General features: G+C 46.0%; 3 protein-coding genes and 1 pseudogene across 5 annotated transcripts; 1 reads left to right on the top strand and 3 right to left on the bottom strand.

The window, feature by feature from the left end:
- Positions 1-68,202: 68,202 nt before the first annotated feature.
- AMER1 (APC membrane recruitment protein 1) lies at positions 68,203-131,414 on the bottom strand. The gene is made up of 2 exons (XM_078640105.1): positions 131,285-131,414; positions 68,203-72,639 (listed from the first exon to the last, which is right to left on the bottom strand). The coding sequence occupies exon 2, from the start codon at positions 72,535-72,537 to the stop codon at positions 69,070-69,072; it is 3,468 nt and encodes a 1,155-aa protein (XP_078496231.1). The 5' UTR covers positions 72,538-72,639; positions 131,285-131,414; the 3' UTR covers positions 68,203-69,069.
- A 102,769-nt stretch (positions 131,415-234,183) lies between these two features.
- Positions 234,184-280,073, bottom strand: ASB12 (ankyrin repeat and SOCS box containing 12). Its single transcript, XM_078640106.1, has 3 exons — positions 279,826-280,073; positions 238,509-239,354; positions 234,184-236,139 (listed from the first exon to the last, which is right to left on the bottom strand). The coding sequence occupies exons 2-3, from the start codon at positions 239,320-239,322 to the stop codon at positions 236,006-236,008; spliced, it is 948 nt and encodes a 315-aa protein (XP_078496232.1). The 5' UTR covers positions 239,323-239,354; positions 279,826-280,073; the 3' UTR covers positions 234,184-236,005.
- Positions 280,074-361,226: 81,153 nt separating this feature from the next.
- Positions 361,227-872,979, bottom strand: MTMR8 (myotubularin related protein 8). Of its 3 annotated transcripts, XM_078640107.1 has the most exons (14): positions 872,812-872,979; positions 805,111-805,233; positions 737,190-737,352; positions 719,639-719,796; positions 694,300-694,428; positions 634,280-634,414; positions 613,432-613,564; positions 539,736-539,845; positions 522,634-522,759; positions 476,854-476,903; positions 469,961-470,161; positions 452,331-452,465; positions 447,654-447,780; positions 361,227-364,426 (listed from the first exon to the last, which is right to left on the bottom strand). In XM_078640107.1, the coding sequence occupies exons 1-14, from the start codon at positions 872,833-872,835 to the stop codon at positions 364,151-364,153; spliced, it is 1,890 nt and encodes a 629-aa protein (XP_078496233.1). In that variant the 5' UTR covers positions 872,836-872,979; the 3' UTR covers positions 361,227-364,150. The 3 variants fall into 3 exon arrangements, with proteins under 3 accessions (XP_078496233.1, XP_078496236.1, XP_078496234.1); XM_078640110.1 differs by lacking the exon at positions 469,961-470,161 and having other exon boundaries at positions 872,812-872,971; XM_078640108.1 differs by lacking the exon at positions 694,300-694,428 and having other exon boundaries at positions 364,021-364,426; positions 872,812-872,971.
- Positions 373,263-373,444, top strand: LOC144752321 (U11 spliceosomal RNA; annotated as a pseudogene).
- Positions 872,980-1,153,433: the final 280,454 nt, after the last annotated feature.

Raw genomic sequence — 1,153,433 nt, forward strand, 5'->3', positions numbered from 1 at the left:
CCCCTCAAGGAAAACTTGACATATGACCATCTACCATCAGAATCTGATTCAGTGTCCAAGATGGAGTAAGTAAGAGATTTACGAATAAGAATAGCGACACCATTCCGCTTACCATCTCCGGGAGCAAAACATACCTCTCCCACCCAACCTCTTTTAAGCTTAAAAGATTCTGCTTCAGATAAGTGAGTCTCTTGTAAAAAGGCGAAATCCACATTCAATTTAGCAAGGTGAGAAAGAATTCGTTGTCTCTTAATGGGAGAGTTAAGACCTTTAACGTTCCATGAAACAATATGTACTGAAATTAAAAAGAGATGAAAAAAGGAAAGTAACTACAATGAGAGAAAACCTCAAAACAAAGAAAAACATGTAAAGATGAATGGAGGAGAAGCAAAGGAGATGATGAAATAGAAAGTAGATGAACAGAGAAAAATTGAAAATGAAAGAGAAAAAGTGACACCTTGAAAAAGAGAACAATTAGAGAGGGTAATAGGGAAAAGGAGATAAGGACAGAAACGGAAATTAACATTTCAATAAGGGAAGGAAACATACTTACAGGTAGGAGAGATGAGGGATCACAAGCAGGAAAGGAAACCAAACGTATGAGGAGGAGGAGGTAGAGCCAACTAGAGGAGACAAGACGGTCAGGGCTCGCGAGCCGCCCGGCTGGGGAAACACGGAACATGGTGTATTATCTGTGGAAACAAGAGGGAAGCTGTTGGGATGGGAATTCTCCTGCATGTCTCTGGAGAGAGTGCTTCCCCTGCCTTATGCTAATCTCCAGGCAAGTCGCTCTAAAGCTACTGTATAATTTCTAGATCCCTACCTCAGTGAGCATGACAATCATACATGTCCACTGAGGGTCTCCCTGTTTACATGGATTGAGACCCTAGAGCTTGGCTCTGAGGTCGAGGGGGCATGCCTAGTGCACCCCTATTTTTCAGAGAGTGGCTACTGCCCTCTCTATTAAGGCTGTGGTAGACTGAGAGTGGTGGCAGCAATAAATCTATAGTCAGGAGAGGTGAGTCCCTAGGCACCCTCCTGACCAAGTCTGTGCAGTTTGCCATGCCTGTGGGCCTGTTGCCTTTGTCTGACTGGTGTGTGTTTGTGAGCCCGTGGGTGTACAGGGGAAGAATGGTGATTTGAGCCAGTGTGAGGAATGCGAGCTGTTCTGCTGGACATCCCAGCTCCCCCTGTGCCCCTCCCTATTTCCTTGGAAAGGCCTGGTGGGCTGGGGTAGACACTCTGCTCTTATCTGGGTTTAGCTGCACTAACTTTGTGGAGAGAATCCTCCCCCACTGGTCAGGGCCTCCTGGGCTGGAGTTAATTAAAATTCCTCTCTAGGGAGTTGCACAGCCTGATACCAGAACAGGACCTGGTACATGCTTTACCCATGCATTGAACACGCGGTGAATGGTTTGTGATTGGAGGTGTATTCAGGATGCAAAAAGTAGCAGACCCTCTGATTGGATGAGCCTATCAATCAGAGGCGATAAAAGTCTGGCCCGAGTGGTCAGCTGTTGTTCAAAGACTGGTTTATGACAGAGAAGATAGCCAGGCATGGACCCAGCAGTGTGAAGACAGGAGATAAGACTGTTCACTGCGGTCTGTAAGGAAGGCATCAGCAACATTAAGGACCAGCTGTTTTTGTGAGGCTTGGAGGAGCGTTCGCTTTGGACCAAGGAAATTACAGACAGCTGCCCAAGGTGTGGAAAGGAAGCTTGCGGCACATCACCCAAAGTGTGGAAAGGAAACTTACAGCACATCACAGAGGCTGGTGGAAAGAAGCTTGCAGCACATGACGAGAACCAGAGAGGAGGATGCTTGATTCTAGTCTTTGAAGGTGAGATCAAATCCCCTCTAGGCTCCTCCCTTGCGCTGTGGGAGCCTGTAAAAGAAGTAACTGGGAATAGAGGCCAGTGAAGCAGGCTCCCACCTTTCTTTTTGTGAACTCTGAGGGTATCAGGGTGAACTGGCACTCTGTCCAGCCACTACCCTCCTACAGCTAGCCAGTCACTAGTGGGACTCCAGTAAACTGTGACAAGACATCCGGCACCTGTGATCAGATCCCTGACACCACTAGAGCGGTGTCCTCACTCACAATGGGAGGGCACTTCTGTTGCTTTGGGTGGGGGGTTATGGGGCTGATCATGAACATTTGACTTCACATCATATGCTGAAACTATATCCTTTCAATACAAAGTTTGGTATCAAGGCTCTAGTGAATGAGAGCAGCCCTATGTAACATGATCTGTAATATGCAATGCTTACTGTGTGTTTTCATGTTAACTGTGTTTTTATAGTGCTTGGCATCTAGGCGCTATAATACTGTTTGGGGTAAGAACTCTGTCCAAGAGGGTTGTAGAGACTTCTGGTTTTCACTGTTTATCCTAGTTTTATGTGTAGTATAATTATCTTATGTGTATTAAAGTACTTTTCTTTTATAAAAAGTAAAGCACTGACTGGACATTGAGTTTATCAGCTGGTGGTACGGTTTACACTGTATTCTGAATGTCTAACCCCACCTCACCTCCTTGAGTAAGCCTTGGACTGCTCTGTCTCGCTACCCTGAGAGAGTCAAGTGCTGGAGAGGAGTACTTGGTTATCCAGTTTTGGGTCCCTTAGTACTGAGGCCCCAGGACACCAGTGAGGGAACACTCCAGTTGACGCGATTGGAGCGCAGTTACCCCTGAGTGCCCTGGTGCCCAGGAAGCCGGGTCTAACAGAAGCGTTAGGGGAAAAGACAAGAAAAGAATCAAGAAACCACGCGGAGGTCATACCAAAAAAAGCAGCAAGTAGAGAGGAGAATAAACAATGAACATTATGAACAACAGGATCAACATGAAAAAAGGGAACAAAACACAATGCATGTGAAACTATGGTAACAGTGGTAAACATATGCATAAAGCACGAGACTTCAAAAAAGAAAAGACAACATTAGTCAGAAGAGTCAAGGAGGGAATGAAGAAGAGGGACCAGAAGTATCCATGTTAGCTCCTCGACAGGAATTCAGAAAGCTCTGGAGTCGCTCAGGGTCTTCGTAGGTCGTCGTCTAGTTGTTATATGTGACCCTAAAAAGACAGGAATGAAAAAGCCCATATCTAGCACCAATGGATCGAAGTTCAGGTCTCATGTCCAGAAAGGCTTTGCAACGACTGGTCGTGGCTATAGCATAATCCTGTGCGAAAAACAAGGAGGATCCAGACCATGTAAGACGTGGAGAGGCTTTAGCTGCTGAAAGGACCTTTAAAAGGTCAGTATATTGCAAGAAATACATGATCACGCCTCTGGGTTTCGCCGAGGCAGAAGTAGACGAGGGAGCTCAACCAAGCCTGTGGGCTCTTTGTATGTTGAGCACAGTGTCCTCTGGAAGATGTAGAAGTTTAGGAAGAAAGGACATAAAGAAAGTAATAGGGTCACTCCCCTCACAACCTTTCACCAGGCCGTAGATGCGCAGATTATTGCGTCGATTTCTGTTCTCAAGGTCCTCAACCTGCTTTTGAAGAGAAGAGATCTGGGAATGCATATGCGAAGTCTTAGCAGAGGACTCCTGAAGAGAAGAAACACTGTGTTCCACCGACGTGACTCGTGCTTCCATTTGTGTCCAGTTGTCAGTTAGAACCTGCAATTTAGCATTAGTCTCTTCCATAAAAGGGCGGAGTGCCCTTATCTCCTCCAATAACACTTCAATAGATGCAGATGGAGCGGAAGCAGATGGTGAGGGGGGTCCTGTTTTAGTCACTTAACTGTAGTCTTCCCGTTGGGCTGAGTAAGGGTTTCCATGGCCGGCTTCGACATATGAACAGGAGGTTCTTGGGAAGCTTCCAACTGGGCCAATGCTGAAAAAACCTTTGAGCTTTTGATGAAGTGCGCTTTGAGGTTTTGCTAGCGCAACTTGTTGTAAGTCTGCCCATTGGGTAATCAATCTTCACCAGAAGCACGACTAGGCGGCGTGCAAAAAGAAAGAAAAAGACCCCTTATCTTCCAGAATGAATAGTCAGTATTGGAAAAAGAAATAAATATCACAGCAGTGAAGGATTAAAACCAAGCTTCACATGCAGAGCAAAAATGGCAAGATCAATATTCAGAAGCAAGGGCTGCTGAGGAAGAAAAAAGCAGCAACAAGGTAAGATCTGGAAACCGCATATGACATATTATGCATGAGGAAAGAAGAAGGCATCAGGCATTCCAAGGGGTTGTCGAGAGCGACGATGTTTCACCTGTGAGGATCGTGACACGGAGGAGCTGCACAAAATGGCGGCCACGGCCGTCATAGAGCCGCGTTCTGGAGAGCGTCGCTCAAAAAAGATAGCAAGCGACCAGAAAGGCTCCCGCAAAAGGTCACATCCTCCTCTGGAGACCTTCCGATGCCGAAATCCTCCGCCCGTGGGAAAGGAAACCAACGCGGTCCGCTAGTGCGCCCCAGCCGCGACGGAGCGCTCACGCCAGCACCGCCATCTCCGTCGGGCGCTAAGCCACGCTCCCAGCCTTTCATCCTTCTGAGATCAATAAAATGAGTACCGTTGGGCAACAATTCTGTTATTCAGTGCCAAAATACCCTTGGGTGAATGTGAGCCTTAAAAACACTTATGTTATGCTCTCTTTTTATGAACATAGTCATTCTGCATTGGACTCTTCCAGCATCTGACTCACAGAGTTAGCAGTCCCTTCACCAAGGTTAGGACCCAAGTCCCTTGTACAGCTACTTAGTCACCAGTCTGTTGTGCTAAAGAATCCACAGAGCAAGCTCTCCTCTGAGGGATATAGGCCGCCCTGTCAAAGCAGTCTGTGGCTTTCCTTACAGGGCACTTGTCGCAGAAGGAGGCAATCTTCGCTCTGGACCTCATATCATTTCCATCCATCCTCTCTAGTCGGTGGGTCCTGGCACTGGTCTGTGAGAATCCAGAAAACAGTGAGTCTACCCAGTAAGAATCCTAGTTTTGCAGATGCAGGTTCCAGAGCTATATCTATGGAGTTGGTCTCAAGCTGTATCTTACATTTTGTTTCTTGGCCCAGGGTGGTCAGGATAAAGTCTTTGTCGCTCCAGTTCAGTAAGAGTTGGTTGTTCCCTAACATCAGGAGCCAGGTGTTCCCATACATGGCAACCTGAGACAAAAGCAGAAATGAGGGAGAGGGCTTCCATCTTGGCTGCTTCACTACACTGTGGTGAGACCTCTCATTAAGAGTAAAGCACAAAGGGGGCAGTGACTGTCCATATCTTTCAATGCAGTGCTTAATTAGTAAAACATTAAGTGCCAGGGTCTCTGACCAGGAGGCCACTGCAGCTTGCACCAGCCATCACCCTTGTCATCGCTGCCAAACCAAATACTAAGCATCTCTCTTGCATGTAAATGCGTCCGTTCAGATTATTCCAGGTCCCCAAAGCTAACGGAATGGCTGTGGAGGCAGGTATTAGCATTTTTTTTAAATGTATATTGTTTTCCTAAACAACTGTTATAGTGCTCATCTCTAAAGTACATGAGCAGCGTCACCATGTGGCAGACGGCCCTAAGTGTGGTGTTGACCATTAGGTGCCGATGCCGAGCATCAAAAAACAATTAAGTGCCAGTGCTCAGCACCAGAAAGCACCGGCTCATATTACGCACAGCATGAACTACCGCCTTCCTTTAACAGGAGCCTGGGGCACTCCATAGACCCACAGGCACGTTCTCCAATCTAAATGCCAGTCGGAGAATCTGTTTCCACTCTCCATCGTTTGTACCAACCACCTACAGGTGATTTAAAAATGGATTCCACTCCCCAAACAGTAATGTACACCGTACACTAAACATACAACATGCACAGCACACATGCACTCTCTGTACATTTCACCTGCAATTTAGCCAGAGCCCCTTACCATAGCTGTCCATGCACATCTGGACTTATACTAGAGGTTGACCATCATAATCTGAATTTGGCAGAGTTTACAGTGGGTGAGACACGATTGTGGAGGCTCACCACACAGCAGAAATACAAATCCCAGACGTCAGATATAGAAAAGCCAATTAAAACCCATTTTAGTACCAGGGTACCAACATGTCCATCCCTGCTGGGATCTCAAATCCAGGAAGTTGTGTACACATTGACCACAGCGGAACATCGGAGATGTCCAGAATATGACCATCTAGACCACTCCCACCGCGCAATGTCTGATGCATATTACTTCCACGCTCATGCCTCTCATCAGAAGGAATCCCTAAGAGGCATCCAGAGGATGAAGGGTCAAATAGTTATGCAGGCCGAGGTCCTGGTGTTGAGGAAATGTGACCTGAGAGAGGCTGATAGAAACCTCTTCCACACCAAAGGCAGTTGTTGCACAGAAACGGACACGGGTCCGGTCAAGGATTGGATTCAGAGGAAGCCAGCGTTTTTAAGATCCTGAAAAGTTCTGCAGATACGTTTTCTCTGGCTGTGACTTTCTGTATAGTCGTATTTTTCTGTCTTGTGATTGTTTAGTGGTGCTCTTAAACGTGTATTTTGCAAAGTGCTTTATCTTCAGTGATATGTGATTTTCAGTTGTATGACAGAGGCAAGCATGGCTAAACCAGGCGTGCTTCTATAATGCTGCCCCAACAACGAATGCATCTGACCGAAACAATCCCTTACTACGCATGCTTTTACCACGCATGCAGTTAAAATGCAATTTCGTGGTAAAGGCACTATCAGGCCACCCCCAGCCCTAAAAACTACCCTGAACCTCCAAGCCCTAAACACTACCCCGAACCCGAGCCCTAAATCCTACCCCAACCACCTCCTGAGCCGTAAACAGTACCCCAAACCCGTCCAAAGCCGCAAACACAACCCCGACTCCCACCCCCGAGATCTAAACACTACCCCAACATCTCCTGAGCCCTAAAAACTAGCTGAACCCCTCGAGTCCTAAAACCCACCGACTCCTTGAGCCCTAAACACTACCCTGAGCCCCCCAAGCCCTAAACACTACCGGCCCCCGCCTTAGCCCTAAAAGCTACTCCAACCCCCCTGAGCCCTGAAAACTACTCTTACCCTCCTGAGGCCTAAAAACGACCTCAACCCCTCCCAAACTCCCTATCCCCACTTACCAGACCACGTCCTCGCCGGAGCCTTCCTCTTCCTGTACCCCCCCATCTCAGCATGTAGAGTGTGCACTGCCTTAACCACGCATGTGCGTGGTTAAGGCATATGTGTGTTTAAGGCAAGCGTGGTTCCGCTTGCGGGGAAACGGCATGCGTGGCTCAGCCCCCGTTATAAAGGCCGTTTCCCGTGATTTTCACGGGCTCTACCTTTCTTTTTTGCATTGGGCTAGTTCAATGGTAAATCTTGAGTTATCGTAATGTTTCTGCGCTGGCACAAATTAAGCACCTGGTTGCACATTGCTTGAAAAGTTTCGCAGATCGGACCCACTAGTCTATACAAGGGATATTAATATTTGGCTTGTAAAGTTAAGAACTGATCTCTACCTCTACTACCTCGCCACCAAGCTGATCGTCATCCACGACTGGTACGCGGGCGGCTGGTCCGACCCGGCGTACCGGGTGGAACTGGAGGAGACTGACTTTTCTCAGCTCCAAGCGTTCCTCTACGGCTGCCCTGTCCCGCAAGCCATGGCCCCAATTACCAGAGCGGTCTTGCTGGCTTGGCGCACCGCCCTACGCCACACAGGATGGGACCGCAAACGTACCCGCCAGACGCCACTCTGGCAGGGGAACTGGCACCGAGAGGTCTCGTCCCTTGGAGCGTTTCGGCTCTGGGACCTCATTGGGGTATCGGTGCTCGGGGACGTTTGGGTGGGGGACCACATGCGAGCTTTCGCTGACTTAGAGCAGCGACGCGTCCTTCCTCACGCCCAGCACTTTCGGTATTTGCAGCTGCGCCACGCCCTGTATGCACACCTCCCCACGCCCACCACCCTTCCAGAGTTTAGCCCGCTAGAAGCCCAAGTGTTGATGGGGGACCTGGGTAGGGGAGGAGTGTCCCGAATTTAGCGTGCCTTGGTCAACAATAGCCCCTCGTCCCTTGACCAACTGCGCACCCGCTGGGAGGGTTGGGCGGGACCCCTGGAGGAGGCTGATTGGAGAGACGCCCTGATGGCCCCGTGTACCCTGACCACATCCTCCAAGCTTCGGTTGGTGCAAACATATTACCTACACACGTCCTACCTCACTCCAGAAAGGCTTTTCCGAGCCCACTTGCGACCCTCCCCGGACTGCCCCAGATGTGGGCACTCTCCAGCCGACTTTTATCATATGGTGTGGATGTGCCCGGGGCTTCGAGGTTTTGGAGGGGGTGGAGAGAGAACTTTCACAGGCTCTGGGCTGGGAGGTCCCTCACGACCCGCTGCGGCTGCTGCTGGGTATCTGTGATGGCCTAGATGGCAATAGATCAGACAAACGCCTGCTGGGGACAGCGGTGGCCGTGGCCAAGCGGGACATAGCACGCAACTGGCTACGAGAGTCCGCCCCCACGGTGGAGTGATGGAGGGGGGGATGGACTGGTGCTGGGCCCAAGAGGAGGCCCTCTTTGAATCTCGGGGTACCCCAGAAATCTTCCCTAAAATATGGGGGAAATGGTTTAACTTGATTCCACCGTAAACCCAAATATGTACATTGTCTTTGTTGCTACCACGCTAACTATGATGTCGGACTGGATTGATATACTTCTACCCATATGTAATGATGTTTTTACCTCACTGTACCTGCTAATTCAGGAGCTGCGACCAATGAAATATTTTCCCTGTTTTAAAAATGCCAATAAAGTTGATTATCAAAAAAAAATGTTAAGAACTGAGTTTTTAATGGAATTTTTGGAACCACCCTGTGAGGAAGTGACTGTATTGGACTGAGAGTCAGTGAGTAGTAGAGAGGGCAATATCTGCCAGAGTAAAAGAAAGTATGTTTAGGTGATGAAATATTGCAGAGGAGTGCCGCTTCAAGGGCACAACCTTTTACGTGCACAGAATCTTTGGAGATACAGTGGAAGCTCAGGTGGCACAGGTAAGCGAAGCATAGGCTTACCTAGCTGGGTCTTTCAGGCATAAGTTAACCACACCCATCAGTTGAGATGGAACATTCAGCCGGTAATCAAAGTGGGTTGCAGTATACTCAGCAAAGGTGATGGAGCAGACCGCGCGACTCTAGACGGCCAAAGGGTGGAAGGTTCGACAATTCTTTTGAATCCACTTGAATTCGATGAGTATGGGCGATGTAAGGAGGGGAGTTTCTAGTACAGGTTCACGAGCTCAGGAACAGGTGGGCTGAACCTGTGCCACATTTTCCTAATAACCATATTCGAAAAATGTACATGCAGTTAATGTAAGTGGAATAAATTTACATAGCAAGTAGTACACCTAACAACCTGACAAGGATCCGGTCTGCCTGGAAATTTGTTGCATAGGTGTGGTATAATGTGGGATGGTCAACATCTCTGCCTGTCTGTCCTGGTCACATGCAACAGAGGATGCTGAAGCCTTTCTAGAGCAGGGTATTGAGCATGGCTCTAGAACTCTCATCTTTGTTTATAGCCACCTCCCAGGCTGGATTGTGAATTAGAAAATCCACAATATTTAGGGGTGTGTTTTTGAACAAAGGAGACAATACTTTTAGCCCTCATTAGGTACTCTAGAGTTGAAGGTGGAAGCTTGTATCGATGCGGTGTGAAATTTCTTTCTACTCAATGTTCAGGAGTCGAAGTAGGTGGGATGTGTGGGGAACAACGTGCCCATACTTCTTTAGTTTAACAAAGGTGGGTACCCTACTTTTTGTTAAAAGTAGGGGTGGACAGAATTTTAATTCCACCAGCGGAATTGGAGAAATTTGCTAATTCCGCGTTACTCTTGTAATGTGGAATTCCTGATTGAATTCCGCCACTCCCCTTGCAGAATATATCTGCATTGGTTTAACATTTTGACAGGGCTGGAAGAGGGAGCAGTCCTCTATGTTTAAAAACAGGATTGTGAGATACTATATATGTAGGTTGTCAATCTTTGCCCGCTCTCATTTTCTGATGAGTGTGTGGAGACTAAGGTACAAGCTGAGTATCTCTTAAGTAAACTTGTATAGTGGCAAACAGTAATATGGCAGTTGGTACAATCGTTGGAGTATAGAAGGAATATTATTTTTTGTATGACAGGATCCTTTTTATATTCCTTTTTACCTTTTAGCAGGTGATTAAAATATTTTATTGTGCAGAAAATTACGTACATTCAGCTCCAGGATAGCGGGATATGAAATGAAATGAAACGAAATTATGATTTCTAAAGCGCACTACTACCCACAGGTGTCTAGGAGCTGACTTTCATGAAAAGGGTGAACTAGAGTGAAAAAAAACACCAGACATCAGTGGGACACAAGAGAAGTGGAAAAGGTTACTAAGCTAATTGTTAAATAGCCAAGTTTTAAGAGCTTTACGAAATTTAATTATTTTGCAATTATTTTAACAATCAATTCAAGCCAGAAAGGTACCAGGCACGCCCAACATATTGCATAAAATCTTTACGTTGTAGGAGCATGCCTTATAGCAAGGAGTCATAGATTGCTTCATTGTCTATACTATTGCACACAATTTTGTACATTTATAATGTAAATGCTAATTGTTTTGTGCATGTTTTATTCAATGTGCTTCTATGGCCTACAGCCAAAATAAAGTTTCTAAAGCAAAAAGAAAAACTGCAGATAAAGTTTAATCTGCAGTGGTTTTTATGCATAAAGGAACTTCTCCCTCTTCCAGCCCTGTTTAAAGACCACTACAGCAGTGCATACCCCTCGGTGTCCTTATATAAGTATGCACTGGAGTGAATATCCCTCGGTGCCCTTACATACTTATATAATGGTACCCAGGGGTATGCACTGCACATTGAGTGCCCACTCTGTCCCTCTGCGATATTCTATGGAATTCAAATGTAATTCCACAGAACTTTGCGGAATGAAATTCTGCCAAAGATTTATTCTTTTTGATAGGTAATGTAAAGGGGGCTATCAGCTGAGTTCACACTAGGTACAGTCTGAGTGTGTATTACTAAAATCTGTACACTTTTATCTTAAAAGAAAATCTTTTTGAGCATTTTGCAGCAGCCGATCTTATACTGAGTGTTCTGCAAGTTTCAAATAATGATTTACGTGCTATTAGTGTTTTCTGTCACGGACTGGGGCTTTGTAGCACTAAAAATACACATCCTATTCCCCACTGCGCCAGGCAGGGTTCAGCTCACGTCATGTCAAAGCAGCACCCCAGCCCAGAAAAACAAAACAGATTGTAGGTAACATGAAGATGGCGGCACCTAGAAAAGACAAAGGAAAGGGCCATAGAGACAAAGTAGGGACAAAGAAACAACCCACTGCCCCCTACCCCCCACCCTGCACCCCTGCAGAAGGCTACGGCCTACCCCCCCCCCCCCCCCAGCAGCGTGCCTATCGCCCTAAAAGAGACCCGAAATGTAGAAGAAAGAGGAGGAAAAGGAAAAGAAAATTTATGAAGAAGGGCCAACAATAAGACCACCCGCCCCCCCCCACCTACCGCGCACAATATACATCAGAAGCATAGTAAGAAGAGCCACAGTAAGCAAGAGTCACAAAGTCAAGCGATAACATCCTCGAGGAGTGTCCCCCTAAAAACTCCGCCAGCCAACCATATGTCCCATCATATCGTAAACGACATCAACCCTGGCCTTCTCTATCAATAGTACACACACACGGCCATTCAGCAGACGGCTTAGAGTACAATGTGGCGTGTCCAACCGAACTGGGCACCTCGAGAAGCGCCAGCACTCCACGGGACCATGGCCCCCAGGACCCAGGAAGGTACACATGGTGGAACTCTGTATGCGACAGTACCGATGCCGGAGACATCCCCCAGACATAACTCAGTCTCACCAGCCAGGAGAAAAAGGGCACACAATCCGACAAATGTGGAAGCGCCGCCGGGGCAACCCAAACCATGGATCGATGTTGTTTCTTCCGCCGCTGCACAGATAAAGGCCTCGACGGGTCACTCCCAAACGCAACAGAACAATCCAAAGTGATGTCACGGACCAGGTCTATCAGCGTCTCGACAAACGTAGGCTCAGCTGAAACGTCCATTACTGACGCAAAGGCGGGCACATCGGCGCTTCCCTGTGATTCATCACTACCCATGCGGAGCGGTGGGACAACAATGGCGGCCATCCTCCTTCCCAGATCCCGGGCGTCCCGGATCAGGGACATACGCAGAGTTGTTAACGCAGCCAAAACTTCCCTGGGTGTGGGCTCTCTCTCGTGCCGCCAGGCCACAGGACTCTCTCGCAAAGGGGCTTCTCTGCCCGGGTGAGGTGTGCGCAAGAGGGTGCTCTCCGCCATCTTTGCAGCTCCGGCCTCAACCTTCTCCACCTCACCTCGGAACCGGGTCTCACATCGGGGAGGAACAGGATTCACAGCGGGAATCTCACACGCCAGGGCAGGTTTCTCAGGAGAGTCACCAAAAGGCTAAAAAGTCCGCCGCACCCTGGGGGCAACACGCTGACTCCGGGCAAAGTCAGTAATGAGCCCGGAGACGACACCGAAGCGGGGGGCTAAGAGTCGGGCACCTCCCTCGACCCAGCTGCATCACACTCCCCACATGGTCCTCCGCCAGTTGGGTCGGGTCGGCACTATCGCCATCGGCAACCAGGTCGTCAGTCTCCACCGGCCGAGTCCTCACCATCACCAGTGGCCGCTGTTGTTGCATTCGCGGCCGGCCACTGTGCACACTCGAGACCCCGGTCCCAGCTCCGTGTAGGCCGCAGAACAGTCGGGGACACTCCAACGGGTCAGCAGCAAGCAGGAGCCTCAGGAGCGAGCGGTAAGTGAAAGTGACTCTTCGCCTACACGTAGCTGCCGTTGCAGCTCAGGATAAGTGCCAGGATATATGTGCGGGGTGAGGAGGCTCCCGGAGCCGAGCGGTTACGCAGCCATCTCGATCGCCATCTTGGCTCCTCCCTCAACCAATAGAGTTTTAATAATGTAAAATAGCAAATTTCCCACTGATTAGTTTATCTTGTGTTTATTCGTCATTTACGGTGGGTGCTTGATTGTATATAAAGACAGTTACAGAACGATTTTTCTTTTAAGACACACATTTAACCCTGCCCACATTCTCTAACATCGCCATCATTCCACTCAGGAGCATAGTTCCTATACCATTTTTTTAATACCCTTCGACTACTGGTGGAGTTGCGTTTTACATTTTTTTTTTTACATGCTGGAGAGAAATGATATACTGTTCCTCATGTCCACTCCACAGTTCATGCAAGGACACGTCTCGGCACTGTACTCTCGTTCTTTGAAAGCAGTGCTGTTTGGCGCTGAGCTGGATGACTGTAAACCCAGGCGCTATTCGTGGACTGCAGCAGGAAACTCGAAGTGAAACGTAATACTCTGTGGTTGAGCTAACAAGCACCGGCCAGGCTGCTGACAGGCGTCTGGGTCATCTCTGCTTGGATGACTCTTTTTAAGTCTCGCCTACGCAGCGTGCAAGCGCTGCTTAGGAAATTACCTCTTGGAATCGCTCAGCGATTTTTGGGAAACTCATGCATGTACTGTCCTGTTCCCAATGAGCCCTCATGCATGTGTGGCGTTTACCTTGCGGGAGCGAGCAGCAGCGTCATCTGTTTGGCATTATCGTTCCTTGCTGCTCGCTCCCATGAGGTACAGGCTGTCCATGGACTTCCCGACGCGCTTGCCTTCACCCCTGCCCTTTCGCCCCCCCGTCAAACCTGGTAATTACCTTTTACACATACAAATCTCACCCCCTGGCCAACCAAATGCCTCTTTGTGCTTAGTAATTCATCGCACCGGCCACCTGCTTGGAATTCCCGCCCCTCCCCGCGCAGGCACATTTAAATGCTTATTGTCTGTGGAGCTCGCGGCCATGACTGAACTCCTCACTAAAGTAAAACCCTCCCTCAAGCTTGAGAGGTCCCCAGGGTCGGTGCACCATCTCGCTGGTGAAGAATTGTAGTCCGAAATCACATCCTAATATTGACCGGAGTACACAATGAAAGTGAGTTTTAACACTGATAACACTGCCCATTGTTATAGATCTCACTGTCCTCTTGGCGCTTGAATAATGCACGTCATTCGCACCCGCTTGTATGTGCCTTGCAGTGATCTCAGAAGGATGAAAGACGAGTTTGGTTCTGAGGGAGTCGAACAAACAGCACCTGCAGCAGGCACTCCAGCCCACCGAGCTATCTTCAGGCTTCACGGGTTGCCAGTATGACTCCTGTGAGACCATGGGGCGTGTTTCTAAACACCAGGGCTGTAAATCACGACTTTGAGATGCGTTGCCTTGTATGAAACCAATCCGCCGCTTTGAGGAGGCGAATAACAATTTGGACTACTGTTTTCAGCTGAATTGGTCCCCTCATTTGCCTTTAGTACATACAGCATCCAATCACTTTTTCACTATTGTGTGATCACCCTGGGCACCTGCACTTGTATATGTTATCTAGATTAAGACATATTGTCTAGAACGCGTATGTTTGTTCAGCTTTTTGTTTACGTTTACCTACATTTAATGTCAATAGACTAGTTCGTTTATAAACTGCTGGTTAAATCGTGTCTCTCAGTGTCCAGCACTAGGGCAGAATAGCGCTTCGATCACAGTTGTAAGCAGTGCCACAGCGTCTCGCCTCATTTCCCCGTAGGTTTGTTGCGTTCCTGGTTCTCCGGAGCACTAAAGCCAGGCGGACACAACCTAGAGAGGAGGCATTTACACTGCACTGCACACCTCAAGGAGAGATAGAGGCAGTGTGCAGGCCTCCTCTGATCCAGGAGAGGCAGTGTGCAGCCAGGAGATCCAGTGTGCAGGCCCTTCACGGATCCAGGACACACTAATGCAGTGTGCAAGCCCTGCACCCATCACGAGACACTACGACAGACAGTGGTGCACCCCTTGGTGTGAAGTAGGACAGGGTTCCTGACCGTTGTAGTTGCTGGAGGCCATGCTGACAGAGAAGCTGCAGACCCCACCCTCTTCCCACCTCCAGGAGACAAGCGCCGCCCCCCTCTCACTAGAGCCGCACTTCACACAATGCATCATCACTCCACCAATGCCCATCTGCCCTCCCACCGGCCACCTCCTAATAATCCCACAAGATTTATTTTTATTTATTTATGCATTTTTATATAGCGCGGACTTTACCCGAAGGTGTCAGAGCGCTTCACAATAGGAACAGAACTGATACTTGAGAACATTACAAGTGAGCAAAATACAAAGGCAAACGTTACATTAAATGAAGCAAAATTACAATTGTGCGCCAACAAAGTATAAGAGGTAGTAAACGGTGCATTACAAAAGTGACAATCGTGAGTCAACAAAATACAAGAGGTAGCAAACGGTGCATTGCAGGAGGAAAAAGTGACGTGTGCAGGTTACAAAAAGCATACAAAATAAATATAGAGGTATAATACTGCAATATATGGAGGACACTCCAGCACAAGAACAAACGTTACGTAGGCACTGGTGGCACTTGTGCAGGTGTTGAAACAAACAAATGTAGGAGGTAGAAAACAGTGTGTTACCGGAGAGAGTGACGGGTGCAAGTCACCCACGAGTCCCAGACACAGGAGGAAGGACAATACTGCAATAAGAGGCAGACTTTCAAACCACAAGAACACACTTGGAAGACACTTCCATAGTCAAATAAAGTAGGTTTTTCAGTAGTTGAAGGGCTTCCTTCAGATAGCAGAGAGGGCATGAATTACATTTGGAAATGTCTTTGAAGAAGGAGAACTTTGAGGTCAGATTTGAAGGCTTTGGGGGAGGAGGTGGTCCGGAGCTGAGGCGGAAGTGAGTTAAGATGACCCAGCCACTGCAGGGAACCTCACACAATGTATCCCTGCACTGCACCACCACCTGCCCTCCCCTTGTACACCAGACAATACCCCCGCCGCCCCACCGGCTCACCAACCACCCTCTTCATCTATGTTTCACATAAAGCATTTTTCCACCACCCAGCCTCACAAACCCTTCTATCAGACACCACACACCACTTTCCTCGTTTGTCTTTCGTTTTCTCTTTCCCAATCACTTTGTTTGCACCTTCCTCTCTTCACTCATCTGCACCCTCCTCCCATCATGTAAAGACGTCATCTAAAGGAGCCGCCGTTTACTCGTGGAGAGGCTCATGCGTTACCTTCTCCTCGATTTGAGACCCCGCCTCGCTGTCCCATTTCAGGGTTGGTCCCCCAATCTCAACTTTCATTTATTTGGACAGAGGCTTTTTTTCTCTCTTTGGGTTATTTGAGGAGTGGTCTCAGCTCAACCTTAATTTATTTGCAGAGTGATCTCGACTCACTTATTTTGCTCCCTTCCTAGTGTTCCCTTGATCGTGTCCCTCTGCTCACTTGGACCAAACTGAGGGGTTTTCTCTTCTTTGTGGCCCTCTTCCCACTCTAACTTTCCCTGGCTCTTATTTGAGAGGCTTCCCAGCTGCCATTCCCTCTTGCTTGCACCCATTTAAATAGGTGTTCGTGTTCCATTGACCCCACTTCATTTCCCCTCCCCATTAGCCGCCCTTTCCACCTCCTCCGCTCTCTCCTTCCCTGCTTTACCACCCCCGATTGTTTGCCCCTCCCCCTCCTCCTGCTGCCCTGCTCCACCGTCATAATGCCTCCTAAATACTGCTCCTCTCCTCATCTCCTCTCTTCTCCCCCTCCACCTCCTCCCCTACACCTCCCCTTCCTCCTCCATCTTCTTCTTCCTCTTCTCTTCTACCCCACTGCTACCATGCCCTCTCCACTCCTGCCCCCCTTCTGCCCTTCACTTTCCTTTCCCCTGGTAAACTGCCTCTAAGATCAATCCCCCACTGCCCCGATGTTGCTCCCCTGTTCTTCCCCCCCTGTCCTGCTCCACTGATGCACTGCTCCCTCCTCTCCTTCTGCCTGGTTATTTGCTCTCTCTCTCTCTCTCACTAACTAACTTACTCTTTCACTAACTAACTATCTCAATCCCTCTCACTAACTCTCTCTCTATCCAACTCTCTTTAAAAAAACGAATTCAAACTATCTCTCTCTCAGACTCTCTCCAAACTAACTCTCTCTCTCTCTCTCTCTCATAGACTCTATCTCTCAATAACTAACTCTCTAACTATCTCTCTCTCCCACTAAATAACTCTCTCTCACTAACTAACTTACTCTCTCTCACTAACTTTCTCTCTCACTAACTCACTCTCTCACTCACTAAGTTACTAACTCTCTGGGGGCGCTAGAGGGCGCACAAGCGGAATGGCTGCCTAGGCGTGTAGCTCCCGCTCCTTGGTTAATTATCCTATACATATCCTTCGCTACAGGGTGCTAAATCGTCGGATTTTCCCCTAGTCTGTTGCAGGACGCTACTGCCCACACTCGACCCAAGTCTGGTGTCGTTGCGAGGTTCGGGACCAGAGATATCGGCTTTTGAAAACTCGCCGGCGATTGCTCTGGAACCGGCGAGCGGAGAGGGCCGGCTGCAGCCACCTGCGAGACATCGGGGACGGCCACGAGGAGGTAGACCGCGAACCTGGGCGGCCGCCCGGAGTTGGAGCGGATGCCGCGTGGAGGCTCGGAACGGGGGTAAGTGGCTGTCGCCTCCTCTCATGCGAGGGCCCCCCCCCTGCTGCTGCTGAACCTCGCCGCTGGGGCCGCAGGCGAGCTGATTCCTGCACCTGAGGGAGCGCCGTGGGGCGGGACGGCCCCCGGGCGATCAGAGAGGCCCCCATCCAGCTGGTGCTCTCGGCGGGGTGGCGCGGACCTGTGGGCTGCCCGGATTGGAATCGGGGGGCGTGCCTGAGCCCCGCGGCGGAAGGTGCCGCTGCGTCCGACTGTGCCTTTGAAGTAATCCGAAATTGAGCTCGGGGCCGAGGGAGACCCTGTCTGCCACTGCACTCCCGGGGATTGTTCAAGGCGAAGCCGTGTCCCCCAAGCTGCTTTGAACTGGCCCTTTCCCCTGATACTGTACTACAAGAGGGGACCCTGGACTGTGCCTCGGCGAGGCGAGATCCCTGACGGCGCCTTCTTTGAGCAGAGCTCTGCCTACTCCTGGGCCTAATGATCTGGGTCTTTCAAATTGCTGCTGCATAGCGTGACTGCACCCGCGACCTGCCAGCTCCGCGGGGGGAAGCTTTGGTGCCACTTTCATCCTGGGCATTGTCGCCCCTCGTCACCAGAACACCTGAGGAGCGCGAGGAACTGCCAGGTGCCCGTACCCTCCTGCTGGGCGTCTATTGATCCACGGGTGCGCTACCCTGTCCGGCGACTGTTGCATCGCTACTTACCTGCGTGGACTGTGAGAACGGACTTCCCTTGTGGTCGCCCGCCGGACCGCTTGGGCCCAAAGTACTGATACGCTATACGGCACTCAGGCGCTGCGACCAGTTGTCACCATGGTGCGGCCTGAGAACCGCCAAACTAAGCTCAGTTTCGATGGCGCCAAAAAGGCTGCGAAATCGACGCAGGTGGAACCTGGGCCCAGCGTGCCGTCCCCGAAGGCTACCACATCTCCTACTAAGGACATCGACCTGCACAACCTGTTTCAGGAGATGAGACAAGGATTCGCCACCGTCGTCGAAAAAGTCGATGGAGTTACTGCTCGGCTAGACGCCTTGGTGCATAAGGTCGATCGTCACGAAGAGAGGATAACATCTGCGGAACAACGCATCTCTGACAACTCGGATGCCGCCTCAACTCACACGGCGCAACTGACTAGGATGGACAATCTGCTTAGGGTCATAGCGGCTAAAAATGAGGACTTGGAAGCCCGCAGCCGCTGGAACAACATACGAGTCACCAATGTACCGGAGTCCACAGACACGGGGAGGATGGAGCTATATATCGAAAAACTGCTTAAGGGCTCGATTGGGGAGGATGCCTTCTCTCCTCAATTCATCGTGGAAAGGGCTCACCGATCCTTGGCGCCTGTGCCCAAGCCTGGACTTCCACCGCGGCCCATTATTGCTAGACTATTGAACTACCGGGACCGCGACACTGCACTAAGGGCGGCCCGGGCTCAAAGGTCGCTACAGTACAATGGCGTCACTTTCTCCATATACCCGGATTTCACACCAATGGTGCAGGAAGAACGACGCAAATTTCTCCCAGTAAAGAAGAAGTTGCGAGAGGCCCAAGTGGACTATGCGCTCCTATACCCTGAGAAGCTGCGAGTTACACACCAGGGTAAGCAACGATTTTTCACCAACCCGCAGAAAGTGGAGGACTTCCTAAAATCACTCCGGAAAGCACGCAGGGAGGAACGCGATGCCGCAGAGGAGCGAGAGGATGCAGACCTGTCTCCGGCGCTGCACGATGATTGACTGCTGACATCTACTGCACTGGGCGCATTATCTGCACTGGTTTGAACTCGCTCTATTGATCGGAGCGCAGGCATTGGGATAACTACGAATGATGGACCTGCACGGACTCAACACTCCTGTGGTAATGTAAACGAAGGACCACTCTCCTGGCCCTAGTCTCCACCGAGGGCGGTATAGTACTGGAGCTATGGACCGGGAAGTGGCTGTGCGTACTCTATGTTATACCCCTACTGGGTGATCCCCTTAGAACTGCTGATGTTTTTTTTGTTGTTGTTGCTAAGGTTGGGGGGGAAAGGGTGGGGGGAGGGGTGCTGGGTGGGGATACTTGGCTGCTGGCATGATTGGGATGCTGGGGTGGGAGGGCGGGGGTGTTCTACGAGGAGGCATTCATTGACTGGACTATGTGCGTGGACTCTATTCTGGTGTGTGCACCAGTGCTGGTGGGGCGGGGGGGCCCTATTTCGCTGCCTTTGTTGGCACTATTGTGCTTATTGTTGATCTATCTATGGCTGCTCTGAATGCGAACACACAATTGACCTGCTTGTCCTGGAATGTTCGAGGTTTGAATGATGCTAAAAAGTGTCGCAATGTCATAGCCTATCTTGATAGACATCATGTACAGGTTGCCATGTTGCAAGAAACCCATTTGTCACCACAAGGTAGGACCACCTTTGCGAGTAGGTGGGCCGGGGACCGCACTTTCTCCTCATATTCCACCTATGCGAGGGGGGTTGCCATTCTTATCGCCCGCAGTGTACCGTTTCAGAGACTTGGAGAACTGGTTGATGGGGAGGGCTGCTTTGCAGTGTTGTGGGGCAGACTGGGTCGCGACACATACACATTTGTGGTCACGTATGCACCAAATGTTGATACACCTGCATTCTTCACTACTTTGTGGGGCAAGATTATATCTGCTGGGTCACGACACGTTGTTTGGGGTGGGGATTTCAACTTGGCGCTGGCACCTCAGCTGGATAGGGCGGATGGAGTCTGCTCCTATAAGCCTAGAGCACGAGAGGCGCTGGAGGTAGTGATCATGGAGGGTGGGCTGCTAGATGCCTGGAGACGCTCGCACCCTTATGGGAGGGAGGGAACACACTTCACCTCACACACTGGAACATGGGCACGCTTAGATTATTTTTTGATCACCAGAGGCATAGCTGCGGAGCTAGTGGGAGTGGTTCACCTGCCGAGAACATACTCAGATCACAGTCCCGTCTTGCTACACTTCCGCACACCTGGGTGGGATAGCCCGAGGCCACACTGGAGACTCCGCCCCGATATACTGCTGGACAACCTGTTTCGCACTGAACTGGGGGAGGAGATAGCAGCCTTCTTTCCTAGAAATAAGGGATCAGTGGACTCGGTTGAACACATATGGGAGGCATTTAAGGTGACTGTTAGGGGATATTGCATTTCCAAGAGCCATGGTGTGCTGCGCGATATCCTTCATTCGATCAGCACGCTGGAGAAGGAGCTGCGAGCTCTGGAGCTCCGCATGGTGTCTGAGACAGGACCCGAACCGCATGCTGCCTTCAGAGAGGCACTGTCGAGGTACGAGGAGGAAGCTGCCAGGGAAGCTAAGTTCCGTGGTAAACATTGGCAAGCCCGTAAATACTGCGAGGGAGATAGGCCCGGGAAAGTGCTCGCCACACTCACACAATCTCCACGAGCACATAATATTATACTGGAACTCACGAACACTCCCGGCACTACCGTCAGGGACTCGGATGAGACACTCAATACATTCACGGCGCACTACCACTCGCTCTACACTTCCACCACGGGGTCCGGCACGTCCTATGCTGAGTACCTCAACGACGTGGCGCTGTGCTGGCTCAGCGATGGAGACAGGGCTTTCCTGGCGGCACCTTTCGAGCTGGATGAGGTCCGTGAGGCCATTATGTCCCTCAAGAACGGCAAGGCCCCAGGACTCGATGGCATACCTGCCGAGTTTTATAAAGCATACATTGACATCATGGCCCCTGTTCTTCGTGAGGTGTATTCGGAGTCACTCTGTGACGGGGCGCTTCCCTGTTCTATGCGCGAAGTGCTGTCGCTGCTGATGACTAGACTTGTGCTGCCCGATCAATCTGGTTTTGTGGTGGGCAGGTCCACTTCCCACAACCTTCGTACCCTGTTCTCTTTGCTCCGCACAGTTCACCCAGATATACCAGTTGCAGCCGTTTTCCTTGATGCAACCAAGGCTTTCGACTCAGTCGAGTGGCCTTACCTGTTCTCGGTTCTAGCCAGCATGGGGTTCCCAAAATTGTTTATATCCTGGGTCCGCCTACTCTACACTCGCCCCACGGCGAGGGTACTGATTAATGGTCGCCTATCGCAGCCTATTGCAATCACGCGTCAGGGATGCCCACTCTCTCCCCTGTTTGCCATAGCGGTTGAACCTCTTGCCTGCCGCTTGCGTCAACTACACCGGGACGGAGCGGTACAATGCTTACAGCGTCAAATAGATGTGTCTGTATATGCGGATGACATCACGCTCTATGTTAAGCACCCTGAGACACACCTCAATCCCTTACTCAGGGAATTTGTTACGTTCGGCGGGATGTCAGGTGTGCACATCAACTGGTCCAAGTCACAATTCTTCCCCTTAACGGAAGCGGTGACAGACTTTCCTCTTGACTATCCACTGGAGCGGTGTCGGTCTGATCTCCGATACCTGGGGATTCGCATCTCCCGGGACAAGGATGAGACATTGCGGTCCAATTACGGAGTGGCAATAACCAAGCTGACCGCCTCCGTGGATCGCTGGATCACCCTGCCGCTCTCCATGGCCGGAAGGGCATCCCTCATATAAATGGTGATCCTTCCCCGCTTTCTCTATCTTTTTCTCAACATTCCTTACTTCCCCGGTGCTCAAATGGTCCACGCTAACCCTCCCCTATGACAGGGGAGGTTTTGATGTCCCTGATTTTGAGGCATACTACCAGTGTGCGCAAGCACACTTCGCCTACCACTGGATGGCTCCCACCCCTTTCATGCCGCACATAGCGGTGGAGGACTGGATAGTGCATCCTCTCCCGCTCAATGGGTTGCGAAACTGCCCTGAATCATCCATAACCACGCCGAATACTTCGGTCTCATGTACTTTGGACGCATGGCGCCGTATAGTCAAGAGCTTGTCTTGTCACCTACTTTACTCGCTCAGGTTGCCGCTTACTTATCATCCTAATCTCACCCTTTTGTGGGAACAAGGTTTCCGCAACCTTTGTGCTAGGGTTCACATTACCTGTTGGGGTGACCTGTTCTCCGACGGTCGTTTTAAATCGGCGGACCTCTTCTTTGCGACACATAACCGCACCCCTCTCGAGCTTTTTTTATTATATACGTCTGCAAGCGGGGATGAGAGACATCCTGCCCGACTTTCCCGACGAACCCGAGGTCCTGCCTTCACTACATTTCCTATTGTGCTCGCAAGACGGGGCCCATTTGGTCTCCGGCCTTTACCGCCAGCTCAGGGGAGCTGCTCCGATGCCGGAATCCAGTGCTCGGATGCGCTGGTCTACCGAGCTTGCCACTGACATAACAGACGAGCAATGGCACCATTGCTGTGCGCTTACCTCCCGCATCTCTGCTAGTAGCAAATTGAAAATCATCCACTATAAATTCCTACAGCGGATGTACTACACGCCGGCGAGGAAACGAAGATTTGGCCTGCGGATGATGATGATCGCTGCGAGCGCTGTCGCGCCGAACATGCCGACTTTCTACATCTGGCATGGGAGTGCCCCCAGGTGGCATGCTACTGGCAGCGGGTGACAGATGCTCTCGCGGAGATGGCGGGGGAGTCGGTACCTATGGATCCATTGGTGACACTTCTTGGGTATACTCTGCAGCTCCCTAGGGCTTGCCGGAGATTCGTTGATACCGCATTACTCTTAGCCAAAAGGCGTGTGGCATGCCGATGGGGCAGAGGCAGGGCGCCCAAATTTAAGGACTGGCTGGCGGACTTGACCTACTGTCAAGAACAACATACAACATTCACTGAATTATTGCCCATCTCGTGTCGGCCCAGCGACATCTGGGATCCACTGGTGAGCTATCTACTCGCACGCTCCGATGACGTAGATCCAACGGGGGCCCACCCTGTTACAGTTTAGCGTCCTGGCTCGAACACTAGACCTGACCATAGACCCCACTCACGTATACACACTTCCTTTCTGGACGGCCCTCGCAGGGACCTCTTGCCCTCTGGCTGTAGTGATTTCACCTACTTTCCGGGCCCCACGCGGTGCCTGACATCATAGACCTCCCTCCTCAGGTTGCCTATCATTCCTCCTCTATCATACAGAGAATCCCTACGCCGTACCCGACACATGCTAGTGCACCTTCTGTTAGGTAACACACCAGGGCACCGCACACATCCTTATTTCCTGATACTGATGGTTTGAATGTTGGGACAGTTGTGCTGCGGCTATAGTACTATGCCGACCTCTGCTTGCCTGGACTGCCACACCAGCTCACTACCAATTATCCTTCTGTGCGAACATGAATTGCCTCTTAGTTACTCTATCGTTGGGGTGTTTCGTTAGCTGTTATGAACATGAACAAAACTTTCAAAAACATTGTTCTGCTGCTGCTCATCCTTAACTGCCCTGCAACACCGGCTGTGTTAATATCCTCCCTCACATATATGCTGTGCCGCCGGGCCTCAGGGATGCCGGTCACGAGGCTGTGTTATGGTTACCTTATTATGCTGCCGGCCTCCGGGTTGTAGGCGCGAAAAGCTGTGTATTACGATTCATCTTGCACAATAAAGCAGATTTGAACTCCAAAAAAAAAAAGTTACTAACTAACTCTCTCATTAACAAACTAACTAACTATCACACTAACTGTTACACAGGTACTATTTCCCAAGCATCAGCCTCCTGTTATTCATGTCCCCATAACAAAACAAGCATTGGCATAGCCAATAGGTCTAACCTTTGGGACCTTATAAGTGTTTAGTTATTTAGCACAATATCCTTGGTGCAACAACATCAACTGTTGCATAGCTAAACACTTATAAGGTCCCAAAAGCGAGACCTATTGCCTATGCTTGTTATGTACGTCTTATAGGTCAGCAGTCAGCACCCACGCCAGTAATCAGCCGGATAACATTGCCCTATCGGTGCTCATGTGTGCAGTGATGGGTTTATTTTATATCCCCAGACTTTGACCGAGCAGAAGAGACAGAACTTTAGAGAAGAAAAGGGAACAGAAAGGAGATAAACACTAACAAAGCAAGAAAGCAAGGTTGAAAACAAACTGCAAGATGGAGACAAGGAGACAGGAAGTGCGGTGACAAAGAGGCATGAGGTGAAGTCGGGACTAGGAACCCTTGGGACTCTGCAGCGTGGACAAGGTCTAAAATATGGGACCCTGTAGTTACTTTTTTCCCCTACAAAATTAAGTAAGCACAGTATTCTACAAACATGGAATGCACAGGGTGACGCAGTGTACACATCAGTGGCACACACAGAGGGACCACCAAATGAAGGTCAGGGTTTCTGCTGAAACCTCGTGATAAGCCTTCTTGCATGTCCAGTATGGCAAGGGGGTATTGTGTAACATGCAAACATGTATGATTCAGCCGCATTCTGTGGGCAATGTGACTGTACCCAGCATTGAATAAAAATATAAACATGCAACACCAAGTAGATATACAGATTAGCTCCAGAATCTTATCATAGTCACTCCACCTCTTCCTTTTATCTTACAAGGGTGGTCATGACATCCAGAGATGATACAGCTATCCAAAGGGTTCAATAGGACCCTCGTTGTCTTTCATGCGCGCTTCTGTTCTGCGTATCTTCTCCAGAATTAAAGTCACAAAGACCCGCCTAGGTAGTGTGCTCAGTGGCGGTGCTCCTGGAAATCAGTCCTTCTTCTGGATCTATGTTTTGGTCTACAGCTCTGAGGTGGACAGATGCCCGATGCACAGTACTGTATGTCAAGAACTCTTAGATAATAATGGACAACCTCTGTTGAGTAGCCCTTTAGCCACTGGCTCTAGCATTTTGTTAATTGACGTTGGCAACTCAGCATCAGATCCAATGGTCTCAGCATAATTTCCTATATCCAACTCATTCTCTCACTCACCGACGACCACACCACCACCAGAACCAACTTACACAGATGCAAGACAAGCATCACTAACTGGATGAAGAACTTCCTGCAGCTGAATACAGACAAGATGGAAGTACTGATATTTTCCAACAGCAGCAACACATGGAACGACTCTCGGTGGCCATCAGACCTAGAACCCAATTCCACTCCCTCCAACCATGCCATAAACCTCAGACTCATCAGACTACAAGCTCACAATGAAATTACAGATCATTGCGGTTTCCTCTGCCTGCTTCCTCACTCTCTGCATGCTACGCAAGATCTTCAAGTGTCTACCCCTACACACGAGACGCACAGTGACATAGGCCCTCATCACCAGCCTACAGGACTACAGCAACGCCCTTTGCGCAGGAATCACTGCACACCTCCTACAGAGACTTCAGACCATACAGAACGCCATAGCCAGACTCATTCTCGCCTTCCCCAATGATCCCACATCACACCCCACCTCCGGCAACTCCACTGGCTCCCCACACAGAAGAGATGCCAATTAATGCTGCTGTCCCATGCACACAAGGCTCTGTGCAACTAACGACTCGTCTACATTAACCACCACCTGAATCACCAACCATTGAGAAGACTATGCTTTTCCTCCCTCTCACTTGCCCATACTCCCTGATTCTACCAAAGCAGAAGTGGAGGACACTACTTTTCCCACATCACAGCAAAGACCTGAAACAGCCTCCACACACACCGCTGGACTGTAGTGTGTTTATCTAGGTACCTGAATCGATATTCCTATTCTTTGCCCTTGCCTGGTTATAAATCAATAATATCCCGACAACGGCATAGAAACCCTTTTCATAATTCAGTCATAGCGCATGCTGTCACATTAAGCAAGCCTATTCCTCCAGCCCCCTAGAAAGCACACCGAGTTCTTAAACAAATCCAAGCCTCCAGCAACCTGGGAAATCCCCGCTGCTTTGTTTTGATTTCGTCCGAGAACTCCTGTAAAGCACTGTAAGAACGACCAGTTCTTAGTGACATCTTTATTGACGTCTTATGTCCAGCCTTACATCAAACCCGGCACCTTTCAGGTATAAATATACCAACGTTGCCTTAAGCAAACACACGGTGGTAATCCTGGAGCAGAGCAGCTATCTACTTCCGAAGAGCCCAGCTGATGCGAGAGCCCACGGACGCTGCCCCTCCCTTTTGAAGCGCTGAGAAAGACGCTGTCTTTTCTCTTGCCGAGAAATCCAGCCTCCGGCGTTTCCAGCCTACCCTTGCGGGTGACTGGGATACCGAGTCCTGAGAGAGAGATACCAGCCCTCCTGCCTTCTAATACCCAGGTACTGAACTGACTAAACCCTTACAGAGAATTCTTGAGTCAGATTCTTGGCAAAACAAACTTAACTTAAACTGCTACTTACTTACTCCTTCCCACGTATTAGGCTTAGGTCAGGTACACCGGGGTAGGCGTAGTTAGAAGCACCAGTTGAGTACGATTAGTCAATGTATATATGTATGTATCTATTTTATCCATTTTAAAGTATCATATGGCTAAGGAACCATATCAATGCTTTTACAGTATTATTTCATAATCCTGATTTTACTGTATGCACTTTACTTAACTAGAAGTATTGCAATTGTAGCAATTCATTTCTCTTGTATGAGGAAAGAGACTGCTCAATAAATAACACCTTTTATTGAAAACGCCCGTCTCTCTTTTTCTCTGCAATCTGGTGAAACTAAGTACGCACTTATTGACTGAGTGAAATAGCTGTCTTTTGTTTTCACACGACTCTGGAGATACACTCTTATTCAGGGAGAGCAAAGTTGTCATGTTTTATGGTTGTCAGAAACTAAATCCCTTCTTGTCTATCCAGGGAGGTTAAACTCCTCCTCGCTTACTCGAGAAAGTTTCTAGTGAACTCTGAGCTAGCTGGCAAAAACTTAAGTCTAATATAGTCAGTAGAGACCTAGATAACCTCAGTCCTACGTCTACACTACTGAAGATATTATTCCAATGCGCAGAGCCTATTGGGACTATAGGAACTACACTACATGGCGCCCAACGTTTGGTAAGGCGATAAATCTAACGCAAGACGTTAGAGTAACTCAGTCGTGCTTTTTCACACAGACCCTTTCTCCCATAAATACTCCAAAGACGTCTGGAGTGGGTCAAAGGTTAAAATCCGCCGGAACTTATTAGGAAGAGATTTCTATGTATAGTTTTTGGTTTATTCAACGTTGAAGGATACAGTGTTCCAAAATATTGTGCACCTAATCTTTGTTTCCTTGAAAACCTGATCTGCAACAAAAACCTTTCTGTCAGTAAAAATGTCAGAAACTGAAGACGATAGGGAGGCAGCTAGAATAGCAGCTCGTCTCCTAGAGGATGACAATAGTCTCCTGCAAACCGACCCGGATGCAATACTCATTCCGGTCAATATAAGAAAAACTATAACTCTTAAACTTATAGAAAATGGACTAACATCGAGAGGTGGTACAGTCATATTCATAATTGAGGCACATGCATATCGGCAGACACAGGTATTCTATTGATGGATAAACTTTCCAGCAGCAAACGCTGTCACACATGAATTCCACTATTACAAAATAGAGGAACCACCGGATGACTACACTCTTTTCGAGGAGGTGGAAATCCCATTAAAATACCAAGAGCACCTGCTCTGGTTTAAAGGCGCCCTAAAACATAATAATTACATCACCAGGCTCGGTCCACTAGGTAGACCAGGAGCAACATGGCCGGTTCTAGCCAGCTACACACCACAACCTGACATTAATAAAATGTCAAGCGAAGAACTCTTAGTTAAAATAAAAACATTAACAAAGGCATATAGAGAGTTGGTTCAATTGGCAACTGAGGATATAACTTTCCTTTAGAAATTGAAAGAAACAGATATAGCAGAACAGCCATTTGAACGTGCCAGAATCATAGAAAAATCCTATGAAGAGCTAGGAAGAGATAGTTTGGGTGGGAAACCAGTAAAACCCCAACTAACTGAAAATCCTGAAAAGATATTTATTAAAAATAATCTAAACACTCCAAAAAAGAGCTGGGATGAAAATAAACAATCCACTCCCAAAGAAAAAAGATTCCAGTCCAGAGGAAGGTCTCCTCGGCGGAGAGAAAGATCTCCGGACCAAGGACACAAGTCTCCCCAGAGGGAGCCCTCTGAGAAAAGATACAACCTTAGAAATAGGGATAATTTGAAGAAACCTGATAGATATCAAGATATTGATACACGTCCCTCTCGATCTTTTCAGACTTCCTCGCAGAAATCGGAAAGAAGAGGACGGTCAGAACACAGGGAAGAGCACGTCAAGTCCAAAGACAAGGAACCTCCTCATCAAAGTAAAAAATTACAATTTCCAAAAAAGAAGGTAGCCAGTATTAAAATAATCAAACATGCCGAGGATCCTGAGGACACAGCTGAAAAACGGAGAGTGGGCTCAGACAATGCTAGACAGCGCAGCAGAAGTGAGCATAGCTCGCAAGATCCTGATGAATCATCTGGAGACAGTGGACACGAATGAATACATTCAGGTGGAAACTGCAGATACCAGAGTTAGCAAACCTCATAAAATATACGAAATAACATTACGTGTAGAGGGAGATAAGACTAGGAAAATAAGGGGTCTGTTTTGGGATAACCTCTCAATAGGCTATGACATCCTTTTAGATGAAAAAGACTGGCCACCAGAGTTTGTCAGAGAGTGCCCTCATGGTGAAGAAATGATTATGCCTGCCTTCTCAAATCACATTCCAATTCATAAAAAATATACACTTGCAAGAAAGTGGGCAGTAGCCCAAGCACCTGCATTATATAAAAACCATGTTGGATGGGATGAGGACTCTCCTCCTCACAAAATCCAGTTAAAAAATCAACCAACTGCACAAAGGCAGTACCCAATTAAGCAAGAAGCTAAGAAACAGGTCAGGGAGATCTTAGATCAACTTGAATACCAGGGGGTGATTGAAACTTGCACCTCACAAATGAACAATCCTTTGTTTCCTGTCTCCAAGCCAGACGATTCATATTGTCTAGTTTTGGACTACAGACACCTTAACTCATGTTGCAAAACTTTTGCAGTACAAAACTCACATAGTGCAGCACTAATGAATAACATCGTGCGCAAAAAATACAAAACAACATTAGACATCTCTAATGGATTCTTTTGTCAAAATATAGCACCTGAAAGCAGGTATTTGACCGCTTTCTCAATAATGGGCTCGCAGAAAAAATTCTGTCGACTCCCACAGGGGTTCAAGAACAGCCCAGGATTATTCTCAGCAAGAGTAACAGAGTTACTACAAATGTATGATGATGAGGCATTATCTTATGTCGATGACATCTATCTAACAGATGATGACTTGGATACTCACTTGAAAAGAGTGAACACCATAATACTTGGGTTCGCAGCAGAGGGTTACAAATTCAACTTTAAAAAGTCACGAATTGCCCATCTAACTGTCCTGTTTTTAGGATATGAATTATCAAGTGAAGGCAAAAGCCTGGCAGACAATTTCTTAGAGAAATGTGCTGTAATCCAAGCACCAAGAACGCTGAAAAACTTACAATCAATTCTAGGTTTCCTGAATTTCGGAAGAACTTACATTCTAAATCATGCAGAGGGGGTTAAACCTCTCTACGAATTAATAAAACCAGATTTTAAAACAATCAATTGGACTCAAAAACACACAGAAATTTTGAGATCATTGCAAACAGACATGTTAGCTAAAACAAAATTGCAAACACGCGATAACACACGCAACCTTGTAATCCGGGTCATCCCAGGAAGATGCAGATTCACATACCTAACCTCTAATGAGGGGGAAACGGTACCAATAGCATACAAATCACATTTGTACACAGAAGCTGAAAAAACATTCAGTATTACGGAAAACATTGTACATGCGGTTCAAACAGCTGTAGCAAAAGAAAGAGACCAAGCCGAAGGCAGACGGATTACTGTTATAACAGCAGAATCAGCCTTTGAGGCATTAACAAGCCCATGTAATTTAACTACAGTGGCATTAAATCCAAAATGGATTCAATGGGAAAATTCTCTTGCTACAGACAAAGTGAAATACTATTTTGGTCCAAACTTGAAAAAATCTAAAAATCTAGAATATGAAAGAGAATATCCTCTGCCAATCGACATTCTGCCCATACAACAGTACGCCTGTGTAATATATACAGACAGATCAGCACAACCCTCGGTTTGGGGAAAACAAGCCTATAACGCCACATGCGAGATTGTTAAATACGTGTGGCGCGGAGGTAAATTGAGACCTCTGGTAACAAAATCACACTCTGTATAAAACAATTCAGAACAACAAACGCTTTAATAGCGTTAAAAAGGGCGCTAGATAATGCCGATCGCGAATTCCCGACAACTAATAGCGTGCGATTCATATTACTGCGTCAAATCATACAATAACGACTTGCAGAAATGGGTTCAAAACTGTTACAAAGATGACACAGGTGCCACAATAAAGCAAAAATCGCTTTGGGAACAAGTAGTTCGTTTACAGAAAGAACTACCAAAGGCTCACGTGATACATTCACTGAGTCATGAACGTGATGGCGTTCACGTTTCAGGGAATTCATTGGCTGAGACAGCCACAGCGGAAGCAACTAAGCCGGCTTCCGTAGCTACAAAAAAGCGTTCAGGAAAATACGTAGACGGGGAAACGATGCTGGCGGTAAAAACATCATCAAAAGGCGACTGTGCAGCGCTACCCGTCAACTATCCACTCAATTATACATACAGAATCGATGCAAACTCTGTTCCTTTTGCTCAAATCCCTGGAGTGGGGGATAAGGTAATTCCAAACTTGAACAGGAGAAACTTATTAATAGCAGACGCACATATGGGTGAGGGTCTAAGACACCTTAAGATTAAGGAATCTCTGAAAGAATTACAATCCATATACTGGTGGCCGGGAATGAACCTGCAAAACTACAAATTTGCATTTTACTGTCAAAACTGCAACAGAGATCGCAGCGGCGAACTGCCCGGAGTATTACCATTGCCCTTCTTTTAGATATCACAAGAATATCAATACAAAATACCCAGAAAAAATGCGTCCCATTAATATTATTTTAAGACTAGTTTCACTTAAAATGTAGACCCCAGCTCTCGGCTGACGTCAGAACGGTTATAAAAGATTTGCGAGTCTTTATCGGCACATACGCAATTGGCATGCTACATTCTGACCAGGGTCCTGCTTTTAGCTCTCGAGCTTATAAGGAGGCCATGACCAGCATGGGCATTGCATTGCGGTATTCTTGTCCCTTCCATCCTGAGGGAAACGGGATCGTGGAAAGAAAAAACCAAGACATAAAGCAATCTATAACGGCAAAGGTATTAGGTTCGGGGGTTGGGTGGGTCAAACATTTAACAAGTGTCCAACGTAGTCTTAACAATCTGCCAAGAAATTCTCTAAAAGGTTTCAGTGCGTACCAACTATTGTTCGGGACTAGAATGCATATCCAGGATCTCGATAGTCAGACTTCAGTGGTAGAAAGAAAATGCTTTGATATCAAAGATCGTTTGGCTATTTTACAGGACTTAAATGAAACAAGAAAAGACCTGAGCAACATAAAGTTGAAACAACAGCCAACAGCCACTGAAGAGAAACCACCTGTCCCAGCAAGGCCTGTCTGGATTTCAAAGATTGGGGATCTGGTCAGAGAGAAAATCGCGGTGAAGAAGGAATTTGGGCCTTCTTACAGAAAAGCAGTACCTGTCTTAGCTGTCAACGGAACAAGATCAGTTGTACAACCGCCCCTTGCTGGTAAAAAGGAGAACCGAGTTGTATCCATCGACCTGGTTAAACCACAATCATGTGGCCAATAATAAGTAGTAGGCCAAGTGGACTCCCAAGAAATAGCAGAACACCAAAGTTTGCTACAAATCAAGAGGTTCAAACTGAGAGACTAATCACATTTGATAAACCTACAGTGAATCAACAAGGACTATGCAACAAAGCCATGGAACTTATGCCTCTTGAAACCCAAATTGCAACAATTTGTCAAGAAACACCTGTCTACAACGATGTAGCCACAGACTATACTAATGAAACAAAGAAAAATCCAGAAGCAATTCCAATAATGGACAGAACTGCATCAGGCTACTTCATCAATTTCGATGACTTTTCTGAGGATCCGAGCGAACCTGAGGAACAGCCAACAACAACAAAAACTTTTAAAGACAAAACTAAAGAACTCTTTCATCAACTACAAGAAACCTATCTGATTTCCCCACGGATTGAATTTTGGGTGGTGCTAGGTGTACTTTTCCTCCTGCTTTGGCTCATCATGGTGCTATGCTTGGGACACTTCATTGAGGGAAAATATGTTACAATGGACACAGCAAGCCAGAATATTAACCTGGTCCTAAAGCCACACAAGTCTTCACACAACGAGAAAAGAGAACTTTCTTCAGTAAACTTCACAGCCAATCCGATACCCGGTGGGGTAGCATGGGACAAAACAGATTACGATATATATGGCCCGGTCGAGCTCTTGAAGTATCCTCATCAATTTACGGTTTCATTAAGTGACTTTGTAAAACCGAGTACATTCTCTGATGATTGGGATTTGGAAAGTATTAATGATATGATGTCAGACTTAGTTATGTCAGCAAAATTTACAGAACATGATTATTTACAAGGTTCATCGAATTATGAGCAGATGTACTGCTACAACCACTATGGTAACCATTATTTGCATACATCTGCTCAACCTAGAAATTTTTTACATTATAATCAATGGAAACATTGTGCAACTCCACCAAAAGGTAGTTCAAAAACATTTTATGAGAAATTCCCATACTGCTCAGGGTTTAACACAAGTGAAGCAGAAACGTTTTATTTCAAACTGTTAAATAAGACAGGAATGAAAACCATGCTGACAAATACAAAATTAATCTATTCAGAAACATTTTTTGAAAAAATTAATACATTTGGTTTTGATTTTTGGAAAAATAACATTGAAACAAAAACCATCTGGGGTACTAAAGATTGGCAAGTGCAAGGTATAGATTCATTATTCAGATCCTGCATGATCCCAGAACAAATTATATTTTTGAATGACACAATTCAACAAACAACCTGTCTTGGCCAAGCCAAAATTAAAGACTTAAACAAACCGTCTATTCCAAAGCTAACACCTGACAGTAATAGCACTACAGAGGTTGAGATAGACGTATCCCATATTTTAAACCAAAACAGAACACATCCTGATTGGAAAAAATGCTTGATCTGGCCCACAGACACAAATAACTGTCAAGATAGATTCCTGAACAAAATACAGGGGTTCAAATTGACCAGGCCAGACCCTAGATACTCCCAGAGACAACCTCCAGGGATAGTAACAACATACAGTGTAGGAAAACTCTGCCTCGAATGGCTACAGACAACCACACTGGCAGAAATTAAGCAACACTTGACTTTACTTAAAGAAGGTGCTGACTTGCGTGATTTCATTATGGGACCACGCAAACAGCGTCAAAAATGTTTCATAGCGGCCTCTATATATGCAGCTTATAACGAAGCTTGGAAAGAAACTCAAATTGAAACACCAGAGAAAATACGGGAAATTGACCGTATTAATTTGGAAAAATCACTTTCTGTTGTGGACAATGGGTTAATGACCCTGTCTTCCAGAATATATTCACTGGACAGTATTGTATCATCTGCAATCGATATAATGGAGCAGGACTTACTAATGTTACAACATGGTCAGTCCCAATTGCGTTCTATTGTACAGCTTAGCTGGACGTTACAAAATCTGCGTTCAGGCTACGTGCCTTGGCGTTTAATCAACACAACGTCACTGTTCTCTATCTTTAACCTTACTGATATACAAATCAGCTTGGCACAAAAAGGAGCAGAGTATACAATTCTGAGCATTGAAAAACTTGAGAGATTACCATTGACAATGTCAGAACGACCTGTCATTGAATGGATAATACACGGAATCATAACTATTCCGATAACAACTTTCCAATTTCGATACTGCCAAAAGTATATACAGGCAGGTCAGTATGAAAGGTTGGGTAAAGGATACATTAAGTCATCATGGAAATTACCTTACACACACACACACACACACGTTATAGTGAAAAAGGACAGAATGTATTTCTTAGTGGTAATAATTGTGAAAAATCACTAAGTGGTATACTTCTGTGTCAGGGTATAAATCTACATGGGGCCTGTGAGGGGACTTCAAATAACCTTTTATGTCACCAGCTTGGCACACCTGCAACTCGAATAGAGCCATTCTTTAGACGGCTTTCGAACGGGAGCTACATTCTAATAGTGGACCACAGATGTTGTGGCTTGGTGCCAGGAAAAGCTTATCTAGTAAGCGTTTCGTCCATGGTCACTTGCTGTATGCAAGTATTGTATCCGAACGACACTCCAGACAGGGAGGGAAAAATTTGGCCCAGTTTGAAAATCTCTTCTATTCGAATTGATACTTTAAGCAGAATGAAGTCTGTTCTTCTACAGACGCCAGTGCCCTTGACGTCATCAAAAGAAACGTATGATCTCCAAGTTGCAAGGACAACGGCAGAGATACATAACCTTTTATCAACAAATTGCCCCTTACACTTCGCAGAAATGCTAAACGAAATCTTAAACATTTCTGATACGAATGGTATCGCGAGTGTATTTAAGACAATTTTTTCGGGACTGTTGACACCTTTCAAAGCAGTCCTGGGCATCTTTCCTAATTTTGTCCATTCGGTCTTTGGCGGCCTTCCACTCCTGTTGGGACTCGTAGCAGGCATTTTATTTTGATGCTCCTGCTTCGTTATGGCAAGCCATGTCACAGACAAGACTCCAGCAACAATGGAAGAAACGATCCTAGCTATACGCTATCGGGACCGCACAACTAAAGTCCTTGGATTAGCCCGGCTAAGGGATCTGAACATGACCTGGTTTCTTTCATTCAGACCCATCTGGCAGAACTGTATCTTACCTGTATTAAGATGTATGCTGTGCGGAGAAGAATGCGTGTTAGACGTCTGTCTTACACTACAATCAGAAGTACCATTGGATACAGATACTTTGCTAAGTCCAGTAAAGGCTCATGCACCGTGTTGTCCCCAGCGGTTACCCATCCTGATGACGGCATTCGTTGAGACTTCACCACTGCGATTAAAGGGTAGTGAAGTGCAAGATGAGAGTAGCATCAACCAGGTACGACCTTCTGTGAGCACTGCTGATCCTGTCAACGATGATAGCAATCATTCTCACGACTGCACAGTTGCGGCATTTTCCAACTTGGTCGAACTTTCACCTGAAGCGGTAAACTGCTTTTTTGAAAGTCTGTCTGAAATGATGTTCTCCCCTGAACAAAAAGAATAAACTTTTAAGCAAACGAGCACTCAGCGTTCCCTGAACTCTGAATTTGGCCTTCAGCTTTGAAAAACAAAAGCTTCTGAAAATATTTGGAACTGTTTTGACTTCTTCCCTTGAAAAAACGAAAAAAAAAAAAATTCCGGATTCCAAAATATTTTCATTTTTTGGCACTCATCCTCTGCTTAAAGTAGAACTATTCTTAGAGAACAGAGCTTCTATTTTTAGGAACTCTAGAGACAATATATTACCTCAGCCTCTAGCATATTTACAAATAACTGTATTTATATGTGATGTAATGGTCTCGCACTTTTCTTTTCTGTATTAAGAGCCATTTCATGTGTAATTTTCGCAAATCATTCATGCTGATATATATGCATCCTGTTTTATGAATGATTACTCTGCTTGAAATACTGTACCTATACTCATTTTTCGTGTATTTCGCATATGCCATTTCAGATGCAAAAAATCTATTTTGGGGTGGATCGGTATACACATGCACCGTTAGATATGTTTACTATTGCTTAGTTTAGTAATTATGGACATGAATTCGTGGAGTGGGTGTAGTGTGTTTATCTAGGTACCTGAATCGATATTCCTATTCCTTGCCCTTGCCTGGTTATAAATCAATAATATCCAGACAACGGCATAGAAACCCTTTTCATAATTCAGTCATAGCGCATGCTGTCACATTAAGCAAGCCTATTCCTCCAGCCCCCTAGAAAGCACACCGAGTTCTTAAACAAATCCAAGCCTCCAGCAACCTGGGAAATCCCCGCTGCTTTGTTTTGATTTCGTCCGAGAACTCCTGTAAAGCACTGTAAGAACGACCAGTTCTTAGTGACATCTTTATTGACGTCTTATGTCCAGCCTTACGTCAAACCCGGCACCTTTCAGGTATAAATATACCAACGTTGCCTTAAGCAAACACACGGTGGTAATCCTGGAGCAGAGCAGCTATCTACTTCCGAAGAGCCCAGCTGATACGAGAGCCCACGGACGCTGCCCCTCCCTTTTGACGCGCTGAGAAAGACGCTGTCTTTTCTCTTGGCGAGAAATCCAGCCTCCGGCGTTTCCAGCCTACCCTTGCGGGTGACTGGGATACCGAGTCCTGAGAGAGAGATACCAGCCCTCCTGCCTTCTAATACCCAGGTACTGAACTGACTAAACCCTTACAGAGAATTCTTGAGTCAGATTCTTGGCAAAACAAACTTAACTTAAACTGCTACTTACTTACTCCTTCCCACGTATTAGGCTTAGGTCAGGTACACCGGGGTAGGCGTAGTTAGAAGCACCAGTTGAGTACGATTAGTCAATGTATATATGTATGTATCCATTTTATCCATTTTAAAGTTTCATATGGCTAAGAAACCATATCAATGCTTTTACAGTATTATTTCATAATCCTGATTTTACTGTATGCACTTTACTTAACTAGAAGTATTGCAATTGTAGCAATTTATTTCTCTTGTATGAGGAAAGACTGCTCAATAAATAACACCTTTTATTGAAAACGCCCGTCTCTCTTTTTCTCTGCAATCTGGTGAAACTAAGTACGCACTTACTGGCTGAGTGAAATAGCGGTCTTTTGTTTTCACACGACTCTGGAGATACACTCTTATTCAGGGAGAGCAAAGTTGTCATGTTTTATGGTTGTCAGAAACTAAATCCCTTCTTGTCTATCCAGGGAGGTTAAACTCCTCCTCGCTTACTCGAGAAAGTTTCTAGTGAACTCTGAGCTAGCTGGCAAAAAACTTAAGTCTAATATAGTCAGTAGAGACCTAGATAACCTCAGTCCTACGTCTACACTACTGAAGATATTATTCCAATGCGCAGAGCCTATTGGGACTATAGGAACTACACTACAGGACCATCACCCCACTTCTGGAATTCTAAACGGCCCTCAAGAGCTGGCTGTTTGATTAGGCGTCTGGGACTTACAAGCGTCTGGATACCTTATTGGGTGATTAGCCGCACTTTATCAATCCTAATTGATTGATCTTGTTCTTGGTTGTGCGACAGTAGGTGCTTTCTGGGATGCTTGGTTGTGTGTGTGTGTGTGTGATGGAAGGCATTTTCTAGGATGCTAGGTTGTGTGATAGCATGTGTCAGTTTGTGTAGTGGAAGGATGCTCAGTTGAACTATGGTAGACGTTTTCTAGGTTGCTCGGTTGTGATGGTGTATGTTGGTTGTGCAATGGTAGCTGTTCTCTGGTTTCTAGAATGTTGTTGTATGGGCAATAGGTGTTTTTTAGAATGTTCAGTTGCGTGTGCCATGATAGGTGCTTTCTAGAAAGCTCGGTCATGTGCACGATGGTGGATATTTTCTCAGATGCTTAGTTGGGCTAAAGTAGGGATTTTTTACAATGCTCAGTGTGCACACAAAGGTAGTTGTTTACTAGAATGCGTGGTCATGTGAGCGATTGTAGGCATTGCTTGTTCGAGTGTGCAATGATAGGTATTTTCTAGAATGCTCAGTTGTGAGTGCAAGAGGTATTTCTTTTAGAATGCTTGGTCGTGTATGTGATTTAAGGTGCTTTCTAGAATTCTTGGTTGCATGTGAGGGTACGAGTTTTCTAAGAAGCTCAGTCGAGCTATGGTAGGTATTTTCTAGGATGTTTGGTTAGGATATCATAAGTATTTTCTAGGATGCCGGTTATATGTGAGATGGTGGGTCTTTTCTAGAACGCTTGGCATGTGTGCAATGGTAGGTAAAGCTCTGTTGTGCGTGTGCAAGGGTAGGTGTTTTCTAGGATGCTCAGTTGTGTGTGAGATAGTAGGTGCTTTGCAGAATGCTTGGTCACATATCCTATGGCAGGTGTTTTTTCAGATGCTCAATTGTGTGTATGGTGGTACATATTTAATCAGATGCTCAGCTGGGCTATGGTTGGTGTTTTCTAGCATGGCTAGTTGTGCGTGTGTGATGTAGGCGTTTTCTAAAATACTCGGTCATGTGTGCAATGGTGGGTAATGCTCATTTGTGAGATGGTAGGAGTTTTATAGCTCTGTTGTGCATGTAAAAGGTGTTTTCTAGGAAGCTCAGTTGAGCTATGGCAGGTATTTTCTAGGATGCTTGGTTGGGCTACCATAGGCGTTTCCTTCAACGCTTGGTTCTGCAAAGGTAAGTGTTTTCTGGAATGCCTGATCATGAGTGCAATTGTAGGTATTGATGTGTGTGGTGGTAGGTGTTTCTAGAATGCTTGGTCATGTGCACGTTGATAGGTGTTTTCTAGGTTGCTCGGTTGTGTGAGGGTATATGCCAGTTGTGCGATGGTAGGTGTTTTCTAGAATGTTTGGTTGTGTCAGCGGTAGGTGTTTTCTAGAATGCTCTGTCATGTGTGCAGTGGTAGGTAGAGCTCGGTTGTATGTGCGATTGTAGGTGTGTTCTAGAAGGCTTGGTTGTATGTGCGATTGTAGGTGTGTTCTAGAAGGCTCGGTTGTGTGTGCGATGGTGTTTTCTCAGATGCTTACTTTTGTGTTTGGTAGTAGATATTTTCTCAGATACTCTGGGTGTTTTCTAGGATGCTTGGTTGAGTTTGTGAAGGTAGGTGTTTTCTACAATGCTTGGTCATTTATGCAATGGTAGGTAATCCTCTGTTGTGTGTGATGGTGTTTTCTAGAATGCTCTGTTGTGTGTGAGTGTAGGTGTTTTTTAAGAACCTCAGCTGAGCTATCATAGGTATTTTATAGGATGGCTGGTTGGGCTATCATAGATATTTTCTCGGAAGCTTAGTTCTGCAAAGGTAGGTGTTTTCTGAAATGCTAGATCATGTTTGCGATGTTAGGCATTTTCTAGAATGCTCATGTGCTTGCGATGGTAGGCGTTTTCTAGAATGCTCATGTGCTTGCGATAGTAGGCGTTTTCTAGAATGCTCATGTGCTTGCGATAGTAGGCGTTTTCTAGAATGCTCATGTGCTTGCGAGGGTAGGTGTTTTCTAGAATGTGGTCATGTGTATGATGGTAGGTGTTTTCACGGATGCTTGGTTGTGTGATGGTAGGTGTTTTCTCAGTAGCTGGATTGTGTGTATGGTAATAGAGGTTTTCTCAGATGCTCAGTTGGGCTATGGTAGGTGCTTTCTACGATGCTTGGTTGAGTTTGTGATGATTGATGTTTTCTATTATGCTTGGTCATGTGTGCAATGGTAGGTAATGCTCTGTTGTGTGTATGATGGTGTTTTCTAGAGTGCTCTGTTGTGTGTATGATGGTGTTTTCTAAAATGCTCTGTTGTGCATGTGCGGTAGGTGTTTTCTAGGAAGCTCAGTTGAGCTACGGCAGGTATTTTCTAGGATGCTTGGTCGGGCTACCCCACGTGTTTTCTTGAATGCTTGGTGGGCTACCCTAGGTGTTTTCTCGGATGCTTGGCTCTGCGATTGTAGGCGTTTCCTGGAATGCTTGCTCATGTGTGCAGTGGTAGGTAATGCTAGGTCATGTGTGAGGTGCCTTGTTTTCTAGAATGCTCGTTTGTGCGTGAGAGGGTAGGTGTTTTCTCATATTCTCGGGTGTGCGATGGCAGGTGCTTTTCACAATGCTCACTTGTCTGATCTTGGGTGTTTTCCATAATGTTTCTATACTTAATATTCCGTAGGCATCCCCTCTCCTATGCATGCAGACATTTTGAGCCGTGACTTAAATCACCTCGTATCACTCCGAGACAAGTCGGGAGAAGTGTCTGTTTTCCCCTTCACCACATTGAACATACACATTTTAGGTGACTGCAGGGCCACACCCTGACAGCAGCCACAATGGTGTCTTTGCCTAGGGTCACCCTCAGGGAGAAAAGGTTCAAAAGGCATTAGTATCTTGCTTTGCTTCTGGGTGTGAGAGCCACTGGAATTTATGCTTTTTTTCTCTTAATTGTAGATTTGCCACATAATTAATTGTCTGCTGAATAATCAGCAGATTTTAACAAAAAATATAGTTTCTAGCTCAAATGGTTCAAAAGTTACTAAAAACGTAGCGACACCTGTTGCTGCACCCTTTGCAAAGGTTGGCTGGTCACCTTTCTGTTGCTTATTGCTATATTTGGGTGTTAACTGATACTAATGAGATACAACCAGACAGTATTAACAAGTTTAAAAATGGCAACAGAAGTAATAGTATCACAAAATATACTGCATTGCGCGGCATAATTTGCCTTTTCTTGCCACATAATTTACTCAATCCTGCCGCATAATTTTGCACTCCCTTGACGCAGAATTTCAGTGGCTCTGATGCTGGTCTATGACCAATGTTAGGTTAACAGGCCAGGTGACTTCTCTCTGCTTAGTATGTCTTTCTTATCTTTGTATTCTATTACTCCACACCACCAATTGCATGGATCACAGAAGACCCATGTTATAATGGGTTATGTGTAAAGATCACTGTAGACATGTACACTTCGAAAAGGTATTTAGGTATATAGTAGGTAATTCATTCAGTTAGTGTACACATATACACACCTCAACAAGAGCAAAGATAGACACACTACTTCAGTCCATCTCCTACTCAGCACTCCCCCTCATTCCAGCATTACTCTCACTTCAATAGGACCCGTACCCTCCAGTTCTGCCCCCGCCTCCCCCTTGACATGAACACAAACATGCAGTATTCCCCACATTGCAATAACCAAGAGATTCTTGTGGGGTAAAAAGGCCATGTTTAATCAGCACATTGAATAAACATGACAAGCAAATAACATGCATATCTGATATTCATAATCACATTTTCCAAAGATTTTATGTTCCTCTTACATTCCCAGCCCTAAGGGAGGAGCCCCATCTGGCTCGCATCTCGCACTGGGTATCCTATGCCAGGTGCCGTGCACCTGCCCCTTAGAGTGGTGGGCCCGCACCCCTGGTCCTTGTCCGGTATTACCAGGGCCCACCCCTCTACCACCAGGCTGCCCTGGGACGCCCAGGAGGCTCGAATTCTGTCGCCCTAGCCTCCCCAGCCGGTGGTGACTTCCTCCCAGCGGAGAGCTTACCATATCCCCCCTCAGAGCTGGCCTATGGAGTCCGCCAAGCGGCCTCCCATCAATCACTGTTTACTGCTCGCAGGTCACATTTCCGCCACAAGGGTGGCCAAGGCCCTCAGGTCTGCCACCCTCCCCACCTGCGTTCAAAATAAACGACCAAAGTTCTTTGATAGAAGTATCTGTGCCTAAGTCCGACAGCTGCACCCCATGACGATGGTACATTGCTTCTCCAGAAATCATCCGGTGCTGTATGTAGCGCAAGCGGCCCTTCACTGAGCACAATCTTGCCAGTTCTCCATTTAGTCGGCTTAGTGGACGTTCAACGATCTGGGCCGCACTTCCGGGCCCCATGACCTGCATGACCACATGCCTGACCAGGCAAATCTAGTTGATGGAAAATTATGCCCCAACCATGCAACTTCTGCCAGTAAGGCCTCCTGGACCGCCAGGCGTCCCCGGTCAACCACGGCCATCTGACACAAGCGGCCCATTCACTGAGCACTACCTGCCGAATTCTTCCTTGAGTCGCCTCACCATGTCCGGTGACCGCACTCCATTCGTGTGATACATCACCCCACCGGCGACCATCTGGTGCAGGATTCAACACAGGCGGCCCGTCACTGAGCGCAACCTGGCCTTCCAGCCTCTCGGCTTCGCCACTCGCCGCCGCTATCGTTGCATCGTAGTGTGACGCACGAACGAGTGCCCCCAGCACTCACACCGCGTTTGCGGGCCTTCCCCTGAACAGGAGAAAATAGAAAAATTAAAACGCTCGATGGCCACCGTGACAGCATTCTTGGCCCAAATATTCCTGTCAAATGTGTCTCTCATAACCGTCGGACGACCGTGTTTCCCGGCTGCCCTCGCGGGTTTGACGGGGGGGTCAAGTTCTGAGAGAGAGCCACAAGACCTCCCACACTCTAAACAAGGTACGGCGCTGATTAGCCTCTGAGAGAATCAGATTCTTGGCAGAAACTATTTAATTTAACGTCCTTCTCACTTACTTCTTCCCAGTACTATGAGTAAGATAGGTACACCGGGATACGCGTTAGTTCGAAGCACCAGTTGAGTCAATTCAGTCCTTTTATTGCTGTATATATTTTATCCGTCTTCCATGCATCTCATGGCTTAAAGACCAAATCATGCTTTTACAGTCTTATTTCATAATACTCATCCCACTGTACGCACTCTACTTAACAAGTTTTGCAATTGCAGCCATTCACTTCTCCTGTGGGAAACCACAGACTGTTCAATAAATAACATCTTTCACTGAAAACCGCCTGTCTCTCCTTCTCTGCACTCCTGGTGAAGCGAAGCGTTCACGAATGCCCGAGTAACCTTCACTCTACTGGTTTTCATGACTCTGAAAAATACCCTCAACCTTCATGGAGATGCAAAGTTGTCATGGTGTATGGTAGTCAGAAAATCATCCCTTCTTGTCTTAGTAAGGAGCATAACCCTCTGATACAATCGAGAAAGATTGTAGCGACCTCTGAGCCGGCTGGAAAATCAATTAAGTCTAATAGAGTCAACAGAGACCACGGCGACCTCAGTCCCTATTCTACCCTGTCGCTTATACTATTCCAAAGCGCAGCTGCCTCTTGGGAATATAGGAGCTACACTACCGCCATTTATGGAGATTTCTGTACTATGCAAATGATTTGGTTAAGACAATCTGTCATGTTTTAGCCAACATGCGCCCAAGGCAGATACCCCATTATCAAGACATAAGAGACCCTACCTTGTACCACCCCCCCAAGCGAATGGTTGTAATTTTTTTTTTGTATTTTTGTATTTTTTTTTTTTTAACATACATTTTTATTGAAAACAGTGCAGAGTCAAAATCAGTGTACAGTTAGCATGTTCAAGCAAAGTCATAGTACATTTACAATGAAAGAAATGCACAATTCAGCCGAATGGTTGTAATTTAATCATTTATGACCAAATCGCGCTCGCGTTGTCCGAGAACCTTCTATGCCTCCTGCAGTAGAGCACCTGTTTTCCGTTTACAAAACCCCCCCAAGTGGACGTGTAAGCATTGCTGTTTGTATGTAGCATGGGGGGGGGGCAGCCCCAGTCACCCTCACACCTGTCTGTGTGGAAATATTCCGGACACATCGTGAATATTAACGGGTACCCGGTTTCTGGATGTGCGTATGGAGGTTCCGAACCCCAAATGTGTCCTTATATCGTCAAACCCCTCACCTAAACCCCAACTCAGGTGCTTCTACCTCCTTCGCCACTCCCAAAACACCCGGCAAAGTATTGGTACCCTAAATCCCGCGTTATAGTGACCGGAACTGCCTCAAAAGTAGCTGGAACTTCTGAAAACCTTTTTACACTCTTATTGTGATCACATATAGTTTATAACAGGTATTACTGACACGCCAAAGAACTATGCAGCGAACCCAGACCGGGTTTGGTTTGGCCCCCGTAGTCACAGTTGAACCCCCAACGCTAGGGACAAGGGACCTAAAGGTGACCGGTCCCCCCCTTGCCAAGTGCGGAAGAACACAACTGATGCAGCAATACACAGCACCTCTTGCAGCACTAATATTACCTCCTCTGTACCACTGCTCCCCCTTCCGGGGTTGGTTAGACCACCTGCGACCAGTTTATCACCTCGAGGTAGCAACAAGGAACGAAAATGGTGACCAGTCGATCTCTGCAAAGGGCGGCAAGAAAACAAATCACGCATCATAACAGTACATATTGCGACACCGTTATTGCCCCCCTTTATACCATTGTTCACCCCCCTCTGGGTTTAGGTTGACCCTTGCAATGGCATCCACTACCTCGTGAAGCGCTTCACTTCGTTCTTATAAGCTTCGACCCGTTCGAGCTATGAAACCTAACCCATTTCCTCGCAAGCGCTAGAAGATGGCAGGGCGTCACAACATATATGACCTCCCCCCCTCACAGATCATGGGTACATCCCCGCAAGTGCCAGAGTGAGCAAGAAACGCCCCTAGACACCAGGCCAACCGCTTTGGTGCTCAAGGAGGACCAGTCTAGCCAAGGGAAAAAAAAAAAAAGCCGCCCGGCGAGCACCGCACTGGCGCTCTGCCATGTTCGCAAGCAACCAACTACGCGCTGCCACAGTTTTTTTCTCGACACATGGGATATCCGCATGTTCTCTACAGACGCCCGGTGGGGACCCTGCCGGCTGGGACATTCCCCGTTTCTGAACGAAGCCATGTAACACCGCCCCCCATTTGATGACCCGCCCATTGCCAGGAGCAGGTGATACACCAGGCCCCCAAGGAGGGACCCGAAGGCACCGGGCGACCCAGACCGACCAGAAATGAGTAACCAGTGTGACACCGAATTCCTGAATTCGCCGTAATTGCGCCAGCGTATTCATTAAATTTCACCCAGATCTAACCCCCGACTAAACTCCTAATCAGGATATGCTCCACACAAATGGAGCATTTGGGCTCATCGATACTTCTGAAGAAAGGGGGGGGTATACTAATGCATGGGATACCTAAGGTTGCATACTGGCTCCCCAGTTGTCCTCAGCCTACATAAAGCACTTGTAACCCTGGAAAATTAGTCTTAAAATACATCCATTACCATCAAAACCCCTAAACAAAGATCCCTGTATTCAGTACGAAAGCTATCATGACAGGAGCATGGTGAATGAGAGATATGAGCTCGCGACAGCATGTTTAACCTATACATCCGGTTGCGGGAAAAGAGGAGGAGTAAACCTTAAATTCACATTCAGTCACCCTAACATCAGAGGCCTTAGCTTCTACACGGCGCCATCCTCCATCCGAGTAGAACTCCATATGGGCCCCACCCCCGTTCCTATCTTAACGATCAAGAAAAGGGGGCTAGTGCTGACATCGCATTTTTAGTCGAACTGACTCCCTGCCCAGATACACAGCGTGTCGAGCGTACAGTCTAGTTTGGCCTTTCAGCACTGGTCTTCCCAGAACCTCTGCCCCGCTAGAGCCCCCCACTGCCCCTTCAACCCTTTCTTATATAGCAGTGCAAGCCCCCCTTCTCCCGTGGGACTCACCGGCTCGTCTTTCTTAACCGGGCAGTAAGCTGGGCAGACACCTAAACACCCCTTCTTGAGAAGCATAAAGCAACCTGCAGTTGTGGCGCGCATAGGCTGAAAGGCATCTTGGCGCTGCACCCATCTGCTATTGCCCACCTCCCTGGTACTCAGTTTAACGACCGCTGAAGGATGAAGAGGTAGACCCCGCAGCACGTGCCCATGAACCCATGAAGTCTACAGGTGCATTAGCTCTCAGCAGTATCTAATAACAAAATGCTAAACCGTTCTTAAAACAACCTTCGTGCTGTAAAGCTGCCGCTTCTAGGAGCTACTAATTAACAGGTTACTGGGGCCTGCGGTAACAACCTCCCTTAACATATTTAGATATGATCCCATCCGCCCGCGTTAAACAATCTGATTATTCCGCCCAATGCCCCTGATACCAAACCTCCCCCACCAGGTCTGAGGTGAAGGAGCCGGAGCCCGAAGCGCACCAAGTGATACAGGCAGCCGCGGGCTACAGGAGGCACCCCAAAGCACAGCGGCTTCACAAGAACAGCCCCCCCCTCCGCCCCCCACGGCTGCCCACAGCTTCCTCGGACCCCCGACACCCTACCTGTCGAGCCGGTACCCGTTAAGAGGACGCTGCCGCACTTCGCTGGTGGTCTTCGTACTCCGCTGCCGCCATCGCAGTTCCAGAAGGCCGGCCTGGATCACGGAGGGGGATTCGGCGCCGGCGTGAGGTCAGGAGTTAAAATCAAAGGCCGGGCCTCACGGCGAAGGCAGCAACGGGGCAGCACGCAGTCTTGGAGTGGTGGAGGGAACAGAGACCCCGGTCACAGGTGCCTGACCCTAAATAGGCCAAAGGTCTCCGCCCCCCACCACTCCAGATGTGCGCCGCCGCCCGTGACCCGGAAGTAGAAAGGGCATCCGGCCGCCGATTGGCCGCCCAACCATAACAACTGCGGGCGGGGCGGGGCCCGGAGGTGCCGGGTCCTAAGGGCGCGCCTCGCGATACTCTGCGCTTGGCATGCGCATGCGTCATACATTCCATCACTCGGCCAAAATGCTCTTACCTTCACCGCATGGACAGTATTCCCAACACACGCGCACACAATGTCATGGTCCCTTCTAGGTGTGAATCTAGTAGGATGGTTGCCGAGGAACATCAGGTTGAGGACTGTCGGAGCCTCTAAAATCTCTCAGAACAAGGCCCATTTTGTCTATGACAATTGTCCTTCTGCAACTCAGCGTCTTTTTCAGAGTTCATCTGAACTACCCCACTTTCACCCTTGGCATCCTGGAAAGACTTACTTGTGTTTCTTAGTCCAAGCCCACCCTGCCTGGTCTCACAACATCTCCTGCAGTCTCAGATCAAGGATGAACCTGCCACAATATGTAGTCTCCAGTACACTTTGGGGTGCAGCTACATCTGCAAGTCCATTACATTCCAGAGACGTGGAGAGACAGCATGAAAATACTTCTGAACCTGTCCAAGGTGGTTTTCTTAAACTCATGTGTGTCTTGATGCAGCCAGCGCTTCCACGAAGCCATGTCAGGGCAGCGCGGAGGCGTTCATGTCATTGCCTAGAAGTCGTGGCGTATACCAGGATGTCTTTACCGATGATGATCCCCCAGTGCAACCTGGACAGGGTCTACTGGACAGTGTCCTGATAGGCATATACAGTTAATGACACCCACCCAGCCCTTTGTACTTCAGCAGGCCCCGTGCTTAGAGAAGGGTGGGGGGATGCATGCCAAGTGCTTCCAAACTGGCAACTAATGGCACTCTGCATGGAGGCCCATCTTGGAAAACCAGTGAATTAATTTCATGAAATTCAGGATATGAGTGGTACCCCACACAACAGGTTTGTTGGGAAGTTTTTTGTCCTCACATAGCCTCATCTAGAAGAGTTGTTTCGGTGTCTTCCTAAATCAATGACTTCCTCTTACAACGGGAAAACCAACAGCTACCAGTGGTCCCATTTCATCTGCGTCAGTTCTTACCTCCACGTTTCACATGCAACATCTGATCTATGTCAAGCCTCAGGTCACTCTTACGCAGGCAGCCAATGACCTACAACCACTTCTATACCTCCAAAACGTCTTCAGATTTTATTGACTACCAGAACACACTCAGATTTCTGCAGTGATTGGATTTAACATCTGAGCTATCTTATTGTATTAAATCCTGAGACTTGATTGATACTTGTAGTTCGCTGCTGAAAGTTCAGTTACCACCTGACTGGTACAGACATCTCTGCAACAGGTGCCTTAACCCCCTAAACTATCACTCAATACATGCTATGTGCCATGGAGCCCTGAAAATCCCTGCACTATTCCTGGTTCTCCTCTCTCATCACTCCAGCATCAACAGGTGAGGAGAAGTGATGAGTTAAAGGTGTAATGTGTATATTTTTAGAAGGACATTATTATTCATTCTCTATATCTGGTATCTGAGAAGTGAAGAAGGGTGTGGGGTGAGGAAAAGGGTGCTGAACATAGCCAAGAATCATTATCAGTATGGACAAATAAACCAGCTGCATCCCACTGTGGCAGACTAAATTCCTGCATATTAGGAAAGGACGTGGGGTAGAGGGAGAGGTGTGTGTGTAACTTGATGAAATGATCTACCCATGTAAGGCCAGGTTTGTAAATGTCTTAACTAAATACTCAGAAGCAGCTGCAGAGTGATGGCTCAGGGGGTTTAGTTCACTTCTGACATTTGTAGTGTCCTGAAGGAAACAAGTTTAGATCCTGAGAACTCAGAGTGGGCCTCCTATCAAAGATCAATGAATGGAGTATCGGTATGGATAGGTAATAGCACCATCTGTTATTTACACCACTGGGAAAGGCCATATAATAACAGTGATTTTCCTTCTTTCTGTAAGCTATTCTGAAACAGACCTAACACAAAACTTTCATGTACAGCCGTTTATTCTCAAGATGTGCCAGCTCCAGTCTAATGTTCTCTGCAAGCTGTCTCCTGCTCATTAGAGGTAGGTCCGAACTAAATGTATTTATAGTTTTGTCTGCTTGTGTTTCTGTGTCCGTCTGCATGTACCTACCGGTCTATATTATCACCTAACTATGTGTGCATGCTTGCCATCTATGTGTGTGTTTTGGCCTAGGTTTGTGTGTGGCTGACTGCTTGTATGTGTTTGAGTGTGTCTGCCTGCAAACTAGGATTATAGAGGTTTGTGTTCCCTTTTGGAGCAGAACTGGACTGGTCAATGCATCCTAAAGGAACTGGACCGAGAATGATATGGCAAAAAACGATACACTTATAATAAGGCCTGAACGATTGCCAGTGAGTGAGATTACTTCAAAAAGGAGGTGGTGATGGACAGAGTATCTGAGTTAATCAGAACACTCCTACCCAGTCAACAGATCAGGGCTTGATCCATCACCGTTTTTTAGCTCACTGCACCATCCCAGTTCAGAACCTGGCTATATGCAAATTAGTCTGTCCCTGGCCCAGTGCATCATGGGAACAGGGCAGACCAAACTACCAAGCCAATTCTTCACTGGAAAGGAAACAAGCTTTCGGGGACCGGTTTCTGGCATTACAGCCGTCTTCGGCCCGGCTTGCTTGAATCCTGATGGTGCAGTGAGCAAGGGACTCATGTCTGAGCATACCCTTCCACACTTGTGGTGGCCAAAATATTTCAAAAAGGAGGTGGTGATGGACAGAGTATCTGAGTTAATCAGAACACTCCTACCCAGTCAACAGATCAGGGCTTGATCCATCACCGTTTTTTAGCTCACTGCACCATCCCAGTTCAGAACCTGGCTATATGCAAATTAGTCTGTCCCTGGCCTAGTGCATCATGGGAACAGGGCAGACCAAACTACCAAGCCAATTCTTCACTGGAAAGGAAACAAGCTTCCGGGGACCGGTTTCTGGCATTACAGCCGTCTTCGGCCCGGCTTGCTTGAATCCTGATGGTGCAGTGAGCAAGGGACTCATGTCTGAGCATACCCTTCCACACTTGTGGTGGCCAAAATATTTCAAAAAGGAGGTGGTGATGGACAGAGTATCTGAGTTAATCAGAACACTCCTACCCAGTCAACAGATCAGGGCTTGATCCATCACCGTTTTTTAGCTCACTGCACCATCCCAGCTCAGAACTTGGCTATATGCAAATTAGTCTGTTCCTGTCCCAGTGCATGATGGGAACAGGGCAAACCAAACTACCAAGCCAATTCTTCACCAGAAAGGAGACAAGCTTCCGGGGACCGGTTTCTGGCATTTCAGCAGTCATCGGCCCGGCTTGCTTGAATCCTGATGAAGCTTGTTTCCTTCCCAGTCAAGAATTGGCTTGGTAGTTTGGTTTGCCCTGTTCCCATCATGCACTGGGACAGGAACAGACTAATTTGCATATAGCCAAGTTCTGAGCTGGGATGGTGCAGTGAGCTAAAAAACGGTGATGGATCAAGCCCTGATCTTTGGACTGGGTAAGAGTGGTCTGCTTAATTCAGGCACTCTGTTCATCACCACCCCCTTTTCTGAATCATTTTGTCCACCATAAGCGTGGAAGGGTATACTCAGATGTGAGTCCCTTGCTCATTGCACCATCAGGATTCAAGCAAGCCGGGCCGACGACGCCTGAAATGGCAGAAACCGGTCCCCGGAAGCTTGTTTCCTTCCCAGTACAAGAATTGGCTGGGTAGTTTGGTTTGCCCTGTTCCCATCATGCACTGGGACAGGAACAGACTAATTTGCATATAGCCAAGTTCTGAGCTGGGATGGTGCAGTGAGCTAAAAAACGGTGATGGATCAAGCCCTGATCTTTGGACTGGGTAAGAGTGGTCCGCTTAATTCAGGCACTCTGTTCATCACCACCCCCTTTTCTGAATCATTTTGTCCACCATAAGCGTGGAAGGGTATACTCAGATGTGAGTCCCTTGCTCATTGCACCATCAGGATTCAAGCAAGCCGGGCCGACGACGCCTGAAATGGCAGAAACCGGTCCCCGGAAGCTTGTTTCCTTCCCAGTACAAGAATTGGCTTGGTAGTTTGGTTTGCCCTGTGCTCATCATGCACTGGGACAGGAACAGACTAATTTGCATATAGCCAAGTTCTGAGCTGGGATGGTGCAGTGAGCTAAAAAACGGTGATGGATCAAGCCCTGATCTTTGGACTGGGTAAGAGTGGTCTGCTTAATTCAGGCACTCTGTTCATCACCACCCCCTTTTCTGAATCATTTTGTCCACCATAAGCGTGGAAGGGTATACTCAGATGTGAGTCCCTTGCTCATTGCACCATCAGGATTCAAGCAAGCCGGGCCGACGACGCCTGAAATGGCAGAAACCGGTCCCCGGAAGCTTGTTTCCTTCCCAGTACAAGAATTGGCTTGGTAGTTTGGTTTGCCCTGTTCCCATCATGCACTGGGACAGGAACAGACTAATTTGCATATAGCCAAGTTCTGAGCTGGGATGGTGCAGTGAGCTAAAAAACGGTGATGGCTCAAGCCCTGATCTTTGGACTGGGTAAGAGTGGTCTGCTTAATTCAGGCACTCTGTTCATCACCACCCCCTTTTCTGAATCATTTTGTCCACCATAAGCGTGGAAGGGTATACTCAGATGTGAGTCCCTTGCTCATTGCACCATCAGGATTCAAGCAAGCCGGGCCGACGACGCCTGAAATGGCAGAAACCGGTCCCCCGAAGCTTGTTTCCTTCCCAGTACAAGAATTGGCTTGGTAGTTTGGTTTGCCCTGTTCCCATCATGCACTGGGACAGGAACAGACTAATTTGCATATAGCCAAGTTCTGAGCTGGGATGGTGCAGTGAGCTAAAAAACGGTGATGGATCAAGCCCTGATCTTTGGACTGGGTAAGAGTGGTCTGCTTAATTCAGGCACTCTGTTCATCACCACCCCCTTTTCTGAATCAGTGAGTGAGATTACGTCATGAATTCCTTCCATCACCGTGTTGCTTTTGCATGTCGGAGGCCTGGATCTGCTTGCATGTGTACATGTCTGATATAGCCCTGAATGTCCATGTTTGTCTGGCATGGCCCATGTTGGTAACATTTTCCTTACTATTGCAGATCCAGTCTGAGTGACACTTATCCATGCATTTGTGCTGGATGGGCACATATGGGATTAGGGAATGCAAACTGAACAGTACTGGGGCATCCAAATTACCATTTTGCTTAAGATGGAGAGACTCCTTGTACTACCCTGTGATGAGTCCAGCTGAATGGTTTTCTGGGAGTATCTTTAGCTAATTATACTGTTTGCACTCGATCTCTGTCACTGCATCAAAACCACTTCCTGGTCTGATTTTTCGTCATCAAGTTCACCAGTCCCCTGTATGCATTCCAACACCATCACCTTGTTCATATTTTTACGGTATCCAAATACGTTAACCATGTCAGCCACAAGCACTTACCCTGGCTTAACCCTACACTTTTCCTTACCTATTCGCCAATCCTTGTCCTTGCCCTAAGTTTACATTTTTCATTTCTCTTCCTCTTCATTCTAACCTAAACAATAACGTTATACCTCTCTTACAGTAATTGATACGAACTCAAAACATTTCCTTTAACCTCATCATAACCGAACCCTAAACCTTGCCTGTTAGCTTAACCCTTAATTTCACCTTTACCCTGGTCCCAAACCAGTCCCTTAGCCTTAACCCAAACCTATTCCTTAACCATGTCTACATATTTCACTTACCCCAGGTTTGGGGTAAATTAAACTCCCAAACCAGGATGGATCATGTGAACTGTGCTTTGCAACTCAACCCTATCGTGCCTACTCCCATGAACTCACCCACCCTCCTCACCAAGAAACTTAAGGTTAAAACCCCCAATTTCTTTCTTGAGAATGTGAAAAGACAAACTCTTAGTTCCCTACTCAACCGTCTCACCCCCCCCCGCCCCCATGACCCTATGACTAAGCACAAATCATGCATGATTCCCGTTGTTATTGATTCAAGCAAAACTTTACTATGGGAACTATAGTTGTGCTTAGGGATGCGGTCTATTCCCTAATAGCTGTGAACCACACATACATCATGGTTTAACCTGTGCCAGATGTGACCAGCAATCCCGCCCCTTGCATTGGATGAATGGTCCGTACTAACAAATTCCCAGTCCTAACTATTGTCATGAAGACAGACTATGGGCCCTGCAGTCCTGCATAACTACTGATCAATACCACCTTAAAAGGGTGTGAGTAAGTAGTCAGTTTACCAGGTCCACAGGCCAAAAGATTCCCATCCATCCAAAACAGCGCTGCACTAGATTTCAGCACATATACCTGCTCAGCTAGGCCTCTCATGGCAGCCCTGTTGTATCTATTTTTGACACGCACCACTTTCGACAACAATGACAGACCATGGCATAACAAACACACAAAGGGTTATGGAAGAATGCTTGCCATAATTCTAACCAGCAGCAATCGCTTGGATAGCATTCCAACCCATTGCTCTTTTGCCCACAATGCCACTTCAGTTTGGACCCAGCTAAATGCAAATCAGTCTTGCCCCTGCTCCAATAGGAACAGTCCAGCCCTGCTCCAATAGGGACAGTCCAGCCCAAATGGCCAAGCCCTCCCTGCACCAGAACACAAGCAACCCAAGACTGATTTCGCTTTGATTGGGACTCTTCAGTCGAAGATGCAAGCATCCTCCAATCACCTTTTGTGTGTTTATTAGACCTTAAAATAAACCAGCGCAGGAGCATAAAAACATCCTAGCTGCTGTGTAAACATGTGTACATGCTAAAAGGCCATCCTCATGTATAGTAACACATAGTACTGTAGTTGCACTTGTATAGTACATCATTCACTTGACAGGGACCGGCCAAGCAATGGTAGATAGAAAGATAGCAACGACCCTGCTCAAATCCACCTTTACCCAAACAGTTCTAGAGGAATTGCTGTGCTAATGAGTGTTGACTGTGTGGCTGGTTTTAAGGAAGATGTGTAGCAGATTCCACTTCATTTGTCACTATGCCTGTTTCACTGCGATTAGCACTGGAATGAAATCAGGTAGTTATATATGGCTGCACAAACCGTACCTTGTGGGGGGAAATGTTCTGGGTATTGGTTGAGTGTAGTCCCAAGGCTTCTGATGTCTATACTTCCTTTGTGCCAGTGATTGGATCTGTTTATTGGTAGGTCTGATCCCACATCATCTTTTTGTGAAGAACCAGTTTTTTCTTTCCTTCATGAATAAGTGAAACAAGAATGAAGGACGGGCCCTTGCCAGGAATGACCGTGTGGGTAATGCAGAGTCCCTTGAAGGTGGAGCACCTGGCCACAAGAAGCCAGCGAAGTGCTGGGAGCGCTTGTGCGATGCCTTCAGATGGAAAAGCATTGTGCTGCCATTTGTTGGCTCCAGTGCATGGATGTGCAACATTGACTTCATTAGCTCTCATCATTGGAGGACTCAGATGTTTGTTATGTTTAGAAAAGTGGAGAAGTGTGGCTCACTGGTTAGAGGAGGCAGACCCGGACGCTGAGATCAGACCCGGGACCACGGTTCAATTCCCGACGCGGCAGGGTCTTGAGCCCAAAATGTCCACGGACTCGGCAATTCTCGCTTCGGTGCCTACTCGAATCACAGGTTCACACTCTGCAACTCTGGGCAATAGCTTGCTTAATCTCCACTACGGCCCCCCGCGGCGGGATGCCTGGCTTTCACCTTGGGGATACCCAGTAAGGGGCTATCTCACAGGGAAAAACCAGGACGGGTTCCCAATGCAAAGCGCTTTGAGACCTGGCGGTGATATTGCGCTATATAAAAACCCATCCATCCATCCATCCAATCCAGTCCATTATTCACCGAATAAGTGCTGCTCCCTGCTTGGTGCCATATCCTGGACTCCACTTACAAAGATCTTCCCAACACAGATGGGGCTCACATGCTTTTGTATTGGCGACAGGGACCAAGGTGATTAAAACTTTCTACACAACAAGGTTAACATATAATGGTGCATAGCTCCAACACTCAGATTATTAAAGGTCTGAATTATGTAATTCAGAGACTTAAATCCCCACTTGATGTCCATGACCTTGCATCGTCTCTAAACACCACAGAATATACAGCGTTCTGTTGCTCTCAAGCTGGGTTTGCATGTCTCATGCGGAGACTCTGGACATTTCTGATGGCCAGAAGATGTAGAGGTTGTTGCTGCTGTTTCCATAACAAATACTTTTTTATTGAACAAGGTTGGTAGCCCTGTGCCAGATTTCCAACCTGGAGAACCAGTGATTGTGCTTTGAGCTCTACCCGGGTTGGGCGATCCTGCCAGAAGACTACCTTCTCGCTAGCATAGCACTCCAGGTCACCGAGACACACTAGACCCTCATCCACATCAAGATGTGATCCTCCAAGAAGCAAGCTAGGTCATGTAAAATATCAATGCAATAGCGCCAATACAAAGGGCAGGGGTGAAACCACTTCCAGTGTGAGGAAGCGAGTGTTTTAGTGAACCTCATGGGCAAAAAGGAACAATTACATTTCATAAATTTGCAATTGCATTTTTAATATTTAAATTTGTAGGCAAAGAGAGATTAAGGCATTTACCCAGAATCAAACAATGTTCAGTCCAGCATGGCTTTGAAAGGGCATGCAGGTGCACTGCAATCCCCTGGAAACACACAGTGCATCTGACTTAGCTCCCAGGTACACTCTATGCATACTGACACGTACCTTAGGGAAGAGCTCCTTATTGTTGGTAATGTAGGGTACCTTCACCTTCATGTGACTGCACCTTTTGAACGACAGTGGAAAATTCTGTACTGCAGCACGAACGTGAACACAAATGCAAGAGACACTATGGGGCCTATTTATGAGCCGCTTTGCGACACTCTTGCACCCCGCAACATGATGCAAGAGCAACGCAAACTTTACATGCGATTTATGAAGCCACGCCAGGCCACTTTCTATGGTCCTAAGTGGCTCCATAATCTGGAGTGTGGCAACACAGTGCAAACAGGAGCGGCGGTCCTCTGTAGAGTCCCCACCCACCACTCTTGCATGCACATGCCGCTCCTGAACGCAAATCGCTACATTGCCATATTCTGCCCTGAGAAGGCGTTGTATGGGTGTTCCCATGCAACTCCCATGGTTTTTTGATGCATTGACATATTTACCAGAACTGGTAGACCTGGGAATGCGCCCAAAATATACTCCTTCCGAGGTGAGGGGTAATGAGGAGAAGTATCTTTATTTCTCCTTGTTACTGCCTCTTCACATACAGAGGGGAATATTCCTCTCAGGATTGTGTTTGTGCAGAAGGTGTCCCTTCCTGTGCAAAATCAATCTTGAATGCAACGCAGTGACCCTTGCACCATGGCGCAAGGGTGCCTACGTAGGCGGTAGACTACCAAAGGGCATCCGCGCAGAGAATAGAACAGGAATGTGCTGTATTGCCTTAAATACAATGCAGTCCTGCCCTTGTCCTGTCACGCAGTGCGATAGGTGACTTACTACAACGTATAGCATTCTCGTAAATAGGTCCCTATGTTTGTTGCTCACAAAAAATACTGACCTATCCCTCTAGCACCCACATCATAGCAACCAGTATAGGAACCAGCGACAGAAGGAAGTGGGCGCACCTGTGATCCTAGGGCAATTGCATACAAACAGCAGGGGGGCAGGGCCATTAAATGTCATGAGCAGGCATTAAGCAAACGCATTTCCCTGCAATCTGTAATGATCTGCGGGGGGATTAGCAGGCTGATTTTCCCTTTGTTTAATCAATACTCATGAATTTCCACACCGTAGCCCTGGAAAAGCTGGGACCCTCCCTGGAGCATGAGCTCTTTTGCATAATCTCCCACGGCAACAGCAGATGAGACACTAATTTGGCAGCTTGTCATACATCACAGATAATTAAACCGCGTTCAAATTTCAATTTCCCTCCCGCGAGCTGGGGCGTGCTTTATCGCGGGTCCAGCGCGCGGGCAGGCGCGTGCGACGCACAAGAATGGCGGAGACAAAGGCGTGTGCGCGAGCTGCGTACTGTGCGTCCGATTATTTCACTTTACCGACTTCTTTAATAGCTGGAAGTTGCGTGTACTCGGGAGGTCAGACTCACGATGGGCCGCAGAGGGTCAGCAATGCATTTCATCCTTCCCAGGTCACTAAAATGAATACCCATTCTAATTGAGAGACAATATTACACAAACATGTTGCATGTAAAGTGCGCTGGCAATGGTGAAATATAAGCAGAAAATTGTTATTGCGCAGGTTTGCCGTGGGAGCCACACCTGGAGCGCAGGTAAAACACTTAAAGCGCATTGCTAATTTCTGATTTTCTTCTGTTCATCAGTGCGATAGGTGACTGATAAACTGAGTATGTGACATGGCCTCAACATTTTACATTTCGCCACACAAGCACCAATAACGTCTGCAGTGCAGTGAGAATGTCATGTCAGTTGAACCAGACGTCACCACCGGGTCGAGAAGCGCATGCGCCTTTGGCAGCCATCTTTGTTTCTTGTAGGTGCAGGTACAGGAAGTGACGTCGAATGTGGGCAAGTGTTGCCCTGAGGGCTCTACTTAAGGTGGAAAATAGAAATACCACTGCATGTTGAAAAGACAGCCGTATGGCACTTTACAGAACACCCACAGAGGGGACCCACTGTTAACAAGCACTCCCCCCCCCAAACATCCCCCATGCAACGAGTACTCTTTGGAGCAACATGCTGCTTCATCCAGAGGTAACTCAAGCCCCTGCTGTGTAGACGGAGCCCCAACACTTCAGGTGGGCTCTCAACCCTTTAGGAAGGTTCCATTCATTTCATGGTCAATGAAGAGCTGTGAGTGATGGAAGACTCGGGGGCCACTCTCCACATTTGGCAGGCGGGTGAGCAAATCAATGGAAAAATTAGAACTCCTTCCACTCAGATTTTTTTTAATTAAATCTCAGTCTTCCCGGTCCCCAAATGCTGGCATGCATGGCACACAACCAAGTTGGCAACCTACTGCTGTGGTGGGAGGGGCAGGAGTGAGGTTCCTATGAACGAGAATGCACCTGCACAGATCTATTCATTGGATTGTAATTGTATTTATATAGCGCTTACTACTCCCTGACGAGGCGTTAAAGTGCTTTTTCGGCGAGTAGTAAGTAAACTATTCCGGAACCCATAACAGATTAGTGTTGAATTAGTATATTGAAATATGAAAGTAATTTGAGTGGTGGATATGTTAGTTAGTTAATTGGATAGCAGAGGAATAGAAGATGGGAAAAAGTTTTGCATTTATATAGCACTTATTACCCCGGATGTGGTGTTGTAGCACTTTTTTGGCGAGAAGCACACTACTTCGGAACCCATAAAGGATTAGTGTTGAATTAGTATAGTGAAATATGAAAGTAATTTGAGTAGTGGATATGTTGGTCAGTTATTTGGATTGAGAAGGTTAGCGGAGGGGGGGGGGGGGGGGGGGAATTGCATTTATATAGTGCTTGCTACTCCAGGTGGGGTTTTGAAGCGTTTTCTTGACAAGTAGCACTCTACTCTGGAGCCCATATAGGATGAGTGGTGAGTTAGTATAGTGAAATATGAAAGATATATATATATACATACACACATTATATATATATATATATATATATATATATATATATATATATATATATATATATATATATATATATATATATATATATCTTTAGAAAACCATTCTCCAGCCCTGGCACCTATTCCTAATTTGGAACACAATCAGACTAGACAGCACAGATTTGAGTCACTACAGTTTCACAGAAGCAGCTTTGTTCCTAATTGTGGGCAAGGGGTTTAGGTATTGACTGGTCATGTTAGCTACCCTTGGGAAGGATGGTGTTGAAGACAGGGGTGCAAGTATGCTGGAATGTAGGCCCACGGAGCTCATGTTTGAGAAGTCTTCGATTATCAATGTCCTAAAAAATGGCTCAAAGTACAGCCAGAGGGTCACATGCGTCCATCCTGGTCTTTGCATGCAGCCCCCTGATGTGCAGAAGCACTCAGCTGATGTTTACTAGAGAGATGCTAACAACAGAAAAAGATGTTACATAAACGGAGAAGCATTTATTTAAAGGTGAATTGATGTAAAAGGAAGTAACTAGGGAGTCCTGCACCACTTAACTTTAAGAGAACTTACATTTTACAAGCCATCTGGCAGCAAAACTGTAAAAATATGATAAAATCTCTTAGATTCAAAAAGTTTAATTAATTAACAGGCAGCACCTTTTCATTTTACTAATCAGATTATATCAGTGCATTGAGAAGTATTATCTTAAAAATGATGGTTTTCAGACATGATTTTAGAAACATTCCTTCTTCCCCTCACCCTGACAACAACACAAACAGTGAACTGAAGAGGCATGGTAGTTGTTTTGTGCTCTCTTTGGGTAACCTGGGTTTACATTTAACAAGTAAACTTATAGTTTATTAAATCAAACACAGGAGAAGGTTTTGTACAGTGTGCATCCTGAAGTTGTGTATTTCAAGGTCCTTGTAAATGTGATAATGAAGAAAAAGGAGGGAAAGTTAAATACAACTATTGCCTTGGACCACACAGTTTTGTAAAGTGGGGAAACCGTGGATTAATCCCAAGTTTTCTTGTTTCACACTGCTCAACTGAGCAACTATGCGTACATACCTTTGCCTCCCCCAGACCCACCTTACCGCAAGTCTCCCCCCATACCTTGCCAACCCAGGCCCGACCGCAACCCGCTGTCATCAATGCAGCAGTCGGTCACTTCACAGACCACAAATTTTGGGCCTTGGGAAAATGTTTAGGAGTACCCATGGTTTGGGGTATTGAACTTGCCCACTGATGATTCTTTTCAGAGGAAGAGAGAGAATCGATTCCTATCCTTGCTAGCGATAACAAGGACTAGTATTGCACCTTTCACAAGCATAGGTGGGACGATCATTGCTTTGGAAGGTACTCCGCAGCAAGACGTGTGTGGCTACCTGTACCCCAGTGAAGGCTGAACTCATCGAGTAATATGTGTTCTGCGGAGGATGAGTCTTGAGTAAAAGTTTGATTTTGAGTTCTACAAAGGCGTGGCTGTCTCAAAAGGGTGGTACATTAGATGGAATTTCTTTGGCATGGAATCCAGTACTGAATGAGCGGCTTTATTGCGCCAGGTCTCAGAGAGGAATAAAAGGTCATGGTTCCTGGTTATGAGGCTGTCCAATATTTCTATCCTGCACTTTGCTGGTGTTGTGGAGGAGGAATGTGAGGGAAGACTGAATAGTGAACACAGGCAGGTCCTCGTGCCAGCTTTCCCACGACAGTTCTCCTGTCCAGATTGCCCACAGTCCGCTACCCTCTGCTGCCTACCTGTTTGTGCCTCCTCTGCTCAGTTCTTGCTCAGGTTTGCCACTTCTGCTTGGTTTTCTGCCCAGTTTTGACTTTCCTGCTTATTGTTCAGCCCCCGGTTTTGCCTTTCCTGCTAGTTGTTCTGCCCTCTGTTTGCCTTCTTCTGCAGTTTTGTGTTTTCTGCTAGTTTTTCTGCCCTCAGTTCTGCCTTTTCAGCTTTTTTATGCCCTCTTCTGCCTTTTCGACTTGTTTCTCTGTTTTACCTTTTTTTTCTGCTCGTTTTTCCGGCCCTCTGCTTTTCTGCCCGGTCTTAACTTTTTGGTTTGTTTTTCCACCCTCTGTTTTCACCTCTTCTGCTCATCTTGGCTTTTACTGCTTGTTTTTCTGCCCTCCCTTTTGCCTTTTCTGATTCCTCATTTTTCTGCCCTCTATTTTGCCTTTTTCTGCTCGTTTCTTCCCTCTTTCCACCCAGAATGCCAGAATGTATGTCCTCTTCACAGATTTCTTGACTTTATCTTTTAGGTTTCAGTTCCTTGTTGTTTCTATGGGTGGTGCCAGGATGGGTGTGGGCAGAGATGTAGATTATGAGGGAGTGGAGGGAAAAACACCTTGGAGACCGGAGCTGATACATTTCACTAGCGGAGACAGCAGGTTTATTTCCTGGAGAACAGCATCAATGTTAGAGATCAGCCAATCTGAGTTGTTGGAATGGGGAAATGTGACTCTACTGATGTCTAGTATTTGGGTGTTAAGAGCACAAATGGGACTGAAGAGGTAGAATATGCTTGACAGAGTAAACTTAAGGTAAGTGCTTGAGGGTGACGGGGCAGTGTGTAGGGGTTGGGGCGATGTAGCATGGAGTGGATTACAGCTGTAGATTCCACAAGCCAGGAAGAGCCCACTGGGTCTGATAACATGTTTCCCTTCAGTGGGGTTCTAATGCATGTTTGGGGCGAGTGGTTGTTGTGATCAAGTTTGTGGCAAGAGTCGAGGCCAGTGGGGAATCCTGGATATTGGAGTGTGCAGAGTTCAACATGTTGTATTGGTTAGTAAGTATTCTTTCGGCCAGTTGGATGTTCTGGATTAGATGGTAAAATTGTCTGAGATTGTAAGAACTATGTCCTGGGATTCATGGACAGTAGATGTTTGAGTGGTATGTGTGGGGGGTCACTAAGATGTAAGATAAGGAGATATGATGTTTTTAGAGGTATAAGAGGCGAGTGGTTAATAATCAAAGTGCTAGAGTTGGATTTTAGATAACTGTATTTCAACATTGGTGTTTTAAAACCGACATTGAAAGCGGTTTTAAAGCATAAATCAGGATTTGCCAATTAGTATATATATTGGGAGTTCTAAGAGAGCCTCTTCTAGGACAGTGATATTAGTCAGAGATAAAAGTATTAGGAAGTGTTTCCAGGAGCCTGTTTGAATTTCCTCATTGGTCTTTTGGAGGGACTGAGAGAAAAAGGCGATTTTATAGGATTGGTATCCTATTTTGACCAGGTGGGAGGAAGAGTGCTTAATAGGGGACATGTCACTTGCACAGGCATTACTGTGATGTCAGGATTCCACTAAGCCGTGGAGATTGCCTTGTAAAGGTGACAGAGGAGAATTATAAACAGGCGAGGCATCAATAATTGGAATAAGGAGGGAGGTACAAAATTACAGTTCAGCATTTTCCACTTACTTTGCAAAGGAAAATGTAATGGACAGGTTAATCTAAAACCGATTGAATACACTACAGCTAGTCTTCACAGGGGTGGTAGCCCTTCAGTTTTGGGCAGGTCCTCTTTCCCTTTTAGTGGGTCTAAATATTCAGGTGGTTGCTTTTCTGTTTCAGTTGTGTCCCAAGTGCAGGTTGTAGCTTGTCCTCAGTTTTGCTGTTAGCGTATTCCATAGGAAAGATGGCCACCTCTCTGCATAGACAAATGTAAATGTAGTTGAGCTTATATAGCGCACAGCTACCCGCAGTGGGTTTCCCGGCGCTTGCTTAGGGAACCCTTCCTGGTATTCCCCTGTGAGATAGCAGGGTATCCACTAGGTGAAAGTCAGGCATCCCGCCGCGAGGGGCCGTTGTGGAGATTAAGCAAGCTATTGCCCAGAGTCGCAGAGTGTGAACCCGTGAGTCGAGGAGGCACCAGAGCGAGAATTATCGAGTCCGTGGAATTTTTAGCCCAAGACAAAGGAGGGTGTGTCCAAGAAAGGGGGGTGGGGGTGATTCTGGATCCTCAACCAGGTGAGGAGGGAATACTGGCTGCTCCCTCGGATCCCCCAGATAAAGAAAAAATGTCCAAGAGTTTTTGGGATGCCGAGAAGCTATGTCGAATTGGACAGGGGCAGCACAGGCCCCAAAGGAGTCAGTGACTAGTTTACCTCCACCCTGTAACAGCTTCTACTAAGAGGTCATTGATATGTTGACCCTCATCAATCACAGAGGCACTGCAGCCGGATGTACGGGACCTGTCCGTCAAAGCAGCCCCTGGGACAAATGGAACCAGCGACTGGGCTCAAGCTGCCCGTTGCTCAGATCTAACAATCAAGGGAGGACACACCAGAACCACAGGTTAGTATTAAGCATTGAGGGCTCGCGCTATCATTCCTAGTCTCCTCACCTTAGGCTTGCCCCGCTGGACTCGATGCAGGTGTGACAAGGGTTGCACCCAAGTACGCTTTCCGGTCCCAGTGGCAGATCGGTCTGGAGAAAATAGTCACAATTGCCGGAAAAATTAACTTAATGTAACCTTTACTTTTGTACAACAAAACCAGCGAGCATGTGCTCCAAACGCATTGTGCCACTGGTACAAGTCTTTGAGATGATACACAAAATCAGGGCTCATATTAAACCAATATGAAGGAGTAGTCCTTTAGCACTGAAGACAGAGTCCTTGAGGGTCAACCACTGGCATCTCAAGAGATTAATCCTATGGAACAAGAAGCTGAAATCAGAAGAAACGTACACAGAAGAAACAATAGCAGCTCATTCAGTTATCGAGGAAGACGTTCCTTGTGGTGGACCAACAGGACCAGTTAGAGACCAAGCGCAGCGACCAATAGTAAGTGCTTAGCGATACATATGAATTCCTAAGGCTGTCTTGTACACAATCATTCATTCATATGTTTAATAGATCTATGCACCTATGGCAGACTCTCGTTTCAGACACAAACTTATACAAAGCGTTGTCAAAGCCAATAGGTCTAGCCTTAGCCAAGCAGCATTTTAAATTTATATTTATGCAGAGATATGCAACAGACATTAAAAATAATTAAAAGGTAAACCCGTCGCCATCTAATGATGGTGTGCCTATGCTTGCTAAAAAAAAAAAAAATAATGATGAAATGTAAGTAGAGATTGGTGTGCCACCCAGGCACCGAAGTGGACTACTTTATAGGCTGATGCCCAGATGTGCAAGAACGAAATGCCATCACTCACAGTGATGGGAGCCAATCACTGAAGTGACCCGGTCCATTATCCCAATGCTGTAGGATGTGTTGGACGACGGTAAAATATGAATGACGCAAGAACAGACCAATGGACGGAGAAGGCTAACCAAAGCATGTGTGTAGGTATATATAGACATGGGCATTTATAGGATTATTATTTTTTTTTGTATCCCCTGTGGAAGGCGAGACGGCTAAAGCTGCTTCTGTACCAGAGCTAAACACGTACCATGCGGTCCTAACACAGCACAATTACAACGCTCCGCATTCATGTTGGCGACAGCTGGTGGCGGCACGACCAGTCCCTGGCCTCCGTGCCTGTCGGCTCGGAATTGATGCTAAATGAACAATGACGCCCCACTTACATTGATGTGTGCAGGTCTGCAGAGCCCCCTCATCTGCGCCTCTGAATTCCCAACAGACGAATTCAGACGAGAACAGACCAAGCGTGAAAAATCAAAGCACACGCAAACCCGTGTTTCACCAGACCCTCGCCAAACCACCCCCCTCCCCTCACCCCCCCAAACTGCAACTGTACATTAGCTCGGCCGTCGGCTCCGTGATTTCACAGCAAGGTCATTTAAACCCGGCCCAAGAGCGAATGGAGTAGACGCGAGCGCAGTCTGGAAGCGACAGACTCCCGATCCGAGGCGGTCAGTTCCATTATTTCAGGGTGTCCGTCCCAATACCAAATGCGCAACAAATCAAGGAATACAGAAAAAAAATGTTTCGGAATAACAGATTCATTTGTAGGAAAGCAGTCGGCATGCCCTGGTCTCAGGTCAGCAGTAAATTCACGTGAAGACTAAGAGTACATCACCAAAAGGAATCGCCATGTGCGTCTTCTTTCTTCATAAATAACCTGGAAATCGCCACTACGCCTCTGTGCTCGCCAGGACAGAATGCCATGCTCACTTAGGGGGAAACGGTGACGTTTATCAGTCTCGAACAACACAGACAAGCACCCGTGCATGGATAAATGTGGAAAAAAAATACTTTTAAAACAATTCAGAAAAACTACCACTATCAAATGTGCAAGTACCAAAAGCAACACTCGTAAATTTGACAGTTCAATACAAAAAAACAGCTCACAAAAGCTTGTAAAACATACCACAAAACTTCAAGATAAACTCTTGGAAAAAGCGGTGAGATTTTGAATGCGTAACTGAATGGGATCTTTAATCTGCTAACCTGGCAGGAACACATGCAAAACACAACAGGCATTTATCACACGATGGTTCCCTCCATCGAGTAGACCTGGTCTTTCCTCTCTTGAAAGACATGTCCTGCCATCATGTGATCTTGTTGCAGTGTCTATTGTATTATTGGGTTTATTTCCTCCCGAAAACAGTGTGCCCAAATGGAAAATGCACCCTCATTCCATAGCAATGATAATTTGGGTAATAAACATGTAAATAACAAATATAAAATTACTGAAAGCAGAAAGATACATTACTGACTAGCTTCTGAAGGGGCACGATTAGCAAGAAGGGTAGACAGGTCAGCAATCTTTTATTACGCCATCAACCAAACCCGGTCCACAAAATGGCGGGGGAAGATGACGCAAAAAGAAATAAGAAACATTCATTTAATTTTGTAATTGGATAGCTAAATGGTGCAAATTCCACTGACCACTGCCATGATCTCCCCCTCCCTCACCATTACTCTAGCAATTCAGGAAGGCCCTCAAGACATGGATGTTCAATCAATAGAACAGGCAGTTTACCAGACAGCACCACACGGATGAAGCAGCCATGCTCTGCAAATCCTGATTGATTTCTCACTAGTCGCAGTGAACCGTGCCAATAAAGCTTTCAGGCCAGACTAGTCCAACAGAATTGAGACTTGCCACTTGCCAAGCAAGGAACTTTGAATCACCTAAAAACCAGCATAGTGAGGTACACACAAAATAAAAAAATCTTCTACAAAGATAAAGATAGAACACCTGAGTGAGTCCACAGAAACACAATTATTAAAGCTGTATCCAGTGATGTCGTGAATTACACTTCACACTGGAGAAATTATAGCTGCCAGATCGACTCAATGAGAAAATAACTATCCATTCAGTCAAGTCTGGCCACAAAGGGAATCTAGTTTGTCGGCTAGAATCCTAAGGCAGTAGAAAGTCTTCTGTGTTTTATGTGCACAAGGGCAGCAGAGATCAACTCACTATGCAAGCTATGGCGGAACAAGCCCAGCACACCCATACAGGACCATCGGTGCCTTCTTCAGGAAGAACTCTAGCTCACTCTGTACGTAGCAAGAGTCAGTCCGGTGAGAGGTGCCAAAGGGACTTAAAGGGGCATCAAGTTGAGTTAATGACTGCCCCAGAGAGGAGCTCATCAAAAACGCCACCGAGTCAATTGAGAGGAACACGGCTTCCGGTGGATTGCTTTAGGAGAAGTCCATTGTGCAATTCAAGCAGCTGCCAGAGATCGAGATGCTTAAAACAAAGTAGCTAGGCTAGTGGGTTCACAAGCACTCAACTGCTTTCAATGAACTCGCAAAAGGTTTTATCTTTCTATGCATTATTTATTTTTGCTTTGATGTGCTGCTTTGGTGTAGGCCTTGGCCAAAAAAGCTTGACCACCTCTGTCTGATGGCATTCAGGTACATCAAAGCATATGAGTCGCAGGCTGTGGCACTGTGACAACATGCAGATATCATGTCAGGTCCTCCTGGGCCTCAGCCACATTTGACACTGACTTCCATCACATTCGGATCAACAGGCTCCACCATATCAGAATCCAGGGAGACTACTTCAAATAGATCACCACATACCTCACCAGAAGAACCCACAGAACTCGTCTCCCATTGTTCACCTTGGAACCCAAGAAGATCCTTTGCAGCATCCCCAAGGATCATCCCTCAGTCCCAACCTCTTCAACGTGCACATGACCCACCCCTTCTCCCAGCTAACATTGTCAGATCACAGAGACTCAACATCATTTCCTACGCCAACACCCAGCTCATTCTCTTGCAGTCAGAAGACCCCGCTCCCCCCCACACCACCAGAGCCAACTTATACAGATGTATGATGAACATCGCTGACTGGATGAAAGACAAGCGCCTCAAGCTGAACACAGACGAGACAGAAGTCTCCATCTTGGGGAACAACACCTCCCCATGAAATGATGCATGGTAACCTGCGGCACTCGGCCCACCCCCCACGAGGCAGACCGCACCTGCAATCTCAGTGTCCTCTTGAACAGCAAGCTATCCATGAAGGAATAGGTAAACACTGTCTCATCCGCTTGCTTCCACACCCTACGCATGCTCCACAAGATCTTCTGCTGGCTCCCTGTCGACACCAGAAGGACCATTATGCAGGCCCTCATCAACAGCAGGCTAGTCACTGGGCACACTCTACATAAGAATCACTGCACACCTCCTGAAGAGACTACAGACCATACAAAACTCGGCAGCAAAACTTCTCCTCGACCTTCCCAGACAGACACACATCACACCCCACCTTAAGAAACTACCCAGGCTCCCGATCCAGACGAGATGCCAGTTCAAGACATTGACCCACGGATACAAAGCCCTGCACAAAGAAGGAACAGTTTACATCAACAAAACTCATGACCTTCCAACAACCAACTAGACACCTACGATCCGCCTCCCTCTTCTTCGCACACACCCCCCTAATCAATCTAGGCAACAGCGGAAGACGCTCCTTCTCACATCAGGCGTCCAAAGCTTGGAACAACCTTCCCCTGCACCTCAGGACCGCCTCCTTGCTCCAGCAACTCAGGAGAGAACTGAAGAACTGGCTGTTCGAACAAACAGATCACCTCGCAGCAGCCAGCAAGCCAAGAGTTTTGAGATTTGCACAGGTGATTTGTAGTGCTTTATAAAAAATGATTGATTGATGTGGACCCAACAAACACCTCTTGTGCCATCTGAAATTTTTGGGAGATATTTTTGGAGGAGACATTTGACCTAGTCACAGTCAAAATTGCTGTGGAATTTAATCTGTGAAGTACCGAGTAAATTCAAGAATTTAATCAATGAAGCGCAAAAAATCGGTAATAGATACCAGTGTGCTGGATGGCACGCAACAAATTCTAATGTCATGTCCGGTAGATGGAGCTAAAGGCGAAGCCTCATGATGGCATGGATCACGCTGGAGAGATATAGGAAAAGAAAAGTTTTCCAGGACAGTCTGACACCTGGAAGGACTATGATAAAGAAATCAATCTGAGGAAAGCTGTATCATGGCACACCAAAATCATACCCATTTCCTTACAGAAGAGCCACCATTTTGTTCATCTGTGAAAAATGGTAAAGTTAAAACATGGCCTTTGCTTTAAAAACTTCAATTAACTGCTTTCCAAGAAACAGGTGGCAGAAAATCTGTTGCCTACCACGACCCTTTGCTCTGTCACCAAAAACGCATTCACACTTATTATACAGGGATGTAATAAACTAAACTGCAAAAATACCAAAACAGATTCGTTTTAGGTTTTACCTTGGCCACGGTACACGAGAATGACACGGACTTCTGGCCATTGCAGATGAAAAGGCTAATAATGGAAAACAAATTGGCTCCTTTGTTGCAGGGTAGGGGTTAGTACGAATGTCATTCGATTTAAACAATCTACCTTTTCACGCCATTGAATGAGTAACTGATGTACAGAGGCTGACGTGTCGGTAAGCAGGAAGTATGATCCCTTCTGCACATTCAGCATTTCACAAGAATCTCACGAAAACCATAAATGGCAAAGGTCTGTGGGGCTGCCTGAAAATGAGGTCTGCCTATGAACAACACATTCACAAAGTAATGGAAAAAAGATTTATTGACAAACAATTCCTTCCATTCAGCACCAAAATGTACACTATTACAAAGGTGTGCACTGTCCGCTCGATATGTATTGTGGAATTGTGTTACAATATTGTGAGCCCTCATAGACCTTCAACCTGTCAACTATATATTTTAATAAAATAAAATACAAAACAAAAAAAAACGAAGAGACACCCTTGTCTTTGGTGATTGGTGTAAAACATGGCATGACAACATTAACAAGAACAGTGTAAAGTTCTGTGCACGCTTCTTGCGCTCTAGTGTTTTATGCTTCAGTGCTAGCTCCACCTCCTCTTCCTTTGCTGCATTCAATTGGCCGAAACAAAGAAAAAACATACAATTTAAAAAAAAATCCACTACAGAGCCTAATTTAGGCTGCTTATTAACGTCCAGTATTCTAAATAAAAGAATACATTACTCATATCATAATAATGAAACTTCCTTCCAAAGAAAATCGACTCAACCTGCTATAATGTATCTACAGCTATGAGCTGAAATAGCTCAACACATACATCAATTTTTAAGTGCAGCACAACCAAGGGAGTTCTAGATGCGATCATGTTGGACTGGTATAACTTGGAAGTATATAAAAGACCAGCATGGCCCATCACCTGGATATCTGCGCAGCCGCAAGTGTTTGACGCGGCGGTGAGGGTAGCTACCTTGTGGTGCATGCGCAACTTGCAGAAGCACACACTGGTAGTGCCGTTCAACTGAGTGTGTAAATATATACCGCAGTATAAAAAATACAATCCTCATACATTATGGCTAAGCGCACTACAGTAAAGGCAAAACAAATCTATTTAGACAAATTTTCCTACATTGCTGCAGACAGCAAGGTCTGCTAGACGCCTTCTGCACTCCCAAAAGTAAAAGAAAGCATTTGGTTGGAGCGATACTCGCTGCAGTCATCGGTCCAGCAAGCAGGCACAGGTTTAACATGCTCTATTCTTCCTTTCTGCATAACTTTTTGAGGGCTTTCATAGCGCTCAGCGAAATTTGCAGAGTGTTTTAAGGTTTCGGTGCCATTTGGGTTGAAATGAGGCATTGCTTGGGTGATGCCTATAGGTTTACATTTTTTTGTTACATTGTCAGAAGACTTAGGGAAGCAGAACTGTGGGCAATCTTCTTTTTGCTCTTCCCAATGTAGCTCGCGGTCAAGCTTCTTTTGAATCTGGTCTGCATAATACTGGTAGGAGCCAGGCACCTCGGAGGACTGCCTGCCATTTCTCAAGAGAGGTAAATTGGACGGTCTCACCATCTGTCTAGGGCTCTGGTTACTAGCCGCTCTGTTCTCTGGCCTCCCCTGAAAAAGCCTTCTGTCCGGCCTCTGCGGATCGCTTTCACATGGCACAGATGTATGCAAGCCACTACTCCAAACAGAAGCGTCACCATTGTCAGCCATATCCCATCTCTCTTCAGCCTCTGGAGAAAGATCATCATTGTAGTGTAGTGACCTCAACCACTTAGCAGCCGCTTCCCCACCTTCTGCATAAAACGGCGGGGCCCTTTCCCCGCTGCTACTGAGCTCAGAGGACAGAACATCTTTCTTGCCACCCCTTTTTACTGGAAGTTCACACGACCTAAGGCCACTTTTTGACAGGCGCATGTTGGCAAGCTCGAATTCCAAACTTTCTGTGTCAAGTGACCGACTCCGCCGGTTAATAGACAAAGGTGCTGGCATCGAAGAGCCAAGTCTATAGAGGCTGAGATGGCGGGGAAGACTGGACACGCCCCATTCGCAGCTTTGAAGCGTGCCTTGGGTGTCCATGCGAAACATTTGCTCGTCACATTCAGCAAAAGATTCTTTCTGCACAAAAATGCTCTCAAAGTCTTCAAATGATGCACTGATCTCTTCCTCTGCGCTAATTTCAATCTGCTGGTCAAATTCACCTTCCCCATCATTTTCAACATCGACTATGTCAAAGTTGACCATCGTTGGAAGGGTGGTGAGATTCTGAGTAAATGAGGAACCAGAATCCGAACTCCCCAGGCTTTCAGAGAGACTAGAGAACAATGTACCATTGCTGGTGAAGTCCACCAGAGCTTGACTAAAGCTCACTGCCTGCTCACACTCCAAATTGTTGTCTTGACTTGCGTCAACCACGCCATCATCAGGTTCCTTTGACAAGCTGCTTCCCGGGTGGGCTTTTCGTGCGTTCAGATGCATCTCTGAACCATTATGGCCATTAGTGCCCAATGCCACGTCGTCAGCATCCAAATCAAAGTTACAGCCACTTTTCGTTATTTGAACATGGCCGTTGGACAGTGTTCTTTGGTCAGAGCTTTCACTATAGAACCTGCTCAAACAAGGCATGGACAGCTCTTGAAAGTCTCTCCAAGATGGATGCTCAGTTCCAGAATCTGAAAAAGCATCATTAACACTAGTTCGGCTTGAGTGTTGAGAGCCCACTTGCTCACTATTAAGGCACCTTTGTTTTCTGCCAAGCAAGGCAGCTGTTCTATTTTTACATTCAGCATTTTGCTTGATACATGGTCCTTGATTTGCATATTCACTCTTCTTAAAAATGGGCTCCTTGTTCTGATCCCACTGCAGAATCTGCTTCTGAATTACAGCTAATCTTTCTTCCTCTGTTTCCATTGCACCCATTTGCTGTCCAATAATTTGCATCAAATTTATATCACTTGGAAAGTTGCGGTCTAAAAAATGGTCAAAAAGCTCTGGACAATATGCCTCATTTTTAAACAAGGATTTTCCTCCAAGAGGGGGACTCATGAGGCTATCATCTGCCTCGTAAAACTCATAAAGGGCGTCCCCGCTATAGCTGTCTCTGGGAAGACGGTCCTTCTTAAAGTCATGACTGACGCTGTCTCCTGTGTCGTCATCAGGCCCTGGGGTGTTTGAATCAAAATAACCTTCATCACTATTGGGTGCAGAACCTTGGTGGTCACTCTGCGGTGTTAGGTCTGCGGCGTCCATGACACTGGCTTCAGCACAGAGGGGAGTCATCTCCATCTGAAGAGGAGGGGCAGGGTCTGAAACATTCTGCACCTCCAAATAACTTTCGTCAGACCCTCGGTCATGGCTCGCATCCCCTTCGACAGCCTTCTCCCACAAATGCTGCAGGTATTCATCTCCCAGCTCATCTGGAGTTGCCATTTCTTCACCTCCTCCTTGATAGGTTACAAGACAAGAGCTCCTTTTGGTCAGTTCCCGACTACGCTCTACAGACACTGTGCTGTCAGCAATGCTGTCAATATCTTGGTCGGCAATGATGTCTCCACAACCAGTCAAGGAATCAAAACTTTTGAGAGAGGAAACGTCATCAAATAAGAGGCTCATATGTCCTTCCGAGGGTGTCGATACTGGTTCAGTATCCTGGTCATCAGAGGGAATAATTTCTGGAATGCTACCATCATCAAATTTGGCACAAGCAGGGACTGCGTCCAGGATTACATGGTTACTGTCATTTGCGGTCACATTTTCTACAGTGTGCTTATGTGCGGACCTCGTTTCTGCACCGACGTTTAACTCTAATTCTTTGCCAACAACATCAATGTCCAAGTGCTTGTTTATTTTGCTCAAAATAATTTTTTTACTTGGACTTTCTATCAACACTGCAACTTGACCGTTGTCCACTGGATTAAGAGCATTTATGTCTTGGGGAGCAGCTGGCTCGATCCTTGGCTTTTTGTTTACGCCCGCTGGCAATACATTCAACTCCAGCTGGTCTTTATCAGAATTATGTGCCTTGCTCTTTTTGTGTCGCCGCATCCCACTGAACAGTCCTTTTAGGCCTTTCTTGGCTTTGGGTAAAGATAAAGTCTTGTCTTCTTTCGGTTTGGAATCCAGAGCCTCTGTGCTGGTCCATGACGAGGCTCTTGGGTGGTTGAGGTCAAGATTGGCACCGGCCTGAATTCCCAAGTGTGCACTCTGAGAGCTTGGAAGCGTTTTAGAGCCGCGATGCTCGTGCGAATTCAACGCGGTCTCTCCGTTGGAAATATTCTCCAAAGGCCCTCTTCTCGTTTGCCCATAGCTGACGTCACTGATGCAGTCGTGGGTCTTGCTCTTACAGAGGCTCTTCTTCAAGGCTCCCTTTCCAGAGCTCTTAGTCCTACTACTGAAGAAATTTGGAAGGGTGCAAATACTTTTGCGTACCCCAAAGAACCTGAACGATGTTTTCTTCTGCTTTCCTGGGAGCGGCTGGTCAGGTGGGAGCGCAGGATCCTCAGCCTGGTCCGCGAGCAGACCTGCTGCTTGAGCTTGGCTCCCGGAGTCGGAGACTTCACAGAACACAGGCTTTGTTTCAATGGTCGCCTTTCTGCCATCATTGCTCGAGCAAGTTTCCATGGCAACAGACGAAGATTCAGGTGTGGTTAGCTGGCGACAAGAACAGCAGATCTGGTATTCGTTTCCTCTTCAATCTGTGCAGATGGCATCATCATTACGGATCTAAAAAAAAAAAAAGTGAAAAAATATCAATGCTAGCCTCAAGATACAAGTCTTACACATCTTCTACATGAGTGCATTTAACAGTTCTGCCTGCTAAAAATAAGTACACATTAGGAAAAGCAAGATTCTCATCTCCATTTCTCGCTCAATGTTTAATTCATGTGAAATGAATGCCTTTTGCATTAACCACATTTTCAAGGCTGGACCAAACAAAACTGCACTACGTAAGGTTTGTGTAACTGGCGCCCGCTGCATAAAACACCACGTGTGTGTGTGTGTGGGAATAGAAACTCACAGGATGACACTATTCAGGCCACGGTGGTTACAGAATCACACAGAGGATGAAACCTTTGCTTCAACTTGCTTTTCATATGTTTTCTGGCAACAATCGGACACCGCCTCTTTGCCTCACCACCACCAACCTCTGCCCAAGTGTTTCAGAAGCTGAGGCAAACACAAGATTTTAGGGGACAAACACATAACTCAAAGCAATTTTAAAGAATGGTCAGTGATGCACTAACATCTGGAAGCGAGACAAACAGGTGGACAAAAGGCCTCGATTTGCGTATGTAGCTTTAAAACATCTTTTGTTGCTAAAGTGCACGTTTTCAAAGCTGTCCTAACAACTTGTGTCTTTACAAGTCTACATGAACATACCAATGTACACCTAGATGCATTTTCCTAAGCAGAGAGTTGTCTCTCTGATTATGAGCTTACGTGCTCTAATCAGCACAATATGACCCAACCTGTTGCTCGATAATGCATATCCTTATAGAAGACCCCTCACTCACCAACCTAGTTGGTGACATGCTTCATCATCGGGGTCCCACCCCATAGGCCGAGTGCCTATAGGGTGTGCTGCGACACCTGACTACAGTGGAGCTGGTTAATTTTCTTTTATGTGTTCAAATCTATAAAAAAATGTTTTTTTATAAAAAAGGGCCAACACTACTCACTGCAAGTATTTTATTCTTGAGTGCTTGAACCCTAGTTAAAAATAAAGTGTGGCACCTGTGCCTAATTAGGTAGGCTTTGGTGTCATAAGTAGTGTTAAAAAATATATATAAAAATAGCAAAAGTGTGCTATGTGAATGTGAATCTTACAAAACTATTGGTTAAAAAGGTCTACATGTTTCAACCCATATATTTATTCAAGGGTTTTCGTCAGGACCGTGGTGTTTTGAACTGGGTGGTCCGCTCTCGCAAAGGAGCGTCCTGCCCTAGTTCAAATAGGAGACCGCAAATTGCGGTTTCATGAAAAAGAGGGTGCGTTTTTCCTTTTTTGGGAAAAAAACCTGTAAGAAAACAGGAAGACAAAAAACAGGAAGGGGTCACATACTAGGGTAGACAAAACGAATGTACCACATTTAACACATAGGTTTATGATCGTTACCCCAATCATATGATCCAGGTGTGGGGTCATGCCAGCATTTTAATATCAAGTGTAGGGTTCCTCTATTGCGGTCATGCAACAGTACTACAGTGATAATTGCCGGATTGTGCCTATTCAATCAAAGGACCGGCGCCAAAAGGAGAGGTGTCGAACTGATTTTGGCGTCAGAAAATATCGTGTGTAAAAACACAAGGGGCCGATATATAGGAGAGTGATCTATATCGTGCTGCGACGTGAACGGCTGCCAAGAGTTGTTTGTGAGCAGTCGTGTCATTGCCGCCATAATTCATGGAAGCGACTTGTTTTGTTAAATGCTTACGCTTAGATGCGGAACTACCGCTTCATGGGCACCAGCGTTACCAAGACGACAAGAGTCCGTCTCCTGTAAAATAAAGAAAACATATGCCAAGTGTCAGCTGTGCGCTAGCTGAATTGTGGCGTTTGAGTACAGCCTCTGGGAACCTGCGATCAATCATTTCCGCGTTCCGATCAGCCCGTGTTTACTTACTTGCAACTTCTGATCGTCAGACCGAAAACCTACTTGGTTCCTGCTTGACGTGCCCCGTGGAATGACTCGGGTGCCTGTGCGCTGTCGGTAAAGTAAACCTGCTCGCACTTCCTGGTTGGGCGTGGCCGGGTCACGTGGTCTTGACACGCTTTTGGCTTCTTTGCTCGATGTAACTTGATTATGTCCGTCTATTTCTGAAACATAAATAAAATACTATCACCATAGCGATATAAACAATGAATGCTGCTGACAGAGTAGTCCTTCTACCCTGTCTATAAAAGCACCCTGGTTGGCCATTACCGGACCACGTGTCAAGACCACGTGACCCGGCCACGCCCAACCAGGAAGTGCGAGCAGGTTTACTTTACCGACAGCGCACAGGCACCCGAGTCATTCCACGGGGCACGTCAAGCAGGAACCAAGTAGGTTTTCGGTCTGACGATCAGAAGTTGCAAGTAAGTAAACACGGGCTGATCGGAACGCGGAAATGATTGATCGCAGGTTCCCAGAGGCTGTACTCAAACGCCACAATTCAGCTAGCGCACAGCTGACACTTGGCATATGTTTTCTTTATTTTACAGGAGACGGACTCTTGTCGTCTTGGTAACGCTGGTGCCCATGAAGCGGTAGTTCCGCATCTAAGCGTAAGCATTTAACAAAACAAGTCGCTTCCATGAATTATGGCGGCAATGACACGACTGCTCACAAACAACTCTTGGCAGCCGTTCACGTCGCAGCACGATATAGATCACTCTCCTATATATCGGCCCCTTGTGTTTTTACACACAATATTTTCTGACGCCAAAATCAGTTCGACACCTCTCCTTTTGGCGCCGGTCCTTTGATTGAATAGGCACAATCCGGCAATTATCACTGTAGTACTGTTGCATGACCGCAATAGAGGAACCCTACACTTGATATTAAAATGCTGGCATGACCCCACATATGATTGGGGTAACGATCATAAACCTATGCGTTAAATGTGGTACATTCGTTTTGTCTACCCTAGTATGTGACCCCTTCCTGTTTTTTGTCTTCCTGTTTTCTTACAGGTTTTTTTCCCAAAAAAGGAAAAACGCACCCTCTTTTTCATGAAACCGCAATTTGCGGTCTCCTATTTGAACTAGGGCAGGACGCTCCTTAGCGAGAGCGGACCACCCAGTTCAAAACACCACGGTCCTGACGAAAACCCTTGAATAAATATATGGGTTGAAACATGTAGACCTTTTTAACCAATAGTTTTGTAAGATTCACATTCACATAGCACACTTTTGCTATTTTTATATATATTTTTTAACACTACTTATGACACCAAAGCCTACCTAATTAGGCACAGGTGCCACACTTTATTTTTAACTAGGGTTCAAGCACTCAAGAATAAAATACTTGCAGTGAGTAGTGTTGGCCCTTTTTTATAAAAAAACATTTTTTGATAGATTTGAACACATAAAAGAAAATTAACCAGCTCCACTGTAGTCAGGTGTCGAGAAACACCCTATAGGCACTCGGCCTATGGGGTGGGACCCCGATGATGAAGCATGTCACCAACTAGGTTGGTGAGTGAGGGGTCTTCTATAAGGATATGCATTATCCAGCAACAGGTTGGGTCATATTGTGCTGATTAGAGCACGTAAGCTCATAATCAGAGAGACAACTCTCTGTCCACGAGGGGTTACTCCTCTATTGTTTTTTGTAAATTGCTTGGGGGACCAGGAGTTCCCACCTCACATAGTGCCTGTATATATTTTTCCCTCACTCTCTCTTTTGTTACTAAGCATTTTCCTAAGCGACAGATGTTTTGTTCAGAATGGGGAATGCAAATTGCAAATGACTGGGTGGTTCGAAGGATAGAACGTGTGGAATGGCTGAGTGAGAGGGTGACCATCACAGAAACGTGGTCTTTGCATTACTTTTTAACATACACATTAATATTACTTAAAATAAACTTTGTCCTTAGAGGATTTTGTGGTGGTGATTTTGGCCAGGTACACAACTGGCGATCAGCAGGAGTTGGGAAGCGGGGTGAACAGCTAGCCCACTGCGATGTGATACTGCCATTAAAACATGCCACTGTCATTAACTGTATAAACAGCACAAAGGCTGCAATATCCAGCAGGGCCCTGTATCTGCATGGTACGGCAGACCATTCTTTTCGCCTCGTGCATCGGTCACAAACAGAGCATGCGTAGCCATCAGAAGAATAGGTCACATGCAGCATGGTCAGCGACAGTCTGCTAAAGTTTGCGCAGAGGAACACATGGAGAGGGAGAGAAGCCAGTGAAAAAATACAAAGCCTGGTCATGTGAGTGTCCACCAAACCCATTAGGCGTGAAAGGAAGTGTTCTTGTGCAGTGTTCTTGCTGAGATCTGAAAGTGGACAAGGAGCCTGGATCTCACTGGCGGCAATCTTGAAGTACAGTTTATGTTTTATGATATCTGTATAAGAGCAGGAAATATTTATGCTGGGATGAAGAGAACCATTAGTTGTTACTTTGTTGAAAAAGTGCAGGATTGCCCACAATTGCATTGGAAGAATCTTCTGGTTTTAAATGGCGACTACTTTGACTACTCTGGACTAGTGGCTACTTTATTTACTAGCTCTTCTTGTGTGCACATTTATTGAAAATGTCAAGCATTCCTTCACATCTTCTGTTTCGGTTGGAGTCAGGTGATCCTCCGATGGAGTGGGAGATGCGGCAAGATCTAATCCAAGCATATGTGAAGGTGTTACAAGAATGTGGGTGTACTGCAAAGAATCATTGTGGCAGCACTGCTAGGGTGCAGCAGTTTTGAAACAGTTAAACCTGTTTCACCCCTAGAAAGCATTCTTAATTTGATGGTTACCAAATGGCGACAAAACATTATAGGACAATGTGGGGAGAACGTCAACAGTTCAAGAGAGATTTTAAATTTATTATAATTGAGAATGTGGTTATTCGAAGGGTGTTGGCCATAACCTGTGACTGAACACATCATGTAGGAAGAGGTGCCTTGTGATCAAATGTTAATGATAACGTCAAAGAAATTACAAGAAGCTCTATGGGCAGGATCAGATATACTCACCCTTCAGAAGGCTACTAAGTGCTGTAGCAGCATAAAGTTGTCAAAGAAGTATGGTCAGAAAGTCCCAAAACAAGCACTGGCGTTCCCAGTAGGTCTCGTAGAATGCAGTGCATCCTTCTTGCTGTAGTAGGGCGATTGGGTGGCTGTTGGTAATTAGAGAGTGGCCGGAGGGAACCCGGATGGGGGCAGGAGAGCTGAGATAGCGTGTTAGGGTGAAGAAAATTACATATTTATATGTATTTGTGCCCCCACGCGCTACCCTCTCACCATCTGCCATGTTGAATAAAAACCCCTGCATTACTTCACATTCAGAGGCCTTATTTCTCTGTCACCAGGCCCCTCCATGCCAGACCCTGAAAAAGGCACATGTTACATTTCTCTGCAGCACATTAGATATTTTGCTGAGCAGTCACGGAGAAGAGGCCCAGCCCGGGGTGTCTTAACAGTGTCAAATAAGGGTCGACCTGATAAAGCTGCATTCCGGCCCTGAGCAGGAGGCGAGCAGAAGCCCCTCTGCAGAGATAAGGCCCAGTTTTGCTGTCGGCTCTCAGAGATAAGTGGGGCCCATGTCAAGGGAAACCTCCAAGACAGTTACACAAGGGGTGGACAGGAAGGGCCAAACCAACTTGCTAGTATGAAGCAGCAACACTTCTACAGATGAGAGCAATCTGCATGCTGCCCCGAGCTAGAGATAAGACCAGACATGCTAGTCACTCTGACACCCAGGGCCCTCCCTGACCAACAGAAAAGAAACAGCCCTCGTGTAAAAGTCTGATAAAGTTACGCAAACAGGCAGTGCGAGTTTTTGCTGACCTTGCTGCCCCCTCTATGCACCCACCCACCTATGACTCATTACAGTGAACGCCTACATGCTCATATCTTTTTCTTTCCTTCTGCTTGGAGGGCTCCTCCCTATGTATGCAAAGAATGTATAAATATTATACTCTGTGAATAAAGCTCAGAACTCTCCTGAACCTGCTTGGTGAAAGGAGCTCTCCCTTAACTCGAGTTAATGCAATAAAGCCCATTGACTCTAACACCACGGACTCTGCTCCTCATTTATATTTGATCCTTTTTGCATCTATAGAAATTATGATAGTGTAAATAATTTATTTACCACAAGGGGAGGAGAAGCCGCAGAGCGCACGCTGGGCGAAGCCCTTTGATGTGCTGTGCGGCCGTGAATGCCAGCGTGTTAGGGGAGGAGAAGCCGCAGAGCGCACGCTGGGCGAAGCCCTTTGATGTGCTGTGCGGCCGTGAATGCGCGTGCTTGTTTGCTCACGTGAACTTAAAGAAAACCGCACGAACGAAACCCTTGGTTTCACGATTGTTTTCAGCACTTGAATTCTCGCTCCCTCAATGCGCTTGCGCGCATTGATAGGTCACGAGACCTAAAAATGGGTAGTTAAGTTAAAGTTGTAATCTTACGCAGGGGAAAAATAAAGAACAAAATGAGAAGGGAAGAACTCTACCAGGGGAAAAAATTGAGTGAAACTACAGATGCTTCGGTTTCAATCATTTAGAAAATGTGAAGAATTGACTCATGAATGACAGCATTTTTAAATCGCTGCAAAGAGAAGAGACATTTTGGGAGATTGTTTTGATGTGGGAAGTAGTAGTAGTTGTGGAAATGTTATGAAGAAGAGGTAGAAGATGGGGTTGTCTTATGTTTGAGTGAAGGCGTTTATGGGAGAGTTGCCTTACTGTGGTTTAATAATGGATAGGGTGAATACCATCGTAGATGTGTGGTGGATGGTACACTATAAAAAGTTGTTTGACCAACCGTGGCCAGCATGCGTAAGCCACATCCTCCGCTTATTCAGGGAAAAACATTGCAATGAAGGATTACATTTGGGCCGACTGGGAACACAAAGGGAGCATAACCAGCCGTGAAGGGCAAGACACTTTTTCAGTGGCCAACCCAAGAGGTATTGGGACCAAGATTAGACCAACAGCATATCCACCAAGCGTATATTGCAGGAAATACATGAAACAGTGAATATACGGACTTGGAGTAGGAGTATTTAACCCCTTGCAAGCAGCGCGAATTTTCGCGCTGTGCGGTATTTTAATAAGTGGGCGGGATTCGGACGGCCCGGGGGCCGTCCTCCGCACAAGCCCACCGTGATGCGTGACAGCTCCCGGCAGTCACAAGCATGCAAGGGGTTAAAATATACCCTGTACCGTTCTAAGGGTTCAAACACAACATTATATTAAAACACGATGCTATTTATGTGACAATACTGTTGCATTGTCCCATGTAGGGAATGTTACCTGTATTCCCGGGGAAAGGTTGCCTAGGGTAATGTAGAGTGCACACAGGAGGAAGAGGACCGTCATGGAGCCTATTCTTTTACTCACCCGTGCCCGTGAGTGACTTCGTTTCATGAGAAACGTCATGAGTATGCAGAAGAAATTTCCCTTTGACTTATCAAAGGTAATTCCAGGATGTTAGCTGGCTGCTAATATCATAGAAACACGGACATGCGTGTGGTCGGTAGAACGCCGGTTGCAGTGTTGACAACAGGTCGCTGTTGTCAGGATACGCGATCACATACTCGTGATGGGGTCTATTGAGTATTTCTGAATTGAAGGGAGGACGCATACTTTGAGTGCAGAATACGAACCGATGGGGACAAGTGATATTAATTACGGAATAGAGATACTGGGAAAAGGACTAAGGACTGTACAACGGAGGACATCGTATAACGGAAATTGTGGTTCCCAAGGAGTATGTGCGGACTATTGTTTATTTGATACTTGGAAATAACCATATACCAAGTGACTAGATATTAATTGAGCCCTGAAGAAATCAAATGTGCTAGAATTATGCACTACGAAACACGTGTTGGCTGCTTTTTCTTTGGATTTTGGAACAATAAAACATTATTTTGGAAGACAATATGAGCTGGCCTTTGTATGGATACGGAATTATGGACTGAACTGTACCAACTGAGAAATATTTTATTGAAAAGTGACTTCATATGTGTAACGAAGTTAGCAGTCCAGTAGCTGGGGTGGGCGGAGCTAGGTGGGCAGAGGGGAAGAGGAGGGGACAGGACAGGAAAGGGCAGTTAGAGTAGGGACCGGTTGGGGAGAGGACGTAGAGAATAAAGAGCAGAGTTAATAATAAGCCTTGTGTCCTTGTGTGATTGCCGGGACACTACAACTGGCGACGAGGGCGGGATATGGCAGTTCGCCATCCCAAGACCCCCAATTGAGCAGTGTCCGGTCCCTGGGCGTCGCGTCGACCGAGTTGCTGTTGTGACACGCGAGCCCGCCAAAGATCGCCGTCACGAGGACCAGAGAAGAAGGTCTACACGTCGCGATCAGTGAATTTCATGAAAACCCCTGGCGCAGCTGAACGAAGTGCTGCTCGAGTACCAGGGAGGAATTTGTAATCGAGCGCTGTTCGCGCCAAGGAAAGACTGCAGGTGCCCACGTGAGTACGGGCTGAAGCGAGGCTAAAGGAAGCTGAGCAAGGGCTCGGGAGCTCACCCCGACCCTGCTGCGCTGCGCTGCTGAAATAAATGTTGGGGACTGGCTGAGCGCTGTGAGAAGAAGCGCCGTCCCGTAAAAGAAAGACTGTGCCGCGTTGTTGAAAACCTCACCCCCGATGCGTGGGAATTCCGTGAGCTTACCTGGTGGTAGTGAAGAAATAAACCCAGAAGGAAGGCGTGGGACTGAAATGAAGACCGGGGTGAGTCCCTGTGAAGAGCTGTGAAGCTTGCATGGTGAGAAGAGCTGCATGTGGCCAAGTCTCGTGAGAGTTGGGCGGCCATCTTTGAGTCAGGCGACTTCCGGGACATCCTCCCTGGGCAAAATAGAGGCGGCCATTTTGAAGTCAGGCATCAAGTAAAGAAAACAAGCACTGACAAAGGAACAAGCATCAGAAAACAAACAAGCATTGATAGTCACAAGAGACAAACAAGCATTGATAGCCACAAGAGAACAAACCTTGGAAACGCACGCCAGTCGCTGACGCAAGAAGCGGACGCGGGCGCCAAAAACCCATTGCCAAGATGTCTAACCCTCCCGCGCAGAAGGATGTCAAGGGAGGCACCCACCTGCGAGCCCCGGAGCCATTGTCAGTCACAACAGGAAGCAGCATGGGCCTAAAGTGGCAAGAGTGGCTAGAGGACTTTGAGGACTACATTGAAGGGTCCAAAATAGAACCAGACAAAGACAAGATAATAGCCCTCCGCAATCTTGGGGGGCGTGAGATAAGCAAGATTGTACGTGAGATCCCAGCCACAGATAGTGACACCTATGACAAAGTAAGAACCGTCCTAAACAACCGTTTTCTGCATAAGAGAAATGTTGACTATGAGAGACACAAATTCCACCAACAGCGCCAGGGAAAGGAAGAACCACTGAGCTCCTTCATACATCGACTGCGCCGGCAGTCCCAACACTGTGACTTTACAAACTTCTCGCCGGATGCAGCCATCAAATCTCAAATAATCACTGGGTGTCACTCGGAATCGCTGAGGCGGCGACTCCTGAGAAAACCACAGGAACTAGCAGAGATTGAAGAGAACTCCCGGCTCTACGACCAAGCCGAAGAAAACGCGGCGGAAATTGAAACCGGACCCAGTACCAGCCGTGAACACGCCAACCGCATCACTGAACGACGGCAGGGGCGACAGGATCGACGCGACAGTGGAAGACGTCACCCGCGAGACAGATCGCGGCGCTCCGAGTACTCGCCCAGGCGACGCCCGGACTACAGGAGGAAAGTACCCGAAAGGAGAGATCGCCGACCTGAACGCACGAGGCGATGCTTTAGGTGTGGATACGACTACCCTCACATCGACTCCTGCCCTGCCATGGGCCAACGGTGCAGAAAATGTGGACGGTCCAACCACTTTGAGGCCATGTGTGGGGACTACCACAAAGAAAAACGCAACGACAGTGACAGACAGGATGGGTCGCAGCGGCCCTCACGATCGGAGGCCAAACGTCATCACATCAGAGCAGTTCAGGAAGAGCCTCCGAGATCTCCCACGTCCTCACACTCCAGCCACGACTCTCGACGCTCCAGGTGGGACCGTCGTTCTCCGTCAAGAGACTCCAGATCGTCCTCATCCAGGCATTCGTCGTACACCACCGAATATGTCAACTTTGCTGATCATGATCAGTTCAAACGTTATCCACGCCTCAACATCAAAGTGGGCAACCACGCCGCCAAATTCATGATGGACAGCGGAGCATCGCTCAACTACATATCAGTTGCCGAACATGACCGATTGGACCCCAAACCACGTCTGCACTTTGCGCCCGTCCGCGTCTACACCTGGATGGCGAAGAAACCTCTCCAATGTTTGGGCAAGTTTGACACCACCCTCACGCATGGCAAGCTCTCCATCCCAGCAGTTATCCATGTCATTAAAGGACCTGAGGCTGACTGTCTGCTGAGCCTCCCCACGGCTGAACGTCTTCAGTTGGTGCACATCCTCTTCAACGTCCATGACATTTCGGACTGCGCTGGAAAATTCCCTTCCCTCTTCAGAGGTTTGGGAAAACTGAAAGGCCACAATACACAAACACTTGCTTTAGGGTTCGAGGGAAATTTTTAAAGACCCAGCACAGTTATAACCCCCCACACAAATTATAAACAACAACAAATAACCGTGGGTCTAGTAATCAACTCAAGGCATGAAATGTATAGCTGGCTATGTGTCTGTTAACGCTATTCAGATAGGAGACAGACTGGACAGTTAACCACTGTGAAAAATGTCCATCAGTTACTCGTTCTTTGCCACCCAGTACATCATTTGGTCTACTCCACAGTAGTTTGACCACCACTCTCTCCCCATAGATATATAGGAGATAAGTAGTGTGAGAGATGTCTGGTAGGTGTTATTTGTTTGTAACTGAGAGCAGTGCTTAAATAGTAAGTGAAGAAAAAATATCTAAAGTGTAAGATTGGATAGTGCATACAATATTCACTTTATTCTGGAGTCATGCACCTCCAATATTAAAAACAACGATAATGCAAGAAAGTCAGGTGGTTCAAACAAATACTTTCTGACTGGGTGATCTGGTCGACATGTTTCTGCGGACTACGGTCTTTTACTATACCAGCCGCTTCCTCAGGACCCATAAACTTACTTGCTACTGCTAATGTGAATTAAATCATAAGTGAGAAACAGGACATTTGTGAACAGAAAAAGTGTCACCTGTACACTTCCATTTTCCTCCTTAATTTGCAAGGGGAATAGCCTCACCTCACCTGGCAAACAGCTCAGGAAAATGAAGCACCGCTCTCTCCGTCGGTACTTCCAGCAGCCGGCCGGGCTGTTTTGACCTCCCCAAACAGCCCGGCCGGCTGCTGGAAGTACCGACGGAGAGAGCGGTGCTTCATTTTCCTGAGCTGTTTGCCAGGTGAGGTGAGGCTATTCCCCTTGCGAATGAAGGAGGAAAATGGAAGTGTACAGGTGACACTTTTTCTGTTCACAAATGTCCTGTTTCTCACTTATGATTTAATTCACATTAGCAGTAGCAAGTAAGTTTATGGGTCCTGAGGAAGCGGCTGGTATAGTAAAAGACCGTAGTCCGCAGAAACATGTCGACCAGATCACCCAGTCAGAAAGTATTTGTTTGAACCACCTGACTTTCTTGCATTATCGTTGTTTTTAATATTGGAGGTGCATGACTCCAGAATAAAGTGAATATTGTATGCACTATCCAATCTTACACTTTAGATATTTTTTCTTCACTTACTATTTAAGCACTGCTCTCAGTTACAAACAAATAACACCTACCAGACATCTCTCACACTACTTATCTCCTATATATCTATGGGGAGAGAGTGGTGGTCAAACTACTGTGGAGTAGACCAAATGATGTACTGGGTGGCAAAGAACGAGTAACTGATGGACATTTTTCACAGTGGTTAACTGTCCAGTCTGTCTCCTATCTGAATAGCGTTAACAGACACATAGCCAGCTATACAAAACTGAAAGGCCGTCAAATCCATCTGCATATCAACGAACAAATCAAACCAGTGGCTCAACACCCGCGAAGAGTGCCATTTCACTTGCAATCCGCGGTTGAATGTGAACTGCAGGAACTTTTGGACGCCGACATCATTGAGCGCACTGCGGGCCCCACTCCCTGGGTGTCCCCGGTGGTTATCGTCCCCAAGAAAGGGTCCCAAAACAAAGTCCGTCTCTGTGTGGACATGCGTCTGCCGAACACGGCCATTGAGAGGGAGAGACACCCAGGCCCACTCCTGAGTGACATGATCACGGCGCTCAACGGGGCAACCGTGTTCTCTAAGCTGGACCTAAACAAGGGCTACCATCAGCTCGAGCTGGACGACAGCTCGAGCCCCATCACGACGTTTGCCACCCATCTTGGTCTATTCCGCTACAAACGTCTCAGTTTTGGCGTTTCATCAGCCGCCGAGATCTTCCAGGAGGCCATACGTCTCGTCATCCACCACATCCCTAACGCCCTTAATTACAGCGATGATATCTTGGTCTACGGTTCGGACACGCAGGAGCATGACACCGCCCTCGATCGTGTCTGCCTTGCTCTGATGGAAGCTGGGTTGACCCTCAACAAGGACAAATGTGAATTTCATCAGTCGACCCTGAAATTCTTCGGACACATCTTCTCAGCGAGTGGCATGAAACCTGACCCGGACAAAATCGCCACGCTCAACAACACCAAGAGTCCGGCGGACGTCAACGACCTGCGCTCCTTTCTTGGGATGGCAAGCTACTGCGCCCGCTACATTCGTGATTACGCCACCGTAAGTCACCCACTGAGGCTCCTCACGAAAGCTGGCGCACAATTTGTGTGGACCCCGGAGTGTGAGCGTGAGCGTGCCTTCAAGGACATCAAACACGCCGTGGAATCAGCCAAGTGCCTCTCCTATTTCAATCCCAAGAGGAAAACGGAAATCACTGTGGACGCAAGCCCCGTGGGCTTAGGGGCCATCCTGGCACAGTACGACCATGAGTCGGATCAGAGGAGGATCATCGCCTATGCCAGTAGGAGCCTAACAGACCCTGAGAAACGATACTCCCAACCGGAGAAGGAGAGCCTGGCCGTCGTGTGGGCGTGCGAACACTTCCACATCTTCATATACGGGAAACACTTCACACTCATAACCGACCATCAGGCACTTGTCACGATCTATGGGAATCCCAAGTGCAAGATGCCCCCCAGGATCGAAAGATGGGGCTTGCGGCTGCAAGAGTACACGTTCTCGATCATTCACAAACCGGGGAAGGATGAGAATCCAGCTGACTATATGTCTCGCCACCCCCGAGACTCATCAGAGACTGCGCCCTCCATTGCGGAAGAATACATTCACTTTGTGGCTAATCATGCTTGTCCACCAGCCATCCCCATGCACGCCATTCGGGAAGCGACCAATCAAGACAACATCCTACAAGCAGTAATAAAGCGTACCCGAACCAACAGATGGAGATACCACCCGCAGGAGGAAGAGGAAAGCCCTGCTGTCAAGAAAGAACTCCAAGCCTTCTGACATGTCTCCGACGAACTCTCTGTAACCGGTGACGACCTCCTCCTCAGAGATCACAGACTAGTTATACCAGTGACACTGAGACAAGGAGTAATCGACTTGGCCCACGAAGGCCATCGAGGAGTCGTCTCCACCAAAAGAGCACTGAGAGAACGTGTCTGGTTCCCAGCCCTCGACCAGATGGTTGAGGACACGTTGAAAGACTGCCACCCATGTCAACTGACCAGCCACAGTAATCCACCTGCACCCCTACAGATGACCCCATTGCCTGATGGGGTATGGCAAGAAGTTGCCATGGACTTTTATGGCCCCCTGCAATCCGGGAAGTATGTAGTCGTCATCCTGGATGAATACTCCAGGTTCCCAGTGGCCCAGTTCATATCATCCACCAGTGCCGCCTGCACCCTCAAGGTACTTGAAGTCTTCGCGACTTGGGGTGTTCCCAGGGTCATCAAGACGGACAACGGGCCCCCATTCAATAGTCATGAATTCAGCGACTTCGCGAAACACATGGACTTTCAACATCGCAAAGTCACGCCACTCTGGCCTCAGGCCAACGGCACTGTGGAAAGATTCATGTCCACCATTAAGAGAACATTCCAGCAAGCCACGGCCGAGAAGAAAGATCTTCAGTCAGCACTGAACGAGGTCCTTAGTGCCTACAGGACCACTCCCCACTCTACAACGGGCCAATGCCCTGCGACTCTCATGCTCGGGAGGACAATGAGGAATCGGATCCCCACATGGGACGGAGCACTGAGAAAACCTCCGTCGGATCAACAACACAGAGAAATGGCCATAACAGATCGGCACCGCAAAGACAAAATGAAAGAGTATGCGGACCGCAAGCGAAGGGCCCGGTCCCCCTCCCTGAAGGAAGGCGACAGAGTTGTTGTCAAACAGGAACAACGCCAAAAGACTGATTGTCGTTTCAAGGATGAGCCCCTGACAATTACCCAACAAAAGGGCACCATGGTGACGGCAGAATCAGAGACACGAAGAGTCACCCGCAACGCTTCTCATTTCAAGAAGTGCTCTCCTGAAGTCCATGAAAGTACACCTGTGGTCCCCACACCTGTAGGCCGGGACAACCCTGGGACTGTCGCACCCGACACCGGACTTTCACCTATAGAAGAACCCTCACCTGAAGGTGTCGTGTCCACACCAGCGAGACCCCGCCGTCACGTGCGGCCTCCCAAGAGACTGATTGCAGAGATGGACTAATCTCTATTTCATTTGTTACTTTATTAAGAAAGGGGGAGATGTAACGAAGTTAGCAGTCCAGTAGCTGGGGTGGGCGGAGCTAGGTGGGCAGAGGGGAAGAGGACAGGAAAGGGCAGTTAGAGTAGGGACCGGTTGGGGAGAGGACGTAGAGAATAAAGAGCAGAGTTAATAATAAGCCTTGTGTCCTTGTGTGATTGCCGGGACACTACAATATGGACATTTTACTAATGACTGTATGAGTGCTCGGGGAAGACTTATGTGTTTTACTGTTATCTGCATCTGTGGATTGTAGTGGGGTTGTATGGTAACCAGCCCCTCATCCCCTTTGAGCACCACTTGATACATAAGGTATTGTACTTTCCCCCCGATCGTGCTGAGCGCCCGTTTATATTACTGGTTACCAGTCATTAAGGAGATGCGTGTGATCATAACCGAGGAATCCTTTATGGTGGACTCATTTCCTACTTCACAGATATAATTACGTATTAGGAGAAGACTCCTCACCCACATTCAATAGTGGCATGCTACATCATAAGTGCCTTTACCTCATGGACTTCCAGATGGTTAGACCCGGTAGGTGGGAGGGGAGTTTTCAGGATTGGCAAGTTATTAGTTTAAAAACGTCAGATATAAAAAGAATCTTCGAGGGAGAGTATATAACGAAATTATCCCTAAGTTTGTATTGAAATGTTAAATATGTAAAATGTTACCTGTGAGATATATGGTTGTATGCGAATATTAACTAAACTCATAAAATAACAAAGAAATGAAACCCCCACCCCTCCCAAAGAAAAGTGCCTTCACCTCATTAAGGTAGGTAAATACCACTTGAATGGGCTAAACCGCTAGCTGGGAGCTAGTTATAAAGTTAATCTTCTGGAGATGTGCAGCGATCCAGGTTTCTTCAAAAAATTACTATGGTTATGATCTAAAGTTAACTCCTTTTATTCAGAGGGTAACCATGTCATAGTTTAAGGAGGTGTTTCGAAACGCAATGGTTCATACAGCCAATCAGTTATCGTAGTTGCCTACATATTTCGGCAGATTCTAACTAGTCCGAATGGTCCTCCGGCTTCCCGCTGGGCCTACAAAACCCTGCTCGTATGCTTCAGACTATGAAAAGCATGAACTTAAGTAGAGGCATAAGGTTTTCAGAAATGTTTATCATGTAAAAACAGTGAAGTAGATCCAGAGTAAAAAAATGCATTTGTTTAACATATGCTGGAACACTGCCACACACCCATTAGTGACCACTGAAAAAAGAAAGAACACACAGGTTCCCATGTAGAATTACATATATAGTTCAAACTGCACACAAAGTTTGTAAAGTACAGAACTCATACATAAATGTTTGTACATGATTATACTTGTATAACATGGTTATACATGCCATCATATTATTTATAGCAGACGGATTGTATCATGTGCGCACTCACTGGTGACCTCACACATCCTGTTGGTTGGTTTTGGCATAAATAGAGGGGGCACTTCCCTGTAGTCAAACTCTTAAGAAAATAACATTAGGGGGCAGGTGTTAGATTGTTATCCTTTATGAACTCTTCTCTCGAGTATTTTTGGTCCACTCAGATTATACACCCTTCATTCCAAGGATCATTGGACAACATAACAAGCTCATACAATGACAATACAAATATGAAAATTTTCAGATCTGGCTATAAACCAGCACTCTTACTTGTAGGGAGAAAGTGAGTCGGCCAAAATGCTCTCTCTACGATGAAGGGTTTACATATTTATAAAGGTATCTTAGAACCCACTGAGCGCCCAGACTGCCCTCCTCCTGTTGTGATATCCCTAAAATGTTCTGGCTAAGTGTTTTGAGACTTTTCATACGCTTGCGCTGCTTGAATGGAACCGTCTCCATCCACAGTGAGGAGTTATCAAATCTGTGAGAGATGCTGGATCGTTGCAGGGACTACAGCATTTTTCACAATTGACCTGACCACTGCTTGCCACCACATCAAATTGGACCGAGTTGAAACTTCATTAAGCCACACGTGATCTAGCAATAGAAAATTATGCTTTCTGGATTTGCCAGTAAACAGTTGTAGTTCAAATGCTGATGAGTAGAGTTTTGTAGGGAATGAATGGAGGAAAAAGCCCTCCACGACAACATTTTGTTTTTAGATCACAAGGTGGTGAATCACATTACTTTGAGACAAGTCCTGGCAACATCACAAAAGGAAAACCTGGCTATCAAAAGTTGCAAATTCCAAGTTTGGCAGAGATTAAGTGGAATATCGGGGGCTCATAAACTCTAGTGAGGGATGCAACGAAGGAGAACATGTCAAAGCAATTCTATTTGCACCCAGGCTAGAGACAAAAAAAACACTTATTTCTATGACTTACAAAATGTTACTCAAGGTTTAATGAGAACTATGAATTAAAGGTAGAGTCACTTTAAAACATTTCTGGGAAGCGGAACAAGAGACTATTTTGAAATGGTCAAGAAGGGGCGTCAATGGTTATGACCTGTGAGCAGTTTTGAGAAGGTCACGAAAGAGGAATGGATAGCATTCAATGGATCTTTAGCACAGCAGTCAGCATAAAAATGATTCTGTGACTGAGTGAGAACATGGGCAGCTGAGCACGACCACACGTATCTGAAGGGACCACATACTGTTGCTTTAGTTTTGCAGGCCTTTGTTACATGATGCAGAATGTGCCTAGAAGGCTGAACGAAGCACAAGTGGATTATCGAGTTACAGCTAAAGTTAGAATAGTCTGTATGAAATTATCGGATTATCGGGTTACAGCTAAAGTTAGAAGAGTCTGTATAGAAGTTGACTGAGTATAGTGTGAGGTAGCTGTTAAAGTATGTTTTGACAGAAAGTAAGTGGGTTCAAAGAAATGGTCGCTTAGGAATGTAAAGGAGCAACTGGTCAGAAGGTCTGAAGTGTGGCATCTCATAGGCGACTACCCAGCTTATGGAAAACGTAAAGAGGAGTTGATGCTGAACAGTAATAGTGTGTTTAGAGGGAATAAGATTATACCTCTGGAAGGGTTGCACAGAGATGTTTGCATTGTCCTAGAAGAGACATTGAGGAATGTCTGGCACTAAAAGGAGTGGTAGGGAATATTTCGGATGACCTTTAATTGATGCTACTTGAACTGATAGGGGAGAAATTGTGTCCAAACGCAGCCAAAGGAATATAAACGGTTAAGCTGTGAAGTGTTTGTTAACAAAGCTCATTGTCTTCTGATAACACAGGCAACGGATATAATAGGACATTTTTCAGTACTACACTAAAGATAATCTTTTAGTAATTGTACTGATTAATTTTCCTACATGGCCCAGAGTGCATAGGGTTGGAAGTGTCACCACAAATGTTGTAATTGATTTTCTCGGGGATGCATTTTGCTGAGAATAAAATTGTGTCTGACAATAGACTACAAGTTCATATCAGCTAAAAGCAAGACTTTTTGAAAGACAACAGCACAAAACATTTTCAACAAGTATGTACCAGCCAAAGACTAACTAGCTAAGTGGGGTGCTTTAACAGGCTAGTGAAATAATTGCTCTAGTTAGCGATGAATCGGAGGTTTTGATGGAGAAAGGATTGCCAGAACAAGGGCCAGATTACGATGCTGGTTGGACTGCCCGTCCCACTACTGTGGCAGACGTCAGATTCTGACCACCGAGGCAGGAAAGCTCCAGCAGCCGTATTACGATGCAACTGCTACTACTGCATACCCAGAAAGGTCACTGCAAGTAGGTGCAAATGCACAGGAAACATGCAGTTGTACACACATGCGTGACACGCATGTGGGTACATGCCCTGTGCACCATATACCCCATTGCTGGAGTGTGGTGCTATATGCACAGTTCAGTCAATGGGGATACATGCCACCTACAGATGTACCTGCATTCAGGCACCCACAGGGTCGTAGTCTTCGGGGTTCAACTGCTGCGGTATCGGGGAGCCTGGGGAAAGGGATCCGCGCCGGAGTCCGCCAGGGAGAAGGGAAATCGGTTGAGTAATCACCCCTTTCCCACAACTCAAGGCAGCCGGTCAGATTGCCACAGTCGGGTTGTTGGAAACCCACATCTTAATCCAGACAGTAGTCGTATATCCCTGTACAGCTCTATGGATACAGTTAGACTCCGACCGCCATCTCGGCAGATGGAGAAAAGCAGTTGGAGTCAGCGGCCCTTCAGCGGTCGGTCAGAGAACATGATGCATGCATCATATTCCAGCGGTTGAACCGACTACTTCTGAAGAGACCTTTGCCGGCTGACCGCCTCAGACAGGACAGCGGAATGCGGTTCGACTGAACTCGTCATAAGGCCCTTAGTTACAAGCTTATGAACAAATAAAAAATAAAATACCAAGTACGTTCAGAGGAAGTCACCGTTCACACTGCTGCAGGGAAGGAAATCTGCAACTAATCAGTGGTTGGTAAATAGACGTAAAAGGTTGAATAAGGTATGTGAGAATGAAGAGTTGGAGAAGAAGGTGAAACTCACCAAGAAAGAAATGAAGAAGTAGATAAATAATCTGAGGTGGCTCGAGTTGGCATTCAATTTGGGGGGAGGCCAAGGGGTGGGACAAGACACGAACGTTGGATAATAAAGAGGCCACGTGCTGGTCTGATCTAATATCTTGCTGGATAATGGGGGTGAGAAAATAAATGTTATTTTCAAGCACACAACAGCTGTGCAAGTTCATGTCAAGCTTAGAATATAGCAAATATTTCAGAATATATCAGAATTAGGAAAGCACAAAAACCACTTTTTGGTAATTCTGAAGTGTGGTGGAAACCAGTATTTTAATACGAACAAAACAAATCATACACTACATTTGCACACATTATCGTTTGTACGCTGTATATTTTTATCAGTAACAAAATATGCCCAAAAAGAACGGTCATTTCAATTGAAAATGTGTTGTCTGTAGTGGCAGTGCACTACCACACCATGCATACTCCACTTTTTGCCACTCAACGTAACTCCATACAACTCACTCTGTGTCATTTTACTCCACTCTACACCACTGTACAACACTATGACTGAACTTGCCTTCACTCTTCGCCGCTGCATTATACAAAACTCAACTCCACACTGCTCTGCTCTACGCCACCAACTTTTAGCAATGCTCAACAGCAGCCACGCTGGTGTACAGCATGGCTAAAACATACTGGCAAAGTCAATAACTCTTGCATGGGCGAGACCTACAGGCTTTGCCAATGCTGGTTTTAAATGAAATTACACAAAGGGGGGGGGGGGGGGAGTGTGTGTGTGTGGGGCATGTGCAAACAGTTGGATTGGGGTGGGGGCTTGTAATGTGGCATGGAAGAACTGAATGATGCATTGAAATAGCCAAATGTGTGAAGCACTGATTCCGAGGCGGGCGGCTGAGGCTGACAGGAAGGGGACTAAAACCCATTTTCAATCCCATGCTGACTCTTCTACACAAATTTACCTTGCCATCTACTCTTCCCAACTCATAATACATGGGGTGGAGGGGTGTATGAATCTCCCTGTGTCTACATTGAGCTCTTCAGTGCTATGTAGCTGGCAATCAGATGAATTCCATATAATAACCCCTTGGTTCATGGCCATCCCTCTGAACGCCCAGCCTCCGTCCCATTGTCCTTCAGTGTAATCCTCACCAAGTTATGTAGCTGATCCCTGCTCATCCTCCTTTACTTTCCCAGCTGTGATCTTGGTGCTTCGTGCAGCTCTCCACAGATATTGCATGCACTGGATGAGCCCACGCCTGGGCTCGTTAGTCCAGCTCCCAGCCGCTGATCCTGGGGTACGTTTAACAGGATTATAGCCCACTTCGATGCAGACTGCGCGCATGGGACACAAAGGCCCACGTCATTTCCTCTAGGGGGCTATCCCGAGCGGAAGGCGCTGCGGTTCCGGATCATCAGTTTGAGACAGCCAGGCGCTGCAGTATATATTTAAGATAACTTGACACATTTTCCGAGTTTCAGCACCTCGGCTCACACTGCATAATAAATGTAATTTTCACAGACCGAAGGAGAGCAGAACACATCCTACTTCACAAGTGAGAAGCAGCGACAGCAGAATGCGGCGCGTGGCTACTATTACTGCAGCCAGCAGGACCAGGGGGCTCTGTGCACCGGACAGTGTGCACTGACTGGACAGAGCGGACTCTGCCGTTCTGGCGCTGTGTGGTGGAAGATACAATGTCAGGGTGGCACAGGGAACGTCCTGTGCTGGGATGTGTACGGTTTCCTGCAATCAACTCCCTCCTGCGTGGATGTATATTGTAATAAAAGGAATATGTTATAATGTTGCTTATATGAGTATATCTTGTAATAAACTGCTTCCTTCAAATATTGGCTGCACGGGTGTATATGGTAACAGAATGACTTCCAACTTTTGGTTGTATGGATATAAATTTTAACAAAATCTTCCTTTCACTTTTACAGAGCTAAATTTAAATACTTTCTGCCTTTCACTTTTGGTTATGCAGATGTATATTTTAATAAATTGCCTCCTTTCACTTTTGCCTAGGGCTGTTAGTTCGGTGACACTGCAAAGAACACTCCAGAAGGCTGTTGCAGCCTAGTACCTACATAACTGTACTCCCCCCCCCCTAAACTTAATGTAATTGCATTTATATAACACTTACTACCCCCGACGAGGCGTTGAAGAGCTTTTCGGCGAGTAGCACGCTACTCCGGGACCCAAAAGGGATTAGTGGTGAGTTAGTTTAGGGAAACACAAAATTAATTTGAGCGGTGGACATGTGAGTCGGTTAGTTGGATTGAAAAGGATAGTGGATGGCTAGAAGAAGGAAGGGGGTATAAAGTATTTATTTGGAGATCATAGTAGTAAGATGGGGTTTGGGATGAGTAAAGGAGAGATGGATAGAGGGAAGAGTCTCTAGAAGTGGATTAGGGAGAGAGAGGAGGTATCGATGAGCCTAGGAGGGATATATGAAGGAAGGGTCTAGAAAGGCTTGTTTGGATAGATTTGAACAGCAAAGGTGGTTTGAGATGATGCAAGTCTAGAAAGGGTTATTTTAGAGATCATAGTAGTAAGAATGGGGTTTAGGATGAATCAGAGAGTGGAGGTAGAGGATATTTTGAGAGAGGTACAGGATGAGATATAGGGTAGTGCCTTGTAGATGCTGAATTTGGAGTAAAGTAACAAATGTAAAGATACGCAAGTACATGGAAGGTACATATGTAAAACAAAGGCAACATATCTAGTTTTAAGTTGTATTTAATAAACTCAGGCCTTCAAGTGTTGCTGTACTTGAAACACATTTATTCGTTTTTATACATATTTTCCCTTTTTAATAATTCAATAGTGAAGCAATTATAGATCGTTATGATAAAATTTGTACTTATGTATGCAGTGACCTATATGTTAAACATAAAATAAGATAACCATAAGAAATATGTCAGTTTATTTAAGCACACCTAACGAATATCTATATAGTCGCGACTTATACCAATATTACCAGTATAGTGGTTGTAAATAGAGTATACCAATCCTGTTGCCTTTCTGGAAGGAAAATAGCGGGCAGACGCCAAGGTGCATCGTTTTTGCTGCACTGGTCGGGTAAAATGCCCATTCCTCAAACTGTATGCGGCAGAAAGCCTGACCGCTATCGTTTTCAGCCAGCACGAGCAGTGCATTGTGCCGGCACTGCAGCAGGCGCAGCCTGTATCAAGCAGGTGGTTACACGTGGGTACTACTCAGCATCATCATAACGTGCCTGTATGAGGTGGTTACAAGCTGGTACTACTGAGCATCATGATAGCTTGCCTATATCAGGTAGTTGTACGTGCGCACTACTCGGTATCATCATAACTTGAATGTATCAGGTGGCTACATGCAGGTACTACTCAGCATGAGGACTGCTTGCCTATATCATGTAGATACACACAGGTACTACTCCGCATCATCATAACATACCTGTATCAGGTGGCTACACGCTGTTGCTACTCAGCATCACTATACGACGCGTGTATCACGTAGCTACACACAGGTACTACTCAGCATGTTTTTAAGTTGCCTGTATCACGTGTCTGCACACTGGTTCTACTTTCTTTTAGGTCTGGCAGAAACCAAGCCTAGTCTGATACAACTACAATATAACACACCCACAAGGGCTGCTATTAGCAACCCTACACTTCTGAGAAAAGGACATACTTTTACAATTGCATTACGCTGCCACTTCTTGAGCAATATGCATCACATTTGTGAAATATTTGAAGGAGATAAGAGTACTTGCACAGAATTCGGTTGAAGATGGTCAAAGGTTTCAATGGTGATTAATAAAAAAAAAAACAGCCAGTGGCTGGTTGGGGAGGAGGAGTGAGTAACCTTTTTATTCCCAACTTCCAAAAGTAAGAAGTAAAATATTTCCTATGTAAAGCATTAAGTGGAGCCTCTGTAGGCATCTTAGTGATGCAAACAGTGTGTTTACCAAGACTCCTTGGTAAAGGGATCGCTTCGGTGTCATTGTAAAAGTACAGAAAATCACAATTTCAGAGTGTGCACGTAGTGGTCCACACACCTGAACTAAACATAGTCGACACCAGGTGCAGAGGAATGTATGCTGTGGATCGGCAGGCACTGTATGTCTACACACGATGCGCAATATGCATCACATCTGAATGGAGTAGACTTTGTGGCCATAATATCTGCAGGAGATTTCCAGGACTCACACAAGTAGAATTTATCATGGTGTGTCACAATAAAACCCATAGCGAAATAGCTTTAGTCGAGGGCTGGCTAGGGTTCCGTGCCAAGAAGGAATGTTACAAGATCCCTGCAAAGCCCACAGTCGCTGAGGCCTTAAAGTGACGATGAAACCCCAAGTTTGTCTTTTTAAAGCTGCTACACGCCCACTCTGCACTGCAGTGCCAGATCCCACTCTACACTGCAGTGCCAGATCCCACTCTACACTGCAGTGCCAGAGACCGCATCATACATACTCACCGATAACTTACAAATGGCATCACATAGGCCAACGCTGATGGCAGAACACAATAACCAGCATTCCGAAGTAGGGGGGAAACCGGACTGGAGAGTGTAGAATCCACGCGCTGCATGCCGTGTATATGTTCAGACCCACACTAGCATCAGACTGGGACCGAGGGTCGTGCACTAGTCAGAATGGCCTACTGCAGCAGCAAGTTGCAACACCAGCCATGTGCTTTTCACGATCAGCAAACACGTGTGGCGTCTTGATTCATTATTAATCAGCAACAGGACCCAGTAAGCTACAACCTTGTTGTCGTATTTAACAAGCACCAAAACCTTGTGATATCCATATATATAATTATTTATAACTGCGCAAGGATCCAGCAGTTTGTGTTGCAGCAAATGGAAAGTCAGCTTCTCTTCTTGAAAAAGGAGTCGAAACAGAAAGAGATGAGCGGGGGTTACATAGGGGAAAGCATATACAGTTAAGAGAACACTGGAGAAGAACAAACTTGTCAATAGATTTATTTATTTCTCATCCCCGTGTATGTGGTTATCACAAGACATTGATGATTTTTTAGATGCCCACTAGTTTGGTAAATACTAGAACTAACACACGGGTCACACAACGTGCTCGAGTCAAGAAGGGGCAAATTGAGATCAGAGCCCAAACACTGGCAAACTAGGCTGGGCTACAACTCGCTCTCCTTATAGAATTGTTTTAGTAATAGTCATATTTGTAGTAGTGCTAATCCATGCAAGTGCGCCCACACGTGCCACCCCACCACCCCAGAATCTGTTCTTTCACAGACTTTAAGGGAGTCGAGCTGAATTGGTCCATAGACTGTGTAAGAGCTCCATAAACGCGCGGTCTCAAGTTCCATCAGCGACATGTGGTTTTGAGATTAAAAAGTGCACTGAAAAGAGCACTGCCTACTGCACACTGCCCAGCTACGGCAAAGAATAGCAAGGAAACTACTACTAAAGGAAGCAAATGTACAACTTAAGGGCAAATCAGAGCTGGGCTCTTTATAGGCTTTCAGAAACAAGGGGTGTCTGCATCAACAGATGGCACGGGGCAATTTAATGGGCAGATGGCACGGCCTCTATTCAAATAACAGATGGCACAGGGGTATGGGCTGAAGACACGAGTCATTGTATAGAGTCCTACCGCTGAGAATACACTTAACGCAGGATACAGAGCGTTTCATTACCTCTGTGGCACATCACATGGACTTTGCAAACACAGAGCACAAGTGCACATTCGTTTGTTTGCTTTATCTCAAAAAGAAGGATGTTGAAAAAACAACGTTGCCACCGGTTTTTTGTTGGTTTCTTTTTTTTTTACACCTATTTTGGGGGTTCTCCATCTTCAACAGCCTTTATTATCACAAGACTGAATGTACTTTTCAAACTCTTGGAAAAGAATGGTGGACGGCACAGACAGACGCACCTACACGATGCCCTGGGGTGGGTTTTTGGATAGTTAACTGTGTGTGGACCTCTCTGAACTCCTGACATGTGACAACAGACGTACAAACCCCTCAAACCCCTCAAAAACGTGTTCTCCCTTAGTAGCCAACATTGTGTAATTCTTTTTTGCTCAACTTCATTTTCTAAAGGGCCCCAGGTGAGAGTTCTAGAAGGTTAGTGTAGATTCGTTTTCCTTTTCATATAGTGAAGCACTTCAGATCTGTGTAAGACATGCACCACACCGTTACTCAGCGACGAAGATGCACTGGACAAGGGATCCCAAGGGTGGAAAAATAAAGCAAAGTGAATAAATGTGAGTGGGCATCAGAAATCGCCATGCACATCCATAGACCACATACCTATCAAAGTCATCATAATAAAGCTGAGCTGGACGATTAGATTTTGCCTCCATTCTTTTTTAACCACAACAACGAGTTAACTTACAGGCATCTAAGGAGTACTCAGCGATGAGGTGGCCTAAACTGGACTCTCAAGAGCTTGTGATAGGAGGTATCCACTGATGGGTAGACCTAGGCTGGTTCCTCCGTAGTCTATGGTGTGGGCCACTCAGAGGAAGACCACCCCAGCTGGTTGTGGTGCAGTTAGGATGTTTTTATCCAAATGGTCTCACTTTAAGGGGTTTTCATGTCTTGATGGTGGTATGCTCCAGTTACAAGGTGTAGAATGTTTATGGTTAGAGAGAAGCTGTGAAGACACTTGCTGGACAGACCTCTTTGGGCTGCTTGCCTGTGGCTGGAGTGTCTCCATTTTACAATAATGGACTTACTGCTTTTTGGCAAACGTACCTCGTTATGGGTTATTTCTACACTTGTCCATCCCTAGTCTACGGAGAAGGGAAAGACAGCGATGAGGAGACCCAAGGTCCTTCCCTAGCCAATGATACAGGGTAGTGAGGCCATGGAAAGACTAGCTTAGGTCATCTAAAAGTTATCGAGAAACCAGTGAGGGTCATCACATGGCTACTCTACAAGGCAGTCCGCTAAGAGATGGCCCAAGCAGCTCCTGCCCTACAATAAAGGACAGTAAGCAATGAGATGACCTAGGCCGGCCCTTTCCTAGCCCACCTTAGGGTAAACATCTATCCTGAAACAGAGAGAGGGCCAACAATTGATGAAACACTAGGACACAGCCCCTTCTGTCCCCGGTCGTGCAAACATGGTCCAGGGCAGGGGGGTTCAAACTGGGGGAGGAGGGGGACCCCTAGTGGGTGCTGCAGGCTCTGGTCAAAAGTAGCACTGCGATCTGTATCCTAACTGTGAGTAAGTATCAAAAGGGAAGGGGCTCCAAATATTCTTCAAAACCCCCAGCCGCACTGTGGATACTTTTAAAAGATACAATTAAATAATATAATTGTGAAAAGGTCAGAGGGGGTGTGGAGGACGATAATTTTCTTTTCCACTAAGGGAGTGTGGGTGGGGCAGGGGGCATTAAAAGGTTTGAAGACCACTGTTCTAGGGGAAGAATTAGCAGACATTCATTTTCTCCCTGAGTGGAGTTGGCACTTATAAAAGTTGGCACTTACAAAACACATCATTCGCCCGGGGGCATCTTGGCTTTGAGACCCACTCAATTAGCCAAACTGACAGTGGCTTTAATAGAACAGATGAGTTTTAAGGTCCCTCGCAACGTACGGTGATCTTCAATCTTATGCAAGGTAAGAGGAAGGGCATTCTTCAGGAGGCGGCTATAAATGAGTAGGAGTGTCTCCCTCACTGCCCCCCAGATCTTCTGAAGCATGGAACAGAGAAGGGGGGACTTTGGATACAGACTTGAGAGTAGAGATTAAAGACATCTGGGTTTGCAGTGATAAACAGAGCCTTGTTTCCAATCCTTCTGGCTACTCGAACCCAATGCATCTTTCGAAATACAGCAAATAATTAAAAATTTTAAACCAGGAACTTCGCCTCCGGACATAGACCAGACTTCATATTGCACAAAGGCCAGTTTCACCAATACCTCGAAACGGTTGTGTGACAATAAGTGGTTAAATAAAGACTTTCTGCTTAGAATTTGTTAATTCTATCTCAATTTTTCAACCCTTGTAACCTTCAGAGAGCCAGCAGCAGTCAACTTTTTGAGTGGAGACCTCACATCGAAAGGAAAGCCTGAAGACGACGCCTGGAAGTTTGCACTGAATGTGAACTTTGAAATTGAAAGTAATTAACATTTTGAGAAGAGATCCATTAATGGTCGATATTTTCTGAAGCTCTATTTTTCCTTTCTATATTTTTACACCTAGCGCAAGTACTCTTGCAGTAGGAAAAAAAACTAAAAATTTCCTCCGGCCAAGTTAAGTAGTAACTGTCTTATCAGGGTGAAAATAGGGGCGGACACGGCCCCATAAGTTCATGAATGCACATGGAAGCGTTTTCCTGAGCAAAAAGAAACGTAACAGCAAACTCTCTTGAGACTCATGTGGATATATGGAAAAGCACGGCTGCTGCATTTCTGTACAACGAAAGAATGACGCATCTGAGAACTGGTACATATCTACAACTGGTAGAACCGCCAATGAGGGCAGAGTATTTGTCAAACAGGTAGACTGTAGATCGACAGTCTACATGCAGCACTGCGAAAGGTTAACATTCTTCCCCATTTATGAAATAGAACTAATCTTGTTGATTTAATCTTACCAGACCCTTGAGGTATAGAGTTTAGTGCTTAGATGCTTATAACTGGACTAGTTTAGCGCCGATAAGATGCTAATAAGAGGTTGCATGTGGCGGCTGCACAAAAAACACCGCGTGCACACAGCACAGGGAGCCACCTTGCACGATGACTGAACTGTAAGGCATTCCAGCCAATACATCCATTCAGTGGGTGCACTTCATGCGTTTCTCTTTTCTTTCGCGTGAGTTGTAGATCTACGACCCTCTGCTTTACATGGTTCGGTCTCGCTTCCCCTTATCCTGCCCCTTCCCTCCTCAGCCCCTCCCCCCTTTGATCGCAGCATCGATGCCCCCACTCTTGGCGCTCCCTCCTCTCTGTAACATCTGAACACGGACACAGAGAGGTAACCCTGGACTGAGTCCAGCCGCCACCGCTGCGCACAAAGTACACACTCGCATATGCGGCCTCTAGCGCCTGCTGCGCTTCCATGCGCACAGAAACAAGCCTTGGAAGCAGCAAGGGCACGGGGCTGACTTCCTCTCAAGACGGAATCATGGATACCACCAGGTAACACATAGACACGCGGGCACTGGGGCACACACACTGACAAACAGAACACTACAGGACGGCTGCGGTAAGCGCTCTCCATGGCGCGTCGCGGCAGTAAAGTAAAGAAAAGATGGTAGGGAGAGACTAGTCATGTGAGAAAAATCAACACAACCTGCTGTATTTGCAATTGTATCGGGAAGTGGCAGAACCGCCTGACATTCTGAGAAGTTCTAAGAATAGTTACACAGTTCTGCAACACATCAACAAGCACTTCAAAAAGTCAAGCCCGGCTCTCTGCGATTGATATATATAGCATGGGTGCCCAACATTGGTCCTAGAAAGAAGAAAAAACAGCCCGCATGTTATCAGGATAACAACGACTTTATAGAAGTATTTCCCGTCTACACTAATTGTACCAAATCAATCTTATGCAGGGGTCATAAAACGTTCGACACGGCAGATGCTCTCTTGGGCATATGTTGCACACGTCTACTCCACAGAGCGCACTAATTCGTCTCCAAGCTTCCTAGAGTGCTTTATTAGAAGAAACAGCATATTGTACACAATATATATTTCTATTTGGACATTATTAATAAATAATTTTGACAGCAGGTTGCTCCGAATGCTACAGGCACTCTGCAATTATTCTCCTACAACAGACTAGAGAAGGGGCGGGGCAGCGACAGGAAGTCCTAATGCCGACTGGGAAAGGGATGGGGCAGTGACAGGACGTCCTCGTGCAGTCTGGGAAAGGGATGGGCCAGTGACAGGACGTCCTCGTGCAGTCTGAGAAAGGGATGGGGCAGTGACAGGACGTCCTCGTGCAGTCTGAGAAAGGGATGGGACAGTGACAGGACGTCCTCGTGCAGACTGGGAAAGAGATGGGACAGTGACAGGACGTCCTCGTGCAGTCTGAGAAAGGGATGGGACAGTGACAGGACGTCCTCGTGCAGCCTGGGAAAGGGATGGGGCAGTGACAGGACGTCCTCGTGCAGTCTGGGAAAGGGATGGGCCAGTGACAGGACGTCCTCGTGCAGTCTGAGAAAGGGATGGGGCAGTGACAGGACGTCCTCGTGCAGTCTGAGAAAGGGATGGGACAGTGACAGGACGTCCTCGTGCAGACTGGGAAAGAGATGGGAGAGTGACAGGACGTCCTCGTGCAGTCTGAGAAAGGGATGGGACAGTGACAGGACGTCCTCGTGCAGTCTGGGAAAGGGATGGGGCAGTGACAGGACGTCCAGGTGCAGTCTGAGAAAGGGATGGGGGAGCAATAGGATGTCCTCGTGCAGTCTGAGAAAGGGATGGGACAGTGACAGGACGTCCTGGTGCAGTCTGGGAAAGGGATGGGACAGTGACAGGACGTCCTCGTGCAGTCTGAGAAAGGGATGGGGAAGTGACAGGACGTCCTCGTGCAGTCTGAGAAAGGGATGGGGCAGTGGCAGGACGTCCTCGTGCAGTCTGAGAAAGGGATGGGGCAGTGGCAGGACGTCCTCGTGCAGTCTGAGAAAGGGATGGGGCAGCGGCAGGACGTCCTCGTGCAGTCTGGGAAAGGGATGGGCAAGTGACAGGACGTCCTCGTGCAGACTGGGAAAGGGATGGGACAGTGAAAGGACGTCCTTGTGCAGTCTGAGAAAGGGATGGGACAGTGACAGGACGTCCTCGTGCAGTCTGAGAAAGGGATGGGGCAGTGACAGGACGTCCTCGTGCAGTCTGGGAAAGTGACAGGACGTCCTCGTGCAGTCTGAGAAAGGGATGGGCCAGTGACAGGACGTCCTCGTGCAGCCTGGGAAAGGGATGGGGCAGTGACAGGACGTCCTCGTGCAGCCTGGGAAAGGGATGGGGCAGTGACAGGACGTCCTCGTGCAGTCTGGGAAAGGGATGGGGCAGTGACAGGACGTCCTCGTGCAGCCTGGGAAGAGATGGAACAGTGAAAGGTCACCCTTGTGCATAATGGGAAAGGAGTGAGTCTGCAATAGGACGTCTTTGTGCATACTGGGATGGGGTGGGACTGCAATAGAAGGTCCTTGTGCAGACTGGTAAAGGGGCGGCACAGTGCTAGGACATCCTTGTGCATACTGGGATAAGTCTGGGACAGCGATGGGACGTCCTTGTGCGTACTCGGAAAGGGGTGGAACAGTCCTAGGATGTCCTTCTGCAGGTCAAGAAGGGGCGGGCAGTGATAACATTCTTTCTTTGTGCAGACTGATCCCCCTAGCTGCTTCTGGCTTCAGCTCACTCCCATATATATATGTCAGGGGAAGGGCAACCCATAGCTTTATTGACCAACTAAGCACTCAATAAGGTAGTCTTCCACAATATCATATTTAACTATCCCAATACAAAAATATTGTAGCCAAATTATCTAATACAAGAAAACCATGAAGGCAAGTACATAGGCACGTATATCCTTATACTTTAATCTCTACAAACAAGAAGCTTGATGATCGATCTATCCACAGCATTGCAGTAGTAAAATCTGGCTAATATATTTTAGTAGCACAGTGCTTTTCTACCCAATATTATGGCATCCGACTGTAAATAAACATGCAATAATAATGGCCTGTTGGGTTTCTACTTTGAACTGGCAAATTAATGCCCAGTTCTCAGGTGCCAGGTTTTAGTCATGGTCCATGAGCCAAAACTTTGGAAGGAAAAAAGAAAAAAAGAAAAAGAAGAAAAAAAAAACATCAATCGAAAAATGAACAGCTAGTGAAATCTAACAGCTTTTCCAATACCATTTCGGCGAACAAAAAAAAAGTGTAAGGTGGATCTCAACACCTTCTTCAGTCTTCCCCAGTCCAGAAAGTCCCATCAGCCATATGCTCCAGCAAGGAACAGGGTGCTAAGCTCTGGAGTGCCCGGGACCCATGTCTTACGGAGAAAGCCAAACTAACAGAGTTTCAAAACATATGTGGTTATAAAAGTGAATCCCAGATCAGAAATTGCATGAAGAATATCGAACAGGTTGTGCTTAATTTGTGCCAGGACTCAGTGTTGCGCACTGGAACGTGTTTTTCATCATCAGACTTTGACCCATAGGTTGAAAGAAAGGAGGCCGGAGTAGGGAGAGTAAGATGGGTAGATAGGTAAACAGTAATGAAAGGAGAAATCAGGATGGAAAAAACAAAACGTTTGGTAGCGAGCAACAGAGAAAGGAAGCGGTACGTACAGCAGTGGAAGGAAAAGATATGAGGTGGAATTAAGGAGAGGCAGCCGTAATATCTGCCAAACACAGTATATGGGATCAACAGGAAACAGTAAGCCCAGGTCCTGGATATGCACTCACAACAACACTGGCAACAGTTTCTAAAACGTGGAATGTCTTGGTTGAACTTAGAAAGAATTTCACCATATAAGCAATGCGTAATATTTTAAAACGTCTTGTCCACGACTTGCTACATTTCTAGCTCATCACAGGTCTTATTCCTCAACATGCAAAAATAAAAAACAACAAAAAACACCACGACAGATCCCTGAAATATGTCCCTATTCTATGTATTAAATTAAAAGTACTTATTATTCCAACTGTTAATATATATCAGAAAATATAGTTATGCAGCAGTGTTCCAGTTACCAGTTTAACCACCCTGTCTTCCTACCGTATCAGAAGACTAACTGTAAAAAAGCGCGAGAGGTCTTTTTAGGGCCAAGCTGGAAGGAAGCATACTCTTCAAACAAGCATTTGCAATGCAATAGGTCTCGCATTATTAAAGTTAGAGCTATTGGCATTGTAAATGGCAATGCCTTTTATTTATGTTATGTTATGTAATAAAAGGCATTGTCATTTACAATGCTAATAGCTTTTAATGTAATGTGTTTATAAGGATCATTATGTACAATAAATCATTATTGTTATATCACATGGGTCAAGAAGCGGTTTCTTAAGGAGCCCAATTATACAATTTGAGGTGAAAATAAGCCTATAACAATGGGAGAAAGCAATCGAGCCTTATTTGGCGGTACTATGATCAGTTGAGAAGCGTTGAATTTTAAGAAGCAGACCTAACCTTCCTCCTACTTCATTGAAGGATTTTTAAATATTGGGTCTTCGAAAGATTCAGATGAGGAGCACAATGTTATCAGCAACCTAGTACCTGGGAGAAATGTCGGAAGCACGAATGTAAATGGTGTTTTTAACCGCATGCGTGCGGGCGGAATTCCGCTCGTACGCTGACTTTTTCAAAAGCGCACTTTACGTGACGAGCTGGGCTCGTCATGAGCGTGCGAGGAGGCTACCTCATGACGAGCCCAGCTCGTCATCAGCGTCGAAGGGGTTAAAATACTTGCATTTGAAACACAAATCATTAAAGCACATGATTGCTAGCCACTAGTACAAGTGTTAACGTACCTACAATACATGATCATTGCTACAGCAATTATATGTTGACACAGAAGTTACAACAGGCCATATCCATGTAATATAGAAGAAATTGAGGTCTCTGCACGATGCATCAATGACCAAAAGAAACTGCTATTAATACATAGGGCCACTGGAATTATGCGCCACAAGAGGGACAACTTTGCTACAAGGTTGAGTAAATTATGCGGCAAGAAAAGGAAAATTATGCAGTGTAATTCAGCACATTTAATAATAGCATTACTTCATTAATTTGTACTTTTTACACTTGTTAACACCGGCTGGGCATTTGAGTGCACCTCATTAGTACCAGTTTAATACTCAAATATGGCAATAAGCAACAGAAAGGTGTCCAGTCAACCTTTGCAAAGGGCCTTCCACTACGCAGTAACACGTGCAGCAGTATTTTTTTAGTAACATTTGAACCGCGTGAGCTAGAAACATTTTTTGTTGAAATCTGTAGATGATGGATTATGTTGCAAATGTGGCAAATCTATAATTATGAGAAAAATTGGCACAGCCCACCATTGCGTAATTCCAGTGGCCCGGACGATAACCACTGACAAGGCTGAATTCCATTGGTCAGATTAGTTGGATATGATTACTAAAATGTCTTAATGATTGAAATTGCTAATAGAAAATTGTATAATGGGTGGCTCCCAGGTCCTGGGCACGTAAGTGATCAATGTAAGTAGGGTCCTGTAGTGGACGTAACTGAGGGCATGTTGCCAGCTGGAAGGGATGAGGTGGCGTCTACCACTGCACATCAAAGGGATAACTGCTGGTAAAATTGTACAACAGGGTATTGCAAATGATGACCTAGTGTATTATCAAAGATTTCAACACAAGATAGTTTGCTGTGTACCTGACATAGGGTATCAAATGAACTTTTTGTGTGGAGGTTTAAGACAATAGAAGACAGAAGAGAACATATGACTTACATGAGGTCAGGGCAGCATTTGTGAATGATTGCACACAGTGCCAAGCCACTCTTCCATGACATGGTGAGGTCAGTCACATTTACAACTGTGTACCCTTCTGTCAATTTTTGACACCAGCCCAGAAACTTACTGGAACGGGCAACAGATTCATTGCGTATGAGGTTACTTGTTGTTGTATAACATATCTGGATGCAATGACAGAAACAGCAAAATACAAGTCGGGCTGCACACTATGCGAAACAGTAAACACAGATTTTTAACCTGTGCTTTAAGGCATGCCCCAAATTACACTGGCTATGCTCTTTTGAGAGACCCCCCCACCCCCCGTTTTTTCACCCGACAAAGCCCTGCGCTGCCTGCTGCCACCCAGCACCAACCCTTGAACCAAAATCCAGGCCAGAGTTGACCATCTGCGTTCTCTTTCTGCAGTAGACTTAGTTTAGCAAGTCTACCAACTTACTTTATCAACGAGTGTAGGGTTAAGGGAACGTGGGGAGTGGGGGGGGCCTCATTAGTCAGTTTTCGAAACAAAGCCAGAAAGCAGACACACGACACACACTGACTGCAGAGTGCTCTAGGCAGTGCACTGCGGTGCGTGATTAACTGATAAATAAGGACACACTCGGCCAGGCGGGCCTGATAGCCTGCAGTGCCTGTCTCACCTGGTGCTGCAGCTGTTGGCCTGTTACTACAGTACTAGTGGTGGCTAGTGGCTGGCTACACTACTACTGCTGTGAGCCTGCAGTCCTCCACTAACGTCATCGTCGCGCTGGCTGGAGAGTTCAGTTGAATGTCCGTTGAAGTGTGATGACTCGGTGGTGGGATGCGACCGGCCCATGCGTGGGTGTGCTGGGGCGTGGTAATGCGCAATCTGAAATCTGCGCACGCTCACGCTGCCAGCTGCCGCCCAACCCCCTCAGATTAAAGACTCAAAATCCTATCCAACCCACATCAATCAGTATCCCCCCGCCCACTGGACGGGAACACTGAACTAAGGGCCGCGCGGCCGCAGTTCGCGGAACATAGATTGCACTGACTCTGACTGGGACTGTGGATTAATGACAAGACAGATGGACAAGCTCAGAAGCAGGTACTACGAACGAGCTCCCTAAAATAACTAACACTGTGACACTGTACAGTTCAGTTACAGTACCAGTAGTGAGGTAAAAGAAAGTCAATTGCGTGCAGCAGCATGTACTGTAGATCCGGCCCTGATAATTGCCATCACGTGCGAGCAAAAGCGCCACTGCCCCATAATTTGCGGGCGCCTTAAGTAATTAAATTCTGGAGGGAGCCTACCCCTCGTGTGTCCCCCCGCATCACCGCCGCAGCCCGGTACAAACCGAGCATCGCCGCCGGCCTGCGACCAGGAAGTCAGGCAGGCCGGGCGGGACAACCGGAAACAGGAAGTAGGAGGGCGGGAGCCTACCCCGCCTCCCACGGAAGAGACGGGGCTGTTTGAGCACCGGAGCAGGCAGGAGCCTACCCTGCGCCCCGGTGCCGAAGGAGGGAGGAAGAGTCCTGCTGCCGGGCCCTGCAGCTGCCGATGAGAGGAGAGCCGCCGCCGCACCAAGGAAGCCGGTGAGTGGGGCTTCGCCTTGTTGCTGAGCTGCGAGGGCGGGGGGCATGTGTGTGTGCGGCGACGGGGGGCTGTGTATGTATGTGTGTGAGCGTGCGTGCGTGTGTGTATGTGTCTTGGAGTCTGTGTGTGTGTGACTGTGGGGGGGGAGGGGGTGTGTGTGAGCGAGTGTCTGTGTGTCTGTGTATATGCGCGCGCGCATGTGCACGGCGCGGGATGGAACGTGCGCGCACCCAAATCTGGCAGCAAAAGCTCGTAACACTTTCTTGTCCTTCATTCCCCCGAGTCAGACAGCTAGAAGTCTCCACCTGGACGCATCCTTCGGATGCCAATTCCAGGCTCGACCTAATAAAAACCTGTAGCATCTTCAGCTGCGAATTTGACCTGTTCTGGATGAAGGGTCAACAGGGGTTGATAACTTATTTATTGTTGGAATTCTGAGGAGTATATATTTTCCAACAGTAAATTGGACGCCTGCATATAATCATTTTGGGGAATGAGTTATTTAGTCAGGGGTAGAGTTCATTTAGTTATGATGTTTAGAATTTTCGATACAACAACCCAGAAAACCCCTCACATTTTCAGGCTCTTATGTCAACCAAGTCCCTTCTCTAGCAGGGAAAGGCATCCCTCAGCTTTACGATGCATACATTCTATGCAGCACTTGGTTAGACTTTAAGCCAGAGTTTTGTGTCAGGTTGCACTCCACGTGGGATGAGCCAACGGTGCTAGTTTGCTGTGTGACGACAAAGCCACCTTAACATTACCAGATTAGGAAACGCTTGTCCCAGTCACAGGACCAATGGAAAGTAATACATCATTAAAGAGGCCAACAGGTGAATGATGTACCAACAGATCCCACGCCCCAAGCTATCTTCATCATGTGGTGATGACTGTCACCATGAAAGACTGAGTAAAGAGAACGGTCTCTTTTATAGCCTTATAGTCTGCCGTAGAGGGCTCTACCAACCATTAAAGGCCCGCTCCAGCATTAAAGGCCTGAACCAAAAGGGAGGGCCTTTAACAAGGGAGCGGGCCTTTAATGGAAGTATAGTCTAGCTACGGCTGCCTATAAAGCTATTAGAACATTACGTCACTAGAGGAAAGAATACCCTAAAAATGAAACAAAGGCCTCACTAAGCCAGAGGGGATTCAAATCCCCTCAGGCTCTATGAGGCCTTGTTTCACAGCATCACCTGTGAACGACTAACATTGGAATGTTGGCGCTCCGGGTGATTAACAGCCATTAGATGCCTGGAGCACTCCATTGTCTTCAATGGAGCTCTCAACATTCCATTGGTCCAATATAGCACGTTATAGCCCGCCGTAGCAGGCTATACCAGCCATTAAAAGACCGCTCCAGCGTTAAAGGCCTGAGCATTTGGACCGGGCCTTTAACGCTGGAGGCGGCCTTCAGTGGCCGGTATAGCCTGCTACGGCAGGCTTTTAGAACATTCCGCCCCTAGAGTGCAGAATGTTCTAAATAGTAAAACAAAGGCCTCACGGTGCCAGAGGGAACTGAATTCCCCTCAGGGTCTGTGATGCCTTTGTTCACAGCAACACAAAAGCAAACATTGAGATGTTGACGCTCCGGGCTTCTACTGGCCATTACATTACATTTCTCGCATCCTTTCTATCTCCACCCCCTACTCTATCCCATTGCTCTTCACTGGCAGTCTTTCTGACTTAATAGAGCTTAACTGGCATACTCATGGTCTTTTTGATCTCATGCTGGCTCTTGCTTTTGAACACATTTCCTTCAATTGGAAGACTTCCACAAAATTATCCATACAACATTGTCTGTCATTTTCACAGATTGGATGTGGCCTTTGTTACCTCATGTATGCCACGATTTAATAGATATCTATATTGGTTGCCCCTCGCCCCCTTTCTGGATCGAAATGTATTGAAGAATGCTTCACATTTATCTTCTGAGAATTGTAATCCTCCTTGAATGATTATGTGTCTATTTTTTTGGTTTCTTTCACCTTACCCTTTCACATTGCTATAAGTTTGGATATTATTGATCAATTTCTTTTAACTTATGTATGATGCTCGTCTTGTATGCATTCTCTTGCTTTATATTGTATGCTTCTCTCCTATGATATACCTCCTCCCCAATCCTCCCTTCCCCCCTCTTCTTCCTTTCCCCTTAATGTAAAATCTCGAAAATACTTTTATTCCCTTTTCGCATATGTCAGCCAACTCATTAATTTTACTTACAGTTTCCTTCTGTGTACTGCGGATATGTTTTTATAACTTATTGTATATCAATAAAGCTTTTCAAACTGAAGAAGCCCAGAGCACTCCATTGTCTTCAGTGGAGCTTACAACATTCCAATGTTCTAATATGGCCTTATTGTCCAACATAGCGGGCTATGCAGACCATTAAGGGCCCGCTCCAGCAGGCAAGTCCTGAGCGGAAGGCGTGGTCCTTTAACAAGGGAACAGGACTTTAATACCGATATAGCGCAGCTACAGAGGGTTACAAGACTATTAGAACATTCAGTCCTCTAGTGGCGGAATGTTCTAACAAAAAAACAAAGACCCTCAGACGCCCAAGTTGACTGAAATCCACTCAAGCTCAATGAGGCCTTTGTACACAGTAACAGCTGTAAACAACAACATTGGAATGTTAGAGCTCCGGGCTTCTACAAGCATTAGAAGCCCAGAGCACTCCATGGCTTTCAATAGAGCTCCCAACATTCCAATGTTTTAATATACCCTAAAGGCCCTCTCCAGCGTTCAGCGAGAGCCTTTAGCACAAGGGAGAGGGACGTTAATAGCCGTTATAGCCCAGCTACGAATGGCTATAAGGCTATTAGAACATTCTGCCACTAGAGGGCAGAATGTTCTAACAAAACAAAGCCTTCAGGGAGTGCGAGGGGATTGAAATCTTCTCATGCTCCCTGTAGCCTTTGTTCACAGCCAGAGCTGTGAACAAAGAAATATTGGAATGTTGGAGCTCCGGGCTTATACCAGCCATTATAAGCCCGGAGCACTCCATCGTTTTCAATGGAGCTACCAACATTCCAATGTTCTAATTCAATATCTATACTGGATGGCTCCTTATACTATTATCAATGAAGAGAACTAGAAGCCACGTGTTCTCTAGACCAGTACTGTCTAGTCCCAAGCCATGGCTGTAAACAGAACACGTGTTGGCCGTCAGTGGAGCGGCTGGACAGCCAACCACTGTCCTCCACTGTCCTCCTTAAGCTCAACTCATTCAATCATAATTGGAGATCTAGATTTCTACGTGTGTGTGCTGCCCAGCAGGAGTCTGAAGTTTGACTCAACTTGGTAAAATGTGAAGGGGTTTACCATATACTTTTCTGGTTGCAAAATGTAGAAATCTGCATCAAATCAAGGTCATGAACTGAAACAATACAAGGCTGTGCTCAAATCTAAACATGTAGAATCGAACTAGGGAATAAGAAGGTGAAACTACTGCGTACCAGCCGCGAGTGAAAGACATGGTGACATGCTTCGATGAAGGGTGGATTTCAACCTCAAACAAAGTTTGATAAAAGTAAAGAATGTAAATCAGTTATCCCTTCACTCCAGGCTTGGAGTCTACCCCCATTCCTGGCCTGGATTCTACTCTATACACAGCAAGAGGGAGAAGAACTCACACATAAGTGTAGACCAAACTTTAAACGAAGGGCCTTATAGCCCACCAGAAGTCAGAGACCAGAGTTACAGGAAAGTATGGACATTATCAGTGAGGTATCACAACACATCGGTTGGATGCATTTGTTTCTTATTTCTTTGCTTGTGTTAAAACAGCAGACAAAGATACAACCAACGCGTTTCGTAACAAATCATGGGTACTTCTACAGGGCATAAATTTTAAATGAAGTTTAATAGTCCATAGGCTGACATGGATTGTATGCGTCTGTTTAATTACTCCAACATATGCTTCACACAATAAGGTCAAAGGCCATAAGTTCAAGCCACTGCGTTCCCAGAGGCATAGGCAATGTAAAAAGTCCCGTTTGATCTCAAGCCAATGCGTATATTTTTCGCATACGAGCTCGGCTCTCTTCTAAAGTTGCACCAAAGACAAAAAAGAAAGAGGTTTTTTACTCCCTTGTTAACATGGCTGAATTCTCTTTTTTGCTCACCTTGCTGGAAACCTGGTCTCTGGACATCAACAGTATTTCATGTCTCCTTTTCTCATCCTTTTTCGGGTGCCTGCTCTTTCAGAGCTCTCAAGGTTCTCATTCGATTTGTCAGCCTTAGGGTGGTCTTCCCCCAAACATTTAGCCATCTCCCCTCTTGTGATGTTCAAATTATTTTTGTTGGCCTCACTGTGCATTTTACCACTGTTGACCAGTGCTAAAGTACTTGCGCTCACTCCCTAAAACACTGTAAATTTGCCTTATATACAACTGGCATATTTTATTTTCTTGCAAGTCACTAGTAAAGTGGTGCTCTATATACCCAGGGCCAGTAAATTAAATTGTGCCACCAACTTAAGTAGCTCTTTAAATTGCAGCCTTTGTGGAGGTAACTGGCAGCTAGACTAGGCAAAATAAACAATTTGCCAAGCTTTAAACTAACTCCCTTTTTATTACACATAAGTAAGACAAAGGGATACTAGGTGTTGGAAGGAGTGGAAACGGGCACAGCCCCACTTAGCGTTTTTTAAATGTGTTTCAGCAAACACACAAAGAACATCACACTAGATTTATGTGACCCCATTCCCAGTGTAGCCCAGAGAGGGAGGCAGGAAATTCCATGACCACTGTTGGGCGGGGGCCATCTACAAGTTTCCTCCACTTCAAAGCTGGCACCAGGTATAAAATTAGGACCCTCAGACCCACTGTTCAGTACACTCCTGGACCTGTGGCTACTTTACAGGACTGCCCTGCAGCTCGAGGCCAGCCCTGCTCTCTGAGAAGTAAGACTGGACCTGCTCCCTTCATCCCAGGTATAATGACTCCAAGGGACCTCCCTGGAACTGCCCACCTGACAACTGGACTGAGTCCATGATATCCCAAAAGTACCTCACCCAGTATATAGCACTTGGTTGGCATCAGAGTGCACTCCTCTGAAGAAGGAGAAATCCTAGAGTCTTGGGCTCTTTGCAACCACAAATTGACCTGTTCGTACGAGATCTCGCTGTCCACCAACATGAAATTACAGTAGACTGGACTCTCTTGCACTACAGCGACAGCCAGTAACGACCGTCAACGCAAGATGTGCACTATATGCTATAGCCTCGACATCCCGCACTGAGCACAAACCTGAAGCTCCAGCTAATTTGGTGTGGGATTTTTCTTGTGTAGTGTTTTCAATTTATTACTGTTTGTGTGTTGCATACAGACTTTATGTATTGCCTCTAAGTTAAGCCGGACTGCTTTAGTGCCAAGCTACAAGAGGGTTAAGCACAGGTTTATTTAGTGACTTCTGTGAGTCATCCTGACAGAGGTTGGGTTGTTGCTTGAGGGGGTACCACTCAATTAAAAACCCAATTTATCACAGTTCTGAGGTCTATGAGGGAGTAGTTAATCCAGTCCTGGTTTCTTCTTTGCATTCTGGGTTTTGTATGCTTGTTGATTAAACCTCATTCACAAGTCAACTTCAATCTGTAGTTTCATAACAACAGTTTGAGAAAACAGTCTGTAGGAAACTACATGGTGTCACTGACTGTAACGTGCAATGGCTTTCCATTTCACTTAGTACTGAGGGCTATACCCAGCACTATACCAGACTGTAAAGCTCTCATATACTTTTTTGGGTGAGGTCTGCGCACTCTAGAAACAATGATATTTAGTATCATGTACATTACGTTTGGGATTAGAGAGGTCAATGGAAGCCAGTAAATAAGGTCAGGAGGTTCTGATGAAAGCTCAGCGGCATTTCTGCACACATCAACAGAGCAGGAACATGTTGACCGTATTTTAGAGAGGAGTGTGGGGTCATAAAATCACATGTCGCCCATCCCATAGCGTTTCATTTTGTATAAATGGGGTAAGAGCACAAAAAGATTAAAACAGATTTCCCCAATTTAATACAATTTTCATTTACGGTGACCTTTCTTGCATCCAAAAAAACAGCTCAAGAGCTGTGGCCGAGCTCATCGAGCAGCAGTACCTGCTGGCATGGGAGTACCCCAAGGATAAAACATAGCACCATGTGAGGAGTAGTGTCCCCCTTTTAAGGGCAACTACATAAGTGGGACACAAGAATGCAGGAACCAGTAGGACTGGAACACCACCCTAGTATAGAGCTAACCGCTCTTAGGAGTAATACTAGATCATGCACTAACACGGACAAGGTAGGCAAATCAAAGTGTTTATGCTCATGAAAACACATGAGCACTGGGATAAGGTAGCAAACCCAGCCAATCTTGCTGATTAGCAGTCTGTAGTCAAACCGAAAGCATGCCTGTCATCTAGAAGCCAGGGTATTTCGTCTACAGCAATTTCTGCAATGAAAGCATAGCTTCAAGCCAGAAGTAGAACAGAAACAAAGAGTGATGGATGGGAATGTATACCATTTCCAACTGGGGGGAGGAAGTACAAGATATTAGGGGGGTCCACAAATATACTACATCAAAAGCCCCAAAATGCTAATGTGCACACACACCCTCTACCACAGCGCATTGGCATGAAACACTGAAATCAGTTGCAGTTCTATCAACAACGTGTCAGTGCTCGGATTCAAATCATCTCTCTAGGTTGCAGGTGAGTGGTGGTCATTGGGCCCAGAGAACCTGCAAGTAGCTCTCGACTGTCCCACGGGCAGTTACCAGAAAGACCATTGGCCTTCCCATCCAGCTCTAGCTGACTACTTATGCAAAGATGTGTTCTTCTGGTGGCTGGCCTGGAGTAGAAGAACTGTGTCATTCAAGTACCCAGCATCTTTAAATGGAAATGGTAATTTAGGACTTTTGCGTTTGTTAATCTTGTCTCAGGAAAAAAACAGAGGTCAGAAACTGAGCATGAACGAGTGTGCGAAGGGCTTTGGGTGGTTCCAATTCTTTTCTCCTTGGAGCGGGGGGGGGGGGAAGGGGGGAATGAAATTCTTGAATTAATCTCAACCACTGTGATACACTCCAGTCCATGTTTTTTTTATAGCTCACTTTTGAGGCCCAAAAAGCATGAACCTTGCCTGAAGTGGCTTTTGATCATGTTCAAAGAGGATGTAGCCCAATAGCTTGGGCTGGACTGTTCTGCTTAGAGGAAACCTAGTGTTAATTTCCCTATGATAGGGCTCCGTCAGTAGTCACACACGTGGTTACTGCCAGTCTGTAGCTGCAGTGCAGTCAGAACAGAGATGGACTACAACAAGAACCACAGTAAATACCAGTAGCAGAGATTAAGACAAGCATTGCACCATCACTTTTCTGTTGTTACTTTTTTCCTCCCAGCTCCAACCTCTCAGAGTGACCTTAAAGTCTGAAAAGAGATGGGCGTTTCCAATTAAAGAGGCTAGGCCGATAAAAGCTTGAGTTGAACACTCAATCTCCTGCTCGGTCGAATTCGGAACGAAAGGGAAAAAACATAAGGAGCAGAGATCTCCACATACATACACACCCAACCCAGTGAGGAGCTCAAGTGTACATACAAAGCTGCTGCAGAAACTGATCAAATGTATTATATGGATCTGCTACCTCTACTGATGATGCACGCAGGCCAGAAACAAAGACCGGCGAGTTACTGGAGCAGAAAAGGATAAACCATGCAGCACTTATGCAAATGATTTTCCTCATAATAAAAAAAAGAATGTCCTTTTCAGGTCTTTTGAGTGACGAGAGAGGTCTAACAACTCGACTGCCAAACCAATGCAGTTAAAGACTTATTCTGCTTTCTGAACAGACTCCTGTATTTTATCCCCAACTGACCAGCACAAACACGCCTTCAATTGTAACCAAAACAAACTCCCTGTCACTATATCCTACATGACATGAAACACTTTGAAGAGCCCACCACATACAGCACTATAGCCGATCAACTTAAAATACTGCATCATCCTTAGCTCACCAACTCAGCGTTATTCATTGCACAATTACTCTACAAATACTGGAGTGGGGAGCTTATAAAGAGTTCCTAAAATCTGAAGATCACACAAGTAACAACGCTTTTTGTGGTCAGGGAGGAAGCCGGGATTCAAATTCCAAGACTCTGCTTCGAGTCTAAAAACAAAAGTTACACGTAACAACAGCAATCATACAGACCCATCACAAAAAATCCGATCTCAATTAATGCAAAACCTTGTTTGGCATACATAGTCGTTTTACCTCCCCGCTCTCTTGCTACTTCTGCTTTTGCATTATGAAAAGTAGAACTGTGTTTCTCGCATAGATAAAATAGTGTTTGTTCAACTGTCTTGCCTTTAGAATAGATTTTAAGAAATTGCATTATGCTTTTCTCCTTCACCAGCCTTACATTATTATGAGAATCCTTGCTAGAAAGAAATGCTTTTCCTCCGGCACTTCGAAATCATGAAAAACAAAAACAAAAAAAAAATCACCATGCGCTGCTCAATGTAGTTTAAAATGAGGTTAGAATTGGATTATAGGTACAGACTGAAAAGTTAGGTGATCAAACTCTAATTTGCAATATAAAATGGGACAAATCAGCGCCCAGCTGTGACATAAGGTGTAGCACCCCTTCTGAAGATGCATGACGTGAACTATGCTGGCGAATCTTAATTGGAGGAGCCTCGTTAAGAATAATTTCAATAACAGCAAGTTTGGGGATGGGTCAAATACATGCCAGAAGCTAGGTATCCTACACCCCCACATGTTATATCTGATTACACTTCTGTTGAAAGATGGGCAGGCTGTTCTATGGAATTGGCTCTTTGATTCTGGTCTACTGGGGATGTAAAATTTATTTTCAATAAAATACTCAGAATTAAAAAAAATATCTTTTGTTACATATGTGACACGTAAAAACCAAGAACGTGGATGGTCAGTTTTAGCATGAGCCTACCAGACACCACAAGTTGCCTGGTTGCAAACTATTGCAGGCTTACCAAGAAGTTATAGGAACTGGTCAGTTGCTTACCACATTTTGGCTTCATTGGCACTCACATTTGATGGCTTTCTTTGTCCATCTTGTGTTTGTCCATCCCCTGGAGCATAGCCTCTTTACTATTTCTCACAGGCTGACCTTTATCCTTACACTGCTCACTATTAGGGAACTACTATTGTTTTCGCTTAAGAGCTCCATGAAAGTGCATTTGTTTTCCAACTCTCTCCCTCACAAATTACTGCTGTCCCCTTCCCCTTTACAAATTGCCTTTCAGCTACTGTTTCAGTCATTAATTTTTGTTTTTTTATTTACCAATCAACCTCAGAATGCTAATTTTAAAAAATGACACTGTGCATCATTTTGTATGCAGAAAGACGCATTGGCATGTCATCATTGCATTTGTGTGCTTATAAAATGATAGACATTGCAGTTACATTAATGTCCTTTTTTGTCACTTTTTTTGTAGGCCATTCTGCAAAAATCTTGCTGATGTGGCAAAGCAATGGCAGAGTCAACAGGTTCCAAAGGCAAGACCTATTGGCTTTGTCAATGCTTCTTAATTCTAAAAGCGGTGGCGATTAGTATGGAGGAAACAAATCTGTTCTCTATAATACTTTGTCAAACCTAAAGTATTGACATTCACAATGATAACATCTCGGAATAATATTTGACTGTAGTGTTAATATGGAATAGGATGCATTTGTCGACTAAAATTATATCTCGTCCTTATGAATAGATTCGCCCGTTGTGAACTCTATATATTTGCGAGTCGAGGTTGATGTAAATAGGCCCTCAGACTAAGGCCCAGGATTGCTGGTTGACAGATCACAAGTGGGAGTGTGTGTAGCTAGCAGGCTCAGGCAGGAAACGCTTTATCAATCTCATAGTTCGAAGCAGCAACATTACAAAAGGGTCAAAAGATATTGGCCCAATAAAGCGCACTTGGCTGGAGGGAGAACGCGTGTTCCCCAAAACACCATAAAAGTTAGATGCCACATGAGTTAGTAATACATAGCCAATCAGGGCTTAGGCTCCCCATGCCGGACATCAGGACATGATTGCCACTGGCCACACTGTGTCTACGCGAGGTAGAGACCCAGATGTGGTAGCCATTAGACAATTATTTTATGACTCCAAAGGGGGCAACCAACATTCCTCACCATATATGGTACACCGTAACCCTTTACAACCTGCAGAAAATTGTATAAGAGACTACATAAGAACCAGCGGTGGCCCGTGCAGGTAAGAGTGGTAGGGCAGTAGGGCCAGGTGTGTGTGTGTGTGGGGGGGAGGGGGGGGATGATTTTGACAGACGATGACGAGGGAAAATTAAATAAAGAATTAATTTTCTGTCATCATCGCTCATCGACTTTAGGGAAAACTTGGAACCAGGAAACTGGGCGTAACTTGTGTGTGGCCAAAAGGGACGGTAATTCACAAGTTATTATGTTTTCGCTGATTACCATCTTTGTCTAGGAGCGAATATTGGCAGACTATTCAGCTCACTTAGTAACGGCAGACGTGCTATGAGGGGCTAAAATAATTTGATAATTTTCTTTTAGCTATTCTTGAGTTGTTGTAGTTTGTATGTGGTGATGTGGTGCAGTTTATTACCGGCAAACTGTATTATGTGCCAAATCCAATTTGGTGTAGATAATATTTCAACATTGCATTTTTGCCCTATGTTGCAATACTAGATATGCATTGTTATATTGTGTTTATTGAAATGTTTATGGTGAACTGTTTAATGCATCATTATGAATAGCACTGAGATCCTAGTAGTAGTTTTTAAGAGTGCATCACGTAAATTTGCCCCCACGATTAGAACAAACAAAAATCCCAAACTATTTGAGTTGTACTTGTCCCAAAAAATTCTTAAATAGTCATGGATTCTTCTTTAAAGCACAAAGAAACTAGGTTCCACACACAGATAAAGAAACTTAATACGTTTTGCCAAGAGTGGCATTTGCACACACAAGCACACACACTTTCCTGGCCTAAAGAGGGAACATTTAACACAAACATAATTGTGCATCAAAACTCATAAAGACCACATTTTTCAGGTCAAAAGAGAGAGGCATATTAAAAGTTATGGGCCAGCCCTACAATGCTGTTAGCGGAAAAAACTTCAGCACCTCCCCCACCTTACACAGGGATGAGTGTCCTCACACAGGCTCCCCTGCATTAGGTTACTCAAACCAAGCAGTAATAGAAGCGAACAAGCCCCCGCCCCCCCCCCCCCCCCCGGAAAGAAGGTCAGTTAGGGATAAGCCTGAGAGAACCAAAACCAAGCAAGCCCAGATGCCTCCAGTGCAGCCCAAGTCCGTAGGGAGCATCCCCAAAAGTTTGACTACCCATTCACAAAGCTAAACATGTGACCCCTCAGGGGCAATTAAAACACACACTCCCACCGGTTCAGGCGGGCACAAACGAGTGTCAGGGAAGTTTGTGGCAGTTTTGATAGCGAGCTCAGGAGAGGAAGGGAACTCCAGTCCCCAGGGATCCAAAAACAAGAGTGGGACCACAAGGTTTGCCCAGGTAGCAGAGGAAATTAAGGGTGAACTCGAGAGCACAGCCAAGTCAACAAAAACAGAGTGTAGTTCAGAGCAAGAGAGATAGGCTCGATGGGGCGAGGAAGGGAGGTGTGCGCTCCTGCTCACGAGAGAGAGAGCACACAACCAGGAATTAGAGCAAGAGCACAGAATATCGCGCTTCCTACATGAGGGAAGCGGAGATAGGTACGGGGCAGCACTGGGATGAAACAGAGGTAGATGAAAGGTTACTAGTAGGGCTCAGAGTCACACTGTCCAGTTGTCAAAGGAGAATGGGTGACCAAGAAATATGGGATCAAGGCAGCCTGGTGCTCCACCACCCACGACGCAGGAAAAACAAAATGGCACCTTTGTGTGTACACAAGTAGAACATCCACACAGGTGCACGACAAAGCTAGAACTACCGGCAGAGAGCTAATAGCAAAAGGGGGAGGCAAGATTTTTGTGTACCCATTTTGCAACCTGTTTGCAGATCGGACTGAGAAAAGGGACAAGTATGACCAGTCTTGGCGTAGGGAAGGATCATTTAAGCCCGAGGACATGGCGGAGGACTGCATCAGTCAAGAAGGTGGAAATCCCAACTGGAACTTCCCCTACATGCAGCAATGCCTCACAAGGTGGGAAAATTATGTCGAGAATAAACCCGTAGGGTCATCCAGATCGAGAATGTGTCCATTACTGCAGAAGGGCACGGAGGGGGTTATATACGTGCCATGGGCCCAGATGGACAAATAGGGACTAAGAACAAAGGTACCGTTGTTGCTGGATGGGGCAGAGAAATGGATTACATGCTTTGAGAAGAACACCACTGGTGCCATCCTAGTGATAGGCAAGATTAAAAGTCTTTTAAGCAGCCCAACTGGTGAACAGAAAAACATGGTGTTCATCCAAGCTTGCATTCCAGCAATAACGCCAACAGAGACCCAGCAGGACAGGCCGTATTTATTTCGTACCAGCACCGGATATGGGGCACCCATGGAAAAATATTACCTGACCGCCCAAATACAGGAGAGCTAATGGAAGAAACCATGAAGCTAGAAGAACGCATGAATGATTTCTTAAATAGAATGAGGAAAAGAAGGAGACAGGAAACCGGACAGCTGTGAGTTAACATGGGCCCCACAGTAACATTTTCCTAAAATATTTTGAGGAATGGGTTACTCCCCGAAACATAGAACAGACTGGACAGCATAGTTGGTTTAGATACAAAACCCTGGCAGGAAACGCAGGCTCATATACTCCACTACCATAGGAAAATGCAAGAAAAGGATAGAGAACAGCAGGAGCAGAACCAAAGAGAATGGGCAAAATCAGTGCAGCATAAGCTGTAAAAAACACTGCACTCGAGGGAGCAGCTTTGACGGCAGCCATACAGATGGCGCCAGCCTCAATGGAGACTCCACCGCAAAACTTTAGAGGGTTCCAACGGGCTATGGTACTAGTGGCCAGGGAGGATGGCAGCAACCAGACGCTAGGGAATGCTACTATTGTAAAAGGCTGGGTCACCTGGCAGAGAGATGTCCTCTAAAGCAATACCATGAGCAGCAAAAGTATTAGAGACTATCCAAAAAGGGCCAGCCGCCACAAAACACACCACAACAGAATATGGGTAAAGTCTCACCTCAATACCAAAAACAGATTAATCAGAAGACAGTCTACAACAGTCGCAGGAAGTTCCGCCGGGCACCACACAACCACAGCAGAGGCCAAGTAATTGGGTAAGTGCGTGGCAGCATCGTCCACAGATAGGGAAGCCAGCACATCAGGGACCGGGGCCACTACCCAGGCAAGGAGTGAGAGTCAATCAATCAACAGAGTGTGTGGAGGCAGGGCAAAAATGTGCAGTAAAATAAACCCCAGTACAAGTAGGATTTACCCCAATGACTAACCCCCAGTAGTTTACCTTAGACTATAAAATAACAAGCATCCACTTACCCTTTTCCTAAAAACCAGTACCAGATTAAACAAGCATTTGCAATGCAATAGGTCTTGCATTTGCGAGACTTTAAGCTACTGGCATTGTAAATGACATATCTTTTATGTATGTGTTTATTTAAAAAAAACAGATAAATAAAAGGCTTTGTCATTTACAATGCCAATAGCTTAAAATTTCGCAAAAGCGAGACCTATTGCATTGCAAATGCTTGTTTTTAAGGGAAGCGGAACACTGAAGGGTTGGAAGACATACCACTGTCATTTACAACGCCTAGAAACCAACACCGTGCCGCATGACAGGCTGTATGCAAAGCTATTGCTGTGGGAGGTGTCTGCGCAAGTCAAGTCTCGGGAACCAATATTGTGTGCGATAGTGCACCCCTGAGCTGAAAAACACCCCTCACCCCACTGTCACCTAGCTCGCTGCGTTTCCTTTTGCGTGGGGCGGGAGCATGCAGTATATAATCTCTACATCCGTTCTTTACACGAAAACACTTCAGTCACTTTAGAAACATCTAGCTCCGTGTTTAAAATAAGCACCAGGCACTAGATCGGCTAAGGTGCTCGCATTAACCTAGATGTGTAACGCTTCCCTGAAAAGGTGCAGCTTCTACTAAAGCAGAGTGAGTTGGTGCGGAAAAAGTAACCGCCTGAAAGGGTTACATTTTCCTGCACAGCTGGAGTTGGAGCCTGGAAGGACGCAGCTGAACCCTAGGAGTGGCGGGAGGAGGGGGAGGAGGAGTAAGAGCCTGGGAGGGCTGGTGTTAAAAACAAAAACAACACAGACCCCCAGGGTGTGAGAAACATTACAAACGTTTGGCTGTTGCTGGTTTAGGGACTGGTGGGTGGAGGAATTTATCATAGTGCTAGGTGGGGGTTGGGATTTTGCTAATTGTTTTTTGGTGAGACTTGTCTGCTAGGCATGGTATAATGAAGTGCAAACGCAGTTTCCGAGCAAGAGGCCGTGGTTTTCCAGGACCCTCAGATTTACTGACCGAGACATCTTACAAAATGTGCTTCTTAATTCACGGGGCAGGTAGACATTCATTAGAGACGCACAAACGTTGGAGGCACCTGCGCTTTACTTTAACATGGTTAAAAGGTAAATCGCGGGTGCCGCGATTGCTACAAAAGTAAAGAAATTGACAAAAATCTATTTCTTTACTTTTTCAACAATCGCGGCACCCACGCTTTACCTTTAACCATTATTATTTCTATTCTTATATAGCGCAGGATTCGACCCCCAAAGGGGTATCTCCGTGCTTATGTTAACCAAACTTTAACCATGTTAAAGTAAGGCGCGGGTGCCGTAGTTGCAACAAAAGTAAAGAAAGACAAGCATTTGCAATGCGGCTGGCTGCCCGGTGCGAGGCGACACTTCGGGGACGGCTCCTGGGGTGTGATGGTGCTGCTCCTGATGTAGGGACCTGTCACCGCTGGTGTCAGTGCCCGAGACAAACATAATTAATTTTCTAAGCTTCCACAGTGTCCTTATCTCGGCTCGAGTTACCTTGATGTCACAAGAGTTGTGACGTAAAGTCGCGAGACTGGTGCCGTGAGCCCATCGGCTGACGGCAAAGTAGCAAGTCTGCACGAATGCAAAAAAAAGTGCTTCAGAGACAGTATTAACACAGCTAGTATAACACTGCATGTAAAAGATCCAGTCCGGGTGGGCGGGGCCTAAAGGAGACAAGGCATTAACAAGGAGAGACTAAAAAGCCTCACTCACAATCGAAAGCGAGCATGAAGCACGAAAGATGACCCAGCCAATGGAAAGAAGGGGCGGTGCCGACACTCCACTTCTGAAATCGGCTTGATTACAAGAACCCTCGCAGAACGAGTAGCACATGTGCGCTGCAACGCAATTCTGCGAGACCTAAAAAAGACTAATAGACAGCCAAAGGAGCTCAAAATTTGTACATGCATCTAAACTCAGAGCTGCTGAGAGCTTGTCAAACAGGGGTCCACACCAAGTTCGTCATCAAAGGTGATCTCATTAAGCCCCACTCTGCTGCTGATCCCCCAGGACAGGGTTCGCTGGCCACGCCCTTGGGGCTGGCCAAACTGACGAGGGGTGTCACAGAAAATGATCTAAAAGAAGACCCCCAGTCCCACGGCCAGCAACCAGCATTCCTCACCATATATGGTACACCGGAACCGTTTACAACCTGTTGAAGATTGTATTAAATATGGATGCCATTGAGCAGTCATCAGACCCTGTGACTGTTCTCCCAGCCGTAACGTTTAATTAAACAAACTTTTCCTGTTTGGCCAAACACCTCATCTTCTGCTTTTAAAGGGATTTCTGACTCGAGCAACAGTAGCATCACAACTCATTGTTGCTCGAGTAACCCATATCGAAAGCAATTAAATCAGTGTTTAGTTCTAAACTATGAAAAGACTGGAAAAACACTGACAGGTCCCCTTGTTGAACATATGGATGAATTTTACAATTTAATAATGCATTTTTTGGCTTCTATAAAAAGACAGTATTTTTTTAATTAATTTTTGGAGCTGCAATCAATTTGACAGCAAGAGCAGTTGGTTAATAGTATGATCCATATTGGCTACAGCTGCTTCACCATCCCCTGTGAGCTTCTTCCCAACTACTCTGTAGCACAGATCTTATGTGCCTCAAATCTACCACACAATTTGACCAAACTCCTCTAAGTTTGAATTTAGAAAGAATATACACATACATCAAATGTAACAAAACAAAATGAGACTTTAACCCTCATGCCAGACATGGGTCACATTCAAAGGCATTGATTTACCACACCTTGATATCTGTTCAAAAAGTACTACCAGTACTTTACAAAACAGCTAAATACATATGTTAACCTTCAGAGGCTTAAATGAGTCCTGACTATCTGTAGCTGGAGGTAGATTTAAGCCCAGAACATTCTTCTATGACACATGTGCTCTTCCCCTGCACCTTCTCTTTGTATAAGGATACAGCTTAGAGTAATGAGCAGATACAAACTCATGAGGAGAGGAAGCTGCGTGTGGGGGGGCATATTTGCCATGTGAGTAGAGAAAATGGAATAACAACCAGTTTGTGGTTGGTGCCAACATTTAAGAAACTATATTTGGCTTGGTGTTTAAGTACACAGTTCTTGTTCAATTATATGAAAATGCTTCACTGAGCATCGACATAAAAAAAGAGCAAACTATATGCAAAACATGTTCAACAAGACATAACATAGTAAAATAAAACTTTCCATCCTGGTTCAGTGGGAATCAGGTTATATCCCGGACAGAAACATCATTGAATCTGCCTAATGTATTCTTAACGTAGTTCCCTATGCATTGATGCTGGGGTAGGATCTGCCTACTTGCAGCTCCAGACCATCTTTGATATGAACATCATTGAATCTGACAAATGTATTGTTTGCCTAGATCTTTAAAACATTGATGTTGGGGTGAGATTTGCCTCAAACAGATATGTTACGATTATGCTAGCCCCACCTTGAAATCGGTGACAAGTAACTAAATGGTAACAGATTCTGTTGGGGCCACATGGTAGATAACCCAAAACCAAATCACACCATGTATAATGCTCTACAAGATTATACGCCACAGTACCAAATAACATCAGCCCACATCGGGAAGACATTCAAAGTGTGTATGACATTGGTACTCATATCACTTATAACCCGATTCCCCACTGATCCAGGAGGGAAAGGGGTTTTTACTATGTCATGTCTTGCTGATTTTCTGTCCAATCTAATGTTTTGGGTTTATGTTAATGTGATAAGTTTATATATATTTTTGTATTTGTGCTATGTAATATATATGTATGTAAAAGCATATGGTTGTTATCCATGTAAGATTGTCACTTAGGTTTCAAGTGTCCATGTATGTCCATGGTCGTAATACATGTACAATTATTATTTAGGTTTTCTAGTGTCCAAGTAGGTCTTCAAAATATTGATTGTGTCTATGTCTGTTGTTTTACAGCCCTGAAGAAGTCCAATGTCTTGGACGAAACGCTGTGGCTGTCGACTGTATTTTCGGTTTTAATATGAATTTGATAGAACAATAAAAGAAGATTCGAACACATCAGCAAAAATCATCATTTATTGATTGGTCATTTTGCCTTTGTGATAGCTCATATCTAAATATTATATGGTGCAACTCCCCATTATGTTTGAATTTGTATAGTCCATTTTGGCCCGCATCTTGGCAGTGGGTGCATGGAGTGTGAGTGGTGTTCATCTTGTTATAGGTGAAGAATTTTGGGAGACTACGGGATAGGTGGGATCCTCTGTTTTGGGTTCCACTGTCCTGTCCAGTTCTTTTTATAAATGCAAAACATGCTTGGACATGGCGTTGTGGCACTATAAACCGGTTTCTTTGCTTTGGAGTAAGTGCATTCTGTGAACTAAGCAATAACACGCCTTTGGTTCCACGTCACAGATCATGTGCTACAAAGGGATTTGAAAACATTGCAAAATATATTTTTGCTACAAAAAATAAACTGCAAGCTAGGCATGCAACAGGAAGTTGGTTTTCTATTTTGAAAATACACACAAGCATGTGTTGTCACAAACAGAATTTAGCACATGCGTCTCAGACGAATGCAACCTGTACACGCAGCAGTCAAACACAGCATGGCCAAATCGATGCTTCAATACGGCGTTCGATAAATAGTGTAGCGTTCGTTAAATTACATTTAACATTTCATTTGGATAACACCAACGTGTGTTGTTTACAGCACACGGATACATAACGACTAAAAAAACTGCCGTAGCAAGATCAGTATAAATGAAAGATATATTTGTAGATTCATGGAGACAGCCATAAATTGCATTAATCCACGTTTAACCCAGTCACATGGCATGGATGTTTAAAAGAGCTTTCCTAATGCCGCAGTCACCTACATTTTATGCAGTGAGATCTGATGCACAAAGTGTGTATGTACTGGCCTAAATAGTGAATAAAAAGGAGGCGTGACTTACATGAAAACAAAGCATCTTCGGACAAGGAGACTACAGAATGCAAACTGTATGTATTGTTCAAGCATCCCAACAAAAAGAGGCCACACCTTCAGAGTTCTGAGCCAGGCAACTGAACTACAACGTGAGAAGCAATAAAGGAGCCTCTCTGGAAAAGATTAAATAAAGCACCGCAGAGTGGGAGGGCGAGCCCTCTTCCTCCTCCTGACAGCTGCTCCCGAGGCGGATTAACCACAACAATAATAACAAACCAGCCTGGAGCAGGCGCGGTGAACACTGGCTCCCCGGAGGCCCACTGCCTGGGAAGGGAAGCCTGCCAGCAACAGAGCCGACGCAAACCACACGCTGCAACCCGAGGAGCGGTGCTGGGGAGACGGGGCCGCCTGGAGCCAGCACAGGAAGGTCTACCAGCAACCGAGTCCTGTCACAAACCACACACTACTAGCCATGGCTCCGTCATGGAGCTGCAGGGCCTTCCTGCAGGAAGAACACAGAGACAACTCAGGAAGGCCCACCAGCAACAGAGCCCTGTCACAAACCACACACTACTAGCCATGGCTCCGTCATGGAGCAGCAGGGCCTTCCTGCAGGAAGAACACAGGGACAACTCAGGAAGGCCCACCAGCAACAGAGCCCTGTCACAAACCACACACTACTAGCCCTGGCTCCGTCATGGAGCTGCAGGGCCTTCCTGAAGGAAGAACACAGAGACAACTCAGGAAGGCCCACCAGCAACAGAGCCCTGTCATTATCCATACACTACTAGCCATGGCGAAGCAGGGCCTTCCTGCAGGAAGAACACAGAGACAACTCAGGAAGGCCCACCAGCAACAGAGCCCTGTCATTATCCATACACTACTAGCCATGGCGAAGCAGGGCCTGCCTGCAGGGAGAACACGGAAGACAGCACAGGAAGGCCCACCAGCAACAGAGCCCTGTCACAGACCACACACTACTTGCCATGGCAAAGCAGGGCCTGCCTGCAGGGAGAACAAGGAGACAGCACAGGAAGGCGCAACAGAGTCCTGCCATTATCCATACACTACTAGCCATGGCGAAGCAAGGCCTGCCACAGGAAGGCCCACCAGCAACAGAGCCCTGTCATTATCCATACACTACTAGCCATGGCGAAGCAGGGCCTGCCTGCAGGGAGAACATGGAGACAGCACAGGAAGGCTTTGCAGGAACCGAGCACTGTCATTATCCATACACTAGAAGCCAAGGCTCTCTCATGGAGAGACAGGGCCTGCACCCAGAACACGTCAAAGCAAAGGAAGGTCTATCACCAACCGGGCCCTGTCATTAACCACACACCCCTAGCCCAAGGCTCTCAAGGGGAGACCGGCCTGCCTGCACCCAGAACAGGGTCCCAGCGCAGATAAGCCGACCAGCAACAGTGCCCTGGTTGGGCTTCCAGACCAAGGCTCTCTCTTATGGAGAGCCAGGCCCGAGAAGCCCACCAGTAACCGAGCCGCAGTAGGGCTTCCAGACCAAGGCTCTCTCTCATGGCGCAGCAGGCCTGCCTGCAGCCATTACACGGTCACAACACAGGAAGGTCTGCCAGCAACGAAGCACTGTCACAAACCACACATGACTAGCCCAAGGGTCTCTCGGGGACTGCCTGCAGACAGAACAAGTTCACAACACAGGAAGGTCTACTAGCAACGAAGCACTGTCACAAGCCACACATGACTAGCCCAAGGGTCTCTCGGGGACTGCCTGCAGCCAGAACACGGTCACAGGAGGAAGGTCGACCAGCAACCCGGACCTGTCATTAACCACTGGCTGGATGCTGGGAAGGCAGAGTGCCTGGAGCCAGAACAAAGGACGGTCTACTCAAACAGCACCCGAGCCCAGTCACAATGCACAAGTTAAAGGCTGGCCATACAGAGCCTGCCTGAAACCAGCATACGGTCATCAAACCCACACTACAGCGAGAACTCATGGATCAGTAACGCATGCAAGCAACCAACCATTGCCACAAACCACAGGCTGTTTCCCCAAGGCTCGCTGGCATGGAAGGATGGCCAGCATCAACCCGAACAGAGCCATTCACAAACCACAGGTTGAATGCTGGCAAGTGTACTTCCTGGACCCAACACATGGTCGCAAACCACCAAACGGTGCAATCATGGGGCTCAGACCAGGGAGGTCTCCCAGCAGACGAGACGAGTTGCAGATCACAGACTGCTGGGCCCAAGGCTCACTCACTTGAAAATAACGTCCATCACAAGATGTAGCCACATATTAAATGCTTCAACCCACCTGGTCCCCACAATGGTGGCCTCACCAGATGGGACAACCACCAGAACCTGTAACGAAGGTACGCAACCTGGGCGTTATCTTCGATAACAAGCTGTCATTTCAGCAACATGCTAATGCAGTGGTTTCTTCTTCCTTTTACACACTAAAAAGGATAAAAAAATTAATCCCATACCTTCCTCCTCATGCAGGCAAAACCCTGGTCAGTACTCTGGTATTCTCCAAAACTGACTACTGCAACGCACTGTTTCTCAATGCACAACAAAAGGTCCTCAATAAACTGCAAACAGTGCAGAATGCAGCAGCCAGGACACTGCTATCCATCCCTAAGTTTGCATCGGTCTCCCCCTACATCCGACAGCTGCACTGGCTGCCGGTGAGGAGCCGTATCAAATTTAAAGCATTATGCATAGCATATAAGGCTATCCATGATCACGGACCCCTATTCTTAAGAAGAGCCTTTCGACCGCTTGAACACACAAGAACCTTGCGGTCATCCTCAGCACATTTACTTATGGTCCCCCGTACAAGAAGGGCCAACTGGGGCGACAAACGCTTCTCAGTGGCAACAGCCATTTTGTGGAACACACTCCCTCTACACATCAAGTGTGCTCCGACCCTTCTTAAATTCAGAAAGAAACTAAAAACCTGGCTGTTCCCTGCCTAAACCTCCCTACCCCCTCCCCATGAGAGTTCTGCATCTACAGCGCCGAGACACCCAAGGGTATTTGCGCGCTCTAAAAATTGCCAAAATAAATAAATAAATAAAGGAAGGAGGCCTCGTGTCCAACAGACCTCAGTCACAGGTGACAAGCCAGCCCCAGAGGCCCACAACCATCACCACACTGCAGGGCATAGATCAACTGCCTGGAAACCAGGTCCAGTCACAAACCGTGCGCTAAACCTCTGTTAGCCACTACTTTGAAAGGTACGTCTCTCTGCAGCCAGCAGCAAAGGAACACTTACATCACACAGTGGGATTGCGGGGCACCTGAGACCAGGGCCTGCCCAAAGACAGGTACAGAGCACAATCAACTAGGCAGAACTAAACGCTGCCCGCAACCTTGGACAAGAGTACACGTGTAGCCCCAGAGCACCAATGCATGAGGAGGGAGGCTTGCTATCACCACAAATCACAACAACAGCAGTCACCACAAACCACGGCCACTAGCATCAGCAGCGCGTGTAAACGCCTGCAGCCAAACTCGGTTACCACACGCACACACCCCTGCGTTCATGCAGAGAATAATTAAAACACCCGGCATCCTGCAACAACAGAGTCTTTAATTGTACGCCCCTCTCAGTCAGACACTTCTAGGGCTGCGTGCATCAGATATATCCTCCAGACATGTCTGAGTGGATTTATTAGACCAGACACCTCCTTCTGTCAGACAGATTGAAGTGGCTGTAATAGCCAGGGCTGTAAATAGACACCACTGCCGTTCTGACGGCCTCGGATACGGCATCTCTTTTTTTACCCATACAAGTCTAAGGGTTGTTACTGATGGGACACAGCCTGCAGCCATATCACTCTGAAAAGCTGCCACACACCTACTATACATGCGGGTACCTTTGATGAACTGTAAACATACACCTTCCTCGGTCGAGCAAGTCCCAGAGGGGCTGCAAACGATCGAATAACTTCCTCATTCACGCAGAAATTGAGGGACTAACAGCAAACACTTAAATCACTAGGACAAGTCAAATCTTGTTTTATAATGTGTATGGACGGTAGCTAAACGGGTATAGAACATGAACTGAACTGTAGCTGAACAAACCCTCCCTCGTTTACACTGTTATGTTGGGTCTGTGAAACATCTACAGCTAGCATACGTAAAATGCATACAGGTATACGAGCCAGTGACTGAATCAACAACCCCTCGAATACAAAGCATCAGAGTTTTTTGTTGTTGTTTTTTTTAACATGACTCTACCTCCTTTTGGAGTGGTGCTCAAAGGCAGAAATCTGAACGGGTGAAGCCAGGGGATACAGGGACTTCTTTCTGTTACTGGCGGGTAGATCGATGTAGTGTGCAAACTATTTAGGGGGTTTCCTCCCTATGGAGTGGTACTCAAAGGCAGAAATCTGAATGGGTTAAGGGGATACAGGGACTTCTTTAGGTGAATGGGCTGGGAGATAGATGGGACCTTTCCAATGGGTGCTTCAGTATGCAAACCCTGTAGGGCTGTTCAGGGTGAGATGAATACAACTAGAAATCCTTTTGGATGACCAAACACAGGGTTCTTTTAGAGATCTGCTCCAGCAAACTAAAAAACACGTTTAGTCCAGTCCACGTCTATATTTAGGAGAGAGGGTGTAAAGATGACTCGGAGGGGAAAAATAGAAGCACAGTTAAAACAGCAAATAACGTTTTTTTTGTCCTGGAAAATGCTGTTCAAGATTAGCTTTCATGGGCAGACATAAGTAACAGTTTATATTAAAGGAATGGATGCAAGATTCTTCTGAGAGAAGTAGGATCAGTCAAATAATCAAAGTATAGTGGGTGGGTGGCAGGCGAGGCCATACCTGTAACACGCATGGAATGGGGGGGCTACACCCCCTTCCCCCAACTCTTCTCTCCAACAGTTGCTGCCAGTAAAGGACCCCGGAAGCGCTATGAGGGGGTCTCAGAGCCGCTAAACTCGTACCTGTAAACCCCAGAGTGCCAGCCCGGAGCCCCCCCCTTTCAGCCGAGTCCTTAAAGCGGCGTACAACCCCACACACACACCCTGCCCTCTGCCTCCATGATCGTCTCCCCCTGTTACCCCCAGGTCCGGGGAGCCCACATTACCTGGGGTTTCCTGACCTCGGCATCGGGACTACCTGCTGTGCACGGACCTCGCAGCCGCCCCTTCGCCCACCGTAGTGACTAGTTGCCGCTAAGAGGAAGGAACCTTCGCAGCGGCGCTACACCACGTGACAAGTACGTCACGAAGCATCAATCCACCGGACAAAAAAAAGCCCAAAACGAGCGCAAGTCCTGCAAAAAGAGCCTGAACCAAACCCAACCCACCAAATTGCACAAAATGGTTACAAAAGCGACAAGAATGTTAAAGCAGGATGTTATCTCCTTGTCATTAAGTGATAAGAAATTGCATAAATTGAAAGAACAGATAGTGCTCGTTATTCAGCGTACAACTTTTCACCTCCTTTACAGCACTGTGCTACGTTTTGTCTAGGTTCGCCCTTAATTATACCACATATATTATACAAACGATGTTCACAAAGTTAAACCCCATGCATCATTTGTATTGGTTTATGCCTTGAAGTACAAACCTACCCTTCATTTATGCACAGGGGATGTGTCTCATATGGACTGGTGCAAACACCTCTTAAATCTGATGCAAAGCCAGTGCAACTAAAACAGCTTGGCCTGGATTTGTGACAGTCCTTATATCAATAAAACAAAGTGTATATTGTGTGATATGTTACGTATTATGTGGTTTACGCTCATGTGGGTGCCACACAATGGAATTTGTACTGGAAAATTACAAATCCCTTGCTAGATTGACCCAGACGGTGGGGCTGCTCTGGCCCAGACACTTTGCCAAACCTCGGCCCCTCCGGCCACAAGGGCTACTGAAACGCAGAGGCGCTTACTTTGATGGCAATGAAAAATTAGCAAAACATCGGAGGTTAGGCCCGGACTGGCCATAGCGGGCACCGGGCAATCCCCCGGTGCGCCGCAATGATGGGGGCCGGTTCTGGGGGCTGTTTTGTTACAGGGCCGTTTTTGCAGCATAGCTGTAAAATCGGCCCTGTAACAAAATCGGCCCAAAATCGGCCCCGCCAAAGAGCTCGGTCACACCCCCAGGGGTCCGGCCGAGCACTTTTCCAGGGCCGATTTTGGTTCTCAGTCCGGCCCTGGCAGAAGCCCGCGATTTCCTCCTTGAGGGAAGCGCTGCTTATCAAAGGCCCGGGCGGGCCCTATCAGGCCGCGCCGACCGGCGGAGGGGGCGTCATTCGAACCAGCTGACCCTCGTTTGGCTAATTGTCCGGGGCTGATTGGAAGTGGCGGCTGGGGCAGACGAGGCCCGGACAGGCCAGGAAGCCGCCGCTCTGCCCCAAGCCCTGGGATTAGAGCATCGCCGCGGGAGAGAAGATGCTGCTACATGAAGCTCCAAGGAAGATGCACAGCCTTCCACCTGGGGCAACTTTTTTCCCACATGAAACTCTGTTTATCGCTCTGGTGAGAGGCGCCCTCCTCCTTCCCTTTAAACTTTGTCTTTGACTTTGCTGCCTCCTGTTCTGCGAACAGCTGCCTTGGCGCCTGTGGAACTCCTGGAACTCCTCTACCCCAGCTCCTCATGGACGATGAGGCTGTGACTTTGCTGCGGACTGCCTTTCTCCCCCCGGACTTGCTGGCTAGGACAGCCCTCTTCCTGGACTTTCGGACTTGGACCTTTGTGCTCCCCGCCATTTTCTTTTTATGACTCGCTTCTTCTTCAACCTTTCTCCTCTGCCATTTTGGCGATCTCTGACCTCCCCCTCTGTCCTAGCGACCTTTCTATTGTCTCTCCTGTGGCCTCTGACACACTCCTCGCTGTCTTACTCGTTACTATCTGCTTCCCTCTCTCGTTTGTCTCACTTTCCTGCCCTTCTCTGTCCCTCCCTTGGTGCTGTGACTGCATCCCCCTCGGACCCCTCTTAATGGAACTCTGCTTTTCTGTATATAGAGATAACTCTAATCACTAGAATATGCAGTAGACCTTTGTACTCACTACCACTCCTATGTGACTCTTAGAGTATATCCATCCGTATCCCTTCCCTATGTATATAGAGATAACTCTAATCACTAGTATATGCAGTAGACCTTTGTACTCTCTACCACTCCTATGTGACTCTTAGAGTATATCCATTCTTATCCCTTCCCTATGTATATAGAGATAACTCTAATCACTAGTATATGCAGTAGACTTTTGTACTCTCTACCACTCCTATGTGACTCTTAGAGTATATCCATCCATAGCCCTTCCATATGTATATAGAGATAACTCTAATCACTAGTATATGCAGTAGACCTGTGTACTCGCTACCATTCCTTTGTGACTCTTAGAGTATATCCATCCGTAGCCCTTCCCTATGTATATAGAGATAACTCTAATCACCAGTCTCTTCTTTGTGTGACTTTACATCTTGTACATTTGCAATTTTTTCTGTTTGTATCTTTTATGTAATGCATGTAATCCTTAGTCCTTATGTTTTGTAATTGGTTCTTATGTAAAGCTCTCTGACACCGTCGGGTAAAGTTCGCGCTATATAAAATCGCATTAAATAAAATAAATTTAAAAAAATGGCAATTCAAGCTAGTTTTTTTTGCATTTGCATCATCAATGATGCCATCATCACATGACCCCTTATACATTTGATTTCACCGTTGTTTTACCCTTCACGCAATGCGGAACATTTGTTTTTCACCTAGCACTCTGATGCAAGAAGAATAGCAAAAGTAGGCCTCTTTTACCCTATGTCAGAATGCAATGTATATTTTTTTCAGTTTACACTTAAGTAGTGCAGGATATTATGAATAGTCTCATGCTTATGGGGCAGATTTGGTGACACTTTGTGCTGTGTTTGTGTTATAAAAGTGATGCAAACCAGCAAAAACTTCTTTTGTGCTGGAAAATAGCTGTAGAGGATCATCAAGTAGCACTATGTAGGCACTACCATGCATCATAAGGGGGTGCACCATTAATGGTACCTAGGCATTCCCATGCTGCCACCTATGCAAAATTTGCTTGGCACGCATCACACCGTTGTAGACAGATTGTGGGCTATACAGTTATTTAAATAATTGCCAAGAGTTTTGCTCAGCTTCAAAGGTGTAATTGTTAATAATGTTGGTATTGATATTGTTAATTAGTTCTCAAGTTGGAGAGGAGTTAAAAATTTGCAAGCATACGTGACAAGAATTTTCAATTCTATTAAAGACACGGAGGCGAGGATTATGCTGTCTCATTTCTTTACTAGAAATACTCAGCAGCCAATCACAAAACAGTAAAGAAAAAACACAACTACAATACCCATGAATACTCTGGGTATCACCTGGTAAACCATAGAGTAACCACACTATATAAGGTCCCATAGAGAATATCACATCCTCTTTCTTTTTCCATAGTAAAACAGTTCAAATTGAAGAATTCGCAGTCCAAAACGAAACCATGGATTAAAGGAAAACTCCATGAAGCATTAGTCCACTGGAAAGGAAGACGCGATGCTTGCAGCAAAAGCAGGGATCCTGGAACTGGAGACGGTCATCAGACAGAGGAAATGATCGTACAGGAATAACCTCATTTAGGATCAGAACCTGAAAAGAAATACAGAGTCGTAATACACCATTCCCACATAGTAGAAAAATGCGTAATAATCAGAAGGAGGGGGCAACAAGGAGTAGAAGTAAAATAATACACATTATACAGTTGCATGAAAATGGCAACAATATTATCACATTTGAAAACGCAATCAGACAAATTGGGTGGGATAATCCTCGCCTCTGTGTCCTTAATATAATTAAAAATTCTCGTCACATATGTTTGCAATTTTTTCATTCTATGTCAGGACTGGAGGCTCCAATTATGCTTGTTTAAAGCTGTGCCACCACTACAGACGCAATATCAACAATAGGTTTAAAGTAGAAAGATTTAAACATAGAATCAGATGACCAATCAGTGGCCTTCATTATATCAAGCAAACTCACTCCCATAGAAAAGGCTTTAGAAGCCATAGCCCCTCGTGCGGAATGCGCACCGAATGTGGAAACATCAATGCCTGCTTAATGCATGAGCCATCAAACCCATCTCGCTAACGTAGCTGGAGTCACAGGCCGAAAAGCAATTAACAATTGACCATGCTGATCCTGTCGAAAAGGAGCAGTACTCACCTCATAATCCTTAATACACTGAACCACACAAAGCTTCAGATAATTTGGAAAAGAGGGATATGTAACAGAAGACGTATTACATTTGGTGCGCCTGGAGATATTAAAAGTAACACTTTCAGGTGAAAAGGTACGACCAGCAAGATCCAGAGCCTGAACATCAGAGAACTGTTTGCACGAAACTAAACACAGTAACATCGTGAGTTTAGCCGAGAGTTGTTTGTGAGATAACAAAGAGTTGGAAGGCCAAGACTCCAAAAAACGCAAAACAACAGAAACATCCCATAAAGCTATATATTTTGGACAAGGCGGTTTTACCAGCCGTATACCCTTGATTAACTTAGAAATCAAAGGATGCTCCCCAGCAGGTTTGCCATCGATAGAGATATGTCCTGCAGAAATGGCAGAACGGAAATTATTGACAGTCCTATAAGCCAGACCTGACGAAGCAATAGAGGCCAGAAAATTTACAATTAAAGAGATATCCGCTAAAGCGGGATCCACCTCCCGTTGAGAGCACCAGCCACACCATGATGATGTAGGCCTCCACCATAAAATGCCAACAAGGGTAGTATCTCACAGGCAATTAGGGTGGAGACATCTACTTTGTAATATAAGATCATTGCCTAAGCATCACACTGAGGTTTGGGACCTCATTTCAACTTACCAATCGGATCTCTGTTTTCTGACAGAGACGTGGCTCAAACCCCATTCGGTCCCTGCTATTACTCTCGGGATCACTGTGGGATACAAAATAGTTAGATTGGACCACCCCATCAAGGTAGGAGGTGGCATAGCCATAGTGCATAGAAATAGTATAGCTATTTCTATCCTAGATCAGTATTGCACTACGGATCTAGAATTGATGATTTTTAAGATCGGTACTTCAGCAAAGATTAGCTGGAAAGGGGCTCTAGTATACCGCCCCCCAGACCCTTGTACGAAATTTTCGACCTCCTTGAGAGAGGCATTGGCCCCACATGTTAGTACAGGCAGAGATTTCCTACTGGTAGGGGATTTCAATATCCATAGTGAGTTGAAAGATAATGTGGAGGCTCAATCTTTATTGACGACCTCTCACTATTAGGTCTTACACAACACAACACTGGACCCACGCACCAGGCGGGTCATACTTTAGACCTTGTGCTCTCTAACTCACCTGTAATTGTATGTCACACACCAAAACAGGTTAGCTGGGCTGATCATTTCATTTTAGAATTCACAATGTCCAACCCTTGTAAATCCCTCAATAATCCATTGCCTCTACCAGAGAAGCGGAGACAGTGGCATAAAGTGTCTCAAGAGGTTTTTAAGGAGGTTTTTGTAATGCCTAACATCTTACCAACTGAAAATATTGAGGTGGCCTTACGGAAATATGAATTAGCTATTCATTCAACAGTGGAACATATTGTCCCTATGAAATCTTATAAACCACGAGCAGCTCAAAAGCAGGAAGTTTGGTTTTCAGACGATCTGCGAGGTCTCAAACGAGCAGCTAGGAAACTTGAGAAGGCCTGGAGATCCTCACATCAGGAAGCGGATAGAACATGTTATCAGACAGCACTAAGCTCCTATCATAAAGCGATCAGAGCTGCTCGCAAGGATTACATTGCATCTCAACTCTTAGCTGCCGGCGTTGCCCCTAAGGTATTATATCAGATTTTGCAGACCTTTGTAAAACCTGCTGCCTGCGAAAGCATAGATATATCATCTCAACAGCTATGTGATGTATCTCATGCTTTCTCACAGAGAAAATAAATAGGATTTATGACAAAATTATAGATTCTAATCAATTTACCTGCCAGTCTAAAGCTCCATCCCATGTCAAGGAGGGAATAAGTACTGGCATGCTCTCTAAGTTTCCGGATATCTCTTTGAAGGAGGTGGAAAACCTGGTGAACCAAATTAAAAGTGGTTGCCCATCTGATCAGATTCCAGCCAGAATTATGCCGATGGTTGGCAGGGTGCTCGGTCCTGGGATTCAGGGCCTTGTCAACCTCTCGCTTGCTGAGGGCTGTGTCCCACGCAAGTGGAAAAAGGCACTAGTGAGACCAATTCGGAAAAATACGTCCGTCCCTTGGACGGATTTTTCCAATCTTAGACCCATATCTCTGCTTCCTTTCCTGGGCAAGATCATGGAGAAGCATGTGAATAAACATGTTTCGAACTATATAGAACAATCTGGGAGCCTGGATTACTCTCAATCCGGCTTTAGGCCAAATTATAGCACTGAATCGGCCCCGCTGTCGGTAACGGACAATCTCCGCATGTACCAGGACAATGGTTTCTCGGTCGTCCTGGTACTGCTAGATTTATCGGCAGTGTTCGATACGATATCACATAACATCTTGATTGGACGTCTTGCAGAGATTGGGCTGAAAAATAGGGCACTGGCCTGGCTGAAGAGCTTTCTTTCCGAACGCACTCAATGTGTGAACATGGGGGCGTTTCGGTCAGTAGAGGTATAAATCACCAAGGGGGAGCCACAGGGCTCATGTTTGAGCCCAACTCTTTTTTAACATCTATGTGGCCCCCCTGGCGAGGATTATGAGAGCCTTCGGTTTCATCCTAGTGTCCTATGTGGATGACACTCAGCTTCTCTTTCCGTTCAAATCTCTCACCTCGGAGGTGAAACAATCTTTCTCCGAAGGTATGAAGGCGGTCTCCCAATGGATGTCTTGGAACTTCCTTCAGTGCAATGTAGGCAAGACGGAGGTCATGCTGTTCGGAGAAGGCAAGTTACTATGGGCCCCAGATTGGTGGCCGCCAGATCTTGACCCGGTTCCCGAACCAAAAGAGGTGGTGAAGAACCTAGGGGTCCGCTTAGATCAGGAGCTATCCCTAAAGCAGCACGGAAATAATATACTAGGATCATGTTTCCATGTGATAGGACTCCTCCGCAATGTATTTCCGCTAATCCCCGACTCTACAAGGAAAACTTTGGTGCAGGCCCTGATACTCAGCCGGCTCGACTATTGTAACGGACTATTGGCATCTGCAAATGAAGAAGTATTGGGCAAACTTCAAGTAGTACAGAACACTGCTGCCAGATTGGTCCTCAATGCACCCTCCAGGTCTCCTTCAAAACCCCTCTTGGAAAAGCTGCACTGGTTGTCAGTCCGCCAAAGAGTGAAGTTTAAGACCTGTTGTGTGGTCCACAAGGGTTTACATGGACTTGGACCCTCCTACTTATCAGAGAAATTCACCCCATATGTTCCTGCCCGTACCCTTAGGTCGAGCGATCAGCTGCTCCTCGAGTTCCTAGGATTAGAAAGGCAAGGCAAGGAGGCAAAGCCCTATCAGTGGTTGGGCCTGTATTATGGAGCAAGCTTCCACTTTTGCTGAGGCAGTGTCCGGACCATCTGACCTTAATAAAAAGGCTTAAAACATTTTTATTTCAAATTTGACACGGCTTTGAATTTTTCCACTAGGATCATCTTTCTTTTATGATTGGCTACCCCCCCCCCTCTTTTTCTATCTGTTACTGGCGTTTTTTGGGTGCAGAGATACTCCTTCGGGAGTGGATTCAAGCGCGATATAAACCCACAAATAAACAAATAAATAAATAAATAAATTGTTTCCAAGCTGAAGCATAACGTTTGTGTGTGTTAGGGGACCAAGCCTCTCTGATAAATCTGGCAGCGTTTCTAGAAAGGCCTGGGATCTGCCAGCGTTCCCCAAAACCCACCATGCCACTAAAAGAGCTGACCCGATTGTATGAGGGGATGCGGATTGAGAAGAGGGTCCAGCAACAGGTTCCATTTCTGGGGAAGGAGGAGTGGCGTTGAACAACTCATCTCCAGAAGAACTGGGAACCAAGCCTGAGCCCTCCACAGAGGAGTGATCAGAATGAGCTCCGACTGGAAATGCTTCCTGCGAGCCAAGACCCTGGGAATCATCACAAATGGGGGAAACGCATAACACAGGAGAGGAGGCCAGACCTGGAGAAAAGCATCTGTGGCTAGGACTTCCGGATGCGGACGCGAACTGAAAAACTGGGGAAGCTGAGTGTTGAGGCGAGATGTGAACAGATCTATTTGACACCGACCCCAAATCTGGGACAGAGACCAGAATACACGAGGATGAAGCCTCCAATTGCTGAAGTCCCTCAGATAACGAGAGTTCCAATCGGCTATCAAATTGTCACGACCCGGGAGGTATTCTGCTATAACAGTGATCTGTCACTGAAGACAAAAGTGCCAAAAATCCTTCGCAATCTTTGCCAGAGTTCTGGACCTCGTCCCCCCTAACTTGTTGACATACCGAACCGCTGAAACATTGTCCATGCGGAGGAGTAGGCAACAATTCGTCATTTGCGGTGCTAGACAGAAGCTCCAAGCAATTTATATGGAGCGACAATTTCTTCTGAGACCACCGGCCTCCCGTCGAGATCTGACGGCAACGGGCTCCCCAGCCCACAGACTCGCTTCGGATTCCAGCACCTCATCTGGGGATGTCCCGAACAGGGCTCACCCGTTCCAAGATTCCATGTGCTCCAACCACCATAACATCTCCCACCTCGCATCCTCCGACAGAGGAATCTGATCTGAATAGCGTAGACCTTTCTGGAGATGTCTGATCTTTAGACCTTGAAGAGCCCGGTAATGTAAAGGACCCGGGAAAATCGCCTGAATCGAAGAAGCTAGCAGACCGACAATCCGAGCTACCGATCTCAAGGACACACTCTGTCTGGACAAAAGCAACCTCAACTCCCTCTTGATGGATCTGATCTTCTGATTGGGCAAGAGGAGCTGACAAGAGACCGAATTCACCAGAAAACCCAGGAATTCTATCGACTGAGAGGGACTGAAAACAGACTTCTGAGGATTCACCAGAAACCCTAGTGATTGTAACAGATCTATTGACCAATTAAAATGAGTTTGCAACAGGAGAGGACACTGTGCCAAAATGAGAATATCATCGAGATATATGATTAGGCAAACACCTCGGGCTCGCAAAGACTCCACAATGGGCCTCAGAAGCTTCGTGAAGCACCACGGTGCCTACGAGAGGCCGAAAGGGAGAACCTTGTATTCGAACCAAGTCCCGAGCAACTGGAATTGGAGGAATTGCCGATGAGGGCTGTAAATTGGAATCGACAAGTAAGCATCCTTCAGGTCGAGGCGAACCATCCAGTCCCCTTCCCGAAGAAGATACCTCAGAAGATGGATATCCTCCATCTTGAAGTGGCGGTAAACAACCCCTCCGTTGAACTCCTTGAGATGGAGAACCAATCTCGATCAACCCCCTTTTTTCTCGACCAGAAAGACATTGCTGACGAAACCCTGAGGATGACGGGAAGTCCGAACTATGGCCCCTTTTGCTAAAAGAGACTCTATTTCCACGGAAATTACCTCTTGATCTTCTAGGGAAAAAACTAGGGGTGAAGGAGGATGGGGTTGATGCGGACAACTGTTGATCTCTATTTTGTAACCTTTTACTGTTTCCAACACCAACACCCAAGCATCGCTCAAGATCAATCGCCAATTTGGAAAAAAAAATTGCATCCTGCCCCCCTATACAACTTCTGAGGGTAGGATCAAACTCACCTGAAGTGGAGGAGTTGTGACGTCCTCCCTGATTACCACCGTAGTGACCTTTTTTGAATTGCCCTCTACCTTTGCGGGAGGGGTAGAAGGAGGACATATTATTGGTGTAAGAGGAATCTTGACCACCTCCTTTCTGGGACTGATATCCACGCTGGTTGTATTGATTGAATCCCTGGCCGAACGAACACCCCCTTCGTCCGGCCCTTCCAAAAACCTGGCGGAACGCCCGCTGGAGAGAAGATTGAGCCTTGTCAAGCCCACTAAAAGTGGCTACAAACTTGGTTAATTCCTTGAGGAAGGGCTGCCCAAATAATAAACCCTGAGCTAGAGATCCCGATTCAGACGTAGCTAACTCAGCAAGCTTAGGGTCCAGTTTTAACAAAATAGAGCGACGACGCTCACAGGATATTGCACAGTTAGCATTCCCTAACTGACAGATGGCCCTCTGAGACCAACCAATCAACTCGTCAGGATCAACGACCGTAGGAGACTCTTTGGCCCTAAAGCCCAAGTCTAGAATCTTCGTCAGGGGGCCCAGAAGATCTAACATTTTATCCTGTCATGAACGCCATGCCCTGTCTATGCCTTTTTTCAGATCTTTGGCATACTTTTTAGGTTTCGCCTGTCGAAAGCTGCGCAGGCGAAATCTTTTGTTTAGAGTATGTGAGTGTAGTCCCGCCCCTCTGTTCCATTGGCTAGCTCCATAAATGGAGGCTAGCCATTGGAACAGAGATCTGTCCGTCAAAGCCGGAGCAGATTCGGGGGCGTTCCGGCAATTTTTAGGCATTCAGCCCCTTTGGTAACGTCATTGCGGTGGTGGGCGGTTCCTATTTTTTGGGGGGGGGACGTTTGTTTCGGTCATTGCAGGCCGACCGCCACCGGAAGAAGTCCAGGTGAGTGCTTTTTCTTGCCTTCTGCTTTGCCTTTCTTGCCGTTTGCCGCTCCCCCCCTGCCCCGCTGTCCATGCCTTTCCCGCCCCCTCCCGCTGTCCGTGCCTTTCCTGCCCCCCCTCCCGCTGTCCGTGCCTTTCCTTGTTTTATATTGCCCGGAGACTTCAACTGTAGGCCTGTGACAGCCCGGGGTTTCTTTTCCGCTAGGATCGAAATCTTGGTGCTTTATTACTTTTGAGAGGCCATTTGGAAGCGCCATGTTGAAGAAGATCGCGCTTAAAGCTGCAGTCATCTTGAAACGGGTCAAACTGACTCAGCAGCGGCCATCTTGGTGCGTACCGGAAGTACATCTCACGATCCTATAATCGCAAACCGGAAGTTCCACTACACCCTCCATGTGTCTGTAGAGGCCTCGTGTTGGGTCCTGGCGGCTGGCACCGTGAGAGTCCGCCCTGCGACGTCTGGATAGCCTCCTCTCGGTGGGAAGAGCCCCGCAACCATGGTGCGCAAGGGCAAGGTATGGCGAGCGCTACCAAATTGCATACTTTACTCCAAGAATATGTTTGGACTGGTGGAAAACTTATATCGTAGCACCGATATTAAAATGGACATTTTCTGATGGTCGTTCCGTGTTGATATGATGAACTCCTTCTGAGTCAATATAATGCTAATTTCCTGAAATTTGGAAGTTTTTTGTGGGGTAAAACACGCTCCAAGTGGGGAGAACATTCAAGTGACTACCAGACAGCGTCCTCCGAGAGAAGGGAGAGCTTGGTGCATTTTGCACCTTGGTTCATCCGGACGAGCACAGCTCATGCGCCCCAGAGAGTCTGGGTTAGACAACTAGCCCACTGTCCGATCTGTTCACAGGGTGTCAACGGGGCTTCATACCGCTATAGACTGCATCTCAGAACAAACCAGGCTATTCCACTGACATGCACCCCCTCAACTTAATCCTCAACCCCCCTCTAAGAAGTCACGATACATGAAGGGTTAATGCACATGCAGTGGAAATCTAGGATAAAATAAGTACCTTGAGTAGTGTAACGTACGTTTCAGTCAGTAACTGGCAGGTTGCCCACTGAATTGCGTGCCAGGAGCATTAACCCACTCTGCTGTCTTAACTAGCAGGACACACATTGCTTTGTCAGAGTCGGGAAGGCATTGCGACAAGCCAGCACAGGGTTACAGTGCTGACATCCCAGCATATTGTTAAGAGGCTATATAATGAAGCGTTGTACTCTGACCATAAAATGTTTCGAAGCGCTATGATACATTGCCGGATAATGGGAAACCCAAAACTGGGATTGTGTGTCTCTTTGATCTAAGGTGGTGGGGGGGGGGGCGCATGGCTTGAAACATTATGTTGCCAATACATAACGGATCACGTCAATAGTTCTAAAGTAGCCTATTTAGAGGGTGATATTGTACTTTTTGTATTGTACTATACTACACATGTATGCTGGTGAGCACCCAATGTTGGGGGGGGCTCTGTGTGGGTGTGTGTGGGGGCTCGCAGTGTGTGTGGGGCTCTGTGTGGGGGCTTTGTGTGGGTGTGTGGGGGGGGTCTGTGTGGGTGTGTGGGGGGCTCTGTGGGTGTGTGTGTGGGGGGGCTTTGTGTGTGTGGGGGGGGGCTCTCTGTGGGTGTGGCATTTGCGAGAGATTAAGCTATTGGCATTGTAAATGACAATGCCATTTATTTATCTGTTTTCAAAACCAGCACATAAATAAAAATGTTGTCAATTAAAATGCCAATAGCTCGAACTTTTGAAAAGGCGAAACCGTTGCATTGTAAAGGCTTGTTGAGGTATGTCACCATTGTTGGGTCCACTTCCGGGGTATCAGCCAGTTTGTCTGCCAGATCAGGGCGCGGACATTCCAACCTGAGGCGGGTCCGCACGTCCTTTTCGAACAATTGGCGAATATGTGTCTGTACATACTCCGCCACCTCTTGAGATGGGAGCCAACACGTGGAATTCGGGTGCACAATATCAGTACGGTCGAATATCAGCAAGTGGGGATGAGAGGGCGCATCTACAAAATGCTCTTTACGAGATTTTTTAAAGGGAGGCGGAACATCCTGATCAGAGGACGAAGTAGAAGAAGTGGTATCACCATCATCGGTCTGGCGAGCTGGTGACGAGCGTGCAGTTTTGGAAGATTTCCCAGAAGCCTGATCAGAAGATAGCGCCTTGGCTAGCTTAGCAAAATCTGACTGATGTGATTTTTGGGAGATTTACAAGTGCGCCCCGAAGAAGAGGGCAACCAGCCTTGCTGCAATGCGTAATTTGAGAGATGATGCTTCAAAGGTGCAATGGCGCAGACCAGCGCCTTATTAACAGAGTGCTGGACCCCTTGCTCCAGGGCCTCCACCAAATCCTGTTCCATAGAACCAGAGGCCTCCTCATCGTCATCATAATAGCCCTCTTCCTCGTAATAATCTCCCATAATAACACAAAGTGTAACAATATATGCCCACTAGAGGAAGGGAAAAAATTTAAAAATGCCACAGGCAATATCAGGGGGAGTGGTAACCCCAAAGCAAGAAAACTTAATGCAGGTTGTTAGCCACCTGACAGAAATAAATATAGAATGTGGAGGGAGGGCTTGCTGATAAACAGGCCACTCTAGGCAATGCCTATGATGAATTATACAGCCCAAATTCAATAAAGTACAATGATGGCGTAATGTGGGGACAAGAAACGCAGGCTGTGGGCATAAGCTCTCTGAAACGCTGCTCCGGTGTGTAAAACTCTGTGAAACACGGAAGTAAACAAACATTACAGGGAGAGTAGCGCGAGCAGCGCGCACAGTCTCCTGGTCCCCGTGTCTACCACTCCACAAATAGAGGTGCGGGCGCCATGCGCCCGAACCGGGGAGGTGAAGCTCACGCACCCTGCACCGGCGGTACGATAAAACGACGGCAAAGACAGCGCGACGCGCAGAAAAAACGCTGCCCAAAGTCGGACACCCTAGCGGCAATACACGAAGCATGACGCAAGCAAAGGCAGCAACAAGTAAGTAACGTTTAGCAATACAATGCAATAATACCAACAAAGTAGTAAATAATGGAGAAAATTGACTTAATTGGCTGTGGAGCAGCAAAGAAAGAGGATGTGATATTCTCTATGGGACCTTATATAGTGTGGTTACTCTATGGTTTACCAAGTGTTACCCAGAGTATTCATGGGTATTGTAGTTGTGTTTTTTCTTTACTGTTTTGTGATTGGCTGCTGATTATTTCTAGTAAAGAAATGAGACAGCATAATCTGAGCCTCCGGTCCTGACATAGAATTGGCCAAACGGCTAGGGCGCTCGTCCACGGACCTGGGGATCTGGGTTTGAGTCTCAGTAATGACGCCGAAACCTCCTGTGATTCTGGGCAAATCACTTAATCTCCCCGTGCCTCACAAAAATGAATGTGTGTCCTCATGTAACGTAACTGGTGCTATGTAAAGCGCTCTGATATTCGGTTGGGGTCTAGTTCGCGCTATATAAAAGTCTGCAAAAAAAAAAGCCACACAATTAACAAGCTTGTGGCAAATCAGATTGAAAAAAAGAGAAATTGACACAGGTAAAGTGCGAGAGTCAAAAGCACAATATTAGAGTATGAGTAGCATGCAGTTTGGGCTATGCTAGGGAAACAAAATAATATTTTTGTGTGTCACACAAGCACTTTTGGAAGACTGCGATTATTTCAGTAGTTAATGGTCACAGTGCTAATAATAATAATCTGATTTATAAAGCGCATGGTCACCAGGGCCGGACTGGCTACCGGGCAGTTTGGAATGCTGCTGAGCTGGGGGCTGATTTCGTTCATGGAGACCTAAACTAAATCAGCCCCCACCGCAGTGAAGTCAGCCCCAAGCTCGGCAGCATTCCAAACTGCCCGGTAGTCAGTCCGGCCCTGATGGTCACACACCAAGAGTGGACAGAGGAAAGTAAGAAGTGGTAGGGTAGATAGTCCAGAGAATATGAACAAGAAGTATATTGTGGATCAGGTACTTGTAAGAAAGTACAAATGAAGGTAAGCAGAAAATAAGTATTAATTTCAATGTCAACAGGACAACAGAAACGATCCGCCTTCTACCGCAATTTCTCCCAACTGTCCATCCCGAACTCCCAGCACCACAAGGATCCCACTGTTCTCCTGACGTCCAGAAGTTCCAGACGTCCAGAGAATAGAAGGAGAACCCAACAGTACTCTACCAACTATCTGTTAGGTACCAGTGAAACGTGGAGCGAGAAATCGCATGGCGGACTCCAAACCATTATTGTGTCAGTAGGGACAATGACTGTTTGAGCAAATAAGTATTCATGAAGATGTTTCCCGCGCAGTTTGTCCAGATCATTTATGAAAATATTCAGGTTAATTTCTATAGAGTGACCAGAATTTGGAAAGAAGTTGTAGTAGCCAAGTCTTAAATGCCAATTAGTTGAATGAAATCTTTATAATGTAAATTCTAGAGTATTCTTATCGAAAAGGTTTATTATTGATTTGCAGGGTAAGGTAGCCCAGGCTAACTCCTGCGAGAGAGTACAACAGCTTTTGAAACAGTATTTATTAGGTTTTTACATTGTAACAATAATTTTGATTAGGGTTGGATAACAGCTATCACCAAAAGGTTTTATAAGTACATCAGGGTGGCAGTGCAGCCGGATGCTGATTAGAGGCTATGGAGCTTACGAAAAACTGTCAGTGACAAATGCAACATAATAACCGCCTGGTGTTTCAATTACTGGCATGCGTGACAAAAAATCAAGGGCAATTTTTTTTCTAGGATCATAAGTCAAATCATACTGATATTCCGTCAAACGGTATTGCCACTTGGCGTAACCCTACCTGCCCGTCTTGTACTAAATAGGTCCACTAAAGGTTTGTGATCAGTATGCTAATATTAAATGTAAAACAAATCCTGCACTTGCTCCCTTTTAAGCAGCAACAAATTGTGATACAGGCTCTGGTCACTTGCAGGTTGGACTACGCCAACTCAATCTATAGGGGGTTGCCTGCCTTTCTCCTTCGGAGACTGCAACAAGAACAGAATACTGCCGCCCAACTTTTGCTGCATCTCCCTGTAGGGAAGTGCCCTTTTTAGGTCGAGGACCTAAAGGCTGCGCTTGTGCAGTCTGGGGTCAGAGATTTAATGTCTCTTAGTGTGCTGTTTAACCCGCCTCCCTGCCCTGTCTCTCCTCCATTGGCTGGCTTCCTAAACGGAGGCCAGCCATTGGAGGAGAGATGCATCACTCCAATTTAGCCCCGTCTTTTTCGGATTCAGGGGCGTAAGTTTTGCTGTTCTTTAGGCAGTGACGTCATGCGTCACTCAAAACAGCAAAACCACGCCCCCGATTCCGAAAAATTCAGAAGCCTGCGGCCACCATTTTTCTTTTCCCCGCAGTGAAGGTGAGCCTCGAGCCTCTGCCTCTGCCCCCGTTTGTGCCGTTTTTAGTGCTCCTGCACCCCTGTTTGTGCCGTTGTTCGTACCTTTCACCCGTTGCCTATCACTGGTTGACTTGCTGCCCGCTTCATGGATACAGACGACCGGATTACAGGCCGGTCCCTACTTGTGCTCACAATCAACTTCCATGCCTACAATGTCCGTGCTGAGCCTGGGCGGAGAGCAGACCCGGCGAAGGACCCCCGCCACAACACCGCCTGCCGCATCGCTGTTGCCATTTCTCCAGGTAATTTTTCACATCCCTAGAGCTTTCTTTTTTTTCTTCTCTATTTTTTCTATTCTCCTTTAGTTTCGAGGTCTCCGAAATCCTTCCGTAGCGGTTTTCCTGAGCGGCGGTTTCTTTCGTTCCGTGGCCCGATTCTATCGCTGAACAAATGGTGTTTAATCACCGCCAGGCCCGCGTGCGATCTATCACCGTCAGCTGCGAGCAGAGGCCTCGCCTTGAGGGAGTTTATTAACTGCGGGGCCCGATGAAGCCGTAAGAGGACAGCCTGGGAAACTCTGGGCCTTTCGCGGGGCTGCTGGGGTGGCAAAGACACAGAGTTACCGTTCGATGTGGGAAATACATTTGGCCACTGGAATTATGCGGCTGAAGAGTAACTAATTATGCGGCAGGGTTGGCTAAATTATGCACCATGAAAAGCAAATTACTCACCGTAATGCAGCACATTTTTGACAGCCTTATATCATCATTTTGTCATTTGTACACATGGTGATACTGTTTGGGCAAAGATTTCTTGTTCTGTTTGTTTTGTTTTTAATCCGATAAAGCATGATGCGGTGTAGTTCTACTTATGATGAAATGTAAGCGATTCATACAGTGACTGTATATTCCTTGAAGGGAAGCGATAAAAACAAGTGCACTCTGCGTGACAATGTGGCGCGTGCACACGTGTGATGTGGGTGGTGTACGTGAGCAGAGTGATGCGGGGGTAAGTGTCCCGGAACTAGATGAATAAGACTGTGTTTGTGCAGGTGGTGGTGATGCTCGCATGCACGTCGATGACATGTCATGGTTACTTCTTGCAGGATTTTGATTCTCCTCTGGGACGTATACCCAACTCCTCAGGGACGCCAGGGTAGGGTTTAACACGATGCAGCACTCCCAAACTCGTCTCGTAAATGTTTCATGTTTGTGTGGAGATCATTTTAATAATTCAGCTGCGTTATGCTCTTTACGTCTGTAAGTTTTTGCAGCCGGTGGAGGCTGACAGGCCGGCCAGGCAGGGGCTGCCGCCGACCCTACAGGATATGTGTCTGTGAATATAACTTTATAAGAGATGTACGGCGAGGGTAGAAGTGAGAGGCAGAGCCCGCAGCCCCTACCGTGAAATTAATCGGACACTCGGCTACTGACCCCACGGACCTTTGCTGGCACCAGAACACAGACACTAGCCGAGGCTGTCCGCCAATCACGGCTGCCCTACTTTGGCGCTGAGTGATTCTGCGCTTTTTCACTTACCACTTTCGACTTCTGTCCCATTCTCTGCCGATAGCTGAACACAGATAGACGGACTACATGTAAACATATCCACATAAAAGAACTTACTTTAGTACTCTCTGCCCTCTACAACCGTGTAGAGTGCTGTGTGCTGTAGAGTGCTGTGTGCTGTAGAGTGCTGTGTGCTGTAGAGTGCAGAGTGCTGTGTGCTGTGGAGTGCTGTGTGCCGTAGAGTGCTGTGTGCTGTAAAGTGCTGTGTGCTGAGAAGTGCTGTGTGCTGAGAAGTGCTGTGTCCTGTAGAGTGCTGTGTGCTGTAGAGTGCTGTGTGCTGTAGATTGCTGTGTGCTGTAGAGTGCTGTGTGCTGTAGAGTGCAGAGTGCTGTGTGCTGTTGAGTGCAGAGTGCTGTGTGCTGTTGAGTGCAGAGTGCTGTGTGCTGTTGAGTGCAGAGTGCTGTGTGCTGTTGAGTGCAGCGTGCTGTGTGCTGTTGAGTGCAGAGTGCTGTGTGCTGTTCAGTACAAAGTGCAGAGAGCTGTTGAGTGTGTCTGTGTGAGGGTGGCTCTGTGTAGGGTGTAGCTATTGGCAATGTAAATGACAATGCCATTTATTTAACAATTAAGCTATTGGCAATGTAAATGACAATGCCATTGATGATAAAAAAAAAAAAGAAATGTCATGAGCAATGCCAATAGCTCTAATGATGCCGAGACCATTGCATTGTAAATGCTTGTTGACATTGTCACTTGTGTATATGTATTTTTTAGTCTGATTTCAAAATGAACTAAATCTGACTGCATACGAATTAAGGATATAGGGTTATTACAGGAAGCAGCCTTTTTGTGGTGAACCTATTAGTTGGTTTGTTTTTTTAGTTGTTTTTGGGTATTTTTTAAATACTCTCACCTCTTTGTAATATGCATTAACTTTTGTGATTTTATAAATCGAAATAAAGTTTTTGACTGACTGACTGACATTGTCACTTCCACTTTTTGCCTGATATTTGATGCAATATTGACTAGAAGTGTACCGGGGGCCAAGCGAGCCAACATGGCGGACGCCTTGTAAAGAGCTCCGGCCCACCACGTCCAATCCGTTATAATCCTCCCAAGTTCCCCATAATTGCGGTTTGGATTTACCCTACGGGATACTGGTTGCTGCAAATAAGACAATTCCCCGAAGTGCTGCTGCAAACCCACTCTGAGGAGCGCTGAGGAGTCCCAGCGGTGGTGTCGGGTTTGGTGCGTCAAGTGTGGTGCTGCCAGACTACTCCGGGCTTGGCTCGAGGCTCCAGGCAATGCTACAGCCGCCCGACTCATAACGCTTGGTGGCGGAAGAGCTTCAGATTTCGGAGCAGGGCTGTGGATGGGCCCAGTGAACGACAGCAGGAACTCCTCCAGTGCGGCCTGACTGCTGAGGCTGAGCATGTGGTGGCCCACAGTGAGTCTATGCAACCCAAAGGGGAGTGCCTTCAGGTGTAGCGAAGGATCAGATGGCCCAGTAGGGGGCAGCTGCGAAGCATTTTGCTACTCATCAGTTCATACTAAGGACCCGGGGCCTGGGGCTGTGGAACCCCTCCTCCCCTGTGGAGGTGCGTTGACTAGGTCTGGGTGAAAAGCAGACTCCACGTGGGCTCGTGCTTCATGGAGACGCCCTGTCGTGTCGAGGGGCCACAAACCACGCAGACACGATGGTATGTTGCAGGAGCTCTTTATTACATCTTTCTTCTTTGTGCTCTGCCTACAATCTGCCCACTTCCTTTCTCCGCTCCTCCTGTTCCGCCCCTCCTTCCTGCATTCCCAAGTAGCCTGGCAGGTCCTAGTGCCCAGCACTGCTCAATACGTTACACCTCCCCCCTTCTTGACAAAAGAACATTCAGAGCTTACTTATAATCTTGAAGACATATAAATCATAAAATACAGTTACAGTTCTTCGATCAGACGAATCTGTCTGCGAATAGTTCGTCGTGGCCGCAGATATGTATCCGGAGGATTCAGTTCTTCTCTGTCAGTGCTCAATGACGCGGGCCGATCATTGGCACTCGTCCCATTACTTTTTGTTTCTCCACACAGGGGACTGCTCAACATCTCTTTGACTTTAGGGCAACACTTCTGAAAATGCGACACATTTCGAGTAATTCTTTTGTCATCAGATTCTGCAGTAATCATAGTTCCCTTCTGTCGTGTGACCATCAAAGGAGTCTCATGATAGCGGCAGTCTGTCTTCTTTTGTTGTTCTTGTTGAACTAACACCCAGTCTCCTTCCTGGATCGATGGGGGTGCAGCTCTCCTACGGTCATCAGCATATGACTTCATCTTTTCCTTCTTTAGTTAGTCAATGGCAGCGACTTCTGCTTGTTCGGAGTTGTGAGATGCCATTCCATCAGTCCCTTCTACCATGGGTCTTCGGGTAGGCACTGACCGGCCCAGCATCAACGTTGCCGGACACTTGCCAGTGGTGGAGTGAGGCGTGTTTCAGTATGCTCGCAATACCTCATTTAATGCCACTTGGGTATCTTTCCGAGATAGCTCAGCTTGCTGAATAGTTCTCTTGAGTGTGGACATGAATCTTTCTACCATACCGTTGGCCTGTGGCCATAGTGGAGTGACCTTACGGTGTCTGAAATTGAGGTATTTTGCAAAGTCTGCGAAATCCTGGCTGTTGAATGGGGGCCCATTGTCAGTCTTCATGACTTTTGGAATGCCCCAGGCTGCAAACACTTCATCAAGAACAGGTATGGTACTGGAAGCTTTGGTTGATGTGATAAATCGTGCAATGGGAAAACGTGAGTATTCATCCATGATGACTAGAATGTAATGGCTGGATTTAAATGGCCCAAAGAAGTCCACTGCAACATGCTGCCATACACCTTCCGGCAGTGGGGACATCTGCAGGGGTGCAGGAGACTCAGGCCGGCTTACCAGTTGACACTGGGGGCAGTCCTTTAGCGTGAGCTCAACCATTTGGTCTAGCAGCGCTTAATGGCTACGATGCCTCTATGACCTTCATGTGCCAGGTTGATGACCCCTTGACGCAGTTGCTTCGGGATGACTAGCCGATTGTCTCGTAGTATCAGGCCATTGGCAGAAATTGATAGTTCCTCTTTCACATGCTTGAAGGAAGCCAGTTCCTGTACATCAATCCGTTCGTCTTGCTCTTGGTCCTCCAAGTGTCGCCAACTGCTGGTCTGTATGCGCCTTTTTATGTCTTGCAGCGTACTGTCATCACGAGTGGCATCGCAGATGGCTTTAAGCGGGACCGACGGAGGTCGTGAATGAGCCACTACAAAGTGTACGTATTCCTCGGCTATTGATGGCCTGGACTTGGTTGTTTCCTTGGGATGTCTTGACATGTAGTCAGCAGGATTTGCAGCTTTGTCCGGCTTGTGCACAATGGTGTATGTGTACTCTTGAAGACGCAGACCCCATCTTTCTATTCTTGGTGGCATTTTGGCCCTAGGATTGCCAAAGATGGTGATTAGAGCTTGATGATCCATGATTAACGTAAAATGCTTGCCATATATGAAGATATGAAAATGCTCGCAAGCCCACACAACTGCCAAGCTTTCTTTCTCTGGTTGAGAATATGCTCTATCGGTGTCTGTTAGGCTTCTGCTGGCATAAGCAATGATGTATCGTTGGTCACTGTCTGTGTTATACTGAGCTAAGATGGCTCCCAGTCCTACAGGACTAGCATCGACCGTGATCTCAGTCTTCTTTTTTGGGTCAAAATAAGCCATGTTGTTTGCTGACTCGACCGCCGTTTTGATTTCATTGAACGCTTATTCACATCGGGAGGACCACTGAAACGGATGCCCTTGTTTGGTGGGTTTTCTGAGGGGATAACTGATGGTCACATAATCTTTGATGTATCGGGCACAGTAACTTGCCATCCCTAAGAATGAACGCACGTCCCCAGCATCACGGGGACTTGGAGTGTCTTTAAGGGCAGACACTTTTTCGGGATCAGGTCTCATTCCTGCACCGGAGAAGATGTGACCAAAGAATTTCAGAGTCGACTTGTGAAACTCACATTTCTCTTTGTTTAGTGTCAAATTGGCTTCCATGAGGGCATGACAGACGCGGTCCAATGCTGTGTCATGTTCTTGTGTTGTTGATCCATGGATCAGGATATCGTCACTATAAATTAGAGCATTTGGGATATGATGAATGATTTTTCTGATGGTTTCCTGAAAGATTTCAGCTGCTGAAGAAACCCCAAAGCTCAGTCTTTTGTACCTGAACAAGCCTATGTGGTTTGAAAAAGTGGTAATATATCGGGACTTTTCGTGCAGTTCTAGTTGATGATAACCTTTGTTAAGGTCTAGTTTGGAGAATATCTTGGCACCATTTAGGGAGGCAATCATGTCACTGATGAGAGGTACTGGGTGTCGTTCCCTCTCAATGGCAGTGTTAGGTGCCCTCATGTCCACACACAAACGGACTTTGTCAGGCTCTCCCTTCTTTGGTACAACCACTACCGGAGAAACCCATGGTGTGGGCCCTTCTGTTCGTTCAATGATGTCAGCTTCGAGTAGGTCATGCAATTCCTTTTCTACAGCTTGCTGAAGATGAAAAGGGACTCTTCGGAGGTGTTGGGCTACCGGAGTGACCTGTTCGTTTATGTGTAGCCTGATCTGGTGATGAGCCATTTTTCTGAGCCCCTTGAACAATTTGGGAAATTTCTGAACAATATCAAGTTCATCATCAACTTTGTATAGTACATCCACTAGTTTAAGCCGTTCAGCAGTAGGAAGACTTAGAAGACAGTCTGCCGCAGGCCCATCAATGACATGAATATACGCCGGTATTGTGCGATCTTGATATGTGAGGTTGGTTGAAAATTTCCCAAGGCAAGGAAGTGGTTTCCTAGACATCCAGGTATATACTCTCACATGATCTTTGCTTAGCTGAGGTGGTCTTTCCATCCTATGATATTCAGCCACCGGTATGTAGTTGAGAGACGCTCCGCTGTCCAACACAAATTTGGCCCAGTGAGTACAAATTCTGATGTTAAGCAGGGGATATTTCTTCAGGCGATCTGGGTCGGCGACCATAGAGATGTATTCATCACTGTCTTGCGAGATGGGTGACAGTGACCTTGACTCTTGTGAAGACGAGGGCTGGGACCGATATGCAGCCATGTCCGGTAGTGGGAGTAAATGCAGGGCGGTGACGTGGGGAGGGGGAGGGGCAAGGTGGGGGGTAGTAATGTATGGATTCTGGAGTTTTACAGGTAAGTATACATTTAAATAAATAAGACGAATTTCGTTGAGTACACTGCATCCCAAAATGCGATGCAGTGCACGCAACAAAATTCGTTTTATTTTTTTAAATGTTTACTTACCTGTAAAACTCCGTAATCCATACATTACTTCCCCCCACCCTGCCCCTCCCCCTTCTCACGTCACCGCCCTGCTTTTACTCCCACTGCCGGCCGCGGCTGCCGATATGTTCTGCGAGACTGGCAGCTGGAGTGAGATGATCCTGTAGACGAATCTCTGCGGTCTCGTACCGCTTTGGCATGATGACGGTTGCTCGTTGGTCTAGATTGTCTTCCATGATCTCACTGCTTTTCTTTCCTCGACGAACAGCATACATTCTTGAAGTGATTTTCTCTCCCACACTTTCTGCATCTTTGACCCAGCGCAGGGCAGGCATCCACGTGAGGGAAGTCATAACCACAACGATAGCACTAGGGTTGACGCTCTTGTCGTTTGTTGGTCGTGCTCGAGCTGCGATGTCGATAACCTGCAGATTGACGTTGAACTTTGGACCTGGATGACCTTGGTTTGGTAGGTGAATATATGCGTGTGTTACGAGACTGGAGCCTGAACGCTGGTTCCCATTTTTCACTCCGCCCGCTTCCATTTTCTTAGCATGTTCTTCAGCCTGATCATGTACTCGTGTCAGCTCTTCAATTTCATCTAATGAATAACTCTTCTTTAGTAGCCTCCTGCGCAGTGACTCCGACTGACACCCTTCAATAATTCTTAGGCGAAGAGCATTCTCTGTCGAAAACAAGTCAAACTCACAATAACGAGCCAGACGTCTAAGGCATGTGATGAAAACGCACATGGGCTCATCTTTCTCTTGAGCCGCTAGATTAAATGTATATCTCTCGTCTTTATACAGAAACTTCCGATTCAGTGCCTCACACACATCAGTGTAGGATGACGCCACTGCCGCTGGTAGTTCCTTTACGATCTGGCCAACGTCTTTCCCTATCAAATTGCGCAACCCTATCAACAGTTGTCCTTCTTCAGACATGTGCGACCCTTTCATGAAGTCTTCAAAGTCCTCGAGCCACTCTTTCCATCAAAGACCCATTCCTCCTCACGTTTCAAGGACCAGAGGGTCAGGGGGGCGCAAGAATGAGACCCCCAGCACCCCCATGTGACCAGTGTTGGCTAACCGGGGTGGACTCCCGGGCTCCCGCAGACTATGCCAGGATAAACGCGGCCGGGGAAGGCTCCCGGACCGCAGTATGCAAACGAGCCACCGCAGCTCGCTCCTTCACTCTCACGGCAATTTCAAAAGTGCCGTACATGCGATCACCGAATGGGACACTAGCCTGTGCTAGACACGCTTGCCGTGACGATCGTGGCCAATCCTCGTTGCCAGATTTCGTGTCGAGGGGCCACAAACCACGCAGACAGGATGGTATGTTGCAGGAGCTCTTTATTACATCTTTCTTCTTTACGCTCTGCCTACAATCTGCCCACTTCCTTTTCCGCTCCTCCTGTTCCGCCCCTCCTTCCTGCATTCCCAAGTAGCCGGGCAGGTCCTAGTGCCCAGCACTGCTCACTACGTTACACGCCCCTGGGATGAGGAGGGGCACATGGGGTATCACTAGTGATGCATTAAAGTGCCCTGAATAGGATGGGTGGTGAACTGACTAGACATACAGCGTGCTCTGGTTGACAAAGGGACTCACGGTGAGTGCCACTAAGGTTAGAGAGCAAAGGTACAAAGGGGGGGCCTATATTGCAGGACCCAGTGCTTATCCCCAGGTTGACCAGGCCTCATTGCAGCCCTTGGAATGCAGCATAAACGCAGGGTCCGTTCTTCTAACGTTAAACCGCGTAATTCGAGTTTCTGCTGCATGATAATATAAGACAGGATATGTCTCTGTATGCCCCCTCCTCTGGTCTGGATGGGGCCCCTAAACTCCTTCGCTACATTCTGTGTAAGGATCTGTAGCTGCGCCGCCAGATAATATAGTTTGAAATTAGGAACCGCTAGTCCCCCCTCTGCTTTCGGCCTCTGCAGCGTATCTAGGGCTACCCGACGCCTCCCGTGGCCCCACAGAAAATCCGTCGTTAGGGTGCGTAACTCTTTGAAGAACCTCTGTGGAATCCACAGTGGCAGCGTGCGAAAATAATAGAGCAGCTGAGGCAAAGTCACAATTTTTAGCAGCGCCGCCCTGCCCTGTACCGAAAGGGGAAGGGTGGCCCAGAATGCCATGCAGCCCCTCAGGGCCCGTATGCAATGCCCTATGTTCCCTTCTAACATGCTATCAACCCCGTGGTAGATGCGGACCCCCAAATAGGTGAAGCATGAGTGCTCCCAGACGATGTCCCCGGTCAGCCGCGGCCGGGGCATGGTCTCTCGTAACGGGAAAAGGCAGGTCTTACTCCAGCTCACCCTAAGGCCCGATAACCTCCCAAAGAGCGACAGCATCGCAGTTGCCCCATCCAGGGCTTCAGCCATGTCCTCCAAGAACACCAGCAAGTCATCTGCATAGAGTGAGAAGTATTGCGGGATCCCCTCAGCGACCCAATTCATAACACCATTTCTGCGCTCATTGATGCCAGAAGGCTCCCCTTCTTCTTGCTTTGTGGTGGAGTGAGCCCACAGGGACTTGGTGGCCCGGCCTCCGCGGGCGCACAACCCCGTCCATTCATAGCTTATCTCCTCAACTATATGGACAGGGATGCAATCCTTCAGTTTGCCTGACGCCATAAATATAAGCTAACCCACAACTCACAAAATATAATGATATTTCCAGACTATACCCGTCTTGCACAGGAGCTGCGTCAATCCTTCATAGCAGCCAAGGGCAAGCTGAGAGACCTTAACCTCCAATATATGTTATTATGCGAGTCATATACAACTCTAAAACGCTTTTCTTTGACACCGTGGAAGAGATCTTCAAATGGACTGACAAAACCATCTCACCCAAGCCGAATTCGCCGCATGAACAGGAATCTGACTCCTCTCAGGGCACCAGGCAGAGCTGCCCGAAGAAGCATTTTTCAAAGCGGTGACATCGCTCTCAATCGAATCGGCACTGCCAGACGCAGGGAGAAGACTCCTAAGCCAGTTGTTTACTAATCCTTGTATTTCTCTTTGCCTTATCTCCCTATATCACTCTCTGCTGTACCCTATGCTGCTCTCATTTCCAGTAGAAGAGTTTAGACATGCATGTTGATCATTTGGATATTTGGTACACAAGGGGAACATGGTCTATGGTTTTTTCCTACTTATGTTCGTACACAACAGATGATGGGGGATGTGTTCTTTAGAGCTCCTTTGGCTTTGGGCCTCCTGGACACCCATTGGGATTCTGGAGCCGCCCCCGCTGTGACAGATACTTCTTGTTTTTTTTAAGTATAGGGGTGGGGGAGGGGGTTTGGGTTTGTTCTGTTCCATGGGTCACATCTGTTTATGGCTGAGCACGGGTGCGGGCGATTCCCCACCTTCACACACTGCACTCAGAGACATTACTATTATCCAAGATCCACTAATGATTGACCCGCAGAGGGCTCACCCCTGTGAGATTCAGGTCATAACCTGGAATGTGTAGGGGATGCTAGACAGGATCAAGCGGGGCGCTGTGTAAAAACAGGCCAAGAGACTGGGGGCCGACATCCTATTGCTGCAAGAGACCCACATGATGGGCAACAAGGCCCCATGCTTAGCCTCCAAAGTCCTGTGTGAGAACTTCGCTAATTTCTTCAACTACAAAATTTCCAAGATTGAGCTCTCCCTTGATGTCACCCACAGTACTCTACTCAAGAGTACGCCCCCAGAGATAGGAGCTGCCACTCACGAGCTCCCACCAACACACTGGAAAGTTTTCAACCCCATCTTCGAAGCAGAGATAGCCAAAATGATCTCCACTGCTAAACCATCCTCTCACGACTCCGATCCTATTCCTGCCCAGTTAGCCAAAAAGCTCAATCTCTCCTTAACCCCACTCTGGACCAAGATCATTAACAGCTCCCTCTCTACTGGAGTCATACCGGACTGCCTTAAAGTCGGCCAAGTGACGCCACTATTGAAAAAAACAGGCTTAGACACTAACGACTTGAACAATTTCAGACCTGTGTCTAATCTTCCTCTCCTAGCCAAAATCCTGGAAAGGTGCATTCTCCTCCAATTGACTCAACACACTGACAACACTAACCTCTTAGACACTCACCAATCTGGCTTCAGAAAAGGTTGCAGCACAGAGACAGCGTTCCTCAATGTCATTGACGACCTCCACAAATCTCTAAATACAGGCCAATGCTCCCTACTCATTCTCCTGGACTTACCGGCTGCCTTTGACACAGTAGATCATAACCTGCTCATCAAGGGAGCAGGTTATGGTCGCTACCAAAAGAGCGCTCAGGGAAAGAGTATGGTTCCCGCTACTTGGTGGATGATACAAACTGTGCTATGGGAAATCTGGAATACTCATCCATTATTACTAGGACATATTTGCCCGACTGAAGGGGTCCATAGAAGTCCATGGCAAGCGCTTGCCATACACTGCTGGGCAGCTTTGACATCTGGAGAGGAGCCGGAGGATCTCCTTGATTAACAAGTTGGCACTGAGGACAATCTTTTAAAGTGAGTTCCACCATCTGGTCGAGTAGCGGGAACCATACTCTTTCCCTGAGCGCTCTTTTGGTAGCGACCACTCCACGGTGACCCTCATGTGTCAGATTGATTATGTCCTGGCGGAGCCGCATGGGAATAACAATGTGTTGATCCCTCAGTAGGAGCCCCTCTGAGGTGGCAGATAGTTCCTCGCTCACATGTCTGAAAGCCTGCATTTCTTGTCGGGTGTGTGGATCTTCCCCTTCTTCCTCATTGTCCTGGCGCCACCTGTTAGTCTGCAGTCGGCGCATCACCTTCTGAAGAATGTCGTCCTGGGCTGTGGCCTCACATATGGCTTCGAGGGGAACTGCCGGTGGTCTGGTGCATTTTGGCTCTAGGATTTCCGAATATGGTGACTAGTGCTTGATGATCGGTTATCAGGGTGAAGTGCTTGCCGCATATGAAAATATGGAAATGTTCACAGGCCCACACCACAGCAAGACTTTCTTTTTCAGGTTGAGAATAGGCCTTTTCAGTGTCTGTCAAACTTCGGCTGGCATAGGCCACAATGTGTCTCTGATCTGTGTCTTTGTCAAATTGCGCTGGAATTGCGCCTAACCCCACAGGGCTGGCGTCAACAGTGATTTTGGTGTTCCTTTTGGGGCTGAAGTAGGCCAAGTTATCAGCGGACTCAACGGCTCGTTTAATTTCTTGAAATGCTTGCTCACATTGGGGAGTCCAGGTGAAAGGCTGCCCTTGCTTGGTAAGGACGCGAAGTGGATGACTGATGGTGGCATAATCTTTGATGTATCTGGCGCAATAACTTGCCATTCCTAAGAAAGATCTGATGTCACTCGCATCTTGTGGGCTTTTGGTGTCATTTAGGGCAATCACCTTCTCAGGATCAGGTTTCATTCCTGCTCCGGAAAATACATGTCCAAAGAATTTTAGGGTGGACCGGTGGAATTCGCATTTATCTTTATTGAGCGTGAGGTTGGCTTCAAGGAGAGCGTGGCACACCCGGTCCAGTGCCTTGTCATGTTCCTGGACATTTGCACCGTATACTAAAATGTCATCGCTATAATTTAGCACATTTGGTATGTGATGTATGGTCTGGCGGATGGCTTCTTGGAAAATCTCTGCGGCAGACGAGACTCCAAAGCTGAGTCGCTTGTATCGGAACAGCCCTAGATGAGTGGCAAAAGTTGTGATATAGCGTGACTTCTCGTGTAGTTCCAACTGGTGGTATCCTTTGTTAAAGTCTAATTTGGAAAAAACCCTTGCGCCGTTGAGAGATGAAAACATATCGCTTAAATGAGGTCCTGGATGATGCTCTCGTTCGATAGCTGTGTTTGGGAGCCTCATGTCCACACACAAGCGCACCTTTCCTGGCTTACCCTTCTTTGGCACGACCACCACTGGTGAGACCCACGGGGTTGGGCCTTCTGTTCGCTCAATAATGTCTGTTCCCAATAGTTCTTGAATTTCATCTTCCACGGCTTGTTGCAGGTGGAAAGGAACTCGCCTGTGGTGACGAATCTTACATCTGTTCATTTTTCCAAGTCCGGCAAATAACTTAGGGAACTTGTGTATAATATCAGGATCATCACTCACTCAATACAGAATTTCAACCAGCCGCAGACGCTCAGCAGTGGGCAAACTAAGAAGACAGTCAGCTTCCGGTCCCTCGATGACATGGATGTAGGCTGGCACAGACATGGTTTTGTGCGTGAGCGTGGTTGCAAATTTTCCCAAACATGGAGGAGGTTTCTTCGACATCCACGTGTATACTCTGACGTATGCTGGAATCAGGGTGGGTGGCGGCTGCATTTTGTTGTATTCTGTTACAGGGATGTAGTTCAGTGATGCTCCACTGTCCAGTACAAACTTGGTTGCATGAGTTCCCACACGTATGTCCAATCTGGGGTATTTTTTTAGTTGGTCTGGATCAGCTGCCATGCTAATATATTCATCACTGTATACTGGTGTTGGGGAGGCTGACCTTGATTCTCTGGATGGGGATCTTCTCATCCATTGTGACTTGCGAGATTCTCTGCTTGAGTGTGAGGAGGCAGAGGATGACCCTGGTCGGTCTTGAACTGCTTTCACATGATGTCGCTTCGTAACGGGGCGAGAGGATCTTGCTGTCTCTTTCATTAGGTCTTTCCGATAATCCCCACACATGATCTCAAAGTTGTTTTCTCTTCCGCATTTTCGGCATTGCTGTCCCAACGCCGGACAGGCATCTGTGTGTGGATAATCATATCCACATCGATAGCACCTCAGGGGGCGGTCTCGTTTCTTGTCCCCACGGCTTGACTCATGGTGTTTTCGCCCTGCATATTGTTGGTGAGAAGAGGCTCTGGATGACCGTCTTCAGTCTCGAGAGTGCCTGCGAGATGTGCTGGCTTGTAGGCGGTAGGCTTATTCCCGCTTCTCAACACGTCCCGCCTCCATTTTTCTGCTTGGTCATGGACTCGGGTCATTTCCTCGATTTTGTCTAGAGTATGACTCTTTCGTAATAGCCGCCTTCTGAGGGTCTCTGACTGGCATCCTTCAATAATTCGCAGTCTGATGGCATCCTCCGTAGAGAAAGTATTGAATTCTCAATAATGGGATAGTCGTCGAGCTGTGTTATAAACGTGCTCATTAGTTCATCTTTTTCTTGACAGGCTAAATTGAACGTGTATCTCTCATAGTCCACATTTCTCTTATGTAAGAACTTTTTATTTAAAGCGTCCCGCACCTTGGCATATGATCCTGTCTCCGCAGCCCGCAGTTCCTTGATTAGCTTACCAACTTCTTTCCCAACCAGATTGCACAATGCAATTAATTTCTCCTCTTCTTCCGTGACCTTTGATCCTTTCATAAAATCCTCAAAGTCCTCGAACCACTCTTGCCACCTGAGGCCCATGCCACCTCCAGCTATCAGGGCTAGTGGTTCTGGGGCGCGGAAATATGAGACGCCTGCTGTAATTGGCGTGGCCGCCGCTGTACCCGCGACATTTCGGTGCGGTGACATCGACATCTTGATTTATTTCTTTATCCCTCAGTCTTGCTCGCGTTTCTTTGTCTTGCTTCTATCACTGTCTTTGCCTTTGCTTGTGCTTGTTTTCTTATTTCACCTCTTGCATTTGCTTGTGCTTGTTTTCTTGTTTCACCTCTTGCATTTGCATGTGCTTGTTTGTCTTTACTGTTGCCTTTGTCTATCTCTTGTCTTTGCTTTTGCTTGTTTTCTTATTTCACCGTCTGCATTTGCTCGTGCTTGTTTCATTTACTGTTGTCTTTGCTTGTGCTTGCTGCTCAATATCTGGTTGCCTGACTTAAAAATGGCCGCCCTATGCTTTCAATAGGGGCTGGAGCTCACCGCCTGACTTCAAAATGGCCGTCACTATGGGAATCTCGTTTCCCACGAGATTTGGGCTCACTCAGTCCTCGTGCTCACGTTCTATCAACCGGCACTCACCGGCAGCCGGTCCCCGCAGCAAGCACCACCTCCACACGCTCCCTGGACACCAGAGCGGCAGGTAGGATCGGGGTGGGCTCCCGATCTTCGTTTCTTCAGCCGCCCCTTTCGACCTCACGCATCCGGGGTGAGCACCCGATCCCAGCGCTCGACCGCGCTTTTTCTATTGGTGCAATTTCAGAGCTCGACAGCGCTTTCCCGACTGGGCTCCACGCGACCAGCTGGTCACAGAGCGGCAGGCATTTACCGCTGACCGCTTTACTCCCGCCGGCGGTTTCCTGCAGGCACACGTGTCGCGACGGCGACTCACTCAGTGTGCTGCACAGGACGGGTCACTCGTCTCCAGGGTTTCAGGGGGTGGCAGACTGCACCATCTCACCCTCGTCGCCAGCTGTAGCGTCGTGCTACCAATCATGACAGACACAAAAGGTATTTTATGGAGAGCCTTTATTCATGCTTCTTGTCTCGACCCTGTCCCTACTCTAACTAACTCTTTCCTGTCGATGCTCCTCCTCTTCCTGGCTCCCCCTAACTCCACCCACCAGCAACTAGACCGCATCCATTATTAAAGGCTGGTCAGACAAGAAGCCTCAGAAGCCCCCAACACTCTACTCCTCATCCCGCCGAAAATCTGCAAACAAAAAACTGCTTCACGATCCTTCTCTGGAAATGCCCCCAAAATCTGGAACTCCATCCCAGTTCATATTAGGACTACCCCCTCTTTTCTACAATTCAAAAGACAACTCAAAGACCTCTTCCTTAACCGGTCTTTCCCAAATGGATAGTCGCTGCCGAAAGCCTGCATTTCGCAGGACATTATCCACGGCCTCACCAAGACTTATGCCTATTCCCCCCGGCTTGTGCTACTATTGTGAGTCCCTCTGTTTTCCTTTCCTGTAATGATATTCAACACACAGGTCTTCCAGTTCGCCTTGATTCAATGTTTTACGATCGCCTTAATATGTTGCCTCAACCCAGGTTGTGAAGTGATCCGATACCTTCGGGTCTGGCTAGCGCTATACAAAGCTCTACAATAAATTTGACTAGGTCTACCACGTTGGTTTCATCTGAGTTTCACAAGGCACGGCTGTCCTTATCCACCGTAGGATCCTTTTCAGATGTCCCCAGACATGGTAAAACTCAAGCAGGCGATACACTGTAATTGCTGGTACACTATATGGGAATCCCTCATAATGGGTAGATTCTATGCTCCCCCTCCGCTTCGACACACATTTGTAGAGAGGATCGTGGGCTTATGGGGAATCTTGCCCAAGGGACTGTCGGTGATGGGGGACGACTGGAACAACACTATGTACCAAATCAACAGGTGGCTCCCCCAGTGATCGTAGTCACACGGATCTCGACTCCAAGCTCTCGGCGCCCTCCCTAGATCCGTCTGATGTTTGGAGGGTGTATTACCCAACGGCTGCCGGGTACACATTCCTCTCGCCCACACATGGCTCCCTCTCACGACTGGATTACATCTTTCTCTCCTCGCGGTATATTCATAAGGCTGTGTCTACTTCTGTTCTTCCACGGGGCGTGTCTGACCACTCCCTGGTGACCCTTAAGCTCCATATGGGCCCTTTGCAATCCCGCCCCACTGGCGGATGTCGCCATGACATCTAAGAGACCCAAAATACATGGTGACCCTCAACCAGGCCATCACTGAGTATCTCTCCCCCAATACCGGCTCCACAGCCTCCGCTGTGGTGCTGTGGGAATCCCTCAAGCCCACGATATGGGGTGTTGACATTAGCTCCTGCACAGTAGTAAAGCGGCTATGCTTAGCCCAGATTGTAGAATTAGAGACGCGACAATGGGGATTGGAGGAGAAAATGGCGACGGGTGGTGGAAGACAAATGGAAAAACAACAATTGATGGACAGAATGCAGAACAATGTCATACATTCACCCCAGTACAGAGATCTGGGCCTAAATCCATAGTTTTTTTGCACTCCACACCACCCCAGGTCAGACATGGCCATATGAATGAATGAATGAATGAATACTTTCTTGTATAGCGCATGGCTACCCTAGAGCATCCCAGCGCTGTAAGACCAGAGGACGTTAAAAGGACATTATTGAAACAAAAATGTCTTTAGTTGCTTCCTGAAAACCAGATGATTAACCTCATGCCTGATGTTGTCTGGGAGTTTATTCCATCCTTTGGCTGCTTGGACGGAAAGCAGGCGGCCGCCCATCCGGGCCAGCTTCACCCTGGGTACTACCAGCAAATTTCGTTGGTTAGATCTAAGAGATCTCACCGATTGATGGCGGCGGAACAGGGAATCAAGAATGGACGGGCCATCATTGTGGATGGGCTTATGTGCCAAACACATGGTCTTGAACACAATCCTTTCCTGAATTGGTAGCCAGTGAAGCGACCGAATTGAGGCTTTCGACGAACATCGTTTGGGGACTTTCGTAAGCAAACGAGCTGAACAGTTCTGCACAGATTGCAGAATTTCTATGGTAGCTACTGGTGCCCCCATATAGACGGCATTAGCATAGTCCAGTCGCGAAAGAATCAACGACTGGACCAGTACGCGTCTGGCCTCAAGTGGAAGAAGATCTAAAAAAAATTTAAGCGCTCGCATCAATCCATAGCAGGTCGCGCCCACCTTCTTGGCCTGGTATTGGAAGCTCATGGAGGAGTCTAACCAGACCCCCAAGCTTTTTATTTTAGTCTTAGGCACTGGAGGAGGTCCTAGACAATGCGGCCACCAGGGGTCCAAGTTGATTGGGGCTTTTTAACCCAACAGCATAATGTCCGTTTTGGCCCCATTTAGCTTTAAAAAGGACAAAGTCATCCATTCAAGGACTTTGGTGAGACACGGGGTCAGATTGTTGATCCCCTGATCTAATGCGTCGTCCCTCACCAAAGAGACGACCAGCTGCGTGTCATTGGCGTAGGTGACAAGCTGGATTCCCCAGGGAAGCACCACCTCAGCCAAAGGTCTCATATAAATGTTAAACAACGTGGGGCTGAGTGATGATCCCTGGGGAACGCCGTGACTCAATTGCAGCTGGCTCGATGACACTTCTTCCTCAAAAACGGAGAAGCATCTGTCCGATAGAAAGGAATGAAGCCATCTAAGGGCTAATCCAGAAACCCCTGCGAGACGTAGCCGGTGCAGCAGGAGAGAGTGGTTTACAGTATCGAAGGCTGCGCTGAGGTCCAATAGGACCACCGCAGCGCAGCCTCCCGAGTCCACGATACCCCTAGCTGCCTCCACCACCGCCACCAGAGCATATGCAAATCAGCCTTGACCCTATGCCTCATGGGAACAGTCCAGCCCGAAGTGCCAAGCCATGTCTTTCCTGGACCGGAATCAAGCATCCAAGGACCAGTTTCTGGCTATCAGCCTTCATCAGCCTGGATAGCTTGACTCCAGTGGTGTGGAGAGCATGGGACTCACGTCTGAGCATACCCATCCCACTCGGGGTGACAAATGCAAAAGCAACAATTGATGGACAGAATGCAGAACAATGTCATACATTCACCCCAGTAGAGAGATCTGGGCCTAAATCCATCGTTTTTTTGCACTCCACACCACCCCAGGTCAGACATGGCAATATGCAAATCAGCCTTGACCCTGTGCCTCATGGGAACAGTCCAGCCCGAACTGCCAAGCCATGTCTTTCCTGGACCGGAATCAAGCATCCAAGGACCGGTTTCTGGCTATCAGCCTTCACCAGCCTGGATAGCTTGACTCCAGTGGTGTGGAGAGCATGGGACTCACGTCTGAGCATACCCATCCCACTCGGGGTGACAAATGCAAAAACAACAATTGATGGACAGAATGCAGAACAATGTCATACATTCACCCCAGTACAGAGATCTGGGCCTAAATCCATCGTTTTTTTGCACTCCACACCACCCCAGGTCAGACATGGCCATATGCAAATCAGCCTTGACCCTGTGCCTCATGGGAACAGTCCAGTCCGAACTGCCAAGCCATGTTTTTCCTGGACCGGAATCAAGCATCCAAGGACCGGTTTCTGGCTATCAGCCTTCACCAGCCTGGATAGCTTGACTCCAGTGGTGTGGAGAGCATGGAACTCACGTCTGAGCATACCCATCCCACTCGGGGTGACAAATGCAAAAACAACAATTGATGGACAGAATGCAGAACAATGTCATACATTCACCCCAGTACAGAGATCTGGGCCTAAATCCATCGTTTTTTTGCACTCCACACCACCCCAGGTCAGACATGGCCATATGCAAATCAGCCTTGACCCTGTGCCTCATGGGAACAGTCCAGCCCGTAGTGCCAAGCCATGTCTTTCCTGGACCGGAATCAAGCATCCAAGGACCAGTTTCTGGCTATCAGCCTTCATCAGCCTGGATAGCTTGACTCCAGTGGTGTGGAGAGCATGGGACTCACATCTGAGCATACCCATCCCACTCGGGGTGACAAATGCAAAAGCAACAATTGATGGACAGAATGCAGAACAATGTCATACATTCACCCCAGTACAGAGATCTGGGCCTAAATCCATCGTTTTTTTGCACTCCACACCACCCCAGGTCAGACATGGCCATATGCAAATCAGCCTTGACCCTGTGCCTCATGGGAACAGTCCAGCCCGAACTGCCAAGCCATGTCTTTCCTGGACCGGAATCAAGCATCCAAGGACCGGTTTCTGGCTAAGCCTTCATCAGCCTGGATAGCTTGACTCCAGTGGTGTGGAGAGCATGGGACTTACGTCTGAGCATACCCATCGCACTCGGGGTGACAAATGCAAAAACAACAATTGATGGACAGAATGCAGAACAATGTCATACATTCACCCCAGTACAGAGATCTGGGCCTAAATCCATCGTTTTTTTTGCACTCCACACCACCCCAGGTCAGACATGGCCATATGCAAATCAGCCTTGACCCTGTGCCTCATGGGAACAGTCCAGCCCGAACTGCCAAGCCATGTCTTTCCTGGACCGGAATCAAGCATCCAAGGACCGGTTTCTGGCTATTAGCCTTCACCAGCCTGGATAGCTTGACTCCAGTGGTGTGGAGAGCATGGGACTCACGTCTGAGCATACCCATCCCACTCGGGGTGACAAATGCAAAAGCAACAATTGATGGACAGAATGCAGAACAATGTCATACATTCACCCCAGTACAGAGATCTGGGGCTAAATCCATCGTTTTTTTGCACTCCACACCACCCCAGGTCAGACATGGCCATTTGCAAATCAGCCTTGACCCCGTGCCTCATGGGAACAGTCCAGCCCGAACTGCCAAGCCATATCTTTCCTGGACCGGAATCAAGCATCCAAGGACCGGTTTCTGGCTATCAGCCTTCGTCAGCCTGGATAGCTTGACTCCAGTAGTGTGGAGTGCATGGGACTCACGTCTGAGCATACCCATCCCACTCAGGGTGATAAATGCAAACATTTGTAGAGAGGATCATGGGCTTATGGGGAATCTTGCCCAAGGGACTGTCGGTGATGGGGGACGACTGGAACAACACTATGTACCAAATCAACAGGTGGCTCCCCCTGTGATCGTAGTCACACGGATCTCGACTCCAAGCTCTCGGCGCCCTCCCTAGATCCGTCTGATGTTTGGAGGGTGTATTACCCAACAGCTGCCGGGTACACATTCCTCTCGCCCACACATGGCTCCCTATCACGACTGGATTACATCTTTCTCCCCTCGCGGTATATTCATAAGGCTGTGTCTACTTCTGTTCTTCCACGGGGCCTGTCTGACCACTCCCTGGTGACCCTTAAGCTCCATATGGGCCCTTTGCAATCCTGCCCCACTGGCGGATGTCGCCATGACATCTAAGAGACCCAAAATACACGGTGACCCTCAACCAGGCCTTCACTGAGTATCTCTCCTCCAATACCGGCTCCACAGCCTCCGCTGTGGTGCTGTGGGAAGCCCTCAAGCCCACGATACGGGGTGTTGACATTAGCTTCTGCACAGGAGTAAAGCGGCTATGCTTAGCCCAGATTGTAGAATTAGAGACGCGACAACGGGGATTGGAGGAGGAAATGGAGACGGGTGGTGGAACACAAGCCTACAGACAGCTCCTCTTGAAACAACAGGTCCAGCAGCTGCTTACTAATGAAGCCCAATTGGTGTGGCAGGCGACCCAGCATCGACTATATCAGTGGGGAGACAAATCGAGCAAGACCCTACATCGGATATGCCAAGTTCATAATGCCCTGACCCCTACACCCTTACTCTGGGGCATTGGCGGTACCCCCCACTCATACCCGCACACTGTAGTTAAAGCATTTGCCACGTATTACACTGACCTTTATCAGCACAGGGCAAATCTATCCCCAGATTTGAAACAAGAATTCTGGCGTGACATACCCCCAAAGCAATTGTCAAATGAGGTGTGGGATAAGATTGACGCCCCATCACCATAGAAGAGCATACCACGGCTCTTAATGACATTCATCCAGGTCGGTCCCCGGGTCCCAATGGTTTTCCTTGACATTTTTTCCAAGGCTGTATTTCACAGACAGGCCCACCTCTCCTAGAGGCACTGCAGGAGTCCTTGGAACTGGGGATTCTTCTGCCCGACTGGCGACATGCGGAGATCATAGTTTTCCTCAAGCCAGGTCGCCCCCCCGGCCGACCCATTGTCATATCGCCCCCTATCGCTATTAAATTTTGAAGCAAAACTCCTAGGTAAGATCTTGGCCAATCGACTGTTGCCCCACATGACCGAACTGGTCCACCCCAACCAGTACGGCTTCATGCCACAACACTCCACACGTCATAACATCAGACGTGCACACAATGCCCTTGCCATTGTTCCGAGGTTGGGATGCCCTGCGGCAGTCCTTCTCACAGACAATGACCAGGCCTTTGATTCGCTGGACTGGGGGTACCTATTCCTTCTCCTGCAGGCCTTAAATCTTGGCCCGCTTGTCATCTCCTATATTCGCCTCCTTTACACGGATTTATCTGCTTCTGTACGCATCGCCGGTGCTGTGTCAGACCCATTTCCCATCCGCATGGGTACGCAGCAGGGGTGCTCCCTGTCCCTACTCCTATTTGCGCTTGCTATAGAGCCATTAGTGAATAAGGTGCGACGGGCCCATTGGTCTGTGGATTTCACTGGTCCGAGGGTTTTGGATAGGGTTGCATTGTATGCAGATGTTGTCCTTTTCTTCCTTATGGCCCCGGGATTTTCAGGCCCCAGGATACCGCAGATCCACAAAACCTTCCTAATCCATTCTGTATTTGATTTGCGGAAACCAGGGGTGAGGTACATGGGCCACTCAACTGACGCAGGCATCCGAAGGCTTCACATACCTGGGAGTGTTTGTATCAGTTGATCCGGCAAAGTCCTGGGACCACAATATACAACCCCTTTTGCCGAAGGTCAGATATAAGTTGCAGGCCTGGTCTCCCCTACCTTTGTCGCTCTATGGTCGGTCAGCAATCATCAAAATGGTCTCGCTGCCACACATCTTATATCGGCTCCAAAACTATCCATACGAAATCCCCCAATTATGGTTTGCACAAATCAATTCACTCCTCAATACATTTCTATGGGATGGAGGGGCTGTACGTGCAGCATTGCGGACGTGTACTCAATCCACCTACTGTGGCGGGATCGCTGCAGCTGACTTCTTTGCCTATTGTGCCACCTCCTATCTCCTTAATTTAAATGATTGGTGGTATTGCTCCCAAACAGATCTAGCTTATGCAGTCGAAAGTATAATGTTGGGGGACTCAACATGCTGTATAGTTGCTGCCGACTGGACCTCTTGCCCCGAACCACTAAATTTGTTGTTCGGCTCTGGAGGCTTGGATGGGAGTCGGATGTCAGTCAGATGGGATGGGACGGGGCGGTTAACACAAACAACTCTGCTGTGGCAGGGTGTAGATCTTCACCAAGTGGCGCTGCTGCCAGGCTTTCGTACATGGGACCTTATAGGCATATCTACACTTGGGGATGTCATTAAAGGGGTGATTCTAAAATCATTTCAACAACTACAGGAAGACTTTCACCTTCATCAAAACCAATTCTATAAATACCTCCAATTAGGACATGCCCTCTCCCCGTACATTGCAACACTGACTGAGCTCCCGGAATTCCACCCACTAGAAGGGCGACTGTTAATGGGAGCCAACAAAAGTAGGCAGATATACCAAACTATAGTTACACACAACAATAGACACACTCTGACAGAATTGGGTCAGTGACATTCCGGATCTAACAGACGATTATTGGGCGGAGGCGCTGGCGAGCCCCCGTAGTGCGGCGATTGCGTATCGTTATCGCCTGATCGAGGTACAATTTTTACACAGTGCCTTCTATACTTGTTACCGCCTTTGGGCCATAGGAGTAATACCGTCAACGGAGTGCTTGTGGTGTACACGGGAGGTGGGTACCTTTCTACATATTGTATGGATCTGCCCAGTTCTTCAGCCCTACTAGGGTATAATATTGGCCTGCCTGGGTAATGTGCTTTCAAGGAGGATTCCGTCCAACCCCAAAATCATTTTATTACATACTACAGATGGCATTGTAGGCAACAGGTATAAATATCACTTGCTTTTCACTGGACTCAAACTAGCCATGCGGGATATCGCTCAGTTCTGGAAGAGTAGTATTCCGCCGCCCTTCTGGGAAGTGGAAAAATGCTCTGGATTGGTGTATTGTGATGGAGTTGGCTGTGTTCTGGGATAGAGGATGCCCACAGAAACATGGAAAGATATTGCAACGATGGGCAGCATAGAGGGGTATTGAATTACCGGAGGTAGAATCCATTGATATCGTACAACGAGAAGAATTATGTAATAATGATGCCCTGCGAAACTAAACACAACCACACAACGCACATATAACATCAAGAATCGGGTGTTGTGGTGGGTTGGGGGGTGAGATTCAGATGCCTAGATCAGCCAAGTTTTTATAAGTTTGTTTTTATGATTTCCTTCGTAGCATCACTCTGGTACGCTATGTCAAACAGTAATGCCTCCATTGATATTTTGGTCGTTGACCTATACTGTACCGCTATAAAACTGAATAAAGTTTGTTTTGAAAAAAAATAATTTCACCAGGTTCCTGCTAACTTGGTCCCCGGTGCCAGATCGCTATCCCTAAACTGTATAATTGTTTACCCAATTGGCATTACCTTCAGCGCCCTCTGTAAGTCCCTAGTAAATGGTAGTCCTAGTACCTAGTACCTTGGACTTGAGGTACTAAAGATGGTCCCTTAGGGCTGCAGCATGCATTGTGCCACCCTAAAGGACCCCTCACACACACTCATGCAGACTGCTATTATACGCTGTGTGTCAAAAAAGTGAAAACCCGACATGGTACACAGCCCTGTGTGGTATACCTGCATGCATAGCGTGTCCTATAGGCAAGTCAATCATAGAGCAGGCCTTACAGCCCTAACTCGGGGTGCACTATACAACATGTGTAGGCATAACTGAATGAGCAGATATGTCTCTTTACTGACCAGTCCTATTACTGCTAGTACAAGTGACAAGGGAAGCCATTTTAAGGACATGTGCTGCAAACTGGTAAAAACGAGTTCCCCAGCTACATGATGGCTTCACTGAGACTAGGCCTGTTTGGTATCAAACATCTCATATTGATAAACCCACACAGATTCCAGTGATAGATGTATTAATATATGCACCCAGAGGGCACCTTAGAAGTACCCCCTGAAAGCACACCAACTTCTAGTGTGTCTGGTCCTAGCTGCCTTCCACTACAGACACATGTTTGACCCCAGGGGTGAGGGCCTTTGCTCTCAGGAGGTCAGGAACAAAGAGTGTTTGCACCACCTCCCACAGGACAACCTGTAAATTAGCATTCCAAGGCAGGGGCCTTCAAAGAGCCCACCGCCTTTGGTATGCGAATCTGGCTTCCCTCACAGGCGAGGATGCTGACCCCTCCCTGTCCAGGACCCATTTAGCACCTTGACAGGCGGGACAATTAGTAGTCAGAGAGGTGTGTTCACCTTCAGGCTACTTCCATCCCTAAGGTGGGCTACCTGAAGTGAAGATAAAAATCAGAAATATGGCATCTTTTTGATGGCAAACGTAGGAACTCTGGGACATGGTTAGGCCCACCTCCCACAGGGTGGAGGGGGGAGTGACCTCAGGGTCTACCACATTTAGTACAAGTTTAAGTCCAAGCAGGATACTGCTTGAATTTCATTTAGTGTCACCTAGTGCCACATCTGAAGACATTACCTATCATGTAATATTTAAACTCTTTTTTGTGCAGTTCAGTTTTGTTATTTAATTGCTGACAATTGTTAGACTTAAATGTATCCCTGGCCTTGAAACCCTGAACTTTGATTTCCTTGCATAAAATATAGTCAGGAGGAGTCAACATTTCATGCATATAAACCTCTAAATGGTCAATACTGCAAGCTATTGACAAAGCTACTTCTAAATCTCGATCTTGTGTTGACAACAATAGTTACTGAAACGTTTTTTTTCAGTGAGCTGATCTCTGATAATGTCAGCTTTAAGCTCTTGGTAATTACATGTCACAGCAAGTGTCATAGTGAAGCAACATCATCATAAACAGGCTCACCTGGATGTTTAGATCTTTGTAAAAATGGAATGATGGAGGAGACATTTAATCCTTCCAGTTGTAGATGTGTGCACGCAAGAGTAAGTTGCTATTAGTGGTAAGTAGGTACCAATTGATAATGGATAAACAAATAGAGTAATAACAGTACCATTTGCACGAAAAATAAAATTGGTATGTAGAAATGGACCAGAAGTGTTAAATTCTCACCTCGAAATTGTCAGCAGGCCGAGTGCTTGCCACAAGTAAAATACGTGTTGAGGTCAACAAAAGTTTGTGAATTCAATGATAGGTTGCCAAGACTATCCCATAGTCGCAAAATGGTGTTGCATATGCTTGATGGTGCATCACAATGTTTTTTCACAGTAAATTGATGAATCTGGAATCAAACATGTTTGCGTACCACCACATCAAGGTGACTGGCCTGCGATATGGGCATTGTAGCAATAAGAAATGCCAATACAGTACAGTGAATATAAGTACAGCTGAATTGGTGTCCCAGACACCAAAAGAGGAAAATGACACACAGAGTCTTGACCCCCAGCATCAGGTAGAAGAATAGGCTCCAAGGGCCAGATGTATCAAAGGATTTTACTCATTCTGTGTCTATGGGAAAATGGGTTCCTACACATGACCCCAAGATATTTCAATAGCGGATCAATGGTGAAAAGCCAATAGCGCCCTCACAACACATCGTCACTGAAAAGGACTTCCAACACCACGGATGTTGAAGAAAGTGAAGTTTAATGAAGTCAGGAAGAATTTCACTCTGATAGAAACTACCAGAGCTTGGAGCCATGGCAAGTGAACAAGGAAACAATCCAATGGAGGAAAGGTAATGCAACACTTAACATGTATGCCCAACAAGTAGTTTTGAATTCCAACAGTATTGTCTCAACTTTTCAACCTTACATGAGCACTTTTGCTGTAGGAAGTGCATCACAGAGGACATAATTATATGTTTGTCAAAATGGGACATTGCTGAGTCTTTGCGTAGTTAACCTGGTCAAAATGGCCTTGTGTGTCTGCTTGCTGCTCGTTATATGGATTTTGCTGGGATTTATGAGTGAGAATGACTAAGGACCCGCGAAAGTTGAGTAACGTGATGGTTGATTGTTCGGTCTTAGTTGATTGTCAGATGGCTTGCTGGCTACATTTTAGGGCTAGGGGAGGTTCTGTGAGGGTGGCTGAGAACAAACTCATGGTTGGCTGAACATGGAGGGGCCAACTGAAGGCCCCCAGTGTCAATCAAACAATTAATCAATCAGGGAATTGTGAAGCATGCTACTCACCCGGGAGGGTCTCAGGATGCTTGGGGCGGAGTGGGGTGCAGCTCCGGGTCAGCCGAAGAGCCAGGCCTTGAGGCTCCTTCTGATAGTGTGCAGAGTGGGGGAGCGTCTGATGTTGATCGGGAGCTCGTTCCAGGCCAGGTCAACAGACAATCTGTGATGGCATGCCCAGCCAGCTGAGGGTTTCGCAGGGTCCAGAAGACAAAAATATGAGAGGCTTGATGGCCTCTGGATAGACACTGAAGGATAGCACAGAAGTTCTGTGGATGGCGGAGATGCAGCAAAAGATTTATGAACCAACCCTAAATGTGGGCCTCTATTTCCACCCTCCCTCCAGCTTACACTGATAGGGTGGAGGGCCTCCAAAAACTCTTCACTTACTAATTTTACAGATGCACACTCTCAAGTAGCATTGTTGTTTCTTCAAGGGAAATGTTAAGGATTTTGGGGGCCCTGGACCAAGCGTATTTTGGGGGGCCCTTTTCAGAAGAGCCTTGAATTTATGATCCAATTTCAGCTCTTTTAAGACCTTTCTCTGGCCAGGTCACAGACAGCGCACAGGCACACTCATCCAAATTCTAAATGTGTTTACATCTAATATTCAGGGATAGTGACCTGTGTTTTCAATATTGTAACACAGCAGCAGCTCACTAATACTACTGCAAATAATATCTGTGACACCCTCCCGTTTCTTATTTGTGACGTCCTGTTTTGATCTTAAAGAACTTTTTTTATGAATGTTGCATGAAACATAAACAAATTTCTCTGCAAAATGTCTGCAACAGATTCTCAAACATCACCCAAATTAAAAATAAATGAAAACATGCTAATTAAAACAATCTGTTTAAGAATGATTTAAGGTCATCAGGGAAGATTCTCTGCAGAACAGAGCTGGTGCTATACGCCCCCCCCCCCCCCCCGAAAGTCTGGGGACCTGGGCAAGAGCCCACTTTGTCCATGCCTTAAAACGTCTCTGGCCCACGATACACCTTATCTCTTCATGAGGTAAGCATATTTTACTGTTACCAAGGATGTACGGTATTCTAAAGAAAGCTTGCACTGATGCTAACTGTGGTATGCCTCTTCAGTGAGTGCGATGGAAGATTTTAGTGGTGCTGCTGTCTGACAACAGACATTTTATGTTGAGAGGGCATGTGTGTCACGCTTGGTGTGCCATCTTTGATTTTATTCCAAACTGGTTTTCCTCAACCTCTAACATGCCAGCTGCATTTAATTTTCATCGCAAATTTGTTTGGCTGAATATGTAGCATAAGGCCACAATCAAATTTGGTTTTTTTTATCACTCAAGGGGGCAAACGTCCTAGCCCAATGTCACCCTATTCTAATTGACATGGTTTGTGAGGAGCATTACCACAGAGCTAGCTAGACTACTGGCAGGCACCACAGGCCCTGCCCCCCCCATCCCTATGCAGGCTAGCCATGCAACTATGAAATAACAGGGGATATGATCACCACCCGGCAATCTGCACGCCTTCTAGCTATGTTGCCAAAGTGTTTGAGTTTGTGGGATATGTGATTGTGTAGTGTAGTTCCTATCTTCCCAATAGGCTCTGCGCATTGGAATAATACCTACAGCAGTAAAGGCCTAGGCCAGACGTTAACTAGGTCTACTACTGTCGATACTAGACTTAAGTTTTGGGTTTGCCAGCGTAGCTCAGAGTTCGCTAGAAACTTTCTCGAATGTTCAAGGAGGAATTAACTTCCCTGATTAGACAAGAAGGGATTTAGTTTCTGACAACCATAGAACATGACAACTTTGCTCTCCCCTAATCAAGAGTCAATCTTGAGAGTCGTGTGAACAAAAGGCAAATTATTTTACTCAGTCAGTACGTGCATTTCTTAGTCTCATCAGAATGTAGAGAAAAGGAAGAGACGGGCGTGTTCAATAAAAAGGTGTTATTTATTGATCAGTCTCTTTTCTCATACAAGAGAAATGGATCGATATTATTGCAATACTTATAGTTAAGTAAAGTGCATACATTAAAAGCAATAGTATAAAATAATACTGTAAAAACATTGATATGGTTTCTAAGCCATATGATGTTTAAAATGAATAAAATATATTTACATACACATATACATTTGACTAAACGTACTCAACTGGTGTTTCTAAATACGCCTACCCCGTGTACCTGACCTAAGTCTAATACGTGGGCGGGAATAGAAAGTTACAGTTTAAGTTAAGTTTGTTTTTGCCAAGTGAATAACTAAAGAATTCTCTGTGAGGGGTTATTCAGTTCTGTACCTGGAAGTTAGGATGAATGAGGAATGGTATCTCTCTCTCTGGTCTCGATATTCCAGGCTGCCTGCGAGGGCTACCCGGAAACGCCGGTGCTGGATTCTCGGCAGGAGAAAGCAGCTTCTCTCAGCGCGTCAGGAAGGCGGGGCTGCTGCCAGCGGGGTCTGCTCTGCTCTCGGCTTCGGCAAGTATGGCTGCTCCGTCTCGTCACCACGCGTGTGTTTGCATAGGGCAAGATCGGTAATATTTATACCTTTAAGGTGCCGAGATTGACGTAAGGATGGACATAGATACGTCAATAAAGATGTCATACGATTTGCTCGTTAGCACATTCTTTTACTAAAGTTCTCGGTGAAATCAAAACAATGGCCGCAGGGTTTTGCCCAGGTTGTCATAGGTTTGATTTGTTATGAGAACTCCGTATGCCTTATCAGGGGCTGGAGGAATATCGCTTGTCTAATTAGATCGCAAGCGTTATGACCTAATCAGATAACACGTTCCTGTGCCGTAGTGTGACTGCGTCAGATAACGGTATCTGCATCATGGGGAATTTCTGCCTCATGGGCTGACTGCTAATTAACTTGTTGGTTTGTTTAACTAGAATAGGGTCAGGAATAGGGGGATCGATTCAGAACCGATAGGAATACATGACAATTGATTGAAAAGCTCTTGCAATCCCTATGAGATATCCGCTCCCACTTTTTAGGTTTCGCCTGGTGATCCGCTGCACAGCAGCGTTCACGCAGGCGAAATCTTATGTTTTTACAGTATGGGGCATTGTCCCGCCTTCTCTTCCATTGGCTAGCTCCATAAATGGAGGCTAGCCATTGGAAGAGAGATCTGTCCGTCGTTGCCGGAGCAGATTCGTGGGCGTTCCGGCGATTTTTACTCATCCCGCCCCTTTTTTTGCCGTCACGAAGAGGTGGGTCCATTGTGGGTGTTTACTTTTTTTTTTTTGCCTGATGTTTGCGGCCGCCATTTTTTCATGGAGCTGGGGCTGAGCGGATGCTCGAGATGTTCCGTTCTCCCCAGGAAACTGTCTTCGGCGGCATCCTTACGGCTCCCTTCTTCCTGCTGAGAGGCACAAACCACACAGCCACGGAACACCAGAGTCTCCACAGCATCAAAATCGGCTGTCGGGACATTGCTGGCTGGAGCTGCTATCGCGGTACGTTTGCACCCCCCCCCACTCCTACCGGCACCCCACGGCCGTATTTGGGCTGGTGTCCGCCGGAGGGGAAGGGGGGTCATGCAGCTCCTCCGGCGGCTGTGCGGGCCTCTGGGCCGGAGTAGCGGTAGGTCGCCAACAGAGAGGAGTTGCCGCATCAGAGCGTCTGCAGAGCACGGTGACTTCTGTGGTGAGTGCATCAGTGCTGTGCAGGAACTAGTTAGTGCTGGGGGTGTTGAAGCATTGCAGCCTGGAGTTGAATTGTGTTGGCCAGTGTTCTGCTCGACGACCGGACGAGAACTTTGTAGATCCAGAGTACGGAGGTCCATGCAGAGGAGTTGGGAAGACCACAAGGTTGGAGGGGCTTGAGAACATGAAAGGAAGATTGGCCGATCTCTTAAATACTAATGTCTTGCTGTGGAGATCTCTCGCATCCAAGTTCCTGGAAAGGAACTTTGCAAAACCATATTTTATAGGACACAGGAACCTGAAATGGGTTTGTTTGAACATGGGCATTGTTTACATCCTGTGTTTGTTGTTTCCCATGTTGAAACGCCTTATACTGCAAAACAGCAGTGTAGATAGCGTGAATGCATAATGCCCTGAATTGAATTTTATTGGTGTGATGGAGTAGTCTCAGTGTGTGTGTGTGTGGGGCTCTGTGTGATGTGGGGCTCTCTGTGCGTGTGTGTGGGGGGCTCTCTGTGCGTGTGTGTGGGGGGCTCTCTGTGCGTGTGTGTGGGGGGCTCTCTGTGCGTGTGGGGGGATCTGTGTGTGTGGGGGGGCTGTGTGTGTGTGGGGGGCACTGTGTGTGTGGCTCTGTGTGGGGGGGCTCTCTGTGTGTGAGTCTCTGTGTGTGAGTCCATGTGTGTGTGAGTCTGTGTGTGTGTGGGTGCAAATGCAATAGGTCTCGCATTTGCAAGAGATTAAGCTATTGGCATTGGAAATGACAATGCCATTTATTTATCTGTTTTCAAAACCAACACATAAATAAAAATGTTGTCATTTACAATGCCAATAGCTCTAACTTTGGCAAAAGCGAAACCGTTGCATTGTAAATGCTTGTTTTTTTAGGTTGTCGGCAGGGCGGTGTGGTGGAATTTTGGGGTAGAAGGCTCAGTGGAGTGAGATAAAGAAAGGAAGGCCTCTTTCATCCAATTTCTTGCTACTGAAGGCACTTGGCAAGACCCATACAAAAGAACACAGCTTAGCTATAAACGTGCTACTCTCCCGCCTTGACTATTGCAATGCTCTGTTGTTAGAGCTCCCCAAGTTTGGTATTTACAAATTATATAGAATGCGGTGAATCACCGCATTCTTGGCCTTCAAATCACCGCATTCTTGCCCTTCAAAAACATGACTTAGGGGCACATGCATCATTTGAAATTGCAGTTGCAAAGGAGCAGATTCACAGAATCTGCCCCTTTGCGACCGCAATACTTGCATTTGGGATGCATCATCCCAAATGCAAAAATCACAATTTGCAATTGCATTTAAATAATCGCAAATTGCGATGCCTCAAATGCAATGCAAGATTGCATTTAAAATAGCGATTTCGCTATTATGGATCGCTAAAGACCGATTATTTCAACCTGATGGTATTTAGCGAACACTTTGAAAAATGCACTCACTCACACATGCCCTTGTGGCATGTGTGTGCGCAACATGGGTGCACATCAAAATTTTAGGATTTCAACAGGGTGTCCTTTTGACACCCTTGCACCCATGAAATTGCCTGCGCAATTTGCGAGTACCTATTGTTACTCGCAAATTGTGCATGCAATTTGCCATTCATACCTATGGGCCTGTAGGCCCATAGGAATGATTGGGAAGCCATTCTTTAATTGTGACTGGCAATTTGCGACTCGCAATTAAGGATCGTTTAGGAATCGCTATTTTTAATGTGATTCCTACATGCATAGGCTTTTGCGAGTCCTTAATTGTGATTCCTTAATAATCGCAATTGAGGACTAGCAAATAAGGACTCGCAAAAGCCTACCTTGATGCCTGTGTCCCTTTGTCTCCATGATGGCCTCTAATCTCATCTAGATTCTGGCTGACAAGGTACGCGAACACAAGGTCCCAGGCAGAAAAGTCCAAGTGAAAATTAATAAATAACTCACCTGTAACTCTGATTTCTCAGTATATTGTCTGATGTGTCCCTGTGGGAAACAGTATGTACAAAAGTACCACACATCCAGCAAAAAAAAAAAGAATATTGTAGAACATGTGGGCGATCACAAATAAAGATCAGACATACCCAGTGGCCCAACTTTTCGAACAGGAGCACAACAGCAATTGGAGTCTCCTGAAAAGTTTCTGTTTAGATCAGTTACAAAAAAAAGAGAGAGGAGGGGATTGAGTTAGCAACTCTGAACCCTGGGGTCCAGATACATAATACAATTGCAGATTAAAGCCCCTAGAGGATTGAATAAAGAAAAGGAGTTGAGAATGCACATAGGGTGAAGAAATGATGAAGCATAGAACACCTCGGGCCTCATTTATGAGGTTTTACCATAGGGCAGCGCTGCATGCCTCCCTTCTGCGCTGCCCTACGGTAAAAGAAAAGGGCAGGAATGTGCCTTATCTATGAGATACGGAGCAATCCACTCCTTTTCCTCTGCGGCGGCGCTCAACGGGCTGCTTTGCACCAACACAGGCACCTTTGTACCATGGTGCAAGGGTGCCTGCATTGAGGGGATGATAGTTTTGTGCAGGAAGGGGAACCTTCCTGCACAAAAACAATCACACAAGGCCATTTCCTTTTTCTATGTGTGCTGCAGGATGCAGCACACATAGAAAAAGGAAAAACTAGGAGAAATAAAGATATTTCTCCTCGTTGTGCCTTCCTTGCACTTGCCCTGGAGAGGTGTAAGTTTTTGGTGCTGCCTCAGATTTACGATTTCTCGTCAATCTGGAGCTGTGTCAAAATGCCATGGATGTTGTTGGGAACAACCCCAGCAACACCCATTGCACACCCCTTTAAGGCAGAAAACTGTCTTAAAGGGGACAATATTTACGAGGCAGCATTAAGCCAAAAAAGTGGCTTAGTGATGCCTCGTAAATATAGAGCAGGCTTCTGAGCCACGGAACGTCATAAAAAGTGATGTTCCTCATGTTTAATTTCATTGAGTAGGCGTACATGTAAGAATAGCATATTGGGGAAAGATAGTTGTAACGATATAAAAAATAGTATACCCATTCATGAACTCAATTTAAGAATGTGGTGGCATTTAATATGAATTTGCCATTTAATTGATTTTAATTAAGAATGAGGAATAATTATGTTAAATCTTTTCCTTATACATTTGGATAATGATTGAGTTACTGCTCCTATGTGGACATTGATATGTATTCAATTGGAATGAATTGGTAGACTTGAATGTTTAAAGATGGCCACCACAAAAACTAACAATGGAAGTATTCTGTTTTGTTGGAATTATTGAATGAACGGCTTCTCTCTCTATTTAAATTGGCTGACTACGTACAATCACATTTGACATTGAAAAACGCGACTCTCAAGTTTAATTCTATACGCTGTGGAGGAATATATTTGAATTATATACAGCTCCAGAGTGCGCTTTATCCTTTGTGCGGCCAGGATTGTACTGCAACAACTTAAAAAAAATATATATATAAATATGTGTATATATGTATGTGTATTTATATATGTACATATATATTCTACCAATCCTGGCATCCATAAAGAACAGGTGCTGACTCCGTAGGAGGGTATCAAAGTAAGATATTTATTCCAGCTTTACCAGGCAAGTCTTTTCTACACATATGCTTTTGAGATATATACATACATATAAATATATATACATATATATAAATACATAATAGCTCTTATGTCCCATAACCACAATTCACTCACGTGGGTGAGTTCATATGACCTATTTACGAACTCTTGCTGTAAATAAATGCCTTTCGTCTGTCGCCTTCGTCGTTGTCAACAGACGTGCTGGAAACGGACATTATTTAACATATGTGAATGCATTAACACAAACAGAGGACTCGTAAGTGTATCCAACGGTTATACACTTACGACATCTTGGCGTGGAGTCATTTCCAAACAGCCTCAATTCAACATTATTATTATGTTAATATGCATATTTAAGCGCACAGCAGGAATACATATACGTAGATAAAAAATCGAATTCAATTGATGTGCAATCACAGACAAACATAATTCATTTTGTACTCAATAAAATTCAGGTAAAAAATGAGAGTTCGGAGATTCTAATATGAATAGTAAATACGGCGAGTCTGTTGACACTGATGAAGGTGACAGCCGAAACGTGTTTGTTTTCTGCAAGAGTACGTAAATAAATCATATGAATTCACCCCCATGAGTGCATTTCCTTTGGAATTGTGGTTATGGGACAAGGGAGCTATTATTGACAACGCCGGCACCCCCCCGCGAGGAGAGCACACACCCGCGAGTGCACAGGCAAAGGGGGTTAGGGTGGTTAGGAGAAGTAATATGTATCTATCTATATCTATATATATATATATATATATATATATATATATATATATATATATATATATATATATATATATATATATATATAATTACAGCAGCTCCGGTATACAGCATGTTGCCTAGCTGACTCATGGGCCGGCCGAGGTGGGGCCACCGGTAGCCCAAAATATCACAGTTTTTCAACAGACGTACTCGGACACCTCAAGTTGCTCATGCAAAGTGATTTATTGGCAGGAAACAACGCATTTCACCCTTCGGCTTGATCACGTTATCAAGCTGAAAGGTGACACGCGTTGTTTCCTGCCAATAAATCACTGTGCACGAGCAACTTGAGGTGTCCGAGTACGTCTGTTGAAAAACGCTGCTGTTTTGGATATATGTATATATATATATCCCAAAGACAGTCCACTCCAATCTGGCTAGACAGAAGACCAGCACACCATACCATTCGTATCCAAAGTTTATTTAGTTCAGGCCCCTGCCCCACAACAGACGCGTTTCGCCAGAAGGCTTCGTCCGTGTTCACCTAAAAAAAAAAAAAAAAAAAAAATATACATATATATATATATATATATATATATATATATATATATATATACATACATACAGAGTGACCACTGTGCCTGTAAAGTCCACATTTGTAAAGCGCACAATCACCCGTAAGGGTCTCTAGGCGCTGGGGGGCCGTCGGGAAGATTAAGCGAGCTATTGCCCAGAGTCACATGGTGCTGGGCTGACCTGCCGCCGGGGATCGAACCGTGGTCCCCAGATTCCAGCGTCAGTCGCCCTGGCCGCGGCGCCACACCTCTTCCACTAACAAGGCCGGGTCACCCCTCCTGCTCCTGACGCCGATTCCTGCCTGTTGCTGACCCCGAGCGACCCAGCCGCCGCTGAGCCGCCCGCTTGCCTGCACAGATTTCCCGCCGCTGCCTCCCTGCGGCCCCGCCCACCACCAGCCCATTCGCCGCCCCGCTCCCGCCACCCAGCTGACCCGCCTCCCGGCTCCTTACTTAAGGGGACCGCAGTTGCCAGTGCTGGAGTGACCACTGTGCCTGTAACAAGGCCGGGTCACCCCTCCTGCTCCTGACGCCGATTCCTGCCTGTTGCTGACCCCGAGCGACCCAGCCGCCGCTGAGCCGCCCGCCTGCCTGCACAGATTTCCCGCCGCTGCCTCCCTGCGGCCCCGCCCACCACCAGCCCATTCGCCGCCCCGCTCCCGACACCCAGCTGACCCGCCTCCCGGCTCCTTACTTATGACGCCCCCAGAGCGACCGCGCAGCGGAAGCGCGCAGCGGGAGCACCGATTGAGCGCCGAAGGTGCGCCAAAGGTAAGCCCGTCTGCGCCCGTCTGCGCCCGTCCGCGCCTGGACCGCGCCCAGTGCCAGATCCCCTGGCCCCCGTAGACACCTGCCTACCCGCCGGACCTACGACTCCACCGAACTCAACGCCCTCAACGCCGGCCGGATCCCTGGATGCTACCGAGCCATCCCGAGACACACCCACGGACCCTTCAGCTGCCACTCCTGCAAGTTCACCTGCATCCGGACCTGCAAGGCACCAGCACCCACCAAACCGAGCACCAGCAGCAACCACCTGGAGTGCATCCTGCTCAACACTCACTCCGTCCACAGACACGCCGTCCAACTCTGGAACCTGAACGACACTACATCTCCAGACGTCGCCTTCCTCACGGAAACCTGGATGAACGCCTCCTCAGCACCTGACATCGCCATCGCCATCCCGGACGGATACAAGATCACCCGGAGGGACCGAGTCAACCAGACCGGAGGAGGCATCGCCATCGTCCACAAGAACACCATCCGCGTCACGACCAACACCGACGACACCCTCACAACTGCCGAACACCTGCACTTCCAGATCCACACCGACCCCAAGACCACCCTCAGATGCACCCTCATCTACAGACCCCCGGGGCCACGCACACAATTCAGCGAAGCCATCACCGACTTCATCAGCCCGCACGCCCTCCCCTCCCCTGACTACATCCTCCTCGGGGACCTCAACTTTCACCTGGAGAACAACAACGACCGCAACACCAGCACCCTGCTGGACAACCTCGACAACCTCGGTCTCAAGCAGCTGGTGACCTCCCCCACCCACTACGCCGGACACACACTCGACCCCATCTTCTCATCCAGCAAGCACATCGCCTTCAGCCACACCACCGGACTCCACTGGACGGACCACAGCTGCGTCCACTTCAGCTTCAGAAAGAACACGATCCACCACCACCAGCAGCAGGTCGCACGCAGAAAATGGAACAAGATCACAGCCGACCAGCTCGCCGCAGCCCTGAGCCAAGATCCCCCCGCCAGCTCTGCGAACCCCAGCCAGGCCGCCAACAACCTCACGAAGTGGATCAGCAACTGCGCAGACGACCTCGCCCCACTGAGGACCCCGCCCAGCAGACCCGGCAGCAAGAAAGCACCCTGGTTCACCGTCGAACTCAAGAGCTCCAAGAAGAACTGCAGTGCCCTCGAGCGAGCCTGGCGCAGAGACCCTACACCTGACAACATGACCACCCTCAAGCTCGCAACCCGAAAACACCACCAACTGATCCATACCACCAAGAGAACCGCATTCAAGGAACGACTGGACAACAACGCACACAACAGCAAGGAACTCTTCAACATCGTCAAAGAGCTCTCCAATCCCAACGCCGGAAACAACGACATCACCCCATCACAAGACCTCTGCAACTCCCTCGCCTCCTACTTCCACAACAAATTCGCAGACATACACAACAGCTTCAGCACACAACCGACGCACCCTATGACCGCACCAACGACCCCCACCACCACCCTCCGCGCCTGGACCCCGATCACCACCGAAGACACCATCCGCACGATGAACTCCATCCACTCCGGATCCCCAACCGACCCCTGCCCTCACCACGTCTTCAACAAAGCCGACGCTGTCATCGCACCCCACCTGCGGGACATCATCAACACCTCCTTCCACACCGCCACCTTCCCAGAGAGCTGGAAGCACGCCAAACTCAGCGCTCTACTGAAGAAACCATCAGAAGACCCCACCGAACTCAAAAACTACCGGCCATCTCGCTCCTCCCGTTTCCGGGCAAAGTCATCGAGAAGACCGTCAACAAGCAGCTGGCCGCCATCCTTGAGACGAATGGATCCCTCGACCTCTCGCAGTCCGGCTTCCGGGCCAACCACAGCACCGAGACCGCCCTCATCGCAGCCACCGATGACATCCGAGCCCTGCTCGACAACGGGGAAACTGCGGCCCTCATCCTCCTGGACCTCTCCGCGGCATTCGACACTGTCTGCCACCGCACCCTAGTGCAGCGCCTCAGCAACGTCGGAATCCAAGAAAAGGCACTAGAATGGATCATCTCCTTCCTCGCCGGAAGGACACAGAGAGTCCGCCTCCCCCCGTTCAGATCAGAAGCCACCGAAGTCATCTGCGGCGTCCCTCAAGGCTCCTCGCTCAGCCCCACCCTCTTCAACGTCTACATGAGCCCCCTCGCAGCCGTCGCACGCCAACATAACCCCAACATCATCTCTTACGCCGACGACACCCAGCTGATCCTCTCCCTCACCAACGACCCCGCCACCGCCAGAGCCAACCTACACGAAGGGCCGAGTGGATGATGAACAGCCGCCTGAAACTGAACTCAGACAAGACGGAAGTCCTTATCCTGGGCTCCTCACCCTCCACATGGGACGACTCCTGGTGGCCCACCGCCCTGGGCCCCGCACCCAAACCCGCAGACCACGCACGCAACCTGGGCTTCATCCTGGACTCCTCCCTCTCCATGACCAGACAAGTCAACGCCGTCTCCTCGTCGTGCTTCAACATCCTGCGCATGCTACGTAAGATCTTCCGGTGGATCCCCACCGAGACCAGGAAGACAGTCACCCATGCCCTCGTCACCAGCCGCCTTGACTACGGCAACTCCCTCTACGCCAGAACCACCGCCAAACTCCAGAGGAGACTCCAGCGGATCCAGAATGCCTCAGCAAGACTCATCCTCGACATCCCCCGACACAGCCACATCTCCGGACACCTGAGAGACCTGCACTGGCTCCCGGTCAACAAGAGAATCACGTTCCGACTCCTCACCCACGCACACAAAGCCCTACACAACCAAGGCCCGAGATACCTCAACAGCCGCCTCAACTTCTACACCCCCACACGCCAGCTTCGATCGACCAACAACGCCCTCGCCGCCGTCCCCCGCATGCGAAGAGCCACCACTGGAGGAAGGTCCTTCTCCTACCTGGCCGCCAAGACCTGGAACTCCCTCCCTACCCACCTCCGACTGACCCAGGACCACCTCGCCTTCAGGAAGCAGCTCAAGACCTGGTTGTTCGAGCAGTAGCAGACCCCCCCACCCCAGGCGCCTTGAGACCCTCCGGGTGAGTAGTGCGCTATATAAATGCTTGATTTGATTTGATTATATATATATATAGCATATGAGTGGTAAAAACTTGCTTGGTAAAGGCATATGCATGGTAAAGACTTGCCTGATAAAGGCATATGCGTGGTAATGAATGGGAGACTGGGTTTTGTATTTCTTCCTTTAGGGCAGTAGGGGTACATTTGCAGATGCAGACAAGTGGCGCACCATTTCTTTTGAATTTTGTTTTAAATTCCTAAGACTTACATGTGTGGAAGTGTTGGACATCTGCTGAATTTACCCTACTCTCAAAGCAGATAGTTTATCTAGTTGTTTCAGAATTATTTAATAGCTTTATTAGATTCATTTGTTGTTTGTTTTCTACAATTTTCTTTCGCACCTGTTGAAATGGTCATCAAAATGAAACTGCCTCTTAGCTTTAACTGCTGGCGTCACCACTAAGAAACTGACCGCTTGTTTCCACAAACGAAGTTAAAATCACGAAAAGCATTTTTTGCAATCTATTTAATTTTGCAAGGCTTCTGATATGATTTTACTATTTTTGTTAAAAACTGCAATTGCCATTGGTTTACACAAATAAAAAGAATCAGCTTAAAATGTAAATATTTTGAAATGCAGCTGTGCTACCTCAGAGCTCATGACAACATTAGGCGGTAGCGCCCCCTAGGTGCAGCGTGCTGTTACTGCCGCATCATGTCATCGGATTATCACAGTGCCTGGGAAAGAATAACGTTTGCTAATGAAACCTCCTCACTGGAAGGCAGTTATTTTCATTTCTTAAGAAATACTGAGTTCTGCAGAGCAGGAGGGGATGACGCCAGCATCCTCTTGTTGACCTTTCGTTCTTTGGCATCATGGCCGTGGGATAACGCAAGCATGCCGTTTTATCTGCAGGCCTTTAATGAAGTCATGCTTTGCCCCACCCACGATTATAGCAGTGAGGGGGGCTGGACATTTCCATTCGAGAGCGTGTGATATGTGTGAACAGCGGCGTAGCTTGCTCAATAAGATTGGGGAGAGGTAAGAGTTCCAGATTTTCGTACAATCACTCTGGCCTATAATGTTAAAATACATTCTAGGACTAGCATGGCACATGAGAGAGGATAAACGGGCAGTGGAAAGGGAGACGAATGTGGACGACAAAAAACATAACATTTTGCAAAATAACTAACATTTTTGAAGACTTTCAAAGCAGAGAGGGAGGGAGTGTGTGCGCTTTTTTGTCTGTGTTTATGTACAAATTCCTTGTGAAATCTGACTGACACCGCACCATACCAGACTGAAAGCACCTGTACCCAATTATTTACTTGAAAATACATTTATTAGAGGAGTGTTAACCTTCAAACACCCCCACGGAAAATGCACCCCTGTGTGCGAATGGAGTCCTGCCACAAATGAAGAGAGACAGCAGCTTAAAACAGATGGAAGGGGCAAATTTGTACTGGAATTGAATTTATATAGCGCTTACTATCCTTGAAGAAACATTGGCTCACTATATGCTAGTTAGCACTGTATTCCAGAATGTAAGGGTAGTGGTTAGGCAAGTGTTAAAGGTTATTGTTGTTTACAGGGACTAGTCTTGTGCGCTAAAGAAAACCATTATATGCACTAGTTTCTTTGTGGTAGATGAAACTAATAGGAGTTAGGTGTGGCCTTTATAGGAAAAGGGGGCTGAGGGTTCATGCAGATGTTTGGTGGATTTAATAGATGATCTGAAGGAGATTATGTAACGTTAGGTTGTTGGGTATCACTTTAAAAAAACAGAGATGCTGTGATCTTTGAAAAGAGTTGTGTGCAATTTACATCAATACATTAATAGAGATTAACCTCATGCATGCTCGTGACGGAACCGCTCTGTCACGAGCCTCGGGTGAGCTGTGCTGGTGACGGAGCGGTTCCGTCACGGCCCGGCCGCCGCGCCTGCGCCGCGCGTTCTATTGAGCGGGTGGGTCCGTGACGGAACCGCTCCGTCACAAGCACAGCTCACCCGAGGCTCGTGACGGAGCGGTTCCGTCACGAGCATGCGAGCGGCGCGCGGCCCACCTTCCCACCTAGCGCTGCGGCGGAATTGCCGCCACAGCGAAGAGGTTAAGGCAAACATGCAAGTGACTTAGAGAAGGTTGTGCTGAGAGAGAAAGCATGCAGATGATGCAAGGAGGAGAGAGACGTTAAAAGGAAAAGGACAGGTGACCATCAGGCGTTTTGAACAAACATCAGTTTTTTCATCCCTCAATCAAGTCGTATTTGTAGAATGCGGCGTGTCACCCGAGAGGGTATCCAGGTGCTTGCGGTAGGTCTTAGTTGAAAAGCCAGGTCTTTAGCCCCCTCCTGATTTCATTGATCGTGATTTCAGTCTACTGCTGTTGGGTCATTAGCTTGCTATCCCTCTCCCATGCTCCACAAAACCATTTTGGCTTTATTTTTTCTTCACACTCTCTTAGAAGTCACCTCACTATCATTTGGCTGGTGTCATCATATTTTCAATGATATTCACCTTTCAAAAAGCAACATGGCTAAGTAAAACTCCATAATGCCACATCTATTGTAAATCGGTATCATTCACGTTAATGGAATCACCCTCTTAAACATCCGGCCTCACCCTCAATTGAGAACCAGCAGGATGAAAAGTTTAGTCGCCACTGTACAGAATCTGAGAGGCTATGTGGATTTGAGGCAAAAAGTCCACTCCCTCATGTTTTCTTGTTTTTTACGGAGTTTTATATAGCGCAAACTTGACCCGAAGGTATCGGGTATCAGAGCGCTTTACACGAGCAACAGTTGCATTACATGAGGACACATTTGTTTTTGTTAGGCACAGGGAGATTAAGTGATTTGTCAAGAATAATAGGATGTTGCGTGTCATTGCAGAGACTCAAACCTGATTCCCCAGATTTGAGGTTGACCGCCCTAGCCGTTAGGCCAACCCCATTCTCCTGGTTGCTACAAAGAGTCCAGAGTCCAGGCAAATATGGGGCATGAAAATACAGTTTTTTAAAACAGATTTGTACATATACCGACTCCAAAATATCGACTTAAACCGCAACATTAGTTTAGAGAAGTTAAAGTAATACATCTATGATTCCCCATGTAAGCTTACCTTCACAATACAGGCCACCATCACAAGTTGTTTTTATTTTTCTATTTATTTTAATGTTTATGGTATTTTTAGTAAAATTGTTTTTTATATTTTTCAATTTGTAATATTTTATTTATTGTCTACATTTTATTATTATATTTTTCTCATTCAATTGTTTATATTTTTATGTTTTTATTGTGTATGCAATTTATATATATATGTGTGTGTATGTGTGTGTGTGTGTTTAGAGAGAGCGGGAGAGAGAGTAACATAATTAATAGAAATACTTATGTGACATTTTATATTTTATTAATATTATAAACAAACTACTATGAATAAATGTCCGTATACATTAATATATTTCTTTATAAATGCATTTAAAGTATAACAAAACAATATACTGTAAAATCAATATTTCTATGAACTATACATGTATATTCCTAGTAGTAAATGTAAAGTATACAAAATATATCATTTAACTTACATATTTTTATTAATTATGTTACACTATATGTATATATATATATTTGCATAAATACAAACATAAATATATCTCTCTGTGTGTTCATACGAGATTATATTTATATATAGTATTAGATATTAGTGCAATATATTTAATTTACATTACATTTAATGTATATTTGAAAATATTTTACATTTACTATTTTAAACCTTATTTGTATTTTAAAAAATAGATCTTTTTGACTATTTTTGGACAATATTGGGGCCAAGAATATTGTTTCTGATATTTTTGTACTTACCATTATAAATATATGAGCACAATATTTGTGTCAACGATATTTTTCTGCCACAATATTGTGTAAGTGAACCTGCTTTCATTTACACTCAAATGTAGTGGTTAGGTCGATTTTGTGGATGGTATATTTTTGTCATGCGCTGTAACATTTTCTATGTCGTGGTTGTATATAGCATAACGAAAGGAACCAAGAGGATATATTGCAAATTAAATGAAGGAGTGACGGGATGTAATAGCTCAACCTAAATTCACAGAAAAAATTGTGTTGGGTACGAGATAGGAAAGAAAAGTTGGAGAAAGACAACGGGAAAGAGGAGGAGAGTGGGAATTGTAAAAAGGCTGCCAACAAGTAGAGGACTGCCTTTTTTGTTTGATTGGGTTATATATTAAACCATTCCATTTGAGATTATTTTCATTTTTTTTGGGCGAAATTCCAAAGTACGAAAAGAAGAAGCACATACATTTCAGATGACATATACAGACAATACATTAAACAATACACAAAATACATTCATAAACAAAAGATTGAAATGTGGCATCACTTATGTACAAAGATTAAAAAAGGCATTGTTTTTTTCACCATTGCATTTAACACGCAACAAACCTTGGGGCTATCAATTAAACCATTCTCAAGGAAATGCCTAACACAGGGAACTACTTTCTGCATACAGGTGGGGAATTACTTTTTCAGTCCGGTTCCCTCAATAGCAAAAGTATAGTATTTAACAGTTCCTCAGTGTTTCAAAATGCCAATGCGTTTTGAAGCACAGGCTTAAAGTACTGTGTCTATCAACAGGGCTTCTTATTCATGGATATTCTTGAAATTATGCAAAATAAATGATGCAAAAAAACGGGTGTGAGTGTGTAACTAATCTATGTGAATTTGTTAAAAACAACTCTCCCGTTCTCCAACAGGATCTGGCACTTGCTGGACAAGAATTTTCTGATGAAAATCAGTTGAGATCATCAGTTCTCATTCATCGAGGTTTGCCATGTGTTAAATGAAATGGTGTAAAAAAGAACACCTTTTTGAGTCTTTGTACATAGGTGATGGCACATTTCAAAGTTTTTTTTATGAATGTATTTTGTGAATTGTTCAATGTATTGTCTATATAGGTCATCTGAAATGTATGTCTTTCTTCTTTTCATACTTTGGAATTTCGCTAAAAAATATCTGAAAATAATCTGAAATGGAATGGTTTAATAAATAACCCAATCAAACAAAAAAGGCAGTGGGTTGATTGATGCTATAAAGAGATAAAGCAGAAGTATTGAAGGAGTCAGGTACCCCGTCCTGTATTTGATAAGTATTACGTCCCTACCTGACCCTTATTCTACGGGCCTAACCCCTCTAGTGGTTACAAAAGTAGAGGACAGCATGGAGTCATGCAGCCCAGCGGGATGCAAACAAAAATAAACTTACCAAGGAAAAGCCAAAAATGCATTGGCAATGTCTGGCTTTAAAGGAATGTCGTATGGTAATGTGAAGCATTACGAATAAGTAGCATGGAAATGGATGTGTTTGTGTGGAAGAAAAGAACTGTTGAATAATATTGGTGTGAGCTAAAAAGCCAGGAGACAGTTGCCCTGTCAAGCGGGACCTAAACATCCATGTAGGTTAACGGCTGCCCTACTCCCATCTGTGTTGCTGCCAGAGAAAAACATACTAAATTATCATAAATAAAACACTTTAATAGCATTACAATGTCGCGTGTGATCCTGAAATTTCAAGTTCATGCACATTCAGCTGTATAAATACACAAAATGATCCCTGGTGTGTGAAGGGGAAGCACATTTTTGTGTGGCACACAACTTCTTCCCAATCAAAACATTGACCCCCGTCTCCCAACATGTCAGTGGATCGAAAGCCCCTCTCTAGTGATTGTCACAAACTTTTCTGGCGATAGCTGGGCTGTCATGCTGGACCATTAAAAAAGGATGCAGGCAATCTAAAGAGTCCAAAAATAATAATAATGATAATAATAATAATCCACATTTGTAAAGCGCGAACAATCACCCGTAAGGGTCTCCAGGCGCTGGGGGCCGTCAGGAAGATTAAGCAAGCTATTGCCCAGAGTCACATGGTGCTGGGCTAATCTGCTGCCGACGATCGAACCGCGATCCCCAGATTCCAGCCTCAGTCGCCCTGGCCGCGGCGCCACACCTCTCCCAAAAAGTACAAAAGGAGAAGTAAATACAACCAAGCAAAGTTCTTGTAACAGAGAACATTTTAGAGAATGACTATTCTGTGCATAAAGGTACACCACAATCTAAGCTGATGGTGTCTGAGGTGAGGGCTTTTCTGGTTCTGCATATTTTCACTTTTACCATGATGCAGCAACATTATGATCATGATGATTTTATCACCACTCTGTGTTTCCCCACTGTCTACTTGCATTTCTCCCCAGCCTCATATTGTGTCTCTTTAAATTATGTGGTTTCATTTTTTATTCTTAAAGCAGGGCACTGTTAAATGATGTGGATACACAAGGTTTCTCAGCAGACTCTTTTTGTGTTCATTGCTGAGGACTGAGGAATGGTGATTAGAATGACCTACCCATAGGGTGGATTATTCTTTCTCAGTGTAGAAACTCTTAGGCACGACTTTCGGTGGCGTTCTGTGGCAGTATCTGGTTTCTAAGAAACACTGACACTTCAGACACAAAGAACTTCATGAAAACACTATCACACTGCTTTGGTATTATGCGCAAGGTACTCGCGTGCGTGATACAAATGTGTTTGTTATTACGTTCATATGGTGACACCGCTATCCGTGGAACACAAACAATGGCAGCCTGATCACAATCTCAGCTCAAGGCAAGAATGCCCTTTTACTATATGTATCCATTTGTCTGAAAGGATGGCTCTTATCTCCTGTACTTTGATGAGCTTTGGTGGTTTGCCAAGGATCACTGAAACACCCAGAGGGTTGGCTGAGGCAGAGGGAACCTCTGATGTTTTCCCATTGTGTAATGGTGCTGGGGGTAGAAGTTCCTTCTACTTGGGATTTGGAAGGCAGAGGGCGGACAAGTAAAACTCCATCTCACATTTTGAATGAGTATGTAAAGTGCTAATTGCAAAGATTATTAGTCTGTTAATCATAGAAATTACATACACCAGCATGGTGCTCTGTACGTCAAAGATAGGCAGGACCCAAAAAGATATCCTAATACACATGGTGCTTCTTGTATCAATCGCAAGACGACATTCTTATTAAGTGTACAAGCAGGTGCCTGTCTCAGCTCATGAGAATAAATAGATGACCTTCACGAAAAACAAAAATGTATATGGTTTCAGCTGAGCAAGATTGTTTGCAAATTGAATGTCTTGAGTATCAAGTAGCAACACGTTTAGACTCAGATGGGCACCTCTGGTAGGCAAAGTTAGCATGAGCAAGAAAACATAGCTGCAGGAGGGTACAGTTTCACTAAGATAAAACAATGCATTTTCTTATTTGCTAATGGGGAAAATGCAACCGATGGGAAGATTCTTGCATATCTAGGGGCAGTCCAATGCTTTGAGGCTGTGGAGTACATGAATGAAGTAACAATGCTGCCTGGCTCTTCACTTGATCCCCCAGCTGCCATTAACACACCAAAGAAAATAAACAGCATTACTCTTTCTGGTTGTGTGTTTCCTGTAGAGTGCATTGTAACTGGTGTATAACGTGGCAACCTCTGTGAATTGGTAATCTGTCCCTGAGAGGAAGAGGGGGGCATATTATCAAGCAAGGCGTTCAAATTATCGCCCTTTTAGCGGCAGAAAACTGCTGCTGAAGCGGCGATAATGGGCTTGATAATATGCCCTGGAGAATTCCAATAGAAGCCCATGTTCACACCAGAACATGGGTTTCTATGGGAATTCTCTACGCCATATTATCAAGCCCATTATTGCCGCTTTAGCGGCAGTTTTCTGCTGCTAAAACTGCGATAATTTTTAACGCCCTGCTTGATAATATGCCCCAGAGTTTTTAAGGCGTGCAGGGCAGTCACCTGCAAAAGACCTAAGGAATCACGAGTGAGGGTCCCTTGGAGGGGGAGGGTACCTACACCAATGTAGAAAGAGCGAAGCTTCACTCCATCAGTGTACTCTACAGTGCCCTACATGGGAATGGTGTGATGTCTCAGTCAAAGAGGTCAAATGTAAGGTCCTGAGGGTTTGAGAGTGGCAGGTGGTAAAAAACATTATGGAGCAGGCGGAATCTCACTTCACAGCACTGGTGTGACAGGAAGCATAAACCAGTATTTGTAAAGTGCGAACAATTACCCAAAAGGGTGTCAAGGCGCTGGGGGCCGTCAGGAAGATTAAGCGAGCTATTGCCTAGAGTCACATGGCGCTGCGCTGAGCTGCCGCCGGCACCGGGGATCGACCATGATGCCCATGTTCTGGTGTCAGACACCCTGGCCATTGCGCCACACCTCTTTCATCAGTGAAACCACTTGGAAGTCTAGAGGAATGTATGCACATTTGTGGAACATATAGGGAAATAAGATGGGAGAAAGGATTGAGGTGCTAGAGAATCTAAGAAGAGTATCACAACTAAGGCTCATAGGAGTACCATCTAAGAATCCTTTGAAGCTCTTCAGTAGTGAATGGAGGAAGTTCTCAGGAAGCTGTCATGAAGGAGTGTAGTTCTATATCATCAAGTGATTCTAGTAGATTCTTAGGAAGCTGTCATGTATGAGTGGATTTCTGGATCATCAAGTGTTTTGAGAATATTCTCAGGAAGCTGTAATGTATAAGTGGAGTACTAGATCATCAGGGGATTCGAGGAGATTCTCAGGAGTCTGTAATGAATTAAGTGAGGTTCTAGATGCGCAAGTGATTTGTGGAGAATCCCTGGAAGCTGCAATGTTGTTATTGTTATTGTTAAGAGTTCTTATAGCGCATGAATCACCCGGGGGCATCTCAGCGCTTCAACCTAGCTAGAATATTGAAGGCAGGAAAGTGATCATGAAGTCATAGAGTCGGGAGCAGTTAAAACAGAAAAGTTTTCAGGAGTTTTCTGAAAATCAAATAGGAGGTACATTTCCGCAAGAGGAAGGGGAGCTGATTCCAATATTTAGGAGCAACATAGGAAAAAGCTCTGCCGCCAGTGCGGTCCAAACAAATACGTGGGATTTTCAGTAGTGCTAGGGAATTAGATCTCAGATTACGACCGGAGGTCTGATGGGCAAGCAGCTTTTGAAGGTATTTAGGACCCCTGCCTTCCAAGGCTTTGAATGTCAGACAGCAGATTTTAAAGAATGAGTGTTTCTTTATTGGCAGCCAATGGAGTTTCTTCAGTAGGGGGAGTGATGGAGAGCCATGGGGGCTGTATTAGTGGAGTACTAGATCATCAAAGAGAACCTCAGGAAACCCTCATGTATTAGTCAAGTTCGCCAACTGATTCACAGAGATCATGTAATTCCTCTGGGAAAACCTGCCCCAGGGTCCTCAACTGAAGGTACACTCAATGTGATTCTGAAGTCAGGGGACTTGTGAGACGGGATCTACTACAAATACGTTTTCTATAGAGGGAGCTATTTCCCTACTAGAGTCTTGTCCAAGAAAAGGGCTAATCTGGTGGTAAAGAATGACTTGGATTTTCGAGGCATTGAGGTGATAATCTCTACTAAATTTAAATTTTAATCCCAAGCTATGAAATCCATCTTTACCCAGGAAGAGGTGCTGTTCATGAGACACAGTTCTGTACACAGCCACTCGCCCTCCCTAGATGGTGCTCCTCTCCACAGCGGGGCAAGCCATGCAGTAATTTTGATAAACGCCCTAGAGCAGCAAGAGGGCACACAGCAGGTCACCCTCCATCCGGTCTGTCATTTCATCTCTCCGGTTACTCAGTTCTTTATTGGCTCGCCTGACACGTTTCGAAGCATGGACGCCTCTTACTCATCGGCTTTGCTTTTACAAATGTACAGATGAGGCTCTCTTTTATTTCAATGCCTTTAATCATATCATGATCCTGACCGAATTGCCAAGCCGGTCCTCCCTGGACCGAAACAAGCATCCTGGGACCGGTCTGAGCTGTTCCCATGAGGCACAATGTCAAGACTGATTTGCATATGGCTGTATCTAAACTGGGATGGCATGGTGAGCAAAAGAACGATGGATTTAACCCAGAACTATTGACTGGGGGTGAATGTATGATTTATTCAGCATTCCGTCCATTATTTGTTTGCGTAGCACTTCTTCACCCCGGGGGCAACGGCTTACATCCATTCTTGGAAGTAGTGCCTGGTAATGTTGGGTTCTTTGATGAGGGAGAGGATGAGCTGGGTGTCGTCGGCATAGGACATTATGTTGATCCTGTGGTTTATGAGAATAGTTGTGAGGGGTGCCATATAGCTGTTGAAGAGGGTGGGGCTGAGGGATGATCCCTGGGGCACTCTGCATCTGTTCTCTGTTGGTTCCAAGAGGTAGGGGGGAGCCTGATTCACTGAGTTCTGCCTGTGAGAAAGGAGCATATCCAGCCAAGTGCCCCTCAGCAGATGCCGGCGTCGTGGAGTCTGGTGGTTACTGTGCGGTGGGAGACAATGTCGAAGGTGGCCGAGAGGTCCAGGAGAATGAGGGCTGCTATTTGGCCCTGGTCGAGGAGGGAGTGGATGTCATCGGTGGCGGCGAGTAGGGCGGTCTCGGTGCTGTGGTTGCTGCAGAATCCAGATTGGGAGATGTCCAGGACGTTGTTGGCTTTGATGAAGTTTGCTAGCTGGGTGTTGACGGCCTTTTCGATGACCTTGGCTGAGAAAGGAATCAGGGAGATTCGCCTGAAGTTCTAGAGGTCTGTCTTTTCTGCAGTGGGTTTCTTTAGGAGGGGGTTGACTTTGCTGTGTTTCCAAAATGTAAGGGTCTCGAAAGGCTATTTATCAGATGAGCAAAGGGTGTACAGCCCAATTTCAACACACTGGATACTGGTTAGCTATTATCAGGTGGTGCACAGGGTGAGTGGAGAGCCCTTGAAACCACTCAAACGTAAGTAGAATGGACTACCAACTTCAGAAAATACGGGGTTACCCAATGCACTCTTACACAGTGAAACATATGTCATGTAACATCCAACAGTTAAGTACAGAAAAGACACAAAGCGACAGAGAGTTCTAGGAAACTCCAGAGGGAGAGTCGTCCGTTGGAGTCCTTAATTATGTCAAACAGTCAGCCGACACGTGTTTCATCGCTATTGCGAATCCTCAGGGCTGAAAGAACAAATAAGTGACAATGGGGCATTCCATGTGTGAGGGTACAATCACAATGATGCAGCATAGTACGGTCTCATATACAATTTACAATGCTTCCACTAGTGTAAGGTACCGGCATTACACCTCGTTACATCTCTGTGTAACCAAAAGCATTTGTGTCGAAAGTGCAACTACGGCGCCATCTCATAAGTGTTTCACTGACCAAGTGAACATGTGAAACAAGGAAGGATGTGAATATGTATCACCATTGAGTAAGGAATTCAAACTATAAACAAACACATATATCGTCCAAACATGAGTCGATGAGGATCGTGGAGTTCGGGAATTGTGCGCTTACCTCGTATCACCGGGTGCGGTAACAAGCGCGTACTCTCCTCGGGCCGTGTTCCTGTTTGGACACGTGACCCGGAAATCCGGCTTGTTAAGAAGATGCGTTACGAATACCTGACGTACAACTAGAGCGCTGACCGTGGGTCTTTTTTGAGACCTTTTGAATTCGAGAAGCATTATGACCATAAAATCAGGTTTTCATGAAGTCACGTGTGAGTGGGACCTGCACGTCTGTTTTCACTCATGTTTATTCGCATGAATTATCCACTTCCCCTCGTGGCCCGCCGTCATTCAATTTTTTCAGTTATATATACACTGGCAGTTCTGAGCACATATCACTACTAGTCTTCACCTAACAGTTTGGTTGCCTCGGTTTTTAATTTTTTATTTTCATGGACTTTTAATATCCCAATAATTAAAGGGACTTCTGTCTTGGCAATGACCAAAAAGTTTTAGGTCAGCGCTCTAGTTGCGTCAGGTATTCGTAACGCATCTTCTTAACAAGCCGGATTTCCGGGACACGTGTCCAAACAGGAACACGGCCCGAGGAGAGTACACGCTTGTTACCGCACCCGGTGATACGAGGTAAGCGCACAATTCCCGAACTCCCCGATCCTCATTGGCTCATGTTTGGACGATATATGTGTTTGTTTATAGTTTGAATTCCTTACTCAATGGTGATACATATTCACATCCTTCCTTAGAATTTGGCGTCCTCTCTACAGGGAAGGAAGTTGAACCCGACTCCAGGCTAGTGTGTTTTTGGACATGATGCTCCTTTAGGTAAGACATAAAACAGATAATTTATGGTTGTTTGACCTAATGTAAGGGATGTTCTGACAAGAATTTGATTGGGATGCATTTTTGAAATTTTAGAAACGCAACCAGAAGAGCACCATACGTCCCAATATTTGTTACGACACATGACGATTCTCTCCGCTTTGAACCTCATACCGAGGTAAGCCCTATTTGGTCTCTTCAGAGATGCCACTACTGAGTTTTAGCTTTTCATGCCCAGCCTCATTATGTCTAGAGATTTAACTTCGTGTTTTTCCAAGTTGCTGGCTTTGAGTGAGATCAGATAGCACGTACAAACATTCTCATACTGGGCTAGTTTTTAAAGACAGGATGTGGACTTATAATTGTTTGGACGGGCTAATCAGTCATTTTGTCGAATCGAGCATGAATTTGGGTTCTTTTATTATTTGACATTGTTTGGCCCTTACAGTGTGGAGACCAGTTTCGTATATTTTCTTGATTGACGGTCACGGGCCCGGCTGGGTTAGAAATATCACCAGCTGTGCGGTGAGCATTTTAACATTTATCGCATGTACACTTTGTTCCTCATTGCCCCGTTATTTTACAGATAGGGTACACTTATTTATGGACTTTTTCCTCCCTTTTGTCATTTGTTTGATTCTGATACAGACCTTCGGCTTCCAATACAGCCATTATAGGTATGTGCGTCCTTGGTCTTAAGAGTTACAAACTTCACGAGACCTTATTTCCTATCACACTGCACGCAGTATGAATGAACCGTACACGTACAGTGGCACTCGCATACAGGTGGTCATACATTTCATGGTACTATTGTAAAATTACAGACTGCACCGTCTTGTCTTAGTAAGAGGTTCAACAGAACTCTTCATCTTGTTTCATATGTTCACTTGGTCACTGAAACACTTATGAGACGGCGCCGTAGTTGCACTTTCGACACGAATGCTTTTGGTTGAACAGAGATGTAACGAGGTGTAATGCCGGTACCTTACACTAGTGGAAGCATTGTAAATTGTATATGAGACCGTACTATGCTGCATCATTGTGATTGTACCCTCACACATGGAATGCCCCATTGTCACGTATTTGTTCTTTCAGCCCTGAGGATTCGCAATAGCGATGAAACACGTGTCGGCTGGCTGTTTGACATAATAAAGGACTCCAACGGACGACTCTCCCTCTGGAGTTTCCTAGAACTCTCTGTCGCTTTGTGTCTTTTCTGTACTTACCTGTTGGATGTTACATGACATATGTTTCACTGTGTAAGAGTGCATTGGGTAACCCCGTATTTGCTGTGTTTCCAGTCATCGAGGAATGTGGCGGTTTTGAGGGTGCTGTTGATTGTCCATCGTAGTTCGGGTGCGATGGCAACGGCGGCTCTGTGGAAGATGTGGGGTGGGCAGGGGTGAGAGGGAGCTCTGGAGTAAATGCTCTTCATAGTCTTTAAGGTGTCTTTGGTCGTGAGTGGGGTCCAAGTGAGCAGGGTCTGTTGGGTGGCATTGCCGGGGGGGGGGAGCTGGAGTGGTGTGAAGGGCTTGGTTGTCAAAGTTGTCGTAGATCATCTTAATCTTGAGGTGAAAAAAGGTGCTAAGTCTGTTGCCAAGTTCTTGGGAGGGTGTGACATCTGTTGTTTCGCTGCAGGGTTTGGTAAATTCCTTGATGATGGTGAAGAGTTCTTTGGAGTTGTGGGTGAGGGTGAGGATTCTGTCTTGGAGGAAAGGCTGACTCCCTTTCTTCTCCCAAGCACAGCAATACAACAAGATCCAGAACCCAAGCCAGACGTACATGGAGGAACTCAGACTGATGAAACACCATGCATCCAAATGGAGCACAAATGGAGAATGAGCCAGGACAATGCAGACAGCAGCAGGTTCAAATCCACCCTAAGATGCTATCACTGAATGATCCAGAACACCAAGCATGCCATTCTGTTAGTGATGCCAGCAGCAACAGAAGCAAAGAAATCTCTGCCGTTGTGCAAGATTTCCCCTAACAGTAGCCATCTCTAACACAGTCACCCCCTCACCGGACCACTGCAACAATCTTTATAAATTCTTCAGCAATAAAATCACGCCTGTTTACAGTAAATTCAACCTGCAACCGGACTGATACATCTCATCCAAATAATCAGTGCTTATCACATGACCATCATCACCCCAGAAAAAAACTCCACCACTATGAAGTCCATCCACTCAGGGGACCCATTGACACCTACCCCACCACGCCAACTCCAGAGGACTGCAGCCTATGTGTGCCATGCTCCCACCATTCCTAATGCCTCCACCTCTTCCACAACTTTCACAGATGCTTGGAACCATGCAGCTGTCCTCCCTTTCCTGAAGACATCCTCTACAGACACTTCACTGCTCACCAACTAAAGACTTATCTCCCTGCAACAATTCTTAGCCAAGGTCTTAGAGAAAATCATTAACAGACACCTCCCCAAATACCACCAACTCATCAGCACCACTCCGTCTGGTTTCAGTCTAGTTTCAAACCCAACCACAGCACGGAAACCTCCCTTATGCCACGACATATGGCATCCACGTGACTCTGGATGGAGGAGGCACGGCAGCCCTCATGCTCCTGGACATTTCTGCAGCATTTAACACAGTCTACCACCCCACCACATCCTCATCCAACACCTAAACAATATCGGAATCCAATGACAGTCACTCGGATATAGCTGCTCTTTCCTGCCTGGAAGGACCCAGTCCCCATACACCTCAGACGCTAGCAACCTTATCTGTGGAGTTCCGCAAGGATCCTCCTTGAGCCCGACCCTCTTCAACATATACATGATATCTCTAACCACCATCATCCACTCTCACATCACCTTCCTCTCCTATGCCTACTACACGCGACTCATTCTCACCCTCATGGACAAGACGCCCAGTACCCAGAGCAAGTTCAATGCCTGCATGATTGAAATCACCCACTCGATGAAAACCAGCTGTCTAAAGCTGAATTCCCACAAGACCGGAATTTTGATCTTCAGGAAGGGCACAGCACTGTGGGACTCCACCTACGGGCCAACAGAGCTACGGCCCACACCCACCACCCATTCCAAGAACCTTGGGATCATCATCAACAGCAAACTCAACATGACCGCCCAAATCAATGCCATCACTGCCTCATGTTTCCATACCCTGAAGATGCTGAGGAAGATTTTCAAAGGGCTCCAAATCAGCGCCTGGAAACCGTCTTGCATGTCCTGGTCACAAGCAAGAAGGACTACGGGAACATCCTCGATGCCGGGACGTGATCAACAAAAAACTGACCAGAAGGCTACTGACCAATCAGAACTCAGTAACTAAAATCATCCTCAGCCTCCCATGCCGCACTCACTTCACACACCACACCAGAAGGAGCTTCACTGGCTTCCCATTCACAAATGAGCAGAATTCAAACTCCTCATCCACACTTTCAGTGCACTAAATAACACTGGTCCAGCCCTCAATTCCTTAGCAATGAATCTTTCCTCAGGTTCAAATGATGTGAGGCTCAGTTTATTTATTTATTTATTTATTTTTTTTAAAACCTTTATTGTACAGAGAAGGCTCACAAATACGGGCCTACAACCCAGCGGGCCGGCCACCACAAATAAGGAACATAGTCAACAATACAGGAACGCATACAGAATATCACTAACAAATCATACAGGAAATAAGGGCTAAAAGCCATATAGCAACCAGCAGTGACAGGATACGAGAAGGTTGATTTTCTAATATATAGAAACGGGTACAACAGGATAATAAACAGTTAGGAAGTCTCGAAGGGCCGTGGTGGGCCGCGAACAGCCACGGTAAAAGATACAGGATAACTCAATAATGACAAATACCTATCGGTAAGGGCAGAATATGAGTCACACCAGAAAAACAGCGGCTACCGCCGTTCAACGCCACCCACCACAATAAGAACATATCATATCAAACAGAGTCGAAAAAGCTTATCAAATAAAGCCCTCCGTCACACAACCCAGGGAATAAGGAAAAAATCCCCCCACGAGAGGGGGGAAGAAGGGAGGAAAAAGAGGGAAAAGGGGACAAAAAGCGAAAGGAAGAACGCCACCTCAAGCACGCGCCCCATGGCAAACGAGGCCGGAAACCACAAATCGGTATACAGAACCGGTAGTAACCAGGGCAAAAATAAATAGTGAGCCAAAGTCACAGTAAGACCAAACGGCCAGCGCATCAATAACAACCCACCCAGGGGGACACATGCTGAGACCGCGTCCCGAAAAAGAGGACACACAAGAGCCATAGAACCAAAAAATTAGAAAAAGGAGGGGAAAAAAACCCCCCAAAGAAATGACAGACCCCCCCCCACCCCGCAAGCCCACCCTGCACCCCTGCAGAAGGCTATGGCCCACCCCCCAGCAGCGTGCCTGTCGCCCTAATCAGAACCCGAAATATAGAAGAGCTAAAGCAAGATAGAACCATAAAGACAAAAAAGGGGAGGGAAAAGAAGGAATAAGGGAAAAAGAACACGGGAGAGGGCCATATAACAGAATCATCGGCTCCCACCCTCCCGTCCGAAACATCAGTGTCCACGGGAAGACGATGAATTGAAGGATACAGACCAGGAATACGACAAAAATCCGACATGGTCATACCGTACTAATCGATCATCCAACCATTGCAAGACAACAGTCCACCAAGGCAAGATCGTCTCATCCCTGTCCTTTTCTTTCCAAATCCGTAGCAGTCCGTCCCACGAAGAACCAGACCACAAGGAACAGGAGACAGAGAACAGGGAGGTCAAACTTCAATCCGCATAAGATGTTCCGTGCACCACTCGAATGATCCGGAGCAGTCAGAAACCATTGTACATAAGGCAGGCACAGTTCCGAAGATGATCTGAGGAAAGTCGACCCAGCGGAGTCAGCACAGGATCTACGATCGGCCATTCGAGGAGATGAAGAACAGGAAGAACCACCAAGACCGGCCCGGGCAGGACCCGGCCCACCGACCCATAGCACAGGAGAGGACACATCATGATGGAGGGCAGAGGAACTTCGCACCTCAGCAGAAACGTCAGCCACCGGGTCCATAATTTCCAGGATAGAACCAGCCGCACCTAGCAGCGACATAGCCGCACACGCCAGGGGGGGCTCAAACGGCCCAGCGAAACGAGCCTCCTCCAGGTTAACAGCGGGTGCGGCCATAGGAGTACCCCAGGAGCGCAGGGCGGCGAGGATGTCCGTAAGTGTAGGAAGACCTTTACAGTATCCGGTTTCTGTGCCACATCGTGGACCATCGCTGCCCATCTCGGCCCGGCTGATATATACAGGGTCGGCCGCCATCTTGGAAGCCCGGCGGGGTCGCAGCGTTCCCCGACCCCCGACCGGGCCACAGCAAGGCAAACGGAATTCAGTCCACCACCAGCAGAGGCACGTCCAGAGCAGGAAGGGGGGCCACCAGAAGAAGGAGGATCGCCGGCCCCCCAATGCCGCCGGCCCGGTTCTCCGAGTCCGGGCGGAGGCACTCAAAATGGCCGGACCGGAGAACAAAGGGGGGGACAAGCCACAATTACGGTCAGTCCCGTCAACAGAAGGCAGCGCCTCCACCCCAGGCCGCAGGACCGCCTGATCAAACCAGAAAGCCGCGACCAGCCTCTCTGCACAATCGCCTCGTCGGCCGAGTCCAATGCGCCATCAAGGGCCGGCCATAGCATAGCGCTCCGTCCGGGCGCCGCCAAGGAGACTCAGGCCAGTCCGCTCCGGAGGTCCCGAATCGAGCGAAGGCACAGTTCCGGAACCACGGCACCCAGAGACAACCGGAACAGACGGTAAGTGTCTATAAATCGCCGTAGATCCACAGCGTAGCAGAAATTGTCTTCCCGGGGCAGGATAAAGGCAGGATTTATGTTTCGAACAGGAAAGTTGACGGAGCCGAGCTAAAGCACGGCCATCTCGGACGCGAGCTTGGCTCCTCCCGTGAGGCTCAGTTTAAAGTCTGAATTTTTCCATATTGGAAATATTATTCTGTAATTAGCGATTATATGTGGCAAATTGTATTTGTGCTCCCATTTATTTGTGAATGACAGTTGAGCATTTTGATATAAATATGTTTCTTGCAGCATCACTACATCTATGATGTGTCCAAATACATCTGTACCAGTTTCATCTTATTGTTTTTATATGCTTATTAGGTAGTACCCATTCATTTCCTAAAACTACAAGCGAATATATCATGGCATATGTTCATTTTCTTTTTACTCACAAGGCCTGTCCACACTGTATCAAACAGAAGACTTAAAAACCTTTTAAGGTACAATCATCCTGTCCAAGTGAGTAGCCAGCAAATTAAAATATCCCCAACTGTGATCCATACCTCAAATGCCATTCGGTGAGCGAAGCGAGTAACCCCTAACCCCTCTAGATAAAGCCGATTATTAATGCCTTCTGTTCATCTTTAAGCCTTTTATATATACATCCATCTATATGTATTTTCATACTTTTATCCATCCTTTCACCATTCCATCCATCCACCCTTTCATTATTAGGTTTCCATCCATCCTTCCATTCACACTTCCAAACATTCATACATCCTTTTACCCATACATTCATCCATCCATTCATTTTCCTCCGTCCACTGATTCGCCCTCCTTTTATCAATCCAGGAATCCATCCTTCCACACCTTCATCCTGGGGACCATATATCCATTCATCCATCCATCCAGACTTTTATAATTCCAGACACTTCTTTTCTCTCACTGATGCAAATATTATGTTATCCTTCCATCCATCAGCCCATTCGATCTTGCATCCATCTTGTCATCCTTTTTAGCCTTCCTTCTCTTCTTCCTTATTTTCATATGCCCTTAATTTCATTCTTCCTTCCAGCCTACTCTCGCCCTCTTTTTCTCCCTTTCTTTCACTCTCTTTTCCTCTTAATTTCTTTGTTGCAATTAACTTTCCATGCTTGACCTCTGTTATCAGTGTCCTGTATTTTTGTATTTTCAAGAGCTTTTGTCTGCAGAGCTGCAGACAGGAAGGCTCATAATAACTTTGTGTCAACACCACCCCAACTTAAGCTGCAAAGGTAGTGGGTACACAACACCACTGGTCCTGATAATCACACACTTGTATCCAACAGTGAACCCATAAGCACCTTAAATAACAATAGTCAACCAATTATTGATTAATAACTTGCACTGTAAGCATATACGTTTGCTGGGTGTTCTACCTGTTTCCTCTTTGCCTAAACATATGTAAAGAGCTCCGATACCCTCTCGGGTCGTCTGCGTTATATAAAACTTTATAAATAAATAAATTCAATTGTAATTGTTGCACGTACTAGAGCATGGTCAGGTCCCACCAGTCAGGTAAAACAGCTAAGCCCTAACTGCTGCATTGGTTCTTCACTTCCTCGAACATGACCTTAGTGTGGCAGTAATACAGTAGTGCAACCTGATTAAACACAATTCCTAAGAGTTCCTATAGCAAATAGGGATCTCAGGGGCATATTATCAAGGGATTTATCTCCGCTTTTTTGGCTTTAAAAGCCAAGAAAGCGGAGATAAAATTATCTCCCTATCAGCAACAGGGTGCTAACACGCAAATTCGCATGTTAGCACCCTTTTTCTCTACGCTTCCCCTTGCATCTCTAATGAGATGCAAAGGGGGACGTTCCAGAGAAAAATAATAGGAGAAATGTCGTTAAGCAACATTTCTCCTATTATCAAGGATTTTACTAACCCTGTTAGTGATAAAAAAAAAGCAGCGCTAACCGCGGTTAGCACTGCTTTTTTTACACCTGGTATTTTCCTGACTTAGCCATGATATCCTATGGAAGGTGGATATCATGGCTAAGTTTGTGAGCCCCTATCATCAAGCTAACGAGATTATCGTTGGTTTCCAGCGATAATCTCTCATTTGGCAGTTATTGCGAGGATTTTTATCACTTCTGAGATAAACCTTGCTAATAGCAAGTTATCTCTGCGATAATTTCCGGCGATGCTTAGCGTTAAAAAATTCGTTGCTAAGCATCGTTAGCGATAAATATCGCTAATCGTTGGTAATATGCCCCTCAGTTATTTATTTAATCTTGATTGATCTTTTATGTCTACTTCTAATTTTTTGCTTCTCGAGCGAGTGGAATAACTGTTAGCCTATAGCACTCAAATCAGTCTTACGTGTTTTTTATATGACTTCTTGTACAGCCCATTTCAGAAGACCTGATTGGATTCTTGGTGGACTCCATAGGAGGAATATTTGCTTAGAAGAAACGATCAGAAGAGGTGAGTGTAACTTCAGTAGACGTTGTACACTCTGGGGCACTTTCATTGGTTGATCTTTTTTATTATCCTGTTATCGCATCTCTAATGTCTCCGGTGATGGATGCTTCCATGGCTTTAGATTATCATTGCACCAGTTCTATCCTCTACTTCCTCTATTATCATGACAAAACCTCTACTCAGCCTTACATCACACCATCCACCAACACCCGCCTCCTCTTTTTACCAATTACGACTATACAATCCTTACATGCCACTCCACTGCTTGCATTACCTATTCCCGTGATCAAATCTAACATAAACACTCATAACTCTTGTCTATCCTCTCTTACACACACATACTCCACCAAAACACATCACCACCCCTGTACTATTCAAATACCACTCACCAGCAGTACTGCACATACAAGTCTTTCACAGAAAAGCACAACAATATTTACACACGACTCTACAAAAACAAAACACACATCTCGATATAATATATTCCTGACACACATATTCCCTTACTATGTAATCATGTATCTATATATTTATTTTAGTCCTAGCGTGCAGGAAAAAAAATGACTCTCTCAAAAGCTTAACTGTGTCCTACCATCACCCTACACCTCTATCAATGTATTATCTATCGTCACTCTGTCTTCTCCTAAACCCTTTCTACTACTATGATCTCCAAAATAACCCTACACCTCCTGGCTCACCCCATACATTGGTTTACTGTGATCTCCCAAATAAACCTACTAAATTCTCACTCATGTCATCTCTCCTTTGACTCATCCCAAACCTCATTTTTCTACTCGGATACTCTTTCTCTCTAATCCCTTTCTACAGGTTCTTCCCTCCTCCATCTCTCCTTTATTCATCCCAGACCTCAGCTTACTACTAAGATCTCACAATTTACACTTCTGGTTTTCTTCCCTCTTTAATACCCCATTACTCTAGTCTGTCCAACTAACAGACTCACATGTCCTCCACTAAAATTAACTCGTACCTCCCTATACTAATACTTTACTTGTATTTCCCTATACTAATCTACCACTAATCCTTTTGGTTTCCGGAGTAGCGTGCTACTGACCGAAAAGCGATTTGATGCCCCGTATGGGGAAGTAAGCGCTATATAAATACAATTACAATACCCCAACAGGTGCATCTGCTTTCACAAACCTTCCAGGCTCCTCCACTCGTCCGTACTCCTGCTTGCACACACCCCACACATATGGAAAACCAGATCCAGAGGTCAAGCTTTCTACTACATCACTCCTAAAGCGTGTAATGACCTGCCATAAAAGCCTCCTCCTCACTACTTGAAATCTGTAAGAAGCTGAAGACCTGGCTTTTCGAGTAGTCCCACAAGGTATGGTTAGACTCGCAGCTGCTGAGCTCCTGGATGGCCTCCCAGGTGCTAGTACGACCTACAAATCTGCATGACACGACATGACATAACATGAAATGACATGACATGCCATGCTTTTGATATTGCATGAAACTGCAAGGTCCATAATGCCTGTAATTGATGCTTCAGCGCCACCTGATGGCTCAGAGGCGCCCATGCATTTTCTGTCTAGAAGGAGCCACCAAATTCCCAGTGCTGTAGATTAAGGTGTGACATTTGGACCATGTGAGGAGGAAAACCTTCTTCTACAAGACCAGGAAGAATGAATGCATAGGCTGCAAGGCTGAGGTCTTCGATTGGCTGAGGTGAGAGAACGGAGGTTAATCATATAGACGTCATGAGACGACTCTCTTTACAAATGGTTCATGAATGCTGTCATTAGGCCAGAGATGTGATTGTCCCTGCGTGTGTGATGCGGCTCAGATGGTGATTGGCCAGAGTGCTTGGTGACGTCGAATAGAGAATTATATAATGCTGCAAATCACGTAATTGGAGTGGAAGGCATGTCACGGGAAGAGGTACAAGGCAGAGTGCTGACTAGGGCTGGCCTTTGGTCAGATGTAGGGTAAACAGATGACACCGCGTCTAAGGGATGCATTTGATTCCCCTTAGTGGCTCTCCCATAATTGCCAAGTATTCAGATTGCTCATGTGTGACATGTCAAAGTTTTCAGTGTGCTTATGTGTTGCGTTTTAATACCCTACGAGTGACACTTTTAGTGACACTTTATAGCAAATAGCACACACCAGTTATGTCCATGAAATAGGATATCAGAAATCTCAAACTCTGTGTCATATAATAGAAGTTGTCTTAAAACAGACAGAATTTCAAGTGATCTTGGCTTAAATGCAAGGACATGCTCCTGGGCTTCGTCCCTATGAACGCATTAACACACGCGGACACACAGACATTCATTTCAAATATAGCAAATTGTTGTTTTGTTTGCTTTTGCAAATCATAGGAGCTGCAATCAGCAATTTATTATTAGCAAAACTACTGTAATCTCGACCCCTTGAAAGTGCAATTAAAATGACCCAAAACTACAGTTGCCAGAATGCTTCATTTTATTAATCGACTGGGCCAAGCTTTTCATGATGGTGCAAAAAGGCAACTGACTAGGAACAGCACTTGTTCACTACTGGTCGGAAGGTTGAAAGGCAGAGTAGGTCCTGCCAGGATTTTACCCTGTGCCCCTCAGATTACGAATAGCACGTGGCATCAGGGGCTCAAGCTACTGAGCTACCTCACTAGGATAACACGGCATTAAAACTCTGATTTACTGCAAGCTCCCCAAATTTCACTCAGCTGACAGAAACTAAAACAAATCAGTCTGTAAGAGACGCCCAGATATTGAGACAAGGGCATGCGGACAGGGGTGCACATCTGATGAGAGTTACACAGCAGCCCTGTTGCCCAAGAAAACAGCTTCCAGAGGATAACATACTTTCGATGAACACTTTACACTTCTGGCATTGTCATATCCAAAAATGACGTGTTCTCTTATATGGAAAATTTTACATGACATTCGCAAATGCTGCACCTAAATGGAGTGCAGGTTTAAAGGAAACCTGGCAAAGTAATGAGAGGTTCCTTGATATGCTACCTTGTTATGAGTGACGCGGGCCTTTACTCTGGGCCACACTCTTTCAGTTGCTTAGATGAACACATCTCCTGCCAGAATACAATGCCAGGGACATCTTAAGGATTTTGGGGATCCCGGGCCCAACATAATTTAGGGCCCCCTGCTCGGAACACACAGATTTTTTTGTATCCATTTTCAGCTCATTCAAGCCCTAAGTAACTATGCCTGATCATTCACAACCCTCTTCATTCGCCCCCAAGCCTTTAAGGGTCCCCAGTCCTTCAGGGGGCTCAAATTCAGTGCAAAACCTTTGAATATTTATGAGATATTGGAGACCTGGGAGCCCCATTTCATATTTTGCAGGGGACCCCATCATTTTGTTTTCTAGGCCACTGTCTGGGACTGTCCTGAAAGCTTTGTGATGGGGCCCCTAGGAAGATGGGGGGTCCCGGGCCAGAGCCCATTTGTCCATTCCTTAAAACATCTCTGTACACTGCCCCACCAGGATGGAGGACATTGAGGACTACCAGGCTGTGGCTGCATGCACCCAGGGGCCAATGGGACGATGTTTACATTTACCAACTGCTTGCTTTCTAGACTGACGCTGCCCTTGAGATGGCGATGTGCAGGCTTCAAGCGCGGAAACAATTATGTTCATGGCTCTTCCCATGCAGCACAGCAGCTATACTCACCCTCCGACTGACACTTGGGGCCAGATTTACTAAGAGCTTGCGTTGACCTTGCGTCACGCAATCCCTTAACTGGGTTTACTAAGCAGTGAAAACCCACCTTGCGTGGCTCAGTAAATCCAAGGTAACGCAAGACAGCGCATTTCCATGCCTTGCGTTACCTTGCGGCAGGTAGGCGTTCCAAGGCTGGAGTGTGGGCGTTAATTAATTGTGGGTTTCTAACGTGCTAGAATCGACTCCCGAAGGAGTATCTCTGCGCTATAGACCGCTGGGGAACCCGTCCTGGCTTTCCCTGTGAGATGGTCCCTACTGGGTATCTCCAAGGTGAAACCAGGCATCCCCGGCATATGTGGGGGGTCGTTGTGGAGATGAGGCAAGCTAATGCCCAGAGTTACCGAGTGTGATCCCTAGTTAGAGTAGTCACCGAGGCGAGAATTATCGAGTCTGCTGACCCTGGTCCAACACCCTGCCGCGTCGGGAATTGAACCCTGGTCCCGGGCCGTCCTCTGCTCCCGGGTCTGCCGCCTCTAACCAGTGAGCCACACCACTCCACTCCGTTCCCAGGATTCCACCCATGGATTTTGGAGCATTCCTAGATTTACAAAGAGTAGCAATCCTGGGAATAAATCAAAATTGTATGCCTCCCAGACCCGGGTGTAATGTGGAGAAATATCTTTATTTCTCCTTAGTATTACTTTTTTCTAGGTATATGCCTCTTAGGATTGTTTTGTACAGAAAGGTGTTCCATCCTGCATAAAAACAATCCTGCTTGTAACCCAGGCTTCCTTGCCGCATTGTGTTCGGGTGCCTGCATTGGTGCTAGGCAGCACCCAATGTACCACTGCAAAGAGGCAGCAGATATGCGCCATATTTTGGTAAATATGGTGAATTTCTGCTCTCTCCCTTCATGCAATACAGCACAGCAAGTTGCCTTACAACGTTGAGTGAAATGCTAGTAAATCTGGCTCCTAGTGTCAACTTTGTCATACCAGAATCCTAGACTCAGCAGGATGGGCTGACTCTGGGTACCACTGGTCCCCTGCCCCTGATGAAGACATGACTGAATTAAACAATAATCCTTTTCATGGCAGCCGCCTCCGTGGTGCGGGCCCTGGGACCAGGTGGACATCCTGTAGTTTGGAGGAAGAGAGGGATCTATATGACCTTGCTCTCCTCGGCAGGTTGCTTCCTCCAAATTAGGCGGTGGAGTCCAAGGTACCAGATGAAGTGGGCCACCAGCACAATTAACAAACAAACATTACAGTGCAAAGAAAGAGAGTGTCTCTCACCGAGGCTCCAAAGCAGAGCAGTAGACTAAATAGAGCCTACAAGAATGCAGTTCGAATTCTCAGCTGTCACACACAAGTACCAGTGCAGGCCCCAAAGGGTCAGATAAATTTGCTCATCTAATTTCAGCACTGTCAAGTGCCATGCCTTTGCGTGAGAACCTAAAATCCATGCAGGAATGCAGTGACCTCATCCAAATGCGATAATGATGATTGGTCCTTGGAGATACAGGGGAAATTTCATTTCATTTGTAGGGGTGCATCATAATCACGTGTAGAGTGTACCCGCATATAATCATTTATTGTATTAACATGAAGTGTTAGAATTCTGAAATATATTAATATGAATATGCAGCTTATTTTAGGTCATTGACAAGTAGCATGGAGAATCAACATAGAAAATAAATGTAACTAGCAGAAAAAATGTACATGCAGAACTCGTGTTGTGCAACTGATAATTATTCATGTACTAAATGTACTTATTATTATTTTTTTTAACTTTATTTTCAATTTTGCAAAATACAAAACACAAAAAACCCCACCCCCCACACAGGCATCATTAAAAACAGTTGCATACGGATCAACGGACTCATTATGGCACATCATGGAATAGGACAACACCTGAAAACAAGGAAGTTCATGTGGCACAGTAGCATATTGAGCAGCACATTACAAGACTCGTGAGGAATACAGACCAGGTCTCATGTCATGCACCCCGCCGGCAACTCCTCAGTGGTCTACGCCCCCTCCCCCTCAGGCTCTGAGTCAGGCGCTGAAAATAATTCGGCACTGGTCCCCTCTGAATCAGAGTGTCTCTTCGGCGAGTCCTACCATACACATGGTACGCCATGCCAACAGATCATCCTGCAATTTTTCATCCTTTCTAGTGTGTTGCATGTGTGTTTCCTCTGCGAGTGTCCATTCCCTCACATCCTTAAGCCAAGTAGCTACCTCAGGGGGTGTACTTATTAATTAATTAGGAAAATGTATTAGTTGAAATTGCATTAATATTATGTGAATTGTCAAGCCTTCATGGTGCATTCTTCTGTCCTGTTCTGAAATTCAAGGCCTGAAATGCAAGTTCCTGAAAACTTCCGCTTTAGAATTAACAGTTTGAATGTCATGTGTTGTGGAATCTGTTCTTTCTCACGTTTTGTGTTGCAGGTGAAGAAGCGCTCCTGTTAGATAGAATAAAGGGGCATATTACCAACAACTAGCGATAATTTTTGTCTCTAACTTGTTTAGAGACAAAAATTATCGCCGCACATCGGCGATTTTTATCGCAGATAAACCTTGCTATTAGCAAGGTTTATCGCAAATGCGATAAAAAACGGCCGCAATGCATGAATATCACTGAAAAGTCAGCGATATTCATGCATTATCGAGCAAATGCTCTTAGCCATGTTATCCACCTCCCATTGGATAACATGGTGAAGAACTGCTCAGGGCAGGTGTTAGCTTTTGGAGATATTCGCGCTTAGCGCGAATATCTCCAAAAGTTGGTAATAGGAGATAGCGATGTTAGCGACTGTTTCCAGTCGCTAACATCTTGGCACGCCCACTTTGCATGTCATTAGTGATAAATATCACTGACATGCAAAGCGGGGCCCAAGATGGTCGCTATCTCCTATTAGCTGTCACTAACTGGTGTTAGCGACAGCTTGGTAATAGGGAGATAATTTTATCTCCGCTTTCTTGGCTTTTAAAGCCAAAAAAGCGGAGATAAACCCCCTTGATAATATACCCCAAAGTCTTTTTTTTATTAGCTAGGCAAGGAGGGAAGAAGTTAAAATCATGTGGCTTGAGTTGAAGGTACACCCTCGACATTGTGGAAAAATACCTTCAGGATGTTACCCCGAGCTGATGGCATGATTCGAAGTGCACCATGGGAGTGCTACCTACAGATAATTGGTTGTTGGAATTTGGGATAGTGTGCCACTTCTTTCTTGAAGAGATGAGAAGAGAGCATCTTAAAACCAGCTCTGTCTTGGTAGCTTTATGCTACTTGACCCATTGATCATGGAGAACCTTCTTAGGCAGACTCCACAGCCTGGCACCTTTTTCTGAAAATTCTTACGTTGGGATGTCACCTTAGTGTTAGAGTAGGGATAGATTTAATGCTTTCACTCACCCACCCTCGATGCAGGGAAATTTGGACTCATGCTTCCTGATTTTCTGTATCCTACTGCTTGAACTAATTGTGTTGTTTATGCTGCACCAACTAAATTGGATGAGCAGATTTGGTTTCATGCTAATTCCTTTGTATTTCAATACTCTCATCTTGAGGTGTCTTTATGTCCATTTATTTTTGGCTTTTTAATAAACAAATTAACCTAAAGTAGTTGCTCGTGAATTATTATGTACAATAAGAGGATTCCTGGATAATTGTTTCTTAACGTCCTTTCTCCCCTTTACACTTTCATGCTGCGAAAAAGAACCATCGGAGTGTGACTCTAGAACAGGTCTAGAACTTATGGCCCAGCCCTTTCATTGCCACTCTGGCTCATCATCTGTGTTTTATATTTTGGTGAGTGCTGTCAATGAAGTCCTTGTGTGTGCCACGGTTGATGGGAAGGTGTAGTCCTATTTCTATGTTTATGAATAAGGCCTCCAGTTTTACGGTCTTGTTTTTTTACACTAAATACAGACAGAAAATAATCTATTTTCGTGTCTCCATGCAATTTCCAATGTGTAAAAATATGGAAAATAGGTTTTATTTTGGATGGTTCTCACTACTGTCAATCATGAGTGCTAAGACAATAGCTGTGCAGATTGACAGGCAGGAGAGTTAAACATATTAAAAGATTTCTTAATGAAGCTTAAATACCTGCAGTACAGTGATTTAAGCTGTTGTACAATGCAAATGGTTTCAACTGACTGTATTGTACTGTAACTGGCCAAAACCCATTGAACATTCAAACACAAGTAAAGATTTGCTGTTTAAATAAATATGGAAATATATCCAATGATGCTTCATTTTTTAGTGCAAAATAAATCTGGATAAATACAGATAAAATGAGAAAAAAATAAATATGGATAAATACAGCTGAAAATGTAAAAAAAAAAAAAGAAATACCATAAAACCAGGAGATCTATTTATGATTGACCTCGTCTTTGGATTTCAAAATCTGATTGTCCTGCCCAGGTAGTTCCCCAGCACAACCAAAACCAAATTGCCCCCCCCCCACATCCTGCAGAACTACTTGTGATAAGGTTATTTGCACTCACTCATCGTCCATTTAACTTTCTTAAGATGTGTGGCGGTACAATTTAGCTTGGCTCTTCTCAACCCCGGTGACGTAATCAATCAATCAATCACAGACATTTATATAGCGCACTACTTACCCGGCGGGTCTCAAGGCGCTTGGGGGGCGGGGGGTGTGCTGCTACTGCTTGAATAGCCAGGTCTTGAGCTTCTTCCTGAAGGAGAGGTGGTCTTGGGTCAGGCGCAGGTCGGTCGGGAGGGAGTTCCAGGTCTTGGCGGCCAGGTAGGAGAAGGACCTTCCTCCTGTTGTCGTTCTTCGGATGCGGGGGACGGCGGCGAGGGCGTGGCTGGCTGATCGGAGATGACGTTTGGGAGCGTAGAAGTTGATGCGGTTGTTGAGGTAGCCCGGGCCTTGGTCGTGTAGGGCTTTGTGTGCATGGGTGAGGAGACGGAAGGTGATTCTTTTGTTGACGGGGAGCCAATGCAGGTCTCTCAGATGTCCGGAGATGTGGCTGTGACGTGGGACGTCGAGGATGAGTCTGGCTGAGGCGTTCTGGATCCGCTGGAGTCTCTTCTGGAGCTTGGCGGTGGTTCAGGCGTAGAGGGCGTTGCCGTAGTCCAGTCGGCTGGTGACGAGGGCCTGGGTGACTGTTTTCCTGGTCTCGGTGGGGATCCACCGGAAGATCTTCCGTAGCATGCGCAGGATGTTGAAGCACGACGAGGATACGGCGTTGACTTGTCTGGTCATGGTGAGGGAGGAGTCCAGGATGAAGCCCAGGTTGCGTGCGTGGTCTGTCGGTTTGGGTGCGGTGCCCAGGGCGGGGGGCCACCAGGAGTCGTCCCAGGCGGAGGGCGAGGAACCCAGGATGAGGACTTCCGTCTTGTCTGAGTTCAGTTTCAGGCGGCTGGTCGTCATCCAGTCGGCTACGTCTTTCATCCCTTCGTGAAGGTTGGCTCTGGCGGCGGCGGGGTCGTTGGTCAGGGAGAGGATCAGCTGGGTGTCGTCAGCGTAGGAGATGATGTTGAGGTTGTGTTGGCGTGCGATGGCCGCGAGGGGGCTCATGTAGACGTTGAAGAGGGTGGGGCTCAGCGAGGATCCTTGAGGGACGCCGCAGATGACTTCGGTGGCCTCTGACTTGTACGGTGGTAGACGGACTCTTTGTGTTCTTCCGTCGAGGAAGGAGATGATCCATTCCAGTGCCTTCTCCTGGATTCCGACGTTGCTGAGGCGCTGCACTAGGGTGCGGTGGCAGACAGTGTCGAATGCCGCGGAGAGGTCTAGGAGGATGAGGGCCGCTGTTTCTCCGTTGTCCATCAGGGCTCGGATGTCATCGGTGGCAGTGATGAGGGCGGTTTCGGTGCTGTGGTTGGCTCGGAAGCCAGACTGTGAGGGGTCGAGGGATCCATTTGTCTCGAGGAAGGCGGCCAGCTGTTTGTTGACGGTCTTCTCGATGACTTTGGCTGGGAACGGGAGGAGCGAGATGGGGCGGTAATTCTTGAGTTCGGTGGGGTCCGCTGTAGGTTTCTTTAGTAGGGCGCTGAGTTCGGCGTGCTTCCAGCTCTCGGGGAAGGTGGCGGTGTCGAAGGAGGTGTTGATGATGTCCCGCAGGTGGGGTGCGATGACAGTGACGGCCTTGTTGAAGACGTGGTGAGGGCAGGGGTCGGTCGGAGATCCGGAGTGGATGGAGTTCATCATGTGGACGGTGTCTTCGGTGCTGATCGGAGTCCAGGCGCGGAGGGTGGTGGTGGGCGGTGGTTCGGTCTTGGCGTGCGTCGGTTGAGTGCTGAAGCTGTTGTGTATGTCCGCGATCTTGTTGTGGAAGTAGGAGGCGAGGGAATTGCAGAGGTCTTGCGATGGGGTGATGTCGTTGTTTCCGGCGTTGGGGTTGGAGAGCTCTTTCACGATGTTGAAGAGTTCCTTGCAGTTGTGTGCGTTGTTGTCTAGCCGGTCCTTGAATGCAGTCTTCTTGGTGGCGCGGATCAGTTGGTGGTGCTTCCGGGTGGCAAGCTTGAGGGCGGTCATGTTGTCCGGTGTTGGTTCCCTTCTCCAGGCTTTCTCGAGGGCTCGACAGTTCTTCTTGGAGCCTTCTTGCTGCCGGGTCTGCTGGGCGGGATCCTTAGTGGGGCGAGTTTGTCCGCGCAGTTGCTGATCCACTTCGTGAGGTTGTCGGCGGCCTGGCTGGGGTTCGCTGAGCTGGCGGGAGGGTGCTGGCTCAGGGAAGCGGCGAGCTGGTCGGCTGTGATCTTGTTCCAGCTTCTTCGAGCAACTTGTTGCTGCTGGTGGTGGATCGTCGTTTTTCTGAAGGTGAAGTGGATGCAGCTGTGATCAGTCCAGTGGAGTCCAGTGGCGTGGCTGAAGGCGATGTCTTTGCTGGAAGAGAAGACGGCGTTGAGTGTGTGTCCGGCGAGGTGGGTGGGGGTGGACACCAGCTGCTTGAGTCCGAGGTTGGCGAGGTTGTCGAGCAGGGTGATGGTGTTGCGGTCGTTGTTGTTCTCCAGGTGGAAGTTGAGGTCCCCCAGGAGGATGTAGTCAGCGGAGGGGAGGGCATGCGGGCTGACGAAGTCGGCGATGTCCTCGCTGAATTGTGTGCGTGGTCCCGGGGGTCGGTAGATCAGGGTGCCTCTGAGGGTGGTCTTCGGGTTGGTGCGGATCTGGAAGTGTAGGTGTTCGGCGGTTTTCAGGGTGTCGTTAGTGTTGGTCGTGACGCGGATGGAGTTCCTGTGGATGATGGCAATGCCTCCTCCGGTCTGGTCGATGCGGTCCCTTCAGATGATCTCGTAGCCGTCTGGGATGGCGATGGCGATGTCGGGTGCTGAAGAGGCGTTCATCCAGGTTTCCGTGAGGAAGACGACGTCTGGTGAGGTTGTGTCGAGCAGGTTCCAGAGCTCGACGGCGTGCCTGTGGACGGAGCGGGTGTTGAGCAGGATGCACTTGAGGTGGTTGCTGCTGGTGTTCGACTTGGCGGGTGCTGGAGCAGGGCAGGTCCGGATGCAGGTGAACTTGCAGGCGTGGCAGCTGAAGGGTCCGTGGGTGCGCTTCGGAGTGGCTCGGTAGCATCCAAGGGTCCCGCCGGTGTTGAGTGCGATGAGTGCGGTGGCGTCGTAGGACAGTCTGGTCGTCTTCCGCCGGTGGGGGCCAGGGGTCATGGCGCTGGGCGCGGTCCAGGTGCAGACGGGCGCAGACGGGCTTACCTTTGGCGCGCGTGACCGTTGCTCGTTCGCCCGGTCGCCATATATGGCGAAGTGCGAGGGAGGGTGGAGCAGCTGGGAGGCGGGAGCGGGGAGGGTACAGAAAGAAAAGGGGGCGTGGTTAGCGGCGGTGGCGGGAAGCGGGGAGCGGGGAGGGAGGAGAGCGAGAAACAGGGGGACAGGCGAAAATACAAGCACAATACAAATGTACAAAAGAGCAAAAAATGAACACAATTAAACTTAACAGGCAGGGGGGCACACAGCGGGAGAACGGGGTACAGGAGCCTGTGGAGCAGGCGAGCACAGCGCTATCACGCAGGAGACCACACCGCTCGGTGGCAGGGGGCGTGGTCACCCGGCGCCGGCAGGGGCAGCGAGGCAGGCAGGCGGGAGGCACACGCAGCAGCTGGTGGCCGTGCGGCGCGGGGGGTGTCCTAAACTAGGTCACACTCACCTGCGTCGCACGGTCGCCATATATGGCCAAGTGCGAGGGAGGGCGGAGCAGCTGGGAGGCGGGAGCCGGGAGGGTACAGAAAAAGTAAAAAGATAAATGCGAGGAGGTGAAGGATAAGTAGATTTACAGACAAAATGAACTTAGGCTGCGGTGGTAGCCTGATGAAGAAACTATAAAATTCTATTCTATTCTGAGCATGTATAGATTGCAATGAGCACCCTGCAGTGTATATGGAGGCTGAAGGATTTCTGGTAGACACAGAAATGAAAAATAGAGCTGAAATTTGGTAGAAAAAATGCACGTTTTGAGGGATTTCCTAAATGCAAGATGACAGGTTGGGACAGTGTGTTAAAATGTCTGTCCGCCAGATACTGGGAGCCCCCTTGAAACTCAGATAAACAAACTTTGGGGATGAGGCATACCATTGATGATGATCTGGTAATGTGGGTGAGGGAGTAGCGTGAAAATTTGGATTGATGATAGGACCTTGGTCATAGTAGCTCTAATGAACCAGAAAAAGAGACTTAACTAACATACATGTAGAGATGGGTAGCCAATGAATGGTGGCCATGTAAGGCTATATATATATGAAACCAGGGGAGGACAAAGATAAGTTGCACTGTGGTGTTTTGGATCTGCTTAAGTTTGGATGGTAGAGAGACAAAATATCAAAATTTAAATATCGATATACAATAATATCGATGTTTTAATTTCGATGGTATAAAATATCGATGTGCAAAATATCGACAGACAGAATATCGTTTTTAAGGTATGTATGTTACTAATATCGAAATTTACTAATATCGAAATTTTGTTTAGTGTTATGTATTTTATTATGTAGTTTATATGTTTGTTAAATATGTTTTGTAATGTATGTTTGAAAATTAGTAATTTTGTTTACATTTTGCGTTTTAGTATCAGAGCGGGTTGTAGGTTTATAGGGGAATAGGGTGGGAAGTAATTTAATAATAATTAATTAATTAATATATTTTTTTAATATTTTTAATTAATAATTCATTGCTAAATAATTAATATTAATTAGTTACTTAAAATAATTAGAGTTAATGTGCTAATATATTTAATTTTTGTTATTGTTAATTAATAATCAATTGGTAATTAATTAATAGTAATTAGTTAATTAAATTAATTAGAGTTAATGTGCTAATATATTTAATTTTTTGTTATTATTAATTAATAATTAATTGGTAATTAATTAATATTAATTAGTTAATTAAATTAATTAGAGTTAATGTGCTAATATATTTAATGTTTTGTTATTAATTAATAATTAATTGGTAATTAAATAATATTAATTAGTTAATTAAATTAATTAGAGTTAATGTGCTAATATATTAAATTTTTTGTTATTGTTAATTAAATAATTGGTAATTAAATAATATTAATTATTTAATTAAATTAATTAGAGTTAATGTGCTAATATATTTAAGTTTTTGTTATTGTTAATTAATAATTAATTGGTAATTAATAATTATTAAGTGATTAAATGATGTGATTTATTTATGTGTATTGGGTTGTGTGTTTATAGGGGAATAGGGTGTGATATAATGAAATGTAATTAATTAAAGATATTGTATTTATTTATTGGTATTGATTGTTAATTAATTGGTAATTAATATGTGTTAATTAGTTCATTTATAATTACATCAATTTAATAATATTAATTGTTATTAATTGATTAATTGATATTTATATTAATTGTGTTTTTTTGTATGTCTCAGAGTTTTATATAGCGCGAACTAGACCTGAACCGAATCAGGTATCAGAGCGCTTTACATAGCACCAGTTACGTTACATGAGGACGGACACACATTCATTTTTAGGCACGGGGAGATTAAGTGATTTGCCCAGAATCACAGGAGGTTTTTGACGTCGTTACCGAGACTCGAACCCAGATAGTAGTGTGGGAAGTAATTTTTACCCCTACGCTATCCAACGCTTTCCCTACTGTTGCACCCTTTGGAGTGGGAATAGTAATTTTTACCCCTACGCTATCCAACGCTTTCCCTACTGTTGCAGCCTTTGGAGTGGGAATAGTAATTTTTACCCCTAAGCTATCCAACGCTTTCCCTACTGTTGCACTCTCTGGAGCGGGAGTAGTAATGTTTACCCCTACGCAATCCAACGCTTTCCCTACTGTTGCACTCTCTGGAGTGGGAATAGTAATTTTTACCCCAACGCTATCCAACGCTTTCCCTACTGTTGCACCCTCTGGAGTGGGAATAGTAATTTTTACCCCTACGCTATCCAACGTTTTCCCTACTGTTGCACCCTCTGGAGTGGGAATAGTAATTTTTACCCCTACGCTATCCAACGCTTTCCCTACTGTTGCACCCTCTGGAATGGGAAGAGTAATTGTTACCCCTACGCTATCCAACGCTTTCCCTACTGTTGCACCATCTGGAGTGGGAATAGTAATTTAAACCCCTACGCTATCCAACGCTTTCCCTACTGTTGCACCCTCTGGAGTGGGAATAGTAATTTTTACCCCTACGCTATCCAACACTTTCCCTACTGTTGTACCCTCTGGAGTGGGAATAGTAATTTTTACCCCTACGCTATCCAACACTTTCCATACTGTTGCACCCTCTGGAGTGGGAATAGTAATTTTTACCCCTATGCTATCCAACGCTTTCCCTACTGTTGTACCCTCTGGAGTGGGAATAGTAATTTTTACCCCTACGATATCCAACGCTTTCCCTACTGTTGCACCCTCTGGAGTGGGAATAGTAATTTAAACCCCTACGCTATCCAACGCTTTCCCTACTGTTGCACCCTCTGGAGTGGGAATAGTAATTTTTACCCCTACGCTATTCAATGCTTTTCCTACTGTTGCAATATGTGGAGTAAGTATATATATTAATTTATATGTAGAGTTTTTAATTTATTTTAAATGTATATGTATTAGTTATAATTTTTTAATATGTTTTAATGTTTTTATTTAATATTTGTAAAATTATATGTATTTTTAAAATATTTTTACATTATTATTAATACATTTAAAAAAACGATATTTTTAATTTCGATATTTTTTGTACTACGATATTATTTTTTTGATATTTTTGTACTTACCTTTATGAAGATATAACTCCGATATTTTTGATGTCGATATTTTTGTGTCGATATTTTTGTATGTAGATATTCTGTCTGTCGATATTATGTCATAGATCCGTTTGGATATTAAGTAGACTGGGAGTCGGCGGCAGTGTGTTTTGCATTAATCAAGGCTTGATAGGATATTGACATGTACCTGTTGAGATGCTGTAGGCAAGAGATGAATCATTTTCCTCAAAAGATGGAATTGGTAGAAGTAGGAAGAGAACATTTTGCTTATCTTTTTAGTTAAGAAGAGTTTGTTGTCAAACTTGAATCCTAGGTTGCTAACCTCGGTTACTGGGATAGGGAGCGTCACTAGATTCTGCAGTAACCTACTGTAGGACAAAAGTGTATCCTGCTTACCTATCAACAGATTTTAGTTTTCTCTGTGTTGATTTTAAGAAAATGTCTATTGATCCAGGAGATAACTTGGCTGAGACAAGTTTTGAAAATGTAAACAGGGATTGTTAGAGGAATCATCAAGACAAAATAAAATGTGAGTATGGCGGGTCAGATCGATCTGATTATTCCATGCTCAAGTTTCCTAGAATCGTATGGGTACGGTGGAAGGTATACCACTTGGGAATGATCCCATAAACATGATGTGATCCAGGTAAGGGCTTTGCCCCTGACACCCACCCGGTGAAACCAGGTCTTTAGGATACAATTTTGAAAGCACTGCACCATATAGATAGTCAAATATGCAAGAGAAACGCATTCTAGATGGAGAGGCACAGCCTGAGAACGTTTAGGATAATATTCCATTGTTTTTGAAGGTGGAGACTCTTTAAATAAGAACTCAAGCTGCATTGAGATCTGCGTGGACTGCAAAGCACTAGATTATCATTTAATCATCATCTCCGCCAGCTGCACTGGATTCCTGTAATCAGCCATATCAAATTCAAAACTCTATTCTTCGCCTACAGAGTTTCCGAGCACAAGTGACCTCAGTATTTGAGAAGGCGCTGCCCTTATTGTAGGGATTACTGACCCTCCGACAGTCTGACGGGCTTCTTGAGCCTGTTGGAAAGTGTTGGACTGTTTCTCCACGTTCTGTCTCCGACCGCACGCATTGTAATGCGTTGGTCGGACCGCAGTAGCAGATGGTGGCCGAACCGAATCCGATGAGCCATCGGATGTGGTCGGACTGCATTCAGAATGACCCCCTTAGTGTTGAGAAAGCATCTGAGGTCGCGGGATGCTTCTAGGATGATGAAAGAGTAGGAAAGATGTAGTCAAAACATCTAATATCTGTGGCTAGACACGGTGCAACACATATGGCACCCTTGAGTGGGGAAGGTGATTCTTGAGAAGCACCATCAAAGTGCACCACTGTCCACTTAAAAGACAGCTAGAGGTTGAATTAAGGAGTAAAATGAGCAGCAAGAAGCAAGGGCCTCATTTATGAGGCCCTTGCGCCATCGGAACGTCACTTTTTGTGATGTTCCATGGCGCAGACGCCTGCGTGATATTTATCAGGCAGCACTAAGCCACTTTCTTTGGCTGAATGCTGCCTGATAAATATCAGTCCCTTTAATGCAGTGTTGTGCGTTAAAGGGGCGTGCAATGGGTGTTGCTGGGGGCGTTCCCAGCAACATCCATGGCCTTTTGACACAGCTCCAGATTGACGAGAAATCGTAAATCTGAGGCAGTGGCAAAAGCTTACGCCTCCCCAGGGCAGGCGTAAGGGAGGCGCATCGGGGAGAAATATCTTTATTTCTCCTTGTTTTTTCCTGTTTCTATGTGTGCTGCATTCTGCTGCACGCATAGAAAGAGGAAAAATCTCTTGGAATTATTTTTGTACAGAAAGGTTTCCCTGCCTGTACAAAAATAATCATCCCCGCAACGCAGGCACCCTTGCCACATTGTGCAAAGGTGCCTGCGTTGGCACACGGCAGCCCATTGTGCGCCAGCGCAGGGGAAAAGGACAGGAATGCGCATTCCTGCCCTTTTCTTTTGCCGTAGGGAAGTGCAGCAGGAAGGCCTGCTGCGCTTCCCTACGCCAAAACCTCATAAATGAGGCCCCAAGTGTTCAACACCTGTAAGGAGAAATAGTGGTAGAGGATAGTTTGGCTATGTGGTTGACGTGTCTAAAAGTGAAGTTTTCTTCTAGTGTGAAACCAAATGTTTTTATGCTGTCAACTAAAACAGGAGTGGTGTTACTCCTGGATATGAGATGAAATGCATTTTTGACAAAGAAGAAAACATTTGAAGAAAATCTGTCTTTTTTTGTTTCAACCAGTCTTTTGAGGGTTTAGTATGATGTGTTTCGACATACAGGGTGGTAGCAGATGCAGGGTGCAACAGACTGGGAATATCAGATTTAGAAGAAGTTTCATCTGAGTGTCATCAATGTTCTGGTAGAATTCTGGAATCTTGCAGCAGGTCCCTAAGTGGTTCCATATCGAGGTTGAAATGTGTTGGAGCTAAAATTGAGCCTTGTGGGACTCCGTTAGGCAGTGCGGAGGGGTGAGGAAGTGTCATCAATTGTTACTCTCAGTACAGTTTTGAGGTAGGATGGGGTCCAGATACAAAGTCAGCCTCCTCCAACACCTCCAACCCCATTGCTTGCCTTGTGCTCAGCTGACACTGCACCTGCTGCAGTCGCACAGGTCCTACCGAACACACTTACAAACACCTATGAGGAAGGTGCCTTACACTCAAAATGTGAGTTTCACTGAAGATCAACTGTGAGATACATGAGATAAAGAGTAGTAATGAAGCTTGCATGAAAGTGTGTGAAGTTATTGTTTAGAAATAAAAACAGCAAGATGAAGGACCATTTGGCACAATGGACATTACCTTATCACTGGGCACTGCACTGTTTCCCTGGAGGCTTCATGCCATTAATTCCCTTACTATTTAACAACAAGGGGTGGTGATGGACAGAGTTTCTGAATTAAGCAGAATACTCTCACCCAGTCAAGAGATCAGGGCTAGATCCAACACCGTTTTTTAGCTCACTGCACCATCCCAGTTCAGAACCTGGCTATATGCAAATTAGTCTGTTCCTGTCCCAGTGCATGATGGGAACAGAGCAAACCAAACTACCAAGCCAATTCTTACACTGGGAAGGAAACAAGCTTCCGGGGACCTGTTTCTGGCATTTCAGCCGTCGTCGGCCCGGCTTGCTTGAATCCTGATGGTGCAATGAGCAAGGGACTCACATCTGAGTATACCCTTCCACGCTTAGGGTGGACAAAATATTTAACAACAAGGGGTGGTGATGGACAGAGTTTCTGAATTAAGCAGAATACTCTCACCCAGTCAAGAGATCAGGGCTAGATCCAACACCGTTTTTTAGCTCACTGCACCATCCCAGTTCAGAACCTAGCTATATGCAAATTAGTCTGTTCCTGTCCCAGTGCATGATGGGAACAGAGCAAACCAAACTACCAAGCCAATTCTTACACTGGGAAGGAAACAAGCTTCCGGGGACCGGTTTCTGGCATTTCAGCCGTCGTCGGCCCGGCTTGCTTGAATCCTGATGGTGCAATGAGCAAGGGACTCACATCTGAGTATACCCTTCCACGCTTAGGGTGGACAAAATATTTAACAACAAGGGGTGGTGATGGACAGAGTTTCTGAATTAAGCAGAATACTCTCACCCAGTCAAGAGATCAGGGCTAGATCCAACACCGTTTTTTAGCTCACTGCACCATCCCAGTTCAGAACCTGGCTATATGCAAATTAGTCTGTTCCTGTCCCAGTGCATGATGGGAACAGGGCAAACCAAACTACCAAGCCAATTCTTACACTGGGAAGGAAACAAGCTTCCGGGGACCGGTTTCTGGCATTTCAGCCGTCGTCGGCCCGGCTTGCTTGAATCCTGATGGTGCAATGAGCAAGGGACTCACATCTGAGTATACCCTTCCACCCTTCCAGATGTGAGTCCCTGATCTTTGGACTGGGTAAGAGTGGTCTGCTTAATTCAGACACTCTGTTCATCACCACCCCCTTTTCTGAATCGTTTTTGGCCACTATAGGTGTGGCAGGGTATACTCAGACATGAGTCCCTTGCTCACTGCTCCATCAGGATTCAAGCAAGCAGGGCCGACGACGCCTGAAATGGCAGAAACCGGTCCCCGGAAGCTTGTCTCCTTTCTGGTGAAGAATTGGCTTGGTAGTTTGGTCTGCCCTGTTCCCATGATGCACTGGGCCAGGGACAGACTAATTTGCATATAGCCAGGTTCTGAGCTGGGATGGGGCAGTGAGCTAAATAACGGTGATGGATCAAGCCCTGATCTTTGGACTGGGTAAGAGTGGTCTGCTTAATTCAGACACTCTGTTTATCACCACCCCCTTTTCTGAATCGTTTTTGGCCACTATAGGTGTGGCAGGGTATACTCAGACATGAGTCCCTTGCTCACTGCTCCATCAGGATTCAAGCAAGCCGGGCCGACGACGCCTGAAATGGCAGAAACCGGTCCCCGGAAGCTTGTCTCCTTTCTGGTGAAGAATTGGCTTGGTAGTTTGGTCTGCCCTGTTCCCATGATGCACTGGGCCAGGGACAGACTAATTTGCATATAGCCAGGTTCTGAGCTGGGATGGGGCAGTGAGCTAAATAACGGTGATGGATCAAGCCCTGATCTTTGGACTGGGTAAGAGTGGTCTGCTTAATTCAGACACTCTGTTCATCACCACCCCCTTTTCTGAATCGTTTTTGGCCACTATAGGTGTGGCAGGGTATACTCAGACATGAGTCCCTTGCTCACTGCTCCATCAGGATTCAAGCAAGCCGGGCCGACGACGCCTGAAATGGCAGAAACCGGTCCCCGGAAGCTTGTCTCCTTTCTGGTGAAGAATTGGCTTGGTAGTTTGGTCTGCCCTGTTCCCATGATGCACTGGGCCAGGGACAGACTAATTTGCATATAGCCAGGTTCTGAGCTGGGATGGGGCAGTGAGCTAAATAATGGTGATGAATCAAGCCCTGATCTTTGGACTGGGTAAGAGTGGTCTGCTTAATTCAGACACTCTGTTCATCACCACCCCCTTTTCTGAATCGTTTTTGGCCACTATAGGTGTGGCAGGGTATACTCAGACATGAGTCCCTTGCTCACTGCTCCATCAGGATTCAAGCAAGCCGGGCCGACGACGCCTGAAATGGCAGAAACCGGTCCCCGGAAGCTTGTCTCCTTTCTGGTGAAGAATTGGCTTGGTAGTTTGGTCTGCCCTGTTCCCATGATGCACTGGGCCAGGGACAGACTAATTTGCATATAGCCAGGTTCTGAGCTGGGATGGGGCAGTGAGCTAAATAACGGTGATGGATCAAGCCCTGATCTTTGGACTGGGTAAGAGTGGTCTGCTTAATTCAGACACTCTGTTCATCACCACCCCCTTTTCTGAATCGTTTTTGGCCACTATAGGTGTGGCAGGGTATACTCAGACATGAGTCCCTTGCTCACTGATCCATCAGGATTCAAGCAAGCCGGGCCGACGACGCCTGAAATGGCAGAAACCGGTCCCCGGAAGCTTGTCTCCTTTCTGGTGAAGAATTGGCTTGGTAGTTTGGTCTGCCCTGTTCCAATGATGCACTGGGCCAGGGACAGACTAATTTGCATATAGCCAGGTTCTGAGCTGGGATGGGGCAGTGAGCTAAATAACGGTGATGGATCAAGCCCTGATCTTTGGACTGGGTAAGAGTGGTCTGCTTAATTCAGACACTCTGTTCATCACCACCCCCTTTTCTGAATCGTTTTTGGCCACTATAGGTGTGGCAGGGTATACTCAGACATGAGTCCCTTGCTCACTGCTCCATCAGGATTCAAGCAAGCCGGGCCGACGACGCCTGAAATGGCAGAAACCGGTCCCCGGAAGCTTGTCTCCTTTCTGGTGAAGAATTGGCTTGGTAGTTTGGTCTGCCCTGTTCCCATGATGCACTGGGCCAGGGACAGACTAATTTGCATATAGCCAGGTTCTGAGCTGGGATGGGGCAGTGAGCTAAATAACGGTGATGGATCAAGCCCTGATCTTTGGACTGGGTAAGAGTGGTCTGCTTAATTCAGACACTCTGTTCATCACCACCCCCTTTTCTGAATCATTAATTCCCTTACAGCAGTGAGAAATCTTACATGTTGCTTACAACTCATAAGACAACTGCGGTCAACACACCCATTCAGGGGAAAGATCTAGTGTATCCACTCCAGTATACAGATTACCACCAAGATTCATTATACGTACCACAATATGAGCACCAGTGCATGTAAGTCCAGATGGCAAGCAGAGGTGCAGCTGTATGAAAGAGGCTGTGAGGGGCCTAATGTGCAAGATGGTGAAGAGAGGCTTAGAAGTTCATTTATGACTCAAGTAATGAATTGTGAATGGCAGATAGCTGATGTCACTTGATGCACAGTATTGTTTTTACCTACATGGATTTGTGCCAGTTGCAATGGATTGCCCAGTTGGTACCTTTCAGGGCAGAAACAACTGTGTCACACCAAGTGCAATTGGAATGTGAGATTGGTGGCTCTCAGCGGGTCAGAGGTGGAAAGGTTGGATACGCCAGCCATAGATGAATGGAAGAGCTCTACCCGGGCAGACACCCCGGGCGATGGCAGCCGTTGAGTGGGACAAGACCACTACATCGTCTGCGAGGGTAATAGAGTTATCCGGATAGTGTGGATAGTGAGGACGATGGATCCTGGGCAGTGGGGATGAAGGTGTCTGAGACCATGATGTGGAAAGGATCCAAGAAGTGGTTGACCCAAACCATGGAGAGCGGTTCTACTGAGATTCAGGAGCGGCAAATGGAAAACGGCAGATTGAGTGGACCCCAGCACTTGGGAGATGCCTAAAAATTATATATGAAAAATATGGACCTTATTCACAGAACTAACTGAAGACAAAATCCTAAACTTACTATCATTTTGGTATTCACAGAAGGCACTTACTCATTTTGGTATTCACAGAAGTCATGAGTTGTAACTTTAGGACTCTGTAACGAGGTACATCGCCACGAGCGAGTAGAAACACAGGACGCAGGAGTTGAATGGTGGCTCATGGATTCCTCCCCTCTTTCCCTTCAGGACTCCCAGGAACCTTGGCAACCACTACCGCAAAGGGAGAGAATTCCAAGCGGCGCCTTTAAGTGGGCGTGTACTACAAATGAAGAACCACCCCAGCGTGACGTGGACCTCGCGGCAGTGGGTAAAGACCAGGAAGAACACCAGTCGGGGTGTGACGACACCCGAGGAGATGGAGTGAGGAGTGCGGGAGAAGACGAGAACGGAGGACGGTGCAAGCAAGGAGGAGAAGCAGATGAGCCAGGATGCCAACGGATCCATGCTTCACCGTGCCACACTCCCGAGGGAGGAGTGTGGCTAAAAAAGGTACGGCAGAAGCTTTCAAGTTGGGCGGGGAGGAGGAGTTCAGTACCGCCATAGAACCGGAAATACTGCTGTTACATCACACCTGATTGTACATAGCTGTACATAGTATAAATATACCTGAACCCGTCACCCTTGTCTACCTCCTTTCCCCTTCACTCTTTCCCCACCACGAAACCTCCACTATTGCCTGCCGTATATAGCACCAGTCAGCGGTGTCCCTCACTTCCCCGGTTCCCCTCGGGATGGACACGGTATGAGGACGTGAGTTTAACGGTCCTTCTGTTTGTGTTTTTCCTACACGGCCACATCGAGAGAGGGCTCCAAGGAACTGCCAGGAGGGCGGCTACCAAGACAGGCGGGATACAACCGAGACAGCCTCACCATGGATCCCTCAGAGTTCGCCCGGGAAAGATTGACATTCCGCCGTAAAAAGCTGTATGTGAAAATAAAACCTGTATTACCAAAACAAAGCCTACAGCCTCTCACTACCACCCCTTTACAGACTCCTAAATGCCTTCTGTCAATAGCGAAAGTCTTACAGTTAGGATTTTTCTCAGTTTAGGAGTAGTAAAGTTAGGACTCCTAAACTGAGAAAAATCCTAACTGTAAGACTTTCGGTATTCACAGAAGGCATTTGGGAGTCCTAAAGTTAGGAGTTCTAACTTTACTACTCCTATCCGGAGAAAAATCCTAACTTTAAGACTTTCGGTATTCACAGAAGGCATTTAGGAGTCCTAAAGTTAGGAGTTATAACTTTACTACTCCTAAACGGAGAAAAATCCTAACTTTAAGACTTTCGGTATTCACAGAAGGCATTTAGGAGTCCTAAAGTTAGATTCCAAGACAGGATCTTACTTCTCTTCTTCATGGATTCACCAGCTCCTGGGTGTACAGTGTATCCACTTTAACCCCTTGAGTGCTTGTGACGAGGTCAGCTCTTTATGAGGCACAGTGCAGCTGCACTCATGAAGAGCTGAGCTCGTCACGGCCGTTGGAACGTTCGCATGCGGGGATAATTTCCCCGCTGTGCTGAACGTTCCAAAACGTGAGTGCAGCTCCACTGTGCCTCATGACAAGCTGAGCTCGTCAAGCACAGCGGCGCCGCGTGCGCCCCCCCTACCTGCCCCCCACACAGGGGGGGGGGGAACACCCCGCAGTGAAGGGGTTAAGACACTAGACCCAGTCGATTGTATGGACCATGACTGGATTTCCTTGATTGTTAGTAATTTAACTATACCAGTTCTAAGTGTGCAATGCATCCATGTTAAGGCATTGGACCCGGTCCATTGTATGGCCCATGGATTGACCTCCTCATTTGCTAGTAATTTGACTATACCCCAGCACCAAGATGTACAAAACATCCACTTTAAGGCACTAGACCGAGTCGGTAGTACGGCCCATGGAAAGACTTCACTATTTGTTAGTAATTTAATTATACCACTCCTCGTTGTACAATGCACCCACTCTAAGGCACTAGACCCTGTTGATTGTATGCCACGAAAGGCCCTCTTTATTTTTTACTAATTTTAGCATAGCGCTCCTGGGTGTATAATACAGTCACTTTAAAGCACTAGACCCAGTCGGTTGTTTGCACCATGTAAGAACCTCTTTATGTTTTAGTAATTTGAGCATACCGCTCCTGGTTCTACAATAAATCCATTTAAAGGCACTAGAGTCAGACAATTGTATGGCCCTTGGAAGGACTTCCTTATTTGTTAAAAATCTAACTATATCGCTCCTGGGTATACAATACACCCACTACTCGGTCGATTGCATGAACCATTGAAGGACCGCTTTATTTGTTAGTAATGTGTAACCCAATTCCTATCAAGTTTGGTGTTCATCTCGGTACAAGCATTGAACTTCTCTTGGTGTGATATGGCTTCATTTGTGGCTGGCCCCTACGGTGTGGAATAAATGCACATCCACAAACTGTACAAGCCACCTAACATTGCTTGGCTTTTTGAAAGTGGGAAGCAATACAGCTAGCAATTTATGCAGAAAGTTAAGAGTTTCTTGGTAATAATTTTTCCTTTGTTTATGCCATGGTTTGGGAGAAAACGATTACAAATACATAAACTTGAACAACAAATTATCCAATAGTTAAAAATACAAATGCCACCGATCTAAAAGTCGAAAAACAAGAAAAAAGGATTTAGCACCCATGATATTCATATAAAGATGGAAGACTTGGCCAATGACGAGTGGCTCACCCAGCAGTAGGTGGCTTCCGTGGGCACTAAGACCTCTCTACAAAGGTCTCTTATGCAAACACAAAAATCAGATGCATAGCGAATACTGCACAATGGGACACGGTGGAAATGTCTGTCGTTTTTCATATAATATAGTCTGTGGGAGTTGCCTTTCTTTTTACATAATAAATGCATCATGAATTGAGCTTACCCTAACCAACGTCACAACATATCACGCGATGGCTACTGCTGTCTTCTCGTTCTAAATAAAGAATTGTACAAATCACACGAATATCCAGAGAATGTTCCCAGAGAATATCGCCAGTGGTGGCTCGCCGAGGGAATACCCCCCGCCCTTACCCTCCCCTGCTCCGCCGCACCACCCCGCAGCATTCCCTTGGCGAGCCGCCACTGACTTTCCCTCAATGTACCTAACAAGGGACATTTCTTCTGTCCTAGGCTAATGCTATACAATGTATCAACTAGCATGCTCGAATACACTTTGTGAATTTCTGCAAACCCAATGCATTACTACCATGATAGAAACTTCGCAAGTATTCTGTAGTAAAATGTTTCTTCTAGCTTGTCCCTGCTGGTGTATATCCTAAAAATCATGTAATGATGTAGAATGTATGAACGTCTTTGTTAGAAGACCAATAAAAGGACTGTAGGTTTCTATGTACAGGAGACCTTATTCCCAATCCTTAGAAGGCGAATCTCTGCCAGGTTTTATTCAGACCTTTAACCAGTTCTCTCTACTTATGATCTATACGCTTTTCTACTAAATTTGCTTATGTCAGGTCTATACTTTGAATATTAATAAGTTATATAAAGCATTGAAACAATCATCCTTGTCTGTCATCCTTACAAAAATGTTTTTCACCTGCCACTGAGCTTCATATCATAAAAGTGGCGGCTCCAGTCGAGGAGCACTAAAGTCTGCATCAGGACAACACCACTCCTGGTCCTAACTATTGGTGTGTCCCCAGGAGTGGATTTTTGCGGATACGTTTGCGTGCTGACAGATCCATGCCATGATATAACAGATACTTATTGGTACATAACACAATGGTACTGATCTTATTGACCTCAGGAGGATGAATGGCAGATTGGACACCAGGATGTATTTGGACTGACTGATAAGGTGAATAACTGCTGTGAATAAAGCACAATATGTACTGATAACCACATATTATGACCGTAATCCTTGTTCAGAGTTTCTGAAGACTACTGCACATTCAAGTTTTTTTTTTAATTCATATTTATTAAGTGGTACAAAAAGACACTGCATGAAATGAAAGAAACTTGTGGGGAAAAACTCATTAAGCCAAAAACAAAATGAAGAAAAGTTCAAATTACAAATATGTATTCTTTTTGATAAAGAAGAAAATACCTTAAACATTGGGGCATTTATATTTATTTTTAAAGATTTTGCTGTGGGTCGGGAATAATGAGATAAAAGATTGAAGGTTCACAATATCGTGATCAGACTATCGTGGGACAAAATGTTGAAAGGTAAGCTTGTGTAAATTTTCTATATCTATCTCCTCATATATGTATTTTGTTAATATATATAACTTCAAGGTATGTAGATGTGGAATTAAGAATAGTAAATTCATCATTGACGTCATTTAGGGGTCACCAGAGATCACAGCTGTGACCCTTGGCTTGCCCCTTGTGACCTCTGTCACTGCCTTTGCGATCCCTGGCCTCAGAGGGGATAAAAAAAAGTATACCAAGAACACAGGGGCTTGTCTTATTTTCTGGCTGTTTTTCTTTACACTAATAGTGAATAATATATTACTGAAGTAAAAAATGTAGCACACTTAATTAAAACAGACATTTGGTGGCAGTTGTAAGCAAAATATGGTTTTAAATATATGTTGTGTGCGTGTTTGGGTGTGAGAGTGTGTTTATGTGAGAGAGCATGTGTTTCTGTATATGTAAGCATGCGTGCATGAGTGAAAGTTAGTGAGAGTCAGTGACAGGTCATGAGAGACTGAGACCCAGATTTACTACTCTTTGACACTAGTGCAAGGGTGTGTGCGTTTTCTGAAGCATTGGTTTTGCACGCCAAGGTGTCCCTTCCAGTACATAAACAATGTTTTAAGGACTTTTGCCCACATTGTATGTGTGCTGTTTAATGCAGCACATTTGGAAAGTTGTTCAAATGAGCAGAAGAAATTAAAAAACAATTCCTCCGTAAGCCTTCCTTGAGGATCTGTAAATGTTGGCACACATTCTAACTAATGTCTACCAAAGTTTGTAGTAAGGGAATTGCATCGAAACAATGGGTGGTTGCATTGGGAGGCCCATGCAGCACCCATAGAATGCCTCGTTGATGACAAATAATGCAAACCTGCACATTGCACAACTTTGCGTTACTTTGGGATACTATCCAATGCATATCCTGATTTGCATTGGTTAGTACATCCCACCCTAACACTTTGCACTAGTTTTGCATCACAAAAGTGATGTAAACCCAGAAAAGAGTATTAGGAAACCTGAGCCGAAGTGTCAGTAAGTCTGGACGAGGGAGAATGAGTGACATTATGGGTGAAAGCAAGTGAGTGAATATGAGATGTTTAGACAGAATATCGAAAAGAGAAATATCGTGGGACGAAATATTGTGTCAAGAATATCGAGGATAAAAATGTTGTGACAGTAAGTTTCTATAAGTAAGCAACATTTCACTATATATAACTCCGCATATATGTACCATGACAATATATATATCTTCAAGGTGCGGAGATGTGGAGTTAAGAATAGTAAATCAATACTTACCTATTTGCACTTATCTTCTCAATCTTTTGGTCCTCAGTATTTGTATCCTGAGTTAGAATGAATAAGAATGAGTGTAAGGGGATGCAAGATAGTTTGAGTGAGAATAAATGAGTGAGTATGAGTGAGATGATGAGTGTGAGTGAATAAACTTGAGTGTGATCGAGAATGTGATGTGATACTTGTAAGCTAGTCTTTGGCCTAGGCATGCTGGAGGTAATTATTGTCTTTTAGTGACACCCAGGACAATTTACTGGCATTAGCATACTTGCTGCAGTTCTTAGAACGGCAGACACCTGCGACAAAATACTCACACTGCAGGCAATTCTTGGCATAAAGGGCAAGATATTGGTACTAGCACATGAGAGGTAATTTGAGGCATGGGTTTATTATATATATATATATATATATATATATATATATATATATATATATATATATATATATATATATATATATATAATAGGGTACTGCTGGAAAAATACTGGCATACCTGAAGAAATTCTTGGCATGTGGACACCAGTGGTAAAATGCTGGTACTTGCGCAATGGAGGCAGTTCTTGGCATAAAGGTGGACAGACTGGCATATAGGAAAGTGGCAACCATGCCAAACTGCTGTCGCTGGCATACTCAGGTATTTCAAACATAAGGTTCACCTATGGTAAATGGATGGTATAAACTGCAAAATAGTGTCACTGGGATATTTTATGTAAATTTTAATATAAGGGGACACTCATGGAATATGGGTAATGCATTACTTGTAATTTTCTCCTCATGTATCATTACTGTTCCTATTGTGAAGCGCTCTGACACCTTCATGTAAAGTCCGCGCTATATAAAAACGCATAAAATAAATAAATAAATAAATAAAACTTCACCCCATTCTTTTAAGTTTTTCCTCGGGGGAAGAAATCTCCTAAAGGAGGTCTGACTTACTCGCTCAGGGTGAAGGTTCATGTGATGTCACTTCCTGTAATGTCATTAAGGTGAAAGGGTATGGGAACTTACTTCAGCTACCCCAGGCGTTTTGGTGAATCAACATCCATGAAATACATAGCTCTCTATGTTCACTTAACTCTTTATTAATTTGTTCCTCGATCTTCTGTCACGATATTGAGAAGAATAAGAATAGATGTAGGATTAGCTGAAGGGTTAGGGTTAGATAGGGTATGGTTACCTTATAGGTTATGGCTAGGACTGAGGTAAGGATAAGGGTCAGGGTAAGGTTAAAGAAAAGTTTATGGGTAAGGTTTTAGTAAGGCAGCTCCTCCGTAATGGCTGAGAAGCATCGCCCCACTGGTCAAAGTCAATCACAGAAAAATAAAATGATAATAAAACAATAGTATCATTTTATTATTTTGCGACTGACTGAGCCTATGCCAGTGTAGGGTAGGGACGGGCCATGGTAGGAGGGAGGAGTGATGGACACTGTAAAGTGCGAATGTCAGTTTGGCTGACCATCTTAGGCCGGCCAAACTGACATGCGCACTTCTATTTCTCCAACCCAGCTGTCCTGCACAGGCAGGTTGGAGAAACAGCACAGACTCCCATGCACTGTTTGAGCAGCAGGCCGTTCAGACCAATCCTGGAGCCGCTCTCGTGCTAGGTATAACATGAGAACAGCGTCTTGATAGGGCAGTGAGGCTGTGCTTTCACAGTGACCGTCGGGAGCAGAGAACCACCGAGGCGTCCATTGAGAACAGGTACTTTTAAAATTATTATTATTATTCCCTCCTCCCCCCATTTTACTTTTGCAGCTGCTGTCACTGGTTTCAGTTCTACGGTAAGGATTCTGCTTATGGTTAGGATTTAGGCTACGGTTAGGGTGGTTAGTGTGGGGTTCGATTTGTGTCTGTTTAGGGTTGAAGTTAGGGCCTAGCTTGTTGTCATGGATTTCATGTACTCTTATATTCTTCATATTAGTTCCCTTATCATTTTAAAAGCAATGTAAAATGCATTGTTCTGCATAATGGGTTCTTCAGAATCCCTTCTTATTAAATATTTGCTTAGAATTTTCATTATTTGGCACCTATATGTATATTGAAATAGACACCCTAAGAATGATGATACGACTTAATATACAAACATAAATATTAATTATAATAAATATAAACTATGAAAACAAATAGGATGGTTCGACAAATCACAGGTTCCATCTTCTGTCTGTAATTAGCATTCCCAAATGGCTTTATGGAGTTGGCCAACATATACTAGTGCTTTGACTCCCGTCTCCTGGGCGCTGTCCTGCTGCGGCTTTAGGCGTGGTGAGTCTGTGGCTTGTCAGAGGCTGTTAGGTCTGGTGTTTGAGGTAAGCAATCATCATGAGGGGGATCTCCAGCTGGTCAATGAGATGGATTCTGTTGACCTGTTTCAGAATCTTCCTGATCACCATCCTGGACTGGGACATCAATGATTTAGGATGAGCTGTACAAAAAAGAGAAAAGCAGTAAAAATGAATCCAAAGTGAACCTGGCATTTACAGTGTTCATGCGCCACTTGACGTGACTTGGCTTTCTGTGATCCAGAGACAACTATGATTTGTTTATATATGTTTATTAAATTTAACTTAAACACTGGTGCAGTCAACATTTTAAACATATTCATGGATGGATAAATGAGAAAATAAATGGAAAAGCCGACAGATGGATAGGCAAACAAATAAGCAGGCAGATAGATAGATAGATAGATAGATAGATAGATAGATAGATAGATAGATTGTAATCAATATATTACAGCTGGAAGTGTAACCTAATTCCCACTGCTGCAACGAAAAAAGGAGGGAATAGATTTCTTATGGAAGTGCTACACCCGGAGGAGAACCTGATGCAATTTCCTTTAAACTATCCCTAGGTCAGGTTTTGGTGAGAGCTTTCTTTTGGAACAAGCACGCAGCTTAATGCTAGCTTGGAAATCAAGCAAACCTCAAAGACCTAAGTTCCATTTTGTTTACTTCATTGATGTAACGGTGATGCCATGTTATAGAAGGTGTAGTCTGTTGTTACTTTTGTATGTTGTCAGTACTCAACTGAGGGAACCATGCGTTTTGTATGTGGGGCTCCAGCATTCACTGATGTATTTGTAGAAAATATGGCATTAATTCGAGAGTGATCAGCTAACATTTGTAAATGTTAAGGCTTACACATTATCTACAGTTTTTCATTGTTTGAAAACCAGAGAATCATTGATGGGAGTAACAAAACACTTGAGCAAGAACAGGGACCTCTAATAGAATTTGTGTGCTTATGACGGTACTTGCACCAGAGCAAAACACAGACTAAACAGACTAAACAGACTTCACACTTTTTTTGCTGAGATTAGTGTAGAGCGAGCATGAAGAATCTTACTAGATTCTTTAGAAAGCCCTCACTCACCAACCTAGTTGGTGACATGCTTCATCATCGGGCCCCACGAGGAGAGGCCGAGTGCCTCCCCGGTGTGCTGCAACGCCAGAATTACTGCAGAGCTGGAGTTTGTGGTGACAAGTGAAAGTGTGAGTGAAGTGATTAAAAATGTCTAGATTGTGTCCAAAGAAAACATTTTTATTAAATGGCCTATCAGACACACTAAAAACATGATGTGGGAAAGCAGAGCTGGATAGATTGTTCAGCTATTTCCCAAAGAGTGGGGTCAATATATGTCTGCCCTGGTGGTATAATTTACTGGGCATTCTTCAGGATCAAAAGGCTGTACCTCTGTGGTATGGGCACGCTAAGGCCCACCCTGACCAGAGGACGTGAAATGTGAAAAAGGTGTATGAAAACATATCAGAAAATGCAATCAGAACATAGTAGGTGGTTGCTCTTGTTCAGAGGAACCCGATTGCACGTAAAGGGTGAACATTTTCCACACCATGGGTCTTGGGAGAAGGGTGGTGGCGAGAATGGCACACCGCTGATGTCGCCAGGCACCCACTTGGTACCTGAAGCTCAACACAGACAAAACTGAAGTTCTGATCTTCAGAAGACACACCACTGCATGTAAAGATTACTGGTGTTCGCCAGAGCTTGGACCCACCCCCACACCTGCAAGCTCAGCATCCTCCTGGACAGCGAACTCTCCTGAAACATCTTGTCAATACTGTCTCTTCAGCCTGCTTCCATACACTATGTATGCTCCGCAAAATCTTCGAGTGGCTTGCTATCAGCACCAGGAAAACGGTGATGAATGCCCTCATCACCAGCCCACTAGTCTACGGCAATGCACTCTATGCACGACCCACAACCAAACTCATGTAAAGACTCCAGACAATCCAGAACATACTGCCAGACTGATCCTCAACCTCAAGAGGACCTGTATCACCTCCAGTGGCTCCCAATCCAGAAGGGATGCCATTTCAAGCTTCTGACCCATTCCTACAAAGCCCTCTCCACCAACGACTCACCTACATGAATCACCGCCTGCTTTTCCACCGACCTACCAGGAATCCACACTCCACACACTTCGCCCTCGCACAGACACCACGTATCCGAGGCTGCTGCTCCGGAGGATGCTCCTTCTCCCTCCACGCCACAAAAGCCTGGAACGACCCTCCCCTTCACCTCCATACCGCCCCCTTGCTGACCCAGATCAGGAAAGAACTCAAGATCTGGCTCTTCGATTGATACCTGCAGCACAGCAGACGAATGCCCTCTCTGGTGACAAGCTGTGCTGTTCAAGTACCTGATGATTATTTTAATTCATTCCATTTTACACAAACAACAAAACAATCCAAAATCGATTTTCATTTTTTCCACCAGTTTGAAATGTGTGTAATGTGTGCCAAAGTCATCAAAATGGAATAATGTTAAATGTACCTCTCTCTTTCATAAGCATTTCCAGTGCTTCATGGTTAGGAAACGTTTTGTCAACAAGAATGTTAGGCAAGTATACGTCTGCTCCAAAATCTATCAGAAGCTTGATGAAGGAAGTATGACAACCATGTTTGAGACACATTTCAAGAACCGTCTTTGGATGCTTTGTACGCGCCAAGATGATTTTGTCTGTGGTGTTGTAGTTTGGGTCAGCGCCATAGAGTAGAAGCAACCTGAAGCACTCCAGATGCCCGTAAACAGCAGCCAAGTACAATGGCCCAGTAGTCCCAGCATTATTAGAAGCCCAGCCTGGTAGCTTTGACTTCACATTGGTTTCCGCCCCGTGGTGTAAGAGTTCCCTTAAAATGTTCACATCGCCTTCACGAGCAGCTGTTAGCACAGGTGAGCAACTGTTGTGGATGGACCCACATGGATTGGCTCCAGCCTTTAAAAGGACTTTCACGCAATCTAGATGTCCAGCGCTAACAGCTGTGAAAAGAGGAGTTTGTGCCTTTACGTCTAGGCTGTCCACTTCCGCTCCATGGGACAACAGAACTTCTAAGCACCTGAGGTGGCCCAGCGTGGCTGCCAGGCGAAGAGGGCTCACAGGGACACCCCAGCCGCTTCTGCTGTTGATGAAGGCCTTGTATCGCTCTTGGGACAGGAGTTCGTGCAGGATGATATGGTCATTGTTGGACACTGCTTGGTTGAGTTCCTTTTTCTCTCCGTTGTCTTCTACGTCTTCGTGGGACTGCAGCATGGAGAAGATCTTCGTGATGTCCATCAGACTCATCTTGATTTTCCTCGCTAAAACCATCTTTCAGTGGAGAACTTTGGAGTGTGTGAAGCCTAAGAGACAAAGAAACACAGTACTTATTAATCCAGTTATGGGGCAGGCTGTAAACTAGTATCATATGGGCTCACTTTGGCATCACAGACTAATTGTTAGAGTTATTAGATGTATCCTAGTAAACAACTGAATTATTTTTAAAGGAAGTAAAAATATGACACTGGTGTAACTTTTCAGGACAGTCCATTAATAATGCATTAATCGTCCACATAGTTTCAACATCTATAGATCTTCCAGAGACAAAATAATGAGTGGTTCTATATCTTTATATGTCACTGAGTTGTGGACTGACCCTATTTGAAAGAGCTCCCAACTTCTGAAACTAAGGGACCAGTAGCAAAGGATGACACATGAAGAAGCTGGGATTAGAATTCAAAGCGCCTTATTCCATGGCAGACAAAGTAAGGCATAGACCACATCTCAACCTTTCTGACGTGTTGTTTCATCAATGGAAAGATAACAACTCTTAAGACTGAAAGCTCAGATTTGTTTAATGAGATACTTTTTGACTCTGGTTCTTTTCTTCTTATACATTGACTTACAAAGCTCTTGAGACAAAAGAAAAGTAAAGGCGCAAAAAAATAAGGCATTGTGAAATAGTTAAGATGCTAATAATAATAATAATAATAATAATAAATATTATTATTATTTAAATCATTTAAATAGAAATATGTTTGTCGCACCATTTGAAAATGAATTTTAAAATGACGCATACAAGGTCCTCGCTTCAAAGATTGCTAGTATATACCTATGCTGGCACAGGACCTGCAGCTGCATATTTATTACTCAAGTATTCAGTAGATTATGCATACACAAATTTGACATATCCAGAATGCACTGACATTCTTGTCTTAAAAGGTATTTGCTAAGTATTTGTTCATGAATTCTTTTTATTTAGGAAAAATATTCTTCATTTGGAGAAATGCTGTTTGATACGAATTAAGGAGCCCTGGTGTATTCCATTATCCGTTCCCATCCAAGCTGCACTCAAAATACCTCTAAACATGTTTTTTAAAGTGTCCTTAATTAAATAGTTATTGGTTTAAATACAAACACAAAATACAAAAACGGCAAATATTTTGTTCGAGTAAGAGTGAGGAAATGTTCAGTTGTTGGCTTTTCACTTTTAGATATATCTCTTTTTGAAAAACCTTTTACAAAGTTTGCTACACCACTAATATCTAGTTTTCAAATATCAGCTCATTTTGGTAGTATTCTTAAGTACCATATATTGTAAATATATAAAATTACTGTTTCATGAGTTTTTGAAATAGCCAACTGACCGAAAGGTGGTTTACCACACTATCTTAGTGTTAATATCAACCTGTACAAACATTGACTACACAGTACTTACTACCACTTTATCATCAAGGTTAGCATATATGGGGTCGGGGAAGTGTAGATTTGGGGCCAGAGGTACAAATATTTTAGATTCGCAATTAGGAAATCGCAGACATCTTTGTACAACAGTGGCTCAGACACTGTTTGTAAGTCCCAATGGGGTGCAACTGATCCTGCCTGCTCTTAAAAAAATGTTTTTTACTCTCATTTGCAAAGGGGAAGGGGTCTGTTAGCTAATGGGTTCCCGCCTCCTCTATGGAGTCGGTAAATTATGAATGTTGTGCGACTGCATTCCAGTTGCAAAACATTCATGCATACAAGTGCTATTCAGTATTAGCAAGGGACGCCATAAACACGCCCTTTCCTAATACCGAATCACAAAAGCAAAATGCGATTGGGTAACACGTTACCGAGTTGCATTTTGCCTTTTGTATATGGAAAAATGCATTTTACCTGTCGCAAACGGCCTGATGGGCTATTTACGACAGGTAAAATGCTTCCTACCTCTGGCCCTTAGTCTTTTTAACTCAATATCTATTTACCTTGATGATGTAATGATAGTTGAGATTGTTGAATCGATAACTTTGCCAGTCGTTATTAAAACCATGAAATTGTGGTATATTCAGGGCTTTCAATAGAAATAGATATGTTCCGGTACTACTATCCGGAGTACCTGTTTGCTTCTGAAAAGTGCTGGTACTCTCCCATTAAATGTAATGTAGCACAGAAGTGCAGGTACCCTTCGTTTCATATGAACGAGTGCAGGTACTCAGTACCGGACAGGTATGTCACCAACTAAATAAATGAAAATCTATTGCACTAAAATACAAATCTAACATTTAAATGGAAGTCAGCGTGTTTATGGGTAATATGCAGCAGCATGCTGCTGCATCGCTCATCCAAAAGTTCAAAGTTATTTAAATCTACCTGATATATTGTACAGTAGACTGTCCCACGTAACTTGGTTCATTACATTTTTCATCCATGGCATGTGTTATCTCACAATGCTCAGAAACGTCTAAAACATAACATGGGGTTTCTTTTTATGTAAATCCTAATTTGACAGCTACATTTGCAGCCTTATATTACTGCAGGTCTTATACATTTTATTCTTGGTTTAATTGATATGGTTTGTTAACAACTGGCTTTATTTGAGTAGAAAAACTATGATAATTTAGCGAAAGAAGCATAAGATATTCCTGAACTTGAAGAATGCCAGGGCAAATAAGACCTTTGTACCCATTTCTATGGTATACGTTTTGGGGCTATACATATACAATCTCCTATTGATTGCTCACCATGGTGTAGCTAAGTTTACATTATTTAAATATGAATACATCTACTCGAATCCATGTCTCTGCCTGATGGTGTATTCAAAATATAGTGTGATTAGCAAATAAAGAAGAATTAACCAGTTGTCCTCTTCTCCCAAAGAACCAGGGGGCATATTAGCAAGGGCCATACGCTGGTTTAGCGGCACTTTTTGCTGCTAAAGCAGCGATATTTTTATCGCCCTATCAGCAAGCTGTCGCTAACAGCAGTTAGCGACAGCTTTTAGGCGATAGCTACAAGTTTGGGGCCCGCTTTACATGTCAGCATTTTATCGCTAATGGCATGCAAAGTGGGCGTACCCAACCTGTTAGCAACTGAAAACAGTCGCTAACACAGCTATCGCCTATTAGCAAGGCAGGCGAAGTGATAAAAAAAATTGCGCTAAGCACGATTATCGCTATAACCTAACGCCTGCTAAAAAGTTGACTTACCTGTATAGTCAATGGGGGGTGGATTATTAGATTAAGCCCCCATTGGCGTTAATGCGAGAATATCACTGGATTTCCAGAGATATTTTCGCATTTCGCCGCTATCGCTGGATATTTTAGCACAATGGAGAAAAACGTTGCTAATAGCATGTTTTCTCCGCTAAAATATCCAGCGATAAGCAGCGATAAAAAAAAAATTGCTAACCACGTTTAGCGATAAATATCGCTATTCCTTGCTAATATGCCCCCAGGTTCTCTAGACATATGAGCTGGGTCTGATTGGATGTTTGTTAACTGTTTAAAGTCAGTGGCTATGTTGCTGACAGTGCAAGAACAAATGTATCATCAGTACATAGTACATACCAGTTTGAACTAAGAGCAGTGACTTAAGCAGTGCCAGTGCTCATGTATACTAGGTCATTGTGTAAGAACTTGCCCAGGAGGTTTACCAGAATTCTTCCATCTCCAAGAATTCGAAAAAGATCTTGAGTAAGTGCAAGGTTGAAATCTGGTAGAAACATTTATTTATTCATCCACACATTTCTATTTGTATTCTCTAATTCCTTTATGTATTCATGTATTTAGGGAAACATCCTTTACAACGCAACTTTTACCACGCAGTGCTTTTACATAGCAACTTTTACAATGCAGACCATTACAACACATTGCGCTGGGGGGCGCTCTAGGATAGGGAATAGATTTAATTTACTATCCAACACTTTCCCTACTATCCACGGGGACTGGAGTTGGAATAGTAAATTAAACTATTCACTATCCAGCACCCCAAAGCGCTATGCGTTGTAATGGTATGCGTTGTAAAAACTGCGATGTAAAAGCATGCGTTGTAATGTCATACATCCATGTATTTATATAGCCTATATGCCGTGATATAAAGGTGGTGGTGTCAATGTGCAGTTTGCATCAGTGGTGGCGCACGGGCGGTTTGGTGTGTCGCAACTTTTCTGGCGCATCCCTGCTGATTAGCAGAGATGCGCCAGAAGTTGTAAATCTGCACCTAAGTTTGTAGGATTCCTTCACTAGCTGACTATAACATAAGTTTGAAAAGAACTAGAAGTAATGTGCTGTCCCCTGAGTTGCTGACATAGCTGTATCTTGGTGACTGAATGTTAAGAAGGGTACAGGATTGCAGTTCAGACCATTTGCAGGAAGCCCCATCTCTCAACTCAGTACGTGGAAGGCCCATCTCTCAACTCACTACTAAGCCTGGATGGTGAAATATGCTCCACTCGCGGAGTTTGCGAAGTTACCCGCACTCCACGTTAGTCGGAGCTAACGGAGTTCTGGAGTTTTTTCCTCGCTCACAATCGTCAACGTCAAGTTGGCGACCGCGTGCGAGGAAAATCAACCTCCCGGCGAGATTTCGCAATTCAGGGTGGTGAGGTTTGTCATTGCGAGTGGTCGCATATGGTCGCGACCGCTCGCGATGAGAAACTGCTTGTCCGCGTTGAGAAAGTTGCCGCTCGAGTAATAACCTACTCGAGTGGCAGAAAAGGGAAAGAAGGGACCGCTCGCACTGTGCAATCACTGCGAAGGGCATTTTTCTATTGAACTTCGCCGCTTGCGGAGCTCAGCGTAGCGCAACTCCACGAACTCCGCCCAGGGTTACTCAGTACGTTTCGCATCACTGAACTCTATGCTGATATGGCCAGGAATGAGCAGCGTGAGCTTTTTACAGTGTTAGCTCAGTAGCATCCTAGACAATCACTTCTTCAACGCAGTGTATAACATTGTATGAACTGATGTATAAAATCTTTCATTAGCACAATTTATGCCAAAATAATGTTTCCATGTTGCATATATGTAATGCCCCTTTACAGAAGAAACAGTCATTAAAAATGTTGGAGGTTATTAAAAAACCTATTTTGAATTTAAAAAAATTAATTCAAAATAGGTTAATAACAATTTCATAATTAAATAATAAATATGTACTATTTGCACATATTTGTCAACAGAAATTTATATTTATTTATATTTCTAACATTTAAAAAAATTCAATTTCATTTAATTTTGCATTATTTCCCACGGGGGTGGGGGGTATTTTAAGTCCCAATCTCCATTCTTTTCTATGGAAGGGTGTTGCAGTCCTAATGGTTGGCCATTTGTAGTGCTGGTCTTACTAAAAAAGTGTAAGTTACTACAAAAGTGCAGTTTGTGAATACCGAAATGTAGAAAAAGTACTGAAAAGTGGAGTTAGGGAATCAGGCCCTCTGTCTTTTGATTGCAGATACTGCATAACACCACAGGTGTCCAATGTGCGTGGAATGAGGTGGTTCAGAGAAATATTTCTGCATTGTAAGTAATGGAATAGATTTTACAGTAATATGTATGACATTTTAAATCACTGTGGAGTTCCAAGGCCATATAAAACTTCCAACCTTTTCCTCTATAATGTCACCTAAGTCTTTGGTGACGTAACTGGCGACGGAAGTTACTACACGGGTGCATGCATGTGCATTTCATTTCTTTCTCACAACATCCCAGTTAAAGGTTCAGGACATGACTTGCTGTTTGCTGAGCGGCTTGGAACTGTATATGGTCGAGTAAATGGAACTGGGTTTGACTGCTGTTTTGGGTATGTCTGCTGTAACTTTAGAACAATACCTCATCAGTTTGGTGTCACAGTGTAACAAATGCTTGTTTCTCAGGGTATGATAAAGGTTTCTCTAAATCAAAGCAAATAGTGAGTTCATGACCAATAATTACCAGGCCTGTGCTCCTCGACTAAGAGAATGCATGAGCCCCTCACTGCCCACTCCATTGTATAGAATGTACATTGATCTATAGTCCAAAGGATTATGGATTATAGCTTGCCATGGTGTTAGTCATAGGCTTAGTGGACAAAGAAGAAACTATCCCGAATTTCCATCCTTGTGACCAAAGTCTAAAATTTAACAATGTCCTTTTGAGTTAAGATCAATATGTATCAATAGGATTTAATGCTTACACTCAGTACTAGGCTTAGACTACCAAGCTAAGAGTGCAAGCCAGGTTAACGCTGGTGACCAAACCTCGCCGGGTGTGCCTGGGGACAACCAGTACCATGCACCCAGTGGTGACACTGAGAGTTTGACTCCTGGCATGCTGTTCATCTTTTCTCTTGCCTTTGAAGGAGGCAGGGAGTTTCTGACATAGAGGTGAATCTTTTGCCTGCACCCTTCTCTCCCTCTTGGTATGGTAGTCTATTTGCCATACACCACTACAGAGCAGACATACAAGCAAACGTCGTCCCTAATTTGTGTGAGGCCACACCTACATGCAAGTGAGGGAATTCACTTCACATTGCGCTAACACAAAACATGCCCCTGTGCAATGTGGTTATGACTTGTGCCGCAGCGGCATTAGCTCCTCCTTTTATGATACAAACATGTGGCTGTACCACCTCTAACAGCCCGTTTGTGCCTGTGCTCCTTTTAGCTAATTGAGAGATTGGTGATTGTTTTAACGAGTATTGGCAATGCCTATTGACATCGATTTCCTCTACATACAAACGAGGTGAATGGCATTGCTTGTTTATAGTACTCTGTTCGAGATGGATCCTTTCTGCTGCAGTTTTTCTAGTGACCAGTAGTTGATACTGAAAGGCAGGAACCTGGTGTTGTTTAAAAGTGTCTCCGTTTGCAATGCTATGTTCAGAGCAAGAAGAATGATGCATCTAAAGAGGCTGAACCCAAAAGCCTCCTGTAGGTGGTCCAAACAGAGAAAGGGAGGAAAGGAACATCCAATTGGGAGTAAGGAAAGGATCTGTGGAGTATGGTACACAATGCTGTTTTTCGTTAGACAGCTGGAGCTGTGTATAATTAGACCGCACAAAGTATTGGTTCCTCCGACAAATGCATACAACATAATAATAGCCTTGCACCTGCTGAAATTGTTTGTGAGCCCCTGAGTATTTCTTTGATGCTAGTAACCTCATAGACATACCAAAGCAATCCATCAATCAATCAATCAATCATAGCATTTGTAAAGCGCACTACATACCCGTGAGGGTCTTGTGGTATATAAATAAATAATACCGGATCTAGGTTTGACTAGGCATAGCAATAACAGATAGCTCAATAAATAAGAGTCAAGATTCGAGGTAGTAGGAGTTTGCAAATTTATTACAGCATAAAGGACAGGAACAGGACAACCTGCACAGGAATAGGATGGCAGCGCTGCCGGGGGCAGGATCGGAATCGGCACGCTCTGGGGAAAGGACTGGCGTAACATTTAATAACAATACACAAGCATATATAGTAAAACAGTTGCATTACAGTACATATGATAGGCGGAGCAGTGGGTGTGGTCAATAGCAGTCGCGAAAGATAAGGGTGAAAGTGGGTGTAACAAGAGCGTATACATAGACATGTGATGCAAACGTAACAGAATATGTCATAAATGGGGCGGAAACATGGAGGGGGCTACCTAAGGAGCCGGGACCTCTAACCTAATGGTGCGCGCAAACTGACAATGACGTGTTACTAGGAGAAGCTGGGGGCTATGAACTCTGTGCTAGGAGCAGAGACTGAAGTCTGGAGAGTCAGGGCGACATGTACCTAAACAGTATCTAGTATCTGATGTTTAGAGAACATGTTGATATAAACTAAGAGTCAGGAGGGGAGAGGCTAACGGACTCTAAGACTGGAGCATGCATTATTCTACATGTAGTGCGTGATGAAGAATATTAAATGACCATTAAATGCAGTATTTCTCTTACATGGAGACGTAAAGGCTAGACAATGACGGAAACTATTGATGCGATTCAGTAGCTTAGGAATGCAGAGAAGGAGGGCTGGACTGATAACTAGAATCATAACATACTCTTGGCAGACTCGTAGGCAGAGCCAGGCTGAGCCGGGCACTGTGAGGCAGGAAGTAAGTGAAGGGTCGAGGATACAGGTGGGGGCTGTATCGCTCCTCAGCGAGGCTCAGGAGACAGGAGCTGAATCTGGTGTCCGGGCCCTTTTGAGGCCTAGAAACGGGGACTTTACAATGAAATAACGTGCACACTGAGAAACGTGGCAACGTAACTTTACATAGGCCTGATACTCGTAGCTTTCACGAGAACTGGAAACTGGCATACTAGTGATGGACACAACTGTAATTGCGTCTTTAATCAAACATGGGGGATACATATGCATATTTAATCATGCACACATAACATAAGATGGAGGACTCGTAGGGACACAGAACATGGCAAAATTTACTTTTCCACATTCCCTCCTTGTCACTACGTTTCCATCAGGAAACATCAATATTCATGATACCATCTATCATTTCATACAGTATCATTTGCTCGTTTCGAGTTTTCTTGGAACTGGATTTAGGACGGGACTTGGGACTAGGAACACAAGATGTAGCACAAATGCCGCAAATCGCAGGGCCACATTGTAAACAGAGGCAGCAACTGAATATGATCGCTACTGCAATACCCAGAAATGACAATACTTTCCATCCCCAAGCGGAAATTATATTCCAGAACCAACCGGACCATGTCCAGGTGCCTGGATCTTGGTGTAACATATGGGCAATTTTATGGAGTCTGGTAATAGCTGAATAAACAGACGGTGCGTTATTAGGAATGAAAATGGAGCAACTAGATCCGATGACTCTACAGGCCCCGCCCCTATCGGCCAGTATGACGTCAAGGACGAGACGATTCTGGAGCACGACAATTCTCATAAAGGATTGTTCTTCGGTTAAGTTACCTAGAGCAGAAGTAGTCTCAATCACTACTGCTTCAAGTGTTCTGGTTAATCTACGTATCAGTTTACTATTTACAACAGTACCTAAGTAGGGGAAGACACCTTTATTGATATCTATGTATTGTTCTAGAGCAGTTTCAGTATAATCGACAATCGGGAAATTTCTCTTGTGTCTAGTATGTACTAGGTGGGAATTCCTATGATAGTCAGGTGGGGCTAGGAAAACTGGTGGCAGTAGGAAGGCAATGTAACATGTTCCCTCCCAATCGAGGGGCAGACGAACATATGCGGTCTGACCACAAACAAAATAAGAATGACGTGAAGCTTTGAAAATAGATTTCCTACTGTCACTATACTTGACAATAGTAGTACAATCACTATGGCCTACATGTATGGAACCATTATTTCGGACACATAATTCACCTTTGACTGGTAGTACTGAAATAGCAGGTAAGTCTGGAGTAGAATCAGACTGAACATTCAGGACCATGAAATTCGAAGAATAATTACCTAGATTATAAACTTCGTTTTCTAGATCTAACCCTGTTCTGTGGGGGAGACCTTGCTTGTCTGGGAAACATGTACTGTTAAGAAAAGACATATCTGTTGAGGATGACGTTAACGTGGACCATGCTCCACACGAACCATTATGTGAAAATGGATAAGGAAAGAGTGGCAGAACTCCCTTCGGTGTCTGGAAATGGGGGAGTCGACCACACACCCAACAATTAGTGGCATTGCTGGTCTGGTGTGAATAATGTAACATGCGGATAAAAGAATTGTTACGCATAGCGAGGCGGTAAGAGAGTTCATGAGGAGGCAGATCACTAAACGTGTGCTCTACTGTAACATTAGCAGACTTATTTACATGAGAAACTGAAAAATACAAATAAAATGCATAACTGGTGCAGGAGATCATAATGCTGAAATATAGCAGAAAACATAAAATAATAGTGCAACTTCTAGAGTTCTCACTAACTCTCTCTCTGTGGGGGTCTATTATATACATGTCAGAAACCGGTCTAACCGTTTCACCTAGGGGAGGACTTAGACAATCAAACTGGCTGACTTATTTTACTAGACCTTAGTTTAAGCTTATACTCCTGTTGCGGAGTTTTCTCTAACAGGGAAGGGTTCGTAGCAATGTCTTTTGCGGGACAGTCCTTAAGAATAGTACTTTGGCAGTCTTTAAGATCCTCGGAAATGTTCTTTGAAACAGGTTTCAATCCAAAAAATCTTTTCACATGTGACAAATGGACCCAGCCCTTCCTGCCTTCCAGCTTGACGGCAGTACGGGTGGCCAGGAGGACCTGTCGGGGTTCCTTCCAGCGAGGCTCCAGCGGACTTGAACGATCAAAGTTCCTGACCAAAACCATGCATCCGGGAACGATTTCATGCGGTGCCACCTCGGTATTGTCTGGAAATGCGGCAGCAACCTGTGAACGACAAGAGTTGAGGGCAGACATCAAGGAAGCTAGGTAATCTGTCAGCATATTACTTGAAACATCGGTAATACTTCGAGGTCTAGGTGTACCCCACATGTTAGGGGGGCGGCCGAATACGACCTCATAAGGGGACAGACCTGATCTGGAATGTGCGACCATGCGCATATAAAATAGGGCAACTGGCAGAGCTACTAGCCAGTCTACACCTTTCTCTTTACATACTTTTGCGATTCGGATTTTCAGGGTCTGATTATGTCTCTCTACGAGACCGGCTGCTTCTGGATGGCGTACACAATGGAACTTCCACTGGTACCCTAACAACAGGGAAATATGTTTCATGAGCTCAGATGAGAATGGCTGGCCGTTATCAGAATATACGACTCTAGGGAGTCCGTAGCGGGGGAAGAATTCACGAACCAACTGCTTGGCAGTGGTCGCGGCTGTGTAATCTGGGACTGGATATGCTTCTGTCCACCTGGACAAAGCGCATACCACTACAAGGACATACTTGAAACCTCGACATCGCTCCATCTGAATATAATCCATCTGGAGGACTTCAAAAGGGTGGTCAGGGGGCTGGAATCCACCTTGTTCCACCGGAACACTTTTACCTGGATTAAACTGACAACATATCATACAGGTACGGACTTTCTGCTTGGCTGCAGCTCGTAAATGCTTGTTGAACCAAATGTTCTGGATACTATCTAACATAGCTTTTTCTCCTAAATGTGCTGGACTATGTGCGGTATTGATAATGACTTGAACCATGGAGTCGGGGAGAAACCATGTGGCTTTACCCTTCGTTACCCATCCCTGCTCTGTCTGGACCCCTCCTTGTTCGGACCATTTCTTGATTTCATCGGGAGTAGCATGTAACTGGATATCTATGACATCTTGAGTGGGGTCCTTAACTGTCATACAGGTAGTCAGATCTGGAGTGTATGTCGGTGTCTTATTAACTGGAATGTCTGGTGTCTGTGCTGTAAGCTTGGCTGTGCGATCTGCTAGATCATTACCTTGAGAAATAGTGTCAGTAACTTTCGTATGTGCTTTGCATTTCATGATAGCAATGGATGTCGGTAAGTGTATGGCATCTAGCAGAGCTTGAATAAGGAGACCATGCTGAATCTTGGTTCCATGAGAAGTCATGAAACCTCTCTCCTGCCAGAGCACTCCAAAGTCGTGTACAACTCCAAATGCGTAACGTGAATCTGTGTAAACATTAACTTTCAGGTTCTTGGCGTGTATGCAGGCTTGTGTCAGAGCAACTAGCTCTGCTGCTTGAGCAGACAGGGTGTCAATACGGTGTGTTTCTATAACTTCAGTGTCAGTAGTCACTGCATACGCGGCTACTAGTTCTCCTGTACTTGTTCTCATACATGAACCATCCACATAAAGTGTCAGGTCTGGATCTGGTAATGGAATATCTGTCAGATCTTGTCTTGGCTTAGTCATAATATTAACTACTTCCACACAGTCGTGTGTGGCAGGATTTGAATTTACTGACGGTAACAGTGTGGCAGGATTTAGAACGTTGCAGCGTCTGATTTCTATGTGTGGCTGGAACAGTGTCAATTCATAACCTGTTAAACGTGCAATTGTCAAGTGCTGAGTCTGTGTTCGGTTTAAAAGAACTTCCACGGAGTGTGGGACTTGTACTGTCAAGGAATGTCCTAATACTATGGAATCACTTTGTCTGATAGCTAGTGCTGTGGCTGCAACTGACTTGAGGCACGCAGGCAGAGCCTGGGCTACAGGATCTAATGTGCTCGAAAAATAAGCACAGGGCTTGTATTGTCCTGCTTGATCTTGTGTGAGAACAGATAATGCTGTACCTTCACGTTCAGTGACGAAAAGTGTAAAAGGCTTACTGTAGTTCGGTGTAGCTAGAACTGGAGCTTGGCATAGGGCTTTCTTTAACTCATTGAAACTAAGTGTATGTTCAGATGTCCATGGGAGGACAGTCGATACGGCTGCCTCCTGTGTCGTTAACTGTATCAGTGGTTTAGCTAGAAATGCATACTGAGGAATCCATTGTCTGCAGTAAGAAGTGAGGCCAATAAAAGCACGTACCTCCTTCTGGGTCTTGGGCTGAGGAAGACTCGCTATTAACTGGATATGGTCGGGTGTCAACTGCCTACCCCTCTTGGACAGTAAGTGGCCTAAGTAGATCACTTGCTGGACACAGAATTGAAGCTTAGAAGGGGACACCTTGTGCCCCATCTCGGCAAGGAAATACAAGACTGTAAGGGATGCTCGCTCGCAAGCACGTTCAGAACGGGCTGTGATCAGTAGATCATCGACATACTGGAGCAGGGCAGTGTCAGTTGGCATGTGAATATTGTCTAGTTGTCTCTTAAGTGCTTGACTGTAAATACTAGGACTTTCTGTGAAACCTTGAGGAGCGCGTGTGAACATATAGCTCCTTCCATTTAAACAAAATCCGAAAAGGAACTGGCTGTCTGGATGAATGGGGACACTAAAAAATGCGTTCTTGAGGTCTATGACTGTAAAAAATGAGGCTTCAGAATCAATGGCTGTCAATAGGGAAGAGATATCTGGGACAACTGGGTACTGGGGAATAATACATTTATTAAGTTCTCGAAGGTCAATCACTAATCGATATACTGGGGGTGCATTTGGATCAGTACGTTTCATGACTGGAATGATCGGAGAATTACATACATTGGAGTCAGTTTCTACAATTACTCCTTGAGCCATGAGCTCGTCAATAATTTTGGATAAGGCTGCTACAGCCTCAGGTGGCAATCTGTACTGTCTGATTCGTGGTAACACTACACCTGGTTTAAGAGTCACACGATGGGGTGTGATTTGCATAAAGCCAACATCAGTTGGACCTTGCGCCCATAGATGCTGCGGAACATTAGACAATCTCGGATCAAAATCTCGTAATACATAGTGACCCTTGAAGTCACGTAGGAACAATCGTATTCCCTCGGGGGAGCAGCATATGACTGCACCTAATTCTTTCAGTGTCTTAATGCCTAACAGATTTTCTGGACATGACTTTGTAAGTAACAGATCAGTAGTGCGGGACAATGGACCTACTTCTAGAGTAACTGGCTGAGATATCTCATTTACAATAGGCTTTCCTGAAAATCCAAGGGAAACATTTCTTGAGCCTGAGAGCGGAGCCCCTGGAACTTCGGCGTGACTGATGGTGGTCCTACTTGCCCCTGTATCAATCAAAAACTTTCTGTCTTTCCCTAATACTTGACTATGAACATAGGGACCCTCTTGATCTACAGGTATCTCGATGAGAGGCAAGCCTACCTCCCTCTCTAGGCTGTTTCATGAATATGGCTGATACTCTGGATACTCAGACTGCGCATACTGGTACATCTGCTGTGTAACATGCTGTGTTGCAGCAATAGGCTGCGGTGCTGGAACTGTCTGTTGTGCATTCTGTGACTGAGAAGTCTGTGAAACTTGTTCTTGTCTAGGCGGACGTGGTCTTTCTTTAGTTTTACCGGTAGCTATATTGTGTTTCAGAACTGCACACTCGTTTATAAAATGACCTGGCTGTTTACAATAATTGCATGTCCCTTTAACGGGAACTGTAGGATGACTGGCTTGATTCGGACCCCTCTTCTGACTGTCTTGAGGAATAGATTGTGCAACTAGTACTTTCATTTTCGTGTCTTTCATACGTTTCCTTTCATGATCTTGTTCTTCTCTGATTCTATTCTGGTGGTATTGAAGCATCTGTAACATCTGGGACGGGGTATTAGCTTGCCAGGTACTTTCGACTTTCAAAACTCGATTCTTAACTTGTGGACTTGAATTCTCGACTAATTTAGTAACAAAAAGATGAGGGTATGACTCGCTACTTGTCTTGAGGCCACTGTTTATACTAAAACATTTCTCGAATCTAGAATAAAAATCACTAGTGTCTTCGTCTTGTTTCTGTTTACAGGCTGAGATTGCATCCCAGTCTTCCTTTTTAGTGGCTAATAATCTTGGCAAAACTTGTATTAACAGTTCTGGTAATTCTTTACATTTCTCTCCTAGACCGGTACCTGGTACTCGTGCCTTATCTTCAGCTTGGAGAACTGCCCAATCGATCTTTTTCTCTCCCACCTCCCAATCTTTTTCCTTGAGTTTTTCATATACCCCTGCGGGCAACAGGACTTTTAACATTTTAATAATATCTGGATACGTGTATTCTCCCATACGGAGCATGTCTTTTAATTCTCGGTGGAACCCTGCTGGATCTTTATCATGACAGGGAATTAACTTTTTCATCTCTAAGAGTTCCATCTTTGTAATCGGAGTGTAAACAAACACTCGTTGCATTTCACCATCTGTTGTCCTAACTGGGTGTACTTCTCGTAACGGATTCTGTCTGTCTATGTAAAACGGTTTACTTTCTGGAGATGAGACATGAACAAAATGCGGGTTCAAAAACATACTATATTTGTGGCGCTGTTCTAGGATGACACTAATTAAATCGGTACCTAAACCTTTCCATCTATACTGGAGTAACTCGTTCAGGACATCGTGTAACGGACCTGGATCAGAATGAGGTGCTGGATCATATACATACCCACCAGTCGCTGCTCGGCTGGGGGCAATTTCAGGAACATTTGTGCCACTATTTCGTCTGGAAAAGTGGTAGAATCAGTAGCCCATCGGACTGCTGATCGGACTAGTTCTTGTTCATGCATAGTACTTAATTCACTATAACCGATTCGTGATTTCAGAATATGATCGGTAGCTTGAAATACTTGTTCTAGAGAACCTTGTTCTGGTGCTGGAGAACGGAAAACTGGCTTGTGTTCTGGGCGAGAATGACGATCTGGAAATCTAGATTTTCCTACATACGCTATTCTGGCGGGATTCTCGTCCTCTACCTCTTCCGTAGAGTCATTTTCTTTCTCGCTTACTTGTGCTGCTTTACGTTGATCATGTAACCTTATTATTTCCTTACGAATTTTCTTGTACATACTCTCTATACTACTGATAGTCTTGTGTTTACCCTCGGCTATATTATCACTCCACCTTGTCAGGATTTTCATTTCGGCCTGATCTTTAGTCGGGGAATCTTGTTCTCTTATTAGACAATTAATCAGAAACTTTAATATCATGAGCTGGATCTCAGCTTTCCTTTGAGACATGGCTTCGCCAATACTTTCTGGATCATCCCCTGTACGGATGAAACGATATATTCTGTCTAGATCTCCTTTCATATCTGGTAGGGTGTCTAAATACCCGGTCACCCGTCTTACACGGATGGAATATATTACTGTACTATCATCACCTGCAACTGGATCATAGCGGCATTCAGTGAGAGCTCGTCGGATTTCTGCAACGGACTTAAATTTGGGCGTACGCTGTAACGCACATTCATGTAACTCGGCCAACGTTCTACGTTGGTGCGGTGGCGGGGTACCAGGAGGACCTCCTCCTGCGGCCCCTAAACTGGAATCGTCGACTGATACTCTTCGTACCAGCGCGGCGGGAAATTGTAATGTAGGCTGGACCGGGGGTACCGTAGCAGGTACTGCAAGAGGTGCCCCGGTGTCTGGGGGAGCAGGAATTGCCTGATTTACAGGGACTGGCGGAACAGGATTTGCATATTCCGGGACTGTGTCGTCCAAATAGGACGAGATGAAAATATCAGCTGCGGTCGGTTTGTGACGTAGCTTGGTCGGAACTAGTGGTGGCGGAAAATTACTGGATGCCTCCGGGGTTGCTTTTGGCAAGCCCTCGGCAAGAAGAGGATACATACCCTTGATGAGGGCATGCCTCTGTCTGTCTGACTGTTCTGTTTTAACTCGTTCACCTATCTCGATTAGTTCCCTTTCTTGGGCTCGTTCTAAGGATTCTCTACTTAGTTCTGACTTTCTGATTTCTTTTTCGGTTCTTTTATGAGATTCTTTGCGCCATAACTCGATGGCATCTTTCTGTGACTGTCTGGCTTTCTTTTTCCATAATGCTTCTTCTACTCTCATGATGCACTCGGCATCCCACGTACCTGATACGGGCCATCTATACTTTTCCTCTAACTCTTTGGTATACTCTACCCATAAATCTAGATATAATATGGCACTTATGCCATGCTTCTGATACATAAAATGACCTGGACTGTCCCTAGGCGGGACAGGAACTGCTGCTTCTAGCAGACCTTTTCTAGTTTTTAACTGACGTAATTTCGAGAATAAGGGCATGACTGAACTGTAATCTAGACACAATACAATACACAATGAACACGATAATTACTTCACATTCATACCACGACATTAAAATACATGAAGAATATTTAAAATAACAGTTCGAACAGAATACTACCTGGAATACTGAAAACAGAATACATGAATTTTCTCGAGAACAGAACTGACTAGAACAGAAACTAGATGCACCGCTGAAACAGTACGAAACTTACCGGTCTCATAAAGAGACACGTCAGGACCCGCATCCACCGAAGTGGACACTTCGTTTTGGGTCTGTGTACCACCAACCCACGGACCAGAGTCAATTAGATTGACCCTGTCTAGATACTACCCCAGCAATGGTACTCACCGGGCAGCAAGAACGGAAGGCCTCGGACTGGACTGGACTGCTTCGACGCCGGACGGACGAACTTCGAACTTCTGTTACGGGTGGGCCTCCGGATACCTCGGACCTTGGACTCTCGGCTTGGGCTCTGGTCGGGACTCGCCGCGTTCCTCCACCGCCTCGTCTGGATGCTGGACCGCCACCTCCGTCTCCTCCGTGGGCCTGAGGGATACTTGAAGCAGAAATATCTGCACGTGCACGGTATGGTTCCGTCACGGCTGCAGAGGGTCAGGGGGCCGGCGTGGCTTCACCGGCGCGTGGGGAAAGGGCAAGTCCCTATTCGGGCGCCATTATGTGGTATATAAATAAATAATACCGGATCTAGGTTTGACTAGGCATAGCAATAACAGATAGCTCAATAAATAAGAGTCAAGATTCGAGGTAGTAGGAGTTTGCAGGTTTATTACAGCATAAAGGACAGGAACAGGACAACCTGCACAGGAATAGGATGGCAGCGCTGCCGGGGGCAGGATCGGAATCGGCACGCTCTGGGGAAAGGACTGGCGTAACATTTAATAACAATACACAAGCATATATAGTAAAACAGTTGCATTACAGTACATATGATAGGCGGAGCAGTGGGTGTGGTCAATAGCAGTCGCGAAAGATAAGGGTGAAAGTGGGTGTAACAAGAGCGTATACATAGACATGTGATGCAAACGTAACAGAATATGTCATAAATGGGGCGGAAACATGGAGGGGGCTACCTAAGGAGCCGGGACCTCTAACCTAATGGTGCGCGCAAACTGACAATGACGTGTTACTAGGAGAAGCTGGGGGCTATGAACTCTGTGCTAGGAGCAGAGACTGAAGTCTGGAGAGTCAGGGCGACATGTACCTAAACAGTATCTAGTATCTGATGTTTAGAGAACATGTTGATATAAACTAAGAGTCAGGAGGGGAGAGGCTAACGGACTCTAAGACTGGAGCATGCATTATTCTACATGTAGTGCGTGATGAAGAATATTAAATGACCATTAAATGCAGTATTTCTCTTACATGGAGACGTAAAGGCTAGACAATGACGGAAACTATTTATGCGATTCAGTAGCTTAGGAATGCAGAGAAGGAGGGCTGGACTGATAACTAGAATCATAACATACTCTTGGCAGACTCGTAGGCAGAGCCAGGCTGAGCCGGGCACTGTGAGGCAGGAAGTAAGTGAAGGGTCGAGGATACAGGTGGGGGCTGTATCGCTCCTCAGCGAGGCTCAGGAGACAGGAGCTGAATCTGGTGTCCGGGCCCTTTTGAGGCCTAGAAACGGGGACTTTACAATGAAATAACGTGCACACTGAGAAACGTGGCAACGTAACTTTACATAGGCCTGATACTCGTAGCTTTCACGAGAACTGGAAACTGGCATACTAGTGATGGACACAACTGTAATTGCGTCTTTAATCAAACATGGGGGATACATATGCATATTTAATCATGCACACATAACATAAGATGGAGGACTCGTAGGGACACAGAACATGGCAAAATTTACTTTTCCACAGTCTCAAGGCGCTAGGGTTGCGGGGGGAACTGCTAATGATCGAAGAGCCAGGTCTTGAGGAGTCTCCTGAAGGTTAGGAAGTCTTCGGTCTGTCGTAGGTGGATGGGGAGGGTGTTCCATGTCTAGGCGGCGAGGTGTGAGAATGATCTGCCGCCGGCGGTCACTCTTCGGAAGCGGGGGACGGTGGCAAGGGCGTGGTCTGCAGAGCGGAGCTGGCGGGCGGGGGTGTAGAGGCCGAGTTGTCTGTTGAGGTAGGCTGGTCCGGTGTCGTGGAATGCTGTGTGTGCATGGGTGAGGAGCTTGAAGGTTATCCTCTTGTTGATGGGGAGCCAGTGCAGGTCTTTCAGGTGGGGTGTAATGTAGCTGCGGCAGGGGATGTCAAGGATCAGGCGTGCAGAGACGTTCTGGATGCGTTGGAGACGTTTCAGGAGTTTGGCTGGGGCTCCTGCGTGGAGTGCGTTGCCGTAGTCCAGTTTGCTGCTGACGAGGGCCTGGGTGACTGTATTTCTAGTTTTGGTGGGGATCCACTTGAAGATCCTGCGAAGCATGCAACGGGTGTTGAAGCAGGAGGAGCAGATGGCATTGACCTGCTTTGTCATGGAGAGTGTGGAGTCGAGGATGATCCCCAGGGTTCGTGCGTGGTCAGTGGGGGTCGGGGTGCTCCTAGTGCCGTCGGCCACCAGGAGTCATCCCAGGCCAAGGGGGTGGAACCGAGGATGAGGACCTCCGTCTTGTCCGAGTTCAGTTTCAGACGGCTGCTCCTCAACCAGTCGGCGATGGCCTTCATTCCTTCGTGGAGGTTGGTTTGGGCGGTCCTTGGTGAGCGAGAGGATAAGCTGGGTGTCGTCGGCGTAGGAGATAATGTTGAGGTCGTGCTGTCGGGCGACATGTGCAAGTGGTGCCATGTAGACATTGAACAGCGTTGGGCTGGATGGGGCCCTCTCTCAGGTAGGTCCCCTGTTCACTGCTAGAGTTGCTGGGAATTATCTGCCCCAATCCACAGTAATGAAAATATTTGGGATATGTGGTCAAGGTTCCTTGTTCTTATGGCATTCATTAAAACATTGTTTGGGTGAGAGACGTTTTAGATATGGACTAGAGACAGCTTTAGCGGTATTGCAAGCCCTAGTTAATAAAAACAAGCGCTGGCAAAGTCAACAGGTGTGACATTGGATGCCAGCTTTTTGTTGGATTGTTTGCTTTGTCATGCTTTTAGCAAAACTGTATTGTTGGGTAAGCTACTGGGTTAAAGCCAGACCTTCAGCTATGCACAGCGGGGGAGATTCGCCACTCATTCCCTGTAAAAGGCCAACCTCCACTGCATACAGCCTTTGGCCATGCACACCAGAGGTTGGCTGCAGGGCATTGCAATGGGCTTAGCTCTGTAGCGAAACTCGCTGCAGGCAGCCATCTTCCACTATGCCCTGCCTACAAATGAGTGCTGGGTGGTTGGCCACCTGGTTTGCACCCATTTCCTCATGGGCGGCCACAGCCCAACTGCACACTCTCCTCTGCTGTGCGCAGCAAGAGATTAGGTGCAATATCTGGCCAGAGGCCAGGTCCTGTACTCAACCTCGCAGTAGGCATCGAATCCCTGCATCCCTCAACCTTCAGCACCCATAGCACAAAAAATGTTTTTCTTTAGTTTTAGTTCCAGGGTGTGAGGGTGTCCCCTAGCCTGGCTCCTTAACCCCTTCGACGCTCATGACGAGCTGGGCTCGTCATGAGGTAGCCTCCTCGCACGCTCATGACGAGCCCAGCTCGTCATGTAACATGCGCTTTACAAATTCTCAGCGTGCGAGCGGAATTCCGCCCGCACGCATGCGGTTAAACAACCTTTTGAAAAAAATGTTGTCATGGGGATGAAGACCCCGAGTCCTGTAATGGTGGCTGCAACAATTTTCTCTGGTTTGTGCCAATCAGATAGGGCCATGGGGAGAACAAGTTCCCCCAGCCAATCAGAGTGTCCTATTTTTTTTAATTACGGTATCATGGGGCTCCAGCAGGAGACCAACTGTCCAAACTTTTTTGCCTCTCCATGACAACCTGGAGCGATCGCTACTGTGTAATATAAATAATGTACATATAAAACAAAGACTAAAGTGGAGTTTTGCATAGGTCTTGTAATGACAAAAAAAACACTGACATTTACCAGTTATATGTAACTGACATAAGTATCACTTTTTTAGTGATTTTTTTTTTGTAGTATAAGTTAAAATCTAATACTTAACCAAAGTATAACTTACATTTAGGCCCACGTGTCCATTCCCGTGGTTGGCCACCACAGCCCTCATGCCCCATTATTATTATTATTATTATTATTTTTTTAAACAAACCGGTCTCCCACGACTCCTGCTGGGGTACATGGGGGCCACACTGGAACTTGTGAAACAGTGAATGTTAAATTGTTTTTTTCATGTGTTTGCCCTGGGCAGGTCCTTCTAGGAGCGCCCTGCCCAAGTGCTAGGGATTAAGGGTAGCTCTAATGTATCCCTTATATTCTTTTAGAAATATTTTGGGGGACTTGATGGAAGGCATAACATTTCTTTTCGCGTTGCAGCCAGCCAATCAGCTCTTTTGGTCCTGTGGAACTACCTCGGGAGCAGCCAATCAAAATGCCTTATTTTCCTGCAGGACTCTTGCGGGAGTACTGCCGCACTATATCTTGTTATTCTTTTAACCTTATTTCTCAAAATGATAAATAGATTTACACCAGATACCAAACACCACGCTTTCTTTGTAAAGATCTAGCTTTTTGCCAAAATTCTGTGTAGTTCTGTTCAGCTGCTTTTTCGGTAACATTGTCTAATTTTCCCTGCGAAAAAGCTTTTCAGCAGCGGCGGCCTTAGTCATGTGCAAGCTGTGCACCTGCACAGGGCCTCCAAACCCCAGTGGCCACCAGGCCAATATATATCCTTAATATAATAATCCTCTGAGGATGGATAGATATTTGTGTGGCGGCCCCTGGCAGGGATTTGGTGGCCTCCGGCTCTGTTCCACTTCCAAACATCCTGTTACCCCCCCCCCCTCTTCACTGGCCTCCGCGCTCCGCCCCGCCCGGACCCCCTCTTCCGGGGCCCCCTACCTATGCTCCCTGCCCAGGGCCGCCATGAGCCTAGAGCCGCCCCTGTTTTCAGGCCCCTCCTTTTTTTCTCAGCACACACTTGACGGGTCACCTTCATTCATTGCTCTTTGTAACTGTCATTTACATTTTTTGCTTTTATCATACAGAGAATGCAGCATGTGGAAATGGGTCTCAAAAGAAGTGCATTTCAGTGCTAGGGATGGCGGGCCTAAACTTTACTTAAGCAAATACTTTTTCTTCTCATTTATCTTTTACTTTATCCTTGTGTATCTAAAGTAGATCTTCAGCACCTTTTCTTTGAACCATTAATGTTCATAATTTATTGTGATGTGCATTAAAACTGAAAAGGATTTCTACAGCTGTTCCAAGCATCATTCTATTTCATTATTCTGATATGAAATGGATATATTTTTCGATTATCCTGAAATGAAATGGATATACTTTTTACATATATCAACAAGGAGAGAGGTAGGGAAATTCAAAGACACTCTCTTAGTCCCCGGTTAAATGTCAAACAACAAAAGAAGAGAGGTCTAATCTGGTCAAGTACACGACTACCAGAAATGTGGAGCAAAAGGATAAGTGGATAGTATTGATCACAGTCACTCTAGTTGAGTGGGATCACAGTCACTCTATTTGAGTAAGAAAGCCCTCACACACCGACCTAGTCAGTGTCATGCTTCATCATCGGGCCCCACCGAAGAGACCGAGTGTCTCTTCGGTGTGCTACGACGCCAGAAAGACTGCGGAGCTGGTTGTGTGGGGAGGAAGTGTTGTGAAGATTTCTCAAATTAAAAGTGACTAACAGGGTATCAAAAAAACTTTAATGAGTGATCCCTAAGACACGTGTAAGTGGTATATGTGTCTGAATTTAAAAGCCAAGGTTATTAGGATTTGGTTAAATTCAGCTAAATACCACAAATTTATTAAAATCAGTCAACATGTTTCTGCCTTCAGTGTGGTATGTATTCACCATGGCATTCTTCAGGACTATAACCCCGGCGGTGTGGACACTCTAATAGTCCACCCTGACCTGGGGGCGTGAAAGTGAAAAGGAAAAGTGAAAAAAGTGCTTAAAAAATTGGGAGAGCAAATTGCTCAATCCAAAAAACCCAAATTATGGGTGTATCAGCACCTGTAAGAAAAAACATACAGACAAACAAATATAGACAAACATACAATTAGTATATGCCAGCGTAGACTTATCATAGTGCTCCTAAGATGGTGGCAAACCTATGTGTGCACACAATAACAGAGAACTTATGCACCTTCCAAGTAGCCCTTAGGGATATAAGTACTGGCTAGGAGGTGAAGTGCTAGAGGTGGTTAAAAACTACTGCTTGTAGTGAAGGAGATAAAAACGCGGTGTGAAATCTCCATGAGAAGGGATCAATTTGACCAAATGGTCGGTGACCCCCACAAGATGGTGAAATATGGAGAACATCTCACTTTAAAATTGGGCGCTACTTGCACCATGGGTCTCGGGAGGGGGGTTGGAGCGCGCTTGGCACATCCTACGAAAAAACGGGATGAAAATGTCAGCATAACCCATACAATCACACAGGCACTTAGCTTTTGTTAATTGTAGTAACCGTTCCGCTGGGGGTGCAGACTCACGCCCTCTGCGCTCACATCCCGCTTGGCAACCTGCTAGAACCCTCTTGACCGGACCCCGACGATGGAGAGCGGGGCCGGTGAATGCGTTTAAGAGCGCTTTGTTTACGCGCTCGATTCCGGGTTGGGCGTGCCTCGCTGGGTTCGGGTTGGGCGTGTCACGCTGGGAACGAGGCTTGGGCGCACACGCCCACTTGGGCGGAGCGCGTTTGTGATCAGACCGAGGCTTGGATTGAAAAGCCTATCCCTGCGCTAGCCTAAGGGAGATGGTTACACGCTATTGGTTACTGTTAGGACCATGGGTGATTATTGTTTTCCAGTACATAGAACGGGGAATTTGGTCGTTTTCCTATGCTTTCAGGATATTGGTAATGATGCCAATCAAAGGGTTTTTGTAAGAAGGGCAGGACGAAAAAAACACATACTTATACAACACAAACTTTCAAAAGGATTGGGATTTTACTGTGGACAAGATGTTAAAGTGCACAGAGTTTTTATGAAAAACATGTTGAATGTTGCATGTTTTAAGCAGACCAGTTCTGTGTGATGTCTAACAGCCTACTGGGGTAATGGAGTTCATGTTAGGACTGTGTTCCAGGGGACATCATCGTTGAGCCCAATGATATTTGTCCCCAGACGGTACACCCAACGCTGTTCTTTTTCGAACAGTCTATTTTGTATATTCCTTGTACCATCAACGGTTTCAATGACAGTCCACTTCATGTCATTAGTGGTATGATTCTTTTCTAGAAAATGGCGGCTCAGCTTTGTGGTTACTTTCTTGCACCTTATGTTACTTCGGTGCTCGCAGATCCGTTGTTTCACTTTTCTAGTGGTCATGCCCACGTACCGAAGATTGCAGGAACATGTGATTAGATAGACCACATTGCATGAGTTGCAATTAGTATGATCACGTTGCGTCCACACTTTCCCTTCTTCCAATGACAAGGTTTTTGTAGGCTGTGTTAAATGGCAAACACTACAGTCCGAGCAGGCGTAATGCCCGGTGATTTTGGGGAGTCCCCACGACATTGTCACTGATGGTGTAACATTCAGTGGATTCTCTTTTGGGCGTGTGTGGACCAGCGTATCTCTTAGACTGCGTCCCTTTTTAAAGGAAAAGAGGGGTTTTTCCCAATCCTTTTTAAAGGTTCTCACAATACTCCAGTGTTTGTTTATACTCTTTTTCATGATGTTGGAGAGGCTGCTGTAAGTCGTGACGCAGGTGAGTGGAATCTGATCTGAATTCTTAGTTTTTTCTTCAAGAAGAGCTTCCCTTGGTTGATTTTTAGCTCTTTTGAATCCTTTGTTTAGGGTGGAGTCGGGATAGCCTCTATTTTTCAGTTTTTCGGTCAGATTAGCTGATTGATTTTTGAAGTCTCTGGTTGTACTGCAATTTCTCCGCAGCCTCAGATATTGCCCGTAGGGGAGATTTTCTTTTAGCGGACGCGGGTGGAAGCTGTTAAATTGCAGGAGATTATTTTTTGCAGTAGGTTTATTATGGGTTTTTGTGGCCAGTGTCGTTCCACTGATTGAAATGACCACATCTAAGAACACGATTTCTCTTTTGCTTGTGGTGTTAGTGAATCTTAGATTAGGGTCTAAGGTATTGATCCATGAAAGGAAATCTTTCAGGTCATTCTCACTACCATTCCAAATGAGTAGGATGTCGTCAATGTAGCGTTTCCACAAAAGCATTGACGTAAAAAAGGTGGCAGTTGGTGGTAGGATATGTTTGGCCTCGAAATCAGCCACATACAGCCCCGCCACGCTCGGCGCGAAGGTGCTGCCCATGGATGTCCCAGAGCATTGAAGGTACAATTTGTTTTTGAATGAAAAAAAGTTTTCTTTTAGTGCTATAGTGGCACAATCGATGATAAATTTTTTTGGAGTTTGGAATTCCCAGTTGGTTGAGTCTAGGGCCTGTTTAAGGACCTCGATTGTATCATCCTGCGGAATGCTAGTATAGAGGCTTTCCACATCTAATGTTACAAGGGTGACGGAGTCTTCAGGAAAGTTGATTTCTGTCAAAAGTCGTAACAGGCTCTTGGTATCCTTCAGGTAAGTCGGTGTCGACTGGACTAATGGTTTTAAAAAATGATCACAAAATTGTGATAGTGGTTCCAGAAGGGACCCGATTCCTGAGACGATTGGGCGTCCAGGAGGGGGGAGTTTGTTCTTATGCATTTTCGGCAAAGTGTAGAAGTAGGGTATTATCCTACTTGTATTATTCAAAAATGCAGCTTCATTCTTGGAAATCTGGTCTTGGTCCTCTGCTTGTTTTACCATGGATCTAATTCTTTTTGTGAGATCTGGGGTTGGGTCCAAGGCCAGTGGCGTGTAATTTCTAACGTCACTGAGTAGATCTTTGCAGGTAGTCTCATATGCAGTAGTGTCTTGGATGACGATCCCCCCGCCCTTGTCCGCGGGTTTTATGGTTATGGAGATGTCGTTTTTTAAGTGTTGCAATGCCTCGAATTCAGCAGTACTGAAATTCCCGAATGTTCGCGGGTTTTGGCAATGTTCTAGGTCCTTAAATACCGCTTGCTCAAAGGCAGTTATGGCTGCTGGTATTGTGTGTGAGGGCGGGATGAAGGTGGAGTTAGGTCTTAAGCCTGTGTCACCTTTCCTGACTGATTCTAGTGGGTCTGTTTTTCCGTCAAAAAAAGCTTTCAGTTTCAATTTGCGAAAAAACCCTGCTAATTCGCAGTGCATTTTGAATTTATCGGGTTTGGCTGTGGGGACAAAACCCAGCCCATTCTCCAAAACTTTGATCTCCACAGGAGTGAGTATTCTGGTGGATAGATTTGTCACTAGACTTAGACTCCGCTCGGACCCGGCTGCTGGTTGCTCCGGGTGTGATTCGCTACTGAGTCGTCCTCCTGCCAGGTTACTCTGGGGTTCCCTCTTCTTCTGCCTCGGCCTCTCCGGCCGCTCTCTAAAAAAGGCTGTCTATACTGTTGTTGGTAGTTGGCCGGAGGCAAGAATCCTGGGTTCCAGCCCATAAAAGGGTAAGGTGGCTGTTGAAAAGCATAAGGGTGGGTGCCCATCCCCATTTGTGGGGGGTACCACTGTTGGTGGTTGCCTTGGCTTCCGTGTCCACTTCTGTTCGCTCTATTGCCACGGTTACCCCTTCTTTTCGTTTGTTTAAATGAGTTGTTACTGGAACTGCTGCTATTCGATGAGTCATCATCTGAGTGGTCTTGGTTATTGGCATTGCGTGCTGGTGGGGTGAATGAAGCCGCAGAATATGGATATACTTTCTCATGCTCAAATTTCTTTTGGTCCTTTTGAAGTTTTGTCACCTTTGATTGCATTAGGTTGTCTCTGTATTCGTTCATCTCCTTATTAAGTTCATCTAGTCGTTTTTTGTAGCCTGTGATAGTGGCTTTGAAGTGAGACTCTGTTTCCCTGATTTCTATCATAATGGATTCCGAAAGTCTTAAGGCTGTTTTGATTATTAGAACCATCCAATCGCGTGTGCAGTGCCATGCGATTGCGGCCCAGTCCTTACGGAAGGCAGCATCATTCAAAAAGATGCGTGGGGCATTGGTCACCAAAAGGCCTTTCGGTGCTGTGTTGGTTGTTAAATAGCCTTTCATGATAGTACCATGAAGGACAGTACGTATGTGCTCTTTCTTTTTTTCGGACAAACTGTCCCATTCAGCCGTGTTGGCTATTGCCTGTGATATGTGAGGGTCTGCAAAAACTGCAGCATCTGACATCAACTCCTCGATTTCTGCCTCAGAGTATGTCAGACCCAGGTTCGCCATAGTGAGATGTAGGTTAAAAGAACAAGCAACAAAAGGAAACTATTGTTGTCTTGCTCGTGATAAAAGCAAACTCTCACAGCTGTGCGCTGCTATGATATATATCAACAAGGAGAGAGGTAGGGAAATTCAAAGACACTCTCTTAGTCCCCGGTTAAATGTCAAACAACAAAAGAAGAGAGGTCTAATCTGGTCAAGTACACGACTACCAGAAATGTGGAGCAAAAGGATAAGTGGATAGTATTGATCACAGTCACTCTAGTTGAGTGGGATCACAGTCACTCTATTTGAGTAAGAAAGCCCTCACACACCGACCTAGTCAGTGTCATGCTTCATCATCGGGCCCCACCGAAGAGACCGAGTGTCTCTTCGGTGTGCTACGACGCCAGAAAGACTGCGGAGCTGGTTGTGTGGGGAGGAAGTGTTGTGAAGATTTCTCAAATTAAAAGTGACTAACAGGGTATCAAAAAAACTTTAATGAGTGATCCCTAAGACACGTGTAAGTGGTATATGTGTCTGAATTTAAAAGCCAAGGTTATTAGGATTTGGTTAAATTCAGCTAAATACCACAAATTTATTAAAATCAGTCAACATGTTTCTGCCTTCAGTGTGGTATGTATTCACCATGGCATTCTTCAGGACTATAACCCCGGCGGTGTGGACACTCTAATAGTCCACCCTGACCTGGGGGCGTGAAAGTGAAAAGGAAAAGTGAAAAAAGTGCTTAAAAAATTGGGAGAGCAAATTGCTCAATCCAAAAAACCCAAATTATGGGTGTATCAGCACCTGTAAGAAAAAACATACAGACAAACAAATATAGACAAACATACAATTAGTATATGCCAGCGTAGACTTATCATAGTGCTCCTAAGATGGTGGCAAACCTATGTGTGCACACAATAACAGAGAACTTATGCACCTTCCAAGTAGCCCTTAGGGATATAAGTACTGGCTAGGAGGTGAAGTGCTAGAGGTGGTTAAAAACTACTGCTTGTAGTGAAGGAGATAAAAACGCGGTGTGAAATCTCCATGAGAAGGGATCAATTTGACCAAATGGTCGGTGACCCCCACAAGATGGTGAAATATGGAGAACATCTCACTTTAAAATTGGGCGCTACTTGCACCATGGGTCTCGGGAGGGGGGTTGGAGCGCGCTTGGCACATCCTACGAAAAAACGGGATGAAAATGTCAGCATAACCCATACAATCACACAGGCACTTAGCTTTTGTTAATTGTAGTAACCGTTCCGCTGGGGGTGCAGACTCACGCCCTCTGCGCTCACATCCCGCTTGGCAACCTGCTAGAACCCTCTTGACCGGACCCCGACGATGGAGAGCGGGGCCGGTGAATGCGTTTAAGAGCGCTTTGTTTACGCGCTCGATTCCGGGTTGGGCGTGCCTCGCTGGGTTCGGGTTGGGCGTGTCACGCTGGGAACGAGGCTTGGGGCGCACACGCCCACTTGGGCGGAGCGCGTTTGTGATCAGACCGAGGCTTGGATTGAAAAGCCTATCCCTGCGCTAGCCTAAGGGAGATGGTTACACGCTATTGGTTACTGTTAGGACCATGGGTGATTATTGTTTTCCAGTACATAGAACGGGGAATTTGGTCGTTTTCCTATGCTTTCAGGATATTGGTAATGATGCCAATCAAAGGGTTTTTGTAAGAAGGGCAGGACGAAAAAAACACATACTTATACAACACAAACTTTCAAAAGGATTGGGATTTTACTGTGGACAAGATGTTAAAGTGCACAGAGTTTTTATGAAAAACATGTTGAATGTTGCATGTTTTAAGCAGACCAGTTCTGTGTGATGTCTAACAGCCTACTGGGGTAATGGAGTTCATGTTAGGACTGTGTTCCAGGGGACATCATCGTTGAGCCCAATGATATTTGTCCCCAGACGGTACACCCAACGCTGTTCTTTTTCGAACAGTCTATTTTGTATATTCCTTGTACCATCAACGGTTTCAATGACAGTCCACTTCATGTCATTAGTGGTATGATTCTTTTCTAGAAAATGGCGGCTCAGCTTTGTGGTTACTTTCTTGCACCTTATGTTACTTCGGTGCTCGCAGATCCGTTGTTTCACTTTTCTAGTGGTCATGCCCACGTACCGAAGATTGCAGGAACATGTGATTAGATAGACCACATTGCATGAGTTGCAATTAGTATGATCACGTTGCGTCCACACTTTCCCTTCTTCCAATGACAAGGTTTTTGTAGGCTGTGTTAAATGGCAAACACTACAGTCCTGCCCTTCTTACAAAAACCCTTTGATTGGCATCATTACCAATATCCTGAAAGCATAGGAAAACGACCAAATTCCCCGTTCTATGTACTGGAAAACAATAATCACCCATGGTCCTAACAGTAACCAATAGCGTGTAACCATCTCCCTTAGGCTAGCGCAGGGATAGGCTTTTCAATCCAAGCCTCGGTCTGATCACAAACGCGCTCCGCCCAAGTGGGCGTGTGCGCCCCAAGCCTCGTTCCCAGCGTGACACGCCCAACCCGAACCCAGCGAGGCACGCCCAACCCGGAATCGAGCGCGTAAACAAAGCGCTCTTAAACGCATTCACCGGCCCCGCTCTCCATCGTCGGGGTCCGGTCAAGAGGGTTCTAGCAGGTTGCCAAGCGGGATGTGAGCGCAGAGGGCGTGAGTCTGCACCCCCAGCGGAACGGTTACTACAATTAACAAAAGCTAAGTGCCTGTGTGATTGTATGGGTTATGCTGACATTTTCATCCCGTTTTTTCGTAGGATGTGCCAAGCGCGCTCCAACCCCCCTCCCGAGACCCATGGTGCAAGTAGCGCCCAATTTTAAAGTGAGATGTTCTCCATATTTCACCATCTTGTGGGGGTCACCGACCATTTGGTCAAATTGATCCCTTCTCATGGAGATTTCACACCGCGTTTTTATCTCCTTCACTACAAGCAGTAGTTTTTAACCACCTCTAGCACTTCACCTCCTAGCCAGTACTTATATCCCTAAGGGCTACTTGGAAGGTGCATAAGTTCTCTGTTATTGTGTGCACACATAGGTTTGCCACCATCTTAGGAGCACTATGATAAGTCTACGCTGGCATATACTAATTGTATGTTTGTCTATATTTGTTTGTCTGTATGTTTTTTCTTACAGGTGCTGATACACCCATAATTTGGGTTTTTTGGATTGAGCAATTTGCTCTCCCAATTTTTTAAGCACTTTTTTCACTTTTCCTTTTCACTTTCACGCCCCCAGGTCAGGGTGGACTATTAGAGTGTCCACACCGCCGGGGTTATAGTCCTGAAGAATGCCATGGTGAATACATACCACACTGAAGGCAGAAACATGTTGACTGATTTTAATAAATTTGTGGTATTTAGCTGAATTTAACCAAATCCTAATAACCTTGGCTTTTAAATTCAGACACATATACCACTTACACGTGTCTTAGGGATCACTCATTAAAGTTTTTTTGATACCCTGTTAGTCACTTTTAATTTGAGAAATCTTCACAACACTTCCTCCCCACACAACCAGCTCCGCAGTCTTTCTGGCGTCGTAGCACACCGAAGAGACACTCGGTCTCTTCGGTGGGGCCCGATGATGAAGCATGACACTGACTAGGTCGGTGTGTGAGGGCTTTCTTACTCAAATAGAGTGACTGTGATCCCACTCAACTAGAGTGACTGTGATCAATACTATCCACTTATCCTTTTGCTCCACATTTCTGGTAGTCGTGTACTTGACCAGATTAGACCTCTCTTCTTTTGTTGTTTGATACTTTTTACATAAACATTTTTTATTGCAAGCATTTTGCCACCGCGTTGAGGCAAAAACATTTTTCTTTTTGTGGAGTTTTACTTGCAGAAAAACAACACAATACCCATCACACCAGCTTCCCAAGACCAGAACTACTGGCATAGCCAATGCTTGCTATTTAAGGGATGTATATTCTTGTATTGATAAAGCCTGTCCTAAATCGAACTATTCCTCTGTGTCCAGCACCTGCCGAGATATTGTGCTTTCATTCATCCAGCTTTACATATTTCCAGCGATCAGTTCATCGCAGACTAGCCGAGTAGTAAGCAATCAATCGATTCAGTAGCCATCATGCATGTAAGAGCTGTGCTCCTCTGTGCAGCATGGCAGGGGTCCTTCGGTGCTGTTTGAGGACAGTTTCAGAAGTGATAAGGCCAGACAGTAGGCGTGGTATCCACAGCTCTACCTCGAAGCTGTAGAGGACGCTGCATCACAATGGTACCGTTGCCTAGGCAACCCATCATCTCGCGGCTGAGATGTCTGGCCTCGAGCCTGAGACCTTTAGGGCTTTAAGATAAGATTAAGGTATCAGTGCGGCTCGTGTGCACTCTGTGGGGCCTGGGGCGTATGAAATGGGTTCAGAGTACAGGGAGGGGGAACTCTTCAGAACACCCAGACTCACGTTGAGTGAAAAAGATGCACTTCCTGGGATTATCCAGTTCCAAGCATGTTGAATTGTCTTCAGGTTTGTACAGCAATTAGTGAGAAGGAGCCATGGCTGGGAGGGTGGGGAGAGAAAGGGCCCAGTCGGGTGCGGGCTGGGGGGCAGGGGAGACCCAACCCTCTCCATGAGTGTGGGAGAAACAGTGGTGCAGTGCTTAATTTGTAAAAATAAAATGGGTGCCAGGGCTCTCGTCAGGAGGCTGCTGCAGGCTTGCACCACACCCCACCCCTGCTATGCTGCCAATGACAGTAACAACACAACTGCTAACCTTCAAACTCATACAAGTAGGTAATAGTCATTTTTTATGTATATTGAATTAATAATTACCTTTTGTCGTGGTCAGCTCTAAATTAGCCAGATAGCGCCACCTTGTGGCAGACTGTCACAAGCACAAGTGTTGGCAATTAAGTGATGGTGCCGAGCAACGGAAACCACCTGCTCAAATTAAGCACTGCAGTGTTCCTTAAGTTTTCACTTCAAGTAGTTGAAGTGCTCAGGCTGGGAGTAGCTTTAAGACACCACCAACGAGCCAACCTGAAAGTCATCACAACCTCTCTCTTTATCTCCTGGCCCAATAGGGCATCTTTCCACCTTCTGTCACACGTTAGGCTAGAGAAATGTAAATAGAAACTGAATATTCTGGGAAGTCATTGGTTAAGATGTCCTCTTCATAATTTCTTGCTTCGATTACTATTCTATCTGCCTAATTCACTACTCCTGGAATTACTAATCTTTGTGACTGATCCGCCTTGCTTTTCTCACTATTGCTTCAGCCTCATCCACTGTGTCTCTTTCACTCTCATTCACTTTTCACTACGCTATCAGTTCACTAGAGACCCCACCTCTTTCACTGTTCTCTGTTCCATTCACTGTTCAAGCTGTCTCGTTCACTATTAACAATGCCTTTTCTCCTTCACTTTTTCAGGCCTCATTCACTATTCACTCAGCCTCAATTACTGATTTCTGTCTTATTTGTATACACCCTGTAACCATTTTATACACCCGGTAACCATTTTATACACCCTGTAACCATTTAGAAGCCCCCCCTTCCTCGTACATTATTCAGTCTTCCTAATTGAATGGTCACTCATGCTTCATCAGAGCTCCCTGTCTCATTCACTGTTCACTACACCTCATTTGCGATTAATTCATTTGTCACACCTCGAACGATCCGATACGGGCGGCCAAGATTTGGGTCGGACCCTCCCAACGTTATCACACCGCGGGGATCTATTCGGCCACTTATTTTAGAACGGACGACTACCACTTTATTTATCTAGTGGCCAACTACCTTTTTTGGCCTTTTGTGGAATTACTGTGTGTCGAACCCTCACCACATACCAATGATGGGTTAAACTTTACGGAATTTTCCTCTATTTTTCATAGCCCTGACGAAGTTCAATGTGAACGAAACGCATTGGCTGAGGAATTTGTTTTATTTGGAATTGAATAAAAGAATCTTGAAATAAGAATTGGAGCTTTCGAGCACTTCTTTTTGGTGCACCGTCCTTTTACATATACACCTCATTTCACGCACTGCTCCCTGTCTCATTCACTATTTGATCTGTCACTCACTGTGGAGCAGCGTCATTTAGTGCCCCACCCCTTTATATTAAAAGTATACACTCATTGTGTGTTTAACACTATAAATCTGTGTGCATTTTATCAATCAGTTGTAGTAAGTGGCTATATATTCCATGCATATATTTAACTGAATTATAATAAAAGCATTCACCATAAAAAGAAAATGCATGCCTTCCTTAAAATGTACTTGAGATATGTACTTATGCTACCTGTATTTATTTAGAAACGATTCTGAATGTAATGCAGGCCTAACTTGTAACCAGGCCCGAGTTGAACACAGTGCAATTTCATAAAGGTTTGCTGTGTCTCGTGTTTTTTCTCTCCTCTGCAGGTGTCTTATCAACATGTTTGTTTAGTTAGAATAGACTCACTATTTACTGTGTTAGACTGGTAGGCAACTGAACCTTATTTAGAGGTTGGCTTTGGATATAGAGACTGAGAGGTTGGAATAGATCCTCCTGTACAAGGCAGACCGGGCAGACGTTACATTTAAGGTCACCCAGATGTTATGTTATTTAAATGTCAATGGCGCGACGGTTACCCGAAGGTGTCCTGGCGCTGGCTCTGAGCACAGATTATTAAGGAAATACTACACAATAAAAAGACAGGTTTTTAATCCCTTCCTAAATGCCATGAGATCAGTGGCAGTTCTAAGATGGAGGGGGGAGGTCATTCCAGGCCTTTGCTGCACAGGTGACAAAACTTCTCCCTCCCCATGAGGCTTTTTTGATGGGGGTACCATCGCCAGCTTAGCTCCTAAATAGCAAAGAGTTCTTTTAGGGGTTTACCATTGAAACCGCTGCTTCAGATATTCTGGTCCTATTCCTTGGAGGGCCTTGAAAATGGTGCATAAGGATTTAAAATGCACCCGTTTTCTGATTGGAAGCGGCAATTAAGAATGATCATAAGCTCCTCCGGAGAGCACGGGCAGACTATCTAGCTGATAAGATCCTGGCAAGTTCAAATCCCGCAAAGACCATCTTTTCGCTGCTCGATAATATGAAGAGTGCAGGCGCTCCTAGGACCTCCTCTATAGCCTCCAATCGCCAGTGTGAGATACTAGCGCAACACATCTTGAATAAAGTGGTGCAGATTTACTGTGGTTTTCCTAAGGCATCCTCTCCTGCTGAGAACGTAGGGGTGCATGGAGCGGTGGACACTATGGAGGGTAATTGTTTGACATCATTCCCACTGTTGACGCCTCTAGAATTTGAGGCCCTATGCCATAAAATCAAGTCAGGCTCCCCAGCTGACCCATTGTCATCAACTTATTTTCAGCAGCTCCATTCATCGATTGCTCCAGTAAGCCTAGAAGTGGCCAATTTGTCTTTGAGGTCAGCTTCTGTTCCTAGGGCATGGAAGCACGCCAAAGTCATTCAGTTGATAAAAAAATCTACTCTTGATCCAAATGATCCGGGCAATTATCGCCCCATATCCCAGTTGCCTTTTTTGGCCAAGTTAGTGGAAGCACACGTGAATTCTATGCTATCCAAATTCATTGAACAACACAGCATTTTTGATTCATCACTGCATGGGTTCCGACCTCGGCATACCACCGAATCTGCGCTATTGGCAGTATCGGAATCCATTCGGAGTAGGTTGGATGCGGGAGATTCAGCGGCCTTGGTCCTGTTGGACCTCAGCACCGCTTTTGATACGGAGTCCCATGCGATTCTCCTTGAACGCCTCTGGGAAGTTGGGATCAGGGATGGGGCCCTGGAGTGGATCCGCTTTTTCTTGGAGGATCAGACGTTCAAGGTCTCAGTACCACCCTTCCACTCCCAGGAATTTGCCCTGCGCCAGGAGGTACCTCAGGGCTCTATGTTAAGCCCACTTTTGTTCAATCTATGTATGAGATCCCTGGCAGAGGTGGCAAAAGACAGGGGATTGTCCTTGGCGTCGTACGCCGACGACACCCAGTGGTAATAGCCTTCTCCAAAAACTGCTGTGTTAACTTGGAGAAATTTAAGGAGGATCTGCTAGCTATCTCATATTGGATGACAGCAAACTGTTTACAGTTAAATGCTAGCAAATCTGAGATATTGCTATTTGGCAAGGACCGGGACCTCTGGTCTACGCAGTGGTGGGGGGTTCGTCAGAAACCCGCCCCGTCACCTAGGGAGGCTGTGATGAACCTGGGCATATGGTTCGACAACGGACTAACGTTTGAGAAGCAGACAAAAGCTGTTGCCGCTGTCTGCTTCGGGCTCTTGCGAGGGTTGAGCCCCTTGCTTGGTTTTTTTCCCCCTAGAGTTCGTCAAACCATTGTTCAGGCGTCCATTCTTTCTAGGCTTGACTACGGCAACTCTCTGTATTTGGGTGCTAACAAGGCCAGCATCAAACGCTTGCAGAGGGTCCGTTGTTCAGGCGTCCATTCTCTCTAGGCTTGACTACGGCAACTCTCTGTATTTGGGTGCTAAGAAGGCCAGCATCAAACGCTTGCAGAGGGTCCAGAACGCTGCAGCACGCCTTCTGGTGGCCTTACCTAAATCCTGCTCGGTGGCACATGTGCTCCCAAAGCTTCATTGGTTACCTATTGAGAAACGTGTTCAGTTTAAGGTGCTGTGTATCTCACACAAGATTCTGACGCACCAAGCCCCGGGTGGGCTCTCTTGCCTGCTGACACCTTATCTGCCGGGGCGAGCATTGATATCTGCCGACCTTGCGCTTGTCTGTGCTCCTCGTGTTAGGAGAGCTAGGGCAGGGGGCCGTTCCTTCTGCTTTTTAGTGGCAAAACTTTGGAACTCGCTCCCAGCACACATTAGAGCTATTCCCAATCTCTTGGCTTTTCGTAAAGCTATAAAAACTTGGTTGTTTCCACTCACCGATTTTTAGTTTCTTAGGCGGTGCTCTCTTGCTCTTTCCTCCAGGTCTCTGGTTGCGCTGGGATGCCTCGTCGCTGAGGCAGCCATGCGCATTATAAATCTTAAATAAAATAAATAAATAAAATAAAATAAATTAAGTCTTTTGATTTCCTTAGAACCCGATAGAAATTTTGGAGTGCCGGTAAGCAGTCGTTCTTGAATGTTCAGGTAGAGGTCGTTGCACTAGTCCAACCTTGATAAAATAAGAGATGTAACAACTGTACGTTGACTGTCTTCCGGCAGGAATGGCATTATTTTCTTGGTCACTCTAAGAAAATGAAAGGTGGCTGAGGTAACTGCATTTATCTGATCACCAAAGTTTAGTTTATCATCAACTATGACTCCCAGATTCTTAGCTTTCCTAGTGGGTTTGGGGAGAGGGCCCAATTCTTCTGGCCACCAGTCGGTAGTCCAAAAGTTGGCATTGTTACCAAAAATGATTACCTCAGTCTTGCCCGAGTTAAGCTTCAAGCAATTCTGTGTCATCCACATCTTGACTGCTTTCATAGAGTCTCTTCTAGCTGGGTTCCAACCAAGGTTAGAAATGTATTCCTGGATCCTGGTGGTCTGTACAGTAAAATGCCCTTAAAAGAGTAATGATGGGATAGGCAAAAGCTAAAGGAAAGTGCTTCAGGCCAAATTCGAAGCTGTGTGAAAGGCAGCCTTGAGTGAGTTGTGGTATATTACTGCCAGCACACCCTGCCCCCTCTCCTAATTGGACTATTTAGTGTGTGGTAGAAGAACCCAGGTGGAGTGGCGTTGATTAGGTCAGGACCATAGGCATCGTCTGTCCACGCTTCTGTGACTAACGCCAATTTTATGTCATGTTCCTCCAGGAGCATTGTGCACTTTAAGCTGTGCTTTACCAGAGCTCTAGCGCTAAGCAATAAGCATTTAAGCGAATTTCTCTTGTGCCGCTCAGTTTCCACCCATTTCCATGGCTTTTAGGTTTAATTGCCTGGAAGAGAAGTCAGGGAAGAGCATTGTTACAATTGGAGCAGGTAACTGAGGGAGACGTGGGCTTTGTATAGAATGTAAGACACTTACAGCCAGTGTCCTTACCTACAGGGTTCAGGTCGAGTAGCTGGGCCTTGGAGTACTTTCAAAGGGTAGCGCTGTCTTGTTTAAGATGGGCAGGGGGGCTAGCGATGAGCGCCATCCTATCGCAGACGGGCAGTGGCACGCCCGCTGCGTGCATCGACTGCGCGCATCACCGAGTCCATATATAGTGACTAGCTAAAAAAAACTAGCCCGCTGACCCAAGATGGCGGCCCGCTCTGACTTGCGGGAACCACAACAAATGGTTGCTCCTTTGTTAAGAGCTGGGTAACTAGGAAGTCTACCTGCACATAGAGAGCACTGTCTTCGGATTGCTTTGTTTGGGAAAAACTGATATGGAGAAGCCTAGTAAAATCGTCTTTCATGCTTTCATCGTGAGATCTTTAGAAGAGCAGACCGGACCCTTTCCTGACATTGGCTGAGAGAATATTTCTTCCCACCTCTGCTGATTTCCCCATGACTAGACTGTTGAGCTTCGTGCTTGAGCACTTCTTCCCTTCAATTCAAAACTTGCTCTGCCTGATGCTGACACCTTCCTCATAGAATTTCCCATTGCCACTTTCGATACCTTATTTAGCTTAAGGAAGCTCCTTTATGGAACCTGCCTGGGTGATATTCTGCTTGCTGTATATATTTTTATTATGCATCTTTTTCCTTATAATATATGCAAATTCAGACTGCATTATCATTTAGATATGTATGCGTTTACAATATACTTCTTCAAGTTTGTTGATTGATTGAACTTGCAATTTGAAGTAAATTGTTATTAAAAGCCTTAAGGGTTGGACTCCATTGTCTTTGAATATTGGCTTCACTGTAATTGAACTGTATTGCTGATGTTAGCTTAAAGCTGACAATCAAAGGCCCATAATATTTTGTTTCTTTTTCTGTTTTGTGGATAACGTTCACAAATCCCCCTAGTAAAACAACCTCAACTTCCTTTACCCCTACCCACCATAAACTCTAAAAGCTCCTTACCCTTAAAATCCTCCACTCTCCCTTACCCTTGCCACCCAGATCCCTGAAGTCCCTTAGCCCTTAAATACTTTTTAAAATGGCATAATAGTTATGACATTTAAAAAAGAAGTACTTACCTGCATGGTACAGTATCGAAAAGTGCTTGCATGGTATTTACCTATATGGTACTTACCTGAAAGGTACCTTCCTGCGAGGTAATGACCACAATGTAAAAACTGCATACCCTATTGAGACATTCTGAAAATGTACCATTAAAAGATGAGCGTGGATGGAATGCTGAATTTACCAGCACCGGTGACCCTGGGCATACCTTTGAGCTCTGTTTATGCACGTGTCACTGGGACGCTGCTCAAGTGCGCCTTTTCTATTAGTCTCAGGGTGATTGTACAGCTGAGGCGTGTGCCTGCCTCGAGTGGGGCGCAGGGTTTGTCCAACGCGGCGCAGCTGCAACAACACCAAGGGGTGGGTGGGCACCGGGCACGCACTGGGAGGGACTGGCGATGCAGACCCCCTCAGCCGGAGGTGCCAATGCGTTTTTTTTAAACAGCAGCAAACAACCATAGGACCGCAAAAAGAACCGAAATGGACATATTTGGGGTATGACCATGCCTCATGTTTGTGCTCATCCCCCTATTACGGGTTGTTTCAAATAGTACCTCACTGGGTCGACACTGGGCTCTCTGGGGCACCAACCGGGTCAGCGTTCTAGCTCCGCGTGGCCTCGCCCAAAGAGTCCTGACAGGTTCCACCGCAGCCACAGAGCACCTATGGGGCTGTCAGTGGCCATCTATCTCTGTTCCTCACTATTGTAATAGGTTTTAATCTGGACTCACACACAAATCAAACGAGAAACTGGAGGCCGTAGAAGCCACCACGGCATATCTAGGCGCTGTAAAATGCGCCTACCCATGCAGGCATTAAGAGTAGAGGGGCACCTGACGAACAGCCCTGTATGGTACGGAAAAACTCACGCAGAAGATAGCACCACCTTTTAGGGCACACATCTTAGGGTCAGCTCCTAAGCAGTGGTCGAAGTGGGCAGGATCTGAGGGGCACGACCTATCCATTTACTTTCAGAAAAAAAGTAAATCTACTGTTTGTGGAAGGAAAGTTGAAACGCTTCAGCTGAAGTGTAAGGCATGGAGTCTCCTGTGTTGTGAAACTGAGGGAGGGACAGACAGCTAAACAAGCCTTCCTGTCAGGGTGCCTATTTGCCTGAAAGAAATGTAAATGTGTGCAACTGCTCAATCTGCAAATATAAAGGGTGCTTGGAAGCCCGTACTGGCTTTAATTGGTGGAACCACTCGAAGCTTCCTGGTGACACAGATGTATTCTTTTTGAGTGGCATTGCAAGGAAGTTACCAGATAAGCTGTGACTTGTATGTTTTTAAAGGACACATAAAAAAGATTGCGCTATGTACAGTCTGGGTATAACTAAATCTACATTTTGGAAGCACGTTTTAATCTTAAACGATTTTGCACATTTTATATCACCCTATCTTATACTATCTGTACTGCAAGTTTAAAATAATGACTTACATGTTCACAGTGCTTTCTGTCACAGACTGGGACCTGGTAGCACTAAACATATGCAAGTTACTATTCCCCACTGCACCAACCAGGATTCAATTCTGTCTCTCTCTGGTTACAGACACAGACCTCTGCAGTGCATTAACTAATAGAGGTGTCATAATGTACCATTTAGCATTTCCCACTCGTTACCTTATCTTGCATTTATTTTCTTTTAATCTGTGCGTTATTTTATAAGCGAAAGACCGAAAGAAGTTACATATTTTGTTTTTTAGCCACACCTTTGACCTTGCACCCACGCTTACTCGTCCCGCACCCTTTGTGCACAGCATCACTGTTCTTGTACTTTTTTTTACGTACCTCAACCACTGATCCTGCCATAACTCGTTAATTAAAAAAAATCTCAAAAAGGCATCTTCGGACCACTATCCCATAAAATGTTTAAAGGCCAGACCCTATACGCTACTCGGGTCAATTCACAAGGAATCTTTGACTGGCAGATTTACTTCTACGCTGTGGATGGATTTATGCATATTAGGAAAGTCATAAAAAGTCCTAGGAGTATGCCTGGTAATGTACTCCAGCAGACTGTCGACACCGCCGGAGTATAATACAATTTATGTGAGTGTTGCTTCCGCCACGTGAAGTAATACACACCTTCGCTTCCATCCAGTAAAGACAGCATTAATTAGTTCGCCGTCTAGTGGTAGAACACATTTACAACAAAGGCCCCGGTTATTGCCTTTTATTATCGTTAAGTCTGGGGAGCCCCCATCAGGCAACATGAGTTTCCCCGTGCTCTGTGGAAGGCAGAATCCGTCGCGTGCTGCTGCGGCTTAAAATCAAACCTTCTTCTCAGCCAGCAACAAACGCCAACAAAGGCCACGCACAAGGTACGCGGCTGACAGAGTTCAGGTGACCTTGTTATACACGTCTGCACACAGTCAGTGTTCTAAATGAATGCAGCGTTGAGGGGCCCTCTCAGACACCACCGGGCCCCTAAACACAGGCTCAGGTACAGAAACTATAGACAGCCATGGTGCCAAGGTGCAGGCAGTTATTGGACAGATGTACACACACGAGAAGCCACACTTGCCCAGCGGAGCACAGATCACGACTCCCCTCACACAGCGCGCTCGCCACACGGGCACACGCATTCACCAAATCACCGTGAACATAAATACTCACAGGCCTGGGTTATCCGGAGCGCTGGCCGGGGTTTCTGGGGGCCATGGTGATGCCTGTGGCCTTTGTGAGGTGCGGGTGACCCGTCAGACCTGACCCCGGGCCCAGTTCTCTCTCGGGTGCCTTGACACCGACGCCCTGCTGCTGCGGCGCTCGAGGCCCAGGTGCGCGAGGGGAAGCGGGCAGGGCAGTGCCAGGGAGTCCAGGGGCAGGCTGGGATGGCTTCTCGGTCCCCCCTTCGCTCCAGCTCGCTGACAAGTGACATGCCACGCGGCGATAATGGACACAACGCGCTAATTTTAGCCGAGGAATGCGTCCGGCCCGCATCCATTCTTGGACAGTGCCTCGGCGGCGTCAAATATAGAGGGGCAGGTGCCCGCTCGGGGGAGGTGGCAGGGGCTGCTATCAGTGGGTATTTCAATTATGCGCCCGCTGGCATGTGGCCGAGGCCCGGGGGTCGCCGTTTACAGCCACCTCGGCGCAGCGCCACTTACGAGGGGGCCACACTGAGGCAGCCGTGGACTGTCCCGGGAGTGGCACGGGCAGACCTGCAGCTTTCCACAAGTACTTGTGCCCTTCCTCCAAAGTGCTCCTAATGTGCATCGCTGCCTGCCTCTGGCACCACTCTCTGCTCCATATTTCATTTTGTTTGTTATTTTACCTTTTATTTCTTCTGTTCCTTTTCCTTCTCTTTCGGCTCACTTCTTTCTTCTCCAACAATCGTTTTTCTACTTTTCAATTTTTCCTTCTCTGCCATCTCCCATATTTCATGCAGATGATAATCCACCTGTCTAAGCCCCCAAGGATGCTTCGAGGGGCAATAACACTGGAACACCCTCCTGGATACATTTGCAGCAGGGACGGTGAGAGAGCATACACAATGTCTGCAGTGAAGTGGCGCCAGAGGCCTCTTCCACACCTATGGAGCAGCTGGTATTGTGGACAGTAGCTTCAGGGTCAGGGTTACAAGGCCCTATATCAACAGATAGCACAAAGACATATAACACATATGACCCACACAGATGGAAGTCTGAATAGAGAAGGAAAACCCACACAGACTCACCAGGTGCTTTAGATCAATTGATGGTAACAAGTACCAAAGGCAGCAGAAAACAACATGGAACCCAAAGAACATGTCGGCTGAGAGTCAAGAAGCCAGCTGCGGGGATGGAACACATCAGCCCGAGGTAGCATTAAAAGTCAGGAGCAAACTGGGACAAGGGCGTGAGTGGCATAGGGAGTACAGGGAATACAAATATAGGAGTACGCGGTATACACGAGCTGGGCAAATAGCACATGCGAGGAACACAAAGTGGTAACAAACTAAGAGAAAGGTGCCAGGTCTACACCCAGAAGAAAGGTGCCAGGACCATCTTGATAGGTTGCAGTGCTTGTATAGGCACCAGCAAGTACTGTGAGAGGTGCACCAGCTGTGACCCGGAACTGCTAATTCCTGACCCTTGGTGTCTTTGTATGGCATCCAGCTGCCAAGAGCAGGTCCTCCACGATCTCCACTTCTCCCCAGCAGTATATGTCTCAAGTGCTTAATTTGTAAGTAAACAGTGCCAGGGCTCTCGCCAGGACGCCACTGCAGCTTGCACCACACATTGCCCCTGCCACTGCTGCCAATGACTGTACCAACACAACTACTAACCATTGCACACTACAAGTGTGACAATTCGGCCTATTTCAGGCACTCAAACCTATGAGAATGGCTTGGGCGACAGATAATGTTATTTTGAACATATATTGAATTAATAAGTAACTGTTGTTGTGGTCATTTTTAAATTAGCTAGACAGTGTCACCTTGTGGCAAACTGTCACAAGCACTGGTGTTAACAATTAAGTACCGGTGCCGAGCACCGGAAACCCCCAGCTGAAATTAAGCACTGATGTCTTTCTAAAATAAAACAGACTAGAGACGGATAGTGTACACTTGTGGGGGCTGCGGCAGGAGGTGGCCTGCTATCTGGCCACCGTGCACAGTAGGGTTTTTAAAAACCAGTGACATTTTGAGTACTGGGTCTGCTGGGGCCCTGCAGTCAATCCCCACTGTGGACTACTGCGGCACCAAAAGGATACATTGTATGGGAATTGAGTACATCATTAAAAAAATAGAAATTCACTGAACAGCATACAGAGAAGGGCTAGCAAATTCAAACGTTTTCCCCCTCCCTACCCATCGGATTTGTGCCCAATGGAGATGGATCTGAATGAAACTCCATGCACTAAGGGTAAGGTAAATATGCTAAGGTGGTGACAAATTTCATATCGGTCAATGTTACAGCACCAAACATATCAGCAAATACAATAATGTTTGACCCCTGCTTACACTTCGCACCTTCGTCAAATTAAATTGAAACTTGAGATTCCTGCATTGAGCTAAACTTGCTAATAACCTATCAAATACCATGCCAGTTTGCAAATTAACACTTCTTTGCCTCCCTCCACACTCCTATTTAAATATGCCCCTAGCTAGATTTGCATGAAGCTCAATATTGGCCTGCAAACGTTTGTGCAAATGTGGGAAAAGGCACTCAAGTTATTACCATATGAAAGATTTTGCAGCCCTCCCCCCTCTCCTTTAAAATTGTTCCCCTTTTATTGATATGCACATTATTATTATTAATAACCCGTTTACCGCGGCGGACATTCCACCACGGTGCGGGTATTCTATGCAGTGGGCGGGGCTGCGTCGGCCGTTGGTCGTGCACAGCACCCGGGAGGTAGTGCTCGCTGGCCAACGGCTGACGCGAGCACGGAACAGGTTAATTTTCTAAGGCGCACAGCTACCCACAGGTTTCCCGGCGCCATCGGACCCACGCAAGACGGGAGAGATACACCATTGGTTCAATAACCACGTTTTTAGGTCTTTGTGGAAGTTGTAATAGATGGTTTAATGCCCAAGTTGCACATAACTGGACATAACAAGAAAAAAAAAACATGCTAAAGGTTTGCTAAATTTCATGCTGATCCATGAAGCCCGAAGGGCATCTGCAGCGGGAGTTGGCCTCCTGCAAAGGGTTGGGCACAGGACCCAAAACCAATGCCTGCTCCACATGGACAAAGGCCATGCGCAAGTGGGGTTGACTCGCCTTAGAAGGTTGAGAGCACAGATCTTTTGGATGTAGTATATGATCAACGACCCTGGAAATTCACTGATAACAAAAAATGGTAAGTGGAGTTATGGTTGGCTTCGTTATGGATAAAACACCTCCAAATTTCACCTAAAAAACACCATTAAAAGTGCACTCATGGTTTTGGATTAAAACTGAAAACCCACTGTAGTTGTGGTTAGGATCACAATCCATAACTCGCTTAACAGCTATGCAAACCATAACTCGCACACCAAATGCAGTGCTCATGACCTCACAATATTTATACCCAAAAATACCACCGCAAAATTTAATTAAATATCAAAACATACTTAAACCAATAAATAATACTACATTCATAGTCGTCCCCATTTTTAAAATGGTAATGCGATAGGTGATTGAATATGTATGCATAGTTATAACATTTGTAGTTGCATCTATTGCTTTTAAAGGCGGGGCACGAGCATTGCAGTTTGTGTACAAACCATGGTTTGCATGAATCTAAACAGTCCTGCAGAGGTACAGTGACACACCGCCATGCATTCAGATGCACATTAACACCTTCACTCAGGGACTGGAACCCACCAATGGAGGCAAAGGTAGGCGGACGCAGTCAGTATACAACAAAGGTTGAGGTGTGCATTCACCACCACATACTCCCATCTGAGTCTTAAACATGTTCCTTTCCTGGCAATTCCACATGCATAATTGTACACAGTGCACTATACATTTTTCGATCCCCAGGGTTAAAATAGGTTTCTATTTGAGGGCTTTGTTCAGGGTATTACGTGTGTTCTTGTGACTGATGCTAGCTTTTAATAATCATCAGAAGGACTTACTTTTCTTTCAGCGCCTTGAGACTCTGGCCATGTGTTATTCAACTTTGAATTTTATCACAGAAGCATTAAAAAGAAAAAGAAAATATGCAGTATAGTTTGAGTGGTGTTAGTATTTTAATATTGAAGTATGCGTGGTGATAGCCTTTTTAATGATGAGTTTTATGAATGTTCCTTTTTTTATTGGCTGTGACTTTATTCTCTGTATCTTGAAATGTGCGAGTATAGTAATTCTGTGATTGATGTGTTATGGTTTTTTATTACAAACAAGAAAGGACACACTGTTCCCCAGAAGGGACAAGAAATCGAAATAACCAAGCGGAAAGGATCAGGTTGGAAGGGGGGGGAGAAATCCCCCTTTCGGAACTAAAACCCTCACACACCCAGCAAGCTAGGTGTCATGCTTCATCATCTGGGTTCTGCTCCTCGTCAGACTGGCGCTGCAATGTCTGACGGGCACCCGTAAAGGGGCTCTTTACCGGAGATCTTTTGTTCCTGCCAGTTGGTGCATGTGGGTGGGAGGGCTTTAGGTCGGGTGTAGATGTGAAGTGGTGCAAGATTAAAAAAGGTTGGTGAGTCCACGACACTTATATTGGTGTGGTACACTACCTTAATAAAAACAGTGAGGTGACAGAGCACGCTGGTGCAAAGATCCAGTGGTGTCTATCTTACCTAAAGGTCGACATGGACATGTTTCATGCTAATGAAGCAATTCGTCAGACCTACAATTAAAATAAGAAAAATGTTCTACACGGTAGGGAAGGGGATTACTACCTTCCTCTGGAAGTAGGACTGCAGGCCAGATGGTTCTGCTCAGTCCGAATGGAACCTTATAGGGACCGACAATGGCTTCTCCGGTCTTCTCTGGCAGATGAGGCACCAGTAGTTGGTACCCTGTCCGTAGAACGGATCGCACTGTCACACCTACCCACAACGTCGGGGTCAGAGAGAAGCCGGGGTCTAAGGGCTGATACACTGGACCCCGTAAAATATTGCCCTTCTAAACTCCCCCTTGTTGTTGATACGGTATGGTTTTTATTGCAATAAGATTCCTTTTGACCCTGTGTTATTGGTGATCACGATATTTGCAAGGTAGCAGAAGTGTCTCATGAAGTTGAGAAGATACTCCAAAAGTGCTTGCCTCTGGTAAATACTCTCCCACATTTTAGCTTGCCTATGCTATTCCAGACAGCGGGCAACAGATTGCATGCACCGAAATGATAAGTCTGGTTCCCTCCAGACGGGAACACAAGTCATTCCAGACCGGTTTGAAGTTTCTTGGGCCTCATCAGTGAAGCACAGCTCGATTCCTACAGCACTCTTAGCTTAGGCCCCGTGCCTGGGTATACCTGTAGCACATAGCAAGACCCAGAATCGCATCCAATGAACGACCTCCGGCAGCAGATCCTTCTCCTACCTCGCCGCCAAGACCGGGAACACCTACCCTACCCACCTACGGCAGACCCAAGACCTACTCGCCTTCAGAAGACTCCTCAAGGCCTGCCTCTTCGAGCAGTAGCGGCACCCCCCTCCCCTCAGCGCCTTGAGACCCTCACGGGTAAGTAGCATGCTTTACAAGTACTCTGATTGATTGATTGATAAGGCAGTGGAGGAGGTAAGGCAGTGGAGGAGGTAAGCCACCGTACGCCCTGCTATGAAGACACAATCACCACAACCAGGCGGTGTGAGACATTGCCCTCAAACAACCGTCCCACTTGCTTTTAATCTTACCTATAATTCCCACTAATAAAGATAATTGGCCGAGGGACTAGAATGTATTTTAATTCACTGATCTGGACCCCTCTTTCATCCAATGGTTTTTATCTAAGAACTCCCTCCTGTACAGAGTCCAATAGGAGGTTGAGTCCGCCCTGGTGGTATTGTCCTACAAGGTTGCAGAGAGGTTGCTGATGATGAAGCATGACGCAAATATGTGTGTGAGGCGTCCTCTTCCATGAGGATGACCATCCTTTTCTATTGCACTCACACAGGAATTCTATGAATGTCTTATTGGGACCTCTGGATGTGTGTTTTAATTAATGATAATTACGCATTTGTATAGTGCACGACTACTTGGAGGCATCTCGGCGCTTCTACGAATACCGCTGAGGAACCCTTCCTGGCCTTTCCCTGTGCAGTGCCCTCTCCTGGGCACCCCCAAGGTGAAGCCAGGCATCCTAGCGTTGTTGGGGCAGTTGTGGAGATTAAGCAAGCTATTACCCAGAGTTGCAGAGTGGGACTCATGATTAGAATAGGCACCGAGGCGAGAAGTATCAGGTCCGAGGAAATTGAGCCCAAGACCCGCAATTGAACCCTGGTCCCGGACCAGACTTCTGCATCAGGGTCTGCCGCTCTAACCATCGAGCCACACTTCTCTAGGGTAGGAGAACTGGAATTTATATTCTACCTATAGCTGTCGTACCGTAATCTGGTGACTGCACATAGTGAAACTCACTTAGAGCAAAAAGTGACGGATAGAATGTTTGTATGTGAAACTATACCAAAACACAATCAATCCTTAGGTCTGTCTCCTTGTGTGTCAGGGTGGTGCTAACAAGAGAATTGTGAGCTGTCTCTATTCACTATAAGCAGGTGTCTGTTGGGATGAAAACCTTCACAGACTCTTAGGTGGCATGATTCATCATAGGGTTTCTCCCCACACTACAGACAGATGGTGTGGTGTGGTGTGGTCCACAACTCCCGAGTCAGGAGGAGCTCTTTTGCGTGCACCCAAAGTGGGTGGGAGGTATGGATGGTGGCACAGAGTGTGCAAAGGGAAAGCTGTGTGAACTAAAATTACCTCTTCATGGAACTCAACAAGTTTATTCGGTTCCCAAGGAATAGGATAAAAAAGTTAAATACAGGGGGAAAACTTCAACGCTCCCCCAAATGAGAGTGGTCAACATGTTTCTGCCCTGCCCTTACCCATTAGAAGGTGTGGGGACATTCATCAGGCTCTACCTTCCATCACTCTGCTGATAAGTTGCTTAGGGGAAGATAAATAATGAATGAAATGATAGTAAAAGTACAATCGATGGTCCACTGAAGAGGAATACAAATCCACCATTGTCTGTACCTGTAAATGTGAAAGATTGTAACAATTTAGGGAAAGAGAGTCAATGCAAGTGAAGAAATATTATACACATTTGCCAAATGTGCGTAAATAACATACCTGGAACGCACACAACTCGTGAAGTGAGCGAAGTCGTATGTCGCCTGTGACACTCCAAGTAGCACTCATGATCCTCCTATTGAGAATTAGATACATGAAACATGTAACAGCTTACCTGCATGTGTCAGGTTGCAGCCTTTGCTCGAGGCTTCCCTGCAGGAAAATAACAGGGTTGCGTCCACGAGACACATGCAGAGCATGAGAAAAGGAAGGGAGCATGGCTACAAAGAGATTACTCGTTGATAAACCGGATTTAACCCTCAGTTCACAAATGACATATAAGATTGGGTGTATATGAGGAGCAACAGAGTGTCACTGAGTAAATATGCAACCGGATATACGCGTCACAAGTTGGTGCGGTCATCAAGAGACGTTAGAATGATGTATGGGCCCTAGATAAGTAAAACATGATCCTACCACTGAGTCATCACATGGTCTCCATACTCATTCTGCTTGGATACCAGTAAGAAGATCAAACCTGCCTGGCCTTGCAATGGCCGCTGTAATGACGGGCGCTAGGCCCGCATTATGCTAAATGAGTGAGACACAGACACCCAGGGTAGTGGGCTAGTGAATGGGCCCAGAGCACATGCGCTCCACCCTCTTTATTGACTGGGTCACGTGACACCAGTGGTGGGTGGGTGTAAAGTGTGGGGTTACATAGTTAAACAACTAGAACATGTCCAGCAGGACACTACATTCCTCCCAAACTTTAATAAAAGTTTAGATAAAACAAAAGTCCGAACCTGTGGGGAAAAAACATAAAAATATGCAATTTCCTAACTTTAAAAGGAGTCTCTTCAGCTGCTTGCTAGATTGCGACGGTGGAAACTTTCAGCTGAAATGTTCGTTCTCTTGGGCCTGGCGTCCTGGTCCTCGGTGGGCGTGCTCTTCTGGACTTGCGCCATGGCAGTGTGTTCTTCAGTCCATTGAGATCTTGATTTTGGGGTGACGCCGAACAGGATGACCAGATGGTAGACTTGATGGAGGTTGTCTTCTACTAGTCCGTCGGGTTTCTTCACTGTAGGCAGCTTGGCTTCACATTGCAAAGGAGGGAGTGGATGAAGGAAATTCCTCTCACTGGGACGCCCCTCTCGCGGGTGTTCTCCTGCCACGAGATGTCCCGGAGGCCCTCGTCTTCAGGTTTACGCTGGGCTGGGTGTTCTCTGCAGCGTTGCTCCAACTCCACAGTCAGGGTGTGAAGGGAGGAGGCGATGAGATTACTACCTCGCAGTCCGTGGCTCCACCTGGAGGGTGGCTGTTGACTCTTGCCTTTGTGCACAAGTTCCTCTTCTTACCAGGACGTGCACGATAGACAGCGGTGGATCCATCTCTCTTGTCGGGACCCTCTGCCACCGGTGTCCCTGAGGCCTTTGCCCCTTGGATATCCACGGGCTGGTGTGGAGTGGTCATTTCTCCTTCTGCCGGACGTCTGAGCGCGCTCCGCATCCAATCTTCCGCTCAATCCCAAAGGTAGGTGTCATCAATGGTCCAGCCTGTACTCTCCTGTAGTCGACCGGTCGTCGGGGAACTTGTAAGTAGATGCCTGTTCTGTTCCTAGTGCCAGCAATGTTCTCCTGGACATGTGGGTCACTGTACGCAGTGTTGTGGTGCGTGTCACCTCTTCTTCTGGTGGGTGTGTAGACTTGTCACACCTCTCCTCACCTTTCTGGATGTTGTTCTTGATGGCGTCGTGCCACATGATTCCTTTCTTCTTCTCCGTCCTTCATGGCGTCGTGCCCTTCTCCGTTTTCCTTTCCGCGAAGCGGTCTGGTCATCTCGCTGTCCTTGTCTTCCTGACCAGGCTTCTCCAGGCAGCTTGCACTCCGCCTGTTCCCCTCTGGTCTTGTCCTGGCTTTCAGACACTGTCTTCTTCACTTCGATGACCGTACCGGTCGTTGCGATCTTTCTTGCTTCCTGTTACTTCTGGTTCTTGTAGGTGTTGCGTCCGTCTCTTTGGGTCCTCTTCCGGACACTCCCTTGGGCATTTGGTTCACGGACGTCTTCTGTCTACGGAGCAGACCACCGAAGTCATCTGCGGCGTACCACAAGGATCCTCACTCAGCCCCACCCTCTTCAACGTCTACATGAGCCCCCTCGCAGCCATCGCACGCCAACACAACCTTAACATCATCTCCTACGCGACGACTCCCAGCTGATCCTCTCCCTCACCAACGACCCCGCCACCGCCAGAGCCAGCCTACACGAAGGGATGAAAGACGTCGCCGAGTGGATGAAGAACAGCCGCCTGAAACTGAACTCAGGCAAGACGGAAGTCCTCATCCTGGGATCATCGCCCTCCGCCTGGGACGACTCCGGGTGGCCCCCTGCCCAGGGCACCACCCCCAAGCCAACGGACCACGCACGAAACCTGGGCTTCATCCTGGACTCCTCCCTCTCAATGACCAGACAAGTCAACGCCGTATCGTCATCGTGCTTCAACACCCTGTGCATGCTCCGTAAGATCTTCCGATGGATCCCCACCAAAACCAGGAAGACAGTCACCCAGGCACTCGTCACCAGCCGACTGGACTACGGGAACACCCTCTACGCGGGAACCACTGCCAAACTACAGAAAAGACTCCAGCGCATACAGAACGCCTCCGCACGACTCATCCTGGACATCCCTCGCCGCAGCCACATCTCTACCCACCTGAGAGACCTGCACTGGCTCCCCGTCAACAACAGGATCACGTTCAGACTCCTCACCCACGCACACAAGGCTCTCCACGACATGGGCCCGAAGTACCTCAACAGCCGCCTCACTTTCTACACACCCACCCACCCGCCAGCTACGATCGGCCAGCCTCGCCCTCGCCACCGTACCAAGCATTCGCAGAGCCACTGCTGGAGGAAGATCCTTCTCCTGCCTGGCGGCCAAGACATGGAACTCCCTCCCCATCCACCTACGGCTGACCCAGGACCACCTCTCCTTCAGGAAACAACTCAAGACCTGGCTTTTTGAGCAGTAACGAACCCCCCCCCCCCCTCCCCCCCCACCAGCGCCTTGAGACCCTACTGGGTGAGTAGTGCGCTATACAAATTGTTGATCGATTGATTGATTGACCTCCTGCCAGGTCTCTCTGCGCTGGCGACCATCTGGCTGGTCGATCCACTTTTCTTTCTAGGTGATTCTCTGGCTTCGTCTTCCTTGTGACCAGGCTGGGTGGTCACCCTTTTTCCTTGCGACTTCATCTTCGTTGGCGACCAGACAGGGGTGGGCTTTATCTTCTTCTTTGCTACTTCGTCCTCCTTGCGACCAGACTGGGTGGTCTGTTTTGCCTTCCTTGCGACCAGACTGGGTGGTCGGCTTCCTTTCCTTTGCGACCAGACTGGGTGGTCGGATTCTTCTCCCTGGCGACCAGGCTGGGTGGCCGGCTTTCTTTTCCTTGCGACCAGGCTGGGTGGCTGGCTTTTCCTGGTGAGTCTTCATGCTGTCCTGTGATCTGTGTGATCACTGTTCTTTTCCTGTTGCAATGCTTTCCCGTTGGCGCGCTTTTGTCCGCGCTCTTTGGGTGCTTCCTGTGTCCGGAGGGTTACGCCACCGCTCCTGTGACTTTCGCTGGCATTGTCACTTTTGATTCCTTGGGCGCACTTTGCTGTGCCTTCTGCTGAGTGTCCTGTGTGGAGTTAACTGCACTTCTGGGGGGGCGCTAGAGGGCGCACGGCAAGATGGGCGCGCTTCGGTGAGGCTCTGCCAGACCGAGTTTAACATCCGTCTAATATCCGCGTGATCCAGCGTTGTTCGTCGTCCACACTGGAAGAAGTGTGTGGGTAAAGTTGCCAGGAACAGACTGATATTGTCCACAATAATCCAGGACGTGGCGTTCGGGACTCATCCGTCCCGGTTGAACTGGTGCGGGCCTGCTGGGTAAAAGACGGGAAGGCCCGGCGACTTCTGAGGCCTGCCTGCCGGCCACCACGTATGGAGGGGAGCGGCGGAATCTGAGGGCTGTAAAGAACATTGCGCCTGCATGCACACGCAGAGAGTGCGGTTTGGCCACAAGTAGCGACAACTGCAGTCGAGAGGAAGACAACGGAAGACTCGGCGCCGGAGAAGGCCTGAGGCTTCGGAGGCCTTAAATTGAAAGCCGCGGTCTGGATTTTGGTTTGTCGGCTGCCCGCTAAAGAAAGTCTGCCCAGCGTGACTGTAAGACAGCGGCGGTGAACGGGTGCATTGTGAGGCTTAACGGAGCGGAGATAGAGCTGCGGCGGGAATCAACGCCAGTCGCTGTTGGATTCGAGCTAAAGGGCCGCAACTTCCATCGGTGGCCTAGGGACTGCGACTGCTGCTGCGGACTGGGCCCGGATTAGGCGGAGAGCTGGAGGGCCCGGGAAAAGGCTGCTGCACACCTGAGCATAGCGACGGCGGCGTGAGGAGCAGACCGCTGGCAGGGTTCCGGTGCTACCGCCTACGCTAGTTACGGTGAGTGGGGCTAAGGCCTGGAGGGAGCCGGGGCTGCGGAGGCGGGATTCGGCTCATCTGGGCCTGGCTGCGCGATCCGTGGCCGGCGGGGGTGGGGGTACGGGTCGGCGACAAGGCCTGGAACTGTTGGGGGCCTAAGATTACTACAGGCTCATGTGGGCAGACGATCTGTGACTTGTGTTGGCTGCAGCTTGGCCCGGGTGATTTTTTGATTGCGGATTGAGCACAAGAGCACTACTATTGTACCACGCATCTGAAAACAAAAGTGGCATTACTGGAGGTTCCTGGGGTAGAGCGAGGACAGATATATAGACTGCTCAGCTTGAGGATTTAGTCTGAGATAACATATCAGATAGCGTGGTAGAGGTACGAACAAGCGGCTCTGGCTGGCATGTGCAGATAACTTTTTCACTGTCTAGACCCTTCTTACATAAAGTATAACTGCTGATTGGGCGTGCACGATACCGGTAGGCGCTATGGGCCGTCAGGATAGGAACCAACCTAAATTGACTTTTGATATGCGGAAATCTGCAGCGCCACCGTCGCAAGAAACGACAGATGCAGACTCTGCAGGTGCTGCGGGGGGAACGCCGAATTTGGAGGCCACACTAGTTGCAATGCAAAAAAACCTTACAGTCCATAGAAGGCACTATGGAAGCGGTGAACCATAGGCTGGACCACATGTCCACGCAGTTTGAGCGCCAAAACGAACGCATGGACGAGGTAGAGCAGAGGGTGTCGGCGACAGAGGAGGGTCTAACAACTGTGGCTGACAAAGTGTTCAACATGGAGAAAGTACTGGCAGTAATACAGGCTAAGAACGAGGAGTTGGAGGGGCGGTCCTGACGCAACAACATACGCGTTACGGGGCTGCCGGAGTCCACGAATGTAGGCAGAATGGAAGACTTCATGGAGCGTCTATTTGTGAATATTTTTGGCTCTGAGCATCTCTCTAAAATGTTCATTGTAGAACGTGCACACCGTTCCTTGGCGAAACGCCCGGTGGCAGGGGCGCCTCCACGACCTATTGTTGCCCGCATCTTGAATTATAGGGACAGGGACGTGCTATTGCGCCTGGCGAGAGAGAAGGGCACTATAGACTATCAGGGAAACAAGCTGGAGTTTTTCCCAGACTTCACACTGGCTGTGCAGACGGCACGTAAAGAATTTGCGGGTGTGAAACAGGTGCTCAGGGCGGAGGAGATTCCATATGCCATGCTTTATCCAGCTCGGCGGCGGATTGGGGCACCCTTTGACAATAAAATATTCACTTCGGCCAAGGCTGCCATGGAATACGCGAAAAAGCAGAAGAAGCGAAAGAGAGACGCTGCCACGGGGAAAGAGGGAGATGATGAACACATGGAGAAAAACTGAATTGTTCGTATGTCTAGGACGCTAATTACAGCGCCTTACTGGGCTATTTGTGTATAATCAAAAGGAGTTACTGATCGAAGCTGTAGAGTTACTTTTATCTTTCGCAGGGTGACACTCTGCCCATATGCTGTTGCATGGATACCCCACAATACCTGCATCAGAGAAAAGCAGTGATGGTGTATGCTGATAAACAGGGTGGGCATTGAACAGTATCTTGTGATAGGGCAGGGTGCAGATCCCCTACTGTGAGATAACTGAATATACCTCTTGATGGGGGGCAACGCATAACTGGACAATGGGCTCATGGTACGTGTCACAATGGACCCGGACGTGTCCCTTGGGATGTTGCCGTTCCTCTTTATGCATGGTGGCACCCGATATCTGAATTAATGGTTGTAAAGGGGCGGGCTTCAGCAGCATCGTGTATGTTTACCTAATCTCCAAGCACAGACTATGGTAATGTGGGGAGACTTCGTGGATCATCAATTCAAGGAATGCAATTTGAATGTACTAGGTTACTATTTGTAATGTGCGGATTACTAGGATAATGAGTATACTAGATGGCAATGTTGGTGTGCACAATGATCGGGGTGCTTTGGGGTATAGCAAGTGGGAGCTGGGTAGAGGGCAGGCAACAGGATGCACTGTCTGCTCCTTACTGATAGTGGGATCAAATGTGTTTCAGTGAAATTATGTCTGTTCTTTATATGCATAACAGGATACGGTGCGATGTGTGGAGCTGGCGGATAGCAATGGATACTAATATGCATAACTTGGTCACCTCCTGTATAGTTGTATACGGGAGTTACACGCCACTTCGCCCCCACATATGGGAGTACCCCACTGTTTAATGGTTCGGGGAGACTGGGCGGGGGGGTTGGGTGGTATGGGTGAGCTTTGGCAGGTGGGGGTGGCTGAAGTGGGTGGGGGGTTGGAATGGAGGGAAGGGTCTCTTTCAAGCAGCGTTGAATGCATGGATGATCTTTGGCACTTAGGGGTTGTTGTTACGGGAGGGGAGCAGGGAGGGGTAGATCGCGGGATCCTGAAGTACTGGTTGATTTGTAAAGGGCACTACAAAGGGTGTTTGGGGCGGCGAGGGAGTGACCGTGTGCAGCGAAGGTGGATATTGGAAGCCATATGTGCTAACAGCGGGACAAGTGGGACCTTGTTGACATTCTGGCAAGACAATTGCAGACACAGTATGTATGGATAAGGGAGGGACACTCACTTGGCTATCCTGGAATGTACGCGGACTAAACAGACCTCAGAAGACCATGCAGGTGTTAGCCTATTTGAATAGACACAATGTGCAAGTGGCCTTCTTACAGGAGACTCATCTCAGGGGGCAGGCAGCGGAGACGGTGGATAGACAGTGGGCTGGCACGAGATTGGCGACTTCATACTCCTCGTATGCCAGGGGGGTCATGATATTGATCAAGAAAAATGTTCCATTTATGAGACTCCACGAGGAAATTGATACTGAGGGACGCTATATTATTTTACATGGCAAAATATGTGGTACACTAGTGACAATGGTTAATGTATATGGGCCAAATGTTGATGATCCTGACTTTTATGTTAAATTATGGAACAGAATATATGCCCTACCTCCGTCTGCTATAATTTGTGGGGGAGATCTAAATGTGACTCTGGATCGGGAGCTGGATAGGAAAGAAGATAGACCAGTGGCAGTGAAAAAAGCATGTTTGGCAGTGCAGAATGGCATGATTGATTTGGGCTTGGTAGATGTGTGGCGACTTGGACATCAGGGCGTAAAAGAGGGAACGTGCTATACATCTTCACATGATACCTGGTCACGATTGGACTATTGGCTCGTAACTAAGGATGTCAGTGGATGGGTGATGAAAGTGGAACATCTACCCCGCACACTGTCGGATCACGCTCCAATTCGAATGGAAGTCTGTATGCCCTCACATGTGCGGCCACCCTTTACGTGGCGATTGCCACCTGGGGCTCTGACTGATCAGGTTATGCGTGAGGGTCTGCGTGAGATGATTGAGGAGTACTTTGACAAGAATGTGGGGTCGGTGGATGATGCCTGTGTGTTATGGGAAGCTTTTAAGGTGACGGTACGTGGTGCGTGCATTGGACTGCAAGCTGGGGTATTGAAGTCGCTCAGAGGCTCTATGGAGAAATTGGAACGGGAACTGACCGGACTGGAACGCCAATGTGAGACACGACCGAATGCACAACTCTTGGCTGATATACGTTCAAAGGTTACAGAGTATAATGAATTGGCAGAACAAGAGGTTAAATACTTATCCAAGCGTACTACAGCTCGGCACTACGGGGAGGGAGGCAGACCGGGGCGCGATCTGGCAAACAGACTTAGGGAACCATGGGCCAAACAGTGTGGGGTACAAGAAATTAGAGACGGTGACAGGACGGTGACAGATGTGGATGGCATACTAAATAGTTTCACGCAGTACTATGCCCAGGTGTATGAACATAGGGAGACGGCAGGGGAAGATGAGATTGCCAAATATTTGGATGATATAGCTCTGGTTTGGCTCTCGAAGGGGCAGCAAGATTTTCTGATGTATCACATCACCGAAGGTGAATTAAGGGATGCCATAGCGGCTCTGCCAAATGGTAAGGCGGCGGGTACAGACGGGCTGCCAACAGACTTTTATCAGGAGTACGTGGATCTGATTTTGCCGCACTTAGCGAATGTACTAGAGGAAGCTGTTGATCAGGGCCAACTCCCATGGCGATGAGGGAAGCTCTGTTGGTGGTGCTCCCAAAACCTGGTAAACAGCCGGACAGGTGTGAATCATATCGTCCTCTGTCCTTGATGAACACCGGCGTGAACATTTTTGCCAAGGTGCTGGCTACGCGTCTACGGTTGATATTACCAGTCATGGTGCTACCGGATCAATCTGGCTTTGTGCCACAAAGATCGACCTCCCATAATCTGAGGGCGGTGTTTGCCACTCTACATTTGCTGAAACCTGAGCTTGCTGCGGTGGCAGTGCTATTGGATGCGGCTAAGGCATTTGATTCGGTAGCCTGGAAGTATATGCTAGTGGTACTCCATCGGATGGGCGTGCCATTTGTTTTCACATCCTGGATTAGTCTCTTATACACTAACCCAATCGCTCGAGTAAGGGTGAACGGTCGGGTATCAGAGCCCTTCAATATACAGAGAGGGACGAGGCAGGGATGCCCACTTTCACCCCTATTATTTGCCATAATTATGGAGCCTCTGGCTTGTATACTACGTCAAAGGCACGCGGCTTCGGCCCTCCGGTTTCATCTTAGATCATTGGCGGTCTCCATGTACGCTGATGACATGGTGCTATACGTACGGGAACCGGCTACATATTTGGAGGGTGTGTTGAGGGAGTACGTTCGATTTGAACATTTCTCCGGACTCTCGATCAATTGGGACAAGTCTATACTGTTGCCATTGACGGATGTCACGGTGCCGTTCCCTTTGGAGTTCCCTCTTGACTGGGCAACTGAGCCTGTGCGGTATCTAGGAATATGGATACATAGAGACGCTCAGGAAATAATTAGGGCAAATTATGGTGTCGCAATCTCTAAATTGGAGGATCAGGTGGCGCGCTGGATCAGATTGCCTCTCTCGTTTGCAGACCGGGTAGCACTGATTAAGATGGTGGTGCTGCCTAAATTTTTGTATTATTTTGTCAACATTCCTCTGGTTCTGAGGTCTAGTTTTTTTGCGACGCTACAATCCCTGATGATCACCCTGGCATGGGGGGGGAAATAAACCGCGAGTGAAATGGGACAAGCTGACCAAGCCTTACGAATTGGGTGGATTCGCTGTGCCGGATATGCGATTGTATTACCTATGCGCACAGGCACACTTCGCCTCGTATTGGATTTCGGCGCCACCCTACACTCCACATGTGGCGATTGAGGCTGGGGCTATCTATCCGTTGCCATTAAAGGCGATGGTGGTGAATCCACATTCAGTTTTCGAAAAGGGCGAAGTGGACACGGTTCAATGCACTGCTAAAGCCTGGCAAGACCTAGGTAGGCGCGCTGATAGACTGCCATTGTACGCCCCAGCTATGCCATTATTACACCATGGACAAATCTCTGTGTCAGGGGAAGTGGGGGCACTACAACTATTGCAGGGGGCTGGGATACAGACGATGGGCGATGTCTTCCCTGGAGGGCAGTTCCTCTCCTTGCAGAGTTTATGTGAAACTACTGCTATTGGGACAATGGCTACGTTTGTTTATGTCAGATTACGCACTGCAGTGCGTGATTTATACCCGACTTTCCCGTTGGAGCCTCCGACGTTGGGCGCATTGCAAGTGATGTATGCCACAGACACTCGGGTCAAGATGTTATCCAGACTTTATCGAGCTTCACAGGAGGATGAGGGAGGTAGGATTGAAAGTGCCAGAGCGCGATGGGATGCCTGTCTGCAAACTCCCCTGACAGATGAGGAATGGAAGGAATGCTGCTCTATGACCGGCGCGTTTGTGGCCAATGGCAATTTCAGACTTTTGCAATATAAGTTTCTACAACAATGGTATTACACGCCGGCGCAGCTCTTGAAGTATGGATTGCGTGATTCGGCTTGTTGTGTACGTTGCGGTTCGCCTGAGGCTGACTTTATGCATCTGGCGTGGGGATGTCCTCGAGTGGGTGGATTTTGGACAGCAGTAATGGATGTTTTGGCAGACATGACGAAAGAATCCATTGCCCCAGACCCGCGCATATGTTTACTTGGTATGGTGTCTGGAGTGCCTTTGAGAGTGAGAAGATTGGTGTCATTGGCGTTACAGTTGGCGAAGAGAAGAGTGGCTGTATGCTGGGGGGGTAAGCGTGCTCCGGATGGGAAAACCTGGTTGCAGGAAATGGCATATTGCCGTGACCAGTTGACGTGCTATTATGAGGAACTGCCACAGGCCTCGCGCCCAAAAGACATCTGGGGTCTGTATACAGAATACATGTTGGCTAAGCTCTATGAGGAAGACTAATTTTGTTGCTCAATCGGGGATGTCGTCATGCCCTGGTATCAGAATGGGGACTAGATATACTGCTACAATTGCACGGAATATGGAGATGCGTCTGCATATAGTGGGACATGGCACCGGGACCATAACATTGATGCATCGCAGAGTTACATTCAATATTATGCAATTGCTCCTATACAAGGTTAAGTAATGGGATGGTGAGTACTCGGATCACTATGGCTATTAATGAGGGGTGCCTTCACGCCGGCCGGATTACCCTGTCAAGTCCGCATTTAGTTGCTTGTTGACCAGGATACCGGGGATTAAGTGGGTGGGGGGGAGTTGATTGTTGATGTATTGTTAAGAACTATGCAAATTTGACCATAAGGCTGTTATCTATTTATAAGGTGAACATTGAGTCAGCATTGGTTATATAATGCGCCGCCGGACCTATGGTTGTCGGCTGAAGGGCCCTGTACTGCGAATTGATTCAAATGAGATGTGTGGTATAATTTGGCCGGCCCTATGGGTTGTAGGCCAGAAGTTTTGTCGTTACCAAATGCCTTAATAAAGGTCTTAAAAAAAAAAAACTGCACTTCTGGCGCGTTCCTGTGTTTCTGGTGCGTTTTTGTCTGCGCTCTCCGGGTGCTTCGCTGGTTTCGGAAGGTTAAGTCACCGCTCCTTGGACCTTCTCCTCACTGAGCACGCTCTCACGCACGCTGACGGTGAGGCTTTTGTGCTTCTTGGGGCGTTAACCGTGCGTGGTTGCTTCGCCTTCTTTTGGTTGCGTAGTGACTTGGCGTCGCGCTTTCGTTCACACGGCTCTGTGCATGGAGTTCTTGCACTCCTGGCACGTTGCTGCGCAGTCCTGATGTGCGTATGGAGTCCTTGCACGTTGCTGCTTGCGGCAGGCGGTCCTGAAGCTTTCCTGCTGTGTAGCGTGATGCGGTTGTCTTTGCTGCTGTTGTGGTGAGCACCTGTGGCCACCAGGCGTCACCACATCTCTCCTTACCAGGTGGTATGGGTTGCAGTCTCCGTCCGCGTTGCTGCAGGCTTCCTTTCCACAGTAATCCTTTCTTTGGATTGTCTTGGGGTTGTTTACTTCTTTTGGCGCAGTACCGCCCGGTGTCCAATAGATGGCAGTGTTGCTTTGTTCATTACAAACATGCCTTTCTTGGATGCAGCTCCGTGGTTTTGCCATTCTGGGCTTTTCTTCAGTTCCCCCAGACAGAGCTGCCGGTGCTGCGGGATTGCAGGTGGTGCTGTACCCACTCTGGCTTCACTGGTGTGCTGGGGCAGGCCTCGAGGATGCCAGGTAAGTCCTCTTCTTTCAGTTCGTGTGGGAGGAAGAGGGGGTGGGGGTCACCGCCTCTGTGGGGCTTCGCTTTGTCATGTTAGCGCCCGGCAGCTCTCCCCACGCTGCCGGTCGCTTTCAAATGCCTCCCCGGAGGCCGGGCTCCTGTGGACTCTTCACTCCCTCTTCATGGGGAGCTTGCGGGGTGGGGCACATCACCTCGCTGGCAGCGCTGTTCTTTTGTCCTCCCTGCCCGCGACGGATTCTCGCAGTCCTCGCGCGGGCAGGGGAGGCACGCTGGGACTGTTTGTAGCGGGTGCGCTTCGCTTTCACCTGTTCGTGCCCTGCAGCTCTCCACACGCTGCGGGCACTTTCTTGAGGCACTTTCGCCCCGCCGCCGCAGCTGCCTCAGTCACGCGCTGCGCGGCGGGGGCAGGAGTCGGTGCTGGCAGGCACACAAGGTGCGGGGTGGGCTTCCGGTCACCTCGTCCCTTCAGTCGGCTGGCTTCTTCGACCGATGCGGGTGGGCTCCGCTCGGCGCTCACTTCCTTGGGGCACTGCACATGCCCTCGTCATGGGCGCAGCAGGTGCGGGGTGGGCTCCTGCTGAGGTCGCATTCCGTCAGGGTCACTGCTGGCAGGCCGCAGGTGGGCTCCGCTGGCCCTGCTTCTCCATACAATTATTCTCAGTTGCATCGCGCCAGGCAGGGCGCCATGACCATGCGGGTGTGCTCTGCTTGGTATGCTGGTGCCCGGCAGCTCACGACACACTGCGGGCTCTTCTTTCGGGTACCTTCACCCCACCGCCGCAGCCTCACATCTCTCCTGCCGCGCGGCGGGGACCAGGGTCACTGCAGGCAAACCGCGGGTGGGCTCTGCTGGCCTTATCGCGCTCAGGGCTGCTTTGCGTGGGCAGGCTCACCTCTGGCCTGCAGGCCACTCTCGCCACGTGGTGGGCTCCGTGAGAATTGCCACCTCAGCTGGGGTTCACCTCATCGCGGCCGACGCGGGTGGGCTCCGGTCGGTCCGCTCTTTATCCGGCAGGCTTGAGAGGTGCGGGGTGGGCTCCTGGTCACCGTCTCATTAGCATGCGGGCCCGGGGCTTGGCACACGCCCCGCGGGCCTCTCGGCGGCTGGCACCGATACTGCGGGGGAGGGGGAGGCCGCGACGTCGCCCTGCACTTCTCTCCCCTTTCCCCTGAATCTTCGCTGTGGCACGCTGGGCACGGCTCCGTCATCGTCGCCAATGTAATGTCGGGCGCTAGGCCCGCATTATGCTAAATGAGTGAGACACAGACACCAGGGTAGTGGGCTAGTGAATGGGCCCAGAGCACGTGCGCTCCGCCCTCTTTATTGACTGGGTCACGTGACTCGTGACACCAGTGGTGGGTGGGTGTAAAGTGTGGGGTTACATAGTGAAACAACTAGAACGTGTCCAGCAGGACACTACAGCGGCGTCACTGGTGGCACGAGGCTCCGCTCGTTTCAAGGGTTGTGTGTGTTCCACGAATGTCATTCACTCATGTTTGATAACTGTGTATAATTATACTTCTACACTTGACACATATGCATTCATAGTCAAATTGAAATAATTTAACAAAACACTGCTTTGCAATGAAAAGTGATCGCACAAATAAATGTGACTGGCAAGGCGAGTGCCTGTCGGATTTTCGGTGCCACTTCGTAGCACATTTAGCAGCTTTGGTGGTGGGGCACAAGGAGGGAGTAGGGCAAATATCACCGAGGCAATCTGCCCCCACTAGAGACAACAGTGAGTTATTTAAAAGCCGTTTTTAAAGAACTTCGCGTTTACATATTTATTTTTATTTCAATGAACCTAAACATGTTTGCAGTGCAGACTGTCACGCATGTGATGTGGGATAGATAGATTCAGGGCCCCCAGAGTTAATCACACATGTGAGGTGCCATTCAGGGCTGGGGAAGCTTAACTCCTTCGCTGCGGCGGCTATTCCACCGCAGCGTTAAGGGGGCGGGGCTGCCGCGCGGCAGCCGCATGCTGGTGACGGAACCGCTCCGTCACCAGCCTCGGTTGAGCTATGCTGATGACGGAGCGGTTCCGTCATGGCCCGCCCCGCTCAATAGAACGATCAGCGCAGGCGTGGAATCCGCGCCGCGCAGGCGTGCCGAGCGGGCCATGACAGAACCGCTCCGTCATCAGCACAGCGCCACCGCAGCTGATGACGGAGCGGTTCCGTCATCAGCATCGAAGGAGTTAAAGTCGCATAAAGCTGGCCCGGCTTCTTGTCTGAAAGCGGAAATTAGAACGTTACTCTCATGACAGGTGCATTTCCTGTATTGTGTTTAACAGACTAGTGGCCCTACCTAATCAACCTCCAATAAACTTTAGGGGTTTTGGAATGGAATGGAATGGATGTCGATTTATAGAGCGCGAATTGCTGCCCGAAGGCGTCCAAGCGCTAGAATGACCAAGAGCCTACATAGAGGCTAGCTGGAAATTAGAGGGGCAAGTTAAAAAGAAAAGTTTTTAACTGTTTACGGAATGTGGGCAAATCGCAGTTGGCTCTCAGGTGAAGGGGGAGTTTGTTCCATGCCATGGATGCGTTGTAGGCAAACGTCCTGCCGCCAGATCTGGATCTTTTTATTCTTGGTGTCGTGGCCAAGAAAATCTGGCTTGAGCGGAGGGTTCTGTTGGGAAGGTAGTGAGTAATTAGGTCCCGGGTAATCCTGGGGCCCGTATCCCAGAAGGCCTGATGTGTGATGCACATAGCCTTAAACAGAATCCTCCGACGCACTGGTAGCCAATGAAGGCTAGCCAGCCCGGCCCTCACAGATTGTCTTCGTGGGATCTTGAGCAGCAGGCGTGCTGCGCAGTTCTGCACCAACTGGAGTCTGCGTATAGTATATTCTGGGGCACCAAGGTAGAGCACGTTGTTGAAATCCAGGCGTGATTGTATTAGACCCTGTACAGCCAGTTTTCCAGTTGAATAATAAATATAGCAATGTGTGCACCTCTGTTTGGATTTTAACTCCTTCGATGCTGATGACGGAACCGCTCCGTCATCAGCTGCGGTGGCGCTGTGCTGATGACGGAGCGGTTCCGTCATGGCCCGCTTGGCAAGCCTGCGCGGCACGGATTCCGCGCCTGCGCTGAGCGTTCTATTGAGCGGGGCGGGCCATCAAGGAACCGCTCCGTCCTCAGCATAGCTCAACCGAGGCTGGTGACGGAGCGGTTCCGTCACCAGCATGCGGCCGCCCCGCCCCCTTAGTGCTGCGGCGGAATAGCCGCCGCAGCGAAGGAGCTAGAATAGATCCGTTCCATTACAGTGAAGGGAGTGGCATTGCTCCGACTTCATTTCCTGTGGCGCCACTTCCTGTGATGTGCTAGCACACTGACTGTCATTGCTAATTAGAAACCGACTTTTTAGGGCTATGGACCTGGCGGCTGAGTTGTTTCATGGCTGAATTGGTCACACAATAGAACCTGGGCTGAAGGGAGAGGGGAAAAAGGAGAGAGTAGAAAGTATGAAAATAACACAAGGCTGCAAGAACAGACATAGGAAAGGGGAAGGGAGAATAGGCAACCCTGCTACAGAGAAGTGTTGCCTCTCAGTACTACGAGAGACCCTGCAGTGTTAAAGTGTTTCATTAGCTCACCTTCAAGACTGCCTGGAACACCATGGGCTTTTAAGCTTCTATATTTGAAAATAAGCTCGCTAAAATGCACCAAGTGCCTTCAGTTTTCAGCCAGTAATAACACCGATAGAATTCATTTCTCTCTCCTTATGTATTACCCACAATTCTTTTTTTGCACTGAACAGCGTCTTCTGAACATGTCTGGCGCTCCAGGTACTTTGAGCTCTTTTGCTCTCACCCCCAGCGGCCCAGCCCCGACATTGTGGAACTCATTTCTAAGCTCTTTTCCTGCAATGCCAAGCATCCGGGCACCTGCTGCAGCAGAATGCTGAGTCATCACTTGAGCGGAGTTACAGCCCTTCAAGCACTCTGATTTCATGACAAGGTGGAATGTGGCCTGGAATGTACACGCCAGGCTAAAGTCCACTTCCTGTATCTGAGCCTGTACTCTGCACAATACAGGGGAGTCAATGGCGTTACTACTTTGTTATGGCTTCGATTTGTATTGGATTGCAACATTTGTATAGCGCTTACAACCCCCATGGGGGGTGCTGAAGCACTTAACTATACGAGTAGCATGCGACATCATGTAGGATATGTCTTTGAAAGAACGTTGTCTTTGTTTTGAACCTCTGTGGGAAGTGTTTCTGTTGAAAATTGGGTTACTGGTTCTGGGGTGAAACCCTTCTCGAGCAGAAACCACAATCTCAGTCAGGGTGAAACACAGGCACACCCCAAATTAACCTGTGCTTAACCCTCTAGTAGCATTGCAGAAATCAGTCAGGCTTAATTTAGAGGCAATGAGTTAAGTTTTTATGCAGAACTTCAAACACTAACAAAGTGAAAGCATGACTCAAGAAAAATCCTGCAACAATTAAAAAAAATAGAGTAAAAAATTATTTGATGCCAAAATGATTAAAATCCAATTGGTAGAAATGGAGCTATACAATTTTTAAGATTTAAGCGAAAATAGTGCCTACAAGCACAAAGCTCCTACTGTGGTTATCTGGTCATGCCACAAATGGACAAAGTCATAAATACAGGGCGAATGCGATGGAGTGCAGGCCGAATATAGGGACCAGGTTAGGCCTGCTAAACAAAGTACCTTAAATCCTGGTTGCGGTGCGGTGCGTTGCGAGAGCCCGGGCCAAAGATGTGTTGTGCAGCAGCTGTTCCGAAGAGCTGCAAGGCTGCGATGCATGGTCCTGCATCATCATCGAGGATTCCATCGATAAAGGCTGGCATTGCGAAGTGCTGCATTGAAGATGCGTTGTGCACTGGTGTTTCCGAAGAAGCTGCGGGACTGAGATGCAAAGTCCTGCATCGTCTCAAGGCTGCCGTAAGCGAGAGGCTTTCGATGCAAAGGAATGTGTTGAAGATGCGTTGCGCAGCAGAGATTCCGAAGAGACTGTGGGTTGTGATGCGAAGTCCTGCATCAGAGATGTGTCGCGCAGTGGCAGTTCCACAGCGAAGCTCCAAGGAGATGAGTCACCCTGTCAGTTCTGCCCACAGGACCACAGCTGGGCTGGCTGAGCACCTTCAAGGACCACCTCCAAGAGTCCAGGACTGGGGTGGCACTCCTTGGGGGGCAAGATTCACAGCAGACAGAGTCCAGCTGCTGAGTTCAAGGTGGTTGGAACCTTTTCTGACCTTGAGGCGCTGATAAGGAGGCCAGCCAACTAGCCCTTGTAGTCACTCTGCGGCTCCTGTATTCAAGATGCAGGTCCAATTCTTTCACTCAGGCAGCTGAGTAGCAGAGCAATGCAGTAGCCCTTCTGAGTCTTCCTTAGTTCCAGAGGTGTACTGAAGAGTTTTGTCAGAGGATCCAATATTACTACCTGGCGCCTGCTTTAAAGGAGGAGAGGATTCTGGAGGTTTCCACTCCTCCCGAGGAGTTTGGGATTTTCTCTTTGCCCTGTCACCAACTTGTCTAGGGTCACAATAGACCAGAAGCGAACCCTTTGTGAGTATGCTCAGGCAGAGCCTTTGTGATGTGCAAGTGTGATAGGTGGCAGCTCCTCCCCCTCATCAAGTCAGAGATGGCCCATCCTGCCAACACCTATAATACTTTGTCTTACTGTCTGAGAGCAATACACAAGCACAACTGCCCGGTGCCACTCACCATGCAGCCCAGGAAACAAGCTGCAGGCACCAAATGGTTGGGACAAGAAAATGCCAATTTTCTAAAAGTATCATTTTCATAATTGTGACATAAAATGTGACATTACCATTAAAGAGGGATTTAAATTAAAAAAAATTAGACACCAAACTCGACATTCCTACCTGCTCCCAGTTGAAAGGTATCACTTATTAAACGTAATGAGGCAACCCAATGTTTTCCTGTGAGAGAGATAGGCCTTGCAGCAGTGGAAAAATTATTTAAGAGTTTTTTCACTACAGGGCATGTAAAAGTTATAAGTACATGACTAACGTTTTGAATACACTGCACCCTGTCCTCTGGGTTGTTTAGAGTACCCTAGGGGTGACTTTTCTGTCATAGCATCAATCATGGCATAGTATGGGATCTAGGAGTAGGTGTTGATTCCGGGGTCAAGGATGACCCTAGAACAGGGTTGAGGCGCACACTCTGAGTGGGGGCAGATCCACCGGCAGTAGAACAAATGGAATCCCCCCTGGATTCTTAGGGCCCAAAGGAACTCTAGGGATCCGGAAGGGTACCGAATATCTACAGCATGTCTCTTTGAATGCCTGAACCTGATGAGGTGTCACTGATGGACCAGAAAACTCAGCGTGAATAATAAGCAAGGCCGGGATCGGTTCAGGGGTTGAAGACCGAGACTGTGAATTGGACATACCCTGGGCTAAGATCAACTCCTCGAGGTGGGAGCTATGTTATTAGAGGAACACATGCTTCGACTTCTTATACTTGTTTTTAGACATATCTGATGACTTCAACTGGGAAGAAGAGGACTCATGGCATCAGCCTCAGGAACGAGAATACGTCCACGCCATCAGCTTTGAGCGGGACTGGACCTTCCACGTCTTTTGGAGTTATTCTGTTCCATAGAGCTTGACCTTTGGATTCATCCAAGTGTATTTGTCACACGGCGTCGAGTCGTATGAAGAGCCCAAACACCAGAGGCAGACATTGCGACGGTCTGTCACAGACATTTGTTTGTGGCAATCCTTACAAGTTGGGAACCCTGTGATTTTAGGAGGAGACCAATCCCTTGCACAATGGAGACATTTTGAGAATAAAGTCTTTCAGACCCGACTGAGTTTGATGTCCCAAGCACAGGATCATCGTCGAAAGGCGAGGAAATAAAAGAACTGACGTCAGCTTGCAGAGGTGGCCGCAACATCACAAACCCAGGGTGAGACTCATCTGACGCAAAGCCACACAACACCACTTGCTGACACATGAGGGAATTGCTGAAGAACATTTTCCAGATCCTTCTTGTGTCTGGGGGTTTGCACAAGGTGAGGAATCTACAGTTAGAAATCTACATCAGAAATAAAGGCTTCCAGAAGTTGATCATCACTGACATTATATTGTCCAGTAATTGTGTTAGGTTTAAGTACTGTGTGTGTTAAGAATGTAGGTAAAGATACCACGTACTACTAAAAGTGCAAGAATTATGAAAGCACAGAGGGCCACGTGTACAGCTTTCGCAAAAGGGGGGCAAAAATCTTGCCTTAGTAACATTCATGAGGAAGTATTTCTAGACTACCTGCGAACTATTACTAATGGAGGGGTGGATGCCTTCAAAGGACAGCATGTAGCTGTCCCTTGAACACCTCTAGTGCAGCACACAGCAGACTATGGGCCTCTTCTTTGTTTCCATGATGCCAACAGCTATTCTTCACACGTTGGAAGCTGCCCACCAGCACCTCTTCCTCTTTGCGAATGGATTGTCGGTGGTAAATATTCAGTACTTTGCGACCACTTGAGCTATCATGGTGCACCAATATGTTTCTTTGTGAGTGACAAAGGGGTGACACCCTTTCAGTACCCTCTTTTGCCTTGTGAAAGGATTAACGACTTTGACATTGCACATCCAAGCTATTCCATACTCCCTTCATTCTTTTTGTGCCTGCCTGTTCATTGTTAATGTTTACTGTGTCTGGTTATATGTAAAGCGTGCCATTACAATTTGGGTCAGACTGCGCTATAGAAACTGTTGCATAAAGAATTTGTGAGTTGCAATGTCATGTTAGTATGTTCGGATAGGGAATTTTGCACTCATAAAGCCAGTAACTTTGTTCATCATATACTTTGTAAAATACAATCCTCTTCATGGATATTGGCACTGCTTCTAAGGGTTGAGGGAGTGGGGGGTACAAGAACCTCAGGCTCTTTATGATGGAAATACAAGGGGCCCTTTGTCATAAACTTTAGATTTGTACACAGGATCACTTTAGTATTGTTTAGTTGGCAGAGTAGCTATATCGAGTATTAAAGTGAGAGAGACTCCATATCATCATCAAGTCTTATAATTTGCCTACTCTTCTGGAAGATGACCAAGCAAGAATCTACAAGGTCTTTCACGAATGGGACTAAGTCAGCTTTGTGAATTGGTTGAAATGGAGAAGACGTAAGCCAGATCAAGATGTGTTAAGATCCCAAGAGAAAGGTGGAGTGTCACTGGGAGAATGGCACAGAAAAGACCTTTCATAAACTGTTTGATCACTCGCACCGAGAAGAATGACTGGACGAGCACTGGTATCTTGAAACAGCAGCAAAAAGCATCTTAACCGAAGTGAGTTCGAGACCAGATTTGGTCAGATGCACCAGATATGGCAGAATCTGACAAAACTGTCCTGGCAGTGAGGTTTTTGTACCGCCTTATTGTACACCAAGTACAGAACTGTTGTGTGTTCGGGAAGTAGAGGGTGCAATGTGCCTGCTCCAAGACATGTATTTATCCTTTAGGAAATCCAGATGCCAGAGTTCCAAGTAATCAGAAGTCAGGCCAACACGGAATCAGGAAAACACGCCGTCAACATGGCGGAAGACGCTTCCCACCATTCGGAAGGGTTTAGGCATAAGGTGCCATCCCTCCTGCTAACTGAAAGAACAGTTCAGAAAAGGGGGTGGTGATGAACAGAGTGTCTGAATTAAGCAGACCACTCTTACCCAGTCCAAAGATCAGGGCTTGATCCATCACCGTTATTTATCTCACTGCCCCATCCCAGCTCAGCACCTGGCTATATGCAAATTAGTCTGTCCCTGGCCCAGTGCATCATGGGAACAGGGCAGACCAAACTACCAAGCCAATTCTTCACCAGAAAGGAGACAAGCTACCGGGGACCGGTTTCTGGCATTTCAGCCTCTTCGGCCCGGCTTGCTTGAATCCTGATGGAGCAGTGAGAAAGGGACTCATGTCTGAGTATACCCTGCCACACCTATAGTGGCCAAAAACGATTCAGAAAAGGGGGTGGTGATGAACAGAGTGTCTGAATTAAGCAGACCACTCTTACCCAGTCCAAAGATCAGGGCTTGATCCATCACCGTTATTTATCTCACTGCCCCATCCCAGCTCAGAACCTGGCTATATGCAAATTAGTCTGTCCCTGGCCCAGTGCATCATGGGAACAGGGCAGACCAAACTACCAAGCCAATTCTTCACCAGAAAGGAGACAAGCTACCGGGGACCGGTTTCTGGCATTTCAGCCTCTTCGGCCCGGCTTGCTTGAATCCTGATGGAGCAGTGAGAAAGGGACTCATGTCTGAGTATACCCTGCCACACCTATAGTGGCCAAAAACGATTCAGAAAAGGGGGTGGTGATGAACAGAGTGTCTGAATTAAGCAGACCACTCCTACCCAGTCCAAAGATCAGGGCTTGATCCATCACCGTTATTTATCTCACTGCCCCATCCCAGTTCAGAACCTGGCTATATGCAAATTAGTCTGTCCCTGGCCCAGTGCATCATGGGAACAGGGCAGACCAAACTACCAAGCCAATTCTTCACCAGAAAGGAGACAAGCTGCCGGGGACCGGTTTCTGGCATTTCAGCCTCTTCGGCCCGGCTTGCTTGAATCCTGATGGAGCACGATTCAGAAAAGGGGGTGGTGATGAACAGAGTGTCTGAATTAAGCAGACCACTCTTACCCAGTCCAAAGATCAGGGCTTGATCCATCACCGTTATTTATCTCACTGCCCCATCCCAGCTCAGAACCTGGCTATATGCAAATTAGTCTGTCCCTGGCCCAGTGCATCATGGGAACAGGGCAGACCAAACTACCAAGCCAATTATTCACCAGAAAGGAGACAAGCTACCGGGGACCGGTTTCTGGCATTTCAGCCTCTTCGACGCCTGAAATGGCAGAAACCGGTCCCCGGAAGCTTGTTTCCTTCCCAGTGTAAGAATTGGCTTTTGTAGTCTGGTCTGCCCTGTTCCCATGATGCACTGGGCCAGGGACAGATTAATTTGCATACAGCCGGGTTCTGAAACTGGGATGGTGCAATGAGCTAAAAAACGGTGTTGGATCTAGCCCTGATCTCTTGACTGGGTGAGAGTACTCTGCTTAATTCAGAGACTCTGTCCATCACCACCCCTTGTTGTAAATAATTTTGTCCACCCTAAGCGTGGAAGGGTATACTCAGATGTGAGTCCCTTGCTCATTGCACCATCAGGATTCAAGCAAGCCGGGCCGAAGACGCCTGAAATGGCAGAAACCGGTCCCCGGAAGCTTGTTTCCTTCCCAGTGTAAGAATTGGCTTTTGTAGTCTGGTCTGCCCTGTTCCCATGATGCACTGGGCCAGGGACAGACTAATTTGCATACAGCCAGGTTCTGAAACTGGGATGGTGCAATGAGCTAAAAAACGGTGTTGGATCTAGTCCTGATCTCTTGACTGGGTGAGAGTACTCTGCTTAATTCAGAGACTCTGTCCATCACCACCCCTTGTTGTAAATAACTGAAAGAACAGGGCAGACTTTGATGTAGAGGAAGGATTGAGCGGATCCGGAGATTAAACTACCTCATATGTGGAGGAGTGATCATTGAGGACCCCCAGGTTTGAAAGCAGCCCTCCTCTTCTATTTGTTGACTCTCCGGGACCATACACGATTAGTACCCGGGAAGCTCAATGAGCTTGGTATAAAATACAGGAAATACATCCACCTACCGGGAAGACTGGAGCAACTTGTTTTTAAATACATGTTGATTGGAGAAATCAATCTGTCCTGAAGAAGGTGGTTTTAAGTGTTTGACACCCACCGAAACGGGTCAATGCATAAGTGGAACTAAATTTGGCATGCGTTGGGACACAGTGGATGTTGGCTATCTGTAAACCCCATATATACCCAATAATGACCAAAACAGATTAGCAATTGTAACAACATATGTGGTTGTCTTATGTGTTCTCCCTTTCTGCGAATCTTTGTGATTTATTGCCCATGATTGTTCTTTTTGAAAAATAAAAAAGATGTTTGTTTTTTAAGGAATGCAATTCACATTGTTTTTAATTTGTTTCTATTAAGAAAAACAGAGGATTCACTCTGTCATTTTTAGATTACACTTTCATAATTGCTTACATTGTTAAATGTAGCAATAAAGATCTTATCAATTGCATACTGGTGTGGGCATCAACTTTAGTGAAATTGTGGGTCAAAATAAAGTGCTATATGAGGTGAGAGGAGTGAATGTATGAAATAGTTGTTATAATATTGATTGAACCCTAAGGGGAGATTGTTTTTAACTTCATAGTCAGGCCATGAGGTAGAAGGAATATAGATCGTGGTCTAGAATCTGACCTTGGAGTCTTGACAGAAGTTCTGGGTGTACTTTGAGGGTGAGCAGGTGAATCACGTGACAGCCGTAGCTATTCAGGGTGCCACTACTGTCGCAGCCATGCAGGAGCGACCAGTATTACTCATCACCAAAGTCAAGCAAAAAAGAAGTTCAAACTGTCTACCTGCTGTATCTAGATTGAAACATTTTGGAGGAAAAGTGTATGCAAAGATATTGTACCAGTTCATCAAAAATAGACCTCCGGAGCTTCTTGGTGGTAATGCCTGATGGTAAAGAGACTGCATTTCCTGTTTTCATGACTCGCAAATTGGCCCAGCCGAGCCTCGTATGTGGCTGTAATGTGCTGAGTTTAGTTGTAATGAAGGTTCCATCTGGGGCATTCTAAGAGGGCTCAACTGCGAGCATCTGCCCGAATGTTGTCAAAACACATCAAGTGCTACACTGTCAGGTCAAGACTGTTGGCTATTGCCCAGAACCACAGCTGTGGAGCTTCTTCAGATGCAATGTTTTACTTTGATTCCCTTTGGACCATGCGTTGTTTGCCCAGTTGAAGACAGATTCTTTCATAGGTGGGCAACGAACGTCTGTCGGCCCAAACGGAAAGCAAGGAGCTCCAAATCATTGATATGCAGCCTCTTCCCTGTTTCTTATCACTTGCCTTAACCATTAGGTCCTGCAAGTGGACTCCCCATCCATTCATTGATGCATCTTTTGTCACTATCAAGTGATACTGTGGTCGTTAGAAGGAAGGCCTTTTGAAATTTCAGATGCATTCTACACCCCAACAATGCCTGTTTCAGTTGGCACGGAACAGACAGATTAGTTGTCCTTCGAAACCTCTGCCTCTGATCATGGACGATGCAGTTCCTGTTGGACAGGTCACATTTAAGGCTTGCAATGAAGAATTAAAGGATGCAGAAGGACATTACTCCTAGCAGCGATGTGTCTGTCTAACTAGGTCAACAAACACTGCAGTGGCTCTAACTTGTTGGGCCCTACATGGTCCCGCCCCCAAATCTGTCTCAATCTAGTTCCTCCGGCATTGTAAGTAAAAAAAAAAATGCCCTCCTCCCAATCAGTATGTGTCCTGTACGTTTTGAAACTAGGGCAGCTCGTTTTCTGTGTCCATGTCACATACTGGGCACACTCCTGTGTCCATCAATGGTCACATCCATGGTGTGTCGGTTATAATCAACAACTCAGGTAGTTTCCATAATGGCAACTGTTGAGCATACGGGGGAAGGGTGTACCTGCCCATATTTTTACCAGCAGGTTTTTGCCACTATCGTGAGCTTGTTCAGCCTGGGATGTGTCAACACCACATTTTGTAACCAATCAATAATCAAACTCCTGTAAGGTCTGGAGCAATTCTGACCTGTCTGGCTCACATGCATCTCCCAGCCATCTCATCGGCCACTACAGTTGGGCCACCACATCCTATTTCATAGTTTAGGGATCCTAAGACCCCTTCTACCATGGGATGGTGTCTCTTTCCAAGCACCACCCTTTTCCTCCCACTGACCCATATTAAGTTGGAAATGATACTGGGGAGCTCCATGAAGAACCCTTTGGCGTGAATCCCACGCAGGGCAGCGAACAGGTTCAATAATATTGGAAGAACTGGCATCTCGGCTACTGCCATACATCCCAGAAGACACAGAGGTAGATTGATCCAGAAAGGCACGGATAGGTAGCTGTGAGTACCTCACCTAGACTGCCTCAGACAAGGTTCTTTTCCTCACGACAGATGTTAACTCCCAGTTATTTACAACTATTACATTTCCAGTCTAGTCACGTACATCCATTGATAATATTGTGGTGGGCATCAGAGGGAGGAACAAGCAGAAATTGGCTACATTTAGGTTAAGGCCAGATATATTCCCAAACTCATTCAGCACAATTATAAGCGCCTGTAGAACTTCGTGGACATTGCTGAAATAGATCGGTGCATCATCCGCATAGAGCAACACTGTCTCAGCTATCAAGTATTGGGAATCCCCATTCAGGGACACTGGACCACAGCAAAAATTCGAAAGTTCCATGGCGAGTGCAAAAATGATTGGAGACAGTGGAAAAGGATTAGTTACTTACCTGTAATCCTAGTTCTCTTCCAGGGGTATACTCATCAAAGTCATAAGCACTGAATAGTCCCGCCCACGTGCGGGACCCCGGAGCAATAGCCAATAATATGCATATATCTACATATATATATATAAATACATATAAATACGCATACAATAACCATATATATATAGATAATATACATATGCAGCCCAAAATAACCATACTAGGCTCAGAAAACTGCCATAATAGCCTGTAAAATCTTTACATTTGCTAAATAAAGACATATAAAACACATTATATGCTAATGTAAAGAAGAAAACACTGCCTAGGTTTTCTTTGAAACACAAAACCTTTATTTTCAAAGGTAAAAACAGGCAGGATCATAGAGGCAGCTTTAGCCTAGATAGGCTGCATTGTAACAACAGAAAAATCTTGCGCCGTGCCTTTAAGACCTCTGTGAGCCTCCAGGCTCCCATCATGCACCACAGGTGACAGTTAGGTCAGTTCTTTTGGACGGCGTATAACAGTGTGATAACTGCATGGGTAACATGTAAAAGAGACAGTTCTGGTATTCGTCCGGGGAGGAGGATGGGTGTGCTTATGACTTTGATGAGTATACCCCTGGAAGAGAACTAGGATTACAGGTAAGTAACTAATCCTTCTCTTCTCCTCCATCTTGTGAGTTGCAGCCCACATGTGCCCCAGATTGCTTTGAGCAGAGTCCAGGAAGTGGTAAGGAGATAGACTAGTGCTGTCTCTTCCCAAGACAAAAAGTTGTTTAAAAAACGATTTTCACTTTCTGTGTCTACTGTCTATGCCTGTGGTTGTTACAGTTAAAAATTGTAGTTTTATCCTGCCTGTAATTGCATATTTTATCACCTGTGTTGTGTTTTAAATGTGTGGTTTTCCCTGCCCATGATTGCCTTCATTTAGTGTGTTGAATTGTGGGATTTGCAGTCCAACCTCAGTAGTTTGTCCCTCTAATTCCTTGGTGACAAATCTGTTTTCCCTCCAAATTTCTCCTTTGCTCTGTGCTTAGACATGTGTGCTCAAACAGTGCACCCCCAGCCACCATTTTGTGTTCACAAGCCAGTGAGGCCAGGCCCCCTGCCCCCCCCCCTAGCTACAGGGATTTTCTACATCAGAGGGTGCTTCTGTGAGCTGTATTTACTGGGGCCGGTGCACTTCGTTTTTTGGCCAGCAGGGGGAGTAAAGCTTTATTCAAACAGTATTGTTAGATTTCGAGTTAGTGAAGCCTTTACCTGCTGAAGTCCAAAGTTGTGGATTGAGCCTGTCTGTCTCCTAGGAGATTCTGAACAGGAGCAAGCAGCTGCCCAAACCCCACCCCCAGGCCAGCAGACCATTGGCTATTCAGCTACCAGGCAAGTCTGAGCCCTCCTCTCACACCTGCCCAGGCCCCTGAAGGCATTGCTGGGTGCACCCCAAATCATTCTCCTCCATCTTGTGAGTTGCAGCCCACATGTGCCCCAGATTGCTTTGAGCAGAGTCCAGGAAGTGGTAAGGAGACAGACTAGTGCTGTCTCTTCCCAAGACAAAAAGTTGTTTAAAAAACGATTTTCACTTTCTGTGTTTACTGTCTATGCCTGTGGTTGTTACAGTTAAAAATTGTAGTTTTATCCTGCCTGTAATTGCATATTTTATCACCTGTGTTGTGTTTTAAATGTGTGGTTTTCCCTGCCCATGATTGCCTTCATTTAGTGTGTTGAATTGTGGGATTTGCAGTCCAACCTCAGTAGTTTGTCCCTCTAATTCCTTGGTGACAAATCTGTTTTCCCTCCAAATTTCTCCTTTGCTCTGTGCTTAGGCATGTGTGCTCAAACAGTGCACCCCCAGCCACCATTTTGTGTTCACAAGCCAGTGAGGCCAGCCCCCCTGCCCCCCCCCTAGCTACAGGGATTTTCTACATCAGAGGGTGCTTCTGTGAGCTGTATTTACTGGGGCCTGTGCACTTCGTTTTTTGGCCAGCAGGGGGAGTAAAGCTTTATTCAAACAGTATTGTTAGATTTCGAGTTAGTGAAGCCTTTACCTGCTGAAGTCCAAAGTTGTGGATTGAGCCTGTCTGTCTCCTAGGAGATTCTGTTGGGTTAGGGTTAATGTCCTCATTGGTTGGGTATTTGAGGGTTCTGACTGGTTTCTCGGTCTGTGAATCAATCATTGCTGGATTGGGACTAGGGCTAGGGTTCGGATTTCTATAGGAAGTAGGGACTAGGGCTTCCTATGTTATTGGTTGTTGGGAGTAGGGTGGGACTAGGGTTAGACCTTCAATTGGAAGTAGCTATTTAGTGCTTCTGGTGTGATTGGTTGTTGGACCAGGTATGGGACTAAGAGTAGGGTTAGGCTTGCTATTGGAAGTAGGGACTAGGGCTACCTGTACCATTGGCTTCTTGGACTTGGATTGGGACTAGTGGTAGGGCTAGGGCCTTTACTGGACGTAGAGAGCAGGGTTTTTGAACTGATTAGGTGCTTGGACTAGGGTTAAGATTGGCTGCAAGGTCCTGGTCTCCTATTGGTTCTAGAAGTTAGGGCTAATGTAGTGATTGGATAATGTTAGGGCTAGGGTTCCCATTGGCTGAAGGGGTCACCTGATTACTAGGGCTACAAAAAAGGCCAGGCTTAGGGCGTCTCAGCCCGGGCGTCGAGGCTAAGGGTGGAGAGGACAAGGGTAGTTGCCTGTTTGGGCCTGTTCGAGACTGATCGGGACTAGGGACAGAAATGCTGCCCTTGTTCTCATAAAAAAAAAAAACCTTCACTCTTTTATCCCTCCACTATCCTTTTTTCAATAAAAATTAACAGACTAACATGTTCACTTCTCAAATTCCATGTTCCATATTCAACTATACTAATATACTGCTCAAATAACTGAATAACATATCTACTACTCAAATTACTTCATATTTATACTATACTAATTTTCAACACTAATCCTTTATGGGTTCCGGAGTGGCGTGCTACTCGCCAAAAAGCGCTTCAACACCCATCAGGGGTAACAAGTGCTCTATGAATGCAAATCTTTCTTCTCCTTTTATCCATCCGCTATCCTTCACACTCCAAGTAACAGACTAATATACACCACTAAAATTACCTCATATTTCATCTATCCTTCTGTTATAATTCCAAATCCAAATAACTGACTAACCTATCCACCACTTAAAATGTACTTGCATGTTTCACTATACTAATTCAACACTAATCCTCTGTGGGTCCCGGAGTAGCGTGCTACCCGCCGAAAAAGCGCTTTGACGCCTCGTCAGGGGTAGTAAGCGCTATATAAATGCAATTACAATACAATACAATACAATACAATAGTCATAAGCACTGAATAGAGTAGCAAGCCCATCCCATTCCCTGCGGACGAATACCAGACTCTCTAAACGGTACACTCATATAGATATTACCCAAACAAATTCCTCAGGGATGCCTGACCAACTTGGGCATCCGCTTCAGCATCAGAATCAAGGCAGTAATGGCGAGAAAAGGTGTGAACCGAACGCCATGTAGCCGCCTTACAAATTTCATGAGCAGGAACATTTTTAAGCATTGCTATAGTAGCAGTGGAGTGCGCTCTCGGTCTACCCGGGAGCTGTTTTCGTGCCAACTGATAACATAACAAAATGCATGACACAATCCATCTAGAAATAGACCTCTTGGATGCAGGCAAGCCCGTATTTAGAGGACCATAGTTCACAAACAGATGATCAGTCTTTCGAACACTTTTAGTTTTATCAAGGTAAAACTTCAAAACTCCTTTCAAATCCAAAGAGTGCAGAGCTTTTTCAGCTGAAGAGCTCGGATTAGCAAAAAATGTAGGTAGTGTCACTGACTGGTTAATGTGAAAATCCGAGACTACCGTAGGAAGGAATCTGGGATGAGTCCGAAGCACCACTCTATTCGCATAGAAAACGATAGGGTTCTGTAGCACAAAAGGCCTGAATCTCGCTCACCCTGCGCGCAGAAGTGATAGCTACAAGAAAGGACACCGTCCATGACAGATGTTGAAGGGAAGCCTTATGTATAGGTTCAAATAGAGGACCCATCAATTTAGACAAAACCACATTAAGTTCCCAAGGAGGTGACGGAGCCCTCACGGCAGGATACACTTTCCTGAGACCCTCCAGGAAATCATTCACAACTGGCATTTGAAAGAAAGACCCCTGGGTAGGGGACTTTCGATATGCTGTTATTGCTGCCAGATGGACTTTAATAGAGGAATACTGTAAACCTGCTTTGGCCAAAGAAAGTAAGTATGGTAACAGTACCTGTTCCTGACCTCGAATCGGGTCATGTCCTTCAGCAGCACACCACATGAAAAAACGCTTCCACTTGAAAGCATACGTCTTTCTTGTAGAAGCTCTCCTTGCCTCTCGTAAAATGTGCATGCAGTCCTGCGAGAGGCCTAGATGTCCATACTGGACGAACTCAGGAACCATACTGCTAGCTTCAGGGACGGCAGGTTGGGATGGAACACCCTGCCGTTCTCTCTCGTCAGCAGATCCGGACAACACGGAAGCCTCCTGTGCGGCACTTTGGATAGATGCAGGAGATCCGGGTACCACCATTGGCGAGGCCAATCCGGAGCCACTAGAATCATGTCTGTCTGCGACTTGTACAGTTTCTTGATCACCAAGGGAATGAGTGGAATCGGAGGAAATGCGTAGAGTAATTTCTCTGACCAGTCTATCCATAGAGCATTCCCCTTGGACCCTCCTTGTGGGTACCTGGACGCGAAGACGCGGCATTTTGCGTTGTCGGCGTCCACGCAGAGATCGATTTCTGGTGACCCCCAGGACCGGAAAACATCTCTTATCACTTCGTCTTTTAAGACCCAGTCGTGCGCTTCTGCGAAGTGTCTGCTTAGGTCGTCCGCTTGGACGTTGAGGACACCGGGCAGATGGACAGCTGAAATTGTCATACCCCGAGCCAGAAGCCACTTCCATATTGCTTGCGCTTCCAGCGACAGAGGTCTGGATCTCGTTCCGCCCTGCTTGTTCAGATAGTACATCGTTGTTGTATTGTCCGTCTGAACAAGCAGAGAGGCTGACGTGAGTGCTGGAAAGAAAGCCTTGAGAGCCAGATGAACCGCTCTGAGTTCCAACATGTTTATGTGATACAGTTTTTCTTTCTCTGACCACACTCCTTGAACTTGAAGGGGACCCAGATGGGCGCCCCATCCCTGCAGGGACGCATCTGTCACCAGCGATCGTCTGGGCATGTCCTCTTGAAAAGGCACTCCCACTATCAGATGACTCCGCTGCATCCACCATCGAATGGAGATCCGTACTGACAGAGGTAGCGACAGTTTGTCTTCCCAACGGTTTGAAAACTGGGACCACTGATCCTCCAGAGACTGTTGCAGAGATCTCATGTGCAGTCTGGCGTTCGGAACGATGAAAATGCAAGACGCCATGGATCCTAGCAGAGACGAGATCTGTCTGGCCGTTGGTCGAAGATTCTTTAGTAAGGTTTGACATTTGAGGAGAATAGAGGATAGTCTCTCCTCCGAAGGATACGCTTTTGCGTCCTTTGAATCTAGAAGTACGCCCAGATAGTGTATCCTCTGTGTGGGGTTGAGGATAGACTTTTTGAAGTTCACGTGCAGGCCCAGCCTCCGCAGCTGATGTATGCAGAACGTGAGATGCTGTTGAAGCAGACTCGGGGACGCACTCTTTAGCAGCCAATCGTCTAGATAGGGATAGACGAAAATGTGTCTCTTCCTTAGGAAAGCCGCTACGACTGCCATGCACTTTGAGAAGGTGCGAGGAGCTGACTTTAGCCCGAAGGGCAAGACTGCGTACTGGTAATGACTGGTTTGTATGCAAAACCTTAGAAATTTCCGATGCTTTGGGGCGATGGGGATGTGAAAATACGCATCTTGAAGATCTATGGAGCACATCCAGTCCCTTTGATGCAGAAGTGGAATTATTTGATGTAACGCCAGCATTCTGAACTTTTCTCGCCGAATGAATTGATTGAGGCGCCTGAGATCTAGTATGGGCCTGAACTCCTTGTTTGGACCTTTCTTTGGATCTAGAAAGTATCGGGAGTAAATGCCTTGTCGACGATGTGCCCTCGGGACCTCCTCGATGGCTTTCTTTAAGATTAATGCAGACACCTCCTGCTTCAAAAGATGAAGTCGATGGAACACAGACTTTTGAGGAGAAATGGAAGGTGGAGGAGACTTGAATCTGATTGCATATCCATTTTGCACAATATTCAGCACCCATTTGTCGTTTGTGATGTTTTTCCACCCGTCCAGACAAAAGCGAACACTTCCCCCCACCGGAGTGGGTAACGGGCTCAGGGGAAGCAAGCACTCACTGTTTTTGTTGCTGCTGCTTGTTTCCCGGTGCAGACTGTCTGGAAATGCCACCTCTTCCTCTACCAGGACGACGCTGGGAGAACTGAGATCTCCCCTGATTCTGCTGTGACGACCATTGAGGGGTTTGAACCCTCTGCTGGCTCTGTCTCCGATCATAAGGACGGTATTTTTTCTTGAAGCTGTCCTTTCTCTTTTCAAGGCCAACATCTCCCACAGTATCGAGCTCTGTCTTCTTTCTTGACATCTCATCGTCAGCATGAGACCCAAAGAGCGATTTACCATTGAACGGCAAATTCAGAATTCGATGTTGAGCTTCAGGCTTAAGACCCGTAAGCCTTAGCCAAGCTGAGCGTCTTGCACAGAGTCCATGGGCATAGCCATGTGTAGACAAGTCGGAAGCATCTGCAGCTGCGCTAATCACCTGGTTAGCCACTAGCCCACCTTCATGAAGGATTTCCAGAAAATCCTGCTTGTCTTCTTTTGGAAGTTTTTCTGTAAAGCGAGACAAGGAATCCCAAAGAGAACGGTCATAGCGACCCAGTAAAGCGGAGGCGCTGGCAACCTTCATGTAGGAAGCAGAAGTGGCACACATTTTCTTTCCTACTGAGTCCATAGCTTTGCTGTCCTTATCAGGGGGCACAGAGGATGATGCCGCTCCTGTCTGATTCTTACGAGCCGCTGAAACGATGACTGAATCAGGTGGTGGCTCAGACCTCAGAAATAAAGGATCATTGTCCGGTGCTTTATATTTCTTTGCGATCCGCGAAGGAACTGCTCCTAAGGATGCCGGGGTTAAGAATTTGTGCTCCGCAGGTTCCAACAGACCCGGAACCAGAGGAAGTAAGGGCCTTGATGACAACTTCTGATGCAAGGTCTCGAAAATGACCGTTGTCTTAGCAGTAGAGACAGGCATCTCGATATACAGTTTCGCTGCACCACGACAGAGAACCTCATTAAAAGTAATTACGTCATCAATTGGTGAAATCCTACTCGGAGGAGTTGATGACAGCGTTGGAGAGTAGTCCCTCTTTGAATTTGTAGACCTTGTCGAAGATCTAGTATCGCGTCTTCTAGAAGAGTGATGACGAGAAGACTTAGGAGATGGTGAGGCTCGCCTCCTCTCCGATGGAGACTTTTTCGGTGGAGTACGCTCACGTCGTATTGCAGAGTGTACCACCCGTGCCAGAGGTGACCTCGATCTAGCAGACACCGGAGACTTGGAAGGAGACCTTGGAAGGTTAATTTTTCTTATCTTCCAGTCTCTGAGCTCACCCAGCCATCACGGCGACATGTTAGCCCCTGTAGGTGAAGGCGCTCTCGAAGGCTCTGGAGAGATTTGCACAATCCGCAACTCAGGTGAGGAAGAGGACCTCCCAGAAGAGCCAGAAACCTTAGACCGGTCTTTGGACACCGTTCTAGGCCTTTTTGCAGCAGGAGACGTCGACGACATCCTCTTCGACGTCGATTTTTCCAACGGCGACTTGCTCGGCGGCGATCTCCTCGGCGGCGACTTCCTCGGCGGCGACCTCCTCGGCGGCGATGTCCTCGGCGACGACCTCTTCGTCAGCGACCTCTTAGACGACGAATGCCTCTTCGGTGATTACGTCAGGTGTTTCGACGGCGATGATTTTCTCGGCGTCGTGTGCCTCGACATCGCATGACTGGGGCTCTTCGACGTCGAAACCTCTACTGCCCGGTTCGACGTCGACGTCATGGCACCTCTCGGCGGCGACATTGACTGATGTTTCGAGCCTCTCGACGGCGACCGTCGACGTCGATGAGACGACGTCGAGTCCCGTCCTCTTGTAGTCGTAGGCGAGCCAGACCGGGACCACCTATGCTCATGTCGCTTCTCACCTTGCTTCGACGGCGAATTCTTCTTCGACGGCGAGGGATGCTTCGACGTCGACGTATGCCGCGACGGTGATTTCGATGCCGATTTTGAGCACACAGGTACCTTGGAAGAAGATCTGTCCCTCGAAGTTGAAGGAGACCGATGTTTTCTCTTCTCCCCTTTGTCCTTACGCTGAGAAGAAGGCTTCTTGGAGTGAACATCTTCTCTTCCACTCACAGTTTCTCCTCTGTCATACAGGGACTGAAGCCTGCTCTTCTCTCTCTCTCTCAAAGTTCTACCTGAAAGCTTGCTGCAGTGATAGCAACGTTCTGGCTTGTGAGAAGAAGGTAGACAAGCTACACAGACCGAATGAGGGTCTGTCTTAGACATTTTTTTACCGCAGGCCGGACACTTAGCAAATAAGGCCGGCATTGTGACTGGAAAAATAGCCAAAAAACAGTAAAAAATTGTTGGATTAGTCAGATAATGACTAAAGACGTCGAGTAAAGACGAAAAAATTAGAGAAATACCAGAAGAAAGTGAAAATATATCACCAACTGGCGAGCTCAATGCTCCAGGATCCTCACAGAAGGAGCCGGAAAAAAGAACTGACCTAACTGTCACCTGTGGTGCATGATGGGAGCCTGGAGGCTCACAGAGGTCTTAAAGGCATGGCGCCAGATTTTTCTGTTGTTACAATGCAGCCTATCTAGGCTAAAGCTGCCTCTATGATCCTGCCTGTTTTTACCTTTGAAAATAAAGGTTTTGTGTTTCAAAGAAAACCTAGGCAGTGTTTTCTTCTTTACATTAGCATATAATGTGTTTTATATGTCTTTATTTAGCAAATGTAAAGATTTTACAGGCTATTATGGCAGTTTTCTGAGCCTAGTATGGTTATTTTGGGCTGCATATGTATATGTATATGCATATTATCTATATATGGTTATTTTATGCGTATTTATATGTATTTATATATATATATATGTAGATATATGTAGATATATGCATATTATTGGCTATTGCTCCGGGGTCCCGCACGTGGGCGGGACTATTCAGTGCTTATGACTATTGATGAGTATCCCCTGGAAGAGAACACTGTCTGTTGCTCTTTTTACACTGAACTGGTCTGAAACTACCTGGGTAGTCCAACTCTGGTTATCGGGGCAGAGTACAATAGTTGAATCCAGCTGAGAAACTTCGGTTGTAGTCCCACTCTCTCGTGGACCGACATTAGGGAATGCCTCCACAAGGTGCTTAATCTAAATTGTACACTTGCACAAGCACAGATCTGCACTGATTTGTAAATGTTAAGCTTGGACTTAGAGGCTATGGTATTGAAGAAGTTATTGAGCCCTGCTTAGAAGGCACAACTGCACTTTTTCGTAACCGGTTGGCTTATATGACTAGCATATTTGCACAGACTGACCGATGTTTCAGCTACATTGTACACTTGCACAAGCACAGATCTTCACAGTCATGCAAGTTTTAAGCTTGGTCTTAGAGGATAGAGTATTGAAAACGTTATTGACCTATGCTAAGAAGACAACTTCACTTTTCCATAACTGCTGCCTTATATGACTTGTATATTTGCACAAACAAAGATCAGCACTAGTTTTATAACTATTAGACCGGGTTTAAAGGCAATTTTAATTAAGATGAGATTGTTCTATGATCAGTATGTATTTTTTCACCATTTTATCTTATTATTTATGACATATTATACTTGTAAATCTTTATTCAATAACAATAGTTATTGTTTTAATGAACTGAAACAAAGAATTGTTATGGTGGCCTTCACAAGGTATTAAAAGCCTTTTCCATGTTGAGTGGCATTGCAAGGTACATGTTGTCGCTCGTGCCAGCTTCTTCCATCACATAGAAGAGACCACAAATGTTGAGGAAGGTATTTCTTCCTGATATAAACCTGTTCTGAGTGTATTGACAATTCAACCATCGGAAGAAGATGATTAGCGAGTTCCTTACACTAAATGAACAAGTTACTTCGGTAACAATATATCTGTAAGAAACAGTAGTTGGTGTTAGATTCCTTACCGTAGAATATCCCCAGGCGAAAGGCTGGATCAGGAAGGTTTTCATCAGCAGTACTCTTGCGCGTCGGTAGGCGTCATCTGCAGCTCCGTGTCTGTCATCGGTATCGTGATCACGTTGTCAAAGTACTTAGACGCCGCCCTCGCGCGCTGACGTCAGTTCTGTACATAGCTTTCCGTGCCAGGAACGCAGAGCCATGATAGAAACCAACACTGGTGCCATAAAACTAGGGCCCTGAAAGGGGTGTCCTTAACCCTAGATAACGGTTCACAGAACGGGGAGGATGGGTGGGGCGGTAAGTAATCTAACACAAACTACTGTTTCTTACAGATATATCATTACCGAAGGTAAGTAACTTGTGCATCTGAAAGAAACAGGTTAGTGTTAGATTCTTTACCTTAGAATAGATACCCCAGCAATACCAACCCCGGTGGTGGGTCTGCGAACCAAGATCAGACCAGAAAGTTTTGGAGAACGGAACGGCCGAAAAAGCCATCTCTCCGGACTTGGCTGTCCAGGCAGTAGTGCCTAGCAAACGTGTGCAGCGAGGCCCCGCTTTCTGCCCGACAGATGTCCTGCAAGGGGACTCCCTGACATAGGGCAGTAGTAGCCGCCGTGGCCCAAGTGGAATGGGCGCGTAGCCCCACAGGAGGCTCCTTTTTCGCCAAGGAGTAGCACAAATCGACCCACCGAGAGATGGTCTGCTTGTGCACCGCCCGTCCCTTCTTAGCGCCCACGTAACCAAAAAAGAGCTGGTCGTCCACCCGAAACTGGCGTGTGCGGTCTAGATAGAAAGAGAGCACACGTTTTGGGTCCAGACAGTGGAGCCTCTTCTTCTTTCGAGGGATGCGGAAAGAAGGTGGGCAAGGTGATGGACTGCCCGATAAGAAAGGCTGTAACCACCTTGGGCAGGAAAGAAGGACGAGTCCTCAGAACAACCTTGTGCGGATGGACAGAGAGAAAAGGAGGTTTAGAAGATAGAGCCTGGAGCTCACTCACTCTCCTGGCAGAGGTGGCGGCAACCAGGAATGCAGTTTTAAGAGTCAAAAGAGGTAGAGAACAGTTATGAAGTGGCTCAAAGGGAGCGCAAATCAGATAAGTCAGTACAAGGTTCAAGTCCCACTGAGGCATCACGAAAGGAACAGGAGGAAACGTGTGTAATGCCTTTCAAGAATCTATTTACAACAGGGGACTTGAAAAGAGAAGGCTGATCAGGAAGCCTCAAGAAGGCTGAAATGGCCGAGAGGTAGCCCTTGATAGTGCTCAGAGCAGAGCCCTGCTGGGCAAGAGAAAGAAGAAAGAGGAGAACCTCTGAAAGGGGGGCATAGAGTGGATCCACAGCCTTTGCTGTGCACCATGCCACAATTTTGTTCCACCTGCAGGCGTATACTGATTTTTGTGGAGGGACGCCTGGCTGCGAGAATCACATCACAGACTTCAGGTGGCAAGTCAAATGGCCTCAACTGTCGCTGCTCAATCTCCACGTATGTAGGTGGAGACTGGACAGGTTCGGGTGGAGGACCGTCCCCTGCCGCTGCGAAAGAAGGTCCTCCTGAAGAGGCAGAAGAATCGTGAGATCGACTGACATGCTGAGTAGCTCGGGATACCAGTATCTCCGTGCCCAGTCCGAAGCCACAAGGATGAATTGGGGCCGGTCTCGCCTGATCTTCTTCAGCACTCTGGGCAGATGTGGTATAGGCGGAAAGGCGTACAACAGACCGCAGCTCCACTCGTGACGAAAAGCGTCTCCGAGCGAGTGCCGCCTTGGAAATTCCAACACGCAGAAATGATGACATTGCGCGTTCTCTTCAGTGGCGAATAGATCTAACCAAGGCTCTCCCCACTGCAGAAAGAGACCTTGCGCCACGTCAGAGTTCAGACGCCATTCGTGATCCATCATGCACAGTCGGCTGAGTTTGTCCGCCCTGGCGTTCAGGGAACCTGCCAGGTGTTGAACCACCAGGGTGACGCCCTGGTGTTCCAGCCATGTCCAGAGGTACAGAACCTCCTGACAAAGGGTCCACTACCCCACCGCGCCTCGTTTGTTGCAGTACCACATGGCAGTGGTGTTGTCCGTGAACACCTGCACTACACTTCCCCGGACAGAGGGAAGGAATGCCTTCAGTGCAAGCCGGATCGCCCGCAGCTCCAGAAGGTTGATGTGGAGCCGGGACTCCGCCGGAGACCAGAGGCCTCTGATCTACGCCTCTCCCATGTGGCCCCCCATCCCAGGAGGGACGCATCCATCACTACTACGTTCTCCGTTGGGGTAGGGAGAGCAATCTGCCGCTGACCCAATCGCGGTTCGTGAGCCACCAATGCAACTGACTCGCAGTACCCTCCGAGATCAGGGCATGGTCGGACAGGTTACCCTGATGCTGTGCCCACTGAAACTTCAGGTCCCACTGCAGAGCCCGCATCCGCCACCTGGCGTGATGCACCAGAAGGATGCAGGAGGCCATCAGCCCCAGGAGCTGCAGCGCCAACCTGACCAAAACCCGGGATAAAGGCTGAAAGATCGGAATCAGAGCCTGAATAGCCCGAACCCGCTGTTCGGGGGGATAAACCCGAAACTGCGCCGTGTCCAGAACCGCTCAGATGAAAAGGAGCTTCTGAGAGGGGCACAGGTGTGACTTCGGCGCGTTGATGGAGAACCCCAGCGAGTGCAGGTCGGCCGTAGTCTGGAGGTGGGAGACGACTGTTTGGGGAGAGCCCACCCTCGTCGAGATAGGGGAAGACTGGAACCCCTGATCTGCACAGATGAGCTACGACCACCGCCATCACTTTCGTGAACACCCGAGGGGCGCTGGCAAGGCCGAAAGGGAGCACGGTAAACTGAAAGCGCTCGTGGCCTGCCGTGAACCGCAGGTAGCGAGGGTGGGCCGGCAGGCTGGGGTTGTGGAAATATGCGTCCTGCAAGTCCTACGCTACCATCCAGTCTCCAGGGTCTAGGGCAGCTAGGACCTGAGCTAAAGTCAGCATCTTGAACTTCTCCTTCCGGAGGAAGCCGTTGACGCTCCAGAGGTCCAAAATAGGGCGTAGGGCTCCTTTGCCCTTCTTGGGTACCAGAACGTAGTGGGAGTCACAACCACGTCCTACTTCTGGCCCAGGAACGCGCTCAATGGCCCCCTTGGCCAAGAGTGCCATAACTTCCTCCTGCAGAAGTTGCAAGTGATCCCCCGACATGCGATAGTACTGCGGTGGCATGGTTGGAAGGGTCGCCTCGAAGGGGAGGGAGTAGTCCCTTCGGACAATTTGCAGCACCCACCTGTCTGACGTGATGGAGCGCCAGTGGAGGAGGTGATGGAGGTCCCTGCCCCCCCCACTGGTGTTGAATGGGCCTGAAAGTTTGGACTAGGAAGGCTTTGAGGCAGATGCTGCGGGAGAGGATGTGGACTGGCCTTGCCCTTGTCCCCCGGTACCACCACGGCGGTTACGTCCTCGGCCGCGTTGGGGCTGGTTCTGTGGCCTGTGGCTTGCAGGACGTGTGGGGGTACCCCTTTCTTGGCCACGAAAGGGGCGAAAAGCAGAAGTTTGCTGGCGCTGGCCAGACAGGCCCAAGCCCTGGAGTCCTTGACGCGCTCAATCGCACTGTCTGCTTTGTCACCCAAGAGGCGACTGCCATCGAAGGGCATGTCCATGAGCGTGGCCTGGACATCGCAAGAGAAATTGGCGGACCTCAGCCAGGCGTGGCGGCGAACCGCCACCGTCGTGGAAATCGCCCTTCCCAGCGAGTCCATGGTATCCAGTCCACACCTGATGGAATAACGCACCGCATCCCGCCTCTCCGCAAGGGCTTGGGCGAGCCGGGCCCGGGCCTCCTCCGGGCACTGGGGCAGCACGTTCGCAACCATGTCCCACAAAGAGTGGGTATAGTGGCCCAAAAGGCAAGCGGTGTTGATAGACCGCAACCCCAAACTCAATGAGGAGAACAGTTTCTTCCCAAACTGATCAAACCTTTTGGATTCCCGATCAGGGGGAGCAGTCGGGAATGCGGCCTGGGACGTAGAAGCCTGGATCACAGGCTCTCGGGGGTGGGGTGCACGGACAGAAAGCTAGGGTCGCCCGGAGCCAGGCGGTGGCGTCGGGCCACGTTCCAATCCACAGGGGGTACTGTGGATGGCTTGGAACAGAACGTCCGTGAGGGCCTCATTGAACGGCAGTAGAGGCTCCGAGGAGCTTACTGGTGGCTGAAGTACCTCAGTGAGGAGGTTAATCCTCACGGCCGCAGCAGGGAGTTCAAGAGCCAAGGCCTTGGCTGCCCTGCGCAACACCACACCAGGCACGGATCCCACGGGGGCCGGCCCCGTCGGGGCCGAAGCACCTGACGGCGCCGGGGCCGGAGCCACCGGCCCGCCAAGGACCCAAGTCGGGTCTGCGGGGCCCGAAGGCGCGCCGGCAGGCCTCAACGGAGGGAAGTGAGTCCTCATGGCAATGAGGAAATCATGAATCTCCTCCGCAGGCCAGGGACGGGAGGGTATGGGCCTGGAGGCGAGCGGAGTCTGAAGAGCGATATCGCTTCTTCGACTTCTTCTTGGAGTGCCTCGACTTACCGGAGGACTTGGAGCCCGACGAGTGCTGGGGATAACTCGACGAGCGACTGCGGCTCTGCGACCGGTCCCTCGACTTCCTCCTCGACCGGGACCTCGAGCGGCATGGAGCCGACTGCCGGATCTCGAGTAGCTTGCCGGACCGCTCCCACCTAGCTTTCGAGGTCGAGGCCCGGAGGTCGGGGCACAACTTGTCATCGTGGTCGGGCCCGAGGCAGTAGAGACACCGATGGTGGGGGCCGGTCACCGACATCAGGCGGTGACAGGCGTCGCACGGCTTGAAGCCAGGCATCTCTACGGCACCAGGAGTCGAAGTCGACTTGAAAAAGAGATCCAAAATAGACCAAAAAGTTAGTCAAAAAATTACTAAGAGTACTGCTCTTCCCGGATCTGCGCTAGCTGGCGCAGAAAAAAGAAGAACTGACAGCGCACGAGGGCGGCGTCTAAGTACTCAGACGACGTGATCCCGGCGATCACGACACCGACGACGGACGCAGAGCGGCAGATGACGCCTCCCGACGCACAAGGGTACTGCTGACGGAAACTTTCCGGATCCAGCCTGACAACTGGGGATATTCTAAGGTAAGGAATCTAACACTAACCTGTTTCTTTCAGATTTAGTAGTCCGATTTCAACAGGGACAATGGGTGGTATGATCGTACATCCAAATGGTTCTCCTCTCTGTTTGGGAAGTACCATTACAAGGACCCTCCACAGGCACCGACAGTGACCCAGATTGTTTGGCTGCCTGGTACATATTAGGCAACTTTTGTGTGACACAAGTTCTGTAGGTATTATACAACTCAAGAAGTCCATCTAGTCCTGGTGTTTTATTGCACACCACTTGGTCTATTGCAGAACTTATTTCCTCTATTTTCATGGGTTGTTCCAGATCATGTACAGAGCAATGCAGGGAGTGCACATATGAAAGAAGCTGAGGAAGGGTGATATCATGAGGGGCAATAAAGAGTATGGTAATATGCGGTGATGGCTTTATTTATAACCAACTACACGTTATCCAGTTATTTGTCTTATGTAAACATTCTCCATCACTGTTTGAAAAGACTTGGAAAAATTCAAGGAGGGGCCTGCATCATCTGTGGATCAGCTGGACAGCAGAAATGTCTGCCATAGTCAATTGAAAGAAAAGTCTGGCATGGCCAATTGGCAATAAGCTAATATCTGGGGTCCTGATAGATGTCTTAATAATGATGTTGTGACTTATCCTAATCAATTCAATACTTTATTTCGGTCTTATTTAGACCATAAAAGTGCATAAGAAAAATACATCACATTAAATTTTTTTAAAACGTCATCATAGCACTTAAGCAATCTTGACAATTAAGCCAAATAACAGGGATGGGGGAATGGTTTCCACAATTCATCATTAGGCTAAAGATAAAATAATATAGTTAAAAAAAGGTACAATAAATATTTAAATTAATGTAAAAATAAACAGGGATATTGAAATTAAGATCATACATTCCATTAGAATTTGAAATATTGCTATTCGGTCGGTCAATCACTACTAGTATACCCCAATGTAGTGCTATAGAGTTAAGCAAACGTCATTTTGTGGTAAGGATTGAGTTGACTTATACCTCCTATAACAGTTTAAATAAAGCACTACTGCAATTACAATTTTAGGCCATTTTTGGCTCTATGGAACATTACATTCATAAGAAACCTAGACACAAAAAACTACCAATCGTGTAGTGTCTGATCGTAAAATCTGCTCTGCCTGCCTGCAGTGTCTCAGTTTGAGGGTATTGCAGAAGGGTTTAATCCATCTTTCCCTCGAATATTGATATGCCGGACAGAAAAATAAAATATGCATATCATTTTCCTTGACAGATGTAACATTTTTACAAAAACCACATTTATCGGAATCTTCGTCTTGTGCGTTTCTACCCCATTTGGATTTCTTATCATTAGTCTGCAAGACCCCATATCTGAATTTAAGGTATAGTGATTTTGCTACCGGGTGGTTAACCTCATCCAATAGAACTTCTAATTTAGGAGTATCTTTAAATTGAAGAAACCTTGTAGTTAGAGATCCTAAACTAATATCCTGTAGAAGTGTATTACTTAAATAATTCCAAAATGAACGTTTTACTATTTTGCTACAGGATTTTGTTAGTTCTTGTCCTTATCCTAATCACACTCTGGGACATATTGAACAAAGACTGTAATCTGCCAGAAACTGCTCCTCATACAAAAAAACAAAACAAACCTGAATGTAATTTTACTCGTCAAATTACGATATGTGGTAGGATAGTAAGCCTGATACCTTCAAGGGATAGTGAAAGAAGTACTCTCAAAAGCAAGCTCCTAGTCCAAAATCGCATTAACTCAGTTGAAGTCATATTCGCGTCTGAACAAAGGTGCCCGCCAAAGAAGCCGTAGATTGAGAGCTGCTCGGAGACTACAGCTGAGTAGATAACTTGGCCTTCTTCACCTAACGACAAAGTTGCTATCAGCACTATTTTAGGCAGGAAAGGAGATGTAATATCCACCATTGGCATTTGTCGTGCCACTTCTTCAGGGGCGGGATAGTCGGAGGATGCAGCAAGAGTGGCGGGCTACTTTACTGAACCTTAAGTAGATTTCAGAGGAACCTCTTTTAGTGAGAACCTCAGAATCTCCAGGTGCCTTATTTTCTTTGCCACTTCTAGCAGAATCAGTTCTTCGAAGGGGGCATCTCTCTCTTATCCTCTTCAAGGTACAAAGCTGGGTGTTGCTCTGTCCCATATAGTTTTAGACCTTAAAGACTTAAAAATGCCACATTTTTAAGCTCTATGTTTTTATGTAAAGTAAGTAAATGCACTTGGTGTGAATAATCCCCAAAGACATTTTTTCAACCACAGATAAAGCCTTGAAGAAAGAATTTTTCCCCTTTCTGAAAAAAAGTGACACCCTGTCTATAATTTCCCTTGGTCCAGTAGAACAATACTCAGTAACAACTCATTGTGAAACAGAGTCTAATGCTGGGCCTGGAAGGTCACCCAAGGGAGGTAAAAAGGTGAATTTCTGAAGTTAATGTAGGGAGGAGAGCAGAGCTCTGTCCGGGCACTGTAGAAAAGACATCCTCTTTGCCCTATAGCCCCCATTTTTGACGGATACTTGTGGTTACTGACCCTGAACGCGCCCTGGGCTCTGCTAACCTGCCCAGGACCAGTGCTCTCCTCTTTAAAGGTATATGGTAATTGGTGTAATTCTAAATAGCCGAGACAGCTCCTAGCATATGGAAGGCAATGTTCGTTTAGAGACCCCAGTGGACTTAATGCACTCAAGTGTGCACTGCTGTAGTGTCATTGTAAAGCCAACTCTGCCTTGTAGGCTGGTTTTAAAATAAAACTGTGTCCAAATTTGATTTAGGAATTAAAAGTACTTCTAAAGTCCAAAACTACCTTTTCATTACATATAAGTCACCCCTAAGGTCTGTCATAGGTGCCCCAAGGATAGGGTGCCTTGTTATGAAAAGCAGGGACATTTTATATGCCCAAGTGGTGGAAAACAGCCAAAGTTGTTTTCCCCATTGTGGTACTGCAAGCTCCATGGGCTAACACATGAAGGCTTTATTAAACTTTAATAAAAGTTCAACATTGATTGGAAGTAGTTAGTAACATGATTCAAAGTATCAAAATGATGAAGTATCAAAAACAATAAATCCAAAAACTTGTCAAGGTCGGATTTACTATTGCAGGAAAGTAGTTTTAGAACTTACTATTGTGATGTTACCTAAAACAGCGCTGTACCAACCTCTTCTGGTTGGCCAGGCTCTGACCGTCTGAGCCAAGCTGCTCCCTGATTATGTGTAAAGAGGCCAGGGCTGAAACAATACAGCCATTGGATGGAAGGATATTTGCTTCCTGGAGAAGCCAGGGACAGGATGGGGGCTGGAGAGATGAACTGAACTTCAAAGGTAGAAGCACAGATATCACTGGATCCAGGCCAGCTCCCACATCCTTGAACCCCAGGAGCCAAATTATCTAGATAAGGAGAAGGGCTGGAAGGGAGTGTACGGAAAAGTTAGCCATACATGTGGGCTGGGTTAGCCAAAACTGCACTCCAAGGAAATAATTTCTCTATTTTGATTATTGGGAGAATTGTGCATTCTGAATCGAAAATATGCCACACTTGCAAGCAAATGGTCATAGCAGAGGGTAGCAACTGGAACCCCATATGTTTGGGTGTCTCCTGCTCTTGCCAGCCCAGAATGGAGAATCTGAGAGATCTACACGAGCCTAAGATCCCTGACTGAAACATCTGACGAAGGACTGCCCTGCTAGACCCTTGGACTGCAGAAGGACTACACCTGCTGCACTCTAAAGGCTCCACACAAGATGGGCAGTGCCAGTCTTATGGGATAAGCCGTTGACTCCATGAGCAGCAACAGGTAGAAAAGTGCTGGAAGAAGTCACCTGCAACATCCACTGAAAGGACTACTACAGCATACAATCTTCACCTGGATTTTCCTGTACTGACCAGGTACACTGTGGGAGATTGCGACTCAGGCCCCAAGAGGCAAACCAGAGCTTCTACACACTTGGCTGGTGCTGTGGGACACTTTTGGAGAGGGTCCAAAAGTGTCCCGCAAAAACCATTTAAAAAAAGATCTGGAAGTTTGGGAACTTTTTCAAAGTTTTGTGAAAAAGTTCGAGAGGAAGATCGGCATCGACAACAAGAGTCAAGCTGGCGACGCTAAACAGCTACTCGCCCACACTGCGCTGGTTTTTCCCACTGGAAGCTCCTTGACGTTGAAGACAAAGACCTATAGGGCTTAACAAGACATTGCACTGCAGCAGGCCATCACTGTCGAATTGAAACTCAGATCGGAAGACCCGATTGCATGATGTCGGGAGAAAAAGCTCCAAAATAATGTCTAAGTCAGAAGGTAAAAACTTGACCGGTCCCAATTGCTCATCGTATCCGACCCTTGCTCTATCACGTCGGCCTGAAACTTTGACTTTGTTCTGGTCCAGCAGACTAGAAAGCCGTGGTTGGTGCTTTATGCTTTTTAGTACTAGAAAGCTAATTTTATTATTTAACCTTTAAAAATTCATATATCCGGCTCTCTACATTGGATGTTTGGCATTTAGGTGTCATTTTAAAGATAAACATGTTCTCTAGTTTCATAAATTAGTGTTGGATTTTGATTGTGTTGTGTCTTTTACTTATTTCCTGTTTTGGCGATATTAAATGCTTTACACACCTGTCTCTTACATTAAGTCTGACTGCTCGTCTGCCAAGGTACCAAGGATTAATTTATTGAGACTTGACTTGACCTATAAGTGATTGTGGTATTATTACTGGCTGTAGGTACCTACCTGCACCTACTAAACACCCACCTTTCTACAGGGATCGATGTTGGAGGGAAATTAGCTCTGTCCAATGTAGGAGCCAGGGCAGAGATCTGTCCTGGAACCACCTTACACTCGACCTGCGGTACAAAACCTCTAGGAGTGAAAGTGCTGCTGCATTCACCTGATTGGCTACGTTTTAAGTACTTTTCAATGCTGTGACTGCACTACTGAACAAGCCCTGTTGCTAGGCCTATGACCATTTTAACAGTGTTTTTTGCACTTTAAAACTGCTGGAGATTTCAATGCTGACAATGGGGAATACTTCAGGCATGTGACTCTATGAAAGACCCACTGCTTGAGAAACTGGGATGCAGTCAACCACTTGAATTAAGAGGGTGTGACTAGTAAGAATCCCAAGTGCTAGAGCAAGTTAATCATGTGACATGATAGAAACCTATCACGTCAAAAGATAGAAGCATGCCAAGGGGGCACTAATAAAAAGCCATTGACTGTATCTGCCAACTATGTTACCAACTTTCATGGGTATTTAAATAATACGCTAAATCTGTGTTCTGTTTTTTTCTGCAAACACATTATTTTATAGTCATGTTTTGCGAAAAGATGTAGTAATTAATTAATGTTGTCAGGTTCTTTTTTTTGTTAAAGGCGATGAACGAAACTCACCCACACTAAACAACTTTAGATGTTACTCACTGCAGTGCAATTGTACGAAGATGAGTTTCAGTGTTTACCTCCAAAAATGTTGTGGTCACTGTTGTGCAGGGTTCCACCACACTGGAAGAGACTGAAACCAGATTACGACTGATTCAGGCGAAGGGCTTGACATGCTCTAGGCTATGAGACACTTTTGAACATTCACTAGGGAATCCTTTTAAAAGCCATAACTAAACATTCAACAGGGGGGAAGCCACACCAAGTTTCATATACATTTTTGTTAGAGTAATGTTTCCATTTTCAGTGGAAAGGAAACAAGTTGTGTATTATGTCTAGGAAGACCTTGATGGACACGCAAGTGCATAGCGAAAAGCAATTTAGAATATTACACTTATGTGTCAGGCGTTTTTAAGGTGGTAAGGAATTCTGTCTCAAGAGGCATGCAATAAAGAGGAGTTTGGAAAACTATGTATGAATAAGAAGGTTCATGGTCTTTATTTTTAACTAGCAGCCCGTCCCGACGTTGTCCGGGTATGAAATAGAATGTGTGTAATGTGTGTATTTGGCAAGGGCAATTTATTTTAAAATCTCGCGGTAGACGACGTTTTTTGTTTCATTAGAATAGGGACGGAGAAGGCCCAGCTGCAGCCCTGGTTGATATCAGGCGCGTGTAATTGGTGTAGTGATCCGCCGCCTGAGCCCGGCTACAGCCCTGGTTGATGTTAGCAGGCGCGCGTATTGTCGTTGAATGAGAGAGTTATCAGCCGCGGGTAAATCCGTTTAATGAGAGAGTTGAGTGACAGCGAGTAGGAGAGGCTGCAGTAATTGTCCCCGCAGACACGCTCATTTGCGCGTTCCCCCGTTTGAGGCCCAGATGCAGGCCTGTTTGATGTTAGCAGGCGCGTGTTCCCCCGCTTGAGGCCCAGCTAGAGCCCTGGTTGATGGTAGCAGGCGCGTGTAATTTCGTTGAATGAGAGAGTTCAGTAACAGCGCGCAGGAGAGGCTGCAGTAAGGATTAGTTACTTACCTGTAATCCTAGTTCTCTTCCAGGGGTATACTCATCAAAGTCATAAGCACTGAATAGTCCCGCCCACGTGCGGGACCCCGGAGCAATAGCCAATAATATGCATACATATATATATAAATAGGCATAAAATAACCATATATATATATATATATATATATAAATAGGCATAAACATATACATATACGTATGCAGCCCAAATATAACCGTACTAGGCTTAAAAACTGCCATTATTGCCTGTAAAATCTTTACATTTGCTAAATAAAGACATATAAATTACATTATATGACAATGCAAAGAAGAAAACACTGCTTTGGTTTTCTTTGAAACACACAACCTTTATTTTCAAAGGTAAAAACAGGCAGGATCATAGAGGCAGCTTTAGCCTAGATAGGCTGCATTGTAACAACAGAAAAATCTGGCGCCGTTCCTTTAAGACCTCTGTGAGCCTCCAGGCTCCCATCATGCACCACAGGTGACAGTTAGGTCAGTTCTTTTGGACGGCGTATAACAGTGTGATAACTGCATGGGTAACATGTAAAATAGACAGTTCTGGTACTCGCCCGGGGAGGCGGGTGGGTGTGCTTATGACTTTGATGAGTATACCCCTGGAAGAGAACTAGGATTACAGGTAAGTAACTAATCCTTCTCTTCCAGGGGATACTCATCAATAGTCATAAGCACTGAATAGAGTAGCAAGCCCATCCCATACCCTGCGGACGAATACCAGACTCTCTAAACAGTACACGAACATAGATATTACCCAAACAAATTCCTCAGGGATGCCTGACCAACTTGGGCATCCGCCTGAGTATCAGAATCAACACAGTAATGGCGGGCAAAGGTGTGAACCGAACGCCATGTAGCTGCCTAACAAATTTCATGAACAGGAACATTTTTAAGCATTGCTATAGTAGCAGCCTTTCCTCTAGTGGAGTGCGCTCTCGGTCTACGCGGGAGCTGTTTTCGTGCCAACTGATAACATAACAAAATGCATGACACAATCCATCTAGAAATGGACCTCTTGGATGCAGGCAAGCCCGTATTCAGAGGACCATAGTTCACAAACAGATGATCAGTCTTTCGAACACTCTTAGTTTTATCAAGGTAAAACTTCAAAACTCTTTTCAAATCCTATCTTTTCAAATCCAAAGAGTGTAGAGCTTTTTCAGCTGAAGAGCTCAGATTAGCAAAAAATGTAGGTAGTGTCACTGATTGGTTAATGTGAAAATCCGAGACTACCTTAGGAAGGAATCTGGGATGAGTCCGAAGCACCACTCTATTCGCATGGAAAACGAGATAGGGTTCTGTAGCACAAAAGGCCTGAATCTCGCTCACCCTGCGCGCAGAAGTGATCGCTACAAGGAAGGACACCTTCCACGACAGATGTTGAAGGGAAGCCTTATCTATAGGTTCGAATGGAGGACCCATCAATTTAGACAAAACCACATTAAGTTCCTAAGGAGGTGACGGAGCCCTCACGGGAGGATACACTTTCCTGAGACCCTCGAGAAATCCTTCACAACTGGCATTTGAAAGAAAGACCCCTGGGTAGGGGACTTTCGATATGCTGTTATTGCTGCCAGATGGACCTTAATAGAGGAATACTGTAAACCTGCTATGGCCAAAGAAAGTAAGTATGGTAACAGTACCTGTTCCTGACCTCGAATCGGGTCATGTCCTTCAGCAGCACACCACATGAAAAAACGCTTCCACTTGAAAGCATACGTCTTTCTTGTAGAAGCTCTCCTTGCCTCTCTTAAAATGTGCATACAGTCCTGCGAGAGGCCTAGATGTCCATACTGGACGAACTCAGGAACCATACTGCTAGCTTCAGGGACGGCAGGTTGGGATGGAACACCCTGCTGTTCTCTCTCGTCAGCAGATCCGGACAGCAAGGCAGCCTCCTGTGCGGCACTTTGGATAGATGCAGGAGATCCGGGTACCACCATTGGCGAGGCCAATCCGGAGCCACTAGAATCATGTCTGTCTGCGACTTGTACAGTTTCTTGATCACCAAGGGAATGAGTGGAATCGGTGGAAATGCGTAGAGTAATTTCTCTGACCAGTCCATCCATAGAGCATTCCCCTTGGACCCTCGTTGTGGGTACCTGGACGCGAAGACACGGCATTTTGCATTGTCGGCGTCCGCGAAGAGATCGATTTCTGGTGATCCCCAGGCCTGGAAGACATCTCTTATCACTTCGTCTTTTAAGACCCAGTCGGGTGCTTCTGCGAAGTGTCTGCTTAGGTCGTCTGCTTGGACGTTGAGGACACCGGGCAGATGGACAGCTGAAATTGTCATACTCCGAGCCAGAAGCCACTTCCAGATTGCTTGCGCTTCCAGCGACAGAGGTCTGGATCTCGTTCCGCCCTGCTTGTTCAGATAGTACATCGTTGTTGTATTGTCCGTCTGAACAAGCAGAGAGGATGACGTGAGTGCTGGAAAGAAAGCCTTGAGAGCCAGATGAACCACTCTGAGTTCCAACATGTTTATGTGATACAGTCTTTCTTTCTCTGACCACACTCCTTGAACTTGAAGGGACCCCAAATGGGCGCCCCATCCCTGCAGGGACGCATCTGTCACCAGCGATCGTCTGGGCATGTCCTCTTGAAAAGGCACTCCCACTATCAGATGACTCCGCTGCATCCACCATCGAATGGAGATCCGTACTGACAGAGGTAGTGACAGCTTGTCTTCCCAACGGTTTGAAAACTGGGACCACTGATCCTCCAGCGACTGCTGCAGAGGTCTCATGTGCAGCCTGGCATTCGGAACGAGGAAAATGAAAGACGCCATGGACCCTAGCAGAGACGAGATCCGTCTGGCCGTTGGTCGAGGATTCTTTAGTAAGGTTTGACACTTGAGGAGAAGAGAGGATAGTCTCTCCTCCGAAGGATACGCTTTTGCGTCCTTTGAATCTAGAAGTGCGCCCAGATAGTGTATCCTCTGTGTGGGGTTGAGGATAGACTTTTTGAAGTTAACGTGCAGGCCCAGCCTCCACAGCTGATGTATGCAGAACGTGAGATGTTGTTGAAGCAGACTCAGGGACGCACTCTTTAGCAGCCAATCGTCTAGATAGGGATAGACGAAAACGTGTCTCTTCCTTAGGAAAGCCGCTACGACTGCCATGCACTTTGAGAAGGAGCGAGGAGCTGACTTTAGCCCGAAGGGCAAGACTGCGTACTGGTAATGACTGGTTTGTATACAAAACCTTAGACATTTCCGATGCTTTGGGGCGATGGGGATGTGAAAATAAGCATCTTGAAGATCTATGGAGCACATCCAGTCCCTTTGATGCAGAAGTGGAATTATTTGATGTAACGCCAGCATTCTGAACTTTTCTCGCCGAATGAACTGTTTGAGGCGCCTGAGATCTAGTATGGGCCTGAACTCCTTGTTTGGACCTTTCTTTGGAACTAGAAAGTATCGGGAGTAAATGCCTTGTCGACGCTGTGCCCTCGGGACCTCCTCGATGGCTTTCTTTAAAATTAACGTAGACACCTCCTGCTTCCAGAGATGAAGTCGATGGAACACAGACTTTTGAGGAGGAATGGAAGGTGGAGGAGACTTGAATCTGATTGCATATCCATTTTGCACAATATTCAGCACCCATTTGTCGTTTGTGATGTTTTTCCATTCGTCCAGGCAAAAACGAACACTTCCCCCCCACCGGAGTGGGTAACGGGCTCAGGGGAAGCAAGCACTCACTGTTTTTGTTGCTGCTGCTTGTTTCCGGGTGCAGACTGTCTGGAAATGCCCCCTCTTCCTCTACCAGGACGACGCTGGGAGAACTGAGATCTTCCCTGATTCTGCTGTGACGACCATTGAGGGGTTTGAACCCTCTGCTGGTTCTGTCTCCGATCATAAGGACAGTATTTTTTCTTAAAGCTGTCCTTTCTCTTTTCAAGACCAACAGCTCTCACAGTATCGAGCTCCGTCTTCATTCTTGACATCTCATCGTCAGCATGAGACCCAAAGAGCGATTTACCATTGAACGGCAAATTCAGAATTCGGTGTTGAGCTTCAGGTTTAAGACCCGCAAGCGTCTTGCACAGAGTCCATGGGCATAGCCATGTGTAGACAAGTCGGAAGCATCTGCAGCTGCGCTAATCACCTGGTTAGCCACTAGCCCACCTTCATGAAGGATTTCCAGAAAATCATGCTTGTCTTCTTTTGGAAGTTTTTCTGCAAAGCGAGACAAGGAATCCCAAAGAGAACGATCATAGCGACCCAGTAAAGCGGAGGCGCTGGCAACCTTCATGTAGGAAGCAGAAGTGGCACACATTTTCTTTCCTACTGAGTCCATAGCTTTGCTGTCTTTATCGGGAGGCACAGAGGATGATGCCGCTCCCGTCTGATTTTTACGAGCCGCAGAGACGATGACTGAATCAGGTTGTGGCTCAGACCTCAGAAATAACGGATCATTGTCCGGAGCTTTATATTTCTTTGCGATCCATGAAGGAACCGCTCCCAAGGATGCCAGGGTTAAGAATTTGTGCTCCGCAGGTTCCAACAGACCTGGAACCAGAGGAAGTAAAGGTCTTGATGATAACTTCTGATGTAAAGTCTCGAAAATGACCGTTGTCTTGGCAGTAGAGACAGGCATCTCGATATGAAGTTTCGCTGCACCACGACAGAGAACCTCATTAAATGTAAATGTAGTTGAGCTTATATAGCGCACAGCTACCCGCAGTGGGTTTCCCGGCGCTTGCTTAGGGAACCCGTCCTGGTACTCCCCTGTGAGATAGCAGGGTATCCACAAGGTGAAAGTCAGGCATCCCGCCGCGAGGGGCCGTTGTGGAGATTAAGCAAGCTATTGCCCAGAGTCGCAGAGTGTGAACCCGTGAGTCGAGGAGGCACCGGGGCGAGAATTATCGAGTCCGTGGAATTTTTAGCCCAAAACCCGCCGAGGCGGGGAATTGAACCCTGGTCCAGGACCGATCTCAGCTTCCGGGTCTGCTGCCTCTAACCCCTGAGCCACACTTCTCCACTTACTTAAAAGTAATCACATCATCAATGGGTGAAATCCTACTCGGAGGAGTTGATGACAGCGTTGGAGAGTAGTTCCTCTTTGAATTCGTAGATCTTGTCGAAGATCTAGTATAGCGTCTTCTAGAAGAGTGATGACGAGAAGACTTAGGAGATGGTGAAATTCGCCTCCTCTCCGATGGAGACTTTCTCGGCGGAGTACGCTCACGTCTTCTTGGAGAGTGTACCACCCGTACCAGAGGTGACCTTGATCTAACAGACACCGGAGACCTGGAACGAGACCTTGGAAGGTTAATTTTTCTTATCTTCCAGTCTCTGAGTTCCCCCAGCCATCGTGGCGAGATATTAGCCCCTGTAGGTGAAGGCGCTCTTGAAGGCTCTGGAGAGATTTGTACAATCCGCAGCCCAGGGGAGGAAGAGGACCTCCCAGAAGACACAGAAACCTTAGACCGGTCTTTGGATACCGTTCTAGGCCTCTTTGCAGCAGGAGACGTCGACGACATTCTCTTCGACGCCGATTTTTCCAACGGCGACTTCCTCGACGGCGAGTTCCACGACGGCGATTTCCTCGGCGGCGATTTCCTCGGCGGCGATTTCCTCGGCGGCGATCTCCTCGGCGGCGACCTCCTCGGCGGCGACCTCCTCGGCGGCGACCTCCTCGGCGGCGACCTCTTCAACGACGAATGCCTCTTCGGCGTCGACATCAGGCGCCTCGACGGCGATGATTTTAACCCCGTCGCAAGACCTCTGCAACTCCCTCGCCTCCTACTTCCACAACAAGATCTCGGACATACACAACAGCTTCAGCACTCAACCGAGGCACGCCACGACCGAACCACCGCCCCCCACCACCACCCTCCTCGCCTGGACCCCGATCAGCACCGAAGACACCGTCCGCACGATGAACTCCATCCACTCCGGATCTCCGACCGACCCCTGCCCTCACCACGTCTTCAACAAGGCCGACGCTGTCATCGCACCCCACCTGCGGAACATCATCAACACCTCCTTCAACACCGCCACCTTCCCGGAGAGCTGGAAACACGCCGAACTCAGCGCTCTACTTAAGAAGCCATCAGCCGACCCCACCGACCTCAAGAACTACCGCCCCATCTCGCTGCACCCGTTCCCTGCTAAAGTCATCGAGAAGACTGTCAACAAGCAGCTGGCCGCCTTCCTCGAGACGTACGGATCCCTCGACCCCTCGCAGTCTGGCTTCCGGGCCAACCACAGCACCGAGACCGCCCTGATCGCAGCCACCGATGACATCCGAGCCCTGCTTGACAACGGAGAAACTGCAGCCCTCATCCTCGTAGACCTCTCCGCGGCCTTCGACACGGTCTGCCACCGTACACTAGTGCAGCGCCTCAGCAACGTCGGAATCCAGGAGAAGGCACTAGAGTGGATCATCTCCTTCCTCGCCGGAAGGACACAGAGTCCGCCTCCCCCCGTTCAGATCAGAAGCCACCGAAGTCATCTGCGGCGTTCCTCAAGGCTCCTCGCTCAGCCCAACCCTCTTCAACGTCTACATGAGCCCCCTCGCAGACATCGCACGCCAGCACAACCTCAACATCATCTCCTACGCCGACGACACCCAGCTGATCCTCTCCCTCACCAACGACCCCGCCACCGCCAGAGCCAACCAACACGAAGGGATGAAAGAGGTAGCCGAATGGATGAAGAACAGCCGCCTGAAACTGAACTCGGACAAGACGGAAGTCCTCATCCTGGGATCATCACCCTCCGCCTAGGACGACTCCTGGTGGCCCCCCGCCCTAGGCAACGCACCCAAACCAACAGACCACGCACGCAACCTGGGCTTCATCCTGGACTCCTCCCTCTCCATGACCAGACAAGTCAACGCCGTCTCCTCGTCGTGCTTCAACATCCTGCGCATGCTACGTAAGGTCTTCCGGTGGATCCCCACCGAGACCAGGAAGACGGTCACCCAGGACCTCGTCACCAGCCGTCTGGACTACGGCAACTCCCTCTACGCCGGAACCACCGCCAAACTCCAGAAGAGACTCCAGCGGATCCAGAACGCCTCAGCACGACTCATCCTGGACATCCCCCGCCGCAGCCACATCTCCGGACACCTGAGAGACCTGCACTGGCTCCCGGTCAACAAGAGAATCACCTTCCGTCTCCTCACCCACGCACACAAAGCCCTACACAGCCATGGCCCAGGATACCTCAACAGCCGCCTCAACTTCTACGCTCCCAAACGCCAGCTTTGATCGACCGGCCACGCCCTCGCCTCCGTCCCCCGCATCCGAAGAGCCACCACAGGGGGTCGGTCCTTCTCCTACCTCGCCGCCAAGACTTGGAACTCCCTCCCGACCCACCTCCGCCTGACCCAGGACCATCTCGCCTTCAGGAAGCAACTCAAGACCTGGCTGTTCGAGCAGTAGCGGACCCCCCTCCCCTAGCGCCTTGAGACCCTCTGGGTGAGTAGTGCGCTATATAAATGCTTTGATTGATTGATTCTCGGCGTCGTGTGCCTCGACGTCGCATGACTGGGGCTCTTCGACGTCGAAACCTCTACTGCCCGGTTCGACGTCATGCCACCTCTCGACGGCGACCTTGACTGATGTTTCGAGCCTCTCGACGGCGACCGTCGACGTCGATGAGACGACGTCGAGTCCCGTCCTCTTGCAGTCATAGGCGAGCCAGACCGGGACCGCCTACGCTCATGTCGCTTCTCACCTTGCTTCAACGGCGAATTCTTCTTAGACGGCGAGGGATGCTTCGACGTCGACGTACGCCGAGACGGTGATTTCGATGCTGATTTTGAGCACACAGGTACCTTGGAAGAATATCTGTCCCTCGAAGTTGAAGGAGACTGATGTTTTCTCTTCTCCCCTTTGTCCTTGCGCTCTTTGTGCTGAGAAGAAGGCTTCCTGGAGTGAACATCTTCTCTTCCACTCACAGTTTCTCCTCTGTCATGCAGGGACTGAAGTCTGCTCTTCTCTCTCTCTCTCAAAGTTCTACTTGAAAGCTTGCTGCAGTGGTAGCAAAGTTCTGGCTTGTGAGAAGATGGTAGACAAGCTACACAGACCGAATGAGGGTCTGTCTTAGCCATTTTTTTACCACAGGCCGGAATTTTAGCAAATAAGGCCGGCATTGCGACTGGAAAAATAGCCAAAAAACAGCAAAAAATTGTTGAATTAGTCAGATAATTACTAAAGACGTCGAGTAAAGACGAAAAAATTAGAGAAAAACCAGAAGAAAGTGAAAATATATCACCAACTGGCGAGCTCAATGCTCCAGGATCCTCACAAAAGGAGCTGGAAAAAAGAACTGACCTAACTGTCACCTGTGGTGCATGATGGGAGCCTGGAGGCTCACAGAGATCTTAAAGGCACGGCGCCAGATTTTTCTGTTGTTACAATGCAGCCTATCTAGGCTAAAGCTGCCTCTATGATCCGGACTGTTTTTACCTTTGAAAATAAAGGTTGTGTGTTACAAAGAAAACCAAAGCAGTGTTTTCTTCTTTGCATTGTCATATAATGTAATTTATGTCTTTATTTAGCAAATGTAAAGATTTTACAGGCAATAATGGCAGTTTTTAAGCCTAGTATGGTTATATTTGGGCTGCATATGTATATGTATATGCATATTATCTATATATATATGGTTATTTTATGCGTATTTATATGTATTTATATATATATGTAGATATATGCATATTATTGGCTATTGCTCCGGGGTCCCGCACGTAGGCGGGACTATTCAGTGCTTATGACTATTGATGAGTATCCCCTGGAAGAGAACGTTACTTACCAGGCCTCCAGGTGAACGCGTTTGTCACGCCCCAGCACACGGCCACAGCAGACGATCTTCTGATTAATGTAGGACCCACATGTCATGAAGGGCGGAACGTAGCACACGCTCCCATCGTGCCCCTTGATGCGGCGCAATTGCGTTCACATGGCATGAAGGCCAGACACACGCCCCCAGCGTTTCTCACGCCCCCAGCGTGCCCCTTGATGCTGCGCAGCAACGTAATTGGCGCTTGTATGTACGACTCACATGGCATGAAGGGCGGGCACACGCCCCCAGCATTTGTCACGGCCCCAGGGTTTGTCACGCCCCCAGCACACGCCCACAGCCTGCATGTGATGGCCGTACCACACGCCCCCAGCGTTAGTCAAGCCCCCCAGCCTACGCCCACAGCACAACACAGACACGCCCACAGGGACTACTTTGCTGGCACGGTTCTTTTCCCTTTTAAATGTATATGGTGGCCGTCTGCATAGCCTATGTCCTTCTGCTGCAACTGCCCTTTCCAACGCTGTATTGGGTGTTGTGATTGGTGCTGTGGTTACTGAAATTACCCGCCTCAAAGGTTTGGGCTCTCTCTTTATAATATTTTAGTATGAAAGTATGGATGGAGGAGGGAATTGTTCAGCTTCAGTAAATTGATGTAGATTCACTCACGAAGGGCCGTTGGATCAAAGACTAGTGAAATGCAGACCAAGAGTGTGTTACTGGGGGCTATGGCTGTATGAGAGATTTAGGCAAGTGTTAAGAACTGTGTGGCATGTTTATGTGGTAACCACGAAGAACATAACTTATTTCTAACCACGGGGTAAGAGTCAGAGGTGAAGAACAAGAAAGCTTGAAATTAAAAGGTTGCCTCTGAGGCATCTCTGCCTGCTAACCTATATCTTTTCAGACTCTCTGGAAAGTTCTGTATGTTGTCCTAAGCAAATGGCCCAGAGCACACAGTAGCATTTTAACCTTGCATAACATGCATCTTTAGAACATTTTATCAGTTTTCTACCAACTACAACTTATGCTAGGAGAACCCCCCCAATGGACAAAAGCCTTCAGTTCAACTCTCCCATTTATGCAGAAAGAATTACAGATTGGGTGCAAATTGCACACAAAGGGATTAGCAGTGAACAGTTTTTGCTAAGTATAACTGAGGGCAAAAGAGAGTATGCATACTCTGGAATAGGGGTGGGTAAGATTGGCATTTAGCACGTTACCCATCATTTACAGGTCTAAAACTCAGAAAGCTGAGAAAATAGCATACCTGGAAATGACCATAAACTCTAACATAAATTATTAAGGGGTTCAGAATTTGCACATGTAATTACACTCTTTTCTTTTACTTCTGAGAGACGTGCAAGTGAGGCAAGACTCTCTCTGAAAACATAAACCTAGATATTTTACATACGATTTTGGTTTATTAAACTTTGCCAAGGTGGTGTTTATTATAATTCCGATATCCGTCGCTTTCTAAAAATCTGCCCTTACAAGAGGTTCTTTTCTATTCACCAATTTTTGGACAGTACATGGCTACCCCAAGCGCTGTCAGTTCTAGATGAAGTGGAGTGATACACAAAAGCTTAAGGGAAAAGATACGGTTTTAGTTTCTTTCTGAAGCTCATGAAATTGTCATGCGTTTTCAGGATGATAGGTAAGGAGTTCCAGAGTTTAGGTGCTAGATATGTGAAGGAGCAACCTCCACTTCTAGCTCTCTTTACTCTGGGGACCACCAAAAGATCAAGTTTGTTGGACCAGAGGACCCTATTGGTACTATGTGAGGTGACTAGCTGAAGGAGGACAGGTGGGCCTATCTTTGTGGTTTGCCAGATGTTGCATACATAGTGCCTTGAATTGTATTCTACAACTTATGGGCAGCCAGTGGAGTGTTTAAGCGCTGCCAATGCTGGTTGAGTTTTTGGAATGCCTAACAGAATTCGAGCTGCCGTGTTCTGAATGATTTAAAGCTTTTTGATGACAGCGATTGAGCTGCAGAGATACAGCGATTTGACATAGTCAAGGCGGGAAAGGCGGGGTCTTTGAATCACTATCCTTCGTGGCTTCTACAACAGCTATTTCTGAGTCTTAAGGTTCTTAGGAAGCCAAAGTAACTACCTGCCACCTTCTTTACTTGGGGTGCTATGGAGAGATGCTTATTCAGGGTAATCTCTAGGCTCTTAACTTCCAGGTTGGCGGACGGAGGTGGCAGGGGGGCAGCTAATTTGGTCTTTGGGTTATTCCCACCTATCATAACCTCTATTTGATCCCCATTTAATTTTAAGCAACTGACTGCCATTCCTTCGAGCACCTTTTCTAGGCAGTCATTGAGTCTCATACGGTGCTGTCCATATCGGGAGATAGAAAGACAATCATCCGAGTATTGTCCACATACAATAACAATGAAAAGCCAAATGCGGAGGTGATATCTGATAGAGGGTGGACATGCACATTATAAAGTATTGAGCTCAGCGAGGAACCCTGTGGTACCCCACATTTCAGCTGAAGTCTGGATGAAAAGAAAGGCCCCTCACTGATTTGAAAGCTTTGCTTCTTCAGAAATCAGGCAAGCCATTTTAAAGCATTCCCTGTGATGCCCATTTCTTCCAACCGATGGAGGAGGATGGGATAGAATACCGTATCAAATGCAGCACTTAGATCATGGAGGATCAGTGCTGCGGAGTCACCCTGATCCAGGAACATTTTAGGATCTTACGAGGCCATTAGCAGTGCTGTTTCTGTGCTTTGACTGGAACGGAAGACTGTGAGTGAGATGCAGGATGTTGCAGGTAAGCCCTGTTTGGCAAAAAAACCTACTGCTCCCTCTTTGTGCTTGCAGATTACAGGCCTTCAACTGGCTGGCTGTGGTAAAACATCAAGGTGAATGCGACAGCATGTTGAAGCTAAATCCATACTAATATTATAAAGAGAGAGCCCAAACCTTTGAGGCGGGTAATCTCAGTAACCACAGCACCAATCACAACACCCAATACAGCGTTGGAAAGTGCAGTTGCAGCAGAAGTACATAGGCTATGCAGATGGCCACCATATACATTTAAAAGGTAAAAGAACCATGCCAGCAAAGTAGTCCCTGTGGGCGTGTCTGCGTTGTGCTGTGGGCGTGGGCTGGGGGCGTGACTAACGCTGGGGGCGTGTGGTACGGCCATCACATCGTGGGCTGTGGGCATGTGCTGGGGGCGTGACAAACGCTGGGGGCGTGTGTCCGCCCTTCATGCCATGTGAGTCGTACATACAAGCGCCAATTACGTTGCTACACAGTATCAAGGGGCACGCTGGGGGCATGAGAAACACTGGGGGCGTGTGTCCGGCCTTCATGCCATGTGAACGCAATTGCGCTGCATCAAGGGGCACGCTGGGGGCGTGAGAAACGCTGGGGGCGTGTGCTACGTTCCGCCCTTCATGACATGTGGGTCCTACATTAATCAGAAGATCGTCTGCTGTGGCCATGTGCTGGGGGCGTGACAAACGCATTCACCTGGAGGCCTGGTCAGTAATGTTACTGCAGCCTCTCCTGCGCGCTGTTACTGAACTCTCTCATTCAACGAAATTACACGCGCCTGCTACCATCAACCAGGGCTCTAGCCGGGCTCAGGCGGCGGATCAGTACACTAATTACATGCGCCTGATAACATCAACCAGGGCTGCAGCTGGGCCTCAAGCGGGGGATCACGCGCCTGCTAACATCAAACAGGCCTGCAACTGGGCCTCAAGTGGGGGAACACGCAAATGAGCGTGTCTGCGGGGACAATTACTGCAGCCTCTCCTACTCGCTGTCACTCAACTCGCTCATTAAACGGATTTACCCGCGGCTGATAACTCTCTCATTCAACGACATTACACGCGCCCGCTAACATCAACCAGGGCTGTAGCCGGGCTCAGGCGACGGATCACTACACCAATTACACGCGCATGATAACATCAACCAGGGCTGCAGCTGGGCCTTCTCCGTCCCTATTCTAATGAAACAAAAAACATTGTCTACCGCAAGATTTTAAAATAAATTGCCCTTGCTAAATACACGCATTCTATTTCATACCCGGACAACGTCGGGGCGGGCTGCTAGTATCTAAATATTACTCAACAGTTTAATGAGCACCTAATACAAATGGAATACATTCTGCATGGTACCAATTATTCCAAAATATGAATAAATTGATAAAAAGACAACAAATGCATTTTACTTTAAAAAGGCAGTGTATTTCAATCATCCTTGGTAGCAAAATAAAAAACTGTAATACTTGCACAAGACTTCACAAGATTAGATAGTTTTTAAATCAAAGAAACTAATGACGGTGGAACAAAGAAAAGAGCAGTGCAATATAGAAGTATTAGTAACACAGGACAACTGCAATACGGTTCAGAAAAATTACATATGCTTAGTGCATATACAGTCCTTTTTGGCATGTACTGTAACCCTCGTCGACTTGGAAAGCAGAGGACAAGTTGAACACAAATTGGAAAAGACAACATTTACACATGAGTATACCAATACTTTGACATTACATTTTTTAGATTGTTTACAACGCACTTTATGATAGGAACTGAACGTTTTACTTATTTCAACGTAGATACTCACTTAATATTGGACTAGCTGCAGCAGGTCACACAACACCAGTAGTATGTCATAAATTCAGTGCATACACATGGATAGGAGTGGAATATAAGGCATTCACAAAATATCATAATTTAAACATCTACATTTGCGTGGTTTGAATTCAAAAGTAACATTTCAAACGCTCCTATAGCTTCTATGTTTTGACGCTTGACAAGTGATGTCCCTTTTCAGTTAACACAATCACCAGATACAGCGAAGCAAGATATTAAAAAGTAGAAAAAAATCCTACTGCTGAGGAAAAAAGTGTAGTACAAGGTTGCAAGACTTTGAGAACCCAGCTGATTTCATAAAAAAGTTCACAGATGAGTAAAACATAGAGGCACAATCCAATTTAGGCATCAGTGAATGAGGTGCAGAAATGACCTTCTCCAATAGCCAGGCATAGAGTGAAGTATTGCTTTTTTAAAGCACAAAAAAATTCTAAAGAAATACTGTTTCTCTTTATATCTATTTGCAACCTTGAACTTGGTTGCCATGGTTAACAGTCTTTGCTGGCAGCATACATCTTTGCAAATCAGAGGTTGGCGCCCACTAGGGTGTCTGGCTGTCAATCACTCCCCTAGGCTCAGACACTTAGACTCACTATTCGTGTCACTCCACTATCTGCTGCTCATGTCTAATGAATGCTCTAGCTAGCCATTATTACAATTTTCTGTGAGCGCATTTCAAGAAATCAACTGATCAATTAATTCAGAAAATATTCAGGGAAGAAGTACCACCGGTCTAAATATGAATCTCCACAAAAATCAGTATTCGGCGAAAGTGTCTATCACTTATATGGAAACATCCGGGTAACTTATTCGAAATCCTATTTCATAAGAAACATATGACTCTGGGAAAGGTTGGTGGAAAGGATCACCTCTGTAAATACTTTAAGCGCATTTTTGTCCTCGTAACAGAAGTCCTGCCTCATCAAAAGCCATGACTTGCCCTACAACATTGCACCTTACAACAAACATCTCTAAAGTATGTTTTACCATTCCTTGGGTCTCAAATTTATGTCTGTCTGTAGGGAGTATATGGAAGCATGTGGAGCATGTGAAGAAAAGCAATCAGTAGATATGTTGAGAAAAATTCAAATCAGCTTAAGTTCCTGTCAATTTTACTTCTGTAGCCAAGAATAGGGAAATAAAAAGGGGAGGCTTTGTGCCAAGTAGATGACTAGCATCATCAAGATTCCGACCAAAATGGATGAAAAGCCCAAATCAATCCATTCTTCCTACCACTTTCCAATGTCTACATGGATGGGTTCTCCCAAAAACAATTTCAGAGTGGTCAACAAAGTCCAAGCAGCGAGATGATAGAATACACTAATTCCCCACTGGCAAAAAACTGCAGATATTCACTATTTCCACTAAGTAACCTTTAGAAAAATGAATAATTTATTCCAAGGTAGAAAAATGATGTGAAATCGAGGCTTTTACTACAATCCTGTAAAAATGCTATATCTAATGAAATAGCTGCTAACAGTTCATGCAGTTTATTGCTCAAGCTTTAAAGTTAATGGGGAAATGTAACTTCCATCAGCGAGAAAGCTCAAAACAACCATAAAATATATTTTTTATAAAAACATGGATGATAGCAGCAAAAGTAGGGATATACCAGTAGCAGATTAACTAAACATAAAAGCTAATTTATACCAAATGTAGTACAATGAACATTAAGTCATTCACCCAAAAATATAAGTATAGTGCAACAAGGAAAACTAAGTAAGAGAATTTGGCAATTTTTTGGTTTATGTATTACGCAATAGGTAAACAATGCATGGATCTGAGCACCTAGGTACAAGCTTTGTGTCATATTGCTTGTGTGTTACAAAAGTACATGATTTTTTTGGAACACCTTATGAACAGCATTTGTAGGTCAACTGTCACTGCAGCTTGGTAGATGCAGCACATCACTACTAGAGAGAATGCAGCACAGCATACACAGCAGAAGGACCATCAAGTGAAGACTTGCATAGTTTTTTTTAACCAGTTAACGTTTTACAATCATTTATTCTGTGGTTGTGGCCAACCATTGGTCAGACCTAAAGAGACATACAGGTTGCTGCACAAGAGGTCATTGAACTGCAAGCGTTGGCTGGTTAGGCACCACTAACCCTGTAGTTATTCTCAAATCACAGTACTACTGCAAGCTAGATTAACACATTCTGCTCAAAATACCAGTATATATATATTTTCATTAGACTGACTTAGCAATTTGGAAAAGTTTTTCTCAATTTCAAATTATGTTTAGAAATACCGATTCAGTATTTGGAAGGGGCGTGCTTTGGGTATTCCTTCTAAATAACACATTGTTTCAATGGTTTGTGACTGTAGTTCTGTTTGCAAACCATTGATAAATTACTTATTCCCAAGTTGGATGGTAACGGATTTGAAAAGGAAAAGGGGTCTTCTTTGGTACCCTTCCTCTTTGGATATCATGGTGGCTTTTAGACGACAAATTTAAAACGTATATGTCGAACTGGATAATGGAATTTATTAATTTTAATCTGCATTCTGCTAGCATTGATATAGTATGGGAGTCATTTAAAGCATGCTTCAAAGGTGAGGTTTTGAGTTATGGGAACTACCATCAGAAAAAGTTAAGGGTAGAAATACGAGATCTTTATATTGCATTAAATACTGCGGAGGAGAATTTAATAAAGGAAATTCAAAAAACGAATAATCAAGTGAGTATCGTAGAATCTGAGGACATAGTGGCCCGCTGTCGCGCCAAGATATCGGGGATCTGGAGCAGTGAGATTGCTAGAGAGTATTTGGTACACAAACGACAATCTCATGAGTATGGGGAGGCAATTGGGAGATCTTTGGCTTTACGACTAAGGATGCAGGAAACTTCAAGATCTATTGTTAATTTAAAAGATCAGAATGGTAATTTACATCACGATCCAGAGAAAACACTTGATATTCTGCACCAATTCTACACAGAATTATATACACAGCAGCAAGCTTTGGGAGCAGATTCATCACCAGATCTAGGGAGTTTTAAACAACTAAGTGAAAGTGATAAGGAATGGCTGGACAGCCCTTTTACTATGGAAGAATTAGAACTTGCCATAAAAAGCTTGGCGAATGGGAAGGCTGCAGGCCCGGACTATATTCCGGGAGAAGTTTATAAACTTTTTTTGGCCAACTAAAATATATTATGCTTGATACTTTCAGAGCAGCACAACTCGGTAAGGCACCGAAATCACGGGATGACGCCACCATTGTTGTTTTTATTAAAAAGGGTAAGCCCCCAGAGATGCCTGGTTCATACCGCCCGATTTCCTTACTTAATTGTGATAGTAAACTCTATTCTAAAATTCTAGCTAATCGCATTTCTAAAGTTATTACTCCGTTAATCTCATTAATTCAACACAGATTTATTCCTAATAGGGGAACTGTCACACATATAAATAAAGTTATCACCTTATTTGATATTGCTCAAGCAGAAAAACGAGAGTTAGGACTGATTTTATTAGACGCTGAGAAAACTTTCGATCGCGTAGAGTGGCATTATTTATGGGAGGTTATGCATCGAGCAGGGTTTGGAGTAAAATTTTTAACAGCAATTCAGGTGTTATACTCTGTTCCAAACGCAAGAATGGCTGCTATGGGTATGAAATCGGCAATTATTAAAATCACAAGAGGGACTAGGCAAGGATGTCCTTGCTCCCCGTTGCTCTTTGCTTTATTTATAAATCCCTTTTTAAATAGACTATCTAACAGTCCGCATATCAAACCATTCAATGTGCAAAATATCTTGCACTCAGTATTCGCATACGTGGATGATATTGCGGTGGCGACAGTGAACCCGGTTGAGGCCTTAGTGGAGATTCAGTGGCTGGCCTATGAATTCGGTTTAGTCTCAGGATACAAATTAAACTCCTCAAAAACTCAAGTTTTATGTACGGACAACATACAAATCACGGACCCCAGAGTTCTCGGAAGTAATGTACTTGGGTATTAAAATAAAGACATCTATGAAAGACATAGTAGATGTTAACTGGGCCACCACACTACAACATATAAAACAATCTCTAGATAGATGGGGACGTCTTCAGTTAACAATAATTGGAAGAGGTAATATCATTAAGATGAGTATTTTACCAAAAGCATTATATTTATTTAGAGCCACCCCCCTTGAGATATCTTTAAACTACTTGCAACAACTACAATCTTTGTGTGCGAGATTTCTCTGGGCCCCGGGGAAATCGCGTCGGGCGATGAGACTGATGACATTTCCTGTTGAAAGAGGAGGTCGAGCTATTCCTGACTTTTTGTTGTATTTTTATGTATGCTTTTTGCAAAGAATGCGTCTGCCGTTGACTGGGGAGCAGGTAGAGGAAGTGGCTGAAGCACCATCTATATTTTATTTACTTCCAGGGAACCAAGCCAGGAGTTGTTTATTTAAAGAACTTGAGGTAATTACTATAAAAGAATTCGATTTAAAGTTTTGGAATCAGCTTTTAAAGTCTGGAGGAAGGTATCCAGAATGATAAAGCTAGGGAAGTTCGCATATTATACACCCTTTAATGCGGATAAAATACTCCCTTCTGTTCCTCAACGATAAAATAACCTTCAGCGCCCGGACCCACGCCTGGATGACCATCAAACATACATAAAGCCCATACCAGCAGCTTATTTAGATATTGCTTTCTCATTTTTTATCAAATGTAAATTTCTCCAATTAAGGCTGGGCAATCTCCCGACAAGATTTGATCAACCAAAATGGAAACCACAAGAAACAACGGAATGCGACCTTTGTGGGGCAGGCAAACAAGATATTATTCATATAGTTTGCATCTGTCCAGCTATGTATCAAGGTCGGCGGCATTGGCTAAAGGACAAGCTCAATGAGCAAGGAGTACGCACCTGCCGGACTGCGATAGTCCAAATCTTATGCACTGCGGATCCACAACTGATTTGCAGATCAGTTAAATTCCTGGACAGTTTCGTGGAAAAACGAGGCCTATCGTCATAGGCCTGACCTTTATCTTGACCTAAGAACCCTGTTTCCAAAGACAATTTGAGTTCTGAATAAGTTTACTGAAACTCACGACAGCCTCTTGGCCACTTAGAATTCATACTTTTTCTCTCTTTTACATAGTTTAAAAGTTAATTTTCAATATTGTGGAATTTTATATATTGTAATGGTTTTAATTAACCAACAATAAAGAATTACTTACTTGTACTCCCTTCTGTATTCTGGGATTGGGTGGCCAGAGATTGGTCGCATAGGGGCATATCGCAAATTGGGGATTTGTTTGAACCAACTGGGCTCATATTAACATATGAAAATTTGGTACTAAAATACCAACTGACTAATACTTCCTTTTTTAAATACCTTCAAGTTCGGGATTTTTTAACCCGAAAACACATTCAACCAGTCTCTAATGCCCTAATCGAGGCTTTCCGATCTCGGGAAAAAATTGGTATTTTATATAACATATTGATGGATTATAGACCCGATGATTTACAGAAACATAACACATATTGGCAGATTCAGCTGGGGGAACCGGATTTGTCAATAGAAGATGCGATTTTGAGGTCTAAAGAAGCTTTTCTGTCCGCTAATTTAAAGGCTCAATTCTTTAAGACCGTATTTAGACTATATTATACTCCAGAGTGGATGATTAAATGGGGCACACAATATGATGGTAAATGCTTTCGATGTGGGAGTGACAGCGCCGATAGCTTGCATATATTTTTTTGTTGTAGCAAACTGCATCAATTTTTGACTAGCATAGAAAAGTTTCTCACTACGATTATTCATACCACTGTTAAGATTTCCCCAGCACTTATGTTACTAGGTGTAGGGCAAAATGTGGGAAATGGAACTGCTTTATACAAATATAGGCATTTTTTATTTGTAGCTAGGACTGTAGCACGTTTGTGTATCTCATCAGATTGGTTACAAGTGGAACCTTCAACATTCGAATTTTGGCGAGCCAAATTATATAATTTGTATGAATTAGAATGGAGTCTTTATGCCATAAAAGGTGTAAAAAAACTGAGATTTGGCATGTTGATTTGGGGTGTAATTAATGAACATTTAGAGTCGTGACATAGCGTAGTGTTATTAGTGTTAATTGTGTTAACTTTTAACTATATGATTTGTTGATTTTTTCCTTGTGTTGTCAACTTGCTCCAACTGTGGAATAAAAAATATTTTAATTTTTTTTAAAAAAAGGATATCATGGTGGCAACTTAAGGGGGACCACCTGCTCTCAATTACGTTTTTTAAAATGGAAACATTATATATATATTTTTTAAAGTAGCCTTGTTTCTTTAAAGAAATTGCAGTTGCTTACAAAAAAAGGTGTCCATCCTGAAATACTTTCACAGGAATGATTATCTGCTGTCCTTTGCAGGCCTCATCCCTTTGAAGGTAGCCAATCATAGAAGGAGCAATTTACGATCAGCCTAATTGTTATTCATTAGACAAGTTATTCTGCAACCCCCTCAAAACTATGTTTCTGTGAACTAACCTATATAGTTCATTGATTGATTTACAAAATCAGTTACTGGTCGCAAAAGGTCAGTGTGCAAGTGGTGATCACTTTTGTGACTAGGTTTTAAGTACATCTGGCCCTAGGTTTCCCAACTAGTGAAAGAACAGAATAACTAAGCCAATTTTGAATACTATCATAATCCACCTGCTGGCCAACAACATAACAAATCAACTAAAAGTCATGAATATTGGTTGCCATGCAGCATTTCACATAAAATGGTAAACATGTATATATTTTTTAGGGCTTCCCTTAGTAGACTGCACAACACATGCATAGTTTCTAAAATTTCGAGCGGCAAAATATAATTAAGACACCTGTTTATTATTAGTTCATACTCCCAAAATTCACACTCCATAGCTTTTTTAAAGTAACAAAGTATACAAGCATACCTCCAACTTCTGTTACTGCTACAACAATCAAATGCAATCAGAAAGATCAAACCGACATTTGACTCAAGGACCAACTAAACAATACTTCTTTAGTTGTAATTTGAAGAGGCAGCTCACCTATCGTTCCTTTGTAAAATTCTACAAAAACAAGTTTTATCCGAGTTTTCATCAAAGTGGTTTTGTGGTTGGATAACAGTAGCATTGACTGGCAAAATCACATTAAGTGATCCTTTGAAAGTCTATAAAGTCCTCATCCTGGGATCTTCACCCTCCGCCTGGGACGACTCCTGGTGGCCCCCCGCCCTGGGCAGCGCACCCAAACCCACAGACCACGCACGCAACCTGGGCTTCATCCTGGACTCCTCCCTCTCCATGACCAGACAAGTCAACGCCGTCTCCTCGTCATGCTTCAACATCCTGCGCATGCTACGTAAGATCTTCTGATGGATCCCCATCGAGACCAGGAAGACAGTCACCCAGGCCCTCGTCACCAGCCGTCTGGACTACGGCAACTCCCTCTATGCCGGAACCACCGCCAAACTCCAAAAGAGACTCCAGCGGATCCAGAACACCTCAGCACGACTCATCCTGGACATCCCCCGCCGCAGCCACATCTCCGGAAACCTGAGAGACCTGCACTGGCTCCCGGTCAACAAGAGAATCACCTTCCGGCTCCTCACCCACGCACACAAAGCCCTACACAACCAAGGCCCAGGATACCTCAACAGCCGCCTCAACTTCTACGCTCCCAAACGCCAGCTTCGATCGACCAGCCACGCCCTCGCCGCCGTCCCCCGCATCCAAAGAGCCACCACAGGAGGAAGGTCCTTCTCCTTCCTGGCCGCCAAGACTTGGAACTCCCTCCCGACCCACCTCCGCCTGACCCAAGACCACCTCGCCTTCAGGAAGCAGCTCAAGACCTGGCTGTTCGAGCAGTAGCGGACCCCCTCCCCCCAGCACCTTGAGACCCTCCGGGTGAGTAGTGCGCTATATAAATGCTTTGATTGATTGATAAAGTTAGATCACAACAGTCCATCCGTTTCTTAGTAAGGTGAGCCTGGCTACAAAGAAGTTTAGTTAACTGCAAATGGGACATTTACATGCCCCAGCCAAATGCACAGCTTATGTGCTGCCTTTGCAACATTCAAAAACTGTCAATTATTCATCCAAATCTTCATTTTTAACATTTGCGTTATTCAAAGCTTCCATAAAATTTTTTCATTAGTGTTCTTTTAATCCACGTGTGGAATTAAAGGCCATTTTTCAAATTTCTTGCATTTAATCTGTGCCCATCCGGACCTCTGGAATAAATACGAGTGACGCCAGGCTCATCTCTAGCAGTGTTTATTTCTTTAAAACCCTATGCATTTCGGGCGACACAGCGCCCTTCTTCGGGGGTCACTAAAAGTAATAAAACATTTACCAATTAGTCATGGATTCTTGTGTATATGTTTTTTTCAAAAAGCCATCACATAAGCTACTGCATCGTATTATACTTCTGGGTATCTTGCTTATATGCAATTTGGTTCATATGCATCCTAAATCATGCTTGTGGAACATCATTACCTCGGTTCTACAATCCTCCCATTCACTACTTTTCTAACCACAATACTTTGGCAGAATTCAATCCTCCCAGGTAACTCTTTTTTTAACCCCAATACTTAATCAGTGTCCATATGTATCTCTCCCTTCCCCCCAGCCATCTTCACCCTCTTTTTTCCGACCTGCGGTGCATATTTAAACTTGTTGTTTTACCGCTTTGGTATAAAACCTTTTCAATCCACAGTTACGGGATTCTGAGTCACGTCTTTTATAAATGCACTCTAACCACGCTGCGCACATTCGCACCCTCTCCTGTTCTAAACCTTCAGACTTTAAACTTGTTGTTTTACCGCTTGGTATAAAACCTTTTCAACCCACAATCACGGGCAGCACATAAGCTGTGCATTTGGCTGGGGCATGTAAATGTCCCATTTGCAGTTAACTAGGTTGTACCCAGTGGCATTTGGGCATGCCACATTACCAATCTGCACGCTCTCAGGAACTAAAATGGAGAAGGTTGGATAAAGTTTTTGGATAAATCTTTTGAAAAGCAGGTGTGCATCCCTCATCTATACAAAGAAGTTTAAGCATGCCTGACCACACTTATGTGTGAATATGCTTCTAAAATGAAAGCAATTTTGACAAACCTAATCATATCTGGTGGAACAACACCGCACAATTCCTCAGCTTCATGAGATGATCAAGTGAAAAATCCTTATAGTCATCAAACAAATCAACAGTAAACTTGGATGACAGTATCCCATAGGATTTACTGTACTTGTAACACATTTTAAGATGTAGACTCAATAACTGCACTGACCAACTTGCATAGCAATCATATGTAGTGTTACAGAGGATCGTGTGAATGACCGGTAAACCACATAAATTAAGAGGCAAAATAACCCAAAGCATTCGGATAAGTGAGTACTCATTTTTATAGATAGACAGTTTCTAGCGCATTGTAACAGATGAGCTATTACAAGGCACGCTCTAGGTATAAAGGTATTTGTTTTAAGTGTGAACAATATAAATCATACACAGGTCTGTAAACAATGACCTACCACCTCATTGAAGCCTGTTATCAAGTGCATTTTTTACTTCAACAATCAAGACACAAAGGAACAGACACTGGCATGTTAAGAACTAAAGGTGAAGGAATGTGGGTCTGCTTCCACATTCTAACAAAAATGGCATAATAAAAGTACAAATAATGTACAATTTCACTGGGTTAAGACTACATTCCATCATGAAAACAATGGTCGGCACTCTTTGACTGGCTGCTACATGCCCTACATGGGGTTTGAACTTTTGAGGTCAATGGCTATTGATCCTATTAATGCCACTCTCATCCAAAATACATTTCAAAGAAGCATTTCAGAAAAAATAACTAGTGATGATGAATTCGCCCTGAGAATTACGAAACTGGGCCAATACGGATTATCCACGATTTATTAATTAGGTTCTAAAAGAGTGGTGTGTTACTTTTTCCTACCTTTCCAACTACCCAATTCACAATTTTCAGACCTAAAATGAGTTATTTCCGAGCCCTTCAATGTTATCTCTCTTAAAACCCCATGCAATCCAAGGAACTTGCTTTGTGGCCCTAAACAACCATCTTTTTATCTTGCGCGCTAATACAGCCAGCTATTTAATATGAATTTGAACAATTAAAAACCCAATAGCACTTCAAAACAAATGAGTGGTTATTTAAGTTTTGGTAAACTTCATCTGTGTGCTACTTTGCTGCGTATAAACTGAATCAATTATATTTTCAACATAAGGGCTTGCCACACTGCCGACACATTTAACATTATCTTAATGAAGCTTTGCTTCCGAGAAGCAGGTAACAGGCCATTAAAGGATTTCTTTGCTGTAGTACCCACAGAGGAATATGGGTATTACATGTTCAAGAAGGAAAGAAAGTTGAGGTGATGAAAAGTTCTTGAATTAGGCCGGTTAAATGTATATTTACATAGCAGAAATGAATGTTCAGGGGCAGATTTACAAGCCCTTTGCGCCACCCGTACGTCACTTTTCCAATGTTAAAAATGACTCAAAAGTGGCGCAAGAGGCTTGTAAATAAGCCCCTGCGTCTTTAGTAGAGTTAAGCCAGCAACCTGCAGAACACTGCAAATGTGCCATGGCAAACATTCACATGGTTTTAGCTCCACAGGATGCACACAAGTAAACATATGTCAAGCTTGCGGAAAACTGGGGTAAATAAAATACTCTGCATTTTTTATCAGAAATAAACAGATTGAGTACATTTTGTGAACACTATAGGACATGTTATGTTCTCCTGCTGTATCTGTATAAGCTTCATACAACTTAAGAGAGAGTGAGACATGATAATCATAAAGTGAAGTATATGAAAAATACAGACCCCATCTCTTGTGATGCACACAGTTCATCCATTTCCATGCCTCGTTCGACATACCCTGGGTGCCCCACGTATATTGAAACATTTACCTAAACAAGCTACTTCGATCTGATGCAGTATCAATGGAGAGAGCTGGGGTTTCTGTGCACTATTACTCATGATCCATGCTGCCTATTAATCCAACTTTGCAAATCAAAGGGCAAGTTAAGCCTGGGCATATTATGAATCGGGACTAGCATTTCTGGATAGTAAAAAGTGAATAGCAATGGGTGTGATGTGAAAGGGATAAACTCTTCTCCTGTTGACCGAAAGCATATTATAATTTAAAAGTCTATTGATTTGCAAAACTATAAACCAACCTACAACTCTTCATGAAGTGTCAGCACACTCCCCTGGATGGATTTTTATCTTTACAAACAGATGAAGTACAAAACAGCCTCTGAGATGCTGTTTTGATGGGTGTAGCTTTTCATGAGTTTCATCACCGTCTCAAAAACCACCAAGATTTAAAACTCAGTGAATTATGGCGTTTCTAGGCACTACTTTTACACAATATTGAAGCCTACTAAATATTGGGTCTATGGGTTTATTTTAAATCCCATTTAAAAAATATTTAAAATATATCTTTTCGCTTTGTATAGTAAAGAGTTGTCTGCGAGGAGTTATCACGAGTGAAACTACTAATATATTAAAAAAACTGGTCAAAAGACACACTCCATATGACACAGTGGGCATGCTACCACCACTAACAAAAAAACAGATGTAAAGGAACTGAGAGAGGGTGGCATTATGAGCCCAGACTACCAAAACTCTTCACCTTACTTCGAAGGTTTGTGTTGTCGCCAAGCTTTTTACAAGCATGCCATTTATTAGCCCGCCGACAAACCATAACTGGTATTCTGCACAGGTATTAGAATTAAGTTTTGCTGTTATTAAGATTCCAAAAATAAAATGCAGTGTGAACATCATTTAATTTGACGAGTGCTTTTCAATACCAAAAACATGCTGCAGTCTTCCACGCCTGAGAGTGAATGCACGGGTTCACCTGCTGCTCTGAATGAATTATTACAAAATAAAAAGTGCAGTAATTTGATTGATGTTTACCGCAGTGTAGTCCTTCAGTTGCTCTCTCTATTTTGAAATGAAGTTTCCATCTTGACTTTTATCATGAGTTTGGCAACGCAGAAAAAATACATTTCAGTCACTGAAATAAGCCTATTTAGACAACTTACTAAATGATCAACACACTTTCTGGTGTTGCTTTAAGAGCACCTACCTCAATGATAACTAGTTGTGACATCCAACGCCTACAAAGAAACTGCATGATTAGGTACTACCAAGTAAAATGCAATCGGTATAGTAGTAACCAGTGGATGCGATGGTTCTGACATTGGCAGGGAGGGCGGCACCCATGCGCCTTACCCACTACGATAGGAAAGAAATTCTCTATACACTTCGGATAAGTTGTTACTGAGACAGAGAAATCATTCAGACAGATAACATCTACCCATGTTTTCCATAAAAAAACAAACCTGGAGAAGTAAAAACGTTTCTGGGGAATGACCTAAAATATAACAGTCGAAAAGTCAATGCACTCTGCAATCATGTAATGGCTTAGTTCCAAAATCAGCTAAAACCCATACAAATTCTGGCAACTAAAACACACATAAAAAACTGGGGAGTGTAACAAAGAATGGGTTGTCTTTCCTGGGTCTTTTCTATTGGCAAGTTTAGACTGGGGCAGTGGGCTACTAGAAAGGACATTTTGGTGACAATCTGAAAAATTTCAACCAAGCAAGGAAGTATTCTTTTGCATACTATTGGAACAAGAGGACCAATCCTCGTTCCTATGGCGTCTTGCAGTAAAGCTTAAGAACATGGCACATGGCTGCCACATAAGAGTCATAGAATCGAAGTAGTAGGAAGTGGTTTGGCGCTGGTCTGATGGGGCACAATCTTACTAAGGGGGAGAAAGTGCAGTACAGAGTCTACACCTCATTCATGTAGCCCCTAGAACTGCAATTATTGAACTGATAAACATACATGAGTGCTGGTACACCGCTCTATGAGACTGTGCTGACCCCCTCAAATCGGCATCTGTAATACAATGCATACAAACATTTGTGCCAGACATACTACATGTTTCATGCATGCAGTGAAGAAATATATATGCACTGCAGTTGCCATCACCACTCTACAAATGTGCATTTGGTGATTCACAGTTCATTGTAGACTTACGGCCTGGTTTACAGTTGGCGGTAAGCATACTACGTCGACCAGCGACAGAGTATCCTTACCGCCTACATAATGTTCCGTTTGCCCGATTTAAATGCAGGTGGGTTATAGGTTTGGATATAGTGGTGACAACTTTGTCACTGTCATAGCCAAACATCTCCAACGACCTGCAGGAGTAAGGGCTGTCATGGAAATGGCTGTATGTCTGCCCATTTTCTTTATTTACTGTCTATCAGCGCCAGGCAAACCCTGGCAGTGAGACATAGTAAAATGCTAATAACGTTCTCGCCACCATGGGAGAAGACCTCCAAGGTGAGGGGAGTATTACATTTTGTATTTCAAAAATAGACGACAATCCCATTTTGGGCTTTGCTTTTTGAAAATAAAAAAAAAATCCTGTTTGGTGCAGAGCAACATCATACTGATGCGCCCTGAACCAAACTGAGAAATGGACTGGTAGGAACTGCCATGATGGCGGTTTCTGCCAATGCATTATAATTGACCCCCTGCTTGGCAGTCATTTTTAATTTGGCAGAATGTCCCTCCACCAAGGGACAAACTAATTTACTCTGCTCCCCTGGTAAAAAAGACGGGCTGGGCTGTTCACTAAAAAATAAATCAGGCCCACATACCTTTGATTAGCACGTATTTATAAACTTTCAGGTATTCACAGAATCCTAATCGGTACATCATGAAAATCTATGCAAATAACTGGTTTTCTGGTGCACTCATGGCCTACAAAGCGAATTCTAGAGGATCGGACGTATTGTGAAACATCTGCTTGCTGAAATATGCAAAAGCACATTTTAAAATATTTTTCTCCAAAGGGAACTTTGTTCCACGGGGGGAAATTCTCCTTGTGCTATAGCTTCTTGAAACTCTGGGGTGTACCTATTACCTCCCTTTCTGGAAAGGTAATTGATCCTCGTAATCTTTGTAGAAGTGAACTTCCACTGGGAGAAATGTCAGCTTCAGGGCCAGAAATGTTCAAAGTAGAAGTACTTTTTGTAACTTGAATTTCAGCCGGTGCGAGGAGGGGTCTCTTCATGAGATTCAAATTATTACGGCAAACCATGGCCTCACTTAAATGTTAACCTTACTCTTTCACGCAGACAAGTAATAGGGATGGTGTCTTTCACATCCATCGATATATATACACTATGTCGATTTAAGTAAGGCCACGGTTTGCCATAATAGTAGGAATATAGTGAAGCGATCCCCCACGTCACCCCCCACGTGAAACTTGTTAAAGGAAAGTGCTCCTGCTTGATGGACAAAATGTCGGTGAATTTAAAAAAAATTCAAATCTGTGGGTGTTTATCAAGCTTATACTGGACAACAGTTCACCAATGCCCGATTCAAAGCTTGTAAGATGTTTACTCAGGCTGATAATTCATAACGCTAGAGCACGTGGTCTGGGGATCCTGGAGGGTCCGGAAAGCCTAATCAGGGGGTCCGTAACTGATCAGCAAATGCAATAACATTAACAGATTAATAAAGTGTATATAAATAACGAAGCAAAATGTAAAATTCGACAACTTTCTGAAAATGTAAACAATTTGAAATTGGAGGCTAAAAATTAAGTTAGTAACCGCAGATTGATTTGTGAGAGCAGTGCAAACAGAATCTAGTATGGACGATGAGTGGCTTCAATCAATTTAGGAAGGCCAACCTTCCCATTGTAACATTCCTTTTTAAAATATTTTTGAGGAGCTGAAAAAAATATATAATTGGTGTATTTTTTAAATAAATGCTTTTTTCTGTATGTTTCGAGTATTGTTTTGCGGTTCAAATAATCAAAAATGATTAGACGGAGGTCCCCTGCTTTAAGAACTGACTCGGTGGGGGGATCCCTAGATTCCAATATTGATTCATTGGGGGTCCCCGGGTTCAAGTAAATAAATAGTGGGGGTCCACAGAAGTGAAAAGGTTAAGAACCACTGTGCTAGAGGAGTGCCCTCATGAGTGTATCCAATATGTAGGTGGAAATATACACAGAGCCTAGTTCTCTAATCAATAAATCACTTTTGTACAAAAAGCATTCTCAATCAGGCCATCCTCACCACCTCCAACTACAATATATACATTATTGTGCTGATATTTCTTATCTTTCAAGAAGCAACTAGCACAGAAAAAGCAGTTCTATATGCGATTGGTTGGAAGTGCCAATCCATACATATGGTGCCTTTCATGCATTTACCCCATGAGGCGGCCACTGATCCAATGGCATGCTAATCAGATCTCTTTAAGACATTTGGGTAAATTAAGCAAAAGGAAGCAAATCCAAAAGCGCCATTTTGTAGGAAAATTAGTAACCATTATTGGTAATGTAAATCCTATCTGCAATAAGACCAGGGCGGTGAAGATATATGTAGGATGCAAGTCTGGGTATGCAGAGGAAGTCGGGAGAATCCCTTTCCCCTGGTACAGTAAAATATTGCACTTTCTTCATAAGGTAGAACACTGTTGACTATATTTTGAGTACCACCTTTTTAGGTCACTCCCAAAAGACGTAGATAAAATTATATTTGTGCAACAGGAAACTTCAGCACAGATTAGGCACAAACACACTTAGATAGCCGTGAACATGATGTAACTACCAGTGGACATTTTCAGTATAACACATGAACATCAACCACAGCTTGAGAATGATTTGAAGCTGAAATTCTGCTTCAAGGTCCATCCAAATATTATAATGCAAGTGAAGCGACGAAAGTGGCAACAAAGCAGTAAAAATCTTTTGTTAAAAAGACTAACAATTATGACGGCATTGTGAGGGAGGTCCTTCAACGTAACAGCCCTAATGCTTCCTGCCCACTGGTTTTAAGTGAGGCAGAATTTTTCTGAAATATGTACTCTAAGAAGTAAATGGCGTTCTTGGGAATGCCGTTTTGAATTTCTTTCACCAGGAGTACATACAAACTGCCTCGGACACGACAATGTCACAGGACAGCTGCTAAATAATGTACAGATACAACAAATATTGTACAAAATGTGCAATAATCCATCAGGCTGGGGGTATTTGAGGTCAATAACAGTCGAGCAGCACCTTTAAACAGTAGGGAAAGCCAATGGAAGCACTGTCGCTCTGGCCTCAGCATCAATTTATTATTGGATCACTGATGCTCTTCCAGTTGCTGCAACCGACGGTGCATCATTCTTCATCGCGAAGCATGTAACAATTACGCATGCTGTCTTCAATATGCTGTTGCAAAAAAACACCCATGAACGTGCTTTTGTTGAACATCGGCAGTAGATTATACTCTAGGAAAAGGCGACATCACACCTCTATCGTCCTTTTTCACACATTCCCTTTTCGTCAGATGAACGGCTACACCAGCAGTGCACTCCGTTGAATATCAATACAAATCAGACCAAGAGAAATTTCCATTTTTCTTTCTGTGCTTCTCATAGGAGTGTCCTGGGCCTCTAAGCCTACTCGTTGAGTCGGCAAGCTCTGAATGGGAGAACACCGACTTGGTAGGCTTTTTGTAACTGGGCCTTTTCGGAGGCACAACAAGAATGTGTGCTGCATATCTAGGTCCCAGCATTGTTGCTCAATTGGTCTCCAAACGAATGTGAACGGCTGAATGGCTTCCAATTCCTGGCAGATCTTTATCAGCATCGAGTTCCTCTCTGTTGTTTTGACTCTGTTCAGGGATATCATTGAGCTCTTCTGTGTCAGTGCCATTGGAAAGCTTGATAAGTGCAATACCTTCACAGTCCATTGGTGCTTTCAACTCGGGGGCAGCAGACGTTTCATGTGAAGTACTAAGGGGTTCTGGTACAGTTCTGGCTTCATTGAATTGCTGACCATCAGCTACAGGCAATTTCTGTAGGTGGAAAAAAAACAGAGTCAGGAATCCTTCCAATCTGACCAATACCAAATTTATTTTTACAAACTAGTTCTGATTTTGCATAATATACAGAAACATAGCGTTTGGTGTTACTTTCGTCCATCAAATTAGACAACCCACTTAGAAAAGTACAGCACTAACACATGCTTTGTTAAATTGGTAGTGCAGACAAATGAGTAAAAAGAGGCTTGTTTCGATGATATCTCTTATAACTCGAAGCTTTAGGCATAATGGGTTTTACCTAGTAGCCTCAAGATCTGTAAAGACGGGTCATATGTACCATTTTGAGGAGCAAAACTCTAGAAAATTGGTGCTAATGACTAAGCAACTAAGAACATAGAACTAAACTGCAAACGTTTCATAACCATACAACATAACTTGGAAATTCGCACAGGATATCAAATGGTTTTTCATGTAATGGTACTGGTAATCCAACTGAACTCAATAGAATATAAAACAAGCAGATTTATGGTCTACTTATTTACTGAGTATTTTAGACAACAGACACAATTCACCATAGGAGGTGAGGACTTACCAACAAGGGAGGCAATAAGCGGCAACAACATCACAGAATATGATGTTAGAATTGGTCAAGCCTGTTTTTGCATAAAGCAAAACATTTTTCACTCAAACAATACTGGTCCGCTACTAGGATGATAAAGATCAGAGGGTCAAATATAGAGATTGTAACACAGAGTATGCTTAAAATATTGTGATGTGCTCTTCATCTTCCCAGTGGCCACAACGTCGTACACCAGATGTTTCACACAGACATGGAAGACAGTAAACCTCGTGAATTACCATAGATCCTTAAAACCACTGCGGGTACTGTAGAAATCAATTCAGACTAATTAGTTTTTGGATTTGATTGCAAGATTACTAATATGGAAATAATAGATAAAATTCATGGGTCCAGATGAAATGTAGAAGGTGGGTGAAATAGAATGGATAATGATGTTGTATATGAAGATGAATTGCAATTCCAGGTTTTCTTTCGGCAAATGAAGACGAATGGGGGCAAGTAAAAATTAAAAAAACGACCAACTCAACGTCGCACATGAATACAAAAAAATAATGAATATGAAGTTTAAAAAATACTCTACTACACTTTCATTTAAGTCAATATTATTACAGATGCCCAGTTAATAAACCCAGCATACTAAGTTAAGTCCAATTCTTTTTAATGTATACATCATTCCCCTTAGCAAACTCAACCAAATCTCACTGGTGACCTATGCTGACAATACCCAGATTGTGGTGTCTCTTTCCAATAGGAACCAGAGCACACGCAAGACCTTTCAAAACGGCGTGATTGCAGTTAGCAATTAGATGAGCGATAATTGTGCCAAATTAAATTAATCTGAAAAAGAAGTGATATTATTTGGAAATAATGTCTCCTTTTGATCCCTTTCTTGGTGGCTGCTAGAATTAGGGACACTTCCTTTACCTGCAATTAAAATTAATGTGGTCATCTCTTCCTCTTTTTATATCTTGAGGACCAACAAGAACATCGCTGAGTTCAATCCATTTGACTCGTTAAAGATTGTGCTCACAACCTTAGTTCTCTCAAGATTAGATTATTGAAATGGACTCAACTTAAACTTACCTAATAGCTCCTTGAATAAACTGCAAATCATGTAGAACACTGCTGCCAGGATGTTGTCATCCCTGTCCCAGGTAAAGAGCAGCTGTGTGTCATCGGCGTAAACCATCACCTTAGCTCCCAAACTCTCTGCCAGATAGACCAGGGGGGACACATAGATATTAAAAAGAAGGGGACTGAGCGAGGACCCCTGAGGGACTCCCGTCGTCACTGGCTGATGTAGAGAGGCTGATGGACAAAGCCAGATCTGCTGGGCCCGACGCTCGAGAAAGGACCTGAGTCAATCCCACGGCGTCCCCAACACACCTATCCTGGCCAGACGTGAGAGAAGAAGAGTTAGGGAACATTTTGAACGCCGCCGAGAGGTCAAGCAGAATCAATGCTGCCCTCCCGCCGGCGTCTAAGCACTCCCGAATGGCCTCCACAACCTCCACCAGCACAGATTCCGTGCTATGAGCTGCTCGGAACCCTGACTGAGCAGGATGCGGCAGACCCTCTCTTTCGACAAACTCCTTAAGTTGTTTGGTGACAACCTTCTCACACACCTTGGCCATACCAGGCAACAGAGAGATAGGTCTGTAGTTACCTGGACTGCGAGTGTCCAATGATGGCTTTTTCATGAGTGGTAGGATTTTGGCAGGTTTCCAGGACGCAGGGACGCTAGCTGTGCAGAGGGACAGATTGAAAATGCTATTTACCTCTGCATTAATCGTCTCAGCGGCTGCAGCTAGCAACCTGGCTGGACATGGATCAGAGGGAGAGCCAGACTTTAGACTCTTTAGGATTTTAAGTGAAACAGCCAAATTCACCGGAATAAAGTTCAAGTTCAAGTTCAAGTTCAGGCATTTATAGAGCGCACTACTCACCCAGAGGGTCTCAAGGCGCTAGAGGGAGGGGTTCATTGTTTATCGAATAGCCAAGTTTTCAGTTCTTTTCTGAAGGAGATGTGATTCTGAGTAAGGCGAAGGTGGGTGGGGAGTGAGTTCCAGGTCTTGGCAGCCAGGAAGGAGAAGGATCTGCCACCCATGGTGGTTTTTCGGATGCGTGGGACTGCGGCGAGGGCTTGAATGGATGATCTTAGTTGGCGGGTGGGATAGTAGAAGGACAGTCGGGAGTTGAGGCATTCTGGTCCTAGATTATAAAGGGCCTTGTGTGCGTGGGTAAGAAGGCGGAAAGTAATTCTTTTGTTGACGGGAAGCCAGTGGAGGTTTTTTAGGTGACCGGTGATGTGCTCTTGGCGCGGGATGTCTAATATGAGTCTCGCTGATGCGTTTTGGATGCGCTGGAGCTTTTTCTGCAATTTTGTTGTAATTCCGGCGTAGAGAGTGTTGCCATAGTCCAGTCGACTCGTGACCAGTGCATGGGTGACAGTCTTTCTTGTTTCGAGGGGGATCCAGCGGAAGATCTTTTTGAGAATGCGAAGGACGTTGAAGCAGGAGGACGATACGGCGTTGACTTGTCTGGACATTGAGAGAGAGGAGTCTAGGATGAAGCCAAGGTTACGTGCATGGTCAGTGGGTGTGGGCGCTGATCCCAGAGCGGAAGGCCACCAAGAGTCGTCCCAAGATGAGGGTGAGGATCCAAGGATGAGCACCTCAGTTTTGTCTGAGTTGAGTTTTAAGCGGCTCTGTTTCATCCATTCGGCTACTTCTTTCATACCTTCGTGAAGGTTGTCCTTGGCGGTGTTGGGGTCTTTGGTGAGGGAAAGTATCAGCTGGGTGTCGTCGGCGTAGGAGATGATGTTGAGGTTGTGTCGACGTGCGATGGAGGCGAGGGGACTCATGTAGACGTTGAAGAGGGTGGGACTGAGTGAGGAGCCTTGAGGTACGCCGCAGATGACTTCGGTGGGCTCTGAGTAGAAAGGGGGGAGTCGGACTCTCTGTGTTCTCCCGGATAGGAACGAGATGATCCAGTCCAGGGCTTTTCCTTGTATGCCGATGTTGTTGAGGCGTTGTATGAGGGTGTTGTGACAGACAGTGTCGAAGGCGGCGGAGAGGTCGAGTAGAATGAGGGCCACTGTTTCGCCGTTGTCCAGGAGTGCTCGGATGTCGTCGGTCGCCGCAATGAGGGCGGTTTCGGTGCTGTGTTTGGCTCGAAAGCCGTTCTGTGAGGGATCCAGGGAGTTGTTGGATTCAAGGAAGGCTGCGAGTTGGCTGTTGACGGCTTTCTCGATGACTTTGGCCGGGAAAGGGAGGAGGGAGATGGGTCGGTAGTTTTTCAGTTCTGAGGGGTCTGCTGTTGGTTTTTTCAGAAGGGCGCTGAGTTCTGCGTGTTTCCATATTTCTGGGAAGGTGGCTGAGTTGAAGGAGCAGTTGATGACATCGCGGAGTTGGGGAGCAATGATGGAGTCAGCTTTGTTGAAGATGTAGTGGGGGCAGGGGTCGGAAGGTGAGCCAGAGTGGATTGAGTTCATGAGGTGAATGGTATCTTCGATGGTGATTGGGTTCCAGGAATTGAGGTAGTTAGTTGGAGGGGTGGGATCAGAAGGGGGTGGGGTGAGTTGGTCATTGGGAGTATTCTTGAAGCTGTTGTGGATGTCGGCAATTTTGTTGTAGAAGAAGGAGGATAGCGCATTGCAGAGGTCTTGGGAGTTAGTGATGTCGTTGGATGCTGCGGGAGGGTTGGTGAATTCTTTGACGATATTGAAGAGTTCCTTGCTGTTATGAGAATTGTTGTCGAGACGGTCCTTAAATGCTGATTTCTTGGCGGATCGAATTAGTTGGTGGTGTTTGCGGGTGGCTGTCTTGAGGGAGGTCATGTTGTCTGAGGTTGGTTCTTTTCTCCAATTCTTCTCCAGGGTGCGGCATGTCTTCTTGGATTTTTTAAGGTCATCATTGAACCAGGGAGCCTTTTTGCTGAATGATTTCAACTGGTGTTTTTTCAGGGGTGCTAGTTCGTCCGCACTGTGTGTAATCCATTGCCTGAGGTTTGTGGCCGCTTGGTCTGGGTCCGTTGTTAGAGTGGGAGTGTTTTGGCTGAGGGATGCGAGGAGTCGGTCGGTGGTGATTTTGTTCCAATTTCTTCGGGGAATGAGTTGTGGCCGGTTGTGGGTCAGGGTTGTTTTGTAGCTGAAGTGAACACAGCTGTGATCCGTCCAGTGGAGAGCTGTAGTGTGATCGAAGGAGATGTGCTTGCTGGAGGTGAAGATAGGGTCGAGCGTGTGTCCGGCTGTGTGAGTGGGGGTGTCAACAAGTTGTTTGAGTCCGAGGTTGGACAGGTTGTCCAGGAGGGTGGTGGTGTTGTTGTCGAGAATGTTGTCAATGTGGTAGTTGAGGTCTCCTAGAAGGATGTAATTCTCGGAGGCGAGGGCGTGCGGGCTGACGAAGTCAGTGATGTCGTCGCTGAATTGAGATCGGGTGCCTGGGGGTCTGTAGATGAGGGTTCCTCTAAGGGTGGTCCTGGGGTCGGTGTGGATCTGAAAGTGGAGGTGTTCGGCGGTTGCAAGATTGTCGTCAGAGCTGGTTGTAATTTTGATGGTGTTTCTATGGACGATGGCGATGCCTCCTCCGGTTTTTTTAATGGTGCGGTCTTTTCGAATGATTTTGTAAGTGTCCGGTATGGCTATGGCGATGTCGGGGGCAGAAGATGCGTTCATCCAAGTTTCAGTGAGGAAGGCAATGTCAGGTGACACAGTGTCGATTAGGTCCCAGAGTTCGGTTGCGTGTCTGTGGACCGAGCGGGTGTTCAGTAGGATGCATTTCAAGTCGTTGGGTTCGGAGCTGAGTGTGGAGGAAGTGTGTTTGGTGAGGGTCCTGACGCAGTTGAACTTACAGGAGAGGCAGGAGAATGGGCCGTGGGTACGTCCTGGGGTAGCTACGCAGCATAGAGGGGTGAGTCCTGCGTTGAAGGCGAGGAGAGTAGTGGCATCATAAGTTACTCTGGGGGTTGGGGGCGGCATAGGGCAGGGGGACGGGCGCTGGTCGCGGACCAGGCGCGGACGGGCGTAGACGGGCTTACCTTTGGCGCACCTTCGGCGCGAATGGGGCGTGACCGCTGCGCGCAGGAATACCTGTCATATGCGGATAGAAGAGGGGGAGGGGCGAGGGATGGTCAGCTGGGAGGCGGGAGCTGGGCGGGGATCTGGGCAGGGAAGGCACCAAAAACAAACAACAACAACTGCAAGCTGAAGATGGCCTCAGCCAGAAACGAAACCGGATTGGGGCACAGAGATCGATAGTGCGATCCTGATGTCAGTGGCACCGGTGAGATCAGGCAGCAATTAGTTAGGCAGGCAGAGTATCAATTTTAAAATATTAAATACAGCGTAGTTAGGCAAACGGAGCGCTATGGTCAAATAATGTTCAAAACCCAGTTAAAGCGTTGATGGGTACTTGCGCTATCTCGAGGCAGGCAATGGCAGTGAAAAGAGCGAGGCGAGGAGGCAGAAGCACTTCAGGTGGCAGGTAGAGCGGGGAGCAGCGTCTGGAGCGACCGTGTCTGTGTAGAACAGGACGGTCACAGCGCTGCAGCGGGGGAGCGTGGCAAATGGTTTCAGTGGGAGGGATGGTCAGCTGGGAGGCGGGAGCTGGGCGGGGATCTGGGCAGGGAAGGCACCAAAAACAAACAACAACAACTGCAAGCTGAAGATGGCCTCAGCCAGAAACGAAACCGGATTGGGGCACAGAGATCGATAGTGCGATCCTGATGTCAGTGGCACCGGTGAGATCAGGCAGCAATTAGTTAGGCAGGCAGAGTATCAATTTTAAAATATTAAATACAGCGTAGTTAGGCAAACGGAGCGCTATGGTCAAATAATGTTCAAAACCCAGTTAAAGCGTTGATGGGTACTTGCGCTATCTCGAGGCAGGCAATGGCAGTGAAAAGAGCGAGGCGAGGAGGCAGAAGCACTTCAGGTGGCAGGTAGAGCGGGGAGCAGCGTCTGGAGCGACCGTGTCTGTGTAGAACAGGACGGTCTACTAAAGTCTGAATAAAGGCATTCAGGCAGTGTATAAAGTCCACCGGAGGAGTCAAGGACATTGCCTCAGCCTCATTAGCTCTATCTGCGCTCTTAATCCCAGCAAGAACGTTACAGAGTAACCACATTATCTTGGGATTGTTTCACTCAGAGCGCACCACACGTGTTGTTTTGCAAGGTTATCCAGCTTGCACGCTCCCATGGTGCATATGTAGGACCCCTGAAGGGTTGTGTTGGGTGTGGGTCTACACAGTGTAAGAGGGCAGCAGCAGGTGCCCACGCGCCATAGGAGGCACCTGATGCAACAGGTGCTCGGCTGATATAAGTACTGTAAATGCAGTGGTGAAAACTGCTCCAAGTGCCACCGCTGCAAGTGCAGGTTGCCTCAAACTTCCCGATGAAGTGTGCTGCCAAGTACTGACTGGTATAGCATCTTGTGCTACAAGTTGTGTAAGTGCCTGGAGCAGCTCCCTTGTGCCCACTCTTGCAAGCACAGTCAAGTGCTCATGCTGCAGGTTGGTGTGAGCGCTCCTCCTGCAAGAACCCTGACACTTAACGAAACTGGGGAGGTTGCTGTGAGTGCTGGAGGCAGGCATTCTGTGGGGTTTTGGGTCGCTCCTTGGTAATTTTAGGGATCACACCCCTCACTGTGCAAGACATAGATAAAGTACAGATGCTGAAAGTGAATGAAGGAGGAGACTGTTGTTGCAAAATCACCGATAATGCAGTTTGCCTTTGTGGTAAATTGTGGAACTTTCAGCCACTCTGGTCCTTGCAGTGTAGTTTGCCTTAAATGCTGCATCTGCACCCCGCGAAGGCTACCCCTCTCCACCCTTCGGTGGCACCAAAGCACCCAGACACCATAATTGCCCTCACTGTGTTTCAATAAAGTGCCTACTGCAGTAAGTGCCATTGCGAACGTGGTGTCAGTGCATCAGCCCGCACATGTACCAGGAGTAGATTCCCGTAAATGCTGACACTGTGGACCACCCGCGACACCCGGTAGCAGAGCGTGAGATGTCCAGGGGAGCGAGAAGTGCAGACTGTAATAAGTGACCCAGCATTACGGCTGCCCCATGTGTCATGAGGCGAAGGAGCTGCAGAATGCACAAAGTTTCACGAGTGCAAGGTGCGGTAAGTGCTCCGACGCTGTCGCTGTCCCCGGGTGTGTACGGTGGGTGTTGCTTTACGTGCACGCGCTCCGATACTGTATTTCTCCCAGAGGGGCTGCAGCATGCAAGAAGATGTAAATACCCTAGGAGCAGGGTGAGTTAGGCACCCAACACAAGGTTCTGCAACTGCTCCGATACGATATTTGCCCTGGGGACATGAAATGACAGGGCTTTATGTTGACATAAATGTCCCTGGTGCAGAGCGAAGCAAGTGCTCAAGTACTATATTCGACCCCCAAGGTGAGGTGGGGTCAGGGCATATGTTCAAGGGGCTGCAGTTGGACGTACATGGCTCTTGTACATGTTGCCAATAAATACCCCTGGCACTGTCATACTAGCTCCTATGTTGCAACTGTCCCAGTGTAAGGGGCGTAACTAGTGAATGCCAAAGCCCCAGGAACAGTTAAAAGCTGAATTACAATAAATATGCCTAATGCCATAAGTGCCCCAAGATGCAAGATGAGACCAATTCCTCCGTCCAGAATTCCTTTTGTATGTGTAAGTGTCATCGATACAGGCAAAAACCCCATCACATCTGCAGTGTAAATGTACATAATTCATGTGATGTGATTTCTCTCTGTGCAAGTTGTAGTTAGTACGCCTGACGCACTTGGTGTAGGTTAAGTGTCCCCGTGCATTTTGAAGTAAGTGCAGGTTGAGATTAATCTCGCTCCTCCCAGAGCAAGAAATAAGCAGAGCACGGTGGCGCACGCCGCCGCAAGAGAAATCAGAAGCTGGGTCCGCAAGATGGTTGGGCTTCTTCAGGAAAGTACACCGGGGTCAGTGCTTTTCCAGCACAGTCACCCTGAGAGCGTGCATTGCACCCTGTGTCGGTGCTTCCCTGTCAGGTAACGTGCTTACCCCTGTAGTCGTGGGTCCGTGTATGTCCTGTCCGCACGTACAGTTTACACTGACTGCGCATGACAATTCAGTCAGCCCAGCCATGGCCTCTGCCCACCTGATGCCCCATCCTGAGACTGAAGACCACACAGCTACGCCGTGCGCGGGCTCAGCATGCAGATCTTCCCTAAAACGCATATGGTATTTAAGTGACATATTTCCTTGCTCTACAAGACATAGAACTAGCCACCAGGCGCAGTGTTATACCACGTACATTTGGCTAAAAACGTTTTCTGCCGTGAGTGGCACCCAGGGGGCTTCGGGGCAACTCGGAGCTTCTTGTGCGTAATCGAGGTCAAGAGATTTTGGAAACATAATTTTTGTTGCTGGGGCTCCTGGTGCATGCACCTTGTAATATATGAGCAAGCATTAAGCGTCGAGTTAACTTTAACACTAGGTCCCAGAGTTCAGATGGACCCGGTCTCAAAGCTGCCAAGGTTTCAGATTGCTATGTGTGACATTTTCATAATTTCAGTGTAATTATGAGTGATATTTCAAGGACTAGGAGTGACACTTTCTACCGAGTAAAATCAAGCAATGCAGAATAGGGAAACATATAAATATCAGAAATTACACCCATTTGAGCAATGTGAAACTCTAAGGAGTTCTTAAAACAGCTGCAAAGCACCAGAATTTGAAGGGAACTAACCTAGTGCCCTTTTAACCTGATCGGACAGCGATCACAGACACTCTGCATCAGGTAAGGCTCAGGAGAGTGAGGCCTAGACATATGTAGGTTACAGCCTGCCAGGGCGCTGTTGTGTGCACAAAAATATGTCCCCTTACGAGAAAATCCAGACATATGGCAGATGCTGACAGACCAAAAGAGAACCGGTTAACGTTTGACACAGGCAACAAAAGGGGTGTGCAGTTTCATTTTTTTTTTATTAATCCACCATACGTTTTGGGAGGAGGCGCACTTCATTTTCAAGATGAGGACGGATGTCCCATTAATCCTAAACACAAAAGCCTGGAATTAAAGTCAGAAAAAGTGGAAAGTGTCTAGACCAATGGCCATTCAGAAATGAAACTACCCATTTGTAACATTAAAGTGAAGTCATAAGCACAGAGATATTATAATATATATATATATATGTACCAGCAGGTTTTTAGAATAATACTGGGCTAAAGCTGTTGCCTAGGCAATAAAATATAGTGTGCACTGTTTTAAATAGTTTTTAAGTAGGTATTTCACAACAATGACTTTTCAAATTATGTTGCTCAACGACACTAATGCTTCAGGATTGGGAATGGAAAAGCAGAAGAGCTAATTAAATATAAAACAGATCTTGTTTTAAATTCATTTAGGAAACAGTCACTGTACGGGACCTCTATTCGGGAAAAACATCAATCTTTCCCTCCCAAAGATCGATGTTAGCACATCTCAGTATGTAGTACGTTCAGGTAACAAAACTTGAACACCCCCCCCCCCATCCCCCCGCAAAGTACATAAAAGGCTACCCCTGCTCCCTGGTTACCACCTAACCTACCACTGTGCCCTAGCACCCAAAAAATCGAGTGTATCGAATTGACTGTAACTGGTCCCAGAACATGTCTGTGAGGGGCTCCCTGGAGCTCGGACCTAGCCCCCCCCCCAGCACCAAGAGGGTTATTGTTACGTCCCTGATGGGAATTCTACACCCCTCAACTTGTAGTCCCGGCCAATGAAGGTTGCAGGCTTTATCCGTACATTTGTTCCAGTTTGCTGACTTTGGTTCGAATACGGCTTTGTGCTATTGGTCTGGGTGTCTCCTATTTGTCCAGTGTAAATGTGTGATACTAGAACAAACAACTGGACAGTTTGAAGTTTAGTCCGATTTCGTGTTTCGAGCTCTCACTCTCCCTCTTTCCTGGTCTGAGTGGAGCCGCTGACTATTCAGTCCCTCGTGTTCATGGTGCTCCTTTCACGATACAAGTATTCCTCGTCATAGGTGTATTCGTTCACAATATCAATGAAAAAGTTCTCAGACACTCAGGCCTTGAGTCACCGCAGGCCGTAGCAATTCCAGTTTGCCGCCTGGCCTCAGTCCGCCTCTAGTGATAGTCATTCAGGCCATTCAGCTGTCCTGACTCCTGCGGGGACGTCCTGTGACAGACTGAATTCTCTCAGCTCCCAATTGCGGTTATTTAGTAAATGATGCTGCGGAGAGCAGGTAATAGCTGATAGCAGGCGGTGGCCAGGGTCGGATTGGGATCACAATTCGGCCCGGGCACTGACGAAAAAAGTGGCCCACATTCAAGAGGCGTGGCCCATATTTAAGGGGCGTGGCCCACATTCAAGGGGCGTGCCCTTTCATGAAACACCATTTGCACAGACAAGGAATGAAAGTGGGAGGATACTGTTCTTGCACAGGACACAGGGCCAAGGTGACAATGGCCTACATGCTGAGCAACTAAAAAAAATAGCAAGGCCCCTTTCTGTCACAAAATAATTACAGCCCTCCAGCACAGGAGCACCTGAAAAGCAGCAAAGCCCCTGCTATTACTAACCTACTTAGCCCTCCCCAGACCTTCAGCTCAGGAGCACATGAACAGAGGTAAGGCCCCTGCAATTAGTAAATTAATCAGCCCTCCAGGCCTCGGGAAAATGTCCTGGCAGGGGAGCACAAAACACAGCTTTCTGGGTCATCCAAGGTAGCCAGGTAGCCAGGGGGAGGCTGAGGTGAAGCTGGTGCATGGGAAGTGCCTTCCCAGTGTGTTCTGGCAGTTTGAGTGTTTACCATTTATTGCAGTATTACCCTTGTACCTGTGTATGGTACCCTTTTGTAACTTGCACATGTCACTTTTCTCTGGTATCACACTGTATGCTACCTCTCACTTTTGTTTGCTTTAGATACTTGCACAAGTGCCACCATTGCCTACGTAACGTTTGTTCTTGTGCTGGAGTGTCTGCCATTTATTGCAGTATTATACCTCTACTTGTACTTTGTACGCTTTTGTAACCTGCACACATATCACTTTTTCCTCCTGTAATGTACCGATTGCTACCTCATGTATTTTGGTTGCTCACTATTGTCACTTTTGATTCATGTAACTTAACGTTTGCTTTTGTAATTTGTCCACTTGTAATTTTTCTCCTCATGTATTATTGCTGTTCCTAGTGTGAAGCGCTCTGACACCTTCGGGTAAAGTCCGCCCTATATAAAATCGCATAACTAAATAAATAAAATAAAAAAATTCCAAACATCACCTGGCCCCCACAGCAAGACCCATTCTTCCTTGCCCACTATGCTCTGAATGTGAAGGGCTGTGGGCGAGGTGTTAAGACTAACACCGTTTCTGGGCTGCATGGGCGCCAGGGGGGCCGAGGTGAAAATGGCTCAAAGGCCTGAGAAACACCTGGCCCCCAGGGAGGCCGATTCTTGCAAACAATCACCCCTCCCCAGCCCAGCCTCAGCTTGATTGCTTGGCAGGGGTGAAGGAGAGGCCACAGCTGACAATCGCTGTCCGGCCGCACAGCGAGGCTGCTTTCATTTTCTCTGTCTGTCTCCGTGCACTCTGTGGGCCGTTTTTTTTCCTCCCCTTTCCTAGTCCACTCTCTGTGGACTGGGACAGGGGAGAAAAAAACGGCCCACAGAGGGCACTGAGGCACCGGCCCTTCGGCCCATGCCCGCCTTGCCAATCCGCCCCTGGCGGTGGCCCGGGCCGGTGCGAGCTGCAGCAGGCAGCGCTCAGAGCGCTGCGGCCTGCGCCATGATTATTTGCAGAGCTTCCCCGCAGCACTCCCTCAAATTAGCCAGCCACCCTAAGGCTCGCAAAACAAACTCCGCGCGCAGGCCGGACTCCAACAGCAGGATATGATGTCCCTAGCAATGACGTCAGGCTGATAGTCAGAGGCTGCACGCGGGGATTGAAAAGCGCAATAACAGTGGCGGCTGGTGACATTTGAAAGTGGCAGGGCGTAAAAAATCAGGTACACCTGTCATTTGGACCCAGCATACAAATGCGCCCTGAAAAGCATGTACGTCAACAACGAACATGATCTGCAGGTGTGCAAGAGGGAAATCCAAATAATGAGGGACCTGGTTGGTCATAAGAACATTGTTGGTTACATCGATTCCAGCATCAACTCTGTGAGTAGCGGTGACGTATGGGAGGTTCTCATCCTGATGGATTACTGTCGTGGAGGGCAGGTTGTGAACCTGATGAACCAGAGGCTGCAGACAAGCTTCACGGAGAACGAGGCCCTACAGATCTTCTGTGACACCTGCGAGGCAGTGGCTCGATTGCCCCAGTGCAAGATTCCCACTGTTCACCGTGACCTCAAGGTTGAAAACATCCTGTTGCATGATCGCGGTCACTATGTGCTCTGCGACTTCGGCAGTGCTACCAACAAGTTTCAGAACCCTCAGGCGGAAGGAGTTAATGCAGTCAAAGAAGAAATCAAGAAGTACACCACTTTGTCATATCGTGCTCCTGAAATGGTAAACCTCTACAGTGGCAAAGTTATCACAACCAAGGCTGATATCTGGGCGCTTGGGTGCCTCCGCTACAAACTGTGTTACTTCACGTTGCCATTCGGGGAGAGTCAAGTGGCAATCTGTGATGGGAATTTCACGATTCCGGACAACTCGCGCTACTCCCACAACATGCACTGCCTCATTCGGTAATCGGTATATGCTGGAACCAGACCCCGATATCAGGCCGGATAACTTCTCGGTTTCTTTCTTTTCCTTTAAAATGGCTAAGCGTGAGTGCCCGGTGCAGAACGTGCTTCCTCAAATTGGCGGACAATGCAGCTGACACCGAAGCAGACAGGTTTCAAAATACACATTAATACAAATATAAATAAGTTAAGTAAATTTAACTTACCGGTCATCAGACTCCAGAGACTTCGTCCCGCTTCCCGCCGTCCTCGCTTTCAATCCTGCAGGCAGCACCAGCACGTTATCAGGAAGGCGGCGCAGCAGGCAGGCTCCCTCTCCACCGCCACGTTCTTGATTGGTGCGGCCGGCTGCCCCAGGTACGTCATTTTCTAGAGAACAGGGAGAGTTACTCGAGGGCAGGGGGTAGTGGCTTGGGGGAGTGGCTTTCCCTCTGTTGGTAATACTGTCTGTTTGGGCGGCCTCAGGCTGCCCATACAGTCAGTATTAACAACAATGGGCAAGCCACTCCCCCAAGTCACTCCCCCCTGCCCTCGAGTAACTCTAACCAGGAAGTTCTGCTTTCTCGCATGCGAGAAGGCAGAAACAATGGTAGATATATAATATGATAACTACCATTGTTCTGCCTTCTCGCACGGCGAGAAAGCAGGGGGGGCGGCGCCCAAACGCCCCCGTGGAAGAACCGCCTCTGCGCAATAATAATGCATGGTAGCAAGCAGTTGGGTGAGGCTGCCAGAAGACCGCTGCAAGCCCCAAGCTTGCTGGAGAAGCACGCTCAATCTACGGCCGACACCGCGTCTGAGTGTAAGTCAGTGTTCATTGTGCTTAGGGGGCCCCTGGAGATCGGGGGCCCTCCCGCACCGCGGGGCCTGCAGGGGCCTTTGTTACGCCCCTGGATAGAAGTCTAATTTCCTCCAGAAACATCAAGGAGATAATGTCTGCACAGAACAATGTAAACAAAGCTTGTGCTTAGGATTAAGAAATTATATCAAATGGCTGTTCATCAAACCAGCCCTACTTATAAAGAAACGAGTCAGAGAGTGCTTGTTAGTGCTACTGAGAGTGTCTTGAAATCTGTCTTTTAGATGAGCTCACTTAATGAAAGCATGTGTGGATTTGGTTAATTAGCTTGAGGACTCCCAGATGTATTGAAGGCTCAAAGTCCTTTTTAGGGCGAGGCCTCCGCCCACGTAAGTGGGAGGAGTTTCGAGATCCTAATGTTAAAGAAGAGGAAAAAAAAGTATCTCCTAGGGCTTTGGCGAGACAAATTCCACACATTCCTTAGTGTGTTCTGTCATCTGGCCAGTGATTCGTCTTCGTTGTGGTGTCGTTTTAATAGGCTTGAAGTGATAGGGTAAATGTAGTTTTCCTCCGCCATGTTGGGCATTTTTCGTTCGTGTGCGCGCAAAGAAGTACATTAATTATAATTAGGAGCTGTCAGGGTGCCTCCGTAAGTGAATCCAGATGGCCGGGCGCGTTCACCATTCAGCAGCGCTCAGCACGCAGCTGCTGCATGCCAGGCCGGGAAAGGGCTTCATTAGCCTCACTCATCCGGCGCTGAGACAGGCCCCCACCCTCATCTGTATCGGCGAAACAGGACAGATGCAATAAAGAGTGCCTAGGAGCTGGCTAGATGCACCATGGAGCGCTTCGAATTGGGTAAAAGATGCCCGTTTCAAAGCAGCCACATGCAACTTAACATACTTACAAGCGGGCGTGTGTGTGTTAGAAACCAACTAATGTTAAACCATGTGTCCGCTATCACTCACTCTCTTCTCTCCACTGGCACTGCCCATAGAACGTGAAGCAGTCCTGTTGAGATGTGCTGGCACTGCCCATAGAACATGAATCAGCCGTGTTGAGATGTGCTGACACAGGCCAAAGAAATCAGCACAGCCATGTCGAAAAGTGTTGGCACTGCCCCCGGAAAGTGAAACAGTCCTGTTATGAAGTGCTATCACTGTCCAATTAAGGTGGAGAAACCCTGGTGACAAGTGATGACAGGCACTACCTACAGAATATAGTACATTCCGGCTTTGAAGGCCCTTATCTAGCACCCTGCGCTGTTGGATTTAGATCACAGGGCGGGAGCGCACATTGCATGTTCCAAGTTGCACGGGGCACGAGCGCACACTGCAACAGTTCATGGTGCATGAATGTGGGATGCATGAGTGCAGGCTCCAGTGGGCATTGTGTATTAAATAGTTTGTCTGGGCAGGGTGCATGAGCGCCTAGTGAACGGAACATGGTGCTGAGTGCTCTTACGGTGTGAGGTATGGCGCATCCGCGGCATACGTGAATCTCTGTCTGACACCAATCAGACATGCACCTGTGTCGAATGACGTTGACTAAGCTTGGAACATGTTCTGCCAATCAGAACTGAGGCCCCTCCTGGGGGACCAACGGTCAGATTTGGAACCTGCTGTGGATGAGGACGCGAGGTATACAGTGGGTGCAAGGGCGACATGGGCTCTAGCTCGTACCCACCGCTTCACTGGTTGAGAAGTAAAAAAATCCAAAAGTGGGGTAGATGGCCTCGCACACCTGTGCTCCTGCGCCACTACCCCTGCTGCACCAATGGGAAGTACAACCACGAGGCAAGGAATCGATATCGACAGTTCACAGAATGTGAGCCGGGTGAAATTTATGACGGGGCTTGGGACACGTGCAGGATAACGCGTTCCTTGGATCAAATGGCGCACGACGTGTTCACAGCGGGCACCGATACCCACTAGGGGAACCGCCATCAACCGGGACGTGGGATGGGTGTAGTGAATAATACCACAATCCCAGCCAGAGGGCATCTTAGGGGTGGACGCTCTGGGCTATTTACTGTTGGTGACGGCTGGCGAACCAGTACTGCGAAAGGATGTAGCTATGATGGTGCAACAGGCGCAGTGCACCGGTGCCCAGGGTTGGACAGGGGCCCTCTGCATCCAATCATATTTGATTAGCATCCAACAGGGGTCAAGGGGTCCATTTTATTTGCTTGCATTAGGGCCAATAGCGTTCCCGGGACCGTGCTGAGGCAGTTTAAAGGAAAAAAAGAACGTTTCTTTTCACTGGAGGGCCCCTGTAATCGGACTAGCAGATGGCACCCACCAGAGAAGTGTCAGCGTTCACTGGGTAACAATTTCGAGATGATCCAGTTTGCAACTTTTACTAATTATAACTAGCATGGTAGACAAAGTGTAAAGTGAGTGTTAACACGCATTACGTCATTTGTACAAAATAGAAACATATATGCGAGTTGCTAAAAGTGAGCTATAGTATATGTATTTTTCAAAAAATGTGGTTTTGATTTAAGTGCCGGAACTACATTCTCTCTCTTTGCACGGGCTCGCGGACATAACGATTGGTACTTGTAGCACTTTATAAAAGGGTCTTCGAGGACATATCTGTTGAGACTGCAACAATATACAAGATCAGACACTCGCAGTCTTTAGGAGAACCATTAGCAATTCTGAACGCGCTGCTAAGTATATTCGAAACCCTAAGCGAGGGTGAGAATAAACATGTCTATTTTTAAGTTTGTGCAAGATCTTTCCATTTTGTCTCACTTCTTTCAAACCTTCTACCTGACGCGTAAAGCCCGTTTTGTTTGGGAAATGGGATTTGTTTCTGGGCATACTTTCCGTGCGAACCAGTGACACGCGCGCGACTGGTGACGTCAGTGAAAGGATTCTTCTTCCCGGCTAGAGCTGGAAAAAGAAGAATTTTTCAGATTGTAAGTTTTCGCTCTGCTTATTTTTGACACACACAGATATATAAAACTGGCTGTTTTAAATGCCTGTGTATAGATATATAGTTTATCCGTCTATCAAATAGATAGATAGATAGATAGATAGATAGATAGATAGATAGATAGATAGATAGATAGATATGGAAAGTCGTCATTAATTACTTGTAGACTTATTAAACATCGTCGAAATAATCAGGAAATCAAATAGGCCCTTTTGTGAAATTTAACAATAATTTCAGTCACTTTCACACGTCTGTGTTTTGTTCTATACCCCAGTACTCTGGGTTTTCTAAAGTACCCAGAAACAAGTATATTATTGCTGTTGGATGCACAATTGCTTTACAATCAGATTGCTGACTTGCACTTGAGCACTCTATTCTCATGATGGTATAATAACAGGGGCGTAACACAGGCCCCCGCAGCACCCGCGTTGCGGGGGGGCCTCGGGCCCGTGCTTCAGTTCAAGGGCCCCCTCGCTCCAGTGACCCCCTCACTCAGCGGAGGAATTACATGGTGAGCACGGGCCATGGTGTGCGAACGGCCTTGTAATTAAATTGTACGTGCCCTGCCAAGGGAGTAACACAGGAGGCCCCTGCAGTCCCCGGGCCATGTTGCGGGGGAGGGGGGCCGGGGCCGTGCTCCAGGGGCCCCCTCACTAATAAAATGGTGTGCACGACGGCGGCGCACGCCCGGCCTCTTAATTAACTAAATGGCCTCTAGTCTGAGGCAGGCTCTTATGGTGCGCAGGCCACTGTGCGCACAAAATGTCTCAGCGTCTGTGCGTCTTCAGGGTGGGTGGGGCTGCTGGTGAGTTAGTTAGCACTCTGAATGTTAACAGTGCATACGATTGTCATGCGCAGCACAATTATGAGTGCGCATGAGCGGATGCTGCAGGTGTAACTGTCCGAGCCGAGGAAGGAGGGAGTGGTCCGTGGTGGCAAGGAGTCCCTCTTTTGTCCGAAAATGGGGAATAACTGTCCATGTGTCCACTTCTGGCTGGCTTGGCTAACGGCTTCGCCTGCAAGAGCTTTTGTAAGTATGAACCTTGCACCTTTATAATATCTCATGCATTTGCTTGTTGACCCGAGTGACGAGTCGACTTTTGAACCGGAGTCCACATCAACATAACTCCCCCTCTGCCTATTGAGGTGGCATGTGTGGTAATCAGTGGGTGGTAAAAAATAGTAAGGAGACTGTCACCGGGCTGGCAAGGAGGGCAGCAATGCAGCATCCGTCAGGGGCGTCCAGGGAGCAGCTGCAGAGTTAATTCCAGCAGGTTGCCTCTGTACTTAACCCCCGCCCCGACCGCCCCCTCTGGGCACCCCAGGCAATCCCGTCAGCCCGTGGGTAAACAATGGGAATCGCAGGTCAAGCCTGTGAAAATTCAAAGGTGCGGATACTGTTTGCCACAGGTTGGGACCAGTCAAATCCGTACCACGCCTGTCCCTGGGGCCTGCAAGTCTGCGGCGTGGGCTCCGTTTACAATTAGACTGTGTCATGTGAGCGAGTATGATCATTTTAATCTTCTTGGAGCCAGTGTAGGTTAACATGGCAGGTTTGAAATGGTCTCCACGTTTCATCCCTGCAATCTCACACTACTGATAACATGCACGCCACTCACAGACTAGCAGTTTCAACTTCCAACACTACTTACATACTCCAAACAGTGGCAGTCACGCTCCAAACAGTACGTTTGAAACACACAAAGACTGCCACTGGCTCACCCTCTAATCTGTCATACACTCTCAACAACACTTTCACACCTTTCACAGAGAAGCAGTCTCACTCTGCCAACAGTACGCTCACACCCATCACAGACAGGAGGTCACACACTAATGGAAGCACTTACACCCCTCACACACTAGCTTTCACACACCATTGGAAAAGCTCTAATACTCTTCACAGACTTTCCATCCAACACTGCTCACTTTCACATGCTTCAAAAGCTAGCAGCCATACACTCCTAACAACTCTCACACCCCTCACTGAATAGCAGTCTTACACTACCAACAGCACTCACACACCACTCACAAAGTAGTCAAATGGAAGCACTTTCGCACCTATCACAGAGAGGTTGTCACATACTGCCAAGAGCACTCTCGCACCCTCACAGGCTAAATGTCACAAAGTACCAACAGAACTCACGCCCCTCACAGATTAGCAGTCACATAAAAATGATAACGCTCACACCCTTCAGACTCAATATCAGAACCATTCCCAAACCCCAACAGAGTAGCAATCACGCTATTGACAGCACTGTCCCACCCCTAACCAACCATCAATCACACACTACCAATAGCACTCTCAAACCTCTCAAAGGCAAGTATTGAGTCAGAGAATTCTGTAGTTAACAGTGGTGGTTCTGTTACAGGTCTGTGACAGGCCAACACTCCTCCGGCACGTCCACCCACATGACCTGTCTCGATGTGCAGGTGATCCAGTGGAGAAGGCCAGCCTTGGCTGCAGCAAGACCCCATGCTATCCCGAGCACTGCTTAATTTGTATAAAACATAATTGCAAGGGCCCTTGTCAAGAGGCCACCGCAGCTTGCACCACACATTGCCACTGACAGCACTGCCAAAAGCAGTACTTACACAACAACTAACCATCACACCGCTACAAGTGTGACAATTAAAAATGTTTGAGGACCCTAAAGCTATAAGAATGGCTTGGGTGTCAGGTATTAGTTGTTTTTAATGTATATTCATAATTAATAATCAACTGTTGTTCTGCTCATCTTTACATTTCAGAAACAATGTCACCATGTGGCAGCTGACCACCAACTCAAATTAAGCACTGGCCGAGGCCCTCTAGCCATCCTCCAGTAAAATATCAAGGAAAGGCAAAGGCAATAGGTTTGCCTAGAACTGAAAATGCATGTCTGACTTATTGGCTTTGCCATTACTTTAAAGAAGTTTTTTTTATTTATCAGCAATTTTAATCTGTATTGGTGAAGAGTGCCTGTAAGGGTACACTTAAAAAATTAAAAACGTTAGACAAATATATTTCATAACCACCTTGAAAAACACATTTCTAAGTTCACTCTGCCGACTTGCACACATAAAATCAGTCACTGATTTAGATAGCATTGAGATTGAACATAGCATTTGCCGTTTTTTTCTACTCAGTTTAAGTCATGCAATCCATTCTTGTCATTATTTGGATGCCATTACAAATTGCCGAACATGCCTTCCTTCAATCAACAGAACACCCAATGTATTTGTTTGGGGTGGTTTTATATCACTAAATGGCAATGGCCATTTTAACTCACAGACAAATGAGACAGGCTTCTAGCCTGCCAGGACGCCCTGCTAGGCACTGATGGAGCCCACAGTTGCTATTTAAAAGTATGCAGAAATAGAGTTGACATTTCCATGACATTATACTTGTCATCCATGTACACGCCAACACCCCATTGCATTAGATTTGGAATTGCCTCACATTTTCGTTATTACGCCACTAAGCGAATAAAGTTCTCTGGTTTGATTTAACACCTGTTTTATTATCTCTGCACATTCTCTCCATAGGGTGTTGGTTTAAAAAAGGAATGCTTCCATCTTTCTTTTTAGTATTTTCAGTAAAATTATTAAGTGTACGTCTTTTCAAATGTGGTCTTTTCAAACAAATTGTTTATAAGTAAATAACACCATTAACAAAAATCTGCTCCGGTTTATGCAGGAGCGTTTTGTTTCTCGTCACCTTTGCAGAATTGAATTATGTACATTGTTCTGTAGAACAAAAACCCATGGACAGCTCTTTCTTAGCTTTCATGTTTAGCTCTGCCTGCTCTGAGCTCAGTGTCTGCGTTGTCTTCTTTAAACTCAGTGTCCCTCGCGTAAAACACAACCCTTTGTAGAAACCACCATCTTGATTACTGGAGCAAGATGCCCTTGACCCTTGCCTGGCTCACATTTTGCATCTTACAGACAGTATTGTGGCAGCTGTCAGTAGGAACCTTGTAACCAGGCACGAGATCTTTGTTCACTATAATACCCCGGTTACTTACCAGTAATCTTCATTACTCCGAGTCCTGGTCTTCCTAGATGCAGTCCTGAGTCCCGCCCTCCCACCCGGGCTTGGCGGTTGACTGTTTCCTGTCTTTCTTGTCTCATGCGGCGTGGTATGTTACAGGAAGTGATTTGTATGTTTTCCTCCCTTTTATGGTGGATCATAGGTAATGGTGGCCATCTGGGGGGAACTTTTTTGAGTTTTCAGCTTGGGAATTGGTTCTGCCAGAAGGGAGCTCTATCTTTTGCACTGCGTTGCGTCCAGCAAACGCAACACTTTAGAAAATTAGCATTAAGTTCTGCCTTAGGACCTTAAAAATGGAAACAAGCCCTTGCTGTTCTGCTGCTTGAAATGCCTTTCAAGGAACTGATCATGCTCACTTTCCATCTATCTCGCTTCTGTTGGCTACAAAAGTTCTAGAAAAGGAAGTTTATTGACAATGATTCACCTTAACAGAAGTAACTTCCTCTACTCATCTCAAGCTGGCTTCTGATCTACACATGGTACCAAAGTTGCACCCATATCTGTGGCGTAATGATAGCCCCCACAGACCCCTCGGTGCAGGGAACCCCAAGCTCCAGGGGACCCCCTCCGGCACAGTCCTGGGTGGCGGGACTCTGGCCTGAGAGCTCCTGACAGGGACTGGCGTGAGGGGGGCCCCCTGGATGTACCTTGCAGGGGGGCCCCCTCAAGTTTTGTTACGCCACTGTATAATAATAGGACTTATTTACAGCATTGGCAGTGGTATTCATTTTTTCGACCTCAGAAGTATGAGCAGTTGAGTGGACCCACCAACATCCAACTTGATGACTTTCTATGATAAAGCTTTGTTGCCCCCTTCATGACACAGGAGCAGCTTTTTCAGTTTTGTTTTGATAGGGCTATATTTCATGGGCTACTCTGCTTCTGGTTATGACATATAGGAGAGGAGCAGGGACGTTAGACTCATTCTAATCACTTTTCCCCTGATTTCCCAGGCTAAAATTGCCAAATTCCACACAGGAAAGGATTTCCTTGAAACGATTAAAAGCAGAAAAGCTCTAATGTTCAGAGTAGGAGAAGCCATGGCGTGAACTTCCACAGTTGACCACAGATTAGTGTACTTGTGAAAAGCAGGGCTGTGCGAATTTTTATTAAGTGACCATAGTCCCGCGTAAACCAAAATTATTGGCCTGCAAGTAGCTTGCAGAGTTTCCTGCAGAAATATATTTTTCACAAAAACTGGCAACATTTTCTTGCGAGTGCCAATAGTTCAGCACAAGTGTTAAATGGGTACGCCAGATTCACAGGAATTATTGTCAAAAAAGTTTGGGGCACGTTTATAAAAAAATCAAACAGCGCAGCAAGCTAACTTGTGCACTGTGTCACAGGAAAAGGGCACACATGCACCGTATTTAAATGATACAGCACATTCATGTCTGTTTCCTGTGCTGGTGCACAATGTGCTGCCTGTCAAGCTAGTCAAAAACTAGTAAGGGAGGTGGTCATATCGTTTATTTTTTTATTTCTTATTCATTTTAGACAGGTTCATTTAGGGATAGGTAAGGAATGTTAAGTGATTGAGCACCAACGACAAACACATTGCGAGAGTGACAGCAGTGTGAGAGTGACAGCAGAGTGAGTGTGACAGCAGAGTGAGTGTGACAGCAGAGTGAGAGTGACAGCAGAGTGAGAGTGAGAGTGACAGCAGAGTGAGAGTGAGTGAAAGTGACAGGAGAGTGAGAGTGACAGCAGAGTGAGAGTGAGTGAGAGTGACAGGAGAGTGAGAGTGACAGCAGAGTGAGAGTGAGTGAGAGTGACAGCAGAGTGAAAGTGAGCGTGAGAGTGACAGCAGGACAGCAGGGTGAGAGTGACAGCAGGGTGAGAGTGAGACAGCAGAGTGAGAGTGACAGCAGAGTGAGAGTGACAGCAGAGTGAGAGTGACAGCAGAGTGAGTGACAGCAGAGTGAGTGACAGCAGAGTGAGTGACAGCAGAGTGAGTGACAGCAGAGTGAGTGACAGCAGAGTGAGTGTGACAGCAGAGTGAGAGTGAGAGTGACAGCAGAGTGAGAGTGAGTGAGAGTGACAGCAGAGTGAGAGTGACAGCAGAGTGAGAGTGAGAGTGACAGCAGGGTGAGAGTGAGGCAGCAGAGTGAGACAGGAGAGTGAGAGCAGAGTGAGAGTGACAGCAGAGTGAGTGACAGCAGAGTGAGTGACAGCAGAGTGAGAGTGACAGCAGAGTGAGAGTGACAGCAGAGTGAGAGTGACAGCATGAGAGACAGTAGAGTGAGAGTGACAGCATGAGAGACAGCAGAGTGAGAGTGACAGCAGAGTGAGAGTAGAGTGAGTGAGACAGCAGGGTGAGAGACAGCAGAGAGAGTGACAGCAGAGTGAGAGTGACAGCAGAATGAGAGTGACAGCAGAGTGAGAGAAACTCAGCAGTGTGAGAGAGACTCAGCAGTGTGAGTGTTCCAGAGAGAGCAGGGTATACTTGTGCGCTTACACGGTGCACTGACACACAGGAGCTAAAACAAAGAACAGCTGAACACGTGTCTTGGGAGCTTCATGGAGGCAGCCGGCCCTCTGTGAGGGGAGCAGCAAGGAGGGGACGCTCCAACCAATCAAACGCAACTACTCACAACCTACTGTACAATTACAACACAGGCCAACGGGCAGAGCTTGGTCTTTTCGCATTTCGTAGGGTGAGCAGTGTGTGAGTGTGTAGGGTGAGCAGTGTGTGAGTGTGCAGGGTGAGCAGTGTGTGAGCGTGCAGGGTGAGGAGTGTGTGAGCATGCAGGGTGAGCAGTGTGTGAGTATGCAGGGTTAACAGCGTGTGAGCATGCAGGGTGAGCAGTGTGTGAGTGTGTAGGGTGAGCAGTGTGTGAGTGTGCAGGGTGAACATTGTGTGAGTGTGTAGGGTGAGCAGTGTGTGAGTGTGTAGGGTGAGCAGTGTGTGAGTGTGCAGGGTGAGCAGTGTGAGAGTGTGTAGGGTGAGCAGTGTGTCTGTGTGTAGGCTGCGCAGTGTTTGTGTGTGTAGGGTGTGCAGTGTGTGAGTGTGCAGGGTGAACATAGTGTGAGTGTGCAGGGTGAACAGTGTGTGAGTGTGTAGGGTGAGCAGTGTGTCAGTGGGCAGGGTAAACATTCTGTGAGTGTGTAGGGTGAGCAGTGTGTGAGTGTGTAGGGGCAGTGTGTGAGTGTACAGGGTACGAAAACTCGAACTAAGTCCACTACACACACACACATAACATTACACACATAAGACTACACACATAAGACCACACACCACCACACACACAACACCACACACACACACAACACCACACACACACACACCACCACACACACACACACCACCACACACACCACACACTCACCACCACACACTCACCACCACACACTCACCACCACACACGCAACCACACCCGCAACCACACAACCACACCGTCAGTGCACGCTTTCACCGGGCATAAACACCACCAGCCGTCAGTACACGCTTTCACCGGGCACAAACACCACCAGCCATCAGTGCAGGCTTCCACCAGGCACACACCACCAGCCGGCAGTGCACGCTTCCACCAGGCACACACACCACCGGCCATCAGTGCACAATTTCTACAGGCACACACACCACGAGCCATCAGTGCACACATCATTTGTTAACGCATCCACAATTAACTATTGTAGCAATTACAGTATGGTGCACTTTACTTTTAAACATATTCATCTAAAGCACAGCATGCCAACATTGCTACAATTCCAATCCAACCCACATAATTCCACAACACACCACATGCATACACTCCATAACGCATGGCTAAAAGACATTACCATTTACAATGCCATTAGATCTAACTCAAATAAATCCGAGACCTATTCCATTTCCAATGCTTGTTTTATCTGGTGCTGTCAGAGGAGAACAAAGGCTCTTTCCAGAACTAGGAAATCACTTTGTTAGAATACTCAATGGATTAAGTAAGACCTTTGTTCGGTATAAGGGGGGGCTGATTTAGTTGAACAAGTTACTTACCTTTGGTAACTCACTTTCTGATGGGTACTCTAACTATAGATTTCTCGCCCTTAGAATATACCCCAGGCATCAGACTGGATCTGGAAGGTTTCACAGCAGTGCTTCCATACGCTTCTTGGTGGTACTGTGCCTTGTTACACCACAGAAGTAAGAGTGGAGCCATTTGTAAGCACCACCCTTGTTCGCCTACATTACTTTCTTCTCGACTCTTTTAGCGGCATAAAACGAGGAGCACAAAACATTTGTCTGTACCAATGTGCAGATCTCTAGACAGAAAAAGAAACCATTCCGCAGGACAGTATCTGATTAATACTTCTAAACATAGATTCCTTAAAAGAGGAAGGTCTGTGGAGCAGGCTAAGAGCAAAGAGTCTTGAAGGAATGAACAAGCACAATGCTCTTCCCATCTAACTTCGCTGTCAAAGAAGTAGTACTTCGTGAACGTGTGCACTAATGCCCCTGTCGTGGCTGATGGATATGGAGCGGTAGCAGCAATGTCCATGGTTGAATGAGATCTCATTCCTTCTGGAGGATGCTTCTTGGCCAAAGCATAACAGATCTTAGTACAGAGGGCTATCCACCTTGACAAAGTCCTTTTCAGTACCACTTTGCCTCTCTATGCCTCCGGGAATCCCACAAAAAAGTTGATCGTCCACCTGATGGCGTTTGGTGCAAGCAATGTAAAAGTGTAAGGCATATGGGGTCCAGCCGAATGAGTACCCCTCCTCTTTCGAGGGGTGAGGCGGAGCAAAGAAAGTTGGGAGGGTGATGAATTTCCCAACATGAAAAAGTAATGACTTTTTGCAAAAAAAGCCACCCTGGTCCTCAGTTTTAGTTTGTCTTGGAGAAAAAGTGGTGGAAGAAAGCTGCACCATATGAATCTGCAGCTCACTCACATGACCAGTTTAAGTGACTGAGATGAGGAAGACATTTTTAAGTCAGAAGATGCAATGAACAGCTGCACAGTGGCTCAAAGGCGTACATGAGGAATATAAAGACCAAATTAAGCTCCTACTGTGGCATCACAAATTGTTTGGGAGAGAACACGTGTCGAAACTTTAGAAAAGGTTTGTCCGACAAATGCAAAAATGCCAAAAGAACCGACAACTAACATTTAATAGTGCCCACGGCATGACTATGCTTGGCTAAAAGCAAAACAAACTATAAAACATCCAACAATTTTGCTTGTAAGGGGTCTGTGTTATGGATTCCTCAACAAGCCACAAATGTGTCCCAGAGCCCGGCATAAATATTCTTCAGAGAGGGATGACAAGTCCCAAGAATAACACCCACAACCTTAAGTGGCAGAGCGAACACTAGCAACTGCTGTCACTTAATCTCCACACATGGAGAAGTAGATTGTACAGGTTCGGATGCAGAACCCTGGCCTGCTGATCCGACAAAAGATCCCACAAATGTAGTAGCTGGACTGGAGGGCAGCTGTTCATGCTCAAGAGTGCCAGGTACTACACTCTCCTGGCCAAATCCAGAGCCAATAGGATGACTTGAGCCTGGTATTCCTGGTGGTCTTCAAAACGAAGGACAGGAGAGGCGGAGACAGAGGGCATACAGGAGTCCCATGCTCCACTCTATCCTGATGCCCTGTACCATCTTGGGGTGCTACCACTATTCATGATTCACCAGGTTTCGCTGGCTGAGCTTGCCTGCATTAGTTTTAAAGATCCCACAACGAGCTTTACCATCAGGGAGATGCCCTGATACTCCAGCCAACTCCAGATGCCCACTCTGCCCTACTTGTGGAGTACCACATAGCAGCGAGGTTGACCATGAAAACCTGCACAATCCTCCCCTTCATGGATGGCAGGAAGGCCTTCAAAACCAGCCAGATGACCTGTAGCGCTAACGGTTTTTTAGGAGTCAGGTTTTCACCAGAGATCTCGGATTTCCACCTCTTCTAGATGACCTCCCACGAGATGCATCCCTCACCACCATCAGTTCTGACTGGGAAAGGGAGAGGGGTCTCCACTTGTCAGGTTGTGGTCAAGCAGCCAAACCTGCAGATCTTGTGCAGTCTTCTCCGAAACCTAGATGACATCCACCAGGTTCTGGGCCCTTTGAGACTTCAGACCCCACTGCAGAGCCCGCATATGCCACCTGGCGAAGTGGACAAGTAAGATATACTAGGCCTTCAGGCCAAGAAGCCTAATCAATCAATCAATCCGGAATTTGTGAAGCGCGCTACTCACACGTGTAGGTCTCAAGGAGATGAGAAGCAGAAGGGGGGGGGGGATACTGTACAGCTCCGTCTCACCCGAGGAGCCAGGTCTTGTGGCTCTTCCTGAATGCTTGCAGAGTGGGGGAGAACATCTGATGCTGAGTGGGAGTTCGTTCCAGGTCTTTGCCGCGATGTAGGAGTATGCTCTTCCACCCGTTCTGGCTCTGTGGATGCAAGGGGCCTCGGCAAGGGCGAGGTCGGCGGAGCAGATGCTTCTCTTGGGTGCGTAAGAGACTCTTTCGTTGAGGTATTGGGGACCGGTGTTGTGGAGGGATTTGTAGGCGTGAGTGAGTAGCTTCAAGGTGACTCTTCTCGTCGGGGAGCCAGTGGAGATCTCGTAGGTTCTGGGTGATGTAGTCTTGTCGTGGGATGCCAAGGACAAGTATGGCAGCGGTGCTCTGGATGGTCTGCAGTTTTCGGAGCACGTGGAGGAGACGACGTTGACCTGTCGGGTCATGGTGAGGGAGGAGTGGAGTATGATGCCGAGGTTGCGGGCACGGACCGAAGGTGTGGGGAGGTTGCTGAGGGCAGTGGGCCACCAAGCGATGTCCCATACGGAGGGGGTAGATCCGAAGACGAGGACTTCTGTTTTTCTCTAAGGTGAGCTTCAGGCAGCTGCTGCTCATCCGGAATGCGACGTCTTTCATTCCTTCCTGGAAGCTGAGTCTAGTGGTGTTGGGTTCCTTGGGGAGGGAGAGGATGAGCTGGGTGTTGTCGGCATAGGATACTATGCTGAGTCCATGCTTCGAGACGATGCCGGCGAGGGGGGCCATATAAATGTTGAAGAGCGTGGGGCTGAGTGAAGATCCTTGGGGTACTCCGCAGCTATCTGTGGGTTCGGATATGAAGGGCGGGAGTCTGATTCTTTGGGTTCGGCCGGTGAGGAATGAGCGGATCCAGTCTAGGGCGGTTCCCTGTATGCCGGCGTCGTGGAGTCTTGTGGTGAGTGTGTGGTGGGAGACGGTGTCGAAGCTGCAGGAGGTCTAGTAGGATGAGGACTGCCGTGTGGCCCTGGTCGAGGAGAGTGTGGATGTCGTTTGTGGCGGCTAGGAGGGCAGTCTTGGTGCTGTGGATGCTGCAGAATCTGGATTGGGAGAAGTTCCTTTTTATGGATCTGATGCGTTGGTGGTATTCTGTCATGGCGTTCTTGCAGTTGGTCCGTGCTTCGGGGATTTGCTGTCCATACTTTCTCGGGACGTCTGCAGGTGCGTCTGGATTCTAAGAGGTTGGTGGTGAACCAGGTGGCTTTCGTGGGGCAATGTCTGTCAAAGTTCTGGAGGGGGGTGAGCTTGTCTGCGCAGTCGGTGATCCATCTGTGGAGTTCGTTGGCTGCAGAGTTGGCGTTGCTCGTGGAGGGAGGGGGAGCGTGGTTGAGGGTGTAGGAGGTCCTCTTCAGTGACCTCGAGCCAATTCCTGCACGGAGGTAGGATAGTGTGTGATGGCTTTTGAGAAGTTTATGCAGTGGTGGTCCGCCCAGAGGGTTTGCATGGTGTGGCTGAAGTGGATGTTTTTTCCTCCTGAGAAGAGGGGGTTGAGGGTGTGTCGTGCCATGGGGGTGGTGATGAGCTGTTTGTCTGATGTTGGTGAGGTTGTCCAGGAGGGCGGTGAAGTTGGGGTTGTTGAGGTGGAAATTCAGGTCTCCGAGCAGGACGTAGTCCATGGAGACGATGGCGTGGAGTGCGATGAGGTCTGTGATAGTTGGGGCGAATGTGCCGCGTGGTCTGGGAGGTCTGTAGGTAAGGGTGCAGCATAGGGTTGTTCTGGGGTTGGTCCGATAGGTTTGAAGGGGAGGGTGCAGCATAGGGTCGTTCTGGGGTTGGACTAGATCTGGAAACAGAGGTGAGTCTATCACCAACTGTCACAGCACGGTTTGAAGCCTGTAGTCTTCGGTGGGGGCATTGTTTCCTTATACAGTGAACACCAATTTGAAAGAATTTGTAAACCATCGAAAAAGGGAGCAGAGCTCTGAGTCCGTGCTGAAGAACAAGTAACTTATCTTCGGAGATGATGTATCTGTAAGATACATATATAGTTATAGATTCCTTATCTTTAGAATGACCCCCAGGCACCAGACTGGATCCGGAGATTTTTTCTTTAGCAGTATCCGTGCGCATCGGTCGACTCGGTGTCTGCCGTCAGCGTCGTGTTCGCTGGAATGACATCGCAATGTGTTTAGATGCCGCCCCTGCGCGCTGATGTCAATTCTGACACGACTTTCCACGCCAGAAGCGCAGAGCCATGCAAGACATTGACCACTGGTGCACATAACTAGGGCCCTGGAAGAGAGTCCCTATCTCTAGAAGTCAGTTTGCAAAATGGGGCGGATTGGTGGGGCAGTAAGGAATCTATAACTACATATGTCTCTTACAGATACATCGTTACCGAAGGTAAGTAACTTGTTCATCTGAATGAGATTGTAGTTATAGATTCCTTATCTTTAGAATAGATACCATAGCAATGCCAACCCCGGAGGTTGGTCTGCGAACCAAGTTCACTCCAGAAAGTCTTGGAGAACAGAGCAGCCGAAGTAGCCGTTTCTCCGGACTTGGCTGTCCAGGCAATAATGTTTGGTGAACATGTGCAGAGATAACCACGTGGCCGCCTGTCTTCAGAGTGAGGAGCCTGAGAGGACAGTTGTGAAGAGGCTCGAAGGGAGCGCACATAAGATAGGTTAAGACCAGGTTCAAGTCCCACTGAGGCATTATGAACAGAGAAGGAGGAAAGAGGTGAGTCATGCCCTTTAGAAATCAATTTACAATAGGGGACTTGAAAAGAGAAGGCTGTTCAGGAAGGCGAAGTAAAGCAGATGTAGCCGACAGTTAGCCTTTAAGAGTGCCCAAGGCAGAGCCCTGCTGGGCCAAAGAAAGTATATACAAGAGAACTGCCGAAAAAGAGGGGCAGAAAGGGGATCCACAGCATTTGCTGTGCACCATGCCACAAACTTGTTCAATCTGCAGGCATATACCATCTTGGTGGAGGGACGCCTAGTTGCTAAGATGACATTAAAGACTTCAGGAGGAAGGTCAAAAGCTGTCACATGTTGCTGCTCAATCTCCACGCAAGGAGGTGGAGGCTGGACAGGTTCGGGTGGAGAACCATTCCCGGCTGCTGCGACAGAACATCCTCCCGAAGAGGCAGTCTGATCGGAGGATCGATGGCCATGCTCAAGAGCTCTGGGTACCAGACTCTTCGTGCCCCTTCCGGAGCCACAAGAATGACTTGGGCCCGGTCACACTTAATCTTCTTTAGCACTCTGGGCAGAAGTGGTACAGGCAGAAAGGCAAACAGGAGGCAGCAGTTCCAATTGTGACGAAAAGAATCGTCGAGCGAGTGCCACCTTGGTCTGGACTCTGATCTCAGCCTCTCCCAAATGACCGCACCATCCCAGAAGGGACATCTGTCACCTCTGTGAGGTCTGGATGGGAAAGGGATCTGCCTCTGACCCAAGTTTGGTTCGTTAATTTTGTAAGGATGTTGGCCAAGCGCCCTATTGATGACCTCCTGGTAATATATAAAGCCAAATGTATCTCTGTTGCCTTGTATGGGGCTGGTATCTGGGGCCATGTAAATGTGGAGTCACTCCAACAAGTTGAAAATAGTTTTCTGAGATACCTCTTGGCTGTCCCTGATAGCACAGCTACTTACATCTGCCATGCCGAATTGGGCCTACCATACCTGTCTGACCTTATTAAAATCCAGCCGATTTTATTATGGCATAAGGTCTGGACAGGTGTGTCTACAGGCCTAAATCGGGAAGTGATTTTAGATTGTTTAAAACTGCAGCAGGTAAATTACATCCCCTGGCTCGCATATATTAAAACATTTTTGGTGACCTTGACCACATTGAGTTGTTTGACAATCCTGACTCCATGCTTCATATCTCGAGGAAGGACCTAAAACATTATGTTTAAGTCATCTGGAGACGATCAGGCTGTCTTCTAACATTATGAAACAGACAGTCAGAGCCAATCAATTACTCTTGATTCAAACAGGGATACAACCGTAACTTTTGTAAATCTGCCTCTCACTGGTTCAGTGAGTGCACCAAGAAGGGGACAGCCCCTACCACTGTAGCCCCTAAGGCATCTGCACCCCCTAGTACAGTTAACATTGGTAGTTCCCAACCCAAGGCTATAGTGGGGTTAACCATGGGTACTGAGATGGATTCTGGCCTAGTCAGGATTCCAACTCAGGCTGTTCTTGTCTGTGATGTGGACATGGCTATGTCCTCTACTGTGAGTCCCAGTACTCTGGGCAAGTACAGGCAAACACCTTTGATCAATCATAAAGTGGCTCAGGCCTACAGGGACACATATGCCAGTGTCACCATGGTGACGCCTAACTTTGTGGACCCTGGGCAGATTGTACTGGGTGATAATTACCTGGTGACCAATGCAAGCAATGTCACTACTACACATAGTGTGGCAGTTGTTAACTTCTCCTGGGGAGGGATAACTGGCCTCAAAAGAGTTGTGGTAAGTGCAGATCTCCCTGTGGAGTGTTTGTTGGGCAATGATCTTGAATCCTCAGTATGGTCAGAAGTGGAGTATAGGACTCATGCAGAGATGTTAGGCATATCAGCTCATGTCCTTGCTGTGACCAGGTCACAGGCCAAAAAGTGCCAAACTGAACAGGTCTTGGATCCTGTAACTATGGACCAAGTACCACCCAAGAGAAAGAGCAGTAGGGTTAAGCCAGTGCCTTACCCCTTGCCTCAAAGTGAAGATCAGCCTCCTCAGGAAGCAGATAGTGAGACCCCTGAGGGAACTGTCCTAGAAGAACTTGAACCTGACCAGGTTGAGTTTCTTGGGACGGGGGGCCTTCAAGGGTAGACTTGAGGCAAGCACAGTTAGACTGCCCCTCTCTTGAACCCCCCAGACAGCAAGCTGCTGCTGAGGCTGCTGGGAATGCTACAGGTACCCATAGAGTGTATTGGGATGAAGGACTCCTTTATTCAGAGGCTAGAGACCCCAAGCCTGGTGCTTCTAGGAGGTTGGTCATACCTCTGGCATTTAGGGGTTTCCTTCTTACCTTAGCCCATGATATTCCCTTAGCAGGACATCTAGGCCAGAACAAGACTTGGGACAGGATTGTCCCTCACTTTCACTGGCCCCATATGTCAGAAGATACCAAGGACTTTTGTCGCTCCTGTGTGACCTGCCAAGCCAGTGGCAAATCAGGTGGCACAACAAAGGCCCCCCTTATACAACTACCTGTGGTGGGGGTACCCTTTGAAAGAGTAGGGATTGACATTGTTGGACCAATGGATCCCCAAACAGCCTCTGGGTACAGATTTATACTGGTGGTAGTGGATCATGCCACCAGGTATCCAGAAGCTATTCCCCTAAGGACCACAACAGCACCTGTTGTGGCAAGAGCCTTCCTGGGAGTTTTCTCAAGAGTGGGCTTTCCGAAGGAGGTGGTCTCAGATAGAGGTGCAAACTTTATGTCTGGGTATCAAACTGCAATGTGGAAGGAGTGTGGTGTAAATTACAAATTCACTACACCCTACCATCCACAGTGCAATGGCCTTGTTGAAAGATTTAACAAGACGTTGAAGGGTATGATCAAGGGTTTACCTGAAAAGCTTAGGCGAAGATGGAACATCCTTCTACCCTGCCTTCTGTTTGCTTACAGAGAGGTTCCACAAAAGGGAATTGGCTACAGCCCTTTTGAACTTTTGTTTGGGCATCCTGTAAGGGGACCCCTATGTCTGGTGACGGAAGGATGGGAGTTACCTCTCAAAAAGCCTAAAGAAGACATAGTGGACTATGTACTTGGTCTCCACTCGAGGATGGCCGAATACATGAAGAAGGCTTCTAAAAACCTTGAGGCCAGCCAAGAACTTCAAAAAGCTTGGCATGGCCAAAAGGCTGTTCTGACTGTGTACCAGCCAGGACAGAAGGTGTGGGTGTTGGAGCCAGTGGCCAAAGCAGCACTCCAAGACAAATGGTCTGGACCCAACACAATTGTTGAGCAAAAGGGAGAGGTCACCTACCTGGTGGACCTTGGAACTCCCAGGAGCCCCCACAGGGTGCTCCATGTCAACAGACTCAAAGCATATGTTGACAGGGCAGACATGGGCTTGCTCATGGCTACAGATGAGGGGCAGGAGGAAGAGAGTGACCCTCTCCCAGACCTGATGACTCAGAACCCTGATGATGGTTCAGTTGATGGTGTGGCCTTAGCTGGCAGCCTCACTGGCCAGCAGCAACAGGACTGTAGACAAGTTCTCCAGTCCTTCAGACATATGTTTTTCTTGACACCTAGTCAGACAAACTGGTGCACCCATGAGGTGGACACTGGTGAAAGTCTGCCTGTGAAGAATAAAATCTACAGGCAACCTGACCACGTCAGGGACTGCATTAAGACACAAGTACAGAAGATGTTGGAGCTGGGAGTCATTGAGCCCTCAGAGAGCCCCTGGGCCAGTCCAGTAGTCCTTGTGCCAAAACCTCACACCCAAGATGGTAAGAGAGAGATGAGGTTGTGTGTGGACTACAGAGGGCTCAATGCTGTCACTAGGACAGATGCCCACCCAATGCCAAGGGCAGATGAGCTTATTGACGGATTGGCTTCTGCCACGTTTTTGAGCACATTTGACCTGACAGCAGGCTACTGGCAAATCAGGTTAGCTGAGGATGCAAAAGCCAAAACTGCTTTCTCAACCCCAGGTGGTCATTACCAATTTGTGGTGATGCCCTGCCCTTTGGCTTGAAGAATGCACCTGCCACTTTCCAAAGGTTGGTGAACCAAGTCCTCACTGGGTTGGATGACTTTTGTGCAGCTTATCTAGATGATATTGCTGTCTTCAGCTCCACCTGGGAGGATCACCTGATCCACCTGAAGAAGGTTTTGGAGGCCCTGCAGAAGGCAGGCTTAACTATCAAGGCCACTAAGTGCCAGATAGGGCAGAGTAAGGTTGTGTACCTGGGCCACCTTGTAGGTGGGGGTCAGGTTCAACCACTAGAGAGTAAGATCCAGACCATAAAGGACTGGGCTCCTCCAACCACCCAGACACAGGTCAGAGCTTTCTTGGGCCTGTCTGGTTATTACAGAAAGTTTGGTAAGAATTATGGGTCCATTGTGACACCACTTAATGACTTGACCTCAAAGAAGATGCCAAAGAAAGTTCAGTGGACAGTAAGCTGTCAGAAGGCATTTGATGACCTGAAGAAGGCCATGTGCTCTGCACCTATTCTGAAGAGTCCTGATTACTCCAAAGAGTTCATTGTCCAAACAGATGCTTCTGAGTTGGGGGTGTGAGCTGTACTTTCACAACTGAATGTAGATGGTCAAGACCAGCCCATTGCTTCTATTAGCAGAAGGCTGACCCCTAGAGAGAAACGTTGGTCAGCTATTGAGAGGGAGGCCTTTGCTGTGGTTTGGGCCCTGAAGAAGCTGAGGCCATACTTGTTTGGCACTCACTTCAAAATTCAGACAGACCATAAGCCCCTCTTGTGGCTAAATCAGATGAAGGGTGAAAATCCCAAACTGCTCAGGTGGTCCATTTCCCTACAGGGGGTGGACTTTACAGTGGAACATAGACCTGGGACTGACCATGGCAATGCAGATGGCCTCTCCCTCCAGATATTTCCACTAAGAACATGAAGACTCAACTGGTCAAGGTTAGTTTAATGTCCCTGCGTTTGGGGGGGGGGGGGTTATGTAGAGGAGTAGGGTCTGCTTTCCTACGGTCACCCCACTTTTTGCTTTACTGGTTTTTGACTTTAGTGTGGCTGTGGGCCTACTAATCAGACCCACAGCCCAGCTGTTCTATCTCTAAATTCATACCATGTACTTTAGGTACATCACCAATTGGGAATTGGGTCACCTTGTGAGCCCCTGTATAGTGTACCATAGGTACCCAGGGCATATGTGCATCCAAGGCCTACCAGGGGCTGCAGCATATCTTATGCCACCCCTGGCTGGCCATCCAAACTGACACAACTGGCTGATCACTCAGCTGGGGCAAGGTTGTGTAATCACCCCTTGCTTAGGTATAGTATTCCTATACCTACCATTATATATAGACACATATATACCTATAAGTCACTCCAATGGCAGGCCTTAACAATCCTGAAGGCAGAGTGCTTGGTTTTATGCGAGATGAGGCTCTAGCATGATCTGAGCCTGTATGCAGCTTTCGGAACCATGTCCTTATAGCTGTTCTATGATATAGCCATACCATATACTCTTAAGTGCATTATAATCCTCGCGGTTATTGCTAACTTTGGTTTGGCTTTATCAAAACATGTCGTGTAAGGTGTCATACGCTTAGGAATACTACCCGGGGTAGCATTCCACCCTTCTAGAGGGAGAAGACATGTTGTTCCTGTTAATCCCAGTTAAAGTTAACCAGAGCCTCAGCATCACAAAATGGATGCTGCTGCCACAGACACAAGTATGACCTCCTGCTGCTGGGAGTCCTTCCAGCGAGGGAGGCTTGGACAATAGATTTCCTGCCTTGGGAGGTGCTAGCACCACCCCAGACAGGCCTTAGTGTATTGGGGCAGGGAGGGCTGAATGAAATGAGACACTGCCTGGGGCACACAAGTTGTCCCATGCATAGCCTGGTTCAAACCAGTTGCTGGGGCACTCCAACCCCAGCTCTGGCGCAAAAAGGGACAAAGGGAAAGGGGTCCCACCCATAGGAGGGACCTAGCAGGTAATCCGCCCCTCAGATTGGTATATAGGTAGGAGCTGAGTCAAGAGACTTTAGATTTATCCTGAACTGAAACTTGAAACGAAACTCTGGACCTTCGACATTCTACTGCAACTAGAAGACTGAAGAATCTCCCTTGTGGTCAAGGAGTGACCACCCTGTGCAAACAGGCACCATCCAGCGATAAGCCGTTTGCTTTGTCGACGTTCTTGTCGGAGCCCGAGCACAGAGCCTGACAAGAACTGGACTTCCAGACTTCCTTGAGTCCGATCCACAGCCACAGCAAAGCGGAGACCCGTGGAGGCCCCTAGAGACGTGGGACCGGCCATCTTGAAAACCCTGCTCCTTGCTACTTGTGCAGCTTCTGAGGCACCCTCGAAGTTGTGCATTGGGGAATGAGAAGCCCCAGCCCCGAGCACCTTTTGAACCGACGCACAGCCCCCCACACTCACCGAGTGCCGCGTGGGGCCTGCTAGTACTTTTGTGCTCGACGCGTCTGTCCGGTCACTTGCCCGTTGGCTAGTGGCCTCTGTGACGACGAACCTTTGAATTTGAACCGCCTGCCTGGTTGCTCCAGGTGGGCCCCTGCTTCCCTGCAAAGGAGAAGCCCCCTAGACCTTGCTGGTCTAACTCGAAGCGAATATTCGATTCCTGCGTGGGTTGCATTTGCCAAGGCCTGTTGACTCCAATCCGGAAGCCGACGCCGCCAACAGCGAGATCCTTCGTGGGACAGTCCGTATCCAGCTCCTGGTCGTCATCGACGCCTCCTGGTCCACGTGGCTGCAGAGTCAAGCTTCACGACATCACCCGATTGCTTCGCGACATCGCCTGGTTCCTTCCTGGTCACTGGCTAGTGACCCAGACTCTGTCCCCTCTGCTTTCAGGTACTCTTCATCCTCGATCCGCCCTTGGATCCAACTGGACACTTCTCTCCTGGTCGCCTGCAGCATCTTTTTACAGGTCTCCATAGGATTCAGCGACGAAACCCGACACAACTTGACACCTAGGCACCCCGGCTCCTGTGGGTGAGGTAACGCGGGTCTCCGGTGCTCCTGTGGGTATTGACTATCCTAGTGTCCTAGTTTTCAGTGGCTTTCTCCTAGTACATCCGGAAGTGTCCTAAAAGAACTAGTTTCTAACTCTTACGTTCCCATTGTTTCCCTATGGTAACTCGCGTGTGTGAATAGACACTGCACACGCATCCCGTGAGCCTCCTGCTTCCTAACTCTTGTTAGCTCAGTGTAGCCCCAGCAATTCCCTAGGCCTACTCCCTGTTCGTGGCGTGGTTCTTATACCAATATTTTAGTATATGGTCCTCAGTGCCCCTAGGGCACGAGTATATTTTGTGCAACTTATTGTATGATAATTAAGTAACTTGTTATGTGCTTTGTCCTCTGACCTCCTAAAGAGTTCAGAGGGGTTGTGTTTATAATAAATACATATATATTTTATATATAACCTGTGTGGTGTCCTTTGATTTGATATTCAAGGGGTTACATATGGTAAAACAGCTTGCTTCACATGCTCTCTGAAGTTTTAGCCTAAGACTGCTTTCTCCATGCTACCACTAGGATAGCTGGTCTATAAGGTTGACTTTACAACCATCACCATGAGGGTTGTTTGGACTGGTGCAAGGTGCTCACTAGAATAGTGAACATCATATACCAGGCCAACTTCCCACACGCGGCACAAAGGCACCGGTGGTCCCTACACTCCCCGGTCCCTAGGGGTAATACTAATATTAGTGGACATCAAGTCTGACGGTCTGCTCCTTTTTTCTTCCCCCCCCATCCACCTTGGCAGGAATACCGGGAAGCTGACCCAGACAGAGAACAAAAGCCAGAAGCCTCCAACGTGGGAAAGCGAGTTTTTATGATGGATCCAGCCCGGTTTTTAAGAGACAGACTGTCCACACGCAGTAAAAGAACCCTTTAAAAAATAAAACCTTAGCTCTCCAGACCTGGTCTCCGGTCCCTTACTTCTCCCACGCCACAATAGTGTACCTCACAAGTTTATTAAACATTTTACAGGTGTTTATGGGTACTTTTAATTATGAATATGTACGAGCGCCTTTGTTTATGTGCCAATGATATTTCTGATTCATAATTTTGCAGAGCACTTAGAACATATATATTCTATCAGACCGAGAGCACCCACCTGGACTGCAATTGACACCGTTCTACATCATCACTGGTCCCGCACTGTCCTACAATATCCTGGACTCGCCTGCCCCCCCCCCCATCCCTTCCCTCCGCATCACTGGATCCGCAGTGTTCTACAATAACCAAACTCTGCTGAGCCCCCCATCATTGGGTCCGCACTGTCCAACAATAACCAAACTCTGCTGAGCCCCCCATCACTCGGTCCGCGCTGTCCAACAATAACCAAACTCTGCTGAGCCCCCCATCATTGGGTCCGCACTGTCCTACTATAACCAAACTCTGCTGACCCCCCCATCATTGGGTCTGCACTGTCCAACAATAACCAAACTCTGCTGAGCCCCCCATCATTGGGTCCGCACTGTCCAACAATAACCAAACTCTGCTGAGCCCCCCATCATTGGGTCCGCACTGTCCAACATTAACCAAACTCTGCTGAGCCCCCCATCATTGGGTCCGCACTGTCCAACAATAACCAAACTCTGCTGAGCCCCCCATCATTGGGTCCGCACTGTCCAACAATAACCAAACTCTGCTGAGCCCCCCATCATTGGGTCCGCACTGTCCTACTATAACCAAACTCTGCTGAGCCCCCCATCATTGGGTCCGCACTGTCCAACAATAACCAAACTCTGCTGAGCCCCCCATCATTGGGTCCGCACTGCCCAACAATAACCAAACTCTGCTGAGCCCCCCATCATTGGGTCCGCACTGTCCAACAATAACCAAACTCTGCTGAGCCCCCCCATCACTCGGTCCGTGCTGTCCAACAATAACCAAACTCTGCTGAGCCCCCCATCATTGGGTCCGCACTGTCCTACTATAACCAAACTCTGCTGAGCCCCCCATCATTGGGTCCGCACTGTCCTACAATAACCAAACTCTGCTGAGCCCCCCCATCACTCGGTCCGTGCTGTCCAACAATAACCAAACTCTGCTGAGCCCCCCCATCACTCGGTCCGCACTGTCAAACAATAACCAAACTCTGCTGAGCCCCCCATCATTGGGTCCGCACTGTCCAACAATAACCAAACTCTGCTGAGCCCCCCCATCACTCGGTCCGTGCTGTCCAACAATAACCAAACTCTGCTGAGCCCCCCATCATTGGGTCCGCACTGTCCTACTATAACCAAACTCTGCTGAGCCCCCCATCATTGGGTCCGCACTGTCCTACAATAACCAAACTCTGCTGAGCCCCCATCACTCGGTCCGCGCTGTCCTACAATAACCAAACTCTGCTGAGCCCCCCATCATTGGGTCCGCACTGTCCAACAATAACCAAACTCTGCTGAGCCCCCCATCACTCGGTCCGCGCTGTCCAACAATAACCAAACTCTGCTGAGCCCCCCATCACTCGGTCCGCGCTGTCCTACAATAACCAAACTCTGCTGGGCCCCCCATCACTCGGTCCGCGCTGTCCTACAATAACCAAACTCTGCTGGGCCCCCCATCACTCGGTCCGCGCTGTCCTACAATAACCAAACTCTGCTGAGCCCCCCATTACTCGGTCCGCGCTGTCCAACAATAACCAAACTCTGCTGAGCCCCCCATCATTGGGTCCGCACTGTCCAACAATAACCAAACTCTGCTGAGCCCCCCATCATTGGGTCCGCACTGTCCAACAATAACCAAACTCTGCTGAGCCCCCCATCATTGGGTCCGCACTGTCCTACTATAACCAAACTCTGCTGAGCCCCCCATCATTGGGTCCGCACTGTCCAACAATAACCAAACTCTGCTGAGCCCCCCATCATTGGGTCCGCACTGTCCTACTATAACCAAACTGTGCTGAGCCCCCCATCACTCGGTCCGTGCTGTCCAACAATAACCAAACTCTGCTGAGCCCCCCCATCATTGGGTCCGCACTGTCCAACAATAACCAAACTCTGCTGAGCTCCCCATCACTCGGTCCGCGCTGTCCAACAATAACCAAACTCTGCTGAGCCCCCCATCACTCGGTCCGAGCTGTCCAACAATAACCAAACTCTGCTGAGCCCCCCATCACTCGGTCCGCGCTGTCCTACAATAACCAAACTCTGCTGAGCCCCCCATCACTCGGTCCGCGCTGTCCTACAATAACCAAACTCTGCTGAGCCCCCCATCACTGGGACCGCACTGTCCTACAATATCCCGGGCTTTGTTGCATCCTCCATCGATTAAAGGTTCCTCCCTGTACAAAAATATCCAGGACTCGACTGCGCCCTTTATTACTGGGTCACTCACTGTCCTACAATATTCTGCTCTCTACAGCTACCTCCGTCACTGGGTCTCTTATTGTCTTAAAATATCCTGGACTCGCGTGCACTCTACATGGCCCCTCACTGTCCTACAACAGCCTTTACTCTACCCCCATCAGTGGGCCGCTCACTGTCCTACAACAGCCTTTACTGTCCCCCATCAGTGGGCCCCTCACTGTCCTACAACAGCCTTTACTCTACCCCCATCAGTGGGCCGCTCACTGTCCAACAACAGCCTTTACTGTCCCCCATCAGTGGGCCCCTCACTGTCCGACAACAGCCTTTACTGTCCCCCATCAGTGGGCCCCTCACTGTCCTACAACAGCCTTTACTCTACCCCCATCAGTGGGCCCCTCACTGTCCAACAACAGCCTTTACCGTCCTCCATCAGTGGGCCCTTCACTGTCCTACAACAGCCTTTACTCTACCCCCATCAGTGGGCCCCTCACTGTCCAACAACAGCCTTTACTGTTCCCCATCAGTGGGCCCCTCACTGTCCGACAACAGCCTTTACTGTCCCCCATCAGTGGGCCCCTAACTGTCCTACAACACCCTTTACTCTACCCCCATCAGTGGGCCCCTCACTGTCCTACAACAGCCTTTACTCTACCCCATCAGTGAGCCCCTCACTGTCCTACAACAGCCTTTACTGTCCCCCATCAGTGGGCCCCTCACTGTCCGACAGCAGCCTTTACTGTTCCCCATCAGTGGGCCACTCACTGTCCAACAACAGCCTTTACTGTCCCCATCAGTGGGCCCCTCACTGTCCGACAACAGCATTTACTGTCCCCCATCAGTGGGCCCCTCACTGTCCTACAACAGCCTTTACTCTACCCCCATCAGTGGGCTCCTCACTGTCCGACAACAGCCTTTACTGTCCCCCATCAGTGGGCCCCTCACTGTCCTACAACAGCCTTTACTCTACCCCCATCAGTGGGCCCCTCACTGTCCTACAACAGCCTTTACTCTACCCCCATCAGCGAGCCCCTCGCTGTCCTACAACAGCCTTTACTGTCCCCCATCAGTGGGCCGCTCACTGTCCAACAACAGCCTTTACTGTCCTCCATCAGTGGGCCCCTCACTGTCCGACAACAGCCTTTACTGTCCCCCATCAGTGGGCCCCTCACTGTCCTACAACAGCCTTTACTCTACCCCCATCAGTGGGCCCCTCACTGTCCTACAAAAGCCTTTACCCCCATCAGTGAGCCCCTCACTACCCTACAGCAGCCTTTACTGTCCCCATCAGTGGGCCCCTCACTGTCCTACAACAACCTCTACTGTCCCCATCAGTGGGCCCCTCACTGTCCGACAACAGCCTTTACTGTCCCCCATCAGTGGGCCCCTCACTGTCCTACAACAGCCTTTACTCTACCCCATCAGTGAGCCCCTCACTGTCCGACAACAGCCTTTACTGTCCCCCATCAGTGGGCCCCTCACTTTCCGACAACAGCCTTTACTGTCCCCCATCAGTGGGCCCCTCACTGTCCTACAACAGCCTTTACTGTCCCCCATCAGTGGGCCGCTCACTGTCCAACAACAGCCTTTACTGTCCCCTATCAGTGGGCCCCTCACTGTCCGACAACAGCCTTTACTGTCCCCCATCAGTGGGCCCTTCACTGTCCAACAACAGCCTTTACTGTCCCCTATCAGTGGGCCCCTCACTGTCCGACAACAGCCTTTACTGTCCCCCATCAGTGGGCCCCTCACTGTCCTACAACAGCCTTTACTCTACCCCATCAGTGGGCCCCTCACTGTCCTACAACAGCCTTTACTCTACCCCCATCAGTGAGCCCCTCACTGTCCTACAACAGCCTTTACTGTCCCCCATCAGTGGGCCGCTCACTGTCCAACAACAGCCTTTACTGTCCCCATCAGTGGGCCCCTCACTGTCCGACAACAGCCTTTACTGTCCCCCATCAGTGGGCCCCTCACTGTCCTACAACAACCTTTACTCTACCCCCATCAGTGGGCCCCTCACTGTCCTACAACAGCCTTTACTCTACCCCCATCAGTGGGCCCCTCACTGTCCTACAACAGCCTTTACTCTACCCCCATCAGTGAGCCTCTCACTGTCCTACAACAGCCTTTACTGTCCCCCATCAGTGGGCCGCTCACTGTCCAACAACAGCCTTTACTGTCCTCCATCAGTGGGCCCCTCACTGTCCGACAACAGCCTTTACTGTCCCCATCAGTGGGCCCCTCACTGTCCGACAACAGCCTTTACTGTCCCCCATCAGTGGGCCCCTAACTGTCCTACAACAGCCTTTACTCTACCCCCATCAGTGGGCCCCTCACTGTCCTACAACAGCCTTTACTCTACCCCATCAGTGAGCCCCTCACTGTCCTACAACAGCCTTTACTGTCCCCCATCAGTGGGCCGCTCACTGTCCAACAACAGCCTTTACTGTCCTCCATCAGTGGGCCCCTCACTGTCCGACAACAGCCTTTACTGTCCCCATCAGTGGGCCCCTCACTGTCCTACAACAGCCTTTACTCTACCCCCATCAGTGGGCCCCTCACTGTCCTACAACAGCCTTTACTCTACCCCCATCAGTGAGCCCCTCACTGTCCTACAACAGCCTTTACTGTCCCCCATCAGTGGGCCCCTCACTGTCCTACAACAACCTTTACTGTCCCCATCAGTGGGCCCCTCACTGTCCGACAACAGCCTTTACTCTACCCCCATCAGTGAGCCCCTCACTGTCCGACAACAGCCTTTACTGTCCCCCATCAGTGGGCCCCTCACTGTCCTACAACAGCCTTTACTGTCCCCCATCAGTGGGCCCCTCACTGTCCTACAACAACCTTTACTGTCCCCATCCTTGGGCGCCTCACTGTCCTACAACAGCCTTTACTCTACCCCCATCAGTGAGCCCCTCACTGTCCGACAACAGCCTTTACTGTCCCCCATCAGTGGGCCCCTCACTGTCCGACAACAGCCTTTACTGTCCCCCATCAGTGGGCCCCTCACTGTCCTACAACAGCCTTTACTCTACCCCCATCAGTGGGCCCCTCACTGTCCTACAACAGCCTTTAGTCTACCCCCATCAGTGAGCCCCTCACTGTCCTACAACAGCCTTTACTGTCCCCCATCAGTGGGCCGCTCACTGTCCAACAACAGCCTTTACTGTCCCCCATCAGTGGGCCCCTCACTGTCCGACAACAGCCTTTACTGTCCCCCATCAGTGGGCCCCTCACTGTCCTACAACAGCCTTTACTCTACCCCCATCAGTGGGCCCCTCACTGTCCTACAACAGCCTTTACTCTACCCCCATCAATGAGCCCCTCACTGTCCTACAACAGCCTTTACTGTCCGCCATCAGTGGGACGCTCACTGTCCAACAACAGCCTTTACTGTCCCCATCAGTGGGCCCCTCACTGTCGGACAACAGCCTTTAGTGTCCCCCATCAGTGGGCCCCTCACTCTCCTACAACAGCCTTTACTCTACCCCCATCAGTGAGCCCCTCACTGTCCGACAACAGCCTTTACTGTCCCCCATCAGTGGGCCCCTCACTGTCCGACAACAGCCTTTACTGTCCCCCATCAGTGGGCCCCTCACTGTCCTAGAACAGCCTTTACTCTACCCCCATCAGTGGGCCCCTCACTGTCCTACACAGCCTTTACTCTACCCCCATCAGTGGACCCCTCACTGTCCTACAACAGCCTTTACTGTCCCCCATCAGTGGGCCGCTCACTGTCCAACAACAGCATTTACTGTCCCCATCAGTGGGCCCCTCACTGTCCGACAACAGCCTTTACTGTCCCCCATCAGTGGGCCCCTCACTGTCCTACAACAGCCTTTACTCTACCCCCATCAGTGAGCCCCTCACTGTCCGACAACAGCCTTTACTGTCCCCCATCAGTGGGCCCCTCACTGTCCGACAACAGCCTTTACTGTCCCCCATCAGTGGGCCCCTCACTGTCCTACAACAGCCTTTACTCTACCCCCATCAGTGGGCCCCTCACTGTCCTACAACAGCCTTTACTCTACCCCCATCAGTGAGCCCCTCACTGTCCTACAACAGCCTTTACTGTCCCCCATCAGTGGGCCGCTCACTGTCCAACAACAGCCTTTACTGTCCCCCATCAGTCGGCCCCTCACTGTCCTACAACAGCCTTTACTCTACCCCCATCAGTGGGCCCCTCACTGTCCTACAACAGCCTTTACTCTACCCCCATCAGTGGGGCCCTCACTGTCCTACAACAGCCTTTACTGTCCCCCATCAGTGGGCCCCTCACTGTCCGACAACAGCCTTTACTGTCCCCCATCAGTCGGCCCCTCACTGTCCTACAACAACTTTTACTGTCCCCATCAGTGGGCCCCTCACTGCCAACATATCTGGACTATACTTCACCCTCCATCATTACAACCCGCCCTATCCTATAATATCCCGGTCCCTGTTGCACCCTCACTGTCCTACAGTATCCTGGACTAGGCCGCATCCTCCGCCACTTGGTTCCTCAGTGTCATCCTGTGTCGTGGATTCTACTGCACCTTCCCTCACTGGGCCCCTTAAAGTCCTACAATATCCCAGACTCCACTGCACCCGCCATCTCTGAGCCCCTCAAGGCCCTGTTAACTGTAAGTTCCATCACTGACTGCTAGTGTCCGCCACTACCGTGTACCCAGCAGAAGCCTCCATCACTGCCCTGGTGCCACTGCACTCTCCGTCCCCTGTCCCCTCGCTGTCACTGGTGGACTCTGCCCTGCACATTCTATCAGTGGGCCCCTCACTTTCCCGCGCCAATAGTGCTAGACTCCACAGTTCATGTGACTTCTACACTTTGCAATCCCCCAGTTTTATGCAATACATCCTCATGTAATATGCGTGTGTTGATGTAAAGCGCTCGGACACCCTGCATTGGGATGAGTAGGGCTACACAAGAAAAAATAGTGGTACTTAAATTATTTCAACGCCTCCGCAGGGGAAGTAAGCTCTATATAAATGCAATTTGCTGTGTGTAAATACTGGGAAAGACCAACACATCTGACATTTTTACAGTGCATGCATATCTCCTAAACAGGGACTAAACAAAGTGAAAAGCTACTGCAGTCAAACAAGCATTGGCATAGCCAATAGGTCTCGCCTTTGGGACCTTATACGTGTCATCAAGTGTTGCATTGCTAAACACTTGTAAGGTCCCAAAAGTGAGACATATTGGCTTTACCAATGCTTGTTTTTAATGCAAGCATAATCCTCTATTAGTGGATATCTTTTATTCCAGGTTTTTCCTTTTTTTTTAAAAAAATTTTTATTTGATTTTACAACCGAAAGACAATACAACAGATAACACAGACCCCGTCCCTCCCTCCTCGGTCGAGCAGATCAGATAAACAAAAAATTAGCCACTTGAAGAGCATTGAAAGATATACAAAACAATACTGAAAAGGAAAAATTTACGAGTTAAGTTAATACATTAACATTCAATTTCGTGAAATTGCATAGTTGAATTGCGGTTTAAGCAAAACAAGCTGGTTACTACTGTATATATCATTGCATTTTAGACCATTCTATTAAGGGAGACCAGATTTTTTGTCCTTTAATCTGACTCTTCCTGCCTTTGTTTTTGTATATCGCCATCTCTAAATTAAAAATAGCTAACAATCTTGCAAACCATTGTTGATATGAAGGGGCTATAGGATCTAACCAAGCCGAGGCTATACATATTCTCATTACGGCCATCGAGATAAAAATCAATTCGCGACCGGCTTTGTGGTTAACAGGGTTTGTAACACCCAGAACTGCAATTTCATCTGTTAGATTAATCGTTATTCCAAGGATCAAAGTCAGAAAACGTGCAATATTTGTTTTAAGAGGAGTTAAAACGGGACAGGAAGAAAAAATATGTATACAGTCCGCATTTTGTAGATTGCATCGAAAACAACATGTACCTCTCCCACTACCCCATTTGGATATTTTGTCCGGGGTATAATACATAAAAAAACATTTTATAGAATTGGGTTTGAAGTTTAGTAGACATGAGGACCGTTTGAGATAACCCATAGGAGTGTTCAAATTCCTCAGAGGAGATCGAGATTTTACTTTGCCACTTCTGGATAATTTTTTGAATATCATCCGTAAGATATCTCGGTAATAGAGAATATACCTCCCCGATCTTGAACTTTTTCTGAGAGTGGCTTAAAATGTCGGCTATGTCTATTTTACACATGATACCCTCTCTCATTGTAGGTCTTGACAAAAAGTCTCTAATTTGTAAATACTTAAAGAAGTCTTTCCATTCCAGATGAAACTTATCTCTCATGGTTCCAAAGGAATGTAGCCCCTCTGAGGAGAAAAAACATCCCAGATGAGTGATCCCAGCCGCATTCCACCTATTAATACAACTATCTCTAAAGATTTCCGGTAGGGAAGGATTATTATGAGTTGGTGTATAATAGGATAAATTACCTAAACCTACCATCTTCCTCACAGAGTTCCATACCTTAAACGCTCCTATAAGCGTTTTTAATCTCACTTTTTTGTGATAGCTATCGAATAGATATCTCCACAGATAGCCTGTGCTGTTATCCCCCAGTATTATCCGGTGAATTGATGGGGTCTCATTAACTTCCCCTACCTCTATCCCCTCGAGATGGAAGAGTTCCTGATTATATAACAAGACTGTTGCCCAGTAGTATGTTTTAAGATTTGGGAGCGCTAAACCTCCTCTTTCTTTGGGGAGCGTCAACAGTTTGTATGAACGGTGGGGTTGTTTGTATGACCAGATAAAGTTTGTAAAGATACGCTCCATTGTCTTAAACCAACAGTCTGAAATTAAAGATTAATAGCTCTGAATATATACAGTAGCTTTGGAAAGTAGACCATTTTAAGTGCGTTGACCCTTCCAATCAATGAGAGGTGTAAATTATTAATACGGTGGAGATCTTTCTGCATTTTATTCAATGCGGGTTTCAGATTTAAGTCGACAAGTTTTTCTAAGTCAGATGTAATGGTCACCCCTAGGTATGTAGCAGATTTTGTTATACGCGAGTCCGTCATATCACAGTTGTTATTAATAATAATCTGAGTTTTTCCCTGGTTTAGTGCATACCCTGAGATTTTTCCGAATATTTTGGCCTCTAACTCAATAGTAGGCATAGCCAAGTTTGGATTGGACGTAGCGATGGCAATGTCATCGGCATATGCAAGGGTTTTTGTTAGGTAGCCTTGTGTCGATATAGGGGCTATGTTTCTACTGCCTTCCAGTCTTCGAATAAACGGATCAATATAGATGGCAAACAACAATGGGGAACAAGGACATCCCTGCCTAGTTCCTCTCGTAATTATCAATTCTTTAGAAAGGCAGCCGTTAACCATTACCATGGCCCGTGGATTATTATATAACTTTTGGATTGCCTGTATAAAAACCTGTTTGAATCCCACCCGGGACATGGTCTACCAGAGGAATTGCCAGGAGACCCTATCAAATGCCTTCTCGGCATCGAGTAATATTAGCGCCATAGGGTCTCCTGCCACCTGAGTACTGTCGAATAAGCTGATTACCCGCCGTGTATGATTCGTGGTTTCTCTCCGGGGGATAAAGCCATGTTGGATATTGGATATGAATTTATGAATAATTGTTGAAATACGATTAGCAAGTAGTTTTGAATACATTTTTTAATCAGCATTTATTAGAGTAATAGGGCGATAGGAGCCCATCTGGTCCAGGGGCTTGTTTTTTTTCGGAAATATCACAATTTTTGCCCTGGACCATGAATTTGGAGGCTGTCCTCCTCTAAATACATGTAGGCATAGATCTAACAGTATTTCTTGAAGTGGGTCCAGAAATGCTATATAAAATTCTAATGGGATTGCATCTAGTCCCGCTGCCTTCCCACGGGAGAGATCCTTCACTGTTTTTATTATTTCATCAAGAGTGGGGGGCTCTTCTAGACTTTCCTGATCTTCTACGTTTAATTGCTTACAGGTATCTGCTTCTAAATATTCGATAGTCATATCTTGGTCTATTTCTCCCTCCTCTGTATACAGTACACTGTAAAAGCGCCAGAATGCTTCTCTGATCTTCCCTGAATCAGTTACTCTACCTTCTGTCGGGTCATCGATCTCGAGTATAACATTCTGTGCGGTCTGCTGTCTCATCTGTATAGCTAGCTGCTGCCCCATTGTTTCGCTAACTTCATACATTATTTCGCGATGGGCTGTAGCTTTTTTTACTGCCTTAATGGTGTATTGATTTGTGATTGACGCTCTGGCTATTGCAACCTGTTGCTGGATATTATCTATTTCCTCTATATTGGAAGGTCCACTTGTCACCCTTATAAGATCTTCTTCCACCTTCTTTAATTCGTTCTGTAACAGTCTTAGAGATTCTCTAGCACGTGTGTTAATCCTAGAGGTTTTTCCAATGATGATGCTTTTCACAGAATGTTCTTAAATGGGACCGCCTGAGCAGAAAATGTCATGTGCTGCACGAGCAGGGTTTGCAGCAAGACTGTGGAAAGCCTATGAGCAATACACTGAGATGGTACATCCAATGTCACCTTCGGGATTGTGGGGGCCCCCCCAGCAAGAATAATGTTGAGGCACCCGTAGAGAACAACTACGTTTTAATACCCAAAACCTTAGGATACCAAACAATATTTACTTATTCAACACGGTTGAGATATAGAAAAATAATAGAAGAGAGAGATGGAGACACATTTCGATTTCACAGGGACCCCGTGGAAGGTGAGGGCCCTCGGCAATCGCCCTCATTGGACACGTCTCTGGGTATCTTGCCTGCAATTTGCACACTAGGCCATATCTCCGGTACAATTGACATGAGAACGGCACTGCACAAGTAATAGCAGTATACCGTGAACCTTACAAGAGTTTCTCACATACTAAAAGCAGAAGTATTTAATTTTACAGCCAGGATCAGTGAAAACATGGTACTATTTGACTGAAAAGCGGACGTCTTGATTCAGGGCCTACAGCTCGTACTGTGAAATTGTTACGTTACAAAGCAAAAGGGATTTTGGCACACTAAAGAAAATAATTATGACTTGGAAATAGATTAATGCAATGTGCCACTAGATTCTGTAGCCAGGTACAAGGATACCGACCTGGCAAGTCACTCACTTTTACTTATAGCAGCATTTTATGCTTAAGTGAGAAATGAGAATTCAAAATACAATATCTGAAAAGGATTATCTTGCTTACATCAACGACACAAAAAGAAAAAAATTACAAAGAAGCCCGAGATAGGGTAAAACATTCAAATAATGGGAAAAGAGGAAAAAAAAGAATAAAAGACTGGAAGGCACTTAAACAAGAAAGACTTTAAGTAGTCAATAAAAGAATACGGTAGATAATGGTTCAATTTTTCAAATTGCAAAACATATACAATTTTATTAAAATGAGGTAGGAAAAGGTTGCTAATTGGTCGTTTAAAGCATCGGATCGCTCTGTGGGTCATGACCTTCTGCACCAATCTGGCTCCTGCCTAAAGACAAAGGTGACACACTACAGTTGTGCTGTGGCCTATTGTCTTTGCCAACCCAATGGAATATTGTCTATCCGTAAACAACGGATGGTTATAAGATTTCAGACCACATTACTGGCTTTGAGTAAGGTTTGTAAAAGAGGACTCCTTCGGAGACAATCAGTAAGGATGCCCTACAATGATGCGGTCAGTCAGTTGATTACACTCTGCTACACAGAAAATCTGAGAAGACATCTGAAGCCACGTGATGCAAACATTTCTAAGACCTACTTTTCTGGCCATGACAAACTCATTTCAAAGGCATTCTGTGACACCGTTTTATACGATTTTTGTTGAGCTGAAGGAAGCCTAAAGGTGAGAGTATCAAAAGTAGTGGAAGGACTATGAGTTTTCATATGCAGAGAAGCCATGTTCTACAAAATGGGTTTGACAACCCTGTTACAGGATTCGGACAGAGCAGTGAAGCACCAGACCCAGAAACCTGTCCTTTCACAACCCGGTTACTCGCTTCAGACATCAGAGCAGTGAAGCACCAGGCCCAGAAACCTGTCCTTTCACAACCCGGTTACTCGCTTCAGAAATCAGGGCAGAGAAGCACCAGGTCCAAATACCTGTCCTTTCACAACCCGGTTATTTGCTTCAGACATCAGACCCGTGAAGCACCAGGTCAGTCAAGACACTGCCTAGTTACGTGATTCAGACATCAGTGTATTGAAGTTTCAGGTCCAGCACCTGTCCTTTCACAACCCGGATAGACACTGCAAACATCAGGGCAGAGAAGCACCTGGCCCGTCAAGATACCTGTGATTTCTCAACCTGGTTATTCGCTTCAGACATTAAGGCAGTGAAGCACCAGGCCCAGACACCCGTGCTTTCATAACCCAGGTATTCGCTTCAGACATCAGACCAGTGAAGCACCAGGTCAGTCAAGACACAGCCTAGTTACGTGATTCAGACATCAGTGTATTGAAGTTTCAGGTCCAGCACCTGTCCTTTCACAACCCAGATAGACACTGCAAACATCAGGGAAGAGAAGCACCAGGCCCAAATACCTGTACTTTCACAACCCGGTTATTTGCTTCAGACATCAGACCCGTGAAGCACCAGGTCAGTCAAGACACTGCCTAGTTACGTGATTCAGACATCAGTGTATTGAAGTTTCAGGTCCAGCACCTGTCCTTTCACAACCCGGTTATTCGCTTCGGACATTAAGGCAGTGAAGCACCAGGCCCAGACACCCGTGCTTTCATAACCCAGGTATTCGCTTCAGACATCAGACCAGTGAAGCACCAGGTCAGTCAAGACACAGCCTAGTTACGTGATTCAGACATCAGTGTATTGAAGTTTCAGATCCAGCACCTGTCCTTTCACAACCCAGATAGACACTGCAAACATCAGGGCAGAGAAGCACCTGGCCCGTCAAGATACCTGTGATTTCTCAACCTGGTTATTCGCTTCAGACATTAAGGCAGTGAAGCACCAGGCCCAGACAGCTGCGCGTTTACAACCTGGTTATTAGCGTCAGACATCAGAGAAGTGAAGCATCACACCCAGACAGCTGTGCATTGAAAGATCCCGTGCCACCAACCACCCAACTCCTTGGCAGCCATCGGTCTCTGTACACCCACGCAGACAAGCAAAAGTAGGCCACAATTGTGAAAGCTGAGTGCAGCTTCTGGGATGAGGAGGAGAGACCACTCAGTGGGTGGTGTGGGAGGAAGGCAGGACGCCAGGTACTTTTTGTACGATGGAACGGTTAGGGTGGAGAGAGGAGGCAAAAGGTGGGGGGAGAGAGGAGGCAGAAGGTGGGGGGAGAGAGGAGGCAAAAGGAGGACGGAGAGAGGAGGCAAAAGGTGGAAGGGGAGGGAGACAGGATGCTAGGAATTTTAAGTTTTGGATTAGGTGTGGGTTAAGAGGGTTCTCTTTAAGGGTGGTGGAAGGACTCCAGTACTTTAAGTGGGGCTCAGGGAGCAAGGCTCCCAATGGCTCCTGTACGCTGAAGCAGGGGAAGAGGATTTGGAAGGATGGAGTATATTTAGCATACAACTCTAGAGAAGTAGTTGTCACCAAGCCTATTTTTTTATCATGACTTCAATGTGTAGTTATTGGTTATGAATCCACTACTAAATTCTGTAACAATCTCTGCACTATTTAGTATTGTGTTTTTTAAACAGACCTTTCAACTGTTGGTTATGCATAAAGTGAGGAGAAACCGATTGGTCTTTCTGTGCTATAAGAAAAATTTACATTAAAAAATGGCATTTTCCATCTTCTCATTTCCACGAGGTTTGCTAGCATGGTCAATCTTATGTTCCTTTGAACCCCTATATGGAAAATAACCGGATTATTGGCAGTTACTAATTTAAAATGTTATATATTTTGCTCTTCAGAGGCTGTGTGTGGCGCTCCTGTTCTCATCACACCATCTGGGACACAGGTATTTTTGTCATCTCCTAGAACTCCACCCTGTGACTCGCAACCACCCAATCTCCGCAGATGGGTTTGCGACAGGCACTTGCTTTATTCACTTGTAGAGCGTGGGGCGATCTCTTCCTTGCTCTATAAACTTACATTCAACTTTCTCTGGTTTGACGTGAGGTCCCTTACTTGGGACGTCCTTGTGGACTAGGGATGAGTGCAGAGTCCATTGCTGTCCCACTGAACTCGCCTGTTTCCTTACTGCTGGCAGTTGTCTTGTTTCTACAGCATGAGAACATCAGGTCAGGGTGGCTCGTATCCAATGAGCAATGACTGAAAATCAGCAGTGATTTTTGTTACCATTCTCCTCAAAATGAATGTAATCGTTCTGCGGTCACTCTCGCCTCCCCCTCCAAGGGCTTTCGCATGGATTCAGGCCAAGTATGGTCTCTGGAAGAAGCCTGTGTGTGGCTTTTGGGATTCTCCCACTCTGGCTCCTGGTCCTAAACACTTATGGGTACATTAGTAGGGTGGCCTCACCCTCCACCTTACTGCTACCGGCACTCCCAACACGGACTCATGAGGACACCTTGGATGTGTTCTACATGGAGTTAATTGAGGTCTGCAGCTCTGCAAAGCACACCCCATGGCATTGCTTAAGGCCATAGCTAGCACTGCAGACAGGAGTGTATAATGTTTGAATTTTAGCCTTTAATTATTCACTACGGATTAGTTACTTACCTGTAATCCTAGTTCTCTTCCAGGGGTATCCTTATCAAAGTCATAAGCATTAGAATATTCCCGCACATGCGCGGACACCGGAAACACCATATTATATGTGTCCCACATATATATAACCATATATATATATGAATAACATGCATTAGAAACATGAGAAACAACACAAAGTTTGTTTAGAAACTGTTTTAATGCTCAGAAAGCAGTAGAAATTCTCATAAAACACTGAAAGTATAGAAAGCTCCCAGGCTGCATTGCAAATACACTGTCTAAAAAGACTGAAAAGCTAATCTGTAGCTGCATAGCAATAAACTGACACCGTGCCTTTAAGGCACTCCTGACCCCCAGCTTCCCATCATGCCTCAGGGGTGACAGTTAGGTCAGTTGTTCTTTGCGGAGACTGAATAAACCATGGAACAAAGAGGTTAACAATATCTCCAGAGTATAGTAGACCTTTGCCCGGGGAGGCGGGAGGCTTGCTTATGACTTTGATGAGGATACCCCTGGAAGAGAACTAGGATTACAGGAAAGTAACTAATCCTTCTCTTCCAGGGGATCCTCATCAATAGTCATAAGCATTAGAATAGAATAGCGAGCCTCACCTCATCTCCCTGCGGGCAAAGGAGAACACAGAAACGTGATCAGTAAGCTTAGAAAAACCAAGCTAAGATAGAACAAAAAACTATCCAAACAGATTCCTCAAGGAGGCAGTAGTGCCTCGTAAAGGTATGAACTGATTTCCAGGTGGCAGCCTTGCAAATCTCTGACATTGGGACGTCATGTAAGAAAGCAACGGTGGCTGCTTTCCCCCTAGCGGAATGTGCCTTAGGATGTAAAGGTAAAGGCCTTTTTGCTAGCTGGTAAGCTAAGGTAATGCAGGACACAATCCATCTCGAAATGGATCTCTTAGCGGCTGGGAAGCCTGTTCTCATGGCGCCAGAATTGACAAATAATTGATCTGTCTTCCTAATGCCCTTGGTACTTTCCAGATAGAACTTAAGCACCCTCTTAAAGTCTAAGGAATGAAGCGACCGCTCAGCCGGGGTCGCTGGATTAGGGAAAAAAGATGGCAGGGAAATGGACTGATTGATATGGAAATCAGACACCACCTTAGGGAGAAAAGAAGGATGCGCCCTCAAGACTACTCTGTTATGGTGGAAAACAGTGTAAGGCTCATTGGTACACAGTGCTTGGATCTCGCTTACTCTGCGCGCAGATGTAATGGCTACTAGAAAAGCGGCCTTCAAAGACAAATGCTGCAAGGAAGCTCTGTGGATTGGCTCAAAAAGATGGCCCATCAACTTTGATAACACCAGGTTCAACTCCCATGGAGGAGAAGGGTTTCGAACAGGGGGATAGACTTTCTTCAACCCCTGTAAGAAGTCCTTGACCACCTGCATCTGAAAAAAAGAGGGCTGACTTCCTGTAAGCTGTAATGGCAGATAAATGCACTCTGATAGAAGCATACTTTAAACCAGATCTTGCTAAGTACAGAAAGTAAGGGAGAATGACATCCTCCTGCCCCTTCGTAGGATCAAATTGATGCTCTCTACACCACAGAAAAAACCTCTTCCACTTAAACGCGTAAGACGTTGTTGTGGAGAGTCTCTTGGCTTCTTTTAAAATGTGCATGCAATCAGGAGGCAGTTTTAAATGTCCGTATTGCAGGACCTCAGGAGCCATGCTGTCAAGTTCAGTGAGGGAAGGTTGGGGTGAAGAATCCTCCCTCTCATCTTGATCAGCAGGTCTGGCCTGCAAGGTAGTCTCCTGTGTGGAAGTACCGACAGATGAAGAAGGTCCGGGTACGACCACTGCCGTTGCCAGTCTGGAGCTATTAGAATCATGGTCATGCTGGATCTGAGTAGCTTGGACACCACCTTCGGGATCAGGGGCAGAGGAGGAAAGGGGTAGGCAAATGTCCCTGACCAGTCCATCAAACGAGCATTCCCCCTTGTCCCTGGATGGTGGAATCTGGACGCGAAGGTGTGGCATTTCGTGTTTCCTTCGTCCGCGAATAAATCTATATCCGGACGACCCCAACGATGGAAAAGATCTGCCACCACGTCGTCGTGTAGCACCCAGTCTGGCTGATCTTGGAAGTGCCTGCTGAGTGCGTCTGCCTTGACATTTAGCTCTCTCGGAAGATGCACCGCCACCACCGAGAGGTTCCGGGCGAGTAGCCAGTGCCAGATCGCTTGTGACTCCAGGGAGAGAGGACGCAACCGAGTCCCACCCTGCTTGTTCAGGTAGAACATGGTCGTCGTATTGTCGGTTTGGACCAGGACCGATTCGGACTCTATTGCTGGTAGGAAAGCCTTCAGAGCTAGATGGACTGCTCGTAGCTCCAGCATGTTGATGTGGTAGGTCCGTTTTTTTGCTGACCACCGCCCTAGTATCTGAAGGCACCCCATGTGTGCCCCCCAGCCTTGCAGAGATGCGTCTGTCACCATCGATTGTGCTGGTAGTGGCTGGTGAAAAGGGACTCCCACCATCAGATTTCGCTGCTGAGTCCACCATGAAAGAGAGGATCTCGCCGCCTGGAAGAGAGAGATCTGATCCTCCCAGCAACCTGTTGACTGATCCCACTGGTACTCTAGCGTCTGCTGCAAAGGACGCATCCTCAGCCTGCATTGGGAATGAGGAAGATGCAGGAAGCCATTGATCCTAGCAGGGATGCCACCTGCCGGACTGTCGGATACTGCACCTGGAGCAGAAGCCTGCACCTCTGCTTCATGGAAGACAGTCTCTCCTCCGAAGGATACGCTCTTCCCACGCTTGTGTCCAGAACGGAGCCAAGGTAGTGGATAGACTGGGTGGGCTGCTGCACTGACTTCTCCATGTTGACATGCAGCCCGAGGTCGTGCAGCTGTCGCAGACAAAACTGGAAGTCGCACCTCACTTGCAGTGGGGATCGACCTTTCAGCAGCCAGTCGTCCAGGTATGGATAGACGAAGAGACCTTTTCTGTGAAGAAAAGCTGCCACCACCGCCATGCATTTGGTTAAGACTCGAGGAGCTGACTTCAGCCCGAAGGGCAGGACCTTGTATTGATAATGTTTGTGGCCGACCACAAACTGCAGGTACCTCCGATGACGTTTTGCAATGGAGATGTGGAAGTACGCATCTTGGAGGTCCACCGAACACATCCAATCGCCTGCTTGCAGATGTGGACATATTTGGTGAAGGGCCAACATGCAAAACTTCTCCCTGATTATGACTTTGTTCAGAAGTCGAAGGTCCAGGATTGGCCGAAACTTGCCCTCTTGATCTTTCTTGGGGACAAGAAAATATCTGGAGTAAACTCCTTTTCCTCTTTGAGAGGGTGGAACGTCCTTTGGCAGCGCACGGAAACGTATTTGAATTTGAATTTAAAAACATTTATTAAGCGCACATATACCTAGCGGTTTCTTGGCGCTGGGAAGCAGTAGAACCTAGAGGAAGAGGTGCAGGAAATTTTAGAGTGAAAAGGCTTGCAGGAAGAGATGAGTTTTAAGTGCCAACTCAGTTTTGTCTGGGTTAAGTTTAAGGTGGTTAAAGTTCATCCAGTCCCTGATGAAAATCATAACCGATTGAAAATTCTGGATAGACTCAGAGGAATGGGAAAGGTTGAAAATCAACTGGAGGTCGTCTGCATAATTAAAGACAGTGACCTCCAGTTGCTGTAAAGCAAAAATAAGGGGGAAAATATACAGGTTGAATAAAAGAGGGGAAATAGAGGAACCTTGAGGGACACCGCACTGCACCTTGCGTGGGGGAGCAGAAAAGCCCGCTAGATGAACGGCCTGGGTGCGGTCCGTCAGGAATGAAGTAAGCCAAGCCAGAGGGGGCCCGCTGATGCCCGCTGCCTCGACGACGGGTGAGAAGGATGGAATGGTCAACCGCGTCGAAGGCAGCGGACAAATCAAGAAGGACCAAGGCTTGGGGTCGGTTTATATCCATCCCCTCCCTGAGTCTGTCCAGGACTGAGACCACGACCTTCTCGGTGGAGTGGAGCGGGCGAAAGCCAGCCTGACAGGGGGCCAAGCAACCGCTGTCCTCAACAAAAGAGCCGAGGACAGAGGTGATGTGGCATTCCAGGATTTTACCCAGGTAAGGGAGAAGAGAAATGGGGCGATAATTGGAAAGGGAGGAAGGGTCGGCACCGGGTTTTTTCAGGATGGGAATGATATAGCGCATATCCATTGCGTAGTATATTCAGCACCCAGCGATCTTCTTTGATGCTGGCCCACTCTACTAGATGTTGAGAAGCACTTCCTCCCACTGGAGTGGGCAACGGAGGCGGAGGAAGCCACTTCTCAGGACTTTCCACCTCTCGCCGTGGTAGAGGACTGCTGTTGGTGACCACCTCTACCCCTGTTGGACTTTCCTCCTCGAAACTGGGTTTTCCCCTGGTTCTTGTTCTGGGACCACTGAGGGGTTTGAACCCTCTGTTGAGGCCCCTTGCGTTGGTTGGATTTGTAGGGGCGCTTAAATTATTTCTTCTTCTCCAACCCCACCGCCTTGACAGTGTCCAACTCGGTTTTCATCCTAGTCATCTCTTCGTCAGCGTGCGTGCCAAAGAGAGAGGAACCAGAAAATGGAAGATTCAAAATGCGTTGCTGAGCATCGGGTTTAAGTCCTATCAATCGTAACCAAGACGACCTTCTGGCGCATATTCCATGCGCATACGAATGCGCAGACAGCACTGCGCCGTCTGCCGCCGTGCTAATCATCTGGTTCGCTACCAGACAGCCCTCTGTTAGTGTCTCTTCAAATTCTTTCTGGTCTTCTTTTGGAAGTTTAGATTTGAAGCGCTCCATGGAATCCCATAAGGCTCTATCATAACTGCCTAAAAGTGCGGCCGCACTGGAGACCTTCAGTGTAGAAGCGGCAGAGTTGCAGACCTTGCAACCCCACGAGTTCTGGGATTTGCTGTCTTTATCTGGAGGAACTGAAGAGGTAGCAGTGACCGCATGTGTCTTACGTGCTGCTGCTACGATCACAGAGTCTGCAGGGGGATCAGACTTAACAAAGACCGGGTCAGAGGTAGCTGGCTTGTATTTCTTTTGGATGCGAGCCGGCACCGCCTTAATGGTCGCTGGAGACAGGAATACGTCCATGACAGGTTCCACAATCCCTAGAACCAATGGAAGCAGTGGACGAAACGGAGACTTCTGGTGAAGCGTCTCAAAAATCACTGTCGTGGTGACCTGGGGAACAGACATTGCAATGTTGAGTTTCTGAGCACCCCTCTGCAGGACATCATGGTATGTATTATTGTCATCAATCGGTGAGACCCTAGAGATAGGGCTATCCGAAAGCGTGGGGGAATAATCCCTCTTTGAAGAGTGGTCAGAGGAGGTAGAAGAAGTAGACGGTGTTCTCCTACTTCTGCAATGAGCACTGTGCCTCCTATCCTGTGATCTGCTTGGGCGGTCCTCCCTTCTGGGGGAACGGGACCTAGCAGGCCTCCTCACAGGTAATCTCTCAGCTTGGACTCTGTGCCTGGGAGGGCTGTGTCTATCCGCTTCTTCAACCAGTCTTTGAAGAGGAGACCTGTGCAGAGGACTGGCATACTCCTGCATCCGCCTCGTAGCCCCTGAATCCCGCCAGTGATGTAATGGCTGATTCCATCTCGGGGACAACCGCACCACAGTAGCAGAAGGCTCCGTCCGTCGCGAAGGTGACTTGCAAACAGGGTTTCTAGCCTCCGGAGAGGCTGACTTTGAAGAAGCTCGCCTGGACGAACGCGAGGATGAGTGGCGGGATGCTGACTCGGTCACCAGAATCACAGATCTTTCTCTGGATCTCTCTGAAGCGGGCCTCGACGTCGGTCGGAAGTCCCTGGATGTCGATCCTTGCTTCCGTGAGTCTTTTTGCCTCGACGTCGGGTGCTCGGACGTCAACAGTCTCGACGGAGAGCGATGCCGGTGAGAGGCTGATGAAGATCGGTGATCCCTCGCCGTCGAACGGCGATATGCAGCCGCCGACGGAGCGTGTCTCTCTCTCTCGACGCCGAACGTCGCTGGGACGACGGCGGAGCAGCCAATCTCGCCGTATTGGGCACCCTCGACGCCGAACGCCGACGAGCCGACGACGGAGATCTCATCCTCGATGCCGATCGACGCCTGGTTGTCGACGGCGGAGGACTCTGGGCTCTCGACGTCGATCGCTGTATCTGCGACGACGGAGGTGAGCCTGCCCTCGACGCCGAACGTCGTGTTGACGACGGCGGAGGGTCTCTGCTCCTCGACGCTGATCGTAGACGGGTTGACGATGGCGGAGGTGTCACACTTCTCGACGCCGATCGTCGCCTGGTTGACGACGGCGGAGGTGTGATGCTCCTCGGCGCCGATCATCGCCGGGTTGATGATGGCGGAGGGTTCTCAGTTCTCGACGCCGATCGTCGCCGGGCTGACGACGGCAGAGTGTCTTGAATTCTCGACGTCGACGACGTACCTGATTCTCTTCTCCTCGACGGCGAGCCGCTGTCTAAGGTCGTTGTTTAGATAAATGACCCACCGGTAGTTCTTTTCTCAGCGCCGAGCCCGACGCTGAAGCTGAAGGGCGTGAAGTCTTGTCCTTAGAAGGTGTTCTAGACCTCTTGGAGCCCTTCTTTACAGGAGACCTTCCTCTGGATGACCTGTGAGCTAGGCCATACATGCGAATTCTCTCCCTGTCCTTCAGAGTTCTTCCTGACAGGGTATTGCAGTGAGGACAGGTCCTTAGATCATGTTCTTCAGGTAGACAAAGTATACACAGTTCATGGTTGTCTGTCTCGTCCTTCTTGTTACCACAAGAAGGGCAGGTATCAAAAAGAGAAGGCATTGTGAGGTAGAAAATGCAAAAAACTGTCAATAAAGACAGAATCTTACTTGACAAGATGTAAAACTCGAAGTAAGACAAAAAAGTTGTGGAAAATGAAATGAATTTCTGACAGAAATCAGAAATGAGTGGAGCTGTGTTACCAGAATCCTTCCTGAAGGAGCCGGAAAGAACAACTGACCTAACTGTCACCCTGTGGCATGATGGGAAGCTGGGGGTCAGGAGTGCCTTAAAGGCACGGTGTCAGTTTATTGCTATGCAGCTACAGGTTAGCTTTTCAATCTTTTTAGACTGTGTATTTGCAATGCAGCCTGGGAGCTTTCTATGCTTTCAGTGTTTTATGAGAATTTCTACTGCTTTCTGAGCATTAAAACAGTTTCTAAACAAACTTTGTGTTGTTTCTCATGATTCTAATGCATGTTATTCATGTATGGTGGAAATTATTTACAGCATGATTCAGATCTAGTGTTTATTGGGCTGCAATTGCTTATATATATATATATATATATATATATATATATATATATATATATATATATATATATATATATATATATATATATATATATATATATATATATATATATATATATAGCGAAGCTTGTCACACAGAACAACAAAGTCCAAATACTTGTAACAAAGAGCCGACCCAAAGGTGCTGGTGAACGGTGTTTATTCCATAAGAGCCAGCGCTGCCGCCATATATATATATATAGTTATAGTTATATTACCTACTGGCGGTCGCCAGTAGGTATATATAGTTATGATTTTTTCTCTATGGGATTTTTGAAAATTCTATGTCTAATAACTTTGGCGTTTGTGGACGGAATTGGCTGAAATTTTCAGGAAAATGGAACATTTTGTTTCTGAGCAGCCCCTGAAAATTTGGGGGGGGTTCGTCAAGGGGGGGCCGAGAAAAAAGGGGGGTCCCAAAACGTGTTTTTAACATTGAGTTTTCCATAGGGCGGTTGGCCTCACTTTTAGCCCGAACGGCTGAATGGATTTGCACGAAACTTGGCAAAATTGTAGGGACTGGTAGCCCGATGTGCCTTTGCTAGGTCTCAATATATGTGCTCCAGTGGATTTTGAGAAATTAACGTTCAAAAAAAGATATATATCTGTAACAGCGGACCAGGCAGCGCTCCGGTTCGCGGACTTTACGCGTTACGGAGCTTTGTGAAGCGAAGCTGATTGGTTCTCCGGCGTCTGTAAACATTCCAAACAGTCCGTAGCGGCCGCCATCTTGTCTCTCGGTAGGATCGAGAGACAAGAGGAGGCCAAAGCGAAGGGGCAAATGACCATAAGGGGGCATAGTAGATCCTCCCTGGCCCTCTAGGTTTGATGTGGAGGTTTTAAAAGGGCCCCGCGGGACAAAAAAAAATAAATAATAATAATCGAACGGCTGAATGGATTTGCACGAAACTTGGCAAAATTGTAGGGACTGGTAGCCCGATGTGCCTTTGCTAGGTCTCAATATATGTGCTCCAGTGGATTTTGAGAAATTAACGTTCAAAAAATATATATATCTGTAACAGCGCTCCGCTTCGCGTACTTTTCGCGTAACGGAGCTTTGCGAAGCTGATTGGTTCTCCGGCGTCTGTAAACATTTCAAACAGTCCGTAGCGGCCGCCATCTCGTCTCTCGGTAGGATCGAGAGACAAGAGGAGGCCAAAGCGAAGGGGCAAATGACCATAAGGGGGCATAGTAGATCCTCCCTGACCCCCTAGGTTTGATGTGGAGGTTTTAAAAGGGCCCCGCGGGGCAAAAAAAATAATAATAATAATAATCGAACGGCTGAATGGATTTGCACGAAACTTGGCAAAATTGTAGGGACTGGTAGCTCGATGTGCCTTTGCTAGGTCTCAATATATGTGCTTCAGTGGATTTTGAGAAATTAACGTTCAAAAAAAGATATATATCTGTAACAGCGCTCCGCTTCGCGGAGATAAAATTATCTCTGTATTACCTAGCTGTTGCTAACACCAGTTAGCGACCGCTAGTAGGAGATAGCGACCATCTTGGGCCCCACTTTGCATGTCAGTGATATTTATCACTAATGACATGCAAAGTGGGCATGCCAAGATGTTAGCGACTGGAAACAGTCGCTAACATCGCTATCTCCTATTACCAACTTTTGGAGATATTCGCGCTAAGCGCGAATATCTCCAAACGCTACCACCTGCCCTGAGCAGTTCTTAGCCATGTTATCCAATGGGAGGTGGATAACATGGCTAAGAGCATTAGCTCGGTAATGCATGAATATCGCAGAGTTTTCAGCGATATTAATGCATTGCGGTCGTTTTTTATCGCATTTGCGATAAACCTTGATAATAGCAAGGTTTATCTGCGATAATTTCTGACGATGCTTAGCGGTAAAAAATTCGTTGCTAAGCATCGTTAGGGATAAATATCGCTTAACTTTGGTAATATGCCCCAACGTCTGTTAACGTTCGATTCGAAGGAAATCAGGAAGTGTTGAAAAACATTGTCTGCGCCATCTTGCCTTTTTTCAAATGCCACACTTTTGTCGTGCACGGCAGTCATTTTAGATGCCTTGACCAGACCCACTCTCTGCACGCTGTCGATCCTTAGCATGGCTCCCCACCCTCGCAAGCATCTCCCCCAGGCACTGGTCACCCCCGTTCTCTGTCTTATGCATGGGTAATAAACCTCCCCCCCATCTGCGCTGCTCTTCCCTGAGAATCACACCCTGTGCCCGCCCGACACCTCCCTTTCGCCCTATTCACTACCGCACCCTCTGACACTCCTTTTCCTCTGTGTCCGATTGTCCAGGCCGGTCCTAGGCTATCAGCTAGCCCTGCAGATGTAGTTTATGGCCCCAGCTGTAAAGAATCACCCCTCTTCAAAGGAGTTATAGTAGATCAAGGCCCACACTCGATGAGTTCCGTCACAGCACACGCGTTCCTACTATCTGAAAACCATCCTGTATTGTGATTGGGGAGGGGACCGAGCCTGAAGCGGAAGATTCCAGGGATGACTCTTTGTACATCAAAGTTTTTACAATTATGTGTCACATTAAAAATATATAGCACTCCAACAAAGTAGTAAGATTATAAAACTTTAACAACTTATAAATATATACAACAAAACAAAAACAGTAAAAACATTTAAACATTTTTAGGGAAAAACAACGAAGTAGCGGTCGGCTGTGCGAATAGTCCCAACGCAGCACAACGTCCAGATTTCTGGACGGCACCCAGGTGATGTTGCCTGGGTGCCGCACTGATTTCGGCATCCGGCGTGGGGCGTCGCGGGGGGTGGGTCATCAGTAGCAAACTGTTGTGCGAATAGTTCCAAGGCAGCAGAACGATGGCACCAAGGTGATGTCCAGTAAGTTGCCGCACTGGTTTTGGTATCCTACAATGCTGCTCCGAATAACGGCGTGGGGCGCCTCGGGGGCGGGGGGGAATGGGGTGGGGTGGGAGGCGGCGTGAACGGGCCTCTCCAGGTGGAGTCTCGTCTGTTGTAGTGGGGCGCCCCTTTACCGTTTCAGTTGCCATTCCGTCCGCTTTTGGTCCACTGTGTCAAAAGCCGCAATTCAGCTGAGTTGCGCCCACTCTTGCGGTGCAGCGATAGGCGGCTGTCACAGGACTCTCAAAATGGCGGCAGGCTCTTTCCTTTTTGGGCCTGGTCCACTGAAATGGCCCTGGGACACCTTGGAAATCGGACGCTTGTCTGCTAGGTCTTGGACCCCATTCTCGAAAGCGTCCCCTCCGCCTTGAGGATTCAACAAAAGTTTTGGGGGACCCCGACTCCTGCAGGCTTCTGGTGGGGAGCGGCTGCCATGATTGCTCGCGGAATGACCACGACGGAGCCACGAGATGGTGGTGCTTTCATGGTGACGCCAGCTTCAGTCTGAAACATCCAGAAACAAGGTGGGGCTTTCATCGTTTGGAAAAAAGTTTTCATCCAATGAAAAGTGTTATTTTTAGGTCATATGATCAAGCCTTCCATCATTAGGAAACCAAAAGTAAAATGAACCAATGAAAAGTTTTATAAACAAGTCACATGACCTGTTATGCGGCATAGGGTATAAAATGCGGAGAAAATACGTTGGCACGTGAGGCGGCGTCAGTAGCGGACCGATGTGCGAATAGGCCGAAGGCAACACAACGCGCCAAGATCCGGATGACACCGAGGTGGTGTCCAGCAAGTTGCAGCACTGGTGTGGCCATCCTACAATGCTGAAAGTCGGCGTGGGGCGCCCCGTTGGCCTGTGAGTTCGCGTCAGTAGCGGACCGATGTGCGAATAGGTCGAAGGCAGCACAACGCGCCAAGATCCGGATGGCACCGAGGTGGTGTCTAGTAAGTTGCCACACTGGTGTGGCCATCCTACAATGTTGAAAGTCGGCGTGGGGCGCCCCGTTGGCCTGTGAGATGGCGTCAGTAGCGGACCGATGTGCGAATGGGGCCAAAGGCAGCGCAACAATATTTCTGAATAGAAAACACCACAAGGCGCTGAGATGCCAAGATCCGGATGGCACCGAGGTGGTGTCTAGCAAGTTGTGGCACTGGTGTGGCCATCCTACAATGGTAAAAGTCGGCGTGGGGCGCCCTGTTGGCCTGTGAGATGGTGTCAGTAGCGGACCGATGTGCGAATGGGGCCAAAGGCAGCGCAACAATATTTTCGGACTAGAAGACACCACAAGGCGCTGAGATGCCAAGATCCGGATGGCACCGAGGTGATGTCTAGCAAGTTGCTGTACTGGTGTGGCCATCCTACAATGCTGAAAGTCGGCGTGGGGCGCCCCGTTGGCCTGTGAGATGGCGTCAGTAGCGGACCGATGTGCGAATGGGGCCAAAGGCAGCGCAACAATATTTTCTGAATAGAAGACACCACAAGGCGCTGAGATGCCAAGATCCGGATGGCACCGAGGTGGTGTCTAGTAAGTTGCACTGGTGTGGCCATCCTACAATGCTGAAAGTCGGCGTGGGGCGCCCCGTTGGCCTGTGAGATGGCGTCAGTAGCGGACCGATGTGCGAATGGGGCCAAAGGCAGCGCAACAATATTTTTGGAATAGTAGACACCACAAGGCGCTGAGATTCGGTTAGCACCGAGGTGGTGTCTAGCAAGCTATGCAGCTGAGTTGCGTGCGCACTTGCGGCGAATAGGTCGAAGGCAGCACAACAATGTTTTCTGAATAGAAGACACCACAAGGCGCTGAGATTCGGTTACCACCGAGGTGGTGTCTAGCAAGTTGCTGCACTGGTGTGGCCATCCTACAATACTGCTCCGAATAACGGCGTGGGGTGCCCGAAGGGGGGGGGGGAGGCGGCGTGAACGGGCCTTCCTAGGTGGAGGCTCGTCTGCTGTAGTGGGGCGCCCCTTTACCGTTTCAGTTGCCATTCAGCTGAGTTTCGGCCGCTCTTGATGCTACAGCGACAGGCGGCTGCAACAGGACTCTCAAAATGGCGGCCTGTTCTTTGGATTTGGGCCTGGTCCACTAAAATGGCCCTGGGACACCTTAGAACTCGGACGCTCGATTTTTTTTTCCTTTCCTCTACATGCAAAAAAAGGTAAATGCCCGGTACGTTATACGCTTCATCTGCCACGATGTACTCTCCAGAGGAACCGAAAAAAAATATAGTTATGGTAACTATACCATGCATCGTCATATGGAGAGGTGGCACCAATTAATTATAGTGCTGCATAAAAGAGAGATTTGGAGGAGAACCCCCGACCTGCCAGTACATTCATCAAAGAAGTGGCACTGACAGCATCAGAGGCAAGGGAAACGGTCCCAAATATTTAGAAGAACTTTGGAAAGATTAAAATGACATGTTTAGATTGTGGCAAATTAATTTCATGTGGACAGATGAGTGTTACTCTATAAATACAGCATATGAACATCATCATAGTCGATGGTGGGTAGAGACATTTTGACTATATCCTGGACCTGCCCGTCCTCGCCCAAAATGGCGCCGGAATAAATGGGACTCGTAACTCCTTGTTGTGTACTGGTTGCAGAACCTTGAAATCACGAGATACGTATGCAGTTTTGAAGCACATGGCGGGCGGGGACGAGAATTGATTATTTCGACATCCCTATTGATATTAAGTTCTGATGTGTTATTGATTACTGTACTATTGAAAGTTCGAATTAACGTCACCCATGGTACTTGCCCGCAAATGTATATCTAGATAATTTTATTGTAACTGGCCCTGTCGTATTTTAATTATAAAATGTACGTCCACCGATTCCGCAACTGTTAGACACCTTAGTTCTTGCAACCTAATGGCCCGCCCGTTACGTTCCTCTACAGTGTAAATGTCTACTCATCATATACGATTACAGTTTGCTCCGTGGCCGGCCCACGTGGTTATAGGCTCGTATTTGTATAATGAAATTTTCACAATAAAGGTTTTTAAAAGAAAACATGGTAGTAGTATATACATTGGTAAAGTTTTTAATAATAGTCACTGTTTTAGAATCATTAAAAGGCAAGTGAAATAAAGCAGACCAATTACATGAAGGGTAAAAGGTATAATACGCAGGAACGCAGTAAAGATAAATGGTCAAGGGCTGTTGTGTTTTCTACTCCTGCAACATAAAGTGATCGATAAGAATCTCATATTCAGGCGTATCGGCGACTAAGACAGCAGGTCGACCCTCTTTTGCTCAACGGCTCCGTCATGGGACGAAGAAACGCCCTTTTTCTCGAAAAAAGAATATATTTTACTTGCAGGACAGTTGTAAATTTTCCGGGAAAGTACATTAGCCTGGAACATTATAACATATATTTAAGAAAAAATAATGTTCGGAAGTAATAAAAAGCGTAATTTTTAGGTCATATGACCAAGCCTTTCATCATTAGAATAAGAAAAGTAAAATGAACCAATGAAAAGTTTTATTAACAAGTCACATGACCTGTTATGCTTACGTTACGCGCTGCGCGTCGCGCCCTGGATGACTTCCGGATGCGCTAACGCGGCGCGTCATATGACGCATTACGCGACAACGCAGGTCCAGAATATAGTCAAAATGTCTCCACCAACCAGCGGTCGGAGCACAACCCCTTTCAGCAGGCTAAATAGTTCTGTTAAATGACAACAGAAGGGACAGGCAACAAGAACCATCAGTCAAAGAGGGGAGGGCTAGTTCTTCTCTACCGGGTTACATTGGGGCGCTACCGGAACTGATCGAATTGGTAGTCTACAGTGTTTCTGGATGTTTCAGACTGAAGCTGGGGTTAGCATGAGAGCACCACCATTTCGTAGCTCCGTCGTGGCCATTCCGCGAGCAATCATGGCAGCCGCTCTTTATCGTTATTTTGGGCGGGGTGGGTGGCGGAGCCGAGCTGTATTGCAGCCATCATGGTGTGGAGTTCAGTTCATCTCACTAGTTTCGTATTTGTCATGAGGGGTTGTTCCTAATGTTTCTATTTTAGCGAGGTCAAAAAGAGATCCCATTAGTGGCCTACTGATTTTGCTCGATTCCTTTTGTTTTTTTACACGATTTTTCGTTATCTGCAAAGACTAAACAGAGTATTGCGACTCTGTGTTTGTTTGTAAATAGAGAATGAACCAAAGAGAACCAATTCTAAAACAGTAAATGCTTGGATAACAATCAATCAAATGGAGAGAGAAGCAGGCACGACGTATTACAACGGGGGCAAAGGCCTGCGTTAACTACCTTTCACTATCTGCAAAGAGAGAGTACTCCTAATAGAAATGAGGGGGGGGGGCAGCATTCAAAGCAGATCAGTGTGCATAAACACGAAAATGTTTTTACTTACCACGTACTTGACATTCGACAGCTTATGATATTTGCTATTAAAAAACCATTGAAATTCACTGAAAAAACCATAGGTTATAGACCATATATAGTTAGGAATTAGCATTTACAAAACCTTGAAAATTCACTGAAAAAACCATAGGTTATAGACCATATATAGTTAGGAATTAGCATTTACAAAACCTTGAAAATTCACTGAAAAAACCATAGGTTATAGACCATATATCGTTAGGAATTAGCATTTAAAAAACCTTATTTTACCCACACAAAACCATTGAAATTCCATATATAGTTAGTTGCACTAACTATATATCGCGCACCCGCAATCCACTGCTGATGATGTCACATGTTACATCATTCATGACATGGTCAGTGACATCACTGATGACATCTCAAATGACATCACTGATGACATCACTGATGACATCTCATTTGACATCAATGACCACATCACTGATGATATCATTCATGTGACAATACAATGCATCTCCTCACACTTTAATATAACCTCTGTTACACCCAGTGTTAAATACAGAGTATAATTTTTGAAACCATTGACACACCAATACTAGTTACTACATACGCACTCAGTGATTCCTATGTTTACACACACATTCACTCATTTACCCATACAATCATTCATACATACAATCACTCATCTTTACAACACTATCATATGCACTCATACACCTATACAGACTCTCACACTCTGTCACTCATCCATGGAGTTACTCACACACCTAGTCAGTCCTGTAAAGAATCAATCACACTTCCATTTTCTAATCTATACAGTTAAACATAGAGCACCTTACATTTTGAAACATATACTAACACATAATTACTCTCTTATACAATCATTGATACAAGTACACATTGATCTGCACAGAGTCACACACCTCCCAGCCAGCCACACACACACTCAGTCTCCCATACAAATACTTGGGCAATCAATCAATAACCCATATAGTTACTCATATAGCTACTGATCAACACATGCAGCAGTTTACAGAACAACAGACATAATGATGCACAAATTAAGACAGTTTAGTCACTAACCCATGCACTCAGTGAGACACATTTAATCACTCACTCATACAGTCAGTCACGCACCTACTAAATCCTTCATCCAGACACTTCTACATCTACTCATTCTTCAATATGTAAAACATATTTAAACTTTACAGAAACACACAGTCACTGGATGATGTCATCAGTGATGTCATTTGAGATGTCATCAGTGATGTCATCAGTGATGTCACTGACCATGTCATGAATGATGTAATATGTGACATCATCAGCAGTGGATTGCGGGTGCGCGATATATAGTTAGTGCAACTAACTATATATGGAATTTCAATGGTTTTGTGTGGGTAAAATAAGGTTTTCTAAATGCTAATTCCTAACGATATATGGTCTATAACCTATGGTTTTTTCAGTGAATTTTCAAGGTTTTGTAAATGCTAATTCCTAACTATATATGGTCTATAACCTATGGTTTTTTCAGTGAATATATATATAGTTATATATATGTGGGGCACATATAATATGGTGTTTCCGGGGTCCCGCGCATGGGTGGGAATATTCTAATGCTTATGACTATTGATGAGGATCCCCAGGAAGAGAACGTGGTGTTCCACTTGGTAGTTTGCTGCAGGCTTCCCTCCAGGCAGGACACTCACCCCTCTCACGGACACTCACTGGTTACTAGAAACCAGACACGAATGGGACACGAGGGGACACAACTTTGCCCTTGTCTTTTACCAGTGACTGGAACAAAACGAATGCACAGAATTTTACAATGAATGGACGTAGTGAGGGAAGTAAGAAAAGGAGATATTAGAGAGTCACCTCATTTAAGGGGGACCTGTCCAACACCCTTCTCTCCTAGATGATAGGGGTATGGCACACAGACTGCAGGTGGGTGAGACGAACAGCCCGTGAGCTCTCTTTAAAGACCAGTGGCCAAAAACACACAAGGCAGCACACAACCAGAACCAGACCAGATTACTGTCCTCAATGCTGGACCAAACCACCCCAGAGTCCTACATTATGATGGTTGGGATTACAGTCCTCAATGCTGGCGTAAACCACCACCAGCCAACATCCACTGTACACCGCTCCCTGAGTATCACACTATGATGGGTGGGTTTACAGTCCTCAATGCTGGCGTAAACCACCACCAGCCAACATTCACTGTACACCGCTCCCTGAGTCCTACACTATGATGGGTGGGATTGCAGTCCTCAATACTGGGTTGATCTGGCCAGCATCACAAGACAACACCCACTGTATCCTTGCTCTCCGAGTCCTTCACCAAGACAGGTGGGATTATAAGCCTCAAAGCAGGACTAGGTATGCAGAAAAAGGGGGTCCCCGCAAGGAGAAAGTATTGTGTATAACACACACTAAGAAAGTTTATGGTCCAATTAAACTAGAAAAACTTCAATCCAAATTACTTATGAAAAGTATTGTCCTTTATTTAACAATACCTGATTTAGTTTATAAAACAACCATCGTATTTACATTTAGTAATAAGCCCCAATCGGGTAGGAAAAGAAAGGGAAGAGGGAGTGCTCAGGGCAGTGTAAAGTCATAGAGAGATAAGTACAATCAAGAAAAAAGGGTGAATTCGCTACAATTTTACATAGAATTCAAAATGACTCAAATAAAGCCAAAACAGTTAAGGCATCCTTTGAAAACTGTCAATCTAAGAACATTCCAAGGCTACATACATAGTTGAAAATAATCATGGGCATGTGCCGGAAGTCCAGAAGAGAAAAGAAGAGGCGTCGACATTTCGATCCCTAGCCGTAGGTTACTTTGAATCCTATAACGGGGTCTTCATCAGGACAAATGCAGGGGGGTAGTGGGGCATTTGAATCTGTAATTTAAAACTGATGGTTTGATCAATTTGTTTGTGCGACCTATCGCATGTCTTGTTGTTTAACATCAATGAAATCACAGTTACCATGGTATCCGGGCCCAGTAGGGACTCCAGACATGAGGATTAGTAAAACCAAGCTCACGGTCAAGGTCTAACTAAATGATATTCAATATCAACATAAGAGGAGAGATTAACCGGTGTTGCATCATATCAGACAGTAATATACCTCATGAATAAACTTACGTCAAATTTTGGCACGTGGTTATAAAGAGTGATGTTGGTATAAAGATACCAGTTGCCGTTATCCACACCCGGGCAAGGTATCAAACAATTACACGAATTCTAGATTAAAATGAGAATGGTGAAACTCGTTTAACAACATGACATTCTTAATGCAGGACCAACGAAAACAATTAAGTCATCTGGTCACTTACATTAGATACAAGTAGTAAAACGCTGTCGGCCTTGACCCAGGGGATATTGGTTCTGAAGTGGTTTGATAGCGTTGCTTTTACTGTGAAGATAAATTAGAGGACCAGCTAGTAAAGCAAATACTTGGCCCTGTTGCCATAATGTACCATGATTATAAAGATAAACTTACATTTGGACTCAACATGGCGGGATACCGAGAGTCCAGGCAATTGATAAATGTTATATGGTTTCGACACTGCAAAAATAATCATAGAAGATTTATCAGTAACGGATCGAATAAGGTGCCTACTTGGTAATCGGCAGGAAGGAATATAACATACCTATAAATGTGTCTAGTTATGTTTTACAAGCTCGATCTCAAATTTGAACGAGGCGAGGGTTAGACGACTGCTACGTCCACCGACGTCAATGTGCTAGCCGCCGCGTTGCTTCCCGTAATCCATTGCAGGGAAGGCAGACCTCGTTTGGAAAATATCCTACAGGAGAGGAAAGCCATCAGAATTGCCCAACTAAGATCTTTTAATAGAGGGAATTTGTCAGGAAAAATACACACGGGGGCATTGATAGTTACCGGTTTCTTTCAAAGTGGCTGCAGTCTGCTGTTACTCAACACCAACTCCGTCTGACAGCTTCGCGGAGTTTGGGGTGGGGTTAATGTTGTTCACACTTAATAGACATGGGAAAAAGACTCAACTCCGCCAGACGGCTTCGCGGAGATAGGGGCGGGGTTGGTGCTATTCAAGCTTAATAAACATGAAAAGGGACTCAAACACTAGAGCCTATCTAGCGCTATAAATCCGTGGGATTCTAGTAAGTGCCTTGATTTGAAATTAATTGATGCCAGAACAAAAAATAATAAAGAAGAGAGATATATCAAGAAATAACGAAAAAATTACTGTAAACAGTGACCAAACTCGAGCAACTCTCTCACAGGAGGTTGTAGTCGAGTAGTTATGGCAAAATGTCATCTAATCACAATTCTTATGCATAATATATGTGAATAAGCAATATCATATATGGTAGTGTCTAATACCAATCATTATAGTTACCTGGCTCGTGCACTTCTCCAACATGAGAGTGTAGACGAGCGCCATCTGGTGTCAATAAACAGAAAAAGTGTGTCATTTATTATGTGTTCAATAAAGCTCTGTCACATTACATAATAACACTATTAGAATACCTCATCCCAGAGCCGTTATAGACATTGTCTGTCTTGTTCAGTGTAAACTCAGGGAAAAGGAGGATGGGGCCAGACAGGATCGATGAGTTAGTACTCCAGTAAGTTACCCCAGAGCTGCCAATTGTGCCAAGCTACTGTCATGTTCGTTAAGCCCATTTTTAATCGTGTCCAGAAGGGACATCCATTTAGATTCTCGTGTGTTTAGAGCTGTATTCAGATTGCCTCCTCTTCTCCCCAAAGAAACTTTTTCAAGGACTAACCATTTCAGGTCTGACACCATGTGTCCTGTCTTTTGCCAATGTTCTACCAGGGGGGCACCCATCACTTTACATCGTAGTCTTCTACATTGAGAGGAGATGCGAGATTTTATTTTCTGTTGTGTTTGACCAACATATATAAAACTACATGGACATTGTATCATATAAATCACGCTAGTTGAATTACAGTTGGTGTAGTGCTTAAGGGTGTAAACCCGTCCACCATGGGCAAATGACTTGGTCTGGATGGTGGTATCGCATGCAGTACAGGTACCGCATCTGTAATGTCCAACCACCTGCGGCAAGTTCCATAAAGTGGTTATGCTTGGTTGTCGCTCTGGTTCCAAAAAGGAATGGACCACCATGTCACGAATATTTTTGGCCCTTTTAAAGGAATGGAGGGGGAGAAACGGTTGTTTAATCTCATCGGCTATCAAGGGCCAATTTTTATTGATAATTCGTTTTATTTCATTGCTGCGTGTGGAAAAGGTAGTGACACAAATGATGCGTTCTGATTGTGTCTGATTGTTAATTTCAGGGTTCAACAGACTCTCACGTGGGTTATACCACGCTCGTTTCCTCGCACGTTTTACCATTCGGGCTGGATATCCCCGAGAAATGAGACGGTCATTTAGAATCTCAGATTCCATGATGTAATTCGCTCGAGTGGAGCAGTTGCGTCTGATTCTGAGAAATTGCCCCACAGGCAGATTGTCTTTTAGGCCTCTGGGGTGATGACTCTCATACTGCAAAAGGGAGTTACGCTCTGAGGGTTTTCTAAACAAGGTAGTATGTAAATGGTCTCCATCAACATAGATCGAAATATCTAAGAATGGTATCGTCTCATTGCTTGATTCCATAGTAAATTGAATATGGGGATTTTTGAGATTAAGCCAGACATGAAATTCTTGCAATTGTTGTTTATTTCCTTCCCAGATACAAAGGACGTCGTCAATATATCTGACCCATAGGGTCAGATTGGTCCGAAAAGGATTGTGTGGCGAAAAAATGTGCTGTTGTTCATAATGATCCATAAAGATGATAGCCAGATTTGGGGCAAAGGTGGCCCCCATGGCTACTCCCTTGGTTTGCACATAGAATTCATCTTGAAAGATAAAGAAATTTTGTTTCATGGCTATACTTAGCAACTCAATTATGAAGTCTGCAAATATATTGATTTCTTTCTAAAGCCCATCGCCCTTAACACTCAGACTTATCTTCGGGACACTACTCAAACTATTAACTTGATAGATGAGAGACCCTTTGACCCATCTAAGTCACTCTTGGTGGCGTGCGACATTATATCGCTCTACACCAGCATTCCTCAACAGAATGCTCTGGATGTGATGCGTGAGGAGTTAGACAAAAGACCGGCCCCGGTTCAAGTCCCTACAGACTTCATAATTGAGTTGCTAAGTATAGCCATGAAACAAAATTTCTTTATCTTTCTATCTTATCTATGTTGATATTGAATATCATTTAGTTAGACCTTGACCGTGAGCTTGGTTTTACTAATCCTCATGTCTGGAGTCCCTACTGGGCCCGGATACCATGGTAACTGTGATTTCATTGATGTTAAACAACAAGACATGCGATAGGTCGCACAAACAAATTGATCAAACCATCAGTTTTAAATTACAGATTCAAATGCCCCACTACCCCCCTGCATTTGTCCTGATGAAGACCCCGTTATAGGATTCAAAGTAACCTACGGCTAGGGATCGAAATGTCGACGCCTCTTCTTTTCTCTTCTGGACTTCCGGCACATGCCCATGATTATTTTCAACTATGTATGTAGCCTTGGAATGTTCTTAGATTGACAGTTTTCAAAGGATGCCTTAACTGTTTTGGCTTTATTTGAGTCATTTTGAATTCTATGTAAAATTGTAGCGAATTCACCCTTTTTTAGGTCTCGGCAACGAGAACTATTGTCGCCGAGTAAGCTCGCAAGGGAGTACAGAGCGGTGCACGAGCCGACCAGGGTCTGTGGACGCGCACACACAAAGGCAGGCAGGCAGGCACACACCAGACACACACAGACAGACACACGCACGCACGCACGCACACACACACACACACCCTCCCTCTCTGCCCACTCCCTCTCTCCCGCCCCCCTTCTCCCTCTACCCCCACTCACCGGGCTCTTTCCCTCTGCAGCGGGTCAGTCAACAGGCAGCAGGCAGGCTCGGTGTCTTCTCCGGCGATCTTCAGCTGATGTGCACGCTCACGCTGCGTCTCCTGCGCGCCCACCACGCTGTTTCGCGCCCGTTGATCCTCAGCTTGTGATTACTACTCCTTCTAACCCGGATTCTAAATTACTATTTCTTGGTTCTCTAACTCCACTCTGTTGATTCGTAACAAACTGATATTCAGCACATTTCACAGTCTCGCTTTTGCTTCTCATAAATACAATAAGATTATTTTAAGCAATGTCTACCCTTCTTTTGGTTCTGTGCCTATTATGCTTCGGACTATAGAGTTTTAGAAAGTGTGGTGGAAGATTCCATGATATCAGTGGTGTGCACAGTGCAGAGTGAGTGTGCAGAGTGCAGAGTAGTGAGTGCAGAGTGTGAGTGCAGAGTGTGAGTGCAGAGTAGTGAGTGCAGAGTAGTGAGTGGGCAGAGAGAGTGTGCAGAGAGTGTGCAGAGTAGTGAGTGCAGAGGAGTGAGTGCGCAGAGTAGTGAGTGCGCAGAGTAGTGAGTGCGCAGAGTAGTGAGTGCGCAGAGTAGTGAGTGCACAGAGTAGTGAGTGCAGAGTAGTGAGTGCAGAGTAGTGAGTAGTGAGTGCAGAGTAGTGAGTAGTGAGTGCAGAGTAGTGAGTGCAGAGTAGTGAGTGCAGAGTAGTGAGTGCAGAGTAGTGAGTGCAGAGTAGTGAGTGCAGAGTAGTGAGTGCAGAGTAGTGAGTGCAGAGTGGTGAGTAGTGAGTGCAGAGTAGAGAGTAGTGAGTGCAGAGTAGTGAGTAGTGAGTGCAGAGTAGTGAGTGCAGAGTAGTGAGTGCAGAGTAGTGAGTACAGAGTAGTGAGTAGTGAGTAGTGAGTGCAGAGTAGTGAGTAGTGAGTGCAGAGTAGTGAGTGCAGAGTAGTGAGTGCAGAATGCAGAGTAGTGAGTGCAGAGTAGTGAGTAGTGAGTGCAGAGTAGTGAGTAGTGAGTGCAGAGTAGTGAGTAGTGAGTGCAGAGTAGTGAGTAGTGAGTGCAGAGTAGTGAGTAGTGAGTGCAGAGTAGTGAGTAGTGAGTGCAGATTAGTGAGTAGTGATTAGTGAGTGCAGAGTAGTGAGTAGTGAGTGCAGAGTAGTGAGTGCAGAGTAGTGAGTGCAGAGTAGTGAGTGCAGAGTAGTGAGTGCAGAGTGCAGAGTAGTGAGTAGTGAGTGCAGAGTAGTGAGTAGTGAGTGCAGAGTAGTGAGTGCAGAGTAGTGAGTAGTGAGTGCAGAGTAGTGAGTAGTGAGTGCAGAGTGCAGAGTAGTGAGTGCAGAGTGCAGAGTAGTGAGTGCAGAGTAGTGAGTGCAGAGTAGTGAGTGCAGAGTGCAGAGTAGTGAGTGCAGAGTGCAGAGTAGTGAGTGCAGAGTGCAGAGTAGTGAGTGCAGAGTAGTGAGTGCAGAGTAGTGAGTGCAGAGTAGTGAGTGCAGAGTAGTGAGTGCAGAGTAGTGAGTGCAGAGTGCAGAGTAGTGAGTGCAGAGTAGTGAGTAGTGAGTGCAGAGTGCAGAGTAGTGAGTGCAGAGTGCAGAGTAGTGAGTGCAGAGTAGTGAGTGCAGAGTGCAGAGTAGTGAGTGCAGAGTGCAGAGTAGTGAGTGCAGAGTGCAGAGTAGTGAGTGCAGAGTGCAGAGTAGTGAGTGCAGAGTAGTGAGTGCAGAGTAGTGAGTGCAGAGTAGTGAGTGCAGAGTAGTGAGTGCAGAGTAGTGAGTGCAGAGTAGTGAGTGCAGAGTGCAGAGTGGTGAGTGCAGAGTAGTGAATGCAGAGTAGTGAGTGAAGAGAAGTGAGTAGTGAGTGCAGAGTAGTGAGTAGTGAGTGCAGAGTAGTGAGTAGTGAGTGCAGAGTAGTGAGTAGTGAGTGCAGAGTAGTGAGTGCAGAGTAGTGAGTGCAGAGTAGTGAGTGCAGAGTAGTGAGTAGTGAGTGCAAAGTAGTGAGTGCAGAGTGCAGATTAGTGAGTAGTGAGTGCAGAGTAGTGAGTGCAGATTAGTGAGTAGTGAGTGCAGAGTAGTGAGTGCAGAGTAGTGAGTGCAGAGTAGTGAGTGCAGAGTAGTGAGTGCAGAGTAGTGAGTGCAGAGTAGTGAGTAGTGAGTGCAGAGTAGTGAGTAGTGAGTGCAGAGTAGTGAGTAGTGAGTGCAGAGTAGTGAGTAGTGAGTGCAGAGTAGTGAGTAGTGAGTGCAGAGTAGTGAGTGCAGAGTAGTGAGTGCAGAGTAGTGAGTAGTGAGTGCAGAGTAGTGAGTAGTGAGTGCAGAGTGCAGAGTAGTGAGTGCAGAGTGCAGAGTAGTGAGTGCAGAGTAGTGAGTGCAGAGTAGTGAGTGCAGAGTAGTGAGTGCAGAGTAGTGAGTGCAGAGTAGTGAGTGCAGAGTGCAGGTATGTGCAGTGCAGTGCAGGTATGTGCAGTGCAGTGCAGGTGAGTGCAGTGCAGGTGAGTGCAGTGCAGGTGAATGCAGTGCAGTGCGGGTGAGTGCAGTGCAGTGGAGTGCAGGCGAGTGCAGTGCAGTGCAGGTATGTGCAGTGCAGTGCAGGTATGTGCAGTGCAGTGCAGTGCAGGTATGTGCAGTGCAGGTGAGTGCAGTGCAGGTGAGTGCAGTGCAGGTGAGTGCAGTGCAGGTGAGTGCAGTGCAGGTGAGTGCAGTGCAGGTGAGTGCAGTGCAGGTGAGTGCAGTGCAGTGCAGGTGAGTGCAGTGCAGGTGAGTGCAGTGCAGTGCAGTGCAGGTGAGTGCAGTGCAGGTGAGTGCAGTGCAGGTCAGTGCAGTGGAGTGCAGGCGAGTGCAGTGCAGTGCAGGTATGTGCAGTGCAGTGCAGGTGAGTGCAGTGCAGGTGAGTGCAGTGCAGTGCAGGTGAGTGCAGGTGAGTGCAGGTGAGTGCAGTGCAGTGGAGTGCAGGCGAGTGCAGTGCAGGTATGTGCAGTGCAGTGCAGGTGAGTGCAGTGCAGTGCAGGTGAGTGCAGTGCAGGTGAAAGCAGTGCAGTGCAGGTGAGTGCAGTGCAGGTGAGTGCAGTGCAGTGCAGTGGGGTGCAGGCGAGTGCAGTGCAGGTGAGTGCAGTGCAGGCGAGTGCAGTGCAGTGCAGTGGAGTGCAGTGCAGGTGAGTGCAGTGCAGTGGAGTGGAGTGCAGTGCAGTGGAGTGGAGTGCAGTGCAGGTGAGTGCAGTGCAGGTGAGTGCAGTGCAGGTGAGTGCAGTGCAGGTGAGTGCAGTGCAGGTGAGTGCAGTGCAGGTGAGTGCAGTGCAGTGGAGTGCAGGCGAGTGCAGTGCAGTGCAGGTATGTGCAGTGCAGGGCAGGTGAGTGCAGTGCAGTGCAGGTGAGTGCAGTGCAGTGCAGGCGAGTGCAGTGCAGTGTAGGTATGTGCAGTGCAGTGCAGGTGAGTGCAGTGCAGGTGAGTGCAGTGCAGGTGAAAGCAGTGCAGTGCAGGTGAGTGCAGTGCAGGTGAGTGCAGTGCAGGTGAGTGCAGTGGAGTGCAGGCGAGTGCAGTGCAGGTGAGTGCAGTGCAGGCGAGTGCAGTGCAGTGGAGTGGAGTGCAGTGCAGTGCAGGTGAGTGCAGTGGAGTGGAGTGCAGTGCAGGTGAGTGCAGTGCAGATGAGTGCAGTGCAGGTGAGTGCAGTGCAGGTGAGTGCAGTGCAGGTGAGTGCAGTGCAGGTGAGTGCAGTGCAGGTGAGTGCAGTGCAGGTGAGTGCAGTGCAGGTGAGTGCAGTGCAGGTGAGTGCAGTGCAGTGCAGGTGAGTGCAGTGCAGTGCATGTGAGTGCAGTGCAGGTGAGTGCAGTGCAGGTGAGTGCAGTGCAGGTGAGTGCAGTGCAGTGCAGGTGAGTGCGGTGCAGTGCAGGGCAGTGCAGGTATGTGCAGTGCAGTGCAGGTGAGTGCAGTGCAGGTAAGTGCAGTGCAGGTGAGTGCAGTGCAGTGCAGTGGAGTGCAGGCGAGTGCAGTGCAGTGCAGGTATGTGCAGTGCAGTGCAGGTGAGTGCAGTGCAGGTGAGTGCAGTGCAGGTGAGTGCAGTGCAGGTGAGTGCACTGCAGGTGAGTGCAGTGCAGTGGAGTGCAGGCGAGTGCAGTGCAGTGCAGGCGAGTGCAGTGCAGTGCAGGTGAGTGCAGTGCAGGTGAGTGCAGGCGAGTGCAGTGCAGTGGAGTGCAGTGCAGGTGAGTGCAGTGCAGGTGAGTGCAGTGCAGGTGAGTGCAGGTGAGTGCAGTGCAGGTGAGTGCAGTGCAGTGCAGGTGAGTGCAGTGCAGTGCAGGTGAGTGCAGTGCAGGTGAGTGCAGTGCAGGTGAATGCAGTGCAGGTGAATGCAGTGCAGGTCAGTGCAGTGCAGGTCAGTGCAGTGCAGTGCAGGTGAGTGCAGTGCAGTGCAGGTGAGTGCAGTGCAGTGCAGGTGAGTGCAGTGCAGTGCAGGTGAGTGCAGTGCAGGTGAGTGCAGTGCAGGTGAGTGCAGTGCAGTGCAGGTGAGTGCAGTGCAGTGCAGGTGAGTGCAGTGCAGGTGAGTGCAGTGCAGGTGAATGCAGTGCAGGTGAGTGCAGTGCAGGTGAGTGCAGTGCAGGTGAGTGCAGTGCAGGTGAGTGCAGTGCAGTGCAGGTGAGTGCAGTGCAGGTGAGTGCAGTGCAGGTGAGTGCAGTGCAGTGCAGGTGAGTGCAGTGCAGTGGAGTGCAGGCGAGTGCAGTGCAGTGGAGTGCAGGCGAGTGCAGTGCAGTGGAGTGCAGGCGAGTGCAGTGCAGTGCAGGTGAGTGCAGTGCAGGCGAGTGCAGTGCAGTGGAGTGGAGTGCAGTGCAGGTGAGTGCAGTGCAGATGAGTGCAGTGCAGGTGAGTGCAGTGCAGGTGAGTGCAGTGCAGTGCAGGTGAGTGCAGTGCAGTGCAGGTGAGTGCAGTGCAGGTGAGTGCAGTGCAGTGCAGGTGAGTGCAGTGCAGTGCAGGTGAGTGCAGTGCAGTGCAGGTGAGTGCAGTGCAGTGCAGGTGAGTGCAGTGCAGTGCAGGTGAGTGCAGTGCAGTGCAGGTATGTGCAGTGCAGTGCAGGTGAGTGCAGTGCAGGTAAGTGCAGTGCAGTGCAGGTGAGTGCAGTGCAGTGGAGTGCAGGCGAGTGCAGTGCAGGTATGTGCAGTGCAGTGCAGGTGAGTGCAGTGCAGGTGAGTGCAGTGCAGTGCAGTGGAGTGCAGTGCAGTGGAGTGCAGGCGAGTGCAGTGCAGTGCAGGTGAGTGCAGTGCAGGCGAGTGCAGTGCAGTGGAGTGCAGTGCAGGTGAATGCAGTGCAGTGGAGTGGAGTGCAGTGCAGTGCAGGTGAGTGCAGTGCAGGTGAGTGCAGTGCAGGTGAGTGCAGTGCAGTGCAGGTGAGTGCAGTGCAGGTGAGTGCAGTGCAGGTGAGTGCAGTGCAGTGCAGTGCAGGTGAGTGCAGTGCAGGTGAGTGCAGTGCAGTGCAGGTGAGTGCAGTGCAGGTGAATGCAGTGCAGGTCAGTGCAGTGCAGGTCAGTGCAGTGCAGGTCAGTGCAGTGCAGGTGAGTGCAGTGCAGGTCAGTGCAGTGCAGTGCAGGTGAGTGCAGTGCAGTGCAAGTGAGTGCAGTGCAGTGCAAGTGAGTGCAGTGCAAGTGAGTGCAGTGCAAGTGAGTGCAGTGCAGGTGAGTGCAGTGCAGGTGAGTGCAGTGCAGTGCAGGTGAGTGCAGTGCAGTGCAGGTGAGTGCAGTGCAGGTGAGTGCAGTGCAGTGCAGGTGAGTGCAGTGTAGGTGAGTGCAGTGCAGGTGAGTGCAGTGCAGGTGAGTGCAGTGCAGGTGAGTGCAGTGCAGTGCAGGTCAGTGCAGTGCAGGTGAGTGCAGTTGAGTGCAGTGCAGTGAAGGTGAGTGCAGTTGAGTGCAGTGCAGTGCAGGTGAGTGCAGTTGAGTGCAGTGCAGGTGAGTGCAGGTAAGTGCAGTGCAGTGCTGGTGAGTGCAGTTGAGTGCAGTGCAGGTGAGTGCAGTTGAGTGCAGAGTGGTGTGTATTGACAATGTAAATGACAATGCCATTTATTTATGATTTAAAGAAAAAAAATGTCATGAGCAATGCCAATAGCTCTACCTGTAATGATGCCGAGACCATTGCATTGTAAATGCTTGTTCTTGATTGTACTTATCTCTCTATGACTTTACACTGCCCTGAGCACTCCCTCTTCCCTTTCTTTTCCTACCCGATTGGGGCTTATTACTAAATGTAAATACGATGGTTGTTTTATAAACTAAATCAGGTATTGTTAAATAAAGGACAATACTTTTCATAAGTAATTTGGATTGAAGTTTTTCTAGTTTAATTGGACCATAAACTTTCTTAGTGTGTGTTATACACAATACTTTCTCCTTGCGGGGACCCCCTTTTTCTGTATACCATATAGCGCCCAGGTCCCCGCGACTGCATGGGTTCAACCCCCCTTTTTGTACCGTCAAAGCAGGACTAAGCCCCAAGTACCACCAGCCAACACCCAGTGCACCCCTGCTCTCTGAGACCTACCCTATGATGGGTGGGATAACTGTCCTCAAAGCTGGACTAAACCACCATGCACCACCAGCCAACACCCCTGTGTTCCTGTTCTCCTAATCCTACATTGTGATGGGTGACATTACAGTCCAAAATGCTATGCTAAACCACCATGCACCACCAGCCAACACCCACTGCACTCCTGCTCTCCTAATCCTACATTGGGATGGGTGAGATTACTGTCCTCAATGTTGGACTAAACCACTACGCGCCACCAGCAAACACTCACTGTACCCCTGCTCTTTGAGTCCTACACTATGATGGGTGGAATTACAGTTCTCCATACTGGGCTGAGCTGGCTGGCATCACAAATCAACAACCACTGTACCCCTACTCTCTGAGTCGTACACCATGACAGGTGGGATTACAGTTCTCAAACCAGGACTAAACCCCAAGCACCACCAGCCAACACCCAGTGTACCGCTGCTCTCTGAGCCCTACACTATGATGGGTGGGAATACTGTCCTCAAAGCTGGACAAAACCACCATGCACCACCAGCCAACACCCCTGTACTCCTGTTCTCCTAATCTTACATTGAGATGGGTGAGATTACAGTCCAAAATGCTGTGCTAAACTACCACGCACCACCAGCCAACACCCACTGTACTCCTGTTCTCCTAATACTACATTGAGATGGGTGAGATTACAGTCCAAAATGCTGTGCTAAACCACCAGGCACCACCAGCCAACACCCACTGTACTCCTGTTCTCCTAATACTACATTGAGATGGGTGAGATTACAGTCCAAAATTCTGTGCTAAACCACCACGCACCACCAGCCAACACCCCTGTACACCTGTTCTCCTAATACTACATTGTGATGGGTGAGATTACAGTCCAAAATACTGTGCTAAACCACCACGCACCACCAGCCAACACCCACATTACCCCCGCTCTTTGAGTCCTACACTATGATGGGTTGGATTACTGTCCTCAATGCTGGACTAAACCCCACACACAATCAGCCAACACCCACTGTACCCCTGCTCTTGGAGTCCTACACTAGGATGGGTGGGATTTCGGTCCTAAATGATGGAATATACCACCACGTGCCAACAGCCAAGACCCACTATACTCCTGCTCTCAGAGTCCTACGCTATGATGGGTGGGATTACTGTCCTCAATGCTTGACTAAACCACCATGCACCACCAGCCAACACCCACTGTACCCCTCCTCTCTGAGTACTACATCATGATGGATGGGATTACAGTCCTCAATGCTGGGCTGATCTGGTAGACATCCCCACCCGACATCGCCTATACCCTGCTCTCTGAGTCCTACATTATTATGGGTGGGATTAAAGTCCTCTATACTGGGCTGATCTGGCAGGCATCACAAGGAAACACCCACTGTACCCCTTGCTCTCTGAGTCCTATATGAAATGGTTGGGATTACAGTTTTCGATGCTGGGCGGAACAGCCAAGCATGACCGCATACACAGGTCCCCAGCTCTCCCTGTCTAACACTATGATGGGTGGAGCATCAGCATGCCTTAGACATAATGGGCAGTGGAGCAAAAAGAGGGCAGGCACATCTAGAGTGAACCTATTTGGGTTGTAAGGTGTATGGGTGAAGGTTGGTGAGCCATTTGTACAGGGGATAACAGTGGCCCCTGCGGTGCAGCAGGCCTCCACCCTCCAGGGGTACCAGAGTCAGCCCAGGGCCTATGTTTATCATTGGGACAATGCAGCCTCCAGGGGCCCTAGCCATACTCTGCTGGGGGCCCCATCATTTTGAATGAAGCCACTGGTCGACACTCATTCAACCCTGGTATTTTTAGCTAACTTCCCTGTTAAAGTCGTGATAAAATGATTGTTTCAGACTGCCATTAAGCTCCACAAAATCTACCTTTTTAATGCCAGGATAAATTCATATTACCAAGGCAACCCTGAAAGCAAGACGCAAAGAAGGGATGCAGCTGGTGGGTAGCCCCAGGCAAGGACATGGCAGTTCACAGCTTCTACACCCTGCCGATGCGTAACACGCAAAACAGAAAAGGACTACATTAAAGGAGCGTTTTTTTTTTAAAGATCCAATTAAAAATAGAATCCTTGACAAAAAAGGTGACAAGAAACAGCCGGCAAAGTGTTGATGAAGTGTACAAAATGAACAACTGATCTGCATATCACTATATCCGTTTTTGTTTTTTAAATCTTATTTTAGGCTTCTTATTCTAGATACTTTTTTTTAAAACCTGGTTTAAAGCACAGTAAAATCAGACATTTTTCTGAAAAACAAAGACAGCAGACAGTCTCCTATGACCAATATACCTCCTCATTACCACCTGTACATGTAAATTGACAAGACGGGAGGTATACAAATTGACATTGGTCTAAAGGAAATCTACATCATGAGATGCATGTTTGGGAGGCACTCACGTCTTCTAGCTCCTTCTTGTTGCTGTGCAGCGTGCTCTTCTCCCTCATGCAGCCCAGGAGGCGGTCCAACACGGACTGTCTGGGGTGCATTCCCTTATCGAAGCGGTTGTACATCCCACACCAGAACCTGGAGACAGGACAGAAAGGACATGAAGGCAGTGGCGGCCCACACATATTAACAGTGGTTGGGGGTGGAAGGGAACGAGGGGGATGAATGGGGGAATAATAAATAAAAATAAAACTTATCTGCTGCTCCTTCTGCCGCTTTGGAGTTCATCTGCTTCCTGGTCCCTTGCAGCCCCTGGGACAGCATCAGAAACACCCTGTGCAATCCCTGTGCTGCTCTCATGCTGCATGTGAGGAGCGCAGGGATTGGCCAGAGAAGGCTTGTTTAAAGCACGCTCAGGCACAGGGAGTCTGTGCTGTTTCTCCAACCTGGCTGTGCAATACAGACTGGTTGGAGAAACCTAACTGCGCATGTCTGTTTTGCCGGTCTAAGATGGCCGGCCAAACAGACATGCTCAGTTAGCAGTGCACATCACTCCGCCCCGCCTCCTATGGCCCGGCCCCGCCTATCCCCACACACGCTGGCTCAGCTAGCAGCTAAAAAATACAATTATAGTTTTATTTTTCAGCTGCTGGCCCCTATAGGAGATATGTATCCCTTGACTTCCACTCTCCCGGGAGTGACATCTGAACTAGGAGAGTTAAGAAAAAGAAATTGCACCTAAAGCAGGTTTGAAAAACAAACATAATTTTGAGGATTTAAAGCTACCTTTCGAAGTTTCAGCTCCCTTGGTAACATGTAAAACATTACTAGACTTTCCTGCAGGGAATCAGTTGACTGGACAGTTGAGGTCCAGTTCACACTGACCAACATTTATGAATACTTACTTTGGAAAACAATTCAAAGACCGGTGTTTAGTCATTCTTTTGACTGTACGACTAATTGCCCCAATCAATTGGTGTCTCCTATATATTTTTGCGTCCTGATGTTGACCCCGTTTTAAATAATCTAAGCCCAGGGGTCGAAAAGTCCACACAAAAAAATAACATATGTGGGCTGTTTTTCAAGAAATTGATGGTGGATAGAGAATAGCTCAACAGGTTTTGATCTCTAACACTCTATGGTCCCTATCAGCCACATGTATATATTTCTGTACATAGCACGTACACACTTTCTGCACTTATAGTTACTTTCACTGTGCCATCACCCCTTGTTTGGGGTATATTATGTTTTTTTATAGAAAAAATGTGTTACTTTACATTGTAGTGAATTAAAACAAATGTTCATCAAACCAGAAAAGTTAACAAATTAAATAAATATGTAACGCTGAGTTATTTGTGTAAGAGGTGTTTATACCCTCTTCTTGACACTTTGCAGTGGAAGTCAAGGGCTACACTTGGGTAACTGGGTTGCACCTTTTGTTTCAGAGTGCTGAGCCAGTGGGCCGATGTTCCTTCGCAATTGCGGAGGAACCACCACTACATGAAGGTGAGGTGTGTCACCAACAGGGAAGCTGGTTCAGGGTGGTCTTCGCAGTGCCCGTTACCCGTGTGGCCTGATTTAGACCTCCTCTGATTTAATCTTACTACAGCTCCTGCAGAGGAGGCCTGCCTGATCTAACTGGGCTTGTGACTCCAGTCATTGAGGTTTCTAGTCTAACCCATTTAATACGGACCAGATCTTCACTTCCCAGCTGAGAATCCACGGAGTAAGCACCTGAAACAAAACACTTCCATGTATGCCATTTCTAAGGGCGCCTTTGAACTCCGAGTCGGTTACAGGATCACTCCCTAACGGACACTGTAAAAAATATGTCTGTCATTGGGAGCACAAATATGGCTATGCGTCTTCTCACACATCAGCAAAAAAGTATTATTTTTAATAAGCTCCAGTGATGTCCTAGTTTTGCCATTTCATAGCACTGCAGACACCAGGATGTAATTACCAAAATCATAGGCACTCAGTTAATTGACTTTGGAAGAATGAAAACCTACATTAATGATTGTGGAATCTGACCATTTGCTTCAGTATATTTGAAAAATGTACTTAAATTATTAACCTAGTTGTCCATCATGGATATCAGTATTATATTTGATAACACTACACTATCTCCACCAACGAGCGGGATAGTGGACAAGTTTTATACAGAGCAATATTGCATTCAAATAATGTTTTATTTAAATGGACAACTGAAAAACAATACAGTCAATTGTCTACTTGAAGTGTCTGTTGGCCTTCTGGTGACGTGGTAGTTCATGAAACAACTGTAATGGTTTGGATGTTTACCAGTTGCCAAACATATGCAAAGGTACTCTGTATCTCCTATATTTGGTTTGGTCACAACAGCACCAAAGTGATACTCCTTCATGAAGCAACCTTTCTGAGGAGAAGTGTTTGGTTTACATGAATACTTAAAAATAGCTTTCAGAATGTAAGCGAGACAGATTCACTGAAACACTTTAAACCCTCTTTTATATTTCCAGGAGTAAAGGACGTCTTTATGGTAAATAGCATTGCAAATTGGACACCCGATTCTGGTCATAGACTGTGGTCACATTCTGAGCTTCTGTTGCTAAGAACATGTCAATGGGATTGTGAAGGCAGTTGAAGCTGAGCCTTCCTCCTGTCTGGAGTGTATTGATGGATGGGATCCTTACAAGGAATAAACCTTGCTTTCACATCAACCTGATGTCCTGTGATTCATTCACTTCCTTACAACGGTCCACGAGAAAGTATTGTCATATTTGACTACTTTTTTTGACAGATGCTATAGCTACTTTTTCCATGGAAAATGCAGGAGGTTACATTTCAGCATCAGTTCAAATGAATGCACTTCAGTTTGCACTGTACTAAGTTCAACTTTAAATGGAGAGAAGCTTTCTTCCCCAGGTATGGACATTTTTGAGGCTCTGTAAAAAACATAAATCAATGGAATGGTGGAGAAAATGAGAGAAAAATGCCACACTTCTAAGTTTCAACAGCAACAAACGAAAAATTTATATTTTTTTAAACGTCAACAGCAACAAACTACAAGGCGATGAAAGGAAGTCTTGAATTAATATCAGCTACTGGTGATCGCTCAGGGCCACATTCCGATCCATCACTTTTCACCCACCATGATACTCTAAACAGAATAATAATAATAATAATACAGAGTTTTGTAAAGCGCGAACAGTTACCTCACCCGGAGGTGTCCCGGCGCTATGTGAGCAATACAGGCAGTACAAAAAAGCAACAGAGGCACTGATCTAGTGGGTAAAGAGCCATGTTTTTAATTGTTTCCTAAATCCAGTTTCTGATGTAGCCAACTGAATGGCGGGTGGGAGGGCATTCCACAACTTCGCCGTACAGGCCGAGAAAGTCCTTCCCCCAAGACGCGCTTTCCTGACTCGTGGGGCGCGCAGCTGGCAATAGGAATTTGAGCGCAAGGATCTTGCTTGTACATACATTGTAAACAGAGACCTGCCATATGCAAACCCGTCTTAGTCCTGCTGCAATAGGAACAGTCCAACCTGAAATACCAGGGCAGGTCCACTATAGACGGCAACACAAGGAATCCCAGACCCGTTTCTGTCTACGTAAACCTAGCCAGTGATGTGAAGCTTCAGTGCTATGGCACAGTGAGCAAAGAACCCTACTTGGGCGTCAACAGTGAGGTAAAACATCCTCCGTACTACGGTACAGTGAGCACAGAACCCTACTTGGGCCTCGTCAGTGAGGTAATACTTCATTACTGTGGCACAGTGAGCACAGAACCCTACTTGGGCCTCGTCAGTGAGGTAAAGCTTCAGTACAAAGGCACAGTGAGCACAGAACCCTACTTGGGCCTCGTCAGTGAGGTAAAGCTTCAGTACAAAGGCACAGTGAGCACAGGGTTCTGTGCTCACTGTGCCTACTTAGGCCTTGCCTGTAACATAAAGCTAAAATACTATGGCACTGTGAACACAGAACCCACATCTTGGATACCTGTCATACTTAGGGCATCAACAGCAACAGCAAGGTGATCGAAGGACTGTTCCTGTCAGAGCAAGACCAAGGCTGACTTGCATATTGCTGGCTTCTGTCTGAGGTAGCAACATGGGTAAAAAAAGGCATGGATTGGGAAGAGGTGCAAGTTAATACCAGTGGCTAACATTATTTCACAAGCTGCACCCATGCCTTTTTTGTTTTTGCCAGTGGAAAGCCCTAAATGCAACCAGCATGCGCAGATGCGGATCCAATGCTGACCGCACCACAGGACTCGAGCTATACCTCACTGACAAGACCTAACTAGGCAGAACCAGTCTGGGGTTGCTTGCGTTCCCATATGAAGTCACTTCATCTGACAATGTGGGAAGGACTAATTCCATTGGAGCAGGACCAAGGCTAATTTGTCTATGTCTGGTCCTGAGGTGGCATAGTGGGCAAAAAGCAGCTTCATCCTTCAATCAAGTGTGTGGAAAGAGCCTTCCTGTGCTTTTACTTAACTGAGATCTGGCCCAATTAGAAAAACCTCTATCACTAGTAAAGAAAACTGAAAGGCTGATGTGTACATACATATCATGTGCACTGCCCACTCCTCTGCATCCATCTCCCTTGCCCCTCCCCTAAGCTTTGGTACAATGTTTGTCTAGTATTCTTGGTAAATCACCTGCAACAAATAAGACCGAAAGCTGAAACCAAAGACTTACTTGAAACTAAAAGGCAGTGTGTTTGGTTGAAGTGCCCCAAGTGCTAAGGGAGAGGAGTCTTTGTACAGAGGGTTCAGGAACTCCTGTTCCTTCCGCAGGAGGAAAGGCCACAAGGAATGTGTCTTTTCAAAGATTCTGTGGAGAAAAATCCAAGCTTCTATTTATTCCAACGACTGAGAAGGAGCTTCTAAAAATATACCAATCCTTGTGAAAACAAGAAACATGAGTTGGCAATTCAACTGAAGTAGGCAAACACCCGCACATAAGTGATGACACAATGCTCATAGAGTGCATATAATGTCCAACTTGTTCAAATGTTTAACAATGGATTAGGTGGCTGGCACATGCTTTTCATTTTCTTAATCTTACTTCCTCTCTTCATTGTTACAGTCATCTGCTGAAGTATTTTCACTTCAAACATCCTACTACACCACCCAACAAAAGTGAAAAAATAACAATTTGAACTTCAGATAATACTGTGCAACCAGTGTGACGAATCTTGGCAGAGCTAGTAACCCTACCTTCAGAAATCTCTGCAGTCTGGTTTATTCATAGCTATCAACTATGTGCACATCAACAGGGCTTCAAGAGTAAGGCACATAGATGTGGAAGGGTGGATATTTTGAAAGGTCATTGTTGCATTACTGGCGGATAATATACAAAAAATAGCCAAGATACAATAAATACTTTCATGAGTAATTACTAATATGAAATAAGCTGTGTTGTGCCTTAGCATACACACTTCCTAAACAGTACCAACTCCCTCCTGTTCTAAACTCTCAGGTTGAAGAAAAAAAAGACGTATGCAAGCACCTTCTCTGGATCTGCCCAGAGAATATGGAAATATATATATATATATATATATTATTCACTCCTCCGAATCAACGAAGTAATGGGCGCACGATCGTGAGCAAGGTGCCAGGAGCACTGAAACGCGTTGATCGTTTGTTTGTTTTCAAGCTGTAAACATCCAATAAATTAATTGTGGAAAGATAGCGCGTGTGCGCCCATTACTTCGTTGATTCGGAGGAGTGAATAATAATTAACGGCGAGGTTCCGCCGTAGGAGAATGCACCCACATTGAGCGCTCGCCAAGCTGGGAAAGCAGGAACCGGCGTGTGAAGATATATATATATATATATATATATATATATATATATATATAATGCGTTACTTACCTGTAACAGCAGTTATCCAGTATTGGTATCTTTCATAGATTCACATGCCTGAATCATTCCCCGTCGTCGGGGTGGGAGTCCCCGGTAAAATAAATATAGTAATGTCACATGGACATATACTTAGTACTAGGCCAGAGGCCTCACATTAGTAGCCTATCTAGGTCCTTATGTAAAAAGGACCAAACTTTGGCCAGTAGCCAATCAGCCCTTATCACCCTCCTCACCTTCCTGGAAGGAGCCCTTGTCCCTCAGATTTTCGTAAGCACCGTGCCAAGTAGTACCTACTGAGAAGACTTAGGTGAGCCCTTCCAGGGGAGGCGGGTGGGTTGCATGTGAATCTATGAAAGATACCAATACTGGATAACTGCTGTTACAGGTAAGTAACGCATTTCTTATCCAGTATTATGGGTATCTTTCATAGATTCACATGCCTGAATCAGAATAGCAAGCAATAATGAGCACATTTCGCAAATACATCTTGAAAGGCATAATAATCTTATCATAAGTTGTTACACAGTTTACATGATACTCACAACCTGATGAGAAATGTGCGATAAATTACCTGGAAGGTGGGATGATAGGAAGAAGGCTCACCTCTAATGAAATAGATGGCGTAGGACCGCCTGTCCTACTGCTGCATCCTTCATGAGTTCAGAATCCAAGCAGTAGTGCTTGGTGAACGTATGTGGCATCTTCCATGTCGCCGCTCTGCAGATGTCGACAATGGGTACCCCAGCAAAGAGCGCCATGGAGGCGGCTACCGGAGCCAAGCCGATAATTTGAGAGATGTTGGATCCGGATGTTGGACTTGTCCCTGGTTCATTGTGAGGAGATGTGGGCATGTCCTGAATCGAATTGGGGGTTCCAGCGATAGAAGGTGTAGTTCTGTATACCAGTGTTGGCGTGGCCATGCTGGGGCTATCAGGATCATGGTACAACTCTCTGCCTTCAATTTCCGGAGAACCCTGGGGATCAGGGGAAACGGTGGAAAAGCGTAAGCAAAGATTTTGCACCATGTCATCGAAAAGTCATTCCCTAGGGACCTTTTCTGGGGAAGCCAGCTTGCGTAACATTGGCATTTCGCATTTGTTTCTGTCGCAAAGAGATCCAGGTGAGGCTTGCCCCAACGGGAGAACACTGAGTCGAGCGTCTTCTGGTCGAGCTCCCACTCGTGGCAAATTGAGCGCTGTCTGCTCAGCGAGTCTGCCAGGGTATTGTCTGCTCCTGGGACATACTCTGCCTGCAGAGTAATGTTGTGCTGAAGCAGCCAGATCCAAATTTGCTGAGATTCTCGAGACAACGTCCTGGATCGAGTACCTCCCTGTTTGTTTAGGTAGTGCATTGTGGTGGTGTTGTCCGTCCTCACAAGCACTGGGAAGTTCCTGATTCGGGGCAGAAATGCTCGAAGTGCCAAGCGCACTGCTCGTAACTCTAGCAAATTGATGTGGAGTTGTCTTTCTGCCACTGACCACTGACCTTGTACTTGCAATTCCTGAAGGAACGCCCCCCATCCTTCCAGTGACACGTCTGTGGTTATCACATAAGGAGAGACTGGGAGTAGAAAAGGTAAGCCTTTGTTCAAGTTGTCGCCCAGAAGCCACCATCTCAGAGCCTTCTTCATGACCTGAGTGATCGTGATCCAGTCGTCGAAGGATCCTGTACTTTGGATCCACTGATTTGTTAAAGCTTCCTGTAGAGGTCGCATGTGGAGGCGACAGTGCGGAATGAGAAATATGTTGGAAGACATCATTCCTAGCAACGACTTGAAGAGTCGGACCTTGACCCTCTTTTTGGTCTGAATTTGGACTGCCAGGGCCTTCAGCTTGACCTGACGGTCCATGGAAGGGAAGGCTTTCCCCTGTTGCGTATCCAACGTTGCTCCTAGGAAATTGAGACGCTGTGACGGTCGTAGATTTGACTTTTCCTGGTTGAGCGTTAGGCCTAGGTTCTCGAAGAGAAGGCAGGCTGTAGAGGACTTGGCCACACCCGTCCGAGTAGGAGCTTTTATGAGCCAGTCGTCCAGGTAGGGAAAGACTTGGTGATGATGTTGGCGAAGGTATGCCGCTACTGGAGACAGACACTTTGTAAAGATGCGTGGAGCTGACTTCAGGCCGAATGGTAATACTCTGAACTGGTAGTGCCTGCCTGCCACTGCAAACCTCAAGAATTGTCGATGACTCTTGTGAATGAGGATATGAAAATAGGCATCCTGGAGATCCAAGGATACCATATAGTCTTTTGAATTGAGTAGGTGCAATACCTCCTGTAGAGTAACCATACGGAAAGACTGCTTCTTGAGGTATTTGTTTAGGTTTCTCAAATCCAGTATTGGTCTCCACTGCTTCTTCTCCTTTTTTCTGATCAGGAAGAATCTGGAATATAATCCTCTCCCTTTCTGTTCTCGAGGAACTCTTTCCACTGCTCCTTTCTGGAGCATTAGTGAGAGTTCCTGTTGAAGAATGTTTAGATTTCTGTGCTGCACAGGACATGGTGGATTCGGAGGAGGATATTCCACAAATTCCAAAGTGTGTCCGAAGCGGACTAACTGCAACACCCAACGATCTGTCGTAATTTGCTTCCAATTGTGAAGGAAGTTGGTAATTTTTCCTCCAACTACGAATTTTGGAGAAGAGGTGGAGGCCCGCTAGAGAAAGCAGTCATTGAAGTCTGTTATTGTCTTTCTTTCCTCCTCGTCCTCGAAAGGAAGACTTGTTGTATGAGGATTGTCCTTGCTGTTGCTGCCTCTGCTGATATTGAGGTTTGTACTGTTGGGAAGAGTTATAAGAGGACTTGTAACCCTGATAGTTGCCACGATTCTGTTGTCCTCGACCTCTAGACCCTCGAAAGAAATTATGCTTGTATTGTAGGGTGCCTAGGGCTCTCGCCGTTTCCGTATCCTTCTTAATGCCTTGTAGCATGTCATCAATATGTTCACCGAAGAGTCGCTCCCCATCAAAAGGCATGTCGAGAACTTTGGCTTGTACTTCAGGCCGGAATGCGGTGGCTTTAAGCCAGCCCTGGCGCCTTAAAACTGCTGCTCCCGCCAATTGACGGAAACCTGTGGAAGCAATATCCAAAGCCATCTCTGAGGCAGAGCGTTCACCCTCCAGCAAAATCTTCTTAACCTCTTCTTTCTGGTCTTCTGGGATCGCCCCTAGATATGGGGCTATATCTGCCCATATCTGTCGATTGTAGCGACCTAATATTGCCAGAGAATTTGCAATCCTGATTGATAGGGCGGACATGGAGGAAAATCTTTTGCCAGTGGCATCAAGTTTTCTTCCTTCTTTATCAGGAGGCGCTGTCATTGCCGCTGACGGATTGCTGGACTTCCGCTGAGCAGCTTGAGATATAACTGAATCAGGTTTAGTTTGGCCAGTTAAACATGCGGGTGCAGTGTCTGGGGCTTTGTATTTCCTTTCAAGCCTAGCCGGCACTGGAATGAGAGAGAGAGGAGTTTTCATTTTTTTTGTCCTTGCTCCCATATATAATCGATCACTGGAATGGAGCGAGCTGATCTCTTGAAGGGTTCTTTAAAATCATGAAGGAAACAGTCCTGTGTTTCCGATGCCATTTGGATATTGAACCTTGCAGCCGCTTTCCCTACGATATTATGGAATCCCCCTAAGTCTTCAGGGGTTGAATCGTCCTGTACATGGTCTGGGGATACTGGATCTGTGTTACCATTATCATCAGAATCATCAACATTATCATCATGTATTTCACCTTCTTCATCCTGGTTGTCATCATTTCTCACTTCTTCTTCATATTCATCCTCATCCGTAGAGAGTTGTGGAGGAAATGCCCCTTGCTCCTGATGCACCTCCCGCGGGGGAGGCCGCTGTCTATGTTTAGGAGTTGATGTTTCCTGTGGTACTTGTACTCCTGAGGCAGAAGAGGATGATGGAAATCTTTGTTTATAGTCAGAAATTAGCAATTGGAGGTCAGAAACAATTGAAGCTGGAAGACACACCATAGGCTGAACAGTGGTATGTTGTTGAACTGTCTCTTGGATTGTAATTTCTTCAAAATCTTCACAGTCTGAACTCTCATGAACTTTGATGTTGAGATGAGAGGGACTGGATGCTATGGGAAACAAGTCCTGTTCTTCAGGACCTTCTGTTTCTAAAAACTGCGTTGGCAGCAGCTGTTGAACCTTGCTGGGTGAGGTCATCTCTGGTGTAACCAAACATGATGACATTTTAAAACGTGTATATATACACTTCAATGAGGGAGAACCCTTAGATTGTGGATCCGTTGACGCGGTGTCCGTCGACGGTGGTGCGTCTACCCTTTTTGATGAGGTATCAGGTGTTTTCCTCGACTGTATTGTCGTCAATGATGTCCCCGTCGTCGTCGACGACGACGAAGATGTCTTCGTCGACGGCGGCGACGACGAAGATGTCTTCGTCGACGGCGGCGTCGACACTGTAGCAGTCGACGACGACGGCCTCGTCGACGACGGCCTCGTCGACGGCGTCGTCGACGGTCTCGTCGTCGATGTTCTCGTCGCCAACGGTCTCGTCGTCGACGGGTTCGCCGACGGTGGTGTCGTCGTCGGTGGCGTCGACAGTGTCCTCGCCGACGAGGTAGTCTTCATCAACGGCTGTATCTTCGTCGACGGCTGTATCTTTGTCGACGATAGGATCTTCGTCGACGAAGAAGTCCTCGTCGACGATGGAATTTTCGTCGACGCTGGGAGCTTGGTCTTCGCCGACGATGAAGCAGACGTCGACGGGAGCGCCGCAAGAAGCGACGTCGACGGTTTTGTGACAGGAATGACAGAAGGTATTGACCTACCCATCATAGATGATGTTGTAGTAGCCGATGCCATGGAGAAAGTAGATGCCATGGATGTCGAAATGGAGACTGTTGACGTCGTCACAGGCAGGCCAGACGATACTATAGCAGGCTTCTTAAATTCTGTCATCTGAAGAGGAGGTTTCTGAGGCTTGACCTTAGTATGACCTTCCATGGACTTTGGCTTCTTTTGAAGAGGCACAACAGACTGATCTGGAGATGTCAGTCGAGGCCTTTTAGGAGAAGAGTGGAAGCTCCTATAAGAACACTCACTCTCACATGAGGAGACTACCTGCTCATTGTCCTTCAGTCTCTGGAGCCACAGAAGCAGTCGCCCTTCCCTGTCCTTCAACGTCTTGACCGGGAAAGTGCGGCAAATCTTACATTCCTTGACAGAATGCTGAGGATAGAGGCAATACAGGCAATCTTCATGCTTGTCCTCTATATGTAACCTCATCTTACTACAAGTGGCACAGGGTCTAAAGAGCCCTTTTTTAGGAGTAGTAGACATATTAACTACCCAAAACTCCCTTCTAAACTGAAACTTGAAGAGTAAATAGGAAAAAATCCCAAGATAAAAGAAAAACCTGAGCAGAGCTCAGTGGAGACTACCTGTCAGCACGACGTGCGGTAGAAAATCTGAGGGACAAGGGCTCCTTCCAGGAAGGTGAGGAGGGTGATAAGGGCTGATTGGCTACTGGCCAAAGTTTGGTCCTTTTTACATAAGGACCTAGATAGGCTACTAATGTGAGGCCTCTGGCCTAGTACTAAGTATATGTCCATGTGACATGACTATATTTATTTTACCGGGGACTCCCACCCCGACGACGGGGAATGATTCAGGCATGTGAATCTATGAAAGATACCCATAATACTGGATAAATATATATATAGCCTTCCTCAGCGCCTAAGTGTCCAGGAGGTATGCCGCAAGCTCTTGGTAAGTCCTGCCTCTTTTTTATTGCTGGTACAAGCCTAGCTAGTGGTCATGGCTGCCTTTTATTGCACAGCAGAAATATAACTCTGCAAAGAGAAAAGCAGGCATTGTCAGCTCAGAAGCTATATTGTAACTTCAATAGCATAGAGAGCTGAAAAGCTAACCCAGAGAAACACAAAGAAACTGGCACCGTGCCTTTAAGGCAGCCATGACCACTAACTTCCCGTCATGCCTCAGGGGTGACAGTTAGGTCAGTTGTTCTTTGCGGAGACCCGGAGGTCAGGGCACAAAGAGATGACACCTTTTGGATCATTTGCCCTGGGAGGCGGAAGGGTTGCTTATGACTGATGAGGATACCCCTGGAAGAGAACTAGGATTACAGGTAAGTAACTTATCCTTCTCTTCCAGGGGATCCTCATCAATAGTCATAATCACTTGAATCGAGTAGCAAGCCCATCCCATCTTCGTGCGGGTAAATGAGAACCATAAAAAAGGCAGAAAATATCAAAGAATACAAATTCCAACAAACTTAGCATTGGAATACATTTTTCAAGGAGGCTTGGCCTACTCTAGTATCTGCTCTGGAATCAGAATCGAGACAATAGTGTCTCGTGAATGTATGCACCGATTTCCAAGTTGCTGCCTTGATCTAGGCCATCGGTACATTATGTAGAAAAGCTATGCTAGCGGCTTTTCCCCTAGTGGAGTGAGCTTTGGGAGAAACCAGTAGAGGTTTATTTGCCAATTGATAAGCCAGCTTAATACAAGACACTATCCACCTGGAAATGGAACGCTTGGGGGCTGGGGAAGCTGTCCTGATGGCACCAAAGTTTACAAACAATTGATCAGACTTTCTGATGGTCTTTGTTTTTTCTAAATAGAATTTTAGAACCCTTTTATGGTATAGGGAATGAAGAGACCTTTCTGCTGGCGTAGCAGGATTGGGAAAGAAAGAGGGTAGAGAGATTGTTTGATTGACATGGAAGTCAGACACCACCTTCGGAAGAAAAGTGGGGTGAGTCCTCAATACCACGCTGGTGTGATGGAACACCGTGTACGGCTCTTTGGATCAGAGTGCCTGGATCTCGCTTACTCTACACGCTGACGTAATAACCACCAAAAAAGCGAATTTCCATGTAAGGTGCAGCAAGGTGGCCTTATGAATGGGTTCAAAAGGAGGACCCATCAGTTTCAACTCCCAAGTAGGAGAAGGAGGTCGGACAGGGGGCAAAACTTTCTTCAAACCCTGTAGGAAATCCTTGACCACCTGGAGCTGAAAGAAAGAAGCTTGGCAGCCAAGTGAACTTTTATGAGGTATACTTTAAACCTGATTTGGCCAAATGTAGAACATACAGCAGATTACCTCCTCTTGCCCACTAGTAGGTTGAAAACCATTACGTATACACCACAAGTAAAATCTCTTCCACTTAAAAGAGTAAGAATTTCTCGTGGACGGTCTTTTTGACTCCCTCAAAATGTTCATACAGTCCTGAGGGAGATTCAAGTGGCCGTCTTGTAGTACCTCAGGAGCCATACGTTCAGCGAGGGAAGGTTGGGATGTAGGATCTTCCCGTTCATGTTAGTCAGAAGGTCTGGTCTGTACGGAAGCTTCCTGTGTGGGTGCATTGAATGCTGCAACAGGGCCGGATACCACCATTGTCCTGGCCAGTCCAGTGCTATTAGTATCATTTTCACCCTGGAGTGAATGAGCTTGGTTACCACCTTCGAGATGAGAGGAAGGGGCGGAAAAGTCTACGCAAATGGTTCTGACCAGTCAATCAAAAGGGCATTCCCTCTCAATCCCTGGTGGTAAAATCTTAACGCGAAGGTGTGGCATTTTTTGTTTCGTTCGTCTGCAAAGAAGTCGATGGATGGATGGCCCAATTGATGAAAAATTCCCGCCACCACTTTGTCGTTTAGCACCCAGTCTTTCTGCTCTTCGAAGTGGCGACTTAGAGCGTCCGCCTGCAAGTTCTGTTCCCCTGGCAGATGGACTGCTGTGAGTGAGAGATGTCTGGCCAGGAGCCAATGTCAAATCGCCTGAGATTCTAGGGACAGTGGGCGAGAGGTAGTTCCACCTTGTTTGTCTGGGTAATACATGGTATTGTCCGTTTTGATTAATATCGGCGTGGACTGAATCGATTGATGGAACGCTTTGAGAGCTAGGTGAACTGCCCGCAGTTCCAACATGTTTATGTGATACGTATGTTCTTTGCTCGACCACTTGTCCTGAGTCTGCAGACAACCCATGTGTGCTCCCCATCCTTGAAGGATGGGGAGCACAAGATTTGTGATCAAGGATTGTGTTGGAGGAGGTTGATGGAAAGGGACTCCCACTAGCAGATTTTTCAGATGAGTCCACCAGAGAATGGATGTTCTCGCTGATTGGGAAAGAAGAATTCGATCCTCCCATCGTGCTGAAGTTTAGTCCCATTTGTCCTCCAAATCCTGCTGTAGAGGTCTCATTCTCAGCCTGGAGTTGGGGACGAGAAAAATCCAAGATGCCATCGAACCTAGAAGTGATGCCACTTGTCGAACTGATGGTTGATGCACTTGCAGGAGGAGATTGCATTTCCGTTTGATAGAAAAGTCTCTCCTCCGAAGGAAACACTTTTCCTGCGCTGGAGTCGAGAGCAGCCCCTAGATAATGAATCCTTTGAGTGGGCTGATGGATCAATTTCTCCATATTTACATGAAGGCCCAAGCGTTTCAGTAAGTTCAGGTAGATCCGGTAGTGGTTCTTCACAGTTTGAGGAGACAAGTCTTTTAGTAGCCAGTCGTCTAGATACGGATATATGAACAGACCTTGGCGATGTAAAGCTGCGGCTACCACTGCCATGCATTTTATAAACACTCACGGTGCAAGTGTCAGGCAGAACTCTGTACTGATAATCTTTGGAGCCCACCATGAAGCCCAGGAACCTCTGGTGTCGTGGCACAATCGGGATGTGGAAGTACACATCTTGGAGGTCTATCAAACACATCCAATCCCCTTTCTGAAGCTGTGGGTATATTTAATGGAGCGCCAACATACATAATTTTTCCTCCTGGATGACTTTGTTGAGTGAGTGAAGATCCAGAATAGGCCTGAAACTTTGTTTTTGATCATTCTTTGGAACTAGGAAGCATCTGGAGTATACTCATTTTCCTCGTTGTGATGGAGGAACCTACTCTATGGCCAATTTCTGAAGAAGAGTAGATAACTCCAGACACAATAACTTTAGTTGGTGAAGATTTGTCTTTACTGGGGGAATGCACTTTGGGGGTGCACGGAAACGTAGTGCATACCCATTCTTTAGTATATTTAGCACCCATTGATCGTTTTTTATGTTGCACCACTCTTCTACATGTCCGAAGATACTTCCTCCCATTGGAGTGGGCAACAGCGTCAGAAGAAGCGGAAGTTCATTGCTTGCCGGTGTGTTTGGCTGTTGTAGAGGATTGTCATGGTGCTCCTCTACCTCTGGAGGGTCTACGACCTTGGTAGTGGGATTTGGATTGGTGGTACTGCCTCTGAGACCATGGAGGGGTTTGAACCCTCTGATGGGAGACTCTGCGATCGTAAGGCCTGTACCGACGTTTGAATTCCTTCTTATTCTTCAAACCTCGGGATTTAAGAGTGTCTAACTCAGTCTTCATTCTGGCCATCTCTTCATCAGTGTGGGAGCCGAAAAGGGAATTACCAGAAAAGGGCAGATTCATGATGCGTTGCTGGGCTTCCGGTTTTAAAGCCGTTAGACGCAACCAGGAGGATCTTCTTGCGCATATCCCATGTAAATATGAATGAGCAGCTGGAGAAGCCCCATCAGCTGCTGCACTGATCATTTGATTGGCCACTAGGGCCCCTTACTGGAGGATCTCTGTAAAGTCTTAACGGTCCTCTTTTGGCAGTTTTTCTTTAAAATGTTCTAGTGAACCCTACAATGCTTTATCATAACGGCCCAACAGGGCAGCAACACTAGACACTTTTAAAGATGCAGCTGCAGAATCACATGCTTTTCTATCCCAAGAATCTTGAGCTCTACTCTCCTTGTCCGGAGGAACTGACGATGAAGAGGAGACTGCATATGTCTTTTTCGCTGCTGCGATAATCGCCAAATCCGGTGGAGTGTCTGACCTTAGGAACAAGGGGTCCTGTTCTGCTGGTTTGTATTATTTTTAAATCTTTGCAGGAGCTGTCTTTATAGATGTTGGGGTAAGAAAAATGTCCATGACTGGTTGCAGAAGACCAGGCACCAGTGGTAGTAAAGGTCTAGACGCAGACCTTTGGTGTAGACTTTCAAATATAACTGATGTGGGTGCCTGAGGTGCGGACATCTTTATATTAAGTTTCTGTGCTCCTCTTGAGAGGATATCAAGGAAAGTGTTGATGTCATCGACAGGTGACACTCTTGAGGGAGGACTGTCTGTAACAGTAGGAGAATAATCACTCTTGGAGGAGTGGGTCCAAGAAGGAGATCTTCGTCTTTTATGATGACCATGAGAAGATCTACGTGGAGGCGACTTGCTACGGCGATCTCTGGGTGGGGTGGTAGGTGACCGGTCAACAGCTTGTACCAACCGGGCCAGAGGAGATCTATGCAGAGGACTTGAATAGTTCATAGGTCGCTGTACCTGTGCTGAAGGTACCTTCTGCCAATGATGGATTGGTAGAAGCCATCTGGGAGAGAGGTGAATAGATGGAGCTCTGTGTCCTTGCGCTGGTGAAGCTGTGGTCTGCCGCTCTGGGAACGGAGAAGATGAGCTTCTCGATGTCGAGATCACTTGAGGAGAACCTGCAGTCGAAACTGAAGGATCAGATAAGTCTTTAAACATGGAACGGTGTCTTGAGGAATGATGCGACGTTGATGATAAATGCCTTGACGTTGAACGGCTATGTGCCTCTAGGACCTGTGAGTCCCTTGAAGGAGATCTTGGTTTCAACGCTGCCCGTACAGATTCCTTCTGTCTCGACGTCGACCGGTGCTCCGTCGATGGAGATCTACGCTTTGTCGCCGGAAGAGGGTTATCCTCCGGAGTACCAAGCCTCGGCGTCGAACAAGGAGGGTGACTGAGAAATCCTTCTCGATGTCGAACCCTTCAACATCACAGATCTCGTTCTCGATGTTGAGCTTCTCGTGGGCATCAACGAAGGAGTTTGTCTCGACGTCGAAGTTCTTCTCGACGTCATTGGAGATCTTTGTCACGGCGTTGAGCGTCGTCTTGATAGCTTCAACGGAGGTTTCGACGACGAATTTTTCTTCAACGTCTTTGAAGATCTGGGCCTAGACGTTGCCCGCCTCCTGGTTTACGGCAACGGAGGTGATCATTTCGACGCTAACACGTACCGACGGTGACGACGGAGAATGAGGTCTTGACGTCAAACGCCGTATTAACAGCAGCGACGGAGAGATGCCTCGATGTTAGGCGATCCCGCACAAACGAAAAACCAATTTAGGGGTTTTTCACTATCAGAACATGTAATACACTGCACCCTGCCATCTGGGCTGTGTAGGACCTACCTTAGGGGTGACATATGTATTAAAAGGGAGGTTAGGGCCTGGCAGGCGGTTTATTTGGCAACGTAGAAATGGCAGTTTGAAACTGCATACACAGGCTGCAATGGCAGGCCTTAGACATGTTTATAGGGTTACTTAAGTGGGTGACACAATCAGTGCTGCAGGCCCACTAGTAACATTTAATTTACAGGCCCTGGGTACATGTAGGAACTTACAAGAAAATTAAATGTGCCAACTGGGTGTAGGTAAATTTCTATCAAGTTAAATGAGAACCTACAAGCACTTCAGCACAGGATAGAATTGGCAAATTGCACAAAGTCTTAAAAACTAACAAAAACTGGTCCAGAAAACAGGAGGGTGAAGGCAAAAAGTATGGAGATTGCCCTGCAGAGAGGGCCAAGTCGAACAATCCTCATCCCAGTAAAGTAAACGGAGAATATTTCAGGAGAAAAAGTGAGGGGTCTGGCCTTTTGGTTTCTTTCCTGATTATACATCAATTTGCAGAAGAGGAACAGACGCTGTACTCCGAACAGCTGCAGAAATATTTGAAAGGGTATTAGAAACTGCAGGTCTCCTTCAGTTTCAACCTAGGCATGGGATCTATTCAACACCAGCAGCTATTAATAAAGGATTTTTCGGGCTTAGGAAAAGAGGTGAAAGGTTGTCCAGTCCCTATTTTTCGACTGCCTAGAGAGTGGCATAGGGACTTGTCTAGCTAAATTGTGGCTAAGAGTGCTTTAGACAAGAAGAAAGCAGCAGGTCCTCTTGGGTCTGTACATTTCTTTCCTGGTTGAAATCAATAATTCAGCACTTCAAGGACCAGCCATTTCTCTGCTCATATTTTATATTGCTATACCACTTTGGGTGGATTACTCAGAAAATCAAGGGTGGAATTGATGAGGACTACCAAATGGTGGTTAAGATAGAAAGGGGATTAGAGAAACACCATTAAAATGAAATCAGCAGTCTCATTTTAAACAGTAAATGGTAAGAGTTCAGTAAATATTTTTTAAAACACAGTAGTACAATGAAAATACCTCAAATATAAATATTTGCCCCAAACGTTTCAGAAACGTGGTAAGATGTGCCTGGAAAGAGTGTAAAGAACTGAGAGGCTGCTGGAAAGGTGGCAAGCCTTAAGCAATCCTAAGCGTGCAACAAAGGGACAGGAAAAGGTCAATTATATTAACAGGGTCAGCACTAGGCTTTCACTTCAGTATCATCTACTGTAATACTTCACTCGAGAGAGGACTTCCCTCCATACAGGCAGTGAACAGTCATACAGCATTTGGTAACAAAGATATGATATTAGAACATGCCCACAACGGTGCGGTCTAGGATCCTGAATCATGCCAGTGTATCACAAATCCAAGGGAGTGTCAGCACAACGTGGTCTCAGGAAGCACAGCCAAGACTCCAGAACCAGAAAGAGACCTTTGGGTCATCACACTGTGAGTTAGAAGGATGAACAATGCGATAAACTCGCTTTAGGGAGGTATGAACAAGGTAAATTTGGGGTGCCTAGAGGGGTTCATTAGAGAAATCAATGTGAACGTTTTAACTGAATGTTTGTAGGCAGCCTTATGGCTATTAGAATCCTACATCACTTGCTCCTGCAAACACACTGGGCTCTTGGTGCAAAATGGGACCACTTCAGGGCTGTCACCTATGCAATCAAACAATCCACAACCTACCAACATAACCATCATTTACATACTGAACTGCTCCCTGCATTCAGCAATATAGCACTACCAAGTAATGCCTATAGTTAACGTGCAGCTTAGGAGTCTTCCATCACCATGGCGGCGTGCACTAGAAGGCTCACCCCTGAAGCAATAAGCTGAACCCTTCCTCCCAAGGCACTAAAGGGTCACCTTGTAGCCCAGAAAGATCCACTGCCCCCATAACAAATGTGATTCAGCTGGTCTTTGGCTTTGCTTCCTAGTAGACCTTTCCTTTTGGTCCCTTCCAAAGATGGGTCATGGCATTGAATCTATAAAGTCTCCTTGAAAGGCATATTTTACCCCTCAGTGATTACACATGAGTTACACTCAATCAATCAATCAATCAGAGGGATTTATAGAGCGCACTACTCATCCGTAAGGGTCTCAAGGCGCTATGGGGGGTGGGGATGCCAGCTTGGGGAGGTGGGTCGAGCAGCTCCGAGGTCACCCGAAGAGCCAGGTCTTGAGGTATTTTCTGAAAGCTTGCAATGCAGGGCTCGTCTGATGCTGAGGGGGAGTTCATTACAGGTCCTGGCCGCGATGTAGGAGATGGATCTACCCCCTTTTCTAGCTCTGTGGATGAGGGGGATTTCGGCAAGGGCTAGGTCGGCGGAGCGGAGGTTTCTCTTGGGGGCATAGAAGGAGATTCTTTCGTTGAGGTATTGGGGTCCGGTGTTGTGGAGGGCTTTGTAGGTGTGTGTGTGAGCAGCTTGAAGGTAACTCCCTTTTCGACTGGGAGCCAGTGGAGGTTGCGGAGGAGCTGGGCGATGTGGTCGTGTCGTCGGAGGCTGAGGACGAGTCTGGCTGCAGCGTTCTGGACGTTCTGGAGTTTGCTAAGGAGTGATTTGTTGATTCCGGCATAGAGAGCTTTTCCGTTGACCACCCTTCTGGTGATGAATGCGTGGGTGACTGTCTTCCTGGAGTCGGAGGGGGATTCATTTGAAGGTGTTGCAGAGTAAGCGGAGGGTGTTAAAGCATGTAGAGGAAACGGCGTTAATCTGTCGGTTCATGATGAGTGAGGAGCCTAGTATGATGCCAAGGCTGCAGGTGTTGTTCATGGGAGCGGGAGGGTTTCCGAGGGTGGGAGGCCACCAGGTGTCGTCTCACCAGCGGGGCATGGATCCGAGGATGAGGATTTCTGTTTTCCAGTTGAGCTTCAGATAGCTGCTGCTGATCTAGGAAGCGACGTCCTTCATCCCTTCCTGGAAATTGTGCCTGGTGATGTTGGGTTCCTTGGTGATGGATAGGATGAGCCAGGTGTTGTTGGTGTAGAATACTATGCTGAGTCCGTGTTTTCAGACGATGGTTGCAAGCAGGGCCATGTAGATGTTGAAGAGTGTGTGTCTGAGGGAGGATCCTTGGGGTACTCCGCATCTGATCTCTGTGGGTTTGGAGAGGAAGGGCGGGAGTCTTATTCTTTGTGTTCTGCCGGAGAGGAAAGAGCTAATCCAGTCTGTGGCAGTTCCCTGTATGCCGGTGTTGTGGAGTCTGGCGGCTAGTGTGCGGTGAAAGACCATGTTGAAGGCTGCTGAGAGGTCTAGTACAATGAGGGCTGCAGTGTGGCCTTGATTGAGGGGGCTGCGGATGTAGTCAGGGGCGGCTAGGAGTGCGGTCTCGGTGCTGTGATTGCTACGGAATCCGGATTGAGATGAGTCAAGGATGTTGTTAGTTTCTATGAAGTGCATTAGCTGAGTGTTGACGATTTTTTCAATGACTTTGGCGGCAAAGGGGAGGAGAACATCTCTCTCCTCTCCTGTGTAGGGGTTTTACTTTGGCGCGTTTGTAGTCGTCGGGGAACGACACTGCGCTTTCTGAATTTACTTTGGCCAATGCCATTTGATTTCTTTACAGAATGAATAAACTGCAGTTCTGATGTTATGATTAGCTTTTTATTTGATTTCTCAATGTTTTGTTTTAGTGAATATTTTATTTTCAGATCACCATTTTGAAAAATACCTTGCTTATTTTGAAAAGTTGAAGTCTAAATTCTTTTCAGGCCTTTTAATCTCACAATCTGTATATTCTAAAGCAGTGTACACAAGGTTGGGCCTGCAGTACAGAGTTAGGAGCTAGCACGAGTAAGTGAGAGATAAAAGGAGTTGAGGAGCAGGACCGATGGAAGCTGCTGCTTTACATCATGGAGGACTGCAGCCAGAATGCGCTCGACCTCGGACCTGGGGAACTTGGTTCGAGTCTCGGTAACGACACCAAAAACCCCCTGTGATTCTGGGCAAATCACTTAATCTCCCCGTGCCTAAAAAAAAAATGAAAAGTGTGTCCTCATGTAACGTAACTGGTGCTATGTAAAGCGCTCTGATAACTGATTCGGTTCGGTTCAAGTTCGCGCTATATAAAACTCTCTAAAATAAAAAAAAATAAAAAATAAAAAATAACCTGTCAGAGCAAGGCTCTCTGCTGTCACATGCCAAAGATCTGCCTTGCACAGCACTGTAAACATGCTGGTAATGCACACAGGCTCTGAGGAACAATGAGGAGTGGGCCAGATTGTAGTTTAAGATGGCACTGGCGATCAGCAGCTAGTATACCAATCACCTGGTAGCGCCTAAGTAACTGCGATCCAGCTGTTGATGGTGCTACAAGTGTACAGGCACTATGCTTCATTTTGATTATAGCTATTTTACTTGGCATTCCGTGGAAGTAGAAGTATTGGCATTCGTTTAAATAAAATATCTAAGTGACATCACTTTGTCTCATAAGAGTGATCCAAAATGGGGTAACCTGGTCAGCTGTTTGCCACCTCATACTGATGCGACTACTAACCCACTAAAATTCTGAAGTCAATATATCTGCAACGTTATGTATGAAAAAGTATTCATAGAAAAGCAGCAACTGTATATGCCTAACAGTTGTGCTTTCACGTGAATGTACAAATAACCAAATATAGTTTACCGAATCTACGAGGCAAGCTGTCATCACATGAATACCTCTGATGCCCCCTAGCTCCATGCACACTGGAGATTACAAGCTGCAGTCGCATTAAATGAACCAGACCCTAGCTGACCCCCCTCGGGTGTCATTTGTAAGATTATCAGCAAGGTTTTCAAGGACTCATCTCTCAGGGCTGCGATGAAGCAAATTACAGCATTTGAAAGGTTAGTGTTATATGCTTCACTCCACTATGGCATAAATGGGGACATGAATGCCCTTATGAACCTGGACTGGATTCTACTGTGAGACTTGTACAATTTAGAATTTCAGCAAAGTCAAAACCAGTATTAGGGCATGCACATCTAGCGCAAGCATGCCGGTAGCAAATGTTTATACTGGCGTGTTGTGAGCCAGACTTCACCACTGATCAACCAATGATCGCATATGTGTAAATTCTTCAATGTTGTGCCAATATTACAAGGTCAAGTGGACATCCAGGTGGAATGGTATCCCTATGACTACCCACTCCCCTCTGCCCCTCAACTACAGGCACTGTCCACACAGAATGCTGATTTTAAAGAGTCCGGCATTAATGAGTACTCACGTCATCTCCTCGCGCTCTTTGTGACAGTTCCCAATGAAGTTCCCAAACTGGCAGGAGAAGGCATGGTCGTGGATTTCCAGCAGGAGTCGCTCGTTAAACTCAAAGACACAAGGAAACTGCTCCATGAGATGCCAGACACATTCAACAAACTGAGTGAACACCGGGGAGACTTCTTTGGGGTCTCCTTCAAGATGGCCGCACCTGGTCAATTAAGAGGCACACAAATGCAAATCATATGAGAAAGGACTTCACCAATTATCGGAACAATGTTGTCATTGGTAAGTCACAATGCAAGTGAGCAAAAAACTGTAAAACCGGAGCTCATTAACGCAAACACCTAGCATGGTACATAAAAGCTGCACAGTAAGGGATGGACTTGGATCCAAAAGCAGGCAAACCAACCAGCCACTTCTCCATGTCCCTTTCTAATCTCTCGTACCTGTTGCCATAATCCCAGGCGACAGGGGCAGCAGTAGTCGGCCATCACAAAATGGTTTCAAATGGCTCTAGACTCCAAAGGAAAGGCAAAACCTGTCCCTCTAGACAATTACTGGCAATGATAAGGAAATATTTCAGGAGGCACGTGCTACACCTCGTCTATCATCATAACTATGGTAGAATTGCTTCACTCCAAGCACTACTACCCCAGGACTAACAGGCAGGGCCCATCCTCCCAGGACATACATCTTGGTTGCCCTCACTCAACACCAGATGTGCCCCACCACTCAACTTTTGATTTAATTTAGTATATCTGTGAACTGGGAATCTCAGTCTATTTACCAGAGTTTAAAAAAGAGCCCAGGAGAATAAAACATAAAAACATACATGACAGAGTGCCATTGTTGATAAAAATGAATGCTTGCCTGTATATCAGCAACCATTTAGGGCTCGAAAAATCCGAAAAATGGTACTAGTCCTGCAGGTCTAGTACCCTGGAAAATCTCCTCGACCTTACTGCAACCTACTTGATCTCAGTCTCTGAAAACGGAGCAAAAGTGACAAGATAAGATTCAAAGACAGCTTTATTGCTCGTTCTCTTTGTGAGCAATAAAAATGCCTTTAAATCTTGTTATCTTGTCACATTTGCTCCGTTTTCAAAGACAGAGGACAAAAGTTAGTTTGTCTTCTTACTCGCCAGAAAGGGCGAGTACAACCTAAAATAGCTTGTCCTCATTAATTTTACCTCGCAAATGCGAGCGGGCAAGTGGATTTGTCGAGCCCATTGCCATGACTTTGACTTAAGGACTTTTCGACAAAGAACATTTACTATTTGAACCACATTCCTAAGTTTCAGGATGCTAACTGGGATGTGTATGTGGGACCTTCCATAAAATCTTCAAGAGTGCATGTGACCCGCTGATCTGCACAACCCAGTTACTCCATTTAGGTATTCACATATGTTTAAGTAATTGTGTTTCTTTTTGTTATGCGAGTGTTGTGAAGTGTTTTATCTCTTACATAAAGAAAGTGTTGACGGATGAATAACAAGTCGGCAGGTTCTGTGTATTATCCAAGATTTATGATGCATCTAAGTACAGATATGAAGGAGGGCCAGACAAGATGTGTATGTGTGGGAATATAAGTAAAAGAAAGTAAAAACTAGCAATTTGTCACATATCCTCGGATTTGACATGAAGTATATGAAAGAGTTTGATATATCTATAGTTGATGGGGCACATAATGATTAATTTTGAATTCTTGGAAACACCAGTGTGCAATAGTTTTGAAACTGTGCATTTGACGGTGACAAAAAGACCGAGCCTTGGTATTCCGCATTGTTGGAAGATACCCTGTGCCACCTCGGGATTTAACCACCATTCAAAATCAGTCAGGTGCCGCTGGCTGAGTTTGTCCACCCTGGCGTTAAAAGATCCCGACAGGTGGTTCACGATTGGGGAAATGGCCTAATGCGCCAATTTCAGAGATGAAGAGCCTCTTGACACAGTAAACAGACCCTACACAGCCCTGCTTTTTTTCAGCACCACCTGGCGTAGGGTAGTCAGTGAGAACCTGAACCAGCGACCCCTTGATGGACAGTAGAAAGGCTTTCAGCACCAGGCGAATGGCCAGCAACTCCACCAGGATGATGTGGAATTGGGTCTCCGCTGGAGACCTGGGTCCACTGATCTCCATCTCGCCCAGATGGCCTCTCCAGCTCAGCAGAGCTACACCAGTCACCACCGTCAGCTTTGGGAGGAGCAGGGAGAGGGGTCTGCTGCTAATGCAACTGTGATCAAGCAGCAACTACTGCAGATCTTTTGCAGCCTCCTCCAAAACTTGGATGAAATCTGAAAGGTTCCCCTGGTGCTGGACCCACTGAGACTTAGGGTTGGACTGCAGAGGCAGCATATGCTACCTGACATAGTACACGAGGCGGATGCAGGGGGGCCAACAGGCCAAGAAACCGCACAGCCAATTTCAAGGAGATCCAAAACCAAGGATGAAACATCTGGTTCATAGTCCAAATGTCATGGACTCGAGATGAAGGGAAGGTGTGCAACTGTACCATATGAGTCGAATGAATGGGAGACTCTGATAAGAAGCCAAGTGTGACTTCAGGACAATCATAGCGAACTCTGTGTCTTAGCCAGTCGTCGAGGTAGGGGAAAACTGACATCTCAAACCTCCAGAGATGTGCTGTAACCTTCGCCATAACTTTCGTGAATAGTTGAGGGAAACTGGTGAGGCAACGGTGGAGCAAAAAAAAAACTGAAAATGCTCCAAACCTACTCTTTTGCACAAGTAGTGTCTGTGGGACTGCAGGAGGGGTATATTAAATTAGGTATTCTGTGCCCTGGGCTGATCTCCCCCAACTCCTGCTGGGAGGGCGATGGGTTCGACAGGCACACCATTTACAGGGGCTCAGGTGGCAACCATTTGGGAAAGGGAGGTGACATATGTATTGAAGTGTGCACCATACAAAAAATGCTTCCTTTTTGGTGGCTTAAGCCCTTTTTACGACTTAAAAACACCATGAATGTGAGACCCTGGATTGAAGGGAACTGCCAAACCACTGTTGATCTATATCTTAATGGTGCCTACATCACCTTGGCGGAGGCAGGCGTACTGCTTGGGATCGGTCTGGGACAATTTCTACAATACGCTGCTCTGTCGCACACAGCCCATGGTTACTTAGATGAATAAGTGGAATGATACGCACTAGGAGGAATGTTGGACCCAGGGTCACAGAGAGGTTTGGTTTACTGTCTGTATGCGGCCACCAAATGAGATAAAACAACGGATATAGTTGAGTCACGGCTTAACTGGGATGGCGATCTGGAGGTCCCCATGACAGAGGTGGAATGGCTTAGGGCAAAGGCACAGGTGCGGGAGACGGCAAGCAATGAGAGAGTGAAACTTACACAGTTCTATTACTTCCATAGAGCCTATTTAACACCTCAGCATCTGAGTCACATTTACCCTACTAGAGAGGTGGATTTTTTGAGATGTGGAGTCTCTCTGGACGGATTTGCCCATGTCACATGGGATTGTGAAATGTTACGACAACATTGGGTAGAGGTTAGATCGGCGATAATTCACGCGAACGGGGTTCGCTTGGCACTCGCCATTAAACACAGTTTCCTAGGTCTCCCACCCCTCCCCAGAGAGAAAGGCAAGATGGGTTATAATTTTGCGCTTTTGGCCTTAGTCCTTGCCATGTGCTGGATAGCTATTCACTGGGTGCGGGCCGCACCACCAACACATGATAAATGGAAATCAGATCTATTGGGAGTGGGCTGTAGCAGAAGGAGGTAAGTCTTTGTAGGGTCTGCACACATGAAAATGCAGAGAGGGATCTGGACATGTGGGAGACGATGAATGATCACATAGTTGGGAACCACGGTGAGTTATTACTGGACTTTAATTTGTTCTCAGGCCTCAGATGGATCTAGGCACTCTACTGCTTCCCCCGAACTACGATCAGAGAGATAGACAGCATGAGAGTGTTTCTCATACTGTGACCTCGGGTGAAAAACAGTATACTTTGCTGCGACTGTGGGAGTAGAGAGACCAAAGGCCTGGCTTCCTTCAAAGTATTCCGGAGCCAAATCAGACTTCTCCCCAAATAAATGAGACCCATCATAAGGCATATCTATGAGTGATGCCTGCACGTTTCCAAAGAAGACTATGGATCACATCCATGCATGATGTTGAAGCACCACACTAGTTCCAAAAGCTCTGCCAAGCAGTCAGTAGAATCTAGTCAATCATCTGATGTATATGACAGCGTCCTGAGGCTCCTGGATGGTTTGCGCCATGGTGGCCCGAAATTCACGGAGTGCCTGCAAGATACCCTGGGGAGCGTGGTAATATCATCCTGATAAACAGCAGTGACTGACCAAACTCATGACTAAGCTGGCTGATGAAAATATTAATTTCCAAATGCCTCAATTTACCACTGTCTGCCTGGAAGGATCATAGGGAAAGAATTGAAGTTTAGTCTGCTGGTGGAAACTTGGACCAGCAGACTATTTTGTGTGGAGTGTTAAATTAAGAAATCAGAGTCACCTAGCGCCGCTCTCTTTGTTGAACAAAAACAAGTCTTAGCCCAGGTGCCCAGAAACTGGTCTGTCAGGGCCTCACTGAAAGGCAATAGAAGTTAGGAGGAAGCCTGTCGAGGCAGTAGAACTTCTGGCAGAACGTTTGACTTCCATAGAAGTTGTAAGTTCAATAACTAAACTGTGCAAGGTATTACCACACCAAAGGAAACCCTCCTCTGTTGATAGCGCGTCCTTATCATCACCCTGATCCACATAGTCACTGTGTATAGGTGCGGCCATCTTGAGGGAGACCCCAAAGAAGTCTCCCCAGTGTTCACTCGGTTTGTTGAATGTGTGTGTCATCTCATGGAGCAGTTTACTTGTGTCTTTGAGTTTAACAAGCGACTCCTGCTGGAAATCCACAACCATGCCTTCTCCCGCCAGTATGGACAATGGGACATCGGAAGCAAGCAACCCCAATCTCCAAGGTTGAGGCTCAAAAGCCCCTACTCGCCCTGTGGTCCCCCGAATGGCCTCTGACAAACTCCTAAACATTTTTCTACGCGAGATGCAGGGTTCAGCATTTTATTCTCAGTTCCACTATGAGCCAGTGGAGTGCTTTCAAGGGTGACTTGACATAAAATCCAGATTTTGCAAAGTGCACAGCTACCCGTAGGCGTCAAGGCGCTGGGGGCCATTGGGAAGATTAAGCAAGCTATTGCCCAGAGTCACATGGTGTTGGGCAGACCCTTGCCGCAGGTGCCTGGAATCGAATTGTGATCCCCAGCGTCAGGCGTCAGTCGCCCTGGCCGCTGCGCCACACCTCTTCCTAGGAGGCTGTCACCAGTCATCCAGGCACGATTTGGCTGCCTGGATTCTCACAGTTTTAAGCCTGCCAATGTGTTTCTTGGGGAGGCCTATACAGACTATGTTACAGCAAACTGGAATTGCCATTACCCGTGCTACACTTAGCTCTATTTGGTGATTAGTTTGCAGGACACGTTTTTGTAGGAGAAACTATAGTTAGTTTATTCCTTTGTCAACTGCACTCATTTGAGGAATAAAATTTAAGTCTGAAATGAAAAATAATCCACGTGTTTCTGGCTTGTGGTCTGCCCCTAACTATTAACTGCAGGTTGCTGGGTTATGTCTGTGGATGTTCCCATAGAAGGTGTAAGATCCAGAGTCTATGTCAAAGGATCTATGGATGTGTGTCGGCATCATCTGTTACTGTGATGACATTGAGTAAACAAACTGCAGCTTGTCTCCCAAGAACTGCTGTCCTTGTGCCTCCCCTTCTATTGTGAAGTTCTATATTAGCGGAAGCAGTTTTAGATTTCAGTTCACAGACCACTCAAATGCTAGAAGCACCTACCAATCAGAAAGGCGATTCTGTGTGTGCTTTCTACTGGCATGGACTCAGAGCACTGAGAATGCCAAGTATTATTACTACTTATAATAGAGGATATAATAAGATCATAAAAATACTCAAGACAATCTGGAGACTAGTGTAATGCGACCCTGTAAAAGGCAATACAGTTAACACTAGACCCAATATTACTGTATGCAAGCCAAGATCCAGATATTTTGACGATAAGAAAGGCATCAGAGTAGCTACAACATGTAAAGGGCTTTAAGAAATGGCTGAAATGTAAAGCACACAAGGGAGCTAAGACATTTCAACTCCATGAATAACATGGCCAAGAAAATCACCAAATGTTTGACTTCTAAAACTGAATTTGCAATGTGTATTTTAAGTTGTTCATGTCTAAAACAATTATATTGGTAGTATGGTTTTTCCAAGAGAGAAACATTCTTAAAAATGAGAGGGCCATATATAAAAAAGGGTGAAAATTATCCAGTAGTCAAACACCTTAGGGACATACATAGGGGGGATAACAAACTGCTCAGATATTTTGGTATAGACTGTGTGCCCAAAATGATCAGATTAGGAACTAGGCTATTGGCATCACAGATTCTAAATAAGCTGCTAAACCTATTGAGAAAATCCGAACAGAATACAATTTGAATTTTTGTGGGCCAATAAGTTAATTACCCATTTGGGCAAATAATATTTTCTCTCTACATATAAAATAAGAATTAGTTATATACAACAATGAACATTCTTATTTTTTGTTAATCATTTATACGGATATATGGCGTTGTCAGGGTGAACATGCAAAAAGTATATTAAATATGTCTTGTATGTTGTTTGATGAGTGAAAATAGTCCTTTTTCATAAAACGTGTGTGTGTGTGTCTGTGTGTGCATGTGTATCTGTGTCTCAGTCATATTCTCATAGTGGTGCTCATTAGACTATCTGCCACACGATCTAGCTTCATTCTTGTAAAAGGAATCATGCTTTACAATGCATAAGATTATCATTTCTATGAAGAGAGAGATGTCTTTTACCTTTGTGAGAACTTGTGGCCAACTGATATCCATTCCCTCTCAATAAGAGTCTGCAATGACAAATACAGAAGAAAGCAAATCTAACATTTTGAGGTGAATGAAAAACACACTAAAAATCCCAGAATGGCAATACTTTTTATAACTTCACTAATATGAACAGTTGCACATATTAATTCAGTTCATGAGGAACCACCCCAACTGCCAATGTAGGAAATTCACTAGAATGCCATCCTGTACAGGGTGCAGTCAAAACAATTAAAGTCACTTAAGAACACAATTTGCAATCCCTTTATTGCAATGAAGTAGTTCACATGAGAGGAGATGGAAGTGGTTACTTTGCTCCAGTGGCTATCACCCAGGGATGTGGAACTCCTATAGCCCGACTCCCTGGACATATGGTTTGGGGTCAAAGGCAACAAGTTTTCATGTGTATTTTGTCCTTGGGACAAGCAGGCCCAACCCCCTGAAGCACAACCCCTTTGGCTGCCAGTTTGCAGAACTACATTATGGATCAGGGAAGGGCACTGTTTGCAGTTAAGGTAAAAATTTTGCTCATAAATTAATGCTGTTCAAACTTGTATTTATGGTTCATTAATTGAAAGCTTTCATTATTAGGTTCCAACTGCACTACTGACAGTGGTTCCAGTATAAAAATGCGTACACACGTTTTCAAAATGTAGCAATATGAGTCTATGTATAATGCTCCCTGAATGCCCTCTGATGTGATGCAAATATTAGCAGAAACTACTGTCAAATTTCAGGTACCATTTCTTTGCAGCATCATTTAGTAACATGTGTTGATGCATGCTAGTATTTCCTAAAAATATTCATTATGGAAAATCAGTGTAACTAGTTTCAATAAGATTATGGAAATCAAAAATAAACAAGCAATGGCAAAACCAGTAGGTCTGAAATTGGTGCTCCGTGTTTTAGTTGTCAGTGCGACTTGTTTTGGCATGTTTTTTGTAAAACCTTATTGGTGTTGGTGCTACAGGGCCATCACCTTTATAACAAACATTGGGAAAAGCAAAAATTGTTTTTGCTCTCAAAAAGCACACACTGCCACAGTAGTTACTGGCACTGAACAAAACGACTGTGTGCCGATATGCTACTTATGAAAGAGCAGAAAGCGGTCACTCACAGTGAAGCCTACCGATACAGAGAGAGAGACACACAGAATTTTAATAAACACAAAAGGTCACGGTCAATGCCAGACCATATTAGCAAATTAGGGGCTAATTATTAAAGAAAGTTTCAAAAGTACACCCATGTGATATGTCTTTGCATTCAGTGCAGCTATATGGCTTTCGTGAATTGCCAAGAATTTACAGAAGTAGGCCAAGAAAAAGTACTCTTAGAAAATATTTGTGAACTGCATTTTAGCATGAGCAAATATGCATGTGTAGATTTGCTCATGCGAAAATCTGAGTGTTTGGAAGTTCACTTTCCCTCCAAACACTTTTTTTTACCAACTCTGAAAGAAAGTTCTCATCTGCCATGGTCAGGAGTAAATTTCCAACATTTCTCAGTATGGGAAAAGATTAGAGAACACTTGTTTAAAACCCTTAAAACATTAAAGTTAGTACGTTTGTCATGACTCAAAACGGCATTCTAACCCTGGAACTATTGCTTGCCACTACTTTCAGCCCCAGTTTGTAGATCTGCAGAAACATGGCAACATAAGGGGATTGCAAGTATTAAAACACTACCATAGTATGAGCCCTGGCATAATCATAGAGACTATATCAGAGTTCTTGTATAATAAGATTGTTGCCCTAATTTATCACTGCACTACACGGCACCAAAGGGGCAAGTGGATTTTGTAACAGGACAAGTAGATTTATGAAGCAACTTGCCCCATGGACAAGTAGATAGTTTATTAAATTCCAGACCCTTGCTATCACTAGAACTTATTTCAGGGGAGCAGGAGTCTTTGTTACCTCATATACTGTCCCGGTCCCGCGGACCAGAAGAGATAGCAGATTAGTCCTTTGTTTCCAACAAACAGAACTAGGAAGAAAACATCCAGTATAATGGCACCCACTCACACACAGTCACACAGGGAGTCATTAACTATGCTAAAAACGTAATCACTCATAGTAACACACAAACTATACTAATTTAACTTTTTTGGTATCTTAATTTACATTTTTAACACTCAAAAACCTTTAGAAAACACTCACAATCACTGAAGGATGTCGTAAGGGACGACATTTGATTGTTATCAGTGGTCTCACTGAACATGTCATGAGTGATGTGAGGTCATAAGCAGTGCATTGGGGGGCATAAGTTATAGTGAGCTCAGGTAACTAAGTGATAAATTTCACTAGTTTCTAAATTTTTTGAAAATTCGATTTCCTAACTATAACGTCCCTGTAACGTTTTTTTTTTAAATGAATCTATATGTTTTTTTAACTGGTAGATGTGTTTGCAGTGTGGTGGAGTAAGGGGGTGGGGCCTACAACCATCTCTCAGGAATCCTGCTGTGTTGGACTTACTCGAGGTAACAGGAGGGCTTCTGGGCCCCCCAAGTACCCTTAGCATCCAAGAGAACTTCAACCCCCAACCCCCAGTGAGCCAGGAGGCGCATTTGCAGAGTGGTGGAGAAACGGGGCATGGCCTTGGATGACCTCTCAGCAGTTCCGCTATGTGGGACTTACTGAAGGTAACAGGAGAGCTTGTTGTCCCACCAGGACACTCTAGAGACCAGGGAACTTCATCGCCTAACTAGCACTGCACCAGGAGGCGTGTTTGCAGAGTGGTGGAGAAAAAGGGCGTGGCCTCCGAAGTCCTCTCAGCAATCACACTCTGTTGGACTTATTGTAGGTTAACAGGAGGGCTTGTTGACCCCCAAGGACCCTCTACAGCCAAGGGTATTACAGCACCCAACAGGCAGTGTGACAGAAAGCATGTTTGCAGAGTGGTGGAGAAAGGGTGTGTGGCCTCTGGCGATTTGCCAATCTTTTTTCCCCCTTTATTCGGGAGGGGGCCAGGTGGTCCCCCTTCCCTGAGCCAATTTCGGCCCGTTGACTCCATCCCCCAGTGCCATGCCTATTTTGAATGTTGGATGAGGGCCATGTGGCCCCCCTCCCCGGGCCATGTCCCCCCTGCATTTAAATAATTCATTATTGCCCTGGGGAGGTGGTGGGCCCCCCGGACACTATTACATATACCCCCGGGGACTTGGCCCACCCAGGCACTTTTTTCAACACAAGCGTGCAAGCCGAAGGAATCCCCAATTTTGAAAGTATGGCAAGAGGACTTGTGGGTAGAGTTCTAATTTGTGGAGTTGCTGCTGCATCCTTCTGAGCAGGCCTGCAAACTTGTTGTCTGTTCCCGGAAGGTATTCCGCCAACAGGTGCATGTTGTGATGTAAAGCCCAGTTCCATATGGTCTGAAACAGGTGTGCTAGCTGAGAAGAAGACCATGTCCACCCTCTGTTTTTGTAGATAATATACGACTGTCATACAGTCTGTCCGGACTAGTACAACCTTGTGTAACAGGTGAGAAAGCAAAGCTTTAAGTGCTAAATAGATCGCCTGAATCTCTAGGTAGTGATGTGTAGAGATTGATGTCTTGCATCACAAAGACCTTGTACTGTTAGGTCCTGTAGGTGAGCACCCTATCCCGTCTGAGATGAATCTGTGGTGCGAGTGATGTGGGGAACAGGGTCCAGCAAAGGCTCCCCTATCAACTGATTGTTGGTGTTCCACCATTGCAGAGAACAGCCAGTGTGGCGATTATCTATAAAGATCAGTTTAAAGTCAGGTATGACCCCTTGCCTAGCACAACAGAATACGAAGCGCTTGCCTTCAAAACAGCTCTTTTGAAACACTACTCCTTTAATGGGGCTCTTGTTTACAGATCTCCTGGACTCAGAAATCTCTTTTTAGACAGGAATACCACATTATGGGACATCAAAGCCAATTCTTCTGACTTCACCATTTTGTGGCGATTTTAATTTTCACTTGGAGAAAAATAAGGATACTATCCATCTCCTCTTGGGACTCTCACAGTTAGTTGAAAGATCCCACGCACTAAGGGGAACATACAGTAGATGGAATTTTCTCCGACAGCTCCTTTATTCAGGTTTCTTCTACCTTGCCACTTACATGTTCGGATGATAGGCCAGTGATCTTCTAACTGAACTTGGTAAATCATCTTTCCAAAGAGATCCTGGCTCAGCCGGTCTCTAACTATCGTCTATGGCACAAAATCTCAGCAGACCAGTTCAGTTCACTGACTCTCAAATTGGATCCATGTCAAAAGCAATATCTGACCTAGATGCAGAAACGGAATCGTATCACCAATGGAGAACTTCAAGTATTAATAGACTTGCTCCTTTAAAACGTGACAACAATAACAGATCCTCCCCAAGGTTCCTAGTTTGACGAGGAAATTAGAACCCATAAGCAACTCTGTAGAAGATTAGAAAGAAAAAGGCAGGCCAACAACAGACTAGAAGACAACACAATATACAAAGCGACGATTCAGAATTACCAAACATTTCTGACAAAAGCCAAGACTAGCTATTTTATTAATAAAATTAAAACAACTATTAATATCCCTAAAGAGCACTTTGATAAAGTGACCAAACTGAGTAAACCCTCAGAAGCTAAAACCCCAATGCGGATAAATCATTCTGTAATAAACTAGCCACATTTTTTAAAGATAAAGTAGAAGTCATCTTCAATATCTTTGTCATGAGTCAGACCTATGACGATGCTTGCAGCCCTGACACCGTGAAAGATGATTCACCGGGTGATACCGAGAATCTCACCAACAATTGGGTGGGAGCCAATTTAGCTGCCTTACACCAAGAACATCAGCCGCACAGGGACAGTATTCTTCAATCATTTACCCACGCTCATAGAACAGGTTGCTGTACTTTATGATCAAATCCAATCAGGGTCACCCCTTGATCTATGCCCCCCAAGAGTTCTGCACCTAGCTTCAGATGTTGTCCCTGACTATCTCTGAACCATCTTTAATAACTTAGGGTACTCCCTCAAGAAAAGGAAAATTGCTTCTATTCTTCCTCTTTAAAAAAAAAGTAATCTTGATAGTTGCAATCCCAGTAACTACAGATCAATATCTAGTCTTCCTTTCCCTGCAAAGATGGTGCAAAAAAGCTATGAACACTGAGTTCTCACAGTTTATCCAGAATCATGATCTATTGGTTCTGTCACAATTTGGCTTCAGAAGCCAGCACAGTACTGAGTTGGCTCCGATTACAGCCACAGAGCATATCAGAAAAACACTAGATAGTGGAGGCAACAGCGCCATATTCCTGTTAGACCTCTCGGCAGCGTTTTATACAGTGAACCATTGTCTTTTAATAAAACACCTTTTTTCCTCCGGTATAAGAGACAAGGTCCTTAAGCTCCTTCAATCTGTTTTTTCAGATAGAGAGCAATTTGTAGTACTAAACGGCATTACACCATAACCTTTTAAATTACTCTGTGGGGTACCTCAAGCATTGAGTCCAACCCCTCTTTAACTTGAATGTCACAGGTTTAGCGCTACTGATTAACACCTTTAGTGCTGAGCAGATTTACACTGTGTGCTGAAGATTGCAAAAACCCATTGTTCATGACGAGCTCAGCTCGTCATGAGTGTACGAGAGGTGTACCTCATGACGAGCTGAGCTCGTCATGAGCATGGAAGGGGTTAAAAGCTGCAGTTTCACAGTGGTCTCCTATGCTAATGACATCCAAATTGTGGTGTCTGTCACGGATGATCTAGAGAGGTACGCCATTTGCTTCCATGACTGCATGCAACATATTGGGAGATGGATGTCAAATAACTGTCTGAAGTTGACCTCGGATAAAACAAGGTTCTGCTTTTTGATAATCGTACATTGTTTTGGTCTCCTAAGTGGTGGCCCCAGGAACCGGCTGCTCTCCCGATCCCTGTTGTTGAAGTAAAAAACATAGAAGTACACTTTGATGATAACTTCTTTCGGTTTTTCTAATGTTCCCATTTATTCCATTGGACTTGCGCAAGGCAGTGGTTTTTGCACTCATCTTTTCTAAAAATTGATTATTGAAGTAGACTGCTCTTAAGTACATATAAAAAATCCCTGCACAAGCTCCAGGTTGTTCAAAATGCAGCTGCAAGACTACTTCTCAGGATACCTAAATATCAATCTTTTTCCCACACTCTCCCTTTACTCCACTGGCTCCCGGTGAAGAAGTGGATGGAGTTTAAAACTATCTGTATAGCTTTCAAGGCCCTGCACCTTGAGTGCACAGAATCCATAGGACAGTTTTTCTTTACAGGATCCCTAACGATCTTGTCTGCGGGTCTCATCATGCTTGGTAACACAGGCAGATACTGTGTCCCCCTGTGGGTAGAAGCTTGAGTGCCAAATAGGAAATCCTGCTTGAGGGGGTTCCTTGTGAAGATGTACATTATGGAAAGCTGCCGTTCTCGAAATGATCGTGTTGGAGGGGGTTGAGTCCTCAGAAGGGGTAGGACAAGCTAGGTAAAGGTCAGGATTATTTGGGGTAGTGGGATCTGTGTCAGACATATCCCATTGGTCAGGATCCCCTAAAGGCCCCCTAAAGCGTCCGACTGTGGAAACCTCTGAAGTGATGTGTCCAGTGTGTTATGTTGCGGTGACAATTTCTGTGGCGAATGAGGGAAAGTGGGTTGGTGGTGAAAGTGAAGATGGTGTAGGAGGAGGCATTGTAGGAGGTGGTTGAAAGGCAAGGCTAGTGGCTGTGTTCTTTGTTTACTTCCTGGGAGGAAGAGGAACATGTAGTGCCTCCTTACATGTCAAATTCCTCTTTAGAAGTGAAGGAGAGGAAGGTGAAGCAATAACCTGACCAGTACAAACTTACATTTCAATTTTCTGCTGGAGAATATAATTTTTTACAGAATGGGTTCGACAGAATACTTTGAAGCCAATAATGCTTTTGATGTTTTCGGCTCAGAAGGTTTTGGTTCTCAGGGTTTCGATGTGTGATGCTTCATCGACCCAAGGGAGATGGAATCGGCTGCAGGGGCAGTACCGAAGTTCGGGTCTGTGCCGAAGCATGCCCACTGTCCGCAGAGGTCCATGCCGAATGCTTGGCCATGGTTGTAAACTTCGTCACCGGGACCGACGGTGGGGTGTCTGAAACAGTTTTTCAGATCAGACCATGGCCAGAAGGCAGGGGTGGACCAGCGACCTTTAATAGTGGGAGCACTACAGCCAGATTTTTTGGTCGGCTTGGATGAAGGAGCAGGGATCATAGTACTAATGGATTGGACAGATGGTATTTCCTGCATCTCAATGTCTATCTCAACGTCAGAGCCGGAGCTCTCCTTGATGGAGAAGGTCTCTTCGTCCTTTGGTGGTTGGCTCTTCTACAGCATGCTCTCCGCCAAAGATGTCTTGAGTGTCATCTGTGGCCCATTGGGACATTAGGAGAGACGAGCCCTCGGGGCCCGCAGTGTTTCCTGGACCAAAAACGCGTGCACGTGTCGCTGTCAGCTCCTTTGTGATCGAGTGAAAGACACAGATTACACACAAGGTGTTGGCCTGTGTGCGGATATTTCGCATGGCAACACGGGCAGAATCTTAAAGGTGTGCATTCCGTTACCAGGATCTCATCTTTGAAGAAGCTGGTAAGACGCTGAAGGAAGGCCGAGAGGGTGGTGCTCCAAAGGACTCTCGGACAAACAAATTCGAACCAAAAAGTTTTGCGAATGAACGCAGGTGTTAAAAGTGCAAACGAGAAACAATATCCCCGAGGGCAGTAAAGAACCGAAGAATCAAACCGAAAGGAGTCGAAACATGGAGCGAAGTCACACACGTCCAAACCCAATGACCTAGAGAAAACAATCCAATAATGGAGTTGATGCCCATGCGCACTATCACCTTGAGGAGAAGTCACTCAATCTTGTGACTCGAAAGACTTCTTTGAAGAAAAAACACTTGCACAACTAAGAACCCAACACTAGATTGCAAGAGTATGCAGAGCAAGTCTCTCTACAGCCAAACATGCCATCGAACATAACCTTTATCAGTGCTCACGGCAAGCTGGGCTGCTGACAGCACAAAAAGCAACACATATAAGAACTTTGCTTGTAATGGGTCTACATGGTCAGAACTACACCAGGCTACAGCGCCCTGCGTAAACAGCTGAAGATAGACTGACCACTAAAATACAATCCACAAGTTCAGTAGGCAGACTTAAAGCAGTCAACTGTTGTCACTCAATTTCCAGGCATGGAGGTGTAGGTTGTGCAGGACCCTACCCAGCTACAGTGACAGAGATCATTTCGAACCAGCAGCCTGATTGGAGTACAGATGCCCATGCCCAGAAGTCCCAACTACCACTTTCCTGGCCCAATCTGGAGTCATTACGATGACTTGGGCCAGGTCGTTCCTGGTGTTGTTCAGGTAGTAAGGCATACAGGAGCCTTAAGCTCCAGTTAGGAGAAATGACTCTCTAAGACAACCTTCCTGGGAACTCCAGTGAACAAAAGTGTTGGCATCACGTAATCACAGCAGAGGTGAAGAGATCCAGCCAGGGTTCTCCCCATTGCTAAAAGATGTCATGCACCACCTCAAGGTGTAAGTGGCAGTTGAAATATGCTAAGTGTTGCAGGCAGAGTTCATCTACTCTGGAATTCAAGAACCCAACAGGGGTGGTTCTGCTCGTGAGAACCTGAACCAGCCTCCCTTTGATTTTCAGCAGCATGGCCTTCAAAACAAAGCAAATGACCTGATACTCCAACAGGTTGATGTGGAGCCGGATTTCTGCTGGAGACTAGAGTCCTTCCCAACCCAGAAGTGATGTGTCCGTCACCATCAGCAGTCTAGCACTACTGCAATCTTTGGCAGTGTCTTCCAAAATCAGGACAGGTTGCCTAGGTGCTGAGCACACAAACTTCAGATCCTACTGCAGAGCCCGCATGTGCCATCAGGATGCAGGTGGAAAAGAAGTCTCAAAGCTACTCTCACTGGACCAAGACTGAAACAGGATCATAGCCATAATGTCCTGATTTTGCGGACCCAAAGGGAAGGCTTCAACCTGCCACAGTCATTACTTTTGTGAACATCGGAGGGGCTATGGTGGGGCTAAAAGGGACCACAAAAAACTGAAAATACTCTTAGCTCTACGTGAATAGCAGGTTAACGCCTGTGGGACTGCAGGACAAGGAGATTAAAATAGGCATCCAGCAGATCCAGCGCTACTAGCCAGCCTCCTGGATCCAGAGCAGTTAGAAACTTGGCCAACGTGAGTATCTTGAATTGGTCATTATCCAGGAAGAATTTAAGAGGGTGAAGATCCAAAATAGGATGAAGACTACCATCCTTTATCGGCACCAACAAATGAAGGAAGTAAAATCCTATCCCTATGTTGATGACTGAACCCTCTATACATTTCCTTTGTCCACAAGCAGCAGAGTGGAGAAATAAGCTTCTTAAAGCCGCTCTGATGAGAGCTGAATATGCGAAGGGTCGGACAGGAATGGCAGGGCATATCCTTGCTGAACTATTTGGAGCACCCAATTGGCAGCTGTAAAGCTCCGGTCTTCCATGCAGGTAATACCTTATCCAGCCTCCAACAGTATTGCCATGTGCCACAAAGGGTAAGCTAAATACGATTGAAAGCAGAAGCAGAGGGGGTGGGAGGAGTCTGTCAGAAGACTAGGCTCTGCCCATTTGAGCCCAGACATTGTTAGTTAGATCCCCGACCCCAGTCTCAAAAAGACTGAGAACTCTGTTGTTGTGGTGGAAGGCTTTGGCATTGCATTTATGACAAACTACTTCTAAAGCCATGAAAGGGACGAAATTGCTAGGAATACTGCCAAAAGGATCCAGAAAGGCAGATGGAGCACCATGTGGCCCTGCTTTCTTTGAAGTGATCCAGTACAGCGTCTACTTTGTCTCTGAAAAGCCAGGTGCTGACAAATGGCATATCCATTAATAATGCTTTAACTTCACCAGGATAAACAAAAGGATCTAATCAAAGTATGGTGCCAAGCAGTCAGTAGTATCCTGCCCTGAGCACATGACTTATTTAGCTGTGTCTTAGCCATCCAAAACGATCTGCACCATATTAGAGAGAGAAATGTATTGAGGACTGTCTGAAAGATTTTATTGACCATGTCTCACAGTGCATGCGAGTATCGCCCAAGGAGGTAGCTGGCGCCGAGTAAATAAACGGCTACACTGTCTAAGAGAACATCCTTTTACCAAATGCCTCCATACATTTCAACTCCCTATAAAGAATCGTCGTAAGGAATGAGTTCAGGTTAAACCTACTAGTAAGAGACCTGGATTACTAGGCTCTCTGGTATGAGATGCTTTGTGAAGAAGGCAGGGTCACCTGGGGCAGGTCTAGGTGTCTAGCTACTTGCCTGTTTACCTCAGGCAAGAACAAGGTTTGTCCCAAACGTTCATCAGTGTGTCAGTGAGAGCCTTACTGAAAAGGAGGAGTGGTGTCTAAGCAACTGGACTCTTGTAGATACCTAAGACACTGTTGTCATCGCAGCAGTGTGATATGTCATCCCAGTTTTCTCCATGGTCATCACTCAGAGCAGGTTGACTATGTTCTGAACAGGAACAAAAAAAGATTGAGCGGTGCTTGAGGGCAACTCTTAGGTAGTGGTAACGTTCTTTCTGAATCAGAATGAGAATGAGGCTGGACCAGCTCTGTCGGAATAGGTATAGTATGCAACTTTGGTTGACATTGTGGAAGATTTGTCAGAGTCCGACAAAACTACTGGGTCCATCTCTGGAGTCTATGAGGCAGAAAACGGCATGGTTTGAGGTGTTGGGTTTGAAGACAGAACCGGCGTCTGTCCCGGAGTTGGGACAGACCCTTCAGAAAGGTCAAGAGGCACAGACGAGGTTGAGGTTGGATCTGCCAATGGTAACCAGACTCTAGGTCTCCTTGGATCCGTGGGGCCCAACGGCACAATAAAGGGAGCCGGAAGGGTGCTGAGGATCTGCAACATGTCTTCTTTGAAAGAGTTTATCTATTATGGAATCCCCCCATGGTCCTGGAAATTCATGTTGCTTCTAGGAAAGTTGTGGAATCCTTTTCTCTGTTGCAGATCAGGACAGAGACCAAGAGGCACCCTGATGCCCAGGTGAATTTTCAGAACAGCTGACTGACAGAGAAGAATCCTGCTTTATTTTCTTGTGTTACTTTTTACCTGAGGACTTTGAATGAGAGGACGATCTAGAGAGTGTGAGCGAGTCCAGGCTCTCAACTGCGATGGTGCCGGTTATGGCTGGGAGGCAGTGGCAGACCAGAAGGCTGCTCGCTGGGTTGTGGTCTCAAGGCCCTACCCCCAGAGAAGCAGTGTTAAACCTGTTGGCATGGTTGATGTGACCCGGGTTGTTTAACTGTACTCACGGTCGACGTCTTCTGATGTTGTCCCAGCTGGGGCTGCTGGTTGCTGTCTCGGAGTCTGAGAGAAACTCTGCTTTGGGCTGAAGGAAAGTGGCTTGTCAGCAGAAGGGACAGCCTTTAGTTCCCCCTCAATGTCCTCGTAGAAGATGTCTGGGGCATCATCATCTTTTTGCTTCGTCATGATACGTCATGCAAGTTGACTATCACACTGGTACCAGATGGTCTTTTTGGAACTAAAGGAAAGGCAGGTAGACGAATCTACCTCACAGAAGGTGCAGAGTACTGGTGTAAATATGGATGCACTGATCACCAGTCTGGCAAAATGATTAAGGTGCTGGGGACTTGACAGATCAAAATGTCACATTCTCCACCCTTCGATGACCCTGTGAATCTTACAGTCTTACAGAACACACAGGACCCTCCATGTGTGCCACCTTCCTTGAGATACACCACACCTTTGTGTTTTCCTGTGCTGGTTACTCAGTGATGAGCTGTTTGCTTTATTCACCCTAAGTTGGCAGAGTATGTCCAGACGTGTGTCCCTTGCTCACTTTACCACTGGATTCAAGCTAGCCTGGCTGATGAGGACTGCTAGCCCAACACGGGTCCCAGGATGCTTGTTTCCGGTCCAGGGAAGACATGGCTGGGCAGTTTGGGCTGGACTGTTCCCATGAGGCACAGGGTCAACACTGATTTGCATATAGCTGTATCTGAACTGGTGTGGCGAAGCGAGCTAAAGAACGATGATGGGTTCAACTCAGATCTCTGATTGGGGGTGAGTGTCTGAAAGGTTTCAGTGCTCCGTCCATCTCCTTGTGTTTAATTTGCATTCCCCTTTACCTGTTGTCCTGAGACTTGCTGTGCAATGTGAAGTAATCAAAAAGTACAATGAAAAAATATATACCAAATTAAGTATAAAACACCCCTCCCCCCCAAAAAAAAGTAAACTCACTGGATCAACAATGAGATTAAAAGTTAGATAAACATCCACACTGCCCATGATAGGAGATGGAGAAAATACCCATATGCCTTCAAGATCACATCCCTACTGAAGGTAAGAAAAGCATACCAAAAAAAGATTATTTCTGTGTTAAAGTCAAAATTGTTCAGCCTCAAACTTCAGAATCCCAAAAATACACCCAGAGATAATTAAAAAACCATACATGACCAGACCCATGTAGTAACGTTCCTCAGCCAAAGTTTAGAACCACAATGACCTGACCAAACATTTCACACACAAAAATTAAGAATGAAGAAAACACTTACCACCAAGTACTCCACTCAGAACCTGAACAAATTCCTCTCGACAGAAAAGCACCATCATGGCTACTGAAAGCACTAAGCCTGGGCCCTCCTCTACTAATTCGCTGTCATCTTCCTTGCTAAGGTAAGGACTATGCTAAAGCCCTTCTGCCCACAAAGATGGAAATCATTTATTCCACTTTTGAGCAAGGCAGTTTTCCAGATGTGCTAAACGTGTGCCATGGTCATCTTGGTTTAAAAAAATAAATTTATGAACACAGACCCTGACAACCTTGAAAAGTACAGACTCACTACTTTGTTACAGGTCATGGAGAAATGCATAGCTATCCAGTTGGAGAAACATACATTCTAAAACCATTAACATCAGTTTGGTTTTAGACCTGGTCACAGCATAGAAATCTCCATGCTCAAGGTCACAGATGACTCCCTACGGCCCTTTCAAGAAAGCAAACACTGCCAGTGGTGTGACACAACTTGAGGGGTCTCCCCTGCAGAGTACATCATGGGCCCTCCCGACCCCGTCAGGAGCTCTCAGATAAGGGGCCCGGCGCCAGTGCACAGAGCTGAAGGGAGCCCCTTGGAGATTGCCCCACACACCGCAGGGGCTACGTGGCTAATGTTACGATACTGAACACTACATGCTACTACCTCTTGATGCCCATCTGTTCTAGATGCAACAAACGTACATTCAAAAGAAGACTGATTTCAATTTCGATTATCACCCAACAGCTCTATGGTCCTCCACTCTGACTGAATCACAAAGCCAACACTCCAGATACCATGTTTGATAGATCTCTTAATCTTGACCTCGAAATCATACAAATTACTCATTGGCAGATTTTCATTTTTTTTTTAAACTGCCCCATAACATCAGACCCTTAACCTGCAAGAATGCAATGCTGCTGCACAGACACTAGTGTTCTCTCACACAGAATACAGGAACTCTCTTATAACTGCAATAAGTCTCATCTGAAACCCTCGAAGCTATTCTTCAAACTGCTACAAGGCCAAAAAAAGAGCATTCAACAAAAATACCTGTGTTCTACACTCCCTTAAGTTGTTAACACATGAATCTCTCTGCACTTATTAAACGGCTTGCATCTAATCGAAAGGATGCAGCTTATTCTTCTCCTCTCAACCTCGCACAAAATCAGAGTTTGGTAAAAACACAAAACTAAAAACATGAATGTAAACTACTCCTCAAAACACTTCACTTCAAAGAAATGTCAGTATCAAGCACACTTGTACCTAGGCTCTGGAATGTCCTAACCCAGTGTTTCCCAAACTGTGGTCCGCGGACCCCCAGGGGTCCGTGACACATTCCCAGGGGGTCCGCAGGCAACAGTTTTAAAAGCACAGAAAAGTTTCTTGTATAATTAGCAGCTTTCCAGCAGCAATAAAAGTGTCAAGATAAAGCCAGTGATTAATGTACCTGCTGGAGCGTGAGGAGAGTTTTGTTTAGTGGCAGCTTTGACTTAACTAATGTAGCACAGAGGGTTAATGTGCCTACTGCAAAGAAGGTGCAACATGCATTTTAAAAAGCAGCATTTTATGTGCATAGGTTCGTGGTCACTGCTTTTGTCACAGAGATTCTTTTGTTACTGTGCACTTCATAAGTAACAATCGTAATGTGGCAGAGGGACCTATAAACTGTCATCAAAGAGCAGCTTGCAAACTGCATGGTACCAGTTAGTAACTTGTTTTTTCCCAGTTATTAATTATCGCAATTTGCCACTTGCAATGTGTCGCCAATTGTGAGGCGCTAAATGAAATGGTCGTACATCAAGCCCCAAAATCCTTAGAGGTAGATTTACAAGCCCCTTGCTCCTCTTTTACGCCACCGTTGCGTCACTTTCGTGATGCAGCGGCGATGCAAAAGATGCGCCATGGTGCAGGGTATTTACAACGTGACGCATCTGAGAGATGCGTCACGTTGTAAAGCCCTGCGCCAGAAGTAGGCGTTCCAGCGCAGAAACGCCTCCTAAAAGTGGCTGAGTGAAATCTACAAGATTTCACTCAGTCACTTTGGGGCCCATGCTGCGTCAAAACCCTGCGCCTGCTTGAAGCAGGCGTAAGGATTGACGCAGCATTAACAAGATTCGGCCCCTCAGAGCATTGCTGGAACTGTGTCGCGCTTGCGACGCAACTCCAGCAATGCGCCACCTTTACGGCACAGATGCGTCATGCATCTGTGCTTTTTTGCCCCATGAGGCGCAGCATTGTAAATGCGGCGCATCAATGGTGGCGGAGGCATGGCGCACAATAAGTGGCGCATCCCTGCTGATATGCATGGATGCGTCACTTATTGTAAATCCGCCCCTAAATACTTTGAGTATTTGTTTTGTGTGCACACGTGTGTATTGTTTTTGAATTACTGTTTTAACCCTTTAACCGCGGCGGAAATTCCGCCGCGGTGCGGGTGATTTATAGCATGGGCGTGGTTCGGACGGCCCCCGGCCGTCCTCCGCACACGCCCACCATGACGTCTGACGGCCGGCGGCCGTCCGCACGCAAGGGGTTAATATTTGAAATTTAACTCATACAAATTGCTTGGGGGTCCCCGGCTTCCAGTGGTGACTCAATGGGGGTCCTCAGGAGTCAAAAGTTTGGGAACCACTGTCCTAACCTATGTAAGGGTATGCTTCCTCATTGCAAACCTCAAAGCCAAACAAAGGTATCCACTTTTAAACCTGTAACCAAGATCGATCATTTTATTTACGCCAGTAAACTTCTCAAAATGATGAAACTGATGTCCCAATGCTGGACAATCACTGTACTGGTGCTAACTTCAAGTGTTTAAAACATGTCACTTGCACCATTACTGGACATATTGCGCCAATTTCTTAATACCAATGTAAGAGGCTCACGCGAGCTCAAATTCTCCTTCAAGTACTAGTCACTTCCACATTCCTTCCTTGTAAATATCTTACATACCTTATTGTTGTACTGCTAGCCTCTAAATATGATTATTTACTGCGGTCTATAAATGTATACATATTTCAAATTCTGCAGGGTTATACTGATGCCTACCACAAGTGTATACAGCTTTCACCTGCCTCACTAATGATAGCTCTCACCTGCCTCACTAAGGTATTCATGTCATTTCTCTTCCACTTATAGATGCTGTGCATGCTCTTATCCTATCAACTTTTGTTTTAAAGCGCTCCGTCACTTCCCAGGATCTAGCAGCACTATATCAACAAGCATTTGCAATGCAATAGGTCTCGCATTTGCGAGATTTTGAGCTATTGGCATTGTAAATGGGATAGCACTTTATTTATGTGTTTAAAAAACATGCAATGATAAAAGACATTGTAATTCACAATACCAAAAGTTCAAAATTTTGAAAATGCGAGACCTATTACATTGGCTTGTTCCTGGTGTAATCTGGTGCCAGCTGCCGGGCTGGGCAGGTAGAATGCAATGCGCCGGACCGGGGCAGACTGCTCAGCTAATGATTTTTATAGAGTTTTTATAGGGTTGAGAAAGCTGAAGTCTTTTTGAAATAATACAGCCTGGCTGTGACCTATGTGTGTTTCATCCTTACTCTCCTGAGGGCTTATATGTTTTCCTCGTCTTCATTGCTTGGTTTTGCTCACGAGAAAGTGTCACTAAGACATTGGATTATTACTCAAGAGTACACTGAAATTATGAAAATGTCACCATAAGCAATCTGAAACCTTGGCAGCTATGGTGGTTCTAGTTTTATACACGTAGCGCGCCTGCTTGTTGCCCATGTAACAATTATGTTTGGGCACAGGTACATATATTTCTTCATCAGAGAAAAAAAACCAAAAGGGCGAAAGGTGCATACCCCTGCCATGCCCCCAGCCATGCGAATCAAAGGGGAGGTTAACGAGACAAACCGTTCGTCGTCTCCTCGGTGGTAGCCAAGGGGCAAGTTGCCATTTCCATACATGTATTGGTACCGAACCGAGTTGAGTGCCTTGATTTTCGGAGGCTTTTGCCACGCACGCTGGTGTGACTTGTGTCTCTTCTATTTCTAATTCATGAGCGTATGCATCGTGAAAAAAAAATGAGAGCCGAAAATGTAGTTTCTATATCACAAGGGGCGACGAGTGTGTACATATCTTATGCTGTGCTAAAACTATATCGGAATCTGGGCTGCTTTAAAGTGCAGGAGGCGTCTGAAGAGATTGGCCCTGCTAGGAGGGGGGAGGGGTGGAGATGTCAATCTTTCAGGGACTTTCTCATGCAGCCCGAGCGCACGCATCCTTCCCTCCGCCCTTCCCCTTTTAAAGATTCCCACAGTGGAAAAAAAAGTTTAGACCACGACAAAACAGGCTGCACCAATGGTGCGGGGAGGAGTCCAGGAAAAGGGGGCTGACCCGGGGAGCCACAACTGGAGTAAAAGAGTGAGGCGAGGGCGAGCGAGGAGACCAAGGGACGCGGCTGCAGCGCTTCTAATTCGTGTTGTGTTTGTTTTGCTTTTTCTCGCATGCATAATGAAGAGGCATTAAGATAGCATCCCGCTTTCGGTATTTAAGGCCGGGCAGGAAAACATACCGCGGCAGAAGGATGGCCGGCTGTGCCTACAGGACTTGTTGACAAGAGCAGGAGAAAGCTGAGGAGATCCTGAGTGTGTACTCCTCCAGCCCACTTAAGTTGAAGCTGGGTACGAGTACAAGTAGTAGGGCTGCTGGACTGGAGCGCAGCCCCATTCCGGACCAGGACTTTGTGGCGGATAACTAAACACGGCATCCCCGCTGAAGTGAAGAAAACAGAAAAAGGAGCAAGTTGTTGGGCTGGCTGCCTCTATGTGAGCCGCGCGAAGAGCCTGTGAAGCTGCTGGACTCTTCCCTGCAGTGCCAGCTTCTGTGCCGAGGCGCTCCTGCAGACCAGTGAAGGGCCGAGCCCCATGCGGACACTCTACGACCGGACCTCGGCCAGCTTTGCTCGGGGGCGGCGCTGTCCGCCCTCCCCATGGCCGGCGTGCAGGTGTTATTGCTGACAGCCGTGCTGTTGGGGGCCGCTGCCGGGAGCCGGCTCATCTGTTGGCAGGCGCTGCTGCAGTGCCCGGGGGTGCCGGACTGCAAGTACGCCAACAGCCTGTACAGCGAGGCGTGTGAGCCCGTCCTGCTGCAGCACGCAGACCTCTCCGGGGCTTCGCCTCCTCGCGGGCGCCGCTGCCCCAGCTACTGCCTCTCCTCCCTCATCCAGCGGGGGGGTGTGTCTGTGCAAGGGGGTTGGGGGGTAGGGGGCAGCGGCGTGTGTATGCGTGTGTGTCTGTATGTGTGTGTGTGTGGGCTGCAGCGTGTGCCTGTGTAATCTGTGTGCAGGGGTGTGGGGGCTGGCTGTGTGCGCATGGAAATATGAGGCACGAGAGGGGCACGTTGACGTGCGCGCACACGAGGTCAAATCTCCGGCAGGAGAAGCTCGTGACAGTCTGCTGTCCACATTCCCCCAAAAGTGAAAACATAAGTTGTCTCGCTCTAGACAGCAAAGCTTCGCTTTGCTTTCGTCTAGGCTCGACCTAAAAACTCCAATATAAAAGAGATAGGAAATACATTTAAACAAAATCAATGAAGGGAGGGTTAACATCATGGATTACCCAGTCTAGTGGCAACTATATTGCCTTGATACTTACCAACAAATCAACTTTTCGGTAATGCTTAATCACGGTTACAAGGACAACTACAGCAACAGTGCCCCGAAACCACTATGGACTTTACGAGTCAGGCACAAATGTGTACATAATACTTATCAAAACAGGGAGCGACCCCAAAACCCAAGAGAAGGGGTACCACAGGCAAGAAACAATTGAGAATTCTCTTGGGACAACCAAAAGGTTCTCAACCCACACATAAATTCATATAACTCCCAACATTCAATGGGCCAGAAGCGCACAATCCTTGCACACAAAGTTAAAAACAGATCCTATTTGGCAAATATAATACACACACTCATAACTACCAAAGGTATATGAAAAAAAAATATATATTTATTAAAAAACAATTTGTCTACTAATTTTGCTATCCTAAAAAGATCATCAGATCAGATTTACAACAATATATTAAAAACCACAGTACCATACATGTGTAATTTATGATAGACACAGAAAAAGTGCAATCTATTAGTCACATCACATTTAGATTGCTCCACATGGAATTCATTTCATTTGTCTGTTCCAATGTTCATCAATAAAATCATCTATTGGGCATGAACATGTTCCTTGGATACAACCACATAAGTAAGAAAAAAGGTGTCAACGCGTTTCGGTGGTCCTCCCTTGATGATAACCACCTTCTTCATGACACAAAGAATAATAGTCTCTCTTGTATTTACGCACGATAAAAACACCTCACCAGTTTCAGACACTTCACATCTTGTTTTAGTTATGTCCGTTCCATACAGGGTAGGATTCGCGTCCTACCATATACCGGCAGTGCAAGGTCTTAGGGGAAGACCATCAGGAGGATTATGTATTTGGGTAGCAGTGCACCTGGGGTGTTCAGTCAAGATGGTTGATACGCATAGTCCAGACATCCTTTGCATTCTTCTTACATTTAAGGATGCCTCGGTGGTGGCCGTGATTTACGCCCGACTCCACTCAAGCTAGGGTTATCAACCCTAGAGGCCCTGGAGGCATTACTCCTGTCCTTTCCTTCCTCCTATAACAAGGTGATAGGTGCAGACCTTAACTGCCACTTTGAGCCACTCTGGGGGATCCCCCTGGTCACGACCGAGGAGGACAAGACCTGGTCAATCTCTGAATGCCAAATGTATCCAGTACAGCGACTATCGCCATTGGTCCTTGCAATCAATAATTTGGTTGTATCTAACTCCCTTAGGGCATGCAATCGTAGATTGTTACCAGACATACCGGGTGCTCAAATTTTTAACAGACCAGATAGAAGCACCACAATAGATTACATCTTGGTCAACGTTGAATACTGGACAAAAGTAAAAATGTTTAGGGTAATCCCCAGGGCCGAGAGTGATTACAATACACAGTCTACAGTGGAACCCGCACTCAATGAGAACTACCTGCAAATGGCGGGAGGTAGACGAATTCGCTGGGCGAAGGTGGCTTTAGCCCCGGATAAGCTAGCGGAAATCTATAAACATGTAGCTGGGGCCCTACTAGCGGCCAGTAACATGACTGGGTCTAACTTAGACCCATCAAGTCTCTTGGCCCTCCTGCACACCCATAATGAGCTTCTTCCTGCATTGGCAGATTACTTCTATACCTCTAAGCCTGGTAGGTCGGGGGTCCGGAAGAATGAGCACCACTGGTTTTACAAAAACTGTAGGGTGGCGAAATCAATCCTGGTAAAAGAGGTAAAAATGGGGTCACCCAGACGGATCAGGAAGGCTAGACAAAATTATAAAACCTTAATTACAGAGGCCAAATCTGAATGGGAGGCGGATAGAAGGGATAATGTGAATAGGGCTCTCACCGCCCGGGACTATAGATCCTTCTGGAACTTGGTCCGGGGGGGGGATCGGTGGCAGAGACTCCAGCCATATTGCCCAACCTTAGCGAGGATATGTGGCTTGCCCACTTCAAACCCCTATACTCGCTTGGTTCCACAGACGATCCAGCTGCTGCAAAGGAAATAACAAGACCATTGGCTACTGTACCCTTGTGGGGCACAACTCAAGTCAACCATCCTTGCGCATTGCTGGAAGTTAATGCAGCACTTAAAAGCCTGGCTGTTGGAAAAGCTCCGGGCCTGGATAGAATCCCAGGCGACCTGTACCGGTCTGAACAAAGGGCCTGGGCGCCCTATATGTGTGTCTTGTTTAATGCCATCATGCAGGGCCTGGATATCCCCAGTACATGGTTGGGTGCGGAAATTATGCCCATTTATAAGAAGGCTTCCCCACTTGATCCAGCAAACTACCGGCCCATCAGTTTGATCGACGTATTACAGAAGCTCTTCGCTAGAGTCCTACTGTCCAGGTTGCAGAACTGGATGGACGACCACCACATCCTAACCTCCCTGCAGGCAGGATTCCGGGCGGGAGTATCTACGATCGACCAACTGTTCAGGCTCCAGCTTATTAACTGGAGGACTGTAGTTTTAGGGGCAGGTAGTTTATTCCTGATCTTTGTGGACCGTAGGTCCGCATTTGACTTAGTTAATAGGGACAAACTTTGGGCACTGCTTCTGGAGTTGGGTGCCCCGACCTATTTGTGTGATCTTCTAAGACGAATGCATGAGGGTAATTATGCCAGGGTCAGGTTTAGAAAAAGTGGGGAGCTGTCGGCCCCGTTCCCTGTTGATAAAGGCGTGAGACAGGGGTGTGTTCTAGCCCCTACGCTTTTTTCCCTATATCTCAACGGGTTGATCGCACATCTAGCGGGGGCTAGGAACTTGGACTCCCCCAGCCTGGCAGGGCGGAAAATACCGGCACTAATGTTCGCTGATGATACCCTCCTACTATCAAAATCTTTCGGGGGTATCCAGCGAACATTAGAGGCTTTTTGTGACTTCTGTAGGATGAGGGACTTGGAGATCAATGTCTCCAAAACCAAGTATATGGTGTACAATCTTAAAAAAGAAAAATTTTCCCCATCCCCACATGGATGGACTTCCCTTGGACCGAGTGTCCACATTCGATTATTTGGGGGTCACCCTTAATGATAAAATGGACTGGTCCTCACACGTAGCCAGGGCGAACTTGAAACTGTCACAATCCTCGGGTGGTATTTTAAAAGTCTTCAACAAAACACCGCAGAAACTAGTGGGTCCGCCGGTTGAAATATATAAAGTGCAGGCGCGAGGGGGTGCGATCTATGGGGCGGACCTCTGGGGGCATGCTAGTACTCCCTCACTCTCCCTCACGGAGAACAGCTTCATCAGACGGATCCTGCGTCTCCCCAGGAGTACCCCCTTAACTCCTCTAAGGTTCGATCTTGGACTAGTCCCTATACAGGATATTATTTCAAATCGGCCACTGCTATACTGGAGACGGCTTTGGTCCACCCCGGAACTAGAGAGCTTCAGAGAGGACCTGCGCGATCTCCTGTCTGCAAGTGGTGGGGGAAAGATCCCATGGCTGAGTTACATCAAATATCTTACTCTAGCACTTGGAATGGGGGATCTGTGGACGTCCCCTGAGGCGGCCTGCCCCCAGATCTCTAAAAAATCCTTGAGTCTGGCCTTAAACCAACATCGCCTCGCTAGCGTACTCACTAATCCTTCCATGGGTAGTTTGACAGAGCACTTTCTTGATTTCAAGGCACTCCCAGGATTTGAGAATTTCTTGGACGATATTCAGCCTCCACTGGCCAAGAAACTATACATTCAATTTAGGCATGGCTCACTGCCGCTTAGGGGCTTCTCTCATAAGTGGACTGGGCGCCTACAATCAGTGAGCACTTGCCCCGGGTGCGGGGCTGCAGAGGAGACAGATTATTATTATTATATTATATATGAGTTTATTCAGCGCGCAGCTACCCGTAGGTTTCCCGGCGCTAGAGAAGCAGAGGCAGAGGAGTGAGAAGGAACAGGTTACAAAGAAAACAGACAGGTCTTCACTCCTTTGCGGAACTTGAGATAACAAGTTTCCGACCGCAAAGGGACGGGTAGCGAATTCCAGAGCGAGGGCGCCAAGTAGGAGAACGAGCGCCCACCGACTCTAGCCCGCTTGAAACGGGGAACACAGAATCTGCTTTGAGTTGAGGATCTGAGAGTGCGGGAGGGACAGTAGAGATGAACTAAGGAGGATAGATAGTGATGGGATTTTCCAGCTTTGATGCGATGCATGAAGCATAATGCTTTAAATTTAGACCTAGACTCTATGCGCAACCAATGCAGGCTGCGCAAGGAACCAGAGACAGAAGCAGTTCTAGGCAGATTGCAGAGTAATCGGGCAGCCATGTTCTGGACCACTTGGAGCTTGCGGGTGACCTCTTTGCAGGCACCTAGTAGAAGTACATTCCCGTAGTCCAGCCGAGATGTCACTAAGGCCTGGACTAGATCAGCACGTTCTGCTCTTCTGCCCCTCGTACCACGGTGCAAGGGCCAAATGGATAGTCCAGTATTGCAAGTCCAGGGGTCTCAGAGACTTTAGGGTAGTGCTGAGAATTTTAAGAACGGACACCACGGCCCTGGCTGTGTTCACAACATCAAGGTTCCTTCTATCTATGTGGTATACCAGAAGTGCAATTTTAAAAGGAAGGCCAAAAACACTCCCAAATAGCTAAGGGTTCTCATCCTGATCATGGTAGAGGCATTCCCCTTTTTGAAAATTGTGTGGGGCCCTAGCTATTATTTTATGTCTGTTATTATGAGATGGGTGTATGGCCCCCTATTGCCCCCTATTGCCCCCATTGCCCTTCTGTATATTTTATGACACAGTTTTTATTGTGAAGTTTTTTAATCAGTTTTTAACTTGTACCTTTTTTAAATGAGATTATGGAATTGTAAATTGTCTTTTTATGGTTTTTAACCGAAAATAAAAGCTTTGACTGTTTTAGTTATTTCATTTCGCCAACGCTTGTTTTCCGTTCGCTTTCACAAGTCACTTTTAGGGCTGCAACAACCCGCCTCGCCCACCCCATCCTCTACCTCTCTCTCTCTCTCCTCTTCCTCGCGCTCGCCACAGCAGAACACTTTCGAGCACCCAGTTCCTCGAAGTAGGCATGGCTATGTTCAGAATTCTCTCCTGGACAGTCGGGCCTGTAGATATATTTTTCAAGTATTGTTTGGTAACGAACAGCGGCTTATTTTCCTGCTTGGAATTTGGCCTGGTGCCTCTAGGATCCTGAGGCTGCTACTTCACCTCCGGGCGCATGGTCGCTGCTCCCACTGAGGTTGCTGCACGTCCTGTGCCCACTACTTGCACCCCTCGCGGTGGTTTCATCCACCCCTGCCTGCTCACTGCACTCCGTGGTGGCTGCAGGTCCTTCCCGTCCTCCCTGTGCCTTCCCTGCTCGTGCTTGCTGCGCCCGTGCCTGCTGCTCATCACCCCCGGGTCGCCTTTGTTTACAGCGCTGCCTGCTGCAGGGAGGGGAGCACGTGGATTCCATCTCGTGGGATTATTAAAACTATTTAGAGTTGTAGGGGAGTTGTGCTTGAGGTAATGCCTTTGAAATGCATCGATGGTGTGCCTTGCATGTTTGCCATACCTACGTCCTCCTTCCCATGCAGTCAGTGTGGGTCATGGAATGTTCCAGCTTGAGTCTATGTCCCTTGAGATAAATCTCATAACAATACCTGACCCGCAATCTGTCATTCACATGTTGCCGTAGGCACCCGCGAAATGAGCTCACGTTCAAACTACAGAAAACACATAACCAAGTAATCCTTGAATTGGCGTGGAAAGATCAAGTGACTCACTTCTTATTATGTGGAGCATGTATTGCCGGTCTGCAGTGCACGTAAATCACAGTTACGCTTCTGTGACCTATGTAAAAAAAGTTCAGTCGGGTCGGGGACAATCGATATTTGCCCGGCGGTATTGCCTCTGTGACCCTCTAGTTATTTAAATCAATGAAGAGGCAGGCGCTGGAGACTGGAAAGCAGGAAACAAGGTTTTTTTATTCTCTCCGGAGGAGAACACAACGAAACGGACAGAAGGTATCGTTCTGAGGTGCTCTAACTGCATCCCTGAGGCCTGGCCTCTTATATCCACATTTATGACTTTATTGCAGATTACACATACATGTTTAAAGCTTTGATGTATGGAAAAGACATTCTCGGAACTCCCCTTTGGGCCTGTTCCCACACACATTTACAGTTGAAGTCCCCACCCTAGTCACAACAGGTGATGAGCATCGCGCAGCTGGATAATCCGCCGATTCACGGAATGTGGGGAGTTTGATCGGATCTCATGGGGTGGGGGCTTTGATCAACCCGGGGATTCTTTGATGGGGGAAGCTTTCTATTGTACGGGGAGGGGCAAGGATGGTATCGGCAGAGCTGGGTGTCGACTTGGGAACGGGGAGGACAAAACGGGCACACGGGGAAAAAGGGGTTTGCATCTAAGGGCCGGAGATCATGAAAGGAAAGCAGGGAGGCGTCGCTCTGGGAACAGGATGAGGGCCTGGGGCAGAGCAGCGCCGGAGAGGGGTTTATGACTCAAGGCAGGTGCAAGCAGGGGGTGGTCAGCGTGCGGGCTTAGCGAAGGCAAAGGGCTATGTCAGGGGTCAGCGGCATGCAAAAGGGTTTGATCTGATCGGGGCATCTTAAAATGGCGGGCGCGCACGACAAAAGTGTGGCATCAGGGAAGAGGCAAGATGGCGCAGATAATGTTCACCAAAACGCACTAATTTTCCACAGTCCTCCCTTTAACATATTCAAGACATCTTGCCGGTTCATTTTCTATTCGGTTCTACTGTGGTGGGCATGAGAAAGAAAACGGTAGGAACCCTAGATGGAAAAGAGTTGTAAACAATACATTTTGAGGTTTCTAGGGTTTTTTTTTTAGGAGGTGCACCTATTTGATAAAGCAGGAAAGTCATAGGAATGAAATACAAAAACGGCGAGCAGCAAGTACATATCATAACGTGAACTGGCAGGTTAATACATGTTTCAGATTCGGATTGGAGCAGGATCAATACAATGGCGGCTGGGAGAGAAATGAGGCGTAGCAAAACGGTGGTTGAGGATGTCGAATGTTCGAAGTTTTATGAGTTCTCATTGTTCTTTGTGGTCTTTCGTTGGCGCTGTTGAGCACCGGCGGTGGAGCTACAAGTCCAGCTCTGTTCTAAGTTCTGCGTTGCAGGGCACGACCCTTTCCTCGCGTTTCTGGTCAGAAAGGTCCTTTTCGCCCTGTGTCCTTTGAGGTGATTGTCAGAAAGTTCCGATGGAAGAAGAGCGTTCAAAACAGTCCATAGGGTAGGTCAGAGGAAAAAGGGGGATGGAGCAAGGCCAAATTGGGAACAAACTAGGGGAACGAGAGACTTCAAATGGGCGGGCGTGCGACGGAATTCAGAGAGCGGGGACTTGTCGAAAGGCACTGGACGTCGAGCAGGGGCATCAGGTCGACCCTTTCTTTTCATGCTGTCGAAAACAGTGCCTCGTCCTGCAGCTCCTTTCAGTCGTGGTCTCGCCTTGGCTAATGTCGCAGGTGTCCCTTAGTCTGCAGTCGGGCCTCGTGCTCCCACATCCGGTCCTTCTCTCCTCCAACAGCAGTACCCTTAAACAAGTTTGAAAAGACAGTCTTTAGAAAATTTGCAGATGAAGATAATCAAAAAGTCTATTTCTCTCCCAGCTCCAGGCAAAGAATGAAAATGTCCGTTATATTTAACGTTCACAACTGGCATATGAATGACCGGTGGCGGACCTGTTGGATTTACTATGACTTTCCTTCATAATCATTTATTACAGGCATGACAGTTCATCTGATGGTAACCCACCTTCGGGAGACAAATCTGGCAAAGATATGCCGTTCTCTAGAGTTTCACATTTACAAAAGGGTACAGTGAGTCGTCAACATGGTACTACACAGGTATTTTGCTGAGAGACGAACATGGCTAAACATTTCCTTTCTATCGGTGCATCCTGTTTTTCAACTACTGCGGGGTTCATTTTGATGATTTCTTTACCTTGGTCTAGTCTGTTAACCTTGTAAAACATCATTCTGGGTCCTACGTAACCTTTTACAGCCCGGTTACTTAACTAGGAAGGACAGGGGTTTTTATGGGAAACAACCAGGGACATAGACAGGGGAGGTAACGGGGGTGATCGTTTTTCTGGTTTGGGTATTGCGACGATTCGGGGAGGGGAGGGTCGCGTATTCTGAGGTCCTTGTTTTATACTATAGGAGCCGTTGACATGTAGTTCCCTTATTTCGGGCCAGATTAGGGAACCTCTGTCGTCTTACCTGTCCTTTCCCTTATGGCCCAACCTGGGTTCATTGACTTCTAGCGGAAAAGGAGAGGTAATGACGCGGCCTCAGGGTGATTGTATTAAAGACAAGCGTTTGTGCAAATACTGACGGTATTTGAAGCCAATTAGGTGGTGTGCTAGGGGTGGCAATCTGCCAATTTCGGGGCTAACCACTCGGAAGAGTGGTAGTGCAAAAATAGAGAGAGAGAGAGTGAGAGAGAGAGTGAGAGAGAGAGAGAGAGAGAGAGAGAGAGAGAGAGAGGGAGAGAGAGAGAGAGAGAGAGAGAGAGAGAGAGAGTGCAACGGCAGGCTAAATAGTACACGTGCAACAGAGAGGGCGGCAGTGCATTCAAGGAAGGCTATTTAGTGCATTACACAGTAAAGGGTATTCACGAGTCCGCGTTAGAATCTTGTAATCATGCAGTTTGAGCATTAGACAGGGTAGAGGGGACGTGCTTTGAGAAAAGGAAAGAAGAAAAAGGAGGTACCATTTTGTCGCACTTTCTCGCATTCTCGGTCCTTTGACCAGTTGGGTCAACGCCTCAGTCACACACACACACATTCCCTCACAGTTTCGCATCATACGTGACGTGGGTTCATTCGTCCGGTCTGGTTTAAGGGTGATCACTTTTTATCAGGTTGTGCTAATTTTTCGGGTTTGTTCGATACGTGAGTAGTTTGCAGGCGTGCTTAGACACCACCCTGCGGCGCTAGTCCGTCTCGTGTATTTAGACATGGCAAGGTCTCAGATCTTCGCCACACCTTGGCTGTAATCTCTGATGTAACCTGCAGAGGGAGGAAAAAAAAAGGGGGGGGGTGGGGGAGACAGCATTCGCGCGCATTCAAATACATGGATTCATAAGTCCTTTACTTACCTCTTACTCGTCTTTCCTCCTTGGGGCAGGGTCCCCGGGGATATAGTTTTCGGAGTCGGGGGGGGGGGTAGTGTGTTCATGTAGGGCGTGTGCGGGGAAACATAAAAAGGAAACCAGAGGTGCCTAGTGCGAGGTATCTAGTCAAAGGATATATCTCACTATCAGGATCCTTAAACCTCTTTCAACGCCGTGGCGTTCTAAAGTTCTTCGGTTCTTGGGTCCCTGCTACTTTGGAACGTTGTACTTTACAATATTTACATTATTTCATTTCACCCTCCTTTTACATTCCCTCATTTACACCATTCGTTTTACCCATCCTTGGAAGTCACGGTCTTCCTCTACGCGAGAGTTCATGAGTCAGTCGCGTACTTTTAAGACGGAGTGTCGTGTTGTCGATCCGATCCGTCCTCCAGGGCTGGGCAACCATCTTCCTTTAACCTTAAAGAGAGAGCAGAGTAGGGTGCACAGAAAAAGAACTTTCCTACCCATCCCATATTGTTTTAAAATAAAGCATGCAATACCCGTCCATAGTTTCAAAGACTTTATTTTGCAAATTCATTTCAGCATATGGATTAGGAGGGTGTGGTCGTATTTGGTCGGTCGTGGCAATGGCTAAAGTGCGTACAGTGGGGGGTGTCGTTTGCAACAATAAAAACATCGGAAAGTTTTACTCATTCATTTGTAAGAGACTAAAACGTCTATTAATTGGCTGGGGGTTCGGGGGCATATATTTTCATAATTTAGAAGCATAATCATAACAGTTGTAATCAGATTTCCTATATGCATACCGTACGTGTGCATCGTAAATGAGGTTTACATCAGTTATAAAAATATAATACATTGTACACTCGTAATCAACATTTGTAACGGGGATCTTTTCACACTATTCGTCGAGTGAGTTCTCTTCGTCTTTTCTAGCCAAGTGTACAAAGGATCATATAAAATCTTAGAACATCAAGTTTATATTAGTGCGAAGGAACACCACGAGGTGTTCGTAAGTTCCGATCGATACCAGCGCCATTTTGGGCGGGGCCGGCACAGTCCGGAAGCAGCATCAGGGGGAAATGTTTCCATTACTGGCAGTTTGGACCAGAGTCCTTTTCGGCAGTTCTAGAATTCACGCTAACAGAAGGTGTGGCAATGTCATGTTTGTTTCGTTGGCGATCAAGGCAGCCGTCCCTTACCGGAAACCTGCAAAGGCCGAAGGTTCCGCCGGGGACCTTTGTATGATCTTCAAGGCTGCGGAGATGCTGTCGGAGATGGGGGCTCGTGCTCCATGGGACAAATGTTCGAGTTGTTATGGCTGGCCAAAGTTACTCTAGTGGCCGGGGCCCGCCTTCCAGCGGATCCAGACGCCATTTTGAGGCCCTACAGGGGCCACTCTCGTCGAGTTTGCAAGAATGGAAGAGACCCTTCGGAGTGAAAGGAAGAGGTCCCTGTTTTGTGAGAGCGGGACGTTCAGCTGGGGTGCAGCTGTGATGCCCCCACCTGGGGGGGGCGAGGGAGACTCGTTCACATCGTCTCCTTCTCCCGGTGCACTCCATGCCGCTCCTTTTCATCGCCCCGCATGAAGGCCTCTCCACATCCGGTGTTCCCCAAGCGCCACCATTGTACGTTCGGTGCTGCGCAAATACTGGGGTGCCACCATTGTACGTTCGGTGCTGCGCAAGTACTGGGGTGCCACCATGGTGTGTCCGGTGCTGTGGAAGTATGGGCACCATCGCCTGACTGGGGGTGTTCGGCGTCGGGCTGGGGGCTGGGAAACCTCCTACCGGTGGAGGTGGGAGAGGCTCGTCCGCGTCGCCTCTCCCTCCCAGCCCAACTTGGACAAATTGTTGTGGAGGTACGTGCAGGACATCCCGCCGTCCAGGACTGCTGCGGCTGTGACGGAAGAGAAAAGGAAGAGGTGCCTCGCTCTCCTCTTGGACATGTGGCGGGACTACCTTAGTCTTTCCAGGCCCGTTGCGGCCGGCCAAGGAGACATGTGGCGGGACTACCTGCAAATGCCCAGGCTGCGGGCTCCTGCCTCTCCTCCGGCTCCCCCATACGTTAAGATTTCCTGACCAAGAGTTGGCGGCGGGGCTCGCCTTATATGGGTTGCCGTTGGTTGGGCGTAGCCGTAACCCTGCCCTACTTTGGAAGGTTCCAGAATGGGGGGGGGGGGCGAATGTTCTGTTTGACTTTCATTTTCTACAGTTTATCGTTATTATTCCTTGTTTGTTGTGTTAAATTAAAAGTTCAAGTTTATTAATGGTCTACGGATTTTGTTTTACCATTTCTTTCTTTCCAGGTTGCTTTGATGCTAGGTTTCTGCTAACAGAGGTCGAGTAACACGGAAACACGTGTAGAGGGGTGACGCAGATTTGTACATTACATACACACAAACTCAGACGGGGGACAGTACAAGTACGACATACAAAGACCCAAGACAAATATAAAAACAGTTATTGGTCATAATTATCTCTTTCCGTCTGTGAATTTTAAACGAGGCTGGGTTCCCGTCTTGACATTGCCCGACCTAGGAGAACTTGATCATGCCGCTGAGATTTTCCTGGCGAAATCTGTGCCATCGGGCATAATCAAACGCGGTGGTTCTGTCTGGTCTGTCTATGTAAGTCGGGTTCTTCTCTGTCTCGCGCCTTTTCTCGTACTGTCGGTCTGTCGTTCTTGTCGGCCCTTTGCCTTTACTCACGCTCAGTAGAGTCGGGCATTGGGCTTTCCAGTGTCCGACATACCTACAAAAAGCGCATTGGTCTGACCCTAAGTCTGGTCGTCCTTTGCATAGTGTCGGGGGATAAGTTGTGGGTAGCGGTATCCTGGGGTTGTCCTGTCGGTATATTTCCCTACTTGGTTTATCCTCGTCTTTTCTCTGTCGTTTCGTAGCCTCTCTGCGCCACATACCGAGACTGTCGAGCATAATTGGCGTCGTCTTATTATTTCGAAGGGCTATTTCTAACGTTTCTATTTTATCAAGGTCAAAGGATCCTGCCAGTGGCCACTGTTTGTCTTGGCTATCTTCGGTATACCTGTGCCATAATTTATTATAAGCTATGGTGACTAACCCATAGTTTATGAACATGTCCTTATTAGGGGTGCCTTCTAGTGGAGCTATATGGTCCACCTCTAACACCCGGTCCGGGCTAAACAGGCTATTTATCAGTGGGGAGAAGACAGACATGACGGCTCGTAACGAGGGACTAAAAAGTCAGCACTGCCTATCTTATCACTAGGTGCAAAGACTAGACAGAATATTTCTATTCTACGTTGTTTGCAGGTAGTGAATACCTCATGGATCAAAAAAAATATATAAAACCAAACGACCAATAAATAACAATGGGGAGAATGAGTAGGTCCGCAAAGATCTGCGTTACCTACCCTTTTCACTATCTGCAAAAAGGGTGGTCTCTTCCCTGCTTGCAGACAGGGAATCTCCAGGAAACAATAGTTTGTGAACAACAGTTCAGTTTCAAGCAATTATTGAGTGGGGGAGAAAAAGAACAAGCACGGCTGCTACCCTACTTATCCTCCACTGCTTGCAAAGGGAGAGGGAGCCTGTTGTTTCTCCGTTTGCAGACAGTGAATCTCTAAATAAAAATAAACAAAAGCAATACTAGTATTTTGAACAATCAAGCAATCAAACAAATTTTTCGCAACTTGTCGTGGCAACACGACCTTACCCGGACCATGTGGACAGTTTCTTGTCTTCCGAATCCAGCGCCCGATCGTCCTCTTTTTCTCGTATTTCTCACGGCACTCCTGATGGTTCCCAGTCAGGACCGTAGATCACTCGAGAGAGGTCTGTTCGGAACTAGTGAAGTTCGGATGATCGGCTGCCAGACGAGGGTCTATTGGGCAAGAGCTCTCCCGATCGTTGCAGTCGTTCACTGTGTCGTCGGGACCTCTCCCACTGGATCCACGAGTCGCTGATGGGCCCCACGCTTGGGACGCCAATTGTAAAAAAAGTTCAGTCGGGTCGGGGACAATCGATATTTGCCCGGCGGTATTGCCTCTGTGACCCTCTAGTTATTTAAATCAATGAAGAGGCAGGCGCTGGAGACTGGAAAGCAGGAAACAAGGTTTTTTTATTCTCTCCGGAGGAGAACACAACGAAACGGACAGAAGGTATCGTTCTGAGGTGCTCTAACTGCATCCCTGAGGCCTGGCCTCTTATATCCACATTTATGACTTTATTGCAGATTACACATACATGTTTAAAGCTTTGATGTATGGAAAAGACATTCTCGGAACTCCCCTTTGGGCCTGTTCCCACACACATTTACAGTTGAAGTCCCCACCCTAGTCACAACAGGTGATGAGCATCGCGCAGCTGGATAATCCGCCGATTCACGGAATGTGGGGAGTTTGATCGGATCTCATGGGGTGGGGGCTTTGATCAACCCGGGGATTCTTTGATGGGGGAAGCTTTCTATTGTACGGGGAGGGGCAAGGATGGTATCGGCAGAGCTGGGTGTCGACTTGGGAACGGGGAGGACAAAACGGGCACACGGGGAAAAAGGGGTTTGCATCTAAGGGCCGGAGATCATGAAAGGAAAGCAGGGAGGCGTCGCGCTGGGAACAGGATGAGGGCCTGGGGCAGAGCAGCGCCGGAGAGGGGTTTATGACTCAAGGCAGGTGCAAGCAGGGGGTGGTCAGCGTGCGGGCTTAGCGAAGGCAAAGGGCTATGTCAGGGGTCAGCGGCATGCAAAAGGGTTTGATCTGATCGGGGCATCTTAAAATGGCGGGCGCGCACGACAAAAGTGTGGCATCAGGGAAGAGGCAAGATGGCGCAGATAATGTTCACCAAAACGCACTAATTTTCCACACCTATGGTTTCACACCTCAGGTCCTGGATGTCCAGCGAAGCAATACATACTTTTATCTATGCTTATCACGCCTACTCTGATGCTAACTTTCTTTTTTCACTGAACCTAATAATCCTATCAATACCTTTCTTTCTGGTTTATTTAAACGTTAATCACTGAACTGAAGACAAGAAATCTACTACCATGAGGCAAGACAGGGCTGATATTTGTGCATTAGGGTCTGGGAATTTATAAACACGCTCTTGTTAAATGTTTAGATTTTTCTAGATATGTAGCTCTCCTCTTCTCTAACCATTGTAGTGTCCCCCTGTCCCAACTAGGGGAGGGGAGACTAGGAAAATGAGGGGAGGAAAGAAGGGACATACCCTGAGGCTTACAACATCGCCAGCTATTCTAATACTGCGTATATAAAAATAACAAAACTTCCGTCCGTCCAACAACATATAATGAATGACTGTGTGAATGAGCAATAATTTGAACTTATGATATGTTCTGCCACTCAAAATCAGTGTTGTGAGCTACGGCTCTCCACACTGGCAGAAAGCATGCACATCGTCTCAGAGAAAGCGAGATATGTCTTGAATTATAGCTTGCAGTATCTCACCAGGACAAGCTGAGCTCTGAAGATATGTGGTACAGTCTGCACCCACGTCGGAGTGATAAAAGCTCCAAACCGTGTGAAGAGTTTGCGCTGCTGATCTTAAGGTTTCCATAGGCAAAAATAATACTGCTTTGTGTCCCAAACAAAGGTTCTCGAAGAGGATCGCAACACCAGCTGACATAGTTCCCTCAGTTCAGAGGCCCTCATCTTATCAAGGGTGACATACTCCACCTATGCATGAGTACCGGCGGCCTACTATAGCACTTAATAGCTCACTTAATTTGTCACAGAGGTAGATACATAACATTACAGAAATCAAATACCACACTATCTTGGTTTTTCTTGTTAAGCTTTATAAATAATCAACAAACATTTTGTTAACTGGAGTTATTACATGCCTTTGGTGGTAATTAAGACTGCTTTTTAGGTCTCGCCTGTCGATGCGCATGCGCATCGAGCAAGGCGAGAGTATTGCGAGTTATCCACTCTTTATCCACACTGCAAGGAATCGTGGCGATTCCTTGCAGTGCCCGTGACTTTTAAGGTCAATGCGCATGCGCATTAAGCTTATGCGCATGCGCATTGACCTTAAAAGTCACGGGCGCGTGCATGTCCGTCTTTGTTTACCCGCTCCGCCCCCTCCCGCCGTGTCGCCTTGCCTACTCTCTTCCACAGCCTCCCCCAGCTCCGCCCCCTCACTACTTGATTGCACGGCCGCTAGGCCGTGCCTCCCCTACTCTCCTCCCCCCTCCTCCCCTGCCTGCCTGCCGCTAGCTGTAGCGCATGTGTATTTAGTTAACGCCTTCGATCAACAGGCTGTGCCAGTTTAAAAGGGTTTATCTTAACGCTTTGTACTCAGGCCAAGCTCATGGTTAAATAAAGAATTATTTCTTGAATCTCTAGAAGCTTTTTCTCCGCACCCGAAGAATAATTAATGTCCTTTGAAAATCAATAAAAGCGCCAACCGTATGCACAAGCTGGGTCAAAGACTGAAGTAATCACACCAAATCTTGGAAGTTGAAAAGTTAATATGTAACAAGCACGCTTGACGCGCTACCAAAACATAGCACTATTGTATTGTAATTGCATTTATATAGCGCTTACTACCCCTGACGAGGCGAGAAGCGCTTACTATGAGAACTATTGCAGACCCCACTGATAACAATAATAAAGCACCTATTTTAACATTGCACAGACAGGTCTTTTGGACGCCTTTTTAAAAGGTGTGAGTTCCAGACCGAACGACCTTCGCGTGCAAACGATTGATTAGCTCACTTCCGGTTAGCATTCCAGGGACACTAATGGGCTGGGAAGGGCCAGTCCAGAAACCAACGAAGAGAAGCTCATGTGTTGCAGTTGCCACTTCCTGTCCAACTCGGAGAGGCGCACCAGGGACCGCGGGACCCGCTGTATGTGAGGTAAGAGACATATACCAGGGCACAGTACTGGCTAAAGCGCCTCCATGGTGGAGTTTTCCTTTACTGCGCAGGGTAGTTAGCGAACTCCCCTGACGTTTTGCACAGAACGCAGATGTTATGAAAGAGGGCGGGGGCTTATGTAAGGCACGCTTTGCGGGCTGCAGCCCCGGTGTCCTCGGTCCCCATGCACTCCACGGATACCGGTTTATTTGGGAACTTCTGCACCTTAAGACTGCATTTGCTTGCGGGGACGCTTCCTTTCACTAAATAAGTCGGCATTTAAGTTTAGAATGTGTTTTTGTTGTTACGCAAGACACTCCTGCGTGGCATTGTGCTTTGGGGATTGTGGGCGGCACCTTTCCTCACCTGGAGGAGCAGGTTTGGGAGTAAGATTAAGGGACGTATTTTTTTAGAGGTTTGATAAAGTTCAGCGGTTCTTCTGGTGAATGACATGCTAATAGAAGCTATTTTTATTTAACGTCCGTTTCTATGTTCTGTAAATAAGAGATTATTACCCACTTAGGTGGCTGTATTGTATTTCAGCATTTATATAGCGCTTACTACTCCTATGTGGGGCACTTAATTGCCTGTCTGCATTGGCAGCCAGCCGCGTTATGCAGGGTGTGTGTTGGGGATTGTGTTGTCTTTCTTTTTTGATCCTGTGTAGTAAGTGTTTCCATGTCGTGCTTGAGGACCACCGAAGTGCGGTCCTTGTGTCACTAGACTTTGTGCCTAATAGTGTGGTTCATGAAGAAGTGGTGGTGAGACAGACACACAGTTTATGTTTTTCTGTAAACTTGCAGGTCCCTCTATAAGGTACTTATTATAATCCTAGTCCATACACAGCTGGTTACTGCACTGGATTGTCCAACCTAATATTTTGTTTTAAGCATGTTTGGTCCTAAGCAGGCCTGGTTAAAGAGAGAGGTGGTGGGAGATCTGCTGGGATGAGCCTTGTTACTATCCTCCTATATCTGAATGACATTGTGAGAGCCCTCAACCCCTCACTCACCCTCACTCTCACTCATCCTCACTCACCCTCAACCCCTCACCCTCACTCACCCTCAACCCCTCACCCTAACTCACCCTCACCCTCACTCACCCTCAACCCCTCACTCACCCTCAACCCCTCAACATCAACCCCTCACCCTCACTCACCCTCACCCTCACTCACCCTCACCCACCCTCACTCACCCTCACCCTCACTCACCCTCACCCTCACTCACCCTCACCCACCCTCACCCTCACTCACCCTCACCCACCCTCACCCTCACTCTCACTCACCCTCACTCACCCTCACTCACCCTCGCTCTCACTCACCCTCAACCCCTCACCCTCACTCACCCTCAACCCCTCACTCACCCTCACTCACCCTCACCCACCCTCACCCTCACTCACCCTCACTCACCCTCAACCCCTCACCCTCACACAGTGCAATAGGTCTCGGAGCATTTGAGTTAGAGCTTTTAGAAATGTTTATGGCTTTTTTTTTTAATTCTTTAGCATTGGCTACAGGAAACAAAAATGCTAAAGATTTACACAAAAACCCATAAACAATTCTAAAAGCACTAACTCTAATGCTGCGAGACCTATTGCATTTCCAATGCTTGTTTATGAGGTGGACACACACGGGTGCAGGGAGTTACCAAACCTCTTTAGTAACCACAGCGTCATTCACAATAAGTGGTTATTGTAAAGCCATTGCGGCCGTTGATGGTCATGTTGGATTTACAGAGTTCGCTTCCAGCACACCCCAAGACGTTGTGGAAGGGACACAGGAGATCGCACTCAGTGATTCATGAAATAGTTTAAGCTTCTCTTACAAAGGCCCCAACAGCGCTGGGATGCCTGGCTTCACCTTGGGGATGCCCAGGAGTGGACATTTCACAGGGATAAAGCCAGGAAGGGTTCCTATGCGGTATACGGACAGCGCCGGGACACCTCGGGTGAGGTAGCTGTGCGCTTTACAAATGCCCTCATTTCATTTCAAATGCCTTCATTTCATTACATTACAGTTCAGTTCCCCAAAGGGGTGTCTGCAAGGCTTCTGGTGCCAAAGAGACTGCACTATTCTAAAAGAAGAGTAATTTACAAGATGAAGCTTGGCCACCTAAAACCACATTAATCATATGGTTTTTGAAGGAGTACCACATGCTTTGCAATTAGTATTTGCCACGCTGAAGGCCTCTTCAATGTTTTTACATGCTTACATTATATTTGGAACCCAGTAAAACGCAACAGCAGGGCACTCACCTTCTAGTAAGGCGTAATCTTCGTTGAATTAACTGCATTTTAATTTAAGTGCTACAGCCAGAAATATGACATTCAAGCTCCTGTTTGGTCATCAGAATTCTTGCTTTTTTACTATCTGATCACTCCTCACTCTATCTATCTATCTATCTCTCGCCCTCACTCCATCTCTCGCCCTCACTCCATCTCTCGCCCTCACTCCATCTCTCGCCCTCACTCCATCTCTCGCCCTCACTCCATCTCTCGCCCTCACTCCATCTCTCGCCCTCACTCCATCTCTCGCCCTCACTCCATCTCTCGCCCTCACTCCATCTCGCCCTCACTCCATCGCCCTCACTCTATCGCCCTCCCTATATCTATCACCCTCCCTCTATCTATCACCCTCCCTCTATCTATCTATCACACTCACTCTATCGCATCACCACAGCATCACTCAGGAGCCCCACAACATCACTATGCGCTACCAGAGCATCACTGAACGCCACAGCATCACTCGTCGCCATCACAGCATCACTCGTCGCCACCACAGCATCAATCTGTGCAACCATTCAACAACAACTGGTTCAAATATGTTCTCTCAATATGTCAAGCTTTATTACAAATGTCACAAAAAGATGTTAATATTTCACTTCTGTTCTTGGATTTTCGTCATAATAAAATACACTGAACATAATCTTCACAAAAGTTATTTACAAAAGTTTAAGCTATTGCCATTATAAATTACAATAACTTTTATTTAAGTATTATTATTAAAAAAAATAAAAGCCATTGTTATTTGTAATATCAATACATCTAAGTCACGTAAATAGAACACATATTGCATTACAAATGCTATAGGTGTCACATTTGTGAAAGTTAAAACTATTGGCATTGTAAATGACAAAGCTATTAAATTCGCTATTTTCAAAGCCAACACATAAATAAAAAAATTGTCATTTACAATACCAATAGCTCAAACGTTCCTAATGCGAAACCTATTGCATTGCAACTGCTTGTTAATATATTGTTGTAAATCTGATCAATCTATGATCTTTTTAGAATAGCAAAATTAGTAGACAAATTGTTTTTAATAAATATATATATTTTTTTCTTATACCTTTGGTAGTTAGGAGTGTGTGCATTATAATTGACAAATAGGGTCCGTGTTTAACTTTGTGTGCAAGGATTGTGTGCTTCTGGGGCATTACATGTTGGGAGTTATATGAATGTATGTGTGGGTTGAGAACCTTTTGGTTGTCCCAAGAGAATTCTGAATTTTTACTCACACATGTGTACATGTCAACCTAAATACTTAAGTGAGCTCAACTCATACTTAGGCCTTTGAGAAGAAAAAGGGAGACCAACAGATGCAAGTATTCCTGTAGACATTTAGCCCCTCATGGTGGATAAACCGGACCTATCTATACATTTCATATCGAAAGGGCACACTAACCACCTGGGTCAATATCCTACTCAAGTCATACCTCCATAACCAGTAATGTCGATCCACACTGACACAAGGAATACAAGTGGTGTGAAATTAGCCCAATTCAGACTGCAGCAAATTATAAATACCCAAGCGCAATCATCGTCAATAGTGGTCAATTGGTCAACCAACTAAAAATGATCAGAAGGAAAAGGCTAGCCTTGGCCGTAATACTGGGGAACTTAAAATTCAAACTGACTGGCCCAAGGCTCTCTCCACTCCTCCAGGTTGTGCAATCAAAAATCTACCAACCACTAGATAGGGAAGTGAAGCCTTGAGAAGAAGAGCCACTAAAATCCTGGACAGCACACTAGTCAAGGTCTACAGAATTATGCTCAACATACTGAACTACACCTTGGCAGCACAGATACGGTTGGAGTTTGGCCTTAACAAACAAACAATCCCTGGCAAGTGCAGAGGCATACATAGCCCGCTGGCACAAGATCAGGAACGTGGCCCAAAACACCCTAAATCATCTACTCTGGCAAGAGCTTCAGAACAGGAGTACATAACCGGCTAAATACACAATAGCAAACACTGGGCTCTCCCAACTCTGGGACATTCCAACTAGCCATGCAGCCTTCAAAAAAGCGGTTTGGAAGTCAATATGAAGTCTTTTTTTAGTAGGAGAAAAAGGCTGCATTCTCAGATCGAAGCCACACCTAGATGACGATTAATGGTTACAAATCACTTGGCTCATAGATTTACTTCAGCCTGGGCTACCCCAGGAACATAAAGGAAAAGTTTCTGAAATATCGGTTGGGCCTACTTCCGTAAGCTCTGCATCTTCCACGATGGCTGAGGCAAACCTCCATGTGTTGCTGTTTGTGTAGTAATGGAACACAGGTTATGCCACACCTGCTTTGCACCTGTAACAACCTGAAGGAGGAGAGGTCCCAACTGCTCAAAATGCAGCTTAACTCACGTGGGATCCACACGCGGAGACAGGCTGTGCTAGCCTGCTTAAGGCAGAGGTTCTGCAGGCTAGTAAAGTTTCTCGCATTGCCAAAAAATAAAGTATCAAGACCCAGCATGGACACTGTTCCTGCAGAATCCGTGGTTGCCACTGCAGCAAGCAGCTTGTAACTTATAATTTTTAAATCTCTTGCTCACACGCATTGCTCTCTATTCCTTATGATTCAGCTGACAACCGCCAATTTTGATAATGACATATGGCAGGAAACACCCCTCTTGCTGATTGTTTTATTGTACCTGGCACTTTATTAGGCGAGAAATGAATAAGGGCAAGACTTCGGGTAGCGTTTCCTTGGCATTTGGGAACTCCGTTAGCCTCTGCCTGTTTACAGGTTTATTTATTGTTTGCGTACCTTTTTAACCCTAGTACTGCCATAGGATGTCTACTTATGAAAAATGTAAATTATTATGTAAAAGTTATATTTATTTTACTTAGGTCTTAAAATGTACTTAATTCTTTTTTAATGTGCACTGGTTTTAACTAACTATGCATTGAAATAAACTTGAAACTTGACAGCCAGAAGATGCTTTGACAAGGCCAAGAGGCTCATGAATGAACATACATTTTACATCCACAGTGATGTTGCCTGCCAGGTCAGGCTAGAGGCTAACACAAAGACCCACTCCTTCACACACCAATTGATGGCAGTAAATGTCACAAAGAAGTTACTGAGAGAGGGTGGAGTACATTATGCCAGTTCTTTGATCACGGTTTACAAAACTTAAATATTATGCTAGTAAGGCTCGGTTATAAGCAGGATTCTCTCAATGCTGGATGAAGCCCGCTTTTCCATACATATTAGGGCCGGACACTTATCAAAGAGTAGTTTTGACAGAATTGTGAAGGCGATTTTCAGCTCTACGGTTAGACCTCATTTTTTTCTTTTTAAACAAATTTTATTGAACCATTACTCTTAGCATCTTACAGTCATCAATGCCAGTATATTAGTACACAGGTAACTTTAAGCTTCGCTCGCAGCCCGGGATCCCCACTCCTGGCAGTTCTCTGAACACGGGGGTTGCAAATTGTGGAGTAGTTCACCATTGTTATTGCCCGCCACTGCCCAGCGGTCCCCACCCCACTGTTAATCTTCACTGGGATATGAGCAATAGGTTTCGGCATGGTTTTGCCTGCTTCCTGCAAGAGGCCAACAACCCCCACATCCCCCCCAACCAAGCGGGTCTTACTTAGAAAGTGTTGAATACCACTCGGGTGGCCTTCATTGCATCTGCGCTCGAACAACTAAATTCCCTGCTCTTGTCCCCAGGCCTTAGTGTCAGGACGGTCTCTACCACCCTCTTTCGCTACCTCGTCTACTCTACGCATACTGGACTAAAGGCGGTTATTTCCTACCCTCGGTCTTTGTAATGCCCCCTGCGGGCCGTCCTCTGGTCCAATTTCTGGATTCTCTAGTAGTGTCACCAGAGCTTCCCAATCTCTTGCTGAATCTAGTGATTTCTCACTTCCATTCCTTTTGACTATTCGTAACCTTACTGCCCCTTCATAGCCTGCCCACCGTATGAACATCCTCCTCCACCTGACTGCATTAGGGCCCCCCACGCCTTCCAGTGGCTTATGATATTTCTTTTTGCCAGTATAAGACCCAGGTCCTGAAACTTATGTGTTAATTTATTTTTGGAGGTGTGGGGGAAACCAGTGTGGGAGACAGTATCCCGGCGTTACAGCCACCTCTCGATCACTCCTGCTAGTACCGTGGTCACCGTGCCCCAGAGGTTTCCTATATCTGGACAACTAAAGAACATATGGAGAAATTCCACCCCCTCCTCATGGCACCGAGGACACACTGCTGTTCTTATAGGAAAATATCTATTGATGCGTCCTGGCGTGAGGTATGCTTTGTGGAGGACATAAAAAGGAACAAGCTGAAATCTAGTGTTTCTGGTGCTCTTGCCTGCTCGTTCTACCAAAGATGATTGATTGATTGATTGATTGATGCCGCATGCATTGTCACCTATGGGTTCCCCATGGTCATCTTCCTATCTCTGTTGTAAGTCACTTAGGTTTAGGAGTGTCGCATGCCTCAGACGTTTGTATAGGCAGGTGACCGCTTTATTTGTCCCTGAGGCAGACACTATATATTGACACCCCTCTGACAAGGGCGGTACTGAGAGTCCCTGCCCCCCATTGCTTGCGTATTGTGGGCAGTGTGCAGTAGAAAGTCTCCCCTAAGCACATCATATCTCTCCCAAAAGCATTGAATTGTAGCAAGGTTCCTTCTTTATAATATAGCATTCCAACCCCCGCTTATATCCAGCCCTCTAGTCCTCGCCAGACTCCCCCATGCAGCAACCAAGCCAAAACCTCCTTTCACAAGTGGTGTTGCGGCCCCATGCGGAGGCGCAACACCACTTGTGAAAGGAGGTTCTGGCTTGGTGTGGCAGCATCTTGTAGCTCTGCCCCTCGCATCCTGCTTGCTATCCATCTTGTGAACCATTTGAACTGTGCCACTACTACGGCTAGATCTCATCATTATGAGATCTAGCTGTAGAGACAAAAATCAGCTTGCTCACCTTGAACTGCGAGTGGTGAGGTTACCAAGAAAGTGGTAGGGGAGGTTGTTAATGTCTGCATTTGCAACATTGCAGAACGTGGCAACTGTTTGTTGGCAGGAGTAGAAGCTATTGGGGGTCCCTATTAGGGAGTAAGGCTATCGAAATGAATCAGGATTATAAGTAAATAACCAAATCTGAATCACCTGGTTCTACGATGGAAGGTCCAGGGTTGCAATGATGGGTCTCAGGGTGTACATTTCATACATCTGAATTTAGAATATGGAAAATAGGGGAATATATGGAAGATTACTTCTTTCTGCAACAGAAATTACATTATCACAATGTTTAGGCATGTCGCAAATGCTTTTCAACATCTACATGAAGTCATTACCGGCACTGAGCAATCAATTTCATCTCACGTGCTTTAACTATGCAGAAGACACGCAAATACACCTTCAACTAAAATGCCCCAAAGACATGGGAAACTCGCAAATTTTCAGTTGTCTCAGAGTTGTGGATCAATGGATGACATGGAGCCATCTCAAATTGAATGCTTCCAAAACAGAAATACTCACATGTTGCGATTGTAAACATTATGATCCGCTCACTGCGTGGCCTGATGATCTGGGAACACTGCCTAAAGTATTGGAGGAAGTAAGAAACCTCGGAATGACCATGGATTCCAAGCTATCAATGAACGCCCAAGTGGACAAACTAGCAAGATCAAGCTTAGTTACTATAAAAAAATCTGTGACGAATCTTCCCCCATTTGGGATATCCACAGTAGGTCCAGGCTACCATCTCCCTTGTTCTGTCCAAACTCTATTACGCCAATAGCCTCTACAATGGATCACCTTTAACGACCATGAAAATACTACAACGTATTCAGAACTTGGCTGCCAGACTACTCTGACATATAAAACTGCAACCACCACATCTCCACTGCCTTGAAAACCCTGCATTGGTTACCGGTTGCCAAAAGATCCACGTTCAAGCTGCTTTGTATCACCCACAAGGCAATACATGGAACAGACCCGCTCTTCATCAGGAAGAAAATCACCAAACGCATTCAACAAAGGGACCTCCGGCCTAGAGTGGCACCTCGTCTCAAAATCCCAAGATACAAGAAAAAAATCATGGGTGGCACATACTTCTCTGTACAAGCAGCCTAACTATGGAACTCTTTACCCCCAACATACGATCCACAGATAACCACCTTATCTTCAGAAAACTACTGAAGAGTTGGCTTTTCCGCACATACCCACCATACACAAACAGAAATATACAGCATATCACTCTGTATATAGGCATTTATTTGTACTACAGATATGTACCTATATATGTGTATTGCTCTGTATAAACATGTAGAATAATTATGTTTAAATATATATATATATATATACATACACATACACTACATGTACATTCATATATATATTCATTAGTTCTGCTTAACTAATATACATATTACTGATAGTTACATTATTCTATGTTTTTAACATGTATATAAGTGACTGCATACATAGGTAAATCTTTTATCATAACTATTTATCTAAAATCGCTTCACTACTGAATTACAAAAAAAATATAAATAAAATGTATTTATTGTACAACAACACTTGAAAGCCGGAGTTTATTCAATGCATCATTAATCTACATATACTACCTCCCTTTATGCATCTATATACCTTCCATGTAAATATGGATCTATAGATTTATTACTTTTCTTCTAATTCAGCATATCCAAAGCACTACCATATTTCTCACCCTATACCTCTATTTATATATCCTCTACCTCCACTCTCTCATTCATCCCAAACCCCTTACCTCGATCCCCAGAATAACCCTTTCTAGACTCTTTTCTACTCTACCCCTCCTTGCATCACCTCATACACCTCTTTTACAATTCGATCCCCAAAACAGGCCCTCCTAAACCCGTCCCTCTGACTCTTCCCCCTCCACCTCCCTTTTACTCACCCCAAGCCTTCTCCTACTGCTATGAGTTCCAAAAATATATATATATATATATATATATATATATATATATATATTTCTAACTCCTTCCCTCTTCTATCCCTCCGCTATCCTTCTCAATCCAAATAACTAACTAACATATTCACCAATCAAATTACTTTCATATTTCACTATACTAATTCACTACTAATCCTTTATGGGTTACAGAGTAGAGTGATACTCGCCAAAAAAGCGCATCAAGACCCCATCCGGGGGTAGTAAGCGCTATATAAATGCTTTTACAATACAATACTTATCTATAAGAGGTAACAAAAATCGCAACAAAGGCAAGACAAAATTAATTATCATAATAGTGAAATTAACCCACTACCACCATCAATGCCAAAGAAAGGAAAAAAATAAAGATTTAAAAAGTATGAAATACTCTGCTCGTCTTTTGCAAATATTCTGCATAGTATGGAAAGCGCATGCTTTACAAACAATATTCATTGAATGCAAAATGCCACCACATTGAATAGGTACAGTGCTCCTTCTTGAATGCATTTCCTGACTGTGTTCCTGATCAGGGTTTCAGAACCCTCGCATCAAAATGACTCAAACCTAAATCAGAAGTAGCTTGAGATTTACAGATCAGGCCCCACCATTTGACCCCACATATTTCTGCCAATCAAGTACGGATCCCATCAAATAAAAACCTAAAAGCCTTTCTTGTACATATATGACTGGCTTGTAACTTGTGTGAGATTATTCTTTTCCCCACCCCCCACCCTCCAGGAGTGATTACACTAACAAAACTTATATTATTTAAAGAGAAAACTTTATCTCACTGAAGTATCTGAAAATATTACATTATTCACTGGCTCAAAACAAGCCTGTACATTTCTCCTATTTTTTTAAAAAATGAAACCACTCTTTTGGTAATACATCACAGCTTTGAAGTATGTTTACTGCTGAATGGTTCATTTGACCTGGACAATTATTTTTAATTAAGAAGTACACAAAACAAAGACTTGTCTTTCTATTAACACTGCTTTGCAAACTGCAGTCATGGGTTAGGAAAGGAAGCTCTAAAAAGATGAAAGCAAGATAAATTAGCTATTCTCCAGGTGGTGCATCCTGGGCATTACTTGATACGCTTAGAAGTTATCAAACACCTACCAAAAAGCAGGAAAAAAGCAAGGTGTCCAAGTAGGCGAGCACAAAACAGCTAATTAAGTTCATTTGCCTGGAGATTGCCTTCAAAAATCCTTTTCGTAGCAAATCTAAGCCATGCATATTTATCGTTAATAAACTAATAATATGCCAACATGGTAATTTTAACATACATCAGTAACGAATAGCACACAATCAGACCCGTTTTCAAGAGTGCGCATCCAGCATGGTTGTGTTGTGTCTTAAAAGGAAGCCACATTGAAGAGAGACGATTTTTGTATGTTATATTTTCAGAGTGTTTTATAGCAAAGACTTCACAGGTCTGTTTTACACTTATTTCCACCATTGAATCACCAACATAGACAGGTAGATAGTAAGCGGTCACCCAGGGACACTTGACCAACACTGCACCCATTTCGACACAAGCAATTCAGGGCATGATTTAAATGTTGTCGGAGAGGGAACTCTGTTGCAACGACAACACAGTTCCCCTCCTCCCCCCCAACATTTAGGTCTGCCCGTCTGAATTAGAATCGGGTGGACCTCAGGTTTTACAAAGCGCACTGTGACCAAAAATGGTATCCTGGCGCTAGCTAATCCACTATGTGAGGGAGTCAACTGGAATAGGTCTGAAGGAGCAGAGCTTGACTGTTAGTAAGGAAAGGGGCAGGTTTTCAAGGACTTTCTAAACATCAGTGTGTGATCTCAGTGGGGCTGCCAGTGTATTCCGTATATGCGCTGCTTTTACGGTAAAGGCTCGACTTCCTTGTCAAACTCTTTTGAATCTATATTCTTGGACATAGTTACATGTAGCTGATTGGAGAGGTCTGCCAGGGGTGTATTTTCTTAGTTTAGCTTCTAAAGGTTTTGGTCCTTCATTGTGAAGTGCCTTGTGTACGATGCAGAGTGATCTGAATATTATTCTCGGTTAAATCGGCAGCCAGTGTAGATCCAGCAAACTTACAATACATTAACAGGATCTACCGGGACAGCAATTCCTGCCAATCATAGAAATGTACACTGATCCTGTGGACATTTCTAAATTTAGAGGATGGCACTCTGTCAGGGCGACAGACTCTGTTGCTCTGGTGGGGAAACAGGCCGCCTACCACATTTAAATTAGGCTCTCACTCTTCACTCTCATACTATCAAATCCCATGCAGGCCAGACATCAGACTCACTCGAAAGTCAAGGCAAGTAAGAACCACAGATACAAAATAACTGGAAAAAATTATGTTACGGTGTGCAATTTCTAGCGCATGCTATCCTCAGCAAAATCTTGCACAATAGTGGAGGCATTCTTACCATAAGCCCTCTAACAGTCCTGTAGAATGGATCCAACAGCAGGGCAGCCAGAGAGCAGACTTGCGCAGTGCGGTCCCACCCATCCGAGCAATGTACCAAGACACTGGCTTTTTCATCTTTGACTGCCTACCAAAGCAAGACAGAATAAAATTAACATTTTTATCCAATTTAACATCACATTAAAACAGGTCTGCGCCAAATTTACACAGGGCTCCAAAAACTGAGCAACATGAAGAAGCAAGCAGCTTGAGTCACATAAACAAGCATTTGCAATGCAATAGGTCTCGCATTATTAAAGTTTGAGCTATTGGCATTGCTAAATAATGCAACACCAATAGCTTAGACTTTAATACTGCGAGACCTATTGCATTGCAAATGCGTGTTTCTGTAGGGAGTGGACTCAAAAGTACCAAGACAACAAAGTCCATAGATTGGATAAATATGTGAAATTAATAAATAGTCTTTTTTAATTTTTAGAATTACTTTCAATAAAAATTCTTTACTTCGTTGCACTAGAGGCTGGAGACTGTCACTTTTCCATGACAATGGCAGAAGTAACATCGGGTCCACCAGACACAAGCCATAAAGTACACGCAGGGCTTTAAGTGGGTTGAAAAAATTGGGGGGGGTCTCTCAAAGGGACATGGCCAATGTAATTCATGAAAAGACAAATGCAAAAAGAACAGATGGCCAGAATGCAGAAACAATGTCAAACATCCACCCCCAGTGCAGAGATCTGGGGTTAAATCCATTGTATTTTTGCACATCATGCTATTGCAGTTTGGACCCAGCCATATGCAAATCAATCTTGACCCTGCTCCCAATGGGAACAGTCCAGCTCGAACTGCCAGGCAAGGTCCTCCCTGGACTGGAAAGAAGTATCCTGGGAACAGTTTCAGGGTGTCACCCCAGATCAGCCAGGCTAGCTTGACTCCACTGGCATGGTGAGCTAGGGAGGACTTAGCTTGGCAGTTCGGTCTGGACTGTTCCCATGAGGAGCAAGTTTAAGAATGATTTGTATATGGCTAGGTCCAAACTGGGGTGGCTCAGTGACCAAAAGGATGGATTTAACCCATATTTCTATACTCGGGGTGAATGTTTGACATTGTTTCATCATTCCGTCCATCAATCAAGCTCTTTTTGGAAACCATTACTATCTTATTAATTACAGTACAGCAAGAAATTGCTTCTCTCATACTCAGTCCAATGATCACATCTGTGTCAATAACATGGATCAATCATTTGTAAGGCGCACTACATACCCGCGAGGGTCTCAAGGCACTGGGGGGGTCTACTGATTGAACAGCCAGGTCTTGAGTATCCTCCTGAAGATCAGTAGGTCTTGGGTCTGTCGTAGGCTCAGAGGGAGGGTGTTCCATGTCTTGGTGGCGAGGTGGGAGAAGGATCTCCCACCAGTGGTTGTTCTTTGGATGCGCGGGGACGGTGGCGAGTGAGAGGTCGGCGGGGCGTAGCTGGTAGTTGGGGATGTAGAAGGAGAGCCGTCTGTTGAGGTAGGCTGGGCCGGTCTTGTGGAGTGCCTTGTGTGCGTGGGTGAGGAGCTTGAAAGATATCCTCTTGTTGACGGGGAGCCAGTGTAGGTTTCTCAGGTGGGGGGGGTTGTAGCCGTGGCGTGGTACGTCGGGCATCAGTCGTGCCGAGGCGTTTTGGATGCGGTGTAGTCGTTTGATGAGCTTGGTCGGGGCTACAGCGTATTGGGCGTTTCCGCAGTCGAGTCTGCTGCCGACGAGGGCCTGGGTGACTGTCTTTCTTGTATCTGTCGGGATCCATCTGTAGATCTTGCGGAGCATGCAGAGGGTGTTGAAGCAGGAGGAGGAGACGGCGTTGATTTGCTTGGTCATTGAGAGCGTTGATTCCCAGGTTGAGTGCGTGGTCGGTGGGTGTCGGGGCTGTCCCAGGCTGAAGGGTTGGAGCCGAGGATGAGGACCTCCGTCTTGTCCGAGTTCAACTACAGACGGCTGGTCTTCATCCAGTCGGTGACGGCCTTCATTCCTTCGTGGAGGTTGGCTTTGGCGGTGATGGGGTCCTTGGTGAGGGAGAGGATCAGCAGTGTCGTCTGCATAGGAGATTATGTTGAGGTCGTGCTGTCGGGCTACGTGTGCGAGCGGGGCCATGAAAATGTTGAACAGCGTCGGGCTGAGGGAGGATCCCTGGGGTACGCCGCAGATGATCTCGGAGGCTTTGAAACGGAATGGGGGGAGGCGGACGCTCTGGGTTCTGCCGGAGAGGAAGGAGGTGGTCCAATCCAGAGCCTTGTCTCGGATCCCTGCGGCGTGGAGGTGTGCGCGTAGTGTGTGGAGGCAGACGGTGTCAAAGGCGGCAGAGAGGTCTAGGAGGATGAGTGCTGCGGTCTTGCCGTTGTCCAGCAGGGTACGGTTGTAATCGGTGGCAGTGATGAGGGCAGTCTCGGTGCTGTGGTTGCTGTGGGACCCTGACTGGGAAGGGTCCAGGATTCTGTTTTCTTCGAGGTATCGGGTTAGCTGTCTGTTGACTCTTTTCTCGATGACCTGGAAGGGGAGCAGAGATGGGTCGGAAGTTCTTGAGGTCTCTTGGGTCAGCTTAAGGTTTATTGAGTAGGGCGTTGATCTCAGAGTGTTTCCAGATCTCTGGGAAGGTCGCGGTCTCGAGGGAGAGACTGATGACGTTGCACAGGTGGGGTGCGATGGAGCTGCTTGCTCTGTTGAAGACGTGGTGCGGAAATGGGTCTGACGGAGAGCCGGAGTGGATTGTGTGCATGGTCTGGATGGTGTTATCGATGCTCACGATGGCCCAGGCTAGCAGGGGGTCGTGGTCGATGGTGTGCAAAGGGTCTGTTGTGTTGCTGTCTGTTGGGGCTGTCTGGGTGTTGAAGCTGTTGTGGATGTCTGCTATCTTGCGGTGGAAGAAGGTGGCGAGGGAGTCACACAGGGCTTGCGACGGCAGGATGTCGTTGGTGTTGGAGCTCGGGTTGGAGAGTTCCTTCATGATGTTGAAGAGCTCCTTGCTATTGTGTGCGTTGTTGTGAAGGCGGTCTTTGAAGGAGGTCCTCTTGGCCGCCCTGATCAGGTGGTGGTTGCGGATGGCGTCCTTGTGTGCTGCGTGGCTGTCCGGAGTGTTTCACCGTGTCATTTCTTCTCTAGTTTCCAACAGGCTTGCTTGGAGGCTAGGAGTTCTGGGGTGAACCAGCTGGCCCTCTTACTGGTGTCTCTGTGGGCGGTTTCCTAAACGTGGCGACAGTGTTGGCGCAGTCCTCGATCCAGCGTTTGAGGCTGTGGACAGCGTTGGTGTTGGAGAGTTCGGTGGGTGGGCTGAGCGCGAGGTTTGCGTGTAGTTTGTTTTCAGTCATTTTGCTCCAGCAGCGGCGGGGGATCTGTTGGGTGTGGTGGTGTGTGGTGGGCTTCTGAAAGGTGAAGTGGATGCAGCGGTGGTCGGTCCAGAGGAGTTCGGTGGTGAGGCTGACGGAGACGTGCGGGCTTGAGGAGAAGACTGGGTCGAGCGTGTGGCCTGCAGAGAGGGTGAGTGTTGTGACGAGTTGCTTTAGTCCGAGGTTGGCGAGGTTATCGATCAGGGTTGTGGAGTTGTTGTTCTCAAGGTGAAAGTTCAGGTCTCCGAGGAGGATGTAGTCGGTGGAGGTCAGGGTGTGCGTGCTGAACAAGTCGACGATGGAGTCGCTGAACTGGGGGCGGGGTCGAGGGGGGGGTCGGTAAAAGAGGGTGCCTCTGAGGGTGGAGTTAGGGTCTGTGTGGATCTGGAAATGCATGTGTTCGGCGGTGCTGAGTGCGTCGTCAGTGCTAGTCGAGACCCTGATGCTGTTCTTGTGGACGATGGCGATTCCTCTGACTCCGTTGCTGCGGGTGATCTTGTAGCCTTTTGGGATGGCTATGGCGATGTCGGGTGCGGAGGAGTCGTTAAACCAGGTCTCTGTCAGGAAGGCGACGTACGGGGATGTTGTGTTGAGCAGGTCCCAGAGCTCGACAGTAGTATGCATTGGAGGTGGTTGGTGTCTTTCTTGGCGGGTGGTTTGTCGGCTCTGAGGTTGGTGTAGCTGCAGTTCCGGCAGGTGAAAGGGCCGTGTGTGAGTTTCGGGGCGGCCTTGAAGCAGGTGTGGCTCCGTCCGGAGTTGAGAGCGTGCAGAGTGCTGGCGTCGTAGTTGCGGCGGTCGTCGCGGCGGGTATGGGGGCCAGGGATTCTGGTGCTGGGCGTGGTCCAGGCGCGGACGGGCGTAGACGGGCTTGCCTTAGGTGTGCCTTCGGCACGCCAGCGGCACGGGCGCGCAACGGCCGGCATATATGGGGAGGTGGGAGGGAGGAGCAGCTGGGAGGCGGGGGCAGGGAATGGGCGGGGCAGCAGCAGTGAGGGCGGTGAGGGACAACGAAGGTAACAGAAGGCAAAAGGGGCACAAAATCGAGGGAAAACGAGTGGCACAGAATGCAAAAGGGCACAAAAACAAGTGGAACAGAGGGCAGAAGGTCACAAACACGAGGGAAAAAACGAGTGGCACAGAAGGCAGACGGGCAAAGAAAATGAGTGGAACAGAAGGCAAAAGGGGCACAAAAGCGAGTGGCACAGAAGGCAAAAGGACACTGAAATACCAGAAAATTGAGTGGCACAGAGGCAAAAGGCAGAACACAGAAATACAGGGGCAGCCAAGAACAGAAGGCAGAACGGGCAGCGAGGCACGGAGGCAGCTAGGGGAACAGAAGAAAAAAACAGGCAGAGACACGGGGGCAGCGAGGGGTACAGAAGGAAAGACCAGGCAGAGAGAGCACGGGGACAACGAGGGGAATTGAGGGAAGAAAAAGAGGGACGGACTGTGTACAGCCAGCGGGGGAAAACAGACAACAGCAATCACAGACACAACAATGAAAATACAGGCAATACATTAAAAGCAATAAAGCGGAGGATGAACAAACCTACCTACGGCCTACCACTGGCCACCATGGATGAGGCGCAGGTGGTAGCCTGCGGGTGGTGGAGGGCCTCGAACTTCCTCGGCAGCGGCAGCTGGGGCAGGGAGACAGGCAGTGCTGTGCGGAGGGGAAGCGACCTACCTGGTGGGGTCAAGGGTCGCTCCATAACATGCCGCAAAGAAACTGTCGTTTATGCCTGGAATGTGCAACAACACGAACCCCAATAATTAATGGACTGACCACTAAATTCGAGCTCCCGGGTCGCGCGCTACTTGCCGTAAAGCACTTCGACGCCTCATCACTTGATGCACTGAAAAGCTCCTATCCCAGCCACGAACCCTTTAGAAAGAAAGTTGACATACACTCCCCTGGACGCTGTGCCCTTTGTTCTAAAAGTGTTCAACCTTGGGAATATGTGCAGCCTCTTCACCCGCCCATGCATAGAAAGAGAATTGCATAGCTATCAACCTTGAAAAGTTTATGTGTCACGAAAATGTAATTCCTGCGACCACTTCTAGTAAACTCTTCGTGAAATGCTGTAAGTGGAGTGAATAATTACGATGGTCACTGCAGGGCAATTATCATAATATTCCTAAATGGAGCGTAGCTTGTTTGTCGGACTCCCCACGAGAGGGTTATGGGAGTGCTATGCTAATGCTCTTCTTTGCATGAGAAGCACGAGTTCTTCGAAACATGACAATATGATCATCCTATACAGACCACGGCGGACAACCCCTATCCGATTAACCGCAATCGGGACGATCTGAAGTAACATAGGACGATCAAATATGGTACTGATAAAATTAATATGTAGTGAATAAAAAAACAAGCTATGTCCACAGAGATGGAGTATGCGCCTCAAAAAGGTGATTACTATGGAGTCCGAGGCACTGTCAGCACTCTGTACCTGGATTGCTCTTGGCCCACTCACGTGGAAACGTCTCCTTAGCAGCAGAGACACTTGAGCCTGTGAACGGAACACAAGCGGCAGTTAGAGTCCGATCTGTCCTTTGGGAAATAGACTGCAAGACCCTTTCTATCCTCTCACCTTCCCGGCGAAGAAAACCTTCCTGACAGACGCCATCTTCTCTGTATGTCCTCTAGCCACACCAACTCAGCAACCTTCCCGCACAGAAAACAATCACAAGAGCCCATTCTTTTCTTACAGGACCACGCCCATGTATTATGCATCTAGACATGTAACTGCTTTAACTTTCATAGCGTCTTGGGCGGCATTCATTTTTTTGTCAGGTAAATGGCATTCAAATAGAAATAGGTCCGCCTCTTCCTAAATTAAGTTTGAAAAGGGTGGCCATTTTGGAATGGGCTTATTTCCTTTCGTCTACCAATTTTACTCTACAACAGATTTCTATCCTGCACAATGAGAATAATTTTTTATGAAAGTAAGGAGACATACAATTTACGTAGATTTGAAAGCTGCTAAGCAGGACAACGTATAGACCCGCGGTAAACAAACACACTTCACGGTGCGCTAGGCTTTAACATGGATATGAAACATCCGAAGATAGCTGCGGCGCTTGACTCTTCCTAGAGGTTCTGCTTCCAGGACTTGCTCCTGGGTGTGATTCGTGGTATTGGTGGGGGCGTCGCTTTGCTGTTTTTGCTTCGATATCATTGATTTTCTGTGGTAGGCGATCTGGGTCCGTCGATGTTACTGCAGCAGGTATGAGAGGGATTTAACGCATAATATTTCGGTTCTGGCAGCGTATTTTGGACGCGAACTTCAGAGAGCACGGGGAACTACAGGCTCCATCATTACAAGCCCGCGAGTGGTGCGCGCGCGCCACTGCGAGGTATATGTTTTCAACTATCGCGCCCATGTCTGGGCACAATAATTGAAAACATATGGGCTTTGGTGCGCGTAACAGACACCAATAGCCCATGGGCAGAGCAATGTGCCCTCCTTTGGCCTATTGCGTGCTCTGTTTGAAAAAAATACGCACGCAAAGACCAATCACGGAAGCCAAAAGGAAAAGCACACGCACGAGCGTGTGCTTTTCCAGAGTCCGTTTTCAAACCCCGGACAAAAGGACTCTCGCCTGCGCGAGCACTGCTGCGCAGTGCAACACAGGGTGTGAGCCCTAAAAATGTTTTGAGTAGCCGGAGCTGCAAAAAGTGATGGTCAGAGAGATCAGTTAAAATGGCTTGTTTTAGATAATCATTTACCCTAAAAGAGATTTCAGAAATTCTAGAAGTGGAACTTCAAAGGAGGGCAATACTATTACTCCTCTTAAAGTGCAAAACCCAGATGTGCTTCACAGTTATTCATTCCCTCCAAAATTTTCTTAAACTACGCCTTTGTCTTGGCTTGCCAAATGGTTATGTCCCATTCCACCTACATGTGTTCATGAGTGGCCTGTTTACAAAGACCCTCATCAGTGTGGTGAGTCAAGTGAATAAACAGGAAACTCGATCAGAGTGGTCATTTGGCAACCAGCTATACACAAGGATTATCTTTTTTCAACAAGAAACTGAGGTATTGAGGTAAGAGAGAACTGCACTTGCCAACAATGATATGGTGGGAAAAACGTAAGATATTCACAATGGTAAAATGAACCTTGGAGTGCAAACCGATCCTACTCTAAATGGGCAACTTTCAAATCACAAATAGTGGTTCGGTACTCACAATTCATAATCTATTATGTATAATACAAGAATTCAGCAAAAGTTTTCCTCCTTAACCACAACAGTGATCACGGTCTATGTATAATCAAGTAAACACTTCCGATGTCAACATTTTCTTTCTTCATTTGTTCTTTATTAAAAAGCCTCTCATGTAAAGATACATCAGTAAAATGAATGATATAATCCAGTACATGTGAGGGCCATAAAAAAACTATGATGTAAAATACCCAGTGGCTGTACATACAAATCAGGATCATCCAGGTGACCAGAAAATAGAGCGATAGTCCTAAGACAGACAGAGGCAAGAGGGATTTGCCGTCTTCGAACAGTAAAATCTGAACTGAATATTAACAATGATTTCCATAATCTTTTATAGCCTCTATTATATCAAAGATTTGGTCATCTTCTGAACCGTTTACCAGTTCTAAAGTGTCACAATTGCTCATCTATACGGCATGTGCTTTACAAGCAGACTGTGCATCGGATAAGAACTTTCCGCTTTTGTGACAGTCTTTATGGTAATGCAAATAAACCCCCTATGTATAGCACAACCCCTCTAAATATTTATATCACCCTACAATGAAGTTATAAATATTTGCTAATTGTCAATAGATATATGGTACCTTTAAAAACAATAGAAATGAGAACACCTGCTTTGGATTGGCAGAGATTCGTTTTAATGGCACTAGTATGTTTAAAAAGTTGTTTCTGGTGTATGGAGGCTCTTCGTTTAACACATTGAGGTCTAATTCAATTCATGAAACAGGTGTGTTTATAAACAAAAGTTCTATCTATATGATAAAAATCTTATAACATCAGACACAAAGTTGATAGATTCGATTAATATAAGCCTTAGCAGCAACAAGTAATTTCCGTATCACGAAGCAACACACAAAGATTACGCTGGCATTGTATGAATCTCTTGCACCTCTAGATGATTCATGTACTCAATTAGGTCTATAGTTGCACTGCTACAAAATTACAGCGGCCATATGTGTGTTTCAAATGGCAAAATAATTTTGAGGTAAAAGTTGATTTTAATTATGACATGGGGATAGGATCACATTTTATGTATATAACCAAACACATGTTATCACTTTGGGCAGAAACTAAAAGCTTTCTTTAAAGATTATTGGGTGTGACTAAATACGCCACAAATAGAACATTTAAAGATGGCGCTGATTTTGAGATAACATTTTACATCGTCCCTTTTGAGTGTTAGTATAGAAGAGCTCAGTTATTGGTGATCTGTTTCATGTTTGTCAGCAGACACCATGACTGTTACAAGCTAAATGAACTAGCATCTACCGTAAGTTGCTCTATAACTGAAGTCGATGCTGTCTTGATTTAAGGTTCTTTTGAATTGTACAGGTTAAGAAACATTTAGCAAATTCAACTTTTTAATTTACTGCGAATTTTTGATATCAGTCTTCATTTGCATAAAAGAACTACCACGGTCAAAGATACAATTCAAACTAATGTGCTAATAGTTTAGATAATACATGTAATTTAGCGGTCTCTTTGTATACTAGGTCCTTAAGGGTGACCATAGTAGATCTAATTTTGTGGGTGTTCTCGCACTACATGACCATTCTAAGATGTTGCTCTTTATGAAGTTGGCAATAACACAGGTAAAACACTCGACCTATCGGTCTTCTTCTAAATTAAATTATTTTAATACAATTCAAATGTATAACAATAAATAATCTTATTTTTTCCTCCAACTGAAGACATAGCCTGAATGACTTAATTATGATTTCTGAAATTGCATTTTTATTAATTTTTGTTAATAGATCGCTAGATTAAAACAATTATGATTATATTATTGAGACGACAATGTTATTTAGGCAAAACAATTTTTTTACCTGTCACATGACAAGGTAGTCAATTTAGCATTTTACTATTAGACATAACATCATGTTTCATACCGCACAAATTCTACATTGAAGTTGTTGCATATAATCATGATATTGACAGGGTAGATACAACACATGACCCATTGGTTTTATCTTCAGAAACGAGTGTGCTGAGCGGTTTACAATTGAATATGTAATAACCAGGTGTAATATACTATTTTGCTCTGGTATTCACTTATCTTAACTTTAATAGAATATACACAACTTTGTTAGCGATGCATCTGGTTCTATGCTTCAATACAGTATTCTGACCATAACATGCAAAATGTTAGAAGCCAAGATTAATATTTTTGTCCATCAAAATTGTTCAGGTTTCACAAAATTGTTCATGTCATATGTAATGTTATCACACATGAGTTTGTTGGGTGTAAATAACAGTTCTCCTTGAAAAACATGAGCATGTAAATGTGATGCTTTTTTCTCTTTTCTTTGTTAATTTTAGTTGTATACACTACAATTATATGATGTATGGATCTACTCCAAAAATAGTAATCGGACCTTGATAGAATTCCTGTAGTGTATGAATTGACAAAATTTGTGTGTACACAGTGCCAATAGATATTATGGTTTGGATGAATATCAAGCATATTTTAGTAATATGTCTAATGTTAACCATCTCTCTTTTTTGGAATATTCTCACCTTACATATCATACTTTTTAAACGGAGATACATAGTTTAAAACATTTATTTGGCTTTTTCAGAATACCTATACTGCCTGATTTGACACAACTGAGATATATACAATGCCAGTAGATATTATGGATCTGGTGAATCCTAAATACAATCTAGAGGTATGCATTACGTACCATATTCGATTATGAGTGTGTAAGTTATGCAGACTCAAGCTACCATAAAATATAATATCATAATCAATTATTTATGGCATGCACCATCAAATCATAAATAAATTGTAATGGCGGTCTGTCTGGAGTTTTCTCCAATATTGTAATAAGGCTAAGTATGTGTGTATTGTTTTAAATTTTTAAAATCATTTTTTTAATTGTCCTATATTTATATACATATTGTAAATATGGGTTATGTGTTTTATGTTTTTGTAGCCCTGAAGCAGTCCTATGTTGACGAAACGCGCCAGGCTACTGGATTCTAGCATTAATTTTACTTATGTAACTTTACACGAGAGGATATTTAATAAAGAACAAATGAAGAATGAAAATTTCGACATAGTAAGTGTTTACTTGTTTATACATGGACTGTGACGACTGTTGTGGTTAAAGAGAAAAACCTTTACTGATTTCTTGTATTATACACAATAGATTATGGATTGTGAGTGCCGAACCACTATTTGTAACAAGGATTATCTTGCCCTTACATTCGGCCCTAAAACTAATACCGTGATTTGGGGCTTCAACACAAATCCCTTGCTATCCTTTCTTTCCACTGGAGAATTAGAAGTCATACATGCAGCTTCTGTTCCCTGGCTTTTCTTTTACTCAAGCAAACGTTCATATAATTACCTTTTCTGCAGTGAGAACTACCTTTTTTACTCGTAGCTCTTTCACATGCTTACTGTAGCACTTCACTTTTTAACACAGTGTATGTTGAAAAGGTGCAATAGAAAATGGTTAGAAATTATTGATTAGAAACAATCCTTAAGAGAACAATTCTGTGTTTAGAAAAAAGCTTTACTGAGTTGTCCTACATGTAATTATATACAAGAGGATGATGCAAACTCTTTGTAACCCCAGGAATTGATCCCATAATTGTCCTTTCAAGGACTTAGAATAGTAAAGTAAATCATAGGAGTAACAAGCATTGTTAATGCATCGGTTTTGCCTATGTAATAAATAGAAAACTGTTTCAATTATCGTCCGGAAGAAGGAATATGCAAGAAAGCTACTGTAGCTGCTTTTCCCCTTGTGGAGTGAGCTTTAGGAGAAACCAATAGGGGTTTGTTTGCCAACTGATATGCCAACTTAATGCAGGACACTATCCACCTCGCAATGGAGCATTTGGAGGCTGGAAACCCTGTCCCAATGGCACCATAGTTTAGAAACAACTGGTCAGACTTTCTGATGGATTTTGTCCTATCCAAGTCGAATTTGAGAACCCTCTTGAGGTCTAGTGAGTGTAGGGACCTCTCTGCTGGTGTAGCAGGATTGGGAAAAAAGAGGGAAGAGAAATTGATTGGTTGACATGGAAATCAGACAATACGTTTGGTAGAAAAGAAGGGTGAGCTCTGAAAACCACCCTGTTGTGATGGAAAACAGTGTATAGCTCTTTAGAGCAGAGTGCCTGAATTTCACTTACTCTGCGTGCTAACGTGATAGCTACAAAGAAAGCAACTTTCCATGTTGAGTACTGTACCGTTGCCTTATGAATGGGTTCGAAAGGGCGACCCATCAATCTGGACAGGACCAAATTCAACTCCAAAGGAGGAGAAGGCGGTTGGACAGGGGGGACAGTGATGTTGTGGTGTACCCGAGTGATGTGGTGGTGTACCCGAGTGATGTGGTGGTGTACCCGAGTGATGTGGTGCTGTCCCCGAGTGATGTGGTGCTGTCCCCGAGTGATGTGGTGCTGTCCCCGAGTGATGTGGTGCTGTCCCCGAGTGATGTGGTGGTGCCCCTGAGTGGTGTCCCCGAGTGATGTGGTGGTGTCTTTGGTGGTGTCCCTGAGTGATGTGGTGGTGTCCCTGAGTGATGTGGTGGTGTCCCTGAGTGATGTGGCGGTGCCCCCGAGTGATGTGGCGGTGTCCCCGAGTGATGTGGCGGTGTCCCAGAGTGATGTGGCGGTGTCCCCGAGTGATGTGGCGGTGTCCCCGAGTGATGTGGCGGTGTCCCCGAGTGATGTGGCGGTGTCCCCGAGTGATGTGGCGGTGTCCCCGAGTGATGTGGCGGTGTCCCCGAGTGATGTGGCGGTGTCCCCGAGTGATGTGGCGGTGTCCCCGAGTGATGTGGCGGTGTCCCCGAGTGATGTGGCGGTGTCCCCGAGTGATGTGGCGGTGTCCCCGAGTGATGTGGCGGTGTCCCCGAGTGATGTGGCGGTGTCCCCGAGTGATGTGGCGGTGTCCCCGAGTGATGTGGCGGTGTCCCAGAGTGATGTGGCGGTGTCCCAGAGTGATGTGGCGGTGTCCCCGAGTGATGTGGCGGTGTCCCCGAGTGATGTGGCGGTGTCCCCGAGTGATGTGGCGGTGCCCCCGAGTGATGTGGCGGTGCCCCCGAGTGATGTGGCGGTGCCCCCGAGTGATGTGGCGGTGCGCCCGAGTGATGTGGCGGTGCCCCCGAGTGATGTGGCGGTGCCCCCGAGTGATGTGGCGGTGCCCCCGAGTGATGTGGCGGTGCCCCCGAGTGATGTGGCGGTGCCCCCGAGTGATGTGGCGGTGCCCCTGACTGATGTGGTGGTGCCCCTGAGTGGTGTTCCTGAGTGATGTGGAGGTGTCCCCGAATGATGTGGTGGTGCCCCCGAATGATGTGGTGATGTCCCCGAATGATGTGGTGATGTCCCCGAATGATGTGGTGGTGTCCCCGAGTGATATGGTGGTGTCCCCGAGTGATATGGTGGTGTCCCCGAGTGATATGGTGGTGTCCCTGAGTGATGTGGTGGTGCCCCTGAATGGCATCTTGAGGAATGATGTGACGTTGATAGTGTCTCAACGTCAAACGACTATGTGCCACCAGTACCGGTGAGCTTTTCGAGAGGGATATTCTCTTCAACGCCGATCTTTCTTTGTGCTTCGACGCTGAATGTTCTGACGTCGAACACCTCAACCTCAAAGACCTCGCTAAAGACGTTGAGCGGCTAGTAGACCCCCAACGCAGTGTGAATCGAGGGAGAAAACCTTCTCGACGTCATGTTCTTCAAACTCTCGGAGTTCCCTCTCGATGCTGAGCGTCTAGTGAAACCCAAAACTTCTTGACGTCGACGGAGACCGCCGACTCGACATCGAACATCGCCTTGAATTTTTCAGTTTGGGTCTCGATGACGAATTCTTCTTCGCCGTCGATGCAGATCTGGACCTCTATGTTGAACGCCGTCTAGTTGACGACAACGGAGGTGTCCGCTTGGACGTCGAATGCCTCACTCCTGGAGACGACGAGGTATGTTTCGACATTGACCGCCGAATGGTAGGCAGCAACGGAGACGCCTGCTTCGACGCCGATCGCCGTTCCACTGGCGTTGGCAGAGCATGTCTTGATGTCCAACGCCGTACTGACGGCGGTGACGGAGACCTATCTCTCAACGTTGTGTGAGCCTGCACCAACAGAGAACAACTCCTCGATGCCGATCGTCGCCGGGTTGATGACGGCGGAGGTTCCGATGTACCTGTAGTCTTCTTCGACGACCGGTGTTCTCTCGCCCTCGATGGTCTTTTTGTTGACGTTTTCGCTGCCGGTGGAGGTATTTTTGGCACCGAGCCCGACGCCGATTTAGAGCAGATTGAAACCTTACTTCTAGATGAAGATCTGGCTCTCTCCTTTCTCTTCTTCACTAGAGACCTGCCTCTGGAAGGTTTTTTCCCTTCTCAGCCAGCCCATAGAGGCGAATCCTCTCTCTGTCCCCCAGAGTACGCTTGGACAGGGACTGACAATGCTGGCAAGTCTTGGGAGCATGATCCTCAGGAAGGCAAAGGATACAGACAGGATGGGATTCTGATTTAGCATTCTTTTTGCCCCAGGAAGGGCAAGAGTCAAAAAGAAAGGGCATTTTTGAGTGAAAAAATATGCTCAACTCTCAAAAAAAGTAGGAACCTACATCAACAGTAAAAAGACGTTGAAAATATGTTTTCTGACAAAAAAACTGAGATAATTTCTGACAGAAAACATAAAAAACAGAGAGCTGAAGTAACCCAGGGTCCTGACAGAAGGAGCCGGAAAAAACAACTGACCTAACTGTCACCCTTGAGGCATAATGGGAAGCTAGGGGTCATGGCTGCCTTAATGGCACGGTGCCAATTCTATTCTAAGTGTTTGGGTGGGTTAGCTTTTCAGCTTTCTACACTAATGTTTTCTGCAATGCAGCCTGTGGGCTGGCAATGTTTTCATTCCTTTTTTCAGGATTATGGTTTCTATTGTTCATTAAAGCAGTTTTCAAATGTGTTTTCTTTCTCCCTGCTTTATGTGAAAGGTATATATGTGCAAAGGAAATTCTTACAACATTACTCAGCCCTTAGTGTATGGAAGGCTGCATTGTGTTTTATATATATTTATACACCCACACACACATATATATATATATATATATATATATATATATATATATATATATATATATATATATATATATATATATATATATATATAATGCTTTTTCCTACAGTATCCTTCAGTCTTCCCCAATACGACTTTGCCCCGCACTTAGCACTTTATATATACATGCACATTCTTTACGATACTGGGGCTCCAGTTTCGTTACAATGTCCCTTTGCTTTTTGACTTAAACGTATTTATACAGTTATTTAACAAGTCACTTAAAAGCCCATATATACTGATCTTCGTGCCCCTAAAAAATATAAAATGACCAGAAACATTCCACTGGAATGACAAGGTCATACTTTGTTGCACTTTTGTTGCACAAGCACATTTTGCACTTACACTCACTTTTGAACACATGTGGTTTTAATATCTAAGACGCTATTTTATGTAATTTATACAAAATGGGGCGGTTTTTGTGCTTTTATCCATGTAAACATTATTCGTATGCTTTTACTATGTATTAGTATTGTGTTTAATATTTATTTTGCAACTTTGCACAATCTTTATTCAAATATAAGCACCAACAAACTCAAAGCAAAGACAGACTACATATACAATTTGAGTAAATACTTGTCTATGTCTAATTTGCTTTAGCCTGGTATAAAGAACGTCATAAGCATGTCAAACGTATTTAAACCAATGTGTGAACTTACACTGTCATGTGAGCAAGGCCTGAGGGAGGGGCCGAAACGCGTCATGGCGACCACAATCACCAAATAAAATCATAATTGCACGGAATTGTGGTCCGTATCCGTCATTTTAATCTGTGCAGGAGTGCACTAGAAGAAACGGAAGATTGGGATATATATATATATATATATATATATATATATATATATATATATATATATATATATATATATATATATATATATATATATATATATATATATATATATATATATATATATTTGGAGCTACATATAGGTTTTTTCACATATATGTTTTTTATATGTTTCCGGGGTCCCGCGCATGGGCGGGAATATTCATGTGCTTTTTACTATTGATGAGGATCCCCTGGAAGAGAACCAGATAATCCATTTGGGGTCTTAGAGGCATATCTAAGTTAGGGATGGACCAGCCGGTGGGTGGTTGGTTCCTAATTGTAGCTTTATCATCTGTAACCAACGATGAGCACTTCAACTGCAACATTATTTCAGATGGGGATATGCTTGCAAATTCTCTTATCTTCATCTCTGTAGAAAGCTGTACGGACTCCTGCAGCCCAGCAGTCAGGGGTCAGTTTAGCTATCCCCAAAGCATGACATTAACTTTTAATTGTGAGAAAAAAGTTCTGCTCTACTCCTCGAGATAGGGAATACAAGAAATGGGTCTCATTCCCATATTCCACTTCAACTCTTTCAACAGTTAGCCTACTCCCAGTGTATCTGGGCCTGCATTTGTAGACAAAGATTTTAGGAGTACATTTGTACCTGAAGTCCGCAACACAGGTCATATTTCCAAAGTTCCAAAATAAAATAAAACCAGCACGAAACTTTATGTAGATGGACTTTCTCACACACATCAGAGGAGATACTATATACTCCCACCACTCCGGCATCGCTCCAAAACCATTCCATCTCATTTCTCCCTATATATACTCTATTCTCTCGTCTGTTGCCTGCAACATGGCTGTTTATTTTAGCAGCAGAATAAAAGCCCTCACTCTGGTTATCATCCTTAAAATCTGTCTACGCCGCATCTAGCGCTTCATCTTCAGCAAGCTTTACACCTGGCCTCTCCTCTACAATCAATCCCTAAACAAAGCCCTCAACATTATCTTACACACCTTGTGGAACCGTGAAAGATCAGCCACTTCTGCTTCCGTTGGTTATCATCTCAGTGGGCCACACACTCCCGGTGAAAGATCCATATTGTGGTTGACAAATACAACCTTCGTCGTGACTCCACGACCTTACCTTGAACATTACCTAATTCTACATTTTTTGCAACACACATCCATCCCAAACTTAAAAACAACACTCACTATTTATTTTCCCTAAGTGTTCTCAAACTACTTGTCATTTTGCCTTGTGCCACCCTCCCAATATAGCAAATATCATATAAAACAGCTGTAAAACCTCAAAATCCTGCTGAGGTCCAGATACAACACACTATGATTTACATATTTTCTTTTAAGCACTAAGCAATCCTATTCAACTCTAGTTAATAGATAAAAAAGTGTAATAGAAGACATCCCTCAACTATAGTAGAGCACACATAATCTGGACTTGGATGTAGAAGGCTTGATGCAATTGTGGTATTCGTCAAGGAATATCACACTCACCCACTTCTTTTGAACACAGATTTTCAGTGCTAATCTTCCATGAAAACCGTATACCGTAACCTCCATAAAATCACACAAGAAACCTACCAAATACACACAAAAAAACAAATATTGCATATGAAAGAAATTCACCTTTGCAAGGAAGACTCCAGCATCCATTACTGCTTTGATATGCCGCAACCAACCACAGTTCTCCAGGCCTGTTAGAAAGTCGCTCATTGAGGGGGACTTCTGCTCGCACACTAAAGGAATATTGCAGAAGAACAACAGCATTAAACCAGAACAGCAAAACCAATGCAATCAATTATCTTGCTTTTAACTGCTTCTCGGAATAGTCTGTTTATGGCACAGGTCTTCTTTATAAACTTGTTTTCCACACAACTAGTTCAGCAGGAGCCACCATAAGTGCACAAAATCACATCACACAGATACATATTTCAACAAGCTCTCCCCTCAACCACAATTTGATGACAGTAGTTTCAGAGTACAGTGAAGGATACAATTATTAGTATACCGTAAGTACAGCATTAATGTCTCATGGACACTGTATTTGTGGAAAAATATTAATCCTTCGCTATTAGCATTGACTGCCCATTTTCTATAGTATGAGATAGCTGCAACCTTACGCCATTTATTCACGATCCGTTCAGTGAAAATGAGCTAAATATAAAATCAATGCAATTCTGATTGATTGAATAGCTTTATTTCGATATATTTATCATATCATAAAAGCATTACAATACAAAAACAGTTAAAAAATACAATACAATTTAAGAATAGATCCCTCTAGTCACTGTATACAGATTATCAGTTTTACGAATTCTTATATACAATAAAAACACATCATAAGCAAGAATTCATTAACCAAGCATTGTAAAACATGGCTAAAATATGAGACTAAGACGATACAGATCATATTACTGGAGAGACATTTTCCTCACGGTTCTTATCCGCCATACCCAACCCAAAAATTTTGCCAGGCAACAAGCGTACAGAGGGCGAGCATCAGATCTTAAGATGCTTAAAGCCTCCTGGTACGATCTAGTGCCAATGATCCTGCATAATGGTTTCAGCCATCTGCACCGAGGGGCTGCGTAGGCAGGACACTCAAACAATAGGTGAGCGACAGACTCATCCCTTTTCTCACAAAAGGGGCAGTACGGTGTAGTTTGTAGCGGAGGCTTCCAGCTTGAGGTCAACTTCCCTAAGGGTAGCACTCCCACCCTGAATTTAAAATACAATGACCTATCCCACGGATTAAGAATCAAGTCCAGATAAGGTTCTCTAAAGGGGAGCTCCTTAATTAATTCTGAAAAAAAACAATCCAATGTACTCTTCTGCTTGGACAGCCATCCTGTTTAAAGTCACACTTGTTCTCGCTTTCCCCCATCTATTGCACAGCACTCAATCACTTTATGGGTTGACTTCTCCTACATAAATAACAATGCATTCACAAATATATTCTCCATTTTATCCTATTCATGTACCGCATTTGCTGTGGGACGGAGCATGTGATGCTGTGGCTAATGCTATGTCCTATAACCCTGAGATGGTCAGGCTACATAGAGAATAGGTTAAAGTGTCATGGCTAAGTGGTCAGCCCAGAGTGGAACACTAAATCCTTACCGGGGAGGGTATATAGATCTCTCCACTCAAATCTGAGGATATTTGAAGACAAACCGCGTTGCATGTGAGGAATTATATCGATCTCAGTTAGTGTGGGACACACTACCATATTTAATTTTGAAGTGACTTCCACAATGAGAAGTGACGTACACAGGATTTAGCTGTGGATCACTGTCCACCAGAATTACTGTGATTTTCTGGTGCTTGAGGATGAATAGGACAAAGAGCGTTTTGTGAATTGCCTTGATAAAGTCTAAGTAGAGACGAAACACGTGTTGGCAAAACTGGCAATCATTTATGGATGTAACAACTATAATGGAATAAAAAGAAATCAATGTGAAGTAACCGCTTACTGTGGACTCTGTTCATCTCTTCTGAACTTGAATATGGAGTATTTGACTTCAAGTGGGGAAAATGTTTAATTAATAGATTTGTAATTTTGAGGCGAACAACTAATCTCTCAAATTTAAATTGTTTGTAGGTTATAAGACAAGTGGAGGGTGTGCATAAGTTGTTATTTTCTTTTTTCTAGTTTGTATACCCAACAGGTTCCTTGTTGAGTAATTTGCATCTCATGGTAGTAGATGCATTGGAGTTAAATTTGCACCCCAGTGAAAATTGAAGACTAGTATGTATATTGATTCACACTGTATTACGTTTGATGCGGAGATAGATTAACACTTCGGATATTTGATTGGGTGGTTCCTTTCCCTTTAAGGGAAACACTACTACCAGATTCTAGTATTTCAACTCCTGAAGTTCACTGACCTTCCAGGCAGATGTTTTTGCCACAAGAAAGGTCGTCTTGATGGTAAGACGCTTAAGAGGGCAGGTACGAAGAGGCTCAAAGGAAGCACACATTAGAAAAGAGAAAATCAATTAAGACATAACGAAGGAAGCTTGAGGAAATAAGTGCTCCAACCATTTAAGGAACCTATTTACAATAAGGGCCTTGAAGAGAGAATGCAGAGCTGACAGGAGCAGGAAAGCAGAAATGGCGTACAAATAAACCTTTAACTTGCCTAATGCAGAGCTCTGCTAGACCAGGGTAAGGATGAACAAAAGGCAAAGGGTCAACCTTTTTGACTGTACACCATGCCACAAACTTGCTCCAACAGCCAGCGTACACTGTCTTGGTGGAGGGACGCTGAGCTGTCAATATAATGGAAGGTCAAAAGCTGTCAACTATTGCCACTCAATCTCCACGCAAGAAGGCGGAACGTTGACAGGTTTGGGTGGAGACCCTCCCCTGCTGCTGTGACAGAAGATGCTCCCGAAGGGGCAGTCTGATCGGAGTACTGATGGCCATGCTCAACAGCTTGAGATACCAGACTCCCCCAGCCCTGAGCCACAAGGATGACTTGGGCCCAACCATTCCTGATCTTCTTGATAACTCTGGGGAGGAGTGGTATGGGCAGAAAGGCGTACAGGAGGCTGGAGCTCCACTCAAGAAGAAAAGCGTCTCTGAGCGAGAGCGCCTCGGATGGAAATGAGTTACTTACCTGTAACTGTAGTTCTCCAGTATTGGAATCTTTCATAGATCCACATGCTTGAATTATTCCCCGTCGTCGAGATGGGAGACCCTGGTATACTTAAAAGTAATGTCCTATTAGACATAGAACATAATGTCCAAGGCCACATTATTTAGTAACATATCCCTGTCCTTATTTAAAAAAGGACTAAACTTAGAAAACAGCCAACCAGATGACACCAACTTGTAGAATCTTTCTGGGAGAAGCTCCAGTCCCTCAGATTTTCCAAGCACTAGTGCATACAAATAGAACAAACTGAGAACCCTACGTGAGCGTAGGTGAGCCTCTCCAGGGGAGATGGGTGGGTTGCATGTGAATCTATGAAAGACTCCAATACTGGAGATCTACAGTTACGGGTAAGTAACTTATTTCCTTACTCTGGCATTGGAAGCACTGAGCAGTAATTAACACATTTTCATTTGATAGACAGAAACTGTGAGCAACTGTATGCAGACATAAAGAAAACAAAAGTACATCGTATTTACATGGATAAATATATTAACAAACAGAAAAAATATATATATATATAAATAAATATATATATAAATAAATAAATATATATATATATATATTCACTGAAAAAACCATAGGTTATAAACCATATATAGTTAGGAATTAGCATTTACAAAACCTTGAAAATTCACTGAAAAAACCATAGGTTATAGACCATATATCGTTAGGAATTAGCATTTAAAAAACCTTATTTTACTCACACAAAACCATTGAAATTCCATGTATAGTTAGTTGCACTAACTATATATCGCGCACCCGCAATCCACTGCTGATGATGTCACATATTACATCATTCATGACATGGTCAGTGACATCACTGATGACATCACTGATGACATCTCAAATGACATCACTGATGACATCACTGATGACATCTTATTTGACATCAATGATCACATCACTTATGATATCATTCATGTGACAATAAAATGCATCTATTCACACTTTAATATAACCTCTGTTACACCCAGTGTTAAATATGAGTATAATTTTTGAAACCATTGACACACCAATACTAGTCACTACATACGCACTCACTGATTCCTACTTCTACACACACATTCACTCATTCACCCATACAATCATTCATACATACAATGACTCATCTTTACAACACTATCATATGCACTCATACACCTATACAGACAATCACACTCTGCCACTCACCCATGGAGTTACTCACACACCTAGTCAGTCCTGTAAAGAATCAATGACACTTCCATTTTCTTGTCTATACAGTTAAACATAGAGCACCTGACATTTTCAAACATATACTAACACATACTTACCTTGTTATACAATCATTGATACAAGTACACATTGATCTGCACAGAGTCACACACCTCCCAGCCAGCCACACACACACTCCGTCTCCCATACAAATACTTGGACAATCAATCAGTAACCCATATAGTTAATCATATAGCTACTGATCAACACATGCAGCAGTTTACAGAACAACAGACATAATGATGCACAAATTAAGACACTTTAGTCACTAACCCATGCACTCAGTGAGACACATTTAATCACTCACTCATACATTCAGTCATGCACCTACTAAATCCTTTGTCCAGACACTTATACTTCCACTCATTCTTCAATATGTAAGACACATTTTAACTTTACAGAAACATACAGTCACTGGATGTTGTCATCAGTGATGTCATCAGTGATGTCATTTGAGATGTCATCAGTGATGTCACTGACCATGTCATGAATGATGTAATATGTGACATCATCAGCAGTGGATTGCGGGTGCGCGATATATAGTTAGTGCAACTAACTATATATGGAATTTCAATGGTTTTGTGTGAGTAAAATAAGGTTTTTTAAATGCTAATTCCTAACGATATATGGTCTATAACCTATGGTTTTTTCAGTGAATTTTCAAGGTTTTGTAAATGCTAATTCCTAACTATATATGGTCTATAACCTATGGTTTTTTTCAGTGAATTTTCAAGGTTTTGTAAATGCTAATTCCTAACTATATATGGTCTATAACCTATGGTTTTTTCAGTGAATTTCAATGGTTTTTTAATAGCAAATATCATAAGCTGTCGAATGTCAAGTACGTGGTAAGTAAAAACATTTTCGTGTTTATGCACACTGATCTGCTTTGAATGCTGCCCCCCACCCCTCATTTCTATTAGGAGTACTCTCTCTTTGCAGATAGTGAAGGGTAGTTAACGCAGGCCTTTGCCCCCGTTGTAATCCGTCGTGCCTGCTTCTCTCTCCATTTGATTGATTGTTCTCTTTGGTTCATTCTCTATTTACAAACAAGCACAGAGTCGCAATACTCTGTTTAGTCTTTGCAGATAGCGAAAAATCGTGTAAAAAAACAAAAGGAATCGAGCAAAATCAGTAGGCCACTAATGGGATCTCTTTTTGACCTCGCTAAAATAGAAACATTAGGAACAACCTGTTGAAAATAGCAATGTGTATGTACATAAGCGGCGTTCATTTGTGTTCACAGTACCCCTTGTTGATTGTTTGAATCGAGCATTGAATTGTTCGAAGTTGGTTCTCTTAAGTATCTTCTCTGCCTGCAAACGAGGAAGAATAGGAATATTCTCTCTTCCTTTGCAGATAGTGAAGGGTAGGTAACGCAAGCCTTTAACACGTGGTACCTATTTCATTCCTCATTGATTGATTGATTGTCCGAACATTGACTGTTTGGGAATTAGTTCTTTTTGGAGATATTCCCTGTTTGCAAATAAACGTAGGAAAATCTTTGCAAGTATTGAAAGGGTACGTAATGCGGACCTTTCTCCCCCGTTGTAATCTGTCATGCCTATCTACTCCCCACTGATTGATGCACCTGTTTCACCCGGACCATTTACTAGAGATAGGTCATCTGGCCCGACCAGAGAGCACCCCTAGTGAAAAGGACATATGCAATAATAACGAAGTGATCACTGTATCCTGTTAACAGAAACTTTAGCATGAAACAACCTGGAAAGAAAAGAATAGGAAAACGAAAATCAGTAGGCCACTGATGAACTTTTTATTAAATAACAAACAAAGAAACGATAACAATACGTAATGATAAAACCTATTATTGTCCTAGAAACAAGAAACGTTAGAAGTAAGCCCGTAATAAGAAACCTGAAAACATCGCCCCTCACTGCCCCAAAACGTGTCTGTCCCACCGCCTGCCACGGCCAAATAACGGCAAACTGGGAAAGATAGAAGTCAGCAGACATCCGCCCCATTCTAGAAACTTCCAAAGGGCAACAGGTTTTCGGCTACGCCCAGCCGGAAGCAACACATATAAGGCGGGTCCTGCTGCCACGCCTCGGCCAGGAGATCATCACGTAGGGTGTAGCCGGAGAAGAGGCCGAGGCCAGCGGGACCCGGCCAGGGGGATTGACAACACTGGAGAGTTTCAGGGGGGGGAATGTCCATGTCCTCGACCCTCCCCTCTCTCTCCCAGTCCAGCCGCGGTGGCCCTTGAGAGTTGCAGGTTGTCCCTCCACACTCTCTCCCGGTCCGGCCACCAACGGCCGGGGGCTGGGGCCGACGGGATCCGGCTGCAGCCGATGAGCCAAGGAACCCGTTCATGGGGCCAGAGCAAAGGGCGTCCGGCCGCCATCCACCGGAGGTCCGGCCCAAAGACGGACGGGACATTTCTTCTTTCTTGAATAATTGCTGCAACAACCCTGGGGGGGGATGTCTTGCACATGCCTCCGACCCCCCCCCCCCTCTCGTCCTCATCGCCTGGTCCGGCCATAACAAATCTCAAGCGAGACGCCGTGGGGTGCACTGGGAGGGAGAGACGGTGCGAACAGGCCTCTCCCGCCTCCCCAGGTGGAGGCTTCCCAGCTGCACCCTCAGCGCTCCAGGCGCCCGGAAAAGGGTTCTTCCACTGTGGCGATGCTGCAACGTCTCGCCCGGCAGGGTGGAGCCCGTCCGCTCATTTGACCCCGCGATCGCCAGTAGCTACCGAACTCTCAAAATGGCGGTCGACCTGGCAAGAGCGGGCCCAGCATAAAGAAATGGCCCGGTCACTGGTTGACTCCACCACCGTAGTCCTCCACGACCTTGAAGATTCTAGAGGAGCCGCGGGAGTCCCCGACCCCCGCAGACACCCCCGATGGGGAATGACTGCCATGATCGCCCGTGGAGTGACGAAACTGTAGCCGCGGGACGTCGGCGCTCCCATGCTGGCGCCAGCCTCAGTTTGAATGACTAGAATCCTGCAGACCTCAGTTCCGGTGAAAGCACAGTGTGACCCGGTAGGAAAAATTGTTGCACCCCCTCCCCTTTTTGACTGATGGTTCAAACCACCGATCCTTTCCTTTGCCCTTTTAACGGAACTTTGGACTGCCTCCCCCCCCCCCCCGCGGCGCCCCACGCCGTTATTTGCTGGGCGGCAACTTACTAGACATCACCTTCGTGACATCCAGATTTCAGCGCGTTCTGCTGCCTTGGAACTATTCGCACAACAGACCGCTACTGACAACCCACCCCCCGGGACGCCCCACGCCGGATACCCAAATCAGTGCGGCACCCAGGCAACATCTTCTGAATTTTCATAATTTGAAAGAACTAGTAACATGTCCTCATCAGGAATTTCCTCTTCAATCATCTCATCAGGAATTTCCTCATGAAAAGTCTGCAATGATGATTCTTGTAACTCTATGGTCTCCAAACATTCGATAAATTCGCCATCAAGACATTGATCAAAAAAATCATTCAAATCATCTCCTCCTTGTGAGAATATTTCATTATTGGTATTGTCAATTTCAATAAATGTAGTGGATAATTCAAAAGAAATTGCCACGGTCTCTTCGTTGTTTAAATGTTTTTACTGTTTTTGTTTTGTTGTATATATTTATAAGTTATTAAAGTTTTATATTCCTACTACTTTGTTGGAGTGCTATATATTTTTAATGTGACACATAATTGTAAAAACTTTGATGTACAAAGAGTCATCCCTGGAATCTTCCGCTTCAGGCTCGGTCCCCTCCCGAATCACAATACAGGATGGTTTTCAGATAGTATGAACACGTGTGGTGTGACGGATCTCATCGGGTGTGGGCCTTGATCTACTATAACTCCTTTGAAGAGGGGTGATTCTTTACAGCTGGGGCCATAAACTACATCTGCAGGGCTAGCTGATAGCCTAGGACCGGCCTGGACAATCTGACACAGAGGAAGAGGAGTGTCAGAGGGTGCGGTAGTGAATAGGGCGAAAGGGAGGTGTCGGGCGGGCACAGAGTGTGATTCTCAGGGAAGAGCAGCGCAGATGGGGGGAGGTTTATTGCCCATGCATAAGACAGAGAGCGGGGGTGAGCAGTGCCTGGGGAAGATGCTTGCGAGGGTGGGGAGCCATGCTACGAATCGACAGCGTGCAGAGAGTGGGTCTGGTCAAGGCATCTAAAATGGCTGCCGTGCACAACAAAAGTGTGGCATTTCAAAAAAGGCAAGATGGCGCAGACAATGTTTTTCAACACTTCCTCATTTCCTTCGAATCGAACGTTAACAGACGTTGGTGCATATTGCCAAAGTTAAGCGATATTTATCGCTAACGATGCTTAGCAACGAATTTTTTACCGCTAAGCATCGTCAGAAATTATCGAAGATAAACCTTGCTATTATCAAGGTTTATCGCAAATGCGATAAAAAACGGCCGCAATGCATGAATATCGCTAAAAAGTCAGCGATATTCATGCATTACCGAGCTAATGCTCTTAGCCATGTTATCCACCTCCCATTGGATAACATGGCTAAGAACTGCTCAGGGCAGGTGTTAGTTTTTGGAGATATTCGCGCTTAGCGCGAATATCTCCAAAAGTTGGTAATAGGAGATAGATATCTTGCATGTTGTAATGCAAGTTATTGTGGTATATGGAACTCATACCATAATCTCTCAGGAAAGCAGAAACTGATCCTTTTGGGACCGCCTGAGAAGGCCTAGGGGGTGAGGGGTACTCTACTTTGCCCCCTTTTCACGTTCCGAACTATTTTATTTTACTCTCTTCTGTAATTACACAAAATGGCAGCGATAAGATGCATCAGAGACAGACAGTGAGAGAAAGGAGGCCGGAGATGAAGAAGAGATGTCAAATACACATTGGAGATAATATAGTGGGAGAAGGGAAGTAAATATGAGTAAACTTACCATGTAACATAAAAATGTTCCACTCTATACTATAAGTCTCATTTTATACTACAATCACTTCGCTACAACCTCATAAATTAAAAATAAAAATGAATAATGTCTCAAACAATTTTTGTATTTCTAAATATAAATTTATTCTTCTGAATTTTCAAAATTTGAAAGAACTAGTAACATGTCCTCATCAGGAATTTCCTCTTCAATCATCTCATCTGGAATCTCCTCATGAAAAGTCTGCAATGATGATTCTTGTAACTCTATGGTCTCCAAACATTCGATAAATTCGCCATCAAGAGATTGATCAAAAAAATCATTCAAGTCATCTCCTCCTTGTGAGAATATTTCATTATTGGTGCTGTCAATTTCAATAAATGTAGTGGATAATTCAAAAGAAATTGCCACGGTCTCTTCATTGTGAGCCATTTTATTTTGAAATTGCTTGCTGTAAATTGCAGAAAAAAAGAATCACTTTCATTTATCGTTTTTAGTAATACATAATATAAAACTAACTTTATCAAGTATTTAGTATAACAGAAGGACTGTAAATAAATAACAGAAAACATTTTTCAAATTATCTTAAAGTGTACAACATAGTTCCCCTTACAAATTAACAACTCACCTTTTTAAAAGTAGGAGAAGTGTTAGTACTGTGTAAACCAAACACCAGAAATTGAGCACCAAAAATTCCTCACAAATGTACCTCAGACAGTAGTATCACAAAATGGCTGTGGTTTCCTCTCATTTTAGATATATACATAACCAATTAACTTTCATCACACACAAATACAAAACCAAAGTAACATTTTAATTGGTTCTAAATTTCAACACTTTCAAATGTGTTTTCCCCATGCAATTTTCCATAGGACATTTAGATACGTCTACAGCCTGAATGGCTGAACGGAATTACACCAAACTTGGCAAAATGGTACATCAAACCTAAGAGGTCAGGGAGGATCTACTATGCCCCCTTATGGTCATTTGCCCCTTCGCTTTGGCCTCCTCTTGTCTCTCGATCCTACCGAGAGACAAGATGGCGGCCGCTACGGACTGTTTGGAATGTTTACAGACGCCGGAGAACCAATCACCTTCGCAAAGCTCCGTAACGCGAAAAGTACGCGAAGCGGAGCGCTGTTACAGATATATATCTTTTTTTGAACGTTAATTTCTCAAAATCCACTGGAGCACATATATTGAAACCTAGCAAAGGCACATCGGGCTACCAGTCCCTAATATTTTGCCAAGTTTCGTACAAATCCATTCAGCCGTTCGATTATTATTATTTTTTTTTGCCCCGCGGGGCCCTTTTAAAACCTCCACATCAAACCTAGGGGGTCAGCGAGGATCTACTATGCCCCCTTATGGTCATTTGCCCCTTCGCTTTGGCCTCCTCTTGTCTCTCGATCCTACCGAGAGACAAGATGGCGGCCGCTACGGACTGTTTGGAATGTTTACAGACGCCGGAGAACCAATCAGCTTCGCTTCACAAAGCTCCGTAACGCGAAAAGTACGCGAACTGGAGCGCTGCCCGGTCCGCTGTTACAGATATATATCTTTTTTTGAACGTTAATTTCTCAAAATCCACTGGAGCACATATATTCAGACCTACAAAAGGCACATCGGGCTACCAGTCCCTACAATTTTGCCAAGTTTCGTGCAAATCCATTCAGCCGTTCGGGCTAAAAGTGAGGCCAACCGCCCTATGGAAAACTCAATGTTAAAAACACGTTTTGGGACCCCCTTATTTCTCGGCCCCCCCTTGACGAACCCCCCCCAAATTTTCAGGGGCTGCTCAGAAACAAAATGTTCCATTTTCCTGAAAATTTCAGCCAATTCCGTCCACAAACGCCAAAGTTATTAGACATAGAATTTTCAAAAATCCCATAGAGAAAAAATCCTAACTATATATACCTACTGGCGACCGCCAGTAGGTAATATATATATATATATATATATATATATATATATATATACCTACAGAAATATCATAGAAAATGTGTGTTAGAAAATGGATGTTGGAAAGAAAAGAAAAAATGCTCACTTTATTGCAAAAGATGCCTGAGAAGAGAACCAACCACTTGTCCTACTGCCGCATCTTGTAAAGTCTCCGAGTCCAAGCAGTAGTGTTAAATTAATGTGTGCCGCGTTCGCCAGGTTGCTGCTCTGAAGATATCCTGAAGAGACACACCTGCAAACAGCACCATAGATGTGGACATGACTCTGATGGTCTGAGCACGGACCTTTGACGTCAAAGGCTGGCCAGCTTGTTGATGACAGAAAACAATAGCACTCGATATCCACCTTGATATGCTCTGTTTGGTGAGAGGAAACCCTTTCCTAGGTGCACTGTAGGCTACAAATAGTTGGTTGGATTTATGAAAAGATCTGGTTCAGTCCAAATAGAATTGTAGGCACTGTTTGACATCCGGGGAGTGTAGGGCACGCTCGGCTGAAGTTTGAGGATTTGGAAAAAACTATTTTAAAACAATCGGCTCCTTTAGGTGAAAGTCTGAGGGAACCTTAGGGATAAACCTAGGGTTCGTACGTAGAATAACTCAGTCATGTTTGAATCCTGGGAAGTGAAAGCCTGAAGTTCGCGTACCCTCCTCGCTGAAGTAAGAGCCAGTAGGAGAGCAACTTTCCAGGATAGGAACTTTGTATCCGCTCTGTAAATAGGCTCGAATGGGTTCATTAATTGAGCAAGCACTGTGTTTGTTTGCCATGTAGTAGGAGGGGCCGGTACTGGTGGGAAAGTTCTGAACAATCAGAAGAGATGGAATGCACACCATTTTTAAAATTCTTTCTTAAACTTAGCGTATGTCCACTTTTATCGATGTATGCGTGCAACGAGGTATGATGGCTTGCCCTAATGCCACCGAATTCAACAAGACTTGAGAAGGGGACATATGTATGTACCTCCCTCGTGCACAGCTCTATGCCGCTTTTTAGCGTCATCCTATGCGTATAGATTTGGTCCAATTCTTCATTCTTACTCAATCCACTTAATTCAACATTTTCTCCTTTTTCTTTTTCTGTAATTAACATCCACTTGCGGAATTTGTCGCCTATTTTCAAATTTCTTGTATTTAAACTGTGCCCATCCGGACCTCTTGAATAAATACGAATGATGCAAGGCTCGTCACAGGCAGCATTTATTCATTTAAAAACCCAATGCATTTCAGGCTACTCAGAGCCCTTCTTCGGGGGTCACTAGAAATGATAAAACATTTACCAATTACTTATGTGGTCTCAACTGGCAACATTATTATGAATAGCATTTCATAGAAATTTCATGAAAAAAGCAACAGGCATTGTACATGTTTTTTTTTTTTTTTTTTTTTTAAAAACCTTTATTTGAGCAAGCAGAAATGTACAAGGATGGGCCTACAACCACACGGGCCAGCCGCTAAAAAGGAGTAGACACATATCACATATGCCCGCAGAGGTAACCGTCAATCAACAATGCGAATACTCCACATTATATACAGGACCAAAACAGGTTTTATATATATGAAAGAACAAACATACAGAAAGGCGAGAGTGTATCACTGAAGGTCAGCCCAAGGGACGCAAGGGGGGGGACAGCAGCGGAGGTGCAGTAGTAATATCCTAAGCACTAAGGAGTATGGAGTGGGGGGGGGGGGGAGGGGGGCAGAGATCAGGAAGAAGAAGGGGGGAAGAGCCGGAGACACCAGCTCAGTCCCTATATAAAGATTCCGGGAACGCTAGCCTAAGGAGATAGGGTAATCTCGATAGTGTCCACAAGGGGAGGAGTACAAATGTCGCCACGGTATTCGTTCCATTGACCCCACACCTTCACCCATGCCCTGGGTCTACCCCTGGCCACATAGACAGTTTTCTCACAGAACATGGACCAATCCATATTATCCTCCCATCATTGTACATGTTTTATAGCGTTCCATCAAGATTCCTTATGTGCAATATGACCCGTATTTAAATAAATCACATATTTGAATAAACAACATTTTCATTGAACTCAACAGACCAGTTAATCCATCTTTCCCCTTAGTTATTCACACAATTTCTTAACTAGGCGTATTATCCACATTCGCCTTCATTTTCCATTGCCACTAACCCCCTATACGCATAGGATGACGCTAAAAAGCGGCATAGAGCTGTGCACGAGGGAGGTACATACATATGTCCCCTTCCAAAGTTCTGAACAAACCTTTTAGGAACGGCTTCACAAGTCCACTGGACCATAAAGATGGACCGTTGCTTGATCTTCGGAAATTGAAAATGGCCGCTAAATGAACTTTAATTGAAGCGAGAGGCAAGCCGGAATGCGCTAAATGCAGAAGATACGGCAACATTTCCTCTGGTGATGAATGGAGAGGATGGACGTTGTCGATGTGCACCAAATGCAGAACCTCTACCACTTGAGAGATCATGTCTCGTTAGTACTATCTGCACGTTCTCTAGCAAGCACATCTCTACATTCTTGTAGGATCTTTAAATGTTTAAATTCTTGGGACTCAGGAGCCAGGCGAATAATTTCAGAGAACTGGGATCTGGATGACGTACTTGTCCCTGGCTTATCGTCAATAGAGATGGAAATGGTTGGAGGTGGATCGGAGGCTGCACTGACAGTAGGTGAAGTTCTGTATTCCAATGTTGGCAAGGCCAAGCTGGGGCTATTATGATCTTGCAGGGTTTCTTCTTTATCTTTTCCAGCTCCGTTAGAAGGAGAGGGATGGGAGGAAAGACGTAAGAAAATATGTTGGGCCATGCTATTGAAAAGGCATTCCCCATGATGCCTGATGGGCATGCCAACTTGCGAAGTACCGGGACTTGGCGTTGTCTTGTGTTGCGAAGAGGTCTATGTTTGGCTTGCCCCTCCGGAAGAAAATGTTGTTGAGTGTGTTGATTTAATTCCCACTTGTGGCAGGTTGATTTTAGTCTGCTTAACGTGTCCGCTATGATGTTTTGTCTTCCTGGTACATACTCTGCTGTTAGCGACACCTTGTGCTGAATTGCCCAGTGTCAGGTAAGTTGAGCTTCCTGAGAGAGCAGGAGAGATCTTGTTCCTCTCCTTGCTTGTTTAGGTAGTGCATAGTCGTAGTATTTTCTGTTCTGACAAGTACCGGAGCATTTTTGTATTCTGGGCAAGAAAGCTTGAAGTGACAGTAAGACTGCTCTCAACTCGAGAAGATTGATATGTAGATCTCGATGAGAGGATGGCCATTTCCGCTGACCTGCAGCTCTTGTAGGAAAGCTGCCCAGCTGTCCAAGGAGGAATCTGTTGTTATCACAAAAGGTGTAGCCTGAGACAGGGAGGGAAAGCCTTGCACCAGCTGGTGAGGTTGTGTCCACCAAGTTGGCGATGCAATCATGGGAGGAGTAATCTAAATTATGTCGTCGAATGTACCCTCGACCTGTACCCACTGCCTGTTCAGAACTTCCTGAAGAAGACAGATGTGTAGGCGACAGTAAGGAATTAGGTGAATACAGGAGGACATCATGCCCAGGAGAGATTTGTAAAGGCGTACGAAAAGAGACCTTTTTTTTCTAAACACATTTCGCCAAGGGTATTAGTTTCTGTTGTCTTTCTAACGTTGTGTACGCCTTGTTTCGAATGGTGTCCAGAATGGCACCTAGGAAGGTTGGCCGTCAGGAGGGTCGAAGAACTGACTTTTCCGGATTCAAAGGGAGACCGGCCTCTTGAAAAGCTGCAGACAGGCTTTGGTGGATGTTTTTGCTGCTCCATAAGTAGGGGCCTTGATAAGCTGGTCGTCGAGGTAAGGAAAAATATGATGATGCTGCTGTCTGAGGGATACTGCAACTGGCGCCAGACACTTCGTAAAGATGCTAGGGGCCATGCCATCCACAGTGAACCTGAAAAACTTCTTGTGCTTTCGGTGTATGGGTATATTAACCCTTTGGGTGCGTCGGACGGCCCCCGGCCATCCGCCGTCACGGCGGGCGTGTGCGGAGGACGGCCAGGGGCCGTACGAACCATGCCCACCTTTTATTTCGCCCGCACTTAGGCGGAATTTCTGCCGCGGTCAAAGGGTTAAAGTAGGGATCCTGGAGATCCAGGGGCGACATGTAATTTTTTCCGTTGAGGAGATGTAATACATCATGGATGGTGATCATGCAGAATTACTGTTCATTGAGGAATTTGTTCAGTTGTCTTCAGTCCAAAATCGGTCTCTACTTCTTTGACTTCTTGTGAATGAAGAAGAAACAGGAGTAGAAACCTCTTCCTCTTTGACTCAGAGGGACGCGCTCTATCGCTCCCTTCTGCAACATGGCGGTAACCTCCAGCTTAAAAAAATGCAGGTGTTTTTGAACACGAGGTAGCGGAGTAGTCGGTAGAGGCTTTTTCACAAATTCTAGAGAGTGGCCAAATTGTATTAGAAGTAGAACACATTGATCTGTGGCTATTTTGTTCCACTGTTGATATTGCTGCCCACCTTGGATGGAATGGGAAGCGCCAAAGCCAGCTGTAGGGAAAAGTCATTGATTGCGACTGGTGTCCTTGTGCTGTCGTCCTATTTTTCCTGTGAAAGAGGACTTGTTGTAGGCAGCCATAGGTGGTTGGCGCTGAAAAAATTGTGGTCTGTATTGTTGGGTGAAGGAAGCATAAACTGGGTATCGAAACTGCCGGTAACCTCCCCTGCAGGATGGATGACCCTTGCCTCAAGCGCCAGGAAAAGGCATTTTCTTGTACTGTAAAGTACCCAAGGCCTTAGCTGTTTTAGTGTGTTTATTAATGGTTTATAAAGCCTCATCAATGTGACTTTCAAATAATTCCTCCCAGTTATAAGGTAGGTGAATATTTTTGTCTGTAATTCAGGCCTAAATGTGGCCTAAATGACTTCAGCCACCCTTGAAGTCTCAGCTAGCTGGTGAAAACCAGTGGAGGCAATGTCCATAATGCAGTCTATTATTTCTGAGGTGGAGCGCTCGCCTTCTACCAGAATTTTCATTGCTTCCTCCTTGACATCTAGTGGAAGTCTATCAAGGTATGCAGCCACATCCGAACACATATGTCTATTTTAACGGGCCAAAAACGCCAGAGAATTTGAAGCCCGGACTGTTAGTGCCGACATGGTAGAGAAGCGTTTCCCTATGTTGTTGAGCTTTCTGCCTTCTTTGTTAGGAGTTGCTGAAAGGGGGGCAACGGATTCTTGAATCGTCCCTGCGCTGCCTGCGAGATCATCGAAAATGGTTTTGGGTGACCTGACAGGCAAGCAGACATGTTATATGGGGCTTTATACTTTTTATCCAGTCTCAGCAACACTGGTGGCACAGTTGTTGAATTCTGCATGATCTTCATGATCTTCAAGCCCTGGTTCCAGATGTAATCAATGATCTTCTTAGATCTCACCGATTTCCTGTAAGGTTCCTTAAAGTCAAACAGAAAGCAGTCTTGCTGAAGCACAGGCATTGGTAACCCAAAACACCTGGTCACTCTTTCCAGGAGATTATGGAATCCTCCTATATCTTCTGAGGGTGATCAGTTTGGGGCGAAGATGGGGCGTTGGCAGGGGAATTATGTTAGCATCCCACTTATCCTGTTGAAGTTCACTACCTTCTTTTTCTTCTTCCCCTTCAGAAAGACAGCTGTAACAAAGGTACTTTCTGAGGAGAGGAAGTAACAGTGGGAGACCCCTCTTGTGGTGGTATAGGAGAGCGAACCTGTAGTTCAGGAGGCGGGGGAGAAGCTTGTTGGAGAGGCGACGCTGGAGGAAACCTCTTTTTATAGTCCGCTAGCATGATTGCAGGTCCATTACGAAATTAGAAGGACGACATACCATATCCTGTTGATACTGTTGCAGGTGATGTTGATGTGAATAATAACATTGTTGGTCATAATAGTCCAGACCCACAGAGCCCACCTGATATTTAACATTAAGCTCTGATGGGCTTAGTGCGCCCAAAAAGAGACTATCATCCTCAGAGACCTCCTCCTCCTCATCATCATCATCATCCACGAGGTGTAAGGGTATAAGTGACTGCACTTTACTGGCCAAAGTTAAAGCTTGAGTCAAGGTCTTATGCTTAATCATGTGATCTGAAACAAGTTTTCCTCTCTTTGTCGTTATCAACGAGCCCATCAATGAGTGCTGTTTTACATCCAGATGTGCCTGATCCGTCGGCGGAATAGCCATCGTTGACTATGAACTGTCGGTGAAAAGAAGCTTTGTCGATGCGGACAATTTGGTTGCAGTCGTAGAAAAAATTGTAGACGTTGCTTCCGTCATCTACGAGGTTTACCTCGTCAACGGGATCGTAGACGAGGGAGAAGACAAAGTCGCCGTCGGCGAGAGGATCATCGTCGACAAGAGTTGTATCGTCAACGGATGGGTCATAGTCGAGAGATGGCTTTTTGATGACGATGATTTAGAGGACGAATGATCTGCAGCATAGACGATAAAGGAGCCTGACCTGCCAACAATGATGTCATTGATGAAGAAATAGTCGTCGACGATACGGTGATGGTTGTGACCATGGGCGCCATCTACCTCACTTAAACAATACTTGAAGAGGATCTTCTCGCCGTCAGGGATGTCGTCGACGAGCTCTCTGTCGGCAGAGCGGAGGTAGGATTCCTAAATGTATGTTTAAGCTTCGGAGGTGGAGTAGAAGGCTCGGAGCTGATTTTTGAGATTTTTTTGAAAGACAATGGCCTTTTTTCTTGCTGAAGTTGGAAAGGTGGCTTAGCAGAAACACTAGGCTTGCAAGAGCTCTCAGATTACTTTTTAGATCCTTTTCTGGGTGGCTGAGGAGATGGACCTGCAGGGTCATCGAAAGGTCTTTCTTGAGACATTTTAGAGGAGGATCTAAAAGAGGCATCACTCTCCTCATCAGAGACCACAATATCCCTGTTCTTAAGCCTCTGTAGCCACAAGAGAAGCCTCCCTTCCCAATCTTTCAAAGTCTTTGTTGAAAACGTATGACATACCTTACAATCCTTTGGTTTGTGGTCAGGATAAAGGCAGTCCTCACCAGGGTCATCAATATGCAATTTCTTCTTCCTGAAAATGCCAAATGGTCTGAAGAGGCTTTTTTATCCACATTTGTAATCCACATTTGAAAAGCGCAAACAATCACCTGTAAGGGTCTCTAGGAGCTGGGGGCCGTCAGGAAGATTAAGCAAGCTATTGCCCAGAGTCACATGGTGCTGGGCTAATCTGCCGCCGGCGCTGGGGATCGAACCGTGATCCCCAGATTCCAAAGTCAGTCGCCCTGGCCGCAGCGCCACACCTCTCCCTTTTTTAGGTGTGTCTGATATGATGGGCATCAGTTTACTCCACCTAAACACAGATGTACAGGTCTGGTAGTATATCTGTGAGATGAGGAAAAAGAAAAACCTGAAGAAAATCTTCTTTCAAGAGGTGTCGGAAAAAACTGATCAGAGTTCAGTGGAGACTCCCTTAGCACAACATGCGGTCGAAAATCTGAGGGACTGGAGCTTCTTTCAGGAAGGTTCTACAGGGTGGTGTCCTCCGATTGGCTGTTTTCTAAGTTTAGTCCTTTTTTAGGTCTCGACTGAGCCAGCGCATGCGCTGCCCTGGCGAGACTTTTAGTAAGTGGGCTTCAGAAAATGCTACCACACGCTTTTGGCAGAGGCGCAATCCGGCTTTCCTCTCTCGTCAGCAGCGCATGTTTTGGCCCCCACTTCCTTCGTCTGCGGGGCTTGTATTTCAGTGCTTTGTCGATCACTTTCACTTTCGTGGCCGCGTCACTTTCACGGCCGCGTGGCCAATGCTACTTCATACTGTTTCGCTCTCTCCCTTACTCTGTCCATATCAGTCTAGCGTGTGTCGCTCGCTCATAATGTTTGAAGCAATGTGGTAGTTGTGTCCTAGCTCATTTTCCCTGCGCCCCAATATTTCTGTGACAAGCTTATACGTGTGGGCCACCCTAGGGCACTCTTGCTTGTCTCCAATTAGTGTGCTTCGTTCATAACTAATCCACTTTATCTAATTTAAACTGCACCTTTCTTAGTGCAGTACCATGATGTGCTCTTTTTTAAAGCCAGCCTCGTATCCTAATTATACATGTTTTGGTGCTTAGCGTGCTTTTAGCATTTTGAAATATGCCTTTTAGCATTTTGAAATATGTTTGCGGGCACCTTTCTTATTGCAGTACCATGATGTGTTCTTTGTTTAATGCCCGACTCGTCTCCAATTCGCGTGCCTTTTGCATTTTCAAATGTGTCTCGTGGGCACTTTTCAGATTGTCATACTATAACGTGCTCCGTGCTGTGTTTTTAAAGCTAGCTTTGTTTTAAAATTATACATGTTTTCATGTTTAGCGTGCCTTCTGCATTTTTAAATATTTCTTGTGGGCACCTTTATCATTGCATTATCATAACGTGCTCTCTCTTTATAAAGCTAGCCTCGTCTCCAATTTGCATGCCTTAACACTAACTTACTCGCCCACTCTCTCATATTGACACACTCTCACTGACTGATTGACTCTCACTAATTCACTCTCTCACACACTGACTCTCTCTCACACACTGACTCTCTCACACACACTGACTCACACCTACACGTGTTACCATCCTTGTGGGGACTATGTGTGAACACCAGCCTTGGGGGGACTAACCTTTCCCAATGTTTTTAAAATACACTAATAACAGAAAAATGTTAAGAAAAAATTCATGATGCTGGATCCTGCTTCAAATTTGCAAATATATTGTTATTTAATCACGCGCACAGCACCATCCTTGTGGGGACTTGAACACGTGCTACCATCCTTGTGGGGACCTGGTCTGTAACACTATTTGTGATTGAATACAGTCAAAGGCACATGGCTAAATGTTTATTTTATCATCAATATACACAAACATTTTAATCTATTCATATATGAATTGCTGCATATATACTAGGGGTATACATTAAACACAGATTATGTTAACGTGCCAGAAAATATCATATCATGCTTAAAGAAAGACACTTAAAGCTGTATTTAACCTACTTATTAGTGCTTAAAATCTTAGGAGATAAGGGAACTTACACAAAGAAATTAACATATGGAACCAAGGAATATGGTCAAGTGGAAACCAGAGCGTGATTAGCTGCTTACATTTTTGCCATATAGATGTTCAAGTTCCCACAGAGATAGTGGATGAAGATCATTGTGTTTAAGTCTCCATAGAAATAGTGTGCACATTCAAAGCTTAAATCCCATTATAAAGAGTGTGAAGCTAAGGATGTTCAAGTCCACACAGAGGTTGTGGGTAATTATAGGAATGCTCAAGTCCCCACAGAGATGGCATGGTATTATAGCAATGTTCAAGTCCCCACAGAGATAGTGTGTTATTATAGTGATGTTCAAGTCCCCACAAAGATAGTGTGTTATTACAGTGTAGTTCAAGTCCCCACAAAGAGAGTGTTATTATAGCAATGTTTAAGTCCCCACAGAGATAGTGCATGAAGGTGATTGTGTTTAAGTCCTCATTGAAATAGGGCCCAATTCACAAAGGTAAACTTAGACAAAAAGTTTAACTTTACTACTTTTCAGTATTCACAAAGGTAAATTCAGACCAAAAGTTTAACTTTACTACTTTTCAATATTCACAAAGCCCCATACAGAGAATGTGAAGCTGATGATGTTCAAGTCGAAGCAAACACAAGGAGATGATGGGCGGAGTGCTGAAACTTTTCAGTCACTCACCCCGGTGACAGATCTGGGTTGAATCCATCGTTGTTCTTCAGCTCACTTCGTCACCCCAGTTCAGACCCATCTATATGCAAATTAGTCTTGACCCTGTGCATCATGGGAACAGTCCAGGACGAACTGCCAAGCCAGGTCTTCCCTTTCCTGGGACCGGTTTCGGAGTAACAGAGATAGTGTGTGATTATAGACATGCCCAGGTCCCCACAGAGATAGTGTGTGATTATAGAGATGTCGAGGTCCCCACAGAGATAGTGTGTGTTACAGAGATGTCGAGGTCCCCACAGAGATAGTGTGCGATTATAGAGATGTCGAGGTCCCCACAGAGATAGTGTGTGATTATAGACATGCCCAGGTCCCCACAGAGATAGTGTGTGAATATAGAGATGTTAAGGTCTCCACAGAGATAGTGTGTGATTTTAGACATGCCCGGGTCCCCACAGATATAGTGTGTGATTTTAGAGATGCTGAGGTCCCCACAGAGATAGTGTGTGATTATATAGATGTTGAGGTCCCCCCCAGAGATGGAGGGGCAGGGTGGGGGGGTGTAAAATATGGGAAACGGACGATTACAGGTAAGTAACGTAAAAAATAAATAAAAGAAATGTTGTTGCGCGCGCTGCATCGCATTTAAGACATTTCGCCACACATCATAAAAGTGATGTTGGAGGCCTCACCTACTTTGTTATCGATGCAATCGCCGCAAATGTGAGACGAGGCGATAGAGAAAAGTGCCTAAGAAAACTGGAATCTAGGTATATTGTAGAATTAAACAGTAGAATACCGACAGGTCTTAACATTGAAGAAGACCTTTACACACACTTGTAATGTGTCCCAGGAGTCGCAATGAGTGGTAAATTAGTTACTTAGAATCATTTTGATTCCTTCTAAATATCTCTGTATTTAAATGTAACTTTTTCTCTCTCTGTTTGATCTGTGTTGTTTTGTTAGGGTTTGGGAATTTTAAAGTATCACTAATATTTAACTTACTTTTTGTAGTGTGAAAAACGTTGATATAACATATGTATACAGATGTGCCCATCTGGGCATAAATAGAGGAGCGTGTATCCTGGTAATTTTGCCCACTGGGGCGAGCTTGTGGAAATCGCTTGCTATATGAACTTGACAATGTCACTAGAATTAAGGTTCACTATCAGTTTGTAAATTAATTGTAAATTAATTTTGAAAGCGTACGAAGATACATTAAGCGGATGCCTTGTGTTTCAAGAAATGCAAGATATCGCTTGCCTCTGTAGTAGTTTATGTAAAAACTATGAGTCTGTTTTCTGATGCACTGAAGTTGTAGTTTTTCACACGTAATTGATCACATGCACAATTTAAAAATGGTGGATTGCTGTCAAAACATTGTTGGTAAACAAGCCTGCCGGTTCAGGCGAAACGCGTCCGACTTTTCCGATTAAAATCTAAATTGAACTATCGAGACACGGCGTCGTCATTTCCTTAGCTTTAAGGAGTTTGCCGTTATATATATATATATATATATATATATATATATATATATATATGACCTCACGAACGCTGCCTTTGAATTAAATTGGATAATTTCAGAGATTTGAGTGCTGGTCCATTCTTCATGTGAGAAGTGGGATTTTTCGATTGTTAGAGGTGTGATGTGGCATCGCCTCAAACCAGCACCACTGGCGATTCGGAAGCACTCCAGAATCCACAAAACCCAGATTGATATATATATATATATGCCGAGAACTTCGTCGCTGCACCAAAAGAGCTGGAAACAAGAAACGAACCAGACCCAACCAGGTATTTTTAGCGCAAATTTTATTCGTGCAACATCTCGTTCGCCATGACGCGTTTCGGGCCCTGGAGCCTTTGATCACATGACATGGTCGATTTCACCTCGTGATTTTTAAAGTGTAGGTAATATTCACATGACCCCGGGCCTATAGAGCTAAACAACATACTTCAGCCTAGTCCACATTCATAATCTCTATATATCATATATTATTGCAGTGAATATTGCTGGTTTATCATATTTACATATTTTACAACCTCCTAATCCAGACCTGTGTACAAAATTCACAATAAATAGATAAAATATATATGAAAATATATATATACATATATACATATAAATATGTGCAAAATTGGCAAGTATAAAACACATTGAGTACGAATAATGTTGAAACTTATACCACAATATTTCGTACTATGTACACAGTTTTGTAATTATCAAAAATAGACCCTATATCAATATATAATACATTAGATTCTATGATTTTGTTTTTTTGATAAAGATTTATACAACATCTACCTATAATATGGAGATATTTGCTAATCTAAAATCTATTTAGTCTGGACTGTGTTGTACAGGAGGGTAGGGTAAATAGTGCAAAGCCCAAATGGGAAAGAAAAATCGAGAATTGATGGTGTAACGCCCAAGTGGGCATGATTTTCTTGTGGACTACTGCTACTACACTGCCCGGGAATTCATGATATACCCTGCACCTTTATACTTAAGAAAAGATATGTGATTACCCCTAGTGAAAAATTAAATTCTAATATTCTTGTTAAAAAGCAGTTATTGATGTTCTGATCTGAGACCAAATTGTACGGATTCCCCGATAGAATGGGCTGACTTGGACACATCCATAACACATGTGAGTTTTAATTCCATAATTACAGACATGTGTACAGATCCTCAGTCGCGTTAAGGCCACTTGGGGTTTTGGTGTCGAGCTCTAATATGTACTTTGTTTCAAGTAACCTTAAATGTGCTTCCCTGTTGCCCCCTCTACGTAATGGTGGCACCATATCGATGGCATAATATTTGAGGCAATTCAAATCTCCTCTGTGGCACAAGTTAACATGTCTTGCCACAGGGTAAGCTTCATCTTTGTTGGTTACCGCTCTCATATGTTGGAGTATGCGCTTATGTACTTGTAGCTTCGTGCTACCCACGTAACATAGTCCACAGGCGCATTCCAAAACATAAATGACATAGTCTGATTTGCATGTCATTTTCTTAGTAATTGAGATCGGAGCCTCACTGAAAGGGGATTTGTAAGATGTTTTGTTTTTCCCTATGGTGCATGCCTTGCACACGGCGCACTTTAAGAAACCTTTACTCTTTTTGAGCCAATTATCCCTGTTTTGTACCTCCGGGCTACTCTTCACCAGCATGTCATTCATAGATCTCGCACAACTGTAGGTAATCGCCGGGTAATTCGCGAAAGTTTTGCCTATCACCGGATCCCCCGTGATTATAGGCCAGTTTTTTCGGACAATCCTTTGTATTTGTCCATGTTGGCGACTATACTCAGTAATGAGTCTAGGTTGGCTACCCAAATTATTTGTTATCTTGTTTCTTGCCTCAGTGGTGCCGTCTATACTGGGAAAAGAGTTAACCTTGTTGGCTCTTAGCATCGCCTTTTGCACCAAGCTTTCTGCATAGCCTCTTTCCAGAAACCTCATTTTACTTGCGTTTTGTGCTGTTGAACAGGCATTGTCAGTACTACAGATTCTTCTGATCCTCAGCATCTCCCCGTAGGGGATGCTTCTGATCAGATGATTAGGGTGTTGGCTGGACGCATGAAGGACCGCATTGCCCGCAGTTTCCTTGCGGTGCAATGTGGTCTGCAGTTTGCCTCTTTCTACATAAACTTCTACGTCCAAAAAATTGACGCTATTCCCGCTGATTGTACCTGAGAAATTGAGATTTAATTCATTTTCGTTAATATTCACAATGAATTGTTCCGCTTCTCTAGACGACCCCCTCCAGATGATAAACAGGTCATCTATAAATCTATACCATGACACTACTCTACTGGACATGACCTCTGCAAAGGCAACCCCAAGGACTTGCTCCTCCCACAGCCCCATGTGTAAACATGCGTAGCTGGGGGAGAAGCAAGCCCCCATTGCCACTCCTCTCAACTGCTGGAACATTTGATTTTGGAAAAGAAAATAGTTCTTTTTTAAACAAATTTCCAACATTTCCATAAGCATTTTGTTATGCTCCAACACGCAGACTGGTCTCTTGTTTAGAAAGTGTGAAACTGCTCTTAAACCATCAACATGATTAATACTCGTGTAGAGAGCAGTCACATCTAGTGTGATTAAAAGGTATTCAGTCTCCCACACTGTTGTTTTAATTTTCTGCAAGAAGTCCATAGTGTCTTTTATGTAAGATGGCAGAGATTTTACAAAGTCTTGAAGAAAATTATCAATATATCGGGATACGTTTTCAAATGTCCCGCCCCGAGCCGATATAATGGGCCTACTCGGTGGTTTGCTACTATCCTTATGGATCTTTGGAATTAGATAGAATACCGGGATTATTGGATGGTTAGTTTTCAGAAATTTCAGTTCATCCCCACTCAATAGACCTTGACCTCTCCATGAGTATAGCTTGGTATTGAAGTTTTCCCAAGCCAGTTTAGTCGTTTGCCAGTCACTCCTGCTGTAACACTGCCTGTCATTTAGTTGTTTCAACGCTTCCTCCAAATATGAATGCATTGGCCAGAGGACAATGTTGCCCCCTTTGTCCGATTGCCTAATGACTATCTGGTTGTTGTCTTGGAGTTTCTTCATTAGGCTGCCAAAAGAATTATTGTATTTCGATGTTTTTTTGTCTTCCAACTTAGTTTTTTTATATAGTTTTTTAATTTCTGTTGTTACCAAGTCACTGAATACATCAATGTTGTCGTGTGCCATCACTGGGTTAAATGTTGATTTAGGCTTGAATGAAGTGTTTCCTGGGCTGTTAGTTTTGATTACATTCTCAGTCTCCTGAGTGCCATCGAAATCCCCCTCATTCAAGAGATCTACCAAATCGCACTGCAGCTCATATTCCCTCACTGATATAGTTGTTGCTGCCACATTCTCCCCTGTAATGATATTGGGGGGGGCTACGTGTTTTATGCTTGTTGACCAGATATAGTTTCCTCAATTTCAGTTTTCTTACAAACTTAAAAAAATCCATTCTGGTCTTTGCATAATTGAAAGTGCATGGTGGGCAAAATGATAGCCCCAGTGATAGCGTACGCATTTCTTTGGGACTCAGTTGTACATCGGTTAAATTCACAATAGTCATGTTGTCACTTACTTGTGAATTCATCGGCGATTCCATCTTTTGTAGGTTTTCTTTTTTGTCGCCTGACTTGTTGTTTGATTTGGCTCTCCTACATTGCCTCCGTTGTTTGCGCTTGATGTTGTTCCTTTTGTTGCGCTGGAGTTTGTGGCATGGGATCTTAACGATTGTTTGCAGTCGTGTCGCAGACATTCCACTTCCTGACCCAACGACCGCTTTGTAAACCCCAACTGCCCAACTGTTGAACGTTGCTCCGCCTCCGAGTCACTACTAGGTACTGAGCTAACATCTGTAGAAGAAATTGAAAAACGTTCCTGGCTGGTAGTTGCCTGTGCCGATTGTGATGGTTTACTTGTTACCAGGGGATCATATTTCTTTGAGAACGTATAAATATGCCCATTCTGGTAATCCAGTTTGTCCCTCTGAAATTTAAAGGTTTTTCTTTTTTTGATTGTCTCTTCTTCTTTTGCTAGCCGTATCAACATTTCATCTCTCATTTTCTTCTCCAAAGTGCCTTCATTCAGTGTCTTGATTTGGTCATTTAATTCTTTGATTTTTATTTGGAGTTTTGCGCCATCACTCTCCGCATATTCCACGAGGATTCTAATTAGGCGACTCGAGTTATCCAAATTGCATTGCGCCCAGTCATGGAGCATTTTCGGGTCAGGATTCTCAAAGCTGGGAGCCAGCATAATTCGCAAGCCACGTGGGACACGCCCCACCTCCAGATACCGGGAAAGGGACTTCTGCTCCCACCACTTTGCCTGTTCAGTTCTCATGGCTTTCTCAAGCTGCTTAAACAGGTCTTTAATGTGGCTGCCCCCAGTTTCAGTTGTTATAACTGACCCAACCTGTTGTAAATCTGTTATCGGTGTGTCATCGAACATGCTAACTGCTGCCTCTTCTCTATTTTTGTTCCTGACCACGTCCGCGGCGTCCATGATGCTGCACTTAGTCAATATTCCAATTAAGAATGGCGCCCACGCTGTCGAGCAATCTACGTTTTCCCACAATGATTTTTGCTCGTTTTGCGTGGCCTGACTCCTGCGCCGGCCGCTGTTGTTTGCAAATGCTCAGAATTGTTTTCCGCGCCTGTTGGTGCAGACTCTATCACAGCCGTGAGAATCCAACACCTCCGGTCACTTCTTCTGAGTCGTTGTTGCTTGCCGGGGGTACTTGCAGTTTTCCCAAATCTCTCCTTACGGAAAGCAAAGAGCCGCAAACCGCACAGTGAAGGTGAAAGCATTTTATTTCATTTTGCCGGCAGTCCTGGCGCGTTTCAGTCGTCTTCGACTTTTATCAAAGGATTAGCCTGAGCATCTTGTAGTGACCACAACGTGATTCTTTTCACCATTTTATGCTTTGTTTGCCCTCTGATGGACATCCCTCAGTGGATTCAGGTGTTGCATTCTGGGGTTTGTGGTACGAAAATATAACCCTCCAGTGGGTGATGCCACAAGTTGTTTAAAGTTTGCAGAAATAAAGTTCCATTTTTAGTCACTGTTGCTCCTTAGCAGACCCACTTTCAAGGCTGCAGGGAGACCATACCGGAGCCAGTCTCCGGTGGCGCACAACTAGCCCTTTGTGTTTTCACGTTCAACATCAGAGGTTCAAAGTTCGGGCAGTGATAGGCGCTTCTTGCTGGCGGTGAGATCCTCGAGGCTGAACCAAGCCTTTTAAATATGTTCCCAACTCTCTCCTTACGGAAAGAAAAGAGCCGCACGCCGCACAGTGATGGTGAAACCATTTTATTTCATTTTGCCGGCAGTCCTGACGCGTTTCAGTCGTCTTCGACTTTTATCAAAGAATTAGCCTGAGCATCTTGTAGTGACCACAACGTGATTCTTTCCACCATTTTATGCTTTGTTTGCCCTCTGTTGGACATCCCTCAGTGGATTCAGGTGTTGCATTTTGGTGTTTGTGGTACGAAAATAAAACCCTCCAGTGGGTGATGCCGCAAGTTGTTTAAAGTTTGCAGAAATAAAGTTCCATTTTCAGTCACTGTTGCTCCTTAGCAGACCCACTTTCAAGGTTGCAGGGAGACCATACCGGAGCCAGTCTCCGGTGGCGCACAACTAGCCCTTTGCGTTTTCACGTTCAACATCAGAGTGTTGAAAATTAGTACGTTTTGGTGAACATTATCTGCGCCATCTTGCCTCTTCCCCTGATGCCACACTTTTGTCGTGCGCGCCCGCCATTTTTTTAAGATGCCCCGATCAGAGCGAACCCTTTTGCATGCTGCTGGCCCCTGACATAGCCCTTCGCCTTCACTAAGCCTGCACGCTGACCACCCCCTGCTTGCACCTGCCTTGAGTCATAAACCCCTCTTCGGCGCTGCTCTGCCCCAGGCCCTCATCCTGTTCCCAGCGCGACACCTCCCTGCTTCCCTTTCATGATCTCCGGCCCTAAGATGCAAACCCCCTTTTTCCCTGTGTGCCCGTTTTGTCTTCCCCGTTCCCAGGCCGACACCCAGCTCTGCCGATACCATTCCTTGCCCCTCCCCGTACAATAGAAAGCTTCCCCCATCAAAGGATCCCCGGGTTGATCAAAGCCCCCACTCCATGAGATCCGATCAAACCCCCCACATTCCGTGAATCGGCGGAATATCCAGCTGCGTGATACTCATCACCTGTTGTGACTAGGGTGGGGACTTCAACTGTAAATGTGTGTGGGAACGGGCCCAAAAGGGGGATCTGAGGATGTCTTTCTGTACATCAAAGTATCGACGAGAATATGTTACATGCAATAAAAAGATAAACTTGTGTATAAGAGGCCAGGCCTCAGGGATACAGTTAGAGCACCTCAGAACGATACCTTCTGTCCGTTTCGTTGTGTTCTCCTCCGGAGAGAATAAAAACCTTGTTTCCTGCTTTCCAGTCTCCAGCGCCTGCCTCTTCATTGATTAAATAACTAGAGGGTCACAGAGGCAATACCGCCGGGCAAATATCGATTGCCCCCGACCCGCCTCAGGTTTTACAATTGGAGCCCAACGTGGGGCCCATCAGCGACTCGTGGATCCAGTGGGAGAGGTCCCGACGACAGAGTGAACGACTGCAACGATCGGGAGAGCTCTTGCCCAATAGACCCTCGTCTGGCAGCCGATCATCCGAACTTCACTAGTTCCGAACAGACCTCTCTCGAGTGATCTACGGTCCTGACTGGGGACCATCAGGAGTGCCGTGAGAAATACGAGAAAAAGAGGACGATCGGGCGCTGGATTCGGAAGACAAGAAACTGTCCACATGGTCCGGGTAAGGTCGTGTAATCACGACAAGTTGCGAAATGATTGCTTGATTGCTTGATTGTTTAAAAATACTAGTATTGCTCTTTTTATTTATTTGGAGATTCACTGTCTACAAACGGAGAAACAACGGGCTCTCTCTTTGCAAGCAGTGGAGGATAGGTAGGGCAGCAGCCGTGCTTATTTTTTCTCCCCCACTCAATAATTACTTGAAACTGAACTGTTGTTCGCAAAACTATTGTTTCCTGGAGATTCCCTGTCTGCAAACAGGGAAGAGACCACCCTTTTTGCAGATAGTGAAAAGGGTAGGTAACGCAGATCTTTGCGGACCTACTCATTCTCCCCATTGTTATTTATTGGTCTTTTTATTATTTTTGATCCATGAGGTATTCACTGCCTGCAAACAACGTTGAATAGAAATATTCTGTCCGGTCTTTGCACCTAGTGATAAGATAGGCAGTGCTGACTTTTTAGTCCCTCGTTACGAGCCGTCATGTCTGTCTTCTCCCCACTGATTAATAGCCTGTTTAGCCCGGACCGTGTATTAGAGGTGGACCATATAGCTCCACTAGAAGGCACCCCTAATAAGGACATGTTCATAAACTATGGATTAGTCACCATAGCCTATAATAAATTGTGGCACAGGTATACCGAAGATAGTCAAGACAAACAGTGGCCACTGGCAGGATCCTTTGACCTTGATAAAATAGAAACGTTAGAAATAGCCCTTCGAAATAATAAGACAACGCCAATTATGCTCGACAGTCTCGGTATGTGGCGCAGAGAGGCTATGCAACGACAGAGAAAAGACGAGGACAAACCAAATAGAGAAATATACCGACAGGACAACCCCAGGACATCGCTACCCACAACTTATCCCCCGACACTATGCAAAAGACGACCAGACTTAGGGCCAGCCCAATGCGCTTTTTGTAGGTATGTCGGACACTGGAAAGCCCAATGCCCGACTCTACTGAGCGTGAGTAAAGGCAAAGGGCCGACAGGAACGACAGACCGGCAGTACAAGAAAAAGCGCGAGACAAAGAAGAACCCGACTTACATAGACAGACCAGACAGAACCACCACGTTTGATTATGCCCGATGGCACAGATTTCGCCAGGACAATTTCAGCGGCATGCTCAAGTTCTCCTAGGTCGGGCAACGTCAAGACGGGAACCCAGCCTCGTTTCAAATTCACAGACGGAAAGAGATAATTATGACCAATAACTGTTTTATATTCGTCTTGGGTCTTTGTATGTCGTACTTGTACTGTCCCCCCGTCTGAGTTTGTGTGTATGTAATGTACAAATCTGCGTCATCCCTCTACACGTGTTTCCGTGTTACTCAACCTCTGTTAGCAGAAACTTAGCATAAAAACAACCTGAAAAGAAAGAAATGGTAAAACAAAATCCGTAGACCATTAATGAACTTGAACTTTTAATTTAACACAACAAACAAGGAATAATAACGGTAAACTGTAGAAAATGAAAGTCAAACAGAACATTCGCCCCCCCCCCTCATTCTGGAACCTTCCAAAGTAGGGCAGGGTTACGGCTACGCCCAACCAACGGCAACCCATATAAGGCGGGCCCGGCCGCCAACTCTTGGTCAGGAAATCTTAACGTATGGGGGAGCCGGAGGAGAGGCAGGAGCCAGCAGCCGGGGCAGTTGTAGGTAGTCCCGCCACATGTCTCCTCAGCCAGCCGCAACGGGCCTGGATAGACTTAAGTAGTCCCGCCACATGTCCAGAGGAGAACGAGGCACCTTTTTTCCTTTTCTCTTCCGTAACAGCCGCAGCAGCTCTGGACGGCGGGATGTCCTGCACGTACCTCCACAACAATTTGTCCAAGTTGGGCTGGGAGGGAGAGGCGACGCGGACGAGCCTCTCCCACCTCCACCGATAGGAGGTCTCCCAGCCCCCGGCCCGACGCCGAACACCCCCAGTCAGGCGATGGTGCCAATACTTCCACAGCACCGAACACACCATGGTGGCACCCCAGTACTTGCGCAGCACCGAACGTGCAATGGTGACCATATTTTCGGAACACCGAACCTGCAATGACTGCACTGATACTCGTGCCGCGCCGAATGCGCGCCACAGGTGGCCATGCTCCCACAGCACTGAGCACAGGACTTGGGGAACGCCGGATGTGGAGAGACCTTCATGCGGGGCGATGAAAAGGAGCGGCATGGAGTGCACCGGGAGAAGGAGACGATGCGAACGAGTCTCCCTCGCCCCCCCAGGTGGGGGCATCACAGCTGCACCCCAGCTGAACGTCCCGCCTTCACACAACAGGGACCTCTTCCTTTCACTCCGAAGGATCTCTCCCACTCTTGCAAACTCGACGAGAGTGGCCCCTGTAGGGCCCCAAAATGGCGTCTGGGTCCGCTGGAAGGCGGGCCCCGGCCACTAGAGTAACTTTGACCAGCAATATAACTCGAACATTTGCCCCCTGGAGCACGAGCCCCCATCTCCGACAGCATCTCCGCAGCCTTGAAGATCCTACAAAGGTCCCCGGCGGAACCTTCGGCCTTTGCAGGCTTCCGGTAAGGGACGGCTGCCTTGATCGCCAACGAAACAAACATGACATTGCCACTCCTTCTGTTAGCATGAATTCTAGAACTGCCGAAAAGGACTCTGGTCCAAACTGCCAGTAATGGGAAACATTTCCCCCTGATGCTGCTTCCGGACTGAGCCGGCCCCGCCCAAAATGGCGCTGGTATCAATCGGAACTTACGAACACCTCGTGGTGTTCCTTCGCACTAATATAAACTTGATGTTCTAAGATTTTATATGATCCTTTGTACACTTGGCTAGAAAAGACAAGGAGAACTCACTCGACGAACAGTATGAAAGGATCCCCGTTACAAATGTTGATTACAAATGTACAATGTATTATATTTTTATAACTGATGTAAACCTCATTTACGACGCTCACGTACGGTATGCATATAGGAAATCTGATTACCACTATTATGATTATGCTTCTAAATTATGAAAATAAATGCCCCCGAACCCCCAGCCAATTAATAGACGTTTTAGTCTCTTACAAATGAATGAGTAAAACTTTCCGATGTTTTTATTGCTGCAAACGACACCCCCCACTGTACGCACTTTAGCCATTGCCACGACCGGCCAAATACGACCGCACCCTCATAATCCTCATGCTGAAATGATTTTGCAAAATAAAGTTTTTGAAACTATGGACGGGTATTGCATGCTTTATTTTAAAAATGTGGGGTCGGTGGGAAAGTTCTTTTCTGTGCACCCTACTCTGCTCTCTCTTTAAGGTTAAAGAAGATGGTTGCCCAGCCCTGGAGGACGGATCGGATTGACAACACGACACTCCGCCTTCAAAGTACGCGACTGACTCATGAACTCTCGCGTAGAGGAAGACCTTGACTTCCAAGGATGGGTAAAACGAACGGTGTAAATGAGGGAATGTAAAAGGAGGGTGAAATGAAATAATGTAAATGTGATAAAGTACAACGTTCCAAAGTATCAGGGAACGGAGCTGACCCAAGAACCGAAGAACCTTAGAACGCCACAGCGTTGAAAGAGGTTTAAGGATCCCGATAGTGAGATACATCCTTTGACTAGATACCTCGCACTAAGCACCTCCGGTTACCTTTTTACGTTTCCCCGCACACGACCTATATGGACACACTACCCCCCTCGACTCCAGAAACCATATCCCCGGGGACCCTGCCCCGAGGAGGAAAGACGAGTAAGAGGTAAGTAAAGGACTTATGAACCCATGTGTTTGAATATGCGCGAATGCTGTCTCCCCCACCCCCTTTTTCCTCCCTCTGCAGGTTACATCAGAGATTACAGCCGAGGTGTGGCGAAGATCTGAAGCCTTGCCATGTCTAATACACGAAGCGGACTAGCGCCGCAAGGTGGTGTCTAAGCACGCCTGCAAACTACTCACGTATCGAACAAACCCGGAAAATTAGCGCAACCTGATAAAAAGTGATCACCCTTAAACCAGACCGGACGAATGAACCCATGTCACGTATGATGCGAAACTGTGAGGGAATGTGTGTGTGTGACTGAGGCGTCGACCCAACTGGTCGAAGGACCGAGAATGCGAGAAGTGCGACAAAATGGTACCTCCTTTCTTCTTTCCTTTTTCTCAAGGCACGTCCCCTCTACCCTGTCTAATGCTCAAACTGCATGATTACAAGATTCTAACGCAGACCCGTGAATGCCCTTTACTGTGTAATGCACTAAATAGCCTTTCTTGAATACACCGCCACCTTCTCTGTCGCACGTATACTATTTAGCCTGCCGTTGCACTCTCTCTCTCTCTCTCTCTCTCTCTCTCTCTCTCTCTCTCTCTCTCCTCTCTCTCTCTCTCTCTCTCTCTCTCTCTCTCTCTCTCTCTCCCTCTCTCCCTCTATTTTTGCACTCCCACTCTTCCGAGTGATTAGCCCCGAAATTGGCAGATTGCCACCCCTAGCACACCACCTAATTGGCTTCAAATACCGTCAGTATTTGCACAAAAACTTGTCTTTAATACAATCACCCTGAGGCCGCGTCATTACCTCTCCTTTTCCGCTAGAAGTCAATAAACCGAGGTTGGGCCGTAAGGGAAAGGACAGGTAAGACGACAGAGGTTCCCTAATCTGGCCCGAAATAAGGGAACTACATGTCGACGGCTCCTATGGTATAAAACAAGGACCTCAGAATACGCGACCCTCCCCTCCCCGAATTGTCGCAATACCCAAACCAGAAAAATGATCACCCCTGTTACCCCCCCTATATCAGCCGCCCAAAAACTGGAATTATGAAACTACCCCTCATTTCCGGTTGTGAGAGATGGGTCGATTTATGCCCTTACCACAAGTTTCCTATGTCCCTGGTTGTTCCCCATAAAACCCCTGTCCCTCCTAATTAAGTAATCGGGCTGTAAAAGGTTACGTAGGATCCAGAGTGATGTTTTACAAGGTTAACAGACTAGTCCAAGGTAAAGAAATCATCGAAATGAACCCCGTAGTAGTTGAAAGGCAGGATGCATCGATAGAAAGGAAATGTTTAGCCATGTTCGTCTCTCAGCAAAATACCTGTGTAGTACTATGTTGACGACTCACAGTACCCTTTGTAAATGTAAAACTCTAGAGAACGGCATATCTTTGCCAGGTTCGTCTCACGAAGGTGGGTCACTATCAGATGAACTGTCGTGACTGTGATAAATAATTGTAAAGGAAAGTCATAGTAGATCCAACAGGCCCGTCACCGGTCATTCATATGCCAGTTGTGAACACTAATATAACGGGCATTTTTTTCATTCTTTGCCTGGAGCTGGGAGAGAAATAGACTTTTTGATTATCTTCATCTGCAAATTCTCTAAAGACTGTCTTTTCAAACTTGTTTAAGGGTACTGCTGTTGGAGGAGAGAAGGACCGGATGTGGGAGCACGAGGCCTGACTACAGACTAAGGAACACCTGCGACATTAGCCAAGGCGAGACCACGACAGAAAAGAGCTGCAGGACGAGGCACTGTTTTCGACAACATGAGAAGAAAGGGTCGACCTGATGCCCCTGCTCGATGTCCAGTGTCTGTCGACAAGTCCCCGCTCTCTGAATTCGGTCACACGCCCGCCTATTTGAAGTCTCTCGTTCCCCTAGTTTGTTCCTAATTTGGCCTTGCTCCATCCCCCTTTTCCTCTGACCTACCCTATGGACTGTTTTGTACGCTCTTCTTCCATCTGAACTTTCTGACAAACACCTCAAAGGACACAGGGCGAAAAGGACCTTTCCGACCAGTAACGCGAGGAAAGGGTCGTGCCCTGCAACGCAGAACTTAGAACAGAGCTGGACTTGTAGCTCCACCGCCGGTGCTCAACAGCGCCAACGAAAGGCAACAAAGAATGATGAGAACTCGTTAAACTTCGAACATTTGACATCCCCAATCGCCGTTTCTGCTAGACCTCATTTCTCTCCCAGCCGCCATCGTATTGATCATGCTCCAATCCGAACCTGATATATATGTAATAACCTGCCAGTATGAAATATGCTTGATGCTCTCGCTACAGAATCGTTTTTGTATTGCATTCCTATGACTTTCCTGCTAAACAAATTGATCAAAGTTTATCAAATAGGCCCGCCTCCTAAAAACTAGAAATGTTAAAATGTATTGTTTACAACTCTTTTCCTCTAGGGTTCCTACCGTTTTCTTTCTCATGCCCACCACAATAGAACCGAGTAGAAAATGAACCAGCAAGATGTCTTGAATATGTTAAAGGGAGGACTGTTGAAAATTAGTACGTTTTGGTGAACATTATCTGCGCCATCTTGCCTCTTCCCCTGATGCCACACTTTTGTCGTGCGCGCCCGCCATTTTTTTAAGATGCCCCGATCAGAGCGAACCCTTTTGCATGCTGCTGGCCCCTGACATAGCCCTTCGCCTTCACTAAGCCTGCACGCTGACCACCCCCTGCTTGCACCTGCCTTGAGTCATAAACCCCTCTTCGGCGCTGCTCTGCCCCAGGCCCTCATCCTGTTCCCAGCGCGACACCTCCCTGCTTCCCTTTCATGATCTCCGGCCCTAAGATGCAAACCCCCTTTTTCCCTGTGTGCCCGTTTTGTCTTCCCCGTTCCCAGGCCGACACCCAGCTCTGCCGATACCATTCCTTGCCCCTCCCCGTACAATAGAAAGCTTCCCCCATCAAAGGATCCCCGGGTTGATCAAAGCCCCCACTCCATGAGATCCGATCAAACCCCCCACATTCCGTGAATCGGCGGAATATCCAGCTGCGTGATACTCATCACCTGTTGTGACTAGGGTGGGGACTTCAACTGTAAATGTGTGTGGGAACGGGCCCAAAAGGGGGATCTGAGGATGTCTTTCTGTACATCAAAGTATCGACGAGAATATGTTACATGCAATAAAAAGATAAACTTGTGTATAAGAGGCCAGGCCTCAGGGATACAGTTAGAGCACCTCAGAACGATACCTTCTGTCCGTTTCGTTGTGTTCTCCTCCGGAGAGAATAAAAACCTTGTTTCCTGCTTTCCAGTCTCCAGCGCCTGCCTCTTCATTGATTAAATAACTAGAGGGTCACAGAGGCAATACCGCCGGGCAAATATCGATTGCCCCCGACCCGCCTCAGGTTTTACAAGAGGTTCAAAGTTCGGGCAGTGATAGGCGCTTCTTGCTGGCGGTGCGATCCTCGAGGCTGAACCAAGCCTTTTAAATATTTTCAAAACTCTCTCCTTACGGAAAGCAAAGAGTTGCACTCTGCACAGTGAAGGTGAAAGCATTTTATTTCATTTTGCCAGCTGTCCTGGCGCGTTTCAGTCATCTTCGACTTTTATCAAAGGATTAGCCTGAGCATCTTGTAGTGACCACAACGTGATTGTTTCCACCATTTTATGCTTTGTTTGCCCTCTGATGGACATCCCTCAGTGTGTGATTATAAGGATGCTCAGGTCCCCACAGAGATAGTGTGTGATTATAAGGATGCCCAGGTCCCCACAGTGATAGTGCGTTTATAGGGATGTCCAGGTACCCACATAGACAGTGTGTGATTAGAAGTATGCCCAGGTCCCCACGGAGATAGAATGTGAATATAGGAATGCCCAGGTCCCCAAAAGATATGATGTGTGATAATTGTGTTTTAACCAGATCCCACAGACATAATGTGTTTTTATAGTCATGTTCAAGTCCCCATAGCTATAGTGTGTAATTACAGTGATGTTCAAGTCCCCATAGTGATAGTGTGTGATCATAGTCATATTCAAGGCTCCACAGTGATGCCTGCAATGATAGATGTGTTGAGGACCCTAAACAGATAGTATCAGTCTTGTGGTTTAGTAAACTGTTTCCATTTGAACGATCTGTGTTTGACCTCCTTTCATCCTCCCAAGATTGATAAAATGAGTACAATTGAGTTGGGTAACAATAAACATCTATTAGCACCATGATACTCCCAGGAATGAATGTGAACTTAATACACACAAGATAATGTGGTGTGACAATAGCAAGGTTCTACCCCCCGCAAGAGCTAGACTTGAATTATCCCATTTATCTACTAATCCCACATCAAATGCAGCATTATCAGACTTAAACTGTGTTCATCCAGAAAGATCCACACTTCCTTAAATATCTGCCCATGCTATTTCTTTCTGAGCCTATTGGTAGATACATTGGAGAAATAGAGTTGCGGACTGGCAGGCACATCTTTGTTATTTTTGTCTCTAGAATTCAAGAACATAGAGGGCATCTCCCCCAAGAAGCCTTTTCTTCTCTGAGTATTTCTTCTACCTGCTGTTGGCGCTCTATGACCCCTACTTAGGTTCCACTCTATAAATATCTGTACATACATACATAAACCTTGTTTAACAAAGTTAATTTGTTGAGTTTGGTAGAACAAATTCTGGAAGAGGAGCCCTACAGCTGTATTCGCCGAATGGGTCTAGCCTTCCGTTTGTGCAAGAGTTAAAGAAATCACACTGGCATTGGTGCAACTGCCTTCTAATGGGAAAATACACATTTTCAGAATGTACCCATGTAAAACATGGGAGACTTTCACAATGTTGAAAACTCCTTTTGGAAATCCACATTTTATATTTAAGGAGGTAAATAGGAATCCTTGAACATGGGTTGTGTTTTTTGTACACAACTAGAAAAAGGCAATTTGGAAGTAGTGTAACTGCCTTCTTCATTGAAAAAAGGTACATTCCCAAAAGGGCCTATGTTAAAAACAAGAGTCTTTAAAAACATTGAAGGTTCTGTTGTTTGATGGGCAAATCTTATACATGAGTTTTACAAATTGAGTTCCAGAACTGAGCTGGAGTGCTCATTGTGAAAGAATAGATAAAGTCACGTTGGCTGACGCATAGCTGTCTTTTTCATTGGAATAAATACCTCAAAATATGCCCACTTTAACTGTAGGATTCTTTCAAATGTTAATTATTTTAGGAGCCAAAATGTTGTACATAAATGTATGTGAGGTGTACAACTGGGCTTCCTAAAGGGCTGGTGAATCCTTTGATCATGAATAGAGGAAGACAAATAGATAATCATGCAACAGCCTTTTTTGTCGGTAAAGAAAACTTAATCTCCACTATCCTTAGTGGACTTGCTCCTAATGCAGCGCCATCTGGTAGCTGCTCCTGTGGTCCCATCCTATTGTTGCTGGTATAACTGACTCGGAGGTCAGAGGTTTAAGTCCCTCCTCCACCTGCAGACTCCTGCCTGCACCTCATCCCTGGTGGTCCAGTGCTAGAGCGTCACTGCCCTGCTGCTTGACTGCCTCCTGTCCCTCTTTTCACTGTTTCTATCCCACTTTAAAAATGTTCTTTTCCTGCCCCTGCCTTTGTATTTTCTCTTGCTTCCTCTTGCTTTCGGCAATTTGCTTGTCCTCCTGTTTTTGCCACCCTCTCCTTTGTTGCCGCTGCGATTCCCATCGGTCCTGCCCCCCTCCAGTGCCATTTTCCAGCTCCCACATTTCCCGCCTCCCAAATTCCCAGCCCCCCTGCAGCACTACTAAATGCCAGTCACGCACAGCGGTCGTGTGCTGGCATGCAGAAAGCGTGCCAAAGGCAAGCCCGTCTGCGTCAGGACCGTGAACAGCGTCAGGGACCCTGCCTCTTGGACCCCCCACCGCTACAATGCCAAGACCCTCCTCGCCCTAAACTCAGAACGACATGCCACCTGCCACCTAGCATCACCGAAGAAGACTCACTGACTATTCGCCTCTTGGAACTGCAACTGCACCGTCAGCCACACCATCACGCCAGCCCCACTCGCTGCCCAGCTGACCAACAGTGCACTCGTCCACCTCAACTGCATCCTCCCCAACTAGCAGTCCCTCCACAAAAATGCCACGGACATTTGGTACCCCACTGCCCCTACCATTGCCTTCTTCCCAGAAACCTGGGCTAAACCCTACTCCAGACCAGACATCACCATCTCTGACGGCTACAAGATCACCCGCAAGGACTTCCCCAACTGCCTGGAAGGAGGCATCGCCATTATCCACAAAAGCACACTCCCATTAACCACACACTCTAATAACCCTACGGCATACATGGAATACCTCCACTTCCAGATCCAGACCAACACCAGCAAAGCCCTCTGCAGCACCCTAGTCTACTCGTACACCTCCACGTTCAACTGGACAACCCCAGCAACCACAACACCGCCTCCCTCCTAGAGAACCTCACCAACATCAGACTGAAGCAGCTAGTCACCGCACCGACTCACACAGCCAGACACATGCTCGACCCAGTCTTCTCCACCAGCGGGAACATCAGCTTCAGCCACAGCACCTCATCTTCAACATGCCCACCGTACAACCCCATCATAATGCCCCCCCCAGCCACAGCTGGATCAAGGCCACCGAAGAACTCCTCGTCGACTCCCTGAGCACAAAGACTCCGCCTACGCCCTTGGACACCAACACCTCAGCATGCAACCTCCACCAATGGTCTCCAGCTGCGCTCACACCCTGGCACCCCTCAAGAGAAGGTCAGGCAAACAATGATCCAAGGCATCCAGCTGGTTCACCCCCACCTTCCACGAGGCCAGATGTACATGCGGATGTCTCCAGAAGAAATGGAGAAGCAACAAAACCCCAGAAACTCATGCAACCTTCAAGTCCGCCATCATGGCACATCACACACCATCTCCTCCTCAAAACCTCAAACAAAATGGGCATCCAAGATAGAATCAACGCAACACACACAACAGCAAATAACTCTTCACCATCAGCAAGGAGTTCACCAGGCCCAACAGCGAGACCACAGACATTCCCCCCCTCCCAAGACCTCTGCAACAAAACTCTGCACTTTCTTCCACCACAGGATCAGAAAATTTACGACAGCTTCAACACACTTGACCCGGCCGCCACACATGCCACCATCGCAGACAACCAAGCCACCCCTCAACAGACTGTGCTCTGCTGAATGGCTCACCACAAAAGACACGCTCAAGACCATGAAGAGCATCCACTCAGGGACACCGACAGATCCATGCCTATACCACTTCTTCCACAGAGCAGCCACTGACATCGCTCCCCAGCTCCGCCGCACCATCATCTGCTCAATTGAAACTGCAACATTCCCCAAAGACTGGAAACACGCCGATATCAAACCCCTGCTGAAGAAGCCATCCTCAGACCAGACGGACCTCAAGAACTTTAGACCAATCCCCTCCTCCCCTTCCCAGCCAAGGTCCTAGAGAAGGCCATCAACGACCAGCCCTCTGCATTCATCGAAGCGAACCACATCCTCAACACCTCCTACTCTGGCTTCCGAAGCAACCACAGCACAGAGACTGTACTCCTCCCTGTCACAGATGACATCCACTTGTTCCTCGACCGGGGCGAGACAGCAGCCTCATCCAGTTAGACCTCTTGGCCACCTTCAACACCATATCCCACTGCATACTAATCACCAGCCTCCACGACGACGGAATCTGTGACAGGGCTCTGGACTGGATCCACTCCTTCCGCACCGGCCGGACCCAGCGAGTCCCCCAGGTCTCCCCCATGAGCCCTGCCCTTTTCAACATCCAAATGGCCCCCCTCGCTGTCATCGTCAGAAGCCACAGACTCAACATGGTCTCCTACGCCGACACCCAGCTGATCCTCTCCCTCACCAATGAACCCTGAACCGCCAGAACCAGCTTCCACAGTGGAATGAAGGCTGTTGCTACTTGGACGAAAGACAGCTGCTTCAAGCTCAACTTGGACAAGACCGAAGTTCCCATCCTTAGACCCATCGCGTCAGCCTGGGATGACTCCTGGTGGCCAGCCACTCTGGGTGCCCCCCAACCCAACCCCAACAGACCAAGCATGCAACCTTGGCATCATATTGGACTCTTCGCTCATGATGGACCGCCAAATCAACGCAGTTTCCTCAGCCTGCTTCCACATGTTCTGCCTGCTCTGAAAGACTTTCAGATGGATTCCCAAAGAATCCGGAAGGACGGTCACCCACAAACTCATCACCAGCCGTCTCGTCTATGGCAACGCACTCTTCCCCGGCATCACCCAGAAACAGCTCATGAAACTACAGTACGTCCAAATCTCAGCTGCCAGACTGGTCCTCGACATCCCCCACCACAGCCACAACATGCAACACCTACGACAACTTCACTGGTTCCCAGTCAACAAGAGTCACTTTCAAAATCCTTACTTGCACAACAAAGGACACCCGTACCTGAACCACTGCCTCACATTCCACGCACCCACCAGACTACTTCTATCCTCCAGCTCACCCTCACCTCCATCCCCAGGATCCACAAGACCAGAACCAGAGAAAGATCATTCTCCTACCTCGCCACCAAGATATGGAACTCCCTGCCCCTGCACCTCAGTCAACCAGCGTCACTGCCCCAATTCAGGAAGGATCTCAAGATCTGGCTCGAATGATCCTCCACCCAGTCCAACCAGCAGCCTCCCCCACCCCCAACATCTTGAAACCCTTATGGGTGAGTAGCCGCACTTTGCAAGCCTCTGATTGATTGACTGACTGATTGATTAAAATGAACCCCTGTTAAAGATATTAGTCCTTCACAAAGTTGAAAAACATTTTCAGTGGTGTGCATTTTGTACACAGAGAATTAAACAACATTTGCTGACTTGGACACTTGGCAGCAAAAATTTTACAGGAAAAGGGATATTCTCAACATGGATACTTCTTAAATACAGCGGTCCTGACAAAGTCGAAATACTGTCTGTGATTAGGAGCACATTTTGTATATGGGGCATGCATGAAGCTTTCCTGAATAATTCTAGGGTTCCCTTAATGGAAAAGCAGAGAAAGACACATGGACAGTGTTAATATGGGGAAAGTCGATGTTAGAAAGATACATTCATGTAGAACAACAAGATCGCACCTTTATTAACAAATTCACTCATTTCAAACTCCACGTGAACACAGATTCAAAAACATATAGTTAGACAGGCACTGAGGCCCAGGCCTGGAGTCACTGATTGACAGCCACAGGTGGGATGGCACGTAGCAGGCAGACAAGTGCACTGGCAGGAAATCCCTGATCAAACTCACAGATAGGAGCAGCAACACTACAATGGTTCTGGTAGAATGGCGCATATAAACCATACATGGCCGGAGGGGTATGTGTGTTCCCAAAACACAATATAGTCAGATGCCACATAAGGTTTAGGAACACTTAGTCAATCAGAATACAGTACACACAGGGAACACTCGGTCACCATGTTGGACATGTGGACACGCTACCCATTGACCACATTATGTTCACACAAGGTCGAGACCCACCTGGATTTTCCATCGAATAGGTTCATTTACAACCCCAAAACAGTGAATGACATTCCTATCCATACAAGGAGGGCCGGAACCATTTTATGATACACAATGAACTGTATATAAAATAGCCTTCAGACCCTATGTTGGTGTCTGTTCTCCCGGCTGTTATGTTTAATTAAACAAACTGTTCCTGTGTTGCCAAAACACCTCCTGTCTCTTGGTTTTTTTTTAAGTATTTCATTTTCAAGTAACATTTTGGTGAGCCATCATCAGAGCTGCTTGTTACCTCAAACCCAACTGGAGCTAAAAGAAGGAGCCTCCACCCGGACAGATTCATATTTGCACATTAAGGAAGTTGAGCAGACACCGCAACTTATTGAAAGCTCTTTTGAATCTGGGGGGGCGGAGTTCCATCCTGAAGCCGCCATAATAGAAGTTAAGAGACTACATCAGAACCTTATTTATAGCATTTGGCATATGGCAAACTAGGAAGGAAGTGATCCTGTGATAGTCACTCTAGGAAAGATAAGAGACTAGTCTCTTGGACCGCTTGGCATTACTCAGATGGTAGGTTAGACCCATGGGTGTGATACGGGGCATCATTAGATTAGTCGCTTAGACCTCTGGACAATACACAGATGGTGCACTTGGCCCCTGGGTGTGATACAGGGTGAGATTCGGGGCTGGACGCCTGGACCCCTGAGCATTGACACAGATAGCATGATTGGCCCCTGGGTGTGACACAGTGTGCAATTTAGGGAAAAAGATTTGGACCTGGGAGATTATATGTAACTTGTGTTTGGCCAAGAGGGGCCAGTGGTTCTTGTGTTATTCCCTTTTTTCTATGAACTATTCATCAGATTAGTTATTTGGACTGCTGGGGATCCCACAGATGGTACGCTGAGCCACTGGGTGTGATAGAGGGTGTCACTCATATTTTTTCTGTGGTTAATTTTTGTTGTTAAAATTGATGCAAGATATGCGATGTTGTGGGGCTGTTAATTATTGCAAACTGTATGTTGTCTTAAGTATAGTGCTTTGTTGATGACTTAACGTCTCATATAAGGGTGCTGCTATCTCTCACAAATTGTATTTGATACCAAAAGTCAACACTGTTCAGATACTGTTTATTAACAACTGCACTTTTTTTCTAGGTGGTAACCATTTACATGCATTGGTATTCATGTCTATGAAATTTTCATGTTTAATTATTGATGCGCTGAGCTCGTAGAAACAGAACTATCCGAAGTAACCCTGTATATATTTTCCCCACGATTAGATTGTACCCCAAAACTCCCGAAAACAAAGAAGCTAAAGCATACTTCAATCTTAAGGGGAAAAAACACCAAATTTATCAGGGAGTCGTTATTAAAACGCTTGCCAGCCAGGTTCCCAACACAAGCTAAAGAAACTTAACAAGTTTTGCCAGGAGTTCACCCACACAAAGGCAAACACATTTTCCCGTCCAAAGGAGAAGCTTTGATACTAACACAATTGAGCTCATGAGAAGACACATAAAAAACAAATACATAGGTCTAAAGAAAAACAGCAGAGAGGCATTATTAAGAACTATGGGCCATATTCGAGGAAGCTCTAGTCAACAGTCTTACAGTACAGAAAACAAGCAAGGTGACAGCATCTCCCCTGCCATACGCAGGCATGGAGGTGTGCTCACCTGCTCTCCTCAGATTAGGATATTCCAACCCGCCAATAGAGGAGGCCGGAGGGCCCCGTACCGGACAGAGAGCAGTTAGGCCAAGGCATGAGAGACTAAAAGGCTAGCAGGCTCAGGCAGTCCCAGTGCAAACCCAGTCTGGCGAGAGGGCCCCCAGAAGCTCGAACCCCCATCCATCGCACCTGACACCCAGATCTCCAGCAGTATTCAGAATGCGTACTTCCACAGGTTAAGAAAACGTGAGTAAAAGGGAGATTTGTGGCAGTTCTAGACGGTGATATGGCTAGTGGGAATGAGAAGGAGACTGTAGCCCCCAGGGGATCCGATGATGAGTGAAGCCCCAGGATTTCCTCAGGTAGCTGAGGAAACAACAGAGAGTGAATTTGAGGGTGAAGTCCAACAGACATAGCTCAGAACGAAGGAGACAACCTAGAAGAGATAAGGAAAAGAGGTGCAAGCTAAGGAGAAAGAGAGAAAAATCTACCTAGGATGCAAAGCGAGACAACAGAGCAGCACACACCCCCTCCCCCACCCACATAAAGAAGACAGGGCTAAGCACAAGGCACCAATCAGCGAAGAATTGGAGACAAAGTTAGATGAAAGGCGCTGACAGGGCTCAGAGCCTCATCAATAATTCCACCTAGGAGAGGGGCTGACCGGGAGATAAGAGACCAGGGTAGCCTGGTGCTGACCCAACCCAGATGTAGGAAAAATATGGTCCATTTGCGTGCGCACAAAGAGAGCAGCGACCAGGACGTACACTTCTCCACCCGAATGTATGGCAAAGACAAGCCTACCCCCAGAGAGATAATAGCAAGAGAGGAAGGAGAGAACTTTGCAGGGCCCTTCTGCCACCTTCTAGCCCGCTGGACCTAGAAAGGGGACCAATGCGATAGGCCTTGGCCAGAGAAAGGTTCATTCCAGCCAGAAGACATAGTTCTAGTGGAAGACTGCATACGACGGGGGGGAGGTCCAAAATGGAACCTACCCTACATGCATGAATGCCTACAAAGATGGTAAGGTCATGTCAGAGAAAAACTTGCAGAGTCGCCCAAAATAAAAAAGTATCAATTACTACAAAAGGCACGTCAGGAACCATCTATGTACTGTGGACTCAAATGGACACAGAAGGGTTAAGGAAAAAGTTACCACCATTGCTGGATGGGGCAGGGAAATTGATCTCATGTTTTGAGAAGAACACTGCAGGAATAAACCTAGCGATTGGCGATGTCAAAAGTTTGCTAATTAGTCTTATCAGAGACCAAACTAATGCAGTGTTCACCCAAGCTCCCATCCGGGCGATTACGCTGACAGACACCGAGTATGACAGAGATGCATTCAAATCATACAGGCACTGAAGATGGACAGCACTAAGGGAGATGTTCCCTGACCACCTTGACATAGGAAGGTAATGGTGGAGACCATGAAGCCAAGGGAGACTTTAACCAATTTTCTGGACATAATGAGGGAATGATGGGGACAAGAGACAGGACAGCTGTGGACTTATATGGCCCACAACTTGCATTCTTTTACAACATACTCAAAAAAAGCTCTTCCCACCAAGATACAAACCGGATTGGACAGCGTTGTTGGGATAGACACCAAACCCTGGCTGGAGATAAAACACCACATATTACACTACCACAAAAAGAGGCAAGAAAAGGATAGAGAAGAACAAGATCAGGCCCAGAGGGATGCTGCTAAATTGATCCAACACAAACTAAGAAAGACCGCCCTCAAGGAGACCGCGTTGGCTGCAAATGTGCAAGTGACCCCAGTCTTAAAGGGTGCTCCACTGCAGAACCCTCGAGGGTTTCAACCCAGCTATGGTGGTAGAGGCCAGGGAGTTTGACAATACCCCGACTTTAGGGAATGCTACTATTACCACAGGATAGGCCAACTGGCAGATAGATGCCGGTTAAAAGCATCAACAGGCCAGGGCCAGCCACTGGTCAACCACATGAATGTACAGGAAAAAACTTTTACAACACAGTCATTACAACGCACTACCTTTACAACGCAGTCATTACAACGCAACATCCTTTACATCACATGTCGTTACAACACGTCACTAATTTTTACCCCTACACTATCCAACACTTACCCTACTGTTGCCCTAAAGTAATATGCGTTGTAATGGTATGCGTTGTAATGGTATGCATTGCAATGGAATGCGTTGTAAATGTAGATTCTAAAAATGAGTGGTGAAGGCATGCATGGTAAAATCATGCGTTGTAATGGATGTTGCGATGTAAAAACTGTGTAAAGGCATGCGTTGTAAATGTTTGCATTGTAACATCGTACATTCGAATGTACAGCCACAAAAACCAAGCATAGGAGAACCAGAATCCATCCAACATCCAACCGCAGGGAAGTGCGCCAGCTGGCGCACCACCCCAGCAAAGATCAGTTAATTGGACAAACATGTGCCACAGCAGCTACAGACATGAAGCCCAGTGTGTGGCAACATTGCAGCTTCCGGAAACAGTCACCCATAGTTCAGACAGCGGAAGAACCGAATTGCGTTAAGTGTCCAGACCAGAACATAGTCATAGATCAATTGTTCAAAGGAGCTCTTGTATCCATCAGAAAGAGCTTCTATCTATTTCTATACTGATACCTATTTATCTGTATTTATCCGTCTTCCTTACTATCTACACCGCTCTGTAGCTCTCTGTACCTATTTTTCTCTAGATATGGGGAACAGCCTTAACCACATAGCATGAGCGACATGGGCTGAACCACGCACACAGTAGCACGCATGTCTAAATCACGAATATGCCTTAACCACACATTTGTGGGGGAGAGGATGTAACCTTATGACTAGAGTGGTCGACCTCGAAGATGGGGGACCGGGTTCGAGGCTCTGCAGGGACCCTCAACATCCTGTGATTCTGGGCAAATCACTTAATCTCCCCGTGCCTATCAAAAATGAATGTTTATATCTGTAACAAAACTGGTGCTCATGTAAAGCGCTCTGATACCTGATATCTTCGGGTCGAGTTTGTGCTATATAAAACGAATATATATATATTTTTTTTTTAAAGAAAGGCATATGCACAGTATAGTTTCTGCTGCTGCTGGGTGGAAGAGCAGGAAGAGGAAGGATCAGGACGAGGAGGAGATGTAAGACGGGTTTTGAGGGGGGGTAGTTTGTAGGAGTTGTGTGGTAGGTTTCGTGGCTGGGAGGGGGTCAGGGTAGTTTACCGGGACGACGGGTGGTTGGGAGTTTTAGGGACCAGGCCAGGAGACGGAGGTGGGGTAGATTATTTGGGTTGGGGGTAGTTTTGGGGGTGGAGAGTCAGGGTAGTTTTCCTGACTGGGGGCAGGAGTATTAGGGCTCTGGGCAGGGGACAAGAAAGGGTCCGTTTTTAGGTGGAGGGGGCAGATGGGCGTTTTAGGGCTCAGGTCAGGGGATGGAGGTGGGGTAGATTATTTGGGTTGAGGTGGTGTTGGGGGTTGGGGAGTCGTGGTAGATTTCAGGGCTGGGGTCTGGGGTCTGGGGTCTTAGGTCTCAGGGAAGGGGACAGGAAAGGGACAGTTTTCAGGTTGAGGGGGCAGTTAGGCTGGGGTAGGCAGGAAGTAGGGATTTTAAGTTTAGGGTGTTTTTAGGGTTTAGGGCAGAGGAGCAGGAGTGTGATCTTTAGCACACATCCCCATTTACCAAACGTCTTTACCATGAAATTGCGTGGTATAGGCATGCGTGGTAAAGGCATGTGTGGTAAAGGCATGTGTGGTAAAGACGCAGTCGGGGTTTAGACCGCGTGGTTAAGGCATGCGTTTTTCCATCACACAACCTCTATACATAGCTCTGTATGTCTGTCAATTTCTATAACCATCTCTATCTCTCCGGCTGTCTCTTCCATCTCTGTCTGCCTATTTAGCTAGGTCTGTGACTGTACAACTCTCTTGCTCGTTATGTCTCTCACTGCCATCTAGCTATTGATGTATCTAGTTTTTCTTTTGTCTTTGGCTATCTCTTTCTGTCTCTCTCTATCTTTGTCTCTCTTCAGCTCTCTCGCCATCTTTCCAGTGCTCTCTCTGTTTATCTCCAAGCTGCACAATCAGCCCAAGCATGTACTTGATCAGAAGCCATTTTTGTTCAAAATCAGGCCCAGCACCTGGGACAGAAGTGCGTTCTGGTTAGAATCTCAACCCAGACCTGTTGGGAGTGGGCTGTATTTTCGGTGAATAGTAAAATGTGAACCTGAAGCACCAACACAATTAATGAAAGTTATTGAAAGTTCTGACTCATTGTACCACAAGCCATTTGTGAAAGCACAGAACAATATGTACAGCACCAGCATCTTGCGACAAAATAGTGAAAGTTTAAAAAAAATAATGTGTGGTTTCTTTTTTTTTTAGATTCAGTCGCAACTTGTCATCTCAATGTCGGGCACCTCCAATTTTATCAGCATATATTCAGTCAGCCTAACGCGAGAAAAATGTGATCTTTCTGCACAATGTAATTTTCAACATAGTGCATTGAGAGAAGTTCACAATGTAAAAATCCGTATTGTAGTAAGCGCATCTTTTCATATTTCCAAACTGTTTAAACACCATGCCCGTTTTCATTGTTTCTGCTCAGCTACGACATATAGTTCATGAAGCCGGCTCAAGATGTGGCAACCGCGTCTGTAAGTGTTCTTTCCTGCATTCCCGAGGCAACTGCTTGGTGGATTGGGGGATGGAGGGTGTTTGACTGCACCTTTACATATGCTAATTTACTAATCATTCCCCAGTGTGTCCTTCCTGCTGCTGCAGAGGAAAGGCTTTCTGATGCAGTCCCAGCCAGGTAAAGAAATGTGACAAAGGACTCAATTATGGGTCAGGCGCCCTGGTGTTACTGTGGCTGACCGCACCCGGCTGAGTTACTTTAGGAAACAGAACTTTCTGAATCCCGCAACTTCTAAAAAGAGTTTTGTGCTTAGCAGGTTTCACCTGCACAGTGTAAACTCTGTTACTAATTCACTTTCTTCCCTAGAAATTATCCTCTATTTATTGTGGCATCTCTACACTCAGCATACACTTATGCCGTTTACACATTTGTGCTTATTATAAACTGCATGTAAAGGTAAATTCGGCCTACTGACTCAAAACTAGTTATGAAATGCCTGGTTTCATAATCTACTCCCGTGTAGTTGAAGTCTCAGATAGTCTAGCTTTCTCCAAGCAATGCGTGCTGCGTGTATACATTGTATACACAGGTGGAAAGGCAAGTAATTTTTTATTTTTATTTGGCCAGCTGGCCACATCTCCCAAAAATTATCTAATTCCTGGTACCAGCAAGAAAAAAACATCTATAACTATTCAAATGGTTTTCAAACACAGAAAGCCAAAGTGGTCTGAAATAGAAGTTTTGGAAATGTGTGTACAATGGCTTTAGTTTGCACTGTTAAGGCAAAGTCGCATTGGGAGGAAAGGAATAAATCTCTCCTTTCCAAACCATTTTATCTTTAACATGACTAAATAAAATCCATACACTTGAGCATTTACTGGCCTCACACGGAGTAGTGTGCTAACAGGCTGAAAAAGTGTTGGCGCTGTGACAGGCTAGCAAACATTAAATCGATGCTCATACGGTACCACTTTTATCACCATGTTTTATAAACTTGAACATTGGGTAGCGTCGGTGACATGTTTCTAATTCTCTCACTGGACATACACGGACGTTTGCTCAGGGTGATGAGCTTCTTAGGCTACACTAATACGTTTGGCTCTGTTTGCAAGTTTAGTTTCATGTGTTTTGTGCACAGAATTAATGAAAATAATGTAAACACTGACAATATATGATTTGCATCAACATTAGGGGAATTAGATGAGGAAAAGGGTGTTGGTCAGTTATCAAATTGCACTATATAGCCATATTTAGGCAGTCACAGTAAATCTAGCTAAAAGTACCCTCTGAAAATTACTTTTTGGTTTTTTAATTATGCAGTAAATTATGAGGCATAAGACCCGTAAAGACCATTACTGCACTGATTTCAATATTTCTTCTCCCCAAAATAACAATTAGTATTTTCTGTTGCGAACACAAGCTTATTTCTTTCTATGTTGTGAGTTTTTATTACAACACTAATGCGTAAAAGCGCATAACACAATCCCTGATTCTGGATAGCGTGGTTTGTGCAGGTGTAAAAACTTTCTTTTTTAAATTTAATTTTTAATTTTAATTTCAAAGTATTTTATTGATTTTAATTAAAAGATACATACTGGGGAAGTATAGTTACCACACTGTTTAGGTATTACCCTTGGTGGTTTATGCTGCAACTTGTATTTTGTAGATTGCAATGGGTCTAATCTGTTGTTGTACTAACTACTTTCAGAGGCTTGGGAGTACTTTTCTAGGGAAGGATCATTGCTGTTATGACCAGGTTGTTTGTAACTTCCATGGCTGAGTAATCATAATACATATGTGCTTTACATTTGGGGCAAACTGTCTGGTCTCTATGCAGCCCAGTCCAAAAGGATTAGATCAAAGGAAGTGGTAGCCAGTCCACAAGCTGTGAGAATTTAAATGTGGTACCGGAATATCCGCATCATAATATGTTCTGACATAAATATTGTGTCCTAAAGATAATTAGCAAAAAGTTTTGATATTTGGAGATAGAACTGAGCTGAAAAATAATTAATATGATTCTATGTGTGGGAACCTTAGACTACCTGTGTTCATATCTGCCCCCAGTTTGGATGATTTGCGGTACAGTCATATGTCTTCCTAAACAATAGTATACCTCTGTCTGCCTGATGGAGGAGATATTTTGAGATGGGCAGGGGGAGTATTCCTAATAAGAAGGTTACATGTAGCCCAACCTGCCACCATCTTCACCACTTAGGCCCTTTTCTAGAGACAACCTTAAACATGACCATCCTATGAATCATTGGTCGTTTTAGGGATTACAGAACCAACATTGTCATTAATCATGCTTTCAAGTCCTCAATTAACCAGGATACCCTTGATATCAGTAATGCCTCACGTTTGAACCAGTTCACTTTATTATAACCTGCAATAATGGAAACATATAAAATAAGTGTCAGTAGAGAAGGCAGTGAAGAATCTAAGTACCTAATTTAGAGTTCGGGGGACGGGTTACTCCATCACAAACATGAGGTATCCTGTCTGTTGTTTTACAAGTGTCACTGGACATAATGCATTTGTAATACAGTGGCCAGGATATTTGTCACATTTGTGATCGAGCTAATCATCTGCCAAACTCTAAATCAGGCCCTACGTCTGCCAGGGTAAGCAGAATGCTTTTTGCATACGGCACTAGTAAGATATTGTGTTGATGCTAAAGTGCATGCGCCTTATCACACCTGTCTGATGGATGGTTACTTTTAGATGTTCTGAAGTTAACAGGAACACAAGAGGCAATAACCAACCTCCCTTTCTTTTGCCCCTGTTAACTGCAAAAGTACTGAATAGCTGTCCCCTTACAAATTTCCAGTGCTACAGGGTTATAATAGAGTCAGCACACTTTTGGTATGTACTCACTGTTCAGTTCAGTGTTTCCAGTCATAGGAACAGATACCCCCATATGATGCTATCAAAAGGCCTTCTCAGCATTCAGTGAGAGAGCTGTGGCTTCTTCTTCTAGGAGTCCTTGTTGAGCCATAACAGAGGACACAACGTCCAAGATCTTTCTGGAATCAGCTGCAAAGTACAAATACAACGACAGGTGTATTTGTAAAGCACACCTGCACCCTCTGGTCTTTGGTGCTAAATTAACATGTTTGCTGTTACCCAATTCAACTTATTTGCATATAGCTGGGTCTGAACTGGGGTGGCGGAGTGAGCTAACGAATGTTGATGGATGCAGCCCAGATCTGTGACTGGGGGTGAGTGTCTGAAAAGTTTTAGCGCTCCGTCCAACATTTCCTTGTGTTTGCTTTGTTACCCAATTCATTGGCAATCATTTTATCATCCTCAGAAGAATGAAAGGCTTTGTGGGCCCACTTGGATTTAAACCTGTGACCATGAGTTCAAATACTGATTCGTGAAAAGGATTCATTAGTCCAATGAGCTACCAGAACCTGCATCTCTAGACAAATGCCACTTTTATTGGATGAATATGATGAACGATCATCTTTTTATAACTGTTTGCTATTAACTTAAATATTATTTCTACATTGATTAAAGGTACTGGAAGGTAGCTGGCACTGTATATGGTAGCCTTCCTTGGTTTGACAAGAACACAGACATAGATTTGTAAGACACTATAGTTACAGTACCAGTAGAATTTTCTTTCTTGAGTACACCGTACAGAACGTCAGTCAGATGTGCTCTGCCCTTTTAGAATCTTCCGGCCGATCTGTTATTTGACAATTCAATGATGTCCAAAGAAATCTCATCCTTGATATTTCCCTTCCAGCATGGCTCTATCTCTGTTGTCACAGAGGTCCTGTCTAGCCGGAAAAAGAAACCTTCCTCAGCAGATATGGTGTTTCTTTTTTCTTTATAGTAACTACTAAATTCATTCAATATAGCTCAGGGAAGCTTTTGAGGATGCCCTGACTATCTTAGATGAGAGGTATAACAGTGAGTGCTTCATGTCGCCAAAGTTGAGCCTCTGATTGCCAACCAGCTTTTTTACTATGCTTGTAATGTTGCCATTGTAGATGGGCAAATCAATAATAAGCTGTGGAGGTAAAGAGAGAGTTAAGAAAGAGCTTTGCTTTTTCTAGAGAGGTGTTCTGTTTCAGTCAGTGGGATGTCTTATTTCTCTATGGGATTCAAGTCACATCTGTTCCTGGTTAGTTCTCTTCTTGTATAAGGAACTGCTTCACATCCTCACCCTTTGCAGGTTGGTCTTGTTAGCTCAGGGAGCATGCTTAGGATGGGGGATGTTTGCTGTGTCACCCCCCCCCCCCCCCACATTAATGCATCTATGGCTTGGCAGTTGAGTCTGAGGGGCCTGGGTCAAGTCTGCTACCTCTGTGCCAGTTTTTCTCATGGCGAACCAAGAAATAAGGACAAAACAGAGACTTCTAATGTTAATGGTGAAGAGAGAGAGAGATAGAGTATCAGAGGTAGCTATCTGGGGCCGTATAATACATTGTTATATAAGGAAAAACAACGGTTTCTGTGGATTGATAAGTTACCTTTGTAATAAAGGAGGCAAAATTGCAATATTTTAGAGGGTACCTCAATGACAGAGGGCGAAAGAAACACTAACACATGAGAATTCATGTAACATTTTTATACATTTTTGGACCAAAAGCAATATAAACATAATTTGAAAATCAAAAAACATTATTGCATTGTGTCCCAAGTGAGTTCGGGAACCCAAAGTTAAGTGACAGTGTGCATTTCTATATGCAAGGTTTCCACAATTTTTTAAGTCGACCATTAACAAGAAGAATCTCTATGTAGACAGCAGCAATATGCAATGACATGCGCTGTGTAATGGTTCACTTCTTCTGTGTGTCAACAGCGTTTCGACCCTATAGTCAGTGTAGGGTCTCTTCAGGACTAACGATGAAGGGACATCTAATGAAGAAAATACAAGGCATTAGGCCCATATACCGGCACAAATGCGAGATATATGTGAAGAGGTCATGTAATAAGAAGGTACCTGAGGATGTAACTGGGCAGTCTCGTGAACTGTGTGCCACACGTGGAAAAATAGAAGAAAAGAAGTTACTCACATGAGAACCCGTCCGGGTACTGATATGTGAGGAAGGAGAATAATGAGGTTAGAAAACTCACTTAAAATACAGCAAGACTCAATCGGATGTGTTGTTTTAAATTAAGGATCTTACCTCAATATGAGGAAAAACTGCCAGTAAAATTATTGGAATGCGGCCAGATGGGCCCAGGGCGTATTTCGCTACAGTCGTAGCGGGGGAAATCTCTTTGGTAAATGTTAACCAGTGATAATGCACTGTAACCTGTGGGGATGGGTAAACATAGTTGGTGGAATTGGAATATATAAATTATAAACTAAAATGATTGCATGGGGCATAATAATGCAGTTTCTTACCAGATGGTAGATAAATATCTTGCAGGACAGCGCTCCACCTTTTCGAGTAGCAAGGCTGCTTCCGTCAGCCTTGTGAGGTACAGTGACAATGAGCCCTGCTGGGGGTGGCAGTTAAGTACAGTGATTTTCCAGCCAAAAATGTGTCAGGCCCAGGACCAGCAGACTTACCAATGGAGAACCGCTGTACTGAGCAATCCGGTGCTCTGTATCTACGCGATAAAGAGTGAAGAAAGACCTTAGATGGGAAGTATAGATCGTGTGAGCCCACACCTGACCCCACATTAGCCTCCTCTAATTACCTAGACTGGCTACACAAAGCATGTGATGCTCTAGTACCTATAAAAAATCTCTCAAAAAACAGAACCTCCGCATCAACCCCTTGGTTCTCTGATGCTCTCACATTGGAAAAACAACGCTTTAGGAACATCGAGAGACGCTGGCGCAGAAATTACAATACCACTGACAAAGCCTGCTACAAAATGGCCATCTCCCACTATAAACAGCTCATTATCTCAGAAAAAAGCAAATATTACACAAGTCTAATAGAAATGGCCCAAGACTCCACCAAATTACTCTTCCAGGTAGTCACAAAACTATCAGGATCAAGTAAACCCTCCACCAGCACCCTCTCAGGACCAGTGCAACTCCTTAGCTAGTGCATTTCAAGACAAGGTTAGCATAATATATGACAACTTCGCTACGCAACCAAACAATTATTTGCCAACCCCAACTGACAACTGCAGCAGTCTCACATTTTTTCCACAGAAATCTATGACCTCATTCTCACCATCATCTGTAATGTCATGTTCAACACCGGTATCTACCCAGCAACCTGGAAAAAGGCAACCATCAAACCTCTGCTGAAGAAACAGCATCTTGACCCACTAAACACAAAAAATTACAGACCCATCACAAGCCTCCCCTTCCCAGCAAACATTTTTGAAAAAATAATGCACACAGCTAGCTCACTTCATCGAAGAAAACAATCTCCTGGATAAAACACAGTTTGGCTTCAGGAAAGGCCACGGCACCGAAACGGCCCTTTACAAAGCTGCAGACGAGATTAGAGCCACCGGAGACCAAGGTGGAACAGCAGTTCTGATACTGCTGGATTTGTCAGCAGCTTTCGTCACGGTTGATCATGTCCCCCTGATCGACCGTGTCTCAAATATGGGCATTAAACTCAAAGCCAAAGATTTACTGGGGTAGTTCTTGGCCAACCGCACTCAGCTAGTGAGTCTCAGCGAATATAACTCCCCGTCTTTTACGCTCCCATGTGGTGTGCCACAAGGATCATCCTTGAGTCTGACACTGTTTAATATCTTCTATGAGTCGGACCTGGCCAAGGTCATCAAAGCCCATGGGATGGGGTTGACATCTTACGCCGATGACACACAGCTGGTGCTCGCAATTAACAACGATGGAGGAGCAATTGCGGCCAGTTTTCAATTTGGTATGCTCGCCATCAGCTCCTGGATGGCCAAAAACCGCCTAAAGTTAAACTCCAAAAAAACGGAGGTTATGATCTTTGGCAATCTACACCCAACATGGTCCCGCCCTGGGCCCTCCACACCCCCCCAGTAGCGAAAGTAAGAAACTTGGGCTTCATGTTTGATTATAAACTAATTTTCTCAGCTCATGCCAATGCCATCGTCTCGTCCTCCTTCTACACTCTTAGAATGATCGAGAAACTGCTACCCTTCCTTCCACCAAGCGCAGGAAAAACCCTGATTAGCACCCTTGTTATGTCCAAAATTGACTATTGCAACGGCCTGCTCCTGAATGTCCAGAAAAAGATCACTAACAAACTCCAGATGGTACAGAATGCAGCTGCGAGGTTAAATACAGGTACCCCCAAGTACAAATCCATCTCCTTGGTGGTGCGAAATCTTGCACTGGCTTCCAATCACAAGTCGCATAAAATTCAAGGCCCTATGCATTGCCTTCAAGGCCATTCATAACACAGGTCCGGACTTTCTAAAGAAAGCCTTTTGCGCCCACTTACCTAGCAGAAACCTACCTTCCTCAACCGCCAATCTCATCACGATCCCTCGCACAAACAAGGGGCCAGATGTACTAGCCCGATTTCGGCCGTTACCGACCGGTATTTGGGTATTGTAATGTAGGGGGCTAGAAAATTACAGAATCGGTAAATTTACCGATTCGGTAAAATACCGATTCTGTAATTCAATATGTAGGTGGCACAGGTTACAGTGCCACAGGCCCTTTAAAATTCGTTATTTACCACCCAATACTATTGGGTTTAAATTACGAATTTCTGTGTACATGCGCATCTGTGCATGTACACCTGTGCCATGTGGCACACATACATGCACTAAGGGCATGTATGTGTGTCACATGGCACACAAGCCAGAAACAGGGGTGCAACAGGGTGTCAAAGTGACACCCTGTCCCCCTCGGTAATTACCGAATCGGTATTTGCTATTGAATCCTATGGGCTTCAAGGCCCATAGGAATCAATGTCAAATACTGATTCGGTAATTACCGAATCGGTAATTACCGAATCTTACCGATTCGGTATTTTTACCGATTTTTTTTCCTACATAGCAATTACTGATTAGTAAATACCGAATCGGTAAAATTCGGTATTTAACATTCGGTAATTTGCTATTACCTACATCTAGCCCAAGGTCTCCTGGGGAGACAAAAGATTCACTGCTGCCACGGTCAGACTGTGGAACACCCTCCCTCAGCAAATTAAATCCTGTCCATCGGTGCCGGTTTTTAGGAAGCTAATAAATACCAATGAGCAGCACACCACTTCACTACTGCCTCTCCCGTCTACAGCGTCAAGACACTCACAGGTATTTGCGCGGTCTACAAATTGTTTAAATAAATATAAAACTTTATAAATAAATAAATGGTGAAGCAATAGAAGCCACTTTTCACATACTTCTGTAAATGCCTCATTCCCACCAGTGCTGTGCTTGTGTAACTCCACTATGAAGCACTTTACATGAGCACCAGTTAAGTCATGTACAATTTCTTTAGGCACAGGGAAATTAAGTGATTTGATCAGAATCACAGGATGTCAAGCTAACGTCAAGAATTGAGTTTGAAGTTTGCAGCTCTAGCATAACGCCACATCCTCTCCACCCTTCCGACTTGAAGACCTTCTCACTTATAAGGCAGGTGGTTGAGCACAGCCAAGGCTACTGCAGTATGTTGTAGTTAAACTAGTATGATCTTGGAAGGCAAACTATATTTAAATACAAAGGAAGGGCACATTGAAGTGGACATCAGCATGAGGGTGCCCATTTTACAGCAGAACTTTGCACCTTAGATGAAGCACTAAGTCCAAACAGCAATAATTGTGGGTGCCAATGCAGTAGTAAGGGCACTGTGACCCAAATGCAAGCTAGGGATTTGGTCTCCTATCCACCTCCTGTTTTTTGGCTTTTGAAACATACCCACTAATTAGGGTGAACCAGGAGTCTGTGCCTCTGCACCTACTTCACTACGGTTGATATATATATATATCAGAGTCTCATAGGTGACACCTGTTGGCTTTGCCAATGCTTGTTATATGACTGTTCTTCACCCATCTATGGGAATGAAGCTGATTTAATTTGAAAAGCATTAGGAACAGTTTGAAAATTAAGCAATGCAATTAAATGTAATTTAAACTTATGGCAATATTTGAATATATTGTTAAGAATGTCACTAATGTTCTAAAAACATGCTTTTTATGTTAAAATTAAACTTCCCATTGCTGTGGGCATGACATTAGTGCAGTTCGGCATATGAGAGGGCATAGCTGTGAGCACAATGCATCGTCTTAAGAACGTATTCCAAAGTGCATATTAATATGTAATCAAATTTGTAAAAAACGATCAGATCAGTTTATATTATATCATGTTTTAATGTACCATCATTCTTTAATTGAAGATAAGGATCATACCACAATAGTGATGTAATCTGGGATTCAAATCGTATCCAAATTGCTTGTAACAATGTTTAACAATTTTTAAACTCAATTAGTCTGAATTCAAAATTTTCATGTAAATAAAGTTATACTTTATTAAATGGGGAAAACGTTACTTTACATGAAAAATATGTTTTAACCCAGGGTTTTGCAGCTTTTCCTTTGAAATATCTGTGTTTTCTGCTGCTAACTTGTGTTCCTGGTGAACAAAGTGTGTTTAAATGCAAAGTGTGTTTAAGACTGCAGTACCGCCTCCTGTCTATGGGGGCAGAGCGAGCAAAAATATAAACACACTTTCTGAAACACAGGTCCCCACAAGACAATTTTTTAAAAAGTTGTAAAAATTGACACAGATGTTCCTGAAGCCATTTTTTATCATTTAAAGGACATTACCTTGTGGGGACCTGGGTTCAGGTCCCCACAGTGCAATCAAGTCCCCACAGCGTGAGTGTGTTATCACACCCAAGTCCCCACAAGGATAGTAACACAAACCCTCTCACACACACTGACTCACTCTCACACACACTGACTCACTCTCACACACACTGACTCACTCTCACACACACTGACTCACTCTCACACACACTGACTCACTCTCACACACACTGACTCACTCACACACACACACACTGACTCACTCACACACACACACACACTGACTCACTCACACACACACACACACTGACTCACACACACACACACTGACTCACTCTCACACACACTGACTCACTCACACACACACACACACTGACTCACTCACACACACACACTGACTCACTCACACACACACACTGACTCACTCACACACACACACTGACTCACTCTCACACACACTGACTCACTCTCACACACACTGACTCACTCTCACACACACACACTGACTCACTCACACACACACACACTGACTCTCACACACACACACACACTGACTCTCACACACACACACACACACTGACTCTCACACACACACACTGACTCTCACACACACACACTGACTCACTCACACACACACTGACTGACACTGACTCACTCGACTCACTCTCACACACTGACTCACTCGACTCACTCTCACACACTGACTCACTCGACTCACTCTCACACACTGACTCACTCGACTCACTCTCACACACTGACTCACTCGACTCACTCTCACACACTGACTCACTCGACTCACTCACACACTGACTCACCGACTCACTCACCGACTCACTCACCGACTCACTCACACACTGACTCACCGACTGACTCACCGACTCACTCACCGACTGACTCACCGACTCACTCACACACTGACTCACCGACTCACTCTCACACACTGACTCACCGACTCACTCTCACACACTGACTCACCGACTCACTCTCACACACTGACTCACCGACTCACTCTCACACACTGACTCACCGACTCACTCTCACACACTGACTCACCGACTCACTCTCACACACTGACTCACCGACTCACTCTCACACACTGACTCACCGACTCACTCTCACACACTGACTCACCGACTCACTCTCACACACTGACTCACCGACTCACTCTCACACACTGACTCACCGACTCACTCACTCTCACCGACTCACTCTCACCGACTCACTCTCACCGACTCACTCTCACCGACTCACTCTCACCGACTCACTCTCACCGACTCACTCTCACCGACTCACTCTCACCGACTCACTCTCACCGACTCACTCTCACCGACTCACTCTCACCGACTCACTCTCACCAACTAACTCTCACCAACTAACTCACTCTCAATAACTAACTCACTCTCAATAACTAACTCACTCTCAATAACTAACTCACTCAATAACTAACTCACTCAATAACTAACTCTCTCTCAATAACTAACTCTCTCTCAATAACTAACTCTCTCTCAATAACTAACGGACTCTATTTAAAAAACTTACTAACTCTCACTAAAACAAGGACTCACTCACACTAAATTAATATCCCACTAACTCACTCTCTTTCGCTCAGTAACTAACTCAAGCGCTCACTCTCATTCACTCTCACTAATGCTCACTCTCACTGCCTAAGTCTCTCGCTCTCACTAACTGACTCTCTAAGTCTCACTTAATAACTAACTCTCTCACTAACTAACTCTCACTAACTCTTACTCTCTCACTAACTCTTATTCTCTCGCTCACTAACTCTCAGTCTCTCACTAACCAACTCTCTCACTATAGCTAAATTAGTAACTAACTCTCTCACTCACTGACTCTTTCTCAATGACTAACTCTCTCAATCACTCTCACTAACTCACTAAATAACTCACTAAATAACTAACTAAATAACCTTTGCACTCCTGATACTATACCCCCGCCCCCCAATACCAAAACAAGCATTGCCATAAGCAATAGTTCTCGCCTTTGGGACCTTAAAAATGTTTAGCCATACACCAGTTCATGCTATTGTCCCAATGATATTATGCTGCATAACAAAATACTTAAAAAGTCCCAAAAGCGAGACCTATTGGCTCTGCCAATGCTTGTTAAATAAAGGACAGGGATATGTTACTAAATAATGAGGCCTTGGGCCTTGTGTTCTATTTCTAATAGGACATTACTTTTAATGATATCGGGGTCTAAAAGTTCCAATACTGGAGTAAATTCCAGCATGCACAAGTGCTGGCATTGCGCATTCTCTGCGTGGCAAACAGATCTAACCAAGTCTGTCCCCTCTGCTGAAAGAGACCTTGCACATCCTCCGAATGGAGACACCATTTGTGATCTGCTAAACATCTTTGGCTGAGTTTGTCAGCCCTGGCGTTCAGAGAACCCGCCTGGTGTGGAACCAACGAGGAAATGCTCCGACGTGACATCAATGTTCAGAGACAAAGTGTCTCGAGACAAAAAGTCCATGACCTCACCCCGGCCTGTTTGTTGCAGTACCACATGGCAGTGGTTTTGTCCGTGAACACCTGCACTAGCCTTTCCTTGATAGAGGATAGAAAGGCTTTTAATGCCAGCTGGATCGCTTGGAGCTCCAATAAGTTGATGTGGAGCCCCTATTCTGTCTGAGACCAGATGCCTCTGATCCCCATATCTCCCAGATGGCCCCTCCACTGCAAGAGTGATGCATCTGTCACTACTGTTCCGGTTAGGGAAAGGAGAGGGGTCTGCCACTGACCCTATTGTGGATCATTAACCACCACTGAAGTTCTTTTTCAGTGCCCTCCAAAATAAGGATCATGTCTGAGGGATTCCCTATATGCTGAGCCCACTGGAACTGCAGGTCCCAGTGCAGAGCCCGCATATGCCGGCAGGCATGTGTCAGACACAGGAGGCCAGAGGCCATGAGGCCCAGCAGCCTCAGACTCAATTTCACCGAAATCAGAATAATGACTGAAACATTTGGGAGGATAAGCCCGAAACTGCACTGTGTCCAGACCAGAAGGCGTTAGTAGCATATCCTGTGTCACATGAAAGGAAAACATGCATATCATCTTGGCACTTACAGGTTTGCTTCTCAGCCTAAATTGCTCCCTTAGCACAACATGCCGGACCATATGCAACATAGCACATTAGAACATGTTGAAAATAGAGCCTCAATTTTCCCATAACATTTTCATTACATTTTATTAACTTTCTTTTTCAGCAAAACCAATACTAAATGGTAAAAGAAACAATTACTATTTAACTTCCCTCTTAATTTTAGGAACATTCCACTACTGGTAGAAAATTAAGCAGCAGAAGGGTCCACAGCTTGACTGAGCTGAAAAGGGGCGAGGGAAAAATCATCTAGAATACCATGAACTGTTTATATCTTGAGGAAAGAACCTTGTATGCAATTTAAAAAAAAACAGTGAAATCTAATTCAATAACTCACCATACAAACTATTATGGATATTGTCTGGACCTTATTAGGAACGCTTTAAGGACTTCACACCCATATGTGATATAGAGGCAGGCTCCATCAACTGGCAGGTTTTGAAGTGTTTTTAGTATTAAATCATTTTTATTGAAGGAGTGTCACGCAATAATCATACACAGAATATCAACGATATTACATGAAATAGCTTAACCAAAGCTGAAGACGCGAGATAGAATGCATCCAAGCAGGCAGCCGCGAACTGAAACCAGTGCAGCATCCAAGAGCGAACAACCCAAACAGTAGAGAAGTCAAGGAGAAAGTGAAGAACAGAGTAAAGAACCAACCACGCCCAAACCCCCCTCCCCTTACCCTCCTACCCTACCCTCCCCTCCCCCTGGTCCTAGTCCATCGTATTTGAGCCAATTCATTCCTGCTAACTCTATTCCCCACCCTCCGTCTCAGAGAGACGTAACAATCTAAGGTACCGTGGGCAGGTGACCTCACGGAACTCCGAAGACAGCACGGACAAAAAGGGCTGCCATAGTTCCGCATATTTTGCTCCCTCCCCGGCTGCTGTTAGAGAGAGTTTTTCCATGCCAAGCGCCACCCATGCAGTGTGGGGACAAGCGCTATCCGCCAGTGAGCAACAATGTTCTGCAGCGCTGAGCCCAGCGCGATCGCAATCAGGCGGCCTCTACGGGAGCGCAACGGATACATCAGGGGGTTCGGGAGCCCCAAAAGGACATATGATGGTAGGTGGGGAATCTCTGTATCAAAGTGTGCGTCCACCTCATCCAGAACCTGTTTCTAATAACCCTGAAGGTGTGTACAATCCCAGAGCAAATGCACCAAATTCCCCACTTGTCCACAGCCCCGCCAACACAATGCCTCCCTAGTATGATCCATTTTGTGAAGACGTTACGGGGTGTAGTACCAATATGTTACAATTTTTGTTAGAGTGTTTGTAAGCCCCATATGGTAGGCGGAATGACACGCTCTATAATAAATACCCTCCCATTCTTTGCGGCTAAAAGTCCTGTCAAATTCCCTCTCCCAGCGGGCCCTGCTAGCACTGTAAACATATGTGTATTTATTCAGTAGCATCTTACAGAGGTCAGATATTAATTTCTTATCTGTCTTACGTGTGATCAACCAATATTCATAGGGAGTAAGATGTCTGTCAGCCCCGTAGCGAACCTGCTCACTAAGAGCCCAATGTCGTGCCTGCATGTAGCGGAGTCTCTCCCCTTCCAACAGCCCAAATTCCTGCTGAAAATGAGTAAAGGGAATCACCCCATCAGCTGCATATAGGTGGTAAAGAAATAGGCATCCTGCCGCACGCCAGCCTGCGAAGGCCACAATGTCTAATCCCAGAGTGAAGTCCGGATTATCCAAGATGGGGGTAAGGAGGGACGGGAAGGTGGTGAATTCATGGCTAATGTTCGTCTTGTCCCAGACCTCTAAAAGGACACTGGTGATATACGAGGCGTACAAATTGGGGGGCCTGTGGTGCTTGCGGAGGAAGGGGACCTCCTGTAAAGGTTTACCTGCCACAGCCTGGTCTTGAAAAAGCCAGTGCTTTTCAGACCCCTATCTGCCCCACTCCACCAGAAGGCGGAGCTGAGTCGCCTGAAAATACGATGACAGGTCTGGGAGGCCAATCCCTCCATGTTCCGGCTGGAGCATTGCTATTCGGAGTTTGAGGCGCGGCTTTCTCCCATTCCAAATAAATTGGGCCAAGTCTGATTGCGTCTGTTTTATCCAACCCTTGGGGGGGTCGTAGTGGAATAGTGCAGAATAAATATAAGACCTGCAGAAGGACCGTCATTTTTATTGCTGCAACCCTACCCAGCCAGGATAGAGGATAGTGCTTCCACTGCCCCAATTCCTTTCAGATCTTAGCCCGTAACTGAGCATAATTGATGTCGACCGTGTGTCTCAAAGATGGGGCCAACCTGATCCCCAAATAGGGAACCACCTCTGTCGCCCAATGAATGGGAAACTCCTTAACCAGTAGCTCCTGAGTGTGCCTCTCCAGGGACAACTCTAGGGCTACTGATTTGCTCATGTTGACCTTAAACCCGGAAATCCGGCCGAATAAGTCCAAGTCTGCGATACAGGCCGGTAGAGCGACCGCGGGTTGTGATAATGATATCAAAACATCATCAGCATACAAGCTGATCGTATGCACGTAGCCCCCGAATTTGATCCCTGTGACTTCTGGACTGAGCCTCAACGTCTGCGCTAACGGCTCCATTTAGAGAGCAAAAAGGAGGGGCGATAGTGGGCATCCTTGCCTCGTTCCCCTCTCTATAGCAAACTGAGGGGAGGGGAAACCATTAACTCGCACTGTCGCTGTCGGGAATCTAGAACAGTTCAGTATATGAGTACGAAACTTCGGTCCCATACCCGCCTTCTCAAGGACCCTCGCCAAATAGGGCAAGTGGACCCTATCAAACAACTTCTCGGCATCGATAGCTAGCATCATATATTCCCAAGCCGTCCGTGTAGCCTTCTCAATCAGATGCAGTGCCCTTTTTGTATTGTCCGAAGTCTGACGTTCGAGGATAAAGCCGGCCTGATCTGGGTCAATCAGACCCCCATGTGTGGTCTAAGTTGTGCCGCTAAGATTCCCGTGGACAGTTTTAGATCGACGTTGAGAAGTGAAATAGGTCGGTATGCCTCACAACGTGTTCAGTCCTTTCCCGGCTTCGGGATAACCGCAATTGAGGCCTCCAGGAGGTCACTCGGGATTGCTCCTGCCTCCGAAAAGGAATTAAAAAGGGGCACCAGTAAGGGAACAATTTGAGCACAGAACGTTTTATAAAAACTCGCCGGAAACCCGTCAGGCCCCGGTGTTTTGGCCACTTTCAAGCGGGAGATAGCCGATATAATCTCCTCCGGCCTAAAAGCGCTCTCCAAAAGGTCTACCTGATTCCGCGAAAGCATCAGGAGGGGAATGGAGTCCAATAAGACCTCCTCCTCCGCATCGTCCGTAGATTCACCCATGTAAAGGTCGGAATAAAAATCTCTAAACGCTTCAGCTATGTCGTGATCTTCAGTGACATGTCTCTCATCTCTCCTAACAATCTCTCGCACTATCTGCCGCTGTCTAGTCTCCCTCAACTTGTGCGCCAGTAATCTCCCAAATCTATCTCCACCCGTGTAGAAAGAGTGGTGCAATCGCAAGGCTGCAAACTCCGCTTTATCCTGGTCTAACGCCACTAGTTGTTGCCTTACTGCATTCAACTCCCTCCAAACCCTGGGCGCCCCCGTCCGATGGGGAATCTGCTCAAATTCCTTAACTTGCTGAGTAAGGTCATCCCGCTTGCGCTGCCTTTCTACACTATCCGCAGCCGAGATCGCTATAAATTCTCCTCTAAGAACCGCCTTCAGAGCTGCCCACTGTCGCAAGCGTGGTTTCAGTGTCGCTATTATGGGCGAGATAGTCTGTGAAGGCGCGCTGTATTCGTGAGATTGCATCTTCCCGGTGCAGTAATCTCTCTAAGGTGGCATGTCCGCTGCGCGTGCTGGAGAGGGGGAAGAGAAGGGCTAACAGTTACCTGGGCATGGTCAGATAAGGAGGCAACTCCAATCTCCACCTTTGTGGCTAAGGCTTTTGTAGGTAGCGTCGCGAGCAGGTAATCTAGGCGAGCATATGTTTTGGACGCATTTGAAAAATATGAATATTCTCGCTCCCGTGGGTGAAAACAACACCAAAGATCCCTAAAGCCTAACTCATGCAGCCGGGCTAGACCCTCACCTGATAACGCTCCCGCTTGTGTGGTGCATTGGCAGGACCTGTCCAGAACATTATCAAAAAACAGGTTAAGGTCACCCCCTAGCAGTGTATGGCAGTCCGGTGTAGAGGTAGCCTCTGTAAGTATCGTGTGAAAAAACCTCTCTTGCCCTTCATTCGGCGCATAAACCGAGCCAATAGCAAACAAAGTAGAGCCTAAAGAAAATTTATAGATGAGCAATCGTCCCTTGATCTCCGCTAACTTATCCAGGACCTGACCCTTAAATCTTTGGGACACAAGGATAGCCGCCCCCGCTGTCTTGGTGGAACTAGAGGAGAAAAACGGTAGGGGAAACTTTCTAGACCGAAGACGCTGGCAGTCTCGCTGTAAGAGATGCGTCTCCTGAAGGAGGCATATGTCAGCATGGGTTTGTTCCAAACAGAGTAAGACAGCCCTACGCTTGACTGGGTTATTCAGCCTCCTCACATTAAGCGTAAGTATTTTCAATTCCGATACTGGCATCTAGTCACTTTGTGTATGGATAGCCATTGAAGCCTACTGACCAGAGAAAAGTCGTACGCCCCCTCCTGTACCAGACCCCCCTCCCCCCCTCCTCCACTCAATACACCCTCCCCCCCCCCCCCCCGCGGCAATCTCGGGTGGTCAGAGCCGGCCTAGGCTCTTGGTGGAATAAAGAACGTAGAATCCCGCCCCCCCCACTGTCCCCCCAAACCCCAAAAAAGAGAAAAACAGTACTTTCGAACCGTAGATGCTTGGTAATACAACTATACGGGTAGCTTGATCAGTCCCAACACACCCCCACCCACTGACGGCCAGTGCCAAAAGAAGAAGTGTGCGCATTATAGGCTATGCAATCGTAAATGTCAGCCAGATTGAGTCGAAGCCAGCTCTGTCGCCACTGTTTCCACTGCGGCCCGTTGGCCCTCCTCGATCACTGCCGCGGGAGGCCTCCTCGCCAGTCGCCTCCGCCTCTGCTGGCGCCATTGCGGTCTGGAGTCATCCCTGTCTGCTGCCCGGTCAGGCTCTTCCTTGTCCTCCGTCGGCATGTTAATGCCCGGAAGCCTACATGCCTCCGACAGGGAACGTAGTTGATATACTTTGTCCCATTTAAAAACTAGTCGGAACGGGTGACCCCAGCTGTATGGGATATTGCGTTGCTGCAGTAGCGCTGTAACTGGTTTGAAGGTCCTACGCTTCTGCAGAGTGAGGGGTGACAGATCCTGGAAAAGGACCGGTGAGTGGTCTCCGAAGGTAAGGGCATTCATCTGACGTGCCTTTTGAAGGATCTCCTCTTTTGTGCGGAAGTCTTGTATACAAACTAAGGAGGTGGAGCGGAGGCAGAACGCGGGGGACCTACCCGGTGTGCCCTATCGATGCGAAGCTCTGCGTCAGAGGGGCGCCCCAGTATGTGATTAAACAGTTCTCGGGCAAAACGGAAGAGATATTTAGTGTCCTCGGTCACTTTCACTCCCCTAATCCTGATGATGTGACATCGGGAACGATTTTTTAAATCCTCCAGGTGGGCCTGAAGGTCCACTTGCTGATCGTGGATACGAATTATTTCCTGCTGTAGTGCCTCCACTTCTGCGTCCCGGCCCTCGCACTTGCCCTCAAGGTCCGCCACCCGTTCCCCAATGGCATCCGTGTCCCGTCGGACCTCCTTACTCTCTTCCTTGAGTTCCCACTTCAAGGTGTGGATGTCATCTCGTAGGATGTTAAATAGGGATTCCAGAAAGGATTTGGCGATAGCCTCTGATCCATCCTTCTGGCCCGGAGCGGAAGGACCAGCAGCCATTGCCACGGGATGAGCTTGTTTCCCCGCCGGAGCTTTAGCAAACAAGTCCTTGATGGTCTTATCCCTCCGTCCTCTGGCCGAGGACATTGCCCGCGTCAGGCCTTCCCAGGGATACAGGTGAAGCAAGGGGCTCTCGCCGACGCCGGCACGCAGTGAAACCCAAGCGAAACCCATCAGTCTCTTCCAGCCCAAGGGGTATCAGGCATCTGTATCCGCGCCTAGCAAACCTCGGAGCGCCCCCCTCCTCGTGCTCGCCTCGCTAACCGTCACCAAACGACTGGCACATTGAGTCTGTGGTACGACACCAGTAGCCGCCTCCACAGGCCAGTCCAATCCCACCTCCGCTCGGGCCAATCTACAATCAGTGAGCTATTGAGGCCCTCTAACCGGTCCTAAGAGGGTGCTCACCCACACTCAATCCACACCGACCTCTCCTGACACCGCGTAGTTGTGTGGGCACCGTCAGCCGGGCCTACTGCCAACTAATCCGTCACGACGGCGTTCTTCCCTCGCCTTCGCCAGAGCTCCGCTTGCGCCCCTCAACGGAAGGGGGGGTCCATCCCCCCGAAGGCCACTGGTCCCAAGACTCAACTCCAAGATGACGAATGGGGCCCTCCACCGCCACCGGGACTCGCCAGCTCCGAGGGCCCGATAACCCCTCCCCACGCCACGTGGCCAAAGTCCTCTGCCTGGCTCCGAGGGCCGCCCACGGCTCTCCAGCAGCTCTCCGACAAGGCCCACCGAAGCAGCGGACCCCTAGCGCCAACTGGGTGCACCGCCAACGGGATAGCACAACCGTTCACGCCGCCATCTTGGCCACGCCCCCTTGAAGTGTTTTTAACACTAGCTTTGAAACTTACGAAAAGAAACTTACTTTAATCTGCGCAACTTTACTATCTTTTCCCAGCGAGGTCATATGATTTCCTCTGTTTCGGTCATAGCCACTGCAAACTCTCTGCAGTGTTTGAATCTGCATGTTGTACTTAGATAACAAGATCCCCAGCACAGTAATTCCCAGACGTTACTTAATATGGGACAATCACCTCCATTCAAGTGTATTCTAAATTCAGTCCTTTTTGTGTACAAAATGAGAACAAAATAAAGAAATTAAAAATCAATACTAACATGCAGTATTTTTTCAGTTTCTATTGTGGTTCAAATGCTATTTCTACGTCTATGTTAGTGCCCATTCTTACTCAAAGTTTATAACATACTATCAATCACCATCAACACTATCAACAGTTATTGTCTCCTTTCTCAAATGAAAGCAAGTTTTGCACGTCATTCAAGGTCAGTTGGTAACTTAACCTAGCTTTTCGATCGATCGGAATCTTTTGGAGGTTATATGGACATCTGTTAATTAAGCACCAAGATACCCCATTAGGGGTGAGCGTGTGCTTTACAAATACTTATGTTATATATGATTTTTTCTTTTTTTTTTTTTACATAGGCAAGTACAAATATACATTTTTGATTCCTTTCAAAATAAGTTCACAGTTCAAAGAGTGTATGCATGGAAAGTATGAATGGAAATGTGCCCTTCCAAACGGCTTGCAGTAGTCTTAATTGTTTTTAATAACTCAGACACTAAAACGGTGTTTTTTGAGGAAATAATTTCAAATCACCACCTTCATCAATGAATTTCCAATTTTTCAAAACCCTAGATTTTATTTTGGAGCTTTATGTAACGTAGTTCATCACAAAAGATAGCTTGTTTTGCAACACCCGACTGAACGCTCCCTCACAACAGCGCCACTGAGCTGCCTTTATGGGGAAATCAAACCGGGAGACAGGGAAACAAATAGCGATTACTGGAAGTATGCCCTTGCAATGTGGATGTCGATCACCGTTCACTCACGCGGTCATTGAAATGGGAACTCTTCAACAAACAAGACATAGTTTGCCTTCATAGTGCGGGTAGGTTGTAGCAGTCAGAACTTCAGAAACATATTAGAATAATTAAAAGAATACCTCTGAAAAGCATGTTTAAGGCCCCAAACCAACTGTGCGGAATCTAGTGGAAATAAGTAACACAATTACTCAGTCTTTTCAGAATGCTTAAAATTTCAATCATCAACATGTTAGGTTCTACCTTTGAGTCTGCTTTGCTTGAAAGGAGGAGGTCGGCAATAAACAACCCGGCTCCTTTTATTGACGTGGCCAACCTTCACTTCAGAAAGGAAAACTGTTAATATAAGTGTTTTGGTGCATTAGCAATGTTGCTGCTGAGTGAGAAGAAAGCATGAATACTTTCATTACAAATAAATATTTGGTGATTTTTAAGTCGATTCTGATGAAGTTCAAAGTTCCCTACTGCAAAGCAAGCAGATAAGGAAGGCAGATGGCAGCCGGAAGTATGCCCATGGATGCTAACGATGTTGTAGATTCGCTGATAAACTCTTTGCTAGTCAAGTGTTTTTATATGTTTCTTTAAAACTGTACGAGAACGCATAAGTGATAAATTGGCATCGGTCAAAGAGAACCTTATGAACAAAAAGTTTCACTTGATAACGCAATGTTTATCTTACCAGCGTGTCCGTAAATGCCCTCCGTCCAGGCCCGGCTCCAGGAATTTTTATTTGGGTGGGCCAAGGGTGCATTTGGGTGGGCCACTGCGGGCTCGATTTGTCGCACATATGGCTGGGCGGGCCTGCGTCAGGGTCCTCCTTTATTTCTTCTTAGTCTTACAAGGCCCAGTAAAACGCACTCTTTTCCAAGTCTCTTTCTAAATAGTATCACTCTCAAAAAGTGATTTTCCATGTAATGTTCCTTTGATGGGAAGAGGAGGTTTCTGAGGTGGGAGTATCAGGCAAGTGACACTACTCAGGCTCCCTCTGTACGAGCCTTCAGGGAGAATCCCTCTTCATTACTAACTCCACCTGACCGCGGACTCTGCAAGGCACTCCCTCACAGGCTTGATTAGCCACTATTCCTCTGCAGTGCACCTTATCTCACAGCTGACCTTGGGCCCCAGCCCCATATCAGGCACCATCGGGCTCCACTTTCATTTTTCCCGGTAAAAACATTAGTAAAATCACCTTCAAACTTAAAACATTGAATATAGCAGTAAATATAATTAGCACACACATTTAAAGTATGTTCCAAAGTAGCTCTTATGACCCGACTGCTAATTAAATAAACAAAAACAGAAAGGCCATGACAGGGCCTGCTTTAGTGCTGATGTGAAAGTTTTTTGGGGCGCCACACCAATAACCTCTGTTTCCGTAAATACCTTAACTACCACCATACCCAGTGCCCCTTATCTCTCCCTAGCTCCCCCCTCAACCCCATGACCTCTTCCTCGGATTCCCTCACTGCCACCCTCCACCAGTGCCCCTCCTCCCTCCATGCCCCCCCTACTGACCTCCTCATTGTATTCCCTCACTACCACCCTCCAACAGTGCCTCTCATTGCTCCATAGCCCCTCCCCCTTTGACCTACTCCTCGCACTCCCTCACTGCCACCCTCCACCAGTGCCCCTCATCTCTCTGTAGCCCCTCCCACCATTACCTCCTCAGACTCCCTCACTACCACCTCTACCAGTGCCCTTATCTCTCCCTATCTCCCCCTCCACCCCATGACCTCTTCCTCGGATTCCCTCACTGTCACCCTCCAATTATTGTTGTCCTGCATCAGCCATGATAATGATAAAAAAAAATGAAGCACACAAGAAGTATGTGTCCTGCTGGGCCAGTGCAGATTTTAAAAAGAAAAACAAATAGTAACACATCCTCCTACCTACTACTCCATTATATAAACTTTGTGTCACAGCCCGATGTGATAAGCAGCTGCAGGGGTCAGGAAAGGTGAATAGGAATATACAAACTTCTTTTCTCCTGCACTGCATAGAAAAAGAAATATCCACACAGCAGAACAGGAGGCAAAGGTGACCGTTGTCACCTTTCGCCAGTGGAGATGAAGGGGTGAAAAAATAAACAAAGCCTCCTTGGTAGGTAGAGGTGCCTCTAGTGCGCATGTCCGGCTGGCCGAAGAAAGGCAGCCAGCCAGCCTGACATGCGCACTTACGACGGACAAGTGTGTGTGACTTCAATGAGCCACTGCGTCTGTAAAGCAACTTGAGCCCCACTCACGCCTCTCCCCACTGGCTTGGCACCCACCTCAGCCGCTCTGCCCGGCTGACTCTGACTGCCAGGCAGATTTAGTGCAACACCTCAAGATGTTGCTTACTTGTTTGTTTAGTTTTGTTCACATTTGATTGGTGTGCAGGAGGCAAAAATATGAGTGGGGCAACGCCCCAGCTCCCTAAAGGATGCACCGCCCCACTTAGGCATGTAAAAAGATTATTGGAAATTGATGAATAACTGAAATTATACGAAACTGTTTACGAGTGAAATTTAATTTAAGTGGAGCTTGCAGGAATACATTTAACTATTTCATTTCTCCATAGGAAATATTTGCTGACTGTATATCACAGGAGCTGGCAGGACACAGAATGAGAAGAGCATTGTGGACTGATTACTGGTTTAAAGAGATGGACAGAAACCCTTCACGACTAGCACTGATTAAGAATACAAACCTAGCACGAAATACAATTTTAAACCAAGATATTTTGAGTGTGGGACATTTATTTTTTCTACTATGTATAAGATTACCAAACACCTATTCCGATTATGCAGTGTAGAAGAAGCTAGGAGCTCAGGTGAATATTCACGATGCGTGTTATTCTTTTTAATCCCATGCCAAAATATGTCATCTAGGGAGACCTTCAACACGATGGTGCTCAGGGAGAACCCCCAAAGAATCCACTCATGGAGAGATCCAAAAGAATCTTCTTGGGGGAGCTCCTCAATAAGAAACTTTTCCACAAAAACATACCAGAGAACACTGAACTTTTGGTAATAGGGACATCTGCTAATGAGAATTAGACCGAAATGGAAACAGCGCTCTGTGTGCAGCCAAGGAGGATACAGGGCTACGAATCACCACATCTTAAGGACCAAGGGGATTACCTGTCTAAAGGTTCACCCATGAGAACCACTATATGTGTATAAGGTACTTAAGAGCCTTGAAACACTAAACTTGGAGAAACAGGTCTGAGGGTAGATTGTAAATGGTCAAACGGCTCCAAAATCTCAGTCCTTGCCAAAAGAAGTTAGACTTAATGAATATGCTTCAATGAATAGGAGTTCATACCACTTAGAGGTACTATGTGAAGAAGTAATGTCGCAGAACCAGCCGTACAGATGGCAGGGTTAGAGGCTATTTTAAGTAAACAGAGAATACACAGCCCTGATCAGTAACAGACATGCAGAAAAATATTTCTGAGGCGGTCTAAATTGTCGCCTAGCAACTAAAAAGCACCACTAAAATCTCAAGTTTAAAAATCATCTAGTCTTAAAAATGTCAGACTTGAATCATGAAGATAAATGGCTAACTATTGTGTGAGAGAAGATGTACAAGATTTAATCATCTCCTTCTAAAGAGTAAAAGGGTCAGATATGTGTAAATAGGATCACAAAGTGTTAAAAATATTCAATGGGACTTAACAGCTTTAACTAGGTTAACTACGCGAACAGTGATCATGGCAACTGTAGATAAAGGATCTTACAAAATGATTTGTGAAAATGGGTCAGTGAAATCATAATTTGAACAGAAAGAAAACAGCAATAAAAACATGGCGAGACATATACAGATTTACCCGCCAGCATGGCCAGCTAGACAGACCCAGACAATTCCAAGAATCAGGTCATACCATTTATTAATATTTTTTTTCCTTGAGACGTAGGATAACATCTGCAATGAAGGTACATAACAGTGGGAATCTTTATTCATCATACAGTAAAAGTCATTTTAATATATTTAATTGCATTGATTTCATTTTATGCCTAGCAGCACTATTGAACTGTGCACTAAAAAAAGAACACTCATGTACATTAACGAAAACTATGCACTAATAGTAAACAACATGCAGACCTATTTACCTCGTTGAATAAGCCGTCTCTAATAAAAAAGATAATAAAGCTTTTGCATGATTGTGAACATTTTTATGCTCAGAGTACTATGCACATTGTTCTGGTAAATAATAACAACCACCATCAAACACCACCGCCATTAACAACCACCACCAACTACAAACACCAGAGAAACAACTACAAGCCCAACAACCACCACCACAACATGCACCACAGCAACAAAATCCACCACAGCAACAACTGCCACCACAGCAACAACTGCCACCACAGCAACAACTGCCACCACAGCAACAAAAGCCACCACAGCAACAAAAGCCACCACAGCTCCAACAGCCACCACAGGAATAACAACAAATGATGAACAGGCTTGTGGATTAGACTATAGCTAATAACTATGAAAGACCGGCCCATCGCACAAACCTTCAAGGAGTTTCTGCAGGCTGTTTCTCATCACATGGATATTCTCAATTCCGATGAACTGGAAGCGAATATTGGAATAATTATCTTCGTTTTCGTACCCTTTTCCAGCTGCTCGGTTTGCCATTGCGTTTAGCTGTTATAAGTTAATCAACAAAAACTGGTCATGAAGCAACAGAGAAAATAATTAGCAATCATATTGTCAACATAAAATTAAAATAAAAGGCAACCAGGCACATGTCATGCAGTCATTGGTGTTTGCTCTCTCTCTAAATCTAAACCCCACCAAGATGGAGTCATCCTCCTCAATGGCGAAACCATGAGATCCCAGATCTATGTGGGACAGTGATTGATATCTGCCCACCAGACTCTGTCAGAGACAGCTAGAAATCCCTTGGCTTTCACGCCCAATCAGGGCTCTCCTTTAAAGAGCACAGCACGTAAAACCGAATCCATATTTGCTGCTCTCCTCTGCAAAATTATACCTTCCTGCTAAAGTCAAATAGTGCCTGCTTCAAATACCCTAATAATTTCAAAAAGGGGGATGGACAGAGTATCTGAGTTAATCAGAACACTCCTACCCAGTCAACAGATGGTGCAGTGAGCTAAAAAACGGTGATGGATCAAGCCCTGATCTTTTGACTGGGTAGGAGTGTTCTGCTTAATTCAGATACTCTGTCCATCACCACCCCCTTTTTGAATCGTTTTGGCCACCACAAGTGTGGAAGGGTATGCTCAGATGTGAGTCCCTTGCTCACTGCACCATCAGGATTCAAGCAAGCCGGGCCGAAGACGGCTGTAATGCCAGAAACCGGTCCCCGGAAGCTTGTTTCCTTTCCAGTAAAGAATTGGCTTGGTAGTTTGGTCTGCCCTGTTCCCATGATGCACTGGGACAGGGTCAGACTAATTTGCATGTAGCCAGGTTCTGAACTGGGATTGTGCAGTGAGCTAAAAAACGGTGATGGATCAAGCCCTGATCTTTTGACTGGGTAGGAGTGTTCTGCTTAATTCAGATACTCTGTCCATCACCACCCCCTTTTTGAATTGCTTCAAATACCCGACACTGGTTAATCCCAACTGCTTTAGTCCCTTCCCACTAACCCCCACAATCCCCTAAGGCAGCGACCCACGCTACATCTGCTAGCTCACTGGCTATTAGACGTTAGATTACATTACTACAATCCTGAGATCTTTGCTAATAAACCACAAGCATGCATCTTTTGTCACGTCTAGCTGACTATCTAAACAAGCATCACCATGAACAGAATCTTATTACCTTTCCCCAAACTCATTAACCACAGTCGGCCACAGTTAAACCACAGCCTGACAAGAGCTCTAGATTTGCCAGTAAGAAAATACTAACAAAGACCTTCACTGAATATGCCCCCAAACCCAAATAGGAGCTGCTCTCGTCATTAAGACTATTATAAATGGGGTAACCCATAGGACCACTGGACCCGGGAGAACAATGGATGTATTTGAACCACATTAACTTTCCGTTCCTTTACACCATCACTCAATTTTCCCAGAGCACTCAACCCCTTACTCTTTTCTGAGCACTAATATGTACCAATGTTGATTAAATCACATATTCCTATGTTTTGATTAATTACAATTCTGTTATGCAAATTAAATCACAAGAAATCATCTGTCTTTGCAGTGACGTTTGAATTTTTCAATGTAATTGAATTTGGTTCTACGTACGTGAATTTGAAATCAGTTTTCCAATGTGACCGTTTATTTCTGTACCATCATAATTAAGAGAGCTTGCGTTTTTCCAGGTATTTAAGAAGAGTTGTAAATGTACAAGTTCAGAAGTAACTTCTTCCTACTACCCTGTACTCCCTTTCCTCAACTTATTAACAGTTCATTGTCCAATTTCCATTACACCAGTTTCCACCTCACTCGTGCCATGTCTCGCCTTTTTCCATCTGGCTTTCTTAATTTGAGTATTGTATGTTCAACCTTTGTTCTCAGATACTTCGCATACCTTTTCTCCCGTCTATACAATGCTCTTATCAAGCACAGGGGCACTGCTAAGGCTCTATAAAAATCAATACAAAATAACAAAGAACTCAACAGTCTATATGGCATATTTTAGAACAAAAAACTTTAAATAACTAGCATATTTGGTGTTTGAAGAGAACATAAGAGGCAGTCTTGCAATATTCAACTTGCCATATCTGCTCTCTGCCAATACGACGCAGGAAACGATCTAACCATACTCCACTACATAAAGATAATGCCCACCAGTCACCACAGTTATGGGCTGCTTTTTTGAGTGCCATCAACAAATCCATCACTTCTGAATCAAGACCTTTACCACACGGAGATGAAATAGTAATGAATGATGGTGCTACAGGCACCAAAAGTAACAAAAAGGGGTAACAGCATCTTCAGAGTTGAATGGAATGAGTGTAGCACCAGGGAAAAAGCAGATCTAGATATGAAAACTAATGGAGCATGATGGTAACACCGATGTAGGATGAGTTAGAGCTTAATTGATAAAGGAAACACAAGTACAGACAAGAATTGACAAAGCCAATAGGTCTGTAATGTTGTATGGTAATTTGAAGTATTACAAGTAAAAATCATGGGAATAAATATGTATTTGTGTGGAAGCAAAGAACTGTAGAATAATATTGGTGTGAGTTAAAAGGTAACAGTTAGTTGCACTGTCAAGCCAGACCTAAAAATAAATGTAGGTTAATGAGTGTTCTCCTTTCATCTGTCCTGCTGCCAGAGAAAAACTACATAAGTTACCTACTTATCTAAAACACTTTAATATCTTTCTAGTGTTGCGTGTGCCCCTGAAAGTTCAAGTTTGGGGATGCTGCTGGATAAATAAACAAAATAATCACAACTGCGTCAAGGGCAAGCACTTTTTAGGTCTCACAGAGAGACCTATTGGGGTGAAACCAGAAAGCTAAACCAGGCGGATTTTGCCGAGTGCATGTGTGTCTGTGCACGCGCTTTCCATTTGCTTCCCGAGCCGCCTGCCTGCTTCACACTTCAAAGGAATGCGACCTCCGCCCACGCAATGCCGAGAGCCAGCGCTTCCCTCCCACTCGCTCACTCCCCTTCTCCCCCGCCCCCCACCCGACTTGTTCTTTCTTGTTGACCCTGCTCCCCTGCACTTTACCATCTGTAAGTAAACCCCAGCCTTCTTAGTCAAAGTCCTACTTTTGTGTATCTAATGCGAATGAGCTATGCTGAGCCTAAGGCAGCCTCGCCTCCCGTACTTAGTAGGGCGGTGACGTCATGCTACAACCAGCAGCATCGCATGTGATATTTAATCCAGCAATACTTATTATCTGTGCTCCCCCTGTGCTCACATGGGTAAGTGTACTGGAGCCGCCTGCCTGCTTCACACTTCAAAGGAATGCGCCCCCCCGCCACTGCCCTCTCACACACTTCCCCCTAATTCGGACGTGCGCGCCGTGCTCTCCTTCTGCTGCCACACGCATTCAGCTCACCAGGCTGGACAACCCCTCACCCCCCATATGCTCGTTCACAAAAGTCCCTCCCACGCTTCCTTAGATCTTCACTTTTGTTTGAACTTTCAGTGTGAGTTTTCACAGGCCTGAAGGCACTGGAGTGATTTACATGAGCAGCAGTGGACATGTGCCTTAACAGGCGAGCCTCACTGATATACATTAGAGAGGGTTTCATAATAAATTAACAAACTAGCTTGAAAGGTTTGCTTTGCACAGCACCACTCAGCACCACTCAGCGCAACCACCGCACCAGTCAGCGCAACCACAGCATCACTCAGCGCAACCACAGCATCACTCAGCGCAACCACAGCATCACTCAGCGCAACCACAGCATCACTCAGCGCAACCACAGCATCACTCAGCGCAACCACAGCATCACTCAGCGTAACCACAGCATCACTCAGCGCAACCACAGCATCACTCAGCGCAACCACAGCATCACTCAGCGCAACCACAGCATCTCTCAGCGCAACCACAGCATCACTCAGCGCAACCACAGCATCACTCAGCGCAACCACAGCATCACTCAGCGCAACCACAGCATCACTCAGCGCAACCACAGCATCACTCAGCGCAACCACAGCATCACTCAGCACCACCATAGCATCACTGGTTCAAATATGTTCTCTCAATGTTTCAAGCTTTATTACAAATGTCACAAAAATATGTTAATATTTCACTTGTGTTCTTGGATTTTCGTCACAATAAAATACACTGAACATAATCTTCACAAAAGTTATTTACAAAAGTTTAAGCTATTGCCATTATAAATTACAATCACTTTTATTTAAGTATTAAATATTTAAAAAAATTAAAAGCCATTGTTATTTGTAATATCAATACATCTAAGTCACGTAAATACAAAACATGTTGCATTACAAATGCTATAGGTGTCACATTTGCGAAAGTTATAACTATTGGCATTGTAAATGACAAAGCTATTAATTTAGCTATTTTCAAAAACAACACATAAATAAATAAAAAATTCATTTACAAGACCAATAGCTCAAACTTTCCTAATGCGAGACCTATTGCATTGCAAATGCTTGTTTATGGAAGCAGGCAACTTCTTACTAATCAAAACATGAACTCCTGGCTCCCAACATGTAGGCGGAGCCAAAGCTCCTCATGATGATGACATAATTGCCTGGCAACAGCTGCACTGTCAAGCCAGTCCATAAAAAGAAACGGAGCCCAAAGAATGAGAATTAAAAAAAAAATAAAGATATTATATTATGTGAAAAAAAGAATACTGAATGAAAAACAATGAGTCAAACACGACATAAATGAATACACAAATATTTCCTCCCGGCGGGAGTCAGGCGTATGGTTTCTCGGTGCATTAGGGGTTGGAGTATAGCAGTGTTGGGTTTCCCAATTGATTTAAGTTTTTTTCCTTGCTGTAATGTTTTACTGACATGGGATGCAAAATGATATTTCTGAAAAACACAACACCTGGTATGCTTATATCCTTAAATGGTTTTCTTTATAGAATGTGATATGCAATAGCACTATTGGTAATATGGCATTGTGCATGATGGTAGTGTTGCTAGAGTGATTACAAAAAATAAAAAAAGAACAAGTAAAAAAACAATACTTTTTCCCTGAATGGCTCCCTTGTCAGCTTGAACTGCATCTGCAGCCTTTGCAGATGGCATACTAGATTTGTTATTTCTGTATATATGTAGAGAGAATGAGTATGGTAGTCTAAAATATCATCTATAAAAAAACACTAGCAAGATCACAATCCCCGCCATGAAAGCTAAAGACTGTCCACACGAAGGTATTATTTCCTATACATTTTAAAGTATTGTCAAACACACAGGCTATAACGAAACACCATTTTTTATTATTTAAAGTTTTGTGTCACGCTACATGTCTCCTTGTGGTCCGTTGTGAGCGGTAAGGGTCCTAGGTACAAGTGTGAATATGCCTGGTGATGGGGTGTGAAAGTCCGTTCAGAACGTGCCACATAGGAAATATTACTAAATTGTAATCCAATTTCTGCACCAGGGTATTGCTGTTGAGTTCATAAAAGGCAGGCTCTAGGAACACAGTCTTTAAAAAATATTCCTGCTTTCCAATAAACCGAATAAATAGAAAGATTGTCCAACTAGGCAATATTTATTGCCTTTCTCAAATTAGCAAAAATAGAAGACAAACAGTATATTTGGATGAAACCACTACATAGGAAACTGTGTGTTTGGTATAAAGAAAAAGCACGAAATGGCGGCCTTGTATAAAGCACTACGCCAAAATGCTGCTTAAGAACCTCGGAAGACTGCACCATCACATTATGCCCAGTAGGGTGTAAGTTATGCAGCTTGGTTTTGGAGCAAGGGAAAAGATACAGTTTAAAGTCTGTGGCCCTAAATCACAGAATTGGGCAGGGCTTTCACGAATTCAGAGGCAATACCAACAGTGAAGAACTACGATCACAAGTACCTTTTCCTTCTTCCCAATTGGATTGTCTCTTATATTCCAGAGACGTAGAATAGAGAGTAACAAGCTAACACAATCTTAATGGTGGAATAAGAGCCATAGACTGTACGGCTAGGACAAATAAGTTACAAAGAGAAGTCAGCATGATCAAAGTTTCTGGCCTGGAGTGCAAATCCAGACAACCTGATCAACAGCCTCTTGTGAGACAGAAGAGACAACTTACAAGGGTCTGGTTATGATCAGCGAGAAAGCTAGTCTGGGGCAATAAGAATCATTTATGTGTTGTTGAGTCTAAAGTTTGAGTACTCTGGGATCAGAGAAAAAGCATAGTGAAATACTCTTGGCCAGTCTATCAAAAGCGCATTCCACAGGCTGTGAGAACTATGAAGGAAAACTGAGGCATTTTATGCTTCCTTCTGATGCCCACAAGTTCATTTTCAAGTTGCCAGTAAAATGAAAAAATATCCACAAGCTCATTGCTGGCTAAAATTCATTTGTGTTATTCTAACAAATTGTGACTCAGTCCTCTGCTTTGGAGTTCTACAGCTCTGGACGATGGACTGTGGTCAGTCAAGTTCTCCTCACCAGCATTCAATGCCAAATTGGTTGATCTTCCTAGGAAAGCACTCTTGACACTGTGCCTTCCAACTTTTTCAAACATCCGTGCGTTGAATAATCTCACTGTTTTTAGACGTATGATCAAAACTTTCTTGTTTTCTGTACCCGCCTAGGGTCCTTTTACTTGTTCTGTGTTATGTTTCAGTACCTGTTCACGCGCCAGGACGCCCCTTCGCTGGGGCAGCTGTGCGCGATATAAAAACTAATAACATAACATAACATAACATAACATAACATGCTGTCCTTTTGCAGCCTAGAGTATCTGCAAGAGGGACAAGAGGCAGGTACGGTGCTCTCTGCTCCAGCATGTTGACGTGGAAGCCATTTTTCATGGAGCACAACAGCCTTAAGAGTTTCCATGTGAGCAGCCAAGCCCTCCAAAGAGTTATCACCACTATTGCTGAAGCCGAGAGAGAAGGTTCACCCCCCTGCCTCACAACCTTAGAATGCAGAGTGTTGAAAGACAATTGTACTTTGTAATTCCCATTTCCTGACTTCTACCAAACTTGCCTGCATAAATCTCATATGCAACTAAGCATCTCCAATTAGAGAGCTGCGCGTCCAAGGATGCCAGAGTAAAGACACCAGATCTTCTAGGCATTTTTAATGGACAGGGAAAAACCTCTGGGGAAAAGACACACTCTTACTCTTTTATTGTCTAAATGCGCCTAAGCACTGTAAGATTTGTACACGAACCAATGTGAAGTTCTTTACATACAAATAAAGACAATCTGTAGGGGAGATCTACAGTTTTAGCTGTAGGTCTTGAAGCCTGGTGACAAGAAAAAGATTTGAGTAACCAATCGTCTGAATAATGGCAAACAAAGACTCCCTTCTTGTGCAGGTGGGCCGCAATTCAGGAACAGCCTTTAAAAAAGCTTTGGAAACTGATTTCAGTCCGCGCTATATAAAACTTTAAAAATAAATGTAAAAAAGGTAGTACTTTGCACTGATAAAGATTCCTGCAATTTTGAGCTTTGAGAAACTTTGTGACTCATACACATGGCCATATGAAAAACTGCATCCTGCAGATCCAGACTAGACATCCAGTTGCATTGCTGCAGATGTGGAATAATCTGATAAAGAACGAGCATTCTGAATTTTAGTATCCCCGCCCCCCCAACTTCAGTCTGACCCACCTAGTCCAGCATTGTAGGATTCAATCCCCTCAATGGAATCCGAGGAGGAGAGCTGGAAACCCTTGTTTTGTACACATTCTGTGCCACTTCTAATACTCACATATCCTATGTAATTTCCTGCGGTACAGAGAGCACCATCCTGTGCGCTTGTCGATGGAGGCAGGATGATGGCAGTCATTTCTTTTGGCAGAGGAAGGTGATTTGCCATTACATCTTTATTGCTAACACTTTTGACACAAACAACTGCTGTGCTTTTGCTCTTGTAGGGGTCTTTTCCAGAATGCAATGTGTCATAGTTATTTCCCCTTGGTGCAACTTTTTAACTCCGAAGTCATTGGTCTTCTTCTCCAGAAACACAGACTCTGCTTGTGGAACAGACCCCTCCCCTACCTCTTTCGGGCGGTGGCTCAGTACCGTTTCCCTGGGCTCCGATGATAGTCCCACCGCGTCCCTGGCAACCCGGCATATCCCCCTTTCTCTTTCCATGCAGGAAACGAGTACGAGGGACGGCGAACCGGAAGTACCTGTCACCGACCCCGGAAGTCCCGCCCACGATCCCGGACCGGAACACGGAAAAGGACGCCACGGAGAAGAAGCGGAGTTCTTGAAGGCGGACTCGTGGCAGGAGACAGCAAACCAAGAACTGAAGGCGGTGGACGGAGAGCGCGGAGAAGAGAAGAGCGGAGGCGAGGAGGAAGAGATCTGGAGCGAGGACTGGTGGAGTCCTGTGGAGGTGGCTGGAGAGCGGCCGCAACTCGGAGAAGAGTTGCGGCGGGGCATGTGAGTACCCTGTCTCCTGAATTGCAGGTCGACTTGTATCATAGTGTATATATCGAATCCCCTCACTGTATAGCACTCCTAGGAGCACTGTGTATACGCGCACTTCCCGAGACACTGTAGATAGTGAATACCGCCACCGGACTCCTCACTGCTTGCACCCTTTCCCTTCCTGCTTGAGTTCCCTTCCATCTTCGACCCTTCCGACCCCTCCTCACTCTCTCTTCTACCCCATCACAACCAGGGTGTTGGTGTCACTGGTTAGTACTCGTGGTCAAGGACTAACTGCCCTGTCATTGTCTCTCTTTACCTCCGAGGGCCACCGGACTACCCAAGACGGAGAAGAGGAAGACCCCCACACCTGCTCACAGCGGATCCCTGCTCCTTGACGACTACCCTCCGGACTCTCTCTCCAATCTTGTGTTTCCTCTGCCCCTACGTACTCTATAACTGTCAGTGTTCATAAATAGAGCTACAGATATAGCTCACTACATACGGCCTCCAAGCCTGTTATTCCGGTCCGCCCATACACAAAGCCCACACTGCTTCAGTCCAGATTGTTTTGGGCTGCCCTATATACGGAATTAGATGTCCCAATGAAAGACATGTCGAAAACGTTCTGTTGCGCAGAAGGAGACCCATTTTATGTCGGAGCCAGGAAGTGCATCTCACTGAAATTCTATGACAACTATGCGCAGTGGCAAGATCAGCAGTATCTCTTGCTACACAGATCGAATACTCCGCTAAAATGATTCCTTACTAATCTATTCCAAGAAAATCCTCCCATTTTAGATCTGGCTTGACAGCGCAGCTCTCTGAAAAAAGTCTATTTACCAAATCTTTAAAATATAAAGACTGGGCTTGGCCCTCCACAGATGCTTATTTCTTTCACAAAAATAAACATGAATATCACTCAACACTAAAAGAGGAGTTCACGCGAATACATATGCATTCCATTCACCAATAAAAGCGTGCACTGCTAATAAACTTTCATGCCATTCACCACTAAAAGAGTGCACCAAAAAACAATGCACGTCATTCACCACTAAAAGAGAGTAACACAAATAAACATGACTATCATGCACCACTAAAAGAGTGCACCGCAAAATAATACGTCATTCACCACTAAAAGAGTGCACAGCGAATAAACCTAATTCACCACTATCATTAAACTTTATTTGATTTTTGATAACATCGTAAAAGTGTACATCTCCTAGAATAGCAGGAATATAACACAATAAACCTACATCAGTTATAAATACAACGGATAAAAATTTGAAAAGAACATACAAAAATACATAAAACAGGGGTTTAACAATAAAATAATATCTCGAATTACCATTACCCAAGTAAACCTAGAGCTTAAAGTACCCGTACTTAGTGACGTGCAAATTGAACCCCGGGGAAAAAACGGGGAAAATAGAACACAGTTTGGGTGTAGCTAAAAGCTGTAAATAGAGATATGCAGGTCTAATCTGTTCGAATTGCACAGAAATAAAAAAGGCCTTACATATAGGACATTAGAAAACTTCGGGCAAATGCATAATATATGCACAGTGTCATAAGTCGAGATATTATCACCGCTGCAAGCAGGCAAGTTAGATGGTCTATACCAGACCCCCTTCAGGAACAGGAGCTGATGAAATATGTCCAGCATCAAAGTGTAAAGAGGCGGTGGTGCTAGTTAGGCATGTCCAGGAGGAGGTAGAGCTCGATCCTGCGGACAGATTTAACCCTCTGGGAGAAGGCCTGCTTAATCCACGGAAGATCAATCTATAAATCAATCAGGGAATTGTAGGCACGCTACTCACCTCTGAGGGTCTCAAGGTGCTGTAGATCACTTTTCAAAAGGTTCCTGGGATTGGTAAATAAACCTGATCACCCTAGATCAGGAAAAGATTTCTTAACACCTTCGGTGCTCATGACGAGACCAGCTCGTCACGAGTCACAGTGGAGCTGTGCTCATGACGAGCTAGTCTCGTCATAACGGCCAAGCTCCGCCCACGGGCGATTCATTCCCTGCCTGTGCGGGCGAATTAATCAGTGGGAGGAGTCGTGACGAGATCAGCTCATCATGAGCACAGCTCCACTGTGAGGTGGTCTCGATAGGAGAACCGCGGCGCCGTGCTCACCCCGCACTGTAGGGGTTAATATATTGCAGCCACTGAATAGGAGATACGTTATCTAAAAACTAACAATCCTGGAGAATGAGCCTGTTAAAATGTAATTCCTCCTTATACCATATAGAGTATCGGTAATAAAAGACATGCCCAGTTCTTCGTGGATCAGTTCGGCAGAAGTTCCTGGTCCCACAGCCAATAGGTTTCCCAAAAACTTCTTTTGAATCATCTGGACTAGTCAGTAATAGCGTACCCCCAAATTTCACAGCTGAAGGTGGTCATGTAGCCCAGCGATGGCCCTTTGTAAAATCTCCCCACTTTTCGTGATCAAAGGTTCCCCAAATAGACCAGAGTTAAGTAGCAGTCCTAGATAAGACATATTTTCCACTCTAGTTAAGATCTGACCCTGTGCTGAAAGACTGCAGAATGTTGTATTCTTGGAGCCTATCACCATAAAATGTGATTTCTTAAAATTGGTAGATAAATATAAACTATTCACAAAATCAATACATGTGTCTAAAAGTTCTTGGAAGCTCCTGGCTGTGCGCGCAATTAAAACTGCATCATCGGCATATAGGACTACTGGGATCGCTCTTCCACCAACTCAAGAAACATCTGGGCTGATGTCTGAAAGCTCCTCCTCCAGCCGATTTCTATACATAATAAACAAGCATTTGCAATGCAATCGGTCGCGCCTTTGGGATCTTAAATGTATTTAGCTATGCATCACATTAGCCTGGGTGCTGAAACATCTACTGTTCTTTAACATGGAGGGAAAGTAAGCACCAAACTGCGTGACACCCCACATATGGGAACACATGAATAGAAATATTGCCTTTCAGCTGGAAATGGTAAAGTCCAAGCTCTGTTTTTAAAATAAAAGCAGGGCCTTTGGTGGTCATATCACTGAAAATACAAGATTTGAAAAAAATATTATTGCCTACGGGTGCTCGTGGAAGACAATTTCCATGGACTGGAATCTAGAGAATGCTTAAGTGATTCTGGTATTTTACTGACCTCTGGTGGTCGTTTTCTATCAAGAAAGTTAAATAGAGGCAGTTGCCAGAAAAATTTAAAAAATAAAGTCCCTCAGCAGAAAGCAATACTGGTATTTTACTGACTTCTGCTGGTCGTTTTCTATCAAGACAGTTAAATAGATACGGTTGAACAGAAAAAAAATCCCTTAGCGGAAGCAGACAAGTCCCAGGGCTGATCTCCAGAGCCCACAAAGTACATACACATATAAGTATATACTACTGTTTATACTAAGGTACATACAAGAGTCTCAAATGCTGGACCTGACAAGTGGCAAGAATATTTACGTTGTTAAGGAAATCAATCGCTCTCTGCCACTAAAATTGCCTCAAGAAAAATCCTCGCTCTCTTAGGCACACGTGGAACATGACAGCTAAACATGTGGATTCTATGCACCTGGCATTGGTACCTATACCATCAGAATACCATCTGATCTGCACTGTGCACATGAATCAGGATTCAGCACTGTAGCAACAACTGACTAGCTGCCGAATAACGATAACTTGTGATACCTGTAGCCATTCCTGACTTTTCAGCCAGCAACATTCTGCATTTCTGGATTTACAGTTTCGCTTTACAAGTCTACATATGAGCCTACAAGTTCCAGTATGCCCAGTGATGTTTGCTAAAAAAACAAACCGAAAATAAAATAAGTACAGGCTGAAAATGTCACCCATTATATAGCCATTTTGAAGCTATAACAAATCAGTCTACGAGCACCCCCTGTACCCCCAAACAATTATTGGCTTCAGCATAGTGCTCCCGTAAGCCAGATGGGAAGAGACAACTGTTCAAGATGTTCCCAGACTTGTTTCGTTGTTTGTGGCTCGTCAGTGTTATAGCCATGGCATGCCAAGTAATGAACCTGCAAAAGTGCATAATACCAAAATGTTTCAACATTGAAAATCTTATTTTTGCGATTCATTGTTTTATTAGATTTTCAAAAATAACACCATGTGCGCTCTCTGTGAGAAACAGACATACAAACATAATTATTTGCAAAAAAGACAGGAAACAAATACAAGTCCAATGTAATTGTAGAGAAGCAGTAGCATGGACAAAGCTTGGTTTCAAGTTGTAGTCTATTATCAAGCTCTTCGAGCTCCAGGAGGATGTCAGAGTAATGCAATCAAACGTAGGCCCTGAAGATCCTACTTGCAAAGCGTCACCCCCTTGAAGAAGATCTTTTATTGGTAAACAAAAACATCACTGTAGCGCACAATGCAAACTAGAAGCATTCAGTCAGTCCAGTGATCTCTAGGCAGCATGCAGCCACTAGAATTATGCGATTCTACTGTTTCTTTCCACATGCTGCACAATTAATTACATTGGTAAAGAATTGGACGCGTTACAGTGATCACACAAGTACCCATTGTACTTTTAATAAACAGGTGTCATTTTAACGGCTGGCTGCGTGACATGCATTCCAATAACTTTAGTTCGGCAATATTGAGTCTAGTATCAAAGGTTGGCAAACGAAATCCATGCAACTCCAACACCTTGCTTTCAGGCCTGGGTTTTCATTTAATAATCAAGTGCACTCTGGGCTTTGCAGTCCTAGTTCAACACAAGTGAGGAAAAACACATAAAAGAATTCATAATGAAATGAAAGGTTGCATCCCGGCGACACCGAGACATTTGGTAACACAACTCAGTAGAGAAGCACAGCACACAACATGATAAAAGAGCACGCACCTTAAGTGGACAGCACATACTATGATAGTGGAGAAGCTGGGCACATTCCAATAGAAGCGCTCAGAGTTGGCAAACTTGGCAAAGGACACAGTACGACATGAGAGCGGTTTCGGCTTTACAGCGGAAGGAAAGGCGCTGTATAACTGCTATTAAGTTATAAAACATTAGCGCGACTTCTACACTCCAGTTACAATGGTCAAGGGACAACACGCATATCAAAGAACGAAGGGGCAATGTTTACTTTAGGGGCCAGCGACAGCTGAACTCCTCCGTGTTCCAGTCCGCCCAACCCCGGCACCTGCCGTACGCACTCACCTCTGCCTGCACTGGACCTGCGCCTGAAGCTGTTCCTCAGGAAGTTGGCAAACTGCGCCATAACCCTGTCCCTCGCAGCGCCCGGCACCGCTTCACCTGTTACCCGCTCCGCACCGATCAAAGGTGCTCGGGCACCCCGCGCACCCCGCACGCGGAAGTGCTGCATGCTGACGTCTTTCAGCTGACTCTGTCACCTCAGAGCCGCGTTTTCTTTTCACCTTTCGGGACCTGACCTGGGATTCCCTGTTTGGAGCCGGAGGAGGCAGGCGCCTGTATCCCAAGAGCGGCGGGAGCGACTCAGAAAAGTCCCCTTCATGGCTGCACGCCTGGGATCCATGAGCCGACAAAACTACAATACTGGCTGAACTTTCTGACGGGGTGCTATCAAGTAAATGCAATCGTAATTTTGAAATCGTAATTTTAAATCGGCATACCTGTAAACCCCTTTAATAAACAAGTCGGCCTGCTCGAAGAGATGCGGGAGGGCAGTAGCGTGACGCCGTGAGCATGCACGTTGGCGTTCCCTGCGGCTCGTGCCAGTGGCGGCGCCTGCAGTGGGAAGCGCGTTCACAGACCGGTGTCTGCTCGTGCACCGGTCTGTACCACTTGGGGAGGGAAGACAACGACAATAAGGCTCGCTGGCGGCAGCGCTTCGCACTGCAACACCAGGCGAGCCCTAAAAAGGGGCAAGAATGCAGCCTTAGCGGATGCCTTTTTTGAATTCAAAGGACTTGGTGTATTCACCATTAGGTCCAAGTCTGACCACCCCTGTCAGAACACTATGTAGGTCTCTAATAAAGAAAACAAGTGTCTGATCCACACCCATGGACTCCACCTCAGCCCAAAGCTTATCTTTGTTGACACAGTCAAAGGCTGAACTGAGGTCCATTGACCACTAAATGAGTGCCCTGCGAATAAACATTCATATCATTCACCACTAAAAGAAAAGAGAGTAACACAAATAAACATGAATATCATTCACCAATAAAGGAGGAGTGCACCACAAATAAACACGATTATCATTCACCACTAAAGGAGGAGTGCACCATGAATAAACATGCATGCCATTCACCACTAAATTAGTGCATGCAAATAAACATGCATGCTATTCACCATGAAAAGACTGCAATGTGAATAACAATGCATGCCATTCACCACTAAAAGAGTGCACCACTAATAAACATGCATGCAATTCACCACTAAAAAAGCGCATAGCAAATAAATATGTATGCCTTTCATAACAAAAAAGCCCATTACAAATAATCATGCATACTATTTACTTCTAGAAGAAAATAGTGCACTGCAAATAAACACGCGTGCCATATCTCAATAAAAAAGTTTGCCAATTTATTTATAACAGAGTGCACCAAAAATAAACATGGATGCAATCTTGATTAAAAGAATGCACCACAAATAAACATGAATGCAATTAGTCACTAATAAAGAGCGCCCCAAGTAAATATGCTTGCCATTCAGCAGTAAATAAAGTGCACCTCAAATAAACATGGATGCCATTCATCAGTAATAGTGAGCCGTAAACAAATATGCATGCCATTCATCAGTAATACAGTGGGCCGTAAACAAATATGCATGCCACTCATCAGTAATACAGTGGGCCATAAACAAATATGCATGCCATTCATCAGCAATAAAGTGTGCCGTAAACAAATATGCATGCCATTCATCAGTAATAAAGTGTGCTATAAACAAATATGCATGCCACTCGTCAGTAATACAGTGTGCCGTAAACAAATATGCATGCCACTCAACAGTAATACAGCGTGCCGTAAACAAATATGCAATACATTCATCAATAATAAAGTGTGCCGTAAACAAATATGCATGCCATTCATCACTAACAAAGTGCACTGTGGGGGGGGGAGCTACACGTCGAGCAAGATGGCAGCTAGGACCCCAGCTCCGCGTAGCTAGCCCCCCCAGCTCTATCATCCTGTACCGGATCCTGTAGTCGGAGCCCGCCGCCCGACAGATGAAGCGACGCTGTGGCCCCGGCTGTTCTCCGCATCCCTCTACGACAATGGGGGCCTGAGTTGTGCCGTGTTAAGGGTGAGGCCCGAGAAGCAGCGGAGACCAGGCACTTGCGTGAACGAGGAGCCCGTGTAGAAGTGATTCAACAGCGGGTCCGGAAACCAGAAGTTGCCGGCCCGGCCCGCTGTTAGCAAACGACTGAGTGGCGGAGTGGAGGCCGGGAAGAGGAGGCAACGTGTGAGTGGCAGGGGATCGCTGAGGGGCTGGAGGTGCCCGGGCAGCTCCCCCTCACCCCCCCTGCCCCCGCTGTTGAGTCGAGCTGTGCTGCGTGGGCCGCCTGATCACAGAGACTAGTGAGCTGGGTCTCTCCTTCGCCAGGGCCCCCCCCCCGCTGTTGGCGACCGTCTAGGTGGTGAGGCGGGGGCTGAAGAGCAGCGGCTGGGTGCGAGTGGCCGGAAAATGCTGGAGGGGCCGGGGGCGCCTGGGCTGCTCGGTGCCCCCCTTTGTTCCCCCCCCCCCCCCGCCAGCGCGATGAACTGGAGTGGTGCCTCAGGAGGTGAGGGCCGCATTGGCATCGAGAGTGGCAGTTTGGATCTTTCCCTCTGTCTCCGTTCAGTATATACGTCAGCGGGTGTTAACACAGAGGCAGAAAGTGCGAACATGGTGCATGATATCCGTATGCCCATTCTGTCAAAAGAGGATCGAGACTACTTTCATTCCCCTCTCACGCATGATGAAGTGGCGCAGGCCAGTAGGGGGATACGCTCCGGGAAGGCTCCGTTTCTTCGCTCCATGTTTATGGAGAGTAAAGAGAGGGGTCGACTTACCTATGATCAGAGAGTGGCTAACATTGTCACTATTCATAAAGTGGGAAAGCCCAAGATGCACTGCTTTTCCTACAGGCCCATCTCGCTACTTAATGCAGAGTCTAAGGTGCTGGCAAAACTCCTAGCCATGAGACTGGCTAAGGTCGTCACCACCCTGGTTCACCCGGATCAAACTTGCCTTAATGCGAGTCGTAATACGGTCCTCAATCTGAGAAGGCTACACGGGATCCTGGGAGGTGCCTCGAAGACACACGAAGCAGCAGCGCTGGTGTCTTTGGATGCTGCAATGGCCTTTGATAGGGTCGAGTGGCCCTACTTGTTTGCAGTGTTGGGGAAGTTGGGCATTGGCCCAGAATTAATCGGCTGGGTCAGACTCCTGTATGCGGCTCCCCTTGCGAGAGTGGTGGTGAATAATCGAAGATCTGCCGACTTCCCTTTGGGAAGGGGTACGAGACAAGGATGTCCCCTGTCTCCTCTTCTTTTTGCTTTGGGTCTCGAGCCATTGGCGGCATGGGTCCGATGGGACCGGTCAATCAGAGGACTGGTTGGACGCCAGAGTGGGAGGATAGGATCTCGCTCTATGCGGATGATATCCTGCTCTACCTCACTACTCCCAAAGAATCCCTAATCTGTTTTCTTGACGTGCTCACCATATTTGGGAGGTACTCTGGTTTCGCGATTAACTGGTCGAAATCAGTGCTCTTTGTCATCAGCGGAGAACCTCCGGCAGTCCCCAGTTCCTGCCCGCTACAAATTGAAACGACGGGATTCCACTATCTCGGCATTTATGTGACGTTGGACCCGAAGTTGAGATATGCCAATAACTTGTGCCCCCGCTGGCCCGGCTTAGGAAAGATGTGGCGAGGCGGAAGGCGCTGCCGCTCTCCCTATTGGGTAGGGCGGTGCTTTTCAAAATGATGGCCCTTCCCAGATTCCTATACGTTCTCCAGAATTCTATGGACCCGGTGCCTTCGTCCTATTAAATTGAAGCCCTTCAACGGCAGCTTCTTTGGTAAGGCAAGCCTGGCATCGCTTTTTCTAAACTTTCCCTTCCTGGTACGACGGGGGGATCGGACTGCCCGATCTGCGGAAGTATTACTGGGCCTCCCAGCTAGCGGCGGTGAACCACGCTATTTATGGGTCTCCCGGAGACCCTGGGTATGCGATGGACAGCGAATTGGTGCCAGGGGGCGACTTTACGAGGTCATTATATGCTAGAGCTGGCTGATTCTGCCTTGTGGGTCCGTCGGCCCACGCGGTGCTGGTGTGGCATGCGGCTACTCGGTACCTAGGGTGGGACGGTAGACTAACCCGTGCGACCCCACTATGGTGTTGTAATTCTATCTAGGACCCTAATTTGATATTCCTGATTTATGCCCTTATGTGGTTATAATAAATAATATCCTTATAAAGGCATAAGAATCATATCCATATTTAGTCGTAGCCCATGCGGTCCACATTAAGCAAGGGCAACTTCCCCAGACTTCTAGAAAGTACAACGAGTTCTGTAAACAAAACAAACCTCCAGCAACCTGGGAAATCCCCATGGCTTTTGTTTTGATTTGTCCTAGAACTCCTGTGAGCACTGTAAGAACGGCCAGTTCTTAGTGACATCTTTATTGACATCTTATGTCCAACCTTACGTCAAACCCGGCACCTTTCAGGTATAAATATACCAACGTTGCCTTAAGCAAATACACGGTGGTTTGGAGCAGAGCGGCTATCTACTTGCCCGAGAGCCCAGCTGATGCGAGAGCCCACGGAAGCCGCCCCTCCCTTTTGACGCACTGAGAGAGACGCTGTCTTTTCTCCTGCCGAGAAATCCAGCTCCGGTGTTCCCAGATACCCTTGCGGGTTGCTGGGATATCGAGTCCTGAGAGAGAGATACCAGACCTCCTGCTTTCTATTACCCAGGTACGGAGCTGACTAAACCCTTAAAGAGAATTCTTGACTCAGATTCTTGGCAAAACCAACTTAAATTAAACTGTTACTTACTTACTCCTTCCCACGTATTAGGCTTAGGTCAGGTACACCGGGGTAGGAGTATTTAGAAGCACCAGTTGAGTACATTAGTCAATGTATGTATGTATGTATTTTATCCATTTTAAAGTATCATATGGCTAAGAAACCATATCAATGCTTTTACAGTATTATTTCATAATACTCCTTTTACTGTACGCACTTTACTTCATGTTAAGTATTGCAATTGTGGCAATTCATTTCTCTTGCATGAGAAAGAAGACTGCTCAATAAATAACACCTTTTATTGAAAACGCCCGTCTCTCTATTCTCTGCACTCTGGTGAAACTAAGTATGCACGATTGACTGAGTAAAATAGCTGTCTATTGTTTTCACACGACTCTAGAGATACACTCTTATTCTGGGGGAGCAAAGTTGTCATGTTTTATGGTTGTCAGAAACTAATCCCTTCTTGTCTAATCAGGAAAGTTAACTCCTTCTTGAACATTCGAGAAAGTTTCTAGTGACCTCTGAGCTAGCTGGCAAGACTAATTAAGTCTAATATAGTCAGTAGAGACCTAGTCGACCTCAGTCCTACGTCTACACTGCTGTTTATATTATTCCAATGCGCAGAGCCTATTGGGAATATAGGAACTACACTACAATGGAACTCGGAGAAGCTGGGCAGTCTATGGAAAACAAAGGGATTTGACAAATGGGATCTTATCGGGATCTCGCAGATCGGAGATATTTGGAGAGAGGACACAGTTCTCTCATTCGGGGCCCTCCAAGATGAGTATCATCTACATGAGCATGTGTAATATCGATATCTCCAGGTCAGACATGCACTACTCACACATGTTCCCAGAGGTGCCGCGCTTCCAGATGCCTCACCCGTAGAAGATCGAGTGTTAGGTGGTCACCTCCCGGAAAAGACCATTTCATTAATCTATAAGAAACTCATGAACAATATGGGGGACCCGCTGGCAACCATTAGGGCACAATAGGGCAGGGATGGTTTGGAACTAGACGATGAAGACTGGAGGGAGGCATTTTCCTCCCCAAAGGTGGTGGCAATTCAAATGAAACTCAGACTCGTGCAATTAAACATTCTTCACAGGTCATATGTTACGGGTCCCCGGCTGGTGCACCTGGGTCGGGCGGAGACGGGGGGGTGTCGTGTGGGGAGCTTGGAACTCTTCTGCATATTTTGTGGCACTGTGCAGAAATACAGCAAAATTGGGGCAATATTCATGACAAGATGCGAGAGGTGCTAGGGGTGGAGATAATACTGGAAGCTCGAAGGTGTATCCTCAACGTCTGGGAGCCTACGGATTTGAATACATTTGGGTGGCAGTGGGTGACTCTGGCGTGTATGATCGCCAAACGTAATATTGCTCAGCTGTGCGGTGCTAGCCAACCGCCCCTGGTCGAGAGGTGGATGGAAGACTTGGATTGGTGCATGTACAGGGAGAGATCGGTATATGTTGCCAGAGGTTGCCCTGCGAAGTGGGGGAAGGCTTGGGGCGCCTGGAATAGCTACCGTGGGGATATTTGTACTCCTCCAGTTGCTCCAGAAGAAGTGGCAGCACGTGAGTCCCTGAGATCCCTAATTCAATTCTGTGTGTACTATTTTGTAGTATGGAAATGTATCTATGTCAAACACTAGAGTGGTATGTCACCGGATGTCTTATTTTTGGTTTGTTAATAAAAAGATTTTTTTTTTAAAAGTGCACTGTGAACAAACATGCATGCCATTCACCGTTAAAAGAGTACCACAAAAAAACGTGCCTGTCATTCCTCAATAAGAGAAAAGAGTACACCGAAATAAACATGCATGGCATGCATTAGTAAAACAGTGCATCACATATAAATATGAATCCCATTCATACCTAATGAATGAAAGAAATAGGAATTCTAAAATGCACGGCTACTTCATTGAGTGTCCCGACGCTACGCTTACGCCTACTCTCAGCCACCCAGGCTTTAAAAATAAATACCAGGAGTCCTGATACGCTCCATTCCTCTTTAGGACCAGTCCTTCCTCTGTCCTTACTGATTGTGAATTAAAAAAAATTAAATTAAACAAATAAAAATAAAAAAAAGAGTACCAACCGTCCTGCCCTACCAGCTTTAGTATCCGGCAAATACTACCCGAGTACTGCCACCTTTGCTTTCCCACCTCCCAGTAGCCACCCTCACTATACGCCCAGAGGTTTTTATTTCATTTTTCATAAAGGCAAATACACGATGTCCTGCTGCCATCCCTCATATGAAAAGAAGACAAATACACATCGCATCTGCCGCCCACAGCCTTCCCGGTTCGGCTCTTCCACCTTTACAATGTTTGCATATTTTATTGCAAGGTGTCCCTATCCCTCAAAGTCCTGGTACTGTAATGTAAATTAGTGCCAGTCATATCTGTGAGCAGCTCTTACCTTTGGCCTTGTGTCTACAACATACATGAAAGGGCTCCCCGGGTTGGCACTGCTGATGGCTTGCAGCATCTGTTCATCCTCCACACAACGAGCGCTGAACCCAGCAAGAGGCTGGCTACACCGACAGACTGCAGCCTGCAAGAGAAAAGGGGTTGTATCAAAAGATGGGCCACACCAGAGAGACGTTCTCTTCCTCCTCAGCAACTTTAATTGGTTGTTAACGGGCACCGTGCATCCTAAATTCTCCCACAAGAATAGATGACAGCACTGGTAGAATACACCCACTTAAAATCACAACCTTTAAGCGCCTTTAAATTCACAAAGTGCAAACCTATATACAACAGCAGCAGCAGCTTCACCACTCTTACATCCAGACCGCATCGACAGACGTAACCCAATTTATAGATGCTCCAAACAAAAATGGTCTGTTTTCGTACACTTTTTGGATTCTGCGCAACACCATCTCCCTCACACACGCTAAGTTCAACAATACCAGCACACTGTCTGCTTTTACCACATTCCACAGCCATGACCTACAAACGCCCCGCCAGCCATAAGACCTTCTCCCAACACAGATGGCAGAAAAATCAAATTATTCGGTTTTCCATTCAATCCACTATTCAGATCACACGTAGCCACAAACTTAGTCCTGCTCCTTCAAATTGAATCTGAATACATTCCTTTGATCACTGTGCATGCAGGAAACCCAGGTAATCGGGCCCAGTGCCCCAAATGAATACCATCATCAGTTCCAGCAGGTGAATACATTCATCAGGCCCTGGCGCATACAGTGGCCCCATGAATCCTGTGTCTGCAGGTGGGTGCATTCATGAGGCCCTGGTGCATAGTGTGTCTGTGTCTGCAGGTGGGTGCATTCATGGGGCCCTGGCGCCTAGAGTGAACCTATGCATCCTGTGCCTGCAAGTGAATCCATTATTCAGGCCCTGGCACATAGAGTGACCCCATGCATTCTGTGCCTGAAAGTGAATACATTCATGGGGCCCTGGCGCATAGAGTGAACCCATGAATCCTGTGTCTGCAAGTTGGTGCATTCGTGGAGCCCTGGCGCATAGAGGGAACCCATGAATCCTGTGCCTGCAAGTGAATACATTCATGGGGCCTTGACGCATAGAGTGAACCCATGCATCCTGTGCCTGCAAGTGAATACATTCATGGGGCCCTGGTGCATAGAGTGAACCCATGAATCCTGTGCCTGAAAGTGAATACATTCATGGGGCCCTGGCGCATAGAGTGAACCCATGAATCCTGTGTCTGCAGGCGGTTGCATTTATGGGGCCCTGGCGCATAGAGTGAACCCATGCATCCTTTGCCTGAAAATGAAAACATTCATGGGGCCCTGGCGCCTAGAGTGAACCTATGCATCCTGTGCCTGCAAGTGAATCCATTATTCAGGCCCTGGCACATAGAGTGACCCCATGCATTCTGTGCCTGAAAGTGAATACATTCATGGGGCCCTGGCGCATAGAGTGAACCCATGAATCCTGTGTCTGCAAGTTGGTGCATTCGTGGAGCCCTGGCGCAGAGAGGGAACCCATGAATCCTGTGCCTGCAAGTAAATACATTCATGGGGCCTTGACGCATAGAGTGAACCCATGCATCCTGTGCCTGCAAGTGAATACATTCATGGGGCCCTGGTGCATAGAGTGAACCCATGAATCCTGTGCCTGAAAGTGAATACATTCATGGGGCCCTGGCGCATAGAGTGAACCCATGCATCCTGTGCCCGCAAGGGAATACATTCATGGGGCCCTGGTGCATAGAGTGAACCCATGCATCCTGTGTCTGCAAGTGAATCCATTATTCAGGCCCAGGCGCATAGAGTGAACCCATTCATTCTGTGCCTGCAAGTGAAAACATTCATGGGGCCCTGGCGCCTATAGTGACCCCATGCATCCTGTGTCTGCAAGTGAATCCATTATTCAGGCCAGGTGCATAGAGTGAACCCATGCAATCTGTGCCTGAAAGTGAATACATTCATGGGGCCCTGGCGCATAGAGTGAACCCATGCATCCTGTGCCTGCAAGTGAATACATTCATGGGGCCCTGGTGCATAGAGTGAACCCATGCATCCTGTGCCCGCAAGGGAATACATTCATGGGGCCCTGGTGCATAGAGTGAACCCATGCATCCTGTGTCTGCAAGTGAATCCATTATTCAGGCCCAGGCGCATAGAGTGAACCCATTCATTCTGTGCCTGCAAGTGAAAACATTCATGGGGCCCTGGCGCCTATAGTGACCCCATGCATCCTGTGTCTGCAAGTGAATCCATTATTCAGGCCAGGTGCATAGAGTGAACCCATGCAATCTGTGCCTGAAAGTGAAAACATTCATGGGGCCCTGGCGCATAGAGTGAACCCATGAATCCTGTGTCTGCAAGTTGGTGCATTCGTGGAGCCCTGGCGCATAGAGGGAACCCATGAATCCTGTGCCTGCAAGTGAATACATTCATGGGGCCTTGACGCATAGAGTGAACCCATGCATCCTGTGCCTGCAAGTGAATACATTCATGGGGCCCTGGTGCATAGAGTGAACCCATGTATCCTGTGCCTGCAAGTGAATACATTCATGGGGCCCTGGTGCATAGAGTGAACCCATGCATCCTATGCCTGCAAGTGAATACATTCATGGGGCCCTGGTGCATAGAGTGAACCCATGCATCCTGTGCCCGCAAGGGAATACATTCATGGGGCCCTGGTGCATAGAGTGACCCCATGCAATCTGTGCCTGAAAGTGAATACATTCATGGGGCCCTGGCGCATAGAGTGTACCCATGAATCCTGTGTCTGCAAGTTGGTGCATTCGTGGAGCCCTGGCGCATAGAGGGAACCCATGAATCCTGTGCCTGCAAGTGAATACATTCATGGGGCCTTGACGCATAGAGTGAACCCATGCATCCTGTGCCTGCAAGTGAATACATTCATGGGGCCCTGGTGCATAGAGTGAACCCATGTATCCTGTGCCTGCAAGTGAATACATTCATGGGGCCCTGGTGCATAGAGTGAACCCATGCATCCTATGCCTGCAAGTGAATACATTCATGGGGCCCTGGTGCATAGAGTGAACCCATGCATCCTGTGCCCGCAAGGGAATACATTCATGGGGCCCTGGTGCATAGAGTGAACCCATGCATCCTGTGTCTGCAAGTGAATCCATTATTCAGGCCCAGGCGCATAGAGTGAACCCATTCATTCTGTGCCTGCAAGTGAAAACATTCATGGGGCCCTGGCGCCTATAGTGACCCCATGCATCCTGTGTCTGCAAGTGAATCCATTATTCAGGCCAGGTGCATAGAGTGAACCCATGCAATCTGTGTCTGCAGGTGGGTGCATTCGTGGAGCCCTGGCGCATAGAGTGAACCCATGCACCCTGTGCCTGCAAGTGAATCCATTATTCAGGCCCTGGCGCATAGAGTGAACCCATGCATCCTGTGTCTGCAAGTGAATCTATTATTAAGGCCCAGGCACATCGAGCGAACCCATGCATTCTGTGTCTGCAAGTAAATATATTATTCAGGCCCTGGCGCATATAGTGAACCCATGAATCCTGTGTCGGCAGGCGGGTACATTCATGGGGCACTGGCGCATAGAGTGAACCCATGCATAGTGTGCCTGCAAATGAATCCATTATTCAGGCCCTGGCGCATAGAGTGAACCCATGCATCCTGTGCCTGCAAGTGAATACATTCATGAGGCCCTGACGCATAGAGTGAACACGTGCATCCTGTGCCTACAAGTGAATACATTCATGGGGCCCTGACGCATAGAGTGAACCAATGCACTCTGTGCCTGCAAGTGCATCCATTATTCAGGCCCAGGCGCATAGAGTGAAACCATGCATTCTGTGCCTGCAAGTGAATACATTCATGGGGCCCTGGCGCATAGAGTGAACCCATTAATCCTGTGTCTGCAGGCAGGTGCATTTATGGGGCCCTGGCGCATAGAGTGAACCCATGCATCCTGTGCCTGAAAATGAAAACATTCAAGCGGCCCTGGTGCCTAGAGTAAACCAATGCATCCTGTGTCTGAAAGTCAATCCATTATTCAGGCCCAGGCACAGAGTGAACCCATGCACTCTGACTGCAAGTGAATAGATTATTCAGGCCCTGGCGCATAGAGTGAACCCATGAATCCTGTGTCTGCAGGCGGTTGCATTTATGGGGCCCTGGCGCAGAGTGAACCCATGCATCCTGTGCCTGAAAGTGAAAACATTCATGGGGCCCTGGCGCCTAGTGTGAACCCATGCATCCTGTGTCTGCAAGTCAATCCATTATTCAGGTCCAGGCACATAGAGTGAACCCATGTATTCTGTGCCTGCAAGTGAATGTATTATTCAGGCCCTGGCGCATAGAGTGAACCCATGAATCCTGTGTCTGCAGGCGGGTGCATTCATGGGGCCCTGGCGCATAGAGTGAACCCATGCATCCTGTGCCTGAAAGTGAAAACATTCATGGGGCCCTGGCGCCTAGAGTGAACCCATGCATCCTGTGTCTGCAAGTCAATCCATTATTCAGGCCCAGGCACATAGAGTGAACCCATGCATTCTGTGCCTGCAAGTGAATATATTATTCAGGCCCTGGCACAGAGTGAACCCATGCACTCTGACTGCAAGTGAATAGATTATTCAGGCCCTGGCGCATAGAGTGAACCCATGAATCCTGTGTCTGCAGGCGGTTGCATTTATGGGGCCCTGGCGCATAGAGTGAACCCATGCATCCTGTGCCTGAAAGTGAAAACATTCATGGGGCCCTGGCGCCTAGAGTGAACCCATGCATCCTGTGTCTGCAAGTCAATCCATTATTCAGGCCCAGGCACAGAGTGAACCCATGCATCCTGTGCCTGAAAGTGAAAACATTCATGGGGCCCTGGCGCCTAGAGTGAACCCATGCATCCTGTGTCTGCAAGTCAATCCATTATTCAGGCCCAGGCACATAGAGTGAACCCATGCATTCTGTGCCTGCAAGTGAATATATTATTCAGGCCCTGGCGCATAGAGTGAACCCATGAATCCTGTGTCTGCAGGCGGGTGCATTCATGGGGCCCAGGCACAGAGTGAACCCATGCATCCTGTGCCTGAAAGTGAAAACATTCATGGGGCCCTGGCGCCTAGAGTGAACCCATGCATCCTGTGTCTGCAAGTCAATCCATTATTCAGGCCCAGGCACATAGAGTGAACCCACGCATTCTGTGCCTGCAAGTGAATATATTATTCAGGCCCTGGCGCATAGAGTGAACCCATGAATCCTGTGTCTGCAGGCGGGTGCATTCATGGGGCCCTGGCGCAGAGTGAACCCATGCATCCTGTGCCTGAAAGTGAAAACATTCATGGGGCCCTGGCGCCTAGAGTGAACCCATGCATCCTGTGTCTGCAAGTCAATCCATTATTCAGGCCCAGGCACATAGAGTGAACCCATGCATTCTGTGCCTGCAAGTGAATATATTATTCAGGCCCTGGCGCATAGAGTGAACCCATGAATCCTGTGTCTGCAGGTGGTTGCATTTATTGTGCCCTGGCGCATAGAGTGAACCCATGCATCCTGTGCCTGAAAGTGAAAACATTCATGGGGCCCTGGCGCCTAGAGTGAACCCAGGCATCCTGTGTCTGCAAGTCAATCCATTATTCAGGCCCAGGCACAGAGTGAACCCATGCATCCTGTGCCTGAAAGTGAAAACATTCATGGGGCCCTGGCGCCTAGAGTGAACCCATGCATCCTGTGTCTGCAAGTCAATCCATTATTCAGGCCCAGGCACATAGAGTGAACCCATGCATTCTGTGCCTGCAAGTGAATATATTATTCAGGCCCTGGCGCATAGAGTGAACCCATGAATCCTGTGTCTGCAGGCGGGTGCATTCATGGGGCCCAGGCACAGAGTGAACCCATGCATCCTGTGCCTGAAAGTGAAAACATTCATGGGGCCCTGGCGCCTAGAGTGAACCCATGCATCCTGTGTCTGCAAGTCAATCCATTATTCAGGCCCAGGCACATAGAGTGAACCCACGCATTCTGTGCCTGCAAGTGAATATATTATTCAGGCCCTGGCGCATAGAGTGAACCCATGAATCCTGTGTCTGCAGGCGGGTGCATTCATGGGGCCCTGGCACAGAGTGAACCCATGCATCCTGTGCCTGAAAGTGAAAACATTCATGGGGCCCTGGCGCCTAGAGTGAACCCATGCATCCTGTGTCTGCAAGTCAATCCATTATTCAGGCACATAGAGTGAACCCATGCATTCTGTGCCTGAAAGTGAAAACATTCATGGGGCTGAGGCACACAGAATGAGCCCTTGCCTCCTTATCTGCAGGTGAACACATACATCAGGCCCTGGCGCTTATAACAAACACATGCATCTTCGGTTGATACAGGTGAATTCATCAGTGGTCTGAATTTGACATCTTGTGTCTGAAAGTCAATCCATTATTCAGGCCCAGGCACAGAGTGAACCCATGCACTCTGACTGCAAGTGAATAGATTATTCAGGCCCTGGCGCATAGAGTGAACCCATGAATCCTGTGTCTGCAGGCGGTTGCATTTATGGGGCCCTGGCGCATAGAGTGAACCCATGCATCCTGTGCCTGAAAGTGAAAACATTCATGGGGCCCTGGCACCTAGAGTGAACCATGCAGCGAAAGATGTGAAACAGCTTCAATACAGAAAGTCATTTATTCATTTCCGAGTCATCCATCAAAGACACAAAGAAAAACTTCACGATTAACAACCTGCAGAGAGGAAATACACCTAACGTTTCATCACTAATGGCCATTATTAATACAGCTGGTAACAAAACAAAGCCACATGCAGTATACTGTATTGATGTAGATGTGTATAAACCACTAAATGGCAGGGAACACACCTTCATCTACATACCGCGCCATGTTAAACTGTACATTGACAATGGCGGGGTTAGGGTCTAGAATACGGATTTGAGATACAGTCAGATTAAGGAGCACTGTTAGGATAACACAGACATCAGTTCTGGCTTGGGCCTCATAACAGGAGTTACCATCTATCTGTTTGAAGGTCCAGGAGAAAACATGCAGAATCAGTGTGGAAACAAGAGATTTCAATGTTAGTGCCCCGAAACATGTGATCCCTGTCAGGATCTACCTAGAACTCTTTGTGCGATAATTCAAGGGCAAGCAACAACGTTATTTTTATGCAGCACTCATAATCGAGGATTACTTTTAAGGATTAATTCTTGGTTTAGGATTAGCGAACTTAAAGGTTAAATTTAGGGTCCCCACTGGGAATAGATTGAGGCACAGGGATAGCATCATTAAAGTCTAAGTGTAAGAGGTAAGAGTGCAGTCAGGGTAATTGGCAGGGTTAGCTTTAGAGCATGTGCCAATATTATTTTTAGGTCTTTCCTAAGCAGTGCATGCACGCTGTATCTTTTCGACATGCTGTATCTATAAAATGGGCTTCAAGCACCGCCCAACTTTTTTATTGGTTCCTTTTACTGTCCTTTGTAAATGCCTGCTTTGTTTGGTTAGTATGCTTATTAGTTCCTTCTTTTGTACTTTTGCAACCTGCCATGACTGCCCTTGTTACATGTGTTCTTACTCTTCGTGCTATTTATTACACTTTGTGAGTAACCTTTTTTTATTTTTGCTTGCATCAGCTCATGCTCAGCTACGGATTGTTGAGTCAGCTTTATCAGCTTGTTATTTGCAGTGACATTTTTAGTTTTTAAATACACAGTTCATGCACTTATCGGACGGCTTTCATAACTCCCTAAAGTGTAAATGCTTTGCTTGACATGCTTATTGGCCTTCCTCATTTTGTTTCCTTTCGCTATTGTTTTAGTGATGATCGTTATGTATTTACATTCTATTTTTTTCTTTTTGAAAGGCACAGTTTTACCGACGCTGAGACTCAGACCCGGTTCTCCAGTTCCAAAGTTGGGCGCTCTGGAGGTTACACCACAGCCTCTCTCCTACTCAGCATTGGAGTTAGTATGGCAGCGACATTTGTTAATTATTTCTTTCCTCGCTTGAAGAGAGCTGCCGGTGGCAAAGCCTGCTTCCACATGGCTGTCCACCTCGTCTCCATTGTGATGCTCTCTCGCGCCATCCCACTCTCCAGTGATGGACTGCTCCTAACCAGGTTTTTAACTTTGCATTATGGGATTATCCTTCTGTTTTAGAATAGAATAAAGAGGACTACAAGTCCCACAACGCAAATCAAAAACCTGGAATGAAGCAGCTAATTGTCTATGCTCCTGTGGAGAAGACACATCCCCCCACACACTGCTGGGGACATGACTCCTCGAGTCCTTCCAGAGTTCCCGCCACCACCCAAGACCTCTGCCATACTGTTTTCTCGCTCCTACCCTAATATGTTTCTGTCTCCCATCCCCTCCAAGAGTCCCGTGGTCCTACTCCCAGACCCCTACCTCGCAAGGGCTTACAGTCTGTGCCCAAGGCATGCCACAGTGCTGCAGTCCTACTGCTGGGCCTATCCCAGAGGCACTTGCCCACAGACGCTGTCCTCGTGCCCGGGGTTCCTGCAATGACCTCAGGTCCTGTATAATCCTGTTTCTGGACCGCTGTCTCTCAATCTTTTCAAGAGTCCTGTGGTCCTACCTACTATGGGATCCTACCTCACAGGTGCTTGCCCGACACTGCTGTCACTCTGCCCACAGACCTGCACACACTGCTTGGATGCTCCAGGTCCTTCCCCCACTGAGTGCCTGCCCCACAAGCTCCTACCACACTGTCCACTTCTAGAGTCCGGTAGTTCTAGAACCCCTAGCCCACAGGGGCTCTTAGTCATACAGAGTGACTTCTGCACTCCTGCCCTTGTTCCAGACTCCCCTCAATGTTCCTGTAGTCTGGGTCGAGGCTCCGATAAACGTGCACTGCATGTTTTTGTTGCCCTACTGCAGGTTGGCAGCCGCTGGCCCCGCCCCGGCCCCCCCTCCTCCCCTTGCATGCCTGCCCTCGGTGCTTCTGGCTTGGCAGCAGCTGCTGACTGCTCCACCAGAGCAATTGACCTTCATGTGAGGTGCACTTTGCTGCCCCTAGACCCCTCTTGGGAGCTGCCTGGCAGGATGGCACTACCACACAGCGAGCATCGTGCGTACCCTGCCCGCCGTCTACGATATGAACTGTTACAACTACCTTCCCATTAATTTTTTCATCACAAAGAAGATGTTTTCAACATGCCCCCTTCACCTTCACCCACTTAAAAATGTTTAAAGCGCTGATAACTTTTATAGTATTGGTTGTGGGTCCTTACCAGACCTTAACTGCTATCTTTTTATTTTAATTATTGAAACAAATGCACTTTTTGTTATATGGCAAATGTCAATAGAATACTCATTAGAAAGTCCATAATTAATATATATCTGTGGAAAATGTGTTGTTGTTACCTCTATAAGTAGCTTAGCGCATAGACTACATTTGATATGGAATATTGTCATAGGTCGTTAAAACGACTTCTTCCTATGGGCCTTAGGGTATGCATTTTAAAGGGCAATGTGGAGTATGGGCTCCGTAGCATTGAATTTCATAGCCAAGCATTTATGTAGCTTGAACAAGCCGAGTGAGACGATATGGCCATAAGCCGTCTAATTAAATTGCTGATATACATCCGAAGTTCTACTCCTGACTTCACACAAATTGTGTGATCCTGGGCAGATGCCTGCCAGTATCCTCTATGCTCGTATTTCCTTACTTTCCAGATATGGAGGTTAGCTAGGCGAGGCATAGTGGGTGGGATTTGAAAAAATATGTAGACCAATTTATTTTATTTATTTTTATTTTGGCAGTTTTGTATAGCGCGAACAAGACCCTTGCGGGTATCAGAGCGCTTTACAGATCAAGTATAGGTAATGGTATATAAACACATATAAATATAGATACAGTGGCATATATGAATACAGTAAGCAATGGAAACAATTAAAGATTAGTACATCGCTACAGTAATGTATAGGACAAGTTCAAGTGAATTTGGCCATGAGAATTGATTTCACTTCTTTTTTTAAATAGGTCATAGATGGGTTAGTGTCGTTTCTGGGGGTAGAGCGTTCCAAATCCTGGGTGCCATTCCTGAGAAGGTACGATTGTATGTTTTTTTCTTGGAGAAGCGATGAGGTTTCAGAAGAAGATTGTTGGAGCTCCTGGTAGACCTGTTGCCGCCTGAAAGAATGAGTTTCTCCGCTAGGTATCTCGGGGTTTTGTGATGAAGTGCCTTATGTGTCATACAGGCGATTTTTAACTGGATTCTGGCCTCAAAAGGTAGCCAGTTGAGGGCCTGAAGGTCAGGGGAGATATAGCAGTTGCGTTTGGTGCCTGTGACGAGTCTAGCGGCTGTATTGATAGAGGCTCTGAGAGGAGCGGTTGTTGATTTGGGTAGACCACAGAGTGCGACACTCCCATAGTCAATTCTGGGAATTACTAGAGATTGAACTGCCTGTTTGAAGTAATTTGTGGGAATGAGGTGTCATATAGCTACTGTATATCTTTATAATGCGTTAAGTTAGCATAGGCTCATTACATGTTTAAACGCCATTTTTTCCTTTTGCTGTTTCTGCACACGACACTTCATTGTTGATTTAGCTTTCAACCTAGTAGTTCGTTGTGGTTTACATGAGAATAATATGTTATTACTCTGATATCAGCTTTGCTTAATAAACTATGTCTGTACAGAGAGTGCTGACGCTTCAGGAATAACACGATACAGAATTGTTATGAGGTCTGATCTTCGCGCCTTCCTAGACATAACATAAGTGCAGCTTCTGCCAACTATGGGCTTTAGGCGGGTTTTATATGGCTTTGCTTGAAGCACACAAACACACTTGATGCTGTTCGCATGCAGAGAGAGCTGGTGTATGCTGATGTGATCTCTTCATTCTAGGATCCTGAGGTATGGGCCCGCCCTAATTCAACCCAAAGAGACCTTCTTAGCTATTAATATAATATGCGTGTTAGGGAGGGTGAGAAATAAGTGTTGTTAACCCTTATTCATTTACAGCATGTTAAAATGCTGTCACCGTTCGCTTTCTTGGACTAGTAACTATGCTGGTAACTTTGCTTCTGATAATATGTTTACTTGTATTATCTAAGATACTGCGCCTGAGAAGACGGCATTAGTAAATAAACATTTCAAATGCTCACGTGTTCTTATTTATTCCATGTTCTGGTTTGTAATGATAGTATAACAAAATAGTGCTCATGTGTTCCACGTAACCTGAGGTATTGTAAGCTCATGTTCTGGTTTGTCTAAACATTGGGAGTTTATTATGACCAATGAGACACTGTAGCTAGCTCGGTAAGGGGTTTGTTGGGTACTAAGGTGAGTTTTGGGTCACCCTAATTCGCTGAGGTTCCAATCCTCTGTGCACAGTTCTGTGGGAGAACAGAAACCCTGCTACATGGCGCCCATACGTTGGTGGTCTTATATCATGGCACTCGAGTACTATATCGTTCAAACCTTAACCCCTTCACTATCGTTTCCGGAAAACGGTAGTGTCGGTGAAACCTGCCTATTTTTTTAAATAGGTCTTTTTCAAGCTTGAATCTATCTAAAACAGTTTCTTTGACTTACTACCCAGTTGTGCTACAAAATGTTCTTTGTTATTCAGTAGTTCCGGTGATATCATGGCTGTGGCCATTGCGCAGCATAGTCGCATTGCGGTGCGCAACCGGTGATATCATGGCTGTGGCCATTGCGCAGCATAGTCGCATTGCGGTGCGCAACCATTTACAAACTTACCAAGTCCCTTTGGAAGGCATGGCTGTGATTTTGGTGGTGTGTGCAGATCCGGCGTACCCTTTCGAGCTGTTTTACTAGTGGGTCACATTTCCGGAGGTGGACGCAAATTCTGGTGTGTTCCTCCACTACACTCCATCCCCTGTACCGGCTGAGTACACACCGTACAGGGCACTGGAAATACCTATTGATCATTGGCAGCATTGCGTTTGGTTTGATGGCGCCCTACCCCACTCTTTGTCCGCTGCGAGGTTAGGTCCACTATCCATTCCAGGTACAAATTGGCCTGCATTGGGTGGCTTCACCCCGCACCCGAATCACGGCGCTTGTCCACTAGTGGATATTCGTAGACTACACGTTGTCTCGATTGCCGTGATTCGTGCATTAGTGTAATACATTGGTCGACATCTCCCGGGAGGTACCCCGGGGGGTCCGGCCGTTCAAACGGAACGTGGCGGTTTAAGGCTCAATCCGGTTATGGTCAATTCGGTTTTTGGTCAGCGTCCCGTTGATAACGATGACTTCCCTTTCTGGCTTGCCGAGAAGTTTGACCAACTGGAGGCTGTGTTTCCGAATTCTACTCCTGCTGATAAACATAAAATGTTGACGATTACTTTACCAAAGGATTTAACTCCTGAGCTCGTTGACTGTGAAAGCTGGGGAAAAACTTTTGCGGCCGTTTATACGAGGTGTTTCGGCACCCCGCCTATGTCCGCACTGCCTGAGATCGTTAAGCGTGTTCAGGATGATCACGGACCGGAGGCAGCGGTTGAATTGGGTATGCGCCTGTGTGGTTCGTTTGAGATAGTAAGCGATCTCATACTCTCCAATATTAAAGGAGATGCGGTGAACTTCCGGTGTCGAATGCTTTGGCTGCTCTGCCCGATGCCGATAAACCCCGACAGTTAGCGAAGATAGTTGTGGCCGCATATAAAACGATTGGCCGCACAAGTAGAGGTCTGAAATATTTTCCTGTCAAGGAGAAAAAACAACCACAAGGACAGTCTGCTGCGACAGATGTCCAACCCAAGTCCAAAAAACAAAATTGGCCTAAAAAACAGACACAGGGGAAGCAACAAAAGCAGACTCAGGATTCTTATCCTGCAACACAAGTTCCTGCGCCGACAGAAAAAGTTTATGATTTGCGCGATCGCGCGATGATTAAATCACCAGATCGATTTCAGGTTTCTGATCAACGCGCTCCTCGTTCCTTTCAAGACTCATCGGCCCCGAAAACCGGTGGTGGAGGAGGCGGTGGAGGAGGCGGTAGGGGACGTGGTGGCCAACAGGGACGTGGCCAGCCCCGCCAGATTGAAGGCGCAGCGGAGCAGGCGGATTCTACGCCGAAAAGACCGCAGTTTGCGAAAAAGAAAGTCGCAGCCTTAACAGCGCATCGACATGCCACAGATGGTGAGAACGCGGCTTCGGAATCTGACGTGGGCTCTGACCTTGCTGGACAGCGCGGCGGAGATTACCATAGTCAGAGAGGCGCTGCGTCAACTACTGAGGGTGACAGCCACTGATGTCTACGTTGTAATTGAAACAGCCGATACGAGACTTGCTCCCCCTGAAAGACTTTATGAAATTGTCCTGTTAATTGAAGGTGACATACAGCGTACCGTAAAAGGGGTATTTTGGGAAAATCTGTCTTCTACGTATGATATTTTGCTTTCGGAGGCTGACTGGCCCCCACCTTTTGTGCTCGCGGCGCCGCGAGGGGAGGAGGTGATCCTCCCCAGTTTCGCGAACACTGTCTCGAAAGAGCATGCGCAGCATTTTGCAGAAGAGTGGGCTCGGGCACTCGCACCGGCTCTGTACCGTAATCAATGTGGTTGGGATAAATTGTCCCCGAGCCACGAAATTCCCTTACGGTCTCGGCCGCAGCCTCAACCTCAATATCCCATTCGGCGTGAGGCAAAGGCTTCCGTCGCGGAGATCCTTGAACAATTGGAATATCAAGGAGTTATTGAAACATGTGTGTCACCGATGAATAATCCTCTTTTTACTGTTACCAAGCCTGACGGATCATATCGTTTGGTATTCGATTACCGGCATTTGAACTCGCATTGCCGTAACTGTGCAGTACAGAATACACACGGCTCTGCCCTAGTGGATAGTCTTGTGCGTAAGCGTTTTAAAACAACGCTTGACATTTCCAACGGTTTTTATGCCCACAGATTGGATAGCTTAAGCTCCCAATGGACCAGTTTTACGTGCGCTGGGGTCCAAAAACAATTCCGGCGTCTCCCGATGGGCTATAAGAATAGTCCTGGTATATTTACCGCACGCATAGTCTCTCTTTTAGAGAGAATCGACCCAGATGCTTGCTCGTACGTGGATGACATATATCTCACAGACGACGAAATTTGGGGCCATCTGTGTCGTGTAAATTCGATTATTTGTACCTTTGCAGATATGGGTTACAAATTTAACTTTGCAAAATCGCACATTGCTGAGTACACAGTGTTGTTCCTGGGCTATGAGCTCAACAATGAAGGTAGGGGTTTGGCTCCTCACTTCTTGGGAAAATGCGCCCAGTTGCGCGCTCCAACAACTCTGAAAAAATTACAGTCATTACTGGGTTTTTTAAATTTCGGGAGGACATACATTCCGGATTATGCCCAGCGTATCAAGCCTTTGTATGCTTTGATACAACCTACTTTTTCTAAATCATGCTGGCTGCCTGAGCACTCAGCCGTCTTGCAATCTTTGCAGGCCGATCTGCTCGCTTCTAAATTTTTATTGACTCGTGATAACCACACCAACCTGGTGATAAGAATTATTCCTGGGACGGTGGGTTTCACGTACTTGACTTTTAATGAAGGGGACACAGTACCTATTGCTTACAAGTCACACTTGTACACTTCGGCGGAGATGCGGTTTCCCACTGTGGAAAAGGTTTTAACAGCTGTGCAGATGGCTATTCTTAAAGAACGAGCTCTGTCACAGGTGAAACGCATGTTGGTTGTTACACCCTGTCCTCATTTGGAGGCAGTCACAAAAGCAAGTGTACCAAATTCAAAAGCTTTGCACCCTCGGTGGATTCAGTGGGCTGCGTCCTTGACGTCCACAGATGTCACGTTTATTTTTGATGCCTCGTTGTGGTCGCAAGAGTACTTGCAGTATGAGTTTGTTCATCCTGCTCCTCTAGCTATGCGACCTTTGGAGGACTTCCATTGTATCATTTACACTGATGGTTCGGCGCAGGTTGCGCATGGCTCTAAACATGCCTACGTTTCCGCATGCGCCATTGTGGTCGGTGCTATGTTGAACGATGAGTTCATCTCCAGGGAAGTGCACACGTTGCCACTGGGTGATTGCACCGCACAATTGGCAGAGCTTCGTGCTCTCTTACTAGCGTTGGAGTACGCAGATCCTAGTGTTACTACTCTTATTGTAAGTGATTCTTTCTACTGTGTCCAGTCTTACAATGAAAATTTGTTCTTTTGGATTCAGAATGATTTTCGTGATTCCAAGGGTAGCACAATAAAACACAAGATGATCTGGGTTCGAGTGGCAGAGCTTAAAGCTCGATTGCCGCTTGTTTTTGTAATTCATACTCTCGGCCACCAGCGTCTAGGAGTTCACGCTGTCGGTAACTCGCTTGCTGATGAAGCAGCGAAATTAGCGGTGTCTACATACTTAGTTGCAGCAGTTACGCGGTCCAAAAGTAAGATTGATAGTGATATCTTGGCGGCAATTGCTGCCACTGAGAAGGGAGGTAAACATCCTACGGGGTTCCCTTCGAAGTACACATACCACTTCAGTCCCGAAAAGGTTCCTTTTGTGAAAATTCCTGATGTTGGAGAATGCTTGATTCCCAACTCAGATCGCAGGGCTGACTTGATTACAGCAGCTCATGAAGGTGTGGCGTCTGCGCATGCGGGCGTCTCAGCCACTGTAACTCAATTACAACAACGTTTCTGGTGGCGGGGACTGTACAAACAGACGCGTGATTATGTCCTTCTTTGTGACATTTGCCAGCAGATTAAACCTTCGACTGCTGCGCGTCCGCCACAGACACAGTTGTACATTTCTAATAAACCACTAGGTTGTGTTTATTTAGATCACTGCGGTCCTTTTTCCTCTGATACTGCGTATAAGTACATCTTAGTAGCAGTTGATTCATGCACACGCTTTGTGTGGGTCTGGCCCCATCGCAGCGCTGATTCACGGACTGTCATTAGAGATTTGCGTGTCTTTGTAGGGATTTTTGCCTGTGGTACCTTCCATTCGGATCAGGGTCCGGCTTTCGCCTCTAAGGCGTATAAGGATGCCATGACTTCTATGGGGGTCCATGTCAAGTTTTCGTCTCCCTACAGACCTGAGGGTCATAGTGTAGTGGAGCGAATGAACCGTGATTTAAAGCAATCTTTGACAGCTCGAGTTATAGGCACTGGCAGAAACTGGCTGGCCCACCTCAATGGCGTGCAGCGTGCTCTTAATAATCTCCCTAGAAGGTCTCTGGGTGGGCGGACCCCATACGAAATGCTCTTTGGCATCAAGATGTACGTCCCTGACCTTGACGGTCTAGACTGCGTGGCTCGCGCCACAACCTTTGACGTAGATGAACATTGTACTCTTTTACAGAATCTACAAAAGACCAGAGACAGTCTTGCAAAGGAACATTTGCCCTCCACATCGGATGTTGCGTTGCAGATCCCGGTAGTCGGCTGGCTACCCCAAGTAGGAGAACTGGTTCGCGAGAAGATCGATAACAAAAAAGAATTTGGTCCTTCCTATCGAGCTCCGGTTCCAGTGCTTGGAGTGAAGGGCACAAGAACAGTCATTTTACCACCACTTCCTGGTCGTAAGGAAAACAGGTTTATCTCAATTGACAATGTCAAGATACACAGAGTGGCCGATTCTTCTTAGCATGACACCGGCTGTTTCCTGTCCTTCCATTGTGAGAAATTCAGTTTTGCCGACTGCTTCTAATCATGAAACTGAGGTGGCCATCGAATTACCTGCAATTTCCAGTCCTTTATTAAGTACTTTGCCCGGTACAGACCATGATGAATTAGATTATACTTACCCCACTGACTTGTCCATGCCTGACCTGCAAGCACGTTTGGCCACAGAATCCAGATTTTCATTTGACACTGTTTCCAATGGCTCAAAGAAACCCTCACGTTTTGCAGTTTATGCCAGCTTATTTAAAAAACATTTTTTAATTCCCCCTTGGACATACATTTGGCTGGTGCTTTTTTCGATTTACTTTTTTATGTCAATTGGGTTTGTGTTTTATTTCTTCCCCTTGGTGAATGGACACTATGTCGAGGAAAGAACATGCATTCAACATCTTAATGGAACTTTGGCCCCCCTGTCCTCATCGCATTCTGCACACAGACTGAAGAGACTTGACTTTTGTTAACATCACTGCTTGGCCTGTCCTTGATGGGATAGTGTGGGATGCAGTTAGATTTCAAATTCATGGGCCTACTGAGGTTGTTAATGTCCCTAATGTGCTTAGAGTTAATATGGGGGATGTGGTGAAACAAAACATACGTTCTGATGATTGGGATGTTCAGGCCGTAGAGTCTTTGTTTTCTGATTTGAAATACTATGCTGCCTTTGATGCTGAGGATTTATACTTAGAATCTGCTAATTATGGTGATTTGTTTTGCTTTCAACATTTTGGCAATCACTTCTTGTATAAAACAACATCCAGAAGGAATACTGTAAATTATACACAATGGGAACATTGCCCAGCTCCTAAACAAGGCAGTTCTAGCACTTTTTTGAAAAAGTACACTTATTTTACTGACTTCGATCAGTCTAATCCCGAGTCCTTTTATTTCAAAATGACACAGAAGCCTATGTCCAAGGTTAGACTTACCGATACTAAGTTATTGTACTCGAAGTCCTTTTTTGATCAACTGGCTGTTGGCGGCTATGAGTTATGGAAGGAAACTATTGACCTAAAATCTGTTTGGGGATCGAAAATCTGGCAGGTACAAGGCACTGAGGCTTTGCACCGTGCATGTCTCATCCCGAATCAAATGTTGTTTTTGAATTCCACTATTTCACAGACAACGTGCTTTGGATTGGCTACTTCTAAAAAACTAAATTTTCCTATTATCCCGGAGTTAGAAGAATATTCTGGCTGGAGTAATTATACTCAGTTTTCGATTAGGGACTTACAGACCCTATTGCTGAATTCATCCTTTAACATTTCCAGTATAGACCCTAAAGGTTGGCTGGTGTGGCACAGAAGTGCTGATTCATGCCAGCACCGTTTTCTGGGTTTGTCTGATGGCTTTACACAGGTCAGACCTGATCCACGTTTTGAAACTGAACATTCTGTCACAACTTACTCTGTGGGTAAATTGTGTCAGAGTTGGCTGAAACATTCTAAATTGTCTGCAGTTAAATTACATCTTGCTAAGCTGAATGATGATGTTGATTTAAATGATTTCATAAAAGGCCCGGCTAGTGGTAGATCAAAAAGATGGATATATGCTATTTACAATGAAATCTGGAAGACCTCACAGATTGAGGCAGCGACACGACTTAGAGCTATAGATCAAGCAAATCTAGAGAAAGTGCTTGCTGTAGTTGACAATAGTATTAACACGCTTTCTTCCCGCATTTACACTTTAGATAACATTGTGTCTTCTGTAGTGGATATTGTGCATGATGAAGTTTCTGTGTTGTACCATGGTCAGAATCAATTACGTTCTATCATGCAATTTGCATGGACCCTTCAAACGCTTAAATCTGGCAAGGTGCCATGGACCTACATGAATGTTTCTTCTCTCTTTCCACCCTTTAATTTAACTGACAACAGCTCGCGACCGAGATGGCCGCGTTTTAGCTCGGCTCCGTTCAACCACCTGTTTTCTTCGATTATCCTGTATTTCTCCTGCCCCGGGAAGCCCTCCTTGCGGTGTTTCGGTACTGCGGGCACTTTGCGGACACTTACCCGTTGCTCCGGTGATCCTGGGTGCTGTCGATCCTGTGCGGTGGTCCCGCTCGGAGCCCTCGGGGCGGACTGGCCTGGACCTCCTTGCAGCGACGGGACGTGACGGAGCGCGATGGTCGGCCCTTGCTGGCGCTGTGGATCTGGTTGCGGAGGCTGATGTGCGAATAGGCCGGCTGTGCCCGTTGGCGGACCCGACTGACCTGGGCCTCGGGGTGCGGACGCTGCCTCCTGCGGGAGAGCCTCCTCATTTGTCCGGCTTGGTCCCCCCCTTTGTTCCCCGGCCCGGCCATTTTGGATTTTCCGCCCGGGCTCGGAGACCGGGGCCGGCGGCACGAGGGGGCCGCCGAACATCCTTCTTCTGGTGGGTCTCCTTCCTGCCTTGGGGCGCCCCGCCGCAGTTCGGCTGACCTCCTTTTGCTCTGGTGTTGCTCCGGCCGGGGCCCCCGACGACCGAGGGCTTGCTGGGCTCCTAAGATGGCGGCCGACCCTGGGAGTCTCTGCCGGGCCTGGGCGAGCACTGGGGGCCCGCCACACGGCCCGGATGTCGGATCTTGTGAAGGGTTTCCTGCACTTCAAGTTGTCCTGGATGCACTATACTCCTGGCGGACTTCCGTGGCTGCGCCTGTTTCCCCTGTGGAGGCGGACCCACTTTTCGATTTATGCGGGCCCCCATCGTTGGATTTTGCTTCCTTGTTGCAGGGTACGGCTGGTGTGCTCCTGGTCTCTGTGCCTCCGGCGGAGACCGCATCCTGGGATTGGAGACTCTCCGACGCCCTTCGTCGTCCTGCTTTGTTGCCTCGGCCGCTGGTCTGCGGTCCGTTTGCATCCTGTCCAGGCCTCGATGGTCCTTTCTGTTTCTCATCGCGTCGGCTCCCCGGCCGGGGCGCCTGTGCCGACCCAGCTGGGCTTGCCTCGTTGGACTTGTCCATAGAACTGTGCCTGCGGTGCGAAGGTTGTACCGTAACTTTTTTGTATCCTCCGTACTTTCTTTCACGTTTCTCCTCAGGACTGCCGCTGGATTTACTCCTGAACCCTGTGTCCCTCGTCGTTTGGACTTTGTTTGTTTGGATGATTACAACCTTGGACAAAAGCGGACAGGGCTGAAATGACTTATTATATGCGGTAGTCTTGTGTTTTGATCTATGACCGACATGTGCTGTTGTGATGTTGCGTAACTTCATGGGACTCCTGGAACTTATCCTGATATCGTTTAACTTCCCGTGGGCTCTGCCTCTCTCCCCTTCGCACAGGTGGTGGGATGGTTGCAGATAATACTGTTTTTTGCCCTCTCCCGTGTGTAATGTTTCTTCCTTTCCCTGGCCCTTCTTTTTTGCCTTTGTTTCTACCTTGTTTCTTTCTCCTATATTTCGGGTTCTATTTAGGGCGACAGGCACGCTGCTGGGGGGTTGGCCGTAGCCTTCTGCAGGGGTGTAGGGTGGGCTTGTGGGGTGGGTGGGGGGGTCTGTTGTTGTTTTTGGGGGATCTTTTTCCTCCTTTCTTCTCCTTTTTTGGTTCTATGGCCCTTGTGTATCCCTTCTTTCGGGGCTCTGTCTCGTCGTCTGTCCCCCTGGTGTCTTTCTGGGGTATTTTTCCGGTATCTCGATGATTCTGATTTGCTGGGTGTGTTTTCTATATTTTTAATGTCTATTTTGTACCGGGTTATTGTTTTCCTGTTTCGTCGCCCGGGGGCGGGTGTTTGGATAAGAGTCCCTTCCTTTCCTTCTTCCCCCTTCCTTTCCCCCCCCCCCCCCCCTTATGCGGGGTTCTTTTCTTTTATTGGGGGTCCGTTTCGTATTGTTCTTGTATTTGGGTCCTTTTCTGTGCTGTTCGGTGGGACAGGTGGTAGCTGCGGTGGGCGGGCATTGGACGATGTGTGCGGTGGCCTTTCCTCATGTCTCTTGTTTTGACCGGTGCTTATTGGTATGCCTATTTCATATTTGTTTCTCCTGTGTTTTTTACGATCATTGTATTGCTGCCCGCCGCGGCCCCACCCCTTTGGTTTGTCTCTCGACCCGCCATACTCCTGTACTCCCTAACCCGTCCTTTAAAAAAGACGAAAACTACCTTTCTAATTCTTATCTCCTGTGCTTGCTCTGAGATGCTTGTCATTTCTCCTGTTTCTTTGCCTTTGTATACTGTGATACTCTGTGCATTGCTCCTGACACTCGGCTCTGTGGTGGCCAGCCCGGTGGGTTGTAGGCCCGTATTTGTGAGCTCTTTCTGTACAATAAAGGTTTTCAAAAAAAAAAAAAAAAAAATATATAAAATTTAACTGACAAGCAGCGCTTGCTTTCTATGCGAGATGCTTCTTTTTCTATGTTACATATTGAAAGATCAGAGTCCTTACCTTTTTCTGTGGCAGAAGCCTCCGCTGCAACGTGGCTTATCCATGGTTTGATAACTTTACCTTTTGCTTTGTATAAATTTACAAATTGTATGAAATATGTTGCCATAGGTCGGTATGAGCCTTTAGGTAGTGCTTTTCTCCATGAAGTATGGTCCCTTCCTTTCACTTATAGGTGTTTGAAAGACGGCCAGGAAGTTTATCTGAATGGGGAGGAATGTACAGAAACTCCAGATCACTCGTTAATGTGTAGGCACATACAATTACACGGCTCTTGCAACCAGGACCGACCAAACTTAGCCTGTGTTTTGAAAGGGACTCCTGTACCGGCAATCACCCCGACTTTTACCTTACTGGGGAACGGAAGTTATTTACTTTTAAATAATGAAGATTGTTGCGGGTTAATTAAAGGTGTAGCTTATGTGGTAACCGTAACTGAGCGTGTCGTTTGCTGCAGAAATGTCCTGTACCCACCCACACATGAAAATAGGGAGGTTTCCATTTGGCCACGCATCCCAACCTTGAAAGCAGAATTCAGCGGCATGAGCAGAATAAGGGCTTTATTGTCCCAGAAAGAAGTGGCCTTGAGTTCGGCTAGGGAGACTTTCGTTCTTCACATAGCTAACACCCGGACTGAGGTTCAGGCCCTTTTAAATACTGATTTACCGTTGCATTTCAGCGAGATGGTACATTCTATCTTTAACGAGTCCTCCACAACTGGGCTGGCGCATTTTTTTAAATCTGTTAGCAGTGGTCTTGTAACTTCATTTGAAAAAATCTTTGGAGTCATCCCTGCTTTCTTCCATTCCATTTTTTCGAGTTTGTTTGGTGGATTCCTGGTTATACTGGCACTAGCGGCTGCCGTTTTAGTGGTTGTTTGCTTCCTTAAATATGGATGCCCCACATGTGGAAGGAGCCGCCCAGCCCCTCCTGGCGTTGTTTCGCAACCGGATGCTTGAATATTATGGCACGCTGCCGCTTGCGATTTTAAGCACGGCTTATGGATTATCGTTTCGGTTTTCCTACTTTACCTGTGCCCAGCCTGTGTTTCATTGCCTAAGCTGTGATTTTGACTGGGCCATTGATTTGTGTCTCTGCGGACCGGTTTCTCCTGAAGTCGACTTTAATCAGCTGATGAGTCCCATCGTTACTCACGAGTTGGTTTGTACTGGCGACAGGATTATGGCCTTAGCAGCGATGCATGGACTAATGGGTCCTTGGAACATTTACAGCAGCGCAAGATTTCTTGGCACTGAGCTTTCTTGAAAACCCACCGAGTTGTCCTCTGATGGTAATAGAGGCTCCTGTACTGGGAGAACACGTTTGTTCTTTTCCCCTTATGAATTGGATGGCTGAACTGTTTTCGGATGAAGACGGTGATTTCCTGTTGGAGGCTGTTGCTGCATATTTTGCCTATTCGGTCTTACCTTGATGGACCTTATTGGTTTATGATGATGCCCCACTTTTTTTTGCATTTTTCACCTCCCAGTCCTATTGGCTTGAGTGCTGTTGAATTCTGAAATTGACATTTTTTATATTTTTTGATTTGATTACTGTAGTTTTCAAAATTATAAGGTTGTTCACAGTTCTTGAACTCTGCTTTCATGAAGTTGCCTGAAGTGAAGAGTCGTGGTCCAGGAGCTGGTTTAAGGTGAGTTTATTCAAGGAGCACAGCAGTACAAGTACCAACCATCCTGCCTCAGCAACCGCCAGGATCAGAATGGAGAACATGGAACTATACAGGTAAGAGAACATGGAATACATGCTGGCATAACACTCTAAGCTTAAGGAAACAGTAATAATATTAAGATGAGAGGCACAACATATCTCCTCCCTTTAAAGGGAAAAAAAAACACAAAAAAAAAACAAGTGAAAAGAAGAGAGAAAGAACAACAGAAGATGAGAAGAAAGATAACAGAGGCGAGAACAGAGAAGAAGAAAAATCAATACTTGACAAAATCATTAAATTTCTTAGGAACTCGAGGGGTCCTTCCATAAGAAGTGCGACTCAAAGTGGAGGCCACTCCTTGTGAAGACCCAGGAGTGGATGGAAACTCTTTAGAACAGGTGGGTGTAACAGGAAAAGAGTCTGGTAACCGACAAGTTCCCTGAGAAGAACCTGAAGCGACATGAGGATCCCCGAGAAGAGAGTCACTGGAAGATTGCTCAACTATTTTCCCATTAGGAACCTGCTTCTTGGCGTATAAGGCAATTCTGCGGAAATTCCAATTTTGTCCGTTCTCTAGCACAACATGCCATTTGTGTACTTCCTTGACTCTCATAGGATCGGAAAACTTATTCATGCCAAACTCCCTACGTCCTAACTTGATTTTGACTAAGTCGCCCACTTCAACTCTACCTACCTTTCTAGGAACTACCTTGGAAGTAACAATACCTTCCCATAGCCACTGTGGGACTAGTTTAGTTCTGGGAGTTCTTCCACGCATGCATTCAAACGGGACCAAATCAGTCACTCCATGGGCTGTAGTATTGTAAGACCACACCATGTCTTCTATTGCTCTACGTACATCTTTCTGTCCTTGCACTGACAACTGTATGGTACCCTTAATCAAACGATTCATTCGTTCCACCAAACCGTTGCCCTGGGGGTTATAAAGTGAAGTGCAAATGTGTTGAATTCCATGATTGGCTAAAAAGGAATGCATAGAGGATGAGGTGAGTTGGGTGCCATTGTCCGTAACGAGGACTTTCGGAAAGCTTTCCTTAAGAAAAAGGGACCTTAATTGTTTTATAACAGCGTCTGTGGTAATATTCCTCATAAATTCTACGCACAACCACCTAGAGGCTACATCGACAAGTACTAACGCAAATCTACAATCAGTAGGTAAGGAATCCATGGGACCAATAAAATCTAAACATAACTTATCCCAAGGTAAAACACAAGAGTTGACAATGGAGCCCTGTGGAGGAGAGGATATCTTCAACCTCTTTTCACTCTCTTTACATAGAAGACAAGTCTCAACCCACCTACGCACATCATCGTCAACTCCAGGCCACCAAAAGTTCTTTTTAATCCTCTTGAGCGTCATGTTTTGCCCAAGATGTCCCTCATGAGCTAAAAAAAAAACTTTTCTCCTGAGAGAAGACGGTGGTACAAACCTCTCACCACGCAACACCAAATCATCGGACATACCCAAACTCAATTCTTCTTGTAATTTGACAAAAGGACGCAGAGAAGGTTTAACATTCCCTTCCCTTCTCCATCCTAAACGGATAGCATCAACCAGCTCTCCAAAATCAGCATCTTCCAAGACGGCTTGATGCCATTCATCTCTAGAAATAGAGTGAAATTCAGAAGAACAAACATCCTCAAAGGCAGCAATTAAACAGACATTCTCATCCTCCAAATCCTTACCAGCATACTCTGAAACAACAGGAAGACGTGACAAGCAGTCTGCTTGTGTATTCCTCCAACCGGAAATGTGCTCTAATTTATAGGTGTAGTCCTGTAACTTGGCAGCAAACTTCATTAGGCGGGGAGAACCATTATTGGCCCCGCCCGGTGACAGAATTTTGAGAAGGGGCTTATGGTCAGTTCTTAGACAAAATACCATACCCCACAGGTAGGTACGAAAGTGCGAAACGCCCCAAACGGCAGCTAGAGCCTCACGCTCGATGACAGCGTAGTTGCGCTCAGAGGAATTGAGGCAGCGAGAAGCAAACGCCACAGTTTTTTCACTTCCTCCCGACCTCTGAGATAACACAGCGCCAATACCGTATGCACTTGCATCAACTGTAATGTAAGTATCTCTACTTGGTTCAAAGGTTGTCAAAATGCCAGCATTAATGATATCACTTTTAACCATTTCAAAAGCTTTCGATTGTAAAGTTCCCCATTCGAAGTGCACACCTTTCCTAAGTAACATTCGTAAATGTTCAGTCTTATGTGAGAAATTAGGAACAAATTTGGAGTAGTACTCCACTAGACCAAGAAAAGACTTGAGTTGGTCTTTGTCAGTAGGAATGGGAGCACACTTGATAGCTTTTAAGAGATCTTCCTTTGGCTTAATACTATTCTGAGAAATAGTGTACCCTAGATAGTCGATTTCAGTTAACAAAAACTGACATTTGTCTTTTCTCAAAGTAAGACCAGCAGTAGAAAGAATTTGTAAAACTTTTGACAGATTAGAATTGTGCTCAAGTTCATCTATACCTGTAATCAAGATGTCATCTTGGAAGAAGTGGACATGCTTTAAGTCTTTGAAAAGGGTATGCATCATGCGTTGAAAAACGCTTGCCGCAGAGGCAAGGCCAAAAGGCAACCTTTTAAATTGGAACACCCCTTCAATGGTAACAAAGGCAGTAAACTTTTTTGAGTCAGGGTGTAATACAACTTGATGGTATGCGGACCTTAGGTCCAGTTTACTAAAGAATTTAACCTTGTCCATAAGTAAGACCATTTCAGAAATGTTAGGCAAAGGAAATTTGTCGACTATAATGTTCTGGTTAAGAGAACGAAGGTCAACACAAAAACGGAGTTTACCGTCCTTTTTCTGTGTGACAACAACTGGCGAAAGCCACTCAGAAGCTTCCACCGGTTCAATAATGTCCTGTTTTTGCATGTCGTCAAGCATTTCCTTTACCTCTTTCCTAACAGCAATGGGAATTCTTCTTAAAGCATGTCTAACTGGGGAAGCATTTTCCTTAATTTTAATTTCATGTAAGTAACCTTTCAATTTGCCCAATGTAGGACGGAAAACATCAGAAAATTTAGAAAGAACATTTTCAACATTGTAAAAATCATCAACTGCAAGTACCACATCGTCAGACCTTGGGTCAATAATAATATGTAAGTCGTACTGTTGCAACCACCCAAGAATTGCTGGGCCTTCTTCGGAAATGAAAACCTTGCCCGAAGCAGATCTACCTTTAAATTGAAAAGAGGTATCCATGACCCCTTTCAATTTAATTACTTTCCCTGTATAACCTTTCGGCATGAAATCACTGTGTATAAGTGGTACAGATGGCCAATGTTCTTTATACATGCTATAAGGTATGATGGAAAACATCGAGCCTGGATCAACCATGAGGGAAACAGAAACATCGTTGAGAATAAAAGAAGCTCTTGGCTTCTGTAAGACAAAGTGAGTATTGTCATCATCAGTATCACCATCCACACATAAGAACATTTCTTGAGAAGAAGCATCATCTTCAACAAAACTAACTCTATTATATGCAGGAGATTTGCATACTTTGCTAATGTGACCACGCTTCCCACACTTACGGCAGTTTTTGTCTCTGGCAAAACACCCTTGAAAATCTGCAGCATGAGACATATCTCCACAACGAAAACATCCCACAAATTTCACTTTCCCACCAGGATTGCTGTAAACAGACCTAGACTTGGGAATAAAAGTTTTAGGTTTAGTGTTAGATTTATCAACATTAGGAGGTGGTTCTTTATCAGACTTGGAGACAAAGTTGACAGTCTCTTCCTTCTTTATCTCAAGAAGACGCATCTCGTCCATGCACTTGTCTGATTCCTCGACGACTTTAGCAATTGTGATGGCTTCCAATAATGTAGGGTTTTTAGCTGCCCATAGTTTTTGCTGCATACGTTTGTTTTTACATTGTACTATCAGTTGATCTCGAATCATTTGGTCCGCCATAGCTCCAAAGTCACATTTCAGGGATAATTCTCTTAGGCGAGCAACCATTTGATCAACTGTTTCTTTGCCTTTTTGGGGAGCAGTATAAAATTTGTGTCTCTGCATGACGATGTTAATTTGTTTTCCAAAGTATTTTCCTAATCTCAATTTTGCTTCATTGTAGGGGTTATCAATAGGCTCACCGTCACCATTTAATAGTTCTGGCAGAAATTTGAAGACATGTTGTCCTGCTTTGCCTAATGAATTCAATAGGATAGCTTTCTTCCTGGTTGCAGGAAATCTAAGGCCATCTATGGCCTCAAGGTAATTTTCGAAAAATCCTAGCCATTCTTCCCATTCTGTAGTGGGAATCTCTCCTTCAATGAGAAAGGCTGGTGGAGGAGAAATTGTATGGTTGGCAGTGGTAGCCATGTAAATTGTATCAGTATAAATTAGTTATTATTATTATTTTTTTTTTTTTATTTCGCGGATTAGAGCTGAGGCAGGTGAACAGAAATGTAAAGTTACAATTTTCGCTTGTATTGGTTGTATCAAACTGTGGTAAAGAAGTATTTAGAAGTATAAAGTTATTTTGCCGGTTGAAAATGAACGTGGTTGGCAAAACGGCAATGTTTATAATGCAGTTTTAATGCGTGGTTGGCAAAAGGAAAAATTTTGTTCCCAAAATGGCCGCCAGACGTAGTGCGCGATGACGTCAGCGCGCATGCAGCGTCAGGCGCATACAGCGTCTCTTAGCAATGGAGAGACGCGCTGAAGAGTTCTCGCGCTGGCACAAAGGAATGGCGCTTGAGAACGTTCGTAATGCTCGCGCTGTCTTGCGCTGTATGCTCGAGCGCACAGCGAGACTAAAACGGCCAAACAAACCCAAAATTTTGAGAAAGCAGTACCTTGGGTTGTCGGTTACCGGAACAGCAGGAGTGGTGATCGCTGTGAGGGAAAAGCGCTTAGCGAGAGTCCAAAGGAAGCGCCAGCCAGCAGAGAGGAACGAAGCGTAGAGGAACAGCTCTCCAGAAACAGCAGAAACTCCTCGAAGACGTGGAAGACCGAAGCGTCGCCAAAATGAAGTGAAGAGTCGTGGTCCAGGAGCTGGTTTAAGGTGAGTTTATTCAAGGAGCACAGCAGTACAAGTACCAACCATCCTGCCTCAGCAACCGCCAGGATCAGAATGGAGAACATGGAACTATACAGGTAAGAGAACATGGAATACATGCTGGCATAACACTCTAAGCTTAAGGAAACAGTAATAATATTAAGATGAGAGGCACAACATTGCCCTTATCTTATCTTATCTTATCCGTCTTCGGATCATGGGGGGGTGTCATATAGCTACTGTATATCTTTATAATGCGTTAAGTTAGCATAGGCTCATTACATGTTTAAACGCCATTTTTTCCTTTTGCTGTTTCTGCACACGACACTTCATTGTTGATTTAGCTTTCAACCTAGTAGTTCCTTGTGGTTTACATGAGAATAATATGTTATTACTCTGATATCAGCTTTGCTTAATAAACTATGTCTGTACAGAGAGTGCTGAAGCTTCAGGAATAACACGATACAGAATAGTTATGAGGTCTGATCTTCGCGCCTTCCTAGACATAACATAAGTGCAGCTTCTGCCAACTATGGGCTTTAGGCGGGTTTTATATGGCTTTGCTTGAAGCACACAAACACACTTGATGCTGTTCGCATGCAGAGAGAGCTGGTGTATGCTGATGTGATCTCTTCATTCTAGGATCCTGAGGTATGGGCCCGCCCTAATTCAACCCAAAGAGACCTTCTTAGCTATTAATATAATATGCGTGTTAGGGAGGGTGAGAAATAAGTGTTGTTAACCCTTATTCATTTACAGCATGTTAACATGCTGTCACCGTTCGCTTTCTATGGACTAGTAACTATGCTGGTAACTTTGCTTCTGATAATATGTTTACTTGTATTATCTAAGATACTGCGCCTGAGAAGACGGCATTAGTAAATAAACATTTCAAATGCTCACGTGTTCTTATTTACTCCATGTTCTGGTTTGTAATGATAGTATAACGAAATAGTGCTCATGTGTTCCACGTAACCGGAGGTATTGTAAGCTCATGTTCTGGTTTGTCTAAACATTGGGAGTTTATTATGACCAATGAGACACTGTAGCTAGCTCGGTAAGGGGTTTGTTGGGTACTAAGGTGAGTTTTGGGTCACCCTAATTCGCTGAGGTTCCAATCCTCTGTGCACAGTTCTGTGGGAGAACAGAAACCCTGCTACAGAGGGTTTCAGTTTTATAAGTGTGTTAATCTGAAAATGTGCACCCTTTGTTGCAGCGCTGATGTGTTTCAGCATATTTGGTTTTTCATCAAGGGTTATTCCCAGGGATTTAGCGGAATCAATGATGAGGGGTTGACCGTCTAGTGCCGTTAGGTGTTCAATCCACTCGCGGATGATCGTTGATTGGTTGGGAGGTGCGATCAAGAGGAATTCTGTTGTTTGTGTGTTTAGTTTTAAATGGTTCTTGGCGAGCCAGATCTGTGTATCTTTGAGCGTTGAGTTAAGGGACTTGATGTGTTCAAGAGATTTGACCTTAATGTAGAGTTGCGTATTGTCTGCGTACATGTGATATTGGATATTTGCGGAGTTGAGAAGCTCAGTGAGTGGTTCCATAAACAGATTGAAGAGTGTTGGGGAGAGAGAAGATCCCCGAGGTACTCCTAGAGTGACAGGGGTGGAATTAGATAATGATTGGTTGATCTTGAATCTTTGAGTTCTGTTTTGGAGGAAAGAGGTGAACCAGTTTAATACTGTTCCAGATATCCCCATTCTATGCTTCAGGAGGTCCAGTAGGTAGTCGTGTTTGACTGTATCGAAGGCTGAGGATAGGTCAAAGAGGATTAGAAGGCAGGCTTTGTTTTGATCCAGTATTTGTAGTGCATCATCAACTATGTGGGTCATGGCTGATTCAGTGCTGTGTCCTGATCGAAAGCCTGATTTGAATTGGTCTAGCAGGTTGAAGCGGTCTATGTGGATACTCAGCTGCGTGTGGACACACTTTTCAAGTAGTTTGGCAAGGGTTGAGATGTTAGATATTGGGCGATAGTTATTTAAGTCAGTTGGGTCCGCTGAAACTTTCTTAAGGATGGGGGTTACCTGACCAGCTTTGAGGATGTCAGGGATGGATTCTTGCATGAGGGAGGAATTTATGATCCTCATCCATAGGGGCACTAGAAGTGGCATGAAGGTCTTTAGGTGTGATGCTGGGAGGGGGTCAGTGAAATGGTTAGAGGGATTCAGAGAACTGAGCACGTTGAGGATAGTTTCTTCGTTGTAGAGGTCGAAGGTGGACCAGGAGGCATTGTTTTTGAGGTCGGGAGTTGTGATGCAGTTGTACGGGGGATCCGCTCTGGTCCGAAAGGAGATTGTGGGAGTTACGGGAAGTGATACTAGCTCGTTAAGTAGGTCAGCTTTAAGTTTTTCAGTCTTTGTTGTGAAAAAGGAGGCAAGATCCTCACATTTGGGGAGTGTATCCGGGGTGGCTTGGGGGGGGGAGTAGTGGACTCCCTTAGACTGAGCTTTGATTATTTCGAAGAGTTTTTTAGGGCGATTCTTAGCATGGTCTAGTTGAGTACGTATGTATTCCACTTTAGCTCGTCTATTCCTTTTGTAATAGGCATTTCTGGTGCTCCTTAATAATTTCAGGAGAGCAGTGGAAGGGATGGCTCTCCATTGTCTTTCAATAGCTCTCAATGATCTCCTATCTTCATTTAGTCTACCATCATACCAAGGGTTTGAGTTCTTTGTGTTGACTCTTTTTAGTTGTAGGGGGGATATTTTGTCAGGAACCTTGTTCATCGAATGGAAGTAGTGATTCGTCAAAGCCTGAGCATCGGTTGATCGGTGTGACTAGCTGATGAAAAATCGACCGGATTGATGTTTTCTAGGTTCCTCTACCAGATTTGTGTTCTTGTGGGTTGGACCGAGAGCAGTTTGACTACTTCCTTGATATGAAAAGTGATAATGTGATGGTCGGACCAATCGCAAGGGAGGATCGATTCCAGTTGGATAGAGTTTGACTTGTAAATTATTAGATCAAGGATTGATCCTTTTTCATGCGTTGGGCTGTCGCAAATTTGGGTCAGATTGAGGTCGGATAGGAAAGCTTTGAGGCTATTGACCTCTGGGTCGTCAGGATCGTTCCAGTGGAGGTTAAAGTCCCCCAGGAACATCTGTGTATTCAGTTGCCCTACGTTCATCACTAAAATATCCATCAAATGTTCGATGAAGGTGAGGTTGTTGCCAGGAGGATGGTAGAAAGAGTGTAGTGTGCATATTGGCTTGCTATTACTAGTAATGAGTAGGCAAAGGTATTCACAGGAAGAGAACATTGGGGTGTTAGAGCGGTTCACAGAGATGTTCCTGTGAATGCAGGCAATACCACCGCCTATCTTAATGGGTCTGTCTAGTCTTGTGATGTAGTAGTTCGGGGGAACTAATATGTCTAGAATGGGTGTGGATGACTCAGTTAGCCACGTTTCCGTTAAAATTATAAGGTCGGGTTCATTGGTTATAATAAGGTTAGCTATGTCAGAGGCATGACGTACAGCCGATCTACAATTTAATAAAATGCATTTTAACTGGCCCTTGGTCGAGGTAGTGTTCTGGTCATGGGAGATGGGTACTCTTGTGAGGTTGCTTTCAACAATACCTCTGGGGGTGTGTCTTGTCCATCTAGAGGCATTGGGGAGGATGGGTTGGATTAAGGACCGTTTCTGTGTAGTCTCTAGGTGAACTGGCCCACCAGGTAGGACTGGAGTTCGTAGGAGTGAAGTAGGGAAGTAATGTCCTTTGGTGATAGTGTTCTCCTTTCCCTTGATGGCCTGGATGAAGCATTGGGGTAAGGTACTGTTTTCCATTTGGGGGGCTGCTGAAGGGAGGGATTAGAGCAAGGCTGCTGAGGGGGTTACGCTTTGGGTTGTTGCCTGATCAGATTGTGAAGAGTTTGGATGTCTTCCTTTATTTGTCGTAAGGATAGTATTATCTTGTCTAGTTTGGGGTCAGGTGTTAAGGTTGTCATATTGATGGTCTGGTCTGTGGTAAAAAGGGGTGGTGATGTGGTTTGTGTGGTGTCCTGGGGTGAGACTTGTGATGGATCGACGGGTGGTGGGTTTACAGTGACGAGTCCCATGGGGACGGGAGGGGAGGAGAGTGCTTTAGGAGTATCTGAATTCTTATGTGGTATTGTTGTGGGAGGGGAGACATTAGGCAGGGGGAGAGTGAAGCGTGGAAGTGCAGGTGTAATGTTGTGTGCTGTGAGAGGACTGATGTTGGGATTTAGATTGCAGGGAGCGAGGGGGGATGCGGCAATGACATGATTAAATGTGTATGGAGAGATTGGGGTAGAAACTGGAATAGAGTTAGTGGAAGGGGTGAATGTGGGGGATGATGTGGAGAAGGAATGGGTGAGGAGATGGGGAGTGGTAGTGAGGGGCGAGGGAGTGAGTGGGAAGGCCACGTGTGATGTGACGCTAGTGAGAGGCGAAGTGGAAGTAGTAGGAATATTAGTGTTATGGGGGGGGGAGCATAAATACTGTGGGTGAGTATTATTCAGTGGAGTGACGGTAGGACTTGTGGTGGATGTATTTGTGCTATGGGATAGCGAGGGAGAGTGACTAGCTGGGGGATTAGATAGAGAGATCCTCAGAGGATTAGGAGAGGTGGGATGGGGTCTTGTAGCCTTAGCTTTGATGATTGGGAAGATATTATCGAGTAGATTAAGGCTATGGTCTGATGCCTGCATGAGTATGATCCCATTGTGATAGAAGGTAATTGTGGCCGTTGCGTTGTAGAACGGGGAAGGGATGATGAATAGTGTAATACCATGTGCAGTTTTCTTAGTACATGCAGTTGCGAATAGGGTGAGAAAGGCTTTCCGCCATTGTGCTCTCCTTTTGGTGTAGAATATAATGTCATTCGTTATGTCTACCCTTTCCCGCCTCACAAGTTCAGCTGCACTCGATGCAGCTTCTCATTAAGAACTCCTACTAAATGCAGATCCCTTCAACATCAAGGTAGACGAAAGAGGCAGGCATGCTCTAGGGCAGCTTCCACTCGCCCCCCTTTAAGATGCTGGAGCATCAACTGCAGATCCTTGCCACAACATAAATATAATATCCATGACTTTCTTGTTGAAAATCAACCTGATGCGATATTCCTGACTGAGACGTGGCTCAGGGATTGCTCAGGTCCGGATATTGCAGATGCAATTCCTCCTAATTATGCCATTCTTCGTCAGGATAGGGTTTCTGGCAGGGGTGGCGGAATTGCAATTGTCTACAGGAATGTATACACCTGTAAATTGGTAGATGCCATTCAAACAGATTGTGAATCAGCCCTATTTAAACTGACCATTACCCCCCAATTCACGTTGTCTGGATTATTGATATACCGTCCCCCACGGACGGCGAGCTCATGGATAACATCATTATCGGATTTCTTAGCTCCAGTACTGCTCAAAGCGTCGAATTTTACGATCTTAGGGGACCTAAATATACATCTTGAAGACCACGAGTGTCCTTATAGGAATCAGCTTCTCTCCATCTTGGAAGCTTTTAATCTTCAACTTCTAAACACAGGTCCCACACATTATGCCGGTCATTTATTAGACCCAATTCTGTCCAATCTTTCTTTTGACTGTTCCTGAGAAGCCCTACAAATTGCCTGGTCCGACCATTTAGCTGTCCCTTTCTCGTTAGATATGGCTGAAACAGCAATAAGACCTGAGATGGATACTGCTAGGCCAGCCCGGAATTGGGGGAAGATCAACATGCCAGAACTCAATAAGCTGTTGATCAAATCACTTCCGTGCACTGAACTACCAGTTGCTGCACTCAATTGCGCCACTGAACTCTGGCTAACTAACGCTGTCAATTCAGCGCTACCAATGACATTGAAGTCCGCTTCTTTACACCATCCCCCGGCTCCGTGGTACTCGGAACAACTTAAATGCCTCCGCTCACAATGTAAGACCTTGGAGCGTAAATGGAGACAAGGTTATTCCCCCTCACGTAAAGCCATCTATAAAGAAGCCTTGAAAAAGTACCACAATAGCTGTAAAACTGCTAAAGCAGATTACACTAAAAAAAACTGTGACTGATGCACAAAATTGCCCAAAGGTGCTTTTCTCCGTTGTTAAAAAAATTGACTGGTGCAAATTCTACTCCTCCCCCCCGGCACTTGATACCGCCCAGTGTCAATCCTTGGCAGATTACTTCATAAATAAAGTTGATCTTATCTACGACCATTTTACCATACTCCCAGGGACTACTTCCATTGCCCCGGATATGGTCCAGGAACCGGAGAATACCGCCATCGATGCAGTAATCACTTGGCAGCCTTTAGACGCCATCTCCTTTGTTTCCTGTTTAAATAGTGTGCGATCGGGCTCCCCACGGGATGCGCTCCCGGCCAAAATATTGAAACAATTAGATCCCCTCACACACCCCATTATTATCAAATTACTTAACGCTTCTCTGAGTGAGGCTCATGTCCCCCAACCTTGGAAACACGCTATGGTTGTACCCCTATTGAAAAAATTGGGTGCAGATTCCTCCAACTCTGCCAATTTCCACCCTATATCATTGTTGCCTATCTTCTCGAAGATATTGGAGAGACATATTAATTCCCAGCTTTCCAAATTAGTTGAAAACACTGCCTTTCTCCATCCTTCGCAGTCGGGCTTTCGGCCTCGGCATTCTACTGAAACTGCCCTCCTGGGGGTAACCGAGAGTCTTAGGCACGGTGTCGATCTGGGAAACACCATGGCGCTCATCCTGCTGGATTTGAGCGCAGCCTTCGACACCGTGTCGCATTCCATCCTTATTGACTCTCTGAGATCTCTTGGTGTGGCCGGCCGGGCCCTGGACTGGGTGGTGTCGTTCCTTGGCGACCGAACCTTTCAAGTGTTTTCCCCTAAAGCAGATTCCACCATCTGTCCATCTACTCGTGGCGTTCCCCAAGGTTCAATCCTTAGCCCTTTATTATTTAATATTTATGTTAAACCCTTGGCGACCATAGTAGAACAGGCTGGGCTAACCTTGTTCTCCTATGCAGATGACACCCAGATTGTCTTCTCCCTATCAGGGAGAGACGAGAACAATACCTCCACACTCAAGTCTGGCCTCATTCTTGTGGCCGACTGGATGCGGAGAAATTGTCTCAAACTGAATGGGGAGAAGACCGAGGTGGTCATTCTGGGTCGGAACAAACATCTCTGGGGTCCCAGTCATTGGCCCATTGAACTGGGAAATGCGCCGACACCATCCACTGCAGTTCGTAACTTGGGCGTCATTATTGACGACAGGCTAACTATGAAGCAACAGGCTACTAAGGTTGCAGCCATTTGCTTCTCAGCGCTGCGGTGGCTTCATAAGATTCTGTGGATGCTCCCCCTCTCCTCTCGCAGAATTGTAGTCCAGGCACTTGTAACATCACGCCTGGACTATGGCAATATTCTCTACCTGGGCGCAGATAAAGCTACCATACATGTGCTTCAGGTTGTACAAAATGCGGCTGCACGCCTGCTAAAGAACGTCCCTAGACGCACTTCGGCCTCTGCCGCTTTGTGTGACCTCCATTGGCTGAGCATCCCCGAACGTGTTAAATTCAAGGCACTTTGTTACATGTTCAAGGCCAAGCAGGGTAGCGCTCCAGCTTACATTCAAGGGTTGGTAAAACCTTACAGACCCTTGCGCTCACTAAGGTCCTCAGACACTGGCAATTTCACAGTGCCAAGATGTAAGCTTACAAAAATGGGAGGCCGCTCCATCTCTATCTTGGGCCCTAAATATTGGAACTCCCTCCCTTTGACACTAAAGTTAGAGACCAACCTACTTCGCTTCCGTAGGGCTCTGAAGACTCTACTTTTCACTAAGCGTAGCCAATAGCTGGTTGTTGCCTCAAGTCAGGTGCTGTGATGTCCTTTCTTCTACAGTCTATCCCTGGCGCCGGGAAACCCACTGTGGGTAGCTGCGCGCGATAAAAGCTTAAATAAATAAAATAAATAAATAAATGTGTCCTGTGTTATTTGAGAAATAAGTGTCGGAGATTGGGGTTTCTGGGTGTGCTTTTAGGAGGTTATGTTTGAAGCCTTTTGCTGACTTTTTTGAGAGGGTGGCGGGGTATTTGATGTAGTAGGTGTGTTGGCCCTTCGGCTCCATAGTATATGATCCGATTGTTGGGGGGGTGGGAAGGTCAAATAGTTAGGCGTTTGGAGTGGGAAGGGATCTAAACAGGGCATATGTGAGGTAATGGGCCTCCCTATTTGTTACAGCGCCTCATAAGGGGTCTAGTAGTTCTGAGGATTAATCAATCCGAGATTATCTTCCTGGGTGAATGCCTAATGTATTGGTCGTTCCAAGATGGCTGCTAGTTTGCCTGGTGAAGGGGTACATTTGTCGATTGGTCCTATTTCTCTTTCCATGCAGCTAGGCTATCTAGATCAAGTCCTTTGTCTAACCATTGAAACTGTTCAGATCGAGTCCTTTTCCTATTACTTAGATGGTAACTCGGGTTTGCTGTATCAGTTAGTCCTCTGTCTATGTGAGTGAACCTTCCTTTGATTAGGTTGTAAGGATTATTCAGGCTCATTCAACCGAGTCGTAATGGCTAGGAATATTGCAGCAAATCACTAGGATTGATATATGATATATGAAGTCGGGGGGCGCAATGAATGCTTGGCCCTCCGGTATTTCGAGAATATGCTTGCAGCTGGGAGGTGGAACAGTACCTTATTGCTCATCCAGCAAGGGGATGTATCTGCTCTCTCGCCGATGGTGAGGTCACGAGGTGAGAGGTGTGGGTGTGGGTGTGGGTGTGGGCTCTTTGCAGGCTCCCAGGCGCCGACTCCCAGCTCCGGTGATCGGCTGCAATTCCCGCGCGGGTGTGGGCTCTCTGCGGGCGCCGACTCCTGGCTCTTCTTCACGCGCTGCTGCTCTAGCGCAGGTGTGGGCTCTCGATGGCTGACTCTCGGTTCCAGTGCTCACGCCACAGATCCCTCGCGGGTGCCGGCTCCGTGGAGGTTCCCATGCGCGGACTCCGCTCAGACAGGCTAGTGCACGACGGCAACAAAACTCCTGAGACAATCCACAAAAAACAATCACATGCGAAGTCGACGCGGCCCAACCCGACTCCAGGTCCACGGGCCGATGCAGATGGCACCCGGCTTGGAAAAGTGCAGTCAGCGTCCGCCTCTCTCCTGCAGCCCAAGATTCGGACGAGGCAGCTGAACCAGCCCCGCGGTCCGGGTCCGTCAGGCAGGGTCTGCACCGAGGAACGTCTCATCCAAAGTTCCTTGTGCTATTAGAGGTACAGGTCCGACTAAGAAAATGTCTTTGTTTTTTTGATCTCTGTATGTGCTCTATCTTCATTCGTTCCTGTTGTTTGGTGGGGCCGATGTGCTGGGATTAACAGGGATTTAAGCCAATGGCTATCCCTTCCCTCAGGAGCTCCTAGAAAGAGCTTCTGTCTCGTCGATAGCAATAGTTAATGCCTGTTTCGTTGAGTCTGCATGTGCCAAAAGGACATCCTGCTTGTGGTGTCACGCTATAATCAGCATCTTGACTGCAACATTAGCTGCTTTAAAATACTACATGTGAAAGTGATTGACTGACTGCACTGAATAAGCTTCATGTTGTGCATGCAAAGCTCATGTACTAGATTCCATGTCTACATTATTTTCATTAAGACTACGTGGCTAATGTGTGGTTTGGCAGAGAAGCCTCCCTGGAATGCAACTGCTCGGCAGGAAAGCCCTCGGTGATGGTCGAGGACTCGGTGCTATACTCTAGGGTATTTTCCTGTACCACCCCCTCTCCCCCCTGCACCTTCCCTTCCTTCCCACACATACACACCAGCAGTGTCTGTGGCCGGAACATCCGGCCACTAGAGCTTACAACTTGGTATGTGTTGTGATATTTGGTAGCGTTCTGCGACTCCATTCTGGTCAGAAGCAATTAAATAGTATTGTCTGTCTCCAGCAAGTCTTAGCTAACTTTTATGGTTCTCTAATTGTATTGTATTGTATTGTAATTGCATTTGTATATCGCTTACTACCCCTGACGAGGCGTCAAAGCGCTTTTTCAGCGAGTAGCACACTACTCCGGGACCCATAGAGGATTAGTGTTGAATTAGTATAGTGAAACACGCAAGTACATTTTAAGTGGTGGATATGTTAGTCAGTTATTTGGATTCGGAAGGATAGCCGAAGGATACAAGAGGAAAGAAGGTTTGTATTTATATAGCGCTTCTAACCCCTGATGGGGTGTTGAAGCGCTTTTTTTGGCGAGTAGCACGCTACTCCACAAACCCATAAAGGATTAGTGGTGAATTAGTATGGTGAAATATGAAATTAATTTGAGTGGTGGATATTAGTCAGTCATTTGGAGAGAGAAGGATAGCGGGGGGATAGAAGGGAAAGAAAGGTTTGCATTGATACAGCGCCTGTTACCCCTGATGGGGTGTTGAAGAGCTTTTCTGGCGAGTAGCAGGCTGCTTCGGAACCCATAATGGATTAGTGTTGAACATTAGTATATTGAAATATGAAGTAATTGGAGTGGTGGATATGTTAGTCAGTTATTTGGATTGAAAAGGGTTGGGGACCGGTAAAAAAAGGAAAAAAGGTTTGCATTTATAAAGCGCTTGTAACCCTGATGAGGTGTTGAAATGCTTTTTTGGCGAGTAGTACACTACTCTGGAACCCATAAAGGATTAGTGGTGAATCAGAATATTGGAATATGGAATTGGAGAAGTGAACATGCTAGTCTGGTATTTTGATTGAAAAGGATAGTGGAGGGATAGAAGAGTGAAGGATTTTTTTTTTAGGTCATAGAATTAGGAGGAGGCTTTTGAATGAGTAAAAATGATTTTTTTAGGGGAAGAGTCAGAGGGAAGAGTTTAGAAAGGTTTGTTTTCGGGGATCAGTAAAGTAAAAGAGGTGTCGGATGATGCAGGGAGGAGTAGAGTAGGAGAGAGTCAAGAAAGGGTTATTTTGGGGAACATAGTAGTGGTATGGGTTTTGGGATAAATGAGAGAGTGGGTGTAGAGGATGTACTGATAGATGTATAGGGTGAGAGATAGGGCAGTGAATTGGAAAGAGTAGTAGAAAGAAGTTTTAGATGAGTCAGACAGTTGGTCTAGAAGATATATTGAGAGAAGTATAGGCTGAGAAATAGGGTAGTACTTTGGAAATGCTAAATTAGAAGAAAGTATAAATGTATAGATCCATAAGTAATTTGAAAGTATATAGATGCAATAAAGAGGTAAGTATATGCAGATTAAGGATACTGATCGAGGTAGAGGATGAGAAATAGGGTAGTGCATTGGATATGCTTTTTCAGGAGAAAAGTAACAGACACACAGATTCAAGTACATGGAGGTACATCGATACACAATGGAAGCAAGTACATATAGTCCAAAGATGATTTTTTTTTTCTTTTGTTTTTGTTTTTATAACAACATAATTATTATACATGTTTATACAAAGCAATACACAAAGATAGGCACATATCTATAATGAAAATAAATGCTTATATACAGAGGGACAAATACATAGGGTGGGTATTAATGAATGGGAAAATGGGCAGCATTCCTGGCTCTGGTCCCAACCAATCTCGAACAGGCTCAAACAGGCATTCACCCTTGTCCTCTCCACCCTTAGCTACGACGCCCTAAGGCTTGGCCGTTTATAGCCCTAGTAGTCAGGTGACCCCTTAAGCCAATGGGTGCCCTAACACTATCCAATTACAGGACTAGCCCTAAATTCTAGAACTAATAGGAGATGAGGACCTTACAGCCAATCTTAGCCCTAGTCCAAGCACCCAATCAGTTTCAAAATCCCTGATTGCTATGTCCAATAGAGGCCCTAGCCCTACCAGTAGTCTCAAACCTAGTCCAAGCAACCAATGGCACAGAAAGCCCTCGTCCCTACTTCCAATAGAAAGCCTAACCCTACTCTTAATCCCACACCTAGTCCAACAACCAATCACACCATAAGCCCTAATCGCTACTTCCAATTAAACGCCTAACCCTAGCCCTAGTCCCACTCTAGTCCCAACAACCAATAACACAGGAAGCACTAGTCCCTACTTTCAATAGAAATCCTAACCCTAGCCCTAGTCCCAACCCTACATTGATTGAATCACAGACCCAGAAACCAATCAGAACCCTCAAATGCCCAACCCATGAGGACACTAACCCTAATCCAACAGAAACATCAGATACAACGATGAATCAGTGTACACAGGTACCAAACAATATCAGACTATATGATGGCCAGGGAGTTGGGAGCTGCTCCTCTATTCAGAAATCTCCAGGGAGACAGACCAGCTCAATCCACACCTTGGACTTCTGCAGGTAAGGCCCTAACAAACTTGTCCTCTAACAACACTATTTGTATAAAACTTTACTCCCTCTCCAGGTCAAAAAACAAAGTGCACAGTGGGAGGGCTGGTTTCACTTACTTGTTAACACAAAATGGTCGCTGGGGGTGCACTGCTTAACATACAGGTCTTAGCACAGAGCAAAGGAGACGTTTGGAGGGAAAAACTAATAGTCACGGGGAATGAGAGGGAAAAACTAGAGTTTGGACTGCAAATCCCACAATTCAACAGATTAAATGTAAGCAGTCACGGGCAGGAAAAACCACAGGTTTAAACACAAAAACATGTGATAAATTGAGCAATCACTGACAGGTTAAAACTACAGTTGTAAACTGTAACAACCACAGGCAAAGACAGTTAAAGAAATTTAAAAAGAAAGAAAAAAGAAGATGCAATCACAGGTAGGGAAAATCGTTTTTTAAACTTTTTTAGGAAAGGGACAGCACTAGTCTGCCTCCTTACCACTTCCTGGACTCTGCTCACTGCAATCTGGGGCACAGGTAGGCTGCAACTCCTAAAATGGAGGAGATGCTAATTTCTAACCATAACGTCCCTGAAACCTATGTTTTTTTACTGTGAATTTCCAAGGTTTTTATAAATGTTAATTTCTAACTGAGACAATCACGAGCCTACGCCCTTGTCTGAGCAGCTGTATTCAATTCTGGGGATGACTAACGCATGAACTGCAGGTTTTAGGCCCGCAGTTTCAAGGAAGGGTTTTAGTTTTCTCAAGTAGGTCAGGTGGAACCTGGCAGTTTTGGCCATCGAGTTGCTGGGTTCATGCATATTCAGGTTGCTGTCCAAAGTTCTACCAAGAGATTTAGCAGAATCCACTATGGTCGGTGTGCAGTTAAGTGCTGTGATCGAGTTAATCCATTCCGGGATGTCATTGGAGTTTTGTAAGGGGGGTGGGGGAGGGGGTGAGAAGGAACTCAGTTTTTTGGCCATTCAGTTTAAGCTGGCTGTTGGCGAGCCATTGAACAGTCAGTTTCAGGGCGCCATTCAGATAGGTAATCTCCTCTAGAGAAGAGATTTTGATCGGCGTACATATGGAAGGAGATGTTGGCCGTGTGAAGAATTTCAGCTAATGGTTCAAGGTAGAGATTGAAGAGGATAGGGGACAGAGTAGAGCCTTGAGGGACACTAATAGATATCGGGGAAGGCGCAGATAGGTTGCTGTTGACTAAGAATCTCTGGGTGTGGTTCTGGAGAAAGGAACCAAACCATTTGATGACGGTACCTCCTAGACCCATCCTGTGTTCGAGGCTGTTAGAATTGGGGGTCTCTATTTGGCAGAGGTAGGTAGCTTTGACCAAATAGGGTCCCTTGCTGCTAATCAGGGTAAGAGGCTACACTTCTAAAATAACCCCTGCTCCCACTCTTGGTAGCTTGGCATGAGCAGACAGGCTTATCTCAGAGGCAGTGTGTAAAGCATTTGTGAACACATACTGTAATACAGGGAAAACACTACAGATGGACACCACACAAGTTTAGAAAAATAAGTAATCTTTACTAGACTAACACAAGACCAAACGACAAAAATCCACAATACTGTAATCCAAATAAGTCCTTAAAATGGTAGGAATAGCTTAGTTCACTTTAGATGTAAATGCGGCACTTTACTCTCACAGTACCTGAGATGCGTAACGCAAAGCAAACAAAAGAGTCGCTGGGAAGGTGATGCGTTGGTTCCTTACACTCAGGAGAGTAGATGCGTCTGTTCCTTACTGCTGCGCAGGGGAGTTGATGCTCACTTCCTTACTGTGTGGAGAGGTGTTGTGTCCGTTTCTTACTGCTATCTGTTGCGATGATGCTCTGGTGCAATGCGACAAAATGGCGTCTTGCTTACGGTGCGTCAACGTAGATGCGATGCATGCACGCCCGACGGCCGTGCAGCGATACAGTGACCATCTGAACCGTGACAGGCCCTGCGACCTCTGCGGAGGCAGCACGCTTCTCGAGTAATGCGACGTGCTTTGGCGATGCGATGGTGGCAGCAGCTGTATGCTTACTCGCCAATGCAGTGGCAACGACATACTTCTCATCATTGGGTTGTGCTTCCAGCTTCCAGCGACACACGGTCTATCAGAAGGCCCAGCACAACAGCAGGCACTTCAATTCCCAGCAAGGGAATTCAGGGGGAGCTGGGGGTGAAGTCTTGTATCCCTGAGACTTCAGCAGGAGGCAAGCACAGTTCAAGCCATTGGAGATTCTTCTTCAAGATGATGAAAGCACACTCAGTCCTTTTTCTCCTTTCTTTGTCAATGAAGCTGTCGTAATTTGGCAGTACCTCAGTTAGCGTTTAGCTCAGCTACACGAGCTTTTTCTGTTAACTTGACCAAATGTTCGGGGGCCATTTTGTATGTGATGGCTTCCATTACCACAAACATGCGGCCTCGTGGTCAGCATGCCCTTTCGTCCTTCCTCCATACCAATGAACTTTTACCCTGCCCAGCAACAGGCTATTTTTAGCAATGGTCAGTCTCGCGCATGCGTACATCTGATCTCTGGACTAGCGAGTGGTCACTCCTTAGGAATGTTCCCCAAACTGACCAGTGGTATTAAGCCCCTCCCACATGCTGGCTGTGTTCCAAAATGTCCTTATATGTACCTAAAACTGTTTAAATGTATACCGCCTACCCTTTTATTGCTGTTAAACTGTATAAAAGAGGTCGCACACCGATGTTCGGGGTGATACTTCTTGCATTGCCGAAGGGTGCTGTAGGAATGTACCACCACCCCATGGGGTCCTAATAAACTTGTCTTTTGCATTTCCAGTTTCCGTGCCAATTTCCATTATATGGTGTTCGAGAGTTTTTGCAGAGTATGTAGGCCTGACAGAACCCGATACCTCAATTGGCGACCACGAAGGGACTCATCGGCGATTCGGATGCCCGAAGGAGAGGTCACGACAAAGGATTAGAAACTCGCTATGGACACGTACGCTGCCACTGAGTGACCAGAGTCTTGGCACCCACGGTGTTTTTTCCTTTCCTTCTGATCTGACCTTCCAGGTGGCGCCGGTCCTCGACTGAGATCCTGCTCGTTTGGCTTGTCGTGTAGTGCCCGTTTGGTTGATTCGGTTACGGAACTTGGCAGTTGGAATCTGGACACTTTTGAAAATATTTGGTAAGCTTATGTTTGGTAAGGTAGTCTATTGACACTTACTGTGGCTTTTTGAATTTGAATTTGTATGAGTTAGCTAACGTTTGGACCTATGATTTGAATTATATGTGGAGTGCACCTCACATAGGCAGGCATGTAGGGATATTTCTCTGATTTTGAATTTGTTTGAACGGCACAAGGTGCGTAAAAGTACATTTAAGTGCCATTTGTGGTAATATCGCGTTTTCGTGATATTTTGAACATGCCTGTTCTCAGCACACTCCGAGGAATGTGCTGCTTTGGAAATGGTACCAATTATCGATTAAATGAATCTCAGCCGGCTCCCCCAGAGGGAACTCCTAAACGCGAAATGTACATTAAATGTGGCCTTCCGCCCATTATGTATAGCACATTATGGCACAGATATACCAAAACTGATCGTGAATTGCAATGGCCACTACATGGGTCATTTGACCTACGAAAAGTTCAGTATGTGGAACAATGTTTGTTTCAGGGCAGGTCTAGACAGGATATGTTTGATTGTGTGCGTATGTGGGAGAAAGCGGTGCGTGAACGAATGAAGCGTGAAGAAGCCTTGGCGGACAAAGAGCAGCGAAAGGCTGCTCGGGATAAAGCTTTACAGCTGCAGGAGAAGGAATTGCAGGAACAGAAAGAGAGTCGAGAACGTAATTTGCAAATTAATTGTCAGTTTCCTATTCGACGTCCTCTTTATCCGTCCTTACTAATGAATTAGATGATTTTTCATTGTTAGATCGTTGCCCGCCTCCGTATGTTCAGCCTACGGCTCCGGATGAGGAATCGGACGAGGATAATCAGGATAAACAGCGTACCAGGTTACCTACCGAGCGTATGACGGAATTGCGTTCGGTTGCTCGTAAACTTAATGTCAATGCTATAACTGTTTCAGGGGTTGATGATCTTATGAGTAAGTGGTCTGATAAGGAACGATTATATTTTTTAGATCATTTTGCAGATGAGGTTGTTGAACGGTTTAGGAAGCAATCTCCTGAGTTGGAACCTAAAGATATATCAGTTGGTCGTGAGAATTTTCGTAAAGGTATTTTGGTTCTTACCGAGGCGGACAAATTTTTCCGGCGGTTGATTCTGCTACGGGATGAGGCGACACGATTGCGAGCGGCGAAAAAGGTATCGGATCCATCAGCGTCTGGATCAACGGAAAATTCCAGAGAGTGCCCTATCTATGGATCAGATAAGAGTGTTGCGGTTAATGTTATGCCTATGCGGGAAGCTGCACCTTTGTATGTCCCTCCTAAAGGGGATGGTACGGATGATGATAAGATGTCTAAAGATGCAAAGGGCTATTTTATATATAATTGGGTTTATACACCATGGAATAGAGCAGATGTTATGGCACTTAAGAATGCTTTGCCTGACCCCCGTAAAAATCCAGCAGCTTTCTATGAAGGTGTGGAGGGTGCTATTTCTTCGTGCATCATGACGTTAGTCGACATTGATCTTTTCTTTGGATTGATATTGCCTCCTGATATGTGGAGGGCGATTCGTAAGTTTGATGATCGAGCGATTTTAGGTGCAGAGTGGAAGGACATAGCTAGAGCTGATTCAGATAGGGAACCTGCATGCAAGCCGTGTCAATTTATTTTAGATTTACCAACAGCTATATTGAATAAATTAAAAACGCTTGTTCCCCCTAAGAAAATTGATTGGACAGTATTGGCGTCTTGTAAACAGAAGTCTGACGAATCGGTCTCTGATTTCTTTTCCCGTTTTGAGGAAGCATTCCATGATTACAGTGGTTAATTATTAACAGAGGACACGGGCAGGCACTTGTTCGTAGACAAGTATGTGGCTAATCTCCTACCGGAGATTGCAAAACGATTAAAAGCTAGTGAAAGTTCATGGACCACTGCAACGTCCGCTTCTTTATTAACTATGGCTCAGTATTATGAACGACAGGAATTGGAGGCTAAAGAAAGTAGTGATAAGAAAGCGAAGGACTTAAAGACGAGGGAGATGTTGGCTCAGGTTTATGCTACGCAATCGAGAGGGAATGATAGGGGTAGACTAGGATTGTATGTTGCGTCTCCCCCTCGTTCTGACATTTCTGAGGATCAGTGTGCATACTGTAAGCAGTTTGGACATTGGGATGCAGATTGTCCGGTACTTCGTGAACAGCGTAGTCAGAGGGGTCGAGGAAGTGGAAGGTCACGGAATAGTTATTCAGGACCGAGAGGTGGAGCGAATGATCATGGTAGGTTTGAAGAGAGGGGTCGTGGTCAGGTTGAACGTAATACTTTTGATCGGCGAAATCAATATCAGATAGCTGAAGGAGAGAATACTGAGTCTCAGGACAATAGATATGCATAGGATTGCGTAGGATGGGGTGTGGAATCGGTTGAAGTACCAGTCAATCAAAGGGGTCCATATATATCAGCACATGTTTTGGGTTCTACTGATCAGTGTCTGGTTGACACAGGAGCTACTCGTAGCACTCTGTCCAAACACTTGGTTCCAAGGGCTCCCCTGTCTGGCGAAACAATTACTGCAATAGGATTAGATGGAAAACCTTCTTTAAGCCCATTGTCTCAACCCCTTACATTTCACGTTGATAAATTCACTGCTCCATGTCCGTTTCTATTATCTCCAAATACACCAGATAATATTATGGGACTTGATATGCTAAAGCATTTTCGTGCAACAATACGCTGTGCCCCTGAAGGGGTGCGGGTTATTTTGAATGAGAACTACCCAGAAATTGAGAGATCGTGCCTCATGCAGGAGGCCGATGCGTTAACTTCCCTTCCTAGCACTTTATGGGCTACTTCCGATACTGATGTGGGTCAAATGATTATTCCTCCTGTACGCATTACTGTAAAGGAGGGAGCGATTTTGCCTCGTGTTCCTCAGTACAAGATCTCCAGAGAAGGCGAAATAGCTTTAACACACATTGTGAATGATTTGATACTGGCAGGGGTGGTAGAGGAAGTTCCCTACAATGTTTGCAACAGTCCAATTCTTCCGATCCTAAAGAAAGATACAGATACTAAGATTTATCGTTTCATTATTGATTTAAGGGAAATTAATAAGATAGTTGTACCCCAGTATCCAGTAGTGTCTGACATTACCACCTTACTTACTTTGGTTCCACCCACATCTACTACATTTACGGTGATCGATTTGAAAAATGCTTTCTTTTCGATCCCCATTCATCCTGACAGTCGATACTTGTTCGGTTTTACACTGAATAATAAATCTTATAGATTTTGTCGAGTTCCTCAAGGATATACAGAAAGTCCTAGCATTTACAGCCAGGCTTTGAAAAGACAGCTTGATTCTTTTGATTTGCAGTCTGTGGTGGCTCTTATCCAATATGTCGACGACATTTTGCTCGCGGCAGACACACAGGAGCAATGCGAGGAGAGTACACTCTCCTTACTTTCTTTTCTTGCTAAACATAATCACAAGGTTTCACGAAAAAAGTTACAATATTGTAGACCAAAGGTGACCTACCTCGGTCATCTTTTGTCTAAGGAGGGACGTGCATTAACATCAGATCGAATTCAAGCAATTTTAGATACACCAGTCCATTGCACTCAGAAGGATGTTCGCGCTTTAATAGGTTTGACGTCCTTTTGTAGGCAATGGATACTAGGATTTTCGTACATTGTAAAACCTTTGTTAGCATTGCTGTCCAAAACTGCACCAATCCCCCTTGAATGGACGGATGAATGTCAGAATGCTTTTGAGCAATTGAGACAAGCTCTTTGTTCTGCACCAGTGTTAGGTACACCAGATTATACAAAGCTCTTTACACTGTATGTACATGAGAAGGATGGGTGTGCATTGTCAGTCTTAGTACAGTTTCACAGAGACAAACAGAGGCCTTGCGCATATTTTTCAGCGGTACTCGATCCTGTGGCTCGAGGACTGCCTGGATGCTTTCGAGCAGTTGCAGCAACAGCAGTAGCTATACGGCAGAGTGAGGGAATAGTCTTGTCGCACAAATTGTTGGTGTTAGTTCCCCATGCGGTAGATGCGCTATTGAACCAAACGAAAACGCAGCATCTAACCAGTGCCCGTTTAACGGGATACGAGTTAACACTGTTGGCGCCACACATTACATTGAAGAGGTGCGCCAATCTGAACCCTGCTACTTTATTGCCATATCCTGTTACTGAGACCCAGGAGGAAGAACAACATGACTGTGTTTTTCTGACTGACGAACAAACAAAGGGTCGTGTCGATTTACAGGACACGCCACTTCCAAATGTAGACGGGGAACTGTGGGTTGATGGATCGTGTGTGAGGTTGCCAGATGGTACGGCTTCCGCGGCCTATGCGATCACGACACTTAAAACAGTGGTAGAAACAGCACGAATACCGCAAAAATCGGCCCAAGCAGCTGAACTGATAGCCTTAACGAAAGCATGTGAGTTAAGTACTGGTCTAAGTGTGAATATCTATACAGACAGCCGTTACGCTTTTGGAGTAGTGCACGATTTTGGCCTACTCTGGAAGGAACGAGGGTTTATGACCTCACACGGAAGACACATCATGTACGGAGAGTTGGTATGTGACCTCCTGAATGCACTATTATGTCCAAAGAAGGTTGCGATAATCAAATGTAGTGCACATAAGAAAGTGACGGACAAAATAGGGCAAGGAAATGCTTTTGCAGGCCGCATAGCGAGAGAGACTGCCATGTTGCAAAATGACTCCCCTATGTATGTGGTGAGATCACAAGCTGAGCGATGGCATGATGCTAGAGAAGAAATTCTAGACATACAGAAGTCAGCATCTGAAGTAGAACTCGCAACATGGGCAACAGAGGGAGTACTGGATGATGAGGGTTGTTGGAGAAGCAAAGACATGGAGAAATGGAAACTGCCTGCTGCTTACTTGCAAGCAATGGTTCAAATGACACATGGGCTGGCACATGTTGGAGCTCTTGCAATTACTAAATTGCTTACACGAGTTTGGGAGCATCCTGAGATTGCCAGCACGGCTAGGAGAGTAGTGCAGACCTGTCTGATATGCCTACAGTACAATCCTGCTAAAGGGACCTATACTCCTAAAGGAGGGTTTGTTCCACCTACTGCACCATTCGAAGTACTGCAGATGGATTACATCCAGCTTGAGCGCTGTAATAAACTCAAATATGTCCTAGTGGTGGTGTGTGCCTTCAGTAAATGGATTGAGGCCTACCCTACGAAGGATAATACAACATTGACAACAGCTAAGATGTTACTCAAAGAGCACTTCTCGCGTTATGGTGTTTGTAAATTTTTGTGGAATGATAATGGTCCTCATTTTGTTGGGAAAGTAGTGGAGCATGTCCTGAAAGGATTGGGAATTAAGCCAAAATTTCATGCTGTATTCCATCCGCAGTCAGCAGGTCTGGTAGAGAGGTACAATGCGACTCTGAAGCTGAAGTTAGCGAAGACCGTGGCATCCACGTCTTTGAAATGACCAGACGCTTTGCCTTTGGCATTGCTGTCTATTAGATCAGTGCCACATTCCCGATCTGGCCTCACACCCTATGAAGTGGTGTTCGGAAGGCCTATGAATATTTGGGGAGTTCCAAAGCCTCGTTTGATACATGATGTGCCTTGTATAATGATGAACGATTATTTGGCACGATTAACAAATGATTTACTTTCTATTCATCAACAGGTTCGAGAAGCGCTCCCCGACAATTCCATTGGAGAGGCTCACAATCTTCGTCCTGGCGATCATGTCATGATCCGAGTGTTTGAGAGATCCAGCAGTTTGGAGCCGAGGTGGCGTGGCCCTGAACAGGTACTGCTGGCAACGCGAACGGCTGTGCGCGTCACGAATAAGAAACGGTGGATACATTCAACGCACTGCCGACGTGTCTCTCCGGATCTGGTGAACCCTACTGTGTTGTCTGACTACCGAGACATCTTGGACGCGGAGAGGAGCCCAGCTGTTACGTCTCATGAGTCGGAGGGAGCCTTCCCGGACCACACTGTTTCTGGTGGAGTGAAGTACAATCTGCGGCCAAGGAAATAATATTTTTTGTATTTTTCGTGACTGGTTAGTAACCGTTCCGAGGTTTGTGAAAACGGAAGCCGGGAATATCAAGGGGGGGGGATCAGTTCTGCCCAGTGTAGCGACACCCGTCTTGAATCTCGGAGAAGAAACCAGCGGCAGCCTCGGTTCTCAGCACTATATTTTTATTTTTTAGTTGGTTTTTGAGACTTTGTTCTTTGTACTATGGCACCTATGACATTGAGAAATAGAAGAATTTTGGGTGCAGTGTTTTTTGCTACGACAATAGTGGTAATCGCAGTAATAGCTTGGACTATAGAAAGACTGTTTCCTGCACGGGAATATTTACTGCCTACCACTCCAATTCCATCCAAACATTTCCATTTTACTTTGCCCTATCATGAAGAAAGACATAGACAGACTTACTTGAATAACAGTTTCATTCAAATTTTACACCATACACAAAATATGACAAATACCTCCAATTGTTGGGTATGTGGGATGTTGCCTGGACATCAGAAAAAAGGAGGAACTCCGCTTATTCCTCTTCCCTTTTCTCACAATGATTCGTGTAATGCTTGGTACACTCTTCTCTTTACCTTAAGATGGCCAACAAAAGGTGGACTGCTTTTCCGATTGAACATGGTCTGTTACAACGATCGAGATGGCTATCCACAAGCAGAAGGAACTAAATTCGAGTGGGAAGAATATTGACCGGACAATGTATCTACACCTCGTATCTTCACTAATCAGAGACTTATAAATATGTCTAGTTTACATGTGATTACAGTTATTGATACAAAAGCAGATCTTTGCGTTAGAAATAAAGGAACAATTCCGGTAGGGAGGAGTGAATGCAATACTACTCTCACATTCGATACACCCAATGGTATTTCTTTTGTGGCCTCACGAAACACTTATTTTATTTGTGGCAATAAAGGTTATCATCGTCTTCCTCTTGGATGGTTAGGCACATGTTATATATCTTTTGTATTACCCCCTGTGTTTATTGCCCCGCTTATGTACCATAATGATTTTGTATTGTATCACGATTTTTTATTGAACACAGTTAAGAGAACATTGGACATTGATGACGTTGACCAAACAGATACCTCACTACAGCAATATGTAGATTTTAATTTAGGTCTGTTCTCTTTTGTCGGTGCTGCTTTAAACAGCAGGAAAATAAGGCGGCTAACACGTGTTGTGGAAGCAGTTGCTAATGAAACTGCCTCTGCTTTAGGGAATAGAACTGAAGAACTCCAGATTACGAGAATTGTTACGCTTCAGAACCGAATGGTTCTGGACGTAGTGTTAGCTGATCGTGGGGGTGCATGTCGTATCATCGGAAGTAGTTGTGTTTATGTCCCTGATAATTCGCCATCTGTGTATGATGCCATTTCCAAATTGCACAAAATTGCTGCTGAAGTTCACCCTGACAATGGTACTTGGACCTTTTCTGGTTGGTTTTGGACTCTGCTCTGTACATGGGGTTGGAAACTGTTAACGGTTCTATGCGTGATTATTGGGATATTCTTCTTCTGTTGTTTATGTATTCAATGTGGTCCTACCTTAGGCTCTGTATGTATTACTGCTTGTATCCCATCCAAACGAGGTATTGCTAAAAAATTTACAAATGAGTAATGCCGAAGTAATGAAAATTATGATGATTGATATTGACGATGAACATCCGGATTACTTCCATTATGAGGTAGCTTCAGCTAAACGCTAAAAGGGCCGTCTGTCGTAATTTGGCAGTACCTCAGTTAGCGTTTAGCTCAGCTACACAAGCTTTTTCTGTTAACTTGACCAAATGTTCGGGGGCCATTTTGTATTTGATGGCTTCCATTACCACAAACATGCGGCCTCGTGGTCAGCATGCCCTTTCGTCCTTCCTCCATACCAATGAACTTTTACCCTGCCCAGCAACAGGCTATTTTTAGCAATGGTCAGTCTTGCGCATGCGTACATCTGATCTCTGGACTAGCGAGTGGTCACTCCTTAGGAATGTTCCCCAAACTGACCAGTGGTATTAAGCCCCTCCCACATGCTGGCTGTGTTCCAAAATGTCCTTATATGTACCTAAAACTGTTTAAATGTATACCGCCTACCTTTTTTATTGCTGTTAAACTGTATAAAAGAGGTCGCACACCGATGTTCGGGGTGATACTTCTTGCATTGCCGAAGGGTGCTGTAGGAATGTACCACCACCCCATGGGGTCCTAATAAACTTGTCTTTTGCATTTCCAGTTTCCATGCCAATTTCCATTATATAGTGTTCGAGAGTTTTTGCAGAGTATGTAGGCCTGACAGAACCCGATACCTCAAAGCAACCACTGCAGGCCAACCCCCTAACACACAGCACAGGGTTAGTCTCCTCCTTCAGCTTCTCCGGATCTTTTCCTCAGCAAAGGGTTTGTCTCGATTCCCAGTAGTGATCTAAAGTTCTGGGGTCGGGGTCCCCCTTTTTATACTCATAAATCCATTGTCGCTGAAGGCAGAGAGTGTCTGTACCTAGTCCAAACCAGTTCTGGGTGCATTTTGCCAGTGCACAACTTCTCTCTTTGTCAGTGTGGGCCCGCGTCATCAGGCACACCACAGGAGGTGGAGCCAGCATTGTGGAAGGCAGGCACAGCCCTATTCAAGCCCAGGTGCTACTCCTCTCATCACTCCTCATGCAGATAGGTATATTCAGCCTTGTGCTGACTCACCCTGTCTCCTGGAGCCACCCCAGCCCCTGTCACTCACAAACCAGACATGGAATACACAACTTAGCAGAGGCAGGCTTGGATGGTTAGGCAAGAAAATACCTACTTTCTAAAAGTGGTATTTTTAAACACAGAATGTTAAAAGCAACTTAACTAGAAGATGTATTTTATCATTCTGAATTCAGGCATACTAAACTCGAATTTGTACCTAGTTCCCTGAGTCAGTTAGGACTAGGGAATGTTTAGGGACTGGCAAGGGGGTGCACTTACCAAGTTAACATAGCAGCCCCAGGCTGCACACAGGCTCTGCAATGGCAGGGCTGAGCCATAGGTTACATGCTGCTCCGGTGGGTGGCACAAACAGTGCTTCAAGCCCACCAGCAGCATTTGATTTACAGGCCCTGGGCACACGCGGTGCACTGTACTAGGGTCTGACAAGTAAACCAAATAAGCCAATCATGGAGTCACTAATCCATTACATCACTTTAACATAGGGAGAACTTGCACTGTGGCACTGAATAGAAGTGGTGCCGTGCAGAAAGCATCTAGACCAGCAAAACATATGGCAAAAACACAGGAGGCAACAGCAAACAAGCATTTGCAATGCAATAGGTCTCGCATTAGGAAAGTTTGATCTATTGATATTGTAAATGACAAATATTTTATTTATGTGTTGGTTTTGAAAATAGCGTAATTAATAGCTTTGTCATTTACAATGCCAATATTTTTAACTTTCGCAAACGTGACACCTATAGCATTTGTAATGCAATATGTGTTGTATTTACATGACTTAGATGTATTAATGTTACAAATAACAATTGCTTTTATTTTTTTTTAATAATTAATACTTAAATAAAAGTTATTGTAATTTATAATGGCAATAGCTTACATTTTTGTAAATAACTTTTGGGTAGATTATGTTCATTGTATTTTATTGTGATGAAAATCCAAGAACAGAAGTGAAATATTAACATCTTTTTGTAACATTTGTAATAAATCTTGAAACATTGAGAGAACATATTAGAACCAGTTGTTGTTGAATGGTTGCACAGAGTGATGCTGTGGCGTTCAATGTTGCTGAGTGATGCTGTGGCCTTCAGTGGTGCTGAGTGATGCTGTGGCCTTCAGTGGTGCTGAGTGATGCTGTGGCCTTCAGTGGTGCTGAGTGATGCTGTGGCCTTCAGTGGTGCTGAGTGATGCTGTGGCCTTCAGTGGTGCTGAATGATGCTGTGGCGTTGAGTGATGCCGTGGCGTTGAGTGATGCCGTGGCGTTGAGTGATGCCGTGGCGTTGAGTGATGCCGTGGCGTTGAGTGATGCCGTGGCGTTGAGTGATGCCGTGGCGTTGAGTGATGCCGTGGCGTTGAGTGATGCCGTGGCGTTGAGTGATGCCGTGGCGTTGAGTGATGCCGTGGCGTTGAGTGATGCCGTGGCGTTGAGTGATGCCGTGGCGTTGAGTGATGCCGTGGCGTTGAGTGATGCCGTGGCGTTGAGTGATGCCGTGGCGTTGAGTGATGCTGTGGCGTTGAGTGATGCTGTGGCGCTGAGTGGTGCTCTGGCATTGAGTGGTGCTCTGGCATTGAGTGGTGCTCTGGCATTGAGTGGTGCTGTGGTGCTCTGGTGACACGAGAACATACATTTATACATAAAATGCATGATGAGTTCATTATGGCTGCAGATTAAGCTCGCATGCATCGTAAAACAATGAGGTAATATGAGGAATTGTAGAAGTGCGGCTCTGCCGTGAGGAGACATACAAGGTTGATTAAAAACGACCGTTAGCAAAAAAAGCGCACACAATGCTCGTAAAAGGATTGTGTGAAACGCACACTAGTTGGATACGAAGCTATAATAAAATGAGACGCCTAATAAAGGTAGGAAAGAGATACGAACCTGTAGTGTGATGGGGGACATAGCAAAGTGGCTTAATAAGAGGACAGCAGCTGCAAACAAATAACGCTAGTTTTGTGAATAGTGATACTACGTACGTAATGGACCCTAAAGTTGTAGTGAAATGTTTGCAAACAAGTACGGAGTAGTAGTTTGTTAAAATATTTTAAAAGAGGCTTAGAATGGTGGAGCAGTCATCACGATAACTTCGAATGGGGGTGGGGGCGCGGGGGAGCGAGCGAGTGGGAGGGAACGAGCATGGGTGTCCGGCTGCCATGTGGCAGACCCGTGAATCTTATACCTTACGGGATATAACAGCTCGACAAAAGTGGTCCTCAAATTTAGAGCAGAGAGTTGTGGATAATTCCCGAAATTGTGTTCTGAAAGTTAGAAAAAATTGGTTTTGATAATACACTTTTTGCTGTCCAGTTAAGCGGAGCCCATGAGGAATGTGAATGAGTACTACGTAAAGTAAACTGCAAATGACATTTCGCAAATAACAATTCGCAAGAATAAATGTTTATGCGCTCTGGTGACACGAGAACATACATTTACACATAAAATGTATGATGAGTTCATTATGGCTGCAGATTAAACAATGAGGTAACATGAGGAATTGTAGAAGTGCGGCTCGGCCATAAGGAGACATACAAGGTTGATTAAAAACGAACGTTAGCAAAAAAAGCGCACACAATGCTCGTAAAAGGATTGTGTGAAACGCACAGTAGTTGGATACGAAGCTATGAAATGAGACGCCTAATAAAGGTAGGAAAGAGATACGAACTTGTAGTGTGATGGGGGACATAGCAAAGTGGCTTAATAAGAGGACAGCAGCTGCAAACAAATAACGCTAGTTTTGTGAATAGTGATACTACGTACGTAATGGACCCTAAAGTTGTAGTGAAATGTTTGCAAACAAGTACGGAGTAGTAGTTTGTTAAAATATTTTAAATTGTATGTATGTATGTATTGATATTTCTTAGGCGCATGTATCACCCGTAGGTCTCACAGTGCCAGCAGGTGTAAGAGAGGGATTCACAGTGGATTCACTCGTTTTGGAAAAGCCACGTTTTCAGGAGTTTGCGAAAGCTTTTGTGATTAGTTCCATCACGTAGCTGGATTGGAAGGGAGTTCCATGTTTGTGGGCCAAGTTTGGAAAAAAGAGGCTTAGAATGGTGGAGCAGTCATCACGAGAACTTCGGATGGGGGTGGGGGGCGGGGGAGCGAGCGAGTGGGAGGGAACGAGCATGGGTGTCCGGTTGGCATGTGGCAGACCCGTGAATCTTATATCCTGCGGGATATAATAGATCGACAAAAGTGGTCCTCAAATTTAGAGCAGAGAGTTGTCGATAACTCCCGAAATTGCGTTCTGAAAGTAAGAAAAAATTGGTTTTGATAATACATTGTGAGCATGTAGTCTCACTATTGCCGCTATGGATAAGGTGCATACCAGACATTATGTCAGTCCCCAGAAGTCACCAAGGGATTTCAACACTCTGGAGTGATAGGGATGAAAGCGCTAGCGGCAAATGGTGACCTGCAGAGCGCGTGAAAAACAATCACTTCAGAGCAGCGCATTGCTTTGAAGTCTCATGGCGGGGGCGGGAGAGCAGCTTGGGAGGCAAACAAGCATATGGGGATGGGGTGTGAGGCCAAGCGCGCGCCTGGCGAAGCGTCACGCTTCAGTAGACAACATGCATTGGGAGGAATCCGCTTGTTCAAGAGTGTTGTTTCCCCTGCAATAGTTCAGAGCTATAAATAGCTCGACCTAAAAAGGGAAGGGAGACCCATGCCAATAGTGCCAGGTCTAACAGAGGCGTTCAAGAAGTTTCTCATGGTTGACTGTGTCGAATGCCAAGGAAAGATCCAGAAGGATCAAGAGACGGGTATTGCCTTGGTCAAGGGCTTGGAGAGCACCATCCACGATGTGACGAATAGTGGTTTCAGTGCTATGCCCAGGCCTGAACCCTGATTAGATTTTGTCAAGCAAGTTGATATTAGCGATATGTTGGCTTAGTTGTAGCTCCACACATTTCTCCAGGACTTTTGCAAAAAGAGGAATATTGGAAATTGGTCTGAAGCGGTCTGGAATTGCAGGATTCAGAGTGGGTTTTTTTAGGATGGGGATGACTTGCCGGGTTTTCAGGGAGTCAGGTATAGACCCTTGAAGAAGGGAAGCATTGATGATAGTAGTCGAAATGGCAACAATGAGTAGAGAGGTTGCTGCCAAGCAGTTGGCGGGGAGAGGGTCGTTGAAGTGGGTGCTCGGTTTTAAGGAGGAAAGAATTTTCGAGATGGAATGGTCATCATATAGATCGAAGTTGGACCAGTGAACTTTATTCCTGGGTGCTGCCAGGGGAGGAAGAGAGGAGAGATGGGTCCCGGTAAAAAGAGGAGGGATGTTTGAGGTAGCATTAAGTTAGTCACCTAGAGAGTTAATTTTGGTTGATAAGGAGGAGAACTCAGCACAGGTTATTAGGTATTTTTTAGTTACTTTGGATGACTTAGCTAGTTTGTTTGATTGAAGTTTGACTATTTCAAAGAGTTTCCGGGGACTGTTCTTGGCGTTTTCCAGTTCTGATCTAAAGAACTCTTTTTTGGATCTGAGGATGTTCTTGTTCTAAGTATTTCTGGCTAGGCAGAGAAGTTGAAGTGGGGGGCTGAGGGGTGCGGTTTCCAATTTCTTTCTGTTAAGTCAGAGAGCTCTCCTTTCGCTATTGAGGGGACTGCTGAACCAGGAGCTTTTGTCTTTGTTTTGGACCTTTTGAGCTTTAACGGGGCCAGATCATCCAAAATGTTGGACATAGTCGAGTTGTAGTGACTGTGAGGTCATTGACCTTAGATAGATTTGTGGGGGTGGGGGGTAGTTCATTCTAGTAGCGAGCAGTCAGCTTTCCAGGTCAAGGTTCTTAGTTTCTCTGAGCCAACGTTTCGGTTTCACCGGTCCTCCAGGTCTTTTCTTGAGGTAGTCAGGTATTTGGAAGGTGATGGCATGGTGGTCTGACCAGTCGCATGGATCTATTGAGTTCCGCCTGACCGCTGATGCCTTAGCGATGATCCACTCCAAAATGGAGCCTTTTGAGTGGGTTGGAAGGGAGCAGGACTGGGTGAGTGATTGTTCAGCAAGTAAGACTTAGACGGCATTGACTTGGGAGTCATTGGGGTCATTCCAGTGCAGATTAAGGAGATCCATGAAGGTGTTCTTGCCTGTGACGTGGTAGAAGATGTGCAATTTGCATAACTGAGTAGTGTTGTTACAAATGGAGCGTGCAAGATATTTGCCGGTGTCCTTGGGGTCTGCATGGAGTTCTGTGACAAGGAGGTCTGAGCGGTAAATGCATGCAAAGCCTCCCTCTTTTTTTGTTTGGCTATCAAGTCTAACGATGTTATAATGTGTTGGGACCAGTAAATCAAGGTAAGGAGATGAAGATTTGTTGAGCCAAGACTCGGTTAGGATAGCTACATCAGGTTTATGGCTAGGATGAGGGCGGCGATGTCAGAGGCATGTCTCACAGCTGAACTGCAGTTAAGAAGTAGGCCAGAGAGTGGAGCATCGGGACAAATGTTGTAAGAAGGGGAGGATACGGGTAATTGTGTTACGTTGTTGCAGTTTACACCTCTATTACAGTAGATGATGATCTATTGGTGCTGATTGAGACCGTGGGAATCAGGTAATCGACTCTCTTGTCGGGGGTTCGGGGCGCCGGGGAAGGTCCTGTAGGATGAGAGGAGGGCTAGGGTTTCCTCCTCCAAGAGGTAGTTGGTATGTTTGCAAGGGTGAAGGTGTCTGCTGGCCAGCTGCATGGGTTGGAGGGTGGGTATGGGGAGCGGGGAAAAGACTGAGTTGGGAGAGAGCTTGAGGGTAGCCATAGAGTGTTCAGTGAGGATGTTCTTCAAATCTAATAAGGATTCCAGGATTTTCTGAACTATGATGGATGCTCTGGTGTTCAGGGTTTCAAGGTCTAAAGGTGTAGGTAGTAGTTGCAGGGAAGGGACCAGACAGTCAGGACAGTGTCTGGCGGCATGAGCAGGAGGCCAGGCGGGGGAGCTCAACACCCCTAAGGCTTGGTTACTGGGAGGAAGGGTGAGAGGAGGGCTAGGCGAGCTCAGTGGGGGGGTTCCGGGACTGTTGAGGGGAAGATTAGGTGAGCAGAGGGTGAGGTGATTGTTATTTACTAAGCGAGAAGGTGAGAAGCAAGGATCGGAAACGGGAGCGGCGGTGTTCAGTTATTGATGAATGCTAGAGGCCGGGGGAGCGGAGGGATGTTCTCTAACAGCACTAGGGGAGATATTGTCTCTGAATTTGACCTGATTGGGGAACCCATTGGGAAGCACATAGAGAAGATTCGCACCAACCCAACTCATGGGAGGGAAAGAGGGGGAGGAAAGGGGAGTGACAGCAGCATTAGTAGGTCTAGATATGAGGTCTTTACCCTTGGAATTGGAGCTGAGTGAGCCGGAGCGGTGACAGGAGCCAGGGAACGACGGCAGGCCCATAGGGTGAGTGGAGGAGAGTAGTACTTGTTTCTTGAGGATGGAGAAGTAGTCAGCAAATTTATTGAGATCCATGTCTGGTGCTTGGATCATGACAATGCCGTTTTTGTAAAAGGTAATGGTAAGGCCGGCTTTCAGGTTTTGAAAAGGCACGATCGTGAGTTTGGCACCATAAGGAATGTTCCTGGAGTTGTGCTGTTTTCCTAGCATAGAAGATGTGTTGTGCATACTATAAAGCTGCTGCATCAGATCAAGGACATCAAATGTTTACATAGATTATAGATTGAGATAATTGGTAAGATGTTGAATTAGAAATTCATTTTTATAGCACAAGTCTTTGCAATGGTATAGACAAACTCCAGTGGATACTCTGGCTGCTTTTCCTACCTTACAATGTCACCCACACAAAGCCACTCCAGACAATGCTACTCCATGCCGCACAATGCCATTCCACACAATAACACTCCACACAATGTCACTCCACTCCACTCCATGCCACACAATGCCACTTCACTACACACAATGCCACTCTACAGCACACAATGCCACTTCACTCCACTCCACATATTGCCAGTCCATTCCATGCCAATCTACTCCCTGCAATGCCATTCCACGCCACACAATACCGCTCCACTCTACTACATTCCATACAATAACACTCCATTAAACACAATAACACTCCTCCATGCCACAACACACAATGCCACTCCAAGCCACACAATGCCACTTCACTCCACGCCACATAATGCCAGTCCTCCCCATGCAACTGTACTCTACTCCCTGCAATGCCGCTCCACTCTACTTCATGCAATACCACTCCAATTAATGCCACACTATACCATTCCACTCTACTACATGGCACTATAATACACGCCAGACACTGCCACTACATAATGCCACTCCATGCCACACAATGCCACTCCACTCAGTCACTTCCTTCCACATCACACAATGCCACTCCATGTTATGTCACATTATGCAACTCCACTCCACACAATGCCAATCCAGTCCACAGCCACAAGGCCACTCCATGCCACGCTAAGCCACATAATGGAACTGCACGCCAATGCACACAATGCCACTTGTCTACTTCACATCACACAATGCCACTCCACTCTTCTAATCCACTCCACTCAAAGCCACTCCACGCCACTCAACTCCACACAATGCCACTCCACCTAATGCCACAACACTAGATGCCACACAAGGCCACTCCATGCCATACAATGCCACTCCAGTCTACAAAAGGCCACTTAACTCTACTCCACACGATGGCACTTCATTTCACATAAAGGCACTCCATGTCACATAAAGCCACTCCACTCTGCACAAGGTCACGTCATGCCACACAAGGCCACGCCATGCCACACAATGCCACTCCACTCAGTGCCACTCAACACCACTCCAGACAACAATCCACGCCACACAATACCACTCCATTCAAAAGCACTCCACTCCATGCATGTCGTCATTGTATAGCTCTTCAATCCTTGGCGGCACAGCACCCAGGATAATGTGCTGCGTGGCTTAACACTTATAAGGTCCAAAAGGCGAGACCTATTGGCTACGCCAATGCTTGTTTTAAAGCTGCACTTGAGTGTTATCAACAGGAAAAGGCTCTTCTGTGGTGAGCTCGCTCACTCTCCTCAGAGTGCCATCATAACAGGAAGACAGGAGAGCCTATCTAGAGCAGAGCGGAAGGCCCATTTCGTGCCTGCAATCGTTACTCACAGCTCTGTGCAAGCTCACACACCCCAGGGTCACGGTGACTCACATTGTTCTCCTTGTAGTAGTAGGACAGCACGGGGAAGCGGCCTCTGCTCCTGAACCTCGCGCTCCCGTGCAGGGTCGCCTGGGTCGCCGTCCTGGGAACGACCAGCATGGGCGGGTAGGTGGTGCAGACCTGCAGGACAAACACAGGAAACGCCTCGTGAGATAAGGCGAGCAGCCGCTGATAGCGCGAGCAGCCGCTGATAGCGCGTGCGGCGCGTATTGTGCACGAGCGCCGATCCCAAACACGGCATCGGGCAACGCTCGCTGCATTAAACACTCAAAGAGCCGACATGAATCTCACATTCTTATTCCTCGCGGACACTTGATTAGGGCTGGTGCACAACAATGCCGAAAAGAAAATGGAAATGTCCTGCCGGAGCTTGAAGTTGTAACTGAAAAGTTTTTTTTCACATTCAAGAATTTTTTCCTACCTCTATTTTAGTTCCCGGTATAGTGTCCGTCGAGAAATCCTCCTCCCACCCCACTCCCCTATCAATTCTTGGGATGTTCCCTGACCATCAACAAAGACGCATCTTCTACTGCCCTAGAGGGAGCTAAATCGACGGGTTTCCAGGTTTGGAAAACTACCTGCAAATGATCGGTGTTTCTTCACAAAAGTGCGAGTCTGTGGGTGTTAAACAACTTTTACACGTGGCCCTCGCGCCACACCTTCACCTAGCACAATCTGTGCAGAGCAGATATCTTCATAAAGACATTTCACTAAAATGTGCTGGATAATGTCAGCGTTTAGAAAATATTTTACATGGCAGAAAAATAAATATTGATAGCCCACAGGAAAGCGAGGTAGGGAGCAACCATGCAATGGCCTCGCCCACTTCCTAAAGCTCCTCTTGCTACCAGTGAACATTCAAAGTTACCTGTCCCAAATGGCTTCGATTGAATCCAGTTGCCAGCACACAAGGATCAACAGGTTCCCACTAGTAGATGATGCCTCGGGCGTTGGAAGTAAAATGTGTAAAGGAAAAATAGAGAGGACTACAAAAATGAAATCTAAAAATGTCTTAAACAAAAACATATGTCCATGTGTAGTATATATATATATATTTTTTAATATGAGTTTTTAAAGAACCTTCCCCAGTTATATGTATTTAATGACAGTGTATGGCAGTTTATCGCTGCACTCCATTGTGCATCCATTGCATTGCACTGTTCCGTGTACTAAAAGGGCGATGCAGTTATTTGCTCGATGTCCTTACGGTAATTTCAACACATTTTCTAAATACAATCCGAGTAGAATTATGCAATAGTTTACATATGGATTGTTCCGTATCCATTACCATCACTATGGTTCTAAATTATAGCTTCATTCTTGCCCCAATGATATTTAAATATAATATGGAGCTCTAGGAGTCCTTCTGGCTAATGAACATGTCACACTACTCTAGGATGGCGCCAACAACAAACTGTTCTCAAGGGGCTGCAGGACACTGAGCGAATGCCCTAGACACTGGTTGACAACAGCCCAGTTCTGATATCAGCTGTCTACCTTTAGCTAAATTCTACCAAGACTCAATGCTTATCAGTGGGGGAATGCATCAAATGTAAGAATGCTTCGCACTAGGGGTTGGTGGGAAGACCTGGCTCGTGGCCATGTTAACATTAAGGATGTTGAACAAATCATGCAAGGCATCAGATTCAGTTCACCTCTAAGATTCCTGTCCACATACTATGGCAGCCAACTCTGCTCTGTGGCCATCTGACAGATCTTTTGATTTTGCTCCTCGAATCTGCAGAGTTTTCTGTGGCACCGAAACATGTATATGTGCTACCTCTGCTTAAAAACCCTTCTGCAATCCCGGGGAAGCTTTCTAACTTTTGCCTTACTTCCGTGTCAGCATTTTTCGAGGCTGATTATCTACACCTACCTGCCTTTTTGGAGGAACATAAATTGCTGGATGCTTGACAATCGTGATTCAGGGTTGCACATATAGCACTGAAACTGCTATATTAGCCGCCACGGAGTCTATCAGGCATATGCAGTGCTTTAAATGGAAACAAAATAGGTGCAGGTACTCATCAAATTGAGTTAGACGTGTGGCTAATGGGCGGGGCTAGAGGTGGGACATGATGCAATGACACTACTTCCATCTGTTATGTTATTGCTATGTTTGGGGGTTAAACTGAAATGCAACCTATGCCCTGACAGTATTAACAAGTATAAAATGATAAAATAATTAATACAATCAGCAAATGTTCTGCATTACACTGTATATGTTGCCTTTTGTTGCTGCATAATTTTATCAAACCTGCCGCATAATTACAGTGGCCCTGATTATTATAATTTATTTGCATTCAATCAATCAATCAAGCATTTGTAGAGCGCACTACATACCCGTGAGGGTCTCAAGGCGCTTGGGGGAGGGGGTCGCTACTGATCAAACAGCCAGGTCTTGAGTAGCCTCCTGAAGGTCAGCAGGTCTTGCGTCTGTCGTAGGCTCAGTGGGAGGGTGTTCCAGGTCTTGGCGGCGAGGTGGGAGAAGGACCTCCATTCGGTGGTTGTTCTTCGGCTGTACGGGACAGTGGCGAGTGCGAGGTCGGCGGAGCGGAGCTGGCAGTTGGGGATGTAGAAGGAAAGTCGTTTGTTGAGGTAGGCTGGGCCGGTCATGTGGAGTGCCTTGTTTATTTATTTATTTATTTAGTGTATTTATAGAGCGCAAACCTGTCACCCAGAGGGCATCCTGGCGCTTGAACTTGAGCGACAGCACTATTCACTTACACAGCATTTTTAGGAAATAAGTGCGTTTTAAGAGCTTTCCTGAACGGCAGATAATTGCTGTGGCTTCTCAAGGAGAGAGGCAGGGAGTTCCACAGTTTGGCCGCTGCCACACTGAATGAGCGGCCACCCATCCTGACTCTCTGGAACCTCGGGACTACCAACAGATGCGCAGAAGAGGATCGAAGAAGTCGCGGGGCAGAGTACCAGGAGAACATATTCTGCAGAGGTATCGGGCCCAAATGATGTATAGCTTTGAACACTAATCAAGCAGCTTTGTACAGCACTCTCAGATGTACCGGGAGCCAGTGTAATTCTCTCAAAGCTAGGGTAGAAGAACTGGACCTAGGCCATGAGAGAGCCAACTTGGCGGCCATGTTCTGCACTCGTTGTAACTTCCCCACTAGATTTTTTGGGGCCTCCAGAAGTAGTGCGTTACAATAATCTAAGCGACTTAGTATAGTACCGCGAACTACTTCCGGCCTGGCATGGGCAGGGAGAAGGGGCAGAACTTTAAGCAACATGTGTAACAGCATCATGCACGTAGACGTGGTTTTATTAACGTGCAAGTCACGCTGTAAATTCGGGCCGAAGATCACCCCCAAGTTGCGGGCAGATGACGCAGCCGAAACTGGCTCGGGGAAGGAGGCAGGCCAAAAGTTCTCTGGAAGTGACCGCGAGATCCGATCTGCGGAACAGTAGAGGACCTCAGTCTTAGCGCTGTTAAATTGTAAGGAGTTGGCCCGTAACCAGTCCGCTGTGGCTGCCATGCAGCGATGGAATGTCTCCAGCGAGACTGCCTTAATGCCCTCCAAGGAAAAGACCAGCTGGGTGTCATCGGCATAATTAAAAGCCGAGACACCAAAGGACTTTATAAGCTGGACCAGGGGGCGGAGATACAGATTGAAAAGTATTGGGCTGATGGCCGAGCCCTGTGGCACCCCCTGCCCTACTTTCCTTGGCTCAGAACAGAAAGGAGGAAGCGAGACCAGCTGTTGCCGACTGTCAAGATACGATATAAGCCAATCTCTTGCGTCCTCTGTGACCCCACACTCTTCAAGTCTCCTGATGAGGGTTCGATGGCAAACCGTATCGAACGCGGCCGACATGTCGAGCAGCACTAAAAAGGCTGCCCGCCCACTGTCGACACGCGAACGAAGGTTGTTCAGTACGGTTACAAGCGCGGACTCCGTCCCGTGCCCGGGGCGGAAGCCAAACTGTGCCTCATCGAACCAGCCAATGTTTTCCAGGAAACCTGAGAGCGAACGGGTCACCCATTTTTCCATGATTTTAATAGGAAAGGGGAGCAAGGAGATTGGCCGATAGTTGGACAGACAGCTCGGGTCCAGCGTTGGCTTCTTAAGCAGAGGTGACACTACTGCTAACTTCCAACACTCGGGGACGGATGCCAACTCCAAAGACTGGAGGCAGATAGAATGCAACGGTTGAAAGAGTTCCGCCTGAAAAGCCTTCCAAAATTTGGGAGGCAATGGGTCGCGCGGAGAACCAGAGGACACCATATTGGCCCTCAAAAGAGGGACGAGGAAAAGATTTTAGTTGGGGTCGACTGGAGGAAAAAAACGGAGCTACCAAACTAAAAGCTGGAGTATTCACCTGGGGTCGACTGGGTGACCCGTCCGGAGCTCCCAGACCAGGGCCAAAGGCATGTAATGTAGTAAATGTAGTATACTTGTAAAGCGCACAGCTGCCCCAGCAACGGGGCGTCCCGGCGCTGTATAACTCTGGGGAACCCGTCCTGGCTTTCCCTGTGGGATGGTCCCTTGCTGGGAGTCCCCAAGGTGGAGCCAGGCATCCCCGGAATTGGTGGGGCCGTTGTGGAGATTAGGCAAGCTAATGCCCAGAGTTGCCGAGTGGAAACCCTGATTAGAGTAAGCACCGAAGCGAGAATTATCGAGTCCGCTGACCAAGGTCCACGACCCTGCCGCGTCGGGAATTGAACCCTGGTCCCGGGCTGACTTCTGCTCTCAGGCCTGCCGCCTCTAACCAGTGAGCCACACTACTCCACTGGCATCTGTCTGGGGTCGACTGGGCAGGTCAACCGGAGCTCCCAGGGCAGAAACAGCAGTTGGAAGGCATGAGTCGGTCGGCTGGGGTCGACTGGGTAGCCCGTTCGGAGCTCCCAAGCCAGGACAAAAGCCAACTGGCCGGGGTCGACTGAGCGGGCTAGCCGGAGCTCCCAGACCGAGAGTATAGGGCAAAGGATGTTTTAAGCCCTTGTAGCCGGGAGGGGGGATCTCGCCCTGTTGAGGGGCGCTCTCTAACGTTGTGCGACCCTCCCCTCTTGTCTCCACAGCCTCTTCCTACCCCGGGATGGACACCTGCCGAACAGTACAGTTGTGACGAGGAGGACGAGGTAGGATGGGGCCCCTTTAAATGGACGGACACCTTCAGCGAGGAGGCGGAGTCAGGCGAGCCCGTAAATAGCAGCCTCAACATGCCTCAGAGGTGTTATTTCACCGGAGGAGCGGACAGAGTGCAGGAGAGCGGAGAGGCGGGAAGCAGTGTAGCGGAGCGGAGCATTGAAGAGAGCGGAGACGGCGAGGAGAAGTGGAGGGGAGACCAGCGGTGGCTGAGTGAAGAGACCCTAGCTGAGAGAGAAGAAGACCTGGACCGGAGGGTTTGGGACGCCGCGCCTACGGACTCAGCACCAGTGACGAGACCTCACATCACGGAGAAGGAGAGAGAAGAACCCCGATCGACCGGAGCTGGAAAGCCGGGAGGCCAACACCACGAGCCGCCCAGCCGTGCGCCAGGAGGTGTACGGCTCACTGAGGTACGGGACCGGGTCCTGGGGTGGTGGAGACAAAAAGGCAGACGCCAGACCCAGCAGGGCTTTCCTTAGTGATAAACAGCCCCTTCGACTAGCGTATCACTCTAACTGCACAAATCACCGACCCATTGTTTCTCGCACAGTGTGTACCCTTCACCGCCCTCACTCCCCTGTCCTCTCCCACGTAACACCACCAAACCGGAGCACTCACTTTGCCTCTCTCTTGTTTTCCCTTCTCGGTGACCGGCGTGGGCGTGCACTACGGAGCCTCCGGAGCCCAGCACCAGCAGGAGGAGGAGCCCCGTCCGGAGGAAGGAGGAGGGAGTGATCCGCAAGAGCCGCCAAGAGAGAAGCCGATCTCCGAGAAAGACTTGCCATAGGAGAAAGTGTACCGATGATTTACTGTGTAGAATAAATACAGCTACCACCAAAACACGTCTGCTGCCATTACCTCGTCCCGCGACTACAGCCCTCTAAGATTTTAGTAGTTTTCTCTTCGAAAGCACCCGCAAGGGAATCGCACAAGGTTTGCGAAGTAGGGACCGTATTAGCCACGCATATAGGGTGGGACATGTCCCTAACGATTTTAAACAGTGCATGCGATTTGTTGGGCGCCCGATTCAAGGTGGATTCCAAAAAGGCCGCCTTAGCAAGCTTAATCTGTGCTTTATAGCCCTGCAATGCGAGCCTGAAAGAGGCCTTTGCTGATGGTAAATATTGCTTTCTCCAGGCCCTCTCCGCCCGTTTACAGCTCAGCTTCAGCTGTCGAAGCTCTTCCGTATACCAGGGAGAAGCCCTGTTCACTCTCCCACGGGACTTACGAAAAGGAGCCACCTTGTCCAGCGTGTTAGTGATCGACCGGCACAAAATCGAGTAGCTTTCCTCCACTGAATTACCCAGACAATAATTGTCTGGTAATAAAGAAGGCAGAGGAGATAGACTGAGTAATCGAGACCAAGGTCTACCCAGTTTCGCCACTCCTACCCCGGCAGTCTCAGAGAAGTAATTACCTATACGAAGGGAAAAGGCCACAAGTGCGTGGTCCGTCCAACACTGGCACAGGATATCGGTGACCACTGCTAATTGAGCATCAGCAAAAATCAGGTCCAGGACATGACCTCCCTTATGAGTCGCTGAGCAGACCAGTTGTTCCAGCTGAATATGACCAAAGGCCTGGCAGAGTGTCGTAAACGCCCCATCCAGCGGACCCCCCTGCCATAGGTTAAAGTCACCCAAGACCAACAACTTAGAGTGAGTGTTGGATAAATCATATATTAGGTCAAGAAAGTCTGATAGAGAGGGTGCCGATCCCGGAGGGCGATAGCAGAGCACACCTGAGAGCAGTGTTCTCTCCAGACCTCTAATGGAAAACCCCATTAGTTCAAAACCCGACACCTCACCAATTTTAAGCTGAAAAATACCCAGCTTTTCTCTGTAAATGATACCAATTCCACCACCTCTGTTCTTCAGCCGAGGGGTGTGGATGATTTTAAAGCCTGGGGGACAGGCAAGTCCCAGCTCAACTAGGCAGTCCTCCCGAGTCCACGTTTCAGTGAGGAACAGCACGTCCAAACCTGAAGACTCAATCAAGAAGGCAATCTCTGTATGGTGCTTACAGAGAGACCGTACGTTAAGCAACCCACAAGACAGAGATTGAGATAGAGAAGAAACAAAAGTCTTCTGAGGCTGAGACCTCAGGGCCGATCTAAGTTCCAAAAGCGCAGCCCGGGAGTAGACTAAGCGAGGGGTATATGTAAGTCCAGTGGAGGTGGCCCTAGGCGCGCCCGTTACGCGAACGGGCGCAAACGGGCTTACCTCTGGCGCACCTCCGGCGCGTCTACGGCGCGACCGCTGCGCGCACTCGCTGCGCACCTGTTCCTCCATGCCTCTATATAGTATTACGCCATGCGGGCTTCCGGCTGCTAGAGCCTCCACACCCGAGCAAAATGGTGCCTAAGAGTGTCCCAAGCTTCTACACTCACCCAAGATGGCGGACGGAGCACCACGATCTGAATCCTAAAATCCCGCAAAATGCGAGTGAGGACACAATTATAGTGCAGGTGAGCCTACCGATGTCCCTGGTAGCTGCAGTAACAAACGCCAGGCAATTAGGTGACAAAAGCGGCAGCGCGATAATAAGCAGCGCGAGCAGCGCAAATAAGATTAAAAATGCCCAGAAATATCTAGGCACCAGTAAAAATGCTGTCCAGCAAGGAGTGCGGTCAATTAAGGTCTAAGGAAATATTTTACTGCGAAGCTTTAATAAGCTCTCCAATGCGCGGGCTTCCGGCTGCTAGAGCCTCCACACCCGAGCAAAATGGCGCCTAAGAGTGTCCCAAGCTTCTACACTCACCCAAGATGGCGGACGGAGCACCACGATCTGAATCCTAAAATCCCGCAAAATGCGAGTGAGGACACAATTATAGTGCAGGTGAGCCTACCGATGTCCCTGGTAGCTGCAGTAACAAACGCCAGGCAATTAGGTGACAAAAGCGGCAGCGCGAGCAGCGCAAATAAGATTAAAAATGCCCAGAAATATCTAGGCACCAGTAAAAATGCTGTCCAGCAAGGAGTGCGGTCAATTAAGGTCTAAGGAAATGTTTTACTGCGAAGCTTTAATAAGCTCTCCAATGCGCGGGCTTCCGGCTGCTAGAGCCTCCACACCCAAGCAAAATGGCGCCTAAGAGTGTCCCAAGCTTCTACACTCACCCAAGATGGCGGACGGAGCACCACGATCTGAATCCTAAAATCCCGCAAAATGCGAGTGAGGACACAATTATAGTGCAGGTGAGCCTACCGATGTCCCTGGTAGCTGCAGTAACAAATGCCAGGCAATTAGGTGACAAAAGCGGCAGCGCGATAATAAGCAGCGCGAGCAGCGCAAATAAGATTAAAAATGCCCAGAAATATCTAGGCACCAGTAAAAATGCTGTCCAGCACGGAGCGCGGTCAATTAAGGTTGTGTGCGTGGATGAGGAGCTTGAAGGATATCCTATTGTTGACGGGTAGCTAGTGCAGGTTTCTCAGTTGGGGGGTGATGTGGCCGTGGCGTAGTACGTCGAGGATCAGTCGTGCCAAGGCGTTTTGGATGCGTATGATGAGTTTGGTCGGGGCTCCCACATAGATGGCGTTTCCGAAGTAGAGTCTGCTGCTTACGAGGGATTGGGTGACTGTTCTTCTTGTATCTGTCGGGATTCACCTGTACATCTTGCAGAGCATGCAGAGGGTGTTGAAGCAGGAGGAGGAGACGACGTTGACTTGCTTTGTCATCGAGAGCGTTGAGTCGAGGATGATACCCAGGTTGCACACGTGGTTGGTGGGTGTTAGGGGTGCCCCCAGTGCTGTCGGCCACCAGAAGTCGTTGCAGACAGAGGGGTTGGTGCCGAGGATGAGGACCTCCATTTTGTCCGTGTTCAGCTTCAGTCGACTGGTGTTCATCCACTCAGCGACGGCCTTCATTCCTTCGTGGAGGCTGGCTTTAGCGGTGATGGGGTCGTTGGAGAGGGAGAGGATCAGTTGAGTGTCGTCTGCGTAGATTATGTTGAGGTTGTGCTGTTGGGCGACGTGTGCGAGCGGGGCCATGTAGATGTTGAACAGTGTCGGGCTGAGGGAGGAACCTTGGGGTACGCCGCAAATGATCTCGGAGGCTTCGGATCGGAATGGGGAGGCGGACACTCTGAGTTCTGCCAAAGAGGAAGAAGGTGGTCCATTAAGGGGCTTTGTCTCGGATACTTATGTCGTGGAGGCGTGCGCGTAGTCTGCGGTGGCAAACTGTGTCAAAGGCGGCGGAGAGGTCCAGGAAGATGAGGGCTGGGGTCTCACAGTTGTCCAGCAGTGTCCGGATGTCGTCAGTGGCGGCGATGAGGGCGGTCTCGGTGCTGTGGTTGCTGCGAAACCCTGATTGGGAAGGGTCCAGGATTCTGTTTTCTTCAAGGTATCTGGTTAGCTGTCTGTTGATTATCTTCTCGATGACCTTGGCCGGGAACGGGAGCAGAGAAATGGGCCGGAAGTTCTTGAGGTCTCTAGGGTCTGCCTTGCGTTTTTTGAGTAGGGCGATGATCTCGGTGTGTTTCCAGCTCTCTGAGAAGGTCGCGGTCTCGAGGGAGAGATTGAGGACGTTGCGTACATGGGGTGCGATGGAGCTGCTGGCTTTGTTGACGATGTGGTGCGGGAATGGGTCTGACAGGGAGCCGGAATGGATTGTGCTCATGGTCTTGATGGTTGCAAAACAACAGTTGATGGACAGAATGCAGAACAATGTCATACATTCACCCCAGTACAGAGATCTGGGCCTAAATCCATTGTTTGTTTGCACTCCACACCACCCCAGTTCAGACATGGCCATATGCAAATCAGCCTTGACCCTGTGCCTCATGGGAACAGTCCAGCCCGAACTGCCAAGCCATGTCTTTCCTGGACCGGAATCAAGCATCCTAGGACCGGTTTCTGGCTATCAGCCGTCTTCAGCCAGGATAGCTTGACTCCAGTGATGTGGAGAGCATGGGACTCACGTCTGAGCATACCCATCCCACTCGGGGTGACAAATGCAAAAACAACAGTTGATGGACAGAACGCAGAACAATGTCATACATTCACCACAGTACAGAAATCTGGGCCTAAATCCATCGTTTTTTGCACTCCACACCACCCCAGTTCAGACATGGCCATATGCAAATCAGCCTTGACCCTGTGCCTCATGAGAACAGTCCAGCCCGAACTGCCAAGCCATGTCTTTCCTGGACCGGAATAAAGCATCCTAGGACCGGTTTCTGGCTATCAGCCATCTTCAGCCAGGATAGCTTGACTCCAGTGGTGTGGAGAGCATGGGACTCACGTCTGAGCATACCCATCCCACTCGGGGTGACAAATGCAAAAACAACAGTTGATCGACAGAATGCAGAACAATGTCATACATAAACCCCAGTACAAAGATCTGGGCCTAAATCCATCGTTTTTTTGCACTCCACTCCACACCACCCCAGTTCAGTTTGCCTGCACCCATCCGCTCACTGCAAGGTTCACTCTGCCATTTCCCGCTGAAAGGCAATACTTCTCTTCATGTGAACCCATACCTGGCGTGTCACGCAGTTTGGTGCTTACTTTCCCTCTACCCAGGCTAATGGGCTGCATAGCTAAATACATACAAGGTCCCAGAGGTAAGACCAATTGCATTGCAAATGCTGTTTTTCAATGTGTTCATTTCACAAATGTTATCAAATTAGTGCATTTTGCAAGGTTTAGGATGGCAAAACATAATACTGAAACCATTCATCAGCCAATGGCATTCTTGAAAAATTCAAATGTGATTGACAAAACTCACAAGTTTCTAGTCCACAAGTTTTAATGGCCAGGATGTTGCTACATTTTAACTCTTCAAAGCCCATCCACCACATTTTCAAATACTAATATTTCAAAAGCTACTAAACAGATATACACTGAATAAAAATAAAAAAAACGCTTTGAGAGAAGTTCTACTTTCATGGCAAGTTAGGTGTAAATCCATTTAGTGGTTTTGCTGTAGCAGGCCAGCCAAATTTCCTTGGGGAGCTCGAATGGGAAATGCAACTTTATTTATTCTATCACACGACCAGAGGCTCGGATTATTGCTTCACTTTCCTTAACTGCAAAATTTCAGCAGCCAATGAAAAACGTTCAAACATAATACAAACGACATTTCCTATGATGCAATGCTTTTTAACCGACAATCACAGTCTCTCAGTCTGTATAAGAATACCCATTTACATATCGCAAGCCTCTTTCTTTTCTGCTCACAGCAGAGTTAAGTGCCTCATCATATTCCTTATTATTGCTTACTTGATTTGTCTACTCATTACTTGCATGCTGTTTCCCATATTCTGCTTAATAGCGATTGCTGATCACGCCAACCGCGTCGCAGGCCAGCGATGGTTTCTACCGTTTGCACTTCACTGCGACAATGTTTTTATGTGCACGCTTGCCTGTGCGTCCAGTGGCCTTCCCCGCACTCCTGGTTACCGCAGTGGAGCCTTCCCTCATCGGACACGCATGCGTTTTTCTGGCAATTAAGAATCAGATGCACATAGCCTGATTGGGCTATATTTAGGATATGCTAAGTCTTCTTTTGGTTTCATCCTCGTTCGGTGTTCTTTTAACACTGGACTCCACACTGCTAATAAGCCTCGCAGCGAATTGGGATGCCGTCCTCTGGCGGCAATAACTACAGTTTGGCCCTGAGCTGTGTGCACGCTCCTATTTTTGGCTCTTTGATGCCCTGTACAATAGGGTTGTAATACTCCTGCTACAGCTTTGCTGAGGTGCTCATTTTTGTGTCTACTTTTGGTGAACCGAGGGCTGGCTCCCCCTTGACGGATTCCTTTGGATTAAACTTGGCTTACCAGTAAGTGCTAACACTAAATCCCTCAGAATGGATGAATGGGCCACTTTTGAAGAGGATGAGTATGATTACAATGAGCAGCCGCCAGGATCCAACTTAGAAGACAAGTTAGTGGATGCCCTAGATGCGTATGTTCAGCAATCGCTCAACAGGGCCATTGAGACGGCGTCCTCAATACTGTTAACATGGCTATGAAACAGATTACAGCGCAACTGGAGAGCTACACCAAGCACCAAGGTTTTAAAACTCCGGAAGGTCCAGGGTCTTTACCAGGCTCATTAGACAGGGCGAAAAATGCCAAGCAGTCTACATGGCCTCACGTTCAGGCTTTAGCTAATCTCCCTTAAGCTCCTTTAGGGAACCATGAATAATCAGCCCCTTCTGCTTCATCAAGTGCGCCACCAAAGCGCAAGGTGGCAAGAGACACCGACATGGATATTGATACTGATTCTTCAGACCGTAATTCTCCTCCTTAAAAGAAGAAGTCTCCAAAAAATTGCCTGTAGTCAAACTTTCAATCTCTACTTTTCAGATCACTACCCAATTTGATTTCAATGCGCAGGGCATCGTTCATCCTTGATATTTTGACTGGGCTCCCTCCCCTGAAGTTATAGAGTATCTCCATGAGAACCTGCGTAAAGGTTTTGATAGAGGTTCGCAGCCGCTTGCGGGCTGAATGTCTCCGTCCTGACATGCCCGAAAAGTATCTGAAACCCCAGATATTGACCCGGGCATGTTGGCCCTCCTAAAGAAATTGCAAAGGACTCGGTGAAGGGTACTGAATGCGCATGACGCTGTTATCAGGATAAACTATTGGATCTAGTCGGACTTCTTGCAAAAATCCTACAGATGGCTCTCATAGCTAAGGACACGGGTTCACCTGTAGACCCTGACATTTTAGCGGGCTATCCGTTTACTAGGGAACACTAACTGTGCTGTCTCAATTGAAAGGTGCAAGTCCTTACTGATGAGAATGGATTCCAAACGGAACACTTCATCAGAAGCAAGTCCTTTAGCTGAGGTTCTCCTCTTCGGAAACAGGTTAGTTAAGGACGTGTCCAAATATGTGGGCACCTTTACGTCCCTTGATAAGGCCCAAACCAACATCAAAGGAGTTTTTCAAGCTGGTCTTTTCGGCAGGGGTCACTCGCCAGGCCGATATTATCCAGGTCCCCCAATATGTTGGTGTTTTCAACTGTACTGTGCATACAATGAGCACATCACTTTTGGTTTTTGCACAGGGCAAATTTTGAGACTATGCTCTTTGTGTTATTTCATACACAACCATTACGTGTATTAAAAAACTGGCATTTGTGTTACTTTTAGCCCTGAGGAAGTCAACTGGGGTGACAATCGGAAGCAACGAAACGCGTTGGCTAAAAGAAGTAGATGGAATAAAAACACCTAAGAAGATAAAGAGTTTCTATTATCGTGTTTTAACAATACTGAAGTGTATTATACTGCCTTGGGATTAGAATTGTGTGTGCTTTGAATAGTGTAAATTAATGATGATTGAATACACTGACCTCTTTTTGAGTGGACATATATTTAGAATGCATGAAATGCTTAACAGGCTCTGTTGAAATAGGTTTGCATATGTTGTGGGTCTTTCCCTTCCTTTTCTACTTTTCATGCACACGCATTTTCTATAGAGCATTTTTATGGTTCTTGGAGCGACCAATGTATATAAATAGTAGATGTACAGCATCAATATAAATTGAAATTCATATTTTGGAATATTGCATTTTGTGTGGTTATTTCATATTCATATGCTTTCTCCCTGTTTTTCTATATTCATTGAAGCTTGACTCAGGATAGTTGAATTGTTCTATCCCCACTGTCCGTTAGGACTACTGTTTTTGATAAGTATCAGTGGCTTTGATTATATTCTATGTTTCCCAAATCCTGATTGGCGGTTTCTCTTATGTGGTATGTTTACGGCATTATTACACACCTACCTACTCACATATCGTCGGTAATACCAATGATCTTATTCCAGACTGCCTGTTCTACTGTACTTTAATACAGGTAACTTGACAAGGAGTAATGATTCCAATTATTGTTACAATGTGCCCCTCTGCCCTCGCTTTTTCCACATACCCATGAATTCTGAGATTACTATTTATAATGCACCAGAAGAATATTCTGGATTCTAGATTAGGCTCCTCAATATGCTTTTTCTGGCGCCCATTTTACTCCCTCTTTTTATTTTGTTACAATGGATGTCTACTTGTAATCTAACACTGGAGTTGGCTAGTTATATTGTTGTTCTCTCTCTTTGAAAAATGATTTGTTCTCTCCAACCACTGATTATTAACACCCTATCAGATATCTTTTGCTTTTGGACCTTTTGCAATATGGGTATGGATTCACACTAAAGACCAGCATCTGACATATTTTGGTTAAACACCAACATCCAACAATGTTGGCTCTCAGAACCAAGGACTTCATGAAAGTCACATTTTTGTATGTCCTCGGACTACAGATTGGGGAATTTAATTTGGACCATATAATATGGTTTTGGTTACTCTCCTTTTTTAGATGACATTTATTCTTTATTTGATACATTGAAACAGACAGCTCGACCAACAAATTGCTGCTTGATTTATCTACCAGTACGCTACCTTACCATGGGTCTACCTCCATTGGAGCATTCGTATTAACAAACAGACCTCACCTAGTGTTAGGTTTGTTTACATTAATTTATTTTCTACAATTGATTAAAACCAATCACTTCAATTACTTTTTCAATTGGTGGTATGCATGCTGTTTCAGCATGGGTTTATAGACAGTTTAGTTTTCTGTAGATTCTCTTTTTGTGAACGCCTTTAGCACTTCCTCCTCTTATCTTACAGTTAGTACTTTGGATTTCTTCCAACCGCGGATTGGACTTGTATCACTTATTAACTACAATTGAAGCTCTGTGTTGAATTTTATACAAAGCAATTAGGTCCTCATTTTCTGCTTACTCAATACTGGTTTAGTGATCTTTCTGCACAAATTTGTCTAGGTTTTTCCTTAACTTTTCTTATATTTCTGATTTTGATGTACCTTATATAATTTTACAGGCTTGAAAAAGTCACATTGTGACGAGACATGTTTCAGCTGTTATCCAAAATTGAATTTACTGAACATTGGCTTTTCCAAACTGAATGTACAGAAGATCACAGCATGTCCCTTTCTTCAATAAACATTTATAATTGAAGCATAACTACAAATCCCTAATCTATGAACTTTTTGAATTTGTATGTATTTCCATTGAGTGCTGTGGTGTCTTCTGATGTCTGAATTTGTACCTACTCTGAAAACTTTGGAAAAAAATCAAGCATTGACCAACAGTAGTTTCTTGCGAACTGTATAGTAAAAACATTTCATCAAGCATTCCTGACATACCAAAGGTAGGCATGAACAGATTTGATACAAGCTACCCTATCAGATAGCATATTAAAGTGGGTGGCAGCATATGACTGACACAGATTGAAGCAAACCAATTATGAAGAACTTCTTGGCCTGAAATAGGCTAAAGTTCTACAAGTGATACCTAGTAATAGCTCCCAAAACAACTTTCCTTTTAACTCTGGAATACAATTTGTTATTGCTTCACTGAACTTTCCTATGGTTTTGTCATTGTCCTATGGGAAGATATAGCTTGACTCCGTGTCAACGCTTTGTAATACTTCCCTCGGAGTCACTCAACTAAAATAATTCCTTAAATTCTTTAAATGACTATATGTACATTAAAACTTCAAAACAGCTTCTGATTGAATAAGGGGAACTTCACAGTCACTTTAACCCCCCCCCCCCTCGACGCTGATGACGGAGCGGTTCCGTCATCAGCGTCGGTTAGGCTGTGCTGATGACGGGACCGCTCCGTCATCAGTACAGCCCTGGAGGGGGGGGGGGAGCGATGGCGCTCCCCCCTGGGGCATCGATCTTGGTGGTTTTCTCTGGGGTGGCAGCGGAAGACTTTCCGCTGCCACCCCCTGGCCCCCCCGCGCTTCCTGGTGACGTCAGCGCGCACAGCGCGCGCCGACGTCATCAGGAAGCGCTGGACGCGCTGGAATCCATTTCATTCCAGCGTGTCCAGGAGACAGGTTGGTGTTTGCTGCTCCAGTGGGGCGGGGGCACGTTTTTCGGTGCCTTGAGGCATCGGGGGGGGGGGGAGGAAACTGTGTTTCCGCTCCCCTGATGTCCCAATGCAGGGCATTCCTGGTGCACGATCGCGCACAGCGTCGCGATCGTGCACCAGGAATGCCCAACTAGACACCAGGGATTGCATGTGTGTGTTTGTTTGTGTGCAGGAAGCGACCCCTTGGGCAAGGGTCGTTTCCTTTTGGGGCCAAATTATTTTTCAGACTTTTCTGCCCCCCCCTGGGGCAGATCGGCCATTTTTTTGGCCGATCTGCACCCAGGGGGGGGGGCAGAAAAGCCCACTAGACACCAGGGATTTGATTGTAATTGTAAAGGAAGCGACCCCTTGGGGAAGGGTCGCTTCCTAGTGGCCCATATTTTTTTTTTTACTTTTCTGCCCCCCCTGGGGGCAGATCGGCCGTTTTTTGGACCACATCTGGACCCAGGGGGGGCAGAAAAGCCCACTAAACACCAGGGTTTTAATTATATTTATAAAGGAAGCGACCCCTTGGGCAAGGGTCGCTTCCTTAGGGGGATACATTATTTTTCAGACTTTTCTGCCCCCCCTGCGGCAGTTCGGCCGTTTTTTTGGCCGATCTGCACCCAGGGGGGGGGGCAGAAAAGCCCACTAGACACCAGGGATTTGATTGTAATTGTAAAGGAAGCGACCCCTTGGGGAAGGGTCGCTTCCTAGTGGCCCATAATTTTTTTTAGACTGGTCTGATCAGCTGTTTTTTGGGCCGCATCTGGACCCAGGGGGGGGCAGAAAAGCCCACTAGACACCAGGGATTTAATTATAAAGGAAGCGACCCCCTGGGGAAGGGTCGCTTCCTAGTGGCCCATAATTTTTTTTAGACTGGTCTGATCAGCCGTTTTTTGGGCCGCATCTGGACCCATGGGGGGCAGAAAAGCCCACTAGACACCAGGGATTTTATTATATTTATAAAGGAAGCGACCCCTTGGGCAAGGGTCGCTTCCAGGGGGCAATATAAATATTGTAGACTGTTCTGCCCCCCCGGGGGCAGATCGGCTGTTTTTTTTACCATTTCTGGACCCAGGGGGGGGATAGAAAAGCCCACTAGACTCCAGGGATTGTTTTGATTTATAGGGAGCGACCCCTTGGCCAAGGGTTGCTTCCTTGGGCCCATTTGTTTTCAAAAGTATGTTCTGTCGTGTCTTTATTTGGCCTCTCTGCCCTCCGTAGGGTTGCTTCCAGGGGGCCCACGTTTATAATGATTTATATTCTGCCCCCCATGGGGACAGACACCCCATTTGTGACATAGCCTGTTGTAATGTGTGTTGTTTTTGTTTCTTCTAATGTGTATTATTTTATTTTCTCTTTAGATTGTTGCAGTGTGCGGTTCAGTTACTGGTGGTTCTGTTGTTCTGCTGTTTCTGTAGTTGCATGTGTTTGGTAAGAGCCCTTTTTTTTGTTCAATTGTAATGTAATTGTTTATTTTGCAAAGTGTGTAGTAATACGAGTGTTTGGTTTCTGTTTTTTGTGATTGTAAAACATGTTTTGCATTTGTTTTTGATGTGTACTTCTGTAGATGTAAGTTTTTTTTCTTCTTTCTAGTGGGATATCGTTGCCTATTTGCTGTGTCTTTGCAGAGTAGGTGCTGGTGAGTGTAGTTGTCTCTTGTAAGTGAATTGTATATTTTTTTAAATATAGATATTTGTGATAAAGGCTTATATTTTTTAACTTACTTTGCACAGTGTTGGGGTTGTTGAGTTGTTTGTGCAGACTCCTTTATTTGTAAGGATAATGGCTAGCCGCCGGATTACTGCTCAGCAAGTTGTTGGAATGCTTTTTGATTCTTCCTCTGACCATGGTCCAGAGACTGACTCTGATTCTGAGCCAGAGGTGGGAGGTGAAGATTCAGGTAGTGAGTTTTCTCTACACATGGCTTCATCTGATGATGACGACACGGAGTGCTGATGAAGCTACTTTTGGTGTGAATGAAGTGCCTGTGGTTGCGGAGGACATTGCTGTGCCAATAGTGCGGCAAGAGACATTTGGGCTGCAGCCTGGGGCTGCTTGACTTCTAGTTGGTGTAGTGAGACAAGAGGCAGCTGGGCGGCAGCCTGCGGCTGCAAGACTTGACGTTGAAAGTTCTGACCTCTGGGTTGCACCAGGCATGGTGCAGCCGGCATTGCCTGAATTTACTGGTGTTCCAGGGTGTAGGGTGAACACTGAAAATTTTTTGCCTATTGATTTTTTCAAGTTGTTTATGGATGATGTGTTTTTGGCAGAGATTGTAGAGCAGACTAATTTGTATGCTGACATTTTTTTGAGGGTAAACAGTGCCAGCCTTAAGCCCCACGCTAGAGCTACCCGGTGGACTCCCACAAATTTGAAAAAGTTTTTGGGTTTAACTTTTTTGATGGGCTTGCTTAGGAAACCATCAATGGCTTCATATTGGTCTACTAGTCCCTTGATGGCAACAGCTATATTTCCGGCAGTCACGAGTCGTGATAGGTATTTGCTTCTGCTTCGGATGATGCATTTTGTTGACAATAGTTCTGCTTTGGCACGAGATCACCCTGAATGTGACCGTCTTTTCAAGATTCGGCCTGTCATTGATCATTTTGTTGATCGATTTCCTGAGATCTTTTATCCTGGGAAAGAAATTTCAGTGGATGAGTCTTTGCTGTTGTTCAAGGGCCGCTTGGTTTTTCGGCAATACATTCCTAGTATGAGGGCACGCGATGGAATTAAGCTTTATATGCTGTGTGACAGTGAGACTGGATATGTCTCTAATTTCAGGGTGTACACTGGTAAGGAATCCAGGATTAACCCCCCTGGTTGTCCGTCGACTTTTGGAGTGACTGAGAAAATTGTGTGGGAACTTGGTCGTTGATTTTTTAACAAAGGCCATCATTTGTATGTCAATAACTTCTACACTGGTATGCGGTTGTTCAGGGAATTGGCCAAAGTGGACACTGTTGCTTGTGGCACAATCCGCTCAAACCGTAAAGGTTTCCCAAAAGAACTTGTTTGTCGAAAGCTTGCTCCGGGACAGTGCAGTGCATTGCGTTGTGAGGAGCTTCTAGCTGTGAAGTTTTCAGACAGGAGAGATGTCTACATGTTGACTTCCATACATGATGAAAGCACTGAACCGGTGACTGTTTGGGGTCAGGTTGCAGAAGCGCGCAAACCTGTGTGCATAATGGACTACAATAAGTACATGGGTGGTGTTGACAGAGTAGATCAGAGGTTGGAACCGTATGCTGCTCTTCGTTAGGCTTACATTTGGTACAAGAAGTTGGCTATCCATCTTTTCCACTTGGCAACCTTTAATGCTTTTGCTGTGTTCCAGAAATATTGTCCCCAGTCAAAGATGACTTTTGTAAAGTTTCAGGAGTCTGTAATAGGCAGCCTTGTTTTAGTGGAACAGGCAAGTGTTCCTAGAGTTGGAGTGGTGGAGGATGTTGCCAGATTGAAAGATCACCACTTTCCTGATCAAATTCCTCCTACAACCTCAAAAGACTTTCCCAGTCGGAGATGTAGAGTCTGTTGGCGAAGAGGTTTGCGGAAGGAGGTTCATATGTACTGCCCCGACTGCCCTTCAAACCCCGGGCTGTGTGTACCTGCTTGTTTTAGATTGTACCACACCCAAAATAATTTTTGGGAGCATCCATGAGTGGTAAAGTGAACTGGTTGGTCTTTATTCTTGAAAACTTATTGTTCAGTTTTAAAGTTGGCATTTGTGTAGTCTTTTTAGATTTAGTTGTGTTAGTAGATTTGTATCAATTTGCAATTTGTTTTCGTTTTTTCTTTTATTTAAAAAAAAACTAAAGTATGATGTTGGTTTGCGTGTAGTGTCCATTGTCTGACGGTGTGCATGGTTTGGCGCTTGGCTGCCGGAGTCTGTGGACTGGTGCTTGTCTGGCGGGGTCTGTGGACTGGTGCTTGGCTGGCGGGGTGCATGGTCTGGTGTTTGGTTTTCAGTGTGCGTGCTCTTGCGCTTGCCTGGTGTTGTGTTTGGATTTGTCCTTGGCTGGTGGTGTATGTGGCGTGGCGCTTGGCTGGTGGTGTGTGTGGAGTGGCACTTGGCTGGTGGTGTGCGTGGAGTGATACTTGGCTGTCTGTGAACGGAGTGGTGCTTGGCTGGCGGTGTGTGTGGAGTGGTGCTTGGCTGGATGGTGTGCGTGGAGTGGTACTTGGCTGTCTGTGCACGGAGTGGTGCTTGGCTGGCGGTGTGTGTGGAGTGGCACTTGGCTGGATGGTGTGCGTGGAATGGTACTTGGCTGTCTGTGCATGGAGTGGTGCTTGGCTGGCGGTGTGTGTGGAGTGGTGCTTGGCTGGATGGTGTGCGTGGAGTGGTACTTGGCTGTCTGTGCACGGAGTGGTGCTTGGCTGGCGGTGTGTCTGGAGTGGGGCTTGGCTGGATGGTGTGCGTGGAGTGGTACTTGACTGTCTGTGCACGGAGTGGTGCTTGGCTGGCGGTGTGTGTGGAGTGGCACTTGGCTGGATGGTGTGCGTGGAGTGGTACTTGGCTGTCTGTGCATGGAGTGGTGCTTGGCTGGCGGTGTGTGTGGAGTGGTGCTTGGCTGGATGGTGTGCGTGGAGTGGTACTTGGCTGTCTGTGCATGGAGTGGTGCTTGGCTGGCAGTGTATGTGGAGTGGGGCTTGGCTGGATGGTGTGCGTGGAGTGGTACTTGGCTGTCTGTGTACGGAGTGGTGCTTGGCTGGTGGTGTGCGTGGAGTGGCGCTTGGCTGGTGGTGTGCGTGGAGTGGTACTTGGCTGTCTATGCACGGAGTGGTGCTTGGCTGGCGGTGTGTGTGGAGTGGTGCTTGGCTGGGTGGTGTGCGTGGAGTGGTACTAGGCTGTCTGTGCACGGAGTGGTGCTTGGCTGGTGGTGTGTGTGGAGTGGCGCTTGGCTGGTGGTGTGTCTGTGGAGTGGCGCTTGGCTGGATGGTGTGCGTGGAGTGGTACTTGGCTGTCTGTGCACGGAGTGGTGCTTGGCTGGCGGTGTGTGTGGAGTGGCGCCTGGCTTGAGGTGTGCGTGGAGTGGTGCTTGGCTGGTGGTGTGTGTGGAGTGGTACTTGGCTGTCGGTGCGCGCTGAGTGGTGTTTGGCTGGCGGTGTGCATGGTCTGGTGCTTGGATGGTGGTGTGGGTGGACTGGCGCTCGGCTTGCGCTGTGTGAGTAGTTACTTTCTGTTGGTCACTACACACACTGCTAGTTGAGTGACACTCCACGCAGTCCATCATTTTGTGTAGTTGCAGTGTCAGAAATGTGGGCGTGTGAAAGTGATGGGCCCTTGAATGGCGCTGTCTGCTGGTGTGAGTGTTGTAATGTGATGGGTCCGCGGCTGGCGGTGTGAATGTTTTGTATGTGTCACACGTACGAAAGGTGTATGAATGGCCTGTAAAGAGGTTGGTGCCTTGACGTGGCATCACAGCTCACGAGCTGTGAGTCAGTGGTTCAGTTTATCATACTTTTAATTATACGCAGTGTATTTCATTTTTGTGAAATTACTTGCGAATACAATTGCATGTACTGAATCATCACTCACCCTCGTGCCAAATCCAACCAGTATGTGTGTGTGCTTGCGGATTAGATGGCTGTGCAGTAATATTTGTCTTTTTTTCTCTTGCTGAAGTAGGGTGTACCTTGTCTCTTATTGTGAATGTTGTAATGTGTTGCTTTTCCTTCCGGATGGTGTCAATGGTCTGGTGTGTATCAGGTATGAAAGGTGCGTGAATGGCCTGTAAAACGTTTGGTGCCTTGTTGTGGCTTTACAGCTCACGAGTTGCGAGTCACTGGTTCGGTTTTTATGCATTTATTTATTGACAGAGCATTTCATTTTGTTAAAATATCTTGTTAATAAAATTTTATGTACTAAACCATCACTCGCCCTCGTGCCAAATCCAACCTGTATGTGTGTGTCTTTGAGGAATAGATAGCCGTGCTTGAATGTTTGACTTTTGAGTAACTCTGTTAAGGTGTACATTATAGCTATAAATAACTTACTAAATTTAGATATTATTGTTAAACCATGGGAGTATATGGTCATGTCTTTCTGGTGAATTCTATTGGTTTTTTTTTATCCACAATCTCCTGTAAACTTGAAATTGTCTGTCACAATTTCCTTGCAATAGTGTCACAAGAATCGCACACTCTCAAATTGAAAACTTAATTAATTCAAAACAATTTGGTTTTGCAAGGGGGTTCCCATGAGTTTTTGGCCCGGGGCTCGGCGGGCATTTTTGGAAACTACCAAACAGTTCTGAAAACTAGACACCCGGGGGAGTCCAGGGAGGTATGGCATGCGTGGGTCCCCCAATGTTTTCCTACCCAGAAATCCCTGCAAACCTTACATTTAGGTTAAAAAAAACACTTTCCATACATTTTTGCTTGGGATCTCCGTGCCGGCACAATATGTCCTATCACCCAGCGTTCCCCTTGAACTCCCGAGTAAAATGATACCTCACTTGTGTGGGTGGGCCAAAGGCCTGTGACTAAGGTGAGGTGCTTAATTTGTCAATCCTAAATACTACAATTTTTAACAATTCATTTTTAGCCTGTTCTGCTTTGGGGCACCCACACAAGTGAGGTATCATTTTACTCGGGAGAACAAGGGGAACGCTGGGTGGTAGGACATTTTTGCCGGCACGGAGATCCCACGCAAAAAAGTTTGGAAAAGTGATTTTTTTACCTAATTTTAAGGTTTGCAAGGAATTCTGGGTAGGAAGACATTGGGGGACTCACGCATGCCATACCTCCCTGGACTCCTCCGGGTGTCTAGTTTTCAGCACGGTTTGGTAGTTTCCAAAGATGGCCGCCGAGCCCCGGGCCAAAAACTCAGGTGCCCCCCCCCCCCCAAAATCAAGGTAGTTTTGCTATAGGTTATTTTAAATTCTCCACCGTACGATTTGGACCTTTTCCTGTTGCAGCCACTATGCCTACCCAGGCAAGTGAGATACCATTTTTTTCGGGAGACCTGGGGGAACGCTGGGTGGGTGGAAATTTGTTGATCCACGCAGATTCCAGAACTTTCCACCACAGAAACGTGAGGAAAATGCGTTATTTTGTCACTTTTTTAGCTTTGCAAGGGATTCTGGGTAACAGAACCTGGTGGTAGGCAGTCGAGTCACCCCATCATGAATTCCCCTGGGTGTCTAGTTTTCAAAAATGTATAGGTTTGCTAGGTTTCCCTAGGTGCCGGCAGAGCAAGGGTACAAAAACAAAAGGTAGGCTCTTTGCCAAAAAAGTGCACGATTTCACTGCGAAATTGAGGTGCGACCACGTTGCGTTTTGCGCTGTTTCCTGTCGCAGCCACTAGGCAGACCCAGGCAAGTGAGGGTCCATTTTTTTCGGGAGACCCGGAGGAAAGCTGGGTGGGTGGAAATTCGTTGATCCACGCAGATTCCAGAACTTTCCACCACACAAATGTGAGGGAAATGCATTTTTTTTGTCAATTATTTAGCTTTGCAAGGGATTCTGGGTAACAGAACCTGGTGGTAGGCAGTCGAGTCACCCCATCATGAATTCCCCTGGGTGTCTACTTTTCAAAAATGTATAGGTTTGCTAGGTTTCCCTAGGTGCCGGCAGAGGTAGGGTGCAAAAACTACAGCTAGGCACTTTGCCATAAAAGGGTCAATTTTTAACTGCAAAATTGAGGTGTGACCACGTTGCATTTTGCGCCGTTTCCTGTCGCAGGCACAAGGCCGACCCACACAAGTGAGGTACCGTTTTTATCGGGAGACTTAGGGTAATTCAGATTTGTAAATCAACTGTTCTTACCAATTGAGTTTTCATGCATTTCTCCCTTCCCAATGAAAGACAATGTGTAAAATAAAAATCTTTTTCAAAAAATGACCAATAATTCTCATTCTAGTAGGAGTATTCCCAATTTGTAAAATGTGCAAATATATACTGTTTCTAAACTCTATAATTTGTACCCAATTCAGAAATACATAGGTGTCTTTCATACAGATTTTTCCATGTATACATTTTCCAAGAATAAGTGTTCTATACCCAGTAAATAATAAAATACCATTGCAAGTTGCTGCTCAGTTTTTGGATCTGGGTTCGTCGGGTTCTTGGTGAAACTACAAGTCCTATATATCCCCACAACCAGGAAGGTCTAACGGATGTAACGGTATATTGCTTTCAAAGAGCTGTCAAAATTACAAGAAGGTATAGGTGAAAACGTTGAGACAAAAGGCTGTTTTTTTCAACAAATTTTCAATTATTCCAATATTTAACTGTTAGTTTCTATAAAGAAACCTTCATAGATTTAGACAAATGACCCCTTTCTCAATTCAGAATTTTGTCTACTTTTCGTAAATGTATAGCTTTCCAGGATCCATTATTGCTTTCAAACTCATTTCTACCATTAACTGGAAGGAGGTTGAAAGCTCTAAAAATAGCAAACATAGGCTATGTCCCAGAAAAATGCCAAAACTGTGTAAAAAATGTTGGTTCTCTGACAAAAGACTAATTCCCTAAAAGCTGAGAAAATGGAGATTTCTGCCCCACAAACCCTTTTTTGATAACATTTGCAGGTAAAACCCCAGAGGCTTTCATTTGCAGCCCGTTTTTCCAATTTTTCTGAAAAAACAAAAATTTCACTGTATTTTGGATAATTTCTGGGACTCCTCCAAGGGAATCCAGAAACCCTGGGCACCTTTAGAATCCACATGATGTTGGAAGAAAAGGACGCAAATTTGGCGTGGATACCTTATGTGGTCAAAACGTTACAGGGGCCTAAGCGCGCACTACCCCAAATCGCCAAAAAAAGGCTTGGCACAGGAGGGGAAAAGGCCTAGCAGCGAAGGGGTTAATAAAGACCTGCATACATTTAGAAAATCGCAGTCATGGAAGAACTGGTGTGTCGCAGCCATTCTGAATAGGTGACCAACGACCATTCAGAATGGCCTGAACACAAGCGGCAATTAAAGTGATTGAAAGGAATAAATTCAAAATGGCTGAAACAACTTACCTTTATTCAGTCTGATTAGCCATTATGGAACAATTAGGATTGTTTCAGATTTTCAGACTACTGTAATTGGCTGCTGCTGTGCAACTAAAAAGAATAGTTGCTGATCATCTCACTATACTGGCTATAGTCTAGGAATGCAAGGGGTACTACACAGTGCCTACAGAGAAGACTGTACGGGACACTATGGAATTATAATTTAGAAAGCAATTCCTTATTGCCAGCATAATCTGAAATATTTGATTCTGTCTGTATTCATTATAACAATCTTCCCACTCTTGAATACAGTCAAATCCTTTAATTACTGCTGCCCTGATTCCTTATTTTGAGAAAGGGAACGGATGGCTTTGCCGCAGTTACCTCATAACCTTTGTTAACATCGGTTATTTGCCAGTGCTCATTAGGAATGCCCATGCGAGAGAAGTCCTCTTTCACATCAATCAACTTCCATCCCGCCTCCTTCTCTTCTGGGCAAAATTTCGGATTGTAAGAGAAAGCATACAGGTCCTCGTGGTTTTCTGGAGAAAAGTAATATTTTTTTTTTTAGAATATTTGCAGTAATCCAGCCTTTTCCCAACAAAAGCAATACTCGCATACATACATTAAATTGCATACCAATGCTACTCCAAACACAAACATACTGTATCAATAGTTATTAAGAGTATGATTTAAAAATAGGATGCTCCCTTAGTTATTACATCTACAGCAGGAATCTATATTAGCTCCCAGCAGTGGCAAAAAGATTATACAGAAAAACCTTATGAGCAAAAAAACATTTTTAATGAAGGTGCAACCCATGACTAGACTGCCAGGGTGGCTGGCGAGTTCAATTTCTACATCTGATGTAAACTGCTATGAAGGCATATTTGCAAGAGTGACAGTCCATCCCTTACATATGTGTATCGTCTCACCGTCTTGCCTGCCTGTTTGCCCACCTCTAGCAGCCTACCTCCTGATAGGCACCGATAATATGCCCCAGCTTTAAAATGATAATACGTAGAGATAGGATGGAGGTGTGGTGAGGTGAGGTTATGTGAGGCTCTAGACAAACCTGCCTCAAGCTTGGACCTTCTATGGGATTTGCTGACTTGTGGCAAACAATCTGCATTGAGTGTCTTATCATACAAGAGAAATTACCCATAATTGCAGAATCTGGAAGCATTTTTTGTAAGATAATAGCACTTGTTCTTTGTGTTCTGGTACATTACTATCACGAAAAGGACCACTTCCTGTGTAGTGTCACATTTTCAAGAGCTTTTCTCTGGCCCACAAGTTGCTGGAAATATACACACGTTTGTGTGTGTGTGTATGTATGTATGTATGTATGTGTGTATGTATGTATGTATGTATATGTGTATATATATATATATATATATATATATATATATATATATATATATATATATATATATATATATATATATATATATATACACATACACACATACACACATACACTTGCCTATATGCATACATATATACATACACACATACATACATACACACATACATATATACATACACATACACACATAAACATACATACACACATATAAATATACATATACATAGATATACATACATATAAGTAACGTTTTGCGGCCGATTCACAAAGGACTGTAAGGGTACGTAAAATAATACCCCAGTAGAATTACTTCCTGTGCTCATGAATGCTTTTGTCAATAATCCCAAGTTAACACCGGGCACATTACCTGCATACTGAGCATTTTCTGATTCAGAATGTAATGCCTTCGTTTAAAAGTACGGCATTTTCACGAAATCTTGCAATTTTGAGTGTTTACTTTTTGTGAGTAATGCAATACAATCCCTAAAAGAAATGAGCTACGGTTGTCACTGGAAATATTCATAGTTAATTGGCATAGTCAACAATTTTAAATAGCTCCTTAATTGAATTTTCATGCACAGAAATTAGAGCTATTTCTGGTTCTGAATTATATCCAATGCCTAATGTGATACAGAATCGCATTCTAAATGGAAACATGTCCAGATTATACACCCAACCGTACTTCCTTCCTTGACCATGCGATCCACTGCTTGAAGCAGAGTTTCTTCCACATGGGTGGCTTTGAGCCATAGGTTTTAGCATTAGAATTTGCTTCTGATTAAGTACATGTCTTGGTGCTAATCAACCCATTCCAAGATCCATTCCACAATTGCCAAACTCCAAAGAATATGAAACCAAGCAGCCAGATTGTGCATAAACGCAGGTAGCATAGCGCTCAAGCCTTCCATTGGGTCCAGGTGGATGCTAGGATCACATTCAAAGTCTTCTAAACTGCTCATGAGACATACTGCGGCAAATACCCACCTCTGTTCAGCATCTCTCATCTAATCAACCAACAACACTTCAAGAGCCTGAAGCACAGAGCAGGCAAGGACCCTGATATACTTTAAAATCGGAACTCATTTACCAGCAATCGGAAAGCAGAGCTGTTAAGACTTGCTTCACAATGAACTCTTACCAAACAGGGTTCGCAACCTACGAATATAGGATATGGTTTCTCACCCACACAATTGGACTCTAACTTTTACTATTTTTACATATCTGCATTTCTGTCATCACTATCGACGCTCAGCAGTAGCCGAAATAGAACATGCAGCACGTGACAAAACCTAAAATAATCAAAACACATGAATACATATCTATTTCCAAGACACAGGATGTCTACTTCAGAGAGATTAAGTCCGTTCTGGAGCAGGGATTAAAAGAGTGATAAAAGATTTTGAAAAAATTAGTGGGTGGAAATTGAATAACAGTAATTACTCAGCGTATAGGTCACTTACCAATGCTAATAGCAGTGGCCGATACAGCTTATCTAAAATTCTATTAAGTTGCAGTTCTTCTATATTGTTATTAAGTCTCCATTATTAATTCCATCTTCTTTTTTTCATAAAGATATTATCTGAATTACGGCGCTTAATATAGATCAAAAACAATCCATACTCAGTTATGAAATACCTGCTCTTCAATATGAATATGTCTGGCTTGGTACCCAGATCTTAGAACTAAATCTGGTGAACTGTGTGATGTATTTATTCAGTAATGTAAAGAACACCCCACATATCTCTCTGGGCAAGGCAACTGGTTACCTTTCTGACTTATCTTCTGTACAACTATGTCAGTATGGCTTAAAGATATTGGTAGTAGATCCAATCTTAAGGACTGTGCCTGACAAACACTGGCCTTTGGAAAAGGTAGTACAACATAGTATTCGACACAGTGCTGCTTTGAACTAATATAAAACGGATTAGCAATAACCTCGGAGGATGAGGTTTAATCAATGATCAAATGCCTCATGCTGACGAACCAAAGATGTCCTTACATGTGGATAATGAAGAAAATACAATCTCACAACCATGTTTCCAAAAACATTAAAAGTAGCAATAGTAAATATCAACTTAGCCATGTGAATCGAGACGCAAGAAGTGCCTTTTACCTAAAGCAAATACTCGGATGCATCTTCGCTCACCAACACAATTCCCAAAATTGACAGGCCTTGCCATGTCATGTGTGCACTATTCACATGGACTGTGCTTCACCTTGGTCCGTGACCTTTTTCCTCTTGCTGTAGGGAACTCTAGTAGCCTAGCATTGTAAAATCATCATGTTGCAGTGAAAGCAAGATTTAAACTGGACCTACTACATTTATTAGTCTTGTTTATCCCCGTTTTTAGGTCTCGGCCTGATCTAGCGCTTGCGCTGTTCTGGCCGAGACATTTAGTAGCTGCTTGAAAAGTGCTACGAAAGCGGCGACCAGCTTACTATCACGCGCACAAGAGCGCGAGTGACGTGCACAGCTGCCATTTGCCACTGGCTAGTGTGCGCGCGCCGTCACTTTCAGGGCCCGAGACCCCGCCCCAGCAGAACACTTAGTAACAATAGCTGCCACACGGGTATGCGCAGCTTGCATCCTCTTTGCTGCTTTGTCATGTTTTAGCAACTCAGCGCGGCGGCGCTTAATGGGTGTCGCGCTATAACTTATTTATTTATGCAGACCTCTGCATTTTCTCCCTTTTATATTAACAGCAGTAGCGCACAATCAACACTGGCACCCGCGCCCCCTCCCATCCCCGGGCGCCACGCTTTAGGCTACAGCACGTCACCCCCTTTTACATTAATATAAGCAAACAGTCAACAATGGCGCCTGCAGCCTGCCTTCCAGCCGCTTTGAGCCTATCTATAGGCCACCTCGCCGTATTGTGCTTCAAGTCCTGCTTTAAACTTTATCGGCGGCCGCGCCCTGTTCTTTAGCCAAGTTACATGTAAAGGAAGGGGTGTGGCCACCATTTAAGTTTAAGCGCACATGTGGTGCTTTTACAAAAAAAATAATAATAATTTGTGTGTGAAGTTAACAAACAAATGCTTTTTTTTTTCTTGTAAAAGTGCCACATGCCGCACTTTTATTTTAATGACGGCCACGCTCCTTTTACATGCAGCTCTGCTTAAGAATGGGGCACAGCCGCCGGTAAAGTAAAAGCAGGACATGGAGCGCAATACAGCGAGCTCGCTACACTCACTCGGCTGAGTTCTTCTCTCACCCCGCACTATTTACACGTTAATGAGGGCTGCTCTTGATGCACCTAATTCGATGGCAGTCCCTATCCCATGCGGCTCTATCCTGCGCCCTCCCTCATTTTGCTCTCTCTATCATACCGTCTCTCCAGTCCCTAGCAAGCATCGCTCTTGCTGCGCGCCTTCCGTTGAGGCAGTCTGTTCTGCTTATCTTTGCGTACTTATTGTGTGTCTCACCTGACGTTTTCACCCTGTACAGTCTCAATCCTCACTGTGCTGTTGTGTGCGCCTGCTGTCATGTTCAACATTTGTCTCCTCTCTAATCTTTCAGTGTTTTTATTGTGCATTTCTCAGATTCCAGTTTTACTACGGCCCACTGTCCCATCACCGTTTATTCAACAACTCTTAAACGCAGTCTGCGCCCTCTTTCTCATTAAGTTTCACTTCTGTTGGCCATAGAAGCGTCACCTCTTGCCTATTAAAAATATAAAGAGACCTTTCTTCCGGCACGTCTGACTGCCCGCTCGACACAAAGGGTCTTATTTCTACGGAAAAGTAGTTTTGCTTGTAGTTCCTACATTGTGCTAAGGTAGACATACTTCCAGCCTGATGAGTGGGCGTGGCTGTCACCTCAGAGGTGATCTACACACGTTCAAGAAGTGCATTGGCAGTCTTCATTAAGGTCAAGCTAAAGAACTTCAGACATGAACCATATTTTCTAAATATTTCCCAAAGGTAGAGGATTCAAATACCACAATTAAACTTTGCTTATCCCTTGGATGTTGAATATTGTATGATTGGTTCAGTGACCTAGGAGACTTTTCTTTATTTTTTATTGTGGTTTCGTGACAGCTGTGCTCCCTGCAGCTCGCCACATTAAACAAGCATTGGCATAGCCAATAGGTCTCGCCTCTGGGACCTTATAAGTGTTTAGCCAAGCAACAGGTGGTGTTGTTACATAAAAGGATATTGTGCTGCTCAACTAAATACTTATAAGGTCCCAAAACCGAGACCTATTGGCTATGCCAATGCTTGTGGAGTATTTGTGACTAAGGATCACCAACCACCTGTAACTACAGCATGCAAGAAGATACTGTTGGGAAGATCCTAAAGAGCACTCACTGTCTGCTCCTCTCCTGTGTGTACTTTAAGGTTACGTCCCCAATTCAATTCTTTTTCTCTGGATGTTCACCTGGATCCCAAAGTAGAATTGCGCTGCAGCTGTCACCTCTTAGCATTCTCAATATGGCATCTATCCTAGAAATTCCGGCTACAGGTATCTACCACAAGCTTGTCTCTGTTTATTCTGTAAGGCGTGGGGGCAACCAGCAGAAGTTCACTGAGGCTGCTTCTAACCAAACGCACACCCGTGTACCACTCCACTAAGTTTCAGGATTATTTTTTAAAGAGCACTTGTTATGGCTGCATCTTGCTTTCATTCACAGACTGACTCTTGTGCTTTATTAAAAGTATGCCTAGAGGTCGCTACCCTCCTTTACAAGTATCCCATATCAAGAGTGCCTACTTCCAGTGCAAACTGCGCAGTGGCCAAAATCATCTACAATTGGCCGGAATTCTTCCTCTGCCTTTCATTCGATATCTGCCTAAATACAGTTCATACCATTCACCCTCATTCAAGGGTAAGTCTACATAAGACCTGATACTCCGGCAGAGTCAACAAAAAAACTTGTGCATTGCCTGTGCTCTTTAACTGTCAGTTCTCCCTCCTACAAGATACCTAGTCTTAGCAGCCTAAGACAAGATGAGAACATCACTCTGATCATTCATGCATGGTATCAAAAGGCCCCACATATTCCTTACTCCAAACTGAACACTCTGAATGCAAGAACTCGCCCACAGTGTAGCGTGCTACCTCTTCTCAAAAACAATCTCGCTCCCCATCAGGGGTATGAAGTGTTGTATGAGTGCAACTGCAAAACCAACACAATAACAACAATACACAGCACTAGCTCTGCTCACTATTACCTGCTTTAATGGTACTCCCTTTACGCAAGGATGTAAGGCTCCATTACCCTGGCCAGGAATCAGTCTCATGGCCTGCAGCTCAAGGCTGATCTTAACAGCCAGTATTTACCTAAATGGGCAATATCTATAGCCTTTCTTTTGTAGTGTAGTTCCTATATTCCCAATAGGCTCTGCGCATTGGAATAATATATCCTATAGATTAGACTGAGGTAGACTAAGTCTCTATCGAATATATTAAACTTAATAGTTAGTGCCAGCTAGCTCAGAGGTCACTAGAAACTTTCTCGAATACACAAGAAGGGTTTAGTTTCTGACAACTGCATAAACATGACAACTTTGTTTCCCAAGAATAAGAAATATATCTCTAGAGTTGCGGAAACAATAGATAAGTATTTCAATCAGTCAATCGTTGCATGCTTCGTTTCAACAGAGGTGCAGAGAAAAGGTTTATTGAACAATCTTCTTTCTCATGCAAGTAAAGTGAACTGCTACAATCGTATTGCAGACTGCAAAGTATAATGCGTACAGCGAGAACAATATTATAAAATAATACTGTAAGAGCACTGTATGGTTTCTAAGCCATATATAAATACATACATAAATAATAATGACTAAAAGTACTCAACTGGTGCTTCTAAAATACGCCTACCCAAGGTACCTAACCTAAGTCTAGTACGAGGGAAGAAGTAAGTGTGGTGTAGCATAGGTTTAGTTTTCTTTGCCAAGAATCTATCCAAGATTTCTCTTAGGTTCTAATCAGCTCCATACCTTTAGTTTAGAATGAAGAGGGTCTGGTATCTCTGCCTCGGGACTCATTTTCCCAACACCCCGCAGGGGGAGCTTGGAAACACTGGAGCTGGATTCTCGCTGAGAGAAATGCAGCCTCTAGATCAGTGCGTCAGTTGGAGGGCACGCTTCCTTCGGCACTTGCTGTAGCGAGCTGCGACTGGCAAGTAGATAGTCGAACTGCTCCGAACCACCATGTCTTGCTGGAGCAAGTGAAGGCATATTTATACCTTGAAGGTGCCTAGTTTGACGTAAAGTCGGGCATAATAACGTCAGTAAAGAGCCCCAAGGGAATAGTAGTTCTTTGTAAAGTACATGAGTTCTTGGACAAATCAATATTCAAGCAAGGGGAGGTCCCTGACTGCTTAAGCCGATTTTCCAAGAAATCGTTGTGACGTTTTGGTACGGGTGGAAGTAGCCATGCCTGTATTTGGACTGCATGGGCTATGCCTAAATAAGGGAATGATTTCTATGCCTATATTAGGGCAATGTGAATTGTACCTATATAAGGGCATGAAACGGGAAAAAATTCACTTGGATCCGGAAACGCCATACAACACTTTGGTGGCTGGGCAGGGTAGACAATGGTAAAAAAAATACATCTAGTAACTTTTTAACATTACAGCTCGACGGCCTTGCCAACAAATATACATCAAATAAGTAACTTACTTTTTGTAACACTTACACATATCTGCAAATTCGAAATCTAAAGACGTGGTAGGATGGGATACTTCATGTGCCAAGGTTAAAACCATCCAGTGACCTTGAATGAGTGGTGCACGATTGGCTCTCACTAACTTAACCATCATTCTTGTACCATGCTCTGAAACGATGGTACAAAATGTGTGTGTTCTCTCTGTTTTCACAAAAACTAGAGAAACAAAGACTAAATACAAGCATACAATGTCATCCTATCAGGTGGGACAGCACTGGCTCAGGCCAACGGAAGACGTGGCACTATAGACCGTGTCATAGAGGCGGAGTGTTGGCAGACATCTGGTGAATTATTCCTTCTTCATTCATTGGTCCTCTTCCATGTACAGGATTTGAGGTGTGGGAACGAACATGGGAGGGTCTCAGTACTGAGCAAGGAATTGAATGTATTTTTAGCCTTTGCCTTTTTGGTGTGCTTGTCCTTCGAGAACCATAAAGAGGAACCGAAATGGATTCAGCCGTATTGATGGTTTAGCACCGAACCCCGGGCGCAAATATGGAGCCACACAGAAAGAAGGAATTTAGCCTCAGCTGGTTCTTGAGGATTAAGCTAAAACCGTATTACCTTCAGCGCATTAGATACCAGAAATTGCTGTTAAAACTTTACTCAGAGTTAAGCGGGCTTCCAGGACTATACAAATTTCTTCCTTGGGAAACTAATGTGTGCATAAACCCCTGAGAATGAGCAATGGATTAAGAGGCTGAAGGCACTGGAATTGAGGTGTTGACCTTTAAAGCATTACCATAGTCTCACAAGCTCAGTATGATATATATGGTACAGAGCACACTTCCTCAGCTCCTACGAAGAATTCATCCTATGCTGAAGCACCTAAGCGATGATAGACCAATGGCTGTACATTCTACAGCAGGTAAAGCAGGATCTAGGCAGGTCTGGTGGTAAGAACGGTTTACAGCTTTTTATCCATAACTTGGAACCATCTCTAAACAATGATTATGAAGTTATTTTAGCGTGAAAGCCCTCTCCACATATAATTAAATAGATACAAAAAAACAACGTTTCAAAGTAAGCAATTAAGAAAAAAAACACAAAATGGAAAATACGATACTGTTTAAGTGCTTCTGACCAGGTAGAATATGTGGGTAATGCACAGTACGATAGGAGAAGAACAATACACGTGCTACATGGACCATTGCAAATTCAGTGTTACAGAATCTGTTAAAGACTAATGACATCGTTGAGCAGTTGACTGCAAAGGGGAGAGCAGAGAAAGGGAGAACTTAGCAATTTCTGCTAAATCAAGCAATGCATGCAACTGTACAGAATGTAAATGAAGAGATTATCCCAAAATTTTAATCTGTGGACTGCCACTGCCAGCTACTAATTGATTTTTGTTGGGTAGAGGGACTTCTATCATTCAAAAGTGTTTAAAATGTCTTCGAGGAGAGATTAGTCAAGTCACTGAAAACCGCAGATACTTGCAACATAACTCAGACCTTCAAATCTATCAGTGCCTATTGGGATTCAATAAAGTTGCTTCCTTGCAATGAAACCTCATACATCAACTCCCAAAAAGCTTTCACATTCAAGTCACTTTTTGATCCTATGCGGCTTCCAGCTGTATGGCCACAAATCCATTTACTTAAAACTAAGATGGATATATTCTCTGGAACTGTTCAGATTTAAAATATAAAGATGGCAAGGCAAAGACAAACAAACATGCACACAAACAGTTGTTAATAGAGACATAGATAATTAGAGTTTATCTCCTGAGGCAGGTGTGGTTTAAGGTAAATCTCCATACTTATAACACCAAAATATATTCAAGGCACGGAGATGTTGCCACCCCATTAGTCAGTCAATGTTAGTTTTTAATTAGTAAATACTATGATGGTTGACCACAAACCCATATCATTGAAGAATCTATGAAAACAGCTGGATGGGTCATAAAATTCGGACTCAGGGATCTTAAAAAACATTACGAAGATCTATTATAAATAGTGCTGTTTGCCACTGGTAAAGTATTGCAAGATTACACTACATCGACCTGGCCATAGCTCAATAAAGACGACAGCAAAAGAGGAGATCAGACCAAAAATTGTAAAACACAGTGTAAACAAGACCCTCACCATCCTAACTCCTCTCTTTGATTAACCCACACAATATTAATCCATTCTAATGGGTTCTGAACTCTTCGGGGTTTTACATTGTCCTCCTTAATTATCCCTCAATGTCCTCAAGCCTCTCTCACATCCCAAATAATTTTTCAGCCCAGTCATCCCACTTGCCATCCCACTTGCCCACCCTACAATGTTTGCTTCTCTTAAACTCTTGGCACCAACGAAGGCATTCTGCTGTGAAGGAAAGGAAGATCCTAGGGTGGAAAGCTCAGTGAGGCAGAGCTTAATTTGCAACAAAAGAGTGCCAGTGCCCAAATCACCGCTCACAGGCAGTGGCCGGTGTTAGTAAATGTCCTTGCGCCGAATACCAATGCTGCATAGTCCTGAATCGATCTCTTGCCTCTTCACTCCATTAACAGTGTTTCTATCACACTTGCAGGCTCCTGCTTTCTCCCGCTGGCGGTTTTTAAGTTTTCTCTTCCTTCCCCGTTGTGAGGTTTCCCCTCTCTTGCTCTCAGGGATTGTCTGATAAGGAAAAATAAGTGCCGGTGGGCCCCATCCGCACTGGCTCGAATTAAGCACTGCAATGAGGATGTCTAAACCCAATGAACACATCCAGAAGGGTGGATAAACAGGAAACAGTCATGTCACCCATAGTCCACTCAATTTAATAGTATCTTAAATTTAATTCGTAGCTCTTAATTGATATATGTAGTATTACATATATGCCAGTAAAAGTCAACAAAATAGAAATGATTAACAATATGTGCACCGATCAGCAAATGAAAGTGCTCAAATGTATAGGAAACAATTTCAACAACCGTACAAAAAACCTACACCAAGATCACATAAACAGACAAATGTTGTTTTCTTAATTTAGACTCCGAAGACCAAATGTACTTGACCGAGCCACTGACTTCACATGGTATGCAAAACGTTACATATAGGAAGCATGTATGGAAAGAAAGGTTCAGATGGCAAGTAAATAGAGTCCTGCAAAGGAATGGCATGAATGGTGAAAAAAGAATTTCACACAGTCCACAGAAACATCAACAGTTATCATAATGTCCAATAATACATATACAATTAAAAATCTTTTCCGTACACTGTAAATGTCAAATATCCCAGACCTGTCCATCAACGTAATTCACAACCCCTGTCAATAATCTTCTTCTCCGTGAGATTAAACCTCATCACCTTCGTAAAAACAGCTCTAGAAAGATGTGTTAATTCCTACCTGCACGGCTGTTCTTTCTGCTCCTACATGACACAGCTAAGGAGCAGTCCTTGAAACAACAAAGAAACCTAACTGACCTAAAAGAGCTCCCAATCTTTATCAGAGAGGGTAGGTGATTGTACCTTACAGCAGTGGTTCTTAACCTCTTTAGTTCTATGGACCCCCACTTAATCGTTACTGTTCTTAGTAGACCCCCACTGAAAAGTAAAGGACTTCGGGGACCTCAATCTGAGTCGTTATTGGAATCCGTGGACCGCGGCCTAAGCAGTTTCGTTGATTTGAACCGTAAAAACAAAAAGCATTAATCTAACAAACACACAAATGAAATATGCTATTATAGGTAGAATATGCATTTTTATTTTATTTTAATGGTTTGGAGCTTTTATGAATTCAATTGAGGCCACCCACGTCCATATTATATTCTGTTTAACTGCTCCTACAAATCAATCTGAAGCTGCCAGCTTAGGTTTTAGCCTACAATTTCAAATTCTTCATATTAAATGTTTTAAACTTTTCACTTTAGCTTCTGTAGTTATATACACTTTATTAATCTGTAAATATAATACAAACACATTTATTTGCAATCACAGACCCCCGGAGTACGCTATGTGGACCTTCACGGGTCCCCAGACCACAGATTAAGAGCCACTTCCCTATAGCACCCCCAGATTTCCTGTTTCAGTCAAGGCTGTCTACCGTCATGAACAACAGAAGTCACTATCATGTCCCAGAGAATACCAATGCAATCTCATCAAAGTTCCCATCTACTTCACACCCATTACTAAAACAGAGTTTTCCACTTTCAAATGTTTTCCCTACATCTTTAGATCGGCAACAAGCATCAGCTAGATGTTGCAAACTTGATATTGTCTAACTCCCTGCACTTACTATTTGACAGTTTAGCACTCCCCCGCTTTTAGACCTCCGGTTTACCCAAGGTTACCTGATCTTGTGCCTTAATCTTGAAAGTAAAATCAGGCATAGGTGTTCCAATTATACATAGAACACCCACTGAATAAAAACATGCCCCTAACACCCCGCATTGCCTACTCAAAGTAAAAACCTCAGAGATAAAGCTCACAGTATTTTAGTGTCTGCCAAGGGATAGTCTAATATTTGTTTGACAAATGGAATTCATTGCTGAAAGATTCAATTCAGATTAGAAAAATATTGTTTTGGGAGACTGCAACCTTCCCTGGGGTGCCCGAAAGACACAGCTCTGTCACAACTGTCCTTCTTTCTAACTAATAACTACATCGAATAACTATGCTGAACACTCCACTCATGCAATAAAAGGAAAACATTGTCGGTGTGCAGGCGACGTGAGAATGGCTTCCAAAGCCAAATTACGTCTGATGCTATACATTTTGTATGTGCCATAAAATAAAATAAACATGACTTATCAAACTACGAGGAGTGCCGTTCTGTTCTGAAACGAAATTGTTCCTTAAACAAACACGCCCTGGTGTGAGTGTTACATTTGCACCCCTGGCGCTTTGGTTGCATGCCACAACACGCAGACATTCAAGGATATATATATATATATATATATATAGTCAATGTAAAAAACAAAGTTTACAGGAACATTATAGTTAGGCTCAGATTATACACGCACAAAACCATAGAAATTCATAAGTTATAGTTACCTTAGGTAACTATACCTTACATGCCCGCAATGCACTGCTCATGACCTCGCACATTACATCACTCACGACATTGTCAGTGATATATATGTATATATTACCTACAGGCAGTCGCCAGTAGATAGTTATAGTTGGGACCATATCTCCATTGGAAAAGCGTTTTTTGACTTGCCTATAACTTTTACGTCGTTTGACGAATCTTCAGGAATTTTTGTGGCTTCCATTAACTTCGCAGTACAGTCTCGCTATTACTCGAAATTCCAGCATTCAAGAAAAGTTATACCTCTAAACAATCCTCTTGAGCTATGATCCCAAGTGTGGAACTCCATCCCCTAGAAATTTGGACAATAACCGCTTTCTTGCTTTCGAAAAATAACTTGCAGACCTCCCCCTCAGTGAATACCAATCACACTTTTTGGACTTGACCCTGTCTGCAGGGTTATCCCCAAATCTTTTGCCTTAACCCTCCCGATTTCTGAACCCGCTTTTGTTGGGCTTTAGGACTGTGCACTTAATTGCTACTAACCAGTTGTAAGCGCCTTTGCTCTCTCCTTTAAACATGGTGAGATTGTCTTAAACCCAACTGGCACATGTATTTTACTTGAAATTCTTAGTTAAGTGTACCCAGGGCCTGTACATTAAATGCTAATAGTAGACCTGCAGCACTAAGTGTGCCTTCCACTTGAATAGCCCTTTAAACATGTCTCAGTCATGCCATTGCAGCCAATGTGTGCACTTAAACTTTCATTTTGGCCTGGCAAAATAAAGTTTTGCCAGACCTGAACCTTCCTCTTTAATACATATATGTCACCCTAGGGTAAGCCCGAAACAGCCCAGATGGCAGGGTGGAGTGTATTTAAAAAGTTGGACATGCACTTTCAAGTTTTACATGTCCAAATAGTGAAAAACTCCAACATTCAATCTTCACTACTGCAAGGCCTACCTCTCCCGCAGGAAAACATTGCGTAACCTTATTACATTTAATAAGCTGCAACTTTCAATCAGGAGCAAGTAGAAATGTAGAGTTTGTTTAAAGAATTGTAATTAAAACACTGTGTAATGGTAAAGTCAGACTTTAAGTCACCATTCAGAAAATGCCACTTTTAGAAAGTTGCCATTTTCTTACCCCAAACATTTGGTCTCTGCAGCCTGTATTCTGGATCATATGACTAGATGTAGATAGCAGTTGGATTTTGTGTAGTGCTTCCACACAGCAAGACAAAAGGGAATAGATGTTGGCAAGATGGGCAATCCCGGCCTTGAATGGGGAGTCGCTACCACCTACCACATTACAGAGACTCTACCAGAGCATGCTCAAAGGGTCTGACATTAGTCTTTTATGCCACATGACCAGCTTGGGCCACAGCAGGGAAGCAGAAAAATCCAGGTAACTCTGGGGGTAGAAACCTCCAGAACCTTCTCCTAATTCAAAGCTGGTGTCAAGTATAAATATTGGACACTCTGACCCAACTCTGACGCCCTTGGGCTTAGTTTGCGCTATACAAATTGCTAATTCATTCATTCAGTAGACTTCTGGACCTCTGTAAGACTGAGAAGGTCTGGTGTGCTAGTTGGCTGGCCTCCTGATAAGAGGCTCAGGATGTGAGTCCCCACCAGGACAACCCCCCTCCAAAGGGGTGCGAACCCAGTTGTGGACTTTTCAAAGTGGGTCTGAGGGTGTTTTAACAGCCCAGCTGTGGTCTTAGGAGAACCATCACTACATGATGCATCCACAATGCAGGATCCCACAGCTCTTCAGAACCATTGATGCGCAACCCATCAACACAGGACCGCACATTGCAGCCCCGAAAATCCTCAGTGCCGCCACTGCATGGCACACCCTCGACACAAGACCTTGCATCGCAGTCCATCTCAACTGCTGTTGCATGAGATCTTCCATGTAGGATCATGAAACGCTCTGCAACCGGGAATAAAGGCACTATGTTCAGCAGACCATCTTGGACCCTGCATCTGGTCAGCGCTCCATTGCGGTCAGCTTAAACATGTGACTTTGTCCTGGTCCGGTGCGACCACAGTTGACATGTTGGTGCTTTTAAGCACTATTTTTACTTAAACCTTTAAAACTGCATATCTCTGGTTCAACTGGTTGAATTTTTGTCATTTTGGTCTAAAAAATGATTACAGTTTGCTACATTTTTCTGAATTGTGTGGGGGGTTTTCACTTCATTACTGTTTAATATGCTGCATAAATACTTTACATATTGCCTCTAAATTAAGCCGGACTGCTTTGTACCAAGCTACCAAATGGTTATGCCCAGGTTAGTTTGAGGCTTGCTTGACAGGAATTGTGGTTGCCGCTTCAGTAGGGTTTCACCCCCTCAAGCAGTAACCCATTTTCCTACTCTAACCCCACATATCACTGATTTATTATGGGAGCCTTATAGAAGCCTCAGGCTACATATTACTATTCTTGGACCCCTATTTGCACTTACTTCAGTACTTGGGCTTTGATTGTTCTATAAGACTGCCGATTCAATACCGCCTTCTTTTCAGAAGGATAGTGCTCAGATGAGTGTTCTCTATAGCATGCTATCAAACTGCTGATAGTTTCACAAAAGTGGATTATATATTGCATCGATTTATTTTACTGACTCGAGGGAAACTCCCTATGGACCACAGTTTCGGGATATCCACGGGCAAGTCTTGTTAGTTAGCTATTTGATATTTGAATCTGTTAATGTTATTCAACCTTCTATCAGCACATTTGCAAAGGGTTGTAGATCTGTACAGTTGCATACGTAAATTGTTCTGATGCTCTAGGGGTTCTACTTGCTATATGAAAACCTCCCTAATACTAATATTCATAGTAATAATGTATCAGCGATCTGTAGAAGGAAACATAAGGAGTAAGATGGTAGAGGGTGCAATGGAGAGGAGTCAAAGAAAGAGGGTCTGAATCTCAATCCCAATGTTTACAAGGCAAGGGCCTAATGAAAAACCAAGGCAGTTAAAACAAATACATAAGGGATTCAAGCTTTCTGGGCTACTGGACGGACGCAAATCTGCTGGGCTCCAATGCAGCTCCTACATTGGGGCCTGCACTAGCAGCAAGGGTCCAGTGTGGATGGAACAGAGGAGCACACTTATGAATCAAAGTCTATGGCGCGCCGGAATCGTCTGGGTAAAGCACTCCACAGCACCCTGGTTTCCTGGTGCTTCGGCTCAGTGCAGCGGTTCAATAAAAATGCTGTTGAGCAAAAGGGACACAAAAACAGAGCATATTCCAACAGCAGTGGAGGTGATCATTAGTCAGGATGGAGTAAAGCACAGAAGTAATTTTAGAGACTACTGAGAGAGCCAGCCTCGAGGAGGACCATTGCCACCTGCAGCTCACAGTGTGGCAACAATGTAAAGGAGGGAGTAAAATGTTGTGTTAGAGCAGTACTCTGGCAATGCAATGAACCTGAAGAATATAGATCGATGACTACGTTCAATTGAGAGGCACATGTAATAGCAGAGATTGTAGAACCATGGCTTACGCTTGCAGCATTTGTTTCAGTGGTGGATAACAACCTAACATACCTTCCAAAGAGAATAAACAAAAGGTTCCTTCACCTCACAGCGCAATGGGGAAGTAGATAAGACTGAGGATGCCCTCAGTGCCAGATTAATTGAGTCTGAATCTTCGTTGAAATACCTAATACAGGAACTGGCTGCCACAACTACACACGGTGAGAAGAACGTGCCCTCAACAAAAAGCAACCTGAAAGAATAGTAAAAAGATAGAGACAGAGGCGAATGTAGGTAACACAGAGAAGCTCACCAACCCAGAGCACCGACTGGAGGAGGATAATGGGACAGTTCAGCGGCAGAGTCTGTTTAGAGAAGGGTTGTACCAGCAACAATAAGGCTTGAGAGTGATATGTAGAGGGTTGAAAACACAGTCCAAGGTCAAAACTAAGAATCCTGTGGGAGCATCAATACCTCAATCCGGGGATATCAGACACCTGCTTCAGCCGATCTGAGATGGTGGAACGGGGCCTAAAAAACATAGGTTCACAAAGTGCTTCACCAACAAAAGGAGCGAATGTGAAACCATTTGGAAAAGAGACTATACTGCTTGAAGTAGGTTAATCAGTACAGCAGGAGGCTGTTTTCTGTGCAGAGTTTAAAAACAGAGAATAAGGTTTTTAGTCAATAAGATACTGGAGTTTCCTGCTCTCACCAGAACCACTCAAAACAAGAGGCGTGAGCTGAACAATAAATGAGATGTTGACAGCAGGGTATGAGGCTTTTGTGTGATATTCAGACAAACTTCATAACAAGTACGACAGGAAGGAACTCTCCTTTACAAGCAGCCAAGAACTTTGTGGCTGGCAGGAATCTGGGAACCAAGATTTGTCAGACCAAGGCAGAATCAGATCAGAACTAAGTCGTGACTATCTTTGGTGGGTTATAATTTGGAAGCTCAACAAATCAACCAACCAACCAACCTAAAGAGGGGCAACGCAAGATCAAAGTTTGAAATAGTGATGGCTGAGATCCCTCTCCCTGTACTTCGGTTCCTATTGAGTTGCTGAGCAATTGTGCGCGGTCCATTTCATGCTTTCTCAGTGATGAACAAAAATAAAAAAGTTAATGGACAAATACTATTTTGGAGATATTTTAATTCCTGCTTATATGTTATTATTGAATGAAACAGGACCACAGAACAGTTCTTATGTGTCTCTCCCAGCAGATATAATCAAACTGATGGGTGATGTAAACAGATACAAGTACATGAATCATTAGTCTTAAAGGTCTTTAACTTTACAGAATTTTTGGTACATCCAACAGGTTGTAGTCTTCCTACACAACAGGAGTAGCCATAAATAATACCACATAGACATTCACTAATGCCTATTTCAGAAACTCGGTATAAGCACATAAACAAGGCACATCCAAAATGCCCTTCCCACACTCCCTTTTTACCTGGTTGTGAGAGCTTAAGCAGTGAGGTGTATACTTCATGGCAGTCTCGTTCTCGAACAAATACGAAGTGCACAACCCGGAAGTTCTTACAATGTATCAATAATGGGCATCCATTGGTGGTCAGTGGCAATTTTTCAACTGTGGCAATGTGGTGATATATAATCTGTAAAACACGAAGTAATATTTGCATTACTAAAAAAAAATTAACATTTACAGGTATGTTTTAAACAATACAGCCAGTATTTTCATACTGCTCATACAAAAATCTGACTCAAGAACTCCTAGTTAGCACCAGAAATACTGTAATTTTAACAAAGTTAGCGGACGTCAGATGGTGTTCCACAATGATAGAGGGGAAAACGCAACATCTGTAAAACTGATAAAATGCATCTTCCTTAAACATCCGGGGATCACATACCCATCTGTGGAAGATATCTTAATCTCTTAGAGAAACTCACCCGGATTATAAAAACAGAAGGAAACAGAGAGCATACAACAGGGTTTGCAGCGTGGAAACAATACATACATTGCATGCAATTCCTAAAGTATTCTTGTGGACAACAAACTAATCAAATAGAGATGTTAATATAGTATGCATTATGAAATACCGAGTAACACTCATGTACTCTAATTACTGTGGGCCTAATTTACAAAACCTGATTTCCAGAGTAATTTTTTTTATTGATCAGAGACAGAGTTTATGGCTGCAATTTGCAAAGAACAAGTTATTTACCTTTGGTAACACTTTATCTCAGAGACTCTACCTAGCAATAGATTACTTACCGTAGAATTATCTCCAGGTGATAGACTGGATCCGGAATTTTTTCAAAAACAGTACCTCTGCGCGCCGGTAGGTGGACTCGCTCAGCTCAGCGTTGTGTTGTTGGCATAGTTAGCGCCGGAAGGGACGTTCACGGTGCCTATATAGGCGCCACTCAGGCACACTGATGTCCGTTACTTTTCACAACTTTCTACGCCAGAAGCACAGAGCCATTAAGTACACAGACAACTGGTGTGGAAAACTAGGGCCCTGAAACAGGAAAAGCCCTATCACTAGGAATCCGTTCACAGAGCGGGGAGGATGGGTGGGTCAGTAAGGAATCTGCAGCTAGAAAGAGTCTCTACCACATAAGGCGATACCGAAACTAAGTAACTTGTTCATCTGAAAGGGACACCTAGCTTCAGATTCCTTGCCTTTGAATAGATACTCAAGCAATACCTCCCCAGAGTTGTGGCTGCAGACCAATTTTTAATGAGGAAGTCCTACGGGACCGAACAATGTGCCCATCCCTATGGACCCGACTTTCAAGACAGAAGTGTTTGGTAAACGTGTGCAGGGAAGCCCACAATGCTGTCTGGCAGATGTCCAGGACCAGAACTCTGCGGGTTGTTTCTTAGACAATGCACAGTAGATTTTAATGCAGAGCACGGTCAGTCTTGAGATGGTCCCCTTCTGCACAGCCTTCACTCAGACATAACCCACAAAGAGTTGGTCATGCACCTGAACTGTTGTGTGCATCACTCTTTTTGGGTTCTGTTGGTGGAGTCTCTCCTCATCCTCAGAGGGATGAGGCAGAGTGTAAAAAGTGACCACTTTTGAAAGAAAGGAAGCTCTCGTACGAAGCACCAGTTTATCTGGGTAGCTGTTAAGATAAGGAGGCTCAGATAACAAGGTCCGATTTACTCTGACCCTCCAGGCAGATATGACTGCCACAAGAAAGGCCGTCTTGATGGTAAGAAGTCTTAGTGGGCAATTGTGTAGAGCCTCAAAATGAGTGCACATAAGGAAAGTGAGGACGAGATTGAGGTCAGACTAGGACATAATGAAAGAAGTGGGAGGAGACATTTGTTGCAAACCTTTCAAAAACCTATGTACAATAGGGGATTGAAAAGGGAAGGTTGGTCAGGCAACTTAAGAAAAGCAGAGATAACAGAAAGGTATCCCTTAACAGTGCCGAGAGCAGAGCCCTAATGGGCAAGGGAAAGAATGAACAGGAGAACCTGAGAAAGGGGGGGGCAGAAAGGGGGATCAATAGGTCTTTCTGTAGTTTTAGAATCTTCGTTTAATATTGCTGAAATACTTTAGCGTTCTAGCGGTGTAGCAATTGTGCCTTTACTTTTGTTTTAGGAATATCGCTGCTCTCAGCTGTAATATTACTGCATCTTTCTCCGCACCTTACAGGTATGCTGAGTTGCCCCACATTTTCTAGTCATTACGTTGTTAAAGAGTCATTTTTTAAACCTACCTTCTTTCTGTTAGTATGGTCATATACATGTCTTATTTCCCAATTATCTGTCACCCATATAAGAGGGGCTCATTGAACCCCACGAGTTCAGATATTATAACAACCTGAGTCGCTGGTAAGCATCTTCTTTTGCTCACCACTTGTGTTTAGTTTGCTCCATCTCACACCAGCTACTAACAACTTGGTTTGAAACTCTGTATGTCACGATTTTGTCAACGTCTGTCACACAAATTTACTCACAATGTCACAAGTATGTGAATACACATTATCGATCCTCTTTGTTTGATTACAAGTGATTTGCCTGAAATTGATATGAATTCTTTTACATTGCAGTTCCCCTGAAGAAGAGATCGTGTGATCTCGAAATGCATTGGGATTTACAACAGCATTATGTCAATGATTTAGAGAGAAATTATATGTAGTGTTTTTTGTTAATTGTGATGAATTAATTTTCATGTGGATACAAACAAATGCACAGAAATTTGTTAATGTAAATAAATCATAAAAATATCAAGAATATGTAACAAAAGGTTGATGAAGAATTATTTTTTGTGTAAGAGTGTATATTCAACAATATAATCAAGCGGCGAACCTAAAGGGTTAGCATTTGCAGTGCAGGAAGGGTCCGGTGATAACTTATCACCTACCACTTTTTCTTTACTTACAGGAGACTCGCTCCCTCTTCCCGACCCGCACGCCCTGTTTGAAACTATTTAAACTATTGAAACAAGTGATCATTATCAAGAATTGAGTGCGCAGTACAACCCACTAGTTATCGTTTCTGTACCCCATGCCACAAATTTTGCCCAACACCCGCCATAAACCATTTGGTAGAGGGACACCTGGCTGCCAAGACAACGTTACAGACTTCGGACGGAAGGTTGAAAGCTGTCAACTGTCGCCGCTTAATCTTCACACAAGAAGGCGGAGTGTTGACAGGTTCGGGTGGAGAACCATCCCTGCTGCTGTGACAGTAGATCCTCCCAAAGTGGCAGCCTGATTGGAGGACCGATAGCCATGTTCAACAGCTTGGGATACCAGACTCTCCGTGTCCAGTCTAGAGCCACAAGAATGACTTGGGCAGAGTCATTCCTGATCTTCTTGAGAACTCTGGGCAGTGGTTTGGGGGAGAAGTGCTTACAGGAGGGCTGTGATCCCTTTGAAATGAAAAGCATCTCTGAGCAAGCGCCACCTTAGAAACTTAAGCACGCAGAACTACTGACACTGCATTCTCAGTGGTGGCGACCAAATCTAACCAAAGCTCTCCCCACTGCTGAAAGTGCTGTTGCACCACTTTCGGATGGAGAAGTCACTCGTGTTCCGCTAGGCAACTTCGGCTGATGCCATCCTATGGATGTTGAACTACCAGGGATATGACCTGCTGTCCATCCATGTCTAGAGATGCAGGGCCGCGTGACAAAGGGTCCACAACCCCGACCTGCTTGTTGCAGGATCACATGGTGGTGGTGCACTTCCCTGGATGGAGGACAGAAAAGCTTTCAATGCCAATCTGATCACTCTGAGCTCCAACAGATTGATGTGGAGTCCGGATTCTACTGGAAACCAGAGTACTCGGATATCCACCTCTCCCAGATGGCTGTCCAATCTCACAAGCGACGCATCTGTTACCACTATCAGATCTGGTTGAGATGAGGGGCCTGCTGCTGACCCAATCATGGTTCATAAGCCACCATTATAGGTCCTTTGCAGTTCCCTCCAAGATCTGGACCATGTTGGAGAGATTACCCTGATGCTGCGTCCACTGGAACTTCAGGTCCCACTGCATACGCCAACAGGCATGTGTCACAAGAAGGATGCAGGATGCCATGAGGCCCAGCAGCCTCAGAGTCAGTCTCACCGAAATCCAGGATAGAGGCTAAAACATTAATATCATTACCGAAATATCCAAGACTTGCGGTTCAGGAGGATAGACCCGAAACTGCCCCTTGTCCAGAACAGCTTTGATGAAACGGAGCATCTGAGAGGTAGTCAGGTGCGACTTCGGCACATTGATAGTGATTCACAGATAACTCAGGAGAGCCGCCGTAGTCTGGAGGTGGGAGATGACAGCCTGGGGTGACCATGCCATCAACAGTCGTAGATTATGGGGAACACAGACAACCCTGATCCCCGCAGATGAGCTGCAACCACCACCATCCCTTTGTTGAACACCAGAGGAGCACTGGTGAGGCCAAAAGGGAGCACAGCTAACTGAAAATGCTTGTGGCCCACTGTGGCCTGTGACAGGCAGGATGGGAATGTGAAAGTATACATCCTGCAAGTCCAACGTCACCACCCAGTCTCTAGGGCCCGGGCTGACAGAACCAGAGCAAGAGTGGGCATCTTGAATTTCTCCTTCTTGAGGAAGAAATTGAGACCGTGCAGATCGTGGATAGGACCAAGGCCTCCGTCCTTCTTGGACACCAGAAAGTAGCAGGAATAGCAACCACAACCTACTTCTGGAGCTGGCACTCTATCACTTATTTGGCCAAAAGAGGGGTCACTTCTTGGCGGAGAAGAAATAGGTGGTCCTCCGTCAGCCTTTCCTAAGTATGTGCCATGGGGTAAGGGTAGTCTGGAAGGGAAGGGAGTAGACCCTTCAGACAATCTGCAAAACCCACCTGTCCGAAGTTATGGATTGCAAGCGGGGGAAGGTCATGGCGAATCCTGCCACCCACTGGGAGCCCACGATGGTAAGCGGGCAGACTAGGAGGGTTTGGAGGCTGTGACTGTTGGCGGGTTTGTGGACTGACCCGACAGCTGGCCATCCGACCCATAAGCCAGTAGGAACTGTAGCTGCGTCCATGCAGACGCTGGAAAGCTTGCGTGGCGTGGTGTCTGGCTGAATAATGACATGGTTACATGCCTCTTCTGTGGCCGCAAAAGAAGGATTGAGGATGACTTGGGCGAAGGCGAAGGCGCTGCCTGTAGCCCTGTTGCTCTTAAAGTACTCCTGCGCTGAATCCGCCTTGTCTCCAAAGTGACGAGAGGCATCAAAGCGCATGTCAATGAGTGATTTCCGGAAATCCCCAGAAAAAACTCAGTCATCCTGCACCAGGTGTGGCATCGCATGGCCAGTCAAGGAAACCACTCTACCTAGTGAGTCAGTGGTGTTTAAACCACAGATGATGGTGAACTTCGCTGCATCCCTCCCATTGGCAACAGTTTGGGAAAGCACGACCGGGACCTCCATTTCGACCGTTGGCACCTGCGCAACCGTATTCTGCGGAGCATGGGAATAGCGGCCCAAAAGGCTTGTGGTGTTCATAGACAGCAGTGCCAGGCTCGTGGAAGAACACATCACCTTCCCAAGATTGTCCAGCCTCTTTGATTCCCTGCCTCAGGGTGCATTAGGGTGTAGTGTAGCTCCTATTTTCCCAATAGGCTCTGCGCATTGGAATAATACCTACAGCAGTAAAGGCCTAGACCAGACGTTAACTAGGTCTACTACTGTCGATACTAGACTTAATTTTTGGGTTTGCCAGCGTAGCTCAGAGTTCGCTAGAAACTTTCTCGAATGTTCAAGGAAGAATTAACTCCCCTGATTAGACAAGAAGGGATTTAGTTTCTGACAACCATAGAACATGACAACTTTGCTCTCCCCTAATCAAGAGTCAATCTCGAGAGTCGTGTGAGCACAAGGCAATTATTTTACTCAGTCAGTACGTGCATTCTTAGTCTCATCAGATTGTAGAGAAAAGGAAGAGACGGGCGTGTTCAATAAAAAGGTGTTATTTATTGATCAGTCTCTTTTCTCATACATGAGAAATGGATCGATATTATTGCAATACTTATAGTTAAGTAAAGTGCATACATTAAAAGCAATAGTATAAAATAATACTGTAAAAACATTGATATGGTTTCTGAGCCATATGATGTTTAAAATGATTAAAATATATTTACATACACATATACATTTGACTAAACGTACTCAACTGGTGTTTCTAAATACGCCTACCCCGTGTACCTGACCTAAGTCTAATGCGTGGGCGGGAATAGAAAGTTACAGTTTAAGTTAAGTTTGTTTTTGCCAAGTGAATAACTAAAGAATTCTCTGTGAGGGGTTATTCAGTTCTGTACCTGGAAGTTAGGATGAATGAGGAATGGTATCTCTTTCTCTGCTCTCGATATTCCAGGCTGCCTGCGAGGGCTGCCCAGAAACGCCGGTGCTGGGTCTCTCGGCTTGAGATAGCAGCGCGTCTCTCAGCGCGTCAGGAAGGCGGGGCTGCTGCCAGCGGGGTCTGCTTCTGCTCTCGGCTTCGGCAAGTATGGCTGCTCCGTCTTGTCACCACGCGTGTGTTTGCATAGGGCAAGATCGGCAATATTTATACCTTAAAGGTGCCGAGATTGACGTAAGGATGGACATAGATACGTCAATAAAGATGTCATACGACTTGCTCGTTAGCACATTCTTTTACTAAAGTTCTCTGTGAAATCAAAACAATGGCCGCAGGGTTTTTCCCAGGTTGTCATAGGTTTGATTTGTTATGAGAACGTCGTATGCCTTATCAGGGGCTGGAGGAATGTCGCTTGTCTAATTAGATCTCAAGCGTTATGACCTAATCAGATAACACGTTCCTGTGCCGTAGTGTGACTGCGTCAGATAACGGTATCTGCATCATGGGGGCTGTTCTTGCCTCATGGGCTGACTGTTAGTTAACTTGATAGTTAGTTTAACCAGAATAGGGTCAGGAATAGGGGGATCGATTCAGAACCTATAGGAATACATGACACCCACTCCACGCTAACTATGGACATATTTACTAATCTATGCATAGTATAACATAGTACAACATACTATAGAGTATAGTGTATACCTTACCACCCCAAAATACGTAAATGCATTTTGAAATTTTCAAATATACTGAAAAATTGCAGTCATATATATTGTATGCACTTAAGCTATGAATTAAATGCAAAGGTAAACACGCATTTGTATGCATTATTGCTAATTTGGTATTTGAGAAATACACATGAAATGGCTCTTAATATAGCTATACAGAAAGGAAGTTCGAGATCATCTCATCACATAATAAAATATTTGTGAACATCCCAGCGGGCAACTAAAGTTTATAAAGTATCTAAAAATAGAAATCTTAGTTCTCTAGGAATAGTTCCTTACTTTAAGCAGAAGATAAGTGTCCCGAAAAATTTGTGAAAAATAATTTGGGGCTGCTAAAAAATTGTTGTCCGTGAACTGGTGGGAAGAATTGTTCATGTGACTTTATTTTTAAAGTTGAAGGCCGAATTCAGGGAACGCCGTGTGCGAGCTTGCTCAAAAGTCTCTATTTCTGTTCTGGAGAGAACATCATATCATTCAGGCTTTCGAAAAAACTGTCAACAGCTTCATGGGAAAGTTCCACTAAGTCGGAAATAGGGGTAACCATGCATTCGTGCGCATGATTGTCTGCATTGACATTCTAATTCGCATTGCTGACAGAAGGTCGTACCTGTTCGATGCTGCTTTCATCTTGAACTTCACTACTCTTCAATCGTAGTGGTGAAGATTCCACGAATGCCGTCATCAGGATTGGCAGCCTTTGAGGGCAGCACAAAGCGTGAACCTTGGTAGGAACCAACAGTGTATCTGCATCCACTGGCGCATCCGATTGTAGCGTCAGACAGGTGTCTAACACGCATTCTTCTCCGCATAGCAGACACCTTAGTACAGGTAAAACACACCTTTGCCACATTGGTCGAAATGATAGAAACCAAGTCATGTTTAGGTCTCTAAGCCGGGAGAGTCCCAGGATTTTGGCTGGCTCCACCTCCTGTGGCGCGTCTGATGTTTCTGTCCTGCACTGTGAAAGGAAAGAAGGAGGCATGTACACAGAGTGCTCCGGAACTGGTTTAGACTAGGCAAAGGCCTCTCCGCCCTCAGAGGACAAAGGATTTTGGGGCATAAATACTGGGACCCTGATCCCAAGAAATTAGATCACTTTGGACTACAAGAAGAAACCTTTACTGAGGAGAGGAACCTGAAGGGACTGAGAAAAAACTATCCCTGAGCTGAAGTGCTGCTTGGGGGATTGGGCTGCTGTGGTTGCCTGACTGCCAAAGAAAGGAGAAATAACTTTGTGTGCTCTATTTCCAACTTGTGAAGGATCTCCAAGGGATTGGAACAGAGCTTGCCTTTTGATATCCGGTCCCGGTATCCAACGGCTAGGATCGTATCTTCCATTGTCGCGAGAGTTTGATCTGTGACATGGGTTGCCATAACGAAAAATAAGGACTAAGAATAGGATTCCTGCAATTAGTCCCAGGATCAGGGGAAGTCCGCCAAAAATCGAATGGACGAAATCTGGAAAAATACCCAGTATGGCTTTGAATGGTGTTAACGCCATCGAAAATACTGTCTCAAATACCCCTGAGATCCCATTGGTATCAGAAATATTTAAGATTTCGCTCAGGATTTCCGCGAAATGTACGGGGGAATTAGTTGATAATAATGTATGTATCTCTGCAGTCGTCCTTGCGACTTGTAGATCATACGTTTCTTTTGATGACGTGAGCCTTGTAGGCGTCTGAAGAAGCACTGTTTTCATTCTGCTTAAAGTATCTATTCGAATAGAAGTAATTTTCAAACTGGGCCATGCCCTTGCCTCCCTGTCTGGAAAGGAGCTGGGGAATAAAGAACGTCCACAGCACTTGACCTTCGCCGTCGTAGTGACTAGATAAGGAGTCCCGGGCATAAGACTACAACATCTGCGGTCTACAATAAGAATGTAACTCCCATTATAGAGTCTTTGAAAGAATGGTTCTATTTCAGTTGCAGGTGCGCCTTGCTGGTGACATGAAAGGTTGTATGAATTCCCTTCACAGGCTCCGTGCAAACTAATACCGTTACACAGAAGCGTGCCGCTTAGTGACATAGCACAATTGTTGCCACTAAGAAACACTTTCTGTCCTTTATTACTGACACATGCATGTGAATAGGGCAGGTTCCAAGTTGTTTTAAGGTACCCCTTTCCCAATTTCTCGTACATGCCAGCCTGTATATATTTTTGGCAGTATTGAAACCTGAAGGTTGAGATTGGAATATTTATGATTCCGTGTATTATCCATTCACTGACAGGTCGTTCTGACATTGTCATTGGTAATCTTTCTAGTTTTTCAATGCTCAAGATTGTATAATCAGCACCCTTTTGCGCCATACCGATTTGTCTATCAGTAAGGTTAAAGATTTGGAATAGTGACGTTGTGTTGATTAAACGCCAAGGCACATAGCCTGAACGCAGATTTTGTAACGTCCAGCCAAGCTGTACAATGGAACGCAATTGTGACTGACCATGTTGTAATAACAGTAAGTCTTGCGATAATATATCGATTGCTGAAGACACAATGCTGTCCAATGAAAAAATTCTGGAGGACAGAGTCATTAACCCATTGTCCACTACAGATAGTGATTTTTCCAAATTAATACGGTCAATTTCCCGTATTCTTTCTGCTGTCTCAATTTGAGTAACCTTCCAGGCCTCATTGTATGCTGCATATACAGAGGCTGCTATGAAACGCTTTTGACGCTGTTTGCGTGGTCCCATTATGAAATCACGCAAGTCAGCACCATCAGTAAGTAAAGTTAGGTGTTGCTTAATTTCAGGCAGTGTGGAAGTTTGTAGCCATTGAAGGCATAATTTGCCCACACTGTAGGTTGTTATTATCCCTGGGTGTTGTCTTTGGGGATATCTAGGGTCTGGCCTGGTCATTTTGAAACCCTGTGTTTTATTCAGGAATCTATCTTGACAGTTATTTGTATCTGTGGGCCAGATCAACCATTGTTTCCAATCAGGATGTGTTCTGTTTTGGTTTAATATATGGTTTACGTCTATCTCTTCATCTGTATCAGAGCTATTGCTAAACATTGTTGGCTTTGGAATAGACGGTTTAATTAAATCTTTGATTTTGGCTAAGCCAAGACAGGTGGTTTGTTGAACAGTGTCATTTAAAAATATCATTTGTTCTGGGATCATGCAGGCTCTAAACAAAGCTTCTATACCCTGTACTTGCCATTCTTTTGTACCCCAAACACTTTTCAAATCAACATTTTTGTCCCAATAATCAAATCCAAATGTATTCATTTTTTCAAAGAATGAATCTGAATATATCAATTTTGTGTTGGTTATCATGGTTTTCATCCCTGTCTTGTTTGACAATTTAAAATAAAATGTTTCAGCATTACTTATGTTAAAACTTGAAAAATATGAATATTTGTCATATACGGTTCTAGAGCTTCCTTTTGGAGGTGTAGCACAATGTTCCCATTGATTATAACTTAAAACATTGCTAGGTTGTGCAGATTTATGTAAAAAATGGTTACCATAATGGTTATAGCAATACATACTATCATAATTTGTAGAACCTTGCAAATAATCATGTTTTGTAAATTTAGCAGACATTACTAAGTCAGACATCATGTTGTTAATACTTTCGAAGTCCCAATCATCAGCAAATGAGTTTGGTTTTGCAAAGACACTCAAGGAGATCTTGATTTGGTGTGGATATTTCAGGATCTCGACCGGACCATAAATTTCATAGTCAGTGTTGTCCCAGGCTACCCCACCAGGTATAGGATTGGCTGTGAAGTTGGCTGAAGAAAGTTCTCTTTTCTCGACGTGTGAAGATGTGTGTGGTTTGAGGACCAAGTTGATGTTCTGACTTGCTGTGTCCATTTTAGCATATTTTCCCTCAATGAAGCGTCCCAAAGTAAATACCATGATGAGCCAAAGTATGAGGATAAATGCACCAAAACCCACCCAAAATTCAATCCATGGAGAAACCAGATATGTTTCTTTCAGATGTTTCAAAAGTTCCTTAGCTTTGTCTTTAAAGGATTTTGATGATGGCTGTGTCTTTGATTCACTGAAGCCGTCAGAGGAATCATCGAAGTTGATGAAGTAACCGGATGCAGTTCTGTCAATTGTTCCAATTGGTTCAGGATTTCTGTTTTTTCGCATTTTCACTTGGTACTTCAGTATAGATTGGTGTGTCTCTGCTAAATGTCTTTATTTGGGTTTTCAGAGGTCTGAGTTCTATTGCATTGTTGCATAGTCCTTCTTGTTCTTCTTTAGGCGTTTCGAATGTGATGAGCCTTTTTGTTAGGACCTCTGTGCTGGTAGCAAACCTTGGTGTTCTGCTACTTATTGGGAGTCCACTTGGCCTACTGTTTGTTATCGGCCACATGTTGTGGTTTTACCAGGTCGATGGATACAACTCGGTTCTCCTTTTTACCAGCAAGTGGCGGTAGTACAACTGATCTTGTCCCGTTGACAGACAAGACAGGAACCGCTTTTCTGTAGGAAGGCCCAAATTCCTTCTTTACCGCGATCTTTTCCCTGACTAGATCCCCGACTTTTGGAATCCAGACAGGTCTTGCTGGGACAGGTGGTGATTCTTCAGTGGTCGTTGGCTGTTGTTTCAACTGTATGTTGCTCAGGTCTTTTCTTGTTTTGTTTAAGTCCTGCAAAATAGCCAAACGGTCTTTGACATCAAAGCTTTTTTCTTTAACCACTGAAGTCTGACTATCAAGGTCAGAGATCAACATCCTAGTTCCAAATAATAATTCGTACGGACTGAATCCCTTCAGAGAATTTCTTGGCAAGTTATTTAGACTACGTTGGACACTTATTAGATGTTTGACCCACCCAGCTCCCGAACCTAATATCCTTTCCATTATAGATTGCTTTCTGCCTTGGTTTTTTCTTTACACCATCCAGTACCCTCAGGAAGGAAGTGAGAAGATTCCCGCTGGGCTGTGCTCATTTGGCCATGTTTCCCCCCAGGCTGGTGTGCCAGAGTGAAAACAATGGTCGAACGTAACATGCTCTTAGCGTATATGCCATTTAGACTCGCAAATCTTGTATAATAGTCCGGACGTCAGCCGAGTGCTGGTGATCTACATTATAAGTGGAAACTAGCCTGTATATGTTAATCGCAAGCCATTCTTTTTGCTGGTAATATTATCTGCCTTGATACGACGAGGTATTAAACTGTTTCTCTCCCCACTGCGATCTCTGTTGTAGTTCGGGCAGTTTTTTACAAACATGGTGTAATGCAGGCTCATGCCTGGCCACCAGTACCGTGATTGTAATTCTTCCAGAGAATCTTTTAATTTAAGGTGTCTGAGACCCTCGCCCATGTGTGCGTCTGCGATTAACAAGTTTCTCCTGTCCATGTTTGGAATCACTCTATCCCCCACTCCAGGGATTCGAGCAAAAGGGACGGAGTTTGCATCGATTATGTATGTATAATTGAGTGGATAGTTGATCGGTAACGCTGAGCAGTCGCCTTTTGATGACGTTTTCACCGCCAGCATTGTTTCACCGTCAATGTATTTTAATGTACGCTTTTTTCGATCTACGGGAGCCGGTTTAGTGGCTGCCGCTGCGGCTGCTTCAGCCAATGAATTCCCCACAACGTGAACGCCATCACGCTGATGACTCAGTGAGTGTGTCACGTGAGTCTTTGGTAGTTCTTTTTGTAAAAGAGCTATTTGTTCCCAGAGCAATTTCTGCTTTATTGGTGCATCTGTGTCATCTTTGTAACCGTTTTGAATCCATGTCTGCAAATCCTTGTTGTATGATTTGACGCAGTAATATGAATCTGACACTATAAGTGTCGGGAATTCGCGATCCGCATTATCTAGCGCCATTTTCAAAGCTATTATTTCAGTTTGTAGTTCTGAATTTGTTTCTACTGAGTGTGATTTTGTTAATAGAGGTCTTAGTTTACCTCCCCGCCACACTTCTTTTGTAATCACACATGTGGGGTTGTATGCTTGTTCTCCCCAAACGGAGGGTTGAGCATGTCCGTCTGTATAGATTACACAGGCGTAATGTCGTAGAGGCAGAATGTCGATTGGCAGAGGATACGTCTTTTCATATTTTAGATTTTTTAATTCTTCTAGTTCTGGATCAAAGTAGTAGTATACTTTGTCCGTTGTGATTGAATTCACCCATTGTATCCATTCCGGATTCAATGTTGTTGTTGGTAAATTACACGGTGTTGTTAATGCCTCAAAGGCTGATTCTGCTGTTCTGACTGTGATATGTCTACCGTCAGCTATGTCTTTTTCTCTAGCTATTGCGGTTTGAACTGCACGAATGATTTTTTCTGTATTACTGAATTTCTGTTCAGCTTCTGTGTACAAGTGTGATTTGAATGCAATTGGTACCTTTTCTCCTTCATTAGAAGTCAGGTATGTGAATCCGCATCTCCCTGGGATGACTCGAATCACAAGATTGCGTGTGTTATCACGTGTTTCTAATTTTGTTTTAATTAGCATGTCTGTTTGTAAGGATCTCAAAATTTCTGTGTGTGTTTGAGTCCAATTGGATCTTTTAAAGTCTGGTTTAATTAGATCATAAAGGGGTTTGACCCTTTCTGCGTAATTTGCAATGTATGTTCTTCCGAAATTTAGGAAACCTAGAATTGACTGTAGGTTTTTTAGTGTTTTAGGAGCTTGGATTATGGCACATTTCTCTAGGAAATTGTCAGCCAAGCTTTTGCCTTCACTTGATAACTCATATCCTAAGAATAGGACCGTCAGATGGGCAATTCTGGACTTTTTAAAGTTGAATTCGTAACCCTCTGCAGCGAACCCAAGTATTATGGTGTTCACCCTTTTCAAGTGAGTCTCCAAGTCATCATCTGTTAAGTAAATGTCATCGACATAAGATAATGCTTCATCATCATATAGTTGTAGTAATTCTGTTACTCTCGCTGAGAATACCCCCGGGCTGTTCTTGTACCCCTGGGCTAACCGACAGAATTGCTTTTGAGTGCCATTTACTGAGAATGCAGTTAAAGATCTGCTCTCTGGTGCTATGTTTTGACAAAAGAATCCATTGGAGATGTCCAAGGTTGTTTTGTATTTTTTGCGCACTATGTTATTCATTAGTGCAGCACTGTGTGAGTTTTGCACTGCAAAAGTTTTGCAACATGTGTTAAGGTGTCGGTAATCCAAAACTAGACGATATGAATTGTCTGGTTTGGAGACAGGAAACAAAGGGTTGTTCATTTGTGAGGTGCAAGTTTCAATCACCCCCTGGTATTCTAGCTGATCTAGTATTTCATTTACCTGTTTTTTAGCTTCTTGCTTAATTGGGTACTGCCTTTGTGCAGTAGGTTGTGATTTTAACTGGATTTTGTGAGGAGGGGAGTCCTCATCCCATCCTACATGATTTTTATATAAAGCAGGTGCTAAGGCCACTGCCCACTTTCTAGCAAGTGTGTAATTTTTATGAATCGGGATTTGATTCGAGAAGGCAGGCATAATTACTTCTTCGCCATGAGGGCACTCCCTGACAAACTCTGGTGGCCAGTCTTTTTCAGCTAGAAGGATGTCATAACCCTTTGAGAGGTTATCCCAAAATAGTCCCCTTATTTTCCTAGTCTTATCTCCCTCTATACGTAATGTTATCTCGTATATCTTGTGGGGCTTGCTAACTCTGGTGTCTGCAGTTTCCACTTGAAGGTATTCATTCGTGTCCACTGTCTCCAGATGATTCATAAGGACTTTGCGAGCTATGCTCACCTCTGCTGCGCTGTCTAGCATTGTCTGAGCCCATTCTCCGTTTTTCAGTTGTGTCCTCAGTATTCTCGGCATTTTTAACTACCTTGATACTGGCTACCTTCTTTTTTGGAAATTGTAATTTCTTTTTTAGCTGAGCAGGTTCCTTGTCTTTGGACTTGGCGTGCTCTTCTGATCGTCCTCTTCTTTCCGATTTCTGCGAGGAAGTCTGAAAAGATTGAGAGGGACGTGTATCAATGTCTTGATATCTATCAGGTTTTTTAATATTATCCCTATTTCTAAGGTTATATCTATTCCCAGAGGGGTCACTCTGCGGTGACCTCTGTCTTTGGTTTGGAGATTTCTCTCTTCGCCTGGGAGACCTCCCTCGGGACTGGAATTTCTTTTCTTTAGGATTGGATTGTTTGTTTCCATCCCAGTTCTTTTTTGGTGAATTATTATTAAAAAATATTTTTTCTGGACTTCTAGTCAGTTGCGGTTTTACTGGTATTCCACCTAGACTATCTCTGCCTAGTTCTTCATAGGATTTTTCTATGATTCTGGCAATTTCAGCTGGTTGGTCTGCTATATCTGTCTCTTTTAACCTCTGGCGGATCGCCACGTTTGCTGCCTCACCTTTTATGTTGGCTAATAATATAGCCGAGACCTGCTTGAAGTCTTTTAGTAATTTCATACCAAGGGTTAAAGCAGGTTCTGGACCGTATTCATCTTGAATTTGTTTTAGCACATCTGGTATTACCGAAATGGATGGAACACCGTGCGTTTTTGTGTAGATGGAAGCAAAGACTGTACCCCAGGTGTCACAGTCCTCAATGTGTGGTGCGATTCCCATTGGGAGACATATAGTCAGAATCCTGTGTTTTTCTAATGGGGTGGTGTCAGGAAACACCGCCTCTATTTGGGTAATTTTCTGTGCCAACCAGAATGGTATCTGTTCCCGTTTAGCTGGAACTTTACCTAGGCAGGATTGGATGTTCTGTGGTGTAATTTTATTTGTGTTCCCCTGGTGAGGGGTCAGCTGTGGAAGTTTAATCGCTGGCTGAATTGTTGAAGTCTGCATTACATACTGAACTAATTGTCTATGAATTTTTAGTAGTTGTTTTAGCTGTATTAACAGCTCTGCTGCAGGCATTCTTTCGATGTCTGGATGTGGTGTGTATCCGGCTAAGACCGGCCACGTTGCTCCTGGTCTTCCTAAAGGACCGAGCCTTGTAATGTGATTGTTATGTATTAGGGCGCCATCAAATAAGAGCAAATGCTCTTGGAATTTGAGTGGTACTTCCACCTCCTCGAAAGGAGTGTACGTTTCAAGAGGTTCCTCTACTTTGTAATAGTGGAAGTACTTTGTTACAGCATTTGCTGCTGGAAAATGTATCCATGAATAGTATACCTCTGTCTGCCGATATTCGTGTGCCTCGATTACGAATATGACTGTGCCACCTCTAGGTGTCAGTCCATTTTCTATATGTTTTAAGGTTATAGATCTCCTTTTAATGACCGGAATGAGTGTTATATTCGGGTCTGCTGCTTGCATGGTAGCATCAGCATCTGCGAGTTCAGTTGCTAATCTAACTGCCTCTCTTTCATCATCACTCTCTGCCATTTTACAGACAGGATGGTATTATGTTTGTTTGCAGATCAGGTTTCTTTATGGAAACAGAGATTAGATGCACAATATTTTGGGAATGTTTTTATCCTTCAACGTTGACTATACCAAGAACCATACATAGGAGTTCCCTCCTGCGAGGTTTTGGAGGATATTACCTTTCACCCACTCCAGACGTCTTTGGAGTATAATGGAAAAAAGGGGTCTGAGTGAGAAAGCACGACTGAGTTACTCTAAATGTCTTACGTTAGTTTTATCGCCCTTTCCAAACGCGTTGGGCGCCATGTAGTGTAGCTCCTATTTTCCCAATAGGCTCTGCGCATTGGAATAATACCTACAGCAGTAAAGGCCTAGACCAGACGTTAACTAGGTCTACTACTGTCGATACTAGACTTAATTTTTGGGTTTGCCAGCGTAGCTCAGAGTTCGCTAGAAACTTTCTCGAATGTTCAAGGAAGAATTAACTCCCCTGATTAGACAAGAAGGGATTTAGTTTCTGACAACCATAGAACATGACAACTTTGCTCTCCCCTAATCAAGAGTCAATCTCGAGAGTCGTGTGAGCACAAGGCAATTATTTTACTCAGTCAGTACGTGCATTCTTAGTCTCATCAGATTGTAGAGAAAAGGAAGAGACGGGCGTGTTCAATAAAAAGGTGTTATTTATTGATCAGTCACTTTTCTCATACATGAGAAATGGATCGATATTATTGCAATACTTATAGTTAAGTAAAGTGCATACATTAAAAGCAATAGTATAAAATAATACTGTAAAAACATTGATATGGTTTCTGAGCCATATGATGTTTAAAATGATTAAAATATATTTACATACACATATACATTTGACTAAACGTACTCAACTGGTGTTTCTAAATACGCCTACCCCGTGTACCTGACCTAAGTCTAATGCGTGGGCGGGAATAGAAAGTTACAGTTTAAGTTAAGTTTGTTTTTGCCAAGTGAATAACTAAAGAATTCTCTGTGAGGGGTTATTCAGTTCTGTACCTGGAAGTTAGGATGAATGAGGAATGGTATCTCTTTCTCTGCTCTCGATATTCCAGGCTGCCTGCGAGGGCTGCCCAGAAATGCCGGTGCTGGGTCTCTCGGCTTGAGATAGCAGCGCGTCTCTCAGCGCGTCAGGAAGGCGGGGCTGCTGCCAGCGGGGTCTGCTTCTGCTCTCGGCTTCGGCAAGTATGGCTGCTCCGTCTTGTCACCACGCGTGTGTTTGCATAGGGCAAGATCGGCAATATTTATACCTTAAAGGTGCCGAGATTGACGTAAGGATGGACATAGATACGTCAATAAAGATGTCATACGACTTGCTCGTTAGCACATTCTTTTACTAAAGTTCTCTGTGAAATCAAAACAATGGCCGCAGGGTTTTTCCCAGGTTGTCATAGGTTTGATTTGTTATGAGAACGTCGTATGCCTTATCAGGGGCTGGAGGAATGTCGCTTGTCTAATTAGATCTCAAGCGTTATGACCTAATCAGATAACACGTTCCTGTGCCGTAGTGTGACTGCGTCAGATAACGGTATCTGCATCATGGGGGCTGTTCTTGCCTCATGGGCTGACTGTTAGTTAACTTGATAGTTAGTTTAACCAGAATAGGGTCAGGAATAGGGGGATCGATTCAGAACCTATAGGAATACATGACAAGGGAATGCCCAAGGATTTACATGAGGCGTGGAGGCTTGGACCACCAAGCTCTCCAGGTAGGGTGTTGGGTTTGGTCCAAGTTCCAAGGAGGACGTCAGTAAGTGCCTAATTGAAAGGAAGAAGCCGTTCTGATGGAGGCACTCCCGGCTGAAGCACTTCCAGCAAGAGATTAGTCTTGACTGCCACCGAGGGCAAGCATTGGTCCAGGACCCCAGCCACTCTCCGCAGCACCATTACAAATGAAACTCCTTACTGCGTAGCCACGGTAGGGGGAGAAAGCATGCCAGTATGTGGATTAGTGTTCAGTCCACTGGCTTCACCCAGATCCTCACACCAGTCCATTTGTTCCTCAAACTCGATGACCAGGTGAAGTAAAAGCATGCTTAGACTTCTTTTTCTTCTTGTGGGGCTTAGACTTACCCAAGTAATACTACTATTAATACTAATAATAACAATCACAACAAGAATAAATCAAATAATAAATTGTCATTTTCAGAACACCGTACGAAATCCCAGTTGAAAAGTCCCAGGTCAGTTACAAGGTACTGACCCTGCCTTGTAACAACTGGGGTCTTTTGTGAATAGCATGTTGGGGCCTCCATACCTGCGATCCCTCAGGGTAACGAGCGGATCAGTTTAAGGCTTAACCTGGGAAGGTGATGTGGGATAGAGACACATAACTCAGCAGGACATCAAACCTCATTTAATAAATCATCCAGTCAGGGCTTTTACTTTAAAAAAGGAAATATCTTTTATTACACACCGAACTAAATACTACTCGCAAATTAACAATTAGGTACAAGCTGAATGGTGAAATACTTATGGAGAAACCCTCTAAATGGCTGCACAGACTAAACAAACAAGTTACTTACCTTCAGTAATGCATTATCTGGTAGAGACTCTATCTAGCTGCAGATTCCTTACCTTTGAATTCCCAGGTGTCAGGCTAGATCCGGAAAATTTTGCTCAAGCAATACCCCTTGTGTGCGCCGTCGGGTGGCTCTCTAAGGATCCGCGTGACGTTGTCCTTGTCATTAGCGTCGGTTAGAACGGAGCGGTCACCTATTTGGCTCCACCAAATTTTGATTGCCCACGTTGCTGCCTGATCGATGTCCAGGACTGGGACACCCAGAGCCTAGGCCGTAGTCGGAGCCCTTTCCCTGACGGATAGAGCAGAAAGATAACCCTCTAGAGTACCCAACACAGAGCCCTGCTGGGCAAGGATTAAAATTAATAGAAGAACAGTGGAAAGAGAAGCAGAAAGAGGATCAATAGACCTTTCTGTACAGTAGAATACAAATTTCTGCCAACCGCAAGCATATACCATCTTAGTGGAGGGCCATCTGGCCGCCAAAATAACGTTACATACTTCAGGAGGAAGGTCAAAAGTCATCAACTGTCCCCTCTCAATGTCCAGGCATGGAGGCACAGAGTTGACCGGTTCGGGTGGAGGACCCTCCCCTGCTGGTGCGCCAGAAAATCTTCCCGAAGGGGCAGCCTGATAGGAGGATCAATGCTCATTTTCAGAAGCTCTGGATACCAGACTATCCTCGCCCAGTCCGGAGCCACAAGAAGGACTTGCACCTGGTCGCTCCTGATCTTCTTCAGAACCCTGGGTAGGAGTTGTATGGGCAGAAAGGCATACAGCAGGCCTGAACTCCACTCGTGACAAAAGGGGTCGCGGAGCGATAGCTGCCTAGGAAACTCCAGCACGCAGTATTGCAGACACTTCCAGTTCTCTACGGAGGCGAACAGTTCTAATCAAGGATCTCCCCAGCTCTTAAAGAGATCTTGCGCCACCTCCAACTGTAGATGCCATTCGTGATCCGAAAGGCATCGATGGCTGAGTTTATCCGCCCTGGCGTTTAGAGAACCTGCTAGGTGTTGCACCACCCGAGTTATGCCCTGCTGTTCCAGCCATGTCCAGGGATGCAAGGCCTCTTGACAAAGGGTCCATGACCCCACCCCGCCCTGCTAGTTGCAGTACCACACTGTGGTGGTGTTCTTCGTGAACAACTGTACTAACTTCCCCTTGCCAGAGGGAAGAAATGCCTTCAATACCAACCAAAGCGCTCGAAGCTCCAACAAATTGTTGTGGAGTTCCGACTCCGAAGGAAGACCAGAGTCCGTGATCTCAACCTCTTCCAGATGGCCGCCCCATCCCAGATGTGACATCTGTCACAACTGTGAGATCTGGTTGGGGAAGGGAGAGGGATCAGACATTGATCCAATCGCGGTTCGTCACCCAACATTGCAGATCTCTCGCAGTTCCTTCCTTGATCTGGACCACGCCGGTGAGATTTCCTCGATGCTGTGCCCACTGGAACTTCAGGTCCCACTGCAGAGCCTGCATACACCACCTTGCATGCTTTACCAGCAGGAAGCCATGAGGCCCAACAGACTCAGAGTCAGTCTCACAGAAATCCAGGATAGAGGCTGAAACATCGGAATCATAACCTGAACATCCTGGACCCGCTGCTCGAGATGATAGGCCCGAAACTGCACTGTGTCCAGAACAGTCCAGATGAAAGGAAGCATCTGAGAAGGAGTCAGATGTGACTTTGGCACGTTTATAGAGAACCCCAGAGAATTCAGGAGGGCTGCCATAGTCTGAAGGTGGGAGACGACAGCCTGGGGTGAGGATGCCTTCAACAGCCAGTCGTTGAGGTAGGGAAAGATGGACCTCCCTAACCTGCACAGATGAGCTGCAACCACCACCATCACCTTGGTGAACATTCGAGGGGCACGGGTAAGGCTGAAGGGGAGCACGGTAAATTGAAAGTGCTTGCAGCCTACCTTGACCCACAGTTAATGCCTGTGGCCAGGTAGGATCGGGATGTGAAAATAAGCATCCTGCAGGTCCAAAGCTACCATCCAGTCTTCTTAGTCTAGGGCTGACAAGACCTGAGCTAGAGAGAGCATCTTAAACTTCTTCTTCTTCTTGAGGAAGAGATTGATTCCACTCCAATGTGGGGTCCCTCAGGGCTCGTCCTTGAGCCCTACACTTTTTAATGTGTATATGTCCCCACGGATGTATGACGTTATAACGCATACTTTTACAACGCCTACCTTTACAACGAAACTTTTACAACGCAAAAACTATTACAACGCATACATTTACAATGCAATTTTTTACAACGCATATACTTTTACAACGCATACCATTACAACGTAAGTATTGGTAAGTATATAATAATTGTTTTAATGTAATATAAGTAAAATTAATATAATTTAATTTCATTTCATTTAATTAATTTATTTTAAATTTTTTTTTTTACCCTGTACCCCTGTACCCCAAAAACCCAAAACTGACCCTGAACCCTAAAAATACCCCTTTACCCAAATACCCAAAACTGACCCTGAACCCTAAAAATACCCCTTTACCCAAAAACCCAAAACTGACCCTGAACCCTAAAAATACCCCTTTACCCAAAAACCCAAAATTAACCCTGAACCCTAAAAATACCCCTTTAACCAAAAACCCAAAAGTGACCCTGAACCCTAAAAATACCCCTTTACCCAAATACCCCAAACTGACCCTGAACCCTAAAAATACCCCTTTACCCAAAAACCCAAACCTGGCCCTGAACCCTAAAAATACCCCTTTACCCAAAAACCCAAAACTAACCCTGAACCCTAAAAATACCCCTTTACCCAAAAACCCAAAACTGACCCTGAACCCTAAAAATACCCCTTTAACCAAAAACCAAAAACTGACCCTGAACCCTAAAAATACCCCTTTACCCAAATACCCAAAACTGACCCTGAACCCTAAAAATACTTCTTTACCCAAAAACCCAAAACTGACCCTGAACCCTAAAAATACCCCTTTACCCAAAAACCCAAAACTGACCCTGAACCCTAAAAATACCCTTTTACCCAAAAACCCCAAACTGACCCTGAACCCTAAAAATACCCCTTTACCCAAAAAACCAAACATATAACATTTTAAATATAATTATATACTTACCAATACTTACGTTGTAATGGTATGCGTTGTAAAAGTATCTGCGTTGTAAAAACATGCGTTGTAAATGTATGCGTTGTAATAGTTTTTGCGTTGTAAAATTTTCGTTGTAATGGTAGTGCGTTGTAAAAGTTGTGTTGTAAACGTTGTTTCCCGTCCCCACTGGAAGAAATAGTAGCCCCTTTCGGAATTAAACTGGTCACCTACGCGGATACCCAACTTGTTGTATCTCTGAATCAGTTAGACCATTCTCCGGAAAACCTGTGCTCCTGTCTCAAAGAAATTTCTAGTTGGATGAACAGATGGCACCTTAAACTTTACGGCGAAAAAACAGAGCTTCTGGTGCTGGGCAATCAATCAAAATTCACCCCTAACTCTATGGGGCCGATCTGCATGGGACCAGCCCCTACACTTAAAAAAGAGATAAAAATCCTGGGCATCTGGCTCAACCAGGATCTCACCTTTCAAACCCAAGCAAGGAAAACTGCAGGAGTCTGCTTCAGCCTGCTTCGAACCACGTGGAAAAACTCCCCCTCTTACCTGCCCATTCTAGAAAAAACCATATTCAGGGGCTTATCCTCTCCAGACTGGACTGTAGCAACGCCCTCTATCTTGGCGCCCTTAAAACAGTTATTTCTAAACTTCAACTAGTCCAAAATTCAGCAGCCAGACTTCTTACAGGCACTAAAAATCGGTGTTCTGCTAAACCCGTTCTAAGCACCCTCCACTGGCTCCCGATTCAGGAGAGAGTCAACTTCAAATCCCTCTGCATTACACACAAAAGCCTCCAGGGTAAGGGCCCCCTAATCCTAAGAGATCTGATCAAACCATACCAAGCCAATAGAAAGCTACGCTTCGACCACCTCTACCTGGCCGACACACCCAGAATCAAGAAGGCGTGGAAGGGGGGCCGCCTCTTCTCCTACAACACCTCCAGACTCTGGAATACCCTTTCACTTGCCATCCACAGGGAAACTAACATTTCGCAAGCACCTGAAAACCTGGCTTTTCCCTTAAACTTCATCTGTTCACTAGTCAACTCCGCAGCGATGGGATGCCCTGGGAAGCCATGCGCTTTCAAAATGCCATTCCAATTCCAATTCCGATGGACCGAAGATTTTTCGGAATCAAAAAGTAGCGGGAAGAATAGCCACTGCCTACTTTTGAATCTGAGAACCTCTCTATAGCTCCCTTGGCCAAGAGAACTGTAACTTCCTCCTGGAGCAATTTTAAACGATCCTCTGCCAGTCGTTTTAGATTTGGCAGAATGGGAGGAGGAAAAGAAAGGAAAGGCAGTGAATAGCTCTCCTGAATGAACTGTAAGACCCACTTGTCCGATGTTATGGACCTCCAGCGGTGTAGATGATGATGATGGATTCTCCAACCAACTGGAGTGGTGTGGTCTTGCAGTCAGACTAGGCGTGCGTGGAGACTTCAGCTGCCGAGGGCAGGGTGGATGACTACTTCTGGCTTCCATTCCTAGGTCAGAAGGAACCACATCTAGGTCCCTGTGCAGGACGGTGGCTGGGATAGTGGTGATGCGGATAGAAACTCCTTCCGTTGCCACAAAAGGGGTGAAAGCTAGATAAGCCACAAGGTGTAAATGGGAGGCCCAAGTATCTGGCCGTAGCTCGAGAGTCCTTGACCCTCACTAGGGCAAAGTCTGCATTCTCCCCAAAAAGACAGGATCCATCAAATGGCATGTCCATCAAATTTGCCTGGACATCGCCCGATAAGACAGTTGTCCTAAGCCAGGCGTGCACCTCAAGGCCACTGTCAAAGAAATCGGTCTGCCAAGAGAATCAGTTGTGCCAAGTTACCTACTCCCAAAAAGAAAAAACTAAGCAGCAAATTTGTAATGCTGGCACTTGTGCTGGCTAAGCGTTGAATCGCCATATCTTGGTTGAGTCCCAGCCTGGCACTGACTGCGACATGCGCGAAAGATGTCTGTTAAAGGGCAACTGCAGAGGAAGTTTGAATGAAACGCCTTAGACAGGATGAAAAGTTAGAAGAGGACATACGAGCATGGGTAACAATGAGAATGGATATGGGAGATCGATCAACTCACATAGAAATCACTTACACATACCTCGTGCCAATTAGTAGCTCCCGTGGGGGAAGATGACCAGGAGTAGGACAAGATAGTTGATAATGCACCGTACACATTAGGATAGAAAATAGGGAAGACTTAGCACTGACATGACACAGAAGAGGGAGAGAGGGGATAGTTGAGGAGGTTATAAGTGGTTTCTCTTTTTTGGCCAAGAAAAAATATCTGAATGAGATACATTATATATGTAACTGATGAACGAGAGAGATTAAAGTTATCTGCCTGTTAGAGATGTGGTTAAAACCTAGATTGCTCACCCAATATTACAATGTTTCAGATATATGCCTATGTTCAAAACAGTATGTACATGATATAAAAGCCAATAAAGATAAATATATATATTTTTTTAATAGATTGGTAAAACACCACAACAGTAACTCAACACATGTACCTCCTGTCATGTGTTATTACCCTCCTGGACTACCTTCCCTTCCCATCCTTTGCCTAATTTCTCAACTGCATGTTTCATAGCCCTACTAGGATTCCCTGTATTCTTGTAATTGCAGCCTTAACGTGTTTCTTTTCTGCCACTCCCCATATGTGCAATACATTTCCTTTTACTTGCATATCTTAGGTCTTGATCCACCAAGCAGGCAGAAAAAGGCCAACATCTTAACCAATCCAATCCCAAAATCCAGCATCATTATCCATCATGTACCGGATGCAGATATCTAGAATAATGCACACAAAAAGCAGTATCTCTGTGCACATAAGAGTCGGGTTGTGGAGGGTGGTGGGGGTTAGGTGGTCAAGAGCTGAAAGTCCAGGATGTTGTACCAGAATGCAACAGTATCACTCTTCATACAGGTAATACAGGAACTCTATGTCCTATCGTGTTGTACTTTGCATACCGAAACCTCAGAAGTGTGGCTCCAATTAAGATACATTTTTACCCACTACTGCATATCTGCAGCAACATGAGAGCCTTAATACACATTCTTATGGCCAAATATAGAGCATTTCCGTCACACACTACCACACGCTACACCACAGTATACATAGGATGTAGGAACAGTTGCGGAATTGTGCTATAATGTTAGCTCACAGACAGTAATTCAATCTATTTTGGTAGCCACAATATAGGTTTGAAGCAAAGAAGACATTCACCTGAGAATTTGATGGGGCGGGTGAGTGGTTGAAAGAGACGGCTGGTCCCCATGAGAAATGCAAAGAAAGCTATTGTGGCAAATGGCGTTTACTGCTACAGCATGCCTGTCTACATGTTCTGACCCAGTGGAAGGCACTATAGTCAAGCTGTCTGCCCGACTGCATTAAGATCAGCCTCTTCACATCCAAGTATAGTCTGGTCCCTATAGACTGTTCCAAAACTACACCTGGGAAAGCAACAATACAATCTATATCAGGTGCACTCTTTAGTCTGCATTGCCTTGAACACTAACCCACACAAGCTGCCACAGTGCTAAGAGCACATTCTAGCTTTTATCCTGACACTCTCAGCAGCTCCAGCGCATCTACCCTAAGCAACCTGGGGAATCAGAGTGTGGACAAGTTCAAATGTCCCACAAAGGAGGATTATTTGTTTCTGCTGCACCCATGTCCACTAGAGAGATTGTGCCATGTCCATAGGTCCTAGCAGCACCCCTAGGAATGCCAGCTTAACTAACAGGTATGGGAAGAGTAAGGTTCCACTAAAAGGAAATAACATTAACTTTACAGTACATGACCACAAGCTATCTTATTCTTCAGATTTTCAAATCACTGCTGAAGTCTCCTACATCAACCTGGTTCTCTTCCAATGTGAATAGATTGCTAGCATGTGATGTTGTTTTAAGTAAATAGAAACGAATTCAATTTAAGAATATATCCATTTGTTTTCAGTGAGATCTCATAAGTCCCTCAGGTATCCCCATTTTCTTGCTCCGTACTTTACCATGCTATATGATACAAGTTGTCTCTCACGGAGATCTAAAAAGGCGGATTACTAACAGAATATCAAAAACAACAATATCCTGACACAAAACTAGAATATCAAAAATATCGATGACAAAAAATATCTCCCCCTTTATTTATAATGGTAAGTACAAAAAATATCGTTTGACATTAATAGAATTAAAAACTTATTAAAATATTGTATATATATATATATATATATATATATATATATATATACACACACATATCTATAGATAGTTTAAAATATCAAATCTCAAATATTTTAATATACAAAATAAATTAAATACTTTTAATAACATGTAATACTATATATATATTTTTTTTATATATATATAAATACTTACATAAACACGTGTCTGTTTATATATACATAATGTAACACTATTAAAAATATATATTTTACTTTATAAAACTTTTTTAAATGTACTTCTATACAAAGCACACATGAGTATATATATGAAATATGAAAAATTTACAATATTAACAAATCAACTGCAAAGCATTAAAATTACCAAATTAAATATAAAATGCAAAAAAGGAATTTACAAAAAATATAATTTTTTTAAATATACACTTATAAACAAAATAAAATTGTAAAAAGAAAAAAAATATATAAAAACAATATTAAGAAAAGTATTGCCGGAAACGCCGTGAACAGATACTGTCGACCGAATGAGGTCGTTGCTTATACAAAGCAGGAGTGTCTCTCTAATACGTGGGGCACTCACAGGTGTGAAGCGGCAGGCGAGGGGACACAGGGCCACAGGAAATGCAGCTGTCATTTAATTTCAAAGATGGGTGCGCAACAAGCATTGAGATTGGCAAGAAACAACGGGAATGAAGACGCCCCATTGCTGGCCGCTCATTGGTCAAGGATACACTTATTAAATGGCAGGGCTGTTTAAAAGACTGTGGCCAAACATCGATGGCTTTTCCGCACTGATGAAGACAGAAGACAGAAACGCATCTGCGGATATGACAAAGCCCGCTAATGCCCCGAGTGTGCACCGAAGTTGCCGTGTGTTTGCTGATCTTTAAAGCGGTTCCACCTCCGCATTTCGGTTGCACCCGCCGTGAGTTCGGCTGGCCCTGGGTGGAATGGTGTTTTTTCTGTTAATTTGGGCTGCCGGAAACGCCGCGAACAGATACTGTCGACCGAATGAGGTCGTTGCTTATACAAAGCAGGAGTGTCTCTCTAATACGTGGGGCACTCACAGGTGTGAAGCGGCAGGCGAGGGGACACAGGGCCACAGGAAATGCAGCTGTCATTTAATTTCAAAGATGGGTGCGCAACAAGCATTGCGATTGGCAAGAAACAACGGGAATGAAGACGCCCCATTGCTGGCCGCTCATTGGTCAAGGATACACCTATTAAATGGCAGGGCTGTTTAAAAGACTGTGGCCAAACATCGATGGCTTTTCCGCACTGATGAAGACAGAAGCCAGAAACGCATCTGCGGATAAGACAAAGCCCGCTAATGCCCCGAGTGTGCACCGAAGTTGCCGTGTGTTTGCTGATCTTTAAAGCGGTTCCACCTCCGCATTTCGGTTGCACCCGCCGTGAGTTCGGCTGGCCCTGGGTGGAATGGTGTTTTTTCTGTTAATTTGGGCTGCCGGAAACGCCGCGAACAGATACTGTCGACCGAATGAGGTCGTTGCTTATACAAAGCAGGAGTGGCTCTCTAATACGTGGGGCACTCACAGGTGTGAAGCGGCAGGCGAGGGGACACAGGGCCACAGGAAATGCAGCTGTCATTTAATTTCAACGATGGGTGCGCCACAAGCATTGCGATTGGCAAGAAACAACGGGAATGAAGACGCCCCATTGCTGGCCGCTCATTGGCAAAGGATACACCTATTAAATGGCAGGTTTAAAAGACTGTGGCCAAACATCGATGGCTTTTCCGCACTGATGAAGGCAGAAGCCAGAAAGGCGCCTGCGGATATGACAAAGCCCGCTAATGCCCCGAGTGTGCACCTAAGTTGCCGTGTGTTTGCTGATATATATATATATATCTCAATTTACCTAATTACACAATTTATTATCAAGTAAAAAAAATGTATGTATTAATTACTTAACTTCCCACACTAAACCCCCACAAACCTAGCAGCCGACCCTTAAAATATAACAAAAAGAAACACAATTTACATAATTGATATTCAACTAATTGACAATTTGTTAATTATTACTTAACATCTCATCCTATACCCCGACAAACCTGTGCCCGCAACAAAAATATAATACATAAAGTAATTGCATAATTAACATATTAATCAATTAAATAAATACATTAATAATTGTTAAATATTACTTAATTAACTTCCCACTCTATACATGGAGGATGTCAACGGCCTCACTGACTATTACAATACTTCGATACAAGAAGTCATGGACACTATCGCTCCCCTACAACAGAAAAACATCTCCACTAAAATCTAAAAGCCTTGGTTCAATGACAACTTGAACACAGAAAGACGCAACCTAAGAACGGCAGAAAGATCTTGGAAGACTCCCCATCAATGGAATCACTAAAACACTTAAGAGCAATAAGGAACACCTACAATCGTAGAATAAATTTAGTTTTTGCCTAACTTGACCAGGACAGAAATAGGCCCAAAAAACTATTCAAAATAGTCAAACAGCAATCACGTAACATCAAACCCAATAGACTCCGGACCCAGTACCCTACCAAACTGCGAAGAACTAGCCACCTTCTTCAAGGATAAAACAACAAAGATGGAGAAGGAACTTCAACTAGCGAAGGAACTACTACCGGCCCTCCCAGTCATTCTGTCTCAGAACTCCCAATCTACGGAAGGGATGGAAGCATCCTGAATCACCTCCAAAAATATTGCCACTTGGAACGCCTTCTCCCCAATCAGCGAACAGGAAATCTACAATATTATCTCATCTTTAAACCCATCTAACTACTTCTCTGACCCTCTACCTCCCAGCATATTTAAAGAGATCAAAACCTGTATCCTTCCACTATGGTCAAAGATTGTAAATGCCTCTCTACGCCAAGGCTCTATCCCAGACTCCCTAAAAAACTGGTCAAGTAACACGCATTATAAAAAACCTTTGGCAGACTGCTCTGACCCTAACAACTTCCGGCCCATCTCCAACGTCCCTACACTGGCAAAGTTCTTAGAAAAATGTGTACAGAAACAACTCTGCAATCACATAGAAAAGTTTCAACTCCTCGATCAATTCCAATTAGGCTTCCGTCAAGACCAAAGCACAGAATCAGCCCTTACACATATTGTACATGACATTCTAAAAATGCTGCACAAGAACGAATCATGCCTTCTAATATTGCTTGATTTATCTGCTGCATTTGACACAGTCAAAAACAACACCCTACTAAAACTACTGGAACAAAGAATGGGCTTAACAGGGATGGTATTACAATGGTTCGCTTCTTTCCTCCAAAACAGATCCTTACGAGTCAAAATGAATCAATCTCTATCTAAGCCACAGGCGATAACTCTGGGTGTTCTTTAAGGATCTGCTCTCGCCCCCATTCTCTTTAACTTATTCCTGGAACCGCTGGCAAACCTCCTAAAATCAGCTAACATCCATTACCATATGTATGCTGATGACACCCAGCAATAACTCGAGATTGCCTCTCCAGTTGACATTACATCCCTCAACTCCCTACTACAAAATACACACCTCTGGCACACGGTTAACCACCTCAAACTCAACGCAGCAAAAACTGAATTTCTCCTCATCTCTCCACCAAATAACAACATTAAGATTGATTTGTGCCTGAATCACCTTACAGCACTCAATTGCTCGCCCAACATCAGAGACTCGGCCAGATCCTTAACTATAACATTAGACAAACCTCTAAATATGCAGAATCACATTAGTGCTGCCACCAAAGGAGCAAACTATCAACTGAGCATTAGGCGGAAACTGAAACCATACTTACCTCATGAAGATCTAAAACCAGCAGTACAAGCCCTAGTACTACCCAGATTAGATTACAGTACCACACTGTGTGGCCTACCTAAATACAAACTAGCACCACTAAGAGCCTCTCTCAATGCAGCAGCAACACTGCTCCTCGGAACAAAAATAAATGCACACATCTCACCAGCCCTAAAAACCTTAAATTGGCTACCATATGAAGAATCCATCTAAAAATTGCTTGCATGACGCACAAAGCGCTACACTTTAACACCCCCAGTTACCTGGCACAAAAGCTAGAAAAATCAGAGGGCAGCAGATCCTCACGAAGTGCGCTCACCTTGTTGCTGAAACCCCAACGAACCCACAAAAAGAAAATGGGCTACAGCATTCTTAGCTGTCGCTCCCAAGATATGGAACTCTTTACCGCCGGACCTACGCCTAATCTCCTCCACCTACACCTTCAAAAGAGAAGCCAAATCATATCTACTGACTAAGTTCTTAGCCTAATTCAACATTTCAATGACACTGAATAGATTCAGATGGCAAACTTTTATGTAGTCTATCCTGTTTTGGATGTGCTTTATTTTACTCCAATCATTGTTAGCCTATTCTTAACTGTTCATTTGTTTGTCTCACGCATATGTTTGCCTGTTGATCAGACCAAATGTTATTCCCCATGTAAAGCGCTCTGATACCCTCGAGGGTCACGTTCACGCTATACAAATCTTTCTAAATAAAATAAATAAATATACCCCTACAAACCTAGCAACTCACTACAACACTATGAATTACTATTAGCAATTCAATAAAAAATTATAAATTACTTAAAATTACAAACTATTTTTAACTACATTAACTATTATACAAACAATGGCACAAAATTAATATAAAAAATAATAATAAGGTCATTAACAAAATATCTACTTTTTTCAACTATATTAGTGAAAACGATATTAACAACAACGATATTCTTAACAATATTTCATGGGGGGGAGCGGGGATTAAACAAAAAAAATTCGATATTCTAGACATCGATGTTTCTGCATCACAATATTTTTGTATCACAATATTTTCCCCGGATATTAAAAGGTCAATATATTGCCCAAATACCTTCCTTACTGGAGGGAAACCATGACTGACTGGCTGAGACACTATCTGCAGTGAAACAGTGAGCAAAAAAATGATGGACTGAAATGGGGATCAGGGTGAATTTCATTAGCGGAGATCAATTTAACATTTTATCCACTACCTTTGTCTTTTACCCGGTACTATTTCTCACATCACTCTAACTGCCTCCTGTACAGCAAATGTAAATGTGCTGGATTTGTAGAACGCACGGCTGCCCGTGAGCGTCCCGGCGCTTGCTTAGGGAACCCTTCCTGGTATTCCCCTGTGAGAAACCCCGGCAGGGTGTCCACAAGGTGAAAGCCAGGCATCCCGCCGCGAGGGGCCATAGTGGAGATTAAGCAAGCTATTGCCCAGAGTCGCAGAGTGTGACCCCGTGGGTTGAGTAGGCACCAGAGGGAGAATTGTCGAGACCGTGGAATTTTTGAGCCTGAGACCTGCCGAGGCGGGGAATCGAACCCTGGTCCACAGTCGATCTCAGCTTCCGGGTCTGCCGCCTCTAACCACTGAGCCACGCTTCTCCAGCAAGGCTTCACCATTCAAGCACCAACCAACAAGGGTTAGTAGTCCGTAGTTGTGCTGCCTAGTTTGCAGTGAGATCGAGTGATGCCACCTTACAAAGTGTCTAGCTCTCTCTGGTCTGTCTCTACCATGAACAAAATGCAGACAGTTAAATGGTTTAAATGACACTGCTAATTGGATAGGTAGGATGGAGGAGACAATACCTGGCTCAGATATTGTTTGTTTTGTTTTATGACAAGCATAGCGGCTGAATTATGCAGTCAAAGTCGTATATTGAACTCCAGCAGCGAGCAAAGCAAACAGAGCACATTCACCACTACTCATATTACAGCTAATTAGTGCTGAGAGTCAGATAGAGACTGGCACCAGCCTTTTCGGTCACAAGGAGAAAGCAAAGTCTATAATTACTTTCGAAAAGTTAAACTCTTAAGCTGTTTGAAGAGCTTAACTGTTTAATACAGGATTTAACAACAATGTCATGAAAAAGGAGCTGTAGGAAACGCCAGTTTTGTAATGGGCTATGGGGCAACTTTGTTGTTAAAAATGCAGTCCGTGTCTATACGGGGGTGAGCATTTCTAACCACCCTTCACTGACAGCCGAGGCAGTGAGGCTGGCACTGAGATGATGTGCTCCAGTGTGGAGCAATGGTGAGAAACGTGCAAAGGAAGCCAGTTAAATATGCAGAAGTCTAAAGATACTGCTCGAGTTTTCAAGATGGAGGATGGTTAGATAAATAATATTCGGGCCAGGCAGAACATGTTTATTCAATGAAATATGCAAGCACTTCGGGACTTTGAGGGGTGTGGGTTAGTCCCCTCCAGCCACAGCATCTTATCAAAAACACTTTCAAAGTTCAAATAAGGCTGGGTTTCTGTTCAGGTCTCCGACAGAGTTGGAGCAAAAAATAACAGGTGCCTGTGCCTTTGCCTAAATTAAGAAAGGAGCCTAAGGGACTTGCCGATTAAAAAACAAGAATTGGTAAAGCCAATAGGTCTCGTCTATGCAAGAGCTATTGGCTGTGCCACTATGTTTTAGCCATGTCGTACACCACAGTGGCTGCTCTTCGGCATGGCCATAGGTTAGTGGGGTACAAGAGAGTGGAGTGTTGTGAAGTGGAGTAGAGTGGAGTGTTGTGGAATGTTATGGAGGGGCGTGGAGCGAACTAGAGTGTCTTGGAGTGGTGTAGGGTGTTGTGGATTGTTATGGAGGGAGTAGTCTTTTAGAGTGGTGTGGAACAGAGTGGAGAAATAGGGGGGGTTGCTTTGAGTTGAATATAGTATTGTAAAGTAGAGTGGCGTAGAGCAGAGTAGATTGTTGCATAGTGCAGTTGTGTAGGAGAATGGAGTAGTGTAGGAGAATGGAGTAGTGTAGTAGAGGAGTGGAGTATTGTGTCGTAAAATAAAATGGAGTAAAGTGGCATGGAGTGGCATAGAGGGAGTTGCACAGAGCATCGCAGTAGTCAAGCAGTGTTGTAGAGTGGCAAAGTAGTGAGTAGAGTGGAATAGAGTTTTATAAAAGAAGAGAGTCAGAGTGGAGTATCGTGAAGTGTCTTAGAGTAGAGTCTAGTGGAGTGCATTCTTGTATGATTTAGTGGCATTTCGTTTAAAACTTTGTCCCGTTTTTAACTTGCGAGCCTCATTGGAAGGAATCGCCGCCTCCCCACGCTGTTCCCAGCGCAGCAGACTACGTGCTGACGCCGGGGATTACAGCCGCCATATTGGGAGAAGGAAGGGTGGCGTTCCAGCAGCTGGACCCCTCCCACCCTCCTTAGCACTGGATAAAAAGAGAATGGTGGCTCGTCCGCGCAGCGGGTGGGCGCTGCGGCGGCGCCGGCGGCGCGCCAAAGGCAAGCCCGTCTGCGCCCGTCCGTGCCGGACCCGCGCCTAGCGCCACGACCCCTGGTTCAGCGAGGCAGAAGAGGATTAGTTATCCCGCTGCCGACTTACATCAGCTGAGACCCGCTAGGAGGTCTGTATGCTCCCAATATGACCTTGACAACATTAATGGAGTGAGTACCTTCTGTCCTAGTTGTAAAAACTATGTACCGTTTGTTGATCAGAAAGTTGCACTACCCAAATCACATAAAATAAAGCCTAACAATATTTTTATTTCTCTCATAAACAGACGTTCTTTGGGAAGGCATAGGCAGGAAATCACCGATTTAATCTTGGATAAGAAAATAGACCTGCTTTTCATCACAGAAACTTGGATGGATGATACATCTGGTCCGGATCTAGTGGTGGCTGTGCCAAATGGTTTTTCTATATTTCGACAAGATAGACAGGGGAAAAGAGGTGGAGGATTGGCTATCATTACCCGGAACCACTTTTCAGTTAGAATTTCGCCCTTATCTTCTAAAACATGCGAAGCTCTGCACTTTGCCATTAAGCTTACTCCATCATACAATCTTAAAGGAGTACTTATTTATAGACCTCCAGGGGCTCGTGCTGTTTTTTGTCCTCTTTTTTGTCTTTAATGGAACCCCTGGCAATTGAAGATACCTTTATGGTATTGGGGGATTTAAATTTCCATTTGGAAAAATCTAATGATACCGAAACTTTATCTCTTACGGCTGATTTTGCCATCTTAGGCTTAACCCAGTTGGTGACAGCACCTACACATGAGGCTGGTCACACACTGGACGGCATTTTCACTAATATAAATGAGATAACAGTAAAGGAAATATTGCTCCTTACCTGGTCTGATCATTTTGCTATCATGAGTAGCATTAGTATTAGCCAGGCCAACAAACCCAACCAGAATCCCCCAATGCAAGAACCTTTTAGAGTCTGGAACGATATTGACACGGTGATCTTAAGAACATCTCTAATTGACACATGGCCGACCATTTCTGGAGAGGCTAATGTAGCCGTGCAGCAATTCTCAGACTGGTTAAGTTCGGCGGTAGAGATATCTGTTCCATTAAAAACTAATTCTAAAAATAGGAAGACGCCCTCAGCACCTTGGTTTACGGAATCATTGAGAAAGCAAAAACAGATTTGCAGGAATCATGAGAGAATATGGCGAAAAGCCTATGATAGCACCTATGATAGGGAAAATAAAACTATATATAAACAGTCATTGGCCATGTACAAAAAAATGATTTTTGAGGCCAAAAAGAATTTTTATGAGGAGCAAATTTAAAGCGCCAAAAACTCCAGCAGACAACTGTATGAGGTGGTGAAGTCATTAACTGGAAAACTACCCGATCTGGCTCCCCCATCCTCTCAGACTTTTTGCAATGCCTTGGCAAATTTTTTCTTCTCAAAAGTGAATGACATCTATGCCGAGTTTTCTATGATTAATAAATCAACCAATTTGGCACCTATTCTATCTAATAAACAAACCAAGTGTTCATTCACCCAATTTAAAGAGGCAAAGGAGGATCAAATTACAGATATTATTAAGTTAATCAAATCTGGTTCTGCTCTTGACCCTTGTCCTCCCAAGATTTTTCCCCCTATAATCGACTTAATAAGTGATTTTACAATACAAATCTGTAATGCGATGTTCATATCTGGGGTTTTCCCAGATAGGTTAAAGAACACGCTATTAAAACCTCTCTTGAAGAAGCCAGGCTTGGATAAAGAGTTACTAAAAAACTACAGGCCTATTGCTAGTCTGCCTTTCTTAGCCAAAGTGATGGAGAAAGTAATGAATATACAGCTTTCTGAATACATTGAACAGAATGATCTGCTTGATGAGTCACAGTTTGGCTTTCAGAAAATGCATGGAACAGAGACTGCGCTCATCAAAGCCGCTGATGATATCAGGGCCATTAGAGACCTGGGTGGCACGGCAGTGTTGATTATGCTAGATCTATCCGCGGCCTTCGACACGGTCAATCATTCCATCTTGATTGACCGTGTCGGAGAGCTGGGTATCCACTCCACGGCCAGAGCTCTGCTTGCTTCCTTTTTGGCAGGAAGAACGCAGGCAGTATCTCTGGGGCCATTTAGATCGGCGGACCTGGCTCTACCATGTGGAGTGCCGCAAGGCTCATCCCTAAGTCAGACACTTTTTAACATTTATGTGTCGGACTTAGCTAGGGTTATTAAGATCTACCGGATGAGCCTCACTACTTATGCCGATGATACGCAGCTGGTGCTAGCCATCAATAATGATGGAGATGAGGTGGCAGCTCGGTTTCAGGAAGGCATGTTGGCAATTAAGGAGTGGATGGCCTGCAACTGTTTGAGGCTGAACTCCGAGAAAACTGAGGTGATCATTTTTGGTAAACTTCTTCCCATCTGGTCATCAATCTGGTGGCCTCCGTTGCTCGGGGTACTACCGTCTCCGGTGCAGAAGGTGCGAAATCTTGGAGTTATCTTCGATGAGCGATTAAACTTCACTAACCATGCCAATCAAGTAGCCTCCACTGCATTTTTCAAACTCAAACTACTAAGAAAAATAATTCCATTCCTCTCAGACAATGGAGGAAAAACGGTGGTGAGCTCACTGGTACTATCCGCCTTGAACTACTGTAACGGTTTATTCTTGAATGCTCAAGCTCGGGTGGTTGCTAAGTTACAACTGGTCCAGAATGCGGCAGCAAGGCTGCTGTCTGGGACCCCCAAATATAAACCGATTAAACAGGTAATCAGTAGTTATCACTGGTTGACGGTGAAAAATAGGATTAAATTTAAGACACTGTGCCTCACCTTTAAAGCCATCCATCAGCTAGGGCCTGCGTTCCTTAAACAGAAGCTCATGTTTTACCGCCCCAGTCGACAATTAAGGTCAACAAATGCATTCCATCTTATTGTGCCAAGAACAAAGACAGTCACTTGGGGAGACAGATGCTTCACCAATGCTGCAGCCAAACTTTGGAACACGCTTCCACTAGAAATTAGATCCACTCTCACATTGTTACAATTTAGAAAATTGTTGAAGACATGGCTGTTTGACCAATAAGCTTCTCTTCCACCGTTACTATTTTCATGATTAAAACGGCAAATTGAGTATTTTGAGGTACCTGTGAGTCTCAGCGCCAAGACGCCCAAGGGCATATGATGCGCTTTATAAATCTTAAAAATAAATAAATAAATAGAGTGAAGTGGCGTAAAGTTCAGTGGTGCAGAGTGCATTGGTGTCGAGTAAAGTGGTGGCGTGCATTGGCATAGACCACAGTGACTTCGAGTGCAGTGGGATACAATACATTGTTTCAGAATATAATGGAGTGGAGTGGTACAGGGAAGAGTGCAGTGTCGTAGAGTGGAATAGTGTGGAGTAAAGTGGCATGGAGTTCAGTGGTGCAAAATAGATTAGGATGATGGGGAGGAGCGTAGATTTGAGTGTTGTATAGTAGCATACATTGGCGTAGCGTGCAGTGGCGTAGACTGCAGTCTTGCAGAGTGGCATTGAGTGAAGTGGCGTAGAGTAGAGTGGTGCATACTAGAGTGGTGCTGAGTATAGTGGTAGAGAGTAGAAAAGAGTGGCATAGCATACAGGGGCACAGAGTGTAGCGGTGCAGAGTAGTTGGCATAGAGTGCATCAGTTTTGAGTAAAGTGGTGATAAGTGAATTGGCGTAGAGCGCAGTGGAATAGGAGAATCTAGTGGTACAGAGTAGAGAGGGGTAGAGTGACACAGCGTGGAGCGCAGAGGAATAGGGTGCAGTGGGGTAGAGTGTTGCAGAATAGAGTATAATGGTATATAGTGCAGTGGTGCCGAGTAGTTGGCACAGTGTGCACAACAGTGTGCATTCGTTTTTAGTAAAGTGGTGCCGAGTGCACTGGCGTAGAGTGCAATGTTTTAGAGTAGAGTGGAGTAGAGAGCAGTGGCATAAATTGGAGTAGAATGGCGCAGAGTGGAGTAGAATTGCGTAGGGTGCAGTGGCACAGAGTGAAGTGGTATGAAGTGGTGTAAAGTGGTGGGGTGCAGGCTAGAGTGGAGTGGTGCAGGGCAGAGTGCAGTGGGATAGAGTAGAGGCGTAGAGTCCATTGGTGTAGTGCCATAGAGTCCATTGATGTAGAGGAAGTTTTCCAAATGTCCCCAAGATGTTGTGAGCAACTCAGACAGCAGCGCTGGGCAGACTTCGACCTAAAAAACACAGTGGGTCTACAATGATTTCCTCTGCCTCAATGTTAGTAGCTGGAAGACAAGGCCTAAAGAAGGCATTCCCTCCCAGTCCATTATAACACCGTTCAACAAATGTTTGGTGAGCACAAACACTACTCCACCTACAGGAAGGAAAGTGGGGTAAGTATACCCCTGCCCCCCCTCCCCTCCCATACGCTCCCGCCCACCACCCCCACATCTATGACCAGATAGCAGGTCGCACAGATGGTGTTCTTTTTCATGCTGTATTAATTTCCCTGCTGGGACCATAAGCAGCAGCTTGAAGGTGGAACTTGCTACTAATCTGCAGAAGGCACGTTCAATTAATTAAGACGGTGGACCACACAGTACTGGCAGTCTACAACTATCTCAGTATCTACAACTGCACAAAGGGTTTGTGTCTTGCTAAATCTGCCAAGTAAATCCTAAACAGAGTATTGAATAAAGGGAGTGACACTCTGTTTGACTTCAGGCATAAATATATTTTCAAGTAATGATTTCTACAAGATCTCTTGGTTGTGCCATCTGCAAACTGAAACTGTATTGTTTAACTCCTCAGCCCGTACATTTGTGTTTGTTGTTTTCTCTTGGAAGCTTTCTACCTAAACAGAAAAAAAATAGATTGTTTAATTTTCTTTCTGTCCCAAATGTTTCCTTGCGTAGATCACCATAAACTGCTCCTCAGCAAGGCAGAACAACTGCTGCCGCAGACAACCTACTGCATTATTGCCAAATCCCAAAAATATATAGCTTTCAAAATACAGACTTGCAATACAAAACCTTGACAATAATAAACCCGGTGCTGCCCCAATCATCTACACATGGAACTAGGACTGTGCTTACATCATATGCAGACTTTAAAAGTTGAAGATATGGCCAAACTGTTGGCTGAAAGAATGGTAGGGAGATTAAGTTGTATGGCAAAGAGTACATAAGTACAGATGAGACTTGACCTAGTGTTTATGCAGTCGACATTTTAATAGCCAGACCTGAAGTTCAATCCAATTTCACCAAATTATGTGATCCTGGGTGTCATGGTCCTTGTCTGCCAATTCTCAAAGGTGAACTCCACTGTGATATATAAAACAAGAATTGGCAAAGCAAATAGGTCTCAAATGCGAGCTATTGGGGTGCTCAATGTTGATGTCTTTTAGCCATCTTGGAAGTAAAAAAGCATGAAGCCTGAGCCTGTAGACGTGTAGAATGCTGTAGGTGTGTAACTAACTAGGTGCATAATGTTTTAAATGCAAGATCGTTACAACAACACATTTTAGAACAATTATGGATTATCAGTATATCTTGGTCAATCAGCAGGTATTACTGCTGTTCCGAATTGGAAGGAATTCAACATTCTTTTTTTCTTTAAATAAGATGGGGCACCAGAGGTGACTACGCCTACCGGACTGAGGACTCCAGTTATCCCCTAGCTCCCAAAAACCCTGCAAACTTTGTGGTTCCAAGTACTCAAGTTGCTCTTCTCTAGACACTGATGCTTGGGGGCCTGTGTCTTTGTAGGTGATTACATTTGACTTGAAAACAAATCGCCAAAGACACTCATGTAATCAAGCTGGAGTACTGGAGCAGACACAAAGACAGCATCACAAAGTAAACATTACACTAAGTAAGAATAGACCGTCTACTTCAATCTGTAAAATAGAAACATTTAATTAATGAAGAGGCACAGTTACAGGCCACACACAGAAACTGGTTATAGCAGAATGGTACAATGAGGTTACTCTAGGCGATTAAAGGAACAAAGACAATGTTTCAATAAATGCCTAAGTGGAAAAATGGGAAGGAGTTGAACCTCAAAGCAATAATAAAGAAAACGCAATCAAAACGAACTTGAAGGCAGGAAACTAGATCTGCAGAATGGATTAAAGAGAATATTTGTAGAGGTAGTGGAGAGAAGGTGTTTGAGTTACTCAAACTCTCAGAAAATGTTATTCGTTCCTGGACTGCAGGAAATTTTCTTGGTGTGGTGTTAGTGAGAAGCCCAGGCCTGAAATGATTTATGGCAGAAAGGAATATGCTACTTACCAGTATGCATCTGTACTTGGCATGTAGGGCTGCTGATATTCACATCTTATGCATAGATCGCCGCCTAGTGTTGGGTCCGGATGATTGCACATTGTTGTCCTGGAAGAGTCTTCGAAGTATCACGAGATAGGTGGCTCCTCCCCGGACTACAGTGCGTATGGGCATCCTCTCCATCCTCAGATTGTTTTTCGCCATTTTGGCAGGGATGGAGTATGATACAGTAAGTGATGTCCATGCTAGAGATAAATTCTGAGTGCTACAGCTGCGACAGGCACCGGGGAGGAGGGAGGGCGATGTGAATATCAGCAGCCCTACATGCCAAGTTCAGATGCATACTGGTAAGTAGCATATTCCGTTCGAGGCATGTGGGCTGCCGAATTCACATCTTATGCATAGAATGTATAGCAGTTTCCTCCTAGCGGCGGTTGCCCGTGCCAGCTGCAGCAGTTTGAAAAAGAGTTTTGAGTACAGCCTGTCCTACAGCAGCTTGCTGTTTGGAGTGTACATCTACGCAGTAGTGTTTGGTAAATGTATGTATGGTAGTCCATGTGGCTGCCTTACATATGTCTTCTAGAGGAATGTTTCAGAGGAAAGCCATGGACGCCCCTAACTTGCGTGTTGAATGCGCTCTTGGGGGAACTGTTAATGTGCGATAGCTTTTTGATAACAGATTTGTATGCACTTAACAATCCATCTGGCTATACCCAATTTGGAAATGGGGTTGCCTTTGTGCTGTGGTGAAAAGGCAACAAACAGTTGCTTAGTCTTTCTGAAAAGTTTTGTTCTGTCTATATAGTACAGGAGAGCTCTTTTAACGTCTAGGGTATGTAGAGCTCTTTCTGCCACGGAATCTGGATTAGGGAAGAATACTGGCAGTTCTATAGCTTGATTGATGTGAAACTGGGACACCACCTTTGGCATAAATTTAGGGTTAGTTCGCAGCACTACCCTATTAGCGTGAATTTGTATGAATGTCTCCTGAATAGTTAGGGCTTGCAGCTCACTAACTCTTCTGACTGATGTAATTGCCACTAAAAAAGCCACTTTCCACGTTAGGAATTGTATCGCGCAGGAGTGTAGAGGTTCAAAAGGTGGTCCCATTAGTCTGGTAAGAACCACGTTGAGGTTCCAGACAGGTAAAGGTGGGTGTCGTGGAGGAATGATTCGTTTGAGTCCCTCTAGGAAAGCTTTAATAGCAGGTACTCTGAAGAGGGAAAGGTGCTGCCTGTTCTGAAGATAAGCTGCCACTGCAGCTAAATGTATACGAATGGAGCTGTAAGCCAGATTGCATCTATGTAAATGTAAGAGGTAACATATGATGTTTTGAGTAGATGCATCTAGCGGATTTATGTCATTATTATTACAATAGATGACAAATCGTTTCCACTTCGCCGCATAGCATGCTCTGGTGGTAGGCCTCCTTGATAATATTCATACAGTCGGGAGGCAAGTTTAGGTAACCAAACTTTATGACCTCAGGAGCCAGATCGCAAGGTTCAACTGTTGCGGATCTGGGTGCTGAATGTCGCCATGGCTCTGCGTTAAAAGATGGGGTGTTAATTGCAGCCTTTGATGAGGAACCACGGAAAGTTCTAGGAAGGTGGTGTACCATGGTTGCCGCGCCCATGTTGGAGCAACTAGGATCAGTGTCATTGAGTGTTGTCGCAGTTTGCGTGCCACTAGTGGTATGAGCGGGGCTGGGGGAAAAGCGTACGCAAACTTGCCTGACCAGTTCATCCATATCGCATTGCCCTGAGACTGCGGATGTGGAAACCTGGCGGCGAAGCTTTGGCATTTTGCGTTTTCCCTTGTGGCGAACAGGTCTATTTCTGGGTGACCCCACCTTAGGAAGTACGGTTGCAGCACTGAGGGATGTATCTCCCACTCGTGCATCTGGTGGCTGTGTCTGCTGAGCAGGTCCGCCATCTGGTTGTCCTTGCCTGGGAGGTGTTCCGCCATGAGGAAGATGTTTCTCGGAATGGCCCACTTCCATATGCTTTGCGCAAGAGGGGACAACTGTGGAGAGTGTCTCCCCCCCCCTGCTTCTGTATGTAGTACATGGCAGTCATGTTGTCCGTCCGGATTAACACGACTTTGTTGCACAAGTGTACCTTGAAAGCTTTCAGTGCCATAAAGATTGCCATCAGTTCCAGCAGGTTGATGTGCATCCTTTTTTGCTGTGTCGTCCATAGTCCCTGCACTGTGTAATGGAGGACATGAGCTCCCCATCCTAGGAGAGATGCGTCCGTCGTCAGCACTATTTGTGGTACAGGTTCTTGGAACGGTCATCCCTTGCAAAGGTTTTGTGGGTTCCACCAATGCAGAGAGCTGTATGCACGACCGGTCACCAACACTAGGTCTTTCAATTGTCCCTGAGCCTGGTTCCACTGACGTGCTAAGCACTCCTGAAGCGGACGCATGTGTAGTCTTGCGTGAGGGACTATGAAGATGCAGGAGGCCATCATGCCTATCAACTGCATAAACACCCTTGCTGTGAGCGAGTGTTGGGGTCTGAATTTCTGAATGAGTAACAGAATGCTGTTGATTCTTGCTGAGTTTGGCTGCGCCTTTGCCGCAAGAGTGTGTATTGTGGCTCCTAGGTACTGCTGTACGTGGGCGGGCTGAAGATGAGACTTTGGGTAGTTTAATGAGAATCCTAGGCTGTGTAGGAGGTGAATAGTGCAGGACACGTGACTGGCACATTGCTGGGCTGACTTTGCTTGGATGAGCCAGTCGTCCAGATAGGGATAGACGTGAATATGGTTTCTCCGTAGGTGTGCAGCCACTGTCGCTAGGCACTTGGTAAACACCCTGGGGGCTGTAGTCACCCCGAAAGGCAGTACCTTGAACTGGTAGTGCTGATTTTGGATGGTAAACCTGAGATACTTCCTGTGTGCTGGATGTATTGGTATGTGGAGATACGCATCCCTTAGGTCTAGTGTTGCGAGGAAATCTCCCTGACTGAGTAATGGTAGAACTTGCTGTAAAGTGAGCATGTGAAAGTGTTCTGACAAGATGTATTGGTTTAGGGGCCTGAGGTCTAGGATTGGCCTGAGAGACCCGTCCTTTTTGGGGATTAAGAAGTACCGAGAGTATACCCCTGTACCCTGTTCCTGTATAGGGACGAGTCCTATGGCCCCTTTTTGCAGCATGCTGATAACTTCCTGCTGCAATAAGTCTATGTGCTCTGTGGATATAGGACGGAGTCTTGGGGGTATGTTGGGTGGAGTGGATGTTAGTTCTAGACAATAGCCGTACTGAATAAGTTGTCTCACCCACCTGTCTGTGGTAATGCTTTCCCAGACTGGCAGGAACTGTTGTAATCTGCCCCCGACCGGTGTTATATGGTCCGGGAGCAGCGACAAGGCGTCACTGTTTAGTATTGGCGGAGGATCTGGTGTTGTTATTCCCTCGTCCTCTGCCTTTACTGCTGTTGCCACGGGACCCACCTCTGTTTGTTTTATTATAGGTGGTTTGCGTGTACCCTTTATTATATTGAGTCTGCTGGGACGCCTGGCCTCTTGTAGCTCCTCTGTTATTGGAGCGACGAAAGGAACCTCCTCTGAATTGTTGGGACTGCAAGGCCCCCATAGATTTGGCTGTCTGTGTCTTTTTTGATCTTTTCTAAGATTGTGTCCACATCAGGGCCAAATAAAAAAAATTAGGGTTTACAGGCTGATTTAATAATGTGGTCTGAATCTCTGGCTTGAACCCAGAGATGCGCAACCAAGCATGCCTTCTGAGCATGACACTAGTGTTGATGGCTCTGGCTGCAGTGTCTGCTACGTCCAGCGCACATTTAATGGATGCGTTGGATATTAGTTTCCCTTCCTGTATGAGTGTTTCTGCTCCTTCCTTGTAGGCATCAGGCAAATGTTGTAGCAGTTGCTTTAATGTGTCATAATGCGCCCTTTCGTATCTGGCTAGTAGGGCCTGTGTGTTGGAAATTCTCCAGATGTTAGCTGCTTGTGCAGCCACCCTTTTCCCAGCTTCTAACACTTTAGACTCTTTGTCTGGAGGAGGAGCATCACCAGTAGTTTGGGAGTTGGCACGTTTACGAGCATTGGATACCACCAAAGAGTCCAACGGCAACTGTCCATTAATGTATGTAGGGTCCACAGGCGCCGGTCTGTATTTTCTTTCAATTCTGGGGTTAACAACCCTTGCTCTTGTGGTCTCCTTAAAAATCTCTCCTGCATGTTTGACGACACCCTTTAACATTGGTAATGTTTTAACTTATTTGTCTGAAGTGGAGAAAGTGTCAAACAAGAAATCCTCCTCAATAGGGTCAGCATGCATGTCCACATCATGATTATGTGCTGCCCTCTCAATTAATGCGTTAAACGCCGCTGTATCCTCTGTTGGAGAAGTTTTAACAGGATAAGAAGGAGTATCAGGGATAGGTTGTGACTCCCCCTGGTCCATAGGGTCTGTCCAGGTCTGAGCCTGGTCATCCTGATCATTGTCCGCAGGGTAACCATATTGTTCATCATAGTCATACCCCATCTCCTCATTAGAGCGTGTGGGTGAGTAAGAAGTGTCCTGGCCATGGTACTGAACACTTTCAAAAAGGACAGGCGATGTGGAAGAATCCCTTTTCTTTTTTAGTGGAATTTTATATGATTCCAGAGGATTTTCCGACCTTATTTTCCTTTGATAAATAGTAAGTGTGCCGGTGTCGGCGTCGTTGTGGAGCTTCGACTGATTATCATAGGGGGGCTCCTGGTACAGAACGTCCGATTGTAGAGGATGACTCCGTTTCCCAAGTGATACAGTTTTGGGTTGTTCGATCCCTGTTTTCGGATAGATGGCTTTAGGCCGTGCGGTTGGGGGCAGTCCGAATTTTATCGGCGGCTTCGAGGCCGGCGTCGATATTGGACCGACAGACTTCGCCCTGTCGTCGTGCTTTTGGCCGTGCGTCGACTTCGGTGCTTGTTGCGTCGGAGGTGCGCTCCGTTTCTTCGATTCGACCTGCTCCTTCGAGGTGCCTTTGGAGGTTGGCTCGAGGGCCTTGACGAGCAGTTGTTTTTCGACTCGGTGCCTTGGTTCGAGGTCCTTTCGAGACACGAGACCCTTGTTTGTGTCGCTGTCCGTCGATGCCGACCTCGTCGGTTTGACATGCTTGGCTTTAACGACGGCCTTTAGCGCACCAATCTTCGGCTAGACACCCTTTGTGGTGGACCTCGCAGGGTTGTCGACACTTTTCTTCGACGTCGATTCCGATGTGTTTGCACTCTTCGATCCGAAGGCTGTCTTCAGCAGTTTCGGTTTTGATTTAGCCTCGATAGCTTTCGGTTTCGCTTTCTGTAGGGCGACCAATGGCTCGTGTGAGATATTCTTAGCCAGGCCGAGACGCGGGGCTATAGAATGTTTGTCGTGATCTTGGCTAAGGCCTTTTGGCGATGCCTCGACCTGAGCCTTTGAAATTTTTTGAGTGTCTTGTTTGGGCCCAGTACCCACTGCTGGGCCTGGTTCATCACTCGAGTCGTCATCGACAGCTCCGATGGGGGACACGTCGTCCCTTACCTCGTCAACGTTTTCATCTTCATCGACGTGTTCTTCGTCGTCTTCATAGTAGGTGGAGTCGTGCTCCGAACCTGGATCCGGCGGCTGTTCTGGATCCTCAGTCTCGACGACCTCATCGTCGTCTTCGTCGAAGATATTCACCGGGTCTGGCGCTGGCTTCGTCATTGTTTGTCTCGCTGCACGTCGGAGCCTCAGCGTCTTCTTCGACCGGAACCGAGCACAAGCTAGACAGCTGTCTTCGTTGTGGTCTGGTGATAAGCACTTGTTGCACACCGGGTGTACATCGATGTGTGGGTATTTTGAGTTACAAAGGGGACATCGTTTGAACGGGCTCCGTTCCATCGACGGTCGGGCCTCTGGTGTCGAAAAGGCCACGCGGCTCTCTTCGACGTCCTGCTTCGAAAGAAACTGGAACAAGAACTCGGCACCGATCGAAAGAACAATACCGACGACCCCGAAGGCCTTTTGGCCTTGTAGAAAAGTTTCCGAACTTGAGTAAAGAAAAGTACATCCGAACCCAATGGCGGAAAAAAACAATCTGAGGATGGAGAGGATGCCCATGCGCACTGTAGTCCAGGGGAGGAGCCACCTATCTCGTGATACTTCGAAGACTCTTCCAGGATAACAATGTGCAATCATCCGGACCCAACACTAGGCGGCGATCTATGCATAAGATGTGAATTCAGCAGCCCACATGCCTCGAACATATGTGTTATTACAAAGAATGGGCTGTGTTCGGAAAGGCTTTATTGATGCTGTTGTTTCTTAGATTCAAGCATGATTAGTTTACTCTCAAAGCATCGAGGTGAAGCAATGTTGCTTTCATACAGAAGGCACTTCTACCAACAGACAAGAACACTAATATATTGTGCCTAAAGGGCATCCATCACACATACTGTAGATTTGGTTTCATTGGCGTACAATACATTGTATCTAGAAAATCCCCCAATGCAAGAAAGCACAATGCAATGGCTTAAAGAGACGGTTAACCATATAGCTGTACAATACCAAAATGATGCACTTTGATTGGCTCTCAGCCAGTCAATATCCACCCAGGAGAGTCATAACTAGTACCAAAGAAAAGCATATCAATAAATCCAATCTCCCTAACAGCTGCTTGTGACGATCACAGAGTTCTTCTAATAAAGAACTAGAATGTTAACCACGCTCACGGAAAGTGCCTGTACTGATGGAGAAGCAGTTTTAGAATCGTACCTTTTCCTGCCCAGCAGTCCGAATAAGAACATGACAATTCTTAGATTGCCAAAAGTCCCTGGAGTAAATAGGTCCCTGAAAACCTTGCTTTCTATTTGTCCACATTGTATAATGAAAATGTTCCAAGTATGATTGACAGTGTCTTGAAATAATAGTCTTATTGTTCTGCCTGTTTCCAAATTTAAATATTTTAAAATATGCTTTGCTTAGTTGCACTGGAATATAGTCGTTTATATATTCTAGACAGCGAAAATTGCTGTTGAATAAAAGAACAAGCCCTGGACTGACTTCACACTGCCCTGGAAGTGGTAAAGCCATTATATTAAGTGCTCCGCACTGACATCAATTTCTTATCTTTTACCCTTTCTGCACCCTCAGAACGCAGAGCCTGAACAATTGTTAATAACAGTGTGCTACTGAGTACCAACTTTGCACCTTTTTCGATGTTAAAGAAATGCCACTCCACAGAACTGGGAGGTGGCAGGGCAAAGAGGAACTTGCGGTTAGATACAGCATCCACCAGAAAGAGAGCTACTGAAGGTAAGAAAATGGTACTAACCGCGGATTCCTCACTTGCGATAGATATTAAAGCAGTACCTAGCCAAGGTGGAGGGTTTGTGGAGAGTAGAGTGCACCCAGATCAAAACACTTCCTGCAGGACATTGGGGCGAAATGTCCTTCCCGCTGGACCCAGCTCTTAAGCTCAGCACTGTTTTGTAATTGTGTATACGCGGACCACTTTGCAGTCTGACACAGGATAAGGACAGGCACCGCATGTGCCAATGCTGTGGTAGCAGCCTTGGTCCTGGAGTAACGGGCTCTCAGAACTTCCATGGGGATGCTTCTTGGCCAGTGCGTGGCAGAACTTAATGCAAAGGACTATCCACCTCAACAGGGTCCTCTTCTGCACAGCCTTCACTTTCTTCATCCCGAGGTCCCACCAAAAGATGCTCTTACACTCAATGGTCTGTGATAGGATCAATGTAGAAGCTTAAAGCCATTTGGGGGGTTCACACAATGGAGCCTCTCCTCCTCTTTCGAGGGGGGAGCAAAGAATGCCAGGAGAGCGATGGATTACCCAACGTGGAAGGAAGGGTGTTATAGCTTTAGATAAGAAGATCGCCTGAGTGCACTGTTGATGGACCCGGCCTCGTGGCGTGGTCCTACCCCTCCCGCATGGCGGGCCCTGGACGACATCGGCCCTCCATCGACCCGCTGTCGCCCCCGGACACCACCCTCAACGAACTCTCGACGAGAGCCGCCCCCCTGGCAAACCCCGGCTCTCCCCCCCTGGAACCCGGCGAACCCGGCTTGCCCCAACTCTGCAGGCCCGGTCACCACCCCGGACCACCCTTTCAGGCCCGACTCCATCTTGGGCCCATCGCGTCCCGAGCACGTGGCCTCGGCCCGACCCCGGCCGCGGCCCCAACGAAGCCCCGACATCGTGGCACCAAGATCAACCCAGGTGGTAAAGTGGCCACTTGGCGGATCCCGGAGGAGAGGGGTTTCGATGGCCCTCCAGCCGTCCCCGGACGCCTGGTATCGATCGCCCTCCGGCCTCCCTGGGCGCTGGCTCCACCCCCTGCTGAGTGTCTGGACACCTTCATCCCGGCCCCTCTGCCCCCCAGGCGCGAGGGTCCGGACATCAAAGGACTCCAGTCCTATATCTGGCCAGCCCTGGATCAGGAAGTCAGTTGTATCTGGGAGTTGAAGCCCTGCTGACCTCGTCGCGGCTGATCCTGGTAAGAACTCTTGAACCTGGAACCGCTGAGCCCTGCTGACGCTGTCGCGGCTACACGAAGCTGAACCATCCTTCGAGCCCTGCTGACGCTGTCGCGGCTCTACCAAGCTGAACCATCCTCCGAGCCCTGCTGACGCTGTCGCGGCTCTACCAAGCTGAACCATCCGCCGAGCCCTGCTGACGCTGTCGCGGCTCCACCAAGCTGAACCATCCTATGAGCCCTGCTGACGCTGTCGCGGCTCGACCAAGTTGAACCATCTTCGGAGCCCTGCTGATGCTGTCGCGGCTCCCGGCACCCCCCCAGCTCGAGGATTGAGAGCTGTGCGCAGGGTTTCCTAGTACCAACTGGAACCAAGACTGTCCCGCTACCCCCTTCCCCGGACATTGAGACTTTGTTGGGATCTCACGATCCCCCTGTACATATTGCTGCGGAACCTTGCCTTTATTCTTTATATAAAGACTCTTAAACCTACTCTCGTGTGGTGTCTCTCTGTGGTGGTGTGATTGCTCGGCTGTTACGATAGTAGGAGAGGAGCCTCGCCCAAGAGGCCTCTAGACGTCGCTCGGCCAATTCCATACGGAAAGGTGGGTTTCGGGGCGGCAGTCAGACATCTTCTGTCTCCCCTGGAATCGCCTTTCTAACATTGGTGGCAGGCGACGGGATCCGAGCCGACCCATATCGTACAGCGAGCAACTCGCCCACTACTAACAGAGAACACAGCAACCATGAGCAATAAAGAAGCCGGAACGACCGCAGAGTTCCAGAAGGAACTATTGGAGGAGTACACACAAAGAGCTCAAACAGTTCTGCAAAAACTTAGGTATCGCTACCACCGGACTAAGTACAAAGGAAGATTTTAAAGAAGCGCTGCAAACATGGGTGGAGGCCCGAGAGACACCACCCCCGACCGGAGGTGAACCGGTCCCAGACGTGCAACAGGGGACCTCAGCAGCCCCCGTAGAGGAAAGAAACACCAACAGAGACCCGGGCCTCTCCCACGAAGATGCCCGAGAACGAGAGAGAAGCCGGCTCCACGAGTTGGAGCTCGCCGACTCCGGCTGGACGGAGAACTCGAGCTAGCGGAAAAGAAAATCGCCCTTGAGCAACTACGGCTGCAAGGAGACCTGGAGGAAAGACGGAGACAGAGCGAATTGGAAGAAAAGAAACTCACGTTCGAACACGAGCGTGGCCTCAAAGAGCTGGAGATCAAGGCCAAGAGTGAAGAAGCTGGCGCCGCTGTGCTCCGAAACCCCCCGCCTCCTGCCGACCCGAAGGTCCACATTCCCAAGGATGTCGTCAAAGAGTACTACAAAAATGACGACATGCAGCAGTGGTTTAAGGCCTACGAAGTCGCCATGGCCGCGCACCGCATACCCCGAAAAGATTGGGGTGCCGGCTTATGAGGGAGATTCGTCAGCGAAGGAAGAGACACCCTGCTGGACCTGGCCGACGACGTGATGTCCTCCTATGATCACATGAAGGACGCCCTGCTCACCCGGTATGGACTCACCCCTGATATGTACCGGCAGAGATTCAGAGACTGTAAAAAGATCCCCGGTACTACATGGGTGGAGTACGTGAACTTTTATAGCAGAGCGCTAGACGGGTGGATAAAGGGCAGCAAAGTGACCACCTACGAGCAGCTGTTCGACCTCATCGTATGGGAGCACCTCTCCATCAACTGCTTTGTCGAGCTCAGACAGCATCTACTCGACAGCAAGCTGACCGAGCCACGGAAACTCGCCGTCGAGGCCGACCGATGGGTGAGCACCCGGGTCCCCCGGACCCCGATAGGAGAGTCCGGACGGAACACGCAAGGGCACCCCCGCCAGCGAGGCGGCGGAGGAGGCCAGAACCGGAGCCGAGACTTCCCGCCTGCGCCGCCCCGGAGTCCACCCCGGGGGTCGCCCCAGAACAACACTTCACCGTCCCTGACCTGAAGAGGGCCCCCCCCAGCACGACCGGGGCCCCGCCCGAACTTTACCTGCCACAGATGCCAGCGGCCAGGTCACTTCGCCAGTGACCCCCAATGCCCAATGAACCAGCGCACCGGCATCGCCGGACCTCCGACACGCCAGATCGCTGCCGCAGCCCTGGGAGAAGGAGGCGAGGAAGAAGAAGAGGTCTACAACGAGGACCAGACCGAGTGGGAGCCAGCCGCCATGGCCCTAGTCTGTCTGGGCAAGAGAGACATAATTCCCCGGGCTCCACTCCCAACAACACCCAAAAGTACCGTCAGTGGGTCAACATTAATGGGCGACGGACCGAAGCACTCCGTGACACTGGAGCCAGTGTGACAGCCGTGCGCTGCCACCTGGTGACCCCCGAACAGATCCTACCAAATGTGCTGTGCCCCGTGCTGGCCGCCGACAATTCCGAGACCCTGTGCCAGATGGCCCGAATCCCCTTCGAGTGGGGAGGGGTGTCGGGCATGCTAAAGGTAACCGTCCGGGACGACGCCCCCATGGACTGCCTCCTCGGAAACGATCTCGAGAGTTCCCCCTGGGCCCAAGTCGAGCGGAGAGAGCATCTGGGGATGCTGGGACTACCCGAGTGGGTTTGTGTGACAACCCGATCCATGGCCGCCCGGGCCCCGGCGCGGGCGGAGGCCGCCCCGACCGAAGAACAGGAGTGGCCCGCGCCTCCGCCGCCCGCCATCGATGAAGAAACCGGCCTTGAGCCCGGGTCCCCAGGGCCCAACCGCGAAGACCTCGCCGAGCTCGGCGACATCCCTGAACTAAGCCAATGGCGCCAGGAAGGTGGTCCCACCCGAGAACAATTCAGGCAGGAACAGAAGACCTGTCCCTCCCTCGAGGGGACCCGGCAGCAAGCTGCAGCTCAAGCCGCCGGGGACACGTTGGGGTCCCACTGGGTCTACTGGGACCACGACCTCCTATACAGTGAACAAAAAATTGCTGAACTGGGGGCCCCCCTACGATTCAGAGACTTCCTCTTAAACCTGGCACACGACGTGCCCCTCGCCGGGCACCTGGGGCAGGACAAAACTTACAGCCGCCTGGTGACCCACTTCTACTGGCCCAAGATGCGCAACGATGTGAGCAATCACTGCAGGACCTGTCCGACCTGTCAAGCCAGCGGGAGAAGCGGGGGAAAAGTCAAGGCCCCGCTCCAACCCTTTCCCGTGGTGACAACACCCTTCGAGCGAGTGGGGATCGATATCGTGGGGCCCCTGGACCCCCGCACCTCTCAGGGACACCGCTTCATCCTCGTCCTGGTGGACAACGCCACCCGCTACCCAGAAGCCATCCCCCTCCGGACCATAACGGCCCCCGTGGTGGGCCGAGCACTAATGGGAATCTTCTCCCGAGTGGGATTCCCCCGAGAGGTCGTGAGTGATCGGGGCACAAACTTTATATCGAAATATATGCGGTCCCTGTGGCAACAATGCAGGGTCACATATAAGTTCACCACCCCGTATCACCCCCAAGGGAATGGACTTGTGGAGCGGTTTAACAGAACACTCAAGGGGATGATCCAGGGCCTGGAAGAACCCCTCCGCCGCAAATGGGACGTCCTACTACCATGCCTCCTGTTTGCCTATCGGGAGGTACCTCAGAAGTCCCTGGGGTTCAGCCCCTTTGAACTATTGTATGGACACCCTGTCCGAGGTCCCCTCAGCCTGGTCAAAGAAGGCTGGGAGAATACAGTCCGAGATGCCCCCCCAGATGTCTACCGGTACCTCCTGACCCTCCGGAACCAGACTCGGAAGTTCCGGGAACTTGCCGAGGCCAATCTGGAGGCCAGTCAGGAGGAGATGAAACGCTGGTATGACCAGAACGCCTCGTCCATCGAGTTCGAGCCGGGCCAACAAGTCTGGGTCATGTCCCCGGTCGAACCCTGTGCCCTTCAGGACAAATGGACGGGGCCCTTCAAAGTGGTGGAGCGCAAGAGCCCCGTCACATATCTGGTGGACATGGAGTCCCCCAGGAACCCCCTCCGGGTCCTGTACGCCAACCGGCTCAAGCCTCACTTTGCCCGCACGGAGCTGAGCCTGCTGCTAGCTACGGATGACGGGGCCGGGGCCCAAGATGACTCCGAGCCCCTGCCCGACCTCCTGAAGTACTCTGAAAAAGATGGCTCCGTCAAGGGAGTTCCCCTCTCCTCCGCCCTGACCCCCGAACAGCGCCAGGACTGCCAAGAGCTGTTGGGGCAATTTGCGGACCGGTTTTCGCTCACTCCCGGGGTCACGCAGTGGTGTGTCCACGATGTCGACACCGGGGACAGCCCGCCCGTGCGACACCGGGCCTACCGAGTTCCCGACCGAGTCCGGGCCTGCATCTAGTCCGAAGTTGCCAAGATGCTAGCCCTGGGAGTGGTCGAGCCCTCAGACAGTCCCTGGGCCAGTCCAGTTGTCCTGGTCCCTAAAGCCGCCGCCCCCGGCGCCCCTCCAGAGCTCTGGTTTTGAGTCGATTACCGGGGACTGAATGCCGTTACCAGGACCGATGCCCATCCCATCCCCCGGGCGGATGAACTGATCGATCGCCTGGGGGCCGCCAGATACCTCAGCACCTTCGACCTCACGGCCGGATATTGTCAGATCGGACTCACCCCCGGGGCCCAAGAACGATCCGCCTTCTCGACCCCCGATGGCCACTTCCAATTCAAGGTGATGCCCTTCGGCATGAAAAACGCCCCCGCTACCTTCCAGAGACTGGTGAATAGGGTGCTAGCGGGGTTAGAAGAGTTCAGTGCCGCATACCTGGACAATATTGCGGTGTACAGCCTCCACTGGGACGAACACTTGAGACACCTCTGGGAGGTCCTGACGGCCCTCCGACGGGCCGGACTAACAGTGAAAGCAAGCAAGTGCCAGATGGGCCAAGGGTCCGTGACCTATCTGGGGCACCAAGTGGGGGGCGGCCAGGTGGCTCCTCTCTAACCCAAGATTGACGCCATCGTGGCCTGGGAGCCCCCGGTCACCCAGACAGCAGTCCGAGCCTTCCTGGGGCTCACGGGATATTATCGGCGCTTTATAAAGGACTACGGGAGCATTGTGGGACCCCTCACTGAACTGACCTCCAAAAGGCAACCACAGAAAGTACACTGGACCCCCAAGTGTCAGATGGCCTTCGAGACTCTAAAGGCCGCCATGTGCACCGCCCCTGTGCTCCAGGCCCCTGACTACAGCCGAGAGTTTGTGGTCCGAACCGACGCCTCGGAGCACTGCATCGGGGCGGTCCTGTCGCAAGTTAACCCCGAGGGGGTTGACCAACCGGTGGCCTTCATCAGCCGGCGGCTGCTGGCGCGAGAACAACGGTGGAGCACCATCGAGAGAGAAGCCTTCGCCGTCGTATGGGCCCTAAAGAAACTCCGGCCCTACCTCTTCGGCACCCACTTCCGGGTCCAGACCGACCACCGGCCCCTGCGGTGGCTGATGCAGATGCGTGGCGAGAACCCGAAGCTGCTGCGATGGTCCATCTCCCTGCAAGGGATGGACTTCACTGTGGAACATCGCCCTGGCAACGACCACGCCAACGCTGACGGCCTGTCCCGCTTCTTCCGCCTCGACGAGGAGAGTCCCCAAGAAGATGGGTGACTCTCCCCGCCTTCAGCTGGAAGGGACGTGTGTTGGACCCGCCTCGTGGCGTGGTCCTACCCCTCCCGCATGGTGGGCCCTGGACGACATCGGCCCTCCATCGACCCGCTGTCGCCCCCGGACACCACCCTCAACGAACTCTCGACGAGAGCCGCCCCCCTGGCAAACCCCGGCTCTCCCCCCCTGGAACCCGGCGAACCCGGCTTGCCCCAACTCTGCAGGCCCGGTCACCACCCCGGACCACCCTTTCAGGCCCGACTCCATCCTGGGCCCATCGCGTCCCGAGCACGTGGCCTCGGCCCAACCCCGGCCGCGGCCCCAGCGAAGCCCCGACATCGTGGCACCAAGATCAACCCAGGTGGTAAAGTGGCCACTTGGCGGATCCCGGAGGAGAGGGGTTTCGATGGCCCTCCAGCCGCCCCCGGACACCTGGTATCGATCGCCCTCCGGCCTCCCAGGGCGCTAGCTCCATCCCCTGCTGAGTGTCTGGACACCTTCATCCCGGCCCCTCTGCCCCCCAGGCGCGAGGGTCCGGACATCAAAGGACTCCAGTCCTATATCTGGCCAGCCCTGGATCAGGAAGTCAGTTGTATCTGGGAGTCGAAGCCCTGCTGACCTCGTCGCGGCTGATCCTGGTAAGATCTCTTGAACCTGGAACCGCTGAGCCCTGCTGACGCTGTCGCGGCTCCACGAAGCTGAACCATCCGCCGAGCCTTGCTGACGCTGTCGCGGCTCTACCAAGCTGAACCATCCTCCGAGCCCTGCTGACGCTGTCGCGGCTCTACCAAGCTGAACCATCCGCCGAGCCCTGCTGACGCTGTCGCGGCTCCACCAAGCTGAACCATCCTATGAGCCCTGCTGACGCTGTCGCGGCTCGACCAAGCTGAACCACCTTCGGAGCCATGCTGACGCTGTCGCGGCTCGACCAAGTTGAACCATCTTCAGAGCCCTGCTGACGGTGTCGCGGCTCCCGGCACCCCCCCAGCTCGAGGATTGAGAGCTGTGCGCAGGGTTTCCTAGTACCAACTGGAACCAAGACTGTCCCGCTACCCCCTTCCCCGGACATTGAGAATTTGTTGGGATCTCACGATCCCCCTGTACATATTGCTGCGGAACCTTGCCTTTATTCTTTATATAAAGACTCTTAAACCTACTCTCGTGTGGTGTCTCTCTGTGGTGGTGTGATTGCTCGGCTGTTACGATAGTAGGAGAGGAGCCTCGCCCAAGAGGCCTCTCGACGGCGCTCGGCCAATTCCATACGGAAAGGTGGGTTTCGGGGCGGCAGTCAGACATCTTCTGTCTCCCCTGGAATCGCCTTTCTAACAACTGTTCTCATATGTCTAGGAAAAAGACGGTGCAGGGTAGTGGCACGTTACGAGCTTAAAGTTGACGTATGTGATGAGCTGATGTAATCGCAATGAGCAAGACGGCGCAACAAACAAGTTATGCATCGGTTCGAAGGACGCACAAATGAGAAATGGCAAGACCAGGTTAAGAGGCCATTGTGGCATCACAAACAGTTTGTAAATGGCCATGTGTGTCAAACCATTAGCAAATTTTATCACAACAGTTGATTCAAACATTCAAACAAGGTTGATTCGTCCAGCAACCACAGAAAACAGCTGACATGCAAACTTTAATAGTGCCCATTTCAAGGCTAAGCTGGGACAAAGACAAAGCAAAGAACCATTGGAAAAGTCAAGAGGCATCACCTTTGGGTTCTATTGGCTTAGCCAATGGTTTTAGCCATGTTGCACATCATCCTTGATGATAGTGGCAAAAATATGTAGCTAGGGTTCGATCCACAGTTCGAAGACACCTTGCGCCACACTGTAATGGAGATACGATCCCTGATATGACTGGCACCGCCTGCTAAGTTTCTATGCTTGAACATTCAGGGACCCTGCTAGGTGGTTTGCGAGGTAATGTTACAACCACCTCCAGGGTGGCAAAGCTTCATAACACAGGATCCAGGACCTCACTCTGATCTTCGTGTTGTCCGTGAGAGCCTGCACCAACCTCCTCTTGACAGAAAGCAGAAGGTCCTTCAAAGCCTGGCAAATGACTTGCAACTCCAGCAGAATGCTTTGGAGCCAGCCCTCCACCGGAGACCAGAGTCCCTTCATCTGCACCACCCCAAATGAACTCCCCTGCCCAGCAGGGATGCTTTGTCATCAATTAAGCTCTGGGTGGGGAAGCCAGAGGGGCTTGCCGCTAGACTAACTACACTTGAGCAGCCAGCACTGCAAATCACAAAAAGTGAGAAATGGAATGCTTGAATTTACCTCAGCCACTGTACTCAGTCAGGGCTGCATCCCAGTCCATCGTTAATATGGCACACCATGCCTCCTCAGTGTGCGCCCAGCCATGTGCAAATCAATCTTTACTGTGCTTCAATAGGAACAGACTAGCCCAAACTGCTAGGACCCGAGTAATTACTGGTGTCAGAAGTAAAATTTAACCGCTCCATCCATCACTTTTTTGCATACTTCAATGTGACGCCGTAAGTGTGACAGGTATGCCCAGACGTGGGTTCCATACTCATTGTGCCACTGGAACCAAGCTACACCTGGTTGAAGAACCCCAATCAGGACTACACTGGTCTTGTGTTGCTTGTTTTCTGTTTCAGGAAAGACCCGACCTGGTAGTTCAGGCAGGGCGGTTCCTATTGGAGCAGGGGTAAGACTAATTTGCATGTGGCTGGGTCCACATTCAGGTGGCACGGTGTGCAAAATAATGATGGACTGAAATCCTGCCCAAGTAAGTGGAGTGGTACTTGGCTGTCAGTGTGCGCCGAGTGGTGTTTGGCTGGCGGTGTGCATGGTCTGGTGCTTGGATGGTGGTGTGCGTGGAGTGGCGCTTGGCTGGCAGTGTGTGGAGTGGCGCTTGGCTGGATGGTGTGCGTGGAGTGGTACTTGGCTGTCTGTGCACGGAGTGGTGCTTGGCTGGCGGTGTGTGTGGTGTGTTGACAATGTCAAAACCACCAGCTTTTGCAAGAGGGGTTACCTGGGTTTTTGGCCCGTGCTAGACGGCCATCTAGGGAAACCTACCAAATCCACACATTTCTGATAAGTAGACACCCGGGGGCTTCCAAGGAGGTATGGCTTGTGTGGATCCTCCAACGTTCCTTTACCCAGAATCCCTTGCAAACCCCCATTTTAGCTGGAAAAAACTGTTTTTTCACACTTTTTTGAGTGGGAAAGCGTGGCATCAGTGGGCTCACACAAATTTCCTCCCACCCAGCATTCCCCCAGGTCTCCCGATAAAAATGGTACCTCACTTGCGTGGGTAGGCATAGTGGCTGCAACAGGAAAAGGCCCAATTCGTACGGTGGAGACTTAAAAATTACCTTTAGCAAAACTATCTTATTTTTTGGGGGGGGGTCACCTGAACTTTTGGCCCGGGGCTTGGCGGGCATCTTTGGAAACTACCAAACCCAAACAGTTCTGAAAACTAGACACCCGGGGGAGTCCAGGGAGGTATGGCATGCGTGGGTCCCCCAATGTTTTCCTACCCAGAAATCCCTGCAAGCCTTAAATTTAGGTTAAAAAAACACTTTTCCATACATTTTTGCGTGGGATATCCGTGCCGGCACAAATGTCCTACCACTCAGCGTTCCCCTTGATCTCCCGAGTAAAATGATACCTCACTTGTGTGGGTGGGACAAAGGCCTGTGACTAAGGTTAGGTGCTTAATTTGTCAATCCTAAATACTACAATTTCTAAAAATTCATTTTTGGCCTGTTCTGCTTTGGGGCACCCACACAAGTGAGGTATCATTTTACTCGGGAGAACAAGGGGAACGCTGGGTGGTATGACATTTTTGCCGGCACGGAGATCCCACGCAAAAAAGTTTGGAAACGTGATTTTTTTACCTAATTTTAAGGTTTGCAAGGAATTCTGGGTAGGAAGACATTGGGGGACTCATGCATGCCATACCTCCCTGGACTCCCCCGGGTGTCATTTTTTCAGAACTGTTTGGGTTTGGTAGTTTCCAAAGATGGCCGCCGAGCCCCGGGCCAAAAACTCAGGTGCCCCCCCCCAAAAAAAACAAGGTAGTTTTGCTATAGGTCATTTTAAATTCTCCACCATACGATTTGGACCTTTTCCTGTTGCAGCCACTATGCCTACCCACGCAAGTGAGGTACCATTTATTTCGGCAGACCCGGGGGAACGCTGGGTGGGTGACAATTTGTTGATCCACGCAGATTCCAGAACTTTCCACCACAGAAATGTCAGGAAATGCGTTTATTTTGACAATTTCTTAGCTTTGCAAGGGATTCTGGGTAACAGAACCTGGTGGTAGGCAGTCGAGTCACCCCATCCAGAAATCCCCTGGGTGTCTAGTTTTCAAACATTTATAGGTTTGCTAGGTTTCCCTAGGTGCCGGCAGAGTTAGGGGTCAAAAACAAAAGGTAGGCTCTTTGCCAAAAAAGGGCACGATTTCACTGCGAAATTGAGGTGTTTCCTGTCGCAGCCACTAGGCAGACCCAGGCAAGTGAGGTACCATTTTTTTCGGGAGACCCGGGGGAACGCTGGGTGGGTGGAAATTTGTTGATCCACGTAGATTCCAGAACTTTCCACCACGGAAATGTGAGGAAAATGCATTTGTTTGTCAATTTCTTAGCTTTGCAAGGGATTCTGGGTAACAGAAGCTGGTGGTAGGCAGTCGAGTCACCCCATCCTGAATTCCCCAGGGTGTCTACTTTTCAAAAATGTATAGGTTTGCTAGGTTTCCCTAGGTGCCGGCAGAGCTAGGGTGCAAAAACTACAGCTAGGCACTTTGCCATAAAAGGGTCAAATTTTAACTGCAAAATTGAGGTGTGACCACCTTGCATTTTGCGCCGTTTCATGTCGCAGGCACAAGGCCGACCCACACAAGTGAGGTACCGTTTTTAATCGGGAGATTTAGGGTAATTTAGATTTGTAAATCAACTGTTATTACCAATTGAGTTTTCATGCATTTCTCCCTTCCCAATGAAAGACATTGTGTAAAAAAAAATCTTTCAAAAATGACCAATAATTCTCATGCTAGTACGAGTATTCCCAATTTTGAAAATGTGCAATTATATACTGTTTATGAACTCTATAATTTGTACCCAATTCAGAAATACATAGGTGTCTTTCATACAGATTTTTCCATGTATACATTTTCCAAGAATAAGTGCTCTATACCCAGTAAATAATAAAATACCATTGCAAGTTGCTGCTCAGTTTTTGGATCTGGGTTCGTCGGGTTTTTGGTGAAACTACAAGTCCTATATATCCCCACAACCCGGAAGGTCTAACGGATGTAACGGTATATTGCTTTCCAAGAGCTGTCAAAATTACAAGAAGTTATAGGTGAAAACGTTGAGACAAAAGGCTGTTTTTTTCAACAAATTTTTAATTATTCCAATATTTAACTGTTAGTTTCTATAAAGAAACCTTCATGGATTTAGACAAATGAACCCTTTCTGAATTCAGAATTTTGTCTACTTTTCGAAAATGTATAGCTTTCCAGGATCCATTATTTCTTTCAAACTCATTTCTACCATTAACTGGAAGGAGGCTGAAAGCTCTAAAAATAGCAAAAATAGGCTATGCCGCAGAAAAATGCCAAAACTATGTGAAAAATGTTGGTTCTCTGACAAAAGACTGTCATTCCCTAAAAGCTGAGAAAATGGAGATTTTCAGCCCCACATACCCTTTTTTGATAACATTTGCAGGGAAAAACCCAGAGGCTTTCATTTGCAGCAGTTTTTCCAATTTTTCTGAAAAAAACAAAAGTTTCACTATATTTTGGTTAATTTCTGGGACCCCTCCAGGGCAATCCACAAACCCTGGGCACCTTTAGAATCCACATGATGTTGGAAGAAGAGGACGCAAATTTGGCGTGGATACCTTATGTGGTCAAAAAGTTACAGGGGCCTAAGCGCGCACTACCCCAAATCGCCAAAAAAAGGCTTAGCACAGGAGGGAAAAAGGCCTAGCAGCGAAGGGGTTAATCCATAGAGCGTTGCATGGGACAGGCCCAAGCTACTTAAGAGCGAGTTTCTACACTTCTCTTAGAAATCTACGCTCAGCCTAGGTTTGGCCGAAATCCCGCAAATCCAGCCCGGGGACAGGTCCTTCTCCTACTTCGGACCGTCTTTATGGAATAAACTCATCATAGAACTAAGATGCATCACATCCACCCCTCTGTTCTGAAAGAAGCTAAAAGTATCTCTTTTCTAAAAACTGATTTGGTTCTTGCTCGCCTCGTTTTTATTCACACTGTATTTGCAGAGCGCCAGGACACTCTTCGGAGTAACAGCTCCCCTGTACAAATCTCCTTTACATTTACATTCAACCATAGACGTGGAAAGGCAAGTAGGGCTCATCTCTGGAAGCTGTTAGCTTTGCCAATCACATTTCAGAATGCTGACAGCTTTGGAGGAAAACACAAAATGCTTTTTTCCCGATCCAGTGTGGCATTGGTTTAAAAAAAAAAAAAAAAGAATACATAGAAAACAAGCATTTGCAATGCAATAGGTCTCACATTAGGAACGTTTGAGCTATTGGTATTGTAAATGACAAATTCTTTATTTATGTTTTGTTTTTTAAAATAGCGTACTTGGGGTAGCAACATTTTTAACTGCGATGTGGCACATCCGCAACCACTTTTTAAAATTTGAGTAAGATTTGGTATAAAGGAAGTGTTTAGATGATATCTAACTGTAATATATAAATGCTTTTAATACTATTTGCTAATGTTTTTGAATGGTGTTGGCTGGATATCATCATCTCTATTTTAAATTGAATATGTATTTGTATATCTTTTATGATCTAAAATTGATCGAAATAAAGATTGAAAATGAAATGAATAGCTTTGTCATTTACAATGCCAATAGTTATAACTTTCGCAAATGTGACACCTATAGCATTTGTAATGCAATATGTGTTGTATTTACGTGACTTACATGTATTGATATTACAAATTACAATGGCTTTTAATTTTTTTAATATTTAATACTTAAATAAAAGTTCTTGTAATTTATAATGGCAATAGCTTAAACTTTTGTACATAACTTTTGTGAAGATTATGTTCAATGTATTTTATTGTGACGAAAATCCAAGAACAGAAGTGAAATATTAAGATCTTTGTTACATTTGTAATAAAGCTTGAAACATTGAGAGAACATATTTGAACCAGTTGTTGTTGAATGGTTGCACAGATTGATGCTGTGGTGGCTCTGAGTGATGTTGTGATGGCGAACGAGTGATGCTGTGTCGTTCAGTGATGCTGTGGTAGCGCATAGTGATGCTGTGGTGCCCCTGCGTGATGCTGTGGTGCCCCTGAGTGATGCTGGGGTGGTGCTGAGTGATGCTGTATGCTATGGTATGTTTTGTTTAGCTATCCTATGTTTTGTTTTGTTATGCTCTGCTATGTTTTGCTATCCTATGCTTTGATTTGTTATGCTATGCTGTGCTGTTATGCTATGCTATGTTACGCTATGTTTTGCTATGCTTTGTTATGCTATGCTATGTTTTGTTTTGCTATGCTATGTTTTGTTGTGTTTTATTATGCTATGCTTTGTTTTGCTATGCTATGTTTTGTTACTCTATGCTAAGCTATGTTTAGTTGTGTTTGGTATGCTATGCTATGTTTTGTTATGCTATGCTGGAGAGGGTGTGTGAGGGTGAGAGGGGGTGAGGGAGTGTGAGGGGTGTGTGAGGGGGTGTGTGAAGGGGTGTGTGAGGGGGTGTGTGAGGGGGTGTGTGAGGGGGTGTGTGAGGGGGTGTGTGAGGGGGTGTGTGAGGTTGAGGGGGTGTGTGAGGTTGAGGGGTGTGAGGGGGGTGAGGGGGTGTGAGGGTGTGTGAGGGTGTGTAAGGGTGTGTGAGGGTGTGTAAGGGTGTGTGAGGGTGTGTGAGGGTGAGGGAGGGTGAGGGAGGGTGAGGGAGGGTGAGGGAGGGTGAGGGAGGGTGAGGGAGGGTGAGGGAGGGTGAGGGAGGGTGAGGGAGGGTGAGGGTGAGGGTGAGAGTGAGGGGGGTGAGAGTGAGGGGGGTGAGAGGGTGAGGGGGATGTGAGGGTGAGGGGGGTGTGACGGTGAGGGGGGTGTGAGGGGGGTGAGGGGGTGTGAGGGGGGTGAGGGGGTGTGAGGGGGGTGAGGGGGTGTGAGGGTGAGGGGGTGTGAGGGTGAGGGGGTGTGAGGGTGAGGGGGGTGTGAGGGGGGGTGAGGGGGGGTGAGGGTGAGGGGGGTGAGGGGGTGTGAGGGTGAGGGGGCTGTGAGGGTGTGAGGATGTGTGAGGGTGTGCGGGGTTGTGAGGGTGTGAGGGGGTGTGAGGGTGAGGGGGTGTGAGGGTGAGGGGGTGTGAGGGTGAGGGGGTGTGAGGGTGAGGGGGTGTGAGGGGGTGTGAGGGTGAGGGGGTGTGAGGGTGAGGGGGTGTGAGGGTGAGGGGGTGTGAGGGTGAGGGGGTGTGATGGTGAGGGGGTGTGATGGTGAGGGGGTGTGATGGTGAGGGGGTGTGATGGTGAGGGGGTGAGGGGGTGTGAGGGTGAGGGGGTGTGAGGGTGAGGGGGTGTGAGGGTGAGGGTGAGGGGGTGGGGGTGAGGGGGTGTGTGAGGGGTGTGTGAGGTTGAGGGTGTGAGGGGGTGTGTGAGGTTGAGGGTGTGTGAGGTGTGAGGGTGATGGGGTGTGAGGGTGAGTGAGGGTGTGAGGGGTGTGAGGGGGTGGGGGGGTGTGAGGGTGAAGGTGTGAGGGGGTGTGGGAGGTTGAGGTGGTGTGAGGGGATGAGGGTGGGTGAGAGAGGGTGTTTGAGGGTGGGTGAGGGGGTGTGTGAGGGTGGGTGAGGGGGTGGGTGAGGGGTTTGTGAGGGTGTGAGGGGGTGGGTGAGGGGGGTAGGAGGGGGTGAGGGGGTGGGTGAGGGGGTGGGTGAGGGCGGGCGATAGGGGTGAGGGGATGCGAGGGTGAGGGGGGTGAGGGGATGCGAGGGTGAGGGGGGTGATGGAGTGTGAGGGTGGGGGGGTGTGAGGGTGAGGGTGTGTGAGGGTGAGGGTGGGTGAGGGTGAGTGAGGGTAAGAGGGTTGTGAGGGTAAGAGGGTTGTGAGGGTGACGGGTGAGGGTGTGTGAGGGTGTGAGGGTGAGGGGGTGTGAGGGTGAGCGAGGGTGGGTGAAGTTGTGGGAGGGTGAGTGAGAGTGACGGGGGAGGGCGAGGGTGTGTGAGGGTGACGGGGGAGGGTGAGGGTGTGTGAGGGTGTGAGGGTGTGAGGGTGTGAGGGTGAGAGGGTGAGAGGGTGAGAGGGTGTGAGGGTGTGAGGGTGAGAGGGTGTGAGGGTGAGAGGGTGAGAGGGTGAGAGGGTGAGAGGGTGTGTGAGGGTGAGTGAGGGTGTGTGAGGGTGTGTGAGGGTGAGTGAGGGTGTGTGAGGGTGAGTGAGGGTGAGTGAGGGTGAGTGAGGGTGAGTGAGGGTGAGTGAGGGTGAGTGAGGAGGTGTGAGGGTCCGAAGTAAATGGTGGCAGGGCAGACATCATAAGACAGAGAGAAACCCAAATGTTAAGATAACAGTGCTCGAAGGGGTTGTGAGAAGGTGGAAATGGGATTAAAGGAGAAAGGATGAAAGTTAAGTAGGAAAGAGGCCAGAAAGGAGACACATAGGAGTGGAGGGTGTGGGGAAAACAGGGAAAAGCAGAAAAGAATGAAGATGGATCTGAGAGGGTGCAAGTAGGGTCACATGCGGGAGAAGGAAGACTCGTTAGGAGAGGGTGATGCTATAGAGAACAAACAAGAGGACACTAGTGTGCAGAAAGAAAAAGCGTAAATTATACATGAGCACAGGCATGACAGGAGGAAGAGCAAGCGGTTTGTATGGGAAAGTCTGCTAGACAGCAAACTCTGCTGGCAAGCAACAGTCTGTGCCTTTTTTCTAAAAGTCCAAAAGCGAGAAAAACTAGCTCTGGCATTGCGCGGAGGGGGGCGGGTGAGCGGCTTCCTTTGAAGTCTGATTGGGGGCGGTGAGGTGGCGGCTTCCTTTGAAGTCTGATGCCGAGGCATGGTGTGGGATGTGGCTGGCTCTGTGCACGCGCCCGGCTCACATGAAGTGTATCGAATCTGCAGTTTGGGGAGACTTTTCGGAAGCCTTACTATAATCTGGATTAGACGAGACCTAACAAAGTTGCAATGATGGGACACATTCTGCTGTCGCGCACATGCTTCACAGCTGTTTTGTTTTTATTTACCAATCAAAGATGGCGGATACCACATGGATCAGCAAGGAACAAAAAAGGTATGAGTCTTTTGAACAAAAGTGCTAAAAAAATCATTTGAATGCGGGGTGATGGGGGGCAAGGAGAAGCAGGAAGTTGGGGTGGGGAACGTAGAAGACAAGAGAGACATCAACTCGGGGTGGAGAGAGAAAGCAACAGATGGGGGAAGTACAAGGAGGATAGGGGAGAAGACATGGAGCACAGGATTGGGGTGAAAAATTTGAAGAAGTGATCAGCACACAAGGATGACAGCAACATAGGGAGTCAGAGGAGAGACATTTGAGAGACATCAAGGAAAGCGGGGGGTGTACAAGAGACAAACATGGAAGTGGCTTTTTGGGGGTGGGGACACAATGGAGAGCAATGTAAAAGTGCTAAACCAAAAAGAAAAAGGCGTTTCCTAAAAGTGAGCAGTGTAAGGACACAAGGCAGCCAAATCGAAAGCATGGTAAAGAGGAGGGACATACACAAGAGGGGACAAAATGAGGCAATAAAAGCCATTGAGTAAGAAGCAAGGAAATGAGATTCACAATAAAGCCAACCAAAGCTTAGCAAGGGCGGACTTTTACCCCCTATAAGTTCTTGGTATGTTTTTTGCAACTTGTGTAAAAATTCGATCACCTCCTGAGGGCCCACACATCACAGTACCTACCAGGGGACTGGGCAATCAGAAGAGTTTAGAAAGTTTGGAAATGAATGGACATCTTCTATATAGAAAACATGAAGCACAGCTGAAAGGCTATGACCAGACCTCTGACAAAGTCAGGCAGTGAGAATTATTATTTAACTGAAATCAGCTTTGTCAGCTCCAAGACTCCATGTTCTCTTCTATTTCAGAAGAAATGAGTGGACTGTTTTGACCATTTAAAAGGCAACTTAGGGTGTTTATGTGCGAACACCCCGTTGCTGGCTGCTGTTCATCTAAGGTCCAAAGCCTTTCCACTTCAGAGGACACCATGTTGATTCATTTGTATGCTAGGCAGTAAAGACCGCACCCCATGCATTCAGAATGCTCATTTGCACGTCCCTCTCCTCCTCACTGTACTCTTTTAAATCTCTTTTGGGGCCACATCTAAAAGGGAAGAGGGGTCTGGAGCCCTTATTTATGCCTTCCACAGTTTTTCCATGTGGGAGAAATGTGTATTTTTATAGCGCTACAGTGCGTATCCTACTGAAGCATACCGCAATATCTAAGCTTGTGCCTGGGCCCTGCTGTTCTCCATTTGCTGCAGTGGGCGGGCATAACATAACACTCTAGTATTGCCTGTAATCAATGATCCGGTTCAGGCAACAGTCAAGAGTGTGCCCTTTCTCAAACACAAATGGTATTTTATCTCAGAACGCAAGGTTGTGACTAAGCAATGGGACACACTGGGGATAGGGGAGCAACACAGATTGCTCTGGGGAGTGGATGTGAAGGGAAAAGCAGCACACATGAGAGGAGGAGAAGAGCCACAAAACACATCCAATCATTAAGTGTTTAAAGAAAAAGAAACAAGTAGTTCCATAAATGGTAGCAGCAGAAGAACACAAGCTAGCCGGTCAAGAGGATGGTAAAAAGGCAATGCTCCAGAAAAGGGACAAACAAGCTGGACAAGGAAAGCCATCAAATATGTGGCAATGAAATGAGAATAGGACAGTAAAGTCAACCAATGGTAAGCAATGAGCAGCTTGTAAGCCCCTGTAAATTATTCGTAAGCCTACAACGGGTATTTAGCAACCAAACTGCTTGTGCAGTCTGGATCGATCGACCTGAAAATGGAAATGTCCCAACAGCCGCTCATTTAAAGGAGCAAACATCTTTTCATTTTAAATACATAAGGCTGCAAATAGCTCCCAGCAATTCTAAATAATATGGTCTCATACATTTAAACGGAGGACTTAAAAAATAAAATGTTCTCTACCAAAATGTCAGTTTTAACATTAAGGAGGCATTAATCAACAGAAAAGAATGGATAATCTGAGGAAACAGATATGAAAAGAGGATGCTGGACTTGGGTAGGGATCTCTCATTAACTGTAGCCCTTTAAAAATATATTATACCTTTTCTCAGCTGGGATGCCCCATGGCAACCTAATGGATGTGAAGCAAAGGTAGCGCTTGAAGGCTTCCGATATCTGGGGATCTATGTCACCACTGACCCAGACACCTTTGCTGACCATAATCTCCAGAGTCCCCTACTGGGTCTCAAGAAAGATTTGTGCCATTGGAGGACCTTGGCCCTGTACCTGCTTAGCAGGGCAGCTCTATTTAAGATGATGGCACTGCCGAGGTTTCTATACGTGCAGCAGAATACACCATTCCCAGTCCCGATGTATATTTTTGTTCAATAGAAACTGAGCTGAGGGCTCAGTTGTGGGTTAGGAAGGCCCCTCGTATAGCTCTCACAAAACTGACCTGCAACTGTTATGATGGTGGTATAGTGTTGCCAGACATCCACAAATACTATCAAGCAGCGCAACTCTTCACAGTCAACCAATGCGCATTGCCCCCAGGTGATCCGGCATGTACTATGGATCACCAAGAGGCAGTCCTCTTGGTGGTTACACCACTAGAAAAGCAGGTACTAAGGAGGGACTGCTTACCCTACGGACGATTCAAAAGCCACCATTTACAAAGAACAGCAACAGGAGCCAATTGATAAGATGGGAGGAAAATGGGAGGAGCTTAAAGTCCATACCTGAATACAGCATGTCTCGAAGAGACAGCACAATCGCTGCCTAGGCGAGACCAAAAAAACAGTGTTTCAATATTAATGTCATTGAGATTAATCACATGACACTCACTAAACACCGAGACCGAGACGTCATTAGTGGACCTGAAGTATGGCAAGGTTTCCAAAACATTTGGTTCATGGTTTGAAAGAGAAGCGGTGAGAAGAATGCGCGTAAACTCATTTTTAAGGTTTTGTGTTCTAAAGAGCAGCTTTTAACAGACCTATTTTTTCTAACATACTTACAGTGAGCTTTGGCCCCGACTTTTCAACCAACCAACCTCTTTCTGCCAATCATGGCTTTGTTCAGTCCAGTGTAGTATTTCACTCTCAGTTAAAGTTAATATCTTGCACTTGTGTGTGCCGTTCCTTGTTCCTTCCTCCCCCCACATTTTTTGTGCCTGGCTTTTCACCACCTGCTCCTTAAGTCTATTCTTCTCCAACCACTGCTTTCATCTCACCATTCTCTTGCACTCTCTGGTTTCTGCAACCATTCCCCCTCCATCACTTGCACTGCCCCACTGATTCTCTCCCTCACACGGTCCCAGACCCACAGCAACATCCACAGAGATGTGGGCAAGTTTGCCATTCTGTCAGTGATTGTTTCTCATTAAAAATAGCCAGTTTTGTATTGAAGACTCTCTTGCCTTCACTACAGCCCTCTTTGTTTCTATGAGAAATGAAGTTGGGGTGGCAAGTGGCCCTTTATTATAGTTTAATGTTTCCTTCCATGTCACAGAAACAATAGAAGTCCTTTCATGAAAGTTACCTTGCCACCCAAACTTCCATTCAAATTAAAACAAAAGGAGGGATGCCTTCCGTTTCTTAGATGTGTCTGGTTTTTATGTGCAAATCTGGTATTTCGACGTGTTACCACATTAAACCCAGACGTGTTGTCTTTGCTAATGCCCGTCTACAGAGTTTGGCAGATGACAATTTTTGTGTTCAAGTCCGTTGAGGAGGGAGCTAACCCCTCTTCTGCTCTTCCCCAGCTGGGCAGGGCATCTTTTTAAGCCCTGTTGAGTAGAAAAGGCTCCCAAATTTATTTTTTCACCCTCCGGCCTACGGGCATAGAAGGTAGTGGGCCTTCCGACGGAGTCTATACCCTGAGCCCAGTAATGATCCGTGCTTTTATTCTGAACTTCCCCTAAAACACTACCTTCCATGAATGAGCACAAAACTTAAAAAACTGAGCACACATTTTAAAGAAGCAAACCTAAATAAACCATATCGATTGAATAACTTACCCACGTTTCCTTCCTTACTTCTGCAGAGGCATCAACATAGATCAGGTGGGTGACAGTCAAGTACAACGTTCCTGTGGCTGGTTTCTTACTGTTATACCTATCTAGTAATTTCACGTCTTCAACCTAAAATTGAAAAAATAACAATAAGTTACTCATAAGTAACTTTTTTTTACTCAACATAAAACATTCAATGTTTAAGTTAAAACCCTACTTCAGCCTTGACTAACACATGTAAAAGTAATATGCAAGACAAATGGCAAGTCATCTGCACTTGTAGGACCACTGAGCTAGGAAGTTGCAAACCTCTTCAAAAGTCTGCAGTTCCAATCTGCTGCTCATTACTTCAAACAAAGGATGTCATGAGTCACTCTGGCTTGTTCAGAACCATCTTGCATGGAGCCAAGGCCCCTTCTTGGAATATGTTGAGAGGACTTTCTTTTAGGCTCACTATTGACAAACTTGAGCATATATCAGCACCCAAAACTGGGAAACCCTCGTTGTGGAATCCGGTTTATAAAAATGAACCGTGCGGCAGCGGACGGACTCTTGCAGGTTTTTTCTCACTACAATTGATACTGGAGGGATGAACATCAATCACTCTGTATGGTATGGATAGAAAAGCCTGGAGCTTTCTACCTACTAACATCCATAAGACACCCTCCTTCTCTCTATTCCAGAATAAACTGAAGCAACGTCTTTAAAATACCTGCTGATCCTAAACTCTCTGTACATGTGCAGGCTCATACACATGTTTACATTGTTCAATTCATTTATATTATCACAAAATTATGTCTGTTTTCCCCCCAGTGAGTAAGACAATAAATACCACCACCTTTCCATTGTCCCGTTATGTATAACGCTATACAAAAAATTATAAATTATGAAATATAAATTTGCCTCAGCCATTTTTACTTTTCAACTTAGAGTAACTCTCCGAACCAGACATCGGTAACACATTGTGTGTTTTACAGCACTTGTCCGACACACCCTTTCCAAACCTATTGTGTGTCCCAAAACAGAAGGCTGAACCTTGCCTTGGCCACAGTCTGCTATCGATAACAGAACATTGAAGCTCACAACATGTGCCTTAAAACAGAGGAGCGCATCTTTCTATGACCAAGTTCCATGTGTAAGCCTTGCTTTGTCAATCAAGGAAGGGCCTAGAATAGAGGAAGAATCCATGCCCTGGATGCGACCTATAGCAGGGGCCTGGCCCCTCCTTGCCCTGGTCACTCTCACTAAGCAACTGGATTTAATCGGACTTTGTCACTTTCACTATGCTAAGCTAGATCACAGGACTAGACTTTGCACCGGTCACTCGCACTTTACGGCTGGATGACTAAACCATGCCTTTGCCTTTTCACTCGTGACAAGAACAGCATCCCTCTTTTGTGATTTGCTGTGTGCTTTGACACTGTAGTGAAGATCACGTCATTCACTTATTAGAACTTGAGCGTTATAAATCCCTTTTCATAATGGTGTATAATGATGAGTAGAAAACTTGCAGCGCTCAGGAGCCCTGTAAGGCGCATATCAGTATTGTCTACTAAGAAGGCCGGTCCTACATGAGCAGGCCTGGACACCACATGCTATGTAACACGTGCTGCTGAAAACTGAGGAAAAGAATAAGAGGAACAAAACGAAAGTGTGCACTGAAATAGATTTTCTTTTGCATCTCTTTGTACATTGCTTTATTGCGTTATGTTAAAAAACAGTTTCATGAATGTGTTCTTATTGTAGTTGGGTACATTTAGAGATTACCATCCGATACTGTCTGACTTAGACATCTCTGGCACTGCCACTTAGAGACACATCTGCGACCTCTTGAACAAATCTTATTCAGTATCCCGAGCCAATGATTACATCCCTCTCCCAATATCTCAACAGATCAAAGTTTATCATGATCTCATGTTTTTTTCATAATCATGACCTCCGACAGACCACCAGATCAGCTCATTCGCTATCTTCACCCAGTTCTATCAGGCAAGCATTTCTAACTGCCCTTGTGAACTGGGCAGCCTTGTTCTGCCTGCTGCTGGACGCAGCCAAAACCAAACTTATTAATACCTCCTCACCCCAGTTATCAAGCTCTTTACAATCTCACCCCCCACCATCACACTTGCATCCATTACTCGCAGCCTACCGCAGGATCTAATGAAACACCGGGCTGTGACCTGCCAGTGATCTCTGAAACTCCCATATGGCAGAACTCACCTTACTCAATATCCATCACCTCCTCTGCCAATACTCCACCAAAACAATGCTGCATGTTCTACTCTTCACCACTCCTCCCACTGCAATACACTATTCACAGACTAGTGCCTTGATAAAGTCCTCTGCAAAAGAAACGGTTGATGGACGGAATGCTGGACAAAGCCAACATTCACCCCCAGTGTCAAGGATCTGGGTTTAATCTATCATTCTTTTGCTCACCATACCACCCCAGTTTGAGTCCAGCCATTTCAAATCAGTCTTGACCCTGTTCCTTGTGGGAACAGTCCAGCCTGAACTGCCAAGCCAGGTCCTCACTGGACCAGAAACAAACATCCTGGGACTGGTTTCAGAACATCACCCTTCTTCAGCCAGGCTAGCTTCAATCCAGTGGTATAGTGAGCATGGGACCCACGTCTAGGCATACCCTTCCCACTTAGGGCGACATATGCAAAAGTCAAAGTTGATGGACGGAATGCTGACAATCCCAACATTCACCCCCAGTCACAAGGATCTGGGTTTAATCCATCATTCTTTTGCTCACCACACCAGCACAGTTTGGACCCAGCCATATGCAAATCAATCTTGACCCTGTTCCTTGTGGGAACAGTCCAGCCCGAACTGCCAATTGTGTACTGGGCAGCCTTACTCTGCCGGCTGCTGCACTCAGCCAAAACCAAACTTCTTAATACCTCCTCATCCCAGTTGTCAAGCTTTTTACAATCTCACCCCCTCCATCCCCCCGCCACACCCCATTCTTCACACTTGCATCCATTACTCGCAGTCTACCACAGGATCTACTGAAACACCGGGCTGTGAACTGCCAGTCATTTTTGAAACTCCCATATGGCCGAAATCATCTTACTCAATATCCATCACCTCCTCCGCCAATACTCCACCAAAACAATGCTGCATTCTCTACTCTTCACCACTCCTCCCACTGCAATACACTATTACCCGACTAGTGCTCAACATCACCATTTGCTCTATTTTTAAACTTTATTTTTATGTATTTTAGTATCTCCAGCAACAGTGAATGGAACACATTATCAGAGAGTCTGATTACTTTAATTTTACTTCGCAAAAATCACAGTCCACCGGTTCAGCGCACTTCATCACCTGTGGAAGGGGGCATGCTTTCTGTGGTGCTCATTAGAACTCACTGCAAAAAAGAATGTATTTTTCCATGGCTACTGGGCCTTCAAATGAGCTCCAGAGTTTGATCAGGAACAAAATAAATAATCTGGTGGACCAGTAGACCGAGGTGCATGGTTAGAAGATTATTGGGGAATATTTTTAAAACAGGGGGCATCTTGTCTCCTTGGCAAGCTTACTCTTGTGACGAGTGTTGTGCAGGAGAAGTTTTTTGATATTAGGTAACCGGTTTTCAACGTCCTATATTGCGATATGATGGTGTGCAGGTGAGTGTTGTGTTTACCGCACTAATTACAACACAGGGACTGGATGCTAACAGTGACATATTTTTCGTTATCCCCATTGATTACGGAGCAAGATGTGTGCAAACTACAAATTTTATATCCGATTTTTGACCAATCCTTTCTGCCTTAATAGCCCATCTATAAATGTATCCTTGGTTCTAACTGTGAGCAAAAGTGAAAATACTGTTGTGCTTCCAGATTTTAAATAGGCAGTTAATCATTCATCACTTTTCCTTAACCATGGTGCAAAAGCAGGAACAATAAGTAACACATGACAACCTCCAGGGTCAACGTTTCTTCCAGTGAAATGTCCAGAATTAGTTAAGAAATTAGAATTGGAAAATAATTGACAAAATGTTAAAATACTGTTCAGAGGGGATGTATAACCGAGTGCTACATTGCTTACAATACCAGTGCTTGCAAGCCAATCAGAATATTTGATTTGGTAGAGTTTGCTATGCCAGACTAGTTTTAATCCCTTCTTCACCAATGTGCGTGTTCAGGAACTACCAATATCGTGTCCTCGTGCCTCAGTACACTTACCTGTAAAATTTGGGAGTACTTACAAAATAGTCCCACTCGTAGCATTACGCACTATAAAAAGTGTGCATTTATATGGATGTTATGTTATGTTATGTTAAATTTGACTTGTAGAGCGCACGTACGCCCGTAGGCTTCATGGCGCTATAGGAAGTTTTCAGAAACACAACACACCAGCAGGAGGACAGCCTGGAACATCTAAGGATAGGCTTCCCTAAAGAGCAAGGTCTTAAAGGCTTGTCTAAAGGCCAAAATATCCTTGTGTGACCTTAAAGAAGCTGGCAGGGAATTCCAGAGGGAGGCAGCAAGAAAGTGAAAGGAGCTGCCGCCCTGACGTTGTTTCCTAACAGGCACCGTGAGCAGGCTTTTGTGACTGGAACGAAGGTTGCGAGAGGGGACATATCTGGCAAGCAAGTTGATGATAAATTTGGGGCCCTTGCCTTGTAGTGCCCTAAAGATAATGCAGTCGGTTTTAAAAGCCGCCCTCTGGGCTATCGGCAGCCAATGCAGATCTGCCAGGCCTGGCCTGATGGACTGCCGTTTAGGAAGCCCACAGATCAGCCTGGCCGCCTGGTTTTGAACTAGCTGCAGCCTCTTGAGCTGCCCGGCTGGAAGACCCAAATATAAACTATTTGAGTAGTCCAGCCTAGACAGCACAAGGGCGATGGTCACCTGTATCAGGGCAGAATGGGTTAGGAGATGGGCAATCTTTCTAATCTTGCGCAGCTGAAAGAAGCATGCGGAGACTACTGTCCCTACCTGACTTTTCAAGGAGAGGTCTTCACTAAAGGTGACTCCAAGGCTCTTGACCGTGCGGGATTTGGAAGGGGGATTCCCCATCTCCGGAGGCCAAAATTGAGGTCCCCAGCTGAGTTCACTCTTCCCAGGCAAGATCAGTTCAGTCTTGCCTGGGTTGAGTTTTAGGTGGTTAAGGCCCATCCACCTCTGGATGTGAGCCATGACCTCCCTAAACTCAGTAACAGCGTCAGGCGAGCCTAGGGGGAAAATCAATTGCAGATCATCTGCGTAGTTAAAGATCCACACTTTGAATTTCCTCAAGGAGTACAAGAGGGGACGCAGGTATAAATTAAATAAAAGGGGGGACAGGGAAGAGCCCTGAGGGACACCGCAGTCGTTCTTAATTCTAGGGGCTGTGAAGGTGCCCAGTCTCACTGCTTGAGTCCGGTCAGACAAAAATGATTCCACCCAGCTCAGGGCAGCACCTCTGAGGCCTGCCTGCCCGACACGGCCGACCAAAATGGTGTGGTCGACCGTGTCGAATGCAGCAGACAGGTCAAGGAGTACCAGTGCCTGGTGGACGTTCCGGTCTGCATTACACCGAAGTGTGTTCTGGACTGCCAGGGTTACCGTCTCGGTCGAATGGCCTGGACGGAACCCAGCTTGATTGGGCTCCAGAAACCCAGTGGTTTCCACAAAGTTGGAAAGACAATTGGAGACGTGAGCCTCCAATATCTTGGATAAAAACGGCAACAGGGATATGGGACGGTAATTTGATGAGTCCCGGGGGTCCAGACCTGGTTTTTTTATCAGAGGGATTAACAGGGCGTGTTTGAAGCCAGTAGGTACCCTGCCCTGGGCCAATGATTTGTTTAGTAGGGGTAGGATACCCTGAGGGATAGTCTGACCGATTTCAGAGAAGATGTGGGGGGGGGGCAGATGTCGTTTGGGGATCCGGACTTAACCCTCGCCAAAAGTGAAGAAAAAGTTTTACCATCGATGGCCGGGAAGGCATCTAGTACAGAGGGATTATAAAAGGCGTCATCCAAAGGAAGTGACGTTGGGGAGCTAGCAATGCTCGACTTAATAATGACAATTTTTTCTCTGAAAAAGTTATTCAGGGAATCACATAGCTTCTGCGTGGGAGCTATTGAGGGGGCTGCCCTGTCGTTGTCACAGAGTTCATTGACTATATTAAAAATGTCTTTGGACTTATTAGATGAAGATAAAATTTTTGTGGAAAAGTAGTTGAGTTTGTGTTGGCTTAAAATTTTTTGATATTTTTTCCTAGTGGCGCAGAAAATTTCCCTATCCTGTGGGGAATAAGTGGCTCTCCACTGTCTTTCTTTCTGTCGTACCCCTAATTTAAGTGCTCTAAGTTCCTGGGTGAACCATTTGTGGGCATCATTACCTCTGATGTTAGACAAGTATACAGAGGGGGCGAACAGATCTGCTGCGTGGAGGAGCCAGGAGGACAGTGCCCTCTCGTCAACCTCCAGGTCGTCGCTTGATAGGGGAAGGGTGTTGTTCAACATGTCCATGAACCCAGAGCGGTCCATGGATTTCCATTTACGGAACTCTTTTCCCATAGAAGGTTTGGCCTTAAGCTGCCCTTGAATTGCTAGCGGGAACTGGATGAAATAATGGTCTGACCAAATACAAGGACTTATAATGGGAGAGAATGGTGGTAGATTATGTGTCCAAATTTGGTCCAAGCTGTGGCCCTTCTGGTGAGTGGGTAAGTGGATGTGTTGGACCAAGTTTAGATCTGTAAGCAGATCCCTCAGTTCTCCAGCTTGAATGTCTATCTGTTCTGTCGAACCAATAATTTAAATCCCCCACTAGGACAGTTTTAGAGTACTTTATTACGTGAGAGGCCAGTTGTCTGCCAAGAGTACTGGATAATTGGCCATGTATTGGGGAGGGCGGTATAGCAGAATTAGAGTAAGAGCCCCACTCACTGAGTCTAATGTGATTACCAAGTTTTCGGTGTTAGGGAGAGTGAGAGAAGGTAATTCCCGAAAATGAAAAAGATTTCAAAATGATTGCTGCTACCCTACCTCAGGCCTTCCCTTGTGCACGGTTGGCAGTCAGAATATAGTAATCTGAGGGAAGTGATGCAAGAATGTCCGGCAGGGAATGAAGATTGGTCCACGTTTCGGTCAACAGCAGAAGATCTGGTTTTTCCTCAATCAGGAAAAGAAAGATGTTGACCTGGTTCTTTATTAGGGACCTTGTGTTGAGGTATTAGCATCGCAGGTTATGTATTAATGAAGGAGCCGATCGAGGTTCAGTCGTCAATGATGGAGTAGACTGAATATCATCGGCCGGTAGGGGAAGGCGGGAGAGCCCCAGTCTTTGGATACGTGAGCAGATGTGCAAGGGGAGTGTAGGGAGGGCTATTCCAGAGGGGAAGCTAGGTTGCAATGATAGTAAATCAGAAGAGGAATACCTCAGAAGATGGTCAGGGGGGGTGGGCCCGGGTCCCGGTCGGCCGCGGACGGGCGCAGACGGGCTTAACTCAGGCGCAACTCCGGCGCGCCTTCGTCGCGCCCGCTGCGCTCGTCCGCTGCGCTGACACATATGGACCGTTTAAGTAGGGGCGGGCCTCGGGGGTGTGGCGGTGATGTCACTGGCCTCGCCTCCCACCTCCACCGAGCAACCCGGCCCAAGATGGCGGCCCCGGCCGCTGCGAGCCCGCTGAAGCGATCAGCGCTCAGCCGACCGCCGGTGCACTCAGGAGGAGTGATCAGGTAGGTGTCCTGGAGTCCGGGGGAGAGACTAGGATCACAAAATAGTTCCAGAATTTAAAAAGCGCTCCTCTGCGCTTGATGCGGCGAAGTGCTGATAAAATGATCCTGCAATGTCACTTTCCGTATTGTGAAGGCTGCTGCTACTTCCTTAGCTACAGGCGGAGACCCCCTGCCACAGGGTCGTCAGCCTGCTAACAAGCTAACTTCGTTCTCCCTCCATCAGAAAGCGAAAAAGGATGAAACTTTGGAGCAGATATTGGTCTGATTTCACTAACAAGAATCTGTACTCTTGGCGGTGGGCAGTCGGCTGCTTTAACTATCTAGTAACATATATTCTGAAGCCTTGACAAACTTATTTTGATCCAGCTTGGCTAAAGGACTTGAAGGATTATCATTCAGTATTTCTGTTAAGCCCCAAAACTGTTCACTTGGGTGTGAGAACTAAACAAATATTTGAAATTTAAACGACACAGTCTTGAGATGTGAAATTAACTAATGCTTTCCATCTCATAATCCAATGGCAGCAATTCTGGAAGAAATTGAGGAATACATACACATATATATGTATACATATATATACACATACATACACATACATACATACATACATACATCGAAAGGTTAAAAGAGGCTAGTCTAACAGTACAAGTCCTAGGCATAGGAGAGTAAGGGGGATAGAGGGAGCCATGTCCACAGCGGCTTCAAACAGTACGGAAAATAAGACAGCAATAATGGTGGCTTGCTGACAAGAAGGCAGGGGGTACCTTTGCCCCAGTAATGGATTTCCTCAAAAGCAGCAAAAGCAACTTAAAATATACTTATGTTTTTAGCATATCCTATAGAATTTGCTTTGTACAAAAATACACAAAAGGCCTTACAGAACTGTGATAATTTATGAAACAAGCATTTACAATGCAACGGTCTCACCTTTGCAAAAGATAGAGCTATTGGCATTGTAAATGACAACATTTTTATTTATGTGTTGGTTTTGAAAACAGATAAATAAATGGCATTGTCATTTACAATGCCAATAGCTTAATCTCTCACAAATGGGAGACCTATTGGATTTGCAATGCAATAGGTCGCGTATTTACGCGAGTTTGAGCTATTGACATTGCAAATAACAATGCGTTTTATTTAGGTTTCAAAAACACACAGCCACACACAAAGACACACACAGAGCCACACACACACACACACACACACACACACACACACACACACACACAGAGCCACACACACAGAGCCACAGAGCCACAGAGCCACAGAGCCACACACACACACACACACACACACAGAGCCACACACACACACACGCACACACAGAGCCACACACACATACAGAGCCACACACACATACAGAGCCACACACACATACAGAGCCACACACACATACAGAGCCACACACACATACAGAGCCACACACACATACAGAGCCACACACACACACACACACACACAGAGCCACACACGATCTAGTCATCACGTCGTCATAGCCGTGAAGAAGCTACTTTTCCCAATGCAATGGAGGGAAGGCGCAACCCTCACAGCAGCTTCAGGCCTCGGCGACATTCCTGAAAGCCTCACATCCGAGACTTAATTCAGGGGTACACACAGGGTGGTGTACTACAACAAAAGGCCAGATCACCAGTGGAAAGCAAAGCACTTAGAGGAGCCAGCACCGAAAGGCCAAGGCCTTCCGATTCCACAAGAGAGCTTGCTGTCCTGGGTTCTACAACTTGTGCGGACAACAATACGAAGTCCTGGTCTCCATCCTGTCCCACACTGCGAAAACTAGCATGACGTGGGTAGTACTGGCACATTGCCCAGGGGTATACAACGCCCACTTTACCTAGGAATCCCCCCACTCCCCCTCTCTGATAAAGTCTATCACACTATCATTACCCACAAACTACCAACCACAGTGCCTGGGTTTAAACCCCACACTGCCTCAGTTGTGGAAGTAACAGCCTTGTATACTGTTCATAGGCACTGATCCAATGTACAATGGGGAGAACCCCAAGACACGCACACAAACTGACAAGTCCAAGGCGGCCCCATCTCCCTGCCACACAATCTCTAAGGCCAGAAGCCCCTACACTGTATAATGGAACATACCCCCAATACAGCGAGATTTATGCCCATCGCACTGCTATGGGAAGACCCTCCCTGCCATGTACCAAGACCCACAACTATAGGCAGGCAACTCACTGCGACTGGCTTGAGAGGGGCACCCTCACACTGTGACAGCATCCATGAGGTGATTCCCACTTTATCTGTACTGCCCGTTCTCCCCACACTCACACTGCACCTGGGTTTTAGCCACCACTCTTCCCAAACACAGACTCCTCGTACCACTGGATCTACCCACAGCTCGCCAGGAGTGTTGTGTGATGTGTCCCCGGTTTTGTGGGTTGCTGACACCAGTGCTCACTTCTCCCTGCCTGCAGCTCTCACCTGAGGCCGTAGGTGCTGCGGCGCCCCCAGAGTCTTCTTTCCTCTCGGAGCTGCAAGCATCGGCTGAGGGATATCTGGTTTGCATGCCTGGACTGCCGCACGGGCTGTCCCTGCGGCGGCGGCCAAGCACACCATCATTAGCAGTGGCGCCCGGGCAGCCCAGCCCCGCTCTCCATGCCGGCTCCCGGATGCCGGGCTTCTGCCGCCAGGCCCACTGTAGCTCATGGGCGCCGCATCCTCCTCGCCTGGTCAGCAGCGAACCTGCAATTCCAGCGCCTCCCGCTCCGAGGCTCAGTGCATGCTCTTCGCCCTCCGCTTAGCCCGGGCGCGCCGCTCGGCTCCAGCAGCTGCAACGTCACCACGCACAGCCAGGCCACATCACTGCTGGCGGGGAGGGAGGAAGGAGGGAGGGCGAGGAAGCTACCAGTGCAGTGGCTCCTGCGGCACCAGGTAGGGGAGACACGACCGGGCCTGTCGCCCGTGACTCATTCTGGCCGGTGACACAACAAATAGGGGCATGCCCATCTGTGCCAGTCAGAGAGCTAACCGTCCTCCTAAGTATGGGAATAGCCAACACAGGCCCACCTGCGCAAACAGCCCCCGTAATCATGGGAGCCACAGAACCCATACACACCTGTGCCAACCACTCATCTGCCGAGAATGCCTTGCACTGTAAGCATACATATGCACACACATCAGTGGTAGCTCTCGATCTACACAGAATTATTATGTTTGACAAGACCTTTTTCTTTTACTAAAAAGGTTTATTGAATTTACAAGTCCTTGGGGTGCAAATGGCGATTTCGAGAAGAGAGCGAATACCGTCATACGGACATAATCCCGTTTCAAAATGGCCATTGGTGCTGGAAGAGGCAAAGAAGAGATCGCGTCAGCTCGGGTTGACTTGCTGCTGACTTAAAAGGTTTCTTATCTTCTTTATGGGGCCATCTGGACCCATAAAGAAGATAAGAAACCTTTTACGCCAGAAGTAAGTCAAGTAAGCCAGTCTGAAAAGGACGGGGCTTAAAAAGAAAGAAGAACGTCACTAGGACCTCTTCTCCAATGGCTGGCCACTGTTTTGCATGAACGGTGACGCCAGCCAATTGAAAAGAGGGGCGGGGCTTAACCTCGCTAGTGAAACTTACTGAATATCATTAAATCTCGCCAGTTCGACTGCGCATCTGCGCAGTCTTTCGCAGGCCGAGACCTAAAAAACGTAATGGTATGTATGCCTTAGTTTTAGATTTTTACAAACCAATTTACCACAACACCGAATTGGATGACAAATAGAGAATGATTTCTAGTCTCACGGTCACTTATTCCAAGTTATAACATAGATACAGATTTTAATACACACCTTTTTAAATGAAAATGTCAATTTTTTTCTACATCTCTTCTACTCCCTGGTTGTTCCCTGTACACATTATCCGGTTTCGTAAAAAATATAAACTACAATGTTCTTCTTTTACACCTCTTTCTCCAACGTCATATATTGAAAGTTCCAAAATGTGAACTTGTCTCTTGTGGTTTACTTCCTTTAGGGATTTGTAGGAGTCAAGCATATCACTCCTTGACATTACTTTATACATAGTTAACATAGTGAGCCTATCTCCTGTGGTCGGTGTTTCAAACCTTGCCCACGGTTGACATGCTATCTCCAAACTGCATTCAATCTATGTTAAATACTTTGGAGGCGTGGTGTATAGACTAAGACATAATGCTCCTGATGATGGCTAACTTGCTATTTGCACCGTGGCAACAATCCCTGTGACACCACACATGACCATATGGCCCAGTTACACAGTTTGGTAAGTTGAAAGAAAACCTGAAGACCCCTGTCTATGTAAGCAAGACCTCACACCTCCCTTTCTGTACTGCTGCAATGGATGACTGCTCCGCGGTTGCCTACTTTTGCAATTCACTGCATTAAACAGGAAATCCTGTTCCGATATCAATTCATACAGAGGATACATATAGTTTTAGTACTCAATGGTGTTTGTGGTAAAACAGACTTGGCCTCTTCCATTTAAACTGTAAGCTGCAATATCTTTAGTGGAGAATCCGATCAACCAATGAAGATAGAGCACAGACAATTTTGGGATAAATATTTGTTAAATCATGTACATAAATATTCTCGTGATTTGCTTCTCAACGTCAGAAAACATCTGTCTATTTTTGTCATATAGCGGATTGTAAAAAAAGCAAATTTTTAAAGCATCAGCAATAAAATGTTAGGCTTTTCATGAGTGAACATCACATGCAACATCCAGCTTCTGAGTTTATTTTTTTATACCGTAGTTTTTGTAATTTCTTGCTTTTTAGAGGTACCTTTTATGCCAGCTTATTCCCCAAGCATAAGGGATCGTTGTAAAACTGAAAATATTTCCAAAAGTTGGTTTTACCCGATGTCAAAAATTATTTTATTCTCATAACTAAAATACTGAGGTAGTCAGTTGGAAGGACAGTACTAAACGTCTGCTCTCAGCAGTACAATATTAAATACTATTAACAGTGAAGACATTTTAAAACAAAACACTTGTTACTGGGGAGGTTGAAAAAACTAACCAGTTCCAAAACACAATATCTCGGCATGGTATATAATAATGTTCTCCTCTCTTTCGGTCGCGATCACAGTTTGAGCAATAGAAACAAAGGGCTTGAGGTACAAAGATGCAGGGCGCAAATAGTTTGTCCAAATGCACAGCGGTTATTTAAGACTAGTTTCTGATTTTGCAATGCGGCCCATGCACTAATAGGCTGTGGCACAACATTTCCACACTAAGGCGGTTGAAGAATAACCTTCTCTTAATTAGGCAGGTTGATATTCAGACCGCACCCCAGACCCCCCTGTGACTGGCTTTTAAATCCACGGATGGTGGCCTGTAAGTAAGAGCATCCTGTATTTTGTATTCCCAAATGGGAATCTTTTTTATAAGCAAATGGAATTCCATACCAACATGGCATATATCAATGGGTAACCACAAACAAAAGTCCCTGCTTATTATGCCTACTACCCCTCATGAGGTATAGGCAATCAACCAGGTCTCTCCAGCCAGCTCCCTCTCCGGCTTTCCTTTCAATCTGACTCCAGGTGTAGCCCATCTGCTTGCAGTCAGCCTAGAAGCCTCTGCACCTTTTCATTGAGGGTTCCAGGTCAGGGTTTGCCTGGTGGTGTTTGAAGCAGCTTTGCGAAGGGTGAGACCTATACAGCCCCAGTGTCTTTTTATGATTTCTTCATGGGCAGGGAGTTTGGAAGTCTGCTGTCAGAGATGGCTGTCACTGATGGTGTTTGGCTAGCAAATTTGGAGGAACTGCCTCAGACAGTTGTTGAAGGTCTGGGCTTTGTTGGTGGTGGTGGTGGTCAATGATGTCCTCCAAGTTTCTGCTCCATACAGAAGGACATATTTTACATTGGTGTAAAAAAGACTGATCTTGGTTTGCCAATTCTTGCCTGGATGTCAGTGCCTGTGCCGCTGAACTGGCCGTGTTAGTCTTCAGGAATTTGTTTTTTCCCCTGTGGATGTTAACGCAAAGTTGTGAGGATGCCGCTGCCACATTGTCATTCTTCTAATGCATATGCTGGTGGGTATGGGAGAATAAGGCAGGTCGGCTGCAAAATCCAGGTCATCAAGCTGCGTCCAAGGTGTCCACTGGATCCCATTTCTTTTCCCTGCTGTGGATGTCTTCATGATGCAGTCTATGGCCAGCAGGAAGAGAAAAGGCAATAGCAAACAACCCTGGTGGACACCAATCCTCACTAGAAAGGCTTCCATGAGTTGTGCTCAATGGACTATCTTGCAGGTTATTCCCTCATAAGAGTTTGTGATGATTCTTTAGAGTTTATCTAGCACACCATATTCGTGGTGGAGTTTCAAAAGGGTCTCTCGGTCTAAATGGTCGAATGCCTACTCATAGTCGATAAAGAGAGGGGAGATCAATTCCATTGACTGCTCAATGATAATGTGCAGTGTTGCACTCTGGTCTGCGCAGGATCTATCTTTGCGGGAGTCAGCTCGCTGGTCTCGCAATTGAGCGTCAGCTTTGTCCTTCATTCTGGTCAGGATGACTCTGTTGAACACTTTGCCTGGGGATGGTGGAAGAGGTATCCATCTGTAGTTTGCAGTTACTCAAGTCATCTTTCTTGGGGATCTTGATGAGATATCCCTCCTTGCAGTCTGATGGCACCTTTATTTCTTTCCAGGTCCTTTCAAATATGGGGTAGATAGAGCAGGTCTACTGATGTTTCAATGTCTGCCTTCAGGGCCTCCGCAGAATGTTGTCCGGAACGGCTGTCTTCCCATTTCTCAGATGTTTGACGGCTTGTCGTATTTCTTGCTTGGTTGGGCTGCTGCAGTCGACTGGCAAGTCCTTGTCGGCTAGCTGTATGTCTGGTGAAGACTGTGGCACATGCTAGTTTAGCAGTTCTTCAAAGTGCTCCACTTAAGGAGAGAGGAATCTTCTTCAAGGAGATCTAGAACGCTGCGTGGTAAAGAGTCAGAGATCCCTGAAAGTCACAAAGAAGATCCACCTGTTTTCGACAAGACCATTACCATCAGGACATGGAACGCTAGGACCATGCAAGAGACAGGCAAGACAGTCCAGGCGGCACAGCGGAGGAAAAAAAACTACAACCTTGCACTGCTTGGCATCAACGAGATCAGATGGACACAGTCCAGACAGGAAAAAATGATTCGGAGGAATGCTGATGTATTCTGGACATGAGGAAGAGAACGCCCCACACACTCAGGGAGTAGCACTGATGATATCGCCAGAAACCAACAGAGCTCTTATTGGATGGCAAGCCGATGGACCCAGATCCATCACAGAAACCTTCTGCAATAAGAAAGAGAGGATCAACATAAATGTTATCCAGTGCTATGCATCCACGAATGAAAGCGAAAAAGAGGGAAATGAACAGTTTTACAACAGACTCCAGTACACCATGAAAAACAGCCCTGAAAAAGACATCATCATACTTATGGGGTCCCTGCAGCATGTGAAAATGGTTAGAGGAGCAGACGGGGTGTCAGACCATCACCTTGTTGTGGCCAGGCATAAGCTAAAGATGAAGAAAGCATGATGGAACCAACAAACCAAAGCCAGAGCTGTAACACCACCCTCATCAAAGGTAAACACAAAACAATAATAAATATACCATTCTGATTCACAATTCGGAGAAGACGCCACTTTCACTCTTCCATGCTCATTGTTTAAAAATCACACATTATGAAATACATGAAAGTAACCAAGTGATGCTAAGTAAATACAAAATAAAGTGACAAACCCCAAAGGTTAGGATATTAAAATATATTTTCACAAAATAGCGTCTAAATAAGAAGTTCAATGTAATTTTAATCCTCCTGGATTTATGATGCCAGTGACTGAAAATCACCATCAGAACTGGGCTCCCAATCCTTGCACATATTCTGCTTCACAACAGCTCAACGGCAAACTGACCCATAGGAAAGACTGTGGACTGTAGAGGCTACTTCCACTGTGGGTAAAGTGGTTTCCATTTTTTGGAAATCATTATTTTACTAACATTAACGAGGTTCAGTTAAACCAAACAGCACTAACATAGTATAACTAAATTAGTAGAAATGGCAGGATTTTTAACAAAATATTTGAGGGCTGAAGTTAGACACAGCAAGCATCCTGTGCTTCAACAGGTAGGAATATAACACAATTTCCAAACCTATGTACCTATAGGCAAGGCCAGCTCCTTTAGAAGTGTAGCTTAGAAGCGTTCTTTTCCTATAGGCTGACTGACTTTAGTTTAAGAACATTTTAGCTGAATTAAAAGAGCACAATTTCAAAAATTAATTGTAGGAAACTGGGTTTTTGTTGCAATACCCTCATCTTTTTGCCTGGAATTTGGTGCAACTCTGACAGCACCAGTGTTCTTTACCTAAACTGTACATTTGTTCCACAATTGGCAAACTCTTTAGGATACCTTGTAAGTACCTTGTAAATGGTACCCCTGGTACCGACGAGGGCATTGGACCTAAAGAAAGTCCCTAAGGACTGCAGCACAAATTGTGCCACCCTAAAGGATCCCTCACCAAGCTCATGCAAACTGCCACTGCAACCTGCATGTCTTGGTGCAGAGAACATTGAACAGTCGACATGGCAAACATTCCTGTGCCCATGCCTGCCAGCACTACATGCAGTATAGGTAAGTCACCCCACTGCAGGCTTTAAAGCCCTAAGGCAAGGTGCACTATACTTATGTGAGGGCATATCTGTGAGAGTGGATATGCCTTGGTGATATCCAAGTTGATCCTTAGATATTACCAGTGCACAGGGAAGCCATAGAGAGTACATGAGCTGGACACTCATCATTAAGAGTTCCTCAGCTACATGATGGCTTAACTGTACCCGAAGGTGTTTGATACCAGTGCCAGTTCCTGGTGCCAGTGCTGGATTTATTAATAAATGCACACAGAGGGCACCTCAGAGGTGCCTCCTGAAAACCTACAGACAACTAATATGTTGAATGACTGTTCTCGACCAGCCAGCCACCATAGACTAGTTTCTCCTGAGGGGAGAGCCTTCGCTCTCGGAGGACAGGAAAGAAGAGTGCTCTGGGCGGAGGTGTTCACACCTCCTCCAAACAGGATGGACATTCCAGGGTGGGAAGTTTCAAAGGCCCTGCAGCCTTGGATATCCAACCCCGCCTCTCCAGATAATGGAGGAGGCCATCCCCCGTCCTGACCCCACTTTTTGGCAGCAAGACAGGTGGGAAAATTAGTTGGATTTGAAGGGGGGGTGCTCATATTCAGCCAGCACCACCCAGCTGATGTGGGACCCACTTTTCAGAATCCCCCATCCGGTGTAGGAGAAAATTAGCCTATTGGGGTCAGGGTTATGACCACTTCCCACAGGAAATAGTCATATAGAGGGTGTAGTCGCCCTAAAGGTAGGGAGCCCATTGGTTACTACCCGGTACTCCCCTTTATGCCCCTAAATTGAGTATTTAGGTGGCAGTCCTCGACTATGAACTTCATATTTGACGGGACCTTAAGACGAAGAGAACATAGAAGGGCTGCTGAACTCGAGAACTGAGTAACTGTTGCAGAGTTTTGGCATGAACCACTGACTGCCACTTCAAGACTCGACAATTAAGGTAAACTTGCTTCTCCTGCTGCTGTGTGGCCTCCAAGAACCCCAGAGGACTACCAGCCTTCGCAAACTGCCCATGAATTCACTTTGAGTAGAGGAGCTACTCCTCTGCAGACCGCAGGCACCGAAACCACAGAGTCCGGTCAATTGAATTGCAGCTCCCCGGCCCTACTGGCACAGCAACCGTCCAGGAAGAGGTACATGTGCTCTGGATGGTCAGATCTGTCTCCCCACAGAGTGTGGCGGCACCAGGACTGACCAGAGCCGTGCACTACCAAACCCCGGGATACCAGACGCCCTGCTACCTAGACCGACATCAAAGAGTCCCAATGGTACCACAGTACAGCAGCCACCATAGAACATCAAGACCCCGGAGACTCACTTCGAGATTGGCCCAGCAGTCCTGAACTTGCCTCTGCCAGCTGTTGGCCCCTGACTGCGAGGAGCACCTTTATCCAACAGGGCCGGCCAACCTACCTGCTCTGCACCCAGCCCACAAAGCCTGGGTAACGACAAACCGGCTGTGCTCCCTTGTCCCCAAGGCCCTTGCAACCCTAGTCTCCGATTGGGAGCCCTCATAAGTCCCCTTGTGCAGCCTAATCTAGAGGGTCCCCCTTCCACATAGCGCACCAGCTATCAGCTCCCTGCGGAATTCAGGAAGCACCCAATGAACTGTTGGTTGACCACTGGACCTTGGCTTCCTGCTATTCTAAACCCGGAATGTGAAACCCCTTGCTGTGTGCTTTACCTACCTGCTTTTTCCTCCCATAGGATTGCATGGCGCATAATTGCGCATGACTTTGAACTATTTGCTTATCTTGGAAAGTTCATAAGAAATACAGTACTTACCTTTGAACGTAGTTCTTTGTTTGCAAGAACTTGTCAGCATCTATAGAGCATTAAACATGATGTACAACTACTCTATGTCAAGTCTGGAATACTCCATTGTATAAAAGACCTTTTTGTTATTCCTTGCCCTGAAGATTCGGGCGAGCGATGAAACACGTGTCGGCTGGCTGCTGTTAAATGTTTTAGAAATTCAAGAACTGTAGACTTTCATTCTACACAAGGAGTCATCGTCTCTCTGCAACCTTACTTGTGTTATTCATTGCATATCCTACGATATACGTACTATCTGATTTTAGATGTGTGTGCATAGGGTTTTCTTTTCTTACCTTTGAACGTAGTTCTTTGTCTGAAAATATATATAAAAAGAATTATTTTTCTAAATGAGTCTCAGATTTATTCTTAAGTGTGTGTCTCGTTTATTGCCTCTGTGAGTACATCAAATGCTTAGCACTACCCTCTGATAAACTGAACTGCTTGCCCACACTACCACAGAGCGTTAGTATTATCTACTTTAGCCTCTGTAAACCAATTGGGAACTCACTGGATTCTCTGTACAGTGTACTTTGTTTTTGTACATTATGAAGCAGGGCAGCATCCTACAATGTTTAATAAATATATAATTACAGAGAGGTGGTAGCCAATCTGTAGTTATATGTAGGGTCCAGAGATAGGAATACCTCAGATGTTTTCCCCTTAATAACTCTGCAGCCGATTGACAAATCTCTACGAAACTTTCCAGACCGATTGTCCTGGTTACACTGCTGGAGAATGGAAGGTTTTGCGGCATTTGGTCAAGGTGGTGCAAAGAAAAGAGGGGGTCCCAAAACAGGTTTTGACCACAATGCATTTTACATAGACTTTTTGTAATGGACATAACTGCAAAACGGCTGAACGGATTGCAATGAAACTTCACAGCAATATACATTAGACTATGTAGATGATCGGATTTGCTATTGAAAGTGATGTAATGACATGGTTAGAAGGTTAAAAGGACTAAAGACTTAGTAATATCGGTGTAGCACAATACTACTAAAAGTAGCAATGAGTCCCAAAAAACAAACGAGACTGCAAATGTAACATTTCAGATTTGCTACAAGAAGAACTGAAAAACACATTGATAGTCACATGCTAATGGAGACCAATAAACAAACAGAATACATCTTAATCTACATAAATTTTCTTTGCACCCTCTCTGGCTCACACAATAAAACTACCCTAAAAGCCAAGCAAAAACCATCTTCCTTATGCACTCCTGTGCAGCAAAATGGAAAAGTGATCTAGCAGTGAGCTACACAAACTACTATATGTAGGACATAATAAATGGTCACTAGGAATTCCATTTTTACAATCGCAGTGTTTGGCTTTCATTCACTTTGGGCTTCATATGCAGCACAATCCTACTACAAGTAGCAAGGAAGCCCAAAAAATAAACTAGACTGCATATGTAAAAATTCAGAATTACTACATGAACAACTAAAATACACATTTATGGTCAAATGATTATGTAAACCAATAAACAAATACAATAGATAAAAAAGAAAGAAACCACATTAAATCTACTAGCCACTCTGTAGTTATAGTTAGGATTCTCAGAGCTAGGAATTCCTCGGATTTTCACTCACTAATAACGTTTCACCTGTTTGACGAATCACCACAAAACTTTCCCGATCTAAAGCATTGTCTACCTTTTGTGATGAGGTAAAATTTTGTGGTGAACCTTTAATGGGGTGCAAAAGATAAAAGAGGGATCCCAAAACACATTTCCCCCAATGCATTTTCCATAGACTATTGTATTTGACATAGCGCAAAAACGGCTGGACATATTTACATGAAATTTGGCAGGATTATAAATTCTCGTGAGCAGATGATAGTTTTGAGGTACTGAAGGTAGGCAGGGTAAATATTTTTAAGTTATAAGGCATTTAAACTTAGTGACATCTGTGACTGCAATACGTTTGAGTAAGTTCTCAAAATGTAGTCAAACTACCGACTTTACGACACTCCAATGAATGACACTCTACACTACAATATGTAACACATTTATATTTTTAAAAAATAGAAACCAGGATTATGTATTATTTCTATACAAACCTAACTCAAAACACACAAACAAAATTGTAAAGTAAAAATTATAACTTACATTTATAATTTACGCACCACCTTCAAATTATTGTAAATCACACAACTCCAAACACAGTCTTGCCACCTCACTCGCCAAACTACATCAACTATAACGTATGCCTTTTCCATGCACTTGTTGTACCTGTGCATACTACACCAATTATAGCGTTGAAATCACAGCACTCATAATAACACTTATAACACAATTTGCCACAACACAGCGCATGGTCGAGTGGCGAGTTATAGTGTTATCTGGTTAGCGAGCTGAGATGGTGGATATATTGTAAATGAAGGCTGTAACTTTTGCATTTTTAAAGTTTGTGTAGTCTAAGTTTGGTTTGTATATGCGGAAAAAAAGTTTTCCTAATGATAACTAAGCTTTAACCTTTGATTTTTTTTCATTTAAGAAAAGAAACAATATCCATTTCTATCCATCTATTTCTTTAAAAGTCAAGTGAATATACACATGATTTAATTCTGCTCTTCTGATTGTTCATGAATGTGGTTACAGTCTCGTCTCCTGGGTGTGTTGCAGCCACAGAAAATATTTACTTTCGGATTCTAGATAAACAATTCTGAAAAACAGAACTTTTCAAATCTTTGCCCACTTCCTTAATTAAAAATAAGTACAACTATTAAAAGCACCCAGCGATGCACATGGCAGAGCTAAGCTGCAGCAGATGTGACATGGCACGAAATCTTTGAGCAGTGCTTAATCTAAAAAACATAATAATAATAATAATAATAATAATAATAATAATGTGCCAGGCCTAAAGTTCTGCCCAAAAGCCACTGGCCAGAGCTACAAATGCCAGAGCTGAAAAATACCAAGACTTTATAGTCTTGATTCTACCCGATTCCATTTTAATTCATCAAAAGATGTTACCTCCTCCTTTATCTCACACTTGCAAGTTATTTTTCATTCATGTTTTCTTTTTTTGTCACTGTTTTTCCTTCACCGTCTTCCTCTTTCTTCCCCAGGTTGTTTTTTTCTCTCATGTGAAAGCTTGTTGACGAAAAATAAAAGCCATTGGGCCCTACCTGCAAACACCGGCTCAAATTAAGTACTATCTTTGAAGGTAAAGATACAATGGAGGATGGGTGTCCCTACAGTTGTCAATCTACCCACTCATAAGTGACACACATATTTACACAAATAGACCAATTCTGATTCAGGCATTACAGGTATATTTATAATTCTTATAATTTAACTTACAAGATAAAAAAAGACAAAGAAAAAAGACGAGGACAATACATGTGTATGTGATTGTGTTTTAATTTGATGGTTTTATATCCAGGTCACAATTGTTCTACTTTAGAATTGTTGTCAATGCCCTAAAAATGCTCACACAATAGAAATCAACTTAACCTGCCTGCCATGCATTACTAATGAACATAAAAAGGAGAAATTTGAGCAGTCCTAAGCCCATCACCACCCGAGAAGGATATGCATCTCTGGATGCCACTAAGAAACTGTACTTCTTTACTCACTGCCGAAAAGCACACCAATGCAAACAGCACCACCTTGCATGCAAAGGATAAGGCATGTAAAAATCCCAGAGGAATGGGTCTTCAGAGTGTGGCCAGACAGTGCATTTTCGACTAAAATACATATTTTGTCAACCAGTTCAGCAGTGATCCAACTCAACCCAGGATGCAACATCTCCTTTTTAGGTCTCACTGAGCCAGCGCATGCGCTGCTCTGCGAGACATTTAGTAAGGGCTTCAGAAAATGCTACCATGGCCGGCCTAGAGCTTGCGGTTTGGCGTGTGGGCGTGCGCTTACGAGTAAAGGCGCCATATGGCTTTCCTCGTCATGCTCATTAAGAGCATCGCTCGCAGCGCGCGATCACTTTCACGGCCGCGTCACTTTCGCGGCCGGGCGGCCAATGCTTGTTTGTCAGCATGAAATAAAATAATCAGGCGCACAACCGGAAGTTGGTTGAAGCTTCTCAGGCGCTACTTCAACCAACGGGAAATGCCAGCGCTAGACAAGTGCGTTGAATTTAACGTGCAGGTTTTTAAAACATCATATACAAGAAAGAGGACAGACACTGAAAGATACATATTTAAATAAGGAACACGCACAGCCGCTGTGATGAGCAGCATGAATTTATAATAGTCACTTATCACTTTAACAACAGCTTAGCAGTAAACGCAGCCCAACACCAAGGTAATGAGCGCACTGCGCTCCCCGACTACCTCCAGCGGGAATTTCCCTAAGAGAATAAAATACAGGTCTTCATTTTTTAACTTCTCGCTCTTCAAATGCAAAGCACCTTGAAAAGATCTTGTTTACACAACTGCACATTCTGCAACCTTTTATTGGTAAATTCCTACAAGAAAGCAGCTGTCTACACAAAACATTGCCTATGACCGTATCAATGGAGAGGTGTGGCGCCGCGGCCAGGGCGGCTGACGCTGCAATCTGGGGATCAGGGTTCGATCCCCGGCTCCGGCGGCAGGTTGCCCAGCAACATGTGACTCTGGGCAATAGCTTGCTTAATCTTCCCGACGGCCCCCAGCGCCTAGAGACCCTTACGGGTGATTGTGCGCTTTACAAATGTGGATTATTATTATTATAATGGAAGCAGATCGACATGCCCATGAACTCTTTCTACTTCCCAGTCGGCTAACACATCACAGAATCGTTTTAATTTCCAGCTCGTTCTTTGATCTCGAAAACCACGGTCATATTATGTGCCCGTCTATAGGTGCATCAAGTGTGTGTGTGTGTGCGCACGCGTGCTTGCTTGCGCAATTCCTGTAGGCATTTGTCTGTGCAACAAGTTTAAGGTGCGTGTGCAAGGTTTATATTTACAGAAAAAAGTGTACCTGTGTGTGTCCCTGCACTGTGTGTATGTACAGTGTTAGCTTCATGAGTATGCATGTCGGTAAAGCCTGTGCAATATGGTGTGTCCCCTCCTCAATATTGTATGTGCAATGGATGTTCTACGCATGTACACAATGCAAATGTGTTCCTGGTGAGATCTAAGTTTCTTGGACAGTATGCTGGGCAAGGTGTGTGGCTATGCGATGTATGTGCAGACACACAAGTGTGTCCGATCTGGTGGCTGCACGTTGATGATTTATAAAGGGCAGAACCTCGCCTGCGCCCCACCTCCTCATCCCCCACACACAACACTCTCCCTTTCCCCGGTCTCTACCTCCATGGTCTTTCAGCAAGACCACGTTGGCTGCTTCAAATTCACGGAAGGGGTGGGGAGGCATCACAGGGTAGGCGAGACAAAGCCAAGCAGGGGCAGAGTAACAACCTTCCTCAGCATACCACAACTTTTGTCTCTGTATACACCGATCAGCTTTGCAGGCTCTGTCTTGTAGTAAATATACTATAATAAATATATTAAATAAAATCACCAATAAGGCACGTGCCACTGGCGTTCCATTAAAGAGCTTGCCCAGGCACGTGCCATAAAGAGAGCAAGAATGTGAGAAAAGCCCCACTAAGTCCCTCCTCTCCACACGGCAAACACTACATGTTGGCATGTGTCTATCTCGCCCCAACAATAATGTGTCAGGTGTACGATGTGTACTGCTTTCTTTCGGCACCATTAACAGCGTTGCTGTGACATGAATGTAGAGTAAACGGAGTGGCACCTTCACAGTAGTTCCTCGTTACTTTTCCACAGTGCGATGCGGTAATACTAGATCAGAGATGGAGGTTTTCCTCTTCACATTGTGGCCGGGTATTGAGAGCAAAGGGCTGATGGGAACCAAACGGAAATACACAAAATATGATACGATTGTTATTCAATGTTATTCCTCATTCATTAGCCCACACTTAAAAGGAAATTATGTAAAAAAAAAAGTCTGGAAATTTATAGATAAATATGCAGCTGGCTATTAAAAGTACCGGCAACTATTGCCACAACATTTCGAAAATGTCTGGACATTTTGGGGAATAACTGGGTGGAAACCTCGTTTCTAGCGGATTTTACTGCAGGTTGCCCCTGGCAGTACAAGATTGTCAGAATTTGTTCAGATAACACAGAAAGGTGTGAGATATTAATTGGACACCTCCTGGTATTCGGTAGCTCCTGGCAATTCTCAGGAATTATTTCAATGCTCTAACTTAAAGCATTTTCAGAAACGGATTAGGGCAGAAATGTCAATCTCCAGAGCATTACTTGGAAGCAGTACTGATACACGTTGTTATTCAAGTCAGTCACGTGCATCATTTATTCATTATTAGCATGTGACACTCCTCTACATTCACCCACCTTTGTCTTAACTTGCCACTGGTGTATGGCCTCCAGCTAGCGGCAACAAACCCACACCAAACACTTCTAAAATATATGTATACATACATAATAAAAATTATTAGATTTGTGAATGCTTCTTACACTTAATGCTACCTCAGAAGTTCCAGAAATCTTGAAATGTGTATTTAGATTGCTCCTAAACGCTCCTATTTTTTATCAGATAAATTCACTCATTCGTGCACAGGGAATAGTGACTTTCCAAGATCACATAATGTGATCTAGTGGAGAACCCAGGATTCAATTTCTTGTTACCTTGTTCTTGAGCGAGAAAGGCGTGTAATGAAACCTGAACACTCTCCTAAACCCCCGAAACATACTTGGAGGGACCCCTTCACACCTGAACCCCCTTTAAAGGCAAAGATGACAGGCGACTTAGGAGTTTCAACCATCAGGCGCCCTGGAGTCAACCTGCATGGATCCACGAGGGATTACACCCAGAGTCAACAAGTTAGATACTGCAGTGTATTTAGCAAAGTTTGACTAATCCAATAGGGGTCTTTTTAAAGGGGGTGCATTATCCCTATGTGTTTTGTTGGGAAGTTTGGGAACTCATGAAGGGAATCACGAACATTGAGCTACCTCAATTGCCTCAAATACCACCTTTGGACCACCTATCTTGAGAGGAGGAAAAATAAGTAGCCCCACTCTTACTAGCAGCCCATCTAGTGATAACCCAGAAATGGGGTAACTCTTTTTAGGTCTCGCGTCCTATCAATGCGCGCAAGCGCATTGAGCAGAGCGAGAATTCAAGTGCTCGAAATCCTCGTCAAACCAAGGGCTTCTTGGTGAGGTTTTCTTCAAGTTCACGTGAATCACGTGATTAAACAAGCACGCGCATCAGCCTCCCTCCCTCACTCCTAGTTGCATTTTTTCATGGCCGCACAGCACATCAAAGGGCTTCTCCCAGCGTGTGCTGTGCGGCTTCTCCTCTCCTAATTATTCATGGCTGGCCAGCCGGCCGTACTTTCAGTTTCCCGGCCGCTCTTGTTTTATCTCTCCCCCACTGCCTGGATCCATCATGGAGTTTACAGCGCTTTATTCAACATAATTATTCATTAGGTTGCCAGCAAAGATTCATTGTCCCAACGCGTTTCAACTCGGCTATTGATTCTTTTTCACTGGAAAATACAAACCGAAAATGACATGTTTTTTTTAAAGCACTTAATTCCTGGAGCCTGAGTGTCATTTCATCTTCGCATGCGCAGAGAATTGTAATCGACAGTTTGTTTTAGTGCAGTGTATGAAATTCTTCCTTGCACACATTGCAAAATGTAATTTGTAATTTTTTAAAACAGCCAATTCAGTGCGCACAATAAAATGTTCTATTCGCCAAAATGCAGGCAACCCATAGTTCGATATTAACATTGCATCTTTTTCACCTGGAATCCTTGAGTCTGAGGGCATTTCAGCTCACTCCCTTACTCGTGTTCATTGGCATTATTCCTGGGCAATCCCTTCTTTTCCAGCGAAATGAACGAGTGAGTCGGGCCTCTTCTAGCAATAAATCCATCCAGAAGTTGTTCCGTGAAAAGGGCCACGTACTCTGTCAGGGCGGCTTCAGTGCGGCAGGCACGGTGCTTCCAGGCTTAAATCGAACATCTACCTTTTCCCTTAAAGAAAAAGCCACTGCTGCCTGGATCCATGGAATGTGCCATATAATGCAGTATCATATTCCTTTTCTTGCCACGTAACGTTGCCAGTGTCAAGTTTTCCAATATTCCATAATTCCAATGGCTCTCAGGATACGTATATGTGGCTGCCGCTGTTATAGTAATATGTGTGGCTGTTTTATTAATTGAATTTATTTACAAGTGAAGCTTGAAACAACTGCGCGTTTTTTTCGAGACCTCCTCAGCATTCGATGATTGTGTGAATAACAGAACCTCCATGTGAATAAAAAAGGGCAACCTCTGCCTCTTAAGTGTAAACATATCTTGTTCTTGTGTAAAGCGCTATGAGGCCAATTGGTTTGAGTCCACGCTATATAAAACTAAAGTTAAATGCTTCAATTGCAAACAAATTAAAATGTCTGCATCTGCTTCTACCATACTTCGATGGTTCAAGTAAGAAAAACAAGCATTGGCATAGCCAATCGGTCTCGCCTTTGGGACCTTATAAGTGAAAAGCGAGACCTATTGGCTATGCAAATGCTTGTTTTTTTACCAACGATAGATCAGTGGTGGGTGAAGGTAGGGACAATAAATGCGATAGAGCAACTCACAGCCACCCTGCGTGATACATAGCCCAAACTCGACAAGATATGGGTCCCGTTCCACAAGTACATAAACAAGCATTGGCATAGCCAATAGGTATCGCCTTTGGGACCTTATAAGTGTGTAGCCATGCAACAGTTCATGTTGTTGCACCAAGGATATTGTGCTGCATAACTAAATACTTATAAGGTCCCAAAAGCCAGACCTACTGGCTATGCCAATGCTTGTTAGAAGCTGTTCTCATGTTTTAGCAATAGTACTACAAAATGCGACATATACCGTTATTAGGAGACTTGAAATATGGTTGCATTGTACAGAAAACAAATAATTAAGGAAAATAAAAGAGAACTTTGAGGCACAAAATTTCCAACAATTAGTGAATGAAGACCCAACCACACACTTATTGGATTTTACCTCACCTAGTAAAGTAGCAACCTAGAAGTGTACCACAATTTAAGGTCTGATCATTCTCTTACTACTTTCTCACATGACATTCTAGTAAAACTGGTAGGACGGCCTTGGAGATTTCCAAATAGCACTCATACCAAATTCTGTGATGTGCCGGTAGCCTTATGCTGCACTCAACCCAACATCAGAACCAGTTTATTACACAAAATTCCAGACTGTCGCTTCCTGTAAGGAGCTGGCCTAAATACCAATTTCTCACTCACTAAAGAGAAGTGCTCTGTACTTCTGTCTGTTGCTCCCTCAAGGGTGGAAGATGCTGCTGTCTCAGTCGTTTACTTTCTGAAGGAAACTCCTCAACTGTCCTACAGTCTCCTTACAGAGATTTATGCTACATGTCAGCACACTTATGCCTCACCAACCATACTACCCAGAGCAAGTTATGGTAGGCAGGACACCTTTAATTGTTAACTGCTTACAGTTATACTGGCTCCGTTGGAGGTCGCTGGACATCTAGGAAAGGGCAGGCCTGTTAGGTTTCCCACCACTTCTTTGCTTTTCTTAGCATATGCATTCTGTAGCCTTCTGACTCCCTCCATGTCAGTCCCTAGTACTTCATTCGACTGACCACGATGTCCACCCCGGCCCTTACAGCTATAGCATGCTGGTATACTGGATCCATTTTCTGAAATCCCGTTTTTTTTCAGTCTATTTCATACTTTCACCAGTTCCTGAATCATTTGTGGATCCAGGTTAGCGATGAAGAGAAATATATGCCTCTGAAATCAGATCACATCCAAGGCTGGACCGTGTTTTAACAGATTAAATGTACCAAACAAGAGGGACAATGCAGCACGTTTGAAGGTCCAACACACATGCCCCACATGTGGGGCATGTGTGTCCAACACACATGTGGGGCATGTGAGCAGAAAAAGGGTATGGATTTCCTCAGAATCAGAGTGCAGGGGTGTTGAATTTAACAAAATATCTACTTGTCCATGGTGCAGGTTGCTTCATAAATCTACTTGTCCTGTAACAAAATCCAGTTGTTCCTTTTGTCCAATAAAATGCGGCGACAAATTATGACAGCATTCTCATTCTATAAGAGCTCTGAAATAGACTCTCTGTTTATGCCAGGGCTCATTCCGTAGTAGGGTTTGAATACTTTCAATTCCCTTATGTTGCCACGTTTCCGCCGATCTACATACTGGGGCTGTAGGTAATGGTAAGCAGCAGTTCCAGGGTTGGAATGCCCTTTTGAGTCTGTGAAAACCTACTAACTTGCATGTTTTAAAGGTTTTCACCAAGTCTTCTCTAATATTTTCCCATACTAAGAAAGGCTGGATATTTATTACTGACAATGGCAAACATAAAAGGTTTTCATGGGTTGCGAAAAAAGTGGTTGGAGGGAAAGTGAACTTGGAAACACTCAGATTTTCGCATGAGCAAATCTACACCTGCCTAGTTGCTCATGCTAAAATGCAGTTCACAGATATTTTCTAGGATTACTATTTCTTGGCCCATCTGTAAATCTTGTGGATTCACAAAAGACGTATATCTGCACTTAATCTAAGGACATGGGTGCACTCTATTTAATAATTGGATCCCCAATTAGGTCTGGCGTTAACCATGACGTTTTATGTTTATTAAAATGTTGCCTCTCTCTTTCTGTCTATCGACTAGCTTCACTGGAAGGGACAGCATTCTGTTTTTTCACAAGGAGCATATCGACACAGTTGTTTAGTTCAGTGCCAGGAACTACTGTGCAATGTTTGCTTTTTGAGACAAAAACGATTGTTGCTTCTGCCAATGTTTGTTATAATTGCGAGGGCCTGGCAGCTTCCAGACTAATAATGTTTTACAAAAACCATGCTTAAACAAGTCCCGCATTGACAAAACCAAAGTCTGACCAATAATTTCAGACCTACTGGCTTTACCAATGCTTGTTTATTTTTATGTTTCCCATAATCTTATTAAAACTTGTTACCCTCATTTTCCATTATAAATATATTTGAGAAATACTAGCAGGTATCAACACATTTTATTAAATAATGCTGCAAAGAAATGGTACCTACATTTTTTCAGTAGTTTAGCAAAAATGTTTTTGCATTTTTTTTGTGAACATCTTATTTTGAAAGCAAAGAATCATCAATCTTGCTTTCAGGCTTTTGCAAATATTTGCATCATATCAGAGAGCTTTCTGGGGGCAGTATAAATAGCCTCATATTCTTAAACTTTGCAAACGTGTGTGCACATTTGTATACACTACTCCCACTGTCAGTAGTGAAGTCTGAGCTTAAAACATTTACTTAGAGAGAGCTCACCCTAATAATACATTCTTTGCATTAATGAACCATAAATACAGGTTTGAAAAGCATTAACACATGGACACAAATATTACCTTAACTGCAGGCAAGGCCTTTCTCTGATCCATGTGGTACTGTAAACTGGCAGCCAAAGGGTTTGCACTGTAGGACGGTGGGCCTACTTGTCCCAAAAACAAAATACACACGAAAACTTATTGCCCTTGACCCCAAACAATATATCCAGGTCTGTTTCCAAAGAACACGTCTGCTTCTAACGCTCACACGAAGATGCAGCTGACCTTCACCGGTGGCTTTACAGCGAGTTCGAACGCCACAGGGACCTTGGATTTCTTCCGGCCCGCATACACTCATTGCCTCTTTTATTCTCCCTAGTATGGAGCTTCTGTGCCCATCCTTCCATGATCATTTCACGGAACTTTGCCCCTGCACTCTACCCCTGTCCTGAGGAAGACCCTGTTTAAGGTTACACGTATACCTAGTACTTTTGTGTGGTCGAAACGTCGACAACCTATCCCCCGGCCAGCTTGCACCGCAACCAGAAGATATTTACAAAAGCTTATGGAGCATGGCTTTGTTGTACTTATGGACATGTGTTTGCTTTTTCAATCTGGCTCTCTGTTGAAGCCAGTATTGAATGATTGTTGACAAGGGTCACATGACCGGCACTTAAACCCTTCCCAATCCTTGCACTTATTCTCACTTACACCCCTTTTTTTCCCTCCCTCGCCCATTGGGGCACAAATATGTTTCTGATTAAGTGATGATTTTTCTATGTTATGTATCTAACATGCAGGCGCATTGTGATTAAATAACAGTGCACCTTCTCAAAGTGTATGGATTTTTTGTTTATGCTGCTTTGCAGAGATTTATTGGACTTAACTGTTTACCTTGTTTTTTAACTATTGTGTACTGGGACCCCTTTCCTATTTGTACCGCTATACACTCAGGTCCCAGTGACTTCAATTGGGTACACCCGTTTCCTGTAACGTACCATTGCCTTCAGCCTCAGTATGTAAATCTGCGGACGTGGCAACATAGGGGAATTTTTTACCTCTGTTTCTGAAAGCTGAGCAAATGTGACAAGATAAGATTTAAAGGCATCTCTATTTCTCACAAAGTGAATGAGCAAGAAAGATACATTTACATCTTGTCATATTTGCTTGGCTTCTAGAGACAGAGGTCAAGTACATTCCAGTTACATCAAGTAGATTTTTCAAGTTACTAGACCTGTAGGTCTAGTAAAATGTGTATGATTTTTCAAGCCCCGAAGTTGCTACACTATTTAGGGAACAGGTGGGTCATCACAACTTAAACCATGCCATCAGTCATTTTCAGGCTCTCCAAAGAATCGGAGATGGGGCTTGCAAACAATAGAGAGAATCACCTACCCAGTAAAAAATAATCAAATTGATTCATACTACTTATCCTATCTGCAGCCTATGACACTGAGCTAGAGAGACTAAATGGGAATCTTAGGCATTATTCTAAAGTGGATCCAGGTATTCCTACAAACTGCAGCCAACAAATAAAGATTATGTCAGTGAAACCTTTGAAGTAAAGGGCAGCATGTGCAATGCCTTCTTGGTCGTTCTAGTTACCCCTGGCCCACACTAAAATGCTCCACTTGGCACAAGACATTTGCAATTCCAGATCCATCTCAATCTAAGGAATAAACATGTGACTCAGTAAAATATTACTTTACTTGGCCCATGTCTATTTTTAGGAGAATGAGAAGTACCTCTGGTACTCGCATGGGCATGGTAGAACATGGTGCCATTAACTTGGCCCACAACTCGACACATACTCAAAACCAACACACAAAAAAGTATCGACTCTGGGCTTAACCTCTGCAAACATCTAATCATCTAAACCCGAAATAACTGTATGCTGTGGTCATGTGTGCCAACTTCAATTGCCCATGCTCTGAAGCATTACTAGAGCACTAGTTGTGACATGTAATGCAATTGTTTTAAACTATTATTATTAGGTCAGCTTGCATAGCGTAACAGCTGCCTCAGCAAAGAGGCGTCCCGGCGCTTGCAGGCATGTCAGAGGAGCGCGGAAGCTTTTCTACAGCCACCTTAGGGGTGGGGGCACTGCCCAAAGACGCCGGCCACCAATGCTTACTCCAGAGACCCTGGTCTTTCCCCACCAGCAGCACTTCTGACTTGTTGGCATTGAGTTGACGGCAGTTGGTGGTCATCCAATGCGTGACCGCTGCAAAGCCAGCCTGAAAATGAGCGGCGCCCAGAGTATGGTCTTCAGAGAGGGCCACCACCAACTTCGTATCATCAGTGTACGAGATCATGGTCAGACCAGAGTGTCTTGCCACCGTTGCCAGGGGTTGAACATAGGGGTTGAACAGGACAGACTTAATGCCGACCCCTGAGGCACCCCCTGCTTGATGACATGAGCATGTGAGAGAAAGGGGGGGGGGGGCGCAACCTGAAATGATCTGTCAGACAGAAAAGAGTGGAAACACTCCAGGGCCGTACCAACCACCCCCACTTCCTCCAGGCGGCGCAGGAGGATCTTATGGGTGACCGTGTCGAACGCAGCGCTGAGGTCGAGCAGGATGAGAGCCGCAGTCTATCCCTCATCCAGGATGGCATGTAGGTGTTCACTCACTGCTACAAGCGCGGTCTCGGTGCTATGACCCGGGTGTAAACCATTCAGGAGCGATCTAAGGCGCCAATGTTGCATAAATGGCCAGAAAGAATGTTATTAGTGTGGGCCTCAGCAATTTTTGCTACCCAGGGCAGGAGGGATATGGGACGAAAGTTTTCCGGTTTAGTTGGGTCCAGTGATGGGTTTTTTAGCAAAGGGACCACCCTTACTTGTTTCCATGGCGGGCGCACCACCGCCATGGCGGAAGAGGCATTTATGATCTGGCGTAATGGAGTCAATAGAACAGGTAGAGCGTCTCTGAATTGGGCAGGCTTCATGGGATCAGTAGGGGAACCAGATTCACAGGATGCACAATTAAATTGACGGCCTACGCCGATGATGTGCTGGTCTTAAGTGAAAAAGCTGATAAAGCCATTCCTGCATTGCTATCCACAATTGAGGAATTCTCATGTGTCTCCGGGTACTCCCTGAATAAGGATAAGACAGAAGTGAAATTACTCAACAACCTGTGTGACAAGAATATTCTGGGTGACTCGGGGCTTACGTGGCAGCCAAAGAGCTTTAAGTATTTAGGTATGGAATTTGAGAAAGACCTGATAACCACCCTAAAAATTAATGAGGATATACTCTATAAGAAAATACAAAAACTACTAGATGGATGGTCGCCGAAGTTCCTCTCATGGCGGGGTAGAGCGGAGACGTTAAAGATGATGATCAGCCCCTTAGTAAATTACATGGCGAGTATGCTCCCCATGACCTTCACGGAGGACTTTTTACATAAAATAGATAAATCTTTTACGGACTTCCTATGGCAAGGGAAAAAGCACAGAATTGCCATGAAAAAACTGCAACTCCCTAAACTTAAAGGAGGTATAGGTTTGCCAAATTTTAGAAATTACCAGACCGCCTTTCTCTGTAAGCAAGGGGCGTCCTGGTTTGCTGAACACCCGAATTATACGCCTTTGTGGATTGATATTGAGAAGTCCATCATGGGCAAGGCCCCGCTCTCTGCTGCACTCACAATGGACCTTTCACACCTGCCGCACTCTAAATACATCATGCTTAATACCAAGAGGGCCCTCCTGCGATTAGATCAGGTTCACAAGACCGGTCTGCAGATCCACAAATCTGCTTCCGCATCCCTCTGGCGCAACCCATTGATCAAAATTAATGGTTTGCCCCCCATGTGGGACCATTTGTCGGACAGAGGTATCAACGTGGTTTCAGACCTCTGTGAGAATAATATGCCACTACCCTTCTCGACTCTCCAGACTAGGCACTCCCTATTACCGATCGACTTTTACGCCTTCCTTAAACTCAAAACAGCCCTATCTACACGCACATTCAAATTAGCAACACCCTGGCTACAATCTATGCTACCATGCGTCCAATCCTCAGGGCACTTCGTCTCAAAAATTTATAAGTTACTTGCTCCGACGCCTAATAAAGCAATGAGGCGTAATGAACTCAAATGGGAGACAGAGCCGAATAACACCGGCATAGATATAGACTGGACCAGGATACACGCATCAGCACTTACACATAAAGTATCATCGATACGATCACAGACTAAGTATATGATACTTAACAGAACATTTTGGACCCCACAGAGATTATTCAAAGCTGGCCGTCGAGACACATCAACATGCTGGAACTGCTCATTGGGTACTGGTGACCTATCACACATGTTATTCAACTGTCCCATGCTCCAAACATATTGGGGAAAGATTTTTGATTATGTCGAACACATTTTTGCCATAAAGCCCAGAAGAGAATTCATCTATATTATCCTGGGAGCCATAGACCCGACAGTGGGGGGAGACCATGACCGACAGCTTCTGGACCTTCTACTAACGCTAGCATGTAAGGTTGTTTTATGCAACTGGAAGACAGTAACCGAGGTTTCCTTTAATGCTTGGAGAGAATGGCTGTCCTGCATTAGAGGCACTGATAACCCCGCGCTGCACTCATCACCGTGGCAGGTCACCAATAAAAAACTATGGCTATCCTTAGATGAGGCCTCCTTTACATTCGATCCACCATGAGATGCGTATGTGACTGACTCGATACTCAATGTATGGGCAAATAACCATGGACTTACTCAACAGGGTTGATAAGATATCACATGGTATTACCTGGGCTAATTCTAATCGAAATGCTTATACGGAACTGTGTGCTGAAGGAATAATGAGATGAGGATTTGTTATTATTTGGTTATTGGCGATCACCTTTTTATGAACCCTGAACGATGTTTATTGTATGGTTTCATTTTCTTATTTTACTTCATGTATAATTTCATGTATCGTTTCTTATGTGTTGACCTATCTTTATTTCGGCACTGTACTAATATGCTCATATGGATACTGAGGATGTATTGCCGCTCTCATTTATGCCTTTCTTTTCAATAAAAAAGATTCGAACACAAAAAGAATTTTAAAGATTCTTTTGATAGGATTTTTGCCGGACTTAACCTCATTGGTAAGGAAGGCCGTACGTGCCTGATGTATGGCCTTGTGATAGCGATTAATCGCATCCTGGTACAGCTTTTTTGCCCCAGGGACATAGGCCCTTCTCCAGGCTCATTCTAGCTTCTTACAGAAACTACGCAAAACTGCCAGGGCGTCATCAACCCAGGGATTAGACTTAGAGCACTGACCCTTTGACCATTTGGCTGGAATCAAAGAGTCTAAAGCATGGAGTATCCAGTCACAAAATGCTTTATCAGCTTTACGTTTTAAACTACTCTCCCCAAAAATAGCAGAGATAGGAAATCAGGGGGCCCAGTTTAGCCTGAAGCACTCATTAAACTGTTTTAGATACTTTCCACAGCAGAGCCATATAAAATAAATGTGCAACTGTGCTGCAAAAGCAAAATAACTACAGAAAATGGGGACAAAATAAGCAGCAACCTAAAAACCAAAAAATATGCTATTAAGTATGCACAATAACTTTATTTGCCGTCTCATAGGTTAGCATTCACAAACAGAGCTTTGTTTGCCTGCACATGCTAATATGATGAACATCATTTGGTCCGTATAGCTGTCATGTTATCGTTCGCCAGTAATTATGCTGGATTTCTAGTGCATTCTACAGAACCAACAGCCTGATTCATCATTCTCCCGTTTTGCGAGCCCCTAATAGCGATTCATAACGAATCGCTATTAAGGACTTGCAAAACGGGATTAATGTAGGAATTGCAATAAATATTGCGATTCCTACATGTTCCTTATTTGCGAGTAGCAAACTGCTAATCGCAAATAAGGAATAACTCCCCATTCATTCCTATGGGCCAAAAGGCCCATAGGAATGAATGGGGAGTATTCCTTATTTGCGATTAGCAATTAGCTAATCGCAAATAAGATAGCGATTTAAAGGGTGCCAGGGGTGTCCAAAGGACACCCTGTAGCACCCCTTAAATGCAAATTGAAACAGGTGTTGCGCACACACATGTCCAAAGGACATGTGTGTGTGCAACATGCAACTTAGAAAAATGCTTTTTTCTAAGTTTTGGCTATTTACGACGAGGTTTGACCTTGCGGTAAATAGCGGGCCGAAATTGCGAATTCGCAATTTTTAAATGGATGATGAATTGCATTTAAGGAATCTCAAATAGAGATTCCTTAAATGTAATTCCTCGCAAAATAGCGAAATCGCTATTACCGATTTTTGCATTTGGGATGATGAATCCCAAATGCAAAAATAGCGCTCGCAAAGGGCCACATTCTCAGAATCTGGCCCTTTGCGAGCTGATTTCGGCTTGATGAATCAGGCTGCAAGTTAGAAAACCTTTTGCGAAACTAACCGAGATTTACACAAACAGGTTTACTCCTACGCTTACAGAAAATATCATGCTTATAATAAATTCAAAAAGAATTCCAGTTGTACTCCGGGATATCCACACGTCATCAGCGTTCAAAAACACACATTTGAGCAAACGCAAAATCACAAGTGTGCAATTTCATATGCAGACATATAATTCAAAAAGTGCAATTGCATCGGAAACGTTTTGCTCTTTTTCTCTCCATATGGAAAATATTTTTGACAACGTTGCAAGAACTTTCCAAGAGGGAAATTACTTGAAAAAGTTTACTTACGAACTTGAAAAGTTTTGATTGTTCGCTAAAATGTGCTGGAGAAACACCAAAAACGCCCACAAACCAAACCAGTGGTAGTAAATTTGCTCACATGGAAATTTCTTCCATCACTCCCAAATCTGGCGATTTTACACCACAAAATGTTATTTTTCATGCAGTCAAGTTTAACTTGGGAGCTCAAATTATTTTGTGAATTGAGCCATATTGATAGTCCTGGTCAGGTTATTGGAGATAAAAGAACCGTGCATGCTATATGTGCAGCGACAGCCATGCTTAGAAGGGACTCGGCTGCTTTAATGTCTTGTAAGTGCTTTTATTTGATTTGTATGCGGAGCATCTCAACCAGAAAAGTTGTCAAGCAGCACAGAAAACGATAAGGGATGAATGGTAACAAAACTAAACCAGTACCAAAAATATAATATTGTATTTTTTCTTATTTAAATCAGAAGGTGTTACGAACTTGTAGATAAATGCATCACAGCAATTGACGCATGGCTGAGTACACATAAGGAATGCCAAATTGACCCTGGTCAGCCTGAAATGAAGGGCCTCTTCCTGCCGTGCATTTTTCTATAAATATGGGAGACAGCGTCTCCTCTCTCACTTTTCTCATGAGTATGCAGTTACACACTTGCTGCAACATGATTGGAGCAGTCTCCGATACATAGATGCTACCCAAACAGTTTCCACAAAGGTCGCACTGCACTTATCAACTTAATACCCATCCAAACACCGGCATCAAATGTTTAAAAGTCCATTCTCTCACTCCTTTTCTCTTTGATTCACGCCAAGGTGAAGCAATACAATGTGGTGCGTGCACAGATGTGGTCCTGAGCCTTGACAGTGAAACGCTGCCCATCCATGCCGCACGATAGACAAGCTCTGCTAGCGAAAGCAACTCCACGGAGTAATGTACAACCCACCTGCAAATTCATTTTGACCAATGAGCAGTGCTATGAAATGCTATATAAATGTAACGACTATACAATATTAGCACATGATGCAGGATGCTCTTGGGCTAGCAGAAGCACTAATGTAACACCATTAAGAGATGCTCACACCTCATCACAGGCCCCTAACATTACTCCCAGGTTACATCTGGGAATTTTCAACTGATATTCTTTCTTTGTCCTTGGTTGACTCTCCCGGAGTTACCTTATAATAAGGTGGTGTAATAGTGGCGGCTGGTCCATAGGGGGCGAGGGGGCAGCGCCCCACTAGGCAAAACTGACTGCTCAATAATAATCGGGCAGCAAGAAATCCGCCCTTTGCTGGCAGCTGCTGCACAGTCTCAAGTGCGCGTGACAGAGTCAACAACTAACCGCACAGCGCACGCAGGCGAGACCAGCAGGAGTCCAGACTCCGACTGCGCATCTGCGAGGGGCGCTCTTTATTTCAGCACCCCCACTCCATTGACATTACACTAGGCATGCTGCGCATGCCAGTGTAGTGCAGGAGTCTGGAAATGGGATCCTGCTCGGGCGGTGACGTACAATCGCCCCATGCCCAGTCAAATGTTAGGATACAGCCTAGTAGCCGCCCCCAGTCATGCCGGAGTTGGGAGAAGTTAGTTTCACATGTGTGAGAGCGAGGAGACGTGCGTGATGCGACGTGGAACGGGGATGAAAAGATGCCTGGTAAGTTTGTTTTTACTTTATTCATTTAAATAAACGCCACCCCCCTCCCTGCACGACCCCCCCCTCCCCACCCTGTTGTATCATACAAGCATTGGTGAGTATATGTGACCGGAAATGTTATTTTATGAGATTTCAGGGTAGCTGTGGGTTGGGCTTAGTTTAAATAGGGATGGGCTGCGGGGGGCGGGGGGTAGAATTAAGGTAGAGAGTATTCGCAGGGACAAGTGGTTCGGTGGTAGGGAGGGCAGTCTTTGCGAAGCCCACCCACCATCGCAGTCGGCTGGTGCAAGGAAGTTGTCAGACGCACCGGCCTTAAACTGTGCTGATTCTGCTCAGTGTGGACTGATACCATAGACATATGCACATTTTATGGCACAGATAACCCCTCTCCCCCCACCCGCTCGTCATGCCGGCCGCGTTTGGCAGTGAGAAATTAGTAGAAACCAGTACTGGTAGAAACAAGGCGCAGTAGGTGTGTGCAGCAGCAGGAGACCGATCGTTGGAGGGCATTGGTAGAAGTTGCCTCTGGGCCTATGCGACTAGTGACGGCACTGCATGCTCCCGCGCTGCGCAGGTGATCAGTGGGAGCTGTACAATGCGCTGGCTTCACCGATGGTAACCCAAGTTGCATATTTTGGGACTGTGCAGTAATTACTAGGCCTTCGCAGTATCTGTGTGCCAGGTCTGTGCAAGGGCCGGAATCAGTCTCTCAAGCTGGATCAATGCACATTGCATGGATTACTGGTAGTTGGCACATTCGGTAAAACGAAAACGGGTGGTCGTTTCCGTGACTGATAGTTGCAGTTTTTCGACCGTTCAGGTGACTGACATCATTTATTCTTACATTACCCGGCTTGTAAAGTTGAGTGGGAGCAGTTGCACGTCTGTGCTTTGAAGGGGGGTGGTGGCAGGTGTACTTCCTAGGTCTGCGCGCCGATATGCACAGTTGGTTGGTGCGGCCGGCCCTTGCTGCAGACTGGCAGCAGTTGCACTTTTTGGGCCTGTAATTCACACGGGAGGCGGGCTATGAGAGGTGTGCCCATGTACTACGTGAGACCCAGGGGCGGCTCTTGTCATTCAGGGCAGCACAGGGCCCCAAGGACCAGCTCTGCTGAGAGTGTCGAGCACTGAAGACTGGCAAACCCCCCCACCACTGGAGGAGTCGCACCTCAGGGCTGAGAGGGGAGAGATGGTAAGCTTTCAAACGGCACGAATGATCCACATCCATTAAAACACAGTGTCACTCCTGCCTTCCTTTCCAAAGGGGCTACTTCCAATCCAGGAAGTTCATTGCTGTGTTTATAATGCGTGCAGGTCTTAGGCCCTGGAGTGCTGGGCCAAATAAAGAATAATAGAACTGGTCAGGTTTATCTGCTGCCACAGCAGTGCCAGATATCCAAGGGAGCGGAGACAGCGGAATGAGTTGTGCGGGTCGCATTTGCAATATAATCTAGAGCGTGTTTTTTGCCATTCTTGCAACTCTTGGAGCCCTGGTTAACTGGGCTCCAACATTTAGATGTAGGGGGAAAACGCACAGGAAAGCGCCTTATAAATTCCGAGGGCAAAGAGCGCCATGGGCTTTGCATGCTGAATTTATTCTAGTACATGAACTTCTACATTTACAGAAAGAACAGATGATGCCTGTGAGTCTAAACGGTTAGAAGATGGTTATTAGGATAACACTAGAACTGTCACGAAGTACGGGAGTACTTTAACCGCATGCGTGCGGCGCGAATTCCCCGCCCATGCTGACTCCGCCTTACGCGGGCGGAGTCATGACGGAACGGTTCCGTCATGAGCACAGCTCAACCAACGCTCATGACGGAACAGTTCCTTCATGAGCATGGAAGGGGTTACTGTAGTGCTCTATCTGAAGTGATTGCACTCTCAGGCGCGGTGCGTCCATTGGGGCGTAGGGGCGAAGCCCCACTAAGCCCCATGGACCCACCACGTCCTCACTAGAAGCCAAACACAATTATTTTTAAAAATCGCGCTATCTGCCGGCCGAGAAACCGGGAGACACCCGACCTTCCCGGAGTGCGCAAGGGGGGGTGGGGGGGGGGAAGGATCGGGCTGCTGCAGCTGCGCAAGTGTATTTTTGGGCACAAACATGCCCGCGCATGCGCAGATCGTTTTCTTGTGAATTCCCCCTTAGAGAGAGGACCAGGGGGCGGGCCGCAGCCCCCGGGGTTACACAGGGCGACTGGGCGAGGAGTCATGGTGCCCCCCCAGCCAATCCTGGCGCAGGATTGGCTGGTCACTACATAGCCCGGTTACATAACCCCTGACGGATAGCACGGCCGACTTTGGTGCTGGGAAACCAGGTTCGAGCCTCTTATCGAACCATAAAAATGTATACATGACTTACTTTGGTGTTAAATAAATAGATATTTTAAAAAACAAATAAAAATGATGTTCCGACTAAGGTGTGAAATTGGTGTCGAATAAATACATGTTTTTAAAAACAATTAATATTAATCATGTATCATTGGTGCTGGAGTACAAGGTTCGAGACTGGTATTAAACACTGACAAGCTGTGTGCAAGTTATATGGTCATAAAAATACATGAATGATGGATGCATGATGGGTGGATGCATGATGGGTGGATGCATGAATGGATGCAGGATGAATGATGGGTGGATGAATGGATGGGTGGATGCATGAATGAATGATGGATGCAGGATGGATGCAGGGTGGATGGATGGGTGCATGAATGATGGATCCAGGATGGATGATGGATGAATGATGAATGGATGAATGGATGGGTGGATGAATGAATGATGAATGATGGATGGATGGGTGGATGCAGGAATGGATGCAGGATGGATGATGGATGGGTGGGTGGATGGATGAATGAATGATGGATGCTGGATGGGTGGATGGATGGGTGGATGGATGAATGAATGATGGATGCAGGGTGGATGGGTGTATGGATGGGTGCATGAATGAATGATGGATGCAGGATGGATGGGTGCATGAATGATGGGTGCAGGATGGGTGGATGGATGGGTGGATGGGTGGACACATGAATGGATGGGTGGATGCATGAATGAATGATGGATGCAGGATGGGTGGATGAATGAATGATGGATGCAGGGTGGATGGATGGGTGCATGAATGAATGATGGATGCAGGATGGATGGATGGGTGGATGGATGGGTGGATGCATGAATGGATGCAGGAATGGATGCAGGAATGGATGATGGATGGGTGAATGCATGAATGAATGATGGATGCTGGATGGATGGGTGGATGCATGAATGGATGCAGGATGGATGCAGAATTGATGGATGGGTGGGTGGGTGGATGGATGGGTGGGTGGATGCATGAATGATGTATGGATGGATGCAAGGTGGTTCGGGCTCGCTCGCTCGCTGCAATATGCAAATTAGTTTACGCCCCACCACTTTCAAATGTCACCAGCCGCCCCTGTGCACTCTCCTAAACTCCCTCCCTCCGTGCTTCGAGGCAGATTCTGCTGTTCTGAGGGCAGGAGGGGGGCTGTGTTTATCTTTACATGTCATATGCTACGAGACAAATCATTTCTGACAATGTGATTGTTTGTGTGCTGGCAAACAGTAGCGTAGTCCATTAAATTCCATTTCAGGCCTCTGCCTGCATGATTTATTCCAGCAGGAGCGGAGCTCTGTAGTCTGCACTAAACTCAAGAAGGGAGGAAGTTTCATCAGCTGCTCACCTTTGCACAGAAAGAAAGATGTGAGCCTTAAGGCAGTGCAGGTAGACTGGCCTCGCTCCCCTCAACTGGGTAGTAAAGGACAGCCATAACTGGGAAATAATGCCCCCCACCCTTTTCGATCCTGGGCACTGATCCTGTTGTATGTGCTACACTATTGCTTGCCAATGCACTGCTCCCACCCTAACCCCAGTGGTGGAATACACGGTTTGGTGCTGTGGTGAATTCCATGTGACATTCCTTCTTAGTTTATGGTTTATTATTAATTCATGTCATTCTATTCGCTTTTCAAGTATTTCTATTTTATTTTATGAGTTCTCATACTATAGCAATAGTGTTACATTCCTGGACACCATGTTTGTTCATTAATTTTGCTCACTTCGCTTGCTACATAAGTCATGCCCACATTTTACGCCCTACCACTTTCAATTATCACCAGCCGCCACTACAATTAACCTGTTCCATGTTCATCATATGAATGTTTAGGTTATTAAAGCGCATGCCTCTTGCTAGTCAGAGGCATCCTCATGTGCGGTACATCTATCCACAAAAAAGGTACAACTCTGTAGCCTTTTATATCTCATTGTATGAATCACAATGGCAAATGTTAGGTCAGATTATTGGAGATACTTTACAGACCCTAACCATTTAATTGACCTTCTAGAAGCAGCACAACCAAGCTTTCGTCAAGTGCAGAAGAGTCAGTAATTGTCTGTCTTCTGGATGATCTGAAAATAGAACTTGTATCAGCTGGCAAACCTATTCAACAGTTTTCAACAAACTTCTTCCCAGCCACTTGCTGGGTTCCAGAGAGCTCAGACCTCTCATTCTTTTATATTTGCAGCCAGTAACAGCCTGGGATGTTTCAGGTATGAAAATCCCGCCATTACCCTGGTCTTGATTTGTAGAGGGGAATAAAAACAAGGCAAATTTACTTCTTTTTGTAATAACAATTTCTACAATATTTCAACCAAAATTTCAACTTTTCAGAAAATTCTCCAGGAATTCCAGGGGGCAATTCCCACACAAAAGTGCATTAGCAAATATACCATTTTATTTTGTCTGAGGTGGACTATTTTTGTTTATAAAAAAAAAACATTAGCAGTACCCTCTCAAAATTTGGGGGAATTTCAGCTTTCTTAGAGGCATGGGTGCAGAATCCCTATATCCCGACTCCCAACGCATATTGTTTAGGATCAAGGACAACAAGTTTTCATGTTTATTTTGTCCTTGGGACAAGTGGGCCCAACCCCCTGCAGCACAAACCCGTTGGCTGCCGGTTTACAGTACCACATTATGCATCAGGGATGAGCATAGTCTGCAAGGTAATATTTGTGTCCATATGTTAATGCTGTTTGAACTTGTATTTATGGTTAAATAATTCAAAGCATTTATTCTTAGGGGGAATGCTCAAACGAAATGTTGTTAGCTTCGACTGCACTGCTGACTGGCCCCAGTCTAAAAATGTGTACACAAGTTTTCAAAGTTTACCAATACAAGGCTACATATATAATGCTAAGAAACACAACAGGGTATGTGGAGGGTCAAGGGGACAGTTTAATGACCTGTCTGCTCGCTCCCCAGTCTTACAGATACAAAACACAAAAGAGCAGATCAAGTCAAAGAGAAGTGTGTGTCTGCAGTATCACCCGTGCAGCACCAATGGTGAGACGTGAAACACAAGTGCCCAACATGAGACTTCTTGGCGACAGGGGGCTGATAAGATTCCCATCAGACCACCCATGTGGTGGAGTTAACGTCATGTGGGAATTTAATGATCATGCCATCCCAAGTCCAACCAAAATAGTGTCGGTACGGGAAAAGATGTCACAAAGATATGATCATTGTGTGTATCCTAAAAGTGATAAGAACTAAAGAAAAGAGTGCAGTGCTCAAACAATAATATAAAATTGGCTACCCAAACTTCAAAGAATATTCTTTGAACTAGAAGTCCGAGTGTCAAGAATTAAAAACACGCTAGGTAGTAAGACTACCCTCTGGCGCTAAATAGTGTGGTCATAGTGTGGTCGACATGTTTCAGCCTTCAGGGCATCTAACCCGGCTTTCTTCAGGACCTTGTATGGCAAATCTTGCTACTGCAACTACAGACAAGACGTCATAGTAAAAGAAGGACAAACATGTACTTGAAAAGTTACATCCATATCAAAAACTTAGAATACTTAAGCGTCCACTCGCGGGGAAGTAATAAATCTTCTTCCTATCAAAAAAACCAAAGAGACAAAATGTTGAAGGCACAACAGGTACCACATTGACACCATAGTGCACACACGTGAAGACAATACAGACACACCTGCATGAATAATTTACATTCTGCATTGGAGAAAAGCATACTAGCTTAATCACATTGAGGATTTGCCTCAAAGGTGATACTAACCCAGCTTTGTGTGGGTGATGGCCTCACCTCACCCGGCAACCGCTCGGGAGTATGAGGCCCCGCTCTAAGATGTAGAAAAAGACACAGTAAGCACACAACTTTCCCATGTCCAACCAAACGTTCTACATTCAAAATCCAACAGACATATGGTAGTTGCTACTCTGCCAAGACTGTTCCCCAATACACATCAGAGCCTACAAGGTGGACATTTAGTCATGTTAGCAAGACAAAAAACAAATCCTATTGTCTACCTCAAGGTAAATCTACCTGACGTAAAGCAATTACAATAATGGCCGCTCAGTCGACCAAAATGACTTGCTACTTGATGGACTCGATTTACACAGAAATATACATAAATCTATAATGAAATACATAATGAAATACAGTGCCAACACCCCAACAAAAAAGTAATGGGGACAGGGGGCCGCATTGGCTCCCCTCTCTACGCCTAACTCGTTTGCTTACTGCTGACTAAATAGCATGGTGTGCTCAGCCAAGCTGTATTATAATCAAAAAGAGGAACAGAGCCCCAACCGTCCTACCTCTCCGTCGGTGCCTCGAAATGAAGGCAAGCGGAAGTGGAGGTGAGCTGCGGCAGGAAACTTCCTCTATACATTGGCGCCCCGAGTAGCGCACCCCGCCCCTCCCTGATGTCTCACACCGGCAGCAGATTCCAAACTGGCCTCAATCGCCATAACAGGACAAGGACACACGGAGAAGCTGCTAGTTTGTCGCGCATGCGCGGGTAGATACCAGACACTGCTCATTCGCGCATGGGCAAACAGTAATTACCGCGATCCCTGATGTTCCTGCTGAAAATAATAGTCGTTTGATATTATGACTGTCGACTCGCGGCAAAAATATATATATCTATATATCGCCCAGCTAGCTGTTAATGAAGTAGATGACTACCAAGAATAGATTTTAAAAATAAGCTTATGCTTTACATACATATGACCGTGATGGTCAAACATGTATATATCGCCCAACTAACAATTTAGCTAATGAAGTAAATGACTTTCAAAGATAAATTTGAAAGATAGGCTTTAGCTTTCCATAAATATGACCGTCATATTGGACAGATATACATTCCTAAGGGAGATATAACCCTGCTTCTGTGGATTTAGTTGGTCACAATGGATCAGTGACAATAGTGTATTAGCACTGTTACTGACAACATAAAATAGCGAGGCCACATCCTTCATAAAGAGGATTATAATATCATAAGGACTGAAACATTTTGCTCCATCGCTGATATAAGGAATAAACAGGGAGACATTAGAAGGGGAAGAGGAGTCATGGCAATTGGTTTAGAGGAAAAACTATCTCTTGACTTCAGCCAAGGGTGTTAACTATGGCACATATACCAGCCTTTTCTTCTTTGTTTTATAGAAGAAAAGGAAAAGGATTCAGGATGATGGAGAATGGGTAGCAGTAGACAGAGGGGCAACACACTTAGTTAAGTTGGATGAGCTCGGAGGGTGCAAATTATACTATATTTGCTACCTAGTTTAGTAGACCCGCAACCAAAGGCTGCACTAAATACTAAGAAACACAACAGGGTATGTGGAGGGTCAAGGGGACAGTTTAATGACCTGTCTGCTCGCTCCCCAGTCTTACAGATACAAAACACAAAAGAGCAGATCAAGTCAAAGAGAAGTGTGTGTCTGCAGTATCACCCGTGCAGCACCAATGGTGAGACGTGAAACACAAGTGCCCAACATGAGACTTCTTGGCGACAGGGGGCTGATAAGATTCCCATCAGACCACCCATGTGGTGGAGTTAACGTCATGTGGGAATTTAATGATCATGCCATCCCAAGTCCAACCAAAATAGTGTCGGTACGGGAAAAGATGTCACAAAGATATGATCATTGTGTGTATCCTAAAAGTGATAAGAACTAAAGAAAAGAGTGCAGTGCTCAAACAATAATATAAAATTGGCTACCCAAACTTCAAAGAATATTCTTTGAACTAGAAGTCCGAGTGTCAAGAATTAAAAACACGCTAGGTAGTAAGACTACCCTCTGGCGCTAAATAGTGTGGTCATAGTGTGGTCGACATGTTTCAGCCTTCAGGGCATCTAACCCGGCTTTCTTCAGGACCTTGTATGGCAAATCTTGCTACTGCAACTACAGACAAGACGTCATAGTAAAAGAAGGACAAACATGTACTTGAAAAGTTACATCCATATCAAAAACTTAGAATACTTAAGCGTCCACTCGCGGGGAAGTAATAAATCTTCTTCCTATCAAAAAAACCAAAGAGACAAAATGTTGAAGGCACCACAGGTACCACATTGACACCATAGTGCACACACGTGAAGACAATACAGACACACCTGCATGAATAATTTACATTCTGCATTGGAGAAAAGCATACTAGCTTAATCACATTGAGGATTTGCCTCAAAGGTGATACTAACCCAGCTTTGTGTGGGTGATGGCCTCACCTCACCCGGCAACCGCTCGGGAGTATGAGGCCCCGCTCTAAGATGTAGAAAAAGACACAGTAAGCACACAACTTTCCCATGTCCAACCAAACGTTCTACATTCAAAATCCAACAGACATATGGTAGTTGCTACTCTGCCAAGACTGTTCCCCAATCCACATCAGAGCCTACAAGGTGGACATTTAGTCATGTTAGCAAGACAAAAAACAAATCCTATTGTCTACCTCAAGGTAAATCTACCTGACGTAAAGCAATTACAATAATGGCCGCTCAGTCGACCAAAATGACTTGCTACTTGATGGACTCGATTTACACAGAAATATACATAAATCTATAATGAAATACATAATGAAATACAGTGCCAACACCCCAACAAAAAAGTAATGGGGACAGGGGGCCGCATTGGCTCCCCTCTCTACGCCTAACTCGTTTGCTTACTGCTGACTAAATAGCATGGTGTGCTCAGCCAAGCTGTATTATAATCAAAAAGAGGAACAGAGCCCCAACCGTCCTACCTCTCCGTCGGTGCCTCGAAATGAAGGCAAGCGGAAGTGGAGGTGAGCTGCGGCAGGAAACTTCCTCTATACATTGGCGCCCCGAGTAGCGCACCCCGCCCCTCCCTGATGTCTCACACCGGCAGCAGATTCCAAACTGGCCTCAATCGCCATAACAGGACAAGGACACACGGAGAAGCTGCTAGTTTGTCGCGCATGCGCGGGTAGATACCAGACACTGCTCATTCGCGCATGGGCAAACAGTAATTACCGCGATCCCTGATGTTCCTGCTGAAAATAATAGTCGTTTGATATTATGACTGTCGACTCGCGGCAAAAATATATATATCTATATATCGCCCAGCTAGCTGTTAATGAAGTAGATGACTACCAAGAATAGATTTTAAAAATAAGCTTATGCTTTACATACATATGACCGTGATGGTCAAACATGTATATATCGCCCAACTAACAATTTAGCTAATGAAGTAAATGACTTTCAAAGATAAATTTGAAAGATAGGCTTTAGCTTTCCATAAATATGACCGTCATATTGGACAGATATACATTCCTAAGGGAGATATAACCCTGCTTCTGTGGATTTAGTTGGTCACAATGGATCAGTGACAATAGTGTATTAGCACTGTTACTGACAACATAAAATAGCGAGGCCACATCCTTCATAAAGAGGATTATAATATCATAAGGACTGAAACATTTTGCTCCATCGCTGATATAAGGAATAAACAGGGAGACATTAGAAGGGGAAGAGGAGTCATGGCAATTGGTTTAGAGGAAAAACTATCTCTTGACTTCAGCCAAGGGTGTTAACTATGGCACATATACCAGCCTTTTCTTCTTTGTTTTATAGAAGAAAAGGAAAAGGATTCAGGATGATGGAGAATGGGTAGCAGTAGACAGAGGGGCAACACACTTAGTTAAGTTGGATGAGCTCGGAGGGTGCAAATTATACTATATTTGCTACCTAGTTTAGTAGACCCGCAACCAAAGGCTGCACTAAATACTAAGAAACACAACAGGGTATGTGGAGGGTCAAGGGGACAGTTTAATGACCTGTCTGCTCGCTCCCCAGTCTTACAGATACAAAACACAAAAGAGCAGATCAAGTCAAAGAGAAGTGTGTGTCTGCAGTATCACCCGTGCAGCACCAATGGTGAGACGTGAAACACAAGTGCCCAACATGAGACTTCTTGGCGACAGGGGGCTGATAAGATTCCCATCAGACCACCCATGTGGTGGAGTTAACGTCATGTGGGAATTTAATGATCATGCCATCCCAAGTCCAACCAAAATAGTGTCGGTACGGGAAAAGATATGCAAACAAAGTTGACGAGGCTGTTCCTAACGGGGGCGGGGAAGTAGGGAAGGGGGTGCGGGGTTGGGTTATACAGATATCCTGGTCAAGGAGACAGTGGTGGTAAAAAGGTATTGACCTCCCACTGGGTATCCATTATGTTGGACATGTTGGCCTCACACACCCTTGCAGGTGTCATGCTTCATCATCGGCGGTTGCTCCTCGTCGGGTAGGCGGTGCAATTCCCAACGGGCTCACCTCATAGAGGGGCTCTTTGTCGGAGATCTTTTGAGTCCAACTGCCTATTGGTGAAGTGCGGGTATGGGGCCAGTAGGTTTAGTAGACAGCAATGTGTGGTTAAAATGTAGCATAGGGTACCTGAGACTATTTTATTCGGGCGGTCCCTAGTTACAGTTAAAAACGTGTATCTAGACTAGAATAGCTAGAAAATGATGTTTCTTTATTCTAGACTAGGCTAGAGATTGGAGAGGTTGGTCGACATGTTTCTCGCTATGTACAGTGACTGCGATTCATCAGGACCTATTATTTGTTGTCTACCTTAGGAATTGCCTAAATCAATAGTGTTGAATTATTAAACAGCATATGGGTAGAAGTATTACCTCACTGGTGATAAGTCCTTGCCTGGAGTAGGGGACAAAAAGAGGTTATAAGAGAAAGTGACATCAAAACCGTGACCAGGTGTGGATATCAAGGCATGCTCTATCGTGTAATTGCGTGCCAGGTATATATCCCTTTTCAGAACTGGACCACATATCATGCTTGGTGTGGAGCAGTGTGGAAATACAAATCATGTAACATACAGGTATGTGGCTGCATGCTCGTGGATCATGTGTTTAAAAACAATAAAAACATTAATACAGCAGTATTCAAGTTGTTGTGATTAAAAGCAGATAAGGAAGTTGATCTGACCATCTGTCTGTCCGTTGCCCTGAAAGTTCTCAAGGGTGCGTAGGACATCGGTTGTGTCCTGTATGTAAGATGGTATTTGTTTGACCAGCGGTTGCAGAAAGTGGTCACAGAACTGGGATAGGGGCTCTAATACTGAGTCTATGCCCGATACTATGGGGCGTCCAGGTGTAGGGACGGTTCCCTTGTGGATTTTTGGAAGTATGTAAAAGTATGGGGTACGTGGTTCCTTCTTAACCAGGAACTCAGCCTCCTTTTTACTTATCCATTCTTCACTTTCAGCTTCCTCAATTAGACTCACAATGGTGCCTCTAAGGCGTTCCGTTGGATCTGATGGAATTGGGGTGTAATAGCGTCTGTCTCCCAGTTGTCTGAGGCATTCTGTCTCATAGTCCTGACCCGAGCCATTGTACCAGAATACACAACATGACGCTCGCCAGAGAGCCATGAATTAGCGTATCTGTGCACATCATGCGGACAGCGCTATTACTAAGGCGACGAGTCCATAAACGGGCATGTGCCCCTTTTCTGATATGATCTTGGGACTCCGTGGTCTGAGCGTTCTATACCAAGCTCAGTTTCCTTTACACTGTAGGTTGGGCAATTGACTCTGGAATAATATGATTCTAGGGCACCCCACATATAGTTGTAACAGAGGGCTCCCTATCTGCAGATAGATCTATGATGAATATACTAAAAAGAGACTTAAACACTACGTACAATCACGTTTGAATACCTTGATGTACCAGTCCTCATTTTTAACTTCCACTTCCTAGCCTCCTATGACAGAGGCATGCTCACGCGCTATACTACCCGCCGAGTTTTGATGAGGCAGTTAATTCTTGACCTTTAGGTAAGTTGAGAATATCTGCTTTTAATCACAACAACTTGAATACTGCTGTATTAATGTTTTTATTGTTTTTAAACACATGATCCACGAGCATGCAGCCACATACCTGTATGTTACATGATGTGTATTTCCACACTGCTCCACACCAAGCATGATATGTGGTCCAGTTCTGAAAAGGGATATATACCTGGCACGCAATTACACGATAGAGCATGCCTTGATATCCACACCTGGTCACGGTTTTGATGTCACTTTCTCTTATAACCTCTTTTTGTCCCCTACTCCAGGCAAGGACTTATCACCAGTGAGGTAATACTTCTACCCATATGCTGTTTAATAATTCAACACTATTGATTTAGGCAATTCCTAAGGTAGACAACAAATAATAGGTCCTGATGAATCGCAGTCACTGTACATAGCGAGAAACATGTCGACCAACCTCTCCAATCTCTAGCCTAGTCTAGAATAAAGAAACATCATTTTCTAGCTATTCTAGTCTAGATACACGTTTTTAACTGTAACTAGGGACCGCCCGAATAAAATAGTCTCAGGTACCCTATGCTACATTTTAACCACACATTGCTGTCTACTAAACCTACTGGCCCCATACCCGCACTTCACCAATAGGCAGTTGGACTCAAAAGATCTCCGACAAAGAGCCCCTCTATGAGGTGAGCCCGTTGGGAATTGCACCGCCTACCCGACGAGGAGCAACCGCCGATGATGAAGCATGACACCTGCAAGGGTGTGTGAGGCCAACATGTCCAACATAATGGATACCCAGTGGGAGGTCAATACCTTTTTACCACCACTGTCTCCTTGACCAGGATATCTGTATAACCCAACCCCGCACCCCCTTCCCTACTTCCCCGCCCCCGTTAGGAACAGCCTCGTCAACTTTGTTTGCATAACTTTGACTGAGGGCCTTGACTAAGGCTGGACCTTCCACTCCATGTGAGTGGTAACCACGCTCTCCTGGATCGATTTGGATCACCTCCTCCCTTCTTTTGTAAATATAGGTACGGGAAAAGATGTCACAAAGATATGATCATTGTGTGTATCCTAAAAGTGATAAGAACTAAAGAAAAGAGTGCAGTGCTCAAACAATAATATAAAATTGGCTACCCAAACTTCAAAGAATATTCTTTGAACTAGAAGTCCGAGTGTCAAGAATTAAAAACACGCTAGGTAGTAAGACTACCCTCTGGCGCTAAATAGTGTGGTCATAGTGTGGTCGACATGTTTCAGCCTTCAGGGCATCTAACCCGGCTTTCTTCAGGACCTTGTATGGCAAATCTTGCTACTGCAACTACAGACAAGACGTCATAGTAAAAGAAGGACAAACATGTACTTGAAAAGTTACATCCATATCAAAAACTTAGAATACTTAAGCGTCCACTCGCGGGGAAATAATAAATCTTCTTCCTATCAAAAAAACCAAAGAGACAAAATGTTGAAGGCACAACAGGTACCACATTGACACCATAGTGCACACACGTGAAGACAATACAGACACACCTGCATGAATAATTTACATTCTGCATTGGAGAAAAGCATACTAGCTTAATCACATTGAGGATTTGCCTCAAAGGTGATACTAACCCAGCTTTGTGTGGGTGATGGCCTCACCTCACCCGGCAACCGCTCGGGAGTATGAGGCCCCGCTCTAAGATGTAGAAAAAGACACAGTAAGCACACAACTTTCCCATGTCCAACCAAACGTTCTACATTCAAAATCCAACAGACATATGGTAGTTGCTACTCTGCCAAGACTGTTCCCCAATACACATCAGAGCCTACAAGGTGGACATTTAGTCATGTTAGCAAGACAAAAAACAAATCCTATTGTCTACCTCAAGGTAAATCTACCTGACGTAAAGCAATTACAATAATGGCCGCTCAGTCGACCAAAATGACTTGCTACTTGATGGACTCGATTTACACAGAAATATACATAAATCTATAATGAAATACATAATGAAATACAGTGCCAACACCCCAACAAAAAAGTAATGGGGACAGGGGGCCGCATTGGCTCCCCTCTCTACGCCTAACTCGTTTGCTTACTGCTGACTAAATAGCATGGTGTGCTCAGCCAAGCTGTATTATAATCAAAAAGAGGAACAGAGCCCCAACCGTCCTACCTCTCCGTCGGTGCCTCGAAATGAAGGCAAGCGGAAGTGGAGGTGAGCTGCGGCAGGAAACTTCCTCTATACATTGGCGCCCCGAGTAGCGCACCCCGCCCCTCCCTGATGTCTCACACCGGCAGCAGATTCCAAACTGGCCTCAATCGCCATAACAGGACAAGGACACACGGAGAAGCTGCTAGTTTGTCGCGCATGCGCGGGTAGATACCAGACACTGCTCATTCGCGCATGGGCAAACAGTAATTACCGCGATCCCTGATGTTCCTGCTGAAAATAATAGTCGTTTGATATTATGACTGTCGACTCGCGGCAAAAATATATATATCTATATATCGCCCAGCTAGCTGTTAATGAAGTAGATGACTACCAAGAATAGATTTTAAAAATAAGCTTATGCTTTACATACATATGACCGTGATGGTCAAACATGTATATATCGCCCAACTAACAATTTAGCTAATGAAGTAAATGACTTTCAAAGATAAATTTGAAAGATAGGCTTTAGCTTTCCATAAATATGACCGTCATATTGGACAGATATACATTCCTAAGGGAGATATAACCCTGCTTCTGTGGATTTAGTTGGTCACAATGGATCAGTGACAATAGTGTATTAGCACTGTTACTGACAACATAAAATAGCGAGGCCACATCCTTCATAAAGAGGATTATAATATCATAAGGACTGAAACATTTTGCTCCATCGCTGATATAAGGAATAAACAGGGAGACATTAGAAGGGGAAGAGGAGTCATGGCAATTGGTTTAGAGGAAAAACTATCTCTTGACTTCAGCCAAGGGTGTTAACTATGGCACATATACCAGCCTTTTCTTCTTTGTTTTATAGAAGAAAAGGAAAAGGATTCAGGATGATGGAGAATGGGTAGCAGTAGACAGAGGGGCAACACACTTAGTTAAGTTGGATGAGCTCGGAGGGTGCAAATTATACTATATTTGCTACCTAGTTTAGTAGACCCACAACCAAAGGCTGCACTAAATACTAAGAAACACAACAGGGTATGTGGAGGGTCAAGGGGACAGTTTAATGACCTGTCTGCTCGCTCCCCAGTCTTACAGATACAAAACACAAAAGAGCAGATCAAGTCAAAGAGAAGTGTGTGTCTGCAGTATCACCCGTGCAGCACCAATGGTGAGACGTGAAACACAAGTGCCCAACATGAGACTTCTTGGCGACAGGGGGCTGATAAGATTCCCATCAGACCACCCATGTGGTGGAGTTAACGTCATGTGGGAATTTAATGATCATGCCATCCCAAGTCCAACCAAAATAGTGTCGGTACGGGAAAAGATGTCACAAAGATATGATCATTGTGTGTATCCTAAAAGTGATAAGAACTAAAGAAAAGAGTGCAGTGCTCAAACAATAATATAAAATTGGCTACCCAAACTTCAAAGAATATTCTTTGAACTAGAAGTCCGAGTGTCAAGAATTAAAAACACGCTAGGTAGTAAGACTACCCTCTGGCGCTAAATAGTGTGGTCATAGTGTGGTCGACATGTTTCAGCCTTCAGGGCATCTAACCCGATATCTCCCTTAGGAATGTATATCTGTCCAATATGACGGTCATATTTATGGAAAGCTAAAGCCTATCTTTCAAATTTATCTTTGAAAGTCATTTACTTCATTAGCTAAATTGTTAGTTGGGCGATATATACATGTTTGACCATCACGGTCATATGTATGTAAAGCATAAGCTTATTTTTAAAATCTATTCTTGGTAGTCATCTACTTCATTAACAGCTAGCTGGGCGATATATAGATATATATATTTTTGCCGCGAGTCGACAGTCATAATATCAAACGACTATTATTTTCAGCAGGAACATCAGGGATCGCGGTAATTACTGTTTGCCCATGAGCGAATGAGCAGTGTCTGGTATCTACCCGCGCATGCGCGACAAACTAGCAGCTTCTCCGTGTGTCCTTGTCCTGTTATGGCGATTGAGGCCAGTTTGGAATCTGCTGCCGGTGTGAGACATCAGGGAGGGGCGGGGTGCGCTACTCGGGGCGCCAATGTATAGAGGAAGTTTCCTGCCGCAGCTCACCTCCACTTCCGCTTGCCTTCATTTCGAGGCACCGACGGAGAGGTAGGACGGTTGGGGCTCTGTTCCTCTTTTTGATTATAATACAGCTTGGCTGAGCACACCATGCTATTTAGTCAGCAGTAAGCAAACGAGTTAGGCGTAGAGAGGGGAGCCAATGCGGCCCCCTGTCCCCATTACTTTTTTGTTGGGGTGTTGGCACTGTATTTCATTATGTATTTCATTATAGATTTATGTATATTTCTGTGTAAATCGAGTCCATCAAGTAGCAAGTCATTTTGGTCGACTGAGCGGCCATTATTGTAATTGCTTTACGTCAGGTAGATTTACCTTGAGGTAGACAATAGGATTTGTTTTTTGTCTTGCTAACATGACTAAATGTCCACCTTGTAGGCTCTGATGTGTATTGGGGAACAGTCTTGGCAGAGTAGCAACTACCATATGTCTGTTGGATTTTGAATGTAGAACGTTTGGTTGGACATGGGAAAGTTGTGTGCTTACTGTGTCTTTTTCTACATCTTAGAGCGGGGCCTCATACTCCCGAGCGGTTGCCGGGTGAGGTGAGGCCATCACCCACACAAAGCTGGGTTAGTATCACCTTTGAGGCAAATCCTCAATGTGATTAAGCTAGTATGCTTTTCTCCAATGCAGAATGTAAATTATTCATGCAGGTGTGTCTGTATTGTCTTCACGTGTGTGCACTATGGTGTCAATGTGGTACCTGTTGTGCCTTCAACATTTTGTCTCTTTGGTTTTTTTGATAGGAAGAAGATTTATTACTTCCCCGCGAGTGGACGCTTAAGTATTCTAAGTTTTTGATATGGATGTAACTTTTCAAGTACATGTTTGTCCTTCTTTGACTATGACGTCTTGTCTGTAGTTGCAGTAGCAAGATTTGCCATACAAGGTCCTGAAGAAAGCCGGGTTAGATGCCCTGAAGGCTGAAACATGTCGACCACACTATGACCACACTATTTAGCGCCAGAGGGTAGTCTTACTACCTAGCGTGTTTTTAATTCTTGACACTCGGACTTCTAGTTCAAAGAATATTCTTTGAAGTTTGGGTAGCCAATTTTATATTATTGTTTGAGCACTGCACTCTTTTCTTTAGTTCTTATCACTTTTAGGATACACACAATGATCATATCTTTGTGACATCTTTTCCCGTACCGACACTATTTTGGTTGGACTTGGGATGGCATGATCATTAAATTCCCACATGACGTTAACTCCACCACATGGGTGGTCTGATGGGAATCTTATCAGCCCCCTGTCGCCAAGAAGTCTCATGTTGGGCACTTGTGTTTCACGTCTCACCATTGGTGCTGCACGGGTGATACTGCAGACACACACTTCTCTTTGACTTGATCTGCTCTTTTGTGTTTTGTATCTGTAAGACTGGGGAGCGAGCAGACAGGTCATTAAACTGTCCCCTTGACCCTCCACATACCCTGTTGTGTTTCTTAGTATTTAGTGCAGCCTTTGGTTGCGGGTCTACTAAACTAGGTAGCAAATATAGTATAATTTGCACCCTCCGAGCTCATCCAACTTAACTAAGTGTGTTGCCCCTCTGTCTACTGCTACCCATTCTCCATCATCCTGAATCCTTTTCCTTTTCTTCTATAAAACAAAGAAGAAAAGGCTGGTATATGTGCCATAGTTAACACCCTTGGCTGAAGTCAAGAGATAGTTTTTCCTCTAAACCAATTGCCATGACTCCTCTTCCCCTTCTAATGTCTCCCTGTTTATTCCTTATATCAGCGATGGAGCAAAATGTTTCAGTCCTTATGATATTATAATCCTCTTTATGAAGGATGTGGCCTCGCTATTTTATGTTGTCAGTAACAGTGCTAATACACTATTGTCACTGATCCATTGTGACCAACTAAATCCACAGAAGCAGGGTTATATCTCCCTTAGGAATGTATATCTGTCCAATATGACGGTCATATTTATGGAAAGCTAAAGCCTATCTTTCAAATTTATCTTTGAAAGTCATTTACTTCATTAGCTAAATTGTTAGTTGGGCGATATATACATGTTTGACCATCACGGTCATATGTATGTAAAGCATAAGCTTATTTTTAAAATCTATTCTTGGTAGTCATCTACTTCATTAACAGCTAGCTGGGCGATATATAGATATATATATTTTTGCCGCGAGTCGACAGTCATAATATCAAACGACTATTATTTTCAGCAGGAACATCAGGGATCGCGGTAATTACTGTTTGCCCATGCGCGAATGAGCAGTGTCTGGTATCTACCCGCGCATGCGCGACAAACTAGCAGCTTCTCCGTGTGTCCTTGTCCTGTTATGGCGATTGAGGCCAGTTTGGAATCTGCTGCCGGTGTGAGACATCAGGGAGGGGCGGGGTGCGCTACTCGGGGCGCCAATGTATAGAGGAAGTTTCCTGCCGCAGCTCACCTCCACTTCCGCTTGCCTTCATTTCGAGGCACCGACGGAGAGGTAGGACGGTTGGGGCTCTGTTCCTCTTTTTGATTATAATACAGCTTGGCTGAGCACACCATGCTATTTAGTCAGCAGTAAGCAAACGAGTTAGGCGTAGAGAGGGGAGCCAATGCGGCCCCCTGTCCCCATTACTTTTTTGTTGGGGTGTTGGCACTGTATTTCATTATGTATTTCATTATAGATTTATGTATATTTCTGTGTAAATCGAGTCCATCAAGTAGCAAGTCATTTTGGTCGACTGAGCGGCCATTATTGTAATTGCTTTACGTCAGGTAGATTTACCTTGAGGTAGACAATAGGATTTGTTTTTTGTCTTGCTAACATGACTAAATGTCCACCTTGTAGGCTCTGATGTGTATTGGGGAACAGTCTTGGCAGAGTAGCAACTACCATATGTCTGTTGGATTTTGAATGTAGAACGTTTGGTTGGACATGGGAAAGTTGTGTGCTTACTGTGTCTTTTTCTACATCTTAGAGCGGGGCCTCATACTCCCGAGCGGTTGCCGGGTGAGGTGAGGCCATCACCCACACAAAGCTGGGTTAGTATCACCTTTGAGGCAAATCCTCAATGTGATTAAGCTAGTATGCTTTTCTCCAATGCAGAATGTAAATTATTCATGCAGGTGTGTCTGTATTGTCTTCACGTGTGTGCACTATGGTGTCAATGTGGTACCTGTTGTGCCTTCAACATTTTGTCTCTTTGGTTTTTTTGATAGGAAGAAGATTTATTACTTCCCTGCGAGTGGACGCTTAAGTATTCTAAGTTTTTGATATGGATGTAACTTTTCAAGTACATGTTTGTCCTTCTTTTACTATGACGTCTTGTCTGTAGTTGCAGTAGCAAGATTTGCCATACAAGGTCCTGAAGAAAGCCGGGTTAGATGCCCTGAAGGCTGAAACATGTCGACCACACTATGACCACACTATTTAGCGCCAGAGGGTAGTCTTACTACCTAGCGTGTTTTTAATTCTTGACACTCGGACTTCTAGTTCAAAGAATATTCTTTGAAGTTTGGGTAGCCAATTTTATATTATTGTTTGAGCACTGCACTCTTTTCTTTAGTTCTTATCACTTTTAGGATACACACAATGATCATATCTTTGTGACATCTTTTCCCGTACCGACACTATTTTGGTTGGACTTGGGATGGCATGATCATTAAATTGCCACATGACGTTAACTCCACCACATGGGTGGTCTGATGGGAATCTTATCAGCCCCCTGTCGCCAAGAAGTCTCATGTTGGGCACTTGTGTTTCACGTCTCACCATTGGTGCTGCACGGGTGATACTGCAGACACACACTTCTCTTTGACTTGATCTGCTCTTTTGTGTTTTGTACATATATAATGCTCCTAGAATGCTCTCTAATTAGATGCAAATATTTGCGGAAACTTGAAAGCAAGACTGATAAGTGTTAAATTACAAAATAAAATTTTCCCCAAAATGCAACGAGAAAATAAAACGGTTCGCTAAACTACGCTGACATTTTAAGTTCAATTTCTTTGAAGCATCATCTAGTAAAATGTGTTAATGCATGCTAGTATTCCCAAAACAAATTCAGAATGGAAAATCTGGGCAGTTTCAAGAAAGTTATGGGAAATATGAAAATAAACAATCATTGGCAAAGCCAATAGGTCTAACATTGGTGGTAAGCCATCTGGTTAGCAAATGTGTATCTTGTTTTGACACCGTTTTTGTAAAGCAATACTGGTGTGAGAGCTGCCAGGCTCTCACCATTGCAACACACATTTGCATAGAGCAATAATATTTTTGGGTCTCAAAAAGGACACATTGCTAAAGTAGTCCCTGGCTCTTAAAAACTACTTTGTGTGCAGATATGCTTCTTATGAAATAACTGAATGCTATCACTCACAGTGAAGCGGGTCTACAGAAAATGGTACTCCTAGAAAATATTTGTGAACTGAATTTTAGCACAAGCAAATATGTATGTGTAGACTTGCACTTGTGAAAATTTGTTGGGTATTTACAAGTTCACTTTTTTCCCCAACCCTGTAAAAAGGTTACCTTACAGAATTTTGCAGACCGCCACCTCATGACACTGAAGTTGCGGTGGGCAAACCAAGAAATTAACAGGGAGAGCCATGACAGAGTTACGCAAAGGCTCAGCTCTGGCTTGAAGAGCCCATGCACAAGCCAAATCTTCAAGATATTTGGTATGCAAATAGTACAACAAACTTCATTTTAGAATACGATACAGAGTCTTCAAAATACACAAAAAAGTGTGTTTCTTTAACATCCGATTATATCTCTGCATTGAGATTCATTAAATAGGAATTTTTAAACAGAAACTGGGAAATATGTCCCTTTTGACAATTCTTTTTGTGAACTAAGAGGTAAATCAATTGTCATGTGACCCTTGTATGTGGCCTAGATTATTAGCAAAATTATAGGCTATAATTCGAAGACAAGAGCGGTTTTTGTACAGTGCACATCCTGAAATAACAGATCTGAAAGTGCTCTCATATACAGTAACGAACAAAAAAAAAGGAGGCTCTGTGAAATTAAGTATTTGTGTAGGATCATACAATTTGGTCAAGAAAATTAGCGGGGTTTGAGCAACAAATTTTCCAGTTTCAAGCAGTGCAATTCAGCCACTCAATCGGTATCTGTGACATCAAAGATTACACAATTTTCTTTCGGCACAGAGAAATTTGCCGGGAGTCACAGGATGCCGAGGCCAGAATTCGAACCTGGTTCCCCAAGTTACATAGTCGGCAGGCGTAGCCATTAGGCAACATGACCTTCCAGAAAAGCTCAGCTTGCTTTGGGCCGAGGTTCCAAGAGGAGTGCGAGCTGACCCAGGAATCTAGCTCAATCTTTCAGTGGCTCATCCATTTCGACAATAGAGTTAAGAGAAAACGATATACCATCTATACAGGGACTGATGGCGTTTTATTAGCGGATACCATTTCTCTGGATCGCATTTAATAGTTGCTGCATATTTTTTATTGTTGCTACATTCCCACATTAGGTCTCTAGTGAAGAACTGGTAAACTCCATCACTCCACTGATGAAAGTTGCAATATTCTCTACAGCACCCACAGGCAGCCTCTTATGAAATCAAGTCACCGATCGCTGAACATACACCTTCTCGAACTTGGCTCCACCTTCAGCAACCAAACCTTATACAAAAAAATGTAAAGCTGGTCCTTTCCTTATCTCATATTAGCACTGATACGCCCATCACAGTAATCAGCGTCAGGGCCCTAACTCCTGAAAATGTGCACTTTACAAATATTTAACTAACATAGCAACACACCACAGCCCAATGTCTGATGATGCAAGTTCCAAATAGGCCCGGCCTCTTTCTGGTAATGCGTTTGCGCCCCATGATCAGGTACTTCCAGAGCTACAGTTTGTATTGTAATCATCCTGGTAACTATTTTCTATTAAACATTTCCTACTGAGATTATGCCATCAGATTTCTTCTGGTGAACACCTGCCCATCACACCCATCCTGTTTGTAATCTCTCTTAACACTTCAGGCTCTCATCATATCTGATTAACAGATACTGCCCAGACCTCACTTCCCTTTATATGGCCATCTCCAACCCCCTCACTCTTATTCAAATACACGATTCTGGCACACTGGTCTGAAATGGATTTTCCTTTGTAATCGCAGATAATCACTCTATCAGAATCGTATATCTTAATGTTAAAATTATTCTCTCCTTGGTGAGATATCCACTCAAAATAACTGTCTTACTATTCTGAGCCTTTCTCAGCCTCGCATTGTCACAAGAGGTACACCCCCGCCCATTACAAATTCTTCCGTCTTTTCATGATTGCTCCAACGCACACACTTTGAATGGCCAAAATAGTACCCTTCTTAGTTAGCTTACACCCAGGTGAGGACATCCCTAATCTATTTCAGGACCAGAGGTTTTGGATTATGCTTCTCTTTCTTCACCGTTTTATTAAAGCAGCCTGTAAAAACAAAAAAAACAAAAAAACACGTATTTTGTCTACATTACCCATAAAACATGGCATCCCCCTGGGACCAACCCACCAATCAGAGCGCATCCGCCCTTATAAATAAGAGCACTGTAACCACTTGTCCGGTTTCTTTGATGACTCCCAGTGCACCAGTAAAGGGACCAAGAGGCTCCAAGTATAATCCTCGCTTCGTCCTTAATAGAATTGAAACTTCTTGACGCAACAGCTTAAGCATTTTTAAGGCTTGCGCCTGAGTTGCAGTGCGCAGCACTGCTCGCGCAGCAAGAGCCCTTTTGTATGCGGTTTTGAAAGCTGACCACAGGCTTGTGCGTCTGATCAGGCTTTGGCCGTCAGGCACTGGCTTTCGCGAGTTTTTTTTTAAAAAGGCATGCGATTGGGCAAAGGCGGGCGCATGTCCCGCCTTTGTAACGCCCATTTCTGACAATGGCTAGCACGCGCAGCAGCACGTGTTCGCCTCGCTGCCGCGCTCCCTACCCCCACTCCTCTGTGGTGCGCGCGCACCACTAGTTCTTAATTAGATCTGCGAGGGTTGGACTCGTATCAACGGACAGACCCTCACTTCTCTGTTGAATAATCCACTCAAAGCTCCGGTGTTTTACCCACACAGCAGAAAAATGAGGATTGCACAAGGGCTGCATCTTGTAAGCTCGTTTAGTCATCTGCATGTCGCAGCCAGGTGAGGATTGCAACCCGCACAGGGAGGCATTCCAGCATCCAGGAGTTAAAAGGGGTGCATCCGTCAGCTGCTGCGGCTGCGTTGCTCTGCTCTAACCTTGTCCCGCCGCCCACAACAGGAACCTGCTCAGCGAATGCCCCGTTGAGCAGAGGACATGAGTATAATTCACAAGCCAGCAGGACCATCTCCAGAGGGTCCGGCTGTCCAGATGTCCACTTGTTCAGGGGCACAACACAAGAGCAGACACAATTATTCAATGCGATGTACCAATAGGAAGCACATTTGTTTTTCAATTTGCAGGGCAGTACAGCGTGTTTGTATCTGCCTATGCAAGCTAATCGTAAGAGGCTACTACCAGCTAAACTGTTACAACACAGTCGAAGTAGTGTGTGTGTGTATGTACATTTATAACACAATGCAAGCTACAAAGCCATGGTGTGCTCTACAAGTAAAGGTAGCAATACATCTGCAGGGCATCAGCTGTGCTAGGGTGGGATTTAGGGTGAGGACAAGGGATCGGTTGACTAGGGGTAAAGACGGCTTGTGGGGATGCTGTTGGCTGGAGCCCAAAGAGGAAGTGCAAACCTTTAAAGACAGGGTGATCTGGGCTACATGGATCAGTAATACATTGTTTACAGGGTAAAGAGAGGTACTGTATGTGTACCAGGGCAATCTCAAAGCCTGTCGACAGGAATAAAGGGCCAATTCTCAAAGTGATTTGCTTTCCTGGGGATTACTTAGGTGTACAGTTGAACTGATGAACGTAAATTTACGTTATGGATTCACAAAATGAGAATTTACACTCATAAATGAATTTTCTCATGAGTAAAATTCTTCCAATCTGGAGCCCACAAAGCTATCCATATAGCTGCATTGAATGCAGGGCTTGGCCTCTGGCTACGGCTCGCACCCAAAGCCTGCTGCTCATGACCAAATTAACTTCGGGGCTCTGCAGCGACCCCTATATGTGCATGGACAACACATCCGTATGTCTGATCTTCAAATTCTACAGCAAGTTCCGGGAGAAATGAAACCTACTGACCCTGGGGAACTGTCCTGTTGTTACTAGTTCAAACCTACTAGTCCAAGGTGAATTTGAGGATGACGAGGTGGAAGAGCCGGCTCCTTCATCACATCACCTTATATTTTGACTGTGGAATTGTTTCCAGCTGCCCTTGGTGTCACATGAGTCAATTGACAGACAGCAAGTTGCACACTGTGCAGTCTAGTGCCACCTCTTGGCAAATGTGGGTGACAACAGCCACATGCGAATGTATGTTCCTACATCGCGCACCATTCCACCGTGTGCTTTTACCACGAGTATAATACATCGCAGAAACCACAACATCGGCAATTTTCACTTTGCTGCAACGCCAATGCGTTGTTTACTATTGGCAAGTACATAACATCGCAGACTGCCAAATCGCACGTCATAACAAAGCGCGCCACCGGCATTTAGCAGCAAGGAGCCACAGTAAGAACTGGTCCGGGTGCAAATCTCGAAGTAATTCGCTTGTGTTTTTAGTGTCCGTGAAACCAACATTCGTTATAAGCTGATCATATTCATTCCGATATTGCTCCAGGTTGCTCTGTTGGGTGCTAGGATTCTGCCTTTCTTTGTTTTGATTCTGCCTTTCTCTGTCCGCGGCGCTTGGCCTGAGCGGGCGCAGATTGTGATACTTGCATTGAACAAGGGGGCCCGGGGGGGTTGTGTTTCCTCCGGTCTGAAGGAGGGTCGGGGGACAGCCGGATCAATGTGATTCTGAGACGCACAGGATCAATGCCATATAGCCCTCACCCAGAGGCTAAGTAAATCTTCCTTGCTACACCAGGGTCGCGCTTCCTTATAGTATGCGCTTTTCACCACATGTGCGTTTCCAAGGCGTGAGAGGTAGTCAAACCTAACCTGTGGCAAGTAGGGTCTCAAACAGTGGGTTGTAATGCATGCGCACAAACAGTGGGTTGTAATGCATGCGGAAAGCTGGAAACATGCCGAACTCAGCGCCCTCCTGAAGAAACCCACAGCAGACCCCACTGAACTTAAGAACTACCGCCCCATTTCGCTCCTCCCATTCCCTGCAAAAGTAATCGAAAAAGCCGTCAACAATCAGCTCACCGCCTTCCTCGAATCCAACAAAGCCCTCGACCCTTCTCAGTCCGGCTTCAGAGCCAAACACAGCACCGAGACCGCCCTCATCGCAGCAACTGACGACATTCGAATTCTACTGGACAACGGAGAAACAGCTGCCCTCATCCTACTTGACCTCTCCGCAGCCTTCGACACAGTCTGTCACAGCACCCTTATACAACGCCTCAGCAACGTCGGAATACAAGGAAAAGCACTGGACTGGATCATCTCGTTCCTCGCCGGAAGAAAGCAGAGAGTCCGCCTCCCCCCTTTCAGATCAGAGGCCACCGAAGTCACCTGCGGCGTACCACAAGGATCATCACGGAGTCCCACCCACTTCAACGTATACATGAGTCCCCTCGCATCCATCGCGCGCCAACACAACCTCAACATCATCTCCTACGCAGACGACACCCAGTTGATCCTCTCCCTCACCAAAGACCCATACACCGCCAAAACCAACCTACATGAAGGGATGAAAGAAGTAGCCGAAAGGATGAAGAACAGCCGTTTAAAACTGAACTCGGACAAAACGGAAGTCCTCATCTTAGGATCATCCCCCTCCGCCTGGGACGACTCATGGTGGCCTCCGGCCCTGGGAACCGCACCCATACCGACAGACCACGCACGCAACCTGGGCTTCATCCTGGACTCCTCCCTCTCAATGACCAGACAAGTCAACGCCGTCTCATCATCTTGCTTCAACATCCTACGTATGCTCAAAAAATCTTCCGTTGGATCCCCATCGAAACAAGAAAGACGGTCACCCATGCTCTGGTCACAAGCCGACTGGACTACGGAAACACCCTTTACGCCGGAACCACAGCCAAACTACAGAAAAAACTCCAACGCATCCAAAACGCCTCGGCCAGACTCATCCTAGACATCCCCCGCCAAGCTCACATTTCCGGTCACCTGAAAGACCTCCACTGGCTCCCCGTCAACAAGAGAATAACGTTCCGCCTCCTCACCCACGCACACAATGCTCTCTATGACTTAGGACCAGAATTCCTCAACATACGCCTGTCCTTTTACACCCCCACCCGCCAACTACGATCGGCCAATCAAGCCCTCGCCGCAATTCCTCGGATCCAAAGATCCACCATGGGGGGGAAGATCCTTCTCCTACTTAGCGACCAAGACCTGGAATTCTCTCCCCACCCACCTCCGCCTTACACAGAACCACCTCTCCTTCAGAAAACAACTTAAAACTTGGATATTCGATAAGTAAAGTACCCCCTCCCTCAAGCGCCTTGAGACCCTCTGGGTGAGTAGTGCGCTATACAAATTTTAAACTTAAACTTTTAAACGTAAACTTATGCGCACAAACAGTGGGTTGTAATGCATGCGCACAAACAGTGGGGTGTAATGCATGCGTGCTGCTGGGGTTGGATGACACCATTCGCACAAAATATGCAAACGCAGCATTAACTCTGCTTCAGGATGGTTTTATACACCATCTCGCTTGGTGTACTAAGGATTCCTGCGCTCAATAGCATATAAACATTCTGCCTACCGGGATTGTTCTAATAGTTGCGATTTCATGCCAAAGACCCACAGCATGCATTGCAATAGAAACGGGTGTTTTTATTTCCCATCAAAGCACGTCAAGTGCAACTGTTTACAAACTGGAAAACTTAAATAGCCGAATTAGGCTTGAAGCCACAAGTAGCCGTGTGAAATGTAGTCATGATAAAACTGTCTCAAGGCTTAAAAAACACTAATCATTCACCCACACACCCTTTCACCCATCCATCCGTCCATCCTTCATCCATCCACCCTTTCATCCATCCATTCACCCGCCCTTTCATCCGTCCATCCTTCTTCCGTCTACCCTTTCATCCATATCCGTCTACCCTTTCATCCATATCCACCCACCCTTTCATCCATCCATCCACCCACCCTTCCATCCATACATCCACCCACCCTTCATCCATCCACCCTTTCATCCTTCCATCCATCCTTCACCCATCCACCCTTCCATCCATACATCCATCCACTCATCATTCCTCCACCCATCTTTTCACACATCCATCATTCATCCATGCAACCTTTTATCCATCCATACATCCATCTTTCATCCATCCACCCATTTATCTATCCATCCATCACCCACCCTTTCATCTGTCCATCTGTCCATCTATCAAACATCCACCCTTTCATCCATATCCACCCACCCTTTCATCCATCCATCCATCCACCCATCATTCATCCACCCACATTTTCACACATCCATCCATCCATCATTCATCCACCCACCCTTTCTTCGTTCCATCCATACATCCATCCACCCTATCATCCTTCCATCCATCCATCCACCCATCATTCATCCACACACCTTTTCACACATCCATCCTACCATCCATTATTCATCCATGCAACCTTTTATCCATCTATCCTTCACCCATCCACCCTTCCATCCATCCACCCATCATTCATCCACCCACCTTTTCACACATCCATCCATCCTTCAACCATCCACCCTTTCATCCTTCCATTCATACATTCTTCATCCATCCACCATCCATCCATCCATGCATCCATCATTCATTCACCCACCTTTTCACACATCCATCCATCCATCATTCATCCATGCATCCTGTTATCCATCCATACATCCTCCATCCATCCACGATTTCATCCTTCCATCCATACATCCATCTTTCATAAAGCCACCCTTCCATCCATCCATCCACCCATCATTCATCCACCCACTTTTTCACACATCCATCCATCATTCATCCATACATCCATCCTCCACCCATCCATCCATCATTCATCCACCCACCTGTTCACACATCCATCCACCCATCATTCATCCATCCTCCACCCTTCCATCCATCATTCATCCACACATTTTCACACATCCATCCATCCATCATCCATGCAACCTTTTATCCATCCATCCATCATTCATTCATTCACCCACCTTTTCACGCATTAATCATTCATCCATGCAACCTTTTATCCATCCATACATCCATTTTTCATTCATCCATCCTTCATCCATCCACCCTTTCATCATCGTGCACCCTGTCATAGTCCATCATCTTGCACACACGTTGCCATTGCTAGCGATGTAAAAGTCAATGCGCAGTTGTAGCATGCGTTCTAAAAGCATGCGATGTAAAGCCTCCTGCGATGTTAAAGTTGTGTTGCGGTGGCAGCGCGTGAAAAGAAAGTCGTTGTAATGGGTGTTTCCCCCACATACATCAGGGTTGCACACACAAATGGAAAGCGTGTGTTCCTGAGGAAGTCTGCACCCCTGGAGAGAGTGCCAGCTAATAAATAGAAAACAGTGTTTCGTGTGCAAGAGAGCAGAAACAAAATCACCCCTCTTGCTTTCAAGCAGTACGCACTGGACTGTAGTTTGTACCACATAATAGTTTCTAATGGTCAGTGGAAGCTGTCCAATTTCAAAATATTAACAAACACTTGAAGACTTGTGCACTGTTTAAATTATCTTGTAATTTTTTCGATTCCCTGTGTTGGAGATAGTGATTTGTTTATCCATGCTCTGATAGTCCTTTTAATTCCTAAAAATAAACAAGCATTTGCAATGCAATAGGTATCGCATTACTGAAAGTTTGAGCTATTGCTTTTGCAAGTAATAAAGCAACGCCAATAGCTCAAACTGTCAGTAATGCGAGACATATTGCATTGCAAATGTTTGTTTATTCTTAGTTGGGACATTCTCCCCTGCTAACTCTTAGCCCAGTATTTCCTGATCTCGCTTTCTAGCCAGAAGGCACGCCGCTCTCCATGGGTGGGATCCTTTTGCCTCTCTAATCACCCACACCCCAAGCCAAACTCACACTCCCTCTATGCTTAGGGATAACCCCTCCGTCCCAGGATCAGGGGGTTCCCTCTCTGTGGTCCAGGACGTGTTTTCACTTGTTCATGATTTCCATACGATCCCTTTTCAGGACCACATTTTTACCTTATTGCTAGTTCGAGAAGATCCACTCGAACGAGACTGCTGAGGAGTTTCCTCGGTCGGGATCACCCACTTGTGTACTCTCCGGGTCTTCTCGACTACCCGGTTCAGGGTATACCTACTTGACGTGAACTTACCTAGGCTTCCAACCCCGACCAGCACAGTGATACACCAGCCTCCTCCCACCCCTCGGCAGCACTTCTCTTTCACTCTCTCGAGTAAAAAACGCCGAATCTGACAGTTGAGGAACTTCTCTTCTCACTCCACGTTAGAATGAGTAAATCATACTAAGACACTGACAGCTCCCCCTCCGGTCACACCCCCTCCCCCAGGGCGCACGCCGCGCTCACCTTGGGCGTCAGAATGTGCTCCATGGCTCCAGAGCGCCCCTCCTCGCTTCGGCTCCGGCTGGTGAGTGTCACCCTGGTCTCACAGCCGCCGGAGCAGCAAAGTTTACACCCGCCATCTTCACAAGGCTGGGTCAGCGCCTGTCACCAGTCCGAAAGCTCAGCGGCAATGATCGCGAGAGCTGCACGTAACCATGGAGACGGTTGGGCACGCGCTTGAAGGAGAAACGGAAGAAGGACTGAAGTAAAGACTTTAACAAGGCGACCATCTTAAGGGGAGTGATGGTTTATTTCATTCTTAAGACTAGTGCAACAAGATCCTGTACTCGGACAATATTCATAGCAAAAGAGATTTTAAAGCCTAAATGGCTTTATTTTGGTTGTTTCCCACCTGAAAATAACTCTCGTTCATTAGAAGTCAAATGGGGGAAATACATTCTCCAGATTACTTTTTTAGGTCTCGTCCTTTACCATTCCGAAGGAATGGGAAATGGCGGGAATTCAAGTGCTCGAACTGATTGTCAAACCACCGCTTTTTTTCGTGGCGTTTTCTTCGAGTGCACGTACAGGCACGCGCTTTTGGCCCATACACTTTCATGGCCATCTGTTCCTGTTCCTCAATTTCCCTCCCACCCTTCGTTTGATCTTGCCGCGAGTTCAGGCTAATGGCCCTCCCCCAGCACAGAGCGCGCATCGCGGCCGCACAGCACATCAAAGGGCTTCTCCCAGCGTGTGCTGTGCGGCTTCTCCTCCCCTAATTATGTGGCCGGCCGTACTTGTGTTTCCTGGCCGCTTCCCGGCCGCTCTTGTATTTAATTAGCAGCAGCAGCATTTCTCCTGCGCCAGGCCACATCAAAGGCTCTGTGCCACTTTCACCCACACAGCAACACTTACAGACACGCAACGCCACTCACACCCACGCAAGCCCACTATCATCCACGCAACACCACACTCACCCACGCAACGCCACTCACCCAAGCAACACCACTCACACACGCAACCCCACTCATCCACGCAACCCCACTCATCCACGCAACACCACTCATCTAAGCAACCCCACTCATCCACGCAACGCCACTCATCCACGCAACGCCACTCATCCACGCAACGCCACTCACACATGCAACGCCACTCACCCACGCAACACCACTCACCCACGCAACCCCACTCATCCACGCAACGCCACGCAACGCCACTCATCCACGGAACGCCACTCACACATGCAATGCCACTCACCCACGCAACACCACTCACCCACGCAACACCACTCACCCACGCAACACCACTCACACACGCAACGCCACTCACCCACGCAACGCCACTCACCCGCGCAACGCCACTCACCCACGCAACGCCACTCACACACGCAACGCCACTCACATGCGCAACGCCACTCACACGCGCAACGCCACTCACACGCGCAACGCCACTCACCCACGCAACGCCACTCACCCGCGCAACGCCACTCACCCACGCAACGCCACTCACACGTGCAACGCCACTCACACGCGCAACGCCACTCACACGCGCAACGCCACTCACACGTGCAACGCCACTCACACGCGCAACGGCACTCACACGCGCAACGCCACTCACACACGCAACGCCACTCACACACGCAACGCCACTCACACACGCAACGCCACTCACACACGCAACGCCACTCACACACACAACGCCACTCACACACGCAACGCCACTCACACACGCAACGCCACTCACACACGCAACGCCACTCACACATTGTGGGTGCAGATTGTGGGTGCAGATTGTGGTGCAGATTGTGGGTGCAGATTGTGGGTGCAGATTCAGAGAAAACTCAGCAGCACCACCACCATTGCAATGCAATAGGTCTCGTTTTAACGCAAATTTAAGCTATAGGCCTTGTAAATGGCAAAGCCTTTTATTTATGTTCCAAAAACCAGAACGCAAAAATAAAGGGCATAATCATTTACAATGCTAATAGTTCAGACTCGCGTTATTGCGAGACCTATTGCATTTTCAATGCTTGTTTAATAATCTCCCTCTTTTCTGTTCTAAGACGTTGGCATATATGAAAAGCACCAGCAAGGCGATGAATCAACTTGGAAAATAAATCATGCAACAAATGTGTAAAGTCCAAAATAGACCCACTGAAATTAGAAAGTGTTTTAAAAAAAACAATTGAATTCCTTTAAGATTATTATAAAGTACTAGTCAGAGATATTAGATTCAACTGAGATCAGTGGCGGCCAGATCGACCATCAAAATTGCCAGGTGCCACGCCATATGGGTTAGACTAAAACATTTTAATTTTCACCATGTATTTGACTGATCGGTATTTTCTGTATCTTAACCTTCGGGTATAATTGTTAAATGACCCCACCACTGGTATTATGGACCTTTGACAAGGATAAGTAAAAAGCAGCAAGCATCTCCATCAGCCCAATAACATGATACATTATTAATGGCTTCCATTTAGACAATAAAGAGAATTTAGGGTGAGTTAAAGAGTTTTATTTTCAATACTTTAGTTTCATTATTTATTCAATATTTATAAGTCTCTTAAGCATCATCATTAGAAATTGGTATAATCCATAGTGTGCATACTACGTGCGATTGCCCCCCCCCCCACCAACCACAGGCAGAGTCAGCTTTTACCAAACAAACTGAAACAGAGGCTACACATTGTCATAGTTGATGTTCCACAGCGTAGTCCTTTTATTCGCGTAAACATGATTGCTAGCCAGTGAACATTTATACTTCATGACCAGGAAATTCAACATTAACATTAGATGATGCTTAAACGACATTCTGAAGTCATTCTGAAGATGGCGTAAAGATACAGAAGCAGGCAGAAGTAGGTTACATAAGTCAAATTGCATTTACATTCATGCAAACTTGTATTAAAATCCCAACCAAATAGTGTTATGACCCCGTGCTCGTTGACCCAGCAGGCCCCAACTCGCACGATTGTCCAAGAGACATAGTAGCCACTTCCCCACCTCCATCCAAGAGGTAACCATTAACCAGGGCACCGCATAACGCATTGGTTCCCACCGGGGTACCTGCTCTCAGGTGCACCCCCAAATATATTTTCCACCACCGGCATCACAGGTAGGGCAGGAGAGTCCAGTACAACCAGCTGGTCAGTCCCCCCTCCCGCCAGCCCGGAGCCCCACTGAAAGAATGATCCTCCTCAGTCCAGTGGGCTTAGTCAGTCCATATCAAAATGTAACTCTCTGTAGCTCCCTGTACTTTCCTGCCAAGGACACCGCCACAGAAAAACAGGGGGTGGGCGGGTGGGAAGTTCGCTGCATGTCCGTCTTCTTCAAGGATGCAGGCTGGAAGGAGCAAAAGAGGAAGGTCCCACGATGCATCACTATTTATCCCCCTGGAGTCCATCACACACCTGGTTGACGTCACGGCAGGGCCCCTTCACCAGGGCCCTTCTAGAGTGTTCACGAAGACGGGGGAAGCCGGGGCTCCCGCCCGAGATGCAACTAAGGGCGCTACCCCCCTAGGTGCGGATGGCGCCAGTTCGGTGTGCAGTCATAATATCGAGTTGTTTTTTTCGACTGGACAGAATATCGAGTAAAAAATATAGAATGGGCATAATATCGACTAGACATAATATAGACAACAAAAATATCGACTAAAATGGACATAATATCGAATCAAAAATATAGAATGTACATAATATCGACTAGACATAATATAGACAACAAAAATGTCGAATTTAAGGTAAGTTAATAATATTTTTAATTTTTTGTGTAATATTATTCTGTAGCGGGTTGTGGGTTTATAGGGGAATAGGGTGGGAAGTAATTTAAATATAATTAATTAAATCTGTAATATAATAGTAATTGTTAATTAATTATTAATTGTTAATTAATTAAAATATAATTGGTAATTAATAATAATTGATTAATTGATCAATAATTATATTTTCGTAAAATATTTTCTGTAGCGGGTTGTGGGTTTATAGGGGAATAGGGTGGGAAGTAATTTAAATATAATTAATTAAATCTGTAATATAATAGTAATTGTTAATTAATTATTCATTGTTAATTAATTAAAATATAATTGGTAATTAATAATAATTGATTAATTGATCAATAATTATATTTTCGTAAAATATTTTCTGTAGCGGGTTGTGGGTTTATAGGGGAATAGGGTGGGAAGTAATTTAAATGTAATTAATTAAATATGTAAATTAATAATAATTGTTAATTAATTATTATTTTGTAAATAATTAAAATATAATTGGTAATTATAAATATTTAAAGAATAAATAAATAATAATTAGTAAATTAATTTCTGTAGTGGGTTGTGAGTTTATAGGGGGATAGGGTGGGGAGTAATTTAATAATAACTAATTAAATATGTAAATTAATTACATTTGTTAATTAATTAATAATTGACCATTAAATAAAATTAACTTCGTAAATAAAAGTAATTGGTTTTGGAAATTAAATTTAAGTTTTGGGTTTTTGGGTAGAGGGGTATTTTTAGGGTTCAGAGTCAGTTTTGAGTTTTTGGGTAAAGGGGTATTTTTAGGGTTCAGGGTCAGTTTTGGGTTTTTGGGTAAAGGGGTATTTTTAGGGTTCAGCGTCAGTTTTTAGTTTTTGGGTAAAGGGGTATTTTTTATGTTCAGGGTCAGTTTTTAGTTTTTGGGTAAAGGGGTATTTTTAGGGTTCAGGGTCAGTTTTTAGTTTTTGGGTAAAGGGGTATTTTTAGGGTTCAGGGTCAGTTTTTAGTTTTTGGGTAAAGGGGTATTTTTAGGGTTCAGGGTCAGTTTTCAGTTTTTTGGTAAAGGGGTATTTTTAGGGTTCAGGGTCAGTTTTTAGTTTTTGGGTAAAGGGGTATTTTTAGGGTTCAGGGTCAGTTTTCAGTTTTTTGGTAAAGGGGTATTTTTAGGGTTCAGGGTCAGTTTTTAGTTTTTGGGTAAAGGGGTATTTTTTATGTTCAGAGTCAGTTTTCAGTTTTTGGGTAAAGGGGTATTTTTAGGGTTCAGGGTCAGTTTTTAGTTTTTGGGTAAAGGGGTATTTTTAGGGTTCAGGGTCAGTTTTCAGTTTTTTGGTAAAGGGGTATTTTTAGGGTTCAGGGTCAGTTTTAGGTTTTTGGGGTACAGGGGTACAGTGTAAAAATAAAGTAAAATTAAATTTAAATTAAATTAATTTAATGAAATGAAATTAAAATAAATTATATTATATTAATATGTTTATTTAAGAATATGTTTATATATATATATATATATATATATATATATATATATATATATATATATATATATATATATATATGTATTATTTTTGGTGATATAATTTTTTAATTTATGTTAATTATTTATTAATATTACATTTATTTAATAATTATTTCTAAGTTTATATTAAATATATTTATATATATTATTTTTAACTTAATTTTAAGACATTTAAAAAAATCGATATTTTGACAGTCTATATTTTTGTAAGTCGATATTTTGGAGTCGATATTTTAGTACTTACCTGTTTGAAGATAGGCAGTCGATATTTTGTCCCTCAATATTTTATCCTCGATATTTTGGTATCTCAATATTTTTGACATCGATATTATGTCAGTGATCCGCCAGTTCATAGTGTGCATACTACGTGCGATTCGCCCCCCACCAACCACAGGCAGAGTCAGCCTTTACCAAACAACCTGAAACAGAGGCTACACATTGTCATAGTTGATCTTCCACAGCGTAGTCCTTTTATTCTCGTAAACATGATTGCTAGCGAGTGAACATTTATACTTCATGACCAGGAAATTCAACATTATCATTAGATGATGCTTAACCGACATTCTGAAGTCATTCTGAAGATGGCTTAAAGATACAGCAGCAGGCAGAAGTAGGTTACATAAGTGAAATTGCATTTACATTCATGCAAACTTGTATTAACACACCAACCAAATAGTGTTATGACCCGGTGCTCGTTGACCCAGCAGGCTCCAACTCGCATGATTGTCCAAGAGACATAGTAGCCACTTCCCAACCTCCATCCAAGAGATAACCATTAACCAGGGCACCGCATAACGCATTGGTTCCCACCGGGGTACCTGCTCTCAGGTGCACCCCCAAATATATTTTCCACCACCGGCATCACGGGCAGGGCAGGAGAGTCCAGGACCACCGGCAGGTCAGTTCCCCCTCCCGCCAGCCCGGAGCCTCACTGAAAGAATGCCCCTCCCCTGTCCAGAGGGCTTAGTCAGTCCATATCAAAATGTAACTCTCTGTAGCTCCCGCTACTTTCCTGCCAAAGACCCTGCCACAGGGTGAGGAGCCTACTGGCGAACAAGCCCTCCCCCCCCTTCATCATTGGCCGCCCGCACCACCTAAATGGCCCCCAGGATTGTCTGGATAAATAGCTCCTGACCTTTGAGAGACAAATGACAAATGCACCCCGTCCCTGTTTAAAAGCTTGTGATTGGATACTTGAATTAGCCTGTGCCTAATTGTGCGTATGGATGAGCCGGCCAAAATCTTCGCAACTGCATGGTTCAACTTTTTAACTGAGCCATTAACCGCTTCACTGGAGCTCCCCCAGGCCAAACCAGCCTACGTAACACCTCAGACCAAAGAATGACTGTGTCCATCAAAAAGTTACTCACCTTGGACAGCATGGAGAATAAAGCCTCCTATACTCCCCTCCGACCATTCGGGATCATGTCATTACCCCGAGCATGAACAATCCAAATGTCCGGAATGTGTACCCTGCCAATTTCGACAGCAATGCTGCAACTGGTTGCCCAGGTCATTTAAGCGCAGCTCACCAATCCCCAGCCAGTGATGCCCGACGCCTGCTGCAAGCTGTGCCCTCTCCAAGATTGATTCGCAAAAGTACTGCGCCACCCTGTGCACAAATGAGTGACCACACCAGCATACCTGCGTCAACAGTTGCCTCATGGCTGAAAGTAGGAAAGAGAGAAAGGATCACTGACATAATATCGATGTCAGAAATATCGAGATACCAAAATATCGAGGATAAAATATCGAGGGACAAAATATCGACTGCCTATCTTCAAACAGGTAAGTGCTAAAATATCGACTTCAAAATATCGACTTACAAAAATATAGACTGTCAAAATATCGATTTTTTTAAATGTCTTAAAATTAAGTTAAACATAATATATATAAATATATTTAATATAAACTTAGAAATAATTATTAAATAAATGTAATATTAATAAATAATTAATATAAATTAAAAAATTATATCACCAAAAATAATACATATATATATATATATATATATATATATATATATATAAACATACTATTAAATAAACATATTAATATAATATAATTTATTTTAATTTAATTTCATTAAATTAATTTAATTTAAATTTAATTTTACTTTATTTTTACACTGTACCCCTGTACCCCAAAAACCCAAAACTGACCCTGAACCCTAAAAATACCCCTTTACCAAAAAACTGAAAACTGACCCTGAACCCTAAAAATACCCCTTTACCCAAAAACTAAAAACTGACCCTGAACCCTAAAAATACCCCTTTACCAAAAAACTGAAAACTGACCCTGAACCCTAAAAATACCCCTTTACCCAAAAACTAAAAACTGACCCTGAACCCTAAAAATACCCCTTTACCCAAAAACTAAAAACTGACCCTGAACCCTAAAAATACCCCTTTACCCAAAAACTAAAAACTGACCCTGAACATAAAAAATACCCCTTTACCCAAAAACTAAAAACTGACGCTGAACCCTAAAAATACCCTTTTACCCAAAACTGACCCTGAACCCTAAAAATACCCCTTTACCCAAAAAGCCAAAACTGACCCTGAACCCTAAAAATACCCCTCTACCCAAAAACCCCAAACTTAAATTTAATTTCCAAAACCAATTACTTTTATTTACGAAGTTAATTTTATTTAATGGTCAATTATTCATTAATTAACAAATGTAATTAATTTAAATATTTAATTAGTTATTATTAAATTACTCCCCACCCTATCCCCCTATAAACTCACAACCCACTACAGAAATTAATTTACTAATTATTATTTATTTATTCTTTAAATATTTATAATTACCAATTATATTTTAATTATTTACAAAATAATAATTAATTAACAATTATTATTAATTTACATATTTAATTAATTAAATTTAAATTACTTCCCACCCTATTCCCCTATAAACCCACAACCCGCTACAGAAAATATTTTACGAAAATATAATTATTGATCAATTAATCGATTATTATTAATTACCAATTATATTTTAATTAATTAACAATTAATAATTAATTAACAATTACTATTATATTACAGATTTAATTAATTATATTTAAATTACTTCCCACCCTATTCCCCTATAAACCCACAACCCGCTACAGAAAATATTTTACGAAAATATAATTATTGATCAATTAATCAATTATTATTAATTACCAATTATATTTTAATTAATTAACAATTAATAATTAATTAACAATTACTATTATATTACAGATTTAATTAATTATATTTAACCCCTTCAGTGCTAATGACAAGGGTAACTCGTCATGGAGTTTCCATTGATTTCAATGGAAATTACATTGAGGGGCCAGAGGTGCCTTAGCAGCCAAGTGGTTAAATTACTTCCCACCCTATTCCCCTATAAACCCACAACCCGCTACAGAATAATATTACACAAAAAATTAAAAATATTATTAACTTACCTTAAATTCGATATTTTTGTTGTCTATATTATGTCTAGTCGATATTATGTCCATTCTATATTTTTGATTCGATATTATGTCCATTTTAGTCGATATTTTTGTTGTCTATATTATGTCTAGTCGATATTATGTCCATTCTATATTTTTTACTCGATATTCTGTCCAGTCGAAAAAAACACCTTGATATTATGACTGCACACCGAGAGAAAAAATTGAGAACAAATGACCAGAACAAATTCCCCTGGGAAGAGGGAGGCGGAGCCAAAGCACCTCCCCAAAAGAAAACTCCCCACCTAAACCAAGTGAGATCTCACATAGCGCTCAAAGCATGAAGACTTCCACCTGCCCACCCTCTTGATCGCCTCCAGCATTAGCCCAATAGTGGCTGCATTAGTGGCCACCTCAATGCGAAAGGAATGAGAAGTGAACTGAGAAGGATTCTCACTAAGCAGAGATAAGGATCGTTGGCAAATGCGTGTGAACTGAAACCTAGTTAGGGGGGAACCATTTTCATGTACTAAGAATATAGAGCCCTGGCCAACCGGTCTTATCTGCAGGAAAGCGCGAGTGAGAGCCACAGGGCAACAGGAATCCCCCGGAGCGGCATGTAGACATACCCATACCCCTTTATCCAGAGGGTCTGTCTTGGACTTCCTCACTCTAATCTGCATTGAGTCGCTCGATACCACAACATCCGCAACATCAATCCCTGAACCTGTGTCCCCTTTTGATGCTACCAACAGCTCAGAGATTCTGAAAGCCCCAAAGAAGGCCAATGAATAGCCAAGTCTGAACAAGCAAACCTCATACAGAGACCGTCAGACCCAGGGTAAAGTCTCCAAAATTCGGGATAACCTTTCCAAATCAATTGGTCTCCTGGAGTCAATGCCGCCTGGGGCAAGACGTTCCCAACCCTTCATGGCACGTTGAACCATAGGATCCTTGGTTGGGTCTGCCACCCACTCGAGCCCGGAAAAGAAGCTGATCGTTGATAAATGCCTACTCCCCAAAGACCTCCCACTCTCTTTTAGTTTGACCATAAACTGCAGTACCCCTTGAGGTGTAAATCGCTGTTCCTCCCCAACAGCACCCAAACATCCTAAGTACATGTGCCATGCATTCTCGTATATACTCTTTGTCTTGGGAGCCAGGGAAGCCGTTATCAGATTGGGGGCAATGGGGCACCAAGCTTCCATAAGTCCTCTGGGAAATCCGTCATCATCCTGTCGGCCTGAAGCCACTGTGCCCGGAACTCTGTTAACTTAGAACAAGACAAGGCATCAGTGACTGGATTGTCCACACCTGGCACATGCTTAGCAGTAAAATATATGTTCTGCTTGAGACAGACGAGTTCTTTCAACAAATGAAGGATGAAGGGGCATTTAGCAGTCTGATTATTGATCACTAACACTGCTGACATACTGTCAGACCAAAACACAATCCTCTTGTTGGCTAGCAGAGGCCCCCAAATGTGTAAAGCTACCACGATTGGAAACAGCTCTAGGAAGGTCAAATTGCGTGTCAACCCAGAGGCCACCCATTCCGCTGGACAGTATTTCATGCACCACTTTGTGCCGCAAACTGCTCCAAAACCGATGCTGCCAGCTGCATCTGTGTAGAGCTTTACCTCAGCATTGGATTGCACGCCTGCTGCCAAAGCAGGGTACCATTGAAATCAGCCAGGAACCACTTCCAAGTGTGTAGATCTTTTTTAACCTCCGGGGACAACCTAGTGTGGTGGTGCTTGGCCTGCAAGCCTGCCATTGCCCTGGCAATGTTCCTGGAGAAGGCCCTCCCCATGGGAATCACTCTAAGGGCAACATTTATTTGCCCGACTAAAGCCTGCAGTTGACGCAAGGTAACTTTCCTGGCTGCCAAGCATGTATCGATTGAAGCCCTGACTGCTGCTACCTTATCTTTTGGGAGTCTACACACACCGGCCACCGTATCTATTTCAATACCAAGGAAGGATATACAAGTGGTGGGACCCTCAGTCTTATCCTCCACCAGGGGGAACCCCAAGGACCAGGCCAACTGCCGGAAACCCAGCAGGGCAGTCCCACATGCTGCTAAGCCAGGCGGGCCCAAGAAGAGAAAGTCATCCAGATAGTGCACCACATCTTGGGTCGCCACCAGGTCTTTCACTGCCCACTCCAGGGAACGACCAAAGGTCTCAAAAACGGAACATGCGATGGAACACCCCATTGGCATGCATAGATCGATGAAGAAACACCCTTCAAAAGTGAAACCCAGCAAATGAGTGTCCTCTGGGTGAACCGGCAGGAGGCAAAAGGCGGCTTCTATGTTGGATTTTGCCATCAAAGCACCTTTACCCAGCCTCTGCAGTTTGAGGATTGCCGTGTCAAAGGTTGTGTACAGCACTGCGCCCTGACCTGGATCAAGCTTGTCATTGACAGAGGAGCCAGGTGTGAAGGGTAGACTGTGGATAAGACGGAATTTCACAACCTCTTTCTTAGGGACCAACCCCAGTGGGGAACAAACCAGTTCCGGGCGTGGGAGTGCGGGAAATGGGCCAGCCACCCACCCTGCCCGCACCTCCTTCATGATTTTTTCCCATGCGATCTCTAAATTATGCAGTACTGACTGCTGGTTGTTAGGGGGTACTAAGGAAGGGGAAGCAGTTGATGGAATGCGGAAGCCATCTTTGAAACCGTGACACAGCAACAGAGCATCCTGTTGAGAGTTATACCTGCCAAGAAGGTGAGCTAACACATGCAAACGGATGGGTGTGGGCACAGAGTTGACCTGACTGATGCTAGCGACTCTTGGGAGTTGTCTGATCTCTTTGTTTCCCAAGCTTTTTGAAACTCTTACTTTTTCGGTGCCCCAGGGTCCCACAAAAGGAGCATAAGTGCTTAAATTGTAGAATTCAGCGTGCCACATGTTTATCTCTCTCTGATCCCATGCCATCTCAGGCCTAACTGCCTTCATTTGTCTAAACTTCATGTCATACTGCAGCCAAGCAGAGCCTGGGAAATCTGAGGCTGCAGCATGAATCATTGACATATAGCTAAATAGCTGCGCGGCCAAAGCGGGGAACTTTTTTTACCAGAATCGCACCGTAAATAGAAAACCCAGTAACCCAATTCTTAATAGACCATTCCACCCATACTTTCTTATGCTTGGGCTCACCCTCCTTAAGCACTCTGGTTTTACCCTGAACCACACCTGCATTTATTAGCTCAAAAACGTCAACAAATTCTCCTCTTAAAATCTTTTCCTTGGTCTCAATAGGCATGTGCCAGGTAATAGCCACGGAAGGGGTTAAAGCAGGAGTCGCAGCACCGTACAGCAAAGGACTGATGGTGAGAGGGGCCTGAAGTGCTGGCCTACTATAGTGTGTGGCCCTAGGCTAGAATTGGCAGCCAGAACCGGCGGAGTAGGTGCAGGTGCAAGTGGAGCCTGACCCACCCTCCCCTGCCTGAACCCAAACGTTTGCCGCTCCGCTGCCATATTGTGTTACTGTCTGGGTGGGTACCTGCCCACTGTGTAGTGAAGCTGGTGATACACCAACCTGCCTTGGAGCTGATGTGGGTATGGTTGAGCCACCTAAGGCGGTTAACACTGCTGGGGGCTGGGTGACAACACCTTCCGCTGGAGCAGACTCTGGAGGGGTGGCGCCAGGTGGCTGCTCACCCGGCCTCCCACACTTCCCAAGATCTGGCCCTTTGGACCCTGAGCGCACACCCTTGGGAGGTACGGGGAGAGCTTCCTTGTAGCGAGCTGGGACCCTTCTCTGCCGCTTAGATGGAGGAGCTGCCTCTGGAGACCTATCCTCTGGTCCTCGTGACAACCCCTGTAGGGCCCGATCAATACCGTGCGACTTAGCCACCTTCCAGAGTTCGAGGAGCGATTTAAACTCCTCCTGCGTGGATGGAACATCCTTGGCAACCCGGGAACGCTTAGAAGCCATTGCCAACCAAGAGAAGCCACGTGCCAATCACTAGATGGGGGAAGAAAATATCTTTAGTTACTCTCATCCTACTAATGACATGCACAGAGCTGCGGCTGCAACTTTATCCCCGAATTACCACAATGACTGACTGATTGAGTAGACATCTTCAGTGAAAAGTGCCATGACCGTCTGGATCAGCTCCAACGCGGTCGCTCCCCACCACGCTCCCTGACTCCAGTTATAGCGCCCACAGCTGAAGCGCTTGGTTGACCATATTGCAGAAACCGGTATCGTAGCCTGCATAGTGCTCTCTGCTCTGCCTAAGTAGCGCGACATTACAGGTGCTTTGTTTTTGCGTGTTAATACTTTTGGTGCATAGTCTGGATCGATCGTACTGCTGTCTCTTGTGACCCTGCTTCGCTCCCCTTTGACCTCCATTTTGTTGTTATTGTGCTTTCCCCTGGCCCGCCTCTACTCCCCGCTGCCGCCTCCCAGCTGACCCTCCCACCCACGAATAGAGGGCTCACCACCTCTGCCGTGAATCTGTGACCGTCTGGATCAGCTCCAACGCGGTCGCTCCCCACCACGCTCCCTGACTCCAGTTATAGCGCCCACAGCTGAAGCGCTTGGTTGACCATATTGCAGAAACCGGTTTCGTAGCCTGCATAGTGCTCTCTGCTCTGCCTAAGTAGCGCGACATTACAGGTGCTTTGTTTTTGCGTGTTAATACTTTTGGTGCATAGTCTGGATCGATCGTACTGCTGTCTCTTGTGACCCTGCTTCGCTCCCCTTTGACCTCCATTTTGTTGTTATTGTGCTTTCCCCTGGCCCGCCTCTACTCCCCGCTACCGCCTCCCAGCTGACCCTCCCACCCTCCGCCCCCTCCACTCTCCATTTAGGACAGATGGACAATCGCGCAGCGTCCACGAAGGTGCGCCAAAGGTAAGCCCGTCTACACCGGTCCGCGCCTGGACCGCACCCAGCGCCAGACCCCCTGACCCCCGCCGCTCCCAACCCTCTAGAGTCACATATGATGCCGCTACTCTCCTCGCCCTCCTCAACCCCGGACGCACCCCACTTTGCTGCGAAGCTACCCCAGGACGTACCCACGGCCCATTCCCCTGCCTCTCCTGCAAGTTCAACTGCTTCAGGACCCTCACCAAACCCACTTCCTCCACACACCGCTCCGAACCCAACCGCCTGAAATGCATCCTACTGAACACCCGCTCGGTCCACAGACATGCAACAGAACTCTGGGACCTAATCGACACTGCGTCACCTGACATCGCCTTCCTTACTGAAACATGGATGAACGCATCTTCTGCCCCCGACATCGCCATAGCCATACCGGACACTTACAAGATCATTCGAAAAGACCGCACCAATCAAACTGGAGGAGGCATCGCCATCGTCCATAGAAACACCATCAAAATCACAACCAGCTCTGACGACAATCTTGCAACCGCCGAACATCTCCACTTTCAGATCCACACCGACCCCAGGACCACCCTTAGAGGCACCCTCATTTACAGGCCTCCAGGCACCCGATCTCAATTCAGCGACGACATCACAGACTTCATCAGCCCGCACGCCCTCGCCTCCGAGAACTACATTCTTCTAGGAGACCTCAACTACCACCTTGAAAACATACTCGACAACAACACCACCCCCCTTCTGGACAACCTGTCCAATCTCGGACTCAAACAACTTGTTGACACCCCCACTCACACAGCCGGACACACGCTCGACCCTATCTTCACCTCCAGCAAGCACATCTCCTTCGATCGCACAACAGCTCTCCACTGGACGGATCACAGCTGTGTTCACTTCAGCTACAAAACCACCCTGTCCCACAACCGTCCACAACCCATTCCCCGGAGAAAATGGAACAAAATCACCACCGACCAACTCCTCACATCACTCAACCAAAACCCTCCCACCCTAGCAATAGACCCAGACCAAGCGGCCACCAACCTCAGGCAATGGATTACCCACAGTGCGGACGAACTAGCACCCCTGAAAAAGCACCAGTTGAAATCATCCAGCAAAAAGGCTCCCTGGTTCAATGATGACCTTAAAAAATCCAAGAAGACATGCCGCACCCTGGAGAAGAATTGGAGAAAAGACCCAACCTCAGACAACATGGCCTCCCTCAAGACAGCCACCCGCAAACACCACCAACTGATTCGATCCGCCAAGAAATCAGCATTCAAGGACCGTCTCGACAACAATTCTCATAACAGCAAGGAACTCTTCAATATCGTCAAAGAATTCACCAACCCTACCGCAGCATCCAACGACATCACTCCCTCCCAAGACCTCTGCGATGCGCTATCCTCCTTCTTCTACAACAAAATTGCCGACATCCACAACAGCTTCAAGAATACTCCCAGTGATCAACCCGCCCCACCCCCTTCAGATCCCACCCCTCCAACTAACAACCTCAGCGCCTGGAACCCAATCACCACTGAAGACACCATTCGCCTCATGAACTCAATCCACTCTGGCTCGCCTTCTGACCCCTGTCCCCACCACATCTTCAACAAAGCTGACTCCATCATCGCACCCCAACTCCGCGATGTCATCAACTGCTCTTTCAACTCTGCCACCTTTCCAGAAATCTGGAAACACGCCGAACTCAGCGCCCTTCTGAAAAAACCCACAGCAGACCCCTCAGAACTGAAAAACTACCGACCCATATCCCTCCTCCCTTTCCCGGCCAAAGTCATCGAGAAAGCCGTCAATAGCCAACTCGCCGCCTTCCTTGAATCCAACAACTCCCTGGATCCCTCATAGAACGGCTTTCGAGCCAAACACAGCACCGAAACCGCCCTCATTGCGGCGACCGACGACATCCGAGCACTCCTGGACAATGGAGAAACAGTGGCCCTCATTCTACGCGACCTCTCCGCCGCCTTCGACACTATCTGTCACAGCACCCTCATACAACGCCTCAACAACATCGGCATACAAGGAAAAGCCTTGGACTGGATCATCTCGTTCCTAGCTGGGAGAACCCAGAGAGTCCGACTCCCCCCATTCTACTCAGAGGCCACCGAAGTCATCTGCGGCGTACCTCAAGGTTCCTCACTCAGTCCCACCCTCTTCAACGTCTACATGAGTCCTCTCGCCTCCATCGCGCGTCAACACAACCTCAACATCATCTCCTACGCCGACGACACCCAGCTAATCCTTTCCCTCACCAAAGACCCCAACACCGCCAAAACCAATCTTCACGAAGGTATGAAAGAAGTAGCCGAATGGATGAAACAGAGCCGCCTAAAACTCAACTCAGACAAAACGGAGGTGCTCATCCTAGGATACTCCCCCTCAGCTTGGGACGACTCTTGGTGGCCTTCCGCTTTGGGCTCAGCACCCACACCCACAGACCATGCACGTAACCTTGGCTTCATTCTAGACTCCTCTCTCTCAATGTCCAGACAAGTCAACGCCGTCTCGTCCTCCTGCTTCAACGTCCTTCGCATTCTCAAAAAGATCTTCCGCTGGATCCCCCTCGAGACAAGAAAGACTGTCACCCATGCACTGGTCACGAGTCGACTGGATTATGGCAACACACTTTACGCCGGAATTACAACAAAATTACAGAAAAAACTCCAGCGCATCCAAAACGCGTCAGCGAGACTCATATTAGACATCCCGCGCCAAGAGCACATCACCGGACACCTAAAAAACCTCCACTGGCTTCCCGTCAACAAAAGAATTACTTTCCGCCTTCTTACCCACGCACACAAGGCCCTTTATAATCTAGGACCCGAATGCCTCAACACCCGACTGTCCTTCTACAATCCCACCCGCCAACTAAGATAATCCAATCAAGCCCTCGCCGCAGTCCCGCGCATCCGAAAATCCACCATGGGTGGCAGATCCTTCTCCTTCCTGGCTGCCAAGACCTGGAACTCACTCCCCACCCACCTCCGCCTTACTCAGAACCACATCTCCTTCAGAAAAGAACTGAAAACCTGGCTATTCGACAAACAGTGAACCCCTCCCTCTAGCGCCTTGAGACCCTCTGGGTGAGTAGTGCGCTATATAAATGCCCGAACTTGAACTTGAACATGATTCAACTCAATGGTACAAAAGGGGGTGGTGATGGACGGAGCATCTGAACCAATCAAACACTCACACCCAGTCAAAAGATCTGGGTTTGATCCATCACCGTTCTTTAGCCCACTCTGCCACCCCAGTTCAAACATGGCTATATGCAAATCAGTCTGACCCTGTGCCTCATGGGAACAGTCCAGCCCGAACTGCCAAGCCATGCCTTCCCTGGACCGGAAACAAGCTTCCGAGGACCGGTTTCTGGCATTGCAGCTGTCTTCAGCCCGGCTTGCTTGAATCCAGTGGCACAGTGAGCAAGGGACTTACGTCTGAGCATACCCTGCCACACTTATGGCAGCCAAAGCGGTACAAAAGGGGGTGGTGATGGACGGAGCATCTGAACCAATCAAACACTCACACCCAGTCAGTGGTGATGGACGGAGCATCTGAACAAACGATGGATTTAGGCCCAGATCCTTGTACTGGGGTGAATGTATGACATTGTTCTACATTCTGTCCATCAACTGTGTTTTTTGCCATTTTCACCCCGAGTGGGCTGAGTATGCTCAGACGTGAGTCCCAGGCTCTCCACACCACTGGAGTCAAGCTATCCAGGCTGATGAAGGCTGATAGCTAGAAACCGGTCCTTGGATGCTTGATTCCGGTCTGGGAAAGACATGGCTTGGTAGTTCGGACTGGACTGTTCCCATGAGGCACAGGGTCAGAGCTGATTTGCATATAGCCAGTGTCTAACCCAGGGTGGTGTGGAGTGCAAAAAAACGATGGATTTAGGCCCAGATCCTTGTACTGGGGTGAATGTATGACATTGTTCTACATTCTGTCCATCAACTGTGTTTTTTGCAATTTTCACCCCGAGTGGGCTGGGTATGCTCAGACGTGAGTCCCAGGCTCTCCACACCACTGGAGTCAAGCTATCCAGGCTGATGAAGGCTGATAGCTAGAAACCGGTCCTTGGATGCTTGATTCCGGTCTGGGAGAGACATGGCTTGGTAGTTCGGACTGGACTGTTCCCACGAGGCACAGGGTCAGAGCTGATTTGCATATAGCCAGTGTCTAACCCAGGGTGGTGTGGAGTGCAAAAAAACGATGGATTTAGGCCCAGATCCTTGTACTGGGGTGAATGTATGACATTGTTCTACATTCTATCCATCAACTGTGTTTTTTGCATGATTCAACTCAAAGCCCTTAAGAGCCCTTAAGCCCCATGGCCCCATAGACACATGCCTTATGTATGCACAGTATATTCCTGTAATATATGTATATAGCATAAATACATAAGCATTTTTTTGTTGTTGGATGTACAGCTCCCCGATACACACCGGTCTAGCTAGCGCTATATAAAAACTTCATAAATAGACACAATAGGGAGCGTTTTCCCAATTGCTTAACAAGGAAAATGCCCTTGTCTATCTCCCCAGCAGAGATAGACAACTACCAATTGCCATAATGCTAGACTATGCCATGGGGATCCCGCCAACCACCCCGATACTCCGTACTAACCTGCAGGATCCAATACGCACGACCACCACCAGGAACCGACGAAAATACTCCACCGATCCTTCACCGCAGCACGGGGGTCCTATCACACTAGTGGAGAAGTGTGGCTCAATGGTTAGAGTGGCAGACTCTGATGCAGAGGTCTAGCCCGGGACCAGGGTTCAATTCTCCGCCCCGGCGGGTCTTGGGCTCAAAAATTCCTCGGACCTGATCATTCTCGCCTCGTTGCCTATTCCAATCATGGAGTCCCACTCTGCAACTCTGGGCACTATGCCATGGGGATCCTCCAACCACCCCGATACTCCGTACTAGCTTGCTTAATCACCACAACGGCCCCCACAACGCTTAGGATGCCTGGCCTCCACCCCACTGTTTATCCCCCTGGAGTCCGTCGCGCACCTGGATGACAGCACGGCCCCTTCACCAGGGCCCTTCTGGAGTGTTCGCGAAGACGGGGGAAGCGGAAGCCGGGGCTCCCGCCCGAGATGCAACTAAGGGCGCCACCCCTTTAGGTGCGGGTGGTGCCAGTTCAATAGTTGATATTTCAATATGAGAGAGAATACAATATTTGTTAAAATTACAGTTAATGTAATAATACAGCAAATGTGTTCCGTAAAGGAATCTTCTTAATCTATGTAATTGGAATAAGAATGGAATAGAATAAGGTTTCAGTGCAGATACCCAATAAAGAGTTCGGATGAGAGGAATAAATGCATAGGTATGTGCACATCAAAGTAAAAGAAAGATTAAGCTGTACAGTATTCTCAATTAGTAATCAGCAGATGTCGTAAAATAGGCTAAGCAATATCCCATGAAAACAGAAACTCAGAGAAGGATCTTAGCAATGTGAATAAGTGAAGACCTCTAAGAGAATGACCTGTCAAAGGAAAAAGCACTAATATAAACGCACAACATTCTAAAATATAACGTGTTTCTTTTCGCCTTCCACAACGTCCAATAGGATTTTCATGAACTCCAGGGAATAGGGAAACTCCTCAACTTCTCATATCTGCACAGTAGACCATAGACACATGTCCTTGAAATGATACTTCATTCATACTTCACAGTTCAGACAGTTCTTCCCATGAATCATCGTTCGTGTTAACTCCTCTCTTCCCAGTGAGAACCTCACTACCAGTTGTCTAATACAAAATGAATACCTATCCACTAGTTTCTGGAAAGTTACGGCATCTGCAGCAAAAGAGAAAAACATCTTGCACAAATCAACAGATCAATGTGGAAAACAGGCCTTTCAATGCTATGCTAAAATGCATTATTTTTCAGTTAATATATCACGGAGTGTTAAACTAGCTTAAGTCAGCACATTATTATATCGTTTATATGCTTATTACTTAACAATGATTACAGACTACACATCACATTTACTGCATGGGTGCTGTTTAACATAAACAACTGCCCTTTTACTTGAGTGTGTTTCTTTCTTTTGCATAAGGAAATCTTTACTTCAGCTCATTACTGCAGGACCTGTCAAATCAAATCAGAATCAAACGGTACTTGCAAAGCACGTCTTATCACCATTGAGGGTATCCAGGCGCTGGGCTGTGGGTTTCAGTTGAAGAGCCAGGTCTTGAGTTTCTTCCTGAAGTCTGTCAGCGGGGGTGATGTTCGGAGGTGGAGGGCATTCCAAGACTTGGTAGCCAGGTGAGTAAAGTAGCATCCTTAGGTATGGCGGATACGTGGTGTCTGCGAGGGCAAGGTGGGCAGTGCGGAAGTTTATGGATGGTTTATGGAAGTTCAGGCGGTGGTTCAGGTATGCCAGTCCTTGGCGGTGAAGGGCTTTGTAGGCGTGGGTCAGTAAATTGAAATGATATATTTCCTGGATGGGGAGCCAGTGGAGGTCTCTCAGGTGCTGGGTGATGTGTGTTCTTTTGAGCATGTTGAGGCTCTGTCTGGCTGCTATGTTCTGAATCATCTGGAGTCCTCTCAGGAGGTCTCTGGCAGTGCCTGCATAGAGTGTGCTGCCATAATTCAGGTGGATGGTTATGAGGGCCTGCATCGCTGTTTTCCTGGTGCTTAGGGGAGCCATTTGTCACGCTTATCAGTTTATCTCTGCTGATAGACTGGTTATTAAGGTGTTGAAGATGAGACATTGTCCCCTGTCCCTAAGCTGCCTACACCAATCCTACACATGCCAACATTTTAGAAGAGGAAAGTGTGAGATTTAATAAAAATAATTAAGAGAATTTATTTCCCCATTGACATCTTTGAAGCAGAGGCTATTGCAGGTGGCAAACTGCCAAAATAAAGCCAGTTTTGGTTTAAGCAATTGTGAGTTAGGCCTATTAGCATGCATGCAGTCCTAAATGGCTTATTTTGCACATGTTGTGTATTCATAGTAGTTCCGCTTGTGCACGTCATGTTGCCGGTTGTGGCACTGTCTCGATGAGGCAGAAGTTCCTCACCCACCAAATTGCACCACACACATCACTAGAGAGCAGCATGTGTGTGTGACCTGAACTCCAGTCCCAGCCGCAATCCGAATGTTCTGCATGTGGCAGTTTGGAGGCCCTCCTTAACAAAGTCAGTTATTATGCTAGAGCCTGACACATACATACTAGCACACCAGAATCAGGCATAAAACTCCCAATTTATAAAGCGAAAAACAGCTTTTTTTGGATGTCTCCTGTCTGAAATTTCCCCTGTTGCAATCTTAGTCAATGGAGAAAATACATTCCCGATTTGTTTTTAATTATGTCCCTCTTTCCTACTTAGAAATGTTGGCATTTATGCTCACAAACCTAAACACGCCCTGCCTGCAGCCTAGTTCAGCCAGCATTCTCCATGCAACCCAAAGCTCAGCCTTTTTCTACAGCGTAGGCTGCCATAAATGCTTTAACTTGTGGGTCAGCTCCAACTGGCACCTGGGCTTGACCCTCCAATAACTAAGCTCAGCAAAATTGAACCACAGCAGCTATACAGGTCAGAAAAAATAGTTACAAAAAGTAATGAGGAGAAGTGTGGGCCTGTGGGTGGAAAGGAGTAGTCAGAGAGAATTCTCAAAACTGGAGACTAGAGAGCATATGTAATGGGCCTGAGTATAACTTTCATTAATCTCGTTATGCATTTCTGAAGCGAAGAACTAGGAGTCCATTTGTTTGACTGTTTCTGATGCATCAGTCCATAGCAATAGATGCTGCAGCAGCTTGGCGAGAGGATGTGCACTTATGCAATACACAGAAGCCAGAATAGAGGGTGTGAGGCAGAAGTCTCAAGCAAATAAGTAATAAGGGCAGCTTTCCTCGTTCCCTGTTTGTAGCTGACAGCAATGGCATGTAATTCCACCCCTCCCATTTTTATTATAGTATAAAGTACTGGCTGAAAGCTACCATCATATCATGGGATCAGGTGATAATTTGGTAAAGGGACGGGGGGTTGCAGGATTGTATGGGGAAGGCTGCAGCATTGCCATGGATGGTGTTATGGATTAGGGCCTAAAAAGAGGAAATTATGCCAGATTTTGAAGGAGGGGAAATCGGATAACCCATGCTACCATTATTATTTTGTATGACACATTGAATGCACGAGACATTACACATGCAGTTTCATTCCCCAGCCCCCTCCTCTAAATCAAGGCATATTAAAAGATATAACTCAGCCAGACACTGACCTTATTGAGGATGATTACTGTGTCATACTGTATTTTAGTTTCTATCCCTTTACCACTTCCAGGAGTAAGCATTGACTTTCTACAGTAGCGAGTAGTCAGTGCTGAGGGATGGAGTTCTGTAGGTGTCCAGAAGGATGGAATATAACAGGGGCCTGTATGGAAAGCGGTAAGAAGCAGGCTGGTTGTGTCAACTTGGAGGAGGAGCATACTGGCAGGGAAGTCCTAGTGCTGAGGAAGGCACATCATAGTAATTTCCTGCTAGGATAGTTCCACTGCAGCAAAGCTCTCTTGTTTCCCGATCCCATAAACATGTCGCTTATCCAGTCCAGGATTTTATTTTTATTCTGGTTACTTTAGCCCTTTCGCTCTGATCAAGTGGAAGCATTGTAAATCTTTGTGGTCACAGGCACAGATTACCCACTACACCATAAACACCAACCACAGTAATATAATTCACAACAACATAAAGTTCGGGCCTATAGAAACTCTACAACCACTTACAAACCATGAGGTCCTCCGATAGATCTTTGTATGAGCTAATAGGGACTTAGATAATTAGACTTGGATAATTAGAGACAGAAGAAGCCATTCCTTCATGAGGACCTGTAATGAAGAAATGCCTTTCTAACAACAATAAATCAATAATCAATACTTGTCACTAATATTCATTAATAAGTAAGCAAACTCAGTAGATATATCAAGGCACTTTTATCTAAAGTTCAAGATATGAATGCTCAAAACACAACATGTTAGAACTTCAAGTACATGTGTTTCATTTCAATACTGATAAATTGTAAAAAGTGTAAAGCAAAATACATTATAAATCAAATAACTGGCATGAGGAGAGTGAGAGAGAGAAGAATAATGATATATTGCAGATTCCGTATGAAATTTCCGGAATAATACGAACCAAAGTTCTGATGTAGAATATCAGGTCTGAGACGCAAGAAGACTAAAGCACAACGTACAATAGTCTGGAATAATTAACCCTTCAGCCGAAAGTTTTAGCCTGCTCAACTTCACCAACCAAGGAAGTGCAGGGGAAAATCAGGAGAGTTCAGTTTAGGATAGTCAGAGTTTGGACCGACAGCCCAAGAATTGCAAGGAAAATAGCCACTGCACAAGTACTTTTCCCACAAAGTTTTTATATCTCGAAATGTTCACAACACCAGCCCATAAATGTTCGTTTTTGCACCGTTTTCAATATTCCATTTGTTGAGATCCATGGTATGGTCATGGAATGATCATTCTCCAGCCCACATCATCTGGAACCTACACGTAATACCTTTGTTCTATGTTCTACAACTTTCTAAGAATGTGCAATATCTAACTTCACCTCGGAAGTAGGAAATACATTTTCAACTCATTACGTTAACACTCTTGCTTCCGAATTAGCTTGCAACTAATTTTGACACAATTATTCATAGAGAAAATAGTCAGAAGGAACTTTTGTGATTATACTTGTAACTAAAAAAGATTTTGTCATCTTTTTTTTTTTTTTTTTTTTTAATTTTCAAAAACCTTTATTGTCATTCGTGCTCATATACACAGCAGTGTGCCTACAACCATACCAGGCCGGCAGCGATTCACTTGCAACAAAAAATAGAATTTTGTAAATGAAAACAGAGCAGTGCAGCAAAGAGGCACTCAACAGCACAGTAAAACATGAGCAGGCAATTCATGACTGGGCACACAGCAGGCCGATAGTCGAGTAAGTGGTACTATGGAATGAACATTGTGGAATAGTACATACAGAGATGTAAGCAGTCCGGTAGTTTGAATATGCATCATGAGACCAACCTGATACCTAAAGCATCCGCACCCCCCCTAACACCTGTGCCAACATAAGCGTTATGCGTGACTGCCAACTAAGAGACAAAGAAGATCATCACCACAGCTTATTATGTTCTACTATTACAGCCCCGCAGTTCAGCCACATAGACACAGGTCTGCAAGTCCGCAGAAGGCAAGTCCGGCAATAGCCTTCACATCCGCCAACTCGAGAGCACTCAAGGCAACCATAATCTCAGCATCTCTATCCCTACTAGATGCAAGGTGCGTGTGCTTATTCCGGGTCTGCCATGGGGGCCAAGTGCTCAGCCTCGTCAATCCCATTATCATCTGCCCCCTGTGATGCGGTTTGTATAAGGTATGCCTGTAGTGGACCCCATATATCAGCCGGTCTAGATGCCACAGGTTGTAGTTCTGAGAATATGCCATATTGCTCCTGACAGTATAACATGTCTCGTAACCATTTTTTGAATTTGGGGGCTCTTCCCCATCTACAGGCCAGTCGCCGTTTTGCTAATAACAGTGCTACATTTGTGTACTTTCGAACAGACTTCGCTATCTGTGCCATGTAACCCAGCAGGAACAGCAATGGATCTAGGTCTAATGTAGTCGCTATCATAAGGGAGACGGCATCACAAATCTGTGCCCAATACTCCTTGACACGTGGGCATTCCCACGCCAAATGGAGGAAGTCCGCCCCTTCCTGACCACATCGCTCGCATCTATCCGATTCAGCCAGTTTAAACCTGACCTTCCTAACAGGTGTGTAGTATAACCTATGTAGGAACTTGTAATGTATGACTTTAAAACGACAGCTAGACATCACTGTACCCGATAGGTCACAACAATACTCTCACTGATCCTCCGTAATCTCTCTGCCAAGATCCTGTGACCAATGCATTTTGGCCGTCCTCTCCACAACTGGTAGTTCCCTCCGGAGGCATTTATATATGTTGGAGACTAGGTGTGCACCATCCGAGCTATTCATCACAACCGTGAGTGGGGCAACACTAGGGGGTTCCTGAGGGTAGTCAGGCAGCAAAGCCCGTAAGCCTTCTCTCAGCCGTATAAAATAGAACACCTCCAAGGGGTTAGGCGTATGTTCCCCAAAGAACCGTTCCCGGGACCGAAACATGCCATCGTGGAATAAATTGCCCCATGTGTGAATATGTAACCGTCGACACATGGTCCGAAAGCCCAATTCTCGGAAAAGCGCCATCTGAGGGTGATATGATAGCGGCATCTGGGCCGTGTATAATAGTGGGGTTTGCACTCGCCTCCCAATCCTGTGCCACGCATCCATGGTGCATGTCACCGTATTAGCCTGCATGTTCAACTCCGATATTGGGGCATGAACCACGCCATCCAGCGGGAGTGGGTAAACAATCCAGTCTTCCGCCGCTATCTGTGGCATGAAAGATACCGGTTTCATCCAGTAGTATAGGTAGTGGGCCTGTGCGCTCAAATAATAAACTTCAAAATCGGGGATGTCAAAACCCCCCACATTGTAAAGTTGCGTCATAACCGCCCATCTAAGGCGCGCCTGTCTGCCTCCTCATACTAGTCGTATGAGTTCAGACCGCAGGGTTTTGAAGAAGAAAGCATCCGGGTGATATGGGACGTTAAGAAATAAATATAAAAAACGAGGCAAGACCACCATTTTGATGATGGAAACTCTAGCCGCCATGGATAAGGGTAATTTAATCCACCTAGTCACAGAATCGGCTAATTTTGTAATGGCTGTACCATAGTTCAATCGTAATGTGTCCCCCTTATCTCTCGAGACTTGTATCCCTAAGTAGCGCAAATCCGATGAACACCACTCCAGGGGATAGTCTAGCGGAAACTCTGATACAGCAGGTGTCAGCGGGAATAATTGAGATTTACCCCAATTAATTGAAACTCCAGACAGGCCACCAAAGGACACAAACTCCCGCAGTAAGGCGTTCAGAGTGGTCTGGGGGTCCTTTACATAAAGCGTAACATCGTCAGCATACAGCGAGATAGAGAGTTGCCGCTGAAAGCAGTTAAAGGCGCTGTCTTTATGTAACTGTCGTATGCGACAGGCCAGTGGCTCTATCGCTATGGCGAAGAGCAAGGGGGAAAGTGGACACCCCTGGCGGGTACCCCGCGTTATTTCAAAGGTGTCAGTGAAGCGCCCATTCGCTAGCACTCTCGCTGTCGGGGCCGTGTAGAGTAGGCGCACCCAGTTCACAAATATCGGGGGGAAACCCATCTTCTGCAGTACCGTAAACAGATATCCCCATTCCACAGAGTCAAAAGCTTTTGACGCATCTAGGAAGATGGCAGCGAGTGGCACCTCAGGACTCACGGTTTGAATCAAGGAGAATACTGTACGGAGGTTATGTGAGGTGGATCTCGTGGGGACAAATCCTGATTGATCAGGTAATATAATTTTGGTCATAAGCAATGAGAGTCTCGTGGCTAGAACCTTGGCAAGGATTTTGGCATCACAATTCAAGAGCGACAGAGGGCGATATGAATCACACTGCGTGGCATCCTTACCCGGCTTAAGAAGAGACGTGATGACGACCTCCCTCATGGACCTTGGCAGCACACCCACCTCCAAGGCATCCTCAAACACCTCCTTCAGTACCGGGGCCATGATATCCACATAGCATTTATAAAACTCCGCGGGGAGCCCATCAAGACCCGGCGCCTTCCCGTTGCTCAAGGACATTATAGCGTCGCGTATCTCATCCAGCTCAAGCGGCGCCCCCAAAAACTGTCTATGGACGTCGCTTAACCAGCATAGAGCAATATCCCCCAGAAAGCCGTCCAAGTCGAAGTCCCCAGTGGCCCGTGATGTATAGAGCAGCTTGTAGTGTGTCTGGAGAGTGGTCAGTATTCCATCGGAATCTCTGCACACCCCACCCTCAGCCGTTGTTAACTCCACAATGGTATTGGTGCCACGTGCCATGCGAACTGCCATCGACAGTGCCCTACCCGGTCTACCTCCCTCATTGTACGCTCGAGCCGTCCAGTATTTACCTCTGAAGTGGACCTCCCTCTGCGCTTCTGCCTCATATTCCGACAACTTAGATCTGAATTCCTGCTGTGCAGTCCCTACGTTACCCTGTGCTATACTCCGTTCCAGCACCCGTAGTTCCTCTTCCAACCCGCTGAGAGTACGTTGTATATCCCTCAAGACTCCAGGGCCCTTAGCAAAGCACCGCCCCCTCACCGTCACCTTAAAGGCTTCCCAGACAGTTTCTACACTATCCACAGTGTCTTTGTTACGGGGAAAAAGTCTTCCATATCCCCTCTAAGCTCCTCCCGGAAAACCATGTCCACTAATGCGTTAGGTTGCAGTCGCCAGGGCGGTCGCGGTGTATCATACCCAGGTATATCCATGGTTAGCAACACTGGACAATGATCAGAATGCGTCCTGGGAAGATGTTGGGCATCTAGTATATGCGGTGCTAGACATCGTGATACAAGCAGATAATCAATCCTAGCCCAGGTGCCTGTGTATGAGGTGTAATGTGTACCATCCCTTAGGTCAGGATGAACATGTCTCCACTCATCGACAAGCCCATCCTCATCCACTATCCCTCTGATGACATCCCTTGCTTTGGGATGGTATGCTGTGTAACCATCCGCTCTATCCATCCCCGGGACTAAGGCAACATTGAAATCTCCATCCCAGATAACACAATTCGATCCAGCATCCATCACAACTCCCCAGAGCATAGTAAAAAAGTCCGGAGTGTCCACATTGGGTGCATAACAATTGGCAAAGGTAATAGTATTTCTACCCAGCCTCCCCCACAACACCACATACCTCCCCTCTTTATCTATCCGCTGACCTTGTAGTAGAAACGGGAGAGCACGATGTATGAGGATAGCCGTACCCCTGGCATAAGAGGAATAGTTTGAGAAAACTCTAACACCCGCCCATCTGCTACCAAAAGCGGGGGTGGTGTGCGGGGGGACATGAGTTTCCTGCAACATAACCACTTGTACTTTATGTCTATCCCAATATGCAATCAGTTGTCTGCATTTACGGGCATCTTTCAGGCCTCGCACATTCCAAGACAGAAAGGTACATTTATTAACATCACCCGCGCCCTTACACATTATCCTTGATAATCTTTAAGATCATCCTGTGTATTAGTAATGTCAGCATCAAATCTCAGCCATATAGCCATTATTCAATAGCCCAGTATAACTTCCGACCCGTATGCAGGCCTCAGTCAAGACAGCTCCATGCAAAGACACTAAGGCCAGCGCCGTCCTATATAGCTCAATGGATGTCACTACTTGCTCGTGTATATAGCACTCAACCAACTCAATCATCCCCCAATCATACTCCCCCTCCCTCCCACCCTCCCACTGAAGCATCCCCAACTTGCCAGTTTCTCCATCCACCCCATCCCGCCCCAATGCCCTTAGAAAACTAGGGTGGAAACACACCCTATCCCAATACAAACTGTGTGGGTAATTCCCGCCAGGTAGCATTCCAGGTGGCATCACTATAACCCCTCCACTCCACCAGCGCTATTAGATTGAGCGCACCAGGCTAGCGGGAAGGAGGGGGTTACCTAGCGACCAAATTCAATTTCGGCCTCCCCAGGGCCAAATCCCACCCCAACAGAAGGGGGGAGGGGGGAGATCACATACAACAACAGGCGCAGTCTTGTGCATGGACCAGTACTCACATACAGTCTCAGCTCGGTCTGAAAGTCTCAATGTTCGTGTGGTCACTGTTCATCCTCATCCATTCCTTCTTGTCGATCGTCAGGATCATCTTCCTTATCCCCCCTTGGCCGTGCCGCCCGTTTGTAATGTTTGATAAATTCTTCGACCTGTTGCGGTTTCGTGAAAAACCTCTGGCGTCCTTGACACGTGACCCGCAGGCGGGCCGGATAGAGCAATGCGTAGTCCACTTGTAGATTACGTAGCTTGGCTTTAACATCTAAGAACTTGCGACGTTCCTCCTGCACCATGGGTGTGAAGTCAGGATAAATGGTGAAGTTGTTGCCCTCATATGAGAGTGTCTTGGAAGCCCGAGCCACCCGCAAGGCAGCATCCCTATCTCTATAGTTCAGCAGGCGAGCAATTATTATTATTATTATTTTTTTTTTTTTTTAAACCTTTATTGGCATCAAAAGGAGAGACAAGTCGAGGCCTACAACCAAGCCGGCCGGCCGCAATGTGCAAAGCAATCAGAGGTCTCAAGGCAAATATTACAGAATCAGTCAGCACAAAGCAGAGGCTGTACAATCGTAAAAAGGGAGAAGAGACATAGGAACCAAAGGGCCAGGACACAGGAGTAAATAGGGGTTAATTTTATAATATGGGGAAAAGGCGTATGACAGGCTCACTTTCAGTATGGAGACATCCGATATCCCGTAACCAACCTCAGCATCAATAAGGGGGCATGGGGCCGCAATACAGGGGGGACAACACAATGCACTCAAGAAAGGCAGGATACGTGAGACATAATCGGCCCCTGAGCATTATCCTCGTAACATGCCCGCCACCCAAGACACAACCAAGCCAAAACAGAGGGATCGGAAAAACAGTGCATCAAAACCAGCCCGTCATAGTAACCTCTAGGAAACAGGAAGGAAAAGGGGAGGGGACGAAGAAGGGAGGGGGAAGAGGAGGGGAAAGGAAAGGGAAGGGAGGACAAGGTGAAACAATGAAAAAAGGAAGGAAATATAAAAACGAAAGGAAGAAGACACGTTGACACAGGCCCCCCGTGGCGGGAATATAGGAGACAACAGGAGTAGCAGCACAAGTGAGGGTATGGCGATCGAGGAGAAAAGCAGCCTAATCATAGCAGGAGGATTAACGACGCCACACACCCCACCCGAAACACCCCACAGGAGGTCGGGACAGACGCGGCCCCACGAAAAAGAGATACAAAAGGGCCATAGAACCAGAAGACAAACAACAAGTAGAACCCAACCCACCCGTCCCACCCTGCACCCCTGTAGAAGGATATGGCCTACCCTTCAAACAGAGTGCCTGTCGCCCTAAACCAGAACCCGAAATATAGCAAGAAGAAAGAAAGAAGAACGAGACAAAAAGGGGAACAGAAGCAGAAAGAAGAAGACAGGAGGGAGGAGCATAATAACAATAATCAGAATGGTCGGCCGCCGCCCTCCGCCCAACCAAACAAGCACAGCCAAAAACAGACCAGGACGACACCCCATCACGCGCCACAAAACATACTGAGAAGGGGACCTCCCACCTTTATACGGGTAGAAACAATTGTGCTACTAAGTCGTATACCAGGAATCAAACAGGAGTCGTACATATCACCCCCAACCCTTTCGAGCGACAAATCCCACCCACCACATGTCAATGTAAAACCAAATACTAAATACGAGACCAGCATATAATCGAGTAGAATGGTGACTAGCATAGCTACATGGGGGGTAGATCGATCCGCAAGGGAGCAGAAGTCCAAACAGAAAGTGTAGATGCATCAACAATCGCAGTACGAGTAATGAGTAACAGGAGTTCAGTTTCGCCACTGGAGCGGGCGAGGTGGTCTCTATTATAGACACAGGCAAAGTCATCGGAGCAGGCACAGGAGGCAGTCCACCAATAGTTCCAGGCATTAATGTCGAACAGGGCCGCGGCACAGCGTCCAAGTCCCCGGGGCCCGAACCCCGAAAAACAGGGCGCCCCAAAGTCACCGGCACACAACACGATCTTCGATCAGTGGTGGAGACACTCAAGTCAATCGAGGGGGGCGAGGCAATGGAGTCGTTGAAACAAGAGGGCGACAAGAAGAAACGGCCGCCCAAAATGGCGGCAGATCGTGGCGGACCCACCGAGACGCCCGGGGCCAGGGATGCGTGCAGGGATCTCAGGGCTTCCAGGATATCTCTGACCGTAGGCTCACGCTCACCAGATCCGATCCCCGCACAATTAGGTAACACGAGCCCGCTGCCACAGGGTGATTCTTGTTCCAGAGGGTCGGCCGCCATTTCGTGAAATCAGCCCAGTCGCCGCCCACCAAGACCCCCGGAAAGAACAGTTCGAAAATGTAGGACTTTACAAGCTCCGGGGGTCCCAGCAAGGGCGGCCTCGATGCCAAAAGGATGTCTGCCCAAGACGGGTCTCTGCCAACACCAGCAACGGCGCCCCAAACAAGCGGAGTCCGGGCACCGAGGACCAGGGCCGCCGGACAAAGCAGCGGCGGGGGAGACCCCTTCACAGAATCAGGTCCCGGGGCTTCTCACCCACATCGGCCACGCGGCCACCAGGGCAGGCCCGGATCAGGATCGCCGGGACCTTCGCACAACGGCTCCCATCACTGGTGCACGCTCTCGGCCGGGGCCGAGAGCCGACGGATCCCACCGGCTAGGTCCCGGTCTAAGTTTCACGGAGGCCCCGATCTCGCAGAGGACACAACTCCGGAGCCGCTGCACACCGAGACCCCGGGGCCAGATGGTAAGTACAAACAAGTCGTTCTGTTTCCAATTCCCCAAAAATGTGTCGTCCTCGGACAGGATAGAAGACAGGATAGGCAATCAGGCCGGAGGGCTGCAGGAGCCGAGCTAAAGGGCGACCATTACGCTCGCGGGCTAGGCTCCTCCAGGCGAGCAATTATTGGTCCCGGATTCATGCCTGGCTTGGGCACAGGCCCCAATGATCTGTGCGCTCTCTCCACTATAAATTGGGGTGAGAAGGCTTCCGGGCCAATCGCCGCTAGTAGGAGCTTCTCCACGTAATCCTCCATTCTTCCCACATTGGTGGACTCCGGAATGCCAACTATGCGTATGTTATTACGCCGACTTCTCGCCTCCAAATCCTCGTTCTTAGCTGCTATGGTGCACAGTAAGTTGTCCATCCTGGTGAGTTGAGTTGCGTGCTGTGCCGAGGTATCCTCCACATCCGAGACCCGCTGTTCAGCTTCCTTCAGTCTCCCCTCATGTACATCTAATTTGTGGACAACGGCATCCACCCGAGACGACATCCTATCGAACTTGTCCGCAATGGTCGCAAACCCTTGGCGCATTTCTCGGAGGATTTCCTGGAGATCCTGGGAAGTGGACGCCTGACCCTCAGGAAGTGCGCTAGCATCCGCCTGCTTCTGCTGCTCCGGGCCAGCTCGAGTCGTCTTTTTGGCGAGGTCAAACGTGAGTTTCGGTTGCCTTGCGTCCGGTCTCCCCATCTCCACCACTGATATGGGCAATGAGGCGCTGGTGTTCGCGGGCCTGAGGAGGACAGCAAAGTAAAGTAAGGTGCCCAGTGCAGGCCGCCGCGCAGCACCCGCAACGTATTAGATAAGTCCGCTCAATCCTGGCAGTTCGTACTCAGGCAAAGGTATTCACGCTACCACAGGGGGGCAAAGCAGTATCCGGTAGGCCTTCCTCCACACCACACCGCCTCAAACACCACTTGCATTCAAGCCCATACGGTGAAGGACATCCGTGGACAAATTTATTCGGAGCTTACCTGGCGTTCGATCTCGTAGCCCAGGCTGCAGTGCGTCTCGTAGCGTGAAGTTTATCGATTGCACCAATGAGGCCACTTCCAGTGCCCTGTGGCGGAGTAATGATACAGTCAGCACAGCAGCCCTTGTGGAGCCCCGCTTCTCCGTAGACGGATAAAGTGCATTCCTCTCCAGTGCCAGTCACACTCCGGGTGCAGCAGGCGCCGTGCCTTGAGTCCTGCCGAGGGAGCCCCCTAGCCAGCCACACAGCACACCGCAGGTCTCACCAATGCTCAAGACAGGGGCGTATCGGTGCACGATAATTCTCGCTCCTCCACCCAATCCAACTGCGCTACACGTTCGTAGCCCAGATCTCACCGCCTAAAATGCCAGGTCCGCTACGGAGCCAGCCACAGCAGTCGGTAGGCCTCCCCCAGGGCACCGCCGATACCCGGCGCAATCCTCTGCAGCGATCTGGTACCTGAAGGAGTCTCAAGGACAGTAGTCACGCAGGAGCCAGGGCTTGTAAGGATTACATATGCCACCAACGTCTCCAATGGGCCTCAAGTGTAGGGAGCGTCCCCTCCAGCCGTAATCTCTCGGCCGGCAGGTTTTCGCGCCACTGGAGGCCTAACCTCTGTAGCCGGATCCTCGGTCTCGCGGCCGTTGCCAAGCCGCCCAGCCGCGTCGCTGTCTCCGCCAGTCAGTGCCGCCGGAGATGAAAGAACTCCTCCAGCCCGCTAGCAAGCAGCGAGGAGCTCCAAACTTGGACCGGAGCCGCCGGGGAGTCCCCCGAGTCGATGGGAGGCAATTCAGCCTGATTAGAAGCTGATCAGAGGATAATTATAGGATTGTTGTCGCTAGGTTGTGGGAGCCTCACACGAAGGCGTCCATTCACCAGTGCGCCACCTAGCGCCCCCAAGATTTTGTCATCTTTTATTCTGTTTCGAAGGAAAATAATGAAGGACAAAATACATTTCTCTAAAGCACGCAGTGGAAAGACATAATACATTTTGAGGCATACATGGAAAATCAGAAGAGTGTTAATGGTAAGACACTTGAAGAAAACATAATCGCATAAGAATACCAATATAACTACCTTTATACTATTTTCATAAACAGAGTCTAATCATATCTTCATTATTAATCAAACTGTTTCTCTTTGCAGTTTCAGATGATTTTCATTAGAGAAAAACATACCAAAACACATTTTTTATTCAGATATCTTTTGAATCATGTTCTACTAAACAGTATTATCTTTCACATTATTATAATGACACATATGTAGTTTTTCTCTCTCTCTCTCGTACATCTCTCAGCTACACCCGTTTGCAACCCTTCTGCAGGCTTTTACGATGCAGTTTTTAGAACTCTTTGTGTTCAATAAAGCACAATGTTTGTCATGTTATCTTTTTTCAGTATGTTTAGTAATTTCACACGACGAGCAGGATATGACCAAGTAAAATCATTCCTAAATAATAATACTCCATCCATCCTTCCGTTGATGGCAAATCAAGCCATCACACAATCTCAATTGCTCTGATTATAATCTGATTATCTTAGAATGCACTTGTTTTCATGTGTTTCAATCAAACACCTTCTTCATCTTTTAATACTTCATAATAAGCACCTTTTCTGGATTCTAACTATATTTCATTCCTTCTTCTTTTCTACCTCTTCATTTTGTCTCTTCCACCTTGCTTTTACAACATCTATATATCAGTACTGTAATTACTATACCAGCAGAAATAGCAATTATTGGTTTTAGTATTCGCCTTATTAAGCTGTTACCCAGTCCTGCAAACTAATTTCCCACCGAGGATAAACCCTTACCAAGTTTCTCCCATGCACTGTCAACTTTTAGTTCAATTAAATCACCACACAAATTAGTAACGTTATTGATATATTCCTGCAAATTTCTTCTTTTGTCAGTGTTGGAAATGGGATCCCCGGCTGGCCAGGGCTCTCGCCAAAGTCAGTCAGAGACCACCACCCCCAAGTCAGGGCAAGGGAGTTACACGCCAAGATAACCCCTACTCACCCTCTAGGTAACGTGGCGCGAGCAGCAAGGCTAAACTTGGAGGCGATGTAGGCTAAGTATTTGCGCACGCACCCCAGCAACAACAACCAAAGGCCCACCACAAAGGAAACTCCACACAAGGTTATATAAAAATAGCCTTTGTATTACACCAAAACACATTAGATAAAACACACACTTTACAATGTGCCAGAGGCACGGGCAGAATTTACAGGGGGATATTTACAAGACAGGGCCACCTGGACCACTGTCAGGAATCAGAAGTAGCACTTTCAGAAATAGCACTTAGTACATAGAATATAGCACAAAATAGCACACAACCAGTAATCACTGGTAACAGGACCTCACTAGCACCACCTGTACTAGGGAGAAAACAACCACCTATGTATTACAATACCTGTAGGGGTGTAAGAACATAACACATGATGCAATGCATAACATTCATTCAGAGGTGTAAAGAGGAAAACACATGATGCATCAACAATACATTCAGAGGTGTAACAATAAAACACAGTTGCGCAAAACTCACAAGTCACCACCTGTGACGGTCCCTGTGTCCCAATGTCAGGGCCTAAACGTGGCAGATGCCCACAAAGTGCTGGGCAACTGGTGCAGGGAAAGTTAGGGCACTGTGGAGCCTCTCTGGCTCAAGAACCACCACTGTGGCACTGCGGAGCCTCTCTGGGCTCAGAAGTAAATCAAAATGCCCCCCTAGAGCCTCTCTGGACTCTTGCAAATGTGGCACCAACGTTGGAGTCCCCCCTCTGGGGACTCGAAATCAATGAAGGCCCCTTGAGCCCCTCTCAGGGCTCTAAACACGACTGTGGCACCTTTGAGCCTCGCTGGGCTCTAAACAAATAAAGGTGATGCCCCCTGAGCCTCTCAGGGCTATTAACATCAAGCAATGCCCCCAAGAGCCTCGGGGCTCTAAGAACACTTGCCCCTTCGTTGGAGTCCCACTCGGGGGACTCTAGAGACACCAATGCCCCCTTTGCCGGTGGAGCCTCGCAGGCTCGAAAGAAGATGTGGGCGGGAGCCTCTCTGGGCTCTGCACAAATGTGGCGCCGTGAGCCTCGCACTGGAGGGGAGGGGCGGGCACCGTCAATGTGCCCCGACGCCCCCCTCTCCCTGAGCAGTCACTCACCGGCTTCTGCAGATGCTCCCTCGGTCTGGGGTGTAGCGCGTCTCCTCTGCCCGGCGGCTCTTCTTCTCCCCGGGGGTCTCCCTTCACATGGAGCCCCGGCAGGCAGCAGCTTCCGCCTGCCTCTCTCCTGCCCCCGGCCTGCCTGAATTCCGGGTCGCGGCTGCGGGGGCGGGACTTCCGGTCGGCCCGCTCTCCGATTGGCCGGCCGGCGAGAACACTTCCGGGTCGCACTTGGCAGTGGCCCGGCAACGTTTTTAAACACCCCGGGCTGCGGCGGTGAATCTCGAGGGGCAATGCCGGGTGGGCACCGGCCTTAATTACCATAAAGCGCGGTGGGCACGCGCTCGATTATTCAAAACCAGCGAGGTGGGCACTCGCTTTACAAGGTCGATAAGGCGCTCCCAAGCGCCAGGGGGCAATCACAGCGCTCCCAAGCGCTACAATTCCAAATAAAGCGCTCTCACAGCGCTAGAGGCCAATAAAGCGCTCCCTCAGCGCTAGGACCAAAAGAAAGCGCTTTCAAGCGCTAGGGCCCCAAGTAAAGCGCTCCCAGGCGCTTAGCAGAAGCAAAGTCCAGCAAAGTTCAGGGAAGTAGGCAGAGGGGCAAGGCTGGGCCCAGAGCCAGCACACTGGGTCTCCAGGCAGGGAGACAGCCCAAGTGGCGGTCCTCTGGCCCAGCAGCAGCAACAGCCCCCTCAGGATCCTGGAAGAGAACAACATCTGTGGGGACACAGCCCCATTTTTATACAGTGCATTCCTTTGTTCAAGGGTGCAGAGTGGGGGCGGAACCAGTCGCAGCTGGTTCTTGAGTACTCTGTTTACCTCAACCACCCTCTCTATTCACTGGCAGGGCTTGGGTCATTAGACACACCACAGGGGGGCGGAGCCAGCATTGTGTGGGGAAGACCCAGCCCATCCAGGACACAGGTACACTCCTCCCACACATCACTCATGCTAATCTCCCACTCACCACCGGGCAGACCCATCCAGACTTCCTGGAGCCTGGCATGCCAGCCAGCTCCAGCCAATCACACGCCAGCACCCTCACAGCACACGTACAGCCATGTCTAGAAATGGCGCTTCGCTACTAGACACATACATACTGCATACACCATCTCGCAGCATTCACTCTCATGAGTTCACACATACCAGACTCAAGCCTGTACACCCCACGCATCAGGAACTACCAGGGACACATACATTCCCCATGCATTCCTATGGGCGGGCAGGCCTAGCTCAGCACATGCACTCAGAGTGCGCACGCACTTTCCACTGGGACACAGTGAAAGTGCGCAGAATCCAAAAATCACCATCTCCAGGTCACCATTTCAAGCAAAAAGTCTAGGGGTGAACCTGCCCTAAGGGCCAAAGTCCAACAGTCAGGAATATAAGTGCAACATTGTTGAATTTTCAGCATGCTACAGACTCCGCCACCTTTTTCCAAAAGTACGTAAATCACAAGATGGTTCTATAAAACCATCGATCTAATAGCAACCATTTCAGTATCAATCACTAAGAGCCCACCAGCAGTATCCGTTGATAAATGATCAACCACTGTAGACAATTTTCAAATTTTATGAATTCACAATCCCTCCCACTGAAGGTAATAATGCACCAAATATATCACCCACAATTTCTGCAGCACTTATTCCTCTTTTACTCTCTGGTAATTTCTTTTCATTGGTTTCATGATTATCCACCTGATGGATTTTTGGAAAAACAATTCCCACATAGCAACATCCATACCAATGTTGTGGCAATCTATAATAAGCATTTTAGCAAACACAAAATACACTCCAGGTAAAACTGGATCAGTACCACCTTTTAAACCCCCACTCCCCGTTATAAGGAAGGTATGTTCACATTCGCTAGAACCAATGAAATAATTATTATAGTCAGTCTTTTGTCTGTGCAAGCAAAGCTTTCCCTTGTGATGCCAATCTAGAGTCATTGAAGCATAAGTCTCACCTTTTTTGTAATGGGCCCATGGAGGAGTTCTAGATTTCTGTTCTACAGATTTCTTTTAATCTCTTGTCGTCTATCCTCAATGGTATTTATAAACTCTATATTACACTATGTAAATTACAGGTTAGATTGTTTCTGTGCGCGTATACAGTATCAATAGACTTAGTGGTATGAAATAATTCACCCATATATTCAGCATTCTTTTCAGGAACTTCTGAAAAAACAAAATCATAGTTTGAGTAGTAGTATTGAAATTGTTCCTTGCCATATAACAAACTAGTTAGTAGACTATGTGATTAGTCACTTCTTCCAAGACAGACAAAGTTAATTGCATGCGCACGTAATAATCTCTTGCATCAATAGTATCAACATACTCATACGAAAGTTTGGTAAAAACACTTAACGAGAAATCATTAAAAGGTTATTCCCTGTTAGTTTCTGAACATCTATTTTGATGTCTTCTTTTAATACTTTTGTTAATTCTGTGGTTGTATCCACATATTCATTATTAAGTTTAACAGGAAACATAAAATAAGGCACTATTAGTATTAACACCAACAAGACAAGTAATAATACAAAAACATATATAAAACAAGTGTTAAGACACTTTAGCCTATTTGAATTTTGATTTCCAGACTGAAAACTATCCATTTTAAAATGAAAAAAACAAATATTTTCAAAGGAAAATTTAATCAACTAATTAGCAAACGTTTGTGTATTCCACACGTTCTTGAAATTAAGCTTCGGCTTTAGACCACAGCCTGATTTTCAGATCTCCTCTCTCTTTTTTTTTTCTTCAGCACCCTCTTTCTCAGACACAGTTCATTTAGAGTTTCTCATATGATGAGTTGCTTTTTGAACAAAACACAATGAATTCTTTTTCGCAATCACTAGTACTCGTACTTGTGGCAGCCAAATATGTCCATTCAGGTGCTGCGTATCTCTGACTTGGAACTCGTGCTCTCTTTGTCCTGCGTAATGTGCTTTCTTCTCCGTCTGTATCTTCCTCTACTAAAGTTGTTGGAATCCTTTTATTCAAAGTATTATTCAACTGCTCGGTTCCCCCAGGCCATTTATCACCTTTTCGCACACATTTTTTTGTTGTACACTGTTTACTCCATTTGTCTCAAGACTTTGCTTAGCTGATTCCCTTTTCTCTCTTCCTTCACCTCTTTCAGGGGCCAACTCTCTCAGTTTCAACAGTGACAGTGTCATGAGACCCAGTAGCTTGTGCCCACTCTACTTTATTTTCAGTCTGTTCAGGCTCTCTTTGTTCACCTTCAGCTGGCTCTGTACTTTCAAGTGGAGAAGGGACAAGATGAGTACATGCAGCAGGAACCCAATTTGGCAAACCATCACATTTAGCTGCTTTTGTTGTCACAAGAATCACTTGATATGGCCCCATGCCAATGGGGTTCCAAACAAGACTTCCTCACATGTTTCTTCATGAGTACCCATTCACCAGGGCACAAGTCGTGTGTTTTCTCTTGTTGAACAGTAGTTGTGACTTCTCCAACCTGGTGAGACACAGAACGCACTACATCAGCCAATCCTTTCCAGTAATCCAGCACTAGATCATTAGATATGTTCACAAGCTGATTTGCTGGGACTGTTGGCTGTCTCATTGCCCTCCCCATGATAATCTCGTGAGGGGACAGTCCTGTTCTTCTATCTGGTATACTTCTCAAACTCATCAATACCAATGGTAATGCATTAGGCCATTTCAATTTTGTAGATGCATAGACTTTAGTCAATCGTGTTTTTATTGTGCCATCTGCTTGTTCGACCACTCCTGACGCCTCTGGTCGATAAGCACAATAGAATTTTTGTTCAATTTGTAAGACAGCACAAAGCATATGCACTACTTCATTACTAAAGTTTGTTCCTCTTTCTGATTCTAACGAGACTGGAAATCCAAGTTTAGGTATAAGCTCTCTAAGCAGCAGCTTAGCAACTGTTAGACTGTCATTGTGTCTTGTCGGGTATGCCTCAACCTAAGGTGAAAACAGACACACAATCACCAAGACATATTTTAATTCATTGCAAGGAGGCATCCCAATAAAGTCCAACTGCATACTCGTAAATGGACCTCCTGCTTTCCCAATTTGACCCAAACTGATAACTGTCCTCCTTCCTACATTTTGTTGCTGACATACTACACATCTTTGGCATAGACTCTCTGTAATGACTCTGACTTTTTGTATTGTACCATGACTGTTTGAAAAGCTTTATCATAGCATCTCTGCCTACATGAGTTGGACCATGGCAAATTCTCACCATTGGTGATAACAGACTTTATGTCAGCACAGGTCTTCCATCTGTGTAAATCCACACGTCATCTTCTAGTCTGCATGTGCATCTTGCTTTGATCCACCCTTCTCTTTCTGTTTCAGTAACTGCGTCTTGGAATTCTCTAATCTCTTTCCAAGGTTCAACAATTGAAAACATCAGTCTGCATTCTGTCTCATCAGATTGTTCTTTCAAATGTTCCCCATTGACAGTATATGAATTTAGAGCACAAAAGTGTGCGGTCTTATCAGCATAACTATTGCCGATGGTAACATAATCATAATCAGATTCATGTGCTGAACATTTTACCACCACAATTTGAGCTAGCAATTGTAATGCCATCAGTAGGTTTTGTACATACTCTCCGTTTCCAATAGGTCAACCCGAAGAGGCCACAAAACCACGTTGAGACCACAATTGCCCAAAGCCATGCACCACCCCAAAACTATATTGACTATCTGTAAATATGGTCACTTGCATTTGTTTACCAAAACAATTTGTTCTTGTCAGTACTACCACTTGCGCTGAGCTCACTCCTTTCAACCATGATGCTTAAATTACCCTCATCCCTGTACAAGTCACATCTGCAGCCCACAAGGTACCCTCACAATCTCTCAAGCATGATCCATCCACTAACAAAACATGATCTGATTCAGGAGCATATTGTATGTCAGGCCATGGCTTTGTACAAAGTTCAGTCACATCCAGACAATCATGATCTGCTTCATCCACCACCACTTCACAACTAGGAAGCGGTAACAAAGTAGCTGGATTCAAACTCGAACATCTTGTTACAGACACATTCTACGCACACAAAATCACCTGTACGTAGTTTGTTAAGTGACTGCTTGTAAGGTGCAGTGTGTGAGTTTGTGATAACAAAATCTCCACTGAATGTGGCACAAACACTTTCAATGAATGTCCCATCACAATCGTCTCACTCTGTTCCAAACTCATACAAGTAGCTGAAACTGCTTTCAAACAACCAGGTAAGGCAGCAGCCACCATATCCAGTGTAGCAGAAAAATTATCCACTGATGGCGTGCTGTTCCGTGCATGTGTGTTAAAACTGAAAGTGCACAACTATTGCGTTCACTGCAAAGCGGTGCACAACTCCTATTAAAGTCTGGCAACCCTAATGCTGGTGCTCGACACAAACTGTCTCGCAATTCAAGAAATGCTTTCATGCATTCATCATCAAGATGTACAGGATCTGGCACTTCTTTGTGTGTAAATATTTGTAATGGCTTGGCTATTGGTGAAAAACTTGCTATCCACTGCCTGCAATATCCAACCATTCCCAGAAACATTCAAACTTATTTTTGTGTACTCTGCAGATTCATTTGCAAAATGGCTTTGATCCGATCATGAGACCCTTGCCTGACTCCTTTCTCAATATTATGTCCCAAATAAAGAACTTCTTTTTGGCAAAATTGTAATTTTGCAGGTGGCACTTTATGCTCACCTACTGCCAAATGGTTCAGTAGAGCAATTGTATCAGCCACACAAGCTTCTTTTGTTCCTGACGCAACCAGTAAGTCATCAATATACTGCACTAAAACTGAGTTATTAGGCAATACCAATGACTCCAGACATTTCTTTAATACCTGATTGAAGATTGAGGGGCTCTCTGTATACCTTTGAGGAACTCGGCAGAATGCCAAGACATGGTTTCCGAACCGGAACGCAAATAAATATTGGCTATCCAGATGCAACGGTATCAAGAAAATGGCCTGACACAAGTCAATCACCGAAAACCATTCTGCATCACAAAGAATTTAGTATAGGATCACTACTGAGTTTGGCACTACCAAACAACAAGGCATCACTATCTGGTTTATTTTTCTAAGGTCCTGAACTATTCTGTATTTACCATTAGGTTTCGGATTCCCATTGTAGGCGTATTGCAAGGACTCCCTAAAATCTCTTTTTAAATTCCTTGTTCAATTAACATTTCATTCACAGGTGTTATTCCTGCAATTGTCTCAGGACTCATTTTGTAAGTGGGTGTTCTCGGAAACTCTGCATTTGGTTTTACAGTATCTGTATTGGAGCTACTCCTTTCATCAGACCAATGTCTTTTCCTGAAAAATCCCACACATCAGACAACCCCGTATCTCTCAACTCAATTGGCAAATCATTTACTGTAAATAAAGGATATAAATCATTCACTTCTGTTCCCTATCATGCTATTTTAAATACTGCATCCTCATCTATGTATGAAATGCTATTCCAGGTGGTGTACAATATATGGAACAGTTCACAATAAATCCCTACCTAACAGATTTACTGGACTGGTGTCACACACCACGATATAAATCCTGAAATCCTCCAATTTGTACTGTCATAGGTCTGGTTACTGGGGTCTTAATTAATTGATTTGAAACTCCTACAACTTGGATACTTTCTCCCGAGAGGGGTAGGTTGGGAATTTCCAAAGTTCTCACAGTGGAACGGGTAGCATCAGTATCTACGAAGTACGTAACAGTGTTTCTGTCAACCTCGCCATCCACATAGGGACTGCTCTGATCTACCTCTAAGGATGCGCCAAGCACGCACTCCTCCTCCCCCCTCAGGCACCGTCATTGAGATGTATCCATCCAGCTGCATCAAATACTGTGAAGACACCTGCAAATTTGATTTAAATTGATCATTTGTATGAAAACCCATATTCGCATTGTATTTTTGCACTTGACCATTCACATTTTGCATAGGAGCTTGTGGCATTCACTGACCCTGTCCTCTGCCAATCGACATCTGTTGATTCTGATTCTGATGATTCATCTGATTCATTCTATCTACTCCTGTCTCTATCAATTGCATATCAGCCGTATTTTATTCTAAATACTTTTACACTTGCGCCTCCAATACCCGATCTTGCCGCACGTGTGCCATGGAAATTTCTTCTTAATTTCTTCTATATTACCACCTCAACCTTTCCCTTGTGGCGACAGTATTTCCATTTGACACTACACCACCCATACCAGTAGTAGTCTGACCATTTCCCTGATAAACTCCTGCAAAATCCGTATTCATATCCCTAAATCCTCCTTTCTTTGCTGATTTCATCTGAGCCAACTTCAATTTCTCTTTCAATTTTTTATGATGTGAATCAATATCATCACCACAATATTTCGCAAATCAAAGAATCTCGTCAATTGACTTGCTCTGCCAACAAATCAAATGCTGCTGAATCATGGCACTTATTTCTGGTCTTAATCTGTACACAAACCAATATACAAAATGTCCCATATCTTTCTCAGACACATTCTCAATACCACTGTATGTTTAAAAACCTGTAGAATTTCAAAATAAGCATGAACTGACTCTTTTACATCTTGAGTATTCCTGTCTATTTTCACCCAATCCGATTCTTTTTGTGAAATTTTCCCTTTCAAATATCTAATAACCTGATTTATTTTTTCATGACTTCTTCTGACGGGGCTCCTGTTTTTGGATCTCTTGGATATTCTTCTTTTGGTCATTCTACAGCAATTTTCCACTCAACCCATAAATCAGTCGGAACTACAATATCAAACAAGCAATCCAAATCTTTCCATAAAACTTTCTAAACTTTGACAAATCTTTCCACTTGTTTATACCATTCCACTGGCTTCTCTCTCAACCTGGGAAAATCATTTGTAAATGATAATATATCCTGTCTTGACCAAGGGACATGAAGAAACCCACCTCCTGGAACCTCTCTCATAGGATACACTGTTGCATTTACTACATCAGTTTCTGGATACAATGGTAAAGCCACTGAAGCTATTGTCGTATCTTCTTTTCTTTTTCCCTATCTGCCTTCCCATTGATCCACTTCACCCCAGCGCTTTAGAGTGTTAATTAACTCCTTGATTTGCATCCGTTTTCCTTAAGCAATCAATCTCTCAAAATCTTTGTCACTAAAATCTAATCAATATGTCTTCTGTAACACCTTAGACTTCTCTATGTCAGCTCCATATGTTTGTGCAATTTCAGCAAATTTCTCATCTATACTTCTCGCTTTACGAGTTATGTATTGAAACATAAAATCAATTCTTCATCCCGATGTTTATCTAATCTCTCTGGACTAATTGTGCCCACAATCATTTCTTCTAGTTCTGCTTTTAATCTGCTCACATCTAAAATTATTATGTGTACTACAACCAGGTGCTATTTCTTTTATCCACTTAACTATTTCTTCTGGAGAAGGACCTAAGGATGTACCTGATCTCTGATTCTCTTCACTAATTACACCTGTCTTTGACCCTCCTGGTGATGGTGTCATCCATCTTTCTATTTGCAACACCCTCTTTGGATCTATATGTACACCCCTTTTCAGTGTTTCTGCTGAATTTTCTGAAAACGCAAATTAAAGGTTCTAACCTTTCCCTTATAACAACATTTGCATTTGTTCCACTGTTCTCATACAAACTTTCACTTCCCACACTCATATTTCTATTGGGAATTGTTAAATTATGTAAATGTGAAACTCCATGTCCATTATCGTATAATGCAACAACAGGACCAATTGTTACTGGAACTGACAAAGCAACTGCAGTCATTGATGCCATCTTTCTAATAAATTATTTTGTAACCGGAATCTGATTCTGCTCTTGTACTGTCTTCTCATATGCTAACTCCACATATCTTATGTGAGTGTGAGAGTTTCAAGCAGTATGAGGGAATTATGCAACTTGTATGAACTACAATCACCTTGCCAACTGCTGACTGTGACAATACTAATATTAGTTCAGAACAGGGGGATATATATGCATTTACATAACTATCTAATACCCTGGCTAGTCATGGGTCAGCCCTTTATAACATATGTGGACCTTTAATGCAACATATGGGCTGGAATTGGACTCCCAAGACCCTCTGGCTAAGTACAGCTAAATTTCCAACTTCCCAACTAGAGAGAGGAAACCTGGTTTACTGTATACCAAAACCCACATGTGTATTATATGAAGATAGTGCATTCTTAGCAACAATCAATCCTGTTAGACTTGCAGGATTGTTAGTTGTTAGTGAGCTCCAAAATTCCTTTTGCAATCAATGGATACACACAAAACACAGTGCCGCAGGTATTTGATCATTAGAAATTTACATTCTTCCCCATTCAATAAGCCTTGTTTGTACCTGTTGGAAAGCAAAGTGTGGTATTGTGAAATGGTTTGTTTATATGTTGTCATTCAGAACATTCCATGGCAACCAAGTTACAACCTGTTTACAATAGATGTGGTGTCCGTGTACACCTGCATTGAGCATGACCTTGGGATATGAGCCTGTTAGTACTTCTTTTGAGATAAACCAATATTTGTATATGACCATTCCATGATGCTGCTGAACATGCTTTGGAGCATAATCTTTTCCATTTTGAAGACCAATGGTTCAAGCAACTGACCAGGACTGCCATGGGAAATTGCTTTATCCCTAGTTATGCAGGCATTTTTATGGGGTGCAATGACAATTGGACCCAACACCTGCCTTTCTGGACACAATATATTGACGATCTTTTTGTAATTTGAGATGACCCGCAGGAAGTTGTTGGATGCATTTCTCAATTGGACAGTAACTTGAATATTAGCCCATAAGAGACACAGAACTACCAGAAATTACTTGATGTACTTGTGACAATGAAGAAAGGTGTTATTCAGACAAGCCTCTATAGGAAAAGCACTGCTGGCAATAGTATTTTACACGCCTGTAGCCATTACCCACCCAAACTCAAGTGGAGCATCCCCTATGGGGATATACTTAAAGCTAAAGGGAACAACAGCACCCCTAAACCTTGAAGGCAGAGCAGGCTAAAATGGTGGGAAGATTTAAAGCCAGTTGGTGCTCTGGGAAGGTCATCATGGCAGCCTGTGAGAGGAAGAAGGAAGGGAAGGTGGCAATACTTATCAAGACTTTTAAGAGTGAGTCTGAGTCTGTCAGGTAAGTAATGTCTAAACATTAGCACCTGATTAGATCAGACCAGCACATTGGGGATCTGGTTACCCCTTCTCCCTAACAACCTACAGAAAGAGCATTTTGGTACACAGCTACCCCATAAAACAACAGGCACAACCAGGATCATGGATTAAGGAGCAACATGGGTTCTTTAAATGAGGAAAGTGCAAGGCAGGTTCCCATAGTACCAACAAGAAAACGTACACATTATCGACGGGTAGAGAAGTCAAGATCCAAACGTTTATCAACTGTAACAGTGAATTTGTTATCTATGTAGTTGTCTGCTCATGTGGATTAAAATATGTGGGCAGCACGGTATTTCCAGTAGAAAAACAATACTGGACCATTGGCGTGCAATCCAGAATAAAGATACCAACTATCCTTTGCACGCCATTGTCATTTGGTGCATGCAACAGACTTACATAAAATTTCATTCTTTGGAATTGACAGGGTTGGAACAAACACAAAAGGTGGGGACAGGGAGCATCTTATCAGAAGAAAGGAGGCAAAATACACCCTTTTGCTCAACAACAGACTCCCAAGAGGGTTTCAATCATGACGATGAACTGCTTCTGCGCATTAGTTGAGTCTGAACCCTGAGTATCTCTCTCTCTTTTTCTTCTCTCCTTTTCCAGTTGATAATCTTACATTTTTCTGTCTAACCTAAGAGGGTTGCTTATGTATGGATAGTGAGCTTTCGAAAATGAATGTGGTAGTCCCACCTGATTGTTCATTGTCTTATCAGTTTTGCTTTCTTTATTCTGTACATTGATTATATGTTTTTGTGGTAACCTCAGGGATACACAGATGTCTCTGCAATCAGTTAATGGTTTAGGACCGAGATAATGCCAATACCAAATTTTTATTGTGTAGGCAGTTGTGTTTCCCTTCTCCCCTTTTTTATGCATCACTTCATCTTGATGTGCACTCATTTGGACTTATGTTACTCGTGAGGTCTGTAATTTGTTGTTCGGAGACACTTAGAGAAAAAAATTCATTTTTGAAGTGTGAATAGCCCCATGGCTGTGGGAAATTCAAGTTGTACTGCCGTAATGAAGTGTACCTTCTTCTTGAAATGGATTTGCCACTTGGCAATGGAGTTGAAACTTTTTGATTTGATATTATATTTGTTTTCTTTGTTGAAGCTATCAGCCACTTGGCTATCTAACATATGCTCAAGTAGCGATGCCGATATGAGTTTTGTCACTTGACATTATATGTGAGATGCTCAGGTGTGGTAACTCTGTAGCTTTTCTTTATAATAAGAATGAGCATTATTAGATGTAACTTTAAACTGTGTTAACTCCAGCTCTCTACTATTATATACAGTTTTTGTGTTGAACTTCAAAAATGCACGTTTGAATTGTGAGTAGATATCTTATCAGGCAATATGATTTGCTACATTACACACAGTACTGCTTTTGTATATATCGATTTGTTACACGAGTGACTTTTGCAAAGTTTTTTCACTGTTTCTATCATGTGTCAGCAATGATGTATTGTTTTTAAAGGTAGTAAGGCACTAAACATACATGCATGACTTTGAAAAAGAGTGTCCAGTCGAAAGGCGTCAGCCAAGCTAAATAACATTTTCTCGTGAAATTGGCATCCTGGAGTGCAGACTTTCTTCTTGGGTAAAGTAAGCACATGAAGTTTATTGGATATTTATATATATTTGTGTTTTTGTGTGTGTGACTATTAAATGTGCTATCAAAATATTATAAAGCAAATGCAGCACATGTTTGTGAATGAGAAATGTGCAATCAAATGAATATATGAAATGTTTGAAATGTAATGGGAGTAGATATGCAGAAAAAGCAAAGGCCTTACACTTGCCAAATGGGATATTGCCCGGGTCTGGAAAGATGAGTCCCCGTCGATGCTTGGGGTATGGAAGAAGGGTCTAGATTTTTGCATGGGATTAGAGCTTCCTCTTTTCAAGGCGAGCGGTTGCCCCCGTAAACATTACAAAGTCTGGAAATGGTGGGCCGATTATAGAAGCCTTTATCTGGAGCCTCGCCCCCATCCGATGCTGAAGAACCTCTCCTATGATACTCATCGATTGACATATGCGTAGAAATTGTATTTACCTTGAATGTAGATGGCAGAACTTTTCTCTTTACTTGAGGTCATTATATTCCTAAAGAGTAGGCAATGTGGCACATATGTCCTCTTGTTATTTCGTATCTCCTCTTCTTCTCTCTGTTCTTTTCTTTGTTCTTTCTTCTTATATTTTTCCTTTCTGTGGGTATTAATCTTTCTAGCAGTTTCTCTTTGGTGTATTGAATTTGTTATTATTGCTGAAAATGTTGCTCCATAATCGTGTCATTACATATATGTATACGGGTGCTCCCTGAGACCCCGGTGTTGTACCGGATGTCAACAATAAAACTATGTTGTGAAAAAAAAAGATATAGGTTGTTAGCATAGTAAGCTCTGAGCATTTGAGGATAGCTTGTTGGTATCCAAGGTACAGGAAGATACACTGTTTTATTGTACATATGGTGCTCTTTGTGATCTGGTTAACATGCGGTATCGAGGATAGTTCTTAATCCTAGTTAATCTCTAAATTTCTTACTTTTCTTAATGTTGTTGGAGGGGCATGGAGTTACATAGGCTGTTTGGCGGTAGCCTGTAATTTTTGTCACTGTCATGATCCCTGTCTTTGTGGTGTAGCGCTCTTGGTGATTACTCGTCATTCATGTTTTTATGGTGCACAGGCAGTCATCAAGCTTTGACTTGCACAGTTATAGCAGGAGAGGTGGGATTATCTAATCAGGTCTGGTAAGGGGGTTAGGTAGACTGAATAATAGAGGAGATATGATGGACCCCTTATTGACGCCACTGTGTTGTGTGTGAGGAGATGATGTGAAAGGGGGTAGTATACAATGTGTTGTCTGTCTCTGAGGTAAGGAGCAGTGCATTTTAGAGCATTTGCATGTATTCCAAGATGATGGAGTCTTTGTAGTAGGAGGCTGCTAGGTGCAGAAGCAATAGGGTGGCCACTCCGTTCTTTTTTACTGAGAGTTTTAGGTCATCCCAAATGGATATGGTGATTGACTCTGTTTTGTTGGTCTGACATCAAGCCATTTTCCTCTATACGCTTGGAAAGTTGAGTAAACACTGATCTTTCAAGTATTTTTCTCAGGAATTGGATTAGATACTGGTCTGTAGCTTGCTGGGTCAAGGTTTTTCTTTTTGAGGAGTTATCTAATGTAAGAGGTTTTCAGCTTGAGTGGAAGTGAACCTAGTTTCAAGGACTAGTTGAGCAAGCTACTGGCTACCTCTTCTATCTATACAGGTTGTGTAAAAAATATTTTTGTAAAGATTGTTGGAGATGCTGGGTCTGAAAGTGATCATGATGGCCTGCTTACACTGATAACGTTGAGGAGATCTTTTTCTGTGAGAGTACTGAAAGAGTTTATTGGTAGGAGACTGAATTTGCCTCTTTCTATGGTTGCTGGCGTGGTCTTATCTGTGTTTTTTAAAGTAATTTTATATCTTTTTAATGTTGGAATCAATTCCGTGGGGATGGTGTCACAGAAGGCTTGTGATAGGTGTGTTTCTGTGATTTGGAACTCTGGATTCTTGGGAGGTTCCATACAAAGGGCACTTAGCTTCAATTACATATGTAAAATAACTGTGGTTCTGATTGCTCTTCTGTAAGCTCTGTTATACTCACAAAGCATGATCGTATCAGCCAGGATTCACAATTGTCCTTGGTGAAGTTTAAAATATGTGTTATTTATGTGATTTTTCTACTGAAGACTGATAGGCCTTCTCGAATTCTGCCACTATGATTGTTGTTGATGATGCAAAACTCAGGTGGGATGGCTTTGAGGAATTTCAGTGCAGAGTCTTCTCTGGGCCCTGGGTCTATAATGAAGGTGGAACAGGTGAGGTTTCTGAGAGTAGATCAAATACGTTTAAGCATTTTTATTTCATGCAGTGCAGAGTAATTTATTTTGTTCTTTAGTGTTGAAGAGTAACCATTTAGTTGTTTCATCTCATTCCATTCGATGTGATGGTGGTTTGAGAAGAAGGTGGTGTCTGGTATGGGTGAGCGGTAAAGGTAAAGGGGATGGTGGTGCAATTGGGTTGGCTGCAGTCTGGTTGTAGCTTGATGTAGAGGGTAGGTTGCTGGCTTTGAGAGAATTTTGAGGTTTGAGAGGTGTGTGGGCTGTGGGGCCTTTTTTGAGGAAGGTGGCGAAGTAGCACCTGTGTGGTAAGGTGGTTTGAATGGGGTGTAGAGGGCTAGGAAACAACCTACTGATCATGAGTTTGTGCTATTCCTTGATTTTTAATTTCCTCCTGGCAAGTGATATTGTGTGTAAGTTCTTTGGGTTATGAAATTTCAGTTAGTGAATTTGAATTTGGGAGGTTGTGTGTTGTAGGTTCTGGGTGGTTGGATTGTTGTGGATGCTAGGTGTGGGTTGTAGGTGTGGGTGGTTGGATTGTTGTGGATGAAGCTTTGCTGGAAAATGAATGTTGACTTGAGTCATTTAAGTCCTTGTAAGGTGTTGTTAATTGATCTGGGGTGAATATTCATGTTTTGTGAAGTTGGCAGTGGGTAGATGTGGTTGCTGTTGTTAATAGAATTGAGAGATAACGATCCAGGAGTTATTTACTCCGTCTAGAATTGGAAATTTTTGGCTGACTTGTTTTACGCCTCACCACTTTCAAATGTCACCAGTCGCCCCTGGGTTTACATTCCTAAATTAGTGGGCCTCAAAGAAAGGACACGTCTCAAACTACAACGTGCTCACCGAATTGGTCGTAAACCTGCTGATACCTTAGCTTCTGGCCAATCCAGAGGAACAATTGTTCTTTTTTTGGAATATACTGAGTAGCTTATGGTCCTACCGGCGGCTAAAGAAAGAAAGCAGATGTTTTGGTCTGGCCAGAGAGTCTTTATCTCCTAAGATGTAGCGCGTCCAACTGCTGCTCGTCGGAAGGAGTTTTAATCTTTTAGCCCTACCCTGCGATCCATCAATGCAAGATATGGGCTTGTGCACCCCTATTTCTTTAAAGTAACTTAAAAGGAACAAACTTTTTCCTTTGAGAGTCCAGAAGACCTAAAGAAATGTATTCTTCGACACAAAGGTGAAGTAATGGACATTGGAAAGACGTAAACCTTTTCTTTAATGTCTGTGATCTGTTTTATGCTTGCACTTTGGTCCCTTTTCTTTATTTCTAGAAGTCAACTTTAATATTATTAAGGAAAATGTATACATTGCCCAATGGTGTTCATGTTATAAGTGTTGCTTCCAGCTCATTTTGTATTTATGTAACTTTGTTATTAATGTATTCCCCTTTGCAGCTATATGTGTCTAACCCGGATCCCTTTCTCTGGTGTGTTGTCTCCCAAGTAACTCCCTTCCTAGACCTCAAGTTTGCATATTACCCTCATGTCTTGGTGAGTCTCTTATGTGCCTTGCATTCCTAATTGTTGATCCATTTGTATTGTTGTCTTGTCGGTTTTATTCAAATGAACAATTGCCATCTCTCTTTTGTATTCTCTATTTCTCTCTATTATAATGATTGCCTCCGTCGGTATTGCTGTTCAACTTCTTTTGCTCTCAGTCTGTTGTCCATCTTCAGGTTTTGCGGTTCTCTACCCCTTCATCATTTTCTCTTCACACTGGATATGTCCCACTTTCTCCTGTTTTTCTTGTATCCTTTCCTTTTGCTTGATTTTACTGTACATACAGTTTTTCTTTAAATGCAACTGTTAAGCCATTTTTGAGGATATTTATATTTAGCTGGTTAGCTGCTTTTGATACCTTTTCATGGTTATTGTAGCTTAATATATATGTTACTGTCTTACATTGGCAGATACTCTTAAGATTATCTCTTGGAATGTCAAGGGCTTGCGTAATCCTGTTAAGAAGCAGCAAGTTCTTACATACTTAGCTCGCCTCAAATGCAATATTGCCCTACTACTTTACTTGATAAAGATCTAAACTCACTGCTTAGGAATTGGGTTGGCCAAGTCTTTTGCTCTTCAGCGCTTGATCACAAACATGGGGCCATTATATTGGTTCACCAATCCCAACCCCTGGTAAAAGAAAAAGAGGAAAGAGATGCGGATGGCCGGTGGATGCTAATACATGCCACTGTTCATCACACAACTATCTCCATTCTCAACATTTATGGTCCTACTGGTATCGATGTGAAATTTTGGGAACAATTTGTCTGTTGTGTTACACTCTTGCCCGTATGTAGACTCTTTTTTAGATAGAAGATCTACAGTTAAATATGTTCCTAACAAAATAACAAAATGCAGAAAACATTCACACAATTTATTCATTCCGGTGGTCTATTTGATGACTGGAGATTATATTCCCTGGCCACGCTGGAATATACCTTTTATTCACCTACCCATAAATCCCAATCGATTATATATTTCTTTCGCCCCCCCCCCACTCCCCCCCCAGTTTCCTCGCTTACACATGCGAAAATGGGGTCAATATTGATTTCAGATCATGCTCCTGTTATGGTTGACTTGGATTTATTACCTGATATCTCAAAACCCAGTAGATGGCGCTTTAACAATAGTTTATTGAAAGACAAAGAATTTATGAAGAATTTTGAAGGTTTTCTACAAGAGGTCTTTCTACACAATAACACACCAGACATGCCATTTCATTTAGTTTGGGACGCCTTGAAAGCTTCTGTTCATCGACATATAATTATACTACGGCCAAAAGGAAAAAAAGCTGCTAGAGAATAGTAATTACTGCTTCAATCTATTAAACAACTGGAACATAAATTTTTCACAACCAAGAAGGCTAATGTGTTACATCATTTAGTTAATGCCGAATTAGAATTCAACAAAAAGTCCACAGAAGAAGCAGCCAGAAAATTGTTAATAATTAATTCTAAATTTTACAGAGGGCAAAATAAAGCCGGCAAATTACTTGCTAATTATTTGAAGGTCTAATCTTAAAAGTCCAAAATAGTAAAAATTATAGATGAAAGCTGGACTCCTCATTTTAAAAACACGGACATTTTGAAATGTTTTTCTGATTATTATATAAACCTTTATATACCAAATCACTTTCCCATGGGGGAGGCATTAGATGCCTATTTTCACTCTCTCCTGCCAAGACAACAAAAGATACAGGATCTTTCTTTTCTAGACAAGCCTATTTTGATTTCTGAATTAAAGTCAGCTCTTAATGCATTGCCCAAGGATAAAGCACCTGGTCCAGATGTTTTTTCTGTTTGATTTTATTCCTTTTTTCACATCTTTTACTCCCATATTTACTCACTTTATATCAGTATTTCATCTCACAATCAATCAATCAGAGTACTTGTAAAGCGCGCTACTTACCCGTGAGGGTCCCAATGTAGTGAGGGGAAGGAGGGGGGGGGTGCTGCTACTGCTTGAAGAGCCAGAGCCAGGTCTTGAGGAGTCTTCTGAAGGCGAGAAGGTCTTGGGTCTGCTAAAGGTACTTTTTTGGAGGCTGTGATTTGTTAAATTCCTATAAAAGATAAATATATGTCCTTTTGTGCCAATTATAGATCCATTTCTCTTATCAATTTAGATTGCAAACCTTGTTGCCAAGACTTTATTTAGCAGACTTTCTCCCCTTATTTCAGATCTGTTTGGCTTTGAACAAACAGTTAAAGGAAGACACATGACTGATGACTCTAAGGTGTTTTTAGTCATCTTACATGTGGCCTCTGCCAACAATACGCCTATGGCTGCTGTAACCTTGGATGCTGAAAAAGCTTTCGACCATGTTAACTGGAAATTTATATTGAGGGCTCTTAAATGGCATGGTTCTAGTCCAACTTTTCTCAAATATATAGCTATACTGTATTCTTCACTGATGACATCAGTTTTTTTAAATGACATTCAGTCTTCATATTTTCCTCTTTTAGGGGTACTAGTCAGGGATGTCCTCTTCCTCCTTTGCTTTTTATTTTATACCTAGAACCTTTTTTGCATACACTATGTAACTTCCCTTCATTTTGAAGCTTTCGACATAAAGACACTGAGATTACATTTACAGTATGTGCTGATGATGTGATACTTTATGTTTCTGAACTGGAATCATCAATACCAGTTTTTAATAACATTTTATCCACCTATTCTAAGCTATCTGAATATGAATTAAAAATGTCAAAATCTGGGGGAGGAGCTACGACAGCAAGCAAGATGGCCGCATAGTCTCCCGGCTCCGCTGACCTCTGTCTTGCGCTCCAAGATCCTGTCACTTATCCTGATTTCCTGCCCCGGATCTGTGTGTGTGAACTAATCCGCACTCCGATGGTGTGATCCCGGGGTTTTTCTGACATTGTGGAGCTGAGTAACGTCGAGGACCGATTTGTGGCCTAACCCAGTCTGGAAGCCTGGGTCTCGAGTGCTGGCTTAGCCGGGTCTGAGTTGAACAACAGCGGACTGTTGAGGGCGGCAGGGTCCGGTCTCTGGAACTTTCGGAAATTTTTGGATTGCTTTGCTATCATCTGCAGCCTGGTGTTGTGTTGGAGGTGAGGAGACGAGTGACGCACGGTGCGGTGTCGCGGGGGTCCCTGACCAGGAGGCCCGGCACTTGCATCGCCGGCGCACCTTGGGTTGGAGTCTCGTCGCGTACTAATGCATACTGATGGTTGGTCCCTCACCGCACAGTCCTGCTCCTGCTGATCTCACCCCAGAGAAGGCGCCTCTCCGTGGGGACCATTATGCCTGAGGAAATATGGAACCAGGCGGAGCAGGCCCAAAGGGGCCCATCATTGCGGGAGGTGCTGGCGGCCCTAGAGGCACTTCAGGCGACTGTGGCAGCTCAGACCTGCGGCCTGTTGTCGGCGGCAGATGGACTTAAAGGACTGAGACCGGATCCTGACTCGATGCCCGAGACCCGGCAGCCAGCTTGCCTCTTGATCGATGCCCCAGTGGCGCAATTAGACCCAGTGTTGGAAGCTGTGCCTGCCCCTACAGAAGTGGATCTCCTTGAATGGGCTGTGATCGGTGACTTAACTAATTTTTTGGAATCCCCGGTTTTGCAGCTGTCGGAACATTCAACTGCTGTCCCTATCCTGGAACCTTTTAATTGGTACTGTGCACTGTTTTGGATTGTGTCGAACCCCCTCCCCAGTCGGTATATCAAGATGGCGGATGTGATAAGGCCTGGCTTCGGAGACGGGGAGGGACATCGTCGGTACCGGCTGCTTACTTTGGGATCTACTGTTCTTCTTCCATCTACTGAACTATGTTCCGACCACTTCTATGTATCTTTTGACATTTTGATGATGGGGCTTTATTCGTCTGAGGGACTCGGCAAATTCGATCGACGGGGCCAAGGCTGAGACTGTTGTTTGGGTTGTTCATTGTGGTCTTATCGGTAACGGGACTGCTTCATTAGCTTAACGGAGTCCGGGGCAGGGCTGGTGGTTCCCCCCGGGATGTTTTCTCAGTTTGGACTATTCAGATGTGACAGTTTCGGGGGGACCCCTTTGTTAGGGCGGGGGGAAGAGACCGGGAGCACGTAGAAGATAGCCCTCCTCCATTTCCCCTCTTTGGGTGGGGTTTAATTTCTTTCTGTCTTTCTCTGGGTCTTTCTATATTTCGGGTCTCAGTTCTTGGGCGACAGGCACGCTGCTGGGGGGTAGGCCGTAGTCATCTGCAGGGGTGCGGGGTGGGGGGTTGGGGGATGGGTGTTTTGTTTTCGTTTTATTTCTATGGCCTTTTTTCTTCTTATCTTTCTTTGCCCTTTTCTTTTCTTCCTTTCCGGGTCAGTGTAATGGGTTCAATTTTATGGCCATCTCTGCTGTTTCATATGTGGCTCAATTCTCGCGATGTTTCAGTGCTACTGGGCGGGCACTCAGCTGGCGTGAACTGTATTTGTACGCTCGCTTACCATTCATAATATGTTTTAACGACGCTGACTTACACGAAGATGATTTAACTGTGGACATATGCTATTTCGCCCCCCCATTTTTCGCAACTTGAGATATTGTATGGCACCTGATCCTTCTATCTTATATTATAAAATGGAACCTTTTTATCCTGTTACCAACTTGATATGTTTACAACCAGTACGTATATTGGACGTGGCGAATCTGCTCCCCGGGATGCTGAATCTGGGTTTTGATTGTTTTATTGTGTTGCAACTGCTTAGCGGCCGGCCCTGGGGGTTGTAGGCCCGTGTTTGTACTTGGTTGAAATGTCAAATAAAGGTTTTCCAAAAAAAAAAAATGTCAAAATCTGAGGTACTTCCCCTTACTAAGTATTGCATGAAGGATATGTTTAATGGTACTGGGCTTAAATGGTCTCCACATTTTATCAAGTGTTTGGGAATCAAATATTCTACCTCCATCTCAAAAACAATTCAGATAAACTTAAATGATGTCCAATATAAGGTGACAGAGAAGTGATCCTCTCTGTATCTCTCTTGGTGGGGAAGGATGGCCACTATAAAGATGATGTTTCTACCTGTCATTAACTTTTACCTGTCTATGTTGCCTATTAAACTTCCCTTAAAATTCTTTAAGCTACTAAATAAGTCACTTAGAGTATTTTTATGGAATGGGAAAAAGCCACGTATTTCATTAGCATCCCTTTGCAGTCCCAAAGAACTGGGTGGTGCAAGCTTTCCAAATGTTTAACAATATCATGCTACTTTTGCTTTAAAGCAAATCCTACCCTCTATTAGAGACACTGATTCTTCGACTAGTATTTGGCGTATATTAGAAGAGTCACTTGTGTCACCTTTTCCTTTTTATTCTTTGGTACATTTTTCAAAGCCTCCTTGAGCTTTTTCTGCTCCGCCTATTAAATACGCTATTATAGTATCTTCTTGTATTTTTGCACGACCCATGTCTCCGATACAGAGATTTATAGAATCCTCTATATGACATAATAAATCCATCAAAATATCAAATCGTACTATTTCTGGAAATATTGGGTGCTCAAAGGCATAATACTAGTTAAACAATTATTGTGTGATATGACTCCTCTGTCTTTTTTGGAAATCCAAACCACATTTGATCTCTCTTCTGCTTATGCCAGCAGGTATGGGTTCCTCAAAGGTGTACTTCTACATACTATTTCAAGCTCAATTAATCGAAATCTCCCATCCATTCCTCCCCTCCTGACCCAATCAAGCTTTCGTCATCCCTTAAAGCATCATATATATATATATATATAGATATATATATATATATGTATATATATATATATATCACCGTATTTCCTCAAAAACATCCAATCCAGCCGGACAGAAGAATATTCGTAGACCCAAAGTTCTTTGTGCAAATCGATTTATTTAGTTAACACCCTGCATCGCCGCCATGACGCGTTTCAGCCCCACCTGGGCCTTGATCACATATATATATAAAAGTTGGGTTATCAACATAAACCCCCAAAGGCAAGAACAGTACTACCATGAAACAAGGGCCCCACGGAAGTCGGTAACGAACATGTGGACTTCTGGGAATAGTAGTCCGTCACATCGGACTACAAAAGAAAGACATTATAGGTGTCAAATTGGGGCCAGCTGTACTCTGTCAAGTGGGAGGAGCTAATGAGGTTAAAGAAAGGGCGAAATCCAAATTCGAATGTGTATGGCATCTGAAGAAGACAGAGAGTCGAAATGCATCATGCCGAAAATACTTACATTAAACACGATCTTCCATTGAATCCCCGCTGTGTCCTTTCGGTATCTTGCAAAGGAGTTGCCGTTTGTTTTACATATATATATATATCAGGTGCAAGATGGTATTTTACACAGGAGGAGCAAATCAGGGACAGTGTTGGGCACTGAGGAAGGCAACCTATGCCGAAATGCATCCGCCGCCGTTTCCTGCTTCGAATTCCCTTTAGGAGAGAATTGCGTGATGGTCCTTCTAATACAGCCACCAGTTTTTACTTATTCTTTGTGTTAGGGATGGTTGTGCTGCTGCTGTCCTTGTACTTTTATTGTGTTGTGAATCGCGGTAGAACATTTTTCATTACACTAAACACAAAATGGTTTGCACGGCCAATCCTTGTTTTAATGCATGATGTGAGTGAAAGAGTGGACCCTCACAAAATATTTGAGCACAGTCGACCTTTCTTTTACATGTGAAACAAGCATTTTTTTAAATGAAGTAGATGGCTTTGTAAACCTTTTAAACATGGCTGACAAGTTCTCCTTCAGCCAGGTCTGGCATTATTGCCAATGTCAACTTGCATGAGGGGATTTGCAGCCAGTAAAGAATAAGAAGAGCAAAAAGAATAATGCATCTGCCCTCAAAAGATCAAATCAAACTGCTGCTCGTGCACCTATAATCTTTCTATTAGACACAAACAATGCTGTCCTAGTTGGTCTCCCGATATAAACCCTGCTGCCCATTAAAGCAGCCGTACACTCCACAGCCTGGCTGATCTCTGAGAAAAGGTAAGTTGATCACATCGCCTCCTTCCTCAAGGATATCCACTGGCTCCCATTTGAAGCGAGAGTCAAATTAAAAACACGCTGACTCACATTCAAAGCTGTCCATGTGGACAGACTACCCAACTTGCAAAAAATATCTGGCAGCTCTAGTATCTCACATAGTAAGACTCACTCATTGCTGAACACTCAAAATTAAAAACCTCCCAAGCTGAAAGGAAATCCTTTTTGGGCACCGTCCCTGCAAACTGGAACTCCCTCATTTGACAATGGTGTCAGATACTCAATCATACAGAGACTTAAAACCCACCTGTTCACTAGTTTCCTAAATCAAGACCTCTTTAGATCAACAAAGGAGGTTTGTGACACCTAGCACTTTATAACCTTATTTTAGCCGAGTTCTTGATAAGGTACTGTACCCCATAACTTATCCTTTAAAAGAAGCTGTCATGTTGATTTATCCTATAGCAACTCTTGCCTGCCACACCCCTCCATACACCCCTTCTCTCTCCCCGCCTTCATCGAGTCCCCCTCAACATCCTCTGTTTGCGTGTGGTTTCCTCTACGTGTTATTGTGTGAGTGTTAGAAATGGGGTTTCTGGTTGGCTAGTGTATGCACCTAAGCCAGGCAGATCCCACCACTCTAGTCAGGTTAAGGGAGTTACACACCACCCAAGATAACCCCTGCTCATCCCTTGGTAGCGTGGCAGACAGGGCCGGACTGGCTACCGGGTGGTTGTGTGTGCTGCCGAGCTGGCGGCGGATTTCGTTGATGGGGACCTGCGTGTGCTGAACAAAATTGCTTTTTTTATTTCAAAACGCACGCAGGTCCCCATCAACGAAATCAGCCCCCACTGGAGAGAAATTAGCCCCTAGCTCGGCAGCACACAGAAACGCCCGGTAGCCAGTCCGGCACTGGTGGCAGAGCAGTCAGGCTTATCCCACAGGCACTGTGTAAAGAGTTTGGGCAACACACACACACACCAGTGGCACAATGAATACGCTACAAAAGAGACTCCACACAGTAGGATATAGAAAATATCTCATATATTGTATATAAAACACATTGACTGCAATCACATAACCATAAATCACTTTGCCAACTAGGCAATTGTCATAATATCGTAGGTAGAGCAATAAAGTAAACATGTATGTGTTGAACAGGTCATAAAACGCCATCACTGTACATATTATGCAGATCCTGGAATAAGACTGTTATCATGTCATTGCAAAGCATAAAACGGCATACATCCTAATATCAGTGCATGTACTGTGAATCAGATTTAGCAAAGCACACATGACATCACACATGTCACCCTAAATGCATGGCATGATATACAGGAATCATACGTACTGGGCATGGAGGGCAATGACTTAGTACTTGTTCTCTTTACAATGCAACCATGATGTACATCATACCAGCAGCATATGTAACGCAAGTTAGATTTGGCACAAATGACGACAAATTATCATATCCTCATACCATACACAGGGTGCAGTGCTCCTACCAAGGTCCATCTGGTACTCAATTAGCCCCGTGGGTCGCAGGTGCTCCTGCGCACCTGTTATCTGGAATGTGGTAACCTGGCAAGTTCCTTCACCTGACTCGTAGCCCATGTTGAGGTTTACCCGTACTCCCAAAACCTTATAAGTGCCCCCAAAGGATTCGAAAGCATAGGGGAGGGGGGCCACCACCCTGAGGGATTCATGCGGGCAGGCCTCGCTCAGTCCTCCCCGCCATCAGGGTTGCATCGAAACACAGCCAGTAACCTTGAATAGCAGGATATTCCTCAGCGTGCTTTAAAATCAGCAGAGCTCATTTTAGAGCAGTTATGGTAATTTCTCTGAAGGGGCACTGTAACCTTCTCTCCCTTCAGAACATTGCAATATGGTCTTGGAGAGGCCGGAAGGTTCCTCGGTTAAGGCTTCGCCAAGTGCCCTTGATGCCTTTGTCGCAAGAGGGGCCGGAAGGTCAGACAACATGGACCCTGCAAGTACAGTACCTTGGACTTGTAGACAGTTGTCGGGGTGCTGGCAGGCCTCAACTACGGGACCCGCTTTTCAGAGAGAGGAGTCATGCTTTTGCACGACCCACAAGACCCAGGCGGGGCCTGGGATGAGTCGAGGACGATGTCGGTGGGTCTCACACACTATGTCCGCTTTGCTGAGGCAAGTCGCACTTGGTAAACCCCGGCATCTCCTGGTTGCCAGGCACCGGAGATCAGGGAAGATCCTCTAGGTGCCCTCTGAAGCGATTTCCACTAGGTGCTGCATTGTCATCGTGAGGGCTTGGGAGGCTCGGTCCCCCGGAATGCTGTTAGCAGGCACTAGAGACCACAAGTACCAATCTTCACAGGGGTCAGAAGCCCAGGACAGGTCGGCGCACACAATGCGCCGGTTTCACAACCCCCAGTGGATCAGCCAAGGGCTGATCCCATCTTTATGAGTAACACTCACCACACGCTACTACAGGCACCAAGCACTTAGCTGGAACGTAAAGCGCTCCTCACAGCTCTCCTTTGAAATAAAAAGGGAGAAGAACAATCCAGTCCTTCTCCTGCTCCAGACAGCTCACACAGCTCATTAGCTCTCGTTTAAGGCAGGTTACTTTGGGATCTTGCAAGGATCTTCGTGAAGTTTTTGTATCTCCCTAAAACTTCCAACAAGAGGCCAACACACACAAGCCCTTAGAGATTTTTCACAAGTTGGGTACTATAGCAGGGCAAAAAGAGTCAGTCATTTATCTCTGCCACAAGCAGAAATGGCTACTTCAGGTCAACCCACCCCTCCCACAGAAAAGGTAGGGCTCCTCACACAGCTCTTCAGGTGCTAGCAAAACTCTTACCTTCACTCTAAATGCAGAAAGGGTCTATCCAGCCTAGCGATGAGTCACCCAGGAACTGCAGGACACACCTCAACCCCGCTTGTGACTGCCTAGAATGAAAGCACATCCCCAGCTCCTGTCACTCCATAATCAGATGGTGAATACACAAACGGGCAAAGGCACACAGAATGGTAATGCAAGAAAATGCCCACTTTCTAAAAGCAAATCAATGGGGGAACCATCTCTGGTTCCACCAAGCTGCACAGCCCATCTGCAGTATGAATCCAATGAATTAAATTCAACTTATTTTAAACTCGCTTATCCCCATATTTTTCTCCAAATGTTTCTCATCCTTTTTAACTGTAATCTTCAATTCGTTTTATCCATACCCTAGCGTCTATGAAGATATTAAACCAAACTCCAAGGCACAGGTAGGTTCAACATGTCATGATATTTATTCAAACAACCCAATGCATTTCGGGATAACTAATCCCTTCGTCAGGGGAATCTAAAACATAATATATACAACATGATTTTTAATCCATCATCATTTGCATTATCTATATTACCAATCACCATACATTTTAATATTACTCTAAAAATGCATCGAAAAGTGAACATTGCAAACAACTATACATGTTCCCATGATTAGTTATCAGAGAATACCCAATCGTACTCCCAAATCCACCTCCACATTTAAACTGTTGTTCAGTATACAGTATCGCCTATTTTCCTCTTATATATCTTTCCCCTCTATTCAGTTAAGCAATATTATTTATTTCTGAGTTTAACAGTCACCCTCACACTTTCTAAAAGCGGCATTTCCAAACACACAATTTAAGAACCACCTTTACTAAAAGTTGTGTTATTAAATTCTGAGGTCAGAGAACCTACACTCCATTTTTATATCTTGTCCCAATGGCAAGTTACACTTGTAAGATGTTTCAAGGCAGCTCCCAATTTAACCTATAGAACAGACAGTCTTTCAATAGTGAAAAATGAAATAGAAAGTATTTCACTATTAGGACATGCAGAACACACCAGTGCATGACCTACCTTTAACATACACTGCACCCTGCCCATGGGGGTCCCTAGTGTTAGGAGAAGGGCCAACTTCCACAGGAGCGAAGAAGAATCCCTCCACCTCCAGGACACAGCAGCAGGAATGCGATAACAGATTATACAACACTCCTGTCTACTGTCTCCTAAAAGTATGAGGGAATTTACCCAAGGAGTGTCCACCACTCTCCTCATACGAGGGGTAACAAATAACAGAAGGCGTCTCAGGGGATGGTCCAGGCTAGGAAACAAAAGCACGTTATGAACAGTCACACTCCCTACGGTTACTCTGTTTAAACATAGCGAAACATTGACATGTGTGATTAATTATAGATCTTACCCCAACTGTAGGTCGGGCGAGCTTCATGGATGAGTCCAGGCAACAGGGAGGGGGCCAAAAGGACTCACGAAGGACTCAACACACCTCAGACGCAAACCAAAGTTTAAAGGAAGGTGAGGTGAACCGACCGGCTGTCTGAAGGGGGCCAGTGCAGCGGAGCAGTACAACCATACACCAAACACAAGCAAACAAACTCAAAAAGGAGTGAGGGGCACCGACCAGCTGCACAGGGGGCAAGTACAACGGAGCAGTACCCACTCAGGAGGTGAGTCACCCGGCCCCTAGTAAGTCAGGGCGGAGCGCTCACACTCGATAGGAAGTCCCAAAAGAAAGGTATCAGCAAAGGAGGTAGTGCAGCCACCAAGAAACGAAGAGACTGAATGAAGTGAACGGACGACGCCCGCAAAATGCGTGAGATATAGCAGGGCGTCGCGTTCACCGGTATTAGAAGCGGCGAAGAAATACCGCGTACCGGTCAGGCAAACACACACACTCAAGGAGCAGGAATTCGAAGGGCCAAAGGGCAGCAACCAAGAAGAGCAGCGTCTATTCTCAAGAACCCCAGCAGAGAGTCCTCAGACGCCAGCACAACACACGAGCAGGAACCAGGAAGTGGAGAGGGGGCGTGGTCACGTAAGAGTAAGCCAAGCAACGACGGGAGTGCGCTGCTCCTCCTTATTCCCCTTAGGGAATGTCAATAAAGTACATGCTCTGACAATAAGGGGCCACAAAAGTGTCAGAACCGTATTAAGCACACAAGTCAAGGCTGATTCCTAACAGTACCCCTCCTTAAAGACCTATTCACTGGACCTGGTTTCGAGGGATGCAATCTGTGAAACTGTCGGATCAAACGCACTGCATGTATATTTTCCGCAGGTTCCCAGGATCTTTCTTCAGGGGGATATCCTACCCAATCAATGAAGTACTGAAGTTTACCTCGGATTCGTCTGGAGTCCAAGATTTTGCTTACTTCATATTCTGTTTCTCCGTCTATCTGCACTGGAGGGGAGGGATTTCAGGGACAAGGGAAGGTATGTGTTTCTTGATCAAGGAACTGTGGAACACAGGATGGATTTTCATGCATGGGGGTAGCTGGAGTTTCAGGGTGACAGGGGTGAGTATTTTCTCTATTGGGAAGGGCCCTATGAATCTCGGTTGGAATTTTTTCGACCCCTCCATTCTGAGGTTTTTTGTGGACAGCCACACTTTCTCTCCTATCGTGTATACAGGCTCTGTTCTACGATGCTTATCGGCTTGTCTCTTCATTGCTTCTTTAGCCTTTTCTAGCTCTGTCTTTGCTGCTTCCCATGTGCTCTGGATGCGGGCATGATGTTCTTCTAAAGCGGGTACTGTAATGTCATCGGGGGGTAATACAATGGGGAGCATTCTAGGGTGTTGGGCGTGTACAAAGAAGAAGGGAGAGACCTTGGTGGCTGCATGGCTGGAATTGTTATAAGCAAATTCAGCTAAAGGGAGTGCTTGAACCCATGTAGATGGAATAGTTGTTAACAAACACCGCAGGAATTGCTCTAACGTTTGGTTAGTTCTTTCGGTTTGCCCATCTATTTGGGGGTGATATGCGGTATAAAGCCTGTGATCAATTCCCAACACCTCACACATTCCTCTCCAGAACTTAGAGACAAACTGGGGACCTCGGTCTGAGATGATAACTGTGGGCAACCCATGTAATTTCACCACTGTGTCCAAAAAGACAGCCACTAGTTCTTTAGAGGAAGGTACTTTCTTTAGAGGAATGAAATGACTCATCTTGGACAGCAGATCTACCACTACATAGATAGTAGTATAGCCTTGACATGGTGGTAGATCCGTCATGAAGTCCATACTAATAGTATGCCATGGTGCAGGGGGTATGGCTATATGCTTTAGAAGCCCTGTGGGTGCACAATGAGAAGCCTTTTGGCGAGCACATATCGCGCAAGAGTGTACATATTCCAAAACGTCTTGAGACAAAGAGTCCCACCAAAACCATCTGCGGCATAGTTCAATAGTCTTACGCCCACCTGTATGTCCTGCCAAAGGGCTACTATGACACCATACAATGATCTTTTGTCTCAAGGGAGAGGCAGGCACAAACATCTTATTGTCATGATAATATATCCCTTCTTTGATGGTGTGTAGGGGCTGTTGTAACCACTCATCAGATGGAATAGCTACGAGTAGGCCCTTGAGGTCCTCAAGAAGTGTGTGGTCCTTTTCCCCCACCCCAAGGATCTTGTTTTCAGGGATGATTGGAAGTGGTTGTTCTCGGTTGGGGCGTTCATCCAGTCCTAGACGGGACAATGCATCTGCTTTTCCCTGTTGTGTGCCGGGCCTGTAAGTGATAACAAAATCATATTCACTGAAGAACAACAACCACCTCATCTGTCTTGGCGTGAGCGCTCTGGCAGATTTAAAGAATTGAAGGTTTTTATGGTCAGAATAAATGGTGACCACATGGGGAGACCCTAATAAGTGATGTCTCCATTCCTGAAAGGACAATTTGATGGCCAACAGTTCTCGCTCCCCTATGGTGTAGTTTCTTTCCACAGGTAGTAAGGTTTTGGAAAAGTAAGCTATGGGATGCATTTGACCGGTATCAGTGTCTCGTTGGGAAAGAATACCCCCTACTGCATATTGCAAGGCATCAGCCTCCACATAAAAGGGTTGAGTATTGTCCGCGTGTCGGAGAATAGGAGCTGAAGTGAACTTATCTTTTAAGACACAAAATGCTTGTTCTGCCTCAAGTGTCCAAACAAAAGGCACCCCTTTTCTCAAAAGTTTTGTGATGGGGGAAACTGTGTCAGAAAACCGATCAATGAATCGCCGATAGAAATTGGCGAATCCTAGAAAGGATTGTATTTCTCTGACCGAAGTGGGACTTTTCCATTGCACCAAAGCCTCTACTTTCTTGGGGTCCATTTGCAGGCCACCAGGTTTAATGGTAAAACCCAAGAAGTCAACTTCTGTGGTGTGAAATGTGCTTTTATCCAATTTGGCGTATAATTGATTCTCCTGCAACTTGTGTAGTATTCTTTGGACGTGCTCAACATGATCAGTTTCATTTTGAGAGAATATAAGAATATCATCGATATAGACTATTACAAAAATATCGATGTACTCTCTCAGAATGTCATTAATGAAGTATTGGAATGCCGCCGGGGCATTGCATAACCCGAACGGCATTACACAATACTCATAGAGTCCGAATTTGGTACGAAAGGCAGTTTTCCATTTGTCTCCCTGTTTTATCCTAATCAAATGGTAAGCACCCCTGAGGTCGATTTTTGTGAATATTTTTGCTCCTTTAATCTGGTCTAGAAGGACAGGAATCAGAGGAAGAGGGTATTTATTTTTTATGGTTATTTTGTTCAAGGCTCTATAGTCCAAGCAAGCCCTGAGCCCTCCTTCTTTTTTATCGATAAAAAACAAAGGGGAAGAAACAGGTGACGTGGAAGGTCTGATGAATCCTTTGGCAAGCATTTCATCCAGATAGTTTTTTAGGTAGTCGTTTTCTGAGGGAGTCAAGGCATAAATGCGACTACAGGGTAAGTCAGCACCGGGTATCAGGTCAATCCTGCAATCATAGCTCCTGTGTGGAGGCAATTTGGTAGCCTCTTGCTCACTAAATACGTTGGAAAACTCTGCATATTGGTCAGGCAAACACGAGTCCACCCCTGATTGTACTGCACAAAATAACGGCAAATCCGGTTCTCTGGCTTCTTGGTAACAGTGTTTTCTACAAAAAGGAGAACTCAATGTAACAGTTCTCTTCACCCAATCTATAGCGGGATTGTGTATCTGCAACCATGGGACTCCCAAGATAACACCAAAATTGGGGGCATCAATCAGATCAAAAACAAGGTTCTCTGAGTGACCGTTATTGAACACGATAATCAGTGGTGGAGTTTGATAGCTGATCATTCCGGAAGATAACTCAGATCCATCCACCGCCCAAATGGATTCAGGCTGAGGTTTAGCGACAAAGGTAAGACCCAATTGTTTGGCTAGTTGGATGTCAAAAAAAATCCCCGTAGCTCCGGAATCTAAAAGAACGGACATGGTATATTGCCTTTTGTTCAAATACGTGAGAGTAATGGGTACAGTGAAATGTTTAACCACTATTACTTGTTTGGAGGAGATCTGTGGAGGGTTTGAGCTTAAGGAATCGACCTCTATGTTCCTCAAGCTTTCAAGTTTTCCGAACTAGAAAGACTGCTTACTGATTGCTTTGGGGTTTTAGGGCGCACAGGACATTCTCTAGCGAAATGCCCTCCTTTTCCACAGTAGAGACAAAGATTCAGTTTCCTTCTCTTCTCTTTTTCTTCCGTGGATAGAGGCCCGCGAATTCCCCCTATTTGCATCGGTTCTGGGGCATCTTTCGATATGGGTTTCTCAGTTCTGTGGAAGACCATTTTGGGCACAACAGTACGATTCCTTTCACCTTTTCTCTCATGCAACCTATGGTCTAATTTCACTACCAGATCAATAAAGGAGGCACAGTCCTCTGGGGGATTCACTATCTGAGAGAGTAGGTCCTTTATTTCCTCACATAGCCCCCGGTAAAACAAGGAAGTTCTTTTGTCTTCGGGCCAGTGGGTTTCGGCTACCAAGCGGTTGAAATTGGTTATATAAGAGAGCAGATCCTTGGAACCTTGTTTAAGATTAAGTAGCTCAGTGTCACTAGCTTGCATGTATGAATGCTTAGCAAAAAGACTCCTGATTTTCTCCTTAAACTGATCGAGATCGTACAACAAGGGATCGTTATTGTGTACTAGAGGAACAGCCCATTCTGCTGCGTTCCCGGCTAGATAGGATATGATGAAAGCCACTTTGGCCGAATCGTCTGGAAAGGAGGCCGCTTTGCATAGGAACTGGAGTTGGCATTGATTCATAAAGACTTCGAATTTAGTGCTATCTCCTGAGAATCTCTCGGGCATTGCTAAGGGCACAGGGTTAGGGGTGTGCACCGTGACTTGAACAGGGGAAGCAGGGGAATCAGCGCTAGCTCTCGGGTCTTGTTCTGTTGGGGAAAGTGTGAATTTGGCAGGCTGAATATAGCTTTTGCGAGCTTTAGGAATGGTGCCTGTTCTCAACTGATGGACTTCTGCAACTAATCTCTGATTTTCTGTTCCTAATCTGCCTACTTCTGTCTGCAGGGCCACAAAAGCTGCCATTAAATCCTCCATAGTAAGGGTCTGGGGTGCAGGGCCCGAAGCCTCCATAGAGGGGTCAGGATTCATCCTCGCTCAGGGGAAGGATAATTCGCGGGCTTGGCTTTCTGTTAGGAGAAGGGCCAACTTCCACAGGAGCGAAGAAGAATCCCTCCACCTCCAGGACACAGCAGCAGGAATGCGATAACAGATTATACAACACTCCTGTCTACTGTCTCCCAAAAGTATGAGGGAATTTACCCAAGGAGTGTCCACCACTCTCCTCATACGAGGGGTAACAAATAACAGAAGGCTTCTCAGGGGATGGTCCAGGCTAGGAAACAAAAGCACGTTATGAACAGTCACACTTAAGCATGGGCGGATTTTGCGGATTGGCAATCCGCGAACTTGCGTATTTACGGATTCGCAATCCGCGAAGATCCGCGAACTCTAGCGGATTTGCGGATTTTTCCGTTTTTTGTGTTGGCGCGTGTTCGCGCCGATTTTGGGACAAGTTCGCAATTGCGAACTTACTTTTCGGCTTGCAACGGCCGCGACTATGTTGTTTCTACGTCTGGTTTATCATCACAGGTTCACAGCACCCTCTGTTTCACCACTGCCACCCTCTGGGACACCCATGCCACCCTCTAGTACATCCTCACAGGCACCTATTAGGTTTATTTATTACTGTAGATTATGGTGGTTGAAAAAAGCTAGCACACCTGCCCTTCTTCAACTGCCATCAATTAATTTGTGTTTCATTAATGTGTCAGTAATTTTGAAAGTTCCAGTCTGGCTGGCACCTGCTTCCTTCCTTATCTGTAATTTGCTTTTTGTTGCAGTGAAATTTTTTTTTTACAGGACCTTTATGGTGCTATTCTATGAGCCTGCTGTTTGGGTCATAGCAGGGTCATAGAATTGTTGCAAACTCTGGAGGGGCCCATCAGGAAGCACTACCTTGAATGTTACTAATGTTAAGTTTGAACTTTTGCACCTGCTCATTGCTTTCATTTTAGCTAAAATCGTTTTTTTTGCAATTTCGCGCGTTATTTGGGGCGCGAATCCGTGCGAGATCGATTTCGGAAGCCGCGAATACGTGCGAATACAAAATTGTTTTTGTTGCGACGTGTATGTTCGCGTGATCTTGCGCGTGTTCGCGAGGCGCTTCTAGCTATTCGTTTGCCAAGTTACCCTATCGGTCGTACACGGGCGCGGCCATCTTGTTGGCGTGACGTAATTCCGTTTCCGCCCGCTATGTGTAATCTCGCAAAGTGTGCTGCTCGCGAGTACAATTTCGCGCGTACTCGCAAGGAAAATCTCGCGCGAACTTACCCACGCGGTCGTGAACGGGCGCGGCCATCTTGTTTCTCATTCATTGCTATGGTTCTGGGCATGCTTTCTGTATCCTCTCTCAATCTCTGCCATCCTTTGCTTGTTTGAAGTTTTTTTGATCTAATTTTACTTATTATCTAACCCTCTATTTTTCTAGCTCTATATTTTTGTGTTTTCTGCAGCTTTTATTTACTTTTAAACTACTTTTTAAAACTCTTTTCTTTTCTTCTTCACTATTCTATTTCTTCTTTATCATTTAAGTTTATTTCTGCCCAGACCATGGTAAAGGGAGCCGGGAAGCACCCTGAGAAGGGGAAGGGTCCCGCACCCCGTGCCCGGCTCCCGTGCGGGCGTTTAAGGGGGGAGCAAGTGGTCCCGAGGGAGATCTTCAGCGCGGAGGAAGTGGCGGCACTGATCTTCCATGTCCAGCGCCGCCTCCCCAAGACGATCCTGGGAGGCGGCAAGATCGCGACCGGCTATGGCATCCGGGAGCGCCGCCAGCGGTGGGAGAAGGTGTGCCGGGCCATGTACAAGATCTCTGGGGTCCGGCGCACATATAACCAGGCCACCCACCGCTGGACCGATGTCATGGACCGGGAGCGGGACTTGCTGGACGCGCTCGGCGTAGAGGTCCCCGGGCTTGGTGAGTAGTAGTAGTAGTACATTTACTACTCTGTTTTATCCTGCTCTGTTATTTGCAAATCTTTGTTCTTTACCAAGAGCAATAATGCTGCCGATTACATTGAGGTAAATTATATTTCAAAATCTTCTATGCATTTCATTTTCAGGTGCACTGCTCTCCTTCTCAGTAGCCTTGCTTGCTACTATGCTTCTTTGTTTTGTATGTTGTGTTCAGAAGCATTTCATTGGCCTGAGAAATTATGTATCAGTGTACTGTAAAGAAAAGAACTGCGTAATGCTAGACAGTAAGGGTCATATTTTCAATTACCGGCGCATCCCTGCAAAGTAGCAGGGATGCGGCAGTAATTGTGTGCCATGCCACCACCACCCATTGGCCCAAAACGTCACAGAAGCCTTACGCATCTGTGCCGTAAAGGCAGCGCATTGCTGGAGTTGCGTGCCAACAATGGCGCAGCTCCAGCAATGCTCTGGGGTACCCTATCTCCCCAATGCTGCATCAAGCCGTACGTCGGCTTCAAGCGCGCAGGGTTTGAGTCATGCATCATTGTCCTAAAAATGACTGATTGACATCTTGTAGATTTCCCTCAGCCACTTTTAGGATTCGTTCCTGCGCAGGTACGCCCTCCCTTGCGCCGGAACGCCCCCTGATGGCGCAGGGCTTTACAACGTGATGCATCGCCCATATGCCCATATGTGTTTTTGTTTTTAATATATACGCCGCACCAACACCATGGCGAGTCTTTTGTTCTGCCGCTGCGTCAGAAAAGGCACGCAACAATGGAGGAAAATCAGCCGCAACTTCCGCAAGGGACTTATAAATCAGCCCCAACAGACTGAAGTCCAGTGTCCTTCCTTTAGACAGTCACATGGCTATCAGAAGAAATAGTGGCGGTGGTGGCGGGTGGATTGATAGTTTGAGTATTCACTGATCTGCAAGCAGGATGGACTTTGTCTGTCACGTGTTGCGCACTACTGCCTGCAGTGCCAGGCCTAGGCAAACCTCTTTAGTAGTCTGTTTATTGAGTTACATAGGAACTTTCTAAGTCAACGTTCCGCAAATCAGGCAATACGAATAACGTAGTATACCACATGAGATAGATCCCGTGGAATAGTTGTCTATCTATTTGCTATTTTTCCAAAATATGTTGTTATTGTTCTTTTGAAATGTTTGATTTGGTTGAAAAATCTCATCCATGTTTTATGGTTTTTCTTTCTTTCATGTTGTACATCAGCTCCCCCCAAGGGCAAGAGGACACAGGAGGAGGGTGCTGAGGATGCAGGCCAGGATCGGGCAGGCGAGGGCTCCTTTGCTGGCCCCAGTAAGTTTACATTTTACTAAACAGTACCTATTTTTTCCTAGCGTTCCTCATTCGATTTTTTCTAAATCGTCTTTGATCTTCTTGTAGACTGGATATAAATTCTTATCCTGCCTCGAATATGACTCCCTGTGGTATTACTAGACTATTCTTATTAGTCTGTCTGTGTAGCTAACTAAGATTGGACATTTGGCAATTCCATTGGACTCCCATTATATTCAGCAATACCTCTATGCACTGTCTCCTTACTGACTAGATAGTGTGGCAGAGTCATTCAGCTCCCGAAGTCACCGATTATAGATCCCCAATGATCTCTAGATTATCGTACGCAGGACAAGAGAGTAGTACGGAGTCACAGCACAGTCAAGAAGTGTCAGAGGCACTCATGCTTGCAAAAATTCCAAAACCTTTAGCTCATCCACTCTAGTCTAGAGGAACAAAAACCACAGAGTCTATTTAAGTGTAAAAGCTTTATTAAAGGTAAACACATTTATTAAAATCTACTTTGTCATAAAACTATTTAACTGTAAACGGAAAAGTGGTTAGTGCTGACGATTAATTGGACACATTTCTTGTGGTCGAGCCGAACTCTCACCTACTTTGAACTTGATCCTGGTCGTGTTCTTAGGACTCAGGAGTCAAGCTTCTGTCTGTTAGGAGAAAAAGTGGTGCGTGTTAAAAATCAAAAGCAAGCATTCATCAGTTGTGCATAAAAGTGCAGCAAGACAACAGCCTTCCCTGGAAAATGGGACATTTTTACTATGGAGTAGACAGTCACAAATTATTACATTGTATTCTGTTTTTTTAACATTTCTCCTAGACCAAATATTATATAGTAGTGAGTGGTGTATTCTAACTTTCTTAAATGTACTTTGTAGGTGTAACATCTGGTGACGGGGCCAGCGCGGAGGTGGCTGTGTTGGACTTGGACTCGGAGGCCTCTGGGGAGGATGCGGCGTTAGAAGAGCTGGTGGCCGTTCCTGTGGGGGATCAAACGGTGGTGGCGGAAACAGGTAAGCTATATATTCCTTACTTATTGAGATTGAAGACTGCATAGTGTGCTTTCTGCACGGGTGTATTACAATTACAAATCAACCAGGTAGTAGCCTCCTCGAAATGTACTTCGACTTAGCTGTGAAGTTTTTGGTGAGAAGAATCCCAATAAGTTCTTAGACGAACGTGATGGATGGGATGAACGAAAAGCGAAAGAAGGGTGTAAGTAAGTGGGACGCGAACTTGTATGATGGCTGGCAAAGAAGAACGATATGTGTTTGCTTGGACCCAGAGGTGGCTGGGAAGGAAAGAATATGGTATGGTGCATGGCTGGGTCAATGATGAAGCAAGGATGGGTGGAAGGACAGCAGCCTGGGTGGGTGAAACAGAAACTGTATGTGTGCGTATACTTTGAATGAATGGATGCCTGGAGCATGGTATTCTCTGACTCTTACATAGCAAATGTGTATCTAGAGAGAGTAGATGGTCGCCAGGTGAAGTAAGTGTTACCTTGAAGAGCATGTACCACCGCACCCGCACGTCCGTCCCAGTGCAGGGAAGGCAAGGAAAAGAAATTGTAAATGTGTCCAATACTACCATGAATAGTAGCAGTACTTTGTATTGCGTTTGCATTCACAGCATATATCTGGTTATTACGGTGGACACTCCGTACCTCTCTTAATAACTTTAGTTTACTTGTAGTACGTCATTCATGTGTGGGTGTATCACTGTGTTCACTCAATATTAAGCAAAGCACCTAAAGTCATCTCATCTGTCATTAAATACGTCCCATGTGAAGTGATAGATAATCAAATTAGTTAGCTTCTTCAGTTTCCTTTTCTAGTACTCATTTGCACTGTAGGGTGAAAGGTAAATTAATTAAGCAGTAGCCCTTGTAACAGAGTATTCTCAGTGCCACCCGTAATAGAAAAGTAATAGCTTCACCACCTGCATGTACTGGACCGGTACAGTAACGCAAGTCTGTCTCCATCATCATGGTGTGCAACTTTTTTTCTCGGGTGCAACTTCACTGTGCTGTGTCCATGTCATTCTGCCGGCTTGCATAAGATAACGTACCCATTTCCCTAAACAAGAGAGAAGAAGAAGAATAAGACTGGTGTACTGTCATAGTCGACTGTAATGGAAGTCCATAGTGGTCGTAGAATTAGTTCATTAAACTACCACTACTGTTAGAGCAAGGATGCAGAAGTGGGAGGTTACATAGATACTGTCCTCAATAGTTATGTACTGTGCTTTCAATTTGCTACTTGTACTCTGTGACCTAACTTTCGGCTCAATCACTTTGTGTTATTAATAAGGAGCATTGGTTACAGACTATGTCTTTCTTTCTTCATATAGTTGCTCCTTCCAAATCAACAACAAGGAGGGAGCAGGCTAGATTGGCCCGGCAACGGAGGCTGGAGGCCACAGTCGCCGAGTATCGGCGGCTGGTGGCCCTGGAGGAGGAGGAGGACACGCAGTCGAGCGGGGCAACATCTTCGACTGTGACCACTGCATCCTCCTCCGTGACTAAACCAGCGGGACCGAGCCGGGCTAATTACAGTAAGTACAATATTTTTGAAATTGCGTGCTCTGTCTGAGTCACCTTTTTAAGGATCAATAAGTATGGCCAAAATATTATAGCGGATCTTTCCCCTCAAGGTGGGTGTACTACTGTGTTTTAGAACAAAATTTGACCTTCCCAGCAATGCTCCCACCAAGACCCTTACTAAAGCCAGTCGCAAAAATGTAGAAGAACCCAATCATATCTCCAAAAACGATGCCTAGCAGAAAAATGGTTACAAAACGTACTTTGAAAGTAACAGTAGACCCAAATACAGACCGTGGATTGTATTCAAACCACTTGCCTGCAAGCAAAAGTATCCATAGCCAGCATCGCTCCAACAGTGCTCTACAACAACAGAACCGCGTTGCAATAGAACCCCCCTAAACACATGCAATCCTGCTGCTAGGGCTAACCCTAACGAACCCTAACTTACAAAAAGTGCAAAAACTGGTGTTTCCTTATGGATTTTGTCCAACAAACTTCTAGCCGGTATTAGACCTTCCCAGGAATGCCCCAGGCAAGACCCGCCAACCCACCCGCAAAAAAACACGCGACACAACACCACCAAACAGCGAAAAAGCTAAATCTCATACTTACAATGTCTCTCGGCCTTCGGTCCAAACGCGGCGCTGTGCAGCTAGGTTGTCATCATCATCAATCATCATAACTCCTGTTTTCCACCACGGATTTCCTGAAAAGCAAATGCAATCAAGATTAGACTGTCGCAGCAGTGCTTCGACAGAGACCCCGGCCGCAACCCACCCACGAACAGCAGGAAGCCCCCCAAAACGCTACATTGAGCAAGATGTCTGAAGAAATGGCAAAAAAAAGGCTTTTCCTTAAGGATTTTGTCCAAAACACTTCTATCCGGCATTAGACCTTCCCAGGAATGCCCCAGCCAAGACCCGCCAACCCACCCGCAAAAAAACACGCGACAACACCCCCAAACAGCGAAAAAGCTAAATCTCATACTTACAATATCTCTCGGCCTTCGGTCCAAAGTAACGCGCTGTGCAGCTAGGTCATCATCAATCATCATAACTCCTGTTTTCCACCACGGATTTCCTGAAAAGCAAATGCAATCAAGATTAGACTGTCGCAGCAGTGCTTCGACAGAGACCCCGGCCGCAACCCACCCACGAACAGCAGGAAGCCCCCCAAAACGCTACATTGAGCAAGATGTCTGAAGAAATGGCAAAAAAAAGGCTGTTCCTTATGGATTTTGTCCAAAACACTTGTATCCGGTATTAGACCTTCCCAGGAATGCCCCAGGCAAGACCCGCCGGCGCCAACCCACCCGCAAAAAAACACCCGACAACACCCCCAAACAGCGAAAAAGCTAAATCTCATACTTACAATATCTCTCGGCCTTCGTTCCAAATGCCGCGCTGTTCAGCTAGGTCATCATCATCAATCATCATAACTCCTGTTTTCCACCACGGATTTCCTGAAAAGCAAATGCAATCAAGATTAGACTGTCGCAGCAGTGCTTCGACAGACACCAAAAATTACACACAAACCCCCGGAACCCCGCCAAAGAGCACCTCAAAGGCAAGCAAGTCAGCAAAAATGGCAAGAAATTTCCACCTCATATTTGGTCCAAAACACTTTTGTCCATTATTAGAGCTTCACAGCAATGGGCCCAAAACCGTCAACTCACCCGCAAAGAAGTACAACACCCCCACAAGTGCTGAGTCTTTCTTCATTGTGCGTAATCCAGCACTCTGCTTGGAGGGAAATCGCAGTCTGGAGGAGGAGGATAGAGGAGCATGTTCTTCAGAACTTGTGAACCTGAGGAATGTAGACTGCGGCACCTTCAAATCAATAAGCAAACAAGTGAAGACAGTTCTGATGATGGTCTTGTTTTTGGGATTAGGTGATTAAAGTTTGAATTAAATTAACTGTGCAAAACAAAGAAAGAGAGACACAAAGCACACAGGAATAAAAGTGAATAAGGACGAAAAAGAAAGTTCTTGATTGATTGTCTCATTTTCAGGGCTCGGTGTCAGGGAATAAGAACAAGATTTCGTCATCATACTCTGCGAATTCAGGCTGGATGAGGTCAGTGGCACCGAACAGAGAAAAAATCCCCTCATCTACGTTGCTGTCCTCATCGTCTTCATGTGGCGTGCTTTCTCGCACTTTGTAATCTGGTGGTATGAGGTGCTGATTCATCTTGATCATTGTCAGCCGCTCCACATTTTTGGGCGATAGGCGGCTCCGTTTGGCAGTTACAATGCCACCAGCAGCACTGAAAACACGTTCAGAAGACACACTTGCGAGTGGGCAAGACAAATAGTTTATAGCCAGGTTGTAGAGCTGTGGCCACAATTGTTTTTTGCCATGCCAATACTGCAATGGCTCCTCATTAAGAAAGACCACTGTTGAGTCATTCAGATAGTCCTGCACCATCGACTCAAGGTCATCAACTGTTCCTCCACTTTGCTTACTTTTTGCTGTGCCTGTGACATTTTTTCGAGAACCATACCCCATCAAACTTAGCCAATCCTCCTCCCCAGCCACTGTTAGTGTTGTCATTGTGTGTGGTGCAGATGATCCAGTTGCCGGTGTCTTTAACGGCTGAGAGGTCACTTGTGCCCCAGCCACAGGTGCAGAAGTGGATTCTTGTGACTGCGGATGGCCTGCTGATGCTGATGCTGATGTACTGGCTTCTCCTTCAATAACCTGCCGTTCTTTTTCAAACCTCTTGGCTGACCAGGCTAACCAATGTTTGTACTTTTGAACATCTGCATCAGCGAAAGGAAAGAATGCGTTGTCTGCCAGCGCCTTTTTGTAGCGTGGATCCAGAATAGTAGCACAAATGTAATGCTGATCTGAGTTGATGTTTTTAAGACGTTCATCACCACGTAGGCGATGTAATAATTTCTCAGACAAAATGAAATGGTTTTTTTTTTTTTCATCTTTTTCAAACTCAGAAGAAACCGCCATCAGTTGGTGCTCCAGTATGCACAACAATGGGATAGCTTTTCCCAAATTACAGTCCTCCTGGCTGACTGCACGCGTGAAGAACTCAAAAGGACGAAGCATGTCTGTCAGGCTTTTAACTATGGCCCATTGCGCCTTACTCATCCGCAGGTCCTCCTTCTGAGATGTAGCCTCTGTCAAGAAATAGTGATCGAGTACCGTATACTGCTCATGCAGACGCTCAAGCATGTAGAAGGTTGAGTTCCAACGTGTTGCCACCTCCTGGATGAGTGCTTTCACTGGCATTCCACGTTGAAGTAGCAGTCTCCGCAGATGCTTCCGGGCCTTAAAAGAATGGCTGAAATGGTTGCACATTTTGCGGCAGGTGGCCATTACCTCGAACGCTGGACTCTCTTTATCACTCAAGAATTTTTGAACTACCAGGTTGATACAGTGCGCCAAACACGGCACTCTAACATGGTGACCCTGTAACATGGCCTTAACTACATTGGCGCCATTATCCGTGGAAACATAACCAATCTTGCGTTTTAGGGGGGATAGCATTGACAACACCTTTTTGTCAAACTCTTCCAAAAGGTTTTCTGCTGTGTGACTTTTCTCCAAGGCAAACATGGCTAGTGTTGCATGTTTCCGAGCAGCTTTGAAAACTTGGTCCGGGTCAACACCTGCGTTTAGCTTTGCTATAACACCTGAAAAAGAGACCCAGTGTGCAGTGATGCACATGTAATCATCGCCTGGGCCACTGGTCCACATGTCTGTTGTCAGATGTATTGTGTGAACAGCACTCTTCTGCAAAGCTGCCCCAATCGCCTGCAGCACATCTTCATGTAGTGCTGGAACCGCAACTCTGGCAAAATAGAACCGGCTCGGAACCTTCCATTTAGGGCAGAGCGTTGCAACTAATTCAAGAAAACCTACCGCTTCTACAAAAGAAAAAGGTAGAAGGTCCACAGCTAGCATTTTAGCCAGCTTAGTGTTATACAGACGCGTCAGTGGGTGGTTGCGTTCATATGGCACCTCTGAAGTAAGCATTGTTCTAATGTTGCCCTGGACCAAGCATTTACGGGCTGATAATGACTTCGTTGACCCAATTTTGCTCGCTGGTGAACTTTTGTGCGTTGGTGTCTCACTCGCTCCAACACTCTTAGTGTGCCTCACATTGGGTGTGCTGCTGAGAGGGGTACTGGGTGTAAGGGAAGTGTTTGACACGTCTTCTTCCTGCTCGTCAACATCAGATGAAACATCAACGTTTCCTTGATTTTGGCCTTTCTTGATCGCAGCTAGGTGCGCAAACCATTGGACAGCGTGCTTTCTGTCAAGATGACCACTCTGGCCGCCGGTACCATAGTTGCTACCTGGCTTACCACGACTAACTGCAAGCTTACAAAGGGTACAAATGGCAAACCTTGGATTTTTGGGACAAACAGTAAAGAAGTCCCAAACTGGGGACTTGAAGTGTCTGTGGGACCTGGAGGAGGCGGCGATACTGGTGGTGGTGGTGGTCATGAAGCTAATGCCAGATGAAGTGGAGGATCTGGATTGGCCAACTTTTGTACGTTTTCCACTTTCACCGCCACTAATTAAGGTCGAGGTTGACGCAGGTCTCTTCTTGCCAGAAAGAAATATGGAAGCGGGACGAGTTGGTGTACTACTTAACTCCAATGATTGTGGTGTTTCCACTGCCTCCTCATCGACAACATCATCATCATCATCATCACGCGCAGCAGCTCTTCGGGCTAGGGTCAAAATGTCTGTTTGCTGCATGCCCGCTGGGGCTGCAGTGACCTTTATGATGACTGGGTCGTCGTTGGCAGAGTCTTCATCAGCAGCAGTATCCGCCACTTCTTGTTGAGCCTCATCACACTCCATAAGTCTGAGACTTTGGACGAGCTTCCTTTTACGCTTAAGTACCTTTGTTGGATCATGGTGTGCCTCACTCTCAGACGGCTGTGGTGCTGGTTCCCAAGTTTGATCCGTATCATCAGAAGGAGGTGTGCTTGAAGAGGATGTAGACACCACCCTTGATCTCTTCCTTGCTAGGGTTGTGGAAGACAATGAAGGATCATCAGGAGGAGTGGCTTCCTCAAATGATACCTCGCCTTGATTGTCGATTTCCTGATGTGCCCCTACTTCGGGAGGAACAACTATTGTGGGCACTTGTTGTGACCCTCCATGCACCTCTGCATGCACATCTCCTTGCGCTGCCTCTCCTTCCACATGTACTTGGGCTTGTACTTGCACATGTGATTGTTGTTGCCGCTGTGGTTGTTCAACACTCGTCAGATGAGCTACAACAACCTGTGTTGATTGAGGGACATTGCTGCTGCTTTCTTGCGATGAGCCAACATCACTGGTCGATGGTGATTGAAGAAGTATACTGGCTGCCTCTGCAGCACTCAAGGGCTTGGACTTACGTTGGCGTGGTGGTGGTGGTGGCACTGAGCCCAATGGAGCGGGGGTGCTGCTGCCAGCTTGGTCCCCAGCAGATCCCGCTGCAGCTGCTGCAGGCATACTTTTTTTTTTACTCACAAAAAAAGGGGCGGGCGGCACACCAGTGTCCTTGGTAACTTGCTTCTTCTGCTCCTTACTGGCACCTTTCTTGCTAGAGGAGCTACGGGTTACTTTTTTTGGGGCCATCTTCTTCAGAGCAGGTCAGCAGGCAGCAGTTGCACGAGTTGCAGAGGGTTCTGTGTCCAGACGTGACGTCGCGTGACGTTATGCTGCACACACCGCTGCAGGACTTCTTCCTGGCACTGGTGGTTCTATTGAGTCTTCTTGTGCACCTAAAAGCAATGGAAGACAGAGGAACATCAGTTCAGTTATACACCCCAAAAAATCGACAAAACACAGAAAAATGAGCACAATCCCATGCCATCCATGATGTTTACATTGAAGACACCCCACAGAAAGACTAGGGACATGCAAGTATGCAACACTCACTACCCCTGGGCATAAGGGATGAAAAGTAGGCAAAATAAGTGCAGGCCTCAGACACTGCCTCTCCTCAAAATGGCCCCCTTACACCCCAAGCACATGTTGCCTGTACCAGCCAGCACTCAAGATGGCCACCACCACCACCCACATGGCCAGTCCACATCAACAGTACACCCCCAAAAAACAGAAAAACTGCCAGAAATCACCACAATCCAATGCCATCCATGATGTTTACATCAAAGAGAGTGAGACAACACCACAGGCACACTCAGTCCATGCACCACCACCACCCCTGGGCAAGCAAAAGGCCACACCAGCAGCCCCCCAAAAACGACCAAAAACAATAAAATAAGCACAATCCCAGCCCATCCATGGCCTCAATTATGTTTAAATTCAAGAAGACACCCCACAGAAAGACTAGGCCCATGCAACACTCACCACCCCTGGGCAAAGGGCCACACCAGCAGGCCCAAAAAAACGACAAAAAACAATAAAATCTGCACAATCCCAGCCCATCCATGGCCTCAATGGTGTTTAAATTCAAGAAGACACCCCACAGAAAGACTAGGCCCATGCAACACTCACCACCCCTGGGCAAAGGGCCACACCAGCAGGCCCAAAAAAACGACAAAAAACAATAAAATCTGCACAATCCCAGTCCATCCATGGCCTCAATGGTGTTTAAATTCAAGAAGACACCCCTCAGAAACACTAGGCCCATGCAACACTCACTACCCCTGGGCATAAGGGATGAAAAGTAGGCAAAATAAGTGCAGGCCTCAGACACTGCCTCTCCTCAAAATGGCCCCCTTACACCCCAAGCACATGTTGCCTGTACCAGCCAGCACTCAAGATGGCCACCACCACCACCCACATGGCCAGTCCACATCAACAGTACACCCCCAAAAAACAGAAAAACTGCCAGAAATCACCACAATCCAATGCCATCCATGATGTTTACATCAAAGAGAGTGAGACAACACCACAGGCACACTCAGTCCATGCACCACCACCACCCCTGGGCAAGCAAAAGGCCACACCAGCAGCCCCCCAAAAACAACAAAAAACAATAAAATAAGCACAATCCCAGCCCATCCATGGCCTCAATTATGTTTAAATTCAAGAAGACACCCCACAGAAAGACTAGGCCCATGCAACACTCACCACCCCTGGGCAAAGGGCCACACCAGCAGGCCCAAAAAAACGACAAAAACCAATAAAATCTGCACAATCCCAGCCCATCCATGGCCTCAATGGTGTTTAAATTCAAGAAGACACCCCTCAGAAACACTAGGCCCATGCAACACTCACTACCCCTGGGCATAAGGGATGAAAAGTAGGCAAAATAAGTGCAGGCCTCAGACACTGCCTCTCCTCAAAATGGCCCCCTTACACCCCAAGCACATGTTGCCTGTACCAGCCAGCACTCAAGATGGCCACCACCACCACCCACATGGCCAGTCCACATCAACAGTACACCCCCAAAAAACAGAAAAACTGCCAGAAATCACCACAATCCAATGCCATCCATGATGTTTACATCAAAGAGAGTGAGACAACACCACAGGCACACTCAGTCCATGCACCACCACCACCCCTGGGCAAGCAAAAGGCCACACCAGCAGCCCCCCAAAAACGACAAAAAACAATAAAATAAGCACAATCCCAGCCCATCCATGGCCTCAATTATGTTTAAATTCAAGAAGACACCCCACAGAAAGACTAGGCCCATGCAACACTCACCACCCCTGGGCAAAGGGCCACACCAGCAGGCCCAAAAAAACGACAAAAACCAATAAAATCTGCACAATCCCAGCCCATCCATGGCCTCAATGGTGTTTAAATTCAAGAAGACACCCCACAGAAAGACTAGGCCCATGCAACACTCACCACCCCTGGGCAAAGGGCCACACCAGCAGGCCCAAAAAAACGACAAAAAACAATAAAATCTGCACAATCCCAGCCCATCCATGGCCTCAATGGTGTTTAAATTCAAGAAGACACCCCTCAGAAACACTAGGCCCATGCAACACTCACTACCCCTGGGCATAAGGGATGAAAAGTAGGCAAAATAAGTGCAGGCCTCAGACACTGCCTCTCCTCAAAATGGCCCCCTTACACCCCAAGCACATGTTGCCTGTACCAGCCAGCACTCAAGATGGCCACCACCACCACCCACATGGCCAGTCCACATCAACAGTACACCCCCAAAAAACAGAAAAACAGCCAGAAATCACCACAATCCAATGCCATCCATGATGTTTACATCAAAGAGAGTGAGACAACACCACAGGCACACTCAGTCCATGCACCACCACCACCCCTGGGCAAGCAAAAGGCCACACCAGCAGCCCCCCAAAAACGACAAAAAACAATAAAATAAGCACAATCCCAGCCCATCCATGGCCTCAATTATGTTTAAATTCAAGAAGACACCCCACAGAAAGACTAGGCCCATGCAACACTCACCACCCCTGGGCAAAGGGCCACACCAGCAGGCCCAAAAAAACGACAAAAACCAATAAAATCTGCACAATCCCAGCCCATCCATGGCCTCAATGGTGTTTAAATTCAAGAAGACACCCCACAGAAAGACTAGGCCCATGCAACACTCACCACCCCTGGGCAAAGGGCCACACCAGCAGGCCCAAAAAAACGACAAAAAACAATAAAATCTGCACAATCCCAGCCCATCCATGGCCTCAATGGTGTTTAAATTCAAGAAGACACCCCTCAGAAACACTAGGCCCATGCAACACTCACTACCCCTGGGCATAAGGGATGAAAAGTAGGCAAAATAAGTGCAGGCCTCAGACACTGCCTCTCCTCAAAATGGCCCCCTTACACCCCAAGCACATGTTGCCTGTACCAGCCAGCACTCAAGATGGCCACCACCACCACCCACATGGCCAGACCACATCAACAGTACACCCCCAAAAAACAGAAAAACAGCCAGAAATCACCACAATCCAATGCCATCCATGATGTTTACATCAAAGAGAGTGAGACAACACCACAGGCACACTCAGTCCATGCACCACCACCACCCCTGGGCAAGCAAAAGGCCACACCAGCAGCCCCCCAAAAACGACAAAAAACAATAAAATAAGCACAATCCCAGCCCATCCATGGCCTCAATTATGTTTAAATTCAAGAAGACACCCCACAGAAAGACTAGGCCCATGCAACACTCACCACCCCTGGGCAAAGGGCCACACCAGCAGGCCCAAAAAAACGACAAAAAACAATAAAATCTGCACAATCCCAGCCCATCCATGGCCTCAATGGTGTTTAAATTCAACAAAACAGTTGTATCATGCACCCATAACCAACCCTGGTCCTACTGGATACTGTGGCTACCCACAATATAATTTATTTAATTTTCTGAAAAAGTTCCAAAATTGTACTTGCAGCAACTGTAATGCCCCAAACAAACTTACTTGTGAAAGTTGATTTCTAATCCAAAAGTGATCCAAAGACAGTCAAAAAGGCCTCAAATCCAAATATCCAGCAGCACCCACAAAAAGTAATCCTTCCAGCTCCAGATCCAAATGAAAGTGACCAGGAGATGGACAAAGCACTGGGAGGAGCCTGCTGGACAGGAACAGGAAGTTGGAGACTGTGGGGCACTTCCTTCCTCCCCCCCCCCCCAAAATGGACTCCTTGCAAAAAAAAAGGCCATGCAAATGTCAACCTGAGGAGTGATTCTGATAAAAATCATAATTTTCTGAAGGTTTATCCTGTTTGCTGGTGATTTTCTTGTGCGAAATTGCAAAATCTCTATTTCGCAAGTGCGAGATTGTTCCTTTCCGCCGCAACTACGTGTTCGCAATTGCGAACTCTCGCGAGGTGTGCTGTGCAAGGTGGCAAGCCGCGAGTACGTATTCGCGGGCGACAAACTCCCGCGGGAACACGCAGCAAGATCTAAAATGGCGCGTCACTCGCAAAGAAAAACAACTCGGCAAACGCTAAAATGACGGAAAGTGAACGCCGTGCACCACGCCGCGCGCCGCAACCAAGCAAAAAATCCGCCGCGAGCGGATTCACGGATTTTCGACAAATTCGCGAGCGTTCGCGGATTGCGGATTTGCCGAAAATCCGAAAAATCCGCGAGCGGAGCGGATTTTACGCCCATGCTTAGTCACACTCCCTACGGTTACTCTGTTTAAACATAGCGAAACATTGACATGTGTGATTAATTATGGATCTTACCCCAACTGTAGGTCGGGCGAGCTTCATGGATGAGTCCAGGCAACAGGGAGGGGGCCAAAAGGACTCACGAAGGACTCAACACACCTCAGACGCAAACCAAAGTTTAAAGGAAGGTGAGGTGAACCGACCGGCTGTCTGAAGGGGGCCAGTGCAGCGGAGCAGTACAACCATACACCAAACACAAGCAAACAAACTCAAAAAGGAGTGAGGGGCACCGACCGGCTGCACAGGGGGCAAGTACAGCGGAGCAGTACCCACTCAGGAGGTGAGTCACCCGGCCCCTAGTAAGTCAGGGCGGAGCGCTCACACTTGATAGGAAGTCCCAAAAGAAAGGTATCAGCAAAGGAGGTAGTGCAGCCACCAAGAAACGAAGAGACTGAATGAAGTGAACGGACGACGCCCGCAAAATGCGTGAGATATAGCAGGGCGTCGCGTTCACCGGTATTAGAAGCGGCGAAGAAATACCGCGTACCGGTCAGGCAAACACACACACTCAAGGAGCAGGAATTCGAAGGGCCAAAGGGCAGCAACCAAGAAGAGCAGCGTCTATTCTCAAGAACCCCAGCAGAGAGTCCTCAGACGCCAGCACAACACACGAGCAGGAACCAGGAAGTGGAGAGGGGGCGTGGTCACGTAAGAGTAAGCCAAGCAACGACGGGAGTGCGCTGCTCCTCCTTATTGACCTTAGGGAATGTCAATAAAGTACATGCTCTGACAATAAGGGGCCACAAAAGTGTCAGAACCGTATTAAGCACACAAGTCAAGGCTGATTCCTAACACCTAGGGCCTACCTGAAGGGTGCCTTATATGGATGAAAAGAGAAGATTTGGGCCTGGCAAGTGGGTGCACTTGCCAGATCAACATGGCAGTTTACAACTGTGTGTGCAGACGCAGCAGTGGCAGGTCTGAGACACATTTACAGGGCTACTCATGCGGGTGGCACAATCAGTGCTGCAGGCCCACTAGTAGCATTTGATTTACAGGCCCTGGCACACTCAGTGCACTTTACTAGGGACTTACCAGTAAACCAAATATGCTAATCATTGACAACCATTCATAATCACAATTTACACAGAAAGCATATGCACTTTATCACTGATCAGCAGTGTTAAAGTACCCAGAATCTTACAGACAACAAAAATTAGGGCAGAAAAATAGGAGGCAAATTGTTTGGAGATAAACCTGCAAAAAAGTCCTGGTCAAACAGTAAGCATATTTTGTATTTGCAGTTTGGTTAAGTATCAAGCGCACTAATCCAGCTAGTGAAGCAGTACCTTACAAAAATTTAGTAATTGCATAAACAACTGTAATCCGACAAAATTATGTTGCAATGGCAAGTCGTCGAAAATTAGCCCTAGTAAATATAACATACAATAAATAACATAATGAAAGTCATAAAACCAAAACTACTAGTCCCACAATGGAATAAGCTGTTGGCTGAAATGCTATGACATGCCTGGTTAATGCAGGAAAGGCTTTAGCTCTGTTGCACCCAGTGCAACAATCTTAATTGGCACCCACCCATGACATTCTCTACGGATTCCCTCACTACCACCCTCCATGACTGTGCCTCATCTTACCATCACCCCTCTCCCACCGATATATTTTATTTATTTTATAGAGCTTCTCATACCAATGTAGGGTCTCAGAGAACTAGTCCATGCTTAACGTATACCGAGACAATGAATCATACAAGTGGGTAACTCAATATATATGAAATGTTACATAAGACAAAGGGTACTGCACATGTCATCATTACTGCTAGGAAGTATATTTTAAGAGTGTTTGAATTGGAGAAGCACAAACTCAGGATTTAACATTTAACACAGCGATTGGTGTTGGCTTTACTAATAAGAATGTATTTCTACCCAAACAACCTTTTTTAGCAACCTTAGTATAACAAAAGACTGGTGAAAATAGACATGACGTTCTACACTAATGCCTTGCAGTTTGCATGCGTCTTTTTAATGTCAGTTCATAGCTCATTGTTCTATATTAAAAGGACTGTAACTTATGAACCGGAAGTAACAAAAGGAATTCTGTGACAAAAACAGCAACCCACTGAGCTATCTACATAAAATGCAATTCTGTAATCTGCATGTTACAAGTGCATTGCAGCAGGCAAATTAAACCTCTCATTACTTAATGATGAGTCAAAACTGCTAGGAGACAAAACTCAGAGCTCTCTTTTAGGCTCGTTAATCACCAGAGTTATCATGACATTTTTATTATTGCCTGAAAATTGCTGGGCACACAAGGCACTGTGCAGCAGGTGCTTTTAACTTGACAAGATATTTCGGAATGCAGCGTCCCTGAGCCTGGCACCAGTTTCATATCCCTGCAGCCGGACCACCTGGGATGATGATAGAATATCATAGCGCGGCCTCAGAGACTGGTGAAATGGAAAATAAAATGTAGCACCTGACTTTCTCCTTTTTTTTTTTACTTGTCAGCAATGGCAGGTTAAACAGCCCAGCAGGCGAGACAGCCTTTCAAATGCAAATACCAGCATTTCGCTCCTAATGGTCTAACATTAGCACTTCTTGGAAAACCAGCAGGCCAAAAAAGATGCTATTTATCAGAAGAATGTGAGCAGCAGATGAGCCTGTCTGAAGAGACACTGAGAAAGGAAAAACACCGATGTTCTGGCACCCTTCTTCCTGGGGGGGGGTTCAGTGTGACTTGGGTGAAGCGTCTGCATCATGCAACCTGCCTTGAACAGGGGCCGCACGTGCTGTCCGCGAGGGGCGCCAGTGTGTGAGTTACCGACTGCGTCCCGGAGTCCTGAAGAGTGGTACATGGACACCTGAAAGGTGTCATGAATGCTTATTGGAGAAGGGTTATATGGGTAAGCCTCCACCTCTCCAACTCAGGCAGCAAGTGCCAAGGTTTAGATCCTGCACTTTGAAGAGGGATTGGATCCATGCTTGTTTACCTTCAGGGTAGTTAAATAGTTGCATAGCCAAGCTGCATAAGGAGGCAATATATATACATAGGGCCCGATTCACAGACCTAACTTAAGACAAAATCCTAAACTTACTACCATTTTCGTATTCACAGAAGGCACTTACTCATTTCGGTATTCACAGAAGTTAGGAGTCCTAACTTTAGGACTCCTAAATGCCTTCTGTGAATACCGAAAGTCTTAAAATTAGGATTTTTCTCAATTTAGTAGTAGTAAAGTTAGGAGTCCTAACTTTACTACTACTAAATTGAGAACTATCCAAATTTCAAGACTTTCGGTATTCACAGAAGGCATTTAGGAGTCCTAACTTTACTACTACTAAATTTAGAAAAATCCAAATTTCAAGACTTTCGGTATTCACAGAAGGCATTTAGGAGTCCTAAAGTTAGGACTCCTTACTTCTGTGAATACCGAAATGAGTAAATGCCTTCTGTGAATACCAAAATGAGTAAGTGCCTTCTGTGAATACCAAAATGAGTAAGTGCCTTCTGTGAATACCAAAATGGTAGTAAGTTTAGGATTTTGTCTTAAGTTAGTTCTGTGAATCGGGCCCATAGCACATATCCCCACTTAATGACACAAGTTATTTCTTTAAAGCATTTTAAAACCAGGAGTAAAAAAACACATATATATAAATCAGAATCGTTGTTTAAGCAAACTAAAACATGCAATCAGCAACCATTAACTTGTAGACACCAAGGGGCAGATTTACAAGGAACTGACGCATCTGCATAGATGCGTCAGTTTCCTTGCGCCAAATGTCCTTGCGTCACGATGGATTCGCTGTATTTACAATACTGTGTTCCATGGCGCAAGAATTAACAGATGCGTCAGAAATACTGACGCATCTGTTGGAACAATAGTGACGCATTGCTGGAGTTGCTCATGAAAGTGACGCAACTCCAGCAATGCGCCACAAGAGATAAGTGAGTCCCATACAAAAGCCCTGCGCCATTCTTTACGCCTGGTCTGAGCAGGCATAGGGATTTTGACGCAGTGAAGGCGTAGAGTGACGCCGTGAAATGTTGAGTCGGAACGCCCACCCAGCATACATTATACCTGACGCAGGTATAATGTGACGCAGGGCTTTACAAAATGATGCATCTCCCAGGGCTTGTAAATCTGTTCCCAATTCCTTTTACTTGGTGACATAGTCCATCAGATACTTAGATTTCCGTATACTCCTCAGAGACCTACGAAATTCCCTCACTTCATTCTCCATCCGATGACCTTCGTTGTTGCCTTAAATCTTCCAAGATCTCCAATAGATTCAACATTCAACCTATCACGCACAAACCAAGCTTTGGCTTTGAAGACCTTCTCCTTATTCCACAATTTACAGTCTCTCAGAACCACCCCCTTACACCTCACTTCCATCAATAGCTTTGGGGCAAACAAAAGGGACTCAACCTTCCACATGTGACCAGAGTTTTTTACTCCGACAAAACCACCGACTTCCACTTCCACTGTCGGCCCATGCAACTGTTTCTCCTTCCTTTGAACTTCTCATGTACAGCATACCTACTTAACATCCAGTGCCTGTGTGATATTCTACAAATCCGCCCACTTCCAGCCCATCCAATCCTTCTTTAGGGAGGTGCTAGCCTCTCTGTAAAGTAAAGGGTGACATCCCCATACTAACACGGGGAGCGGTCCTCATTGCCCACAACATGTTTCTTACAGTCCTCTCAATTAGTCTTTGGCTTCCTGGTTGAGGAGTTCCACCAGCTCCTGGAATAATAGAAGAACGTTTTAACATGTCCGATGATGAAGGAACTCAGGTATACCCTCCCCTTAACGTCTCCCTGCTGCGTGCTATTATCTGTGGCTAACTCTTCTTCTGAAGGCATCCCTTGTGAATTCGGCATATTGTCATTCTCAACGAATCTCACCTCCAGCCACCTTGACATGCAGTCGACCGCGACTAAGGCATATTTAGGAAATTCTCTCAAAATTTCAAATGTCTCGTACCTCTTCATAGCACAAGTCGCAATGTAGTTTAAATACTCTACCTCACATTCCACTGAGGTAACTAGTGACCCCAACTGCTTCACTAAACCCTTGCCCCATGTCAACTTGTCAGCAAGGTGCCCATAAATAATAATTCTTGAGTTCATCTTCCAAATACTTGACAGCAGACCACTCTCTCAGTAATGTCCTCTTTAATGTTACATAAATATGTTTTTCCACACTTTTCCTCCTCTCCTCCAACTTTAAGGCCCCATTCAAAGCAGTATCAAATTGGCTCCCATGCATACAACTCATCACCTACATCATCCATGCTTCTCTGGCTCTGAATGTCATAGAGCGGCATTCAAAATCAGCAGGAAGGTTCCTTGCCTCTGTAACATCTTGTACACAATACTGGAATTCTGGGAGCTTGTATTGCCACCTCACAATATAACAGGAGTTATTGTTCTACCACTTTGGGTGCTAATTTAATCTACAAGGAGTTTATGATCTGTACTCAATACAAATTAGTTGCGCCATAATTGTTAAAATGTTGTCTACCCCACCAAATTACAAGTTCTTCTCATTCTTTCATTTTTTGGGGGGGGAAAAGTTTGATTGATGAACAAAACAGATTTGCTGACATCAGACATTAGTAACATAAGTCTATGCCTCCATGCACACCCATAAAGTTCTCATTCAATCATAGGTTATGAGGATTCAGTCACATGTAGGCCATAGATGCAAAAGCTACAATTTCCTTGTGTTCACTCTCTTTCTTTGCAGTAACACCACCTCCATTCCTAGGCAACTCACATTAACCATGATGATGCTCTTGTCATGAGTATTCAACAGCTTCAGCAGATGGGTGTCAATTGTGCCCTTTGTGACCACTCAATAACACTCTCGCATTCATCACTTCACACATTTCTCAGACTTGTTTCTTGAGTTTTTGCAGGGGGTATGTTTCGCAGGCAAAGTGAGGGACAAACTTAGCATAATATTCAGCTATGCCCATGAAGGACCTCAGTTGGTCCTTATTAGCTGTGAGGGAGCAATAAATTACCTGATTTTAATGTGCCGGGATTCCAATGTCCCTTCAAAGTGTAGGTTCCCAATCTTGGCAGATACTTCTTCTATGGTGACAAGGTGCTCTGCAGCACAGCACCAGCAGACCCACCTGGCTCTAGAAAATTCTTGACTTCTAAGCTGCTGATAGATCTTGATCATCATTTTGAGTTCAGAGATTTTACAGAGGAGGAACGGTACAATTGTCCTAATCAAACACCATACAGACGGAGCACCAATGTAATCAAAATGTTAACAATTAAATATTGAAGCCCGTGTATAATACAATTCCAATGCAAGCTTCTTTTTTGTGACTGAGTCCAGTCCTTTATTGATATATGAAGATTGTTACTTTTTCATCTTTCTTTTCATTCAGAAGATTCTTCAAGAGGACATATCAGAAAATATATCATAAATGTACAATGCACACATCAGGGCTGTAAAGAAAAAGAAAAATAATAAAAAAAAATTATTTCTTTGTCTGATTCATTATCAGTATTCTGTAATATCCAAAGTAACCAATCTACAATGTCAGCATGACAATTCAAAGTGTTAATATATGTAATGAAGAAGCCTGCCTATATGCCATACTAAATAATAATGTTAAATTCAAAATCCTGCCTATATAACAATCTACTTTACAATTGTTTTTAAACACATTGCCAACGTGGTGGGAACAAGTATCAATCATGCTTTATGTTCCTAATTGATATCCGTTCATCATCTATTAACAAAACCCATGCAAATGTTCGCAAAACGTCTGGGAAGTTGCCTTATGGGGTCCGGGTTGGACCCCCTGTCACCCGCAGCCCTACGACACGGACACAGGGGGAGCCCCAAGGGTCTCCCCAACACAGGCATATATGGTGCAGATGGCACAATGCGTACCCACTGTAGGGTGTGCCCTTGTGCGAGACGTACCCATTCAGTCAATGGGAGCCCATGTACGCATCGTACGACCGGCTCCCATTGACTTCTATGGGAGTCCGACCGAACCGAGTCCAGCAGCATACGGCCGCATCGTACTCACTCGGTCGGACTGCAGGACTTCGGCTCGGTCGGAAACACTCCGGATCCGGCTCGGTCGGAGAGCTTTCCGACCCAGATCGGAATCGGACCCTAAATTGTTAACATTTGATTACATTGGCGCTCCTTCTGTATGGTGTTTGTCATTATATTGGTTGTGGTTTAGCGGTGGGCCACAGGAGGTCGAGCGCGGAATAGGCATAATTGTAGAACGGTCGAAATAACTTAATAATTCACTGTGCACACAGGTCTTCCCCTCATCGTTAGAAAAGTATTGAATTGTCCTAATCATCCTGGCACGTCTCAAAAATAAATCCAACACAAATTTATTAAAAAGAAAGTAGATTTTTATATAAATTTAGACACCAAAATGAAGACAACCAGATGAGTATCACCAGAGTTATAGATTTTTAAAGGAAAAATAAATCAGTGCTTTTACGCTTGCAAAACGATAATGTTGCAGTCAATAGGGAAATACACTAATGACAAACAGTCATTTGCAGTTCGAATTCAATGTTAACCGCTGAGGGTAAAGGTGAGGTGGGTCCTAGGAGCAGGCACGGGCAGTCAGTTGATTTTTACCTGGCTCGTGGTTGCTGGTTTTAACGCTTAGCCGGTGCTGGTGAGGAAGGGCGTGCACAATCTCGACTACAGGGGGCCACTGAGGCATCGGATTAAAGATACTGCAGTGGTCCCGTGAGGCACAGTGTCAAACAAAGGTAGTGATATCCTGACTGGCTACCAAAAAGCCTTGGCAGTGGCAAACTCAGCCTTCGTTCACTTTGACATCCTGGAATCCGGAGGAAAACGGGATTACCTGACACTTGCTGGAGGTCAGGACTTCATTCTGCACAATGCAGTAGACCATTTTCCTTTGAGAGATTTTCTTGACGGGCCTGATGGCCAGTGATTCTTCGGATCCGGGTGAGGTTCTTGCAGGCTGCAGGGTACTAGTACTTCTAGTCCAAGGGAGTTCTGGAGTTGCCTTTGGCTTGCAGAGGGGTGCCTCTTTCCTTTGGAACCAGTCTCTGGTCCTGGATGAGTTGCAGTTGTACAGTTGCGGAGTGGTTGCCACAGGTGCAGTCTTTAGGGCCTTTTCTTTGTGCAGGTCCTGAAGTCACAGACTCAGCTCTCTTCTTTTTCCTTTGGTTGCACATCGATCAGATCTGAAGTTCTGGTGCCAGGGGAGTCTCTTAAATCCTATGTTTGGGGCATTAGGGGTGTGGGAGTTAGTAGCCAACGGCTACTTGCCCCAGCGGCTAATCTGCCCCTGAGGTGACCACTTCCTGGGAGTGTGGCACCAATTTCTACCCAGAAGACTCTAGTGTGCCACTTTTAAAAATGTCAGAACCCTTCTTTGGCTGTATAGACCAAGTAGCCCAACCTAAAGGTGTGGCTAGCCTTCTAGTAGCGTATGCCTCCTGACTACCTAATTTTCCCACCTGCCCAGGGTTTCAAGCGTCCCTGGGTCAGGGGATTGGCTTTTTCCTCCTCTCCTGGTTACATATCAGGGGTGATGGGAGCTTTTAAGCTCACCGCCTTGATTTGCAACTTCACTAGCCATCCTGCCAGGAAGGGAGGTGACTCCTCCTACCAAGGCAGACCTTTGTTTCTGACTCCTGGGAGTATTCACACCTCCTGGCAGGGGATCAGATGCCTGTCTTGGCAGCAGCAGCTGCAGGCTGTCAGCCAGGACACAGGAATAGGTGGATCAACCAGGTGGGCAACCTCTTAGGTAGCCACCTGGGTGCATTTCACATTAAACATGATTTTTGGGAAAAAGTAGAGTTTGATGAGTCAAGCTGTTTGATACCAAACATGACACTTTTCAGTGGGTCCATAATGGAGCTGGCAACCTGGGAGTGCCTGGGTGCCGGCCCATTTCATCCTGTGGCCCCTCGAACACTTATAGTGGCCCCTAATGGAAGGAGGCTACTATAAGGACATATAAGCTTTCACATATATGTCCACACCTTTAATATAATACACCCTACCTCCTGTATTCAGGAGGCCTGTCTTAGGGGTGACAGACATATATTAAAAATAGTGCTGTGACCTTGCTACTCAGGGTGAGAGCAAAGTTGAGTTTCAGCAGTTTGCACTACTCTAGCAGTCTGCAATGGCAGGCCTGCTGTCATCTCTTTACTGCGGTCACTCAGGGTGGCATAATCAGTGCTGCAAGCCCTCGTGACCCAATCAACCCCCATGTCCTGGTGTCTTGATTTTTCTTCAGAACTAGACTTCAAAATACCAGGACACAACATGAACACTTTTCAAAATAGAACTCTACACACTTTAGAATACCAAAATGCAACACAAAATAAAGGTCAACACTCATTTGCCAAGTAAAAGGAAATATGTATTGCAGCAAGCTCCCATATATCAAATGGCAATAATTAACATGTAAAATAAATGCATATATTGGCTGTAAATACCAAGATTAAATGCATAGAAAGATAACTGCATGTACACAAGAATAAGTAATTAGAACTTGGGATAATTCATCGGCTGTCTGCTTAGCTTCATCCTTGCCAGCACAACCGAGGAACCCGTCGACAGTCTCTGGCAGGAGGTCTCAAGCAGGCAGAAATGCCCTGGGCAGTGAACCCACTCCCAGGAGAGTTCCTGTCAAAGTGCCAAAAGGTCTTCGTCTTTATGCTCTTTACTAACATGGAGAGAGACTTCTAGAAGCTCCTCCTCCCTTCATCTGCACTGTAGGCTATACTCTCTGCATTGAGGTCACTCAACTGACCTGGCAAGGCTCCAATGAGAGCTGAGGCAGAATTCTTCACATTCTCATAAGCATCCCACACTGTCTGCTCTAGCAGCTTATCTCTCTTGCTCGGTGAAGTGAGAAACATAAACAATCTGTGTGCTCAAGTAACGCAGCTGAAAGGCAGGGCACAATATGAAACCATGCTCACAAAATGTAGTTAGAGTAAAATGTAGTCAATGGTCAATAAACTGTCTCACAATGTATAACTGCCTGTAGCATTTCACCTGGGTACCACTGGTACCACTTACCAGGGACTTATATGGGGGTTAAAGTACTTGCCAATTGGGGTTAACAATTCACATGCATCATATTTTAGGGAGAGAGCACTGGCACTGGGGCCTGGCTAGCAAGCTTCGGCGAACTTTAAGAGTCAAATCCATCAGTATTGGAGAAAAAAGTGTGGGGGTGACCATACAAAAAGGGCACTTTCCTACACAGATCTGTTTTGAAGAAGTTCTCAGGTCTAATGGTGTTGCCCTCTGGGATTTTTCCTAAAAATGCAGAGGCCTTCACTCACTGAGCCCCTCCTCACCGCAAAACCCATGATTGGTGAATATAGTGGGTCTCACCCGGGGCACTTTAGGAAGTTGATGTTGTGTTAAAGGTTTTTGTTTTTGGCACCTTCCAACGAGTCAGGTGGACTGCAACCCTATTTATAAAGATAACATGCATTTGCAATGCAATAGGTCTCGCATTAGGAAAGTTTGAGCTATTGGTATTGTAAATGACACATTTTTTATTTATGTGTTGGTTTTCAAAATAGCTAAATTAATAGCTTTGTCATTTACAATGCCAATAGTTTTAACTTTCGCAAATGTGACACCTATAGCATTTGTAATGCAATATGTGTTGTATTTACGTGACTTAGATGTATTGATATTACAAATAACAATGGCTTTTACGTTTTTTAAATAATTAATAGTTAAATAAAAGTTATTGTCATTTATAATGGCAATAGATTAAACTTTTGTATATAACTTTTGTGAAGATTATGTTCAGTGTATTTTATTGTGACGAAAATCCAAGAACAGAAGTGAAATATTAACATCTTTTTGTGACATTTGTAATAAAGCTTGAAACATTGAGAGAACATATTTGAACCAGTTGTTGTTGAATGGTTGCACAGATTGATGCTGTGGTGGCGCTGAGTGATGTTGTGATGGCGACGAGTGATGCTGTGGCGTTCAGTGATGCTGTGGTAGCGCATAGTGATATTGTGGTGCTCCTGAGTGATGCTGTGGTTGTGCTGGGTGATGCTGTAAAGATGCGATAGATAGATAGAGTGAGTGTGATAGATAGAGTGAGGGTGATAGATAGAGGTGATAGATAGATAGAGGGAGGGCGATAGATAGATAGAGTGAGGGTGATAGATAGATAGATAGATAGATAGATAGATAGATAGATAGATAGATAGATAGATGGATAGATAGATAGATAGATTGAGTGATGGCGATAGAGTGCGATAGATAGACAGATAGAGTGAGGGCGATAGACAGACAGATAGAGTGAGGTCGATAGATAGATAGACAGATAGATAGAGTGAGGGCGATAGATGGATAGCGTGAGGGCGATAGATAGAGTGAGGGCGATAGATAGATAGATAGAGTGAGGGCGATAGATAGATAGATAGAGTGAGGGCGATAGATAGATAGATAGAGTGAGGGCGATAGATAGATAGATAGAGTGAGGGTGATAGATAGATAGATAGAGTGAGGGCGATAGATAGATAGAGTGAGGGCGATAGATTGATAGAGTGAGGTTGATAGATAGATAGAGTGAGGGCGATAGATAGATAGGTAGAGTGAGGGCGATAGATAGATAGAGTGAGGGCGATAGATAGATAGAGTGATGGCGATAGATAGATAGAGTGAGGGCGATAGATAGATAGAGTGAGGGCGATAGATAGATAGAGTGAGGGCGATAGATAGATAGTGAGGGAGATAGATAGATAGTGAGGGAGATAGATAGATAGATAGATAGATAGATAGATAGATAGATAGATAGATAGATAGATAGATAGATAGATAGATAGATAGATAGATAGATAGATAGATAGATAGATAGATAGATAGATAGATAGATAGATAGATAGATAGATAGTGTGGAGGGGCTCAGACTTGACAAAATACCACAACAAGGCGGAGGTGGAGAAGGGTGCAAGGAGGATGGGGAGAAGGGTGCAAGGGGGAGGCTGAGAAGGGTGCAAGGCAGAGGGCGAGAAGGGTGCAAGGCAGAGGGCGAGAAGGGTGCAAGGTAGAGAAGGCTGCAAGTCAGAGGGGGAGAAGGGTGCAAGGGGGAAGGGGAGAAGGGTGCAAGGCAGAGAGGAGAACGGTGCAAGGCAGAGGGGAGAAGGGTGCAAGGCAGAGGAGAGAAGGGTGCAAGGCAAAGGGGAGAAGGGTGCAAGGCGGATGTGGAGAAGGATACAAGGGAGAGGGGGACAAGGGTGCAAGGCGGAGGGCGAGAAGGGTGCAAGGCAGAGGGCGAGAAGGGTGCAAGGCCGAGGGGAGAAGGTTGCAAGGTAGAGAAGGATGCAAGGGGGAGGGGGAGAAGGTTGCAAGGCAGAGAGGAGAAGGGTGCAAGGCAGAGAGGAGAAGGGTGCAAGGGAGAGATGAGAAGACTGCAAGGGGAGGGTGAGAAGGGTGCAAGGGGAGGGTGAGAAGGGTGCAAGGGGAGGGTGAGATGGGTGCACGGCAGAGGGAAGAAGGGTGCAAGGGGGAGGGGTAAAATGGGAATAATGTACTAGGAGGCAAATATTACCTTGGAATCGAGTTCCCGCTATACAAAACTGCAAAAAAATGTCTGCATCTCCTCAAACTACTTATTCGCGGAGAACACGCGACAAAGTGGTACTGGTAACCACGCAAAGAATCATGGTGGACAATTTGGTAGCCATGGGGAAAATAGTGGAATCAAGTGCCCTCTGCGCATTGCTGCTATCGCTTCGTCACAACCGATAAAGAACAGATCGTGTTTTGGAACAGAGCCGAATTGCTTTAAGAAACAGGGTCATGTGGTATCTGTCTGAAGTCTGGCCAGGATAACAGGGTGTGCGCCGCTGCGTGTTCAGGGGTTTCATGCCTAAGAGGATGTGGTTTAATGGTCAGCGCAGCTGAGTGTGAAGCTGGGGAACCAGGTACGAGCCTGTGATTCTCTTCAAATCTCTCCGTGCCTTAAAAAAACTAGTCTCTACATGAGAACCATTTATAACAAGCATTGGAAAAGCCAGTAGAGCTGGTTTTAGTGTTACAAGGATGTAAACACAATACTTTGTAAAAGCTCTTTACAGTTGTTTACAGCTGTTTATCACACTAAAGCCAGCTCTATTGGCTTTCTCAATGCTGGTAAAAATAGTAGCAAAAATATTGCTCGTAGAAGATAAATAATTGATCATTACAGAGTGGTGATTGACAGTACTTTTGAGAAGTAAAACATGCCCTCATGTATTTCAATAACAGTACTCCCAGACCTGCCAACTCGGTGCCACCATATGTCACACAATATCATATCACATAGCTGATGTCCAGTAAGGGGTGTGAAATCACCACAGGACAGTGCTAGCATTAGCAAGCTTTTTTTGGGGGTTGGGGGAGGCGAGGGGAGCTGGGAGGTTTGTGGCGGGAGGGGGAGGAGTACTTCTTGTAGACTGAACTAATAAGCATGCATTAATTAAGGTCCAGCACAAAGCTTAAACATTTACTTATGATTGTAAATTGACAAACGTACTCCCCACTGGCTCCCCACTCACTTCTTTATTGCTTTTCTTACCACCGTGATTGATTTTATTTAAATGCAACAATTGTTTATTTCTCCGAAATTGTTCATTGTGATGTTAGAATGCCGGGGTACCTCGATCGGTGGGAAAATGTTTGAAGGGGTGATATTAGGTGCCTATTAGGATGCTATGGGTTTCAAGGCGCAAAACTGCATCGGAGGGTAATTTTAAGGTTTTGGACTCAACAAGCTCTCGGCATTGCGTGGTGGGGGTGGGGGAGCGGCATTGGGTGGCGGGGGTGGGGGAGCAGCTTAGACACTTTAGTGAGGCAGCGCTGCTCAGCAAAACAAGCTCTGGCATTGCGCGGAGGGGGGCGGGGAAGCGGCTTCCTTTGAAGTCTGATGCCGAGGCTCAGACAAATGGTGTGGGATGTGGCTGGCATTGTGCACGCGCCTGCCTCACATGAACTGCACATAATCCGCAGTTTGGGGAGTCTTTTCGGAAGCCTTACTATAAATCTCGCCCACCATCCCTACGGGGTGGCATAGGCTCGACCTAAAAATGAGTCCAAGCAATTAGTTTCAATGGTGCTTCCGGTTTGCATCAATAAAACCAGGATACACAAAAGTCTTGTGTGATGCAGAACCTTGGTATATTAGCTCACAGTCAACATGTTTCTGCCTATAGTTACTGGCCCTTATGAGTTTTGAGCATTCATCAGGAGAGAGGTCTCCTATATTAGGTTATCTATTGATTCTCTACAATGATGAGTATCAATGTGACGTTTTCCAATTCTTATATTGGTTTTGAAAGGGCTAGTATCATTATAAACAAAGTGTGCCTCAAAGTTATGCAATCTTGAACGCTCACCATCCACTTTTCTAATATTCCATTGCCAATACTCATTCTCGCCAATGTGTTCGCGTCCAGAAGACATATCCATTGAATATGGTTGGGACCAAAATTAAACCTCTCCATGGTATAGGGTATAAAGTCTCAACCCACTGTACCAAACACTTTCTCAATATCTAGAAGGGTTATTCCGCCTTCCCCCCCCCGCACTGTCCCCCTACAAATTTAAATAATGTCTGACATGAGCCAGTGCTTGGAAATTGTGCATCTTCTTGTAGTGTGGGATAAACCCAGATTTGTCTGGGTGGATTTTATCAGTTACCACAGTGACAAAACCTCACACCAATGCACTTCTAAGAATTTTAGTGTCAACTGGCAGTTTAGATAGGGGGCGATGAGTGTACTTAAAATTTGTGTTTAAGTTTAGTACAACCTATAGTTATATGACTCTATCGAGTGATGTTTAGTAAAAGCAATAGTTCCCAAGAAACATACACTTAGAAACATGCGAGAATCCTTTCTGAGCGGATGAGCTCTCAATGTTTTAAAATTCTTTGAAGAAAAAGCTAACTAGCACATACGATTACATCATCGGACATATTGATGTACAACTCGGAACAACAACAAAAAGAAACAACAGCGAAATGATGACACCATCATAATAAATGTAAACTAAATGGATTAAACTCAACCTCCCTAAATTAGTTTTTTGTTTTACTTAAGGAGTGAATCAACACTGTAGTGTCCAAGGTGGATCCTTCCATCAAACGAAGGGGTCTTTGTAGGCTTGAGCACAATTTTAATTATGCTGGTGAAATCTGTAGATTTTGCTAATTTTGTGTTACATAAAGTTTAAATCGTTTCGTGAAATTTTGCATTACAAAATTTCACATAATTTTTGGCCACGGGAGACTGTTTCGTGCAGAAAATACCTCATGTAAGATGCATTTACTTCTCGAGCCATTGTCCCACAGGTACCTTGAGTGACTTTAAGCAAGAAATTCACTCAAGTGGATTTTTCAGTCAGCATACCAGCAAATCACGCTCAATCTTTTCTTTTAATTTTTTGCAATTTCATGAAATTTTGCAAAAATATGAGATTTTGCATACAAGGTCATCCTCAGAGTTCAGTATCTAGCCCTGCTCAGCCGCTGCGACATTTATCCAGCTGTGAGTGACAGCTGAATCCAACATCCAAATGTGTCCCTCACTCACCATGAGTGAGACTTAAGGCCTTTGGTGCTGTGCCTGGGTGTGGATGTGTGAACATACCTTCCAGTAGGGTGACCAGAATTTGAACACAAAAAAATAGGACATGTCACTAACAGAAAAGCAGGGCTACTATTTTACAGCACCTTGGGGCACAGAGAGACAATATTGAAACGCTCTCTAACATAAATAATAGGTGATGATGAGACATTAATGTTCTAAGTTTGGTATTTTTGTGGTAATAACGCAGGGACTTTACTTAACTTCTCATGCATCACTACTGAGAATAACACAAATTGGTTTAAGAAGGAGCTGTCAAATGAGGACGGACGATAGGACCCAAAGACCCCAGTCCAGACCACACCCCCTCAAACCCAAACGAGTCAATGACAAGTCGACAATTTGCTATTTGGGTAAACGGGTCATGTTTATTACTGCACAATCAAAACACGACATCTCGGTAATTTATGTATACATCAAAACCACAGCAAGTGTAGATAACCACAGGACAATTAAACAGGTAAGTGAAATGAGCACATAAAATCAGCACCATGATATTTACAGGTATTTACAATTGGGGCCTAAATTGACAACACTCTAACACTAAGGTTTAGACAATCCTTCATCCTAGAAGGACCACAGAGGTGGCACCACCTGCGTCGCTGAGGGGCGGTCCCCACTCACTGTATCCTTGACTACGTCCCTGGTCCATCCTGCAACGTGGAGTAAGACAAAGCATCAACAGTGTTATTGTGAACCTTCGACAGGTTTGGCTTTAAACAAAACATTCTGTTTCAAACAACGTAAGACCAGGTGCTGCAACAACCTCAGAACCAACCTGCAGGAGGCCCCTTGTCTACTAATGGTCTTGGCTGTGGACATGTTGTTAGACCAGAAGATAACACTTCTGTTCCTCAGGACATATGGCCACTGCCACAACATTCGGGAATAGCTCCGGGAAGGCGATGTTCCATGTGACCCCGCTGTCGTGCCAAGAACCAGACCGGTCTCCACTACCACCCAATATGGCCTTGAAGTCAACACTGCCTGCTGCATCAGCCAACAGACCGAGCATTTGATTAGATATGGGAGGTGTCGGTCTAACAACTCAGCCATTGAATTGTTGCAGAAAGCTTCTCCCGATCTGCAAGTCCTCCTTCGGCTTGAAGTCTAGTATGGTGATGTTTTGGAGTCAAGGCAGTCATTGCTCTGGCTATAGATTTGGTAAAGGGGCAAGCCATGGGAATAACCCTCAAAGACAAATTGAGCTGGCCCATCGAGACTTGAAGCTAGTGAAACGTGACCTTCTTGAGGCCAAGCATTGCGTCAATAGACAGACAAAGGGCAAGGACTCTATCAGAAGGGAAGTAGCATTCGCCCACTACGGTGCCTAACTCAATACCTAAAAAGGTGATACGTGTCAATGGGCTCACTGTTTTCTCTGGTGTGAGGAGAAACTTTAAGTCCCACAATAAAGAAGTAAAGTCAGTGCTCCCAAAGCCCAATTGCATGCCTCTGAACAAGGCAGGCCCATGATCAAGAAGTCATCAAAATAATGGGCGATATCTTGGTGGCCACTTTTGTAGGCGAACATCGCTTGCAACATGGAACTAATCTCCTCAAAATAGGTGCATGAGACCGCACATGCCATGGGCATGCATTTGTCGGAATAATAGTGGCCGCAAACTGGAAATGCAACAAGTGATAATTGTCTGGGTGTCGTGGGAGAAGCCTAAATGCAGACTGGGCCCTTGTGAACCAGTAATTCACCAGGGCCCAGATTCTATAGTTCCAATGCCAGGCAACTTAGGAATATATCACAGAGCAAGACTAGGATCAATGGCATCACTATCAGAAGAGCCCTTTGGGGCAGAGAGATTATGAATCACTCTAAACTGCCCTGGCTCTTTTTTAGGAACCACGCCCCGCAGGGAGTAGACCAAACCTTTGATGGAGTTGTGACAAAAGGTCCTGTGATTCTGCCCAATGAGCCGTTTTTGGCTACCTTTTTCGATACCACTGCTTGATGAGCTTGAGTCAATATTAGATTCTTACAGGGTAAAATGAAAACAGTAGAGAATCCAAAAAACCGTAACTGCGCTGCTTCCTTATTGGGGTATCTATTAAGCCAAGGAAGCAACTTGCTGATCTGTACTAGAGTTTACTAGTTGGAAGGTTTAAAATTGTCCTTCCCTTTCTCCTTGGATTTCTTGATGTATTTAAACTCAGGGTGTGAGCGGTGGCCACAGAAAGAACACACATGTTTGAATTTACAAGACCTGGCAGGGCGGGTGCACAACTTTCTGTTGAGTGCTCAACAAGACCCTTTCTTGTTGCCCAAGGTCTGTTGGTGATAAAAAGACTGCTTAGTGGGAGCTTTGTTGTTAATGCTTTCTAGACAAACTTTGACTTCGGATTGCTCCCAACCTATACTGGGATACTCAACTCTTGCCCACCTGAAGTCATGATCATCCTCCAGCCACGCCGTACCCTCATATAAATGATGAGCTTTGAGTATTGTTTTGCATAGAATGTCATAGCAATTGCTACCCCAGGTTTTTTCTCTGACATCACAGTCGTGTACCCATTAAAACTGAATAATTAGTTAATAATAGAGTGCTCAACGTTGGGTTTCTGTCCTGTTGAGGGCTATAGCAATAGTGTGATAACACTGGTAATTTTAAGACTGTTTTTATATGCATAGACTTTTAATACTGGTAGGGTATCGCTTCAGTTTCATTTCTTAATGTGATAACTGTACTAATGTCGATATTTTATAGCAATGGTTTTAATTAACTGCGCTAACCAAATAAACTTTCAAACTGTTGAGGAGGAATCTTTCCCATGTCTCTACTTTGATTCACAATCCTTTCTTTTGGCCCGAATAAGTCAAAAAATATAAATAAAACCGCCCTTCCATATCTTCTCCTTAACCTCCAAAGGTACATGAGATGTCATCTTGCCTGGCTTGGAGAGTATAGTGTCATTACAACCATCTCCAGCCTCCCCCTTGGCTGATCCTTTAACCACTGAGAAGGCCTCTTTCCCAGCCAACCCATAAGTTCTCTTACCTGGAGCCGCGGCTGAGGGTTCCTTGGTTGCCGTTGTATCACTATTGTTGTCTTTTCCCACTTGCAACACCTACTGTCATGATTCGATTTCTGGAGCGCCTGTTGAGTTAGTTTTGGTTCCATAAGAAGTTATGCACTACAAGGACCAGAATGCTCAGCAAGCTGGGAGGGGTTATCATCTATATATGTCTCCAGCTGCTGGGGCGCTGTGTACGTAATTTTGCACCTTGAACCTGTTTGTGCTGGTTCCCATGTTTGAACCGCGTTTGGCAGAGAGCCGACAAAAAGCGGAGTTCTTTGAACCACTCAGCGGCGTTGCTGTAGCTGTTGTTTGCCCGTGAGAGTGATTATTCCAGGATTGGTGTTAGCTGGCCAAGGGGAGCCCTCTTCGAGGAAGAACGGCGAGAGGCGCCCGCCGTGAGAGTGAGTGACCTGTTCTTGGAATATTCCCCCTCTACGTCCCGGCCGGGGCTGGAGGTTCAAATTGCTTCGTGAAGCATAGAGGGGGAAGCGGCTGCAATCCAGGCGGCCGCTTTGGAAGGTTTTGATTCTATCGGCTGAGAGGGACAAACAAGCAGGGAGTGGCGGCTTCCTGTTCAGGCGTTCAGCGGCTGCTGAACGCGGGTCAAGCACCGGCTGGTGTTTGTTCCTTTGGGGACACTGAAGGTAAGCGTCTTCAAGGAGGCGCCTATTTGTACTTTTATGTGCGCACTGAACTTCGGAGAATCTCCTACGTGCATTTTTGGGTGCGCATTGAACTTTGTAAAACTCTGCTACTATTGGAGTTCCTTTGAAACCACGGATATCTGGATTGTGGAACTGTGTATTATTTTGGCAAATACCTTTTTGGAATCCTGAATGACTATGTTAGTCCTCGTTATGGGACTTTAATCCTCTGATGGTTAAGAGGAAATACCCACTGGATTTAGTTGAATAATTTCTACCCAGGAAGGCTGGAAGGTATGCATGGAAGGTGTACGATTATAGAGGAGTGTTTGGGTGTTGGCTCGCCTTACTAATTGCTGCTGTTGTCTTTCTGTGTTACAGATTTGTTGGTATAAGTGGAAGTAGTCTCTGCATTACCTACCAAGAGGGAGAAGAAGTGATTTTAGTTAGTACCGTGGTAGGTGGTGTCCTAGCGAGAAATACTAAGAGTAGTCAGCATTGTGTACCTATTAACATTTGTGTGTCTTTGCTTTTCTCGTTTCAGGCTCCCTTCCCGTTCCAGTCCCTTCCTGACCTTTCCCTCGCCTGATTTCCTTAGGCTCTGTGTGGTTTGATATTCAGAGCTTAGGGCAGTCTGGAGGTGGACCCCTATATAGCATCGCCCTGATCCTGAGGATACACAGTCGTGACACCTCCCCTGCCCCCCTACAAGCCATAGAAAAGGCATCAAACTGTTTCTGTAAACCCGCAATCACAGACATAACCGTGGGAGAAGGGGCCCAAGGGGAGGTCAGTGTAGGGCCCTCTGTTGCTTTATCTGTTGGGGTTTCCAGTTGAGACAGAAAGTGAGCAACAGAACAAAGCACCCCAGTCCTATAGGTGTTCGTTCCAGACACATGAACCATAATGGCGTGCTCCGAATGTAGGGTTGCTGGCTGGGTCCTGGGAAAGACTGAGACTGATCTATGTGAGTCCCATTTTGGTCCTCAGAAAGCACCCTCAAGGACTGTCTAATCTCCGTCAAGGAAGCCAGAGCCGCTACTCTGCTGGGCACAAAGGCAGCGGGTTTGGGGTGGGGCCCTTGTGGAATAGTATTGCGAGGAAGAGTAGGCCGGGTTAGGTTGAACAGGATAGTAGATTTATTAGTAAGATCACTTCTTGGTTACAGCTTATAAGATGTCAGTCAGCTCCGCATCGAGTAAAAGGTACATTTCAACAAATAGCCTCCACCTGAGAGTGAGGGCAGAAGCTGCAACACTACTCTGGTGCGAAGTTGAGCAGCTCCGGTCCAAGGATCCATCCCTGCTACCTCAATGGCCTCCACTGAAAAGGAGTTGGCCAAAGCCAGTCCTGCCTGATAGGCCTCGCCATAGCAAATCCTGCATGTCACTTCCCGCAACTCGCAGGACAAGCAACAAGAGGCCTCGAGACCCTCACAGATTATTTTCTGCACTTTATAAATGTTTGATTGATTAATTCTAGAAAAATAGATAAAATCTTCTGAGAGTCATCAAAACAAAAACGTGCCACTGGCTAGGCACATCCGCCTACTCGAAAGTTACTCTGGAGGTTTACAGATCCAGGCGGGTGGGGTTCTCAAGGAATGGCTGGCAGTCATCCACCAGTGAAGAGGTGGCTAAAGGCTTTGATGATATGACAGGTTGTCCGGCTTCCCACCAGGCTCTAAACGATCCTTAAAATCTTCCCACAAAGACCACTCAACAAAATACATTCTACCAACCATGCAAAACAAATTGAGTAGCCCCTTGCTCGGTCAGAGGGAAATCACTTTGCACCTCACAACAGGTAAGAAACTGCTCTATAAATGGCAATACAATACAATACAGATCAGTTATGCTCTCCATATCCTTGGTATTTACAGATTCCTCAGTACAGTGCCCGCTTTACGGCCAATGGATCGGAATCTGCAGTTGTGTAGGGGTTTATATGTAAATACCACTCTGTGAATGCTTAAAAAACTATTCAAGTTTCAGAGAAAGTGACAAATCTGGCCAAGAATCCTACCGAAAATGACTCAGGCCTAATGAGCATTCTTACCAGCTTGTGGCTTCAATCCTCATCCGATGACATTACAATCTAGATCGCAAACAGCAGCGTCAAAAATGATCAAGATGCTTACAGAGAGGAAGTATCCCACCTGGATAGGGACAACCTTGTCGCTGATTTAACAAACGCAAGGTGCATGAACATAACCTTTATTTAGTGTAGTGTGTATGTGACACATCAGTTGTAAGCTGCTGCATGACCAGGAAACACGAAAAGTTGTAACTGAATCTACAGTCAAAGTAGGCAGTCACTACTTCCAAGGAGTGACAGCCGAGGCATCTGGCTCGTGCCACGCAGAGCTCCAGCCTGGCCTTCATTGACTCTCTCCTTCCTGATTGTGCATCCCTGGGACCAAAAGAGGTTGCAGGAAACTTAAGACTTCCAAAATGATATGGGAAAGTGTGGTCTTCTTGACATTGGGGACCTTTTTCGGGTTGAAGTCACACCTTCTGCCAGTAATTAGAATCTGAAGAACTTGCAGGCTAGCTTAGTGTTGTTCAAGGGAAGTAGGATGTACCAAGATGTAATCACTGGCAATGATCTGTGACAGTCCCAGCAGCACATCATCAATGCAGCTCAGAAAGACCTCAGCAGTGCTGAAGATGTAAAAGTTGAGGTGCCCATACAGCTAGACACCACATAGGTCAGGAATGTGGTGAGGTACCTGTCCATCACCACCCCTTGTTGTAAATTATTTTGTCCACCCTAAGCGTGGAAGGGTATAATCAGATGTGAGTCCCTTGCTCATTGCACCATCAGGATTCAAGCAAGCCGGGCCGAAGACGGCTGAAATGCCAGAAACCGGTCCCCGGAAGCTTGTTTCCTTCCCAGTGTAAGAATTGGCTTTTGTAGTCTGGTCTGCCCTGTTCCCATGATGCACTGGGCCAGGGACAGACTAATTTGCATACAGCCAGGTTCTGAAACTGGGATGGTGCAATGAGCTAAAAAACGGTGTTGGATCTAACCCTGATCTCTTGACTGGGTGAGAGTATTCTGCTTAATTCAGAGACTCTGTCCATCACCACCCCTTGTTGTAAAGTACCTGCAGGACTCACCAAGAAGCAGCAGGAGCACTCAGGTGGATTTTAGAAAACAGACAGGACCCATTTGCTTTCACCACTAGATTGTCCACTGAGGGAGTGAGTGCTAATGGAAGGCAGGCACTGCAATTTAATGTTTTATCTCTGGTTTCCCTTGACATATTAGTCACATTGCGTGACTTGGGATGATGGGCTGTGCTCATGTAGAGATATTAGCAAAGGCAGTAAAACAAAGATGTCATGCCTTGCCTTCCGCGGGAGCAACAGCTACGCCCTCAGCATTTTTTTAAACCCTCTGCTAGCATAGCGCTTGCTTAGCGCTTTACTTTTAAAACTCACCTTTTGCTTTCAGGGACTTTTCCCTACCACACCCATCCCGCGCAGCTGAGCTTGACGCTGCAGCGGACACAGGACTCCCTGTTCGCCGCCTTCAGCGGCCGCCCCCCCAGGCCACGCCCACTCTCTTTGGCCACGCCCACCTGGGGCCTTTAAGAGCTGATTACGAGCTCGTTTTACACACGGATTCCTCCCCTGCCTTCCGCTGGAGCAACAGCTACGCCCTCAGCATTTTTTTAAACCCTCTGCTAGCATAGCGCTTGCTTAGCGCTTTACTTTTAAAACTCACCTTTTGCTTTCAGGGACTTTTCCCTACCACACCCATCCCCGCGCAGCTGAGCTTGACGCTGCAGCGGACACAGGACTCCCTGTTCGCCGCCTTCAGCGGCCGCCCCCCCAGGCCACGCCCACTCTCTTTGGCCACGCCCCTTTTCAGCCCTACAAATCATGTGCTTCTACCGTACGCGCAGCGGACGGGCGCAGCGGGCGCGCCGTTTGCGCGCAGAAGGCACGCCTAAGGCAAGCCCGTCTGCGCCCGTCCGCGACCGGCCGGGACCAGGGGCCACAGATTCTGCCCATTTTGTGTCCTACACTTCCGCTCAATTATCCGCACTCATGGCTCCCGCCTCTGTCCCTCCTTCGGTAGCCTCACGTATTGCTTCACTTGGCGTCTCAGCGCCTTCCTGTCCAACTTCATCCCCCCCTTCCTTACCCTCCATCCCCCCTCCAACGGCTCATCATGTAACCCCTTCTCTCCCACTGTCACCCCCTGCAGCTTCGGCTCTTCTGTTAAACACCCGGTCAGCTGTCAAGCATCAAACTGAACTCTTCAACCTTCTCTCCTCAGATTCCCCCGATTATCTTTTTCTCACGGAGACATGGTTTTCTTCTGATTCACTCCCCGATCTTTTAGCTATTCTTCCTGACACATACTATGCCCTCCGCGCGGACTGCCCGGCCAGTAAAACCGGCGGTGGAGTGGCAATGATTATTCGATCCACGCTGAAGTTTCAGCTTCTTGACCACTCTCCTATACCCAACGTGGATTTCCTGGTCGCTCGGTCCACCAATCTTATCGACCCCCTCACTTTTGTCCTCGTTTATCGGCCCCCTCTGCCCATGCCTCAATTTGTTCCCCTCTTTCAAGACATCCTGGCCACCCTATCAGTGAACAACTCGGCAGTTGTCCTATTAGGCGACTTCAATTACTGGCCGGACGATCCTCGAGAAAGTCCAACTTCTAAAGACTTTTCTGCAACTCTTCACTCTTTAAACTTCACTCCTCACGTCTTCTCATCCACTCACGTTAAGGGTCATACCTTGGACCAAATTTGGTCCCTGCGTTGCCCCCTCTCTGTTCTCTCCACCCTTCCCTGTCTCTGGTCAGATCACTTTCTTATTTCTTTTAATATTCCCGTTCCTTATCATCCTAAAGTCCCTCTCCCCAAAAACTTGACAGCCCGCTGCTGGAATCAGACAGATCTCTCCCTTCTTTCTTCCTCTCTGGCTTCCACCACTCCTGACTTGACCGACCTCTCTCTGGAAGACCAAGCTGATGCTGTCTGTGCTTGGCTATCCTCCTCCTGTGACCTCGTCGCCCCTCTTAAAAACATCAAATCTGGCCGGCCCCATGAGGCCCACAGATGGTTCTCTAGTGAACTTAAAGAGTTAAAACTTAATCTTAGGCGATCAGAGCGCCAATGGAGGCATCACTACTGCCCTCTTCTTCGCATTAAGTATAAATCATTACTCAACAGCTACAAAAAGGCCATTATCTCGGCAAAAATGGAATACTTTTCCGAAAAAGTTGCCCGCTCCTCCAACAAATCCCGAGAGATTTTTTCACTCGTAAAACAACTTGCCACATCCGATCGTACTAACGTCAGTGTCACCCCTTCCCTCTCATTTTGTCTTTCCCTCAATAATTACTTTATTGACAAAATCTCTGCTATCAAAGCTAATATCCCCGCAGTTTCTCAAACCCTGGTTATCCCCCCTCTCCCCCCCCCCCGCCTTTTATGTTAGACCTCTTCCCCCTATCACTCCTCCACAATTCTCTGCTCTGCTGGTCAAGGTCAAATCAGGATCGCCAGTCGACTGCGCGCCGGCTCGGATTCTTCAAACCCTTTTCTCACACTCTCCTGGACCCCCTCTAACACTTCTTAACTCATCTCTGGCTCTTGGATCTGTTCCCTCTTCTTTCAAAACCGCTATTGTTCTTCCTATAATAAAGAAACCTGGCCTGGATCCTTCTTCACCCTCTAACTTCAGGCCCATTTCCCTTCTTCCCTACTTGGGGAAGATTGTGGAAAGCCACGTCACCTCCTGCCTGTCCTCACATATTGAGAAGCATGGCCTCTTGGCTTCCCACCAGGCGGGCTTCCGCCCGGGTCACTCTACCGAGATGGTCGTCACTGCTGTCTTGGACGAGCTCAAGGGAAGGGCCGATTCCAACCTCCCCCAGGCGCTGGTGCTCCTCGATTTGTCGGCTGCGTTTGACACGGTTGATCATGCCATCCTTCTCGACCGTTACAGAAAAGGGGGTGGTGATGAACAGAGTGTCTGAATTAAGCAGACCACTCTTACCAGGCCAAAGATCAGGGCTTGATCCATCACCGTTATTTATCTCACTGCCCCATCCCAGTTCAGAACCTGGCTACATGCAAATTAGTCTGTCCCTGGCCCAGTGCATCATGGGAACAGGGCAGACCAAACTACCAAGCCAATTCTTCACCAGAAAGGAGACAAGCTACCGGGGACCGGTCTCTGGCATTTCAGCCTCTTCGGCCCGGCTTACCGAGATGGTCGTCACTGCTGTCTTGGACGAGCTCAAGGGAAGGGCCGATTCCAACCTCCCCCAGGCGCTGGTGCTCCTCGATTTGTCGGCTGCGTTTGACCCGGTTGATCATGCCATCCTTCTCGACCGTGTCAGCGCAGCCGGCATCAGGGGGGTAGCACTTTCCTGGTTGAAGTCCTTCCTTCAGGGCAGGTCCCAGGCAGTTCAGCTTGCCGGCTTCTCCGCCCCTCCCCGCCCTCTCGTGTGTGGGGGTCCCCAAGGTTCTTCCCTTTCCCCTCTTCTCTTCAATCTTTATATCTATCCTCTCATTTTTTCTCTCCGCGAGCTGGGGGTCTCCGTGTATAATTACGCTGACGACCTCCAGCTCATCTTTGATCTTTCCACTCCTGACTCTTCTTCCTTCTTTAGTTCTACTTTAGTTTTCATTTCGGACTGGATGATCACGAACCACCTCAAATTAAACCCCGACAAGACGGAGCTTGTCCTCACTGGTGGTCCCTCTAATCCCTGGTCCCCCTCTCACTGGCCCCTTTCTTTAGGCACCCCCCTATCCCAGTTCCCACTGTTCGCACTTTAGGTCTTAAAGTCAGCAGTGACCTCTCCATTCACTCCCAAGTTAGCGCAGTAATTTCATCTTGTTTTTTATTCCTCCGCCTTATCCAAAAAATCTCCCGCTTCTTTTCCACTGACGCCCTCAAATCCATCATTTCAGCCCTCATCACCTCCCGCCTCGATTACGGGAATGCCCTTTATTCCGGCATCCCCGCCTATGAAATGCGCCGGCTCCAGGCCATCCAAAATCAGGCCGCCCGACTCATCTTTCACCTCCCCAAATTTTCCCATATCACGCCCGTTCTCAAGTCCCTTCACTGGCTCCCGGTTCGCTTTCGTTCCTCCTTCAAATTGGCCTGCCTAGCCTTTTTAGCCTTCACCCACTCTGCTCCTTTGTTTATTGTTTCCTTGATCACTCCCTACACTCCCTCTCGCACTCTTCGCTCGTCCTCTCAACTTCTTCTCCAAATTCCCCGCTACCGTAAAGCCCGTATTGGTGGCACCCGTTTCTCGGTCTTGGCCCCTCAGTACTGGAACAGTCTCCCATTTTCCATCCGATCAATCCCTACTTACCTGGCTTTCCGTAAAGCATTAAAAACTTTTCTCTTCCTCCAGGCTTTCCCCGGCTAGCTTCCATCGTCTGCAGTGCTGAATCCGCTCTCCCCCCCTCCCTACCCCTTTCTCCCTTCCCTCCCCCTTTCCCCTCCCAGCGCCAGGAAGCCGCGTGGCCACAGTGCGCTTAATTAAGTTCCTTTTTCATTTCATTTCATTTCATTTCATTTCATTTCATGGACAATTCAATTCAATTCAATGTATTAAAGTTTTGGAACTCCAATGAGGTCCACTTAAAATTTACACACCAATTAATACAGAAAGTGCAATAAAACCATGTGGTAATGCAGCGGAAACAAGATAATACCATTTTTCAAAATACAACAGTTTCAATGGATAAAAGTTTGGGAGTTAGCGGCCAGCAAGGAGGAAACCGGACATATCCAGAATTGCGCAGATTGCAAATAGAAAGCAACCGAGACAACGTAAAGCACTTTCGAGAAACAAGGTTTAGAATTAGCAGCAAACAGTGAAAGAACAGAGCATTTCCTGAACTGGGCAAATAACAAGTAAAAGCAGCCTAATCATGTGCAAGTTTAACATTTGGGATAAAAAATTAAATAAGCACAGCCTACAAAATAAGGACCAAATAGTGCAGAGTACATTTCAAGATACAACAGTTTCAAGGGATAAAAAGTTTGGGATCCAGCAGGATCCCATGAGGAAACAGGGCATTTCCAGAATTGTGCAAAAAGCAATTAGAAAGCAACCGAGACAACGTAAAGCACAGTCGAGGAGTAAAGTTTAGAGATTGCAGCTGAAAATGGGAGAACAGAGCATGTCCTGAACTGTGCAAATAACAAGTAAAAGCAGCCTAATCATGTGCAAGTTTACAATTTGGGATAAAAAATTAAATAAGCACAGCCATGTACATCCTTGGGACTTTGTTCTTTGTGACAAGGTTTTATTGGGAGACATCTGCCAAGTGTACCTCGAATGCAGACTCCAGACAACGTTTCAGTCGCAGATTTTTTTATTTAAATGAAAATTTCAGCGGGAAAATATCAAGCAGGAAATCATCATTTCATACTCTTGTAAGTGTGTGTATTCCATACATTCTAACCCGCCTTGCTTAGCAGTAATGGTCTTTCAAAAAGTGCTTTAGGTAAAGAATGAAGCTGTGCCCTGGAACAAGGACACTTTAAGGATTTGGGGGCCCTTTGGGGGTCCTGGGCCAAACATAATTTGGGACCTCCTTCCCAGAACTACTCTAAATTAATGATCTATTTTAGGCTTATTCACGCTCTCAACAACTATGGTCCGACCAATTACAACCCTCTTCCTTGGCCAGCCTACATCTGGGCACAACCCTGGAGCAAACAGTCTCTTCCAGAACCAGAGAAGCAGAAAGATTAGTGGCCTGATGAAGCCCGCCACACGTGGAGCAGTGGACTGGTGTTTCACAATTTGGGCCTGTGCATATGGATGGATGATGGCAGACTAGCTGCAACTCACATAGTGAATAGAAGGCTTGGTTGGACCTCAAGTTATTCTGCTTTTCTGGCAGGGAGGTCACGTGCCAATGTGCAGTGCAGAACCGAAAGATGTGCTCCCTCTTTGACTGCACTGTTGACATTAAGCAGCTTCTGGCCTGGTGCAGTCACAGTTTGGTGCCACCTGACTCGGAGTCCCTGGTCCACATTTCTCAAATACTTTTGAGGAGACTTTTGAAGTAAGTGAATGTCCTTTTTTGGCAAGCCAAATTAAAGGCCAGATTCATCTACTATGTCACACCCCATCATCTGCATCACTGTTTGTATATATAATTGTATTTGTGTCTTTTATTATCATATCTAGCACTATTCCGTGGGCCTGAGGTGTTGCTGAGAGTCACTTTAAATGTAGTCTGAAGCATCAGAGGTCAAATAGAGGCTAGTCTTCATTTTTCCTTTTTACCTTTCAATTCCCCATAGACATTATTTAGAATAATGAAATTATTTTTGTTGTCTCGAATTACTCCTGTTATACGATTGTGACGTATAAGGGTTTGACTGGCTGGCGTTGCTGACAGAGAGGGTGTTGATTGATTCAGAATGGACTTGTGATAAGGCCAATCATAAAGACTTAGTCCTAATCATGAGTGGGGCAGATTTAGACTGTGGGGATACTTGGTAGCCGGAATATACAGTTCTGGCCTGTATCTCCACACATAAATACACCATTTACAAGTTAATACCCAAGGAATAGGTGTAGTGTCGTGTGAGTTCTTAACGACGGAGCCCTTGTGGCTCCTAATGGACTCCGTAGCATTGTGACGTAACCATTAGAGCGTAGTGAGTTGAATGCGGGTTTAGAATGTTGAGTTCGCGGTTACACGCAGAAGAATAAATACCTTTTATACTAAGCTCTATGTGTGATGTAGCCATTGGCGAGTACCCGGGCAGGGGAGGACGCTACAATGGGTACCAAGATTTTCTACAAAGACCCCACACAGAATTCCTAATTCAGTGGGGATTAATACTCACATTACATGCTCCTCCCTGCCCTGGAAGCGGGTTTGGCAGGGTCAGCTTTCTGAATGCATTTGCTGCCCAGTCCCAAAGTGATTGTACGAGCTGGATTTTCCGGCTGGTAAATTTGGGTCTGGTAATCCCGCATGCAGGAAATTTTATAATTGAGAGGAATGAATGCCACCCAGGAACCCACCAGCTCATCTCGTAACTGGGGTCCTTGCAATGGTTTGTACTGGGAAGAACATCTGCTTTTTAACACATTTGCCCACTGAAGTAGCAATAATGGTATAGAGATTTTCTCTACAAAGTTCTTGATCCATTTGTTATACGAGTAAATGGAGCCAAAGTAGTTAAAGCGTATGTTCAGGAAGAGGAGAATGGATGTTTATTCACTAAAATGTCAAGGATAGTTGAAGTGGCATCAGGCATCCTTGTACTTTCTGATGACAAGATAGAGTTGACCCCCTGTACTAAGCTTAGCCCCTCAATAGTATTTCAAACCTGTTGAGTTGGTCCATTGTTTGTGTTCAGGACACCAGAGCAGGCACATGGTGTCTCCCAAGAATGACAGAGGGTCCAGCAGTGTGGCACACAGGGGAGAGAAGAGTGGAGGCATCTTTCATGGCACAGAAAAAGAGCTGCCCTGACAAGTCAATTTACCCAACCACAGTTGGGTAGTAGCCTAAGCCCAACATGCTGAAGGTCTCTTTAGTCCATCTGGCAGCAACATCATGGCAAAGTTCTCCAGTGCACATACAGCATCCAACAGCAAGGTTCGACAAAGACAAGATACGCTCTTGAAGGGGGTAGAGTCCTTGGCGGTGGCTTCCGTTCCCACTCAGCAGTACATTTGATTCACACATTGATTTCTAAACTCATTCTGGGTTTCTTTCCACTTCAGATTCAGGATGGAGCACCCCAGCAGTCAGTGCAGCTTTTCCAGTAAGCAGCAGAGGAGAATGGCAGGCAACCTAGGTCTGGGACGACCAGGGTAAGAACTTTGGTAGGGGCCAGATAAAGGAGGGTCAACTTGTGATCTGAAGTGAGTGGTAGAGTGGTTTCCGGGCACAGAGCCCCCTCAGCCAATCAGCTCACACTCCAGGCAGCCTCCTACTATGTTCAAATAGCTCAGTAACAAAGTCATATGAAACACCAGCATTGACAAAGCCAACAGGTATTGGTTTATTGTGTCAATGCATGTAACATAAACACTTTAAAGTGAGACACATGGGAGGGAATCTGAACGGATTATAGTTCTAATCAATCAGGGTTTGTACAGCGCAGCTACTCACCCGTGAGGGTCTCAAGGCTAAGTTGAAAATTAGTCAAGCGTGCAGTTCAGGGCAACCAATCAAGTAGAGGCAGAAGGAGACCCCCAACAGCCACTATCATCAGGGGAGAGATACTCCACTAGGTCTGATTAAAGATGTGAAAGATGTGATCGATTGACAAAGATTCCATCCAGTGACTGAAAGAGGCTGGTCTTAGGAAGCCTATGGTTGAAAGTGAAAGACCCGAAACCAACGCAATGTTTATGGTTCACAATAGGTCTGTGTGACAGCTGTGCTATAAACAAGGCCAGCTGCTGATGGTGTTTCAAAGACACAAAGCCATAACTAGGGTTACAATTTAGCCTTGCAATGCTGATTTAGGAGCAGGTACTCCCTTACTGGTGCTCCCAGCGTGCTGCCCCCCACTCGCTGGAGGTTTCACTTGGTGGTGTTGAAAGAAATGAGTTTGCCTCCAATGTCAGGACGGTGTACTGCTGCAAACTCACTCCCTCGATGCAAGTGAGTGGTTGCATGGTCTGGAAAACAGTAATTCGATATATACATTTTCAGGTCCTAATATTTGCTTAAAGCAACAATAGATGTATCTGAAGATGCACTGACCTCCCACACTCAGGTCAGCCAAGTTACACGTAAGGATTTAACATTCTCAGTCTGAGGAAAGTTGTTCCTGTCTTTTATCCATCTTTACTGATGTAAATCGAATATTTCTAAATATCATACAGTCCAGCAGGAATTGACTAAGCTTCACTAGCTTTCTGTCTAAAGAAGGACTCTTTTTAAGATGATGTGTCTAGCGCACAAGGCACTATATAACACCGGTGCTAGATTTTTGGGATCGAAATTCTAGTGGTACCCACTGAAACGTCTCCTTTGTTCAGCAGTCATTAAGAAAGTTGTGGTACCCAAAGTGACTCGAACTGATGGGGAGATAGATCTTTCTCCGATGCTGCAGCTAAACTGTGGGATTCAATACCCATCCATAGCAGAAACTTGGAGAACCATACTTCTTTCAAAAAAGCATTAAAAACTTGGCTGATGCAGTTCTCTTTCCGATCTGGCTAAGACACATCTCTGTCACTTTCATTTTTCGATATCGGTGGTCTACGCCGCCAAGACGCCTTATGGTATATGTGCGCTTTATAAGTTATTTTTCATGTCAAACAACATTTTGCAATATTTTACATTTCTTTTAAATTCCATTCATTCTCAGTTTCTAATGCTTTGCAAATTTCCCTTCTCATATTATTCCTTGTTGGTACAAGGCTTGTTGCAAGTGTGTTTCTGTGCTGCTCGCTGCATTCAGCAGTGAGGGTCCCGCGTCTCCCGTCATCTTCGTTGCAATACACCGCATCTTTTTGTCCATCCAACATACAGCCAGGGCCACTGGAATTATGCGATTGTGCGTCCGAGGCAATTTTCACATAATTATAGATTTGCCACCTTTGCCACATAATCCATCATCTGCTGTATAATTGGCAGATTTTAACACACAAATGTTGTTCTAGGTCAAACGGTTCAAAAGTTACTAAAAATTCAGCAACACATGTTGCACACAGCGGAAGGCCCTTTGCAAAAGTTGGCTGGTCACCTTTCTGTTGCTTATTACAATATTTGGGTATTGAACCGGTACTAATGAGGTGCAACCAATGATCAGACAGTGTTAACATGTTAAAAAAATTACCAAATAATGAAGTAATACTATCACAAAATGTGCTGCATTTTGCCACATAATTAGCCTTTTCTTGACACATAATTTTCCTTTTCTTGACACATAATTTAGTCAACCCTGTGGCATAATATGACCCTCCCCTGTTGCATAATTCCAGTGGCCCTGCCTGCAGCCATAAAAACAAAGAACCCATTCACCTACATTAGCACAGACCTACTGACTTTGCCATTCAGAGCAAGGGCAGCAACAGCAGTGCCAGAGGTATCCAAATGCAAGTCAGGGTAGCACCTGCTACCCCTGGCGACTCCTAATTAATGCTCATGGAGGGGGAGCTCTGATGCAACAGCATTAAGCAGAACACGCTGAGCGTTTTCTAAACCTTGGACAACTCCTAACATTCAAGATGGCCTCTGTGGCACCTGTGCGTGTGCCTCTCCCAAGAGGTGGGGCTTCGGATCGTGCGTCTCTCACACACATCTCGCTCTAGGGGAGACCTAGCAAGCACCCGAGGGTGTCCATGCCTGCCCGATCTCCATAGCGAGAGTGTCTGGTGGCAAACTCACCACCGCTACAGGAGGGCCAAAAGCTGAGTCAATAAGAGGCCAAGTGCAAAGGCCCCCGTGCCCACTGAAAGGGGTGGCTGGAAGTGCATACACTGGGCACAGCAGCATTCCTAAAATAAGGCTAGGAACGTTGGAACAACAATGTAGCAAACAATAAAACATGAGGACATTACAGCCATAACATGAGTTTTGCTGGCCAAAACCATGGACAACTCTTGGGCCCTCATCTTGTCCTTTAGCTTTGTAAGATGCAGCCCAACGAGTCCAGCATGCAGCTGACACTGAACAAAAAGCCAGATCTGGCTGAAAGTGTGACACATGACATGGAGCCACTCAGATCCATTTATCAATTAAACATGAATAAAGAATGCATATGTATGGGGTGAAGACAGAGGAACCCCATTACCAAACGGGGAAAGGAAGACAGCATGTGCTCAGGTATAGGACGTGTCTAGTAACGAATGAACACATTTTCATTCTTTGCACAATGCTGATGTCACTGGGGATGGGGGTCCAAAAAAAGAGGCAGTGTGCAGCTGCTGGACCCAAGCTAAAATAGAAATAATAAATACATGAAAAATAAACAGGTGTGAGAAAGAGATTGAAGAAAGCCAAGTGCTCCCATGCAGTGCTGCATGCAAATAAACATGGTTGTCAAATCCAATATTTCTGGCTTATCAGTGAAAGTGCTTTTAATTGCTTGCCTGTGTGGATGGGTGAGTACATGATGTAAGAAGGATTAAGTCCTGGATAAATGAATATATATATGAAAGTGTAGAGATGGATAGTTGTATGGATAAGTCTATTCATAGATGGATGATGGGGCCAGGGCAGTGCCTGAGGGGTAAAGGTAGGATGATGAGACTAGAGAAGAGAAGACAGTAATGTAGGAGAAGTAGCGTTTGCTAAAGGGTCTTTATTAGCATATTGACATTATTTGAATGGTCCTAAAACGCTCTTGGAATATGAGCACTGATAGAGCGCGCGAGGTCACCCAGCCAATAATTTCGCCGTTTCCGGCTTCGGGCCCATATACTTTCAATTCACAACATTCATTGACAGGGTGACTTCACGGGCTGCTACCAATTTGTGTGAATTCCTTACTGTTATTACTCAGTGTACCCGACTTACCATCCACCGACACGGGTACCTATGACCTCAACGGATCAGGGAGCTAGCTGTAAAAGGAAAGGCAGCAAAAACTCAAAATGACATTTAATACTGTTGTAAAATGACCACGGACAACTGGAAGTTTTAAAAGCTTTATCTAAAGTTCGTTTTCATTAAGCATCAAGTTTACAAGAATGAGGCAATCAATAATCAAGATAATGAAAAGTACATAACTATAGAGAAATAAAGTCAGGGTAATCATGGAAATGCTAATATGAGATGCAAACAGGAAACACTATGAATTTAAGGCAAAAATTCTTTAGACAGTTTAAGTAAGGCCGTTCTAGACCATATCAGAAAATGACAAACTGCAATGCAAAATATGATTTCTAAAAGGTAGGGTAACATGGGAACACGTTATGAAAATATGCAAATGACTTTACGTTTCAATAGTTGCGGCAAAAGCATGGAAAAATCATCATGTGCAAGGTGTCTCTTTATTGAAGCAAAAGACAGAAAAATAGAAAGGTGCAAGTTTAAAGAACTTAGAGCGATATTTACCTAGACTGGTGTGGAAACCAAACCCTGGCCACGGGTCAGTTAAGGACAGGAAACCCTCAAGGAAGGATACCCCTCAAAGGACAGCAGGTGCAGAATGGACACCCAGGACAGGACAGGATACCCTCAGATTAGGAATCAGGACAGGACCTCAGGACAGGACAGCAAACCCTCAGGACAGGACCGCTCAGGACAGGACCGCACCCGCAGTTTGGAAGCAACGCCTGCGCTCCACCCTCTCTGCAGCTATCGATCAAGACCCCGATTGGGTCAGCGAACTCCCAGCAAGTGCTTCGCCAGCACTTTAAGGTTCAGTAGAACCTTAGTCTATGGTCAATTTCGGACAGAGTGCTCCGCAGCGCTCTGTATCTTCAGTCACCTATTGAGTACGATGGGTCAGTGACAGGTCAGCTAAACCAGACAAGTCGGACAATTTCCCTAGGTGAACCCAGGGTAGATATACAGTTTGGGGACGGTGTACCACCCCCCAATGTTGCAAAGTGTCAGAATCCCTCAATTTGGCTTGGTCCTAAGATAGGATTTGGGTAACACACCAATCAGAACACAGTATTTGGAGGCCTTATTTACATCTCTGGGTACCGCCTAGCAAGATTGGGGTTCCCATGAGAAAGTTGCGCAGAATACAGGCAAAGAATACATTTTTGCAACATAATAGAACAATATCATGACGTTGCGGGGCGAAGGTGCTGTTTCCCAGGCTTGCTTCTGGTATCAACCTTCTTTGGCAGCTATTCAATGCCGAGATGACTTTCGGCGAGTCTGCGCACAAGTACCCTCCAAGATGGCTTTCAGTTCAGTCAGACCCCCATTCCCCGCGGTACATGAAAAGTAAGTGAGAACAAATTAATACATAGAAATAACATTATGAAAACACATCACAGGGTTTGTACTTTCAACTTATCACTAAGAAATATACTTATGCAGTCTAAATGTTAGCTACATATAAACAGATACAAGAGCAGTGGCACGAGCAGTACCACGTTATTGGCAAAGCTATGCATTACGCATGCGCAACTATTTCCCTCCAACTCTGCAAACACATCAGGACACGTGAGTGTGACTGACGCATGGGCAGACACTTACTTCCAAGCAGCGGCCATTTTAAAAGACTCGAGTTAATTATTTTAGTAAAACACATAGGCAAGCTTCGGGGAACCTCGTTTAAACATAGAATAAACGTTAGTAAGACGTACAACTTATTACTGGGTTACACACGGGCGAGGTTCATGAATAAAGCACGTCGCGAATGCGAAGCTTTGCTTCATCAGTACCGTTTATGGTTCCTCTTAGAGCTGTCAGCCTAAGGGTGGTCCCCACCCAAAAAACCTTTTGCCTTACTCCTCCATTTTTGCAGATCTCATTTGTGTTGGCCTTAGGACTCTGTGCCATTTTACCACTGCTAACTAGTGCTAACGTGCTTGTGCTCACGCCCTAAAACATGGTAATATTTGCTTACACCCAATTAGCACATCTAATTTACTTGTAAGTCCCTAGTACAGTGGTGCTACATATACCAAGGGCCTACAAATTAAATATTAATAGTAGGCATTCAACACTTACTGTACCTCCCGCGTAAGTAGCCTCTTAAACATGCCTCAGGCCTGCCATTGTAGCCTGTGGGTGCAGTTTTAAACTGGTATTTCAGCCTGGCAAAGTAAACCTTCTGCCAGGTCTAAACGTTCCTTTTTTAATACAAATAAGTTACCCCTTGGGTGGGACCTACACGGTACAAAGAGCAGGGTGCAGAGTATTTAAAAAGCTGGACATGTACTTTTAAGGTTTACATGTTCTGGTAGTGAAAAACTCCAAAATTGTTTTTTCACTACTGCACGGAGACGGCTCTGCTGTATATGGTGGAGCATCTTCGCTCCGTGCTCGATGCGGGGCAAACGGCGGCGCTGGTGCTATTAGATCTGAGCGCCGCCTTTGATACCGTATCGCACCCGATCCTTCTGCGTCGCTTAGAGGAAGTTGGCGTCACCGGCATCGCTCTCCAATGGTTCCGGTCCTTTTTAGCCAATCGGGCCTTTAGCGTGACCGTCCCGCCGTACCAGTCCAAATACCATCCTCTGGACCTGGGGGTCCCCCAAGGCTCCTCGCTGAGTCCTACGTTGTTTAATCTTTACGTAAGGCCGCTAGCTGAGGTTGTCAAGCAATGGGGTATGACAATGGTGTCATACGCCGATGACACCCAGGTAGCGGTTACGATCAGCGCGGATGCCGACGTCGATGCCCCCAGGTTCCAACAAGGACTGCGGGTGGTCGCCGGCTGGATGACGTCCAACTGTCTCCAGCTGAACGCTAGTAAGACCGAGGTCATGATTTTTGGCAGACAACCGGAACTTTGGGGAGAGAGATGGTGGCCAGGGGATCTGTGTCCTACTCCCATCCCAGTTGCCGAGCTTAAAAACCTCGGGGTATGGCTGGACCCTTCCCTTACGTTTGCCTGTCACACCAAACGTACTGCGGCCTGCTGTTTTGGTATCCTGCGCGGGCTCCGTCCAGTGCTCAAGTTCTTTGATGCCTCCACTAGGCAGCTCATGATCCAAGCTACGGTCATCTCTAGGCTGGATTATGCGAGCTCCCTTTTGGTAGGCCTGAACCAGGCAGAGATCGGACGCTTGCAACGGATCCAGAATGCCGCAGCAAGATCGGTGGTGGGATTACCTAGATCATGTCCCACCTCTAGTACTCTGCGTTCATTGCATTGGCTCCCGGTGGCCCAGCGGATCCAGTTCAAGGTCCTCTGTGTCGCCTATAAGATTCTGAAGGGGTCCCCTGCTATGATTCTGGCTACACTTTTGGCCCATTACATTCCAGCCCGAGCTCTAAGATCTGCTGATCTAGAACTGGCTGTTGTCCCGCGCTTCAAGCAGAGCAGAGCTGGCGGGCGCTCCTTTCAAGTTCGTGCGGCGGTGCTCTGGAACTCCCTTCCCCCAGCGATTCGTGCCCTTAGGGATTTGCTCTCTTTTCGCCTTGCGGTGAAAACTTTTTTATTCCCTCAGTTTAAATTTGTCTGATTTATTGTTTCGTTGTGTTGTGCAGCTGCCTTGTCGGGCGCCAGGATGCTCCTTGGCTGAAGCATCTGTGCGCCTAATAAAAACGCATAACATAACATAACATAACATAACATAACAAGGCCTATCTCTCCCAAAAGATAACATTAGGTTATCTTATTACATTCAAGAAATGATAACTTTCAAATGGAAGCAAGTAGGAATGTCAAATTTGGTGTCTGAAGAATTGTAATTTGAAACCCTATTTAATGGTAAAGTTGGATTATAAGTCATAATTCTGAAAATTATACTTTTAGAAAGTTGTCATTTTCTTGTCCTAGCCATTTGGTGCCTGCAGCTTGTATTCTGGGTCTCATGACTGGGTGTAGCTGGCAGTTGGTATTTCTCCCAGAAAGTGAGACAATTGGTGTTGGCAGAATGGACTGTTTCTGACTTGATAGGGGAGAGGGTGCGTTTCCTACCCTCTGGCACATCAAAAAAACGGTGCCTCAGCACACACACAAAGAGTGTGACTTTAGCCTTGTGTGCCCCCAAACAAGCTGGGCAAGAACAGGGAGGCAGGAAATTCCAAACACCTCGCGAGTTGGAAACTTCCAGAACCTTCTCCTACCTACACATAGCGGGCTCCAAGTATAAATATTTGACCATCAGTCCCAACTCTTTAGTACATCTCTGGACCTGTGAAATACTTAGAAGGATTGCTGTGCTACACTGCTGCTTGAGTGAGAAGGAATGGACCTGTGTCTTGAACCCAGGACCACTAGAGTTACTCCAAGGGGTGGTTGGCTGGCCTCCTTATCAGAGTCTCAAGGACAGAAAAGGCTCCAACCACCTTGAACCTAGCACAAGGACTCTGCCTGCTGTAAGGCTTCCTCCCCAAGTTGTGCCACCTCAGTCCTGGACGTCTAGATGTGGGCCTGATGATGCTCTGCCAGCCCAGCTGTGGTCTCTTGGGCAAAACCGCTGCTACGCAACACATCACATCGCAGCTCCACATTGGAAACGACTCTGTGTGCTGCATCCTCGATGCAGGATCTTGCATTGCAGCCTGCAGTTTCTCAGAACTGCCACTGCATGACTCATCTCCGATGCAGGACTTTGCATCTCAAGCCTTTTACGATGGCATACTTAATGACGACGCAGGTCCCTGCATTGCTCGCCCTGTCGATGACTGCATCGCTACTACTGCAGTGAGACGCATTTCTGACGCAGGACCTCGCATCGCCTCCCACAGCCCCTTGGAACAACCGCTGTGTGACGCATCCTCAAAGGGGGATCTTGCAATGCTCCACAATCCGGATTTAAGGTATTTTGTTCTTGGTCCCTGTATCCGTTGTCCACTGCTGTTGGATTGGACTTGTGACTTTGTCCTGGTGTGGTGCAACCAGATAAGCGCAGTTGGGGCTTTGGGCTTCTAGGCACTGTTTTCACTTAAATCTTTAAAACTGCATGTATCCTGTTCTAGAGATTGGATTTTGGTCATTTTGCCCTTGATTCATTTATTACATTTTACTATATTTTTCTAAATTAGTGTGGAATTTTCCTTATGTTGTGTTTTCACTTTATTATTGTTGGAAATGAGACATAAATGCTTTACACGTTGTCTTTAAGGTAAGCCAGACTGCTTTGGAGCAATGCTACCAGGGGGGTTAATCACAGGTTAATTTGGGGTTTGCTTAAGACTTCACCCTGGCAGAAAATGTGGTTGCTGCTTGAATAGGGTTTCACCCACCTCAACTAATAACCCAATCTCCTATAGTTCCGTTTGCAGGGAATGGTGATGCAGGTATGGAAAAATGAGGACATGTATGATGGGTGACAGCATGCATCGATGGCTAGATGCTGATTTGATTTATCAAATTTGGGAAGGATAAAAGGCTGGATTTCCATTACCTCATGCTCCAAACTCCGATCAGTTTCTGTTACAGCTGCAGTTTACACACACAGCTCTCTGTAGCTGAGCAATGTTGTGGGCTGATGCTTCCTGTAACATGTTTGTGAATGGTACATCACTGCCACTGACTGCTGTTGCACCAAAACCTGAATTCCCCCCCCCCCCCCTGTGGGTTATATGGAGGGGCCCCTCTCTGGAGTCAGTCAGGAGCTCTCAGGCCAGGGCACTGTGCTTAGGGGCCCCCCACAACATGGGGGTTGGTAGGGCCTTTGTGTCGCCACTAGGTGGAAGGACTGTAAGAGGTTATCATGCTGGTGTTTCATGTGAAGGGTGATCTAGTCTAGAAACTAGTAAACACTGATAAATTGAGATAAAGAAATAAGCAATCACACATTTGCATTTAGCAAAAAAGACAAGACCCCCCACCCTGTCACCGCGTAACATGCTACCTGAGCTTATGCAGGTTGTGTCACTCATGCAATGATTTCATTTTTATTTTTTTTATTTCGAGTTTTATATAGCGCGTAGTTACCCTGAAGCATCCCAGCGCTTATTCCAGAGCAACAAAAAAGGAGGCAGTTAAGTGTGAACAAAGGCATTAGTTGGGAAAGAGGTGCGTTTTAAGGAGTTTACGAAACCGTAGGAGACAAGTCTCCGAATGTAGACTCAGGGGGAGTGAGTTCCAGAGAATCGCTATATTCACTGCGAATCTTCTCCCCCCCCCCCGTTCGAGCCTTTTTGACTTTGGGAGTTCTAAGCAGATGTTTCTGATCTGAGCGCAAGGCTCTGTTTGCTTTGTAGGGTACGACTAAATTCTTCAGGATGGGAGGTCCCTTGTCCTGTAGAATTTTATTCGCAATACAGAGGGACTTAAATTTGACCCTTTCGCCCACTGGGAGAAAATGCAGCGCCTTCAATGCAGGTTTAGCTGACCGCATCATTGGGGTGCTCTTGAGGAGCCGGGCGGCAGCGTTTTGAATCTGCTGGAGTTTAATAAGCGTTGCTTCAGGCGCACCAAGAAAAATCGTATTGCTATAATCTAGTCTTGATACGATCAACCCCTGAATGAGCAGCTTTCTAGATTGCGGTGGGAGGAGGGGCAGAACTTTCCGAGCTGCGCGGAGAAGACCGAAACACACTCCCGCCGTTTTTTTCGCCTGGGTCCTGAAAGAGAGATCTTGCTCCAGCCAGACTCCAAGACTCTTAATCTCCTCCTTTGGATTCGGGAGCTCGCCCAAACAACTGGGCCAGCTAGTCGGAGGAAGTGAGGCTCCTTTGTGCCCTAAGAGCATTATTTTGGTCTTTGAGCCATTTAGCTTCAAAGCCGATTGACACATCCAGGTATAAACTTTGGACATGCAGGAGTGCAGCGTGTCTGGGCTTTTAGCCAGCTGGGATAGGGCAACCACCAGCTGAGTATCATCAGTGTAGCTCACGATTTTTATACCAAATGGGGCAACCACATCCTCCAATGGGGCCATATACACATTAAACAATGTGGGGCTTAAGGATGAGCCTTGTGGCACACCACAATGGAGGGGGATTGACGCTGATCGCGCGCTGCCTTCCCATACTTGGTAAGTCCGGTCGTTAAGAAATGACTATTTCAGAGCCATTTCACAGTCATTATGAACTGCATGTTCCTGTATAAAATTGCAAGAGCTTGGGTCCACTTAAATATTTATCTCCAATCCGATGTTCTTGGTAGCAGTTGAGAGGTAAGAGGGAGAAAACAATCCCACCAGAATCTCAATACAGTGTACCCAATTGGTCACACAATAATCCAATCGACAACTAAATCTGAGATTAGTAAGATTTAAATACACATTTAGAAACAAATCAATATAGAACAGCCTCAACATTATCATATAGAAATACAGTACAAACAAAGTAAGTCCATATCTCCTAAAGATATTCACCCTATATAATACAAAGCAGACAACTAACTCTATGACGACAATGCAAATAATCAGGAAAAAGATCTGAGTATTAAACTGCTTCAAATGATTCTCCAAGGTAAGCATGAAATGAAATGAAATTAAATCAAATGAAAATAGGTACTTGTAAAACGCACGGCTACTCCACAGAGTGTCCCAGCGCTGATAATGGGCCCACCGGAAAACAGAAACAAGGCTTACAAACAGGTCACGTCCGCCAAAAGAATTACAGCTGAAAAAGTCAGGTTTTTAGCTGTGTTCTGAAAGTCAATAAGTCCTGCACCTGCATAAGATGAGGAGGCAGTCCGTTCCATGAGCAGACGGTCAGCACTTGAAACAAATGACCGCCTATACGGGAGCGGGCAAACTTGGGTATGTGCATTAGTGACTGGCCAGAGGACCTCAGGGCCCGTTGTGGCACGTAAAGTTGGATCCTTCTCTTCGGAGAAGGTGACCATTTAATATCGACCTCGCCAGCGCTAGATGCGCTCACTGCCTGCTGCACTGCTTTTAAAAACCCGTTTTTGTATATTTTTTGTTTTCGTTATTTTACCTCGTTTTTAACCTGAGCGACCTCCTGGCCTCATTTCCTGCACATTAAACACCCCCCCTGGGGACCATCAGCACTGCCTTTGGCGGGTCCGGGATCACGGGGCACCGGGGTTTAATTTGAGCGCCATTTTGGATCGGGCTGGGGCACTCTCGCGTAGTCTCGCGAGATTTCGGCCTGCCAAGCCTATTTGAGCCTTTCATCGGTTGCGCAGCGGGGACGCGCAGCGGGAGCGCCCTCATCGCGCCTGAGTCCAGCCAGAGTCCTGCCCGTCTGCGCTTGTCCGCGCTAGGCAGGGCTATGCAGGTCTCTCTGGCTTGATAGGATGATTTCCTCTGTAGATCTACGCTCGTTGCGCCGAGGGGTAAGTGGATGTCGCCACGGTACTTTGGATCCTCTCTGTGGTCCTTATCAGTGCCCCATATGCTCTTTCATTCTTTCGGCTCCACAACCTATTGCGCTCTTTTTACCTAAATCCCCTAGAGCTTCCATTTCTGGTCCTATACGGGGCTCAGTCATTAGCTCGCCTCTTAAAATATTTCATCTGAATGTAAGGTCCTTGGCCTGCCACTCGCAGGAAGTCCTCTCATTGATTAATGATGAAAATCCTGATATTTTCTTCTTCACCGAAACGTGGCTCCACGACAATTCAATGGCCGTGATTAACTTAGCCCTTCCAGCAGGCTATACCATGCACTCATCCCATCGTATTGGTAGAGGCGGAGGCATTGCAGTCGCAGTAAAAACTTGCTATTCGTGTGCCTGGTCTCCCACCACTATAGCTGGATGCGAGAGTGCGCACTTCAGCATCACTGTAAGTCCCCATTTCACCTTTGCGGGACTCTTAATCTACAGGCCTCCTGGTCCTGATGGAGCGTTCCGTGCCAGTCTTCCAGACGTGGTCTCCTCTTTAGTTTTGAAAAACAATAATTTTACGGTTGTCGGTGATCTTAACCTTCATATGGATGCCCCACTTTCCAACTCAGTCCAAAGCTTGCTCTCTGATCTCTAGGCATTTCAATTAGTCCAACTGGTTGAGTCCCCGACCCATATCGGCGGACACCTGCTGGATCCGTTTCTGACGAACATCGCCTCTAATATTGAAGTGCTCCAGCCAAAGCCTATGGTCTGGACTGATCACTATTTGATCGAAATGCGTATAACTATTAACATCCCTCCAGCCAATAACAACCTGCCTAAGACTCTTAAGCGTCCTTGGAGAAACTTGAACCTAGAGCACTTTCATCTTCTTTTGATGCAGCATCATCCTCAACCTCCTGAGGAAGTTTCCTGTGGTTATGACGACTTTTGCAAGTGGCTTGAGCAGTCTCTGGATACTCTTATTCCAGCCAGGTGGAGCAAGGCTAAATCGGGCTCCCCCAGTCCCTGGTATGATGACTCCCTCAGGGTTTTGAAATCTTCTTGCAAAAAAGCTGAACGTGCCTGGCGCAGAAACTATGATACTGATCTTAAAGCAGCCTATAGATCCTGCACTAGAACGTATCATAGGGCCATATGTTCAGCCAGGGCTGCTTTCTACTCACAGGAAATAAAAAATAGCACTAACCCCACCAAGACTATTTTTAGGGTGTGCAAAGACCTCACCAATAAAAGAACTGCCTCTACGTTCACTGCCTCCATGACACACTGCGAAGATCTGGCCTCGTTCTTCGTTGAAAAAGTGGAGGCCATATACAGGTCATTTGCTCTGCCTTTTGTCAGGGAAATTAATAGTGCCCCTAAGGTCTCTAAATCCCTACTAGCCATTACAGGTCCTACCCAAGAGGAGTTCCTAAATTTGACGATCAAAGTTAAATCCGGCTCCCCGGATGACCCTATGAGACCCATGCAATTTCGCGATTTCGCTGATTGCTGTTACCCGGCAATGCAGAGCTTAATTGATCTCTCCTTCAGAACTGGTAGTGTTCCCACTGCCTGGAAGCAGGCCACCATCATACCAATTTTAAAAAAACCTTCTCTCGACCCTTCCAAATCAGAGCACTACCGACCTATCTCCCTCCTTCCTTGGATGGCTAAAATAGCTGAAGCTCACGCCAACAGGATTCTATCCCTCCACCTGCAAGAAGCAAACATATTGGATAACTCCCAGAATGGGTTTCGAGCCGGTCATAGTACCGAGACTGCCCTCTTGGCAGTGGTGGAACATATCAGGAAAATACTAGACCAAGGTCAGACGGCGGCACTGATCCTACTGGATCTAAGTGCCGCTTTCGACACGGTCTCCCATCAGATCCTGTTACACCGCCTTGCGGAGGCAGGAGTCGAAGAACTAGCACTTGATTGGTTTCGATCATTTCTTATGGATCGAACCTTCAAAGTCTCCACACCTCCCTTTACTTTTGCCCCTCGCCCCATTCTGCAGGGAGTTCCTCAGGGTTCGGCTCTTAGCCCCACCCTTTTTAATTTGTATGTTGCACCGCTGGCGCAGGTAGCTGCCAGTTTTGGTCTTACAATAGTGTCATACGCCGACGACACACAGTTGGTTGTGTCACTCAATGGCGACTCTAATATGAGCGCCTCCACCTTTCAGGCAGCCCTTAAAGCTGTCGCTGGCTGGATGGCGAATAATCGCTTACAACTTAACGCCACCAAGACGGAGGTTATCCTCTTTGGTAGGGACAGTGAGCTATGGGGAGACCAATGGTGGCCTCTTGAATTGGGCCCTGCTCCCACTCCTGTAACTGAAGTCAGAAATTTGGGCGTATGGCTTGATGATCAATTGTCATTTATTCCTCACATCAAACGTGTTGCGGGAACTTGTTTTGGCGCTTTACAGTGCCTACGGCCTATTTTTAAATTTTTTGACGCAGACACCAGGCAGATCATAGTCCAAGCTATGGTATTGACCAGATTGGACTATGCTAGCTCCCTGTTTCTGGGTGTTAATCAAGCTGAGCTAGCCCGTCTTCAGCGGATTCAAAATGCGGCGGCTAGGATGCTGGTTGGCCTCCCTAAATTTGTTTCTGCTCGCAGCACTATCCATGATCTCCACTGGCTCCCTGTAGGCCAAAGAATTAAGTTCAAGGCTTCGTGCCTCACTTTTAAAATTCTTAACTTGGCCTCCCCTCCTATTCTCACCCAGACCATTCTTCACTACGTCCCCTCAAGAGCCCTTCGGTCTGCAGGGTCAAATCTGGCCATTATTCCTCGTTTTAAAAAGCCCAGAATGGGTGGCCGGTCCTTTTCGGTGATGGCGGCTACACTGTGGAACTCTTTGCCTGCCTCACTGCGCTCCATCCCTGATTTGTTTCAGTTCAGGAAACAATTAAAAACTCATCTATTCTCCTTTGTTTAGCTTCAGTGCTACCTGGTCCTTTCTGTTGTGCTGTGTTTTCCTTCTCCAATAAGCGCCGGGACGCCTCTTGGCTGCGGCATCTGCGCGCTATACAAAATAACATAACATAACATAACATAACATTCTCCTAAGATACACTGCCCCTGTGCCATGAAAGGCTCGGAAAGCTAGGACCAGCATTTTGAATTGAATCCTCTTACGTACCGGTAGCCAGTGTAGGGCCTTCAGGTGGATAGTCATATGTGCTCTGGGCCCTACCGCTGCATTTTGAGCCACCTGCAGATGATCCAATAAATACTCACGGAGGCCCAGATACAAGATATTAACATAATCCAACCTGGATGTAATCAGGGCTTGAACTACTGTCTTGCGGTACTCGATCGGTAGCAAAGGAAAGACGTTTTTTTGTATTTTCAACATGCCGCATGAACCCACCACGGTCTAGATTTGGGCTTTCATTGTTAGGGTAGCATGAGCAAGCTATTTCTCCCTACACTACCTTAAAGGGGCAACCCTAAACTAAGAAGCATTTAGTAAAGGTGAAATAAACAAGCATTTACAATGCAACGGTTTCGCCTTTGTTCGAGTATCCTCCCTGCTGAGAGCTATCTGAAGCCTAACATCAAGATGCCAAAACAAAGGAGGAAAACAAAGGCCCACAGCTTTGTTCATCCCATGTATGAGAGAGTTAAGAACACACTGTATAAACGTAAGATGTATCTATCTGCATGAGTAATTGCACTAAAGACGATTTAAATGGCACTTTTTTTCTACTCAATTTCTTTTACAGTGCTAATCATCCTAAATTTAGGTTGTTACAGCACTTTACATCGAACACAATATGCAGAGGCAATAACTCACAAAAGTGAGTAAAACAATGCACTGAAAATGTTCCATGAGACAATGAGGGTTATAAGATGCAGTAGTCGCAAATCGTCCATGCAGGTGGGCATGACAGGTTAAGAACGAATAGCCTGGAGAAACACAAACTCGGGATTTTAAAAGTAACTCTGTGGTTTGGGTTTACATTTACTAATAAGACTTTATTAGAACCCAAAGGAATCATTTTTAGCAAAGCATAGACTAATAAAACAAGAACTACAACACCACAGCTTTCCAAGGTCCATATATAGTTCACCTTTCTCAAGCAGAACAATCTACATGAAACCCTGACGCTCTCATGCTCACAACACGTGAATGCACAACACTGCACCATAGGCATACATTTGGAAAACACAGCCTACTTAACAGCACTTCCATCACCATACCAACATTCATCTTAGAACTTTTCAGGAAAAGTTGCTTTAAACATTCTAGCCCTTTACAAGAGCAACTAAGCACAACAGCTATATGCTTGGCTAGCAATGTATATTTACCAACTAAACTGCACATGCAGATCGACCACAACAGTCCATGAAAAATAACTGTAGATCTACAAATATACTAATATTTCATTCATATTTTCAACATGAACTATTAGTAAACAAGGCGTATAACAATGAAACTATATAAATACTGATCACATTACTTTTATCGCTGCAATGTATTTTTTATAATACTTGTATATTGTTTGCTGCGTATTCCTTATGTTCAGCACCCTAAGGTAGCTGTTGTACTTCTGGTCAAGAAAGAAGAAAACAATTGGGACAACCCTGCCCACACCATGCCCCAGAATAGTTTCCTTATTTAATGGCCTGTTATGCTCCTTACAGACACTGTCAATCTTGTTCCTTGTATGGGAAGGTATAAGGGGCCTTTCTAAGAAACTGATGCGATAACGCTGCCTGCACTGAAATTAATCAGTACCCTTTGTGGATGTGCAGCCTCACACCCTCTGGGGTCTTGCTCCTTCTCCTGTCTTAGGATGACTAAGTAAACCCTAACCAGGTCACTGGGGTACGAGTGGTGAGTAATACCGAATGCATAGCTGCCAAAGTTTCAGATTCCTCTGTGTGAAAGTTTCATAATTTAAGTGTAATTATGAGTGGCATTCAACGACAATGAGTGGCATTCAACGACTATGAGTGACACTTTCTTGCAAGCAAATATCGAGCAATGAAGACGAAGGAAATATATAAATATCAGAAATAACACCCATTTGAGCAACGAGAAACTCCAAGAAAATCTTTAAATTTCTGCAAAGCAACAGAAATGAAAGGGTGCTAACCTAGTGCCCTTGTAAGCTGATAGTACTGTTAAATAAATGTGTAGGCAATAACAACTAAACAGATCTGGAGATGAACAGGGCAGTGGCAGGATCCCTCAAGGGAAAGGGGGGCGGTGCAGATGTAGTCTGGTGGGGGCTCCTTCTCGAAGGTAAACAGAATGCGATATTGAGGGGTGCAGCCACCCCCTAGGTAGGATGAATGTATGGATCGCCTTTTCTACGGGCTCACCAGGAAACAACAGCTCAAGAAAGCCCTCTGCCCAGGGGCACAACCGCCATAGCTGCCCGTTACCCCAGTGACAACACTGACCCCTAAACCAGGGGGTGCCTCCCACAAGGGCCCTCTGGCACTACACCCTGCGGCAGAAGCCGCGCACCCCCAGGCAGTACCCCGCAGCCGTTACCTGCTCCGCCGCCCGCCGGTGACACCTCCCTCCTCCCGCCGCTGCTCCCTGACAGCCGCTCTGCCTAGACGTGGCTCTTGGTTGGCGAGCGCTGTGTCCTTTCTCCTCCCCTGGAAACAACACCCCGGAACTAACCTTCACAGTCCGTGCATGGGGCAGTGTAGGGAAGGTGTGCTCCGGAACTATTAGCTAGCAAGAGTGTTTCTTACCGGAGCCCATAGAGCGTAGGACCAAACTTCCGGGTCCAGCAAGACATGGGGAGCAGGCCAAACAGAGCGAGATGACAGACATGGAAACAAACAGAGGACGCGAGTTTTAACCGAGCGACCCGCACTAACATGGCCGCCATCTTTCCACAATATACGTTATATTGTACTTTATCCTATCATCATCTAAAACTCATACAGAACCTTACAATGTTAATTTTCTTCCTAATAAATCTACCAAGAAGCAACACTAATACTTTTTGCTGTTGTGAAATTCATTATAAGTACACGTATTTAAACCTATTAAACAATATCCCGGAAAGGTTCGTAAAACATAATTTCGCCACTATGTAGAAATGTTGACTTATTTAACTAGAGCCATAGATATAACAATAACACATACACAATTATCCTCAAAGGAATCGTTTTCACCAATTTCAATAATTCATATTGTCACAGAAAGTGATCAATCATTTAACTGAAAGCAAGGTACATACAGTTTCTCATACTGTTTTATTATTTTTCAAAAGAATATAGTATCAAAAATGAATTTATCAAACATGGCAACATAATACTACTATAAATAATTGATTTCCAGTAGTATTTAACACCTTCTGCACTCTACATGGAAGAAATGAAATACCATGTACAATCAAATATAACCCAGTCATATGATTTTATCTAACATCAATGATATTAGAAAAGGCAGAACGGCGTCAGGCGTCGACGTTTCGGTCCTCCTTGGTTAATAAATCCATAGGACCATCCTCAGGACCCGTTGCACATAATATATCTACAGATAAATATATACATAAAAATATATTTTACATTTGTACATCAACCTTGCATTCCAAAAATCGTCTAATCACCACAAAGGAAAACACATGAATCCATCAAAGTGAAAACCATGAAAACCATTAAAAGCCATTAAAACCCGCCACCAAGAGTGCCTTATATACACTATATATAGTAAATCAAGGTCTTACCACTAACCACCAGCCGGTGGATGTGACGCCTCAAAGGCAGAAATATTTTTCAAATCTAAAAGACAAACCAAACAAACCATCTACCTATTCTACATAGCCATTCTCCATTGCCACAAGGGTCAGTGACCAAAACAGTAGTTCTCATACTTACAAATTTATCAACTCACTCCTGTATGTAAACTGGGAGGTTCCCTGAAATACAAAGTTGTACCAGAGTTCTGTAAATTCACCCCAGACTTTATCAACTCTCCACCACAGCGTGAGCGAAGTCATAAAAATACTTACAATGCCAACTCTTCGATATATTCTGTAATTTCCTGAAAACCCAAACAGACTCATTACCATCTGCGTCCTACAATCAACAGAGTAATTACTTGTCCAATAGTAATACTTACTTTCGTTCTAGAGCGTACACGTCTCTCTTCCTCATGCCTTCACGGTCAGGGAGTGCCGAGCCCGGGCCGGCACTTCCGGGTGTATTGACCTTTCTCTTACACCACGTGACCAGCGTTTTTCGAAACGTTACTAATCTCGTTGTTACTGCGTGCCAACCTTGGTATATCTACACTACTCAGCAACCAAATACCACAGAGTAATAAAAGTTAAAAGCTATCGCGTACTGGTAACTTTAACCGAGGAAGTTGTGAATGTGGCGGCCATGATGGAACGGGAACCAGAGGTTCTCTATCGTAATGATAGTCTATGTTATAGCTATGTAAGCACTTACTAAGTGTATGAAGCCTCATTCACTCTATAATTCATGGCCATATTTTATCATGCGTAAGAGGTCTAACTCAAGGACCTGCTACCACACTTTAAAGTTTAATGCACAGAAGTATGTCCAAGTAGTGGTCTCATAGCCGCCATATTATAATAGCTTTTTAAAGAGCACAAAACCCTTAACCTCCATAATGGGAAAGGTAGCTTGCCCTACCTCGGTCGTATTCAGACGCAATCAACCTAAATCAATATGCAAGTCAGGTCCCGGGCCGCGCTGTGATTGGCTGACGTCACGGGGGTGTCCCGGGCCGGCAGCCAATCACAGCGCGGCCCGGGAATGACGTCACGGGGGTGTCCCGGGCCGGCAGCCAATCGCAGCGCGGCCCGGGACAAAGGGGCGGGGCTTAAAAAAAGCACCAGAAACGCCCCCGAATCGCGTTTTCGTGAGAAAGCGCGATTGACAGCCTCTGCCTCCCAATGGCTAGCCTCCATTTATGGAGCTAGCCAATTGGAAACAGAGGCTGTCCTAACCTCACTATTAAAAACAACAGATTTCGATCTGGGAGGGGCTTCGCCCCTCGCCAGGTTACGAAACCTAAAAACGTGTCAGCTGTCGGAGTCTTCAGTAGAAGGCACACCAACCATGGGTCACATAGCATAAAGCCACACAAGACAAGCATAGATCTGCTCCCCATGAAGTCCTAAGATGTCTATCCTGTCACCCACTAAGTTAAAACATAAAATATCAATTGTATTCAAGGTAGACAATCCCACGTGACTTTTCCTAGTACTTTTCCATGATTCAGGCTCAACTGGATACTTGCACCACCTTTCACACATCGATAAGTTGCAACTTCATTCGTCCTTGGTCATTCTTTTCCTCCTCCATGAGAACTCACTTCCTTGCGCGTTACTGCGTTTCTCCTTGCCAAACTTTGTCTTCTCTTACCTTACTATCTAACAAAAACAAAACCCTTCTATGCTAACTAATAAGACTTTGTCCACACCTGCAGTGGAAACAAAAATACAAACAAATACATTCTACGTTGAAGGTTAAATACAAATTACAAGTTAGACTTTAAACGTGAGCTTGAACTGGACGGTTTCTTGAGGCCCACTCTTATGTCAATTTAGCAGTGCACATGGTTACAGACTACGTGCACATTTCTACACAAATAATAAATGCAGCTTCTTAATGCATGAATAAATTGTAAAGAGTTACGAAGATTTCATTCCAAATGCACCTGCATGGAAATAATTCTTGTTACACATGTAAATGTTTAAACATTAGTCTATATGTACACATTCTATTTTATTAACCTCACAAATGGACACATTTAAAATTTTAACTTCTCATGACACATTAATATGTAAATGTTACATAGACCTTTATTAAGAGTTTACGAGAATGGGGATGCACACCATTTTTCTAACAAACAATTTTTAAACTTGTATATATTCGTCCACTGTTAGCGTGCCGTTTGGCTGGTACCATGCCCTCACGGCACCTGGGTAAATGACAATCTCAAAGTAGGGGCGATTTATCGCCCCTGCCAAACGCACAACTGGAATTGCCTAGTGCAGGCGGTAATCCAACTACTCGAAGTAAATCCATGTATTTAGAAATAAATGGATTTACTTTGAGTAGTTGGATTACCGCCTGCACTAGGCAATTCCAATTGTGCGTTTGGCAGGGGCGATAAATCGGCCCTACCTTGAGATTGTCATAGACCTTTATTAGTCACGTTCTATGCACACAATTATAAGTCTAAAAAATCATCATGTGGAGAACTTTAAATATGCAATACTCCATTTTCATTAGTAACATTAATCACACAGAATACATTTGAGTGTTGACTACGCATAGCTATGATGCACTCCTACAGTATCTCAGGATAGGATCAAAATTACACTTTTCCAAAATCATGGCAGATGCTTGGTTGATAAACGCAGGGCAGTTGAGAAATATTAACAAGAACTATCGGTAGTTATGTAAGCCTATTGTTTTTATGTCCGATTGTCAGTGCGTAGGGGAGATATCCCCCTCTTCATTCAATAGTTTCAGCTTGTGGTATTGGTGCTCATTTGTGCTGCTTTTATATTTACTGTACAGATGTCAGTGCTGTATCAATGCTAATACTCATGAATTTGAATTTATGAACGTATACATTTTGAATCATGGCAATTGTTTTGCAATTTTTCAGTAAAGTAAACTATTTTTCTTTTTTTTAAAACTAACTCTTTATTGAAAAAGGGCACAGAGTCATAGTTGCAGTATTACAGAGGGCTATAACATTCTGGTAACACATCGTATCAAAGTGCATTCTTACAGTTATTAAGGATTAAGGGGGTCTCCAAGTCTGGTTTTCCTCATCGCTTGATTGTCTGTGGGTGATGTACACATTTCTCCACTATAGGCATTCCAGCCTCCCCATTTTTTTATCCCACTTTTTAGGTCAACCTCTTTGTTTGTAGACAGTTTTCTCAGTAATCATACATTTGTCCATTTCTGCCACCCAACCACTTGTCATCACCAATCTATTGGAGCCCCAGAGCATTGATATAGCTTGTTTCACTAATAGGTATCCCAGGGCTACCCATTGCTGTCTATTTCTGACAAGTCCGTGGGTTCCCATATATTTAAAAGCCCCAGTTTTGATGATAGTTGAATGTGTTTACCTAGTGTGTCTGTCATTTTCTTAGTTGCTCTATTCCAAGGAGGGCGTATCTGGGAGCAGTCCCACAGGACGTGATAAAAGGTACTATCTAGGCCGCACCGTCTGAGGCACAACGCATCGCTTCTGCTACCTATTTTTGCCAGAAGGACATCTGAAAGGTAGGACCTGTGGAGTATTTTTAGTTGTATAAGACGGAAGCAGTGGTTTATGGTCATTTCCCTGGGGTACATTAATGCAGTCTGCCACTCGTCGTCATCTAAAATTCCCAGGTCTGCCTGCCAACGGGTTCGAAGAACCTGAAAGGCGTCGGGGAGGTTGTTGCAGAGTTTGGGATAGGTACAGGATATAGCTTTGGTAAAAAGTGGTTCTGTCAGCTAGCGATCCTCTAAGGGGGAGGCGTCTGACAAGGATGGAAGGTCAGGGACATTGGCAAGGACAACATGTCGTATTTGTAAGTATCTGAAGATCTCCCCTTGTGTGAGATCATATTTAGCTGTAGTTCTTTGAATGTAAGGATTTTCCCCTTAACTACCAAGTCCCCCAGGGTATTAAGTCCGATAATGTCCCACTTATCAAATCCCTTATGAAAGCAAAGGGACCCCAACCTCTGTGATGACCACAATGGTGTGGCTTTTGTCAGGGTATCTGCCCAACCTAAGCCATTAGTAGCCTTGTGCCAAATAGCCACCGTGTGTGACATAGGCCGCAAATACCGTCCTTTACGAGGTTTATTGTTTAAAGCCCCCATGTATCCCTCTCGACCAGTTTGGTATTTCTCTAGGTGGAAGGCTGGGTTAGTCAGGGTACCATAGATCCTATGCTATTAATTGAGAGGCCCAGTAATAAAGGCGTAGATCTGGGAGGGTGATACCCCCATCATACCACCCCTTGGTACGCTTCTGGAAAGCGATGCGTGGTGTTTTCCCGTCCCACAATAAGGTACGAAGTTCCCCTTCTATGGTGATGAAGTAATTGTCTGTTATCGGGAACGGGCAGTTTTGGAGTGTGTATAAGAAACGGGGAAGTGCTAGCATTTTAAATAGTGCTGCTCTCCCCAGAAGGATAGAGGCAGCGATCGCCAATGTCTCACATTCTCTTGTAGACTCTTAAGGGGCCCCAGAAGATTATGCTAGTAAAACAGTTTGGGTCGGTGTAATAAATATGCCCAAGTATTTGAAGCCCGTTGAGGCCAGTTCAATCGTATGGCCATGGGGCAAACGAGGCAGGGGCCGTGAAGAACATATAACACTGATTTGGACCAGTTGATAGAATAACCAGCATATTTGCCGAAGTGATGACATTGAGTAAGCTATTGAGGGAGGCACGGGGGAAGCTAGGTATATGAGGATATCATCTGCATAGAGTGATATTTTGTCTTCAGCGTCCTCACTCCACCTTAGCCCCCTTATAGAGACATCTCGTCTGATCCAATAGGCAAATGGTTCAAGGGTTAGTGCAAGTAGCAAAGGGGATAGAGGACAGCCTTGCCTAGTGCCTCTGTGCAAGGCAAATGGGCAGGAAGTGTGATTATTACCCTGACTTGACCCAGCAGATCAGTATATAGCAGCGCTATCCATTGTCGGAAATGGGGGCCGAATCCCAGCTGAGCCAAAACCTCAAAGAGATAGGGCCACTTGATGGAGTTGAATGCCATTGTGGCGTCTAAGGACAAAATAAATGTGTCTTTGCGGAGGTAAGGCTGTCTACCCAGGACATTATGGACACGTCTAATATTAAGGGCGGTGTTTCAGCCTGGTATAAACCCTGATTGGTGCTCGTTGATCAGGGATGGGAGTATAGATGTTAATCTGGATGCAAGTAATTTGGCCAGCACTTTGGTTTCTGAGCTGATCAGAGAAATGGGCCAATAGGAGCCACAACTCGCCGCCGGTTTACCTGGCTTGCGATTGACCATTATCGAGGCCAGTCGTTGATCTAATGGAAGAGTGCCAATCTCACAACTTCCTCATACATGTTTTTGAGGTATGGCGCTATCTTGAGGGCCATTCCCTTAAGGAATTCAATCGGCCCCATTGCTTTTCCAGAGCTAACCGCGAATACAGCTTTGCAGATTTCCTCTGTGGTGAGTTCGGCATCTAGGGCTTCCTTATCTGAGTCTGATAGCGTTTGTAGATTCATTTCCCCCAGAAGCTGGCGGGAGTCCTTGGCGGAAAACATGGTCCTGGAGATCCTCATCGCCTCTATATGATCAGCGAATGCCTCCGCCACCTCCCGGGGGTCCGTTACCCACCTCCCGTCTTCCAATATAATTTCGGGAACCCATCGAGCTTCTTGATTGCGTTTTTCTAGCCATGCCAACATTTTGCCTGCGCGTTCTCCCAGTTCATAGACTCTGTGGCGCGTTTGAAGTAATCTGGCTTGGGCTTTTTCCCTTGCAAGCGCCTTATATTCTAATTGTTTGTTTCGGAGTTCGTGGGCTGTGGCTTCAGTGGGAGAGGCGTTATGCTGTGTTTCAAGGAGAAGGAGATCTCTTTCTAGTCGGGTCAGCAGTTTGCTATGGTTGCGAAGATATCCAATTTTTAAAGCCAATGTGCGACCTTTGATTACAGCCTTATATGCTTCCCAGATGGTGCTAGCCTAGTCCACAGAGCCCACATTGTCAGTAAAATAAAACTCTGTGTGTTCAGCAAGGTCTTCCTTGATATTAGGGATGATAAGTAACCATTGATTAATGATTATAGGGCCTCGGACTGTGCTCCGGTGAAAGGTGAGTTCAACCATAAGGATAGAGTGGTCAGAGATGCCCTTGGGGAGCCCTTGGGGGTGTTGGAAGAGCCCTACGTCTGGGAGGAAAAAGAAAAAATTGTCAATAAGGGACATGCTCTTGGGGGCGTTGGAGTAATGTGTAAAGTGTGGTCAGCTAAGTCAGCTAGGTGGGTGCCATTCCTGGAGGAAGGTCTTTGAGGGTGCCTATCGAGCGTGTCATTCATAGTCATGTTGAAGTCTCCGCCCAGAATGAGAGTACCCGGGTGAAATCAACGAGTATTTTGCCTAGGTCTTGTAGTGCTGTTTTGCCTAGGGCTGGTGGGAGATAGGCCGAAATTATGTTCAGTTGTTTCCCTTCCCATAATGCCTCTAGGACCGCAAACCGGCCCTGAGGGTCAGCCCAGACGCGAGTAGTGTGAGGGCCAGACTTTTCTGTATAAGGATACCCGTACCTTTAGAACCTGACATAAATCCGGCATGGGCCATGAGTTTGTACCCCCATCTATGGAGGGCCTTACAGCTGTTCCCCATCAAGAGGGTTTCCTGCAGTAGTATCAAGTCTAGTGAGTGGCGTTTAAGGTATTGTATGACTATCCCCCTTTTTATTTTGCTGCCGAGACCGTTGACGTTCCACGTCAATAGGTTTAGCTTTATATCTTTAGAGTCCGCCACGTCTGTGAGTTACTTTGAATAAATAGGGAACCCTTAACCAGCAGCAGTGGCTCTGGCTATGGATGGGGTAAAATAGGTGGGATTGTGACCACGATGTCCGCTGGAGCCCTCTAGTACTGATGTCGCTGTGTGACGAGAAATTTGCATATACAGCTTTTAGAATTAGTAATCCCCCATGTACTGGAGTGTTCTGTGCGAAACAACAAAAACGAACAAAACCCCAACTACCCCACCCCCCTACCTTGACCCGCCCTCCCAGCCCCTCTGCCAGTGGAATTCAAACTATCCACTCCCCAACAAGGCAGAGTGCCTGTCGCCCACCCTCCCATTTGCGAGGTGCATGACTAACCACCTCCAGCCCTCGCCATTAAGCATAGTGGTGATCTTGTGTATGTAGACGAACATCAGTGTAGTCCAATCCTTTGTTAACAGTCCATGATATTATCAGGATAGTGAGGCATATGACTAATTATGTGAGTCTCTCATCGAGCATGCGTTGTACTCTGGTACTGGAGGCCACTGCTCCGGAGCTGGAGGATTCCGATGTTGGAGCTGTAGTTCTAGATCGCAGTAATAGAGTGAGGCAGCTGGACTCCACAGCTTGAGTCACTGTAATTCAGGTGTGTCTCCCTCCGATTGCCTCTCTCTCATTGTGGAAGGGGCCCGCTGGCTGTTGTTGGGGGCTCCATTATGTCGGCCATCGGTGTGCCGTCCCGCTTTATACAGCCCTCGACCCAGTCCCATGCCTCCTCTGGGGACAGGAAGAACCAGGTCTTACCTTCGACTCCACCCGCAATTGAGCCGGAACAGCATGGAGTATTTGATGTTTTTGTCCCGGATGGCTTTTTTGACCGCAGTGAAGCTCCGTCGTTGTGCCTGGACCTTGACTGTGAAGTCTGGGAAGAATGTGATGCTGGCGTTGTCAATTTTTAATGGGGGTCCTGTCCTTGCAGTCTGTAAGATGACATCTCTGTTTCTGAAATTAAAGACTCTCGTGATCAGGGGCCGCGGAGGGGCCCCAGGTTTAGGGCGTCCCCCGGGAACCCTTTGTGCCCGCTCTATGGAGAAATAGCTAGAGAGACGTTTAGGTTGTAGTTTGTTGAGTATTAGGTCTTCCACTAATAGGTCGGCTGCCGGCCCCTCCATCCCTTCAGGCACTCCAAGGATGCGGATGTTGTTTCTCCGGGCCCTCCCTTCGTAATCATACAGAAGTTCCTCCATTCTTTTCTGTTGGGTCTGCAGTTGGGCGACCTGGTCCTGGAGGGTGGAGGTGTCGGAAAGGAGGGCGGCCATGGTGGTCTCGACTTCTCTGACCCTGGAGTCCATTTTCTTGAAGTCTGCTTGAAGGAGGGTGATTTCGATGTTTACAGAGTCTATGCGTGTTTCCAGGGACGTCTGTACGCCAGTGATGGCCTCCATAACGTCCTCAAGGGTGAGGGTCTTGGTCGGGGGTCAAGCCTGTGAGGTCCCCACCTGATGCCATTTCGGTGTCTTCTCCCTGCCTTGTCCAGGTGAATTTCGCCAGTTGTTTTTGTGCTTGGGATTTCAGACCTTTGTTATTCGCCATGAGTAACGAGTTGGATTGCTAGGCCTCTTTGGGGATCACACCTGTATTCGCCGCCACCTGCTCAGAGGAAAGATCACACTCTGCCAGGCTGTCGGTTTTCCAGACGCTTCCGTAGGGCCAGGTTACAATGGAGGTCAGAGCGATGTCCTGTCGGACCGGTCAGCGTCCAGGAGTGTTGTGGGAGGGGAGCTCACTCTGCCCCGACAGTAAGTCCAAAGATGTCAAGCCAGGCCTCAGGTCAGTCCCACAGCACCCCCCAGGAAGTTCCAAGCAACAACTGAGAACCTGGGCGAGGTCTGGTAGGCCACGTTTCAGTTGCGCACACTATGTCGGCCTGTCGGTGCTCCAGGCAGTTCCGTGGGGGTGGGTGACAATGACGATCAGGGCGATGCCAGGCCGCAGTCCCCCAGATGTCAAGCCAGGCCCCAAATCAGCTTCACGGCGCGAGCGGCGCCTCAAGGAGCTCCGGGCATCAGCTGAATATGTAGGGGGGATTCCAGTGGGCCGAGTCTGTGTTCCAGCCGTGACTTCAACGCACGTCTGACTTGCCGCAGTAGAGTGCAGCAGAGGCCGCTATGTTGGGACAAAGGTTGGTTGGGGTGGCCCTCGTGATCGCCGGGCCGTCACTCCCCCAGCAGGGTCCAAAATCACTCGTGGCTACTCAGGGTGACGCAGGGCCCGGGGCAAGTCATAGGAGCAGGCACTTCTCGAGTGGCCCCCACGGGGGGAACGGCGTGTGCTGTGTGCTGGTCAGTTAGTTACTGTCGCTAGGATAGGCTGCCCGACCGGGGCCTCGATTTCCTCCTCCCCGCTATGCGCGCACTCTACTAGCTGCGTGTGGCGGGGAACAGGTGTCGCGTCGCTTTTCTGGTCCTCGCTCCCAACCAGCTCCTCCTCACCTCAGGTCCCCAGCCAGCACCGCTGCCTGTGCATCTGTTCAGCAAACCCCGGGGAAGCCTCGGAACCCAAGCCCTCAATCAGATCACCTCTGCTGCGCAGGTGCGATATTCAGCGGTCTACACCCTCGGCTCCTCCCCAGCGTCCTTAACGTCCCGAAGGTCCCCACATTTGATTTTGGCCAGTATCAAACCCGGAAGACCCACCAGGTAAGCGGCGATCAGCTCTGGTGATGTCCACGATGATCAGGACGACACCGCCAAGCTCGTTGGGCGGCGTTCCGAGGTTGTCTGTGTTAACGCGGGATTTCTGGTCTATAGTTATAGATCTAGATCCCAACTCAGGTCGACTGAACCGTTGGTACCTGTCATTGAGTAAAAGGCAATCCACTACTAGGTCAATCAGTTAATGACTTACACCACTCTAAAGAACCACTTACTAAGAATAAGTTTTAAAAGTTTATTTCAAAGCCAAAGTTAACTGGAGATACAAACATCTCAAAATAAGGTTCAAAAGATATACGGGTATCAAAACAAACATGAATTTTCTAAATGTTCTTAGTCGGCAGAAGAATATCACCAAAACCAATTGAAGAATCACCAAAGTTGCAAGAATAGACACAAGCTGTAGCTTGTGAGTCATTTACAGAAAGGAAAATTTAGATTAGACTGTCCCTACACTAGACTAAGTGACATCCCTACTTAACAAGTTCTTAACCTAAAAAGGTGTCAGCCTTGGTGACTTCCAAAGAAGATCACACACTTCCCTTAGTCTTCGTTATGAATCGAGGTTTCGCAGTTAACCTATCTGCCTACCCATCCGCTCTCTTAGGTTCCTCAGATCATCTGCCTTAACTCCACCCAGGGGTGCTGTCCCTAATACAAAATCACATTTACAATAGAAACGCCCCTTAGAGACGCCCCTCACGTGGTGTTGGTTCTGGTATGTTCCGTGCTGATACTCCTCTGGACCCTTCGTTAGAGTTGACCTTGCTTCCCAGGCTCCTCTCCGGCAGGACGGTGCCCCCCCAGGAAATTCCTGAAGACTCCTCCAGGCCTGTGCCTGGTTCCCGAGACAAAAGTCTATTCATCACTCTCTTGATTAAAACCCCCTCGCACCTGCAAACAGACACTTGTACTGTGGGCCCCAAATTCCGACCTCCACCGTATCTTCTAAGTCATAAACCATCGAGCAGCTCCACAGTTTGTGCCTAACACGACCTTTCTCTAACGAGCACATGCAGATCAAAAGGAATGACATTCTCTATTCAGGCCTATTAGAATTACATGAAACGGGCCTATGCACTCTGCAAACCTTTAACTTATTTGTCTAAACAGTATTCTAACTTATTACACACAATGATTATATGAAACACTTCTATAAAACATATATTTCAGTTCTATAATCAACAATACTTTGAACTACAATAACATTAAAATCCATGTCACATGAAAGTGTAACAACATCTTTCGTTTCCTGTGAACTGCCATGTGGCCTACACATCTCTACGTTTAGCAGAATTACATTTTCTTCTACAACAGCAACATAACATAGGATTTCAACATCATTCTAACATCTCTATTCTCTTTTACATTAGTTTTTCACACTGATATATGCATTCTAATCTAATTAAACACTCTTATACATTTGCACTCTATAAATTCAACACTCCTACATAATATTTACTAGACTAATACAACATGCTTGTAAATATGGTGCACTTCTACAATTTTGCCAAATTGCGCTCTCTCAGTCCCCCCTTTGATGACTTTTAGTAGTCATCACCATCACAACACCATCCCTGAGGTAAGAACTGAGTCAAACTGAAGTCGTTGCAGTACTCCCTCGTTTCATCATCTCTAGAGCTCTCAGACTCCTGTACTGATTATCCTGCATCGTGGCTAAACTCCTCTCCTGCTCTCTCATAGATCTCTGCAACCTATTTGATCTATACCATTTGTACAGTCTCACCAATCCCCACAATGTGATTACATAAATCACTATTATGATGATGGGTTTCAGTATGTACCAAATGAAACTCTTTCCTAGGTTGGCAAACCAACCTCCAACTTTACCCATTCCTTTACCTACTTTTCCCCACACGTTTACCTGTGTCAAATCCTCAATCTCATGATGAATTTCAGTAATATTCCGTATGTACTTTTCTAGAGGTTTTGAATTGTCTGGAATGTAAGTGCAACATTCCTAGACCTTCAAAGCCTTACAGACTCCTCCCTCTTTGGCTAACAGAACGTCTAAAGCAAGTCGGTTCTGAAGAACCATTGCCCTTATCGATTGCATCTCTCCCTCCACCAGCATTAATGATCTAGCAGTACTGGCGGACAACCTATCTACAACTGTTGCCAATCTTCTAATCTTGATGTCATTCAGTATTATCCCCAAAAGAGGAAATGCAGCACCAAATACATCTCCAACTACCTCCTCAGTGCTGACATCTCTTCTTCCTCTAGCTTGTGTTCCTCCCTCTATGATTTCTAAATCCTTAGCATGGTATATTTTGGGGAAGACAATTGCCAAATAACATGATCCATGCCAATTATCCGGTAGTTTCACGTATGCATTTCTTCCACATACAAAATATACATTTGGAATCACCTGCATTTCCTTCAAGAAGTCCTTAGAGTAATATTCTAGTTGGAAAGCATGTTCACAACTTACTTCTCCCACAAACACATTCTCATAATAGGTTTTACCCCTATGCATGCACAGTTTCCCCCTTTTCTCTCGGTCTAGAGCTATTGGACCATTGCTACCCTTCCTTTGGTGTGACCTTTCTTCCTCGGTCCAATCTGTTTTCCATTGACCTGAAGATTTTAAAATCTTCTGTCTCCTATACCGAGCATCCACCTGTCCTACAAACTTTTTCTCAATTTCTGACACTGTACAAGTCAAATTATTTCTTCGGGCATGTGAAGTATCCAACGTTTTCCAAGGAAGGAAAAATTTCTGTAATCTGTCTTCACTCTTATAATAATCCCACTTATTTAAATGCTTGTAGTTTGGCACTTCTGGTAACACAGAATCAAAGTTTGAAAAATAGTACTCAAAACCATCACGTTCATAAAATATGCTCAGCAACAAACTACATGTGATTCCATAAGTCATTGGAAGATGATGATATCTAATACCTTCGTCTACAGAGGCTGGCAATTTCATGCACACATAACAATTTTTAGCCTCCATAGCATCAACATATTCATAAAGCAATTTAGCATATGCATTTGATTTAAAGTTTCCCTGCGATTCATCTACATGTAACCTACGAGTCTCAGCTGCTAGTAAAGCTTTATCTTTCTCTGTATTGTTCCCCTTTTGACCAGCAGTTGTAGGTTTCTGTATCGATATAATTTTTGCTTCCTTTGTTGCTTTCTCTTCATTTTCATGTCCCACTACATAGGATATAGTAACCACTAAAACTATAAGAAAAATCACTCCCACTAAAAGTGTGCCTACTATGCATTTTGTCCTGCGGTTCGGGTTGCCAACCTCCATGATCTCAAACAGTGTAGTTCCGGTTCTCTTTCACAGCACAATGTCTCTTTTCGAACCACAATGTCTCTTTTCTAACCACACCTGGAAGCTGATAATCCCTTCTGCAAGATCAGTGTTTGTGTTCCATAGCAACAGACAACCCTAGCCCTTCTCCGTCCTCTATATGGAAGTCCCTAAATCTCTTCTTCCACTCGGCGCTAGGTTATCTCTCAATCTGTTTATTTACAAAGTCTTTACAAAGTCCTTTAGCAATCCAGAACTATACGTGATCCAGCGACTCTAGTCACGCACTCTAATATTTCCAAACGAAGAAGGACCTCCCCAAGTATTGACCTCCTTGGACAACAAGTCGGGAAATCTATTCTGTTAAAAATCATGTCTCTTATTCCGCTCAGATAAGGAGGATAGGGGATATTGAGTGTCAGCAACCCTTCGACCTCCACTCCCGGTATCAGCAACACTATTTCCACTGTTATGATGGGGTCAGTACTGGTCAGGGTCACTTCCCTCACCCTCCCAGATCCCTGTACACTGGACATCTGCAGCGAGGTAGGTCCACTCAGGAGTAGCGTATCTTCTGCAAGGCACTCGCACTCTCCTCGATCTTCTCGGACCTTCCTGTTCCTGTCCTTGTGCACTTTCGTCCAGATCCGAGTCTTCAGATATAGGAGCAAGAGTTCTCCCTGGAGTTGACTTCAAGCTCGGCCTCTTTCTTCTTTCAGGCCAACTAGCTTCTCCACGCCTTGTTCTCCTGTATCTTGTCCTCTCACTCAGTTCTTGATCACTCTGGACATGTTCTGAGTCTGAGCCGTATTCACAGCAACTTTCTCCTTCTGTGGCAACTTCAGTTTCACTGTCGTCCTGTCTTTCTTCTTCTGGATCTGTAGCGCTCCCAACTTCTTCCGACACCCCCACAGCTTGACTGATCCCCTCTAGTGGTTCGCCGTCCACAGCTGGATTTTCATCTGCGAGAGGAGCTGTTTCTTCCAGGGGTGCTGGAACTCCTCGAGTATGGGAAGCGTGGATCCAGTTTGGCAGCCCTCCACACTTCACGGCAGTATTCGTTGTCAATATGACCTGGTAGGGCCCCTTCCAACGCACGTCTAAGCAGTTCTTCCTGACGTGCTTCTTCAATAAGATCCAGTCACCTGGGCACAAGTCGTGACATAGGTCTCTTGAAGATGGAACTTCAGCGGCCTGCACCTGAAGAGACACAGAATGAATGGCGTCAGACAGTCCCTTGCAGTAATCCAGGATCAGGTCATCTGTAATATTCAACAAAGCTGTAGTTGGAACAGACGGAAGTCTCATTGCCCTCCCCATTAAAACTTTGTGTGGAGAGAGACCTGTCCTCCTGTCTGGTGTGCTACGCATACTCATGAGTACCAAGGGCAGAGCATCAGGCCAACTTAAGGAAGTCGATGAACATACTTTAGCTATTCGGGACTTTAAAGTGCCATTGATCTGCTCCACGATACGTGAAGCCTCTGGTCGATAGCTACAGTGCAACTTCTGATCAATGTTCAATGCAGAGCAAAGCATCTTCACAACTTCACTGTTGAAATGAGTTCCTCGATCTGATTCCAGGGAGGTCGGCACCCCGAAGCGCGGGATCAACTCTCTAAGCAACAACTTTGCTACTGTGAGTGTATCGCACCTGCGTGTAGGGTATGCTTCGACCCATCTGGAAAATATGCATACAACCACCAGAACATACCTGAGGCGGTTGCTTTTTGGCATCTCTATAAAATCTAGTTGCATTCTGTTGAAAGGCCCCCCAGACCTCCCAATGTGACTCATTGTAACTGATGTTCTTTTCCCTATGTTCAGTTGCTGACAAGTAACGCATCTCCTACAGACTGCTTCTGCTGCAATCCTAAACTTAGGGCAATACCACGTCTGCCTAAATACCCTCAGCATGGCATCTCTTCCTAAGTGTACTGGACCATGTATCTGTCGTGCCATTGGACTCACTAATTCTTCAGGTAACACTGCCCTTCCATCTGCTGAAACCCAAAAATCCATTTCACTTTTCACACAACCTGCTGTTTCCCATGCCTTCTTCTCAGATTCAGGTGCATTCTCTTGCATGTTTTTTAAATCCTCCCAAGTATCAACTGTTTCTAGCATCATGTTTAACTCGGTCTTTTCCTGAGCCCCACCTACTTCCACCTCCGTGAAAGAATATCCTTGCTCCGCACAGTAGCGGGCAACTTCATCCGCATATCTATTACCTTGTGACACAAAATCTGTATTTTTGGTGTGGGCTACACATTTGACAATTGCAATTGCAGCTGGACCTTGTAATGCTTCTAACAGCAGTCGCACAAATTCTCCATTTCGAATAGGCGAACCAGAGGAGGTCATGTAACCTCTCTGAGACCACAATTGCCCAAAATCATGAACTACACCGAAACCATATTGGCTATACAGGCACGTGTCAATGCAATGATTTCTCCTACCTGAGCGAAGTGGACTCCTTCCAGGCAAGCGGCTTCCACAACTCCAGTAATGGTGCAAACAGCATAAGCTGCTCTCAACCGACCAGTATCATCTCTTAAACATGAGCCATCGACAAAGAAAATTTCATCAGGGTCAGTCAACGGCTCATCCACAATATCTGGTCTTGGCTTCGTGCATAGTTCAGTCACATCAAGGCAATCGTGACCTTCACATTCTTCGCCTTCTATATCATTAGGAAGTGGCATCAGTGTAGCAGGATTCAAAACAGAGCACCTCTTAAGGGTCACGTTCTCCGCAGCAAGAATAACTTGCTCGTAGCGCGTGAGCCTACTATTGGTCAAGTGCTGTGTCCATACACCACTAATTGATGTCCCATCACAATGTTCTCACACCTCTCAATGCTGACACCTGTTGCAGCAACGGATTTGAGACATCCGGGCAACGCTGCGGCTACCGGATCTAAAGTAGCCGAGAAGTATGCAACTGGTCTACGGGCATTTCCATGAGTTTGTACTAACACTGACAAAGCACAACCTTCTCTTTCGCTGCAGTAAAGTGAGAATGGTTTCTCATAATCTGGCATTCCCAAGGCTGGAGCACGGCACAAATCCTCTCTCAGCTGTAGGAACGCCATCAAACAATCTTTGTCCCATGGTACCGGATCACTCACCTCCTTGTGCGTCAGTTTTTGTAAGGGTTTTGCTTTCAGTGGAAAGTTAGCTATCCACTGTAGGCAATAACCAACCATTCCTAGGAACATCCTGACTTCTCTCTGTGTCGTAGGCGCGTTCATCTTCATTATCGCCTCTATCCTATCTGGTGACACCTTGCGCTTTCCTTTTTCTATTCGGTGACCCAAGTACTGTACCTCTGTCAGACAGTACTGCAATTTGTTCGGGGATACCTTGTGTCAATTTTCAGCTAAATGGTTCAGCAAGGCAATGGTATCTACCTTACAAGCTTCTTCTGTTCCTGACGCAACAAGTAGGTCGTCTATGTACTGGACCAGAACCGAGTTCTGTGGCAGTACCAGACTTTCAAGATTTTTCTTCAACAGCTGGTTGAAAATCGATGGGCTTTCTGTATACCCTTGTGGGATACGACACCATGTTAAAACGCGATTTTCCAGTTTAAAAGCAAAAAGGTCCTGGCTCCCCTCATCTAATGGAATTGAAAAGAAAGCCTGACAAAGGTCTATCACTGTGAACCACTCAGCTTGGAATGGTATCTGAAACAATATCACTGATGGATTCGGTACCACTGGACAACATGAAACAACTATGTTATTAATCTTTCGAAGATCTTGTACTATCCTGAATTTCCCACTAGGTTTTTGCAAACCCATAATCGGGGAGTTGCATGGACTACCCACGATCTCCTTCAGTATTCCCTGTTGAATCATAGAGTCAATTACAGGTTTTATTCCTGCAATCGTCTCCGGGGTCAGTTTGTACTGAGGCGTTCTAGGATATTCAACATTTGGTTTTACCATGATCTTCACTGGTTCTACCCCTTTGATCAATCCTATCTCTTCTCCAGTAAAATCCCATACCTCTCATGCCACTGCATCTCGTAAGTCCCAAGGAAGGTCCTCCACAGTCAGGGTAGGATACAGTTCTATGTATGTTCTCTAATTTGTAACTTTAAAGGTAGCATCATCGTCAGTAGTCTGTACCTCCACCCCCTGAGGTGTGCAGTATATTGTGCAATTCAGTTTGCACAATAAGTCCCTTCCTAACAGACACACAGGACTTGAATCACATACTACAAACTGGTGTTCATTGGTGTAGTTTCCTATTTTCACTGACACTGGTTCCGTCAAAGGGCTAGTCATTCTCCTATTTGCTACTCCTACCACTTGAATGGTTTCCCCCGACATTGGTAAATCTGGAACCACTGCCGATCTCAAAGTTGATCGAGTAGCTCCGGTATCCACCAAGAATGTTGTAGGACACCCTGCCACTTCAGCCTCAACAAACGGTCCTCTTTGATCCACCTCTAGAACTGCCCCGAGGGTACAGTCCTCTTCTCTACTTACACATTGTCCCGTCAATGGATCAACGTAGTAACACTCTCCTTCGTCTATAAAAAGAGGCATTTGTCGATGAATCTTTCCCCCTGTCGTAATCCTTGGTGGCTGCGGGAACTGAGCTCCTGGAGCCGAAGTCCCCCCTTTGGCCACATTACTTCTTGACATGGTCACCCCTTGAACTGGGACCTCTTGAACTTCCTCCTCTACTTCTAATTCTCCGTTTTCAGGGTTATAGGGACACTCGCGTCTCCAATGTCCCACCTGGTGATACTGGTGGCACTTTGTCGTTTTCTTCAATGTAGCAAAATCTATTCTAGGTCTCAGACTTTCCTCGTTGTTCTTATTCTGACTATTTGATTTCCGTCCCATTGTCCCTGTTCCCTGTTGCTGCTGTCCACCCCTTCCAGCTGACTGCATTTGTACCATCATCAGTTTCTCTTTCAGTTTCTTTGCTTTGGAATCTATTTCATCACTGCAATACCTTGCGTACCTCAAAATCTCATCCAATGGTTTGTTTTGCCAACAAATTAAATGTTGCTGAATCATCAAACACATATCAGGTCTCAACCCCAAAACGAACTTTGATACAAACTGTCCTATATCCTTGGGATCCATTACATCTAGTCCACTGTATTGTTTAAATGCTTTCAGCAATCGCTCATAGTACTCATGAACTGTCTCCTTGGGTTCCTGTCTTGTTCGGTCTATTTTTACCCAATCTATATCTTGTGGTGGCACCTTCTCTTTCAGCCAAGTCATCACTCTTTCGTATTTTAACATTACGCTTTCTGACGGTCCATTAGTACGAGTATCCCTTTCTGGTTCTGCAGTTGGCCAGTCGACACTAACCTTGCATGCTATCCACAAGTCTCCTGGGACTACAATGTCAAATAGGGTGTTCAAATCAATCCACAATACTTTTGAAATCTTGACAAACCTCTCTACCTGCTTGTGCCACTCTACAGGATTTTCACTTAACTTCGGAAATGAGTTGGTAAATGCAGCTAAATCTCCCCTACTCCAGGGCACGTGCACATAACTCCCATTCGCTATTTCTCGCAAAGGGAATGCCTCCATCTGCATTAGTCTTCCCTCCGGAGACATCGCATTCACGCTCCGCCTAACAGTTCCCTTTTTGGACCACCTCTCTTCCCATTTGTCCAGATCTCTCCGTGCTCTTATTCCTGTGATCAGTTCTCTAATGTGTGTTTTTAATCCAGTCGTCCTCCTCTCATCTAAGTCCTGATCTGAATAATGCAACCTATGGTTACCCTGCAATGCCTTGGTTCTGGACAAATCTATCATATACCTGTCTGCCAGTTCGGACGGTTTCTCATGAGTTGCTCTTGCCTTTCGAGTGATGTCCTTTGCTATAAACAGCAACTCATCTTGTTCGTACAAGTCAATCCTTTCTAAAGATAACGAGCCATCTATTATATCATCCAGGTCAGATTTTAAGCTGGTCACATCGAGTCTTTTAGCTTTCACCACAGCTTTCAGTATGCCATCTCTAGAGAGTCCATTTACATCTCTCCCATCACAGCTCTGAGTCCTACGTCTGGGCTCAGGCGTGTTATGGGGAGTCCTCCCTTGCTCCCATCTCTCCAAGTCCCATGCAGTTCCATCCTCTCTGGTTGTATAGTGAAACACTTTCCTATTTCCCATAGTCCCACAATTCCCATCCTGCCTGGTTTTTCTAGGTGCATGGTAAGGCATTCCGTTATTCCCCATTTCTTCACCATGTGCCGATGGTCTCTGATCACTCGACACATGGCAAGATCCTTCACTGTTCCCTATGCTCCCACGACTCCAGTGCTGTACGTTATCACCAGGTGCGTGGTGAGTGCACTTAAACCTATCCCTGTACTCTTGCGTCCTTTGGTCTCCCTCACTTTGAATGAGACGAGACGTCTCTCCACACTCCGTACTTCTGCCTCTTTGCTCCTGGCCATTCCCTCCGTCAATAAGACGTGTAACTCCTCTATTCTCCTGACTTTTACCGTCCCACTCCTGACTGCTTTCGCTAGCCCCGCAGTGAGATAATGTCCCTTTTCCTCGACTTCCCCATTCAGCTTCTGCTCTTGACCTGTTGCTCTGTGCTTGTGTGAACCTATCCCATTCTCTCAAGTCAACCCTCAACTCTTTATAGGATTTCGGCCGTGGTCCCCTCAGGTCCATCGGTCCTCTCTGACCCCCCTGCTCTGTTACGGGACCCACTGCTGAATCCAATGGGGTGCTCCACGTTATCGGTCCTTGCAATTGCCTCCAGGCATTTGTCGTGTTATTCCTTCTTTCCATCTCTACTCTTTTTCTGTCTAGCTGTACCTGTTCTTCCTCTTTCCCTTTCTCTGGGTGATAAATCGACCGTATAGGACCTATGGTAACGGGTACTTGAAGAGCATCTGGCAATTCATAAGTCTCAACCCTCTCTGTTGCTGGCATCTTCTGCACCACAACTCTTCCGACTACACTCTGTACTGGACTATGTTGAGGTGTCCCCTCACCTTTGGTAGGTACCCAATCCGCTATAGGGAGTGGCCTATACCCTTCTATGCCAACCCTGTCTTCCCTTGGGAGCTCCGTGCCTTCCGTCTCCCTATTGTCCGGAGGCGGTCTATCTATCAACAACCTATTTATTAGGCCGTCCTCCGACTCGCTCTCATCATCCTCTTCTATGGGTTTCTTTCCTCCTGTAACCTCTCTCATGGGGTACAACTTATCCACTTCAATCGTCTGTACCCTCCACTTCTTGGCTTCCTCATCCCATTTAGCATCTTGCACTGCCCTTACTGATCGCCTTACCCTTTCTTGGCGTCTGTTCTGCCTCCTGTCGTGCGCCGCCCTAATCCACGCATTAAGGGCCTCAAACTGTGTTGGTCTAGGCAAAGGTCTCAGTGAGGACATGACTGCTTTCAGCTGATGCAACACTTCTAATCTGAACGTTCCGTATTTCGGAAAAGTCAGTTCCTCATTCCCTTCTGTAATCTTACTCCAAGTACCAAGCCACAGTATAGTATGCAACCCAACATTCGTTGCCATATAGTGAGCTGGTGTACCCTCTGGCGGTGCCTCTTCCCCGTAATAAGATTCTCTTCTTTTTCTCTTAAAAATCCCTCTCAAACATTTAAAACACTTCATGTTCAAAACCTACAAAATTTCTATTTTCTCCGCGTTCGTTTACTTCCTGATGACAATCCACCAATCTCAGCGCGGTTCTCGCTAACTGGCCTATCACAGCGCGGCATCTCGCTGATGTCACACCAACCGCCCTATCCCAGCGCGGCTCTAGCTGACGTCACTCTCCCCCTCGCAGCAGTTCCCCTCCTTTCTCAGCTCGTCTCCGCGGTCATGCATGCGTCCTATTCATACTCTGAAAAATGATTACTTCCGACCAAGCGATCACTTTCCTTGACTGTACGCCCACAGTCTAACTGTAATTGTCGCCTTAACTGACGAAATGTCTTTCCGTGTACGTCTAGACAATCGTCTTCTCTGATAGGTTACTTGCACACGGTAACTTTCGACCTGCGTCCGTTACCCACACACTCACTCTTGCATTCCCCCTATCTCGGTCCTGCGGGCGATCAATGGTACCTCATGACCCCCTTACTCTGGTCGACAACTACTCTGGATGTTCGATACACCCGAACCACTTAAGCTCTACCCCGAACTTAAGATTTTCACCAGTTCACCGGTTCACCCGTTTACCAGGTTGCCAGTTTACCAGTCTGCCAGGTTGCGCGCGCTCACAACCCTCTCTCAATCATTCTACAGGCATTCAACTCCGCAAGACATTACAATACAGATACAACACAAAACACCGCAATCTATCAACGCATGACCCTTGTTATACTCACTCTCGTCCGATTCTGCTGCTTTTCTCTCGCACCGTCAGCACCTTCTTCGGCAGGCCACCTCTCGATCTCTAGGGACCTTGGGGTAAACTTAACCTAGTCTAGATCACCTTCCTCAAGAAGGTAACCAACCATCCTCTGCTACCAACTGTTAACGCGGGATTTCTGGTCTATAGTTATAGATCTAGATCCCAACTCAGGTCGACTGAACCGTTGGTACCTGTCATTGAGTAAAAGGCAATCCACTACTAGGCCAATCAGTTAATGACTTACACCACTCTAAAGAACCACTTACTAAGAATAAGTTTTAAAAGTTTATTTCAAAGCCAAAGTTAACTGGAGATACAAACATCTCAAAATAAGGTTCAAAAGATATACGGGTATCAAAACAAACATGAATTTTCTAAATGTTCTTAGTCGGCAGAAGAATATCACCAAAACCAATTCAAGAATCACCAAAGTTGCAAGAATAGACACAAGCTGTACCTTGTGAGTCATTTACAGAAAGGAAAATTTAGATTAGACTGTCCCTACACTAGACTAAGTGACATCCCTACTTAACAAGTTCTTAACCTAAAAAGGTGTCAGCCGTGGTGACTTCCAAAGAAGATCACACACTTCCCTTAGTCTTCGTTATGAATCGAGGTTTCGCAGTTAACCTATCTGCCTACCCATCCGCTCTCTTAGGTTCCTCAGATCATCTGCCTTAACTCCACCCAGGGTTGCTGTCCCTAATACAAAATCACATTTACAATAGAAACGCCCCTTAAAGACGCCCCTCACGTGGTGTTGGTTCTGGTATGTTCCGTGCTGATACTCCTCTGGACCCTTCGTTAGAGTTGACCTTGCTTCCCAGGCTCCTCTCCGGCAGGACGGTGCCCCCCCAGGAAATTCCTGAAGACTCCTCCAGGCCTGTGCCTGGTTCCCGAGACAAAAGTCTATTCATCACTCTCTTGATTAAAACCCCCTCGCACCTGCAAACAGACACTTGTACTGTGGGCCCCAAATTCCGACCTCCACCGTATCTTCTAAGTCGTAAACCATCGAGCAGCTCCACAGTTTGTGCCTAACACGACCTTTCTCTAACGAGCACATGCAGATCAAAAGGAATGACTTTCTCTATTCAGGCCTATTAGAATTACATGAAACGGGCCTATGCACTCTGCAAACCTTTAACTTATTTGTCTAAACAGTATTCTAACTTATTACACACAATGATTATATGAAACACTTCAATAAAACATATATTTCAGTTCTATAATCAACAATACTTTGAACTACAATAACATTAAAATCCATGTCACATGAAAGTGCAACAACATCTTTCGTTTCCTGTGAACTGCCATGTGGCCTACACATCTCTACGTTTAGCAGAATTACATTTTCTTCTACAACAGCAACATAACATAGGATTTCAACATCATTCTAACATCTCTATACTCTTTTACATTAGTTTTTCACACTGATATATGCATTCTAATCTAATTAAACACTCTTATACATTTGCACTCTATAAATTCAACACTCCTACATAATATTTACTAGACTAATACAACATGCTTGTAAATATGGTGCACTTCTACAATTTTCCCAAATTGCGCTCTCTCATCTGTATTACTGGTGTCGAGCCACCATTTTGATCCGTCCGAGAGGCTACGAGTCGGGTGATTTCTCCGGTTCAAAATGTTGCCGATATCAGTCCGGAGTTTTGTCTCCTAGGTGGATTGGCATTGGGGAGAGTTCCCTGGTGATTTTGGGGAAATCTCCTCGTCGATGTACGGAGTAATTATCAGATTGACTGGCGAGGGCTGCGGAGCCGCCTTAGCAAGCAACCATTTCCCTCAGCCGCTAGCCACGCCTGTATAAAATATCTTTTTTTAAACATTGAAACGTGACTATGTGTAGTACGCAATGTCACTGTTTACCTTAATTAAGCCAAGCTTTAATGTAGCCAATTGTATTGTATCCATAATCAAACAAATTATGAAGTGGAAAACATACAGCCTGAGGCATCCACTCCACCTTTATGTGACAAAATGGTCTGGTAATAGGAAGCCTGTGTCCTAACCCTTGCTTGTCTGCTTCTGGTGATGTATGGTAATTAGGAAATCACCTTGTCTCCTTTGCCTCAGTTCTCACACACAAAAGAAGGCTTAAAAGAAGCTAAAGTGTTAAGCATTATGTACAATCTGAACATAGAATTTTCGTCCCACAAATGATTTGGACCGAGCCCGCAAGTAGGAAGAGCAACGCCCTCTATTGAAAGATTGTGGAGCAATGCACAGGTCCAAGGAAAACGTAACAATGGCACAGCAAGGGGGCAATGGGGCTTAACGCAAACAAGGAAAGATAGTAAAACCACCATAATTAGGGTTTATTTGGCCCCTCACCCAATGGGCCTCTGCACCTGCAGCACCAATGATAACTACAGCCCTACGAAACAGGCTTTGTCCTCTGCCCACTACACAGAGCTGTTACTCCTAGGACTGAGGCTCAGAGTAGGCTACCTGTCCTTTGTGTAATTAAAATAGGGAACAAAGCCAGCATCTCACCTCCATTTCCTGGCGCTGGGGCTCTGTTCCGGTGACCTGGGCCCTAATACTAGCAAGGAAAATGAGACTACACTCTACTTTTTTGCTAGTAAGACAGTCATAATTGGGCTGTAGAGGCCTCCTTTACACTCTTGCCCCCATGCCACTCCACCTGCTACATTAATGGTAGTGCTGGCCCGTTCATAACAAAAAGAGCCCCATATGTTGCCCTTATGTCTGTCCATTTGTAGATGGAAAAATGAGCACCCGTCCTATGGGCCATGACTTTGATGTTATCCATGGATCTTGCTCTGTTCCTCTTTCTTCTGGGCCATCACTCTGAAGCCCCGGGCTCCCTGTGCGTAGGGCTCTGCTTCTGAATGCGACGCTGTTGGCCGCCCTTCAACTTACCTGAAAGGACATCAGCATGTCCAAGTGGGCAGGATTTGTGGAGACCAATGTGTCTATGTTTTTTTCATTTCACAAAACCAGTTCCCATAGGTATTGTTAATCAAAAAAGAAACAGCCATCCCTGCGTGGGGTAAACAACCTTTACAACGCAACTTTTACAACGCACTACCATTACAACAACACTTTTACAATGCAACATCCATTACATAGCATGCCATTACAACGCAACCATTACAACGCATGTCATTACAACGCATACCATTACAACACATACCATTACCATCCAACACTTACCCTACTGTTGCACCCCCTGGAGTTAGAATAGTAATTTTTACCCCTACACTATCCAACACTTACCCTACTGTTGCACCCCCTGGAGTTAGAATAGTAATTTTTACCCCTACACTATCCAATACTTACCATACATGCAATGTAATGTTATGTGTTGTAATGGTATGCGTTGTAAAGGTAGTATGCGTTGTAATGGAATGCGTTGTAAAGGTAGTTTTCAAAAATTTGTTGTAATGGCATGCGTTGTAATGGAATGCGTTGTAATGGATGTTGCGTTGTAAAAAAAATCGTTGTAAAGGTGTGCGTTGTAAAAGTATGCGTTGTAACGTCATACAACCCCTGGGCGGTTAATCTGGACCTTGCGGTCGGTGCCTCTGGGTGAAAGTGGAAGGGGGTGGGGCTCTCATGTGTTGTGAAGCCGAGGGCATGACAGAGAGGTAAAGAAGAAATATGCCTTCTCACCTAGGTGCCTGGTGCATGGGCGCATTTGGTTAATCATCAAACGTAAGGGCTGCTTTGAACCCAGTATAAACCCTGATTGATGGATTCACTGGAAGTTTCATGATGTCAATTGACATAAGGGTGTTGAGTTCTGGAAAGTGTCCTTTTAAAGGACACTTATATACTTGCACTAGGTACAATCTGATTACCTATTGCTAAATATATGCTTTGATCGCACTTGTTTTATCTTTAACACTAAACTCAGAGCCGCTGGATTTATACGATTTTGTGGCATTTTTCGGGTACTGATGGATCTGCCACATTTTCCACATAATCCATCCTCTGGTGCATAAACTGCTGATTTTAGAAAAAAATGACTTCCAGCTCAAACGGATCAAAAGTTACAAAAATGTGGTGACGTGTCCCCGCGCGGTGGAAGGCCCTGCACAAAGATTAATGAACACCTTTAATTTGCTTATTTCTGTATTGGTTGTTAAACTGGTACTAATGAAGGCTAATCTTTGTGCAAACAGTATTACCATTGTAAAAAATACAAAATAATGAAACAACAATATAAAAAAATGTGCCACATTATTCCACATAATTTCTCTTTTCTTCTTGCATAGTTTCACCATCTTTGCTGCATAATTAGGCTCTACCTTGCCACACATTTCAAGTGGCTCTGACTAAATCTTTCAGCAGAAGCCTATCTTATAAAGGGTGTAATACAGTTTTAAAATAATGTTTTACATGTTCGCATTCACAGTGCTTTCTGTAATAGGCTTGGACATCCTAGCACTATATATATATACAGAAGGCCTTTTTTCCCACTGTGCCCACTAGGATTCAATTCTGTAACTCTTTGGCCTCACACACAGACATATGCAGTAATTGCATTACCCAACTGAGGATTCATAAGTATTAACTTAAAATCCTTTTTTCATTTAAGGTATGCGCTATTTTATCTGCAAGTACCCGCAGGTGAAAAAACAGAACTACATAGTTTGGAGAATGTTTTGTTCTTTTTAATCATGTCTTTGACCCTGCCATGCACTTCATATGCTGCTTGTAAATGAAGGCAGCCTCAGCGCCTCCAGGCAATTTTCATTTAGAAGGCCTTCCTGGGGCATTTGCGAACCCACGTGCCTCCAAGGGGGCGCGCCCCATAGTTTGAAGACCTCTGCAAGGATGGCTTCTAAAAACACAAAACAGAAGTTGGTGGAAAACAACGTCTTTCAGCACCAAATTTCTTGGATTAATTTGAGGTTTAAATCCCAAACCTTGAGGAGGGTGAAGAGAGCATGCATGTCTTTTAGAGGCAACGAGGGAGGTCAGTCATGCACTCACCAATAATGTTATTTAAAATAATTGCTGCAGAAATTGCATTTTCTAAAGTTTGATCTTACTCTCAGTGCTTTATGTTTTTTACGAATTCTTTTGTGCACTTTATTCTGGATTGTGTGTGTTGTTAGCATGCCTGCTGCTTCCAGCCTGTGTCCTGCAGCTAAAGTCTAGGACACACCGACAAACTTTGACGATTATTGACTCTTGTTGGCAAAGCAGCTGTGCTTAGCATTAAAGGCAAAGGCGCCCTCTCATCCTCAGTAACATGTCAGCTCGTGCTCTGTGTGCTCAGCTGCTCAACATTTTCTCATGTAGCGCTATAAAAATAAAAGATTACTGTAGTGTGCTTTTTGTTTACTACTGATACATGGTGGACTGGCCCACTGGCTGCAAAGAGCGTCAATGTCTCACCGGGGGTAGTAAGCGCTATATAAATACAATTTAAAATTTACTGGAAGAGCACCTCACAGTAGTCTTCCAAGCACTACATCTACATCAGACCAACACCTATGCTGGGCATGGGCTGGGGAAGAGGAGTGCAGCACATTGTTTTTTAGGTCAAGCCAGCGCATGCGCTGCTCTGCGAGCCTTATTGAAGAGGAGTAGGGCAAAGAAGCCCCGCCCACTCTCCACCCATATTTGCCATTGGCTTGTGTCATTGACCGTCCTAAATGCTGACTTCTGATTGGTCAATAGACTTGTTAGTCCCTCCTTAGTACCTCCTTCTCTTCATTTTTCACCTCCCATGGTGACTGGCCCCTTAACTTCGGTTGTTACACGGTACGTGTTATGTAGACTGTGAGCACTCTTTTCTTTAATGAGGTTCTCCTACTGCTTTGGTGCCTTCTTTACTCCCCCTCCCTTTCTCCCGTTGTCGTGCCTTCTTTCCCCTCCACCCTCCCTCCCATTGTCCGTGCCTTCTCCCCTCCCCTCGCCCTCCCATTGTCCGTACCTTCTCCCCATCTGCCCACCGCCTGCCCTCCCTTCCGTGTCAGTGCCTTCGTAACACCCCCCTGCCCGCCTTCCTCCCGTTGTCCGTGATGCTTACCATTTACAATGCAATAGGTCTTGCGTAAATGCGAGACCTATTACATTGCAAATGCTTGTTTCCTTGCTCAGTGTATCTTTATACAACTCCAGCTGCTCACACTGCTCTGGTAAATATTCCGTTTTTAGCATGCCCATTTGTTTTTCCAAATAGTGTGAATGAAAGAACTCATTGGAAGTGAGTTGCTCGCCTTGGCTTTTGAAAGGCTATCTCTGTCCTTTCTCCCACTGTTCTGTTTAGCCCTTGATTCCTATAAGGGCAGCATTGGCAAAGCCAATAGGTCTCCCCTATACCAGTTCTATTGGCTTGGTCACTGTTTTTAGCCATGTTTTACTGTAGTGCAGCTGCTTTGTAGAATGATGAAATGTACAACAAAAACTGCTATGATGCAGTCATGCACTCAATGATAAATGCTTTATTGTGTTTTTTTTTAAACTTTCAACCATGCTGCACAGCAGCCAGACAGCTGTACAATATGGCAAAGAAAACACTGAAAACCAGTAGAGCTGTGCAGCATGGTTGAAAGTAAAAATAAAGCCCTATAAATCAGCCTGTGTTGTCTGAGTCACAGCACTTTTTTTGTTATTTTAGCCATGCTGTAAAGCATAGCTAAAAAAACTTTGACAAAGCCAATAGATGTCACATAGACAAGACCTACTGGTTTTGCCAATGCTTTTCTTTTTGCAGTTATTATATAGCACTAGCTCGGCTCAAAGGCACTGGAGTACTTTACATGAGCACAAGCCACCATTTTTTGTAGGGCTTCTTAGGTAAAGCAGACTAAGTGATATGCCCGGAATCACAGGATGCTGAGCTGACGCACCAGGACTAGAACCTGGTTCCCCAGTTCCAAAGACCACAGCTCTGACCATTACACCACATCCTCTCTCCTGGCTACAGAATGAGAGGGGGAAACCGCTCAATAAATTCTGGGACGTGATGATTTTGGTGCAGCTAGCTGCTAGCACCAATATCTGTATGTTTTTCCCCATTTTAGGAGAAAACTCATAACAGGTGCTATTTAGCTCACCCAATACATAACCAACTGGATAGTATTATATATCATGTGCAATAAATAATGCACCAAAATCAGTCCACTCATAATGAGGGTATCAGTGAGTCTTATGTGGCCATTGGTGAACCTCTCGGCTTGTGTGGTGTAAAAATATTCAAAGGTATTAAAACTCACTGCAGGCAAGAAAGTATATGTGAATTGAAAAAGATAAACAGTGAAAAGGTTGTTTATTGAAAAAAGCCATGTTTGTAAAGGCAAAATATAAGGACACAGGCAAATGTATTTAGAATGGATTAATCTGGTGGCAGGAAAATCAAAGCCTGCGTCTGGGGTGTGAGGAATTGTGTATAGAGCTAAAATACTATCTTATGTTATCGCAGTTGCCTAAGTAGTTTTGTATTTCAATAATTATTGTTGAGGGGGGCGTGGCCAGCGGCATGCTAGACTAGACGTGTCTCCCGGGAGCTCCCGGCCGACGTCTACAGATCCGACTAACACCGGCGCCATCGCGACCGGACACTTTCACACCGGTTATAGGAGGTGGTCAGGAGTGGATTGAGGGGTCCGGCGTGCAGCACAGCGCCCTTTTGAGCGAGCTACGCTGACTCTGTGGACACTTCGGGTGGCAGTGAGAGCGTCGGACAAAATGGCGGCGCAGTAACCGGTCGGTGAGAGAGACACGCACCTGACCGGGCGATTCCGACTGGCGGGGAAGAGAGCGGAGCAGCGGAACAGTGGACCCAGCCGCGCCGGGAGGCAAGCGTTCACCCCTGGGAGAAGTGCACCGGAGGGACAGAGGACGGTAACGGGGTACGAGATACCCCTCCTCAAGATGGCGGCGGCAGTGTCACACTGACGAGTGAGGGGGAGCACAGAGGCGCCGGCGAGGAGAGTGAGTGGTTCCCTGCCCGCAGGCTCTGCAGCGACGGCCCGGAGGAGGTACGGGGAGCAGCCAGGACAGCGGAGTAGCTGGCGAGGCGGTCCGGTGCGCCGCGACCTTTACCAAGATGGCGGCCGCGAAAGGAAAGTCTTGCAGCGCCTGAAGAGCGCGCAACGCCGGAGGAGCGGTGGGGCTGTGAGGCGGTGGGATCGAGACCTGGCGGTGGTGTGGGAGTGACCATCCGGTGCCTGGCTGAGGGAGACATTGGCAGGCTGCTCACTGCCCCCCCCCCCCCAGCACCGGAGAGTCGGCCTGGATACGAGGGGAGCAGAGGAACACAGCACTCGGGCAAACCCCAGGACGGCGAGTTTTGCCGCCGGCCGCCTGACCGGCGGGGTGGAGAGACCACGACAGTGCAGAGGAGGCACTGATCAGCAGACCCGCAGGCAGGGGGGGGGAGAGACGCATCGACGCCTTTGCGCGACAGAACCCCAATCCAGCCAGGGCAGCATCGTGACAGGAGCGAGAGGCCAGGCGGCAGCGAGCGCCCGGGTGGGGCATAGCAGTACGGAGCGGCAGGATACGGGATACCCGGCTAGCATACCTCCCGGAGCAGTCATCTAGGGCCGGGCACGGTGGTGGCAATCGGCGAGAAAGTTGTGGACATACGGCGGACGGAATCCGGCGCAAGTGGTGCACGGTGAGGAGGACTACGCGGGGGTGACCACGAAAGGCCGACCGCCGCACGCCACCGCGGCAGCACCACGACCTCAGCGACGATGGTGAAGAAGGACCATCTCCAGCCCAAGCCGCCCAAGCAAGGCACACTGGACACCTTTACAGCACCGAAATCATCCAAAGACAACGCGGGTGCGACGGCGGAGGGAGCCACCGACACGGACAGGTTACTAGCGGCGATTCAGGCGTCTAGATCAGATATCCAGGACTCGCGAGCGGCATTGGAAGTTAAAATTGGGGAGGTGGGCTCCGAGGTCACGCTCCTGCGGCAGGATTTTAAGAACCTTTCCGCCAGAGTGACAGAGACTGAAACGCGCATTGGTGAGGCCGAAGACTCGATCACGACGCTCAAGAAAGATATGGCGGAGCTTCAGGCGTCGCACAGACAACTTCTGTGGAAGGTGGACGACGCGGAAAATAGGGCCAGGCGCAACAACCTCCGCTTCGTGGGTTTCAGAGAAGGAATCGAGGGGAGCAATATGGCGTCATTCCTACATAAATGGATCACGGACACTTTCGCAGGGGCCCGCTTCTCATCATGCTTTGTGATCGAAAGGGCGCACAGGGCACTCCTTGCAAAACCTCCGGAGGGAGCCAGGCCCAGACCGGTGATCGCCCGCTTCCTAAACTTTGCAGACAGAGGTTTAATACTGCGTGAGGCAAGGAAGATGGGTAACATCAGAGTGGAAAATACGAACATAATGATCTTCCCAGATTATAGTCAAGAAGTTCAGAGGCAAAGGCGCTCCTTCGAATCGGTGAAAAGCAAATTGAGGTCAATGAACATTACATACATGTTGCTCTTCCCGGCAAAGCTCAAGGTACTTTACAAAGATAAAGCACACTTCTTCACACACCCAGACGACGCATGGCAGTGGTTGGAGGAAAGACCGATTCTCAATAGCCGTGAAACAGTTGGGAGAGAGGAACTGGCGAAAGCAGCACAAGAGAAGGCACGGTGGGGTTCCCCACAACGGCAGCGGAGGAGATCCAGAAGATTGCACTCGAGGTACACAGGGACCCCATATCAGCCACGCCCGTCAGCAGGAACCAGGAGAGGTAGATCGGAAACACCAGGGACATCGAGCAGGACACACAAGTCGCCGAGGAGGCTCCTGGACCAGGCCTGCTCGGATGGGGAAGGGGAACGCATCAGCATTTCAGACGGGAATGATGAGCACTCGGACAGTGACCACCGCTCATTGCATCCACTAGAAGCCGAGATACGACAGTTGGAACAGGAGAGAACTGATACGCACTGCAGCACGGTGCCGACCACGCAAGATTCGCACTCCTGAACGTGGCAGTGATGGCCGGCTGGATGGTCGGTCGGGACACGGACATAACACGCAAGTGGCCACAACCCTTTCAGTTGTTGTTTTTGTTTACTTTACCACCCTTTTCTGTTTTCCAGGAACAGTTCATTGTTAGTGAAATAGTAGTTCCGCCGCCTGGAAACAAGCTCAGGGAGTGGTGCATACCTCGGCTGGGTTGAGCGCCCGGCTGGGGGGATTCACCGCGGGTTGATTTTGGCGGAGCTTTGTGAGACATAGTTGGATAGAGGGTGGGAGTGGGGGGGATGACAGACCGACTTCTACCAACAGCTTGTACCTCGATGGGGTCGAGTATGGAGGGGGAGGGAGGTGGGGAGGGGGGGGTAAGGGAGATGGGAGTTACGACAAGTTGGGGAAGTTGGGGGGGTAGTTGGGGGAGGGAACACACGAAGGAAGGCGGTCAGAAACCTGAGCCCCACGTAGGCTACACACAGTGGCGGGGGTCTCCTACCAATCTGCAGAGGAATTGCACAACATGGCAGGTACATTAACGTCAACAGGAAGGTTGCACAGGGGAATCTCCATCTTGGCATGGAATGTTAACGGTCTGGGGTCCAAAATAAAGAGAGGATTGGTGAATTCGTACATTAAGCGACTCGCCCCGGACATGGTTCTCCTACAGGAGACACACATGAAGGTAGGGACTTGCACATTCATAGCGAGGGGGAGGTACAAAGTCTTGGCACATGCGGGCTACACTTCTGGTGCGAGGGGGGTCGCGATACTAGTGGACAAAACACACCCATTTACCATAACACGCACATGGAGTGATCCACAAGGAACATACGTGGGGATACAGGGAACATGGAATAGACTAAACATTACAGTGATTTCAGTTTATGCCCCTCCAAAGCTCCAATCACGCACACTCAGAGAGGTGGCGTCCATACTGCTGGACACGGCAGATACGATGCAAATTGTGGGGGGGGACTTCAATGATGTCATGTCGGAAGAATTGGATCGCTCGGGACCCACACGCAGAGGGGGGGCACAGACAGCGCTGGCGGCGTATATGGCAGAGATAGGGCTCACTGACACTTGGCGCTGGCGACACCCGACACAGGAGGCGTACTCCTTTTATTCGGGGGCACATAAAGCCTTCTCCAGGCTGGATTACATTTTCATGGCACGGCAATACTTGTCGGAGGGGGATGAATACACTTATAAGGCAAGGGGGATTTCAGATCATTCCCCTCTTTATGCAAGAGTGGGGACTTCAACCGAACGACGAGAGACGGAATGGCGTCTGGCGGCTTGGGACATACACACTCCTGATATACAACGGGGTCTGAGGGCGGACATAAAGGTGTATGTAGCCGAAAATGAGGGCTCGGTAGACTCCAAAGTTACCTTCTGGGAGGCCATGAAACCGGTGTTGAGAGACAGAATCAAAGGGAGACTGAGGGACGAACGAGACAGGCAGCACAGGGAGGCGATGTCGTTGGAAACGGAAATCCTGACCTTGGAAGGTGACTATCTCATGCACAAGGAGGTAGGCACGCTGAGGCAATTGTGCGACAAACAAAGAGAATACAGAGAGCTGGTTTCGAACGAGGCAAAAACGCAGTCGCTAGCAACGTTACACCGCCTCTACGATGTCGGCGATAAATCGGGCAAGCTGCTGGCATGGTTAGGAAGGAAGGAGAGAGCGGCACGGTGGGTGGCCCAAGTCAGGAGGGATGAGGGGGACATGGAAACGACTGACAGGGGCATTGCCGATGCGTTTGCACTACACTACGAAAACTTCTATAAAGCAAGAGACCTCGGCACAGTGGACGAGGCCGCACAATACATGGAAAACGTGGAAGTTCCATCTCTGGAGGTGGAACTCAGTGCCCCACTCAAGGAGACAATTACTCGGGAGGAGATCACTACAGCCATTAATAGCTTAAAAACGGGGAAAACGCCGGGACCCAACGGGTTCCCGGCGGAATTCTTTAAAAAAACAGCTGACTTACTAACACGTCACCTCCTGGCCCTGTACGTCGAAGCTTACGACACGGGGAGCCTCCCCCGAGATTTGGAATTAGCAACCATAGTACCAATCCACAAACAGGGCAAGCCCGTAGAGGACTGTGCCTCATACCGTCCCATCTCGTTGCTGAATATGGAGGTAAAAGTGCTGGCCATGATTCTGGCGGCACGCCTACGTACAGTCATTCCTGCCCTTATCCACGCAGATCAGTCCGGGTTTCTGCCGGACAGAGCGACAAAACTCAACCTTCGACGGACACACAACTGGCTTCAAGAGGTGAAGGATAGGATGGAGCCGCACTGGTTCATGTCATTGGACGCTGAAAAGGCGTTCGACGCTGTGCACTGGCCATTTCTGATGGCGGCATTGGGCCGGTTTGGCTTTGGTCCGAACTTTCAGAACTGGATAAGGCTGCTCTACGCAGCACCGAAGGCGCGGGTGCGAGTGAATGGATGCCTATCGCGGGAATTTAGAATAGAGAGAGGCACCAGACAAGGATGCCCGCTGTCGCCGCTGCTCTTCACACTCACCATAGAAATATTGGCTGCTAGAATAAGGCAAAATCCGGAGATACATGGTTTTGAGTGGGGTGAGATAGGGGGGTCCCAGGAGAAAATATCGCTCTATGCAGACGATGTATTATTATACATTACGAAACCAGAGGTAACGGTGGGGGCGTTGTTCAGAGAGATAGAGGGCTTTGGGGCGAGGGCGGGCCACACCATCAATTGGCATAAGTCTGTCTTGTACACACCACAGGGGATGATACAGGGGGTAGCGCTGCCGGCCCGCCTGCTCACCACTGTGGAGGGATTCCAATATCTTGGGGTCTATATCTCAGTGGACGAGAAGGCCTCCTTCCAGAAGAATGTGGGCAGAATAATGATGGAGGCGGTGGAGGATATGACGAGGTGGAGGCAGTTGCCGCTCACCATCCTGGGAAGAGCGGCAATGTATAAAATGATCACTTTACCCAAATTCCTCTACGCACTTCAAAATGCATACTACCTGCTCCCAGCTAACACCATTCCCAGAATTCACGCTGACCTGCGCTCCTTCATCTGGCTAGGTAAACAACCACGCATCGCGCTTCGGACACTCCAACGACACCAGTATAATGGAGGGATATCGTTACCGAATCTGGAGGCCTACTATTGGGCAGAACACCTAACTCCCATAAATGATTGGCTACATACACCAGCGGACCACCCCACATACGCATTGGAAAGGCACAAATTGTCTACACACAGTATACTCCACTATCTGTATGGTGGGAAGGCAGGGAGAACGCTCTTGCCGGCGACGGTGATTACAATCCGAGCGTGGACAAGGGCCACGAAAGCCACGGGGTGGGAGGGGAGGTTGACGCGTCAGACACCACTATGGCACTGCGCTTGGCTCACAGAAGTTCGCAAACTGAGAGGCTTCTCCAGGTGGGACGACATAGGAATATCCACTATTGGGGATGTGATGAGGAACGGTGAGCTGAAGACGTTCGCGATGCTGCGGGCGGAATATGGCTTACACCACACACAACGGTACAAACACATACAGCTAGCGCATGCCTGGAACGCTCAGAAGATATCACTACAAGACATGCCAGAATATGCACCACTAGAAGGGAGACTCCTGCAGGAACAGCTGGTACACCAGGCAGTGTCCCTCACGTACAAAACACTCACGAACAATATGTTGGGGACACTGGCGAAACTTAGAGGGATTTGGGAGGCAGATGTAGGAGGAATGGAGGACTTAGACTGGGAGCTCATACTGATGCACCCACGTGAGGTGGCTATTAAATCGAGACTGAGGCTGATCCAACTGAACGTCTTACATCGAACTTATTTCGATAGAATGCGCCTCCTCAGGATGGGCAGGATAACGGACGCCACATGCCTTAGATGTAGAGCGGCCCAGGGAGACTTTTTCCACACCATCTGGTCATGCACAGACATACAAGTATATTGGTCACACATTTTCACTGAGTTGGGGGAGGTGCTGGAGGTGGAATTAACGCTGGACCCGAAACTGGCACTATTGGGGATGGTCACGGAGGTAGACCTGCCACGCCCGCTTATCACTTTCCTGGTGCTGGCACTAGTGGTGGCCAAAAGGGACGTTGCGAAATATTGGGGGGTGGCGGAGAGGCCAGACATAGAGGAGTGGAGGAGAGGGCTGGACCTCTATATGGCAGCAGAACGGGTGACCTACAAGGCGAGGGGCTGCCCCAAGAAATTCCGAAAGGTGTGGAGTAGGTGGAGACAGTACCATGGCTTGGAAGTTGGCGATCAGAGGAGACTCCGGGTGGGAGGGGAAGGCGGTGAGGGGTAGAGGGGAACACCTGAAATCGATGTGTGCCTAAGGTGTGGCAGGGACGCAGGGAACATGGAGGTACTACACATATTGGGTATTGAACAACGGAGTGGATGGAGGGATCAGCAACTGTTTACCTATATGTACTTGACACGAATGAAATAATGACTCTTTGATTGAGAGTCGCTAGACCGGACTGTTTTTTCCTTCCAATGGGACCAGCTACCAGTTGATTGATTCCTGAGGGGGGTTGGGGGGGGGGAGTTGTGGGTGGAAATCGAAAAGCAGGATTGGTGAGAGACATGTGGTGAGTGTCAGCCTTAGCGTTAACTTACATCTCGTGCTGTTTCCGAAGTTGCCGCCCGGCCTCAGGGATGTGGGCACGATGGCTGTGGAAGTGTGGCTTTACTGTAACAGTGTTATCTTGTATGGGCTTGACACGCCTATTTCATTTACTTCCTGCACAAAAATAAAGTTAAAAAAAATAAAATAATTATTGTTGAATTTGATCATGACAAGAATGCCAAAATGATACCAAGCATTGGGTCAGAGATGCTTAGCATCAAAGCAAAGATGCTAGCAGTATGCTATGTATTACTACCTTTATGACAGCTCTAGCATTTTACCATAAATTGGACACTTCTTGCAAAGAGTATATGTTAGAACTGCATTATACTGGCGATGAGTACCAGGGGGGAGGGGTTGGCCTAACGGCTAAGGCGCTCGACCTCGGACCTGGGGATCTGGGTTTGAGTCTCGGTAACGACGCCAAAAACCTCCTGTGATTCTGGGCAAATCACTTAATCTCCCCGTGCCAAAAATGAAAGTGTGTCCTCATGTAACGTAACTGGTGCTATGTAAAGCGCTCTGATACCTGATTCGGTTCGGGTCTAGTTCGCGCTATATAAAAAACTATGCTAAATCCCTGGGAAGTGGTTGCATGACACAACCATGTTTTCCTTGCCCATGCAGGCAAAACAATGAATGCGTCTGAACCCCGTATTCATTTACAACGCAAGTTGTTACAATGACTTGCTTTAGGAGGGGGCTGGGCTTTGGAATAGTGTAATTTACTATTCCAACTTCAGCCCACGCAACAGAAGGGATAGCGCTGGACTTCCACGTCCAACGCAGCTTGTTGGAACGACTTTTGTAAATGGAATGCGCATTTGTTGTTCCACCCGTGTAGCAAACACAACGTGTTGATCGGAGTCGTGGTATTTGCTGTTTCCCTTAGGAAGTCCATAGTATGCTGGCAATGACTGCCATTATGCCAGCACCAGTAGCAATTCATTTGTGGACACCATCTTGCCAAAGATGCCCACAATGTGCAAAGAGTCACCATTCTCATATTTAAGAGAAGTATTTATACCAGTGATGCAAACAGAATGCCAAAATTACAACCATCATGCCAGGACTAATATTATGCCTATGTTAGGTGCCACTGTGGCAAGTATGCTAACAATACTTCACCATTGCCACCATTATGCCAGGGTTGTACCCCATTGCTTCACAGATGGTCTACCACATGTTCAAGATGCTAGGGGTCATGTGGGTGGCTGCTAGGGAGTCTCCTTGCCATACTGATGGATACTACAGACCAAACTCATTCTCTCACTCACACACCTGAATAAGGACATAAACACACATGCAGGTACAGACATGCACACAGCCACACACACACACGCACATCATACCCAAGCAGCCATGTTTATGGCACTTGCCTGTCTCTCAGCTTCTGTGGCAGTGATTGGCAGTTTTGCATGGACAGAGCTGCCAATCTCTTTGTGAGAATGACAGAACAGTTATTGACTGACTGACCTTTGTGTCAAGTGGTAGAGTCAGGGACCTGAAAGCTGTGCTTTCTTCTCCTCTATAATATGGGGGGTGTGTCTATTAGGGTTGAATCACCATAGCAGCGGATGAGCCAAGGGGAAGGCTTACCTTTATTCCTACCCGACATGATTTATGATAGGAGGAAATTATATGCGGATGAGAGAGTGATGTGGATGAGTGCCTTTTTCATTATGCTTGTCATTTGTGATATTGTACATTATGTAATGTGTTATTGTATATGTGGGAAGATGGTTGATAGTGTAAACCATGTACCAGGGTGAGCATTAAGGTTGAGTGAGGATTTTGGTGGATGGAGCTGTAGTGAAGGTCCCTAACTTGAGAATGGTATGTCCTTTAAGTTCTTTTTTTCCCTACAGTATTGACTCTTGCACATCTGGCAACCTTCTTTTCAGCTTTATGTTTTCTGTGAAGCCAAGGAGGATGTCTTCTCACCTGTCTAACAGGTTTTAGGAAAGATGGGCCAGCCTCCAACTATTTTTCTGCCTTGTCAGCAATTGCAACTGCATGACAGTGGGGCAAAGTAGTACTAGAGAAGCGGGCAGCTGACTGCTGCCCGATGCCATGTTTGCTATGGTGACAGTGGTGGGGTAGCAGGTAGTCTAAACCCCAGTTCTTTCTATAGGGACAGGTGGGTAGAGTGTGTGTACGAGGCATGCACGCTGCAAAACACTGCTCTCCTTTTCGTGCCCAGAGAGGATTCCGATGTGGCATCATTGAAGATTGTCGTAGAGAGATGCGCATGCAGGAGAAGTGGTACGGGATAGCTTCAAGCTGCCTACAAAGAGACCCCCTGCCCCCTTTATCCTCCTGTGTCCTGCACAGGGGCGGCTCCTCCGCTATTGTGGAGCAGCGCCGCCCCACTGCTTTCAAGCAGTGCGAGAAGCAGAAATATAAATTGATAATAACTTTCAGTTATTATCATTTTATGTTTCCTACCTCTTTGCGGGTGGGCGGGGCCGCTCTGCTCATGGAGCAGGGGAGGACTGGTATGCCCACTTCAAAGTGTGCAATGACTGTTTTATCGGCCCTCTCGGGCCGCCCAAACCAGTCATGCACACTTTCCCCGTTCTCCATGCAGGCTGCATTACAGCCTTCCATGGAGAACATGCCCAGGCCTCCATTCCCTGGCTGAGCGTCCAACCAGGGCGCTCAGACCAATCACAACGCCGGACTACAGCATTGTGATTGGTCAGGGAGCCTGGCTGCTTACCAATCCCAATGCTACATTGCAGCATTGTGATTGGTCAGTGGGGCACTGCTTCCTGTTCCTAGAATTCCAGGAGAGCAGGAGCAGCGACGCAGGACCCCACGGCAAGGTTTTTTTCTTTTTTTTACTATGCGCACTCCCTCACCAACCCCCCCGCTAACCCCCTGCAAGATGGTGGTCTTGGATGAGCGCTTATTTTGGTGGTTGACAGAAGGGGGATCTCGGCTTCGGGGAGAATGTCGTGAACTAGGGTTGGGTTAGGTCTCGTTATGGGTGAGGATTTGCTGAGTTGGGATTGAGGGTGTTGGTCTATGGAGAGCTCGATATTGGTGATTTGGTCATTGAAGAATTTGGCCAGGTTGTTGAACTCAAGGTTGGAGGCAGGGGGTTAGCTTTGGTGGGTATGGAGGCCTGTTTCTGGATGATGTTGAAAAGTTCTTTGGGGCGGTTTTTGGCTTTGTCTAGTGCACTCTAGAAGAAAGAGGCTTTATCCTTGATTATGTGCTTTTTGTAGTTACTGCGTTCTTTTCTGAGTTGGGAGAGGTTGGTTGAGGATGGGTTTCCTCTCCAGAGTCTCTCTGCGGCTCTTACTTTTCTCCTTTCTGAGTTGAGGTCTTTGTTGAACCATGTTCGGGAGGGGATCTTTCTGACTCTTTTCAGTTTCAAGGGGGCTAGTTGGTCAAGAGCAGTTGTCATTGTCCTGTTGTACAGTGTAGTGAGCTCGACCATTTTTTGTCTGTGGAGGGTGGGAGAAGTGACGTTATGGTTTCTTCGAGCACAGGGAGGGGGATGGCCTTAAGGTATCTGCTCCCTTGATGGGTAATTATCTGTGGTTCGGGCTAACTGTATTGGTAAACTTGTCAGCCTTCCAGTGGTCTTTCGCCAAACCTTTTGCCTTCCACCTTCAAATTTTTTTGATCTCGCTTTTTTGGCCTTAGGACTCTGTGCAATTTACCACTACTAACCAGTGCCAACGTGCATGTTCTCACTCCTTAAAACATGGTAACACAGGCTTGTCCCCAATTGGCATATTTCAATTACTCACAAATCCCTAGTAAAGGGGCCCTACCTGTAGCCAGTGACTGTAAATAAAATGCTACTAGTGGGCCTGCAGCACTTATTGTGCCATCCTCTTAAGTAGTAAACATGTCTCAGGCCTGCCATTGCAACCTTTGTGTACAGTTTCAAATTGTCATATCGACCTGGCAAAATAAGCCTTTTGCCAGGCCCAAACCTTCATTTTTAATACATATGTCCCCTCTAGGGTAGGCTCTGGACATCCCAGAGGGCAGGGTGCAATGCATTTAAAAAGGATGAAATGTACTTTTAAGTTTTGCATGTCCTGAGAGTGAAACCCCCTAAATTCGTTTTTCACTATTCCAAGGCCTGACTCTACTATAGGATAATACTGGAGTTACCCTATTACATTTAACAAGGGTATCTTCCAAATGGGAGCAGGTAAACAGTTCATGTTTGGTGGCTTTGAAATTTTAATGAAAAATCCTCTCTTATGACAAAGGCAGATTTTGAATTACAGTTTTGAAAATGCCACTTTTAGAAAGTTCACATTTTCCTGCCTTGGTCATTTAGTGCCTGTAAATAGTCTCTGCATCATTTGACTCATGTGTAGTTGGAAGTTGGTCTTTGTGTATTCCTCACACAATAGAGAGCTTAGGTGTGCCTGGAGGGGCTATCATTGGCAGAATAGGAGGGCGGAGCTGGGCACAGCCCTACTTACACCTGAATGGGCTGTATACTGCCTTCACTCAAAGGATTTCATATATCCTGTATTTAGTATGGAGCCAGGGCAGGCAAGGCATGAAACATGAGCACTTCAAATGGAATCCTCTAGAAGTTTCTCCCACTTCAAAGAGGGCACCAGATATAAATAATGGACCACAGACACCAACTATTCAGTGCACTTCTGGACCCGTGGAAGACTCTGCCAAGTGGGACTGCTGAGCTGCTGCAAGAACTACCACTCTGCTGGACTGTTGCCCTGAAGGATTGAATGCCATACTGTTATGACCTGCTGCGCTCCTGCCTCGGTGAGAAGGACTGGATCTGAAACCTGAACCCACGACCACTAGAGTGACTCCAAAGGCTAGTAGTCTCTTGGAACCAGCAACTGGACTCTGCAACGGTGAGTCCTAGCCTGCCAAGTTGTGCCTCCCGGGTCCCGGACCCTTGAAAGTTCGCCTGAAGGTACTCTGCCGACCCATCTGTGGACCCAGCAGAACCAATGCTTCTCCTCCGCTGTGTGGCGTAACCACAAGCACAACAACACATCGCCTCTGCTCCCTGTACTTTCCCAGTGCCAAGACTTTGCATCGCCCTCGCAGCTGCATGACACATCCTCAATGCAGGCCCTTGCACCACATGCCTCTGGTCAACGGCAGCCTCAATGACGACGCAAGACTCAACATCGCAAGCACTGCAGTTTCATCAGAACTTGCCAGTGTACGACGCATCCTCGATTCAGGACTTCGCATTGCAAGCCCCCTCTTTGATGACCTCCTTGACGACGACACAGGACCTTGCATCACATCCTCACAACTCCCCAGAACCGACGCTACTCGATGTATTTCCAATCCGGACCTCGCATCACCTCACTGCGTAAGGCAGGACCATCCAACGCTCTGCAACCATGATTTGAGGTATTCTTGTTCAGTGGGCCTAACTGGGTCCCTGTAGCCTGACAGCACTCCATTACAGTCAGCCTAAGCTTGTAACTTTGTCCCAGTCTGAAGCGACCAGATAACCACAATTGGCGCATGGTGCTTTTTTGCCTCTATTTTCAACTAAATCTTTAAAAACTGCATATCTCCAGTTTTAATGATTGGAATTTTGGTGTTCTGATCTTGATTTATAAAAATGTTCTCTATTTTATTTTTAATTGGTGTGGGAGTTTTCTAGTGTTGTGTTTTCACTTTATTACTGCTTGAAGTGCTGCATAAATACTTGACACATTGCCTCTAAGTTACGCATGACTGCTCTGTGCCAAGCTACAAGAGGGTTGAGCACAGATACATTTGGAGTTTTCTTGTGGCTAAAAGTGAATTGTGGTTGCTGCTTGGGTATGGTTTCACCCCGATTTCTTACATGTACTGACTCTTTAATCAGACCCTCCAGGATTTCGCGATTTCGCCGTTTGCCGCGAAATCGGCACTTTTGTAAAAATGCCGCGATTTTTACAAAAGTGCCCGCAAAATCGACACTTTTGTAAAAATGCCGCGATTTTTACAAAAGTGCCTGCGAAATCGGCAATGCGCACAATTAGACAGTATCTGCTGGTGACTAAGTTTTTAATGGGGAGACGCTTCTTCCTTATTTTAAGAGGGTGCCTTTATCATAGTAAACTCGGGCAGAAAGAGGACATCTTGGGAGCTAAACACAGTGAAGGAACTGGTATGGTACTGGCATCATGACAAATGTATGTGGCAGCCGAGAGAAGGGCAGGCGGCAAGCTTCCCGGTAACAGAGTTGGCACAAGTAAGGGCCAGGCAGACGAAAGGTGTCGGGCATCATGGTGCAAAAGGCAGCACATGAAGATGAGATGAGGACAAAGGCAGGAAGGAGTGGGATGGCAGTGAGCACCTTAGGGCAGAACCTGGAGCGGGTAGAAATCAAGAGAGAAGAGGACATTTTCCAGGCATCAAGTGAAGTGATGAGGTAAGACCAGGATATGAGTTGATGAGGTGGCAACTGGATATAAGCAGGGAGTAGAGGAAAGGTAAACAGGAAGGTACCATCTTGGGGGCAGAATGGGATACAGGCAGGTAATTAATGGGCAGCAAGGTGATGGGTACCATGGAGACAAGGGACCAGAGCAGGACACTTAGCGGGCAGGCAGTGAACCCAATGGGGCAGATCAGGTGAAAAGAAGTCACACTCTGGAAACTGTCAGGCGGCAAGGAAGTGGTGGAGAGAGGACAGAGCAGCAGCAAAATCCACCCATACATGTCCTGTCTGTCACCCTAGCAGAATAGTAAAAAAACAAGCATTTGCAATGCAATAGGTCTCGCATTTATGCGACTTTGAGCTATTGGCATTTGGTCTCTAAAACATAAATAAATGGAATTGTCATTTACAATGACAATAGCTTGAACGCGCGTAAATGCGAGTCCTATTACATTTCAAATGTTATAACGTTGTGCCCCCATGACCCCTTCACCCGTGAAAACATAAACGGTCGGAGCCCTAGCCAGACCCTCCAGGATTTCATGATTTGCCTTGAAGTATTTCACGTTGTATAGTGCCTTTATTATGAGTTTCTCCTCTGCTGCTCCTAAGTGGATTACACAGGTCATATACTGTGACTGGTTGCATAATTTCAATTTCTTTAAGTATCTCCCTGTCCCTCCAATCTGGACCCCATGAGCATACACTAAGGTAGGTTCTAGAATGCCATTTCCTATGGGATGCTATCAGGCGATCTTTGATGGACTTCTCAGAACCTATACTAAAGCAAATGGAGGATTGCATTTCCAAGGTATAACAGCCTTCACCTGTGGGCTGCTTCCTCTGTTCCACATCCCAGGTTGCCTATTCAAAGTGGAATACTCTGCTAAAACAGTTTCGATGGATTTAAGGCTGAAAATGAATGATTATGAGTAAAATAAAGTGCCGCAAAAATGCCGCTAAATTTCCATATTTGTGCCGCTAAATTTCCATGTTTGTGCCGCTAAATTTGCTAATCCATGCCACTATATCCTGGGGGGATCATTCGCCTTGGGGCAACAGAGGGGAGTGCTGATGTGGTTGATGGATACATACTTTAACCCCTTCCATGCTCATGACGAGCTCAGCTCGTCATGAGGCACACTGGAGCTGTGCTTATGACGAGCTGACCTTGTCATGAACAATGGGATTATCAATCAATCAGCACAGGAGGGGAAAACTCATAGCAGCCAAGGTGTTAAAAATCTCTGCATGTCTTCAGACACAAATTGTACATTGTTGTTGACAATTGTACTGGGGGTGCCTTCTGAACCAAAGGTGTCAACAAGGAATTCAAATACAGTTACCTGATACTATGTTGTATTTGATATTGCTAATAAATTTAGTAGTAGCCCAATGAGAGTGAAAGTCAAATAGGACAAGTATGTATTTATGTTGAACATTGTACAAGCTGATATGTCCCACTATGTTTAACCGAAGTTTGTCCCATGGTTTGGATGTAACTTCGACAGAGGAGAATGGAGCTTTATAAGTTACCTTAGTCTTGTTGCTCACCCCCATGCATAGCATTCTTTAACCTTATTTTCTATGATTCTGTCTATGTCAGGGAACCAGTATTCTGCCCTGAACTTGCTTTTAGTGAGAATTCTTCCTGGGTGGCCTTCATGTACTATGGATGTATAATCGTATCCAGTCTCAATAGAAGGGCTTCCTTAATGGGTAGTTTGTGCCTTATGGTATGGTTGTAAACTAGTATGCATTTTTCAGGCCACTCTTGCATGATCCTTTCCCGGATGTATGACATTACAACGCATGCTTTTACATCGCATGCTTTTACAATGCTGTTTTTACAACGCATACCATTACAACGCATAGTGCTTTTAGGCGCTGGATAGTGAATTGTTTAATTTACTATTCCAACTCCAGTCCCCGTGGATAGTAGGGAAGGTGTTGGATAGTACATTAAACACATTCCCTATCCTAGAGCGCCCCCCCAGCGCAATGTGTTGTAATGGTTTGCGTTGTAAAAGTTGCGTCGTAAAGGCACTGTGTGGTAAAAGTTGCGTTGTAAAGGATGTTTCCCTCCTTTCCCTCACTAATAACAAAGTGTTGTCCTGTCTCCTATATTCTTCCCATTTGCGCTTCCAGACTGCAGGAGTTTGAACAGAGAGTACGTGCTCCTCAGGTAAATTTAATTCATTCATCATCGGGCATTCTGGATAAGAAGTCTGCTACATGGTTCTTTGTACATGGCCTGTAGTTTGTTCTAAAATTATACTCTTGTAACCCTAGCATCCATTTGGAAATGTGGGGGGTAGCTTTGTCAATACCTCTGTTGTATAGCACAGAGATTAAGGGTTTAGGATGATTCCTTAATAAGGATATTTCCTAAAGGTAAAAGTTAAAGTGGATAGTACTAAAGAAGAAGGCCACTGCATCCTTTTCTACTGTAGAGTAGTTAATCTCTGCTCCCTTCTGCACTCTAGATGCAAATGCTGCAGTTGTTTCTATCCCCTCCACCAATTGAGATAATGTGGCTTCTAGGCCCTTGTTGCTGGCATCAATAGGTAAAATGGTTTTTGGTTTTACATCAAATTTGCCAATGTTGGGGGCATTGGTATTGGCTTTTTTTATTGTGGAGAAGAAATTAATATGTTTCCCATTCCATTAAAGTGGGATACCTTTCTCGAGTCAGGATCATAATGGATGGAGTAAGTCAGTGAAGCCTTGGACATATTTGGACATGTACTCTGCTGGTCCTAAAAATTAATTAAATTCAGTTTATTAGTTGGAGATGGGGCATTCTTAACTGAATCTATAAGATTAATTTTAGACATATTCCCTTCACTGGAGATGGTATGTCCAAGATAGTTTATTAAAGTTCCACATAGCTAGCATTTTTCTCTTTTTACGGTACAACCAGCAACCTTAAGTTTGTTAACCGCATGCGCGCTGCGGCGATTTTCGACGTGCGCGGCTTTTTTCAAAAAGCCGCGTTACATGACGAGCTCAGCTCGTCATCAGCGTGCGAGCGGCGCAACTGATGACGAGCTGAGCTCGTCATCAGCGCCAAAGGGGTTAAGTACTTCTCTCAGAGTGCCATTGTGTTCATCTTCCGATGTGCCATAGATTAAAATGACATCTTGGAAGCACAATACCTTTTTAATGTCCCTAAGAATAGGTTGTATCACGATTTGCAACACTTCCATGGCCGAGGGCAGACCGAGCGGCATTCTGTAGTATCTGTAAGAGCCAAAAGGTAAAGGGTGTTAGGGACCTGGACTCTGGGTGGAGTGCTGGGTGGAATACTGAGGAGAGGTCTAGAATGATGAAGTATTTGGCATCGCTGATAAGGCTTAACATTTCCATAATTCTTGGTAAAGGGTATCTTTCCATCCAAATAATTTGGCTTTAGTCCCTCAAGTCTACAAATAGGTGTATGCCATTGAAGTTGTTTTTTAGTATAGGATTTAACTATTCTGAGCTTTCAGTTTTTCCTATAACTCTCTGAGCTTCCAATTAATCCAATTTCTTCCTCAACGGATCTCTCATAAAAGGAGGGCAATGGGGCGTGTTTTATGTACGGTTTGGGCCTTTTTGTGTTTCAGTTGAATTTTATGCACAAATTCCCTAAGTAAACTTAGTTTCTGTGAAAACGCTTCAGGGAACTCTTCACACATCCCCATCCCTGTAACAGACCTGCCTACAGTTACTACCTGTTATTCGTTATTGGCACCCCACCTGATTCTCAAATCTTTCTGAAGCTTCCATCCTAGCAGATAGTAGCTTTGTTCAGTTATGCAAACCTTTCCCCCTGTATTCTTGTTCAAGAGATCTGCATCCTTAACATTCCCATCAAAGAATCAGAGTCCTTGTTGCAAGGCCTGTTTTTAAGTATGGGGGTTTAAGTATATTGCTGCTTCTTACACACTTTTCTTGTAAGAATTTCTCATAAACTAAAGTATAGCTTGAAATCAGTTGGCATATACATTAAAGGCAACTCATCTAAGGTGACATCACAAGTGGGATAATTTATCTGTCCGTTTGAATTCACCTGAAAGGCAAACTTGTGGTTCTCCTCCTCATTGTGCATCACAGAATTCAACATATAAACATTTTTGTTCTCCAGATCCCTGCAAACCTTGGCAACGTATTAACTTTTACAGCATTTCTTGCAAATTACTCCACTTGTGCGACATTTGGGGTTGTTGGTCAAACAATTGTTTCCTATTTCTGTATGTGCACACCTCTTATTTTACAGACCCCACTGGAGTTAGTTTTCAGGGATTCTTTTATACATATTACAGTCTGCTGAATGCTCTTAGCAATATCAGTGGCCTCCTGTAAGTGAAGGTACTCTGCTAGCCACTTGTCTTGATTTATTTTTCTATCTAATCCGAAAAGAGGGTTAGGAGAAGGGCTCATAGCAGCTGTCCACAAAAATGCATGGTATGGGGTGGCATGAAATGACACGCACCACACAACATTGGCGAGAAGGATCATGCAATGTCTGGTTGTGCATAAGGTTCTCTGGGCGAGTGGTGCAAGGGAAGGTTTCTAATGGAACACCACAAATAGTAATTGAAAAGAGGCAGGACAAGTCCCCCAAGTCAAGGGCAGCAGGAGGGGTAAACGGGCCACTGAAGACTTCTTTCAAAGTTCTGTTAACAGAAAAGCCAGCAAAGTGGAGAGTCCGACAACACCAGTGTCAAACAGCAGCGGAGCCGCTGACAGCAGGGTAGCTGAGATATATCCTCCTATCCTGTGGCAGTATGCCTATATGATGCGGTAATGTTGCACTGGCTGAAGGCTGTCTGCCAATGCCAGAGAGTGCGTACCAGTAGGAGAAGATGGAGAGAGTTTAAATTGCCAGAGGTAAAAACACAGTACTGCCCCCTATGCAGAATCCCATCCTCGTCGCCAGTGTAGACAAGTCTATAGTTGCAGGTAAGCCTTCATTTAAGTTAAAAAAGTTGACAACAATGTCTTCATTTTTGTCTCAGTAGGTCTTTCCGTCTCTCTGACCGAACATCATCAACTTTCTAGTTCCCCTTCATAGGGACATTCCACATGGGGATAAAAGCAGGGGTGAGAACAATTGAATATTAAGGGAGAACTTACAAACAACTTGCAGATTGAACTGGTGGAACTGAGATTTTAGAACGTCCTCGTCACAGCCGATTGACTGTTCTCAATGGGAAGGTGGAGCTACTAACGTTCATGCTGAGTTCCGTGGCGATGCCCCCCATCAAACGTCCCTGGTTAATGGACATTGAAGAGAGCAAGGGACGCAGTGGACTCCCATGGAGTGCACCAAGCAAAATATAAATAACACACTCAAGAAATGGAAGAAAACAAGTCAGCCAATCAAATGAATGCTAAAGAGTTGTGCTCCAGGTTTGGGACAAACTCAAGCATAGGGAGGAAAGACATTAAACAAGGGGAAGTGGACTGAGATAGACATGAAAGCCATCCAATCATAAGCAAAGGGCTGACCCAAAGCTCACTCTAAGTTTATTCTATTAAAGACAATAGGTCTTTGACGACAGACAGCTAAAGCTGTGAATAGGTCGAGATCTCAAAATACACCAAAAAACAAGATAGCATTTTAATAATACAGATCAATCGATCTATAAATCTACAAACCAAGTTATGTCACCCTCATGGCACTTCAATATCTACTTTCAACAGATCCATTATAAAGTGTTTTGTGGGAGAATATTCCCCTACGGGAGCTGGAGTAAGAGATACACAATCATGGACGTCCCTTCAGCAGAATACCAGGTAGTAGAACTGTCATGATCATGTACACATTTTATCAGCAGTGACCACACGATTGACCGCCTGGCCTGCCACCATCCGCTGAACTGCTCCCTGTTGGATGCCCAGGCAGTGAGTGGGGATATAAACAGGGCTCTTAGAGCCTTGCTGACATTGTGATGCCCCTACTGTCTTCATGTCCCCAAGGCTGGTGATTGTAAGTACAGTGCAAGGGGTGGCAACTGCAACCTCTGGACACCCATAATTCACATCCAAAGACACAATTATACAAAGGCCCCAGTGGAAACAAATATGGCTGGTGGGACAAACATGATCAATGTTGTGGTGGTTTCAGTAATTTGATGCAGCCAATTATGATGATTGACCAGAACCTGTTGGTTTAAAGGCCTCCCACTAGCGCCTAGAGGCCATAATTCAGTGCACACTAGACCCTGGCTTCTCTTTTTCAATCATCACCTCCAGTGATGTCACCTTTAATGACTTCAGATCAGCTCACTCCAACTCACTCGCTCACTGTGTTAATTCAAGTCTTGCCTGTACATCCAAAAGCGGTATTAACAATGTATTTAATGCACAGCCTTAACCCCCCAACCCTTCTATGCTCCTCTTCCTTCCTGATCCGCTTGTGCTTAGTAAGTTATGGGATACAACTGTAGTATGGGTGGTGCTGAAGAACACATTCTGTCTCTAAATTATTCACTTTTCCAATCTGTCCTTATATTTGTTTATCCTCTTTGCAAAATCAATAAAGATTATTTGAACAAACAAAAAAAGCTTCTTATTTGAGTGTTGGCATCAGTGCAAATATGAATAACCCATATGCACAATACAAATACTTTGCACCAGTACATGGCATTTTGTAGAGGAAAAGAGCTGACATCTTGTGTCCTCAAATACAAAGCCACACTACTTTGCTTCACTAGATGCCCCTACCACTCTACACCTCAGCACCATTAGCGTTTGCACAAGACCCCTCTGTGACACAATATGTCTGAGATGTTGCGGGCAATGTGACCCACAGCAAAGGAGAACAGATTTGTATGGTTAGTAAATGGTGCACCATGCAGCCTTGAGTGTCACTCTGTCCATTGAAGGAATCATAGTCACCCAACTCAACGATAGTTATTTTTTTTTTCACTCAATGAATAAAAAAATGCAGATTTTAATAGGGAGGTTACTCCCAGTCTATGAGACGGACGTACTAAACCCAATGAGCTTTCTCACTGTTTTCAAATATTTCATCAGTCTGGTCTTTCATATCTGTGTTCTTTAGGTCAGGTGTAGAGCCTATAACTTGCAGACTCACTCACGCTTCCACTTTTATGAAGTGCTATGAAGCGCCTAGATTCAACATCTCCCACCTGCTTCTGTGCATGCTGGATCTCACTTACAAGCCCATTGCGGCACTGGCGCGTCACTATTTTTGACACGTAAAGTCATCCTGTGTGGCATTTCATCGCATTTTAGATATGGGCCCCTACATGAATGGGGCGTTCCATGGGTGTTGCTGTGGGTTTTCCCACGCAACATCCATGGAACCTGACACATTCGCAGATTTGCAGCATTTTGTAAAGCTGGAAATGCGTCAGAATCCTACGCCTCCCCAGAGGAGGTGTAGGAGTGGCGCAACGAGGAGAAATACTTTTATTTCAAATATTTTATTTCTCCTTGTTTTTTCCTCTTCCTTATAGTGCAGCCCTCCACCTCCTTCAAATGGTCCAGAATTCTGCTGCGAGGGTGGTCCTAAACCTTCCAAAGCTATCATCTGCTACTCAGGCCAGAAAGGACCTCCATTGGCTCCCCATACATTCTAGAATCTCCTTCAAAATTATATGTCTGGCGCACAGAGCCGTTTTCGGCTCTGGCTCCTGTAGTGTCTTAGAACCAATAATGACAGACACTAGGTTATCTATTCACAAGCGTTTATTACACACTTCTTATCACGTCCCTGTCCCTACTCTATCTCACCCATTCCTGTATATGCTCCTCCTCTTCCCTTCACCCTCACTAGCTCCGCCCCCCCTAGCTACTGGACTGCTAACCACATTACATCTCCCCCTTTCTTAACAAAATGAAATAAACAGTATCTTAATCCATCTCCTCAATGAGTCTCTTTGGCGGCTGGATATCACGATGTGGCCGCAAGGACATGGTCCCGGTAAACTCACTAGGCAAGAGTTCATTTGGATGGCCTCCGTCTTCTGGGCCACCGTGGTCAGGTTCTTCAAGTGCAAGAGTATCAGTCATATTCATCAAGGGTCCCTTCGTGTTTCGAGGACACTTCTTGAAATAGGATATGTTCCTGGTTATTCGTCGTTGATCAGATTCCGTGGTTAGCATGGTGCCCTTCTGTTGGGTAACCAGCAAAGGTTCATCTCGGAATCGACAATCAGTCTTTCTCTGTTGATCCTGTTTGACAAGGACATCGTCTCCTTCATGCAGGGACGGAGATCTCGCTCTCCTCTTGGCATTGACATATGATTTCATTTTGTCTTTGTTACGTTTGTCAGTCACTGCCATCTCTTGGTGACTGCGGATGGGCGACACAGCTTGTAAGGCCCCGTCCCACGTTGGGATGCGATTCCTCATCGGGCGCCCTAGCATGAGGGTCGCTGGGCACTGCCCGGTGGTCGAGTGTGGAGTTGTCCTATAAGCTCTGAGGACTTCATTCAGGGCAGCTTGCAGGTCCTTTTTCTCAGCCGTGGCTTGCTGAAATGTCTTTTTGATCGTAGCCATAAATCTCTCAATGGTACCATTAGCTTGTGGCCAGAGGGGTGTAGTTTTCCTGTGCTTGAAGTCCATGTGTTTTGCAAATGCACTGAATTCGTGTCCATTGAATGGGGGTCCATTGTCCGTTTTCACCTCTTTGGGGACACCCCATGTTGCAAACACTTCATCTAATACTTTGAGAGTGCACGAGGCACTTGAGGATGACACTATCTGTGCGATGGGAAATCTTGAATATTCGTCAATTATGGCTACCACATATTTTCCAGACTGCAACGGTCCGTAGAAGTCCATGGCAATCTCTTGCCATACTCCGTTGGGCAAGGTGGTCATTTGTAGTGGTGCCGGTGGATTACCTTTGTTGGTGAGCTGGCATAGATGACAGTCCTTCAAAGTAGACTCTACCATCTGGTCGAGGAAAGGAAACCAGACGCGTTCCCGGAGAGCTCGCTTCGTTGATACTACTCCCCTATGGCCTTCATGGGCCAGGTTGACGACTCCCTGCCTTAGTTGACTAGGAATCACAATTCGTTGACCTCGTAGTATGACTCTATCGGTGGTAACTGATAGTTCATCGCAGACGTGCCGGAATGCTTGTATCTCTTGCCTGACAGTTGGGTCTGTGTCATCTTCTTGAGGGTCATGTCTCCACCGATTAGTCTGAATCCGGCGAAGTACTATCTGCAAGACGGCGTCTTGGGCGGTGACCTCACGAATGACTTTCATGGGAATCGCGGGTGGTAGTGCTTGATCAGCCACAAAGTGGATATACTCCTCAGCAATCGATGGTTTGGATTCTGATGATCAAAAAAAGGAGATTTCCTTTCTGAGTGTTGAACCTTTACAATTGACTGACACGTTCATATAGGCTTCAATACACAGCAATTACCCCAGATAGTCTAGTTAAACCAACACTAACAACTGTATGTATCAAAATATAGTTTTTATTTTGATATTGTCAAAGCAAAGAAAATACAATCATAAAATTTGCTAAACACATTAAAATCCTACTGTCATCATCATAATTACATAGAATCATAAAAATCCTTTTATGTACAACACATTTTGGACAAATCATTCAGTTCTTAAAAAACCATAATTTTCAAATGTACAAAAAAACAAATAATAGTGCATATTCAGTAAAAAGTTTGTCGACGCGTTTCGGTGATGTATTCTTTAGAACACCTTCTTCAGGACTTTCTAAAGGACCTTCTTAATCTAAAAATGGATACATAACAGTTTGTTAGATAATCAACTATCTGGGGGTTGTACCACATCACTAGTGACGGAATCCTAATTTATCTTACATTTAAAAGTGGTCCTTTTATACATTGCCACATCAGGGTTCACATGCCCAAACCACCGCAAGACTTTCCTTTTCTGGCTGCGAATACTTCTTTTCAGGATCAGACAGACTGCGACTGGCATAGGCAACGATCCGTCTCTGGTCAGAGTCATTTTCATATTGCGCCAAGATGGCCCCCAGCCCAACGGGGCTGGCATCCACGGTGATCTCAGTCTTCCGTTGAGGGTTGAAGTACGAGAGGCTGTCGGCCGATTCCACTGCTCGCTTGATATCTTTGAACGCCTGTTCACACTGAGGGGTCCAGTCAAATGGTTGGCCAAGTTTAGTGAGGATCCGAAGGGGATGACTGATGGTCGCATAGTCACGGATGTAGCGGGCACAGTAGCTGGCCATCCCCAAGAACGATCTCAAGTCGTTGACGTCCTGCGGGCTCTTGGTGTTGTTCAGGGCCGCAATCTTATCCGGATCAGGCTTCATGCCCGCGTCTGAGAAAATATGGCCAAAGAACTTCAAAGTGGCCTTGTGGAACTCACACTTTTCCCTGTTCAACGTCAAGTTCGCATCCAACAGGGCATGACAAACGCGATCAAGTGCGATGTCGTGCTCACGAACATCGGACCGATAGACAAGGATGTCGTCGCTGTAGTTCAGAGTGTTGGGGATGTGTTGGATGATTTGTCTGATTGCCTCCTGAAAAATTTCTGCGGCAGACGAGACACCAAAACTCAGTCTTTTATACCTAAAAAGTCCTAGGTGGGTAGCAAACGTTGTAATGTAGCGAGATTTGGTGTCCAATTCTAGCTGGTGGTAGCCTTTGTTTAAGTCCAGCTTCGAGAATACCTTTGCTCCATTCAGTGCAGCGATCATGTCGCTCAGATGCGGTCCAGGGTGGCGCTCCCTTTCAATCGCAGTGTTGGGTAGACGCATGTCAACGCACAGTCTCACCTTGTTGGGAGTCCCTTTCTTAGGTACGATGACCACCCGCGACACCCATGGGGTCGGACCATCCGTGCGCTCAATGATATCCGCAGACAGGAGTTCTTGAAGTTCGTCCTCGACGGCACTTTGAAGATGAAATGGAACACGTCGAGGGTGCTGTGCTACAGGTTTGATCTGTTCATTGATGTGCAGATGTATTTGACACTCTTTCAGCTTCCCCAGGCCTTGAAATAACTTGGGGAACTTGCTGACGCAGTCCTGGTTGTCACTGACTTTAAATAACATTTCTACCAGACGAAGCCGCTCCGCAGTGGGGAGACTGAGTAAACAGTCGGCTTCAGGTCCTTTGATGACGTGTATGACCGCTGGTATGGTAATGTTGTCGTGAGTGAGCGTTGTGGGGAATTTGCCCAAACAAGGGAGTGGCTTTTTGGACATCCACGTGAAAACACAGACTGGTGCAAAAAGTAATGGGGGCTTCGGAGTCATTTTCTCGTATTCCGTAACGGAATGTAGTTCAGCGAAGCTCCGCTGTCCATTACAAATTTGGTGTCATGATTCCCTACTTTAATGTCTAAGCGTGGATACCTTTTGAGTTGATCAGGATCTGCAATCATGTTCAAGTATTCTACGGTATAATCCGAATCCCTGGATGATGATGACCTCGAGTCCCTAGACGGGGATCTGCGTTCCCATAGAGATCTGCGTGATTCTCGGCTGGAATGTGATGAGCCTGGGGACCGCGTGGACTCTCCTTGAACAGCTCGTATGTGATGTTTTCTTGTGTCGGAACGAGACGATCTCGTTGTCTCACTTCGCCTCTCCTTGTGATAGTCTCCACACATTGCTTCAAAGTGGTTCGACCGCCCACATTTCCTGCATCGCTGACCCATGGCAGGACATGTGTCTACATGAGAATAGTCATATCCACACCGGTAACATCGTTTTGTCCCTTCCGGCTTTCGGTCCCTTCGCCCGGGTTCTCTCCTCCTGTAGTCCGGGCGTCGTTGACGAGATGACGGTCTCGGTCTCCATTGTTTCTCCTGCGAGTACTTTCGTCTGCTGCTTTTTTCTTGGACACGGTGTGCCTGCTCATGACTTACACTGTGTCCTGTTTCAATGGTGGTGGCATGCTCTTCAGCCTGATCGTAGACACGAGTCATTTCTTCGATCTCGTCTAATCCATGGGGTTTTCTCAGCAGCCGCCTCCTGAGTGTTTCTGAGTGACAACCGGTTATGATTTGCGATTTGATAGCAGCGTCAGGCGAGAAAGTTTCAAATTCACAGTGCCTCGACAGCCGCCGTAGTCGGGTGATGAATGCGCTCATTACCTCCTCTTTTGCTAAACGCGCTTGATGAAATGCATGACGTTCATAGTCCACATTCCTTTTATGGAGGAATTTCTTGTTTAATGCCTCGAGTACTTTGTCATTAGTTCCCGCATCTGCAGGCGGAAGGTCCTTGATTATTTTGCTTATTTCTCGACCTGCTAGGTTGCGGAGGGTGTAGTGTAGTTCCTATCATCCCAATAGGCTCTGCGCATTGGAATAATACCTACAGCAGTAAAGGCCTAGACCAGACGTTAACTAGGTCTACTACTGTCGATACTAGACTTAAAGTTTTGGGTTTGCCAGCTTAGCTCAGAGTTCACTAGAAACTTTCTCGAATGTTCAAGGAGGACTTAACTTCCCTGATTAGACAAGAAGGGATTTAGTTTCTGACAACCATAGAACATGACAACTTTGCTCTCCCCTAATCAAGAGTATATCTCGAGAGTCGTGTGAACAAAAGGCAATTTATTTTACTCAGTCAGTACGTGCATTCTTAGTCTCATCAGAATGTAGAGAAAAGGAAGAGACGGGCGTGTTCAATAAAAAGGTGGTATTTATTGATCAGTCTCTTTTCTCATACAAGAGAAATGGATCGATATTATTGCAATACTTATAGTTAAGTAAAGTGCATACATTAAAAGCAATAGTATAAAATAATACTGTAAAAACATTGATATGGTTTCTAAGCCATATGATGTTTTAAAATGAATAAAATATATTACATACACATATACATTTGACTAAACGTACTCAACTGGTGTTTCTAAATACGCCTACCCCGTGTACCTGACCTAAGTCTAATACGTGGGCGGGAATAGAAAGTTACAGTTTAAGTTAAGTTTGTTTTTGCCAAGTGAATAACTAAAGAATTCTCTGTGAGGGGTTATTCAGTTCTGTACCTGGAAGTTAGGATGAATGAGGGATGGTATCTCTCTCTCTGGTCTCGATATTCCAGGCTGCCTGCGAGGGCTACCCGGAAGCGCCGGTGCTTGGTTTCTCGGCAGGAGAAAGCAGTGCGTCTCTCAGCGCGTCAGGAAGGCGGGGCTGCTGCCAGCGGGGTCTGCTCTGCTTCTGGGCTTCGGCAAGTATGGCTGCTCCGTCTCGTCACCACGCGTGTGTTTGCATAGGGCAAGATCGGTAATATTTATACCTTTAAGGTGCCGAAATTGACGTAAGGATGGACATAGATACGTCAATAAGGATGTCATACGACTTGCTCGTTAGCACATTCTTTTGCCGAAGTTCTCGGTGAAATCAAAACAATGGCCGCAGGGTTTTGCCCAGGTTGTCATAGGTTTGATTTGTTATGAGAACTCCGTATGCCTTATCAGGGGCTGGAGGAATATCGCTTGTCTAATTAGATCGCAAGCGTTATGACCTAATCAGATAACACGTTCCTGTGCCGTAGTGTGACTGCGTCAGATAACGGTATCTGCATCATGGGGATTTTCTGCCTCATGGGCTGATTACTAGTTAACTTGTTAGTCTGCTAACCAGAATAGGGTCAGGAATAGGGGGATCGATTCAGAACCTATAGGAATACATCACACCCACTCCACGCTAACTATGGTCATATTTACTAATCTAGGCATAGTATAACATAGTACAACATACTATAGAGTATAGTGTATACCTTACCACCCCAAAATACATAAATGCATTTCGAAATTTTCAAATATACGGAAAAATTGCAGTCATATGTATTGTATGCACTCAAGCTATGGAATAATGCTAAAGTAATCACGCATTTGTATACATTATTGCTTATTTGGTATATGAGAAATTATACATGAAATGGCTCTCAATACAGAAAAAAAAGTTCGAGACCATTCCATCACATAATGAAATATTTGTGAACATACCAGCGGGCAGCTAATGTCTATAAGCTATCTAAAATATAGAAATTTTAGTTCTTTAAGAATAGTTCTTACTTTAAGCAGAAGATAAGTGTCCCGAAAATTTTTAAAAATATTTGGGGCTGCTGGAAAAAATTGCTGTCCGCGGACTGGATGTAAAAATTGTTCATGTGACTTTATTTTTAAAGTTGAAGGCCGAATTCAGGGAACGCCGTGTGCGAGCTTGCTCAAAAGTCTCTATTTCTGCTCTGGTGAGAACATCATATCATTTAGGCTTTCGAAAAAACTGTCAACAGCTTCCTGGGAAAGTTCCACTAACTCGGAAAAAGGTGTAACCATGCATTCGTGCGCATGATTGTCTCCATTGATATTCTGATTCGCATTGCTGACAGAAGGTCGTACCTGTTCGATGCTGCTTTCATCTTGAACTTCACTACCCCTCAATCGTAGTGGTGAAGCTTCCACGAATGCCGTCATCAGGATTGGTAGCCTTTGAGGGCAGCACAAAGCATGAACCTTGATCGGGCTCAACAATGTTTCTGCATCCATTGGCGCATCCGATTGTAGCGTCAGACAGGTGTCTAACACGCATTCTTCTCCGCATAGCAGACACCTTAGTACAGGTGAAACACATCTTTGCCACATTGGTCGAAATGATAGAAACCAAGTCATGTTTAGGTCTCTAAGCCGGGAGAGTCCCAGGATTTTTTATATCCGGTCCCGGTATCCAATGGCTAGGATTGTTTCTTCCCTTGTCGCAAGAGTTTTGTCTGTGACATGGGTTGCCATAACGAAAAATAAGGACTAAGAATAGGATTCCTGCAATTAGTCCCAGGATCAGGGGAAGTCCGCCAAAAATCGAATGGACGAAATCTGGAAAAATACCCAGTATGGCTTTGAATGGTGTTAATGCCATCGAAAATACTGTCTTAAATACCTTTGAGACCCCATTGGTATCAGAAATATTTAAGATTTCATTTAGAATTTCCGCGAAATGTATGGGGGAATTAGTTGATAACAATTAATGTATCTCTGCAGTCGTCCTTGCGACTTGTAGATCATATGTTTCTTTTGATGACGAGAGCCTGGTAGGCGTCTGAAGAAGCACTGTTTTCATTCTGCTTAAACTATCTATTCGAATAGAAGTAATTTTCAAATTGGGCCATGCCCTTGCCTCCCTGTCTGGAAAGGAGCTGGGGAACAATGAGCGTCCACAGCACTTGACCTTCGCAGTCGTAGTTACTAGATAAGGAGTCCCGGGCATAAGACTACAACATCTGCGGTCTACAATTAGAATGTAACTCCCATTATAGAGTCTTTGAAAGAATGGTTCTATTTCTGTTGCAGGTGCGCCTTGCTGGTGACATGAAAGGTTGTATGAATTCCCTTCACAGGCTCCATGCAAACTAATTCCGTTACACAGAAGCGTGCCGCTTAGTGACATCGCACAATCATTCCCACTAAGAAACACTTTCTGTCCTTTATTACTGACACATGCATGTGAATAGGGCAGGTTCCATGTTGTTTTAAGGTACCCCTTTCCCAATTTTTCGTACATGCCAGCCTGTATATATTTTTGGCAGTATTGAAACCTGAAGGTTGAGATTGGAATATTTATTATCCCATGTATTATCCATTCACTGACAGGTCGTTCTGACATTGTCACTGGTAATCTTTCAAGTTTTTCAATGCTCAAGATTGTATAATCAGCACCCCTTTGCGCCATACTGATTTGTCTATCAGTAAGGTTAAAGATTTGGAATAGTGACGTTGTGTTGATTAAACGCCAAGGCACATAGCCTGAACGCAGGTTTTGTAACCTCCAGCCAAGCTGTACAATAGAACGCAATTGGGACTGACCGTGTTGTAGCAACAGTAAGTCTTGCGATAATATGTCGATTGCTGAAGACACAATGCTGTCCAAATAAAAAATTCTGGAGGACAGAGTCATTAACCCATTGTCCACTACAGAAAGTGATTTTTCCAAATTAATACGGTCAATTTCCCGTATTCTCTCTGCTGTCTCAATTTGAGTAACCTTCCAGGCCTCATTGTATGTTGCATATACAGAGGCTGCTATGAAACGCTTTTGACGCTGTTTGCGTGGTCCCATTATGAAATCACGCAAGTCAGCACCATCAGTAAGTAAAGTTAGGTGTTGCTTAATTTCTGCCAGTGTGGCAGTTTGTAGCCATTGAAGGCATAATTTGCCCACACTGTAGGTTGTTATTATCCCTGGGTGATGTCTTTGGGGATATCTAGGGTCTGGCCTGGTCATTTTGAACCCCTGTGTTTTATTCAGGAATCTGTCTTGACAGTTATTAGTATCTGTAGGCCAGATCAACCACTGTTTCCAATAAGGATGTGTTCTGTTTTGGTTTAATATATGGTTTACGTCTATCTCTTCATCTGTAGAAGTGTTGCTAAACATTGTTGGTTTTGGAATAGACGGTTTAATTAAATCTTTGATTTTGGCTAGGCCAAGACAGGTGGTTTGTTGAACAGTGTCATTTAAAAATATCATTTGTTCTGGGATCATGCAGGCTCTAAACAAAGCTTCTATACCCTGTACTTGCCATTCTTTTGTACCCCAAACACTTTTCAATTCAACATTTTTGTCCCAATAATCAAAACCAAAGGTGTTCATTGTTTCAAAAAATGAGTCTGAATAAATCAATTTTGTGTCGGTTATCATGGTCTTGGTTCCTGTCTTGTTTGACAATTTAAAATAGAATGCTTCAGCATTACTTGTGTTAAAACCTGAAAAGTATGAATATTTGTCATAGAAGGTTCTTGAGCTTCCTTTTGGAGGAGTTGCACAATGTTCCCATTGATTATAATTTAAAACATTTCTAGGTTGTGCAGATTTATGTAGAAAATGGTTACCATAGTGGTTATAACAGTACATACTATCATAATTTGTAGAACCCTGCAAATAATCATGTTTGGTAAATTTAGCAGACATTACTAAGTCAGACATCATATTATTAATGCTTTCGAAGTCCCAATCATCAGCAAATGAGCTTGGTTTTTACAAAGTCACTCAATGAGATCTTAATTTGGTGTGGATATTTCAGGATTTCGACCGGACCATAAATTTCATAGTCAGTGTTGTCCCAGGCTACCCCACCAGGTATCGGATTGGCTGTGAAGTTGACTGAAGAAAGTTCTCTTTTCTCGATGTGTGAAGATGTGTGTGGTTTGAGGATCAAGTTGATTTTCTGACTTGCTGTGTCCATTTTAGCATATTTTCCCTCAATGAAGCGTCCCAAAGTTAGTACCATGATGAGCCAAAGTATGAGGATAAATGCACCAAAACCCACCCAAAATTCAATCCATGGAGAAATCAGATATGTTTCTTTTAGTTGTTTCAAAAGTTCTTTAGCTTTATCTTTAAAGGTTTTTGATGGTGGCTGTGTTTTTGATTCACTGAAGCCTTCAGAGGAATCATCGAAGTTTATGAAGTAGCCGGATGCAGTTCTGTCAATTGTTCCAATTGGTTCAGGATTTCTGTTTCTTGCATTTTCACTTGGTACTTCATTGTAGATTGGTGTGTCTCTGCTAAATGTTTTTATTTGGGTTTTCAGAGGTCTGAGTTCTATTGCATTGTTGCATAGTCCTTTTTGTTCTTCTGTAGGCGTTTCGAATGTGATGAACCTCTTCGTTAGGACCTCTGTACTGGTAGCAAACCTAGGTGTTCTGCTACTTATTGGGAGTCCACTTGGCCTACTGTTTGTTATCGGCCACATGATTGTGGTTTTACCAGGTCGATGGATACAACTCGGTTCTCCTTTTTACCAGCAAGTGGCGGTAGTACGACTGATCTTGTCCCGTTGACAGACAAGACAGGAACTGCTTTTCTGTAAGAAGGCCCAAATTCCTTCTTTACCGCGATCTCCTCCCTGACTAGATCCCCGACTTTTGGAATCCAGACAGGTCTTGCTGGGACAGGTGGTGGTTCTTCAGTGGTTGTTGGCTGTTGTTTCAACTTTATGTTGCTCAGGTCTTTTCTTGTTTTGTTTAAGTCCTGCAAAATAGCCAAACGGTCTTTGATATCAAAGCTTTTTTCTTTCACCACTGAAGTCTGACTATCAATGTCAGAGATCATCATCCTAGTTCCAAATAATAATTCGTACGCACTGAATCCCTTCAGAGAATTTCTTGGCAAGTTATTTAGACTACGTTGGACACTTATTAGATGTTTGACCCACCCAGCTCCCGAACCTAATATCCTTTCCGTTATAGATTGCTTTATGCCTTGGTTTTTTCTTTACACCATCCCGTACCCTCAGGAAGGAAGTGAGAAGATTCCCGCTGGACTATGCTCATTTGGTCATGTTTCCCCTCAGGCTGGAGTGCTAGAGTGAAGACAATGGTCAAACGTAGCATGCTCTTAGCGTATATGCCATTTAGACTCGCAAATCTTTGTATAACAGTCCGGACGTCAGCCGAGTGCTGGCGATCTACATTATAAGTAGAAACTAGCCTGTATATGTTAATCGCAACCCTTCCTTTTTACTCTTGATTTTTTCTGGAGTAAAACGACGAGGTATTAAACTGTTTCTCTCCCCACTGCGATCTCTGTTGCAGTTTGGGCAGTTTTTTACAAACATGGTGTGACGCAGGCTCATGCCTGGCCACCAGTACCTTGATTGTAATTCTTCCAGAGAATCTTTTAGTTTGAGGTGTCTGAGACCCTCGCCCATATGTGCGTCTGCGATTAACAAGTTTCTCCTGTCCATGTTTGGAATCACTCTATCCCCCACTCCAGGGATTCGAGCAAAAGGGACGGAGTTTGCATCGATTATGTATGTATAATTGAGTGGGTAGTTGATCGGTAACGCTGAGCAGTCGCCTTTTGATGACGTTTTCACCGCCAGCACTGTTTCACCGTCAATGTATTTTAATGTACGCTTTTTTCGAACTACGGGAGCCGTTTTAGTTGCTGCCGCTGTGGCTGTTTCAGCCAATGAATTCCCTGCAACGTGAACGCCATCACGCTGATGACTCAGTGAGTGTGTCACGTGAGTCTTTGGTAGTTCTTTTTTCAAAAGAGCTATTTGTTCCCAGAGCAGTTTCTGCTTTATTGGTGCATCTGTGTCATCTTTGTAACCGTTTTGAATCCATGTCTGCAAATCCTTGTTATATGATTTGATGCAGTAATATGAATCTGACACTATAAGTGTCGGGAATTCGCGATCCGCATTATCTAGCGCCATTTTCAAAGCTAGTATCTCAGTTTGTTGTTCTGAATTAGTTTCTACTGAGTGTGTTTTTGTTAATAGAGGTTTTAGTTTACCTCCGCGCCACACTTCTTTTGTAATCCCACATGTGGGGTTGTATGCTTGTTCTCCCCAAACGGGGGGTTGAGCATGTCCGTCTGTATAAATTACACAGGCGTAATGTCGTAAAGGCAGAATGTCGATAGGCAGAGGGAATATTCTTTCATATTCTAGATTTTTCATTTCTTCTAGAAAATTGTCAGCCAGGCTATACTTGATAATTCATATCCTACGAACCGGACTTTCAGATGGGCAATTCTGGATTTTTTAAAGTTGAATTTGTAACCCTCTGCTGCGAACCCAAGTATTATGGTGTTCACTCTCTTCAAGTGAGTCTCCAAGTCATCATCTGTTAAGTAAATGTCATCGACATAAGATAATGCTTCATCATCATATAATTGTAGTAATTCTGTTACTCTCGCTGAGAATACCCCCGGGCTGTTCTTGTACCCCTGGGCTAATCGACAGAATTGTTTTTGAGTGCCATTTATTGAGAACGCAGTTAAATATCTGCTCTCTGGTGCAATGTTTTGACAAAAGAATCCATTAGAGATGTCTAAGGTTGTTTTGTATTTTTTGCGCACTATGTTATTCATTAGTGCAGCACTATGTGAGTTTTGCACTGCAAAAGTTTTGCAACATGTGTTAAGGTGTCGGTAATCCAAAACTAGACGATATGAATTGTCTGGTTTGGAGACCGGAAACAAAGGGTTGTTCATTTGTGAGGTGCAAGTTTCAATCACCCCCTGGTATTCTAGCTGATCTAGTATTTCATTTACCTGTTTTTTAGCTTCTTGCTTAATTGGGTACTGTCTTTGTGCAGTTGGTTGTGATTTTAACTGGATTTTGTGAGGAGGAGAGTCCTCATCCCATCCCACGTGATTTTTATATAAAGCAGGAGCTAGAGCTACTGCCCACTTTCTGGCAAGTGTGTATTTTTTATGAATTGGGATATGATTTGAGAAGGCAGGCATAATTACTTCTTCGCCATGAGGGCACTCCCTGACAAACTCTGGTGGCCAGTCTTTTTCAGCTAGAAGGATGTCATAGCCCTTGGACAGATTATCCCAAAATAGTCCCCTTATTTTCCTAGTCTTATCCCCCTCTATACGCAATGTTATTTCGTATATTTTGTGAGGTTTGCTAACTCTGGTGTCCGCAGTTTCCACTTGAAGATATTCATTCGTGTCCACTGTCTCCAAATGATTCATAAGGACTTTGCGAGCTATGCTCACTTCTGCTGCGCTGTCTACCATTGTCTGAGCCCATTCCCCGTTTTTCAGTTGTGTCCTCAGTATTCTCGGCATTGTTAACTACCTTGATACTGGCTACCTTCTTTTTTGGAAATTGTAATTTCTTTTTTAGCTGAGCAGGTTCCTTGTCTTTGGACTTGGCGTGCTCTTCTCTTTGTTCTGATCGTCCTCTTCTTTCCGATTTCTGCGAGGAAGTCTGAAAAGATTGAGACGGACGTGTATCAATGTCTTGATATCTATCAGGCTTTTTTATATTATCCCTATTTCTAAGGTTATATCTATTCCCAGAGGGGTCACTTTGTGGTGACCTGTGTCTCTGGTTCGGAGATTTTTCTCTTCGCCTAGGAGACCTTCCTCTGGACTGGAATTTCTTTTCTTTAGGATTGGATTGTTTGTTTCCATCCCAGTTCTTTTTTGGTGATGTAGATTTATTATTATAAAATATTTTTTCAGGACTTTCAATTAGTTGCGGTTTTACTGGTATCCCACCTAAACTATCTCTGCCTAGTTCCTCATAGGATTTTTCTATGATTCTGGCTATTTCAGCTGGTTGGTCTGCTATATCTGTCTCTTTTAACCTCTGGCGGATCGCCACGTTTGCTGCTTCTCCTTTTATGTTGGCTAATAGTATAGCCGAGACCTGCTTGAAGTCTTTTAGTAATTTCATACCAAGAGTTAAAGCGGGTTCCGGACCATATTCGTCTTGAATTTGTTTTAGCACATCTGGTATTACCGAAATGGATGGAACACCGTGCGTTTTTGTGTAGATGGAAGCAAAGACTGTACCCCAAGTGTCACAGTCCTCTATGTGTGGTGTGATTCCCATTGGGAGACAGATAGTCAGAATCCTGTGTTTTTCTAATGGGGTGGTGTCAGGAAACACCGCCTCTATTTGGGTGATTTTCTGTCCCAACCAGAATGGTATTGGTTCCCGTTTAGCCGGTACTTTACCTAGGCAGGACTGGATGTTCTGTGGTGTAATTTTATTTGTGTTCCCCTGGTGAGGGGTCAGCTGTGGAAGTTTAATCGCTGGCTGAATTGTTGAAGTCCGCATCACATATTGGACTAATTGTCTATGTATTTTTATTAATTGTTTTAGCTGTGTTAACAGCTCTGCTGCAGACATCCCTTAGATGTCTGGATGTGGTGTGTATCCGGCTAGGACCGGCCACGTTGCTCCTGGTCTACCTAAAGGACCGAGCCTGGTGATGTGATTGTTATGTTTTAGGGCGCCATTAAATAAGAGCAAATGCTCTTGAAATTTAAGTGGTACTTCCACTTCCTCGAAAGGAGTGTACATTTCAGGAGGTTCCTCTATTTTGTAATAGTGGAAGTACTTTGTTACAGCATTTGCTGCTGGAAAATGTATCCATGAATAGTATACCTCTGTCTGCCGATATTCGTGTGCCTCAATTACGAATATGACTGTGCCACCTCTAGGTGTCAGTCCATTTTCTATAAGTTTTAGAGTTATAGATCTCCTTTTGATGACCGGGATGAGTATTATATCCTCGTCTGCTGCTTGCATGGTAGCATCAGCTGCTGCGAGTTCAGTTGCTAATCTAACTGCCTCTCTTTCATCCTCATTGTCTGACATTTTACTGTCCAAAAGGTTATTTTGTTTGTTTGCAGATCAGTTTTCTTGTGGAAACAAAGATTAGATGCACAATATTTTGGAACTGTGTATCCTTCAACGTTGACTATACCAAGAACCATACATAGGAGTTCCCTCCTGCGAGGTCTGGCGGATATTACCTTTCACCCACTCCAGACGTCTTTGGAGTATTATGGGAAAAGGGGTCTGAGTGAGAAAGCACGACTGAGTTACTCTAAATGTCTTACGTTCGTTTTATCGCCCTTTCCAAACGCGTTGGGCGCCATGTAGTGTAGTTCCTATCATCCCAATAGGCTCTGCGCATTGGAATAATACCTACAGCAGTAAAGGCCTAGACCAGACGTTAACTAGGTCTACTACTGTCGATACTAGACTTAAAGTTTTGGGTTTGCCAGCTTAGCTCAGAGTTCACTAGAAACTTTCTCGAATGTTCAAGGAGGACTTAACTTCCCTGATTAGACAAGAAGGGATTTAGTTTCTGACAACCATAGAACATGACAACTTTGCTCTCCCCTAATCAAGAGTATATCTCGAGAGTCGTGTGAACAAAAGGCAATTTATTTTACTCAGTCAGTACGTGCATTCTTAGTCTCATCAGAATGTAGAGAAAAGGAAGAGACGGGCGTGCTCAATAAAAAGGTGGTATTTATTGATCAGTCTCTTTTCTCATACAAGAGAAATGGATCGATATTATTGCAATACTTATAGTTAAGTAAAGTGCATACATTAAAAGCAATAGTATAAAATAATACTGTAAAAACATTGATATGGTTTCTAAGCCATATGATGTTTTAAAATGAATAAAATATATTACATACACATATACATTTGACTAAACGTACTCAACTGGTGTTTCTAAATACGCCTACCCCGTGTACCTGACCTAAGTCTAATTCGTGGGCGGGAATAGAAAGTTACAGTTTAAGTTAAGTTTGTTTTTGCCAAGTGAATAACTAAAGAATTCTCTGTGAGGGGTTATTCAGTTCTGTACCTGGAAGTTAGGATGAATGAGGGATGGTATCTCTCTCTCTGGTCTCGATATTCCAGGCTGCCTGCGAGGGCTACCCGGAAGCGCCGGTGCTTGGTTTCTCGGCAGGAGAAAGCAGCGCGTCTCTCAGCGCGTCAGGAAGGCGGGGCTGCTGCCAGCGGGGTCTGCTCTGCTTCTGGGCTTCGGCAAGTATGGCTGCTCCGTCTCGTCACCACGCGTGTGTTTGCATAGGGCAAGATCGGTAATATTTATACCTTTAAGGTGCCGAGATTGACGTAAGGATGGACATAGATACGTCAATAAGGATGTCATACGACTTGCTCGTTAGCATATTCTTTTGCTGAAGTTCTCGGTGAAATCAAAATAATGGCCGCAGGGTTTTGCCCAGGTTGTCATAGGTTTGATTTGTTATGAGAACTCCGTATGCCTTATCAGGGACTGGAGGAATATCGCTTGTCTAATTAGATCGCAAGCGTTATGACCTAATCAGATAACACGTTCCTGTGCCGTAGTGTGACTGCGTCAGATAACGGTATCTGCATCTTGGGGATTTTCTGCCTCATGGGCTGATTACTAGTTAACTTGTTAGTTTGCTAACCAGAATAGGGTCAGGAATAGGGGGATCGATTCAGAACCTATAGGAATACATCACAAGGGCAATCAACTTTTCTTTGTCTACCGTTACTTTGGATCCCTCAATGTAATCTTCGAAGTCTTCTAGCCATTCTTGCCACTTGGGGCCATGGTCCCTCCCGTGGTCAGGGTCAGAGGTTCTGGAGCTCGCAGGTGTGATCCTCCCGCGATGATGGGCTTGGCTTCATTACGCTGTGGTGAATTGTTGGGGGTTACCATTGTGTCGTTGTTTGCCTCTCACCCTTTCCTTTGCATGTGCTTGTTTTTCTTGCTTCACTGCTTGCGTTTGTCAATGTTTGTTCTTGTAGTTCACTCACATTTATTACTGCTTGTTGATTTGATTTTCTCAATGCTTGTTTACTTATTCTCGCCAATGCTTGTTTATTTGTTCTTGTCAATGCTTGTTTACCTGACTCTGACAATGCTTCTTGATATTGCTGTGTGCCTGACTTCAAAATGGCCGCTTCAAGATTATACAGGGATGTTCTGCTAGTTGCCTGACTCAAAGATGGCCGCCCTAGCTATCTGCATGCACTACTTTCTCTCTGTTCACTCGACCCCAGCTCCTTCACTCAGGACTCACCGGCCGTCGGTCTCAGGGGCAGCACACCTCAGGTTTGGCTCTCTTCCGCATCTGCCACAGTCAGGTGAGGTTGGGGTGGGCTCCCACCTTACTTTGCTAGGTCCCACGTTTCTTCGGCGACAGCGTGCTGAAGCTCACGCATCGGGCGTGAGGTTTCCGACGTCGGAGACCACCCAGCTTCGATTTTACCGCGCTCGGTGGCGCTTTGCCAGCGGACCTTCGGGGACAGCGTCCTCCACACCAGGGCACTTTTTCTTCGGTCTGGGGTGCTAGGCAGAGTCGGAGTGGGCTCCCGACTTCTGCTCTTTCGGCGCTCACAAGACTTGCACGCTTCCAGTGTGAGTCGCGTTTTGGCGCGAACGGCTTTCTCGCCTCGAGTGTTTCAGCGCTCGTCACTGTGGCTCCCTCTTTACTCCTTGGCCTTCGCTGGAGGTGCAGGGTCACCTGCTGCTAGCCTCTCTCTTCAGGCGGCAGCTCCACACGGCAGCGTTTTCTTCTTTTCGGCGCTGCACGGGACAGGGCACTTTCGTGAGGTTCGGTGGGCTGTGGTCATGCCCATCCCACCCTCGTCGCCAGTTGTAGTGTCTTAGAACCAATAATGACAGACACTAGGTTATCTATTCACGAGCCTTTATTACACACTTCTTATCACGTCCCTGTCCCTACTCTATCTCACCCCATCCTGTATATGCTCCTCCTCTTCCCTTCACCCTTACTAGCTCCGCCACCCCTAGCTACTGGACTGCTAACCACATTACAGCTCCGAAGGCATAAAGGCCCTGGTCAATCCCTACTCCCCCAAGAGAACACTCCGATCATCCTCAAAATATCTGTTGTCGGTTCCCAGATTCAAAAAAGCAAAATGGGGTGGAAGAGCCTTTTCCACTCTAGCACCGAAATTGTGGAACAACCTTCCCCCTGAGCTCTCTAACCAACCTTCCCTGAATATGTTTCGGAAGCTCTTGAAGACTTGGCTCTTCTCCCAGGCCTATCACTGATTCCTTGTTCTGCTGTCCGTTTTTCTGTACCTGTAAATTGTCCAGTTATAGTTTATGTTTTAGTGTGCGCCTTGATGCCTTCGGGTTAAGTTTGCGCATTATAAATAATCATTCATTCATTCATTCATTCAGCAGGATAGAAGGAAGAAAATGCCATCAATTATTTTTTGGGTGCAGGAAGGTATCCTTTTTTGCACAGAAAAATCATCCCCGCAATGCAGGCACCGTTGCACCATGGCGCAAGAGTGTCTGTGCTGGCACACGGCTGCTGTTTGTGGCAGGTACAGGGTAGAAGGACAGGAATGTGCTGTATCCTGTAGATACCCACCTGGGAGTTTGTGAAGGTTGTTGCCTGTTGCTGCTTGTCCCTTCGATCTCGGGACCGACTGCTGTGCTGTGCTGTGCTGGGCTGTGCCTCTCGCCGCACCCGCTTCGCGGGTGCCGCTTCGCGGCTTGAAGAGGTAGGAGAGCTGAGGCTAAAGCGCTGGGCACTTGGAGGCGCTTGAGGAAAACATCACGTCGGCGCTTTAGCAGGGACTCGGAAGTCCAGGAGTCCCTGCTTCCCCAGGTGCGCGCGGACGCGCCCACCAACAGACACGCCCCCCGCCTGCAACGTGCCTATTTTACGTCCTGCTCAACGCTCAGCGGGACGCGAGCGGGACGCCGAGCGAAGCCCGGGCAAAGGGCGGGCCGTCTGTGGCCGTCCGGGGCAGGAGGAGGCAGGGCTGGGCCACATCTCTGTCATCCATCCCCGAGTTCAGGCGGGTTGCGTGGCTCACTAGGGTTTTCTGCCCTTCATCATGTCTACCCGCTCAGGTAAATAACTCAGGAGTGAGTGCGAAAGGGGAGTTGCCGGTGGGAGCCCAGTAATTGGAACCATGGACCGCTTCATAACTAGAGTGGCGGCAGTCATAGACAAGGAAATTGCTATCTCCGAACGTCGTCTCTCTGAGGTCTATCTTCCTTCTAGACGCTCATCCTTGGGGACCTTAGCACAGGCATTGACACCGGCTTGTGAGCGAGACCAACGTGCCCTCCATGTTGCTGTCCAGAGTTGCCCCATTGACCCCCCTTCGCTGCACGAATTAGGGCAAAACACAGACAGGTTGGAGTATTCGGCCACGCTTCCTCCTAGTGGCATTGAGGAGGAGGGTAGCTTATTTGTACCACCGTTACCTGTATCACCTATGCCTCCAAATAGTGGTGCAACCCAGTCACCGTTATCCATAGCCCCAGTCCCTACCACAGTAAATTTAGAAGTGGTGCCATCGGCGCACAAGGCAAGTAAGCAAAAGAAAAGGGACAAAACTAAAAAGGCAGCCAATTCTAATAAGAAGAGGCAGGTGAGACAGGCCGTGTTCTTTAAACAAACAAAAAAGCCTTCTGGTCAGGGCGGGAATAATGCAATGGGGCTGGTGCAAGAGGATAAGGCAGAGGTGGATGGGGATACTGTAGCCTCTCAAATGGGTTCAAATAACTGCACGCCCCCTTGCAATAGTACTGATAATGCCCCTGCAGTTATTGTCTCCATGACTATTGATTCCATTCTGGAGAGGGTAAATAGTCTCTTGATGCCCTTGCTGACTCAGGTTAAGGGCTTGGGGGCTAGAATAGACAAACTGGAGCAATCAACCCTAGATGGTTTTTACTCACTTAAAACCACTTTCAAACACCTAAATAGAGTAAGTAACAGTCAGGATATTGGCCTAGAGGGGAGTGCGCCCCAGGTAGTTCCTCTAGCTTCCTCGTCACCACAGGTAGACTCTAATTCCCTTACCAGGTCAAATAAGTCTGAACCTAGCAGAGTGCGAGCCCAAGTCCCTAAAATTTCTACCCCACCTGTAGCAGGGCCTCACCCTAAGGGAAAGACAACGCCCATAGTGGTTGCAAAATCTACACCTAAGCAAACTCCACAAAGGCAGCCCTTGGCAAGTAAGGACAAACCTAAAGAAAGTCAAATACCTGGTAAACAAGACAAAATTAAGGGATCAGTGTCAGGAATGGTTGCCAAAACTGCCCCCTTAATTACAACCCCAGCTGTTATCACAGCGGTCCGCCCTAACTCACGACGACAGATCCCCCCATAAACCTCCCCCCAGATTGCCAACCTTTTGTTGCAGTACTGGTAAATGTTCCCCCACTGAAGGAAGGTCAACTGGAAAACCACCAGTCACTTAAAAACAAGTGCATCCACTGGCTAAAGTTAAACAAGCCTATTTCGACTGGTGTGGATGGGCTTATTTTAAGTGTCCGCAGAGTGGGGTGGATAGGGCAAGGGAAAAAAACACAGGAGGGGGACTGTGTAATAATAAACTTCCAAGATCCCAGAGTAGTGAGCTCAATCTGTGGCCCTATAAAAAGCATGGATTCTCAAGGGGTCAAAGTAGTGGACTTAACTTTTTTCTACCACAGGCAAATTGTCAAGCCGCCTTGGGAGGGTCCTAGTACTTTTGGCTCTTGCCAAATTCTGGACCCACAAAGGGCTGGGGGTCCTGGTGCCAACGGGTTGAACCCGCAGGGCCCAGGAAGCTGTTGACTGCAGGAGGGCGACATGAGGGTAATTGTAGATACAGATGTAGTATCAGTTAACAGAATAGGCCCTAGGGTAGGGTCACCACCACGAACAGCCTTTCCCTCATTAGTAAGCGACAGTGGGTCGGTAGTCTCTCTGCCAACCCCTCTTGAGTGTAATTTGCATGTTCCTTCTGTGAGGTCCCCGGCCAGTAGTGTTCTTGCGACCGGCGATATACCAACTGTGACGTACCAGGTCTTTAAGGTTCTCAGCTGGAATATCGCAGGGATCGCAAGAAAGTTGGCCCTTCCAGATTGGAATGCCCTGGTGGATGAGCATTCCTTATGCATTTTTCAAGAGACCTGGAGTTTGGAGTCGGTACATAGGGTGGGATTCTCTTCCCATTATGTGCCTGCCCTATCCTCTGAATCAGGGAGAGGACGTCCTTCGGGTGGTCTGCTCATATGGGTAGCAGCTTCCCTAGACTGCAAAATAGAGGAATCACAGACAGGTTCCCCGGACATTCAAAATATTAGTTTAAGAGACCGTAGGGGACGAATTATACTGAATGTCTACAATGTGTATGCTAGAGGAACTAAGGGCGGGAGGAAGTCCTCTGTATTATCTCTCCTGGAGTCACTATTGAACATAACTCCACACAAGTCATGTATCCTAGTAGCGGGAGACATGAACTGCACGTTCGAGCCCCTGGGCTCGGATGTCGCCCTAGACCAGGACGAGGAGGATGCTAGACTAGGGATCCCTGTTTTAGAGATTCCACCAATCAGGAGATGGACAGAAGTGGCGCTACAATTATACTCCCTGACCCTAGAATCAAATCTAAGAGCAGTGAACGGAAGGACAGCTTCAGACAGGGTGGGGGCTCATACATACAATAGACCAGGTCACACCTCTAGAATAGATTATATCTTACTAGAGGTGTATCTCTGGAGCCAAGCGAGGGACATGGTGGTGGTCCCAACGATTGATAGTGACCACAACCCACTTTCCTTGACCTTGGCCCAGTGGTGGTGCTCTTTTAAAAAGGGTCCCCTTAATGCCGCAGCAGCTCCCCCTGACGAGTCTGTGGTCTCTCTCTGTGGTAGGCGCCTAAAATGGGCTAAACTGGTCCTCTCCGAGGAAAAAGTTGGAGAAATCTCAACCCTCTTAAATCAAGCTGAGTCAAATCTGGGGTCCTTCCCGATAGGGGTGGGTATGGCTAGTGGGGTCTTTGTCTCATTAGTAGAGGCCTTGACCAATGTGTTTACTATCCCCTCTGTTAAGTTAGCAAATAAACGAGGAAAAAAGCAGGGTAATGGATGGTACACGCAAACATGTAGGGTACACAAAACATTGCTCGTAGAGGCACTGAAACATAAATCCCACAGTGCTATACTGGAAGCAAGGAAGGCTTACAATAGTTCCCTTAAAAGTGCTAGGATGGAGTGGGAAGAGAAATTTTGGGAGGACCTACTCCGTGCTAGCAAAAGTAAAGACTCTAGGGAATTCTGGAACCTAGTAGGCTCCCGGAACAGGCCAGAGGAATCTATGAGACCATGTAGTATTCCCCCTCAAAGCTGGGTAAACCATTTTGGGGCTTTATACCTCCCGGCGGATGGGGAATTAAGTGAAAGGGCAACCTTCCCAGTGGTATCTGGTCCCCATACCTATAACCTCTTTACACCTTTAGAGATTGAAAAGGTAATAGGGTCGGTAGCACCCCTCAAGGCAGCAGGCCCAGATGGTCTACCGGGGGATCTTATGCAGGCAAATCCAGTGGTATGGGGAAGGGTTATTGCAGCACTCCTCAATGACATTATGATGGGAGGGCCAGTGCCCGATTCCTGGAAGGGGCGGTGGTGGTCCCGATTCATAAAAAAGGATGCAGAGAAATCCCGGGAAACTACCGCCCCATTAGCCTTATAGACTCCACCCAAAAGATAGCAGGAAAAGCCATACTTGGGAGGATCCTTCATTGGGTGGAGGAAAATAAAATATTATCAGACTTTCAGGCAGGCTTCAGGGCAGGAATGGGGACGATTGAGCAGGCGTTTAGGTTGGCACTCCTTGGGTGGAAGGTGGTGGAACTAGGCAAGGGCAGCCTATATCTGGCCTTTATAGACCTGAGGACTGCCTTTGACCTAGTTCCCCGGGAGGAGCTATGGAGGGTGCTACATGGGCTGGGATTGCCTCCTTACATCCTGTCCCTCCTCATAAGCCTTCATGCTCATACCTTTGCTCAGGTCCGCTGGGGAAGAAATGGAGAACTAACAGAGAAAATCCCAGTGTCTAGGGGTGTGAGACAGGGATGTGTTTTGGCCCCCACCCTTTTCTCCCTATATGTGAATGGGGTGGTGGAATATCTCCAGCAAGAACCAGCCGACGCCCCCTGTCTCGGAGGAGTGAGGATCCCCACCCTGCTCTTTGCGGATGACACGCTCTTGATATCAAAGACTCCGCAAGGCCTGCAGAAACTGTTAACTCGTTTCCAGGACTTCTGCGGTGCAAAAGGCTTAGTAATCAACGTGGACAAAACTAAGTTTCTAGTTCTAAATCCTCCAAGGAAACTGGGCCGCCCCCCCACTCTCAACTCTGTCGCCTTGGAAAAAGTATCCGAATTTGACTACCTTGGAATTCGGATCACGGACAGCATGAACTGGACGCCCCACATTGCTAAGATGGTATTGAACCATAAGAGAGTGGGAGGTGCCCTCCTGAGGGAATTCCGGGCATCACCCAGGAGGTCGCTTGCCCCAGTAATCGACATCTACAAGGCTAAGGTAGTAACATCAGCCTTGTATGGGGCCGAACTGTGGGGGAATTGCTGTCTGGACTCCTTGGCATCAGCAGAGAGTAAGCTCCTGAAATCCCTAATCGCCATCCCATCAAGTACGCCAACAGTGCCTGTGCTGCTGGACACAGGATGTAAGAACATAAAAGACCAAGCCCGCCTTCGCCCACTGCTCTTATGGGCACGCATCTGGAGGGGCGAAGAGTTAAAATCGTATGCTGAAGGGTTGGCTGAGATAATGAGCTTGGGTGGTTGGGCAAAAATCAAGTGGCTGAGAGACATCAAAATTTTTTGGGAGGATCTGGGACTGGGGAATTGTTGGTTGTCTAGATCGGCTCCACCAAAAGAGGTCCTGAAAAGACTGTACTGGAATTGGGTTAAGGACCAGCTAGTTACAAACTCTGGACATTGTAAATCCACAGCTGCCTTTTTAATAGTAAAAGATACTGTGGTTTACGAGCCGTATCTGGACCTTATTACTCTACCATTTGATCGAGCATTGTATTTTAAATTTAGAGTGGGCTCCCTCCCAGTCGGTGCACTGGTGTCTAAGTGGAAATCATGTGCTCACACGTCTCCTTTTTGTGCATGCTGTCCCACCAGGATAGAATCCATTACGCATATCCTGTTCGAGTGTCCCGACTATGCTAAGTCTAGGAGTTTTAGGCTTAAACCCCTTTGTCGCAATATGGGCACGAGTAGTTATCTGGTAGCCATGCGCATCCTAATGACGGACACATCCCCCCCATTGTTTGTGGTGTAGCTAAATTTTTAAAGCAGTCTTGGCTGATCCGATGCAAGAGATTGTCAATTGCGGTTTAATTCATTTTTAGCTAATTTATCTTGACATTACACGTCCTTTTATCCATTTTAAAGGTACATCTAAATACTGTTTTTTTAAAAATAATGTCTTTTTATTCTTGTATTTACTGTATTTTGTGTATGCTTATAAGATATCTTGCATATCGAATAAAAGCTTCTTGACTGACTGTAGATACGGTGCATTCCTGCACTTTTCTTTTGACACTGAGCAGCGCAGCCGGAAGGCTTGCTGAGCTGCCAAGCGTCAAAAAATAGTAAATGAGGCTCTCAGTACCTATGTAGACTGCAACCCCATCACCATCTTACACGTTTGGAATTTGAGGGGACAAAGTGTTCTATATTTTGGGCCTAACTTGCTTTTCTTTGAAAGAGGCGGAATAGAAGTGTCAACACTTACAACGTCATCCAGTACTAAATTTTTGTTGATGAATAATGGCCAACAAATGAAGAGAGAACCTACTAATCGACTTCTAATGGTGCACACATTAAGAGACCAGGGTTAAATGCTTTTCCTGAGCTAGTGGTGCACCATTGAAAATAGTGCACATATATCTGCCCAGAATGTATTTTATCTGCACCAATCTGGACATTCATCAGACCCATGGGAAGGTATTCTGGGCCTGGCTGCCCTATTGCCATGCCTCTCTGTGAGCTGGGTACACTGAACGTCCCAAATGTTGGAATATGTGGTGCTTACAAGAAGTAAACCCCATATGGCTAGCTAGCCAATCATTTGTTCTATCACCTAAAAGTTATTTAGACTGTGCAGAAGCAGACAACATGTATTCTGCTATGTCAAGGCTGAACACAGCTCTAGGATTCCTTTCAGTTTCCAAGTGCAGACATATTGGGCCCGATTCACAGAACTAACTTAAGACAAAATCCTAAACTTACTACCATTTTGGTATTCACAGAAGGCACTTACTCATTTTGGTATTCACAGAAGGCACTTACTCATTTTGGTATTCACAAAAGGCATTTACTCATTGATGAGTAACTTACTCATTGATGAGTAAGTGCCTATTGTGAATACAAAAATGAATAAGTGCCTTCTGTGAATACTAAAATGGTAGTTAGTTTAGGATTTTGGCTTAAGTTAGTTCTGTGAATCAGGCCCATGGTATCCACGATTATGCAAACCTCAGGGCAATCCTTTAAATACGTTTTTCCCATTTTCTGAAATTCTTTGAATTTCATTTCTGTGGCCTCCTGTGATTGCTAATCTTTCCAAAATATTTTGGAAACAAATCCAAAACATCATAGTCATCTAGGCTTTCTGGCCAGCTTTGGAAACTGTGTTTTGTACATTTGTTACAGAGGAGAGCGAAATTCACATCACTACTGGGTCTAAAATATTATGGGGCTTATTTATGAGCCCCAATGTCACTTCTGTGCTGCCGTTGCATCACTTTTTGTTACGCAGCGGCTGCGTAAAATATGCACCATGTTTCGCCCTATTTACAAAGTGACGCATCTAAGCAGATGCATCACTTTGTAAAGCCCTGTGCCACATTATACCTGGTCAGGTATAATGTATGCAGGGTGGGTGTTCCGACGCAAGAAAGCCTTGTAGAAGTGGCACAGTGAAATCTATCAGATTTCACTGCGCCTCTTCTAGGCCGCCACTGCATCAAATCCTTATGCCTGCCTCATAGCAGGTGTAAGAGTGGCACAGTGCTATAATCATAGCCCTCCCCCTGTATTGCTGGAGTTTCATCACGCGTCCAACACAACTCCAGCAATGCATCAGTTTTGAGCCGACAGATACGTCAGTAGTACTGACGTATCTGTCATTCCTTGCGACATGGTGCATCATACAGTAAATATGGCGCATTCATCATGTTGCAATGAGGGTGCAGTGAAAACTGTTGCATCGCTGTTTTCACGCAGCAATTTGACAGTTTTCATAAATATGGCCCTAAATTGCGTAACACCTCCCAAGACATTCAATTGTAGATAAGAAGAAACAATGGCAGCATAATAGGCAGCTAAGGCTGTTGCTGTCGGTTCCATTAGCAATATTGATATTTTAGGCATGTGTACAGGGAGATGCTCTGCTCTGGGCTGGTCTCTTGGTCATGAGCTGAAACAGAAGAGTTAGGCTGCAAGGATCAGGGAATGCCAAAGGGATGAGTGGTGACATTGTCCGTAACTATTCTTATACAAGTCCTTGTGAGTAGCTATGTGTATTTTTCAGCAATAACCTCATGATAAAGTGTTGAAAATTCCTTTGCTTGGGTTTCTGTATGATAGTCTTTTATTCTTAAAGTATACGTTAAAGAATGTCTATAAGGAATTAGTATTCACACAATAAGATGAAAGGATGGGAGGGAAGCCCCTCGGAATGGAAAGCATGTAGTATTGGATTCTCTGCAAGCCCTGATGAAGACTTTCAGAGGTGACGTCATGGTTCTTATCCATCATACCCAGAGGTTTGGTCAGCATGGGAATGGAGTGTGAATAGCATTTTTTCTGTATTCCTTTAAAGGTCCTGGTTCTATAAAATGGGACACATTTTTTGCTAAAATAGAAGTTGTGAACCATAACAGATCATCTGTGAAACACGAACGAAATGCCCCATTCGCCAACCTCTCACATCCATACACGTCATTGAGAGGTGTGTCGTCGCTGGTCTGCTGCTGTTATTACCCTCACAAAGGAGCCAGGAGACATGGCTGCAGAAGGCCAGCTTTTAATGGCAAGCCTTTCAATGTGTTGGTCCTGCCATGCTGCCATGGTATGCATGGCCAGTTGGCATTGATAGTGTTTACAGAAAGTACTCCCTCCCAGCACCAGAGGCACATTTGGCAAAAAAAGCCCACAATAGACTCCTGGCTTGATGGGCTAGAGTTGAGGCTGCAAATGCGGTGCCTCTGCCAGCCAGGCAGCTTGATAGCTCTTCTGACAATTAACAAATGAAGCCCAAAGTCAGGGCTTGGGGATAAGGATTAGATGAAGTGCATACTCTACCATGAGGTTACTTGAGTGTAAACAGAGAGAAGCACCACACATCACCCTCAGGTGGCAAATGATTTAGAACACACTTACAATAGGAATAAATCAGCCCCCCTTCCAACACTTACAACATGTTTGTCAATATGTGGCATAGATAATATTCTGTCTGAAGGCATCTTCATAAGTATCAGACTTTTTTTACTCAAGAACTTTCAAATCCATACTCTATGTAGCTCTCACTGACCAGGGGATGGGAGAATGACTGGAGGACCCTAGGTTTTATTGTGAATTTTATCAAGATTGCTGAATACTAGGCTTGTTGAGAGTAGGGATTCTGAAGCCTTGTTCAATGTGTTTTTGTCTGTGTTGCAATATTGCTTCTGGATGTATTCTGACCAAATATTGTTATATGTCTATGTTAGGACCAATGGAGAAGCTGAATATTAGATTTTCTTTACTGGAACTGAGAACTATAATATCTTAAGAGAAAGTACAAGTTTAAAAAAAAGGTAAGGCTAGAGTGGGACCATGAAGGTCAGCAGGATGCCTCCTCCAAACATAACCGGGTCTAGTCACGCAGCGGGTAGAATTCGGCTGCACTATGCACACCATGGAGAGGAAACACATTGATGACGGACTACAGGATCAGGTTTGGTGGCTGGACCCTACTATCTGCAGTTCTACAACACAAGAAAGTAAAATGGGAAGTTGTATACCACATTTTCGGATTTCAAATACACACAGCAAAAGTAAAGTGATTAGAAAATTGGTTACTACAATTTAATACCATGAAGGTAAGCATATAAATAGAGCAGGCTCTTAGGACCATACACTCAGTAATGTATGCTAGAAAACATTACCATAGATAAATAGACGAAGTGTTTATAGTGTGGCAGGGTGATGTCGACTGTGCTATTTGACACCCTGTCCCCTTCGATCCTGGTTTCCAGGCTCGAGGGGATTGGGGTGGATGGTATCGCCCTCAGGTTACTTGCCTCTTTCCTTCAACCAAAGACAACAGAGAGTTAAGATGGGCAACTTTCTCTCCTCCTCCCAGTCGGTGCAATGTGGGTTACCGCAGGGCTCTTCATTAAGCCCGCTCTTATTCAACATCTATGTTACCCCACTTGCTAAAGTGGTAAGATCGTTCGGATTTGAGGTACTGTCGTATGCCGATGATAACGACTCAGCCCTCAAATTCAGAGCGTGCATGGAGGCAGTATCGCAGTGGATGGTACGGAACTTCTTAAAGTTAAACGGGGAAAAGACTGAGGTCCTGTTTTTCGGAGGAAATCAGGATATGTGGTCTGAGGACTGGTAGCCGCCCTCTTTGGGGGACTGCCCTCACCCTACCCACTCCGCCAGGAATCTGGGAGTACTGATTGACTCAGCCCTATCATTCGATCCCCAGGTCAATAGAACAGTGTCCACCTGTTGCGCCATCATTAGGAATCTGAAAAAGATCGCTCCGTATCTGTCTGCCGCAGCTCGGAAACAGGCAACAGTTGCCCTGGTCTCCTCCAGGCTTGATTATTGCAATGCCCTTTACAGCGGCATAAACAAGAGCTCTGTCCATCGCCTCCAGATGGTGCAGAATGCCGCTGCCAGGATGGTCCTGAACCTTCCCAGGCTGGCTTCGGCTACCCAGGCTAGGAAGGATCTCCATTGGCTCCCAATACACTCTAGGATTTCCTTTAAACTCCTATGTATGGCCCACAGAGCTGTATTTGGCTGAGGCTCCGAAGGCGTCAGGTCTCTTGTCCCAGCCTATATCCCCAGGAGAACTCTGCGTTCTGCCTCCAGAAATCTGCTTTCGGTTCCCAGATTCACGAGGGCTAGGTGGGGAGGAAGAGCCTTTTCCACCTTGGCTCCCAAATTATGGAATTCCCTCCCCCCTGAACTTTCTAGTCAGCCTTCTCTTGTGGCCTTCCGTAGACTTTTGAAAACTTGGCTCTTCTCTCAAGCTTATTAGTAGTCCTGTATTCGGTACTCTGAGACTGTATGTCTGTCTGTCCCTGCGCCTTGATGCCCTTGACCTAAGTTCGCGCACTACAAATTTCCCATTCATTCATTCATTCTTTCGCTTTGATCTATAGCATCAATGTCAATACTGCGAACCTAAAATGTACTTCATATATCAACAAGGAGTTTGACGCAGCGCTACTCCATAAATTTCTTAAAAACCCATCACCTTTTCCCTGAAGACCTAATCACACATTTACTTTCAGTGGGGCCCATAACACTGCGAGTCACTCGTACTTACATTCACCATACTTAAAGGATTGGTGAAGCTCTAAAGGAGAGCTGCTGGATCATAGCGGAGTGTCTAAATTGAACGCTAAATATTTATAATATGTACATCTGCAGTTTAAACTCTTTTTACCATGGTTTTATCTACGAAAAAACTATTCAGACACACCACCATTATTTTGTCAATGGATCTGCTAGTAAAAATTAAACTAAGGATAAACAAGACCAGCTTAATTCTCCATTTATTTAAATGTTTATTTAAAGAGAAAATCTTCTAGCATAACCTTTATTTATTCATCTTATTTTTATTCATTTAGTCAGACATAGCCTAGAAAAGAAAATAATTAAATTCAAACATTTTATATTTATTTTAGTTCAATAGTTCAGAAAATAAGCGAATTATTTACCACAATCCCAGGACACAGACATTAGCATAGGACAGAATAATTCCCAAAGATCATCTCTCTATTCTCTCTAATTGTTCATTTCATCTAAAGACTCCGTACCCATTTAAGAAAAGTTAAAGTTCAGAAAATGTTCAAAGTCCTTACTCCTCAGGAAAGATTCAGCGATCCGGCAGCATGTCAGGATACAAAGATGGAAATCAAAAGGAAGAGTTTTTTCTTACTTTCGGACGCACTCTTTTATACCCTTTTTCCCTACCTAATCTATCTAAAAAGGAAACTCTTACGGTCTTTAACAGTTCTGATTGGACAAGTCGAGGGGTGGATGAGCATAACCTCATCATCTTATTGTTCCAATTTTGATCGGTCATCAAATATGAAAGTGGTCTTTGCATCAGCCAATTCACTTGGAGTGCCTGGTTTCACCTTGGAGATACCCAGCAGGGATCATCTCGCAGGGAAAGCCGGGACGGGTTCCCCAGTGGTCTACAGCGCTGGGACGCCCCATTGCTGGGGTAGCCATGCGCTTTACAAGACAACCTAACATAACATAACTTGTGTCCTTAAATCGATAGTTTAAAATTTTTTCCCATGCCCAGGATGCGGATGTTCATTTTTGTTGGCACTCAGTCGAGCTCCCAGGGCACATTGTCCTTGACCCATTCTACACAGGCACAGGCAGCTCACGCTCGTCTTGAGTTCATTCACGCATGCGTCCAGCACTTCAATCTCGGAGTCACAGAAACGTCCATTTTTTAATGGGCCGCATGGGCCAGAATGGGAACTATTATAGAAACAAACACAATTAAACGTTAATTGTTGAATTATAACCCTTCTGTTTACCTCCCCTATACTAAGGTATCCCTGTTAGTTATTACTTAGTAGATAAAGCAACATATATGCGTGGTTACTCACTATTCTTCAGCTTTTATGCCACACATAAACAAACAAAAGCATATTCATGCCGCTTTTGATTAGGTTATAGCAATTGCGTTAGTTATAAACGTAACAACATCACTTAATTAGTCGATTATGGTTTGCAACATAAGACAAATTAGTTTCCCACGTGTATTTGTGTGTGTGCATTCTATTCTATATTGGTTAATTTTCAGAACCACACGATTAATTCATGTTACTGTTATGAGGAAGTAATTTTATGAGGGGTATACAAAATTTTGTTTCTCCACATCACTCCATCAAGTTCCTGGATGTTAGACTCTATATCAAGGCAGGCAGTATAGCCACGACTCTACACAGAAAAGTGACAGCAGGAAACTCCCCGCTTCAAGCTGATTGCGCACACCCAAAACACTTGGTACATAGTATACCATATGGGGAACTCCTCCGACTGAAAAGAATATTATAGTATCCACCAAGACTTAGATGTGTGCCCACAAGAGGCTGTTAAGAGATTTAAGAATAAAGGATACAGTTACTCTGTCCTCAGGGAAGCAGTTGCGAAAGGTGCCCACGATTAAAAATTGTGATGATCCGCATAGAAACAGTACACCTAGGTTAATAATGACATACAACCGACAGGAGAGACAAATATGGTCAATCATCAAACGCAATTGGCCGATCATACGTACAGATGCAGTCTTGGCACAAAATCTTTCAGCAGACCCTACAATTACCTTTAGGAAAGGGGTGTCTTTGAGGTCCCAAATAGTAAAGAGCAGCCCTGAAGTTCATTAAAAAAAATGTGGCTACAACCCAGACAGGGGTTTTTCAAATGCTTGACATGCAGAGCATGTATATTTGGAGAGAACACTACAAAATATTCCACCCCCTTCCATCAGACTGAAATCATCCCCATTAAAGGCAACTACAACTGTAGAACTGAGTACGCTGTGTATGTTCTGACATGCACCTGTGGCTTACGATACGTGGGGAGCACAAAGCTATAGGTGCTTGTTAGAATTCTGCAACATTTACAAGCAATAGTGAACAACGACACAGCGTACCTGGTTGCAAGACATTTCAAGACTGAGCATAACAACAACTTGGGGTGTTTAAAGTACTTTGTGATTGCTGCGGTCCCCACTCCACGAAGAGGAGGGAACAGGGAAAGATTGTTACGCCAGTTGGAGTCCCGTATGATTTTTGAGTTCGACAGTAAAGCGCCCAATGGGCTCAACAATACAGAAGATCTCTATAATTTTCTGTAGATCTACAAACATGCATTTAGTCATTGAGTCGCCGATGGCAATAGTGGACACTAAGGTGTACTAATATCTATATCCAGTTCAACTTGCTTGGACACAAATAAGAAAGAAACAATGCGAGAAAATATGATTCTGACAACAATGGGCATGTCTCTCTCCTTATATAATGAATAGTTCATCTGCTGCTAATTCACTAATTTTAACCCCACATTAAAGAATTTTATAGGCACATAGTTTTTAGGTTTGCACTAGCACTTTACTACATGGACGGGCAGCTGCCCTACCATGATAATAGCATTTTATTTGCACTTGTCCTGCACTTATGCACTTATTGTGAATAAAGTTTGCCGCAAAACGTAAGACATTGATCATAGCTATATCTGATATCCTAAATATGAGGGGTCATGCCAGTCAAGCATTCATGCAGACATAGCATTATAATTTCAAGAGGCCAAATTTCCCTTCCCTTTCATGTGCCCTTACTGGGATATCCTGCTTTCTAAGGTTTTATCAAAGGTGGTATTTGCACAGGTCGGGCTACTAGACCAAAAACCAGTATCTGATGTGAGAACCATGAAATGTTAATGCATTTAAGCAGGTATACATGGTTTTAAATATTTAACCCCTTCGGGGCTGATGACGAGCTGGGCTCGTCATGGCGCACACCGGTCGTGCGCTAATGACAAGGCCAGCTCGTCATCAGCCCCACCCTCGGGGGAAGCGCTGGCGCTCCCCCCAAGGGTCTCTGATCTTGGTTGTTTTGCTGGGGGCGGCAGCGGAAGAGCTTCCGCTGCCGCCCCCGCGCCCCCCCATGGGAATCCCTGATGACGTCAGCGCGCACAGCGCGCGCTGAGATCATCAGGGATTCCCAGCGCTCGGGAAGCCATTTGCTTCCTGCGCGCCTGGGATTCAGGTGGGTTTCTGGTGTCCGGCGGGGGTTTGGGGCAGCGAAGAGGCATCAGGGGAGAGGTAAGAGATTTTCCTCTCCCCTGATGTCTCTTTGCAGGGCATTTCTGCCTCACGATCGCGCACAGCGTCGCGATCGTGCGGCGGAAATGCCCCCACTAGCACCAGGGATTTCATTTTAGTTTATAGGAAGCAACCCCTTGGGCAAGGGTCGCTTCCAGGAGGGGTCTGACTATGTTTTCGTTTTTCTGCCCCCCCTGGGGGCAAATCGGCCCATTTTTTTGGCCGTTTTGCCCCCAGGGGGGGCAGAAATTCCCCACTAGCACCAGGATTGTTTTTTGGAGCCAAGATGGCGGCCATGTTTTTTGTTTACGTTTTTCTGTCCCCCCTGGGGGCAAATCGGCCCGTTTTTCGGCCGTTTTGCCCCCAGGGGGGACAGAAAATGCCCACTAGCACCAGGGATTTTTGTTGGGGCAATGTGTTTGTTTTGGGAAGCGACCCCTTGGGTAAGGGTCGCTTCCAGGTGGCCATGATTGTGTTTTTGTTTTTCTGTCCACCCTGGGGGCAAATCGGCCCGTTTTTTTTGCCGTTTTGCCCCCGGGGGGGGGGGGCAGAAAATGCCCACTAGCACCAGGGAATTTAAATTTAGTTTTTAGGAAGTGACCCCTTGGGCAAGGGTCGCTTTCTGGTGGCAAGTAATTATGTTTTTGAATTTCTGCCCGCCCTTGGGGATAATCGGCCGGTTTTTTTTGACGTTTTGCCTCCTGTTTTTTGTCCCACTAGGCCCTAGGATTTGAGTTTTGTTCCAATGTTGGTTTTAATTTTGGTAGTTTTTTACTGTCCGCCTCCCTTGGTGCCGGTTGGTCTTTTTTTGTCCGTACTGCCGTGGCTGGCGGTGTGTGTGGAGTGGTGCTTGGCTGGCGGTGTGTTTGGAGTGGCGCTTGGCTGGTGGTGTGCGTGCAGTGGTACTTGGCTGTCTGTGCACGGAGTGCTGCTTTGCTGACGGTGTGTGTGGAGTGGTGCTTGGCTGGATGGTGTGCGTGGAGTGGTACTTGGTTGTCTGTGCACGGAGTGATGTTTGGCTGGTGGTGTGTGTGGAGTGGTGTTTGGCTGGCGGTGTGTGTGGAGTGGTACTTGGCTGGATGGTGTGCGTGGATCGGTGCTTGGCTGGCGGTGAGTGGCGCTTGGCTTGCGGTGTGCGTCGAGTGGTGCTTGGCTGGTGGTGTGTGTGGAGTGGTACTTGGCTGTCGGTGTGCGCTGAGTGGTGTTTGGCTGGCGGTGTGCGTGGAGGGGTACATGTCTGTCTATGTACGGAGTGGTGCTTGGCTGGCGGTGTGTGTGGAGTGGCACTTGGCTGGTGGTGTGTGTGGAGTGGTACTTGGCTGTCTGTGCACAGAGTGGTGCTTGGCTGGTGGTGTTTGTGGAGTGGCGCTTGGCTGGTGGTGTGCGTGGAGTGCTACTTTGCTGTCTGTGCACGGAGTGGTGCTTGGCTGGCGGTGTTTGTGGAGTGGCGCTTGGCTGGTGGTGTGCGTGGAGTGGTACTTTGCTGTCTGTGCACGGAGTGCTGCTTGGTTGGCAGTGTGTGTGGAGTGTCGCTTGGCTGGTGGTGTGCGTGGAGTGGTACTTGGTTGTCTGTGCACGGAGTGGTGTTTGGCTGGTGGTGTGTGTGGAGTGGTGTTTGGCTGGCGGTGTGTGTGGAGTGGTACTTGGCTGGATGGTGTGTGTGGAGCGGTGCTTGGCTGTCTGTGTACGGAGTGGTGCTTGGCTGGCGGTGTGTGTGGAGTGGTACTTGGCTGGATGGTGTGCTTGGAGCGGTGCTTGGCTGGCGGTGAGTGGCGCTTGGCTTGCGGTGTGCGTGGAGTGGTGCTTGGGTGGCGGTGTGTGTGGAGTGGTACTTGGCTGTCGGTGTGCGCTGAGTGGTGTTTGGCTGGCGGTGTGCGTGGAGGGGTACTTGGCTATCTATGCACGGAGTAGTGCTTGGCTGGCGGTGTGTGTGGAGTGGCGCTTGGCTGGTGGTGTGTGTGGAGTGGTACTTTGCTGTCTGTGCACGGAGTGCTGCTTGGCTGGCGGTGTGTGTGGAGTGGCGCTTGGCTGGTGGTGTATGCGTGGAGTGCTACTTTGCTGTCTGTGCACGGAGAGGTGCTTGGCTGGCGGTGTGCGTGGAGTGGCGCTTGGCTGGTGGTGTGCGTGGAGTGGTACTTGGCTGTCTGTGCACGGAGTGGTGCTTGGCTGGCGGTGTGTGTGGAGTGGCGCTTGGCTGGATGGTGTGCGTGGAGCGGTACTTGGCTGTCGGTGTGCACTGAGTGGTGTTTGGCTGGCGGTGTGCATGGTCCGGTGCTTGGATGGTGGTGTGGGTGGACTGGCACTCGGCTGGCGGTGTGTGAGTAGTTACTTTCTGTTGGTCACTACACACACTGCTAGTTGAGTGACACTCTACGCAGTCCATCATTTTCTGTAGTTGCTGTGTCAGATATGTGGGCGTGTGAAAGTGATGGGCCCTTGAATGGCGCTGGCGGCTGGCGGTGTGAATGTTTTGTATGTGTCACACGTACAAAAGGTGTATGAATGTCCTTACTGCCCCTGTGTGATGGGGGTACTGGTAGGAGCAAAAGACTGACTGGCACCAAAGGGGTCAGGCAGTAAAAAAAATTCAAAAAATTAACCAGTGTCTTGATGTTAAACCTCATCTAATCCCAATTGGTCTAAGCCCTATTTGATGGCCCATCGGACCGAATTTAAATTTGGGGGGCAAATTTGTGTGTTGTTGTTTTAATTGTTATATTGTTTGTGAAATTTGGTAGTAATTTTTTTTCTCTCTATTTTTGTCTTGTTCCAGGCTTTTGCTGTTTGGATTGTTGTAGGTTGCGTGTCTGTTTGCAGCTTGTGTAGTTGCTTGTGCTTGGTAAGTGAATGTATTTTGTACTACTTTCCCTTGATGTTTGTCTTTATGAAAAAGGTTGTACTTCTAGCAGTTTGTGTGGCTCTGTGTTTTTTTTTCAGCATTAGTGTTTGATGTGCACTTTGTTTTCTAATCTGTCATTTCTTTTTTTCTTTCTAGTGGGATATCATTTCTTTTTGCTGTGTCTCAACAGAGTAGGTGCTGGTGAGTGTAGCTATATTTGGTAGGAGTGAAATTGTTTTGGATTGTATTTATCTTTTTGTGAAAGCCTTACCTTGTTTACTTCTTACTTTGCACAGTGTAGGTTGTTGTTCACTTGTGTGTGCAGTCTTCTTGCTTTGTAAGGATAATGGCTAGTCGCAGGATTACTGCTCAGCAGGTTCTTGGTTTGCTTTTTGAGTCTTCCTCTGACCATGGTTCAGAGACTGAGTCCGATTCGGACTCCCAGGTAGGGGCAGAAGATTCAGGCAGTGAGTTTTCTCTTCGCATGGAATCATCATCATCGGATGATGAATCTTCCTCTAGTGCTGATGAAGGGCCTATGGTAGAGGAGGACATTGATGTGCCGGTAGTGGGCCAAGAGGCATCTGTGCTGCTGCCTAGGGCCGCAAGGTTTCCTTTCTTTTTACGTCGGCAAGAGGCATGTGGGCTGGAGCCTGCACCCAAAAGGCTTCACATTGCTGTGGTGCGCCAAGAGGCATCTGGTGCTTTTTGTCTTCCTGCTGGTGTAGTGCAGCAAGAGGCATCTGGGGCTGTTAGACTTCCCATTGGTGTAGAGCGGCAAGAGGCATCTGGGCCTGCTTGGTTTCCCGGTGGTGTAGTGCAGCAAGAAGCATCTCAGGCTGCTGGGCTTCCCGTTGGTGTAGTGCAGGAAGAGCCCTCTGGGGATGCTATGTCTTCTGTTGGTGTTGTGCAGCCAGAAGTATCTGTGGCTGTTAGGCTTCCCATTGGTGAACAGCAGCAAGAGGCTTCTGGGCTGCAGGCTGGGGTGGCTGCTCCCCCCGTTGATAGGGATGGCCTCTGGGTTCCCCCTGGCATGGTGCAGCTGGCATTGCCAGAGTTCACTGGTGTTCCTGGGTGTAGAGTGAATACTGAGAATTTTCTGCCAATACATTTTTTTCAGTTGTTTTTTGACGATGTGTTTTTGCAAGAGATTGTTGATCAAAGTAATTTGTATGCAGAACAATTTTTGAGGACCAACAGTGCCAGCCTTAAGCCCTATTCTAGAGCAATCCGGTGGACTCCCACAAATGTTGAAGAGATGAAGAAGTTTTTGGGATTAACTTTTTTGATGGGCTTGCTAAGGAAGCCATCAATGACTTGATATTGGTCCACTAGTCCCTTGATGGCAACAGCTATATCTCCAGCAGTCATAAGTCGTGATCGGTATATGCTTCTTCTTCGGATGATGCATTTTGTTGATAATAGTTTAGTGTTGTCACGCAATCACCCTGATTGTGACCGTTTGTTTAAAATTCGGCCTGTCCTTGATCACTTTGTTGATCGTTTTTCTGAGATCTTTGTCCCTGGTAAAGAAATTGCAGTGGATGAGTCTTTGCTGTTGTTCAAGGGCCGCTTGGTTTTTAGGCAATACATTCCTAGTAAGAGGGCACGCTATGGAATCAAACTGTATATGCTGTGTGACAGTGAGACTGGATATGTCTACAATTTCAGGGTGTACACTGGTAAGGAGTCCAGCATTAACCCTCCTGGTTGTCCTTCTACTTTTGGAGTGACTGAGAAAATTGTGTGGGAACTAGGTAGAGGATTATTTAACAAAGGCCATCATTTATACGTAGATAACTTCTACACTGGTGTGCGGTTGCTCAAGGAGTTGGCCAAAGGGGGCACTGTTGCTTGTGGCACAATGCGCAGTAACCGTAAAGGTTTCCCAAAGGAACTTGTTTGCAAAAGGCTGGTGCGGGGACAGTCTACGGCATTGCGATGTGGGGAGCTTCTAGCTGTGAAGTTTTCAGACAAGAGAGATGTGTACATGCTGACTACTATCCACGATGAAAGTACAGAACCTGTGCCTGTTTGGGGTCAGGGTGCTGAAGTGCGCAAACCTGTGTGCATTTTAGCTTACAATAAGTTCATGGGTGGGGTTGACAGAGTAGATCAGAGGTTGGAACCTTATGCTGCTCTTCGAAAGGCTTACGTTTGGTACAAGAAGTTGGCTATCCATCTGTTCCACTTGGCATCCTTTAATGCTTTTGTTGTGTACCAGAAGTCTTGTCCTGAGAAGAAGACGCCTTTTGTTAAGTTTCAGGAGTCTATAATGGGCAGCCTTGTACTTGTGGAGCAGGCAAGTGTTCCTAGATTTGGAGTGGTGGAGGAAGTGGCTAGATTGAAAGATCGCCACTTTCCTGAATCTATTCCTTCCACTACCGCAAGAGACTTTCCGACTAGAAGATGCAGAGTCTGTTGGCGAAGAGGCGTGCGGAAGGAGTCTTGTATATACTGTCCTGACTGTCCTTCTAAGCCTGCATTGTGTCTGTCAGCTTGTTTTAAATCGTACCACACGCAAAAGAAGTTTTGGGAGTTTTAATGAGCTGTAAAGTGAATTGCCTGGTCTGCATTCTGTAAAAAAATTTAGTTTGTTTCAAGGATTGGCATTAGTGCAAAGTGTTTAATTTAAGAATTTGTGTTAGCTGATTTGTAGGTATTTCCATTTGTTTAGTGTTATTAAAAAAGAATTCTAAATGTGTTTGTGGTGTGTGCCGGCTGGTGCTTGGCTGGCGGTGAGTGTGGAGTTGCGCTTGGCTGGTGGTATGCGTGGAGTGGTACTTGGCTGTCTGTGCACGGAGTGGTGCTTGGCTGGCTGTGTGTGTGGAGTGGCGCTTGGCTGGTGGTGTTCGTGGAGTGGTACTTGGCTGTCTGTCCACGGAGTGGCGCTTGGCTGGCGGTGTGTGTGGAGTGGCGCTTGGCTGGTGGTGTTTGTGGAGTGGTACTTGGCTGTCTGTGCACGGAGTGGTGCTTGGCTGGCGGTGTGTGTGGAGTGGCGCTTGGCTGGTGGTGTTCGTGGAGTGGTACTTGGCTGTCTGTGCATGGAGTGGTGTTTGGCTGGTGGTGTGTCTGGAGTGGTGTTTGGCTGGCGGTGTGTGTGGAGTGGTACTTGGCTGGATGGTGTGTGTGGAGCGGTGCTTGGCTGTCTGTGTACGGAGTGGTGCTTGGCTGGCGGTGTGTGTGGAGTGGCGCTTGGCTGGTGGTGTCTGTGGAGTGGTACTTGGCTGTCTGTGCACGGAGTTGTGCTTGGCTGGTGGTGTGTGTGTAGTGGTACTTGGCTGTCTGTGCACGGAGTTGTGCTTGGCTGTCGGTGTGCGCTGAGTGGTGTTTGGCTGGCGGTGTGCATGGTCTGGTGCTTGGATGGTGGTGTGGGTGGACTGGCGCTCGGCTGGCGGTGTGTGAGTAGTTACTTTCTGTTGGTCACTACACACACTGCTAGTTGAGTGACACTCCACGCAGTCCATCATTTTGTGTAGTTGCAGTGTCAGAAATGTGGGCGTGTGAAAGTGATGGGCCCTTGAATGGCGCTGTTTGCTGGTGTGAGTGTTGAAATGTGATGGGTCCGCAGCTGGCGGTGTGAATGTTTTGAATGTGTCACACGTACAAAAGGTGTATGAATGGCCTGTAAAGAGGTTGGTGCCTTGACGTGGCTTTACAGCTCACGAGCTGTGAGTCAGTGGTTCAGTTAATCATACTTTCAATTATACGCAGTGTATTTCATTTTTTGTGAAATTACTTGCAAATACAATTGTATGTACTGAATCATCACTCACCCTCGTGCCAAATCCAACCAGTATGTGTGTGTGCTTGTGGATTAGATGGCTGTGCAGTAATATTTGTTTTTTTTCTCTTTCTGCAGTAGGGTGTACCTTGTCCCTTATTGTGATTGTTGTAATGTGTTGCTTTTCCTTCCAGATGGGGTCAGTGGTCTGGTTTGTATCAGGTATGAAAGGTGCGTGAATGGCCTGTAAAACGGTTGGTGCCTTGTCGTGGCTTTACAGCTCACGAGTTGCGAGTCACTGGTTCGGTTTTTATGCATTTATTTATTAACAGAGCATTTCATTTTTTTGAAATATCATGTTAATAAAATGTTATGTACTCAACCATCACTCGCCCTCGTGCCAAATCCAACCTGTATGTGTGTGTCTTTGAGGAATAGATAGCCGTGCTTGATTCTATGTCTTTTGAGTAACTCAGTTATGGTGTATATTATAGCTATAAATAACTTTCTAGGGAGGCGGAGCCAAGTCGGCATCGAAGATGGCCGCTCAGTCCCCCGGCTCCGTGTGTCATCTCCTCCTCCGGACGCCTTCCGCCTGCTGTCCCGATTGACAGTGGACGCGAGCGGGCGCAGGAGCAGCTCCGGATCTTGATGGCGCGTCCCCGAGGTCTGTACTACCTCCACAAGGGGAGAAACGGAGGATGGCGTTTGCGGCCTGTGGCAGCGTGGAGACCGGGGACTCGCCTGGAAGCTGATCCGGCCGCCAGTCGAACAACAACGGCCGCCGGCTGCAAGGAGGGCCGGTCGGCGCCGGATTGAAACGGGTCGGCCGATTTTCGGGTCGCTTGCCCACCTGATGGGGGACATGCCTACGAGACCGACTATTCTTGGTTTCCCTGGGTCGTTTGTCCCCCCCCCCCTTCTGGTTTTTGGAACTTTACTCGGCTGCCGCCGGGGACCGTGGCTGATCCTGTCCCGCTCATTGCGGGAGAATCCTGAACTTGAGCTCAGTCGCATTTTGTAGCGCGGCTCTCCCGGCGGCGGTGTGTATTTGGTCGAGTCTCCGCTGTTTCAGTGCCCTGATCGTTGTCCCAGGACGCCTGATGCCCGGCTGCGCATACCTTGGACCTGATTTCGGATGGTACCTCCTCGGAACGTAATGGAGGGGGCAGAGTGCCGCACCCGCGTACTGCTCCCCGGCCTGATTCCTGTCCTATGGAGGAAGGGCATTTGACGACATGGGGGACATGGAGCAGACCTATATCTTGGCGATTTCCCTGCTGCCTAAGCTAATCTCCGTTTTATTTGCTCGCAGGATGCCCGTTCACTGTGTGGTATGCTGGAGGGTGTTCTCTTTGTTATGGACTTATTGAGCCCGACTGGTGCGTTGATTATCCAGGCGCGATAAGCTGGCGCCGGTACTGATATCCTGTAACCTGGGCTTTCGAGCTATCTCCAGTGGGTGACGTTTGTGAGCTGTGACTATCCGTGGGCCCCTGCCTGGAACCGAATTAGGGACTTTGTTTTCACCCCATGCTGTTGAGATACTTGGTTCTGTTCCACCCTCTCTTTACACTTTGACGCTCTTTTCCCTGATCTGACTTTTTGATTGCGACGTAGCAGTCATATTGCTGTTTCAGGTTTGATCCACCACGCTGGCGGGGAGCGGGCGCGGATGTGGTCTGCTCGCAGTGTGACACTACAGACTTGATGTTGTTCCGATTTTCTCCGCTATCTTTCATCCTTATGATTACTGACTTGGGGTATGACGATTCGTTGGGCCATTGTGATGTGCGCAGGACGGGTCAAAGACAAATGCTGTTTCTTCCGTTTCGATATTTCCTGCCTGCGGGGTTCATGGGGGATGTGTGACGTATTGCTTAATTTCTGTTATCATGCTGGGCTGCTCCTGTGCCTCGTGCATTGTTCTATTCTGTTGCGCTCATGCGGGGGTGTATTATGTCCTGTCTACATTCGTTCCTTGCTGAGGGAGGGCCGGGGGACTGTTAGAGGGCTCCCCTCCATTTTCCATTTCCTTCTTTTCTTCCCTCGCTTGGGTTCCTTCTTTAGACTAGGTGGGTGGTAGTTTCTTTTCTCTATCTTCTACATTTCGGGTTTCAAGACAGGGGCGACAGGCACACTGCTGAGGGGGAGGCCGTAGCTGGAGGCAGGGGTGCAGGGTGGGGGGTATTCTTCGTTTTTCTTTCTCTTTTTCAGTTTCTAGGGCCTCTAATTCTTCTTGTTCTGCTTGCCTTTTTCACTTCCTTTTTTCCCCCTTTCTCTGTGGGATTCCGAATGGTGGGCGGTTTACCGTATGCTTTTGTGTTTTCGACCAGTACGGGGGATGTTCTACTGTCTTTTTATTAGATCCAGTGGGCGGGTGCTGCGTGGGTGGGCGTGCTGTAATGCTTATTGTTTATCCTGTTTTGCTGCGTGTTCTTGCATGCGCCCCGCTAGCAGTGATCCCGAATGTGCCTATCCTGTTTTTTGACGTCCCCTACGCTTGGCGTTATTACATTGTGTGTCATCGGATCCTGTTCCTTTCTTTTGATTCTTCTCATAGAAAAATGAAACCTCTCTTATCCTAGCGCCGTTATGGTGCGATAGTGTCCTTGTTGTTGCTCTGGACTTTTCGAGGCGGGTTGTATATGGTTTGCATCATTGATTTGCTCTGCCCGTCTTTGTGATGATAGCCGGCTATTTTTCTGCTGGCTGGTGATTGTATCTGCCTTATGTTCCAATAAAGGTTTTCAAAAAAAAAAAAAAAAAAAAAAAAAAAAAAAACTTTCTAAATTTAGATATTATTGTTAATTCATGGTAGTATATGGTCATGTCTTTCTGGTGAATTCTATTGTTGTTTTTTGTCCACAATCTCTTGCAAACTTGAAATTGTCGGTCACAATTTTCATGCGATATTGTCCCCTGAATCGCACGTTCTCCAGCTGAAAACTTAATTCATTCAAAACAATTTGGTTTTGCAAGGGGGTTCCCATGAGTTTTTGGCCCGGGGCTTTGCGGGCATCTTTGAAAACTACCAAACCCAAACAGTTATGAAAACTAGACACCCGGGGGAGTCCAGGGAGGTATGGCATGCGTGGGTCCCCCAATGTTTTCCTACCCAGAAATCCGTGCAAACCCTAAATTTAGGTTAAAAAACCCACTTTTCCATACATTTTTGGGTGGAATCTCGCTGCCGGCACAAATGTCATATCACCCAGCGTTCCCCTTGTTCTCCCGAGTAAAATGATACCTCACTTGTGTGGGTGGGCCAAAGGCCTGTGACTAAGGTAGGGGGGCTTAATTTGTAAAACTTTAGTACTACTTTTTTCAAAATTCATTTTTAGCCTGTTCTGCGTTGGGGCACCCACACAAGTGAGGTATCCTTTTACTCGGGAGAATAAGGGGAACGCTGGGTGGTAGGACATTTTTGCCGGCACGGAGATCCCACGCAAAGAAGTTTGGAAAAGTGATATTTTTACCTAATTTTAAGGTTTGCAAGGAGTTCTGGGTAGGAAAACATTGGGGGACCCACGCATGCCATACCTCCCTGGACTCCCCCGGTTGTCTAGTTTTCAGAACTGTTCGGGTTTGGTACTTTCCAAAGAATACCACCGAGCCCCGGGCCAAAAACTCAGGTGCCCCCCCCCCCAAAAATCAAGGTTATTTTGCTTCAGGGTATTTTAAATTCACCACCGTACGATTTGGACCTTTTCCTGTTGCAGCCACTATGCCTACCCACGCAAGTGAGGTACCATTTTTATCGGGAGACCTGGGGGAACGCTGGCTGGGAGGTAATTTGTGTGAGCCCAGTGATGCCACGCTTTCCCACACAAAAAAGTGTGAAAAAACTGATTTTTTTCAGCTAAAATTGAGGTTTTCAAGGGATTCTGGGTAAAGGAACGTTGGAGGATCCACGCAAGCCATACCTCCTTGGAAGCCCCCGGGTGTCTACTTTTCAGAAATGTGTGGGTTTGGTAGGTTTCCCTAGATGGCCGTCTAGCACGGGGCCAAAAACCCAGGTAACCCCTCTTGCAAAAGCTGGTGGATTTAAGTCCACCAGCTTTTGCAAGAGAGGTTACCTGGGTTTTTGGCCCCGTGCTAGACGGCCATCTAGGGAAACCTACCAAACCCACACATTTCTGAAAAGTAGACACCCGGGGGCTTCCAAGGAGGTATGGCTTGCGTGAATCCTCCAACGTTCCTTTACCCAGAATCCCTGGCAAACCTCAATTTTAGCTGAAAAAAATCTGTTTTTTCACACTTTTTTGTGTGGGAAAGCGTGGCATCACTGGGCTCACACAAATTACCTCCCACCCAGCGTTCCCCAAGGTCTCCCGATAAAAATGGTACCTCACTTGCGTGGGTAGGCATAGTGGCTGCTACAGGAAAGGAGTTCTGGGTAGGAAAACATTGGGGGACCCATGCATGCCATACCTCCCTGGACTCCCCCGGGTGTCTAGTTTTCAGAACTGTTCAGGTTTGGTACTTTCCAAAGAATACCACCGAGCCCCGGGCCAAAAACTCAGGTGCCCCCCCCCCCAAAATCAAGGTAGTTTTGCAATAGGGTATTGTAAATTCACCACCGTACGATTTGAACAGTTTCCTGTTGCAGCCACTATGCCTATCCACGCAAGTGAGGTACCATTTTTTTTGGGAGACCTGGGGGAACGCTGGGTGGGTGGAAATTTGTTGATCCACGCAGATTCCAGAACTTTCCACCACAGAAATGTGAGGAAAATGTGTTTTTTGTCAAATGTTTATGTTTGCAAGGGATTCTAGGTAACAAAACCTGGGGGTAGGCAGACGAGTCACCCCATCCTGAATTTCCCTGGGTGTCTAGTTTTCAAAAATGTATAGGTTTGGTAGGTTTCCCTAGGTGCTGGCAGAGCTAGGGCGCAAAAACAAAAGGTAGTCTTTTTGTCCAAAAAGTGCAAGATTTCACTGGGAAATTGAGGTGCGACCATGTTGCGTTTTGCGCTGTTTCATGGCGCAGCCACTATGCCTACCCACGCAAGTGAGGTACCATTTTTTTTGGGAGACCTGGGGAAATGCTGGGTGGGTGGAAATTTGTTGATCCACGCAGATTCCAGAACTTTCCACCACAGAAATGTGAGGAAAATTTGTTTTTTTTGTCAAAATCTTAGCTTTGCAAGGGATTCTGGGTAACAAAACCTGGGGGTAGGCAGACGAGTCACCCCATCCTGAATTTCCCTGGGTGTCTAGTTTTCATAAATGTATAGGTTTGCTAGGTTTCCCTAGGTGCTGGCAGAGCTAGAGCGCAAAAACAAAAGGTAGTCTTTTTGTCCAAAAAGTGCAAGATTTCACTGGGAAATTGAGGTGCGTCCATGTTGCGTTTTGCGCTGTTTCATGTCGCAGCCACTATGGCTACCCAAGCAAGTGAGGTACCATTTTTTTCGGGAGACCTGGGGGAACGCTGGGTGGGTGGGAATTTGTTGATCCACGCAGATTCCAGAACTTTCCTCCACAGAAATGTGAGTAAAATGTGTTTTTTGTCAAAATCTTAGCTTTGCAAGGGATTCTGGGTAACAAAACCTGGGAGTAGGCAGATGTGTCACCCCATCCTGAATTCCCCTGGGTGTCTAGTTTTCAAAAATGTATAGGTTTGCTAGGTTTCCCTAGGTGCTGGCAGAGCTAGGGCGCAAAAACAAAAGGTAGTCTCTTTGTCCAAAAAATGCAAGATTTCACTGGGAAATTGAGGTGCGACCATGTTACGTTTTGCGCTGTTTCATGTCGCAGCCACTATGCCTACCCACGCAAGTGAGGTACAATTTTTTTCGGGAGACCTGGGGGAACGCTGGGTGGGTGGAAATTTGTTGATCCACGCAGATTCCAGAACTTTCCACCACAGAAATGTGAGGAAAATGTGTTTTTTTGTCAAAATCTTAGCTTTGCAAGGTATTCTGGGTAATAAAACCTGGGGGTAGGCAGATGAGTCACCCCATCCTGAATTCCCCTGGGTGTCTAGTTTTTAAAAATGTATAGGATTGCTAGGTTTCCCTAGGTGCTGGCAGAGCTAGGGCGCAAAAACAAAAGGTAGTCTCTTTGTCCAAAAAGTGCAAAATTTCACTGGGAAATTGAGGTGCGACCATGTTGCGTTTTGCGCTGTTTCATGTCGCAGCCACTATGCCTACCCACGCAAGTGAGGTACCATTGTTTTCGGGAGACCTGGGGGAATGCTGGGTGGGTGGAAATTTGTTGATCCACGCAGATTCCAGAACTTTCCACCACAGAAATGTGAGGAAAATGTGTTTTTTTGTCAAAATCTTAGATTTGAAAGGGATTCTGGGTAACAAAACCTGGGAGTAGACAGACGAGTCACCCCATCCTGAATTACGCTGGGTGTCTAGTTTTCATAAATGTATAGGTTTGCTAGGTTTCCCTAGGGGCTGGCAGAGCCAGGGCGCAAAAACAAAAGGTAGTCTTTTTGTCCAAAAAGTGCACGATTTCACTGGGAAATTGAGGTGCGACCATGTTGCGTTTTGCGCTGTTTCATGTCGCAGCCACTATGCCTACCCACGCAAGTGAGGTACCATTTTTTTCGGGAGACCTGGGGGAACACTGGGTGGGTGGAAATTTGTTGATCCACGCAGATTCCAGAACTTTCCACCACAGAAATGTGAGGAAAATTTGTTTTTTTGTCAAAATCTTAGCTTTGCAAGGGATTCTGGGTAACAAAACATGGGGGTAGGCAGACAAGTCACCCCATCCTGAATTCCCCTGGGTGTCTAGTTTTCAAAAAAGTATAGGTTTGCTAGGTTTCCCTAGGTGCTGGCAGAGCTAGGGCGCAAAAACAAAAGGTAGTCTTTTTGTCCAAAAAGTGCAAGATTTCACTGGGAAATTGAGGTGCGACCATGTTGCGTTTTGCGCTGTTTCATGTTGCAGCCACTATGCCTACCCACGCAAGTGAGGTACCATTTTTTTCGGGAGACCTGGGGGAATGCTGGGTGGGTGGAAATTTGTTGATCCACGCAGATTCCAGAACTTTCCACCACAGAAATGTGAGGAAAATGTGTTTTTTTTGTCAAAATCTTAGATTTGCAAGGGATTCTGGGTAACAAAACCTGGTGGTAGGCAGACAAGTCACCCCATCCTGAATTACGCTGGGTGTCTAGTTTTCATAAATGTATAGGTTTGCTAGGTTTCCCTAGGGGCTGGCAGAGCCAGGGCGCAAAAACAAAAGGTAGTCTTTTTGTCCAAAAAGTGCACGATTTCACTGGGAAATTGAGGTGCGAGCATGTTGCGTTTTGCGCTGTTTCATGTCGCAGCCACTATGCCTACCCACGCAAGTGAGGTACCATTTTTTTCGGGAGACCTGGGGGAACACTGGGTGGGTGGGAATTTGTTGATCCACGCAGATTCCAAAACTTTCCACCACAGAAATGTGAGGAAAATGTGTTTTTTTTGTTTTGTCAAAATCTTAGCTTTGCAAGGGATTCTGGGTATCAAAACCTGGGGGTAGGCAGACGAGTCACCCCATCCTGAATTCCCCTGGGTGTCTAGTTTTTAAAAATGTATAGGTTTGCTAGGTTTCCCTAGGTGCTGGCAGAACTAGGACGCAAAAACAAAAGGTAGTCTTTTTGTCCAAAAAGTGCAAGATTTCACTGGGAAATTGAGGTGCGACCATGTTGCGTTTTGCGCTGTTTCATGTCGCAGCCACTATGCCTACCCACGCAAGGGAGGTACCATTTTTTTTGGGAGACCTGGGGGAACGCTGGGTGGGTGAAAATTTGTTGATCCACGCAGATTCCAGATCTTTCCACCACAGAAATGTGTTTTTTTGTCAAAATCTTAGCTTTGCAAGGGATTCTGGGTAACAAAACCTGGGGGGTAGGCAGACTAGTCACCCCATCCTGAACTCCCCTGGGTGTCTAGTTTTCAAAAATGTATAGGTTTGCTAGGTTTCCCTAGGCGCTGGCAGAGCTAGGGCGCAAAAACAAAAGGTAGTCTTTTTGTCCAAAAAGTGCAAGATTTCACTGGGAAATTGAGGTGCGACCATGTTGCGTTTTGCGCTGTTTCATGTCGCAGCCACTATGCCTACCCACGCAAGTGAGGTACCATTTTTTTCCGGAGACCTGGGGGAACGCTGGGTGGGTGAAAATTTGTTGATCCACGCAGATTCCAGATCTTTCCACCACAGAAATGTGAGAAAAAATTTTTTTTTGTCAAAATCTTAGCTTTGCAAGAGATTCTGGGTAACAAAACCTGGGGGGTAGGCAGACTAGTCACCCCATCCTGAATTCCCCTGGGTGTCTAGTTTTCAAAAATGTGTAGGTTTGCTAGGTTTCCCTAGGTGCTGGCAGAGCTAGGGCGCAAAAACAAAAGGTAGTCTTTTTGTCCAAAAAGTGCAAGATTTCACTGGGAAATTGAGGTGCGACCATGTTGCGTTTTGCGCTGTTTCATGTCGCAGCCACTATGCCTACCCACGCAAGTGAGGTACCATTTTTTTCCGGAGACCTGGGGGAACGCTGGGTGGGTGGAAATTTGTTGATCCACGCAGATTCCAGAACATTCCTCCACAGAAATGTGAGGAAAATGTTGGTTTTTTGTCAAAATCTTAGCTTTGCAAGGGATTCTGGGTAACAAAACCTGGGGGTAGGCAGATGGGTCACCCCATCCTGAATTCCCCTGGGTGTCTAGTTTTCAAAAATGTATAGGTTTGCTAGGTTTCCCTAGGTGCTGGCAGAGCTAGGGCGCAAAAACAAAAGGTAGTCTCTTTGTCCAAAAAGTGCAAGATTTCACTGGGAAATTGAGGTGCGACCATGTTGCGTTTTGCGCTGTTTCATGTCGCAGCCACTATGCCTACCCACGCAAGTGAGGTACCATTTTTTTCGGGAGACCTGGGGGAACGCTGGGTGGGTGGAAATTTGTTGATCCACGCAGATTCCATAACATTCCTCCACAGAAATGTGAGGAAAATGTGGGTTTTTTGTCAAAATCTTAGCTTTGCAAGGGATTCTGGGTAACAAAACCTGGGGGTAGGCAGATGGGTCACCCCATCCTGAGTTCCCCTAGGTGTCTAGTTTTCAAAAATGTATAGGTTTGCTAGGTTTCCCTAGGTGCTGGCAGAGCTAGGGCGCAAAAACAAAAGGTAGTCTCTTTGTCCAAAAAGTGCAAGATTTCACTGGGAAATTGAGGTGCGACCATGTTGCGTTTTGCGCTGTTTCATGTCGCAGCTACTATGCCTACCCACGCAAGTGAGGTACCATTTTTTTCGGGAGACCTGGGGGAACGCTGGGTGGGTGGAAATATGTTGATCCACCTATATTCCAGAACTTTCCACCACAGAAATGTGAGGAAAATGTGTTTTTTTTGTCAAAATCTTAGCTTTGCAAGGGATTCTGGGTAACAAAACCTGGGGTTAGGCAGACGAGTCACCCCATCCTGAATTCCCCTGGGTGTCTAGTTTTCAAAAATGTATAGGTTTGCTAGGTTTCCCTAGGTGCTGGCAGAGCTAGGGCTCAAAAACAAAAGGTAGTCTCTTTGTCCAAAAAGTGCAAGATTTCACTGGGAAATTGAGGTGCGACCATGTTGCGTTTTGCACTGTTTCATGTCGCAGCCACTATGCCTACCCACGCAAGTGAGGTACCATTTTTTTCGGGAGACCTGGGGGATCGCTGGGTGGGTGGAAATTTGTTGATCCACGCAGATTCCAGAACTTTCCACCACAGAAATGTGAGGAAAATGTGTTTTTTTGTCAAAATCTTAGCTTTGCAAGGTATTCTGGGTAAAAAAACCTGGGGGTAGGCAGATGAGTCACCCCATCCTGAATTCCCCTGGGTGTCTAGTTTTAAAAAATGTATAGGTTTGCTAGGTTTCCCTAGGTGCCGGCAGAGCTAGGGTGCAAAAACTACAGGTAGGCACTTTGCCAAAAAGGGTCAATTTGTAACTGCAAAATTTAGGTGTGACCAGGTTGCATTTTCCGCCGTTTCCTGTCGCAGGCACAAGGCCGACCCACACAAGTGAGGTACCGTTTTTATCCGGAGACTTGGGGTAATTCAGATTTGTAAATCAACTGTTATTACCAATTGAGCTTTCATGCATTTCTCGCTTTCAATGAAGGACATTGTGTAAAAAAAAAATCTTTTTGAAAAATGCCCAATAATTCTCATGCTAGTATGAGTATTCCCAATTTTGAAAATGTGCAATTATATACTGTTTCTGAACTCTATAATGTGTACCCAATTCAGAAATACATAGGTGTCTTTCAGACAGATTTTTCCATGTATACATTTTCCAAGACAAAGTGCTCTATACCCAGTAAATGAAAAAATACCATTGCAAGTTGCTGCTCAGTTTTTGCTTTCCAAGAGCTGTCAAAATTAGAAAAAGTTATAGGTGAAAACGTTGAGACAAAAGGCTGTTTTTTTCAACAATTTTTCAATTATTCCAATATTTAACTGTTAGTTTCTATAAAGAAACCTCCATGGATTTAGACAAATGACTCCTTTCTGAATTCAGAATTTTGTCTACTTTTTGAAAATGTACAGCTTTTCAGGATCCATTATTGCTTTCAAACTCATTTCTACCATTAACTGGAAGGAGGTGGAAAGCTCTAAAAATAGCAAAAATAGGCTATGTCGCAGAAAAATGCCAAAACTGTGTGAAAAATGTCGGTTCTCTGACAAAAGACTGTCATTCCCTAAAAGCTGAGAAAATGGAGATTTCAGCCCCACAAACCCTTTTTTGATAACATTTTCAGGGAAAAACCCAGAGGCTTTCATTTGCAGCCCGTTTTTTCCATTTTTCTGAAAAAAACAAAAATATCACTATATTTTGGTTAATTTCTGGGACCCCTCCAAGGGAGTCCACAAACCCTGGGCGCCTTTAGAATCCACATGATGTTGGAAGAAAAGGACGCAAAATTGGCGTGGATACCTTATGTGGTCAAAAAGTTACAAGGGCCTAAGCGCGCACTACCCCAAAACACCAAAAAAAGCCTTAGCACAGGAGGGGAAAAGGCCTAGCAGCAAAGGGGTTAAATATAATTGTATTTATTTATTTATCTACTTTGTCACAAATGGTTTTAGGATTTAAATGCTGAGAAATTATATCAGTTATTTATTTATTTATACATATTTATATATCTATGCATTGACTCACAGAGTTTGTCACATAAATATATTTGACGAAGTTCAATATCGCCTGGCTAACCACACTGAGAAATACAGAGGTTATGTGCTATTGCTTATATAATTTACATTGGCAAATCACCTGAAAAAGAAAACAGACTACCTGTGGTGCTACAACAGAGTATGCTGTCTATGTTTATTTACCACTAGCTGTACCCGGCCACGCGTTGCTGTGGCTCTGTCTGGTTAAATGGAAGAGAAAGAAAAGAGTAAGCGCACATTTCTAATATGTTTAATTTCACAATGCTTGTGGGTATACAATATGTTTTTGTCCATCCTAATAAAAGTAGCCTATTGTCTATATGCGTTCCTTGTATTTGTTGCGCAGCAACCAAATCGATAGGGTCTGTTCGGGTTACAAAGTGAACCAACTCCTCTCCCCTCCCTCCATCCACTTCCCGGTATGACATCCTGACACCAACTGTCCATCCTAATATATGTAGACTATTGTCTCTATGCGTCCTTTCTTAATGTTGCCAAGTGAACCAACTCCTCCCACTCTCTCCACCCACTTCCCAGTCTGACGCGCCAATGTTGCAAAGTAAACCAACTCCTCCCCCTCCCTCCACCCACTTCCCGGTCTGCCATCCTGACACCAACTGTCCATTCTAATCAATTTAGACTATTGTCTCTATGCGTCCTTTCTTAATGTTGCAAAGTGAACCAACTTCTCCCCCCTGCCTGCACCCACTTCCCGGTCTATTTAGATCATTGTCTCTATGCGTCCTTTCTTAATGTTGCAAAGTGAACCAACTCCTCCCCCCTCCCTCCACCCACTTTCCGGTCTGCCATCCTGACACCAACTGTCCATCCTAATATATGTAGACTATTGTGTCTATGCGTCTATTGTAAGTGTTGCGCAGCAACCCAATCGATAGGGTCTGTTCGTTCTTTAGATTAAAAACACGCGCGTATTTAACACGCGCCTATTCGAATCCAGCATTGTGTATATCTAAACACGCGCTTATTCGAATTCAACATTGTGTCAAAATTTCAAATCAATCGGTGAATAACTTTCGTAGATTTAAGATTTTTATCAAACGCACATTGAAATTTTTATGTGTCTGTTTGTGCTTTCGATTAAAAACACGCATGTATTCGCCACGCGCGTATTCGAATCCTACGTTGTGTATATAAAAACATGCGTGTATTCGAATGCAACGTTGTATCAAAATTTCAAAGCAATCGGTGAAGAACTTTCGGAGATTTGAGATTTTAAACAAACAAACAGTTATAATTTTATTTATATAGATGTGACACGGGGGAGGTGACCTAAAGTAACACAAAAAATAGAGGCGGACTACATTTCCGCATGTGATCAAGGACACCGTTTTGTCCAAAACGCGTCATAAACGGCTTTGAAGAAAAAATAAAGACCTTTTCCCCACTTATCATTGGAGTCCGGATCTCTCTCGTCACTGGCTGGAAATTGAGAGAGCAATCGTTGTGTTTCTATCTATGTATATATACACACACATTTATATATTTTCAACAAAAGAGCCCTGCAAGGCTCCCATCGGCGAACCAGATTCTCCACAGCACAGACAGAGTCCACGAAGATTTCTTCTTTTTTCAGAGGTACACCATTAGTGCAAACGTGTAAGGACGGTCAACGCGTTTCGGCGGATGCCTTCAACTGGACATTTATATATACACACACACACACACATATATATTATTATACGTATGTATGTATGTATGCAAAAAAGAAGGAGAGAACTGGGTAGTTCCCAAGTATAGGTGGAAGGCAACTCCTGTATAGAGCACCCTCAACACCAGCGACACTCTAAATTTGCTCACCTCAAATGTCTGCTTTTCTATCAAAGTTTTTAAGCATAGGATTAGCACAGTGCTATCCACGCCGAGATAGAAATGGACAAAGTCTTTTGCCATTTGTACAGCAAAGTCTCTAAGCATAGGATTAGCACAGTGCTATCCACGCCGAGCTGTAAAATGACAAAAGCCATTTACCACTCCAGGCACAATATTACAGCTTTGGATTGGTAAAATACCATCCAAGCCAACCTGAAATGAATAAACGCTACCCCTGACATGTGTTTCGCTGTCATTACAGCTCTTCAGGGAGGTTTATCTTTTTCCAGACACAAGGGAGCACCCAGTATAAGTCAAAACAATTCCCTTGCAGGCATAGAGTGATGCATAAATTATGCAAAAAAGAAGGAGAGAACTCTGGTTAGTTCCCAAGTTTAGGTGGAAGGCAACTCCTGTATAGAGCACCCTCAACACCAGCGACACTCTAAATTGGCTCACCTCAAATGTCTGCTTTTCTATCAAAGTTTTTAAGCATAGGATTAGCACAGTGCTATCCACGCTGAGATAGAAATGGACAAAGTCTTTTGCCATTTGTACAGCAAAGTCTTTAAGCATAGGATTAGCACAGTGCTATCCACGCCGAGCTGTAAAATGACAAAAGCCATTTACCACTCCAGGCACAATATTACAGCTTTGGATTGGTAAAATACCATCCAAGCCACCCTGGAATGAATAAAAGCAACCCCTGACACGTGTTTCGCTGTCATTACAGCTCTTCAGAAAGGTTTAGCTTTTCCAGACACAATGTATGTATGTATATATATATATATATATATATCCACGCTCCTTCTTCCCCACACCGATTTACCAAGGAATATATATATACATGTATACATGTATATATATATTACCTACTGGTGGTCACCAGTAGGTTGTTATAGTTAGGACCATGATTCTTGAGGAAAAGCGTTTTTTGGACTTACCCATAACTTTGGCGCTGGTCGGTGAATCTTCACAAATTTTCCCCAGAAAAGTGTGCCGGTCATTCTAGTTGTGCATGGAAAGTTTTGGGGTGATCCCTCAATTGGGGGTGTGGGGGGGGGGCGAGAAAAAGGGAGGGGGTCCAAGAAAGTTCATTTCCCATGTTCTTTCCCATAGAGATTTTAGATAAAACTACAGCCTGAATCACTGGTCGGATTTGCACCACATTTAGCAGAAAGGTAGCTCTTGATCGGGAAAGCACACTTTTTGTTATTTGGTGTAAATCCATCTAGTAGTTTTTGAGATATTAAAGGAAATCCAAATTTGTATATCTAGGGTCACAAAGCCTTCGTGAATAATGATGTCATGCAGAGATCTGATTGCCAGACTTCAACCAGGAATTGCTAGCAGCCATTTGGCGACTCGGCTTCATCTGAGTCCCAAAAAAAAAGAAAAAAGAAAGAAAAGCAGGCAGGGTGGGAATACCGCATTCGCTTTAAAAAATAAATTGCAGCAAAATTGCAATTATTTGCAAACTTGAGGCATTTAATCAAACAAAAAGAAGCGTGGGCTCCTGAGCTTCTTCGAAGATTTGTCACCAGGTGGGCTAGGTCCCTAAGGGGAGGTGGGCTCATGAGGCCACCCACTTCATGGCTAATCTTGGCCTCTGGGATAGGCCGACTCCCCGGTTCTGCCTGAGTCTTGAACAAAATAGAGGAGGGCCGCCCGGCCCTCCTCTAGAGGCTCTAGCAGCCCTGGGGACCACCACTTAACCGTAGCTTTATGAAAAAATTAGGTGGGGCCGCACGGACCCCCTCCATTTTCCAAATGGGCCCTGGGGACCACCACCTCCCCAAGGCCATGTTTATAATAATGGATCCCCCTCCTGGGCCATATACGGCCCGAGGACCACCACCACCTGGGGCTGGCCCTTACAAAGTAAAGAAGGGTGCTCTGTGCCCCCTCCTCCTGGAGCCATTAATAGCCCTCCAGGGCTATCTCCTTATGTCCTGGGTTGCGCATAGCAGGGGGACCCAGCAGTTTGCTTTTGCGCCAGACAAGCGCAAACATAACGCTGCTTTCAGAAAGCAAGAGCTGTCAAATTGCTCCCACTTCCTGGAAGCAAAGTTCTCCTGCAGGAAGGGAAACAGATGAAGCATTTGCTCCTGAACGCAGGAAGCTGCATATTTAACAGCTCCCTGTATGCAGGAGCAATGTCAGGTCCTGTAGGAGGCGGGGAGCCCGGTGGAACCGCTGGGGCCTTAAACCTTCCCCACAGTCTCCATCATAGCACAATGGGTGCCCAGGGTGGGCTCCAGGGCATCCTGAAAGACACGACCAGGACTGGGGGATGGGGTCCCTTGGCCGAAATTGGCCTGGGATGGGTGCAGGGCAGCCCCTTTCCCATTACAGAAGAGGGCAAAACAGAGGGCAATAAAACAAGCAGAAGAGGCAAAACAGAGAACAGAAAACCAAGCAGGAAATGCAAAACAAAGCAGAAGAGGTCAAACACATTCACACACTCACTCACAGACCCACTCAGAGACTCACGCACCTACTCTAAAACCCACTGAGACATTCATACACCCACTCACAGACCCACTCAGAGACTCATGCACACACTTATAGACCCACTCAGACACTCATGCAGCCACTCACAGACTCACTCAGCCACTCACGCACCCACTCACAGACCCACTCAGACACTCATGCACCCACTCACAGACCCACTGAAAGACTCACACACCCACTCACAGACCCACTGAGACTCATGCACCCACTCACAGACCCACTCAGATACACACACACCCATTTAGAGACTCACACACCCACTTACAGATCCACTCAGAGACTCATGTACTCACTCACAGAATGACTGACACACTTATGGAGGCACTCACAAACCCGCTCAGACACTCCAATACCCACTCACAGACCCACTCAGACACTTACACACTCACTCAGGCACGCACACACCCTGGCTGTATTAGTGAGTGAGTGGGTGTGTGAGTGGCTCTATGGATGAGTGACTGGTTGTGTGAGTAGTTGTATGGGTCTGTGAATGGGTATGTGAGTGGTTTGTGAGTATGTGAGTGGGTGTATGAGAGGTTGTATAGGAGTATGAGTGGTTCTCTGGATGATGTCATTTGAATGTCATCAGTGATGTTACTAGCCATGTCATGAGTGATTTAATATGGGAGGTCATAAGCAGTGCATTTTAGGGGCATAGGTTCTAGTTAGTTCAGGTAACTATAACTGCTGAATTTCAATGATTTTGTATGAGTGACATCTGAGCCTAACTATAACATCTCCGTAACCTTTGTTTTTTTCAGTGTTTTAGTGAAAATAAATGAAAAATATATCTAAATATACATATATATTTCTCTCGTTCTATATATATATATATACATATATATATATATATATATATATATATTTAGATAGATATACATATAGGTTTTGTAGCGCAAGCAAACTTGGCCTGGCAGCATCAGAGTGCTTTGCAATAGAGGCAGTTAGAGACTTATTTTGTAGACACCGGTAGATTAAGCGATTAGTGCAGAATCACAGAATGGTGAGCCGCGCGTGGTTCCCTAGTTCTAAAGTCAGCAGCTCAGCTGCTGGGCCACATCTCCATAACATAAGTTATATTTAAGGTGCATAATGTAGAGTTAAGAATAGCAAATCTCCACTAAGTATTTCCTTATATACCGTCATCCACTATAATGCACTAGTCAATATTCTGGAAACATATTCTGGGACTATATTTTATGACTCTATATATGTCACGCATCCAAACAGGGACAGTAAACAGAAGATTAAAACAAATTCTGGTAGATTCTGCCCTTTTCCCTCTCACTTCATCTCAGCTCAAAGACCTGTAAAAATCATTCTGCAATATTTCAAAGACAGTGAATGATGAGTGGCCGTAAATAATGCTCATAAAATATTTAACACAAAACTAAGAATCCTATTTGCATGTTCCCAAGTCCTTTAAAGCAATCTATTCCCTGCACTTACCTCGTAATTTTTCAGTGTGATTAGCTAGAAATGGAACATCTATTAATACACATCGCGTATGCAAATTAATGTCAGGCTAATTCATTGCAAGTTATTACTGTGAAATGAAAGTTACAAATAACAGCGATCTCATTTAAAGCAATCCTAATTTATGGTATTTCTTTCCTGCTTTTAGCAATATCTATGAAATATAGCTACTGTGTACACTTGTTATTTCTGTAATGCACAGCTCTTAATAAAAAGTACATAACAAGCAGAATATTGTTTAACAGCATGTTGCCTAGAGTTTACTTACTTGTTTCTTGGATCAGCTGTACACAGTAGAGACGTTTTGGATTTGCTAAACTGCAGCTACAGAATTACAGACTGTGTCTCATTGTGTCCCAACTGTTGATCATTCAGTAATATTCAATGCATCAATGGAATCTATACTTAGCTTGAAACCCTCAGGAATAGACCTTCCAACCTCCTTGGGAAGCCAGTCCTCTTCTAAATTACTCCTATGGCTAGAACCATATTTGCCAATATGTTGAATAATTATTATTTTTTTTTGTTGTAACCCATTATCCAGTCTTCAATAAATCATTCTCTTTTAGGTAATGGCTTCCCCATAAATATGAACCCATTATTCTAACTCCACTTCCTCGATATTCTTGCCTAAAAGAGGAAGAAGCGGTCAGTATATAAGCAGCTCCTCTTCAACCCGCTTCATCAAGTTTATGCACATGTCCTGGCCACTGCACCCTCCACCCCCGATGATGACCCAACCACTTAGAGCTGCCTTGACTGATGACCAATACAGATTGAAAAAAATGGGTCTTCAACCGCCCATGCAAGCAGGAAGGCCATAGAAGGGTATGATACGGCAGGGGATGAGAGAACGTATAATCGTCTCTCTTTATCTCATGCCCAATACTCCATCCCTTTGAGGGTTACTGCTGGTGCAGTGTGTCAGGGAGTGAAACCGAGGCTAGCCCTCAGAAGGATTCGGGGCATAACGTTGCCCCATCGGAAAAGCTTGGAATTCAGGTGAGTAGCTGGCAACAGTGATGTTTTCACTGGCAGTTGGGTTGGAGAATTCCTTAACAATATTTAAAAGTTCCTTGGTGTTGTTGGCACTAGTTTCGTTGCATGCAGCTAGGGCTGTTTTCTTTGTTGCCCTCACCAGGTGGTGGTAGAGGTTGAGGGAGGTCTTGAAGCCTGCACTGTCATTGAGTCCTTGCTGGTGCACCATCTCCTCTCCAGGTGTTTCCTGTCTTGTTTCGCTGTTTTGAATTTTTGGGTGTACCATCTGGCCTTTTTGGAGGAATTTCTCCGGCTGTTGCTCTTGATGGAGACACTTAGGTTGGAGGTGTTTAGGGCATCCATCCAGCTGGTCTCTGAGATTTTGTTCCACCTCCGGTGGGGGGCATTGGTCCTCTTGGGGGGGTGAAGCGGGGGCTGGAGATGCTGAAGTGGACGATGGAATGATCGGTCCACGGTCCATGTGTGTTCTGTGACATGGCTTTATTTGACATGGTTGCTGGAGGTGAAAATGGGGACCAGTGTGTGGCCTGTGGTGTGTGTAGGGTCATCGACAATTTGGGTAAATCTGAGGCTGCTCATACTGTCAAGGAGGTGTGCAGTGTTGTCATTGGAATCGTCGATGATGACATTTAGGTCCCAGAGGCGATGGTGTTGTAGAAGGCCTGGGGGTGAGTATGCGAGGGAGACTCTGATAGTTGTCTTGTCGTCCACGTGGAGCTTGAAGTTGAGATGTTCCATGGGGTGGTAATGTTGCCGGTGGTGGTGGTGCACAGTTTGGTCCCTTTGTGGATGATGGATGTTCCTTATCCCGGCTTATTGGTGCGTTTCTGGTGGGTGATTTTATATCCGTTGGGGATCAACTGTGGTAATGTTTGGGTCAAATGTGGGGTTGAGCAAAGGTCTCAATGAGGAAGCTAAATGCACAGGCACCTAGCTGCCTGAGCTGAAATTTGATGTGCGGAAGATGTCACAGCCCGGTGGGCGTAACCTCCTCAGCCTGACAAAATGCATGGAGGATCTTTCCCTCATGACTAGGAGGAGCGTCACTGATAGCCTCTGAACTGGGCGCTTCAGTTTAAAGCCCTGAAGTGCCTAGGGCCGAGTGTCTATCAAATGTCAAGCACTGCAGGATACAAAAAGACAAGAGAGAGAATCAAGAAAACACATGAATGGAAAGAAAGAGAGAGGATATGGTCAAACCTGCTTTAAACGTTTTTGCCGGGGCTGCTTTTGGTTCGCAATCCAGTCCTGAATATGTCCTACTTTAGTGATTCATCATGAAAAAGTTTGTGTTGACACAGGGACATATGGAGAAAATCTAACAGATTTCACGAGATAGCAACAATATTTGAGTAAATTATGTGCAAATAATGAGTCATTAGTGACACAGAACAACCATTGCTTAAAAAAGTTTGTGATTCCTCCATCTGAGGTTGGTGCTTGTTTGCTCCACCTTTATAAATGCTAATGAAGGACACCTTTTGGGTGCAGCGTGATTTACTTGTTATGTGAAGATCAACTCACAAAGGGGCATATTAGCAAGATCCTCGTTAAAATTATCGCGGTTTTAGCGCATATTATAACGCATATTAGCAAGCCCATTATCACTAGGTCAGCCAATGAGAGGAAGCTGTAGTCCCTATTTCATCACACAGTGGGATGGGTCAGTAAACCTTCTTAACGCCACCCCACTCTGTGGCATCAACACAAGCTCCATGGTAAATGCCGTGCCTGATAACACTTAACTTCAGTAAGACATGATGCAAGGGGGCAAATTGAGTGCTGGGATATGAGGAACTGTGCTCCCACTCTCCTTCTATTTAAATCGGATGTATGACATTACAACGCATGCTTTTACCACGCATGCCTTTACATCGCAGTTTTTACAACGCATGCTGTTACAACGCATAGCGCTAAGGGGTGCTGGATAGTGAATAGTTTAATTTACTATTCCAACTCCAGTCCCCGTGGATAGTAGGGAAGGTGTTGGATAGTAAATTAAATCTATTCCCTATCCTTGAGCGCCCCCCAGCGCAATGGGTTCTAATGACATGCGTTGTAATAGTTGCGTCGTAAAGGCACTGCGTGGTAAAAGGTGCGTTGTAAAGGATGTTCCCCATTTAAATAGGCTGCCTTGAGCTATCCAGATGACAAGCCTGTGTTGATGCATCTGCACCCAGTGAGTGGTACAGGGAACTGAGAAGACTTCAGCATTTCCAACACTACCAAAACAACTTGTTGTTCGCTACTGATGTAGGAATGAATACAGCAACACGTGTCTAGATTTACACACCACAGGCTGCAGCAGGCTGCTGAAAAAATTAAAGACTACTACTGAAGCAAGTATTATTCTGCACTGCATTTACCATGATGCACTGGGGTAAATTGAGTTCTGGGATGTGAGGCAGTTCGCTTCCACACTCCCCTTGTAGTAAACACTCTCAACTACAGGGACAATATTCTAGTCTTTGGAGCCACACTGGAAGCTTACAACAAGGCCCTAGATACCATGTGCTAGGTTTTACAAAATGCCAAGCTAACACTCAATGTCAAGAAATGTGAATTTCATAAAACCCAATTTGCGGTCTTACAGACTTAGCTTCTCAGGGGAAAGCATGAGACCAGATCCTGACAAGATATAAGCACAAAATGAGACATCAAGCTGAAGGGACGTGAGTAACATTTTGTCATTCCAAGGAATGGCTAGTTACTTTTCTAGGTACATAAAGGACTATTCTACTAGTTGTGCAGTGTCTGATATGACAGCTTTGCTCCCAGATTTCTTCTTCCGCTTCTAGGACACCTCCTTACATGAGCTTTCCAGCCAACCAGCCACCTGATAATTAATAAGAAGGCCCCCAGTTGGCCTTTACACTCAGTGCTATCCCCAAGTCACCACTTGTGGAGCAGGCATGCCCCGGGTCATTTACATCCTGGCTTCTCCAAGATGCTTAATATTTCCTTCTCTTATGGCATTGTATACATCCAACGTGCATCACTGCCAGGTTTTCTTGTAAGACATGCTCCAGTTGAGCATGTTCCATTCTTTCGAACCTTGCCTAGAACGGGCTAGACCAGGTACATTAGTGAGCAGCGTGCATTGCTCCAGTACTGTCTCTCACCTGATCTGTAATCTACTCTACTGATACACTCCAAACCTGTGTCAGGTATGTCTTTGTGTACATGTATGACTGTATATTACAGACAACCATTCCGTCCCCTCTTCTACTTTAGGGTTTGGATGCCACCTCGAGTCCGTGCGCCGAGGATAAGGCACCATTAGCTCACCTGACTATGTGGGTAAGCTTCATCTTTTATTCAGCACATCGTTCACAGCCACACCTGCGTTAATAATATATGTGTGTGGATCTTATTCTAAGGAGCACGTGTGATATATGTTTAAAATTGTTCTTGTAACACTTCTCTCATTTCAGGGACAACACTGACCAGCAGAACTTTCTATTGGTCATTAACCTACTAAGTGGCATCCTTTTGCTAACCACCAACTATATTTGGTATGCATGGTTACTCACCTCACTATAGCACTGTCATTTGGTCCTGAAGAAAGCCACATCACCTCTACGGAGGGCACTACGGCTGAAACATGTCGACCAGCCACAAAACCATGACAGTTTGAATCCTCCTGCTATTGTTGATATCTTTTTAATTCTGACCTCTGGATGTCTTTTTAAAGCTTGTCCTGACATACCAGGGAGTTAACTTTACTACACTTTCACTTTCCCTACACATTCTCACCACACCCAGCCCTTCTGAAGGTTTTAATATACCTCCTTACCAAACCACAAAAACATCCCTGAGCTCCTCCCTCTCAGAGAGGGGGTTGCAGCCCTCACTGCAACTAGGTTGATAGTGCGAGGAGGTACCCAATGATGAAGCATGCCACCCACGGCTGGCTGAGGGATACTGTCCTTTGAGAGGGATTCCCCTGCACTCCCACTCACCCTGCTTCAGACCCAGGGGTGCTCCAGTGTGTTACTATATTCAGTTAGAGGGGGAGCTGCCCCCTGCTGGTTGTTAAATCGCCTCAGGAATCTTTATGTGTCTTGACATAAAGGACTATGCAACACGCGGCCACCCCCTCGGGAAACTGACAAAAAAGGGTTGGATGTTCAGGTGGACAGTGGAGTGCAAAAAGCGCATAAAGGAAATAAAATGCAGGGTAAGCAACGCTACCAACCTGACTTACTTTAACCGCAGACTCCACACAGAGATCACGGCGGATGCCAGGCCCATCGAACTGGAGCACCAAGAAGATGAGGGATGTCAAATCATCGAGTAGACAAACTGAAGTGGTCTCATTCTGAAACATTAAAAATTAGCTGTTTGTGGTGAAGTGTGGTCTAAGAGGCAAGCGCATCATCATTACCAAGAAGCTGCATCAAGGTATAGTGAACCTGGCACATGAAGGGCCCAGTGGCAACCAAGCGAGCCCTAAGAGAACACATTTGGTTCTCCTCTTTGAACCAGAAGGTTAACAACACAGTGTGGGAGTGCCACTACTCCCAAGTCATCTGACAATATTGCAGATGTCCCCATTTCCAAAAGACATCTGGTGCCAGGTCACAGTTCACTTCTTTGGTCTGCTGCAATCTGGAAAATACATCATTGTCATCATGGATGAACATTCCTGTTTTCCGACATCTACATGTCACAATTATTCCGTGCATCCAGAACAGGATCGCGTGGCACAACGACAACCAGCAGCCATATTGTGGTCAGGATTCGACCATGCAGCAGTGTAAAGGCTGTACTCGAGAAGCCGACATTGCCCTTAATTGTCAAAAATAAATTAATCTAGTCTTACATTATAATCAGGGTGTCAATGGCGTAACATTAGTCCCTGCAGCCCCTGTAGTGCGGGGGGCCCTGAGCTCCAGGGGGCCCCCTCCAACATTGTGCATGGGTGGTGTGCCCTTGGCCTGAGAGCTCCTGGCTGGGTCTGGAGTGTGGAGGGGGGCCCTCTTTGTACTTTGCAGGGGGCCCCCTCCAGTTTCATTATGCTAGTGCACTGCGTTGTTGCCCCTGATTTGCTCACGCTACCACCGATCTGGAACCAGCAATTTTCGGTGGTGGCTGCTTCTCGTGCTGGTGGCTTCTTGGTGTTTGCTGCTGTTACTCCTTTCCTTTCTGGAAACATGCAGGGGACAAAACGAGGCAAAAGGTTAACCAACAGTTACCTGCCCTTTTAAGTTGGTATGGTGCATGCATATCATTTGTTATTGGACCTGTACCTACTGCCCTGTGATGTTACTCCATGGCCCTCATGAATGGGGATTCTGCAAAAGATGAAAAAGTAACTAATAAGAGGTTATTTCCACTAAAGTACAGTAATTGAGAAATATAGGGCAATACTTTCTTTAGATTTTCTTTGCCACTATTAGGAACATTATTCAATCCCTTCTCATATGGATTTTGGTTTTTGTGAGACATTGAAGGAATTATGTAATTCCGTTCATTTTTGGTCTGCCTTTGAATTTTGTGTTTTTTTATTTGTTAGGTAAATAATGAAGGCTATAGTGGGGTTTTAGTTGTGGTATGATGTTGAGTCCTTCCGCACTCTAAGTTTTGTGTTATTTCAATTTACAAGATTTACACTGCACTCTTGGGGTTCCAGCTACTAGATTCTAGTGGGACAGAGGGAAATACTCCATAAGAACCTACACTCCCAATTTATGTTCCCAGTTTATGTTCTATGCATGATCATGTACATGCATTAGAGGTAAAGGTCCTAAAACGTAATATAATAATACTATAGATACTCAACAACACTAGAACGTTGAAGGATTCTGCAGGGGGAAGTACTAATGCAGTCCCTTTGAAGGAACTCGAGGACCTCATCTTGTGTTTGGTTTTTGTCCACCTCCCCTTTCCCCTGGGTACTCTTATCACTTGGAGTTATATCTATTCCCCGGTGGTTGCAGGGCTCTGGTGACATAGGGAATTTCCTTCTGGCATTCATGTCTTGCTTCCACAAGATTGCACAGCCCAAAAACAGACCTGGCTGTGCCCAGATGTTAGACTACTACAGCCTAAGTCACCATCTAAAACCTAGATGAAGTATTTGCGGCATGGGTGATGCCGGAGGTGGTGAAGACTGACAATTGGCCTCCATTCAATGGACATGAATTTGCGACATTCACAACACATCTAAGTTTTAAACATCTTAAGATCTCCCCACTGTGGCCCCAGGCTAATGGGATGGCGGAGCAGTTTATGGCCACATTGAACAGAACCCTTCAGCAAACTGAATGGGACAAGCGAGAGGTACAGTTCACTTAAATGTGGCGCTACGAGGATACCAAAATACACCTCACAGCACGACTGGGACATCTCCAGCGAACTTCATGCTAGGAACAGAGGTACACAAAAGGATCTCCAATAGGAGGTAGTGGGTCGTGGCATTGAGGTGAGACAGAGAGCGGAAAGAACTACAAGAAAAAGGCATGCATCAAAGGACAAGATCAAGAGATATGTAGACACACGTTGAAGGGTTCAAGAGTCAGATATCAAAGAAGGGGACTGGGTTCTTGTCAAACAAAAACAGAAGAAGAAAACAAATGCCCTATACATTAGCAAACCCCTGCAGATAATAGCCAGGAAAATAGCCATTGTCACCGCCATGGCAGATGACAGGGGAGAGACTGGCAACATATTGCACTTCAAAAACTATGTCGCAAGGAACTTGGCGCCAGGTGACTCAGAAGAAAGCAACACCTCAAGGGTAGAAAGTAAGATTGGTATACCGCATATGGAGGTGGTCGCTGCTGCTGACACACCTCCACCACGACGGTCACAGAGAAGTCACCGGAAACCAGCAAGACTCATTGAAGAAATCTAAGACACTGGTCAGACAGAGAACAAGGACATGGGGAATAGAGACTCTCCTCAAGTGGGTGGGAGATGTAGAATTGACGTAGAGAGGGGCACTAGGACCCTGAAGACGGGAATGGGCGACGTTCTGAGACATCATCTCGAAAATAAAAAAGCCACCTCCTACTGCTTGCATGTTGTGTCCTCTTTTTCAATAAAGATCCGACCTATGCGACCTTCAAGTGTGTTGCAAAGTTGATGATCAAATACTTTTGTGGCGATGGTTTTAGGTAAGATCCAGTCATCGGCCAGGCTTGTTCGCCAATAGGTCTTTATCTTGTTAAAATTAGCCTTATGCGTTTTGATTTTTATAATGCCGCAGGCCTCAAGCAGCTTCAGGCCATGCACTTGGTCATCTCCGAATGTTCTGACATAGAAGCGAGTACTAGAATCAGAATTCCATTTAGGTACTAGAGACAACGGTTCATTTAGGTGTAGCTAGTTACCCCCACAAATCTTAAATTGTAAATTAAAGAAATTGTATTTATACAGCGCTTACTACCTCTGCTGAGGCATTGAAGCTTTTTTTTGCTGGATAGCACAAGTAATCCAAGGATAGTGGTTAGTCCAGCGTTATTCCTTTTATTTATTTATTTGTTTATGCGTTTGTATATAGCACGGCCATTACCAAGAGGTGTCAGAGCACTTTACAATAGAGCGAAGAAAGTTACATGGGAAATTTAGAGTAGCAGGGTAGTAGGTGACAATCCGTATAGCTACCACGGTTACCCATGATGAAAGTTATGTATTTACAAATGACATAGTCATGACAGAGTACACATTTAGAAATTTCAAACCTATTATGGTTACACAAATACATATTGCCAATTTACAGACATAAAGCGGAAAGGTCGTTATACCTTTCGAGAGCATCATGTAACAGTCAGTGTCATACCATCCTCAGTGATTGCATCAAAACTGCGCCAGGAGCCTTTGGACTTGCATGTGGGGTTGGATGTGTATCATGAAGATCAAGGAGCAATTTAACTTTTTCATCAAAGAATTGTACAAATCCTTCTGCTTTCTTGGGTTGGTCCTCAAATTTGGTGGCTGAAGATGGGGGGTTGCTGGTGAATTTGAATAGGTCAAAGAGTTTCTTTGGTCTGTTCGTGGCTGAGTCAAGAAGGGTTCTAAAGTGATTTGATTTTTCACAAATGATTTGCTCGTGATTCATTACTGTTGGTAAAAAAACTAACATTTAAAAAAAAAATACACAAAACATTTACTTTGACTTCCAATCTAAGTACTTGTCAGCAACTTCCAAACGGTGTGGCACGCAACAATGAAATTCTGTAGACATCAAGCACAACTTTTGAGTTACAATGGTTGCAGGATTTCTCTTTTGAGTACTTCCATTCAAAAGCTTTATAAAACACACTAAAAATAGTAACTGCTTTGGCTGTCAAAATGGTGCAATGCAGCGGTGTCCAAAAGGAGAAGGTTACATCTGCAAAAGCAGCGTGTCCAGAAAGTGGGCAATTACATATTTAAATTACCAGAATGTTAACAAATTTAAAAAATGCTCTAAACACTCTAAAGACCTGAAACTCATGCACAAGGTTGAGAACTTGGTAAAATGCAGAGAGTCATTGCTCAAGGTTGTCCACTGTAAGGAGCTGAAAAACATGCAATACTAAATCTTTTTACCTATAACTGAAGTATGTGGCTGCCTATGTAAACAAGGCAGTGCTTAATTTGAGCCGGTGGTTTCTGGTGCTGGTCACCACATTTAATTGTCAGCACACACTTAGGACATTCTGCCACATGGTGGCGCTGCTCATCTAATTTAGAGATGAGCAGAACAACTGTTGTTTATGTTTAGGAATACAATACATATTAGAATTGCTAATATCCTCCTCCCCAGGCATTCCTTTAGCTTTCAGGACCTGGAATAATCTGAAATGTCGCACTTGCAGGTGGGAGAGATGGTTAGTGGTGGTTTTGGTAGTGATGACAGGGGCGATGGGTGGTGTAAGCTGCAGTGGCCTCCTGGTGAGGGCCGTGGCACTTATTATTTTACAAATTAAGCACTGAAACAACGTGTTCCTATGCAAACACCCTCTTTTAGAAAATTAAATTTAAAAATCCCTCCATACCTCGAAGCATTGCTACGGACCGAGGCCCCATCCTCGTGTTTGTCATCGTCTCGCATCATCTTCTGATCATTTTAATATTAGTGGGAAATACCAGTGCTCAGGCATGTACCAATCCATGTGTGGGGGGATTGCAACCTCTGTGGCATGCGTAACAACTCCTGTGATTTTTACCAGCCTCCCTAATCATGTGTTAATTTAAGTATAATGTGTTTTTAGCAATAGCTATTTTTAGCAGCTGGTGTACTGGTTTGCTGCATAAGTGCTCCATACTTACGTTTCTAATAATAAGCGAAAAATACAATGGCCAGCTATAAGTGGCAGAGGTCGAACGGGGAGGATATAAAAATATGACTCATTGTCATGTAGGGCTCAACAATGCTCCATTCTTAGGCATCATTAGCTACAACTGATATGAAAAGGACCCCATTTCCCAGAATGCATTGCGTTGCAGACCTCGGTGACGCTGAGTCATCTGGTACCTTATGGATGGTGTGTGTCACGGCGCGCCTTAGAGAACGTTTAGTGAATTTACCGCTCTGAGTGATGTGGCCCGTTATTCACACATGCAACACTGGATCCCCTTTGGGAAAACTGACACGCTTTACTATGCCTGGCCACTGGGTGTCAGTATTGCCTCTTTGCCTGGCAGCTATGTAGTCATAGCTCTCTTTAGAGTTTGGTTTGGATTCCAATTGGTTCAACTATTTTTCCGCAACTTTTTTCTAGTTAGGGAGTGGAGCCTCAAAATAATCTTCTACTTAAGGAGTTTATCCAGAAAAAATATAAACGTGAAGCCCTTTTCTTTCTGAATACAAAGTTGCAATCCTTACATATAATTTTGATACATTAAATATAATTTTGATAGAAGTAAATCGGTTTATTTTATTATGAATTCAACACCAATTAAGTTGTTGGCTATGGAAAAGCATAATTATGTTAGTAATGAAGCCTGTTGGCAAGAGCTGCGACATTGGAACAGGGGACCGGGTTCTAGTCAGTCCCGACGTCGGCTCAACATCCTGGGATTCTGGGCAGATCGCTTCAAGGCCGGTTCTAGGATTTGCGAGGCCCTGGGCTAAAATGGAATGTGTGAGGCCCCTCTAATGTTGATAAGTGGCCCCTTGCAAGGAGACCATTCACAGACACTGTGGGAGGCCCATTGTCCAGCATTTTGGCGCCCCCCCCACAGTTTTAACTTTCAGCCCACAAGCATTTCTCACACCTTCAGTTGATAGGTGTGAGAATTGCTTGTGGGCTAAAAGTTAAAACTGTGGGGGCGCAAAAAATGATGGATAATAGGCCTCCCACAGTGTCTGTGAATGGGTCTCCTTGCAATTGAAGGGAGCTTCTCCCTCCCCTATGCCTCCAGACACCATCCCTGAGAGGCCCGGGGAGAGGGGCCGAAGGACCTTAATTGCAAGGCGACACCTTTCTTTGAAATAGATCGCCAGGGAAACAACACGACACATCATGAGTGCGTGGCCCCATGCTGGTGGGCTGAGTGCGAGGCCCTGGGCAGCTGCCCATGCTGCCCATGCCTAGTGCCGGCCCTGGATCGCTTAATATCCCTGTGCCATTTTTTTAACTAGCTTTTTAATGTAACTTGGTGCTCTTGTAAAGCGCTATGCAAAAGCAGCAAACATGCATGTTTTTATATAGCCCTTTATACAGCACTTTGCCATTTCTAGGCACTGTAAATAGCAGTTGTTACTTTTACACAATTAATGGTACTTTGGATGGGAAGAAGGCTGCATGACAAGGATTCGACCTTGAGCCTTCTAATCAGCAGCAAGCTTTCAACTCACGGCGCTGTTATGTGTTGACGGTCTAGTAGTTGGGTGGGTGGAGTTAGGTGGTCAGGGGGAGGAAGAGGAGGAGCAGGGACAGGATGAGGGCAGATAGTGTAGGGACAGGGCAGAGATAAGAGGTGTTCAATAAAGCTCCGTAGTTACCACCATAGTGTCTGTCCTCATTGGCCTACGACACTACAACTGGCGACGAGGGTGGGATGCGATATTCCCCACCGGTAGCAGAACCCTGACGAAGCGCACTGTCCTGTGTAGCGCTCGAGAAGAGGAGCGCTGCCGCTGAAGCCAGCGCTGCCGCCCGAAGTGAGGAGCCAGCAGCCGGTGACCCTACTCCCAGCCCAGTCACTGAGCGGGAGTCGAGAGGGGCCGAAGAAGCGAGCGCCGACTCGTTTAGGGAGCCAGGAACCCATTTGTCCGTTGGCGCCGAAATCGCGCCTCACGCCGGATGCGTGAGGTTTAGCCTGGCAGCGCTAATCAAGCGCGCGAAGCTGCGGAAGCGAGTCGAAGGGGCCCACCCGACCTCACCTGAGCCCAGCCGCCGAGGCTCTGAGTGTGGGCACCAAGGAAAACATTGATCACCCCTGAAGTCGGCGACTGGTGAGTCCTGATGTGCTGACTGAGGCTGAATGGTCCGAGAAGAAAGCCTCGTGGGCAGCCAGTGACGGCGGCCATCTTGGAGTCAGGCAGCTGCGGGGACAGACCCCACGGTCATTGTGGGGCGGCCATCTTAAGGTCAGGCAAAGCAACAAGCAGCAGAATAACGAGCAAAACAAAATAAAATAAAAAATATAACAAGCCACAGACAGCGCAGTGAGAGTGAAACACGAGCAAACAAGCACAAGCCAAGCCAAACAAACAGACATTTAGAACCAAACTGCGCAGAAGCCTGAAGTCAAACAGTACCAAGTTAACCAGAAGTCACCAAGGCAGGATTTTGCGGTATCACGATGTCGACATCACCTTGACGAGACGAAGTCAAGCCCATCATCGCAGGAGGGTCGCATTTGAGGGCTCCAGAGCCAGTCACCCTAACGACAGGTGGAAGCATGGGCCCCAAGTGGCAGGAATGGCTCGAAGACTTCGAAGACTACATCGAGGGATCCAAAGTGACTGTTGATAAGGACAAATTGATCGCACTCAGCAATCTGGCGGGGCGCGAAATAAGCAAAATAATCAAGGATCTCCCACCCGCAGATACCGGAACATATGACAAAGTACGTGATGCGCTGAACAGGAAATTTCTCCATAAAAGGAACGTAGACTATGAGCGTCATGCTTTTCATCAGGCACGTCAAGGGAAAGACGAGGCAATGAGCACTTTCATCACCCGCCTGCGGCGACTGTCGAGGCACTGTGAGTTTGACAACTTTTCAACGGACGCCGCCATCAAATCGCAGATCATAGAGGGGTGCCACTCAGAATCCCTCAGGAGGCGACTGCCGAGAAAGCCTCAGGAACTGGACGACATTGAAGAAATGACTCGCGTCTACGATCAGGCCGAGGAGCATGCCACCACCATTGAATCTGGGCGCAAGGTGAGTCATGAGCAGGCGCATCGAGTTCAAGACCATGGTGGCGGTCGAAGAAGCTCGAGAGACAAACAATGGAACTCCCGACCGTCGTCTCGCTCGAGACGCTCAGAACACAGAAGGCGGGAAACCGGCCGAAGAGAGAGGAGACCAGAGAGAGCGTGAAGATGCTACAGGTGCGGATATGATTATCCTCATGTGGACGCCTGCCCAGCCATGGGCCAGCGGTGCAGAAAATGTGGTCGGACGAACCATTTCGAGGCAATGTGCGGCGAGTACAACAAAGAGAGGCGAAGTGGAACCGGGAGGTCGTCCCGATCGGACACCTGAAAGCACCACATAAGAGCCGTCCATGAAAAGAACACAGGGTCCTCCAGCTCGACACACTCCAGCAGAGAGTCGCACAGATCGCGATGGGAGCGCCGATCCCCGTCCCGGGACTCCAGATCTTCATCTCGAGACTCCGAATATACGACTCACTATGCGAACATGATCGCGGACCCAGACCAACTGAAGAAGTATCCTCGGCTGCACATAAAAGTGGGGAATCATGACACCAGATTTGTGATGGACAGCGGAGCCTCGCTGAACTACATCCCCGTCACTGAGTACGAGAGGATGCGGCCCAAGCCCCCGCTTGCTCATGCACCCGTCCGAGTCTTCACTTGGATGTCCAGGAAGCCGCTTCAATGTCTGGGCAAATTCCCGACAACGCTTGAACATGACAACGTCACTATAGATGCAGTCATTCATGTCATCAAGGGCCCCGAAGCTGACTGTTTGCTCAGCCTGCTGATTGCGGAGCGTCTCCGTCTCGTTGAGATCCTCTTCAAGGTTTGTGATGACCAGGACATCGTCAACCGTTTTCCCTGCCTTTTCATGGGGCTAGGGAAGTTGAAGGGCTGCCAGATACATCTGCACGTCAACAAACAGGTTAGGCCCGTCGCTCAGCACCCTCTGCGTGTACCCTTCCATCTTCAAAAGGCCGTCGAGGACGAGATCCATGACCTTCTGTCGGCCGACATCATTGAACGCATGGATGGCCGGACCCCGTGGGTTTCGCCGGTGGTCATCGTACCAAAAAAAGGCACCACCAGCAAAGTGAGGTTGTGTGTCGACATGCGAGTACCCAACACTGCGATAGAACGTGAGCGCCATCCAGGGCCACTTCTATGTGACATGATCTCAGCTTTAAACGGAGCCAAGGTATTTTCAAAGTTGGACTTAAACAAGGGCTATCACCAGCTGGAGCTGGATGTCCAGTCACGCCCCATCACAACTTTTGCAACGCACCTAGGACTCTTTAGGTATAAAAGTCTGAGTTTCGGCGTGTCTTCGGCCGCCGAGATCTTTCAAGAAGCTACTCGGCAAATCATCCAACACATCCCCAACACGCTCAATTACAGCGACGACATCCTTGTGTATGGCTCCGACACCCGTGAGCACGACATCGCACTTAACCGTGTCTGCCATGCCCTGCTTGATGCGAACTTGCCGCTAAACAAGGACAAGTGCGAGTTTCACCAGTCCACGTTAAAATTCTTTGGCCATATTTTCTCGGGGGCAGGAATGAAACCTGATCCGGACAAGGTGGCCACCTTGAACAACGCCAAGTGCCCTCAGGATGTCAGCGACTTGAGATCCTTCCTGGGGATGGCCAGCTATTGTGCTCGTTATATCCGAGACTACGCGACCATCAGCCACCCGCTCCGCACTTTGACCAAACAAGGACAGCCTTTTGAATGGACTCCCCAGTGTGAGCAAGCATTCACTGAGATCAAGCGGGCAGTGGAATCCGCCGATAACCTCTCTTACTTCAACCCCAGACGAATGACTGAAGTCACCGTAGATGCTAGCCCCGTAGGGCTGGGGGCCATTCTGGCGCAATACGACAATGACTCTGACCAGAGACGTATAGTTGCTTATGCCAGAATGGCCCCCAGCCCCGTAGGGCTGGGGGCCATTCTGGCGCAATACGACAATGACTCTGACCAGAGACGTATAGTTGCTTATGCCAGCCGCAGTCTGTCCGATCCTGAGAGGGCATACTCACAGCCCGAAAAGGAGAGTCTTGCAGTGGTCTGGGCATGTGAACATTTTCATGTCTTCCTCTACGGCAAGCACTTTACCCTGATCACTGATCACCAGGCGCTAGTCACCATCTACGGCAACCCCGATCTAAAATGCCCCCCAGAATTGAGAGGTGGGGCCTGAGGCTCCAAGAGTACACTTTTACGATCATACACAAGCCGGGAAAGTCGGAAAACCCGGCGGACTACATGTCTCGGCATCCGCCCGCATCGACCAGTTCCAGTCCTTCAATTGCGGAGAAGTATATACATTTTGTGCCTGATCAGGCGCTACCTCCTGCCATCCCCATGGATGCCATCCGAGACACCACTGCGCAGGACGCCGTCCTGCAGAAGGTACTCCGCAAGATTCAAACCAACAGGTGGAGGCATGACCCTCAAGACGAAGACAATGATCAGGACACCAAGCAAGAGCTGCAAGCGTTCCGGCACGTCCACGAGGAGCTGTCGGTGACCTCAAATGGAATCATACTGCGTGGACAGCGGATCGTGATCCCCAGTCGACTACGGCAAGGCGTTATCGATCTTGCTCATGAAGGCCACAGGGGAGTTGTGTCTACCAAGCGAGCTCTCAGGGAACGTGTGTGGTTTCCCCTCCTCGACCAAATGGTAGAGTCCACCCTGAAGGACTGTCATCCGTGCAGCTGACAAGCAAAGGTGATCCCCCGGCCCCATTGCAGATGACCACCTTACCGGCTGGAGTATGGCAAGAAATTGCTGTGGACTTCTATGGACCACTACCTTCCGGCAAGTATGTGATAGCCATAATCGACGAATACTCTCGTTTTCCTTTCGCACAGTTCGTGCCTTCCACTGGTGCCTCCAGTACCCTCAAGGTGTTAGACGAACTATTTGCAACCTGGGGTGTTCCCAGAGAGGTGAAGACAGACAATGGACCTCCCTTCAATGGGCAGGAGTTTGGCGCATTCGCAAGGCACCTGGACTTCCATCACAGGAAAGTCACACCTCTCTGGCCACAAGCAAATGGCACTGTTGAACGCTTCATGGCCACGATCAAAAAGACATTCCAGCAGGCCACTGCCGAAAGGAAGGACTTACAGATAGCTCTCAACGAGGTCCTCAGAGCTTACAGGACGACTCCCCATTCAACCACCGGCAAGTGTCCCGCCACGCTGATGTTGGGTCGCCCCATGAGAAACCGCATCCCAACCTGGGATGGAGCCCTACGAGCTGTGTCGCCCACTCACAACCATCTAGAGATGACGGAAACGGACAAGCACAACAAAGACAAGATGAAGTCATACGCCGATGCCAAGATAAGAGCGAGATCACCCTCCTTACATGAAGGGGATCACGTATTGGTTAAACAAGACCAATAGAAGAAAACTGACTGTCGCTTTCGTGATGAACCCTTACTGGTCACTCAACAGAAAGGCACCATGCTGACTGCGGAATCTGACCACCGGCGAATCACGAGAAATGTGTCTCACTTTAAGAAATGCTCCAGAGACACAACAGGACCTTTACTTGACCCAATTGCGTCACTCAGTCCTGAATCACCAGAACAGAGCGCTCCGGCGGATCTGGGTCAACTGGGTGTACCCCAGACTGATGTGAACACTGGAGAAGCAAACACAAGGCCGGGTCGAAACGTCCAGCGACCGAAGAGACTCATTGAAGAAATATGAGTTCACACATCGTTTTGTGTTTTTTGTCAAGAAAGGGGGAGATGTTATGTGTTGACGGTCTAGTAGTTGGGTGGGTGGAGTTAGGTGGTCAGGGGGAGGAAGAGGAGGAGCAGGGACAGGATGAGGGCAGATAGTGTAGGGACAGGGCAGAGATAAGAGGTGTTCAATAAAGCTCCGTAGTTACCACCATAGTGTCTGTCCTCATTGGCCCACGACACTACAGGCACCATCAGCTATCCTTCCAAGCATGTGAATGGAGGGAATCAGGTCATAGTATCAAATACAACGCTGAACGTTATTTATTTATTTATTTTAATATTATAGATTTTTTGTAATTAGGGCTCCCAGTTTTATGGCATTTATTTTTCTGACATTTCCGTCTGTATTAATCCATATTTACTTTTTGTCAACTTTATCTGTATTAATCCATATTTATTTTTTGTCAACTTAATCTGTATTTATCCATATTTATTATGAGTTTTGTGAAAAAATAAAGCCCAAACTGGTATATTTCAGCATTTATTTAACCAATAAATATGCAGTCACGCTTGAATGCCTGCCAGGTTTCAGTGATATCAACACCCGCAGAAGATAAATCAATGCACTTATATGAAAATATGCACATTTCAGTGTCCGCCTTGTGCATATCTAATGCTGTTTAAGCTTCTTTACTAGAATTCTTTTTTCTTTAACCCCCTTACCTATCAATTTACACAACTATTGGCCTAGCAGTCATGGCAAAGTGTATTTACAATCACTCAAAAAGCACCCAATTTCCGTTTTTATCCACATTAAAAAAATCTGTATTTATTTACAAGAAAATAAATGGTTTTCTGTCTGTATTTATCTGTAAAAAGCAGTAAAAACGGAAAACAGGGAGCCTTATTTATAAAGCGGACATATTCCAAGAGGATGTTAAAGCGCTTTACATAAAAACAGAGATGGATGTGACAAAGTAAACAACCTTACAATCCCACTGATTCTTAGGCGTCTCGAAAGGCTTCACACATCACGCAGATTTTAGAACATGGGAGCTGATGATGAAAGATGGTGGGTGGGGAATAAGGCAAGTGCTATGAAGAGGAAGGTGGTACAGATGTTGAGGTATCTTGACGCAGGATGGGGGTTGGCGCCACTCCCAACAAATTCCAATCTTGCAGCTGGTAAGCATCACAAAAAGAGGCTAGGCACAGGGGAGCAACTAGACCCGAACTTCGGGGGGGGAGGGGGGTTAGACTTCCAGTCAGGGCTGGCCCAAGCACTGACCGGGCACGGTGCAACTGCCTTTTTATGCACACCTCCCCCATTTCCTCCTTCTCCATGAATTCCCTCACTACCACTCGCCAACAATGCACCTCATCTCTCTATAGCCCCTTTCTGACAAACATTTCATTTTTTTTTATAGGACTACTCGTAGTTTACTCACACTCAGTTTTGTGATCTGCATGGCACATGTTCATTGTAGCAGGCACATTAACCCTCTGTGCTTTGTGGGTGACAGGAGTGCCCATGTGAGTGCACGGTGAGCGATGCAACAGTATGAGAGTAGGGTGAAAGGAATGACTGCAGGGTGAGTGAGGTGACCATATGAATTTTGGTGCAGGTGTAAGTGCAGAGTGGGACGATTGAATGTGTGGTTAGTGATGGGCTTCTTTGAGTGAGATTGAAGAGTGAGCCGTGAGGGGGACAGGTGAGTGTAGTTTCCCTTGAGTGCAGGGTGAGTACTGTGCTCATGTGACTGTAAGGTGAAGTACAGGGTGAATAGCGCAGTGCATTGTAAGTGCAGAGTGATCACTGTGAGCGCAGAGTGAGCGGTGTACTCATGTGACCGCAGGGTAAGTGGAGTGAGAACAGTGTGAGTTCATGGCGAGTGGCATAAGTGCATTGTGATCACTGTGAGTGTAGGTGAATGTGAAAGTGAAGAGCGAGAATGAGGAGTGAGTTGTTTGAATGCAGGGTGCATTCCCAGACACTTGAAGTAACTCAGCATGTAATTGAGGGCTGGCGTAGGGTTTCATATGTAAGTTAAACTATTGCTATTACGGCATTATTCAAGGACATGGACGGACAGGCCGTAGCAGGCACCAGGTGTTTTCTCGTTGGGCCAGAAGGGTGGGGGCCGGTTTTGGACTGGTGGGCGCCGTTTTTGGTACAGGGGTCCGGTTTAGCAGCAGTGCTGCAATATCGGCCCCCTGTACCAAAAGCAGCTCTAATGTTTTCCAGGCGCACCCGTCACCTCCCCTATCCCCCGTGGCCGGTTCGACTCAATTGCTACGCCCAGTTTGTATTCCCAGTCTGACCCTGTTCAGGGATCGAAGGTGGAGGAAATAAATATGTGCTCATCCGGCAACAAACTACCAGTTTTATGATTAGGGTTGCCAGCTCATTATATTGATGTCCCAGACATTGCAAAAATAAGCAGTCACGTAAAGCCTATTTTCAGCACTTATCTGTGCATACTTGGAACAGCAAATATTAATAGATAAAATTTTTAATTATGTTCATGGGCTGCCTGAATGATCCATGACTGATAACAAAAGGGAACAAAGATAGAAAAGTAACACTACTAGACTTTGTAAAGACAATGTTTTACTTACTGATGTCCTGCTCCATAAAAAGATACAAAAAAAAATAAAAAAGTTGCACTACAAATGAATTCATATTATTTTATTTATAACCCTATTTAGTGTCAAGACAAGGCCTTAGCAGGCTCTTTAAACAACAAATGACTGGTATTTTTATTTTGGCAATCCTACTTTATATTTATTTTCTTCAATTCAATATTTATTAAAGATGTGGAACTCCAATGAGGTCCACATAAAAAGATACATAGAAATTATTACCTAAAATATATTAAAACATAGAGAAGCACATTAGTGGCAACAGCTACATATACAGATTTTTCAATACAAAGCAACTTGTGCAAATAGAGTTTGAAATTAGCAGCAGGAGGATTGAAGTAGCAAAACATATCCCAAACTGTGCAAAGGCATTTAAGTAGCAGCCAATTCATGCGCAAAATACATTTAAAAATACATTTTTAAAAAACATACCCTAACAAGTGCTACAAAAGCATTTGAGTTACATCAGATGTGCAAAATACAATCCGAAATCCAATCCAATCCAATTTCAATAGAGCATCAAGCTTTAAAGTTAGCAACAAGAAAATGGACAAAAAGCAAGACATACCCCAGTTGTGCAAAGAGCAATTAGGTCTGCTACGACCTCTTCTCACCCCCTACGCTCCATCACGCAACCTGCGATCTTCCAACCAACACCTTCTGTGCGTCCCTCGCATAAAACTCTGCCGCATGGGCGGCCGCTCCTTTAGGGTTTTGGGAGCCAAGCTATGGAACGATCTACCACTAAACATTCGCTCCATAGAAAGCTTACCTGCTTTCCGAAAAGCTATTAAAACTTACCTATTCCCCTCCCCTTAAATCTCCCTTCACTTCTCACTTTCAGGTTAGGGTTTGTGACTTCTTTAGCGCCGGGACGCCTCATCGCTGGGGCAGCTGTTTTGCGCTTTACCAAAAATATAGAATAGAATAGAATAGTAGCCAAAACGTGCAAAATATTATCTGGAAAAGGAGAGACTATTAGGACTCCTTAATACACAACAGACACAAGGTAAGCAGCCCGATTATAAGAATATATATAAGAGATTAAAATATATACATAAACTCCTTAAAATAGTTGAATAATTTTACACAGACTACTTCATGTTTCGGGCAAAAGAGAAAATTATGGGCTGAGGATACATCTTTAACACCATTTTTTTTAAAAACAATGGCCTAAGCCAGTTACGACAACTCAAAACCAATGCTGGACATTAAAACAAGACATGATCCAGGTTCTGAATACTCAGCTCACAAAAATTACCAATTTCTCAATTTTCCATGTTCTGTTTACTGTTAAATCGTTTAAAAGTAAGAGATTCATGCGACATAGGGTGAGCCAATGTCAAGTTCCATGTTCTAGGTTCCAAGATAAATATTTCTGGGAAATTCTCGGAGAGCTCGTCCTAGCTATTATCTTTAATCTCTCTCTAGCATTGCAGATTTTAATATCTCTATTAAAGCGGATCTTACCACTTAAAGTTTTTAAAGAGGATTTCAATTCTGAGGGAAATCACAGATTCTTCTTTTACACAAAAGAGCTTTAGTGCCAAATAAAAATCCCTATATAAGGAATATTTCCCCCCAATACCGTCATAGATTTCTTAACACATGAAACCTCTTAATGAGTAAGAGTCGCTATTTTTATCTGGTATCCCCAACGTAAAACCCTGGTTATACCTTGAATATAGGGGCTTATCAGGCCGAATTCCAATTCAATAGCAGCTGATGGAACTAACGTATTAAAATTGCACAATTCACGTAAAATCTGGCCTTCGATCCTCCCTAAAAAACTCCAGTCTTTTACAGGGATTGATTCAATAGCATAAAGCAGGGTTTGAGGGATTTTTGCTTTAGAAAATGCCTTCTGCCCATTGCACTATAAAAAATGCACAGACAATTAGTGTGGGATATAGCTTGAAGTGCTGTGTTTGATATAATTTTATTTTTCATGTTACTCGCTATTAATTTCCCTAGGTAGAGATATGAATCTACCACCTCCAGTTTTTCAAGGCCAATTTGCCACTTAAAATTACTTGATTTTCTACTTCTATTGCATTTCATGATTACAATGTTGCTTTTGATACATTTATCTTCAAGAAATGAGCCATTGTGTAATTCTGTAATGATATCAGCTTTTTATTCAGCCCGATTGGGGTTATGTCCATCACTACTATATCGTCTGCATAAAGGAGACATGCGAAAGGACGGCTGCCTATCTTTGGTGCATCTCCCTATAACTGGGAAAAACAGTCGGGTAAAACTGCTATGTATAAGGAGAATAGTAGTGGGCTAGTAGACAACCTTGTTTCAGGCCATTTGCTATGATCTGCTATATATAAGTTGAATAGTAGTAGTGCTAGTAGACATATATATTTATTTTCCTGAAATGCATTCTCACACTAGGCAGTAAAAGTAAAATCCAAAGGTAAGCAATAGACGGAGTGGGGGCCCTGGAGGTAATGGAAACAGAAAAAAAGCCTTGGTAAACATGTTTACAAAGGTATGTAAACATGCAAATAATCTTTAACACCTTCAGCGCGGCGCGAATTCTCGCGCTGTGCTGAAGGTTCTAAGAAACGGGCGTGGCCGTGACGGAACGGTTCCGTCATAAACACAGCCCAACCGGCGCTCGTGACGGAACCGTTCCGTCACTAGCATCGAAGGGGTTAAAGACCTTTGAAAACTTGGGTGCACCGGAGATAAAAGTCCAGACACTGCCCAGCCGAGACCACAAGAGCTCGAGCTGCAACAGCTGGGGCTGAGACATCCGACAGGGGCAGGGGCGGTTTTGTGTACATGCTTCAGTGCCCTTGTGGCCTGGAGTACGTGGGCAGCATAATCTTACCAGTACATAAAAGATTTTTGTAGCACCTAAGGGCCATCAAAAGTGGCGATAAAACGTACCCAGTCACAAGACATTTTGAGCAGTGCCACAGTAAAAATACACAAGGTCTTACATATCATGTAATTGACGCCATTCCACCTAACACAAGGGGTGGGCACCAGGTTAAGAAATTGAGAAGACTTGAATCATGTTATATCATTGAGCTCAACACCAAATACCTGGAAGGTTTGAATATGGAAGAAAATTTCCATACTCATCTGTAAATTTTGAAATGTTGCATTCTTTGTCTCTCTCTGTGTTTGTAACTATTTTCTTTTGATTATGTATGATTTGAACACAAGCACTTTATTTAGTAGATTTAGACCGACAGTTAAGAAGTGGTCAAATCAAGCTGTGAATATTTAGCCCACTGGGGCAGGATACTGTTAAGTATGAACTATATAGACAACATAGTAATAAGTAATGAGTCAGCCCACATGGGCAGAATTTGTATATCCATATCCTCATTTATTATTATTTATATGTCGATATGCGTTTATGCATTTGAGATCGATATTTTGTCTCAAAAGAGCACTTGAAATTGGGTATTTAGTCCCAATTGGCAAGATGTAAATATGTTGTAGTGTGTGATTTCATTACCAGCAATTATCAAATTGTGTTTGTTCATCGTTTTCAAGAATCTATAATGGATTTTAATATTCACGTTCATGAAACAACTAAATGTTTTAGATTGTTGCAAGCTCAATGAATGTAATTACAAAATTCACATTACCATTTGAAGAACTACCGGTCTGTCTTCACTTTTTATTGCACTGGTAGTTTTTCACGTGAAATGCTTTACAAACAGGATATTTAAAAATGGTTGAACAAGCTTTATTGAATTGTTGGCGAGCAAGCCTGCTGAGTAGGTAAAATGCGCCCGACAACAGCCAATATCTGAATTAAAACTTCATATCAAAGACACGGTGTCATCATCCTTACTTTGTGAGGTTGTGTGGCAATTTAATTTGGACTGTGCTTGGGTAGTCTGGCTCGACGAAGTGCCTTCTGTTTTGGAAAAGCGGCGGATCAAACGGAAGCAGTGCATGAGGAGGTATATATATATATATACACAATGAAAAAACAAACATTAAAGTGTAGTTATTGTTAAAAAAAATTTATTATATCGAACTTTACATTTAAAAAAACCAGTGCAATAAAGGGATTTTATAGTTAGGTGAAAATGTCAGTTTAAACATATAATTTTAAATGAACACACAGCTGAAATTCACCAGTTATAGTTTTCTCACGTAATTATAACTCGTGCCCTAAAGTAACTATAACTCGCACCCCCGCCTTGCACAGTGTTGTTATCAATGATGTAATTTCAAATCGTACAATGATGTTATCAATGATGTCATAGAGCATATCATGAGTGATGTAATATGGAAGGTAATTAGAAGGGCATGGCAAGGGTGTGAGCAATTGTTACTTAAGTGCACAAGTTATAGTACCTGGAGATAATTAGCCTCCGTTTGTGCCCAACCTCCCGCTGCGCACAGCCTACGGCAGTGCACTGCATGGGTCTTGGCACAGAGCGTAGGAAAGTAACCCTTTTTGACATGGCTACCCCCCACTTTCTGCTTGACTCTGATGCATATTTGACTGAGTGTGTAGGTTCCCAGTGCCTGTGTTCTTTCCCAAAACTGTACCTCTGTTTCCACAATTGGCACACCCTTGAATCAAATATAAGCCCCTTGCAAAAGGTACCAGTGGTACCAAGGGCCTTGTGACCAGAGAGGATCTCTGAGGGCTGCAGCATGACTTGTGCCAGCCTAGGAGACCCCTCACCAAACACAGGTATACTGCCACTGCAGCCTGCGTGTTTTGGTGCAGATAAAAGTGAAGAGTCAACCTGGCACACAACCCTGTGTACCAAGCCTACCAGCACTGCAAGAGGAATGGGTAAGTCTTTCCTAGAGCAGGCATTACAGCTCTTAGGCAGGGTGCACTATACCTCACATAAGGGGATTACTGCATGAACAGATATGGCCCTATAGAGTCTAAGTCAATTTTTAGACATTATAATTGCACAGTGAAGCCATACTAAGTACAACGACTGGGAGCTTGTCACTACGAGTTCCACAGCTCCATGATGGCTTCACAAATTCCAAGATGTTTGGTACCTAACATCTCAGCTTAATAAACACACACTGATGCCAGTGGTGGATTTATTGAGAAATGCATCTAGAGGGCACCTCAGAGGATCCCCCCTGAAATCCTACCAACTTCCTAGTGTGTGCCTCACTGGTCCCCACCAGCCTGCTGCCTCTAGACATGTTTCTGACTCCCTGAGGTCAGAGCCTTTTGCTCTAGTGGGTTAGAAACAAAGCCTACTCCGTGTGGAGGTGCTTCATACCTAACCCTCAAGCAGGAACAGCATAGAAAGGCAGTGAAGTTTTGATTCTTATAATTGCTATGATGTCTGCACCTGCTGGGGCCGTACTGGGGCAATGGACTATGTACACGTGTATTTTTCTTTCTACCGATGCCAATTTGGGGGGGGGGGGGAATGTTGTTATTCTTTGCTGAAAAATAAAGGTTTTAAAAAAAAGAAAGGCAGTGAACATCGAAGGCTTCCCATCCTTTCTTATGCTGACCAGGTCCTTTTCATCTAGTGGACATGCTTGCCCCTCCTGACCAAGCCCCATATTTGGAGGCAAGGTTGGCGGGAACATTTGTAAGCGAGTGAGGTGTGTCCCCACTCAGCCAGGGCTGCCATTAAGGTGCCCTAAGCTGAAGTGACCCCACCTTTGAGAATCCTCCAAATTGTTTTGCGGGACTACTCTAGCCAATAGTGTTAGGGATATGTCCCCTTCCCAGAGGAGTGGACATACACAGCGTGTAGGCACCCTAAAGGTAAGTAACCCATTGGTTGCTACCTTCTGACTCCGGTAACAGCACTTAAATTAGTATTTAGGGACACCTCTGAACCTTAATCCTCAGATTACCGATGACCTACGAAGAAGAGGACAAAGGAGAGCCATGCAACAGCGAAGACTGAAGACATCCACTGACTTGGCCCCAGCCCAACCAGCTTGTCTGCAGACCTCAAAGACCCTGCTAAAGAAGAGCTACTCGTCCCATAGTCTGGTGACCTCCAGAACCCCGGGGAACTGCCTGCCTTCTAAAAAGACTGCTAATCTCCAGTGGACATCGGGCCTGTCCAGAAGAAAACCAACTTTAAAAACAAAGTGCTCTTCCTGCGAAACCGCGAAACCTCTACACCTAACGTCCATGGCCCAAGTTCTAGTGGCCTGCCAGTCCAGCAAAGGTTCCTCAGCGATTTAGAGCAAGAGTCCACCGTCAGTTAACCCCTGCCGAACTCCATGTCTATGCCTGCAGCCTCTGCACGACGACCCCCCCCAACCGCGACCCACACCAAAGGACACTCATGGGCCTTGGGGCGATCAACCGACTGTGCCCGGACACTCCAGCACATACCAACTGCGCAACTGCGCAGCTGTAGGTTTCCTTCAATCAGCCTCCTGACCTGAGCCTGCAGCCTTTTTCCAACTTCAAGGTTCTCACTCTGTTTGCATTGGTGCACCCAATGCTGTGTTGGCACTCTGCACCCAGCCGCCTCTGTGCTGCTGGGGGGTAAGTTTGGTGCTGCCTTCTGGCCCCCTGTGCTTATCTTAACACCTGGAAACAGGGTTGCAAAACTATTCTACTTACCTGTAAGTAGTACCACTCCGATTACCCCTTTCTCCATTGGATAACATTGGCACCATATCCCGAGTTTGACCTCTGCATCCGGCCGCCCCAGTACCGCTTGGTGGTGCAGTTTTGTCATTAACCCAAACTTTACCTGGTGCTGATATTTTATTCAGAAACTCAATATCGTAAAAGGTTTACTTACCTGCATAATGCTGATTATGTCTCCTCTCATAGGATAACATTGTATTGTTGAAAAATGCACTGTGTCCACTTTTTACAAAGAAAGTCATTGGTATTGCAAAATGTATTTACATGCAACAAAGTATCTTTGGCTCTATAAAATAAATGTACTAAAAGTAATATTTTTACAAACCATTGGTCTCGGATTCAGTAATTGAATGTGTGTAATCATTTCTTGCCTGTGTGTGTGTACAAAAAAAAAGCACTGCTCTCTGATAAGCCAAACTGCTCGCCCACACTACCACAAAAGAGCGAGTTACCACTACTTGAGCCTCTGTAAAGCCTCTGGGGATCCACTGGACTCTGTGCACACTATACCTCATTTTTGTATAGTACATAAAGAGCCAGCTTCCTACACAGGGCACCCACATATAGTGACATTTGGGGGGGGGGGGGCTGTGGGGGTAGCCCGAGGGCCCCCATAGCCACAGTCGGTTCCTCAGTCAGCAATGTGGTGGGAGTTAGCCACTTTTTGATTTCTGGGTGGGTGGCCACAGGGGGAGGCCTCAAGTCCCCCATGGCCCCAGCAGGCTCCCAGCCAGCACGCATAGTGGTGATGGTAGGAGCCAGCTCACTACGTTGGCTCCCTCCCAGGTAGGAACAGCAGTTTTCTCACTGCTCCTGCCAGGCTGGAGTAAAGTTGTATTTTCAGCCCAGGACAGTCCGCGCTCTCCTGGGCAGAAAACTACAATGTCCAGGGGGTGAGGGGTGGGGGAGGGGGGAGGGGTGAGGTCCCTGGGACACTGCTTAGATCGAGCCCGGGGGGGTGAGGTCCCTGGGACACTGCTTGGATCGGGCCCAGGGATTGAGTCCCCAGGGCCTGAAAAAGGCTCTGGGAGGGGAGCATGTGCCATTCTCCCCATTTAATAAAAAGTGTTCCTGTGAGATGGGGTCCCCAGGTCCTAAAAAAGGCTCAAGGAGAGAGGCCACGAGTCCTCTTCCCCTATTAAAATGATACCACTGACCACCCGGATCCCCAAATTAATTTACCTGATCACAAAAAGCATTCTTTCAGAAACAAGATTATGACAGATGACCACAAAACTTTTCAGGAAAGATCTGGGATAGACGAGACCTTTTTGGAGTTAATTGAGATAATTATAACTGGTGTATTTCAGTGGTTTTGTTTGTTTAAAACATTATGCTTTGACTGACATTTTCACCTAACTATAAAGCTCCTTTTAACCTTTGTTTTTTTCAGTGACTACATGTCAATTTTAGTGGGGTTTCTTTTGCTTTTAATTCATAGCCATAACTGCACTTTAACTGTGGTTTTAGATGGGTTTTTTAAACATAACGTTAAGGTGTTATTGCCGGAAATAACCATAATTTCACTTGAACCTTACGGATTATTTTTGTTATTTTTATCATCTACAACATCCAAGAGCTCTTCCCTGCACCTAACTCTGCTGATCACCAACACGCACAGTACACATCCTGCAGCTATGTACTGTGGGGATACCAACACTCCGTGTGTGGTCAACCCTCACTGCACATGGTCGATGGCCATGTGCTGCATGGTTGGCCATAGGACCTGGCATCCAGGCCCTGTGAACCCACACTCCGTAGACTGCTACCTACAGCTGCACACATCCTTCTGCTATATGCAGAGGGATTGGCTGAAGGGCCAGGCCTGTGGCCAGTCCCTGCACCCACTCCTTGTGGATGGTGAGTGCCTGCAGTACATGGCTTTCGGTATTGTGCAGCTATATTGGTTACAGGGGGGTTAAGCACAGGGCCTGCCCTTTGGACTGTCCCTATGCACTACCCTTCTGGAGCGGCCAACACTCACAGCCTACAGCTTTTGGCTATGCACATTGTGGGTTTGCTGCAGGTCCTGGACTCTGCCAGGCCCTGTGCCCTACCCTGTGCGGGTAGCGAATGCACACTGCACACTGGCTTCATCCATTCACTGTTCAAAGTTGACTGCAGGGCTTGAACTGTGGCTAGAGACGTTTCCCACCTTGCCAGGTGCAGCCAACCACAACATGAACCTTCTGACCAAGTGCATCATTAGAGCTATAAATACTTTTTTTATATTTAGAGATATGTTCGATTCACAAATCCTGAGGCTCAGATTAGTCCAGGGCCTAGGGAACATCTGGGACCTAAGGATCCATCAAAGGATTTACACATTCTACAATAAATATCAGTTTTTGCTTTTATTTTAATACCAGGTGTCCCTTTGACATTGATGCCCACCCTTTCAAAAGAGGGGCCCGCGACTGGTAATGGGGCCAGGGGACTTTGTGCTTTTTCCCTGATTTTCCACTGGCCTGGAAGGTGGGACAGTATCTACAGAATTATCTGAGGCTGACTTCACTATGGGCAATATAGGTGGGAGACATGCCTGGCGAAGGTCTAGTCTTGCCCTAAATGTCCAGTTAGTGGTTTATCATGAGCACACTAGGGGACCACCCGAACACAGGCTGCCCCAGAAACAGTAGCCTTAGGCTCACCATATAAGAGTCTATTCTCCCAGTGGATTAGGTGACCCCCGGGCTTCACACTCAAGAGTGGGACACTCCTTCTGCCTCCTGCAGAATTCCTCACTGGTGGGCCCACCCTCAACTTGTCAGTCAACAAGCTCAGGTAGGTCACCTAGGGCAAAAATGTCTTCCCCATTTGGCTCGGGGGTCTCTTCCTCAAGGACCTTGTAAACCTCCACTCCAGGAATCTTAGGGGCTGGTTTTCCACACCCCTTGCCCCTCTCCTTGGCAGCTGTCTGGGCCATTGTACCAGGCTCCAGAAACCTGTGACTCCATTCGAGGGCAGCCATAGGCGGAGTGGTCATACAGACTTTCAGAGAACCTGACCCCTTAGCCCCACTAAAAGGGAACCAGAGCCACCGGTAGATGGTTTCTTGATTGTAGGCGACTATGACTTGGTGGAATGTGTTCAGCAGGACCTGCTCTGCTGTCACCAGCTGAAACCTGACTGTTGTTATGCTGGCTCCTGTGTCACGCATAGCCCCATTGACCATTAATGGTGACCCACTGCCTATACTTGGAAGTATTGGAAGGCATGTGGCCTCCAGGCACCATTTCTCTATACCCTAGAGAAACCAGTGTCATCTCTGTCTGTCCCTCAAATTTGACTGGGTCCATCTCCAACCAAAGCACTACACTCACCAGCCCTAGTGCCCTTTTGGGACATTTGGAGTAGCCCTGTACATGCTCATATTTGTAGCACTCAGTACATTGGGGTACAAACCTCCCTATCTCATGGCCAAAGAAACCCTTCTTTTGAAACCCTCTCTTTATCTTGCAGGGAAACTATGGTTACCTCTATCTGCTCCACAAAGCTATTTGGGACTACCTATTCCCCGAGCACTACACTCTCCAACCCTAGGTGTCTGCCCACCGGTGGGGGGGCTGTGCCCTCTTGGGGCACTTGGAGTAGCCTTTGGAGTGCCCAAACATGTGATCTTAGAAGCCCTTCTCCTTAGGATCAGACTGAGACTTTTTTTACCACTGCTCCCTTGGGATTTATTTTTGGGGCCTTTTGAGAACTCCTTCCTTTCAATTTATTTCCGTCCTCTTTCTTTTGTTGTGAGCCATGTCCACCATTGTGGGAGTTACCCCAAATACATTTTTGGATACGCTGTTGCTAGCCCAGAAGTCCACCTCCTCAGCAAGCTTCCTGAGGTCAGGCAGCTTATTGTCAACTAGGTGCTGGCAAACACTGAGCATGTGCTCTCTTGTGATTAAACTGTACAACCCAACATAATCATTTACTTTTCTGCCCCACATCCAACCATACAGTGACTTGTTGGATTAGATTCACAAAATCTACCCAGGATTGGTTGGGAAGCTTCTGGCTGTCACTGAATCTTTGACGATACTTCTCAGGGGTCTGCCAAAAATTTGGCAAATAAAATGGCCTTCATATACTTTGTTTGGTTCCCGACCGCTAATATAAGAAGTGTGTGCCTTTCCAAAGTAAATTAACTAAAGAGGATTTTGGCCCATAATCAGTAAGGCTAGGCCAATATTAGAAGCACACTACACACATGCCAGTACTGATATCAGTTGCTCATCATTTCATTAGATAACACATGACACTTGATGTGACCAAAAACATGTTTTTTATTTCCTTTCAATCAGTTTAAGAGTTCATTTTCTCCCCAAACATTAAATTTACAGAGGTTTGTCATCATTTTTCACAAAAATCAACATATGAAAACAAATTTTCAACAGACCACAAACATGATTGTACACATGGTACATATTTTTAACATCACAAATTATATTGTTAGACATGACACAGACATGACGAAGGCAACAAATTCCCCATAACAAATACAATGAGCTCGAGTTCAGTACTTCAGAAAGAATGAAAACAATAGAAAACAGAAAAAATAAGTGGAACAAAAGAATACAGCCCAAAAAGGTTGACATTTTTTAAAAGCAAAATTATTTGTTACAACCTTATTCAGAGCAGCGACCAGAAAGTGTACTATTCATGGCACCCAACATAATTTTTTGTGTTGTTTTACAGCCCTTAACAAGGTATTAAAAGGGAGTGAGCCTGATAGTGTATTTTTACACACTTGTTTGGTCACATAGCGGCTGACGCGTTTCGAACCCAAATGTAAGTTAGTAGGATTCTCCTCAGGACCTAGAACTCCTAAAGAGCTGTGAAAAAATAAAAAAGGAAAGGTGTTTGTATTACCACTTATGTCAGAACATTTTTTCAAAACCTCACCTTCAGTACTGATCAAACATTAAAAGATTACCTCTTTTTGAGATCAACTGATCTCTTCTGTTAAATGTCTCCTAAGTCCGCCATTTTATTCTAGCTCAGACACTACATTGAAGAAGAAGAAGCAAAAAATGATTCATAAGTCCAGTACCAACAGACCGGCAGCTGTTCAAATCCGAATATTGGGCTTAGTTGTTGTTTCTCAAGATCAAGATACAAGCCCCCACACACATTGACAGAACACAGCGCACAAACAACAAACCTAGTTAGTTTTTACTCTTCAAACTACCAATTCAAGTACTATTGAAAATGAGACGTTACAAAAAAGTACCCAATGCCTTATTTTACCAATTATCCCGATTGCTCAACAAAAAGGCCTTACTTCACCCTCAAAAGACTACACAAAGGTATCTTTCAACACACAAGTGAGTGTTTTGCATTAATAGCATATGTGGATGGCACCACCGTCTGCCCTCCAATTGACAATGCGCCCAAAACAACAAAGCCCTTTAAGCCGTTTTCTACCCAGCGGCCATCTTTAATTTAGCCATTTGTAGCTTGAATTCCCTCTCCTCCCTCCTTTCGGCCAGATCCTCGGGTAAGGGGCAGAGGGAAGAGACACTGCTCCCTGACCTGACAGGGACCTCAAATTCAGTGTTCTCACCCTCAGCAACTGCAGGTAGTTCCCCTGAAGGGCCAATCTCTGGCTCCCCTAATCCATCATTCCCCTCAGGGCGGGTTTCTGCCCAGGCCCTCAGCACCTCTTATAATTACACCTTTTTGGTAGCACTCTTTGCAGGAAGTCCAACCTCCTTGCAAAAGTCTTTAAACTGACCCAATGTGTAGGTTTCCAAGTTAGCAAGATCAAATTCCATGGTTCCAGTTGTAGCACCTGCAGCCAGACGCATGACTACTAGGAAAAAAATATAAATGCTAATCAGGAAAACTTCGGTACAAAAGGGGGTGGTGATGGACGGAGCATCTGAACCAATCAAACACTCACACCCAGTCAAAAGATCTGGGTTTGACCCATCACCGTTCTTTAGCCCACTCTGCCACCCCAGTTCAGACATGGCTATATGCAAATCAGTCTGACCCTGTGCCTCATGGGAACAGTCCAGCCCGAACTGCCAAGCCATGCCTTCCCTGGAAGGCATGGCACTAACATTTAAAATAGTCTTGGATGTGGATTGGTAGAGTACACCAAGTTAATGTATGGCACTGCACAAACAGAAGCCCTATCCTCACCTCTGATCACTAATGTTAGAAATTGCATTGTAGATTGACTGGGGTATAAGCCGTAGTCGAGCTGCAACCACGATCCGAGTCGTGGTAAGAAGTAGGCAAACCCTAAAATAGCCTGTGCTCATCCTCTGGTAGCTTGGCACAGAGCAGTCTGGCTTAACTTAGAGGCAATGGGTAGTGTATTTGTGCAACATCTCAAACAGTAAGAACACCACACAAAAAAACATTCCCCACCAGGTTAGAAAATAGTACTTAATTAATAAAACAAGACCAAAACATTATAAATCCAATAAGAACTTGAAATGTGAAATTTTTAAGAATAAACTGTAAAATAGTGTTTTAAAGCAATAAGCTGCTTACGTGGATATCTTTTTGAACCATACCGGGATGGAGCGCGTGCCAGATACATTGACCCTGTGAGACATGCTGAACAAAAGTACTTTGAACCTCCTGATCAAACAAGATGGCTGTAAATGTAAATGTAAATGTACAGGAATTTATATAGCGCAAATCACCGAGCGGTTTCTAAGCGCTTGCTTTAGGGAACCCGTCCTGGTATTCCCCTGTGAGATAACCCCGGCAGGGTATCCGCAAGGTGAAAGCCAGGCATCCCGCCGCGAGGGGCCATTATGGAACTGGTATTTTCTAGTTGGCTGAGGTGATACCTAAGTCAGGCAAAACCTCCCACTCCTGTCACGGTTAGGTGAATACACTCACTGCATAATATAATGTAATGTAAATGCCAATTTTATCGCGCAGCAATCGCTCCAAGGAGCATCTAGGCGCCCATGTAAGGTCAACCAGGTGTCATGTTGCCTCTCTGCTTAACTTGACCAAATCCGAAATCCAAATCCTGCACTCCCCTTGGGTAGCCTGGCACTGAGCAGTGAGGCATATCACAGAGGCAATGTCTAAAGCACTGGCATAGCACTCTCACACAGTAAATGCACCGAGCATCACAAGAGACCTCACACGAGGTGTATGTAAATAAAGATTGTATTCAACAAACACATTGATTAACACAACATGAAAATCATGGAAATATTACTAGCAGTACTAGGCCCAACAGTGTTAAAATGACATCAGTAATATGCAAACTCCTGCTTTCCCCAGCACCATTATGTGGTGCAATATGCTATCACATCTGGGCCCACACTCGCAATTAACACAATTTTAATCCACACATTTCAAGGGTGCACCCGAGGTCACAATGGTATCGACATGTGTATACACAGGAATTTATAATACTTTTCAACAGCACTGTGGGCCAAGGCCGCACAGGTAAAACCAATGTCAAAACAGAGTATTTGTTAGGTAAGGAAACAAACAACACCGCTGCGTGATGCAATTATTAGCAGGCTGTTCTCATGCAGCACATTCTCCCACACTTACACTGCAACGTAACATGGTGCAAAGGATATCAGCAAGTCTGTATGAAACAAACTCAGACACATGCACTCATCACCAAAACGCGGTGCAAATTATATCCGTCTGGTCAGCTGATAATATGAATCCGGACCCCCTGGCACAAGTCCCCCCACACCTCTCAGTTACCCCCCTCCCCACTGTTCTGCCCATAGTTTAGAGTAAAAAAAATCCCCACCACTTAATATACCGGCTTAAGGCCGGAGTCACACTAGTCAAGGGCCCAGTAGAGAAGGCTGGAGTATCTATCAGGGTAACCAAGCAACATTCGACAAATGGAGGGTTGGCCACCACTCTGAAAGTTCACCCACTTTATGCAGAGCAGAAACAGCTAGAAGATGTCCAAATTCAAACAAGAGGTTCCTCAATTCATCTTCCAGCACTAGCCCAGTTCTGTGAAGCACAAGGGGGTCACACAGTCTCTCGACCCACTTCCGATCACTCTCAGAAGTGTTGCTCAGCCTCAGTCACTTACTCTCACCACCCAGGCTCAATCCGAAGTGCTCACCAGCCCAGTCACTTGCTCTCACCACATAGGCCCGGTCTGGGCGAAACTATCTGGCAACACAAAGTCGTCTGGCTGGGTGAGGAGAGGGTAGTTGGCTCGCTGCAATGAGGGTAAGATGAACACTTGGTGAATGGGGGGTGCAGCTGTCCCCGCACCCCACAGGAATAGATACAAAACCTCTGGTGTGCGTTTATCTGAGTCGCACCAGACTTACGGTCACTATGAACTACGAGTTGGGTTCTCCGTACCTCCCTGGAAATGAGGCACAACACCAGGTGCGTGATGATACGAGTCGCACCAGACAATACAATCCCAATCAACCCAGCGTTGTGCTCTATGTACTTCCCTGGAAATGAGGCACAATGTCTGGTGCGCAATGATATGAGTTGCACCAAACAATCCGGTTACAGTCAACCCACAGTCAGGCTCGACGTGTTGCAGGAATTTTGCTCTTAGAACATAACTATGCCTAGAATTATACAACAACAGTATGCAGGGACTGAGTCACCATAACACCTCAATACCTATGGGTCCAAGTCAGACTAGCTTGCCCTCCTAACCTTACCAGAGAAACAAGTGAATTGGCACCCCAGAGCACAACTCTCTTGATCCTCTCAGGGATCGCAGTAACCGGACCCACCCTTTCGCTCTCTCACTCGTCCACAAACAGATAACCAGGAGACATTAACGCAGTTTAGAATATTTATTTAAACTATTGTGCCCTGAAGTGCAATATACGTGCCACAATTAGAAAACAAATGCATACTAAAAATATTGTTAGCATGGTTAATAATCCATATATCATGAAAAGTCCGGTCATTTTATAGGACAGAGTAACCTAAACCCCCCTCCCTGGCTAAGGAAGAAAAATCATTATATATCAAAGATCTCTAGGATAACTGGCAGACCCTGTATGTTAGCATACACAGATGGACCCTCTACTTCTTTTTAGATGCTGTGCTCTTGCCGCAGAACTCTTGTTCCATGTGTCTGTTTTTTTCTCATATGCTCATCTATATGATAGACCACAACGTGTGTCTTTAGTGGGACACTAAAGACATCCCTTTGGGCACACCTTCTTTCCTCCGTGTGAAAAGAGGATTCCAAACAAAAGATCCTTTGATTATATGTAATACTTTATTCTTCTTTCATTACTTTTTTCAATTGCTTTAACTTTTTTTTCCCACTATATTTTCTGTCATGTTTATACCAGCGACAAAGTAATTGTTCAAATCCAATGCATTTCGGGCGTGTTCATAGCGCCCTTCATCAGGGAATCAACAGTGACGCGTATATACAACTTCAGGCTTCGTGTTCAACTAGCTGATATATGGTATATCAACATCTCCATAAACTGCTTCCCGCCAAACTTCCAACAATGAAAACTAGTTAGCTGTGCACTAACCCCTATCTGAAATCATCTACATGATAGGACATGTGTGTGCATAAACAACAGCTGCATGCTTGGGTTATGTCTAGGTGCTAGTGTCTGGCCAGAAAGAATAATTAGGGACATTGTTGTTTGACCTTGTCTATGGTGTTCAGACTAAATCTGAGGAAAAGAACAGAATGCAAAATCATATGCAGGTTCCGTGTGAAAGTACAATGTGGGACAAAAGCAAAATGTGTTATATAGTAATGTGTGCAAAGGCAAATGAAGCCTACAACTTGCACAGGTAGGCTAACATAGGGATAAAGACAATGGGCCTTGCAGGAAACACACGACAGCGGTACCTCCCTGGAATGAGGTACTACGTCTGGTGCGCGATGATATGAGTCGCACCAGACAATCCGGTTGCAATCAACCCAGTCAGATTTGCTGTACCTCAGTGGAATGGGGCACAATGTCTGGTGCTTGATGATACGAATCACACCAGATAATCAGGTCCCACACACAAAGACGCAAGTTAAGTAGTACCGCACAAGGTAGAATGAGGCACTACTACATATGCGCACTCCCTCTGAAGGTCGCAACCTGTGAATCGTACACCGCACGCAATGAGCATGCAGTCGGCATGTCGTGCGAGAGAAATGTGGCATGGACTAGGCAGCGGGCCACGCTGAGTCCCGCAACCTATAAATCCACTCACCACCAAGACACTTGTGCATGCTGAGCTAGACAATGCAGAGGCTACGTCCTTAGATGCTCTGCACATGGTAATCCGGTCTTAGTTCCGAACTCACCTCACGCTGCAGTCAGGATTCAGCAGATGAAGTAGCGCTTGAGAGGGCACTGCTCGCCACGTGAAACATAGTCCCTCACGGTGTACCCCAGGGTTCCTCTATCAGTCCGATTCTCTTCAATGTATATTTACTACCACTGGTTTCTCTCATTAAATCACATAACATGACCACAGTAAATTACGCAGAAGACACCCAGCTTATTGTTTCCTGGGAGGGTGAAGACTCTATAACTTTAGAAGCATTCTACGACTGTCTGAGAGACACTGCCGGCTGGCTACACCACAACTCCCTCCAATTTAACTCCTCTAAGACCGAGGTTCTGTTCTGCCCAGCCAGCCGCATACCTCGCCCCCTGCCTGCGGATTTCTGGCTTCCGGAAAATTCGGACAACCCGTCACCTGTGGCCAGTGTGCGGAATTTGGGCGTCATGCTGAATAATAAGCTGAGCATGGAAACACAGGTCTCGAGAACAGTTGCCACCTGCTCTGCTCTTTTGAGATCACTGCGTAAAATTCTGCCACTACTTCCACTTTCCGCCAGAGCACAGATAGTCAGGTGCACCATCCTTAGTCGCATCGACTATTGCAATGCTCTCTTGCTTGACTCCCCCTTGGTACTGCTGGACCGTCTCCAACGGGTCCAATCAGCAGCAGCGAAACTGGCACTTGGATGGTCCAGGAGAGCCTCAACCACTGCTGCCCTAGCCGAGCTGCACTGGCTTCCCCTGAAGCAGCGAATTGCCTTCAAGTCTCTTTGTCTGGTCTTTAAGGCACTACATGGGCTAGGACCTATCCCTTTACAACGGATGTTCAGCTGGTACACCCCTACCAGAGCTCTTCGATCCGCTACAGCTCGACTTGTAATAGTGCCCAGATTCACGAGAGCCAGGATTGGAGGAAGATCATTCCGAGTGGCGGCTGCAAAGCTCTGGAACAGTCTGCCTGCCGACATTCGCCACACTTCACAGCTCCTTCCTTTTCGAAAACTAATAAAAACTTGGCTTTTTCCCTAGATTCCCCCCCCTCACCATTTATCTTTCTCCCACTGTTTTTTATCTTAGGAGTAAGCTACTCTAGCGCCAGGATGCCTGCCAGGCGACAGTTGCGCTCTATAAATGTTTTAAATAAATTAAATAAATAATAAACATATAGATGTTGTAGGTCCCTCACAGGAGGTGTTTGATGTCCCTGACACCTACACAAAGAACAGCGGCAATACCTTGGAGAGCACACTTCAGTGCGCCACATAGCAGCAGGTAGTTAGCCCAGGCAAGCCACTATTCAGGCAGGGTGCACGGTCCATTCCAATGACAGTCTCCCCCTTGTGCACAAAAGATTCCTCTGGCAGTGTGCACCATGTAGATCATGATGTCTGGTCCAATGTCCCCACAAGAATATATCTGCCCTGCTGAAGTATGGCACCAGTAGTTATACTGTAGTGTGCCTTTGAAGCTGGGGTGGTTTAGAGGGTCCCTCTTTGAACCTCAGATGTCTCTCGTAAATTTCAGTCCTGTCTGCCATGAGGCCTTGAAATGCAGATCTTAATCTTTAGTGGGGCCATGATTTGGCTTCCAAGAGGCCAGGTGTCAAATTTTCTTTCCCCAATCTATCCAGCCAGGCCCTCAAATGGCAGAGGTCTGTCATTCCAGTTGCATGCCCAATGTTTATAGCTGTCTTTGGGGAAGCACAGATCTACTCTCCCAGCCTCCAAAGTGGACTGGAGCCAAACTAAATGGCACACTAAAGAGTTTAGCGCAGAGAACTGCCCACTTCCTAGAAGTGGAATTTCTAAGCTATCAAATTCCATAGCTACCTTTACCACAAGGGAAGGTTTATCATTGTGTATCCAATGATAGCATACACCATGAGGTGGATCCACTGTAAGCCACCACTGCAGCTTAAAGTGATCTCAGCCACTCCCCATGTTAACCTATAGGGAGAGCCCACCTCATAGAGAGAGAAAACACACATGGGGGTTATTCACTAGCTGGGCACGGAACATACATGTGTACCTACCTTGCCTTTCACTTATCACTTGCTTCACCCCCCTCCAATCTCCATATGGCTCACCCTAGAGGTGCTCTAATGTTAGTGAAAGGCACCCTCAGCTTTGGCCAGTGATTTAGAAAGGCCAACCTGAGCATAAGTGCAAATGAAACACACAGGCCTGCAATGGCAGGCTGGAGACACGTTTGAAAAAAAACATGTAAAAACCACTTCCTAACATGTGTAGGAAGGATGTGCACACTTTCACACTGCATTACAGTGGGAAAGTGCAAAAAGGCCACAAAAAGAGACTAAACGAAACCCATGAAGAAAAAGCAAAAAGTTTAGGGAATCACTACCTCAGGAGTACCAGGTCTAATGTGTCCCCCCAGACGAAAGTGGGGGGGGGGGGGTTCTACCCAGCTTCTAGGTAGTCCTACTCACCAAGGCAGAAAAACCAATATTGATATCGCTCCACCTTTGTTCCTAGGGAGTAACCTCCGGGAGATGAAGGCTAAGGGCTGGTCAAGGCCCTTCTCGTTCAGCTGAGACACTATTGAGACAGTGTTTGGAGGCATCCGTCTGTACGATGACTTCCTGATAGAAGTCGGGTGCCCGGAGCACAGGAGCTGTGCACATGGCCTGTTTGAGTGAGTCAAATGCAGTTTAGCAGGCTTTAGTTCTTATTTCCTTCATGGGCTGCTTATTGGAATCAGCAACTGTCAAGGGGGCCACAATTTGGAATTTGGAACTTGGAAGCGGATTTGTAGAGCGCGTAGCTACCCTAGGGCGTCCCAGCGCTGTCGGTCAACCTATGGTTCCGGGGGGGGGGGGGTGGGGGGGGGGGAAGAGTACTATGGGAAGAGCCATGTTTTTAGTTGCCTACGAAAGGCAAGTAGGTTGTGTTCTCTTCGGATGGAGATTGGCACGGAGTTCCATAGCTTTGGGGCATTGTAGGAGAACAGTCGCCCCCCAGAACGGGCCTTTTGGATTCTGGGGACGCTGGCCAGGGAGAGGGAGTCTGATCTCAGTTGCCTGTTGGACTGATGGGGTTTGACAAGGGAGCTCAGAATTGGTGGACCTCTACCATGCATTATCTTGTGTGAGATGCAGAGAGTCTTAAAGGTGATCCTTTCTTTAACTGGTAGCCAGTGTAGGCTTTGAGGGCTGGTTTAGCTGAGCATTTAGATTTAGTCCCTGTTAAAATTCTGGCCGCGGCATTTTGGGCGCATTGTAGTCTGTGAATGACCGAGGCGGGGGCCCCTAGGTAAAGGGCGTTTCCATAGTCCAGTCTGGAATTTACTAGGCCCTGCATGAGCAGTTTCTTAGATTGGAAGGGGATTAGATGGAGGACTTTCCGAGCTGTTTGGGTAAGGCCAAAGCAAGTGCCTGTGGTTTTTCTGGCCTGAGTTTTAAAGTTAAGGTCTTGGTCTAACCAGATGCCAAGGCTTTGACTTCTGATTTGGGGGTGGGAGGTGGACCCATACAGTTTGGCCATATGAGGGATGGGGGAAGTTTGTGTGGGTTTCCCAGGAGGAGGACCTCGGATTTCTCGCCGTTCAGTTTAAGGCGCGATTCGCACATCCTCTGGGAGATGTTCTCGAGGCAGGCTGCCAGGTTGTCTAGGCTTTTACTCGATTGGTTGATGGACACCACCAAGGTGCCATATGTGAGCCGCCCTGATACCCGCAAGCCTCTGAAGCCTGACACCACGCCTTAAGTCCTGCTCTGCGCCTATTGCAGGTATGATTCATACTTAGGACAGACCGTTTGCCTTTCCTAGTGCGACCCTTTTAATCCCCGTGCACTGAGCACCTTTACATATGTCTTCTAGGTGTGAACACGATATACCTACGCCACGGCAATCTTTGTGCCCGCGTGCAGGTAAATATTTTCTACTTCTCACGGAGTCTGAGTAGGCATTCTACAGTACGTTAATGTACGTCTGACACCAAATTCTGTACTTTTTTGCAGAATCTGTTTCCCAGTCCCTGTCCTGAAGAGAACCTTGAATACTTAGGTTCGAAACGCGTCGACAATACCACCCTGTGGCTACAACAAAGGGTGCCGCTAGGATGTAAATCATACCACCACTCTGTATCCTAGCCTCGCAACCCTATTTAACATTACACCACAGGCTTTCGTTGACAGGCAGGCTTGTTTTCGATCTCAACCCCGCCTGTCACTTGGTTTTTTCAATCTCTAGGACTGGTGCCCGTTTGTTTGCTTATGGACTAATCTCTGCACTGTATATAATTGCAATTTATTTGAATTATTATACATATGTGATTGTCTTTTGGTGTGTCTAACCAATTTTTTGTTTGATTCTTTGTTGTAAATTTGTAAATGTGTGCATTTGTAGATACTGTACATATGAACCTTTTGAATTGACAGTGGTTTTGTTTGTGCTTGTGTTTCAAAAAATTGCTGATAAATGTAAAAAATAAAAAATAAATTTGTTTGGAAAATTAAATCCAGTGGTCACATGGTACAGATTGACTGTGTGTCTGGGGAATTGTTTCACGAATAATCCTGTCCAGCCACCTTGTTCTGTTTTTCCTATTGTTGAGATCCGGGTTGGTCAGATGTAGGATCCGATACCTTTACTGTTTCACAATATGTCAGGCGCGGCGGGCTTAGGTGCCTACCATATTGTGACGGACGGTCACAAAACTACACAACCCATGATAATCGGCTGGGCACATGGGTATTTCAGGAAGGATAAGCACGTAACCGGCGCACGTAATTCACTTCCGGTTTTCGGCATCTCTGCCTTCATCGGCTGATACAGGTTCTCTGGTCTTCGCTCGGGGGTTTACAGGAGAGGTGGGCGTCTACCCCGTGGAGCTCGACAAAGCTGCATCTGTTTTGCGTGCAAGCAGGGCTCTGCTCGCACGCTAGTGGCGATGGCAGGAGTCCACAGATTTCCCCCTTTTTCACCGCCGTCAATCACCTCGGGGATCCTATTTAGAGGAATTGATAGGCGGGCAAGAGACTGGGCAGCAGGCTGCCTTCCTGAGGAGTGCTGGGTTGAAATTCCTAGTGGCCAGTTCGACATGTTAATAGGGAAGGATATTCAGTACAGTTCCATACCTATTGGTGACGTAACCTTAGGTTGGATTATGTTTTCACGTTTCTTTGCCTTAGGATATTTTCTGTTTTCCTCCATGTACTTAGGATTAGCATTCATTGTGAATGTGAAGAGTTCTTGGGATTACTGGTTCTTGAACTTGGCCACCGGTCTATTTGTCAGGACCCTGCATTAATTCTTTGAGGCAATAACCAATTGGGTTAGTTAATTCTTGTTGTTTCATTCCCTGCATGTGGTATGCAAGATGTGTGATTACTACCTTGCAATTGGAGTATTTGGTGTGTATAAATGAGACAGGATTATAGAGTTAATTATTTGTATTCTTCTTTTAGCAAAAACATACAGGAAGAAATAAGCAGAGAGGTTTTAGACCAGAAGGACATTCACCTAGGTCCTAGGAGATGGTGATTATACGTTTAAAGGTATATAACTTTCCATGTTCTTAGCGAGATTAAAAGAGTGTAGACTGTATACTCTATTCACTGTTGTTTTTTGTTTCCTTTCACAGCTTCCAATTCCCTCCGTTCCCTTCCCTATTTCCTATCCCTCGCTTGACCACTTCACTACTCTATGTATGTGTTCTTAACCATAGAGTTGGAGATGTCAGGAGGAGGACCATTTTGAGCAGCATTCCGGTTCTGAGGTTTTCATATTCGCTGGGCATCTGACACCATACCCCTTAATGAATCTCTGGTAGTACCAGGTGAGACCCAAGGAGGCTCTGAGTCCCATTTGGGTTGTGGGGGCTCAGAGGCCAGGATGCCTTCAACTTTGGCTTTTAGGGGTTGCACCTTAACCTGGCCCAACAGGTGTCCCAAATACACCACTGATCCTTGCCCTATCTGGCACTTACAAGCCTTGATAGTCAGGCCAGCTTAAGTAGTGCCTGAAGTACTTTCTGGAGGACCAGCAAGGACCTAGTTTACCAGCCTCTGGAAGGCGGCGGGGGCATTAGGTGGCCCCAAAGCGCAGGACCCTTAATTGGTAATGCCCTTCCGAGGTGGAAAAGGCAGTTTTCTAATTGGCTCCCTCATTCAGGGCAATCTGCCAGGACCCAGAGGTGAGGTCAAAGGTACATAAATACTGGGCCGCGCCCAACCTGTCGATAAACTCATCCACCTGCAGAATTGGATGAGCATTTGTCCGGGTCACTGAGTACAACTCCCTACAGTCCACACAAAACCTTAGTTCGGGTGTGGTGCCCACCAGAGCGGCTTTTGGTAC

Source organism: Lissotriton helveticus, chromosome 4_2 (assembly GCF_964261635.1).
Source record: "Lissotriton helveticus chromosome 4_2, aLisHel1.1, whole genome shotgun sequence".
In the NCBI taxonomy this organism is placed as follows: Eukaryota; Metazoa; Chordata; class Amphibia; order Caudata; family Salamandridae; genus Lissotriton; species Lissotriton helveticus.

Bases quoted from the DNA above. Each gene is read 5' to 3' on its own strand.
- AMER1 (XM_078640105.1), bottom strand. From the start codon at position 72,537: ATGGAAACTTGCTCGAGCAATGATGGCAGAAAGGCGACCATTGAAACA.
- ASB12 (XM_078640106.1), bottom strand. From the start codon at position 239,322: ATGGTTTTAGCGAGGAAAATCAAGATGAGTCTGATGGACATCACGAAG. The intron at 236,140-238,508 runs GTACATTTAACA...TTTTTTGTACAG, and splicing joins AATGCTTATGAAAGAGAGAG to CTCATCCTAAATCATTGATG.
- MTMR8 (XM_078640107.1), bottom strand. From the start codon at position 872,835: ATGGAGCACATTCTGACGCCCAAG. The intron at 613,565-634,279 runs GTAAGAGCTGCT...AACTTATAACAG, and splicing joins TTGTAGACACAAGGCCAAAG to CTAAACGCAATGGCAAACCG. The intron at 470,162-476,853 runs GTAAAAGACATC...TTAATTGACCAG, and splicing joins GGCCACAAGTTCTCACAAAG to GTGCGGCCATCTTGAAGGAG.